We start from the raw sequence: 1,044,534 nt of genomic DNA, 5'->3' as shown, positions 1-1,044,534 counted from the left end.
CGGAGACATTTTTTTCGCCTGCTTAAAAAACAATGTTTAAAAATAATTGACGCATACCTAAAAGCCATTTGCCTAAGAATATCATATGAATTATCATTTAGAGCATTGCTCCACCACTAAGGTGCCACGGAAGGCAGTGCTGCCGACTAATAAAAAATATTGGGGAACCCATACTGGGTCTTTCCCCAGAAAATTTTATAAATAGTGAGTTTTAAAGTTTTTTAGAATTTTAGAAGAGTCATGTGTTCAACATTAGAACCATGAAAACTCGACTCTTTATTAACTCGACACTCCGGGGAAAATTGACAAGCCTGACACATCTTTTCCTCGAATAACGAATAATCATAACGAATTTTTGGGCGGGGTCGGGCCCCCTTAGGCCCCATGGAGTCGGCGGAAGGTGATGAACCACCCATATTTCCCCCCTCCTGAGACAAAATCGCAGCGCACCGATTGCCTCGCTTAGCTTAACACAGAAATATTGGGTTCACAGTCAAATAGGTCAGTAGTCTTCCCATGGGGACTGCATAGAGGAGGCCCAATTCCATCCCAAAGAAGGCTGATTTCTGTTGCCACTTCGGTCGCATTTTAATCGGTTTTCAAAAATGTCTGCGGCGCGGTGATGAGTGCAATGCGATCCACTTTTTTCCAATATACTGCAATAAAATGTTTGCAATTACGAGGAATAGCGTAGAATTGGAAAAATTATAAATTTGATAGATCACATCACCATGGACATAAATTTTGGTTCAAATCCCTAATTATTCCCCATTATATTTCCTATGAAAATCGGATCACTTCGTCCGTCAGCGACGCGAGTGGCGACTTTTGTGAACCCATTTAAATGCGTGGTGGGTGACAACACATTTAGAGGCCGTCTTGAGGATCCACTTTGGTAATATACGCGGTATCTGCGCTAAGATAAAACAAGAGACAAAAACTTGAAACTACGGAAACCTGAGCTGTATCGTAAAATTTGAACCGTAGTGGAATATGAGGAATGTAGCCAGCACTTCCCCGCCCAATCTATCCCCATACCAGCGACCTCCAGGAAGGGTCAAACGCCCCCTCAGGCACATATTGCGGCGAATAGCTGGGAGCATTCCAAGTCATTGAAAGTACATAAAAAATTTCAGAGTTGGCAACGAAAATCTTAAGGAAATAATAAATGGACTAGCTGTGCCAACATGCTTGCACCACTGCGAGGTTGACTCTGCTGCGCTACCGATCGTTACCTTGTCGCCTATCGCTGTGGCGCTGTTGCCTGTCATAGTGCCGCACCTGTTGCTAGAGGCCATGAATTTCGTTCGGGGGGGTGGGGGAGTCCAAAACCAGGGGGGAAAATTTTTTGAAAGACAGGGTACTAAAAATAACTAACGGGTTGTAAACTAATTTTAACACATTTCATAATCGAAAAAACTTCATTTGTATAAGGAAAAATTTGTAAATTCATGATTTTACGATATTTTTTTTCTTTTATGAACGAAAATAATTGTGTTTTTATATCTCGGGAGGGGGTCCGTAACCCCCCGGACACCCCTCTGGCTACGCCACTGGCTAGATAGTGCCATTGGAATTCTCTGCAATATGCCACCTTCAAGATGTGGCCCATGTTTTTGTCATGAGAATCATGGCCCAATAGGGTAGTTTCCTTCATCAAAGAAAACGAAAGGCATTGATTGCAATGCGTTACCCACCATTAGTGTATTAATAATATAAAAATTATTTGGTTTTAGAAATACCGGTTTAGACGAATGTCAGTGGTCAATTTTATCCTCATTTGAAAAAGGCCAGATTGGCGCCCATGCAATGCCACTCCACGTGACGTCACAGGGACCTAGTTTACGAGTGGATATGAGTCTTCCATCGTCTGAGATTACCAATGCATGCCTGAGGCACAGAGTTCAGGGAAACGTCTCTTAATAATCACCCATTAAAACTGCCTATGGTCGGAAAGATTCCTTCGTTTAATAAGGTATTAATAACCCTTATATTTAAGCCAAGCGCTTCCTGCTAGCAGGGTACTCAGCTACCCGCTAGCATCCTGCGTCGCGTCGCATCAGCGCTCAAGTTGGGTTGCTCAAGTGGGGAGAATTGAAGTAGCGTAAAGTGAAAATTCAGGAGAAACTAGACCGTACATGAAAATTTATCGAGGAAAAAAGGAATTTTAATACCCATCTAACTAACTACTAACAAAAAAGAATGAATTAAGACAAATAGAATCGTCGGAAATGATTTTTTTAAACATCAGTGAAAGGCTTCACAAGATTGGATAAATTAAGAAATACTCAAATAAGAGATGAATACGGTGTCCAGGCAGTTACTGATAAATTACAAGAATACAAACAAAGATGGAAGGAACATATTTGAATGCCAAATGAAAGAATTCCAAAACAAGCAATGGAATATCAACCAATTGGAAAGAGAAATGTTGGAGCCGGAACAGGCTTAGTTAGTAGCCTAATCCTGGAGGGAAGAAGAAGAAGACTAACCACTCCATCAATGGATCCTCACAAATATAAATTATGAAGTAGAAGTGAAAGAAACTAAAAAATACAGGAAAATGAGCCAATTCCAAGATTGAATGTATAAAGCTTTCGTGATATACTCTGCGTACGTTGATCTTAACATTTAAAAGTAATGAATTTCTAAATACGAGCCAAAAAATGTTTTCTATATAAAATATACCTAGAAACGCTTCAATGACAACATTTTACTAACTTTTTCTGTTATTTTTAATTTTTAAGGAAACATTCTCACATGCATCACCTGTGATACATTATGAATATAGACTTTTACATTAAATGGATATGTATTACAGATTTTCCTCAAAAGGTTTTCATTTAACATACCCATTGAAAACTTCTAATTGGCACCCGTACCTTTACTAATTAAATATATACCTACATCTAAATAATACCCCACAAGCCGCCTAAAAGGCGTGTGGCAGTGGGTGTTAGGGCACAAGCCGTTTACACATAAAAAGGAAGTGCTCGAAAGAAATTACGACTGACATTTATTAAAATCCTTTATGGTTCGGGGGAAAAACGAATTCCCATAGCTATCCGTCCGGCAAAACATCTCTCTTAATTTATCGCTTGCGTTGGACCTGGAAATATAGTGGGGCTCTAATATTATGTTCTCTGCGTAGAACAATTGAGCAATTGAGAAGGGATATCTTAAAGATATCCATTCTCAATTGTTCAATCAATCGAAGCCTAGCGCGCAGCCCCCGAGTTTCCAAGACATTTATAGGTATCACTCGGGTAATTCCTCTAACTCGTTTCTCATAGGGGAGCTGACTTCCTTCGACATAATTAGAAGCTGATCACCTTTGGCACCTACTGACTGCTTCGAGAACTACAGAGTATAACGACGGAGTTCATCAAATCTGATACGCCTTGCATCAGGGCCGGCCCTAGCAGGTGCGGGGCTAGGGGCGAACCTTCAGTGCGGGGCCCTTCACTTAAAATTTTAAACTCTATACCCCATCTACAAACTCGAGCATTTTGAATCCCTACCACTCTCTGGCTAAGTATGTGTTCCCCTCCCAAATTCCGACTCACAATAATGTCACTAATTTCAATCAAACATCTTCCTCTTCCGCCCCACTCTTTTCTCTTCAAACTTTGGTTCGATCTGCAAATTTTCCGCTATTTCTTTTGCGGTTATCTGCGCACTAATGTAACCTTCATTTCGGTACCTCTCAATGTATTTGATTAAGCCATTGAGGGAGTGGGCTGCTCTTTCGGACTTAACAATACAGTAATAGTTGAAATTGCGTTTTCAAAACTATCGTATATTTTAATTTTTTTTCACGAACGCGGGGCCCCCCAAAGCGCGGGGCCCGGGGCGGTCACCCCGCCCTAAGGCCGGCCCTGCCTTGCATTAGACAGGAAGAATAGGGTGGTTTCCTTCAATTTTTTTATTGCCCAAATCGAAATATTATTACTCTTGGAGTACATATTTCACGCTTTTAGATTTTTAAACGACGATATCTAATTTTCGCGATTACATGAAAAGTGAAAAATTTCAAGCGCGCGAAAATGCGACAGCTGAATGCCGGGAAAAGCCCGTGTGACGTCTGGATACTACTGTGTGAGGCCACCTGGGTGCGAGGCTATGAATGCCGCTACGATTCAGGCTGCTTGCTGCCGAGCATGGCTGTAGCGCAGAGTACCCTGCTAGCAGGCAGCGCTTGCCTTAAATAAGGATTATTACTACCCTATCAAACGAAGGAAACTTTCCGACCTTAGACAATTTTAATAGATGATTATTAAGATAAGTTTCCCTGAGCCCTGTGCCTCATGCATGCATTGGTAATCTCAGAAGATATAAACCTCCTACATACTCGTATAGAATCTAGGTCCCTGTGACGTCACGTGGAGTGGCATCGCTTGGGCGCCAGTCTGGCCTTTTTCAAATGAGGTTGAAATTAACCATTGCCATTTGTCTGAACTGGGAATTCTAAAACCAAATAGTTTGTATATTATGAATGCACTAATGGTGGGTAACGAATCGCAATCAATGCCTTTCGTTTTTTTGATGAGGGAAACTAGCCAATTGTGCCCTTCAGAAATAACCGGCACTGAGTGTAGTGTATAATTTTTAATACAAAATGCAGTGAAGGGTTAAATTGAACAACAGTTTCCCTGATGCGACGTCACAGTTTGGGTCCTCAGGTTTGAATAACCCATTTAGATATGTGTCGTCGCTAGAGTTTAACTGCTAGAATCTGTTGCGCTGTGATTCGTTGGCGCTTCATTTTGAAAAAAAGCCGTTTCCAAAAAACATCCTCAGGCCGTACGAATCTTCTTTAAAGAAATGATCTGGCTTTGATGGATCAAAGGTTTACGCGGTGTTTCTTCATATGAGTCACGGCTTTCGGGCTTTCCTCCGCGTTTTGTTGTTCATAGATGACGACAGTTTCTCCAGCCAACCTGCTGGCGTCTTCAGGTCAGAAGTCATCTGAAGATGCCAGCAGGATGGCTGGAGAAACTGTCGTCACCAATGGACAACACAACGTGGTAGAACGCCCGAAAGCCGTGCCTCATATTTGGCTTTAATGCTTCAGGCCCAAAAGTTTACCCTTATGGCGACCACCCACGGTACATCAGCTGAGGAGACCACTAGCCCAGGGGCGGTATGACCGGGACGGCTGGTCGGGCATCACCGAGGGCCCGAGCTTACGGGCCCCCCACAACGCACGCGTCTATCGTGAAGTGTATATGAAAGGTGCATAAAAAAAAGAATCGGATTACTCGGACCAAAGTTTTTTTTGCGATTACAAAATTGTAAGTTTTCATTAATTTGCTTTATTCACAACAAACTCAGGGTAAAAAGGTCATATAAAAATAAACAAAAAAGGAGTCAAAAGAACAAAAAGAACCTGATTCTTTTTTGAAAGGGTTATTCGAAAAACTTAATTTAGAGTTTTTTTAGTATTTGTATTGTTAAATTTTAAAAGCTCACAAATTCTCCTTTTTTAGTTTTTTAATGGCTGAATTACTATTTTTATCAACTTTTATTTATTTTTTAAGTGCCAGAATAGCGTCAAAATCCATCTCCGGGCATATAATTTCCTAAAAATTTCCAGGAGGGGGCCCCCATTAACCCCAGACCGCCACTGCACTAGCCCCAGGTGCACCTATCCTCAGACACACCATTTTTTCATGAATTTAGATTAAATTAATTTAAAATGAAACACATAGCTGATTAAATTGAAATACATATAAGGTTTTACGTAGCGTGCGAATTGACAACAAAATATTAGTGCGGGCAACCCTCATATCACCCAAGCTTCCTCGAAGAAAATTTGTGTCACTATGCGTAGGAAAAAGCGGTCCTTTATGGCCATTAACCTAGCCGCATTAAAGTTTACGGAATGGTTGACCCTTAACCAAACATGAGGGGGTGAGAAGCCAAGGGGTATTAGTGATTTTATTTCGAAGCAGAGTTAGGTACAGAAATTGATAAAAGAAATATTTTTAAAAAATTGGTGGCCGAGGGATACGAGTGATTTTCTCTTCTGTCCTGACATCGAGTGGAAAAACAAATGCACTACTAAATATTCAGTTGGTCTTGTTTGGTTTCTTTTCCCAATTTCTGTTCCTAACTCTGTTAAGACAAAGAATCACTTGTATCCCTTGGTTTCCCATATGTTTTAGACAGTCATTCATTGCATCCCGCTAAACCTTTCACAAGCAATACAAGTATGTTTTTGGATAATGACGATGAATATTGTCTCACGCGGAATCGTACGTAAGTATATCAAATATTTTCTCACGTTCAAACTCACCAAAGATCACTGGAAAAAATGAAGTACTCCTTATCGGTGAGAGGTAACCTCCGACTCCAATGGTTTGTGAGGGTAGACGACTCTTTCCTCCGATTCAAGATACCTTCTGGGCTTTCCACGAAGCGAATAGCACCACTTAATCACAGAAACTAAACCTATCTGTCCACCCACTCCCTGATTTCGCTGGTTCCGGCCAGAGTAGTGTATGTACTCGTGAGTCCTCGATAGTGGACGTGATGACTCACGGCTGAGATTCAAACAATCCCCAAAGCGTCCTTAAATTTCGACATAGCTAACCGCACGCGCATAATACTTTGAACTGGACACCACCACAGCCAAACACGGGCGGAGTTGGTCGCTAGCGCGCATCACAAGTTATCTCCATCGATATCAGCCCAAATTCACTGCACGTGGAATATAACTCCAAGGACGTATAAACAGAGTGCCTGAGGAAGTAGAAGAAATACGATGATGACAACATTCTAGCCCCCGAATTCAATATTGTTATGCAATTCATGTGAATTGTATTGATTAAAAATTCCTCGGGTATAGAACCACGGACTTTTGGCTTTATGGGCCACTCTGCAATCCTGTACGCTATTCAGGTTTCTTGAATTAATTATAACATGAATTTCCCCACCTTTCATCAGTAGCGGATAGAGAAAAACTCAAGGGGGGGAGGCGCAAAAGATATCTTGAGTTACCTTTACTTTTATCGTAATAAAAAATAATCAAGTCACATGCAGGGCTTAAGAAATTTTTAATTAAAGTGATTATACACATATACAAGACAGTGGAAACGAGACTCCAGGGCGGGCTGGCAAGATTACACTCCTGGGGCAGGGTCTATAAGCGCGAGCTTTTCACACCTGCACCCAGAAGGGGGGAGGACGGGAAGGAGAAAGGAAGGAGGCGCCGCCGCGATAGGAGCCCGGCGACGCTTCCTGGGAGTGAATAGGGAAAGAAGGGAAGGGACGAGGATTCCCGCACCGTCACAGAGGCGGCTGGGTCCTACCACCCAAGCGAAACCAGGCAAAGCCATTAATATTCTAACGACCTTGGAGGATTATTCTATGAGGAAGAATAATTCAACGATCAGATCGTTAGATACATATACAAGACGGAATCAGGACCCAAGGGGGGTAGGGGGTCCTCTGAGGGTTACAACGCACCGGTGCCGGGAACCAAGTCAAAGATTTATACGCCCGCGCTCCCGGGGAGGGGTTCGGATGGGAAGGAAAAAGAAAAGGCCATGGCAGTACTCCATACTCCCAACCCCCCAGTATTAGTTTCGCCTAACTCCCCCCCCCCTAGCCTTCTGCGACCCTCGCTCGGACTGAATTTAATATAATGGCTGACTTGAGGATCCTCTTTTGTAATATTCGTGGGTGAGACAATGCCACCCGAATAGGGTGGATTCCAATAATTTTTTTATTGCCTAAATCGAAAGATTATTACTCCTGGAGTACGCATTTCACGCTTTTATATTTTTAAATGACGACATCTATTTTTCGCGATTAAATGAAAAGTGAACATTTTCAAGCACGCGAAAACGCGACGGCTAAATATGAATGCTGGGAAAAGCCCGCGTGACATCTGGCAGCTATTGTGTGAGGCCACCTGGGTGCGAGGCTATAAATGCCGTACGATGCTGGCTGCTTGCTGCCGAGCATGGAGGTAGCGTAGAGTACCCTGCTAGCAGGTAGCGCTTGGCTCAAATAATGATTATTAATACCCTATCAAAAGAAGGGAACTATCCGAACATAGGCAATTTTAATAGGTGATTATTACGAGATGCTTCCCTGAGCTATGTGCCTCATGCATGCATTGGTAATCTCAGACGATGTAAAACTCCTATCTACTCGTACAGCATCGAGGCCCCTGTGACGTCACGTGGAGTGGCATCTCATGGGCGCCAATCTGGCCTTTTTCAAATGAGGTTAAAATTGACCATTAACATTCGTCTAAACTGGGATTTCTAAACCCAACCAAATAATTTGTATATTAAGAATAAACTGATGGTGGGTGACCAAACGTAATCAATGCCTTTCGTTTTCTTTGATGAAGGCAACTACCCGATTGCGAGAAATGGTCACAGGGGATTTGGAGTAGATGGAATTAATTGTAGCACGACAGTGCTTGGCTCTCCTTTGCTAGTGTTTTGCAAAAGGGAACCACTGCAGTGGGGAGGCAGGAATTAATTGTGGTTCGCCACTATTCGTGAGCAAACTGTTTTTGGTCCGCAACTTTACGCAATATCGGGCCACAGCCCTGGAACCAAGTCAAAACTGTGCGTGCAGAAATCCCGCGTCGAACGCAAACTACGCGATGTATTTTCGGAAGCATGCATCGCGTCATGTGAGCAATAACGAGCGTAGATACAACGCGGGGAAACTCGAATCGAGCTCATTTTCATCATCTATATTTTCTTCAATGAATACAGTTTCTTCTCCTGACCTTCCTTATTATTACAACAATGTAGTGTTATGATCTTGGAGTATAGGTCATGATTTAAATTAAATACACATTTGGCCAACGTTTCTGAGATTTATTCTCCTTCCTCAGGGCTCTGTGATAGAAAAGTTTCGTTACGAAAGTAACGAAACCGCGGCGCCACCGTAGGATGTCAACCGACAGGAACAAAATGTTTTCTCTGTTCATTTGGTACCGCGGGCTAGGTTTTAGGATGGTCGAACTTTGAATTTCGAAAAAAGTTAGTTATTTGATGACCGACCCTAACATATATGAATCGGGTGGAGGGCCAGATAGTAAAAACACCAAAATATGGCCAAATTCGCATATTGTAATTTTTTCGCGATGTTCCACCGCCTAAAATTTTTTTCGATACACTAGCCGAAAAGTATTCAAAAACTCCCCGAGAAAACATTTTTTTGTGGCCCTCTTAAAAATATTTTAAGACACACGCGTTAGATATTTTCAAATCGACGCCATTTCTCCTAGTACAGCTAAATGTTCCTGAAAACAATTGGACACCTGCTCCATTGAAAAAAGCTTTCAAATGCCGCAGACAGCATTAAAAAAATATGATTTTTTGACAGAGATATCTAAAAAAACAGTGAAAATCGTATTTCCGAGCTAGTTGGCTCTGGTGGGCCTATAGCAGGCTGGAAGTGTGGATAGGTTAGTCCCATTTGATCCCAAATCGTGCGCCCTAAGTACGGGAAATATTCCGGAGGGGACTTTTCACCCTCTTATAGAGCTATGCCCTTTACTCGCCTCACGACGTACACACCTACGGGTGAGAATTTTTTGTTTACATTCAATAACACCGACCACTTCGACTCCAACCACGAATTACCTTCCTGCCGCCGTGATGCGGTGAACGTCCGTCGCCCGAGCGCCGCTCTACTTTCTGTCGCCGGACTTCATTTTACTTTGGCATTCAATGCGACGGGACCCATTCGACTCCTTCATAGGAATTCATTTTTTGCCGCTCTCGACACTTGCCATATATATATAAGACCGCTCATCCATATCCCTACCATAAAACTCACTGATAAACTGATTCATACAAAAAATTGTGGTGAACGCGAGAAATACAACAGAAAGACAAAGAATGGACTTCACTCTAAAATCACCGAAAGCCCTAGGAAAAATTTTCGAAACTCTAAATTTTCTATCTATCACAGTGCTGGGACAACTGGAAGTCAAAAAATCGATTTTTTTTTTAAACTATCAGTTTTCGAATCTAAGCCACGTGATGCGTCGAGAAACCAATTTTTAGACCAATCGGAGGACTTTTAACTATGGGAAAATCGTGCAATATCACCATTTCCTGAATTATAATATTATCTCAACAACTGTGCTGCGTCTTGGGTTTACAATGGAGGGAGATACAGTGTTGTGTCATAGGGTCCAACTAAAGGCTGTTTTACACGGTACACGGAATTGCGCAGGTTAGAGCTGCAATAATTTCTAACATGGCGTGGAATTGCACGAATGCATGAACGAAATTAGAACAGGGGCTATTTTGCCGTCTCGCATCCACGCATGTGTTCCAGCAATTCACCGCTTTACACGACGCAATTTTGATTGCGCCTTCACACGTACGTCAGACAGCGCAATTCCGTGTACCGTGTAAAACGGCCTTAACATTGTAAGAACTGGCAGATTAACCAGAAAAGGCCGCAGGCCTTTACCCTGCTCTGACGGAGCAGAGCTAGCTAGCGAAATCGAGTTCGAATTTAAAATAAAGTGCATCAAATTCAACCTCATTTATTTTTTTTCGTTAACTGATAGATGCAAAATTTCGTATTGCTAATATTAACCTCAGCGTGCGTTCAAAAACGGAATTTCGACGGATTTTTCTGGTTTCCAGACGGCGACATCTCATTAAGAGTTTTGTAGAAAAAAATAGACTAGTGAATCAATTTCTTTGTCATCGCCGTATCTAATGCCTTTCAAATTAGTAATGCGAAGTTGCATCATAATACGACCATTAGTAACTTTGTCGAACTAAATGTAAAATTGCTTTATTTTACATTCTGTTTACCCAAGGAAATAGTAAGTTGGATCGTTGGATCGGGAGAGCCCTGTGTTGGTGCAGTGAGGCCTTAAAGAGGAACTCACGAATACTAACGAGGAAACAAGCTAACTTATTAATTCTAATAAATTCGTAATCAGTAAATAGGGAAGGTAATGGGTTCACTTTGAATGGGATATTGATTCACTGCATTTTTAGGAATGTATGCTAACTGCATTCAAGATGTATTTAGCAATCGTTAGCTGATATTTTCTGAAATGAACCTTTTGAGTGTGTCAATCGGATTTCAATTTTAATATTTCATAAAAGCTACATTTCGTACTTGGCTTGTGTTCTGTTTATATAAGCTATGTTAATGTTCTATGTCTGCTCCAAGAAAATATTTGTTCTCAATTTTAATGAGCCATTCTCATTTATATTGAAATAAATCTTTGGCTGAGTACAGGCATTTCATTCCAAATATATTGCTGCATTGTATTTCACTGTGTCCATTGAGGCAGTGAAATACAATGCAAACTCCACTAAATTTGTTTTACTTAAAATTCCAACAGATATTTAGAGTTATGAAAGTATACCGGGACTAGCCACGGTGATAACTTTTTACGGAGTCACCCGCAATGCACAAATAGTGCGAAAAATCCACAGAGGAAAAATCATTCGCCTTGACCGGGATTCGAACCCGGATCCCTCGATTTCCGGCCGAGTGCTTTAGCCAGTAAAGCTACCGAGGCGTCATTCTCCCCTGTGGAAATTTGTGGACTATACCGGACAGGCAGGACGGACTTTGCTCTCCGGCTGTGGCGCCATGCGCACGACCTGGACTGCTAGTCGCATCATATGCTCAGCAGTCCATACCACCTTGTCCGGTATAGTCCACAAATTTCCACAGGGGAGAATGACGCCTCGGTAGCTTAACTGGCTAAAGCACTCGGCCGGAAATCGAGGGATCCGGGTTCGAATCCCGGTCAAGGCGAATGATTTTTCCTCTGTGGATTTTTCGCACTATTTTCGCAGATATTTAGAGACTCTTAAAACTCTCTATATAATCCATTTTACATCAAAAATATGCTCTGATCATCTGTGAAATATATTGTTCAATGTAGGCAGCCTGAACAATGGAACACTCTTTCGTGCAATCACTTATAAAGAAGGATTCAGTAATAAAATTTAATTTTTATGTACATTGAGTTACAGTGAATTTCAGAGGAAAATTAACTATACATTCAATGAAAAGTTGAATCTGTTATTAATACCAGAATTTTCTTTGAATGGTATAAATAAGCTCTTCCTTTATGCTCACCACACAATCCTGGGAGGTAAGTCAGTATTTGATTGCCTATAATTTGAGGTTACATTTTGGAATATATGCAAGTAAGCTTTGAGTCTTTTCCACTAAGTTGATGAACACCTTAGCAATTAAATATACATCATCATTGGACAATCTGGCCAACAAATAATTGAATGAGGATATATTTTTCTTGAGGAAATATTTTTACAAAACATCTGAAAGGAGCTCATTGTATGACAAGTGGATCTTGTTATGGTTCTCAGTAGCAATGTGTCTTTGCATGAATATAGATGCTACACTCAAAATGCATTGGGTACATTTGACTTCAATATCTCCATTTCTGCTCAGTCCTTTGCATGTTTTTCACCAATATATCATTCCTTATTTAGTCTTAGAAAGTCTTAAAAGTGCTGCCCTGTCAATCTTTCCCGCTCGAGATTCCGGAAGTTTATCCATGAACACAACACCTCCATGGAGATGTTTGTAGAATGGCATATTTTCTGCAACAAAATGAAATTCAAAATATAATCAAACCCTTTGTCTGTAATGATACTGAAATATTTTCACCCAAGTAAATATAGAGCTCGGCTGTAGAAATTAGATTTAGCCCAAATTGCTGAAAATGCTCCTGATGTCTTGAGCATGACAATATTTTTCATCATCACAATTTATTATCACACAACTCCCAAACAATATCTTAAAAAATTTCAGTTCGTGGACAAAGTTTTAAAGTTTCTTAGTTTGAAATTAACTTTCCGCCTAAAATTGGTAAGATTATCTGGCAAAAATTTAAATTTCAGGTATAGATTGATGCTTTTGCCAAGGGTACAACCAAAGGAATTATGATTGTAGGCCATGGAGGGGCCGATGAGTTTCAAAATTAGAAGAGAGCAATACCTAAACGATACAAAAAGTTTCCAAAATTAAAATTGGTTGTTTCAGGTCAGAATTTGGACGGAAACATTCCATCATGAATGAAATAACCTTGCAGGTGCCTTATACTGTACATATTTATGAAATAACACATTTTTATGAACCTATTCCACTTTCCTTTGATTATCCCCACTACACCCAGAGGATGGTGGTTGCCTACACCACAAAACTGCTTTCGGGGATACGGTAAAAGATCATTTTCTTGATAATTAAAAGCAATGGAGCTGATGTATTTGGCCTGAAATATCAAGGAAAGAACAATGCTATACCCCATTGGAAAAAGTGAGAGCTTGCCAAAACCAAATCATAATTATTTACATTTTTAAAGTTTTTGCTATAAATTTCAAAATTTTCAAAACAAAATGGCGAGCAGAAGATATTAACCGATTTAAAAAAAAAATCATATCTGTAATACCCATCCAGGTATGCAACTTTTACTGGTATTACGATTCACTCCTAAAAAAAGTGGCAAAACGAGGTACCCTAGTGGACACCCAGGAAAAGACACTGGAACCTCATCAGCAGACCTAAGGAATCTTCCACAAGGGTGGAGCCGTCACCACCTTGAGCTATCCTTACCCCTCTAATCCTAGAGCAGCCCCCCCACAGCAAAATGCGACCTCAATACCACCTCCTACTAATAATGTTGATACAAATGGATAAAAGACAAATGCAAGTACAAACACAACCATTTGTGACAATTGAAACCCATAGAGCAGTTTTTAACCCTTTCCTACCCATGTCTACAAGAGGAAAATATTTTCCATGTTAAGAGTAGCATGAGAATATTTTAAACCACTCTCTTCAGAATTCTTTTTTGCAGCCGAGTTAACCTGGTATTCTCATCCCTCCAATTTAGGACCCAACTCAATGGAGCGCTCCACTATTACCACGACCACTGAACACAAACCTTTAACCTTTTCTTAGCACGAGTCCACAGTTACCTTATTGCATTAGCAGTGTTTCTTTAAACAAATATGGCTTTTGATTTTCAATAATTTACACTCACATAAGAGTAACTATAATTTTTTAAGTATTGTAGGATTTTAAACAGATTTCTAATGTTTATATACCAGACAGTTATGTTTGACCAATTAGAAATTCCGTTAGATATTTTATACCTGTCAATATAGATCCACCTGAAGCCAACGTGGATTCCACATTGGTCCAGCCACTCAATATCCACCACCACCATACATTCACAAGTGTACATGGATTCCTCATGGGTTCCACGTTGATGCCACCACCCATATCTCACTGAGTAATAACGAAGTGAGTAAACACTAAGTACTAACAGTAAGACTTAAATACTAGAAGTCTGTTAATTGGTATGCTAAAATTTTGAGTCGAAATTGCTAACGCATATAAAAAACTAATAATTCATTTCAAAATATAAAAAGTTGGAGTAGGCAACAAAATTTTTCTTTACAAAAAGCACAGACAATATAACCACTTCACATCGAATTCCTGCTCTGAGGAGGATAATATGTAGATCAGAGATGAGTAGAAGGGCTGGGTCCAATTTCCCAGGGGTTGCACTAAGTCCCCGCTAAGCTGGGTCTCAGGCAGGGCCTGAATACCTCTGACCATTGGTACATAAGAATTCACTTCCCCTCGTCCACGTTGGGCCTAGCCATTGTTCGTTCGTTTGCGTTGAAAAATCCATGCCAGATAAAGCCAATGTTGGGTCTCTGGCATATGAAAATGCCCTTTGACTACCATCAACATTCTGTGTGAAAGGGTTAAGTGGTGCCTGTAAAGGATATTTCATTCATATCTGCCTATATCATTAAAATTTCGTGAACTTTTATCATCCTACGACAACGCAACCCACAAAACACTTCCGTACACCGAGGGCCTTTGCAACGAGGTCGACATTTTCCTGGCTCCATCGAATCTTTTATATGGAGGTTTTCACTGTAGTTAAAAACATTGTACTCTCAAGTACACACCTCATTGTATATTGTGGGCTCCATGAGTTTCAAGTTTCAAAAAAATTATACCTTTTCAAGATTGCCATTACTGTACTCAACTTGGTGCACACCACAGTTATGTAACACATGTCACTCAAAATATACACAGATTGGGCCATGTCACCACAAAGTTACTCACACTGAAGACATTAAAATAATAGTGATGGACTCTTTTGTTAAGGCCTGGTTACACCGTACATTAACACGCACAAGTTAATGTACGTTTGCGTGAATGATTTTGGTGGACCGGAACAGAACAAGTACGAAGGCATGAACCAAATTAGAACAGGTTCTATTTTCTGTGCATGCATTTGCACAAGTTGGGTGGTTACACGGTGCATTTTGGCATTCATTCTCCCGTTCATACATTTAGACATTAACCCGTACAAGTTGTATGTATCGTGTAACCAGGCCTTTAAACATGTGGCCTAAGTAAAATAACCATTTTAGTACATCAATGGTACACTCCATACTTATAACAAGTCTACACAGATGTTACCAAAAAATTTTTTGTAAGAGACCAGATAGTATTCTAGAATGATGATAAAACTATAATTATAATTTTGCACATTGGAAATTTAAGAATCTATACCTGCCACATGCTGCTTGATCTCTTCTTCTGTCACACTCTTTCCTGGTTTGATCACAACATAAGCCCACGCTGCAGATGTTGTTTCAGGATTTGGTACCCCAACAACTCCTACACTTTGAACACAAGGATGCTGCAGAATTATCTCTTCAACGTCAGCTGGTGATACCTATTTGTAGAAGAAGTGCATAGAATTCACAAATGAAGAAAGCATATAAAATTAAGAATGAACAAAAAGGCTTGCAAAGAATATCATTTCACAATACGTAACAGTCAATGAAATCAAATTTCATGTTAATCATAGTCATGACATTGAATTCATTAGCTATTTTTTATTCGACTGAATAGCTATGCTAAATTAAGTTAGTTTTTGGATAGAAAAATACTAGTAGAGATTATTAATATATCACATAGCATACATGTATACCACAAGCATGGATGCCAAATAGTATAATTTTATTCATATACCTCACATGGGAAGAATAAAGCTGCAAGATTTTTTCCAACTTGCATATTAGTAAATACAAATTTTTCCCCAAGTCAATAACAAAAAGATGGAGAATGAGATTCAAAACAACTCTGTAAAATGTTTTGAAACATGAATCATAATAAAATTATTCATTGTATCATATTGTTCGTACAATTCTTCACGAGTTAATATTAATTAATGAGGTATTGATGGAACAGTATAAATTAGGTTATGAATGTTACCAATGACCACAAAATTTCACAATTTGATTCAAGGAATGTTGGGGTAAAAGGCTGAGATTTTTGCAATGGGTGGCATTTAAAATGCTTATCTGAGGAACAATGTGGTATTGTAGCGACTTTGTGATTGTCAAAGTTGCACGAAACAAAAAGGCACATGCGAATCACATTTATCTCTTTGAGAAAATAAAAAAAAAATAAATACACCAAATGGGAAAAAAACTTAATTTGGCTAATTGCTGAGAAAGAGTTGTATTGACAGTACTGAGTGGCAAATTATTATTCAAAATATACTGTATTATTCAAAATTAAAACTTGACTTGAGGCAAATTAATTTTACAGATTATTAGCATTTAATGCTAAACCTGTTATGAAGTTATAATTTATGCATATACCTTTATTGGAGAAAAGTTATGTTGCAATGTGTGCAATGAAGTGAAGAAAAGAAACGTAATTAGAAATACATAATCATTTGTATACACCAAAAATCGAAGCATAGGCATAGTAAAACACTGCACTGGGTAGTATATGTAATGAGCTACATCAAAATTTTTTATTTACCATGTGCATGAAGTATTTGAATATCATGTTAATCCTCTCAATGATGTAAAGATGCCCATCCTCGTCAAAGAAGCCAAGGTCTCCAGTGTCAAACCATCCATTCTCATCTCTCTTTGAGACTATTCCCTAAGGAGTGAGAGACATTCATCAGTTTCAGTCCTGAACTTAGACTCATGAAACCAACAATAATTACTGCAAAAAAAAAACCACCTACTCAATTTTGGTTTGATAGGTACCACTACAGCTCACCTACCCTAATTTCTACCAGGAAATTCCATATTGTCAATACCTGCAGTAAATATTTCCAAATGGTACACGACTACAAAAGCAATAAGTATATTACAGACATTACAATGTAGTACTCTCAATGGTAACTTAATTAATATAATCTGTAATAAAAAAATAGTTCTCAAAATCTGCCAACTTAAAATACATATGTATATGAATGAAGAGATCAGTTTCTTATGGATGAATATGTATTCATTCCCTCCAGAAATTTCAAAATAATTATTCAAACAGATAATTTCAAATAGTATCTCACCTGTAGCAAACCAACAATGCAACCTCACTAAGTCACACATATGTTAATGCTACTCATTAAAGTTATTGAGGCTAGCTTCTTTTGCATGACCACCTCAAAACCCGAGGTAACTATGTATTTTTGTTAGGGGTGTCCTAGGGCTTTTCCAAAGATTTGAATCCAGAACTCAATATATTGCAGCTGAAAGACTATGTACTAGGGGCGGTCATCAAACAACTTTTTTCGAAAGTCAAAGTTCGACATATTACAAAATGTAGCCCGACGTACCAAATGAACGGAGAAAAAATTTTGTTCATGTAGGTTGACATCCTACGGTTGCACCAGGGCCGTTTATGTTAAGCTTAGGCAACCCGCAACACATTCCCTCTTTTTACGCTATTTCGGCGATAAATGTCGTGATTTTAATGATTTTTTCAGCCATTCTGCACCAGTCATGTACGAAATAGTCGAGGTAAGCAACATAGGTCGAATAATAACGTTTATTATACAATCACCGGTATTAAAATGCAAAGAAACATAAAAAACTTTGAAATTTTCTTAATTAATGGAATATATTTTAATTTGGTGTACTCGTATGGGCATGATCGCACTAATCTGACCCTACCGTTTATATACAACAACATTTTTCCCCTCTCCCATCCTAGAGTAAGGATCTCCTCGTCTCCCTACGGCCTATGAACCCTATGAACTAATGTCAACGCACTGCTCAGGCTACATCGTCTACGAAAATGACTCCGTGTTCCAAATTTTGCAGTTCTTCACCCACCATGAGAACAGGTGCCACTCTGGCTCTCAGGGAGACGCAGAACTCGCCACGTGGAGGGCGCTCCAACTCGAGCTTCTCCCATTACTACCCACCCTTCAAGTCTTATGACGTACCAGTTAAGATGCAATCTTTTTTGTATCCAAAATTGGTGGAGATAAATGGTAATTAAACAGATTGGAAGGAAGTGAGCTGCTGAAGGCTATTTAAATACAAATTAAAACAAAGTAACATTTGCCGGTATCCTCTCCTTTTTCTCCATTTCCCCTCTATTCTCCTTTACTATATACATATTCCCTGTACGCTATTGATGAATTGTCTTGTACATGTGGATGGCCTTTCGCAAGGTTTTGTGAGGCAAGGATTTCGTGCCGAAGTGATTTTTTTTAATGGAGAAGCAACTAAAATAAACAATGAATGTATTGACACGCTCTTCAGTTGAGAGTCATCTCTTTGGCGCTCCTCGACAGATGTTTGGGAGATATCTTCCCACACATGAAGATATTATGAAGTATTACTAATGGGTGAAGATGGAAAAGATGCAAGAAAGATGAGAATTTGATCAATCTGCCCAGGAGATTGCCCATGTTGTCGCCGACAGAGTGGACCAAGTGTAGAACGACGTGTCTGGACCTTTAATGTCAAACCGCGGCATCCTCATGGCAGTTTAGAGATACAACACGAAATGTAAAAAAATTATGAAGAGCACAAAGAAGAAAAATTCCTCTGTTGCCCATCGAGACTTTATTAATTTAAGGAAGATGTTAAAATATTGTTTTATTTTCCTCAATGTGTCTTCCAAAATTGGCCTAGTGTATTTGTAAGCCGAAGACGTAAATTAAAAATGAAGAAGTGATTTTTTTTAAGAAGTTTAAGAAGTTTTAGACCAAAGATCAACCGGAGAACTAGTGATTGGGACCATTGATTGGAAAACCACAAAAAACATAGGAAGAAGGCAACCAAAGAAAAAAAAATGATAAAAACGGACGAATCATTTGAAAATAGGGCATCATTTGCCCAGAAAATTGGTTCTAAATTCAAGTCTTAGTGCTCTTAAGTTCAAAATGACTCGCCACCTGTGCTCGGCGACGAATGGCAACCATCCTCCCGCCCATCCTATAATAGCTCTGCGCGCAACATCCTGAAGCTGCCTGTGACCTGCCAATCGGTGAAAAGGCACAACGTAGCCAGCGGTTTGCAGCAACCCTCGTGACTGGAGCGTTTGAAGACGTCAGCCAGGTCACACCTGAAAATGCATCGATGATTGTCGACCGGAAGAAAATTGCGTGACAAAGGAAGAAAGACAGAGAGCTTACGACTTCAGAGGATATGGAAAAGCTTAGAGATCAAACGAGGATAGCATTGTTCTTCAAGGGAAGAAAAGAGAAGACGAAAATCAGGGAATTGTGCAGCAACAATGAAGTGCGCATCACGACATAACCGAAGAGCATGTAGTCATCCTTGCAGAACCCGGCGGGGTTCATTTGGGACATGCATAAACTGAAACAGGAGAAACAGAATGGCTCGGAAACTCTATCCTCGAATTAGTTGAAGCTGCTATAATTGACACGTCTTCCATACGGTGCATCGGTTGTGACGGATCACATTCGAACACCGCGACCGGCTGGAAGGGAGGCGCTATATGTTTTATCGACGTGCGTCTCGGGCGTGCCTTATAGATTTAAGTGCCTTCTGCATTCAGATGAACTTCCTCTTCGACTTATAATGGAGAAATTTGATGAGCCAACGACGGAACCAAATATCTACATTGGGTCAGTTGGTCGCCAACTAAAGACCTGTGTGCAGCTACCTCTAATGAAATTTCAGACGATTGATCTTGGTCTACCTGATCCTGAACTAAATTCATCTTTCATCAGCAAATACCAAAATTATTCATTGGACATGGCTCATGGTATTTCCAGGGGATACATCCCACAAGAGCTGGCTTATCGCGATAATGGGGAAATGAATAACAGCAGATGGGGAATGACGGCCAACAGAGTGATCCGCGTTTACATAGAAACAAGACGACCAACAGTGGCTTTGAATTCAATAACCGAGACTATGATGAAACTCTATATTCCTATGGGGTTCACAATAAATAAAAATTGGAAGATTAAAGAAGCAGAACATATCAGGGAAATGCTTAAGAGAATAAGACAATTCCGTAAAAAGTAGAGTTCTCGAGAAATTCATCCAGAGCAAAGCGTTCTTTGCTCATCCCGAAAACATCCTCATTGGTGAATGATGAAAGGGTCGAAGCGCGAAGAGTAGCCTTCCAAAGGATATTGCAGGCAAGAAAGACCTATTCGCCAGATGAAGGCATCAGGGCTTTTCACATCCCTGACCAGTGTATTTATATCAGTTCATAGGCGGGCCATAGGGAGATGAGGAGATCCTTACTCTAGGATGAGAGAGGGGAAAAATGTTGTTGTATATAAACAGTAGGGTCAGATTAGTGCGATCATGCCCATACGAGTACACCAAATTAAAATATATTCCATTAATTAAGAAATTTCAAAGTTTTTTACATTTCTTTGCATTTTAATACCGGTGATTGTATAATAAACGTTATTATTCGACCTATGTTGCTTACCTCGACTATTTCATACATGACTGGTGCAGAATCGGCTGAAAAAATCATTAAAATCACGACATTTATCGCCGAAATAGCGTAAAAAGAGGGAATGTGTTGCGGGTTGCCTAAGCTTAACATAAACGGCCCTGGTGCAACCGTAGGATGTCAACCTACATGAACAAAATTTTTTCTCCGTTCATTTGGTACGTCGGGCTACATTTTGTAATATGTCGAACTTTGACTTTCGAAAAAAGTTGTTTGATGACCCCTACTATGTACATTCCAATGTTTTCCTGGCGTATGACATGGATGAATTGCCGCTGGGCTTGCTGCTGGGTATAGATCTCCATTTCTGCTGATGTGATCCAGCCCAGAGGAGGATGGAAAACTTAAACATCGAAAAATCAGCAACGATGGAGACACGGCCGCAAACCCAACAGCAATTTATCAACTACCTACTTACATTGTTTGGTATCCAAGAAGGGATTCATACTAGACTCTCTCTACTACTTACCACTCTCCTCCATGGTAAAACATGTTGATGCTAAATATCCTCCACAAAATATAAGGCAAAAAATGAGATGAACTATTACTATACGTAGGTATTTCTTTACTTTCCCTCCTCCTTATTATTTCAAATATATACTGTGCTGCACAGACGTAATGGATAGAATACAAAATTTGATAAACACAAAATTTCAAGCTTAAACAAAACATCCCTCAGAAAGGAGACATCCATGGGCAAATACACGATGTTTTCTATTCCATCACATCTTAGTATATACATAGAATTTGAAAGGGAATATTTGGAAGATGATTTTATCCTTTAGATACCCTGTATACTGGCAACACAATACACTATGAGTTATTAGCATGGTACGTGAGACACAAGTGAGCTAATGTGAGTCAGATTCAAGCAAAAGAGATTTAAAAAGGAAGTCATCTAAGGTTACTTGGATCCAAAATTGTTACCTTAAATGGTAAATTAGATATAAATGCTATATAATGGCAAGAAATTAAAGAAGATGGACACAGCAAAGCTGAAATAAAAACGCAATACATTTGAAAATTTTTATTCGGCCATTTACCCAGACGGCACAGGAAGTTTTTGTACCTGAATACGAGGGTGGACCATCAAGATACAAAAATCGCGCTTAGGAAGTTACTGAAAAGGTTTTGTTTCTTTATTTCCTTTAATGACGAAAAAAGATGCAAGAGGACTGGCAAAATCATATGCATCGATAAAATTGTATCTCATCGATAAAACTGTATTTGGTCTGGGACTATTTTCTTTCGCGGGTGGTGCCATTGTGCCATATCCTCCTAGAAAGATCACATGCCTTCACAAGCCGGCACAAGCCGTTGGAGATCGCATCGTTTACGTCACGTCTCACCACATTCCAGGGATTTTTGTGGTTAAGTTTGTGAAAAATAGAGTGTCTGGTAATGGTGAAGTTTCCCTTATTCTTTAATTTCATTCACTGGGCTTCAGAAACGTGTTTGTGAGATATTTTTGTTAAAAATGCCTTTCGTGTGTGTATTGTCGGGATGTAATGGAAACTCCGGGACATGATTCAAGTTTTTAGCTTTCCAAAAGATCCTGAGTTGAAGAAGAAGTGCATTTGGGCGATAAGAAGAAAACATTTCACCCCTACGAAAAACTGTGAGGTATGTACTCTTTCTCGCTGTAATTATTTGGATGTAATTTTAAGTTAGAAGTGGCTTCGGGATGTTGATGCATCAACATCCCAAACTATTCAGTACTGAAGTACTATTCAGTACTAAAAATGGTGATTCAAAATATTGTAGCAGCAATTCTTTTGAAAATTCTTGCATTTTAGTTGTCTTTTTTGTATTAATTCATTCGGTAAACGTGTGGTTAAAGGAGAAACTAGGAATAAGCTGCCAAGTTTATAGGATCGAATATTGCTTCTTAGCTTGCCCTATGGTGTATTACACGTCGGCTTTCATCATTTCAAATTATCTTATGCTATAGTTTAAAACAATAAAAATATCAGGCATACAAATATTTACTATATTTACGAGCCTAGTAATTTGATTTCTCATGCAGAAATACCAAAAATTGGAAATGATTTGACCTAATAAGTTACATGGTATTTTATTATTTATTAATTTTAGGTGAGTGAGCTTCACATCGCACCTTGTGATATCAGAAAATAATCTGTGGCCTTGGACGAGAAGACGAGGAGAAAATTCTTGCTGAATTGAAGGTGCCCAGATTGGAGGAAGGTACCATTGCTTCACTGTTACCTGTCGCCAAGAAGACAGACATTGTGGCAGAAGTGACATATTTGTGGATGTGGATTTGATTTGTGCAAGTTGATGCTGTGATAGTGGACGTTCATCGGAGAAAGTATTGAAGATAGTTTTTATGTATCGACCAGTCCTCTTTTAAATAATTTTCTATTCGAAAGAGAATAAGAGTAATTGTTTCGCTAAATTAGATGTGGGATAGAAGAGAAAATTGGAAATATTATTGTGGTTGACAATAGAAAATACATAATATATGTACAGTATTTCTGTGGGTTTTTTCTTTCCTGCCTCTTTAAAATTTCTTGTGGTGGTGACTTCATGCAAAGTAAATGTAAAATCGGAGGTGTGATCTAAGAGATAACATGTTTTATTTTACAAGTGTTTATGCTGGTGATTTGTCAGGACTTTCATATTTGTAATAGGTTGATACATTTACTGCAGTGACCTAGAGACTTTTACTCATCTCAAATAATTTTTCAAATACTTTAGCGCCTGATATGGGTAAGTTTTAGTAGCTGAGACTGAACTATATGTTAATTTTTGCTTGCATTTTGATGAATTCGATCATACTAATAGCAGATGTGTCAGCAATCCTGTTTCATCGGCAATTTTTATTTAAAAATTTTATTCCGTCAGGCTTTAGGGTAAGCTTTTTAATGCTCGTGAGCTATGTGATGTCTTATTTAGTGTCAAAATTAATAAGAATTTACTCTTATTAACATCTCACGGTTTCCAAGTAAGTACGAGCCACTTAAGAATGCCGGATGCTGGGGATGCGTGAATCAGCCTTGAGAATCTCATTTTTCGCAGTTATTTAAGTGGCCGAATAAGTTTTGTAAGTTCTCAATAGGTAAATAATACTGTATCATGAATTCTAAATACCATGATATAGTATTATTTACCTGTTGAGAACTTACAATTCATAATGATTCATATTAAGGTTCTTGCTACGGTCGGTAGCTATCGATTGTGATGCGTTCGATACATTTTTCGATTAAGCGAGTTACGATATATCTAATTTTCGACCTAATCGATTGAGATTAGCCTGAGTTCTGTGTTCCTGCGCGCTTCGTATCCTATCGTACGTGCTTCATAGCGGACATTCACATGCTACGTACGCGCTTCGTCGACAGGCCGGGATTGAATATTATCCATTACCGAAAAGTGACGAAGCGGCCTAGTATCCCCGTAGTCAATGGGTACTATGTACTTACAAATTAGATACGGAGGGTTCAGTGCCATCTGGGTACAACAGTGACTATTCTTATACGTACATCTAGGAACTAGGCCTCGATCAATATTTGCCAGTCATGCAACCTTGGCATAAGCCACCCTTGTTCTACCAAACTTTTATAGAAATTAATTAATTCCACCTCAGGGTTTAAGGTACTTTTTATTCACCCAAAGTTGTTTTCGGTAGAAAAATTTCAAAAATATTTCAGAATAGAACAACTCACTCATTGCATTTATCAAGTAATGCAAAAATTAATATCTAGTAAAAGAAAAAATTTCATGATACTGTGTACTTTTGATCTCACCTGTTTTTCAGAGGGCACTAAATATCCTTTCATAATTAAAGGGCTCCTCACTAATAACCTTCCTTTGGCATGCCTTCCAAGTGCTTTTCCATTGTCCAAATCCACAATCTAAAACATACGGACACAAAAAATGTTACATCTTCACATAAATGCAATATAATTTTTCAGGGAAGAACTAAGTATGTTGTAAGGACATACTGTGATTTAGGACATAGTTTTCAAAAAAGTATCAAGTCTGAGATACTTGATGTACATATGGGATTTCTGAGGAATGTATCACAGAAGTGAAGGTTCCTATAAAATATTACTACCGTCTTACATTGGGTGTTTACAAAAGAAAAAAGTGAGTATTTTTGTATATGATCATGATTTTTGCAGTTAAGAGCATATTGTTGGATGGGCGTAAGTTAAAATAAAATGATTCTTTGTTTTTGTAATGACTTTAATCATTTCCTCCAAAAGACAAGAAAAATAAAGAGTAAGGTAAAGTATCTCATAGATTTGTGCCCAAAATCACAAATTTAAAAAGAAGCCCAAGCAGCAATCAATATCCCAACAACATTGTCGACATAAACCCCAACAGCACAAACTGTCCCAAACTGGCATATTGGCCGTGTATTACATGTGTTTAATTTCTTAAAAAACCATTATTACCCCAGTAAACATGGAATAAACCTCAAGTATCAATGGTCTTACGTCCACTACAAACCGGATAATACACGTGTATGCACAAGGAACCTAATTAGGGGACCGTTGTAGTTATCGCATTCTCCATCAGGGATAGGGCTTCTTGAAATAGTATGTATAGTAAATAGCAGTAACCAAGGTGGAACTTCACTCATACTAAACAGGTAATGAGACATAGGCAACATTCGTTCAAAAATTTTCATTTATTGTCGCAGCAAAGGTTCCTCAGTAAAAAATAATTCATGAAGAAATACATACAGGACAAAACACGAGTGGTGATGATGTGACAAAAAAAGTGATGATGATGTGAAAAATGAATGTGAATGAAATATGATATGTATGTAACATTGTCAAAATATCCATCATGTAACAACAATGTATTATGGATATATCAACCTTATTTAGATATCTGATGGATATCATCTGCTGCTTGGGAGGGATATGTGAAGGGTAATGAAAGAGTAGTCTGTTTTTCATCTCAATTTGTACATATATTCAGAGCTACTTAGGGGCAGAAGAATCAGGATCTTCAACTCTGTGGTTTAGGTTTAGCTTTTCTTAACAAATACCCTCATCATTACCTGGAGAAATAATGTATAAAGCATGCAGGAGCATTTCGATTGGCAGTTTCTTTAAAAATGGCATTGGTGACACCATAGGATTAAGTCATATCCTAAAAAAGTCATCTATCTGTAAATTTCAATATATGTACTGACTCAATACCGTGAAAAGCAAGCTTTGAATTTTGATAAAAGTTGTTAACTATGTTGTTTATCACTGGCATATGGATTTTGACCACTGAGATTGCTAAATTTTGAATTCATACCATTAAACCAGGAGATATCAACAAGTTTGTGGGAGAAATTGCTTCCTGCAGATCAGCCTGAGTATAAGTCAGATTAAATTTCATATTTAAATTAGGCAATATGTAAATAAATTAATTTAATAGAAAGTATGAGGGAAAAAACAATACCTTTGCTTCCACCATAGAAACGAGAACACCATTGGAGACATAAGATTCTGAAAGGTAAAACATTCCCTTTTAGGACAGAGACCACAAATAGGTATCTATTGCACGGGCTTAAATTATGTAATAATTAAGGATATGAATACTTATTTTAGTTAATGAATAGTTTATTTTAGTTAAATCTCATTGCAGTAGCAAAGCATGCTAATCATTGGCCCCATAATAGCTATAAATTCCAAGGATTGAAATTTTTCCTTTAGCCACAGTGTATTAGGGATGACTGAATGAATACCTAAGAAACTACATTTTTCTACAATGGACTAATATCAGAACAAAACAATACATAATTCAAATTAAACTTGCATGCAGAGCTTCTTAATTTTGAATGGTACATTTTAAAAAAATAATTAAGTTGATCAAAATCATGATAAACAATAAATTACGTCAATACAGCAAATGTGCAGCTGAATACATACATACCACCATCTATGGTTAACACTTTATTTTGGCAGAGAGCTTCCTTTTCTGGATCCATCACAACAGTGTAGTGTTGACCGTAGATATTTGAAGAAATAATCAATGTTTCAGTCATTCCGTACATCTGAAATTTATGATGCATTACTCAATTTCAACATAATAAAATAGACTTCAACAAGTCATCAAGTGGGTAAAAATAGATGAAAAGCTATGCTTCATAGATTTCACCACTTTTCCACCACTTTGCATTCCCACCAAATTAATCAATGAGGAAATTACCCTGATACTCTTTTTGATCTTACATGCAATACATAGATACACCTCTTTACGCACTTCACCATTGAGGCAGTCAGTTCCCAGGCAGCACAAGGGATTTGGGATTTGGAGTACAATGGGTGTCAACAGGGGATAGCAAAAGATACTGGTAATATCTATGTTGCACTAAAAATTTTACATTACAGCCGAGGTATTTTCACTCTTTCTGTGGTAATGTAGTTTGACATGTTCTTAATACTTTTTGTCACATGAAAATGCATGCTTAGGTTTAATATTGGAGTTTACTAGATCATTTAGGTTTACTATCTGCGTGAGACAAATGATTTCAATTCAGCTCACAACTTCTGTCATGGCCGACGTTTGTTTGCCTTTCTACAAGCTGATATGTGTTTTAAAAAGCCAGCAACTAGACTCATATTACAGCACATATTGTAAATTATTTGTATGAAAAATATCTGGAAAATGACATGGGGCATTAACGTGAAGCAGTTTCTAAGCACATAACTAACATAAGTTTCTAAGTATGGTGAATAACAGCGTTCAGGCAGCCAGAATAGAAGCCAGCATACCAATCCGCGTTGGGTAGTTCAGAGTAAGTCCACTTCTCTGGTCTATTATGAAATTTGGGTGCTTGATTCGGACTATATCCTCGTTTACCCCTGAATCTTTCATGATTCTAACAAAACCCTCAAACCATGACATCCGTCTCCCAGACAGTTGCCCCTTAAACACCGTTATCTATTTCTCTCATCCTTTAGCATGTGGCCAATGACCACATGCTAAAGTACATGACCACTGGTCATGTTCCTCTCAGTAGCTCCCTTTCTCAAGAAACATTCTTCCAAAGCAAAGAAAATCTATGGGGGTGAAGAGTTTTTTTATTTTTTAAGTTACTGGCAATCCTGGTCTAACTAATTGACATCACTGTTAATGTGATTTTGTTAAAACTAAATTAATGAAAAGTATACATACATTTATTAATAGCTTTTGGGGAAACTCGTGTCAAGACTTTAAAATGACCAACAATTCCTCTTCCATGCTGGAGAAAAATCAGGTTAAATGGCCCTCGCCATATAATTCATCACAGCAATTATTTTTGATAACGGAAATGCATGCGTGTACATAAGATGTAAAAATACTACAAAGGACTGCAGATAGTAATTTAAAAATAAAATATGGAGACAAGATAATCAACAAATGATTGTCTAAAAGGCTGATGTCATAGCTTGTCTTTTTTCATGCCTGAGTTAAAGTTTTGAAGCAGTTTTCAAGCTTACGATTAGAAATTCTTAGACAAAAATACCAATAAGAACTTGGGTAATGGAAATATGTATAATTATTGAGAAATATGAGAAGGACACCATTTGTGAAATGGCTGTCTTAGAGACTGATATCATGGTTTATATAATTATTTTCACTTAATGGCTAGAAGGCTAAGTGGACTTTCATCATGATTCCTCATGAAAAATTTCTGATGTTGAGACCAGTATTAGGTCCCATCAACACATCTGCCAGGGATGCCGACTTACAAAAAATATTGGGGGGGCCCAATCCGGGGATCTTGCCCTGGGAAATTTTATAAGTATCGAGTTTTAAGTTTTTTAAGCATTTTAGATGAGTCATATGATCAGCATTAGAACCCTGATAACTCGAATCTCGATATCTGGACACTCCGAGGAAAATCGACAAGCCTGACACATTTTTCCTCACACCCATAACGAATTTTTGAGGGAGCTCGGGCCCCCTCACACCCCACCGAGTCGGCGCCACTGACATCTTCTTTTTACATAACTATAGGATATTCTACACCAATATGAAGTTAATAAATATGTATCTCCCAGTTAATTAAAATTATGAGCTCAAATACTACAAATAATACATACTTATAAGAAATTATTTTACTTGTTAACTTACCGCATCAATTTTAGCATGAGGAAATTTCTTTCTGACAGCATTTACCATAGAAGGGTTGGAGACTGAGCCACCCAGTAAAATATTTTCCACAAATGAGACTTCTCTTGATTCTAACTCTGGGGATTTGATGAGAATATTTGCGAGGTACACATACAGTGCAATGTAACTAGGCTGCAATATAATGGCAAATGCATAAAATTGGTTAGATAGCATGAAAATCATGCTTATGATTTAAATAATTGAAATATATTAAAAATTTAAAAAAGCAGGTTCAAATACTCATAGATTACCTCTTATGCTTATTAATACAAATGAAGTTACTACTGAAAATTTTATAAAGTATGTTTTAGACAGTTGAGGACTCAGAATAGTGACCAGGGATAGGGATGTTCGGGGCCTGAGGGGTAACTTCTCAGTCGTACTGGGGGTCTGAGACCTCACAAAAATTTTGAGAATTTCAAAGCTTGTAGCGACACTTTACAGTTGACTCATTACTAATTTTCCAAAGATTTAAGTTTTTAAAACAAACATTAATGTACGTTTTTAGTGACTTGGGTTTTTGGGGCTCTCATCTCCTGTATATACACAACAGCTGCACAAAATAACAGTTTAATCTTATAGTGTGAAGTGGATATCCTGGGGAGGGCTACAGGGTCCACCACAGGCATTAAAAAAATTACATCAGTGCAAAAAATGGGGTCAAATATTTAAAAAATTGAAATCCCATGAGTCAAATGATATGTATGTATTAGGCATTTAAAGCCAAGGAAGCTAAATCTAAATTTAAGTTGAATTGAACTACTGCATATAAATGAATCAATGGTGGACTTCTAAAGAATACATCATGACAACCAAACTAGGTACCTATAACAAAAAGTTCACAAGCAACCACACCAACCTTGTAATGGTCAAAGAATTTGAAATATGTGTCCATATCAAAGATAGATATGATGATCAGTGTGTCACCAAATATCAGAGCATTTTGAACAGCAAGGGTGGATGCAACACTGAAGTTTCCAAAAACTGCAAGTACTGTACGAATCTTCCAATTCACCCTAGAGAAAAAAGAATTCAATGCCACGGAGATTATTCAAGATAGTGTTCTGAATTGCTTGTTAAATACATGCTGAATAATAAAAATCCTAACATTCCAGATTTACATGAATATATGCATCATCATTAAATTAGATTTTCCATGTTTTTTGTCTTAAAATCTACTTTGAATCATATACAATGGAAGTGACTCAGCACATCAACCAATGTGATCTGGCAAAAGATTAACACCATGTCAATGGATTAGCTTCATGGTCAACTTGTTTATGGCAACAATTCTTATGTAGGCTTTTCTCATTCAGGTTCTGCTTTATCTTTTAACACATTCACATCCATGATCTTTTGGTACATATTTCTTATGACACCATCCTCCTATTCCCAAAAAAAAACTGAAAACCAAAAGTCTGCATGCGCACGAGTTGCCTGACACCACTCCAGTCAGAATCTATGCCTACATAAGTAGTCCTGATAACCTGAAGCAGCAGAGATCCATTGGGACATAGTTGCTCTGCGGCCGGTGCGGAAGGAAACTCTCATTGCCAGTCACAACAAGTGTCATGAAGGTTAATGTGCTAAAGAGATCATTAAATACTTAACTTTCATATTCATAATGATACATACCTCTCCAAATCAAATGGAGCTCCTATGCCAACTTGCATTGTTACTACATTGCGGTGCGTATGCAAGACTCCTTTTGGTATTCCTGTGCTGCCACCAGTTGATGGAATGAACATGATGTCTTCTTCTGGATTGATAGCTATTTCTCTGTTGTATGCTTTAGGTGATAAAAGAGATAAAAAGTCATAAGAGATAAAATATTTCTAATTAAGTGAATTCAGGAGAAAATCTACTGAAAGCTGCCCCTTCCAAATAGATTTTCTTTCAATGGAAATACTAGCAATATGAGAACATTGTGTATAGTTTCAATAGACATAAAGTTGAGAAACAGTATGACCCATTGGCCAGAATAACCTTGACTGGTTGAGGGATATTGGTAATACAACATTTCAATTTTAAATAATTTTCTTTTTAGTAGGCGTATCAACTAACAAAACTATGTATACTAAATAGACCCCAATAGCTTATAACATGGAATAATTTCTCTTCAAAGCCCTACAAATTATATAAAAATTTTGTTTTTGTGAATTTGAAGCAATGTTATTATGAATATATCAATACATCTTTTTAGGATGGTATGCTGATTAATTATTAGTTTACGGGTAACCAAGAGTCTGACATTTTATAAAACAGAATATATAGTCAGCTTTTCAAATACTAATAGAACCATGATTTTGGAAGTCTCATTCACCCCGTCCCTTCACACAGAACTACAATAAAACCCAACATAATAGCTGCATCATTCCCTTAGATCAAATGACAAGCAGTCGTCACAAAATGGATGATAAAAAACCAAAATACTGATGACAGCACCAGAGCAACATAACAGCATACAAATAGCATATGTATAGCTATAATGACCTCAGAAAAGTCTTGATCAAAAACAAATTTTTGTTTAAATTAGTATAAACTCGTGCCATAAGCTAAAATAGGAAAGACCATAAGAGGAAAATATAGGTGGATACACAAGTCTCCCTTAATTTAATAACAATACAATTATCATTTTCATTAACCTTGAGATTTGGTTGATTCAAGTTTGGAATCAGTTCTTTGCCAACATTTTTACAAATAAATTTTTCATCCTCAGGGCTGGGAACTTCATTCAAGAACTCATACATTAGGCAGCATTTTCTGGGTTTCACCACCTTGTGGTTGTGTTGGAGACGGAGTGGTTGTGTGTCTGTCTCTAACGCGGTGAAACCCAGAAAATGCAGCCTACATTACCAGCACACCGCGGAAGCCTTTGCACCAACTCATACATTAAATAGTTTTCATCAAAACAAAGTAGAAATTGGAATTAAGGAAATAAAACTTAGTAAGGTTCACTGATTGTTTAATTAAGGGCACGACCCGGGTTTCGTAACTTAGTTACATCGTCAGGTGACTAAACCTGCATGCATTATACATTTATACCCAAAGTACACAAGTGACTGTGAGGACATCTGTCGGAAGGAAAAGGACTAGTTGGGAGGCGGGGGTGAGGGTTAAACACGGACTGAAATAGGGAAAAGGTGGGGGGGGGGGAAGGGAGAAGGGGCAGCCTTGGTTTGGGACGAGGCCCTCCCTCCATTACCATGGATAATCGAAGCTTTATCAATTGTCTACTGGTATCCCCATCACAGGGCTAACTATAACTCTCCTATCACCTGATCCATCATCCTTGTAGGCCATTTCCTCAACGGGGGATGCACCATTCACATTGCCATCGATGGAGAAGTAATTCACGGGCCAATCCAAATTCCCAGCAGCCATCTTAACCAGCTTCTCCGTCTCTGGCTCACATAGGATGAATCTAGTTTTGGTCTCCCTCATCTGCCGTTCCACTTCACCTTGAAGAAAAAAATCACACATGAATTCCAATACATAACATCCATAGTATAAAAATTGTGGAAAACTAAGGTGCACGATTATAAGAGTGGGTACTCACCGTTGAAACTTGTCTACATATTTCAATACCAAATAGAGTCGAACTTTGGACTATGAAACATACTTTTACTTTAAGAAACAGAACTATATTATAACCTTTTAAAAAAATTATTTTGCAGAATTTTATGATCTGCCATAATAACTAACTTTCCAGTGCATTTACAATGAATGCATGCAAAAATACCTCAATAATTGATTCAATTCTGTCTGAAAGGTCATTTTTGAATATTGCAAAAGTTCGTTCTTGGTTCTACCAGATTCCTACATTCACAGCAAAAAAGAAGTGGCTACCCAAGCCATGCAGTCAATTTAAGGATTAACCAACCAATCTAGCCAAGGTAGCATGATGAACTCCTCCCTCATTTGATTTATTATGTATGTATATGGTTGATACAAATATGCTGTCAATGAATGTACCTATTACTTCAGTGATTAATACCTACATAAATCATATTTTACGGCTACAAAATTAAAAAGAATTAGATGCTATGTAACATTGTATGGTATAAAAATTGTCTCAATCACAAAGGAAAATCGAGACAGTGCAGCATTTCCCTGACATTTGGGTCATAAATAGAAAAAATAAAAAAATCGATGACAAATTTTGTGAAATTAGACAATTATGTCTACCTGAAGTGTTATTTAGTAAACATGTATTTTGTATTGATTAGGAAAATGACCTTTCAAGGGCACATTTGGCACCGATACATCAATTTTTGTTTACTTTAAGAAAAAATTAACAAAATAACAATGAAATCAAAACAAGTGTCTACAAATATTATGGATTCGAGTCAAGCAGACTCCCACCCAGATATTCATGGGCAGGCACTTATCCAGGGATGAGGGAGGTTTTGGGATCTTCAACCCCGCCCTCAAAAGAGAAATTTTTTGAGGCCCCTTGTAGAAACTACCCACAATACATCTGATGAGGAGGCAACTAGCCCAGGAATACCTCTCCTCTGACACTTCGTTTATTAATACTGTTACAATTCATAATATGTGCCACCAAATAACTTTGAGGAAACGTCGATAATTATAACCACATGCTGCTGTCATGGTTCAAGCCTCGCTTGTTCACATTCTGGATTTACCTATGAATAGGTGAGGGTTCACCCCAGACTGTGTCAGATCAACTTGGAGAATTATATTTGGAGGTAACCAAAGGCTTCACCCGGGACTTGAACTAGGGACCCTTAGATTAACAACCAAATGCTTTTAACTGCTTGACTCCTAGACTTCCCAGCTTAAACAGTATAAGAAAAAAATCTCTATGATGGAAAAGTATCTAGGGGAAGACCAAGGAACAATGTACCCAGAGCTTAACCTCTAAAATTTTTGGTGCCGGAATGCATAACAACACATTTAATCCACACCTTTTTCAAAAATAAGCTCCCTAAAATTTCCCATTTTTTTAAAACTTGTAATGAAAGTTACAAAGAGGATACAGTGATGTCATGGTGCCGGAACACGCCGGAATGCCGTTCCGGCACTGGTTAATAAAATACATAATAATTTTATCAATTTTTTTACTCAAAATTTCTAATATTTATCATTCGTAACCAAAATGAAAAAAATTAAAATAGAATGTAAATAATAACTTGTAATAAAAAACACATAGAGCAATAATTCAATTCTAAAAAAACTAAGTAAAGTGCATTCCGACAGTGCTAAATTTGCCATGACGTCACACATAAAGAGGGATATAAGGCAGAAGAGCCTCAAGGAGGCAGAAGAATCTTAGGATAGGAAGAAATGGAGGGCTGCAGTGTACCAACCTTACGATTGTAACACTATTCATTAATTCCTCGACATATGTTCGAGATGCGCTCCGAGACCTTTTTCATAAGTTTTATGGTCGTAAGTTGAAAAACCTAACAAGGCAAGGGTATGTGTTGTTATCCTGAAGAACGCAACACTGCATTACAATTTTGGATTGACTCATCGATGGTGACGAACTGATCTTGCTGCGCGTGCGACGCGGTTGGAGCCGAAAAAATTTCAAACGCGAAGTGAAGGAAAAACGCGCGAAACGCTGAATTTTTCCCGACTTCATCATCACCATGATTTGTCAACAATCGTAAGATTGATTTGACGCAGCTCTCCATTCCTCTCTCCTATCCGCTAACCTTTTCTGATCGACGTATTTCTTATCTTTCATATCCTTTATAATCTGTTCTATACAACTCATTCGGAGCCGTCCCTTGCCCTTCTTCCCTTCCACCTGTCCCTCTACGATAGTTTTCATCAGGCCATCATGTCTCATAATATGGGCTACTAAGTTCTGCTTCTGGTTTTTTCAGGATGACTTTAGCTTCTCTCCCACTCTTCTTAGCAATTCCTCATTACTTACACGGTCGATCCATTTTATCTTCATCATTCTTCGGCAGCACCACATTTCGAATGGTTCCACAATTGACTTCTCTGCTGCTGACAACGTCCAAGCCTCGCTTCCATAGAACTCTAACCACCACATTATTATCCCGAGGAGTCATTAGCGTACCCAGCGAGGGGCAGGAGGGGGCAGCTGCCCCCCCCACGAGCAAAAATCGCAAATGTTTTAAAGGAAAATGATATGTTTTTAATCAAATAGTTTTAGAAACTAATAAAGAGCTGTTTCCTTAAAATGTTGATTTCATTCACCTTTTCCATGCTTAAATCTTACCTATAACTTGAACAAACATGGCTTGCTCCCCCCTAGTTTTGATCCAGGCATTGCATACCATTCCCGCTAAGTATTCGCTCCATCCATACTTCCTATCTCCTCCGTATCTCATTTAAAAGCTGCCTCTCCTCGCCCTTCATATCCAACACTTCGTCGTTCCTCTTCCTTTCCGTCCACTTCACCTTCTCCATTATTCTCCATACCCACATCTCGAATGCCTCCAGTCTTTTCTCACCCTCTTTCCTAAGTATCCACGTTTCCGCAGCGTAAAGAGCTACTATCCAGATCAAACTCTTCACTAGTCCTCTCTTTAAACTCTTACATAACGACCCTCTTATACAGGGGCGCAGCTAGGAAATAAGGCTAGGGGGGTTTTAAGCGCAACTAATACTGGGGTGTCTGGAGGTATGGAATAACCGCCAGGGTAAGCGGGAAGTGCGAAGGCACTCCTTCAGAAAAAAATTCAAGATAAATGGTTCAAAATTGTGAGTTTTACGGCCTTCAGAGGAACATTTGATCCTGGGTACGCCCGTGCGAGGAGTCGCAGCTACTCTAACTTTAAATAATCTGAGATGAGATAAATCTTTCTTCACCTACCTCTACGGGGAGGAGATACACCGCAGCATTCGGACCTTTGTACAGCTGCGGAAGAATAAGGCGAGCCTTCTGAGCTCTCTTGCCTTTTTGCTGATATGTCGAGATGAACCCCTATGAAAAAATTGTATAAACCTGTTTCAAAATTTTATACAATTTATACAATTGCCATGGCAATGTATAAGATTGTATAAAATTTTGAAACAGGTTTATACAATTTTTTCATAGGGGAAGAGACGGTCCCTAACTTCGCCCAGGTTCGGTCATCGGTGTAGTCACCAGCGGCCCAACGAATTCTGCGAACAAGCCTAGCATTGGTCCGTGAACGGATCCACCAAAAACGGAGATCTTTAGATATTCCGTATATGCACTGAGCAACACTAGGAAAACCTGTGCTCAAAACTGTGATCTGTGACCACCAGAGTGACTGTATATAAGCAAGTTAAATTTCTCACTCGACACTCACAGCCCTGAGGACGATGGCCGAGTCGGGCATCGAAACGTCGGCAGTTATGCAGTTCCTGACCCGGTGGCGATCCCGAGAACTCTTCACTAACCCTTTTCGCCGGGAAAGCACGAAATCTTTCTACTTCTTCGAAATCGAAATGTTTCCACTTAGTCGGAAAATGAGGGAGGGAATGCGAATTATTAAATAAGTCTGAGAGTAGCCAGTTAAAGTTGAGAGAGCGGCTGGCAAATTTCGACTGAAGGTTGGAAATTTTGTCCAGACCGGGAGCTTTCTTAGCGGGGAGTGCAGCGAGGATTGGCCGGATAGAAAACGGTGTTGTAATCGGAGAGGGATTTGGAATAAAAGGGAGTAGAGCAAAAAAATGAAATAATTACGCCATCATTTGGGGAACAAGAAAGGTCTAATGATGCATTTTTTTGCAGATGATCAGCCAAGATTTCGATTTTGGTAGAGGGATCATAAATGAGGCCAAAATCTGAGTTTAACGGAATTGGAAAATTTTTCGCGCGATTTTTGAATAATTTTATAGTCCACCAGATTGGAGTTGTATACAAATGTGGGGAATTTTACGGACGATTTTCAAAATTTCGTTTCATGACGAGATTTTCCCATTTAGCGCGGCTTAATTTGCTGTTTGCTCGTCGCGAGTCTTACAATAGGGTGGTTTCCTATTATTTTTTTATTGTCTAAATCGAAAGATTATAACTCCTGGAGTATGAATTTCTAGCTTTTAGATTTTTAAATGACGATATCTATTTTCCGCGATTAAATGAAAAGTGAAAATTTCCAAGCGCGCGAAAACGCAACGGGTAAGTATGAATGCCGGGAAAAACTCCGCGTGACGTCGTTCTGCTTCCCGCTGCCACAAGTAAGGTGACCTTGGGGCGAGGCTCTGAGCGCTGATACGACGCAGGATGCTAGCAGGTAGCAGAGTACCATGCTAGCTGGAAGCGCTTGGCTTAAAAAAGATTATTAATGCCTTATCAAGCAAAGGAAACTTTCCGACTATAGGCAGTTTTAATAGCTGATTATTAAGACATGTTTCCATGAGCTCTGTGCCTCATGCATGCATTGGTAACCTCAGACGATGAAAAACTCCTATCCTCTCGTGTAGAAACTAGGTCCCCGTGACGTCACGTGGAGTGGAATCGCATGGGCGCCAATCTGGCCTTTTTCAAATGAGGACAAAATTGACCATTGCCATTCGTCTAAACCGGTATTTCTAAAACCAAATAATTTATATATTATGAATACACTAATGGTGGGTAACGAATCGCAATCAATGCCTTTCGTTTTCTTTGATGATGGAAACTATCCTATTTATGGCACGTATTCTTGCAAGAAGTGGTTTTCATTCTTAAATTGGAAGTTAATCACTAAAAGCAATAAAAATAATAAACATTCTTGCGCACACCAACCCTCGCTGGTGTAGTCGTCATATCTCCGCGCTCGAAATGACACTCCTTAAATACCTACCCTCCATTATGACTGTAAAAACTTTCTCTCATGCATATGCTTACTGTGATTAAAATTAATGACAACATTGTCGCCGTATGATCAAAATGAAGACTACAAAATATACTGCCGTGGCGAAACCCCGAACCTGAGACCTCTGGGTGGGAGTCAACGTCGCTAACTATTACACCAACTGACCCATCTGTGGAAACTAGTGCTATTTTGGAATTATTTAAGGCTTGTTAAAAGTACCGCAAGAAAATTAATTAATTACAGCTAAACTAAGGCCCATTCAATGGAACCACTACCAGTTCAGAGATGTGTTCGCCATTCCCAACGCCATAAAAAATACGGCATTGAAAAAGGCGGAGCAAGGTACGCGGTCTCCCCTTGTAAGTCGATTTATCTAAGTCGATTCTCACCCGATCTCACGTAAGGGAGATAAGGGTACCTGTCAAGTATCACGCAATTTTTTTCTGCAAGAAACAGCGTAAAATGTGAATATAGACTACAATATCAGCAATTTTAAACACAATTCTCAATTAATCTTAAATAAAAATAACTAACCAAACTGTTTTTTAACTGATGACTTCAGGCTTGCCTTTGTGAAACCTCTCCGTATTGGAAATAATGGAGTAAAACTTTGTCAGGTTCGTTTTCATATTAATATGGGCACGACCCGGGTTTCGTAACGTGGTTACATCTTCATCGAGACCTAAATATGTAACCACGTTACGAAACCCGGGTTGTGCCCATATAAAAATAATAGTGAACCTTACAAAGTTTTATTTCTTTATTTCCAAACTGTTTTTTAATAAATCAAACGCCTTAAAGCATAGATCAACGTATCTACACTGAAAATAGGCATTTAGAACAATCTCAAGTGAGATTAGAGGGGAGGGGCCGAGCCAAATCCCACGTTATCTCTATTAAGGAGGTAGGGAGATACAAATGTCGTCAAAATCACCACACGTAATTAATGGACGCCCCCTTAGATATCACCGAAAAAAACTACCTCTAAGGAGAAAACGGTAGAAAAAAATTGTAAGAACTGGCTGAGTGTGCTCTTGGGGGACAGAGCCCCCCAACCAGTGATAGCGAGGGTCAAGCTTAGGATTGCAATACCATGAATTGATGAAAGTAGTTACCTGGTTCCTCGCGCTGGAAGCATCCACGGATAGCACCCCCACACAGTTCGACACCCAGTTGTAAGACAAAGAGCAGAGCTGAGTTGTACGTGATGTAGAAGAACACGTCACCCTTCTGGAAGCCCCTCTTGGTCAAAGCGCTTGCGAACCGGATGGCCATTGGTTCGATGTCCTTGTACATGATGGTCTGCTTCCTCAGCGCGTCCATCTTCACGCAGAAAATCAAATATTTGCTTTATTTTCTGGTACATGAGTGACTTTTATTTTGAAATGCGAAGAGCTGAATTTAAATAGTTACTTAAGACTTTATCTGGTGGAATTAGGATTAACTTGATGAAATTATTGGCAATTATCCATCAATTTTAATGCCAATCAGATTTGACGCGGTCAGAACATTGGATAAATGTATGCATTCTTTTTTTCCCACAAACAATAACGGTGTGAAATAATTGCTTGGACGAACTCCAAAACTAAAATCTCTCTTGATGCATGCATAATTTTAATTTATTTTTTTCGTAGATATTGACGGATGGCGTCGTAAACCCTTCCGCCACAGGCCTAAAGAGGCGACTTGCGGCGGAGTATGTGAATATAGACCTATACACCCAGGCAGGAAACGATATTTATTGTAATCGGTAATCCAGTGACAATCATGTATAGTTTGTGACACGCCATGGTAGGAAATATTGAATGATTCGTTGCTCAATACAACATTACCGATGCTATTTTATGCAACGCAACGCGTCTTGCCCGAATAAATCCAACAATAAATATTGTAATTTGATTCATAAATTGACATTTGACCATGTAGCATATGTAGGGGAGAGTGGGGAAAAACCGACCTGCTAACCTTTTTCATGAGAAATTTGGCTTTCTGCTACACATATTTACACAAAAATAGCGTAATTGCAATATTTACTATTTAAAGAAATAAAATACTGATGCATTATTTTTTACTGATACAGATTAAATATATATGATTTTTTTCTAATACTGAAAAAATGACGGTTTTGCCCCTCTGGTGGGGCAAAACCGACACCCATATGTTTTACATTTAAAAAAGTTAATAATGCTATTTTTGGGAATTTATATTACAAGACTCACTGTTTTTACAATGTGCAGCAACATTTATTAATTAAAAATAAGAAATTAACACTGCGTGAGTTTAGATTTTCATTTTAGAAACAAATGTCACATATGAAATTATCATCTCCTTCTTCACAATTAGCGCACGCCTCATGAGCCCATCCTTTACAGTTCAAACACTGAATCCACCCCTCCCTCTCTTTAGATTTTGAATATAATTCATTGCAAAATATGCATGCCGCCTCGTCTTCTTCACATTTTTCCTCATCTTCGAAAGCATCGGTCTTCATTTTCTTCGACTTAACTTTGTATATTTGGGGGGCTGTGGCTTGGAAAGCAAGCTTTCTTATAGGACCCTTTTTCTTTTTATCATTCTTCGCCACTGTTCCTTTGTTTTTCGCTGTCATTCTTTCTTTTTTAATATTCTTTTTCTCGTCTTCCTCCAGTTCTAATTTATAAGGCGACGATGTAATTATGGCTGTCTTTCCAGGTTTTCTTCCTCCTTTCTTTTTGAATCTTTCCTTTTCTTGTGGAGGTGGCATGAGTAGTTTGGGTGAAATTTGTTTCCACACACTTTTTTCCATTGTAAGGGGTTGGAGAGAACTTGACGCCGATGTTGCTGCAGAACATGAGGGATGGTTCCATGCTTCATTTTGTGCTCTAGAGGTTGATGGCCTGCACAGCATATCATCAAAAGCAGGAAATGCTGGTGGCTGAGGATGATTAACATCAGATGAAGATGACTGAGGAAGGCTAACATCAGGTCTTCTAGAATCCGAAGACAGGAGATATGTGGGATCAAATTGTTTAGAGGAGAAGCCGCAACGGGTACAGCAAGTACTTAATAAATTGGGTTATATTATTTTATTAGGTAGAGTGAAGCACAGCTGATAAGTTGAAATATCGTGGGGCAAAACCGACCCCGGTCGGTTCTGCCCCACTTTCTGTTTACGGTTTTGCCCCTAGGTACACAGTAAAACAAATATGGCAATTTGAGGTAATCCAAAATCATTAGCCAAGCTACTCGTGCGTTAAAATATAAGTAAACACAGTAAATAAACACATGTACTCACCTTCGGTAAACCAGATTGCGGTTACACTTCTCGAATCAAAATAAATATGACGTTAAAGTTGTAAAAGAAACTGGTTAAAACTTCAGAACTCTACATAACCCACATCGTCAAGCATGCCAACGGAACCAAGCTCGATCTGCACGAAATGGCGGCCTCTTCAACTGGTTCATAGTTTTACCGCTGGATATTGGCACCTAATGGGGAATATTAAAGGGGTCGGTTTGACCCGCCTGGTAGGTTTTGCCCCACTCTCCCCAAATCATAAAATAATTCTTTTCATAAAAGATACGTTCCCAAATTATAAGTTATGTTTTGTTTTATTTACTGTTGTATTGCTGTCCGTGTGTTTAAATTGTTTTTAAAATTTTATTTGTTTGATTATCTTTGCACTTTGCCCTAAATTGTGAACATATTTTCATCGAGAGGTGGCACCCACGCGGAACAGAGGGGGTTAGCTGTGTGAAAAGGTTGAACATTTCAGTCATATCATCCATTAAAATGGACACGACCTTGGGGAGGGGTTGTAACTCGGCAAAAACTCCCCCTCCCCCTCATGGTAACGTCACTGAGAATAGGGAGCATTGAACTTCATTGAATGCATAAGAAAAACGTCAAAGTTGACAGTAAAGAATTAATTAAATTAATAAGAATTTTGGGGGGGTCTGGTAAAGGTAAAGTACTAAACCTGTTGAATGAAAGCAAAAATATGTATCACAATTTAAAATAAATTTTAACCTTCGGTAGTACTTATATTGTTGTTTTCAGATGCTTATTCCAACAAATTTTCCCGATGAATCCCCTGTTTCACTGTTGGTAATCTGTAGCCCCTAAACCCCTGGAAAGGTGGCTGGTTCCCCCAACATAAAACTCGAAACTTCGCCCTTGAGTGAAAATCGTAAGCACAATCTGGTCAGAACTTGGTGGTCCCGAAATGCGCAGAACTCCAGTGAGTGCAGGGGAAAGTGACTGCGGTGTAGGGAATTCGAAGGGGATGCGAAGCTTTATAGTATATAAAGTATCGGGACTGGTTCCAAAAATCAAATTCATTGCAGTTGTCATAATAATTACTTAACGATCTGCCACTCGTCAAAAGCGCCCTGGAAGTCAGTTTTCCGGGATACTGTTCAGAACCTTTGTCGTTGTCACTTGAACCGCCTCAATGGAGTCGAACCGATATCCTTCGAGCTCCCTTTTTATTCGCGGAAACAAGAAAAAGTCAAGTGGAGCCAGGTTAGGACTGTAGGGTAGGGCGGATAGGAAATATCGATTTTTTTTTTCAAATCCATCTGGCCCAATGAAAAAGAGTTGTGGGATCGATCAAAAATAAGGCCTGAAAAATTTGAGACCTCTAGGTGAACCCCTGACCCCCGCTCAAATGCAAATTAGGGTGGTCAGGGAGGATGGTCAAAATTCGAAAATAAAATATTTTATGGTCACTCCCTATAGATTTTGCCGAGTTACTGCTCTTCAAGGGCAAAAATTTCGTGTATTTTGACGTATCTGCCACCGTTTAGCCACAAAATGCCTAATTTGAGTCCGCGCCCCCGAAGAATATATTCCAACGCCCACGCAGCGTCGCGGATACAAGAGCTGCAGGCCGATCCCGTCCCCTCCCCGCTCGCTTCTCCCCTCTCACGCCTCGAATACAGAAAAATTCATCCCGCGTGTGCTGCTAGGAGGGCGTTCATCTATGATAGTACAAATCGGAAGATGGTAGAAGGTAAAAAAGGATGCGTAGTGAGAAGACTTGTCCCTTATTTGGCGCCTCGTCAGCGTTAAACAAATCGTTGTTACCAACTTTTAGAGAAGTGATGAAATATTTTGAGATCCAAGAACGCAGGAAAGGAGCCTGCGGTCTATGAAGAGGCCTCTCGAGTGGCTAGGTACAGGCTTCAGGTAAATGTGTCGTCATGTCACACGGACCAATAATTGCGCTTCGAATAAACGTGTGCAGATAAATCCGTGGCCATGTTTGCGCGTTACTGACCTTTAAATATTATTGAAATATCCATTTTTCTATTAATCCGTCAATCGTGGTACTACGATCGTAAAATCATAATTTGAGAAATTTTTAAGGTTTTATGACGAAATTCACAGCTTTTCCCAGGTTTTTTTTCACGGTTTACGAAATTCACGGCTTATTCACGGTTTTAAGGTTTTCAAGGTTGAGTGGGAACTCTGCTTATACCCCCGCGCCATCTCGAGTGGAGAAGGACAAGGGATGGAAAAAAGGATGGGAGGCATCGCCGCGATGAGAGCCCGACGACACCTCCACCGGAAGGATAGGAATGTAAGGGCGGGACGGGAAAACCCTCGCCGCTATAGAAGCGAAACCAAACCTTAATTTTTCTACGGAAAGGAAAGATTTTCTTATGAGGAAGAAAAAAACCTACGATTTTCCGTAGATTGCCAATGAATGCAGCGAAATTTTTTTCCACACCTTCATGGGTATGCTTACCGAAATAATAATACAATTGACTATCGTATTCCACAGACTCCAAACCCACGAAATTTAAATACTCCAGTTTTTTTCCGAACACACTTCGTTCATGTTACCAGAGCAAAATATTCGTTTGGACTCACCAATGCCACCCTATCTTCAAGGACCTTTTTGTTCATTCTCAGGCAATCGAACAGGAAGTGCGGGTAAGGTATATTTGGGACGTCCAAATCCTTCCCCAAATCCGCAAACGGCGATCGAACAATCAAACTATCCTCTCCAGTTCCCTTCATCTTCTTCTCTCAGTGGCTGAACCTGTAAATAACTGTACCATATGAAACAATTAGAAATAATAACGATTGAATAATACAATTTGAGAAGACACGAACCTTAGATGCTCGCTAGGTAGGAAGTGCCATTAAGAATGTCAACACAAGTCAAAATATTATTAATATATCAAAACAATATTATATGCAAGCATAACTACGGATTTAAAAGGCTTAAGGATGTAATTCTCAGTGTCCGGCGATATCTGGGGGAAATGTTTTATATCCATGAGAATAAAATAAAATTGTGTGGAAATTTACCATTTCATTTTATTCTCTTGCTTAAGGATGTTCTATACGCATGTAAAAATCGGATTTTGCAGACTCTATTGACGTCGCCAATCGCGGGTTTACTATCCAATCCACAGTGTTCTGTTTTCAAAGGTCGTCAGAGAAACATAGCATGATTAAGTGAATTGAACAATAATCTTGTTTCACTCTTATATCATAAGTATTATGAATAGAAAACAGCTTCGATACAACGGAAAAAATAAACCAATATTCTTCTCTTGTTCCTTCGAAGTAGATAGTACAAAACTAAAGTTATTTCAATAGCCTGCCATTTTTATTCTACTTCTTAACAATAAAACAAACCTCAAAACCTTAAGTTATATAATACTATCGCTAGGATTTTCGGTCTAGAGCACTATTATTCGCCAATTTCAAGCGTATATGTACATTCTGGAAGCTTCTCGCCTCCTCTGAAAATTTTACAGGTTAAACTATCGCGACTTTATGTGAGATAATGCCATTTTAATCCAGTTCTATGTAAATAGTGGATGTTTACAGATAATCGCGTAAAATTATACAATACGAGCTTGATAAGTAAGTACCACTTCGATGTGGAAATAGTAAATTTTCTGCAGCAATTTTAATTTTGTGCGAAGACCTACACTTCTAACTACTTTAATACGTGACAAGCAGGCCTCCGGGCGTTACTCGGGAATGATAGTACCCAGATAAGTAGGTACTTGGATTTAACGGCCACGTACGATTTTTAAGTTTTCTCTTTGAGTGTGTCAACATGTGTGCCTACCCGGCAGGATGCCCAACCGCAGAAGTAGTATTATGTATTGTAACAAACAGTATTGAGAAAAAGTCGCAAAGGACGCAACCGAAAGTATCACTACGGGGTTTGGGAGCATGATATGCACCTAAGCACTAACTTTGGTCGCAATCCGTGCTGCCGTACGGAAACGCATAGCGAACAGACAAACAAAAATCCTCTTTTACACATTATTATATAGATTTCCTCAAAATTTTAGAGGGCCCACTCCATCCACTCGCTCGATCTCTTTTGGTGACGGATTACTAACTTATAATTTGCGCTACCATTTTTAAATTTCAAGGGGATAAAAATTAGACCGTTCATAAAGTTGGCCGGTATCTCAAGTTTTACCTTTTCATTATTTTCTAATACGTAAAGATGGTGGTTTCCGGCGATACTTTGAGGAATTTGCTGAACATTTTGCACGAATAAAATTTGAAATTTGTTTTCCTACAGAATTTTTATTAAAACACGGCCAATATTTTCGATGCTTAATGTCATCTTCCGGTGAACCATCATGACGTGAACCGTCGAAACCATGGCCGTGTTTTAATAAAAATTCTGTGGAAAAACAAATGTTAAAAATTTTAATCAACCAAAATATTCTCATTTGTATTTTTTTTTATCTGAGACACCGGATTATCTCGAAAAGGATCTACTCTGTTACCCTGAAAGTTTCAAGATGACAGCATAAGTTTTAGGGCAGTAACCTGTCATCAAATATATCTGAGGTACAAATATACCGAAAGTGCAACCATCGTTTGGACAAAATTTCACATTAAGCGCGTTATTACATAAGAATCGTGATGGTTTTACGACGACAATGCATGCGTGAAAAACTACAGCGGTAATATCTCTTAAGCAAACACTATATCCGTTCCAATAACGTGTATTAACTATTTTCTGGAAGAAAAAGTTAATCACATTTAGTATATAATTAATTAGGTGTAGCAGAATATATTCCGATTATTAAAGGATCATTTTTTACAGTAAAGGGTTAAAAAATAGTAGGAGAATTCATTCCGGTTATTGAACTGAACCGAACTGAACCTCTGTGAGCACCGCTTCAGCTGAAATTAATGATTCGATATCATGCATCATTAAGAGTGATTGCATTCAATTTCGCTAGGTTGATAACAAAAAATTAATAAAATAAAAAAATTAAGTGAATATTTAATAACAATAATTAAATTAAACACAAAATTCACCCTCATCGGCTACTGATTAAGTAAATGTAACAATTTAATATCAATCTCAGTGAGATTAATCAAAAGTGCTATTGTTTAAGGAGACCAATCACTCCTTGTCGACCGGGATCATTTTGTATTTTCTGTGACGCATTACTTGTTTAAAACGAATTTTATCGCCTTGAAATTTTCTGGAAAAACAGTACTTTATGTTAACATATGCTTGAAAAGTCGAAAATGTAACAAATATAAATGTGAGTGGAAGAACTGGATATGCTTTCAAAATCTCGAACGTAAAAAATAATGAGTAAAAAACTGAGTAAGAATTTTTAAATTTGAAGGACAGGCAAATGTTCAAAAGGACATAGAGCATGTGCATGGAGAATGATTTTAACATGACTTCGTAAGTTTTACACAGGCAATAAGTTACGAAAAAAAATACCCATCGAACTGGTGCGATGCGTTCCCGCAAGCGTCACCTTCAGGCATAGTTACACCTGCAGATGGTCTTACTACCTGAATATGGTGCTCAAGGTCTGTAACCCAAATCGGTTATACCCGAGTGTACTTCGTCTTTGTGGTTTTAGAATAATTTTTACAACACCAACGTATTTATACCAAAAACCCACCGTCACGAGGGAAATAACGGCGACATTTTATTTTCACTAAAAAGATTGAAGACAACTCTGATGACCGGATTGGCGCTAGAAATAAAACAGATACGAAGAAAAAAAATAAATTTACCGAAAACTTTCACCAATGAGTGCTACGGTCGACTGTAGAGAAGTATCGGCGGCATTTTACTTTCACTAAAAGGTTTGAAGACAACTCTGATGAATGGATTGGCGCTAAAAATAAAACAGATACGAAGAAAAAAATTAAATTTACCGAAAACTTTCACCAATGAGCGTTACGGTCGAATGTAAACAGCAAGGAAGTAACACGTAGATTCCTTGGCGTGGTTCGAGCCGGTTACAGGGAAGGAGCCCGTTAGACACGTCTGTTCAAGCCCGGAGACGGAGAAGGAATGACCTCACGCAATAATGCTGCTCCCGAACTAATAGTTATCTTCACTGGAGTCGCCACGTGCCGAAACAGCATGATTTAAAAGGGGATAATATTCCTCCTTCATTTTCGGCGCACGCGTTTGCGCTGGTGATGATAAGCATGACAAGCACCAGACTTTAAGTAAATACCGTGCACTCCGAGATGCGCTGGTTTAAGCATCCAAATTTGAACCATGTTTGAGATAAGAAAATTCAATCAAAGAGTTGAGTCTCATTACATAACCAAGGAGGCGGTTGGTACAAGTAATTACACACACCACTGAAATCACAGCTAACATGCATTTTCACCCTAAAGGTCCATTACTGATACGGTTTTTAGTGAGTTGCTCAGTTACGCATGCTCGGCAAGATTCAATAAAGAGTGAAGTTAATTTTTCTGGGAAAGTTTTTCATGAAAGAGTGAAGTTAGTTTTCCTCGTGAAAAAGTTTTGATGTGGTGACAAATCTATAATAAATATGCTATAAAACCCACTTCCGACCATTCACTCCCGCATACAAATGTTTGGGGTGAACGAGACGAGATTTTTATTTTTAAATTTGGGAAAATTTAATTTGGGAATTTATTAAAAAATGGCCTCCTACAAAATCCGATGGCGGCGTAGCGATCATTGGTAGGAAGGTTACAATAAATCACCATAACAACAAATTTGATTTTGCAAATAAAAGATGCAGAAATGAAATGAGAAAGGGAAAAATAAAAAGCTAAAACGAAAAGACGATGAAGATAAGGTAGGAAATATACAATCTAATTTTTTGAAAAGTCAAATTCTCAATGGCCTGTTTCCATATGAACAAAAATTTGCTTATATCTTAGCGCGTTGAAAAAAATTATAGTTTTTTTTATAAAATGGAGTTTAAAAATTGAATGAGAATTTATTGAATGAAAAAGTTAGAAATAACATAAGCTGAAGAAAAATAGAAAAAGGAAAAGTGGAAAATGAGAACAAGGTGAAAAACGAAAAGAGACAGATAAAATAGGAAATGTATTAGTAGTTGTGACCATTTTAAACTCAATATTCTCAAAACAACGTTTTTTTAGGATCTGAAAAGAATGAAATAGATTTTTTATGACCCACACAGATTCTATAAAGTGCCAACTTCCACAATGCCTTCTGTGGGAATTTGGGTATTAAAAAAATCAATTTTACAAATATCACATTTTTCGAATCTTTGACCACTTTATAAGCCGAGAAACCAATTTTAAGCCCGATCAAAGCATTTTTTAAATTATGATCAAATCGTGCAATTTCAATACTTCGTTAATTATTATCTAAACAACGGAGGGAGATAAGCTGTTGTGTCATAGAGAGACACCAGAAAAGGCCGTAGATCGTATGAAGGGGTTGCTGGGGGGAGGGGGAGGAGAGGCAGAGCTCCCAAGCTAGCGAAAACGAGCATTTTTATCAGGGATGGCAAGTGAAACGAAACGAAAATGTTTAGTTTCGTTCCTGCACGAAATTAAAATCACCAAGGAGTTTAGTTTCGACCCGAGACGAAACTTTACTCTCGGAAACGAAACTAAATTAATCGAAACTCCGCTGCTCATAATTAAGTTTCGAACCCAGAAGTTGAGTGGAGGGGGATAAGAGGGAATAAGTTCAACCCATTACGTTTGACACATGTTTAAACATTGAGCTTAAAAATCAAATGGCCAGTTTGCGTTCACCGTTCTCCTGTGAGTGGTAAAAATATGAGCGTCCCATGCTTCTAATGGCGGTAGGCCGAACCCCAACTTCATTCAACCATACGTCTTACTCGGAGTGTGGGTCGAAACTAGACCGTTCGAAAGTGAAGCACGTGGTCCCTCCATTGCGAAACCATATGTGTGTTTCGTTTGGTCCCAGAGTTTTACTTTTGTTTCGACCCGAAGTAGTTTTGACTCCGATTTCGTTTCGACCCTGAGTTCAGCTCCCCCGGGTTTAATTCTGTTTCGTTTCGTTTCCACATTTCGCTCCCGGGAACGAAACTATTGAAATTTTAATGGTTTTGCCTTTCCTTTAGTTTCGATAGCCATCCCTGAATTTTATCACGACTATTACATTAGAGCAAGGGTCTTCAACCAGTGGCCCGCTGTCTAATTTCTTGTGGCCCTTAACCCTAGGAAGACTGAAAAAAAATTATCGCGTAGTAGCCTGACTGGGTCCAATGGACCCTGAAACATTTTTTCCACAATATTACCAGTTTATGATGAATTTAGACTGAGTTAAGTGATGTTTTCCATCTTATTTACTTCCTCAACATATTCTTTGTCTTTATTATTATTACATTATTTTGTTTGAAGCCATTACTGGAGCGAAGCATAATATTATTCCTTCTACCAGAAATATCACTCCACCTTCCCATTTTTATGAATGTTCGTTAGCACAATAACATTAACACAAATTACATAGTGGATTTTTTGTCAATGATAAATTAGATATGTAACAAATTTAATGAAACAAAAGTATGATGAATTTACAAAAGTTATTAAAAACTGTTATGCTACTACAGGCACTGATTGCATAAAATTTCTGAATGATCTTGGCATATAATTTGTACACATTGTGAAGAGGATGTTCGTGTCTTTCTATCCCTTTTGTAGTTGCACTTACGATACTTATTTTCCTAGGTTGCTAAGGTTGTCAAAGAGTGTGTCACATTTTCTTTTTCACCATGTAAATTCTTCCGATAGTTGATTTTCTCTTGGATTCCATGAGATACCACTTTGTTAGGAAATCCTGTAGCCTGTATGGCACTTACAGTCGTGAGCTCGGGTGGAATCCCTCGTTTATTTTACCTTATGATCTCTATAATCGCTAAATCTTTGGAAAGTAGTGAGTTACCTACTTATGTTTCTGGCTGATTAGTCCCTCAACCATACCTGTAACTAATCTTTTCCCTTGATTGACCTCTCGACTTTTATGAGATTCTCTACCTGTGTATACTTAGAAATTCCACTTGTATGAATCACTACTATGACTTGCAGCCAAAATTTTAATTCCATACTTTCCTGGTATTGATGATACAAACTCTCTAAAGTTACAGCGCCCACGGAACATCAATAACTGTTCGTCAACTGTCATGCAGGATCCTGGCATGAATGCATATTTCAAATATTCATTCCGCCCATCAAATATCTCTCTAATAGTCTGCAATTTGTCTTTGCCTCTGCTTTCCCTCATTTCTGTCGCATTATCAAATCAAATAACCCGCAGTATTACTTTTGACTCCATAATACTGTTGCATATTGGCTGCCCGTCTAGTTTACTCCAAAGTTCTGAAAAAATTTAATTTTTTACTTGTAAAAATGATATATATTAGCATTGACAGAACCTTATTTATTTCAGTCATCTTCTTCATTCTACAAAGCTTGAAAAACTAAACCTTTCAATGGTGGTCCATTTTCTATCAACGTCAAAGATGTTAGGACGCAAAATTAGCAAAAGAGCGTAAGAGAGAATAAAAATTCCGCACGGCGCACGGGATATGACGCAAAATATTACGCCTTCGCATTCTACCCTTTTTAGTGGCATGAGGTTTTTTTTTACCACTCCTCTTTCAGATTGCGCGAAATAAAAATTACTCCCAATAGGAATTCCCCATTTTCGTATTTCTATCATGTTCTCAGAAAGATGAAGAAGAATCGGCCAAGGTTCAGTTCTTCTTCATCCTTATTCAACATTTTAGGCTTCATCTCCACCGGATTCCCTACTACCCTCCTCTTGTTAGCGCTGTATATTTAGAAGCTGAACAAGTCGTTCTGCAATCTTTAGATAAATGCACTCCAAATGTGTGTCACTATTAGCAAGCCTGTGAATAAAGTGACAATGAAATTCATCAATTTTTCATTCCAAACTTCACTTAGATATAAATGGAAGATAACATTGTTCGTGCTACTCCTTAGTTGTAAATTCAGGTAAAAATTAGCAAAGCACTGTCTCGTATTATGTTTCTGATATCATCAAGCAATTCAAAGAGTCCAATAATTTCGCTAGAACAGCTAATTCTTACAATAATTATAAACAATCCTTTTTTGTTATTACCTCAAAAATATCTTGATAGCTATTTTGACTGTAATATCCAAATGGCGACGCCGACTTCTTAGCCCCTCAACTACACAGTATATCAATAGTCACTCTATGAATTCAGTCACATCAATACCTCACTACACAAAATTTGGTACCACCAAGCATCCGGTAAAGATAGGAATAATGGCATTGTTGTATATCATAGTAGTTGTCATCTAACTAATCCATCTGAGGAGTAAACGATTTGGTAAATGAGGTAAATACTGAAGAAGTACATTAGAATGAAGGAATATAGTCTTTTATACAATCCATAAAGTTTTGTACCTACCATGCATGGTATCAAAATGTAATGATAGAATTCAAGTTCTTCAATGTCTTCAGTTAGATAGTTGGAATAACAGCAAATGTCGGCAGGCAGCGAGACCACTCCAGCTCGCGAGCGTAACTTCTGACTGTCCACCACGAAAGCACCGCAGACGCTAGATGAACGGTCTCAGATATAAAACTAACAGATTATGGGACTGAATGTTGATAATTCACACTGTGTGTGCGTCAAACCAGAGAAAGTTACAAAAACTACCCATTACGAAACGATGTGGATACATGTTTCTGACTGTGTCACTCTAAATGTGACATTGGAAGAGCATATGAAAGGCTTCAAGCCAATCCATAAAAAATGTCCACTTATTGGTAATAACTATCGCCTACGACTTTGTTTATATCACCATAAACATTGAATCTCCCAAAAATACAAAGTAAATAAGAAAATTGATGATAAGTTGAAATCCCAAATCACCCAAAGCATTGAAAATAGTCGACTGGGTCCAATGGACCCAGTCCGTCCACTATATAACTTTGTAGTATACTATAAAATGTAATGAGCCCATTCTCGTTATTTCTTGCTATGTTTTAGAGGACATATATTTAGGAAAAGCCACGGCGTAAAAATCAGTTTCGTGCATTTTTGACATAATTATAAACTTTCAAAACTACCAACTGGGTCCATTGGACCCAGCCCGTCGTTCCAGAGTGTAGTGACTAAAGAAAATATTGTATCGTGAACCAAATATCCCTAAAATCCTCTATAATACTCGAATCATACATAACTCATCAATTAAAATGTATTAATAATGAATATACTTCTGACGTTTTTCGTTGTGCACGAAGAAATTTATTTAGAGACACTATCTGGCTCATGGAAAATTCGTTTAGTCGGCGAGTAAAACGCTGTTATTCATAAAAATATATTTATAGTATACTATTATTTTTCTATTTTTTCGATTTAGATATTTACATGTAATCGTTCAATTTCTTATACACAGAACCACAATGTACAATGCCATGATTCAAAGTCTTACGATAACTAAAGCAGAAATTTCAATGTCACAAACCAACTCTTTCCCTTTGATGATCGCAGGGCCGCCATCGTTTGGCAATTTTTAAAAACTTATTTCCTCATTAAATTTTTAATTCTGAATAAAAATAGATGTAATGTTCAAATCATTACAAAAGTGATAAAATACTGCATTAGCTTATTTTTCTGAAACATCCTGAAGCTTTCATAATGATAACAAATCGGAAAGTGGATTAACATTGAGCCGCAAGATTTGACACGGGCAAGACAACATTGAAACAATCACGAATATTACAAAAGAGGATCCTCCACTCGGCCTATAAATGTGTTGCCACCCACCGCGGATTCAAGTGGGTTTACAAAAGTCGCCACTTGCGTCGCTGATTGACAAATTGATCCGAGTTTCACGGTGAAATGAGGTAAAATTAGGGGTATTAGCCAAAATTTAGTCATAGGATCATTGGATATATCAAATTCATAAATTTTCAATGCTATTCCTCGCAATTAGAAAACTATACTGCAAAATATTGGAGAAGCGGTGGATCACATTGCATCATCGCGCCGCGTGGACATTTTTGAAAACCGTTAAAAATGCGACTGAAGTGGTAACAGAAATCAACCTTCTGTGGGATGGAATTGGGCCTCCTCTACGCATTCCTCTTGAAAACAGCAAATCGAGCTCGGAAAAACGCTGCGAAAGCATTTCAAATGACAGAGTGAAACGGTAGTGCGGAAGGACAAAGTGAAAGGGTAGTGTGAAATGGTAGAGTGAAATTATAGTGAAAGAAAGGGTAATGTGAAAGTGAGAGATGAAATGGCAGTGAAAGAAAGGGTAGCGTGACAGTGTGAAAGGGAGAAAAAATATAGGTGTTTAGTCATAAAATAAAATAAAATTACTTTCAGGCGATGATAGCATTAGGTGCTGAAACCTGGGTCGTGCTATTTAAAATAAAGTGTGGAATAGAACAAAGTAATTTTATTTTATTCTATGATGCAGCAATTCCACAAAGTAACACCTGAGACCGTGTCTTATATAGGTGTTTAGCTTCACATCGTAATTTGCGATAGGAACACCGTAAAAAGCGAAATTCCAGCGTTTCGCTTAGGACATCTTCGGAGTAATTGGTGCTTATCTATAAGAGGTAGAGTCACTGCCTGCGCAACTCGGAGTCAGCGTAAATAACTCCAAAATTCAAAGTTATCCCGCCGAAAACCGCGGCGTGTGGGGTCACGAGAAACGCTCTGCCAGGAAAATTGTAAACATGCCCTCTGGTCACACACGAGGCAAATCCTGAAACATCACACCATCGGCCAAATGAATCGACAGTAATCTTATCACCCTCAATGAATTGCTCTTATGAGGAAGTAGCACTGGATTGAATCCGATAAAATGACGATCGCTGTATGCCGCGAACGGGATCGATCGTTATCACAGACAAAGATGGCCTTCGCAACGCATCAGGTTCACGGAGTGCGGTCAACACAAGTGGTATCCTGGAAACAGAATAACAAGATTGACATTTTCGCTTTCACAGTTGTTGAGCGCGTTTAAAAAGTCATTTTACAATTAATTGCTATCAATTTGGTATTTTTATTCTTTGCTAACCTCTTGTTTAGCACAAAGGCGTTTCAGAAATTATATATGCTAACGTTTTGCGTCTTTATTCTACTTCCTCGCCTTATGACGTCTTTATATCCGTAGCGTGAGCCTCTCTTGGTTATTACGGTTCAGCCGTTGTATACAAAGCCAGAAAGGTCTCCTCTATATTGCCGACTATAATGTGCAGATTTTAAATTGGAAAACGCCCGAAATATACTACTACCACCAGGATAGCGATTTTGAAGTCCTTAAACTGATGTGTACATTTCCAGTAACGGTTACTTCAAATTGGATTTCAGTCCAATTTATGCCACAGGTGTGAGATGCTACATTAACATCGATATATTGAGCCAGCTGATATTTTTCCGATATATGCATCGAAAACTTGAAGGAGAAGCAGTTTATAATTTTGATTATGAGCGATTGCCAAGTAGACGAGGTGACGTATTAAAAATGACTGTTTAGAGACAATTATTGAGAGGACAAAAATAAATTCTATTTGTACTTGAGGAACAACCAAAAGTAACTGACAGAAAAATGCAAAAATATTTGTAGTTTAGCTTTTTTAAAGTTTGCCTAGAAATACTAGATACATATCTAAGACGACGACGAAGACAAATTAATAAAACCAACGGCATGATACTGATGAAGTCAGGAGTTACTTCGTGGAGATCAGTAACAATAGGCGATTATAGCTATGTAGCCCGGTCAAAATAGACATTGACCCTTGTATAAATTCCCATTCCATATCTTTTTTAATTGCTTATTCCCTCACTTTCCGCATTTACAACTGTGATTAAATTAATATCTGAGCGTGGCGTTACAATCGCTGTTAGCGGCCGTACATTTTGATTGGCTGAAGGAAGGTGCCAGCAATGGTTTCAGCGACGGAAAAAGACACGTGCCGAGTGTTGGAAAAGGGATTAGGATTTCCATCCATTCCTCGAGGTATCGTGGAAAACGATCGTTTAAGCGGTAATTTTTTCCGCCATCATTGTAGTCAGTGGCTAAGCGAAGGGGTCGAAAACCCCCTCCCCCGAAATATAAAATCACATTTACTATGCTTCATGAAAGAAAACGAAGAATTGAAACGTCATGAATTTACTAAAAATTTCTTTGAAAAAAACGTTTCTAACTTTTCCATGCACGAAAACTGCTGAAATTAGTTTAAAACCCTATTCTTAGTACCCTGTTTTTAAAAAAATCCCACCCCCCTGGTTTTGGACGCCCCCGAACTAAACTCCTGGCTACACTGATTGGAGTGATCGCTGGAATTGTGCCTCGAAAGGGATGGAGAAAATGTTCGTTTGATTCAGGCTTAAGATTAATGGCCGCTCGACTCCTACGCCACATGGGAAGTTTTCCACTTGTTTATTTATCATGATCTTCCAAACAAATTTGAACGAAATCTGAGGGGGATCTTTCGTGAGCGTTCCTTGTCAGTACCCAATAACCCTCAATCTTATCTTCGTCCCTCCTTAAATTGACTTCTTCCTTACGTATGTGTCTCGGGCTTGCTGTCAGCCTAATCTTTTGAAAATGACATTGAACCAGGCCCGGAAGAAGGGCGGGGCAAAGGAGGCACGTGCCCAGGGCGACAGATTTTGGGGGCGGCAGAATTAGAAAAGTTTATTCAAATAGTATTTAATTTTTTATTAAATCAGTTAACAATAATTATTGATTTATAAATTTATAAACAATTTTATTAATAAAAATTCTTAATATTCAACATGCGGCGTGTAATTTCAAGTGCCGCATCTCAAAAAATAGGTTACGGATGTATTTTACTTTAGTGGTGGGAGAAGGGACGACAAGCTGATTTTTGCCCCCCCCCCCCCCCCCGGCAAAACCTCTGGTTCCGGCCCTGCGTTGAACCGTTTAAATCGCTTGAGATCGTGATAGTTAAAGTATGGAAGCGTACATTAGCCCGGTCAAATCAGCCCAAAAAATAGGGGTGTCTTTACACAAATTCCCAACGAGCTGAAAATTTACAGGAACGCTAGGAATACCACTCTTACGAAATCCTGAAAAGTCCCCATCGATCCCGTCTGTAGAAATTTTTTTTTTTCAATTTCAAAGGTCACAAAAATGGATTATTTTATTATTTGACCGAAAGGTTAGTTTTACGAAAAAAAATTATTCAGACCACAATTGTAGATCAGAAAATTGTAAACAAAATTGTTATCGTCTTTTTTTCTCTAAGATTAACCATTTCTGAGAAAAAGCCATTCGAAAGTTAGTTGGAATTGTACAATAATGTGCGGAGAGCGCAACAATGCAAGGTCATGCACTTTACGGAGAATATAGTTGCAGCTATTGTCGCCTATTGTTACTGATATCCACGAAGTAACTCCTGACTTCATCAGTCTCATGCCGTTGGTTTTATTAATTTCCCTTCGTCGTCGTCTTAGATATTTATCTAGTATATCTAGGAAAACATTAAAAACTACAAATATTTTTGCATTTTTCTGTCAGTTACTTTTGGTTGTTCCTCAAGTACAAATAGAATTTATTTTTGTCCTCTCAATAATTGTCTCTAAACAGTCATTTTTCATACGTCACCTCGTCTACTTAGCGATCGCTGATAATCAAAATTATGAACTGCTTCTCCTTCAAGTTTTCGATGCATATATCAGAAAAAAATCGAAAAAAGATGGCGAAGATCACAAAATTGAGGTTTTTTTCAGTCCGGAAGTTGAAATTTGAAGTTAAAATAAGTTATATCAATTGATTGGCATATTTCATGATGCAAGCATTTATCTTAATTAATGGATGTAAAAATTAACGTGTCCTAAAAGCTAGGCATATTTAGTGAATCTAAAGGATGAAATAAGATCATCTGCGACACAGAGGCTATAAGCTATAATTATTCTACGAAGAATTACCAAACGAGGCATGACATCACCTCAGTTGATACCTGACGCATGCTATTTTAAATAGTAAGTAGAGGCTTAAAAGATGCGATGGCCTGAATTGAAAAAAGAAATTGTCCACACTTGCAAATAATCTAATTGTTTTTAACCACATTTATTTGAAATTTCCAAATTAAAAATTTCGTTGAGACTCACCATGTTTTCAATAAGTCAAACAATTTCAACGCCATATTCAACACTTTAAAAATCGATTCATCCAAATTTAAAGGCCTATGGCAATGTTGATACATTTACACATTTGTGAGCTATAATAAATGTCAAGATCAGGTCGTTTAACGGGGATATATGTTAAGCCTGCTGTTCGAATCTCACTTCCTTTCGTAGAGGCAAACACGCCCTTTGGACCACGCCGAGGTCATAAACGCTTGTGCCTACACCTTCACACTAGCATATATCATCCTCGCGGAATGAGTCTCAGTCCTGAGCAAAGAGTATCGCAAATTTTCCCCAAAAAAGTGCGAAGAATGAGTACCAGCAAAAATCATGTTCAGTCTGTTCCAACGAGACAATGTGAAGAAACGTGTACCGAGAAAAATTAATATCAATTAAATGGAAATAATCCACCTAAAGACGGTTTATAGGAGGTGTGTTCTGATGAGAGTAACGAGAACTAATTTTTTTATTTTAATTTCTCGCGAATTTGGAGAATCAGACTATAATTTTTTTACTAAGTTGGTATTCATGTCCCTTAAATATGATAAAACTTTTGCCCGTATTTATTGATTACTTTGTGACAGCCGCTATGGTTAGACGTGTTGTTAAGTGCTCGGCGATTTTCGGTTCACTCTTAATAAATTTTTCGTGAATTTTTGGGCAAAATCGATAATGTAACGATACCCCAGCCTCCATATTTACCAGACATGGACTCCACATGAATAAATAAAATAAAAACGACCTGAAAAGGCCTGAATTTTACAAGCATCTATGACATTGAAATAAATTGTTGAAAGAGCTAAAGGGTGTTCCCTAGATCGAGTTTGAGAAGTGTTTTGAGGATTGGAGGAAGGAGCGGCACAAGTTAGTAGGTAATATCTTTTGTGGACTATTTTGAAGGCGACAACTTTTATGTGGACGAATAAATTATTTTAAAACTATAGTTCCCGTAAAATTCTGAACACTCGATTACTGATTCAAACCGATGGTTGGTTTGGATGGGTGAGGGTAGAGCTCACCACAGACTAAGCCACAAGCGTGTGAATGTAATACATTCATGGTATGAGGGATAGATCCTTTCCCTGAGACTCTTAGAAATACGAAGTGTTTGTTAGAAGGTATCCGATGACTTCAATCGGTATTTGAACCCAGGACCCTTCGGTGAATAGCCAAGCGCTCTACCCACTAGACACAATTTCCGAACACAACTCGAAGAATTTAATAATACCGACAAATGTTTCTACAGTTCTAACCACTTTCAGGGCCAAAATAATGTTTTGAGAACCTGGAAAATCTAGATCGGTTATAAAAACTCTGTGAAACGTCAAAAAGCATATTATTTTCGTTTAATCAACATTGGAGGTTAAAATCTGAATGCCCATAAGAGCTAAAAAAAATTACATCCGAAACCTGCTTTTTGATAAACTTGGCAAACATGAACGGGGAGAGGAGCCATAATGTCTAAAGCCCTAAAAATCAAAGTTGGAAAAATAATTATCTCCGAAACTGGTTACTCGATTGACTTGGCAATCATGAACGGGGAGAGCTCTCAGCCTAATAAAATTCACTAACTCATTCTTTTATTTTTGGTATGCAATGTTTAGGCTTCTGGGATGGACAACTACTATTAATAATACCACTTCTTTTTTTTTAATAAAAATCTAATAGTAATTTACGACTGAAGATGATGATTATTCATAGATACCTGGGTCGATATATTTACTATAACAATATATATAGATTGCCTTTATTAGCATACAAAACTTGGTCCTTGTAAGCCATATGGCTTGTCAGAAGGTTCCATTTGTCCTACAAAGTGACACATTGAAAGCATAGCATTTATATTTCATGTCAAGTTTCAACTTCATAAACAAAAAATAACAGTAACATGACGCAAAATGTTTTAGGAACTTTGAAAACAAAATATGAGAATTGAATGTAATTTTTACATTTCAGATTCATTATCATTATTCAACAATCCTAAGATTGGTTTGACACAGCTCTCCATTTCTCTCTCTTATCCGCTAACATTTTCATGGCGACGTATTTCTTCTCTTTTACATCCTTTATAACCTGTCCTATGTAAATTATTCGGGGTCGTCCCTTTCGCTTTTTCCCTTCCACTTGTCCTTCAACGATAGTCTTCATCAGGCCGCCATGCCTCATAATGTGGTCAACTAAGTTGTCCCGTCTTCTGATTACGGTTTCAATTTAACTTTACAGGTTTTAAATAACATTTCAGATTAATTATAGAAATTACAAGTTTACAGTTCCACTAATCAATCATTATTTCACTTTTCTTTCCACATCGGGCAAAGATTTTAGATTACATAGAGCCTTTGGCATGCAATTAAAGGTATGAGGTAAAACATGCTATAGCAACCTTTTACCATACAAAAAAGTGAATTTCAAAAAGGAAGTGTTAATAGTAATATTTATCCATCCAAGAAACCTCTTAACATGTCCCTCGGCGGGTTAAAATAAATTCTTCTCACCGTAGACTGCTTAGTCAATCGAATAACCAGTTTCGGGTACATTTACTTTTCCTAGCTTCAATTACAAATCAGATATTCCAGTTTTTGTAACTTTTCACTAAAGCAACTTAGTAGATAAAATTATTTATTCTTCACGCTAAAAAAATTAATCCATTTACTTATGCCCGCCACCATCCGGTTTCATTGTTATGTTGTCTACCCCGCTTCGAATTCACGGTTCAAAAGAAATATTAACTTGATTTTAACATTTATTCCTATAGATTGAGAACACCGCATCGCTATTTTCACATAATTCCAGCAAAAAAGGGTCAGCAATTACGAATGTATGTATTTTTATTTAACATGCAGCAATATTCTTCTCACAAATTAGAGAAAAAACAATGCCAACGTAAATTTGTATCATGTTTTATTTAAGATGCACCTCATATAATAATCTTAGGTACATTTATTAACAGAGATTCAGACTGAAATTGTGGACCACATGTTTTTCACGCACAAAAAACAATAGCTTGCGGATCTAAAAAGATTCTACTTTATCAAATTAAATCTACGGAAAGCATAGGGAGGGAAGTCTTTTCTTCGGAACAACAAACGACAGACAAAAAAATGGCATCATGATTTGAAAGAGTAACGACACTAAGTATAGTTTACTTTTTTTGGGTAAAAAGGTCCTCAGTATATTAGGCCACGGGTGCGTTACGAGCGGTGGGCGGCAAGCGACGTGAGCGGCGCCGGTTTGATATCGGACTTCATTTAGTTGCGTGTAAATATGTTGAGGGTGGCTACGATATGTCAGAGCGGCGAGCGACAATGAACGGTTCCGCCTAGCGCCACTCATGGTTCCAAGTCCAGACCTATATCTTTTTCACTGCCGCTCAGATGATTTATCCTTCAGTCTAGTTCAAAACATCACAGGAGAAACATGAAAGTGGTGACCATGAATATTACAAAAGATGATCCTCATGTCAGCCTCTAAAGGCCTGATTACACGGTACATTAACACGTACAAGTTAATGTTACGTTTGCGTGAATGATTTTGGTGGACCGGAACGGAGCATGTACGAATGCATGAACCAAATCAGAACAGGTTCTATTTTCTGTGCACGCATCCATACAAGTTTGGTGGTTACACGGTGCATTTTGGCGTTCATTCCCGCGTTCATACATTCAGACATAAGCCCGTACGTGTTAATGTATCGTGTAACCAGGCCTTAAATGTGTTGTCACCCACTGGGCATTTAAATGTGTTTACAAAAGTCGCCACTCGCGTCGCTGACGGACAAATTGATCCGAGATTCACTTGGAAATAAGGTAAATTACGGGTATTAACTGAAATTTACGTACAAGAAGATGTTATCGATCATATTCAAAACTTTTCAATGCTATTCCTCGCAATGATAAACATTGTACTGCAAAATATTGGAAAAGAGTGGATAGCATTACACTCATCACCGCGCGGTGGACATTTTTGAAATCCGATTAAAGTGCGACCGAAGTGGCAACAGAAATAAGTCTTCTGTGGGATGAAATTGGACCTCCTCTATGCAGTCCCCTTGGTGGTGATCCTCCGGACAAGCAAAGGAATACTGAGGTTAAAATAAGTGTTAGACAAATAGAACAAATAGAAGTTTTTAGTGAGGTGCAGTTCAGAGAATGCTTGCGAAATTATCAACGTAACAACTTCAAAAACTCTACACTGACCAGAAAACTATGGAAGGAAGTACGAACAAGCCAAACTTCTTTCCAAAACTCTATTTGTTTAAACAGGCAATTATCAGAAAATAAGAATTAATTGACGATGTCCTCACTGTTTTCCATCTTCAAATGCACTGGTACCACAACGGGTGAAATTCGATGAGCGCAGGGTGGGCTGAAATCGAATAAATAATACAACTGAGTCGTGAAAGTTGCCAAGAATAAACAATAATAAACTGCATAATAATATTGTAATTTTTTGTTTCCATTGAATTACTGCAAAAGGTGTGGCATTAGTTTTAACATGTTGAATTTCGAGAAAAATTCAATGCGGGCAATTTTTGCGAAATTTGTTCAACTTTGAGGCCAAGTGATTTGTTTAAAAAAGTAACTAATGAAAAACTGTTTGCATAAAAAAGGCACAAATTTATTGACGACAAATGTGCAAATTTTCAAATCTCGCACTCAAAACAATCGTTACTGAGGTTTTGTCCAGCTTTTTTCGATTTCAGCCCACTGTGGAGCAGGAAGAAAATTGAGGTGCTACTTCGCACTCGTCCGGCCGCACCTTGAACATGCAGCGAACATATAGGATGCGGCGAAGAAAGACTTAATCCCTGCACTGAATAATATACAAAATAAAGCTTCGCTATATGAAAACAACTGCTAGGGGTTTACAGAAAGCGTTACACAGATGTTAAACGGATTAGGCTGGAAGCCGCTGGAGACTGGGAGGCTAGGCTTAAATTGCTTGAGTAATTGAGAATAGATATCTTTTAGAACGACACGGAGAACACCATTTTAAAACCCCACGATATTTCAGGTCCGACAGAAGCGATGAATTAAGAGAGATATTTTGCCGAACGGATAGGTATGAGAATTCGTTTTTCCCACGGGCAATGAAGGACTTTGATAAATGCTAGGCGTAAATTAGTTGGAGCCTTTCCTTTTTATTTTATAACGGCTAGTTTTCTAACACCTCCTCCACACACCTATTAAGGCGACTCACGGGACAGTGCGTAAATGTAGATAAAATCACCCTAAAATAATATGCTTCCATAACTTTAACCGAAAAAGAGCGAAAATTTTTCGTGCGATCTTCATAGGGAACCCTATATGTGCCTCGAAAGACTCACGAATCGTAAAATCAAATCGTAAATTCTCGTCACGCGCTTGCTAGCCATTCATAGGGAACCAACGTAATTGATTGCGAGACTGCTGCTAGAGCCGAGGACTCCAGTTGTGCTCTTGCGTCAGAGAAGAAGACATCTCCACGGAGCGTATACGAAACGGAGAAAAGAACGATAAGGCTTTAAAGAGGAGAAATTCAGGCGACTGATTCCTGAGCTAAACACTAGACGTGGAATATTTCCTCTCAACAGATCAAGAACAAACCACAAGGTAAGTCTCACATTCTGAGCAATATGAATCCAATCCTTTTTCGTTTATCACGCAGTTTTTCAATCCCAAGGTCGAACTTCATAGGTTAGGGCAGACCAAGTCACAGGAAGTGTGTGAATTTCACACATACAGGGTAAGTGGGAAAAATCTATCCCAAGGTCTGTTTTTCTGCAAATTTTGCAGAAGCTAAATTACAAATCGAATTAATAACCCTAAATTAAAAGTGCTTCGATTAGGTAAAACTGCTTCATAATGCCGAGTCGTCTTAAAGTTGATAACCTGTAGGCTTAACAAACATTTTCCGTCTACTTCGACGAATCGTAACTATGAGGCCTTGATGAATATCGAGTGGAAATTCCTAGGCATGGCAATTGGCTGGTTGCTGGCTAATTGCTAACTAACCGCCAACAATGTAAATATGGCGTCTCATTCGTCCAATAATTTTTTTACCGTCGGTTGAGATAGAGCTTGAAAGAAAATATTGCAATAAATTAAAAAATTAATATAAAAACCCAAGTTTCTGTTCCTCCTAAAAAGAAGAAAACGAACCGCCCTGTCTTGGTCCAAGGACCTGATATAAGGTTTTACTGATATAAGACTATATGTTTAAAACAAATCACAATAAATTTTTAAAAAATAATATAAAAACCCACGTTTATGTTCCTACTAAAAAGAAGAAAACAAACCGCCCTGCCTAGGTACACGGTCGTGATAGGTTTTACTGATGTAAGACTATATGTTTAAAACAAAAAATGAAGTGCGCATTCGCATTACATTTGACACTGAAGTAACATTAATTTATCATCATAGAATTAAGATTTTAGTTGTTTAATTGTAATATTTACGGAGAATGAATCTCATTTTCGATGCTGAAATTGATACGCACCGCGTTCTTGGTTTTGAACAGGTAGTACTCTTCCATCTACCTGTAAAATTTTACGTAGGACATAAACTAGGGGTTTAATTGACAAATGACGGCCGAAATGGCGATTTTCATAGCTTAAAGACATGGGAAACAGATAAATATTTCTTGAGTTCTACAAGTTTATCCGCAAGCGATGAAAAAGCAATTGCGAACAATATAAATTCACATCGTGCCAATATACTGCACAATTTCAGAGAAATAGGAAAACCTGTGCAGTTTGTAAAGTAACAGCCCCGCGCTCATACGTTATGTCCTCAGTCGGATATTTCACGATGCTCGAAGATCTCATTTCAAAAACATCACAATTGACACCAGCTACTCCCCAGATCTGGAGCTATTTACGGTTCTATTCGGTATTGCCTGGGTACCCAATCAAGTATGATGCCAAGTACGTATTTTGATCATAATATCACCGATTGTTTTTACATGTGATGGCATGCGTGTATCTTTCCTTAAAGGCCTTATGTATCGTCATTTTTTTCTCATTAGCAACAAATAATTAGCCGGATTACTTAAATAGAAATAGATACTTTTTTAAACTACAGTAGCGTAGTAGTAGTGCAGTCATTATTTCACTTTAAGAGCATCAAAAGCATAATAATAAACTACTTTGGTCCAAGATAAAATTTTCTGCTAGACAGGAAGATTCAACGGCAGTATCTGGAAACGTATAAATATAACTGGAAATTTTACTAATAATTTTAACCTTTCACCAGATACAGCCCAAAAGCACTGTCTGGCGGTGAATCCATATGAAGTAGTTTTTTCATGGTATTCATTTTCAACATCATTGTCAGTAATTTTTAAATGTGACATCAGGTTTATATAGCCTATATATTCTACTTTTGAGCTCAAATGGGTGATATATATATGCATCACGAACACCATAATTTGGTTTTAACTATATTCCTCAAAAGGTAAACAATGGAAAAGAGGATGGGGCCCGGTGACGATACCATACTAACATCACCATTCCAGAGCATATCCAAGAAGGCTCCGGATGTTAGTATAACAGAATTTCTATTCCAAAGCCTGGAGATGAACTATGAACTTTTGAAAGACCAAATATGGGTGGTAAGTTTTCAAGTGATAAAAGTGGTGTTTCTTATGAAACTGCAGTAGGAGATAAAATTTCAAGGAAAAAGAAAGGCCTTCTCTACATCAAGTATTTTTGAAGAAGTATTTGTGGCGGATGAAGGATTCGAAGGTACAGTCCAGCAGCTGAGAATCGTCCGATGACAGTTAAAAGGGTCTAGTTCGGGGTAGGGGGCAAGGTTGCCAGGTAAGAAAGGGAAACGCCCACCTCATATGTTAACAAAAGGGTATCGTGAAGAAAGGAGTCGGAAGGGAGTGTGAAGGACCCAAAGGAAGAATCCCCTTTGGTGATTCGAAGAAAGGGCTTGTTTTGGTGGTTCAGGCTTGTTTCAGTGCTTCATATGCATGTGACAACGTTGTATGACCAGGCAACGGTGTGCGGTGCGTTTGGGAGACAGCGATTGGCTGCAAACTGTGCTAGCGCAGGGTTCTCCGCTCCTCCTTTTGAACTGTCATCGGACAACTCTCGCCGGCTGGACTGTAGACTACATACAGGGTGGAGAAACATTATCTCACGAAATTTCAACCTTGGATAGCTGATGCCAGTAGAAGCCAAAATTACTATTGGTGTTTAAGTCGAAAACCATTTTTAAATAACAGAAACCTTGAGCCAAGCGCTGCGATTTGCCGCGAGTTTACCCTGTAGCCGGATTCTCTGGATAGCTCATGACTACGAATGCTTTGCCTTCCGGGGATCGCGATGTATCCAAGGCATCCGGCAACAGGGCAAACTGACGTATCCCAAATTATCGCATATTGGGATCAGGAGTTGAAATTTCGTGACATAATTTTTCCTCCACCCTATATACAAATCCAAGAGTCCAAATGCATGCTGCATGCTGGTGATTGATCACCCCCTGCCAAACACCCTAGAGGTGGCTCGCAGGGTAATTTGTAGATGTAGATGTATACTCTTACCATCAGCATACTTGCTGTTGCCCGCCATCGAATCCCCACACTCAGATATTACGCCTGTGACGCTATCCTTTCCTCCCTCAGGATATCTAACATAACAAGCCGCCGTGTCTTATCTGACCTCATGTTTCTGCATGGAATCTTTAGCGGTTCTTTACGGACAAACGAAATTCTCCCTCTTTTCCGTTTTCATATTCCTACTCGCCCCTTACGAAACAACTCTCTGCTTCACATTCCGCGATTCCGTCTCTCCATCTCTCAAAGCTCTCTGTTCTACCGAATCCCCTCCTTGTTTAACTCCATGGCTTCAATAATCCCTTCCCTGGACCTATTTTCCTCTGACAATAATTACAAAGCCACCTTAAAATGCCATCTGAATAATTCACCATTGTCTAATCAATAGAGCCCCTTCTTATGTTTAATAATTTTGTTTTCTGTTAGTTTTTATTTTTTCGTGCTATTGTTTGTTATCTTATAGGTATTATTTATTTAATGAACAGCCAATGTAAAAGCCTTTGTGCCGTTTTTGGTGATGAAATAAATAAATAAAATAAATAAATACACTGGAATCACTTACGCTGCTGACAAGCTATCATACCCAACCCTGTTCCACCCATTCTCACCCCGGTTGGCTTATGTACCTGAAGAAATTTTTCAGTAAAAAGTATTTATCTAAAGCATCCAGACCGAATTTATGACTTGGTCCAAATGCTCATTCTTCAAAAAATTAAATTGAATTCAGATTAGTGTAATAGCAACCAATACTTATTTCAACAAAAAAACGAGAATTGCCCTAAGTGCCAAATCAAACCCAGCGTGATTTTTTTGTCACATTATAAAAAATATAAAAAACTAATCAGCAGTCTAGAGGCAATATTCAAAGGTGAACAACAGCATAGATCCATATAAAATTATACCATGTATACTTATTAATCCTAAGGCAATGTACTCAAGTGGTAAGATCATAGCAATTATAAGATTAGTTGAAATAAATTTTGTAATATGACAAGAATTAATGCTATTAGATTACTATGACACGTACTATTAATAATTAATAAAAATCGCTATTTTGATGTGCTATTAAGCATTAGAGACTTTGCTATCAGATAAGGGTAATACCAATTATAATTTTTAAGGAGACAAAGGACAATTTAAAATACTCCAGATAAAAGAGGTTTCTACACCATTTCATTTGCCAATATCATTCAGTTTTGAACCGGAACTCGATAACTAGCAGTAAAATGGACTGATTATCAAGGAATTCGTGTCAATTATTGATTACAAGATTTAAATGCCATGATTCAAAGAGAAAAATCTACAAAGTACGGTTATACTTTCCTCGCTGAGTTTTTTTCCCCTTAAAATCAGTGAGTCAATCATACCAAGACGATCTAATTTTCACTTAATAAATCCAAGATTCCATGTTTAAATCATCACTTTTTTTATCGCAGCAAGACATATGGGATGGAGCTTCATACAAGTACAAGGATATAAAACCATTGACGAGGAAGATAGCCAGCGGTTTGGCACGATTAGGATTCAAGAAAGGAGATGTTTTATGCTTCGCAACAGGCAATGTCACGCTAATCTACTTGGTCCAGCTCAGCGTGTGGATCGGTGGAGGTGCCGTGCGAGGATTCCATAAAGGGGACAAAAAAGGTGAGATAAATAATTATTTTATACGACGTTAGTTGCCACACAGTTTGAATTAATTATGCAGACACGATAACCCTCATTATTTTCAAACAAAAGGATATTAGGCAAAAGTTATGAACACGGTAGTTCCTCTTTGTTCGACCTAAACCATGACTGAAGAAAGATCTGAGGTTTTCCCGGCGTATGATGATGTTGAAGTAGTTTCGGGTTTCCCACCGGATAAGGTTCTCCATCAAGCCCTGATGACGATGGACGACACGGCCATCGAAACGTCGGCAGGGATGGAGAACCTCATCTGGTGGGAAACCCGACACAACTTCAACTAAACCATGACTACAGCGGTCAACTTACAAAACTCTTTAATGGCCACTTGGACTAGGCTATGGAGCAACATTCTCGCTGAAAATTAAGACTCCAATGCATTGCTAGTTAATATAAAAGATTCTTTGTATGATTTTTTGTCCGCGGTTGTGTTCAAATCTGTCGAGATTCAATATTTATAGGACTCGCAATAGCTATTATGAAACCCTTCATTAATACCCAAACTTCATTAATACCCAAACTTCATTAAAACCCAACAAAAAATACAAGGTATGATTCACTCTTTATTATCATAGTCGCGAGAAATTTAAAAATTTAGTTCCGGTTATTTTCTGTGCTAGGGTAGACGACTGATGAAACTTCATACTCGCGTGGCAGTTACCAAATTCGGAGTGGGCGAATTTAATTGTCGGGAGAACACCCCAACTGATCCGTTGCCATGCCGACCGTTTACAATGGATTACCTGCGATGCCTTCCACAACAATCAAACCGAGCCGTGCTGCGCCGAACTGTACCGTGCTACGCCGAGCCTTACCGTGCTGCGCCTAACCAAACCGTGCCGGGTGTTCGTAATTGGTTTCCTCATTAATGCTATGTTCACTTACTTCCAGAGGACTACGAACGGGAAATGAGGGAGGTCTCCTGCCGCTTTACGCTGTGCGACAAGGACACCTGCTCCAAAATGAAGTGGGCCTCACAACAGCTGGGGTGGGACGTTCAAGCAGTGTCAATTGGAGGCGATGTGGAGGATGCGAAAGCTATTGAGGACATGATTGCAAATGACGACGGTTCTCGTAAGTAAATTGGTGCTAATCACGTTAATGGTCAAAAGCGAAATTATAGTAGCCAAAAAAGAACGACTAATGTTGGTTTCGGTCGGATTTCGTTCGCAAACTACATCATTGCCGAAAAATTGCATAAGGCTGTTACCGAATTTTCCTCTTTATATATTTAGCCGGTTTTACATTTTTCTATTAAAAAGAAAGTTATTCTTAAGATTAAATTACCTGTGTTCTGTTCATATCAAGACTCCTGTAATATTTTGTAGAAATAGTATGAAATAAAATAACAATTTTTGTAACACAACATTGGCATACAAAATCAGTTTTTGTTGGGGTGAAGGGGTGGTTGAGGGGAGGGATGAAGGGAGTATGACAACATTTTGCGAAATCCTACATAGGCGCCAATCTGTCCTTTTTCAAATGAAGTTAAAATTAACCATTAACATTCGTCTAAACTGGGATTTCTAAATCCAAATAATTTGTATATTACTAACACACTAATTAATGGTGGGTAACGAATCGCAATCAATGCCTTTCGTTTTCTTTGATTAAGGAAACTTCCCTCCTGCAGTGGGTTTTTTCCAATGAGGACGACAGTCAATATCCTTAGGTTTTTCCCACGTTCACTAACATCTTTTTCCACTTGGTCAATAGTAGATTTGTTAAATTATAATGCTAATTGTTGATTGAAAATGGAACTTCTACTTATTTTTATGTAATTTCTCTGCATGTAATTTCATGAGCAACTTGACAATGTATTTAACTGCATATATTTAATGTTTGACGAGGGGTTAGATGGAAGATGGGACTTTCTAGTCCCAATCTCGCCCAATAAAGACGTTTTATTATTATTATTATTGAACGATAGTTTTAAATACGGAATAAACGATGAAAAAGGGGGCTTTGGAAATGGCCGTGTGATTCAGAAAATGATGTGTCAAGCGATCAATCGTTAGTTTCCTGAAAACCTATCGCTGGAGCTATCATTCTGAGGGACGGAAAAATGATCATGTGATTCAGGCTTAAGGCATGAGCCAAAATATATTAATATTTCTATGGTTCGAATTCCATCGATTTTGCTAATGACAGCACAGTGATTTCTTCACAGGCTACCCCCACAATGTGAAGATAAACCCAGGAGAGGACGTTTACATAATTGTCAGCACAAGTGGATCGACAGGGGTTCCCAAGGGTGTTCTACACACCCACCGTAACATGGTGACAAGCTTTTCAAATTTTGGAGCACCGATAAAAATTGAGGAGTAAGTATGCTCTGCGAATGGAATTATTGGTAAAAAGTAATGTACACACGTATGATTCAAGCCAAAGTGAACTCATCGCACCCGCTCGATGAGTTGAATTCCATTCCATTTGTCGTGGGGGTATAAATTGTCCAAAACTTGAGATATCATATCAGTACATTAAAATTTGCAGGAATTTTTCCACAAATGAACTAGAAGTAATTTAAAATATTTTGTATTATTTTCACCAGGCTTCAGTTGTTCTAATAAATTAATTAGTAGTTGAGCGTTGAGCTTTTATCCAAAAGTATGAGAAAACCTATTAAGCAATAGTTTTATAATAGGTACTTCTATTGAATGTCTGATTGATTTAAAAAATGAAATCTCTTTATTCAATTATCTTTCCTCCTTAATTTACCAATTTAAAAAGAGAGTATGTGCTTTCTCGGTTAGATTCAGGTGGATGGTTGTCAAAATGTAAATGATTTGAGATGTAAAAAAGTGTATCATTACAAAAATTTAAGAAGGCGTACACTCCCATCACAAAAATATTACAACTTGTAACATTTTAATGGTAATACTACATTGTAATAATTTTCAAAGTAAAATATATTAATTGGGGTTCAATGAATTTTACAAATGCGCTAAAAAACAAGCACATATTTTTTGACTCGAGAATAATACCCGCAACCATGTTTTGTGCGTAGAATATCTATATGACTTCGAATACAAAAAAAGATAAAATTATACCATCATTATGGTCTTATTTCATGCTTGATGGCGCCGCATTTCCAACTAACTTAGACCACGAGTGTTGGGAAGATCTCTATTAGCAACAGTTGGAAATCATTTGATATCAGCATACGGAGGAATCGTTGGGTCCATTGTTTACGGTTTCTCGCTCATGAGTAGCAGCAAATTTGACCTGAAACTGCTTCCAGAGCAAATTGCCAAGTACAAGGTGATGCACGTTTTAAAATTATTAAATCGGAAATTTATTAACTGAAGGTATGTAAAATTAGATGAACTCAGACAGCTAATACGCATGGTCTAATATTTCAGCCCGATACAGTGTTTATGTACCCATATGCTGCCAACATTTTCATACAATCGCATGAATTGGCCAACCATGACCTGTCTTCCGTTAAAAATTTGTTGTGCGGAGGATCAGTAGTTGCAGCGGCCACTGCAAAAATGTTTGCGGATAAATTACCCAAAGTACATCTCATGGTGGTAAGTATTCATCTATATTTACATACTACCCCGCAAGCAGCCTAAAAAGGCGTGTATGAGGGGGTGTTAGGACACCAGCCGTCTGCATATAAAAACCATATACTCAAACAAAATTACAAAATTACGTCCAGCATTTATTAAAGTCCTTTATGGTTCGGGGGAAAAACGAATTCCCACATCTATCCGTTCGGAAAAATACCTCTCTTAACACTAGCGTGCCCGACCAATGCTTACACCATATTATGCCCGAGTGGGTCAGTTTGACCCAATATGACCATCTTTGCAGATTTTACTCAAAATACTTCACTCCTTCCCAGTTTATTTATTAACATTGTTTATAAAGCATTTGGGAGGGTAGTAGAAAATGAAATTAGACGAAAAATATTAAATTGTAGTTGTCAAACAATTTCTACGGTGTTATGGGAACTAGCTTCCACAAATTTGTGAATACCTATCAGTTTTCCTCAGATGGGTTTGGGAGGTACAATGAATTTCAATGGAATCAGGTCAAAAAAATTACAATAACATTTTGACAAAAAATCAGTATAAATCACACCGTTACATCGAATACAAAGTAAAAGTAGAATGGCTTCGAATGAATTTGATAGTCTGGGTCAAAATGAGCCATCTGGACATGGCAGGTATAAGTGATGAGAAAAAATTAGAAAAAATAACAATATCAGGCCTAACTTTAGCACAGTGGTAAACCAAACTAAATAATTAAAAGTCATAAAATATGAGTCTAAAACTTGACTTCCTTTCAAAATAATCAACATAAAAATTCTCTTTAGGGTCACATTAACCCAATACGGAAATCGGTGGTTCAAAATTGTGCCAATATCGATTCTCTTTTAGTTTATGATAATGTCGATGTTTACAACATTTATAGAAATGAAAGGTGCTCATACGAGTATCATCATTGCCACCATTATGATTTTTACTTGTTTTTGAGGGCTGATGAAACCTGCTATAACCCATTTACTGCTTTTCTCCTATACCGTGTATATTGTGGAAAAATATCACTCTTTACACTAGCATGCCTGACCTATGCTTACACCCGAATTTGTGAATGCATCCACAACGGGCATTCTAGAATTAATTTATCGTTTCCGTCAGACCTGTAAATACAGTAAGGTTCTAATATGATGTTCTCCTTGTCGCTCTTAAAGATATCTATTTTCAATTGCTCAATTGCCGCTCGAAACAATCCGAGCTGACAGGACTGAGCCATTCGCAAAGATATTCGAAAAGGATCATAGCCTACGGAATTCAAAAACTTCCAGTGCGCCTGTGGCTGAGTCCACCTGGTATAACTTCCGGTTATTGCCAGGCTATTTTCCAAAATACACTTTGATCGTACTAATACTTTTTCTCTTTTCTTTCACAGTTATACGCCATGTCAGAAATTTTGTACTTTTCCTTTTCATCGGTCGATAGAAGTGCAAAACCGAAATCAGAGAGAATGATATCAGGGCTGGTGATCGGAACGGATGGTGGTCGTAAGTATGGCTGCAATCCCTGAAACGTGACTCGCACAGATGAAGGAGGGTCACGCATCCGATATAAGTTTTAAGGATTTTATATAAATGCCATTACATTATACAAGTTAGAGGAAAATGTTTAATTGAGGGCCAATGAGCAGAGATGAGCAGTAGCTGAATAATATAGCTTTGTTAACGGTTAGGCTTTTTATATTTTAGACCACTTTGCTAGTTATAAATAAATAAAACTGTAGCCCTGTATTTTCAATCTACTCACTCATTATTTTCCGAAATAAATCGTTACTTTTTTCCTTGTCTTGACCTCTATTTAAATATAATTAAAAATATATTTTTAAATAAAAATATATAATACAAATAAATAAATAAAATTGTTAATATAATTTATTATTATATAAATAATTATAAATATACATTTTTTTAAATAGCGATAATAAAAAATAATGGAGCTTTGTTAACGGCAAAGCTTATATTTTAGGCCTCTTTACCAGTCATAAATACTGACTTATAAGTTTCTGAAATAAAATGTTTCTTCCTCAAAATGCCTGCCCCCGTTGGCCAAAACTCAGAAAAATATGAGAGAAGTGGGCGCCAGTCTTCGCAGTCAGAGAAAGAAATTATAAACTCAGAATCCGTGCGACTAAGTGAGCCCAGACGAGGTTGTTGTAATGCACCTAAAGAGAAGGAACTACCCTTCCTCATCTGCCATGTCCCCAGTCTCGAAACAAAGCGCCAACTAAAGCAGGACTCGCATGAGGTTTCCATAATCAAAATCCCTGACTTAATATCAACGGAAAAGTAGTCGTAAACAGGGACATAATGCAAAAATTAAGCAAGATATATTGCGAAATAAAGTCAAGCATAAGTCGCTGTAGAAATAAAATGAGTTTGTTTTCCCTTTTCCTGACCTCCATATTTAATATTAATTTTGAATCTTTGAGTGTAGGTCTTGAAATTGAAACAAATTTTGCCGATGCTTCGTTTTCTTTATAAACCATCATCAGTGCTAGAAATTAAAATGCGTGTTTAATTATGAAACGTAAACCAAATTCAGGGTTTTTACGATATTACAATCAAAAGAAGAAACATTCAGTGCTAAATAAACAAAAAAGATGGGACTAGAGTGCTTTCCATTCATCGACACTTCGACTTGGGTCAACGTGTGTCGATGAATGGAAAGCATCCATCATCGAAATGCATTTTTGCAATGTTTATTAATGGTAGCTAAGCCAATAAAATTTATTACTACCTGTCAATATTTATTGATTTAATAATAATATTTTTTCTTAAATGCCTATAGTTTGAAATCGAATGCCATATTTGTTGGAGTAAATGATTTATCATTATTCATGTTCTACTTATTTAGTTATTTAATTATTTTTTCATGTTCTACCATAAATGTTGCGATGGGTATACGCGCATACTTAGATTTTCTTGCTATGATTGTTTGAGTTAACTTCAAGATTTCATTTCTATGCCCTGATGTGTTAGTTGTGCTGAATTCCATTCGGAAATATCTTATATATTTTGTACAAGTTTATTTTGTGATCTCTATTGTATGTAATATTCATCTTATGTTCTTAATGGACAATTTGTCCGAGAACAATAAATATTATTATTATTATACTTGATCTTTCTCAACTAACTCAGGATGTAAAAAAATTTTAAGACCGAAGTAGTTGACATTGGAAAATAAAAGACACTCAAAAAAGTTAACAATAGCTGTACAATTGAAAATATGGTTGGACTGCTGGCCTTGAACCCTCGGTTTGACTCCGGGGATGTTTTGAAATCTTTCGTCACACTTGTATCCCATATTACTTCTTCGGAGCAAATACTTTACCCATCTCTATCAATAACCTCATTAAGATTTTCTCACCAACGAAGTATTTGCCATGCCTAAAACTTGTACTTTCACCATGAATCCAATGACTAATGCAACACATACTATTCCTAAATTACATAAATGAGTTATAAAAGTAGTTATAACTACTCAATGAAATAATCTATTCTTATATTCCTAGGAGAACGAGTTTCATGCGGACAAATATTGCCATCTTATGAAGCCAAGGTAATTGAAAACGGAAGTGAGCTGAATGACTGCATACATTATTACAATGGAGCAAATTTTTAAAGTTAATATCATTTTAGACAATGCAGACGGATAGGCTGATATGTATAGTAAAATCAAAATAGCTTAAATCACAAATTCCAGACAAAGAGAGATGGAATTACTTAGCAAATTACAGATGTCTAATCTGGTTAACAAACGATTTCAATTCTAAATAAAAACCTGGTCTCCCATTTGACCAGAAATAAGTTAAATGCCCTTATAAATATTTGATGTGCTTAATGAACCTGGAATAATATCAGATATAAAAAAGAAGGATCTAACTCTTAATATTTAAATGGTTACCTTCTACAGCCAACTTGAATTTACAACTTTCTCACGCCACGTTACTATCCTTATCAGTCAATACAAAATATACTACTATCGGCGCCGAAAAGATGGAACGCTGAGTTTTAAAGGCCGTATCACACTAGCGACTGCGACCGCCGCTGCGACCGCGACTGGTCCGTCGACCAATCAGAGCGAGGCAGTCGACGCTGCGACTGCGACTCAGAAGAATAGCCGACCGGCTATTCTTCTGTCGCAGTCGCAGTCAATCAGAGAGCTCCATTTCAATATCGCGGGCTTGCGGCAGACGTGTTTTGGTTACCGTAGCGAGGGAATTTCAAGAAGGTTGTGAGATAAAACTGAGATAATTTCGGATTTTTTAAGTGAAGATAGTAGACAGCATATTAGCTATTGGACCCGAGTACACAGGTGACTAATAACGAAGTACGATTTAACATATTTTAGGAAAAATTTCAACAATTGCTGCTCTCTATCCATTCTTTGGGCTTTCGTAAACAAACAAGCCACAAGCAGAAACGTTCATACGTGCGCATGCGCGACCGTGGCGTCGGCCGCAATGTGTGATGGGGTGCAGTCACAGCCACCTAGAGAGAAGGCCCGTTCACAGGCGTGTGACGTCACTCATTGAAGTGCTACCGCCAAAGCATGGCAGAACAGAAGTAGTTGTGGTGCTGTCTGCGACGGTGGTTTAGCCGCCGAAGTGAAAAGATAATTGATACCTAATTTACTCAGTCAATAAGAAAATAGTCAGCGGGTTACGAGAAAATACTGACACGCATCAACAAAAATATTTTTCAATCTCAAAGTTATTCGTTAATATTACGTCTTATGGCACGTAACATATAACTTCGCCGTTCTCAAGAAAAAACTAATTATAACTAATTCATAAATTGTCGTTGTGAACTAGAAGTACTACATAACAATATTAAAATCTGAAATAACTATGTAGAGAAGGCTCTTTGCATCCAAAGAGCATTTATTATTCAACATAAAAGCGTCTCAAAATTCGATAACATAAAGTGGTGATGGCAAGTATTTGATTAAACCTGGTTGCATTCCATATACTTCCCTTGGATAAATAATTTCTTTCTGGCAGAGTAAAAGGTGTTCACACAAAGTCCCAAATGGATCTATTATTTAAGAGTGAATTCTTCTTTATTTTGACATTAAATTAGATATGCCCATGGGCTATGAAAATCTTACCGTAGAGCCTGATGAAATAAGATTTTCAATGATAGTTACTCTTGAAATTTGGTATCGTTGACACATCTGCCATTATTACTCTCGAAAGCATCAAAATGCAAGCCAAAATTTACGTATAGTCCAGCCTCGGCTAATAAAACGTACCCGTCCCAGGAGCTTAAGTATTTGAAATATTATTTGGGATGAGCAAAAGTTTCAATCCCACTTCAGTAGATGTATCAATCTAATAAAAAATTTGGAAGTCCTGCCATATCACCAGCATTCACATTTGTATAAAGAACACGACATCTCTTAAATCACATCTCAGATCTTACTTAACATGCATGAAGTAATCACCACAAGGAATTTTGGCGGCGGGAAAGAAAAAAACACAGAAGTAAAATACAAATATTTTGTATTTCCATTCGTCAATCAAAATAATACCTACAATTTTCTCTTATTACGATGAACTAATTTGGTGAAACAAATACTGGTATTTTCTTTTGAACAAAAATCATTTAAAAGAGCACTGGCAGAAGCCACAATAACTATCTTCAATAGTTTTCAGATGAATGTCCATTGTCACATGAACCACTTATAGAAAACAAATCCACCATAGTCCTTTATGTCACTTCAACCACTATGACATTCTGTCTTCTAGATGACAGTTTCAAATGAAGTAATGGCACCCTCCTCCTATGACACTTCTAATTCAACACGAGTTATCTTCCCCATCTTCTCCTGCAAGGCCACAGGTTCTTTTCTGATGTCACTCGCTGAGAAGTGAAGATCACACGACTAAAATTAATAAATAAGAAAAAGTCATGAAAATTACTAAGTAGTTATTTCATTTCCAATTTTAGGCATTTCTGCATGAGAGATATCTAATGACTAGGCCAGTAAATATAGGAGATCATTATGTACCTTAAAGATTTTTTAAATTTTAAAACTAGACCATAAGATAATTTCAGATGATGAAAGCCGGGCATAGATAAATTACGGTTCATTGCACCAATTGTAAGAGAAAAACGCAAATTTTCATTCACGGTTGTTAAGACACACCAATAACATAGTATAGCATAGTATAGAAACATACGTTTCTGACGCGACTTATGCATTTCTCATGATTAGATGCTATCCATGCAATTTATCAAGTAAATATCGTTGGTAGATAATCGCGTAGATAATTCAAATTGCTTTTCAACTATGAGTAACAAAAGTATAGTTAAATAAGCACTGTTTTGCTGAGTTTTTAGACGCATAACACAGCAGAGGGCAAGATAATAAAGAATATTCGATGCTATAAACTTGGCAGCTATCTTATAATTCCCAAGAAACTCCTTCAACCTCACGTTTACTGAACGAAATAATACAAAAAATTCAGCTAAAATACAAGAATTTCCCATTGAAATGCCGCTTCTGTATTTAAATCACCACTTTTAGTACTGTCAACATCCCCAAGACACATCTGCCTAGAAATTACATCCAAATAATTACAGCTAGAAAGAGTACATACCTTAATGTTTTCCGTCGAGGTGAAATTGTCTCTTTTTATCCCCCATATACACTTCTTCTTCAGCTCAGGATCTTTTGGAAAGTTAAAAACTTGAACCTCGGGTCCACTCCTGTGGAGTTTTCTTCGAATGCCGGCACTACACACGTGAAAGGAACTTTTTAACAAAAGGCCTCACAAATACACGTTTATGAAGTCCAGCGAATGAAATTCAATAATAAAGGAAACTTCACTACCCTCAGAAACTTAAATTTTCACCAACTAACACCACAAAAGTCCCTAAAATGTGGTAAAACGTAACGTAAATACACTCGTAAACAAAGTGGTCTCCAACGGCAGCCGGAACAACACAGCACTTCTCGTGGTGACGTCAGAGCCTCAGCCGTCGCTTGTGACGGGGCCTTTTCTCTAGGTGGCTATGGTGCAGTCGCAGCCGAAATCGCGGTCGCAGTCGCTAGTGTGATACGGCCTTAAGAATTTGCATAGAATCCTGCCGAAGCTCCATTTGGTCGTGTCATTATAATTTTACTCATTGTTTATTCGACTACAACAATGAATCACTAAACATTGTTTAGACGTAAACGTTTAGCTTCTATGGTCGAAAGAGTGAGGAAGAACGCGCGAAAAAGTATGAAAATGGCGAAACGGTGTCTTCTTTATCTCGTCACGAGCAAAATATTTGATTGGTGGTTTTCATTGTATTTTAATAGATAGAATTAGAATGAATTAATAGTTGGAATCGTTGCATTAGAAATAGATTTATGAAATTAAATTTTACTCATTCCTTAATTTTCAAAATGGCCGAAAGGTAAATTTCAATTTCTGAGGCGTAAAAAAGAAAATATAAATTGCAGTTACGTATGCAATATGTAAAAAATTCTTAACTTTTCGTGTAAGGAAATGTTTATATTGTTCCTCTAACGCCTTTGTCGTATTGGTAACGCCAAAAATCGTCGTTTTGGAAGAGTGCATTGCCACGGGACGATTTCCGTCTTTTTGGTTTATTTTAAGTAAGAGGAACAATACAAACACTTCCTTAACTGAAAAGTTTAGAATTGTTTTTACAAATACATGCGTGACTGCAATATCCATTTTCTTTTCTACGCTTCGGGAATTGAAATTTACCTTTCGGCCATTTTGAAAATCAAAGAATAGGTCAAATTTAATTTAAAGAGCTTTTTGTAATGCAAAGATGTCGTTCTGTCCATAAAAATTAATGACTTGCACCAATTAAATATTTTTCCCGTGACGTGATGAAGAAGACCACCGTTCCGCCGTTCTCATAGTTTTTCGCGTGTTCTTCTTCACTCTTTCGATCGTAGATGGTAAACGTGTAGGTCAAAACAATTTTTAAAGATTTATTGTTGTAGTCGAATAAACAATGATTAAAATGATATATGGCACGATCCTATGGAGCTTCGACAGACTTTCATAAAAATGCTTAAAGTTCAGCGTTCTACCTTTTTTTCGCAGATAGTAAGGTCGCTAAGCGGAATGAGTTTTACCGTTCTGCAATGGTTAATTCGGAAAACAAATTCTGAGAGTGGAGGCGTTTCTATAATATCAGCACGATATCCATATGAAGAATTTATTCTCGTACTGCAAAAATATCGTACAATGGGGTTAAATCGAAATAAGCAGGCTAAGAGTCAGAGAGTTATTTTTTTCTCACGACGCTTAAATGAATTTCCACTTTAAAAGATCCAGATTTTACAATCTAACGCATATTAACTTTGTTGACTTGATGCATATTTTTAAGTTGGCCAACTTTTTTCCGTTTCAGCTCACTGCTCGTTAAATTGCTATTCACTTTTTCGGGAAGCTATACCGAAATGATGCAAATAAAAATTCGTGCATTATGAAATGCAGAAAAAAGAATTACTTTGTGGTAGAAAAGGAATTAGAGATAACTCTCTTCCATTTCAGTCAAAAGGATGAATTTGGTGAATACGTTGACCTAATTAGATGAAGCTTGTGTCCTCTCAAGTGTTCTAATGCCATCAACAGGTCAGATATAATCAATGATACAGTACCTTCAACCAACGGACCCAAGCCCAAAATCCCAATGAGGGTTTCATGTTGCACCGATGACAATTTATGTAAAAAAACGACATAATGAATATGCACAACGAATTCATAGTAATTTTTTCAATCTCTATGCTTTTAAATGCAATAAACGGTTGCCTGATATAAACAAATATTCTATGGGACACATTGCACAAATTGCACAAGTACACAAATTATGACATGAGAAATGCTCAGCACCTTTTTATCTTTCACACTGATTTACGAATCCTATACCACAAAAAGATGGTAATTTAAGCAATGTATTTTGAAAAAAAAGCCAGTTGTTGAAAGTAGATATCTTATTTTACTGCAGATAGTTGACCCAGTTCGGAGGTGCGGGGTGGGCAGGAACATGAAGGGACAGCTGTGGGTCAGGGGACCCTGTCTCATGAAGGGATACCTCAACACCAAAGCCGAGAAGGTGAGAATAACAACTTCCTTTCATGGGTTATGACACCATTGATTACTTGAGCACATTTAGGCCCACTTCGTAAGCCGTGTACTTTAAAAATCGATTACGCAAATACTGTTGAGAAAAAAGACATGTTGTTCTTTAGTTGGCTGGTAAAAATTATTTGTGTCTGATTTGATTTGAAAGAAAATTTACTCAAATTTTGGATTCTGTTGCCACTATGATGAAGGATACGGATGGGCATGCTTCACACGATGGAAGGATTTGGGTGCAGGCTTTCGATGCATAAAAGATGTTTTTTATTGCAACACTCTGAATTCTATTGCAACTTATCTTACTTATCTTATCTTATTGAAACTTATCACTCTATTGCAACACTACATGAATCTGAAATGCCAATTTAATGTGAAATCTTATGCAATTTATTTCTTTTAATCAGAATGGAAACGAATCTATGTATTAGGTTTACCTAGTTATAAACATATATATTACACTAAACGATTTTAATTTCTCCTGGTACATACACATATATTACACTGTTCTGCAAAAAAAGTAAAAAAAAATGCTCAGCTAAAATTTAGGGTGTTTCTGGCCAATTTTGGGTCGCTGAATCCGAAAATGACCACCGTTTTTTTTATCCTCCATTTTTACGAGCAACCCCTAAATTGGGGAAACCAACCCCGTATCTAAACTTATCGCTTTTCAAGGGACTGTTACTAATACTACCTGCTTCTGATTGAAAAAAACTGACGTTTTGAGGAAATCAAGGTCATAAGAGAGACAAACTTGACTGGGGTTGAAAGTATTTAGGGGGTGAAAATCCAAAAAAACTTAAAAACCCATTGAAATGAACACTTTTCTATAATAATAATAATAATAATAATTCTTATTATTATTATCACATATACATGTATCTCCCAGGTTGGGTGCACACAGTACAGAGCACAATTAAAGATACATGAGACTCGCACAACTAAATTTTCGGTAGCATTATCACCTTCAGTTAGGAAAAAGACTTCCTTGGAAAAAGTGTCTTTTTCCTAACTCCGAGGAAGGTGGTCCTGCCACCGAAAATTTAGTTGTAACAGCCTTTTGTACCTTTAATTGTGCTCTGTTCAGTGTGTGACCAACCTGGGATATGTTTGTGTAAAATACCTCATCGAAAAACATCTTGAAGTAATTATTATTATATTTTTATATTTATAACTAGGTACACAAGAATTAATGTGCTGATATAAAGTTATTTAAATTTTATACTAACAATAAGTGAAATCCTCTCTAATGGTCACTAGCACGTCTGGAATCGCAATCGACAAAGTAAAATATAGACTTTGACAGAAAAAATACGACTTTTGTTTAATTATTCCAAGAATTTCGCGGTCACTTTCTTTATAACATGGCTTAATTCCAAAGTTATATGAGAATACACCAAATTATAATGTCATCAGCCTTACAGAATTACCGCCCAAATGTCTAACGCGTAAAATCAATGGTTTGTGAAAATGATGTAAAATTAATGTATACCAATGGGACTTAAAATGACAACTCAACGACTTAATATATTCCTAAACTTAATTACTTTTTTTTGAATGGCCTAATCGACTTGTAATGGTACTCACAAGATGCAAACCAAAAAATATTTTTTCTTCACTAAATGCAGGGATACATAACAAAACTTGAAGAAGATGGCTGGTTCGACACAGGAGACATAGGATATTTCGACGAAAGTGGCAACTTATTTATAGTCGACCGGAGCAGCTTTACGTTCATGTACAAAGACAAACTGGTAAGTTAAATCGAATATGGTTAAACTCAACAGATTAGATACTTTACTTAATAAAACACTTCATAATTTATGAATGACAAAATTAAATGCCAAAATGTCAGAATTAAATGCCAAATATTATGAATCACTCAAGGCGATTTAAATAATTATACGTTCAAAGAATACCTCATATTTGCCATAGTGTGATTTATGCCTTATTAAACCTTTATGGCATGAGTGATTTAGAAAATTAATTTACCTATACTAGCTTAATTTCAATCAAAATATTCAATTTACCTCTAGCATTAATTTCTCCAAAAGGACTTTGTCCGTTGTAAAAATAACACTTATTGCTGCGTTGAAAGCATATCATTCAAGCTATAGATCATACTATGAGGGCCTGGAGCAATGAGTCAGACTTTTTTCAATACTACTGATATAATTTGTGAATGGATTCCGAATCGCCGCGCAGGAGAAAAATTGAAATGCTCAAATATTTTTAAAAGGTGTCAATGAGTTTCCACAGGCTGGTATTTTTGGAGTAGTTTGTTAAAAATCATTACCATGTAAAATTAAGATATGGTCGATTTTGAGACAGAGTATTTCAAATTTTACTCCTCAATTTTTCAACCTTTGTCAATAATGGTGAATGGAATACATGGATTTAATAAATAGTAAATTATCAAACAAATAATAAGCTTTAGAATTAGACAAAAATAATATCTCTATGTTACTTAGGTGGATAAATATAAGGAGGTAAACGATAGAAGACAAAATTTTGGGCAAAAATGTGAAAAAAATTAATGGGCATAAATTGCCCAACCACTTTTTTCCCAACCCGTTCTAGGAGTATTTATATTGAGGGGAAAATGCGAAATTTGCCGCCCACTTTGCATAAGTTGATGACGTCGTTGAAGTTTTGGCTCATTAGCAAGCTCAAAGAGAGCCGATCCTTGACGGCAATAATCGATCATTGAAGTCTTGATGACATCGAACCACGTGAGACGGTGGCGCGAGAGCGAGGAGTGGAGGAGAAGCGGCGCAAGTCAGTGACGTCATTAACTTTTATTCGAAAGAGTGAACCCGGTTGAATTTTCGCTCTGAATAGCTCGAGGAGTAGGAGATGGGCCTATAGACGGAAAAAATACGAGTCTCTTTATTTTTCTATCACTATCGCAATCGACAATAATAAAAAAAATGTTAAGGAACCAGTGGCGCCGACTCCATGGGGCCTGAGGGGGCCCGAGCCCCCTCAAAGATTCGTTTGGGGGGGCGGAGCCCCCTCAATAATTCAAGAAATAATTAAGTTATATTATGCTTTGTGAAATCACAAAAATGTGTGACGATAGTTACCTTTTAAAATAAATTCAACAATGTGTTAAAACAAATAATTATAAGGTTAAGCAGGTTAACTGAATCAAGTGGTGTGAATCATGATAGTTTCGGTGCTGCGACACACTTTGAATTGAACCTCTTCCCGGGGCAAGACCTCCGATATGGGCCCCCCCAATATTTTTTATAAGTCGGCGCCCCTGTAAGGAACCCATTCGCATGGCAACTTTTTCAAGTTACTGCGGAACCTGGATAGCCTAGTCGATTGCGTAGTGGCCTAAGGCTCTTCGTTTAATTCCGGATCAGGGGTAACATTTTGCTTCGGCAATTAATGTGAATTTAACCAAAATACACAAGGTAGGCTTAGTAAATGGCACAAATACGAACGCTACGTGACAGAGCACTGTCACGAGTAACAAGTGTTTCACTCACGAATATTACAGTAGAGGATCCTCAAGTCATCGTCTAAATGTATTGCCACCCGCCGCGCACTAAATTGAACTTACTAAAGTAGCCACTCGCGTCGCTGACAGGCACAGCGATCCGAATTTTACTGAGAAATAAATTATAATTAGGGCCGTTAACCTAACCGTGTATTTCTTGCGATGTGATCTACTCAATTTATAACTATTCCGTGCTGTTTATGAGGATTGTAAATATAAAATGCATTAACATAACGATGACTAAGTTGTAACAAAACGTGCCTCGAAAAAAGTAACTTTTCAGGAGAGCAAAAAAATATTTTTTAACTGCAGTATATAATTTTAATTGAAATTAAAAACCAAAAATACGTACAACTGAAAAAGAAGCATACATTTGCAAACAAAGGGTTGTTTTTTGCTTGAATTTTATTTTTTATTAATAGTATTAGCAGTATCAGACCGTCCAAATTTTGAGATACGTGTTGTTAGAACTTAGCCATCGATAAATGGATCTCTATTGTACTTTAAATGGAACGCTTTCCACTTACTCGTCAGATATTTTTGAAAACTGATTAAATTGCGTCCGAATTGGCAAAATATATTAAGCTTCTACGGGACGGACTCGGGTCTCACTATGCAGTCCCCTTGCTTAAACGCATTAACCTTACATTGTATTTTTCTTCAAATTAGGTGTCACCATCTGATATTGAGGACATCATAATGAGGCATCCAGCAGTGTCCATCGCAGGAGTAATTGGAGTACCCAATACTATCACCAAGACATCAGCTCGAGCATACATTGTGCTAAAATCAAATCACAGGGTGACCGAAGAGGAAATGAAAAAATTTGTTGCAGGTAAATGGGATATACACTTGCGTTACGTAAGTGCATAGAGTATCTGGAGAGGGCGTTAGCTACCCCTCCCACGGTTGGAAAGTGAAGCCGGGGGGGCGTGGCACTTTAGCCCGTCCGCCATATTCCTTTACCTCGTGTGAAGCAAAAATTATTATCGTAGCATTCGGTGTCCTCCCATTCCTCTCTCGTCCATTTATCCTTTTTTATTTACTTTCATAATTGAATTTGGTTAAAAAAAATTCTATTGTAAATATCAGAAGTTATATACTTTGAGGTTTCACATGAATTCATCAGATATTTTTCAGCTTACAGCATAAAATTAGTTACTATTGTCGCAAGTGACTTGTCGTGCGTCACACTTTTAATTTGCCGCACCGTGGTTGAATCGCCTATTTCATCCAAAAGATGCATTTTTTCCGGTTTTATATTCAACAAATAATCTTCGCTCATCGGTGGGAACGGCTTTTTCCGGCTGTCAGTAGGGAAAATATTGAGTTTCCTTTGACGAATTTCCCATTAGAAACCATGTATTTCTGCTCCATCCGAGGTAAAGGAATATGGCGGACGGGCTGAAGTGCCACGCCCCCCTGGCTTCACTTTCCTACCGTGGGATGGGTAGCTAACGCCCTCTCCAGGAGCTCTATGCGTAAGAGAGACAAATAAAGGGTCTTATATTTTACATTTTAATCAACAGAAAGGGCAGAAGAGCACATGCAGTTGCACGGAGGAGTGGTCTTCATGGCGGAGCTACCTGAAAGCAGAGGAGGGAAAATCAACAGGCCGGAGCTACACAAAATGTCGATGAGAGAAATGAATACTGCTTAAACAGATTCCAATAAGTTCCAAAAAAATGGCGACCCTTTTTAACATCCGTCATACCTGCCTCTTGAGTGTAAATAAAAAATTATATCAAAAATTTTTCTAGTTAGTAACTACAAACTCTAATCCCATGTATTTCAACTCATAATTAATTATCATTTTCATATACCAGGTGCCTCAAAATGAATAGCTGAGTTTTAACGCTTTCTAATGTTTATCTCACTAAACTTACAGCTTTATCATCACCTAGTGTTTTACCCGTCTGCAGGTCTCCTGCGCCAACGCTGTTTCCATTGTTTCCTGTCTCAGGCCATTTCTTTGAAGGCCTTTCATTTTCCTATTTTTAAGTTGTCAATAAACTTCAGCCTTCTCCTTCCCCTTCTTCTGATCCCTTCCACCGTTCCCTCCAAGGCTACCTTCAAAATGTCATTCCCTCTCATCACATGCCCCAGCCAGTTACTCTTTCTTTCATTTATTTTACCCATCAATTTTCTTTCCTCATATACCCTGTTTAGCACTTGCTCATTCCTTACTCGATCCGTCCACCGTATTCCCTCCATCTTCCTCCAAACCCACATCTCAAATGCTCCAATCCTGTCCCTGTCTCTCTTCCCATCGTCCAAGTCTCAGATCCATACATAAATACACCCCACACACACTACGGAACCTGGATAGCATAGTTGATAGCGCAGTGGCCCAAAGCTCTTAGTTCAATTCCGGTTCAGGGGGAACATTTTGCTGTGGCAATTAATGCGAACTTTACCAAAATACACGAGGCAGGGTTAGAAAATGGCACAAACAAACAAATCTACAGCTGTAAATATTACATAAAATTTATATATAATATTTCTCTCCCAATTCCTTTCATCTACGATATTTACCGACTCCACGTCCTCCATCTCTTTGTCATCATTCATTTCATTAGACTATGGTAATATTGACTCCCTGAGAAGCCACAGAAGAAGACATCAATCGAGAGGTAATAGCAATGCCTTGGGTGCAACGAACTAATGCTGGAAACATAGGGATCAGATGATCAGCGTTGAAACCCCACTATTCATTTTTGAAAAACCCGGTGTATTGGCAGCTGGGAGAAAACGTAAAGACTTTTTGGGAGATGCATTAGAATGCATTCGATGAGAAGCAGTAATGACTAACATTATGATAGGGAAACTAAAACTAGATGAGGTGAATGAACTCCATCATTTGGGAAACAGGATAACGGAATTAAATTAAAATAAGTAGTGGTGATAGGTAATATTACGACCTAACCGTGAAGAAGCAAGAATTAGGAGAAGAGGCTGTGCCGTGCCATCCATAATATTCAACGTTTACTCCGAGAAGTCCATTCATCAAATTAGAGAAAAGGCCTTAGGGGTGAGTATCTACGGAGGAAAAAACAACGCTCTATTGGTCTATGGCATACTTAGCTGTAATAGCAGAGACTGAGAAGGATTTGAAGAGATTTTGGCAAATATGAGTAAAGCTAATGGGTAGATATCATCTGAAAATAAGCACAAAAAACTTAAAATATATTTTGCAGCACAGGATATTAAGTCAAGGCTAACATTAAAATAGACAAAAAATTGGAAAACGTAAATGAAATCTGTTAATTGGGAGGCAGTATAACAAACCTTGTGTATTTATAAGTTGAATTTCACGTGATAGCGCGGTGTCCCTTATATCAGGTTTTCGCTGTCAAAATGGCATTTATATTCTGGCTATAAATCACATTTTTTTATCAATAGAGGGAGGTAAATATACAATTTTACCTAATTTTATACAGATTGTTCGAAACACCAACTGACGGGGTCTTCCAACAGGTAACTCGGAACGTTCTCGTCTTTGTAATCAGATGTTAATTTCAGAAATAAAACCAACACCGCAAATGTGGTTAATAAGTTCCCGGTTATTTTTACAGTCTTTATATCAACTCACCAACCTGTCTGTTTGTTTGTCTGGTACAAATCTTGTAACTCAAATTTGACTCACTTCCTGTGAAGCAAAAACGCTGAAATTTTGCACACTTCTTCATTTCCGATGACAATACATGAAAATATAACTTTTTCTCTCCAACCCCCCTTTAACCACCCCCCAGTCAACCCCCCCCAAAACATGTTTTTGATCTAAGAAGTTCCAAATGGTCGATTTTCGTGTTTCGTGGAATTTTTAACATAGGGGTAGGCATTTAAAAGCATAGGGGTGGCATTTTGAAACATAGGGGGCTTACCATTCACTGAAAATTTAATAAATATAGTGACTTTTTTAATACGTCACTTTTGGTTTTTCGGGGTCACTGAGTTTTTTTGCTTTGTGTCATATATAAACGTTGCTCATCCCCTGTAATCTAAATATAAAGGCTGGTTTAAAAAAAAATTTTTTTTATAAGAGCTTATTATTCCTAACTGTGACAGATGAAAACTTTTAAACGTCCACAAGGGAAAGATTGCCGAAAAGGCGTCGAAGGCTACACTGCCTTGCAGGGCCGATTCTTGGCATTCTTCTAGCGTAAGCGAACAACATTCCGCCTCCCCCTCAAAAATAGCCAAAGAAATAGCAGGTATTTTCTCTGGAGATATTTAAAAATAAATATAAATTATTAATGTACAAGGGTCGAGACTTGAATAACAGTGCGAACTTAAAACGTGATTGTTCTTATATATTCAATGTGATATTTTTACAGCTTAAAAATCAATTATTTATAAAAAGTCACAGTAAAACATGTAAATAAATCAATAAATACAACACACTTCTGCTTTAGAGAAATTCAATCATTTATTTACTCAACAAATAAAAACAAACTTAAGAAGTTTATAGTTGGTAACTAAAAAGAGATTTTTCTGGGGTATGGGTTTCCATTTTACGATATAGCCTTACTTCTACAATAACTTTATGGAGTATATCAACCCTCAACCTTTAGGTGAGTTTACACTGAGAAACATGTTATATAAAAAAGTTACATATGGCTAATATCATGACACAATGTTACATATAACATGTAACATTGTGTTAAAAAAATTCGTGTTATACAATACGTTTTTCGTTTCCCAAACGAAGCGGGAACACGAATTTTTGTTTTATAACACAATTTCACATGTAACATGTTACATGTATTTGTAACTCTTTCGTAAAACATGTTATATGGAATGTGAGACTTATGATAATGGTGGGTGGTGAAAAACTTGAGAAGGTTGAGCAGTTCAACTATTTAGGGAGTACGTTAGAGGAAAACGGATACAGTAGTAAGGACAGTAGGAAGAGAGTTGTATTAGCAAAGGAGGCGTTCGTGAACAGGAAGAAGCTTCTGAGGGGTTTGCTATGTAAGAATTTAAAGAAAAGGTTAGTGAAGAGTTTGATCTGGAGTGTAGCGCTTTACGGTGGAAAAACGTGGACACTTAGGAAGGAGGATGAGAGAAGACTCGAGGCATTCGAGATGTGGTTGTGGCGAAGAATGGAGTTGGAGAAGGTGAAGTGGACGGAGAGGAGGAGGAACGACGAAGTGCTGGACATGGAGGGTGAGGAGAGGCAGTTTTTACATGAGATACGGAGGAGATAGAAGGTATGGATGGGGGGGGGGGGGTACTTAGCGGTGAGGGGATGTTGGAAACAGAATTTGGATGGATTTGAAAATTTGGATGTTGGGAACAAAACAGAGGGAAGAATGATATGTAAACGAGGGAGAGGAAGGAAAAGAACAGGATTTTTAGATAGAATGAAAGGGAGTAAGTCTTATTGTGAATTGAAGAGGGAAGTGCATAATGGAAGGGAAGGCTCACGGAATTCTTCTCAGGCACTACATGGGAACCTACATTAATCGGTAGAATACTTAAATAAAAATAAATAAACTCGGTGTAAATGCACCTTAGTCTCCTTGCTTGATTCATCTACATCTACATGATACCCCGCAAGCCGCCTAAAAGGCGTGTGGCAGGGGGTGTTAGGACACCAGCCGTTTACAGCTAGAAAAAAATGAAGTGCTCTAACGAGGTTGGGACTAGCGTTTATTAAAGTCCTTTATAGCTCGGGGGAAAAACGAATTCCCATATCTATCCGTTCGGCAAAACATCTCTCTTAATTTATCGCTTCTATCGGACCTGGAAATATAGTGTGGCTCTAATATTATGTTCTCTGTGTCGCTCTTAAAGATATCCATTCTCAATTGTTCAAACAATCTAAGCCTAGCGCTCAGCCTCCGAGACTCCAATGGCTCCCAGCCTAATTCGCTTAACATCTGGGTAACACTGTCTGTACGCCCGTATCTGTTTTTGACAAAACGCGCAGCCTTCCTTTGTATTTTATTCAGTTCGCAGATTAAGTCTTTCTGCGCCGCATCCCATATGCTCGCTGCATATTCAAGGTGCGGTCGGACGAGAGCGAAATAGCACCTTTCTTTTACTTTCTCATCCGAAAATCTTCCCACAATACGCTTGACGAATCCTAATTTCTTCAGGGCTATGCCGCAAATATTCTTTATGTGTGTTCCCCACGTGAGGTTCGAGGCCATCGAAATTCCCAGGTACTTCATTTCGTCTGTTGCCTTTATGTTAACACCATCCACAGCATAAAGATGGTTGATTAGAATTGAACATTGGACTGAGCGCCATTTAGCTTAGCGCCCTACGCGGCTGCTTACTTAGCTTACCGCTTGAACCGGCCCTGATGCCTTGGGTAATGAATGCTAATGATGAATATCATTGGGAGCAGCACAACAACTAAAGGCGTGAACTATAAATCGTTCGTTCAAATCTAAGGTAAGCTGCACTTGAATAGGACACAAGCAAGAAAGGGTGGACGAGTAACTTGAAAAAAGGCCTTAATGGAAAGCAGCTACATATGTGCTACGGAAACATAGGAAAACACAGAGCGCAACGAAAACAAAAAGAGTGTAACAGATATGCTCCACGCAGTAGAATGGCAGAGCTTGAAACTTAGGAGAAAAATGAACAGAGTTTGATGGACGTTCAGAAAAGTACGAGAAGACCTTGGAGTAGATGTACTAGTGTAAAACCTAACGATGCGGAAAAAATTATGGTAAAAAAACACAACTTTTCCAAAAACGGTTTAAAATACGGTAAAAAGCAAAATATAAATTTTTCATCACTCGAAAAATCAAGCGTGGTTGCTTATTGGATTATTAAGATTCCTAGAAGAAACAAACACCATCTATAGATAAATTTTAAAACATTGAAATTTAGTTAATCAGAGCACAATGGAGCAAATTTTCAAATGTCTGATTAGTATTGAGCATTGTATTGCCACGAGAGAATGAGACGAAGAAAGTTAAGAAATGGGTCTAGAAGGACCTCATGGGTGAGAAAGCATTGGCACCCATGCTTTATTCTCCGAAGGATGAAAAGCCTATTTTTTTTACTTTTGAGAGAATTTTATATTTTTTTGAATACAGCGTTTTTTCCTTAATTTTTTGTGTTTCATTTTTTTTCTAATAACTGACTGTGAAACATTAAAAACAAAATTTTGGAATGCACTGGACATAAAATTGTTTCCTCCGACAACTTTTGGAGACAAGATTTCTAGAAGAAACAAATGAAACGGTGATATTGATGAAGTTTAAAACATTAAAATTTAGTTAATCAGAGCACAATGGAGCAAAATTTCAAATGTCTGATTATTATTTAGCGTTGTATTGCCATGAGACAATAAGACGAAGCAAGTTAAGAAAACGCGTATATTAATCAAGAGTTCAAAATGAAGTGCCGGTCACACGGGAGCTTTAAATATTAAAAAAAATAAGTTGCGGTAATAAAATAGGACCAAATAAGTGCGGTATATTTGGGTTTTGGCACTTCAAAGTAATCTTAGATGGTTTCTAACACGGACTCACATGAAAAATATTAAATACTACCAAAATATAAAAAGCATTAACATTTATTAGTTTCCTCTCCTTACCCTCCATGTCAATAACTTCTTCGTTCCTATTCCTCTCCGCCCGCCTCAACTTCTCCATACTCCTTCACAAACAAACCTCGAACGCGTCCCTTTTGCCGTCCTTCTTCAGCAGAGACCACGTTTCCGCGCTGTTAAGCGCTAACTCCAGATCAGCCACTACGCCGTTCTTTTCTTTACACCCTTGCCTTATTATCCACATTTATTAGCTCTTTCCTATTCATTAAGAATAAAACTAATTAAGAATCTTTCTTCCTGACATCCTAACCAGTGTGTGAGTTCTCCCCTTAAATGCTGCCTAAATTGTTAACTACTCCACCTTCTGAAATTTGAGCAAATCAACTTAAATACTAAGCTTCACATTCACTCCACGCACTACTATCTAACGCGACCTGTCCTCTTCTTTCCACAGAAGCCACGTTTCCGCGCCTATAAGCGCCCGCTCCAGATCAACCTCTACACCGTCATTTTCTTTTCACCCTTGCACTGTTATCCTCCCACTAGCTCTTTCCTATTAATAACCGCTAAATCCATTGTAAAATCTTTCTTCCTGATGACCTTACCAGTATGCGAGGTTTACCCTAACATACAAACTAAATTTTAAAAATTTCCACCAGCTGAAATTTCAAGTCATTGAACATTCTATTGTTTCATTGAAAATTCAAATCAACTTTTAAACTGATCATCACATCCCAAAATTTATTTGGTTATACTGTCATTAAGCCAAGTTTCGCATTCTTTACACCGAGTTTTCATTAAATTTCCAGTGAAATTAAACCGTAAAATAATATAAATTTCACAATAGTTCACTTTTCTACATTCAAAGTGACAAAACGGTTTACCAAGCTTTCTTAATCAATTTATAACAAATAGTTTGTGAATACAAATTTCGATTACAGCTCAGCAACTCCAATACGTACTTTAAGCCAGTAAATGTTAAAATGAAACCGTTGAGATAGTGTGGAAGCCATATATAACCGTGGCCCACACAGTAGCTACCTCATTTTTATCTCAATTGCATCCGTACAGATTTATCAGCCTCATTAATCTTTCCAGTGGAAATACACAAACGTCATTCCTGGGTACTATTCGTGCATCCTAAGTCTACTCGAAGAAGACAGAAAACGGTACTTTAACGATAACGAAACAATGGTGCTCAATAAGCAGGTAAACAGAGACAAAGTTCAACAACGGTATTTTTGGGCCAAGGGAGATATGGCAATGACCTATCACAGAGACCGACCCAGGCCAATGCTCGTTGGGCTGTAGAATAAACTGCATTGTTTCAAACGTAATTAGGGAATCTCTGCATAGTTAAAACTACAAGTGCGTTCCTCAGCAAAAATATTATAGTTGGAAAAATATTTAAAACATAATTTCTCTACATTATTTATTTAATTATTGTACTGTTTCAAATTTGGGTAAAATGTTTTAGTGTTTAAGTTTCCTTTTTCACACAAATATTAGGCACACTGCATTGTCAATGGTACACATACGCCATTTTGTTAATATGCTTCTGTAAACAGGCTTTTTGGGGTGAGTTTTGTACTCACCGGTACAGCCATCAATTACACACGCCTTAGCGCGGTCACTATCGTGAAGGAATTAAATTGTTAACTTGCTGGGGCTAACTTGGTTTACCGGGATAGCTATAACGACAAATAATATAAGACACAAAGTTAAATTTCCGGAGTCTTTCACACTCTCTGAATATATTTAATGGAGAAAATAAAGGGTGAAAAACTTATGGACTAAAATTTCATAGGGGTGAGAAAGAGAGGGAAGGGAAGAGGGGGTGGGTGGAGGTGTTAAGGCAACGCATCACTCCAGTCGAATTTATTTATTGTATTACTTCTAATTTGGGCCAAAATTTTTAATTTTTAAGTTTCCTTTTTCACATAAACACTCAACTACATTGTCAACGGATTTTGGCTTTTTCGGGACCTATTACTAGTTTAAATCTTAAGATATCATCTGGAAATGCTCATGGTACATTATGAACACCATTGCCAATATTTCTTTGCATGTCAAATATAGAAAAGTCAATATCTTAGAAAATAAATCAGGTCAAAATTTCAAATTTGAAATACAAGCAAATGTTGAAAGGATCTGACTCTATAAATAGGAATGAAAACGTAAATTGAAGGAATAAAAACTTTTCTTTTTCCACGTGGCGATATATTTTGTCCGACCATGTTTTCGTTACGGCTTAATATTTTCAAGGTGAGTACAGGTAAACTGAGCAGTATGGATTTTGTTTAAACAAATGGACTGGGAATTTTTCGCGTGCTAAGGGGTTGGTTATCCCCCTCTATTTTTTAAAGCAACTACATATTCTAACTACAGTCAATTAAATATAGTACTCAATTTACCTGTAATCCTCACCTTGAAAATGTTACGCTGTAACGAAACCATGGTCAGACAAAATAAGTCAACACATGGAAAAAGCAAAGTTTTTATTCCTTCAACTCATACGAAAAAGGATTTCCACCACGTCACGCCCGCTACCATTACTTATCTATAAACCATGTATAAACCCTGACATTTTCAAAACGAAAACCTAAGTTTTAGAGAAGAAATATGCAGCGAAAAAAACTGGTTAAGACAGAGTCCTCTGTATTGCACTCTCAACACTACTCCGTCACCATGTCGAATAGTCGCACACGCTTCCACGATGGGAAAGGCGATGTCAGCTAGACACAGGGGCTATTTGGCCGCCTCGCATCCACGCATTCTCGCATGTGTTCTGGCAATAGGGTAGATTCCTTCATCACAGAAAACTAAAGGCATTGATTGCGATTCGTTACCCACCGTTAGTGTATTCATAATACACAAATAATAAGGCGAATGATTTTTTCTCTGTGGATTTTTCGCACAACATTGTTTGCCACATAAGTAATGGCGAAGTTGATGAAGCATTGACTTCGAGGCTTTTGGAGTTATTTTTTTTAAATTTACCATTTGAAAATTAAGAGAAATGGTCAATTCTACGGCAATAAACATTTCTAATAATTCCATTTCCAAGAGTTTCATATGATTTTCGAAGTTCCCCTAGCTGTCACTCTTCAAATTGTTGTACTTTGGTTCGTATTCTCCGAAAAATACCAACTCATTTTGAATTCCGACGATTTTCCTACGTTCAAGAAACGTAATAAAAAAGGTGATACCTGCACATATCACCATAAAGCTGTAGATGGCGTTTAGCCTAACAATAGCTGACTAAACTGGGTTCCATAGTTGACCCATCTAACAATCCGGGTTCGAACCCTGGTCAAGGCGAATGATTTTTTCCTCTGTGGATTTTTAGCACAATTGGTGAATTGCGGGTGACTCCGTAAAGATATCACACTGGCTAGCCCCGGTATTCTCAAACTAAAGAATGTTGGCCTACTACGACTCTACATCTTACTTATTATAAGGCAATCAAGAGGACTCTGAATCACGCGAACGTGATGCGTCCTCTAGAGGAAATATTGGGAAAGAAATAAATAATTGAAGACCTGAGAGAAAGAATTGGATAATGATGACACACTGCGAAAAAGAGATGAGAAATCGAAAAGACGGCGAAGCATAAGGGTTTCCCTGTGGGGCATATAAAGGCTTTGGAGAGAGTTCAAAGAAAAGCGGCTCGATACGTTTTGGGTAGGCATCGGAGGATAGAGAGCCTATCAGGCATGTTAAAAATACTGGGGTGGGAATCTTTGGAAAGTAAGAGAAAGAGAAACCGACTCTGCGGTATGTATAAAATATACAAAGGGGATAAAGCATGGAGGGAATTAAGCAATGAAGTGGGAAAACCTATTTCATTGGTAGGAACGATCATCAGTTCAAAATCAAATTCCGGGCGCAAAGGACCAATGTTAAAAAAATTTCATACCTGAAAAAACAATTGAAGATGGAACAGATTGCCTGCAGAGTTATTTGAGCCCTTTCCTCGTAATGTAAAAATATTTGAGAAAAAGCAGAAAAAGTATTAATTTTTTAGAAATTTTAAAATTTGTACAACTGTCTAGTTGATATGTGACTTTGTGGGGATGTTGTGTTTTTCTTTTTGTATATACATGTTACCACCTGGCCAGTTGCCAAATTGTAACTTATGCAATAATAATAATAAAAGTAATCCATTTTTCTCACTTTCTCTTCGGCTGCTTCGCACGTGTTTCATCAATGGAATCTTGTAATTGGTTTTTAACCCACTTCCCATTGTCCGATCGGCTTAAAATTTTGTATACTTGCTTGCTCTTGATAACAAGTCCTCTAATTAATTAACTAAATTACCATAAAGAAAAATAGTCTTAAACTTTCTCCTTAGATGGCGTAAGTTTCTTCTAGAACTCAGAGTCCTCTAGATTGCTTTCTCAACACTACTCTCTCAGTAGTTATCATATGGAAATATAGAGGACTCTGCTAGAACTCTTCCTTGTCCTATGGATGGCAATTCTCTACACCAGCGTTTCCCAACCAGTGGGTCGCGACCCACTAGTGGGTCGCGAGCGGAATTTAAGTGGGTCGCGGCGTGGCTCTTGAAAATGTACCAAATTTAACTGATTCACCAGATAATTTTAATTTTATGTATGTGTCATTTTTATTATTTTTTTAACATAAAAAATCTTGGTACAATGCTTGCCTATTACATTGAAACGAAAACAATAGCGTAACAGTGCTTATGCACGATCTGGCAACACCGCCGCCGCACCGCACACATCGCTTTCTCACTCGCGCAGATCTCGGTTGTTATTCTCAGTCTGGCAACGACTTTGCACGCGTAAGTACAGACGATAGTGGCTTGATACTTTTTCTAGCGTTGTTTCGGTTTAAAAGTTTTGGTGTTTGGGTTGCATGTTAAGTAGTTGGTGATGGAGAAGTGGCTGAAAACTGGATCATGCGTTAAGAGAAAAAAGGAATCTACTGACGTAAGTGAGCTCAATCGGCCTTCTACTAGCAATGACATTAAAATGCCTCGAGTATCGTCAAATGTTAAGATAGGGAAAAAATATTTCGAAAATATTGTCCTGAATACATTCAATACGGATTTACATTCATAGGTACGGATGAAGAACCTATACCTCAATGCGTACTTTGTTTTGAAACCTTGGCTAATGAAAGAATGAAACCTTCAAAACCTCAGAGGCATATTTCGACGAAACACCCTGAATATAAACCTTTGACATTTTTTCAAAGTAAGAAAGCGGAACTGTTTTCGACTCGTTCAAATATGGAGAATGTATCATCAGGGCAAAGTAATAAAAAAATTACTATGGCCTCATACCACCTGTCATTGCTAATAGCAAAAAATGGTGCTCCGCACACGGCAGGATATCTGGGCACTTCTGCTTGACGAAAAATCAGGTAAAAAGATAGATCAAATATCCCTATCCAACACTACAGTGAAACGTAGAGAGACGTTTAATTGTAATATTGAGTAATTATAATAAACCAATTTTGTATAGTTTTTTTCATTACTAAGATGTGTACATGTTTATTTACATTTCCCATATCCTTAAGTTTTTATACTTAGTATGTTTCCATTTCATAAGATTGACCAAATGTATATTAATACCGCTTAAGTGTACAATATGTATACATACGTATTTGTATGTGTGTGTATAATTATGGGTGGGGTAGGGGTGGGTCGCGAAAATGGAAAAAATTGAAAGGTGGGTCGCTAGACATAAAGGGTTGGGAACCACTGCTCTACACTACTCCCTCATAGTGTAACTATGTGGTGCATTATCGACAACTCAGACGACTCTGATAGGACTTTTCACACTGAAAGTTGACGGAGGATACGAGTTCAAGACCAGTCCTTTCCGAAATTTTGATTTTCAAAAGTTGATTTTTTTATATTTCACAAAAATACATTATGAAAAACAACATGAACTTAAAAAAAAATATTTAAAATTAAAGCTTTAAAAAAATTTTATACTGTTTCGGGAAAAAGGCTGTTTGTTATATTTTAAATAACTATTCACTGTTATATCTTTTCTGTTTAAAAGTAGGTATTATTAATAATTAGCGTTGTTAAGATTTAGGCTAATATACGTCAAATATGAACGCGCCACCGTGAGGAAAACATCGTGAGGCACTTCCAACCTAGAAATATATCTGTGGCTTCCAAAAATTGGTTCGAGGAATCAAGTCCGGAATTTCCACCAATTCCAGCCATTTTTCTCGGAAAAGCCCAGTTCTCGAACTTCTAGTTACGCCACTCATGATAAACAAATGAGGCGAAAATGACGCACGTGGGTAAATAGCGAAGATTTACGAGGCATTCCTCACGTATCATGCACGATGTATTCCTTACGCCACTACATTTATGATGCATTCCTCACGCCATTATCACTCCTAGCTGGGGAGTTGCCAGGATTTTCGCTCGGGGGGCGGGGTCCAAGACCAGGGGGGAAATCTTTTAAAAAACAGCGTATTAAGTAGATGGTTTTAAACTAATTTTTACACTTAACATTAAAAAGAAGAACTTTGTGCTTTCACATTAATATTTATTCACGACCATGGTTTCAACGTTAGACGTCATCATCAGGTGAACTCTACAGAGGTCCATCACATCCTTTTATACCAGGCTAGGAGGGGTAGGGAGGAAGGTAATTAGGTTGAACGGATTGGTCAACAGAGAAGAGGGAGGGGGATAAAAACTTGGTCATATGGTATGAAAGAAGTTAGGAAGAAGTTAGTTTTTCCCCCTCCCTCTTCTCTGTTGACCAATCCGTTCAACCTAATTACCTTCCTCCCTACCCCTCCTAGCCTGGTATAAAAGGATGTGATGGACCTCTGTAGAGTTCACCTGATGATGACGTCTAACGTTGAAACAATGGTCGTGAATAAATATAAATGTGAAAGCACGAAGTTCTTCTTTTTAATGTTAATTATGAATCGCTTTCACCACGTTACGCCTCAAACAATTAATTTTTAACTTTTCATAAGAAAAAAACTTCATTTATCAAAGAAATCCTTGGTAAATTCCTGATCTTTCAATAATTTGTTTTCTTTTAGGAAGAAAGGTGACTGTTTTTATATTTCAGTGGTGTCCGGACCCCCCGAACCTCCTACCTCGCTAAGCCACTGACTCCTATTCATGCACTTCGTCCCATTATATCAACAGACCCTATCATAATAACTACACCACCAAATATTAATCTGGCAATCGCAAATGGAATCATTTATTCCCCCCCTCCCATAGATCCGATACTGTACCTCTCCAAAATCGACAGAAACCCTAGGAGAAATTTTCGAAACTCTAAATTTTCTATATATTACAGTGTTGCCAATTGTTTCTACTTTTTAGGGCATTTGGGGGTCAAAAAGTCGATAGTAATTAGGAACTTGAATATCGCGGAGAAGATAGTTGATGACACCAAAGTCATTGTGGAAGCCATTAGTCCACGCCTTGTAACAGTTAGAAAGCCTGGAAGCCAAGAACTGTTAGGTGAGCCAAGGAGTTAATGTAAGTAGATTAGAAATCACCGAAAAAATCCATAAAGGAAAAACGGAAAACAAAAATTATAAGATCTGGCAAAATTACCAGGGAAGGCCGCAGGCTCATTCCGACAGACAAAAACAGTTTTAAATGTTCTCAATATATGGTATTAGTTTTAATTTTCTTCGTCAGCAATTTAGTTATCAACTCTGGCTTAAGCGTTCGTACGATTCACCACCCAGAAGTAGAAAATAAAAAGAAAATAAACAAAGATTAAAAAACACGCTATTTCCAAAAATGGCAAAAAGTGCACCGAAAGTTAAAAAAAAATAAGCTTTTCATATCTCGGAGAATAAATCGTGGGCGCTGATTGGGTTAAGATATTAAATATTACGTTCCAATCCTTATTCACTAGTATTATTCCAATCAAGATAGCAATATATGCGATCAGCCAGTGGCGTAACTATGGGGGGATAAGGGGATGGATCCATCATGGATCACCCCCCCCTAAAGCCTCAGAGAAATAAAAAAATATTTAAAGCTAATGTCTAGTTTTAACATTTAATCTATTTTAAGTCATTTTTTTAGCGCCAAAATGATGTAAGATGTATTTCCAGAATTGTCAATTTTCAAAAATTTTCCCGAACCCTCATTGCTTGGGGGGGAGGGGCAACCAAGGCCATCCCATCCCCCCCCCCCTCCCAAAGCATATTCCTTGTTACGCCACTGCGTTCAGCGATGTGGCTATTATAGCAGAGTCAGGTGAAATAATGGGACGAATTGGGAGGTTAGTATTGATAATGGCAACGTGAGGAACGCATTATAAATCTGCGCTGTTTACCCACGTTTACTCTTCTACAGTCACTTGTAATAAACCTAATCACCGCAGATACTTTACTCTCAGGGTGATAAAGAGCTTTTTTTCTACTTTTTAGTTCATTTCTTACTGTTTCTTTTTAAATCGTGTTTTTTAATCTTTTTAATTATATCAGTTCAGTTTATGTATATTATTCATGATGTTTATTCAGTATCTTGGACTGTAGGTCTTGAAGAATTTTAAATGCAACTTTTTGCCAACTTTTTCCGGTATATTAATACACCGTCATCAGAACTATGAATGAATATGAGTACATACTTTTGACACATAAAAGAAGGCATAAGAAGTTAAAAAAAAGTTTTTTTTACAATGAAATAACATCAATAAAAAACAATTCAGTAGTAAATTAATTAAAAAGAACAGACTATAATTTTGAAATATGGTTTTGCGTCAAAATTCAAGTCTCCTATTTTAAATTATTTTACAGTTGAATTATTTTCCTTCTACAATTTTATAATTGTAAAAAAATTATAACCTAATATGCCTTTTTTGTAATGTAATCATGGATTCTGTTTTAGTCCATAGCCCGGGTGAAAGTGTATAAATATACCGAAACCTAGGCAAAAAGCTGCATTTAAAATTCTTCAACACCTATGTACTTTAAGACACTGGATCAACATAAAACATGGAGGTCAAGAGAAAGAAAACGAAAGAAATCATGATGATAATGATTCGAAAAATTATCGGTTAAAAAAATCAGATTTAAAAGTGTTTCGCAGATAAAATCCTAGAAAATTTACTTTAATGAGTTTAGATAAGGGGGGATTTCTATCGTAAATAATGCAAGTCATCGGCGGGGAGCGACCAGGACCGCGGATGCATTGGAAGGAGATGATGTTTGCACGGCATGAAATCACTGTCAAGACGACATGCTAGACCAATAAAACCAGTGAGATAACAAAAAAAACTCGAACTACGCTCATAGGAAGGCAGAAGACGATCAGGCAGCGACCGAAAACAAAGAGTCTGTAGAGCTCAGAGCGAACATTCTCAGAACGTGTACAGAGAACAGCAGCCAGGTATGTGAAAAGCCGTTTCGATTGTCTTAATAGTGTTACTAACCTCCATTACCAACAACGATGGGAATCACTGCCAGACCGTGGATTGAAAACTAGACGAAACCCATTATGAAATTTCAAGAGCAGTTAATTTTCCCACTGAGCCGTATCTTATGAATGCCAACATAATACGACAGATCAGATCATAAAAATAAAATAAGACAGATAGACGAAAGAAAATATAATATATATCGAATATCGTCATTTCAGCGATCGATAAGAGACTATAACGGTCGAGTTAGGACTTAGAAATAGGTTAGTTGACTGGCAGTGTAACCTGTACCTATTCCTTAATGCATGCTTCTCAGTTTTCCAAGATTTTCTAACGACATGTTTTGCATGTCCTAGCTTCTAAAGCATATATATCCCTAAGTAAGATACAAATCAATCCAATAGCGTATATGTTGTGTAGTGCATAATAGTGGAAGTAAATTTCTATCTTTTGGTGCATATTGGTGATAGTTCACCCCCTGCCAAACACATCTGCAACTGTCTCGCACAGTAATATGCAGAGTTCCCCCGGAATCCCCCTGGTGTCCCATCATGGTTCGGAAAACTGCATTCGCTGCCTACGAGCAAAAATAGAGACGTAACATCTACATTATTCGCCCTAGGGTCGATAAAAAAAAGTACGTTTCCTCAGATAGTAAGATCCGTCCAGGAATTAAAAAATACTCGAAGCTCCGATTAATACTTTCTTATAAGGTGACCCATTACTCCCGGATCGTATTCTGTCCTTTTGCGTTAAGCATTTCTCGTTTGCAACTTACGCTAATATTTTGAAAATATCGGCCTTATTAACATTTAAATATAGCTCAAGCATAAAACTTCCATATCTGATAAAATACTCAGGTTAAATTTTCAACAATGAGGTAGTGACGAATTCTGAAAAAAAACCAATCTCCTCAAAACAAATCTCAAGTTGACAGCGTAATGTGCAATGTGTCAACCCTGCCGCGTGAACGGCGGTGAAATTTACAAGGGTCGCCGTGAGAAAAATTCCTTCGCACCGGAAATCGAACCACGAGCCATATGGCTTTCCGGGCCACTGCGCAGGCCACTACGTTACCCGCTTTACTGGTTTCCATGGCGATTGCACCGAAGCTGGATTGCGCGGGAAAATCAGGAACCTGGATAGCGAAGTGGTCTGCGCACTGGTCCGGGCAAAGACAAATATTGAACATCGATGATTTTTTCAAAACAAAACAGGAGAATGCACAGTTCATTACAAGGTCTGGTGCCACATGAAATAAAAATCGTTGAAATTAACGCATTCATCCGTAACCACCATGAGTAACATCACAGATCAAGGCTTTCTCTGTCAAATAAAGAAGGACCTGGTAAAGAACGACCACAAAATTATAAGTATAATTACTACCTTAGATTTGTTAAGTGACATAAGGTCTTCAGCCAGTGTGAACTGCGAAGCTTTCTATAACCGTCTCCCTTATCAAAGAAGATTTTTCTAATCAAAGCAGCATCCTAATGTAATAATAACACAATAACCAAAAAAACATGTCTACACGCATCCCCATCTTATAATTTCCAAAGTGTTTTTATAATGTTATTTATTTTTATTTAGTATATTTATCATTTATATTATTTTCTATACTATTTTTTAATCGAATAAAAATAGAATACAAAATCGATCACGGCGATGAAATTAACAGAAATAAAATATCGATGAAATAAACTTTCCTCATCACAAATTTTTAGTCACTCTGAAGCGAAATATTAATTGTAAAAGATTCAAATACTTTCTCCATAATTTCGCTACAGTATAAATTATAACTCCACTTTCCTCTCGACAGGTGATACAACAGCAATAAAATGGGATCCAACGACACAAACATTGTGAAATCTCCGTACAAGAGTCTTATCAAAAGTACTCCGGATGTAAGCATCACAGATTTTCTATTCGAAAGCCTGGATATGAACTATGAACTACTGCAGGACCAAATTTGGGTGGTGAGTAATTTGTGAAACACCGGATTCTTATTCCAGATGTTGGTCAAGCAAATGCATGCGAAGGTGCTTTTCCTTCGATGAATTCGGTTGACGCCGACAATATTAAGAGTTACGTCGAATTTCAGCGAGTTTATCTCAGAAACACATATAAAAGTCAAAATTTTTTATCTTTACCTGCAGTATTTGTCTAGTCGACGAACACTAAAGCCCGTATGACACTTTCCAATTTATTGGCCAATATATCGGCGCGCAATATTGGTTAAAATATTGGGCTTTACGCATCGTACGACACGTACCAATATTTACACAAATATTGGCCGTCATAGTGTTCTAATACCCCACTAGAGAACGCCACATAACACAAAATGACAAAAGAGCATCTCAAGACGCAGACTGATTGCCAATGATTGATTGATGAGCTACAGAATGGGAGGTGGCATAATAATTGTGAATTTAATAACTATTTCGTGGTGCGGCAAAGATATTCCCGAATTGCTCGAAATTTCATTCGGGTGAGTTCCTTGAATAGGCAAGGTGAGATAGGCAATATTGTGATCTCATAGGTGAGCCACGTAGCGGCTCGTTTTGGCTGGAATGTGTTCATCGAATAAACAGAGGTTGTGTCATTAATTGGAACTTTCACCCGAAAATTTAGCGCTCAAATCATGGAAAATAGTTTAATAATTGTAAATTAAACAAAATATAGACGCAATCGAGGAGAAACACGACGTTTTTATTCATTAAATATCCGAAATGTTATTTCCGAATTACCCACTTTAGATAGTTGATGTTTGTGAATTTATGTTCTCTCAAAGTATATATTAATTATTTGAGCTATTTCATGGGTTGTCATGCTTCCAAAGTTTTTATATATTATAATAAAATTTCGAGGTGGATGCCAATGGCAAGATGGACGCCGTGCGCTCATATCATTCACGGAAATCATTCGAACATATTAGAACAGGCCTGAAATTTCATTCGAATGATCATTCGAATACAGGAAATTTCCGTTATACACGGTGAATGATGGTCATTCGAATGATCCTTCGAAAGATCATTCACCGTGTAAAGCGGCCTTAATAGCCAAACCGAATGTTTTGCAAAGAGCTTCTAGTTTTGGCCACTAGGAGTCGACAAGACTGATTTCTGATTGAAGATTGGCCGCGAGAAAATAGAACCTGTTCTAAATTCCAGATTGGGCGAGAAATTGTGTCCAATATTGTGAAACGGATATTGGGCTAGAAATTGGTGTGTGTCAGTGGGTCCACAATCCAATATCCAATTCGTGCTCCGCTCCGTTCGGGAAAATAAAAACGTGTTGTAAAATGCGAATTTTTTGCTTTATAACGCAATATCACATGTGATGTGTTACACGGATTTGTAATTTTTTCGTAAAAAAAGTTATATGTTACTTGTTTATTTAACATGTTACTCAGTGTAATGTAAACACAGCTAAATATAGAGTTCCGATAACCCTATACCTCATTCACCAATGTATTAAAATCGACTTAGGTGTCTCCGACGCAATAATGAACTAATGTCATTGACTACTAACGATCATGGTATATAGCAGAGACTGGGAATAAGCCATACAGTCAATTTTTTGGCATGTGCACGCGTAAAGGCATGCGAAAAACGGTAAATTCTTATTAGAGAATTAATGTAATGTGCATTTCGTCAAACATAATACGGTACTTTCCTTCACCAAAGAAAACGAAAGGCATTGATTGCGATTCGTTACCCACCGTTAGTGTATTCATAATATACAAATTATTTGGTTTTAGAAATACCGGTTTAGACGAATGGCAAGGGTCAATTTTATCCTCATTTGAAAAAGGCCAGATTGGCGCCCATGCGATGCCACTCCACGTGACGTCACACGGACCTAGTTTCTATACGAGTAGATAGGAGTTTTACATCGTCTGAGATTACCAATGCATGCATAAGGCACAGAGCTCAGGGAAACATGTCTTAATAATCACCTATAAAAACTGGCTAAGGCCGGGAAGTTTTCTTCGTTTGATAAGGTATTAATAATTCTTATTTAAGCCAAGCGCTGCCTGCTAGCAGGGTACTCTGCTACCTGCTAGCATCCAGCGTCGTATCAGCGCTCAAAGCCTCGCCCCAAGGTCACCTCACTTGCGGCAGCGGGAACCAGAACGACGTCACACGGAGTTTTTCCTAGCATTCATACTTAGCCGTCGCGTTTTCGCACGCTTGAAAATTTTCACTTTTCACTTAAACGCGAAAAATAGATATCGCCATTTAAAAATCTAAAAGCGTGGAATACGTACTCCAGAAGTAATTATCTTTCGATTTATGCAATTAAAAAAATAATAGGAAACCACCGTATTGATAGATTGGCAGCAGGGGCTCTGTGCTCGCTGCTACAATGTGAAACAACAATAGATAGTTAATAAAGGAATGAAATGCTTCAATGAGAAGGAAATGAATTTCAGAACGGTTCATAAATATTACATCAAGAATTCATAATAAATAATTTCACTCATAAGAAACAGTAAGATGCATCCAGCAAAACCTATTTCTTCATTCACAAGAATTATCACAGCTGTTTGTATCCATTTACTCGCGTGTGCGTTCATAAAATTTTGTGCTTCACCAAGTTGCAATTTTCTTCAAGCGTTAAAGCAGGAGTTATTGCAAAAATAAGAATCAAATTAAAACAAGTCGGGTACATGGATTATTTACATAAAAAAAACACCGAAACTACTTAGAAACAATTTCCTCAGTTACTACAGTATTTATAAACTCACCATACAACCCCGAAGCCAGGCTAGCTTCTCAATTGCTCTTAAAATAAAATTGAGTAACACCCCAGCACCGGAATATATACAATTTTCGAGTAACGTAGCACCATTTCCCAGACATTAAATAAATATGAACAATATATTTTTAAATATCAGAATGAAATTTGCACAGCCATGGTTAAGTACGACTAGAAGTTAACACTAAAATGAACAGTCTGCTTCAAACTACATTGATTATCATCCATCTTCTGGCATACATTAGAAATGCAATGTAAAAGTTGTTTCACTTCATTTAAGCACTTTCACCGACCAAATTTCTTCAAATTAATTCAATGTCCTACCGCCTTAAAATTGTGAAGCATCACGAGCGAGGAATTTGAGACTTGAGATAAAGGTGGGTGGTGAAAAACTTGAGGATGTTGAGCAATTCAATTATTTAGGGAGTACAGATACAGTAGTAAGAACATTAGGATGAGAATTGCATTAGCAAAGGAGGCGTTCGTGAATAGGAAGGAGCTTCTGAGAGGTTCGCTATGTAAGAATTTAAAGAAAAGGTTAGTGAAGAGTCTGATCTGGAGTGTAGCTCTTTACGGTGCAGAAACGTGGACATTGAGGAAGGAAGACGAGAGAAGATTGGAGGCATTCGAGATGTGGGTGTGGAGAAGAATGGAGATGGTGAAATGGACGGAAAGGAAAAGGAATGACGAAGTGCTGGATATGTTTGGCTAGGAGAGGCAGCTTTTACATGAGATACGGAGGAGACAGAAGGTATGGATGGAGCAAGTACTTAGCGGGGAGGGGATGTTGAAGTTTTAAGTAAACGAGGGAGATGAAGGAAAAGAATAGGATTCTTAGATAGAATGAAAGGGAGTGGGTCTTATTGTCAGTTGAAGAGGGAAGTGCATGATGGAAAGAGAGGCTCCCGGATTTCTTCTTAAGGTACTCCATGGAAAGCTACCTTAATCGGTAGAATACTTTAATAATAACCTCCTCAGAAATGTTTTTTTCTCCTTGAAGCAAGACACACTGGATGGATCCTTTTACAAGTTCAAAGATATAAAACCAATGACCAGGAAGATCGCCAGTGGATTGACACGATTAGGATTCAAGAAAGGGGACGTTCTTTGCTTTGCAACAACCAATGTCGACCTGATCTACTTGGTCCAACTCAGCGTGTGGATCTGCGGAGGTGCGCTACGTGGGTTGCACCCAAATGACACCAAAGGTAAGTGACTACAGATAAAATTATACCACATAAAGGCGGATGAGAATCTGCTATCGTTCCAGGGGCCGTATTCTGTATTTCGTCGGTGCCGCACCGGTCGGTTTCCCTTTCAAGCCCACCGACTGGACATCAAACCGTACCGACAACGGATTCCGCACCGACGACGACACTTTCAGCGATTCTGTAAGGTCGTCGGTTTCAAACCAGTCGGTACGATTCCCTCTCCTTCCCAAACAGGGAAAATCCGACTGAAGTTTCACGTGTCTCCACCAATGAAAGAAGGGTAAAAACAAGAGAAGACTCATTGGCACAGTTTATTGTCGTCATTCTCAATCTTTTTATTTGCGGAAATTACGACTTATTGCTAGATTAAGATAAACGATATTGGATAAGTTGTTAACAATGCTTATATAATGTGTGGTAGTAATGCTGTACCTACAGAATCGAAGGAAACAATAATACAACATCACAATAAAGTTTGTACGTGATGGAGATTGTTGTTGCTGGAATGAATTATTGAAACTATCCTTGAGATCGTAGTTTCTTTTTTTAAATATTGGTTCCGTATAATGCTATTTATTCATGATTTGGTAATATAGTTGTCATTAAGTAAGTTCCGTATAAATATTATCAACGGAAGGTTATGCCATTGGCACCGTAGCAGACGAAAATAGCATACCATGGAACGTGAACGTAGGATTCAAATGTAATATTAGAGGAACAAGTTAGGAAATTGTTATAAAAATATGGAGCTGGGTGTAATTAAAAGAAGTGTAATGACGAGGAAGTAAATAAATTGTGATTGGGTGAAATACATATGTATAAGTTGCGCATTCCAAGTGAGAGAAAATGATAATATTGCGGTAAACCTCATACTTATTAACAAATATCTTCTTTTATCGTCAAGGGAATCTATGGCTGACGATGAAATGAAATATAGTTGCCCGTTACAAATGAAAGAAACTGATACCGTTGTGGCAAACTTCATACTTAAATAAAAAGATCTTATTTCTATGCCGAGAGAAACGCCAAATTGATGATTGAGTGAAATAACAGTCGCCTATTCAGAGTGATATTAAGTGATAACATTGCGGCAAAACTCATATTTAATCAAAAATATCTTTTTTATGTCAAAGAAGCAAATAAATGATGATAGAGAGAAATAAAGCCTATTACAAGCGAGTGAAAGTGGTAACATAAATGAGAGAAAGTCATTATATGTTAGCAAACCTCATTTTTATTAACCATTATCTTATTTTGCCATTTCTGTCAAGGTAATTAATATAGATGATGACACAGTGAATTATAGAGGCGTATTCGAAGGGGCAGAAAAAGATAACATTGCAGAAAACCTCATTCTTTACTCGGTGATGAGGTAAAAACAAAATAAAACGTACAATGCGCACCGGGGACTTCATGAAACCCACTAGTCTGTGGCCGTACCGACACCTTTTTGCTGTCGGTACGGCTACCGACGATCTCCCGTCCTCTCGTCGGTGCCGCACCGACCGGGTTCGTACAGAATCGCACGACTTCTCACCGGGAGTCGGTGTGACGTCGCACCCGACGAATCGATGCCGCACCGATCGGTTTGGAGTTACAGAATACGGCCCCAGGTGTCGTGTAAGAAATCTGAACAGTGGCGGATTTTAACGTTTTTTTTTATAAACTCGCTTTGCTGTTCGTCGTCTTGTCCAGATCAAATATATCTTGCAACTCCTTCCGATTAGGAATCATGCTGAAATTTTCAGGATGACCCCGAACCATATGATTACAACCATATGATGAATACATTACTCTAATATTTTCATTATGATTCGAACTGTATCTCGATTTTCATCCAGAATTGAACATTATAAAGATAGCGATTAGTTTAAAAGAAATGGCCACCAAAATCCAATGGCAACGCTGCGATCATTAAAAGGAAAGAAACCCAGCTAGTACAGATTTAGCCTTATCCCTAAATACGAGAATAATAAACACACATGCCGTGACGAAACCCACCTAGACGCAGGGATAAAGTATGAAGAATCCACGCCTAATATGGGTATAAATGGGAGATGAATTTCCGTATTTTTGGAAATACAACTATCCTTACGCCGTTATGACCGGTAGGTGGCAGCTGCCTCGCGTTCGACGGGCGGACAACGATTCATGCGTCGTCAGCCGAGACAGTGGCATATACAGAGGGGGGCGCAGGGGGCGCGCGCCCCTCCCTTGTGGGGCCGGCCATAACTACCTACCCTACCTTATTAATGAAAAGTAAAAAATACTACCCATAAAATAAAAATTTTCACGGTGCAAAAAATGTTTCTTTTTAGTATGGCATGCTTTAAAATAAGGCACTTTACAATAAAACGTAACTGTAGCAAAATCCTTCCATCAATTTTCTCAAAAAAAAGGAACATTTTTTTTTAGATCATTTCATGTAGACTTAACAGAAGTCTCCTGGTCTAAAAAAAGGATTTGGAAATAAAATTCTATTAATAATATGTTCAATGACTCGTCTATAATAAGAAAATGTCATCGTCATTTCCAAAATAAAAAAGTGAAAAAAATAAATTTTTGACCAGCTATTTAAGATTTCAGCCCAAAGTGCGTCGCCGGGTTTCTCTCCACCCTTCTTTCCTAACCCTTCCCTCATGGCGCTAGTGACCTCAGCTGTCGGCCTTCTCCTCCTAACATCATTCCATACAGAACCCTGGTCAAGGGAAATGGTACGGGAGGCTGGTGTACCTATGGCATAGTGTACCTAGGAATACTTGAAACTAATGGCAAATAGTGTGACCATAAAATTAAATTTCCGTACAACTGCTGGTCATTTTCCATTCTACGCTTTCCACGGAGAAATGGGGCAAATGAATCTAAATAAATAGAGTGGTGAGTGGTGTACTTAGGGCATAGTGTACCTAGGAATACTTGAAACTACAGCAGATTCCGGTTAATTGGGACATAGGTATCGGGACTACCGCACTTAGCCCCAATTAAGCGGCTGCCCCAATTAGGTGAACTCTCTCGTATATGGGCGTAAAAAACTTTGAAATGGTAGAAAGAAGACAAAAGAATGTTTATAATGCAACCTTAAATTATTATATTATTAGTTTGACTAATAAATGAGCGAGTTTATTTAATTCATTATCAATTTTAAGTATCATAACAATATAGCTGAAAATATTATTCACAGCCTCGGGCGACGTGGAATGAACGTCTTTTACTAAGTCCTATTAAAGAAAAGTCCTATCCCCTTATGGATATTCTATCAACAAGAGCTTTCAAAATAGGGCAAGATTAGGAACACTTGAGAAAAATAAGATGAAATCAAAGGAGGAAAATATTTAAAATAGTATTCTGAAAACAAAAAAAATAAATTTCGATGCGAGTATAGAGTCTATGTCGCTGACTCATGGCCCAATAAAGTGGCATGCTGTCCCAATTAAGCGGAGAATACTCTGGGATATTCCTCTATTGGGTTCTGTTCTTCAAGATCTGCCCCAATTAAGCGGCTGCTCCAAGTAACCGGTGCACCCATTAAACGGAATCTACTGTATTGGCAAATAGTGGGACCATAAAATTAAATTTGCAACCATTTTTAAATAGATTTCAGCAGCTCAGAGGGTTTGGGGAATATTCATATTTTCCTCGAGCGATGAGATATAATTATATTCATTTCAGAGAATCAAGATGAGGCAGAAACTAGATTCCAATGGAATAGCTCCCGTGCTTGTTCACAATCATACAACTGCTTGTAATTTTCCATTCTATGCTTTCCACGGAGAAATGGGGCAAATGAATCTAAATATATATGTAGGGGAGGGTGGTGTACTTAGGGCATAGTCTACTTCGGAATAGGAACACTTGAAACTATCGGCAAGAGCTGAGATCTAGGGGCTTTAAAGTAAGCTATTACCTGAAAGAAGCACTAGAGTGTAGCATGGGTCAATTTGATCAAAATCAATTTGAACATAATCCAAATGAACTCGAGTTCATTTGGATTATGTTCACAAAGAAGATGCTAGTTTGAAGTTTTTGATGCTGAATAGTAAAAATTTTTGGTTGCATATCAATGTCTTTTACCAAAAATTAATCACTCCAACAGTGGCTATCGTAGCATAGGTGAAATCGATGGAATGTTTAATTGTATTTAGGTTTTTTGCTCTTATGGGTTTCCCAGAGCATCAATAAAGCATTCATTCATTCATTCATAAAAGCCCATGATGTACCTAAGAACATGTTACTGTGTTTGTGATTTTTGAGGTCAGCCGTGATTTATGTTCTATATATGTACATAATTCTATACATTATGTATATAATTTGCTTTTTTGCATGAAATTCATTATATAGTTGGACTTTAAAGAATGCTCTTAATTTAGGATGGTACAGCCTAACTTTATTTTTACTTGAAAGGAGTTATATTTTAAAATTGAGTATTTACCTAAGTTATGTAAATTTTCTTTATAAGACACGTTAATGTATTTTCAAATTTAATAAACAAGTCATATTTATTTCCATTTTTTCACTTTTTAATTACTGCTCCCACCAATCTAACTTGTGCTCCTTGATACAATATGTAGTGTTCCTAAGTAAATGAACCTGATGTACCAAGGAACAATTTTAAGCACTTTTAGAAGTTTTAATTATATCCATTAATAGTAACGATAAAAGTCTAAAACTTAAAACTTATGTTAAGCAACTCTGATGGATTGAATTTTTACTATTAGACTGAATCTTCATTAAATATATTTTGGTTTATATAAAAAAATTGAAAAAGTGTTCGTGGTACAACACACTCCCCTACTTCTTCCGTAGAATTTTCACACTTAATGTGCATTTGCGTAAAGTCATGCCACTGGCTAGCCCACGGCAATGCATTACATGAAATCATCTCCGTTCCTCCTCTGTAATGATTTTTAACTCCCTCTCAGAGGATTACGAACGAGAAGTGAAGGAAGTCCGAGGCCGTTTTATGCTGTTCGACACGAAAACCTGCTCCAAAATGAAATGGGCCTCACAGCAGCTGGGGTGGGACGTACAAGTTGTGTCGATTGGAGGAGGTGTGGAGGACGCAACGGCCATTGAGGACATGATTGCAAATGATGACTGTTCTTGTAAGTATGACACCTGGTAACAGATGATATACCAAAAAAAGTATGACCTGAGTGCAATATGCATAGACGAAAGTTATCACATAAAATTTTCCAGAGATAGTTAAGTTAAGCAAAATAAAAGAATAAACTTTGTACCGTTCACTAATTTATTTAAATAAAGCATGACTTGGGTTTTATAGCATATTTACGTATTTAGATATAGATATTAGTGAACCTTATAAAGTTTGTTCTTTTATTTTCCATAATGAAAAGGTTTCATGCAGTCAAGCCTGAGGTATCACTTATAGTCAAGTGAAATCATATATGATAGAGGTGTAGCATTTATTATCTAGAAAACATCTGTAAATTTAACACACCATTCATCATCAGAATTAGTTAGAATTTTCTGAACCTGAACTAGAGCAATTTTTTATTATAAGGAAGACAATGCATGTTTTTCCTCATTGAACCAATGAAATAAATTTTTGTGAAAAGGTAAAGAATAGCATTGTACCTCAAACTCAACTCAGGCTAAAAATTTAGTCTTCATACAGCTTTATAAATTACTAGATAGTAACTAACTTTGAAACCTATCATTACCTGGATTTCACTCTTAGGTGTTCAAGAATTTTTTCAAACAAACTTCAGAACTAAAATCCTAAATATTTTATTGGCAAATCATAAAACTTTCTAGACAATTATAGTAACAAAAAAATCAAAGGAATGCATTCAAATAAATTATGGCAAGGCAAATACTATAACATATTATTATATTCATTCATTGCCTTATTTTTCTTACCCTTAAAGGGTTTCAGGTTTTGGTTCTAGGATTTGATAATGAGAAAGATTTTAACTGAACATTCGGATTCAGATTAGATTAACAAAAGGATTTAGTTTCCAATTTGATTCAACTTTTTTCAACAACATGATTTTGAAAATGAGCAAATATAAAATTCACCCATATGCAATGGCTCCAGTCAATAGAATTGACTTTATCAAAATCAATTCTCTAATTCACAGTTTATCCCCATGATGTACAAATAAATACCAAGGAGGACATTTGCATGATTGTCCCAACAAATGGATCCACAGGGCCCCCAAAGGCCGTGACACACACTCACCATAGCATGGTGGCTCTCTACTCAAGTTTTGGAGCACCAAACAAAATCACGGAGTAAGTAAATCAATAACATGAAGGTACCATGAAATCATAATACGAGTATTTCTGCGTAAATAGGTATTCTATAAACATGCTTTAAAATCAAATTAAATTCCCTAAAAGTCAGATACAATTCTGTTCACTTCATCAGCAAATCCAAAACCCTTTGTCAACAAAAGATAAAAAATTTTTGATTCTATTAAAAAGTCTGTTATAATTATGTAATCATATCTGGTGTATGCACAAATGGCAGTTTATAAAAAAATTCATTTTTTTAAACTGATACCACATTATACTTCATACTTTTGGCAACTAATATGTCATGCCAGTACCATGTCTCAGCTATGCCTGTATATGTGCTAACCCCACCCTCATTTTTCAGAATTGGGAAAAGCATTTTTATCTACTCTCAAAATAATACAAATGGATGCTATTCTCTGTGCAAAATTTTGTTATCTTTAAGGAATGGGAACCTATGTCCAATTACTCAGGACTGAAAGCTGAGCTTTTCTTTGCAGTCATGTAAGAATTATTCCTATGAAAAAAGCATGATATTGAGGGCCTTAAGAACTGAATCTTAAGTTGTTTTGACCTAAATCTTAAGCCTATCCATATGACATATGGGTAAGCTAAAGAGATATGACATATGGTTACCCACTATCCCCATTCATCACAAAGAGAAATATACTGCATCATGCTGTTGAGGTATGGCTGGCACAACATGCTTCCACATCTAAAGATTCCGCCTCCACACCCTCCTCAGCAGAGTAAATGTTCTTGGTAGAAAAATCTAGCATTTTAAAGATTTTTTTTACATTGAAAGGGTTTTAACAGACAGGATTAATTCTCCAATGAAACATAATAAATTCATTTTCACAATATCAATGAAAGTATATGCTCCACAATAAGACACACTTACAGAGAGAATAAATTTTGACAGCTATTTCATGACTGACTAAAAATAGGACAAATGAGATGAAAAAAGATGTCTAATTTTATTGAGAATGTTGAAAAATAAAGGTGTATTTAACCAAAAACCTTTTAGCTATTTCCAATTCGAGGTTAGCCATTCTTAGTATTTTTACCCCCATCAAAAAGTCAACCAATTAATTGTATAAACATGCTAGGAGTAACCATTATAATTTTTTGTTGTAGTTTTTGTTTTAATTTTGTTGTTTATAAAATATTTTGTTGTGCACACAAAATAATGGTATGAAACACACACAAAATTAATGGTAATTATTACCTTTAATACAACTTTCCCAACCTGCCTTCAAACTTCTTTTAGAATAAACACATCAAAAACGTTGTCACCAATCAACTACAATACAAGCTACTGCTTTGGAAAGTGCTGATTTCTGATATTTTTGCTATTGCTAATAGAAGGAGTGTATATATACTTTGAAGCTAGAGGAAGAATTTACTTATTAGCCCATTTTGTTCTAACTGGAAATGAAATTATGTACAGACACAAATTGGGGGTTAAACTTGTCACGTTGAATTTACAAAAACTAATTGTAATGATTAAAAAATGTTTATCACCCCATCATTTAGCTTCCAAAACTAGTGTTTCTGAGACGGTTTCGAAAAATTCTGAAAAAAATTGATTCGCAACTTAAAAAGGGCAATTTTTAATATTTATCATAAGAATTTGCCTTCATACTAAGTCTCACAAGGCGAATTTGGATGGAATAATTTTTTTTATTAACAAATTTAGGTCAAGAGAGGTAGGACGCATTGCCCTATCAATGGCGGGGAATCATTTGATATCAGCATATTGTGGAGTTACAGCCTCCATTCTCTACGGCTTCTCCCTTCTCAGCAACAGCCAATTCGACCTCAAGACTCTGCACTCAATGATCGCAAAGTATAAGGTAAAATTGGACACAGTTCTCCACAACAGAGCAGGAAATCAAATGGGAAATTAATTCTAGTCAACATTTATTCATTTTCCAGCCAGAAAGCGTACTGTTGTATCCATATGCAGCCAATATCTTCATACAATCTGATGATTTATACAAATACGATCTAACTTCAGTGAAATATGTATTCAGTGGAGGATCAGTATTTACGGTAGCAACAGCAAAACTATTTGCATCCAAATTACCTCAAGTAAAGCTGATGATGGTAAGTTCCAAATTTTTACAATTCACACTGTATGTGAAATTCATCATGAAAATACACAAGTGAATAAAACTTAATTCAGACAAATGGGCAAAGTATAGACCAGAGAAGGATCAAAGAACATTCACAGCACCACTGTCGAAGCCTAGGGTAATCAGAGACTGAGAATGGCCAAAATAATTTCAATAAAATATTTAATACCACTTTGGTCCAATTCTAAGCAACAAATCATCCATTTTATGTCTCTTTGGGTGCGTTCAAGTATACCCTAAGAATATCCTTGGCCACATTTTTCCTTTCCACCTCCCTAGTAATAAGTGATAAGTATATGACAAACCCTTCTCTCCACCATCCTTACTTAGGTATGATATTTTAACATCTATCATACTTGCTTTACATTAAGAAAACCAAATATTATATACATTCTATTTTGGAAGTGTTTCTCTACTAATGTCACATGACCACCAGGGATGCCGACTTACAAAAAATATTGGGGGGCCCAAACCGGGGATCTTGCCCTGGCTAAATTATGTAAGTGGTGAGTTTTAAGTTTTTTAAGCATTTTAGAAGAGTCATATGATCAACATTAGAACCCTGATAACTCGAATCTTGATATCTGGACACTCCGGGGAAAATCGACAAGCCTGACACATTTTTTCCTCACAACCATAACAAATTTTTGAGGGGGCTCGGGCCCCCTCAGGCACCATGGACTTGGCGCCACTGATGACCACCATGAAAAAAGCATAAAAGTTATTGAAGTCCTTAAGTGGTATTTATTGATAAATTAAATTTATTCAAGTAAATATTAATAAATTATTATTAGTACATTGTTTATCATATACTATATGGGTTTTCTGAAAATGTAGAAAAATTCACAGTGAGAGTAAAACCAACCAAACCAAAACTATTCCATTGAAAAGGTATTTGCGTCACTTCTATATTTATACTGAATGGATAGCTTCATAATAAAAAAAATGAAATGTCAAACTAATTTTCCTCAACCTCTCAATTCTAACAAATTTAGTTACAATAAGAAACTTGCCATACTAATAGAGAAAGATTTTATTAGTTGAGGGCATTACTTCAGACTAGATACCCTAAAAAAACAATTAATATAGAAAATTTAATAACCTCAAGATTCTTTTCAGCTCTATGGCATGTCAGAAATCTTGATAACCACGTTTTCATCAGTAGTAAAAAATGAAAATATATCCTCAGAAAGGAAGATATCAGGAATAGTGATTGGAACAAGTAATGGCCGTAAGTTTATCTCTACCAAACAAAATACTCCCCACAGCTATTACAACTTCACTAATTCAAGATTTCCAATAATTTGCTCCTTTCAACCGAATCAACAATTTTTATTTATGTTTCCAGGTGAATATATTTCATGTGGAAAAGTCCTACCTTCATGTGAAGCCAAGGTAAATATTAGAGCCTGCACAATGCCTCAGAATATATATTAAATAAATGTTAAAAACTAATACATGCCAAGATTATCAAATATTAGACACAACAAAAAGATAAATGCCACTGGTAAAAGCTAAGGAGATTCAGTTTCATCTTGATGCACTCTAGTTTCTCACTTGCACCATTAGCAGAGAATGTTCCTTTTTGGCAAATCTACAGACAAAAGGGTGGAAGAAATACATTCATTCAAGATGAGTCCAAAAAGTATCCGACCATCATTCATCTATCCACATTGGCACCATTTTTTGTCATCCGAACCGTGGCATTCTTCAAAAGTAGTGCCATTCTATTGAACCACACGCTCCCAGCAGAGATTCCACGTATTAAAGAAAACTTAGAACGTATGCTTTGGAAAGACCTATAGCTCGTGCTTTGCATTACTCTGAATCATTTCGATGTCATCAAACCGCTTTCCTTTGAGAGCCATTTTTCAATTTTGGGAACATCCAAAAGTTGCAAGGTGCAATGCCGGGACTGCACTGAGGCTGGCAAAGCTATACAATGTTGTGTTTCGCCAAAAACTGCAGCATAAGTTTCGATGAATGTGCTTTTTACCATTAACGATTATTGTGGTGAAGGAGCCAGTCACTGCTTGACCAGAAACGCGGTTGTTCTCTTCTCACGGCATCATGCAATCTTTCCAGAACTTCAACATAATATTCTTTGTTGATTGTCTGACCTCTTGGAGCAAATTTATTGCACACAACATTGTAGTGCTCTGGCACAAAGATATGAATGCACGTTGGATACTTTTTGGACACACCTTGTATGGTGGAATACATTTACCCAGATCCATTTCACATTTGACTTTCAAGCCTCCAAACTATTTACTCTACCACCCCCAAATGGCACACTTCCTAGAAAAGTAATAATCAGCCAAATACTATTTAGAAGTCACCAAGGTAAAGTAAATCATAAAAACAAAATTAGCAGAGCATGCCTATCTTTTGGCAAAAGTTAATGATATGCAAAGGGAACCCTTCAGGATGGCTCTGAAACAAAAGTACTATAAGTTCAATGGGGAACAGGTTGGAGCAGTGTCTATAGAGTTTGCTTCCTACCTGGTGGGTTTGGGTTCAAATCCCGGCAGTGGCGGAGAATGTTCAGAGACTGCCCAATCACAGTTTGATTGTTGTGCAGAAGACATTTCAAGTGCAACACTGTGTCCGTAGCATGGGACGTTAAGCTGTACTCCCCATGGCGCCTTTCCTCAACCCATTAGTGCATAGAGTCCGATATATCGGACGTGTGTATTTTATTTTGTTATGGGCTCCAGTTGACTTGCACTACATTTTAATACTGTATTAAGTTCAAATGGATATCTGTCTTCACCTCCCCCCTCCACTAATATTTTAGTTGACTCATTGAATTTATCAACTAGAGAAGTATTTATGTGAGACATGGCACACGTGCGATATATCAGACGCTATGCACTAATGGGTTAAGAGCAGGATAATGCCAATGCTAGGTTTCTCTCAACCCTTCCTCCCATACCCTTCTCTCAAGGCACAACAGACCTCAGTGGTTGGTCCCCTACTCCAAATACCACTATACTAAGAACCACAAAACATATCAAAGAAATGCATCACATTGTCTAACATTAGAGTCACACAGGAGAATTAGTCTCTCAAGTTTGACCCAAGATTGGAATAAGTTCATACATCCAATATCTATTGTACATAATTTCCTAAGCACCTAAAATCTTTGTACAACTTATTGGTGAATAACTTTTATTTCAGTCCCTACCCAAACCAATTTCATACAAATAAAAATGCCAGTAAGCAGTGAAAACTCACTATAAGTACAGCATCTACAGTCCACCGTTCTATATGGAAATTGAACCACCCTTCAAAATTTCATCAGGATATGCTTACACACTAAGAGCAACATAAAATATTACATAATAACATGCTAACATATCCGTTATTTAGGCATTATTGTTCCTTTGCAGATAGTTGACCCAATCAAGAGGTGTGACCTAGGAAGAAACAAAAGGGGGATCTTGTGGATGAAATGCCCATACATGATGAAGGGCTATCTGGATCCCAAATCTGCAAAGGTGAATAAAATAAAATTAAGAACTAAAGATTCAATGTTGATGCAACAATCTTACTTAGTATCTGAGAGAATTTAAGGATGAATTCTCCAAATCATCTATTTATATATGTACATACATAGTTTAAAAAATTCACAAGGTAATACAGTGTTCACCTCAACCTAAATTAACTAAAATCATTGACAACAACAAACTTAGCCCTTCCTGCCAGTGCCTATAAAAGGAAAATGTTTTCAAAACAAAATTTTTAATGAGTACCATGGGAATATTTTTTATCTGCCTGATTTTTTTTGGGGAGGAGTTGCCCAGGTTTGGGCACTTGGCCACAACCTTGAATCTGGAAGCGGCACTGTAATAGATCCTCCACCCTTCTCTCAGTAGTATTCCCCTCTCTACTCATTGCATTATCACTGATTTTTCAAATAAATATCGATTATGATTTACAATAATTTTTGCTTATATAAGAATGACTAACATTTTTTAAGCCATTGTAGAATTATAAAATGATTTCTAGCATTGATAAGAACAAAGTTTGTAAACACAAGGTACTAAGCCATTTACAGCAGAAGTCTATTAAAAATAACACTAAATTTTGTTTAAATATAGCTTGTATACAGAAATAAACAGACAATTTATTTCAAATATAAAAAAATTGGAATCTGCTACAAACTTTTCTTTGCCAAAATCATTGAAAATTCAACCACTTCACCGTTAATTCCTGCTCAGAGGAGGATCATGAGAAGGAAGGTTGAGCCTAATGGCCGGGGTAGCACTAAAGCCTTGCTATGCTGGGTCTCAGGCAGGGCCTGAATACCTCCAGCCATCGCTACCTTAGCTGTAACTTCACTTCCCCCGCATCTGCTACAGCTGACATTACGTCTTTTGCATACAAAAATGCTTGTCGACTGTAGCCGACATGCGGCACGAAAAGGTTAATAACTCATTCAGTGATTCACCCAAAGGTTAGTTCAAATAGGTGAGAGTAGGCCTTATCTCATACTGCCACAGGAATTTAGGTGATAATGACCATTTAGGATAGAGGGCCAGTTCCTTTCTCTGGGCCAACTCACACCTCGAGACATTCGATTGCAGACACCCAAACACTTCACCTCAGATTTCAAAATACAACCTTTCTATAAGCAGCCCAACACTACTTGTGGGGTCACCACACTCCCCCACTATGACCAAACTCAAAGTGGGAACTTTAAATGACAAGTGACTAAATTGAACACAAAAATGTTTTTCATTAATTTGCTAAGACTTTACTTGTTATGACAATCAATTCCAAAATTTCTTCATACTTCCATTAGAAATTTTTCCAAAGAAATGTCTCTTATGATTCACCTGACTGCTGCTACATGTATGGAAAATGTTAGCCTATCAGATCGCCCAATCAAGAGCCCACAATTTTTAGAATTATTTGACGCTTAATACCAAGAAAATGTGGTTCCACTTGCCTAATTCAAGTGCCTCTGCCACAGTGAATAGGAGATAAATGGATTAATGGTTTGCAGCTTAGAGGATTAGAATGTGGCCCTTACAGGTTGAGAGGACTAGCGGGAGTAAGAAGGAAGGATTGATAATTTTTCTCCTGAAAAAGGAAAGAATGTGAATAGAATAGAATAGAATTTGGGCCTTACAGATATGAAGGGGTTATTTGAGCATGAAGTAATAAACAGTCGAAAGTGTACATAAGCTTTTCCCAAGAACCCTATCAGAGGACGTTAATCTCCTACCATGATCATGTTATCAATAGCCGTGCAAGAAATCAATTTTCAACTTTAGCCGTTAGAGTGGCGGAAACCACATGGGAGGCAGTTAGCAGACATTACATAGAGAATCCATGTTATTCCACAATAGTGTTCCACCAAATTACAGTGAATAACGATGATTTTCACTGAAAGTTATGATAGGATGCATTAGAAAATAGTCAGATCTGTATTTAACAGGTTGGAATAGATGCATATACCTGTGAATGAACCATAATAACTGGCGACCCAAAATTTGAGCAAATGATGAGCAGATGCACACCAATATTACCATCCTCATTGTGAGGTTCTTGGCTTTTCCCATCCTGGTAAAAATTCAAGCGGGAATGCTTAGCAAGCTCTTTCTAGAGCTAGTCGTATCCACCACGATCTAGCTTGAAATCATTAGGATACTGAAGAAAGCATAAACTTAAGGATGAAAAGACCAGGGTTGTTTACCTTACATTTGGCTGTATCTTGGAAAATAATATAGTATGTATTTTGCAGGATATTTATTGCGTGTGGGACACACAGCACCAATGGCACTCAGTGTAGATCACCTACTATGATCATATCCCAGTACTATCGTAGATGAAGATGCTGCTATGAGGTGAAACCAGACATGATAAAAATGTTAGTACGCACAGAATAAACACAAAATATCAGCATTAATTTATGTAACATACTTCCATGAAGTCACACATAACATGACTGAATACATATACATATGTACATAATTTTCCAAAAGTTTGGCCAAGACGTACAGGCCACAGTATACTTAGGGTGTACCACAGTTGGATTTAGCTAACGGGCTCCTTCACTATTTGTACTTCAACCTCAAACTGTTGTATTTTTTAACGTACCAAAGAAACACTGTCCATATTTGAGTTCTAATCACGCATTTTTTCTTGATATACAGGGCCATGTTCTTAAACTCGAAGAAGATGGCTGGTTTGACACAGGAGACATTGGATATTTTGATGAAAACGATAATTTATACATTTTGGATCGGGCAAGATTCACATTCATGTATAAGAACAAACTGGTAAGTAAAAGTCTAATGGGTTTAAGCTATGATAGAACATTCACCTACTTCAAGAAAAAGCAAAAAATATAAACATCACATAAAAATCTATGCAGCAATAGAATGTACCAGGAGAGCTAGATTAATGAATGCACCGTTATTTTAAGTCTAATTGTAAGTAAATAAGTGGTTGTAAGCCATAGAAGTTGGTAGACCACTCAGTCTGGAAATTAATGATGGATGAAACCTACATCAAGTAAATCTAAAAGGTAGGCTTCCGTGGTTAAATTGAACCACTGCACTAACTTGGTCTTCAGGGTGAAGTCATGTTGGTTGCATAAGAGTTGATCGCTTGGCGTTCCCAGAAGTTGGAGGGAAGCATTGCCTCCAAAATGTTGGGTAAGAGTGTGAACAGTGATAACTCAACACAGATTCACCCCAAAGACCGATATAGTGCACTGATACATCAAGTAAGTTGTAAACCTTCGATGCCTTAATCATATTCAAATTCGAGAGCCATTGAGTGAAATAGTGTTTAAGAACAAATTAAGAAGTTCATATGTACATAGAACTCATATTAGTCCAAAATCCTTTGACTCTCATCAGTTTCAAGATCCCTTGTGATTGGTGACTTTTCTAATTGTCCTCATGACACTGAAGGCTCAGGCAGGGGCGGATCCAGGATTTATTTCTGGGGGGCACAAGCAAGGCCATAACCAGGATTTTATTCTGGGGAGGGCACAAGGATACTTCATAATACAAAACGAACGCAATGATAATGGGACAGTATTAAAAATCTTGCATATTTTTTAAGGGTCTGGGAGAGGGCACGTGCCCCCGGACTCTCCCCCCCCCCCTTAGATCCGCCTATGTACGCGATCACCTTCAGCATTGGCGTGTGGGATGGATATCCCATCTTTTTTTTTCATAAATCGGATTTTCGCTGAAATCATCGCTTGTATGATCTTTCAGCAAATCAGAATGAAATGCCGCTTAAAACTTGAAAAGTAAACGCCACGATTTATTTTCAATTTAATGGTAGTTGTAAAATACGGAAAGTGACAGAATAAGCGATGGTAAAAGGGACGGTGGGAATGACTGTGTGCAGGGGCGGATCCAGGATTTCTTTCTGGGGTGGAGGGCACAAGGATACCTCGTGATACAAAACGAATGCAATGATAATGGGACCGAATTAAAAATCTTGCAATTTTTTAAGGGTCTGGGGGGGGAGGCACGTGCCCCCCCCCCAGAAATAAACAATATGAAACACTTTCTTTCATTTTAAAATAAGGTTTGCCCATCAGAAATTGAGGATATAATAATGAGGAATTCCGGAGTGTCTATTGCTGGCGTCATTGGCGTGGACCACCCCATTCACACCACCTGCGCTCGGGCATACATCGTGCTGAAGCCTAATTACAAGATTACTGAAGAGGAAATGATAAACTATGTAGCAGGTAAAGCCAAAAAACATACCAATTTTTAAAACCTTTTCATTTAGATAAAAGTTTGAACTTTGCAAAATGCAAACAATTATATTAGGTAAGTAGTACATGAAAGATGTGCTGAGCCTAACTCTTTCAGGCCAGCTGTCACGGCAGAGGGTGCCTACCGGGATTTCCTACACTACTGCCCATTTTGTAATTTTTCCTTCCAGCTCCATACTGTGCTTTCTTTTGTGTGTCTAATTACCATAGAAGTCTTAATACATATAGTCCCTCCTTTTTTCCAAAAATGCCTGTGGTAAAAGTAAAGGGGGGACTAGGTATATTCAAACGAATTTGTTTTAACTTGACCATATTCAGAGAAATACGGTAATATGCATACAACAAGTGCCCAAATGTAGACCCATCCTTTGGTAAGAAAGAAGAAAGGGTCACCCTGGATTATGAGGGTTTACTCCCTGCAAGACACTTAGCCAGGCTAGAGGGAAAAATATTTCTTGCTTCTCTCCCACAAAGGCTGGAGGCTAAAATCATGAAATACCACAGCCCAAGAGTTAAAGGGCTTCAAATACTCAAACACTGCAGTACAGTACCCTTGGAATGAGTTTTCCTAAACCTGAATTATCCCAAGCGGTTCAAACACAGCCCTCATAGGACACTTTGAACTTGGAGCTTTTTTTTAAGTTTAATTCAGGATTCCTGGGACCCTTTGACAGCTAGGCAAGGGTTCAACCCACTATGCCTTCTGGATGCCCTTACTTAGGTGATATTGGATCAAGAGACCTTTCAGCTTGACATGAGGAGTTCTTATTGCCAGGGCTGGATTTTCCAATAGGCTAACTAGGCTTCATCCTACGGCCTCAAGAGCAAAAGGGGCCAACATTCAAATTTTTAGCTAAATTAAAATTACACTAAAATCAACTGATTCGGGCGTTACTTGGTGGAACGATGAAATGTTCATGGTGAAACAAAACTCAGTACTATTCAACAAACTTTTATTTTAACAGATAATTTTTGTCTTGATAATGACAGTATAAACGTCGAAACTAGTAGACTGTTAAAATAAAAGTTTGTGGAATAGCACTGAGTTTTGTTTCACCATAAAATTACACTATTTAATACAATTAAAACTACACTACAGCTATGGGGTTATATGCACAAAAATGCTGCCTTTTGCCATTGTATATCCAGTAGATCAAATCATTATGTCCTCTAAAGCCAATTAAACTCCGTGGAGCAGGAATATGTTTGAATAGCATGAGCAGTATGACACACTGAGCGATTTTGGGTGTTCCTGGTCCAAACGCTGGGGGAGATAGAGCTGATGTGGTGGCTAGAGTGTCGGCCTCCCATACCAAGGGCTAGGACTCAAGTCTCGGCAGATGCAGAGATTTATCATAGGCTACCCGATCCCTGCTTGAGTGCCAGGTGGAGGGCACTTCAAGTGCAGTACTCCGTTCGTCTAATGAGACGTGAAACCATGGTCCGCTCAAAACATTCCGAGCTAGCAAGACTGGGCCAGTGGCAAAGACGTCTGAAAATGATCATACAGGGTGTCTAGCAAATTTCTTTGAAAAAATTCCCTCACTTTTCTCTGCTGTCATGTAAAAATTCCCTAACCTTTAAATAAGTTGAATAAATCACACCAATTTTTTGAAACGCGTGCTTGTTGCTTCATTCACTTGAACTATAGTATAAAAGCAAATCACTTCCAGTAATAACAAAGAATAAGGAATACTGTGCCCTATTTGGCTCGGTGTTATAGTCCTATAAAATGAGGCGAGGGGAGTCAGGAGTGGGAAGAGTCGGTGTGACGCATTACACCCTTCCAACCAACTGTGCACCGTTCGCTGCCATAGCAACAGCACATACCCACTCATCCCTCCCCCACAGCTCGCAATGGTCAAACAACAACTTGTAGCCAAGTCTTTATTCTTCAATAGGGAAACTCCTTGTAACCATTACAATTCAACTGCTTCATAATTTTAAGATATTTGCCGCTTACGATTATCCATTAATTTTCTCGGTTTTGAGTAAAATTCCCTGACCTTTCCCGGTTTTCCATATTTTCCTGGTCGCTAGACACTCTGATCACCATGTCTATCTACTTCCAGCTGACACAGCTGAAGGTTTAAAAGTGAAAATTTTTCATCTAAAGTCCAGCTGGCGAGAGTCGTCCGATGACAGTTAAAAAAGAGGGGCGGAGACCCCTGTGCCAGCATGGTTGGCAGCCAATCGCTGTCCTCTATACGCACCTTACACCCTTGCCTAATTATACAACGTTGTCACATGCACATGAAGCACTGAAACAAGCCTGAACTACCAAAACAAGCCCTTTCTTCGAATCACCAAAACAAAGGATTCTTCCCTTGGTCCTTAACGTTCGTTGTCCTTTCTGGCTCCTTTCTTCACGGAAACCTTTTGTTTTCATGTGACGTGGGCATTTCCCTTTCTTACCAGGCAACTTTGCCCCCTACCCCAAACTAGACCCTTCTGCCCATCTTCGGACAACTCTCGGCAGCCACACTGTACATACATAATTTTTTTTCCGTAGTCCAAGTTAATGGATGTTGAAATGCTCTCCTCTAAATTTATTCACAGAGAGGGCAGACGACCATATGCAATTACATGGAGGAGTGGTGTTTCTGGATGAACTCCCAGAGAGTAGAGGAGGGAAGATCAACAGGGCAGAGCTCTACAATATGGCCAAACGAGAAATGAATGGAGCATAACATAATTCCCAACATTCAACAAATGCTGACTCAACACAAAAAGATCCTGAGGGCCAGCAAATTAAGTTATATGCATTGATATTAAACTCATTAATCTTTACACCGTCTTTTTATTTATGCTTTCTTTCACATGTCTTTTTGGCATTGGGGCAGGCCGATTTTCACATAAGGATAGAGCCTGAGCATTGTTTAGACATGGGGTTCATACCTTCTGCAGCCCATTATGATGATATTTTATCTCAACCTAAACAAGAGAGAGGACGGAAGAGAATAGAATTTTTAGATAGAATGAATGTGAGTAGGCCGTACAGGTAACTGAGGAGGGAAGTGCTTGTAGGAAGGGGAGACTCCCAGAATGCTTCTTAACCCTTAGACTGCGGGAATGCTTTATATGTTTTGTATGCTGACTGTGGAAAAATGTTCGTAGAAGTTGGACTATTGCTCGACTACCTTCTTCAGTTTCCCAACATTTTTATAGCTACATGGGTGGAGCCCAAAAGCACTTTCCCACACTGTAGGGATTGCTATTGCAGCTTAACTCTCCCTGGGATTTGGACTCCCCCTACTCGCTACCCCACAGGCACACTTCCAAGTAAAAATGTTGATAATTACTTCATGACCATAGCTCTGGAGGACAGAATATAATGTTACACTGAAATCATTTTTGATTATCTTAGGCTTTCGAATTACCAATTAGCTTCAATACTTGATGCAGGGGTGAATCTGCATCAATGTTGGCAGGGGGGTGATGACTTTAGTCTTGGGAGTATGGAATACCCCTCAGGAGAGAGGGGCACATATACTCCAATGTAAACTTTTTGTATGGAGTGGTATGCTCTATGGTGAATGCAACTCAAAATTCTCTTGTTTTAAGGATTTGTAGCCATGCATTTGCATTCCTTTACAAGGATACAAAAATTACTTAACTAACAAATTAAAAAAATTGGGGGAAGTCATGACCCTTGACTGGATGATGCCTTGTTCACTGAAAGATAGCTCGCACTGCATCATAATGTCACACTCTTAAATCAACAATGAGACCACTATATACCCTATGCCAGCAGGCCTCCTCAGTTCAGAGTACAGTCTCTCCTAGGAAGACATTTAATGATCTAAAGGATGTGATCATAGCACCTCTATGGGTATGGTATTTGGAGGAGGCGACCGACAGCCGAGGTCATTTGCACCATGAGGGAAGGGTAGGTAAGGAAGGGTGGAGAGAAACCCGGCATCGGCATTAGCCTGCTCTTAACAAAAGGCACCAAGGGGACCACAGCTTAACGTCCCATCCGACGGACAAAGTGTTGCGCTTGAAATGTCCTCCACACAACATTCAAGCAGGGATCAGGCATTCTCTGAAAATTCTCAGCTGCTATCTATAGGGATTAGAACCCGGGCCCACCAGGTGGGAAGCCAACACTCTAGCCACCACACCAACCCGATCCCCACATCCCTATGGTGTCATAAAATATGTGACTAGTGAGACAGTCCGACTATTTCCTCCAAGGATGCAAATTTGAGTGAAGGTAAAAAAAGTAATTTCAGACTTTATTCGGTGGAATGATAATTAGTCATAGAAAAACTAGCATTTTATACAATAAACAATTTACTGTCAACCGGTTTCAAGGTTATTTATATCCAAAATGTACCTGAGGGTAATTCCATATGCATCAAAAGCCATGGTAAGTAAAAATTTTATAAAAATAATTTGAACAGTGGCGTAAGTAGGAATAAGCTTTGGGGGGTATGGGAAGTCTGGGAGGGCGACCCCCCCCCCCCCCCCAGGCAACAGTCTCCCCTAGGAAGATTTTCCAGAAAAAGAAGAAAGTCCAGGAAAATTTTTGAAAAATGACATGCCTGGAAAATCATTTTACATCATTTTGTCACTTAAAATTTAACTTAAATGAAACATATGTCAAAACTAGACAATACATTGTCTAGTTTTAACATACTATAATAGTTTTTTAACACTATAGTTTTAAATATTTTTTAATATCTCTCAGGCTTTGGGGGGGGATCTATCCCCCCCCCCCCCCCTCATAGTTACGCCACTGATTTTGAATATATGGCAAGCAACCATGACAATGAAAGAGGCTTTTGACGCAAAGCACTAAAATCTTCAACAGCCACTTCTTTAGAAATGATATGCCTAGTCAGTGGCGTCGCAATAGGAATATGCCTTGGGGGGATGCGATGGTGACCCCTCCCCCCAGGCAAAAATCTGGTAAAAGTTTTGAAAAATGACAAGCCTTGAAATGCATTTTACATCATTTTGGCACTAAAAATCTGACTTTAAGCAGATTTAGTTGTTAAATGTCAAAACTAGACAATAGTTTAAAGATTTTTTTTTATTTTCTGAGGCTTTGGGGGGGATCTAACCCCTCATCCCCCCCTAGTTCCGCCACTGTACCTAGCGACCGTTACAGAGCTTCATGGGCTGCATGTAACTTACGAGTTGCCGACTGAGGCTTAATATATTTTCCTCGTCGCTGAAAATCATACTTCAGCGGACACGTTCCCTTTAAAGTCATATTCATGCGATTACGACTCGCATTATATTTAGCAAATAATTTCTATCCAATTAGTAAAGGTATTTCTGGGCCAGAGATGACCAGAACTAGGCAATCCAACTAGTACACTGCCCACTTAAATATTTAAACATCAAAGCGAATTTTATCTCTGTTTCATAAGTAAATGTTCTCTTTTTCTCCATACCTATACTGCGATGAATAAATTAAAAGATACTTACCTCTAAAAAGCTCATTTTCCAATGTCAACTCCGTTTTCATCTCAACGACACGTGAAAACACAACACCAAAGTAGAAACTACTGTAATCCAGATTTCTACAACTGTATGAACATCGTAGGTACTTCTGATGGAACCTTTACTAAAAAATGTACTTCTGCTGGTTTCATTTGTCTAAAAAAAAGCTTTTCTCAGTAAATAAAGCCGACGAAACAGATGAACACCACACTTGCAACCTAAAAGATCGTTCAAAAACTTATCAAGTTTACGAATTGCGCAATGATAAGCGCATGAAAACATGGCGCCACGTAAAGGCGGAACTTTAAAACTCTATTTGTATGATTCGAAGAACATTGCCACATAACACGAATAAAACTCAGCAAAGTGTGGAAAAAACAATAAAAATAAAAGTAAGAAAAATATAGACCGTTATTTTTACGCTGAAGGGCATCAGTGTTCGTTCATTCCGTGAACTTGAAAAATAAAATTAAGATGAGCAAATTTTCAGTAAGAATAAGTTTGAACGTATCATTTTCCATCCGAGAATTATAATTCAATGTTCTTGGAGGTCAAGATAGCATTTTTATGTGGCAATAAGTAGTAAAAAATATATAATATTACGCCATCACATGCTTGGTAAAACAGTAACATACAGAAAAAACTCAAGGGGGGGCGCAAAACATATCTTGAGATAATTCATTTTATCGTAATGGAAAACAAGTTGCAAACAAATTTTAAGAAATTTTTATTTAAACTGATAATGTAGGTGTTTATACAAGACAATGCCATCTAATAATATAAAAAGGTTGCGATTGTGGTTCTGCAATGTAAGTCAATGCGGGTGGCCCTAGAAGGAGCCACCCGCATTTCTCCTGTATTTTTTTTTTACTATCGTCATTAAATTGTTACAAGTAGGCCATTGGCCTGGTAGTAACATGAATATAAGATACAAGAAATATGCATCCGCGACTGTGGTAAAAAAATCCTGTGAGTAGGAAGGTGAAGGTAGGAATTCTTGTAGGTAAAGAAAATACCTCATTGATTATAATCAATTGATAGCTTGTGAGTTGATATTCTCACTCTATCAGGATAATGAACTAATTAATCTTATGATATTTTTAAATGTTCAATTTCTCAAGATATTTGGCGGTTGAATTTAGTATGACGTAGTCATTATCAAGATAATGTCATTTTTTACCTCTACTCTGTTGTATAACACTGAATTCAAATGCATATCAAAGTCTCAATTCTATTGGCTACAATAGGCCTATTCAGCAAGAGTTTTGGAGTTTGTAACCCCCTTGATACAAAAATGTACAAGTTTTAAAAATTATGTTTCGAAATATTTGATTATTTATGGAATTTCAAGGCTAATCTAAAGTGTCATATAAAATACATAGAGGCTTCTAGATATGCTTATGCCAGTGACCTTTCTAAAACTAACTTCCTTGCAACCATAGGAAAGCCTTGAAACTTGTCAGAAGGGCTTTAAATAAGTGTTAAATAACACCAAGGGAAATTGGGGTAAGAAGGACGTTCAAGAAACGACTCTACCTTTTGCTAATATCGGCTAAATGAGGAGGATTTACAGCCTTATTAAATAAATAAAAAATGTAGCACTGACATGTCAGTGCACTTATGGTATTAAAATATGAAATTTGATTAGTTAATAACATAGAAAATGAAACAAAGGTGAAACAAATTTTTTGCTCACAATGAATATTTTTAGTTCATGACTGAAGTAGATTTCATAAACTTACAAGGTGAATGAAAAGAGTTCGTGAAGGAATGGAGAGCATGTGAATTCAGAAGTTCGCACTTCACATTTTCAACTCTGGATACTAAAAATTATACCCCATACTGCAGTGTAGGTATATATGCCTGGCCCTGAGGAAGATGGGGCCAGATTGTGGCCTCATCTGGGCCAGGTAAAAGAAACAAATAAATCAAATCTAATGGCAAAAACTGTTCCAGCAATGGTCATTCCTTACATTGGTTAAAGCCACCCATGAGACTGAAGGGTGTAAACATGGAATGAAAACTGGGTGAAATTGCTTATTTAATAATATGGCCTGCAGTAGAATGAAAATTACTCTGGTTAAATGAAAATGTTTGTTATATGTTACTAATTTCAAACAGACTTTTAAGCTGGTGTTCCTTCCCCCACCACCTCAACCTCTATTCATGGGAGTGGCACTGATATCAGATGATTCATGAGTAAAATTTTTTCTTGGCATAAGATGTCGAAATGTATTTCCTACTCATAAAAATAATCCTCCAACAGTTGCTGCCTAAGAAATCATTTACCACTATTCGTAGCCCTAGAGTTCTCCAATTAGAACTCCCCCTTTTTACAAACAGGGCGGCATAAAAACAAACAAGATGCTGGGTAGCAGTGGTGTCATGGGGCTGGAATACGGTGGAACACTGTTCCGGCACTGGTTAAGGAAAGACATAATACTCGAATAACACTTTTATCAATTTTGGTGCCATAAAATTTCTAATACATTCATAACCAAAATAATTATTTGCTTATTCTATATTGGTGGTTGGGTGAATCATTGTACTGCAATGTAAATTGGCACTGTTAATTTTGCCATGACAACACTGCTGGGCAGTGGTGCAGTGAGGGGGGGGGGGATAAAACCCCCCCCCAGAGCTCAGAGAAATTTTTAAGTTTAAGCCCTTTTACTTAAGTGGATTGATATTACTAATAGAATGGTGTAAGGATTAATAAAATATCCCTCAGAAAGCCGTAAAACTCACCATTTTTAACCATTTACCTTAAAATTCCGCAATTTATTAACCTCGCACCTACTGCCTATCCTGGTAGGTATTCCATACCCCCACACACACCAGTATTAGGTGCACCTAAACCCCCCCCCCCCCAGCCTTGATTCCTAGCTGCACCCCTGCTGCTGGGTGATCAATGAACAGGGGTTCACAAATATAACCCTCTCACAGCTGTGCCCAGTGAGAGTTCCTTTAAATCCTTGCAGGATACAGCCATAAAGTACCATGAAACTGCTGGAAAATTAAGGCATTACTTCACCTATCCAAACCAGCACAAAGGCTCAGCAGAGTATGATGAAGTTCAAAAACTGCAATGTATTACCTACTTTTGGGACAGAATTTAGTTGATTTTGAAATTTAAATGGGAGAAACATCTCCTATTTTACAGACAGTGGCGCCGACTCCATGGGGCCTGAGGGGGCCCGAGCCCCCTCAAAGATTCGTTTGGGGGGGCGGAGCCCCCTCAATAATTCAAGAAAATAATTAAGTTATATTATGCTTTGTGAAATCACAAAAATATATTGGTAATTTTTATTTCACATGTTTGACGATAGTTACCTTTTAAATAAATTCAACAATGTGTGTTGAAACAAATAATTATAAGGTTAAGCAGGTTAACTGAATCAAGTGGTGTGAATCATGGTAGTGTTTCGGTGCTGCGACTCACTTTGAATTTAACCTCTTCCCGGGGCAAGACCTCCGATATGGGCCCCCCCAATATTTTTTATAAGTCGGCGCCCCTGTTTACAGAATACATACACCAGCACTCTAAGAGGTGACAAATAGATAAAAAGTAAACTATGATTAGGTATAAAGAATATAATCTGTTATAAATGATTTTTATTTTTCAAATCCATCCTTGTTTATACATTAAGGTGCAATAATGCAACAGGCAATCGGTATAACAATTTATGCAACTTATCTATGTACAATATATCAAAACTTATATGAACTCCCAACAACCCATCTCCATCTTGGTTTCTTTAAAAACACAGTAATCCCACCATTTTCCCCAAAATTATCTTTCCAAGAAACACTTAAAATGCACAACCATACACATTCAATTTTATATTAGCTTAGTTAACTACAGACCTTCATACATTTTTCTATACCTTCTTAAGTTCTTTAAATCATTTGGAATAATATTTCTGATTTGTAAAAAATATGTATTCATTGAGTTTGAATTTTGTGGGTGTCAGCCAAACATTTAAAAAATATAGATAGGCAACTTGTAGTAATAAACTTTCACATAACATGATTCATGTCAAATAGGTAAATTCTTCAATCTATACACAGGATTTATTTTGTCAATTCTGCCATAGTAAATTGGATTGGCTGGTCAAGTACTATAAATTACAATAAACCATCGTAAATATTATCCATCATTTGAATCACAATATCACTAACACAAATAAGTTTATAATTGAATTGCACGACCCTTTGAAATTACACTTCCATCAGGCCTAAGAAACGGGCACCACCAATGGACGTACAAACATTAATATGTAACCTGATGATGATGATATGGAATGGATTAGATCAAGCACATAGTCAATAGAAATTTGTACAATATACAAGCTGATTACTGATAAAGCCCAACTTTTTTTGCTTCAGCATTGCTTCCATTGACAAAAATGCTAATGAGATTAAAGTGTGTTTTCTTAAGTACAGAAATATTCTTGTACATGATTAAAAAAATGTTATGAAATGATTTCAGTAAGGCAATCTCTGAGCACACCAAATCACCTTCACTATATCATCTTGACTTGCTAATAACCATAGCAGTACCCAGTTGGAATGTTGAAATTTCCAGATTCCATAAATTGGATTAAAATTCTACAAAAATATATTACCCAAAATCACATTTCTGGAATAGTCAATGATTTAAATGTGGGTACTAGTGCCTCAGTCTCATTATATGATTAGAATGCTTTTAATCCATTTATAGTCTGATGCTCTCTGAACTTCATAAGGACAGTCCGAGTATGCATGAGTTTTCATACTTAAAGCCGTTCAAAATTTATGATGTAGTAGCTAATAAATTGTATCCTTCAAAATGACATTTCCTTTGGCAGTTCATAACAGTAACACACATAAAGATTATGTCATTCACAGCATGACAAGTAAACATTGGTCCCAGCCCTACACTAATGGTAAGCCGAGAATTAAAAACATCTAATATAATTAACAGTAAATATATATATTTTTTTCACCATCTTGCTTCAAATGTCAAGCATATTTGATTGTAGCATGACAGTTAAAAAGATAACACCTACCAACAGATACATTCACTTAAAAAATCTCCTCCATATTTCTTAAATTTATATAGAAATCTTTCATAAATAATCATGCCATTGGAAATGACAAAAAATAAACTCTAACATTAGCCCATTCAAAATGTGCCTTATCCAACCTAACAAATATGTTTGGTTTTTGATATGACATAAACTTGCAATAGAACCTCTTAGAAAAACATATAGTAGGTATGCCAAACTATATTTATAAGTGTATATGTATGTATATGAGTAGGTAAGCACATATTAAGGGATTAAAACCACGTACGTTACTGCAAAATACCCATATCTGTACATTCCTTCAACATCAATTTCAAGAGGCTAATACGTTCGTCATACCTACTTATAGATATATCTTTTAATTTTTTTAATTATTCAATAAAAGCTACTTCACTGTAAGTTTAGTAAAAATAAGTGACTGCATTTCTTCGGTATCTCCACAAAACTCATTCCAAAATAAATAACCATTTTCCCTCCTGATGGCATTAATTCATCACCTAATTAATGACAATGTATATATCTCACTTAGATGAGTGACTTTAGCTTTAAGATATATGAAACTTGGAGCACACCATTTTTGTTCATGCAATATATATGATTCATTTTTATACTCTATATAAAACATCAAGGCTTTAAATAAAAACCATTATGTCAAAAATTCAAAGAAGTGTATCACACCTTCATAAATTATATGGTAAAAAAACTTACATAGGTATCAATGATGAGAGAAAAGGAAGGTAGTTCAACTTCCTTGAATTTCATAAACATTTTATCATTACAACAATGTAAAATTCAACTCTTTAGTTGCATACGATGAAAAACGATAAGGTATGCATATGGTCATCATATTTTTTTAAAATGCTAAATGCTACAATAAAAACCTATTTGAAATGCTCACATGCCTCGAATGGAAGGATAATAACCATAATGACATTAGTGAGAACATTGAAAATACATTATGGTAGCACGTATCCCTTAATCACATAAAAATTAACATCCTAAGTGACGAAAATCGTTGTTTTTTTCTTGGTTCGCCACTTATGATTCATTTGCACATATACACATGGTACAACAGACACATGCCACAGAAAATTATAATATTTCACTCACTTGTCTTTTTCAAACTTCAGCATCCTGAGATAAACATGGAATCATTTGGTTGAACCCTTTCATTCTTGGAAATCACTCAGCACACTGCGCAACACCAGTTTCTGAATTATAATTATAACTGCATCAAGGCTCCTAAAATGGAGTCTTTTTGGATCAGTTTAAAAATCACAAACACACGCAAATCACATTGACAATCCTGATGCAATAAAACTAACACCAGATCTAAATACCACCACCAAAGTTTGGCAGTGCTATCCAGACTAATAGCTATATAAGGAGGACAAGGCCTTGCGAAAATACCTGCAAAGAAAAAGTGAGATAATTAGTACATGATGCAATTAACGTTAGTCAAAATTTGAGCAAATGAAGAAATAGCTTCACGTGATTAAAAGAATTTTTACTTTGTTTTTCCACATATACTTTATTAACACGCGACCATAGTTTCGACGCACTGCGTCATCATCTGGCGATGAGTACAATGAAGATTCTCCTTATATATAAACCAGGGTAGCACTACCCTGGTTTATATATAAGGAGAATCTTCATTGTACTCATCGCCAGATGTTGAGGCAGTGCGTCGAAACCATGGTCGCGTGTTAATAAAGTATATGTGGAAAAACAAAGTAAAAATTCTTTTAATCATAATGAGTAACTTCCATAAAGTAACGCCTCAGACTATCAACTTAAACAGCTTCACCACCAGACCTTCAATATTTACCATTCAAATGTGATTCTGTCGCAGTGAAAGATGAAATCATGGTGAATGGTATCTTGCAAGGTCCATCCGGTTGTGGGTGCTAAGCTTCATTCTTTTGTACATGGTGTATGATAATGGAAGACTAGCAGTGAGCAAAAGACCGATGAAATAATAATGCACAAATATATTATACGTAACCAGAAGTTGGCAGACCAAAGCACCAGCACCTAGGATTAAAAATAAAATATCCAGTTAGATAGATGGAAACATACAAATACGTACAATGTACACAATAGGAATACTTCAAGAGAGAATCAAAATGTTCAATGAGACTTACCCATGATTATGATGAGAGTTGCAAAAATATAACTCTCAATTGGATTAATATTTATTTAATTGAACTCCGTGTGACAGGATATGGCAAGTGTAACTGGAAAGATAAAACAACACACATTTAGCTACTGTGCAGGGACATCACAAGTACCTATGTATTACCACTTAATTATACAAACACTTTTCGTATTATCTACGATAGCTAACTATGTATGTATTTCAGTAAAGATTATTTAGTTTTAATTTCATCAATCAGCCTGTGCATTCAACTTACTGATGGAGAACCAGCAGTCTGGGTCCCTGCGGTTCTATTGATCCGACTGCTAGTCGAGCTGGATGTGGCGTGTCCCCCAACCAGAGCCTGGAGTTTTTGGAGTTGGCTGAGTAAAGATGCATTGTTGCCCTCTAAACTCTCGATCTTCTTCTTGAATTCACTGTTCTCGTTTGACAGGTTCTCCACCTTCTTCTCCAGGGCATCCATGTATTCCTTCTTCTTCCTCCGACTTTCTTGGGCTGATATCTGTGAAAGAACAGAGGAAAATGTATAAGCTAAAACCTTTGTATCTAATTTCAACACTGAAAACAAATAGCGTAAGTCACAAAAAAATTGATCAATCCAAATGAAAGGTACAATATAAACTGGTTCCATTCACATTGAAATTAAAAGTGCAAACCAAAAATATACCTGTCTGCATTTTATATTCCACATATATGGTATAACTGCATAAATTTATAAAATTAAAATAATAATTGCATAAATAATTAATTCATGAATAATAATACATACTTATAATAATCAATAAAATATACAATCCACACTAAAAATTACTCTATCAATATTAATAAATTTGCATTACATACATTAGATTGTATTAATATGTATTGATAAATTAATACATCAATATTAATGAAGATGATTCATGTTGACAGAAAGATCTCAAGATACAAAATAAATTCCACTGAGGATATTATGATGAAATCAAAATTACCTTATTCTTGATTTTCCTCCTGATCTTTTTGAGTGACTTCTCCTCTGCCTTGGTGAGTGGAAGTCGCGTGGGGATGGGGTAGCCCTCAGCCAAGAGCGTCCTCTTTTCTTCCTCTGTCAACATCAACACACCTGTGGATCCCTTCTGAAAGAAAGTATCCCAAAGTTCCATCAACAACAAGTTCAAAATAGTACTATCATTGCTTTGTCTATAAAATCTAATAAGAACTTGATGAAACAAAACATATTTCGTATGTTTGATACAATGGATGAGGTAAAAATTTTCAAGCTCAGTTTGTAAAAGTGAATTTATGACAAAGTAACAAGGACCATGAAGCTTCTTGTCATCCTTCTCCTGAGGATGCCAGGGGGACAGCTGGCAAAACTGTTTTCTTACACAGGCATAGCCCAAAAATGTTGACTTCACACATTCAACACTGCGGAAACCTGCAAACGAATATTCACACAATGGACCCTGTATAATGTACATATTCTAGTGCAGAATGACTAATTCAACACATTTTATTCAAGAATAGAATGAAGTTTTTCCAATCTTCAGGTATTTCACACAAATATTTTTCAAAAAATGTAATTGGGGAGTGCGTATCTATTTCCTAATTGGAGGTAAAAATGAATTCATTAAGCTAGGAACATTTTTACTTAGAAAACAATTTTTATTTTACTCAATCATGTTATATTCTCTTCAAAAAATTTAACTTACGATGGCTCAGTGGTTTAACTCATAGCACACCTTACCAGGAATTGAGAGAATTTGGTTGTATGCACCATGATCAAGTAAAATGGTTTTTTTATGACAATTTTTACCTTTGATGTTTGAACTTTGGAAAATGCTAAATGATAGAAAAATCAGAATGTCAATGCAAGTTGGAAAAGTGTACCTAGGGAACTGGTTTTTCCATTGACTTGGTAAATAAATACAGGGAGGAGAATATAAGCAGTGATGTCATGGTGCCGGAATGTGCTGGTATGCCGTTCCGACACTGGTTAACAAAAGACATAATTGTCAAATAACACTTTTATCAATTTTGTTGCTTCAAAATTTCTAATATATACATTCATAACCAAAACAAAAATATTTTATTAAAATGTAAATAATGACTAGCAATAAAAAAACACTCAGAGAGAAATATTTCACTTCTTGAGAAAAGTTAAGGAAAGTGCGTTCTGGCACTGCTAATTTTGCCATGACGTCACTGAATGTAAGTAAATTTGCCAAGAGTTAGTCCATGAGTGTCTCTTTTTAAGAATTCCATATCATCACCGCATTTTGATCCAAAGAAACAAACTATTGGAAATTTGTTGGTATTGACCCATTTTTTGTTTTGATTGCCACCCTTTACAAATACAGTCATGGTAGTTACAACTTCGAATAAAATTCTGTGAACATATATTGGAGGAGTCTTACAACAAAAATGAATACAAATAAATGATTTTAATTATTCCTGATGAATAATATTCAGGTATACCTCTCGGGCTCTACGCCACGTTAATTCAGTCATGTTGGCTGACATTTTAACTCGGTGTAGACCCCGAGGGGAATATCTGAAAATGAATACATACATATTAAAATTTCATGCACACAAGTTGACATATAAATAATTCTGTGGAGGAGTGGTAGATTTAACTCACCGGTTGACTGCTGATGAGGGGGGTCTGTATTGGCTGCCGGCTTGAGGATCCGCTAGCTGACAAGTAGAGTCGGGTGGCTGCATTCTGTTGTTGACCCCGGCCGTTCCTTGAGCTGCTCGCTGCACCAGCTGCTGGAGATGATGGTTGGTGGTGGATTGGTGACAGGTTTCCTTCGTTGTCACTGGTGCTGGATGAGGGTGGCGTAGGAGGAAGTGAAAACCCTGAAGGAAAACATCCATATTAATTATCAGAACAAATAAAATATAAAATTGAGAATAATGTGCTTTCATTAATTTTCATCTAATTATTACAATAATTAATTCTGATATGATCTGTCATTGCAAAAGTATAATGTGATGCTAAGGTGCAATTATATATTCAATTAGTTATAAGGTGGGACGAGGAACTACATATATGACTTATAGAACTATGTATGTATATTAGTGAGATAGCCAGGAATTTCGTTCAGGGGGGTCCAAAACCAGGCGGGAAAATAAAAAAAAACAGGGTACTAATTAGAAGATTTTAAACAAATTTTTAGCATTTTCATGATCGAAAAAGCTTCATTTTTTCAAAGAAATCTTTTGTAAATTCATGATTTTTCAATATTTTGTATTCTTTTATGAGGCAAAGTAATTGTTTTTCACTAACGGTCCATCGCTTTTCGTCAATGGATACTATCTGCATACGAATTAGATACGGAGGATTCTGTGCCGTCTGGGTAGGATATAAAATCTGTCACTACATTTAATGAATTCCAAGAGGGTGGTTTCCTTTTATTTTTTTATTGCCCGAATCGAAAGATTATTACTCCTGTAGGCAGCATTTCACACTTTTAGATTTAATGACGATATCTATTTTTCGTTATTAAATGAAAAGTGAAAATTTTCATGCGTGCGAAAACGCGACGGCTAAGTATGAATGCTGGGAAAAGCCCGTGTGACGTTATTCTGGTTCCCCCTGCCGCAAAGTGAGGTGACCTTGGGGCTAGCACATGTGCGCCACTGCGATGCAGGCTGCTAGCAGGAAGCAGAGTACCCTGCTAGCAGGTTGTGCTTGGAGTAAATAAGGATTATTAATGGCCTATGATATGAAGGAAACTCTCCGACCATAGGCAATTATAATAAGTGATTATTAAGACATGTTTCCCTGAGCTCATGCATGCATTGGTAATATCACACGATGTAACTCTCCTGACTATTCGTATAGCACCTGTGACATCACGTGGAGTGACATCACATGAGCGCCAATCTGGCCTTTTTCAAGTGTGGTTAAAATTGACTATTGTCATTTGTCTAAACTGGGATTTCTAAAACCAAATAATTTGTATATTATGAATACACTAATGGTGGGTAACGAATCGCAATCAATGCCTTTCGTTTTCTTTGATGAAGAAAACTACGCTATTCCTTAAGCTTTGAATATACTTCATTACATGTACACTATTTATTCGATTGTACATCCTATACACACATCTTAATCACTGTCACCCATTGGAAACATTGTTACTCAGCTCTTTTAATAACCATAATCAAATTTACGGCTAGAGGATGGCATACATTGCTGTACAAGTAACTACTCACCCGTTGAGCTGGGTTCCAGCTTGATGTTTATTTTTGGGACTACTACTCTGCTCTGTTGGCTGAAGAGTGTAGACCTTGCTGCTAAGAGGATTGTAGGCTGCTTAAGTAAGCTCTGCTGGTTCCCCGTCTGCAATAAAATGGAAAATAATGGTTGTATATATCCTTCTTTAAAAATCACAATAAGAGATTAAAAATTAAATAAGATTAAAAATTTGTAATGGTGAAAATACTGAGGTAATACTTTCAACTATTTTCTTTTTAAACTTTTGTCCCCCAAAAGGACCAGTAAAGTATGCAGACATATGCCCTCTTGAGGGCCGTTTCCCCGTTAACATAAATATATTATTACTGCTTTAACAACCCTGGAGTAAGTAATTTTAGAAATAACTTAAGAAATACTTTAACATTTTATATCACTGCTTATCACCACTCAATTTTAATACTAAAAATTGTACATATGATTCTAAGTTGCTTATTTTTTATTTATTTAATAAGTGATTAACAAAAAAACGATGACCTTTACTGCTATACTCATGTAGTTTTGATATTCATTGTTGCAGCAGTCTTGATAGCATATTTATTGTTACTGCTCATCCTACATACATGTATCTATATTTCTGTTATTCATTTTGTTACGCTATTAGTTCATTCATATTTTATTTTTTTGTAAATATTCTGCTATTCTATAATCTTATTTTATATTATCTCTTCTAGTTTTTTTTTTACTCTCACAACCTAGCCATGTTTTATTTTATGATCATTTAATTATAATCCTTTTGTTGTTGTTCCTTTGTGGCTTAGTTGCTATGTCATCATTGTTACTCACTAGATATAAGTCATATCACTAAATTTCTCCTGCCATCTTAAACTATCTCCTGTAGAGGATCGGAACAAGGTCATGGCAGAGGGGGCACGTGCCCTCTGCACGGGGCAGATTTCAAGGGGCAGCAAAATTTGAAAAGTTTGTCAAAAACAAGTAATTTAATTTTTCTCGTTAAATTATTTAACAATAATAATTAATTTATAAGTTATTAAACAATAACATTAATAAAACTTCAAATCAAGTGGCAGGAGGATGGGGAGCAAATTGATCTTTGCTTCCCCTGAACAAACTCCCAATTCCGGCCCTGCTCCTGTACAGAGATTCAGGATTTCTTTCTGGAGGGGGGGCACAGGCAAGGCCGTGTCCAGGATTTTGTTCAGGGGGTGGGGGCACAAGGTTACCTCGTAATACAAAACGAATGCAATGATAATGGGACTTTATTAAAATCTTCCATATTTTTTAAGGTTCTGGGGGGGCACGTGCCCCCGAGCCCCCCCCCTTGATCTGCCTATGTAAAGTGGTGTATAACTTTGGAATGTAAATTAATATACTTAAATAAACTTAAAAGTTGTCCTGTTTTTGCATTTTTGCTCTGCACGAAGATACTAATCCTAAGAAAGCCCATTTCTTTTAATTTTTAAGATCCCTCTCTCTCTCTCACCTTGTACTCCTGCTTGATGGTGGCGTGGTGGTGGTGTGGTGGGGAGGGTGCGAATGGTGATCCGGGGGAGAGGGGGGGCGAGGAGGGGGCGGAGGAGGAGGGGGCAGGCGAGGAAGGGGTGCTCAGGGGCTCGTCCTTGACCACGAGCAGGGTTGCGTCCATAGCCGAGGACGCAGCCGACGACGAGGCGCAAGACGAGGACTGCTGCTGTTCGGAGGGCTGTGTGCAGGAGGAGGCGGACGAAGCGTGGTCCGACCCCTTGTGGTCCCTGCCCCCCAAACCTCTCGACCCACCGCTTGACGCTGTGTTCATCGGAATGGCTGGGAAGCACTCCTCCTCCATGTCTGCAGAATAAAAAGGAAGACATGAATAGAATGATAGATACATTATAAAATTCTTTGGAAGAACTAGTTCACTAACTATTAAATTTTTATCATGCCAAAAATGAACTTCAGACCTGAAATTAAGAGGCAGATTAAGTGCCACTCCCATCCACTGTAAGTCCTAGAAATTTGGAATAATAATAATATGATATTTTTTTCGCTCTGGCAAATGCCCCTAAGAGCAACAAAATTTACAGATTGCTTACAGGAGACTTCACTAAAACTTTCAACTTTCAAGAGATAAATGAAATTTTGTAGATTTTACTAATGGTAAGAAAGAGGAATGATATTTGATGGTTGGCTTGATGGATGGATGGCTGTGAGGAGTAATAATATACATCCTTTGGCAATAAATGCAAAATAGGCAAGATGGTAATACCCCGAGGAGCAACAGAATTTCCAAACATTTGAAAGAAACTCCATTTTAACTTCCACAGTTCCAAATATAACATAAACAAAAACAAAGATATTGAATAAGATGTTGATGTGAGTATAACAAAAAACATAAAAACTGAATAACAAAATCATAAATAAATACAATAATGAACCTCAAACTCATTTGATTACAAATAATAAGACAATAAACGGCAACATCACAGATTTGAACAATTTTAGAAGTGTACAGCTAACCTAAATTTCTATGGAGCAGGTATGCATTAAGTGCCGATTTAAATATCCATTTATTCTTACTCCACTTTAGATTTGCTGGGAGGGGATTCCATAATTTTGTTTCCAGATTTGACTAAGAAGGATAAATGACATTTGATGGCTCTTTGTGATGGACAATATATAAGTCTGCTGGCAAATTAGGCAAGATCATAATCATTAAGGCGGCTCTTCAATGCATGTTTTTATTTTACCAGCTCAACAAACAATGTTTCAAGATAATTGGAGAATATCTTACGGCCACTTGCCGATAAGCATTCATATTAACGCTGAGAGACAATACATACCACCATTGGAAGGACTAGTTCACTAACTATTAAATTTTTACCACACCAAAAATAAACTTCAGACCTGAAATTAAGTGGCAGATTAAGTGCCACTCCCATCCACCGTAAGTCCTAGAAATTTGGATTAATAATAATATGATATTTTTTCGCTCTGGTAAATATAAATTCAGGAGGTATTACGTAAGCCCGGTAAATTAATTATTAATCGAGTAACTATTAAAAAAATAATTAAATTAACTATGGACCATCCCTAAGTACCATTGGTGGTATGTATTGTCTCTCAGAGACTACTATACAATAAATACCACCATTGGTGTTATGAATTGTCTCTCAGGTATTGGTGGTATGTATAAGTGGTGGAGCGCCCCCTCCCAAATAAAGGGGCAATATCCGCCTGTGCTCAAATTGAACACATTCATACCATTTCCTGCGAATGCAGGGGCCGAGTAACAGCGGAGCCCCCCTTTCCCCTTTATATGAGATGCAACCAACATAACTCCACTGCCTCGAGGAGTAGCCTCCAAAGCCATTGGTTGTGGGATGCTTCACATTTTGGGGAACCCACAGGCCAATTCACATTTTGGGGAACCCTTGATTGGCCCAGATGGCATACCGCTTGGGCGCTAAAAGTTTGCGTATTTTTATAAATCCATTGTAAAGTGGGACGCTAAGCCTAAAGCCCCTTTATTCATAAATGGGCTATGCTGAAGTTCAGTGGTCCCTACCCTGTGAAGGCCATGGTCCATTCAGCCTATAAATTCAGGACGTGTTACGTAAACCCGGTAAATTAATTATTAATCGAGTAACTATTAAAAAATAATAATTAAATTATGTATGGACCATCCCTAAGTACCCCACCCTTCACTTTAGCCCTTTTCTAAGATATGGTATACGCCAGTGGTACATTGGTGCTGGAATGCCGATCCGGCACCGATTAACATAAGACATAATAGTCAAATAACACTTTTATCAATTTTGTTACCTCCAAGTTTCTAATATATACATAACCAAAACATAAAAAAATGTATTATATGCAAATTATAGCTCGTAATAAAAAAGAGACAGAGTAATATTTCACTTCTAAAAAAAGTTAAGGAAAGTGCGTTTCGACAGTGCTAATTTTGCGATGGCGTCACTGTTATACGCTTAAAACCTTCGTAAGAGCGTATTTTACTGCCAAATTCAAAGGTGCGCATATAATGGAGATCTTCGGTACATCTTTAGTATATATTAAGCATTTATTATCAGAGGCGCCGACTTATAAAAAATATTGGGGGGGCCCATATCGGAGGTCTTGCTCCGAGAAGAGGTTAAATTCAAAGTGTATCGCAGCACCGAAACACTATCATGATTCATACCACTTGTTTTAAGTTAACCTGCGCACTACCTTATGATTTGTTTTAACACATTGTTGAATTTATTTTAAAAGGTAACTATCGTCAAGCATGGGAAATAAAAAATACCAATATATTTTTGTGATTTCACAAAGCATGATATAACTAAATTATTTTCCTGAATTATTGAGGGGGCTCCGCCCCCCCAACCGAATCTTTTAGGGGGCTCGGGCCCCCTCAGACCCCATGGAGTCGGCGCCACTGTTTATTATGGAGCTGTTGCGGCTGAAAAAATAAAAAAAATACCTTCTCAAAATAGTAATAAATATTTTTTCGCAAATTCATAATACCCATTGATAAAAAAAAACAAAATTATGGTACGTAGAATGTGGATAATCCAGAGCACAAATATTTGAAATACCAAATGCATTTTTTAAGCTCCAAGTTCCAAGACTGTAGCGAACAAGGACGGTCTAGGGGTTCAAACCTTCCCGAAACACTTGGAAGATTAGTGTTAGACGTACTCCCTCCAATTGAATCCTCTGCGAAATGTACCCTCCCCCCCCCCCCCCCCCGAAATCTTCTGGCTACGGTCTAGCTATGAGCCGACCGTAAAGCTTTATATCATTTTTTGTGTATTTGAATTTCATATTCCGGTTTTAATCAGCCTTTTCCTATGATTAAGTACACCAGAATCTCTGTTAGAGCTTATACTAAGTTCTGATTTTCAAATGCCATTTCCACAAAATGTATCCTGGGGATACCAAAATTTTATCGTCAGTCAATCAAGTACAACAAGAAGAAGATGCATGGGATATTGCACAAAAATTAATTTTTAAGCCTTAACGGACCATTCAACCTCCCTGAAGGCGATGGTAGATTATACCATTGAAAATCCAATGCCCGTTTCCACCTTCGCCCGATTTGAAGCCAGAGACATTTTCTGAATCCTTAAGTTTCCTATTTCCCGAAATTGTCCAAGATACACATAAATGTGTAAATTTTTCACTATCCTGTGGACCATTCTCCTGTGCTCTAGCTGAACGTAATCTTGGACATATTTCTTGGCTCTCGATAATTTTGAATCAATTTAAGCATCACGGAAAGGTAGCGAGCTCAAGGTAGGGCAATGTGGAAATGTAACACGCCCAAGCACTTAGCAGAAGACAGAGAATATACATTTTCATAAATTTTTTCCAGTGTGGACGATCTCTATGCGTAAATCATTTATAAGTACTAATGCAGAGATAAATATCCCTGTCTACGTTTGACACATCGCGCAAATTTATTTCGCCCATGGATCATAGTCCATACTTATAACCAGTAGCGTATCTAGAAATATCCTTTGGGGGGATGGGGAGACTTGAGGAGGATATGGGACTTGGGACCAGGCAACGGGAAGTCCGGGTAAAGTTTTGAAAAATGACTTGTCTGGAAATTATATTACATCATTTTGACACTTAAATTTTAGCTCAAAGCAGATGAAGTCATCATATATCAAATCTAGACAATAGTTTTAAATATTTTTTTTATTTCTCTGAATCTTTGGGGGGGATCTATCCCCTTATCCCCCTCATAGTTACGCCACTGCTTATAGCTATATCAATATTACTACGCATTTCAACAATTTTCATGAGGTCGCTGAGGTGACATGAAGATGATTCCGACACGTGTCCAGCATCTTGGTTCATAAATGCAGTTGGCCAATGGAATCACATATCAAGTTTTGTTGAGACACCCGACGGTGATTTGTTTTCTTTACTTTTTTGTGTCCCTCGTCTGCAGTGGCGTAACTATAGGAATATGCTTTGGGGGAGGGATGAGAGGGGATGGGGAAGGCCGACCTCCCACCCACCACCCCCCGTTTTAGGAAAATTTTGGAAAAATGACATGCCTGCAAAGACATTCTACATAATTTTATCACTTAAAATTTGTGTTCCCTTAAAATGTTACGTTAAAATTTACTATTAGTCAAAACTAGGCAATAGTTTTGAATATTATTTTTATTTCTCTGAGGCTCTGGGGGGGAGCGGGGAATCTATCCCTCTCATCCCCCCCATAGTTACGCCACTACTCGTCTGCATGGCAATTCGCTACAAAGTTACCCAACGTACGGATGCGAATCTGTTCAAATCGCTGATCGGGTATTTTAATAATGTTTTCTCGCGCGAGAAAGAATACGCAACAGTGTTTTCAGAGGGTGCCCATTAAGATAGCGGCAGGAATTGTGAGATACTGCACCGAGCTGGAGCCGCGATGATAAAAAGAATAGGAAGGGCGCGTGCGCGTAATCCGAAGAAGGAAGGCTCGTGCCGGAGTCAAGACAGTTGAAGGACGAGTTCCGAACATGCACTACGGAGGAGTCGCCACTCTCGCTTCAGCCGAGCATCGCACGCGCGTCTCTCCTGCTCCGACCCCCTTCCATCGCTCATCTTATCGAGAGTGACTCTCCTCTTCGGAAGCATCACGCTCGCCGGAACGTGAATTCTGCGGGCGATTACAAAGTCACGTATTCACACATTTTGGCGAGAGTTCAGAGGAACTAAGATAAAATAAGCCTTAATACTTGCGAGTGATTGTTCAAGACAGCAGCAGTCAAGTAAATTCTTTTGTCATTTAAGTTGATTTTTTTTCGGTATCAGAAAAGAAGACAAAGGATAATGCATTCAAAACGTGGTACCAAGACAAGATTTAAAAGGGGCAAACGCATCAACCGAGTTAGTCGTTAGGAAGTACTTAGAACAGAGTGGGAGAAAAGAGAACTGAATTTCAGTGCAGCTTCATGGAAAAAATACACTAAATAGATCATATTACTACAATACAGTATTAAATTATATATAATCTGTTAAATTCTTACTTTAGATAGTTTTTTTACAGGAATTTCTATTTTTTATTAGCTTTAATCTAGTTTTTAAGAGGCATAATAGGGCCAAAATCCATTTCCGGGCCTGCAATTTCCTAAAATTTTACGAAGAACTACCCCTGCATCCCCAACCGAGGGCCTCTTATCACCCCAGACCGCTAATTATTAGGACAATCGTTGAAGAACAAGGGGAAGAGAAGAAAGCCAAAAGGAAGAGCTTGTATTAGATCAGTACCTATATTAAATGATAATGGACACGAAGGAGATGATAAACGTATGGGAAAAGATTAGCCGATTGGAAAATTGTGCAAAGGGCTGATTCAAACCGATCTCGGGATTATTGATAGTTGTTGATAATAAAGTAACTTTTTATGCATTCATTTTCTTTCATAGTAAACAGCAATTATATACCCAGCTGAAAATTGGATAAAATAATCTCAAACACACATCATAAATGCAGCAAGATGAATTGCCCCTTAGCGTACATGATTACGTTAAAATGAAGATTACGTTGAATTAAAGCTTGGAATACATTTCATGTTTCTCCAGATTCACGAGTTATCTTTCGGCGGTTATTCCGTTGTCACTATCAAATTCATGATTTACCTCGGTTTTGAAAAGAAGTTTTCCATTTCCAGCAGTCACACCACGTGCGACACATTCGGTACCCACAAATTCAACACAGATTTAAGTCAACAAAACATGACTATTTATCCTATGCAACAAAATCTGAGCACAGGCCGTTGCCAGGGCGGTGTCAAGGGTTTCAAATAGCCCAAAAATCTTTGACGGGGTTCAGTCTTCAGGGAAGCTGGCCAAATGAACCTCAACCCAATTCAATCCCTCTTCAAAAGAACCCCACAAAGTTAATTGACAATTTCAAATCAGATTCCTGTAGATTGCCTCATAATAACTACGATGAAGGTGTTGTGTTGAGAATGGCAATCCAGAGAACTTAGTTTTACCTTGCTGCAGCCAGTAATCTCTCTGCCACCACAACAATTACATGTTTGGATGTAGATGGCTGTGCCTGAAGATAAACAACTATTTATGAATTAAAATTAGCTCACATATTCTTCTATATTTAATTATAAGTTTCTTGTGTTAAAAATAGAAAACCTCCTTTCATTGATTACCATACGTTATAAGTAATGTTCTGTTCCGTTCTTCCTTTCTCACTAACTCGTTCAGTGAGCACAAATCGTTGCGAAATCATACTTATCCGTGAATTTTGAATCCAGTTGGGCTAGCAATGCGTAAAGCTTATCTGGGAGAAAAATTCGATTCGCCACGAAAGACGGCGCATACGAAATGATCTTCCAAAAATGAGGTTTAACATTATAGAATTCAAATATTAAAGACTGTGAGGACGAAGAAAAGTACTCAAACATGCAAACAAATGCATGAAATCGGCAGCTGCCACCTGATAGTGTCCACGTGCGAAAGGTACGGCCTAAATAACCTGTCACAATGACTGCAAAGCTATAAGAAACATGGATTGATATTGGATACTCGCAAGAGTAAAGTTCACAACAAAATATCGGATAAAACCGTCAACTGATTCTTAAACAAGTGGATCATGAAAATGCATCGGCCAAGGTATAGAATATGTGGATATACTGTGAATACTCTTTGATATTCGCGGATGAATTACACGCCAATATTATTGTATTGGACCATGTAAAAATGGAATCCCATGATGCATCATTAATACTCCATACCGGTGGATATTTTACTATCATTAGAACTGTGAAAAATTGCCATATGACAAGGAAATACTTATAAAAAATTTAGATTTAGCGTGATAAGAATGTTAAAACGCTATTTTCTAGTACTTTGATGACTATCCCACTAGATTAAAGGTTAGATTAGGGCGAAAATTTAGGAAACTCGATCAAAATATTAGGCATTGTCGCGAATTAAATACAGTCCATTTTTCTAGGATACGAAGTTCTTTTAATACACTGAATTGACTAACGAAATTGTTTGCGATACATATAAGAATATTTACGCTCTTGCGATAGAAAATTACTGGATCAAGCCATGTGTTGGATAAGCGGCCAACATCAGCAATTTGAGAAATACACTGGATATTATCTCGTGTCATGCAATGCAACACTTCCACTCGTGGTTAATGTATGCTTTGAGAGATTTTCTAGCGCATTTACCGTGGATCAGCAATATTGGAAGTTGACAGAGGTTGAGTCATTTTTTTCATTCACTCTTAAATGAACGCACATTCGTCCAGAGGCCAACTTTTCTCTCAGTACAGAAATCATGCTTATTTGACTGAATCGCGGCCTGATAGCCGTTGCAAATAATAACAAGAAAAAAATTATAAATTGCCAGCTATTAAAGTGACCGAAGAGATCTATCGCAATAAAGCCGTGTTGTGTATGAAACAACTATATACGCAGCTACAGATGAATCGAAACTATTGTTCAGCTCCAAATTTGTCAAACCTCAGTGAATATATTTCCAACAACTTGACTAGACAATCTTAAGTCCAAGTTTTTTTGTGCATCTTAAATGCATCAAGGCAATTACCCACGCACCAGGTCGAACCCTTGCTAATATTTTTGAGGATACAGTAGATCGCGAGGAAAACTATTGAGTGGAGTGTTTGTCAACTGATAAGTGAAGCTCTTCTAATTGAATCTTCCCAAAATTTTTAGACTTCTAATTTGCGAAGGAAGGAACTCTACGTGAAAGCGATATTTTAATTTGAGATTCACCGCGAATGTCGGCACTATATGTGGCTACTCCAGAGCCTATCTGAAATTCCTCAACTAATCCACACTTCCATTATTTTCTACACTGTTTGCCAACATGTATTTTACGGATTATTCATCTTTCAAGGCAGTAAAAGAAGGGATGAAGTTGAGTTAAATATAAAAATTAAAACAGATTCAGTTAAATGACGTAAAAAATGGATTTTAATAGCTGTGATACAATGCCTGAATGGCATATTGGGATTACGTAAAAGGATATGGGGTTGAATATTATTTGACTTGTAAAGTAGATTACCTAATTAGTTCTGAGTTTCCAGGTTTTCAAGAAAAGCGGTGAACCTGAATTATGTATTTGTTTTGCACTGCATAGCCGTCAGGGATGCCGACTTACAAAAAATATTGCGGGGCCCAAACCGGGGGGCTTGCCCCGGGAAATTTTATAAGCAGCGAGTTTAAAGTTTTTTAAGCGTTTTAGAAGAGTCATGTGATCAACAATAGAACCCTGATACCTCGATTCTCGATATCTGGACACTCCGAGGAAAATCCACAAGCCTGACAAATTTTTTCTTCACACCCGTAACGAATTTTTGAGGGGGCTCGGGCCCCCTCAGGCCCCATGAAGTCGGCGCCACTGAATTGGTCGTGGTGTAAAGTCGTTAATTATGCGTATTAGAGTTTTGTTCATTGTTCAGAGATTTCAAAAGGGTCCCAATAATCCTTTTAGCCTGGTTTGATAGTTTAGAACAAGTAATTATGCTCACACAATTCTAGGCAGTGGTATTTTGTATCAAACTACGTGGTTAGCAATTGAAGGCGGAGGTGTGAAGTTGGAGGAGTGGTTTCGGAGATTGCCTTTTCCGCTGCTGTGGCAGCACATGTGCGCGAGAGGCACCGAAGGGCAGACAGAGCGATATTCGCATCTAGTGTAGAATATTTTGCCGAGACTATGCGCACGAGGATTCTCAATTAGGTAATACTTTTCGATTTAAATTTTATCACCAAAAGTAGGAGGAAAAGCTATGGCTTTGGGTCAATCGCCATCTTACATGATCGCAACCATATGTTGCTCTCATGGGATTTTGCACCCTCTTGGGAAGAGGAAAGTTAAGTTGTCGATGGAAGCGGCCGATATTTTTTGAATTCCTGGTAGTAGCGAGGAATATTTCAATGCTGCCGCGTGAACGGCGGTGACATTGACATGGATTGCCACGAGAAAAATCCCCCTGGGACGCGAATAGAACCACGGATCCTTGGCTTTCCGGGCCTCTGTACAAACCACTACGCTATCAGGGTTCCTGATTTACCATAAAAAATTGTACCAAGACTCATGATATCATTCACAATTTCCATGAGAAATGATGCAATAGGGAGGCTCACTATACTAGTAGCAACTGGAAATCAGGAACTAGGATAGCGTAGCGGACAGCGCAGTGACCCGAAAAGTCACACGTCGATGGTTCGATTTCCGACCTAGAGGAATTTTTCTCATGGTAATACACGTGAATATAAATAACGAATTAATCAATGTGGCCATGTATAAGTTCGGTATTTAGATTCACTAACCAATTCAGGCGTGTTATATAGTGGAAGTTCGACATATTGAAATAAAAAGTAGGTGTATTTATTTATTATTTATTTCCATAACACCGAAAACAGCTCTATACGGCCTTTTAAATCCGGTTTATTAATACGTTAACAGTTGCACATATACAAATAACCATGCCCTAGATGCCTGAGGTAACTTGCCCAGGTGGGACACGAACCCGTAAACTCCTGTATGGCAGGCGAGGACTTTACCCCGCCGCCACCGGTAAAAGGTTTTCCACAATTATAACAGTGGAAAATTGCAACTACCCTTTATTTCAATGTGGCCATGTAGGTACCTTTATTCGCCTGGTACGCCATCGCTGGTCTCCATAGTGACAAGGGCGTACCTACCTAGGATCAAAACTAGAGGGGGGCAAGCCGAGGTCGTTCAGTTTTAACACAGAAAGGGTTATGGAAACCAAAAGTTCTAAAATTATATCAGCGCTTTATTAGTGTTTAAAATTTTTTGCTCGGATGAAATATTTTCATAGTAATCACATGTTTTTTTTTTACTAATATCAAATTTCTTGGATTTAAAGTAAAATTTGCTCAAAACTATCGTTTTGAACTAATTTTAGTTTTGCTTCCAGGTGTCCCCCGCTGGTGACACCAATGCATAGTGACTAGAAGTTCCTCCTCAGTCTGATACGTTGCCGAGTTCGGCGAGGCGGACTCTTCAAGGAGCGCCTAACCGTCTAGTCCGTTTCATCCAAGGAGCAATTCAGTGTTCGATATACCTTCCACGCCCACGTGCGACCTTAACCTTGAGGAGGCCGAGGGCACGGAGGGGTGAGGGTGGAGGGGAGGTAGGGGGTGATGCGATTGCAAATGATTCCACTGATGCATCACATCTCTCGACAATGTGGTGAAGTCGTTTTTCCTCGATGCTACAGAGATGAGAGAGCACCAATAGCATGAAAAGGAAGCATTACAAAATCCGTTCCCGATAATATAGCGTGGTTTTGATTCAATTAGACATTTTGTTGGCATTACTCTTCTAATTTACATTTAAATCCTAAACTGTTCATATTTTACGTAAGGTATTTTTCTGGTACACTTATACATTTTATTTTTTTTAGCCTTTTTACGGTTAAATTAAAAGTATTTATTAATGTTTCTGTGAAGTCCTATTTTTATTTAACCATCAATTTGACCTCACCTCATTTAAATATTTGCTCTTAAGATATAAATTTGATCTACACCCCCTAGTGGTTTTCCGCTGAAAAAATTATAACAATTCACCAAGCCTTTCACGGTGGAGCAAAGAGTAAGCAGTTTTGAAAATCAACCCAACGTCTACGTTGAATTTACATTGAAATGAATTTTGATGTCCCCGATAACTTATCCTAATTTTGACACATGGCCATTGCTGATAATGTGTCTGTCGCAGGGGGATGAACACTTTTTAATAGTTTTGAATGATGAATTTGAAAATGATGGATTCTTGCTATGAATTTAATTGTCATGATAAGCAAAGTCACGCAAGAGGCTATAAAATAATACAATTTCAAACAATACGAAAAGCCTTTAGAGCATTTCCTCTTAATCGGTTGTCTTATCAACGTTGGGTGAAGATCAAACCGTCCCCCATCTCCTTTCCAAGTCATGTCAACGTTCAAGTGACAATGTCCACCTCTCACACTTCAGTAGTATTTTTTTCCTCGACCATGCGACATAGTATTCGCACCGTCAGCGAAGAAGAGAAATTATGAAACGCGCGAGCGCATTTCCCCTTTCATTTTTTTCCTCTCCCCCACCCTTCCTCCTCCTGACCCCTCATTCCCACACCACGTGAACTATTTCCACTTCTTTTTCTACGCGTATGCTCGACAGACTCCGTCTTTTTCTCCCCACATCAGCGAATTTGCGTGCACGCGTGTACCGATTCGAACCGAGAACAGAAGACTAAAGGAGTGCGGTCTTGTCTTACTCCGTGGACTCGGCTTTGAAACGAGACGATTGTATTGCGCAGGTTTAAAATTACGGAATAAAGGAGGATACAAGTATGAAGAGTTCCATGGTTTACGTTATATGGTCAAATTTGATGCACTGCACGAAAACCTCGACACAGAAGCTTGCCCTCACTTGGGGAATTCGACAATCTATCATGAAAGATTTGTCAAAGAGAAAAATGTTTGTCCAATTCTGTATCAAATACCAATAGTATAAGTAGTATAAAAATGGTAAATAAAAATTTGTCAAATACGCAACTAAGTTCATTAAGTTGAAATAGAATTTTACTGAAATTCAATTTACAATGGAATTATGAAGAATACCATTGGGCGAAATATTCTGAAATGTTTTAGTATAATATTCGTTTCGTTTATGCAAGAAAAATGCCTGGATGATCACATGCTACACATATCAGATACATTTTGGCTAAAAAGGATGGGAGATGTGCCCATAAAATTAGTCCAGAACATCTGTAAAAGGGTAATCATACACTATAAATTTCAGATCATTCCAGGGAGGGTGATTCACGTACAGCTATCCGTCTGCAGAATGGGACGGTAAGCCTTGGTCCCCTTGGCTTCTTCCGTTCCGTTAGCAGGCTATCGCTGATGCCGGGTTTTTCTCTACCCTTCCTTCCCTACTGTTCCCTCGTCGCGTAAATGACCTCAGCTGTCCGTCTCTTCCTCCTATGCATAGCTTTTCTAGCAAATATAAATCGTGCCACTTCTAAAAATTTTGCGAAGATATCACTACATGGCCATAAAATAAAAACTACCTCAGTTTTGTTCCTGCATTTGTATATGTATCAATAAATCTTGGAATTTGCATGTCTCAAAATGATATAATTTGTATGGTATGAAGAATCATGCGATGAGGATATTCAAATAAAGATTATTCTGAATATGACCTATACTTCAGGAATTTTTGACCATTAATTAAAAGAGGTCAAGACAAGAGAAAAAAGAAAATCTAATTCTTAATACTGCGACCAAGGTCGTACCCAGGATTAAAACGAGGAGGGGAGTCAAGCCATGGCCGTTCAATTTGTACCATTTTAGCACAGAAAAGGATAATGAAACCAAAATTTTAAGAAAATTAGGACAGCACTATTATTTTTTTACATTTTTTTGCTTGAAAAGCGAATTATTTTATTTTATTTCCATGTCTTTTATTCAAAACTCTAATTTTAAACTACATTTATTTTCAATCCTGGGGGGGGGGGGCGGGGGCTACCCCCTCGTGCCCCCACTGGGTACGCTCATGATTGCGATAATAGATTGAAATCATTACTGGAAAATACTCATAATATAATCCGAATATATTTCCATGATATATCCAAAATATTCTGTGTATATATATATGAGTCCTAAAAATGTTTTAAGTCACTTGGTTTATAACCCAAAATCAATAGTGTAGCCTCATAGTAAATGATTTCATTTCATTTCCATTTTCTGACGTCACGGTACTTTTTTCTATACACGCAAAGAGAAAAGAGACGTTCTTAAAGAGAAAAATTAAACGAAGTATTGTTTTTTTTCAGTTCCCTGTCGAAAAGGAAGCGTTCGGGGAAGTGTCCGGGTAGTGTTGCGGGAGTGTTCAGGAAGCGTTTAACGGTACGTGAACGCTTCCCGGCAGCTTCCCGAACACTTCCTCAACACTACCTGACTGTCGACCCTTCGCTTGCCGAACACTTCCTCGCCACTTCGTGGTTGAAACACTTCCCGGACGTTTCCCCGACACTCCCGGAACGCTTCCGAAGCGTGGGAAACACTTCCTCGACGCTCGCTGGACGTTTCCCCGACACTCGACCGCGACCGTTGTCGACACTCCCCGAACGCTTCCGAAACACTTCCGCGGAAGCGTTCCAAGTGGGCCATAATCTGCTTCCCGAACACTTCCGCGACACCTCCTCAACGCTACCCCAACACTTGCCCGCCACTTCCCGAACACTCCGTCCGACGCTTCCCCAACACTTCCTCAACACTTCCGTTTCGCCTGGGTTTTATTTTGTTTATTTTATTTATGTTGTTTTATTTTATAGTTTGCGTGCTATGGATACTTTTTACTACAAACAATATTTGAAATAAAACTTCCTGTTTGTCTTAAATAAGGGAAAAGTCACTGGAAACAACTGAAAATTATGCTTAATAATTACAAGTAATAAAAAAATATGTATTTGGACAGCCGTTATCGGAAAATTCATCACAAAGTTAGTATCTATCTTAAATTTTGTTGACTAAAATGCAAAAAGTAGCAGCAGAAGTATATGCGTTCAGCGCTTCTTCTTAGAACAGGAAAAGCGACATCACCACACCACACTCCACCTATTTGTGGAGACTAAAAGCGTGTTACTGTTATTATTTTCCCCTCGGAGCAACAGGTGTTTTCACGAATGTTAGTGTTTGCAAAAGCTGCTGCCGTCTCCTATATTTCCCGAAGAGGGTCACATTGAGCGAAAGAGACTATATGAGCTTAGAAAAGGGACGCCACAATCCAAACAGACAGCGGAACCAATCAAATTCGCCGATCGTCGTCGTTTGCGATACGCAATGCAGACCACGAGGCAAGGAGAAAAAGGAAACAGGATTCAAGACGCTAAAATCATCGCAATTAGTTGAATTAAAATGGCGATAAGAATCAGTTGGAAATAATAATAATCATTAAGTTATTGATAACCATGTATATTATCTTGTGGATCTTATGGCTGAAGTGGATAAAATATGCATATAAAAATTTAAATCGTAATATATAGCATGCATAACCTATAATGGATACGTTGCGCCAGAAGTTGAACATGGAGCATAGAACATCTAAGAAATAAAGAAGAGAGAAATAAAAAAATTAGAAATAAAAGTTTACATAAATTAACAATACTTATAAAATATTACGTTAGATAACACGCTGAAATATTCTTGTATTCTTTTCTGATTAGCTTGGAAATGGTAAACAAGATCGGAGAAGAAAAGAAACTGTAGAGAACCATAAGCCAAAGATGAACCCGGTGTATTCCTCATTCGATAATACACAGTACTGGTATATCTACATGATATATGTAAAGGTGGGAAAAATAGAAAAAATTACCCCAAGTAGGCCAAGAATTAAGTACTTGCGGCAGAAAATGAAGGCCATAAGATGAAGGAATACAAGGAAACTACGGGAATTTGCTTGGGAAAGGATGAATCCGGGGTATCAGACGATCTCACTTATGATTAGAGTGCTGTGAATGCATGAATAACGTAAAAAGTTCAATTAAAAAATTAATTCAATTTCAAGAAAAGAAGTAAGATTTATTAGGAATGAGGCACCGTAAAATAAGAATTAGGTATTTAAAAAAAATCTTGATTTTATTAAAAGATTTAAAAAAACATGATATTTAAGTGCCTTCACAACTTTGAAAGGCGTCATTACGAGCATACAAAGTCCTTTTTTTCTCCCTTACGAAAGTCCACCAATCGAGGACAAGAGGTAGTGGGACGAATCATAATTTGGTGACTGTAGCAGTCAAACATTAGCAAAAATTAGAAGTCGTTTACCCCTGGGCAGGGAAAGTTAATCAGGCACTAATGCGACCATATGACCATCTCGGAAGTGACGATTAAGATATACGTTAAGAAGTATACAGTCAATCGTGGGCTAGTCTTCCGGAGATCGAGTCAAAAACATGCTGCGAAAACAACTAATTTCCAAAGAAAAACGGCGTCCCAATATCAACCCAATTTAAAAAAGAGAAAATTTGACATTTAGCTTGGGGTCGGAGCATAATAGGATAGATTGAGGGACTTCTAACTGGATTATGGCGGAAAAATCCAGGAGAATCTGCAGCGGGAAAAACTACTAACACGTTGCGTACGATGACTAGAGTTCTCGTCATTTTTTTCCCGGACGTTCCGTTCCGGGTGACGAAGATTGTCGTCATTTCGGCGCGCCAACTTAAACAATTTCAAAGCATATTAATTAATTTTGTGAACTTGGACTTCCGTAAAGTAACACAGCCTTTAGGATGGGAGACAAGTCGTCTCCCGAAACGTCGGCTTACATAAAAACATTGACCTGGTTGAGAACCCGAGAAATATTCGTCAGAAGTATTCGCCAGGAAAAATAAAAATCGTTTATCATACTATAAGTATTTTGTGGTACGCTATCATTAGTTGTTCGTTTATTATTATGAATGGAAGTAGTGGTGGATCCATGATAATAGGGACAATGCAATGGGGGGGCTAAGTAGGGGGTAACCTCCCGGCAGTATAGCTATTCCGAACAAAATTACCATTCTGTCTAGAGTAAATTGGATATTCAAGGGGTTATATACCCCCCCACCTTAGATCCGCCACTGAATGGAAGTATCGTAATGTTTTATTTTAATATTTCTCCTCTATTTTTCGTCATTGGTTGGGCCATATATTTTTTGCGATACCTCATTCATAAATTTTCTTATATTTTCTCTTTCTTTTTGGAAAACTTCAACGTTTTGGTACCGTAAAGTGGTACCAAAAATATTTATGTACCATCCGGTTTTTGTTTTATCCGACGGGGCATTAGACTATAATATTCTATAAGCTTACGCACATGGATTAACTAAGTTAAGTCGTTTTTATATTTCAAATTCTTCTGTATTGTTATTCCTTTCAATCATTACTGAGTATGCATTTCAATTGAATAATTGAAACCAGGGTCACTTACATAAAAATTAAAAGTCCAAATTGACAAGTCGTTCTGTTAGCAGTTAAGATGTTGACAAACCTGAGCAACGGCAAACTCCATCAATCCAGCAACCCTCTCCATCCCCCAACTGGTGTCTTTAGCGATAAAAAAATGAGCCCAATAACTATCAAAAAAAGAAGAAATGAAATGAAATTAAAATGAAACGGAGAAGACATGGTCCAAACCACTCCGCCCACAAAGGCGTGGCAGCGAAAATCCCCCTCCCCCTCTTTCTCCTCCCCCCCAACAACCTTCCAGCCTCGCCCCCTCCCCTCCTCCAGCGGGATGAGGGTTGCGCGCATTCCAGGACGAGGCGTGGATCGCCTCCATTTTCTATCTATCTAGATCTGGGCTGGAGCAGAGAGCATTCGTTCACTCTTCCCGCTCATTTCGGTCATCTGCCGAATCGGTCACTCCGTAAAAAGTGAGTCGAATCTATAATAGTCCATTTCTTTTACACATTCTTTCAGGTTATACACCACCTAAGGTATATTAATATAAAACACGAACATATTTCAGTAATACCTCCTGCAAGATCCCACATTCCCATTGAGTTTCATTTGTAAAATGCTTTTTCAATAAATATGACAGTTGTACTAGTCAAAATGATGTGAAAGAAGTTCCGCACGTTTTCAGCACCGTTGAAGTCCTATCTTATTTTATTCCATACATTCATACATGTACCAAAGCGGAGACAATCCAGAAAGACCAGTATCTTCATAAATAATTCTCGATTGTAATATTCTTGGTCGCAAGCGCAGATGCTAAAAATCGCTCCAGTATATTCAGTGAAACTTCAATTCCCTGGCTGAAAAATATGCAATTGTTTAAGGATAGAACCTCTAGTATACAATTTTTGGGCACAATTGTAATCTTTTACGATACCATCGCCATGGGTTTATTGACCTATCTATCAAATATGGAAAGTTTTCCCTTCCTATATAAACAACATTCATGAATATTTGGGGGGAAGAGGACGCCGAAAATGATTAAACCAGTAGTGGCGTAACTAGGAATATGCTTTTCGGGGGGAGGGGATGGGATGGCAACTCCCCCTTACCCTCTTGCGGGGTTCGGGATATTGAAAAAAAATGACATACCAATAACTACATTTTATATCATTTTGGCACTAAAAAATTAACTTTAAGCAGATGAAGTTAATAAAATTAACTTTAAGAAGATAAAGTTATTATTAGTCAAAACTAAACAATGGTTTTGAATATGCAACACTGCAACACCAATATTATACGGCCGCCGGGCGGCGCGGCGATGTCAACTCACTAGATACGTCGTTCTGCGCATGCCCGGGCGGCGTCCCAAGACTTCCATAAGGCAGAAGCCTAGACGCGTCATAGCACCAGCAGCCCCTACCACAAACACTTTTCATATAACTGCATGGTGATGGATTGGGACGTTCTGGCTAGCGCCCCACGGCTACAAATTAGAACTTCTGGCGCTATTTTTGCGTGTTTTTCCCAAGACTTCCATAAGGCAGAAGCCTAGACGCGTCATAGCACCAGCAGCCCCTACCACAAACACTTTTCATATAACTGCATGGTGATGGATTGGGACGTTCTGGCCAGCGCCCCACGGCTACAAATTAGAACTTCTGGCGCTATTTTTGCGTGTTTTTCCCACATTTTCGATGCATGCGATTGAAAAAATCACCTTGGTTAATAGAAGTATAATAGAAATTGAATGGGTATTTAATTTTTTTCCTTTTTCAAATCTTTGGGAGGGGCGGCGTCCTAGAGTCCTCATAGGCAAGCCACTGTGGCAACCGTCCGCAGTTCATTTTTGTCTCGTTACTCGACGCACGGTCGTGCAACGCCCCCACACCAGAGCAGCGGGAACACGCGGACGACCGTTTCATCGCATTTTGGGTCAACGCGAAAATCCGCTTCGGGGCGATCGTGAGGAAGGGCATTCGATAAGGAACTTGCGGGAAGGATGGGAAAAGAGAAAAAAAGGAGGAAATAAAGAAAGATGGAGGAGGCAGAGAGAGTAGGGCGAGAGAAACAGGCCGCAAGCCCCATTCCACTCCTCTCTCCTCACAGCCGCATTCAACAGCAAGCCTCTTATTGCCACCTTCTCTTCCTTCGTTCTCCAAGCAACGAATAAAGCAATGACCGATTCTCCAGTCGGCAAGCAACAATAGGATGGTTTACTATTTCTTTTATTGCCTTAATCGAAAGATTATTACTCCTTGGGTACGTATTTCACGCTTTTAGGTTTTTAAATGACAATATCTATTTTTCGCTATGAAATGAAAAGTGAAAATATTCAGGCGCGCGAAAATGCGACGGCTAACTATGAATGCTGGGAAAATTCCGTGTGACGTCATTCTGGTTCCGGCTGTCGCCGTGTGAGAACAACTTGGAGCGAGGCTATGCACCGCTACGATGCAGGCTGCTAGCAGGTAGTAGAGTATCCAGCTAGCAGATAGCGCTTGGCTTAAATAAGTATTAAATATTAGTACCCTATCAAACGAAGGAAGCGTTTCGACCATGGGCAATTTTAATAGGTTATTATTAAGAGATATTTTCCTGAGCTCTGTGCCTCATGCATGCATTGATAATCTCAGAAGATGTAAAACTCCTATCTACTCGTATAAAAACTAGGTCCCTGTGACGTCACGTGGAGTGGCATCGGATGGCCGCCAATCTGGCCTTTTTCAAATGAGGTAAAAATTGACCATTAACATTCGTCTAACCTGGGATTTCTAAAAACAAATAATTTGTATATTATGAATACACTAATGGTGGGTAACGAATCGCTATCAATGCCTTTCGTTTTCTTTGATGAAGAAAACTACCCTATTGTTTTCACCCTCCGCGCATTTAAGCGGATTCACCTAAGTCACCGCTCGCGTCTCTGACGCCACAACGATCCGAATTTCATGGGGAATTGTTAAACGAAATTTATACCCATTATAATAAAATCTATCAAATTATTTTTCTATGCTATTCCTAGCGTGTACAAATACTTCATTGCTAATACAAAGGGTAAATGGATTTCTCTGCAATGATCGCTGTGCAGCGGGCATTTTGGAAAACCAATCAAAAAGCGAAAAAATCTGTAAAATACATAAATATTTACAAAAAGTTATTTTAAAATAAAATTTATGGGTCATAAAAATGACCGTATGTGGGATGGATATGGCTATTCCTTTTTAACAAATATTCGTGGGTTATCCATCGTTATTCTCGCGACAGAGTCTTAGTACCACAAAGTAATAACGGAAATTATTGTCTGCTTTTACGCCTCGATAATGGGCAAAAATACTTATTTTCAGTTGGATACAAAACATACGTTCGATTATCTGGATACGACGTAAGTTGTGCTTGCGCGAATGCCAAAGTAACCTTGAGCTTAACCGGAGAAGCCACGATTTAATGTTCACAATTAAAAGATTGAGTAAATGCGTTCGAACTGTATTTTTTTGCGAATGACCGTTGCATCAACTCCTTGAGTGCACACTATCTTTGCCGAATCAGCTCAACTCCGGCAGTACCGCCGCAATTCCCATCGCTGGCGCATGCTAATCTATGCGATAACGTTATCGATTCGCTCATTTTATTTACGACATTTACTTTTTTAAATGTTGCTGAAGGACACTCTCAAGCCATCATTAACCAATGAATAACAGCTCGTAACACGAGCCTTGCGCTGATAACTATTTATAGTAAAAATTAAAACATATGATGCATGGAATAAAAAGTTTAGATTAAATTATTCGATTACGGAGCGTTTTTTATTTCATTCAATAGCATGAGAGAGTTACGGACCATTCAAGTTTTTTAAATGGTGATATGCAAGGCGGATAAAATAGCTGAGGTTATAATAATGGGTGGGAATCATAGTAATTTCACGTGCTTTTGGCAAAAAAAATACGCGGACCAAGATTTGAATCCTAACAATGACGTATATACAATGTTATCACTTTGCTATTTAGACATATTTATGGTCAGTTAAATTTTTATGCAAGCCATTGCTATCCTGCGATTTTCTTCCAAGTAATATGTTCTACATAGCAATTGTTGTCAAATGTAATGTCATGTAATTATAAATTTTAAGTTGACGTCATATTCAATAAGCGAGTATTTATTATTTAATGGAAAACGAGAGTTAGATAGAAGAAGGAGCTTTTAAGTGTCTATATCGCCCTACAAAAAATAAGGTATTACTTCATGATTTCACTTTCACAATAGTTTATAACTATTATTTTCTCTTATTCTTCAATCTGTACGGCAAAATTCAGCGTTACGAGTGACATGACTTTAAAACACTCATGTATTATTCATTGCATTATTATTTTATTTTATTAGCATACATTTCTCTGGTTCTGTGACCGTGGAAACCACCTAAAGCTCCTTCTATTTTTTATCTTGTTCAGCTAAATATATACCAAGTATTTACTGAAATAGTTTCATGCAGAGAAAAACAAATGTTTCACATGAAAATATACCTATTTTAATATAAATTTAATAATTTCCTTCTAGATTTTAGATATGGCTGGTAGCTATTTGCACAGCCTTTAATATTTGGATGTGTTCTGTACTTTTTCATTCAATCTTAACCTTTCACTGCATTTTGCATCATATATGATACACCACATTCATTGCCGGTTGTTTCTGAAAGGAACAATTCTTTCTCTCTAAAGCATGGAGTATCAGATATGATACACCCCGTCGTTATACTATGTTGTTCTCGAAGCAGTCAGTAGGTACCAAAGGTGATCAGTTTCTAATTATGTTGACGTACGTCAGCTCCCCACACGGGAAACGATTAATCTAGTATATATGAGTATATCTATAGGTTTATGTAATTAGTAAAGGTACGGGCGCCTATGAGAAGTTTTCAATGAGTATGTGAAAGAACACCTTTTGTGGAAAATTTCTAAATCTATGATACATATCCACTAGATGTAAAAGCTGTCTATAACGATATGTGATATTTATAAAAATTAAAAAATAACAAAAAATGTTATTAAAATGTAGCAATTGAAGCATTTCTCGATATGTTTTATAATTTTTTTACATTCATTAAGAAATTGATGCAGTTTGGGGTCAACAGACTTTTGCGAAATTGTTTTCGCATCACTCCGGTGGCTGATACCATTGGCGGGGGGGGGGGGGGGTATTAGGGGATAAACTCCCCCCCCTGAACTCAGAAATTTTTAACTTTAATCCATTTTACTTAATTGGATTGATATTACTAATGAATTAGTGTAACGATTAATAAATTATCCCTCAGAAAGCCGTAAAGCTCACCATTTTGAATCATTTATCTTAAAATTCGGCGATTTATTAATCTCACAAACCTACCACTTATCCTGGTGGGTACTCCATACCCCCACACATCCCGGTATTAGTTGCACCTAAACCCCCCCAGCTTTAATTCCTAGCTGCGCCCCTGGTTGATACCACTATTGGATACTATAAATGAAAACTTTCTGCTGCCTTTATTTTCCAAATCCTTACAAACTCTACTGCCCGGTCCTGATATTATCCATATTTTTCCAGTAGTCTTTTGTATGTTATCCGCCAATGGAATCGCAATGCCTATGAGGAGAATGTACCAATTTACCAACAAGAATGTTATTATAATTATTAATAGCAGTAAACATATTCAGTAAACTGGAACGCGATTTTCTGAGTAATCGTAGGCAAAAAATAGTTCTTGACGGCATTAACGCTGATGTAGTTAAAGTGACATCAGGTGTCCCATAAGGAAGCGTCCCCCATTTGTGTATTATATACATAAATGACCTCTACTAACGAATAATAAGTAAAATACGTACATTAGCTGACATCACTGTCATCTATTATCATATATTGATATGAATACTACATATATTGTGCCCTGTATCTTCTCACAATTTTTTTGCGTGATACTTTCCGGTTGATAGCAAAAAAACTCACTCGACTTCTTCAAAACACATCCCAACCCCTCAAAGTATAGCTTTGCAAGCTCATCGCAGAACCTGGAAGTTGGAACCTCAGACCTTTAAGGAGAGAATAAAGGTTCAATCTCGGCGAAGCAGAAGGATCACCCTTCCCTTGTCTTCCATTCTGACCTTGGGTTCAGATCGTCTCGAGAATTAGAAGGGATGAACAAGAAGCATGGAATGGAAAAAAATAAGGAAGAAAAAGCAGAGAGGAAAGGAAAGGCCGGTCATTGACGTTGGATTCCGGCACGAACTACCACAGCGACCGACTCGAGGAAAGAAGGTGGACAAAAAAGATCTTCTTTGCCCTCAGAAAAACAGAATTACGGAAGGTTTCCTTCATTATTTTAAAGAAGATGAAATCATTGAGAAAAGAAGTCGAATACCCTATTTTGATTATTAGTTAGAAACATGTCCCATAAAAATGAAATTTACTGCCACTCATTCGATAGTGCCTCTATGTAGAAAAAGCGAGAGTTATAGAATAAAAAAAACCATGGAATAGCAGACCTGATCAAAATAATAATTTGATTTGATCTCTTGGTCATCCAGAAGTTGATTTTTTCAATTCTGCCAAGATTTGGTAGAACTTCTCATGTTATTTCACAGGAAAGAAAGAAAATATGAAAAATTTGGAGTTTTGGGAATAATTCATGTCATCATTGCAATTGTAATTCTATGAATACTGGTATGAGAACTCCACATACTACTTTTTGGTAAGAACAGATGTAGATACACTAACATACTTCAACTCAGCAACAAAAGCAATTGCTGTTCCTTCAAGAGATAAATTTAGGATAATAAAATGATGCGAGGTAACAGCTGACCCCTCCACACGAGTCGACATAATATGTTGAAGGCTTACTTACTGCAATGAAAGCAGCATTAAGGAGTAGACAGGGCAGGGTTAGCTCTATACATCAGCTTCCCTGGGAGCTTAGCAGCCCGCTATTTTCTTTTTATTTGGTAACGGCTGGTGTCCAACCCCTAACCTCGCATCGCCATTGCGTTGCCATCGCCTCGCATCGCGTTCCTATTGAGGCAGTTTTCGGGGTAGCATGCAGATGTACCTATACGGCTAAAGCTTTCGCGAAGAATGAAATAATGCATTTAGAATTATATATATTGTATATCTGAAAAAAAATGCAATTATCAAACTCTTTTCCGCTATTTCAGCCGAACATGTCAATGGATCTAGCGATAAAATTATTTAAAAAAATAACGAAAAAGTAATTTAAAAAATAATAAAATCAAAAATAATTTACATGGAACTAACGAACTTTTTTATTTTCAGAATTTATCTGCCATTATAATTAAAAAGTTAGTCCGTTAAAGAACTTAAATTTAGCATTTTATCAAGTTTTTTCGCACGATTTCACAGTCAAATATTCATGAGAAACAGTATAGTAAGATACGGATTTTCAAATTTCATTTAGAGAAAAATACATGATAAAAAGCCTATACTTCGTAGGCCTCGGCTAATAAGGCATGATGAGAGGAGAAAATTTTTCACTATTCCTGAAAACGTCATGCGTGCCATTTCAAGTAAAAACAGCATGAAAATCCTATCTTTTGTAGCCCTCAGCCAATGAAGAATAATGAGAGGGGCAAATTTTGATATTTTCATGGATACGACGTACCACGTATATTACCAAAGAGAATCCTGAAGTCGGCCTATAAATATATTATTAACCACCACGCATTTAAATAGGTTTACAAAAGTTGCCACTCGTGTCGCTGACGGAGAAATTGATCCGAGTTGCACGGGGAAATAAGGTATAGTTTGCGGTTTTAACCAAAAATTATGTAAATGATGATAAGATCTATTAAATTCACTTCTTTTCAATGCTATTACTCGCAATTACAAACATAATGATAGAAAATATTTGATAAAATTGGATCGCATTTCACTCATCACCGCGCCGCGGGCATTTTTGAAAACCGATTAAAATGCGACCGGAATGGCAACAGAAATCAGCCTTCTATGGGATGGAATTGGGCCTCCTCTATGCAGTCTCCCTGCCTGCTCCTATGGGAATATTTCTATTTCTAAGCTATAAATCGCTTGATTCATTAATACGGAGAGGTTGTACGAGTTAATGTTTTTGAATATGCTTTCTTAAGTCCACATATACTGGATAAATTCTCTTAGATAGGGAATAAAACCACGGAACTTAGGTTTTCGTGCCGCCGCGCAGACCACTATGCGATAGACGTCCATTGAATCCCTTGGCAATATTACAGAGGTTCGTTGCTTTGAGCGTTAGCTCCATGTAGTAAATCTATGATGTCAATGCTACTGAATCTGTGATTCCAAAAAATCACTCACAATCAGCCCTTCCAAAGTCCTCAATCCAGCAGAATTTTATCCAAAGGCAATTCATGAGAGGTGCACCGCCGTTCTTGCGATAGGACAAAAATATTCCTCCTCTTCCTGTCGTACATTTGGGAAAAATAAGATAAATAATATAGCAATATAAAAATATAGTGTTTTAAAATCACTTTTTATATAAAAGAAGAAAATAACGGTCTACGGTGCTTAAAATGATTGTAAATTTAAAATATATTTGATGAGGAAGTTACTATAACTTTTAGAACATTTCAGATATAAAAAAGCCGAAATTGTGGTGCACCTGTATGATTATACTCACTTTTTCTAAGATACAGAAATATATCTATTGCCCAGAAAGTATTAATCAGTAATTAATATTTTATATTGTAATTTGAGACTCATTAGTTTTTTAGATCAGAAAACGGCTACGCCTGAAACAACGACTTCTCGAGAGCCTAGATCCGGGCCCTATGGTAATGGAATAGGGAGATATCCTATTATTTTTTTATTGTCTAAATCGAAAGATTATTACTCCTGGAGTGCGAATTTCACGCTCTTAGATTTACGAATGACGATATCTATTTTTCGCAATTAAACGAAAAGTGAAAATTTTCAAGCGCGCGAAAACGCGACGGCTAAGTAGGAATGATGGGAATAGTCCGTGTGACGTATTTCTGGTTCCAGCTGTCGGCGTGTGAGGTGACCTTGGGGCAAGGCTAGAGCGCTGATACGACGCAGGCTGCTAGCAGGTAGCTGAGTACCCTGCTGTAATCGCATGGGCGCCAGTCTGGCCTTTTTCAAATGAGGTTAAAATTGACCGTTGCCATTCGTCTAAACTGGGATTTATAAAACCAAATAATTTGTATATTATGAATACACTAATGGTGGGTAAGGAATCGCAATCAATGCCTTTTGTTTTCTTTGATGAAGGAAACTACCCTATTGGGCCTCCTCTATGCACTCCCCTTGCGATGTACACTCCGTTTCCCGGATCAACCTTTACAAGACCGCGGCTGATTGCGAGGTCTGTTTGATGTTCATTGGAATGGACCGCCACCTCATTATCCGCGAGGAAAAGTCATTCAGCGTGGGCGTGTAAAGGCGAGGGGTTAAGAGCGCCCGTGTTGAGTCAGTGAGACGGCGATCATGGTAGCGGAAGATGGCCGACGGACGCAGGTAACGGTCGGCCGAAGGTCGCTCCAAGCAAAAGCATTCCGGAAACGAGAGCACGTGGGCGGCGAGCGGGCGTTCGACCTTGGAATATCGAACGGGTCGATTCCCCTTCGCGAGGATATCGCGACCGCATCCGATTCAAATCCGCATGGATAGAGTTGCTTCAGTTACAAACCGTAGGAAAATTTTAGCTTCTTAAGTAAGTTTATTTGAGTAAACAATAGATGAGAGGAGATACTGCATGAGTTCCAGCCAAACATGGCGCCATGTAATAGTAACTAACGTGGTATTTTTTATTTTACAGCATTTATCAGCAAATATAATTTTAATAAAACCGTTCATCTTGCCAACCTACTTTGTCCTGATGTGCTGACATAGATGTCTTAACTCGCTATATCATTACGCTATCCCTCACTTTCTCCTTACCTTCTGTCACTTTGCTGTATTTTTTCCATTTCAACTATTTTACCTGATTATTTCTGGACCTATTTAAGCCTACTAGTTTAAATAGACAAGATATCTCAAGGAAAAATTCAGTTTCATCAAAATTTGTCAAGAGTTTCACAATGGATTTTAATTAAACTGTTCATCTAGCCAATCTACCTTGTTTGTTGTCTTGAAATTGATGTCTTAACTCAGCGTACTATTATACAGTTCCTCACTTTCTCTTTTCTTTACTATCTTTTCATCTCTAAATTCAATTTGAGAACTTCTTCCTTCAATTTGAAATTGTTTTGTAGCAAACGTTTGATCATTCAATTGTTGATTGCAACATAGAGACGACAGAAGTTATGTGCGAAGACGAAAATTACACGTAGAGCAAGTAAAATTTTCAGAGCAATTCATAAAGGATTGGTAAACCGCGGGTTTCTGTTGAATATAAACTACTGAAAAAATATATTGGTACTTTACGCTTTACAAATAGTAATACTTTATTGCACCTACTGTGATTGCAGCTTTAGCATAGGGCCAATTTCAAAACTCCATATTCAATTTTTATTTCTGAATATTACTCGAGATACTCTTCAAATAGTGGTAAAAGTGTAAGAATATTAAATTGTCATCCAATTATGAGCTGCTCTGAAAATATCAGTACTCTAGTTAATCAGGAAGTAGTCGAAATTTGATTTGCAAGGCTTTTCCCGGAAGGACAAACAAGAAAGCGAGTATAATAAAAGGTGGTAAAAAGAAGCACGGTCCGCGAGACTTGTTTTACATGGAGCGATGGATTTGCGGTAGAAGCTCACACCATCGCCACAAAAGTTAACGTGTTATTTTTTTTACTACAATTTATACATTAATGAATATGTATTCTACTGTCAGACCAGCATCGCCGTAAGAAATTTTGTGAAAATTGTGACTTTCTAATACAATTTGAAGAAAGCATAAAAACTTCAGTCCCCGATGTACGAATACTGGAGCATATTTTGATGGTTTCATTAAAATGAAATACAGAAAACTTCTTTCAAAAAACCTCCTTAACAGCGAATCGCTCCATGTGAAAATGAATAACCAATTCAATGACTTTCTACAGAAGTTTACTTCACGGACCGGCTAACATTTTGGCACCTAGTGCGATGTCAAGGTCTTTTAAATGAAAATAAATTTTAGTGGAGAAAAATAGCTTTTAATTTTGACATGGATATAACCAATGCCCACAAAGTTAAACCTGATACGCTTATTATTATTATTAATCTCCACGTACTTGAGGGGAATTTCTAGCTTCCGAGCATCAAATCAAATAAATCAACTTAGACTCATCAAATTACTTAATATCTCATCATTTTTATTATTTTAAAAGAGTCAATTTTGCCTTCTCTTATGAATAACCTAAATTAAGGAGCATTTTTTTATTATAGTCACCAGTTATTGAGTCGAGACAATCCTTGTATACCCAAAAGGCTAGATATTCTTTCAGTGAATCACCAGCCCAAGATGGTTATTTTATTTAAACTTAAGTTTTTATACGAATTTCTTTTTTAGGGATGGCAATGCACTCATGTACGAACAGATCAGTCGTTCAAACATTTCACGCTGGCGTTTGTTGTCTCAGCATATCCACGCAAGAATGGTCACAGCACCAATTAGTTGGAGTCAATACGCTACGCATTGAGGTACCACGATCGCGGCCTTCGAGAAAGCACGCAGCGGCGTCGAGAGACTATTCATTGAGCGAACGGCTTCAGTCTACGAAGCTCACGCCGGGACCTTCTCGTTCCAGCCGAAGGCGGAGGAGGATTTTTCAAATCCCCCCTCTCTCCCACCCTGACCTATACTTCCGTGGGTCAAGCGCCATAAATATCGAAACTCATTGTTTCCCCGAAGCGATCGGTTTTGTTTCGTGCGAGGAGATTTCCACGGATTAGCGAGCATTTTCTGGTCTAGCATCGGCTAGGGAGACGGCGAAAATTTATGCCTCGATCCGCTCATGACATGTTTATAGAGGCTAGCTCGTTAACTCCATTCGAGTTCTCCATTGTCCCGGGAAGTTCTAGCGACGGAGTTATTCGCAATTTCCGCGAGGTTTATAAATTTTCGCCTTCGGACAAGTTCTCTAAATTCCTACGTGGATAAGAGTTTCGAAGCAGCTAGGGCGGAAATAGGCGAAGGGGTCGGTTCCATAATACTGTCGGCTGAACGGATAATAAGGCTGGACATCATGTCTCACCTCAGAGTTGAGACTCGTCCACGTGTAAAGCAAGTAATTGCAAGCTGATCGCTTACAGATAACCATTGGAAATTTATTTCCTTCAAAATAGCAATTTCAAAGGATGAATGTATATCATGCTTTACCTTCAAAAAATTTCCGATCAGTAGTTTAAAATTCTGAGGCAACGAAATACTTATTGATAACAAAGTCAGTGTATCAGAGAGAATGATTAAAAACTGAAATTATATTAACCCGCTAAATAATGTGAAATCTACTTCACATAATTAGTACATTTGCAGAAAATTTTGAAACAATATTTTATTTACAGCGGAGCCTTTTAATTTTCCATCGTTACTTTCAAAAAGGGATGCATAAAAATACGACCAAACAAACGTTATTCCACAAGACTTTGTACCTATGAAAATAGAAGCCTAAAAATCCAAGGAATTTTAACCAGGAAATATTTCTTCAGTGGATGAGTTTTCAAACTCAAGCCCTCTTTTTCTGATCCAAGCAGTTCATTTATTAAGATATGACCTGATATCCAGAATTAAAGTTATTGGAGCCTAGTGAATTATTTAATGACTTCTAAGGAGAAATATTCCAATATTGCATTGCTTATATACTTCATAGACAGTTAATGTGCCATTGCCTAGAGGCACTGTCAGTTTTTTGAGCTGTAATATCGACAACACGATGATCCATAGATAATTGACCTGGGTATAACGCAGAATCTCAGGATATAAATTAATACAGACTCCAGGTAAAAGGGGTACTGCTATCTATTGAACTCCATGGCTTAACAAAGGATGGGGGTATTTCTTTTATCCCTCTTGATAGAGGCCTGTGTGGAATGTGGTAAATGCACCTGGATAGAGCACTTTAACACCTTGGAAGTAAAGAGATCAAAGGATAGAGGTCAAAGCGAGAACAATAGAAGTCCAAGTAACGGTTAGCGGGAGCTCGGTCAGTTACAGAAGGGCGTACACATTTCGAACCCTTTGAGGAAACCATTGGAGGGAAGTCTTCTATGCGAAAGAGGGATAAGAAATAAATAACATGCAAAAAATAGGAATGGGCGCGTCATTTGGAACAGTACTAACCTATTCTCGCAGGAACACTTATTACCACATAAAATTCAGCTACTATTATTATTTACTATTATAAGACGGAAACCATTTTGAGCCTAAAAAAATTGCATTAATAAATCCAGGAGTGACTCAGACAATGTTATAAAAATTATAAAAAAGAAGATTAATTTTATAGGAACGTTAACCGAAAAAATGAAACGTATGTAATGAACGATTAAGCCATCCAATAAACGCATACAGTATGACACTGTACTGAGGAAAAATTCACCTTCGATTTATAATTTATTATTAACTATAACCATGCCGCAAGTGCAAGGAACTATAGCGAAAAAAGTGCAGCCTAATTTGAAATTTGATGGATAAAAATTTGAAAAGGGCCATGAATTCATGAAATCACACCGTATTGAAAACAATGAATGTGATTTCAAAGGAGACACTAAGTTATGATATACAGCAATCATATTCCCAGAGGTGTCCTACAAGAGTTCGTTCAGGTGATTACTTGTCAACACCCTCGTTAAAGTCTCCACACAACTCGACGAAAAGAGGTCCCACAACTCATCGCCGGAAGACGGCAGAGCTCATTTTTCACACTTAAACATTCTTGTTATGGTAGAGAGCATTAAATATGCCCTTAAAAATAATTAATTGTTAGTCAATTTAAATACTGGAAAATGATCGGAATAAAAAAACCTATTCCTCAAAACATTGGCAAAATACAAGGCCGGCCTCAAAGTCGACGACAGTAAAGGTCATTGGATGATAATATTAAAAACTTTAAATATAAATGAGAAACATATCAGCACCTAGCAGGATTCTCTATATACTAAAATAGTGGGGTACTTATTTTCTACTTGAAAATCAAGCAGTGCCACGAGTTGGAATCTTTTCATACATCTTAAAAATTTCTAAGTATGAACAATAAGACCATCCAATAAACTCATACTACCATACTGAAAAAAAATTCATTTCTCTTTTCAACCTCGATTACTAATGCTCTGTGCTCTATCATGGTGGAGAAAAATTGTATCATAAAACTTTAACCGTTGATATTTGATGCCATTAGCAACCAAAATTTGTAATCTTGTTTAGGTCGGAAACGCACTATTATTAAACGACACTTCTAAGTCATTTCTTGATGACAAATGCTACATAAGTACCTTGGTAGATTACGCATCTGATAATTCATTTTTCCAAAAAAATATGGAGATATGAAGAATATCTTAAGAGCAAAAGAAAGAGAAAGAGAAACACCATGGTCAAGCTGAGAATAGCTGATTATACTGCAGATAAAGAACCATGAAATATTTTTATTTCTCAGACTCACAGAGACGCCGTTAGCAGTGAATGATTCAATACTAAGCGCTATTCCTTTTGCCACTACAGGTGAGGTCGTGGAGATCCTGGAGTCAGCTGATTACACGCATTTGAGCCAAGCGATTCGATTGGCCACGAGTTTGTCCTGTTGCTAGATGCTCCGGATAACTCATAAGTCATAACTTCAAATTCTTTTCCTACCGGAGATCGCGATGTATCCAAGGCAACAGAGCAAACTCGCGGCCAATCGGAAGGCTTGGATTAAACTTTCTTTAGTTAAAAAATGGTGCGTTTTCGACCTAAATATAATGATGATTTTTATTCCTAGTGGTGTCAGCTATATAAGTTTGAAATTTCGTGACACAATTTTTCTGCATCCTGTATATTTGTAGTTTTAAATTTTTATTAATCGATCCAGAGTAACTTTCTTTCCACTTACCGTCCATCTTGCTCTCGAGACTGATGGGTGAGTCTGCACTCATGGAGTCTCCGTCGGAAGAAAGGCTGTAAGAGTGCTCCGTCTTAATGGGCATGTTTCCCAGCACAGCGTCAGTCATCAGCCGATCCCTGAAGACCACTGGCGGGGTTCGAACTTCGTCCTGCAGGAGGGCAGCCGCCGCCGCGCACCATTCCACCTCTGGCTCTGTTCCGGATCTGAAGACTTCATGGATTGCCTGAAGGGGACAAGGACGAAGGAATGATAAAAGTGGTCGTGGCACTCAAAAATAGAAAATAACAATCCAAAAGCATTTTATCACAAAATAACTGCGATTGCCTCAAGAGAAGTGCAGCATTATGATGAAAATGGGCCAGTCATACGGAGGTGGGGAATAACAATCCAAAAGAATGCTATCAAAACCAATGCCTCAAAAATAAATGATCTAAATCGAGGTAACGATATCATTACGTATGGAAATTTTTGCACAAAATTAGGTAGGAATAAAAATGCATGTAAACCCACTAAATTTTTAAAAATCTGAGAAAGAAATTATACTGCTAATTTTCAGGGTGAACACTTGAAGTATTTCGACTTTTCAGACATTCATAGACGCCATTAGATGTGAATATTAAGTTCGATTCCATTTGCCACTCCTAGGGAGGATGTGCATACCTCCTGGAGTCAGCGGATGAAGCGCATAACTTTCTGTGGGTTAAAAAAATGAAAAGAAGTTTAAAAATTATATAATATTCAGCGCACGAAACCAAGTATTATATTTGCTTAAATTATCGCAGATTTTGTCCGAGTAGGATCGCATCACTGTAGTGAAATTTTCTTAAAGCAAGAGTGGAACGACTGGAAAAATTAAAAGCACAATTCATCACTCTCCATGACGAAGCAGTTTATTTCATCCAGTAGCGACTAGTGCCCAAGTTTTTCCTCGCAATTCCCTCGGAAAAACATGAGCTGAAGTCAAAACAACTCAGCAATTCCCCAGAGGGAGTGTGTCCTTTTGACCTTAGGAAAACGCCCTGCACAGACAAACGTCGTGGGCACCTATGGTTTTCCTCTCTTTCAGTCAATCACCTCACACTATTATTTTCAAGAGCGCTCAACGTAGCTTCGCAGTATCCGAAAACCGAAACAAAATATAAACACCCAATTACAATATTGCTCTGGAAAATGGAAAAAAGTTGACGCAAGAAATCTAGCTTTACTAATGATAAATTGATTTTATTAAAATCTTGCAATTACTTTTTATCATTGAGCATAATCTAATGTACCTGCATGAAATATCAAAAAAATAAGTATCATAAAAATAAAAGCTAAGGTAATGAGATTCATCACGTGATCTTGGGCTTTGCCATTAATATCTTAGTCTCAAGTTGGAAGCCGAGAATCAGTGCAGTAAATACTTAATTACTCTAAGCACACACTTGGTACCTGGATAAGAAGGTTCCAACGACAAACGAAGAAAATATTTCCATGAAGATTAAAATGGAATAACACAAAATATGCTCCAATTGCATCAATGAACATGTTTCCTATGGTCAGACCGGCATCATATCAAGTTTCGTGAAAACTATGACTATCAAATACAATTTGCAAAACGTATGACGTAGAGAGCTTTTAATCTTTGATATATAAGTAATGGTTCATATTTTTAAATTTTCATGAAAATTAGGCTCACAAAGTTTCTTTCAAAGACCACCTACACATCGAATCACTCGAGGTAATAATGCATAACCAATTCAGTAACTTTCCAAAGTAGGTTATTTCCCAAGCGCGTACAAATATAATAGTTGAAAGATGCTAGTTGAAGCACAGGCTGGTTGAATGAATATCAGTCCGATAAGTCGCTAGCTGAGCGAGAAATGCCAAGGGGACAACACAGAGGAAGCGGCGAGCACATACCAATGAAAGAGACAGGAGACATCAACGCTTGAGGGACAAAGCCGTAATGCTCTTTACCAAGAATCGAGTTGTTTACTCAGCGAATGGCTTTGCCAACAGGACGAGACGCACTCGTAGCTTTAGGGGTAATGCTCGAAGGTACCAATGCAGATATTTTAAACATCCAATCAGACGAGCGCATAATAAAATGAGCGATCTGAATTTAACGATTTTGCCTCAAAATAGAATAGAGAATATGTCTGAAAGAAGTTTAATGACCTTAATACAGGAGTAATTATTAATTTTCTATTTATTTTACGGATTTTTTTTAAGTATGAGAAAGATTTTTTAAGGTATGCAAATTAGATTTTCTCTTGCACGGTAAAGGACTATAATAATTGTTAAGCGTCATTTTGTTAGAGCATTTCCTTTTTATAAGTAAACGGCTGAGGTCCTAACATCCCCCGCCACATGCTTATAGAGGCGGTTTGCGGGGTAGTATATAAATGTAGATGAAGTGGAATTATAATCTATATGCGGTTGAGCGACGCATTAAAAAATTATATGATTGACGTTGCTTTGGAAATATGGGATATCCGAGAAAAAAGATGGGAAAACATGCAATGCTGGAAAATGAAAGCATTATAAAGAAATAAGGGAAATAAGGTCGAAGAATTGAGTTGAAAGCTGAGAAATCACTGCCATAGGATTGACAAAAATCAATGAGCTAGATTGAGTCAATGAGGGATTAAAAAATCTCAGCATGAATGGAAGTGTAAACGAACACCCAACTGGATGGAGAATCGGCAGACGGACTGGAGCACAAATCAGTAATACTTTCTCGAACCAAAACGGTGCAATTTTCCGCAAAAAAATACTCAAAGGTCAATTTTTGCCTTCGTACAAGGATATAAATGCGGCGTAGATACCTCTATCCTAGGCAAGGTAAAGCAGAATTGAGGGCACCACGCAAATAAGAACTGAAGCGTACATAATTGTACAGAGTCGGATAGCATTTTGATGAAATTGCAAAAAGATAAAAAATTGAAAAATGCTGAAAGCAACAGTAATAAAAAGACGCAGTTTCTAAAGGCATCTGCCGATATTTTTCCTTCACTACCGCATTCATGATATTATATAGCACTTTTACTACCACAAATGGGATCTAAGAAATAGATTGTACGTACGCGTGCAATACAATAGGGCGGAGTATAGACCACGTACCGACCAGGATAGCCAATAGGAGAAAGGAATGGAGAGCAGCGTCAAGCGAATCATAGGATTGTTGACTAATGATGATGGTGACGATGTTTTCATTCCCCCGAATAGAATGCCAATGGGTTAGGATGAAAATTTGGTTTAAGGCTATATAAATTGACATAGTAAACAGAAATAAAACGCAAATTCATTATATTCGCATATAATACATGTCACAAAAAGGTTTATAATTCTTTAATAATTGGAAAATTTCACGCAAAGTCAAATTGTGCAATCGAATAAGGATAACACACCCTAAATTATGGAGAAAAAACATTTCATTAAGGAGCTCTCCTTGAACCGAATCTTCCATTTTCTATTTCGAACGTTCCATTTCCCCAAAAACACTATAGGCGCGAAAGAAAAAAGACGCTAATCACTTGATTGATAAAATACCCGAGGCATCATCAGAAAGCTGTCGCCTACTTTCTGGGTCATTTTTAAACGTTTTTAAATAGTCTTTTCGCCTTATCTCTCGTAAAAAGATAACGATGAAATTATGCGAATAGCGCATTAATTCTTAGAATGCATCCAGAGCGATTGGATTATTGTCGTTTCGTTGGCAATGCTTTCTTGTTCGTATTTTTAATTTCTATCATTAAATTGATAGCTGATTATTTTAAAATTTCGGCAAGATTTTTCATAAAATAATACAACTCTTTCCAAATCCATAGTTGAGTCTAGAAGGCCAATTTGGCCGCAGAAAATTTAGGACACATTATATATAATATATGATAGCTGAATAAGAGTACGTACTGCGGTGAGGTGGCACTTAAAATAAATTAAGAGGTTTCTTTCCGAGGCAGGGTTGGGATGAAAAGAACTTGCGCCGTACTTGTGAGAATAGACGAGAAATAATAAATGCTAATTTAATACTGTAACTCTCGTATTACGTGTAAGTATATATTTTTATGCTTCGATAGCGTTGGTGAAAGAATCGGATGCAATATATCAGAATTACATAAAAAAAACATACTTTATATGTATTTATTTAATCTGCGTCTTGGAGTGTTGGTCTTGATAAATTTTAAATGCAATTTCTTGCCAGCATTCAGGTATATTTATACACCTTAATCATGACATTTTTCGATGTTTAAACACTCAGTAATTAAATATAGAGGTAAAGAAAGAAAATAACATAATATAAATAGACATATTTATATGAGTGGGTTGGAAGCCAAGGGGTAATAGTGATTTCTTTTTTCTATACACAGTTAGGTACAGAAATTAGGCATGGAAAACAAACGAGATCAATTAGATGATTAGTAGTGCATTTGATTTTCCACTCGAAATCAGCACAGAACAGAAACTCACTTAATGAAAATGAAAAAGCAGGAGCAATTTCCACAATTTTAAAATTTATTGTGGAAATTGCTCCTCTTTTTCATTTTCATTATATCACGTTTCCACTCCATCTCGCCTGAAACCTCAGACTAGAGACTCACTTGTTTCCCTTGGCAACCAAGTTTTTGTGCATTTATTCTTACAATTACCTTTACCTAACTCTGTTGAGAAAAAAATCACATGTACCCACCCCTAGGCTTCCAACCCACTCATATAAAATATGTCTATTTATAATACGTTATTTTCTTTCTTTACCTCTATATTAAATTATTGAGTGTTTACACATGGAAAAATGTCGTGATGAAGGTGTATAAATATACCTGAATGCTGGCAAGAAATTGCCTTTAAAATTATCAACACCAACACTCCAAGACGCTGATTAAATAAAAATATATAAAGTATGTTTTTGTATTATGTAATTCTGATACATTGCATATATGATATAAAAATAATAGAATTATAATAGCGTGCATTCTGATCACATTATGATCATAAAGCTAAATTCATCGTTCCATTAAAGGATTTTGACGAATGTTTTTTTACAGTAATCTTCGCCCTACATGCATTCAAATCATTCCACCACGAGAGCGATCCCACAGTGTTCAAAACCAAGCCCACCGTAGGCGGGGCACGAGAGCAATTTAAAAGGATTTAGTCCGGCAATTATACAGCCGACTACCCACCTCACCTATCTCGTCGATCTTTTAATAAAACGCGAAAGGAAAACAAGACGAAAAAAATCACAGTTCGAACGAGTTTCAGTGGGAGGAGCCGAAAGGTGAAAGTTTTTCTGGACTTCCGGATGTAATCCATCCACCCCGCTTGAGCCGATACGAGCAAAAATCTTGTTATTATTATTTGACTCCGTAACCTTTGAAAGGTCAGAAAGTGGGAAACCGTGATGTCCCGCGGGGCTTACTAGAAACGCACTCGAACATTTTTGCACGTGCGTCCCTCTCGATCTCGTTTCTGGAGGACAACCAGGTTTCTTAAACACGAGCGTAGTGGAGAAAGAGATAAACAGAATTTGGAGAGACAGGAATGAGCAATATTTCCATGGACGGCAAAAGAAACTAAACGAAACTCAAAACCAGTAAAATTTCAATAGTTTCGTTTGCAGGATATCCATAGGCCTGAATTTAGTGTGAATCAATTACCTTTGTTTTAAAGTTTATTTCGTTACGATCGATCAAGTAGTTACCGATATGCACGACTTCAAATTCAGGTACCTCGACTTTTTGCAAGGCATAAAAATTTCGTCTGTCTAAGAATTTCAGGCCTAAGATTTTACATTTTGTATGAATAAAACAAAAACTTTGCTTGTTACAACTTGACCATGTGGTTGAAAAAAATGTTTTTTACAACTTGATCATGATTACGACGGTTAACGTCATATTTTGGCCAGATGACGTTTCTACCACGTACACAAACCCAGAATAAGAAGGTAGCCGTCGCAACAGTGGTCGTTTTTTAACAAACATTCTGTGGAAAAACAAAATTTAAATTTCATTCATATAAAACGTTAAGCAAATACCAAAAAGTATCGCCGGAAACTGCCAACTAAGATTTTACAATTCTGATTTATTTTTATGACTACATCTGATGGAAGCAGTGGTAAATTAATATTATTAAATGCAAATTATTGGCCGAGATATGGATTTGTAGACTTTTATTCTGGCACATGATTTTATGGATGAAATTCAGATGCAATTTTATGGCTTAAATTTTAGACATACTATTTTCTAGACAAAAATTTCAAGATACGTCTTCATGGATTGATTTTTTGAGATACTACTTAGCGGCTAGTAGCAGACGATATGATGTAAGCATTGGTCATAAGCATAGTAAGAGTGTATGCACGCGGAAGATAGAAAAAGGTACTCGCGAGGAAGCAGTAGGAGGAAGGAATGTCGCCCGACGACAATATTTCGTAACGGTAAACGTATGAATCGCGGAATGGCGGCTTTGGCGGTTGGCGCGTTTCGATTGCCGCGGGGTGCAATGCCTTCGCTCCTAACGATTTGCATAAGTGCGCACGACGGAATATCGCGGCGTTTAGTCAATTCAATTTCTGCAGCGAGACCTTCGCCGGTATGATCCAAAAGAAAAAGCGACCTTTATGAGGCAGCAACGAGATTGCATATGATTCCATTCGGATGCTTGCAAAAAAACAATTAACTTTAAGCCCAATTTCAAAGGGAATATAAATTTAAAGAACACATTAGTATATCATACTAAAAAAAATTAACAAAAAATATTTGCCGCAAAACAAATAACCTAATCGGCAAAAAAGAATTGCGGAACATGGCTAATATTTTTGCAAAATCAGTTTTTCCTAATTTCCATTGAAGTTTAACTCAGATTACTTACAGTAGAAGTAGCGCAAGGAACGAGAATTGATTTCTCTCTCAATGAGATAACACCATAAAACGAATAAATTGTCACATTACGAAAACCTAAATTCCCGTGACGCGTACTCCAAAGATTGTCGCTTAAAATATGAGTTTCTAATCCGCTTTCGTTTTAATTATTCAACCTAAAAATGCGCTTACTCTAAATTCCGATCTGGCAATTCTTTCTTAACTACATGAAAAGCGTATACTACTCTGAATACATGTTAATAATATGAAAATTAGTACTTCCCTATGAGTGTGGAGATGTATATTTTATCTAATTCTCTGAGTCGCGGAAATGAAAGAATTTAGACTGGACAAAAATTAATGGGAGGTAGGGGAGATTGAAACCCTCTAATGGCTATGGCCCTGTCGGATACTTTGGGGGCTACTTATAAATACTATCAAAATTTCACCATTTTTTCTTTTATCCGTAAGAAATTTACTGAAAAAAACCGGAGATACGACAGGATTAACGTGTCATTCATAGGACATAAAAATACAAATAAAGTTGCAGGTACGATTTATCGGATTAACCTATCTTAATTTCCCATCGTTACGGTCGAAAAACATGATATTAATGAAATGGAGATAGTATTCAATTCCAAGATTGAGTTTAGATAAAACATAATCCCGTGACAGAACGGCAAACAGGTTTAATTTTTCGCAGACATTCATGAATATTATTTTGCGACGACTGCCCGCGGTTTCCTTAGAACTCAATGCAGAACTAATTACAACACTCCCCATCGCCGCGGCTCTGAAGCTAACTGTAACTTTTATGACCTCACGCTATGATGCGCGTGGGATTTTGAACACAACACGCAATGTTGCAGTCGTAAGACACGGAAGAAATTGAGCGTGTAGAGAGATGGGAGGAAAAGCACGTGGTTATGAAAGAGGAATGTGACAATAAGATATTAATGCCATCCTGCCGACGAACGAAGCGAATTTCATTCTTATGGAAATTCCAAAATAAGTTCTACCAACCTTTCGCCTTCGACGGTTGTTCGAAGTACTTGGTTTACAAAAAACACATTTTTGGAGATTGGTTGCGTAGAAGCCTAAATGGTTGAGCGTCCCCGGTTCAAAACCCGGGCACCGTAAAATATTCCTACGGATACCCCAAAAGCTTTACGGACATCTCCAAACATAGTATTACCCTAATTATCAAAATAATAAAAAAATATAAAAAATCGTCATTGCAGAAAAAAAATAAAACCTAAGATCATACATATCCTGTCTTTAATTACTTAAGTTTCCGAATTGGTACCAGTGAAACGTATTCAAAGTGACACTATGATAAAGATTACATACAGGCAACCACCTTCTGAGGATGAAATTTAGCCAAATGTAATAACTTAAAATTAGTTACATCAAGCCATTAAATGCCACAGAAAAATTATTAAGTGCCCCTGATTTTTCCGATTGCAAAAAGGGAGGAAACACTACAAAAAGCAACAGCCACTTGTCCTTTGTCTTTAACATTATGATGATCACTATCGGCAATTAAAGTAGATTTGCAAGGAACAGTTAATGCATTGCCCCCGCCTGCCTCGTTTACCATATCGCCTTTCTTAATTCCGCATAGAACTAAGGCCTTTTATTCTTCAATTTATCACTTTGACCCCATACCCCGCTCCCCTGACCCCTATCACGGAGTTTTAGGCATAAATATTTTAAATTAAATTGATACCTTTGGGATTGGAGCTCATAACATTTGGAGTATGCTTCTCAACGGAAGTTAGCCAAGGACAATGACAGCTGCGGAGAAATCTAGGGTAGAGGCCTTCGAAATATGATGTTACAGATGAAAAGTGGATGAAATAGATCAACCGAATAAGCAATGAGGTTGTCGTATGAAGAGCAGGAGAGAAGCGAGGTCTCATGAAAATCTTGACATTAGGTGTGAAAATATTGGGTGATAGGAGAATTGAGTGGAGAGCTGCGTCGAACTAAACTTAGGATTGTTCACCGGAGATGATGATACTAATAGAGACTTGGTATGGTAAATGGTAGAATTTGAACTCTAAAAAAATAGAAGGGTTCATTTCGATGCAAACCCGGGTAGATGGCAGCAGATGCGCGGGCGAAATCGGTCAATCGAAATATTATTATTATTTAAGTATTCTACCGATTAAGGTAGGTTTCCATGGAGTACAGAAGAAGTAATCTAGAAGACTCCCCTTCCATCATGCACGTCCCTCTTCAATTCCCAATAAGACCTACTCCCTTTCAATCTCTAAAGGCCTGGCTACACGACACATCAACACGTACAGGTTAATGCCTAAATGTATGAACGCGAGAATGAACGCCAAAATGCACCGTGTAACCACCCAACTTGTGTGAATAGTGTGCACAGAAAATAGAACCTGTTCTAATTTGGTTCATGGATTCGTACATGTTCCGTTCCGGTCCACCAAAATCATTCACGCAAACGTACATTAACTTGTACGTGTTAATGTACCGTGTAACCAGGCCTTAAAATCCTATTTTCTTCATTCCCCTCCCCAGTTTACCTAACACTCTACTCTAACACCGTTTTCAACATCCCCTCCCCGCTAAGTACTGGCTCCATCCAAACCTTCTTTCTCCTCCGTATCTCATCTAAAAGTTGCCTCTCCTCACCCACCATGTCCTGCACTTCGTCGTTTCTCCTCCTCTCAGTCCATTTCACTTTCTTCATTCTTCTCCATACCCACATCAAATGCCTCCAATCTTCTCTCGTCCTTCGTCCTTAGTTTCCACGTTTCCGCACCGTAAAACGCTAAACTCCAGATCAAACTCTTCCATAACCTTTTCTTTAAATTCTTGTAAAGGGATCCTCTCAGAAGCTCCTTCCTGATCATGAACGCCTCCTTTGCTAATGCGATTTGCTGCAGTGTAAAAAAAAGTAAGGCGACGTGAGTTCCGAATTTGGGTAACGGGTCTGCGGCCGGATCACGAGGGAAAATTTCGCGGAAATGTAATGGGGTGACTGAAGGTGGACTACCCCTCTGCATTACCTTTCCTATGGGGTCAAGAGAAAGGGAGCCGTAAAAAGAGAGCAATGTGTAACGCTGGAAAAATGTCGAGGGGCGTGTTACACCCACGACTCGAAGTAAGCACCGCTACACGATCAAATTATTTCCACAGAAATGGAATGCCAACTGTTCGAATCTCGTCAGCGACGAAAATAAAGCGGTGGATGAAGTAGAGTCTGGTGGTTTCCACGTGAATAATAACCAGGAGGAACGTCTTTCGGGTTTCTCACCGGGTCAAAGGCTCCGTTTCCTTCGAAGTTTCGATCGCCAAATCCTTGACCGTCAAGCAAGGTGGACGAATCGTACCCTTGACGCGGTAAGAAACTTGAAAAACTTTCCTCAAAGTAAAATTACACCAAAAATTTTTCTAGTTGAAAGTTTCATATTAATAAATGCTTACAATTAGTAGCCTAGTAAGAAGACAACACGCACAAAGAATTCGGAGAAATATGCGAGCACAAAAGGATGGAGAACAATTGAATATCTCACCATTGTGTCCAGATAAATTTCTGTTCATATCGTCAACTTAGAATCTACCTAAAATAAAAAAAAAACTAGCAAGATCGCAACATAAAGTGACTGAATATTTTTTAGCTGTAATGAAAAACATTCAGCCCACATAAAAACAAATTTTTCATTGAAAAATAAAAATGTGGCATTAAGTGGTTAGCCATTACCTACACGATATAGACGATGGCATTTGTATACTTATCTTAATTAATTGTATATAATTCCTGCTTTTAAATACGATGACAAAAGATCTAGCTATCAATCATTTACGCTAGGTTGAGAAAAATTTCCCCACCAGAAAATAATTTTCCCGATTGTCTCGAGAAACAGGATAATAGAACACGAGACCCCGTTTGCGGCTTCTTGAAGACTTTCTGTTCGAAACTTCAATCGCATCATGTGTACCCATCCGACAAATATCCACCTATTTTGACTTTATATGGACTAATTACCTCATTACCAATTATTGTTATAATTACCCATCTGAATATCATTTGGCCCGGATTAGCGTTCGTGAAGTTGCCAGTACAATTTATTAGGAGATCATAAATAACATACGACAAATAAAACACCGTTCTTCAGCCCGCTTGAAAAGGAGACTTCAACGCAGGACTCACCAGATGGGAGAGATGAAATATTAAAAGCTGCGATTAAGTTTTGTCGTACGCAACTCAAAGACCCTTAGAATTTTGAAACTCATACGTAGCTTTTTTAGTACGTGAAAAAAGTGGGAGAAAAAGAAAACTAATTCAATTTTTTGAAAAGCAATACTAATTAAGTATTGAGACTGAGCATTTAGTCGTTACGAAACAATCTGAAAAGCGATTTGAGACGCTTTGAAAATAAAGATAAGTAATAAAAATTAAAGCAAAATAACCAAAATTATCAGGAATAAGAAATGAGGAATTAATATATTACACTAATTAATGACGTACAAAGCGTTTTGAAAGACAATTTTCTCTAAATTTCCGATACAATTAGGCATAAAAAAGGGATTCCCAAACCAAAAAATAGACTCGCATGAGACACCACTAAATCAAATTCAAATTACGAAATAATACACACAAGAATATGCCCTTAGTAAGGACCGCAACACGTAATAAGTAACTAATGGACGAGATATCGCGTAGTTCAATGCGTGGAAACTCTAATGGCCAGTTTTATAATGTCTGATTAACGCTAAAAATAATACAATACAGCCTTTAACTTTTCTGGAAGTGATTGAAAGGTCAGGTAAGCTTCTGTATAAGGTATTAATTTTAGTGAATTAGAACTTTTAGCCACCACTAGGTATCTTATCTGTCAGGCTGTATCATCTTATGGTTAGGGCTATACATATATTATTACAAAACCGGCTCTAAGAAGGTCAAATTCGTAGGCCCAAGTTCACGGAAAGCCAATGCTGACTAAGAATGATATCACCGTGGAAAGATTGGCCGTGAACGACTGCTAAGCGGTACAATGAAATGAGAATCCACTCGTCAAACATTTACCGAGCACATTAGAGCATTACCTCCACCCTCCTAAACGCACCGCTCAGTGGTGGGTAAATGCGATTCCACCGTCTTCTACCCCTCAGCACCATCTATTTCCGTGAAGTTTGTGGTACCGCCCTTGATAGCAGATCATGTTCCAGTATGCAAATAATTAATTGATGTGCCCGAACGACGACAGTTCACGGTGGGTGGGCGAGCATTAGCTCGTGAATGAAGACAAATTGAGGTCAGCTTCCGGGGTCCGCTCATCTATTGAAGCCACCAAAATTTCCTAAGAATATTTTATTGGATACCTTCTTCTCCATTGCACTGGAGTTGGTATGGTTGCGGCAGGTTATACGGGATTCATGTATTTGTTTCCCCAGCGAACCCATTGCCTGAATGATTATCATCCGAGGTTTATTTTTGTGCAACTGTTAGCTGTATTATTTTAAATATGCATTTATAATAAAATGGCCATAACTATACAATTGTGTAATTACCTTAGAGTCTATTTGAATTAAATTGGTTATTTGAAATAGATAGTTGGCACGGCAACAAGTGATAGGAGTTGCCTTTCCAACTAAAGGTTGTGAGAATCAGAGGGGCAGTTAAAGAGGGATTTAGAACTATGTTCTATTGAACCAGCCCATCCACACGACAAAGCCTAAGCCTAAACAGATGAACAAAATTATGGGGATCTTTCCACCGCTTTTTACTTTAACATTTGTTAAACCTGGAGCCCTCTCAACTTCTGCGGCCTGGGTGGCGGCGGGATTAAGTCCTCGCCTGCCAAACGAGTTCCCACCCGGGTAGGTTGTCCCAGTCCAGGGCATGGTTGTTCACTCATGGGTAAATGTTATTTTGCTGAAAACCCCGATGTAAAATGCCAATTTGAGCTGTTTTCGGAGGTATGGGAATCAAGGTCGGCAAGGTGGGGAGGCAAAAGGGCCTGACAGATAAGCAGTCTTCTTATATTTGAGATTTTAAATAACATAAAATTACTATGCGAAATATTCTTTTTATTTTAATATTGAAGATGTTAACATGGATGTAAGTATACTGGGACTAGCCACTGTGATAACTTTACAGGAGTCACCCTTAATGCACAAATTGTGCGAAAAATCCTCAGAGGAAAAAATCATTTGACTTGACCAGGATTCAAACCCGGATCCCTCTACCGGCAAGGGAAAGTAAACCCTTGGCCTACCTTTGATCCACCTATAAAACTATATAAATTAACGATACGTTACATGAAATCAATCATCCTATTCTCTCCTGCTCCAGTAAAGTAAACGCAGTCCTGGAACAGAGGCCTCAACCGGGGGGAAAAATTGCTCAAGGGTGCACCAAAAGCTACGATCGGATTGAGGGGAGAGTATAGGAGGTAAATCTGCGACGCAAAATTCGGCGGAAGGGGGAGGGGAAGAGGGGGGGGGGTAGAAGGAGGAGACGGCGCGGGGGCCGATGGGATAGAAGAGGTGAATGCCTCCGAGCTCTAAGGAGGGTGAGGAGGAAGGGCTGTATGACTTCGTCATAGGGCATTGCCACTCACTCTCTCTCTCCACCCAAACATCTCTCCCCATGCCAACCAATCCACGAAGAAAACAACGGCGCAGCGAGTGTCCGCAACTCACACCTCTTTCGTCGATGAAATTCGCGCGTTGCGTCACTCCATCCACACTGCCGATTATGAGATACTAGCCGAAAGGCACGTCGGATTCCGACGGGGGAAGGGAAAAAAGCATGCAATGCTATAATGATCCTTTCTTTACAGAATAAATTCGGGTTGATTGAGCTTCTATCTCCTAAAACACTTTTTTTTACGCTGAATCCTCCACGCAAAGAAATTCTTGAGCATGCTCGTGAGAGTACGAGGTCGGCAAAGCACAAAACATTCCATCAATTTAAGGAAAATTTATATTTGCATTCAATTGTCGGGTTAATTACATAAGCTCGAGTCTATTTTCGCAAACCTAAAGATTAGATTACGAAGTAAAAAGCAAGATGAGGAAATCTGCAAAAACGTATAGATAAATGGGTTATTCTATATGGTAATTCATTAAAAATTTAAAAATCATGGAAATAATACTCGTACACAAAAATCGAGCGACAAAAAGTTAACGCATTCCTTCATTCATCTGATTTTGAAAATTGAACTCTAGTGCCTATATTACAGGTTATTTAAAATGACAAATAAAAGAACTTATCGAATACTACGCTTTTTTAATCAAAATAATAACTGAATCCATTGGAATATCATTCGGAATTTTCATACCCGTTGATTACCCTTGTGTAATGAGCTATTTATCCAGAAAATAACATTTATATCAGATAAAAACTGTATATTTCAATGATTGATGGCAGAAATATACACCATCATTGACCGTGTCTGCGACAAAAAGAAGATGATCTCTGGGTAAATTCTTCTCCCAATTCTCATTCCAGCGGAGCAATTAAATAAGTTTTCCAGTGGGTGAGCTCTACCCTAACCAACTTTCAGGTTGAAGCATATGAGTAAGTAAAGGCTCCACCACAACCTCTACATTATAAATAAATACAGTTCACAGGCATTGTTTTCCACAGATTATATTTACGATTAAATAAACTGAAATTAGCTGACGCCACAAATCAATGAGGAGGTCATTACCTTTTTACTGAAACTTTTGGCTTGTTGGCAAGAAAGAATTGAGATTTTATATCTGGTTGCTCTTAATTCTCAACTACACTCTTATATCGATATAAACGGATTGAGAGGATAACATTTTCATTTTCAAGAGTGGACAAGGAAAAACACGAGAGACTATCTCACGACACTGTAGCGACTTAAGGTCACAAAAGTGCTCCTTCGGCGACAACATTGTTGGGATTGGTCTCGGTCGTGAGGGATAATGTCCCCTTGCCATCTAAATACGGCAGGCGACGGATATTCTGACGTCTGGGCACTCACCGCCGGCGATATTTATGCAAATTCGATGTCCGGAGAAATTGCGAATTGCTGTTTGCACGAGAGAAAACTCGACGGGGGTCTCGGATGTGGGTACCGGGGTTCAAAAAAGGCTGAAGAGTAAGGATATAAAACATAATGCTGGCGTTTCTTTTTCACCCCTTTCCATTTCTTTCCGCTGCAAAAGATCGCCTCACAGCAGGGTGGTCCTTAGCCAGCAAAAAAAAAAACATTCAGGCGTCTAGAATGGAAAAATATATGAACAGCGTCACAATGGAGAGGGAAGGAAGGTTAAGAGCCATAAGTTCGAGGAGGCATTTTCCAAAGAAAGCAGGGAAAATATTTGCGGTGCGATCTCACACTATACGGGCATACATTTTCTCAGGAAAAATAATTGAAAGAAAACCCAGGGACAACTAAGATTTAAATATCGCACTTTCATCCCATTGATAAGATCGCTCATACATTTATAATCAACCGTCGAAGTACTTACTAGTTAGAACTATATGCAACAGTAAACTGGGAGCTAGGAGCAGGGATGACAAGTAAAACGAAACGAAAATGTTTCGTTTCGACCCGGAGGGAAACGAAAATACGAGGCCTGGGTTTAGTTTCGTTCCCGCATGAAAGTAAAATCACCAAGGAGTTTAGTTTCGACGCGGGACGAAACTATATTCCCAGGAACGAAACTAAATTGATCGAAACTCCGCTGCTCATATTTCGAACGCAGAAGTTGAGTTGAGAGGGATAAGGGAGAATAGTTTCGACCCATAGCGTTTGACATACTTATTGAGAGGTTAAAACATCGAGCTTAAAAATCGAATGGTCAGTTTATGTCCACCGCTATCATGTTAGTGGTAAAAATATGAGTGCCCCATACATCTAATAGCGGTATGCCGAACCTGTACTTCATTCAACCATACTTCGTACTCGGTGTGTGGGTGGAAACAAAACTGTTCGAAACTGCACGTGGTCCTTCCGGTACGGATTATCTGCGTTTCGTCTCGTCCCAGAGTTTAAGTTTAGTTTCGACCCGAAGTAGTTTCGATTCCGATTTCGTTTCGACCCTGAGTTTAGCTCCCAGGGTTTAAATCCATTTCGTTTCTTTCACTTTTGATCTATAAAAATAGTACTCAATATCCTTCTAAGAGAGCTTATTACAAATAAAAACTGCGGACTAGGCAGTTGCGTATCTTTACGGGGTCACCGGCAAGTTCATATTGAGTGCGAAAGTACAAATCCTCTCTTACTCATCTAAATTTGGTATCGAAAGTTACCAGGTCTAACTATAATGCATGCAATAACACGACTGCAAATTTGATGTCTATTGCTTGAGCCATTACATACAGTTGCTATTATCCAAAGGGAATATAAAAAAAGCTTGCAGTGAGTGCCGGCATAGTTTTAAGTAACGTCACTAAACAGGAAGAAATCGACCGTTCGTTTCGGTGCAAGATTCGACACCTACTACGACACGACACGACACTTACTAGTAATAGCAGTTACTGAATGAGTAAGAATCATAAAAATAAAGAAGATAAAATTTTAATATATGGAGTTAGTATGTCTCACATACTGTTTGTCATTGTTTCCCAAGGTTACGCCAAAACACTCCATTTGGGATCCTACTCGCTTGAAACCGTGCTGGAAATCTCCCTTGCCTCAGCGGACCCTGTGCTGGACCCAATGGACCGGTTGGACCGATCCAATGATTTACAATTAAAACCTGCTTGTGTGGAGCGCCGATCCTTCTCTCGACGCTAGATCGTTTTTCGGCCAAACAAACGACTTCTCCCTTTCAGCCAACGCGTGCGTGCTTTGCAATGACTTCGCCTCGTGCGTGGTGTCAGCGACCTCTTCTGCCAATCGGACGCTGCGTGCCAAACCCCAAAACAAACGGGCAAAAGATGATCGCATCGCTGAGAACGGACAGAAATTTTCAAGCATACAGACGCACAAACAAAAAACTATCTCGATAATAGGCATTTCTTCCGCGTAGGTAAGTGCTTCACACGGCAGTTGCGTCAGAATAGAACATTAAAAACTAACACAAATTGAGTTTTCTTTTCTTTCTCTCGGCCTCAGTATTTAACATTACATTAGTGTCTTGGAGTATAGGTCTTGAAAAATTTAAAACGCAATTTTTACCAACGTTTTGGTTCATTTGTACCCCTTCATCAGGTATTGGGAAATCAACAATAAATTTATGGCTAATGCTTCGTAACTTTGGAATTATTCCATTATCAACGCTTCCATGCAAACACTTTTTTGCAGTTTTTTTCAACAACTCTGCAATTTTTTCTATGCTACTATTAGCAAGAAGGTTTTCATGGAAAATATAAAGTTCTATAACGTTTTTCATATATGTTTATGTACAAGCAACCTATACTCCACGAAAAGTCTAAAAATATAATAGGAGGCCAAGCAAAAGATCTCATTTAAATAAATATTAAGGATATTTCTTGGGAAAAGATTTGATACCAACCCGAGTTTCGACTTATTTCATCTTCAGGTGAATTTTTCGCAATCCATGTTATCTTATATCTTGCAAAGAAATTATCATATTATTTTAAACACTACCATTACCACGGAAACACTCAATCACATTTCCTCCGACATCATTCGGTTAGTTATGCTGGAGTTTAAGCAGGAATCTTTGGGCAAGAAATTCCATAGGGACCTTTCGTGCGCAATCACTTTTTACCAGAAGACGCCTACTTTAGTGACGTCCAAACTGAGTTAAGCAGGAATCGACGCGGAGGAAAACCCGAGAAGGAGTTATCTCTATTGAACTTCTCAGCGAAAACCTTATTTGCAAATACATAGTTCGTGGTTGTAGTAGTACTACTTCTGCAAAGATTTGCGGCATATACGCTCCAATTTCTCTCATCCGAACAATTGGAAAATATTTCCGCGGAGGAGATTCATTTATTCGATGCAGTCCAAAAACAGCGCAAGGCCAATTACAAAGGACGCATAATAACAGTGAAACAAATTTTAAAAATGATAAAAAACGTAGACAATAATAAACAAAATAATGCTCAAGCTTATTAACAAATTTCACACAAAGAATGGTAGTATTCATAGTGTTGTGCGAGGAGTAGGTGAAAAATTAAGATGGAGATGGTGCAATATAAATGTACATGAAAAAAAGGATCAACATTGGGAACATATTTTATATAGGAGTTAATAGAAGAAGCCTGAATAGAAAAAAGTTAAGAAAGAGAAATCCGGGGCGAATCAAAACGTAAAATCCTAGAAAGTTAAAAGCAAGTACGTCTAAAGCGCATGCTTAGGCTCAGTGAATGCCAATTTTATCCGCTCATAGATTAAGATGAAACAGATAAAATAAAGTCATCCTAACATATAAATCTCTATATCAAAACAGTTTTTTTTTATTCTGTAAGGCGACACTATCGAGCAGTTTAATGATCAGCACCGTGCTATAAGAATCTAGCTCACGAATAAGGCCACCCCAGCTCCCAAAACAATGGAGATAACCGAACGATGGCGCCCGCAGGCCTTAAAACTGGTGCTAATCCCACACATTCTTTATCGCCAAAGCGCATCTGCTCGTGCATGCTAATGAGGAGTTTCACACCTCGCCGGCATGAGATCAGGCATTTTAATGCGCGGACAGTGACACGAAGTGTGTATAGAATAATTCCAACCACCAAAGTTGCCACAGCACATACCAACATGAAAAAAAATCCGATCTTTTACCAAACTCGGATTTCTAGTGTTCCTGCTTAAATATTTCTCATACAAACGTGTCCGAGTGAGAAAACGCATGCCATCGGTTAACAAATGTAAGTGGAAGGTCGCAAGAGCCAAAAAAGAAAATATCCAGCCCTTAACTACGCTTTGTAGTCGAATGATTTCAATAATTTTAAATCAGAATTTTCAATCTTTTTAAAATTATCGTGCTACAATCATTTTACAGCCGTTAATTATGGCGAAAGAAATTGCACACCTTCAAACTGCTTGCTTTCCCCAACTGGGCCTGCAATTTTTTAAAAATCAAAGTAGAAGTTATCTGCAATCGAACGTTCATTCATTTGAACACTGGCGTAAGAAGAAATATTCTTTGCGTGGGGATGGGATGACCTCATGTTGTGATCCCCCCTCTAGGAAACCCTGCAGGGGGGTCCGGGAACAAAAATGACATGCCTGGAAATATATTTTTTTCACCATTTTGGTAATAAAAATTTAACCTTAAGCAAGATGCAGTTAATATATGACAAAGCTAGACAATCGTTTTAAATAATGTTTTATATCTCTGAGGCTTTGTGGGGGATCTAACCCCACAACCCCTATAGTTACGCCACTGCATTTGAACATGCGTTCATGACACAGCTTCACACGGTGACTTCGAAGTGCACGTTCCAAGGTGCACTATGCCGAGTAATTGGGAGTCCAATGTGAAACTGGATTTATTGGGCCTTCATGAAAAGGTGAATAATATTGTATTTTCCAATTCTGAATGCAAGATACGCGTAAATGCTGAAAAGCCCCCCTTAAAAGAGACGCTACCCTCACTCGCAACGTCAGGTTTTTTCCGTAGCTAAATACTAGATCAATAATTATTTTATTAGCTCTAAAATTTTTCAGAGCATTCAGAGGAACCGTATTCATCATCTGCCCGCATCTTATACTTGAAAAAATAACCCCAGTATAATATAAATTAAAAATTGTGCGAATTTGATTTGAAGGCAAAATATGACACGAGATTACTTTACATATAACCTGAAAATTTCAATATGGTAACATGTATAATTTAAAATAATCTCACGCTGCATATATTTTTAAGAGTATTACCGACGAAGAAAATCAGAAAAATGATCCACCCGCAGTGATAATTATTGATCTACTAATTTGGTATTGATAGGATCTGTTTTATTTTTAAAGAACCTGAGATTTGTTTAAGATTAGAAACCTTTTTCATGTAGGCATCAGCCTCCAGAAATGACCGCTTCCTTCAGTAAAAAGCACAATCAAGATTTGAGCATGAAAATATTTTGGGAGATGTTATAAAATCCATAATGTACTAAAAAGAAATGGTAGTCTTGGATGATTATATAAAATTCTTAAAGCACTTAAAATTAATTGAATAAACACTGTATATAAGAGCAACTAGGCTGGAGGAGGGGAGGGCCACATCTAACCAAGCAAAAATAAAAAATAAAACAGGCGAAGCCAAGTCATACGTGATAAACGAGTAATAATTCACGAAGAAAACAACATAATATAAATCGTGCGGGAGTGAGGCGTCATCTTAATTCTTAGCCATCCTCCCTCTTTCCCTTCCTTCTTCGTCATCTTCCATTCCTCACGCAATCGCATTCGTAGCAGAGGCAGAAGAGGAGGAAGAAGCCAAAAGGCAATGTCCTCTCGGGCGCCCGACCTTGATCTTGGAAGCGATCCTTTTCGACCACACCCCAGCCTCCTAAACTCAAGACCCCACTCCCTCCTACCACTACCTTTACCTGCCGAAATAAAAAAAAATATTGTAAAAAATAAAACCTTCCCCTCCTCCACGCGTAAGTCCTCTTTCTCCACCTGGCCGAGCCCATTCCTTCTCTCTTCTCTTGTTTTGATTTCCCTGCTTCGGAATTCCGCGCTGTGAGCATGCCACTCATTGCGTCACAAGCGGTCGTCACCCGCGAACAAATCGCGGCACTCGGCAGTGCAGACATTTGTTATAAAACAAAAGAATTAGGATAACGCGTCAACCCCGCTGGACCGTTCTTACTTCGGGACTCAATGGTTCCAAAACTTGTAGGTTGCATATAATTATCAGATTACCTAAATAGAAATGATCCTTGTCTATTCATCATTTAGTACTTTCCCGGCGAATAGAATGAATAAAATTCTCTCGGACTTAAGCGTTGGTCAGTAAAATTAAGGAAGCCGACGTTACGGATTCCGTCTCGCTACTCATTCTCAGTCTGACATCGCGTCGTTATTATAAGGATCAAGGGTTGAGAGTAGCAAAATAAAAAGAAGTTACTGTCTCCTATAAGAAATTAATATGCAATTCCACATTATAAAATAATTTGATCCTTTCAATCGAAAAATGATTATTTACTATCCTGAATGACTTTGGAGATGAATATATTTAACGTGCTTGGTTGCAAAGCGATTGCATTAGAATGATGTAGAGGTTGGCGAGAGAGTTTTTAGCAATAGCCAGTAGAATAGCACAGACGAAGAGGGCTTTTACAAAAAGTAGAATATACTTACAGATGACAATACAAGTACAGAAGTAAAGAAACAACTCATCAGATGCTATACATGGAGCACGTTTACACATGGGAGCGAGGCTTGCACGTTGAGACTGGCGGAGAAGTCAAGAGTGGAAGTATTCAAAATGTGGAGCGACCGAGGAATGATAAAAATATAATGGATTGGTAGAGTAACCAGCGAGGAAGTGCTAAGAAGAGTGGGATATAAGAAAAGTCTCCTAAAAACCTTAAGGAGAAGACGGAGCAACTTAAGTTGGCCACATTATGAGGCATGATGGACTGATGAAAACAATCGTCGATGGACATGTGAAAAGGAAGAAGAGCAAGGGACGGCCGCGAATGAGTTACATAGGTTAGGTTTTTAAATATGTAAAAGAGAAGAAACATGTCAATATGAAAAGGATAGCAGATAGGAGAGCGAAATGGAGAGTTGCGTCAAACCTGTCTTAGGATCTAGCGTCACAGAGCTAGCCAACCGTGTTGTACTTGACCAAATTTCCTCGTCATTACAGACAAAGAACATTATTTTACAAAAGGTCATATAAGGAAATAGATTGTTTAATAAAATACATGGAGCCGCGATAAAGGAACTGGTATCTTAATTTGTAGTATTTGATAGTTTGATAAACTAAATTTATTGTAACAATGGGACTTAGCAACCATATACAAATCAAATGATATTCAGCAGCCCTGAAGATGAGACCCGAGTCGGAGCTCGAAACATTGGCTAAAATGGATAATTTAACCTGGTGGGAATCCCGAGAAGAGTTACCCATATTATTCGCCGGGAAAACATCAAATCATATTTCACAATCTTGGGATTGTTGACTTAGGATGAGTAGCAATCAAGAAAAAAAATGCGATCAGCCTGAAAATTGAAATAAAAAAAATGATCTGCTATGAGAAAAACTGTTAATTTAAATGAAAAATATCGCGAAATCAGAGGGAGGAGGGTTAAACTGAGATTGATGGAGATGGGCAGAGAAAGGGGGAGAAGAGAGTCTGTGGCAAGCACGGGGACTTGCATCCATCCATCCAAACGGACCGGTCGTTTGTCTCATTTGCATACCGCCAGACTGCGTTCCAATCCGTCACTCCCGCCACCCACCCACCCACCATCGCCCCCGCAATACCACACGAAAGTCACCACGAATCAGTGGCGAAGCGTGAGGCTCAAGTGTCGTCATCGCGAGCGCTCGAAGAAAGGCAAATATTCGTCTCGAAAAATTGCACTAGAAACCTCGTTCCATTGCATTTAAATTATCCATTTGAGTACATAAATGAAAATAATAATGATGACAATAATTTTTTCCTTCTTATCTTGACCTCGTTTAATACATGTTATAATATTTCCTGGAGTTTAGGTCAATAAATAATATAATGACAACATAATATCAATAAATACGTACAAAGTTAAGGTATGTCAAAATTATTTTTTCTTACATAGCACTGATGATGGTTTTAAATAAACAAAAACGTTGGCAATAACTTGTTTGCATTACATACGTTTACCTAAACTCCAGGAAATATTATAACAAATAATAAAAATGATACATAATAAATATGAACAGAAAAGAGTTACCTTGCTGAAAACCAGTGCTCGTTACAATATAACAACTCAGTGAAAACTGAAGAAAATTTTAGGGGGAAAAAAAATAAAAAAATAAAATAATAATAATAATAATAATAATTTAATAGAATTTAGTTCATTTTTCATGCAACTATTGCTTAGGTAATCGGACCCGGCACGCCTATAGTTACCGTCAAAATATGCTTTACTTCTGTCGGCGCAGGCGCAGAGATATAGTGCGCACAGATTTTAATGACGACATAATTGGTGGTGAGAAGGTATTAATATGTTCCGCAAAAAAATTAACTGCACTATAATTACTCCTGCAGATTTTGAAGTGTTCTATGCTAATTTTCACGTTCAAACTTCTCTAAAATATGTTCATCAAATTTAAAAAGTAGCGTTAACTTTAAGAAAAGTGCCGCATCGAATCATGAAGTCGAATTTTACTATAGGAAAGCATAATGAAAAAATACACAAAGAAATCAAGCTATCAAGCAATTTTAAATTTCAAAACTCAACCACACGTTTTTCAATGGGCTCGCAGTCGTCATCAGGTACCTGTTGTACCTGAGGCAGTTGTAAAACGCGTTGAAGAGTTTGATAATAAAATAAATTAATAAATATAAAAGTTTAAAATAAGTAGACAATGCGATATATGTGTGTATATTTTTTGTATCAAATTATAAATTTCAGCCGATAAAAAGTCAATATGACAACAGACTGATATACATAAGGAAATTTCAGGACAATTGACATACTTTGAACTTTAGAACGAAATTATACAACTTTATATTTTCGACAGAGAATCTACCACAAAGCGATTGAGATTTCGGAAAACACTATTTTTTCCAAAGAAATTGGAATTAAAAAAATGTTATGCATCAAATACGTATGGAACACATAATGAAATTATAAACCTAACACTATAGTTTCATGACAAACATACTTGAATAGGTATCATAAAACTATCTCTTTAGTATCATCTAGAGTTAAATGATCCTATCAGCAGTGAGAATCTAGTGATTATTAGCGCAGCTGCATGAATCACATGAACCAAAAAGTAGGATAATAAAATAGTTCTAGTATAACTTGATCCACAGAAAATCTTACTCATACTTATTATTACATAAGCATACATATTTACGAAATATACAATTTATGATGCAGACAACCTAATCATAATTGCTTCTCAAAAGATATATGTTCCTACGGAGAAAAAATACCCTACCCATGCAATTCGTATTAGTAAAGCAATAATCAATCGATTTGATCAGGCTGCATGTATTTGTAACACATATCATAAATTTAGTGTAGATATTTACGGCATATGCATCGCGTATGCCCATCTTCTTCAGGTCTTCATCGACTTTAAGAATCCAGCTGCAATACCGGCGAAACTAATGTCAACGAAGATTAGCACGCGGTGCTTATCCGGTAAAGGTCTACGCTGAATCTTCACCACACGCGAAAGCCTACTCAAGGATTGTATATCATTAATATCTTGCGCAAAAATAACGAAGAAAATGACGAAATAACGACTGAAATTAACGAATGTTGATAAAGAAGAGCGATGCCGTAATTGCTCTTGCCAGACAACTGGCGTTCTGGGGTATTCCCATCTCCACCCACACCACGCAGGGCGAAATTTACTTCTCCCCCGCTGTCTCTTCCGCAGCAATTTATCAATCGGGTGCGCATTGCGCCATTCATTCCACCTCGCACACTGATTCGCCTGAAAGTCTCTGAACGAGGGCTCTGATCATAAAAATAAAACTCAAATGCAAAAAAATACTAAGCAATGCTCCTTTTTTCGTAGGAAAAGCCTTAGTTTCAATATGGGGATAATCTTATAATTTGACTCCATTGATAAAAATTTCTAGGGTCCTTGATAACACAATAAATCTCTTTAAATACACAAGAATAAGTATTCAAATGATGGACGCCATAACGATGGCTACGTTCTAACAACACGTATTTCAAAATTTGGCTGATTTGAGACCGGTATCTAAAACAAAGTGTAATGGCATTTAAAAAATAAAATTCAAGCAAAAAAAAACTCTTTGTTTGCAAATGAATGCTTCTTTTTCAGTTTTATGAATTTTTGGTGTTTAATCTCAGCGTAAAATTAAAAATATAAATTGTCTCTTTTGCTCTCCTGAAAAGTTGTTACTTTTGAGATACGTGTTGTTAGAACTTAGCCATCGATAAGCAACTTAACAAGCGGAATTCAAAAGTAACTCCAAGGCGACAAAGTAGTAAAAAATCAATACAATAATAAAGAAGATATCAAATACAAAAGTCACAGAAGGTAAGGCTCCTGGAAATTCTTAATCAATGAGCCAAATTTATGAAATCTTTATTGTGGCCCTGCAAAATACTGATAGCGCAGCGTAAAGGCCTGTTTACACGGTACATTAGCCCGTGCGAGTTAATGTATAAAAGTAGGAACGTGAGAATGAACACGAAAATGTACCGTATAGCCACCCAACTTGGGAGAATGCATGAACGGAAGATAGAACCTGTTCTAATTTGGTTCATGCATTCGTACATGTTTCGTTCCGGTCCACAGAAAACATTCACCCAAACAGACATTAACCCGTACGTGTTAATGTATCGTGTAGACAGGCCTTAAAAATTATATAAAAATGAGGAAGTGCTATTACCGGAAAGGATAAAGGATGCACTATTTTTCGAATGTTTCCCAGGATTATCAGCTGCAGAACTTTGTTCTGCTCGCCGCAAAGTGTTGTAGGACATGAGAAGCCTTTGGAGTGATGCTTTCTCTCCGCACGTGTGCCAAGAGCAGCCTTATTTACATCCGTAGCACCTCAGTTCGCACCTCCGCCATTAAAATGAGCGAAACGACAAGGACACGGGAGGGAAAGGAATATTCAAAGGCGTAGTAATCCCTTTAAAAGACTCCAAGAGGGTCGCATAACTTAGAGAGTATGGAGACAGAAATACAGAAAAAAACGTGAGGAGAGGAAGGAAAAATGATGACGCATGTCGATGGAAAGGAAAAAAAGCCACGGCGAGGAAAAATGAATCATGTCACGTGACCTTCGATTACGTATACGTAATAGATACATACATACACACCCATATGCGACCGTATCCTTCGTGGCCAATACCTCGTGTAAATATCAGCACAACGTAAAGGTACCAGCCTTCCACATGGTTTCTATTTACTTGCAAATACTTATGTAATAAAAGCATTTGTTTTCATTTTTTAGGCAAAGTCAGAGGCGTAGACACGGGGGCAGGGTTTTCGGGTTACAACCCTTCCTTGAACATTTAAAGCTTGTACTTCATCCAATTCATATACTTTATTTCAATAAATACTCGTAGAAAATTAGTATTTGTGAGTTCTAAAAATCACGTTTTCAACCTCAACAATCTCAAAAATTTCCCAAATCCCAAAAAGTAGTGGTGTAAGTAGAAGTTAATTAATCAAGAAAACCTTGTTGCGAACAAGCCATAGCACTCGACATTCACTGCACTGAGTAAAAAAGAGCATCTCCATATCCTTACTCACAACTCTCAGATCTCATCCCATTTCATTCGCCGAATATGAAGGCAAAAAGCTTTGATTGGATAATTGCGTACGTACCTACATCTCTTGGCTGACTTGCAATGCGGAACCTAATTGAGTACGCATCTCGAAGAAAAAAAAGGTAGGTTGGCATTTAAGAGTTTCGCGAAGGAGGAGAGAATTCGATCAGCCGGTGACCTATATAGTTACTCACTGGAGTATTTTCCTGGCAGTCATTACGTTCAGTGGCGCCCGTACGTGGGGCGAAAAAAATTACACGTGGAAAGAGTGCGAAAATATCTTCGAACTCTATAGGAGCGCATCGCGAAAGATACTTTTCTGACGGTGAAATTAAATTCATGTTGATCGCTACCGCCATCGGCATTTACGAAATCCATAGTGTCTTCTGATAATTATTTTGATTTCTGTTTTCGTTTTTACCATTAGGAATCATATTATTTGACGCGCCGCAGGCACGTTAAAAGCTATCGCCGTAAACCATATTCACCACAACCAGCCAATTAACAATACAATAATTATTTTCTGTGATGCTGAGTAGTGTGTTGTTTATGTCAGCAGAAACCTAAAAATTAAAAGTTAGAACATGAATTAGAAATTTTTTTATGACAATTAAATATTTCATTTTTTTACTTTTATTATTTATTTTTATTATTTTGTTCTTTTTTATTGCAAGAAGTCATTTTTATATTTAAAAAAATATATTTTCTATTTCTTACTTTGCACGTAATAATTTTACAATTCAAATTCACAATTATTGTAACTTAAGTACTGGAAGAAGGAAACAGGATATCGCTGTCAATATATTTAGAATAACAATTTTCAATTACGGGGATGGCAAACTTAATGCTCTGACAAAGCACATTGGATAAAAAGTAATGCAAAGTATATTATGGGGTATGACTATTTTCTGGGTCACATTTGTTCTGTCATAGAGACGGATTTAATCGTTATCGTTTTCTCTATCATTCTTTTTTATTCATTCATCTGAGATTAAATTGAGTTGAAGAATGGTTGCTACCAGTTACACTTGATGGTGTAACTGGTAGCAAACGTAAATGGTAAACGGGAGATCGGGGTTTGAATCCTAAGTGAAGCCAAACGATTTAATCTGAGCGAATTTCATACTTGGCGTACATGCATTTATCGTTTTCGTATCCTGGAAAAATTTCAGATTTTTTAGTTTCTGCCCCCACATTTCGTGTAGTGGTACCCCTAATTGAACTCCATACATTTCAATGGAGCCATTCGATTAAAAAAATGCGTTTTAATGTACATCAAAATCAAGATGGGTTATTATCGAGGATGCCATAAGAGCTTATTCCTTCACAAGCGCGTAGGTTGATCACAGAACTCAGATGAAGAGTTGGGTGGGATTGGATAAGGAAAAGGATTCAGGGATACAGGCTACGAATCCCTTTTTCGCGTGGGAGAGATACCTTTCGAGGTTTTATTTTTTCGCAATTTGGAGGAAACGAACGCCGAGCAATTGCTCATCTGCTCACTGCGACCAACTCACCCCCTCCGAGCGCGTGGGAGTTTTAAAAGGCCATAGGAGGGTGGTTGGTGGGAGTAGGGGCGTTTCAGCTCCCCCTGTGAGACGCTGACGGCGGCGGCAACTTGGTTGAGGTAGAATTCGTTTCCACTGCGGTCGGTCTGTTCGCGGGAAATCCCTGGGTGGGCGTCAAAGCGAAAAAGTTTCTATGGGAGGCTCTTCCCACCAACGCAATGCGCCCGCTGGAAACTGAAGTAGATCTGTAGCACTGCTCATCTCGCCAAGCTGTGACGCACACGCAATGATATAGAGATACCGACAGATGGGACCATACCATCCACACCTCTGGTAATACCAAAATGATAATACCTTTTCCAATAAAATGAGTTTCTATACTTCTTTTCTTGACTTTAAATGGTCTTTTTTTTTTGACCGTAGGCCTCGTTAAAAAATGATATTTGATATAATTATGATAAAATTAACTTTTTTAACGCAATGAAATGCAATAAAAATGAAATTTTGCCAAAATAAATATTCTTAACTCATGTTAATGAATCCGAATTGATCCTATCCGTCCAAATATTCTCAGCTCTATTTTCATTTCTCGCCATTGACCCACAGTATATATTTTCTAAAGCCTTTTTTTGTTCAGTTTTTCACAATGTACTTTCAGGCTCTACCCTTTAATGTAAACTGATAAATATTATTTTAATCTTCAAGCTGTTACATTTCACAAACGTCTTGGCGACAAGACTTTCTTTTTAACTTTTTAACGCAATGAAATGCAATAAAAATGAAATTTTGCCAAAACTTGGGAAAATTCATTTTCCTTCGTCACGATTTGAAATTAAATCGGAGATTACTTTATGATAGAAACCAAATAAATATTCTTATGTTTAACGTTATAAAAATAACTATTATTCAATGAATTTCAAAATTTTGCATCTAATCGATAGTCTGGTATTTGCTTTCCTTTCGATGGTCTAGGTACCGTGAATTGCGATGAGATCAAATATCAAAAAGGTATTAAATGCGTTTTTTTTGGAGGGTATGTCCTGCGTTGAGAAAATTAAAATGCAATTTTTGCCAAAGTTTCGAAAAATTAATTTTCCTTCGTCAAGGCTTGAAATGAAAATGGATATAATCTGAGGTATGAACAAAATACGAGGCTATAACAATGTTTTACAATAATTTAGAGTATAATCAGAACACCATGCAGTGGTAAATTAACAAAAAGGAAACTAGAACTTTGGCACACATATTTTTTGCGATGTTTGTTTATGGTTACTAAGCTAGTACAGCGTTTGAATCCTATGTGTTTGTACAGTGTGTGAATAACCTATACTATATGATTATTAATCAAAATGAAGCTAAGCAATAAGCAATTGGCAACCTTATCCTCATTAGGTAATATATACACGCAACACGCGTGTATTTTAGCCTGGAGTGATCCCTACCCTCACTTATTCAAACTATCCCTTTGGTTTAATGATAGGAGCACACCCTTTTTCGTCTGTTAATGATTCCTTTGTTCAAGCGCACGTGAAAACGTATTTCAGCGATGTTTTAAACTATTTTTTTAAAATTTGTAATCGAAAAATGGCATTTTCTTCTCGAATTAATAATATGCAATAAAAATGGCATAAAATTATACTTTACGCACAGCTTTAAGAATAGTGGCTATTGAAACTGGAGAAATACTATGGCCTTTCTTGCGAAAACTAACGTTACAAATATCATCGCGATCGCAGCTTTTTTTTTAACTCGTTAGCATCCCCCCATATTTCTTTTCCGTGCACACCCGCCCCACTCCACCCACCCCTTACCCCAGCCGCCCCTCATTGTCATTCATGGCGACTCGTCCGACCTTTATCGCGAGGTGCATCGCTGTTTTTAAATGAATTGAGCAGTTTCGAGCCCTCGGAAGTTTATTTTTAACCCTGGCTCTCCTACTTTTTCGCGTACCTTTTCTCTTGCCCAATGGCGCCCGCGGCCATCAGAAACCAGAGTCCCAACAAGCCATTGTAGAAGTCAATGCAGTACTAACCTGCGCAATTCCGTGCCCCGAGTAAAAAGGCCTTTAAGTATTTTAATTGTAAAGTTGTTTATTGGGGCTATTGCTTCCAACGATAACGGTTCGAACTTTGATCCAGGGAAATAACTGTTCCTAGGTAGAATTTTCGCACTGAATGAACAATTGCTGGTAACACAGTAAAGGGATACCGAGGGGTAGTCTTTAGTTACTTCCTTAAAATAAAATCATTCGGGAATATATTCTCCCGATTCGACCGCGAGCAATCGTTTAGGTGTACATCTTACTACCCCGAGGCTGTGTTGGGTGGGAGCGATTAGCACGAGGTGCTCGGGCCGTTTACGGCATCGCGGAACATAACCGCGAACCGAGACGAAAAGTCAGCCGAGAGTACCGTGAAAAACCCTCGAATGCCAAAGCAAAGGAAAGCCTCAGGGCTGGAGAAAGGTGTTGAGCGCTAAAAAAAAAAACAAAGAACAAACGAACAAGCATGGCAACACTACCTCTCATTGTTATTCTCTCGTTGAAAAGCTCAAGTCATAAATCAGGAAAGATCAATTCCTCCCTTCCTCTTTATCCACCAGAGGCGGAATGGCTACGCGTGGTCAAAGGGCTACAACGAGCAAATAAGATGTGCATCTTTGAAAAAAGTGAGGGGACAAAATTAAGTGAGCATGTTTATATGATAGACAAACAAAACAATACAAAGTAACAGTCTTTTCAATTCCTCTGAAGCCTGAGCAAATACAGTGCAACTTGTTTATTAAGGCCTCGGCCGAGAAGTCAAACGAGTATTACATCATTCGTTCCCAAGTCCCGCCAAACTTAAAGTGTAATGATTGAAACCACGGTTTTATCGCCAATAGATACCAAAGCCTCGTGCATCAACAAAATCGGGCTCCTAGCTACCAAATAACCTTCGTATAAATGGCTGAAATGGGCGACGTGCAGGTTGAACCTACGTGGTGTATAACTCAACATAATTTTCCATCCTATGAGATTTTAAACATGAAGTGTTAAACGCTTCTCGTATGAACACCGTGCATTGAACACTCTCCTTAAAATACACATTAGGTGCACCAATGAGGGCCGGTTTTTAATGCTCTTCATGAGACAAAGTTCGCGATGTTTCGATGGCTGCCTCTACCATTATCCTCAGGGCAGGACAATCCGAATATATAACCAGGCACCATTTTCGGATAGTCCTACCCTGAGGACGATGGCAGAGACAGCCATCGAAACGTCGCCCTACAAGTAACTCACCCGGTAGAAAACTCAAGAAGATTTCATTACAATATTAGGATTGTTGACTAGTGATTATAATGGAACAGGCGTATTAGCAATATTAATACTTCGTCTAAGATTTAGATTTGCAAGAGTTAGCTGTGGTTTTCACGGTAGAGATCTTCGCGTGACGTTCACATCGAGGCTGAGGTGGAAATATCCGCGAATGACTTGACGTAACTTTTCGAATGACTGTAACTGTAACGAATGCCGCTAGAGGCATTCTACTTTTTTTTGGTCACCAAGTTACGAATTCTCCCCTGGATTGTCGCCGCGGAGAACACGCGATCGAGACATCGCAGCGGGAAGCGGCGAGAGAAGTCGGCACGAGCGACGAATGTGGCGACACTCCGCGAGAAAATCATAAATCACCGAAAGACGAAAGCCGTTACCTCCGCGGGAGAAGAAAAATTGGTGGGAAAAGGGTGTTTATAGATATGGAAACTGTCATGAACATGGAAGGAGAGATTCACCCAGCATTGCACGAAGATATAATAATAGTAACAATATAAATTGATTCAAGATTTTAGCCCTAAATACACTTATGGTAATTCAACAAATTATTATTTGAAATTAGGTGCTTCTATGGTACGAACTCCGTTGTGAGGTCACCGTCTCAAACATTTAAAATGGAATACTGAATGAATAATGAATCGATACTAAAGAAATCCCGCTCTAACGAGACAAAACGAGATCACAATAAGGCGGAGTACATTAAAATTGTAATTAGGACACGGTGGCATTTATCTATGGAGTACTACTAGAAAAATTCAAGGCCCAGAGCGTTAAGTTAAGAAGCATGTAAACTTTAGCAATACGATCAAAACTTCTCAAATGTCTCCTACAGGAATTGAACGATATATACTTGGAGAAAAGCATGAGAAATGAATGTTTAGTTGAAAAGCTGGATCAGAATACCACAGCATTAAAAAAAAATTTCGGCAATCCGTCAAGACTTTATCAAAAGATCTCAGCAGGAATAAAACGATGGATTATAAAGAAGATTCTTCATGGAAAAATTGAATCTAAAATCGTTATCGTAGAAACGAAAACTAACGAATTAAATTACAAGCGTTGAAAGACAACATTAAGATTGCGCACTAAATTATCCACGGGATGATATGAAACAAGTCACTCATCTTTGAGCATGCGAAGTATTGTCCACGACTGCACATTAAATCAGTGGCGCCGACTCCATGGGGCCTGAGGGGGCCCGAGCCCCCTCAAAGATTCGTTTGGGGGGGCGGAGCCCCCTCAATAATTCAAGAAAATAATTAAGTTATATTATGCTTTGTGAAATCACAAAAATATATTGGTAATTTTTTTTCCCATGTTTGACGATAGTTACTTCAGTCAGTTACTTTTAAAATAAATTCAACAATGTGTTAAAACAAATAATTATAAGGTTAAGCAGGTTAACTGAATCAGGTGGTGTGAATCTTGATAGCTTTTCGGCGACACACTTTGAATTTAACCTCTTCCCGGGGAAAGACCTCCGATATGGGCCCCCCCAATATTTTTTATAAGTCGGCGCCCCTGACATTAATAGATATCTCGGACAAACGCAGACATGATAGATGCATACGTTCTTCAAGAAAATGAAATTTCGCAAAATACAATGTCGATTTCATGAATGGATTAAAAAAAACACTCATAAATCAGAAATTCTCGCTCATAGGTCAAATATAAAACTTGTTAAAAATAATATTTGTTGTCGATAAGCATGTCATAAGGGAGTATGGCTCCCGAAAAATAAGAATTAGTCATTGAAAATATGGTCCAAAATTTTTGTGGCACTAAAAAAGATAGTATCAGATAGTAATTTTCGGAAATAATTTTCATTTGCAGTGCTCATAAGCATTAACCGTCGGAGAGGAAAAACGAGTCATAGGAGTTTGTTATTTTAAAACTGCAATAGAAGCCCTTAAAACTTGAAACTCATCAAATATTAAGAATTCAACGTATAGATCAAAGGGGTCACTCATAATATTTATTCTACCGACACTTGTGAATAATTTCAGCAGCGTTTCGTTTTTCAAGCGAGCGTTAAAAATGTTTGATGTAGAAACGACAGGAATCAAAACATCGATGCCAAGTAATGTTAGGGGACAGGGAGTATGGAAAATCCAATGGTTTTATAGTGAATTCAAAGTAATTTATGGGTGTATACATTACGGAAAATATTATGAATGTAAAGTAAATTATTTTTAGTCAATAAAACTTGCCATAAGGTAGTTGGTTTTTGTTTTTTGTTTCAAATTTATTTTGAATCCATTCGAGGCGTACATTTTTCACAAACATTCTCCTCTAGGCAAATAGATTGACTTTAAAGTTGATTGTATCACATGGCATTTCCAGCCAGGAGAAATAAATGGAAAACTTTCCAGTCAGTATATTTGAAATACTGGCATACGATTGGCATTAGACAGTCGGTTGAACGCAAGTAGTCCATGACATTCGTGATGATACTAAAACGTCGAGGGATAATGCGGTGAAACGGTTTAAAGTTATAAATTACGTCAATATTTTCATCCATTTTCACAGCATCACTTCCTGGTCAAACTGGGGCAAAAGCCCCTTTATCTCCATCGACATTCCTGCCAACGAAATCTTCCGATCTCAACATACACACACGGGACGCTTTCTAAGGCACGGACGTGCGGTCCTCGACAGACTGTGCGACCTGTCACGCACGAATTCTCACTTGCAGGTGCACGCGCATCACATAAACACCAGCGCCACGGGTCGGGGAGTGGGGGAGACTGAAAGACAAGAGAATATCGGAAAGCGCATAATTTATGTCACGGTCTCCTCCTCCGCCCCAAGAACGTTTCCCTCGATGGCAGATGCGGAAAAAAAAACAAGCGAACGGAACCAACTACTTAACATAACCCTACACCCAATCCATCAACCCGACTTCAACACGATTCCGTGGAAAACGCGACACGGTCACTGTTGCGAATGGCGACGAACGAAAGATCTTGAAGGCATTCGCAAGAATGCGAAGACGAATCACGTTTTCAGCTCTTCAGAAATATCGCAACTATCACAGCAACTCCTTTCTAAGTCTGAAATAGTTTGAAAGGCAAAATAATAGCATATTTTAAGCAACGAAGCATTTGAAAAAATCATGCCCATTTTTGGGCTAAACTTTGAATAAATTTAAATAAGACGAGAGGGACGATAGAAAGAATTCAAAGACGACGGCACAGCGTGCGAAGTTATTTATTACGACGCGCGGCGTCCCCACCGTTGCGTTGGTCTCTGTGGCGCGAATTGGCCAAAAACGATTATCTATCCCAAGATTCAAGAAGAGAAAAACTAAGACTGAAGATCAAGAATACATCCTATAAACCTGCATATTCTGCAATATTCACTATTTTATTTTCAACAGGTTTGGCGTCGTGGCCGCGGCGTGGTCTGGTCTACGGTTTTAACAGTGCCCACATCCAATGAAATGAAAATTAATAAAATTATGATTTCAATGCCGGAAGTTCCACAGAAAATCCTAATCATTTCTCGTTGAATGTACATATTTTTTTCCAAATGTATCGAATCTTCTTCACAGGAATCTTATTGGAAGATAAGAGGGGTCATTCACGGCGTCAAGTTGAACATCACTTCGCCAATTCAAACAGGGGCTTCAAGGAGATGAATCCCGGAAGGCGTTTGATCTGTTGGTGACAACAGGCGAACTCACAAGCAGGACTGTATATCATTCCCACACACTCGCAACTTTGTGCGTAGTTTATACAAATTACCTCGAGTACGCGAATAAATGGGGCATACGGATGAATAAGCGTTATATGGAATACACTTACTGCTGTTTCTGGACTTGGTAATGGTTGGAACGCGAAGAATACCCCACCTGGAGGTCGTTGGTGATACTTGGAAACACTCACCTGAAAAAAACAAAGGAGAAAATAATTAGAACAAACTATAATATAAAATCAACTGATTTTGGAGATACTTGGTGGAACGATGAAATGTTCATGATGGAACAAAAACCATTTACTGTTCCACAAACATTTTTTGTATTTGCTGCCAACTGGTTTCGACGTCTATACCGTCATTATTAAGACAAACAGTTTGTCTTGATAATGACGGTATAGACGTCGAAACTAGTTGACAGCAAATACAAAAAATGTTTGTGGAACAGCACTTGATTTTTGTTTCACCATGAACAATAGTATATATCAGCAAGGATTAGCAGGCTTTCGTCTCATAGGACCCACTCTTAATTAACAGAGACCACAGAAAAATAATACAATAGAAGAATAAAACCAATGATGCGAAAACTTGTTTGGGAAACAGACGCTCTTTTTGAGTTTCCAACCCTTAATATTACGCCAATTTAAGTCAGATAAAGTTGCCGTATACGCGGCCTAAAGCCTTCGGAGTAGATCAATTCGGCGCGAGGAAGAGAAAGGCCACCGGAATGAGTTCGAGATGAAGGAACGGAAAAGAAGGACAATAATAAAAGAATGTGTTAGGAGGGTGTAGGTGGGGTGGCGGAAATTGGTACAAATTGATAGGAAATGGCGTTGGGAGGTGGGGGTGGGTTATCCGGGTGTGGAAATAATGGAAAGGATGGAGAATGGAGAAGGGAGAATGGAGCGGTGGGGAACACAAATTGGAGAAAAAGGGAGGAGTGCGTAAGGGGTGTAAAAAAAAAAGGCGGAGGATAATCCCCTCTATCCGAGGGATAATCTTTAGACTAGTCCACTCCAATAATTCAATACCAATCACAGAATAAGGGACAAAATGAAATTCGGAAAGTTCTGGGCTATGGATTTCTCAGGTTGGTAAAGAGAAGGCATCCACAATTTTACTATCACCTAGTTAACAATTTTTACAACTAAACCTCGTGATGGCGCAACAGGATGCTTCAAAAGAAAATCGGTACGATGCGTGAAAAACTACTACTAGTGAACAGGGCGCGTAACAGAGCTTTTGCACGAAATAGGTTGGGAGCAACAAGAGACTTGGGAGAAGCGTGGTATGGTTAGCTTCCTTAGAGCAATTAACCCTTAATTGGTCTCACCCCAAAACTTACAAAAACTGGTCGCGTCGGGTCATTGTGACGCGAGTTGAGTTTATTGCGATTAATAAATACTTTAGTCAATATATTGGTGCACGTTTTATTGCTAAATTTACAGTTATATACTCAATAAATGTTACATAAACTATGGCCGATCCATAGAAAACGGTATCGATATTTATGCAGAGAATAGATATAGATACATGAATTTAGTAAAAAGAGGGAAATGTATTGAGCTTTACCACATATGAAGTAATCAGCCTGCTATATAAAACACACCAATATGACTAAAACAGGATTAAGCGCAGGGTCGAAGGAGGATAAAATTTGATACGCTCACGGTCCCGCCGGGTCAAAACATCGGTTTCAGCAAAACAAAGCAATACTTTGAAAATCCAACTTTACTTAGCGGTAGAATTACAAGAAATAACAGACTATTAAAAAAATTCCAATTTCGAACGACGTTATTTTACTTAAAAAATTATCTAAGAAATCCAGTCGGCCAATTAAGGGCTAAGAACAAAAACCTTTCAGATTTACACACTGAATATCAATTTAGATTCTCACGATACTACCACATCTGAAAGTAACGATTATAGAAGAGAGACATTTTGCCGAGTGGAAAGGTACAGGAATCCGTTCCCCCCTAACTATGAAGGCATATTTACACGATACATTAACACCTGCTAGTCAAAGTCTGGTTGCATAAACGATTAAACAACTGCGAACGACTAGAACGGCACATGTACGAGGACTTTAAAAAATGCACCATTAATATTTCGCATTTTCTAACAGGTAAACAGATGAAACCATAGCACCTCCCTCCATACGCTTATTTAGGCGGCCTGCAGGGTAGTATGCAAATGTAGATTTAATTAGAGTTATAAACGATAACTGGGGACAATGCGAATTCCACATTCGATGTTTCCTGGTAACATTGTTATTTGTTAAGGACGCCACTGGGAATTCCAATCCACTTCGTGATTTCGTCACGAAATCCGTTTAGACGAATTTATGCTCGAGTTCGCGAAAAACAGCCACCCCTTCCCACTGGCTGCATTTCGTTCTAGTTCCGCTACAGCCTCCAACGAAGAGGAGAAAAAGAAAAATAGCTCGAATTCATCTGCTTGACAGTTCATTCTGTACGTACGTTATTTCATTGGCTCTGCCCTGACCTACATATTTGGCAACGGCTTTCACGATGCGAACTAGATGTTCCGCACTTTCCGTCTGCAACAAGAATGCCCGCATAAAGAGACGAAAAAAATATGAGGAACCAAAAGAAAAAGTCAAGACTTCGTGAGGTCGGTTCTCTTACCAGAACTCACGCCTCAATTAGCGAAGCATGCATTGGCTCATGCTCCAAATTTTTTTCAGACTATATCTGCTGAAATACGTAAAATTGATCACGCAAACGCGAGTCACTGAGACTGGGAAATCTAAATATGGACCGCAAGCAAGTTGTTCGAATTTATAGACTTCATTGATGCATCAACATCTTGTGGCAACATAAAACATAATTTTAACCATAATTTTCCCATATTTGCAAGAAACAACTTTTTGTCACTTCCAAAATATATTTTTTTAATGACGATAAGTTCACTTCACAAGGGTGAAATTTAAAACTTGAGTAGTGATTATATGCAGGCCACTATCTCTGGGTTTCACATAATTTTATGAGTCTCTTGTGGATCACCTCTAGGTTTTTGGAAGCAATTTCACTCACAAGTCCCCGTACATAGTCGTCTAAGAACAACCACTCCGTGCAATGAGCAGCACTGGTGATTTCTTCATACACACCTCATATTTTACTCATATATTCATCTGGTAATTTTCTAAATATTTTCAATAACAAAAGTCCTGTAATAGGGGTTTAAATGACGATTCATCACCTTCACATGAAACATGAATTAGAAGAAAAATTGCTAACACGCACGCGAAATGCTTGCTGCAAAAACATCTGCATAATACCCCGCAAGCCGGATATGTGTTGCCGCCATTGCCGGCCTCTGTGGCGGTGGGGTAAAGTCCTCGCCTGCCAAACCGTAGGTCGTGGGTTCGAATCCCACCTGGCTAGGTGGTCCCTATTCAGGGCATGGATGTTTGTGTTGCGTATTGTTTATCCTCCGTTGTAAAGGCCTTAAAGTGCTGTTTGCGGGGAAGTTGGAAATAAATAAATAAGATTGTGGTGGGTGGTGTTAGGAGACCAGCCGTTCGCATATAAAAGTGAACTTCTCTAACGAATTTACGACTAACATTTATCTCTTTATCGTGCGGGGGAAAAATAAATACCCCTTCATATCCGTTCTGCAAAATATCTCTCTTAATCGTTTCTATCTGAATTATTGCTGCCAATTAGAGCACGTGCTGCGTGAATAAAAATAGAAAACGCTTCAAAGGCAAGAGATCAAGAGAAGAATCCAAATACGGTGTAAAAATGAGTGAGTGATATAGAAAACGATAGCAAGGTACTGGCCCCCTTCCTTGAAAGTGAGAAATTCAGAAGCCTTTTGCTTGGGCCGAATTCCAATTCCAAGTATATCATCTCACCATATGCCATGCACTTATTCAAGTACATTTTCATGGGCGTTCCAGCAAAATCGAAACACACCTACGTCAGAGTTCTTTATATTGCCATAAAATAACTACGAGTAGTGTTGAGAGTGCAATGTAGAGGACTCTGACGTACGTACGACTGAAGCGCTCCCACACCAATGCTGCCGTCTACGAACTTTTAACCAAATCAAATCACTTATTGTTAGTGAAACCACGGTGACATACATTTCTGTATTTGTGTATATATCTGTGAGTGAAACGTTGTGATGAACGACATGCGTAACTCTCCTGAATAAAAATGGTTATTTGCACAAAAATGACCGTCTTAAAATATTTAAGCGTCGATAAGAGAATCATTGCGTCTATATTACAGCTGGAGTAATTGTTTCAGCAGCGGGATAAATAATGAAATGTGGCGACGAAAAACTCCAATTTCGATGTAGTACGTTAATTTGAATACATTATTACAATATTATGGCTGGAGTATTTCACCCAGCAGCGGGATATAGAATGAAATAAGACGACGAAAAGCTTCAATTTTGATGCGGTAAGTTACTTCAAATACATTAGTAATGCATTACAAAACAGAAATACCTGAAGAAACTATTCCGCATTTAATTTTGAAACAATATTTTAAATTATCATTTGGGCGTGAAGACAAAAACTGCGTGGAATTCAATCAAAACATCATGTATATAGTCGAAAATTTTATAAGTTGACGCTTAAATTGAATAATCGCATTAATCGATCTACCAAAAATTAGAAAAGATGAAGCGATTCGTTTACCACCAAAATACCCACTCCAACTCACTTATTCTAAGACCATTCAGCGACGGGTTTTGAATAATCTTTTTGCGTAACATGGTAGCATTGTCACGAGGAGGGCATTTGTTTACTTTCCACTCTAGTACAAGAAAGAGAGAGTGCATTTTTCATAATTAATTCTATCTATAATTTTTTACTTGAAAGTAAAGTATTTGAGTATTTTTTTCGGGTCTTTTCACAAGAAACGTTATGCCTACTCTGCAAGCATAGCTAGATCGTTTTATTCACCATAAAATGGGTACGAATTTCACTGAAATAAACTGCACTTAAAATTGCTAATCGCGAAAATTCGGTATACCTACTCAAAGCACATTTAAGGCCGGGAAGCGTGCGTGGGAGGATGTCGTGATGTTGAGGTCTTTAAAAAAAAAGAAAGAGCAGAGAGAGTGCGAAGTAGTGGGATTTAAAAGCACGAGCGGGAGAGAAGAGACTGCGTCTATCTCTTTCTCTCAATGGAGTTCCAGTTATTCGACGTGCGTGGGAGGAGTGGATTGTGGGTAATATACGACCAACTACCCCCCCCCCCACATCTGTGTCGAACCGATCTCTCCCCGTGTGGAGCAGATATTCCTAACGGCTGTCCCCTCTCCATCGCAGATTCGCGTTTCCGTGTTGAAGAGAAGACGATAGATTGACACGAAGAGAACGGGGAAGGAAGACGATGATGAAGAAATCACGCACAGAGTAAGGGAAGTGAGCGATCATTCTTTTGATTCCTCAAAACCTATCGCTTGAGCTATCATTCTGAGGGACGGAAACAATGATTGTGCGATTCAGGCTTTATAAAGGAGCATATCGATGGCCAAGTTCTAGCAACACGCATCTCAAAAATAGCAACTTTTCGGGAGAGCAAAAGAAACGATTTATATTTTTAATTGCACACTGAAATTAATAACCAAAAGTTCATAAAACTGAAAAAGAAGCATTCATTTGCAAACAAAGAGTTGCTTTTTGCTTGTATTATATTTTTTTAATGTCATTACACTTTGTTTAAGATACCTATTTCAAACCGGCCGAATTTGAGCTTATTTGAGCTTAGAACTTATATCGATATGTTTCCATTAACCCATTATTGGGTCGATTTGAAATTCGGACATAAGACGTCGAGCGCAGCGCAGTGGCAAGAAAACCTTTGCAAACACGGCTCAGATTGAAGCGGTCGTCTCCACTGAAATTATTAGGCTTTTTAGAAATTTCCATTGCTTATCGTAACAGGCTCGAATAATAACCCTCCGTATTAGCTAAAGCTGGTGTTTTTTTTTCGAACATCGTTTCCTTTCCCGTCCTCGAGGCATAATCCACATGCATTGCCATGAGAAGAGAAATTCCCGTGGACCGGGAATCGAACCACGGACCGACAAGTAATAAAAAGGACGGCTAACATTTTTAATTCGCACGCTTAATCATTTAAAATGACATCACACATTGCTGAATCTCAGAATTAAAACTTTTATGAACACACAAAAAGAAGACAAAAAAACTGCATGCGTGAAGATATCGGCTTTTCTTTCGTGGAGAATTCTGGGCGAGGCCAGACTTGAGGCGAAAAAGAGGTGTCCATTGGAAAACAGATTGACTGAGTCTTTGTAGTGGGTGGGTGTGTGTAATGGGCTTCCACTTCGTGATGAGAACGTTAGGAGGAGAAATTGCCTCCACGCGTCGGAGGCTGGAATGCTGGGTAGTCGGCCGATGGCGAGGGGGCGTTACGGGGATACTAGAGTAACGGAGAGAAGGCGTTAAGACGACGCACCACTCACGATAAACCAGTATTACTCCGCGACAGGGTTGAAGTTAACAGGGTTGGAGGAAGGAATGGAAACATATGGAATGAAAATAAACGTTAAGAAAACTTAGTGATGAAAGTAAGCAATGTAGATGGTATGACAGCGAAGACAAAAGAAGGTGTAATAGAGAATCTGAGAACCTACAGCTACTTAGGAACTTTGATAACAGAGGACTGGGAAAGTATAGGAGAAATAAAAAGAAGGATAGGAATGGCGAAAGAAGCTTTTAAGAAGAAGAAGAAGAAGAAGAGATTGTTGTGTAACAAATAACTGGAATTAAAATTGAGGAAGATATTGGTGAGGTGTTATCTGTGGAGTGTGCTTATATATGGATCTGAGATTTGGATGATGGGGAAGAGAGACAGGGACAGGTTTGGGGCGTTCGAGATGTGAGTTTGGAGGAAGATGGAGGGAATACTGTGTACGGATCGAGTAAGAAATGAGGAAGTGTTGAACAGGGTAGATAAGGAAAGAGCATTGATAGCTAAAATAAATAAAAGGAAGAGTAACAATTAAAAAGAAAAAAAAAACTTTGCATTTATCCACCAATTTGTTTTCGTGATACAACTAGTTTCGACGCAGCGGCGTCATCCTCAGGTAATAAATTGGTGAATAAATACAAAGTTTGTTATTTTTAATTGTTGAAATGAACTTCCACAAAGTTGAGCCTGAGACTACAAAGATTGAAAGGAAGAGTAACTGGTTGGGACATGTGATGAGAGGTAATGGCATTTTGAATGTAGCCTTGGAAGGGACGGTGGAAGGAAGGAGAAGGCTAGTGTTGATTGACAGTTTGGAGATGGGAAAGTACAGAGACTTCAAAGAGATGGCCGGAGACAGGAGGGGGTGGAGATAGTGTTGGTGCGAGGGACGTGCCGACGGGCAGAACACCAGATGATGTCTCCGCGGCAAAGAACTTGTTTAAAACCTATACTACAATATCCAAATTTCACGCGAAACAGAGTTGACCCTAATATGAACATTCACCTATATTCATTGCGTGGCTAAATTTCTCACTGCCGATTCTTTGTATCGTAGGAGTGGAAGGAATAAAAACTTGGCTTTTGATAATGTTACGCTGTAACGAAACATTAATAAAATCACCACGTGTAAAAAGCCAAGATTTTAATCCTTAAACTACTACGATAAAGGATTTTCATCAAGTTACGCGCGCTACTATTAATTACGTGCATACGGGGGCTTTAGGTGGGGGTACAGGGGTACGTGCCCCCCCACTCCCAGGCGCTTAAAAAAATAGACAAGATTTCGATTACGGTTATGATTACGCTTTATCGGAATTTATCGCCACAGCCGGACCGGGAAATGAAGTGGGGCTCCAATACAGTGGCGCAGCGAGGGAGGGTTTTAGGGGATAAACCTCCCCTAGAGCTCAGAGAATTTTTAAATTTAAATCTATTTTACTTAATTGGATTATATTACTTTTAGAATAGTATGAGGATTAATAAAATATCCCTCAGAGGGCCGTAAAACTCACCATTTTGAACCATTTATCTTAATTTTTTCCGGCGGAAGACCCCCGCACCTCCCGCTAACCCTGGCGGATATTCCATAACCCCCAGACCTACCAGTATTAGTTACGCCTAAAATCCCCTTAGCCATAATTCCTAGCTGCGCAACCTGCTCCAATGTGATGTTATTCGCGTCGTTCTTAAATATATATTTATTGTTGATATTCCATATTACTATATTAATAGATTCGCAATTGCTCATACAATCACTATTATCACCATTATTCTTTGCCGGCCTCGGTGGCGGCGGGGTAAAGTCCTCGGTAGCCATGCAAACGTCGAGTGTTCGAGTCCCGCCTGGGTAGGTTTCCCCTATCCACAGCATGGATGTTCGAGTAAGTTTAATTGCTAAATTTATTGAATGGCCCGATATAAAATGTGCAATATGAGTTGTATTCGGTGGTTTGAGAATAATATAAAATAAAATTACTATTTACTTTTGAGGGAGCGATATAATACGTATGCTTTCAGCGAGTAATTCATCACGGAAAGAGAAAAGTACGAGCAGTCGACTCGCGTCTGCTTGAGGGGATGAGGTGGATTGACTTGAAGAGGGCGTGGCTGGCGGAGATCCGATGGGGAATCCTCCCACTGCCCCTGCTTATCTGCTTGGACCGCATTTCGCCGTGCGAGCCGCCTCATCCCTCCCCCCATTCACCCTTCCTCCTTGAAACCCTTCCCTTACCGTTGTTGGGGAGGTCCACTGTGCTCTCGCACGTGTGTTCACCCCACACCCTCACAGTCAGTCCCCGACGGCCGACGCTCTCTTTGCCCTTTAGAAACAACTTCCACCTTTCCCCCCTTTCACCCCCCAACCATACCACTCTCCATCTGATTCGCTCTCTCCCTTCTCTCCTCTGCAGGTTTAAAAGGACGTTTCGCTCAAGAAATGACTGTGTAAAACAGATAAATTAAGGCTTAACTGTGTGAAACTTATTATGGAAAATAAAAGAATAAAATTTCGTTAGGTCCACTTGTACCTGCATTTAAAAAGTCACCGGTTTTCATAACAGAAATAGAAGATAGAACATAGTTAAAAGATGTAACGCGGGTGTTATGAAACGCGGGTCGTGCATATTTTAGTATACAAGTGAACCTAAAAAAATTTTATTCTTTTATTTTCCACAATGAGTGTGTGTCGATACCAGCAAATTGTGGAAATAATTGTGTAATGAGGCTTTGTGAATTATCTGGAAAGTGACATATTGCAATTAAGGATGAGTAATATACATGGTAGAACGGGAAACGTTGGATAAGAGATACAGTTTCCTGCGTCATTTTGTGGAAATTGTTAACATTGAGCATAATGAAATCACTTCATCATATTTTTTACAGAATTTTATTTCTATAGACCTAGGTTTCGACTTTTGCCATTTTCAAGGTTTAAAGTCTCCAGGGATATGAGAATGCAGCCCCTCACGAATAGACATCACTCCCCATAGATCGGTCTATTTCCATTAGGAATTATTAATTTAAAATTTACCCTCTCATTTTGGAAATTTCAGGTTTTAATGAGTAGACCCTTGTCAATGCATATAAATGTATCGGAGTCAATAACTTCTAAAGGGATACGGGTGAATGCTGACAAGTGTATATCCTTAAAACTTCCAGACAAGCAGGGTTACAAACAAGACAAAATGAGCTGAAATCGATACAATCAGACCAAAAACTCTAAAGCAGTTTTTGGGGCATGGAAACTAAAAATTCGTGTGATGCTCCAGGCCGTTACGAAATATAAGAAGATTTAATTCGAAATGAGGAGTTATAATTATTACACGAATACTTAAACCACTCTAGGGATGGCGATAATAAAACAATTTAGCGTGCAGTAGCTACATGGGTGGTCGATTGGCCAGGAATAGGATGATTTCCTATTTTTTTAAATTGTCTAAATCGAAAGATTGTAACTCGTGGAGTAATTATTGCTGTAAATGACGAATCGCTATCAATGTCTATCGTTTTCTCTGATGAAGGAAACTACCCTATTGAAACGGAGTAGGACCAAGAGAACGGCGCAGCATCACGAGTTACAGTGAGGGAGAGTAATTTATTAGGCCGACCGAAACGAAGCTGCGGTGAAAATGGCGAAGGCATCACGCAGCCGGATTCATTCCGTTAACCGGTGCGGACTTTAAATTTAAAAGGGGACACGAAGAAATACGTATATTTTTGGCATTTAAGCGTCCTATAAGGCTTTATGTGCGGACGCGAAAATTCTCTCGAACGGGACCCGCTCCTTGGGTGTCCGGTGCACCTGGGCGAATTGGAGACATTTATATTTATGAGAGGAGAGAGCCGATGGAAAGGACATTCGGGCCGAACCCAGGTCACTTGGCATCCCCGGAATGATTCCAGCTAATCCATTTATGGCGGGCACCGAAAAATACACGCGAGTAGAGAAAAATGCTTTTTTTAACTCAGTCCTCGATTACCACCCCAATTTAGCGACACACAGTAGATCGTAATCAGTGAGGCATAGGTAATCCAACGAAGGGCGTACCCAGGATCGTAACTATGGGTAAGCCATGGTCTAGGGGGGGGGGGGCAAACCAAGCTGTGACATTAGTTTATGGGACTATTTCTTTAAAAAAATAGTTTTATTTTAGTTGCATATCTTATGCTAATCCGATGATACTAAATTACAGTTTCCGCATTATTAAGAACAAAATTTAAATGTTTCATAAAGAGTAGGTTTAAACATGAAATTCAGTGTTGTGATCAAGGGCGTACCCAGTATGAAAACTTATATAATTTTACGTGGATGTAAAGAAAATTTGTTGAATGCTTTCGTTTCAATTCAGTACTGATTTTGCTTAAAGACTTCTGCGATTTTTGCTTCTAGGCAGTCGCCCCTCCCCCCTGCCCCTCGCTGGGTACGCCCATGACTTCAACGTCACCGAATTTTAAAACAAAAATCGAATTTTCCTAAATACGAGAGAAAAATTTGATCATACATTTAGTGCGCATTAACTACATGAATATTAACTTAGCTATTAGCTACATGAATATTAGCTCCACCTAACTTAAGTAAGTACATTGAAATCGTAAATTTATATGAAAATAAAATGAAATAAATTTAAATTCTCTATGATTGTTTAATAAAAAACAGCCAGTCTACCTTTTACTGATATTTTTATACATCTATTAAGTTATGCTACCGACTCCCTGAGTGTATAGAGAAACTGGTGGCCCAACCAGCAAAGCGCATGGCTCCTGAACTAAAGGTCCTTGGTTCAACCCCAAGTTAAATCCTTAGGAGACCCCCAGCATTCTTGTAGATCTAGGTGTCTCTAGCGTGAATGTGTTAAATTCATACACTTTTGTCATAATCTGGGTCAAGTTCTATTATCGCTAACCAACTTGCGGGTTCAATCACAGTGGGAGAGGTTAGGTTAGTCTATAACATTCATATGAGTCTAGCCAAGATCCTCAGATATACTCATTCCAATTGCGGCATAGCAAATTGATTTTCTTAATGGCATATTACGGGAGCGAAGGAAAGTGAATTCAACATTTAAACTGCATCATAATCCACCATTTAAAAGCTCCTTTCAAGTAATTATCGTAGAGAGAGGATGCTATAAACAGTGAAAGATAATATAGCTTATTAATAGAAAGAAGATTCATATGCATAATTACGAAGCAAATAGGGAAGCCCAACTTCGGAGTGGCAGAGAGTAAGAAGTAGTTGTCTCAAATAAACCTAATCTCACCGTATTCGCAATGAAAAACATTTCGTTACTTCTACAATTTATTTAAAAATTACTACCGGTTTCGGCTGTCACGCCATTATCAAGTACATAAATACCCAAGAGAATGGCACCCTAGGCGATGGATGGACCCTGGGTATTTATGCACTGGATAATGGCTTGAAAGCCGAAACCGGCAGTAATTTTAAAATTAATTGTGGAAGAAACGAAGTGTTTTTCATTACTAATATGGAGCCCTTCCACCACGTAAATGCTTTAAGTTGAAATTTAATTCAGTAACCTCACCGGTTAAATACTACCATTATTACCAACGTCTCGTATAGAACAAACTAATTTCTGTTGACTTTCACTTCGCAATCGTTTCCATGCGTCATCCATTTCGCTCCGCGAGCTTGCCTACGTGATTTTCCTTGAGCCTTTTCTCTGCACCCTCAGGGGTAATTTTCTCGATGGGATGGGGTTGTCAGTATTATAAGACCACCCACGCACCTTTGAATATACACTTGCCTCCGTTCCGTGCCCTCCCATTTTGCCCGAGATCCTCATGATTTCACGCAGATAACACTTCCGGGTGTTAGAGCAGAACACGTACGCGGCGAAACACGATTTCTTTCACGAAAAAACAAACAAACAACGGCAGAATACAAACACAGAAACGCATGGAAGAGAAGGAAAAAAAACACGTAATTTCGTGAATTAAAGATGTTAGTAGTTCTCCTTCTTCATATCTAGATGATTCAATTCGAAATTGAAAAAAATAAAACTCCCTCTGGAAATTCGCCTTAGTGCCAAGCAGCCGTGACGCTCGTATTTTCTTTGGCAAAGTAGAAGTAAAAGATTATCTTCCTTAACATATAGGTATTCATGTTTAAAATTTAAACATTAATATCGTGTTTCCCGAGAAACTTCGAACTCTTTGGTGTAAAAAGGTAATTTTGATACATAATTAGACGTCCTATATGTAGGAGAATCCATGAAGTTGATCGCTTTTTAAACTGCTGATGGTACAAGTAATGAAAGTAACATTCAAATTGACCACTCCAGAAAATCCACGCGGGGGCGTATTGACCGCTAACTTATCGGATTAACTTGGATATTTTACGCAATGTCTCCGGAAAAATGAGCTCCTGAATAGATGTAATTATACTTTATAATGCAATACTGCTCCCTGGCAATACTTTCCATTGGAACACAACGGGTTCAGTACACAGTCTTGAATTTTAGGTGTAATTTTCCACAAAATACCTCTGAATTCGACCAGGGTTTTAACGTAACAGCATCATTTTCCTGAAGATGATGCTGCTGAATAGAAATCCGCGTCAGATTGAATTGTATTTAGTATAAAATTGCACCTAAATTTCCGGAAAGAGTACTGGACCCGCTATTTTCCCATTGACCGGAAAGTACTGCATTGAAAAAGCTTTAAATCCTTGAACCAACACACTGCTTCTCGTACATTTCGAATGGCCTAGATTGGGAGCGAATTTCTTCCTTCCAAATCTCACGCGGTTGATCTCCGCGGCAACGGAGGTCGGGAGGCGGAGGTGGTTGGGCCCCCCTCGGAGAAAGGCGTGGCGGGAGGGCGTGGTGGAAAGGCGTGGCGGGCTTGATACTGAACTCTCTTTCTCCTCACTGCAAGAGGAACCCGTGTATTCCCACGCAATGGAGAGGTAAGGTGAACACTATAAAGGAGATATATGTATTATGTCTCCCACTTATTTCTCACGAAGCGGGAGGGTGATAATGGAGGCGGTGAGTGGAGGCCTGGGCGATATATCGAAATATCGAAGAATACCGCGACACGTCAACATATCGGGAATCCGATACTGAATTTTGAACATCGGCGGTCTACGGTTGTTCGGTACAAACCGTGATGCCAGAAAGCACGATATCAAAAATCAAAACATCGGGCAAAAAGATCGTCAGATGGGTAGCAGCAATTACAATTTCCGAATCATAGCCTACGGTAGGTAGTTGGCGTATAGTAAAATACCTTTCCGGAATTTTTCTCTTTTCATGTATTTAAAATTTCTAGGACGGTGTCATTGATATTTTGGAGTATATTTTCGACTTTAAAATAGTGCATGACTGGGTTAACACACTATACACCTTGGTCCTACATACAAAAAATCTTTTAAACAACGTCAAAGTAAGTTTTGGAAAGGATGTAATTTTTTACGCAGGGTACATAAAGGGGAAGGCAGGCACTAAAATATTTCAAAGTTACCACTTATAGTATAGAAACATCGTAGAACCTTATAAATATATAGATGCCACAATCGAAAGATACATTAATGATAAAAAAGTGAAAAGGAGCTTTCAAATATATTATTTTTTAAGATGCCAGGAATTAATCTCTAAAGAGAATCGCTTTGCTGCTGATCGACGGGATCCGGGTTCTGATCCCGGCTGTACCAAATGAATCTGTAAGAAGCCCTAGGGAACGAACTGTCCCTTCTACCTTGAGTGTGTGAAATACTCATGCCTTGGATACGCGTATGGTGAGTTTTAATCTCACCAATCTAAATCAACTTTCCGATTGAATCTTTGAGTAGGTGAATGGAGTACATGGACTTAAGACTCAATTTTCTCGAATTGAGGGGGGAAATAGTTTCTGGAGATAGCGCTCCAATTTACAGTTCTTTAGACCTGAGGCTTTCTCCAATTTTACTTCCAGAACGTTGTTTTCCACCAACAAAATATTTCTGCGCGATTAGGGACGAAGAAAGTCCCCTAAATGGAGGACTGAGAACGCCTTCTGAGAGATTGGAGTCTGCGATTAAGATGCCGGCCTTTTCATATTCAAAACCCCTTCTTGGGGAACGGGAGGCATGGCAACTTTTTAGTCGCTGCGCTGTCTCTCGCCTGACATAGCGATGCATCGTAGAGTTCTATTGATTGATTGTCACCGTGGAAAAGCTTTGGTATGACATTAATCTGGAATTGACTGTCTTGGGATTCCATGGCGTTGTCCCAATCAGAATCTCATCAGGCTATCTGAAAAGGATTGTATGTGTATAAAAGGCAGTCGATACCACCTCTCTGCCCTTCATCGACCTGTAATGACCTGGGACAGTGCCAGCGAAACTATTGTCTACAATTATGGGCACACGCGGTGCATATCTCCTTAGCCGATTTCGATTACGATTTCGACAACTATTCTTAAGGGTTATTTTCACGGGGGTGCCAACTGACAAAATATTTTGTACGTGGCTTATGGCTCTGGAAGGCTTGAAAGTTAGAGTAGTTTGAACTAGGTGAATCTAACTCATTTTACGAGCATGGTTGGTATCTGATGAATTTCCTCCTGGTGGAGAAATAAACAACGGGAAGGAAAGCCTGCATCGCCTCCAAAGGACGCGAACTTCAAGAGGGAAGAGTTGACTCGTTTGTATTATCAAGACGGATTGCTGGATCGGTTGTCAAGACAACGCGGTATGCGAAAGGTGGAGGAGAGGAGGAAAGGGCGTGGGGGAGAGTACGCGTGTCCCTAGCCATCGCTCAGGAGCTGAGCCGAGCACGTGGAAGCGAAAGGTGTCCAAGCTTCGGCGATGAACGCGGGAGATATTAGTCGCTCGAACCCGCATCGATGAAGGGAAAAAAAGGTGTGGCATATTCTTACTTTCCTGGAATTTTTACATCAACTTCTCAAAAACATGCTGTGGGTTTCATAAATCGATATCCTAAGAAATTTACAGATCGATTTTTTAACATTTAAAGGTAATGTTACAATCGAGAAAGCAATTAATGAAATCAAAGAAAAGGCTTCGGGAGTGAATATTCATGGAGAAAAAAATTAGCACGCTAAGATTTGCCGATGACATCGCCGTCATAGCAGAAACAGAGAAGGATTTGAAAAAATATTCTCGTTAATATGAGTAAGGTAATGGGTAAATGTCAACTGAAAATAAGTACAAAGAGATCCAAGATATTGTAATTCAGCAGAAGAGAAGAAGCCAAGACTAACATTAAAATAAGGAAGCAAACACTGGTGGAGGTGGATTAGTTCCGTTATTTGGGAAGCAGGATCTCCAGCGACGAGAGAAGCGAGAAAGAAATTATTAGCAAAATAACGAAGAGAGCATTCCACCAAAAGAGAGACCTGATTGTGCCGGGAAACTTTAATATTGAAGTAAGGAAACAATTTATAAGAATCTACATTTGGAGTAAGCTCTTGCATGGTAGTGAGGTATGGACAATGACAGCAGTGAAGAAAGCAAGGATAGAGGCCTTCAAAATATGATGAGGAATGATGAGGATCAAATGGATCAACCGATTTAGTAATGAGGATCTTCTAAAGGCCGATATACACGGTGAATGATCATGCGAATGATCTGATCACGTGATCATTCACAAGATCATGCGAGCAAAATAGAACATGTTCTAATTTTCACTGAATGACCATGCGCATGAAGTTTCATTCGCAAATTATTTCGTCATACACGATGAATGATCATGCGCATGATCATGCTGAATTATAATGTGAATGAAATCATTCACCCGTTATTGCGGCCTTAAGAAGAGAGAAGAGAATCCCCATGAAAATCTTAATAAGAACAGGGACAACCATATAGGTCACATCTTGAGACATGGTTGCCTGATGAAGACAATCGTCGAGGGACAAGTGGATGGCAAGAACGGAAAAGGAAGACCTCGAACAAAATATATGGAACAGGTAAAGAAAGATGTGAAAGAGAATAAATTCGTAGATGTGAAAAGATTAGCTGGTAGGAGAATTGAGTGGAGAGCTGAAACCAATCTGAGTATTGTTGACCAGTGATGGTGATAGTAATAATAAATTTTATTACTTCACTCGGTAACCTATGCGAAAAGTTAGCTCTCGCTATGTGTATTTCGTTCTTTTTCCATTTTCAATGTCAATTCCCGTTGATATTAATTCTCGAATACTTTCAACGCGATATTTTTATTTATTCGTAATGCACGTTATTATTTTAGTTCCTTACACACGATGTCTCTTTTAGAGAACGTTAAACATTCTTCGTACTTTTTAGATTTTATTTGTAATATTATTGAGCTTATGTTAAATATCTTTGGTTGAATTGTGAATTTAGCGGGTTTTTAAACTATTTTGTAAGTTTAGAATAAAAAATGTATCAGTTCGATATACCCCGAGCGAATAATTTGTATAGAAAAATCGAAACTTTAAAGTCAAATTAATGGGTAAATAGTGAAATTTGAGGTTGAGCTTATATTTACCCTCAGAAGCCGGTGATTCGACGTTTAAAAAGATACCTCATTTATCACTGTGAGTGCAGAATATACGGAGCATATACTTAAGGAATGACGGAAGAATACCTTTGACCAATAATAAACTGATATCTAGAATCCGTAGGGAATCAAAAAGGACAGTATGCGTTATTGTACTCATATACTGCTATAATTTTACATTGACATTACTTTTAAGTAACATTTAGTTTAAAAAGTATTTAGTTTTAATGTGTAAAAACTAAAGAAATCATTAAATTCTTCCATTATCACTGGGCGACGAATGAAAAAATTAAAATACTCAACCTCCCCGGCGCTAGAGTTGGCAGCCCTGCTTGGCACCCTGGCCACGCCCACCTGTGGATTCAGCAGAGAAAAACGCCCCCCATCCTATCTCCGCACCAGAGAATGCGTATTTCCACCCCTCCTTCTCCAACCCCTTGGACGCTACATTCCAACTCTGGAAAGGATTCAACAGCTCTCCTTTACAAGGCTCAACAACTGATCGCGTAGTATCTCTAGTTTTTTTTATGATCACACAGCCAACTAAGCGCATTAAGGCACGTTTCATGAATGCGTCTGACGCGTCGCGAGTGGTTGGCGAGTTTCATGCGTTCCGAGTTGAAAAGATTTTAACTTTGGGCGACGCATCTAGCGCGAACTCACGCGAAGGATTCCAGACTTCTGATTGGCTGAAGATCCCGTTTTTGCGTCTCTTCGCCTGAAACGCGTCAATAAAAACGTGCCTTTAATTAAAAGAATTCACGATCATTCCACGCTTCCGTTCCATTACGGTGTTTATATCGAAGTAGGTAGGCAGAAAGGCGGAGTTGTAAATAAATTTACGGGTTGAGAGAGGGGTCAGGGTTGTCTAAGTCACTCAGTGGTTCGATGCGAAGGTTGGTATAGATAGTTATAGGTAAAGCTAGCCCCAGACTAAGTCCCTGGTGAGCGGATTCCACACATCGACCCTCATCTATCCAAATAAAAGCTTGAAACCAACATTTAACGAATGATTGGGCATCGTAAAGCAATTGAGTCAAAATTAATCTGTTGTTTAGATACGAAGTTCATATTTTCTACCACTACAATATATTATGTAAACAATATTAAAAATTTCCACTAGGTATATCTTAATTAATTAACCATTTAATAAATACAATGTAATAATTTCTATCTTAATCAAAATAAAAAGGAGAAACTGAGCTGAAACGATAAAGAGTTGGAAAAAATTGGATTCTACAGAAAATTTTCAAATATTACGAAGCTTAGCATTCTCCTTTAAAATAATTCAGCATAGCGATGCATAAAGCCCAGTTACCAGCTACGCCAAGCTTAACTCTCTACGACGCTCCACAAGTTTACGAAAGGTCAGCCAGATAGTTACGTGCTCTCTGAAAAAGAGTTTTTGTCTCATCGCCGTAATCTCACCATATATCGATGGAAGTGCTCGCTGCTTGCCAAGCTCCCGAGAAAACTATGCGACCACGGAGCGGGTGGCCTTTAATCTCGAATTCCACAACCTCCCGCAAAGGTTCAAGGCATCGATGAAAGTATGCCTAGTTTTCAGGGACGGCATACTTCTTTTGGTTGCTTTAGTATTTATGTGGTGGTTAGAGACGCATTTGGAAGAGATACGAAGAAAATAAAGATCGATAGAAACACATGACATATCCAGCCAGAACTAAGGATGTTTTAGCATGTGAGTTCGAATGACCTATATTAATATGAGCCGTAAAGATATGGTTAATTCTATGTGAGGTTTACGCGGCGTTTTTCCACATTGTTAACGGCGTTCCTCAACGTAGTCTTGTCTCAAAATGACGAGTTTCTCCAGCCATCCTGAAGACGTCAGCAATCTGGCTGGGGACACTTTGTCATTATTAGACAAGACTACGCGGAGTAAAGTCAGAAAGCCGTTACCAATATAATTAATGCTAAACAGATGTGAAACAATAGATGATAAATCAGAACTGAACGAGCTTTATGTATCACAGCAAGTTAAATACTTATCATCAATTTCAGTTACTTCAACTCACTGACAAATTCAATGACTGTCTATATTAATGTACCTCTAGTTTTAGAAGGTCTAATCGGTAGTAAATGTATATAAATACAGTTATTTTCCTTCATAAAAGAAAACAAATTATAGAAAAATCATGAGTTTACAAAATATTTCTTTAACAAATGAATTTTTCCGATAATGAAAAGTGTTAAAATTAGTTTAAAACCCATTACTTAGTATCCTGTTTTTCAAAAAAATTCCCCCCTGGTATAAAAACCCCTCCAAACGAAATTCCTGGCTAAGCCACTGGATTGTACCCAATAAAGCTGTGACGAATAGAAAAAGTTATTCTTAAATTTGTTTAGCGATACCAGTCAAGTTTGCATTCTGCGGATGTCACGTGAACAAATCTTCTTGTCTTCTGTGCAACGAATTTTTTTTTTACCAATGGTGCCCCAGCTACCGAGCCAAGATGATACCTTCTTTTCCCATAATAGCCGTGTAAGTGGTTCCCAAACTCATGGCATTCGCCAGGAGAGAGCGGTGACTAAGCAGCTCTTTCAAAAGGAGCAGGGAGCAATTCGGCTACTGCCTCCATCGAAGAGAGTAGTTTCTTTTTCAACAAACTCTGTCGGCTTGAGATGAGGGACCCCGGGGCAGCCAAATACTCTCAACCCCTTTCCCTCTATATTCTCGCTGGCACCGTCGCACAGCAGGGCTAAATCCCATTTACGCGGACCGCCAGATATGAAAGATTTAACCCTCTCAGCAACGCGGAACGATGCATCGCTTTTTGCTTCTCAGACCAAAAGCGCCACGAGCCGAAATATAGTCTTTGAGGAAAGATAATTCATCAAATTAATAGTTATACAAAAACTAAACTTTTGGATAAAAAAATCAAGATTAGTTACATCGTTAACCAATGGATAAGAGTAAAAAGTAAAAAAAACCGTATGTTGATGGACCGAAAATTGGCACCACGTAGTTTTTTCGCAGCAGTTACCCTAGGCAGTTTCGCAGCAGTTACAGTTGGATATTAACTACCCTCGGTATTCTCGCTATTTCTGTTACCACTCCAAAGTTGGTTGCAAAAGATGACCAATGCTCTTCTTATACACGAAGTGTAGAAGAACTTACGCCTCACCATGCATGCAAACGTTAAATAACAATATTTTATTTTCAATTAATTTTACATCAGTAGAGAACTGTTTAGACCACTCACAAGCATACTACGTTCTCATCAGGATCCCTGTCGTTATTCCAATGTTATTTTGCAAAAGCAGTTAAAAAATAATAGTTTTTAATAGTTTATTTACCACAATATGAAAGTAGAAATTGGTTCTGATGTGCATGAAAATGATTTAAACATTTAAAAATATTACATAGCAATAAAAATGTAAAATTGCATTTTTTACGATAACTCACGAGCACGTACACAGGTGATAAAAAAAATATTCGATTCAAACGCACGCCATGAATTATAAATTTCGAGCGAAAGCTTGGAATGAATGAAGGTTATAGTCCTTATCAATAATTAGACACAAAAAACTACCCACATCGTATCATTTAGATACATTCATCGTGTCATGTATATTCATAATAGGGAATAAACTACCTGCTCTTGGAGCGTACCTAATGCATTTGGTTACTTATTTGGGTACAGTCAAAGACGGTCATACTAGAATCCCAAAATTGCTCCAAATATCACCCATGGGAGAACTAAAAAGAATTGAAAAAATGACCTAATCCCATTGTGAGGTAGGGGAGAAAATATAATCAATTACCATCCGTCGTTCGTTTTTTTTTCACTTCAACGTGTTGGCTATCGCTCACAATCTGCCTCAGGAAATATTTTGATGCATTTAACGGAGGAAAGGTTGTTGATCACGGGCGTGATATGCCCCGCATAGGACCGGTTTGTTTATTTTGGAAATGTCACGGATGAAGGAGGAGAAAGAAGCACGTTCGTGCTCTAAATATGAAGATAGCAAGCAATCAAACAATCAGAAAGAATATAAAGTCGCTAGTTTACATAATTTTCCGTGGTTAAAATATCTCAAGATTAGATTAGCTCATTCTTTTGAAATATTTAGACACAAACATCTCTTAAGTGTCGGAATGGGACTAGGTATTTTTGGGCACCAATAAGTTCCCCCTTCGTATGTAGTACTACTAATTTGCAGTTATTCGTACTAACCTGTGATAGTTACGGCTACACTCAAGCCTTGGAAACTCTTATTTAAATCTATGGCTGAGGAAGAGGCATTCCAATTGCTTTAATAATGATGGGTCTAATTACTTTACTGGCCATAGATACTGCTTGTTAAATTTGAAACATTACTTTATTTATACGACAACAGCTTTGGAGGAATCGAAAAAAGTTTGAACGGCTATGTGAATTTGTTTCCAAAACTATTACGTAGAGATTTAGCGACTAAAAGTACGGCGTATGTTGAGAAATAATTCTATGGATAAAGGTACATCGTTGCAGGGCAAACAGGCAGTGATGGCTTTTTTAATTCCTGATATAGTGGTTAAGGCTAAGTTAAGGCATTCATTCTGAGATCGTGACATTATATCCATACATATACCTGTAATTTGCGTTTACAAATAAAGTTACAAAAAAGCATTATCCCCAGCTATTTTAAACATTACCGCGATTAAATTGCGGCGTACACGAAGGATTTGTGGATAGCCGCGGGAGCCATTAAGATTCAAGTAAATAATAAGCTTGATTCAACATTTCGCTTTATCACAAATATGAACTCACATGATTTTTCGCCCAGCAATGACAAATGTGCAGCATCTTCAACAGTACCACATAGTACAAGCATAATAAAAAATGCCAAAAGCAATGATAAAATCCAGCGAACGAGTTTATAAGCGATGCTTGAATATGTATGAGATACAGTGATATGAATCCGCCGAATGTAGCTGAAATTTCATGCCTAACGCTCATAAAATTTCCTGCGAGAAGACAAATTTTTAACTTGAGTTTCTTGAGTGCAGTTCACAGTGCTCGCATTAGATTACGATGAGAATGTTTTATCGCTCGAGTACGTAAGTACGAGTAAGTACACTAGAGAGTTTTAAGTGAGCAATAATGAGGCCGGGATTCGCCACTCCAAGGGCGAATTTTATAGTGCCGGAATTAATTCAGCCTGCACAACGGGCATGTAAATTTATCTAGCTATGCGCACGAGGGCATGCCTTCTTTCTAGGGCGTGGCGTCTTTATCTCAGCACAACGGGGAAACAGAGAGAGAGAGAGAGGATTTTCTTCCCATTCCCCCGCCTGTATTTCTCTTCCACTTTCCTCCACCTCAGTTTAAAATGTTTCGCTGGTCCGGAGAAGTCTAGCAAGAGACGAGACGCCGGAGCATAAAGGGCAATCTCGCGGCGGCAAGAGCAAAGAGCCCTCTCGCATGCCTTTTATCCCGAGCTGAGAGCGAGCGGTTGAATTTACGAGTGTGTAATCCGGAGAAGGTCGCGAACGAAAAGACCTCGTTTACAGTTTTGGCGGATTCCTCAACCAAGGAGGAAATTCTCGTGGTATCGTCCGCTTTCCCCTCTTAAAGGGACACATCACTCCCTCTCAACCGCCTCTATTTTCGTGGCACATTAATCATTTATAAGCTCCGCTTTATTTATTAAACTATTCTAGCGATTAAGGTAGGTTTACGTGGATTACTTAGGAAGTATTCTGGCAGCCTCACTTTCCTTCATGGAATTCCAACTTCAACATGGTAACTTGGTTTCCTTTTGGGAAGAGTACTTTGCTTCTGACTGAATAGTCATAGGTTCAACTGCTACGTTAATATTCGACCCCTTAACAAAAATTCTCTTACAATTAGTGCGAGATGGCCCACGGATAGGTATATCAATTTATTTATTAAATATTCTACCGATTAAGGTAGGTTTGCATTGAATATTTAAGAAGTATCCTGACAGTGTATCCTCCCTTCATGGACTTGCTCCTTCAATTCACAATAACGCCTACTCCCTTTCATTCTATTTAAAAATCCTATTCTCTTCCTTTCTCTTCTTCATTTACCCAACACACTCCCCTCTAACACTATTTTCAAAATCCCCTCCCCACTAAGTACTCGCACCTTCCATACCTTCTCTCTTCTCCTTATTTCATCTAGAAGCTGCCTCTCCTCACCCTCCATGTCCAGCACTTAGTTGGCCCTCCTTCTTTCCGTCCACTTCACCTTCTCCAATCGTCTTCATACCCACACTTCCAACACCTCCACTCTCCTCACGTCCTCCTTTATTTCCCCCGCTAGCATCCTGTAATTTTCAGGGCAAATGGAGTTGATCGCCGCCAGCATCCTGCAATTTTTGGGCAAAGGAGTGTTTTCAGAGCAAGTGGAGTTGAGTCAATTAATCACCTTTACCTCAAATATACAAAGATACCTTGATACCCCAACCATACTAAGATTGGTTTGACACAGATCTCCGTTCCTCTCAAATATCTGCTATCTTTATCATAATGACTTTTTTTTCTCTTTTAGATCCTTTATAACCTGTCCTATGTAACTCATTCTGAGCCATCCCTTGCCCTTTTTCCCCTTCGCCTGTCCTTCTACGATTGTTTTCATCAGGCTATCATGCCTCATTCTGTGGCCGAGTAAGATGTTCGTCTTAACCACAAGGTTATTAGAAGACTTATCTTTTCTCCCACTCTTCTAAGAACGTCCTCATTACTTACTCGGTCGATAAACTTTGTCTTCACTTTTCTTCGGTATCACCACATTTTAAATCCTTCCACTCTTGACTTCTCTGCTGCACTCAGCGTCCAAGCGTCGCCTCAAACCCTAAATTTCCTTAGCGGGTTAAAAAGTTTTCTTCCTCTAAAGTGTTTCCATAAATTCCGTGGGATATTCATTGAAAACTGTTATGTTGTAATGGCCCTTTAGTTGTCGTTCATTCTTTATGTATTCTCCTAGATTGATCCATTTTCATATACATAATTTTCGTCTCTTAAAAAAATTGGGTCCCTCAAAGAGTACTTTACAAGTTACCACTTCTTAAGAAAACTGGGTTTAAGACTTACGGGGCCAAGCGACATGGAGCTTGGGATAAATGCATGTAATGCGGAGCGGTGGTAATTCAAGAGGTACCTCGTAAAATATCCTCGCCCGAGCACTGTCTCCTTATCGAGCTCAAGGCTAAGGAAACATTTGCGGATCTCCCGCAACGCTGGGTGGATATAAGTTACGCGATCAACGACTGCTTTGTGGAGGAAGGAAGGCGATCCGGCTGAGTAAATCCAGGAGCATTGTAGAAGTGCAAACGACTGCCGTCATACCTACGGGAGGAAGTCGTATTTATCACGCCTTTTTCGAGACAGAGCCGTTAGCACAGCGTCCGAAATGAATTGACAAAAGAACAGTTCCGCTTCGGAGCGAGCTTGCGAATGGCGTTTCTACCTTGTTTTTTTAAAAGTATCTTCTCCCACCTTACTCGATGCGACATTTCCTCCGCTTCGGCTGCCGCCAACTGGAGGTGGGAAAATTTGAATTATTTGAACAGCGGGTCGTTAGCAAACGTCCTCCCTCCACCAAAGTCAGATGGAAAGACGAATGTACGAGGCCTCCGGTTTGGTTTGCCTTGGAGATACACTTGAGCTTACAGCGAGCAACAACAATGCGTGTGCGTGAGTTTATAGAGCCCAGACTCCTCTTTGTCGCCATGACAGCCGAGTTCCCCATCCCTCCGAGACGACGCCCAACAGTTGAGCCCTCAAACCGCGCATTCACGCATGCAATTGTTTCGTAATGAGATAGGGGCGGGGTCGCCGGTTGGGTTAACACACACCCTGTGATAAATGCCGCGTAATTGGAGATCCAGGTCGGGGATTTTTTCGGGGTGGCCGATGGGGAAGGCCGCGCGTAAAATGGATATTTCTCTATTAATGAGACCGACGGAGAAACAAAAGAAATGCTATTTCAATGAAAATATCAAAATATGCTCCTCTACTAAAAATCCTGACGATACAAAAAACATCGAGCTTTCTGCGCCATTTTCTAGCGATGCTGATTTTCCAAAGGTAACGCAATAATTATTTACTTGGACAAAAAGCCCATTAATTGTGGGCTAGCACCCATGTCGACCACTTTCTTTTCAACTGAATGGTGGGTGGCTATATTTGTTGGAAGTGTGTAACAGAGAACATAATCACGAATACTGTAATATTGTATGTTCCACAAATTAAAAAAATTGGCCCCAAAGAGTAGGAAGGCTCACGCCCACATCTATCAACCCAGGCCCTGGTATGTGGTCTTACGAAATTCCCTATACCCGAAGTTTCTAAGCTTTTTACAAGTCCTGCGCCAAGCTCTAGCAAAGTTAATTGAGTTTGTATGTAATTAGGAGATAAAATGGGGATTTAAATGTGCTTTAAAAATTGCTATGTGCTACGAGGAAGTGGAAGTTTTACTTAGAAAGATAGGGTAAAAGTTTCTTAATTTAAGGTATTTTTTGTGTATGTAATTGCTGTGTGTTTCTGAAAGCAACTTAGTTATCACGAGTGTTAGTTTTATACGCATGCATAATAACTGGATTCTTAAAACTGAATGCACAAACGATAAGCAAAATAATAATAATTACTGGATTCAATTTTAAAAAAATTGTATCATATTAGCACCAATTCTGTTGGAAAAATGTACGATGGTAGTCCCAGAACAGGTTCATGTGGAGTACCTATATTTATATTCCATTGCTTTGTAAAGGGTATTCTGTAAGTGTTCCCGAGTGGAATAAAGTCTTATTACGTTAAATACCTACATATACGAATTCTTTACCCCATTCCACCCATACGAACTCCCTATCCGCAGTTCGGATAATGTTCGGATCATTTTTCAATTACGCAATCCAATCCCTTTTCTCCTTCGATATGACCCAATTCGTATGCATGAGGTGTTGAGAACGCAAAACGAAAATAAGGAAAAAAATAAATGAAAAGCGAAGTAATGACCGCGACTGGATCACTGCTGAATCAAATTTGGGTTGAAATATAAAGGAGGTATCGAAGGTTTACTTGCGAGGCCAAAAGTTCGCTATCCTGGCAAATGACTCTATCAGCCATCATCCCTGTAACAAAAGACTACCTCACCAGTATAACTTGTCCTAGAACCTACTTCTCCTCTTTCAAGGACACAATAAAGGAATGAGTTGAGTGATGGAGGTTAGTATTCTCTGAAGTGCCCTATCTGAGAAATTAATCCAAGGATATTTATAGTACCTTGGAATTTAAAAAAAACGACAAAATTATGGAAAGGAAAGAATACCTTATGTTGATTTTATGCGGTGATTTGAATTTTCAGTTTAAAGTACTAATAGCTCCATTAGGCTTTTTGTTTTTATATCTTGTACGCAAGCTTTCACGCATAACCAGCGATGAAATGATGCTGGTTTTCAAACAGTACCTATTTGCAATGCCTTGTTATAATCACGATGTGAAGATTAAAATATGTGCAATACTTTTGAGCAATAAACATAATCGGAAATGGATCAAATGACGTCACCACTCCATTGACGGCTCAATAGAAAAATTCATAATGATTTGGACCAAATAAGGGGGTTCTAAAATTCTCAAGCATTGATTTTTCTCCTGAGCACGATACGCGGAATATTTCCACCCTCCTCAGGCACCACGGCGTAATTATTCAACCGGACACCGGACGGACCGGCCTCCCCTCTACCGGCCGACTTTAGAAATAAAAATGACGCGGGCTCGCAAATTGCTACGAGGGGAGAGAGTGTGCGAGTGAAGAGGTCGGGCGAGTGCTTGGTATTTAAAATCGAAAAGCTTCGAAAGCGGTTCGGTTCCCGTTCTTCTCTTGTTCATGTGGACCCCGGGGCGAGGGTGTGGAATGCAACCGAAGAGATGTGAGACAGTGCTCGCGGTGGTGATAATGGTGAGGGGAGGGGGAGGATGCGGTAACCATGGGAACGGAGAGGATCAAGGGAGGAGTGGAGGATGAAGAGGGGAAAGGCTTTGGAGAGAGAGAAAAGGTATGGCAGTAAATTCGAAAGCATGTAGGCAGTTAGGTAGCTTGAAGGACGCTGGCTGCGCCATTTTAAGTATTCAGTGAGATTCCATCATTCCATCCTCAGGAAACCAAAGCTTAATGACGCAGGAAATTTGAATGAGATTAAAACGTCAAGTTTCTTTGATCTCTTCATCTTTCGGGTTTTCGCCGCGTTGTTTGCTAGAGGTGGTCGATAGTCTGTCGTCAACCTGTGACAAAGAGCGCCGCGTAAACCGGGAACAAGGAGAGATCAACGAATCAAGAACGCCACGGAAGAACAAGACAACATTGAAAAGCGACTATATAAATTTTCGAAGATTTTCTTACGGCGCTTTTCCACGCTACGGCGTCATTTCCGAGAACCTAATAAAACGCGTCGTATAGATTAAAATAATCTGTAAAAATTTACAAAAGTTGCACATTTTTTATTCGGTATGAATTTTTAACCAATAAAAAAAGCCGAGTCGATCCTTTCTTTCATGCTGAATTCATTCGGCCGGTTGGATCCCAGTATTCCCTTCCGATGGATTCAAAATGATTCTAAAAAATTACGGAGTCTGCAGTTCGATACATACATAGAACTAGAGGCAAAAATAGAGGAAAGAGGTTTAAGATCCTATATAAGAACACATCCATTGCGGGCCCGATTTTCATGAACTTCGTCAGATTCGGCCGATGAAAGGAGAAAGAAAAATAGAGAGTGGTTTTCGCGCCATAACTTCCGTTCAAATACTTCTATATTCAAACGGCGCACACGGGTCGAAAGAAGGAAGCTTGCAGAAGCCCATGCGCATGATCGGAGGTGGAGACTCGAAGGTGGATATTATTTACGTACGGAGGCGGAGAAAGACCTCCCTTGACGTGCTCCGTATCTCCGCTTGGACGGGACCACGTCAATATACATGCTCCCCGCTGAATGTGAAATCATTAAATGGAATATAAATTGATATATTTTCGAAGTTTAGTTAATTATTCGACTCCAATTTCTCCATGTTTCCGCTGCAACCGCGTGGGTTTGTTGGTGATGACAACAGTTTCGCTGGCACTACTGCCAGCGTCTTCAGGTCGAAGATGATGCCGGTCCACGATTTTTGTCCTCGTTATATAGGGGGTCAGTCCCGCCAGTTGTGGCTGCCGCTCTCTTATTGGTCCGCCTAATGAGCCTCCTCCAATGGGCATCCAGATGGTAGCCGTCGTCTCTGTTAAAATTGTCCGTCCGGGCTATCTCAATGGATTCGCGGATGAGGCTCATTAGGCGGACCAATAAGAGAGCGGCAGCCACAACTGGCGGGACTGACCCCCTATACGATATAACGAGGACAAAAATAGTGGACCGGCATCATCTTCGACCTGAAGACGCTGGCAGTAGTGCCAGCGAAACTGTTGTCATCACCAACAAACCCACGCGGTTGCACCGGAAACATGGAGAAATTGGAACCTGAACACCGCGGAAACCTACGTAGTCAAATTATTCGACTAATTATTACCAGGGGCGGATCCAGGATTTCTTTCTGGGGGGGGGGGCACAAGGATACCCCATAATACAAAACGAACACAATGATAACGGGACCGAATTAAAAATTTTGCATATTCCTTAAGGGTCTGGGGGGGCGGGGGGGGCACGTGCCCCCGTGCCCCCCCCTTAGATCCGCCTATGATTATTATCTAAAGCGCAAATGACCTTTCCTGCTGGTCGCCTCCTCCAAATACCATACCACCGAAAACATTTCTCTTTACAGCCTGCCTTTGTAACTAGGTTTTAACGCTCACGATTTTTCCCTCTACGGACGGAGATATCCGGATGAACGGCGTGACCAATGCGAAGTCCGATCAGTGGAAGGTATACTCGTGCACCCCCGCCTGCCAAGAGCCAGTGGCTCCATTCCATTGCGCCCTCGCAGGCCTTCCCCGCCCTGTATGGCGCGAGACGTGTTCCCTTCACCGTCCACGCTTGACCCTTGACCTTCGCGTGGGTGTGGCTGCGACTGACTGGAGTAGCGCGTTCCATCCGGAGGGAAGGCCTTAGGAGAGAATGCGAGCATGCTTATGTTTGACTTAAAATGACGTATCACTCATCTAGACATTAAAATGACGTATCACTCATCCTGATCTTATTTTGCCTTTTTATGGAGACGCATTGCACCATGAACATCGTAATACAGGATAATTTAGTCGGCTACAAAATATGTTTTCACCCAACCCGAATTAAAATTTGATGGTTCAATAAAGCCATCTCTCTCGTCACCGACAATAGTGCTACCAGTGGTGTAACTATTGTGGGGGGATAAGGGGATAGATCCCCCCCCCCCAAAGTCGAAAATAAATTTAAAAATTATTTAAAACTATTATCTAGCTTTGTCGTGTGATAACTGCATCTGGTTAAAGTTAAATATTTAGAGCCACAATGATTTAAAATTGTATTTCCTGGCATGTCATTATTAAAAAAATTTCTCGGACCCCGTTGCCTGGGGGTGGGAGTCGCCACCCTAGACCATCCCTCCCCCCCCAGAGCTTATCTCTAGTCACGCTACTAATTACTACGATACTTGTTGTGTCGGCCTTTATTCCCCAAGTTCACAGTCTATTTTCAAAATATTTATCTTCCTGGAATCGAATATAGGCGATCGATTCTCGATTCCGATTCCGTGACCGAGAATCGGTCGTTTGGAATCGACTTATCCCTTATAAGAACAATTGAGTCGCACCTCGCCCACCGCCCCATCCCAATTCCTTTTCAACCTACCCTCTGACCACTCCCATTGCCTCGCCTGTTTCCAGCTCAATCAACAGGCATTAACACGCACTCCTCCATTTGCGAAACGAGTTCTCCATATCAAAACATTCGTACCGCGGGGAAAGCTTGCCTCCGGACTCAAAACGTTGTAAGCTCAAAAGGAGGCGATACAATCAAGAGCTTACTAGAGAATCGAGGAAACTAAAGGCTTCTCATCTATACGCACATCCATGAATTGATGGACAGAAAAGTTGACTTATTGTCACGGGTAGAACTTATTGATTGAGTAAGACATTTATAATGTTTCCTCTGAATTTACTTTAGCATAACAACGAGCTTCGTTGTTTCAACAACATCTTAAGTGTTGTTTCAACAACGAAACGGGTGTTGCTACAATACATTCAGTGTAAATATTACAATGAGTAACTCATTTAACTAATATTCATAAGTTCCACCACATCGCGCCAAATATGCAAATATATAAGTACAGAACTGATAGGCAAATCGGAAAACCTTGATGAAAATATCCGATTTATTAAGCTGAATTATCAATTTTATTACATGTACGGTTTTATTTATTAATGTTACTGCACGACCTGAATAGCAGAATCCTCGACCCCCCAAAAATGATTCTTTATCACTCGTTTTTCCCTCCCGTAGGTCTACTGGATCTCAGCTTTCTATACCGATAGGTTAAAGTTGATCCCCTAAAGTTACGGAAAACGCAGTTTGGCACCTATAATAATGGAAAAAATAGAGGAAAGAGGTTTACGATGCCATTATAACCATGAAAGTAGAACATTAATTCATATATTTTCGAATTATAGTAAATTAATTGACATTATTGAATAAAATCACATTAAAAATTTTATCGTTTTCACATGACGCGATGCTCCTTGACGAAAATATTTAACCATCCATCGACAAATATTAGTTTTTTTGCTCAATTTACTAATGTGTATTATACTTTTCACGACATATTCTTAACAAATTAAAGAGTTTATTTCCCCTCATTACGAAGCATGAAACTCGCTATGCTTCTCTCTATCTACTTACTATTCTATTTTTGCAATCACGGTCACTGAGCCAGGGAAGACAACTCGTAAGACTTACCTGCAAGAAAAAAAAACAAAGCCAGAATAAGCATTAAATAGATAATTGTAAAGATAAATTCATAGCTAAGGGTAAAAAAATTCTTTCTAGTTCAAGAAAAACATTTGCAAAAGCAAGGTGTGTTTCAATTCAAAGAATGACCTCTAACACAAGTAAGAAAATATAGAAAACAGATGGAATTGATGACTTGCCTCAGCATATGCAAATCCTCGAAGAGAGTCAATATAATCCCAATCGGATTGGAGAACTAATTAAATTTGGCCACCGCTATACTTTTCAGGAAGCATTGGGAGGATCAAAGGGGTAGGACAGGGCAGGTATAACGGTTAAAAACTAAGTAATGAAATTTGAAAAATAAAAAAAAATTGGGATCTCCATTGAATACCTTTAGTTTTTAGTTACACTTTGATAACTATGAATTTTTCATTTCAATGGAATTCTTCGAACTGGATGTATATTCTCTATTTCTTACAAGTATAAAATATAAAATTAAAACAGGATAAGTCGAGGTTATTTTCTCTAGAAATTGAATTAGTTTCATGTACACCAGGTACAATAACAAGAAATTAAAAAAAACTCCCTCAATCAACAAAAAAATCAATCGAAATTGATGAATGCATCCTTTTTAGGGGCCATCGGGGGGAAGAATTCGATAAATTAACTTCTAAAACACATTCTTTATCACTTCTTATTGCTCAAGGAAAATTGGCACAGATATTTTCCCTCTTTGGTGCTAAAAAACTGAAATGATTAATTTTCGAAGTAAAGAAACGAAGACCGTCAGTCTGTATCATAAAAAAATTCTAGTATTATACCCCCTAGATAAGTACGCAGTTTACTGGAGGAAGTAAAGGATAATTGCACTCGCATCCAGCATACCTCCGTCCCCAAGGACAGCCTCGAAATGCGCGCCACTTTATCAAAAGAAACTGCTCCAGCTTCAGCCTGTCACGACGACCACGTTTTAATCGCACCTCTTTCTTTTGCCACTAGATCGTTGCATTTCACGAACTCCAGACCGAAACGGCGTCGCAGTTCTCAGTACTCTATCACGTTTATTTCTCGAGAAGCCCACGGTCCTACATCAAGTTCGCCGTCCTTGACAACGATACCGTTATGAAACGCAAAAAAAAACATTTAAAAAATTGAGAGGGGCCGAAGAAAAAAACCAACAAAAACAAATATGACAAGGATCCTTCGCGTGGAAACCTTGCTTCAACTTGCATCATCCCGTTTGGATCAGCCTTCGTAGGTCGTCAAGGCTAAGGGACAAGTTTCTGAAAATATGCCGAGCGGAAATGCTCCACGCGCTATTTTTTAAAATACCCAATCCGCTATGTTGCTCTCCAAAACTTTGTTTGTGACAGAAGGATTGACTAAATGATTTTCATCAGTAAACCGAATTAAAGTATGCCACCTATAGTCTTCATGGGTTGGAAGGTCTAACGTGATTGGCCGGGCGGCAGCCAATCTTATTTTCCTTATTTCAATCTTATTATATAAGTGCACGGATTTATTGTATGGAAACCGAGTAAACCGAAATTTAAAGTAAACCGAAAAAGAGTAGTCAGCTCAATTTCAATTTTCCACAATCACTCATTCATTCTGTGCCTGTGGTTGATTTTTATGGTTAGGGTAGAGCTCATCCCACGGAATGCGCATGTCACAGACAAATTGGACGTTCCATCAGCGGTCTGTCAATATTTTTCATTAAAATCGTGATAATTTTTTTACATGAGCATTCCACATATTAGAAATAAAATTTAAAATATAAATTAACTGCACGTAAAAACGATATCGCCAATCCAATCAGACCCGCCACGGACCACATAATCTGTCCTTCAAATCTTATTGTTAGTCACATGTAAAGAAGTCGAAAATAGCTCTTGTTTATATTTTCTCTGAGGATTTTACTCAAATATTGGGATAACGCTTGAGGCATATTGCACAAATTAAGGGCCATCATCTATTTTCTTTTTTGCTCACTATTGTAAAGCTCTTGTTTCTAGAAATTTCCAAAGCTAGGGAGAGAACATCTCATTGGTAGAAATAAGAGACTCCATTCCGGTCTCACAACTCGGAACTTGCCCACCACACCCTCAGCTTTAACTGTTCCAACCCCCTCAAAACTTCCCCTCAATCTCGTCTCGTGCAATGACTAACTACGTCTCCCGTCCTTTCTCTACATATCGATAGTGTTTTTTTTTGCTCGTCCCATAACCGGGCGCAATGTGGGAAGGAAACTCGAAGGGGAGAGGGTGGCGGAGACGGGCGTGGCACTAGGGGGAGGGGGTAGAGAAAGGAAAGAAGGTGTTGCGCACATAATAACGGAATCCGTAGTGAGCACGCCCCGGAGAGAAGGAACTGGAAACGCAGCAAAAGGGAGGTACGCACAAATGCTCATACCGACTTAATAAATCTGTGTGAGATGGATTTTAAAATACAAACGCCGGCATGCACCCACTGGATATGTGCTGTATGAAGATATACTGACTGATGAAACCATGGAAAAACGGATGGAAACACAGCCTATTTTGTAAATTTTCTTTTTCCTTAATCAAATTTGCTGCGGTAGAATGCAAAAATGAATATTCATATATTCGTGAATCTCTTTTTGAATCAGTGGCGCGGCGAGAGGGAGGTTCGAAAGAACCGGACGCCCCCCTCGCCCCCGAAAGATAAAAGCACACTTCCTTTGCATCGCAAAGAAAAATCAAATATTAAAAAAAACATTAATTTAAAAAAATCTTAAACAAATGATGGTTTTTCGATTATGAAAAGTGTTAAAATTAGTTTAAACCTTCTACTTAGCACCCTGTTAAAAAAAAATTTTCCCCCCTGGTTTTGAAACCCCCGGAGCAAAACTCCTGGCTACGCCACTGTTTTGCTCAAATTTTGTCGGAGGTTTTCAGCCTCTGACAACCAACGCGACGAAAAAACGGAAGATGGAGAGATCCATGAATCCAAAAAGCCACGTAAAACTACGAGCCAACGAACATTTATATGCCCCGATAAGACGAGAAGCTGTACCATTGGGTTGAAACGTGGACTTTGCCAAAACGAAATGTAGAAATATTTTGGAAATGTAATGGAAGGATCGAAAGTAGAAAATGTTCGCCTTAAAAGGCCGCAACTCAGCAATTTTCTACAGCGACTGGCATCGATTTTCTTGCTTTCCTTTGATGATAACTTCCATTTTTTCAGTTTCCGACCCTCCTGCCCATTGAAATTAGTCGCGGTGGGGTCACGGGTTGAACGGCAAGTCTAAAATATCAGGGTTTTACTTTGAATAAGTCCCACAATTTCTTTCAATGTGGCAAGTTTCCCAGAAAATAATTATTTTTACGATCCGCCCTTTTGTAAGTCCCTAAAGACTATGCATATTATGCACCTGTCATTGTCAGCGCAGAAACGTAGGAAAGTGCAGGAAGGTACGAGGACAGGCTGAGTGGAACTCAAGCTTTGGAGAATTTGCAGAGGGAACAGGTGTGGCCTCCACCCCAGAGGCAAGGTCGTCGCCACAATACGAAGGACTCGATATCTTCTGCGCATATACCATCTCGAATTCCTCGTTCCTACGTTAGAATTCCTCAGATGATAACTTCCAACCTGCGCGTTAATGGTGACCATGGTTGGATGTCTTTCGAAGATGGTAGAGCTCCGTGCTTAACTGGCGAAAACATGGTTAATTATATTGGGTTGAGAAAGCAGGTAGGGTTGAACCATCACATTAGGAAAATAAGGGAGAATTTTTTCGAGGATATAGATATCGTGGTTTTCATTCACTAGACGTCATTTCTGGAGTAAATTAAGTTAAATTAACATGATTCACCAACTCATTATTAACTTTGTGGTATTGTATTTTAAGTTTTCTTAGATATTACACTATTAATTATATCACTGCTTTTATTACTAAATAAACATGACACATTAGTACCAATAAGAGGGCAATAACCGAGTCTGGAGAATTAAGTCACTCTTAGCTCCTTGGAAATGACACAATGTTTTGAAACCATGATCGACTGTCGAGTTTTGGAATTAAAAAGTGTGGAAATTACAAATTGTGTTCTTTCATTACTCTTAGATTCTCGTTCTACTCTTAGCAACTATTTTTTTGTTTTCTAATAATTTTTCCAAATATGACTACATTTATTCCAATCTCTGCATTTCTTTTCAATACTAAATTGCTCCAAAATGCATAGAAAGTTGATTCGTCGATTTTTTGCTCTTTGCCTATCTTCCTCAAGAATGCGATGTGAATTAATGAATACGCTTCGCAAAGAGATCGTGTTACAATGAGTGATGGAGACTAGTTAGAGCACAGGTCGGTTGAAACAAACCCTAGATAGTACAGGAATTCCTATTGATCATTCATGGAAATTATAATACCAGGACGAAAGTGCACTAATAACATTGTCATTAAATTCACTTAATAAATTATACATGATTTTTTATTATTTTAAAGACAGAAGACAACTATACAGAGAAAAAATAGATGCACAAGTATTGACACTGAAGGACACATGAGCATCATGGATCAATAAATTTCAATTAATAAATGGTAATCACAGCTCAGTCTCAACAGGGAGTACTCTCAATGACGGAGCGAAAGCCATTCTTGATGACGCATTTCATTGCGGCATTGAGCTATACGCCTACCGTCCCCTATTTACGAACTTTCTATAGCCATGGCATTTATGGCATTGCTGCATTTTTTGTTACAGCAAGCATTTACCCCCAATAATCACGAACTATGCGTCTTTAAAGTCAGAAAATTATAAGTTTTTTCAGGAACCTTAGTAAATTCAAGTTAGAACTACCCTTTCAAAGGAGGTAAGTAGGCATTTAGTAATCTCAGCGATAAATCCTGGGACCGCCGAAAGGGAAAGAGTTAAATATGGTTTCTGCATTTTTCATGACCTTCGAGGGAATAAGATCTGCATTCCTTTCGGATTCTCGGTAGGGCTACTCATAATCCATCACGCAAATGCGGTAGAAAAAAACCACCTCGTAAGGAACCTAGGGATGAGAAGGCTTTTTAAGAGAACAGACTTCAATTGTTCCAACACCAAGGACGAAGCCGCTGCATCGGATTGCCAGAATACATCATTCTTCGTTAGTCTTTTTTATTACCGGACCACAAATATCATGAGAGGGATGAACGCTCCAACGGTAGGGATTTTTATTTTAACAATATGCCGTGGTTTAAAGTAGTATCATGGCATTAATGCTAAATTTTCAGGGCTCAAAGTTCGTATTTCGTTCATGATAAGTCACCAAATTGGGAAGAAATTTTGAATTCCTTCTAAGAACGAATACACACGATTACTGGTTCATGTAATTGTGACGCTAATTGTCGACACCGAAGCAGTACCGCCGGTCAGAGCGATTGCAAACTTATGTGACTTGCGATCGCTTATATTTACTTGCTGTTCTTTGGCAGAGAGCGCTACTTGCGAGCGGCTGATACCCCAGCCTTACACCTCTTATGCTTTGGATTTTACTTCCTCAAAGGTATTTGTAAAAACAATTGGTTTAACAGTTAGAAAGGAAAAATGAATTCGTCATAATAAAAGAAGTAATAGAGGTGGTCTATGAGCTAATTACAATCTATCCAAGCAGCATTAGTTCTGACTACCGGGTCTTCCAGGCAACATGTTGGTGGTTAGATATTAACGTGTAGATTTCCAGGAGCTATGAGTTCAAGTCCCGAGTAAAACCTTAGAACATTACCAGAGAGATATCCACGTGGTTCAGGGAAACCCAAGAAAAGGAACAGCCCTAACCACTCTGAATGTATTTGATCGTGGGCGTACTCAGCGAGGGGCATGGGGGGCAGCTGCCCTCCCCCCCCTAGAAGCAAAAATCGCAAAATTCTGTAAGCAAAATCAGTACTTAATTGAAACGATGGCATTCAATATGTTTTTTTAAATCCACGATAAATGATATGTACTAGTATAAGGTATGTAACTAAAATAAAACTATTTTATCAAGGAAATTATCTCATAAACTGATGTCACCATTTAGTTTGCCCCCCCCCTAAACTATGGCTTGCACCCCTCTAGTTATGATCCTGGGTACACCCTTGTACTTGATACATACTCTTGGATATGTCTGCAGTGAGCTCTGCCACCACCTATATAAACCAATAGGCCACTTGGAGTAACTGGTAGTATAGCGATCGCAATTGTGCAGGGTGTTATGTGCCATAGAGCGAAAAGGTAAGTTGCAGGCAATACCCATATGGGCCAGCGTTGAGTATTGAGTGTTTATAACCGTGTATTTAATAGTGCAACCTTCAATCGTATAGACACCAAGGACGCCGCCGATGAGTCGTCGCGAGTGCAATTCTTTCCGCGATTGTTTTTATTTTTGATCCTTAAACCCAAGGTGAAGCGAGGGATAATTTGCGAGAGGAATCCTAAAACTGCAACTTACTTTCTTGCCGCCACGTATCCATCAATGACGCCGGTCATCTCGACATCTCAGAGAATAGGGGAGACCTTGCACGCCTTCCTCACCAACACATTCGCTTCCCCCCAACCTCGCATTTTTATTTATTTTTTAATTGAAATAAAATAGTATACGTACAGCAAGGCAGCCAATTTAAAGGGCACTTATGAAAAATAAAAATTAAACAAAAGAGCTAATTTCAAATTCAAATCTGACATAAAACAAAACAATGAAGCGATGACCACAATCACAGTATTTATCACGTTATACAGTCAATTATGCGTTAAATAAAATGCTGCCTAGTGATTAAAATTTTTAATTGATAACAAACGCGGAATAATATCAGTCGGGAGAGAATTTATTATAACGGAAAGATGGTAGGTATATAGAATAGAGAGAGCGGTTAATTACTCTTAGCCTCGGTTTGATTAAAGGGAAACGAATTTAATACCTATCATAAGTGGTATTGCAGCGAAATCTGAGAGATAAATCTTATAGTCAGTGACGTAGCCAGGAATTTCGTTAGGGGGGGTCCAAAACCAGGGGGGAGAATATTTTAAAAACAGGGTACTAAGTAATGGGTTTTTAACTTATTTTAACACTTTTATCAATCCAAAAAACTTCATTAAAAATATTTTGATAATTCATGATTTTTTAAAATATTTTTTTTTTTTTGTGAAGGAAAATAATTGTGTTTTCATATTTCGGGGGGGGGGGAGGGGGTCCGGACCCCCCGGATCCCCCCCTGGTACGCCACTGCTTATAGTATAAACTTTTCAGTTGCCGTATATTATGGTTGAAGACGGCATGCTAGTCATGACGCATTTGATTTCACTGTCTTTTTTTTCAATGCCATTCCTCCGTTTTTTTTTTATTTCTCGCATACAGCTTTTTCTTTTGTTTTCACGTCAGTCGAGAGTAAAAGGCCACCGAATGCACTCTTTCCCGTTACCTACCCGAGATTTATGGACCACGTGGTCGAGGACGAAAGAGCGGAGCAGCCAATTATCCGTTTAAAAACGTTTCCAGACGACAATGAACTTCTTGTGGAGAACAAAAGCTAGGTATGCGCGCGTCATCTGTTGGACGTAAGGCGGCTCGAGGTAGGTATAATATTTCACGACCCAAAAGCGGATCACGAGGAGCTTAAAAGTCAAAATAAAATTACACAGATTCTTCCGCGTACGCATGTAAAGAGACAAAAATAAGTCAAAATGAGGAAAAAATCTTATTTTTCCGACGAAAACGAGGAATTCGCTGGCTGCAGCCTCCGTAGCAGGTCGTTTTAAGGAAGGCATGCGGGATTTTGACACGAAGGAATTCCATGCCAAGATGAAACGAAAGCAGCATGACTCGCAGAAACCAATTTGAGGCGGTAAAAGAATAAAAAAAATGCCTCATAATGTTTGAGTGCACGAGAAATTACTCAAAGGAAGAGGTTTCATAAAATTTTGAACACAAAAAGCGAGAAATTGGGCTCGCATTATGTTTTACTAAATGAGAACATAATGAAAATTCCGGACTTCTGACTTGGAAATAAACACTTGATTTTAAATGTGACATGATTGTCTAGTGTACCATCTTGCGCCATAAAACACGACAACTAGAAAATTAAGTTAAAAACTATAACAGTATTGATATTGCATTTCACTCTAATACCGGTTATTATAAGTATTACATTTATTTACCTTCGCATGACAGTAATTGTCTACCACATGGCTACATATTTATAGCATTCATGAATACGAATATCAATACAGGTTAATACAATAGTAAATGAGACTTGGACCCTAAATATTTCCCCTAATTCTAATGCCTCTGCATGAATATTAAATAAAACAACTTCCCAATTGCATTTTTTCTTAAGTTTCTTCATTTGGCACTTTTTGGCAACTTTCCCTAATATTTTTAAAGAATGTTGGCCTTAAGGTGCAGTTAGGACATAAACTAGAGCTAATATGTGAAGCCAGGGTTGAGAAATTATCAACCAACAAAATTAAAATCAGAACCTAATATCCCATACTTACTACACTAAATCTTCTTTATTTCACTATTTCACTTTAATTACGTACGACGTTACTAAGGGAAGTACAACAAAAAAAGCACCTAACTGTTTCAAAGCAAAAAAAAACCTGAACGGAAGATAAATATTCATAAGGCCGGGAACTCAAAAGAATTATTAAGGGAATTAAAGCAGATAATGTTCAACGAAAACATGCCAGAGCGTATACATAGCCTTACGATTTGGAAATAAATAAAATTATATGCACCTAAACATGTTTAAAATAGCAAAACTTTATTCGAATTCGACCCTATCGGCTTTTATGCCGGGACCGTAAAGCTGATTTTATACTGATGTCTCTAGGGCTTGTTTAGTCTACGACTTGCATGGGCTGAGAGATCTACTACCATTTGAAGCATGATTTCACCATCCCAACGGTTGTCATTTCGGGACACGAAGAGTTAGACAAATTAATCTAGTAGAAACATGACAAGGAGAAATGCCTTCGGAGAGCTAGATACACGACGAAGGGGTAGTGACAATCATTAATTGAATTCAGAAAACGCTGGTCGCATTGTTGTCGGAATGCGTTGTAGAGATATCACCACGGAGATAACCCATGCCGCGATTCCTAGCGTCACGACGCGGAGGCGGAATGTCCGACAGAGGAAAATGAGGTGGGTGTTGTCTTCAGCAGTTCGGAGTCTTTAAATGACTTCGGCGCGATCGAATGCCCTGAGCCACCTCACTCTGAGAAGTTCGAACCTCCCTTTCGTGGGCGTGTCTGCAAGAGCAACCGATCCCTATAAAAAAAACCTTCCCACCACTTGAATTCAAATTTTAAGAGGAGATTTCCTATTATTTTTTTATGGAATGAATCGAAATATTATTACTCCTGGAGTATGCCTTTCACACTTTTAGATTTTTAAATGACGATATCTATTTTTCGCGATTCAATGAAAAGTGAAAATTTTCAAGCGCGTGAAAACGCGATGGCTAAGTATATATACAAGAATTGCCATGAGAAAAAAATCCCCTGGACTGGGAATGAAACCACGGACCTTTGGATTTCCAGGCCAATGCGCAGACCACTGCGCTATCCAGGTTCATTAATTCCCATGGCAATTATACCGAGGCTCATGGTACTTTGTGTTAGGCGTTCGCGGTCCATCAAGGATGGCAACGCGAGGGAGAAAGGACTTCCAAGAAGCCACAACCGGTTGAGAGCCTCAAACCTGCGCTAAAGCCGCGCAAAGAGGTATGTGTAATATTTAAAACCTATGCGGCTAAGTATATGCTGGGAAAAGCCCGTATGTCGTCATTCTGTTTCCGGCTTCCGCCGTGTGAGGCTATCTTGGTGCTAGGCTATGAGCGCCGCTACGATGCAGGCTGCTTGCAGGTAGCAGAGTACCCTGTTAGCAGGTAGCGCTTGGCTTCAATAAGGTTTATTAAAACCCTATCAAACGAAGGAAACTTTCCGATCATAGCCAATTTTAATAGGTTATTATCAAGAAATGTTTCCCTTAGCTCTGTGCCTCATGAATGCATTGGAAATCTCAGACGATGTAAAACTCCTATCTACTCGTATAGAAACTAGGTCCCTGTAACGTCACCTCCTCAAATTTGAAAAGGAAATATAGCAAAATATTTGAAAAAAAGTGGATCGCATTGCATTCATTATCGCGCCGCGGACATTTTTGAAAGCCGATTAAAATGCGACCAAAGTGGTAACAGAAATCAGTGGCGTAGTCAGGATTTTCATTCGGGTTTTTTTCAGGCCGCGATTCCGTTTCCACAGAGCTTTAGCTAAGCTCAGCTGAATGAGGAAGGGCAAGAACAAAAAAATATGTATTATTTTTTTAAGTGAAAACTTCTTTAGCGGCGTTAAGCACTTTTGCGCGATAGGGAAAAAGCATAGAATTCGCGTGAGCGTCACCGACCCGATACCGAGATCGCTACAGCGAGATATACATATGTATAGTGTGTATAGTGTATACAATGGTATAGGTTGCGTCACCGCTATACTTTTACATACTGAATACTGGCATCTGTCTGCCTCTAGTTCTATACTGTACATATGTACTTTTTCTTTACAGTGCGTATTATTTTGTAGACTGTTAATAGAGATTAATATATAAACTTTGTTAATACATTGTTAATATATAGACTGTTAAAGTCTTTTTGTTTTAAAAATATTAAAATTGAAAATAAAAATCTATAGTGTAGATTATATAAGTTCATTAAATATAAAGAGCTCGAGCATGAACGTGCAGAAGAGTGTACACGCTATAAAAATACAAGTCAGTACAATTTAAGGCAGTTTCTTTTATGTGCATAATGAACAATTATAGGTTTAAAGCATATTAAATAAAAGAAATAAAAGCATATTATATTTTAACATATAAATGATGTTACTTTCTATTCATACACATCGTATTTTTAATATATATTTAATAATAAACAGTTTGCTGAAAAAATAATTTCAATTTTTGTTGAAAAATGAGTATTACTGGAAAAATTAGTTCTTTAATAATATTAACTCTATATAAAAAATAAATGTATAATAATTATTTCAGTTTTCACTTCTGTCGGCCAGTCCCACGACTGCCCCGTTTTTTTCTTGCGGTTCTTCCAGCGAAGTTTCACCGCGATCAGGACCCGGAAAACTTCCAAGTCCGCGGCGGCTTATGGAGTCTGAAAGTGAGCCGGTCAAAATGGTCACTTATCAGCGGGAGGAGCAGCGGCAAGTGGCATAAAAAAATGACGTCTTCATTCCAGGAGTTGCCGCTTGATCTCCGCCAGTCCGGTTCGCTTCTGCGACTGTGACCAAATGTATGCAAGGAGTACCGGATGTCTCACTCGCGACATAACAAGTGAGGAACGAGCGCCGCTCGCTGCGCAGCTTTCACCAGATTGAGACTTAATATAGGGAGTGAACGAATGGGGCAAAGTAATGTTTGGGCAATGAGTGAAAAAAAATGAGACGAAGAAAAAGAGGGGGAAAACTCGGGCGGAAACTAGCGGGAAAGGGTGCCAAGCAGCAGACGATATTTTATTTTATTTATCTCAACTACCCCCAAAAACAGCACAACGAGGCCTTCACATCGGGAAATTAAACGATCAACAACACACACACCCATGTGCCAGAAGATGTAGAAAGGAAATACTCAATTGGCCGCATAATTCTCCCTCCAAACAATATCCATATTGCTCCAAACAATATCTTGTTGCTCCAAACAATATCCATAAGTAGGATATGCTGTGTATAGAAAAGGGTAGTTTCTTATTTTTTTAAATGTCTAAATCGAAAGATTTTTACTCCCGGAGTACGTATTTCACGCTTTTAGATTTTTAAATGACGATATCTATTTTTGCGATTAAATGAAAAGTGAACATTTTCAAGCGCGCGAAAACGCGATGATTAAGTATGAATTCTGAGAAAAGCCCGAGTGACGTCATTCTGTTCCCGGCATCCGCCGTGTGAGGCCACCTTGGTGAGAGGCTATGAACGCCGCTACGATGCAGGCTGCTTGCAGGTAGCAGAGTACCCCGCTGGCAGGTAGCTCTTGGCGTGAATAAGGATTATAAATACCCTATCAAGCGAAGGAAACTTTCCGACCATAGGAAATTTAAATAGGTGATTATTAAGAGATGTTTCCCTGAGCTCTGCGCCTCATTAATGTATTGGTAATTTCAGACGAATTAAAACTTCTGTTTACTCAATCTAATACTAATCGCAATCAATACTAATCGCAATCAATGCCTTTCGTTTTCTTTGAGAAAGGAAACTACCCTATTGAAGAGCACAAATGTTTTGTTTGTACGTCTGGGGATAACCAAAAACCATAATAAGCACACCCAATACCTATTAATTAGATGTAGAGAAGATATTTAAGAGATGTTACTATATGGACCTCCATGTCCAATGTTTGACATCACTGCAACGCTGTTTGGCTGGCCCTTTGCATATTTGACATACATCCAAACTACGTCAATGGGATTACCATAAATATTGCACGGAATTCATACGTAAACGCCAACAATTTTGTCTGGAAATTTTTAGGATACTGATTTCTGATTGGGGTCTTATGTTGTGAACAGAAATCCCTAATGCAGAGAGTCAATGGCAACAACATTCTCCTGTACTGTATCTTTAGTTCCCACCGACAGGTAAGGAGATTGATCCTCGACAACTCGATTCATATCAAGCATTTACCGCTTATGCTATTAAAAGAACGTTTTGCCACAATTTCAAAGTTCATTTCCCTTATGAAGACAATCGTTGAAGAACAACTGAATCGGAAGATGAGTAAAGGAACTCGGATAATTTTAAAAACAGGTAATGAAGGATTTGAAAGAAAAGAAATACGTAAGTTGTGTGAAGAGGTTAGCCCATACAATAAAAGACCTTTGCCAAACAAATCTTGGAGACAATTGACGATCGTGTTAAATCCATTCTTTGCCATTATAAAACAAGCACTGACGTAAAAAAGGATAATTAAGACGCTCAGAGAGTTGATGATTCAATCCTAGTATTTTAAATTCAACACATTTCCCGGCTTACGGTAGTGCCAATCTTATCTAATCAGGTAACACCATTTGACTTCAACTACACCCAATAACTCAAATACCAATCCCGTGTCCAATGTAAGATTTATTTATATGGTAACTCCAATGGTATAATGAAAATTATGTAAGTTATTAGTTAAGCAAAAGATTGCAATACGTCCAATGAATTTATTTTCGCACGGCCTATTTCCTTGTAAGAACAATATTTTCAAGTGCATATCATGCAAAATATCACATGTTTTTGTTCTAAACGAAATTGGTATTCAAGCAATAATTAAAACTATAAGGTGCATTACTGTCTAATTATTGTTAATTATATTATTTCTCATCCGGTTTCTCCGATGAGATCCCACCAAAAGAGAGATAACCGATCTGATAAACTCCCACTCACTATTATGCTCATTTCCCCATTCTTCTTCTGAATGCAACAGAAAGTACTGATAACAAAGATATATTTTGAGTTGGTCAATATTTTTCGTCAAACTGCCACTAGGAAGTATAATAAAGACCATTAATACGCATAAAAATTTAGTGTCACCAACAGAAATACACGACAGAAAAATCACTTTGAAATATCTGCGCCGTATAATATTCCTAAGAATTTTCGATACCAGAGAATGAATTTCGATTCGAGCAAATAAAAAGATCGCGGCACAGTTTCATCCTACCCTCCCGATTCGAAAGCGGCGCGCCGCGGCGTGAGCCGAAAAGAGCGTTCCCGATGAACTCTTATTCAGAAAGGTCATGGGGCCCACATGTGCTCCGGCGGCATACAACTACCCCTCTGGCGAGGAGAAAATATGACGGCGCATGCAACATTGGCATTCACCCTCCCCCTTGGTACTTAGTTGGAGGATGGGGAGGGTAGGAGGGGATGCGAATGAGGTTTTTTTCATGCACTACACTTTTTCCTACCCTTGGAATGATGCGAATCTTCTTCACATCACTCGAGTCGCCATGCGAGCCCCTGATATAGAGTACGGGATCAGGCAGGAACAAAGATACTGACTCGAAAAGACGAGGAATTCAATTTGATTGCTACGAGACCGATCCTCCGTAGTCACAGACGGCATGCTAATTTTTTTCCTTTCAGATCTCTCAGAGTGCTCCAAGCATCCTTCCCTGTAATTTCAAGCTTATCAATGCCTCTTCGCTTGGAGAACATAATTACATCTTCAGCACGGAGAGAAAACTGAAAAATGTCTGGCTAAGAGCAAAACTGGAAATAAAATGGAAAAAAATGCAATTCATCCATTAGATGCATTACACTCAAGATAGGAATTCCTAGCTGGACCCAGCTTCCAATTAAATACTAAAGCAACCCCTCATTCACTTTCTTCCCCACAACTACACATAAACCTGTGAATATCACTCCAGTATTCTCCACTATCTCTCCATATCACATTACATAGTCTTAAAATCTTTATTCCCCCTGCCTCCATTTCCCTTTTTATATTTTCTATCTTACTGGCCCTTATCATAGTCCTAACTTAGGGGACTGCATAGAGGAGGCCCAATTCCGTCCCACAGAAGGTTGATTTCTGTTGCCACTTCGGTCGCATTTTAATCGTCTTTCAAAAATATCCGCGTCGCGATGATGACTGCTATGCGATCCACTTTTTTCTAATATTTTGCTATATAATGTTTATGATTGCGGGGAATAGCATTGAAAAGTAATGAATTTGATATATCACATCGTCATGTGTATACATTTTGTTTAATACCCCTTATTATTCCTTATTTCCCCAAGAAACTCGGATCAATTTGTTCGACAGCGACGCGGGTCGCGACCTTTGGAAACCCGTTTAAATGCGCGGTGGGTGACAACACTTTCAGAGGCCCACTTAAGGATCCTCTTTTGTAATATTCGTGGTCCTAACATTCCATGTCCCTACATTCATTAGATATTCCTTTTCTCCATTTTTCGGCATTCTTTCCTTTTTACTTGGATGCTGATGATGATAAATCTCTACAATAGTTGTAGTGGTAGCATGTTGACGACCTCGATGACCTTGCCGACCTCGTTGCCGTGAACGACATCCGGCCTTTGCGGACGGGTCCCGTTCGATGAGTTACCGAGGCTCATTTGATTCTACTTCAAGTTTTCAGGGAAGAGGTTGTTGGTAAGGTTTCTCACTTCCATTCCAAAAGTGTTTCTTACGCCATACCACTACGTTCAATATCTTTCGTCCGGCACTTACCCGTGCGTTTAAACTCGGAATGTAATCTCTAAGAGTTTCAAAATAGGCTACCTGCAATGAAATTCAATCCTTTTACTAGGGACGATAAGGCAATCCAGAATCTCGGGAGAGGAAAACGATACCTTCAAGAAATACCACAGTGCAGTTATCCCTTACCAGCCAGAGTCCAATCGAAAAATTGTATCGATTCATCCTTATAAAATTGCTATTTTAAAATGGAAAAGAGCCATTCAACTCCATATTCAGTGGCATAAAAAATTCCCTGAAACTTCCGTTACTTATAGCGCACGTTTCTTCCAATCTGACGCGTGTGATATCTCACTGACGGCAAAAATCGAAGTAACGGCTCCGCTTAAAGGCATCGCGAAGTCTGCATCTCACATTCCCCGGACGGCGAGGAAAAAATGAGTTGATCTCGGCGGTAATTGACAGATATGGAGTGAGCGGACAGAGTGAAAGCCGTTCGACTCAGAGACGCGTCGTCGGTGGAATAGAGGCGCTCGCTAAATCACCTTTCGATATAGAAAGGAAGATGTGCACTGAGGAGCTGCGATCGCATGATTCAAAATAAATACTTAATAAATTGCGGACCACTGCCTCCAAAGTAAGTGCTGCCTTCACATTTGAAATCTTGACATGCTATGAAGAAAAAGTGCAAGATTACATTACATACAGTTTCCGCAGTGAATATATTTTTCAATCGACACTTTTTCCAACAGCTCATATCAACTACGGAGCCACTTTCATTCAATTAATGCCAGCACCATTAATTTACGAATATGGAACTCAAAACCCCTATTCCAAGATGCCTTTTCTTTATTTTAAGCATATCCGTTGTGTTATGGCTCACTTTATGTCAATTTCATGTAGACGGACATTCTATTTCCGATTACATTCTGAGTTTCTACAGTGCGTAGACAAGAATAGCAGAAGGAGTTCATGTAAATTTTAAATTTACTTCGAAGGTATCGCAAAAATAAATACAGGGTTATCAAAAAAGGATTGAGCGGTTTTGAACATGGTTTGAATGAGAACAGAATTAACTATAGTTTATGTTTTTTTCCAAATTTTTCGTCTCAAACAGTTCTTTTAACATAATTAATAAATTTCAATACGTGCACCCTTAGTCGCTCGACAAATGCATAAACGATATTTAAATTCTGAATAAACATTAATTAACATTTTCTCCTTAATGGTTGTCATTGCTTCATTAATCTTGTTCATTTAGTGGTTTATGCCGCGAATGTTTTGTCTATAAACAACGGTTTTGATATTCCCCAGCAAGAAAAAATCGGAAGGCAAGAGACCAAAATGTCCCTACCGTCTTCCCACGAATTACTGATATCGCACCCAGTATTATAATTTCAATCGCGAGTGACAGCATTTAAATTCATGAATTTGACAGACTAAGTCATCACGAATATAAATATTGGTACATAACCCCAATTGTATCGCATTTATCTGTTTAATTCGGATATTTCTACTCGTCAACGACGCTAGTGACGACTTTTGCAAACCCATTTAAATTCATCATTAAACCCATTTTCATTGGAAGGAATCCGTTTAGTTTATCAAAATTTAATTTATTTATCTCAGTTGGTTGAATAAAATACTGAATTTATGAAATTCCCTCGTTTCTTGGAAGTATATCTTTGTGTAGAAGGGAGGGAAATCAGCATCTGAATGGCACAGCGGTGGCTGACTTCTGGGCTCGGGTAATGACTTTGACATTTGATGCCCCGCTCTCTCGGGTACTTACGTCTCTTTCCGACTCAATGTTAGCTGCGTGCGGTCATAATTCGAGTAACTCAACCGCAAATATTAATTTCAGAGTCCCGTACGCTTCAGACGAAATGGGAGAATAAACGGCGACTCTCACCGGCACAGTGCGATTTGCATTCCACCATTCTTCAAAGGACCTTGACGCGAATTTATTCCAGCATGAGAATACTATCTAACTAGAAATCAAGTTGCAGGTAAGTTGCCTTAAACGACGAGAATGGAAATCGATGTAAATTTGAGAATAACTCGCTAAATCGTAGATCAACTTTGCCCCCGGCAAGGATAAGAAGCTGCTTCAAATTTCTTCTAAATCAGCTCAAAGAGGACTCATAACACCCTCAAGATCGTATTTCGTCTTATTTCGCGACATGTTGTGCATTTGAAACTAACATTATTGCTATTAACAAAATTTCAAGGTATGTCGAATAGAGCTTTCTATAATATAACTATATCTCAGATATATAAAAAAATTAACATGCAGAAAATACTGACGAAAATATTTTCAAATTTGACCTACAGGAAAATGGTTATGCAGGTCAACACAATAATAAATTTCATGAAAAACTTATAGTCTGAATTTTCTTCGAGTAAATATTATTTTAACCAACGTCATTACCTTGAAATTTCCAGGGTATGAGAAAAATAGACCTTTATCAACCTTAACTAAAATATAAAAATTTTAACCTGGCAGAAAATAATATTGCAAAATTTTCAAATTTAAGAGATATGTAAATGATTATAAAATTCAACTCTATACGCACAATAGAATTTCATAACAAAATGTTAGTCTGAGCTTTATACGAGCACTAGTGGTCACAAGCTGAAGGGATGCGTCTTCTTAACATACTTAAAATGAAAATTTCGGGTTGTATGAGACTAATGGTTTAAGATTTCATAATGTTAGATACACACACTTCTAAATTTATCTTCAGCCACTTCGCAGTTCCACCCAGGTTAGACTAGTTTCATTACTCAATAAAGTATCATATCCCCAAAGTAATTCCAAAACAATTTCAGCATCTGAATTATTGATTCCTTTGCCCTTTGTCAACGTGTCAGTAAAAATTACATTGGAGAGAATTTTGAAGTGAAATTTAAAAATTCGAGAAACAGGAATATGTTAATCTATATTCATATATATTATATCAGCTTCTGTATCATCGATTTCTTTGACGTCCCAAAATCTTTAATATTATGAAATTTTTAGAGTACTAGTAAAGAATAAATCTTTTTCAACATGTCGGTAAAAATTACATTTGACAGAATGTCGAGGAAAAAATTAGAAAAATTTGACACATAGGAACAAGTATTAATTTATTATTTCAGCTCCTGAATTATTGCTTTCTTTGCCATTTATAATCGTTGATGCCTTTGCTCTTTGCCAACACGCCAGTAAAAATTAAATTTGAGAGAATTTTGGGGTGAAATTTAAAAATTCGAGGTAGGTATAGGAATATGTTGAATATATTAATTTATTATTTCAGGTTAAGAATTATTGATTTATTCGCCACCACAAAATCTTTCATATCCTCCAAATATTTCCCCCGAGCCCGGAGAATGTATCCCATCGACCTAGAAGTTAATTTTCGCGTTAAGTTAACTACGCGGCACGGCTCAGGTGCCGTTCTTCGCATTTCCGACTGCCGCCACGCGGAGATGGGAATCAGGATCGTAGCCCGGTGGCCCAAAGACACAGAGTCCCAAATGGGCTCACTCCTACCACTCGCCTCGTCCTTGCTCGACTCCCCCACTAACCCTTACCCCCCTCACTACACCCTCAAGCACAACCCCCGCCGCCGCCCTTTCAACCAACCGGGCTCCTTTCTCCGACTAACGCGATTTCGCGTCTGCACCTGACGACACCACCCCACACACAAGCCCCTCTAATCGGATGAACTGGAGGTGGCGGCGGTGGTGAGCAATCGATTTTTTTCTTTCTCTTCACCTCTTTCTACAGATAGTCGGTTAAACCGGATTCAAACGATCATTTTTCACGAACAAGTCCACTGATCATTCCACCTACGACTTCAATGATAGGGAAAATAATTGCTTAAGCCATCGTTTTCCATATCACACGTTCATTAGAGACATCCCTCATTCTTGCTATCTTCTTTCAGCCTCATTAACACATTAATTTTTTTATCCCATCCCAGGTATAGCTACAGATTTGAATTATTTCTAAAATATAATAATAATCAGATAAAACAAGAAGGTAAGATAGCGGAATGGAGAGCCGCGTCAAACCAATCTTACGATTATTGACCGATGACGAATTCCGGGTATCGGGAAGCATTAGTTTCATTATAAAAAGAGTATTATTTATTAGTTTGACTTTTAACTTATAGACTTTACGACGCCACAAAAAAATCTCGAAATAATTCCAGCTCATAACAATCCATTAAAATAATTTATATCCTTCTAAATACATTATTTCTCGTCAATGAAAGTCACACTAAAATAAAAATGGGAAAAGCCCGTTTGGCGTCATTCTGGTTCCGACCGCCGCCGCGTGAGGACATCTTGGTGCGAGTCTATTAGCACCGCTACGATGCAGGCTGATAGCAGATAGCAGAGTACCCTGCTAGCAGGTAGTGCTTGGATTAAATAAGGATTATTAATACCCTATCAAAACAAGGAAACTTTCCGACCATAGGCAGTTTTAATAACTCTAATACTAAATTTTAAGTAAAACTCCTGACTATTCGTATAGCATCTTGGTTCCTGTGACTTCACGTGAAGTGGCATCGCATGGGCGCCAATCGGGCCGTTTTCAAATGCAGTTAAAATTGACCATTGCCATTCGTCTAAACTGGGATTACTAAAACCAAATAATTAGTATGCTATGAATACACTAATGGTGGGTAGCGAATCGCAATCAATGCCTTTAATTTTCTTTGATGAAGGAAACTACCCTTTTGCAGAACAGAATCTGCAAATATTTCCCGATCAAGTATTTCCTCGGATGCCTCAACAATGACGGCTCAGTGTCTCTCCAATACAGTGGCAGAGAAGAAGTAAGTGCAGTCCCTGGGGGCCCAATTCGGTGTCTCTGAATGTGGGCAGGCAGGCTGTTGCGGTCATGGGAGCAGCTGCGATGGACAAGGGTGCGGCGCACCCAACCCACATGCCTTGGGGTGAGATTTGCGGCTACGCCCGCACCTCGATGACCAGGGCCGATGGTCGTGGATTCCCCGGGGACGCGGGACATCCTGACCCAAATGGGCCGAACCAAGTCCCTCCATTACCTATCTATAAAGGAGCTGGGGCTGATTGGGTGGCTAGAGTCTTGGTTTACCACCCTGAGGGTCCGGTTCACATACCAGCGGTATCAGAGACATTTTAAACGATTTAAATAATAGTCTCGGGCGTGACTGTATGGAAATCCTTTATCGCAAGAGTTGGAGGAATAAAAAATTTGCTTTTTTCACAAGATTATTTATTTTTTCCACATGATCGGACAAAATAATTCACCATGAGTAAAAAAGCAAAGTTATCATTTCCTAACATCTTATTTAAATGATTATTAAGCTTCAAGCACATCACTCCGTCCGTCGGATGGGACGTCAGGCCGTGGCTCTCTACGCGCCTTTCTTCTACCCTTTGAATGTCAACCGATATTCTATGCAGATATATTTTTGCTTATTTTGCAGTATTCCAGGGAAAAATGATGCTCAAAATACTGGTGAGTGTAAATATTCAAAAACTCAAGGACAACTGTAATGCATGTGGTTTCTCCTTTTTGATATATTACGAGTTTCATGATTATTTTACAAAATATCAGAAATAATTTAAATAATATATTATGTTGACATAAATGAAATAATTTTATTTATTTATTTATTATACCACAGAAAACATCACTGTTCGGCCTATGCACAATCAAGCGTTCACTAGCATCCATGCCCTGGATAAGGTTAACTTACCCAGGCGGGACTCGAACCCGCGACCATTTTTTTGGCAGGCAAGGACATCACCATGCCGTCACCGCATTGACTTCCAGGAGGAGCGCGACAGCGCTTCCCGCCACTCTTAGGGTTAACTTTGGGCGAATGCTGACGTCAGGTTTCTCTCAACACTACCTTTCCTGCACTTTTCTACGTCTCAAAAGGCCTAAGCTGTTGGTCGCAAAATACTTATCTACTAAATGAACTCCGCATGCTTCCTAACTCAAGTTACGGGAATGTAATGGGTAGAAGGAGCTAAAGACCAACTGAAATATTTTTGCAATGATTGTAAGTAAGAAATGAAAACTTTACGGCAAAAACCACCATGCAAAACTGGATCAAACGGAGGCAAACTAAAGTATTAGTTTTTCAGATGTAATTAGTGGAGAGACCTAAAGACCAACCGGTATAATTCTGCAATAACGGTAAATAAGAAATGAAAATTGAACGGTAAATGCCACCATTTAAAATTAAATCAAACGGAGGCAAATCAAAAGATTATCGGATCGGGGCATTCAAAGGGACTCAGAACAAGTACACATTATCGATTCATCAACGTGCAACTTGGGCTTCGAAGGCCACGGCTCGGAATATCCCAGGCAATAAATTATTCCCTTCAAGGAAATCGCAAGAGATGAATGGAAGCGCTTCATTAGCCGAACGGGAATACAGGGAATTGACGAATCGTTACTTCCTCAGAAGGGAAGAGGAGTGGCGTAGTTGGATGTGCAGAAGAGAAGGGTTTCACCTCTCTCGTTCAGGCGGGGAGTTGGATTAAGAGGAGCCGCTTGCTTCACGAGTGATACGAACACATTACACTCATTGAAGTGACCGACGCACAGAAAGGAAGCCGCTAAAAAGACACGCGCCTGCTTCCTGCAAAGACTTTAATTCTCACTCCACATATTTTTTTTCTCATGCACTCTCATTTCGAGAACCAACCCTTTGTCGCTATCGGACGCCCACCGGAAGCTCTCGTGAGGCAGTTTACAAGAGCTTCGCGCCAGATGGATCATGTGGCGCCGAGAACAGACATGCGGGGATCATATCGTTTTCACGTAAGTGCGGGCGGCTCCGATAAAAAGAAGACAGTTTTAAAATCGATGCAACGACCTTGATATAGGTCAGTGGATCAGTCAGAAGAGCGACCCATTCACAATTATTCATGAGGGTTCAAAGAACAGCGTTATGGCTCAGACGTAAGGGGAGCTTCGAAAGGTAAAAACCAATGGAGCTTCTAGCGTTCAGCACGCATCTCCGACAATCATGGATTGCATGGAAATTGTCGGGAAATAAAAGGCGATTGATCTCTACGTTCCCTGGATATCAGCAGCTATCAATTCATCTTGACTTCCTCGATTTTTTAAACGTGTCGTCGTATGAAAAAAATACGATTTGTGGCGCTAAAACCATGATAGCTACACTTTAAACGAAAAGTTTTCAAGAAGTTCTAAACATGTCGGTATGCTAATCCGCAAAGGCGGATAGCATACAGACCACGGGGCCACGGGGGCACGTGAATCCCCCCAAGACGCTTGAAAACGAGACAAGATTTTTAATACGGTTATCATTACGTTCGTTTTATTTTGTGTATTACGGAGTCTCAATAATTTACTTTTAATATTAATAACTCTCATATAAAATAAAGAGAATACTTCCTACGTAAGCAATTTGTTTTATTTTGCTTTCAATCTCAAATATGAGAAGACCTATCAGATCCCTGTACCCCCCCGAAAAAATCCTGGATCCGCCCCCTGCTAATCCGTATAATGCATGAACGCACTCAATACCTACATGCTTCTACGTAAGGGACGGTTAACATTGGTGAGTATAGAGGTCACTACGGACTAAGCCACGTGCATTGCGCGCATATATATGCTGGGTTATGGGCCTAGATTCTCTCCCACGGCCACCTCGAACTTCGAGGATTTCGGAGGCGTTAATAATCTTCAACCAGATTAAATACTTTAATAACTATATATTAAATACTCGAAAGATGATCTAGCGAAGCCATGTTTTGGGAACAGGTCCGTTCATCCCTTCCCTCTCCTCAGGCTCAAACTCATGAAGGGAAGGGGCGGTGACCACGCCCTGATATGCATAAACGTGACGATTCCCCTTCCACGATTGTTCGTCTGGGGGAGGGTATAGGGCGGGGTAAGGGTGATACTGAGAGAGTGAGGCGGAGGTGAGGACCGACCAGTAGGGCGGTTTGTAAGCAAGCACTCTTTCTGGCGAGGGACGAGAGAAAATCTGGTTAGAAAGCAGACGCGGAAACGAGACGCGAGAGGGAATTGAAAATGAATAATAGGGTGGTTTCCTATTTTTATTATTGCCTAAATCGAAAGATTATTACTCGTGGAGTACGTATTTCACGCTTTTAGATTTTTAAATGACGATATCTGCCGGAGTCGGTGGCGGCGGGGTAAAGTCTTCGCCTGCTAAACAAAATGTCGCGGGTTCGAGTCTCGCCTGGGTATGTTTCCCCCGTCCAGGGCATGGTTGTTCGTGAACGTTTACTTGTTACATTCGTTGAATACCCCGGTATAAAATGGCCAATAAGAGCTGTATCCGGTGGTTTAAGAATAAAATAAAAAACAAAAAAGCCTATTTTTCGCGATTAAGTGAAAAGTAAAAATTTTCAAGCGCGCGAAAACGCGACGGCCAAGTATGAGTGCTGGGAAAAGCCCGATATACGTCATTCTGGTTCCAGCTGCCGCCGTGTGAGACCATCTTGGTGCGAGGCTATGAGCAACGCTACGATGCAGGCTGCTAGCAGCAGAGAGGAATAACTCGCTAGCAGGTAGCAGATTAGTATATGGTGTGTGAGGATAGGCAGAATCTAGATGAGATACGAAGGAGACAGAACGTGAAGTGAGCGGGAAGGGGATGTTGAAAACAGCGTTGGAGAATGTTAGGTAAACGAGGGAGAGGAAGGAAAAGAACAGGATTTTTAGGTAGAATGAATGGGAGACCTTATTGTGAATTGAAGGGGTAAGTCCATGAAGGGAGGATACACTGTCAAAATACTTGTTAAATATTCAATGCAAACCTACCTTAATAGGTAGAATATTTAACAAATAAATTGAAATTCCTTTCCGTGGGCCATCTCACACTTAGAGAATTATTGTTAAGGGTTCAAATGTTAACGTAGCAGTTGAACCCATGACTATTCAGTCAGAAGCTAAGCGCTCTACTTGAAAGGAAACCAAGTTACCTCCAGGAGAAGGTACGAGAACGCGAAAAATGAGAAGATCGAAAATATTAGGATTGTGGCTACAATAATTGAGCAGATCACCAATGAGCCAGATTCGGCATCGCCATAAAACGGCAGTATTTTCTCGACATCAGATGAGCTAGGACGAAAATATTGATCATTAATCTAAATATGCTTTGAATATATACAGCAATTTTTGAAACGATTTATCGAAGCCGAGGTAGTTAGAAACTGACGAAAACTTCTGCAATTCAGGCGATGCCAAGAATTTATAGTAGCGTCAAACGCAGCATCAGTCCGAATTCTAACGTAATGTCTTTTCAAACATCATGAGCCACGATGATTAAATTAAAATTGTCGCTTAAGGACTGTAGGAAGAAAATAACAGTATAGTTAGACCACGGGTTAGATAATAGAGTAGATGATGAAGCATGTAAAGTAGAAGGATGAGGTTGGTTTTCAAAGAATAGCCAATAATAGCATTCAGTAGAGTTGCGTCATACTAATCTTGGGATTAATAGCTGTTGATGATGACTAGGAAAATTATTAAAATGTATGTACACTCAATGAAATAATTTAATACTCCATACTCCCTACGGCTCCTTCACTCCCTAACTCTATGACATCGAATTACTCGCTCGGCTGGGCGCAGAAGGTCGCCATCTCACTCTCTTCCCACGCACAACCCTATTCGCTTTCTCCCCACTCTTATCAACCCCCGACAACCTCCCGCGCATCTCCGGACGACGACGCGCTCTTGACGACAATGCTCTCGGAGGCAAACTCACCCGAATACAAAGCGCCCTCGCTTGCTTTATGGCGAATGCTGTAGGCACTCCTGCTACTCCAACAATCTCTCATCGCCTCTGAACCGGACCGCAATATTTTCACTCAATCGGAAGGGTAGAAGTTTATCCTTTTCCCCGATCCACCTCCGACTTTCCCATCTTCTACAGTCGGGTGATCTTGTTTGCCCTCCTCCTCGCTTGTTTATTTTATCTTGCTGGTTCTGAGAAAGTCGCGCTTCGATAGGTCACAGATCCGTTTGCGATGACTTAACTTGTGTTAACTGAGCCGTTGAGGATTTAAAAAAGGATACATTTCTGTTCTTAACTACTTAGAGTGGCTCATATTCATTGAGGGTGAAAATATAAAGGTATCGCTCTGTGACGTTCTACGTCTTCCGGTATCGATACCTCCCGATCCTTCAAAATGTCCGCATCAAACCGTCTTACGGCCATTTCTTTCTGCATCCAGCTTTTCCTTGGCCAGCCTCTTCTTCGCGTTCCTTTACCCTGACGAACCAAATTAAGTTCAATTGATGGACAAAATCCGGCCATTCCAGGAATAACATTCAAAAAGTTAGTGAAAAGGATTTTCAGACTTTATCCAACAAAATTTGTTTCTCTCAGTGAAACATTAAGCATTCCATCGTGTCGCATGGAAACATCCATATCACTTGACGCCAGATAAGTAAAATAACACATCGAATTGAAAATGATTTCTCCAACTTTCACCTGTGCCTCATGTGTTATGTCGACTTATGCGGATTTTCCTTTCTTGCATCTTTCAGACTCTGCCGGCCGCAACGAGTATGCCTGCAAACCACCATAATCGTATTTTTCCTCCCACGCTACCCTCATCCCACTAATATCTACCATCTGTATTGTGTTCACCGAGAAACGAAATCATTGCTTCCCCGGGATAAATCCGATCGGACGTGGCGCTAATTGAATCGGGAGGGGCCGTGAAAAGACAAGTGCATGAATAGGTCGACCATCCAATCAGAAACATCCTCCCTCTCCTCTCTTTCGGCCACCTCCTTCCATGCTACCATAGAAACCGTCTTCTTTCCCAAAACATACTCAAAAAGTTGTCCTAGGGTTACTACACTGTAGCCCTTGATTTTTGCCGATGCTATTCTAGTCATTTTATGTTTTTATATAAACTTAAAGGCGTTAATTTATGAACTTCATGACCAAGAATAATCAAAATACTTGAGGAGAGGAGGGAAATAAAAATACCGAGAAAAATAAAGAAAAATGAAACACCGTAGTTTGAATTAGTTTTACGAGAGCATGTCTGTGCTATGTTGAGATGATCTTTTTTACATAATATAATTCGTTTGAATTAAACATTAAATATCAAGGTGTGAATATTATGGTGGTAGGCCTGGAGGTCACCTAATATGAACAACTACTTAATTTATTTCACAAAATAAATACTAACCCACCGAACAGAGTGTTACCAAGTCGATAGATATTTTTCGGGATCCAGGGGCCCTAAAACGTTGACACTAAGGGAGCACAGGGGTCCTAATATCTCGGGTCCGCTGATGATTTTTTGACAGCGGAACATACTTCGTAATTGTAAGTACTCGCATATGGTCCCGAGTTCTCTCAGCTGATTTCAGTGCTTATCTAAGAAGCAGGTAATAAAAAAACATAAAGATGGCGCACTCCTCAAAACCCTATCGGGCTTTATGGTGACGTATCACTAGTTAAAAGCTAATGCTACAATCTCAAAATTTTCACAGCATTCGAAGGAGACCCTGGTCAAGAACCAAAGAAGTCAATAGACCAGTTTTTAAATGTTAATAATTCACTCTATTGACTCTATTTCTTTGCTGAATAACCTCAAAACATCATTATGTAAGTAACTAAATGTGGTAATTTTTCATGGGGTACCACTATTGTGTAAATGTTTTTAAAATAATTAACTAGATAAAGATCCACTGCACAAAAAATTGAGATTTAACAGTCAGACGAAGGTTAGATATATGGATGATCCTTGTAAAAGCAGGAAAGCGTGAAATTTTTCAATCGGCCGAGAGGAAGGCATGCTTACTCATAAGAGGTTGAGTGCTGAACTACCGATGCTATGGTCCATTTTCCCTGACAACTCCCTCACGCTGGGCTCATGTCATCTACCGATTTGATCGATAGATTTTTCTTCCTCATAGGAAAATCTACTAAAATTGGTAGCATATTAATTGCGTAAGCTTGGTTTCGCTGATGGTAGGACCTGCCCGCCTTGTGACGGTGCAGGATTCCTCGTCCCCTCCCTTCCTTCCCCCTCCTTTCCCCTGGAGGCGTCGTCGGGCTCTCATCGCGGCGGCGCCTCCTTTCCTTGTTCCTTCCCGTCCTTCCCCTTCTGGTGGCAGAGGAAAAAAGCTGATCGCTTATAGTCCCTGCTCCAGGAGTGTATCCCGCGAGCCCGTCCTAAGGGTTTCGTTCCCACTGGGCTCATGTCACCATGTCAGCCTGAGTTCCCTGTGGAAACTAACCAAACGCCCTTCTCACATTCAGCATCGGCTTGATGAGGTAATCATCAGTCCTCCTCTCCGAATCCCACTGCTGAGTTTAGCCGCAGGAGGTAATGAAGTTAGCACACTAGCCTGCATGCCTCCCATGCAGAGGTGATAGGGGTAACTGGGAACACTTCAAAGCGATGGACTGCATACAACATTTGATCGCATCCGAAACTCTGTTTTAATGGAACCCGTAAATCTGATTTTTATAACCCACATTTCCTTTGAAAGTTGATGTTTCAAATTTTTTCCATTTTAATTGAGAGATGATTATGATTCTTTTGATCTGGTAAAATATAAATAGAATTATTATTTTTAATTATTTTTTATTAAAAATTAAAAATTTAATTATTGTTATTAAAATAATAATTTTTAATAAAATTAATATTTTACCATATCAAAAAAATTCCTACTCTTAAAAAATCATTATATGATGTACACGTTTTTCTGCTTTTACAAGGATCACCCATGTGTCTAATCTTTGATTGACTGGTTCACCTCAATATTTTGTCTAGTTGATCTTAATATAGTTTATTATATTATAGCAATTTACTTAAAAACGACACCAAATGCAAAATTACCACACTTCGTTGCTTACATAATGATGCCATGAGGTTACTTAGCAAAGAAATAGAGCCAATAAAGTTAATGATTAACATTAAAAAATATTAATTCGACTGTTTACGAGAAATTTTCTTTTTGCGCATTGCCCGAGGCATCACACCTCTACGTTGAGAAGGATACAAATACAATTTAATACCTCCCTGCTAAAGAAATGTGTAAAATGGCGTACAAGCAATTAACTCTCGGACTGAACTTCATTTCCCTTCAGTGAAAATTTACGCTTCAATATCTCCTGCAGTTTTTGAAATCAAAGAGTCGAAATTAATTTTTTTGGAAATGCCTATGTACGAGTATAATGGCCATGTGAACTATTTATTTATATGTACATTTAATCATTCAAAAACGGCCGACCCGGCCTTTACATTTAATGTAAAAATTAAAATCTGTAGCTTTAACAAATATAAGCTATATAAAAAACTATAAAAAGGACATTTAAAAAAATATTCAGAAGATGGCTTTTCCAACCTGCCTATTGAATAATCTAGTGGACATTTAATGATCGAGGTAAGGGTCAGTAGTCAAAATGGTATTGAAAAAGGTAGGGAGTGTGTAAATAAGCGCTCTGTGAGCGAGAGAAATTCGGAATTCAGGTTGGTGTAGTAGGTGATTATTACGAAAGGAGCGGGTGGAAATGTGGAGCGAAAATAAAGAGAGAATAACTGTGATATTATTTTCATAATGCAAGAAAATTTCCAAGTTTCTATTTAAATCCAAGGGATACTTCACCTTATATACCAGGTTAAATGAGATATTTCCTGTTACTGGAATTCTGAGCCCACACTCCTGATAGAAACGTCGCTTATCAATGGATTCTATCAAATTGGAACTGAAATTTATTGCCACCAAATTGAATTCCACAAAATCCTTAAACCCCAGATTTGACTGCCCTTCCCGATGACGGCGACCTATTCAACCGAAAAACAGTTTAAGGAGTCTCACTCATACCCTTCTAAATTTCATTTCTGCCATTCAGAAGCTCCATCCAACTTTGTTCACAACAATATATGTACTAAATTCGAATTAGCACTTATTATAAAATACTGAACTTTTTACGGAGGATGACATCAAACTGTGTTAGAAAGGTTTAGAATCTAAACTTAGATTCGTGATCCCTCGTTGAATCTCGCTATTGAGAAACGGCGAGAGATAAACTGTAGAACAGACGGATTCAGAATGTCTTTTTTTCCACGATCAATAAAATTTTATAACGGCAGCGTTAGAACTCGTAAATAGATTAGATGACTTTCAGTGTAGCCTACTAACTTCTGTAAAACTTAATGCATATTTCTGAATTTTATTATTATTTCTAACAGCATATGGTAGTATAATTTGTTAGCATGCATGACGTTTTTTGGACCGTGTGGTGTGCATGTGGGAGTCGAATTGCATGCTGCATGCTGGTGATTGATCACCCCCTGCCAAACACCCTAGAGGTGGCTCGCAGGGTATTTTGTAGATGTAGATTTCTTTCACAGTTTATTTAAGAGACAGTTGGTAAAAGAAAAGATACAGCATCAATTTTAGTTTTGAATATTCTATGAAGGTTTTACGAAGGAAAGAAATCTTTCTCTTGCATCCTGAGGGAAATCCATAAACTTCAATATTTCCATCTCGACAGCGACATCTGATCACTTCCCCAGCACGCGCGACTCGTTTAACCAAGACTTACGACCGCGGAAGATAATCACCTGTTTCTGCTGCAAGCCGTCAAGTTTGACATCCCCGTTTAAAATTATTCCTTTCAAGCCTCGCAAAATGATTTCGACGTACTTTCTTTCAACTTTCCCCGCGAGGATATCGGATGCCAACACCACTCTTGCCGATAATTTTTGCAGCAAATTTATTTCGAAGCACTTTCGTCGACTACCAGGCACGCAACTTTAATGTTTTATTTTTGCTATACTTGGAAACGTCGCGAAGCAAATTTAATTTCATCTCAGTAATTTTTACGCGGTTCAATAAAACATTGAGCGGTACTTCGGAATCGAGGGAGATCCAGATCCGATTCAATCAGTATTCTCTTCACTAGTTCGCGGGTAACTGCAGGGTAAGGTAAACGTACACAAAGAGGTTTTCATTTTCAAAATGACTAAAAAATATGGCCCAAATCCACAAATATTTTAACTCTAATTAAAAAAAATGGATGGCGATTCATTTTTTATTTATCAAACTTTAAAAAACCTTTGAGACAACACTTCTGAAGGGAGGTATTGGTCGAGCAGTAAAAAAATACATCCGTGATATCTATGCATACGGTAGGAAAATTTTGCAAGTTATTACAGTTCGCTGCGGCAGAATGAGGCATTTAAGTATGAAATACAACCACTAATCTGCCTCAATGTAAGCGGCATGGTGAATTCCTCGATGGCCAAATCGAAGGTTGCGGGTACGTGTTCCCCACGTTCACGTGTAGGTAACCCCTATAAAGGGCATAGTAATATACAATAGCGTCTTATAAGTTGCAAAAATCACTAAATAATGTAAACATCGCAGTAATGTATATTTTTCGAGGATGTACGAACATTATTTTAAGCACTCACCTCGAGTAGGTACCCCGCACAGAGACAGCTGCATTTTTAATGTTTTATTTTTGCATAAGTTGAAAACGCTGCGAAGCAAATCTAATTTCGTGTTCGCATTTCTTGCGCGGTTCAATAAAAAATTGAGCGGTACTTCGGAATCAAGGGAGATACAGATCTGACTCAAATAACATCATACCTCTTTATGAGACAAGGAGGGGTACAGCAGCGCCTATATTTAATACCAGACACTTTAAAATAAATTTTCAGCCGTGTTCCTACTTCCATGCTCATTCCAGTGACTTCTTTTACACTTGTAATAAAGTTTTTTGGCATGCATCCCATTAAATGGATTGAAATTGATTTCCACCTGATTGAATTCCACAAAATCCTTAAAAATAAAAAAATAAAATCGCCACAGGTCCACTTGCTCGTAAGCCCAGCCGGTGCTTTGTTTATTTATATAAATTAATGCTACTAAGATGAAGATAAAAAGTTGTTCTCCAAAAAACTCTGCATAATGAACTTGTGCTCTTTCGGAATCCAAATCTTCAATTAACCTTAAAGTATTGCTAAACTTCAACAGGAACAACCGATATGATCATGCTATACTTAATTGATATTATCAGTTTATCTCCATCTTCCTGATGATAATATTTCTTGGTATCATTTCTTTTCCCTCCTTTCCTCAATTGAAATCCTCCATAATAGTACGGTCTACTCAGCAATTCCCAAATTTTTTTTCCAAATATCAATCCCATCCAATTCTAAAACCAACCAGATTCCTCAAGCACGCATTAGCATCCATTATGAATAACACCTTTCTCAGTGCAACATAAACATTTCAGAACATACTCCCCTGGCAAACTCATTAAATCCAACAAAGAGAAACTATGAAGTTGCTTAAAATTTAATCAGTAATATTGATACATTTTATCGCGTAATTAGCCGTGAATTATTGAAGTCTATAGAATTTATTTTTAAATGTTTTCATAAAGAGCATTTATTCACGATTTTGAGAAAAATGTAAAGTTACCTGATTGATTCGATCCGTTTTAATAACTCTACTTAGTAATAAAAATTCATTCTCTTCTTTTATCCATACTTCATTTAATCGCTCTCAATCACCAACACAGTGAAACACGATGTAATTGCATTACGATCGCTGATCAAAGGAATGCAAGAAATGGTCGGTAGTGGCCAGCTAATTACTCCCGCTTGCTTGCGCGCATAAACTGTCAACTCACGTCGCCAGACACTCCTGACGCGGGAGAACGCGTCGTGCCGGGCGTGTTTGGTTCCCATGGCTACTTGCCAGAAGACGAGCGTCTAGCGTGAGAGTGTGGGTTCATGGTTTACATGCAACATACGAAAGTACACGCACGCAAATCACATCATTTTTACGAGATACCAAAAGACGAAAAAGAATTAGAGCGATATATAAAGGTTAAAGGTATAAATATTAAACTTCGATAATTCTTCTCACGCTACGAAAAATTGGAATGTGATTGCAATCCTAATGTTAAATAATTCTTAACCATATTCTTCGAGACCTTCATACCAACAGGGACCCCATTTTACTCCAGTCAAATTTAGTCCTTCCATACAGTGGCCTTAAAGAATAATATATAATTGATAAACATTAATAAATAACAAAAAATGTTTTTTGAATTCGCCAAATGGATATCAAAACTTTGCACTTACTGTTTTGATGGAATGAAAATATTGGAAACCATTCGGATAAAGGCCAAGTTTTGTCCATAAAATTCACGATTACTCACCTGCAAACAAGAAAATCAGAAGGTAAGTATTAAAAAGAAATGATATTAATGCTTAAAATCTATTTTCATAACAAAAAATTCAGTTAAACATAAAAATACTATTCTTTCAAATATTTTTATTCGTAAGAGAAGGGTCATTAACATTGATACCGGTACATATCCGCGAAACCAAGGTATGTTCGTGCCTGAGACCAGCGCGATGATTTGTTTTATAGGAGAAAAAAAAAGTTAGTTGAGTGAGTAAGATAGAGCATGTTTTTTTTTCTTTTATTTGTTTATGTCTTTTGCGCATTGCCTTACATGATTGCAATCATTTGCATCCAGACCCATAACTTTTTTACTCAATAATACAGCCAATGATAAGTTAATTAATTTTACTATCACCCGACTGTAAACTTTAATTTATCATGCGATGATAATTTTCTATGCATAGTATTATAAATTATTGTTAGTTTACATGATAAATACTGTAGTTAGACTTTTATACGCCTTAATTAAACAACTTTGAAGGCTCTTTCTCAGTAGTATAGATATTTGAATTGGCATTCATATTACGAAAAATATTAGATAGTTGGCGGAGTTGTAAAGTCACGGCATTAAAACAGTTACTGACTACTTTCTGATGAAGTATGAGCTATTGTCTACGTACAAAATTCTACAAATGAGGGACCTCAAAACATTTTGGGATATGAAATTGACGAATAATAAAAAAATTCTTGCTCGTAAAATACAACGTAAATTAACGTAGCAGTGAAGAAAGTATCGGCGGAAATCAACAATTTTTAAACCCGGACGTAAAAAATATAGGATTTTGACTTACATTAAGTGGGTACATGTTTACTTGTACCAGCACTTCCTTTACAAGAGAAAGGCTCGCGTATGAGATTCTGAAATCCATACTTTCCAACTCTTCGCAATTACTTTTTCCCCATGAGAGTTAACAAGGATATTTCGGAGCATTCACGCACCACATACCAGCTGAGCGATCGAGTTACATCGATCAGATGTTTCCGCCCGTGTGTATAATCCCCGTACACGTGAAAGGACCGACACTTCATTCAAGCAAACTATATGATAGGGTGAGAGCCCACCTTTCCCAAATCAGCGTCTTCCGGCGGTAAAAAAAACCGTTACTCAGGCAACGATTTCCGCGAAATTCGATCACCTTCACATACTCACGTCCAGGAAGAATTTTAGCAGAGAAATCGTAGAACATGAGCAGCAGTCTTTCGAAGAATTTTTTCTCTAGCGTAAAATAAATTGAGAATATTATAGCCAACAATTTATGGTTTGAATAAACAAAGATTTACTCACGAATTACGACAGTGAATAAGAACCATCGCGTGATTGTGATCTTCCAATTTTGGAAACCTATATGACTCTAATGAGATCTTAATCCACTAATCATGGGTGCCCCCCAAAATCCTGAAGGAGCATTAGCCTTTCCAAAAGCAAGATCTCCACCCCACCAACGAATCAAAGCGTGTATTTAAAAAGTCCTCCCAATTTTGATCAATTCCCTAATCCCTGTCTTAACTCATCTTGCGATTAATTGTTTAACTAATTATCCACCAACGTATATTACCTCTATGGCTGGTATTTTTTTCATTTTTCTTAATAGCAACTGTGTGCGTACCTAGCGGGGGACAGGAGTGGGCAGTTGACCCCAACCTCCACCGAGTAGCACAAATCGCTGAAGACTTTAAGGAAAGTCAGGACTGGATTGTAACGAAAGTTTTCAACAAATTTTCTTTGAGCCCACGAAAAACGATATAAGTTTTCATACTGGGTACGCCTTTGTTGACAACACTGAATTTCATGTTAAAACCTACTTTTTAACGAAACATTTAAAGTTTGTCCTCAATATAAGGCACGGTCTCAGGCGTTACTTTGTGCAACTGCTTCATAATAAAATAAATAAATTACTTGATTCTATTCCACACTTTATTTTAAATAGAACGACCCGGGTTTCAGCATTTTGTGCTATCATCGTGCTCGTGCTATTTAAAATAAAGTGTGGCATATAATCAAGTAATTTGTCTCTTTTATTTGTTCTTAATCATTCTAAATGTGGTGCTACAGAAGAATGATGAAAATCAAATGGATCGACAGAGTTAGTAACAAAGAAGTCCTAAGAAGAGTAGGAGAGAAGAGAAGCCTCATGAAAACCTTAATAAGAAGACGGAACAACCTTATAGGCCACATCCTGAGACATGATGGCCTGATGAAGACAATCGTCGAAGGACAAGTGGAAGGCAATAATGGAAAAGGAAGACCTCGAACAAAATATATGGAACAAGTGAAGAGAGATGTGAAAGAGAAGAAATACGTAGGTGTGAAAAGATTAGCTGAAGGAGAATAGAGTGGAGAGCTGCGTCAAACCAATCCTAGGATTGTTGACCAATGATGATGAATCATTCAAAAGCTGTAAGTACTTTAGAATCATCGGATATCATATATTTTGCCAATCGAATAGGCATGGGAATTCGCTTTTCCCCCAAACAATGAAGTACTTAAATAAAAGCTTTTTGGACCATCGTTTGAGTATTTTCTTTTTCTCTGTAAACGGCTGGTGTGCTAACATCCCCCGCCACACGCCTGCTGAGGCGGCATGCGAGGTGGTGTGTAGATGTAGATAATAGCATGAGCTTTACATCAGACCATGTGATTAGATATAAATTCCTTGAAAAAGAGCCTCATGTAATTTCCGACCATCGCAATGAGTTACCTCGGAAATAGGCCACGAAAAGTTGATCCATTACCAACAGCGAGGACATGACAGCAGAAAAATTTACATGCACTCAAGTTGATTCAGCGTTCATGATTCATGCCGAAGGCTCTTTCCTTCCAGCATGCGTGAAGGGTATAAAAGAGAGGGACGGAGGTTGGCAACACATTGACGGTGTGTCCGGACATAAAATAGTCGGGTCACGTAGCAAGCGGATCTTGACCTTGCGAGCTGTCGCGAGTGCACACAAATCGATTGTATCGATCCAGTTCCGATTCTCGACAGCGACGACACGTTCAGACTCAGTCCCGTGAATTGGCGGCAGTTCAGTCTGAGACGGAGAAGGGCGGGAAATAGAGAAGCCTACGTAAACAGATGAACTTTAGGGGAAGCAAAAGTATGAAGGAGTGGTAATACCGCGAATTTAACCACGAATATTAGAGAAGAGGGTCATAAAGTCGGCCTCTAAATGCGTTGTCAGCCACGCGCATTTAAATGGGTTTACAAAAGTCGCCACTCGTGTCGCTCGAGGACAAAGTGATCCGATTTCCACGGGGAAATATGGTATAATAACGGGTTTTATCAGAAACTTTCATGCATGATGATGTGATATATCAAATTCATAACTTTTCAATGCTATTCCTCGCAATTACAAACATAATAATGCAAAATATTGGAAAAAAGCGGAACGCATTGCACTCAACACCGCGCCGCGGACGTTTTCGAAAAGCGATCAAAATGCGACCGAAGTGGCAACAAAAATCAGCCTTCTATGGGATGGAATTGGGCCTCCTCCATTCAGTCCCCTTGCTCACTCCCGTGAAGTGGCGGCAGTTCAGTATGAGAAGGATAAGAACGGGAAATAGCAAACCCAGTGTAAACAGATGCACAGCAGGAGTAGGACAAGTAGAAAAGTGTGGTAATGCCACGAATATTAATTACATAATAGGATTCTCAAGTCCGCCGCCACAGTTTTTTTCGCTCTGCGCGCATTAAAATCAAATATTTCAAAACCGTCACTCGTTATCCAGGACATTAGTCTATATATTAGTATTTTGTAAATTATTAAAATCCCTAAATATATAGGACGAGATGTGTAGTTTTCGGGGATGCCTGTGGTAAATAAATATACTGTCTAACTTGATCTGCGTGTACTCAGACTAATAAAATTTCAATAATCATCCAATGTATTAAATAATGTTCCGTTGCTAAGGCACCTGAGCACAAATGTCACGGCGTTTTAGAATTTATCACAATCATAACAGTCGGATGCCTCAGCACACGGACATCCATGGCTAATACACCACTCGTACACGATAGCGCTTGGCGCATTATGATCAAATGTAATGAATAATGTTCTGTGGCAAATGTACCCGAGCACAAATTTCACTCCACCACGATTTGAAATACATATCAGTAGCAAGGATGGCAGGTGAACAACAGCCCCAGGTACCCCAGTTGCGCCTGAAACCCCCCTTAAGGTACGTTTTCATGGACGCGTTTCAGGCGAAGAGACACGAAAACGGGATCTGCAGCCAATCAGAAGCCTGAAATCCTTCGCGTGAGTTCGCCCGAGACGCGTCGCCCGAATTTGACATTTTCTCAACTTTCGACGCGCCAAACGCGTGGAACTCGCCAACATGGCTGCTTGCGTGAGCCTTGTCTCTGTTGATGAATTTATCATATCCAAAATAAGGGAGAAATATACTTGCGTAGACAATTTTAGAGACTACGGATACCGGATATAAATCACGGGGAAAAAGCCTGAAGGAAGATAGGAGTATCTACTCATGCGGGACCTTCCTACGCGTAGGTTCGCCAACGAATAGGTTAGCTTTGATGAGAACAGTTCACGCGAAGAATGACGCGTCTCGTTGCACGCGTCCGCACCAGACGCATTCATGAAAACGTAACTTTAAACTTAATTCCTAGCTGCGCCCATGATTCCTGTTCATTTGTCTGATACCAGATCACAATGATATCCACGGCTACTCGACCACTAGTACACGATAGCTCTTGGCGCATTCCTAGGGCCCCAGGATGGAGCGATAGAAGGGAGAGGACGTCCTCTCACCCGGCTGGGGCCCAGCTAAAAGACGGCGAGAGGGGAAGGAGAGGATGAGGAATGTTTGCATGACATATTAATCCGACGAGGCCAAAAGTACGAGCATTCGCCTGTAGATGGGAGAGCGTTCAACTCGCGGAGAGTGACTAACTCCGCTCATTACGAATTTCAAATTAGGAGGAAGGACTGGCTGCATGCTTAGGTTGACGGTTGGGCTCTATAATAGGTGGGGGTGGGGGCGGTAGGAGGAAGAGACCCACGTGACGCATCCCTAACAAGTGACGAAAGCAAAGCGGAATTGAATCCATTAAGGTGGGAGACACGACCCTTCACCCCCCTCCTCTCCCTTCCTCAACTCTATATAAAGCCTTCGACGGGAGTCATATGTGCGATCAGCCAGTGAGAAGGAAAGGAGCAACATGGATATTCCCGGTTGACGACCTCGTCGGAAAGCGTCGTTACAGTTGATCACAACTTCCGATTTTGTTGCTAGTAGTTGGCAGTAGAGCACTCAAATATTTCGGTATAACTAGGGTAATATAACTAGAAGTTCAATCCTCGCGACACATTGCTATTTTACTGTTTAAGTGATAAGGAGAAACAGATCTAAAACTGAAGTTGTTTCCGTTTTCCAACACGATACCTACCGTGCTTTTCCCTACAAGTTACCTATATGATTTTTACTAAACTCTTTGGGCCATTGGAATGTTTTATTCGAGCAGAAGGTAGTAAAATGGGCATTAAAAAAATAAACTTCGTTTCTTTATCGTATTCAAGTTTAAAGAGGCAAAAAATTGAATAAAAACTAAATATTGGCAGAAAAAATGCATAAAACGCCAAGTTAGAGGTCTCCAGTCAACATGGTTAGAGTAAACGAGACATAAGTCGTAGAATAAAACGTTTAACTCATTCCGGAAGACGAGAGGCTTGGAGATGCAACTGGTAATGCATTGGACTTACAAGTCAAGGTATTCCAGTGAAATTATTTCACGGTGAACGTCATCCTTGATGCATACATGAATGAAAGCTGTCGGTGAAATCTATGTTCAAAACCAATCTGTGTCAAATCATGTCACTTTACTAAAATTACTTAAAATTCGAAGAAGATAATTTCTCAGACGACGTGAAACATATCCTTCATATACCGTCGTACTAAGGTAGAGTTGATAACGAGAAGAAAATAAAAGAAATAGACTGCAAAACAGAGAGATTCAAAATGTCATTCTTCCCTCGTACTATTAAGGATAGCAAAGGTGTCTCAATCAATAATGGCGCCACTCGCTAGGACGGCTCATTGCATGTTTTTTTCCATGGTTCTAACCTAGCATGGATTTGCTCTAGGAATTATTAAACCATTCGTAAGTTTTGTCTCTTCATGAATATGCATGTGCATTTTGCTAATATGCGTAACATTTCTATGACCGTGGCGGTCCTCTTGAATGCTGCATGCTGGTGATTCGTCACCCCCTGCCAAACACCTTAGGGGCAGCTCGTAGGGTATTATGTAGATTTAGATATATCCAGATGACATGGGGAATGAAAGATAAGGAGAATCACGGCTTGGGAGCTTAAAGCATGGTATAGCTGGGAAATCGGAGTTTCGGAAAACTGCTCTGTGGAGGCAGAAAAAGGGAGTGGGATACGGTTGGCGCGGAGATGCATACGCCCATGCAGGATAAAGGGTTTGAAGAGGAAGAAGCCGTTGAACTCTCTGAATCATCCAGTCCCTTACTGCGCCGCTGATTTCGAGGAGTGTAGGGAGCTAAGTGCGGAGGAGTGGAAAGGAAAACTTTTCCAATGAGGAAGAAAGGAAGGAGGAAAAATGGAACGGTTTAAGGTGAGGAGATGCGGAGGAGTGAGTTTGAGGTCTGGTATTGCCAAATATTTATGAAAATGAATATTTTAAATTCAATGTAATTTATGATTTATTAAAAAATGTTTCCCAAACAACATTTTTGAATGGTATTGTGATTGCAAGTCTCCTAGAGTACCTATGTATTTTACCTACCTTTTCAACGAGCACACATTTTCGTATCTTAACGTTTATATGCCGAAATTATTTATCCTTGTCGTGCATGTTCTTATGTTAACCAATAAACGCCAACGCCATACGGAAGATCAGATCATATAGATAAAATAAGAGAGACAGACTGTAGAACAGACAGATTCAGAATGTCTTTTTTTCCACGATCAATAAGAGATAATAACGGCAGCGTTAGAACTCACTAATAGATTAGATGACTTGTAGTGTAGCCTACTAACTTATGCATACCTTAATGCATTTTTCTGAATTTTATTATCATTTCCATCCGCATATGGTAGTATAATTTGTTAGTATGCGTGAGTTTTTTGGACCATGTGGTGTGCATATGGGAGTCGAATTGCATTCTGAATGCTGGTGATTGATGAAGACAATCGTTGAAGGACAAGTGGAAGGGAAGCAGGGCAAGGAACGGCCCCGAATGAGTTATACATATAGTTACACATAGGACCGGTTATAAAGGATGTAAAATAGGAGAAATGCGTCCCTATGAGAAGGCTAGCGGATAAGAAAGAGAAAAGGAGAGCTGCGTCACACCAATGATGAAGATGAAACATTACTAATGATTTAAATAAAATAATTGACTTGAAGTTGGTTAGGGTGTAGCAACATAACACTTAATGGGGAGTTAACTTGGAGTAGGATTATTTGAAAGGGGATGAGGGGGGTAAAATTAGATATTCGGCTTGTAACCTTACATAGGGGGTGGAAACCCCACAATGCTCCCGCTCGCCACGGCTTTGAAAGGCGGAGTTATTCCCAAACTGTTCCATGAAAATCTACCATCAGCAGAACCAAACTGCAACAACAGTAATTCCAACTCTAACTCTATCTGTAGCTTCTCTATATCCATTTTCCGCTCCCCTGCTATCCTCATCCTCCCATTTCCCTATGGTCCCATCCCTGGCCATCCATTTTGGCTTTCTCTAAGGGTAGACGTCCTTCAGCAATGGATGTGTCGCAGGAGGCCCACAAAGCACTAACGCAACGTCACCGCGACTACAGAGCTGGGAGGCTTGTAAAAGAGACTACCTCCCACTCCATTCGACAGCAGAGTTCCGTGGGCATAACGAATAAAGTAAGAGGAAGGTGGGACGACAAGAGAATGTGTCATCGAATTACGAGGTAAATGGAAAATTTTGAAAATATAACAATCCCATGAGGGAGCGAGGTACTGTTGGCGTCAAAATGATATGCCGCTGTACTCTGCAAATTTATATCTGGGCTTGTACGCATGCTAAAATAATGAATAATATGTCCATTTAAAGAAATTTTTATTCTTAATTCCAATGTATTTTTTGCTTTATGAAAACATCAAAAATGTAGACAAACCAGTGCAATAAGTGACTTCGCACACCGTAAAATTAGCCGTTTTGTCAACTTCATGAACATTGTAACTTAACCTAGGGAAAACTACAACGTCTACAGAATTCATCATCAACAATAAGTTGCAAAAATGTAAGTAGATAAAGAATCTTTTGCATATTTTTTGCGCTTCCTTTTGTTTACACTTAGTAATTAATTTTTTTACATTACTGAATAAACATAGGCTAAACGCATTATCGTTAAATTCATAACTCTTGGGTACGTGTGAAACAACAATTTGCCACATAAATAAATAAAACTTTTTCATACATTCAGCCAATCTCTCGCAAATTAGAGACAAAGATAAGCACATAATATTGCACACACTGAAAACAATTGCTAATGCAATGAGATTTGGGTTCACAATCAGTCTCCAATTCCCCAGCTGGACGTAGGGATATGGAACAGAAAAGATTATTGCGTCAATCATTATAATATTATCATTTTTTTGAATAAATAACTTAACTTTTTTTAAAGAAAAATGAATTAATTTTAATGCATTGGAATAAAAAATTTACGCTATATTTTTACAGCCACTCATACTGAGAAGTATCCCTTTCTTAATCAACGCACTAGCCTCAGGAATGCTAGTAAAAGTTGAACGAAACGATGGCTTAACTCAATATTTCTTTACAGAAAAGTGACCAATCTCCATTAAATAGAAAAAAAATATTGAATAAACGGACAAATTCCTGCTGGTCCTCCAAGGGGAATAAATTGGAAAAATATTTTTGAGCTCCAAAGAGCGGGCAGCAACCAGCTCAAAGAGAGCAGCCAGATGAAAATCAATACGTGGTCCACGGCATTAGTGCAATGAACCTCTCCTGCTCACGCCGGCGTAATTTCAAGATATCGTTTGCCAAAGCACAGATATTTAAAGAGCGTAGCCCGATAAAGGAATTACAACTCTTAATCACGAATTAAAAAAGAATTCTCCTGTAAAGGGACTTATTCGACTAACGGCCAAAAATAATAGACGTTTCGTACCATAATTTTGGAAATTCGCATTTTTACATTAACAAACATGGCGATACTTGCCGAATCATACGACAGCTTTAAATAATTCTAGGATACAGGTTGTGTTGACAACAGTTATATCTCAAGGATTATGCTTGTAATGCCAAAATAATCAAGAAAAATAAATAAAAATAATGAAGATAAACCATGTCAGTAGACTACATATTGACTTAGTACCAAATGCATCATATATTTGAAGTCAAATCACGTTATCAAGATGGAAATAATGTCACGGTCGGCTCAAACACCAGGAAAACCTATCAGAATTAAAATAATAAGGATTATCAATATCTTCCTAAGCTCAACTTCACTTTTTAACCCCGATTGATATCGCCTATGATTAAAAAACGTATTTAGCGATATAAGCGAATTATTTGGCCCAGATTGCATAACTACGAACCTACTTCGTACAAGGGCCACTAAATCGTCCCCAATCATGCCATTCCTATTGCCCATTCGTTTTCCAATACCGCCACGAATCACTTACTTCCTTTACGGAATGCCATGCTATCGGAAAATTCGGCAGAAATATTGAAGGATGAAGACCCAGATAAATTTGGGGTCGATTAATGGGTCTATTCCAGTCATTCTGTTCTTCCAACAATCACAAAGGGAAAATGAAGCAGTATCCAAGAGTGAATCCATCAGGGACAAAATTGGCAATCTCGATTGATTCAACCGTAGCTTCCCACGGCTGAAATCGAGAATCGAACGGGTGAAATCAGGTTAACTATAAATTGCCTGCACTAGTCTGCAAGTGACAAGCCTCTAGCATACAGGGAAGCATAAAACTTCTTACGATAAAAAATAATATTATTTTGTTCACACCATCTGTGACAGGTGAGAGTGACAGTTATATTAGATGCGTATTTAAAAACGTGTAATTTTTCGAAAAGGAGTATTAGGAACTACAAAATAAAAGGCGTAAGAAGAATTTTATTGCAGGAGTAAGTATTGACTTAAAATGGCAAGGGTAGGTGAAACTTTTCATTATTAAAATGTCCTCTCATTTCAAACGGAATGCCTCACTCACAACAGTAACTTAGGTACATCATTTATGATCCTGCTTTTCCTCCAAAGTTTCTGAATGAAATTACACGTCATTCTAATTAAAATTTTAAAAATATGACAGTTATTTCGGCGTAACAATAGCTATGTATCTAACTCCCAGACAGTATTGTCGTCCCCATAGGTGGGTTTAGGGGGGGGGGAAGGGGGCATGTGACCCGTGACCCCCCCGGACCCTTAAAAAAATAGACAAGATATTTAATACGGTTTCGTTATCATTGCGTTCGTTTTATATTACGGGGTATCCATGTGCTCCCCCAGAACAAAATCCTGGATCCGGTCTTGGTCGTCACTATTGATGTTGGAATAACTGCACGACTTACCAAATTTCTTTATTCCCAAACAGTTACAATGAAGCTACTTATATAGATATTTTGCCTAAATTGGGACTGGAATGATATTTTGGAACCCTGTGATGTAGAATATATTCGAGAGAAAACGTTCTTTTGCCGAGTTGCAATTGCGATCAATGAGTTTGAACCGATACCACCCAAACGACGGGTACTTCCACATATTGCCAGAGCTGCACTTTCGCGGATATTCCCTAAATTGGAGCGATTCCGTTCCTTTTTTTAGGGGTACCACAGGGACACCTGCTGGGTCCCCTGCTCTTATCTGCTGCCCGCAAAAAGCGTTCCGGATAGGCAGTCCTTCGGGGGAGCTCTTGGGGTGGACGAGACCACGTGGGCCGATAGCGCAGGGAGCGGTTCACTTGTTTTTTCTCCCTCCAGCTGGGACGCAAATGAAGTTATCGGTCGCCAAGGGGACGGGTAGGTTAGGGGGGGGAGGTATCGCAAGATAGAGGGAAAGGAAATAAAGGAAAGTATCGGCAAGGAGACCCACCCGTCATTAATTTCCTGTTCTACGAATCGTTTCCGGTCCTAGAGAGGAGTAGAAGAGGGGGTGGTCAAAAAACGACTCCCCCTGCGAAGGCATTCTCCCAAGTCGACCGGAATTTTTGCGTGAATTATAACAAGTTTAAAATAAAGACTACCAACTTGAAATGCTCAGGGTATTGCCCCTCATGAATATTTTTGCCCGTATCTCGAAGTTGACGACTTCATCGCAGTATTCTCTCGTAAGAAATCTATTTTCATTAAAGTTATCTAAAAAATATAGTCCTTGGATTACTGAATTTCCCCAGAAAATTTCAGGATATCTAGAGTTGGTCCTCCTGAAATTTTTTTCCCTACTCTACGATGTTAACGCTTTATTCTCTGGTACAAATATTTTTACATTTGTTATCGAAGGAAATACTTATGTTGGTTTACTGTATTTCTCCAAAAGTTTCAGGGTACGTAGAGTTGGCCCTCACAAACATTTTTGCTCGTATCTCGAAGTTGACAATTTAACCGCAACATTCTCTAGTGAGAAATATATCATATTTCATATCTTAATAAATATTGCCGTTGGTTTACTGAAATTTCCCCAGAAATTTTCAGGGTACTTAGGGTTGGTCCTCATTAATATTTGTTATCTATACAAATATTTTCGCTGGTGTACTCTATTTCCCTAGAAAATTTCAAGACTGTAGACCTTGTCATTAAATTCCGTTCCAACGAACCTTTATCGCCCCCTACAAAAGAGGTGGACGAGAATCCCGTCACATACTCAACCGGCACTATTTTGCAGACGTCGCCATCAACCGTCTCACCTCCTAGACGACGTCGGGGCGTCAGGGGCGCACTCCAGACAGGGCCCCTTGGCATTGCCCCTGCACACTTCGGCACTCCCCCAGGAGATGCCGGCGAGGGAACAGGCCCTGAATGACCCTAATACTTCAAATAATCAAAATAAAAATCCCTATCCCAAGTTTGATACAACTATAGTATGAACCAGTGGTGCAGTGAGGGAGGGCTTTGGGGGATAAACCCCCCTCCCGAGCTCAGATAAATTTTTAAGCTTATCCTATTTCACTTCATTGGATTAATATTACTTATAGAATAGTGTAAATATTAATAAAATATCCCTGAGAAAGCCGTAAAACTCACCATTTTGAACCATTTATCTGAAAACTTTTCTAAGGGAGGGCCCCCGCACCTCCCGCTTACCCTGGCGGGTATTCCACACCCTCAGAAACCCCAGTGTTTTACACCCGAAACCCCCCCTAGCCTTAATTCCTAGCTGCGCCCCTGGTATGAACCACTTACTTCGCTAACTTTTCGTTTGTCTATTAATAACCAGCAGTTTTATTTGCTTTCTCGCATGTTCTTGTCCTTAGCATACTTCACGTCTGTGGTTTGACCGCGTGCTGTTGTCCTGAGTGCTTTGCCTTTGTCCGGTAAGCGAGCGCGTGTCTGATTAAGGCTAGGATGAGTGCTGCATGCCTGGTGTGGAATCACCCCGTTCCACACACCCCTTTGTTGGCTTGCACGGTACCTCGGAGATAAGGATATATATTCCATTTACCTAGGAACGGCAAATTTAGTTTCGACAGTGGAAGCCCGCGTCGCCTGAATGACGGCGTGGGATTCTTCCCTCCTATCCTTAAAGCCTGTATCACTACCCAGGTGGCGTCGCGACGGTGCCTCCTTCTTATGTCCTTCTCACCCCACTCCCTCTTGAGGTAAGGGCGAAAAAGTCACTGACTAACAACCCCGGTCTTGAGCGTGGATTCCCTCGAGAACCGCACAGTTCTCGCCATGACATAATAATTTCTTAGTGTACCACAACATGCGTGGCAGAAAAAGAATTGTAGAGTGAACTGTACGATGCATATAAGTGAGTGCCATTTCAGGGCGATAATAATGAATTTGGTGTCAGTTTTATACATGATTGGCCATTAATCATAAAGTAAAGCTTTTAAATCTTTTTTAGAACTCTCCGATCTACAACAGAATTATCTATGAAACTTTTTCACCTAATTTTTCACATAAATTATTTCATACTCATAACATGGTAGCCAATTATGAGTATTATGAAAAATTATGAGTAAGATCTGATTAATATCGAAATATTTTGTAATTGCTTCCAATATTTTACTTGAGAAGCTCTGTAATTGATAAACTCGATTACCGAAACCTTAGCGAAGGATGATAAAGTAACTAATGATCAACCAAGCTACAATCGGAATTTCTTCGGCAGTTCAAGTGAATTACCGAGTGTTTCCTTACTTAAGCGAGCCTGTTTTAATTTCCTTTCTCTATTTTCATTTCTGCGCATAATTGTATGAAGACATGGAAAATATGTAAAAGGAAAGGAATTCCGGGACTCTTACAAGGAAGCAATTCCGGGACTGCCTCCATGCACAGGAAGGCTAGATGGACATATCGTCTGAGGAAATCTGACCGGCCGTTGGTCAAGGCGTCTCGAAACGCATGTTCGTCGAAAAGCCCGTCGCCCGGCCCTGGCGTCGCCCAAGTCCCTCGCCCGCCCCTTACTCCACACACCAACAATCCCCCCCCCCCAGGGCCACCCACACGCTTAAGAGACCCTTACGCAAAGTGACGAGAAGGGAATTGTGCAACGGGAGAAGAGAGTTGGGGGAAGGCCGGAATAAGGAAAACCCCAACTAAGAATGAATGGGAAAGTGTGGGCCATGCTCTAATGCCTTAACATATGGCAGATTCCGTGAGAAGGACAAGAAAAGCGAAGTCATTCACGGGTGCAAAGGAAAAATAATCCCTTAACTCCAGCATTCTTTCGATAATTCTCAAGCACTGTAGATTGGAGATGGTCGAGGCGAAATGGTGAGGCGCAGCTTGTTTTCCGGGATTTCCTTCGCGTCGATTCATTATTCAAGACAATTTCGACGCCTCTTAAACTGATACCCTTCTTGGAGAGATTGAACACCTACATTCAATAAAATAATTCCCTAAAAATTTGCGATCCTAGACGCGAAAAAAGTTGATTTAGTCAAGCATTGTACTTAATCTTACTTCGACTATAGCAACCGACGCGACGCGGTAGTTACATGAAGATGGAGACATTTTAATATACCAATTGCTCTCACGAGGTCATTCTTGAGATATATTTTGGATACAACATACATAAAATAAGTCATAGACGACATTCATCAAATTATAGCAAAAAAAATATTTAGATATTTCATGAAATGAGTTGCTATCAGTCTATCGTACCTAGTCAAACAAAGTAATATAATTTTGCAAGTAATTTTACGCCAGTTTAACGATTATTACCTCACACTCAAATCCCAGTTGATTTGTACCAATAAATGCATAAAATGAACTCGAATATGAATGCATTAATTTTTATATCATCGGACACCTCCAGGAAAATATGGAATACTGGGAATTACTACGTCACGAAACGAAAAGAAAGCTAGTTGGAACGTTGGGTTATTTTAGAGTCATTGCTCAAAGCCAGTAGAGGGAACAAGGCATAAGCAGATCCCTGGTAAACGATAAGGGAAGCGACGGTATTCGTACTGAGCTGGGTGAGGTCGTCTTTAAGCCAGCGCAAGGAATTCCAGTTTCTTGGGTGGCGAGAACTTTAGTGAACACCCTTATCAGGAGACAATACGATCACAAGCCCAAGTGCAAATCTACTCTGAGGTATTCTGGTAGGGGGAGCTTTTATTCTGGAAGTCGTTCCGGAAGCTTCCATTGTGGACTACCTGGCACTAAGGATGTTATCTGACGCTGACATTAACTGGGCATTTTCAAGCATTTATTAAATACAAGCAAAATTAGACGGGACTAAAAATAATGCTGTATTTAGCTTTTCGCAAAGGCCATTTTTATTATAGTGAACGCGTAATAGCTCCATTAAATACGACTAGATCATAAATCTTCGAAAAATGTGATGGTATAATACAGGATATTTAAAAAAAAGTGCATATAGAATTTTATGTCGTTTAAAATCGATGCTCGTAGAGGACTCTTTGTGGACTCGAGGCAAAAAAAACGGGAATAAAAAACACTAGGGTGATTTCTCGTAGTAACTATAATGCCTATACCTCAAGCCGTTTTTACCAATTCCCGTAATCATCAGGTTCACAGCTTCGGTGATTTTCCGCAATATCAACTGAAGTGTACTGATAACCAGAAATCGGTTGACAGCAAGTTATTGAAGCATGTGGATTTAATAAATTGTTTCAATTTCTTCGCAATGTGTGGATTCCAGAAAGATTCCTTGTTCGAATATAGTAAACATAAATTGAGTTCTGTTTTAATTCCGAGTTTTTTAGTTATACAAATATCTGTAATAATAATCCACGCTATTTTATTTGCTCAACCGGTTTCAACGTTTGGACGCCATTGTCAAGAGCTGTCCGAATAAAGAGCATCTAGCAACGAGCACCTTGTTTCACATAGGTACAATAATAACTATGAATCAACCTGTTTCTACTACATATACGGATAGTAGATCTTTATTCACACAGATTTTGATGATGACGTTTAAACGTTAAAACCGGTCAAAAAAAATAATAGAAATAAAATAATAATAAAAATATAAATAACAATAACCAAGCATTGACACCAGTTTGATAAATAAAAAAGTACCAAATTCAAAAAGAAAAAAAAATTAAAACAACTACGGAAAAATATATCACTGTAATCTCCGAATGTTTTTGTAAGGTTTATTTGTTTACCAACTTGTCGTTCCATTAGTTTTTAAGCTTCATTTTCACGCAAACAACACCACAGACGTAAATGGAACATATGTACTAACAATAAGACATAGGACTCACCGGATCAGTTTTATGTTCGCGCCTTCGGCGCTGCCATGTCTCGTGAGTAAAACCGATTGAGCAAATAAAATAATGTGGAAAAATACTTCAGCTGTTTTTGTTCATTACTATAAATAGATTTCCACACAGTATTTCCATCAACAATCGATCTGATCCCAGTTTTTTGTTGCTAAGAGACATTCCGACGCACAGCATAAGCAATGCTCCGTCCCCTAAATTGCAGAGGCATAAGACACCCCGTCGCTCGCACGGCTCATAACGCTTCCATTCCCGAGGCGGGACACCCACTTTGGCCTCTAATGCACAAACCTTCTTCCACTCCCCCTTTGCCCTACGGAGGTAGTGTGGAACACATAAATACAATCACCTCCTCATGGGAACACCGGAAAAGCGTCGAGAGACATTACTTTACGTTCGCGGGCGATTTATGGCACGAGATGGCTGTGACACAGTGGTTGAGGGCTGATAGAATCCACAGCACACGGCTTCGGGAAACGCACGGATGTGATGTTTCATAGCGACGGAAATGGACCGCGCGCGTGGAACACGCATCCATTTAGGTGAAAAAGGAGCCAGAGGCCATAGTGGGCCAGAGGGGAAAAAAAATAAGGAACTGGTGGCCATCAGGAGGAAAATACAGTTTTGGAAACGGATAGTAATGATCTAGGAGAATATGGCTATAAAACTGGGTTAACGCATCGAAGTTGATTGCTATGATAGCAGCTAAAAAACGGCATCTCGCAACAAATGGTACATCAATACATAGAGTTCACAACGCTGCATGATGGCAGGAGAGGAAAAGCAAGCTAAATACCAGTGGTGAAAGGAATATATTTTCATATGTTCTGGTTTGTTTACAATAAGTATGTACTTAAATTTTGGATTACAATTGCTCCCTCCTAAGGAAGAAATTTAAAATAGCAAGACATAGCCACATCTTTGTTTTCGCAGTTAAATAGACGTTTCCAACTATGTGTAAAGTTAAACTGCTTCAAAGCAATATCATGAAACAAGTGATTTCACACGCAGTAATGCGCTCGATTGCAAATATATGTACATCACGAATCACATCATTGTAATTAGCGGCTTCAAGTTTTCAAATAGATTGATTACTTCCTAAATAGACTCGTCCATTTGCTGTCACACTATAGGCCTATCACTAATAGTTACTACCAGTTGACTGCTATGGCAAAAGTCGACTTGGACGTGTGTTAAACTAGCCGTGAGAGGCATTAGTATGTGTAAGTGAAAGAAACCCAAGAAAAAGACATATCACACCGGTTTTACATTCTTTAAAAGATACCTAAGACTGGCAAGCTCCTTCCAAATATAGCATTATTTGAATGCCATGTGTGCAGATTTCTTATCTTTCAAGCAGTAAAATATTCTAAAAGTGTGATAAATACGTTTGAAATATCTATATTAGCTTTTAGTGTTTTAGCGGGAATAAGAATTTAAAGCGTTTCAATTGGCGTTTTGGCCGAAAGGAATATTTTTATGACTTCCAGATAAATGAACAGATACCCTAAGAGGAAAACCAGCTCACCCAATCCTCTACTTTTATATTTATCTCAGCAGAAAAAAAAACCTTAAAAAGGCATACGTTGAAGCAGCATATACAGCAAGGAATATCCGTCTCGCTTTATTCCAATCTTCAAATTGCTTTTATCAAGAGATTCATACATTTTCGTAAACTGTTATTTCGAACCAAACATAGCTGTTAAAACTAACTCTTAACTATAACACTTAACGTTACAGCCACAGAAAACTACTGTAGTCCGACAAAAACGGTGTATATCGGGCTTTAGCATGAGATAACACAAATAATGCTGAAAAAGGCATACCACAATAACGCATTGAGCGATAAAATTTTAAATAACCGATATTTAAAATAAGTAGATGATAACGAAAACCCGCCATATTGGATAGAACTCAATCTAATCTTAGAATAGGAAAGAAAAAAATAACTTTCCCATCAAGCAATTAACTATCGACACAATGCCATCCGAGTTCGAGGCCAAAATGAACGAAAACACTTGGCCCGCATAATGGCCTTCTGCATTGTTCTAAAATTTTGGAGGCTGTTATCACACGAGAGGGAAAGATAGTGTATTGAAAGGCTTCCTCAAGAGATAAGACAACAGTTGGTCTGATGGGCCACTCAGAGCCGGCATGTCCCGTCGCGTCGTTTGCGCTACCCCTGAATTATTTTCTCGTACAGTCCTTATCTTCCCGCTTGACGAGCATAATCCCTCCTACAAAAAATTTGAGGCGTCTCAATTATTTGAAATGTCCGTTTCTTACGACGGGATTAAGGGATTCCCGATGCGTGATAAAAACCGACCACACCCACTATTTTACCCACGAATATTACAAAATCGGATGTCAAGTTGGCCTCTTAAATGTGTTGTCACCCATTGCGCATGTATATATGGGTTTACAAAAGTCACCATGCGCGTCGCTGACCAGCAGAGCGATCCCTATATCACTGGGAAATAAACTATAATTTGAACTGTTAACTGAATTATATATTCGTATTGATATAGGTAGTACATCAAATTCATTAATTTTAAATAATGCATCGCGCGAATGCAGATATTAAATTGTAAATATTGAGAATAAATAGAAACCCCTTCACTCAATGTCGTGCTGCGGACATTTTTGGAAATAGCTTAAAATGCGCCCAAACGAGTTTAGTAATTCATAGGAAGATAGCAGGGATGGTTGGCATAACAACACCAAAGCCTTTGGGGTCACCCAAAGCTTTAATCTGGTTTTGTAACTACGAAACGTTAAAATGTTCAAGGAGCAATAAATATATTATTATTAGCCCTCGCTCAACCCAAACCCTAAAGCGCCCAAACGAGACAACATAAATCAAGTTTCTTCGGGACGGACTGAGGCCTCCTAAATATATTTCCCCTGGAGGAAAATACTGGCGAGAAAATTGCACCACTGCCGGGGCCGGCGCCTAAGAAGGAATCCGTCGAGGGGCAGTTTCAGAAGTGTCCACTCCCGTCTCACTGTAAGGCGTCACCCAATTATCCACGGAGGCTTACCGTCTCTACCAAGTGCGTCAATTTTCCCTTAGACGGGGACTGGCTGGGGAACACTCCGCCTTAGAACGCGAATGAGAATATTTACGGCGAGAGATTGAACTTGAAGAGTTACAAAAGATATGAAAAATAATCTCAATGAGTTAATACGACCAATGCAGAGCTGCATCCGGTAATAAAATTAGGGACATTCGGAAATATGATTTGGAAAATCAATTTCCGATAAGTAATAACAAGATAAAATCAAGTATCACCCAGATTGTAGGCCAGTTCATAACGCAAGTAAAGAAACAATTGGGGTATTTTTTAACAATAAGCAATTATAGCATGAGGAATGACTGATAAATCTTGATTATATATTTGATTATTTCAATATATTTGATTAATATTTTATTTTATCTTGCAATTGCTTATCGGCAATTGCTTTTCCAAACCATTTTTCCGAATGTCCCTAATTATATTCCCGGAAGCAGTTTTGCATTGGTCGTATTAACCGGTCGGGCGGTTGGTCCTGTCAGACCATCCAACCGCCGACCGCCCTACCCCGATTTCTGTGGCGTCGCAACGTCTTTACCATTATCGGATATTTTTTCTAGCAATATGAGGTTTGATATTGCCAAGCACATCCATGAAAAACACTTCGCCCATCCTCAAATAATTTCAGAATTCATTTCCATCCAATTCTCGAAGTAAATTCACGAAGGGTGAAACTTCAAGCAGCCACTTCTTTGCTGATTTTTATGTCATCAATAAGAACCTAATTGGCAAAAGGCAAACCCATTTTTTGATTTTTCGAAAAATTCGGAGCCATTGAAAACACAAGCCGAGACCGACTTCACTCCGCGCGATCACGTTGTGTACAGAAGAATATTTGGTAAGTTGGTCGGAACGGGTGGATTGGTTTGGACGTCTATAGAGAAAAGATTTGGGAATCGAGGGAGGGAGAGAATAAATCACTCTTAGTCCAAGTTGATTGAACAGCAGTGATTTCATGGTGCCGGATGGAAAAAAGACATAAAATTCGAGTAACATTTTCATCAATTTGCTGCCACAAAATTTCTAATATTTACATTCGTAACCAATACAAAAATAATTGTGATAAAATGTAAATAAAAACTTGTAATAAAAAAAACACTCGGAGTAATATTTTACTTCTAAAAAAAATTGAGGAAAGTGCGTTCCGGCACTGCTTATTTTACAATGACGTCACTGGTGAACAGAGCCTCGTCGCAAATATTCCATCCTCCTCTCGCACGCTCTCCGTCTCACTTGAAATGCGACTAACACTTCCTGACTGACTGAGTCTCTCACTTCGTGAAACATTTCCTTGGGAGACCTTTGGTGACAGGCAGTACTACCCTCATGCCCGTTAGGCATCCCGAGAGAATCCATCCAGGACGAAAAAATAGAAGTACCTACGTTCTATACATCACCGGAGGGGATCTTGTAGTGAGGGCGTGACTATTTTCCGTACTCTCTCTTTGCGTTCGGGAGACAAAACCACAGAACTGGCGCCCAAAGACGCTAATGCTTTTTACTTTCAGATGTGACACTGAGGAGACACATGGTATGAATGGAACGAGTACTTAACGTGGAGGGGATGTTGAAAACGGTGTTGGAGGGTAGAATGTTAGTTAAATGAGGGAGAGGAAGGAGAAGAATAGGATTTTTTTTAATAGAATGAAAGGGAGTAGGCCTCATTTTGAATTGAAGAGAGAAGTGTTTGAAGGAAGGGAAGGCTTCCAGAAAGCTTCATAAGTACTCCATAGAAACCTACATTAATCGGTAGAATACTATAATAATAATGCTTTTTACATATACTCTTCTAGAAAATATTCTCAGCTGGTGTAACTCTTTCCCTAATTAACCATAATATTTAGTAATTTATTATATCACCTTTACTTTTTTTCCCAAAATACACTTGTACGAGTCCCCCAAGCATTTCAGTGACGCAATACGACCCCACCAACTCACATACCCGTGGGAACACATGAATTAACGATCACTCACTAACCACCACAAACCGAAAGTTGGTGGGTGTATGCATACCTTATGCATATCGACAATGTTTTACGATAGTCTAGCATGGCGAGCGTAGAAAGTAAAATTTTGTATGAAATAAGGAGGATGTAGTGGGTTTGGGAGCGAGTTCAAAGTGGAGAGGGAATGTTAAAACCTGAGTTGCAGATAATAAGTTTTGGTCAGCAGGTAAGGGGGGGTGCAGAATAGGGATTACAGACGGAACGAAATGGAGTAGACCTAAATGATAAGAATTGTAGACGGAAGTTCAATATGGGAATAAGGATGGCTAGGGTGACCCGCAAAATTATCCATCTAAACCAACCTTAACCAAGAGAATATCTTTAACAACACATTTGATAGTACGTTCGGAGGACAGTCATGCGGATTTGGAAGTCTTTAGATTGGCTACACCATTTGCTCCCTTTCCGATCATACATGGCAACTGTTGCACACAGAAATCTGTGTAAATTGAGTTTAAAGCTTAGTAATAAAATAATCATCCTCTCTGCACAAAAACTACCTGCACCATGCTTTTGGTTGGTTACATATTTAACCAGGGGTACCATCTCCCCTTAATCTCCCAATACCTGACAACTAAGCCACAAAAAATTACTTTCGCCTGCTGAAAATTTTTATACATACTCTTCTAGAAAACAATTTGTAGCGGGCTCTACTTTTCCCCTAATTCAAACATAATGTTTGGTAATTTATCATATCACCTTTACTTTTGTTGCACCTAAATACAATTGAATGGTTTGGAAGCCAAGGGGTACATGTGATTTCTTTTTTCTATACACCGTTAGGTGCAGAAATTAGGTATAGAAAACAAACGAGATCAATTAGATATTAGATATTGTGCAATATTCCACTTGATGTCAGCACAGTACTTTAAGACTCACTGGTATCCCTTGGCAAACAAGTTTTGTGTATTTCTTCTAACAATTAACTCTACTAACTCTGTTGAGGAAAAAATAACTTGTACCCCTTGGCTTACAAACCACTCAATTGTAATAGACTCAAAAGAAATTCAATGGCACCCTACGCCCTTTCAATCCCCACAATCGTGGACACCTATGAATTAACGATCACTTACTCTCGCTATCTCACACATTCAGGATAAGGGAGCCAGGGTAAAGTGACATTCTCCACTACCGGGAAAACGTAAAAGTGCCGTTCATCTAAGGGCCTTTGCAATGGCGTAAATTTGATGGAGTGAAAGCATAGCGCGACTCTGCACTTCTTTTGTTCGATAGACAGCGCCGCGGAGGTGGCGCCCGTGTAGATTCAGACATTCGATATGGACGGCGGATAGGCGAAGGACGATCACGACTTGTGGGGAGGGGAGGGGAAAGAGAAGGAAACGGCGAATAATTCTCTCTCCGGAGTCGGTTCCACCAGCAAAGCGTGAAGTTCCCAACCGAGTGGAAGCGAGGGAGGAGATTCTTCGAAGTCCTGTTATAAGTTCTGCTCAGCCGTTTTCCTCCACTACACCTCCGCGGACAGAAAAAGACTGTTTCAACGCCTATTCTAGCAGGACTCCAGCAATTTATATCTTCCGCATTAGGTAGAGTAAGATTTTAGAATTCTCTTGGCTCAAAAATTTACATTTCATGACTTAATTCATATTTTTCAGTTCAAAGTGTAACAGGCCAACGGAAAACAATTTTTGAGAAAGCTAACGAACGCCAAGCGAAACGCCAATCGTTATTTGTGATACATTTACCTCCTATAATGATTAAAATAAAAATAACACTTGAAATTAATATATAAATAGGATTTTCCTGGTTCATTTACCTATTTAGCCATTAACGGCGCGATAAGGTATTAATTCATTTATGCCCAATAAGGGGTTTTAAAATTCCGTTTTCTACGGGCGAACGATTATGAAATCTGGAAGTGTAGTGGATCAAAGAGAATTTTATAGCGCAAATATCCTGACCACCGATCCCATACGGTAAGAAGTCATTAAAAATTATTTTAGTAAGCATTTTTGTGGATTACATTAATGAGATACAGTCCATGGATGATTTTAGGTTCTCCTTAGCAAAAATATTAATGGCACGAGAATTTTCATGGCAAAAATAAAAATCTTTTAATAACATAAACCAAAAAGTGTCACTCACTGTAAGATTCCCAAACTTTCACCTCGAGAGCTCGGACTCAGAAATAAGTCGGCTTTGAAAAGCCACGACAGTTTCACGGATTTTGAGGCCTTAACCAACAACAAAAACAGAAACTTCCGCAGGGGAGTGCTTGATTTTTTCTAAGAGCGTGTGACTAACAAATGTTGAGTTCTTCCTGAACAAGGAGCCAGCTAAGAAGTTCCCGGAAAATCCATAGCCAAGCAGCTTGGGTAACTCACCTGAAAAGAGAGAAAAGAAAACATGTCAATATGATTTTATTAAAAATAGACGTGCAGTAGTAATAAAAGACAGAAAAGATCAAAATTTATTAGGTGAGGAAACTATTACTAAATCACTCAAATAAAAACTAGACCACAACCCGGGTTTCAACATCTTAGCGTCATCATCAGGTGGTAATGGTTACCATCAGTGGGTTTTTATTTTTGCAAAATTTCAAATGTTTTATTATTTAACAATGCATTGCCATCAGAAACTAACAAGCATTATGCTGATACGACTATGAGAAGTTGGTTAAAATTAAATTACAAAATTCTATCAACGAAACATACAAACAGGAAGAAGAAGTTAAGAAAAAGCGTATGGAAAACGCTAATGTTAGAATTCACGAGGAAAATTTGAATTTGAAGAGGTGTAATGAAAAGCTGGGAAAGGTAGTTACCAATTAATTGTTCTGCTATCACTCTATTCCAAGCCTTTAAAATTTGCCTTTGCTTTGACCTATCAGTACCAAGCATCGTCTAAGCTCCGCAGGAGATAAAATCTGGTGATGATTTAGGTATTAATTAAGTTAAAAGTATATCTGTTGAGGGAGTTGAGATGGCATCAACCACCTGATGAAGACGATAAGACGTTGAAACCCGGGTCGTGTTCTAGTTTCTATTTATGTGGTTTAGTAAAAGTGTCCTCACCTAATAAAGTTTGTGATAGAATACCACAAAGTTTCTTATGATCGTGTTTTATTCCCACAGAAAATACCTACAATGTCAGAATTTTTCACGTATCTATTGAGGTATTATATGGTTGAACTCTCCTCCAGTTTCCAACCAGGTTAGAGTCTGCATGTTGAAGACCGACGTTTTGTTGAAAGACCTTTTTAGCTCCTTCAGGGCTGATGATGTCGATGTCAGAAGTGTCGGTACTTCGCCGTCATTAGCCCTGAAGATTTTGGGAAAGTCTTCCGACGAAAAGTCGGCCTACGACATGCAGTCGCTAACCCGGTTGGAAATCCGAAAAGGAATTCATTTTAGTCATTCACCGAAAAAATTGAGATTATTCATTAAGAGGAATTATATATTTATAGTGGGCAGTGGCGTATCCAGCCATATGCTTTGGGGGGGATGGGATGGCCTGGGGTGGCGACTCCTACAGCAACAGGGGCGGCAACAGGGGTTCCGGGAAAATTTTTGAAAAACGACATGCCTGGAAATACACTATACATCATTTTGGCGCTTAAAATTTAACTTTAAGCAGAAGCAGTTATTATATTTCAAAAGTAGTAAATAGTTATAAATAAATTTTTTATATGTCTGAGGCTTTGGGGGGGGGACCAATGCCCTTGTCACCCCCCCCCCATAGTTACGCCACTGACAGTCGGACTTTTTGTAATAACAAAAGTCGTTCTCATTACTTTGTAATCGTGGCCTTCATGGATATCTTAAGCAGTAATAACTCAATGATTCAATCAAAATACACATTCTGGGTTTTTCGCATTTGTCTGAATGCTTTCGAATGTCCGAAGGCTTCACCCGGGATCTGAACCCAGGACCCCTCGAGCAGTAGCCAAATGGCTATGCTGAAGGAGCTACGTCAGTATTCAAAGCAAAGACTGTCTAAACAATCCAGCGCAAAAGTATCACTATAACAGTTGTTTCGCATCTAGCGCTTTTTTATATCATCTCTATTTAATGTTACAATTTTCCCATTTGGAATGATTGCAAAGAATTCATATGATACTAAATACACCGTTATAAATTGTAATGAGGTTTAAATGGAGCAAACACCAAGGGTTTCACGGTAACAACAATTTTGAATTCGTTATTATTTACTCGATCCATGCCAGAAAGGATCCCAATTATTCAGCTCCGCAGGGATCTGCTATCTCTAAGACCACGACCCCATTCTCAGACTGATAATGAAAAAAACATTGAAGTGGTGGTAAGCAGGATGAAACGGAGGGTAATTAAATCATCAGCATTTATATTTCCCGTAATGTAAACGAGGAAAACGGACAAATGAGGAAATCAGCGCGCAGGAAAATCAGTGATTCCCCCCCGTTATGCACAATCACTTGAGCAATCTATGGAGCGAGGTCAGAGATTTATTTTTTCGCCACTATCACTGTTATTTCCCTTCTATGGAAATTTATTTATTATTATGGCGCTTTATTTGTTTCCCAATTCATTCTAATATTTATTTTATGCTTCCAATAAAGGATGCTTTAAATCTCTTTTTCGGAAATTTAGGGGAAAAAGGCAGGCACCGCTTTTCTGCGAATCCGGAGAAGGTCCCAGAAAGGCGAGCATCGATATAAATTCGTTCGGACGTATTACACGAGAATACTGTGTAAATCATCACCAGATTTTATCACTTGCGGAGCTTAGACGATGCTTGGTACTGATAGGTCAAAGCAAAGGCAAATTTTAAAGGCTTGAAATAGAGTGATAGCAGAGCAATTAATTGGTAACTACCTTTCCCAGATTTTAATTACACTTCTGCATCAAATTCAAATTTTCCTCGTGAATAGGGTGGTTTCCTATTATTTTTTTACTGCCTAAATCGAAAGATTATTACTCCTAGAGTGCGCATTTCACGCTCTTAGATTTTCGAATGACGATATCTATTTTTCGCGATTAAACGAAAAGTGAAAATTTTCAAGCGCGCGAAAACGCGACGGCTAAGTAGGAATGATGGGAAAAGTCCGTGTGTCGTATTTCTGGTTCCCGCTGCCGCCCTGTGAGGTGACCTTGAGGCGAGGCTTTGAGCGCTGATACGACGCAGGCTGCTAGCAAGTAGCAGAGTACCCTGCTAGCAGGTAGCGCTTGGCTTAAATATTTGGATTATTACCACCTTATCAAACGAAGGAAACCTTCCGACCTTAGACAATTTTAATAAGTGATTATTAAGAGATGTTTCCCTGAGCTCTGTGACTCATGCATGCATTGGTAATCTCAGGCGATGTAAAACTCCTATCCTCTCGTGTAGAAACTAGCTCCCTGTACGTCACGTGGAGTGGAATCGCATGGGCGCCAATCTGGCCTTTTTCGAATGAGGTTAAAATTAACCATTGCCATTGGTTTAAACTGGGATTTCTAAAACCAAATAATTTGTATATTATGAAAACCCTAATGGTGGGTAACGAATAGAAATCAATGCATTTCGTTTTCTTTGATGAAGGAAACTACCCTATTCTAACATTAGCGTTTTCTACACGCATTTTCTTAACTTCGTCTTCCTGTTTGTATGTTTCGTACATAGAATCTTGTAATTGGTTTTTAACCAACTTCTCATAGTCGTATCAGCTTAATGCTTGGTATTTTATGATGACAATGCAATATTAAATAATGAAACATTTGAAAATTTGTTCCAAAGTGCTCAAAATTATTTACTACTGATACTATCTATTTTTTTGCTGATGCTAAAAACTACTGACTTAAAAGTATTGTAGGCACATGAAATACTCAAAATAATAATCTCTTAGCTCCGCTACTCATTTGTTTGCATAAAAGCTGCAGGCGCCGCGTGAACATTTCTTGCCCCGAAAGTAGCAATGCAATTCGAGGTATCGCCACTGCCGAAGCAGTCACTTCTTTGTGCAAAGCCGCCGGAAGGGTCGACGGATGACTCGACATCTCGCAAGAAGCCGATTTCCCGCAGAGAATCGATTATCGCTCATTTACATCGCGTTTCATTCCCCAACCTCCATCTCTCTTAATCACCGAAACACAATACACGCCCGATGACGAACGCTTATCCCGTAAGCGCTTGAGGGAGCAAATTATAAAAACATTCCCTCTTAAAGAGACAGCGAGAAAAAAAGTCCACAACTGGCGAAAGTCTTTGAAATCCTAAATGTGGATTTGGGAAAAGGTGCATCGTCAGAGTCGGTGAAATCTGAAGCGGTCGGAAGATAGCGGCATTTTGAAGAACAGCTGTTGAAGTGGTAGTAATTAGGGGAAAGATAGACAGGACATGCCATGGACTTCGGTGGCGTGGAAAAGGAGCTTTCAGCTGTTTTGAAAGAGATGGCCCTATTTTATTTTGCTAACGGCTGTTGTCATACCATTACCCGCCACACGCCAATTAAAGCGGCTTGTGCGGTAGTATGTAGATTCAGGTATTCGCTAGAGGGAAGGGGTATGTATTTCGTAATTATTATTTTTTAAGTATTCTACGGATAGAGGTAGGTTTCCATGGAGTATTTACGAAATATTCTGGCTGTATCCCCTCCCTTCGTGGACGTCCCTCTTAATTTACAATGAGACAATTCATTCCATATAACAATATTATTCTCTTCCTCCCATTCCGTTGTTTTCCCAACATTTTACCCTCCCCTCTAACACTGTTTTCACTGTTTCCCCGCTAAGTGCTCTCTCCATCCATGCCTTCTGTCTCCTCCATATCTCATCTAAAAACTGCCTCTCCTCACCCACCATGTCGAACACTTTGTCGTTCCTCCTCCTCTCCGTCCACTTCTCCATTCTTCAACGGACCTACATCTGGAACGACTCAAATTAAGGGCGTACCCAGGATCATAACTAGGGAGGAGCAAGCCATGGTCTAGGGGGGGCATTTTAGGGGATTTATGAGATTATTTCCTTGAAAAAATAGTTTTACTTTAGTTACATATCTTATACTAATATATATCGTTTTTCGTAGGTTTAAAGAAATTTTTTGAATACTTTTGTTTCAATTTAGTTCTGATTTTGGTTAAAGACTTTTGCGATTTTTGCTTCTAGGAGGGGGCAGCCGCCCCCCCTGCCCCACGCTGGGTACGCACATGACTCCAATCTTCTCTCGTCCTCCTTCCTTAGTGTCCACGTTTCCGCACAGTAAAGCGCCACACAATAGAGCAAGCCCTTCAATAGCCTTTTCTTTAAACCATAAAATTTAAGCTCTCACATAACGATTCTCATTAGCTCCTTCCTCACCATTAATGCTTACTTCGCTAAGGCAATTCTCTTCCAGATGTCCTTACTGCTTTATCCGATAACCTCTACTCTGCTGCCCATATAGTTGAATTTGTTGAGGAATACGGATTCCGTTTCGTTACGCGATAGGAATTTGGCTATTCCCTTTTTTTTCTCTCCGACAACCCATGAAGATGGTTCATCTCACCGTGGGAATGAAAAACCTCGAACACACCTTTTGTCGATCATTCGTGAAACCATATAAAATCAACCATTGGTAAAGTAAACCGTTCGTAATAATTACGATCAGTCTCTTAAACCCACCCCCCAAGACAGGAAAAAGTGAGCCGACAACCGCCGCGCCGCATCAAAGTCTCGGACATTCTTATTTCTGAGAACGGACCATACAGCCACAAATTCTCACGTCTCCCCAGCAACGCCGATGCGGCCTTTTCGAGAATTCCAGTTCCAAGGAGCAATAAAATGTGGACGAAAAAATACACATCGTAGCCACGACGGCGATGTATATGCACGTATCACTACACACGTCCATCTTTTTCAATATACTTCAAAAGGAATACACTTTGTCTTACAAACTACAGCTCATGTAACACAATAATGTCTATACATGATAAATTGCCATCTTATATAAATAACATTATTAATTAAACCATCTTCAAAGTTATAGCAAAAAATATCTACTACAGCATCCCTCTTATCCAGCAGATGAATGCTTATTGGAAGTGAAACAGGGACTTAAAGGCTAAAGTAATTAAATAAATCATCATACTTCTATTGTATTTAAACGAGGTTTATTTGCTGTTTAATGTTTTTCAGTATATTCTAGTGAAATTTTTACTACCGTAATTGCATGAAAAACTATGTTTCATATTTATCTGTTACCTCTGTTTCGCTGCTTTTGTTTGACTTGCCTTATCTTTGCACACAAACCAACGGGACCAATCAACATTATTTATTATTATTAATTTTTTATTAGAGGACAGGATCATATGTTAGGAGTAAGGGGCGTGAGGACCGATTGTCGTCTGCGGACGAAGGCGAAAAATACGACCTACTATAGGTATAACAAGCTCGTGAGATTCAAGAAACTTTGCTCACTCCATTCGAGGAAAAAACCCAGGGAGACTATATTTGCGGAGTGGGGGGATGGTGGCAAAGTGGTGGCTTTCCCGGAAATTTTTTCGAAAGATTTAAGATATGTACATCCTCGTGTCGTGACGTCTCGCCTCTTTTTTATAGGACAGCATTGAAAGTAAGAGGGGAGGGGATGACAGAGAGAGAGAGAGCAATAGAGCCCAAATTAATAAAAATTTAAATCGGCATTTTTAATTTGTTAATACTAAATACTGCACGAAGAAGTTGATTTACTACATCAGACAGATGGGTTAGAGAAAGGGGAGGTATATTTATTGATTTTTCGATATTAAACGTGATCTTGCGTATTAGGAAATATAGTTACCAAAGCTATTTCTCAACATTATCACAGTAAAATATTCTCAGTTATACTGAATGGTGGTTGAGTATCAAATTAAGATTGAGGGCATAGCAGAGAGATAAGTATCATAGTCCAAATTAGTAAAAATATAAAACTTTTCATTCATAACTTCTCAATATTATATACTACATAGTAAAGTTGATCATAAAAGCAGGAAAATTGATCAGAGAAAGAGGAGGTATAAATATTTATCTTTATATTTACAACCTGGTATTACGCCAAGAAATATAATTACCTAATCGATTTCTCATTAATAATATCGTAAAACATTGTCAGTAATATATAAAGTCCGTCGAGTTCAATTGAGTTACATGGGTCTCCGGGTCAAAATACTGTTGTGGGGGAATGAATGGACCATTGGCTTCGTGAGAATACACCCCTATCACATGAGTGTCACTGTAAGTCTCATACACACATAATTTAGAGTCCCTTGGTAGGGAAGCGTTACTGTACGTAGAACTCAGACCCATTGTTGCGCGACTATAGAAAGGGGAAACTTTTCAGCTGAAGATTGGTTCCAATAAGACGCATTTTGAGTAAAAATTTGCGAGAGGTATGTGAATTCATCAGTATGATTTTTTCGATGGAAATTTTATCTATTTTCCGCATTGGAAACAATGATTTAAAAAAATCTCTTCAAGATTACAATGGACACATTGATATAGGATTTTACATTGCATCCATGCGCTAGAAGCGAAAGAAAACAATGCGCTCGGAATTTTTCTTTGGAAGAGAAAATATCATCCAGCCCTCATATTTATAAAGATTTTATGTATTACGAGCGTGAAGGTAAAGTTCCTCACCATAAAAATGCAAGCATTGTCTGGCAATCTTATTATATATATGCACAGTGTGTGTGCATAGATATAATAAGATTATTTACGTAGATTCTTCATTTTCTAGAGAGCCCTCTTCGCAACTGCTACGCTTCTAACTATTTCAAAAAACTCTCTTTCAACCCTCCATATTATTTGCATACAACCGCTTTGAAGCGACGTACGTCTTTTCAAAATCTGAATATGGTAAATAATTATTTTAAAATGAAGGGTGGAAGATTTAATTCTTATAGAGGACGGCAAATTTTTTTTGTTAGGCACTATGTTGCCTCAACTACCCTCAACCCTCGATTCTCATGATAACGACGCGATGTCAGACAAGGGTCAGTTTTACAAACCCTTAAAATTTTAGTTTCAGTGGATTCTCATTTTTGTAGAAAGCTCTCGTCGCCTGCGCGTACACGTAATTACGCACAAATAATACGCTCGCAGTGTGTGTGTGTGTACGTATCGAGAACGCACGGAGACTTCACACACACATTATCTGCACTGGCGGAGGTGACCTCCATCCGGAGTGGCCTTGACACGATGCGAGGGCGATGACGTCACAGCCACTCCCCCTCCCCTCCCCCCGACGCGCCCCTACTCCGCTCTCTTCATGTTTGCAGAAGACGACGGGGGTGACAACTTCGCCCCACTTCATTCCCTGGATCTCACACAAAACACGAGGGCACATTTAGGTTATCATTTTCCTATTCACCAACAAAATGTCACCGTAATATTAAACAAAAAAACATAATTAGTGATGCGTGAAAATCGCATATGCGATAAATGCGATATTGATGCGATATACGTGAATAAATGCGACATAGGCGCGGTGACAGGACTATTATGATATTTAAGCCGCAAATTTGCCTTTTCGAAGGCAGAATTCGTAAATTTAGGGCCGAACCTGCCCCTCGCTGCGCCACCGGACGTAGGGCCTTACTACTTCATACATGGTTACATGTGATAATCACCAGTTCAAGAAAAAGTGCCGATCAAAAAGGACAAAAGCAAAGCAGTTCTCCTTCTAGAATAGGACGATGAGGGACTGGAACGACCTACCAGCAAAACTATTTGAGCCCTTCCCGAAAAATTTACATATTTTTAAAAAGCTGTTGAAGAGGTAGGGACTAATGGTTTCGTTATGATGTTTTCAATTTCTTTATGCATCGTATGTTCATGTTACCGCCAGGCCATTAGCCTACTTTTAACAATGTAATGATGATAATAATAATAATTTTCATCGGCAGCTACTAGAGAGGTTGAGGGAGAATCATGGTAGCTTCTACGATTCTAAGCAAATATTTATAGCCATCCGGATAGAAAATACTGAGTTTGGTAATGCTGCACTCCACACAATCTAGACAGAGGTTTGCAGAGAGGTTTTTCAGCCAGTAAAATGTAGTTGTGACGGACAGACGCAACCGGTTGAAGGAAGAAAGTTTTGAAGATAACTCAATGTTGATGTTTAACTAGCGTAAATTATATTCAGGCTAATAATATCAATTTTAACTATTTACATTATGTCTTATTCCTTAATTTATTATTGCTAAACCCCATAATTAATTAAACTACTCCGTATGTTGTTTTTCAAATAAATGTGTTTCATCACACTTTGCGGTCAACTACTAGTGCTACATTATGAAAATAAAGAAAAAAATAGATCCTAAAAATGCTGTAAACTGTAATTGAAAGTGCTGTAGCATTAAAATGAAAGTGCTATTTTCACATATCTCTAACCATTATTTAAAAGTATTTTATTTCATTCCACTTAAGAATCTACCGATCGATTGTAATTTTTCCTGCTGAATAATATTGAAGGATTCTTCTCGGATTCTATTCCAGGTAAATTCTGTCGCATTGGCCAATACACCCAAATTAACATGGTGTAGAACCCGGGAAGTATTCCTCAACTCTATTAATTTTCTGTAAAACATGACTGGATAGTAATTTTTTCACTTCAGTATCATTTATAACGGCCGAAATCGTTTATAAACAGAAAACACAAGGAAAAAAAGCAGTTTTTCAAACACTTAAAACGATCTTGTATGACCGATTGCATGCTGGTAATATTTCATTCGAGGGAATGATAAAGAAATTTACGAACGAGGAAAAGTCCAGGAGAATCAAAACACGGCGCGGTCGACCTTCGGGCAAATTCCGGCTATGAGATGCAATACGCAGAAGACGACATCGAAATTTCCCAGTAAGACTCATAAAGGGCGATAACGCCTGAGGAGGAAAAACGTTAGTCGCGCAACGCGACGACACTTCAGAATGTTACAAATCACCCGTCCGTATTTCACGCGTGTCGCTGCGGTAGAGGAACCATCTCCCTACACCTTGAATAACCGAAATTCACCCCTCTGTGACTTGACTGTGACTTAGCACCAAATCTACCCTCACTTATTCATTTATCAACCTTCAGGTTGTATAACTAATTCTTTTTCATGAATTTTCATAAAAAATAAGCATAAAAATGAAGTCAAATACTATAGTTAAATGGAATTGGCACAAAAATCGCGTTAAATGACTGGATACTGCTATTTAAAAAAAAATAATTTCATTGAAAATTCCGAAATTTTTATTTTATCCCCATTTCTTTTTACCCTTTCACATGGGATACACCTTGTCCAGGGAAAGGCTTGCGCGTTCCCATGATCCCTAAAGCTGCACTGGCGGGATTAATTTTAAATTACTCACGGTAGGGCGACCCCTGTCGCATAGGTCGAACGGTAGGACACAGACGAATTGTGATGGTGTCACGTGAAAAATTCTGTTGGAATGGAAGTGGGAAACCCTACCAACGATCTCTTCCCTGAAAACACGGAACATGAATAACCTATGCAAAACTATCTTAATCGGTAGAATACTTTAATAATAACAATAATGATAGTTCCTTATGTTTCCATTCTACTTATTTGTTTTCTAAGTATCAAAGACACTATATCTTTTGAAAAATAAACTGCACCAAGCATAAATTGCATCAAGCAGTCGTTCGGAATTAACCAAAAACAAAAGAAGTGTTACCCCACCGGCCATTTAAGCACGACTCATCCATAACCATTCAGAATCCGATTACATCACCTTAGCACTCAATTCAGAGCATTGGATACACGGTTGAAAACAAAACAACTTTATCATTATCTCTTTTCAATGCGGAAGTTTAGGTCTGAGCGAGTCTGAGTGGCCTGAAGAAGTAGATAGAGTAAAAATGACTTTCTCGGAATCCGATCACAATACAGTAACTTATTTGGAAAAATGGCTATAAAAACGTATTTAAAACTGTGTCATTACCGAGAGAGAGTACTTTATCTTGAATTGACACTGAAGTGTTGAAACCGGTCGAGGTTGTATCGAATAAAGCTTTTTGGAATAAACAGCGTTTTCAAAATATTTACTTACCCATCAGCCAGTTCAATGAAAATGACTTGCAAACAATTGATGATCCCTTGCGTAAATAAGAATTTAATTTGGGGGAAGAGATTGATGAACCCGTCAAGATGTACAAAAGCGCAAGATTCTTGAGGCTTATAGTTACATGCTACTAGTTTTTCCTTTTGAAATGTCTATGTTTTAAAGTCATTATTATACTCCTTTTCCTGAACTGTAATATATATGAAAACTGCTGTGTGTTAAAAGTTTAAGATTCAAACGATTAATATTTGTAAATATTATACATAGCCTTTGGTGGGTGATTGACCCCCTGATAACCCCCCTTATTAACGATACTAAAATGAATACATTTACGAACGTCATCGGATTCCCATGAACGAATGAACACGATTGTTAAGGATATTAAAAAATAAAATCATGGAGGGATAGAAATTATACAACTAAGATTCACAGCGGCACGTTAAGATTCCCTTACTACAGAACAGTGGCATAGCCAGGGGGGTGTCCAGGGGGTCCGGACCCCCCCCCCGAAATATAAAAACAATTATTATTCTTCATAAAAGAAAACAAAATATTGAAAAATAATGAATTTACAAAATATTTATTAAACAAATGAAGTTTTTTCCGTTACGAAAAGTGGTTTAACACCCATTTTTTAGTACCCTGTTTTTCAAAAATTTTCCCCCCTGGTTTTGGACCCCCCCGAACGAAATTCCTGGCTACGCCACTGCTACAGTCCGAAACTAAAAAAATGAGCTACTGAGTTCGCTTCATATTCCCCTCTTCCGTGGACCCTGAAACCGTGCGACCAGTTCCTGAGGGTGCGGGATACCTCAGGGAGAGAGGAAAGGGGAGATAAAGCACTGTTGAGAAATGGCTTCCGACGTGCTCGACTCGCCCTCCCTGCAATGAATGACTTGTCGCTGAAAGCAGTCTTTGGTATCGTACTCTGCGGTCCACGAAGGATGCTGGCGATGATGGAGTCAATGCAGTAGTCACGCTGCCATCACCTCCTGCCCGTGTCACTTTCAAACGGAAGTAGGTACCACTGAATGCGACAGAATAAGTAGTATAAAATAAATATCGTCCGGCAAAACTTTCCATACGACCGGAGAAACATTGCTATTTACAATATTTTATTTTTTTATAGTATTCTACCGATTAAGGTAAGTTTCCATGGAGTACTGAAGAAGTGATCTGGGAGCCTCCCTTTCCTTCCAGCACTGCCTTCTTCAATTCACCGTAAGGCCTACTCCCTTTCAATCTATCTAAAAATCCTATTCTTAGATAGATTGAAAGGGAGTAGGCCTTACAGTGAATTGAAGAAGGCAGTGCTGGAAGGAATGGTGTAAATGAGCATTAAACAACATAAATGAGTATAAAAAGGAGAATAATTGGTTATTTTAAATCATACAATTGCAACAGCAATGTAAAGAGATACTATCACGATAGCATACTTCTCCATAAAATGTAAAGAAATAGATAATAGCGATGATTCAATAACTGTTAAAATTAATTTTTTGACAAACTATATATGAAGTAAAGGCACATACAATATGTATAACATTTATACACTGGTTTTTAGTGTGAATTGAATCAAGGATAGTTCAGTTACTTCTTTATAGGCCGTATTCCATTTATTACGCAAGACATTCATAGATTATCATTTATATTACTCTCCACCGCGTACCCTTTCTGCGTGCCTTAGAAAAGAAAACTTCGGTTCTAAGGGCTAAATTTAAAAGAATAAATGCACTTGCATTGACAATCACAGATATCAGAGAATCACGGGATGTACCGTGAACTAGGCCTAGATTGAAATGGCAGAACTCGAGATCACGTGATGGGTCTGATTGACTGACTGGGACAATAGCGCTTCTTTTTATGTTGATTAATTTGAATGGGAATTTTACTTCCATCTAATTTAATAATTACGAAGATGTAGAATGAAATTAGCTATTAAGAAAATCTAATTATAAGTATCTATTTCATTTGCTAACGTTTTTCATTTCCCATAATTATGCCGATGATTGGGTTTCAATGTTTGCCACAGATTTTCGTCACCGAAAGCCCTTTGTTATATTTACACTGGACATTGATACGAGATGGCGTTGGACTACGGAATGACGTAACTGTGGGTCTGCTTTCTCTCGGAGGGAGAAGGGAAGAAGAGGGAAAGGTTGGGTTGGATCCTATTTCCTGGAGAATGTACCAGGGAATAGGGGTAAACCCAACGCATTCTTTTCTGACATTAAATTTAAAGTGAATTTTTTAAATTATTGCTCTCACCACGCTATATAAGTCATTTCCTAACTATAGGGTGATACTAAATGATGGTTTCATTTACAAAAATTTGTATGAATTCAGGTACAACTCCAAAAAGAACAAGCTTTATGCCGATGAACAAAGGAAAATTCCAAGTTTTTTATCAAGTAAAAATTGAAAATTAATTATAACATTTCTAGTTATTAAATATTTATTGAAAACTAATAGTTAAATTTATGAAATTAAATTCAAGTTACCTTATGAAAAAGCACTTTGAAACTTCCCAATGCACATATTAAAAACTAACAATTAAATTTATTAAATTAAATTCATATCTCATTACGAAAAAACTTTGAAACTTCACCTTTAAATCGGTATAAAGCTTGTTTATTTTGGATTTATACTTGAATAAATACGAAGTTTTTAATTGGGCCCATCATTTAGAATAACCCTGTATATAACCTATTAATTTATATAATTTAGCCACGAAAGACTTTTTTTTTAAGAAATGCCGGCATAATTAGTTATATAAAGTAATTTCCACAAGAAGTGCAATCCCGAATGAGCAGCATGCAACAGCATTAATTCCATTATCTGCTCACGAGAGGGCAGAAGAAAGATGACGTGCGCGTTCCGAAACAGGGTGATTTTATGCGGTGGGAGGGGGTGACGTCATCTCGTCTTTGGAGAACGCGAACTTTCCCTGCCCCTGCTTCACTCTGGCGATCCAGACGGCTCGACCGACTTCCCATCATTCCTCACATACACAGTATACATACACACTCACACACACAAGCGGCTAATATCAATTTTTTTTCACTTTAGGGTGCGCGAGGCAGGCTTTCATCTGTTTCCTTTGCTTCGCGGCTGTCCCGCGGGGGATGCGCGACCGCAGCGCCAAACACACTCCCACGCACCACGGACGCCATCTGGGGAAGACGCCGAAATTTTTGCTTCACCTTCGATAAGTAAACAATTAAGAACTAGGGCCACCTTTTTCGGGGTCTCACACAGTAACGTAATTTTTTTATAAATAGGCGTTTCAATTACAACTCCGAGTGTGGAGAAAAATGAACTGTTTTTTGCCTCCGCTCATGAGGACCTCAGTGGGAATTCAATATCATGTGACCTCTTCCCTTACCATTCCACAATTAGAAACAAAATATCCTTGAAGGCCGCCCTTATTTTCTCCCACTGATTTAAAAATCAAATACATTGATGCTGAATAGCATAGAATTGGAATGTATATAAAGATATACAATTTCAAAAATATTATCCGAAATAAAACAAGAATAAGTGAATAAAAAATGCCAAATGTCTGGCATCAATAGGAACTGTGTGAATGCCATAGGGTCGATCTGAGTTGAGACCTAATGACATTACGGTGAAGTATACACAGGGTCGTATTGGATTACGTGCTTACATGGATTAAGCTCTGAAGTGAATTAGTAAATAACTTCGACCAAAACTATTTCATGAAGAGTTTTGACGAGCTTTCTCTGGACCTCCAGCTTCACACATCACCTGAGTCGCGCAACTGGGAAAAACTAGCAGAAAACCATTTCACAAATGGGCTCCCAAGGCAAACATAAAAAGTACGACGCCAGAGGTCCAAGTTGATGTTGGTATCAACTGCCTCTAATGGTAAAGTCAATGACGGGGCGTATCAGTTACCGTGCATGAACGAAGAGAAATAAATTTTAAAAAAATGAAAAGCGTCTCGCGTGCTATTTTGTTTGATGCAGAGTACGAGCGAAAGTTGACGCTCGCAGACCAACAGGCCGCCAGGTAAAAAGTCGACTGACATTATCGGCCATGACTGATGCGGTTTCCATTAATTTCTTTATAAGAGAGATGCACGCGAAAAACCGCCGTTAGCCACCATTATATTCCCCCCTTCAGCGAAGAGGTCGTTGGGTGCGTGGATAACTTCACAGAAAAGGAGCGATTATTGGCCAACCGAAAAAGAGCATTGGACTGGCTGCACCAGCCACGAAATGATAGAAGTATCAATCCTACTGCCGATGATATGTGACGCATTGTAAATTTTAAAGTGGCTAATAAATGCATCACAATGTTGTGGCAATAAAACTTCGACGTGTTATCAGAAGTACAGTGCCCTCAACGGCGAGGAAAATAAAACCGATACGCAAAGTGCATAAATTTGTTACGGTCGAAAGGAATATTTTTAAATTGAGGGCCAGTGACTTAAGAAATGTATTCTAAAGAATAGAAAATCATGATAAACAGCTGGTGGTACAGATAAATAATAAAGCAAGACTTAAAAAGTCTAATTTAGATAGATGACACTGATAAAATATTGGTAATACAGGTAACGTTATACAGAAAAATAATTCGAAATATATCAATGGGCAACAAAATATTCCGGGAATCACCCAGTTAGTGACGTTATCAGAACTACAGAAGTGTTAGATCATGTACAGCCAACATGTACAATCTCTTTAAATGTTCTTTCCACAAATTTTTAACCTAAGTTCTTTCTACAAATGATTTTTCCGAGGTAAAAGGCAATAAAAATTAAAAGAAAGCAATTCTTAAATTAGTATTAAGGAATAAATTATTATTCATATACCTGTATAGTGATTATAATTTTACCATCATAAAAATACCATATACAGAATGCATAAATGTTATGAAACTACCATTATGGAATCTGTATACCATAAAATCCACTTCCGACCACAGACTGACTCTTCTTCTTCTTCATCCTAGCGTTTGTCCCGCGCTATTGCAGGGTCCGCTGTTCTGCAAAGTCTTCTCCACTTGGCTCGATCTAGGGCGTCTACTGGCGTGGCGCTGATGGTCTTCATGTCCGCCTTAATTATGTCGAGCCAGCGCATCTTTGGTCGTTCTCGTGGTCGGCGTCCTTCAGTACTCAGCCGCATTGCTGTTTTGGCCACGGAGTTCTCATCACTACGCACCACATGCCCATACCACCGCAGTCGAGCCTCCCGCATCTTGTCTGTGATCGGTGCAACTCCCATTCTTTTCCGAATGTCTTCATTCCTGATGTGATCCAGGCGGGAGATGCCTAGGATCCATCGCAGCATCCTCATTTCCATGACATGCATGGCCTGTTCTTGATTTGATGTGGCTGGCCAACATCCTGTTCCATATAGGGCCACTGGGCGGACTACGGTCTTGTATACTTTGGCCCTGAATCGTTCGGGCATTCGACGGTCGCACAATACGCCAGACCACAGACTGACTAAGGTATACACATTTTTGGAGTGAACGAGACGTGATACGTAAAAAACTCATAGAATCAACCTCCTCTAAAATCGTCTGAAACCCTAGGAAAATTTGTTCGAAGCACACAATTTTCTATTTATTGCAGTGTTCCCCACTGCGCCTATGCTTCTACTTTATGAAATCATAGGAAAAGTTTTCGTGCCACTTAAAAAACCGAAACGCTTGATTTTGGTAAATTACTATAAAGAAATTAGCTCGACTCTCAACAACTAAATGGCTGCAATAGAAAATCATAAAATGGAATTGGAGCAAAACTTGGAATCGAATGTTATCTCACGTTTTGTGGAAATTTCTTGGCAAGATTAGTCAGTGATTTCATTTTTAAGTTAGTCAGTTCTTTTTAACCCTTTCTAACCCAGAGCTGCCTCTAGGAGAAATTAAATTTCAAGACTTCTCATTAAAAAAAATCGAACATTTTCTTCTCAATCAAAATTCTTTTGGCAACTACATATTCCACCATTCAACCTCAACAGCACAAAAGAAAACGTAGTTTAAATCTTTCCTGAATGGAGATAAAATGTATACCGGCCTCGGTGGCGGTGGGGTAACGTCCTTGCCTGCAAGAGGTCGCGGGTTCGAGTCCCGCCTGGGTAGGTTTTCCCCGTTCCAGGGCATGGTTGTCCGTGTACGTTTAATTATTACATTTGTTGAATACCCCGGTGTAAAGTGGCCAATTACAGTTGTATCCGGTGGTTTTGAGAATAAAATAAATAAATACATTTTTGATGTTACTTAGAGGCAACATTGGGTTACAATGGATTGAATAGCACGCTGAGGCTTGTCATAGCTATATCCAAGGTAAGCAACTTAAATGCATTCATAGACATCGATCGTTGCACTCGAGAGTAACAAGACCCCAGTGAAGGAGGCCATGGGAACGATTGGTAACGAGGGAGAGGGTCGCACCGACCGCAGACCAACGCAATGGCCTGATTACTGTCCGAATCCCACCGATCTCCCTCAAGCGAACTGCGACGATAATAATTCCAAAGGCAATCGAAGAGGATCGAAGCCAGAAATGGGTCACGGCCCTTTCAAGCTCCAGTCGATGACCCGGCTCATATTAGCGAGGTCGGCAAAGTGAAATTAGACGAAGTGGAATACGTTGAGGGGTGCAGAGCAATTACGGTTATTAACAGTCGACACGAAAGACCGATTCGTCGCCGCCTCGTTGCATGAAAGTCAAGCACGCGAAGGGAAATTACCACTAAAGGGCACATGAATATGCATTATTCGTGCGATTCAACCGTCATTTATTCACACGTGCGTTAAAACTGACGTGAAGCGAGAAGAAATAATCAGCATGCGAATCCGCGGATGTGAAAAAGGTTTTCCGATGCTGGTAAAAATTTGTTTTCTCATTTCGAGCAACCATTTCGCATTCTACCATTCAGTCGAATCATATACGTACTCTTCGGGGGCCAGCTGCCCCCCCTACACCCGAAAATTAATTTAATTTGCGTATGTTTGCGCATACGAAAGTTTTGACAAATATTCTCTTGCAGAAAAATGACACTTGTATTAGTAAAAGACATGGAATTTTAATAGACATAATTCAAATACTTTTAGAAACTAAAAAAGAGCTGTTATGATTTTCTTAAAATTTTGGTTTTAACCACCTTTTCTGTGCTAAATGTTACAACATGAACAAACACGGCTTGCACACCCCTAACTTTGACCTTTGTAAGCCCTCGAGTCGAATCGATATCGGTTACGTTTGGCAAGATAATTAAATATACCATACTATATTATTGAACCGAACGATTCATATCGCAAAGGAAAACTGAGATTAAAACAAACCACTGCTTTTAAAGTATTTCATATTAAAGGAAATACAAGCCGTAGCAAAAAAACTAATTACAATTTATAGATATAGGTAACGAAAAATTAAAATCAGTCATGATAAATTAGTATCACTCCTCATTTCCTCATGGGGATAGGCACATGGTAACCCTATAACCACTAAAATTACAACTATAGCGAACGATTCATATCGCTTCGGAAAACTTAGATTGAAACAAACAACTGTTTATGCTACAAGCCGGACGTTTTTCGTGGAAAATGAAATACAAGCGGTAACAAAAAAATACGAATTACAATGTAGAGCTAAAGCGGGAAATTTAGGGCATATGAACGTGGATTATTCGTGCGATTCAACCGTCATTCATTCGCAAGTGTGTTAAAACTGACGAGAGGAGAAAAGAAATTATCAGCATGCGATTTCGCGGATATGAAAAAGGTTTTCCAATGTTAAATATTTGCTTATTTTTATTTCAAGCATTCATTATGCATCCTCCAATTCTGTCAAACCGATATCGGTTACGTTCGGCAAGATATTTTAATATGAAACCGAACCATTCATATTGCTATAGAAATCTTTTGCAAACTATCTAACTAAACGCTAAACGACTTTCAATGCATAAAATCCGAAGATTCAAGCATGATGAAATGTAATTTTTCCATATTGAAATAAATACTTGCAATTTCCCATGATTGTAAAATTTATTACGACTTAGGGTTCAAAGCTACTATATCAATGTTTTTGTTGTCCAGGGGATCTTCCGAATATTATCATTCATTATAATAATATTAGCATGCATTATAATAATTGTGGTATATTGCAACCACCGCAATATTATTTCAATGTGTCGCTCTTCCAATATTTCACGCCTGAATTAGCTGAATTTAATAAAAAAGACTATCAACGAAGCTAAGGCACGTGTTGGCACGGATGCAAAAAAAATTATTCTGGCTTTAGATACACTTTCGTCCGTTTATTAAGTTTATTTTGGACGGAGATCATTCATAACCATGTTTGTAGTTTCAATGCAAGCGCCCGACTCTTTGAGATAACCCTCTTATATCGCATTATCTGCCCATCATTATAATAGTCTCCTGCCTCTAGTGTCGCAGAATAATAGCGGCAATAACAATAAAGTCACTTTTTGCTTGATTATTATTCACGGAGGAAAAAGTTCACGGCCACTCATATAATCAGCAGCGTACAACTCGAGATGATGTCTGAACTTATAAAAAAGATCATATTGAGAAATTTTAATCCGATGCTCATTCAAGGACAAGCTTTGTTTTCCTAGTTATCCTCATTCAAGAATTAGAATAAAAAAATATATCATACTTACGTTGCACCCAATAAAAAACAGTCTGATTTTAAAGAATTGAATAGAGTAGTAAAGATAGGGCATATATCACCAATTTTCAAGGGGCTACCCGAATATTTGCGTTTTTTTTGCCATAGCGAGGATAACTTAGACCAAAACGTAACTTCAGATCATCTGTATGTAAAATCTAAAGAAAACACTAAACCCATTTGTATGCAAACGTAATTTAAAAAATAAGGCTATTAAAAGTGAGGTAGAGCCATATAAAAAATTGAGATGGTGCAGGGCATGAGAAGAGTCAATAAAGATATTTATCGGATCACACTAATTCCTGCAGTTTGAGCCGACAGTAGCGCTGTTTTCAATGATGTATTTCGGCTTTCGTTACATTTTACAGCATATTCAACATTTGCTGGTAATCACGATGGATTGCTTAACGAATAATTTATTTGTTCTAATACAATTGTTATGCTGTGTCGTACTTAATAGTTTTGTTAACAGTGATTTTATACTCAATTTGTTATTTATATATTTCCTTAGATGAGGACCTCCAACACAGCCTACACAAAATCGCAGTTTTTTAGCAAATAACTTTTAAATATAATATCATTAAAAATTTTTGCAGTTGAATTGAGTATCTGAATATTGATAAAAATTGCATACAAAAACACCCAAGAAATAAAAACTGACTATGCCGCAAGCCCGATAAAAGACGTTTTTCGATAAAAATAATAAGAGGAAAATTACGAACATAATTTATTCAACTATGAATCTAAGTAAGTTCTAAGGGTTGAAGCCTGGAGCTATGAGCAATTGGAAAAGCATATTATGAGATCCAATAAATAACAACAAAAACAAATACCGAAAAATAATGTTTTCTTCGCTTAACGAGGGAATATCCTCAATAAAGGGCTCCATGACGTTGTATGTATCTTTCCAAAATCAAGGTCTGGCGGTCACCAGCTTCACCAAAAGACATTGCTGACCGTCTTCCCAGACATCGGCTATCTTTTCACCCTCGCCCTTGGCCCTTATGGCATTCCAACAGGGAGCAATAACTCGTCCCGAGTACTTGTCCCTCCAATGGCATCTTGACCCTTCATCGACGGTGCTTCCCCCTCGGTCGCATTATCCGAATCACGACCAAGGACGCGATCTGAAAATGGGCACACAACCGGATAACTCTCGAAAACGTGTCCAGCGCATGTCTTGTTATCCATACGACGCCCATAATCCATCACGTACTCTTCGGCAGAAGTTTTAGCGCGAGGAATTTCATCGGTACATGAAAATATTGGCTCAATACTTCTAGACCAGCGGATCCCAATCTTTTTTTCCTCTCTTACCTCTCTGCATGTATATGACTACAATTGCAACCCAAAAATGTAACGTGCACATTTAATACATGTAATTACTTACATTTGGCCTAGCTGGGAGCCACTATTGCATCGGAGGCTACGCGCTACCCTGAGATTTCCATGAGTAATTAAGAATAGATACTCTTTCAGAATGACACGTAGAACATCATGTTGCGACCTCACTATATTTACATGTGAGACAGAAACGATAAAATAAGAGAGATATTATGCCAAACGGATAGGTATAGGAATTCGTTTTTCCTTTTAACAAAAAAGGTGGGCGGAACTTCGTATTCAAATTTGTTATTTTTGTTAACGGTCCTAACACCTCCCGCCACTCACCTATTGAGGCTGCTTGCAGGGTAGTTAGTAGATGTAGTTGTATCCTCTAATCTAGACTCCACCCAGGAACGCTGTTTGGGTCTGATGAGGGGATTTTATAGACTTCATCGCCAATTTCGTAGTAGTTAACAGCAGCATCACATATCGACACGGGTTAGTTTATTCGCTAAAGCACTAGACTACCTAACCAAAAATTCGAATGATTATTATTAAGCTCCTAAAATGTGCAGAATTTAAACGCAAGTAAAATTCAGTATCTGAGATAGAAAAACCGGAATAAGCAGGGGCATACATATCGATTCAGTTGAATGTATCGTAAGAATGTATAAAAATGCATGCGCCAACCGTCACAAGGTAATATACACGTTAACTATACAACTTTACAAGGTGTATAATTGGGCATTGGGTGAGTGGTTATCTAAAGCACATACACAACAAGCGACTACTATTCGGATGCTATAAATTTCGCAAAACAACTACAAATACGTCAAGCATAGAGATTGATAGCCTATTATGATACCCAAGGAAATAAGTTTGGCGTGGGATGCCAAAAATTCACTCATGTAGAACGGAATAAGGGAATTGGTGTCAACATATTTGAAGATTTACGAATTCAGTTCCAGCAACAGGACTCCGAATTTAGATTTTAAGTTTATGATGGCATAAACAGCGGTATTGTGCTCCTGGGGACGAGAATTAGTATTAAGTCTATTTATCACCATAAAATGTTTGAGTTAATTTTTTAATGGTACAGATATTACTGCCAAAAGCAATCTGCAGGCTAAAGATGACTTTGATAAATGTAGGTTCATCAATAAAATTTTCACAACGTGTATTCTTGCGAGTTTATTTGATAAACTAGGGATATGCCCTGTTTCTCATTAACTTTAACTGAATAACATCCAATGTTTCCATCTGCCCATTGAAATATTTTGAGAAGTTCTTGAATTTTTACCGGGCTCACAAATGCGCGAAAATTCTCAAACGATGCAACTTTTCTGCTAAATTAGTCTTGGAGAGTGAAAGCTATCAAAAATTAAATCGTTGTCATTTTCAATTTTTTTTGTTTTCAGCATGTGTGCTGAGATTATTGATTTTATTCCAAGATATGGCTGAATTATAAGCAATTGGAATCTCTTCAAGTAAACAGCGACATTTTTTGTTGCATCGATGGACTAAACTTAGGAAAGCGAAGTTCTCCTCTAAAGAAAACACATTTCCAATGCGCTACCCCAAATCTTACAAGTTACTTCTGAAGGACTGGTAAGTTATTCTTGAACACAGAAGAAAAGAAAGGAATAATTACGACGATAAATGAGGAGGAAAAAAGAAAAGGAATCTTAAACGGGAGAGAATTTAGAATTTCCAAAATGGTCTTCCATCACCTCTGACCTCCATTCAAGCGAAGGTCAGGGACGACCTCGTACTATCACGGGGTCAGCACGGGCGCTAGCGAAATGTGGTATTTTCGCACTGATTGCGGGATAAAAGTCGATGGAGCGACTTAGCACGGCACTAACAAGTCACTTCAATTATCGCATAATGTCGTGACTCTTAAAATGGATATGAAATTCAGGTCGTCCCGAAAAGTATTACCCGTTCGACTAACATAACTGCTTTCCGGTGCGGTGGCCTGGTGGAAGGATGCTTGGCTAATGACAGAATAGTCGTAGGATCGAATTCCGGGTGAGTTTTTTTTTTTTTTGAAAGGTCAATCGTCGTAATGGATTGAAATAAAATCCAAGCAGCAGAAAATATCCATGCAATATCCATTTAATGTTATAAAATAACCTTAATATCCATAAGATATCGAACATATTTGTACAACCTTGTATGGATATCCAAAGATTATCCAAAGTTCCCACTTTAAGATATTCAATAAATATCCATTGCTAACATCCATATAACATATAGCGACATAGCCCAAAAGTTTTTAATCAACAGTGCTATTACATTTTATTTTAATACGTCGAACTTCTACTACATCACGCCCGAATCGGTTGAAATTCTTGATAGGAGTTTACCTAGGTAAATGAACAAGTACATCTGTGACTCTTTCATAACTGTATTCTCGTAAGCCTTAGGTTTAATTCGAGGTGGCACGACCTGAACTATTCACCCAAACCTTCGGATTAGGGAATTGAGTGACTTATTATTATTATAGTATTCTACCGATTAAGGTAGGTTTCCATGGAGTACGCAAGAAGTGATCTGGGAGCCTCCCTTTCCTTCCAGCACTGACTTCTTTAACTCACAGTAAGGCCTACTCTCTTTCAATCTATCTAAAAATCCTATTCTTCTCCTTCCCCTCCCTCGTTTCCCTAACATTCTACCCTCTAGCACCATTTTCAACATCCCCTCACCACTAAGCACTAACTCCATCCATACCTTCTGTCTCCTCCGTATCTCATCTAAAAGCTGCCTCTCCTCACCAACCATATCCAGCACTTCGTCGTTCCTTTTCCTCTCCGTCCATTTCACCCTCTCCATTCTTCTCCATACCCACATCTCGAATGCCTCCAATCTTCTCTCGTCTTCTTTCCTCAGTGTCCACGTTTCCGCACCGTAGAGAGCTACACTCCAGATCAAACTCTTCACTAACCTTTTCTTTAAACTCTTACATAACGATCCTCTTAGAAGCTCCTTCCTGTTCATGAACGCCTCCTTCGCTAATGCAATTCTCTTCCTGATGTCCTGATGTCCTTACTACTGTGAATTGAGTGACATTTACATGAAATTACAAGGTGTATCTGAAATTGAACAATAAAACTCTATCATGAAACAACCTTCCTCCAACACAAAAAGTTAAGTTCGTAAGATTCGCCAATTGGAATAACCCGTAGGGCAGTTTTTGAACTTCGACTTGGCTCCTTCCGTTTTAGCTAGCCAAGGCACAAAAAATTGCCGTAATACACGTGAGCGGATTCCATTGCTTTTAAGACAGCGATAGCTGTACAATATAATTAATCAGCTCAGCTCAGCTCACTTGATGAACTAACGGAAAAAATTGCAAGGGACAACAAACTTATATTCGGCACGAAACTCAACCAGGAATAATATGACACCCCTCAAAAATTCACTCCACTGGATTCATTGCTTAATTAACACGATTTTAACTGCAAGTGTATCAGTTTAGAAAAAATGAGCCAGTCTCGATGCTTTTTTGTTTTATTTATGACAAATAAAGTCAAATATAATTTTGATATGGCTCTTTTGTTATCCAAGTATATACAGTGAGAGTCAGTATTCCATTTAGGTCTCACATGAAATGGAGTTTTTACTACCCCGGCGTTCTATTTGGAAACGATTATTGTGGTAACCATGTATTAGAATGTCACCAATATTATCATTTGACATCAAAAAATATTTATATAAACCTTCAGGTATGTCATATATGTATAGCCTGATATTTACTGTTAAATAAAAATGAGAGATACTTTAAAAGCGAATATATGTATCTTTTAAAATAAATTGAATATTTTTTTAAATGTGGCGAAAGTTTTGGTTTATGATTTAACAATCACAAGGGCTGTTAAAGTATTATAAGAGGCATTTTTTGATGAATAACCATAACCACAATTTTAAATTTAATGAACAAAAAATCTACCGAGATAACAGACAGTAATTATAGATTACATGTAGTTAAAATTCAAGTAATAAATGATGATTGAGCTTCAATCTCGTCAGAGGAAGTATGATTCCGGACGAGACCCTTTGAAGAGTGCGTTGCTCGCAAGAATGACAACGACCAGTGCGATCTTGGCACATTCCCGCATAAGGACAGAACAGTTGGAATTCGCTTGTCCAATTAATTCGAGCGTCTGCCGTTCTGTGTGATTTGCTCAGCAATTAATTCTTCGATGTCACCGCGAAAATGTCAGAGGAACGACTTCAGCAGTGCGCAGTAAAAAAATGATCCGCTAAAAGTTAAACGGACCGCGGGAGTAGCTGAAGAATGAATTGCGCATCAGAGAGAAAACTTCGAAGGACTTCTTTAGCAAGCAAAAATTTACCGCGAAAAAAATTACCCAGCAACATCGCTTGAGCAGCAAGCTTGGTGAAGGGAAACATTTCAGCACATTGGTGCTCGCATTTTTTCCATCATTATTTATGAGAAGGATAATGCCATTATCGGCTAAGTAAAACTACAAGTGTGCAGGGATTTCATGTTTTGCTTTTTTAAAAAGTAATTAGAGTAATAAAATCCGTTGATTCAAGCGTGATAGAGAAGAATTTTTCTATATGGAATTAAATATTCGCAATTTTGCACGATCATAAAATTGCAAGCATTTAATTAAATGATTACATTGAGTAGAAAATGTACCTCTTTGTCGTTTATCATAACCATCTGTGAACAATTGTTTTTACTGAACTTATTTCGTCAGTTTTTAAAAAGATGGCCGAAATATGGAGCCAGAAAACAATAATTAAACTTGTTGAAATACTTAGAATCAAACTCCGGGTAAACTAAAGAAAACAAATATCCATTTCACGTAGGCCGATGATTCATTTTCATAAAGCCACGGGTGCGGAACACCCATGGCTTCATAAAAATGAATGATTCCTCTGAATAAAAGCGTGTCATTAGTGCTATTTTAGCGATCATAAGTACTTAAAATAGCTAGAGAAGAATGATTTTCACACATAACACGAATACTCAGAATATGGTCCCAAAATTGGTACAAAATTTAACTCTCCTAACGGCCACAATTACTTTGGCGGTGTAAAAACACCACTTTTCTTTTCCAACCACCCTATCCTCCGATGTCACTAATGAAATCCTGCCACCCTCCTAACAGCCGCGCCGTGCTCCGTACATTCAAATGCACACACATCTACTGGCGCTTTCATTCTATGCATTCAATTCATTAAGCACTCAGTTAGCTATCCCACTGAGGCATCTCTAAATGAAATGAGACCGTTTAGGCGCGCGTATCTAGATTACTAAACAATTAGATAGCAGCCAAAGCTATTCCCCACGTTCACAATTCTCGCTAAATTGACACCCTAACTCCAAATAGGGGATCAAATGTCATGTATTTCACTAGGACAGTGAACCAATCCACGGAGGACGGTATTCACTGACAATGAGAGGATAGATACTTGCAGGTTTTAATGGTATCAATAAAATTTCACTGCACTTTGAAATGAGATCCAAATATTTTCTTAGGAATATGCGATTGGATTACGGCACGATCAACCAGCAAGTCAACATTAATATTCAGAGATGATCCAAGGAAAGGATTTACCAGAGCGAAATGAGGCCATAAACTACAGACTTATCGGTAAACGAGTAATAAAAATCGTATCGGTATATCCAAAAAATTACTTCGCTATGATCAAAACATTAATGATACATAAAATGGCAACAAAAATTACGAAAGTATGTAGAGGTAATTATTTTGAATGTATTTTTCATTAAAAATAAAATTTTGTCTCCAAAAGCTTCACGTTATTTTCATATCACATACATGTTTGATCCCCTCAGAGATTCAACTGTGAAAAAATAGAAAACTCTTCTGTTGAAAAAAAAGATGAATAATCAATTAGAAGCCAAGAACTAGTTGGATGGCATTATGTCCGATACATGCTAAAATTAAGGAGCTGACTACTATATTTGCCGAAAATAATCAATGATTCAAATTCTTTTTTTTATTATTATATTTATTCACCCGGTTTTTTACTCTTTGTATCACCTTGTACAAAAACCACTAAAAAGTGAAATTTCATAAACTTATAATTTCTATTATGGTGGAATACTACATAAAAACCCTGTAACTATACGTTTCCTTCCTTACTTGCGGTGACGTAACTATGGGGGCATGAGGGGATAGATCCCCCCCCCTAAAGCCTCAGAGAAATAAAAAAATATTTAAAATAATTTTAATTTTATTGTCTAGTCTTGGAATATAATAACAGCAACTGCTTAAAGTTACATTTTGAGAGCCAAAATGATGATGTAAAAATTATTTCCTGGCATGTCATTTTTCAAAACTTTTCCCAGAACCCCCGGGTGAGGGGGTCGCTACCCCAGGTTATCATCCTATCCACGCCGAAGTATATTCCTAGTTACGCCACTGCTTACTTTTATAAACATTTTGAAGCATACGGAGTAAAAATTGCTATACATTGGTCGATTGTAATGAGGACATATTGTTCCGACCGTAAATGCGAAAACTGCTCACTGCAATTTAATTCAGACATTATGAACTCACAACAGCGAGCAGAAACGGGCTCTTTTTTCTTTCTTTCCACGTTTAAAGTGGCGGGCTTAGTGAAAGCATACTTGATGTGGGCGTGTTCGGCCACACAAAGCTTTCAGAAAACACACTTTTCCGAGACAGTTTAAGGGCGCCAAGCCATTTAAGAGCTTTTACAAGGGAGGGATAAGAATGGGGTGTTTATAGCGTTTTGCACGTCACCAGCGCAATAATGAGGGTACATTTGAATGAATATGGCGGTCGGTAAAGGCGTAAGAAGAGCAAGTGTGACAGAGAAGATTCTGGCTATACCTGCTTGCTTGACCCTTGAACGCAAGGTGAAGCAGAGTCTGAATTACTACGGAAGATGGAGCCATAAAAAAGTTCCAAGAAATTCTTGCTCATGAAAACAACCCAGTTGGTTTTGCATAATGGAGATAAAATGGAAATGATACGCAATTGTCACGATGATACTACCTCCAAACTTCGGCATACGTTAGGCAGAGAACATATTGAATAGGTACTACTTAGTTGCCTTCATTACAAAAAAACATTGTTTTATTTTATTTATATTTATTGTCGCGTAAATTCAATACTTTATTTAGAATAGGAGGTGCAATATTTATTCTGTGCTTGATATCACACTCAAGGTAATAAAATAAAATATGCGATTACGAAAGCACAAGAATGTAGCACAGGCAATAATTCCAACCGCGAAACAGCTGATAGCTAGTCAAAAATAAGTAGAAATAGCTCATACCCATCTGATGAGGAGTTACCATTTGGCGTTACTTCCAAAAATTAAGAGATTCATATAAATTATTCTATTAAAGGAGCTCAAATAATTAGAGTAAAAAGCTATTCCTACCACCAAGCCGTGTAGACGAACCAAATTACAAATTTAATAAATACCGGCAGGACGATACCAGGATAATTTTCGATAAATACCGGTAGGATGAAGAAAAGTAATTGAAAATATTTGCAATACCCTTCTAATTTTATGGAACTAATCTCAGACGTGGAAGAGTTAAGGAGATAGCGAGTGCAACGACAAAGGTACATCTGATGAATGCCAGTTCATTATGAGTTAAAAAGTAAAAACTAGAGGTCAGTTTGTAATATATATAAAATAAGATGAATTTTATCACGCTTTCATGACATTTTCAGACCAAACGTAAGACAGAAACTAATGTCTTGTGAGCTGGTGTGAACTAGAGGGAGGCACCTATACTAATATTATCCTTGCTACTATGTAATCCGCAAAGATCAAAAATGTATATGCTACATCGAATGGACGACACAGGCAAAAAAAAACGAATGACGCTGTTAATTACAGGAGCATGCTATATCCATAAACTACTCTTCCTTTCGTTATAACGGCCACGGTATACTTAGGTCAAATAGAATAGCCTACAAGAAAATAATAAAATTACCTTCTTCGCCAACTATGATATCCATGGCTCAAAGAATTTTGTGCACTGCAGATTTGGTTTACGATTCTATCCACATAAATTTTATTGAAGAGGAGAAGTTACTCACCTGAAAAGAGAAAAAGAATGAATGAGTATTAAGGATTTGGAATAAAACACACGTTAAATATCAGTCATACACAAATGATAGCATTTTAATTATATGACTCACAAGCTATAGTTTTTTTCCCATTTCGTTCAATACACATCAAGACTCATTCATATTCCGAGTTGATTAAGCTCTAACACGTCGACCTCAAACAATGACACGCATCGACAATGCCGGCTGAGATAAACGAGTGTTAAATGAGCCAATTCGGAATGTGGAGCAAATCTTTGCGCGTGTGAAGTACAGAAAAAATGAAGCACGAGAGACACGAGGAGGAAGGTCAAAAAGTCAGCCACGGGTCTCCGAACAATCATGAAGGGCAGCCGAAATAAAACGCATTGGGTTAGACGCGATTCGAGATGTCTCAAGATCCAAAAATAATCAACCCATTGCTAAAATATATATTCATCGACAGCGTATTTGAACTCGACTCATGGAGACACCATACCGTGTTCCTTGGGGGGGGGGGGGGGGGGGAGGGAGAGAGATAGAAGGTTCTCAGTTTTAAATATCATTCGTGAATGTTTGGGATAAATTATTTAACTTCTTCCCATGTGAATCAATGCATGCAAATGGTTCACAATCATTTATTGATGGATTAAAAAATGATTAACAGCCAAATAAAAAGTTGGTGCCAAAACAGAAAGAATTAGTCAAAAGAGTCCACTGTACTCAGTGTTTGACTATGTATGAAATTAATAAGTAATTTAAAACAAAAAATAATCAATTTTATGTAAAATGATTCTATAGTGCACAATATGTACAAATTGATGTGAAAAGTAATATTTTTCACTGTTTAATAGTTTAAATTAAAAGCAAAAGTTAAAAGAGTCCATTGGACCCACCTTGCCCGATTACGTCAGAAAAATGTTGCCCGTATTAGGGTTAAAATGTCTGCATCACGCATAAGATCAAACAGCCTGTTCCTAATTTTTCCCTACTAAAAAATCAATGAGCACGAAAAATATATCATAGTAGGTTCTAATTTACTCTGTCGCTCTTTTCCAAACTGAATATAAAAAGAAATTGATCGAAATTGAAATATTCAAAATAGAGAATAAAAAACTCTTTAAATAACAAAAAAACACTGTTTTCTGAATATATAATTCAGTCTCAAACGAAATAAACAATTGTTTTCCGTTTAAAAACTAAACGAAAATTCATTAGAGTATTTCAAGCAAGATGAAAAGGTATAAACGACTCTCTACTCTGCAGGAGGTAAACATTGATTGAAAATATGATGATATTGCCAGCACATGCCACTAATTCAGGGAAATTTTTCTACAAGCATAACCTAAATTGGCCAATTTTAAAGACATAATGCTATTGAAAGGAGTGAAGGAGTAAGTATGTTAGGAGAAAAAAAGGAGAAGGAAAACGTAGAAGTTTTTCTCCCACGAAAGGCACATGACAGACAGCGTTTCCTAAACGACTGTCGCTGATGTCTTGCGGTGTAATTCGGGGAAATCCTCCACTTCTGGAAAAGGCTGACTGTCACTTCCAGTTTTATCAATTGGAGTACCTTGCAAGAGAGGGATTTCATCCTCTAGAGAAAGGAGAACACTGAACCAAAGAATTTTATCTCGAAATAGGGGCCATACACCTCCAATCATTCACGGCTATGCGTGTTGGTGGGGTTGTATTTATGCTCGAAAAAAATGCTATAACGTCAACTACTTCCTCATAAACTGAGATGGATGGAGAGAGGTTTTATATCGAAAGAAAAACCTTGTACTAACGGGAAAGAACCATTCCTTTTCAACCGGGAGAATACTGACATTTTCGGCGACGTAATACTCGTTCGAAACTTAAACAATCACATTGGTATTTACAGGGAGTAAAGAGTATTAAAGAAACAATTTATAAGAACCTACATCTGGAGTGTGCTCCTATACGGAAGTGAGGCATGGACAATGACTGCAGCGGAGAAAGCAAGGATAGAGGCCTTTGAAATGTGGTGCTACAGAAGAATGATGAAAATCAAATGGATCGACCGAGTTAGTAACGAGGAAGTCCTAAGAAGGGTAGGAGAGAAGAGAATCCTCATGAAAACCTTAATAAGAAGACGGAAAAACCTTATAGTCCACATCTTAAGACATGATGGCCTGATGAAGACAATCGTCGAAGGACAGTTGGAAGGCAAGAATGGAAAAGGAAGACCTCGAACAAAATATATGGAACAAGTAAAGAGAGATGTGAAAGAGAAGAAATACGTAGGTGTGAAAAGATTAGCTGATAGGAGAACTGAGTGGAGAGCTGCGTCAAACCAATCCTAGGATTGTTGAACAGTGATGATGATGAAAGAGTAAACCCTTGCCAAAACTTTCCGGTGTCATAAGTAAAAGGATTTTACAAATGAGAAAATAACCTGATTAAATTTTAAACATATGAATAAGGAAAATGAAATCTTCTCTGTTTAACCATAAAATTGCAATACGATATCCAAAGTGCTACTAATGGGACAAGAAGAATAAAAAGAACCGGTCGAGTAGAAGTGATACGTACCCTTGGTGGAATAAATGAAAAAAAACTCAAGTCTATAAAAATATCTAAGAGTGAGAATTTTATAAGGACACAGTGAACAGAAAGGAGTTTTTGTGGAGCGATGAATAAAATTGACGTATCAGGAAGGATGCCAGGTTCAAGCGACTGAGAGTGCTCAACAAAGAGAGGGGAGGGACGGGGTGGGGATGTGAGGGGGGAGAAGGGAGGGGGAATGGCTGTCCGGCGTCTCGCGGTCGTCTCGCTCGGAACATCTTCCACAGGTGGTCTATTGAGGAGCGTTACCATGGTGACGGAGGAGGGGTGGGATAATGAGAGAGTGGGGGGGTATGATGAAGTCTCGGAATGTGTCGATACAACTTCAAATAAGACTGCGGAAGTCACTCATTCTTTGAGTAGTTCTTTAGGGTCGCCAAAGCTGGAGCACAAGAAAACGATACTTGAACGAACTAATGGTTTTTGAGACGCTGGCGATTAGGAAAATATAACTGATGAAATAACAGAAGTCTAGGATGAATTAAGAGGAGAATGGAAAAATTGACACAATCAGGAACTATATAATCTTTATAGTGACAATACGACTATGGGATTATTAAAAAGCAGAAGATTGGAATGGTTAGGTCATGTGAAACGGAATAATAACGAAATATATCCTAAATAAGCTACATGGGTGATCTCGGAAGGAAGACGGAAGAGGAGTAAAAAGAAGGACGACGAAAAGGTGAATGGATAGCATTATAAAAAGATGGATAAGATAATAGGAAATTAAGATATGCATTTTTTATTTTTTTTAGAAGGTAGCAGATTGAAGATATGAGACAGTCGAGAAGATCGAAGGTGGCGCCGACCTGAAGAGACTGCGGAACTCACGCGAAACGATAAAACGGTTGGGGATGACGGGGCGCATTTAATTACGTCAAATGGGACAGGAGGTGGAACAGAGGCATTTCACGGTTTAAATGGAAGTTCTACTTTGTGGACGAAGTTTTCGGGGTTGGAGGGTGAGGATGCTGAATGAGAGATTAATTTTCGTCTTTTATGCGTCATGAATTGGCTATATCTCTTGGGATCGAAGTTTGATGATGCGAATTTGTGGTCCATTGCGTATAACCTCGCTAAAACGGAGACTGCATAAATTTTACGGCGACCGTTGACTGAAACAGTGCTGAAATATCAGTAACCTTACACTGCAGGAGTAAATTGGATTAAATCGACATCGGTAAGGCCTTCCAACTGCAGCCGCTTCCTCTCCTTAGCTATTTTCTCTAACTCTAGATGATGTTTTGACTCCTCTCTCACTTTTAAGTCATCATCGAACTTCAATCTTGGTGAACGTTTAAAAGCTTTTTATATCAACAACTTTTCTCTCTACAAAACTTATTTACCAAAAATTGGCAGAACCTCAGGAAGAGCCCTGATAATTTAACTCTACTTTCCTTAATCTAATTTGTTGATATTCTTTTACAATCGATTTCCTAAATAAACTCCTCGTAGCTCTTCTTAACCAATCCATCTTTTTTTACGACAAATATTTTCGAGGTCCCACTTAATCAAATCCAGGTCTTTGAGGTCTCAAACTCAGCATATTCGAACTATCATTCACCCTATCCAAATACGTATAAAAAAATGGGAGAATGGAATTACACCCGCATTGAACTATCAAGGAACTCCGACGAGCTTCACCTCAAAATCCTCTAAATGACTCAATTATCTCTCTGGAACCTCTCTGTAATGAACACTCACGTGAGGATAGCGGCAAATGACGTTGATTGAATCCTCACTGACTGAATGCCTACTAAAAATGAAATTCTTTGCCACTTGAGGCCTTCCGGGAATCATGGTACAAAAACTTCTCAATGCGAAGCTTGGTTAATTATTGCTCTCTGAGGCCAGGATACTGGAAGCGTAAAGGGAAGATGTAGGTACGCTGAGTCGTAAAACTAATTGGCTTTCCTATCCCCTCACCGAGTATTCCTCGATAAAAGGGTGTCATTGTCGTTTGATGACTTTGTACGGACGAGAGACTAGTTTTGCGAGCTATATGGTTTGTAAAAGAAGAACTCTCCCGACTGGATATAGCGTTTCGTGAAGATGAGTATGGCAAAGCGGGGGAGAAAAAAAAGTAGAATCACGCCACGAGATTAATAGCACGATTATCCGAACGAAAATGTAATGGCGACGGCAATTACTGGCTCAGGGGCGATGTAAATTTTGACGGGTATGGCGTGCAATTTGGCGAAAAGCATCTCAATTATCTTCGCTCAACCTCTTTGTACCTTCGTCTTACAAGCATTTCCCAATCAAAATCTCACCTTATTCCATTCTCCTATCTTTCTTCGGGTTTACATTAAGGTATATGATTTGTAAGCTGGTTCTGATGTTTGCGTGAGCCGAAGTTGGTTCCTCTCTCGGCATTTTTCACGTTCTCGCCGTTGATTTTAAATGAATTACTCACATTATCCTTACCCCTGCTTGTATAATTTTGACAACAATGATTTCTATACATGAGAGTAAAACATTTCGATACTTAATTATGAAAATAGTTTGTTCTAAGTGTTTATGCCACTATGGGATCACCACTCTAACCCTTTTAGAGTCAGATCTCTTTTCATTACATAACCCGAGTAAATCATTAATTAACAGTGCATTTCATACGAGGGATTGATTCCAAGTAGTGACAAAAGGAGATCATAACGTGGAATGCATCTCAAGGTTAGTAGGTATTACCAGGCTTTATTAATTCCAGCAATGAACCCTCTTTTTTATCAACAAACTTCTCACAGCAAAACATCATTTCCATGATAAAAATAATTTAAATTTTTTTTAATTAAAAAAATTAATATTTAGCCACAACATAAGCAGAAAAAATATGTAGGTTAAAAAAATTAGACGTTACATCCTCCCAAGGTGTAAACGAAACAAAATGTCTAGTATGATGCGTGGCACGATGTAATGAAAGTTATTAAAATTAGTTAGTCAAATGTTAGTCAAATGTTAGAAAGTTAGTCAAATGAAGCACTGCAATATTTCCACTGAATTTATTTACCACTTTATTAGTTAATATACACATTATGAATTTACAACTAAACTCGTGGTGCTCATATATATTCAGTGGGAATATGGAAACGTTTCATGCAACTAATGAAACAAAGATGGCGAGTAGGAGGTCAACAATTTTGCAGGTAGGTAAGTAAGTAAGCGGGGGCTGTAAGGAGGGCATTGACTTTGGGTTCCAGTCGAGCGCCGAAACAGATGAGCGTGGCCTTTCACGTGGGCCCCCGAAGGCGGATCTGAGATCCATTTCGTGGATGAGGAGCGGATCAAAGGGTAGGGGGGAGAAAAGAAAGTTGGCTCGCAGGCAAAGAGAAAGAAGCCGACGACGGTGAAGGGAAACCAACCCCCATCGGACTGACTGACTTTCGCAGAAGATGGGAATTGAATCCGACACATGCAAAACTGGATGTGGAAATAATTAGCGCCGAAGGAAATCATTCGCAATCACTCACTACGGACGGGGTAAATACTTAAAAACGTATTCCAGAACCTGAGTGCAAGGCCGGATCCAGGATTTATTTCTGAGGGGAGGAGAGGGGAGCACAAGATCCTGACAGGCAAACGCTCTTCTCATACTTGAGATTAAAAACATCATATAGCAATCACTGTACGAAAAATTCTCTTTATTATAATACGAAAGTTATTAATATGGAGTTAAATGGTTGAGGCTCCATAATACACGAAAAACGAACGAAATGATAGCCGTATTAAAAATCTTGCCTATTTTTTAAGCGTCTAGGGGGGACACGAGCTCCCCAGCCCCCTTAAATCCGCCTATGCCTGAGTGTATAGGTAATGCAGAAATCAAAAGGTTTAGTCTATCACTATGCATGGCTATTTCTCAAATTTAAGTTACCAGTATTTCGTGCCATGCGACTATGAGGTATTAAAAATCATAGCGCAACTTTTTCCTCCTAGACCTCATTGTCGTCCATCACATCACGTCGTCTTTGTCCGCAAGTGTCACCACCGCTCCACAGAATTCGAAGGCTGAAAAACTAAGGTTCCAGTGATTCGGGGAAGTTAATCAATTTAGGAACTTTGTGAATCCTGACTATTAACAGTAACCGTGCTTAGTTTCGAATGTTTAGGTAATGAAGGAACTAAAAAGTTTAGTCTGCTTCCATGCAAGACTATTTCTCAATTTTTATGCTACCAATATGCCCTACCTATGTTATTTTCCAGAGGGCACTTAGTTCGAGTGGAAGTTGCCTTTTAAGTGTCGAACTTCCAGTATAGCCATGCTCCCGGTCTCCTATGGTCGTGCAAGCTTCAAGTTGTTACTTGATCTCGTGGAGGAGATTGCTGGCGATGTTAGTCTTCGCCTTATCTGTTGGTAGTGAGAGCGAATGATTTCATTCAGAGCTAATTATTTCTAAATCCAATTTCTCCCGAGTCGGGATCAATTGATGCAAGGTAGTTTCGGAATTTGACTATTTTAGATGGTCATGGAACTGTAGAATTGACATAGATGCGCGTAAATGGTCTGAATTTAATATTCTTCAGAAACCATTAGTACTCATTTTTGATGCGATAAGTGAAGTGCCGCAAATGATAAGTTTAACTAATTAGAGGGGAAAATTGGATTGGATACGTGAGTCCTCCCTTTACTTTGGTGGTTTTCACCTTATCTGTTGGTGGTGAGAGCGAATTTCCTTCGACGCTAATTATTTTCCATATGCTATGTGCCGGGTTAAATTCATGGAACATAATTACGAAATTTTACCGTCTTGATTGGTCAAGTATCTGTTGAATCGACACAAACGACTCTATGTAAATTGGTCTATCTTGATGTAAATTTTATTTTTTTCGGAAAATTATTTCCCACTATTGATGTATTATGGTCAGTGCTGCAAATGACTACAATCACACAAAGAGGGGAAATTTATATCGGTGTCATTAGGTGCATCGTTTTGCCACTTTTTTTAGGAGTGAATCGTAATACCCGGCAAAATTTGCGTACCGGGGTGGGTAATAGAGGTATGATTTTTTTTTCAAAGTCGGTTAATATCTTCTGTTTGCCATTTTGTCTTGAAATTTCGAAATTTTTAACGAAAAACGTTAAAAATGTAAATAATTTTAATTTGGTTTCAGCAAGCACTCATTTTTTTCCAGTGGAATATAAATATACACCTAAGACTAGATGCGCGTAAATGGTCTGAATTTAATATTCTTCGGAAAACTATTATTACTCATTTTTGATGCGTAAAGCTAAGTGGCGCAAATGATAAGTTGAACCAATTAGAGGGGAAAACTGGATTGGATACTTGAGTCCTCCCTTTACTTTGGCGGTTTAGATTCAAGACTCAAGTTGAGTAACAGTTAGCGTTCTATTTTAGCAACTAACTTTAACTCAACTCACTTGATGGAGTAATTGTGGAAATTTTCGGGGAAAAATACCATAAAATTATGCATTCACCACAACTCTTTTTTAGCCATGGTCTCCTGCTCATCATGAAAAGTGACATAACTGGAGTACAATATCAAGCATGGAAGTATTTTCACGAGAAATATTGCATTTTAAAAATGTGAGGCGATGGCGGCAGGCATCATGGATTGGGCGACTCAATTGGATGCAATATGTAATGAAAAAAAAACACAAATTCGCAAAAACTGGTATTTGCGAGTGTGTATTTCTGTTTGTAATGCTTTGCGAAAACTGGTATATGTGTTTTTTTATTTCACAATGCATCTTGAAGGCCGCAGAGCTCAATGCCCTCATTTATATTTTGCATTTGGACTCAATTAAAGTTCGGACTCAACTTATCAGCTTTTGAGTATAGCCATAGCGACCTTTGAGACTAGATTGTGGTATCATGACACCAACGTAGCAACCCAGTCGAGTTAAAATGCAGCCCTAACGATTGATACGCATCGCCATTTCCCTGTTACCTGACATCCAAAAACTCCGTTAATTACACAAGGCTCGTAATTGCTGAGCCTGATGCACGTATACATGTCAAAATTCATGCCGTGAATTCCTTGCGTGAAGTCGTGAATCACATGAACGTGTACGCTAAGGCATTCTCGCAAGGTGGAAAAGTAAATAATGCTCTTAATTCTTCTAAATGATTCATAATGATGTCTTGCCAGATGAAACAAATGTAACTTGAAATGTGAAATCTCGTGCCCCATGTGAAAAAGCTGTAAAAAAATAATAGATATTTCAACGGCTCATATATATCACCGCTTCTGAAGAAAATTCAATTAAGGAATAGATTATGGCGAAAGACATCTTATTCCCTCTTTTTCTGCACCAAGAACTCGTAGGTATCGCATGACTCGGAAAATTTCATTTATTTTTTCCACCGTAAAAATGGAAATTTTGCGTGTAGGGAATCCTCTGGGATGGCTAATTAATCAGTTGATATTTTCACATTTTGCAGGTCAGGATCAGCGCCGTTTTCACGTCACAAACGAGAAACGTCTCCGATTACATGGGGTAATTGGGGGTGGAAGTTCAAGGGATTTAACCTCCCAACAGAAGTGAATGAGTTGAGGCATACAGTCTTAGGTGTACATTTATATTCCACTGGAAAAAAATGAGTGCTTGCTGAAAACAAATTAAAATTATTTACATTTTTAACGTTTTTCGTTAAAAATTTCGAAATTTCAAGACAAAATGGCAAATAGAAGATATTAACCGACTTTGAAAAAAATTATACCTGTAATACCCACCCCAGTACGCAACTTTTGCCGGGTATTACTATTCGCTCCTAAAAAAAGTGGCAAAACGAGGCACCCTAGTGTATACTCTCCTAATGACACCAATATAAATTTCCTCTCTTTGTTTGATTGCAGTCATTTGCAGCACTGAGCATAATACATCAATAGTGGGAAATAATTTTCCGAAAAAAAATTAAATTCACATCAAGATAGACCAATTTACATAGAGTCGTTTGTGTCGATTCAACAGATACTTGACCATCCAAGGCGGTAAAATTTCGTAAATATCCTCCATGAATTTAACCCGGCACATAGCATATGGAAATAATTAATTAGCGTCGAAGGAAATTCGCTCTCACCACCAACAGATGAGGTGAAAACCACCAAAGTACAGGGAGGACTCAAGTATCCAATCCAATTTTCCCCTCTAATTAGTTAAACTTATCATTTGCGGCACTTAACTTATCGCATCAAAAATGAGCAATAGTTTTCTGAAGAATATTAAATTTAGACCATTTACACGCGTCTATGTCAATTCTACAGTTCCATGACCATCTAAAATAGTCAAATTCCGAAACTACCTTGCATCAATTGATCCCGACACAGAAGAAATTGGATGTAGAAATAATTAGCTCTGAAGGAAATTATTCGCTCTCACTACCAACAGATAAGGTGAAGACTAACAGAGCCAGCAATCTCGTCCGTGAGATCAACTAACTACTTGTAACGTGCGCGACCATAGGAGACTGGCAGCATTCCTTACGTGGATAACCGGTACTTCAAAGGGATTTCAACACCGAAATAATTGTCCAACCGGAAAAATATCACAGTCACAAAGTACGAAATATTGGTGGCATAAAGTTGAGAAATAGTGATGCATAGAAGCGAACTCAACTATTTCGTTCCCACATCACTTATAAGTATTTGAAACTAACCATGTTTTCATAAAATTATCACGATTCATAAGATTCATCATTAACATCACCAAATTATAGGAATCTAAACTTTCCAGCCCTTGAATTCTGCGGCGGGGTGTTGAAACTAGCGAAGAAAGACATATGTAATGGACAGCGTTGAGGGCTGGGAGGAAATAGTTGAACATCGCTGGGGGCCATAATTTTTTGTAAAACTAAAATATGATCCATAGAACCTGCCCAGCAATATCAGTGGAAGCACTGATGCGAGGAAATAACGCAGCAACTTTTTAATAACACAGATCGCTAGGCGCATAGTGATCAATATAGTACAGGACTAACCTAGACGCAACCGGACAAATATTTATTTTTCTTTCCCCTTCCCTTCAACGCTGCGAAAATAGAAACCCTAAAGGAAGTGATGAGGAGGTAGGCATTATGGGACTGTATCGAAGAGGGAACGATGAAAAAAAAGGACTGGGGCAAGGGAAAATAAATGAAGGGGAGTGCGCGAAAAAAAGACAAAAGAAAGAGGCCGCCGTAAATAAGAAGATTGGAAGGAGATGGGAAAAAATATATATGTTGGTGTGCACGACTTTGACCCCGATTTCGGGGATGTGTAGGGAGGGGGGGGGGGGGAGATGAACGCAGTCTCACAGACAACCATCATTTCCGCGAGGAGAGGGGGAGGGGGCGGCAGAAAAAAATATTATTGAGGTTTAAACGGCCTCCGGAGAGAAGGGAAGAAGAAAGCGCGGGGGTGGAGGACTATCGAAGAATCGTGGAAGGGGGGCGGTGACTATGGCGACCGAGATTATAAAGCTGTTGAAGTAGAATTCCTAAGGGGGATTGGGGAAAGACCAGCACAGGGTGAAAAGATGGGATGCTAAGGAGGCCAAAAAAGTTATTTGTGAAACTTGCATGTGCGGAAATTTAAAAAAAATATGTATGTACACGCTTCCCCGCAGGCCGCATTAATAAAAGTGTGGAAGGAGGTGTTCGAACAGCGGTCATTATCCTTTCTCAAGCCGCTATTTTTGTTATTTATATTTTTAATAGCAATTTTGTTAATCCGCCATCGCGGGACGTTAGAAAAGCAGCCCTTCACCTTTATAAAGCAACTATTTTTGTTATTCATGTTTTGTTACAGCGATTTTGCTATGCCACTATCGGAAGATGTCTGAACAAGAGCAATTAACCTTCCATAACTTACTAACTTTGTTAATCATATTTCTTTATTTCTATTTTGCTATGCCGCTATCGGAAGGTTTTAGAAAAGGAGCCCTTAACCTATCTTAAGCTACTATTTTTGTTATTAATATTTTATTACAGCTATTTTGCTATGTCACCGTGGGGAGATGTTAGAACAGCAGCCCTTAACCTTTCCAAAGCTAATATTTTCGTTATTTATATTTAGTTACACCACTATCAGGAGGTGTCAGAACAGCAGCCCTTAACGTATCTTAAGACGCTATTTTTGGCGTTATAAATTTTAAAGTAAAATACAATTGCACTTTTCTACAACTGCTTTAATGAGTCGAAAAAAACTATATATTGCCTGAATCAGTTAAATTTATTTTGAAACGCTCTATAAATTTTCTACTAAATTATTTGCGCTCCACTACAAAGAAAGCGCCTTAAATTGGTGGTGACTTTAAAACAAGTCCGCATAAAAGGTTACCTGAAGTTCCCATAAATGAATTAGTTTAAAATTATATGTATTTATTATGCATTAAGTTTTGTAACAATTAACATTGTAAATATTATTTTCAATAGTTTTCTCAAGGGTTTGTTTCAATAATTGAAGGAAGTAGGCCATATATTCTCTGGAATTCGAAATAAAAAATGTATGCTTCATTCATAATATATTAACTATTTGATATATACCCATTCCATGACTTATGACTACATAAATAACTTAAGATTTTAAATTACTTCTCTCAAATTACTATAATGAACTCCTCACACTCAGAAAAAAACGACCAACTCTCAAGATTACGATGTGCTAAAAGCTTGCACCGGATGATCGGTCGTAAATTCAATCACAGTTGACTCCGAACATGAGGTTTCAGTTTGTTTTCGGGTGGGTATAATCATTTTGAGGCAATTCATTCAAGGCCAAAAACATATTCGTCTTAGAATGGCAGTAAGGCTGAACCAATGGGACTGTTTATAGTAGGCCCATTTCCATCCCGTAGAAGGTTGATTTCTATTGTTACTTCGGCCGCATTTTAATCGTTTTTTTTAATCTCCACGGCGCGGTGATGAGTAAAACGCGATCAACTTTTATTTTATTATAATTTAATATTTTTTTAATTTAATTTAATATTTTGCAGGATAACATTTGTCATTGCGGGGAATAGCATTGAAAAGTAATGAATTTGATAGATCATATAATCATATGTCTAAATTTTTTCGGTTAAAACCCCTAATTATACCTTATTTTCCCGTGAAACACACATCACTTTGTCCGTCAGCGACGCGAGTGGCGAATATTGTAAATCCATTTAGATGCGCGGTGGGCGACTACATATTTAAGAGTCCGACTTGAAGACCCTCTTTTGTAATATTCGTGGGCTGAACCTTGGGTTTGAAGCTTCTCTTGATGCAACAGACGAGGCGAGAGGTTGGACGGGCCACTGGGACTCTAGGAAGACAAGAATAGTTAGGCCCGCGTCATTAATAGACCCGAAAGGAAAGGTAATGAGGCCGCTAATTAGCGGCGGAATGCGGGTTCGGAGGTATTTTTCCGGAAACTGAGAGGACAAAACGGACGAAATTACTTAAAGCACAACATTACTCAACAACCAGCGATACTTACGGGAAAAGGAGACTCGGACGAATTTGAACAAGGTGGGCGATGAGTGGAAATTTGACGAGGACACACGAACGAGACAGAAGGTTTGAATGGATAATAGAGAAGGAATGTTTAAAGCAGTGTTTCAGCCGTAACGGATATTTCTGATAAACTGTGGTTCCTCTCAAGGCAATAATAATTACTAATCGGGCAAGAAGTTAATGTCAAAACGCGCTCAAACTACGGAATATACGACCAAGATCCATTTTCCGCGATTTCGGTGAAAGTGACCAAGATTGAATTGGCAATTCCATGTACTTGATTTATCCGATTGACCCACTACGGCGAGAGCATTTCCTTTCATGCTCTTTATTTCAATTGTAAATTTTATTTCAATCAATTTTTTTCCTCAGGAAAAAGTAAAGGCAACGGGATTTTACTAAAACCTGTTCATTAGTATTTTACTTGGTAAATTTAACCATTTTATCTGTATCGACCTACTAACCAGCAAGCCGCCATAATAGACGGGGGCGTTAGAACGGAAGCCGTCGACATAAAAAAGAAAATGGGTGTAATAAGTTCCGCCTAGCTTTTACTAACTACACTGTACCGCACTGTTTTAAAAACTTGTATTTGCAAATAAATTCTGAAAATGAAAAATTACGTTAGTTACATTAACGTGGCGCTAAGTTCGGCTCTAATAACCGAAAAGAAGAAAAAAAATGGATTTCCTTCCCTCTATACAATTTCTACGGAGCTCAATGCATATTTTTTCATTCTTCACGAAAGCTTGAGTCAAATAGATTTTCACCAATATATTACCTCGAAAACCGTCTCAATAAGAGTGTGGCAACGTTTGAAGTTTTTAGCTCACCAGCCGTTAAATGAAAAACAAATGCTCTTACGAAGTTCGGCCGAACATTTATTTAAGCCCTTCATTTTTAGGGGGAAAAACAAATTCCCATACCGATGCGTTCGGCAAAATATCTCTCTTAATTATCGTTTCTGTTGGACCTGGAAATACGGTGGCATTCTAGTATCATGTTCTGCGTGTCGTTCTCAAAGATATCTGTTCTCAAGGGCTCAAGAAAACGCGCAGCCTCCGAGTCTCTAGCTGCTCCCTAATAGCCATCACCACTGTTCAACAATCCCAAGATTGGTTTGACAAAGCTCTCCTCTCAATTCACCTATCAGCTAAACTTTTCACACCCACGTATTTCTTCTCTTTCACATTCTTCATTGCATGTTCCATATACTCTGTTCGAGGTCTTTTTATTCAGTTCTTGCCATCTACACGATGATTCTTTTACAGTATATATAATTATATATATATAAATAGTTCAAGTTAATGTCGTTACACACAGAGACACAAAAAAGAAACACTCACATTGAATAAATAAACTTGTGAAGCTATCGAAGCACTTCAGGCTTCTTCGTCAGCTTCATTCATTCTTCAGCTGACGAAGAAGCCTGAAGTGCTTCGATAGCTTCACAAGTTTATTTATTCAATGTGAGTGTTTCTTTTTTGTGTCTCTGTGTGTAACGACATTAACTTGAACTATTTATATTACGTGCCACGTGCATTTCGTATTTTCCAATACATTGTGTAATTATATATATATATATATATATATATATATCTCACTCCCCAATATTAATTTTATATAATAATACTGAAGTTGGGGTTTCAACGTCGGTCTATGCTTTTGATTAGTGCGCATTTACCTCGAGTGCATTTGTATGTAATCATAAATGAATATATAAGGATATGCGGCGAATAAATAAGGACAGAAGGATAGTAAATTAATTATATATATAGGCGTCATGTGAATGAATGAAGTAGTAGTTAACTTATTTATTTACTCTGGCGTGATTCATAGATGCCATCGAAGAGGGATAATTTAAGCCCCGAAATTGGCGGATCGGGACGTGCCTTTGGCCAACTTCCACCCGCGTAGACTTGAGAGCGGAGGGTAACCATCTACACAAGATCGAAATCGAATATTCTCGAAGAGTTAGGATGGAACCGCGATTATCTCTCGCACGCCGTAATGCGCCCGGTGTGGCGGGGGTCAGGATTAAATCGGCCTGAAAGGACGTGGCCATTAGGGTAGGTTAGCGCAACGCAGGCTGGCGAAGATGGAAGTGAACGGAGCCTAATTTCGACTTTAAGACCCGAAAGAGCGGTCGTCGTGTATTACCGAAGGCAAGAATTTAAGTCGTTTAGCCCTTGGGAAGATGAACTGATGCGAGACAAAGCTACGGTTCTCTGTGAAATTTGTGCCCGGTTCTGGATTCGCTCATGCGGCAGGTCGGCCGTGAGTTTCAACATAATACGACTCGAGCCGCATGGGAACTGCCATTCCGTTCCCTTCAAGCGAATAACTCGGAAGGTTTCTCGCACCTAAACATTCATCAACAAGACGCCCTGCAAGATAGCTCTAGGGTACAGACATTACCGTCAATTTCCTCAGCGCGATTCTATAAAATTTGCTTGATACTGAAAATAAAACGCATTAGATTTTTAATCGCACTCATACAGCAAGTGTACAAGAAAAAATATGAGCGCATGCCCATAAATGACTGCTTTTAAGAAAAAATAATTTGAAAACAGGTCACATTCACTCGCTAATATTTTTGGGGTCAAGCGCTTCTTGATGTCAAAATAGAGAGGACGCGACATTTATCGCAGACCTCTCCAAGGCCGATTGCTTTATATGATGCTGAAAGAACGTAATCCTTCCGTCTACTGAGCAAAATAAATAGCTCATATTTTTCTTAAAACGCTAATTTCAACGGTTAAAGAATTAGTTCGTTCAATACGAGACTATTTAGACGGTATACTGTATTTATTAAAGGATATATTTTTTATTTATTTTGTATTTTCATTGTTAAAATTTATCAACCCCACTAGTTTTTTCTAATTTTTTTCCAAATTTTTCTTTAGACTCATGATTAATTTTATATTTGCATTTTTATTTTTTATTATCATGAATTTCCTTTTCTCTACATCACTCTTTTACAGCACACATATATTTAAATAATAAATTAATGAAAATTGTTTTCTTGCTGTTATATTTTTTTAAAGTTCATAAATCACCATCAGCCGTTGCTTTGAGATATGATAGCGACCTCAATGCAGGTCTACCTATGGGGTATCTATATTGTACTAAATTGTTTTATTTATTGTATATATATATATATATTTACCTACTTTGTATTTTATGAATGAGTGGAATAAATAATATTATTTAATAAATATTTTATTATAATGTATAATTATAAAACCTCTTAACATTTAACATATGAGCTTTTTATCATGAATCTCTCTATTTATAAAACAGAAATTCGGTAGAATTATCTGCTTTAAATATTACATTCTGTTATCGTTTTTTTCTTCACTCATTGCAATCGCCTATCTCATTTTATAAATTCACTTTATACATCTCCCTCTCTCTGTAACTCTCGTAAACTTGAGTAACACTGAAATGATTTCACTATAAGCTTTACACGAGTTTTTGCTCTTTCTAATCCATTAAATTCACAAAAAAGGAGAGAATACGAGTCGTTCTAATTTTATGAACCGCGACGCGTCGGACTGGAATGGAGACAGTTCTGTCTCAATTAACACCAAGTGTAGCCCAGCAAATATTAAGGAAATAATTAATGTTGCTCGCAGAAAAACATATCGTACACAAGCGTATGGAATGTCAGGTATGCGTAGTCACTAAACTCGAGTGAAGAAACACTCCTAAGGCGGAGTGTCGCCTAGCAATCATTACGTCGGTTGCGAGATATGCGGATAGGGGGAGTGGTGTGGACGGATTGGTCAGTCAGCCACGGGAAAGGGGCGCGGAGGCGTGGAGGGGTGAGGGGAGGCCCTTATAGGGAAAGGAGAGAGGAAGGGGGGTGTGGTGGGGGGGGGGGGGCGGGGGGAAGGCGGAAGCAGAAAAGGATTGGTGAAGGTAATGACCGACCTTGGAGTGGGTCAAGTGCCTCTCGAAGGACTGTGCAAACGACCTCAAGAAACAAGGCGACCACCCCGCTCAAGATGCCCTCCAGGCTAAGCCTTTGTCTTAAAATAATTTCCCACGAGAGAATATTCGTGCCAGCGATCACATAATTCAATGATTCATTCACTATAAATGTCAATATAGTGTCATAACCAGTGGTGGATCTATGGGGGGGGGGGGGCTAAGGTTGGCTTAGCCCCCCCCTTCGGGTATCCAATTTAAACTAGATAGAATGGAAATTTTTTCCGACCCACCACAACTGTTGGCATTCTAACCCCCACTTAGCCCCCCTCCTTGCCCCTATCCTGGATCCGCCACTGGTCATAACCTATAGTCCAGTAATAGGTAATTGAATCACTAACATTTTAGGAACTCCTACCATCAAACGCTATTAATTTTTGTAAAAAGTTATTCCACGGGTAATATTTTGCTCGAACGCATTAAATAATGGATAAGCTTAAGTAATGGCTACAATTGTGATTAATTTCTAGGCATTCGGTAATATTATGGGTAGAAAAGGCTGCGAAATTAGCTTTTTTCAATTCGAGATTAAAAACCAAGCCTTGATGACGCCATTCCATTAACATAATGTCAGGGTTGTAGAGTATTTATTTTAATTTAAATGGGGGTTCATTAATGTCACGCATTATGCATGCAAAACAGTGACCCACCTATTGATACGATTTTGGAGAGCGTTAGGTGACGAAAAATTAGGAAATGCCTTCATATGTTCCCTATAAAGTAAACTGAATACAGGCTTACTTGTGTAGAATAACAGCAATTAGAGTAGTCAATTATATTTTTCTCGAAAGAAAACTTATCTAGCCTAATTTTGAAACGTAGATATTCTAATCAATTCCCGTAAAATAAATATCAGAACGTCTCTCATCAATTTCAGCAGCTTTGATTCATTTCAGAAAAAAAAATTATTTTGACGGAAGAAAATCTGAAAATATTTTGGTATTAACCATGAGACATCCGATAGTTTCCTTAATTTTTTCCGAAAAACGCTGAAGACGTTCTATTCACGGATTGATTTTCAGGAAGGGTCACAGAACTATTGAGTAGGCTAAACTTCCATTTGTGATAAATAGTAAATATTTTGAGAAAGCAAACTTTATAATTGCAGCCTAAAGTGCAGCAATTTTGAAGGCACTCCTTAATAACGCGAAGGAATTGACTGGTTGAATATTATCTCTTAACGCCCGCAATTTTTTTCTGGGGCTAACCAATTTAGCTAACCTGGAACGCGGTTCGCGGAGCACTCGCTTGCCTGGGGGCGATAAAAAAATTCCCGGTTCATTGCATTCCCCACGTAACGTTCAATATCGTCATCGGGGGAGCGATTCCAGGGAGCTAGCTAATTGACCTCCGGGGCAGTTTTCAAGCTCCAACTCATCTCTCGCCCTCGGATAAATTACCTCGATCGGAGTGCAGCCCCAAATGGCGCTAATAAACACCTCGATCAGAGGAGAGAGGAAGGGAGAAGCAGAGTGTGAGGTTGGGGAGCTGAGAGAGAATTAGCCTACTGGCCTACGCCGTGCTTTCCCAAACCATCTCGGCTGTGAATTCACCAAAGGAATCCCTCTCACCCCAGCAACTGATAATTTTCAAATTACGGGGACGCGGAACGAAAAAAAACGACGATGAACCTTAATCACTTAACTCACTGACTTGCCGCAAAGAGCAGTTAATTCGATTTTTTCGATGACCCGAACATTGCCTCCCGAACATTTTTTTTGTTCAAGTTTGAAGTTCGTTAACCAACCAAGCAAGAGTGTAATAAATAAAATGATTCTACTCAAGAAAGAAGCATATTAAAAAAATCTTGCTCCTTTACTCCTCCACGAAACAATTTTGCCTACAAAGTCTGAGGCTTAAAATAACTGAACGTTAGATTTGACTGCCCACAATTGCTAACGTAAGGGCAGCAAATTCCTAGGTGCTCAGAGCAGCTGTTAGAAACTCCAATGAGTAAAGGAAAATACGGAATAAGGATATAAAAGGTGGGAAAAAGCAATTAATGACAGGAGAATAGGAAATAATTGAATGAATATAAGAAGAAAAGCAAAGAAAATTGAATTGAAGATCAAAATAACAACTAAATGTGGTGTGAATCAACAGGGAATAAGATCTTGAGACGTAATAAAGGGTTGTTAAGGATTACAAATGTGAAAAGAGAATCAAAAGAATTGGAGGAGACAAATTAATACTGGAAAACGGAAAAGGGTAATAATTTCATAAAAAACCATCAAGTGTTGAAAATATTTTTTAAATATTTTAAATGAAAATAATTTTACGAATAAAAATTATATATAATGGTAAATACAAGTATTTTATGATTGGTTTTCACTTAAAATTTTACGAATGAGAATTTATCAATTTAATAGTAAGTTTTCATTATTTTTATATTTTTAATGAAAATAATTTCGAGGAAAAATATTAATATAGTGGCAAGTACAGGAATTTTATAATCGTTTGCCGCCGCAAAATTTACGAATAAGTGTATATTAATTTAATAGTAATTTTTAGTAAAAGTAAAATAAAAAAACATCAGAAAATCGCGGACGAATATCCGTGTGTTAGAACCGGTATTATCTAAACGTTCATGCGGCCAATCCAGAGCACACTCTCATTAGAGAGGAATCTCGCCGACATGAAAAGGCATTAAGGAGACACCCACCACATTATGCACGCAATTTTTCACCCGATCAATTCATTAAAATCTATTGGATAGGCGCGCGATGCAAATATTCCCCCTTTAATGATACGAATCCAGGCTCGGCCCCAAGATGGTACTTATCTGAGGGCGGCCGGGGATTTGGCAGATATTCAACAATGCGGTGCAATAGAAATTCATGAGGAGAAAGGGTGCAAAAGATGCACTTTCATATCACATCACCACGCATAAATTAAGAGTTAGAGGGTTGCTGAATTTTAAAACGCCCGATTTAATTTTTCCACGACTTCCTCCTGACGCATTTAGCACATCAAAGTAAATCCGAGTGGATTATAATCATTCTTTATGGTATAGCAAAAACTCAAGAGTAGCCGACACCTTCGGACAAGCCACTGGGAGTGAGTGAAGAGCGGTAATATCTAATGGACTTATTTCCACCTTGCTTTCCTCACGCTGGTCAGTGCGATCGTGGGTACATTCTTACACTGAAGATAAAAAAAGAGCGATATTTGGCAATATGGCTAGAAAAATAGGATAGAAGTAAACGGGATTAGCGTAGTATATCGTAAAACCAAATATATAGTAGACGATGCTGTAATTTACAGGGAAATCCGTTCCAGCAAAGATATGGATAAACTAAAGAACGACCTTCCTGCTATCCAAGCGTGGTGCGATGTATGGCAGTTAGAATTAAATTTGAGAAAATGCGTCATAATTAAATTCTGGAAGAAGAAGAACTCTCCACAACATAGCCATATCATTCGGGGAACCCAATTAAAGACAGTTGAATCTGTGAAATATCTAGGAGTTAGACTCAATTATGATCTACCGTGAAATAAACATATTCGAGAAATAACGGGTCAGGCTGATCGTAAAATTGGTTTTGATAAAAGAATATTAGGAAAGTGCGACGACAAAGTGAGAGAAATTAGCTACTTCTCCCTTGTTAGACCCCATTTAGAATGCGCTGCTAGGTTTGGGACCCTCATGAAAAAGGCTTAATAAAAGAGTTAGCACGAGTGCAAAGAAGAGCTGCCAGGTCCGTGAAAGGTCGTTACGATAGTCTTGTTAGTGCTGACCTCTTAGATAAACTCGAATGGGAATATCTGTCACACCGCAGAATGAAAAAAAAATATTTCTCACTTTTTCCTCAATGGCATGAGGGATTTGTTGGCAAAAGCGGGGGAGAGAAAATTGGAAAATGCCGGCTTCCCCCACGGCCTCTGCCGTCGAAAGAAGATTGTTCCTTTTCCACCCACGAATGCCTTAGTCTCCTATTAAGACATACTGTAATATTCTCTGTACTTGATAACGGTGTAACAGCCGAAACCGGTTGGAATTTTTAAAAATATACTGTGGAAGTAACGAAGTGTCTGTTATTGATACTATTAAAACTACGCTATATTTCCAGGGCCTACAGAAAAGGTAAATTAAGAGAGAAATTCTGCCGAATGGATAGGTAAGGGAACTGTTTTTCCCCCGAATAATAATGGACTTCAATTAATACAAGGTGGACTTTTGTTAGATCATTTCCTTATTTTATGCTCACGGCTGGTGTCCTAACACCCCCCGCCACTCACCAACTGAAGCGGCATGCGGGGTAGCGAATGAGCTCTACCATCACACATCCTTAGTACACCAAAGGCTCTTACACTGGGAGATTAATTGAGATATGGCAACATGAATATATTGATGAGGCACTAGAGGCGAAGAAGGTACAATAATAGTGAAACAAGGAACTTCAGCACCCAGAAAAAAGCATTTCTGAGAGGTGGAAAAAGTGATTTTCATAAAGCGAAGTTTTCTTTTTCTCCAAGTGCTTTCGGGCGACTCCATGAGAACGAGAAATAAAAAAAAGTGAAGAGGGATCACTGGATGGAAAAATGGGGGGGTTGGTGAAAGAGGGTGGTGGCGGAGAATGAGAGGAAAAAACTCGAAACTTTCTCGCTTTTTCCTTAAAGACATGGGGGATTGGTCGGCAAAAGCGGGGGAGAGAAAATTGGAAAATGCCGGCTGCCCCCACGCCCTCTGCCGGGGAAAAGAGATTGTTCCTTCTACCCCACGAATGCCTTAGTTTCCTACTCAGACATACTGTAATAGGTGGAGAATTTGCTCCAAAAATAATAACTGCAAAATGGGCCCAGGCTAGTTCATCTTCTCCTAAAACTAATTACCTTTAGGGGACGTATCTCTACGGACAAACTGCTTGGATTTCGTCTTTATCACTGGCGCATTACATGTCTAAATCTTATGCTATCATCTTAAAAATATTAATTGCACATAAAGTGGAACCTTGTTCACATTTTTCTTCAACCTAAATATTGGCATAACAGAACTTAACTTAACTTGCATTTGGCATAACTTAACTTATCGGCATCGGTGGTGTCGGGATAGAGTTCTCGCCTACCAAACCTAAGGTTGCGGGTTCGAGTCCCGCGGGTAGGAAGCCCATATCCAGAACATGGGTATTTGTGATCGACAATTATAGGATAGCCCCCGTCCTCAAAGGCCACATTTGTGCTGCTTTCGGGGTAAATGGATAATTATAAAGTTAATGAAGCTTAACGAATGAAGATATATCAAGATAAAATGTTCATTTTTAAGATACAGGCAATGTTTGACCAAAATGTATTGCATGTACCCTAACAACAAGCCGACACGCCAAGGCGGTTGAACATGACGCCAAACTTAGGCCTCAATTAGGCTCTGAGGATACCAGAGCATCACTTTGTATACTATAAATTGAAAGATTCTCAAAGTTATAAACAATATGCGAGGGTATAACACCAAGCACTACGAAGCTGAGTAAACTGCCATAGGGCTTAAGGAAAATATAGCGTAGTGGTCTCTACGTGGCCCAGGAAACCAACGGTCCACAGTTCGATACCAAGAGCAGGGAAAATTTTCCCCACGTTACTTTCATCACTGCTAATGCAACAGGTGTGAGATTTATCACGTAATAAATTGCGTATTTCGTGAATTAACTCGAACACCTTCACTGAACACGGGAGAAAACAACGTTTTGAAACGAGACTGAGCTACAAAGTCTCCGAAAAGAAAATTCCCAATTACAGTTCTCCGCTGAACATGAACGAGAGAGCAAATTTTCACCGTAGGATAACCGCAATGTGACACACAGACATCACCATCATCATCCTCGGAGATCCTCAAGCCAGCTCAACGGTATCCGCATCGGGTCGATTGTAAAATGCAGATTCGGGATCTCGTCACGACGAAGGCACTTGTGACTGCCTACCTATCGGCGGAATCGCAGCCGACGATCGAGAAATCGCACCCACGCAATCAAGGAGGAATGCGATTGGGAAGCGGATGGGGTTGACCCAGATTGGGTGAAGATGATGGATGATGAAGATGCTGGAAGGGAAATACCATGAATCCCGGTTGGAAAGGATGGAGGGTCAAGATTTAGAGTGGGAGATAGTGCAGCATATATTGGTCCATGGTTTTCCATTGAGGCACATATTTGTTTGCACACTTTGAAATCTTAAAAAATCGCTGGATCTTCAGCTTCCTTGAGTTTTTAAGCTTTTAAAAAAGTATCCTCGGAAACTATTCGCATTGGTATTAAAAAAATCAAAGAACAATTCTCCCAGCTGTTAACGTACTTATTTGCAAGCGTATATTTTCCATAAAATTATTATTTTTTATACAGCAATGCTTTAAAATTTTTTCGTCACATTTCTACGTTATATTAATGATTTCATTGGATATTTTAAAGTTTAAAATACGAGTAGCTTATTTTAAGTTTAAAGTTTAAAATAGCTTGAATTTTATTTTTTTAATTTTTGACATGAATATAGAAAATTTCCACCATGGTAACACTGGTACAATTATGTAGCAGGATTATTTCAAATTACCATGCTCGATCAACTCCGCCGCATTACGCCCGAGAATGCAGATATTATTTTACCTAATGTGGGGGATTTTAGACATAAATACATAAATTTTCCACCAAGGTGAGCCTGATACGATTATATATACAGCTGAATTGCAACATTTATTTTATTCCCAAACCACGAACACAGCTCATATCGGCTATTTTATATCAACAAATTTAACAATCACACGTACACTAACACCAATGCCCTGTATTAGAGAAACCTACCGTGGCGGGACTCGAACCCGCGTCCTCTTGTTTGGTCTGCGAGGACTTTAACCCGTCGCCACCGAGGCCGGCGATTATTTTAAATTTCCTACTTCCATGCTAGATATATTCCACAGTATTACGCCTGAGACAGTTTTTATCATTTTACCCATGCATCTTAATACTAATTTACTCAACATATTAATATGTTGGCTACAGAAATGCAGCGCAATTCTTGAAATCCTTCGTGTTTTGAAGTACTTAAACTACGGCCGACTGAGCGATGACATATTTCGTGTGAAAGTTACCGATGCTCATAATTTTTCACGTAAATTTCCACCAAGGTAAGCCTGATGCGATTTAATACCTACGTACGGGAAAAGGTAGGTATTCATTGTTGCGGAAGAGGGACAGGAGAGTGGTAGGAGGGTTTTCTGCTTCCATGCTAGATGTATTCACCGTATTACGCCTGAGACTGTTTTCATCATTTTACTTATGCATGTTAATACTAATTTACTCAACATATTAACATGTTGGATCTTGAAATCCTGCTTGTACAAAAGTATTGAGACCATGGCCGATTGAGCGATGACATATTTCGTGCAGAAGTTACCAATGTTTTTAATTTTTCACGTAAATTTCCACCAAGGTAAGCCCGATACGATTAAATACCTACGTGCGGAAAAAGGTAGGTATTCATTGTTGCGGAAGAGGTACAGGAGGGTGGAAGGGGGAGGATGGAGGGGAGAGGGGGTGGTGGTTGTGGAAAGTGGGGCAAGAGAAAAGGGAGGGGGTGAAAGTAAGTGGCCGGAGACATTTCCGTCGAGCAATGAAGGGAGGGCGGCCTTTAAAAAACTCACCCCTCGGCAGCGAGCAGGGGGTGGGATGGTCTGGAATGGAAGGGAAGCGAAAAGGAAGAAGAAAAATGGAGAGAAAGGTCGAACATTCTATACTAGAGGGGAATGCGAATCCTGTGATAATTGGGTGAACAGGAGGACGAAGCATTGGAAGGGTTGTTTAGCGATAGAAAACATTCAACACGTTGCGTACCGTGGTATTTACATAGATGAATGACGTAAAAAACGGGCACCACGGATTTTGGGAAATGATAAAATCACTGAAATTGATTTTTTTTAATTTTCGAAACGGTGAAACGTACGTTACGGTACGGTGAAACCTTTTCAATCTGCAACCTATATTAAAACGTAGCGTACCCGAGTATTTAAAAGTAGAGTAACGACGTACCTGCGTACAGGTTTTAAGATTGAAAATATGTGCCAATTTGAGTGGACTGCCTTAGGTTAAAACGAGGTTAAAAATTTGATGCTTAAAATATGACTTTACCTAATCAAACATTACGATACGTCCATTCATAACCAGTAATGAAACAACTGAAAGCGTACTACCAAATACCTATAGTATGTTTTAAAATTGTTTACGTTGACGCGCCTAACTGACGATAATCTTCGTCACCCTTCCAGAACGCTCGAGAAAAAAAATACGAGGATAGGTAGATGAGGGTAGAGCTCACCCCGATTTAGACCACAGGTATATCAATTTTAAAAATTCAAAGAGCGAGTTTCTACTTCAGTTCCAATTCACACTCAGAAGATTTTAATTTGGGTGTGTCAATTTGATTGCACCCGAGACTTGAACCCGGTACTCGCCGGAAGCCATTCTCTCTACTCACTGCAAAGCCCTACTCACTGCTTTGTAAACTACCAGGCTCCCTAAAAATTCATACGGTGGCCTTAAATTCCGAGATAATTAGGGAAGAAGAAAGGAGATTCATGCATAAGTATAAGGAAGAAGATGCCGAGAACGAGGAAGGAGAACACGATTTATAACAGCGGTCATTCTGGGCTGCGCTTAAGTGATTTTTGCCAACCGGGCCCCGAGGCCAAAGAAGACGAGGAAATCTTTTATTTCATCTTTCTCTCCAGGCGGATGCCACAAATAAAAAAAACAAGACAGCGAAGTGAATACTTCGCTTTCTTAAATGTTCGGATCGTTCGGAGGTGCATTTCTAAGGAAATGAGCCCTGCTGATGGGATACGGTGGCTGGATACTAAAAAAAAAACATTCGACGGAAATAAAGGTTCCAATGTGTGGAATAAAAAAATATAGTTATCTCTAGATACTGAGAAGAATCATCCTCATAGACGGCACTAACAGACTTAAGTGATCATAGCTTGGAAAATAAAAAAAAGAATGTCGAGAATTTCCAACGGTTTTACTTCTTTGTTGTGAAAAGCAAAATTGAAAAAAATACATTACATTAGATAAAGGCTCCATGGTTAGATAATGAAAAATGTATAACACAAAAAGCATTTTACTAATTACGTAGAATTCCCAATTATAAGAATAACAGGATAGGTAGCCATTTGATCGTGTGGTGATCCCAATCTTTCATCCATCTTTCCCGTTCAATCAAATTTTATTTTTGTAAACCTGCATAAAAATCGTCGGTTTAAACTCACTAACATTAGCATAACATTTATACAAGCATACATAAAACTTAATAAAATTTATTCAAGCACACATAGAGACGATAAGTGGTCACTACAAGACACTAAAAACATTAGTACATACATTTGTAAATATATAAACAATTAAGGCTGAACGTAGTCTACAATATTAACAGCAGTATTCAATAGCCATCGAAACCGTGAATTCCAAAACAGCATTATCCTATTCAGCGAAGTTTTAAATCATACCGCAACATCTCCACACATTTCATAGCCATTGTCAAACTCAATATTTTCCCCATAAAGAAATTCGTTACTGTATGCAATAATCGCATAAAGAAAAAATCGAAGCAACAGCCCCAAAAATATCCGTAAAAATTGCTAGTCTCATGTCCCAACAAAAGGGAATATTGCGTTTTTGGAATAATGACTTTTATTGTGTACGAAGAGTAAACAACGAAGCAGCTCACCAGATATGAATGGTTACATCAACATATAACATAAATTTTTAAAACAAAATGCTTATTTACTCTGATCAGTGACCTTTATTTTCAAAATTGACACGGCAAATACATAGAAACTGATTATCTGCAGTTTCAACGTGCTTAAGAATACTGTAACTGTAGATAACTACACTTCCCAAAAAATCAATGAACCTTGAAGCAATTTTTGAAAGTACAACAGAAAGTGAGAGAAAGTTCTATCGATGAAAATGAAGTTGGTTTACTTCGCAAGCACTTTGAAATTAAATTTGAAAAGCCTCCTTTAGGACGCTGAGATAAATAACGCTGAGGGATTAGAGAAACAATCAGACTTTATAAGAAGTTTCCAAACTGAAAGCTTGAGGAAAAAAGCGCACTGCTCTAATGTTTTCCACCCAATATAAATTCTGTTCATCAATTACTTAAACAGAAGCTCTCGAAGAAAAGGAAGTTCTCTAAACATTCAGGGAAAATAACAGCCCTTAAAATTCTTGAAGAATAGTTTTACGAAATATCCAAAGATGTTCGATAGTCACCATAAAAGGATTGGAAAACGCCCAATATATGCTGGAATTTGTATAGTATAACGCAGCGTAAAGTTAGAACGGAATTCAGGCTTCCGAGCGGAGCAGGAAGTTGAGAACTGATGAAAAAGGCACATGAGGGAGGCCATAAAAATTAGCCCCAGATACATGTAAATTGCTTAGAGAAAGGCTTTTGGCGGTGGAACGAAGGGCTATAGCAGGGAAAACACTGAAGAGAGAAGGACTCAACGCGAAACCTTGGAACGAAATTACATATGAGGTGAGAACAAAAAAAAACAAAATATCCACAGCGTTCAGGAGATATAGTTTTACAGTTACGTCTGATCAGGAAAGGTGATATTTGGAGGAAAATATCAGTCCCGAGGTCTCTTGTATTTCATTACGAGATCAGCCTAACAATAGACGCTACACAATATCACACAGATGCCACTCAATCATTGCTTTAATCCGATGGTTGGTATAAATAAGTTTTAGATGACCTCCACGTAAAGCGTTACAATAAAATGCGTTTAATGTTAACACACTTTCGTATTGTTATCACTGATGTATTCCAATCGCACTTTGTATGATCAATCAATGATCTCCTTTGTAACGCACTTCAAGAAGCAATTTATCATATTCTCATATTTTACATTTAGGTATTCTTTCAAAACACATGGAGCCAAGGTCCTTCACAACATAGCCGACCAAGCTTCATTTTGTATGCTTCGCATACATTTTATAAAAAGTATAATTGGAATACGAACCCAAGAATATAACACAGTTAATTTCCTAAAGGAGAGCAAATTAACTTAATAAAATCATAACAGAAATTCGTCTGGTCCCTCGTACCCTTGACGTGATTTCATGCATCGTTTCTACGACTCTTGAGCCCGGTCCGCCCCAGTCTGCCTGACAATGGTAAAGCAATACATCTACAATACAATGACGTCAAAAAAATAACCTGATATGGCAATCACTTTAGTGTAGCACCCACCAAACTTTAGGCCTCAATATCTCCAGTTTTATCTCGGAAAGCAAACGAGATGCCTTCCGAATGAGGAATAATGTCCTCTAAGCTAGGACGTAGTTTGAGAAATATCATTGATTTTCTATCCCTTGCATTCAAACTGATGAGAAACAATACCTCTGAATTTTCTAAATCGAAGGGATTGGATAGTTTGAAAGGTGGTAAAGTCGGGGGGAAAGAAGCAAAACACGGTGAGGTGAAACGCAGACAGAGTCGCCAGGGGGGCGAGAGTAATCAGTCAGCTATTCCCAACGAAGAAAAACAGGTGAAGGCTATGCCGTAGCGAGAAAAGACGCAAAGGATCACAAGAGTTTGCATAATTACAAAAGGCCCCACTAGGCAGCAGTCGCAGTTCCAATTTGAACACGGTTTCCAAGCATTAAGTCCTCCTCTAAATTTTGTCACTAGTGGCGCTAGTTTCGCTAGCTGCCTATCCTTTTCGAAAATCGTGAATGTCTGCTTAATGTCTGCTTGAGAGCAAGCGAGTGTAATCATCCTCTTCAAGTTGCAAATTTACCGTTTTTAGTAATGCTATTTTTCATTTTTCTATCGTTCAGATACTTCTGAAATACATGGGACAAACCTCATCGTTGTTTTGTGCCTGGATGGAACTCCGATAACGAGTCTACGTCGAAAAAAAATTAGTACAATACTTATGTATCTGAGGCATCCATGGGGAATAAAGTGAAGCGGAATGATGCGCTTGAAGTGCATTCTGGGAATTTTCACGACAATGCGGTCGCGCGAAAGTCCCCATGGGTACGGCGCATGCGCAGTTGAGCGGATAAAATGGGACGAAGCTATTGGCAGAACCTGAGCAGAAATCAGACTTGTGCGAGGGTACATATTATTTTCCGGGAAGAGTAGTGCTGGGTATCAAAGGTACAGCTTAAGGAGATTTCTATGTGACTCTCAATAACCCATTTATGCCGAACAGGTCGTTTTCGACGCATTCAGAAAAAAATTAGCCTATGGAAATGCATCACCTTGGAAAAATTTGGTTGCATAGATAGTGTTGCAGAAAAATATTTTGAGGAAATCCTACCATTGAACGGCCATCATTTCAACTACAGTCTCTGGTGAGGACGCCCACATTCAGGATGAAAAAAGAGCTGTGTTCCCGTCGCGCTATATCGTAATTAGCGTAATATGCAACGATTATGTATGCAAATTTAGCACATCTAAGGGCAACTAATATATGAGGTTATACAGGTATGAAAATGAATCGAAACATTTTGATTCACAGTGCAGTTATTGCTTTTGATACAAATGGTGGATCAGTAACGACCCTTTCGGCACAAATCCGCAATATAAGAATAAAACACGATCTTGGGAAAATTTGTGGCGCTCCATCACAAAATTTATTTGGTGAAGAAACTTTTACTAAACGACATTGATGCAACTGGAACGCGACCCGGGTTTCAACGTCTTAGCGTCATCATCAGCTGATCATACGCCTGATGATGACGCCAAGACGTTGAAACCGTAATGTTCCAGTTTTATTTAAGTGGTTTAGTAAAAGTTTCCTCACCTAATAAATCCATAATAAGTAAATTTCCCGTTTTAAGAGCTGAATGCCTAAAAGAAATAGTATTACGTAAGCAAACGCTTTCCATAATATTTTTTCAGCATAGGTACCTATATTTCGATGGAACTTAGACTCAACTTATATTTTTCCATTTACACTTACCGTTTTACTTTGTTTACATTTATAACTAAAGAAAGCCTCATTTGCGTGTCATAAGTTAGATGTATTCTGATTTTGTACCTGAAAACTAACTTCATCACAACAGGGCAGTCCATATGGCAGTAGCTGAGATAATAAAGAGTATTGGTACAGGATGACGACCAAATTCCTCTTTCTGGAGCAGATATTTCTATCACTGCTCCAGACGACGATGGCAAGGTTACTGATGAAGACTCTGGGGATGAAGAATGTAGTTGCCTTGGACAGTTTTAATCGGCGCCAACTTCATGCGCGAGCGGTGCTGGTTACTGTAGATTCGGATAATGGTGTTAGCTGCGATGGAAATGAAAGGGGAAACCAGTAAAAACAATGAGTCTTATCCCACGACGGAAGGCAAGTCAAGATCCAAGCCAACATTCACGAAATGGGAATCTATATTAAGGTAAACAGGTAATTAAAATAGACTTTACCAGAATATACCGCTACGTTTGGAACTACGCATTTCAATAGATAAGTTGAAATTACATCCCACAATTTCCTACCGTTTACGACGAAAGACCTATTGAGGGTGAGGTGTTTTGGTAGAGATGAAAAATGTTCGGTCAGCCCGAGCGAAGGTCGACTAAAAAAACACATCCAGCAGCTGTCTACACCTCCTAACACCATTTACGCGAGAAGGATATGCAAAGGATTTCAGAAGCCTTAGAAGATACCTTCTCCTCCTTTGCCCTTCTTCATATGAAGTTCCGTGATTGAATAACGGGCATTAGCATAATGTATTCGTATAAACGCCAGCGATTCTCAGCTATATTTTGCGGCAGCTATGTAATTAGTTTCACAGCGTAATTTGTTACAAAACCAAGTTTGGCCGCAAAATCAGCAATGATATTCAATACACCCTGAATAGAACTACTTAGAATTAAGGTACACCACACTTTACTATTTATTGAACACTTTAAGAATACCGCTATTGACTAATGTGAAATGAATAGTAATATTCTTTGTTTCCCGATGTAAACAGCTAATGAAGCAGAAAATAAAATTATCAGTTACCAGTCTTTGAATCGTAATTCAGTGGAAACTGGGTATGTAAGCTATTATATTTTAACTAGTTAACTTGATTCTTTTAATGCAATGTTACTTCCTTGAAAATCATCAATAATACTTAATAGTATGTTACCAGACAAATACAATGCTATGAAAATAAATTAATCATACTGGAAATGGAAGTATGATTTGCGAAAATAAGTAAGAACAGCTTGCTGACGAGTATTACTGGATAAATTATATTTTTAACTAGATTTTACGCAAGCATATGCTGGCCGAAATAATTTGCTTTTTCTCTTGGCAATATTCGAACTTATTGCTAAAATATCTACTTTACTTACACTATTAATTTTAAAAAGGTAAAAACAAAACATTTTATTTCCATGATTGAAAAATGAACTCTCCAGAAGAAATAATTGTAATATTCTTTTTATCGCAATAAAAACAGCTATTATAGCAGATATAAAATAATCATCTCGATAAAACAATCATCATGGGTATTGCAGTAACTGTATTTTCATCCGATAGGCATAACAATTTAAATCGCCAGCCTGAAAAGCAAAAGGAGGAAAATATCTGGTATTGGAATTCAACAATTTTCCATTATAATCCAGTATAATCATGACTTTATTGATCGTTACATCGAAGGAAAAGTAAATACCATACGGAATCATCTCGTAATAAAACGTATGTAAGTTCCACAATAACATACAGTTATAGATTTTATTGATGGATGAAGCTCAGCTTCTCGGAAGTTGCCATAGCAATTAAGGCAGAACAAACATTTTATGAATGCGGTGGTACGTATAGGCAGATATAGGAATATGGGATCCAGATGGGTTGAACGAATCAACAGCTGGAAAGGTTTTCCGAGAAGATAAAGTGGCAAATGGAAGAATGGGTGCTTCGGGCGAAGCGGTACTTTGGAATGCGAACAGGTGGATGATTTTCTTAAAGAATCCACTGGAACCCGAGATATGCGGACTTCGCTTCCCACTTGTTTTTCTCCCCCTTCCCCTGAAATGTCTCTGGAAGTTAGAGAATGGTTGGCCTTTCGGTAAAATTTCCAAAATCTAAATGGACTTTTATCTCCAAATTTCTTTCAAAAAATAGTCAGTGGATACCATAAAGGTCATCTCCATAGTTGGACGAATGAAAGCCGAATCGAAATTCAGCTGAAACTTGACATATATGTTATTGTATTTCAACTAGTTAGTATTGATTCTTTTCATGCAATGTTATTTCAATGGAAAGCTAAAAAAAAACGCTGACTTTCATGATAGCATAAAAATACCAATTCAATAAGAACAAGAAATAGAACTGAAAATGGAATAGCATGGCAATGGAACAACTCTTCCAATATATACAATGCGTACGTTTCCGGATATATTGCCTTAGTTGCAGCTTGACTGTGACGAAGTATCATTGTTATGTGGTTACATTTGGTCCTGGCCTCATATTTTTTTCCAGTACCAGTACTACGTATTTAAGACAAAGGAAAGATAGGAAGGCATGATACAGTATTCTAACTGAGATTGAAAGCCGCTTAGGATACTTGTAACGCTACATTACCCGCAAAAATGCACAGCAGAGATTACCAAGATATATCCCAAGCAGCATCGAGACAAGACGTACGAGCACGTTACGTAAAAATATATTACCTTCAACGAAAGCTACGTCCTTAAAATTACCAAATAGGTACGCCACTATAATTTATTAAAATGACAATGCTATAATGGCAAATTCATACACCTATGGATTAGCTTGGGGTAAGTTCTATCCTAGCCTAACAAAACCAACCTTAGGGTTGAATTTCTAAGAGAATGAGAGATAGAAAATTAATTTCTGAAACTATATTAATAAACTACTAATTATTCCATACATAGTATGTTTCTAAAGAACAGCAAGAGCGAGCGGAATTGTGCTAGAGGCAGTTGATTCGTTATATCGCCCTTTTTTCGTTTGATATATACTTAGACGAAAAAAGTCAACAATAGAGACAATGAAGAGAGCCTCAACATTTAAACACCGGGGAAAGGGTCATGCCATCAGCAACTTGATGAACCATATTTCTCTCTTCCCAATCCTCCTTTTCATGTCTGTCTCAGTCAGCACCTTTTGTCCAGCATTCTCTCCTCTCATCTCGCAAACAAAGGCTATTTATGAATGAAAACGGCATATCAACACGCTCTCATCAACGGATTCCTTCCCATTATCGAGCACACTGTTTCAAATTTCGGCCAGCTTGCACATAATAAATGGAAGTTAAGACGCAAAACCAGTTCGAATATGAACTTCAACGCGGAATGCAGAAACAGCGTTCAATGGCTTACTGCTAAACAGATTTCTTTCGGATTTAAATAAACAACCGGGCAACTATGTGCTGGATAAATGAGAAGATAGATGAATCATAAGATCTCCAATTTATGTAATTAATTCATTGGTGCCCACTAAGTAAGGCTCTTTTACAATCCAGTCTCTGACTTGGATACATAAACAAATAAACATCCCCACCTCCTAGACAACAATACAAAATATGATGAATAAAAAACACATACAGTCGCCACAAATTTAATATAATTCAAATGAAAAAATATTAAGCATCAGGGTATTAATTACATAACGTTTTCTAAGTCTTATCGTAGGATAACTGCCAACTGAAACAGCTAGGGTCTGACCACAAAACTGGACGTGATTTGGCGAAAACTTTTTTCCGTAATAGACATCCAAGGGGCGGAATAAAACGTAAAGGAAGAATATAATTAATTCGGTTTCAGATACCACGGTATATATCGCTATAGACTAAATATTCATGATAAAGGTGCACATCAAAGCAAGCGGAATATTGTCATACTAGCAGACATCGCTTTTATACAGTTAGTCCCGCGTTTATCATACTTTTGAATGACTTATTCATGAAGCTTGCTTTCCTCTTTCATCCTCTCCGGTTACAGCTCATCCAAATCTCTACACCACGTTATGCTGAAGCGTATCATAGCATCCACTATTTCCTCCACATGTACCACAATTGATGTGCTCTTCACTTCGCCTTTCCACACAAAAAAAAATCTTTGACTCTTTAATTAAGACACAACCCGGGTTATGGAACGTATAAGCGTATAGCATAATATATTCATACTGCATAGTTAAAATTTTATGGTAAAACCACAGTTAAGCAATTCTCCCATTCAAGACTTCGAGTTCAACTTGAAGTTATTCGGAAATACTTTACTTAACTCTGCATTCGAAATATTCTGAAGTTAATGCTACGGATGTATCATGTTACGGTTAACGCAGCCCATTATAAAACCTGCCTTTAATGTCATATTCAGGTCATGATGATGATAAATCAAGATGACATAACGAGTTGAAATCTGCGTCGTGATTAAAATTTTAAAGCGAACTCCGCAATTTTAGCTTATTTCCACCAATCGTGGGGTTGCTGCCTAGGGATGATGATACAACCTTAGAAATAAAGAGTTGAAAACTCAAAATCCGAGAAAAACAAACACTTATGCCACACCCAGCCGGCACCAAATAGGGCGGTGTCCCTCGGAAAAGGAAGGACTTAGGAGAAGGCCGAACAAAACGAGTGAGCAATGAGTGATTGACGGCAGCACACTGAGTGCTCCCACACGCGGTGAGGCTGATTTATCACGGAAAAATTGGAGCGGGATCGGCGCGTGAAGGAATTCGCGAGCGAACGACCCTTGACGACGCTCACTGTGCTGCTGCGGATGCATTCTCTCCCCTATCCTCACACCCCCCACCCCGCCCTCAAGCTAACAACAAGGTCACCTTAAGCGGCAATTCCTTACATCTTTGCAAGCACAACAGAAAAGTTAACGCATTGTCATTCACAAAACATAAAGTGCTGATTCGATATCTAATCGGTTGCGCTCACGCTATGACTAACATGTCTTCACTTTTACATGGATAAAAAAATTCCCGTGAACCGGGAGTCGAACCACAAACCTTGGGATTTTCGCGCCACTGCGTAGACCACTGTGATATCTAGGTTCCTAAATTCCCAAGGCAATTGAACCTAAGCTCATGGTACCAGATGTTAGGTACTGCACAATAATTCTTTTCTTGCGTTCAACTTTTGAACCCGGGCCTTCGGGGAAGAAAGCCGTGACACTTTTCCTCAAATCCTTACTTGCATATATCTCTCGAACCCCGGACTATGGAGAAGAAAGCCGTGAAATTTTTTTCTACGCTTCCTGAATAGTTTCAGAAAATCGCATAGGCATTCAGATCCTGAACATCACTCTCAGAATATCTCCTTGTAAGCAACGTTAATTTCAAGGCAGTATGGAATTGTAACCTGGAACAGATGAATGTATTCCGTCTTAGGGAAGCAGAATAACCGGTTATTGAAGAAGCAAGAAAGAAATTCGCCATAGGGCAGCCCAAACAACGAGGGTATTTCACAAAAAAAGGATCTACCAACTGAAGGAAATTTAGGAATGGATAAGGAAGGAATGGAACTCAATAACACTACAATCAGACAGCTAGAGACACCAGTGGCCATTTACAGGATTATCAAAATACAATGATGTGGTTTAAGTCATTCATAGGAAGATAAAGGGGCAATTTCAAAATGTTGAGTTGCCTTTTTTAACAGTAAATGAATGACAAATTCGTGACCCAAACCACCAAATCAACAGGATCAATGGAGCAATGATAACCATTATCAAAGAAATGTTAACTAATATTTGGACAGAAATTGAGTATCGCAAGGACATTTTCAAACAAATTAGGACGTGCATATTGAAATTGCGTTAAAAGGCCGGTGAATATTTACACATTCGGAAGACTTCCCTCCCATCGGAAATCTAGTTACACCAGAGTTTATCTTTAGGGTGTCCGATGGCTGGATTCTGAACCCAGGACGTGACCACAGGAAGATAAAAATAAATTAGATGGGAATACGGATAAAAGTTTGAAATTTCCCAAAATGGGATTCACTTAGTTGGGTTTCAAAACTTCCATAAGGTTGCCAGGTCCACTTCGCATGCTTTTGATGCCTCATTCAGATTACGATCGTTCCAGCAATCGTTAGAACTATCGTTCATTCACACAACGATGATTAAAACCTGTGCTGCCCACTAGTGCTGACATCTAAAGTGAACTAGAAATTGACGGTTAGCAAGGCTGTTGAGGTATGCAGAGTGAAGATATTTCTAATGTTCAAAGAGGATTTAACGAAAATTTTTCTTCCGCCCATATTCTTCCTTGTTTGGACCAAAATTCATGAAAAAATAGAGCGAAGGGAGCTTCACAAACTTTTCGTCCTTCTCTTGTCGCTTCTTCTTCCGGTTTCGCAGCGCCTAACCATCGTAAAGTGGCAACGTTAAGAACTACGTGAACTATTGTCCGGACATGTATTCACACGACTAGTTGTGCCAACTATCGTTAGGACGATCGCTCGGACAATCGTAATGTTAACGAGGCATGAGAGATGAAAGGGCGCACGTAGAAGGGAGAGGGAGCAAAGGAGGGATAACGGAATAGAGAGAGAGAGGTAGCCACCATCGTTTCTCTTGCCGCTCCTCGTCCGATTGACCTTTGGGTGCGACCTTGGAGGGACTGCAGGAATCGAATGGACTGCGAACACGACGCAGCATTAATGACATCGGAAAGGAGAACGAGCTGGACCCATCTCTTGAGGAGGTGAAAGTCACGAGATAGTGCATTTATGCACGTAGTGGTCGCGCAGTGTGGAAATGGCCGCGGTAAAAAAAAAACAAACGAGAAACGGATACCGAAATCCCCCCAATCGCCATTCTCGTTCGTTTTTTCACACTAGCCTTTGATCGTGTAAATGTTAGATGCAATGCTGCAGAAAAATTTTCTATTTTTTTTTTAATTTTACCATACCACCGCAAATAGCACTGTATTGGCCTTCTACACCTGGGCTTTTTCAGTGTGTTAAACAATTAAATCTACACGAAAATCTATGACCCGGATAGGGGAAATCAACACAGGTGGGATTCGAAACCCCGACTTCTTGTTCGGCATGCGAGTAATTTACCCCGCCGCCAGAGCATTGAGCAAAGATTTTGATCCAATGTTTCACTTCGAATCTAAATTGTGTTTCGCGCTACAATCGTCGACCGTTCCCGTACCGAATGTGAAGCGACAACAAGGATAAATCCGGCATTAGGGCTCAGACCAAAAGATGCACGGAATTTCGCGCACCAACGACCTCAATATGTAATAATATAACAATATAACTTTATTCCACTCATATGTAATTACATTGCAACAGAAAACCCCTTAACAATGGTGGAATATATAGGAACCCCTTGTGAAATCGTTTTGGGGCTAGAATCATGCACTATTTAAACAGGAATGGTGCTATCAATACAAGACAAATAAATTTCTTTCGTTGAATTCAGTGATTTTTTCTTATCGTTTGCATTCAATTGCGATATTCCAGTAATGAACATGCACGCAATACTAATACACATGGTCACTAACTTGCTTTTAGGAACGCATAAAAATTACATACATACGTACAATATACCTTGCATTAAGAACATTTTATGCTACCTTTCTTAGCAACAACTCTACTACCTCATAGCGCATAAGGCATATTTTTAACTACGGATGTAAATCCCCATCTTTTCTCCTTCTTTGCCACATTGATTGGCAACACACAAAATAATCTTGGCCCCAAGTATTGATATGACTGTTGATAAATTTCTGTCGTTGGCCTAGGTATACCATAGATAAGAAAAGAAAAGATCGCAATCGGGAGGAGAATTCGATCAAAAAGCAAAATTAACTTACCGCTGACCAGTAATCGGCAGATTCACAAAGAGGGAATCGTCGACCATACTAAAACAGCATGAAATTCGTTACTCACCTGTAAAGGAAAGAGAAAAACCGTTAGTAACAAATTTTAAAAATAAATCACCATGTGAAATAATGACGCTCATAAGCAATGCGCTAATGCATCGAAAACAATTCAACGTTTTGTAAAACTTCGATAATTCAACAGTTCGACGATCATAGAATTAAATACACCATAGTTCAAGATGACTGAAGAATCGAGGAGCAGGATCCAGGAAGCTGCATACACATATGATCTAAAACTGCATCAAAGTGTTCTTCTGGCTACACGCAGGAACTCATGGAGGGATAAATCAGGTAAAACTCGAAATACTTGGGTCCGCCAGGAATAGATACGTTTGTTTTCCAATTTCACCAGCGCCTAAAACACTGCTGACAATTATGAAATTATCTCGTAGGATGAATAAGAAAGCGAGTATAATAAAAAGTGGTAAAAAAAATACGATCAGTAGTGATGGAGTGATTGGCCATCTTACGCCTACTGCCCGAAATAATAGCTCAGAAAGACACACGCCCACTTTTTATTCCAAGCAAAAAAAGTTGGACTCAATAGCAGCCTCCAACATGACTCTGGAACGCTTCGGCTGAGACGGATCGATTCGGAGAATCAACAGGTGGCGTGGGACTATCCCTTCTTCCCCACCCACTTCACTCCATCTCTGATATTTCCATGACAACACTTAAACAACAAAAGACTCTCGAGCATCTTTTACGTGACTAAATTATTCGACATTGAAATAAATTAAAAAAGGTGGATTTGAAAAAAATTATATCAGCGTGATTATATCAATTTTATTATAGGTTAATCGAGGCCAGGGAGGTATCATTACACTGAAGGTGGTTATACTCATAATTATAAACGACTCTCAAAGTATTTGTTTCAACTTTTTTGATACTAATTTAACTTTGTGTCATAAAATTATTCACGCTAACCAATATTCAATAACGGTCTTCAATAGTAATTATTTTTCTACGAGTCAATTAAGGTAGGCAAAAAGCGTAAACAAAATTAGGTCGATAATGTAATCCCGATATCTTGGCAAAAGGCTAAAATATCTAATTGTTTTTTCGTCTTAGACTGAAATTTTACGTCATTAAGCTACATCATGACTTTGGTAATAAAATATTGAGTTTTTCTCCCAAACTATGCTTCTCTAAGCAAAATTTCAATTAATTTATGAATTTTTTGAAAGATGATCACATTCGTTAGTACCATGTAGAGATAATTACAGCCATTTATCTGAAAACTAGAGCATTCAAAAATCTTATTTCTTGATTAAAGCTTTCGTGGCTCATGGCGATTAAAGAGAGAATTACAGGTGTATACCGCGTAGTGCACCCGAAATTTCCCCGACGTTTCGTGACCGACTGCTGGACACTTCTTCAAGGGAATTGTGTGGGAGTCCAGTTCTACTGCCTTTTGCCTACCTCTCCCACCTGAAATAAAAAGGCAGCGGAACCAAACTTCAGCACCATTCCCAAGAAGGAGTGACCAGCATTCGGTCACGAAACGCCGGGGCAACTTCCGATACATCACGCGGCATACACACACGTATGTTTCTCTTTAATCATTCAAAAATCCTATTTGGCCATACAACAGTGCGATTTATATATTTCTAACAGAGGAGGAACATTACAAAACCAAGAAGTCTTGTATATTCGAAAGTATCACGAAGAATGGGATATACGAAGCAATTTCCATACAAAAATGTATGTAACCGATCCAAGTTTTGACACAACTAGCGTCAGCATAAATATCTTGCTTTATTAATTAAATTTTGCGTTACTACTCAGGTATGCCTTATTTTTTAAAGGACGTATATCATAGACTTTCACAAATTTTCGCCTTCTTTGCTCAGTGAAATCCAAGGGTATTCATAAATTAGGCAGTTTTCGTGAGAATTCGGATGGGGGTGAAGAGGATTGCAAAAGCGTCTAAACCGGGACATCCACCCATCGGATATATTAAGCTAACAAAACGATTCGTGCCGTTCGAAAAAAAAAGAATGCCGAACCGAGGATTACACGACAGCGGAGATCGAGGCGTCGTCTCTTCGTCTCGGAATAAATAAGCGACCCAAACGAAACTCATTTTCCCACGCTCCAAGGCAATAGGGTGGTTTCCTATATTCTTTTGATTGCCTAAATCGAAAAATTATTACTCCTGGAGTACGCATTTCAAGCTTACAAATTTTTAAATGACGATATCTATTTTTCGCGATTAAATGAAAAGTGGAAATTTTCAAGCGCGCGAAAACGCGACGGCTAAGTATGAATGCTGGGAAAAGCTCGTGTGACGCCATTCTGTTTCCCGCTGCCGCCGCGTTTTGAATTTCACCAAAGTTATTAAAATTGATACTTTGTACTTCAAACAAAGTATTATAATCTCTCATTACCTCCATGACCTAGGCCCCAAACACCCTCCAGATTTGAAAAAAAATAATAGATGCAGTGACGTCAATGCAAAATTAGCAGAGCTGGAACGCACTTTCCTTAACTCTATTTAGAAGTGAAATATTACTCTGCGTTTTTTAATAGAAGTAATAATTTACATTTTCTTACTATTTTTTTTGGTTTGGTTACGAATGTATAAATTAGAATTTTTGAGGTAACAATATTGATAAAAGTGTTATATGACTAGTATGTCTTTTGTGAATCAGTCTTTTGTTAAAAGCGTTTCGGCACGTTTCGGTACCATGACACCACTGAATAGATGCATTGAACAATATTGAAAAATAATAGACGTTTTGAATTCGAAAACAAACTTGATAGTCTTTGCACACCCCACTACAATTTTGATGGTATTAAATGGTTTAAGCAGCAGTCAAGAGTGTGAAATAATAAGAATATATTTAGAAGATTTTAGGAAAATGAAATTCCTTTCATTATTCGCTGATGCGCTATTCCTTAAAGACGACGTGAACTGCGTCCGATTCGCACCGATGAGCAGCGGAGGAAAAACGTGGTGCCCGATTTCGCTTCTATCGTCTTCTCTTGTTTTTTCTCCAGCGAGTGGCATCCGGAATCCGATCACGACACCAAATGGCGTCACAACTCCGAGTCGACCCGTGACACGGAATCCAAAATGATGTGCTTCGATACCAACGGTCTCTTTTCCGCGTCCTGGGAAAATGACGCAACTGAAGCAATTTTCCGGAGCACAAAAGAAGCGATAAGGGAAATAAAAATCTGATTTAAAAACAATAAGGTCAAGTCAAATCCCTTCCAGCAGATACGAATTCAGGTGCAGCATTGCAAATCGTCGCGAACGCAGAGGGCCAACCGAAATTGATTCAATGGCACATATATAGCCTTTTTTTAATTACTCCACACACAAATTACATGGAAATAGCAAAAATTGAGTAATTTTAGGTAGCCGCGAAGGATAACCTGTTTGAGGCTACCATCCAAAATAATAATACATTATGCTTAACATATAGTGTAGCTCATTTTGTGTTACCTTGATAATCTATACTAACAAATCTTAAGTGCGTACATGAAAAAAAACAACTAAAGTAGTATTTATAATTCATTTCCATCAATATTTCATAACAATATTTGTTCTACACATTCTTTAGTGAGAAGCCAAGAATGTACATTTTGCAAAAATTTTTCTAAGACTTTGAAATAAAGCATGACTGGGGTAACAAATTAAAAACCTTTGGTTCTACGTACAAAAAACATCTTTTAAACAAAGTCAAATTTGGTTGTGGTGAGGGCACACTTATTTTACGTAGGGTAAAGGGAGAAGGCAGGGACTGAAATATTTTAAAGTTGCCACTTCTAGCATAAAAACATCGTAGGACCTTATAAATATATAGATGCCTCAACGGAAGCAAACGCAAATGAAGAAAAAGTAAATTGAACAAGCAGCATTAATTTATTCGATCGGTTTCGCATATCCAGCCTACGTCAGCCACTGATGATGTTTGCGATTATATACTGGAAAAAATCATGTCAGCCTCTAAAATTCCAATTATTATTAAAAATATTTAAACTTACTAAAAGCTATTTTAAATACTAAATTTATGGGTAGTATTAAATGACAAATTTAAATAAAAAAACCATGGGAAATATTTTTTCACCGCTACTTCCATACAACCCAGTTCATTACACCGAGCAATTTTAACTTAAAGATTAAAAATGTTTTTACCTAAATCCCTAAGTTAAAAATCTTTCCTCAGCAATTTTCATCCGATCGAACAGATCACGGTGCTAAATTAAAGCTTTAATGCGATGCTTACTTTTATCTTTCACGAAATCAGCAATAAAAAGAATAATATAATTTCAGAGTATATTCGATCGCATAGGAAGAGCCTAAAAACAATTGAGAATCACGAACGCAACCGTTTTTCACGATAGCGATCTACTTGTTCCCCGTTCCTATCATCCTCACACGATCATCCGTACGACCGTAAGCGGAGATCGCAGTCAGCATGCATGTCCGGATATTCATAATAAGCAATTCAGAACGATGTAGATTTTACGATGCGGCGAGTACTCTTTACGATGATACGGCGCTGTCGAGCCGGAAGTGGAAGGGAAAAGTGAAAAGCGAGTCTTGCGAAGAAGCTGTTTGGGAGTAAGAGCCACTTCAGAATAATTTTTCCAGAGAATTCCAGAAATAAAAATACAATTACAGGATTGTTGACGGCCTCGGTGGCGGCGGGGTAGTGTCCTTGCCTGCCACACAGGAGGTCGCGGGTTCGTTTCGCCTAGGTAGGATGTCCAAATCGAGGGCATGGATTTTCATGTACGTTTGATTTTTAAGGAAAAAAAACTAATTTAAAAAGCAAATGGTTCTTTTTTCGGTTGTACAGGAATAAATAAATAGGCATTATGAAGAGAACTGCATTATCCACTGGAGAACCATAGATTTCTACCGCTGTAAGCTTGAGGACATTACGTAAGACTTGCTACATATTACATTGACATTAGATTTGCTTGATGAGTGGATTTCTTCATCATCGCCTCAATTTACATGGTAATTAATTATTTATTGGAGTACAGGTCAGAATTATAAAATGCGAAATGTTGGCCGACGTTTCGTTATTATATTGTATCTCCATCGGGACTTATTCGCGTTTTTTATCGATTTATTAATTTTGTTAAACAATTGATAAACAAAACGCAAATAATGATGAGGGTATAATATAATGTTGAAACGTCGACAAAAATTTTGCATTTCATTTCACCGACCTATACTCCAAAAAAAATTAATTATTATTATATTTGTTATCGTTTTAGTGTGAATTCGAGTTCAGTTTCAACGATCGCGCTGACGATAATAATGAGATCGAGGCAAAAAGAGACGAAAACGACCTCAGCGGCCTCTTAACAACCCCTCCTCCTCCATGCAACCACCCATCACCCCGCCAATCCCTCCCACCCTTTCCCGTTTCCGTTTCCGTTGCTTCCGCCGATCGTGGCGCCGCACAGCGGTCAAGATTCTTTTCCGCCTCCCCCCCGCCTCTTTCCACCGAGTTGAATAGCGGTCCGGATCACGAAGTACGAGACACTCGGCCGGAGGCAACTGCCCAGGCGTGCGGAAAGTGCAGCGGCTATAAGGTGCACGGTTCTCGAGACCGGAAGGAAACGAGACGCGAGAGCAATCGAGATATATCGATAGATCGAATCGCTGAAACCGCAAAAAAGAGAGTGAAGGACCTCATCAATGCGCGAGTATTGATCTCATATTAACGACCATTTCATGAGGGACTTGGTTGAATCATAAGCCTCGATAACTTACAAAGACGTCGCACTCATTAGAATATCGCGAGGGATCACACCATTCCCCATAATGACAGTGCAATCTTATAAAAGCATATGAAGCAATCTTTTCCGATTTGTCTTCGTGTAACTTTCACCCTAATGCAGTTACAATGAAAAAAACCGTGTAATTCAATAAAAACAAGCCGTGTAGCATAATTCAGAATAACATCCAGGATATGTATATACAGTTATTACAAGTGAGGCATAAATATTTGTGCATGGAATCACCCGATTGACGACACAAAAGTGGAATCTGAAAACAAATTCGGCCTTAAGTGTGAGACTTTTAAAAAATGTACAAATTTTCCGGTTCAATTTTAAACAGACGTTGACTGAAATTTAAACTAAACTGAAATTTAAACTATACCAACATATTTCCGGAGCACGGCTTACAACAAGGCGATATTTCATCATCATTAGCTTAAGCGTAAGGTTTGGACGATGAAACAACCGGAGACAAGAAAGATCACCGATTCAAAATTGCATAGGCCTCCAAATCAACTTTTATTTCATAATTAGTATATAAATATATTTTATTATATTTCTAATCTAAGAGGACAGAGCAGATGAATGGCCATGTCATTCCTTACAGTCACATCTCAAAGGCATCACGAAGCATTGAAAGCAATCCTTTCTCCTCAAGCAATCGCAGGCCGTTACATTTCCCAATAAAAGATTGAAGGGAAGGGGTTAGGAGGGATAAAAATCCAAATCATCTTTCCGCATCATTTGGCTTGCCTGCCAACTTTATTTACGGCCTCCACGACGGCCCAAGCCGACTACCGCCGCAAGACGCAACCGCCGATATCTGAGCGATCAATAAGAGAGGTTTATTGCGAGGGCATGAGGAAGAAAAATAGGACGATCATCGAGCCATGAGACTCATGGAGCCTAAATCTTCGGCAGTTAACCAAGCGAACCAGCAATTAGCGATCGGTACGCTGCTCCGCGGAATGAAGCGGAACCACATAAGATAAACATAATTTCAAACACTCTCACCAATCACACGCTAGCTCTGCGAGACGAGTCGTAAGGGCGGAGGAAAACCTGGCGTTGGCAGCTACCTCTTAGCCCATAAATGCCCAATAGGTCGTTAGCAACTACCGGTTAACTTAAAAAATAGCTTTCGTTGTACTCTGTAAATAATTCTAATATTTTTTAGAAACTATTCCAAAGTTTTGATATAAAAATTCATTTATTGAGATTTTGGCGCCATAAGTACTTTCATAAAATATCTTATAGAAAACCAATTTTGGGGGGGGGGGGGGGCGAAATATTTTTTTCAATGTTGGTTTTTAACTAAGCCATGTATCATTCGTCAGAATAAATCTGTACACAGGCCATTGAGCAACTTGTCTAGTAGTTATTTGGTTAGTTAATTGGCCTCCCGTCAAATTGTGAGATATTATTTTTCGGCACCACGTGCAACTTATATTTTCACGCAATCTTTAATAATTTCTGCTTAGGTGCCCAATAATTGTGTACTTTTCACACTTGCGTGCTTCGCTGGAATATAAGACCTCGATTTATTGAGTTGAAGGTTGCGCGGGTTGAATTGAAGGTAAGATTTGAAGGCTGCGCGGTACGTCATAAACTGCTACGGGCGTACAGATAGCGTTACCCATGTGCTAAGCTAATTAGCCTGAAAAGCATGTGGCAGGGGGTGTTAGGACACCAGCCATTTGCACATAAAAAGGAAATGGTCTGACGAAATTACGACTGGCATTTTTTGAAATCCTTAATGGTTCGGGGGAAAACGAATTCGCATATCTAACCGTTCGGCTAAATATCTCTCTTAATTTATCGCTTCTGTTGGACCTGGAAATATAAAGTGGCTCTAATATTATGTTCTCCGTGTTGCTCTTGAAGATATCCATTCTCAATTGTTCAAGCAATTTCATATTTCGTGCCTGAGAGAGAGAATTTGTATGTGTGTGATTTTACTTGTTACTGCATTCACATTGTTCAAACTAATATAGCTTTCTTTTGTTTGAAAAGTATAGCTGCCCATTTGTATTGCTTTCCACTATACTCGGTCGTTTATTTTATGTATGTATCCAAGGGTGACTATGTTCCTTACGCGTCTTATAAAAGTCGGTGACAAAGGAATATGTAATAAGTTCTTTTTCTAACGCTCTGACCCACAAGAAATTAGTTGATAAATAAGATTCAATTAGGGATTGCTAAAGATTTATCGACGATAGTGAAGTAAATAATAATATATAGATACTGGGTCTCCTGTCAGAGACGGAAGATGTTTCAATATTCTCCACATTATTGGAGTCAAGAGCGTCTCGAGGAAATACAGGTCAGCAGTGTCTGCTTCGTCTCTTCGTCGAAACTCGGTGAAGCGTGTCATCCGCGGTTGACAAGACGGGAGACGCGGAAAAACCTCTTCCAACCTTTTCTCCTCTGGGAATCGCGAGAATAAGCGCTTGGCTTCCCCCGAAAGAAGTCGCTGCCCGTCGAGGCGAAACTTCGAAAACTACTGGAAAAGACGCTCGGGAAGAAAGAAAGTAAAAGAAAAGTCCACGAAAGTCATCATAAAAATCGTCGAAGATCGAGTTTCTCAATATTTGTAATGCTTTAATTGCTGCGTGAAGAATTATCTATAGATTAAAATACTCAGAGCAACCGAACAGGCGGAGACGATTATTTACTCGTTTTACTTTCTCCCTCTCTCTCTCTCTAGAAATAATTCAAGGCAATGAAAAGAAGAGGTGTTTGAGTGCCCTGTGGTATAATTTAATTAAATATAGAAATTGGAAAGTCATTTTGTCCGTCGAATGAGACAGAGCATCGCAGACAGTGAGGTAGCCAGGAATTTCGTTCGGGGGTGGGTAAGTCCAAAAACAGGGGGGGAAATTTTTGAAAAACAGGGTACTAAGTAGAGGGTTTGTTTAACTTATTTTATGACTTTTCATAATCGAAAAAACTTCATTTTTCAAAGAAATCTTTTGTAATTGCATGATTTTTCAACAGTTTGTTTTCTTTTATGAAGCAAAGTAGGTAATTGTGTTTTTATATTTCGGGGGAGTCCGGACCCTCCCCCTCGCTACCCCACTGATCGCAGTTTTTTTCATGAATAATATAATCTAAAAGAAATATAAGGGATGGATTGTAAGTATTCAGATTCGTATAAGCAGCAAGATTTAAAAAATGTGTAAAATACTCTGCATAATAAATATCATCAAAAAAGTAATAGAGCCCAACGCATGGCTACAAGGCGTAACTACGTCGTCTCCAAACCTCGTGCAACTAATTCTCTCTCTAAAAACCCGTGTTGACTGTAAATCCACCGGAATTTATTAATGTGAACGTTACAATAGATCCAAAATGGGGCTTCAGTGGCAGACTGATGGGTGTGGCGAAAAATGATAAAATGGAAAACACAATTTTCTGTGGTGACCGATTATGAAACTAATTGCACATCAAATTGTATCAATCGCCTGTAATAGCATCCATTTTTAACTGTCATTACTTCTCCATGATTCCACACATTTAACAAGAATTACTTTAGTAAAATAAATCCACAAAGAAGGGAAAAATATTAATTGAGACCCTTGAATCAATCGGCGGAGAATATTTGCAGTGGAGTTCATTCACCATAATTTTTTAATTTATTTAATTTTTTACCAATTTACTCTGCTTTCGACTACAACTCAAACTGCATGATGACGTTAAATCCTTTCGACGCCGTGCAACCAAGCACGTACTCGTGGGCCGACCATGCGATTAGGCGTATTCCACGCACATCGAGAACAATAAGTCGACTATGGCACGGGGCGAAACAAAGGCATAAAACCCGGCCGCTTTCGAGGAATTAATTCGCCCCGTTCGACTGTCGAATAGGGCGGCGGTGGCTCATTAAAATATGGCCACCGATGCATGGAGAGCCCCTTGAACGAACTGCCTACCCACTCCAACCTCACCACTTCGGCCGTCGACTCCTGCCGCCGGTCAGCGAGGAAAACGCAGAAGGCGCACAGGCGGCAGGAAATGACCGAAGCGTATTAAATGAAAAGGCGGTGGACGTGAATAAAAGTGCTCCGCAGAGTGATATAAAGGAAACAGTTTGCAGAATTCAAACCTACCCATCTCATCAAACCATTGCCTCTCCCCCATTATTTCAACCTCTTCTCACCCCTACCATCCTAAGGCCCCTATTATTTCACTCATCCCGCACCTCCTACAGTATACTTGCATGAATTGTCTGCATGCTCATGATCTCTGCGTTTGAAGTTAACTGAACCTTTCCTGAATCCCAGAGGAGAGCAGTCTCTTGGCAAAAGGCAGGCAAACAGACAGGACAGGGTTTGGATATCTCTGTGACAACACTCCACCCTACGTAGTTATTTTCTTTGAGAAACGCATTTGCCTTCTTATCTCTTATTATTTTACGCAGGCGCGTTTAGTGCTGTCTCGGTAAACCAGGTTCACCCCTACCAGCCAGGTAAAAATAGAAAAAAATATTGAGCACATTTCTCTGTGATGTGTGTTGTTTTTTAGTAGAAATTTAAAATTTACAATTAGACAATAAATCATAATAATTTTTAATTGAAATTTATGAATCCAGCAATAATATGATTGATATTTTTTGTACTTTTTGCAATGTATTCATATCTTTTGTCCAATTTCTTTTATTAAACTATCTAAAATACATAGATTTCACGAAATATTATTGACGTTGTCGAATGCGTTATATTTAGTAACAGGACACATAACTTCTCCTGAACCGGTCTTACTTCGTATTTTTTCGTGGCTTTTTATTAATGTAAACCTCATGCTGTCATCTTGGGAACTCTACGAGTATGTGGAGTGGATCTTTCAAGGACTCTTGCTGTAATTCAATTATAAAAAAATTTACCTTGGAGAAAAAAACTAAGTTTGAATTTCCACATTTGTAACAAGGCAAATATTGACGAGAGTGGAGTTTAAATGCACTGAAAATTCCAATAAGATAGTCCTAACTTTTTAACAAGTATTACGCCCAGAAAAGAATCCGATCGAGCGGAAGTGATGCGTACTCTTAAATAAATGTGCGTTGTAATTTATTATTTTTAATCTGACGTTTTTAAAGTACTCACTCATCTTCACGCTGATGAGTACGCGTGCGCTGAATCTTTGTTTAGGTGTGGAGTAATTAATGGCTTCATAATGCACTTAAGGAAAAAATCGTAAGATGGGAGGATAGGAATCTGTGAAAGAAAATACTCGGCGCTGAAAAATTAAGGAATGGATATTAGTGAACTTCTTTTCAGCTTCCATTCATATATCCATACAGTAGCTTTTTAGGCATCCTCCCTTCACATATTTTTTTCAGATGACCTAGACAAAATAAGTGACGGTTGTAAATTAATTATTAACATATAACTAATAACTTCAGGCTTTACTTTGTGAAACCTCTCCATATTGGAAGTAAGGAAATAAAACTTTTTAAGGTTCACTGTTATGTAATTATGGGCACGACCCGGGTTTCGTAACTTGGTTACATCGTCAGGTGACTGATCTTGCATGCATCATACATTTATACACAAAGTACTCAAGTGACAGTGAGGACATCTATCGGAAAGGAAAAGGACTGGTTGAATGGTTGAAAGCCACAACCAGTCCTTTTCCTTTCCGATAGATGTCCTCACTGTCACTTGAGTACTTTGTGTATAAATGTATGATGCATGCAAGATCAGTCACCTGACGATGTAACCAAGTTACGAAACCCGGGTCGTGCCCATAATTACATAACAGTGAACCTTACAAAGTTTTATTTCCTTACTTCCTAATTATTAACAGTTACTTATCACCAAACACAAGCATCGTATTTTTAGGTCAAAAAAAACCGTGCTGTTATGCTTTAAATGAGAAAAGTAGCAATAAAATTAATACTCATATCTGATCTCTAACCGTACGTTGACCAAGATGAGGAATATTATTTCGCATTAGCATGATTCTATCGGGCTACATCAGAAATGAAATTGCACTAAACAAAGACAACAATGCGTGATGTAATTAAGGTTGGAATTCTTATATGTTAAATTCCCAGTCCGTTGGACACTACTCCCAGGGGAGTACTCACATTGAATAACGTGACACCGACAAGGTGTCAAAGAGCCGGAAGAGATCGCCACCTCAGTCACGGAAAGGAAGGTAGGCACGCACGCAGCCGCACGGCGAGTAGCGGAAATAAGGGACAAAAGTAAAACGAATCGATTACGTAAAATAACATAAAGTAATTTAAGCGCACACGATAATCGTTAAAATAATAATAACCTAAAATTAGTTATTCAACTCAATCTTAATACGAATAAACGCAAATAGCGTGATTTATTTCATAATTTGCATATTTGCTTAAGAGAAATAAACAATACAGGAAAATGAAATGTAAATGTACCTACCTATATAACTCATTATACTCCCCTTTGAACGCAGCCGGGTATCTAGCAAGATAACAAATAATTGTCAACCATAATTCCCACCGAAAATAGCCATTAATTTCTAGGCCACAAGAAGTTATTATCTTGTGAGAAACTTCGAAAATCTTCTATTAAAATTAACGTGTACCAAATAAAACTTTATTCACGTCAAATTAAAAACAAATTGATAGCACAAAATATTTTACGTAGGGTACAAAATGACTTAACGACATCAACAAGAAGTACTTGAGTGGTTGCGAAAGACTTTCACCAAAGAATTTTTTCAGCCAAATGAATAGAAAATCTACAAAACAAAGTTTAAGTATTCTCTACTTTACTGAAGAATAACCAGCTGGTCATCAGAAATTTACGGAAATAATTGAGCGGTAATGCATGATCGATATCACATAGTTCAGTCATGCTTTACGAACAGCTCTAATTCTGCAACGAAAATTGAATTTCATTTACCGAAAATGGTAAGGTAAAGAACTATGTCGAAGTTGGAGGCTTGGAAGCATGCCGCTGGAGGATATATTCTAAAAAAAAAAGAAGAGTTATCGCGGTTATCGATCACGAGAATCGCACTTCATTTTTTTCCTCCGTTGTCAAAAGGGGTGAGCCGCATGGTATAATTGGGCCTTTGTTGCGGTTCGATGCGCCGATTATTTTGGACTCGCTCTCCTTATCTTCGAACAAAGATAAGAATCAGGGATGCAAGGAGAAAGGAAGGGGGTTTTAACCTTAGACTGGAACGGACCAATGAGGCCCCCATGCTCCGGACAACGGACCTCACAAAGGATGCGGGTGGGAGTAGGAAAAATATTCCATTCTGAAGAGCAAATGCGTGAAGCGCTCTAGATGGTTCCTTGGAGGCCAATGCTGAAACCTCGTCGTTGGTAAAAATATGAGAAAAGGCAACAACAAATAAAATATAAATATCTTGTATAATGTGAGTCTCAGCTTTTTTATAATTTTACTAAATACGTTGACACTGAGGACAGAAGATGAGAGAAGATTAGAGGCATTCGAGATGTGGGTATAGAGAAGAATGGAGAAGGCGAAATGGACGGAGAGGAAAAAGAACGGCGAAGTGCTGGATATGGTTGGCGTAGAGAGGCAGCTTATAGATGAGGCAGGGAGGAGACGGAATGTATGGATGGAGCGAATACTCAGCGGGGAGGGGATGTTGAAAATGGTGTTAGAGGGTAGAAGGTAAGGGAAACGAGGGAGGGGATGGAAAAGAATAGGATTTTTAGATAGATTGAAAGGGAGTAGGCCTTACAGTAAATCGAAGAAGGCAGCGCTGGAAGGAAAGGGAGGCTCCCAAATCACTTCTTTAGTACTCCATGGAAACCTACCTTAATCGTGAGAACACTATAATAATGATTAATAAATAGATTTAATTAAAAACCTGACATCAATTCGTAGAAATTTCGCTCTTCTTCATTGTAACGATATGAAATATAAACTCTAATGACCATAAATATTACCGTCACAAACCCATTTGTACGACCATTTGTGTTCACCTTATATATTTATTGGTGTTGAAATACTGATACCTCTCCTACTTCGTGAATGTTAATGCTAACTGATTGGGTGCTTTCCATTCATGCGACTCACGCGTCAACTTGTGTCGACTCGCGGTAACTGATTATAACTCTCCTATTCCTGTGCGTTACCGTTTGTTGACTTGTGTCACAACAGTCGGCGACACACACCGAATGGAACACGAAAACCGCGACGCAAGTCGACTTGTGTCGACGTGTGGCAATGAATGGAAAGCACCCATTGTGAGGTAAAATATCTAATTGAAATATAAAGCGGGAAAACAAAATCTTTTGCTACAGTTTGTCCATCAGACCCATCACTTGATCTCAGATTTTGCTACTCAAATCCTGCTCGATCGATCAGAAAATGATAATCGCTCTTTTTTGTATATACTCTTTGAGTATTTTCCGAGCAAAACCTTCATCACCATCTGACCACCTATTCATACCACTCAGGGGCCTGTTTTCGTAGTCTGGTTAGCGCTAACCATAAGATGATAGTCTTCGGCTTTACCTGGCGGGGGCTGAAGTTCTGGTTAAGCAAAAATCACAAATGCCTTTAAGGAAAATAATATTTTTTTCCAAGCAAAACATTTTAGGCACTAATAAGGAGCTGATACAGTTTCCTTAAAATGTTGTTTTCATTCACCTTTTCCATTGTTAAATCTTACCAATAACTTGAGCAACCATGGCTTGACCCCCCTAGTTTTGATCCTGGGCACGACCTTGTACCGAAGCTAACCAGAACGTCCAACCACCTCAAGGTAAAGCTAAAGGCTGTATCGTTCTACTGTTGGGGCTAACTAGACATTGTAAAAATCGACCCTTAATCTACAAGGTTGCTGTCGACAACGCAAATCCATAAAAACTTAGAATATTTTGGATCATTTGAGAAATGGTCGTTACTTTTAAGTGCTACATAATGTAAAGCAATAATCGACTAGACGCCAAAATTTGTTGTTTGTTCACTCTTCGGCTAATCACTTTAAAAGAGCCAACAAAGAAAAAAATCTATTATTACCTTTAAAGGCTGTTAAAGAAGAAGCAGGTGCCCCAAGTCTCACACCCGACTTAATGACGGCCCCCGATAACTCACGACTGAAACCAGACCCACCGGCTTGCCTCTCAGTCGGATACGCCGCGAAGAAATTAGTGGACAATTATCGCCGCTTGGCGGGATGATATCGCACCGGACTTCATTTTTTTAAACCATGAAACTTGATTGGCCTGCGCTTCCGACAACGATTGTAGTCACGCCGAGGGTGCGTTGCCCCCGGAGACACAGCGACGTCGCATCTAAAGAAATAAAATTCAAGCGGAAGGATAGACAATAATTATCTCTACTCACATGAATACCTGCAAAAACAGCCTATAGGTAGAAAAGTAAGAACACCTTGACTTCCGATTAAACAACCGTTAACGGGTAATATACGTGGTATGGTGGGTAGAGCGTTGGGCTGCAGATCGAAAGGTCCGTAGTTCAAGTCTCGGGTGAAGTCTTTCCCCACACCAAAACAAAAATCCTCCAAAAAGACGTAGCTCAGGGAAACGACCACCTACCATGACGTGTAACATCCACACACACACACTATGGCTTAGTCTATGATGATATCTACCATCACTTACTTCAACTAACCATCGAATGGATTAACAAAATGAATTATAATTACGAAAATACTATTTTCATGCACTCAAAATTTCAACCTAATAATAAATATTGTAAAAAACGTATAAGACTTAAATTATTTTATCACCACTCACGCCATAGCATAAATTAATCAAGGACGAGGATGTAGCATGCTGATTAATAATTTTGTTATTTCACAACAAACTTCATAACATTTAGAAAATACAAAATAAATTTTATCACTATGGCAATGAAGATTGCGTCGAGAACGCATACAAGTAGCAAAATTACAACGTTTTCTCATGCTTTATAATATAATATGGAGATGAGTATTACGAGTGTTTAAGGTAAAATATACTGCAAGCATCATTTAGCATAGCATCAATAATATACTACACCTGAATTCCTACTAAAAGACGCTCTTGAACTGAATATTCACGATTTCTATTCCAAGGAAAAAGCGCCGGCAATTTATTCCACGTGATTCATTGAATCTGGAGCGAAAAACGTGCATCTAGGAAATGGACCTCACAGAGGTCTATAGCGATTCCTGAGACAATGCAAAACATTTCCCCCGCTAAGGCTGGAAGAGAAATTCATAATAAATGGCGCAAGATTCCACATTTTACCGAGAGACGTGGAATTCGCTGCATCTATCGACCAGAGCAAGACTCTGCGAGAGCTGATCCGAGGAGTTTATTCCACGAAATATCGTGACGAAGGAGAGAAAAATAAAACGATTCGCATGTCGAACGATGCCATAGGTGGCGCTGATGCCATAGCGGAACTCGAGGGAAACATCCAACAATCGCGCCGTCAAATGGGGCCGTAAAAATGTTTCACCTTCTTCGACAGCCACGCTCCCGTTCACGCACGAGAGCCGAAATAAAAAAAGTGACGAACGGCGCTCGCAAATATTCAGACACAATGAGGCGGAAGGGAGGAAGTGATTTCCCACAGGATGCTGTGAATTCGGCTTGCAAGGCGGATTTAGGATCTAACGCAATACATACGTCTCTCGCTCAATCTTAGCATCCGTACGTTGAACATATTATTTTCATTATCCATTAGCCCCGAAAACAGCATCAATATCGCCTTTCACTTAGGGGAATAATTAACAATGAACAATCACAAACCACAACCAGTTCCTGGATAGAGGTTACATATTCACGTGGGGCTACATTGAAGCTGCTGAAAATATGTACTTACACCAAGGATGAAATTCGACATGAAAAAATATTGGCTTATCCGGGACACGAACCCGGATTGATGGAACGCCCTACTGACGGTCAGATATGCTAGGCAGTAACACCACTAAGCCATCTTCTGAGGGTGAATCACAGGCTCACGTAGTGCTTCCGAATATAGTCGATCGAATAAGCTTGAAAATATCGACTTACTGAGCAGCCTATTTTTGCTTTAGGAAATGAAGATTAAACAAAATTGTTTTAGCATTATTAACGAAAAATTGTTAGCAAGAAGATTTTTTTTTAATCACTCGGTAAAAGAAAAAACTTCTTATAAAGACCTCCAGAACGAAATTTAACTCCTATGTAAGAACTAAGTTGAATCTAAGGGAATTTCAATCACCAAAGCAGAAAAATAAATTTCATTCAGATAGGAAAAAAGCGTAGTTCATTCGATAATACTCTTTCGATCTATTACCACCAAGCTCTCAGTGGAGAAAAAAATGACCACATTTTCCGGTAACCATAAAGTTTAAAATATATGCTCGAAAAAATACACCATGAATGGCTGTGAGTCGCTTGTCCCAATGATGTGGACATTTTTGGATGACCCATGGAATATCCCATTAACGAATAACCATGTTCAGCGACAGATACGGCATTATGTAGTCTATCGTAAGAATTCGAATTTTACACAGTTGGTACGAGGAAATATGTTTCTTGAAAAGGTGATATCACCTTTCGATAGTACCTAACCTGGAGGCAAAAAGAAGCTCCACCCTTTTAAAAAACCCACGTGAATTTCAATATTTCAGGATTTTTTGCCAATTCCCAGAGAGCCATTGTTGTTATCATCGATTTTCTTTTCATGCGATTTAACCCGATACTCTGCCACTTTCCGTGAAATTAGAAAGTATATCTTTTAGGAGCACGGCTGAAGTGACAGATCTTGGGGGAAGATAATGGAGGCAATGAACCGAGTCAACCGAGCGGAAAAGAGAGGAAATGTCGAAAGAAAATGCACTCGCCTCAACCCAGGTGGAAAATAAATAAGCCAGCCGGCAGAAGATGAACACTTGGATTGCTTTCGAAAATATCGCCAATGATTGGGCATCCACGTAAAAATATTTTCTTCGAATCATTTTGAAAATAATAAAAATAGGCATCCATGATTGATGAATCACTTTTTTCAGTGTAGCCAACTTAGTGAATAATTTCAGTATTATTCAATTGAATCTCACCTCCTGAAGAAAGAAATCGTTGGCACATTAATGGCTGATGCCGGGTTTCACTAGTTAGTGGGCCCTTTCCGCTTCTATAGCGGTAAGGTGTTTACCCCGTCCCTTTCCTTCAAACTCTATCCCTATTCCAGAGCCTTCGAAGGGCTCCTATCGCGGCGGCGCCTATTTCCTTGTTCCCTACCATCCAAACCCCTCCCCGGGAGCGCGGGTGTATAAGTCTCGGACTTGGTTCTCGGCCCGGCGTGTTGTATCCTTCAGATGACCCACCTAGGAGTCCTGAACTCTCTCTGCTGAAGAAAGAAGTCCTCTATGCCCGTGACGTCATTCAATTCCCCGTCGATAATGCAAACTAGTTTCGGAATAAATATATTACAATCAAAGTGGCCGAGCAGTTGCAATAAGCTCAGACCTACACTAATCACTCTTAGATGGGAATCTAGTAGATGGGAAAATTATCGAATGAAGTATTCATTCATAGATTTTAGTAAAATCATGATAATTATCCTTTGTCATGAGGAAGAACTACAATGAAGATAAAAAAGCAGTCGAAATAAAAAAAAACGCGTTCACAAAAGCCTTCATCGGCGTAAGCCAATAAAACCCACGGCGCACGTGAGCAAAGGGAGCAAAAGGGAGCACGTTATCTAGGTTTACGTCATTTCAATTTTGGTCCCATGCCTAGAAGCCGATAAAATCTCTAGTCTACGTTTATTCTGAGATGGCAGTAAAACCATTCAGGCAATTACTTCACAGAAATTAACATACAGGTTTCTTGACATTTTTCATGTTAGCATAACTGCATACTCCTGAATTAAATCCCATTATTTATTACATTTCTTGACATTTTTATGTTAGCATAACTGTATACTCCTTGAATTATCCCATTTATGTTCATCTACATCTAAGTTTGAACGGTAGATTCTTTTTTTCTCGGCAATGACAACATTTTGTTATGGTTGGCTCAAATGTGAGATAAACATATTATGCATATCGACACGATTAAAATTCTATTAGCGGCTAAAGTTGGAAATTTATTTTGCGAGCGGTTGGTGTTCACAATACATAAAATAAGAAACAATACTTCTAAGAAAATATTGCGAATTCCATTAAGGATTTAGTCATGCTAAATATTCACCGTTCCATGTTTCAATGTGACTTTTCCTGCATGGGGCACTGAGATTGCGTATACCGTCATCACGAGCATTTGAAAATAAAGGATTTTCTAGTGGATATCCACCGCGCATCAAAACGTTTTTTAATCAGGAGACGCCACTCTCGTCGCGTTTGACGAAGCGATCAAAATTTCTGCGGAAATACACTTTGGTTAGGGCTGTCATTGAAATTTCTTTTACTAGCATCGATATAATTCATCGAGCTAAAAATGATTTTGTGCTATTCCTCGCGAGCGCAATTATTTTATTGATAATATTGTGAATAAATGGATCGGTCCGCACTCATCGCCACGCACCGGAAATTTTTGAAAGCTATTTAAAAGTGCAAAATTGGCTACATAAATCAAGTTTCTATGGGGTGGGCTGGGGCCTCCTCTATGTAGACACCTTGGCCGTGATATCAGTGTGTGATCAGTACGCCTCCTTCAACGGCCGCTAACCCGCAACACTATGAACGCGTCACCGCCACTTGTTAGCGGGGATGCGCTACTTGATTTCCGTAAACATACCATCGAACGGGGCAATATTTTGGCATGAGGTCTCGACTGCTTTCTTGGCAAGGCGACATAGATTTCCGTCTTCCCGGGGCTGTGCGGAACTATTTTCGCGAGTTATAGCACAAGGAGTTTGCCTACCCTCAGCTGCAAATCTAGGCTAGAAACCTTGTCTATCGAACATTCTACGGCCGTAATTCTGAATCTCCTCCAGTTAGCAGTAGAGATTTCTTGGCTTTTCTCCGTGGCCCTGAATTCTTCTACCCGTTACATTCAGGCTCATTCTCAAGTTCTGGACTGAAAAACCCAAAATATTCACATCATTCAGTCTCATTACTATTAAATTATTCCACGCACAATTAGCCAGTTGTTGACTTTGAAAAACACAAATATTTTGTGAGATACCAATGAATGAATGATATTTGGCACGAGGAAAGAATCATTATCATGCAAGATGAATTCTTATCGGTTAACAGAACATGCAAGTTTAGTTTCGATAATATTAAATGTTACCGGGGGATATATTCAACTAGGACCTTAATGTACTATTCCATTAGTAAATTTTTCGTAAATTGATGTTTTGAAAGGAAATAATAAGGAAGTCATCTAGCAATAAGGAGTAAATATAAAAACAGAACGAATGAATTCCAACTCGGACATGCCGTTTGGGATATTCATTTCCATTTCTGCATTATGAGATTATTTTTTCGTTTACTCAATATTTATTTTAACATTTTCCTACATCAACGATCATATTTATGTATACGGTTTAAGGAGCAGGGGCACAGAGCTTAGCTGTGTTTCTGAAATTAAAAATTTCAGCAATGAAAAATTGTCATTTTACACCAAACAGGCATAATCCTAAGTGAAATCTTTGTTCCTTGTTTATGCGCAGTGAAATTTTGGCTAAATCACTTCATTAAAACAAACTAGACTTGATGATCATACAGTCGAAACTAGTTCACTGCATCGAAACTATTCGACAATAGAAGTCAATTTGTATGAAGAAAAGATTTGTTTTAATTTTCCCAGCATCATTTAAACAAGTTAAAGATGATAATATTTAAGTAAATGAAAGATCGTAGCACTTTTCCACAAGAATTTTTAATTTGTACAACGCGTTTCGGCTCACTGAGCCATCATCTGGTACAAGACGCTTGAACACATGTGAAGATCCCTTTTATACCCTTGAGAAAGGAGAGTATTGGAGTAGGAGAGGATTTGACATCTTTGAGGATGGGGGGGGGGGGGTGGGGTCAAATCCTCTCCTACTCCAATACTCTCCTTTCTCAAGGGTATAAAAGGGATCTTCACATGTGTTCAAGCGTCTTGTACCAGATGATGGCTCAGTGAGCCGAAACGCGTTGTACAAATTAAAAATTCTTGTGGAAAAGTGCTACGATCTTTCATTTACTTAAATATGTCTAACTTCCACCAATTGAAGCCTGAATCTGTTGAACTTATAAAGATGATAAACTGTTTGCAGTACAATTTTTCCATTTAGGAACGTATTTATAAAATTTGTGAAAATTATATTTCGTATCTGTGATTAATTTAATAGCGTTTGTTACGTAAATAAAGTATGAAAGTACTTTTTAAAGCGAATTACATGACTTGCGTATACATTGGATGTGAATTATACATTTTCAAAATTGGTTATTTTCATCACCCCTGTAGTGAGTATGCGGTTTATTCGATATTTTCCCCTGCACTCACTCTCCAGGAACAAATGCTCATTAATTCAAAAGATAAATGCATATTACATTGTTAAACTTAGTTTTTTGGTTATGTATATACTTATTTTTCAGGCAATGGCAACATTTCGTGGAGTGTTCCCATTTGGGAACATGCTCGAAAACGCATTTAAAAATATTTGTTCAGAATTTCTTTCATAATATCTCCTAATTAGTTGAAAAATAAATAGGATATGCAAAAATATAATAAATATCAATTTATAAGTTAGTTCGGTCTATAAAGTTTTAAACTAATGATACAGACTTGTAAGTCCAATAGGAATATTTATCAAAGAATCTTATCCTTAAAGCACCCGTATCGATACCGAGAGGCATTCTTGATTTTATGGAGGAAAAACGAAGACGGAAAGATGCTATCTCGTACCAAGGAGCCCATATTAAAAAAAAAGAAATAACGAATTCCGACTTGGAAATTTTGATTGACACAGACGTGCACCCGATCGTTATTCTTTTATTTTCTCCTCGCCACCTCGCACATCGCAGCATCAACCTTTCAGCTTTCTCCTGCGCAAATGATGGCAACCCACTCTTGAAACGTACCCAGTCATTCGCGTGCTTCAATCACGCGAGATGCATCTCTCCCGAGCGACACGGAGTATCGATAGCTCCCTCCCTCAATAGAGAGAGAGTTTGAGGTAGTGAACACGTGGGAGGAACGGGAAAGATCAAAGGGAATGCTACTCAACGGAAGGGTTGACTGTTGGGGAGGGGGAGAGAGGAGAAGAGTTCAGTTCCTTTTTAGATATTGACCTGCGAAAATCGACGCTAAAAGGCTTTCGGCAATGTTTGACAAGCTCTACAAAAAAAGGAGAGCGAGATTCTCAGTGCTAAAACTTATACTCAAGTAGTTTTTTTAAAGTATTCAACTCAAAAATAACATTTCATTAGTGAGTATCGCTTCCTTAATAAAAATTTATGGCGTTAAAAAGTTATTATTGACAAATTTTCCCCGAGTTTTTACGGAAAGATTTTGATTGACTGTATTTTATTATGGAAAAATTTTTAAAAATGGTTTCCAAAAGTTCTTTTTATGATGAACACAAAGTTTTTTTTAATTATTCTGATATCTTTTAAAATAGCTTCGAAATTAAACTTTATGGAAACCACGTTTTTCATCAAAATTTGCCCAGCCGCCCTTTTAAAGAGGAGGGGAGAAAAACAAGATGGCGGGGAAGAAAATCTAAACCACATTTATTTATTTTAAGGCACATTGCAAGTGGGTCAATGGTCAGGTAGCAAGCAATTTGCTGCTAGAATGTAAAGCCTGAACTATGATTACGTTACTATGCAAAAAAAAGAAACTATGAAAAATACACCCAGCGAGAAGTAAAAATCCAAAAAAATAACAACGATATCAAAATTATAAGAAGAAAATCACATTAGAAATTGAAATGAAAAACCTATTACGAACATTGAAACATAATGAACGTAGCCTAATGACTACACGTAAAAAACTTGTAAACCAATGAACGTTACTCTATCTTCTCTAGCAGCGAATTTGCAATAGTTAGTCCTTCTGCGTCAATATAAAAATGTAGTCATTAAATAATTGCAAATGACGATCGGACGGCAATTATAATCCAAAATACCCAGATAGACAAGTAAGAAGAATGACAGTCGATAAATTCCTTAAAATATGTCGCTACGCACATGTTATTTATTGGTATAAGTTTAAGTTAAAGATGATATTCGTGGGTAATTTCCCTAGGGACAAAATATTTTGGGACTACCTTCCTTGATTCTCCACCAACTTCACGAATTTTTATGCAAAAAATGGGTCTTCCCAGAGTAATTTTCATTCGTACTCCTATATATTATATTTTGTACACTATGTACTTGTGTAAGCTATGCATACGAGGCAGTTGATAAACTACGTCATCAACTTACGAGAGGAGTAGTTGGGGTGGCCTTAAAAACTACGGAAAGTAAAGAGGGAGTGGTAGTACAAACAAAGTATGGTAGTTGTTACAATGCACATATTACTTTTTCTTGCTGGTCAATATCGCGTCGATTACACTACAGTTGAACGAGATAATGAACGCCACCTGCAGCCAACAAGGCCTCTAAAAACACTCACGCTTTGAACGATAAAATACTTTTAATTAAAAGAATTAAATTTCAGAGACAGAGATTCGCACGTCGAGGGGTTGTGGTGCAGTACATGCTCGTCAACATATGGAGCAAAGGAAGAGTAAAAAATCATTTAAAGTTGATGCGGCTAATGCATGACCGTTAATCTGATTTAAAGATCATGGACGACAGCTCTTTGAATGAGGAATGAACTTTCAATCCACTCAATTAGAAGATAGCTAGATGATACTCTCTATTTTTGAATCCTTAAATCTGCTCAGAACAATTTAAAATAATGTGATAAAATTAAATTAGGGTAAAAAAATATAGGGAAAAAATGTCGTAAGAGTGTTGAAGTCATGCATAAAATCATCTTAAAGTGAAATCAAATTCAAGGAATCATTAATGATTTTAATTTTTTCTGGCGAATAATATTCAGGAATTCTTCTTGGTTTCTACACCAGATTAATTCTGTCGTATTTTCCAATACGACTGTATTAACCTGGTTTATAACCCTATATTGCGTATAAGAACTCCTCAAGGAAACATATTTAGAATGTTTGCAAATTGGAGAAAGTGGATTCTGGACAGGGCACTGTGCTGCAATTTGAAAAATAAAAGGTAGGTAGGCGGACGCAACGCCCATTGGAATAGCAATGGATGAGTTGCAACGGGCTGAGAAGAATGTATTGGGGGTTAATAGGATTTCTAATGGGTTCGAAATCGATTGATCGAAGGGAAGAGTCGACGGTGAACTGGAAGGGTTATGGATGAGAAAAGAAATCACTTCGAAAGAAATTGGTGCACAGCCTCTTGCGTCGAGGAAAACTTTCTAGAATGTAATGTGTCCTCATATTTCACAAACCGTGGTCACGACGCGACGCAGGTGTTAAAACTAATCCCCTATCAGATATCACGCAGAATCCGATTTGTTACTGAAGAAATTTAAAAAATTATTTATAAAAATCATGACAAAGAATACAATCTACAAGACGACAATTATCAACCTCACTCAATTCATCGTATAGAGAATTAATCACAAAATATGGAAGCGGCTCGAAACTGGGATATCACGTTGAGTGAAAATCATGAATGTGGACGATTTTCATGACATTAATTGCTGAAGAAAACATCGAATATTCATTCGTATCAGTCGAGAGCGGCTTCTAATATATAAGACGATATAGTATTTGGAGGAAGCGACCGTCAACTAAGGTTATCTGTGCCACGAGGGTAAGAAATGAATGGTGGAGAGAAACCCCACGTCGCGTCGGCTTTATCCTGCTCAATATCAGGCACCAAGGGGATGACGGGCTAAAATTTAAGGACCTCACATCTGGGAAATATTTTTTACTGGAAAATTTGAACATTATATATCGTATTTTTGAAGGCTTAGGCGATTGAAATAAGATGTTTTCCCATGAAAAAAGTGCTAAAGAGAGAGATAATAATAACAGCAATGCCTGCATCATAGACATTTTTCTCCGTTTCACAAGGGATAAATATTCACTGGAAATTTATTGAAAAACTACAGATATATTTTCCGGCATTAATTACATGCCTTAGACATCCCTAATCTCTTCGTCTTTTTCAGACGGATGGGCACCTCGACAGAAATTACCGAGACAACCGCATTGAGCATTGAGTCTTATGAGGTTTCGATTGTGACTAAAGGCAAGAATGCAATTCTATGAATAGTTTCAGTTCCACATAGCTTCGGAGACCACACAGGAGTAGCACTTATAATAAAAAGTATAGAAGGGAGCTCTTATGAACAGGACCCAAAAGGGTGATACCGTAAAATATATCGCGGCAACCCTATCTTAACTTCTCCTACTTCACCGGACATAACTCACGGACCCAAACTCATAACAATATCCGGAACGGCTCGAAGTCAACAATTAAAGAGCTTCTAAGGCTACTGGACAAACTGGTTTATCGGGTGATTATTAAGTAGGGGGTTGGGGAGGGAGAACTCACGCTTCCGCTGTGGGACCAATGAACAACCAAAAACATAAATGTTGGGGGACCAAGATAGACTCCTTATACTACTGATTAAAAAGGCGACTCCAAGGAAAGAGCCAAAATTCATTGCCTTTCTTCCGCTTTATCTACGTCTAAAAAAAATAACGAACAAGAAATTCGCATTCCAACCCATTTCCGTGGAGTCGATAATATTTTTTTCTCCATTCCATTAAATGCTCTCTTCTACCATTAGCCCGGAAGTAGCACGTTTTATTACTCTCAAATTCGCGTTAAATGTGTTTTTTGAAAGCTAGAAGTCCATTAGGGTACAAAGAAAAGTAATATCGCAGTTATAAGGGTGAACAAACGCTTATTCCTACCCCTACTCCACGCTGATAAAATACAGTGCATTCAAAAAGAACGCTTTATCGCAGGGCGAAAGGTTAGCCAAAGGGAAAAAAAGTTTTGATGATAGAAGCCGTTAGATAAAGAGTGTATTTTGACGCAAAAAAACATTTCGATTGTGCCCATTGCCCTTAAAATATGTAAGGTGTGTTTTGAAAAGAGCTTCTGGTGATTATGACGGAAAATATTATTACAGCCCCTTAATTAAGCTTAAATATCTTAAACTCATGGACACGACAGATACGTCAAAATTGAGATGATAAAATCCACTTACCTATCCATATACCTATCACTTATATAGCAATTTGAAACAATTTTTTATTCTGCTCACTGTCCAAAAGAGCGGGATATACATACCACAGCTTATGATAACACTAATGTAAGGTTCTCAATACATAATTACTATATGAATATAAATTTTAAACCCCTCATGATGGTACTCTACTTATGCAGTTGCAGGCCGCAACTGTTCCAAAACATTTTCCTACACGAAAACTGCCCTCTAGTAATTGGGTCAAAGCCTCGCTCCCATTGCGAAACATGCTCCATATATAGCATCTGATAATTTTTTTCCTTTATTTTCGTATTACCCTAAGTTAAAATATTAACCTTAAAGGGAAGTCCTCGGCATCAACAATGTCACGCATGAAAATTAGAGATCAAACGCACATCGGAACGTGAGCCAAATTCACATTAAGATTAAAGATCAAGTTCACGTATGCATCTTAATCGTGAAGAAACCACCATAAAATAAGAGATATGGAGGAGTCACTATGTAAAGATAAAATTTAAGTACCTCGTAATGCTGCTGTTTTCACGCAGTTGTTGACCGGAACTGATTTCAAAAGTTTCTTCTCCTCAAAAATGGCCGTGTTAAGTGATTAACTCAAAAAACTGGAAAAAGTTGTAATTGATATTGAAATAAGATATTTTCTTACGAAAATGTGCCAAAGAGAGAGACAATACTAGCCATGGATGTATAATAGACATGTTTCTCCTTTTAACAAGAGATAAATATTCAATTATTGAAAAACTTGTCATACATTTTCCGTCATTGAGTATATTCATAGAGTATATATTGAGTATATACATATTCCATAGATATGTCTAATTTCTTCGTCTCTCTTAATGGTTTTTACTTGACTTACAAACTGACCTAATTTCAAATTTATGGTGGATAGAGCGGCATCCGCTGAAGTCAAGTGGTGTACTCGGATTACCTATTATTTACGCAAAAGAATCGCCAAAAAAAAGTAAAAAAAAGAAAACATAATTGGAAATGAAACGTGAACGCAATTTTGCACATCAGAACCATGCCAACGTCAAAAATGATTTTTAAAAGGTATTTATTATAGTTAACTTGACTAGTTTCAACACTGCTACCAGCCTTTGCACACTTAACTGATGACGACACACCTTAAAACATATTCAAAATCCAAGCGGTAAATCTTAAATAAATATATATTTATTTATAAACGAAAGATATGTAAGGCGTGTGTTAAAGCCGGGAAACTAAATATATTTGCAAAATTTAAGCGAAGACGGTGTAGTGGTTTTCGTTTTGTGATATTGGTACCTGAGATTCCCAGCCGCCTTGCCAGTTTCAGGTATTTTTTCACAAAAATCTTCCTTGTTTCCTCATAGACTTTAAATTTCCCGTACATATTTAGATTTGTCACAATAATTTGCTTCTGAGGGCCGTCTCAACTTTTTTTTGACAGACAGCTTGCACGAAAAAACCATATTTCTCCATAAGAATCCATGTTAAAATAATCCTCATATTATAGTCAAATATCTCAAAAACGGCACTCGGGAATTCCTTTTTCTTTGAATCATTAAAAGTGCGTTTTTCAAAGAATGTGAGACCAAATTTACATAAAATTCTTGTTACTTTACCGGGGTGCTCTTACTTAAGCTTAAAGATCATTCATCGAAAATGTTTGCTTAACATACATGAAAATTTGAGATCAAGCACACATTGGGGCACAAATTGTGAAGTAACCACCATAAAACAGGAGCAAGGGGGCTTGGCACATAAATTCCGAACAAGCCACGGCGACTGTTAACGGAGGCTGGCTCATTAAGCGTCTTCGTGGCCATTAATCTGGAAGCGTTTAAGAGCTGATGGGCCGAACGCATAAATGTCCGTGAAGAGTACCACTTTCAGGACGGGAACGAAACTAAAATTTCACGTTCGTTTATATAAAAAATGGATAAAATCGCGAAGATGATGGAGAAATGTAATTACCAAGCTGGACTCTGGAACGGAAAACGCGGAAAAGTTCCGTCCGAAACAAGAAAGACGAGCTCAAACGGCTTGTTTTCCGAACAGAATGATTTAGGAGAGAGATGCGTGGGAGGAAGATGAAAAGTCGTGGCAAAAAATACATCCTATGGATCGAAAATTGCGAGGGATCGAATTTATTTCATCCTCACGACGAGGGAAAATTCTCGATGATAAACTTAGGAATGTAAGGAATATTCATCCTGTGATAGAAAATAATATTAACTGCAGACCCAGTACGGTGATTATCTTTTATAATTGCATTATGCCTTCCGGTGCACAAAATATTATAATTTTAATTGCGAGCGATCGATTTTATTTCGCCCTCACGACGACGAGTGAACACTCTCGATGATAAACTTTGGAATGAACGGAATATTTAAACTGCAATAGAAAATAATATTAACTGCATACCGGTACAGCGAGTTCCTTTCATCAATATTTGATAGTTTTAAGGTGTCAAAAATATTATAATTTTAAATTTAGGTAACTGCTATGTCCCAATTACTTTATTTTATCTGTTATTTTGATCTACTATTTAATGTTAGGTAGTAAAGGTATTCGAACCTGATCAACAGTAATGGTGTTTCCTTCGTATCAGGACTTTATACGCCCGACGCGAGGTAACAAATTAAATAAAAAATCTTGGCGTCATTAAACGAGACATTCCTTGCGGAAAGTGATTCAAATTCTTGATAATATTTTATGGTTACATTGCAATAAGCCCAGGACCTAATAAAGAGTACACAACAGATTTAAAAAAACCGAAAAGTGTATCGAAGAACTTTGGAACAAATACTCAAATGAGACGCAAATCTAAACGTAAAACCATATAATAAATAAGCATAATAAACAAAATTATAATAAGCAGGAAAATATTCCAAACTATATATTTTTTTCTGTTGTCTTACCGTGAGTGCTTTGATTCTTTTCTCATAGGAATTATTATTGGAACCAATTATTGCTGTTAAAAAATACGATTTCCATTCTCACGGGCCATTTCGTCCTGCTAAGTCTCCGAGTCATGGTTTACCGAATTGAAGCGGGTACTTTTTTCGTTACAACCTCGATTAAAACAATTAATATAAGTAGTTTAAAGCTAGGTGTAAGTAAAAAAAACGGAAAACCGAATAAAAAAATTGTGGCGTGAATGAGTTTTCGGCATCCCTTTTCAATAATTAGTAGAGCGTGGAGTGGGCATAATTTTGAGCCGATAGTAGGTAATATTTATGCATGAATGAAGTATAACTGAAAGCATAAATATCCCCGACTCTCTCGATGAATCTGGGATTGCAAATACCTTCGAATCTTCTGCATAGAAGCGGTTTTGAAGCCAGTCTTTAAAGTCACCTTTGGTGTGGTGGATTATGCGGAAGCATTATAAGCAGTCGAAGGAGGCGAGTGGGTGGTTGGGTAGAAAAAAAAAGAAGATCGACGAGCGAAGACGGAGAGGGTGCATGCAGGAGGCGTCGCAGGTCGATGGTTATCGATACGTCGCAATCAATTCGCTCAGGAGAGAGAGGCAGGAGGCCCGTAAATATTAAAGTGGATGGAGGAGTGGGGGAGAAAGCGAAGGGGGTGGGGGTGGTAGTGAAATCGGAGGAGGAGAAGCGAAAAGGGGATGACGACGGGGTTGAATCGCTTGAAGTTGAGCGGGGATTGAAGGCAGCAGAGAGCAGTAGCGTTAAGATTCAAGGCGAAACAGAGAAAGTGTGTGTGATGCTATGATATCGAGGGTGTTAAGTCTTAAGAGGGGTGCATACCTCCCTCTCGGCCGGTCGCGTTTTGTATTTTTTTATGACGTATTGCGCATTTAAAAGCAGCGCTGCAATGAACAATATGGTATCCGGCATTACCTTGTGAAATCTATATTTTATGCCGAATCAACAGGAGATAAAAAGTAAATACATTAAAGGAAAACCAATGTTTCGAATAACAGTAATATTTTCCAATGATAGTAATATAAAATTCAGTTAAAAATGAAAAAATTATCTTTTCATCAGTGATGAACTAAAACGTGGGTGCTGAGGAGGCATAAATATTACGTGCCACTCTTTTCTGAACTATCCAGACTCTTCTATGCTTATTTTTGAAGCACCTTATCAACGCTCAAGCTTAGTTCTTTGAGTGAAAAATGAATTAGGCTGGTAGCCGCTTAAGACTCGGCGTGGTGGGCTTAGATTGCTTGAGAAATTGAGAATAGATACGACGAGAGATACGACACGGAGACCATCATATGTGAACACCACTACATTTCCAGGTCCGACAGAAGTGATGTATTAAGAATGATATTTTTTGGAGAGAATATACATGAGAATTCGCGTTCCCCGTAAGGTATATGAACTTGAATAAATGCCAGTCGTTATTTTGATGCAGTACTTCCTTTTACATAAACCACTCGCATATAGAGGCGACTTTCGGGGTAGTACGTAGATGTAATCATACATTTTTACGCAGGTAGACGGAAAAAGGGGGAGCAAAATATTACCAAAATCGACTCAAGTAATAAATCGATAGGCCTTTGCGGGAAATGATGAAATAAGGGTAGATGTAGGTGGAATCATACTACACATGTAGACAGTGTAGGGGGAGAAAATCAAGTAATAAATTGAAAGGCCTTTTAGGGTAACGCACTGAAGATAACTCCTCCAGCCGACGCGATGGACGAACCGAAAGTTCAGACCGACGACGCGCAGGTGTCGCTTTCGTAATTTTTCTTCGTCATGGCGATAAAGAGAATTAGGGCGACGACAGGGCACGGAGGCAGTCGAGGCGTGCGAGACGAGCGCATCATTCTGTCAGGCAGTCCGTCGGTATCACGCGTGCGATGGGGGGAGAGGACGAGAAATGGCACTTTTCCCGAATCCTGACGTTTCGAAGACAAAACACTTCCGGCCTTCTTATCGTGTGCTCTGCGCACTGCTCTCTCGACTTATGTCTGGCCATTACGCCTGCCCATGTAAAGTGGTTGCATTTTTAATGAAATTTACTGCTCCACTACCCTAAATCTATAGATTCTTAGGCACAATTCTTTTGTGAGATATTTATGTGTGTATAAAGAACATTCTGTAAAATTTTCAATTTTTTTCATTCAGTTCCTTTTTAGATATTGACCTGCGAATATCGACGTTAATAGGCTTTCGGAATTGTTTGACAAGCTCTAGAAAAAAGGAGAGCCTTCTCAGTGCTAAAACTTATACTGCAAGGAGTTTTTTTTTAAGTATTCAACTCAGAAATAGCATTTACATATAATAAACCATGGCAAAATTCACCTGTACCTCAGGAACGAAACTGATAGCCAAGGGGAAACAACTCCCCTTACTACGAATATATGAAAATTTCACACGCCTGTAAGTAACGGGTTGAACTCTACCCTCACCTATCCCTAACAACCTTTGAATTGGATCGCTGAGGGCGTAAAGGGTTCACCAAACTGGGTATTACCGTACAATCTACTGTGTTACGCTTACTGATTGTGAGACGTTAACCCTTAGCTAAACCGGCCCGCAAGGATAGCGCCAGGTCACGCTTACGGCTTTTTTTTCCGCACTTTTATATTTTCGGTTTTCCTAAATATACAATAAAATTTCAGGGTATTTCATCATTGGATAACGTCAAGTAGCTTAAAGCACTTTAAATATTTTTCTCTTTCATTTATTAACAAAAATAAATCATATTAAAATGCAAATTTCTTTACAAATACTTTTAATAACTTTTCTTGAAGAATTGCAGATTATAATGTTCTTGGTCGAGGAAAAAGTACAGAAATAGTGTGCCATCAGTGATCTATGCCTAGTGAACTCACTGTTTCGAATTTTCGAAAAATGCGGCAGAATCCCCGCTTAGCGTTTAACTAAAGGTTAAAAAGCCACCTAGACCACAGGGCCAATCTCAAAAGCGTCACATTTCAGATGTTTAACTTAAAAACAAAAAATTTCCCTGATAGCGATGCAGTTGCTCCGCCCGCACTGCCGCCGGGTGGTGGCGCCCGGTCTCTCCCAGCGGCGCCGCCGGCGCTTACCGACGCGACGTCGCGCCTCCATAAGTTATCGGGGCAATTAAAAAAAAGGGAATAAACGCGAAAAAAAAACAGGAAAAAAGACAAAAGCAGAGCGCCTCCCGCTAGAAGGGGCGGTGCGCATATCGCTTCTCCGCTTTTTCCGATTGTCGGTTACTGGCCTCAACTGGAATCTACCAAGAGGAACGGGAAGACAGGGTATTCCGTTAAAGGGGTCTGCGAAGGCGGGAAGGGAATACAGGGGAGGGGGATTAGATAAAGGAATAATGAAGGTGGGGTGGGGGCGGATTAGTCACCTGGGTGATTTCAAGACTGCATGCAAAACAAGTTGTATGGGTTCGGAACACAAATTTTTCTCCCAGGCCGCAAATTAAGAACATACGAGGGTTAACCAGAAAGAAATGACCATATTTTTTTTCTTCGCCAATTATTTATGGCACATAATGAGAATTATACACACAAAAGAATAACGTTTCAGCTACATACCCTGACCCTGCTCTGCCCTACTCTACCCTGACGCTCCACTGGATTATGAGTCACGGAAAGTAGTGTATGAATGGTTGAGCTATTAGAGCTGAATCAATTGATGTGCTTTGACCCGCATTAAAAATTTTAATTCAATTTTTAGTATCTGTTCTCTTTAGTGATCTCCGAATTTAGAAGATATTTTTTTATATTTCAGCAGTGGTTATATGGTCTGGGGAAGTATAAGGTTTAATTGTAAATAGTGAAGTCGAAATATTTTATGTAAGTGACTTGATATGTGAGTTGGTATCGGGTAGTTTGTTGGTAGTTGACTGATGTTTTTATCCCTTTTTTACAAGTGTGTACAAGTTTGTTTTTACAAGTATGAGCTGAAATTTACATATCCCGACCAACGTATTTTTTCTCGTGATCTCCGTCCCTTTCTATGGCCGTCATCTAGCGTGAAGCAAGGGTGTGTAATGTATGTCTTGTTGGTACCAATCCTTGTTCTGACCACGGAGCATATTCTTCACTTTGTGAATCAACTCCTCGTCAATCTCAAAATGTATTCCACGAAATCCTTTGATTGCCCAGAAAAGTGGAATTCTGACGAAGCCAATTCAGGGCTGTAAAGTGGATGGGGTAACACTGTTCAACCCTGTTTTGCCATGTGTTCACCAGTCCTCAAACTTGTGCGGGGCCGAGTGTTATCGTGTTGATTCAAAACATCTTGGCTGGTATGGTGCTGAAGTCACTGGAAGCATCGATTTCCTCTGCTGATGAACCGATTTAGCGCCAACTGTCGAGTCTTAATGCGTCATTATTCGCAAATGGCAACATCTTCACGGCCGTGAGATGTTACGAAACTATAATATTTTCGTAACATCTCACGGCCTAAGGCCTACGAGCACTTTGTCTCAAACACTTACCGAGCACAGACCCTATTCCGTAAAGACAGTGGTTGATCTATGGGGGGGTATCCCCATTGGGTATCCAATTTACACTAGATAGAATGGTAATTTTTTCTGGCTCCCACTACTGCTGGAATTTTCAACCCCACTTAACCCCCCCTTGTCCCTCTCCTGGATCCGCCACTGCGCAAATCCGCAAGTTATTTGGCCACAAAAATTACGGCAATTACTTCAGCGAGATCCTTGAAAAATTCGCGGACGTCCATCCAAAAAGTTGCGTCAACACGCAGACCTGGTAGGACCACGCACGAACAAAGTTCAGCATGCATGTTAATTATGCATGGGTATGCATGCAAAGTTATGCATGGGTTCTTTTCACCGATATATATGGTCAAAAAATGTATTTTTTGAAACTCGAAAAGGCAGCTGGAAGATTCAGGAATGCATATCAAAATATTCGAACAACTCTCATCAACCCAAGGTAATTGATCTTGCTCTTTACAGCTCAAGGCCACTGAGTTACAACTTACATCGAAAACCTCGTTGAAACCCTAAAAATTTCAAATAACGTTATTAACAAGCTTAAATTTGTCGAATACATGATACCACACCCGTTGAAATTTCGTGGTTCGGCCATTTAAAATACTTGTAGAATACTACATCATGAGTCTCACGTCACCTTTTTCAACGGTTATAACGAAAATATTAGTAGCGATGACGTGAGAGGTAGATAAAAATGAGGAGAGGGAGAAACAGCAGAGCATCGGGAGGGGATTACGTGAAAAGCGACATGGAGGACCACTGTGGGCTTGCTTAATGGATGCGGGCAGCCTCTGACACCTCAGACGTGAACACCAGGGGGTGTGGGTGAGGTCGTATCGGTAGGAAGAAGGGGAATACCCTCATTTCACTCCCTTCCACCCTTTCCTCACCCTCATGCCATTCAAATCGAGAGCGCAATGAGGAGGAAAAATGACTATCGTTGGGCGCTACTCGCTGGCGAGCGCTACGCAATTCCTTCCTGAGAACAACTTTTTTAAGTGTACAGGGATGAACGCTTTACGGCCGTATAAAAGTTGAAATAATTAAATTCCCCAAGCCGCACTCTTCCTGAACAAAACAGTGGAGGGGGAGTTTAGGAAGTAAGATAAGTTGTTAGTGGAGATAGAGGTACAACAATTAAAACTGAAATTGCAATAAAAACACCAACGTCAACCCACTCACTTAGCAATTTTTCCGTGGAAAAAAATGTCCGCGTAGATCCCAATCGAGTAATCAGACAAAAAAATACAATTAAGAAATGTACACTAATGCTCCGCTCTAAAGAACAAATTTCCGCGTAGAACTCACGCACGCTCACACGCAGGTTTGTGAAGCTTTCGCCTACCACATTGACCCACTCAAGCAAATGAAGTAGGCATAAAACACATTAAATTAAGAAATGCAAAATCACACTCTCTCTTTAATGTGTTTAAAACGGTAATTTGCTGGTCTTTCAGAGCTCATATAATAACTATTACGCACATATGATGCTAGGCTCATGTTACATGGAAGGACAGAATTCAGGCTCAATGATCTCGTATCAGTGCAACCTTGAAAGAATTTTATCTTATTAGCGTCTCTTCTTTAAACAAGATTTGTCTAACTTCTATTGACCCGAGACGACAGCAAATTTGGTTAAATCCATAAATTTCCTATTTATATTATCGGTAAAGTCCCTAGATCTATCCATTATAATCGTATCTCACGTTATATTTACAAATTACTTATTTATACTTAAGGGTTTAACCGAGAACATTAGTTGAACACACCGTAATTACAAGAAATAAAATAACCAGTTCAGGCCAATCAGCCTTCATTTATGTTTTACATGAAATATGGTGTTCCAAATATACAACTGTCTGCAACAGAATTATGCTAAAATGGTCGAAATAATTGCAATGATAACTGCAACCGTAATTACATAAAATAAAATAACCCATTTGAAGGAGAGAGAAGTGTCCGAGATATCATCCTCGTTTTGTTGATGTTTAAAAATTCTGTCAACAGTAAACAAGGGAAAGAATTCGTCAATGAGAAGCATTACCGGGGGACCGGGGGTATGCGGCGGAAATACAGCCCAGTTTGGGTTGGCCCAAAACCGATTTCAACGGCCTACATCGGAGGAAGCCGTAGTGCGGTCACAAAATCGATTACTCGTATTACTGCATTCAAAAGAGCTCCACTGTTGACCCGCTGCCGACAAGGGTCTCCTAACACAGCCCGGGAAGGACGAGCTTAACGAAAATAGTGAAGAAAATTCAAGAATCATAGACGCATAGAGATGCAATTTCGCTGTATTGGTTTGACAAGGTTCTTTGAAAGAGTTACGTCAAAGATGACATAGTGTATTAAAACTCTTATAAGAAGCATGATCCAAATGAAAAACTTGCCTTCTCATCAATTTGGCGCAAAATGAAGGATTTAGTAATCAAATAATGCCAAATATAGCTTGATTTTCTCATAAATAAAACAATATCAAGATTTTAAACTTGATTCGAAAATACATTATTCGCAACTTTAACCACGTTACAACTACGGAAGGAGTTAGTGACTGATTGTATTTTTCATTGAGTTGGAAAACCGATATTACCTCAGATATAATTGATTTCATCAACCAGGATTTAACGCATGCTTCGGTTCAAACCCTATTAGCAATGGAATTCAAAGTAAAGTCCTTGCTTGCCGCTCTAGAGGTCGTGGGTTCGAGTGCCACCTGGGTATGTTGCCCTCACTCAGGGCATGGATGTTCTTGTACGTTCGATTTTTACTCTAAAACGTCCAATGTAAATAGCCAAAAGTCCTGTTTACGAAAGTACAGGAAATAATGAACAGATAGAAGGCCGAGGAATGCAATCCAGGACAGGTTAGTTTTTACTTGCTGAAAGGCTACATAATTGGATATGAAGAGTTAGAGCAATTTTCACGATTTCAGTATACAGTGAGTTTCATCGATAACACCCTAAATAAAGACATATAACGCCAGCCTCGGTGTTGGAGGGGTAAAGCCCTTGCCTGCCAAACAAAAAGTCATAGGTTCGAGTCCCGATTGGTTAGGTTGCCTCCAGTGGCGTAGCCAAGGGGAGGTCTTGGGATCCCGAACCCCCTCCCCCCCGAAATGTATAAACATAATTATTTTCCTTCATTGAAGAAAAAATATTGAGAAATCATGAATTTACAAATTGTTTTCTTCGACGAAAAGAGTTTTTTCGATTATGAAAAGTGCTACAATTAGTTTGAATTCCTCTACTTAGTACCCTCTTTTTCAAAAGTTTACCCCCCTGGTTTTGGACCCAACCCCCTGAACGAAATTTCTGGCTACGCCACTGGTTGCCCCTATCCTGAGAACGGTTGTTTGTGCACATACAATGGTTAACTTGTTGAAAAATCCCGATTTAAAAGACTAATGTATGCTCTTTTCGGTGGGATGAGAATTTTAAAAAATAAAATAAAAAAGACATTTGATAAGATTTATAAATCAAGAGAATAAAGATGAGGAATAACTAAATTCATAAGAATGAAAATAACTCGGAAAATGAAGAGGGCAACTGCAACAAACTAATCTCATGGTAGACGAATTATGAAGGCCGCTCCTTACTGCAAGGAAAATTTCACCGTGGGGTGAGGGAGTATGGCAGGAGGTTCGGAAACGAACGGCGGCCGGAAATACCTAGCGGTGGCTGCGAGTGCGCCGCCAGAATGGGCGAGGTCTTTTTTTCCAGTGAAGGAATTCGCTCGAAATCTGTTCTCCCTTCAGACGGGTAGGGGGCGCCGCTAGACAACCGCACGACGCCGCCGGCTCGGTAGGGATGGATTGGGGAGGTCAGTGAACGATGCGGTGAAAGATTGAGCGAGCGGCTCCCACACGGCTCACGGAGACTCACTGAGTCACGAGCGGCACGGCGCCCACACTCACGGAGGGGAAGGAGTACTCGGGACGAGCCGAAAATGGGAACAGATAGGGAGGAGAGCGGAATTCGGAAGGAGAGGCGGAAAGACAAATCGATGGCTAAGGTCTAACAACACGCATCTCAAAATCTGGCCGGTTTAAGACAGGTATATCAAACAAAGTGAAAGGACGTTTAAAAAATAAAATTCAAGCAGAAAACAACTCTTTGTTTGCAAATAAAATCAACTTATTTGAGCGTTACTTGGTGGAACGCTGAAATGAACAAGGTGAAGCAAAAACCAAGAACCGTTCCATCAACTTTTTTATTTATTTAAACTAATTTCAACGACTATAGCGTCATTGTCAAGACAAACAGTCTTGATAATGACGCTATAGACGTTTAAACTAGTTGACAGCAAATAAAAAAGTTTGTGGAACATTACTTGGTTTTTATTTCACCATGAAAATCTTCGTTTGCGAATGCATGCTTCTTTTTCAGTTTTATGAATTTTTGGTTTTTAATTCCACTGTACAATTAAAAAATATAAATAGTTTCTTTTGCTCTCCTCAAAAGTTGCTATTTTTGAGATACGTGTTGTTAGAACTTGGCCATCGAAATGCCTAATTTCAGCGACGCAAAGTTGGACAAAGGCTTTGCTAGTCATTACAAATTTTTGAGTATCCTCGAAGGCAGGCAAATAGTTGTGCGAATACTGTTTTTTTTGTAAATCAAAGACCATTCATAAAATTTTTTTGTATTAATGAATTAAGTAGTGTCAATTTAATTGATTAAATTGTATTTGAAGGAATGGAAAGGTAAATACTGGTCAAAATGCTCAATATACTGTTTTTCAAGTGATTAATCATCTTCAGTTGTTCCTAAGTGGTAGCCACGGACGCGACGGTGGAAACATTTTCATATATTACTTATATGTACTAGGTTAGCCTTCCTATTAAACGCTATCAGAGCCTTAATAACTTACCTCCTATAGAAATGGGCCAGAGAATTTGGTAGCGTATAAAAGTTGATGCAAAGCACAATGATACTTTAAGAATACCGCTATCACGCTATTTAGATATTATATCGTGAGCATACTTCTGTGTGCCTTTGAAAAATAGTGGCTGCAGTACAATCAATATTATGATGACAACGCTATAAATGAATCGAAACACAGTTCTTGAACCAATGAAAGAAAGGTTGAATGATCTTGAGAGCGGCCGCAGGCACCAACCTGACTTCTAAGCTGCGATTTTGAACCCGGGTTACCGGTTACCCGACGTCAAAGTATAAGAGTAAGGATTCTAACCGAAAATGAAGTACAAACTGAGAAATTTAAAATGGGAAATGTACGATACATTGATGATACCACGTTTCTTAGGGTTACAAATATCCAGACAAATTTTGATCCGCCCATTTCAAAATGAACTCAATTCATAGACACATTGTGCTTAAAAGAGAATAAAATTAAGCAAGTCATGAGGTCATGCAGCTTAAAACGGGCTAATAAAAGCAAAATAAATCAGGAAAGGAAAATATGAATATGGATAATAATTTTAAAATAGTTTATACAGCATTTTACAAGTATTCCTTCCTTTCCATTCCTTCAAAAATAATTTACTTAATTAAAATAGCTCTCCTTAATTCACCATTACAAAAAATTTATATAATCTTCTGCAATAAAAAAACGAGTATTCGCGCAACTATTTGCCTCTGATGAGACTATTGTAATGAAAACGCATGTTTAATGACTAAAGATGACTTTATCCCCAATACATGCATGCATACAATGGAATCATGTTTCAATTAAAATCCACGACAATCGCCGTTGAATCTCATTCCGCAATGAAAAGAATCACGAGATAAAAGCGAGTATAAATTGAATGAAGACGACAAGAATATGGCAGCCCTTTGTGAGATTGCCGCTTTACTAATGGGATGACTCCACATCTTGCGCGAGAAATACAGGTAATTAGCACGAGAGAGAGAAAGCAATCTTGGCGAATTCCACACAGAGACATTTTGTCGGAGACTTCGAGGAAGTTGAAAGGAGGGAAAACAGAACTCTCGAGAATAAGTGTGAGGCATAAGAAGTGTGGTCATGAATGGCTTCGAATCAAAGAGGCCGGAACGAGAGGAGAGTACCGATAAATAAGCTGGTCAGCTTTGTTGAGAGGACGTCGGCCGGCCGTCGGCGGTCAGAACGATTGAGATTTGTTTACAATCGTGATCGCGTTCGTAAGTGTATTTGCCAAACATTTACGCCACTGGTTTCTGCGATCAGAAGAGAGAACGGCTGCTTGGGTGAGTCATGACTGTATTAGCACCGTCGATCGCCAGCCGCTACTCACTCAAAGCACTCGAGGAAACAAATGACATTTGAAATCAAGGCGGAACATTGGGAACGTTGGCGTCTTCGAGCTTAAGCAGTCGGCTAAATATACAATAGGGTGGTTTCCTATTATTTTTTTATTGCCTAAATCGAAAGATTAGGCTCACTCTCATCGGCTCAATCTCATCGGCTCACTGCCTAAAATTCAAGTTAATGACGTAGAAATAGATTATTCTGAAAAGGTTAAAAATTTAGGCGTTATTCTAAATAAAACACTAACTTGGGACGAACACATAGCATGCATCTCTAATAAAGTAATTAAATCTTTGCACCAGTTAAAATGCTTCCGTAACCTAATGCCAATACCATTGAGACTCAAACTAGCGAATGCTTTGTTGATTCCTCATATTGATTACTGTTCTTTGGTGATGTCGAACATTAACAAATGTCAGATATCTAAATTACAGAAAATACAAAATTGTATCTTGCGTTATGTGTGTAACATTGGATATTATGAGCATGTCACTCCATATTATAAGGAATTAAAAATTTTAAAAATTGAAAAAAGAAGAAAATTTCAAATGGGTCTCTTTATGTATAAACTTTTAAAAACTGAAACTCCTTGTTACATTTTCCAGCCTTACATAGATAACTTAATGAAAAAAACAAGATTAACAAGAAATAAAAATAAATTAATTGTACCTATTCATAAAACAACGATGTATCAAAATTCATTTTATATTAATTCATGCCATGTATGGAATTCGATTCCCCAAGAATTAAAAAATATCTCAGAATTCAATAATTTCAAAAAGTCTTTGTTTTCTTTTTATTTTTATGATAACTGAATTTATATAAGCGTCTGCATCTTGCAATTTATGGTTTGTATGTTTTTTGTATGGTTTTTGATTTTGTTTCATGTTATTGGAAATCTGTATAAAGGTGGTTGTTTGAGTTGGTTGGTTTAGTGTTTGATGATTTCTTCTTTTTTTATGTTAACCTTCTCAGTCTGAGTGTTTATTATTATGTATTTATTTAGGCTCCAAAGGAAAGGATTCCTAGAGCCAATAAAGTTTATTTATTTATTTATTTATTTAAAGATTATTACTCCTGAACTGCGCATTTCACGCTTTCAGATTTTTAAAAGACAATATCTATTTTTCGCAATTAAATAAAAAGTCAAAATTTTCAAGCGCGCGAAAACGCGGCGGTTAAGTATGAATGCTGGGAAAAGCCCGTGTGACGTCATTCTGGATCGCGCTTTCGCCGTGTTACCTTGGGGTGAGGATATTGTGCGCCGCTGCGATGCTGGCTGATAGCAGGTAGTAGAGTACCCTGCTAGCAGGTAGCGCTTGGCTTAAATAAGCATTATTAATACCCTATCAAACGAAGGAAACATTCCGACCATAGGCAGTTTTAATAGGTGATTATTAGGAGATGTTTCCCTGAGCTCTGTGCCTCATGCGTGCATTGGTAATCTCAGACGATGTAAAACTCCTATCCACTCGTATAGAATCTAGGTCCCTGTGACGTCAAGTGGAGTGGCATCGCATGGGCGCCAATCTGGCCTTTTTCAAATGCGGTTAAAATTAACCATTGTCATTCGTCTAAACTGGGATTCCTAAAACCAAATAATTTGTATATTATGAATACTCTAGCAGTGGATTAGGAATCGCAACCAATGCCTATCGTTTTCTTTCATGAAGGAAACTACCCTATCACAAGAATCCTACCTATAATTAACTGATGAGCGCAATTTATCAATCACTTCAGAAATTTTAGGGCAATGATACTTAGAATTAGGTAAGTAGTTCATTAATTTTAAGCAACAATTTCTCGCACAGCTTCTTCGTTGGATTAATGGCACCAGATGATTTTTACGATCGCAAATCAAAACATTTCGTCATTGTTATATCCAAAGATAGTTTTATTTGCTTGGTACACCCATTATTCCTCGTAAAACTCTCGAAATAAATTAACCTTCATTTTCCTATGGATGATAAGTTACAGAATCACTGGCATAAAAATAACATAACCTTAAATACTCGACACTAAAAAGGGTGCTTGAGACAATCTCACGTAAGTTAAGCGAGGTCAGAGAAAATTTCTATCCTCAGCATACACGCGCAAAAGGAAGGAGATGGTTAGCCGGGTTGGCAAATCTAATAGAGTGGAATGGTGGATGAACATGGAGACAAAGACACCGACAATGTATTCACCATCGGGGTGGTCACGAGAGGGAGCACTTGGCCTACGCTCGAGATCTGAAGCTTCGTCACTGAGGTTATTACAGAACTTAAGTCCGGGCTATCGCGCTGAAATACCGAGATACAAAGGGAGTTGGGCGCTATAAATTACAGATATTGACGCGAAGAACTTGAAAATGGATCGTGTCATTTCCAATACCAACTAAAATACTAATATACCGATTCAATTGACGCCAGGATGCGGGTAAAATTTATAAATGTATGGTTTCCAGGAAATATAAACAAATGGCTAGTCCTGACCAAGTTTAAAGGCATAAGATTGTTAATTTCAGTCAAATTTTCAGTACTTCCATTTTCCCGCCTTCTTCTTAGCGGTTTTCAGTCAAAACTTGAAACCAAATATGTAAAGGTTATTTACCAGCATTTCTGGGAAACCAAACTGTTTCCTGAAAACACATCTCAATTTAGTAGTGTTATGTATAAAGTAGTTTCAATGATCGAAAATCGTAATGAATAAATCTTCTCTCAGTCAAGTCTCAACTTTGTGGAATTTTTATTATTCTGTCATGTTAATGGGAGTAATAACGCCTTAGTGATGTTCCATATAACGTTACTAAACGTTAATTCCAGTTTATTAAACCCAACTGGTTTCGATACTTAACTGCACCGTTCTCAAGGATTCAACTCCCTAGCAGCACAAGAGAAGTTGAGTTGTGAATGACGCAATGAGCGTCGAACTCCGTTGGGATGAACAAACGTTGTGAGGAAAATAACTTAGCCGTTATCATTCGCATTAATACGATCAAAAGGTGTCTTTAATTTTTGAAAGTCATATTATCAAGCGATGATTCGAGATGCTGGTGAAGGCGTTGGAGAAGACATTAGAGATGTGGGTGTGGCGAAGAATGGAGAAGGTGAAATGGACGGAGAGGAGGAGAAACGACGAAGTGCTAGGCATGGTAGGTTAGGAGAGGCAGCTTTTAGATGATATACGGAGGAGACAGAAGGTATGGATGGCGCAACTTAGCGGGGGGAGAGGAGGTTGAAAACTGTTTAATAGGATATAATGTTAGGTAAACGAGGGAGAGGAAGGAAAATAGTAGGGTTTTCAGATAGAATGAAAGGGGGTAGGCCCTATTGTGAATTGAAGAGGGAAGTGCTTGAAGGAAAGGGAGGCTGTTAGAATGCTTCTTAGTTACTCCATGGAAACCTACCTTAATCGGTAGAATTATCAAGCGAATGATGACGGCACGAGTAGTATTATGTTGAGAGAAGGGAGTGTTTAAGAAGAAGAAGAGGAGGGAATGTGGAAGAGTGGGGGAAGGGAGGAAGAGGCGGCGAGAGGCCAAAATCAGATGGATGAGCGTGGTTGGATGTCGATGACCCCTCAACGAGGGAGCGTCAACACTCCAAGGAGAACACACCACGAGGAGGATAGTGGATGACGAGGAATTCCAACATGAGACGCCATAAATTCAACGAAGAAGCCGTGAGGGAACTCATCATGTAGTAGCATTTATAGTATTTCACATTTTAAATAACTGTAATGATAATAACTATTTATTTAGATTAGGATTAAGTAATATAAAACTAATTTGCATTTTTTTGGGATGATACCGGCTGCAGAGGTGACAATAATAATAATAATTGTTCTTGTGGGTAAACCCTTTCGGGATTCCCAGCGGATTAATTTATCCATATTTGCTAACGTTTTGACTCCCGAGTCGGTGCTTGACACTTTGGCTAATATAAATAATTTAACCCTTGGAAATCCCGAGAAGATTCTACCCACATTATTCGCCGGTAAAGCATGAAATCATGCTTCAATAATTGTTATTGTGAATACAGTTCTTTACGGTTATACTGTTTTTCACTATTATATTCTCAATTCATAACACTGGTCATCATTATTATGAATACAGAATATAATAATATAGAATAGAATTATGATAAATATTGTGGACATTATTACGAAAAATAGAAATAAAATAACATTATAGTGCAATCATTATATTTCTATAATTCATAATAAATTTACTTATTTATCGTGACCTCAATTTATACAGTCATTAATTACTTAAATTTTTTTAAATTTTTATTAAAAAATGCTATTATATATATATATGGAAGAAAGGACAAGAATTTTGACATACCTCATTTGTGTATTTAGTCTTTTCTTTTCCATCAATCTACAACAATATTTTTTTTTATTATTATTGTAAAAAACATGGTAAAAATTGTTTATCTCTTCATGTATTAAATTACTGGAACCATCATTCATAGCCCTGATGAAAGTATATTATAATATCGAAACGTTGGAAAACTTTTTGCACTTCATTTCACTGACCAATTTTCCAAGAAATAATTAATTTCTATAAATCATAATAACATTCACAGTGGTTAATATTATGCCACATGTATTATTATATTCTCTATTCATTTATTGTAAATATGAACAAATTGAAACTCCGAAGCTATATAGAAATACGAAAATCAGAACTATGATACGAGCTGATGATGAAAAGAGTCAGAACGATAGCCAGTGAGGAATCGTAATTATTCGTAATAAATGAGGAAAATATTGAATAATACCTCAAAAAAGCCTAAAAGGAGTGAGTATTTATCCCTCATTAACCATCCTTTTAGCCGTTATTGGTGTCTTGTTAGATTATTATTTAGTCATGAGAGAAGTCATCGAAACTAAAAATGAGTAAAAGAAAAAAAATAGGAGACGAATTTATTTTTTTCGAAATATTAAGTCTGGTTCCGTTGGAGATATAATCTGTGTGCTTCGGGGATTTGGCGGAAATGTTGACCGGTGTAAACTTTTGAATGAAAAGGCTACGTAATTAGGTGGATCTGGATGAATAGCACGAGATCGGCTCTGCCCAGTGGCTACGGTGGGCGTTTGTCTTTTTTTTTTTTTAACTTTTTTTTTCTTACCCGTGGGAAGAGTCATCGTGAATAGGCATGCTACGTAGGAAGGAGAAATGAAATGGCGTGGGTGACTTTAAGTTTTCCGCAGAAGTTTGAGTAAAAGGAAAATTTCAAAGACTGAATGATACGGACCAAATATTCATTGCTCGTTCATAATGGCTACCTCCGTTGGAGCAAGATAATAATTTCAAACGGATATTCATGACACATAAAACGCCGTGGTAACCGCAATATTAAACTACCTATTATAATTGGACATTAAGAAGAGAGGTCAGAGAATTTTAAGTTCAGCATACTACCACTACTATTGGCTGAAGTTTGACTGACTATAAACATAGAATTTTAGGATCTAGGCCTATGTATTGCAATAGAGAAAATGTGGAATATTAGAATCGGAGTAGACTGCTGGTAGAAACATTGAGCTTCCGTTCGATTCCATTATTTATATTCTAAATCGTAATTCAATTAGAGTGCTACGACAAAAAGAAAAAAGCATCCAAAGTTGCATGGCATGTGGCACAATATGGCTCATCCGTACTCCGCACATTTTTCCTGCCTCGGTAGATAACACACAGTTTGCCACACAGTGACCAAAGTTGCCTCGACGGCGACTGTTCGTATTCCGCACATTACCACTAATCCAACTTTCCTGACCACGGGCGTCCAAACTTCGCATATTACTGCAAGTTTGACGGCAATAGGCTTCTCTATGACCTTAAGTGGGTCTATGGTTATGGTACACACAGGCAGAAAACATCAAGATTTGTTGTGAAATAAAGTTGCAGCTGTTCGAGGCATATAATAGACATAACTGACCAAACCAAAAACTAAAATTAAATTTCACTTTCGAGTTTCAGTGAAGTTTTTATTAGTTGAACAGCAATATTATGAAATCACAACTTCGCTCCTAATCGTACGCCTAGCATATATTGCACCGAGCAGGAATATCCCACGCACAGCCCCATACCCACTCGGAACAACTGGATACAGGTCAGTAGTGAAAGAACAGAGAGATGGCACTTTTACACAGGTTTATTATCTAAGTACGACTCGTTTCGACCGTCAGGTTATTATCAAGTACAAGTATTAGTACCTGACTCTCGAAACGCGTGTACTTCCAGTAATAAACTTGTGGAAAAGTGCCATCTCTCTATTCTTTAAATCCCGTATTCTGGTCATTTGCGGTATAAAGACGTAGACCTTTATGTGGCCCTTTTTGACGGTCATAAAATGTGTGGAATACGGATACGACCAGCGCAATAATAGGGGGTCCTTCCAAGATGGCCGAATGCGCAATGTTATTTTGCTCCACGAGGGGGTTGGTGAAGAGGAATTCGCCTACTTACATTTCACGGTATTGCCTGCGCCAGATGAGATAGGAAAGCGATTTTATTTTCTACTGGACGCCACGTACTCAATAGGCCTCCCTCTCTCTAAGGGGTGGATGAGATGGATAGTTTCCACACCCACGGCGACAGATGGCGCCAGTGGTAAATTAGTGACGCCAGGCGACAACATGTTCCTCACACACATATACACAGTCACGTCTCTCAGCGGTCAGCGTTGCTAGGCGACCAAGGGGTGCAGACGCCTGTCTGCCCGGCTTCTCTTTCAGAAGTGGGAAGATTTTGGCGTGGCGTGGGAGGTGGTCAGGGTTGTGTAGGAAGAATTATAAAAAAAGAGAGGCTGGCAAGAAGGCGCGGGGTGGTAAACAGACTTGAGGATGTGTCAACTCAAAGATTTAGAAGGGAGGAAAGTCATGTCATGGCGTCTATGCCATGCAGAGGGCATGGGCTTACCCAGCGAGGGGTAGGGGGCGTACCCCCTAGAAGCAAAAATAGCAAAAGTCTTTAAGCAAAATCAGTGCTGAATTGAAATTGTATTCAACAAATTTTCTTTAAACCCACGAAAAATGATATGTAGGTATTAGTATTAGATATGTAACTAAAATAAAACTATTTTTTCAAGGATATAATCTCATAAACTAATAAAGCGCTGTTATAATTTCCTTAAAATGTTGGTTTCCTTCACCTTTTCCATGCTAAAATGTCACAACTTGGCTTGCCCCCTCCCCCCCCCTAGTTATGATCCTGGGTACACCCTTGAGAGAGGATGCAGATTACGTCTTCCTCCATCACGAACACAGAAGCTGAAATTTTTAAAAACATAAAGGATGATAATAACTAGGTAACTCGTGCGAAAATTTCGCAATTTCACGCAATTAGGGAATAAGTATGTCAAGGAAACGGCGCAGTTAATTGGGTTTTCAATAGAGAAGAATATGTATCATAGAGTACTTTCTTTGTACTTGTTTTCTTGAAAAATTATACAAAACATACTAATACAATACAGGCATGATAGTCCAGTACCAGTTGCCTAATTTTTGAGATCAATACTTAATTAAGTACAATTCATCATAATCATCATTACAAACAAATGCAACCAGTGCAGACATGCAACCTCTGCATTACAAACATCAATAAATTTAAACATAGCACATATGGGTTTCTGAAAAATGCCTCCTTAACTTCAAGTCGAATTTCTCTTGTTTATACTCATGTTTAGCCTAATTATTATTACTGTTGTTCTTATTGATGCACACGTGAATAAATGGCTAACTAAGGTTAGAATTGTGCTAAATCACAGTGTTATCCTAATGATATGGTTTATTTTTGAAAAAAAAATTGTTTGTTTGACACTAATTTCATAACGAATTATCGCCTTAGATTCTTGTATTTAGTCTACCATATCTAAGGCGATTATTTTGTTAAAAATATTGTTTTGCTGAATTGTTTTCAATTTTTTTTTCTCATGGACCTGAGTGCCCACGAAAATAAAGGAATTATCATTACCATTGGTGATTCTGTCGGGTTTCAATGGAAGAGCTGTCTCCACAGCACTCTCTCCTGTTCCTCTTTCTCTTCATCTCTATGTAATTCCTTCCTTCATTTACGCCTGTGAGCATTCCGTGACTCTTCCCTCTTCCTCTCTTCCTGTCTATTTTTAACTTCTATAAGCAGTCACCACTAAATATGTCCCATCCATTCCGCCGTTCTCCTTTCAATTTTTACTCCAGTATACTTTTTTCTTCCCCTATTAGTGATGAGGGATATAGCGCTAACTGTGATTGAATCACCATTACTGAAAAGTAGAAGCCACTGTCGGTGACTTAATAGTCGAAATCATTGTGACAGGATCACTGGATTCGGTGAAGATAGTTCCGGCTGGTACCAAGTGATGACCGATATATCTCAAGTGATGTCGATATATATAAGCCATCTGTGATTGAAGAGAAGTAGCCGATCACTACCGGTGACTAAATCACTGAATACTCTAAATCCCTGAGACTGTGAATACGGTAAAGATAGTTTAAGCAACGAGCTAACGGTTTGAATATAAAATATGTTAAAAAATGCCGACGGGGTTTTAATGATTGCCACTTATCAATTCCTTTACCATATAAAATTTACTAAATCATCGTAAATATAAACTCAGAATCAGAACTATTCCCTCAAAAAAAATTGCCTAATTTTCCAATTTTCAATAAGTTTATTCGTTCCTTTTGCGGAGAGTTCATTCATTGTAATTGGACAAAATATCAGGAATAGCAGCGCCACAAATCACGGCTGACTTTTATGAGTGATTCTCCTCGGTGATCGCAATCACAGTTAAAAATCCCCGTTACTGATGAGTAGAAGTTACAAGTAACGAAGAGATCCGAATATCACAGTTCCGCTCATAACTATACCTTATTCCCCTCATCACTTCTTCATTCGTCATGTTATCTTTTCATAAGTAGAATTAGAAGAACGTATATTAAATATTTTCGTGAAAATTACATAAATTTATCTATATACTATATAGCCCCTTAACGACCGCTCATTCATTCATTCACTCACTCAAAAATGTTTGGGGTGAACGAGACGAGCTATATATTTTATCATAATATATAGCCTGGTGTTAACCTTCATAACATCGAACCAATTTTGCCTCACTCTCAGCGTTTCCACCTCAAAATCTGCATGGGAAGAAGAAGAGGGCTTTTGCATGAACGGCCGTCGACAGGTTCAATTAAGGTTCTTAATGCTCGCCCACACTTCCTCCGTGACGTCAGAGCCCACGAAAACAAACCGCCACCCCCGCCGTCTGACGGGCGTCAATGTGATGTTGAAGTTTCGCGCAGTTTAAGAGCGGGTGATACACGCGTGGGCGGCCGTCTGCGAGAAAAAAAATCATGCGAACGATGCGCCACCTATTGTTGCCGTCGGTATTACCCGACAACGAACAAATTGAATACAAATACGCGATTTCTTTTCCAATTACACAAAAAGTAATACGGTGACGCGTTTACATTTTATTTACGTAATGAAATCCATATGGTACGCAGAGCATCATATACCATATATTCTAGCTGTCACCAATATTTTTCAGACTTCAGTAAGGACTTACGAAAAAATGCAGATCAACTTCGCCAGTATCTACATAGGAAAATCCTCGAGACAAAGTGGAAGTGTGTGATGTGAATGATGAACATATGTGATGAGAAAAACTGCATAAAATTTTCCCAATTTTACTGAAATTGTAGCGTTTTTTCCACAATGAATGAAAAAAACAATAATCAAAGACGAGTGCCAAATTTTTACTCAATGAAAACTATTTTAGTCACTGTTATCGCTTTTATATTTTAAGGAAAAAAATTCAGTCACTTAAGTTACCATCGCAACCAATGTTTGCACAGACAATTTAAGATAATATTGCTATATTAAGCGTTTATTACAAAATTAGCTTTCCCAGATTTTACAAAAATGAATTATAGATTGGCCATTTTCAATCAACGAAATATTTCAATTTAAATAGACTACAAGCTTTTACCATAGAAAATTAAAACTATAAATCAAGCATACACATATCTATGAATACCCTTAAAAATATTCTCAGAAATCAAAACGCATTATTTAATAAACCTATACCAAAATAAGTTTAGTATTTTCGCAATCCTGTGGAAGGATATTTCTTTTTTACTATCAAAAATTAAAACTATAAATCAAACATACACATACTCAGGAATACCCTTAAAAATATTTTCAGGAATCACAACGCATTATTCGATAAACCTATACTAAATAAATTCAGCATTTTCGCAATCCTCCGGGACGATATTCCGCATTCTATTCGTGCAAAAAGTCGGCCTCGTTTTGCAAAACAGCGGTGTGGAACCATGAATGTTTTTCTCACGAAATTTCCGATCGTCGCGTCGGACCTAAATCGTAAACGTCGAAATAATAAATTAAGTTGAGAGCCCGACGCGGACTAAAAAAAACGGAAGAGCACACTCATGTTATTTGACTACTGAGTTCTAAGGCCCAGCACCATGATATGTATTCGGAATGGAATCCGAGAGAATCGACACTCTTCTGAGTTGAACGACCCATTCGGGAGCGGCGATGGTTTTGGTCGCGAGCCAATAAGGCAAAGAGAGGGTTTATTTGCACGGGCGAAAGGAATTCCCGAATAGAGATGAGTTCGCGACCGTAAATTCAAATAAATTTTCTTTCCAAAATTCCACAATGCCGCTCAGAATACCTTAGTAACACAACATCAATAAATATGAACAAAGTTAAGAGGTATGTCAAAAGTTTTTGTGTATTCTATTCTGTTCTTATATATATATGTGTATACTTTAAATTATATTACTGTATAAAAAACGCGATTGTAACATTTTTATGTAAAAATATTGTATATCGTTGTCATTTTTGTATTTTATATTGTTCATGTTTTCTCTTTCATAGCCCTGAGGATGATTTTAAATAAATCGAAACGTTGGCTATAACTTGGTTTCAATTGACCTATACTCCAAGAAATATCATAAAAAGTTATTAAACAAGGTCAAGAATAGAAGAGGAAAAGCTCAGACTTACTACACTCCAGCACGAGACGAAATATCTCCGATGAAAACCGAATTAATGCAATTTATATATGTATTTGAAACCTGCTTCGTGAACAGCGGTGAAATTTACATTAATTGCCATGGGAATGCCATTATTTATTCAATCATTCAATCACTGGCATCGGTGGCGGCGGGGTGAAGTCCTCGCCTGCCAAACCGAGGATCGCGGGTTCGAGTACCGCCTGGGTAGGTTGCTTATACCAGGGCATGGCTGTGCGTGATAGTCTTTGTTACATGTTATCTCCCCCGATGAAAAAGGCCTTTAATGAGCAGTTTTTAATCAGCAGTTCGGGGCAATTAAGATAAATTAATAAAAATGACGAGTACTTTGTTAAAAATAATTCCTTCTAAGTTTTCTTTTCTCAAAAACAAAGTTTTAAAACCGACATCGCAATCACTTGCGCTAATTAACCATAATATTTTGCAAAATGGCTGTTTGGTGTGAGTTTTTGATTCACTTGAAAGGAAACGCATCTTCCGCGCGAACAATTTCCGTGAAATATATCAAAACATTCTCTAAAACATACCATTGGAATTAAGGAAGCTAGATAGCAAAGTGGTCTCCAAAATATCCCGGATGTCCTTTAAAGACAATTTAACCTTGCCACTTCAAAAAGTATTTTGCTCAGATATAAACTGACCCAATCTGCCTAGGTATGTAAAGAATCGAGGCACTTATCGAGGATAATATATTCTACATGCATTCACGATGAATACGGCACTAAGTGCACGAAAATCGCCCTCCATTAGGATTTGACTCCATCCAGGGATTACAAGAAACCAATGAAATATTACTCAATCGGGATTCAATTCAATTTGAGGTGAGGAACTCACACGTCAATATAGACGGTTTCTTCCTTCAAACTTCAAAGACCTAAGGTCCAATAATCGCTCGATACGGTGGTTACCACGGGAACAAACCGCGCGAGAAAATAAACACAATATAGAGGACGGGATGATTCTGGGGCACTTGATTTATTCATAACCACTATTCATTTCAATCACCAAGAAGGACGAAAAAGAGTCACTACCTTTGTTGGTAGACCGATAGCCGAAGCCCAAAACAACACGGAGGAGTGAAAAATTACCCATAAAGCTACTGAGAAAACCACACATATATTTTCAACGATACCCGTGCAAAGCGAAAAAAAAGTGCCCTAACGCGAATTTTTTATCATTTGAAACAAAACTTCTCATAGAAATCATTATACAGAAATTCCTTTGCGATGCAAGTTAGACTGATTTATTTAATTACAATTTCCCTAACTCTCGATCCACTTGGCCTTCAAGCTACTACGTCTTTAATTAATTGCGCAAAATATTCATGCTCCATAAAAACACCTGCTAAAAATCATCTTTTAAGCAATTCATCCTTTATTTAGTATAAAGGATACGACACCATCAACCCAGCCAATCTGTTGACAGAATTCCATTGAGCTTTGCAACGTAAGCGCAACTTGGCCAAGTTACATGTAAAAAGCCCCGATCAAAAAGAAAAACTAGAGAGATAATACAGCAATCATTTTATAGGTGTATTTAAACATTTTCTGATAAAAATGTTCACCTTTTTTTATTGATCTCAACATTTTAGTAGAAATATTACGTAGTAGGAAACAACGCATACAACACGACGCATTTTAGTCATGATGAGGAAATTTGAAGATCCGCCAAATTGCTCGACGGAATATCACGCTGAAACAGCATCTCACAAAATCTCCTTATAATCCCAGTTTAGAGCAAAATATCAAACGTGTACGTACTCACAGATAATTCGTGGAAAGTTAGACCTGGTTTGATGGTCACACACTGAGGGATGAAACCAAGTTCACTCACCTAGAATACAGAAAAAAGACACAGGTATTAAAACGAGAATAAAGGAAATCAACACAAAAATAGAAGTTCCATTAGAACACCTCGCGTTTGACGTGACAGTAGGAACATGTCTTTGACTCTGCTGAAATATGAAACCGATATCATCTATAAAAGTGAGGTCTAACAAAAGAAGCAACTAACAAACACCACAATGAACGCGTCGATTGCCGAGGAGTAAGTTGAAGAGAAGAATAAGCTACCGGCCAAGGCTCTTAATCAGAATTTTTACGATCCCAATATGGGCACATAAGAAAGAAACGCTATATATCATCGGTGTAATCTTGAAGGGAGAACGTACTGGGCCGTTAAATGCAGAATAACTAAGAAAACCCATTTACATGATACGTGATATCACTCTAACCCGGTCGATACGTGTTCATTCGGGCTCTCATTAGTGCCCTAACGCAAATGTTTTATCATTTGAAACAAAACTTCTCATAGAAGAAATCCTCATACAGAAATTCCTTTGCGATGCAAGTTAGACTGATTTATTTAATTGAAATTTCCCTAACTCTCGATCCACTTGGTCTTTAAGCTACTACGCCTTTAATTAATTGAGAAAAATATTCATGATACATAAAAACACCGGCTAAAATCATCTTTTAAGCAAGTCCCGAGCGATTCTTCAAGTATGCTCCTTCAAGACTCCAATTTAATGAGTAAATAACTTCACATATAACACAGATATGAAAGGACTTGATGCAGTAAGGGTGTACTGAGTGACATGAGAGGGTATCTAATTCACTACAGCTAGCTCCATACAGTAGAAAAATAAAATCTACCTTCTCGCTCTCATAAATATCTCCAGGAAACATTCCAGAAAGGTCACTCTATTTTATCTCCTCTCCACTAGAGGACACTCCCATACACTTGACCTTGACGCGAATATTTCGCCTTAATTTTATTCCATGATTGCATGATATTTCTCTCACCTAATCTGTTTCTTGCCAACATTCTTTCCTCCCTTTATTTCTTTCCAAAAATACTCAATATCGTAACACTCTGGTTTGGCTATCAATACAACACTTAGAACTAATTCCTCTTTAAATGGACGAGATTATGACGGAACAAGGAGGAAATTGAGTAAATAAATATTTAAAAAAGGCAAAAGTGGGCGATAATTAACCAGGAAATCCGAGATTTCTTACGTTCTAATCATACATGTCGCGAAAGATGCGTCTAATAAGTAGTTTCCTTCAATAATCTCACAAGGCCCCAAGATTGAACACATGCAGTACTCTCTCTACAATCCAGTACTTCACTTATCCGGTCCTGCCTGTAATCCAGCGCTTTTACACAGGCAGCTACCATACGGGTAGCACAGTAATTTCGAGTAGACTACTGGTGAGCCTAGTCCAACTCAGAAAAAAGGGAAAGTAGTTCAATGGTGTCAGGCTCAACTCAATTAGGGAAATTAGGGAAAGTAGTGGTTACCGAGAGGGGAGCATTTCACTTCAATGGAATAATATTGACTATTGGTAATGAACACTACAGTATCGCTTTCCAAGCTTAATTTTTCTCTTTTGTAGTTTTACCGTAAGTTAACGCTTCGATTGCGTGCGTGCTTGTAATGTAGTGCATATTACAACATATTATATATATGTATGCATAAATTAACAATAGATTCTGCAATTTAATTGCGTCATGATTAGTGATTCCCAATAATCCAGCGTTTTCGGTAATCCGGTAGTTCTCTGGTCCTATATATACCGGTTCACCGAGAGGACACTGTATATGCACCAATGGCATGAATGCTTCGTCCGTTGACAACAGCCAAAATATACCTGAAGTATATCGTATATTTTATCATCACCACAAATTCTTGCGTGAGTTCGATTGATCGTAAAAGAAACAAAATACTTCAACATCCTTGCGTCTCCATAGATACTGAACGAATCCTTGGGCATATGGAACCCACGTAACACTCATTGAGCTACGAATCCAATGTCGCTGTTGGATCCACTAACCTCTATCGTTTCGTCATGGCACGAGAGAGAAACCATCTCCAAACGTCCCCGCAAAGAAGAGTCGTATCCATGGTTTTATGCGGAATGGGAGCTAGGATGGGGGGAATATCGGAGGGCATGATGGGAGTTTTTGTGAGAGCGAGTGAAAAAAATTAAGCAAAAAGGAGCGGGCAGAAGAAAACATGACACTATCGCCCGAGCGACCTTGAAATCAAGTGGCCAAGGTGGGCGATTTCGTGCCCCCCCCCCCCCCCCGCCCCCCGATGGAGAATGGCCAACCGGACGACAGGAGAATAGAAATGGGAGAATTTTCGGCAAAGAGGAGGAGAGAAGGGAAAGGTCGCGTAGAAAGAGAGAGGATAAACTGAGGTTGGAAAATCAGCGGTCAAAAAACCTGAAGACATTGCTTTGTCGCAACTCTCCTCAGTGGCGTAGCCAGGAATTTCGTTCGGGGGGGTTCCAAAACCAGGGGAGAAATTTTTTGAAAAACAGGGTGCTAAGTAATGGGTTTTAAACTAATTTTAACACTTTTCATAATCGAAAAAACGTCATTTGTTAAATAAATATTTTGTAAATTCATGATTTTTCAATAGTTTGTTTTCTTTTATTAAGGAAAATAATTGCGTTTTCATATTTCGGGAGAAGGGACCCGGGCCCCCTGGACCTCCCCCCTGGCTACTCCACTGACTTTCCTCTCAACATTCGTCTCAGCAAGTAATTTTACATTTACATGCACTTATTATCTCTTACTTCATCATTTTAACGTGGAAACGATCAGATAGGGGTAAATTTAATCCTTTTCCGAAGTGAGACGAATGATATTTGCATACGGTGGGTCTTAGAGTTACATTTACATGCATTTCTTCTCTTTTATATACTTCATCATTTTTAACACTAATACGGTCGGTGGGGTCGATTCGATCCTTTCCCAATGTGAAATGAATGCCATTTATAAACGGTGGGTCTTAAGAGTAATTATATTTCTTGACACTTTATCGTTTCCTATTTCATGCATGAGAGTAAAAGGAGGACCATCACTTATTTCTACTTTCTAAGGAAACATCAAGGATACCTTAATTGCCTGAGGTAAGGATCAAATTGATCCCTCCTAAAGACAGATTGTATCACTGAAATTATTATGTTGAACCAAGACGTTATGTCTGATTCCTAATTTCAATATCAACCAGCAATGTATTCCATCAGAGAACGGAATTCACTGGAAAATCAGCCACGTAATACCAATTTAATTTATTTAAGAACACGGTGAAAATAAAAAAACGACTGAAAAATGCAATAACACATAAAATCTCAATACATTCATTCAGGCAATAATTCGAAGAAACACAAATTTTGACGAGCCGCCACTGAGGCAGAATTTTCTGGAAATTAGCAGGTAAACGCTATTTCTATAAAAAAGAGATATCTTAGAGTGCTGGAAGATATTTAGGTGCAAGCAAATGATATGCCTTTTTGTTTTTGATGAAAGCATCAATTTTCGAGCATTATTATCCGCTAAGATATAATTGAGAGGCTTGCATACGTGACCTTGACTCAAGTCTCATGCATTTCCTGCAAATTTACTTTCTAGGAGCTGATATGTACGTGAACTGTATGCTCCATCTATAAATGTTTTCCTGAAGACAACCAAGGACTAACACGATACAGTGAAATATTGTAAACGAACATGATCATACTCATAAGCGACCCCTAATTATCTTTGAAGATGGGAGCATCACTATCCAGGCCACGGAAATCAAATATACAGTGTGTTTTTCCACTGTGATCACCACTTGCAATATCTGCGTGCAACGTTAATGATCCCGAGATTAATTACTCCTTCGGCGCAATTATCCTCAGCGGTAAACAAAAGAGGTCGGTGGTAATTAAAATCACGACCCAATGAAGTATAGTGGATAAGAGCACGGCGATTAAAACAGCTTTATTGCGAAGGGAAGTTTATCCATTTAATGTCTACGTTAGCAGTGATGATCGGACATCCATCAGCGGTGAATTGAAAGAATACCAGTGTTTTGAACTCCGTACACCTTAAGCCGAACACCAATCTATTTAAGCCTCCATGGCAAATACAGATCCTTAGCAAATCATTTCGCAATCTTCTCACGCTTAGGCCAACGTTCTTCATCCCCCCCTCTATAGGGTACACTTGTTTCAGAAAACGACGAAAGTTTGAATGATTATTGAAATTCAAGCAGTAGTTATATACACTAAGGATGAAGTTCTCTATGAAAAAATATCCAAGGCGTGTTAGCCAATTAAAACCACCGAGCGTAGAGTCACTTATATTTCATGTAATACTTCATAGCATTGGATTACTAAAAAGAAAACAATTTCCGCTCCTTCCTGTTCCGCAAAAGAAACAATAAAAACCGCTATTATAGAACCGTAAACAGTAGCAGTAAACGCGCTAAATATTTGCATAAAATGAAAAATTAGCAGTAGTTTCTAGAATACTTTCAAGCAACATAACAGAGAAATGTTAAGCATTACGTGGTAGAAGCATCTTCCATCAACAAAATTATTCTACCGTCCCATATTTTGGCAACTTTTCCCAAGGCTTCTTCGATAAAATTCTTACGCTACAAATACCTCTTCAATCGAGTTGTACCATAACGAGGTTTCTTTACGCAACGCTGTCAATATCTGAAATGCTAGTCGTTATTTAGTTTTAATGCTAAGAATATTTCTTTCTAAACTATAATGATCACTTGAGAAAAATATGTATTCATTGACAATATAAAAAAGCAGTTCCTGGATAAGGCGACGAAAGATTTTATCAAAGAAAGATAATCCCTTATATTTAATTTCCTTACAACCAATCCCTTGGATAAAAATATTATTACAAAATTCAAAACAGGTCCCAGAAAACGTTATTTCAAAATAATTTTACCCCCTTCCAAGATTTAAACCTGAATGGTCAGGTGGTGATCCCATCCAATAACGTATTGACGACCGCGGCGCATGAACCATGATTCAGCGAAAGAGAAAAGAGGTGTCACGGCGAGACGATTATTCATGCGGTGCCGGTCCATCTTAATATCCCATCATTAGCACCTTCTTCCGAAGCAAACGACCAGCTAACTAATCCTCTTCTGAAGGAAGGCGAAATTGAAAGCTTTTCTTGGGGGCAAGAGGATGCTTTCTTTTCATTCTGAACATTTCAGAATACGGCAATGAATAGAATGTCGTCGAAAACCACGTAGTTTTATTCTTATAATATTTTTCTACCATATTATTAAAAAAAACACAGACCTATATATTCTAAACAGTAAATGAAAAAAATGAAATGAAATAAAAATGAAAAAGAAATCTAAGTAGTCTAAGTAATCTTGGTGAAAACTTAAAGATACTAGAGACCTGAATGAGTGAGAAGAAGAAATGTGAAACGAAAGTAAAAAAAAAGCCAGAGGAAGATGTCGAAAAGATCTTGGAAGAATAGAGATGGATTGTGGAGTAATTTTTTTACGTCCTTATGACAGATATATGAATATCTGAGGAAATATCACCTTGAACTAAGCGTAAGCTAAGAGGTACTAGAGAACTAAATGAGTGAAGAAGAACAAATATGAGGTGAAAGTAAAAAAAAAAGGTCAGAGGAATATTTCGGAAAAAAACGGTTGGATGAGTAGGGAGAAAGAGAGGTAGTTTTTTTTATACGTTCACACACGAAAGATAGGTGGGTATGGCGAAGGAGTGGGAGACGACAAGTGGAAGAGAGGAAAGGGGAGAGGGCATCGGTCTGCTCGGTCCAGCAGCCTCGCGGAGTGCCTCCAGAGTTCAACAGCCTCCCGTAGCCCAGGCGACGCACCCAAAAAATCCTTCTCCCATGGCCAGTGAGTACTGCCGCCCTCCCTCCCTCCTCCTTCCTCTACCCCTGGTCATTTTTTTCAACGCTTGCTTGTCCCCCCACGTGAGCCTCATACTGACCGGTCCCCGTTCCGAACAAAATGCCTGTATACGCTTTATATTTTATGCCGATTATAACGAGCATGTCACACCATATTTATTTATTTTTTATTTATTTTTCATCTCCCCGAAAACAGCTCATTTAAGGCCTTTCACATCGGGGGAAATAACATATAACAACGACTATCACACACAACCATTCCTTGGGTAAGGGCAACCTACCCAGGTGGGACTCGAACCCGCGGCCTTCGGTTTGGTAGGCGAGAACCCTTAACCCCGCCGCCACCAAGGCCGGCAATATTACTAACTTAGTGATGGAAAACTTTCGGAAGAAATCCATTTTTCGAGGAATCGATTTTTAATCGAAATGAAAAGATCAACCTTTCGACAAAAATCGAAATTTGAACAAAAATATCGAAAAAATCGGCGAACAAAAATATCGAAAGTCGAAAAAATCGGCGGTTCTCTGAAAAAAAAACATGTTTATTATTAGATAAAAACACCAATAAAAACACATTTGAGTAGTAGAAGAAAATCTACTTTGAATACATCCTTGAATTCTTTGTCGAATAAAGTTAAGAAATATACGAGACATATAATAATTTTGGGATCACCACTAGGAACCGTTCGGTTAAACTTAATTTTTTAAAGATAGGGCAACGCAGTGAGATGCTTTCTTGATATTGGAGGGCTTGCATTTACAATTTTTATGAGGAAAGTCTTTCATACAGGACGGTTGACGATATCATAAGCAGGTAGGGACGCTGCTGAGATAAAACTAAATGGTTAAGTTCGAAGTTTAAAAATGGAGTTTGGATCGAAACTCGAAGATCATGACTCGATCTCGATATCCCCGATTTTTCACCATTGAAACAGGATTTTCGATTTTTCCACCAATATGCCAACTGCTGAAATAAACTAAACTGGTAAACAGACGTTATAAAAGCTACTTTCACATATGAAATGATTAAATGACAAATACTAACTTGCCCGTATGTGCGGTTAACATTTAGCATCAACACAAACGTATTACACGTAAAACAGAAATTCTATCCATTTCAGCATATCGAACCACTTTGTATGAAAAATCTTTGCTCATATCTTCCGGCAAATTATGGAACTCATCGCCAAGGAATATGACATACAGTGGGGTAGCCAGGAATTTCGTTCGTGGGGGGGGGGGGTCCAAAACCAGGGGGAAATAAAAAAAACAGGGTACTAAGTAGAGAGTTTTAAACTAATTTTAACACAAAAAAAAACAAAAAAAAAAACTTCATGTTATCCTTTGTAAAATCATGATTTTTCAATATTTTGTTTTCTTTTATAAAGGAAAGTAATTGTGTTTTTATGTTTCGGAGGGATTCGGACCCCCCAGGCCTCCTCCGTCGCTACGCCACTGCTACATCACTTAATAACGCTATGGTACTGAAAGTAAAACTATCAATTAGCTATTATAAATATTACTTCAATGCAATTGTAACTCTTCTTTGTATATTGTATTATATTATTTAGTTGATGGTACCATACTCGGTACTGATGTTTGAATTTATACGAATGGCTGCGTTCTGTAACAGAACCGATCTGTTTATTCTACGGTACATCTTTATTATATTTTTTATTTACAACTGTAATAAATAAAAGCTTAAATCACCACAACAGAAAAAAATTCGGTCACATTTTTTCCTGGTCCCATTTATACTAATAGCCTTTTTTCTACAAAAAAAAGGCAAGAAAATACCTCCAAATCATCCTTGCCATCTCCATGAAAGGACTCCCAAATGATCATACTGAAAACGTAGGTCTTTAATGAGAGTTCCTTTAATTATATACATTCGTATATAATTATGCGTTATGATCAATTCAAAATAACGATCGCGTGATATTTGAAAAGGAATTTTGTGACGATCCAACCGTATCTCGAAATAACACGGCCCGTTGGAGTTTGACAAGCCGATCCGTAGTGATCACTTCATTACCACGAATATTTTGCGGTCGCTTCTTGGAAGAGACGCGGAAAGGAAATGAATGACAAAAAAAAGCTAACGGAATTCTATCTACTCCCAAATATTTCATCAGCAATGATGCTCTTAAAAAAAACTAAAATTTGAACCTATGGCGCTTTGTTAAAATTAAAAGTTAGGAATTTGATTTCCATGAATTTTCAGTTCCGAATATGTACATTCTCGGTCTTTTTTTACATTTCAATTGTATGCGGCGGTATAAAATAAATACCTATCACCATGTGAGCTCAAAACAATTTTGGATTGATACGTGGGAGGCAACATGTTTTGGGCCTGAAACAATGCGGATAATTTATGGCATTGGGGATTTTCGAAAAAGATATCCCTATAATCGTAAATGAAAAGAAAAACTTTGTAATCCATACATTGATTTTCAGGTACAACTAATATCGACGCAGCGGCATCATCTTCAGGTACCTACCAAAGTTTACGTTGAAACTGAATTGTCCCGAAATTAAATTGGTGGAATATATAACAAGTTTTTTATTTCATTTACGTGAAATGAACCTCCACAATCCTGAGACGATAGAGATAAAGATATACCATTTCACAGCCGAATATAATTCGTTGTCTTGGACGTGACTCCGTGGAATCGACTTAGCTCTAAGAAAAGTAAAAAAATATATAATTCCACATAAAGTTATTAAAGTACCACTTAGGTTTCGGCGAGATATGCCATCAATTGTTGTGGTTTGAACGTGTATGCAGACAAGAGCGGATCCAAGATTTTTTCTGGTGGGGGAGGGGAACACGGAGGCCTGACGGGCAAACGGTCTTCTCACATTTGAGATTAAAAACAACATGCAACGATTGCTGCATGAAATATTCTCTTTATCTTAATACGAAAGTTATTTATATGGAAATAAATGATCGAGGCTCCGTAATATACAGAACTAAACGAGTGTAATGACAACCCTATTAAAAATCTTGTCTATTCTTTAACACTAGCATGTCCGACCAATGCTTACACCCTATTATTCCCGGGTGGGTCAATTTGACCCAGTATGACCATGCTTGTATATTTTACTCAAAATACTTAATTTCTTCGCAGTTTATTTATTAACAATGTTTATAAAGCATTTGGAAGGGTAGTAAAAAATGAAATTAGACGAAAAATATTGAAATTGTAGTTGTTAAACAATTTCTATGGTGTTATGGGAACCAGCTTCCACAAATTTGTGAATACCTATCACTTTTCCTCTGATGGGTTTGAAAGGTACAGTGAATTTCAATGGTATCAGTTTAAAAAAAATTCAATAACGTTTGGACAAAAAATCATTATAAATCACACCGCTACATTGAATACAAAGGAACAGTAGAAAGACTTCAAATGGATTTGATATTCTTGGTCAAATTGAGCCATCCGGGCATGGCAGGTGATGAGAAAAAATTAGAAAAAATAACAATATCGGGCCTAACTTTTGCACAGCGGTAAACCAAACTAAGTAATTAAAAGTCATAAAATATGAGAATTAAGGGTGTACTTTGTGTATAAATGTATGATGCATGTCGTGCCCATAATTACATAACAGTGAACCTTACGAAGTTTTATTTCCTTAATTCCAATATGGAGAGGTTTCGCAAAGTAAAGCTTGAAGTTATTAGTTATAAAATATGAGTCTAAAACTTGACTTCCTTTCAAAATAATCAAAATAAATATTCTCTTTTGGGTCAACTTAACCAAGCCGGGTATTCTAGTGTTAAGCGTCTGGGGGGAATCATCTTCAGGCGCTAATTATGATTTATCTTATTTTTACCTAGTCACTTGAAAAAAAAAATATTTAAAAAAATTTTAAAAATAAAAAAAATAAACATGTTTAAAATTTGTTTTTTTTTTTTAATTCATCAAGTAACTACGTAGCAATAAGATAAACTAATCATAATTAGCACCTGAAGATGATAATTCATCGAAACTCGGGTCGCGCTCTGATAAAAAATATGTGGTACAAGTAATTGTCTGATATCCAGAAAACGTATGATGGAATACCACAAAGTAAATCAAGAATTAGTGAACATTACTCTTGCTTAAAATTCGGTCTTTTTACGATCAAGAAATAAACGGAGGGGTTTTATGCTCAGGTGATGACGTGCGTGAACCTGAAATTTGAAGGGAGGGCTGTGAGAAAAAAGCAGTTGGGAATTCGAGCGGAGGCAAGAGCCATCACGATGCAGACGCAGTTGTCGAAGAGACGAATGTCACGCCCGTCTGAAATTCCGAGGCGAAGATTTGACGGAGAGGAGAGGGAACATGCAAGTCGATAGGGGGAGCCGTGGTTTGGAAGTCACTGGCAGATGAGGAATTCAAATCCTTTGAGCTCCGAGATGCAAGCAAGTGGTCTGCGAGATCGAATCGTGCCTTCATCTTTACGCACACTACGCAGTGAACAACTTGTATGCACATTATTTTTATTATTAAAGTATTCTACCGAATAAGATAGGTTTCGATGGAATACTTAAGAAGCATAGAAAATTCGGGCGACCAATAATTATTTAAGCACTCTCTGGATTAAGTTAGTTTTCCATGGAGTACTTAGGAAGTGTATCTAAGTCAGACGATCGATAACTATTTAAGTATTATATTGATTAAGGTAGGTTTCCATGGAGGACTTAAGAAGCATTAAGGTATATGCACAACTTGTCTACGATTTAGAATCGTTCTTCCATTGCTGCTCACATTTGCGTAGAGCAACATGTATGCAAATTTTCATTATTATAGTAATCTACCAATTAAGGTAGGTTCCCATTGAGTACTTTAAAAGCATCGCTAGGTCGAACGACCGATTATAATTTAAGTACTCTAGCGATTAAGGTAAGTTTCTATGTAGTACTTAAGAAGCATCGCTAAGTTGGACTACCGATTATCATTAGAGTATTATACCGATTAAGGTTGGTTTCCATGGAATACTTGAAAAGTATAGAGGTAGAATGCACATAAGCAATATTATAATTTCGTAAAATTCCGTCTTCATACTTTCAAAGAAGTAAAGGGGTATTATGTTCTTCAACCAGATATTCTAGGTGAATCAATTTAAAAATCATCGTGCTAAAACTGCGGGGGGGAGGTCAGTATGTTTGAATCGTCATTTCTTCATCAGGCGTCTCCCGGGTTTTGATATTTGAACAATAACTTTCATTCCAGGAAATAATACTTTGAAGGTTTTTATGGATAGAATTTCTACATCATTCATGCTAACTAACAAACTTGCATAACTGTTGATCACCATCCATCTGATGAGCAATGGTTATACAAAATTGTTCTGGTCGAAAAGATTGCGAAATATAGCCATGGATAATTATATATTAGATAACATTCCATACATTTATATGCATGCTTTTATCACATTTGTTTTTGAATGTCTGCATGTTAAAGGTAAGGACTCAAAGAACAGTCCTTGTAACTGATTCCATCGACGATTTTCCTGTTGAAGTATGAGACTTTAAATTTTATTATTTAATTAAAATACAGAGGCTACATCTATAGCTCAGCATAATAAAATTTCGAAGCCGTATCAAATAATCCAATATCACTATTTTGACACTTTGAGTGCCATGGGCGTAAGATCACGCCACTTGTAATCCTTCGATTTTTACTACGGGTGTAATATTTTGCCATCCGTCTTATGAAATCGTAGTCCGCAATATTTAACGAAGTAGTAAACCTATAAATCTAATACTAAAACGAAACAAATGAAATAAAAAGCAAAATTCTTTCTTTAAATTGATACCAAACACCTATTCCTTGTATCTAAGGTTGGTTGTGAAGAAATGTCATGAAAGAATTTAAAATGGTCAGCACTGGGGTAAAGATCCGGTGCACTAAGGTCAGCACGCACGTTTTAATACTTCGCATTCTTGCGCTCCATCCTTCGTTTGAAATCCTCCTTATCAACACATCTTAACAGCCTCACAATCCCCCCTTCATCTACCATGGACCCTTCTCACCCCCTGCCGTTCGTCAAACCCGAAAACTCGCCATGGCAACTGCACGTGAGGACGTCGCCGGTGGGAGGGGGAGAGAGGAGGGTGGGCGGAATAGGTAACACGGAACTGGCCATTCCGGTCCCTCGCGATGCGAAAAAAAAAACAAAAGAACCAAGCGACGACTTTTGCAGCGCGTGAAGGTTGCGGAAAAAAATCATCTCCATTTTCATTTCAGCCCATCATCCGCTAACTTATGCAAATACATAATGAATAATCCCGTTTAAAAGGCTCACATATCTAAAGACTATTTGTGACTTTGTTATCAACGCCGCGAATTCAATAAGGACGAGAAGTATAAACACTCGTCAAGGCGTGTAACACTGTCACAGGCGGTGGAATATTAATTTTAGATCTTTTTTAAACAAAAAGAGAGTCGAAAATTGAGGGTAATTCCCTGGCAATAAAGTTATGACTTATTTAGGAACACATAAATGTCAGGAACTTTATCTTTTAATACGACTAGACGCGGGTGTACAAAAAAACAGCCTATCACATAAAATTTCAATATTGTGAGCAAAACATTATTTTCCTATAGGTTTTACGTTTACGTAGGCATTATATCATAAGTTCATCTGCTACAAAGTATTATTTTCTACTTTTTGGGTCAAAATCAGGGACTGAGATTTAATTGAATGATCGTGAACACTCTCAAAGCGTCTTATCAACAAATTAACTAATTAAAGGCATTTAAAATATTTACAAACTCATAATAAAAGTATTAGGAAAATATCAAAATTTTATTTTTGAGAGATTTTTAGCGGATACGACATATTCAATGCTTATTCTTTCTTTAGTTTTTTCATACTGTAATTATTGACGACTGAGGCAGGACCAAATTTTTTAGTTGGTGCAATAGAATGCTCAGTTTTAAGGGGAACACCATTTATTGGCGCACGAAAGAAAAGTAAAAATATAATAAGTAAAACAAAAGTCTAACATTCTGATGATGAGATGTTCAGGGACGTGAATATATGACTCAAGGAAATACGCAGCGATGATAGGAGCATTAAAACATCAGCCATTCATGAGGAATTTAAGCTTAAAATCCGATAAATATTTATTCACCTGTCAGTCAGTTCATGGAAACCAAAGAGATGAAATTATGTGCAGTACAATGTAAGTATATATCAATTACACATGACCCGACCCTAGGCCTAAAAGAAAATACGAATGGGCTTTCTTATCCGGGGGAGTATCCTATTTCCTCGCTCACGAAGCGGTGATAATCCAAACATTCATTTCACGCCTTTTCAACCACCACACACGATCCCTATTCAACGGTCGAGATGGGTTTCGCCACGTCTCGCCGCGTTGCAGTGACGGCGCCACCGTCGCACAACCTTTCGACGAGAAAGGCTCAAACGAACAAAAAGGACATTCGTTCGAAAATTCCTTTCACCAGGAGTTTCTCACATCGCTCCGAGCACGAAAGAAAGAGCGGAAGAATCGCGGAGATTCCTCAGAGAAAATAGCGAGGAGACTGCAAGCAAGAAGAGGACCAATTCCGTCCCATGGATGGTTCATTTCTGTTGCCATTTCGGTCGCATTTTAATAAGTTTTCAAAAATGTCCGCGGTCCGGTGATGAGTTCAATCCGATCCACTTTTTTCCAATATTTTTCAGTATATTTTTTTTTCAATGCTAGGAATAGCATTGCAAAGTAGTGAATTTGATAGATCACATCATCGCGTGTGTAAATTTCGATTAATACACCTAATATTACCTTATTTTCCCGTGAAACTCGGATCAATTTGTCCGACAGCGATGCGAGTGGCGACTTCTGTAAACGCATTCAAATGCGCGGTGGTTGGCAACTTGGCAAGTGAAACGAAACGAAAATGTTTTGTTTCGACAAGGAGGGAAACGAAAATACAAGGCCTAGGTCTAGTTTCGTTCACGCACGTAATTAAAATCACCAAGGAGTTTAGTTTCGACCCGGGACGAAACTTTACTCCCGGGAAGAAAACTAAATGAATCGAAACTCCACTTCTCATAGTTAAGTTTCGATCCCAGAAGTTGAGAAGAGGGTGAAAAAAGGGAATTGTTTCGACCCATTTCATGACAGAATGAAAAGAGGATAAAACATTGAGATTAAAAATCGAATGGCCAGTTTGCGTTCACCGTTCTCATGTTAGTGGTAAAAATGTGAGTATTTAATGGCGGTAGGCCGAGCCTCTACTTCATTCAGCCATATTTCGTACTCGGTGTGTGGGTCGAAACTAAACCGTTCGAAGGTGAAGCACGTGGTCCCTCCAATGCGAAATATAGTCTTCGTTTTGTTTCGTCCCAGAGTTTTACTTTAGTTTCGACCCTAAGTAGTTTTGACTCCAATTTCATTTCGACGCTGAGTTTAGCTCCCTAGGTTTAAATCTATTTCGTTTTTTCGGCTTTACTCTGAATTAAAGAGGCAATTCAATGAAGGACGGGAATAGTGAGAGAATACTCCGTAAATACTCCATGCAAACCTACCTAAATCGGTAGAATATTTTAATTAAAATTCTTGGTATGAGGTGAGCTCTACCTTCACCTTTCGAAACCAACCTTCGGCTGAAATCAGTAAGTGTGTCAGAAATGTAGTACAATTCAAAAGAAGAATGGTGCATCCACTTTTCATCCGATGGGAATGAACGATATCGGCAAATGAACGAGATTGCCCGTGGTCCCTCGCCTGTTTAGGTCACACAATCTCCGAGAGGAAATCTCAACTTCCACCCCGACTCAATTCCCCCTCACCGCTCTGAGGCTGCAGCCAGCCAGTGAAGGGAACCCACCTGATAATCGCGGGACAACAGGTGTTCCGTTAGCGGAAAAAAAATTGAGCGGCGCGGTCCGCGCGTCGTGGGCGATGGCAATCGCTGTCGGACAAGTGAGAATCGGGAGGCGCAGGTGTAGCGGAGGGGTGTGGCGGCGGGCGGAAGTGGCCTCCTCTGTCGGGAGATCGCTCAATTATTCATGGGGGCGTCTTTTCTCCGAAACGAATTATTCACAGATTTGGAGAGCAAAGTGTTTCGTTAGTTAGGGAGCGGGAATGCTGAGTTAGACGCGACCGGGAAAGGTTACTTTCCATTTCCAATCCGACGCGACGCCAGGCGAGGGAGCGGAGAGTTTTTAGCCTTCCGCAGCTAAATACACGCGAAGTAAAAATATCCCTCATTCACAGAATCGTTGTCACCGAAAAGATGGGATATTTCATCATAATAAGTAAGCAGTCATAAGATTGGTTTCAAGAAGGTTGTCAATATCTAGAGGGGGCACCACTGGTTTCGAGGGTAGAGCGAAGCGTGGTCGGAATGGGGGTGCTTGGGTAGGACAAGCCACGCCCACTTTGACCAAAACATTTGACAATCCCATGCTTACTATTTGGTGAAATATTTTGTCATAACTGGGTAATACATTGAAATAAACTATGGAACGCACAATTTAAACCTTTTTTTCTTACTTCATTGATAGGCTTCCCGAAGTTATGAATTAAACATCTTTTCACAGGGAAAAATTAATACCAATCGCTAAGGTTACGTTCTACCACCAGCTCAGCTCAAAATAAACTTTTACGACAGTATACTAGTCACTTACCTGCACTTATACTGGTATTGAATTTCATTATAGCCAACGGAAATGAACAATTACAGTAATTATGCATATTTTCAAGGTTATACCCACCAGTAAAGTGGTTAACAGACACACTGTTTATACATTAATAGAAGTACAGGTTATGATGAGAAAAATCCTATGACAAACAACGGATGAATACTAATGATTATGGTAGCATTTTCACTTAATGTAGTTCATTTTCAGAACAAACCTTAGCCACCTCAAAATATCAGGCGGAGACTAAGATTGCGGAACTTCGATCACGCCAAAATATAAGTCGTAGCCAACTAAGTCCCGTATTCTCCATAAGGTTTCTAAAAGACTTCTTTTTCATCACATTGTTCGTAGCACTTCCTCATTACTTACAAGGTCGATTCAGTTAACTTCACCAGTCTTCGGAAACACAAAATTTCGAATGCCATTGGTTTATGGCTTATATTTTTTCATTTCATTAAGATGTTTAAATTCGGTCATTTCATGGAGTGTTCGCTTAAAGCTTGACACTTATTTTGGTGACAGAGTCAGAATAAATACCACGATCTGTTCTGTTAAAATGTGATTGCCAGCCGAAAAGAGTATACACAATACTTCACAACTAAATGCTAATTATTTATAGATGAGAACTAGGGATAAATTTCGGCGCCTCTGTTATTTTTCTACAACATTAATGCATTACTTTACTCTGAAGACTTCTGCAACTGCAGAACATTCACCATGATGGTATAGAAATTAATGTGCAATGAGGTGCATTATTTACCTCAAACAAGGAGCCCTCAGCTACGAGAACTCGAAGCTTGAAAAAATTGGCGTTACCTGGGGTTATTCTTTCTGCAATTTTCAGTAGAAAGATAAACCAGTTTTCACAACATTCACCGGTAGCCGTAATGGAATAACTTGTAAAAATTTCCTCCGAAAAAATTGTAACGAAAAAGCAAAGAAAAACATTATAGGTAGTAATAAGGAAAAATCTCTTCGGTAGTGGTGAGTTGAAAAATCTCTCTGGTAATAGTGAGTTGAAAACTCGAAAAACTTGTATAGGCAAGGAAAGGCATGCATTAGGTGGTGGGAGGAAAAAAACGGCAATAATAAATCGAGAAAAAAATTTCCGCAGAGAGAAAGCATGCACAATAAGCGATTCAAAAATGGTTGGTGCTAAAAATACAGAATGAAACCCCTCGCGCCTAAGTTGCGAACTGTTGTGCGAGGTCAATTTTTCGCCAGCCGATTGGGGCGGAACGACGCGGGGCTTCGCGGTGCGTAATGATAGACCGGCATGGTATGTGGAAGGCGCAACGATGGATTGCCTTCGCGGAAGTTCGAAGCCGAAGCCGATCAACCCCCGCTCGCATCGGCAACAACCGCCCACAAGAGATGGGGCTCGATTACGGCAATTTTCAGACTCTTCCTCAAAGGTGAACCGATCGTTGGAGGCGAGCGCTCAAAGGAGAGATAGAGGAGGAGCAGTCTACGAGCCTACAATTACAACAACTCTTTCTACGCCACGTTACAAGGAGGGAGTTGCGGCTCGACTCAAACCGCGTTAACTACCACCCTCAGTGCCACTGTGTAGGGAAAGGTGATGGGCAAAGGTGAGAGGAGATTAGAAGCAAGAGAATAGGGTGGTTTCCTATTATTTTTATTGACTAAATCGAAAGATCATTACTCCTGGAGTTAATATTTCACGCTTTTAGATTTTTAAAGGACGATATATATTTTTCGCGATTAAATGAAAAGTAAAAATTTTCAAGCGCGCGAAAACGTGACGGCTAAGTGTGAATTCTGGGAAAAGCCTATGTGACGTCTGTCTGATGCTGTGAGAGGCCACGTGGGTGCGAGGCTATGAACGCCGCGCTGCGATGCAGGCTGCTTGCTGCCGAGCACGGCGGTAGCGAGGAGTACCCTGCTAGCAGGTAGCGCTTGGCTTAAATAAGCATTATTAATACCCTATCAAACGAAGGAAACTTTCCGACCTTAGCCAGATTTAATAGGTGATTATTAAGAGATGTTTCCCTGAGCTCTGTGCCTCAAGCATGCATTGGCAATCTCAGACGATGTAAAACTCCTATCTACTCGTATAGCATCTAGGTCCCTGTGACGTCACGTGGAATGGCATCGCATGGCCGCCAATCTGGCCTTTTTCAAATGAGGCTAAAATTGACTATTAACACTCGTACAAACTGGGATTTCTAAAACCAAATAATTAGTGTATTATGATTACACTAATGGTGGATAATGAATCGCAATCAATGCCTTTCGTTTTCTTTGATGAAGGAAACTACCCTATTTAGTAAAATAGTAAGAAAATACGTTTTAGCGAAGAGGTCAGGCCTGAGTGTCCTTGCAGTTAATTCCTCTTAAGTAAATGGATAGAGCTAATGCATATACATCCAGTGCCCAGTCATAAAATATGAATTTTAAACTCATTTAAAAAAAAGTAACCGAAAGAAGAGAATAGGACACATTTTTTTAGAAATAACTTGTGTTTCTTTTACAGGTTCATCGGATAGAGAAATAGATATAAATTAGGATGGCCTCATAGTATATTGGCAAATATATATTTCGTAGTCTCTCTCGCAGGACCTCTTTAGGGCCCGCATGAAATAAGCATAAGCATAAAACATATACGATGTACCGTTACCGACATTCACTTCTGTCTAATACATCAAAATCGTCCGAGATAACACAACAGCAAATGGCTGGTGTCCTAACACCCCCTGCCACACGCCTTTCAGGCGGTTTGCGGGGTAATATGCAGATGTAGATGATGTAGAGAAATGCATGAGATAAAAACTCTTTCTTCTTCGGTTTGTAAACGTCCGTCCTTCCAACTCCCGGAGGATGGCGGCTCGGTGGCCTTTACCCCACTCCCCTCTTCCCCTCGCGAGTGAGTGGGTGACTGAGTGGCCCGTTGCAACGGTGCCGCGAACCTTGAGAAAGGAGTCACGGAGGAGTGCAGAGTGCAGGGGGCGGGCGGGGGGGGGGGGGACGGGGTAGTTCCAGTCGCAGAATGGCATTCCAAGGGCGCTGACTCACTCTCCTATCGAGGGATGCCACTGCGGAAAAAGCATGCACAAGCGCCGCTAAAGGTGGGTGTACACAAACCAAAAGATGAGGCTAACGCTCTCACCTCAACATCAGTTTTAATCATCATCATCAGAAGTCAACAATCTTAAAATTAGTTTGACATAGCTCTCCATTCCTCTCTCCTATCCACTAGCCTTTTGTAAGAGACGTAATTATTTTTGTTAGAACGTAGGTTGGGGCCCATCAGTATTCATCATCATCATCAGAAGTCAACAACCTTAAAATTAGTTTAAAATAGCTCTACATTCCTCTCTCCTATCCTCTAGCCTTTTCACAGCGACTGATTTCTTCTCTTTTACGTCCTTCATAATATGTCATAACTCATTCGGGGCCTTCCATTACCCTTCTTGCCTTCTACCTATTCTTCTACGACTGTTTTCACCAGGTCATCATGCCTCATAATGTGACCAATTAAGTTTTCCCGGCTCCTCCATTAGAAGAATATAAGATCAATATTATTATTGGATATTGGGAAACGGTGGTAGGTAAATAAAATACTGATTCGGAAAAAATTAAAATTCGAAGTCAGAGGTAGATTAAGGTTGTTGTTGTAGGAGTGGGAGAGGGGGAACGTTCATAACTAACTGCGGTGCTTTCGTGGCATGTAATACCTCACGGCGATACTGCATCTGAGATCTAATAAGCGTGGATGGAAGCTTTTAGAAATCCATTAATTTTTTTAAACATTTTTTGCTGGGCTGGTGAAATAAAAATTTACATCGGGGGGCCACAATAAAAATTACCGTCTTTTCAATTTTTCCAAAAATTACGGGAGGGTAAAAATAAATCTGGTTTCGCGAGCGGGTTAAGAAAATCCGATGGAATTTCCCTGACTAGAAAATTCCTGTTAAGCCATTCTTTTCACCAAAGCAGCGCAGACTACACTACGTATGAAGGTTACGGGGTTTTCGTGCTATTTCACCTCAATGGCGATCCTAGTTATAGTTCTCTCTCTTTCTTTAAAAATACGAAAATTGAACAAATAGGGTAGAGTGCAGCTTCGATAGGTAAACTCTGACGTTCGCAAAACTTCTACCACCTTTGAGCTGAAAGGCAATCAATAAAAAGCGAGTGGTAAAGAGTTAAGGAGTGGAGATATAGTAGGTATATTCGGGGAGGATGAGCCGCAGAACATCCTGAAACGCCGTTGGTGGTCGAGGTAGCATCAGCTGCAATGAGTAGTCGAAGCACTCTGCCCACCCTGTCTACAAGGGAAGGCAGGATACGAGAGGATAACTCTGTTACCAACATCCATTAGCCGGAGCGGCATCCGAACGAATTAATGGAGAGGATGAAAGGCACAAAAGTTTGTTTCAGAAACAGAAGATCACGCGTAAAGTAACGGGGTGGTTTTCTATTATTTTTTTATTGTGTAAATCGAAAGATTATCATTCCTTCAGTACGTATTTAATGCTTATAGATTTTTAAATGACGATATCTATTTTTTGCGATTAAATGAAAAGTGAATATTTTCAAGCGCGTGGAAACGCGACGGCTAAGTATGAATGATGGGAAAAGCCCGTGTGACATCATTCTGGTTCCGGCTGCCGCCATGTGAGGCTACCTTGGTGGGAGGCTATCAGCCGCGTTACGATGCAGGCTGCTAGTAGGTAGGAAAGTACCCTGCTAGCAGGTAGCACTTGGCTTAAATGAGGATTATTAATACCCTAGCAAACGAGGGAAACTTTCCGACCACAGAAAATTTAAATAAATGATTATTAAAAGATGTTTCTATGAGCTCTGTGCCTCAAGCATGCATTGATAATCTCAGACGATGTAAATCTCCTGACTACTCGTACAGCATCTAGGTCCCTGTGACGTCACGTGGAGTGGCATCGCATTGGTACCAATCTGGCCTTTTTCTAATGAGGTTAAAATTGACCATTAACATTCGTCTGAACTGGGATTTCTAAAACAAATAATTTGTATATTATGAATACGCTAATGGTGGGTAACGAATCGCAATCAATGCCTTTCGTTTTCTTTGATGAAGGAAACTACGCTATTATGATACCAATAGCCTCAAACATAATCTCAGGTCACTTATTGATAACATTTTTAGGTGGTGTCGGTCAGAAAACTTCTTATTCACCCAAGTTATGTATTTTCATTACTCAAATTGTAAGTATTATCAATATGTTCTAGAATTAGTAGCAGAAACTATTCAAATATACGTATTTTCTGTATTCAGGAGTCTTTATTTTAGTAACCGGCAAATATAAATGCCCACGAGTCGTAGGTGGAATAAAATTCTCAGAGAGTAAGGAAAATAATTACAGCTCTCCATTTTTAAATTGATATTCCATGCACTACCTCATCTCATGCACTTGCTACCTCGCTATTACTTCCTCTTACAATCGTCATATAATTTGGAGTTTTTTTTTTTCAGTAAAAGTTGTATTTTTCAGCATTCTAAAGACGGATTAGGAGTATAACCGTTAGATTGTTGGACAATCTTCTCCAGAAAATATAACCCTGTCTTCTATCTCTATAACTGTGACTTCTCATGACTCTTTCGTCTAGGTGGAGATGCAGCAGCAGAAGTTAACTTTTTTTGGAATTAGTAATGTCAAATTTAAGAGTGAAATTCGTAAATTATTGGCTTAATATCGATTGTTTCATTTGTTTTTAAATCACCCGATTAATTTTGTATTGTTACTCATGATTTTTGCACATATTGACAATTTATTGCATGCTGAGTTGAGCTTTTTATTTTTTTTATCATATAAGTATGTTGTTTTGTAAATGGTAAATCCATTGAAAATAAATAAATAATGTGATACATTTCACCCGCGATAGAAGACACTAGGTTGGCATGCGATGTATCTATGCTGAGATTTTTATTTTTTGTGTTCTTTCAAGAGTTAATGGATAATTTTGCATTTTTGTTTTGTTGTTTTTATATTAGCATGTTTTGTGAATTGTGGATCCATTGACAGTAAATAGATAAATAACGCGATACATTTTCCTTCCGCGATAGGTGACTCTGGGTCGGCATGCTTTATGACTATTCTGAGAATTCATTCTTGCCCGAAAACCTCTGGAAGCACATCACTACTGCAGTGAATAGGTGCAATCGGATAAGCTGCATGGTTTGATCCCAATTCATTTAAGCGAGAGAGAAGGAAAGGAATAAAAAGTTGGGAGGAATTGGAAGAAGAAAGAGTGAGATCGTCCTGAAGGTAACATGGCACGGCGTGACTCGCAAAGACGTCTGAGGCAGTCGTGCATCACGGTCAGCGGGCATCTAGGCCTTTCGCCGACACACACACACACACGCCAGCGAACGGGAAATCTTACAAATATGGCCCTCGTCCCTGATCGAACCGTGACCCTTGCAGAGCGAAGCCGCAAAAGGAACCATCCCACCCACCCGAGTGGGTATTCATCCATCTCGCATGCCTTGTTCACCCATTGCTAAGGGAACGATGATGACGACAGATGCATCTCGCTCATAAGTGCTGAAAAAAATTAAGTGCGATGGACCGCGACGGAGGCGATGACATCGCAGACAAGGCGTGCGGGAGGTAAATACATTGCAAGGCACAGACGTGAGAAGACGAAGAAGAATAATGAATGCATGGAGCAAATAGCTGAGTCTCTTTATTTGAGCGACATTCAGAGTCAGGGACACATAAAAAGGCATTTCATTAATGGTACAAGATTTATGAAAATTATTTTTCTAAAATCTCCATGGCGTCTCTCTGATGAAATAATACCATTTTCTCAGGCATTTTCATAGCTAAGAGGTGACTTTTTTGCGCAAATGAAAATAACAAAAACATACGAGCATCATAAAATTTCTATCTATTTATAAATTTTCCATAAAAAAATACTGATGTAAAATTTTAGAATTTCAGGTACAGTCAAGTGCTAAAAATTTCAAACAAAATGCACCCTGTAACTTTCAAGATGATAGGATAAATTTAAAAAAATATCGGGGAGAATGACGCCTCGGGGAATTCTGGGGATCCGGGTTCGAATCCCGGTCAAGGAGAATGATTTTCTTCTCTGCGGATTTTTCGCACAATTTATGCATTGCGGGTGACTCCTTACCACCGTGGCTAGTCCCGGTATACTTAAACGCACTGAAATATTTCAATTCCAGACAGATTATGCATATCTTCTAAAATTAGTGGGTAGTAATCAGAAAGATCGAAATAAGCTGCTCCACGATATTTCTCAGGAAAAAGTAATCTTTAATCACAGCGTTAAGTGTTGAACAAGGGGAACATGGCTGGTTGAATGGGAATGGTGCGCCCTCTTAAAGCTTAAAGAAGCCGGCAGACGCCTAATCGATCCCCTTAAGGTCCTCCACGGGACTCCAATTGCACACGGCCGTCGTAAATCACGCGTCCCAGTCAAGAGGCTCGTGACGTACTCACACACACACGGAACTTCGCATCCGACCCCACTTCGACCGCAAAACGGGTAGTATCGCATTTCACGCTTGGTTAAACGAGGAGCAGCAAGCGACATCTCGAGTCGACGAGAATCTGAATCTCTATCTGAGCTCGCAAAGAGCATTCCTTCCTTCCCCCATTATGACTCACACCCGCGCCTCTTTTTACCCGAATGCCATCGCGTCTGCCGTTCGCGATGCTCCCAGCCACACGAGGCTGGAATGCCATTTCAACCCGCTCCCATCACGCGGCAAAGAAGAACAGTTCTTTCGCCGTGACTTCGATACTAAAGGCATTTATTGCCGCAGATTTCATCAGAAGGTGACGAAAAGATAACTCAAAGGTAAAAGACCCTTTTATATTTCATTAATAAGAACACGCACCAAGCTGTGCGATTCGTCAAAAGCTGCTTCGGGCGTATAGAAAGCCTTACACAGTTAACGAAATCGGCTGGGAGCCTCTAGATATTCGGAGGCTGCGCGCTACGCTTAGATTGAAAGAATGATTGAGAATGGATATCTTTCAGAGCGACACGGAGAACATTACATCAGGACCCCGCTCTTTTTCCAGGTCTGACGGAAAATATAAATTAAGGGATATATTTTTTCCGAACGGATGGGTATGGGAATTCGTTTTTTACCCCGAATTACTTAGTACTTCAATAAATGCAATGCGGAACTTTGTTATCGAGCATTTCCTCGACTTCCCTAAGACGTAAAATTTCTACCTTCTGATATTTCTTCTCCTTTATCTACCTGGTCGCTACTTCCGAAGAATGGTTAAACGTAGCTCTCAACTCAATTTTCCTATCGGTTAAGCTCTAAACAGTTACCTGGTTCTTCTTTTTTACATCCTTGATCCTGTTAAATATTGTCATGCATGATTCCACACTTTCTTAAAAATTATCTTGATTTATTTTCGATCAACAGTTTATTGCTAGGCCTACTGCTGCCACAAATCATTTCCTTTTCTTGTTAAAACGTCGGTGAATTATATCAAGGTTCTGAACACGTGATGATATTAATTATTTCAACATCTCAAAACAGCTGCCCTAGGTGCAATCTCTTTTTCCTGTTACGTTCAAAAAGAATAAAATCTCTGCATTACTTACTGATACATGAGGGCTGAAACTTCTTCAAAACTCAAGTAAGACATCCTAAGTGCCGAAAAAGAAAATTTTGCGCAATTTGTTATCCAAGTATTCGTTCATTCGGATATGGTGGATGTCAGGGAACCCTTAGCCTTGAGAGAGGAACACCTAAGCTATCTTAATTGGATACACGTGCTTGGGGTTGAATGCCAACAACCTTTTAAAGACAATTGCGATAAAGTGTTCCTTAGGAGAAAACATGAGATATGGCAATACTGATATCCATAGCGTTTCAAGGAAACTGCCTCTCTCACATATCCCCATCGAAGGGATAGGCACGCGAGGCTTAAACATTGTGATTAAATGTATTCAGCTTTTAACTGCGGGAGCAGTTGGAAAAATGAATCATGGGCATTTATATAGAAAAATCTTTCATTAATGATAGGAAATGGAAGGTTTTTCTCGAAATTTCTCCCTTTCCTTGATTCCCATTCTCTTTTCTAAATTAAATACAACAAAAGGTTCCCGATAAAAAGAATCGATGGAATTCAAAATGTTTGGCAGCCTAGTACGGCACTACATGAATGAACGGGAACGCTCATGGCTCAATACGAGTTCGAAAACGTCGGAAGAGATTTGATACTGGAAACCAAAATCACCATCATGAAGCTCTATCATCTATTTCATGATATTTGAAATTAATTTAAAGTATTTCCGTAATAATAACAGAGTAAACAAAACTGGTCGTGTATTGATTTTTCTCAAATACCTCACTTAAAAACTAAGTTCCATTCAAGTCCATGTCTACTTTTTCCTCTTGCCTGAATAAAAACATCACTTTCCTTATCATCTAACACACTTTCCTTTTGGCAAACTCATATTTCTTTACCCTCATCTTAATCCCATTCATTTGCTAAAGAAAGGAAAAGAAAATAACAATCTAATAAAATTATTGGAAATCTCCTCGCATGGATGTTTGAAAATCACGTAAAACATTAATTTTTTGTTCACTTACGTAATACACGGCGCTCCACCTATATTAATGCGTACAGAGTTTTTTTTATTTAGCATCATTGTGAACCCATTGCCAAATATGCAGCAAATAGTGGAGCAATAGATTTTAATTCTACCTCCGAGCGTACTCTAAAAAAAAACCTTTTCGTTGAAGGCACGCGACAGAAAATCCAAAATGCGATACTTAAAAACTAAGTTCAATGTTCAAATACCTAATAAATATGGATCATAAAAGGCATGCAAATTTTACGCAAACATTTCTCCTAATAACACATTAGCCTAAAAAATTAGACGACAGAAGAGCTAACACCCAATAGTCAAAGACATGGCAGAAGTTTTCAAACAGAATGCCTTCCACGGCTTCTAGAAAGCCATATTTTTAGCAAGTTACTTTAGCATAAGGTTTCACTTTCCTTCAAAGCGGCTGAACTTAATTTACATCGTATCCGACAGAAAAAAACTTGCTCGTGGCCTTTCCTGCATTTGAGAGCAAAATCATCAGAACGTCTCGACACAAGTATCAGGGACCTAGGTAGAAGAAACACCACTTATGAAGTCATAGATAGTTGTCGAATTCCATAAATTGGATAAAAGGTAGCATTAATTTGAAATGTGTCATGTTCATAGATAATTTAGGGAACATCGGAGACGGTTGAATTTCAAATAAATCCGTGCTCTATGAGGAATACTTTCTATCTGCATCAACCCGTGGAAGCTCTAATTTATCTGTTGCTATGCGCACGGTTGTTTAATTAATTTCTTGCTTTAAAAATTCAGTTCCCTTATAAGTAAATATACCTTTAAAATGGTCAAAAATCATCAGTCCATTTGATCACCAATACACCCAATGATGGTTTTCTGACAAATCTGCAAATAACAATCTTGTATTTTTCATTTGCATCGTAATTAGCAATGGACTGCTTTTGAAATGGATATCAGGAAGTTAAACAGATAATTAGGCATAAAAAGTGGGTCCGCAGTATAAGCATAAATAATTACCACAATTTAAATTGCGGCAAACATTTATGTTTCAGTGGTGATATTTTCAACTACCAGTGACAATAAACCCTATGCCTACATCTAAAATTCAATTTCCCCACATAACTCTCATCATTTTCTGCATAACGCGGTTGTTACATAATAGGCGTAATGTGTTACGTAAAGCGATTTTGCCACTTTCTAACTTGTAGCATCCTCTAAAAATAGGGCAACCCAGAGTAGGCACATATCCTGTTCTCACTTGCCCGTCCCTAAGCTTTTGCGTTCCTTATCCAATCTCTTGCTTCATGCGAATGTATTAACAACATGAGATACATTTCCTGAACTACGTCTACTATAGTATTTTATTTTGCTAATTACCGTAGATATACGAAAAAAGTGGAACTATTTTCACTCACAATTTTTTCATGTCGCTATGTAAGAAATTAAAGGAAAGGTTAGTGAAGAGCCTGATCTGGAGTGTAGCGCTTTACGGTGCAGAAACGTGGACACTTAGGAAGGAGGACGAGAAAAGACTGGGGACATTCGAGATGTGGGTGTGGCGAAGAATGGAGAAGGTGAAGTGGACGGAAAGGAGGAGGAACAATGAAGTGCTGGACATGGTGGGTGAGGAGAGGCGATGAGGAGACAGAAGGTATGGACGTAGTGAGTACTTAGCGAAAAGGGGAATTTTGAAGACAGTGTTAGAGGGTAGAACGTTGGGTTAACGAGGGAGAGGAAGGAAGAGAATAGGAATTATATATAAAATGAAAGGGAGTAAGCCTTATTGTGAATTGAAGAGGGAAGTTGTTGATGGGGAGGGAAGATCCCAGAACTCTTCTCAAGTACTCCATGGAGAGCTATCTTAATCGGTAGAAAACTTTAAAATAATAACTTTTTCATGCATGTAGAGAAATAGCAGATGGTGCCCGCCGATAAAGATGAGTTGCATAACCACGCCTATCTACACATTTTCACTATAGTGAACCTGAAGAAAAATCTAGCGCGTCTGCGCTCCGATTGTTACATAGTTTTTTTGGACGGTACGGGTGGGAACATCACCAGCACAGGCAAAAATGTGGAGAGCAGTCTTCAAGGGTAGTGGTGCACGGAGGGGGTGGGGGGTTTGGGGGATAACAACCAGAACTCAGAGAAATTTTAAAATTAAATATAAAATTAATTATAGAATAATTTAAAGATTAATAAAATATCCATCAGAAAGCCATAAAACTCACCATTTTGAACCATTTTTCTTAAACATTTTCTGGGGGAGGGCACCCACACCGTATTCCATATCCCCCCCAGAATTAGTTGCTCCTACCCCCCCCCCCCCAGCCTTAATTCCTGGCTGCGCGCCTTGTCAAGGCAACATGTTCCAGTCCTTCGCAGCATCCGATGAGCCCATCGTAGTTAAGCGCTCATCAATCGCCAGCGGTGGGACGCGACGACAGGACCATAAAAGATGGACCACGCGGGTTATGCGAACGCCAAAGAAGTTGGAATGGCGAAGGTGGACATGAGCGAGTTTCCCTCCTAGCAATGCCCACATAAAAAAAGATGAATAGATATACTTGCCAACATGTTACGTTCCGAGCATGAATGGAATAATGGGCGACTTAATGGGCTATCCGTGACTCGGACGTTTCACGAGGAAGTTGGACTGGGAGACAGAATTGGGGCGCGGAACGAACATTAAAGAATGTGTACCAACCTGCACGCCGATTGATAAAGACGACTGCGGAAACTGATAGGGAATTTAGAATGCATGCCATCATACTACAGTAAAATATGAATTTAATCCACGGAATTTATCAGATGGCAACCAGAAAGGGTTGACACCGATTGAGTCGAAGTAAAAAAGATCAGAGAGATAAACAATTATTTTACTCTAGTTATGGAAACGAAATTCCATCTAGCTTTCTCGCCCGCCATCAAGTTTGTAAGATATGTTTATAATATTCTAGATTTTTTTAAATTACCGCAAAAAATTATTATTAGAGATGCAGGTAAATATTGACAATAGTTTTAAGAGCATAGCTTCAATTTTAAACGTATAACAAGCCATTTTAGTTTAAAACTTGTTCAGTGGATGTGAAGCGTCTTAATATATGTTGAAATCGGTTCGGATAAGGTAAACTAGTTTTGGAATACTACTACGTGTATGTATTACAATTAATAATATTAATACTTACTAATAATAAATATAAATAAATTTTTTGCACCACTTGAAATAATTCATAAAAATAATGATAATAATGATAATAATATAATAATAATAACTATTATTATTATGAATTATTTCATTTATTATTATCAATTATTTCAAGTGGTGCCACATATTTATTTATATATCTCTTCAACCCCGAAAACTGCATCACTGGCCCCTTACATTGGGATTTTCATCTTAAAACTTAAAAATACACGAGCATCCATGCCCTATATAGCAGCAACCTACCCAGGCAGGACTCGATCCCGCGACCTCTTGCGTGGCAGGCAAGAACTCGACCTCGCCACCGCCGAGGAAGATATCGACTCAATAGGATAGTTTCCTTCATCAAAGAAAACGAAAGGCATTGATTGCGATTCGTTACCCACCATTAGTGTATTCATAATACACAAATTATTTGGTTTTTGAAATACCGGTTTAGACGAATGGCAAGGGTCAAATTTTATCCTCATTTGAAAAAGGCCAGATTGGCGCCCATGCGATTCCACTCCACATGATGTCAAAGGGACCTGGTTTCTACACGAGAGGATAGGAGTTATACATCGTCTGAGGTTACCAATGCATGCATGAGGCACAGAGCTCAGGGAAACATGTCTTAATAATCACCTATTAAAACTGGCTAAGGTCGGAAAGTTTTATTCGTTTGATAAGGTATTAATAAACCTTTTTTAAGCCAAGCGCTACCATCCAGCAAAGTACTCAGCTACCCGCTAGCAGCCTGCGACGTATCACCGCTAAGCCTCGCCTCAAGGTCACCTCACCGGGCGGGAGGGAGAACCAGAAATACGACGTACGGAGATATTTCCCGGCATTCATACTTAAGCGTCGCGTTTTCGCGCGCTTGAAATTTTTCACTTTTCATTTAATCGCGAAAAATAGGTATTGTCATTTAAAAATCTAAAAGCGTGAAATACGTACTCCAGGAGTAATAATCTTTCGATTAAGACAATAAAAAAATAATAGGAAACCACCCTATTGGAGCAAAAGGGTATAAAATAGAATGGTTAAAACACTACGAACCGACCAGATTTTCCCAGAGAAAAAAAGCGAGACAAATAAATGAAATAATTGGAGTGATGGACTACGCCGTTAAATGACCGACGGCACTGTTCATGAATACAAATTGAGTCTGGAGCAAGTCGGCTAGAGAAACTAATTGATTCGAGTCGCGTAGATTTCGCGGCGCACGCTTTTGCTCCATATCTGTCTCCGTCTAGGTCTAGCCTTTGCCCCCTAAAGGAGCGGCATGGGAAGATTGAGTGTCAAGAGATTGCTTTTCAATCCTTAGAGTCACCGATCTGAAACTCGGACTGTAAGCACGACCGTCAAAGACGCTCTAGAATTTACTGTGACATTAGTTGATTAAAATTAAAAATTCCTGGTACAATCCGTACTATAAACTAGCTAAAACAACAATTACCGTGTGGAATTTATTATTACTTAATTTAACTTTTAGCTCCACCGAGGCATAAAAACGTAAACTATGGTCATAAGGTCCTCCAGAATTGATTTTCTTCAAGTTCAGCTAATCCCCTCGTGCTTCTAGAGACAGGGCTTGAGGAATGAGTATCTTAGGACTTGTAATTAGACCATTTTAAACTAATTATCGAGTTTTATACCTCACACAAGGATCCAAAAATGTAGGTAGCAAAATAACTGATGCTCTATCACAGAGTACGATAATAGCATCACAAGTCACTCTTGTTTTACATTACGTCCTGGGATAATTCTCTTAAGTTTGGCTTTTCCGCGATCGCTGAAAAGATTAGAACCGCAGCAGGAAGAGCAATGCATTAGGTCTATTAGTTCAGGAGTAGCAAGTAATCCAATACCGGCTTCGGCTTTCTTCTCTTCCGTCGACCACAGCGCTCACGAGAACAAATACGAGTCTATGTTTGGCTTCCGGTCAATGTGATGGGCCGACACATATTGGTTCAGGACTAATAAACTGGGATATGTTTCAATCATGCAGTAATTAATTACTTTAAAAAAAGCAAGACAGGACAGTGATTCGACTCTACAATACGTAAATGAAGCTGGAACGAGCCCAAAGTCAATTTTCAAATGCCTAGGTATTACTTAAAAATAATGAGACTAAAATGTTGAGTATTTCTTTACATTGGATCTATTCCTTAAATAGTTTGGATTAGAGTAATTACGCGTGTCATTGACCAAGTATTTTTACAAAATAAATCGAATTTTATTTCTTTTGTGTTGAATACTGCTAAGATGCAGGCAAAATTAAATTGTTGTATGAACAAACGAGGTAAAATCTCAAAAAAACTCATCTGTAAAATTTAACTCAATCGGATAAAATCATCGAACATAATGGCCAAGCGAACACAGTGGGCAATATTTTGTTGCAAAATATAATTATAAATAATATCTGTACCTTAGAGGTAAATGGCTGTGTCTCGTTTCCCTAATTTTTCAGGAGAGCACTTTTAAGATATTTAAAAATTTAACCAAAAATTACTGAAAGGCCAAGTAACAAGTTTACAAAATTTTTATATCACAATGTTACAGTAACCTTACCTTCTAGTAATTACTAGTTACTTTTTTATAAAATCTCAAAACTGCTCTCCTGAAAAATTAGTACATTGTGTCCTTTACCTCCGAGGTAGATATCGATGGCTAAGTTCTAACAACACGTATATCAAAAATAGCAACTTTTCAGGAGAGAAAATAAACGATTATTTTTTTATTAACTGCACGCTAAAATTAAAAACCAAAAATTCATGAAACTGAAAAAGAAACATGCATTTGCCAACAAAGAGTTGTTTTTTAGTTGAATTTTATTTTTTATTGTTATAACACTTCGTTTAAGATACCTGTGTCAGATCGGCCTAATTTTGAGATACGTGTTATTAGAACTTAGCCATCGATATGGAGAAATTCCCAAGAAATAACGACGCTTGCTCATCAGCTAGCAACAAATAAGCGGAGATTGGGTTGTCATGGCTACCCGTCGAGCGACCTCCCACGGCGATTAGTGGGGGTGGAAGGAATAAAAAACAAGTGAAGGGAGCGTCTTCTGGAGGAAAAGAGAGAGAGAGGTCACGGAGGTGGGGGTGGAATGGGAAAGAATGCGATGTGGGTGGGGGTTGAGTCCGTGGCCGAGGCGGCTGATGGTCCGATTGGCAAAGGAGGCCTTGCTGAGAGGCTTGGGAGAATGGACCAGCGAATAAAAAGGGCAAAGGATCTCCTTCGCTCTCTGAGATAGTAGCATCCGACACCAAAAAGACCGGCATCACTTTCACCAAAAAAACTTCTAGACACTACTAAAAATGCATTATAATTGAAGCTATGAAATCCTCTACTGGTCCAGACGGCAGGTAATTGAAATGAACAGTTTTCACGTTAATAATCGGGGAAATTAGAGTCGTTGCTTCGATTTTTCCGCGAATGGATATTCCATATTGAGGCATACCTATCCACGTTGTAAAACCGAACTGATGGTTTTGGCAGGTAAAAAGATGTGCATAAAAAGTAGCAGGTCTCAAACTTTACTCAATGTACTCATGTTTATACTTCAATTCACAAATCTGGCTTATGATTAATTAAATGTAGTCTGACGGCAGAAGTAAGTTAACACGTGCCGCTACAATTAGGCGTATATTTGTGAAACCTAAGGGCCATTGAACGCTTGAAGAAATATTAATCCCTTAAAACTTCTAACACTGCAAATATTGAACGCGATCTCGTGGGGACACTTGGGTTCCTTCCCTCTTAAGGCAAACTGGAATCACAAGACATTAAATATACTTTCATCCAATTATTCAAACGAAAATTGCACGAACATGACATTTCATCTTATACTGTACATAATCAAAAATTCAGGAATTCTAGGATTTATAACAGGTTTAACCGAAAGATCTGGTGGATAAGCGATTGACGTACCGACTGCCCGGAGACAATGGAGGGTATGATCGCAGCTCATGCATAGGCCACGACCATCGGCAGATTATCATTGATGACTGCATTGGAGGTTGTGCATTGGATTGAGGGGTGAGATGAGCGGTCGGATGAAGGGATGGAATAGTGGGGAGGCAAGGACGCCGAGGCTGCGTGATTCGGTGCGCGAAGGCGATTCTTTATAAAACTTCAGCCGATGAGACGAAGAGGAGAAGGGGAGATCCCGTTACCTGGGAGACGAAGGTGCGGGTGCACGAGGGGAGGGAGGATATTGTAGAGAGAGGTCTTGAAAGGCTTACAGGCATGTACACAGGAAATACATCTAAACGACTCCATGGGAGTAAGTACAGTAGACTGTAAAACGTAGGCTTTCGCTGCACTCACCTGTAACGGATGTGGCCATTCATCGCTTAATGACGCTGCGATACGTCCGATTCCGATTCTCCGTCAGCTACTGACGTAGTCTGGGCCTTATACAGATTACAAATGAGTCTCAAGATGAGCATCCCAATCTAAGTCTATTGTCATGAGAATGTCCATTAACTTCACACAGTCAACTCTGTAATTCTTTCTCAAGATCAGAAACAAAAATGATAGTTTGCCGAAAGAACCTGTTTTTTTAGATTTCATCTGCGATAAAAATATATGTGTCTCAGAGGGTATTTTAACCCAGCCTTCACGAAGCAACGATATGCACAAAAAATGATTGATGATCAGTTCTGGCATTCCATGATGGCGATTGCCTCCGAGTATATCAAATAAACTTTAAAGCTACATCCTCTACGAAAATGATTCTGGCACTGAGAGTACCTCATAAGCAAAGTAATTTCGTAAGGTCACTTTGATAATTATTATACCATGTGGTACATCCGCTTCGCCATACATAAAATACATTTTACCCAGATTGAATGACTAGAAAGTATGAACAATAGTTTCAGGAAGATAAATACCGAAAAAATATTTGCTACCATGAATTTTCGACGCATATCATTCATTCCATAAAAGAGGAAATAGAATTTTTAAGATTTGCTATTTACCTACGTAGAAATTCTACATTGTATCTACTTCATTTCTGCAGCAAAACTCTTCTATGCATTTGCAACTTCTCACTTACTATTTTGTTAATATCTAAGAATTTTTTCGCAAGGAGAAAGTATGAAGACGTTTAATTTTCTCTGAAAATTTTCGCAGCTTCTTTTATCTATCTTCAATTGTTAGTTCTTTTCGGGAAATGCTGCGTTGGTAACATTTTCTAATCTACGCTTCTCTCCTTCTGGGAGCGTTTCCAAGGGAATTGAAAACGCTCTCAGTGGGAGAAATGAAATTTCGAGCCCAAAATGTTTCCAACGCAGCATTTCCTGAAAGGAACTTAACAGATAGATATGAAGATATTTCTATAATATATCTTTTTCATTCGCTATCATAATAATCACTTGGGACACTTAGGAAGGAGTACAAGAGAAGATTGGAGGCATTTGAGATGTGAGTATGGAGAAAAATGGAGAAGGTGAAATGGACGTGGAGGCGGAGGAATTACGAAGTGATGGACATGGTGGGTGAGGAGAGGCAGCTTTTAGATGAGATACGGAGGAGACAGAAGGTATGGAAGGAGCGAGTACTTAGCGGGGAGGGGATATTGAAAACTGTGTTAGAGGGAAGAAGGTTAGGTAAATGAGGGAGAGGAATGAAGAGAAAAGGATTTTGAGACAGGATTAAAGGGAGTATGCCTCATTCTGAATTGAAGAGGGAAGTGCTTGAAGAAAGGGAATTTTCCCAAAATCCTTTTCAAGTACTCCATAGAAACCTACCTTAATCGGTAGAATACTATAATAATAATAATTCAACCATGCGGCAGGTTTGGATAGGCGAGGGTTGATCTCACATTAGACTCGGGAAATGGATGTAAATTTTGCAATTTAGAGTGAGAGAACCAGCCCATTTCTCCAGGTCTATCAGTGAAGATTTTATTAGGAATTTCAGACGCCCCGATCCGATTTTGAACCAGTTACGCCAATGCCATTAGCATAAATCTCTATCCGAAGTGTTTTATCATAAGCCCAATTTTTTCATATTTGATTATTTAGTCTATGAGAAATTTTCTCCGAAAGTCTGCACCTACCTAGTGGGATATTCCCATTCAGCTTTCGCTTTTACTTTTTCTTAATAGTAAGCAGTACGAAGGGGCAGGCTAGAGCAATTTCATTTCTACACATAGTCAAAAGTACTGCCGAGCGGGATAAAACATTCAAAATTCAACATAGTACTCAGTAAAACAGCGGGCTAAAGTCTTTTTATTTTTACATAATTAACAGTACAACAGAGTTTGAAAAAGCATTGTTATTTCATCATATTAAACAGCACGACGGGGCAGGCTAAAACACTTTATTTTTTGTGCGAAAAATCCACAGAGAAAAAAATCATTCGCCTTGACCGGTATTCGAACCCGGATCCCTCGATTTCCGGCCGAGTGCTTTAGCCAGTTAAGCTACCGAGGCGTCATTCTTCCCTGTGGAAATTTGGAATGACGCCTCGGTAGCTTAACTGGCTAAAGCACTCGGCCGAAAATCGAGGGATCCGGGTTTGAATCCCGGTCAAGGCGAATGATTTTTTCTCTGTGGATTTTTCGCACAATTGTGCATTGCGGGTGACTCCCGTAAAAGTTATCACCGTGGCTAGTCCCGGTATACTTAAATACTTTATTTTTTATACACATTTAACAGTATGACGGGGTAGGATAAACTAATTTTATTTTTACGCAATTAACAGTGCGACGGAACTGGCTAAAGCTTTCAAGCGCGTATCCTGGACGTCGCGCCATCCGCATAACCCCACAGACTGGAATACAGCTCTATTTCCACCCACAGCCTCCTCCCCTCCCACTCCCAGAGCCGAGGGAGGATAGATAGACTGGCGCCAGGGTGCCTACAGTGGCGGGGACGCAAAGGGGATGCGGGGGCGCCCGCAGAGCTAGAGGCGCCACCCATAACCTTTCTTCCTCGGTTTTCCCTCCTCCGCGCCTCGTCCGAGGGTTGCCATAGCAACGGGGGTGATGCAGGAGGGGAGGGGGAGGATTAGGCGGCGGGCGCCAGGCCAACCCCACCCCATGCGTCTGACTCCTCCCACCCTTCCATTTAGAAGACCACACTGCCCTCCGCACCATTTCTTTGTCCCCCTATTGACTGAACGGGAAAAGGCTGGACGGAAATAGTGATAAACCCCTTATGCTATTATCGTATTTTTTTTTCTTCTAGTCCACCCTTTCTTCCCTAGGCGAGATGAAGTACATAAAAAACATCTTTCCCGTCATATTCAACATTTTATTCGAGCTGATTGATTGATTCATTCCATCAAAAGAAATACCTAAACAAGGGGGGAAATTTAAAAACTGAATTTAGCAAAAGGAAATAGTGCTAAACCGGATATGCCCTATCTTGTTTTTTCCTTCAAGTCATCCCTTTCCTCAAGCGAGATGGAGTACACAAAAAAAACATCTTTTCCGTCATATTTAACGTTTTATTTGAGCTAATTGATTAATACATTCAATCAAAAGAAAGACCTAAACAAGGTGGGGAATTTAAACATTGAATTAAGGACACAAACGGAAAAGTGATAAACCGGATATACTCTATCGTGTTTTTTTCCCCTTAAGTACTCATTCTCTTCCCCATCCGAGATGTGAAAACACATTAAAACCATCTTTTCCAACATATTTGAAATTTCATTCGAGCTAATTCATTCATCCAATCATTCAAACACAAAAACCTATTTACATCGTAAAATTTAAATATTGAATTAAATAAACAATTTATCAGAACTTATTCATGGAGTACCTATGTTTTTCTACGGAAATGAGGCATGGAGAATGACGGCAGCAGAGAAACCAAGGGCGGAGGCCTTCGAAATGTGGTGCTACAGAAGGATGATGAGGATCAAATGGATCGACCGAGTTAGTATTGAGGAAGTTCTAAGAAAGGTAGGAGAGAAGAGAAAAAAAAATAATAAGGAGGCGGAACAGCTTTATAAAGCACATATTGAGACATGATGTCCTGATGAAGACAATCGTCGAGGGACAAGTACACGGAAAGAATGGAAAAGGAAGACCTCGAAAATATGAATGGAATAGGCAAAGATTGATGTGAAAGTGTACAAATATTTTAGGTGTGGAAAGATTAGCTGATAGGAGAATTAAATGGATAGCTGCGTCAAACCAATCAGCATTTTTGGCCAGTGATGACGAATCAATTCATCCATATGTTCAACCTAATAGAGGCACAAAGCTTTTTTTCTAATTACCACAATACGGAGGGGTCGCGGATTAACTCGCGTTTTCTACATTCTGTCCATATATCCACCTACAATAACAACCTACAATGACTACTTTATCTAAACACTCATTACATCAGCTGTCAATTAAACTTGATCTCCTTTGTGTTTCCGAAGGCCGTTGCGCTATTGAGTAATAAAAATAATAGTTGATAGGAAAAAACCAAGCTCGCAGGGAAATATATCCGACCATAGAGGTTAGTTCGAAAATAAACATAGAACCTTTAACGAAATGAATACGATGAAATTACTGGGAGTTCCCTTAGAAGTCTGTTGGGAATAAGGGTTCCTTAATTTTCGCGAACGCAAATGATGGCGCTCGGGTCATTCCACGTCAACTCAACACAAAAAATAGTATTTTAAAACCCTACCCTCTACAATTCCTTTCAAGTTTTGAAATGTTAAGGCCCAATAAAGCAATGGAAAAATACTACTTTGATAATTTAACGGCAATAAACAAGTAAACTACATGCACTGAATAGTAGAGGCCTTCACGTTGTAGAAATCCATCTTACTGATTTGTGAATGAAAACATTTGCTGTTTCTACAAAGTTCCAAATTGTAGAAACAGCAAAGTTTTTCATTCACAAATCAGTAAGTAAACTACAAGACAATATAGTGAAATCCCGCGAGAATCCGCGATTAAACATCTTTTTTAATTTTTAATGTAGAAACTGCATTTGAATATAAAATAAATACAAGGAATAGTTAAAGCTTAACAATTATATGGCACGTGGCTTCTATATTCGAAATTTAAAAAAAATGCTGAATTCGACCTTCGACATTTGATACCTCAAAACACCATCCGTACCATTTAAAAATGTAATTAGTAAAGTTAAATGTAAAAAATTAAAAGTACTTCTTTATCTTGTGAAAACATTTGTCGTTATTTACTCATCCGTTTCTAAAGGATCCATTCGTGGCTGAATAATTGATTTCAAAATTTTAAGGTTCAGGATAAGGATTTTTCCCCCTTTTTCTCCCTGTTACCAACTAAATGGGAACGGACTCTTTGAGATTTCATTGGCAAATACGTAAAAAAAACGTTCAAAATTGGCGAAAAAGAAATTCCTCCATCAAGGGATATTCCCAGTAAGTTAATTCCACAAAAAACTACGCCAATCAGCGAGAAAAACCAAAGAGAGGTGTTTTTATCGTCATCACCATCCCAGAAATGCTAACATTCGGCGAAAAGAAAAGGTCAGACGAGGAAAATGGAGAGAAAACTTTTCCTTGGGGGACGCCCACGCGAACACACAGTGGAAGCGTGGGCGCCGGAGGAGGGGATTATGGGTAGAGGGAATGTGTTGCGAGGAATGGAAGGGAAGACGGATCGACGTCTGTAATTATACCGCAGGAGCGGCAAGGCGGGGGCGAGGTCCTTATGGGGGTGGTTGGGAGAGGGTTGAAAGACCATCATCCCCCCACCCACATGCCATACACGTACATCACCGTTGATTCTGTAGAAGAGTTTCATCAAGGTGCCGCAGCGCTCATTGATGCTGTGTCGCTGGACCGTTTGACGCAGGGGGATACGTGGTTTTGAAAAATTACGTTGAATTATTAATATCTTATTATTAATTTTCTCTCTGGCTTTTCAACATTTTTCCATAATGTACTGACCAAGTCAATTTCAACAGTATTTTGTCCAGTTATTCTACAGATAGAAACCGTCGGACAATATGACAGATGTCCAGAATGACTGATTTTTGTATTTTTCATAATATGCCTTCCAGGTTTAGTTGTTTTAATCAATGAAGCACTTCACATGGTGTGATTCCAGTTGCTGTTATGACAATTAGGCATATATCCATCGATTGCATTTTCCAGATGGCTTTAATCTCTACAGCAAGTTTGGCATATTTATTAACTTTGGAGCAGTGTTCTTTCAGTACATTGTGGTTTTGATGGGATTTTCACGTCCATGACTGTAGGTTATTATTATTATTATCAAAAAATTCAACCGATTGAGGGAGGTTTCCATGGAGTACTTGAGTAGTATCCTGGGAGATTTCCCTTCATTCAAGCACTCCCTCTTCAATTCAGAGTAAGGCCTACTCCCTTTCATCCTCTATAAAAATCCTATTCTTTTCCTTCCTCCCCTTCGCGTACCTAACATTATTCCCTCTAACATCGTTTTCAAAATCCCCTTCCCGCTAAGTACTCCCTCTATCCATACACTCTGTCTCCTCCGTATCTCATCTCAAAGCTGCCTCTCCACACCCACCATGTCCAGCACTTCGTCGTTCCTCCTCCTCTCCGCCAACTTCATCTTCTCCATTCTTCGCCACTCCCACATCTCTAATGGCTCCAGTCCTCTCTCGTCCTCCTTCCTTTGTGTCTTTGTGTGTCTTTGTGTCTTTGTTCGTTCCTACCTCTTCACGCTAAAATAAGTAAATGCTACGTTTACACGGAATTTGCAATGTTAGTTCTGAGATTGTGATTTTAACTTTAGGCTCCTCTTCGAGATTAACCAAACAAAGAAGAAACAAGCAGGGAGTGTAGGAAAAATAAGATTTTACGCAATAATACTGACTGAAATAAAATTGGCACTCCACGCGGCTCCTTAATAAATTTCATTCGCTCATCCAATTTTTGTTCGATAAATGTTGGTGCCGCGCATAATCCCCCCAAACGGCAATGCAAAACCACAGCAGGGCGTGGTCCTTATGGGGGTGGTTGGTAAAAGGTTAAAGACAATCATCCCCCTCCTACAACCACGCCATACACGAACATCCTCGTCGCTTATGGAAGAGGGTTTCCTCAAGGTGTCACACTGCCACAGCGCCCCCTGATGTCGTGTCGCTGGACCGTTTGACGTAGGGAGTGGGCGTGGTTTGGTGACGTTTTACACTGGTCACAAAACCACTGTCCCCGTACCAAGTGAGAAGGGTTAAATCATTATTTTGATGGGCCCAATTACTGAAGATAAGAGGAACATCAAGGAGGTTTCATCACACACACACAACTTTATTTCGCAACCGTACAACTTAGAACAAAAACGTTTCGCAAATTTTGCTTCCTTAAACAGTACACTACAAGTGTACTCACAGTAAATAAAATTCTAAGATTATATTTTCAAACGAGTATTCTGAGTAGAGTAGTATGGTGACGTATCTACATATTATTTGTATCGTGTTTCCAACAGGATCAAGAACTTTGAGCGAGTTTTTTTTCCGGAGGAAATTACATGCCAGTTGAAATGAACATATTCCCGATGCTCGCACAAATAATGTCAATCGAGGAATGAATCCATGAATTGGATTCATTCAGGGAATGATAATGATTTCCAAATGCTATTTCCCCATGAAAACGGGGCTGTTATTGTAATTTATCCATAACGTAGAATCAGTTAAATACATCTTGAAATGAACATGAAAAAAAAACTTTTCTATCAATTCTCAGTATAACCTCCTCAATTTTGGTGAAATACCTTTTCTAGTATTAGTAACATAATCAGTGTTTGACACCCTATTACACTTCCTTTGCATTATACCATGATTTACTCATGAAGACAATCTGATAATGACATTAAGTTTTCGCTCAGTTATCGGAGACTTATTCCAATCGCTATTACTCTAGTGAGGATTTATTTATTTGTTTATCTCGATTACCCCCGAAAACAACACAGTGTGGCCTTTACATCGCGAGTCTACATTCCAGATTCGGTGGTCAGAGGTGTATTTGTAGTGGAAACTGTGGGGCTCCATTGCTGTAAATGTCAATGTAACTCAAGGCTGCTATTGATTTTTAAAGCAATCATCACTAAATGTTACCTTTTCTTCCTCCCCATCATAATGCATCTAAAATTCTATCGCGGGACATTTCATCGCGCTACGGAGCAGAACCATCATACGGGCACTTAACGAACTAATGTCGACGTTCCAGCCTGTCTACCGGTTTCGTTCAGTTAAGCTCACATCTATCCACCTCTATCGCTACTTCAAACCGTTTCGAACACCACTTTGTGCAGTTAAACGCCATTCCTTACCAAAACTTTCGTCATTTCTCGAGCGATTAACCGTCCCCCGCTTCGCTAGTCAATTTTACGGCCCTTATCCGCTTATCCCGTTTTCTCGGGGTTCACTATGTGCCCGAGAATACACCATTGCACTTTTATTGTGGCGCTTACTTAGACCTTCCTCTAAATCCTTCATTTCCCGGGAGGAGTTTCATAATATAGTGCAGTAGAGTTGAAGGACCTCCGCCCGATCGGTGATTAATAAACCCATTCCTCCGCTAATGACGTGAGAAAGATTGTGATAATATTCACTGGTAAGTGGTAAGGAATATACCAATTCTGATAAGAGACTAAATGCCATAGAAATCTCATTTTGTATGGTAAACTTCTACGAAATTTTAAATGATAGCCAGAATGCTTCCATACCCATCAGATTCTAAGTTTCAGTCGCCATATTACATCAGAATATCTTTATAATAAGTCAAAATATAATTATCTGTACTTCTCTCCCGATTAATTCAACAACCATTAATTTTCGGTAGTCAGCGTAACTATTAAATCCAAGTATATTTATTATTTTCTAATCTATTCATATTCTTGCAATTAATAACTAAATCCTATTGCTTTTTCTCGGATGACAACCGAATAAATCGCTGCGATCAAAAAATCAACCCGAGTAAATAATCCTTTGACGGATGAACTCTGGTCTAAAAGAGTTATTTATCGCTTCAGCGGAGAGAAATAAATATGAGAATATAAAATGTTCTCCTATACTTCCATTATAGAGAAATGACTAGCTCAACACCGTTTCCAACTCAGCAAATATCAATATTTGCGAATGCGCTCAAATAAAATGGTTAAGTTTCAAGTTATCTAACGTATGTTCAAAGAATGTGATTCCACAGTACCTGGCCTTTATCATTTCCAGGTAAATTCTGCCGTATTCATTCCATTTTCAATTATTCTAAGCGTTTTGTTGGGCTGCGCCGTGTTGTTCAATCATGCATCCTGCCTCACTCAGGATTTCCAGGAAGTTACCCTCATAGGCCGCAGCGTTTTTATGATTGACATTTATTTCATGCGGGCACAGTTCCACGCAAATCACTATCTATAAATTATCATCACCACACCCGTCATCCTCTCTGTCCTAATGTATGCAGGCGCCGGATATGCATTCCGGCCCCGATGTTCAAAAATTGTGTTTAATATTCGAGAAAATTGGAACAAATCGACATGTTATTATATGCTATAATATTCTACCGATTAAGTTAGGCTTCGATGGATTCTTTTCCTTTCTCTCCCTCGTTTCCCCAACATTTTACCTTCTAATACCGTTTTCAACATCTCCTCCCCGCTACTCCCTCCACCCATACCTTCTGTCTCTTTCGCATCTCATCTAAAAGCTGCCTCTTCTCACCCGCCATGTCCAGCACTTCTTCGTTCCTCTTCCTTTCCGCCCACTCCACTATTTCTATTCTCCTACACTCTCCATTATTTTTCACACTCACATCTCAAATGCCTCCAATCTCTCGTCTCAACAAATCAATACGACCAATAAAAAGTCGTTTCATTATTAAATTAAATTAAATTTACTTAACTCTGTTGAGAAAAAAATCACTTGTACCCCTTGACTTCTCAATATTGCAATTGTTGTATGTTGTTTTTAATCTCAAATGAGTGGGTTGGAAGTCAAGGGAATACAAGTGATTTCTCTATTCTATACATAGTTAGGTACAGAAATTAGCTATAAAAAACAAACGAGATCAATTAAGTACATAGTAATTCATTTGATTTTCCACCCGATGTCAGCACAGAACTGAGACTCATTTCTATCCCTCGGCAACCAGTGTATTCATTGTAGCAATTAACTTTACCTAACTCTGTTGAGAAAAAAATCACAATTACCCCTTGGCTTCTCAACCCCTCATATAGCAATTGCTGTACGTTGTTTTTAATCTCAAATATGAGAAGACCGTTTTCCTTTCAATCTCCCCCCCAGAAAAAAAATCCCGAATCCGCCCTTGGACACTTGGGCCGAGTGGACGTCACATTGGCCGCCTACTTCGCGAGTACGGGAAGGGGACGAGGATAGTAGGAGGCAGACGATAGAGCGTACGGACACACTAACACACACTGGCAGAGAAGAGGAGAGGACTTGAACACACTCCGATGATCTTTATTATAGGAGACCAGTTGCATCGTACGGGCGACGGGGAAAAAAAGGGGGAAGAAGATTAGGTTTCCATTGGTTCCCGACAAAAGCATCGGCCGAGGCGAGATAAGAGGAGTGTGGAGTAAGTATGTGAGTGGGAGCAGCCAGATACGCATTATATTGATTGCGTGGGAGGGATAAAAGTCGTGAAATCCGACATCCTATAAATAGACCACACGACAATGGGCTGGATAGTAGTCTTTTTTCACTATTCTCCATGATAAAAAGGAAAATAATAGAAAAAACAGTCATGACGAGACTGTTTATGCTTATTCTTCCACCAAAACTATTCCAATTGTGAACTAAGCGATAGAGCTGATTTAAAAGTAAATAACATGAAAATATTCTTTAAATTTTAAAGAAATATAATGTAAACCCATAACCTAAGCCAAAATTATGTGCAAAATCCATCATACATAATAAGTAAAAAAATTGATGGAAAGGGATAAAGTGAAAAAGCAAAATTAAATATAGAAGTATAGGATATTACGTATTAAATAAATTCGAAACTTAAGATATTCTGGAGCTGAATTAGATAAATAATAAGAATAATAAAATATGGCCAAATAAAGCTCATGCTCTGGTTTTCTTTACTTAACCTTATAGTCTGTGTACCGTAGGGTACTTGACGTCTCGATTATGAGAATATGCATGCCATATTTCTCTCTACAGAATGCTTACCTTATTGACGCAATCTTTTTTCACCAAAACACATGTGTAAACATACGATATTATGTCTCCTCCCGTGATATATATTTGAAAGTTGATTAAGCCACTGGGCTGAGAGAAAAAAGAGCGTTTATTTTGTATAAAAATAAATCATGGAGAGTGTGGAAGTTGGATAAGAGAGTGTTCGGGATTTAAATCTTACATAAGGGAGATGAGAAACTCGTCGAAGCAGAAAATTGAGCGGAGGCTGAAAAGGCAAGGGAAAGAACACAGTAATGTCGTTGGGTAAAATTGATGTATGGGCGAGTAAATCCATAGCCAATGTGCTTAGGATCACACGCAGTCCACAAAACGCGTTTCTTGAGCCAAGAAATACAAAGCTACCTTTCCTGACTGAGGCGTTCCATTCCCCCGACATTACTAGATTTTTCTAACCTAGTATTTCCCTAATTATTTCCTCGAGCTATTCATGCACTTCATCTGCTTCCTCCTCCTTATGATAAGCAGTGGGCATGTAAATTTAAACCACCGCAAGGTTTGCGGGTCGCACCTTAATTTCCACAAACGGAATATTATCACTTACCTGAGATGTACCTACCACTTTCTTATCCATTATCTCGTTCAATACTTAAGCTACCCCTCGTTGAATTTCCTCCTCACCACTACATGTAACCCTATACTCATCACTCCAGCAGTCCCAACTTACTTCACTTTTTCCTAAGATATCTATCCTCCCTTTCTCCATTTCCCACTTTATATTTTCTAGAATGCCCGCCCTCTTCATTTCCCTCTCATTCCATGTCCCTCCATTGTTGCTGCCTCCTTCTCCTCCATCCTCTAGGTCTTCTTTTCTTTTTTCTTGTATGCTGCTGATGATAAGTCTGTGCTAGGGTTCCGCACGCTAACGACCTCGCTGCCTTGAACGACACCCGGCGTTCGCGGACTATTCCTGTTCCATGATTCCCATTTTTTCAGGGAATAGATATTCGGTCGGTTTTTCCACTCCCAATCCAACAGAGTTTACTTCGCGACACCATCACTTTGATATAATATAAATAGTATATTAAAAGAGAATATTATCTTAAAAAAGTACCAAATTTTTAATTGATATGTTTTCATTCAATTTATTACACTCTCCTTTTGTAAAATTGTTTACCTATTCAAATTATAAATTTCAATACTAGTCGCACTGCGATAATTACCCGTTTTTGATGTAAACAAAATAATCTACGCCCTTATGCCGTGAAATGTTGAAACACGCTGGTCAAATAATGAAAACACTATTACTGGATACCAAGTTTATTCTGAAATGGATGAGCCTATTTTCCTACCCAGTCTTTCCAATCTCTGCACTCTGTATGCTCGATGGCTGCTCACGCAACGCCGAAATACCACAATGAAGCTCCGCAGGTCTATTTTATTTACACTTCAATATAAATATGCTCAGCTTTTTAATCAGCGATAAACTTGAGTAATTCCTTGAAAATGCGCTTATCTGAGATAAAATTGGCAAAGATTCAGGCCGATGAGGTCTTTTATTACGCAAGCGCAACGTTCACTACCGAATCAAAAAGTCGAGGCCTTCAAGGTAGTGAACATTATATAGGAGAAACTTAGTTGCAACGAAAAGTTCAATTAGTTTCAGCATCTAAAAAAAAAAACAAATAAACACGCCAAAGCGAGTCTTGTGACTTCAGTGCCGCACGACATGAAATCAAAATATTCATATGGAAACAAGTAGTTCACCCTCAATCGAAAACTAATGTTGATTTACGTTTCAGATTGATTCGCTAGTTATCTTCCTTAAGGAATGATTGATTGAGTACTATAACATTTTAAAAAATGAGGGAAGAGTGAGGCAACTCAGGCTTATCAAAAGCCTTCCTTAATCAGGTCAGAAATAGAAAGACATTTTATTTTCTAGATAACTCTTCGAGAGTAAATTCTCATGGTGACTGATTAGCAAGGTTTAAATCTATCTAAATAAGAAAATGTGTAAGGATATGAAAACTATTTTGTCTTCAAACACATTGACAATTATTTTGCAATAAATAAAAAAAAACATTGGATAAGACCTTTTAGCTTGGATTTATAAACAAAGGGTTACATAATAAAAAGAAAAAAATTCATTAAATTGACTACGATATCACATATTGTGTCACTAACATGACCACCTCATCCGATCTGGCAATTTAGGAAGGGGGGGGGGGGGGGGGAAAGGAAGAGGAATAAATAAGAAATTATTACAATTTCTTTGTTTCATTATTTTATCAGCTTGAAAAGGATTTTTAACATATTAAATCTTCTGAAGAACGTGCTAGGGTAAACTTTAAACTTTGATTAATAATCTTCGTGTTTCGTCTTATTTGCTTTTTTTCTCACATTACATAATTTCCTTAAAACATTATAGACGGATTATCAACAAAATGAAGTTCTCCTTAATTGATTATTTGTGTTTAGTGAAGAATCATTACTTTCGTTCCCAGACCCCTCGACAGTTGGACAGGAAACTGTGAACGCGGTCGTTATAGGACATAGTAATTAATGCAATGATGACGTGGGCTGTAAGAAAGCATCGGAAACGAACGTTTCAGCATTTTTATTCATATTCCCACGTAAAAGTATAAATTTTATTTAAAAATTTATAATTTTTATGCAGTTCATTTTGAATAAAGAAAAATGTAATTATAAAATATAATTATGTTATAATAAATTTAGCAATTATCTAAATTTTCCCAAGTTTTAGACAAGTAGCACTATCAGAGCCTTTCAAAAAAATGCTGATTTTCGAATGTAATTTCCACGGAATGTAGCGAGGATAATCCTCATTTGCGGTCGCCTTTTCACGAAGCCAAATTAGGAGTGGATAATTTAAAAGTTAAATGAAACTGCCACGTGCTTCCTATCTCGAACCAACCTCACCAACTGAAAATTACAGCCGTGGTTTCTTCGCCTGACGCGCTTCATTCAACGGCGCTGTGCGTGGGTAGGCCCCGCCGCCTCCTTGTCTCCGCAAAAGGGTTTTGCGTCACGGCCAGGGCTCCAGGGTGTTGCTCCTTGAATGAGTGGGAAGCAGCCTTCCAACACCCACCCACCCTAGGGTAACCTCTCCCCACCCCTGAGACAAAGTACCTCAACCCCGCACGGTACACGGGCGTCATGGGTACCAGCCAACCGCAAGCACGCCACCCACAGTATCATTCAATCCTACCATGTTCCGACCCTTTTCTCTCGCCTACGTACAAGCCAGAGAGACGATATTCAACATAAAAATAACCACTACAAGCTTTTGTCAATCTTTGGTAAAAATTGACTCCTGAAAATCATTCTTCTGAAAACGTGTCCTATGAATATCACTATTTGACGTTCTACGTTAAAACGTAGTTAATAATTCCTCAAAAGATACTTTTTTCACTAACTTTAATGAAATTTTTCCTAAGATTCTCGTGATTAATCGCTAATTCACGCTTTACATTTCCAGCAATATTACATTGGGAAGCATGGAAGACGAACGTGTAGTATAGCCGCTGCGAATTCCTAACATAGCGGCGAAATAGCGAACAACATTTTAGCGCTAAAATTCCTTTGTTATAAATCAAATAAATATCGGCCGGCCTTACACTCCCAGCGTTCAAAATCCGAATCTTAGACGAAACTCACAGCATAAAACAGTCCATAAACTGCCTTAAAAATTTATATGCACACACATATGAAAATACATTAAAGAAAGTCACCAAAAGGGCGTCAAACATGGCATCAAAGGAGACTAGTGCACGAACTGAAATCAATGATACAAGCGCTATGGCGGCGCCAGAACAAAACACCGACACGGCGTAGTATCGAACTGTACTCTCACGCTACAATTATTATATTTGAAGATGTATCTTGGCCGAATTTATGCGCCTTGCGTTCAAAAACCGAAACGCAGAACGAATCTTACGGCCGGCGGGTTCATGAATTTTCTTTAAAAAGTTTTGCAGCACACAGATAAGTAAATAAATTTGAGAATGCCACCAAAATTACGTCACTTGTGGCCAACGAACCAAGGAGACTATTTCACAGGCTCAAAGCAATCAAAGCTATCCTGCGGCATCGCTGGAACAAAACAGTACTTATTTTATAGATACGCCTCATATTTTTCATTAGTTTATCTCAACAAAGCATCACTGGTTAGAGCAAGTTCGTTATCATTAGCGATAATCTTGACTTATACATGAGATGACGAGTGGATGCGTAGAAGGAGATGGGGCCAGCTTGGAAGGTAGGTCGAAGAGGGTGGTGAGGAAGGGGTGTTAGCATGAAAAGAGAGGAGTGAGGGAGAAGGGATGAGCGTGTTTATTAATCTATCCATCAAGGCATAAGCCGGGGCGATTAGAAGGGAAGTGAAAGAGTGTCGGGACGACGTCTCCCGCCCACCGTCCAAATGCGCCGCAATCTGGGTCAAATGGAACTCCCCGACGACGCGACGATGAAAAATGACGCTCGGAGGACAGGCAAGAATGGCCCACAGGGTCCTTCGCTGCTACATCGTCATTCGCGTCTTCGTCGTCAACATGCGCAACGATTGCCAATCAGGCGAGAGCTACACACATTAATATTTCACTCAACGTTCGATAAATACTACCTCTTGTAAAATTATTCGACCTCTCCATATCGTTTTGAGATGGGAAAATAGCAGGGACGGGAAGAGAATCGAAGGTGAAGCACGTGATCTCTCCGGTGCGAAAAATTACCTAGTTTAGTTTCCACCTGAAGTAGTTTTCACTCCGATTTCGTTTCAACCCTGGGTTCGATAGCCATCCCTGGAAAATAGTGCTCAGGCATTGGGAGGTACCGAACAGCCTGCGAATATCAGTCAAATAGGTACTAAATATTCTTCATTATCAAATACTTTATACTTTAATTACATTTCATCAACGTCCTTTCTGTTCATTACGTAATGGGAAGCAACAAGGCATTTAAAGCAGGGATTAATATTGATTTTCTCCCAATTCCCTATTCATTCATCACATTAAAAAGGATAGGAGACCCAAAGAAAGAGAAAGGAGAGGTTTAACAATTAATGTTACCTCAGCGTCTAAAAAATAGATCGCAATAGGGATGGAGGGATAGAATATAAGTAAGATATTAAATTCCGATCACTTTATCGTATAGCTGAAAAACTGGTTCACTACAAAAAGTCGCCATAAATGAAAATGTCCTCCGCAAAGTACGACATATGCATTTAAAGCAATGATCATCAAAGCACTTCGAAGTCGAAAAAAGATATTTGAGAGCTAAATTCCTCAACAAAAATGAACAATGAATACCTCTAGACCCAGGATAGCTTAAGGTAGCCAAAAAAGAGGGTTTTGCACTTGCAAATTCATAGATAAGAAGAAGTTACCGCTACACGCTACAAGATTGTCGTCTTCAGGTTCTATTTGTGATAGCTTGAATACTAGAATGCACGTTCAAATGGAAACAAAATTTGCGATCAGCAGAGTAAAATTTTGATTAGTACTCGAAATATGGTGGGGAGAAGCCCTCTTACGAGAACTCCGTTACCCCCAGCTTGAGTAAGTCACTTTTCCTGCTTCACGAGATCAGCCAATGAGAAGGATGATAAGAAATTGGAGAAGATAAGGATGAAATGAGTGGACCGATAACTTCACATTGATACACTAAGTAGACTCCATGATCTTCAAAATTCTTGATAAAACTCTGAACAAACATCGAATACGCCGCCCAAGAGTATCACCTTTATCACAAACTCCTCGCGTGGTTATCTATAATATATTACAACACGGCAGTTGCGGTTGAAATGAATCCATTCGTAATCTTAGAAGATAAAGGTTTTTTTTCCACGATAAAAAGATTCATACTGCTGAAAAAATGAAGAGGTATGAGATATTAGCCTCCTAGTGATATATGTAAGGTTTATTAATACAAAAAGGATTTGAAATTTGGTACCACAGTACAATGATGAATACATGAAATGGATCAACAATAAGTGAGAAACTATGACGCCCTTGAGAGTCGTAGGGAAAAAAATTGAGCTCAGAAAATCCTTAGTCCGGGAGGTGTTCAGACAACCCAAGATTATATTTTAGGTCATATTTTAGCTATGATAGCACTAATGAACCTCATATCTTGTGTACCTACCTAAATACATTTAAAGTTCATGATCGCATCTCTCATTAATCCGCTTCCATGATCTGTGCAAGAAAATATACAGTTTTCTTGTTGGGGTATTATATTTTAGTTCATATTTTAGCTATGGCAGCACTAATGAACCTCATATCTGGTGTACCCCCCTAAATGTATTTAAAGTTCATGAGTACATCTCTCTTTTATCCGTTTTCATGATCTGTGTGCGAAAATATATATTTTCCTTTTGGGGTGCTCAAACACCCCACCGCACTAACGAAGGTATAGAGACACAAAATTGTTCTTTTTGGTATCTTTATAACTTTTTGTAGCGTTTCTCAAATCGACATTTTGTTTGTACATAAGTATGGCTTAAACCATGATATATGTATCGAAGATTTTATATCTCAGCTCTGAAAATAAATAAGACTTCGGGTGATGCTCATCACAATGCACGAACCTTAATGCATGCTCAATAAAATGCACGAATCTCTAAACCCCAAAATTCGAGAATTCGTCTTTAAACCCGCGCTTCCAATCGGGAATTAGATATCTAACGAATGCACATATTAGGATAGACAATTTCTTGGTATTTTTTTTTCTCCTAATTTCTGCTTACTTAATATTATGACTTAGAAAGGAAGAGACTGTGATACAAAGCCATCACAGATTGTGACTGAATTCATTGGTTCATCTCATTGAATGACCGCACCGAAGGCACGAATTTACTTGTTGTACGGGTGAGTCAAAACTCACCCCAACCAGCAAGTTTACATAAGGAAATTTAAACAATAGCGCACGTGTAACGTTGGCAGTGATAAATGTTGTTTGTGTGGAAAAGGAAACTTTAAACTATTGATTCAAAAATGATTTACAAATTAGCAATCCGTAATAGCTATTATTGCAATTATTTTTTCCATTTTTTATTTTAATTTATTACTTTTTTTCGTGTTTTCAAAAATTCGCTATTGTGAAGCTCAAATTTTTTTATAATCATTTATTTTTTTCTTTAGATCCTTATTCGATTCGGAACGGCAAATAAAATACACGAACCACTAATCCCCATATTAGAGACTTCGTTAATAAAGCCGCGCTTCCGATCGCAAATCTACCGCATCAAACACGGACGATCCCCCATTCAATGTCGGATGTTTTCCGAGAATCCGGGTGCGATTCGCAGAATCGGATGAAGTCGAACATTCCCTGGGATCTTCCTCACCGCGACGGGAGGCGGTCATAAACTCGTCCCTTGAAAGGAGTTCCTGCCGACATAATCAATTCCATTCTAGGAGGATCCCACAGGATAGCCCACGCGCTCAATGGGATCTCTTACCTCTAATTAAGATTCCGAACCATGACCATCGCCAGTTGAGGGATACGGAGGTGGAGGTTAAAGACCCCCACGGTTTGGAGGGCTTGGGAATTTCCGGGTAAAAACATTCACGAGGGCCAAGTGCGATTTTAAACGCTGTAATTAACTATCGGCTCAAAATTCTGAAAGCCGAGCCAGAGAGGGATCATGCCGTTGAATATTTGGGCACAAAAGACCATTCATGGTTGCCAAAAGCCTTTCAGAGTTTATTTTTTGATATTTCGAAACGCTAATATCTTTAAAGTAACAGAAGTAGGCGAGATATAGCGGAATGATATCCTATAAGTATTGAAATAAGAGAAAGATGGCACTTTTCCAAAGGTTTTATTATTGAAAGTACCACGCGTTTCGACCTTCAGGTCATTATCAAATACAACCTTGCATGCGTCGAAAAGCGTCGTACTTTCAATTATAAACCTGTGGAAAAGTGCTCTCTCTCTGTTATGTCAATACTTATCCGTTAATATCTTTAATAAATATGAGGAATGAGTTTCAGTGAAGGATGGAACAGAGTAAAAATAATGAAAGACGAAATACAATAAGAAGAGTAGAACAATTAACAAAGAAAAAAATTGGGGAAGTTGTAAATAAAAACTATTTATACACTAATTTAAATAAAAAACTTTAAATTTTGAAATTATCTGATGAATATTGGTAAAATTCTATCGAATCAGAGGTTGGCGTAGAGAATCAATATCACAAAAAATAATGACAACTATCTGATAAGATTTTAACTACTTTAATGCACTAATGTTAAGGTATTGGCTATGACTAGCGTTACCTCTATCTGGAAATAATTCAGAATGTAAATAATCTACCAAGTTCAAGTCATTGGAGAAACACAAAGCAAAAACTAACATTCGGATATGGACAAAAAGATTCCTTTCAATTCTTCTTCCAGAGAACTACGTGAATGTAATTTATAGACAATCTATTGAAGCCTTATTTTCGGTAATGAGAATTTTACTTTCAACCTGTAACTATCAAATACTACCCGACATCTGCAAACGATACTATAGACATGATGGAAACTAATTGAGATGCAATCGAACACAATTTTTCGCTTAACTACGATCAAAGACTACATACATAAGTAAGGAGTGCCAAGAAATTAGATAAAGAAAATTCATAGAAAGCTCCTAAAAGTTCACCTTTATGAATCAGCCACTAACCCCAAGCTGAGCAAGGATCATCTATAAACTGCTGTACCTGGAAAGTTGCGTGCACTTGCATATATATAATGAAATGGGAGTGCACATTCTTGCAGGAAAAGTAGGACCAAAGCTTCCGGAGGAGTATTTAAGCGTCCTAGGTTCCACCGTTCGCTTCATGGGCGATAATTAAACTGCGAATATTAACAGCCTCGGGATACAAGAGATTATAAATTAGAGAAGGTGGAGATTACGGTGTAATCCACACTTACAGAAGAGGCATACAGTTCTTTTAATGAGAGCAACACACTAGGCGTCTCTAAGGCTGAGTAAGGATACACGGGGACCATGATATAGCGTTTCCTTCACCTCGGTCTAGCTAGTGCAGAGAGATCATGTGTATGGTAGTATTTCCTCCTCCCTTAAGCCCTCAAATCACGCTACGGATTTCATCTGAAGGATGTCAGAGTCGTAGAAATAGGAGAAGACGGAATGCAAGCTTCCGCTTAACGTTTTCAATGACTAAACGAGAAAACCTATATCGCTAAACAAGATTTAATGGCTATGTGTCACACGAATAGAAAAAAACATAAAGTAGGCTTGGAAATAAACTGAAAATAATGGGTACAGACTGAAAAAGTACCGTATTAAACCGCACCAAATCGCAGTGACTTGCCCTGACTATATGTCATCAAATTATTTCAAAATGCATATGTTCCTATTCTCGAAGAAAATGTTTGCCTCCAAAACTTGAGCGAGCGAACCAGAGGACAAAACGATTTTCTTTCAGAATAAAGCTATCCAAATTAAGCTACGAGGACTTATTTCTTTCATGTTGAAAATTAACAGATGCCTGTGAATATGAAAATTTCACCCTAAATCAATACTTGGTTATAAATAGAATGAACTCGATTGTTAATTTCAAGTTAAAATATAATAGGAAATCACTTGCAAAAAGAAACAAGTCACATTCAAAATGTTTTTTCTTTATACAACCATTGATAATCAAGGAATGCATAACGAGTCCAAAATTTCACATTCAAATACTAGAGTAAATCGCTGGTTAAGCATGGAAAATACTTACCTACCGAAGATAATCTCTCGTTCTCCCGAGAAATCTTTATGAATATGAACTTCCCAGGGGAATGAACTGGGTGTTACTCTCTTGCGAGGCCATCAACCATTCCATTTCGCAATCTATTTAGTATTTTCCACAGCCCCTTAAACCCTTTCCATGGATATCAAAGCGCTAATCTAAGGAGCGTCAGGATAGGCGACTGCACGTGACATCTCCCTGCACAGTTAATTCCACGGCTAGGTGATGAAGAGGATTAGAGAGTGGAATGGAATACAATAACCGACTATAAGGTTGCATTCCCGTCTACTTCTTCTACTGCTCACTCAACTCACTACGCGAACGGATAGGCTGCGACCGTTGGGGGGAAGAAATTGAGTGAACTCAATGGATATACTTGCATGTGACCAGATGCATGGAAGGCTAAGGTAGATGCTGAAAGGGAGACAATAATGAGCACTCACTCCTGCGGCTTACTTCCAACCAGTCGTGCGGTGTTCGCCATTGAACTGATGAGCAACTTACCTGTAAAAAAGGAGAAATAAATTATTAGTTAGGCAAATCACATAAATTACACTGTTTTTTTAAATTAATTTTGTGAAATCAGCTTCAAAGTGAATGATATTTTTTTAAGCCATACACAGCACCGACTTTTTACGATAGCCCACTCAAAAGCAATCTATTCCAATTAAAACTTAATTAGCACATAAGTCTAGGTTTAAACACAAAAGAGGGTGATAGAATACGTCATGAGGGATCATCAGTAAACAAATACATTTTCAAAATAGGCACTAATGCTTCAGGGCAATCATGAATAGTTTTTGCATGCTGGACCTAATTTCATACCCTCAGTCGATTCTGACTGAATTTTTGCGATGAAAGAGGTTTTAGATTGAGATTCGCTAGCTTCACCTAACAAAAAAAACCTGAATAATGTTCTGGCTGAATATGAAAACATGGCGAAGAAAATTATCCGAAAATTTCTTTTCGTTGTGGAGGAGCAGTATAGGGAGGTGATTATTGTGATGTTTCAACGGAGGTGAGTATAGGAAATAATACGAGCGTGAAGGAAAATAATGTAGCTTCACTGATAAGGTTTGCAAATTAGCACAGAGGGGTAAAAGAGAACTCCAAAAAATTTAAATTACAGTAAAGGTTTGCTGAAAGAGATAAAAAATTGAAATTGCTTCAAGAATGCAAAAATGGCCGCATAATAATCATGAAAACCACAAGTCATGCGGCACACGTTAATGCTAAATCTTCCCCAGTGGGAATAAGTTTTCTACAAGCTGACGAGTCCTCATTATTAACATTGCCTTTTTCTTTCTCCCTATCTTCCTTTATTTTCATAGGGCATTATTGATGCTGGAAAAGATAAAAACATTTTTGAAAATCTCCCAACACAAGGAAAAGAATCGTAGATATTATGCAAAAAATACACCGTATAAGTATCGTATAACTTAATTGGATTCTTTTAACACAAGAAAGGCTGTATTACATTATTCCTCCCGTTCACCAAATCTGAGAGGGAGTCTTAGCGTCCGTCTGCAAAACTTCCGACCGGGAGGAAGAAGAAAAAATAAGGGCGAAGACTCGACTTAATATCCGCGGAAGGCCCTCTGTCTCTGCACTCTGGGTCCGACGACAGAGCTTCCGCTCCTCTCCCGAGAGATGGCGGGGAGGGAGGAAGGGTGGTTGCGTCTCCTCCTCACTTCCGGCCAAGAGGGTGGTTGGGCCGGAAGGGGTTTGAGAAGTTGATTCACTCTGGACGAGTGGACGTGATCCGAAAGCAAAACGGGAAGCTTTCGATTGTTTTCGAAGGGAGTCGATAGGGGATGATGGACTTGGGAAGACTCATCATTCTCGCCCGACCGGTCTGATTTCCTGACGCATTACTTGCTAAAAACTCAAGCTAACTCACTCATTCATTCAACTCGAAGGTTGGTTTGGATATGTGAGGGTAGAGCTCACCCCGAACTAAGTCACAGGAATGTGAAATTCACAAATCCAGGGAAGAGAGGAATATCCTTCCCCTGGGCCGCCACAATTAGAAGTATATTTAGGTTATGTCCGAACACAATTCCTCATTTTAGCCAAGGACTAGGTAACCCAGCACCCAATCCAATAGGCTACAACGCTCCAAAAACAATGAGTAACAATTAAAATTCACCAAATATAAATGATCTGCGATATCAATCGGCAGTTTAATTATGGCGACTGAAAAATTGAAGCTAGAATAAAATTGTCTCCAAAACACGAGAAAATTAGTAGTATACAATAAAAGTACACTAAATTGAAGCATATTCAATAAAACCTAATTTTAGACCCCGAACGAGAGAATGTAAAGTGGACGCTTATGAATGAAGTGTGGAGGTGATCCCTGTGGAGTGGTGATAGATGTTAGGTCATAAGATTGAGCAACCATGTTGATTGACGTAATAAAATAATGAGGAAATAAGTGCAGGGAAAACGGCTGCTTATGGAGGTGACCGCTTAACACGTTGAGTTTGGATAGTGAGAATTCTCATAATTATTTTTCAAGCGTACCAGACGAATAACGAAGTTTCCCACGTAAACCTAAACAATTTTATATTCCAATATACTTAGATATCTGGCAGTTATTTACTAATTGTGAATGGGCAAATTGTAATGTTTGATTAGGCAAAGTTTTATTATAAACATTAGCTTTTTAACCATGTTTAAACCAAAGGCAGTTCGCCCAAATTGGCACATATTTTCAATCTCATCACCTCAACCCAGGCAAGTTGTTCCTCTACATTTAAATAACTCGGTACTGAACGTGTTGATAGAGGTGGCCGTTTAAAAAGGTTACACTTTACCCCCTTTCGAAAAAAGTTTTTTTAAAAAATCGCCTTAAGTGATGATACATTTCCCAAAATTCGTGGTGCCGGATTGGAGGAAAAAAAAAAGCTTGGATGGCTTCTTTGAAAAATGAGAGGGAAAATGGAAGAGTGTCCTTAATGAGCGGCTAATCACTTAGCACTTGATTAGGTCGGATCTCTGAAGCGCACACGTTGGCATGGAGGCACGTGTATGGCCCGCAAACGAAATTTCTCCCGTTCTTGTCTCAGCCTCTTTCCTCTTGCCAACACACTCCGTCCCAAATCGCGAGTCACCCAAAGGCATACACCGCGAGGGATAAATAAATAAATGAATGCCCGCATCCCTTTCTCTCCCTCGCAATCAAACACGCGGAAACATCCACGCGGATTTTCACCTCCCGGAATCTTAACGACTTTGCTCCAACACCGATGACGGAATAATGTGCCATAGCCAAATAAGCGGTGCAGCAGTGAGCCCCCAATAGAGCGAATTGAATTGACGGAATATGAGTCACCACCGTCTTCTGCGGCCTCGTAGAATTTCTTTCATTTTTCCACATTGCTTTGGACAAAATTTACGTGTAGTTTTAAAGGGTGACTCTCCGGCTCCAAAAACACAGAAACCGTAATAATTAGTGATAGGTGAAAATGGCACATGCGATAAGTGCGATATTGAAGAGAAGCACGTAAATAAATTCGGCTTACGCGCGATGACAGGACCGTGGACCTGGCATCGAATTCCGGCGGTGGTAGCCACTTTCAAGCAAGGATGGCAAGTGAACCAAAACGAAAGTCAAAACCAGTAAAATTTCAATAGTTCCGTTCCCGGGAGCGAAATGTAGAAATTTAAACCCGGGGAGCTAAACTCAGGGTTGAAACGAAATCTGAGTCAAAATTACTTGGGGTCGAGACTAAACTAAAACTTTGGGGATAAACGAAACACAGATGTTTTGCACCGGAGGGATCACGTGCTTCATCTTCAAATAGTTTAGTTTCGATCCAAGCACCGAGTGCGAAGTACGTTAAATGAAGTAGAGGTTCGGCCTACCGCCATTAGATGCATGGGGCACTCATATTTTTACCCCTAACAAGATAACGGTGAACGCAAACTGGTCATTTGATTTTTATGCCAAATACCTCTTCATACGTATGTCAAACGTCATGAGTCGAAACTATTCTCTCTTATCCCCCTCCACTCAACTTCTGGGATAGAAACTTAACTATGAGGAGCGGAGTTTCGATTAATGTAGTTTGGTTCTCGGGAGTAAAGTTTCGTCCCGGGTCGCAACTTAACTCTTTGGCGATTTTAATTTCTTGCGGGAACGAAACTGAACCCAGGCCTCGTATGCTTGCAGGCCAGGCCTGCTTTCCAGAGGCTTGCTTGAGTATGTAGCACATATGGAGTACACTTCAAGTGCAACTTTCCGTCTGTCGAATGGGACGTTCAGCCGTGGTCGCCTTGGAGCCATTTGTTAAAAGCAAGCTAATTACAACGCCGGTTTTCTCTCCATGCTTCCTTTCCTACCCTACCTTATGGCGCAAATTTGCTTTCCTCCATTGTTTTCAGGGTGACTAGTCGCTCCACACGTACGCATAGATTAATCCATATCGATGATTAAGTTCTAGCAACGCGTATGTAAAAAATAGCAACTTTTCAGGAGAGCAAAAAAAGGATTTATCTTTTTAATGTTATATAATTTTAATTGAAATTTAAAACCAAAAATGCATAAAATTGAAAAAGAAGCATGCATTAGCAGACAAAGAGTTGTTTTTCTGCTTGAGTTTTATTTTTTATTAACAGTATCATCAGCATTAACTCAGACCGGCCAAACTTTGAGATACGTGTTGTTAGAACTTAGCCATCGATAAGCCCATCCCTATACTATCCCTCATTAAGCGCTCACTCTACCACCGCCTTTACTTCCTTCTGAATTCATTGCCGGATAATATTGATCCGTTTCATCTGCCCTTAAACCCATTTGTCAATCTCGTCATGTCCCATTCTCCGGAGAATATATAAACCTCTTTCTCTACCTCCATTTCCACGTGTCTTGTATTTTTGTTCATTACTCTCTTTTGCCTTCGTTCTTTGTTTCGATTGATTGCCTACTTGTTCGTTTTTTTATTAATTTAACTAAAAATTAATTAAAAAAAAGATATTATTTCATGTTTGTTACTGGGTCACTGTAAATTGGCATAATTTCTGCAAGTGATCAATTACTTAGCCCCTTTCACTTCAATTAATTTTCTGGATATTGTGCCCATATTCTCTATTTTATTTTCTTTGGTTCTTTTTAAATGGAATAGTTGGTATTGATATTTTTTAGTGCTTAGTCAACGTAGAACGGTAAAATAAAAAGTGATTATTAAATATTCGGAACACAGCTATCGTTACTGGTATAAAATCATTTTATTCCTTCCAATGCATCTTCATCATCATCATCATTGGTCAACAATCCTTGGATTGGTTTGACGCAGCGCTCCACTCTATTCTCCTATCAGCTAATCTTTTCACACCTACGTATTTCTTCTCCTTCACATCTCTCTTTACTTGTTCAATATATTTTGTTCGAGGTCTTCAATATATATTTTGTTATTATATTTTGTCCAATGCATCTTATATCTCTAAATACGAGTTCCTTATGAACATTGTGGACGTTTTAATATTGTCAAAATTTCAAAATATTTGTATTTTTCCCCAAACTATTGCTAAAATTATGAAAATCGGATGCCGAGCTATTCTCATTGCGCGATATGGTATCGGAAGTTTATGACGAGCTAGACTCGTCATTTCAGTGCAAGGAGTTAAATGAATAGGTATATGACCCACGCAGTCAATCATCTCTTCGAAATCGCCACGAAAATAAACAAAACACGACCGAGAGAGTGGGAGTAAGGCGTCATCTTAAATACGTGAGCCAAAACAGATATTTTGGAAAATGGAAAGGAACTTGATGTACGTAGGGAATGTAAGGGATGTTAGTGAACGAGACAAGCGTGGGAGAATCACGTTTTAATACCTCTTCAGCGTTCGTAGATCTCTCTCTCTCTCTAACTAGTTGATTGATTGGTCCAGGGCCTCCCCCCTCCACGTCCACGACCAATCACCCACGCCGTAGCTCCTCCTCATCCCTCCCACGCACTCATTCTCCAACTGCTCCTGCCACTCACGACGGGAACACAAAAAGTAAAACAGACCGTCCGGGAGGAAACCGGAGACGCTCAACCGATTACCCTTCCCCCACGCAATTAACCCGCTCAACCCAGAATCCAGAATCCAACTTCTCTCCCCCTTCCCCAATCCGTAATTCTGCGAAAGGAAGATGGCGAGAGAAACCTGCAGGTAATATCGTGTTATGGGGTAAGCGAATCGACGAGAAAAAAAATTGTTCATAGATGTATTCCAAAGGATAGATTTGTAAGGGTACGGCCCACCACCTAAGTCGCGGGTAGCACGCTTTAAATTGTGTGGGTTCTTGGAGTCGGGAAGCAAATAATCACACACAAATATTTTAAGTTTTTGACCCAAAGTTTATTTTCATGCAAAATCCCAATTGCCAAATCAGTTCAATGAAAAGACAAAGTAATAATGAATTTGTGCGTCAAGAATAGCCAAAATTTAGGATATTACCAATGTCTCGGGAAGGAGAGGAGCTGCTGGTGATGGCACGGGTGGATAGCGAGGCGCTTAGGTCGCACGGGCCATACGGACCGTGCTTCGACTCCCGCCAACGGCTACATTGTGACTGACGACTGACGAGAGGCAAGTGAACAGTGACAAGTTAGTGAGTCTCTCAAAAGCATCTCCACCGTGACATTATATAGGGAAGTGGAACCAGGATGTTTTCGACAAAGAGGAAGGGAAAAAGGAAGGTCTTTGAGCTTAATTATACGAGAGTTTTGAGCGATCATCAACGCCGCGACTGTGCAATCTCACCCATTTTGAGATTAATTGTAACAGACTATTTTAATCGCACATTTTCGTCGATCCATAATCATTTAATGATTTTTTTTAAATCCCGAGTCTTTAATTTAATGTCGAAAAGGTTGGATTCCCAAGTAAAACCGTTTTTATGGTTGCTGCAAAGTCTAACCAAAAAAAGTTAGCGCAGTTAACCCGCAAACAACTGAGATAACTGCAACACGAAGCTGCTAAAGCCTCAAACAGAAAAAATGGCGTATTTGTGGTTTTTCGGGGCGTCGGTTAACATCAAGTTAAGGGGTAAACGAATCATCGCGAAGAAAATTAAGTAACTAATGAGTTGCTACCCAGCGTTTATGTACAAAAAAATGCTTAAAATTGTCTCACCTACCACCTCCTGAAGAATTGCAGATTCCTCCTGAAACAACCCTGTACATAGACTCGGTTTTCAAGTCTTCAATCGTACTAAAATCTCGATTAGTAGATTACTCGAGCGGTTACCCATTTGGAGGGAAAAATGTGAAAACAAATTAACCTCACCGCGTATAGCCTTCATGCGAATCCATCTTAAAGCGAAAACAGGTCGCAATCGCTTCCGCGTAAGGTTCTGAGTGGCGGCTCATCAAAGCACGGCCAGGCAACTCCAGATCCCCGCAATTCCACTTCTCTCCATCCGTATCTTTCTCTTTTTCATTTCTTTTAAAATCATCTCCAGACGTCTAGCCGCGACGCGAGAATGAAAATCCTCACGAGACTGCTGGGCGCCCACAAGCGGCAAATTGGAAGAAGAAGGAGAAGAAATACGTTCGCTGCAGGGAATTGCGATTTCCATACCCATCCCCGAATAGAAATCCTGTGAAATATTGATCGAATGCAATGGCGTATTTAGCACGTTGAGCACGAACACGGTAAAAATAAGGTGTTGCACAACGTCTAATCCAATTCGTACGAGGCAATTGAATCTTTCTCAATTTAAGACGCGACAGATTGATTTTGACCCAACGAATTTCGACAATGGAACCTAATATGCTGTCTCATTATAAAAAAAGCTCAGTATAAGGGAAAAAATATCATCGATTTCCGACAAGATTACCTTCATTTCTCAGGCCGTTCTCTCGGGTAAAAAAACTTACATGCTCGAAGTTAACAGGGGAAAAAGTTTAAAATGGCAGATTAGAAAATTAATTTATACTTCTAATACGTCAATAGCCACAGGTACAGCAATCAAAATAAAATATAGCAAACAATTAAAATTGGTTATTTACGGGACTGAACGGCTCTAGAATTTGTTCTCTATCTATTATCAGCTTTTGAAGGGCGATTTCTTATTAATAAATAAAAATTTTAATGATTGTGAATAAATTTAAAATCAAATATGAATAAAACATAAACATTTTATTCTATTTCCACGGATGGAATGTAATTACAGAGCAACAAGAACCAGCAAGTTGTGTTAACAAAAATATGCATTCTTGGCTGCTTACACAGCATGAAACGCATTCCACAGCAGAATGGTATTTTTACAACATTTTCCTATCTACGGGCCGCAAAAATTGGCCGCATGTTACAAGTGGTATGGCGATGCGAGAAGACAATACTTATATTTAAAATTATATGTGCATGAATAAATATTTGGTCAATCCAATGAACGTAGGAAATAATCTATGCGTAGGCATTATCACTAAGTTTTAAAATAAATCAAAAAAATCACTTTGCGGCCCTCTGTTTGCCGATACCTCCTTTAACACAAATCAAATTCTTACAGTGAACTAACATTTTCGAGCATAGCTGCATCCTAGGAAGAATTTTAATATGAGCTAACAAATTGTTTTTCGTAAAAATTGGCATGGTCCGAATATTCGTTGATATAAGCGCGTGCTAGAACGATGAGACAATTCTGATATCCAAAATTAAATTCGTGTTAATAAAATGTTTTCCAATCCAATGAACATACGAAATAATTTCGTAAATAAAAATCTTATACGGTAAAAACATTTTTCGATTAGAGCTTAATCCAGGCAAGCAGTTAAAATATGAGTTAAAATCTCCAGTAGATGTTTAAAATTGCTCAACAGCGAGAGAATTATTTCTCATTTTTAGAGAATGTTTTTGCATTATTTCGTATAAAAAATTTAAGCTTAAATTTGATATGCATGAGGCTCACTCTCTTCAAAAACAAATGCAGCAATTGGGTTATCAATGAAATGCATGTCATTTTCTCGCTTTCGCTGACGAAAGCACCCAATACCACTCTAAATGTATCAATTTATATAGCATATATGTGACATAAAACTGCTTTCCATAAAAAATTAAAATAAGAGAAGTATTAGGTTCCTTATTCCAAATATTTCACTGATAAGGATTGAGCTTCTGAAGACCCCTTGTACGGAATTGATGAGAAAAGAAGCGATATCATTCTTGTTTCTCTTTTCATGCAGTTTTTTTTTAGACGACATATTTCCTACATGGATGATGAAATTCTTGACACTGGTTAACATAAAAGAGCATGAAGACCACTTCAAGACGATTACCTTTTGTGACAAGAATCGCTACTTATTACGGCGTTGACTTTAACACCAAAATACCTTCAAACTACTTCTCTCCCCAGGATGAACAAGGAGGGTTCATTTTTTTTTCGGCGAACTCGACAATCCCGTTATGTTTTTCTCTTGCTGAGTCTTCCCTTGAAGGGATGTAAGCACAGAAGATCACACGGGAACAATTAATCACCAGTCACGAGAGGATACGACGCCGCCCGACCCAGGCCACCCCGGCGAAAAAAATGAATAGCGAAAAGAGCCGCGCTCTTTCTCTTTGTGAAGCCGTGGATGCAGTCGTGGGCAAATAAGGCTCTAAAAATGAAATGGTACGTGCGCAATCCTTAATTTTGTTTTTTTTCCCCTCCCGCCAGCCCCAATATTTACTCTTCCCATCTGAAACGGGTGAATTCAGGCTAAGCACATAAAACTGCATTACGCATTCAGTATGCCCTCTCAGGAGAAGATAAATGAAGGATTTTGGCAGTGCTAATAAGAATAATTATAGAGACTTTATAAATAAAGAAATAAGTTTAATACCGAAAGGTAGGAACCGAGCTATCAACTAAATACGTTAGTACTTGAAGGACTAAGGTAAAGTGAATGAAATGGTACGAACAAAGTTAAATCTTTCCAGTTCACAAGAGCAAATGAACGAGCTAGAAAAATATCCAATGACATTACTGGCAAATTATCAACTTGAAAATTGATCCTTATTATTCATTTGCTGCATTTCTACACATGTTAAGTGAAATTGAAAGGATTCAAACATCAGCAAAGATCATCGCCACAATATAAGCAAATCCAGCATTATGAAAAGAATTAGTAAAACATAATAACAATAGGTTATCAAAATATGACTTCTTAGTGACAAAAAACAGCTTGAGTAACATTTCTTCATTTACCAAATTTGCAGCAACCCAGAAAATAGCGTACTTCGGACGTTTATATTGGAAGATTTCACAGTTAATAAAGTGTGAAGAGAGATACTAAATACAGCCAACAAAACAACAGGGTTCAGGTTCAACTTTCATAACAGAAGTGATGGTTTGAGGCGTGACTTTATGAAAGCGATTCATTTTTCATAACAAAATTTAATATTCACGGTACCCACCCCCACAGTAATGCCTTCAATGATAAAAAATATTTCATACAGAAATAAGAAATAATTCTATCAAATGACCTCGTATTTTTACTGACAGAGTCACTAGAAAACTCCATTTGCGGATTTTTATTTATTCCAATATAAAACGGACAGATTCTCACAAATATAACCCGAGAAATTACTACTCATTTAACGCTTTTCTGGTCAAAAGCTATATTAGGAAAATAACTGAATCGCAAAGAGTACACTAAATAATGCGCGTTAGTCTGATGTAATCAAAAGAGACGGTTAGTAATTAAACCCGATTTCACGAAGATGGCTTTCTCATTAACTTAGCTCCAAAAGAATGTCAACGCAGGCATGGGATACGAGAAAAAGTAATCTAGAAACGTCAACTGTAAAAGAGTCCCACACCGATAGTATTGAAGACGTAGACTTTGCATTACGAGTTCGCTAGCTATTACTCACTCATGACCCATTCGGATGTCGAAAATTAATTGGATCTGGAACTAGTAAAACCAATCACCTCCTAATAACTGACGGCCGCCCTTTTACCTAGCTCATATACACGCCAAGAAATCGAATTGGAAATCCTCTGAACATAGGAGCTTCTCGCAATATGACCTCAACACGAATTCTTCGTAAACATTGAAATTACAAGAGTGCAAGAGGACAGGTTACGTAATTATTCCATTATAGAATTGGAATTACTTCACGGTGAGCGGAAGAAAGCAATAGCCTGCGAAGCAAAGCCAAATTTAAGGTAAAACATTATATTCCTTAGCTCTTGCAAAAAAAAATATTTACCTTAAATTAATAGGGTTAGTATGGCTTTTTATATCAATCAGAACAATGCACTAATGAATGATATGTGATGATACCTTAATCCGGTGTTTTTTTTCTGAAACAAGGGCCACGAAAACGTTATGATAGAAGCCTAGTGATAAAGTAGGTACTCTGAAAACCTTAAGATGATTGCATAGAGTGTATGCATAATTTTGAATCGATAGCAGTGCCACAAAAAATATCTACCGGTATAGTGGGACGAGGTACACCCTCTTAAGGAATTTTTCTTGGTGCCAACATAATTGCATCGTATCTCGTCTATTTTTATCTCTCACTATCGATGGGAGTTTAACATCGCGTGACGTCTCCGACGGAAAAAAAGACGTTTACTCTGTGAGAAAACCCACATCGCACATTTTCCCATAGGGCATCTTTTTAAGGGGAAAAGGCGAGATATTTCGGAGAAAATAGTGGAATGGTAGGAGCAGTAGGGGGCTGAGACGGGTATAAGAAGTAGAGGGTGAGTGATGGGATCCAAGCTCGCAAAGATAGGTACGGGAGTGCAGGGCACTTTCCAAACGAGAGGGACCGTTCCAATTTCCACGGCGCCACCTCCCCTTCAACTGTCTCCCCATGAACCCCTTCTGTTTCTGTTGGTAGAACTGCGCGCCGACTCCAAGCATCTTTATCGTATTTTTTTCGCGGCGTCGCGTCAGGGAGAGCGCTGACACGGTGTCCACGCGCCGCGGCGCGCCGCCGAGATAACCGGTGGTGGAGCGGCGCGGAGTGTAAGGATTCTTTGTAATCTTCTTTCATTACCGGAAACAACTCAGAAATAGAAACAAATATAATTTTCCACACCTTTAGTGCAAATCTGAGGGACCAAGCGTCTACTATGGACAAAATTAATTATAATTACACTAATTTAAAAGCCAAATAAATGTTTTTTGAAGGAGTTGTAGTTGTAGAGGAAGATTATTTCTCTTCTCACTTGAGAAAGATGGACAGCGTCCCATCGAAAATTTGAAAGAAATAACCATTCCCCGTGAGCTCCCTCTTTTTTTTATTTTTCGTTTTTTCCTCCATTACTAAGTTTTTCTATGTGCCCACCCTAGGGCAAGAAGAAGTTTAGTTAAATCATTTATAATACTCGTGTGAGTTTATTTCAAACGTTTGCATACCTTCATGTGCAAATATGAGATATTATACGTATACGATAGAGAAAATTAATTATGACTAAGCTCGTTTCAGAGATGAATTAATAGTTTTCTTAAAACAAACTATCAAGAAACATCATTCCAACCACTTCTGAGGTCGTATGTTATCGCATGCAATGTCAATGCCCTACACGTTGAAGAAGCTAAAATTCGTCGTACGTGTTGCGGTAAGATTTTCGGATGAAAAAGTAACAGAGGTGCTATTTCGCACTCGTCCGGACTCACATTAAATATACCGCGAGTATATAGGATCTGGCGGAGAAAGAATTAATCCATGAACCGAATAAAATACAAAGAAGGGCCAAGCGATTCGTCAAAAACTCTTACAAACGCACAGAAGTGTTACGTAGGTGTTGAACAAATTAGGCTGGGAGCCGCTAGAGGCTCGGGGGCTGCGCGCTAGGCTTAGATTGATTGAGCAATTGAGAATAGGTATCTTACAGAGCGAAACAGAGAACATCAAAGTAGAACCCCACAACATTTCAAGTCCCGACACAAACGATGAATAAGAGACATATTTTGCCGAGCGGATGGGTATGGGAATTAGTTTTTCCCCCGAACAATGAAGGACAGTAATAAATTCAGGGTGGAACTTAGCTGAAGAATTCCCTTTTTATTAGCTAACGGCTCATGTCCTAACGACCCCCGCCACACACCCTTATTGAGGTGACTTGCGGGTTAGTACGAGGATGTGCATGTATATATGTGCATCTAAATTTCTTTTTAATTTTGAATAACTGGGCAACATATAAGTTAATAGGCCGCTGAAAAACGTCTAAGTGCAACTACTCTTTCACAAAACCATAAAACTCCAAATAACTTGTTTCTTTAGTTAGTATTAACACAAATATCACTATTATAACACTGCCCAGCCACTCATGTAACTGGTGTCACTCCATAATTTTTTTACAAGTCCGTTTTCCATTCCCTCATTTCTAATTTTTTTCGATTCGCGTCATTATAGGCGTTCATATATTTATAATCCGAGAATTTTATTCCAATTTAGGATAAATTTACTTGCTAATTACCAGGATTTGATTTCGGGCAGTAAGCCAACACGTCCGCCAACAAAATGGCACGATCAAAACGTGGCCTCTTCATCATCAACGGAGATGAGTGTCAGGGGGGAAAAAATGAATGCAATGAGTCGGGAACTCTTTCCTCGGTCCAAATTTTTCGCTTTCCCGAGAGAAAGGAGAGGCTCCCCTCATTTCCACCGTGCAATTTCCCGCGCAGACACCCGCCTCTCCTCCCACCCACAAAGGAGTAAATCCCACGACGATGGCCCAGAGACGAAGACGTTGACACGAATTACTCACGCTTCTCCCTTCACTACTTCCGGCGTGTCTGCCTTCTCCGCATTTCCGAGAATCATTACTACCATCTAAACCGAGAGGCTAGGGCGTATTTTAGTTGAAGCTATCAATTGAATTAAAATCAAATAACATCCTAAATTATTTACCCTTAATAATCAAGAGCATAATCATTACACCCGTCAAAACACTGATATACACTACAAAAAAATAACCTCTATCTTTCAGATCATAGTCCATACCATACAATCATGTCCATTTATAACAAATTGCCATCAGATTTAAAAAATAATAACAATTTAAACATTTTCAAAATTAGAGTAAAAAAACACCTATTGAAACACCCCTACTACTCTTTAGAAGAATATTTATTGTAAGTAAACTTTCTCCTTAATTTTTGTACAAAACCCGTGTTATTTCTTTTTTTTCTGTAAATTTATACATGATTATGTACCCAATTTACCTTTGAAGTATGTATCTTAATTTATAATTTGACCTGCCTTATCTTTGTAATCCAAACCAACGGGGCCAATAAAGATTATTATTATTATTATTATTAAATGATATAATAGAATTTTTTGATAATTCACCACTATTTTTTCTTACCTATACCACCCTCCAATTTCCATTACCTTTGCACGAGTGAAACCATCGGGTTGCGGGATCTTTCGCAATTTCTCCATTACGAGCAGTCTAATTAACTGGGTTGAGTGGTTCCATCTACCCAAGAACACAATTTCAATCTACAATTTTTTATACCTAGTATTAGAAAAGCAAATTAAAATTCAGTAATTCATTTTTACTCAGCTTTTCAATGATTTTTTCTATCAAATTTTATTCCCATTAACCCCAGTTTGCGGAATTTATCTTTTAGCTTTGTCTAGCATTTCATTTATTTTACTCTAGTTTCTAGAAGCCCATGAGGCTTTCAAAATTTCAGTAGTCCCTTCAAAATATTCGGATCAAAGTAATCGGACTAGAGAAAAAATGAAATAATTAGTCATTAAGGGGATATCTTCCTTTAATCTCATTAAGTTTAAGAACACGGACGGCGACAGCGTAAATTGAACTCCCTAGTTTTCACATAGATTAAAAGCAAAAAACTGGCAAAAATTGTTTATATTTATTCCATTGAAAAAAGGCTTACCTACTTAAAGGCTAAGCTATCAAGGAAGATTTTAACTGTTTCAACAAAATATTTTCCGCAGCATTATTATAAAAGTAAATAAATCAAGCGATACAGTGCACTTCACACTCTTGCTATTGCCATATTGGTGTTAAGGCATTCCAATCAACCCAAGATTATCTACCAATAGAATATTCAGTAGCTACCTTGATTCATAAGAAAGAAAAATCGTGAATGATTCATCACAAAATTAATAACTAAGAGCGAAAAAAAACAAACTTTCATGTCACTAATGTAGCAAGACTAGTCCTATTTCATTTCCACGCTTGCAACTGAAACAGGTGAATCGGAAATGCAGGACTAGCGGCAGGACTGGGTAATAGATTTTGTGGGGTGCACACGCTATACATATAAATCCAAGGGTGGCATTTAATATCGTGTTCCACTGCGGTTGGGCCTGATTCCGACATCCATGGAGACGGCGAAGGAAATCTGCCATCTTCATCGCACCATCAAGACGACATTGCTTTTGAGCGGTGAATAGTCTTCCTTCCTTTGCATCATCATCATCATCCCCTCACAATCTATACCCTCCCTCCCAAACCTCAGCTCACGTTCCTCCCCGCCGTCTGGAATCTCCCGAGATTTCTCAGACGCGTCAGGGGAGTATATGAGAGGGGGGGGAGACAAATCCCTCCTGCCATTACCGCTGGAGCTCCGAGGAGGAAATCCGTGACGGTTTCGAGACAGGACTAAGCTGCGAAAATAGATTCTTTTGATAAAATAGGTATTTTTATCACCCTGCAGCTTTCTAAATAAGATGCTTTTTTCCAAATTCAGGCGCCGTAATGACGAATAGGTAAGCTTCTACTCAACCTTAGCGCGCTAGGCTTAGATTGATTGAGTAATTGAGAATGGACGTCTTAAATAGCGACACGGAGAACATCATATAAGAACCCCACAACATATCCAGGTCCGACAGAGGTGATAAATTAAGAGAAATATTTTGAAGAACGGATAGGTGTGGGAATTCGTTTTTCTTCCGCACGATAAGGGACTATAATAAATCCTAGGCGTTATTTCGTTAGAGCATATACTTTTTACATGTAAATGGCAATGATGGTGTCCTATCAGCTCCGCCTTTTTAATAGACCTAGTCTATTGAGGTGAAAATCTTCAATGTACCTACTTAAGAATAACGCCTCAGCGTCGAAACGCGTCGTACCAATAAATAATTTTCCAGTGAAAAGTTATCAGGGTTGTGTATTTTCATTTCTCATACTTACGTCTTTCTCGAGGGGTTTCTTTCTATTTTCCATTCGCTATATTTCTCACGTATTTTCTGTGCCTTATGATGTGGGCTATCCACTAATTCCTTCTCTAGTGCACCAAAATTCCCTTTCTTCTCCAATTATATGACAAAAACCTTCTCGTTTCTGGTCCTATCTGTGCATTTAAACATCAGCATTCACCGCCAGCACTGGGTTTCGAAGGCTTCTATTCTTTTCTGATCAGCTTTCCTGGTCCATACCATCTCCTCATCCATACGGTTCCACTGTCCACGCGAATGTTTTAACTTAACAGTATTTAAAAATAATAATAATGTCCTTAAATGCACATAAAACTTGGCCCTTCTAAATCATAAGGCTTGACAGAAGGTTCCACTTATACAACACAGTGGCATATTGCAAGCATAACATTTACATTACATTTAAAATTTCAAATTCATAAGCAAATCAAACAACTAAAAAAATAAAAATTTTAAGGAACTTTGAAAACGAATTAGGAGAATTTAATATTACTTATTTGAAAACAAAATTTTAAAAACTCTTGAAAGGAAGCATTTGTTTCGTAAAGCTTGTATTTGGTGGTGCAACTTCCGTTAAGGAGTATGGCTACACGACTAGATCACGGATGGAGGCCATGTTGAAAGGTGAGATGCACTTTCACTATATACTACCCCACACCGCAATAATTCCCATCGAAAAAAAAGGATTTCGAATAAAAAAAGAGAAGCATTAGCCCCGCGGGATGGCACGCGCGGATTCAATCAATCGATCGACCAATCGTCTCGAAGATTGGGGAAGACCCACAAGAACTGCTTTCTCTTTTCGCCTTCCGCGGTTAGTGTAACATCACCCCTCCTATCTCCTTCTCGAGGCACCGATTTCATTTCCAGGCACGGATTGGCATGAACTTCAAAAACAAGTGAAGAAATTTTCATGGTGAAACAAAACCCAGCCCTATTCCATAAACTGTTTATTATTAGCTGTCAAATAGTTTCGACGTTTATACCGTCATTATCAAGACTAGTCTTTATCCGTCCGTCATTAACAAGATTAGTCTTGATAATGACGGTATAAACGTCGAAACAAGTTGACAGCTAATAATAAAAAGTTTGTGGAATAGTACTGGGTTTTGTTTCACCATGAACATTTCATCGTTCCACCGAGTTACGCCCAAATCAGCTGAATTTAAGTGAAGAAATATTTGTAGGTGAAGAATAAAGGATGAAATTTCTCCAAATTTCCTGCACGTAAAATAATATAGTCATATTTATAACTCGTAATCTGATGGAAAATATGATCAAATATATAACACATATAATGATCAAAACCTTATAAAGGTTTTGCACACGTTCTTCACTGATTTTAGAACTGCATGCGAAAATAGCATTTAACAAAGAAATATTTCAACTATCGACAAAGAAAGTAATTTTCCACCATGTATCGTTTTTTACATGAAAAAAATACTATAAACGTCGATTTTAGGTCTAAATTGTTCATTCTTTTGGAGCCTCTCCGCATTTTCAATATTATGTAAAAAGCAATTGAAATATCAAAATTAACTCTGGTCTATCTATCAACAGTATCCACTTCCGGAAAATGTAATGAATCTGACAAAATCGCAGACTTTCCGACGCTTGAAAATGAAGTGCATTCAATCCATGTTTACAATAATTAATCTTACTACCGGTTTAAGATTTGCGTATAATAGGGTGGTTTCCTATTATTTTTTTATTGCCTAAATCGAAAGATTATTACTCCTGGAGTACGTATTTCATGCTTTTAGATTTTTAAGTGACGATATCTATTTTTCGCGATTAAATGAAAAGTGAAAATTTTCAAGCGCGCGAAAACGCGACGCTTAAGTATGAATGTCGGGAAGTCTCTCCGCGTGACGTATTTCTGGTTCCCCCTCCCGCCCTGCGAGGTGACCTTGAGGCGAGGCTTAGCGCTGATACGACGCAGGCTGCTAGCGGCTAGCCTAGTACCCTGCTGGCTGGTAGCGCTTGGCTTAAATAAGGATTATTAATAACTTATCAAACGAGGAAAACTTTCCGACCTTAGCCAGTTTTAATAAGTGATTGTTAAGACATGTTTCCCTGAGCTCTGCGCCTCATGCATGCAATGGTAACCTCAGACGACGTATAACTCCTATCTTCTCGTATAGAAACTAGGTCCCTGTGACGTCACGTGGAGTGGCATCGCATGGGCGCCAATCTGGCCCTTTTCAAATGAGGATAAAAATGGACCATTGCCATTCGTCTAAACCGGTAATTCAAAAACCAAATAATTTGTGTATTATGAATACACTAATGGTGGGTAACGAATCGCAATCAATGCCTTTCGTTTTCTTTGATGAAGGAAACTACCCTATTCCATCATTCGCGGTATCGGAAAAAAAATGATTTAATGAGCCTTCATGACTTAGTTGAAAAACTATGAGACAACTGGAAAACATTTTCATGCAAACCATTTCATAATTGCTTTTGTGCGATTACCATGCAAATGCGAAGAGGATTGAGGAAACCATCGTTGTGCGAGGCCACACGTAGAGGATGTTCCAACCACGCCGATCTCTCAAAAGTGATCTCATTCGATTGCATCAGCATCTCCATGACGACTAACATGCACTCTCTCTCTATCCCAGTCACAATGCAACCACGACATCCGCGACACCATTCGCGAGCATACAACTCCGCGGGACACACGGGTAGCACTGACACTCTCTCTATACATAAGGTTTCCAGCTAAAATTTGTGGCAAAATGATTAGAAAAAGTAAAATTCACGTGTCACGTTACACTCTGAATATTTACAAACACCGAATATATTTACACCTCGATATTGTACAAACAGTACGAACAAAATGTAATTTACTCAATGACGCACTGAGATTACGCTTTGGCGTACAGCGCCGGCATCCAAGTTGAAGCATCGGGTCAGCCCTTTGCATGAACTATGAATAACAAGGCATTACAAGGGATTTCAAGCCTTCAACTCGCGGCCCGCTGGCTAATTTTACTTATCTTATTAATGTTGACACCTCTAGCGGCTAAAGAAAATATTGTATCGCTCCACAAAATATAAAATATAGTATATCGACACAGACGTTAAAAATAAACAATGCCAAAAATCGCATTGATTAATTGAAATTTTTAACCAAGAAAGATTATTGCACTTTGAAATTATGTTTTATTTTATTGATGTAGTGGTAAAGTGCCGTGGAGCATTGTGGCCCATCGGACGATGTGAAATCGATTGTTGGCCCTTGCATTTAAAAAGGTTGAGGACCACTGCATTACGCTAACATCTTCTCAATTCCTTAACTTCTCGAGTTGATTGATACGATGGCAGCCATCGCCTACGTAAAAATACTACCCAGCAATCCGCCTCAATAGACTTGTAGCGAAATATATTATGACACCATTCGCTAGACTGTGCGAGAATACTAAAAACATAAGGTTTTCGTTGTGAGGGAGTTGTCTGCCTGAGTTCGAATTTAGGTGAAAAATCATTCGCTTCACAGAATGGTGCAGCATTCATGTAGGAGAAGTGAATCTGGTTTTGAGAGTGGTAGCCCGCGTCAACCTAATGACTCAGGGGGATTCTTCCATCCATTTTCCTTCCGCATCTATCCTTAGCCAAAAGGCCTCGGCGGGATGCTGTCGCCGCGGCGCGCCTCGATCATTTTGTCCTCACCCATCTTGAAGTAAGAGAGTAAAAGTCACCGACTTGTGAGTCTAGCTTCAAGACCTTATCTCCGGGAGCTCGCCCAGGGTTTTGTATCAGCGCCCGAGTTCGACGTAGCATTTAATTTAAGTATTTTAATGTTTCCAGGAAAAACAAACTCCCATACCAATCTGTTCGGCAAAAAATTGTATTGTGAATGCAGGGTTTTGTTGATGTGTACCACAGGTAACAGCCTATGCAAAGGGAGTGTTACGTATTTTTTCTAGGAAAACAAAATCCCATACTAATCCGTTCGGCGAAATACCTTGCGATATCGCTCATTTTATCGTTTATATTGCATTTTATTCATGAATACCTCAGTCACCAGTATTGGCAAAGGGATTGAGTATTTTATTTTTAACGCGAAAACAAATATACCAATCCGATCGGCGAAATGTTTCATTGCATCGCTCATTTTATCGTTTACTTTACTTTATTCCCAAACAACCGAATACAGCTCATATCGGCCATTTTATATCGGGGTATTCAACAAATTCTAACGATGGCGCGTGCAGGAACAACCATGCCCTGGATAGGGAAAACCTACCGAGGCGGGACTCAAACCCGCGATCTCTTGTTTGGCAGGCGAGAAATTTACCCCACCGCCAACAGGCCGGTTTATGTTGCATTTTATTCACGAATACCTCACGTAGCAGCTTTGGCAAAGAGATTGAGTATTCTATTTTTTCCGGGAAAACAAATTCCTATAGCAATCCGTTTGGCGAATATGTCTTATAATATCGTTTATGATGCATTTTGTTCATGCATACTCAGGTACCAGCTTTAAAGGGAAAAAGTGAATTAGAAAGGGCAACGAATGGATAACTGTAAGTTTATAGAAGCCATGCAGGTGGGATATGACTCATTCATATAACGTGAACTTCTAAAGTTTTGAGTTTGACGGTGTGAATTCACGTCTGAAGTTTTCGCGCGATCGTAAAATCCTCCATAAACACTGACGCGCACATTTCAATCCTATGAAAAGCGTGTCCACCCGAGCACGTTAAAAAAGATATGAACGAACGCGGCATGCTAATTCAGGCAAATATCTGGACACATGGATCGTCAAATAAAATCAAAATCGTTCGCATAAAACATAAACTTTAAACTTGTTTAAGCAAGAGGTCGCGAGGAAGCGTAAAAAAAAGTCATCTGTAAAATCAAATGAATGCATAACATACCATTTACGTCAAAATGTTTACTGTGTACTGCGGTGTCCTTGCGCTATAGCAATATGCCAGAGCTATAATGCACTTGTATTACACAAGAATGCAGAAAAAAGAAAAATTGATGAAATCGATAGATTCGGCTTTCACTTGGTGAAAATTTATGCTGAATATAAACAACTTATGTAAATTTCCACATAATTTTTTATTGGTAAGACGCGTTTTTTTTCTTAATTCAGAAAAGCTGATGCTTGCATAACAGATTTACATAGGGACGTATTCTCAGTATTATCTCCAGAGAGATCTCAGTACAAGTAATGGCATTGGGTAGGGCAAAACCAAGGGCTGCATTATAGTTTATCTCATAGCATTGAAATCCTACGCACCTATTCGAATTACATGCAAGCTGCACAGCCCCCGTCCGCTTCCCACCGACATAGGTACTTTCGGACCGTATGACTACCTCTGCTGCCTCGACCACACGTTCACCTCTTCTCCAAGAGCCGTTTCATTATCTGACCTTAAACTTTCCGTCATAAAAGGTTGCGGAAAGTTCAAGACCAGCTAACAACCTCTGGAGAATAATTTATAACTTTCGAGGAATGTGGACGTCGTCCAGTGGTTGTGAAACCTTTGCTGACTACGTGAGAGGTTCGCTACGCTGACGGAACAATGCTTACGGATATTTTGTCCTTAACTGAGTGATTCACAAGAAAACGTGCATACAATTTATGCATTAGCTTATAAAATTTGCTTTAAAAAAATACTGCTTCCACAAGAGCAATCCCTCAATGCCAAAAGGCGTAGTTAGGCTACGTATTGGGGAAATGGAAATGGCTAAACTTTTTCACAACTTTATTCAAGGAAATAATACCGCACTAGCCGGCATATATTACCCTTAAGGAGTCGCCCAAAAGTGCATATAAATTAATTTATATTTTTAAAAGATAGGGAAATGGTATTCGAAACATTCTTTACGGCAAAATTATTTTTATTTTGTACATGCATGAGATTAGACAATTCGCGCGGACAACCTTTTTAATGGTCGAACCCGGTGCGGTCACATATAAACAATACATTGGCAATTGAATTGTTATTTTTAATGCATTTCTCTGGCTTGAGGTGAAATATTTTACCACCGGCCAGGGTAAGTTTTTCAAGGTATACATTTCGTAGTCATGAACATAATTTTCCCCGAAGACCATAAAGGGTAACTTCAGATGCTGAATAATTTCAAAAGTAGAGTGATTTCAACTGAAGAGTAATTCCAAATGAAGAGTAATTTCAAATCATAAGTACTCATGATGTCATGAGAAGAGTCAAATCAAAAGTAATATCGCGAGAAGAGTAATTTAAAATGAAGAATTATTTCAAATGATGAGTAATTTCAAACGTAAAACAAGTGTCTCCGAATGAGTTTCGTCCCCCACGCGGCCCAAGGCACTCGAACGAGTCCTTTAAATTCAAAACCCCATTCCATCCCCTCTTCCAGATTTTCTGCCCTTCTTTGCCACCCCCTCTCCGCTTCACCTTGCGTGTCCCGTTTCCCCAATTCCGACAGGATTCCAGTCTACAGAACCGTTCGCCAACTCACGCAGAGGGGTGGCGCAAGATGAAATTCAGAAGGGATGACTTTTCGAGGACCTTCGTGTGAATTCGCAAGAATCAAGGGGTGCGCCGAATTCGATAGAGGCTGAGTCCACGGAGTATTAAAGCACAAATGAGAACGCCTTAGTCAAGCGTGAGCTCTATTCTAACCTATCCCAACCAACCAAATTTTATAATTTATGTGTGGATGATACGGCGAGAACGCGAAGAGCTTGAAAATGACCTCTTGAGGTTGAAACATGTCGTACCAAGAAAATTAATCTGTGTACGAAAACGAAGTCGTTTTATCATTTGTGAACTTCCACAAAGATGAGACGGAAACCACTGAGTATTAAAACGTTTATAAATTTAATCCCAAGAGTTAAAAAGCACAAAAATAAGATTAACTATCGAGTATGAATCCCGGGACAAAGTTTAGGGCTATCGTAAAAGAATGGTGAGGCTTTGAGCATGGTTACGATGGAAACAAAATTACGTATATTTTATACTTTTTTAGTTTCTCGAATTAGTTGCCTCAAACAGTTTTTTTCATGATTAATAAATGTCAATACGTGCGCCCTTAGTCGCTTGACAAGAGAGAAATCTGGTGTATCCATTAGCCTGCTCTTAACGAAAGGCGCCAAAGTGACCGCGGCTTGACGTCCCATCCAGCGGACGGAGTTCTGCTCTTGAAGAGCCCTCCTCAAGGCACTCAAGCAGGGATCGGGCAGCCTCTGAAAAATCTCTGCCACCATATCCCTACTTACTTTCTATGATTTACTAAAATCGCACCATTCTTTTATGATAACTCTGTATATCCTGGGATATTCACGAACTTATTTGCAGCAGACACGTCTCTCTACCCTGAATAGACGAATTTCACATACCAAAGTCTTAGTCAAGGGTGAGCTCTATTCTAACCTATCCTAACCAACCTAATTGTAGAATTTAAAAAAAAACTAGTCTCCCATACGTGGATACGCACGAATTTCACATACCAAAGTCTTGGTCAAGGGTGAGCTATAGTCTAACCTATCCTAACCAACCAAAATGTAGAATTAATGAGTGGATGACATGGCAAAAACGCAAACAAAGTTACCCTAAAATAGAAATTTATTCAATAGTAAAAAAATATCTCTTGAAATAAATTAGACTAAGAACCAACAGACATGGTATTCAAAGCGAGTTAAGTGCCAAGTCCCACGGCCCATTCAGCCCACGACCGTTTAAAAATGCATTAACACAAGACTAGATGTCGTATGACAGGTTCTCAATTCATCTCGGACATCCACTCGGCAGAAGAATTTCAATCAATTTTTTTCTTGCAACAAGATTTGACACGCATCAATAAATTAATCTTTTATTCGCCCGAAGCAAAGTCGCGTCCAATATTTTTTTTTCTACCTTCGATCGACAAAAAAAAAGAACTAGATCCACGTGACCCTGATTGATTGACACCCAATTAGCAGCATTCGAGAGAATCCATTCCTTCGAGAAAGCTCGGCCGACATCAATGAGAAAGTTGTCCTCGCTGTGCACTCCAGGAAACATCGGAGACGCCAACAGAAAACAGCAGAAGTAACAGCCGATTTGACTTCTGAGGTACGAGGGATAGAACGGACGTATTCTTGCTGTCACAGTAAATACGTTCAAGTTGAAGAAGTTGATGTTTTAATTGACAACTTTCTCTTAACAGCTATTTCTGATGATTCATAAACATTGCTTTCTTATCATTCGTAAGTTGTAATACAAGTATTATCTGTTTGCCATTCAAATAATAAAAAAATGGTGGCATATATGTCATGATATTAGATATATATATATATATATATATATATATATATATATATATATATATATATATATATATATTTTTTTTTTTTATTCTCATTTATCATCATCTACATTTTTTTCTGCTCTAGGAAGTAAAGTATCTAGTGAAGGAAAAATCAAGAAAAGTCTTTTCAATATTCACATCACTATAGTCATCTTCGAAAATCAATTTTGTGTAAGAAAATATGTGAAGGATAATATAAGGACTGAAAAACACAGTCAGTAGGAAAAAGTTTGCATATGAAGTCTTTTGATAGTAAAAACAGAAATTTCAACAAGACAAAGGACTCCTTCCTTTAAATGATTACAGTGCAGCCATCGGATTTTGGCGGCCATTTTTGGAATTAATCTCCATATTTAATTTTAAACTCTGAATAAAAATCTAGATACAGTTCCAAAGATTATAAAAGTGTCAGAATATTACATAGCTATCTGGCTCTGAGTTATTCGGAAAATTTCAGCTTGATAGCGAATTGGAAAGTGGATTCATATTGAGTTGCAAAACGTGACCGGGACCAGTATAGTCTTTGCTAGCGCCAAAGGGATTCCTATGCTATAATTGTCACTCGCTTGCTTTGTTGTTTATTATGTGGCGAGTTTGTTGTGTGTTTGTTTTTTGGGCGAGGGTGTGATTGCTTGAAGTAATTGTTTTCGTGGTTGTTGGCCGTGAACGTTGTAGCTGTGAATGTGTCGCCGTGTTGGACTGGTCTCAAACCGACGATGCTTGAGGAAGCCATCGACGGGAGCCTAACATTCAGGTGAGTTGTGATATGGATAGTGTGGGACTTCCAGCGCCTATTCAAAATATAGTCCACCATTAATACTGTCGTATCGCGCGTGCAGTCTTAGTACATGAATTTTACACGGAGGAAATTATTATACTAATTTATTGAGTTTTCAGAAAACGTAAATTTAAAAATTTTATTCATAATGTTCTAATGTCATCTGAACTCGGTTCAAATGCAATAATTCAAAGCATTAGCACCCGCAGAAGTGGGCGAAAAATCGATTTTCGAATTGGAATCCACAGAACGAGAAAGAAAGAGGCAGGGCAGTGAGGCTGAAGAAAAACGTGTACCTAATAAAAACGTTGTTAGCACAAAAGAAACGTGGTGTAAGAGGGAAAGAATGGCGCATTTTTGGATAACTTACGGCGCGGGTAGTTTGCAGTTGACCCAGATCGGGTGGAGCACGTGCATGAGCCAATTTTCGCAGCTGGGAACAAGAGATGCGGGGACGGAGTAAGTGTGAGAGGAGATGGAATGGCTAGGAAGACATCCACGATCATCCCTGCACGTGGGAGCGGGAGAAAACACATCGAGAGATGACGAGTCGGATGGCAGTGAATGGCGTGGGTTATAAACTCCAAGAAGGAAAGAAAAAAATGCACTTCCAACGGATATACGATCTGAAGCAGCTTTCCACGATGCTACTCGATCCAGCACAAAGTTCCGGTACACAATCACTAGCATAGCATATTTCCAGAATCGCATGGAAAAGAAGCGGCAATCTGGATAGCAAGAATTAGAGCCACTATACTAGCTCTTCTGCTTGAATTCGTATTTGATGAGGTGTTTGTTCGCCCCTAGCTCTGAATAAGGCTACTCAGCCGTCAACAAAACACGTAATATTCCAGAAGCCGCTTTGAAATTTACAATTCTCATTCTTCTTTCGGTTCCAAGTAGGGATGATACCAATGGTATAATACTAACTGGAGGTGACAGACGTGAATGTGAAGTACTCCAATCGTATTATTTTTATTGCATTCCTTTGTATTTAGATTTATTTTTTAAATTTATCACTATGAAAAATAATATTAACATATGATTATGGATACTACAATAAACTTTTCTAATCCACCGGTATGGAATCATTGAAGAAATACTTGGATCAAGATCAAGATCAAGAAGAAGATAGGATTCGGAAACTACTTAGGACCGAAGCGAACGGCATGTGACAGAGATTAATGGTTCCGTTGACAAGGTCTTGATGATCTCGATACCTTTCCAATGTAAGCACTACGAAATAAGTATACATAATTGGCAATCGGTGAGGCCAGCATTCCTCGAAAAGCTCCTACATAGCAATTTGAATCTCTTTTTTCGTGGAGAAAACCCGGACAATGACTCAATCTCAAAATGTTTGGGCAATCCATCGAAGGTACTCGAGAAAATGCTTTGGAAAGTAACGGTCCTTCTCCCATTCCGACAGATCCCGAAAAATTTCTCAGTTCGACGCTTTTTTTTTTAACTTTTCTTCTCTTCGTCTCAGACTCCACTATTTGCCCTGAGGGCTCTATCTCCCCTTCTTTCTTTCCTTCTGGGCAAAATGAAAACTGCGCCCAAAGGCCAAGAGACCGCGCGGCGATCCAGTTCGTGATTGAGGTTTTTTTCTTCGCTGTTTATATATCCGGCGGCGAGCAGCGCAATTGTAGGCATGGGGCTGATGGGGAAGGGGAGAAGGCGGAAGATGCAGTCCCAGCCCTCCCTCCTCCGCATTCTCACCCGTGATTTCCAAGAAAATGGTCTCGACGCGCTCTTTTCGGCTGGGCCAACGCTCACTCAGCAACCCTCATTGCCCAGCTCTCGTTCTTCATTGTGTTATATCGTTTATTTCGTGATTCCGCTCATAATCTTATGGAGGGTAATGTTTCGAAGCCTGCCGCTCGAACGGTGGTGAAATGTACATGAATTGCCATGAGGAAAAAAATCCCCTAGACCGGGAATACAACCACAGAACTTGGGCTTCCCGGACCACTAGTCAGATCCAAGGAGGTTGTAAATACACTGGAGGCGCTGTATTCGAGTTTTAAGCGCGGTCAGAATACCCACGCCTTCCGCCATCTTGGTTAGACAATTTTCGGACTTAAGTCTCAAACACTATATGCATAAATCAAATATTCTATTCCTTATATCGCCTCTGATTTATAAAATGAAAATGCAACGATTACTTCTTGATTGTCGTCGGAGTTTTCCGATCGTTTGTCATACTACTGCGTATATTAAACTGTTCATATAGTCCTATCGTGGTGATAATATATCGTCGTGAACATACTTTCGTACTATTATTGCGACCGGTCCGCTATCGTAAGATTTCCATTGGCTGTAATCTAATTACTTAACAGTGCAGGGAAATGGATATTTTAAACTTGTAAAATGTTATTTTCGGCTAAGCTGGTTGCACAGCAGAATCGAGGTGATTGACAATAATTTTTCCTCGGGAAAAGATATTCGAGGCATATTTTCATGAAGCCCTCGCACAATGATATAAAAAAGGTTTACCGTGTTCGTTTGCGATAGTTAATTTTGTAACGTAACAACGATCATGACCGAATATTTCACCAAATAGTTAGCAATGACTTTTATGGGATTATCAATGTTTTGGTCAAAGTAGGCGTGGCTATCCTTCCCAAGCACCCCCCTTTGTCAAATGATTTTTACTGAATTATTGTGCACTTGTAAATTATCCCATGGACCAAATGGTCCATTGTAATAAATTAATTGAAATTGAATTGAATATTTGCTGTACTCGGGCCAACTCAAAAATTAGTATACTTTTTATCATTACTCTCATGGCGTAACAAGCTAATTCGCATGCTGAATTGACAAATAATTGCTCTGTCTTCTCAACATAAAAAGAAGAGCAATAGGTAAAGCCTCGGAGAGAGAAAACTTGAGAGCGGAACATGAAGTAAGGATCGCGAACGGATAAAAAAACAAATGAACGGAAGAAGCAGGAAACGAAACGAAGGAATGCTTCCACCACGAGTGAGGGAGGAAAATGCTGCAGCGAGGAGTGGACGGATCATTGAGGAAGAATGCGCGCTTCTTTGGCCCCTTTTGTTTCGCGATCCCGACACAAAAAATTTGATGGCTCGGAAGAGGATGGACGGGGAAAGGATGGATGGATTGTTGGGGAGGGCGTTAGGTAATTGTTGCAAGAGGGAGGAGGAGAGGGAGAGACCGTTATGGCGATTAGAGTTGAAGGGTGAAGAGAAAGGCGGGCGAGGGAGGAATGCCCAGCGGAAACTGTGGAGAATAAGAGTTTCAATTTAAAACCCTTTTTTTTCCATCGACGCACTTTTTTTTCATCTCATTGGCGAAATGACGGGAATGCTGTTGAGGTAGAAAAGAAGACGAGATAGATGCGAATTCCTTGCGGATAACCTTATCACATGCACACATGGTCTCAGTCTTAAGAATCTCAGAAAGCCGGCCTTGGTGGCGGCGGGGTATAGTCCTTGACTGCCAAATAAGAGGTCGTGGGTTCGTGCCCATAGTGGCGTAGCCACGGGGGAGGGTTTTCCGGGTTAAGATCCCCCTTGAGCCTTTAAAAGAGGCGCCTAAAACGAGTAAGGTGACTCCAAATGATGACTTAATAAATACTTGAACAAAATTATTATTATCGAGTCCTAAATATCACGTATTCACCATCAAAAATACCAAAATTTTCCAGGGTAGGACCCCCATTTGCCTCGGAGTGAATTCCATACACCCCGAAAGGATCCCAAAATCTCTGTTAAACCCCTTATATAAATTCTGTGTAAAAAGGTTACTTTTTCCAAAGAATTTATTTAAGTCGACCGGTTTCCTTACAAAGGCGATATCTTCAGGTACAGACAAACTCTGTACCTGAAAATATCGCCTAAGAACCTAAGAACGCCTAAGAACGGAAAAGTTTATTATGTTTTCAATGATAATAATCGAATAAAATTTATGGAACAGGTTTAGTATGAGAAAGAGAAGAAATATGGAGGTGTGAAAAAATTATCTGATAGCAGCTCCAAACAAATAGGATTTTTGATCAGTGATGATGAAAACTAGAGAAGCTAAGCACCAAATATTTTGTAGAAATGTTCAGCAAATCTAAAAATATAACGTCGGGGAAAGCGTACCTTTTTTAGTCCACAGTGTCGATATCGACTGGGATACGCTTAATTTAGCAAAAACAGGTTGACATGCGAGAATAGGAGAGGATTCGCACAAAGACAAACGGCATCAGCGAACCGCGTCGTTCCAATTTTTCCCACTCCTACACCACCTTGATACGGATTTCTTTGTGGACCAGGAGGCAGGGTACAAAAAAAAGGGAACATGAGGGATAAAAAAATTGAATTCGCACTCCCCCCCTTCATTTCCTGGATGTGGAAGTCGTCGAAGGAATCAATCAGCAGTCACTAACCCGTCTCTCTTTCCTTTCGGCTCAGCGGCGTCGTTTCCTGTCTATTGCCGAAGAGGAGGAAGTCACGGGTGCGCCGGCATTCGCGCCGATTCTCCCAAACAACGGGATACGAAGATCTCCTTTAGGTGCACTCTCCGTCTTTTTATATTCACCTTTTTTTACCAGCATTACCATTTCTGAGCTCACAGGATTTTCATTACTTCAAAAATGTATATAAACGCTCCGTAAGTATTGTATACCACGCTTAAAATCAATGGTTGGCACATTTACTCTATGGAAAGTTATAATCATTTATACCGATATTAAATCAGTATCTTTGAGTGTAGATCATGAAGACTAACAATAATTATCGTGTTATTCTTATATCCAAGGCCTGCACTCAAGGATACTAATTTAGTATTAACTATGGAGGTCAATAAAAGAAAGAAAAACTCATTCGAGTAACAATTTTTCAATAACCAATTTCATTCTAAATGCTACACAAAACAGCCCTTTTTTGAAAACGGCACATCCCTTTCCTATCTACACATTACGATTCGCAACCGTTTTTGGTCTTTTCCGGCCAAGACCAAGAGTATAATATTTACATATCCGTATACGTCTCTAGCATTTTGAGAAAGTTACGCCAGTATTACGCAAATATAAAAACACATAGCAGTCCATTTTACAGTTTCGCAAAATTAAAAAAATGGACAGCGCCAATTAACTAAAAAATGAGCCTGAAAAATGTCACAATAGCATAATATATACATATATTATCCGATTCGGCATCATATAATATCCGATATGCGATAAATTATCAATCCCCCGATGAAATATAAAGACATTCCTCCCTATTACTATCCGATACGACATGTCATGCATCGTGATATTTCATTGAGATAAAATTGTTCAACAGGTGATGTATCGCGATATTTTTATCGGGCCCGAAAGTCATCGTAGACGCCAATCATCGAAATTTTTAATAATTATCGAATTGCGATTTGTATTATTTTTTTTTAACCTCCCAGGCCCCATTGGTCAATGCTTGCAGAAAGAGAAGGGATTGAACGGCACAAAGTAAAGAGGCCAATGCGCACTCCGGAGAGAGAAAAGCAATTGCTTCTTTGAAGGAAGCGGTTTCGAGGGGAAAATGTACGGAGTACCCTCCCTTCAGTAATCCATCCCCCCCCCCCCACAGCTGTCGAACGAGTGCCAGGGAAGGTCACGGCGGCGAAGCACGACGTCTCCCAGTCGCGGGCACGAGACACATCCGGGTTCCGCCACGGGGACTAAAAAAAATGAAGAAGAAGAAGAGAAGCAAAGAGAATGTACGTAGGAACCTGCACGAGGAGGTGGATTGCAAAGAAGCATGAACGACGCGGAGATGGGACGATCATCTCGAACCATTCAACTGCGACACCTTTCGAAGTGAGCCGGCAACTTGTAGCGATCGGGTTGTATGCTGACCCGCAAAACTAAGCGGAAACACTTCTCTCGGGGGAGTTAGCGCTTTGGAAGTTTATCTGCTAATTTCTTATGCAATTCATGGAGTAGAGTGTTTTTAGCAAAACAAACTCTTGAATTAGGTCATGAATGAAATTATAAAAAATTAGAAGGCATAACTTGCTATCTTAAATTACAGGATAATCAATCCGAAGCTCAAATTTATTTATTTTATTCATTTATTTATTTCCATCGCCCCGAAAAAGCACTACTAGGCTAAAGTCGGTGGTTTTACAAAAATTAAGGTATAACAACCACAAAAAACCATTCCCCAGCTAGAGGTGACCTACCCAGGGGGAATTCGAACCCACGACCTTCAATATGGCAGGCGAGGACTGTGCCCCGCCGTCACCGAGGCCGGCGAATCAAATGCTAACTTAAAAGAGTATATGTTACAGCATATAGGTATTACCAGAGGTATAAAGGAAGCTATAAAGGAAGGGAAAATGAAGAATAAGTGCTGATGCTTCTTTTCTATTACGACATAGAAATCTCTTTAACCCTTTCGGAGATAAGTTGATGACGTCACTAACTATTTTCGAGTGAATCATTGCTTTTGCACTACTCCTCGGCGTCGAGCATGGACTGTGCGTTTTTTCGTGGTTTTTAAACGCTCTCCCCTAATTACCCTGAGCATTTGGAACATCACCCAACTATAATGAAGCAGCAGTGGAGTTCATTTCATCTTTATTCGCAGAATCTCCAGCAGTACTTCAACTGCTGCAACGCCCAAAGGGTTCTTACAGGCCAATATGTAAATGCAGCATATAACGAGGAGAAAGGAATAGAATAGGATATTTGGGGATGGGATGTGATTGAGTTTGAGTCACACATACACCCTCCCACCATCCGTAGCCGGTTCAAGGCCTTTCACAATTGCAACATCGGTGCAGCAGACCGATAAGCATTGCTAATCCGTCTGAGAGCTGAATCCGGTCCGGGGGAACGGCGGAAAATTTGGCGGCCAGTGATTTTTGGAACCGGTAACAATGCATGAGGGAAGAGGGAATATATTTGCAGCATTTATATCGGCGAGGAAGCTTATAAAAATCACCTTTTAATCCATCTGCATCACTGGCGTAGCCGGGGGGTGAGTGGAGGGGGTCCGGACCCCCCCGAAATATAAAAAACGCTATTATTTTCCGTCATAAAAAAACGATGAATTGAAAAATTATGGATTAAAAAAAATTAATTTGACAAATGAAGTTTTTTCAATTATAAAAGGTATTAAAATAAATTTAAAACCTATTATTTAGTACCCTGTTTTAAAAAACTTTTCCCTCCTGATTTTGGACCCTCCCCCCCGAACGAAATTCCTGGCTACGCCACTGATCTGCATCATTAAGTAACAGTCCATATATTTCTCAAATCTGGAATGGGTTTCAGAATAAATGCAGTATTATCCCCCATCACCTACTCACAGAGAAGATTTGGCATTGGTAGACAGGTAATTTATATTGATTTCTCATTGCAATCAATGCATGGAGTCAAATAAACGAATAATTGAGGCTCTCTATTGCAAAACCTCTTTTTAATCGTGTCATTATTTTCTAAAACCAGAGAAAGCTCCATTTGTTTAGACCTAGAGAGAAAAGGATGAATCTTTTTCCAATCAAGACTACAATATGGTAAATATTTGTAACCCAAAGCCAAAAAATTCTCCTTAGCACATGCTGGCGCTTAAAAACAATGGTTTACCCAAAAAATGATTTGGTAAAGTTAAATAAACCAAAAGAGATGTACAATCACACTCCTCACATAATGATAGAAGTAAAACCAGAACAACTGGTTGTTAAGACGTTTTCTTTCGTTGATATATTTTTATATCTCCACCATAAAAACTGAAAATCGACTCCCATAAGCCTTATACCGCTCTCTATTTATCACGATATTTTACAATTTATAGCTTGTTATAGATTTTCTGCTATCTTAGAGTTTACGCAGAAAAGGGAAATTTAAAATAATTAGAAAAGTATCATTGAAACTTATGGATGTCTATCCGCAGAAGCAAAAGAATATGAATCCTTTTAGAATTTATATTAATACCTTTTTTTCAAAATTCAAAAAAATCAGGAACGAGTGATATATTATCTCGATTTCGTAATTAGCTGGAATACGAAGACGTCACAGCCTATTAATTGATTTTCAGCGCAATTTTCAACTTTAATGAAATTTATTTCATCCAATTCTACAGAGATAACGAAAATGATTAGGAATTATCTGTCAATGATATAGAAAAAAAATTCAATGGTAATCAAAGACGATGATAATATCTGTCGTCACCATCACGACCGACTCTAATTTCCTAGAATTAATTGCCAATTCGATCATTTTTAATGGAAAACAGATGGAATGCTCTTGTTATCGTGGTGATTAAGGATATCGTACTCATCAACTAAATTTTTGGGAAATCAAGAAACCTTGGAGAGACTTTGAGAAAAATTGATTCACTCAGAAATAATTCAAACCATGAGTGCTTAGGGTAACTAGGACACAGTTTGAAAACCGCAAAAAAACTAAAGCTCATGCACAGCGCCGAGCAGCTGGGCAGAAGTAGTGAATTCCAAAGAATGAGTTCGTGACGTCATCAACTTATATCCGAAAGGATTAAGGCCATTGATTTTTTTCATCGCGAATCTCTCCAAAAGGCCACGACGGATCGCTGATCAGATAATACGGCTCTATTTATCTGATTAACACTATAATATAAAATTGTTGAACAGGCCTATTCTCCCCTTCATCAATGCCCATTTTTCGCACCGACACGGATAAGATGAGATCCAATTCTTTCCTAGCGAGAAAAACAACTCGATAGCACTATTACTTTAGGTGACAACTCAAGACGCATTCTTGCCCTTCATCTCTCAGACGACGACCCATTCAATCTTTACGCACTAATGGCGTTCCCATTCATTGCCCCATTCAACCCCAAGTGCACGCGTCGGATAGGATAACCGATTCATAATGCCTTCCCCTATTTATACCCCACGCTTTGATCATCCCACGTCCGGCTCTCAACGAGGTAGGTAATCTCATCGCCTGAAACCCTTGGAGCTCGGAAAAGTGCCCTTACCCCGACGGCGCCGCGCCGCCTACTAGCGCCCACGCCATACCCTGAAGGGGTGGCATCCCCGCGAACTAACGGGGTGGTAAACTTGGGTGTGGGAAGGAGGCTTATCGTGCGGAGGCAGGCGTGGAGTCGTCGCCCGGAGGTGAAATTGAAGAGAGGTAAATGGTGGGTGCGAGGAAATATCCTGAGGGAGGATTTAGGTGAGGCTGATTCGGGAAATATGAGCGTTAGAGGTGAGGAGGACAAGGAAAGGAGGTTTTATATGAACGCGGAGGCGTCGCGCGGTGGGCGTTGGGTTAGAGAACAGGAGAACATCACAGAGGAACAGCGCAAAGGGGGAAAGATCCAGATTCAACATAGCCACACACCACAATATACAGGGTTATCATCAAACAATGGTGCGGTTTTGAACTTGGTTTAAAGAAAAACAGAATTACTTATAGTTTATTTAATTTAAAGATTAATATTCTTATTTTTCAAGTGCAAAAATAAGATAAAGTATCGAATACTCACCCCAATAATAAGTACAGTGTTATCGTATATGCATACAGGGTTTCAAAGCTCTTAATATCATAGTCAAAATGAAGATAAAACTTAGAGATTCCAGGATGGAGCCTCGTCTGCGACATATATTTCATATTTTTTTCTACTTTTCGAGGCTCGATCCTGGAACATCGGTATGATAATCGAACACCGTAAATGTTGAACAACGTGAACACAATAGATGTTCGGAAGGGAATACATTTGACCTGTAAATATTAAAATACGTTTTGCTGTGTGACTTCCTGATAACAGCTTTTATTGGCTTTGAAAGCAGTTCCTAATTCCTTTCCAATGATCCTTAGTATGTCAAACAATGTAACCGTATCACTGTTTCAATATTATTAAGTCCGGCTTTTTTGTTTGTGCCTTCGTTATTGCGTTCTTCCGTTCCCCATTTGGTTTTAAGAATTGATCTTAAGAATTTTCGTTCCGTTATGTATATTTTCTCTCTATCAGTTTAATTGGTTAATCCTATCCATGATGGTATTGCGTATGTTATTGTAGGTCTTATATATGTGTTATAAATAAATACTCTCGCCTCTGGTGGCGTTGAATTTTTGCTTGAAATTGGTGCAAAGCCAGCCGTTACACCAAGTGCCTTTATCATAATATTATTGATATATTCTTTAAAAGTTAGTTTATCGTCCAGGGTCACCACAAGGCCTTGTCTTTATATTTTATCCCCAACTGTCGTACACGGAGGATTGGGCATCGCGGAGTTTCTGTGGGTAGTCGACGGAATATTATTGTTTGTTTAAAAATAAGTTTTCCGTATAAAATATTTGTTATATAACCCCATCTGAGGGGTGATCCGAGAACAAGTCCCGATGGACTACAACACTTCAAAGTTTGATTGAATTCTTAGACCCGAATTTCGGACAATCCCATCGTTAGACCTAGAGTTGGACACAAAGGCTAATACTAATATGAGAGTTTCTTCTTAACAGCCTCACTTGAGAACCTCAAAGGCACACTAATCATTGGATGGCATAGAGCTTAGATGATGAAGACATTACCCTTTATTGTTTTGCAACCTTTCTCCAAAAAAATGATGTTTTTAGAGAGCTATTTGGATCCGTTCTGAAAATACGTCCCCCACTGAATATAATATGGTTAACGACGTATTTTCTGCCCTCCTTTCATATTTCCAAGCGCGCTTTCACCCCTACATCATCACTCACGATTGCGGTTCAACCACAAAATAAGATAAACCGCTCAAAAATTTTATGGAGCGAGAGAGTTCAGGCAAAAATCTGCAAAACCACTACGACGAAAAAAAAAACCTCGTCCGCGTGCGTTTAGGTAAATGAGGTGGTGCTGAGAAATATCGTTGGCAGTTGAGAAACAATCTTTCTTCATAATAGCTTGAAAGATTGAGATACGACGCATTTAAAAGAAGAAAGGTAATATTAAGCATCATTCATGAGGGATATTAAAAAAAAATACTGGGAGGATCGATACTAAAAAAATGATGGCCAAACACCTGATTCAAGAAAATAGTAACACTCATCGAGCAAAGTACAGGTTCAATGCTTAGTTTCGCTGTCCCAGGAAAAAAATATGAGTATAGCTATCAAATAAAATAAAATAAAGGCGGTGAAATCTGTGAGAGCAGAAAAAAAAAGGAAAAATATATCGATGGATATATCACATAAATAGGAAACTATGTGATTCTAAAAATATAAAATTTAAATTAACTCCATGCGTCTCATGGAAAAAGCCTCAATTCTATTGATGAGAGGTTGTAGGGAAGGTATTCTATATTACACCAATCAATAACCTTTTAGTTCGGAACGATAATAATTTACGAATAATTGCGATTCATACTCTTCATTCGGGAAAGCAAAGCAAAATTTCTCTAACATTCGGGAAAGCAAAGCAAAGAAAAATTTTTCTGAAATATCACAATTACCTGTGGTTGCCGTCCTCCCTGATACAAGTTATTGTTATCATATAGTAAAAAGGATTCCTAGGGGATGCATAGTTAGTCATGATGTTTTTCTCCGAGATTTTTAAGTAAAGGTAATAATCGAGGATTTATGCTAGGTAGCCGAAGGGTATTCTCTAAAGAATGGCGATGTTGCTATGAAAATCTTTTACGCGTCCATTTAAAATAACGGCATGGGATATATCGCAAGGGAGATCGAATAGTTTCGAATGATGGGATGAAAAAATATGGAATATGTCACTACATACGCTAGCGTCAACCATAGGAAGATCACTGATCGCCTATCGCTCACTCATTATATAGAGTAATATGTTTTCAGAAACTCCTTAACCTAAAATATCCACATTTCTGGGATCGAAATCTTCGTGCCAAAAATAATCATCAGCTAACTCATCGTCCGAATCCTCCCGAGAACCTCCAGAAATTGGGAAAGTCGAACTGCACTTTACCAAACTATTCAAAAAAGGATTCCTTTCACCAAAGAAAACAGAACGTAAATCACCGGAGAAATTTTTGTACGCGGCTCATTTATCATTCACTGAAGCGACGTAATGAAAATAAACCGTTTGATGTTTTTTTCGTCGGCGTTTAAAGCGCACATTTGGTCCACATCCCTTAAAAAGTGGAAGTAATTACGAAATTCATGAGTCCATGGACACTAATTGACGGTCTCATTAATTCTGTGGAAGTTTTTTGAAGGAATCAAACATCGTTAGCAAGGTTAAAGCAGCTATAATATTTCTACAACCAATTTCATAAATTTGGCATATTTAGGTATATGTACCAGCGTGAAAATCTATGAAAAATAAGCATTAAATAGAATTCCGCCCTGTTATTGCCCTTTAAAATCACAGCATGAGAGCTGTCGTGAGGGATATCGAATAATTTTGAATAATGCGATGGGTTAAGGACTATAATAAATGGAATTTGTCACTACATGACCCTAGTGTCAACTATAGGAGGATCAGTAATCACCTTACCAGATTCAGCTTATCTATTCATTATTCTATCAAAAAATATCCTATTCAGGTTTAAGAAAAACAATTGTAGTTCCTCAATAAAGTAAACAATTTGCCGCAAGTTATGAAAATGATTGACGAGAAAAAGAAAAATAACGGGATGAGAATTCGGCGAAAAACAAACAACCGCAAAATCAAGCACAGAAGACCTCAAAGCAAATACTTTCTCACGAATGCGTACATCCCCTCCGCAACCTGCTGACATTTGCATGGAGGAAGTTATTCCACGAATAATGAGAGAGATGCCTTGAGCGACTCCGGACACGACATAAAATTTGACGAAGCCAAAATCATCACAAAGGAAAGGAAATATTATCCCTGGCTGATAATAGAATGGGTTGATAGCGCCAAAATGCTAAAATATAACTTGAGAAAGAATTGAGAAAGGCATATAAGAACAAAATTTCTCGATAATTCGTCGAAACTGTGGGCATTAGTGAGATTTTTGTGAAAGAACCCCAATGTAGTTGTGTAGTACCTAAGTAGTCTTCCGTGGCGTTCTTTATTCGGTGATGCTTCCATCTTTCGGGTTTTCACCGCGTTGTTTATCACAGGTGGACGACAGTTTCGCCGGGATGCTACAGGGCGTCTTCAGCTCGAAGAGACGATATCGGCATTTTCGCTTTTTTGTATAGCCCTATTATAAGGAAAGAAGATATTATCCCAGACTGATAAGGGAGTCAATCGAAATCACAAAAACGCCAAAATATTTTAATAGGAAAGACGGATACCAACCGACAAATTCTTGGAAGAGAGTTTACCACAGACCGGCCAATCACAGCGCAGCAGCGAGAATAGGAGGGCTATGTAAACGCAGCCAAAATGCCACACTTCGACCTTAATACGCCTGGTGGAATATCGACGAAACTGTCGTCAGCCTCTGAAAACCAACGTAGAGAAAACCCGGAAGATGAAGAGATCCACGAATTCAGAACGACACGGAAGACTATGAGAAAACATAATAGATAGAAAGATGGAGCTTACTAGGAGAAGGATGAAGCTTTGGAAGAGAATTTCACCCCATTCCTCCACTTCGCGGCGGATAAGGTGGATAATGACCTCAATATCAGACACTTTGTCACTTACACAATATATTTTTTAAAGTTTCTACCTGTTTCAGCTTTTACACCATTATCAAGTACACATATTTTATGTACTTGATAATGGTGTAACAGCCGAAACCGGGAGAAAAAAATATATATATTTTGAAGTAGCAGTGTCTGTTATTGATAATATGGAACCCTTCCACCACGTACAACCTTCAAGTTTCGATTTAATGGATAATAGCCCTTAAATGGAAAGATACAACATATCAAATCCGAAAAGCCAAACATGATGAAGTGGAATTTTTCCATGCTAAAATAAACACGTGCAATTTTCCACAATTATAATACAAAATAATATTATTATCGTGGAAAATTGTAAGTGTTTATTTGAATATAGAAAGATACAACACTTCCACATGAAATCCATTTGCTAATTTTGCTCGCAATGCTCAGAAAGCTGAGATTCCATTAACTCCTCTCCAAATTTTTTATCCACGCTAATTCCACTCAGTGAACATCACCTAAACCTGCTCCGTATAACCACTTTCCTATTTGTGAGCTTAACCCCATTTAGTAATAAGCTACACTTCTGTTAATAAGTGGGTCAACGCCACCATAGATCCTAGTGCACTACGATGTCAAGCTAGGCGCTGCATAAGGACAAGTTAACGCTAACTCTATGCATAAATCGGCCGAAACTCAACGGCAGAAGACTATCACCATATTGCGGTGGTTCCCAACAGGCGGTCCGGGGACCCCAGGGGGTCGGCATCCCAAGGCGAAAGATTCCGCAAAATATTAATAGAACGAAAAAAAAAATATTTCGTTAAGTAACAGATTTTCAGTTTTTGCAGCTTTCTCAGCGCTTAATGCTCGAGAAAATTTTTTTTAGCAGTATTCAAGAATTGAATAACAACAAACTGAACAAAAAACCTGTTAAGCTCCAACTTTTTCCACAACATGTCAACCTTAATTTCTAAAATAATAAAAAGTAAAAACTCTAATTTGTCTCTCTTCAGTCACTTGGTACTGTGATAGGAAAGTTTAACTTTGCAATTTATAATTTTAACTTTAGGTTAAGGAATTAGTGGGGGTTCCTGCCGTTATAACAAATAGATGAAGGGGTCCTTGGAAAATATTGTTGGGTTTAACTGCCTTAGTTATCCATTAGTTACGTGAGGCGTTTAGGGGTGGGGTGAGGTGGTCGAGTCGATTCTCACCCAATCGCACGTGGGGGATTGGGTCGGGCCTGGCAAGAATCACATAATTTTTTCCCGCAAGAAACAATGTAAAATGGCGATCTTAGTAATTTGAAATACTAGTCTTGACTAACCATAAATAAAAATAATTAAACAAATTGTTTTTAATAAATCCAATGTAATGAAGCATAAATTAATGTATTTACACTGAAAACACGCATTTTGAACAATCTCGCGAGAGATGAGAGGGTGAGGGTCGAGCTAAATCTCACTGAGGAGGCTCCAAATATCACCAAAATCACCTCACGCTATTAATTCCCACTGAGGGGTAGGTATAGTGGGAAAAAAATCAGCTCTGGATAAAGAGGGGTAGGGCGACACCGTGGAAGGGCTATAAAGGGGTTAATGCTCTCGTCTCCGTCTCGTCAGGAGAAAGGATTTTTTTTTATTGTTTGGCAGGAACGTAAGACAACAAGTGGCCTGAGAGGTGCTTTCTCTTCCGAAAGTCACTATGCAAAAAAACGATGTCGCTGACGAGGACCTGCCCAAAATGTTGACAATAAAAAAAAACTGAAAATCGAGGGGTTGACTGACCGTCAATCTCCAACGAAGCGAACACATCGCACGACAAAAAAAGAACCGTGAAACTTGCCCCGATACCATTTCGACGAATCGGCCACGCCTTTTTTTATTTACGTCGAACGACAATTTCTAAAGGCGTTAATGATGGATATGCTAATCAAGAAGGCAAAACAGTCTACTTACTAGATAATCCTCTTTGTCACGAACAAAAAATACGGGTAGGATATCCAGAAACGACTCAAATGGCGAAGAACACGAACTTCTTCTGCCTCATAGCGTAACGGGTAGAGCATCGGGCTGCTAATCCTAGGGTTCCGGGTTCACTTATCGGGTGAAGTTCAACAACAATCCCTCCCCAAAAAATAATCCTCAAAGAGCGAAATGGTCCAGAGATAGAAAATGACACCCCTACCCCCGCTTTAAATGAGTGAATATTACATACTTATGGGGAGCTCCAACCGCACCTAGCAAAACTAAAGAGTTGTATCACCTTGAGGAGTGCTTCGTTAATAAGCCAATATTTAAAAAGACGCAGATTTCTACATAATAGACGATGGGGTCATAACCCGTCATCAGTTAGAAGGCTTATAATTGATACTTAACGGAAAATTTGCAATATATATATTATCTTCCGACTTTCAGAAACCAAATTCCTTTAATAATATAGCTGGCCTCGGTGATGGCGGGGTAACGTCCTCGCCTGCCTAACAAGAGGCCGCGGGTTCGAGTCCCGCCTGAGTAGGTTTCCCCGGTCCAGGACGTGGTTGCTAGTGCACATTTACTTGTTACATTTGTTGAATACCCCGGCATAAAATGGCCAATAAGAGCTGTGTCCGGTGGTTTGAGAATAAAATAAAATAAAAATACCCTGATACATTCCCACACGAGTCCAATAAAGCATAAAAACATTCCACAAGCCTTCCCACTGGGACTACTTAGAGGATAATTCCATCGGTCCCACAGAACCTTCATTTGTAAACGTTTAATCAATCTATACGATATTTGACATTGCTTATTTTGACATTGTTTATTTTTGACATTTTTTATTTTTGACTAATGTGTGGAAATTCGGTGCGCGATACAATATTTTCTTTATAGTCTCTAGGGGCCGCAAGAAATTAGCCCGCGGGCCTCGGGTTAAAGATCCTTTGTCTACAGTAATTTTTAACCGATTCAGGCGTTATAAAGCGTAAGTTCTACGTACTGAAATGAAAGGTAGGTGCACTATTCCACAGTTATTTAATGAGTACGACGCGTTTCTGCTCACAGATCCATCAACTGGTACCTACGCATCAAATAATTGATGAAAAGTGAAGCTAACTTTCATTTCAACGATAGCAATATTCGTGGGCCTACCGATCATTCAAAGTCATCGGTTGGTGAATAACGTCAACACACCCACTACATTGTATCGGAATTCGAGCGGTGTCGAAATCGCGTTTCCCCGCGTGAGTCACCGCCCGGAGGCACATCTATAGAGGGAGAGGAGAGGACCGATTCGATTCCGATTCTCGGAAAATATTCGCGAACGTGGCCTACATTCTGGGGGAGCTAGTAAGTGCCCGCTCTCTCCTGGATGGACACTGCCCTGCCCATTTGATGCCCGGGTTCACGGCGAGTGAGGTGACGGCTTAAGATGACGCATCACTCCCGACCTGACGTTATGATTTTCACTTTTCTGATGACGTATCGCCATACTATTAAAAACAGACTTCCGACCTCTGACTGATTCATACAAATGTTTGGGGTGAAAGAAACGAGATACGACAAAAAGTCATAAAACCGATCCCCTCTAAAACCTGTCTATTATGTTTAACATAATGAAAGTACTTGTGTATTTTCACCCTTATATATTTCAACCCACCACGTTTCAGCACATAATGTCATTTTCGAGGTTGACCTTTGCCAAGGTTTACCTTTAAAATGGTATTACGTGCCGAAACCTGGGTCGGTTGAAATAAATGAATGCGGAAATAGATATTTAATTTCATTACGTCAAATATCAAATATTGCCACCAAATTACGCCGAAAATTGTACCTTTTGTCCCCTAAATTGTCTGAAAGCATAGGATAAATTGTCGAAACAATAAATTTTCTATATATTACTGTTTTGCCAACTATGTACAACCGTCCACATTTTGGGGGCATCAGCTGATGCAATGTATCATACATTCGTTTAATAAGAAATCCACCGGGATACTTTTGCCGTTCATTGGACGCCCAAATGAACGATATCGGACTCGACAAGTACATACGAACCGTATAGCCCCAAGATGTGATTCACGCGAAATCCAACTCCTCAGGTCTTCAACACCCCATTCGATCCCTTTCCCAAAAAAGACCCCCATCCCACCAAGGACAAGTTCCGAGACAAAACATCGCGTCACAACACCGATTCGAATTATTCTGCGCGCGTCTGATCGCTATTTTTTTCTGAGTACTCGCGCGCGCCCTCGTTGCGTCGGACGTGAGATCCGCGAAATGGAGCGACCGCTGCCAACGGAAACCGAGCAAAACAATTGATTCGATCGGCGCACAGTGGGCTGAAATCGAAAAAAGCTGGACAAAACCTGAAAAACGATTTTTTTTGATGGCGGAATTTGAAACTCTGCAAAGTTGTTGTCAATACATTAGTACATTTTTTGACGCAAAGTGTTATTCATAGGTTACTTTTTTGAACAAATTGCTTGGCCTCAGAGTTGAACAAATTTCGTAAAAATTGCCCGCATCGATTTTTTTCGAAATTCTGCATGTTAAAATTAATGCCAGACCTTCTGTAGTAATTCAATAGGAACCAAAATTTACAATATTGTTAGGCGGTTAATTACAGTTAATTTTTGTCAACTTTCACGACTCAGTTGTAGTTTTTGTGGTCAATACGATATAAAATGGCGGACCCTGTTTTTCGTCGAAATTTTGTGTTCATGTAGGATTTTAAAAAAAGGATAACGAGATATTTACACCACATATACAAAAAAGCACATAGAGTGTGGTACCAGAAGGACAACTGCGACCACTTGCGACGCCGAAATTAAGATCGATTTTTCGAACGTGCGGCACAGTTCGGAGCTTGCTGCTGGCCACGGGGAATACCGTGCTCGACGGACGTTGGAAAAAGAATCTTTTAGCAAGTTATTGTGTATAAGATATAATGTACTTAGTGCCACATTTATTTTACATTTCGGATAACCTAACGTCTTCACTGTCTTGCGATATTTATCGTCGATACTACACAAATTGCAGGACTTCGTCGATATTTTTTGCTTATTTGGGATTATAATAAAAGGGTCACCGAGTTACCTCGAGATATTTACATTAAAACTACATCAAACTTTTTAGAGTGTCCATCCAAAGAAATCAACTACGACCGTTAGCATTAAACAAAACATAATCGATGTTTATGCCGCGCGCGCAGTCCACGGCAGCTCCCTGATGGTGTGGAATGCCGTGACGCGGCCTACCTACTAATAATTTATCTAAATAAATAAAAAGTACTCTTAGACGGACTTAAGTTTCATAAATCAGTTTGAATGAATTGTTTAGGCATCAAAATATCACTTTCCCGGTTAATTATTTCTTTTTTGTTTGGTTTTTGCGATGAGAAATTACTTACGGTTAACCTCACATAGAACACAGACAGCGATCAGGTACATACCTAGAATGGAAAAAATATAAATTAGTTTTGAAGTTTGTTAAATATAAAGAAGAATTTGCTGGAATTAAGAACATCTACATGAACAAAAAACACAACATATCCGTCACAGTAGCACACTGTCAATAAAAAATACATTCTCCATAGGCTAATTTTCATTAATAAAAATAGGATTCTTTTTAAACTCCGTATCCTAAAATCATGTATTCATCAAATAAACACCAGCTAATGTAAATGGACTGGGAAACATCCTGAGCACATTTAAACACCGAAAGAAAGTAATTAGTTCTTTATAAAGCTGTATATTTTCAATTGAAATCAAAACAAATCGAATGGATAATAATTTTTTTATGATAATGGTTTTTAAAAAATTTACCAAAACTATTCTCAACAAAGCTATCGGAGCGAAAAATACAGCATAAATTCTTTTTATAATGAAATGGAGTCAGAATTAATCAAATTATAATTCAGAGTTAGAGAGAGGTATTCTGCTGCAGTGAAGGAAATTATTAGTGGAAGGAAATTTTCCAGAAGGTGTCGTGGACACCAATTAAGCCATGTATAAATTAGCTCCGTACCCAAGTTGTGGATACTGTGGTCCAAAGGTAAATATTCCGTTTTTTATCGATATTTGATTTCATTGACCAATGCAAGATGATCGATTCATCGAATTAAATAATTAGATATACTCGGATGAGATATTAACCGTTTAATCCTCTGGAAAGTTTTATGATACATATAGTAGACCCATATCAAAAAATAACCTGTACTTAAATTATCAAATATTACATATGACAAATTATGTAGGCCTAATTTTCGAATTGAAATATGAAAAGAGAAGACGACAATTTTCAAATTTACGGTTGAAACATAAGTTATGCAAATTTTCCAATTTAGGATACGAAAAGTGAATATGAAAAATTTACGTAACTGCTCTATCGTAGATGAAATGTTCATTTTGATACATCGGTAAGATTTTTTCTTACTTACGCTCAGGTCAAGTCAAACTCAGAAAGTATTAGTGTTACCTGGACAAAGTGACAGTTGGGGAATTCTCGTAAGCATAGGATAATGAGTTCGATGACAATCGTTCTTAAGAAAATTAATCCGCACAAATTTTCGCGAAGTTAGGTTCTATACTTGGGGACTTTGATAACTGAAGACAGGTAACGTATAGGAGAAATAAAAAGAAGGATAGGAATGGCGAAAGAAGTTTTCAAGAAGAAGAAAAGAGCCTAGTGTAACAAGGCACTGGAATTAAAATTGAGGAAGATATTGGTGAAATGCTATGTGTGGAGTGTGTTTATGTATGGATGTGAGACTTGGACGATGGGGAAGAGAGACAGGGACAGGATTGGGGCGTTCGAAATGTGGGTTTGGAAGAAGATGGAGGGAATACGGTGGACGGATCGAGTTAGGAATGAGCAAGTGTTAAAAAGGATAGATGAGAAAAGAAAGTTGATGGACAAAATAAATCAAAGGAAGGGAAACTGGCTGGGACATTTGATGAGAGGGAATGGAATTTTGAAAGTAGCTTTGGAGGGAACGGAAGGAACATTACGTTCGTTTCATTTTGAGTATTACGAAGCCTCAATCATTTAATTTAATATTAATAGGCTGCAAAGAGAATATTTTCTACAATAATTGATGTATTTTGTTTTTGTCTTAAATATGAGAAGACCTGTCAGACCCTTGTGCCCTCCCAGAAAAACTCCTGGATCAACCCTTGACCCGAGATACCCTTTGCTGAGTTCATTTTGATATTTGCTGAGTGCTAGCGATCTGGATTCTTAAAACACATTTCACCTTTCAGCACGATTCATCTAGGCTAGAATCAGTCAACTCGAATTTAAAAAGCCCCAAACGCTAGCTGGCGGAATAATTTTGATAAAAAAGGGCCAAGTGTCCGAGGGCATGGAATTCTGAGGGTCAGCCAAGCGGAACAAAAGCCCTAAGACACTGTAGGTAAGCAGTTACAAACAGTAAAAACTGAAATGACCAAGTACAAAAAACGTTTTAAACCAATCGGGATTCCCGGAGACTAAGAAGTGAGACGAGTTGCGATTTTAAGCATTAAGTAACTCATTTCCCCCACGTTCACGGATCGTCCTTTTTGTTTACAAACGCTCTTCCTTCGGGCGGCACATTTCTTTTGTCATGATAATGCAGACGGTTGGGCATTGGCGCCTGGACGAGGTGTGCTTGAATTTTAAGTTATGAAAATGAGCTTTTTATACACGCCCGCATTAAAGATGATTATGTTTAAGTTGGGTGAGAAAAAAATAATTTACTTGAGCACTGCCTCTGGGAAGCTGAAGGGAGCGGAGAAAGGAAATAACAAGAAAAGGAAAAGCACTTCAGGCGAGGTGGTGGGGAGGGTGGGATGCTGAGGGCAGGAGCCGAATAAATATAGGAGGGTCTCCGAGGATTCTCCTTAATGGCGGGGAAGAGGCAGGAGAGGGGAGGGTGTTTAGGAGTGGCGGGGAAGGCGAGGTTGAGGGAAAGAAGATGAGGAATGTGGAAGCGGAGATACTACTTGCACGTACGAGGAGGAAACTATTCTGAGGGAAAAAGCAGACGTACGGAAGAGGCAGTGGCGTAACTAGAAATATGCTTTGTGGAGGATGAGGGGAGGAGGGATGAGGGGCCTAGGGGGCGACTCCCCCCCAAGCAATCGAGGTCCGAGAAAAGTTTTGAAAAGCGACATGCCTGGGTATGCATTTTACATCATTTTGGTACTTAAAATTTAACTTTAAGTAGATGCAGTTATTGTATATCAAAACTAGGCAATAGTTTAATAATATTTTTTTTCTCTGAGGCTTTGGGGGGGATCTATCCCCCCCATAGTTACGCCACTGGGAAGAGGCATAATAGAAAAAATGTATAGATAAAATAAATCATGTGCATCCATGTACACTTTGCAACAACGTATTTCAGATGTTTATCAAATTAGGCTTATTAGAATCATTCCCACTCCATTCCCATTCGCCTTCGCGATTAAATTAAAAAATTCAGGGTAAGAAGAGTACAACCTTGCCAATATTCAACTGTATCTCTATATACAAATTTCAACAAAATATGCAAATAAATATAAAAATTTCAACCAAAATATACAACTATATATACAAATTTCACTTTTGAGAAAACACTGAGCACTGAAGTCGAAGTTTTCGAAGATGAGGTACAGGCAAACGCTGAGAGGGGTCCATTCTGTATGCTATGTTCTTCTCTTCCGTTTATTTCCTATCCATTTTTTATCATTCTTTCTTTGACTTCGATACAGTTTAACGTGCCTTACATTATCCTCGCAGCATTTTCATGTCGTATCGCTCGTTTAAAACGTACGATATTACCTTGATGTTATCAGCGTATAAAGAGTAATATTTTGCCAACATTAACTATATCTCAAGCATACGTCTTAAAAAAACAGCACAAAGCTTCCAAACATGGACACTTATAAAAATTTGAGATGTTAATGAAAACATGGTGGCTAAAAAAAAAAAAGAAAGAGACGATGCGAAAGAGAAACGGTGCACCGTCATGAGGACAAAGGAGTTCAGTGAGCATCCATGTCTTTCTTTTTAATGAGAACAACCGAGAAGTGGTTATCATCTTCCACCCTACACCATTCTTATCTTCCAACCACTACAACAATCACCTCACCCCCACCGAGCAATAAAAGCAAGCCACCCGCGTCGGAGGCTCGGTCACCTCGCGGGCCCGCCATTTTATCAACCTGGCCCACACTCCCGCGGCACTAATTAGGGCCCAATTAATTCCGCAGCTCGGAACTAATTGGTGCAACATTCACAGCCGCAGCAGCCAGGGGCGGCGGAGAGTGCAGGCGCGCGTGGAAAGTGCAACCGGAGGCGGCGGCGAGCTTTCAAGACCGAATCACTTGGGTGGAGTGATACGCTGTCATTGATACATTCATTTATACCCGACTGAATGAAAAAAATATCAAAATGGAAAACTACACCGTTATTTCACGGTTAATAACGCAGAGTATTATGAAAACATGTAAGTAAAGCGAATCTGTTTTTCTATAAAGCCTGTTAGCGAATTTAGCATAAAACGAATAACCGTAGGTACGTCACTAGAAACAAAACCATCAAAAATTAATAAGTTTGGAAGAAAATCAAGATGTAATTTTTAGGTGTTTTTTTTTAGGTACTTCCAGGGAATAGTTATTCGTGCAATTGTTAAAAGTGTTGAAAACCCTGAAGTAAAATGGCCAAAATATGCTTTGTATAAAGGTATATATGGGAATTAAATAATAAATAAATAAATTTTACTTACGTCCAAGAAAACGAGTAATAAATCAATTATATAGTATTATTTTTAATCACGTAATTTTACTCCAAATAGTATTGAAATAAGTGAGTCACGATGGTAATATTCCTTCCAGAAAGATGAGGAAAACGCTACCGAAGCAGCTCTGAATTGGAGCCGCACATAATTTCCCCAAACTAGACTGATGATAGACCCGGCACTCTGGAATCTATTCCGAGCCAGGAGAACGCGGACCGGTGAAAGTGGTCGTGATCGTCCCAACAATAGAGTGAGGCAGCATCACGGGAGGAAATTATGAGTGGGCAACAAGGTCCATAGCGGAGGAAGAATTTTCAGAGGTCCAGTAGAGGTAGAATCGTTGGTTCCGGAGATCACGTATTTAATGATAGCGTCCACTAGATACTAAGTAAGTTTTACAAAAAATACCGAAAATTATAATTTGTGACGCATTATTTCGCATAATTTCACATCCATAGAATCTGCAACTGAACTGCATGAATATTAATACAATATAGTGAGCATTTTGAGTAGATCTAAATTAATTTCAAGTGCGTTAAGAGAAACGCAACAGTATTTATTAAATCGGAATAAATGTGAACCTAAATACTACATAAGGGTAACTGAGCATAGGTATTATTGGATCATTTACCTAGACATCGTGAACAAAGCAGAGACACATTTTCTAAAATTGATATAAGAAATTAAAAACGTTAAAAGTTAAAATGCTGAATACTTTTCATGTCGGATGAACTTAAAATACAATACATTTTCAGAAAATCTAATTTTGTTTACTATTTCCTCTTTTAGCATGATGCGACTAACCATAGTAAAATGTCGTCAGGCAAGTATGGTGGTTTAGATACTTAAGTGTTTTTCATATATTTTCAATTGGTATTTTTTAAGGGTAAGTTTTTAAGCATAATATCGTAGTAATGATTTTTTTTCGTCTATAAGACATTTTTGTAGCAATTATAAATTATGCACAATAAGGCTATTCATCAAAATTTGTGTTAGTAAGAGTTACTATGGTAAAAAAAATCTTAAATGACACTTAATACTCAAAAAGATAAAGTCGGATTCGAAACATGTTCGAAGCCTGAATTTAAATTGCATTAAAAATTAATCTGCGAAATCGTACGATGCATTTTAATACGTATTTATAAATTCGACTTGCTTTACGTACCGCGAAATGTAATAAAGGTTCGTGTTTTCACTCAAATCTGATGAAAACATTTTTTTTTAAACACGCCCCAGCCAGCTTGGAGGAAAAAGGCAGTTGGTTGGGAGAATGGAGTGGTCGCTAAGGTCGAAGGGTGGGGGGATGGGGGTGATGGAGGAGGGGGGGGGCAGTGGTCATCTCCCGGCATACCTTTAATACCCCCACCACTCTTCCCCCTCCCCCTCAACGAGCTAACGGTGGTCTCCCTCCCCTGTCTTCATGGGAACCACTCCGCGCGGGTGAAGAACCGAAAAAGCCGCCACCCGCGTCGCCACCGTCGCGGTAAGGGCTTTTAGAGGTTCGAGGCATTCACGAGGTGGTGGTTCACGATCACCTCTCGTAAAGGAAACGCAAAAGGAGGAGAAACAATATCTCATGAACACCAGTTATCGCTATAGTACGCGAGAGTTACTTTATTAAACCACTGGATCCTGATTTTACTCCGCGGTACTGTTTTACTTTCAATACGAAAGGATGAATTAGACGAGTCCTTAATCCAAATTATGCCGATGAAGTTGCAGGAAAACACCAGCCAATAAAATTCTTAAGAGCATGTTTTATTGAGATTTTTACGATAGTCACTTAATCATACCACTGGATCCCGATTTTACTCTATGATAACGTTTTACTTTGAATAAGAAAACAAGAATTAGACTTTACATTAATCCGCATTTGCTGATGAAGTTGGAGGAATATACCAGCCAACAAACTATTGAAGTTCGTCAATTTCTTTTTGCTTTGCTTTATTAACTAGAGGCAAACACAATTTAATGCCTAAATATTGGTAATAATTAATCAATAATAAATATTAATTAATTGCTTACCAGAAATTAAGTGTTCGACTGATAGCCAATATAACCAAGGATTTTATAAAATAGTTCTGTTAAATACATTTACTCATAAGCACCGTATATTACGCAAAAGAAGAACGCGTGACGCGATGAAATATTAGTTGTGCCACGTTAGCTGTTAATTCATTGACTACTTAAAAACTAATAGTTAGGTGTTCGACTTATACCCAATATTACCAAGGGTTTTATTAAATATTTAATTATATAGCCCTGATGAACACTTTTATTAATACGCCATGTATGTTTCGCAACAGAAGAACGCGTGACGCGATGAAAAATGTAGTTGTGTTACGTCATGGTCACAGAGGACGCATTCATTTATTCTCAGCAGGACACAATCGGCGCGTCAATGAGCCAACTTCTCTTAGAAGAACCATCGGACGAAGTTTCCGAGGATCTGATAGCTAACTCGTAAGTTGAGAAAGACACCGCGCTCGTGAAATTAATGGTTTCCGCTCGATCAGACCTCCCGCTACCACGAAGGGATGGATCTCCGATGGAATTGAACAAATCTCCTGGAAAATCCATTAACCGCGGATACATAATTAAGGTATTGATGGGGTTGAATAACATTTTGTTTAGATTACGTGATAATACGAAGCGTAAATCATCATGCACGGCTCTTAACGTTATTTTTCATTTAGAAATTTACGCCAGGGAGCTTCCACGCCAATCAATGAAGAGATTGCATCTACGCGAACCAATCAGCCGCATCATTTGGAGAACTCACACGATTCATCCTCTCGTACTCCTAATTGCACAGCGGAGGAAGACAATTACAAAAAAATAGACACAAAAATCGAAAATGGACTACTCTCTCCATACGGCTATGAGATAAAATAGACTCGATATCAAATGCATTCAACGATAATTGACCATAACAGCTCTGTATTTCATACGATCATAACCGTTCAAGTTCGAATCTGCCCGGTTTGAACACATATGATCTCACGATATATAATACCTTGAATGACTGAGAGGTCCGATAAATATTCACCAATTTAGTTTCCAAGATATTTTCGTTAATAACGGAACATAAGCAGTAAATGTATGTACATTGCAGAGACAATTAACGATACACCGGAAACTGTCTAATTATATTTTCGATACCACTTCATTCATGAATAAAAGAGTAAATAAGCTAATAACTTGCGTAAGGAATTACGAACTCATTATGTAAGTGTTAATGAAACAAATAGTCTCATAACAAAACTATTTACGTATCTACGCCTATAATACCAATATTTATAGTTAACATTTTTTTCCGCGCATTAAATTTATAATTTTCCTCTTCCACTTTTCGGAAACCACTAGGTACCCATCATTAAAGCGTTGATGGCACACAAACAGATATTAAGGAAGTTCCTTTTACGCGTCATTTTTCAGAGGTTTTTAAATGGCAGGGAACACTCAATCGAATATTCTTCCAATTTATCCTTGGATAAGCACCGATTATTATCAGAGCAAGAGCGGGAGACTAAATTAGTCGACTCTTCATTTTTTTCCGTCATGATGACTCACGTGAGTGAATTAACGTGACTTCTACGGGGTAAGAGGAGGCTTAGAGTCAGAATAATGAATGTGCTCATTCATTGTTGAAGTTCACACCTCAATGGGGAACTCATGGAACCTTTATCAAAAGCTTCACATATGTTCATATGGGTCTAACTGTTTCATAAAATCGAGCACAAACGATTAAATCTTTTTTCAAAGGAGTAAAGGTAAGAAACTTACGATTAGAAGGTAGGTGCCGTAAGTCAAGTAGCTAATCGACACTCTAGCATTGCTCCTGATAGGTACCATCAGTAATAATCTTCACCTATGCCTATCTCGTAAATTTTCTTCATAATAAACTTCAACGATGATTTATACATAGCCCTAAAATTTGCTTTGTCCTTTTGAAGTACCGGAAAGCTTTACATTGATTGAATGAAATGATGTACGACCGACGTATTATAATATATAGATTTAGCATCAAACTTTAAAATGAATACCTACTGCCATCGTCATTAAGGAAATGATAATATCGATGAAGATAAATATCCAAACCAGGCTTCCATCCCAATAATACACAGTTACCATAAAATAACGGTGCATTTTATGTAATTCATTGGAATATATTAGGGTTGGGGTAGCAGATATTTTTCATTGATTGATCGCTGCTTGAAAGCTTTGTGGAGGGCAAATAACGTGTAGTACTCCGTCCGTCGCATGGGGCGTTAAGCTGTGGTCCCCTTGGCGCCTTTCGCTAATAGTAGGCCTACTTCGACGCCGGTTTTCTCTTTCTCGTCGTGCGAAAGGCGATCACATTTGAATTTATTAATTATATTAAAAAACTGTTTGAGACGAAAAATAAGAAAACATAACCTCTGAGTAATTTTGTTTTCATTTAGACCATGTTCAAAATCATTATTCCATGAATAGCCTGAATCTCGTTTCATACATTAGCCGGTAAAGCACCTTAACCTAATTCAGGCTAAATCCTCCCTTTTCTCTTCGAGCCTAAAGATGCACATGAATTCCCTTCAAAACATTAATGCCAACATTTTGGACGACTCACGGACGTAATTAAGATGCTAACGAAACGCTTTTTGGGCCGCTATAGGGCGGAAATCATGAATCAATGAATGAGGTGAATAAAGTCGACTCGTTTGACGTCCTTCTTAGTGGAGGGATATCCATACCATGTTAGCGCACTTCAATTATAAAGTCGTGAGCCTCTCTGGCGGGCAGGGGAGTGGAAAAATATTTTTTTCTGCAACTTCACGTCTTCCTCTCATGTCCGGCTGCTCGAGGCTAGCTTTCCGAATGGAAGAAGATTGAGCGGATTTTAAAAAGCAGCCGCGGGCCGAATGATTCCACGACGAGGACCAAGAGGCGTTCCTGCAGTGTGCCAATTAGGCGCCAAATTCGAAGGAATGGAACCATCATAAAGGGAAGTTTCCGATTCATTAAGCGAGAAAAATTGAAGGAGACGGGGATCGGAAGAAAATTACTTGGGGCAAATAAAGGCAAATAAAGAGAAGAAAAATGACAACGAAGAATAGAAACAGGCAAAAAGCGCGATGAAGGGCTACACACCATAATGACAAAAATAAATCTAACAAAAGTCCCAGTAGGGTATCATTAATAATACGACGGTTTCGAGCATTCAAGGTTTGGTAATGGAAATCCTGTACACCCTTGGCCATGTGGCGGGCATAAAAATGGGGTATTAATATATCAGATTGGAATTCTGAGCAGACACTCCGGCAAGAATATTACCTCTGCGGAATAGCGTATACATTTTTACCGGCAGATAGAACAGCTACGATATTTGGGTACCTTTGCGATATTATTATTTCCAAATTTTTTTTTCGAGGGCCTCGTAATTTCGTCAGCTAAATCGAAAATCGACGCAAAAAGTATCGCCCTTAGCGTGTTGTTTGGTGAATATTACCCTGTAATAAAATATTATCCTGTGTCACTAAGGTATCATCGCCTTGCAGTGGCGCAGTGAGGGGGGGGATTTCGGGGTTACAACCCCCCCAGAGCTTTTTTAAAGTTTAATCCATTTTACTTAATTGGATTAATATTACTAATAGAATAGTGTAAGGATTAATAAAATATCCCTCTGAGAGCCGTAAAACTCAACATTTTGAACCGCTTATCTTAAAATTCCGCATTTTATTGATCTCTCACCTGCCGCTTATTCTAGTGGGTATTCCATACCCTCACACATCCCGGTATTACTTGCACCTAAACCCCCACCCCCAGCCTTAATTCCTAGCTGCGCCCCTGTCACCTTGCGTTGAAAAGAAATTAATCAGCGGAGGAAAAGGTATTTAATAAGTAGCTGATCCACACAAAGAGAGTGAAGTCGGTTTCGATCCTTTCGAGTATACATTGACGAATGCAAAAAGACGGGGGAACTCCCAATCGCGTTTAACAGCACGCCAATAAAAGAACGTCACTAGCGGTCGAACATACTGCGTATGATCGCACTAACCTTGAAATAGAATGATAACTACTGCGCACACTGATTTCTCAAAGCCACTACTGAGAACTCATAGAGGGAGACGATCATGCCTATATTGCGACGGAACATCCAAACGCACAAGTCAATTACCCAAATGTCCAACATCATGATGAACAAATGGAGCCACCCGAATAACAAACGCTACAATTAAAAATAATTAGACCCGATGAAATTTCATTTCGAAGCATAAAATTTTACCCAAGCAAAATAAAATGAATTATAATTTTTACAGAAAAAAATGCACAGATAATTTTGTTGTAAATAATAGCCGTAGAGACTATTAATTTTGCCACTCGCAGTAATTTCTAGATGAAGTAAAAATAGCTTGGGTATTTACAAACCATTAAGGATTCATTTTCTTTTTACCCGATGAAATAATTCATTGAAATTACCTATGAGTCTGCAACAAGAGGCTACAACAAAACCTGTGCAACCTTTTGGAGAAACGGGAATGACCCTTAATGGAAAATGAAATGGGCACTGCAAACACAAGAATCTATATGCTTCTTGAAATATGGACTTTATGCAAATTATCAGCAAAATAGCCCAGGCGAAGAGAGCATTCCACTAAAAGAAAGACCAGCTTACAGCAGGAAACTTAAATATGGAAGTAAAGAAACAATTTATAAGAACCTACATTTGGATTATGATCCTATACGGAAGTGAGGCATGGACAATGACCGTAGCGAGAAAGCAAGGATAGAGGCCTTCGAAATGTGGTGCTACAGAAGAATGATGAAGATCAAATGGATCGACCGAGTTAGTAACGGGGAAGTCCTAATAAGAGTAGGAGAGAAGAGAAGCCTCATGAAAACCTTAACAAGAAGACGGAAGAACCTTATAGGCCACATCTTGAGACATGATGGCCTGATGAAGACAATCGTCGAAGGACAAGTGGAAGGCAAGAATGGAAAAGGAAGACCCCGAACAAAATATATGGAACAAGTAAAGAGAGATGTGAAAGAGAAGAAATACGTAGGTGTGAAAAGATTAGCTGATAGGAGAACTGAGTGAAGAGCTGCGTCAAACCAATCCTAGGATTGTTGACCAGTGATGATGATGCAAATAATAAACTAAATTAGTTCATTTTCAGTTCAGAGAATGAATGATTGAGTGTTATTTTTACTGGAAGTATGCCGGTTCAGGTAGGTCTACTGGAACACAAGAAGCCAAAAGTATTGATGAATGCAGACGACCATCGGAAAAATAAAAATTCAGCAATGGAATCGCAAAGTGGGCCTTGGGTTAACGGAAACTGTCCGCCCAAACTCTGCAACGCATCAGTTCCCCCGACATTTCATAATCACACGGCCGACAGTCACGCCTTCCGCTCCTCCACTGTTTTTTCGCACCATTTAATATGCACTTCGAGCCTTTTGTTCTGTTCTCTTTCTTTTAATCCTCGACCTCCTGTTATTCGCTGTGACAGGCGAAGAGATTCTGGGAAAAAAAGTCAAGAGAATTCAACAATAAGACCTCCAGTATTCTTGAGAATCAGGTTGGTGTGGTTGCTAGAGTGTTGACTTCACACCCTGTGGGATCGGAATCAAATCCCGGCGGTGGCAGAGTTTATTCAGATCCCTGCTTTAATGACGTGCGGAGGACATTTCTAACGCAACGATCCGTCCGTCGGATTGGACGTGAAGACGTGGTCACCTTGGCGCCTTCGTTAAGAGAAGGCTAATGCCAACGCCGGGTTTCTCTCCACCCTTCCTTACCTACCCTTCCCTCATGGCGCAAATTACCTCAGCTGTCGGTCACTTCCTCAAAATACCACCACTACCACTCCAGTATTCCTCACCTTCATCATTACCCTGCCGGACTTAACTTAGGGCTGCATGAATTGACAGGCAATAGAGACTGCCGATCGACTGGCAATCATCCACACATTAAGAATCATTGGCCCCAACCAATTCCAAGGAGAAGCCGCGGTTCCTCACGAACATTTCTGCTATTTTCCTCAATAAAAAAAATATATCACTCACATATATATCCTACGCACCCTAATCTTACTACCCCGTAAACATGTAGACGAACTTCTTTCGAGTCGTGGCCATGGGAACCGCCTCTCAACCACTTCTCTACACACGTCTTCAACTAATGGACCGGAGAGGGACTCCGAAAAGGTTGGTTGTTCCGGAGTCCACTAAAATATGCCTCCGGGACGAACTAATGGCTGTGAATGCGAGCCGTGAGGCCCATGATAAACCCGGGGAGAGGAAGAGAACCTGTTCCACGGACGGAGAGAGAAACAGGGAGTGAGGTTAAGCGACTCTTGCGTTCATATAATCGCGTCAATGCTGCAAGCACTCTCAGTCCATGTTACGCATGCATCCATTTGCTTTACGAGAGTCGTTTTCGATGCATATGAGCATAGGAATGATTGATAGTCATCTTCAAAACATGAACAGGACAGGGGATCGCAAGGTCAATCACGAAAGACACGGGCTGGAAGCTTTAACAAGCAAAATGATAAGGGCGGCTCGGTAACCTACAGATCGGAGACTGCAAAAGCCACGTAAAAGCTCCCATTACCTTTGCGCCTCAGTCGAGACTAATGATGCTACATATTCTGAAGAGCCAGAAGGGATTAAAAAATGAGTACATCATTGGAATCAAAATATAAATGCCTAAGACTTTTCTTAGCGGCCAAATAAAAAGCTCGATGCGCATATCGATGGCTAAGTTCTAACAACACGTATCTCAAATTCGTCCGGTTTGAGAAAGGTATCTCAAAGTGTAATAACATTAAACAATAAAATACAAGCAAAGAACAACTCTTCATCTGCAAATGAATGCTTCTTTTTCAGTTTTATGAACTTTTGGTTTTTAATTTCAGTGCGGAAGTAAAATAAATTAATTGTTTTTTTTTGCTCTCCTGAAAAGTTGCTATTTTTGAGATACACTTTGTTAGAAATTAGCCATCGATATGAAATATTGTGAGTAAGCCATGCGAGGCAAAAACATTTTCTCGGAAACCCGCGAGAATAATTTTTCTGATCAACAATATTATTACCAACGTCCACTTTAGGTAAATGCTTTTTCAGAGAGGCTAAGAGAGCCAATGCCGGGAAGAAAAGGCTATGAAATCCGGCTTGTAAGAATTAATTATCCTGGGTAGCATAGTAGCATTAATTTCACATCTGCAATGATTTTCATCGCATACGGACTTTTTTAAAACAACCACCTAAATAACATAGCAACACGCGAGGTTTCTCCTCACACATACTACTTGCTAGTACTATGCATCAGAACTCGGATGATGCTCACAGCGGCGTTTCCTCAATCAGCGCGTGAGAAGAATAACTGTGTAAGCTTCTCCTCTACGTTATGAATGATGATAGTGGTAAAACGTAAAGTGAAAAGCAAATCAACTTCGATACCATTGACACGCTAAGTATTTCCAATTTGGAGAAAATACGATTTTGTTCAATGAAATAATGGCATCCACTTAGCCAAGGATATCAGTATAAATATATCGAATCACGTCAAGGATATCAGTGTAAATATAGAGAATCAAAAATTACTCCTCTGGCACTTTTAAAGGCATCTCTTTTTTTTCACGAGTTCTGACTGATTGATTATTGAGGAAAATTAGGACGGGATTTGATACTTGTTTATTAGGAAAACTACATAATCCTTAAATGAAGAACGATTGGCTGTGATTCACGCCAAATTTTTGCGACGAGAAGAATGAATTTCTTGCCCGGAAGGGAAAGTAAAATTATTGGAGTTGTCTCGAGTTTTGCTACGATAGCGACACAGCTTCGGCAATCGATGGACTATTTTATGGGCATCATAAACGTCGACTCAAATTGGTAATTTTCGGGCAACCGGGCAAGAAGTGATCGAATATTCAAGAGAGATTCCAAACTCTTTCCCCTTCCACGCTCCCCGCTGATTGGCCAGCCTTTCTTTCGGACCACCCAAGTATAATCGAAGGAAGAGAGGGACGTTCAGATCGGCATACTCAACCCTTTCTAAGTCCTCGATTGAGGAATTATGCAAAAGACAAGCGAGTGAGCCATCCGCAATTAGCGACTCCGTGACCCAATTCCCGCCGAAAGACGCATCGAACAATGCGCCAAGATAAATAGCGGGCAATTTCCAATACCAACAGTTGTTGAAAAACTGCTATCCCCTTCCGCAACTTCGATGGGGCAATTATGTCCACGGATATTCTCCTATAAAAACAACCGACGATAACATCAATTAAGGAGCCTTTATAAGCCAAGTGGTACAAGTGCAATTATATAATTTTGGGGATGAGTGCAAACAAGGCAGTTGTTGGTTTTCACAATATTGCTGCGACTAAAGGATACAAGTTTATCACTGATGAGTATATCGATGGGTAAGTTCTAACAACACGTATCTCAAATTTGGCCGGTTTGAGACAGGTGTTTTAAACAAAGTGTAATAAATTTTTTTAAAAATTAAATACAAGCAAAAAATAAGTCTTTGTTTGCAAAAGAATGTTTCTTTTTCAGTTTTATGAACTTCTTGTTTTTAATTTCAGTGTACAAGTAAAAAAATTAATCGGTTTTTTGCTCTCCTGAAAATTTGATATTTTTGAGATAAGTATAGTTAGAACTTAGCCATCGGTATGTATATTGATTCAGTGATTCACTAGCATACCTTTGCAGCGTCCACTACCTAACTTCAAAACCGTTCACGCAAACCTATTCTAAGGAGATGTCACTGTTCTTCAGGAAATATTTTCCATTTCCTGAGTAAAAAAGCAAATCATTGAATGGCATGTTACTTGTATTCGCCCTACTCTCCCTCCATAAACATGCAGGCACAAAACACCTTCGGGTCGTGGTCATGGCAACGCATCTGAACCGCACCTCACCACGCGTCTCGGCTAATGGACAGGAGGGTATCTCCGCAGATCAAATTCTCCCCCTTAAAAATGACGCATTGTGGTTGAAAAAGATCGGGTAAATATAAAGTATAACATAGATGGATAAAAGGCGCGTAATCCCAGACACACGGAACACTTGAAAAATATAAAAATTGTCAATAATTTATTTGGCTCTGCAACGAAATTGCTTATTTCACCAGCTCAACAAACAATGTTAAAAAAAATTATTGCTGAATATCGAAAGCCACTTTTTAAGGTATACACATTATTGATGAAAGGAATGTCACACTAACAAGTTGTAAGTTAAAAATAAAAAATACTTTGATATAGTCCACACTTTATTTCAAATAGTACGACCCGGGTTTCTGCATATCATGTTTTCATCAGGTGTTACTTTTATCATGCTATTATTTTTAACATGAAACAGTTCCACAAAGTAACGTCGAAATTTCATACCACCAAGTGGCCACAGAAATTATAAAACAATCTTTATCCGCCCGTGAAAGGAACTGTAGTATTTCCGTAGCAGAAAGAGAGAATTCAGTATTGTGCCAACATTTCACTTAATATAAATGACGCATTGTGGTCATTTATATTAAGTGAAAGTATAACTATAAACCTGCCGGCCTTGGTGGCGGTGGGGTAAAGTCCTCGCCTGCCAATCTGTAGGCCGCGGGTTCGAATCCCGCCTGGGTAGGTGGTCTCTATCCAGGGCATGGATGTTTGCGTCGTGCTTCGTTTATTCCTCCGTTGTAAAGGCCTCTATGTGCTGTTTTCGGGGAAGTTGAAAATAAAAAAAATAAATAATCTGCGTGGTGTAACTGTAAACTTGCGTTAAAATCACCAAGTTGTTACATCTACTGACACTTAAAAATCCATTCAAGGTTGTCTGATACAAGTCTAGCAATCCTCCATCCATTTTTTCGCATCCCTCCTCAGTCTCCGCACCGAATTCCTCGGCCGTTGATTCCTTCCCCTCCGCCCATTCCCCCTACTTCCCCTCCCCCGATCACCCACCTGTTACCTCACTCTTTTTAACGCATCCACACAAGAAGGAGATTTCCACCCCCCTTCTCTTCCCACACTCCTCCGAACCCTTCCCCTACCATCGCCTCCGTAGTAGAGGTGCCTTCATACTTCCGACGGTCATTGGCACCGGCTACCCCCCTCTCTTCAAACTCTGTGGAAGTTGAAGAAGTAGAGAGAGAGAGAGGGACCTCCGAGTGTTAGGGTGGGGTGGGGAGGTCTACACGCTTGGATCATCACCGACCCCTCTCCCCCAACCCCCTTCATTTCTCTCCGTTCCCATCGCAGCTAAACTTCTCGGCTCAACCCGTGACGGAATGTCCATCCCGATGCGCTGACCGCTCTCCAACTTAAAATAGTGACGCGTTCTTCGCAATCGCCATGTTTCGGCGCAGAAGACGAGGAGGAGGGGATGTTACTAAAAGGTGGTTGCACGGCGCTTGCATTTTTGAAGATGAAGAGCCAGGGGACTAAACAGATGAGGTTTCGTGGACGCTTGGTTTTTGTCGCCACTTAGGGAAGATTTGAATAGGTTTTCCCCGAAAAGAATAAGTCCCCAAAGCGAAGCAATGAGATGAGGCGTAGCCATTTATTCTCAATATTTACAGAGAAATGTTTGCATGGTGGAAAAAATCATCGAGGGATAAGTAGGTGGTAAGAACGGAAAAGGAAGACCTCGACTGAAATCATATGGGACAGGTAAAGAAGGATGTGAAAGAGAAGAAATACGAAGGTGTGAGAAGATTAGCTGATAGGAGAACTGAGTGGAGAGCTGCGTCAAACCAATCTTAGGATTATCAACCAGTGATATTACGGTGATTTGCCTACGCGAGGAATAACATTAAAACATGGGCGTACCCAGCGGGGGGCAGGAAGGGGTATTTGCCCCCCCTCCTTAGAAGTGAAAATAAAATTTGTTAAAAACGAAAGTTTTGAACAAATTTTCTTTTGAAAAAAATTGATATTAGCATGAGACAGGGGACTAGAATAGAAATCATTATTTATCTTCAAGCAAATAGTTGTAAAAACTAATAATTCGCTGTCATTATTTTCTCAAAATTTTGGATTCATTTCTTTTTTTTTGGTAAATCGTTACAGCTTGGACGCCCACACCCTGGTTTTGATCCTGTGTACGCCCTTGCATTGAAATTTGATGAATTTGATATATTATATCACCACGAAAATAAAATTCTGTTAACCGGCCAAATCATTGTTTACTTCTCCGTGAAATTGAGATCGCTCTGTCCGTCAGCGAAGCGAATGGTGCCTCATGTAAATCCATTTAAACGCGCAGTGGGTGGCAGCAGATACAGAGGCCGACTGGGGCAATAGTGCAATATGCATTCGCGAATCCCGGTGGCGGGGTAAATTACTCGCCTACTAATCCCAAGGTTGCGGGTTCAAGCACTTCCCTCAATACAAAACGAATATTGCAGTCACTCTAAAACCAATTGGGCTGGATAAAAAAGGCAAAAGGAAGAAGAAAACCATAAAATATTAGGGACTGGCTAGGGAAAGAGAGAAATGGAGATCTATACCAATATTTGGATTGCAGGAATATGCAAGAATTACAACCAGCCTATGACCCCCCTCTAACTGCTTCATTTATACTAGGGGTTAAATCCTCAATAATCTGTTTACGTTACGCATTAGGCAAAAGTAAAAGTCTTTTTGTGATCATAAGGGACTATTTATATCCCTGTTTAATTACTAATTACTTTTAATGAGGTACTTTAAGAATATATTGCATGCATTCATCTGCTACACTCTGGATACAGTCACGGGTCCATAGACGGCTGACACGAGCAAAATATTAATATAACCCATAAGGGGGCGGTTAAAGGCAGAATAGTCCCAGGGGATTGTAAATAAATATGTCCCTGTATTATAAAGGATATGAATTACCGTGCTACTGTATTGCTTAAGATGAAATTTTCTAATAAGTTAGAATACGTATGAGATATAATGCGAGGATAGTATAAATTCATGTATCACATGCTTTGCTTCGCAACATTAATATCGATCTTCAATAAACATTATTAACGCAGAAGTATCTTTATCTAATAATCACACGTCATAAGATATTTCGTTTCTCATAAAAATAAAAAAATGCACCGTTTCATTTCTTCCGTCGCTTTTTTTCTATGGACGATTTTCTGTTTGATGTTATCATTTTGGGAATTTCAAAGCGTTAATCGTGTATCATATTCCGGAGTAAAAATACCACCGGTGTATGACACACGTGCATACAAACACACGATGAGTGCACTTCATTTTTTTCTGTTCATTTGATTAAAATTCAACACTACCAGGTGAAAAAAAATCATATAGCGACGAAAAATATTTTAAAACATCATCAGTGCGGATTTTTTTTTACCTTTATCCACTCTTCTCCACAATGCGACGGTGCCTTCCCCTCGTTAAATTGAAGTGGCCGACACGACCCCAATCCCAAATGATTAGTGAGTCTAATATTTCCTTTTATTTTCCATCGTCAAAGGGAGAAAAATAAAGATTGCGAGAAGTAATTGAGTTCCTTTGCCGCGCAATTCCTACACCCTCTTGTGAAACTCTCAATTAAAATTCGACGCTGACAACAAAGGAGTGACGAGGAGTGGAGTGCACAGCAGTTCACGAATACGTATGTCACGAGCTACAAGCACTTTATAGACCATACACTCAGGTTACTGAGATACAGAATATTAAGATCAAAGAAAATTTCAACGAGTGCATTTTATTCAGGACTGATGTGTAAGTTTTTAAAATCTTCAAATGGCAGTTTTAGAAATTATGAACAGTTTAAAATAAAACAGTGAAAGTAAATATCTTAAAGATGTATGTCAGAAGGTTGGTACATAGATACCGCATGAAATTGCGAATTAAGGCCTCAATTCACGGACATATTCCATTTTCAATCGCAACATCATTATTTTACCTATGTCAATGGCCCTCAATGTAGGCCTATGCTTACAACTGACGACGCACAACCGTGTATACAGTTACACGTGCATGATAAACGAAAGGGGAATGTCCATCCAACGCACTTCTTACCCAATTCCTATGGCCCCGGCAGCCATGAAAGGGTAATGCGAGGGTGGGAGGTTCTTAATTAAAGAATCCTTATCGCTGCGCTCAATTGAGAGAAAGGGGAGACCTCTGGTGATATAATAAGTGTTGCGGCTGTGAACGCGCGCCCACATCAAAGGGTGGGCCCCCAAAGGAGGAAGCAGACACGGGAGCCCTCATTCGGCGGCACTTTGAACACCGAGAAACAAAAGAGCCGCGGCGGGAGAACGAGGTGCAGTTGTCGGTGTGCAATGAAAAGGAGGCATATAAAAGTGCATTCATCCCTTCCTCTTAGCTCTGCATCAACCCCTCTACCGTCCCTATCCAAAATGGAAGGAGAGGTATCTAGCTAACAATGAGCTAAGACACGGTAACGCAACCTGAAGGGGTTCGATAACCTGAGGTTCATATTGCACCACTGTTCCGGATATACAAAAAATTCTTCACAGACTTTAGGGTGAAATAATATGAATGGAACATCATATGCGTAGGAAACTGAATGAAAATTCAGGAGTTTCATTCTGGTAGGAAAATGCTTTTTTTATTACTTATTCTATATACTATTTTTATCAGCTATGGTAGTAATTCCTCTCCATCTACAATTAGCATCGTGTTCCTTAGAAATTTTTATGTCATATTTATGTAAAATAACAGGGGAGACCTTATGTAAAAGTTAATTAACTAAATCTTACATTGATCTTCCCTCAACCCCAAAATCTACGTATGATAATAATCTTTACATATGCCGTGATAGATATTCGCAGATCATAACAAAGTAGAATATCGTTGGCAGATCCTGAGATAGCTGGGATAGTAAGTTTTGGTTATATTGCATATATGTATAGAGGGTTATCATAAAAGAATGGTGCGATTTTACTAATTCATAGGATGATAGTAGGGATAGGGTGGCAGAGATTTATCAGAAGCTGCCCGATACCAGCTTGAGCACCTTGAGGGGGTCTTTTTAAGTGCAGCACTCCGTCCGTCGGATGGGACGTTAAGCCGTGGTCCCCTTGGCGCCTTTCATTAGAAGTGGGCCAAGGTGGACTCCGGGTTTCTCTCTTGTCGAGCGACTAAGGGTGCACATATTAACATTTATTAGCCACGTAAAAAAACCGTCTGAGACGAAAAATCCGAAAATTAAAAAAAAACCCAAACAGTAACTCTGTTTTCATTTTAATTTCATTTCATTCCATGCTCAAAATCGCATCATTCCGTTATGATGATCCTGCATATTCGCTTTGTCCATTCCTTGCAGCTTCATAACGTATAACCTCGCCCGGTTACAACACTCCCATGTCATAATCAGGAGGAAATACTATACTAGGGAACAGTGGCGTAACTAGGAACATGCTTTGGGCGGGGATGGAGGCACCCATCCCCGCACCCTCCCTGAGGTCCGGGAAAATTTTTGAAAAATGACATGCCTGGCAATACGTTTTACATCACTTTGGCACTAAAGATTTAACTTTAAGCAGATGCAGTTATTACATGTCAAAACTGGGCAATAGCATAAATATTTTTTTTATCAGTCTGAGGTTTTGGGGGGGGGGGGATTTATCCCCTCATCTCCTCCCCATAGTTGCGCCACTGCTAGGGAACACCTTATATTTAGACACAACGCAGCCAAAACAAAGGTGTCAAGTGAGAACATTAGCGACACGTGCCATTTATAGGACCGGAAATCCGATGGGTGCGAATCAAGTGGAATTTTGGGATTATCACCGAGGATACGAGTGGGTCGGGTTGTTTCGTAACCGCTGCGCCACCTCGCGGAACAAGTTAGCAGTGGTCAGAGGTCACGCCGAGCCGTTTCCCGCAACAGGCGCATTTCCGTGGCATTGACTCGAGTCTGTCGCCGCACCAGCGAATGCCTTGTTGAGGAGTAGCCTTCTTTCCCACGCCTCATCACATGTGAGCCGCGAAGCCATTGCATCGACTTCGCCGCAGAGCCTTGCCTTGACCTCTGACCTTAAACCACAACTCCCCAGCACGGGGACCTTCCTGAGGTCAATGGCTAACCGGTTCACCAAATCCTTATCGCGGCTCGAATTTCGTCCGACGCGGAGATATGACAGTTTTTTAATATTATGAATATTATAATTTTCTAACGTACGGAGGAACGGAGTCTTGTGCTTGATATTTCCTCCCCACATTCAAGCAGGGATCAGCCAGTCTCTGAAGATTCTCTGCCATCGCTGGGATTTGAACCCGAGCCCGCAGGGTGGGAAGCCAACGCTCTAGCCACCACACCAACCCGATCCCCCTTATGGAACCAAATTAACATGGATACCGATATGTTACCTCGGAATGGGCATTCTTGACTCAATAGCTTGAAAAGGATATGTGAGTGATTTACCAACTAATTTCTAAACTCATCAAGGCAAATGAAAGACTAGAGAGAGAGAGAGAGAGCAGAGAAATACAAAAGAAGTCTGAAAACCACCAATAGGGTGGTTTCCTATTATTTTTTTATTGCCTATATCGGAAGATTATTACTCCTGGAGTACGTATTTCACGCTTTTAGATTTTTAAATGACGATATCAATTTTTCGCGATTAAATGAAAAGTGAAAAATTTCAAGCGCGCGAAAACGCGACGGGTAAGGAAATCTCTCCGTGTGACGTATTTCTGGTTCCCCCTCCCGTCTTGTGAGGTGACCTTGATCGAGGCTCTGAGCGCTGGTAGGACGCAGGATGCTAGAGGGTAGCTGAGTACCTTGCTGTCTGGTAGCGCTTGGCATAAAAAAGGTTTATTAATACCTTATCAAACGAAGAAAACTTTCCGACCTTATCCAGTTTTAATAGGTGATTATTAAGACATGTTTCCCTGAGCTCTGCGCCTCATGCATGCATTGGTAATCTCAGACGATGCATAACTCCTATCTTCTCCTATAGAAACTAGGTCCCTGTGACGTCACGTGGAGTGGCATCGCATGGGCGCCAATCTGGCCCTTTTCAAATGAGGATAAAAATGGACCATTGCCATTCGTCTAAACCGGTATTTCTAAAACGAAATAATTTGTATATTACGAATACAGTAATTGTGGGTAACAAATCGCAATCAATGCCTTTCGGTTTCTTTGATGAAGGAAACTACCCTATTCTTTTTCTCACGCGTACATTAGTAAAATTGGACATTGCAATATTTCCACTGAGTTTTATTTTGGCACTACGCGTTTCGTTGTTACAAACAACATTATCAAGCGTATCATTGTTTTTGTAACAACGAAATATATTATCATTATCGTTCATTACTATTGTTTGTAACAACGAAACGCGTAGAGTACGTCTACTACGTCGTGCCTAACATCATACAAGATACTCATGCGTACACTTCCAGACAGGGGCGCAGCTAAAAATTAAGGCAAGGGGGGTTTTAGGCGCAACTAATACTTAGGGGTGTGGGGCACTGCATACTCACAAGGGTAACCAGGAGTTGCGGGGGCCATCCTCCAGAAAAAATTAAGAATAATGGTTCAAAATGGCGAGTTTTACGGCTTTCTGAGGGATATTTGATTAACCCTAACACTATTCTATAAGGAATACTGATCAAATTAAGTAAAATTGATTAAACTTAAATATTTCTCTGAGCTTTGGGGGCGGGGGGTTTAACCCCCAAAACTCCCCCCTCGCTGCGCCACTGCTTCCACATACATATTCAGCCTTCTTTTGCTTCTCTCCAACAAAAGAAAATTAAAATTTAAAAAAATAAATCGTGATCACGGCATTTATAACTCGGGTAGAAAGGCTGAGGAAAATTCGGATTTTCAACCAACAAAATTTACCGTTTTTCCGTCACTCGACATGGGCCAACATGCATGCATGTTCCGATCCACTCGTGGTCATTCTAACCTGGCTGTCCCTCCAATGTGACCTCTGCCCAACCGGGTGAACTCACGTGGCCACAAGGGGAGAGGAGAAACGAGGATAAAAGCCACGAGAGGGACGAGGAAAAAGAAACAACGAGTTTAACCACCACCCGAGTCAGTTCCTATCCTTTCACTCCACGCCCACTTACAGGGAAGGGAAACTTTTAAAAGATTACCAACGCGTAGGTGAGTCTTTTTCCTCCAGGACGGTTGCCAGGGTGCCGCTAAAGAGGAGAAATAAATGATCATTGTTCGGGGCCCTTTTCTTTCTTCTTTTTTTTTCTCCTTCTCGAACGGGATATAATTTTCCGTTTCCCCATGGGTCGTGGAAAGAAGACTTTCTTCTCCTTCATGGACGTTCCCCGGTCATTACGCCCCATTGGAAAGGTTCAGGTGCTAGTTCTTGCTTCGAGTTACGCCAAAAGCTACAGAGTAAACACTCCAACGGCGTGGTAATTAAAGCGGACGATTCAGTTCGTTTCGACGCCTCTCCAGCTGAGGTCTCTATTCATTATTCGAGTAAAGGTGTGTCGTTTTGTATTTCGTCGGCTGTCAGGATTCATCTACCTGGAAGTGGGAATAGCACATGCGGCAGCTCTACCCTTAACGTTGACTGCTGGAGAAATTGTAAGCATCGCTCGTTAAGTACCGCTTCTAACTATTTCTTTTTATTATCACTGATTGCCATTATTCTTGGTGTAGCTGATTTAGAAAATAGTTTTAAATTTTTATCTAAAACCATCCATGTGAAAACGAAAAGTCAATGTCCTTGGTTTGATTCCCAGTCTAGTGGAATTTTATTCCCTTGGCAATTCATGTAAATTATTTACTTACCAATACCAAGGTTATCCTCTGCGTAGGAACCAGTGGTATAGCCAGGAATTTCGTTCAGGAGAGGTCGAAAACCAGGGGGGGGGGGGATTTTTGAAAAACAGGGTGCTAAGTAATGGGTTTTAAACTAATTTTAACACTTTTCATAATAGAAAAAACTGCATTTGTCAAAAAAATATTTTGAAATTCAATATCTTTTAATATTTTGTTTTCTTTTATGTCAGGAACCAATGATTAGCGTGCACTAGAGAGGGAGGGATACATTCCGAAGCCCAAAGGGCGAGTTAAAGCAAAGTCAGCGGTACATTAAAAAAAATGTATATATATATCAGCCATTAAGATCATCGATAGATCAGTGTTGAAGTCTATTTATCTCGGAAACTTAACATCAATAATCCCCTTTCTCAATTCATGTAGCGTTGCAAGTCTAAGCTCTTACTCTCTCATCCATGACTTTTATTTTCCTTTCCTACATCAATTCCTTTTCTCGTGGTTCAAAATTAAACTTCATCCTTATCAGTTCCTCATTACCGATTCGGCGATGAACCTGTGCAACACCGAAATATCCAGATAAGTTCGACATATTCTTTAGTATTGTTTATGTTTATTATTCTGTAGTATTTTTTATATGATATATACTATTATTATACGTATGAATTTTATGAGCAAAGTCAGAAAATATGATTTTGTTTTTTCCCGGCGCATGATACCGGGGATAAGGGCCTACAAGCAAATCAACCGGTGAAAAACCCGAGAAGATTTCACAATTAACAAAATCTCGTCACCATATTAATCCTACGTGCAAGCGGAAATCAAGGTTGACCTGATACTGCTACCACGGCATCGTGTGTATGGGTGTACCTCGCCTGTAACTGATCGAAGATTCACGCAAAGTTTTTGACCTACTCGCCGTAGCGATATTAGTGTCCTCTTGTCGGCACATCAGTTCTGTATACGGGTGCATGTGACCTGCAACAGAATCTTCGAACTCCCCTCCGGAACCCTCTCGTGCGGTCAGCCCATCTTGCCGCAGCTATTCAGATCCCACGCGGCTTGGGACGATCCTTCTATTTTATTTACAAAAAAAAAATTGAAGAGAGCTTTCCGTAAGAGGGCTCTAGGAATGTGACTCGTCAGAATGTGAAAAAGGGAAAGAAGATACGGAATAGGATGGAAGGGAACCGGGGATTTGAAAAAGCCGGAGAGCATAAAGTCAAGTTCTAATAGAAATCCCGATCTTATCGCGTCAGGATTTAAGTTCGGGCTTAGAAGAATTGGAACTTGAAACGAAATTCTCGCCGGGACCAGAGGGTTTTAGGTTTAAAAAAATCCACGAAACACACCTTCATGCCATCGGGCAACGATCAGTTTCACTGAGTCAACAGGGAGTTTCGCGAAGTTTTTACATAGTTTCGTACCATCATTTCGTAGTTTTTTTCTAACTCTAAGACGAGGTCAGAATGAATTGAAAACTTAAGTGTACCACAGAGTATTAAAGTTCCTTCAGTTGAAACGAACACTAGAAGCAACTATTAATCTTCCATAGCACACAAACATCAACAAAATACGCCAATGTTTCCCTATTACTTTTTTTTACACATTAAGGCATTGGCGCACCTAGCGAGGGGCAGAAGGGGGCAGCTGCCCCTCCCTCCCCCCCCCCAGAAGCAAACATCGCAAATTTCTTTAAGGAAAATAATATTTTTTCACGCAAATAATTTTAAAAACTAATAAAAAACCTGTTACAGTTTCCTTAAAATGTCGATTTCATTCACCTTTTCCATGCTTAAATCTTACCTACAACTTGAACAAACATTGGCTTGCCCCCCCCCCCTTAGTTTTGATCCTGGGTACGCCCTTGCATTATGGATAATATGGTAATGGTAGTAGTAGCATTTCTGTATTATTCATACACCACATATGGCCGCTATTTTTTTTCTTCATAGCTTAACCCATTATCACTAAGCGCCGGTTTTATAATGCCTGGGTAGTGTTAACCGGAACATGGTACCGCCAAAACCTTAGCTGGAGAATGTTAGTATGTACAGTAAGTAAAAGTAGTTCAAAATAACGTTTCGTTAAACTAATGATCTCCAATGCAAGGAGAGTTAACACCACTTTTCATGCTCCACAAAATTTTTACCAGACATTACAAAACCGGCCCTAAATTTTGCTTCAAAGTACCATCAAAAATTTACGAATTAGGGAAGATTTAAACTACGTGCTCTTTTGCGCTGTAAAGTTTAATGGTGAAATGAAAGTATAGAATGAAAATTCATTCGAGGACGAAGATTAATCTGAGGAGGAAAGAAGACTGCAGTCATTTGAGATGTGAGTGCAGCGAAGAATGGAGAAGGTGAAGTGGACGGAGATGAGGAAGAACGAAGAAGTGTTGGACATGGTGGGTGAGGAGAGGCAGCTTTTAGATGAGATACGGAGGAGAAAGAAGGTATGGATGAAGAGAGTACTTAGCGGAGAGGGGATGTTGAAAACAAAGTTAGGAGGAAGAATGTTAGGTAAACGTAGGAGAGGATGGAAAAGAATAGGATTTTTAGATAGAATGAGAGGGATTAGGCCTTAGAGTGAATTGAAGAGGGACGTGCTTTGTAATTGAAAGGCAGGCTCCCAGAATTCCTCATATGCACCTACTCCATGGAAACCTACTTAAATTGGTAGAGTGCTTTAATTATAATTCAGAAAAGATTTAAACTATGAGTTCTTTTGTGCTATAACATTTAAAGTCTTTATTTAGCTGTAACAATAATTGACAAGGGTAGGAAGCCAAGGGGTACAAGTGATTTCTTTCTTCTTTGTGGTGCTAGATACAGAAATAAGGTATAGATAACAAACCAGATTAATTAGATATTTAGAAGTGCATTTCATTTTACGCTCAATGTCAGCATAGAACAGAAACTCAATCGTATCCCTTGGCAACCATGTTTTTGTGTATTTCTTCCAACAATTAACTTTACCTGACTCTGTCGAGAGAAAAATAACTTGTAACCCTTGGTTTCTCACCCTCTCAATTATGATTGCGTCGAAATTTTTCACTTCTTTTAAAGTGAGAAGTCTTGAAATTAAATTTTTACCAGAAGCAGCTTCCCAGATGGGTTAGAAAGGGCTAATACAGTGATTACCAAAAAAAATCATTTACTCAGTATTACGCTGATTCCATTCAATCCCTTTTAAAAGATTTGCGTGATACCTTCAAGATACCGCTTCCGGGTGGACATTTAGAGTATCCTTAAAAAACAAGAGTTCTTCACAGGCTAAACCATGGTCTAAACTGAGTCGGGACGTAATCCGGAGATTATCAACAAGTAATGCGAGCAGACAAATCTAATTCACCATAGCTTCCACAAACACAGAAGCCTTACAACATCGAAACCGTATGGCTTCCGAAGGTTTCATCGCGACATGTCTTTCGGGCGTCATTAAAAACTGAACACCATTTTTCTCTAAATTCAAACGGCAATAATAAACTAAATATGAAGTATTTATGAAAAAACGACTGTCACGAATGCAGGGATGCAGAGATTAATCAAGAGTTTTACGCACACTGAAAATTGCACAATGTTTAATCATAAATCAACCAAGAGACTCTGGTGTTCCTCTCACCTATTTATTGTTTTATCAAATTTTAGTGAGAATGCTTTCATACAAATTCCTCGAGGAAACAAGAATACTCCTGGAATTTGGAATATGAATTTCACAAAAAGAATGTATTTCAGGATATCGTTCTAGTATTAACCAACCTATCCCCAAATTAACGAGAATCAATAACTTCAATGACGGTTACACTTCCAAAATATTTTTTTATAAATTCAGAAGTGCAATCCGAGTCAATTTTTCACGCAAAGGGTAGGGGGCGAACTGTTTGATTATCGATTTCGGTTCGTAGCCAACGCCTCAATTTTTTTATGAAATAAAAAGGGTTCGCACCAACCCCTAAAGTTACAAGTAAACCTCCCCAGATTCTCGATTTCACTCCTTAGAAATATTGAAAATGTTATATTGACAACATGCATAGATTATAACTGCAACAAGGGTGATTATCACCGCGAAATGAGAGCTCAACTTAAACATAACTGATTACAAGTTTTATTTCCAACATGTGACTTGAAAAATGTGCATTCTAAATCCCAACAATTACCTCTTCAGTCCCCCTTTAAAAAAAATGCTCTTCAAGTGCAGTACACGGGAGGCAACAAATCAGGAATATGAAGTCTCCGGGGTAACTCGAAAGTCGGGCTCCAAACTGGACAAGAATGACCGGAGGGAGTAGGGGAGAGGGGGAAGAAGGAAAAGCCATTATGAAAAGAGGGGGGAGGAGGTGTGGAAGGGAAATGTAAAAAAAATAGAAGTCAGAGGAGCGATCCTTAGGGGAAGGGCGAACGGGTTGGACGAGTTATACGCCGCTCCTTCCACGGTCGGCCTTCTTTCAACAGCAAGAGCGCGAGGAAAATATTCGGCCTCCGACGAAGGAACAGAAGTGAGATAAGAGAAGAGGGTAAGGAAATCCGATTTTGAAAAGGAGTCGAGGAAAAAAAAGCCACAGGGGATCACGGTTGCGGCTAGGGAAGGAGCTAAGAAGGTTGGTTGGAACAGGGCTCTTGGAGGCACGCATGTAGTTACTAGCTGGCGATCTTCCAATTCAGCCTTCTAAATGATCTCAAACAGTTCCCATTTATTTGACACGTTTAAAATTGCAATTTTACGTCATATAAATAAACTCTTCATTAACGGTTTCTACCGCTTCGGTTACTACTGCCAGTGTTTTCAGGTCAAAAAATGTCATCTTCGACCTGAAAATACTGGCAGTATTGCCAGCGAACCTCTTGTCTTCGCCACAGCAACCGACACGGTATCAACCGAAAATGAAGAATTTAATCACTGACCGCGGAAATTTCCGTCCTCTCATTATGTCATGCATGCTAAAATGTTTGGCTATTGGTTCTATGCTCCTTGAAAAATAGCAATAGAACGCAGAATTACCAAAATAACTTTTTATCCTAAATGATGAGCTCTTTCACCTTTTCTACGTACATAACTACACTTATAAGATGCCTAAAGAGAATTAGAGCTCACGGAACAGAGCTTCCTTAAATATTATCGAAAATTTGATTCGGAGATAATGGCTTGACGGATTAATTGGTAAAATATCAGAAGCTTGGTGATCCAGGTTCGGACTTCAGTTAGCTAAAATTATTTTTTCGTAGCGAATACCATCCTTCATAGTGTATAACTTGTTTGAACAAATTGAGAACGACGTGCATGCATAATAGTGCCGGAAGAATCTTTGATGCAAGAGGAACTGGAAGTTAAAAATAATAAGGATAACCTGCTCCGTGATTGGTAACCAGGCGCCTACGCATGGCGTCCTCTTGTGACGAAGTTACACCATTCATACTCGTGAGTGTGTAAGGCCAGTACGAGAGGAAAAGAGGATTCAAAAGGAGTGGCGGCAGACGGTTCACGAGAAGTCCTTATCTTTAAAAGCCTCCTTGTCAACCACTCTCAACTTTCTAAGAACCCCAGCCACACCCCTACTCCTTCAAGACCTTATATTTACAAGCTGTCTATACTTAAGGGCGCTTCTTCTATTCTGACCTCCCATCAGCATGTTTTCTAAGACATTTTTCCAGTCCAGATACTTACATTATTTTTTTACGCTTTTTATTACCTATCTTAAACGAATATGCTGTCAAAAAAAATAATTTTCAATTTTATATGTTTTCAAGTTTAGGAAATAATCCATTTTAAATGTCAGGTGTTAGTGAAGGCTCCTAGAAGTCCACACCATATTAAAACTTCCGTGACTGCAAAAATTTCGTGACATGGCTTATCAGCGTTACACGCGATTCCTTGCCTTTCACGTCACAGTTTCACACGAAGATTCCTTACCCATCTCACAGCCGCGGTTTCTGCAAATTAAAACATGTGATTACAAGACTTTCAAGACCGTAAAATATTCGACGGAAAAGGATAATTATCACCAGAAATGGAAAAAAATACTCCCATGGACAAATAAATGGATAATGAATTCATTTTTAATGATTCCCGATTGAACCATATGCCCATGAGGATCTAACGAACGCCAGAATACTGAAAAGGGTTGGACTGCATGAATTGTCTCTAATTTGGGAAATGCAATAGTCAGTTTGAAGCAACAGTCAGATAAAATGATAAGGCCCTATCTAATATACCAGCTTAAAGTGCCCTATTTCAACAGGAATAGCGGCTTCCAATAAAGATTCCCACTGCGGTAGTCGAAAAGTTTGAGGCTGAAAATCTAAAGGGATGGATATGGAAATGTCAACGAAGTCAATTCTACTCCAAGGAATTCGTCCTTTCCCTCGAAAGAGTCAAAAAACTTCATCGAGAAAAATTTCCTTATACATCGCACTTGGTATCTCAAGACAATTGATCGTTCTAAGGTAGCTTCTATACTCGAAAGTTTGCTGAAAAAAGATCACTCCCATGCAATCACCATAAAACTCCCTAGATGTTTCGGGCTAGCTACAGTGCTGCCATCTATGAGAATAATTTCTCGTCAGCGACAATAGCGACGACAGATGAATTTGTAAGTGCCCAGTCCTGATTATCTTAAGTCCGTAGTTTGAAGTAGTTCTCCAAAGTTGAGTGCCGGGCGATCTTTTTTGTACCTGCACTGTTGCCACTAAGTGAACCGCATAGATGAGCGCGAGAAGGTTGTTATTGTTGACAGTCCACACGTGGCAACAACGGCCGCGGAATCGCTCGATATCGACCGCGAGCGTAGTTACGTAATTTCTTTCCCCGAATGGGGAATGTTTCTAGTTCTTCCCCTACAATATCCTCCGGAGGCCAGATATGAAGAGCCTCTGTTATGCTATCCAATTCTCTCGTCTTTGAATGAACAAGATGACATTGGCGTCAACCCTTGGATCACGCACGACGAAATTCCATACGCACTCTTAGATCGTGCTAGTGGTCAATGGTTCCCCCATTTGCTCAGCGTGGATATCTGTTCTCGAAATTAGGTTAATATGCGATTTAGTGGAATGATTGAAATTAAATATTAATACTATGGATCCAAACTATATGCTTCACGACCCCTTATTATATATATATATTTTTTTTTTAATCACGAGATGTGGGTCATTGTAAATATTATTTAATTTTTTCCAAACTTTGCCAACGTTTCGGACATTTTATTTGTCCATCCTCAGGGCTTTAAGTCTGATGTTGTTTTTATTTATTTACAATTTGTAATTGTAAATAAATAAAAACAACATCAGACTTAAAGCCCTGAGGATGGACAAATAAAATGTCCGAAACGTTGGCAAAGTTTGGAAAAAATTAAATAATATTTACAATGACCCACATCTCGTGATTAAAAAAAAAATATATATAAATACTATGGATATTGGACATTTCGATACCAATGAAAATCCTCCATGGCATAGAAACGTCTTCATATCTCGTTGCTTCAAAATATTTAATGAAGTCACAATGGTGAATAAATTTGAAGGCTAAAGTAACATATTTCGGTGTACATGAGTACATTAATACTCCTAAATTCTTGTCAAATAGACAAGCGTCAGCGAAAGTTTCATTTGGCTCAACATTCGAGTATATCAGGTCGGATCAAGCGGTTGGATGTTTTGGCAATTCTGCGGAACCGGAAAGAGATTCAGGGTTGAGCGACCAACACTTCGAATGAACCTCAGTTTCAACCATTGGCACTTTAGGCTCAAAGTTTTTACTTTCATATCTCCAACGTACAATATGATTCAATAAACATGATGATCGGAATAGAAGCTTGATGTAATTGAAGGTTAATAAATAAAAAGAATAATAAACTATATAGAATAGCAGCACTTACATGAAAATTATTTCCAAGCGGCCATACTTCAAACGATAATGAAAACATTGGTCAATACTGCATACTTTTCACTCAAGATTAAATTCATGGATTCTGTTAAATACTTCTTTACCGATTAATAATGATTAATACGGTAAACAAAAATCCCGCAACAAAAAAATGTATACATATATGAGAGAAGCCTTTTTCGGTTTTTTTCCGGAATTGAAAAAATACAATCGACTGACCACGAGGACTGGGGTGGCTCAATACTGGAAACTCGATTTACCTGTCGAGTTTCCAGTAAAAATACTGAATGGACTCCGATATCGAAGGGTCAGGAGTGCCTAAACAAAATATTCCAAGACAAAGGACGATACATTTACACAGGACCGGTCGCTACGCCGCCATTAAAGCAGAAAACAAAGTTTTATGGATTTACCGATTTTTATGGGTTTAAGATTACCGTGAGTTTCAGAGCAGTCGAAATCATTTCTCGTTCCCACTGATGAGTTTTTTCTGCCAAGAAAGATTTATTATTTTAATTTAAAATGATAGCAAACGATCGAAGGCTGGGAACAATATTTTTTCACCTAAGCTACGCATCTAACCTTGAATGAAAGAAGTGAGCCACTGAAAACAACAGAGAAGCGCGACGCGGGAAGTTTGCGAAGGAGGTTCGACGGGAAGATGTGAAGGGAAGTGCATTTATAAACAATGGCATCAGGCAGCCGCGGATGTGAGGGGGCGGTTTTGAGAATCCGCCGACGCGAGGCGCTCATTTCCCTGGAGAATCGGAGATTGGGGATCTCACGAAAAAATTGGAGCGTGGAAACACAAGGAGGAGGCTTATTAATTGTTATTCTCCCTTTCCTCTTTCCCTCTACCTGCTTCCTAATCTTTCCCCTCACTCTCCGACCTCCAACGGGATGGGACTGATAATATATACCCCCAGAGGAAAAGAAATGAAACGCAAAATAAACGCACCATTCAGGTCACGAATATAAACACTGGAAGTTTCTCCGCGAAACGTAGCTATATGTATTAGACTGCGCCGACGAACCATAGTAGCATAATCCGAAACAGCGACTCCGAGTCTGGTCAAAATGATATCGTGAATCTCCAAAAACTTACATATAATCTAGTGTTACCAAAATTGAAAAAATGGTCCTGTGTGCGTCCTCTGCTAATAAATCTTGTAGAAGAAGTATTAACCGTTTAAAAACAAAGTAATTATCATAAAGTCATGTAACAACACTTATTTGTATATTTTAACGATAATTTTTAGTATACAAAGTACTGTTTAGTATCTGTAAGTTCATTTTTTTACCCTTCCAAACAAGAGTTGTAAGTTAATTTCTTTTTTTTGGGATCGAACACTGGTGAGAGTTGTCAGGTCTTTGCTTGAGAGCAGTACTACGTATTTATATTTACTATGTTTAATAATATATATATATTTACTCTGCGAAATATTTTTCATGTAAAAATGTTTAAGCCTCCGTATTATAGACAGCAAAACGAACGTAATGATAACCGTATTAAAAATCTTGGTTATTTTTTTAAGTGTCCGGAGGGGTGGGGGGGGGGGCCTCCCCTAAATCCGCCTATGGTGTTAAGCAAGATTCACGATCTACATTTCACAGTTAGCGTGACGTACTATACAACGCAATTTTTCCTGTATCGGAAGCAGTGGGCAATATACCAAGAACACCAACAAGTATTTAGTGTATATTATCATGATTCATACCAGTGGCATAACTATGGGGGGGGGGGAGGATGACGGGATAGATTCCCCCCAAAGCATCAGAGAAATAAAAAAGTTATTTAAAAATATTGCCTAGTTTTGTAATATAATAACTGAATCTGCTTAAAATAAATATATTAATGCCAAAATAATGTAAAATGTATATTCAGGCATGTCATTTTTCAAAAAGTTTTCCCGGCCCGGGCCATCTCATCCCCCCAAAAGCATATTCCTAGCTATGCCTCAGATCCATTTAACATCAATGGAATTCCAAAAAAGAAAAAGCTAAATCGCGTTCTTCAAGAATTTCTACCAACATTTTACTCTTATCCTCGAGCTTTTCAAAAATTCTTCACATCTCTCTTTTTGACGATGCGACCATGAACAGCATGAAAAGTTTTCCGCGTCAATTTCTGGACCGATTGATTCCCCTCCAACTGCGAATCTATTTTCTTCTTGAACGTACTCGTTTCTAGGTAGCGGGCACGATGCCACCGGCGAAGAGTGGTCAGTGACTTTAATCGCAGCAATCTTCGTTCTATTTCCAACTCTCTCCTTCCGTCTCACAGAAAAACAAAGTCTCGAAAAAGAATCGTCACACTAGCTGAACACATGATCCGGAAAATCACGAACGTGAATTTCTTTAGATATTCCAGCACGATACCCTGGCATTTGGACAAAAGCGCTCAACCTGGAACTTCAGCAGTGAAGTTTTAGTTAAATTTTCTCTTCACTCTTCATTATTATTACATTTTGAGTTAAAAGAAGAGATTGGGCAGATGAGAAACTTTGCACAGTCACCTGCAAGTATACACGCGAAATACTAAAATTCCATGAGGGAGTGTCGCTTAATTTGAACGGAAAACAAATCACAACCCGACGAATACACGCAGAGTGCTTCAGCCACTTCAGCCAAAAAGGTATCACCTCCTGATCAGTAGTTCTTAGATGGTTTCGGAGTACATCGGGCTGAATTTCTGCCGGACATAGATTGCCACGAGGCAACAAATTCGTGCGCATAGTGCAACAATGCCGAAAATGAAGTGAATTTTTGAACAAAATCATGTGATCGCTCTCCAAAAATATCTCAGGAAGTAACTAGCCAACTTTGAATATCAAGAAACGTTTACAGGCCAAATTCATTCGAAAAAGTCAACTTGATGGAGCAAATCACAATTTTTGGGTCGAACTTTGATATATCATTATTTATTAACATATCGAACAGAAATTTTTCACGGAATTTCTTCAATACGCACACTTCTTGAAATCAACTTGAGCAGAACTTGGGCACTCATAAAATTTTTCATCTGAGGTAATTCATTTATAATTTGTTTCATACAAAATTATCCTATTGTTTTTATAACTTATTTATACACACTCCCACTTCGTATTAGGAACTCGTATACCCATAATATTGTTCATAAAATTGGACAAAATATACTTATTTCATTTTTTCCTGAGTAAAACTGTCCAACTTTAACCTGCAATGAGATTTATTCACACCTATAAGTGTATATTATTTATCCCACAAACACATGGCCTATAACTAGGGATTTTTGACGTTATTCTTTAGAAAACCTCTAGTGACGACCCATGAAAACACTTTGAAATACAGTGAGTAGTTAGAAAACTCCTTGATTCATTGATACTTCTCGAACAAATTAAGAATAATTTTCACCCCATTATCACTTCGTTTCCCGCGCATTTGGAGATAGCCCGGACATCAATCATCACACGGAGATGATATACTCCACGGCCCGTGTAGCACGCTTTACTCGACCGTTGGACAGAGGGGGGAGATTGGGAAGTGAGAAAACATCGCAATCATCTTCTTTTATGCTTTTATTGAGATGTAATGACGCTACCCGAGGCATCCTCCTACGAATAATGATCCATGAATGGACGGATGGGGAAGGGGAGTAATTTATTCCGAGGGGGATGATATGGAATCTTGGCGCCGAAGAATCGTGGCTATCGTCTCACGATGTGATGCGATAGCCTCTTTGCCCCCGGGGGGCTTCCGTCAACTCCAACTTCGCTCGGTTTATTTCCGTAATTCTCCCAAAATACTAGGAGTAGCGCCATAAAATGCCCAGCGTAGACTCATATAACGCTTAGATCCCACTGTTCAGAGAGAGGACTACCGCTGCACTTTTTCCCTTCCCTAATTCCAGCCCACTCAACCAACTCCCTCGGAAACGGAGTTGCATTATATCCCTTAATTTGGGGAATCTATATATCCCCCGAGAGGATGTCTGTTTGTATGTCCACTATGCGTTTCCATACCGCTGCACCGATTGCAACCAAAGTTAGCACATAGATGTAGCTCATGCTCTCAAACCCCATAGTTTTACATTCTGTAGCGTCCGACGCGTTCTATGCGTCGTTTTCTCATTGCAAATTGTTGCGTCACGTCCGGCCTCGGTGGCGGCGGGGATAAGTCCTCGCCTACCATACCGAAGAGTCCCGCCTGGATAGGTTTCCCCTAACAGGAGATGGGTTTGGGTGATCGCCTGTTGTTGATTGTTTAAACTCCCGATGTAAAGGCCACATTGTGCTGCTGTCGGGGGTAATTGAGATCAAATAAACAAAAATACAACTTCTGCGGTTGGATATCCTTTCTGGTAGGCACAACTCTTGACTTACTCAAAGAGAAAGCATATAAATCCTCCTATGAGACTATTAATTCTAATTTCCAGGTTAGCCACTTCTCTGGGTAGGTACTATCCTTCCCGCGCAACGCCGGGTCCCCTGCTACTGACGAATAAACGGTAACCTGCAAATCGTCATAGTAGCGTAGGGAAACAAATGCTACATTTGAATGAATTCTTCTCTGGTTTCCAACTAAGTTAAGCTATATTCTCACCCTACTTTAGCCAGATCGGAAACCAAAGAAGATTTCCTTGAAGTCATTCACCAGGAAAAGCTTATATTCATCAATTGCTTCACTCCCTTGAAGCCTTTGATAGGGATATCATAGTGATACCATTTCAATCTAAGATGATTATAAAAAGACTGCGTTTTTAGCTAACCTTTAGAGATTGACATTCTATCTTCTTCTACTCGTGGCTAAAGCCTTTGTAACCCCTGATCATAAAATTAACAATTGTTTTCTAATTATATGCTGTTTTTTACGGTATTTAAGTGTTACAGAGTATTTTTAGTTTTATACTGCATTTTCCCCGCGTACTATAATAGTGTTTTTGTATCTCATTCCGTAATTTCTCATTAAATTCGTTTGGTAAAAAAGCAGTTTTTATCGTATTACATGGAACTTGTATCCTAATCATGCTAGTACCAGGTAGCCATCAGAGTGGTGTAGGGAAAAATTGCTTCACTCTTAGAATATGATGAGGATACAAGCTCTATGTAAGATGATTACAAAAAGCCTGCGTTTATAACAAACGATTTCAGAGAGTATTTTCAGAATAAAATACAAACATACCAGTGTGTAGAAAAAATGCAGTATAAAACTAAAATCCTCCGTAAAACTTAAAAGCAGTAAAAAAAAGTAAGCACGATAATAGAAAAACAATTGTCTCCGTCAATTTTATGAGCACGAGTTATAATACTGTAGCCATAAGGAGAAGAAATTAGGAAGTTAATCTCTGATGAAATTTCAGGTTCTCAGACACACAGGCTTGTATTGGATTTCTACAACATATGCATTGTGCAGGGGATGGCGACCCAATTTCCACTGCTGTGTCTATAATAGATAACATTACGAAACAAACTGTATTAATAACTACGTGGAAGACTTTTTTATTTCAAGATTGCTTCCTGGTGCGGGCATACATACGTTTGACAATTTTTCGGGCCATACTCTTTGGCATATCCAAATACCACGACATATGCACTAGAAAGAATGTCGAAAACAAGGAAGCGAAAACTGAGGGCGTAAGATGAGGGGAGGTAGGTTGGGAACGCGGCTCGGCCCTTGAGGTCTTCAAAAATCTATCGCATGTAATCGACTGAGCCACTTCCTCGTCCTCACTCTACACTCAACTCCACTGACTAAAAAAAATAAACAGTACTCCTCTTCGGATACGTTACATTCATCACTTTCCTTTGAAAGACTAGATTCGGAGCCTGTGCGCTAATCAGGCATCACTGCTGAAATGTTAATAAAATAACAGATTCCAAATCTGGATGTTTTATCAATGGAAAACATCTCATATAAACAGACTTTTTTGTGCTTTTGAGCAATTCTTAGAGCTTAAATTACAATTTGTCACAGTTAAAACATAGAGGATAAACGGCCATTTTAACGGTCAGCAGGAGCACGTGACGTCAAAAACGTACCTAAGAAAGGGGTTATGTCGTCGTTTAACTCGGCAAATAAGTAACAAATTTAAAAACGGAAAAATATGGGAATTTTTATTTATCAAGAGAACTCTCCCTGCAAACGGCAATAAAAAAATTGGCCAGTTATATAGCTCATTAGGTAGCGGTCAACAGGAGCGCGTGGCGTCAGTAACTAACCTGTGAAAAGGCTAAGGTAGTCGAATAACTCCGAAATTATGCGACGACTCGAGAAAACGTATAAATATGGGTATATTTATTCATCAAACTCTTGTTAAAATCGGCAATAAAAAAATCTTCGCGAATGAGCCCAATTATCATAGGCCATTTTCTCGTTTCATTATTAAACAATAATTATTAATTTTTAATTTATTAAACACCAATATTAAAAATATTCTTAATATCAAACATACGTTGTGTAATTTCAACTACCGAATATAAAAAATACGGATAACGGATATACATTTTAGTGGTGAGCGAGCGAGGGGTATCAAGGGATGAGGGCGGAAAAACTGATATTTGGTCCCATAACAAAACTCCTATTTCCGGCCCTAGGTAAACATACCAAATATACATATACTTGAGCTAGGGGTAAAGGCAGAGGTATAGGAGACGGAAAAGGGAGCAAGGAGTAGTAGAAGGGGTTGCCCCCGTTTCCAGAAGCGCCAAAAGGATTCACGAGCAGCGCCTATTATGCAAGCGAAGCCACAGACAGGTTGGGGGTTGTGTTTTGTGGGGTGGAATGTGAGTGGGGATAGGGAGAGTGAAAACGTGAGCGCGGAAGAGAGGCACACTCAAGAGGAGGGAGGGGAATGGGGGGAAGGAGTGTTTGGCTTCGTCCCCGCGAGGCCTAGAGAGAGAGAGAAAAAAATGAAGAGCACGAAGCGATTGCCGTCTGCGCTTCAAAAAGGAACTGTGGCCCGGAATTCAGGAAGAGACGGTGAGTGCACCTACTAAACCGATACTTGCGTTTTCTTCGAGAGTAGCGAAGAGACTTCTCTCACGGTTCAAAGCCTGCCGATATGAAACTATATAAATGTCTATGATAAGGACGATTTATCGAATGCCACCATGAAAGCATGGGCAAACGAAAAGAAATAATTCAACATAAGACCCATCAGAAATATAATTCAAATCAATATAACAAGGAGAGTTGAAAAATATCACAGTAGTTAATAAAATTTGTATTATTTCCACAGAAAGAGAAAACTATTGACCGTTGTTCCCAGTGCAGCTATAAAAATACTGAACTGCCTCCATTTATCTCAGGAGTCGATTTTGGGGATGTTTACTGGCCATCTAGGATACAAGGATTGAGCTTCATGGGCAAAAAAGGGAGATATTAAAAAGGACTGGATATCTAACAAATTGTTATCAGCGTATAATTAGGAACATAAAACGCAGTGACCCTGAAAAGGGACACGGAAGTTACTTTTTTCGGGGTCGCTGTAGTAGGAACATCAATATTGAGCAAGAAAAAAATGAAATTAGTAGATAAATCACGGCAGATTTTATGTATTGATCAATTAATTAAAAAGAATATCAAGACAATTTTTGGAAGTGTGGATTAGGTAGAAAAGAAGTGATACGAATAACTTTCGAATAAATTACTTAAAATATTTTTTAAATAAAAATAAATAAAGAACTCATCACTGACAATAAAAAGTAACTTTAGCAATACTAAAGTAAATAACTGATTCCCAAGGAGACATCCATACAAACTTTAGAAGTTTTTAGTGCCATACTGGTGGCGCGGCGATCGCCGTTGCACAACGTTCCATCCGTTGAGCGGTATGAAAGAATCACTTAAAGTCCAGATCAAATGTTTCTATTTTAGTCATCTCCATGCGAGTAGTGATATAATTCACTAAAGGGGACCAAGTAGTGAGAGTGATAAAATTATGACTTATGAATTTTGAGAAAAGAGAGAGTAGAGACAGTAAATTTATCACTGAACGCAGATACGAGCATAAACGGTTAACATCCATAGTGAAATATGAAGACAACAGATCCGCACGCCTTCTCCCCATTAAATGGCTCTATAGCATTTTATAACTCTCATTCGATTACCGTTCATAAACTTTTATTATCGATAATGAGATCCGATACGTGAGCGGCAGGTAGATTCAACAACTAGAAACCGCAAAGGCTTCGAAGACATCAGGGAGATTTTGAGGCGTTCAATGCGATAGAAATCAGAAGATCAAGTTGATACGGCGGTAAGGCAGGGGTCACAAATTATAACTTGGATTTCATCTGAAAATCCTCACCCTGTTAGTCATCTTTCTGAATCACAGAGGAAGTAAATTACTATCCAATTCAGAACTTTGACGGGTTGTTACTTCCAAGAATATGAACATGCTGGAATTTCTTCTAAAATTGGATGATAACTTATCAAAATATGAAGTCGTATTTAATCTTAAAAATAAAAATATCACCTGGTTGGCAACGGAGTATGATCCTTGCCTACCGAATCGGGGATCACGGAATTGGGCCCAGCCAAATTTATCCTACCCAAGGAATTGGCGTTTCTAAACGCCCTATGTTATTTTTTTTAATCACCGATCTAAAAGACTTCATTTGGGTGTTTTCTGGGCGATCGAAATGAATGAAATAAATGAATCAATCATGACCTCCAGCAAAAACATTATTAAATTCATAATTGGCACATTGAATCTTGAGATAGGCACTAGATACCTTTTTCGGTTCTTCCTACAATATTTTACGTAAATTAATAAATAAAACATTTTGCAAACTCCACCAATACTTTTAATTGAGTACAACGGTATTTCGTCATCATCAGGTAAACTCGTTTTTAAAAAGGTAGAATTTCTCTTTTTTATGTATATCTGTGGCTGCACATTGTTTTTTTCTCTTTCTCTTGCGGGAAAAAGCTACAATGCAATTATGATGTACCTATTCTCTTAAAATATATGTACATATTTTCATCCACATGTTTTTGTTTGTATATCCATGTATTCTATACTCCTTAAAAATATTATATTATATTTTTGGAAATATTATAAACGAATCTTTGACAAAATAATCAGAGACACTACCTTTAAATAACATAACGTAGTGCGTCGCAATGGCAAGGATGCGCCATGTTGTGCGCCATGCCATTGCCATTTTAAAATCGCTTATTCTCCTTACATAGTCTGCGTCCGTTCTCGCAGACTGAACAAAGAAATTCTACCTTTTAAAAACCAGTGTACCTATAGATGACACAGTATCGCTGAAATGCGTTGTACACAATTAAAAGTCTAAGTGGACATTGCAAAATCTTTTCTATATTAATCCTCCTGATATATTCCGCAACATCTCGTCAGACACCATTGAATCTATTGTTCGCGAAGCTGGATTTAAGCAAGTGCGTCCATCACCCACATGCATGTGCTGAGAAAAATCAAGGCGAACTTGAAAGTCCCAATCCCATAGGCGACCTCCGTGGAGGGGAGACTACGGCTATGCGTTAATGAACGGGAAGCTACGTCTGGGCAGCAGGTGTCGACAAGAGTCACCGGCCAGCCGAGACGCCGCGCCGCCAGCCAGTGCGCGCGCGCATTCAAATTCGTGCGGCGAGGAATCTAATTAATAATCGCCGGAGTCTGCAGGGGTGGTGAGTTTTCGCACGAGACAGATGTGCATGGTAGAAGGGGAAACCCTTACATATGCGGAGAATAGAGGCAGGGGGGGGAAGATTTGAAATGAAAAATCCACCGTTCCGGAACGAAAGTTTTCATTACACGTCGTGCGAGGGTACACTTATTGGCGGTTCCGCTCATGACTTCCGGGGAAATAACAGACGGCATGTATCAAATCCTACGCTTTGCGTGGACCACTAAGGGCATCTTCGGGGGCCCAATCTGAGAGTAAGTACCTAATGTAAAATCCTTCAGTTGAATATGCAAACTTAATTATGCCACTTGCATAGTGATCGGTTAAATGGAGACGGGTGAAATTTTTTATAGAATTATAGAATAAATGTACGAGTATCAAATACCACGCCTTGCGTGGACCACCAAGGGCACCTTCGGGGGCCCAATCTAAGAAAAAATATATGATATAAAATCCTTCCGTTGAAAATGCCAACTTAATTATGCCACATGCATGGCGATCGGTGAAATGGAGAACGGGCAACCTTTAAATAGAATTATAGAATAAATGTATGGGTACCAATTCCTACGTGTGACATGGGCCACTAAGTGTATATACGGGGGCCAAATCTGTGAATAAGTACCAAGCATAAAACCTTCTTCTTAAAAATGCCAATTTAATATACCACCTTTCGAGGTGATCAGTGAAATAATGTTTGAGTCTTTTAATCTTAAATACACAAGCATCCATTTTTAAAGAGAACTATAGAGTTAATGTCCAAACGTTTTCCACTCATTGCCTAGGAGCTGATCTAATTTTAATAGTTCATAATTAAAAATTCAGGAATCTATATACGCATGCATGATTTAACAAAACTTGTTTTCATAATTTGTCATTATGAATGACCAGTTACGGAGATAAATGCAGATGGAAATAGTTGATAACTCTTGCCTTCAAGCCATTTTTATGAAATCTATATTGAAATAACTGTTGATTTCCTCCTTCAAGCCATTCTTTGGCTGCACCATGAATAAACTGAGCGCCATGATAATAATGGAAATACACGATTGTTCCTACAACCGGGTCGACCAATGATAAGTCCCCACACACAGTATTAAGTGGCAATAAAACATGAGTTATCAACGGTGAACATAAGCGTATTTCAACTCGCTTTCCAGTTGAGGGCCACAAGTGAGAAATGAAGAGACCGATTTCGTGATGCTTCAAGGAAGAGCGATTGCCGAGGTCAAGGGCTGCCAGCCGCTATTACAAAAACCACAGCCGGTATGATCATCGCCTCTAATGGCCACTTCAAGAGAGATTTAGGATGAGATACAAGATTGAAAGTGCAATATATCATTTAATAAAACATACTATTTCAATTAAAATAAAATCTCAAATAAAAAACGCATATCCTTCATTCACAAAGCACACGAAAGCTCTCAGCTGGATTACTTCTACGATTTAAAATTTCAGAAAAGAATTACCTTTCCTCACCTGCTCCCTTCATGCATTTAATCCAATTCCGCATCAGGCACATTCACATCTCTAAGAAAAAAACCCTAGGATACCACAATACACCATTAAAAAACCGTAACAGGCTGAAGATAGAGATCGCTAAAAAAATAAATACACCTTCGAAGTATAAAGTGGAGTATTTACCAGAGTTCGCAGAGGCTAAATATTGGGAAAAAGATAACAAATATAATAATATATTCACTAAAACAATGCATAAAATAAGAAAAATGTAATATTACAGCATCTCGAAAGTACTTTGTACTCGGGAGAAAGTTTTCCTGCGTAACCATTTAAAACGTAGATCCTTAAACTTCAAAAATCCTGACAAAATGAATAGCAAAAATCGCGTGCTAGCGTCTAAGAGAATAGAGGATTCAAGCTGGTAAGGCGATAGAAAATGGAATATTGAGCAAGTAATCAAATTTTACATTTCGAGAACATTAATTATTAATGGAAAAAAGGAAAACTAATGACTGGATGTGAAAACATATTCAATTCAAACATCTCGAAATATTTACACTTTTAAAATATTATTTCAGTTTTGTTTGCGGTCTTCAAAACCTATTGGTATAACCATAATTATTTGGGAAAAAATATAAGTTTAAATCCCAAATTCCGTGCTTCGTATTCATATTTCATGAGGACTAATCGAAAATTTGCCTTCTACGGTCATTTATCAGCAGCTCCAATCATACACAAGCCTTGCTATGCTTCTTCCACGGAATAGCTTCGTAACGAAATTAAAATAAGCCGCGAGAAATTACATTCTCCGGAAAGCGTTCACGCTGATTACGAAATTAACGAGCCTCCGAAGAGAGTCCCTTCTTGATTCTCTTCTTCGCCGCATAAATGACTCGAGGGCGCCGCTATATTCCTTCCGACTGAAAATATGGGCCGCTAATGAATGCAAAACTTAATCGAAAAACAAGTTCCGACGACTAGGCCTAGTTTGGCGTGAATCCGCTCCGTGATCTCCGACAGGATTTCCAGATATCAAGCAAATACGTCACGCTCATTATTTTGACTAACGAAGAGTTTCAACGTCTCTCACGTCATCACAAGATACCTTGGTATGAACTAAGATCGATTCACATTCATACACGTCGCCAAAGGTGAAAATTCAAACATAGGTACAATGTTTAAAATCTTGTAGTGAATTATGAATTCCCGCCAAAGGTGAATCGTTATTCTTCTGTTGAATGAGTAAGTCAAATTCGCGTTGACTGGAATTTTTGACTCAGCCCCACGTGTTCTGGTGCCGTGGGCAGGCAGTCAGATTTGAAAAACCTTGTAGAATTGTTGTATTCGAGAATTCTTTTCGCTATAAAAGCATCGATCTTAAGTTTTGCATTTTAACTATCGTAATCCACCAGGTCCTTCATAATAGAATCAAGAACACATAATGTACATACAGATAGAGGTTGAGACAAAGAAAAAGGAACATAAACACATGTTTATGACACTGCGGTGGCGTGAAGATGGAATGATAGGCAAAAAGACATGGAAAATTTTCACCTTTTCGTGAGGGTGTTCTCTGGATCACTGATCACTGTTCGAACCATGCTGTAGCCATTTAAATATTCAGCACGTTCTAGGCGAGAAATACCTGTAGTCAGAGACAACAGGAGGCGTGGCATGGGTAAGAGCTAAACGCTAACTCTGAAGCATATAAAGTCAGCAGTAAAAATATGTACACAAAAAATTAATCTAACGACCTAGCCTTGGACTCAAACCGAACGAATATCAAGGATAATTACATTTATCTAGATGATCACTAATTTAGCGTCAACTTGGATCTGTTCAATAAAACTCTGTGCCCAAGTTTCATCGTCCATAATACCCATTATAGTCATTTGAAATCTGGAGAACCCTCACCCCTTTCAAAACGCCAACGAGGCGAACACGCAGGCATGCGAGGCTATAATGTTCTTCACTTTTCGGAGTTGTAGAAGTACTTTTACGAGGTGTTATCCTATATATCCGTTCCTCAGGCGCACATAGGTATGGTGCGCGTCCGTTACGGCGATGATGGTGTAGCGGCGATTCTCCGCGGTCACTTAATTAGTCTTGTTCACGGGGGAGTGGATCCGCTAACGAGAGGATGGGGGACGTCAGGCGAGTGGGGCATCATGGGAAGTGAGGAGGGGAAAGCTGAGAGATATTAGTCAAAGCAAGGCGGGGATAGGGGCAATATATGAGCAGGTAATTTCAGGTTCCAAAGGGAATCTAATTCACAACAAAAAAAACTGTGCACACAACGCGGCTGCTCTATCACACGCTTGGAATATAATAGTGCATTATTAGGGTTGAAACAGCACTATTGCCATGCTGGGAATTCGATCCAGCATTCGGACGTTGGTAGTTTAATGCACTTTCTGGGAGGAAACGCAGTTATGTTTTAACTCAGCAAGGAGCTGGTGGTAACCTTAAATGCAGCAATTATGCATATTGAAATACTAAGGCAGTCAAAATATTTCAAATAAAAAACTGGATTTTAACCAATATACTTATTTAATTTTGATTCCTCATAATACAAATAATACATGAACTTTGTATAAACAAAGATTTGGAATTAGTAACCCTTCGAGGTTTTAGCCTCGAATTAGGGTTTCCGGCTTACTCAATTACAAAAAAAAATTTCATTGGTCTGTGCGGCATACATTTTTTTAAACTTCCTCTTAACTACTAGAGTTCAAAAACAAAATATATAAAATACACACATAAATTATATACAGTTAATAAAGTGTCCAAAATTGTAAATTATAGAAAGGAAGAAAAGAAAAAAATTACTATACTTCATAATATCCGTGCACAATTCTTCGTGTATTTTCGGCAGCTTTTATTTTGAATAAGTGAACAAGAACTCAATTTCAATAAAAATAAAACAATCCTGAGCCAAATTATGTTTCAATGATAGCGTTTCCTGAATCGCCCATTGCGAGAAAGCTCGCGTCACCGCGATGGAAAGAAAGTGTTCTCTGAGGAAGAAAAACGTGAAAAGAAAGATGGGCGGGAGAGGAGCGTGAGGAATATTTGTAGATGGGAGAGAATAAGGGGAAAGAATGATGAAAGAGAGGAGAGGCGCTAATGGGAAAAGACAGCAGAAGATCACATCGTGAGTTGTGAGAACACAAAGACACCACGTGTAGACTTCAGCGCATGCGCAAAGAGAGAGGTTGGTGGCCAATGGTAAGCGCGCAGCGTTCCGTTGTCAATGGAAACTGCTCCCATTCTTGGCGCGCTTTTTCGTCGCACCTCGCCGTTTGCTATAACCCAGCGGTTCCCAAACTTTTTCTTTCCGCGACCCATTTTAGCTCATTCTTTTTAGCCGCGACCCCCTAAAAATGGTCGTCCAAGTTTAAGTACGTTGTTCACCATATTATTAGTATCTCGCGACCCCTTTCCGAACGGCCTACGACCCCCTTGGGGGTCGCGACCCCCACTTTGGGAACCGCTGCTATAACCTCTTATCCAACGGCGTACCTCGGCGTAACTAGGGGGGTGCAAGCCATTGTCTAGGAGGGGGGGGCAAGCCAAGTTGTGATATTTTTGCGTGGAAAAAGTGATTGAAACCAACATTTTAAGAAAATTATAACAGCGCTTTATTAGTTTATGAGATTATTCCCTTGAAAAAAATTGTTTTATTTTAGCCACATATCTTATACTAATGCATATCATTTTTCGTGGCTTTAAAGAAAATTTGTTGAATACTCTCGTTTCAATTCAGTACTGATTTTTCTTAAAGACTTTTGCGATTTTAGCTTCAAAGGGGGGGAGGCAGCTGTCCCCCCCTGCCCCTCGATGGGTATACCCATGTTCTTATCATTCGTTATTAAGATAATTATATTGGAATTCTAACACGAACTCTGACAGCATGTGGAGAACACTGAAAGCATATACCCTAAAACGCATGCATTGCCAAAACAAAACTCCCTCTGCTATAACTCGGTCGTAATATATTCCGTAACTATAACCATGGGAATTCCAATTTGCATAATGATAATTCTCCTGTTTTGAGACTCGCAATTTAGCTGTATGAAATAAACTCATCAGTAGACGCAGAGAGAAGCACTAGATGATAGAATTCCTTGTAACTACTCAGACAAAGACCAGTGTTGCCACTCCCCGGCCGGGTGATATTTTTCTTAAAAATTGCATTCAATGATTTATCGAAACAATTACCCCTCTAGAGAATTAAACGCTTTTCGTTTAATCAAATGAAATCAAAACGTCAAGTCAATGAAGCTAAAACTCCAGGTCACACGCCAGGAAAACTAATCTGGAAACAGATATGGTAATTAAAGGCTTACTTCCGAATCCATTAGCATATTTATTGGCGAAATGTTCCTTCAGAATGAATATCATTATGGTGAATATCTCCATCATTTTGCCTGAGGGTTTAAACTAATCAAGTGCTAGAAGTGGGAAAAGTCAAACCCATCGCCTCGGGTTGAAATTCTGATAAAAGGGGGTACAAATCTGAATTATAGAGTCTTGCCGAACGATAAATCTTGGAAGAAAACCTGAATGAAAACAAGAAGGAAAGAATTTCGGATTATCTTCGGACATCGTTGATAAATATTTCATAGACTTGATGGAGCGTTTTGATCGCGAAAACCAAAATATTGAACATGATAGAGCGAACCTGAAATATTTAACATATCATATCTAACAATGTTATACTTAGCAGTGAAAACATACGCTAACTTACAGTCAGAATACTGGCTTTTACAACTGAGTAAAAAACACGACAACGCTAACCTTGTTCTCTAAACCGCTCTTATTCTAGGACCGCTAATTTCTCATTCAATCACTCACTCCAGCCTTCCATTAAAAAACAGCGATAATTGTGCTACCTTTTTACAGTCAATGTAGCAGGTCAATTAAAAAATTCACCAACGCAGCAAATCTAAAGTGATCATATACTAGTTAATATTATTTATATCTGCAGTGCTTGAGATTTCAGTTTTTAGTGAAACAAAGTATCACAGTATCACATAAAATACAAGATGTTCAAATGTCGAATTAAAAGTTCCATCAGAATTTTCAACAGGTTCCAGAAGTGCAAGCGCTAGAGCGTAAAAAATGCTCGAAAGAAATTGAATAGCCCATTCCTAAAAAGCATGAATAAAACGTTTGCCCACACATTGTAGACAACGGTGACGTGCTCAACTTAAACGACAGAGGGGTTGAGAGATTATTATTAATCTCAACAAATTTGAAAGATAAAGGAGTGATGGGGTACGACTGATATTCACACGGATCAAAAAAACGGAGGGTTAATTTTCAACTGGCGGATGCAAAGGGGTGTTTTCGTTTCCGCTTCTGAGGTGCATCTTCAAAAACCGCTGTCCCGGAAGGTGTATGATAAAAAAGCGAGGAGGGAAAAGGGACAAAGGATAAATAGAAAAAAATTACCGAAGCAAATCGATGACCGATTTTGATCGGCTCGTTCTAAGAGGTGGTTTCCCTGCAGCAGTTTACTGGGAGAAGTAGGCCTCCGGACATTGGCCATAAAAATACCTTTTGTCGAAGACGACCGCAAGGAGGAAGCTCGCTTGAAAAGGACGCGGAAAATTACAGTCTGCCATCTTTCACCGCCTTAAAGCGGCTCTTTTATATTTTCCTTCCATAGACAACGCCCTACACAGAAGTCGACTCAAGAAGGTTCCGCCATCGAAAGAAATAAATGTCACTGGCGTGAAAATTTAGCAATGAATCATTCTTATTTTCCAAAAGCTGATATCGCTGAAAAATATTTCTCTTCCCACAGTGCGGATTTTCATTTTGGAAATTGACTTATTTGACAAAATGACTCAACTCATATTTTTTGCTTCAAAAAATATACGGCTATATTTTAATTGTTTCAATTACAAAACAATATTTATATTTCTCACTTGAATGGCCCTAATAATATGGGAATTGAGTGGAGAGCTGTCATACCAATCTTAGGATTGTAGACCAGTGATGATGAAAAAAATACGGACTCCAAAAATGGTGAAAATAAAAATATCAAATATAATACAAATATTAATGTCGTTTGGGAAAATATTGATATTTCCGCAGATTTTCGATGTGATTAGAAAAAAAATTATACGAGCACACATGATATATAAACGAAACATAAGATTCATAAAAACAAAACGCAGTTTAAAAATTAAAACGTAATTATTGATAAAGCTTGAAATCAGGTACATTAGAGGCAATGGCGCTACAGTCGGCAACGTATTCATGCAGTCTATGCAGCCTTATATTTTGCCATTTAAGTGAGCGAAGCATTCCCACTCAACGATGACTTATTAATTGCTTAAAAGTTACGCACTAATTTTGAATCCCTCAGGGTACATAAAAAAATACCTTTTCAACATTTGCCTGCATCTTAAATACGAAAAGTTTACCTCAGTACTTTCAATACCACTGCCTTAAAATTTTCCATACGATATCGTCAGTTAAAAACGAGTAATTCGCCGCGAATTAAAGACAAAATACGACCGGTAGAGAGGAAATAATGAGACCACTTAACATCGAAAGATCCCAATAGCGAAAGACACAAAAAGAAAACATGCATGTGAAACATTGAAATGAAGACGTTTTCTTTATTGTTTCAGTCACGACGAAACTTTTTCTCTCCGACGTCTTTCATTTTCGCTTCAGAAAGAACGATCGCAGAGCAAGGCGACTTTAATTGGGTTTTGCAGTACTCACGGCCCGCGAAAGCGTGGTGAAGAAAAGGGACGTTCTCGATGTACTTCAAGCCTCTCCAAACTAATTTAAAGCGGTGCAGGGCATAGAAACGGGAGACGATGGTCGACTTACCTAGAAAGAGAAGAAAAAATGGTTAAATTATGCCTTCTCGTTGACAACATGACGTAAAAATTAACCAACTCCGAAAAAAAAAATTAGCTGGGGTAAAAAAAGAGAATAAGGACCATAAACAGACACAATCACGGTCCTTTCTCGTTAAAAGACGCTTAATGAAATAATTAGTTTTTGAACAACGCCAAACCAAACTCTTTTGTAACAATAAAAAGCATGTTATTGGTTATATGGATTGCAGTGTACCATTTTCCATGGGTAGAAATTTTTGGATCAGTTTCAAACCTCTCTTTTCAGCAAATAGGATCCTCTGGATAATAAAATGAAATATTAAGAACTCAAGCTGAGATTACAGAGAATGACTGGTCCAAAAAAATGTCGATTTAAGTTAGGTATCGAGCAATTTAAATAGTTTTATGTTTTTTTTAGTAATAAGTATACATCAATCCGTTAGCAGGAATTATATAACCCTAAGAGCGCAAGCGAGGGGAATAAAGAGAGACATGCTTTATTCGTGAGGAAGCATAATATATAATGTAAAAATATAATTTTTAAAATGAAAAAGAAGTGTCTCTTCCATGCAAACAAATATTCAATTTCGCAAGCAACCCCTCATTTTAGCTAACAAATTTACAAATCTAGGGAAATGGTTCGCCGAGAAGGTGAAATTAATGGAGAGATAAATAGGGATGAGGAAGATAAAAGAAACTTTCAAAGAAAATAAGAAGACAATGGGTTTGGATGGAGCGTGATTTGAAAGAAAAAAAAGGATGCTAAAAACCAATAGAGAGGAACTTTTGGTAAATGGAGTTGGGGAGAAGGATAAAGTAGTAATGCAGCGATTCCCGTCCTTTTTTTCCCTCCAGTACCCCTCTATATGTGCTTAACTAATATTGTACCCCAAAAACTGAAACGTGCACATTTTATTACACAATTTCACTACGGGTAGGTGACAATTTTAGTTGTAAATAATTGTATAAACTGAAAAATTGTTTTAAATACCCCGTAAAATATGTATACACATTTCCTGGTTAAAAAATACATGGTTCTGGGCGTCTGCCATTAACGATTATTTTAGGCGTACCCCGGACTAGTTCGTCGCGCACCCCAAGTGGTACGCATACCACGGGTTTGGAACCGCTAAATGAAAATGAATGGATAGAATGATGAATAGTATGCTTTATGCCCAGTTAAAGACGAAGAGTCAATGAGTGAGCAGTAATAAGGTGGCACGACAAGTTTGGCGAAATATCCCACGAAAATATAACCTAAAACAGTAGATTATTACTTTAATAAATAACTGTGTTTACCCAAAGCAGTTCAGCCGCCAATAATATACCCCATAAAGGAGATGAGACAGAGTGTCGCATAAAAAACTGCAGTAATATCTTGCATCTATGCGGAGGGCAAATCCTTTTCACTCGCCTATGCAGCAGTGCGTGGTTGGATCATAAGGCTTGGGAAAACCAACTTGACCATCATTAGACAGCAAGCATACCCACAATAAAATTTATATCAACTCAACATCACTAAATCACGCACACATACGCGTGCGAAGCTACATAATTTACGGCAGTATATGAACCCTTTTTTCTCAGGGGGGTGAATGCATCACGCGGATATTAGGTCGATAATTCACCAAACAGTACCACTTTGGGGAATTAAATTATGAAACTTTAATGGTGCGCAAGAAAATTACTCATTTTAAGTCACCCCAAGCATATCGCCCACATGACCTAAAATGGTTAGCACAAACACGAATTTTTCCGGTTAGTCCCCCATCAACCCTTAAAAATTATGCAGAATATGGTCAACTAATGATTATTTTATTGTTGCTCTACAGGATTATATAACTTAGCACTCAAGAAAACTTGGTATTAACAGCGAACATCTTTGCACCTTCATGCTAAATATTAAATCTACGGAAATATTACCTCAGTTATTTGGAAGAAAGTATTGCCGGTGCAAAATTCAGTCACAATAAAAGGCTTTTTATTTCCAATAGTGTACACTCGTCAATAATGAAATTGATTTTTAAAAATTCATGTCGCAGCATTTGCTATTTTTGTAAATTTTGTTCTAGGGGGATGAAAAAACCTAGAAAACATTTTCAAGAGGGCTGTTGATAAGCTTCATCATCATCTAATCATCGCATAATCATCTTCTGGCCTTCTTCCTTAATGTAAATTTCGGAAATTACAGATAACAGATAATGATAACCGTTCCTCTGCAATGAAAGAGCGAAAATCATGGAAGTTCAATTTAAATAAATATAGTTAAAATTAAATCAGGCACCTATCTTATTTTATCATTACGCACCTATACAACACTTTTCTACGGTATTTTGGTTATAAGATGATAATAAAAGGAGATAAGAATAAAAATTATAATGGAAGGAAAAAAATAGTGAGGCTTTGTCTCATGGAAATTTTTTTTTATTTTTGTGCGTTATTTGAAGGAGAAATTTATGTAAAAACATAATGCATGACTGCCTTTGTTTTTTAATGAATCGTCCCCCCAAAACAGAACATTCTTTAAGGAACCTAATTACTCATACAATATTGAGTAAAATGTTGTACTATGTTGCGCAGAGGAATAAATTGAAAATATGTTCATTAAATGTATTTTTGGCAACGTTTTCCATACATAACTCATTCGAAACAGAGGATAACTTTTGGCGAACAGAATCGCCTTATTGGAAAATGCCGTCTCGTTGACAGTCCGGGCGAAAGGGAAAACGAAATATATATGCACGTCTTCGAAAAATCGATTGGGCCCGCGTTGTTAAGTCCGTGAACTAAAGGCAGGAGAGAAAAAGAGGAAGGACAGAAGTTTCTCCCTTGGTGCGTAATATAGGGGTCGTGTAATAAAGTAGTCGGTCTGATGCGAGGACTGAGAAAGGCCTCAGGAGGAATGGAAACCTTGGGAAGGAAAGACTTGGAATAAAAAAAAAGAAGTCGACGCGAGCGAACAGAGGAGGAAATAAAACGCTGGGGAAGCGAGATAGAAAGGATTCTACCAGGGACTCGAATTCGAACAGAAGATATTCATTGAATAATTATCTAATTTTTCTCTTACACTCAGTATACGAGTCATTCTCTCACATTCACTTCATAAATTTGCGTTAAATACTCGTAAATAATGAAGTACCCACATTATTTCACTGAAAATTCAATTCAATGGTAACATGCTTAAAACTGGAATTAACAGCGATTTTTGTCGTAATGGAAATTTTTAAATTTTGCGGGTTGGGAATTTGAAGATTCCGATTTTCAATTTTTTTATTATGCTGCTTTACTATGCTAGCTCTTGACTATGATAAAATTCACCGCTGTATATATCGTTAACTATGTCTGCGGCAGTCGTTAAGGTTAGACGTGATTTTATGAGCTCGACGACTTTTGGCTCAAACTTCATTGCTTTTTCGCGAAGTTTTGGACAAAAACAATACTGTAACGATTCCCCAGCCTCCATATTCGTCAAACGTGGCTCCGTGTGACTTTTTCCTATTCCCAAAAAGAAAGAAACCTAAAAGTGCCGTCGTTTTACAAGCATAGAACGCGAATCGCTGACAAAGGTAAAGGCTATCACAGAGATCGAGTTTGAGAAGCGTTACGAAGATAGGAAGAAGCGCTGGCACAAGTTCATAATATTAATTGAGGTCTATTTTGAAGGCAACAACATTAACATAGACGAATAAATAAGAATTTTTTTCAAAAAGCTAATATTCCTTTTATTTTCTTAAAACACCTCGTATGGATAGGGATAGGTAAAATATATACGCAGGGAAAAGCAAAATACTGCTCCAAATGTATTTAAAGTACTAAATATCTTTGACTTAGGCATTTTTATTTATTTTTTTATTGAATCATTCAAAAAAAGTGAACACTTCCTTTACATTGAATAGTAAATTTAAAATCTGCAGCTTTAACATATATAATCTATAAAAAAAGTTCAAAAACGATATTAAAGAAAAAAAGATTCAGAAGATGGCTTGTCAAAGCTACCTCTTGAATGATTCGATGAGTATTGAAAGATCCAGGTTGAAACACAAACTACAAAATGGTATTTTATATACCTTTTAAAATACAAAATATATTTATATGGGAACTAAGAAATTTAAAAGATATGTAACCTTCCTTGGGTATATTATATGGCCTGCCGTTATGAATGGTTGTAAACACGAAGAAAACAATTCTAACGGAACCAAAGTAATCTCTGAAGATATTAAGATCATATTACAAAAGTGTTATCAGAGCTACTCCAAAAGTATTTTTATTTATTTTATAATGGTAAAATACCAGAAATCTGCATTTGAAATACAAAATACAAGAGACACTTGGAGACATTATAAATTCTGGTCGTGCATTTGAAATACCAAGATAAAAATTACAAACCTATTTCAAATACATGTCTTAAAATACTTGTATTTCAAATAATGCCCAGCCTTGGGTATGGAGCTGAATGGAGAAGTCGAGAAATATTCACTGCCAAAATCGTAATAATATTCACAGTGGCCTCATGTACTTGCGACATTCTGAAGTATGGATAAAATGTCGCCGTTGAGGAGGGACCCAGTGGGGACCGGGAGAGGAAAATTTTCAAAAATTCCAGGGACGGAGAGATATTAAAAAAAAATAAGACGGTAGGAAGGAGGAGCGAAGAAGATTTCTTATGAGAGTTGTGGGGAGGGCGAAGCAGTGGAAGGGGATGGCGAAGGGTTGAATGAACGCGGCAAGGAAGGAGGGAGGTTGCCGCTGCTGGTGTTGGGGAAAGAAGAAGCGGTCAGACTGGTGGAAGGACGCGTGAGGCGACGCCCCCCTCAGACAGCGGTCTCCCTCTCTAGGGAAGCGTAGCGGTGCGTGCTGAGGTTTTAAGGTGGGCGCGTAGATGAACCGGGAGCGATTGGAATGTCTCCCAGTGACAACTTGCACGATGAGGAAGAGTGCCTGATTATAGGTAGGGCCCACGAGAACGTGTTAGCGGCAGGGTAGGGACACAATCACCCGAAAGGACGGTCATAGTTAATATAATAGAAGAAGAAAAATTTCAACTTTTTAGCACTGGTTTTCCTCGAACATTGTTAAAGCGCAGTCTGGCGGCAGGGGAGAACACAATCCGCCGAAAGGACGATCATAGCACAGAGTAAGGATATACAGAGAGGACAAAACGGCTGAAGGCGGTAATCAGCTCATTGCGCATTTCACCATGTTCTAAATAAGGAAACGTGGCTTGAGTTGCTATTTGGTTGCTATCGTTGCTATCATTCGCGCTTGGCGTGGAGTGTTGTCGCACAATTTTTTTTATTCCTCCACTCTTCAATGCTTTCACGTAGTGTGCTAGTGTTTTAAAGAAACGTGGAAAATAAGACGAGAAGAAAAGGTTTTGCTTGGTGTTCAGCCATTAACTGCAAAAACAATGCGGGCATGACGGAAGCAAAGTTGAGTTTCTTCAGTTTCCCTAAAGACCCTGTGAGGTAAGTAATTTCATATTTTTTCTGAGTTACATAGCTGATAGAAGAAACTAAACTTATACTCGAGTATTATCTTGCATGCGAAATGAAATTGTCGAAAAAGTTTAGTAAGAACTTGTGGTGTTGGCGCAGGTCCAAGGAATGGGCGATTCGATGTCGTCGGTCGGATTTAGAAAACAAGACTGTCAGTTATTTACATAATAACTGCCGGATTTGTGCGTGCGATTCAGCGTTCCTTGCTCTACCTTTACTAGCAAAGAAATAATTAGGCTACTTTGAATTTTAAACCCTCTTTTTTCGGTGCATGGTAAGTCGTTAGCACTATTTGGTTTGAATTTACCGCATCATTTTACTTCTTTTCAAGATGGCCGCGTGCGCATTTTTCATTACAGAGAAACCTATGGTATTCCAACCTAATGTCCCCTCTGTATATATCTACTCTGTGATCATAGTTCCAACGGAAGTGGGGGGATCGGGTTGGTGTGGTGGCTAGTGTGTTGGCTTCCCGCCCGGTGGGATCGGGTTCAAATCCCGGCAGTGGCAGAGAATTTTCAGAGACTGCCCGATCCCTGCTTGAATGTTGTGTGGAGAACATTTCAAGCGCAACACTCCGTCCGTCGGATGGGACGTTAAGCCGTGGTCCCCTTGGTGCTTGGTCCCTTTCGTTATGAGCAGGCTAATGCCGACGCCGGGTTTCTCTCCACCCTTCCTTACATACCCATCCCACATGGCGCAAATAACCTCAGCTACCGGTCGCCTCCTGCAAATACCATACCATCCAACGGAAGTGGAAAATTTCCAAGTGCTTAACGCTGATTTTCCTCGAAAATTATTACTGTGTTTAAATGTAGCTGTAAACTGTATCGAAAATAAAGGTGTTAAGGGTGTAAAACGATAAGCTAATTTTTCATCAAGCCTGTGACTACATTCCACCATGTTACCAAAGGCGTACCCAAGATCATAACTGGGGGGGTGGGGAAGCCATGGTGTGGTGGGGCAGAAGCCAAGTTGTGACATTTTAGCATGGAAAAGGTGAATGGAACCAACATTTTGAGAAAATTATAACGGCGCATTATTAGTTTATGAGATTATTTCCTTGAAAAATAGTTTTGTTATAGTTACATATCTTAAACTAATACATATCATTTTTCGTGGGTTTAAAGAAAATTTGTTGAATTATTTTGTTTCAATTCAGTACTGATTTCGCTTAAAGACTTTAGCGATTTTTGCTTCCAGTGGGGGGGGGGGGGCTGCCTCCCCTGCCCCTCTTTGGGTACGCCCATGTATGTTACGCCTTCAAGGATAACTTTTACGGCCGTTTTACACGGGGCACGTACTTGCACAATCTGACGTGCGTACGAAGGCGCAGTCAAAATTCCGTCATGTAAAGCGGTGAATTGCTAAAACACATGCTAGAATGCGTGGACGTGAGGTGGCAAAATTTCGTTCATGCATTCGCGCAATTCCTCGTCATTTAAAAAAATGGATGCAGTTCCAACATGCGCAATTCCGTGCCCCGTGTAAAACGGCCTTTGGACGAGTTTCTTGAAGGATATTTTGTATGGTAGTGACGTTAAGTGGTAAAATGCCTAATACAAATGTGAACCATATGAAAAAAATGGTTTTGCTACAATTCGGTGAAAAGACTACAAACCTAATAAGCTAATAAACAAGGATAAAGTAATGTACAATATGCATAACCAACAGCACCTTCTTCAGCAAATCGATAACAGAAATTTTAAATTGTGTACATTAGACCCTCACAAAAATCAGCTGTAACCCCAACAACTGCAATTCGGGTGCTGAGAAAACATTTAGTACCGTAAAGGAACCGAAATATCTCAGCACAGGCATTCGATTAAAATATGTACCTATACTTATTTCGAATACAGATGGTTCCAGAAAACTCTCAATCACAGACATCCCATAAATTTCTATTAGTTAGAAAAAGTTTCAAACAAGTAAATCCTCGGGAAAAGACGATATACGATCGATCGAAAACGATAGGCGCGTCCGTTTAACTATTCGCCATGAAACGATGAATGTTAAGCCGTTTGATAGACGATGAGTTTACCACCATAGGGCGCTCTCTGCCATCACGCCAGGTTTAGCCCGCAGTGGACGAGGGGCAAAAAAATTGCAGACTGCTTGAGATGGAGTGAGAGAGGAAGGCGTGCATGGTGTAATTTCATTGCGATCAAAGCGGACGCCAGTGAAAATTCTTCAAAGGGCGCACGGTAGAAATAGCAACATGCGACCACGCTGCGTTTAAAAAAGCATCGGAGCATTGAGATAAGAGAAGCAGATGGCCAGGAGGGCAGGTGCGAAAGAAAATCAAAATCGAGAATCGATTTAAATGCAGTAATCAAACGACTAAAGGGGAATCATGCACAGCGCAACAGTGAGAGAATGTAAATGTTTGTACCTATAAAAACGTGAGAAATCACGCACATATTTCTGCAATACGTGTGGTTAAAATTTCATTCTGCTCGTGTCACGCTCGTGTCAGTTCAAGATCCAACTCACGTAAACGAAAAAGTCTCCAGAGTGATGAAAACACCTTCCTCAGGCGGATTGTCTCGGGTGCGACTTCATGGAATCGACAAAGCATAATGAAAAGTAAACCAGTATAATTCCATTTAAAAATTTAGGTGGTCCTTTATTACATTTATGTGGAATTACAAAGCTGTTCACTATGCCTTTAGAATAGTCCAAAAGTTTATTTTTAAAAATTCCAATCCAATTAAATACGACAGCGTCATCATAAAAGCACACCTATGTCACACGCTTTGATGATAATATCATGAGGACGGCAAAGTTAACTCAAACGGGGACATTGCCAAAGGATACGGTAATACATGAACACAATAGTACAACAAAACCTGGATTCAAAAATTAGATTGAGCAATATATGGCCAATCGTTAGATGTCTAGATAAGAAAAAACGGATGCAAGTTTCCAAAATATATGGAAACATTACCCTTTTAAAATATGAAAAAATATGAAAACATTACCCTTATACAATCCATCACTGAGAGGAGAGAAATGACAAAATGCATTTGATACACTATTATCGGGAGATAAGCACTAACTATTTCCATCTTAAGGTAAATATTAAGGGGATATAGTGACCAATACAGAGTAGTTATTCGGAGAATCCTATTTCAGGAATCCTCAGGAATAAAATATTAATAACGAATTATATAATATAATAGTGAATCCTGTTAAGGACAATTTTCGATCAGAATAAGGTATTTTCATTACTTATAGAAAACCTTACAAAATAAAACGCCAATTTAAATATTTAGTTCCATGTTTTCAAGAAAATAGATGGCTGTATACTTGAAGACGAAAAATTGTACAATCTGTGTCGCAGATTAACGGACACATCAATAAAATTTTACGAAAGGAACGCAAAGAAAGACACAAATTTTATTTCCAATGTGCACACGTTAAATTTCAACATACTCATTTCAACAAATTTCAATCCTTTCTGGCGTTTTCTACGGAGACAATGAATCGTATCGCAGAAAATATTTACGGTACTATGCAACGAAAAGTAAATAGTTTCGACTCTATAGTCACCGGAAAAAATCCTAAAACCGCCTTCTACTACCATCTCCTATAAAATATTGAGCATCATTGGTCCACTATTGCCCCACAGTATAGACTAAGACGCTTACAGAGTAGGAAGAATGGGAGAGTGAATAAGGGCCCTTTAGATTCATAAATACTTCCTCGGGCGTCATGAAAGGCGTAAGCTGGAATAAAATCCCGGCGGAAGACGCGGAAAAAAAACTAAAAAAAATACGACGGCACTTTCAACAAAAGGTTCGAAAAGCAAAGGGAGAAATAGTACTTTCAGCCACGGTTTTTTCTTTTCCGTTCGTGACGGATGGCCCGAACTTGGCTGCTCCAATGAAGGGAAAAGAAGGAGCTATGGCCCGAGCGGGGAGTTACTTCTTCCTCTCCGGTCAGGACATCAGACTCACTAAATCCAATCCGTCCTGATACTTCGGGGAGGTATTTCATTCACTACGCAAAGAAAAAGTTCGCGAGAGATAGGTATGTGAGCATCGCAATAATAACGGAACTTTATTCCTTTTTTTATATCTCCACGCCGGTGGAACCAATTTCAAAAGGTAGCGTGAGTCCAATCGTAAAAAATATATGAACAGAACTATTAAGGCTAGAAAAGAATGTGATTAGGAGGACGCTTCACAACCACCAAAACGGTCATATTTTGTCTTTTTTCGTGACGTTGAACTTATTTCAAACATGGGCTATCATCTGGAAATATTCATAGTTTACAGAGTTGACTATTTCTCAGTAGATTTCCGCAAGTTTTTCGCGTCCCCTTTCTTGTATGGGTGTGTTTTTGCAGTGGTTTTTTTTCAATAAGGACGAAAATCAAAATTCTTAGATTTGCAAAACGTTTTTACACATCTTTTACACTTAGTACATAATTGTAACTTTGGTCACTTTTGTATCTTTCGTTCTTTTTTTAAAGCATGCTTTTATGTCTCTTTTTTACTAAATTGACTTCATTTTTAACTTAATTTCAACAATAACTTGACAATGTATTCCTCTGCGAATATTTAATATATGATGAGGGATTTGATGGAATATGGGAATTTGTAGTACCAATCTCGCCCAATAAATGCATATTATTATTATTTTCAACATTTATGTGCCTCAAATATGAAACTTTTGCACCCGAGAAAACGCAGAGGTATTATTTTAAAATTAGGTTTGGTTTCCCGTTAATACGGAGACTCATAAGGAGGAGCTTTTTGAAACAGAGTTTGTGCTTTTTAATTTACTCACTGTAAAACTTGTAATCAACCATGCTGGCAAATAATCTATATATTAACCCGTTCACTTTAATTTCAATTGCAGTTAAGCTTTAGAAATGGCATTAGCCAATAATTTAGTTTAAAACTTAAGTCATGTATAATAAGATACAAATTTATAGCTTGAATAACATAGACAAAAAATCTAATTTCAACAGGAGGGACAGCCATTCGCTTTACAGCACCTGGAAGAGACTCATCCACAAACTGAATAATCCAATCAGGACGCACCTGACCTAAACCAATGTCTATATAAGACGGGAAAAAACTCGCATCTGACACTTCAAACCTGAAAATGCATGCTGCAACGCTGGCGAAACTGTCGTCACGAAGATGGATAGACGCGGAGGAAAACCCGGAAGACTAGCTAAACCTACTGGGCAAAACAATTGAATGCTCACTTTCAATATCATTCCAATGGAATAATGTAGATGGCTAAGCTTCATTTCCTGGAACACCCTAAGCACATAACTCACTGGAGCTTATCGGTTTGGCCTCCGGGACCACAGCCTGGATTACCGATATACCGAAAAGCAATCAGCGCAAAGCAATCCGATTGATAAAGAAGTAGAAGAAGAAAGCATGCCAGAAGCCGGATACAGAACCGTTTCCCCACCAAAACTGCCGCTTTCTTATCTCTATCTACCGCGAGAGAACAAAAAAAAAGTCTCCTCCCTTGTGTTATTTAAGAGTTCATTGACTTACCCGAGGCTTAGGGAATGCCATTCATGGGGGCAGGACTGATGAAAAAACGTGGTGGGTGGGTCGAGGAAAAACACGAATTCCATGAAGACATGACTAAGGAAATATTAACGTAGCACGTTACACCCTTCTATACGTTTTTCCGACCTAGAATTTGGCTTAACTGAAATCATTTTACTTTTAATTCAGCAATAAATTTAAATCCCTCAGCAACGCTTTTTCCAGACAATGATTGCTGTGCAGCTGTAATCTGTACATGGAATAAATTTTTTGAATGTGTAATGTACTAAGCTGATTTCACATGAAGTATTGGGTCTATTGGAGATTTCGGGGCGCTTCCGGGGTCTATGGAAAACGCCCCAGGGTAAAGGTGGGTTCGGGAATCCTCCCCCAGGAAATTTTGGCGTTTTTGATTTTGGAAACGTGATTTTCAGGACTCAAAAACAATAATTTTGTACGAGTATTTATTGAAATAAAGCATATAAAGTTTTTGGCGCCTCTTTCAAAGGCTCAATGGGGGCTACGCCACTGCCAATACCCTCAAGCACGCGGTAAATGAGGCGGCTTACCGTGTAAAACTTAAAAATGAAGTGTAAAAAACATCACCTTCCAATTACTTTGCGTTATTTGAGAGTTCATTGCCTCGCCGGAGGGAATGCCTTTTGTGGGGGAAAGGATGGGTGGATGGATGGGATAAAAAAACAGACAGGAGGACGGAGGAGAAAGAGGAGTTTTTGCTCAAGACACACGCATCAAGTTCTTGCAGTTTCCATTCTTAAGGAAAAGATGGTTTCTTGTTTTCTTTGGCGTCCGCAGGGGAGCGGTCAAGTGAACGGCCTTTGCAGGGGAGAGGCGGGATAGAACGGCCGATTCCCCGACAAGCGGACCAAAAACGGAATGCCTTTTTCTTGCTCCAACTCGTATATGCTCCTCTCTAGCTACTCGGAGCAAGGATCAGCTTGCAATCTCGCAGAGAGCAACCATGTGTATCTCAGGATAATGGCCGTGGTACAAAAGCCGCAAATCAAGAGCCGATTCGACGAAAATGATACGAGATTGTGTGAAAATTCCTGAGAGGATAAAATAATTTGTATTGAATGGGAATGAGTGATTTTTCCTCATCGGAATTTTTTCACTTAACCCGCATTGGAGGTTATTTGCGTACAGTGAAGGATCTATGGGAAGGGGGTCCGATACATTTTGCCCACTTTAACGAATTGGTATACAAATTAGGTCTGCTTTTGGTTTTTTACAATTCAGTGGCTGATCCAGAGGGCTGTAGCACCCCGCTTGTGTATCGAATTTACACTAGATAGAATATTAACTTTGTTCGGACCCCCACTACCGATGGAAGGTAACCCCCCTCTTCAGCTCCCCCCCCCCTTGTCCCTATCCTGGATCTGCCACTGTTTGCGCAACGGTATGCAACTAGCTATTCCAGTAATACTTGTTAGAAAAGTGATACAAGATACGCTTACCTGTAAATGCTCTAAGCTATGAAATAATTCTCAAATGAGCAAAATAGCTCTGTTTCAGGGGGTTCCACCTAGACCATGTCATTTGCAAAAAAATACGTAGATACTTTCATATTTCTGGAAATATACATACCTCTAATACTTCGATCATGCTTGTAAGTGATAAAAAGTATAAATAATTCTTGGAATATAAATAAAATGAATAGGACTCTGAGAAAATAATTAATGCAACATTATGAAAATATGTATAATTCAAACTCAAAATTAACACGTCTAACCACCTTCTTCCCGCATTCATGTCAATTGTTTTCCTTAATGATCCTTTTCCAGTCGATTAATAATCTCTCACGCATTGTGATGTGTAATTTTTCCATTGAAATGCAAAGAAAATAGCATTCCAACAACCCATTATTCGAAGGCGCTCATATTGACAGTTCCGCTTTAACTATTCCTTTAAAGAGACGCATCTGCTTAAATAACAGGAGAGGCGGATGGATGACATTTTAATGGAATGAGCAGTTTCAACCCCTTACAGCTACAGGCCATTCTTAGGATCAAGAGTGGCAGATCCAGGATAGGGACAAGGGGGGGGAGATCCCACTTATCCCAAGGGAAGAAATTTGAAGCTCTACTCGTAAGCATAGAGAGCTATTTCCGTTGATGCTGAAACTGGGTGAATACGTCGACCTCCGTCGAATGCGCCCATATCCTCTCTTTTATTGTCGACCCCATTTGACGGCCGATGAAGCCTTTATGAGCCGAATTTCGAAGTGATAACTTAAAGAGGACGGATCACTCCAATTAAAGATGTTCATCCCTCACGAAGAGATGCCGCAGTGGAAAAAAATGAAATCATGAAAATATTTTCATGATTTCATTTTCCTTGTTCCATATTTCAAAATCCTCATCTAAGGTAACTGGGGACTCGAATTGCATTGTAAGGTTTTTAAATGCAACATACTGACAAAATACCTGAAATGTGTGATTTCGACTGCTTCGTATTACGTTTTCGAACTTTTATAGTACCTATGGAGCAATCTATTACTCTCTTACAATGCCTTAACGGTTTTCCTACAAAATTTCCCAACTTAGTTTGTACGGAAGAAATGTTGGCGTTGAAGAAATAAAAAAAATGTTTACTACCGATGCACCATAGAGAAAAAAGGTATTCAGACGAATTGACGAATTGGCGTCATTTATTCTTGTTATTTTATTTGCACTGAATCTATCAATTACCACAAATTTTTTTTTTCATTGCAAAGAGTGAAAAAAACAAAAACCGGATGGTAGATTCGCGCGCCGCATGAAATAATTGAGGTTGCTAAAAGCAAAGGGGGACACGCGCATTTTTTTTTTTCGAGATAGGTGCAGATGATGGTCGGTGGGGTACACAATATTGTTGCGGTAAAGGGATACAAGTGAATATTGAAATAAAAGGTAGTTGAACTTTTCCACCAGTATTTAATGCCTACGACGCATTTCGGCTGGCAGACCCATCAAGTACAAGGCATTGTATTAAATGATACTATCACATTTATACTATTGAGGAAGGGGTGGAGAAGGGGGTGACCTCCTTCTACCACAGGGTTTTCCGTATCTCTTTCGTTGTATGTTTTCTCACTGTCTCCCCAACTATACGCATATTTCCCACCCACTTCCACAAACTTTTCAAATCCTCCCTCACCCCTTCCTCAAGTGTATTTAAATGTGATGTCCCCATGCACTGTGGTATTTTGTACCAGATGATGGCTCTGACAGCCAAAACGCATCGTACGCATTAAATTTAGAGTAAAAGTGCAACTACATTTAATTTCAATATATTGAACTTCCGCTATATCACGCTTGGATGGATTGAACTTGTACAAGAGAATCACTTAAACTATATATATTTACTTATCAGTTACTCACTTGTATACCTTTGCCACAACAATAGTATGTACCCCACCAACCATTCAAGGGTGTACCCAGGGTCAAAACTAGCGGGGGGCAAGTCATGGTCGCTGCAACACGCTGTAAATGTTGTAACACAGGTAAGGTTAAGGAAACTAAAATGTCAAGAAAATTATAACAGCGCTTTATTAGTTTTTAAAATTGTTTGCTGAAAAATAAAATATTTTTACATTATTTTTGTACATTTTTCACACTTATATGACTTTTCTTGGATTCAAAGAAAATTTATCATAATTTTAGTTTTGAACTACATTTACTTCTGATTCTAGAAGGGGTGCAGCTGCCCCCTCCTGCCACCCGCAGGGTATTCCCATACAACCATTATCTGCACTTATCACCAAAATCATAAAAATTGCACCAGTACCCCTTTGCTTAAAGAGTTTTGCTTGCATTAAAGACGAAGCTAGTAGACTGGGGATGGGAAAGTGAATTGGAATTCTTGCGGAGAACGGTTGGGAGGGCGAGGAAATGAAGAGGAGACGAGGAAGGAATGCGCCTATGCGCCTGGAAATGGGTTCGCGGTCCTCAGTTGGGGGTGGGTGGATGATCAGATGGGGGAAGGGGTCGGCGCTTGAGTTCCGGAAGATCGGTCATGCTTGACGCAGGAGAGGAGTGAAGGAAAAAGTTGGATGGAAGTTGAGAATTGCTTGGATGGGAGAGGAGAAGTATGAGGTGACATACGATATTGAGCGATGCCGAGAGATATCCCAGAGTATCGACCGAGATTAATAAAGCTATCATCAAACAAATGATGATGTACTTGAAGGTTTGGTCCATTGTTTTTATTGAATATCTTTTATTTATCCCAAAGCTTCACGTTTATTATAGTTTTGAATCCTCTAACAACAATTTAGGGTCATTTAAGAGTTAATTAGTCGCTTAAAAAATTATGATAACCTTTGTAGTAATCAATAGGCTTTTTCGTTATTCTTGATACGCATTTAAAACATGGCACTCATCAAAGTCAATTTATAAAATAAATTTATTTTTTTGTTATTTGCCGGCTTACTCGACAAAATTAACCTGGCTGAGAACCTGAGATGAATTCATCAATAGTATTCACCAGGAGAAATTAAAATCATTTATGGCACTCATTTGTTTATTAAAATGTCCCACCGTCATTTTAGTAACCTCTTACCGTCATGAAGGCAATTTCTTTGAAGAGAAAACTCTTACTGATAAATCCTAAGAAATTAAGCATATGTTCCCCGCTGAAAGTATGTTAATATGCAGGCCTAGTTCACTTTTAACTGACTAAAATATTATGAGAGAACTTCACCGCAAAACCACAACTGTAGCCGAAACACTAAAGGCTATAAGCTGATGTGGCATACTTTAAATATATCAAAATGAGCAATAAATGGCTTTTAATTCCTACAAAGGTTCATTTGAATTTCCAAAATAATTATTGCGAATTCCTCCTGCAGTTACTTCATCAGAAAATTTTATCGTCGTTCATTTCCATCGTAATCTACATTATAGAGCATGCCGCCCATTTGGAAACCAATACGTAGAAATGAAGAAATTGGCAATGACTAAGGAAGATAAATTAAACAAGGAATTGAGTTCGACTTTTTTACTGCTACTAGAGAAAATAATTCATCAATTCGTGTTTCATTCGATCGCGTTTAACAGGAAATGAATTATATAGTTTCCAATTGCAAAAAAGTTCCCCTCGACTAATTTACGAGCTCAGAGACCCCGTTTCTGGGATAACTTCATTAAATTCAACAGGTATAATCGCCCTAAGCTCATCGCTTTCCTTAAAAATCTAAGTCTGGAGTTGAAAAACTATAGGCCTATAAAATATGCGAAGCGAAACTTTAAATCGATGTCTTCCTTTTCTCTTCAAATCCACAGGTAGAATGGAATTCCTTAGAAAACAAAAACCTGAATTTTTCATTATGTGGAGGAATAAATTGTCCCGCCATTTGCCAAAAGACTTCTCTCCTACCTATCCTAGAACTTCCGCATTACTCAACGATCCATCCACTTGATCTCCATCATTCTGCTGGAGTACCACATTTCGAAAGCTTCTTGATTTCTATGCTGCTGTCAACGTCCATGCCTCACTACTGTAAAGGCGCATGCTTCAAACATAAATCTTAATGAAATGCTTACCGACTTCAATGCTTATATTTTCAGCTGTAGACTCCACTTTCTGAGTAATTCTCTGAAGTTTATGGTTTCGTATTTTCAGTTTGGTCCCCGCCTCTTCTCTTCCACAGCAGACCAATGCCTGTGTTTTTATCTGCATTGATTTTCATCTTATTTTGAATATATCCAGCTTAAACTGACATTAGTGAATTATTTATTCATTACTACTTGCAAGTATAGACATGCTGCTGGATACCTAAAAGAGTCCATGGATATCACTGTTCCCTCTGGGGTACAACCTATTGTGGGGTTCGGATAGGCGAGAGTAGAACTCGTACAAGACAAGTTTTTAATAAGTGAGTAATTGTATGGTGCAAATTCTACCCTCACCAATCCCTACTTACTAAAATGATGAATTAGGAGAGAAATTTTACCGACCCTATAGGCATGGAAATTCTTTTTCCCGCGAGCAATAAAGGACTTAAATGAATGATAGGCGTAATTTCTTTCGAGCGCTTCCTTTTACATTTGTTTAAGGCTGGTGTCCTCACATTATCCGCCACACAACACCTATTGAGGCGGCTTAAGAGGTAGTACGTAGCTGTAGATGTACCTCTGACAAGGACCAGTGATAATAACTTTTAAGTCTCCAGCAATCTATTTGCGCAATGAGGTATTAATGGATGCATTTCTACTCTGCCACTCACCCAATGCCCTTTTCTTTTATTGGGTGCGTTCTATTCCCTGATTGACACAGACAATCGAGACGTCTCACACTTTGAGCCCAAAAAGCATCGCAGCCTTGCCATCTACACTTTCCGTCTCAAGGACGTGGTTCATCTTCCCAAATCTCTTTCTCTCTTCACAAGGGTCAATGACAGATGCTGCTACCCTTCCAATTCGGTCGAAAAAAAATATGTAGAGGGTTTTTTATTTAAGGGGGAGTTTAGGCGACTTGGAAGGTGATAGGATGGAGTGGGAGGGGAGCGTGGAGGACTTTAAAAAGGGGGGTGAGAATATGGGGAATGGGGAGAGGTTGCGTTGAGGGGGAGAATGTGTATAAAGTGGCGAGGAGTTCAATAGCGCGAGACGAGGACAACGGATGAGCTGCAGATTCCAGGAATAGTGGAGATTTTTTTTAAGCCTCCCGCTCCCCGAGAGCGCGAAACGCATTGGCAGAGAACGATAGGCACTCTCCTCCTTTCTTTCACCAACAATCCTTCCACGCATCGCGATGCTTTCACTGCCGTCTTCACTCCAATTTTAGACGGCATCTTAACTTTGGATGATATGATCTTAAAGCCTGGTTTTTCAGAAAGAAATTGACTTTTATTGGAGTCGACCATGCCTTGCACTTATTATTATCAGCTTACACCAACGGTTCATAACCTTTTTCTCCTCCCGTACCCCTCTATATAAACAAAAGCAATATTGTACCCCCAAAACTATAATGTGCACATGTTATTATATAATTTCATCACGGGAAGGTGACACTTTTTAGTTGTAAATAAATGTATAAATAGAAACATTGTTTTAAATGTCCCATATATCATGAATACACATTTCCTGGCTATGTGATACATAGTTTCTGGCGTCCGCCATTACCGATTATTTTCGGCGTACCCCCACAGGGGTACGCGCACTACCGGTTGGGTACCGCTGGCTTACACGGACATTACTTTATTATTTGTTCATTACTTCTTGTGTACACAGTAATATTGCTAGACACCTAAAAGAATCCATAGTTATATCTGGTCCCTCTCAGGGGTAAAAGCTATTGTGGAGTTTGGATAGGTGAGAGGAGAGATCATCCAGTGCTAATATTTTTCAAAATGGCAAATCGTCAGTCTCTTACTAATCTTAATCTTCGCTCCGATTTCAGACGCATTTTAACTTTACATGACGTCCTCAAAGCCTCGTCTTTCAGTTCGAAGTTGACTGCTGTGGCAACCGACTGTTATTCTTGACTGGTGTGGACAGTGGCTACGAAATACTGCAAAGAGAAAAGTACTTAACAGTTACTTTCCTCACGCACAGAGGAGTGTTAGGCCAGTTTATACGATACGTATAACGCACGAGTTAATGCCTCATTGCATGAACGATTTTGGTGGACCGGAACTGAGCATTTACAAATGCATGAATCGAATTAGAATAGTTTCTAATTTCTGTTCATGCATTCGAACAAGTTGGGTGGATACACGGAGCATTTTGGCGTTCATTCTCGCTAGACATTAACTTGTGCGAGCTAATGCACTATGTAAACAGTCCATAATAGTCGGATGCTATAGCAAACGGGGAAAAACAACAAAATGCGACCGATGGAGAGGTATTAATGTGTATTTTTTACAATTAGTCTTAAACATGCGTCACGAAAATGGCGACAGTGATGCGTGGTTTTTAAAAGATACGATCCTAAGTATATTTCACCATATTCGCTCCCAAAATCAATCCGAAACCCTGAACTGATCATTGACAGGTTTCTACTTTGTATATCCCAGCAATTTTAAGATGATACCATAAACTTTATACAAACAATGAGTCATAGAACCATGTCGGGCATAAGTCAAACCTATTGGGCGTGAATGATGCGTCCACTGAAGTGACTGGTAAGGAATTATAATGGATTATTTGACTTCTTAGAGCCCTTTTGGTGAACAGAGATGGATTCAAAATCGTTCTTCTCCACGCTCTCTCCATTCTTAGGCGCACACACAAAGGACTTATCATTCATCTTCTGCTCTCTTCCAGCTGCATGAATGGACCACTATCAAGTCCACAACCCGATTCAGGCGGTGCGTGTGTGTTCGTTATCGGGAGAAAGAGAGATCGGTCGCGAAACCGGTTGAAAACGATTCCCGTCGCTTCAGGGCAAGAAACCTCATCTCTCCATCGGCTCCATACATCGCTCTGCCTTCCTCGCCACTGACCCGAGCACAATGGAAAGACGATAGCCCGTCCTAGGGACGCGAAGCCGAAATAATGCACGCTCGCTCAGCTTAAGGAGGACCTCTGAGCATGTCTCTATTGATGTTTTAAGCAGCGATGGCAAGTGAAACTAAACGAAAATGTTTCGTTTCGACCCGGTGGGAGACGAAATAACGAGGTCTGGGCAAGGGCGTACCTAAGATCAAGGGGGTGGGCAAGTCATGGTTGTTCAAGTTGTAGGTAAGATTTCAGCATGGAAAAGGTGAATGAAATCAACATTTTAGGGAAACTATAACAGCTCTTTATTGCTTTTTAAAATTACTTGCTCGAAAAAATATTATTTTCCTTAAAGAAATTTGCTATTTTAGCTTATAGGCGGGGCAGCTGCCCCCTCCTGCCCCTCGCTGGGTGCGCCCATGGGCCTGGGTTTAGTTTCGTTCCCGCACGAAATTAAAATCACGAAGAAGTTTAGTTTCGACCCGGGACGAAACTTTGCTACCGGGAAGCAAACTAAGTTAATCGAAACTCCGCTGCTCATACTTAAGTTTCGATCCCAGAAGTTGATTGGGGGGGAGGGGGGGGGGTAAAGAGGGAATAGTTTCGACCCATTACGTGTGACATACGTGTAGAGAGGTTAAAAAATCGAATCGAATGGCCCAATCGAACATTAAAAATCGAATGGCACGTTTCCGTTCACCGCTCTGCTGTTTGTGGTCGAAATATGAGTGTCCCATGAATGTAATGGCGGTTGGCCGAACTTCATTCAACCATACTTCTTACTCGGTAAGTGGGTCGAAACTAAACTATTCGAAGGTGAAGCACGTGGTCCCTCCGGTGCGAAACATAATCTATGTTTCGTTTCGTCCCAGAGGTTTAGTTTAGTTTAAACCTGAAGTAGTTTTGACTCCGATTTCATTTCAACCCGGAGTTTAGCTCCCCGGGTTTAAATCCACTTCGTTTCTACATTTCGCTCCCGGGAACGAAACTATTGAAATTTTACTGCTTTTGACTTTCGTTTAGTTTCATTCGCCATTCCTAGTTTTAAGGCACTGCTGAATGCAATCCATCGGTATACGGTAAGTATAAACTGAAAAAGACATTAAAATTGCAAACCGGCCACTATAGTATTTGGTGAAGGTGACTGACTGCTGAGGTCATGTGTGCCGTGAAGGAAGGGGGTAGGGAAACAAGGCACGTCAGGTTAGCCTGCGTTGGCTTTATCCTACTCATAACCATAGGTGCTAAGGAGAGCGCGGCTTAATAATATTAATAACAATTCGTCTTCATTGGGTGAGATTAGGACTAAGAAGTCTCACCCTCCATTTATCCCCTCGTCATACATTAAATATTATCAGAGGAATACATCGTCAAGTTACTCTAGTAATTATATGAAGTCAAATTAGTACAAAAGGGACTTATAAGTACAGTGTGTCCTCGTTTAACGTCGTCCCGTTTAACGTTGTTTCACGATAACGTTGTCCAAAAATTGAAACCCTTGATCATTTAACGTCGTTATTGCTTCGCGATAACGTTGTTCAAATTATGCGCGACGAAAAAAAAATGAATGGCGAATAGGACGCAAGCGCATCTGATGTATAGTAAATATTACTATATTAATGCGATTGGTAATTTTCGTTCGACAGAAAAGGTTGGCGTGGGTAGCGTATGTTAAATATGCATCTAAGCGAATAATTATCGCTTAATTTACCCATTATCCGTATATTTTGCTGATGCCAACCGAAAAAAATGCCCACGAAGAAGTGTGGCTATCCTGGTGGTTCTTCAGACGTGACGAAAAAACGGCGATATTAGAACAAAAACTAGGTATTATTAAAAGAATTGAAGAAGGTGCAACTGCTGGAGAGATCGGTCAAGTTTTAAGTTTGCAGGTCGAATTATTACAATTAAAATTTCTTCTGTTACTGAAAATATCGATGTTTCGCCATTAAACTACTTTCTTTTTAGTTTTTATATTTCATTTAATAATGCCTACTTCCCAACCTTTTCGTTATGGAAATTCGTTTCGAATGAATCGTAATCATGCTGAAGTGAATAATCGGTAATGAATATTTCTCGCGATTTCCGCCGTGTTAAAGAATTCATATCATCACGAAAATTGACTCGCCCTTCATCCTCGTGCTTCCGAGTGTCAGATTCAGATTTTTTTCATTTTGGCCTGATTCAGGTGTCTCCCGATTGGTCACGAAGTCTGCTTAAAGTTACGGCTCCGATAATTGGCCTCCTTGGATTCTCGCCCGGGAAATTCTGGATTCTTTACGAAGAAATGGATTGCTAGGAACCAATTTAATTTTTTTACATTGTTTCTTATGGGAAACACTGCATCGTTTAACGTTGTTTCGCTTAACGTCGAGTTTTTCAGGAACGAATCAACAACGTTAAACGAGGACTCACTGTATGCTTAAAAATAAGCAAAATTTGATAAACATACATTTGCTTAGTTTAAAAAGATGTGAATAAACGTCCCATCCGAAGGACGAACTGCTACACTTGAGTTACCCACCACAAAGCAATCAAGTGAAAAATTTCCGCCACCATCGGGATTTAAGCCCAGATCCTCATGACGGGAAGCCTTAGCCACCACACCAACCCGATCCCGCTCCTCCGATGCCCTCCTGGTTAATCCCGGCCGGGGCCGCCGAAAGCAAGACGGCACGAGACATGACACCAGGGGATGTGGTGTTCACTCCCCTTGCGCCCTGCCCAGCATCCCCCGGCGGCGTCAAAAGCGACCACGCCCTGATCCCCTTCTCTCCACCAACAAGTCAACTCTCTCTCTCCCCCTGGCACTCTGCACTCATGATCGGCAGAATTCGTCTCCTCCGGACAGCACGCACTTTCCCCTCGCCCTTCCGACTGGCCACTCATGAATAATACAATATAAGATTCTCCACTCGGGACCTAGATATGTAGCGTCATAAGAAAGCATAAAAATTAATTTACTGAAGGCGCCCCTCACGTTGCTAACTGCAGAGCTAATATTATTGTGTTTAAACGAAATTTATCTTCGTGATGGTATAACACTAGAATGCCGGGAAATGGGCTTACCTCAAGAATGCCGGGAGGGTGTCATTTTGACACCCATGTTCTTATAGCCGTGTTATGTGGAAGATTATTTTTTTCTTAGTCGCTAGTCTTTTTACGCTTGTGTTTTTTGTATGCCGTCGTGTGTAGTGTATAATAAAATAAGTGTCGTCGCGGTAAAATTTGGCTGGTTTCATGGAAAATCATTCGCAAATAGAGCGGAATATACTTATCTCACGAGCTAATAAATTTTCGAAAAAATGATGAACAGCTGATACCTATTTATTGAAATTATGTAAAACATAAACAACCACGAAGGTATACTATGCTAAAATACTAATTTGGCTAGTAATAATCAAACTGCATCCCAGGAAGCACCTGAAACCGAACGAAGAAATGATAAAATATACTGGGAGTCAAAATGACACCCTCCGGCATCCAAGGTAAATTTGATTTTTTTAGGCCGGAAAAAAGAGAGGGGGGTATCCCAAACACTGTCGTCTTATGGAGCCTTAAAAATGATTAAAAGTCACGAAATATTTCATTCTACAACAGTCTTTAAAGGCCAGCTTTGAAAAAAATATTCGTGTAAGGTGTCAAAATGACACCCTTCGGCATTCTAGTGATAATCTATGAAATTCATAACTTTTCAATGCCATTCCTCGTTGGTCCAAACAGTGGTGGATCCAGAGAGGGGCACTTACAATCCAGCGAATACGTCCAATTTGCACTATATAGAATGGTAATATTGTTCGGACCCCCACTACTGCTGGGACGATACCCCAAGGCTCCCCACCTAGCCCCTTTTTTTCCCTATCCTGGATCCGACGCGGGATGGAAATATACTATTGAGAAGAGAGATGAAATTACTACCGAAACCAACAGGAAATAAGCTCCTCTATTTCAACCTTATCTTCTACGAAATCAGCTCTTTACGAGACAACGGAATAACGGTTGATAACGTAATCATGGTCGCAAGAGTTGTTCGTCTGTCTTTTTTCGATTTAGATAAAAAGAGAATATCCACCGTATCATAGGTCTCTCTACGCTCTAATAAGTCTACTGCCTACTTGCCTATACACGTATGATATAGATTAATCCCATAGCTTATGTATCATATGTAGCGTGCATGCTAAGCAGTACATCTTCGAGGAGGAAACCTTTAATCTCCATAAATGGTATTGGAAATAAAAGAATAACACTTTGTAAGGTTCACTTGCATATTTAAATAGGCACGACCCGGGTTTCGTAACTTAGTTACACTTGAAGACGTAACTACGTTACGGAGCCCGGGTCGTGTCTATTTAAATATGCAAATGAACCTTACAAAGCTTTATTCTTTTATTTCCAATATGGAGAGGTTTCACAGAGTCAAGCCTGAAGTTATCAGTTATCCCATAAATGGTGCTGTGCATGGTAGATGTTGATGATGGTTGCATGTTGGAGATAGACAACACCTCTATAGGTGGTGTTTGGCAGGTGATGGGGTGGGGTTAAGAGTGCCTGATGATGGAGTGCGGATGGAGATGGAGTCGGACCTGATGATGGGGAACAAGTCTTACTCCATTATCAGGGCCGAACCGTCGCGTCGGCACCCATTGAGGAAATTACCCGGTGGATCACCCGAACAGCCTTCACTATCAGCATACGCTGGGAAAGCATCAGATCTTATTTCACATCTGTAGGTGACTTGCAGGATAATATGTAGATGTAGGCGTAATATTCCCAACTTGTCATAGAGCAACGTGCGGATCCAGGATTTTTTTCTGAAGGGGTACAAATGTCGTCCAGGTCTTCTCATATTTGAGATTTAAAACAGAATACAACAATTACTGTAGAAAATACTTATCCCACGATTTCATCTTTGCATTTTACTTATTTATAGAAAAATCTTCCAAAATCTTCGACACATCAAACTACAGTTTCGCTAGTAGTGGGCCCTGGTTGCTCTCCTAGCGTCGAGGGTATACCCTATCCCACCCTTCCATCCCTATCCCCTTCTTCCATCCCTATCCCTACCCCGGGAGGCGTCGACGGGCTCGTATCGCGGGGGCGCCTCCATCCTTTTTCCTTCCCATTCCACTCCCCTCCCCGGATGACCGGGTGTATCAGTTGTAGTACTGGGTCCCGACTCCAGTGTGTTGTATCCTTCTGAGAACCCCCCTTGGGTTCTTATTCTTGTGGAAAATATTCTATTTATTTTGATATGAAAGTTATTAACATTAAATTAAATGATCGAGGCTCCTTAATACACGAAATAAAACGAACGAAATGATAAACGTATTAAAAATCTACCCTATTTTTGCGTCTTGGAGGGGGGCATGTGCCCCCCCCGCTGAAATCCGCCTACGTATACAGCCTAACTACCTTCATCCCCTTCACAATGTGACAAAGGCGCTTCCGTGAGTAGAATTTCCTTCCATTTCTACCAGACACCCCGCGCTCAGATTCGTGAGGACAAACTCTTACTTCTTCAAGAACTTCTTCCCACGGGGAACACTTAATGTTGGCCGCGTGCCAATTCGGGAAGGGGGGGAATGGTGGTGGATACATGCGGGTGGGGGAAAGGGGTCCTTCACTCAGAAGTTCTTACCCCAAATGGACCCACATCCACTTCACCCCCCACACTCGTCACTTCGGAAGTCCCCCCTCCCTCGGCGTTTCGGCCAAGAGCAGCCGGCCAAGTGGATTCGCGAGAGGCCCATACCCTCATGTGAAAGTGGCGCAGCCTACACGGATTCAGTCATTTCTCAGAGAATTCATCACTCCCCCTCTCCAATGGTGTGATTTCCTAAGTATTTGGAAGTATCAATCATTCACGACTTGCGCTATTATTTTGAAATTTTTAGGGTACATGGAGTGAACCCATGTCATTATTTATTTGTATCTTTAACTCAAAAATTTCACCTCATCAATTACTCAGGTGTATAATTTTTAGATTTGAGATACAAGAAAATGTTCAGCACGGTTAAAAATTTTCGAGATAATTACGCCAGTTTTACACGAGCAATGCATCTATAAAATGCAAAATACGACCGGTCGTGCGAGATTAATGTGTCTTCTTTGGTGAACAGGGCTATAATATTTGCTCAAACCAGATGAATTCATTCTTGGGTAGTTCTGTGTCTCAAAGAACACACTTGGCATGAATACTGGAACCCCGTAACAGCATTATGTTACCAAGGTCTTATATGTCTTTTTAAGGTCTTATATTTTAAGGTTTCTTATTTTAAGGTCATATAAGGTCTTATATGTCTAATAAGTCTTACATGTAATTTTTACCAAATATTTACGATGCATTGCACATTCTCACCAAAATGATTAAGCGGACACAGCAAAACGTGCTCTGTACGTAGTGTAAATGCAATGTCTCTAAGGTCAAAACTCACCTTACTGAAACAGTAACAGCACAAGGAAATGAGTTTTTTGCACACAGCAGATGGTTAATTATGGAAATTCGGCTAGGGCTTCGTCTTCAAACTACAACTAAAGACCCAATAAGTTTTTACCAATAAAAGTTGTGACTTGATAATGAGTTGGCGGTTACCTGTGTCTTGATGCTGAAGTAGAGCTGACCTTCCCTTCCAAGCAGGAGACCTCTGCAGGACAAATGACCATCCAATGAGGGTCATTAAACCGCATTATTAGCTAAATCATTATTTAATGATCATTAGCCATTAAGAGGAAGAAATTTCCGATATAGTTTATCATCAATGCGCAAGTAACGCTGAAGCATTATCAAGAAATAGATTAACCGAGAAATTCATTGTTAAATAACCTGGTTTTTGTCCAAAAACACTCATTGTAGTCAAACACCAAGTTATTTTTAAAATGGACACCGCCAACTTCCAGAATGTTAAGCCTATATTAATTGCTTACTCTGAACCACGAAAGTTTGCGATTACAAAAGTTTTGAAAGTCACAATTTAGTAAAAGGTACTTTATGATGTTTGCATACAGCCACGGGGCGACGGACCCACAATGGCGAGGCTACACTAGAAAAAAGAGAAGTTATAAAATCGATAGTTTTGGGAGTGACTTGGTGAAATTGCTTCATGTTGGATAACAAAAAAAACTTGTAAATTTTACTTGGATGATTTTAATGACGGCCAGTTTCGTCGCCGTGCGACATCTTCAGGTGAAAGTACAGGATCTTCCCGTACGCTGTATTTGCTCTTGGCGTTGTCGTCAGCGTCGAAACTGGTCTTTAACAAAATCTTTTAGGGAAACTCGGGGCGGAAGGAGGAAAGCGATTTTTAAGTGCGAAAAAAAATTGCAATAACTATAAATGGTCCAGATTGGTGTTGCTTATATTATAAGCAATACCACTCTGATAAACCTGATTGTTTCAGGCTTAACTTTGTGAAAATCATTTTAAACAACTAGCAAGATAAAATAAATAAATTAATTAAATATCTTAAAGACAAAAACTCGCTTTCTCCACGACAGAAAATGTCTCCCAACGGTATTTATTTTTCAAACTTATATACTTCACGACCCCTTATTATATATATATATATATATATTTTTTTTTTTTTGAAAGAAATCCAAGCAACCAAATTGTAAATAAATAAAAACAACATCAGACTTAAAGCCCTGAGGATGGACAAATATAATGTCCGAAACGTAGGCAAAGTTTGAAAAAATAAATAATATTTACATTTGACCCACATCTCGTGATATTTAAAAAAAAATATATATATAGGTATTTATTTTGCTTAAAAACTTGGGAGATAGCTCAGCATTCGGAAGTCTTGGCATGAATCGCTAATTTTTTCGAGGTAACGCAGTTATTGATGCCGTTGTGTCTTCGCCCTTAATGCAGATAATTAAATAAATCGATATTGTCTTAAATAAATTTTGTGAAAAAGTACCATATCTTTTGAATTGTTTAATACCACTCTGAAGTAGATATAGTTATTGCCGCTCGCGCAGAACTTTTTTTCGCCCTTAAAAAAATCCCGGGTTCCCCTATTTGAAATTAGCAAGGTTTATTTTTTTTCATTCAACAATAGAAGTTAACACGAAATTTCTGCGAGCGCAGCATCCGATGCGGAAGAAAACTGGTTCAGTAGTGCCTCCCTGTGGAACCCGGTGCGTGCCGAGTGACCTCAACGACGCGCAGAGCGAACGACAGGATCAACGGAACACGATTTCATCGGGGATGAGAGTATAGCAGCCAGAGAGAGGCCTACTTTCCGATCGTCATCAACGCACACATACACAGTGGCACGTGAGAAAGAAAACCGCAGGCTCGCATGACGCTCATGTGGAGAACTCGCAGGAGGAAAAATAATGGTGACATAATAAAAAAAAACTGAGCGACCTGGCCTATTAAAGCGGACGAGGGGGAGAGATATGTATAATGATGCGTGCTCATATATGAACGGTAGCCGGTCGTGCTGTCGCTGAAACCGTAGCGGGGAAGTGGTGAGGATAATAAAGGCAATAAGTCAGTTATCTCCGGCAGGAAAACTGGCTGGAGAGAAAAAAAAGATAGAGGAAATATATTGAAAGATAAAACTGGGGACACTTCATAATAAAAAAAGAGGAAGAGGGGAGTACAACTTCCACAGATAAAGTAACCGGAATTTTCCTTGAACCCAATATCCTATAGACAAAAACTCGCTTTCTCCTCGACAGAAAATGTCTCCTTTTTTGCTTAAAAACTAGGGAGATAGTTAAATATTCGGAAGTCTAAACATGAATTGCTAATGTTTTCGAGGTAACCCATTTCTTGATGCTAAAATAGATCCGTTGTGTCTTCTCCCTTGACGCAGAATATTTAGCCCAGAAGAAACGTCGTACTATCGCATCAAGACGCGGGTAGCCTCGAAAACATTGGAATTTGGGAAGAGTTAAGAAAAATGAAAACCTTTGCTTTCAACGACCTAAGGGAGATTTTGCTGCGAAGTGAAATAAAGGTTATTCTAACGCAAAAAGTTTACCTTCTTAATGTACTACTTTTCTGAAAGAAGAATATTCTTGCACGTGATATTTGTTTTGTAACTGCAACATGTAAGATCTGAAAATTTTTACAGGTTATTATGTCAGTGGTTGTTTATTTTTGATACTATCTAGATCACAACCACCAAAAAAACCTTTTTTTTAATTCACACATCAGTATTCCCATTTTTAACGGCTTCGGATAGATTGTTTTAGCAATCTTCAGGCCACAGTGTTTTGTCCGCAAGGAAGGTTAGAAAGGTAAGAGCATTTTTGTTGCAACGCACGACTTACAACGCTCACTAGAGGCCTAAACGTATAGGAAAACGCGATTCAATCCCTGCCGCACCCTGGTAAGGGGTAGGTGTAAGTCTTTTCTCGCGACAGCAGGCCTCCAACCCCCCTTCAATAGTGAAAGATTCTACGCCAGGGAGCCAATGCTACGTGCTCCGAACACTCAATGTAGGAAACGATGTCCATGCAATGGGTACGATCACGCGGATTCAAAATAGTGATTTTATTCTCATGTCTTACGCCTCCACCAGCACGAAGAAGAATAAGAAGACGATTTGAGACCTCACACAAAGAGCTGCACACAAAATTATTCATTCTCACCAGGAACAGAGTAAACGGGTGCAACAGTGATTTAGATCCAGGAGTATTTGGGATTCAATGGCGACAGTTGATACACTTTACACAAAGAAAGATAGTTGAGACCTCAAGCCTCAGGACTAGCCGCTAAATGTAAAACTTTATTAATGGAGTGAGGGCATTTTTTAAAATTTATTAGTAAGTTATAAGAGTAAATTTGAAACAGAAGTAAAAGAAAAGTGTATTAAAATTATCGTTCAAAATATGACTAATGACAAAATCAGATGATATAAGTGAACTGTATGGCAGACAGGATTAATCCATTAACACTCGCGACATCCTATTTTAAACGCATTCAGAATGCCTCGCTATTAAAAATTCCCATGAAAAATAATGGAGTCTAGTTTAAAACCGGAAATTCTTGAAAATTACAAAACGAACAAATCTAACTGATCGAAATACTCGAAAATAAATCGAATTTTTTAAAAAATTTAAAACGAGTAGGTATAGCTCACCTTTAGGTAGCTAAAGATAAAATTTTTGATCCGATATTGCAATCGAAAGAAAACATATCTACCAAAGTACATTCCTTTAATAACCAATCTAAGGCCTTCCTTAAATTAAATAACGGAGTAAATGAAAAGTCAAAAACTGTTCGTTGTAAATGTCATTTAACAGACTGACCTGCACTCCACAGTAAAAGTATTTCCTCAAAAACTTCACTGATGATAATTATAATCCAATCTAAATACGTGTAGGATGTAATTCGTGAAATTAAAATTCAGTGGACAGTAAGATAGCTTTGATCATCATTTAATATGCTGCTCCACGATATCTCTCCAAAGAAAAGTTGACTTCGTACACAATATTGCTGTGACAAAGGGTCACCGATAATAATACACATCTAAATTCAGTGATTAACATGTATTCCTTAATTACAACAGTTATTCCAGCTATCCTCACCAACCATTATCCGCCCTTATCTCCAAAATTATAAAATTTGCACTGGTACCCCTTGACTTCTAGGGTACTCCATTTTTTCCGGTAGAGAGATTGAATGAGAAGTTACCGTACTCATCAAAAGAGAAGGAATGAAGAAAGCTTGGAAGTCTTGTTGGAAGGAGGACCTGGAAATGAGAAGAGGGACATTGTTGGAAGATCGCCCATTGAGGACATAAAATCGTCTGATGTCTCGCCACGCACGGGCGATCGCGCTTCTTCTGTTTCTTCGAATTCGAGAATAGCGACCGCCAGGTCAATTCGCACCTCTTCCCCGATCGCATACTAAAGCTTTCTTCACAGCAACTCAACTGAAATTAACTTGATAAAACAATGGAGATGAAAACAGGAGAATAGGGTTTGTGGTTCACGACAACTTAAAGCGAAGTAATTTGACTCATCGTTACTTGAACACTCTACTTCCATCACGATGTAGACAATAGCGAGGAAGATGGCACAGTCTGTCGGCAATCTTAATTGCTATCAACACTGCAGTGCTATAAAATCGATTTCGTTTCTGGTTTTCTTTGGATATTTCTGTGGCTTTATTCCATTTGCCATTCATCGTTCGTTGGAAAATGATAAAAGATCGTTTGAATCAATTTTTGTTCCTCATCCCTAATTTTAACTTTGGTTCGTTTTAGCACTATTCAGGCTAAATACTTCCATTCAATTTTTTATACAATATTGGGATTTCGCAACCAAACACTGCCATCACTAGGCGGTCTCTTTCATAACACCATCGTATTTCATAGCTCTGCCATCCCTTCTTCATCATTTATCCATATATCCTTATTATTGGCAAAATTTATCCATAGCCATTTCTGAACAGCCCACCATTTGTAAAATAATGCCAAATTATTCAAGAGCAGGACGATCTGTTTCCATTATAATTAAATTATTCAAATTGTTTCAAGTTGGCTATTTGACAAGTGGTAACAGTTAATATATAATGAAACACATCAACAAAGTAAAACTAGATCGATGAAAATGAAAATTTAAAATTAACATTGAAATTAATTTTCCAAAATAATTTTTTGCACCTATTCTTAAAAAACTTTACGTTGCTAGGAAAGAATTAAAACAGTTCTGCACGGAGTATATTCCAATCATCAATCGCCTTGTTAAGATATGAGAACTTTTTTACGTAGTAGGTCCTTTCTTGGTACCTACCTATACTGTGAGGGGTAAATTATCGGGTAGGTATCAGTCAAAGGCATGCTTCGACTTAAACCACATCGATGGAGAAAGTTATAACCCGCTCGATGCCTTATGCTTCATGTACCGGACGTAATCAAATCTTACGCTATACGCTCGCCAGCCACCGATCGGTCTATCACGCAAGCAGACAAGCCATAAAGCCAGCTTTCACTCAATTCCCTACCCGGGACCCTAACAAGTGCACAATGATATTCAGCTCCAAATTCAGGGTCCGGCTTGAAAGGATAATAATTTTTTGAATTTTATTTTTTTCTTCTCAAATCACCGGATACGGCTCTTATTGGCCATTTTATACCACGGTATTCAACAAATGTAACAAGTAAACGTACACGAACAACTATGCCCTGGACCGGGGTAACATACCCAGGCGGGACACGAACCCGCGACCTCTTGTTTCGCAGGCGAGGACTTAACCCCGCCGCAACCGAGGCCGGCAAATGCGGTCCCCTCCCCCGAATTCGTTGGGGGATGGGACCGCAGCTACGGTTTCATTTCACCCCTTTCGACCACCACTCCACTCTTAAGGGTATCATGTCACAACTCGTTGGCCCGGCTGACCCTTTTTAAAGGAGCCTCCAGGACGCGACACCCTGGCGTCCTTACACCAGACCTGCCGACCCTAGCGACAAGGGTCGGTCGCATGCCAACCTGTCCCTCGGGAAAGAGTCAATTTGCACTTCACCTGCTTATGCTGCGGGTCCTCGGACTTTTAAACAGTGGATTCGTTGCTATGGAAAAACATTGGTCGCAACAACAAATTTTTTTCCAGAGGAGTTTGCCCTGGAAAACTACCGTCACTCGCCTCATACGTCACAGCAGGCGCAATACTAAATAACTACCTAAATACACGTTATGAATGAGTCGCTCGTTTGTGAATATGTATACCTAAACGGTATGACATTAATTGTCCAAGTTAATGTTTGGACTGATTGCCCCAATGATAAAGTAATTATGTAATAAATGGTAAAGGGGCGTATTTGATCACCTGATCGAAGTTACGGAACCGAAATATGTCCATTGCCACCTTCAGCCATTTAACCACCTGATACGGTTCTTATTGGCCATTTTATACCGGGGTATTCAACAAATGTAACAAGTGCGTCACAGCAGGCGCAATACTAAATAACTAGCTCAAATACACGCCATGAATGTGTCGCTCCTTTTTTGAATATACCTAAACAGTATGACATTAATTGACCAGGTTGATATTTGGACTGATTTCCCCAATGATAAAGTAATTGAAGGGGCGTATTTGATTAAGCACCTGATCGAAGTCACGGATCCGAAATATGTCCCTTGCCACCTTCAGCCATTTAACTCTATTTCTATTTGCACCTGGTATCATGTCACAACAAGTTAAGACAAAAGGTGTCCATAAACCACGAACTTTGAAAGTCGTTATAGCCAATACATCCGATGTACAGGCAATTAATTCTCCATAATACAATCCCTGGTGAAAATGAACTGTTCACGAATGGTTACAAGGCAGGATTTTTAGGTGAAGTAACAAAGCAGATTTGATGATGGTATAAATTTGTAACAGCAAACATGGTTATTATCATAACCATGTTTGAATAAAATTGTACCAATCATAAACCGTTGAATACTTTTCATTTTTATGCATTACATTTGTACATCTAAATAATACCCTGCGAGCCACCTCTAGGGTGTTTGGCAGGGAACTGTACTCTTGGGTTATATGGGACAATGCATGCTTGTTGGGAGCTCACGCCAACTGGGCACATTTATGCGTGATATCACATTTTAAAATTTACATTATTTTTCTGTGTCCACATAAGGTACCGCATTCAGTACTTCGGTGATTGGTCCTTACTTGCCAAAAAAAACCCCCTGAGGTGGCTCGCAGAATGTCAGATAGATGAAGATGTTTGGGGTAGGAGACTCCGTGTATATCCACTCCTCGATCGTATGAAAGGTTGTTCCTCCGCATAAATAGCTACTGCGACACGTCGCGTCACCGAAACAGACACGCACACGGGGGCGTGCTCTCGCGTTCCGTAACCCTTTCCGGAGCACGCACGCACGGCGTCACGAGAGTGGAGTGTGGTGATCGGTTCACGGATCCCCTCCGGTGAGTTCAGGAACCGGTTGGGGTGTAAACAAGAGTTTGTAGGGGGGAGGAGCACGGATTGGTGGTTTGGGAGGGCCTGGAGACACGCCCTTGCCGCCAAGGAAAGATGCAGGGAAAGAAAGCAGAGGAGCCCACTGAGGCCCGAAAACCTAAGAATTGCCATCTTGGTCAATGGAATTCAGACTTTTTTCTATCTTGATTATTTTAACATTGAAAACCATAAGGCAAATTCAAGTTTTTGGTTTGGACCCAAATTGTGAGGTCAAAAGGTCAAAATTGTAAAATGTTGCTTACACTCAACAAAACTTAGAACCTTTCCATATAAATAGGAGTAAAATGAAAATGTATGCTTATTATTTGATGAATATAATTTTAATTAAAATACTGTAGTACTATAAATCATTAATACTGCAAAATTGAATTTTCACTTTTTCTTTGTTATGTTCTATAGGACAAGGTCCTCGAACAATACATTTATTATTATTATTCTTTATTCCACAAGATTTACTTGGAGGTCTGCCAGCGTCGGGCCTTGCCAAGACGCTGCCTCAAGTTACAATTCATTTAAAAACAATCTAACTGTTCTACATGTATCCAGTACTACAGATTTTTGAATGTTATATATTGTGTTTCTTTTAATTTTTAATTGTTCAATTCCAAAATTGAGTGATGAATGTATTATTCCTGTTGATGATATTACTATGGGGATGATGGTGACCACGTCCTGTTTCCAGATAGTTTTTATTTGCCTTGCGAGGTCTTGATATTTTTGTTTCTTTTCCTCGTATTTCTTCTTAAGGTTGTGGTCAGCCGGAACTGCTATTTCAATTATAAAGGTCTGCTTTTCTTTTTTTTTTATCCAGATTATGTCCGGTCTGTTATGCTGGACAGGTTTGTCTGTGAAAATTGTGTTGTCCCAGTATAATTTGTAATTTTCATTTTCTAGCACTGTAGCAGGGGTGAAAAGGTAATATGGTTCATGATCCACTTTTAATCCGGTAACATACGCTATTTCTAAATAAATAATTTTGCATACATTATTGTGTCTTTTGGTGTATTCATTACCTACTAGATTCGTACATTCGCTAATTAATGTGTTCTATCGTCTCACTCTTTGCATTACATTTGCGACATAAGTCATTTAATACGCTTCCGTCTTTGATTATATATTTCCTATAATTCTTCGTACCAATTACTCTGTCCTGAATGGCTACCATTGTCCCCTCCGTTTCCTTATATAGCTCACCTCTTTGTAACCAGGCATTTGATAGTGAGGTGTCTACGCATTCCTGATGAAGAAATTTGTGATGTATGCCATGTACTTGCTTGCTTCTCCATTTGTCTTCTAGCTCCTCTATTTTTTCTTCATCTATTGATTTGTCTCTGACATTAAGCTGGAGTGGTGTTGCTTTATTACTACTATTATTATTATTTATGTTATTATTATGATTAAGTATGCCAATTTTCAAGAATATAGCTTGATGCGAAGTTACTAAAATTAGAAGTCAAAAATGACACACGACCTATGGGACAGTCTGTATAAGTGTGTTACAATTGGTATCTCAAAAAAGTAATTCAGAGAGAAGAGTGGAAATTACTAGGGCGACAAGTACTACCCAACACAAGCCTAGTCTATATATTGAAACTCCTCAATCCATGACGATTAAAACAAATGATATCAATTAATCCAACTATAATCGGATCAACGAAATTGTTTGGAACGGTTTCTAACTGAAGGATTTTTTTGGAAAACCACAGAAGAAAATAAAGTATAAACCTTAAAAATTAGTAGCACTAACTACCAATATTTCCTGTCACAAGCAAGTCAGCCAGAGGAACGCACAACTTAAGGTGAATTTTTACGAGGCTCTATCAATTCTACGCCATAAATGAAGCGTATTTTGAAAACAATAGGTGATACCTATCCGTTTAGAATAAAAAACATAAATTAAAATACGAATGACGTTATTTTTCTCCCAAGCGTTTTGACCAAAAATATTTTCGACGAATTCAAAGTCATTCACAGTTACAGTCCCCTGAGGTTAGATGGCCGCTAAAGAAATCAACACCGTGTTTTATATTATGATGCGTGATGCAGGGAGAGACCGGGCCAAGGGTTCCATGAGAGCCACGTCAACTGGTGCGCGAAAATCTGCAAGTTCCCAGCGGATGTTCACAAGTTGCGGACATTCGATTCCGTGGGACGTTTATTCAAGGCTACGGGTCCTCATCATTCCCTTTTGTCCAGAATTGACTGAAACAATTCGTCGTGGTGCACGCTATACGTCTCAAGTCATTATACGTCACGTATACAGGGTGTCTCATTTCTCTTGACCACCCGATGTAAGTTTATGTCCAGATGCAAAATCGAAAATATGTGTCAAGCAAATGTTCATTAGCCCTCAGGGGGACATTAATCAGCATGACTGCCTTCCTTGAAGCTTAGTTATTTACAAAGATATGAACAGCGGTATGTCTTTTTTAAATGGAGGAAATGAATTGCCGAATAAAAAATATAGAGTGCCATTTACAAAAGAAATACCGCTGTTCATATCTTTGTAAATAACAAAGCTACAAGGAAGGCAGTCATGCTAATTAATGTCCCCCTGACGGCTAATGGACATTTGCTTGACACATTTTTGAATTTACATCTGGACAAAAAGTTATTTCGGGTGGTCAAGATAAATGGGACACCCTGTATACGTCTCCCACAGTTACGGCAATAAAGAATACGAGGTTCATCTTCGCTAGAATCATATAACATTATAGAAAAATCAAGAAATGAAATCCCTCTCAAATATTTTCTCTCCCTGACATGAGCGTGGCCTAAAACATTCAATCTGTGGTTGGGGAAACTTTTCGTGCAGAGAATTTCACACTGTTTTAGGAAAAACAGTGTTTTATAACCTTTTTCATTTTTATTCGCTCTACTTTCAAAATAGCCCACGCGATATTAGAAGGGGGGCGGGGGATTTTTAAAAACAGGGTACCCAGAACATATAGGGTTTTATAACTAATTTCTTTACTTATCATAATCTAAAAAAACTTCATTTTTCAAGCAAATATTTCGTAAACTCATGATTTTTTAATATTTTGTTTTCTTTTTTTATGAGAAACTAAATGTGTTTTAATTTTTCGGGAGAGGGGGGGAAGGTCCGAGCCCCTGATTGTGGTATCAGTAGATAATCATTAGATATGGAATACCAGAGCGTAAAAATGAAGAATAAAAGCAACCGACGCGAGAGGAAGCGATTAATATTCCCCGTGCTTTTTCTACAACCAGGGCGCACAAATAAAATTCGCCCGTCTAAAACATATCAAATTACTCATCCGATAAGGGAAAAGCGCGGAGCGACATTAATACCGTCCGGAATATGAAACGGTTGTAGTTTGAATTTCAAATATCCGCTAAGTCGATAAAGTTTGGCTACAAAAAAATTCCATGGCGGATGCGGAGGAGAAATTTTTAATTCGACGATAACTTAAGTCGGTTGATAGAGCGTGAAGTTTTGCTTCGCCCCACCAGAGGCTATGGAAGCCACTCAGATAATTTTACAACCGGCAGGAACAGGATACCAGAGCCAGTAGGGAAATCCTTTCGGCCCGAATCAGTGCAGAAAAAAATGAGGAAGAGGGTGAATACATTTCGGAGAAGTGACGCAGGTGTTGGCCCAATATATGACAAGGAGAAAATACTGCCTACTGGTACACTACAGTGTGCAAATGAACATGTACACGGTCAGTTGGACTGAAAAAAATCATTGCAGGCTTTTAACAAAAATATCTAACCTCTTTTATCCGGATAGATATCCGTTAGGCTGTTTACAGAGCCAAATTCATGTTAACTATCTGATCACCTAAACTATTACGATCGGCAATATTCCAATTTTTGGATTAAGGTTCACAAAACAAGAGACAATTTAGAAAGGGCTATGGTATCACGTTAAAGATAGCAAATTTTCTCGCTTTTATTTTTAAAAATTTTATTCAGTACCTTCAATAACGAGGAAAGTAAGAGGTCCAGTCCAAGAGTCCAGTACGAAGAGGTCCAGTAAAAATCACCAGAAAATCTAATCTTAAGTTTTTATGCACGTGGAAGTCTCGTATAGTAAACTTCGTAGGTACTAACTATTCCTATCAGCTTGTGAGGAGGCATATTCCAAGGAATAATTTGAATTTTTTCAGCAGCTACCGTAAAGGAAAATTTTTGATATAATATTTAAGGCCGGATGCATCAGGGCCAATACAATATTTAAAAATGGTGACCTTAACTTTTATACTCACAGAGTTTAGCATATGGAAAAGTGACTGCAGCTAAGTAAGTCCGAATTGTATCCCGTATAAGACAGTAAATGTTGATGGGCACAGCAACTTACCTGAAAAAAGAAAATGAAAATAAGTAATTGAGCATCGAAAGGGAATTAAAATCATACATGCAACATGAAAATCTTACATGAGAAAATATCTCGACTCATAAACTTTTCAAATAAATCGTGCTCTTTTAAATGTAGTACAAAGAAATTTTAGAACAAATTTCATGGTTTCGAAATGTAAATTCTTTGACTAACACTTTCATTAAAAGAAATCAAAGAAATCCTACAGCATCAAGTAATAAAAATTTTTGAGGTAAAAAAATAAGGCAATCTTCAAGAATTATTTCGCTATTTGTAATTTTTTGTCAAATTAAAAATTATATTAAAAGTAATATGATGAAAACAATCATAGAAGGATAGGTGCAAGGGAAGAAGGACTAGGGAAGGCCACAAATGAGTCACATAGGACAGGTTATAAAGGATGCAAGAGAGAGGAAATACGTTACTATGAAAAGGCTAGCGAATAAGAGAGAGGAATGGAGAGTTGCGTCAAATCAATCTTAGGATTGTTGACTAATGATGGTGAGGGAAACAGCGTAACTTAAATCCAACGGTTAAGCAACTACGGTATTATGAAGGTATGAATTTCCATGATTCGTTTTTTTGAAACCACACATTAAGTTTTTTATGTGACGACAATGGACAATTAGAGACGAAAATTCCATCCCATTTCGTGGCATGTTACTGATATTATCGTCTTTGATGCCTGTAAGAATTCATTTATACTTTGATTAAGTTTGCACGGAAAAATAAATTAACTCACTTTCGATAATTGAGAGATTGTAACTATGTAAATTCTAAGATGTTTTCGGGGACTTTGAATTAGGATTTGAATTTGAATTAATCTTATGATTGTTGACCAATAATGATGATGAATAGTAATATAAGCAAAGTCATACAAGGGTTCTGATATCGTACGCATAAATTTTTAAAAAATACAACGTACCGAAAAAAGCCGGTCGAGCGGCAGCTATGCGTCGTCTTCGAGAGGCGAGGGGATAGGGATGTAAGAGGCTGAGGAGAATAGCCAATCGGAAGCAGGAAAGGGGAGGGAAGAATTTTGAGCTTCTCTGAAGTATGGGCGGAATACAAATGCCCCGTTATTCCGAAAATACTCCCCTTCCGAATATAGCCAAAAAAACTGAATTTAGGGAATAACCCAAGGGGGAATATAGGAGGCTGATTTTTGTTGCCACTTCGATCTCATTTTAAACATTTTTTTCGTTGAGGAGTGCAATGAGATCAACTTTCATCTAATATTTTGCATTATAATATTTGTAATTGCGAGGACTAGCATTGAAAAGTTATGAATTTAAAATGTTACATCATCATGTATGTAAATATCGGTTAACACTCCTAATTATACGTTGTTTCCCCGTGAAATTCGGATCACTTTGTCCGTCAGCGACGCGAGCGGTGACTTTTTTGAACCCATTTAAACGCGCGTTGGACGACAACACTTTTACAGACCGACTTGAGGACCCTCTTTCGAAATATTCGCGGAATAACCAGAGGAATGTGTTCCATCGCTTTAACCTTATCAACAGTGGTGTCATGGTGCCGGAACGCGTCGGAACACCGTTCCGGCACTGATTTACCAAAGACATAATAGTCAAACTTACAAAGACATAAGAGTCACTTTCATCAATTTTACTGCCTCAAAATTTCTAATTTATGTATTCGAAACCAAAACAAAAAATTAAGCGAGAAAATGTAAATAATGACTTGTAATAAAAAAATACACAGAGTAATATTTCACTTCTGAAGAAAGTTAAAAAGAAAGAGTTTGGTAAAAATAACGGAATTAATTCAGTACGAGGGGGATCAGGTTGGTGTTGTGGCTAGAGTGCTGACTTCCCACCCAGCGGGATCGGGTTCAAATCCCGGGGGTGAGAGAGAATTTTCAGAGACTGCCCGATCCCTGCTTGAATGTTGCGTGGAGGACATTTCAAGCGCAACACTCCGTACGTCGGATGGGACGATAAACCGTGGTCCCCTTAGCACATTTCGTTAAGAGCAAGTTAATGCCGTCGCCGGGTTTCTCTCCACCCTTCCCTCATGGCGTAAATGACCTAAGCTGTCGGTCGCCTCCTCCAAATGCCATACCACCTGCGTTTAGACATTGCTAATTTTGCCATGACGTCACTGCTCGCCAACCAAACTTTTCCGACTCACATCAAGACGACACATCACACCTATACCAACCGGTCTTTCGTCACGATGTTTTATTTGTTTAGAGCATACGCTATCATCTCGAAATATACAGGGTGTGTGGGGATGACTGTAGCCTATATTCGACATTATCCGTCCGTCGGATGGGACGTTAAGCCGTGGTCCCCTTGGCGTTTTTCGTTAAGAGTAGGCTGGTGTCGACACCGGTTTTCTCTCTTGACGATCGACTAAAGACGTAAATATCGAAATTTATTAATTATATAAAGAAAAACTGTTTGAGACAAATTCGAAAAATATAAAAACACAAACTGTAAGTGATTCTGTTTTAATCTTAAACTATGTTCAAAACCGTAACACTCTTTAATTACAACACTTTATTGTAAATTTGCTCTTTCTAAACTTAAATACGATGCCCTAGTTCCTATCTTATGAAGCTCATTTCCTCGGTATGACACCGTGAAATATCTTGTTCGAAACATACTCCTACAAAGGCGAAACAGCCAGAAGGACCAGGGGAGAAGCAAGCGGTGACACATTAGGAAAGAGTTAGTGATGTCATCAACTCATCCACGAAAGGGTAAAGACCTTCGATGTTTCGAATCGAATCGAGAAGTAGGAATCGAGTGAATCTTCGATCCCATACCTCGAGAAGAAAGAAAAGGTATCTAAAAACAGGAAAAAAACGCGTACTTTCATATTCCAAGCCCTATCACTAATCAAAAAACAAAAGACAACCGATGAACGAGCCCATTGTGGAAGTGTTCATCGAAAGCTCTTTTCTGAAAGCGGAAGTGAAGCGAAAGGGAAAGGAAGGAAGAGATTTGTACGCGACCCCAAACGCAAACATACAGGGTAGAGTGTATAAGAGCGCGGGGGCGTTGGAGGGAGGATGTGACGCAACTGGACCACGTGACCGCACCCACGCGCCGCACCCTCTCCTCCCACTCCTCCACCATGCATGTATATATGCATATATACCCCAGTAACCTCCCTTCCACAGTATGTTTATCTCGGTATCCTCATCTCTTCCGTTCTCGACTCGAAAAACCCTTCCGCTGTTATCTCGCAGTCGACCCATGAACGAACCAACCCCCTTGCAGCGAGGGGAGAAGAAGGCCATGATGCTTCAAGAGTCGTACTACGATGCATGCTCGCAGACAAGGCCGTTTCGGTACCGCTACAGGCACGTAAAAAAGGTGGGGAGCATGGGCGTACCCAGCAAGGGGCAGGGGGGGGGCGGCTGTCCCCCCGTAGAGTCAAAATCGATAAAGTCTTTAAGCAAAATTGGTACTGAATTGAAATGAAAGTATTCAACAAATTTTCTTTAAACCCACGAAAAATCATATGTATCAGTATAAGATATGTAGCTAAAATAAAACTATTTTTTCAAATGTCACAACTTGGTTTGCACCCCCCTAGACCATGGCTTGCCCCTCCCTCTAGTAATGACCCTGGGTACGCCCTTTGTGGGGAGGGGTTTTGTGGATTCAGCCCCCCAGAATGTTTTCCCCTTACGGAGACTACCCGCGATGCATATGCTGCGAAGACCACTATACACTAGGGGCAACTATCCTCTGATACGATATGGTTACGCTTCAAAATTTTTGTCCATAACAAAAGATGGTTTAACCTTCATTACTACGCGAACGATATATATATAGCTGACCTATTGAAATTTGATATAGAAATTATTAACCTTTGGCGAGTTTTTCCTTTTCATGAATAAGCACGTATTTTTTGTTATTATGCGTATAATTTTACGACCGTGTGGTTTGCATGTGGCCGTCCTCTTGCATGCTGCATGTTGGTGATTGATAACCACCAGCCAAACACCCTACATCTACATCTACAAAAAATATTGCGAGCCACCTCTAGGGTGTCTGGCAGGGGGTGATCAATCACCAACATGCAACTGGACTCCCACATGCACACTACACGCTCCAAAAAACGTCACGCATACTAACAAATTATGCTACCATATACTGTTAGAATAATAATCAAATTCAGAAACATGCATTAAGTTCTACATAAGTTAGTAGGATACACTACAAGTCATCAAATCTATTTATGAGTTCTAACGCTGCCGTTATAATCTCCTATTGATCGTGGAAAAAAAGACATTCTAAATCTGCCTGTTCTACAGTCTCTCTCGCTTATTTTATTTATATGATCTGATCTTCCGTAGTACGTTGGCGTGCGTAAGTTAAAATAGGTTGCTGTCAGTGTATTATGTAGATGTTTAAATGTATTGCTTTAGGACAGGTTCCAATTGGCAACAAAATATCATTATAGACAGCCTGGCAACCTCCCATGTACCATACTGAATCATATATACGCCTACGTGCTAGTGAAGCAGTAGAGACACTCGGATAAAATCTTAAATGTACGTAAACAGATACATCCCTTAGCACACTTGACCATTGAAGTGTACCACATTTATTGGTCAGCGAGGTATCGATAGAAAAATTACACGAGGACTTGAACGGAAAAATACTTTCAAAATATTAACTTCATTGCTTCTCTGAATATAAACGTTATTATTCGTTGATTTTCATTGGTTCTTCACACCCCCTATTGATGATGTATCATTTTGCTGATGGTTACTCCGCCAAGGACTTATCCTATGGGATTGGTGTGAGTATAATTCTATTCACACAAATCCACGATGATTTTTTTTCAATTATTATTCCAGATGATAGTTTATCGACTCATTTCTCCTTAACAACACATCCTTCAGTATTGCACTTGACTAAAACTTGTCAGGCACAATAAGCAGATTTATAGACATTAATGGGTAGGTAACGTAGATCTCAAAGCGGATTTTTTCCTTCTACCTCACCGAATAAATATTGGTAATTTCCATTTACTACTTCGGCTTGCCATTTTTCGATCAAAGATTAGTCTGTCGAATGACAACAGCCTCGGAACAGGCTAAGAGCATAGTATGAAGATACTGACATCGCCTAGACAGGACATACAACGTCTAAAATCGCAGACAAGAGAAAAATCATCCACGCGAAATTCATTAAGACGTCGTAAGGACGCAGTATTTGCGGTGTCACCATACCATTTTAAACATTTCATTCTACCAAGCCTCTCAATGAGCAAATTCGAATATCTTTATATATTTTTCGCAATACACTCTTGACAGTGCTAAGAAAAAGATGACTAGACCAATCAACATTCCGAGTAATGTAAACATGGCCCCAAAACTATTTTTACCATTTAGTATATTTTTTTCAGCCTCCCGCAATTACAGAAGACTACTAAATATGCTCTAAAATGAATGTTATCCCCTTCTATGAAATGAAACCAGATCCAGTCCAGTGTTATATAACTAACTGGCTGAAGTCAACAGAAATACAGAGAAATACAGTTTTTGTACAAATAGGAGGAGTAAACACGATTATATCAATAGCCTCATTACACCATTAGCGTTTCCACAAATATTTTAACATACCTCGGCCAACCGTTGCGCTACAATGCTAAAACTGTTTTGGTGCAAACTGTCGTTTCAACCACGATAAGCAACCAAGGCTCGGGCCAACCCGCGTACGATGAGCGTCGCGGGAACGAGGCATCTGGCAAACATATCTCCATAACGTCATTTTGTCCACATGCGTCCGGATTATCGCTTTGACGGCAGTCAGGGGGATTCTGAGGGAGTAAGGAGTACGGGGAGAAGAGAGTGATAAGGGGTGGGTTTGCCCATGCGCCCCCACCCTCCTTAGCCCAGTCCCTCATAACCAGAGAAAGACCCTATTACCGACGACAATGACAGCGACAATACTATTGCCGTCCGAAATCTGCGTTAACTTCCCTGACTCAATGAGTCACTAGGGGTCATCTCCTTTGTATTGGTAGAGAAGAATGAAAGGGACTTGGACCACCTTTTTTCCCTCTTCGGGGATCTACCGTGACCCTATGCGTGAGTCATTTCTTACCGAGGACGGTGTTATTGTAATCCGGGAGAGAACTAGATACAGGTCCCTTGATAAGGTTCAGTCTCGCGATATCGTTAAACTAAACCCTCCACAGGTCTATAAACGGTAGGTACATTGCGAGCCTGTCGGAACTCGAATGAAATCAATGATTTAAGGCGTGATGGTATGCTGTCGAACATAATCTACATCTACGAGGTACCGTGCAAGCCACCGCCAGGGAGTATGGCACGGGGTGTTACTTTTACGGGGACAGCGATATGCCCTAAAACCAGAAACTATGACAGTGCCAAGGACACCAACATACTATCATGCAAATAAAACTATTAGTTAGTGATAGAAAGCGAAAAGTTATCGTAGTAGGGGACTCATTAATGAGTTATGATGTGCCAGGAAATATACGCAGATAAGCTATAAAACCATCCACTCCCGCCATTGTTAGTGCATGCGTGTAGGCTCTTACGGTTTTCCGCCGCATTTGATAAATGGCATACCAGTGGAACTTCACACTAATAGTCACCCGATAGACAGCACCGCCTCGATAAAACGGCCGTGTAATCGACACTATCTGTTCGCTACGAGCTGTGTAAGCCAACCACGTGCGATGCGACAGTAGATAAACTTCTTAAAAATAATCGGATCAAGGATAACAACAGTAAATAAGATTTTTCGAACACAACTAGTCAACGATGAGCGCAAGGATTATTTCTCTGCAATTTTACGAATTTATTTAGCGTAAACATCTACATATACGATAGACTTGATGCAAGTTAACGCAAAACAGGGAGGAAATGACATTATTTTTATCTAAAAATGACCATGCTCAATACCATGATTTCCACAAATGAGCGATCTTAAATGTAATGTCGCCCTCCGCGCCTTTAAATGGGTTTGCAAAAGTCGCCACTCGTGTCGCTGACGGACAAATTGATCCGAGTTTCACGGGGTATCAAGGTATAATTAGGGGTGTCAACTGAAATTTAGATTCAGGATGGCGGCATTTATCAAATTCATAACTCTTCAGTGCTATTCCTCGAATTTGCAAAAGCCATACTGCAAAATATTTGAAAAAAGTGGATCGCATTGCACTCATCACCTCGCCGCGGACATTTTTGAAAACCGATTGAAATGCGACCGAAATGGCAACAGAAATCAGCCTACTATGGGATGGGATTGGGCCTCCTCTATGAAGTCCCCTTGGTTCCAACAATGAGTTGATTGCTAGTGAAATGAATGCAACCTCCGCCGATACGTTTTTATGAAAGAAAAATCGGATGCAATCTGCTGATTCCAAACTCATGATTTAGTGAAAATCACTCTCGATGGGGTTTTAGTGAAATCTTAATGCATTCACTGCCCCTTCAATTTGTATCCTAGGAATATTAGTCTAACTTTAAATGTCGACTTATAACAGCATTTTTTTTTTCAATTTAACTCTGCGGAATGAGCTGTTGTAATCCATTCCATTCTTTTTTTCTCCAATTTAACTTCTAAAAATAAAAATCCACCCTCTACCTAAAACGATATATCAGTTCATGATACAATTTTATGCACCTCGGCTCGTGTAGTTGATTTTATTTACATAGCTAAGATACCCTGAAATAAAGATACAAAAATTGTCCAACTACAAACAGAAATTCAAGACACCTTCACATGCACAGAAGAGCGGAGAAAAGAATGAAAGAGATAAGAGAAATGAATGGGAGAAAATTAAACACATGACAGGTAGAATGGCCAACTTAACGTCTCAAGAGGACTCGGAAATCCTCGTCGCATTCATCAATTCCACTCATAGTTGAACATCGAGCGGGCCGACTACTCCTCCCCGTTTTCCATAAGCCAGCTCCGTCCAGGGATGGCAAGTGAAACGAAACAAAAATGTTTTAGTTTAGTTTCTTTCCCATACGAAATTAAAATCACCAAGGAGTTTAGTTTCGACTCGGGACGAAATATTACTCCCGGGAACCAAACTAAATTAATCGAAACCCCGGTGCTCACAGTTAAGTTTCGATCCCAGAAGTTGAGTGGAGGGGGATAAGAGGGAATAGTTTCGACCGATTACGTTTGACATACCTGTAGAGAGGTTAAAACATTGAGCTTAGAAACCGAATAACCAGTTTGTGTTCACCGGGTACGAAACTATTGATATTTTACTGGTTTTGACTTTCGTTTAGCTTCGATTGACATCCCTAGCTCAGTCACGGTAGAGTCGAGCCCCCACCTCCTCAATAACCTTGGCGGTGACTAGCTAGCGGTATTAAATTTCAATGAAGGTAATAAAAATTTCGAGGACAGTAATGAATATTTTAGTCATAAAACGCTACGGTATGTGTTCAGGGAATACAGCTCCACTCCAATTGTATAATAAGTAATTTCGCGTGGTCAGTAGGTACCTAACGAAAATATCCTTGCTTTGAAATTTAAAGAATCATTCCCGGATTTTAAGGCTTTCACAAGGTAATATTGTAATGGAAAGGGTAAGTGGGAACTCATAAAGCGTCCCTTCAAATTTAAACTTTCTGCACTGCGCTTAAACGCTACCAAGATTCGACTTCTTCGAAACATTAAGATATGCGTTCAACTCGCATTTCCGAGGGTACTTTTTTTTCTTTGGAGGGGCGAAATTCCTTGCTGACAGGGAGGCAACTAGCAGACAGCACGCGCCGAGGCACGATCAATAACCCGTGACTAACAATTTCCCTCCAGCGCGGACACGGTCGCTGAGCATCGCGGGCTGTCACGCAACAAAGCGGCGACGACGCGTCGTTGGCGCCATTCGACTCCGGTCTGCACACGAAATTACACGTACGCCGTGCGTTCGATCGCGTCTCGATCAAAAACGTGCGCCAGGCGAATGCCGCTTCGAAATTCGACAGAAACAATGCTTCAAGGAAATCAACCGCCGACTATATTCGCGAATGCGGGAGATTCGGGTTCCAAACCACGGTCAAGGCAAATGATTTTTCCCCGGCGGAATTTTCGCATTAAAAGCGCACTTGCGAATGCCTCCCCAAAGGTATTCCGCCTGAAAATCCGCGTTTATTTCCTTGAATAATGTATATAATGAACGCCCAAGCGATCCTGGCTTCAGCCTCGGGACTGAGGCGTTGAACACAAGAACATTCAGCCCTGCGGCATTGACCCGAATGAATATAAGTGAGCAAATGCTCATGAGTATAAGCTCGGAACATAAGCATTTGCTTTGAGCAAAATGTATGGGAATAAGCTTTTGTTTCCATTTGGTATGCATACGCTCTACCTTATACTCCGACGAAAGAAATACATTTATCACCACATCAATCCTTATACAATCAGCATTTTCACGTTTACAGACTGGACCGCATTACCAGGGGAGGAGGAGTAGCAGTCTTGATCCGTAAAAACCTTCCTCATTCCCTTCTACATTCCCCTAACCCGGAAACCTTCGAAGCTCTTGGTATCGCGATGACGATCCTCCAAAATTACCGGCTTATATAGCCGTAGATAGTCCTGCTGCCGATGAGTATTTATACCACCTCTTCAGCGGCGATGATTGTACGCAAAGTGCGTACGCGGGACAATTATGACAAAACAAGTGTGTAAGGGTCCAGTATAACCTTTCCAGTGTTAGTGAAGGAGAATGGGAAAGACAGGCTTCTAGTGAGTGCGTGCAAAAGCACACTAAAATTAGGAAGACTGAACCTAACCGACATCGGAAGCCGGGTACGGCCCTGATTGGCCAAAAACATGAAATTTTCACAAGTAAAATTTTCTGATAATTTTTCACAATTATTTCATTTTTTTGGTGCATTAGTATGCATTTTGTTTATTTTATATATTATACTCCGGAGCGAACGCTTCAGTTTAAATACTTGTGTGTCTGGAAGTATAACGATACCTCCACTGCGTAAACGCTCAACAATCGCCCACCGAATCAAATCCGCTCATCTAGTAGCCCTACTGGATGGACTGGATGAATCAAACTGGATGATCTAGTAGCCCTCCGCTCAAATCCGCTCCGATCAAATCCGCTCATCTAGCACTACTAGGGCTACTAGATCATCCAGTACTGCTAGGGCTACTAGATGAGCGGATTTGATTCGGTGGGCGACTGTCGAGCGTTTGTGCAGTGGAAGTATCGATAAACAAACTTGCCTCCCTCTCCATACAAACTCCATAATGGACAACCTAAAATGAATATCAGGAATACAACGTGTTTTCATTGCCATAATTTCCTTTGGATTACACCAAGTAAGCTCTTCTACAATGGATTTCATTCGTCCCATTAGCTAAAGCCAGACTTTCCGTCTGCAGGTCATTCCATTTGATGCATATTGAAAGATATTTGCTTTCAATAAATCAATTTTAGGGCTATTAAGCTAGAAAAGCGCATTAATAGCATGTTGGAAACCATTTGAATGTGCTCTGGGATTGCAATTAGCTGACAAAGTATAATGCACTGATGGTATTTATGAGGTTAGTTACTATATCGATGTGGTACATAAAGTTATCAATTTTATCTGTTGCGTCCTTCAATGCGAGATGGAACTACGGAAAACGGATTTCCATTGTTAAAAGGACTGTGAATACTCATTGTCAGGATGATGGAATTAAGCTTACCTATCCACAAAGAAGCAAAAAATTCGTACATTCAGAGAACCTGTCATGAACCTTCGAGAATTGTCCTCTATACGAGTTCAATGAAAATGCTCGCAATTCCGACAATGATTTTCCTGGATCGCACTGCTTGGGCAGGATGGATTTTTGGATAATTATTGAATTTTATTATCTACTACAATTAATTGCTTCTCAATACACTATTTTCACATTCGAATTCACGTATTTTACCATATAAAAGTCGTCTTGATGTTTTCAGATGTCTCCAAATTTGGCTTCCGCTTATGGGAAGAATGAAATCCATTGTAGAAGAGCTTACTAGGTGTAATCCGCTGAGTGCTGGGTTATAATTAGCCAGTGAATTATAATATTCTGATGGTATTGATAAGTTAGTTTCTTTATCGATTTTTCCAGTTGCGTCCAGACACCCGCAAGCCAAGCTGTTCCTACGGCACAACTCCGCGGAAGCCACCATCAACATATGCCCCACACTATTGACTACCACCCCCAAAAGATTCCAACCTACAATGTTCTCAACATGCCATTCAATTTAACACAAAAAATATATCCTCGAATATCGTCGACTAATGAACAAGATTTTCCGGTAAAACCGACGGTGAGAGCAAACTTGAGATCTATTTCAGAGTTCTTTAATTATGTCATAAGGACCATAAAAGTGATTAGGTACCTGCCGTTGGGAAGAAAAACGATCTCCACATCAAGTGTCGCGATGGAAAATACACACTCCGTGAGAGGGGTGGTAAGGATTAAAAAAAAAACCTTCGATAACGATGAGTGAGATTAAGAGTTGCGCATTCAACGACATATCCGTTTGCGTAACTTTTCCGAAGAGGAGTGTGATAGAGAAGCTTCAAGGTAAACAATGTGACGGGTATTTTCATCGACTGATAAAAAAACTCAATTTTTTTAAGTCACCCGCGGCCGAGACAATCGTTACTTAGAGAGCTCACTCAAAGATAAGTATCGTCTGCATATGCACTGCAGAACAACCGAGGAAATGGGATGGGATTGATTAAAATCATTGACGCAAAGAGAGATGACAATATCATTCATGTTGTAGGGTGAGTGTTCACAAAATCACAAAATGAAAGCATTATAATTCAATTCGAGAGATTAGGCATGTCTATGCAATTTCAATGGAATCAAAAATTAAATAAGTACGTTTCTCTGTAAAAATATTTTAATTTTTTGATGATTTTACGAGAAAACACATATACATCTAAAATTTCTGTTAAGGAAATATAGATGCACTATTTTCTGATTAGACATAGGCGGATTTAGGGGGTGGACACGGAGGCACATGTCCCCCCAGAAGCTTAAACAAATTAGATAAGATTTTTAATACTGTTATCATTACGTTTGTTTGTTTTTTTATAATACAAGGGGCCTTAATCATTTAATATCATATTAATAACTTTCACATTAAAATAAAGATAATATTTCGCATAATAATTTTTGTATGTTGATTTTAACCTCAAATATGAGAAGACTACTTTCCTGTCAGTCCCCCCCCCCCCCCCCTCAGATAAAAACTCTGGAACCGGTCCGGCAATTGGGTATTTATTAAAAATTATCGTTGTTTCACCAACACTTTAGATAGGCTCGGAAATAACTAGTTTCACACCCTAATGATTATTGTCCTAAAAATCTTATGTTTTTACTTATAAAAATACATACTTCTTTCCTTTCCTCGCAAATTTTATTGCATGTAATATTAATAAAGAAAATATCGAATAAAATATTATTTTTACGAGTGAATGGTTACAACTGTTGAGTGCCAGTTCACGGATAGTCACGAAGCACTCATCGATTGAAACGGTTACGAACAAACATCTTATATATTTATTTTTCACAAAAAGAATTATTTAAAGAAGGAAAATACTGTCATATCCACAGCTCCCCATGGAAAATCGCTCTGATTGTGGAGTCACTCTTCAATTAACTCACTCAGTGACTTTCACCGCAATTAATAGGTGTAGATAAATGATGAAGCTGTAATTTCATTTTATAACGCCAATAAAAGCAAGCTCGATAGCCATACGAATAAAGCGTTTATGTTCGAAGGAAAAATATAGACATTGTTCTACAACAGGATAACGCGATTAAAAATCCCAGAAAGGAAAGCAAAAGCAGACAAAAACTTAGCCAATGGCTTGGAGGCACAAATTGACGCAAGGGATATGCAATTAAGAACTGTCAATATCGTAAATAACTAAGATGAAATACAGTTGTGAAGCAGAGGAAAGTCATCTAATGACTTATTCCAACGTGAGAAATGCCTTTCTTGGATTATGAACTACTCCAATCCAAATCGCTAATAAATAAATAATTAGACTCATTTGAACTGCTTGCAACGTGTTTTTAATGAACATAAAAACATGTGAGTCACAATACATGGAGAAAAACAAATTAGTAAACATCAGACAATTGAGTTGATTTAACAAGAAAAATCATTTCACGCGACCGTTCAAATACCTACTCACCAGAATGATGATATTTTCAACTAAATAATCAATAATGTTATGTAGAAATTTGATAATTTATAGAAAAAGAAAACATTCTCAGTGGCCAATAATGTTCATGGAATGTTCAAATAATGACAGATTAGTACACCTCGAGCTGAAGTCCTGTACGCAAACAGTTCCCATTTAACAAATGTGAGCTGCGAGTATAAGAGAAATAAAAGATTATTAAGTAAGCAACTATTACAACAGACACCAGGGGACATCAGAAGAAAAATATAATAAAATTTACTTTAATTTATGCTTGCCTTAAGGGACTTCGTGAGAATTTTAACGCATTGGGCTAAATTTTACGCTCCTGGCAAGAGAAGCTGCTTTTTCCAGGAAAATCGGCGAATTCGGCGAAGTTTTCCCTGAAGTCCGAAAATCCTATAATATTCAAAAATTTCCAGATTGACGGACATCCTGAAATTCCTACCAACAGAAATATCGCCTTCAGAATTTGGGTCAGTGAACTTGGAATAGCTTTCGCCAATCACGAGAGAACATTTTGAGCAGGGGTTACGTCACACCGTCGTCGAGTCCTATGAATGAATGGGCCATCATCCCCCTTCCACGCCACTACATAGCAGCAGCTGCATCGCACCAATGAATGAAGCGCCACAAACGTAAGATGACATCACGTCGCTCTGGCAACGGCAGACAATGGATCGACACGCCATACATTCGATGTAGGGAAAAGAGGCGATGATATCGTATGGGGTGTTTTTTCTCGAGTTTCTTTTTTACTCAAGGCTGGTAACAGTTTGATACTTCATATTTACATATTTCTCTACAAGTAGTAACTTCAAAAGTTTCATAAATAAATGAGTATTCCCTAACAAGCTGTATGCCATACACTAAATTGTTTTAGAAAATAAAGCTTACATGTGAAAACATGGTTATGTCAAAGAAGAGAGTCTATGATTTTACCACAGAAAAATTACCGTGATCTCTACATACTAAAGAGTTTACGAGTTTTATCAACAGGTAAGAACTAAACCTTATAATAGGAGTCGAATTTATCACTCGGGTGCCGATCCTTTCTTCGTGCAGCCGATAAATATCAACTTGTTCTCGCTACATTTTTCACTGAGACACACGATTCATAGACGACATCTATTGCTAACACAGCGTTTCAACCCAAATGAAGTGCGGATAGGTGAGGAAAGAACTAGCCCCAGACCGAGTCCCAAGCGTGTGATACACATTCAGGGATTGAATTCATCCGGCATTGCCACCATCGTAATGATTACAAAGGAATAAAAACTGTCGTTCTCTGAAATATCCATCTGTCATGAAGCATTCCGAATATTTCTCCAAACGTTTCCTCGTTTTCTATGACTGCATGGAAATAAGTGCGAAAATTCACAGCGCACCGACATTCTTATCAAGTACACTTCCGCTAGTGATACCATCCTATCTGACATGAGCTTGAAATCCTTAATGAGTTAATTTGGGTCCTGAGCAAGAGAAAGGTTAGCTGAATAAATCTGTGTTATAACGAAACAATATAAGGTGTATCAAGGCAAAGTGTCCAGGAGACTTAACTCTACTAAAACGTTATGTTATAACGGCTAGCTGCAAACTTATACCTAGAGGGTAAAAGCGCTAATTATAAAGCAGCTATTGCAAGAGACAATTACTTATAATGAATGTTCGATGCAGAATTGATACGCTTAAAATAAGCTCATCATAACTCTACATCGTTCACTAAGTTGAGAGATTAGCAAAGATGCATTAATGAGGAAATATGATGCATTCCCACGTGATGATGCAATATACATATTGACATAAAGCTAGAAAAAGGGACCCTCAAGGGATTTAAAAAAAAAGTTTAACTAATTATCTCACAGTTCATTAGTACACCACAATAAAAACAAAATTTTAAAATATAATACTTACCATCATATAATAATAATTTTGCATATAAGACCTTAATCATCCACATTGTGAGCATTTTGAGGTACGTTGGCCTGCTGAAGACAATCGTCGAGAGACAAGTGGGTAGCAAGAACGGAAAAGGAAGACCTTCTATAAAATATATGGAAAAGGTTGTAAGGATGTGAAAGAGAAGAAATATATGTATGAAAAATTGTCTGATAGGAGAAATGAGTAGAGAGCAGCGTCAAACTAATCATTGAATTGTTGGCAAGAAAAGGTGGGACTTTAATGATAATCTAAAATGCTCAATGAGTATCAAAATATTCCCAAAACCGCACTTTTAAAGTCAGCCTTCGATCTAAAAATTAAACGATATTTGAATCTCGAACTGCAGAATGGCATCATGTCCAAGTTGGATTGTTTTCTTTTTTTTTCTTTAAGTTGTTGCTAGATGCAAGAGTCAACGTTTCCCACTAAAAGGAAACATATCATGCTAATAACACTGAATATATATTTCCAAAAAAAAATTTCCTTTTAGTAGGAAACGTTCACTCTTGCACCTAGCAACAACTTAAAGAAGAAAAAAGAAAAATGTCCAACTAGGACATGATACCTTTCTGCAGTTTGCGATTCATTTAACAAGCACAATTATATTAGGCTTCAGACGAACAACTTCGAAGAAAATCGCTGCCTTCAAATCCCACCTGTCGCGCTGATGTTGAAGATACTGGTTGAGCCAAATATCTCGTCCAACTTTTCTGCGGGGAGACGCCGAATTTCAAAAGCTTTGTACGGTGGGACGAACGGAAGATATTTCGTTCGAGGGTGTGGCACTCGGTGTTAGTATGGCAAGCCAGATTTTTACGACAAAAAAAAACAATTAAAAATAAAGAGGCCCGGATCATTCGGAGTCATAAAATTCTTCCAGTGGGAATGGAAGTAGAAGTGAAGAAATCCAGGTGGCCCAGTGGCGACCGTGTACAAACGATTGGACCCAAATATTTTATTTTCATAGTATTTGTACCCATTCCATATTTACGAAAAAATAGTTAAAATAAACTGCTTTCTCATTTGGCATACTTCGTTGCGAAAATGCAAATTTATTCTACACCGTATAGAGATTATCTCATCAGTATATAATAATCAACTCGCAAATGACTCAGAAATTATAAAACGATATAATCGTTAACTTAAAATTACAAATTATACACTAAAAAAAACGACGTTTTCACTATGAATACCAAGTCACACAAACAATTATGTCTCCAATACATCCTTTGAGTCGTGGGCAACGACTCAGTAATATAACAGAAAATTGAAAGCAATAAACTCCCTAAATATTTGATTTCTCGACGTTATAACAGGCGCCTAAACAGCAACACGCAGAATGACATAAAACACCAAATATTATCCAAAACATGATTCACAATGACCTATTAATAGAATTCCTTGATTTTCTCAAATACAAATTATCTTGACTAAGTGTCGCTTAGAGTTACCAACGTTTCCATGACTTTAATAGCTCGTTGCATTTCACATGATTTCGGCCGCAATCTACTGAATTCATTATACCTTACGTTTACCTTATTTTTTAACTCGTGCGAAAACTGCGACAATAAGTATTATTATTAAAGTATTTATCAATTAAGGTAGGTTTCCATGGAGTACTTAAGACTCCTCCCCATCAGAAAGACAAAAAGTCGCATCCGCGAAAATCAATGAGCCCTGGAATTCGTAAAAATTACATTCACGCCTATCAAATAAAGGGAAAATATCGAAATTTAGTAACTGAGAAAAGTACCACAGAAAGTTTGAATATGCTTCTATTAGTTACAGCTTTAAAATTAACATTCATGAACAATGTTAACGCCGGTGCATCAGCGAAAGTGATATGGCTGATTGGAATCATCATTGGAATTGCATTCTCAGGCACAACGGCCTCACAGAGATTATGTGGTCAGAATATACATTATACGGCCATAGGAAAGACAAATCGAATCAGGGCGAATGAATCCAGGTTTCCCTCAACTTTCCGAGCATCTCTGTTGGGCGGCTTTCCAATGGCATTTAGAAATCTTCCTCGCGCGACTGTTTTTTGTCAAGCATTTCGTTTTATGGAGCAGAGAACAAGTAAAAAAAATTTAACCATGTGCCAAGCAGGCGTGTCTGCCATTAACGGTGAATTTATGATCCTGGAAAATTTTTATTAGCATTCGCGTTTTAAAAGCCAAAATATTGATCATTTGTTTGTTTTTTATCTCACGCCGCCAGCGATTCACGCATAAAATGTGGAACAAAAGCAGATAATTAATTTTTAATGCCTATTTTACTCTAGTTAGAGATGCGAAAAATACAGCCAATCTATGGGTTGTACCACCAAATGCGTGTGAGTGGAAAACTCTTTGTGAGGAAGGTATGGCTGACAATCGAAGATAACAGCAATGCTCAGAAAAAAACGAAGTTTGACAATCCGACTATTCCTAATAATACTTTCGATCAAAACACGGGACCGCTACCGCGCTACTAAGGCTGGGACTGTCACCCGCTGCTACCGAGGCTGGTAAGAAACGTCTTCCAACAAAAAGATTAAGATTATGTTAATACTGAACTTAAGGAATTCTGATGAGTTGTATAGAAATGCGAATTTGTAAGGGTAAAATGAATTTGCAAACGATAAAATAAATTCTAAAATAAGTGAATCATAAAAATTGGCGTACTTAGAATCCCTATTTGCCCATCAGTAAATGTAACCAAAGGGTCGTGGGCTCGAATCACGCAAGGGCGACTCCAGGGCTTGAATGCATGGGAGTCTTCATCAAATTAATTGTAAGGAAGAATTTCATAGTCCAAAATCGTTTGATCAATAATGAATAAATTATTATCGTAATTATAATCTTCATAAATTTTTTGTTTTTATGTAAATAGTACGGGTTCTCACCAAAGTAACTCTTTACTGCTCTGTTGAGTTGTGAAATTTTCTCGTGATTTGGCAGTTTGAGATTATTATGGCCTTTCGCAGTTTAATATACCTATTTGGGTTGGAAATTTGAGGACTGTAAAACTATTTTATATTTTTTTAGGACCTACCGATAGTAGAAATTACAATTGGCGCTATAACAACGTTTTAATTTTATTTTTATTGCCAAGTTTTGGTACTTGCTTATTTTTCCAGCTATTGCCTTTTCCATACAATATGAGAGTGGTAGTACTACATGAATTATATAGCAAGTTCTAATTTTCCTGCTAACCAAAATAACATCTGGTATATTTGTTACGTCATTTTAATTATTATTTTTGCTATTGTTATTATTATCATTGTTTTAACATTGTTATTGCTATTATTATTACTATAATTTTTATGCATAACATCAATGTGTGCAACAGCACATTTATATTTCTCCCTTCATATTGTTGCAATGTATTTTTCCATCCTCATTCGAGCCCTTCCGCTAAGTCGCAGAGCGGTTGTCGTGGCTGTCGCGTGGGTGGACGGAATCCAAAAGGCAGCCGACTCGAGCCCTTTGGAAATCGCGGCGACCTGCTCATCCATCCATCTTCTCAAATGGCAATGGAGACGACGACATTAATTAAGTGCTCGCACGCGAGGGGGGGAGGTTGAAAGTCGGCACATTATAAGACCAAAACACGCGTCGCAACATGCTTAACTCCTCTTTCACTCCAACGGTGGACATATACATTGGATGAACGCCATACTAAACGGAGGACCTGAAATAAATGCAACTTCAACTTGGTGCACGTGATACGGTATCCCATTTCTGGATACGAAACGTTGCGATTTGAATACAGCACTCTCAAATTTATGATAAATAGAGCACTAAAAGTGGCTACGAAGTTATAGAAAGCCGAGGCCAACAATGAATTTTAAAGCACTGCAGAAACAAGTGACTTCGTACGCAGTCACGCGCACGGGTGCAAAGTTAAATACAACAAAGGATGAAGTTCACCATGAAAAAGTATTTGACTTAGCCGGGAGTCGAACCCGGATCTCCCGATTGCCGGATTACCTTCTCTGAGAAAATGGCTTGGTGGTGTAACTGGCTAACACACCTAACCGGCAATCGGGAGATCCGGGTTCGAATCCCGGCTAAGTCAAATACTTTTCATGGCGAACTTCATCCTTTGGTGTATTTAATGAATTTTTTACTTCGGAAAAAATCTGATGTTTTGTTGGAAAAAGAAAAAAAACGTACATTAAAGCCATCAAAAATCCTGACACATTCCTTTTTTAGAGGGCTAATTTTGATGAAAATATAATTAAAATAATAAAGGTATGTAAGGAGTATGCATTAATAATAGGCTATAAAAAAGATCAAATTCTCATACTACGGGTGAAATGCGATTGATACTGAGCAATGATCAATCAGCTACAAGAGGAGAGTCTTGAGAACACAAAAGATCAGTTGGTAAACCGAATAATATTTCCCCTGCATTCAACTTGCATAGAGAACGTCAAATGTCTGAAATTACCATTGTAGAACCGTATTACGTAGCCATCACTAGGGCAGGAGGAACATACGTGACCGTTACTGGAGTCGACGAAGCGGAGAATAATCGATTACTCCTAACGGGACTGAAACCCTGGGATTCTAAGCTGAACGGACAGGCTTTTATTTATACATACGAGCCACGAATACATACAAATTGCCAATTCGACTCCGGCTGTCTCAGAACTCAACACCATCTGCATATCCGGAAGTTCAAACGTCCGTGACCTTGTCGGAACCAGCCGGCAGACCCGCGTCCGCCTTTCCCAAGACAACAATCGTAGTCCGAGTTTAGACCTCGAGGGGTCACCTGCTTAAGGGGGCGTGACACATGTTGTACAATTTGTGTTACCAAAGCGGTTCAGGATGATCCCTATTTCTCCCTGTAAGGCAAGGGCGTACCCAGGATCAAACTAGGGGGGAGGGGGGCAAGCCAAGTTGTGACATTTTAGCATGGAAAAGGTGAATGAAACCAACATTTTAAGAAAATTATAACAGCGCTTTATTAGTTTATGAGATTATTTCCTTGAAAAAATAGTTTTTTTAGTTACATATTTTATACTAAAACATATAATTTTTCGTTGGTTTAAAGGAAATTTGTTGAATACTTTCGTTTCAATTCAATACTGATTTTGCTTGAAGAATTTTGCGATGTTTGTTTCTTGGGTGGGGCAGTTGTACCCCCCAATCCCCTCGCTGGGTACGCCCATACTCGAAAGAAAGATGAATGACTTCCCACGCCCAAGAGGAACTCCTTGCGATGCAACACAGCATGTATACATATTTATTTTTTCATTTAAAAAAATAAATTTTGCCCAATAAACTTACCGTCAATTTTCTTCGAAAAGATTTCTTCAAATAATATTTATAAAATAGCCATTGTTGTTCTCAAATCGCTTTCACGAGCAAAGAAAATGAACATGGCTGCGCAAAAAAAAAACCTGACGCAAAAATTATTTTCCCCTAAAGGAAGATGATAATTTAAAATGGCAAAACATGAGTCACCATAATAATATCCGGTACATGAGCGTTATCTTGGGCAGTTAGGAAGGGCATGTCGGAGTAATGGTTCATGTCCTCTCCAAATTAAGATGGTCCAACATTTAATCCTTTTTTTTTTGTTTATTTTTTTGAGATGACGCTAAGGAAATAGAAAGCATCAACTGCATCTCCCCTCGACATTTCCTCCCAAATATGAGAGTGTGGACCACGCGAAATTACGGGGTTTTTGTCGGAGTGTGTCTGCTCGCTCGCTCCATCCACCAAAAATTCCTCTTCCCCGCCTCCTTCCATCAAATTGACGCGGCTCGCGTTTCATCTGTTTCGTTTCCGCCCACGCCCAGCGCGCGAGATGAGTCGTCGTGAATCTCATCGTTACGACGAGCTCTGCTAACCTAGTTTCTTCCTCCTCGATGAGCTCGTCTCCTTGTTTTACCGCGTCCGATGAGAGTCAAAAGCAGAATTCCGACACCATCCCCCAGCCCGCAGACAAATTACCCAATAAATTACCAGCAAACGTGAATGAAAGCGCGTCTAAACAATCCCTGAAATGACTGGAGGAAGAGTTATCGGGTTTCCAGCCGGGTCAAAGGGTTTTTCAGCACCGACGTTTCGAGGGCGAAGTCTGCCATTGTCTTCAGGGTGAATATTCACCATATTCCCTCGAAACGTCGGCGATGAAAAACCCTTGGACCCGGCTGGAAACCCGAGAACTCTTCCTCCAGTCTATTAGCCGGGACAACCTTAGATCCTTCAATCCCTGAAATGGTGCGAAGGCTTCTCCGATGCGATGGTATTGAAGGATGCATTTTTCGGGTTTCACCTCGTCGTCATTTTGACGGAGACACCAGTTTCTCCTGCATTCCAAAAAGCGCCTTCGGGTCGAAGTGCTTGATGTTGTGTTTTGGCCGACGTTAAAATAGGCAGGCCGGTGGTCAAGGCGATAAATCAGCGACCACATACACCACCAAGCCTACATAATGGCGGCCAAAACACGGCATCAAGTACTTCGACCTGAAGACGCCCGCTGGAATGCCGGAGAAACTGTTATCTCCATCCAAGGGCGTACCCAGGATCATAACTAGGGGGCAAGCCATCGTTTAGGGGGGAGGGCAAGCCATCGTCAAGGGGGGTCAAGTCATGGTCTAGGGGGGGGGGGGGGGGCAAACCAAGTTGTGACATTAGTTTATGAGATTATTTCCTAGATAAAATAGTTGTATTTTCGTTACATATCATCTTTCGTGGGTTTATAGAAAATTTGTTGAATGCTTTCGTTCCAATTCAGTACTGATTTTGCTAAAAGACTTTTCCGATTTTTGCTTCTAGGGGGGGGGGGGCAGCTACCCCTCGCTGTGTACGCCCATGTCTCTATCTTCTCGGGTTCGGCTGAGGGTTTCAAGGGTAAGGCTGTTTAAGGCTAGAGCTTCGATGAGAAACTCCCTCATCGCCATCAGGGGTGAGGCTGAAGATGAGAGAGTTTCTCATCGAAACGTTGGCCTAAAAAAGCCTTACCCTTGGCAAACCCGAGAAGATTTTATCAATCTCTGAGGTGCACGCCTAGATTAGACATACCTAACCATACGATATGGTAGTCATTGGATGGATTGTGTGTCACCTTCCGTGACCAACTCCCTTTCTCTACGTTAAATGCGAGGATTGTAAAATTATTGGGAGCACTTTATCCAAGATACCCAAAAAATAATTGAGATCTGGATGAGAAGGTAACCACTAATTATTATCTGAGATGGACAACCATAGGTTCAAAATAATAGTATCAATAAAAAACAAGGGATTTAACATACTTTTGTTTCATTATTCCTCCTCGTTTCGCCTGAAATCTTGATTTTTGTTTCGAATTAGTGTGCGCTAATCCCACTGCACTTAAGAAGGACAACCTGCACTTAGAGCAACCTGAATCAACTTCAGAGGAAATATAAATTAGAAAGCGCTCTCTACTTGGTAGGAGCGGATACAGAAAAAACTCAAGGGGGGCGCAAAAGATTCTTGAGCTACCTTTACTTTTATCATAACAAAAAATAATCAAGAACATGCAGAGTTTAAGAAAATTTGAATTTAAGAGATTATACACACATACCAGAAAATGCCATCTTATCATATAAAAAAGTTGTGGTTCTGCAATGTTTGGCAATAAGGGCGGCCCCGCAAGGGGGGGGGGACGCGCCCCCCATCTGTATCCGCCACTGCTACTTGGCCGGGTAAGAAAATCTAAAGATGAAGCTAACATTTGAGCCTCTCCACTTCTTACCAATGGGATTTTTATACGATATGGTAAAAATATAGTACCTTTACGACTAAAAAAAATTAATTGTATTCAAAATTTGAAACTTACCTTCATCTAAAATTCTCCATTTAATTTGGAATAATACCATCGCTCCAAATAAAAACACTCGTCTCATTCCAAATATTACCATCGGCGGCAACAGTCAATAGGCGATAATACGGGTCACTTAAGTTAGGGATTGTGTTTTTTAATATTAGCCCCATTTGCAAAGCCAAAAGTCATTCCTTCATACCACTGCTCTCGAGCTTAGCGCGAGGAATGAAAAAAAAAACAGAAACAGGATGCGCAACTCTCTTGCCACCGAAGATGATGACTCGCCCGAGCGCAACCCGAAACGACAAGGAGCGCTGCTGCTGAATGGGTTTTGTGACACGAAAACCACGCGGTGCATGACGGGAGCGACGCATTGTTGATTTGGTATGCAATAGTGATGAGCGCGCCATTGTTGGGGCACGTGGCACTCGGAGGGAAGGCCTCGTGAATGGGCCTGCGGTGAATTTTTGAATGAATAATGGAAGGAATGAATTGACGCCGGCGATGCACGGAATGTGAAAAATACGCATTGAAAGAAAAAAACGGAGCACTTTTCAACGGCAGGGTCGGCCGGAAAAACATGCAATTTATTCTTTTTTTACCAACCTTACCGCGAGACAGGTACAACTTCCGGACGTCACGGAAAGGTGGATATGTCGCTATTTCCAAATGAAAATCGTTTCACAACAGGGTCGAAACGTCTGTCACTCACGATTTTTTTTTCGTTCCAGATAACCATCTCGTCACCGTCCACTCATCCCCGGAACGAAGGTCATTGGAGACGGAAGACCCAGAGACCCACAGTGCCCAGAGGAGATAGAAGTAGTTTTTAGGTGTTTGGCACATTCATAATTCGGACTGTCAATGAAACTCACAATTGGTCTCAATGTGTCCTGGTTTGTTGTCTTTTGCAAACCAATATTATTGACGTGGTGTACTATTTCCTTTATAGAGCTTTCTTTTTTTGGTACATAAAAATGCCTCACCTGGGTATCATAAACTTACCTAAAGCATAGAGAATGCTGAAAGAAATGAGGGAAAAGATGGCAAGAGGCGCTTTTATAATAACCTATGATCAACCCTACAAAAACCAATAATATTTTATTTAAAAAAAAGTCGCCTGATCAGTTTATCTGTGGCTGATTGAACAGATTTTGTGGGATCTACTTCGTTTTACGCTAATTGGTACATTTGGTCCTCTTTAAGGAGTATATTTATTTTATGATTAATATATACAGAGTAGACCATTGTTATCATTTGCTGAATCATAAGCATGACAATCATACCTCATCACTTCCCCCGAGGTAATTTTTACATATTTGATTTACAGCTGATTCTTGACTAGGGCCTTCCCATATACTCTGAAAAATTCAACACTTAACCCTTAGGCTGCGGGAACGTTTTTAAACGTTCTGCATGGTGAGTGCGGGAAAAACGTTTTTCTACGTTTGACCAGATTTTCTTACCACTGGCAGACTTTCCTTAGGATTTTATTGCCACCCTTTCCGCGGTTGCTTGAACTCGGCCCAACCTAGTGGCAGAGAGCACAAAGGCGTCTTTCGAGGACTGGGCACCCTCACCACGGGGAGCGCTATCCAGATTATCCCTTCTTCGAGAGAGAGGTCTCTCTGCTCTCCGTGGCACATTCACGAAGAAAACAATTCCAATGAATCCTTACATTTCCTAGGAATTTTTTAATTTTTTTTACGACGCAAGACGTCGGGAAACAAGACACGACATGACCGGTGGAGCATGGCTGATGCGTCTTCTTAAGGGCCCAACTTTCCAAAATCATATTCCTGATAGTTACGAATCATCAAATCACAATCATTTATCGTGCAAATTCACTTCACTTAAATTTTGTGCTAAAACAGATCAATTTACGCTAAGAAACTCCATTCCCATTTTGGTAATTTGGGCTCATTTGGAATGGATGTTGGAGGTATTAGTCACTCACACCTAAAAGATTTCATATTTTTGTAGCGAGGTTCCACTTGAGGAATATTGCTATTAGATACTCGGTTGCAGATCTATGGAAGGTTTGTTATTAATTATGAAATGCCCTTTCTCCAACGCTTCACTTCTGAATTTGAGTACCCTCAGGGCTAGAGGCAAATATCTAACTTATATACTTATTAAAAATATACTCAAAAAAAGAGAATTCTTAAAAAAAAGGAGATACGTTAGCCAGAGGTGATTTTTATAATAACTAATAACCGAACCTCCAAAAACCAAAACCGGTTATACCTTTTCTTTCTAACTGCAAAGACCTTTTTCCGAAGACATAGCCAAAAAGGTATTGAATTAAAAATTCATTTAGGAAGATTCTAGTAATAAATATTTACTGGGCGACAACATCGAATTTGATAACTAACTACGATACATCGAATTTGATAACAAACTCGAATATCCAATATTGCAACCATTTTTATCAACACGAGAATCGAAACACAGCTACTTATGCAACTATTTCCCGATCTACTTCCCGTGAAAAAAATATCAAAGGTTGGCCCTTGAAAATGGAATCTAGAGACAAAATAGAAGCAGAACCGGCAGAAGAGGGTAACAATGGAAGGAAGAGGTGATTCGAAGGTATCCATGGGAACGCAGCAGTGAACTCGAACATTGGCAGTTTCCCAGAGGAAGAATACCAACAACGTCTTCCCGGCCGCCCTGGCTCACAACCCATATTTGGAGGATAGAATGGTGGGATTGAACAGGAACCACACTGCGCCAAATCGAAAAATCAGCATCAAAGTATTTATGCCTTTATTCTAAATAACCGGCGGAAAAACTTTGTGAGCCCAAGAGCGCGAATTGGTCGTGGGGCAATAAAACATTGTCATGTATTGGTTGCGGAGAAAGAACCTCCCTCGCGTACACAAATGTTTATTTCGACAGCAAAACATGGAGGGAATATGTGGAGGGAAATAGGTGTATACATACGCATCTAAATTTTATTTCTTTATTTTAGGTTCTCTTTATTTTAGAAAATAGGGAAAGTCACACGGAGCCATTCCTGGCGAATATGGAGGCTGGGACAGTTTTGTATTTGGCCAAAAATTCACGAACAAGCAATTGAAGTACGAGTACGAGCCGAAAATCTACGAGTTCATAAAAATAGGTCTAACCTCAGCCAGTGCCACTGACAAAGTAAACAATAAATACGGCTGAAAATATTTTCATACTTCAACAGCTTGTATGCCAACATAATAAAAATAATTGACAATTTTATTTTTTTTATTTTTGTAATTTTAAAGAAAGAGAACCACATACAGCATGTTGCCATTATATAATGGCCAGATAACAATACATAAATTAGAGGACAAACAAAAAATATAAAAAGGGGAGACAAGAAATAATTTTACAAAAAAATACCACAAGAATATGCAGGTATTACCTACTTCGGTGACAAGTAGGATAGGGAAAGGCTTATGAAGGATTTCAATGGAAGTGAAAAAGGGTCAATGTGTGAAGGAAGTAAGTTCAACACAGAAGCAACAAGGGCAGTCGATGGTGGAATTGATAATCTTATAAATAAGTTTTACATCAGCAATGAGCCTATGGATAGTGAGATTAGGGATGGAGAGGGAGGAGAGAATAGCATTAGTGGACGTAAATGCGGTGTTACGTAAATGCGGTACGTAAGTAATCTATTTTTTTACTATTTTAGCAAAGAAATTGCTGGCACAGTCCTGGGATTAGAGGTTGGTGTGTTAAGAGCTAGACCAGATGGTACAAGAGCAGGTAAGAATTGGAAGAATGGTAGAGGAAAAAAGTTCGAAGTGCTTAAGGGGAAGGGACAGTCGCACTATCCAAACTCGCGAGAAATTTAAAGATGGCATCATTTTCCGAACACACCTCGTAAAGCAATTCGATGAGAGAAATATGCGATTCCGCAGCCGCGGAAGAAGCGCTCACGCACCAAGCTGAATCAAAGGGACATCATCCGAGGCGAAACGGGAGAAGTAACGGAATCTCAGCCGCTATCGGGGAAACAGGAGGGAGGGGGAGGAAGTTGGAGGGATGGGGGAGGGGGAAAGGGATGAATGGGAGGGGAAGGGGAGAGGAACTCAACGGCGGCTAGGGGTGGGGTTGATGTAGCGGTGGAGAGGGGAGGAGGGGGGTGAGTAGGTATGTAACCACACACCAACGCTCAACACCACATGCATACATAAGCCACCCTTCAACTCCTGCTTTTTCTCGAAACCCCTACTCGCAAAAGGTCATGGGAATATAGAAAAAAATATTCTCCTCCCGACCTCTTTCATAACAATCTAATTCCAAATATCGAGTACAGATCAGTTTCGTTGATCGAAAACCATCCTTCGCGGACGTAAATGAACTCAATTATCATAAGGGCAAAAAATGTAAGGCAGGGGCGTAGTCAGGAATTTCGTTCAAGGAGGGTAAGTCCAAAACAAGGGGGAAAATTTTTCAAAAACAGGGAACTAAGTAAGGAGTTTTAAACTAATTTAACACATTCTATAATCGAAAAAAACCACATTTGTTAAAAAATATTTTGAAATTCATTATTTTTTGATATTTCGTTTTCTTTTATGAAGAAAAATAATTGTTTTTGTATTTCGGGGGGGGGGGGCCCTGAACGTGTTGATGAAAGGGTTGATGTATATATTTGTAAAGAAATGACATTTCGAATACATAGCAGTTGATTCCATTTCAGTTTATCGATAGCTTGTACTCTGATTTCTTTTACAACGCGATAATCACCGTTACTCAGCAATCAAACTAATTCAAAGTTCCCAAAAATATCTTGGAATTGACATGGTTCCAATATATCAATTATCGGAAGCAAATTAATTTATTTTTCCGTGCAAATCTAAACAGAGTATGAATGAATTTTTACAGACATCAAAGACGATACTATCAGCAACGTTCCACAAAATGGGATTTTCGTCTCTAATTGTCCATTGCCGTCACATAAAAAAGAACTTATTTCGTTGATTCAAAAACGAATAATAGAAATTCATATCTTCATTATACCATATTTGTTTAACCATAGGTTTTAAGTTACACCATTTCCCTCATCATCATAAGTCAACAATCCTAAGATTTACGCAGTTTTCCATTCCTCTCTCCTATCCGCTAGCCGCTGCATAGAGACGTATTTATTCTCGTTTAAATCCTTTATAACCTGTCATTCGGGGCCGTTCCATGCCCATCTTCCCTTCTACCTGTCCTTCTACGATTGTTTTCATGTCTAATTAATGTGGCTGACTAGTTAACGCTATTTCACAAAAAATTATCAGTAACCGTAGCCTTTGAGAATGTATAGAACAAATACAGCGACCTATATCATTAGTTTAAGATGCTACCGGAGCATTGCGAGGATTGATATCGCTCAATCAGGAGCGAAAATCAGCATAAGATGTTTTAATAAGCAATGAATGAAGGAAGATGATTCCAGAGATACATTAATTGAAAGAACCGGTTAAGTCAGAGGGACTACCTCCGCAAGTATTTCCATCTGAATGCGTCATCACCGTGACGAAACCGGAGTTCCCTCATTTAGATACCAGTGGAACCATTCATTTTTACATATTTCCGTGATATGTACGAAGTTGACGGGCCAATTTTCGAGCCGCATCAATTTTCATAGTGAATTATGGATACTTTTTGATATTATCGGGTGCACACAAATATTTAACTGGGAAGGTCACTTCTAAAAACTCACGCTACCAACGCAATCTTCCTTCACGCTGCAACGATCACAACGTCAACTCAAATTATGAGATCAGGTTAGCGAGGATATTTCACTTATTTTTGGTCGTTTAAAATGCTCTATGAGTTCTCTATATTTCCCAACGAATTCCATCTAAAAATATTGTGATGCAAAGGAACTCGCATGAGTTTTAATAAATCGCAATAAATGAACGGTTAAACAATACAAGGGCGCAGCTATAGGGATTAGGGCTAGGAGGGTTTCAGGCCCAAAACACTGGGGTGTTTGAGGGTGTGGAATACCCCCAGGGTAAATGGGAGGTACCAGGGCCCTCCCCACGAATATTTTACAGATAAATGGTTCAAAATGGTGATTTTTACGGTCTTCTGAGGGACATTTTATTAATATTTACATTATTCTATGAGTAATATTAATCCAATTAAGTGAAAGAGCTCTGGAGGGGTTTTATCCCCCCCCCCCCTCGGCTGCGCCACGGAAACTATATACACCTTCAATGCTTCAATGACAAAGATCAACCGCTCCGTAACTCACAGAACGAAACATTTCACCGATCCCATACTACAAAGGCTATTCCTCACACACGGATAATACGACAGTCTTTATTTCCCAACTGCTTTCAAAAAAATTAATTAGAAGACTGGGTTTGCAGATCATCCCGGCCTCACATAATAAGGTACAGCAACATAAAAGTACAAGACGGATATGTTCCATATCTGGAGCCATAGAGGAGTGATGAATATTAAATGGATCTACAGAGTGATCGAGATCACATTATGAGACAGGATGGCCTTAGGAAGAGTTTTTCTAAGGGAAAGTGTATGGTAAATATGACAAGGACGGCTTCGCATAAAATATATGAAACAGGTAAAATTGAATATGAAACATAAAAGGTATTTAAGAGTGAAAAGATTCGGTCATAACAGAACTACCTACTTCAAACCGATCTTATTACTGCTGTGCAATAATGATTAATTGAATAATGATAATGATGAAGGGTCTATGCCTCGGGATGAATATGTTGTACTGGGTTGATTATCAGGCCGGATGGAAATTAATTTGTTACTTCAATCTTAAAAGAACATGTATTCTCCGTTGTAAAGATTCGCATACACTTAAACTTATATTTTTTTAAATCAACAAAACAACAATGCACATGTGGAAGGTTACTCGGGAATTCCACCGGGTCAGGTTCTCCAACTTCATCTCGGGCGACGTTTCGATGAACGAGTTGTCCATCGTCATCAGGGCATTAAAAGTTAAGTTTGATATTGGACTTTCAAAGATTAACACGGCCTTGAAGGTGGGAGACAAGTCGTCTCTCGAAACGTCGGCTTATACGACAGATTTAACCTGGCAAAGAATCCGAGAAGAATTCATCAGAGAAACATATATATTACGTGTGAGTGTCCTTCTTTTTGCGCTTAAGTTTTTTTGTGGCCTCTATTGGAATTTTTTATATTTATATCTCCAGAATAAAAGGTTTTACCCATTATGAATAATGAATAATTCAATCACTAATTGCGGGTAATCGCCTATCTTTTAAAGTGGTCTCAAGAAAGGATACTGCTTGGATGCATAACGTACCCAGCATAAATTATAGGCTTTCCCGGGAGGCTAAAAATAATATAATTTTCAAGGTCTCTGCCAAGGTGGCATTGACCCTCACCACTGACCGAGAGTGGTTTCCCATCAGGCTGGATTTTATCTTCAGGAAGAGAAGAAAACTTGGGCAGGTCAAAGTCCGAGCCGTAAGACTGACTTTTCCAAGTTTAAGGTGTACGAGATATCAATCGCAGATCCGATGCGCTAATCTTCGCGAAATTTCATGCACTACGGTTTGGGTTGTGTTGATTGGTTCATGGTGTGCTTGGCCTGTGTCCGGCAAGCGAGCACGTGTCTGATTAAAGGCTAGGGTGAGTGTTGCATGCCTGGAGTGGAATCACCCCGTGCCACACACCCTAGTGGAGGCTTGCACGGTACATCGGAGATGTAGATGCAGATTATGTTCCACAACAGTGGCGTAAATAGGAATAGGCTCTGGGGGGGATGAGATGGCATGGGGTGGCCACCCCCCCCCCCCTCATGACAATGGGATCGGGGAAAACTTTTGAAAAATGGCATTACCTGGAAATAAATTTTTACATCATTTTGGCACTAAATATTTAAAATTGATTGTTTGAGGCGTAACTTTGTGCAAGCGATTCATTATTAAAATTAAAAAGAACTTTGTGCTTTCACATGAATAATTATTCACACATTTACACGACCATGGTTTCAACGTTAGACGTCGTCATCAGGTAAATGTGTGAATATATGAATGTGTGTGTGTACATGTGTGAATAAATATTCATGTGAAAGCACAAAGTTCTTCTTTTTAATTTTAATACAAAATATTTAAGTTTTTGCAGATTCTGTTATTAGATGTCAAAACTAGATTTTATTGTTTTAAATTTTTTTTATCATTTCTGGAAACTCTACATGGTATATTATTTAATATCGGTAAGGCTTTCAGTTTCGCCGCGGGGGGATATTGTAACGTTACCTGCATTTTGTACGCGTGATGCCTCAAGAAACCACTGTTGTTGGGAATCGAAAATCTATATATGGTCAAAGGAATTGGACAGGCTCGTATACTTTTACTAAGAATTTTCGCCATTCACAATTCTTCGTCCTCAATATGTTCGTAGTAAACCTATATCAATCAAATTTACAACGCTTAACCCATAAAACATTAACAAGTGTAAGTAGTGTTTTGGAAGCCAAGGGTGTACAAGCACGGGTAACGGTGAATTTCCGCCAAGTATGTTTCGTGAGAGAAAAAACAAAAATCATAAACCAACAAAAATCCTTACGAGAGGGAAAAACCAACACCAAACAGGATGAGTGTTTTGACAACACGTAACATCCGTCTCCATGGAAGCTCTCATTCAAAATAATAACATAAGCTGGACACCCAACCAATGAGATAGGACCGAAAAAGTAAGCAACAGATATAACATCCACATGTTGACAGCGAACAAAAAAAAGTAACAAAAGCGACCCGACTGCGCACAATAAACGGAAACGATTCCAAGGATAGGACAATATTATACGAAGAAAAAACATGCATTGCGGCCAAACCGTGACTTACAGGAAATTGTGGCAATAATGAAGGCATTGTAAGTGCAGCCTTTTATGAGAGATGACCAGCGCAGCAATACACATGACACTACCCATGCAAGATATGAGGAAAGAGGCTTTAGGTATCCACAGATGACAAGCTGGGACGATCTTAAGGCCTATGATGATTTCAAAAAGATAATACGTTGTCACTCATATTTAAAAATTGTGACAGTATATTTTAAGAAATAATTCATAAGGTAAACTTACCGAAAGTAAAAATATCCCTTAAAAAAACAAGGTTATGTTAAATTCTTTTTAATTCCGTATTCCAGTTGATTGAGACAGAAAAACGTGGCCGGGGAAATGTGTTCGAATAATGGTCTAGGAAAATGATTACTTAACGGTTTGGGATGACTTTGGGAAGGACATTAAGGCAAGCTTTGTCATTACCCTATTTTTTACGTATTTTCTAACTCCTGCTGCGTCAACGATGTTTCTATTGGAATAAAATTTTGCTTAGCGACAAAAAGTATAACAAATTTAGTGTTATGGGAAAAAATGATCACCAGTTCAAGATAAAGTGCAGATCACGAAGGAAAAATGTGAAGCAGTTTTCCTTCTTGAACATGACGAGACTGGAACCACCTAATAGCAAAAAAATTTGAGCCCATCCCGAAAAAGTCTATCAATCTGTTATAGAAGTAAATTTCATGGGTCTATTAAAATATTTTCAGTTCTTTTTCATTGTATGTTCATACGTACATGTTACCACCAGGCCAATGGCCTACATGTAACGATTTAATATTAATATTAACTTGTATTCTCTATTATTGACCACCATCGCGATTTTATGCAATCGAATAACACGGAATTTAGTCCAAATAAGATAAAAAGGTAGCACAAAAAATACTGAGACCGTGCGACGAAGACATTCGGAACTACCTAGCGATAAATTATATTCCGTCAGCCCAACTAAGGTTATGGGAGCTAGGCTTTTGGCATAAGAAACAGGCACAGTTTCGAAGAACTAACTGTAGACACCAGAACATCCCAGATACTTCCGGTATCGCCGATAATTTGAAATGCGTCACACTTCATCGTGCGTGAATGCAAGAGATTTTATCATTAGATCCAGGATAAAATTATGGTTTATGGAACAGAACGAATTTTCACAGTATAAGTGTTGGAAGGCATGAAAATCAATCGCTGTACGTGAAAAAGTTACCGATTCTATTCACCAGGGAAATTATGTACGTATTTTTTAGTCATCCTAGTGATACCTCACTCGAAAGAAATGGTACTCCAATACATTCGTGAGTTGAGAAAAGACGGGAGTGGGGTGCAAAGTCACATAGTATCACGTAGGGGGTATATCTACGAGTGAATCATTCGTATTTGTATAAACATGGATGTATTTTACAATGCGGATTAATAATAATAACAGTAATAATAAAAATTATTATTATCATAATTTGATTATTTAATTATCATAGTATTATTTCTATTTTATGTTTATGTCAGAATAAAATTATTATGGCGTTTCCTTTGCTATTACCAAAATAAAATGCATTTTTTGAGGTGAGATTGAGACTAAAAAGTCACTTCTTCTATCTTACCCCACGTCATTGGACGAATACAAAATATTTACCATGATTTGCGTGGCCAATTAAATGATACATAAAAATATTAAATTCGCTAAAATATATAAAAGACTAATAACATTTAAAAGCATTCTAATAGAGGAAATAAAAATATAAAATGTGAATAAATTACAGAGTAGACAGAATACTGACATAGAGTGAGGAGGTGAAAAAAACCGAAGGTCTCAACATGTTTCATGCCGCCATATATCATCCTTATTTAATAACATATGATTGAAAGCCTATTTTAGTGAATTATAAGCTGAAAACGAGCCCTGAAAACCGAGAAAACAGCAATGACACGAATTATCGCAATTTCCATATAAATCAAGAAGGGTAGATCGCATGGCGGGCAGTAATTTTTTTCTCTATTATCGACGCAAAGAGAAATGCCGCTTACTAGCAACACATGCAGTGAGCAGGTAGTAAACAGTGTAATTACGAAGGTTAAGTTAATGTATATAAAACATATTTTTTAGTTGTTTAATAGACACCAAAAAATTCTAGCCATAAGGCGGATCTGTGGTACAAAAAACTTATTTTAAGTCACCAATGGTTATTTTTGTATGTTCATCGTATTTTCATTATATGACCTCGGTTTCGACGCAAAATATGTCCTTGCCAAGGAATATCAAATTTAGTATCCATCCAATTTAGTAATCCAAGTAAGTCTGTGCAATTCCTCATGTGTGCAATAACAAAAGAAATATGATCTGTTAATAGGTACATATATGTTGTTGACTGATCAAGTTCTTGTATCATGAACGTGACTGTACTACTTGATAAGAAAATAAAATAACAAGTAGAACATAAATTACTACAAAAATAATAAAACACGTCTTCAAATAAATTTTTGTTTGGTGAATTATAAGCCATGGAAACCTATAGCTGGACCCATATATCCTTTCAATAAAACTGCTTTCTCCTGAAGGTGTCAGATATAACTTTGCAGAGTAGCTTCCAAAAAATTAAATTAACGTGAGGACCCACATTGGAGAATTTCAGAAAAAAAAAACAATCTAAGGGGTCGAAATATTCGATGACAAAATCTGCGTATATTCCCAAGAGTCAGCGAAAACAATTAAAAAGTCCGATTGGAATAAGTGTACATGCCGGAAACATTTTAAAACGTAGAAATGAAGATTAATTGCATACCATAATAACTCACTCCAGCAATTGACATCATTTCGAATTCTAACTACGCCTCGAATACAGTAATTACGGCAGAGAAATTTTCTTTCGAGAAATTTATATACAAATCATCCGCCAATAATTATGTCTTTATAGTTTCCTCGACAAGCCCTTGGTATAGAGAAAGCGAAATTGTGTACGGCGAGAGCAGTAAAACTTAATTTGACGGAAGCTAAGAAAAACAGGAGGAGAATGAGGATAATGAAGAAAGATTTGGTTCTTTCCCGGCGAATGCTGTTGATGAACTCTTCTCGGGAAATCAGCCGGGTGATGATGGCCATTGCTGCCAACGTTTCGATGGCCTTCTCTGCCATCGTCTTCAGGGCGAATGATGGACCTGGTTATTGCCGGGCTTATATACGCCGTTGGGGAGGTCAGGTCGTCCGTGATTGGTCAGTTTTTTAGAGTCCTCTCCTCCTCTCAGCTTACCCATTCTTTTTATGATTGGGTTCCACGATTTGCTAAGGTTGAAACCCGCGTCCCTATTCATTTTATTATTTGTGATTCGTATTTCGATAGCTTCCTTTGTAAGGCGGTCCCAATATCCCTTTGCCTTGCAGAGGATTTTTGTTTCATTGAACTTGATGGTGTGATTGTTTTTAATGCAGTGGTCGGCTACGGCAGATTTTTCCGGGTATCCAAGTCTAATGCACCGCTTATGTTCTGATATCCTGGTTTCAATTGTTCTTCCTGTTTCCCCAATGTAGCTATCTCCACATTCACAGGGTATTTGGTAGACGCCAGAGGTCTTGAGTCCCATTCTGTCTTTAACCTTCACAAGTTGGCAGCAATGGCCATCATCACCCGGCTGATTTCCCGAGAAGAGTTCATCAATGAGGATAATTTTGGGGCTCAAAAATACACATAAATATCGAGCAATGCGAGAGTGATGACTTATATTTACGATAACCAAGCAGCAATATGCAGAACTAAATTATTCCTTTTGACAAGCTTATCACTTTGAAACTTCCGTAATAGCGTATTAAGTCCTGAAACATTCACATATATAGTAACCGCGTTACTAATATTCAAATTCTGTTTTAAATGTTGCATTGGTCGAAAAGTTTTTGGTTACAGTTATTAATTCGCAATGGCACCTCGTTTAGTGCACGAATAACTCCTGATCGATAAGTAGTATTTTGTCAGAAGATCTTCATGAATTACTTGAATTAAACTTACGCTACCATTTTCACATTTTCAGAACTGTAACTCTGTTTCCTTAAAAAAATAATTAACATCAAGTTACAAAATTAATGAATAACCGTTAATTTCAGATACTACTTCATTTTCTTCGAACCTCATTCATAATATTCTGGCACAAAATTGAAATTCAAATTGCCAACGCTCCTTGGTTGCTAAGCACGTAAAATATCGTAGAAGATATTATTAGGGTTTTTTGAGGCGATTAAAAAAACCAAATGGGAACGCTATGAAAACCTGAATTAAAGTATAATCGGTTACAAGAACAACTGTTACGCTAAGTAAACTATAGCACGACATCAAAGGGCTTATTAAGATTAACGTCGTTTATAAGTATTCTGATCAAGGGCCCCAATGCACAGAGTCTGAAAATTTCAAGATGATAGCGTTCTCCATGCAAGTAATAAAATAGGAGAGAAGACAAAATAGGATCGATAAAGCGTGAAAGGTTCGTCCCCTTAACTTCCGCGCGGCACACAAGTGGGCGATGATTTCCAGAATTACTTTACGCCCCCAGACGAGTCCAGATTACGAGCCCGCATGATTCCCTCCACATCCACGCACGCGACAGGGCAAAGCCATTCGGGTCAGACGGCACTCGAAAACAAAGATCAGTCGCCGAACACCCGCATCCACACGATTGACTGAAATTCGTCTAGCTACAACACCGAGAGAGAACTCTCTCACTGGTTATAGTGGAGAATTATCATTTCGCCAGTTTTTGTTTGGTCATCTCGAGTCATCAATCCCAAGAATGGTCGAGAACAGTCAATCCAATATTGTCCAGAAGTTCGAAAGAGTTCCATCTGCTTACACGTCCTCTATCGTCTCACACAGCAGTGTGCTTATCAATAGAGTTTTGGCCAGTGTAGGTTGAAATTGTTTCGACCATCCATTTCATGGACCCGATTCGGCCCCAAGCAATTTCCAATTACCCTCAAGAATGAAAATCGCTTTTCCAATTACCCTGAAGAATGAAATATTGCTTGAAAAGTAGTGTTTCACGAGCGAAGAGAACGACACGGTACAAACACTACCGGCAGAATTTCCTTCCCGCGGCATTCAAAACCCTGTTCCTATTTATGAAAAATATGCTTCGGAAAGGGACAAATAGGGGGCCTTCGTATACCAATATTAGTATTTTCATACTATGAATTATTAAAGTGTGCCGACATAAAAAAACATAATTGCATACATAATTGTTCAAGGAATATTCAATAAGGATCAGATAACAAAGATTTACTATGAATTGTCCATATTTTACCGCAGAGCTAAACTCAATTTCTTGAGAACAACGTGGAAGCAGCAGGAGATAGGAAATACGAAAAAATGAGAATCGCGTGAACTGTCACTCACGTGAACTTCACTTCGTGGTACCAGTACAGATGACATCCCTTCACGGTATGGCACGGATATTATGGAGGAATTCAAAGAAAGTGCTGAGAGTTATTAAAAAAAATTCCCGAGGAATATATGGCCTCGCGCTCGGCAGTTATAAATTTTATTGCGACGAAGGAAAAGTGAAAAGTCTGGAAAGGCCATTGGCGCGGAATAGGTGGCCGTACATGGAGGCTCAATTATGCAAGGTTGCCAGGACGACCTTGGGGCGCTTATACTACACAGAATCAACGAAACAGTTAACTGTTACTGGGCGTTTCACATTCTTGGCACGCCTTTTCGAAGAAGGCGTTCACATTGGCTCGAAGTTGAGGGACAATATTGGTCATCGCATTCCGAAACCAGATAATGTAGAACACCGTTTGAATAGGATAGTTTCCTTCATCAAAGAAAACGAAAGGCATTGATTATGATTATAGAGGGGGTCGCTTCCATGACTTATTGTCGTATCACGTCTCGTTCACCCCTAACATTTGTATGAATAAATCCGTCAGTCAGTGGTCAGAAGAAGGTTTGAAGTATTTCAGAAAATGAATAGGATATGCGAAAGCTGATCAATTACGGTAATGATTATTCCCTGACCTTTTCCTGACAAATAATCGTAAAGCTCTGAGCTTTATTTTATCCTTCGCAGTTGAGTAGTTTCTTCGTTCCCAGACAAGAGGGAGAAATTTGATGAATCAAATCGGTAATAAGAATTATAAATACCAATTTCTACCACAAATTTCTCCTCCAGAGCGACAATCACATAGTGCAGTCGAGAAATAACAATATTTTGGCAGCCAAAGTCATCTGAGATGAACTGAGGACATTTTTCATCCCCAAAAATCGAAGAGATACCCAACGTGAATTAAAGTGGGTGACAAAATTAATTGAAGCATGCTTCTATTAATATTATCACTGCGTATTACGTCAAAATTTGTCATCAGTATTTGTGATTTGTTAAAGATAAACGCCGTATATAAGGCATCCCTTTCCTTATTTTGTTTTCCTCCTAGCATCAACAAAGGAAGAATGGATTCCAGTGAATTATCCATGTAAGAATATGCTCCTCCATCATCAATGTATTTTTTTGCAATGCCCTTAATGCAAAAGAGAACGCCCTAACGGAAAAAAGAATGCTATCGATACTAGACAAAATGCCAAGATGATCCACCAGTAAGAGCAACCAGAATGTATCCGAAGCTTCGCAGTGTCAGGAGAAACCTCAGTTCCCGTTACGCTGCGAAAATAACGATTTATTCCACGGGCAAAGAGAGATGTCTAAGGAATGCGACACGCCCAACACATAACATTCGTGTTAAGGAAAAGGAAAGTTGTCCGCGTGCATGCTACAGTTAAACATGTTCCTTAGCAACAAGTGAAATTAAATGAATGATCCTAAAGCTGTGATTTTCATTCCAGCATCCACCACGATGCAGAATCTAATTTCCTTCGTTCATATCAGAGCCGTAAGAGGGAGCAAAGGCGAAACGTAGACATTCTAACTTCGAATCGCAAAAATATAGCCGGAAGGATATTTATTAATTTGAACTCAACTGAAACAAATGAATTAAAAACCATCACCAACATAGAGTCGGATTGATGACAAGGCCAAACTGCAGACCTCTCATTCTATGAGATCAGGATCCAATCCCAACAGTCGAAGAGATAAGAACCGATCTCTATCTGGGTTAAGCAGGTAGAACTTCAAGTACAGCACTATGTCCGAACGATGGGTCGATAAGAGGAAGTATTATCCTCGTTCAACCAATATTTTCCGTGAAGTATTTCTCATTAGTAAATTATACTATCATTTAGGAATTTTCAAAGTACATAAAGTAGACTCAGTTCAACGTTTTCTACATTTGGAAGTTAAAGCATTTTTCCTCTCTGTTTCCTCAGACGTTCAATTTTTTACGTCATTTCTGACCGTAAGTTGTAAGTTTAAGGATAACGGCAATCTCATTAACTATACTGCCTCAATTTATTCTCCCGCTAAGTGAGCACTGCGGAGCGACTGCCAGAAAACTCGCCGAATGGCTTCAGCATTGACATGCCTTCACCTTTATGATAATAAAAGAGAATTTTTGAGATAATTCAGCTACTCACAAGGAGACATCGCCAAAGTGATGTTCAGGATCTGCATGTGGATATTATTAACTGAAACTATATAGATAAGGTAGAAAAAGCGTCACGGCTTTCTTCCACATAGGCTCGGGTTGGAGAGATATTCGTTTCTAAAGATTTCGCGCAGCATGACATCCGTTGAGTAATCGCTATCACTTAACTACGGCCGTGTTTTTCTCTCTTCTAATTTTTGAAATCACTGTTAAATTTTATCCCCATTCGTTTTATTTAGTTACTTCGTGATTTTTTAAATTTAATATAAATTTATGGATTTTAAACGAAACTCCGAATTGTGCCTTACCACGGCGATTACTCAAGCGATGTCATCTTGCGCGAAGTCTTTAAAAGCGAATATTTATCGAACCCGGGCCTATGTGGAAGAAAGCCGGGATACTTTTTCTACTTTACCTATATAGTTTCAGAAAATAACATCCGTATCCAGATCCTGAACATCACTTTGGCAACGTCTCCTTGTCAGTGTGAAACATTACGTCCATTCCCATTCAAAATAAAAGAAGAGACATGCTGACTTCTGGAAGTGTCAGCGCCTCCAGATGTTCACAACCTCCTTGGTACATGTATATCAATTGCACTGCCAGATAATGATAATGTGTAGATGATATGCCACTCCCAATCCGGCCACGCTCCCTATACCAATGTACCACGCCCCCCTCTCGATCCAACCACAATGGACGAGTGTAAACTCGAAATGGAAGTGTGTACAGAAGTGTGCGTAAGGGGAAGGAGTCGGAGGATGGGAATCAGAGTGTGACCTTGTTCGTGAGAGCCCGTTGACTTACCCCTCCCAAGCCCCCCCATATTAAATCCCCCCTCTAACTTCCGCCCCTCCCGTCTGCTTGTACGCGACCCTTCAGAACGCGGACAGTGCGTTGAAAACTTGGTCGCCCCTGCGCGGACGTCGGTTTTGGGTATGCGCGAGTCCATTTAGAAGATATAACATCACACGGACGTATAGTTAAATATTGGCATAGTTGATAGCGGCTCTCCATTCAAGGAATATTGCCGGATTCAGTCCGCAGCATCCCCTCCGAAGTTACCCTACCACAGCAACTTCCCCCACCACTCGCTGCAGTACTGTGCATTCAGGGGCCACTGACGAGGGAAGTGTCCGAAAATATGGGTCTCAGAATCCAATGTAACTTTGCAGAAAACTAGGCTGGAATTGTAAAGATAAAATCATAGTCCATAAGCTCGTATCCGGAGATCACGGGAGGTCGTATATTCAGCACAATATTGCAGCCACCAAAGGCCGCTATATACGGTGAATGATCATGCGAATGATCATGCTGAATGATCATACGAATGGAATCATTCGCCATGTATAACGAAACAATTCGCGAATGAACTGTCATGGGCATTATCATTCAGTGAAAATTATAACATGTTCTATATTGCTCGCGTGATCCTGTGAGTGATCACGTGATCATTCAGCATGATCATTCACATTACCAATCAACGTGTATAGCGGCCTTAAAGAGGGGAGTGTCCGAAATATGGGTCTTTGAATCCAATGTAACTTTTCTGCAAAATAACAATGTAATTTTGCAGAAAACAAGGCTGAGATTGTAAGAATTAACACATTGCCCATAATACCATATTGCAGCTAAAAAGAAAACCAAGTATTTGTATATCGTAAAAATGAGAAGTGTTGCAACACGGACGTAAAACAATTCGTAAAATATTTATGCAAAAAAAATGAATCTTCCGTGAGTGAGGAAACACCAGACGCTGCATGATGAAAAAACTTGCTCGCACAGAAAATTGGCAGTGAAAATCGTGAAAATAATCTTAATTAATTAATTTTATACGATTTTTTTTAAGTACACTCACTCTATTACTTTTCAGCGTGTAAAAAGACACGTTTAAAAAAAATAAAAATCGATTTAATTCATCTCCCCTACCCATTAATACATTACCCCTTCCCTCCTTTTACTCCTCATCGTAGAAACCGAAACAACTCTGTGGAGAAGCAAAGTGAGAATCAGGGGCGCAGCAAAGAATAAAGGCTAGAGGGGGATATTAGGCGCAACTAATACTTAGAGGTGTGGGGGATTTGCATACCCGCCAGGGTAAGCAGGAGTTGCTGGGGCCCTCCTACAGAAAATATTTAGAATAACGGTTCAAAATGGCTGGGTTTACGGCTTTCTGAGGGATATTTGATTAGTCCTAACACTATTCTATGAGTAATACAGATACAATTAAGTAAAATGGATTAAACTTAATAATTTCTTTGAGCTCTGGGGGGGGGGGGTTATGCCCCCCCCCCTTTCGCTGGGCCACTGGTGAGAATCGCATATTGTTGTGCGGCGAGGCAGCTCTCACAAAAGAGAAGCAAATTCCATCAATAAGTACGATAAAGAATCCTCATGAAAACCTTGAGAAGACGACGGAACAACCTTATAGGCCATATCATAAGACATGATAAAGACAATCGTCGAGGAACAAGTGGATGGCAAGAACGGTGAAGAAAGACCTCGAACAAAATATATGGAACAAGTAAAGAAGGATGTGAAAGAGAAGAATTACGTAGGTACAAAAACATTAGCTGATAGAAGAATTGAGTGGAGAGCTGCATAAACCAATCTTAAGATTGCCGACCAGTGATGATGACGGAAATTTGAAACACACGATCGCAAATTCAGTCCATTTTTCAGAATGGCTAGAAATTAAACTTAATAGTGATAGTATGAGGGGACATGGGCGTATCCAGCGAGGGGCAGGAGGGGGCAGATGTCCCCCCCCCTAGAAAACAAAAATCGCAACCGTTTTTAAGGAATAATATGTTTTCAATCAAATAATTTTAAAAACTAATAAAAAGCTGTTAATGTTCCCTTAAAATGTTGATTTCATTCACCTTTTCCACGCTTAAATCTTACCAACAACTTAAACAACCATGCCTGGCCCCCCTTTATTTTTGATCCTGGGTACGTCCTTGTAAGGGGATGCAGTGGGAATTTGTAGTTTTCATAAACCTAGGTTACCGACGCGGAGGAAGGGTATTTCCTATCCCTAAAGCACGTCGTATCGCGGGGATATCGGTCGGGGTGCCCAAGGGCCTTTGAAACGGGCACTCGAACCCAGAGACCTTGGAGCAGTCGCCGAAGGCTCAATCCACTCGGCCACCAAGACTTCCTCCATGATAACCCTCATAATGGTCGAGAGCAAGGGGGCATTATTGTCCACAGATGCTGCATAGGCTGCGATGCTTCATATGGGTTGGTATGTCTGCAGAAAAAGAGGCAGATGCCCCGGGAGTAAAGCACCACCCACGCCACTTCTTGGCCCGCGGGCAGTGGTGACATCACTCTATTTAGTGCGGAGAGAAGGGGGAATGCCACAGAAGAGGGAGAACTGCAACATGTTGGAATGAATGAATGAATGCAAAGCACTCAAGCCGCGACCGAGTCTCCTCGCCCACAACTGCTTCGAAACATCAGTCTACCACAGGAGTCCGTAAGCGGATTTAAGGGGTGGGCACGGAGGGATTTGCCCCCCACTCCCATAGACTCTTATAAAATTGTCAAGATTTTTTAATGCGCTTGTTATTACGTTCGTTATGTTTTGTGTATTACGGAGCCTCAATCATTCAATCCTTGTGCGAAGTCAAGCAGACAGATTTGCCGCACATTGGTCATTCGCCAATCAGCGCAGGAAAGAAAACATCGCCCAACTGGGAAAGGGTCTCGTAAAATATCGATACTGTATACGTAAATTATTTTCACATTAATGACTTTCACATTTAAATAAAAAGAATATTTCGTACAGTAATCGTTGCGTTTAGTTTTTAACCTCAAACATGAGAAGACCGTTTGCCAGTCAGACCTTTGCCTCCCCCCTCCCCCCATAAAAAAATCCTGGCCCTTGCAGGAGTCGGCAAATTTTTCATGCCTACAAGCCGAACGCCATTTTTGGCGTTTAATTACAATTATTTTTCTATTTTAAAGTTGGCAAGGCTAATAATATTCTCCCGAAATATGAGTATATTTAAAGGGCTACACGTACCCGCACTCAGCCCGTGCAGGGTAAAAGAATGTAATTGAAGAGCTGAGTGCATGAGCCAGGTGATAACCAATTTTCATTCATGACATTTCAGCAAATACATGAAGCGCCTTCTCTACTTTTTCAGCACACGTTTTTTCAACAATAATTTCCAAATATATTCAGCAGACATTATTGAAAACTAACGTTCTATTCTTCGAGCATGTTTTTTTATCACTTTTTTATTATTCTCATTATTTTTCCACACGAAACTTCACCTTTAATTATGATCTAGTCCTTGCACTCATAGTCTTCAATTGCTGCTAGCTAATATTCATCATCATTAGTCAACAATCCTAAGATTGGTTTGACGCAACTCTCCATTCCTCTCTCCTATCCGCTAGCCTTTTCATAGCTACGTATTTCTTCTCTTTAACATCCTTTACAAACTTTCCTATGTAACTCATTCTGAGTCGTCCTTTGCCCTTCTTCCCTTCCTCCTGTCCTTCTGCAATAGTCATCAACAGGACATCGTGCCTCAAATTGTGGCCAACAAAACTATCACTAATAACCATGGGCGTATCCAGCGAGGGGCAGGGGGAGCAGCTGCCACCCCCCTAGAAGCAAAAAACGCAAAAGTCTTCAAGCAAAATCAGCACTGAATTGGAACGAAAGTATTCAACAAATTTTCTTTAAACCCACGAATAATGATATGTATTAGTACATATAAGATATGTAACTAAAATAAAACTAATTTTTCAAGGAAGTAACCTCATAAACTAATAAAGCCCTGTTATAATGTTCTTAAAATGTTGGTTTCATTCACCTTTTTCATGATAAAATGTCACAACTTGGCTCGCCCCCCTCCCCCCACCCGCCTAGACAATGGCATGCCCCCCCCCCCCAAGACCTTGGCTTCCCCCCTCCTAGTTATGATCCTGGGTACGTCCTTGCTAATTACATCAAAAATGTACTCACATGGCAATCATAGAATGACTCCTTTTTAGCGTTGTACTAACATGCACAAAAACAGCATGGCACGATTATGAGACGATTCATTTTTCAGCACCGCTTTGCTCGGTACACAAAAATATGACACCAAAAATGTACTCATTTGGCAATCATAGAATGAATCCCTTTTAGCGTTGTCCTAACATGCACAAAAACAGCATTGCACGAATGTCACGATTCACGTTTTTCATTTTTTAGCACCGATTTGCTCGTTGCACAAAAATATTTCTGTCGATCAATATCGCATGTGATAATACAATAAAATAGCCCCTAACTCATGCACGTAAATGTCACCACTCATGTCACGAGGATCTGTATACTCTTAAGAGGGCAAAGAATATTTTCCCCTTTTCCCGAAGAATTATCTCCAGACTGCATTAATCCGACATTACTTTTTGCGCACTCCGAGGAAATTGCCTGGCGCCAACAATTGTATCCACTCGACCTTATCGAATGCGAGATCTCGAATGTGACGCAACGGGCAAGAATGAGGTGTTATGGCAACCAATGTGTGGAAGGAGGGGATAGAGGAAGAGTGTAAAGATTATGGCACGACTCACTCGTGACGCTTTGCCATCAATTATTGCTCAGACACGACGAGGGACTGATAGCGATAAAAAGCGTGCTGGGTGAAGAACGACACTACGGAAACGAAAATCCCCCTCCATCAGCGATTACAGGTAAACGCGATCGGTGCTTCTAAAAAAAAGAGAAAAAAATTGCCATTTTTACTCATTTTGCAACACGCGCGTTCGTCGCCGGTTCTCGGAATTAACCGCGAGGAAAGCATGTGCGTAAGACCTTAGTATATCAACTCGGACGGAGATAAGGTTGAAATGCGGAAAGAATCTCTTTCAAACCCTTGCCGCTCAACATTGGTTACATCGATTTCAGTCATCGACAGGAAGAAAACAATTGATCTTATCCATCATCCACGGTCAAATGTATAGATAGAATAATTATTGTCACTGAAGTAGAATTTTTTATCGGTTTAGGTAGGTTTCAATGGAGAATATTAGTTAATCACCCCGTTCGGTTCCCCATTCACTAAAATGAACTTTCCACTACCAGCCCATTCCAATTGAATGGGGATACGAATCGTGTTGTGGCTAGAGTGTTGGCTTTCCACCACTCAGTCCCGGGTTCAATTCCTGGCGGTGGCATATATTTTTTAGTGATTATCCGATCACGGCTTGAATGATGTGTGGAGGACATTTCAAGCGCTACATTCCGTCCGTCGGATGGGTCGTTAAGACATGGTCCTCTTGGCGCCTTTCGTTGAAAGAAGACTAATGCCGACGCCGGGTTCCTCTCCACCCTTCCTTCCATACCCTTCCCTCATGGCGCAAATGACCTCAGCTATCGGTCTCCAAATTCTATACCACATATTTCCAATTCCTTTTACTAATAAATCCCATTATTTTCTTCCCTCTTTGCCGCTTACCCAACAATCTTTCCTCTAGAGCGGTGGATATACAACATCCCCTCCATTTAACCATTCCCTCTCACATTTAAAAATGAATATTCTCCATTAAAACCCTCCGCATCCTTCCTCTCCTCGCCCACCATGCCAAGCACTTCGTCGTTCCTATCCCCCTCAGTTCACTTCACCTTCTCCATTCTCGTCCTCACGCGCATCTCAAACGCCACCAGGTTTTTTTGTCTCTCTCCTCGGCGTCCACATTTCCGCGTTGAGAGAACTAATTATTTCTGTTGATTACCAATGCCGTCGGAAATAGGACTTTCAAAAGTGCAAGTTTCCCACAGAACTCATTTGAATTCCGTAAATGTCAGATATATTCTAGCCTTCAAGTTAAGTGCCAGAAAAAATATCAACACAGACCATTAAATACGCAACTCATTCGCTAGACAAGTACTTGAAGTCGTGCAAGAAAAGCTAAATAGGCAATTCCAACTCGGCGCCGTAAATGAAGTTAGCTCATCTATATTTATTTAACTATCGCCATGACGATGAATTATGGTAACGGAGATCTTCATCGTCGTGTAACAAATCATCCCATGTTATCCTCGTTATTTCATGAAACGTAGACTGACATAAGGATGCAAGAAACTATCATTTAAGCAAGGATAGGGGTCACGATAGCTTTTCACCCATTGAGCGCTACAACGAAAAAACTTTTCTTCAATTCAAAGGAATTGCACTCACAGAGTTGGTCAAATGGAAATTATATGACGACAGCAAAACAGGATCAGCCGCAACCTGGTTCTAAGAAGAAACCTGGATGGTCACACCGACTTACCTGCAACAGAAAATAAAAATTGGTAAGGCGGGAACATACAAGCATAAAGGGATATAAATATGAATCGTAAAAGTAGACCTCCGTCAAAAACCTACGTCTAAATAATATGCTTATAAATTATATCCATGGGATCTATTAGAAATGAGAAAAAGCTTAATTTAAAAAATAATATTTACGCCACTTCCTTTGTCGGATCTAGGGGAGGGGCACGGAAGCACGTGTCCCCCAGACCATATGGAAGATTTTTAATACGGTCCCATTATCATTGCGTTCGTTTTGTATTACGAGGTATCCTTGTGTCCCCCCATAATAAAATCCTCGATACGGCTTTGCTTGTGCCACCCCCCTCCCCAGATAGAAATCCTGGATCCGCCCCTGGCCACTTCCTTTGTTTATATGCGATATGTTAGCAATGAAATTGGTCACATAAATGAGCCAAGGTTTCAAAACTCATTGAAAAGAAAACTATACCAAAAATTTAACAATTGGGCTGAATCCAACGCAACATGTGTATCCTTAAAAGATTGATGCATATACTGAATGACTCACATCACTTTTATAAATTACTTTAAATACATTATCAGTTTGTTTCCTTTTCTAAAGTTCATTTGTTGCTTGTTTTAGTTGCTTTTTGATTCTTCAGTGTTTTGCGTTGAGTTGATGCCTTGGTGACTGGGAGAAAAGCAACGTATCGTTGTACCTGACGCCATATTGATATGTAATAAATAAAGAAAAACTGTAGTATCAAGTGATACTGTATTTTTACAATCGCATTGATATATGAAGATTATATTTCCAGCACTATAGTTAGGTGTCCCACAGAAACACGCTAAGAGAGAGAATACCTTCCCTGATTCTTTGGAAGGGAAAAGAGGAAACGCATGTTTTCTTTTTAAATCGAGAGGGCCATCACTGATGGTGAGGGGAGATATTAAGAGAGGGCAGGAAAATCACGAAGGGGGTTTTCCCGTTTTCACGACAAGCTCTTCCCAGAAAGTCGTGCACTGAGAACGCGCATTATTCCCGCCGACCAGTCTTACTTCGCCTTGACTTCTTGACTTACTACTTGGTCAAAACGCAGGCAAACATCTCGAAAGTTTTGAGTGAAAAACTTTAAGGGTTTATACAAATCAACCATTGGCAATAGTCACTAATATCTCCCACATGAGGACCTGAGAAAAAGTACTGATATTTTACAGGGAAGAAATGTGTCCTTTCGGAGAAAACTCAATAATACGTAATATAAAACACTCGACGTAAAATCGGAGGATCCGGGTTCCGATCCCGGATAAGGCGAATGAATTTTTAACTGAGGAATTTTTTCACAAAATACCCAATACGATGTTAAAATAAATTGCACACTGGCTTTTTCGCGAGAGACAGGTGGAGGGAGTTAGCGCTTCCCGGCACTCTGAGAGTTAAACAAAAAATGATTACCTCTTCAATCAGTACATTTCCTCGCTATTTACCAAAGATTAAATATTACACTTTTGTCCAGCCTGATCGGCCTTTCCGACCACTGTGCGGCGCGGTGCCAATACATACGATATCTCAAGCCGAGCCCCTGAACTGCTAGCCACGAAATAAGGCTGTGTCTGTCGGACCAAAACGTTCTACTTTAAAGCGCGCTATTATTGCGTATCAGGCGTTTCCTTGATTTCGATGGCGCGGCATCACCAATCATAGACTGGTAGGAATCGCCGATTTTTTTAACCCGTCCTCATGCGATGGAAACGTGAGGTAAACGGGAACTTTTGAGTTCTTTTCACTTTTTTGCGAGTGGCGTAGTGTAGCGAAAGAGACGCCCTGCTAGCAACTTCCTGTCTCGTAAGCGCAGAGGATACGTTTCCGCACTCGATAAGGGACCCAGTTCGGAACGGAGATAGAAAAATTAGCCTCCCAACAGCAAAGGAACTTCAAACCTCATGATCTACGAGGATTTCAATTGTTGAATCATAAAACAACGAGATTTCCCGCGGAACACTCACGTCGATTTTGTTGAGTCATGGCAACGACCACAACAATGGGTTGATTTAGAATCACGTTTACCGCTGTAATAACTGCAGCATTATTTCTAGGGATTCTGACCGTGCCCTGAATACAACGACACCAGCTTAAATAGTTCTCATCGCGAAACCCAAGAAATCGTCCTGCACAAAGCTGTTTTTTTTATTCAAACGTCTTCTGCGTTATATTTGGTTGATACATCAAAACTAAAATTTTTCGTTTATTTCTGTGTGACTTCTTACGGCTTGCTCAAAATGCTGAAGTAAACCGGAAACGATTGGCAACCTAACTTCATTCAGCATTCAAGAAGCATTCTATCAATGGCATTTTCGTTTATGATAAAAATCAAGTTATTTTTAAGCACATCATATGTATGTAACCTAGATTATTATCCCTTCACACTAAAATCATAAATTTGGTACACTGAAAGCTAGATAACATTTGATAGACACAATCTTAGAAGTGACCCAAAAACAGCATGATTTCATTCATAATAAATCGTTACGTTTGTACCGAGACAAAAATTTGAACATTATCATACAAGGATGTCTTTAAAGGCACATTACGTTCCAGTTTAATTTAGAACTCATGGTAAGTCAAGTAATTACACAATAGATTCATGAGTAGAAATTAAGAAAAAATACACATCAATACATACTAAAGAGAAGTTGTTCACCATCTATCTTCCCTCCTACAATTATTAACTGCAACCGGCACTCTGGTTCTGCCTTCTGGCATATTGGCGGGGACGGAAATCAGAAAAAAGGCATTTATTTTTTCAGTAACGGTTAGCCAAGGTGCAACAGGCGTGATGTCACATGACGCCCACTCATTCGCGATCTCTTTAGTTCCCTTTGGAGCTTTTCAATTTGCTAGAGGTCTCCCCGAGCGTGACGTCGTGTTAAACGAGTCAGAAATCCTTCCCGAAATAAAACACGAGGAAAAAGAAATTGAAAAAAATGACGTGCGAAGACGCGCGAAGTGAAAAAACATGAGCAGCGAGGCGCGCGTAGTACACGCCCCTCCTTGGTAACGGTTGCGCCTCGGCGCGGCGAACAATCACCATTGTTGCGATTCGCGCGGGGGACGCGTGTGGCTTGGTCAGCAGATGTCGACCGGGTCTCTCACGGTCATTTAGTCGAGTGCAGCGACTGATCCACAAGAGGTCTATTATTACTCTCTATGCACCTAGGGGCGGTCTGGGGCGATTGGGGCCCCTCGGCGGGGGCTTATGATGGGGGCCCTCCTCAGTGAGATATAGACTACAGAACTAGGTACGTAGCCAGGGGGGGTCCGAACCCCTCCTCGAAATATAAAAACACAATTATTTTTCTCCATAAAAGACAACAAAATATTGAAAAATCATGAATTTAGAAAATATTTTTTTAATAAATGAAGTTTTTTCGATTATGAAGAGCATTAAAATTAGTTTAAAACCCTCTTCTTGGTACACTGTTTTTTTTTATTTTCCCCCTGATTTTAGACACCCCGAACGAAATTCCTGGATACGCCACTGTGTAGAGCAGACAGATTCAAAATGTCTTTCTTCCCACGATAAATAAGAGATTATAATGGCAGCGTTAGAACTCTAAATCGATTAGATGACTTGTAGTGTAGCCTACTAACTTGTGTAAAACTTAATGCATGTTTCTGAATTTTATTATAATTTCTAACAGCTTGTGGTAGCATGATTTGTTAGTAGGTATGGGTGACGTTTGTTGGACCGTGTGGTGTGCATATGGGATTCCAATTGCATGCTGCATGCTGATGATTGATCACCCCCGGCCAAACACCCTAGAGGTGGCTCGCAGGGTATTTTGTAGGTGTAGAGTGGGATTTAGGGGCCCTCCCCCGGAAACCTTTTGGAAATTGCATGCGCGGAAATGGATTTTGAAGCTATTCTGCCGTTTAAAAACTTGACTAGCAAACCTGTGCGAAGAGTTAGCACTTAAACGCTATCAGGGAATAAGTATGTTACGGAAACTGTGTAATTGGGTTCTAAATAGAGAAGAAGGTGTATGATAAAGTACTTTCTTACCCGTTGATAATAATTCTTGAATAATTTCAACGCGATATTTTCATTTATTCTTGATACACGTTATCTTTTAACATCCTTACATACGATGTCTCTTTTATAGAACGCAAAACCTTAATTTTTTTAGACAACAATATGAAAGACATCCCTTGTAACCTAGAAAGTAAACAAAAAAAAACAGAAATTTTCAATGTCTCATACTTCTTATATTTTATTTTTAATATATTCATCTGTTTTTATTACGTTTCTTGGGTTAAGCTATGGTTTTTACGGGTTTTTAAACCTTATTTGAAGTTTAGAATTACAAAATATGTATGAAGTCGATATAACTCGAGCGAGTAATCGATATAGAACATTCGAAACTTATAAGTCAAATTAATGGGTAAATAGTGAAATTTAAGATTGAGATTGTATTTTTTTCGTCAGAAGCCGTCGATTCAGCGTTTAAAATGATACCTCATTTATCACTGTAGACGCAGTATTAACGGAGTATAAACGGAATTATAGAAAAAGATCTATCCGTAATAATGATAAAAATTATAAAAAATAGCAATTTCAGAAGAAGAAATCATACGAATGAGAAATAAAATTTGCTAATGTAATATGGTTTTTTATCTAATCAGTGAATTTGTTCTTTGACATTTTTCTAAAATACAAGAAAACCTCTTAAAGAACCTTTTCGAATAGCCCTTTCAAAAACGCATCAAATTCTCCTTTATTTTCTGGCAACTTTATTTTAATAATTTTTAAAAACTATTTTTACCATGAGTATGTTTTAAATCACGCAACTGATGAACATTCGCTGGACTGACTGATTTTCTCGACATAATGTCCACCACTACGATATGTTCACCCTTCACCAGGGGACGGATTCAGGGTTTTTTTCTGGGGGGGGGGGGGCATAAGGGTCTGGCATGCAAAAGATTTTCTCGTAAATGAGATTAAAAACAAGATACAACAATGGCTGTGCGAAATATTCTCTTTGTTGTAATATTTAATTTGTTAATAAGGTATTAAATGATTGAGGCTCCGTAATTCAAAAAACAAAACGAACATAATGATAACGTTATAAAATATTTGGTTCATATTTTAAGCGTCTTGGGGGGGGGGGGGGGGCACGTGTCCCCGTGTCCCCAAATCCGCCTATGCCCTTCACCTTTCCCAAGAAAAACATTCACTCTTTACCGATTCCCAGAATCCCTGTCTTTATTTTTTGAATAGTTACCCATTCAAAAGGTCCGGCTCGGGGGAATTTTCAAGAAAAGGGAGAGGGACGCGCATGTGCATACTTCTGCAGAAATGAACGCTCGCTATCCGTGGGAAGGTGGTGAAAGTCATTAGGACGAAAATCCATTGGCTTCGTCGCTTTGCAGGGAGACACGTCACGGCCGGGCCGTACTTCCCCGGAGATGAAGGTCACGGGTCGAGCCGTGAAGAGGAGGACAATGACGGAGCTGTTACTTACTTGCTTACGTTGGAAGGAGAGGGAAGGGAGTTGGGAAACGTCAGGCGGTGACGAAACAATGTGCAGCCGAGGAGTAATTGTTACGCGCGGGTTGACGCAAAAATACGCCAGCAACGGAAGTGACACCCACGGAAATAGGGCCTGCACGTTATTTATTCCCACACAGGGATTAGGAGTGGGAGTTTCGATTCATTTTGAGTATTCGATTCATAACGATAATTCTATTTTTTAAATCATTCATAACGAACGAAATAGAAGAAGTACAACATAATGAGCAATAGGGTAATTAAGTAATTAATTGGTAAAGAGTTCTCGGGATCGCCACCGGGTCAGGAACTCCATATCTGCCGATATGGAGTTCCTGACCCGGTGGCGATCCCGAGAACTCTTTACCAAGTCCATTCGCCGGGAAAGCACGAAATCTTTCTTCATGTAATTAATTACCACAACTGAGATGCTATTGTTGGCTAAAAGACGGATATTTTAGCTACATATATCTGCATCACAAGCGAGAGTAAAGCGTTCTCTTAAGGTCTTTATGCAATGGCAGAAAAACTATATTTCCTCGGTCAAATATAGCACTATCAATCAAATGGCGAAAGTAGACCCGTTTGGAATATTACGCTAAAGCAGGAGTATGGCTTCATTGTTTTTAGCGTTTCAAAGAATGCAAATCACGTGGTTTGGAACACGTTTTCCCACAAAGCTTAGCACTGTGTACAACAACCTTGGATCAATGCATTCAACTGGATAGCTTTGCATATCTTCTGGCTGCAGCACGAGAAGTCCCATGAGGCCTTGTAATTAGATTAGCCGCCACAGTAAGAGTGCCTCTAATCCGTTAGGCCGACTGCTTAGCCTTAGGAGAAGACTGCGCCGATGTTCCAGGGAAAATTCCTTTCCGTGACAGGAAGCGACCCTCTATAGGGCACCGTCATTTGAGGCGCCAAGCAATGGTACTTATAGTGTACATTCTTAAAACTTTTATTGAAACAATCAACTAAAAGTAACTGTACATGTTTAATATCTGAAACTTATGCAAAATATTCCTAAATCTAGACAATACCCTGGAGCCACCTCCAGGGTAATAAGATCAAGACAGTGTGGTAATTTTCCACACTATTTTATTCGCCACCGATAAATATCTATGAATTTCCACAAAGTGAACTCGTCAACAATCGAACCACATCTAGGGCGTTTGGCAGGGGGTAAAGTACGTCGAATTCGCAAGAGGTTTGGCATGCTGGAAAGAGAACTATTTTAACTATTTTTAGCTTACATTTAGCGACTGCAACGGAAATTATAGTTTATCTCCGGTTCAAAAGCGCTGCTAGACATGCCTTTTAACTACCTAGAGACCTCAAGGCTTAATGAATATCCGAAAGGCGTTTGCCAGAACTTAATCCGGAGCCTCCATCTGGGAATACCGTCAACTCGGGGCCAAAGATTAATGGAAGCAATATCGCTATCTCGTGCGCAACGCACTTCTCGAACGGCGGCGATAAGGTCGTCGTATCGATTGCGAATACGATAAGAGTTCGGAACACAGCATGAGGGAAGACTGGAATGAGCCTCCTTAAAAACCGGAGGTAATAAAAGCGTCCAAAAATTCCTCCGTCCAAGTTTAATTTTAGCCCGATTGGATGTTCATTCATCGCAGGATGAATACGTGATTTCCCGGCGTATGTTGCTGGTAAGGTCTCCTCGGATTTTCCACCGGGTGAGTTGATTGTAGACCGACGTTTCGATGGCTGCCTCTGCCATCGTCTTCAGCGCATGGGGAAATGGATGGCAGACAAAGGATCCACCGTGTTCCTCTTCGGAGAACAATGAGAGATAGTGCATGGGAGGTTGTCCGGCTGTCTATACTCATTTTATTTGCCAATTCGAACCTATCGTACCGCAATACATTTCTACATCTACATAATGCACTGAGAGCAACCTATTTTATCTTACGGACGCCAACGTACTACGGTAGATCAGATTATATAAATAAAATAAGATTGATATACTGTAGGACAGATAGATTCAGAATGTCTTTTTTTCCTAAGCCAATATGAGATTATAACGGCAGCGTTATAACCCACAAATAGATTAGATGACTCGTAGTGTAGCCAACTAACTTATGCATACTTTAATGGATGTTTCTGAATTATTATTATATCTAACATCATGTTTTCTGTGTTCTGGCTTTACTGGCAGATAACATTATTGAGTAAATGGTAAGTTTTGCCTGTTCATGAATGTGGTAGTATAATTTGCTAGTATGCGTAATGTTTTTATGCGTAATATGCATGTATGGGAATCCAATTTCATGCTGGTTATTAAACACCCCCTGCCAAACACCCTAAAGGTGGCTCGCAGGGTATTATGTAGATGTAGATGAAACAGCACCGCTCCTGCTTGGTCGGGCGTGGACAGTTTTTTGCGAGTCCATAAACTTTCAAATTTTTCGGAGTAAAATCTTATCAACTTTTTTTCAGACAGTGCCCGATACATACATAAATACATAAAGTATGGAGGGCAATTCAAGTGCAGCACTCCGTCCGGCAGATAGGACGTTAAGTCGACGTCCCCTTGGCGCATTTTATAAAGAGCAGGCGAATGCAGACGCCGAGTTTCTCTGCACCCTTTCATACCCTCACGGCGCTAATGACCTTGGTTGTCGGTCGCCTCCAATAAATACCTACGTACCGCCATCGCAATACATAGGAATAGAAAGTTTACGAACGAGTCTATATCCCGTTGAAATCTTCTAGGGTTTCCCACCTCGTGAGGCCGACGAAACAACTCATCCTGTGGATAACTCGAATTCTTTTTTTGCCAGTATCTTACGCCGGGAATAAACAAAATCATATGAGCCGATAGCCCGCTTTTCCTGTATTTTCCCCGAAGAGTGACGCCCACTTAAATGAATAAAAGCTGAGGCCGAGACTGCAAGCGGATGGGTGGGGGTTGAGGGGTTCAAAACCACGGAAATATTTACTTCATAGCGTCCAAGACGAACTACCCATGAACGAGTCAACAAAAAGCAAGCCACTCGCTTCATTACCCCGAAATGCATTGCGTCACCCCGAAAAAAACTTATGGCTACAGCCTTGAGAATTCTGTTTCCGCGAGGAGCAAGGATCGAACCACGCCCACCTCACATGCACTACCCATGCATAGATCTATATATAGTAAATACATGTATGTACAGAGTATCCGTAGGGGAAATAATTTTATTTCTAAACACCCTCGCACATGCTGGGCTGTGGCGGTTGTTTACTAGCCGACTCTCTTTCGTCAGGGGGTGGGCTTCTGCGATCTATCCCTCCACGCCCTCCTGTACCCCTTCCCATGCCTTTTAGAGATCGTAACCGTGGGAGCGCGAATAGCGGCGACCTCCACGCATCGCAACATCCACGCCCGCTCACCCCAAAGGCGCGGCTGCAAAGAGATCACAAACCGAAGGAGAATGGTAACACATAGAGGTGCCTAAACGGGTATTAGTAAATTCAGGATTCAAAAGGATGGTTTAACATTTTATTTTTATTTTATTCCCAAACCGCCAAATACAGCTCTCATTGGCCATTTTATACCGGAGTATACAACACATTTAACAATTAAACGTACACAAACTATCATGCTCTGGATAGGAGAAACTTACACAAGCGGGACTCGAACCCGCGACCTGATGTTTGGCAGACGATGACTATAACCCGCCGCCATCGAAGCCGACGATTCTTCCACGGGTTTGAAAGAAATTACCATTCGATTTCTTTGGGTGATTACTAATAGTCTGTACACACAAATACTTACTCGATCAACTGAATTTCACTTTTCACACTGGATGGTAAGACGAGAGAAGACTGGAGGCATTCGAGATGTGGGTTTGAAGAAGACTAGAGAAGGTGAAGTGGATAGAAAACAAGAGGAACCAAGAAGTGCTGGACATGGTGGGAGAGGAGAGGCAGCTTTTAGATGAGGTACGGAGGAGAAAGAGGGTATGGATGGAGCGAATACTTAGCGGGGATGGTATGTTGAAAACAGTGGTAGAGGATAGAATGATAGGTAAACGAGGGAGAGGAAGGAAAAGAATAGGATTTTTGGATAGGATGAAAGGGAGTAGGCCTTATTCTGAATTGAAGAGGGAAGTGCTTGAAGAAAGGGAATTTTCCCAAAATCCTTTTCAAGTGCTCCATGGAAACCTGCCTTAATCGGTAGAATACTATAATAATAATAATACTGGATAGCAGATTTCTCAACTCTTCGATGAAAAAAACATAAATAATTAATTGCACACGATTTTCAGGGCAAAACCACATATTTTTCATTTTACACGAATAAATAGCCTTCTTTCTCGAAAACAACAAACTTCAGAACAAATGGATGAATTATGCTACGGAATGGAAAGAACCGACTGCGAGGCAGCCTTAAAGGAAAAGAAATCAATCTCTAATCTGTAGGCACGGAGGTTCTATTTTTAGTTTCATTTAAATTTATTTCCCGCTGAAAATGAGCGTGCTTTTATGCTTAGATTCATCTCACATTAAAAAAAAAAACTGTACCCAAATCTCTCTTCCTTCCCCGACACCGCTCGACGTAGCTGACAAATGACTCTCGGAGACCGAAAGAGCAAGATTCGCAAAGGGGTCAAAATCCTCCCTCTCTCTCATTCGCGCACAAATCTTGTTCCTTTCTCCTCACTCCCCCCCTCTCCTGCCCAAATCTTTCTCCCCACCCCTTCACCGTACTCCGTCACCTTCCACTCCAGCCTTTTATTCCTCCCTCCTTAGGTGAGGACTTGCGAGTATTTATTTATTTTAATGCATTCCATTTGTTAGAGATAGCCCAATGGAAATCTATGCAGAGAAAATCGTAATACCTGTCATCACTACCATCAACATACCTCGAGCAAAGTTTGTGATCAAACCGACACCCGATTACAGAGGCAGGGGTTAAAATCAAACCTAATCCCACTCCTGCTACATTTAAATCCTGTTTTTTTTTGCTCAAATTATCCACGGATAAATTCGAATTGAGGGTTAATTTGAATTCAAAATATGTCTCATGCGATACAATAAGACGAGAAAATGGCCAGTAACACAACTATGTTATGCATTTCTGGCATGCGCGCTTAAAGGAAAGAATGATTTTACACACACTTCGGCAAGATGTTGATATTTTAAAAGTCAATGAACAAGGATATCAATTAATAAACTACACTCCTCAGAAACAAGCTTAAGTTGTAATATTGTGAATAGTACGTGACAGTTATTAGCAAACAATTTTCTCATTCTGCACAATTTTACAGAACTTTTTATTTACAGCGGGTAAAGGTTGTTATTCTTGATTTATTTTTGCTGAGCGAGATCAGTGGCGGATATATATGGGGGATGCGGGGGGCGAGCCCTCCCTTCCCGGGCCGCCCGTATTGCCTAACATTGCAGAACCACAATTGTAACTTTTCCATATCATAGGATGGCATTGCCTTATATAAGCGTATTATCAGTATAAATATAACTTTGTTAAACTTGGATTGTGACTTAATTATTTGTCATTACGAAAAAAAATTAAAGGTAGCTCAAGATATCTTTTGCGCCGCCCCTTGAGGTTTTTCTGTATATGCTACTGAGTGAGCGAGAGAAAAAATTAGACCCTCAAATTCCACTCCAAGATCTCATTTTCCACTTCTGCGTTTTCCTAAAAAAAGTCTCTCTAGTACATGCATACATATACACTCCAGGAGCCACAAGATCGCACTCTTTCTCACCATGAACGTAGTAAATGCATTATGCTCTCATTAATCAAGTCGTATTAAAACCTTTCCCCACGAGGACGACTAACGTGAGTCATAAAAATATTTCCCGAGACCGGAATCTTTATGTAACACCTTGAGCAACTACCTACTCCTGCGATGGATAGCGCATACATTTCTAGGCACACATTTCTTATAGATTGCAACGTACTTACCTCGATAAAACCGCGAGCAATATACAGGCAGTGTGAGAAGAACAAGGAAAAATAATTTCTATTCTCTCTTTTTTCGGTGAAATTGTGAAAGTAGAGAAAGAGAACTGTTCGAAATCTCCCGAGACGAGAGTTTGCAGCGGAGAAATTCATTGCACTGTGAAATACTCGCGTTGCAGCCATGCGAGTCCGGGCGACGAAGAGGAACGACTTGGGACGACTAGTAGCGAAGGCAAGGACGACCTCCTCGCGCACTCGGAGGGAAAAGAGGAAAAAAAACTGAATATAGAAAATAGAAAAAAAATATATAATAGAAAATTGGCCGATTCGATTGGAGTGGAGGCTACACGGAAAAGGAAAATAATAGAGACTAATAAAGATGTAAATGATTTTTTCGCCAAATTTGTATTTTTGCGAAGAAAACAATTTCTATCTTGCAGCCTAGAATTCAAAAAGCCTTGAAATAAATATGCGAAGTAGATGACCGAATATAATTGCTAATAATAATAATAAATATTTAAAAAATTATAGAAAACAACGATTTTATCGAGAACTGTAAAGGAATCCATAAAATTTTCAGCGTGGTATTGTTCATATGTACACAAGCCATGAAGAACTTTTCAATGAATTAAGAGTGGAATAAAATAACGTTCAATTTCTTAATCAACCATGTCAAAATTCAACGAATTGAACTCGCAAACCGTATATTTTTTAAAGGAAAATAATCTTTCACTCACTAATTGATTCATTCCGTAGGGTGGTTTACACGGGTTAGGCTAGAGCACACAACATAATTCCACAAGATATACGAGGGGGATGCTAATTTTTTTTTAACCATATAAACCCTCTATTTTTTTCGGGTGTCCGAGGGCTTCAACCGGGATATAGAACGGCGACCTGCCCCTCAGAAGCCCAATGCTCCACCTAACGCCATTATTGCGGTGTAAAGCAACTCTCTAGGAAGTTTTAAAAGAGAGCTTAATAATCATCGGAACTACCAACCTTCGCTTAAATAAATTATTTTATCCACGAAATCGAGAACCTTTCAAATATTACAGATAACACAATTTTAGATTAGACAAAAAATTTTCCATTAAGCTAAAAATAAACGACATCTTAATCGCAAGTTCTTATAAAAGTAACTAAAACTAAAGATAACACGTTCTCCGCTTTTTAGATTCTCTTTTCAACCAGATAGTGGCGACGCTTTCACATGAATCCGTACGGTATCTTCCGCGGATATCGACCCAACGTACAGTATGTAATGTCACACGCGGTATCAACTCTTATCAGATACATGTAGTTAAGCCAGTTTCTTATTGACTGGCAAAAAAGAGCAGGACTGAAAGTCAGCAACAGGTAAGGCCTCCCAAGAGAGGCTTCTTAGGTATGGGTATCCCAATTGAAAAGGCTCTCTTTTGATTAAATCAAAACAAAATTTAAATGGGCAGAGCATTGACAGGCAATACCGATTGATTTTTTTCCGACATCACTATCACTGCTAACAGTAAACATTACGATTATGGCAATTTTTTTCAGGATAGTATTCGTGCAACACCAAAATCCCTGACAAAGCAAAAAAAGAACTTTCCAAAGAAGGGGAGAAAAGAGCATGGGATGAGCAAATGATATACCTACACTATTTCGCGAAAACATGTAATATTACACTCATCCAGTACTAAAAGTCGAAGATTGGTAAGGCTAGGTGATGGCAGGGATCACCCCAGAATCTCTTTGATTCACGGAAAGATGGTTTTCCCGGAGCCAGAGTTCACAGGGAGGATTTATTTGGGTTTCATAGGCTTCACTCCGATTTGAACCCATGACCCTTTCACCAGGGGGGTGTTTCAGAGTCTCCCTTTCCGAGCGGATCGGGAGACTTGACGCGGATTCTGCGTCACTTACTATCGGCCAGGCAATCCGTGCGTTTCAGACTGGCTTCCTATCGACTCAAGGCCGGCTTTCCTATCGGATAGAAGTCGAGTGGGCCAGAGGTGCCGGAAACTCATTCCCGTGGCGAGTGGAGATATGTTATATTGCTGTTTTTTATTAAGTATTTGGCTATAATAAAATCATACCACTTTATTTCATGAGTGCTGATATATGCGGATATTCTGATAGAGTAATATAAGTGCAAGTGACTTTAATTCTCGTGCAAATTAGGCGATAAATAGGCAGACTGTATCATTGACGGTACAAGTTCGTTTGCGTTGTTATTTGGACGAGTAATTTGGCAAAAAGAACGTGAAACAAGTTGGAATGCATGGCGTAACGACTTACAAATATGCAGGTAGCATAATGCATTGAATACGTGTCCGTGGGTTAGGAAGTATAACAATTTGTATAGTTTGAAATGATTGTGTGTGTGACTTGACATCGTAGTCACATCGAAATTAGACGTGGTTATGTACCTAATTCAGCTGATTACGTGGTACATGGTTTCAGTACATTCCATGTACATTCTAAATATTCATTTTAATATGAAATACTAGTTCAAGCATAACGGGAATAGCCACGATAACAACTATACCGAAGCTCCCTCATACCATCCTTCTATTTATAGCTTACAAATTTCGGCCTTTTTGTAACAATTGACGGTGGCGCAGCGGGTTAAGGCAGTATGCAGCGAAGTAAAGGTTATAGGTTCGATTCCCTTTTGCAGCGAATTTTTTTTTTTGTGGAATTATCGCACACTGAAATATAATTTAGAAGATGTATTTCAAGTTGCATCAGTAGCAACAATTTGTCATTTTCGTACCAAATAAAATGGTGTTATAGAAATAACCGAGAACGTGCAAAACAGATAACAAACTAACAAAATTATTTTGCGTTATTTTAACGTACATAACTCAAGCCATTACTAATAATGGACACTATTCAACCTATTTTAATCGCTGTATTACCTTTCAGCGTACCTTCACTTTCACGGAAAAATTGTAAGACGTTTACGGCATATCATGAAGGCCATAACATCATTTATGATGGACAATATTCATATTTAATTGAGATACTGAATGAAAATATGACAATTGGTTAAACAATAGAGTAAGTAAACCATATGTTGTTGGAAAAAATGATGGATATCGCGACTACCAGTAGTTTAGTTCTTAAAAACAATCAACTATGCTCTCACGAGAATGACAGAACAAACTCGTTCAAAATTTTCCTTCATTCCCGTAATTTGCTCAAAACGACAGGGTATTACGTTAAAAAAAACTACATACGAACAATTCTAAAATAATTTTACCCGGCAACAACGTCAATTATGTGACAATGTATCAATTAGCACTTATTTATGCCCTTACATACCTTTCGCCTCCCTTGTCAAGTATCAAATCTTGCGGGAGGTTATTTTCGCTGCTCACTTGTCACTTGAAAATTGTGACGTTTTCTCGTTTCCCGGAGGAGGATGACTGTTGACGTCATACCAAAAGCGGAACGCTTTCCGATAGTATGTGTGAAACGCACGGAAGACGAGCGTAGGATAGGTTCCCGATCGACTCGGAATGAATCCGTTTCCGACGCCGCCAATCCTACGAGACTCTGAAACACCCCCCAGTTCCCTTAGGAATTCAGGACTACAAATTTACAACAAAATAACAGGGTTCGAAAGCTGGTCTCGGCCTTCGGTTATTACGCACGCGCAAATAGCGCTCCTACCAGGCGAATAAAAATAGGAGAAAAGATAGCCACACGCTTAAGATCATTGTTTTCCCAAACCATAAAAATTCAGACAATAAACAAGTTGAATTAGAATCCTATTACAGCATTGGTTTGACCAAGACATTTGGGTCGAACTGACTCTATCATATAAAGCAGTTATATGAACCAATATCTAATAAAAAACCAACTCTCCCTCCATTTAAGAAGAAAAAAGGATACATAATTGCATAATAGCTAATTTGGCTCAATTATTGCATCATTTAAGATCACAAAAAAGTAAAAAACATTAATCTATATTATAACGATGTAACACGAGGGACCTTGCAACACCAAACCTTGATACAGCACTTCATTGCAATACAATTCATAGCGCGGTCTTCCCTGGTAGCTACACCGTTGTCTAATTGTCACGCTGTTATCTCACAAACTGATATCACCCCGACAGCCGTGCCGGACACTAATCACCGTTTCCTTAATTTACTTCCATTATGCCGCGGGCCCAACTTGCAGTGCGTGAGTATCAGTCAAGTCCCTCCCTCTCCCCTCTCTGCTGGCGTACAGAGAGCTAGCTATATCATGAGGCAGGAGGCATAGCCCGCACATCGTCTCTTCATGATTCAGAGCACGAGTCCGGAGATGTGGCAACGTCGAGGGGAAATTCCCGGAAAGGGTGGCGGGGAGATTGGAATGGAAGGGGGAAGGGTGGGGAACGGATTACGGGGGGAGGGGGAAGCGGTAGGAGGGCATTCTGGGAAGGGAATGGGAGCAGTCACGGGTGGACGGCGAAGATAGGAGTGCGCGGCGAAAATTGAAAAAAAAATACGACATTCCTACACATCGATGTATTATGATAGCACTATGATACGAGAGAATAATCAGCTAATAACACCTGAACGATTGAGATAAATTTTATCCACTTTTTTAAAATGTTATTAATCATTTGCCCCGAAAACAATACTAATATGGCCTTTTATGACGGGAAATATTCAGCATTTAACAACAATGAAGGCAAAAACTTTCCCTCGCCGCCACCGAAGCCGACAAATAATAAAAAGGCTGTTTCTTAAAGTTTGTACGAACTTCAGGGGGATAGGACTTCCAGTTCCGACTTTCAGGTTTGTTAATAAACAAAATTAAACCAGCCCTCGATATGCAACACTAAAAAGCAATCCCTTTAGCATAAATAAGGCCACGGACTCATTCTAACTGGTCCGTCGTCGTTTTCCGCTCACAAATTAATGCCAGAAAGTAGATATCAGCGAAAATTTCTTCAATAATTGTAAGCAAGATGCAAAATTAATGCAAGTATACTTCCAATCTAATTAGACCGCCATCATTAAGCATAATTCAATGGAATATGCTGAACAATTACAAGAAAAATCGCCAAGAGAATGCACAGAAAGTATATCCCCTTTCACTTACCTTTTAATAAATGCATACATGCGTAATACTTAAAATAGATTCCTACTCCAACGTCGGAAAAAGCTGAGGATACCTAAGAAGTTAAATCTGATTCAATTCAAATGGAACCATCGCAGTGATTAGAACAGCGAACTCGGTTGCAGGAAATGGATAGGTGTAATTCACTCTATCAACAACGGTATTCTTCTTTCAACAAATACAGCAAGAACCAGGATAGACAAAGCAAAAAAGGAGGTTTCTCGACTGGAAGGTTTATTCTTGTGAAGCATTTCCTGTTCTCACACGGTGACCGACTTAAAAATGAAGCAACTCACGGAAACTAATATAATACATAAGTCCATTTCTAGACCAAAGAACAACCCGACCTAATAACATGAACTTGGCTAGGAAAGAGTGGTAGCGGACGAGTAAAAAAATGAAACAAAAAAAAAACGAAATGAAAGGAACGACACACCAACAAAGTGGTGCTTCGCGGCTGGCACAGACGAACGCAGACCCAAAATAAAAAGGAGATGAGCCGGACGAAAGGAAAATAAAACAATAAACAGTTTCTTCCCTTCCGTGTGTGGACATAAGATTTTTCATAGCACACCTTCAGACAAGCCGGCGAGAAAAGCACACGAGGGATCTCAGGCAGCAAGCCAACCCAAGTGGAACATACAAGAACCTGAAAAAATGCATACCTTTGCCCTTACTTCACGCACCTTCACAGCAAAAAAAAAGATAAACCATAGGATCCGTGCCCATGAGGGGGGGTTAGGATGGGAAGGGCGCCCCGGAGACGTCTGCGTCCCAAAAAAGGGCCGAAGAACCCTGGCGGAAGAGGGGAAGGGTCACGGAGGAGAGGCGTCTGGTCTGGGTGGGGAAGTGAGGGCAGCCCCGAGGGGAAGGAACAACAAACTCAGCGCCGGCGAGATGAAGTGTGAGGAGGAGGGAAGAAATGGGTCCGGCGGCCACTCGCTCGAATCTGATACAGCGCCGCTTCTTCGAGGGTTTGGCACTTGGGAGGGCGTGGCACTAGAAGCGAAATTCCCTCACTTCCTACACCTACGTATTACCTTGCAAGCCACCTAGGGAGGTGTATGGCAGAGGGTGAACCACCACCAACATGCACCAGAGAACCTCATACATTCACTCAGACACAACCTAAGCCGCAGTCAATCTACATCCTCACACGACTCCGTAAGCCGCCTCAATAGGCGTGTGGCAGAGGGTGTAAGAACACCATCAGTTAGCAGTTAAAAGGGATCTCATTCAACTAAAGTCCGCGCAGCTCGTTTCAGTCGGACCTGGAAATATATTAGGGTTCTAATTGGATGTTCTCTGTTTTGCTCGGAAAGATATATATTCTTAATTGCTCAAGCAATCAAAGCCTAGCGCGCAGTCTCAAGAGTCTCTAGCGGCTAGCAATCTTATTCGTTTAACATCAATGTAACGCTTTCTGTAGGCACGTAGCAGTTGTTGATGAATAAGACTACATTCGCAATGTTCCAAACTATTAGATACAGATTAGTACATATTAAACGAAATATTAAAGCCTAAATTATTTTACTATAATAAGAGTAAATGCCATTAAAGTTCAACCTTGAAACACTATTCATTAAAATGGTGAGATAAAATATATTTTAATACCCATGGAGCAATGCAGCATCATAAAAATTACATTGATTGAATGACATTGACCATTGACATTGAATGCAATAGCAAATACTCCTTCGTACTACTTAATAGTTATGCGAAATTCCCTCACTTTCTACATCTACATACTACCAAGCAAACCGCCTCAGTAGACATGTGGCGGGTGTGTTAGGACACCAGCCTTTACAAATTAAAAGGAATTGCTTCAACGAAGTTCCGCCAAGCATTTATTAAAGGCCTTTGTTGTACGGAGGACAAAACGAATTTCCTTACCAATCCGTTCGGCAAAAATCTCATGTGGCGTTCCATTATGAATTTGCACAGTGAAAACAACACTCATCATGAAATAAATTTACCATAATCATGTCTCTAAAAAAATTAATAAGGTAGTAGCATATATATGTACTTCCTACATCGAAAATCCATTTTTCCTCATAAATATGTACACGAAAAAAATTCATAATTAATACAATGAGCTACCAGGAACATGCTTCGTTATACGAATTAGAAGAAACCTTTAAGCATAAAGTAAGATAACAGTCCTGTATAGATAGCGTGAAGAATTAGTACACTGAAAGAAAAATTTAAAGAAGTGGAAAAATAGGATAAAATAATAGAAAAAATTTCTTTAATAGGATTATCCCTACCGGATGAGGACATAATTTTGATACAGTGGGGTAGCCAGGAATTTAGTTCGGTTGGGATCCAAAATCGGGGAGTGTGGGAGGGGGGATTTTTCAAAAACAGGGTAGGTACTATGTAGACGGTTTAAAACTAATTTTAACACTTTTACTAATAGAAAAAAACTTCATTTTTCAAAGAAATCTTATGTAAATTTATGATTTTCAATATTTTGCTTTCTTTTACGAAGAAAAGTAACTGTTTTTTCATATATTTTAGGGTGGCGGACCCCTTGGACACCCCCTCACTACGCCACTGATTTGATATTAAGTAAATCGTGAATTTTAGTCTCATAACATCTCAACGTTATGGAGTTCACTCATCTCAAATGAATGAAGACCACGGGGAAGAAAAAGGAACAAAAAACACAAGATTCCTCCCTGGGACCACCAACCGCCAAACAAAAACTGCCCCCGGAAGGATACCCACCAATTTCGAAGGAGATGGGGAGGAAGGGGGGGGGGGAGGACGAGACAAGAATGAAGGCAGGAAAGTAGCAAGTGCTACCAACGTAAGATCATCCGATTCCATTAGTCCTGGCATGGAAACATGAATTTATAGACAGACGAAAAAAAATTAATGCCTGTTACATCCGTGGTGGGTATACTACAATGTGAAAATAGAATTCTCGTCCCAGTCGCGGCACTGCACGTAGTTTCAATAAAATAAATCATCCACTCGAATTCAATCAATGCATCCAAATTGGTGGAAGCACAATTCATACTGGACCTACTGAAGGGACTTTAAAATAAAAGATAAATATACGCATACTCCACCGCGAAAATAGAATTCGCGTCCCAGCTGCGCAACACTGTACGTGATTGTGGTAGTTTCAATAAATTAAATTATCCAATCAAATTTAATTAGTAAATCCAAATTGGTGGAAGCACAAAATCGCATTGAGCACTGCTGAAGAGATTGTAAAAAAATTAAATTTTTTCTTTTTGGCAAAAAAAAAATTTTTTTATTTTTTTTTACTAAAATGTTTTTAATAGCAAAGACACCTTTATCTTAGTTTCTCGCCTCGATTTAAAATACTACGTGAATATTATGATTTTTAAATTTAAAATTCAGACAAGATTACATAAAAACATCGATGGTAAACCCTAAACACTATATGGGTGCTTGTCTTCGCCCATTCTAAATTAATAAAAAACCACCGTCGTAAAATGTCAAGTGTGTGCTGTTTTCAGGGGATACTGTTAAAAATAAAAATAATTAATTAAAACTCCGTAGGGTACGTTCATTACTCCTGGGATCCTTTGCTTTCATATTATAAGCATCATAAATGTTGTAGAAGGCCTGAAGGTTCATAATTTTTCATATGACCTACAAGACTGCATGGTTAAACTGCATTGCATATGTACTAAACTAACTCGGTGAAATGTATCTTCATGACGATGACGTCACAGAACAAACAAGAGCCTGAAGTAGGTAAAATTCTCTCCGGATTTCCACCATGTTTGAAACTGCATTGCAGCCGTTTCGAACTCGTACTCAGGACGCATCTTCAGGGCTTCTGAATGTCGTTACGAGGAAATTGGCTTTCTTATCGTGGAGTTTCCAATTTCATAGTAACGACATCCAGCGGCCCTGAGGATGATTCCCGAATCGGAGCTCGAAACATCGGCAGAAATATAGTTTCTTACCCAACGGGAAACCCGAGGGAAGTTTACCCACATAATTCGCCGGGAAATCATAAAATCTTTTTACGATCGTGAAGTTTTACATAAATAATTCTGTACCTCGGAGGTAAAGGAATCTATGTACGTTTTCCTATTTTTTCAATAGGGCAGTTTCAAGAGTATAAAAAAATTAGCCTGTAATTACTAGAAGGTTAAGTCACCACACCAATAATATTGTGATATAAAAATGCAGTAAACTATTTACCTAACCTTCTAGTAATAACTGGTTAAATTTTTGAAAAATCTTATAACTGCTCTCCTGAAAAATTAGGAAAATGGACATAGCGTCATTTAACTCCGAAGTACAGAATTGTGCTATCAAGATAAAGCTGCAGCTACTTACGCATCGCGTAAAACGGTCGCAGTGATGCAGCAAGAAGGCCTTCGGAGTGGCTTTATTCAACCACAGGGGTAAATGGGGGAGCGGTCGGACGCGAGGGGAGAATCCGGATCTTAAGGAAAGAGTTTACGAAGAGGGAGGTGGCGGAGGAGCGACTGCTGACCAAAATAGGGCAAGGCGTCCGTCCTCTCAGCACTCCCGATGTAAGAAGAAGACACGGGACGCCGCAAACCCGAAGATGACCAACGGCCACTGCAACTTATGTCCATGCAACAGGTCGAGAGGCATAGTAGTTTGATAGCTAATTCTTAAAGACTGATAACACGTTTCATTACCCGGTACGTGTTACCGTCTACGACAGGGGTCTCCAACCTTTTTAATTGCAAGGGTAAAAAATCACTTTATCACCACATCAATGCAATTTTTAAAACATATAATTGATTGGGTTGGAATCCAAGAGGTACAAGTGATTTTTTCTCTCAACAGAGTTAGGTAAAGTTAATTGTTAGAATAAATACACAAAAACCTAGTTGCCAAGGGAAACGAGTGGGTCTCTGTTCTGTGCTGACATCGAGTGGAAAATCAAATGCACCACTAAGTATCTAATTTATCTCGTTTGTTTTCTACATACATAATTTCTGAATCTAACTCTGTATAGAAAAGAGAAATCAATTGTACCCCTTGGCTTCCAATCCACTCCATTTCAAAGGCAGTAATGTTGATTGGTTAAAATGTTCGATTAGTCAATGCGATTTTTAACATCGTTTATTTTGACGTGTGTGTCGATATTTGGTTCGCGATACAATATTTTCTTTAGCCTCTAGGGGCCGCAAGAAATTAGTTGGCGAGCGGCATGCGGCCCGGGGGCGGCGGGATGAAGATCCTTGGTCTACGAGATGTGTCCAAAAACTAATGGGGAATTTAGTTATTTGAAACAAAAATAATTATTTATGCGTCTAAATTGATTTTTCCGCCCAAAAAATAGTCCCCATTACATATTATCTATTGGTTCTCATTGCCCATTTCCATTAACCCCCTCTATCGCTTCTAATTTATGCCCAAAAGCGATGTGTATTCATTATTTTGAAGTGTCAAAGCACCTAAAAATTCTTATACTGTGTAGTTGTTTTTTTTTCAAAAATACTTACAGTAGTTCCTCCAGATTTTTTCCCCTGACTAAAATAAAAAAAGGCTAGGTGTGTTATGCTATGAATATGAAATCTCCATTCTGAATGTCAACTTTCAAAAAAAATCTCAATGCGTAGACGTGAGATCCCGATCTATGTTATAACAGACAATTGTGAACATTGTTTAGATGGGAGCCACGGTAAATAAGAAATATTTTATACATAATCAGAATTTTTTATTGATATGAGTTCTGGTATCTCCTTCGTTAATCTTACCGGATGCGCAGAAGCCAATAATATTGGCTCTATGCTAATGTCATCGTAAGATGAACACATACTTCCAGTCATACGGCCTTGAGGTGGCTAACACCTTAAGTAAAGCAGAATGAATTTAACTACTAAATCTATAACAATGTGAGGAGAGAGATACGCTATAATAGCAGCAACAATGCCAAAAAAATTCAACCAATGAGCGAGGATTTCGTCAAGATTGAAAAGCGCGAATGAAGTTCACGCATCCACGCATGGCCATAAAAATGGCGATGGATTGATGGAGAGAATTTTCAGATCTCGAAAATCCTTTCGCGAGGGAAAGTTTGACCCACATTGCAATATTACCGGTGCGTGTGTTATAAACTCAGGTTCGTCACATTATGATCGAGATAGGTGGGCATAAAATCGATTCCATCCTCACGGAATTTCTCCTCAACTACCTAACCACTTATTACCATTATTTATAGATCGTAGTACCTACACGGGAAATCGCCCGATCTCGTTACTCGAGGTGATTCCGACACCGTGTGTTCCATTTCGATGAGAAGACGTCGAGGAAAAATCGCGATTACCAATTAAACATGGCGGCTAAATATATCGCTCCGAAGCTCACGCGTGAAGAAACTAGACAAAGTGATAAAGGTATTTTTATCTTGCTGTAATCTACACTCGCAAAAAAATCCAGCGATGATAGATAGATAAAGCAAAGCTCAAAATTGACATCTTCAGCGAATTGAATTCGTTGATAATGATGCAGAAACAAATACACGATTAGATCGCGTCGAGCTGTTAAACGTGTGATATCACTGATGCACATTTGCACTTGTCATTTCCATCATACTGACAATATATAAAATCGATAATTGAGACGACAAGGTAAAAAACTACCCCAGACATAGAACGTTTCAGTAAAATATAAATGGAAACCTCATCATTCAAACGCCGTAAAGTTACTGATACATTTTAAGAATGCGTCTTGTGGAAGAGCACAACATAATAGACAAATTTAATTCGGCAAATTAAAATAATTCTTCATAAAATCTCAACTAATACTTATTGCAAAATATTCGAAAAATTATGTGAATTCTTGAGAATGATGTCTCGTTCCCTTGTATCAATGGACTATTACTTTGGCGCAGGAATGGTATAGGCCCGGTCTTCTTTGACAATAAATCATACTGTAACAGGCCGGTGTAATTTGGAACTTCTTGCTTAAAAACATACTGCAAGTCCCAGTAAAATGTGTAATAATAATCACACTGAAATAGTTACGGTGATAATATTTTAAAAATAATAAAAAAGTAGTGCAAAACTAAGTTAGATAGTTAAATAGCATAAAAATGGTTTTGATAACAACATACATGTATCTAACGTAATCATCGCACTCATTGCCCATGTATAGGAAATTTATAAAAATATTTATTCAATTTTCCCATGAACACGAACATATTATTGCACATTTCCCGAATCGTCCGGCCAATAAGCTAAATTCATTTGACTCACAAGAATTACACTCCAGACAATCCCAACACTGATCTAATACAGCAGTATTCTGATACTTATCACATTTTTATCCTCTCCAGTCCTCCACGTTTTTATTATTGGATACTACAACATTGGAACACAACTACATTTATTGTTGGATACTACAACAGCAAAAAAGATGTGTACGTTGTCAAGTGTTTTTATTAAGCTTATTCAGTGCTCTAAAAATAACAAATAATGTTTATAAATATTATATCAATTGAAATTAATGAATGATAATGAAGTATTCTTGATGATAATTTCTTTCTATTATCGTAGTGCATAAAGATCATCATCATCATCATCACTGGTCAACAATCCTAGGATTGGTTTGACGCAGCTCTCCACTCTATTCTCCTATCAGCTAATCTTTTCACACCTACGTATTTCTTCTCTTTCACATCTCTCTTTACTTGTTCCATATATTTTGTTCGAGGTCTTCCTTTTCCATTCTTGCCTTCCACTTGTCCTCCGACGATTGTCTTCATCAGGCCATCATGTCTCAGGATGTGGCCTACAAGGTAATTCCGTCTTCTTATTAAGGTTTTCATGAGGCTTCTCTTCTCTCCTACTCTTCTTAGGACTTCCTCGTTACTAACTCGGTCGATCCATTTGATCTTCATCATAAAGATATTGTCCCAAAATCCCAAGGTGCACATATGTGTAAAATACTGTAAAATTTTTGTTAATAAATATTTATTTCAAATTTCCTGTGATGTTATTTTTCCCACCCACCCTGATTATGAAAGGAACCTGAAATATAAATAAAACAGCTCAGACTCATGGGTCTGAGGAGTTTAAACCATTTAACAACTTGTGTGTTAGAAGAGGGATTCGGAAAAAGTATATGTTGACAGACTGCCAATAGCGCCTTAGGATGTCGAACTGAGTCTTCTTCACTCTCTCAGGTCCGCCATCCAACAGCATCCTTCACACTCGGAAACGAACTCGGAGTCAGTCGCAATTCCCTCAGCTTTCACCGATATTTCCCAGAACAATGAAATTCCCCGTGCCAAGCCAGGAGGAGAGGGCAAAAAAGAATAAAACCACGGCCAGTCTCTTCCATGCGAAATTGAGAGATGGCTCAGGAAAGAGAGGGGGCCAAAATGCATCTCCCCTCCCTCCGTAAGAAATGCAACTGCATTTGGTGGACGCGCGCTGGAAAATCCATCGCAGCGAAGGAGACATGAAGATGACTTGCTAGCGAACGATGGCGATTTTTAAAGGAACATCTACATAATATGTTGTGACCCACCTCTAAGGTGTTTGGCAGGGGGTGACCAATCACCATCATAAACAACGCGAAAGGACCCCCACATGCACACCGTACGGAGATAAACATATCACGCATACTTACAAATCACACGCCCACATTCATTCGAAGGCAACATTTGCCAACTGTTCGTAATTCCTAAAGCAAAATCATGCAAGGTTACAACAATTAATAAATAAGAACATGCAATGAGTCGTCCTAGCGAGTGACGCCATTGAAAAACGTCAAACCTCTTCAAGTGAGGCTCAACACAGTGGCGTATCCAGGGGGGAGGTACAGTTTCCTCCCCCCCCCCCCCCCGAAATATAAAATCACAATTACTTTGCTTGATAAAAGAAAACAAAATATTGAAAAATCACGAATTTACGAAAGATTTATTTGACAAATTAAGTTTTTTTGATTATGAAAACTGTTAAAATTAGTTTAAAACCCTTTGTTTAGAAACCTGTTCTTTTTTAAAGACTTTACCTCTGATTATGGACCCCCCGAATGAAATTTCTGGCTATTCCACTGGCTCAAAGTCGACGACTTCACGTCAAATATGACGGACTGACTGTCTTCCACCAAGCATCAAAATAGGAATGGAGTTCCCTAAACAATCTGCGCCACCGCCGGGATTCAAACCCGTGTCCAGCGGTTGGAAAGCCTAATGCACGAATATTTTTGACCAAAACACTATCCACCAAACAAATTCAAACCCCATGTTCATCCCATATTTATAATTCCGTCGGCTCGTTTAAAATCAACGTCTGAAGAAAATTTTTGTTTGGATAAAATCCCAACAGGCAACAATACAAGATTCTTCTTGCATTAATAATATCTGTAACAAGTCAAGCGGAAATTCAGCCCTGATTACCATGGTGCCAACAGGAAAAACACCAAATTTCACGCGAAGGTCAAAGGCAAGCGATCAAAAGCAGTTTTGTAACTTCTATTGGGCGCCCAACACCACTGACTGAGGAAGAAGTGTCCTGAGACTCTAAAGTCCTCCAATTCTGGAGCCCTTCAAGCGATCCGCCCTAATCAAGAAGAAAACCGCTGGCCAGTGTATGACCTCCTAACCCCGGCCAGAAGATAAACCGAGGCATGATGAAAATGAAAAAAAATTACCAGCATGATTTTCCGAGCGCTCAATCTTTCCTTGAAGCAACTGCGTGAATGCAAGCAACACATCCTTTCATCCATAGTTGTCTACTGTTGCCTATCTAGGCCTCTCACTTACCTACATATGAGTAATGGGTATACCCGCTGATCCTCGAAAACAAATAGATATGGACCGATTAATCGAGAAATGTGTACGCCAAAATTGTTATTTTACATGACACAATAATGCATTTCATGGCTTTCAATTCAAACCACACTTGTGCTAATGAAACGATCAGAGATTTTATCTTCCCAGATTTCAATTAACATCATAAACTGGCGTATAAATTGCCCTAATGGTAAGATAAAGACAAGAATGACAAAAGTGGCAAAAATAAAATGCATGGTTTATTGATTTATCTCTCAACATGCATACGATTATATCCTCAGGGTAGGTAAGTATTTCAAGGAAGGGGTCGAAGTATTAGGTCATTTTCTCCGAGGGAATGAGTGGAAATCGGTTGGACAAGAGGGAGATAGGTGTTCGGAAGTGAATGGGTGAAATTGAAATAAAAGTAATTGTTGAAAGCTGAAGGCCTAGCGTCACCTGTATACGATGCACCACCAGCAGTTAGTGTGTTAGGGATGCGAGTTGTTCTTCTTCTCGCGTTAACCAGGGACCAATATGAGAGATCAATATTTATTTTGTTTATAAAACCCAATGTAGAGGCCTTAGTACTGTTTCTGGTGTTAAATAAATAAATTTTCGATAGGATAGGGAAGCGTGGGAAAGTAAGGGTGGAGAGAAACCCGGCGTTAGCATTAGTCTGCCCTTTAGGAAAGGCGTCATAGGGACCAAGGTTAATAGTATCATAACGCACGGACGTAGTGCTATAAGCTTGACGTGTACTCCACAAACCCCTAAAACAGGGATGTACCAATACCTGAATAATATCCACCACCGCCAGGATTTGAAACCAAGGGGTAACACAACACTCTAGCCACCGCATCAACCCGAAGCCCATGGTCATGAACCGAAGCCTATCAAAAGATTCGTAGCAAAGAAGAGGCAATATCATTCCTTAGTCCAACTAGCAGGAGGAGAATATTCATTTAGATAGATAAGTTGAAAAATATCGATTGTTCAGTAAAAAATCTATAAGAACAAAAATAGTATATTAGTTTGCAGGCACATTAATTACAAAGTAGATAATTACAAAAAAATAAACTTTTCATTTCTTGGAAATGTCTATGTTTTCCCCTTTCATAACATAGCAAAAATTAATAAAACCTAACTATCCCAATAAAAATAACATGAATTTAGGGGTGTCCGAAAACCTCACCCACGATCTGAACCCTAGATCCTTTCAGCAATAGCCCAACGCTCTGCCCATTGCGTCACCACGATCCCCTAACAAATCCCCAGCAACGCCGTAATAAAACTCGGCATGCAGGAATACCGCGGGAAGGCCGAACAAATCAGCCAGGGCTATTTATAAATTGCAAGGACCGCCATTTTCGAAACTCCGAAAACAAGACTTTCCAATCTATTTCCGAACAGGCTTGCACCGCGTCGATTGCTTGCTTTCCTGCTTTCTCGGCTACATGCATTCGCACACACACACACCTATAGAGAATTCTCAGTCGGAGCAGTTACCAGGAATCCGCGCTCCCTCCCCTCAAGATGCCCCTTCCACCAACAATGGCCTTCCCCCCCTCCTCCCAGTTCGTCGACATTCCTCGAGACAGCTCACCTCGAACTTGAGAACTTTGCTTCCGCACTAGGAGCAGAGAGAAAGGCGGGATAGATTGCAAGAGATGGAAACCACACACTATCGGCAATATTAATACATTGGCTTCCGCAAAATTAAGTCGAATATATAATTTTCATTAAACATTTTCAATGTCAATACGTTGAGACCACTAATCTGGCTACGCCTTTTTTAAACTCTACCGGAACTATTTAGTGAACCTTTTTGCACATATTTCATGTGTTGAACATCATTGGTATTTACGGGATTACTTTCATACTTGTTTTATAATGTTTACATAATTTATTATCGTTCACATAAGCCAATGTAAAGGCCTAGGGGCTGTTTTTGGTTTTATCAAATAAATACATATCTTTATGGTGTTCGGAATGTGAGGTGGTTTCATATAGGTGCCTGTGGCGTGGCATTGATTGATAATTGTTAATCGTTAAATTTAATCTGAAGTAAATCAATATTAAAACAATGATACTTTCTCCTATGAGTGCGCCAGCGCAGACATTAGCGCAAAGACCTCTTCGGAGAATCTATGCTCACTTGTCTTTGTCTTAATTATGATATATAATGGCCATTTTCAACTTACTTTTAAGGAATTACATAATTTGAAAATGGCGTAATAGCCGAAACCGGTAATAAAATAGGAAATGTTTTATAAATTTGTGGAAGAGACAAAGTGTCTTTCATTATTAATATGGAGCCCTTCCACCGCGTACGTAACTCAAGTTTCGATTTAATTTTAATTGTAAGCCCCTTAAGCTAAAGAAACTTTTTGCAGAGGGGGTATGGGTTGATACTGAGGATAGGGTGCGGACTTTCAACTCCTTGTCGCCGGGTTCAAAACCCGGAGGTGGCGGAGATTTCCCAATCCCTGCATCTTTGAGGCGGGCACTTCAAGTACAGCACCCCGTAAGCTGGCCTTAACCTGTGGCCTCCTTGGTAATTGTCATTTATGCGAGGCATACCTCCTCCCCCCGATACAGGCCTCGATACGGGCACGATCCGGGGTCGTTACGTGGTTACACCTGAAGATGTAACCACGTTACGAAACCCGGGTCTTACCCATATTAAAATAATAGTGAACCATACAAAGTTTAATTCCTTTATTCCCAAAATGCTTGTATGATCTATCCCAAATAATATGCGCGTGCTTTGACAACTTGGGGTACACTTACATCATATTATTTTTTTTGCGAATTCGAACTTTGAACCTGCCCTATCAACGAGAAGATTATCCAATTTCAAGCGAAAGTCGCTCGAACTATGTATTAAGCAGTTGGTCATCCTCAGACGCGACTCTGATGCCACTCTATAGATGCAATAACCGGCCTCTTTGAAAACAATCCCACACGGTTACAGAAATGACAGGAAAGTTACTCATTTGCCACACAAATTTTCCACCTGCACTGGGAACAAACAAGGTATCGAGAGAAAACAAAAATTCTGAGAAAGCTCGCTGAAAGAGGGATGTTATCTATAAACACGTGCGAACGCAGCCACCACAGTCGCTTGTTTTGCACATTCCTCCGTCGTTTTAAAACACGTGAACAGCAGCACTGCGAGAGCATAAACATACAACAATCACATCACGTTTCGACACAAGAGAGAGAGAGAATTCCCTAAACACGGGAAATGGGACGTGCAAGTGTGTATGGCACGAGGCGAATGAATGTCATGAGAACAACTTGCGACATACGTAACTTCACGTTCAAGAGGATCAACACGAACCAACAGAAGTTTCGAGAAGCGAAAAAGAGGTTGAATTTCTGCCTGAATAATACCAAAACACAGCCAGGACATCCGCACCTGCACGATAAATCAATAAAAATGTAACAAAAGCCCTTTACTCTAGCAGTTCTACCGAGAAAAGACGCGTCGTGAAATTTTAAAAATAATCCCTTTTTATAGCACTCCTTGGACTATGGATCAAAAACATTGAGCCCAACGTGTTGTATGCATCATTCGTTTGAATTCTGAAACATTTTCTTAAGGTGATGTTAGCTCAGGAGGGAAAAATAATTATGTTCAAACATGAACGTAAATAAGGAAATAATCGTCAGAGGAAGCCGATATTCGGTGCGCCACTTTCTAAGAATTATTATAGAATTAAATGAATCTCACCTCTCACGCCATCGATACATAAGAAAAATTATATAATGGGTTAAGTGAAAATACGTTGCGTGAAAAAAATAGAAGAAAGAGATGGCTTTAATACTAGGAATAAGTGAGTAGGTATTGTTGGAAAAACAGATACAATGAATAAATATTCTGAAAAAATGTGTGACCAGCTAACTTATGTAATAATCAAAGGATATCCCATTTGAAAGTAGCATTTCAGAAAAGTATTACAAATAATAATTTAGACAAAATCTTTTTTTATCGCAGGAAGACTTGTGACAGCCTCAAATATAAGTTCAGATTTTTGAGACAAAATCCACGAACTAATATGAAAACATTAAGTTTTCAGTAACTCGTATTAGTGTCAAATACAGTATGAATATTTATTGGCGATCATTACCCAAAATATTTCTTTCAAATACATATGTTAAACAACGGATATAAAAATAGCGATAAAGAAATGATCAAAGGCCATGAAAACCTACTAACAACATGCAGATTTTTCCGATATATATATTCAAGGATAGGCTGGATTAATTTCTTAATTTTTCAGCTTGACAACCCATGCTAGACTGATTACGACAACGACACGAATGGCCATTTGGTGAGGATTCTTTCAGAGTCCGCGGGGTTACGGCCAAGAAGAAAATGCATGTGGCATTTTCTCTCATAAGGTTGCACGGACCATGGATAGCAGCGGTCAGTAAAAATAAGGAAAAACGTCTAGAAAGTGAAAGAATTTTCTAAAAATAAAATATGTTAGACGCAATACACGGGCACATGTGCCAGCAAAATTATTCTAAATCAGCGAATTTGCACCATCCGGCCGGGAATTCAATCCGTTTGCAGAAATTCAATCGGAGACACGCGTCGCCACCGTAAATATGGAGGATCTCAATTTACAACTGAATCGGCAAAGGATATGGCAGGAAAGGTATTTAGCCATCAGCAAAAATTTGCTACTGCCGATGTAAGGTTAAAATATATCCTTCAAATTAATAGAAGGTAAGAAATTTAGGCATGCGATTCAAGTACGTAACGTATATCGATAGCTATGTTCTAATACCACGTATCTAAAAAATTGCAACTTTTCAGGAGAGCAAAATAGCGATTGTGCGCAAAAATTAAAAACCAAAAAATGCATAAAACTGAAAAAGAAGCATGTACTTGCCGACAAAGAGTTGTTTTTTGCTTGAATTCTAATTTTTAATGTTATTCCACTTCGTTTAAGATAACTGTGTCAATAACCGGCCGGCCGGCTAATCGGCCGGCTAATCGGCCGGATAACCGGCCAAATTTTGAGATACGTGTTGTTAGAACTTAGCCATCGATATCTAGTAATGGTCATCACTATTGTGCTTGCGATGCACTCAACAAGAAAGTTGAAATAAAAAACATGCATATCAATCAATTGCAAACCACCCATAAATGGCGCGAAATCACACGACGAACACAAATATTACCAAACAATACGGGGAAAATAAAGTCATTACGGCATTGCTCGCATTTGCAGGAAGAAGAATCCCGAGTGACAAAAATATTTAGTTTAAAAGTCATGAAAAATATCTCCGTTACATAAATAAAAATAACTCTACAGCAAAAACATATAGCAACGGAATAAACTACTCCTATACGTACCAACCAAGGACCCGATGAGACAAAGCAACAACGAATCTATGGGATACCGACTTTGTGAGGGCTAAATGATCCATTATTGTACCATGCGGGTGCATCACTGTATTGGACTCAATTGATTTGGAAACGTGGGGAATCAATTAATGAAATGCTTTGAAAATAATGGACCTCAGTGACGAAGAATGTCCAATCGATGCCTTCAAAAATAATTTTCCGGGGCATTTGATGACATTTGCGTGGGTACTGAGGCTCACAAAGTTAAATATATCTCACAAATATACTTTAGCCGGTTGAATTCCTAAACTAATAATAACATAATGTTAGAACGTAGGTTTCCGCGGCGATGGTTTGAGCGGAAGGAAACCCGGAAGAAATGCAGAGATCTAATAATAACATACATGATCTATAGTATTGATAGGTAATTGTACCTGTGGCATAGCCAAGAATTTCGTTCGGGAGGGGGGGTCCAAAACTAGGGGGGGGGGGGAATTTTTTAGAAGCAGGGTACAAAGTATAGGGTTTTAAACTAATTTTAACACTTTTCATAATCGAAAAAACTTTATTCGCTGAAGAAATATTTTGTGAATTCGTGATTTCAATGGTTTTTCTTTTATGAAGTAAAATAATTGTTTTTATATTTCTGGGTGGTGCGGACCCCCCGGACCCTTCCCCTGGCTACGCCACTGAATTGTACTGTACGCATTGAGGTCAGGATAAATGTCGCCCTCGGTGTTCTTTTTATGCAGTGGAAATGATGCATGTTTGATACCTTAGCCCTTAGATAAAACCTTTGTCCGTAGAATACCTATAAAAATAACGATGAAAATAATAATAATAATAATGACTAATTAACACTTCCTATAATCAAGATAGTTTATCTGCACGTCTTTGGTTCAGGACATAAGTGTATACATGTGTCAAACTAATTTCATAACAGCATATACGGTTCACCACTGGAGTGAGCAAATCCTTGAATAAAATATACGCGCCTGCCATTGTAGAACCCAACAACTTAAAATAAAGCACGCAGCATCTTAACGAGTTTATAATAAAAACATTCATCCCTTTCATTCGCAGGATACCATGAAGATGTACCTAAACAACGACAATGGTTAATTGTACTTCTCAGTTTTCTTCCCGTTATTCACGGCATGAATTTAAATCTATAAGTTAGCCACAAAGCGCGGAAGTGAACGATGTCGATAGTGCCAATGAGCCGTGCAGCCGCCTCAGTTCTTCTGGTTGGAACGACCCTCCAAAGGGCACAGTGCTCGGGACAATAGGGGAATAGACACAGAAAGATTGTCTGCGAGTGGGAGGGGTAGATAGGGCGGCGTCAATCGAGAGCGTGAAGTGAAACCCAATGGGAGCAGACACAGCCCCATCTCAATCTCGCTTCATCCGCGCTGACACTAACTCACAGACCGGGAGAAAGTAGCGCAGTCTGGTCCACAATTTCCTTACTCAATTGTCAGAAATTCATTGTTGCCGGACGCTTAATACGAAATAATCTTTAGGTTTTGCCGTGGCCTTTACTTTTATGGCCGATAATAATGCATTAATGAAGTAAAAATTAATTTATCGCTCATTATATACAATTTTATGTCACCAAAGTGCATTATTAGCTAAATGTCCCCCAGAGTGAAGGTAAAACAATTTTTTTCAATAGTTTTTTATTTCAATTTTATAAGCGTTCAAACCGTGCATTTCAGTCACAAACACCTATCATAGTTACATGCAATAATAACATTAAACTACATATTTTTCTCACACGCTTCAAAGGAAGTTTAACCTGCCGCGGCAAATTCACTCTAATTTCCGGAAAATAGTACCCAACCGCCATATTTTAAATACTTTTAGCGTTCAAATATTGTTGAAAAACTTCATGAAAAATAAGAAACAAAACTAAAAAAAATTACGACTGTCTTCTTAAACATGTCCAAATAAAAGTATATGTGTGGAAATAAAAACAGAATCGACCGAAGAAGAAAATCGCGGACCAATCTTAGGTGCAGTATAACCGGTATAACTGATCGGACAAGAATACAAAGCATAGATAGGAAAGGGGTAATCAGGAGCGAGAAATGAAATCCAATGGGAGCAAACAAGAGCAGCCTCTCAATCACCCCTTAATCTAGGTTGACACTTAAATAACTCCATGGAGACGGACGAGGCAGACCTCTTCGTGGGCCCAATACACGAATACCCGCGCGGAACGATCGCGAGTGATCTCTTTGAACATGAACTATACACAGGGCGATCATCGATTCATCAAATCGGAAGCCGAAAACTACCATGTGAGCCAGGCAAGGACAATGAACCTGACAGCAACAAGTGTAAATCGGTAGTCTTCGGAACGGAGCGAGACCACTATGTCCACAAGGAACGTTAAATAAGATTGTAGGTAATCTGAGGTTTCAGGCGAGATGGAGTGGAAACGGAACATAACAAAGAAGCAGGAACAATTTCCAAAATTTTATGATATCTGGTGATTTTCCTGGTATTCTTCCGCGTTTATCCATTTTGTAGGACAATATTTCGCCAAAGTTCCAGTTGGCTTCCTCAGGTCCACTGAAGACTTCACTTCACAAGTAGCCACTTCAGTGGACCTGAGGAAGCCAACTGTAACGTTGGCAAAATATTGTCCAACAAAATGGATAAACGCGGAAGAATACCCGGAAAAATCACCAGATATCATCATAATCTCCGCGGAAGCCTACTTGGAAACTTCACAATTTTATATTATTATACGACCGGTCTCGCTAATAGCATCATCTTTATTATGTTAAGATCGTAGGATTACCAGCAAACTAATTGAAGAATTCTGCTCGGGTTCTCTAAAGTATCAAATAATCCATGGCCGACATTTCGATGATCGATTAGGGCTTCGTCATGAGATAAGGACTTCTAGGGTTCTCCGCCTGGTAAATTTACCTGGGCCGACGTTTCGACGCTCGACTCGTGTATCGTAATCAGGGAAAATGAGTGTCGAGCTGAGGTTTCTTAATCACTATAGCCTGGAGGTCAGGTGTCACTTGATTGATCGCCACAGTAGGAATGCCGTCTTGACACGCAGTGCGGTTGATTGCTCCGTTTTTTCAATGCATTCAACACGGACTAGCAAAAGGAAAAGTCTGAATACCATTGTAAATTTTTGCTATCGACTTGAATTGTGGTCGCTTCCTCGACGACAATTTCCTAATATTTTGAGAACCGTGTCAGAATATTGACAACTGAAAACATCGAGCATAGATTATTTGACTAATCGGTCGAAGAATTTTTTTCATTCAAATTACCTAATAAGCGCAACAACGTAAAAAGGTTACCGACTGAACGCCCCTTCCTCTCCGGTCAAAGTTATTAGAGGGTTGTCATGTTGGTCATGACAGCCACGCCCAACACCACTGAGTACTGTGAAACAATTTGTGACATCACCATCACCATACTCTATTCGACGCTTAACAGGGTTTTTTCGACTGGACTATGATGATAACGTAAAATACGTAATATTTGGGATGAATTTTGGGTCGGTAATAGCCCGATAATATAATGCAACAAATTGAAAGGTCACAAAAACAGATTTTTTTTTCGAAAATGGAGTTCTCACGCATACCGACCTTCACAATGCGAAAATTATACTTAAAACTCGTATCATCGCATTTGAATTTTCCGTAGCATTAGCGCCCATGCCCTGTTTACGAACTCGTTTATCCCGTGGCCCCTAACGGACTGACTATATCAGGGATGCTGAGCTACTGAGGGCGGACGGCGAGCAAATAGGCGAGCATCGTCGTCATCCGCGCTGGATACGTGATATCATCCTCTCCCCCCTCCCCGCGCCGTAAATCACATAATAATCTCGTGAAGCGTCACCCTCCAGCCGGCGACATATACACACAGCCTCCTTAACAAGGGGAAAGCGTCGTCCGTCGTCACACATAACAACAGCAGAAGCACGAGGAAGAATTGTGCACAAACGCTGGAAGATACGCTACCGCCGAGCTCAAACGTAGGCTTTTTGACGGCAGAAGTTGTATTCATAGTTCGCAACAAGTTTCATTTCATTCGTTCAAACTTTCCAACGCCAATTTTTCAGACTTTTTCGACGCGCAACTTTTCCATTTACTTTAACCTGCTCGACCCTCAGTCCAAAGATAGCACGTTCAAATCCTGGATACCCCAGGAAATTTTTTTTCGCATACAATTTTTATTTAATTCAAAGAGGCAAATGCTGGGATTGGCTACCATATCAATACGAATATACTGGAGGGAGACAGCCGTTACATCAGAAGGCGAAGAAGAAAGGTCCGGCAGAAATTGCCTAAGTTTCGAGGGGGAGTTCACGGAATCTGTTGGAGTAATGCGATGAAACACCAAAATAAACTACCGTAGAAGATTCAGCCTCGCATTCAACATCACGTGATGGCAATCTCCCCATTGAAATATTTCGGAGGTATAGCAGTCCCCCTGTGGGATCTACATATGCGGACTACTGGGAAGGATACACCAGTCCAGGGAGGAGACTGACTTTTATCGGATATCCAGTCAGAACTTTTTAAGTTACCCCTTTCAGCGCCCATAAGACAGTAAGTAATGAAAAAAGCAAAAAAATAATAACAACCAACGAGGAAAAAATTTCTAACTGAAAGGTTTGAGCATACAATCGACTTTAATAATAACAAACCCCTTACGCCGTGTCTGCCGTTATACGGCGTTAGTCAGCCCGCCACCTAATCCGCTAGTTTCATAATAGCCGACGACGGAACGGGAAATCGCACTCTTAAATACATTTCCGCCCTCGGGTCCGCCGGGCACGCGATAGCACACTACTCCTCCTCCTCGACACGAGGGAACGAAAGTTATCCGTTCCGTAACCTTACACAAATTTTCAAATAAATTCGAACGATCGAAAGTTATAATTTAACAGTAAACTTTATTTTTGCCAACCATATTTTTCCGAGTAGAGCTAACGAGTCAATATGCGATAACATTATTTTTTTCCATTCAATATTTAGCGGGATGCATCTAGCTCAGGGTCAGTCTATCCCTTGGAATACAATGTAAGGACCAAGACTGATCATGTAGTCCCTTATACCACTTAAGTCATTGTTAGTACGCTATGTTAGGCATGACGCGCGTTCGGTTAAAAATAACCACCCGCCAAACACCCTTAAGCCGGTCGGAAGGTGGTACTACTGCTGATAAGCATTCTAGCGTGCAATATATGTATAAAATTGCACTGTTCCAAGTTAACAATATAGAAACTTGAACAATAAAAGTCGCGTTTTCAGTTGCTTGTAGGGAAGTTTTCCTGGGTCAGACGTTTGAAATAATAATTTTTGTAAATAATAAACTGGTATTTCATCTTCATAATAACGCTTTCGACACATACTTTGCAGTTATTAGTCGGAAAACGGGCGACTTTATTGTGAAGATATTGCTCAAATTTCTTCTGAGTCAATTGGCCAGTCTGTATAAAAAGGCCAGATTTTTGCGAATAATGCAAACTGAAGTTAGTTGTGATCATCGAAAGAATGGTGTATTTAGAAAGCAAAGACAAGATCAGATAATCGACTAATTTCGATGTCGATTTTTGATGGTTCATTTTTAAAACGGTATCCTCATGAATTCATCACGCATACTTCCCTTACATCGAAACGAATATAATAAAGCCACTGATATTATATTTGGAAACCCCGTACGTATCTTTTGACAGCCATATACCCATTTCAATTTGCAGAACTACCTAAAAATGACTTCAAAATTCCAGCAGCAGGTAAGGCTACCGCTACAGTCGCGCGAAAGTATAACGGTGACTTCGGCGTCGCATCGCTAAGTGACGCGGAATCAACATCTTTCGAAGGCCACACACACTTCCTTGCAACGGAATACGAGGTGCATTCGCAACAAACACGCATCAGAATACGTAATCTCCAGAGAGATAGGCGACATTTCAAAATCTTCAAAGATAAAAGACCTCCATTGAAAATCGCTAGAACACGAAAAATCCGGTAGCCTTTTAAATATCGCGATCACATGATATTCACTATATATTGAATGGTTCCTATTTTAATCTCAAAGTCATACGTAAAATCAATCACAGGTGAATGTCTTCTTGAAACTTCTATCTTGATGAAAATGGAATGGATGCCACTTAAATGATCTCAAAATTACATTATCAAAGTATTTTGTGAAAAAAAATCATTTAAAATGTTTTAAACGACCACATAAAACCCCCGGAATCATTTCCGTGCCGTGATCAAAAAGTAAATTTGAACAAAATGACGGTTATGTAGCCATAATTTACTCCTAACAACTCAACAACCAATCAAGAAGGAATGCTAACGGACAGAAAATGTAAATCAAAAAAGGCATCAAATTCCCAATACGCCAGCATACATGAAGCTTATCACCCAATGCAAATTTCGTCGAGTTAGAAAACCAACTACCCTTTCCGTGCACAACTTCAAGATTCCCCAAAACACATGCGAAACCTCCAATATAGTGTTTTAGAACAGTAACTTCTTCCTGCCGGAATTTAAACTCGCGTTTTCCGAGCACAGCTTTAAGAGTTCTCCCTCGAAGTATACCTACATGAAAGCTTCGACGATTTTCCAAAAAATAACAATATATAAACTATAGTAAGACTGTTAACGATATAAGTAAAAAGCACACACATTTTAACCCACTTTGCGCGTTTCACCGAATCTAAACCGACGTTTTCCCCGCGTATTTTCGAAATTCCTCCAAGTGAATGCGAAATTTCCAAACGGTAGCACAATGACTTCATCGCGCCAGGAATTTAAACTCGCGTTTTTCCTACTCAGCTCGAGAGCCCCACCTCGAAGTATACGCGAAATCTTTGAGGGTTTTATAGAACTGTTACATACCTTCATCTATCTACAGCCATCGCCATACCCTCCATGAATATGAGAAGAAATTAAAAAAAAGAAGTATTTCCGCGCATTTAGCGAACTTACCGGGTCTAGATCCGAGTCCCAGAGCTCCTTGAGGTCGCTGTCCCCGATGTCGTAAAACGATTTGTCCACCGCGAACGTCTCCATCATTACCGAGTCGTCGTCCAGGTTTCCGCCGTATCGAAGGTCCGTTGTAATTGATCTCAGGCCGCCGTCAGGCGCGTATGATGTTATGATCGAGCTCACAATAGTGGGGCAAGGTCAGTCAGGATGGGAAGCTAGCTATCTGCACACGAGATGCTCTTCTGCTTCGCGTCCCTTCTTCACTTCTTGTTCGCGCACAGCGAAAAACGTTCCTCGTCTCTAGAGCGCCTTATCCGAAGACGAAGTCGCGAAACTCGACAATTCACCAGTAAAAAAATTGTTTTATGTCATTCACCTTCTGGAAGAGCACTGATCCAAAAAAAATCCGTTTCGAGTAGAATATTTTCTTTTCGAAAAAATAATGGCGAGGGAATTCTTCTGGCGTTTGAATGAAAATATGCCTCTTGAGGCTTCCGCGAATTGTTCAGAATTGATAAAAATATAACTCCAATAAGAAGGGCTAAAAATATATCAGTCAGTTTTGGAAACCCGCAATGTCTGTGACAACATCACAATTATTTTGCGCCGAGTATCATTCCCGATATTACAACACGAATCTAGTCGGTATTCCAGCCGCGAAGAAACAGCTATGTGTAAAAGAAGGCGTGCGTATCGTGTGCTACAAGGAGTTATTTTTCGCCCAAGTCAAGAAGGGGGAAGTAGCCGCTATGTGTGTATGTATATATCACATAAGCACCAAGGCGTGTGCTCTCGTGAGGTCCGGCCACCGGGGATTTCCGCTCGCCTTTCTCGGGAACGAGGAGCTCGTCTGTGGGGAGCGGTCGCAGCCAACTTCCCGATAACAAAAGTATCACACACGATTTCACACTTTATGGAGCTCGCAGAGCAAGTGCACTGCAGGAAGGATCCAGTCTTCACGCGTTCTGCATGAAGCAAACACCAAACACACACTTAGGTACACACGCACACGCCTTGAAGAAAAATAAAAAATAAAACTGTTTCAACCGGTCGCGATGGTGATCAAACAACGAAAAAAATTCGTTGTATCGTTTGAGCACTCAAAAAAGTGGTTTGGAGGAGTATAAACTGCACCGGAATTTTCTTTATCCGCTCACAAAGAAGGCCGAAATGAAACAGGCAATTCGCCGCACCGTCACTCCCACTGCCTTCTCCAAACTATTCACTTCCTTTCACGAGGAAAGCAGCGGGCGTCCGCTCAACACAGTATCAACTCTTTTTCCTCCTCCCGAAATGCGACGGTAAAGAAAAAGAAATTTAGGCTAGGAATGCAAAACAACAGAAAACAAGAAGATGGAGAACAGTATGCAGCGAATTCACACAATCTTCTTCTTCCCACACGACCGTGTAACCGAAACGTTAAAAAAAACCGGCACAAAGCACTATCTTCGTAGCGCAACTACTACTTTTATTGATTCCCAACTACAAACAAACGCCGCCGTTGCCTCTTGACGACCGAGTGACACTTATGACTTTAGCAAAACGCAACAGAGGTGTGGCGAGCCCAACAAAACCACCTGTTGCCGCTCGGGCGCGTCCGTCTTGTGTACTAGGTATGCGAGCGTGCCCTTGCAGTAAAGGAAGGGACGACAGACACCGCAGGCCGGCCGGCTTTCGTGAATACGACGCTTCGCCTCGGAAAACTTCCTCACTCGTTCGACGAGGATAGACAAGTGATCCGCCGCTTTGCCTCGGTGGGCGGAGCCCGGCAGGTTTCAATGACCTTTGCGCCGGCCATCCACGCCGAGTAATCTGATTGGTCGACTTCCCAGCCGCTCGCCTCTTCAAAATGCTCAAGTCCCATGCCGGCCCCATCGAACATCACCGGCTAAAGACGGCATTTAACCCGCAATCAATTTACCGGATTGTGTATATTTAACGTTAAACTTTCGGATTGGACCTTTTTCCACAGTCCTGACGCATTGGTTGACGCAGTTTTCCTTATTTTAGTCGTGAAATTCCAGTTTCAAAACCGTACAGATGCACTACCTAGCTCCACCCGACATGCGCGAGTGAACGTTGCCGATGCGCCTGCCATCTCTACAAGAAAGTAAAAACTACTTGCGGTACGAACGGAATATATGTACAGAGAGAGGAAGTTTCAAAATTCAGGATGAAATGGGAATACATTGGACCCGGTGGCCATAAAAAAATACGTACAGAATTTAAGTTTATTTCCACATGAGATGCGCGCATATGTGACGCTACTTAGGTGTAAAAAATATTATTTCTCCCTTGTATTTCAAGTTGTAAATAATTAATTATTCCCACAAATAAGGCTTGAAATGTGTTATTACACCGTATTAGTGACGTCATGGCAAAATTAGCAGTGCCGGTATGCACTCTCAATAACTTTTTGTGTAAGTGAAATATTACTATGTATATTTTATCACAATTTTTTATTTATATTTCATTAGAAAATGTTTTGTTTTGGTTTAGAATGTATAATTAGAAATTTTGAGGCAACAAAATCGATAGAAGTATTGTTTGACTATTATGTTGTTTGTTATCCAGTGCCGGAACCGCGTTTTGGCGCGTTCCGGAACCATGACACCATATGTAATAACGTAATAAATAATACCATTTAGTTATGCTAATATTTATGAACCTTGCTTCATATTGATACATTCAAGGATTTTTACCACAGTTAAACTTCTAAAAAAAACACAACAAAAGGTAAACATTTACACTATCTGACTTTCGATGAGGTAGAAATAGCAAACCAGATGATAATTATAAGCATCAAAACTGAAGTCGTTTGAATGCCTACCTTCTCTTTACATGTTTCCTTACATTAAATAAAACAGAATTATACAGAGTTACTTAAGGCCATATGTGATTGATATTGATATATTCAACATCAAAATAATAACTAGGTGTCAATACAGCTCATGCATGTAGTTTTCATTGCCAAGGCTACATCCCACTGAAATCACATAGCACACTAACACTTAAGAGTAAACCATTTATAGCCTCATCACAAATAAGGTCATTCATTTGATCCCATTGTTAGAGGCTAAAAAGGCAATTGGGTACTGGGAAAAATAATTACAATCAGAACAAGCAGAAGCTGATAAATTATTTCATTTCTATTTATTCGCCAAAGAAAAATTAGAATCAAAATGAGGTGGACAACCTTGTAATCAGGCTGAACTCATGCGCTACGTACAATAAACAGAAGAGTACACACATTTTACACATTTTCAGTACATTCAATTTTGTTTCATTTTAAAATAAACTAGACTTGCAGTTTCAATAATTTCTCAATTTGTCATCATTCCTATCTGGAAATGCAAAAAAAATTTCTCTTCATGCTTCAAATACCACCATGGATCAATTTTCCTCAAAAAACTTTTTTCAGTGATAACTCTGGATATCACACATCTCTGAACAGTGCAAAGATTACTCCTGGCTATCCATGCAATCACCCGTTGGTCCATTCTTAGGTAAATCAAGGATATTTCCTGGATATCCAATTTAACTATCATATTCTAAATTAATCATATAACAGCTCAAACAGGAAATAATTTGACTGGCATGATTCACACTTAAGATTTTATTTATTCAATGCAAGCCAAGAAGCTGTTATGACCTCTCAAGCAGATGTTGATGTCACCTGGCATTCTATTCTCCTTGTTTTTGAATCTTATGAGAATCAAGAGTGCTGGATATTTGGATTCTGTTGCCTTGTCTGACATACCATGTTTTGATGCAGCTGTAAAAGTTCTACTAAGCTACTGCACTTAAAATTACAGCAAACACATTTTAGCCCAGAAAATGGGTGTTAAATTAGTTGAACTTCAGTCCAACCAATGTACCACTCAATCATAGTCAGAGAGTAGTGGTAGGAAGTTGGCAGTTCAATTACATCAACATGTGAGAAATCCTACTAGAAGGTGGCAAGAAATAATAATCACACAAATCCATTTCCACCAAATGCTGATTATTAATGCCCTCATGGGGGTCACCAATGTGGATATGGTAAGTAAGATGATCTCCACGTTTATGGAATCAATTTATTGGAGCTTATTAAGCAATGTCACTTACAATTTCAGTCCATAACTTAGATACATAAATAAATCAGCAAGGTCTCCTTGGCAACAATATAAAAGATAATGGCACCATTTACAGTTGCCACACTAAAATTTCAGCCTGATAAACCTTTTTCATCTTCGGCAATATAATTGTATCAAGAATGAGGAGTATTTTTGCATGCTATAAGATCCAATAATACTCCTTGTAAATAAAATCTCATATTAATATTCTCTTCCTTGAATGATGTTGGCATAAATGCAGGCCTCAGAACCTCTGCGGCACACTACGTCTCAACACTTGACTTTGGAAATTGAAGTTGCATGCCCTGTTCCTAATAAGTTAAGGAACAATATATCCTATAACTACCATCAAAGTAATAAAGAAGCCAATTTTGATCAACTACCACTCTGGCAATATCCCTCTCCAGATTCCACATAGGATATTGCAATGCCTTTTTCCTCCTTTGGTGCTCATCTTTGGTGCCTTAGTCCAATCCCACACACCAATAAAATGTCTGGGCAAATCCTCTTTTTCATATTGGTCCTGTCAGAAACTAAAAGAACTTGCTAGGGAAAAGAAGAGGGATCACCTGAAGATACTAGGAAATTTTAAATGAACACATTTACTTGGAGTTCTGTCGGGCTCAGAAGCAATGCTAGGCTCTAACTGCTCTTCACCATCGACAATGTAGTGCAGATAAAACCCCTCCAGAGCTCAGAGAAATTTTAAGTTTAATCCATTTTACTTAATTGTATTGATCTAATAGAAAAGTGTGTGAGGATTAATGAAATATCCCTCAGAGAGCCGTAAAAACTCACCATTTTGAAACATCTTAGAATTCCGCAAGTTTTAATGTCTCACCTACCGCTTATCCTGGCGGGTATTCCATACCCCCAACACACCACGGTATTAGTCGCACCTTAACCCCCCCCCAGAATTAATTCCTAGCTGCACCCCTGGTGTAGTGGATAAGTTGAGGATGCCATGTAGAATAACATGAAAGTCTCCTGGGGTCATATCAACCATAAAAGAAAGTCTGCAAGTAATGCTACCTCAATTCCCCTACAGGGGAGGAAGGCTACCCAGCACGAGAATTGTAAACTTTATGCCAATCCCTTCTCTTCAGTTTTTCGACCTTTTAAGATGACTCCAGCCTACAGGGATCAAATAGCCACAAACTCACGTACAAGGGCTTCTTGGTCTCTTGTAAGGAAGTGGAGAAGCTTCGGTCAACTTTGGACACTAAAAAAAGGAACAGGAACTGATGACATTCCATCAAAAGTGTTGAGGTATTTTAATTGCATTATCGCTCCCGACCAGAGAATTTTTAAAGACTCATTTCTTTCCTTTTGCATATTCCCCTCATGCCTTAAAACAAGCTTCATTACACATATCAAATATTTTCTGGTGCATCACCTGATGCTAAGAACTTTGGGCCAATTGCAATTCAATCAACACTTGCAAAAGTATTTGTATCACTAGTTTACACCTGTTTCTCAGTCTTCATCAGGAGTCAAGTATGCACCTCTCCACATAGGTTTGTAAACGGACGCTCAGCCACTAGTAATCTGATCATGTACCAGATTGATTAAATTTCAGCTTTCAACAAGAACCACCAATCAGATTGATTATCGGCGAGTTTGGACGAGCGAGAAAGAGATGGACCTTGTATGTCCAAATGACGTACCCCATTTTGGAGTATGTACTGCTCTCCAGTGTGGTCACCCTTCCAAAGTGGTCACAAGAATACAGAGGTGGTTTCCCCAGATTGTAGGCATGCATCTTGGCTTTCAACACCAAGAAGTGCCTGGAAGATCTGAGCCATCACCTCCCTTTGCTCCCATGAATGCCAGGTGTGAAAAGTTGGACTTAAATGTTGCTGAAGAAAATGTTTGCATCTTCTGTAGACTTGCCAGAGTTGCTGAGCATGATCGGCATTTAAAAAAAAGCCAGTTTGAAAGAGGCTTTACCTGATTCATATTCATACAACAGCACACTGCCAAGAATCCATTATCTAGGGAACAGGCTTCCAGAACACATAGACATGCTCTTACAATTGATATCGCATAATGCTTTCAGGAACTTATCAAACTTAATATTTAGTAGAGTTTGTGCAAGTTGTCATGTTTTTCCCTTGATAACACAACTAAATTTGTAAATAAGATGAAATGTAATTTGCTCAAAATTTTCATAAAACCCTGTCACACATTGAATATTTACTTCATTTCTTGAATGTAATAAATGTAACATATATAATGTACAATAGAGCGCATGTGCATGTTCTTTTTGTTTTTTCTCTCAGATTTTCAATATTGAATTTTACTTGAGCAAACACACTATGAATCATTACTCTTTTTTTCCTCTAGACTAATTCATTATTGAATACTAATTGATATTGTACATAGCTTGTAAGAAATCTTATTTAGTCACACCATCTAAATGAAACTGCAAAAAAATTTACTTTTTATAAACTGGTGTAAACCATGAATTCAAATAAATGAATTGTACGTGAAGTCTCTCACTGCAGTAAGACAGAAGGTAAAATCAGTTCCTAAGGTTTGGATAGCATTAGAGAGAGTGCAGACAAAATAAAGTTTAAAAAAACTGCACAGAACACTTATAAAGTATTCTACCAATTAAGGAAGGTTTCCATGGAGTACTTAGGAAATATTCTGGAAGCCTCTCCTTTCTCTCTTCAATTCACTATTGACCTACTCCCTTTCATTCTATATAAATATCCTATTCTTTTCCTTCCTCTCCCTCATTTAACTAATATTCTACCCTCGAACATCGTTTTCAACATCCCCTACCTGCTAAGTACTCCCTCCATCCATGCCTTCTATCTCCTCCGTATCTCATCTAAAAGCTGTCTCTCCTCACCCATCATGTCCGGCACTTCGCCATTACTCCTCTCCGTCCACTTCACCATCTCCATTCTTTGCCACACCCTCATCTTGAACGCCTCCAGTCTTTACTCATCCTCCTTCCTAAGTGTCCACATTTCCACACCATAAAGAGGTACACTCTAGATCAAACTCTTCACTAACCTTTTCTTTACACTCTTACACAGCGATCCTATCAGAAGCTCCTGCCTGTCTATGAATGCCTCCTTTGCTGATACAATTCTCTTCCTGATGTCCTTATTACTGTATCTGTGTTCCTCAAATTTGCAGCCTAAATAGTTAAAATTCTCTACCTGCTCAAGTTTTTCCCCACCTTGTTTTATCTTGAGTCGCACATTCCCCGCTCGAGATGCTTCACAAAACCAATTACATTGGTCTTCTTGTGATTAATCCTCACCCCATACTTCTCACAACGCTCCTCTAAAGCATCCACTAGAGCCTGTAGTCCCCTTGCTGACTGGCTAATCAACACCTGATCATCCATGAACCTAACTGATTTAAACATCATTCCTCCCACTTTTACTCCACCTTCCAACTCATCCCACACCTCTCTTACCATCTCCTCCGCATACTCATAAAAAGCAGTGCCAATAGAGGACAGCCTTTCCTCACTCCTCGGCCAATGCTTGCCCACTCAGATTCTCCGTCCACTACCCTCACTTGTGCAGTCTGGGCCATATACAGATTATAAATCAGTTGCAAGTCCCGGCAAGGATTTCGTATGTTGACGACCCTGAGGACCTTGCTAACCTTGCTGCCGTGACCTACACCCACACTTTGTGGACCGGTTCCATTCAAATGAGTTTTCGAGGCTTATTTGGTTGTGCTCCATGTTTTCAGGGAGGAGATAGTTGGCAGAGTTTCCCACTTCCATTCTAACAGTGTTTTTTTTATGTGACAGCATCATGTGGACTACCTTTCGTCTTGCTCCTAGCCTTCGACCCATCTGGCATGGGTGGCTCTACCAGGAGTAATTTAGAATTAATGCAGCCAGAAAAGCTCTAAGGGTCAGAGGAATGCACAAGCCTTTCCACCGTGACAAGGCTGTAGCCCAAGGGAAAGGACTCCTACACTACCTACGTGAAAAAACATGAATGACAATTATGAAATATCATGATAAAAGAACTCAACTATTTCTGTTGGCTTCTTGATTTAGACTTTATGCCATGCATTCAAGTCTACCATTTGAGACAAGAAATTTCCCATGGCATAAGTCCTACGACATCTGCCTCACAGGTTACCTCCATTGTAGATCAGTAATAAAATAGGTAACAATGGAAGAAAGCTTCAAAATGCACTATCAAGTACCCAAGTCCCCTAGCCTCCCCTATCAAAATGCCCCACCAGTTCCCATCTCAATTTAGACCATAAATGGATATGAAGCACAAGTTCCTGATTTTATGGTACAGGAGGAAAATAGGAAGTTAAAGCAATAATATGAAATTGATAATGGTATCAGGCTCAACTATATGGAAGTTTATACTCGAAAAATGTAAAGAAGACTTCATTGACTTCCACTGATTTATTTCGTTGGTGCGACATGTTTCGATCCATAGAGGTCATTATCAAGTACAACAAATTTGAATATTAAGCAAGCATATACAGGTACTCCTTGAAGGGGATGGGGGAGAGGGTAAAGGAGTGGGTGTTCTCCCTCACCATCTCTCCGATCCCCTTCAAGGAGTATATATGTTTGCTTAATACTCAAATTTGTTGTACTTGATAATGACCTCTATGGATCGATACATGTCGTACCTACGAAATAAATCAATGGAAGTCAACGAGGTCTTATTTTCATTTTAGAAAATAATACCTGCTCCAAAAGTCCCATGATGTTCCATTCTCCTTACACCAGTAACTTTCTCGCCAGCAAAATTTTCCATGGAAACGACACGTTTTCTGCTGTCCAGTTTCAGATATTTTTTAAATATGGTATGAGATCAAAAATGCACCGACGTTTTGGTTATCCCAAGATATAGGGCTTGGCTGGCTGCTCGATTCACTCAACAGCATTCTGTACTCACTGGGCCCCCAGTTGAGCATAAAATGATGGCCATTTGTCACAATGAAACACTTCCATCTGATGATTGCTCACGCTGGTCCACAGGGTTAAACTTAGAAAAAAAACTTAAGAGTGAGGAAATACGATCCATAATGAGATTTTGGTATCGTAGGGTGGGTGGTCTGTAAATTGACGATTAAAAACAAAATGTCTGACTTAATATATTTCTATATGAAATTTGAGAATAAACTAGCTACTTCTTCTATTTCCCTTTTTTTTTTTTGAAGACACAAAGCACATAATGAAAACTAACTAACGCGACATATTCGTCTACAAAAACAGCCACTGCTAAAATAACAACACTATGCCAAAATCCCGAAAACTATAATGAAATCAAGACGTTCAAAATAAATCAACGCTAGATAGTGATTGCACTTCATAACTGAAAACTTGAATCGACTTGAATTGACTCAAAATCTTCATTTGTGACCGTGTTCAAAACGTGCAACAAAACAATTGACAACTGATAAAACGCGCGCAATGGCGGCAACACAACTGTTCGCACCAGTGCGCACTATTCAAAATATTTGTTTCTGGGATCAGCTGCGAAGACTATGTGCCTGAAAATTATCATTAAATGAAGAAAAACCTCTTTGCGGCGGAGCAGTAAAATAATCCTTTTATCATACTGTTTTCAGGAAGTTTGAATTTAAATGTAAGTCGATGTTTTAGTTTCGTGGACTTTGCTAATGTAAAATAGCTGTGTATCAACACATAATACAACAGAATTTATTCTTACGTATAGTGCTAGACAAAATATTCATGTCGCATTTACAGGGACAAAATTATCTAAATATAGCTATCAATTATGGATGCATTCAAGCAGATATAGTATAAAGAAATAAATATATTATATAGCTGTTTATTAATAGTAGCCCTATTTTGCATTTGTAGCCACGATTTACCTATTTATTAGTGCCAGATTGGCACAGAAAGGGTCATTCTTTGGTCAGTACAACTGAAGCGGCATGAAGATGAAGTAAATGCTTTGGTCATTATGGCCAAAGCGGCAGTAAATGTTTGAAATAAATTAGTTGTAGGTCAAGGTTTTATCAAATAGGTTAATGTATTTCCAGGGTTTATTTAATAACTCCCAAGCCCCTCAGAGGGTCTAGCCTCATTAAAACATTACCACACTTAATGGGAATGGAACTTGTGTTATAGTAGTGGAAGAGCCAGCAATATTTATTGTATTTCATGCAATAAATAATTATAATATGTATTAATTCAATATAGATAAAAATTGAAATTCAACTGCTTTAGAAAAAGGTTGGAATGAGGATGGAGAGATTGTAACAATGTTGCTATTATGATAATTGTCATAATTGCTCGAGCAAAACCCAGTTTACTCTCCTAGCAGCTGTCCAATTAGGAGCCCCTTGGCTGGTCAAATGAACAGTCTCAAGAAGTCATGATATGGAAAATTCCATTTAGCCAGATAATGAAAATAGATGACCCAGCCAGCTACATAGTTGGGACCCATGAAAAATGTATGGAGTATTTTTCCACTGAATCGAATATACCTGTCCGAGATCTGCTCGGACTTGGGTCCCTGGGAGGTGTACCTCGGCTTGGGTTTCAATGTGTTCAACTGTTGCATTAATCATGAGAGAAGAGAGACAATTTCTGAAAGTTAAGATACTCTTGACTTTAATTTTAGTTCCAAGCTTGACCTCTATAGGATCTGCCACATAGCTGAGGTGACTGCCCAAAGACCCCAACTAGGTTACAAGGACGTGGAATGTCCTAGTGCCAGGAAAGTACCACCAATGAGCAGTGACTATGGACCACAAACAACAGCCTCTTTTGGTAAACAATCTCAAGTAGATGTGCATTAAGTCTCTCCAACCACAATCTCCATCTTTGCTGCTTCAAGTAGGAGTCAGTCAGCGTCACAATAAATGTGGTCTGGTTTATGTACATTTTTTATCTGAAATGTGGTTATTAGGGATGGTTGGAAGGGATACGTACTTTGGATCCAAATATCCCCAGACATTGCCCTTCATCTGATAAATCGGATCCAAACTCGCGGAAGACATCGGATCTGGATCCGAAATTTTAAATAATAACTTCAGTGAATGCAACGCCCCATAAGAGTGGAAAGAGTCCCAATTCTATCTTTGAATGTGCGTTGCATGAGATTCTTGTCCTACTCATGAACCGTTTTGTTTGAAAGCTCTCCCAGAGGTTACGTAGCAGAATTTCAGCTGTGGAAAATAAAAAAGACAAAATACGACTGGCACATAGTGCGACTCTTCTCAAGAGAATGAACATTCAGCGGGGGAATCTCAGCATCAGGAATTTGAAAATGCATTTGGATCCGAAAATATCCGATCCAAAAGATCCGGCTCCGAAAATCAAGGATCCGAAAAAAATCCTGGATCCGTCCCTCCCTAGTGGTTACACATCGTTTCCATCAACCCCTTCGTAGAGTATGACATTAGTCATTAAGCTCATCCTCTACAAACATGATAAATTTAATACGTAAGCATACTTAAACAATGTTTATTGTAACCTTTGCATTTTCCAAATATTCAGCAGATATATTTTCATCAGCACCAAAAAAAGTCTGTCATTAGTTTGAGTAGGTACTTAGAATGACTGGTAACATAGTAATTTACATTAACATAACAAATATAGTATAATATAAATAGCATTTTATTTCAACCTTACTTACAAAAATTCAATAATTTCACAAACTTGAAAAATACTAACTGATAACTTATAATGATCTTTACATCAATGCTCCTAAAAGTAGTATTTGTAATTTGGTATAATACTTTTTGTGAATATGATTTTTCAACATCCATTGGTTGCATACAGCAATCAATTTAATTTTATTTGAACTAAAGTAAAGGGATCCTATCATTATTACTGATCAAGACATTGCATATGACATTGATAAAAAATTCTTTTCACACAAATTTCAATAATAAACTTATAGACCCAGCATCTTCCTGACTTGAGAAAGAGACCATAGCTATTTGTCAAACATAGGAAATATATAATATTATTCTGGTAATGAGGCCAAGTTATTATAATTACATATGAGCTGCATTCCAAAAATATGTGCTGTGTATCATGCAATCTGTGAAAGCCACTCTGAATCAAGATTTGGGGTGGATTTTAAAAAGATTTTGATCTGACCTAGAAGTCAAGCATAATAAACATATAGCAAGCTATATTTAATGGATGTTAGTTAACTCTAAGGCCCTGATTTTGAAATGAGGAAGACTGTGATCAAATAGGCTCCTTACATCTTACCTACAATTTAAATTTTATTTGAATAAAAGCAATGTCCTCAGGTGTAAACAGGTATCTCTCCTTTTGCACGAAGGTATGTACTTATTTAGGCTCCCAGCAATGAAATACACCATTCCTCTCACAAATCCATTCTGATATGCACTTGAACTTCAAGCTCTCGCTGGGACATCCACAATTCATAATAACTTCTCCAGTACTTGCATTGATACCCAGCATGCATAATATGGAATGCACCCATGTTCTTTTGATTCTAAATGAATGATATGTCCAAAAAGTGTACCCATTGCACATCCATAAATGATTCATTGTTGGTTAAAAGTAAATGATGCTTGTATCTTGATTTAACTTCAAGCCAATGATCAAGTAATTATACTTTCACAGAATATATCCAGTGAAATATATCACTTAAGGTCAAGATAGGATAATGTCCAAAACTGCATGAAGTTAAGAATCCAATGTCATATCAATATTCACCAACTGTATTCCTTGAGTAATTTTATAATAAATAAGTAATTTAATTACATGAATAAGTCTACTTTGTCTTTCAGACCATATGTGCCATCCTTCAAATGAGGTCATGATTCAAAATTGAAGCAGCTATTCAGAATGATTAACTAGGGGATAATCATCCTGAATCATGAGAAATGATGGATTACCTCCATAATTTTTCACATAGCCTTCAGATTGCTCATAAAACGTTTCTCTTGATGATAAAGAGAATATATTTACATAAGTAGACATTTTAATACCACAATCTCTCCACATATGTTTTGTCTTTTTGTAGATTACTGAATGTATTTACATATTTTATTTACATGATTCACAGCTTTTCTGCTTCATACATCACCCTTAATACCATCTTAGCAGTTGAAGAGGATTAAAATTTGAGCAGGTGCAGGTTTGTATGCCAGGGAAGCTTCCTGAATGGGTCGAAGGGAGGATTACTAATGACTTTGTTTGGAGAAGTCAACCAGCCCTGCAAAAATCTCATTTGCTCACTTTGGACATTGGTGTTGTTCATCGGCTCATCTTTTGTCAGCCAGAATTTGAACAATCCAAAGAACTTCCTTCGCGGAGGAGGAAGCATGGGGGGATGCATGACTTTTGCGCTAAATCCCCCCAACTCTGTCATTATCGTTGCGTGTTTACACATATAGTCAACCCTACCGACGCCTCCCTCCTCCATCAAGGAGTAAATATTCTGGATGGGCAAACAGTGACAACCCTTCGCTCCTCCCGTTTCGTATTCCAACCCTCTGGTTGACTTCCCGCACCATCAGTATATCCCCGACGTACCATAAGATCTTTTCCAAACTTCCAGCAGCAATACAACCGAGTGGAACCTGTAGAACACCAGCAGTGGGAGTGAGATTCTTGACACGACACCCCAAACCAGCACTCCATAGAAGTGCAGCTGAACCTCCTGGGCGACCCAACTGTGCGTGACGAACGCGTCAAACACCCAAAGGATGGCATTTGCGAAGAGCAGGAAGGTGATCACTTGTCTTCCAGGCCTCATGGTGAGCTGCAGCCGTGAGACGCATATCCGATGCAGGGCCTCCGAGAGAAGGGCACTTTGCGTGGCTGCCTGAACGAGAAGGAAGGCCCCGGAGATGAAAACTGAAATGTATCTAGCATCTCCATCCATCAATTTGCTCCCACCAGCGACCATCCCAAAGACTGAGTGAATCAGTACCCCTGTCAGCGATGTGTGCAGGAGTATACGGTCGAGGGTGGGCAGTGGCCCTCTGTGGCGAGAACATGCCGTGACGAGGGAAAGCCTTCGGATCTGAACGAGCCCCACAGCAGTTAACAGAGTGCAGAGGGCGAGGATGGATATGCGTGTTCCGGAGCACAACCAGAAGGCCAGCAGGGGAGAGAACTGTTCATTGTCTTTGACCACAAAGAAAACAATGGTCACCACTATTCCCGACACTAGGCACAGAAGACCGAGGAAGAGTCCCTTGCTTGCACCATGGCAGTCCGATGACCTCTTGCTCTTGGTGCAACCACTCAGGCCCAAGCCTGCCTTGCATTTGATTTCAGCCACAAGTTTCTTCCCTTGGCCGACTTTCTGGGCCATCACAAACATAACTGCTGCCGCTATCAAGCTGGAAAGGAGAAAACGTAAATGAGAAATGAGACTGAGAAATTATTTTCTCTCCAAATAAATTCAACTGACAGTCAGTGTTAAGGAGTGCAAAGGTTTTCATGAGCAGCTTAGGAAAATATATGCAGTTAGATAAAAGATAAAGTTCAATTAATCATATGATCCCACTTTGACGTATTCAAAGCATTTTCAAGCGTTACAATCCATCAGTATCTTTGGTGCAAGATACACTTACAGTAAACTATGCATAACTATTCAAATGAAGACGCTGGTTCAAAGGAATTAAATTCACTGAACTTTTCATCTAATAATACATAACTGGATGCCAGTCAGGGACAAAAGTACACTAATAGACTGGTAAGATACTCGAAATCCATTGCTTGTAAAATGGAATCTCTTACTTTCTGTCAAAATTCTATGTATTGTAAAATTTTAATCAACCATTTATCATGGCTTAAATTTTTTATTTTTCATGTAAAATTATATTTTGCAGCACAGCGAAAATGTATGTGATGTTATTCAATCCAGTTATACCACAGAGTTGGGCTATACCTACATAGAAAGGACATTTGTAAGTTTTATGAAGTATCTAGCCTAAGTGATTATGATGCACTAAAAATATGTCAATAAAATATGCACCATAGGCACCTTGTTACTTCATTCTTATTGAAAGCACACCCATAAATGCTTAAATGCAATAATGTACAGACACTGTTAAAAGTTTTGGGACAAAGTTTGTGGTGCCACTGTTGTTTCTCAAGGAAAAATAGTTTCCCTTGCTCCTCTTGCTGTCCTTAGCTACGAATCGCAAATACTTCGTTTGTGCATGCAGATAAAAGCTCTCAAGGGAGGAGTTAAGTCATTATTTCAAATTTATCATTCTAGGTCACTGATTTATGTTGGATTTAACACTTTTACTGCCATCGGGCCGATATATCCACCCTCGCTGGTTGAGTGAAAACTGCCAGGGGCCGACTTTTTTTTTTGTGATTGTGACCTTTTCTACAGCTGTAATTTAAGTAAACCCCCATATTCTGTCTTTGGATGTAAGATATAAATATATCTTAAGTATTGGAAAAAATCTAGATGCATAAAATAAAATTAAGTAGCTGAAAAACTTTAAAATCTGAAATGTTGCAAATTCTGGAAAATAGCCTTGGCAGTCTTCGCACATCCCACCCAAAAAGGGCTGGCATTAAAAGGGTTAATAATAATTTTGAGTGCATTTACTCGATGCTTACCCTGGTATTTACTGCGTAAATAATGAAATAACTTCTCCATTTGATTGAATACATCTTCATGCACAAATGAAGAATTTGGTCAGAATAAATGATTGGGGCAATGGGAACATCTTTAACAACAAAAGGAGTACGGAAAATTAAATGTCTTTGAGAAGCAGAAGTGGTGCCACAAACTTTGTCCTAAAACTTTTGAGAATGACCGTACAATTCTTTCTATTTCTACAATAGGGAAGTTGGAATTAAAAAAAACCTTCTTTAAATTTTTTGGGAAATACATACATAGTACATTCTTTTGAGTACCGCCTCAAAACAAAACTCACACATGAAATTCAACCTATGCCTAACAATATTTTATGGCTCATTGACCAATGTACCAATAGACTCTGACCAATGATGTACATCAAATAGTGAACAATTCATTTAGTCAAAAAAAATTAGTAGGACAATGAAAATATCTTTATTTTTAGATATTTTGCCTGGAAAAAATGAAAATGAAACAGTCAAAATCACCAAACCAACCTGAATTCCACGAGGAAGGGGAACAGGAATGGCATTGAAGAAGTCCACAATTGTCCCAAAGAGTTTGTGTTCAGACATCTGTGCAGGGCGACGACTTGATTGATGTGGCCATCGGACACTGGGTGGTATACATCATGGTGGCTCAGAGCATTACTTGCGTTCATTTGTCGTCCAACAAGCAAGGCTGAAATGAAGGTATTTTTATTCATTAGTGTTAATGATGGATGAGTCATTCCAGGCCAACTCGGACTGGAGTTAACATTTCACCTCCAAGATTTTGATGAAAATTGATACAGTATATGTACATGATCAGGGATGCCGAGTTATAAAAAATATGGCCCATACCGATGGTCCTGCCCCGGGAAATTTTATAAAGTGGTGAGTTTTAAAGTTTTTTAAAGCTTTTTAGAAGAGTCATACGACCAACATTAGATTGCAAAAACCCGACTCTTGATAACTGGACACATTGGGGAAAATTGACAAGCCTGACATATTTCAACCCCAAAACGAATTGTTGAGGGGGCTCGGGGCCCCATCAGGCCCCATGGAGTCGGTGCCACTGTACATGCTTTCCTCCTCAAATAATAATTGTCATATGAAGCAATTTATGAAAATCAAAAAATCAGCTGCATAACATGATTTTAAAGTAGTTTTTGTGTACATTAAATTTTCAACTTTTTTTGAGAAGGGATAAACATAAACGTGTTTGAAGACTTATTTTTATGATATGTTCTTCCGAAAATTTTAGACTGCAAAAATTTAAGGGATCATCATCAATAATATACTATATTTTTTACCAATAATACTTTATTCTAATACATGCATGCAGTGGCATAGCTGGGGGGTGGGGGTTGGGGGGTCTGGATCCCCCCAAAATATGAAAACACAATTAAATTCCTTCATAATTGAAAACAAAATATTGAAAGACCATGAATTTATGAAAGATTTCTTTGATAAGTGAAGTTTTTTCAATTATATAAAGTGTTAAAATTAGTTTAAAACCTTCTTTTTACTACCCTGTTTTTCAAAACTTTTCCCATTGGATGAGACTGATGACAGAGAATAAGGATTTGATTTTTTTCCCAGGAAATTGGAGTCTAAATTGACTTAGTTTTTTTGAGAAGATATCCAGAGCTCGCCTGTGAGTACAGAATGCTGTAAGTTGGTTTTCACTCATAACTTGGGGACCGCCTCTAAATGACTTTGATTGATTTTCACTTGATCACTGAAGAGACTTGCCTGCCATCGGTGGTGCAACATCCCTTGTGACACGGCTCATCATAGATTTTGGGAATCCCTTCAGTTCAAGAGGCGTTGGCAGCATGCGAGGCGTGGGAGACGCTGCTCCATTGGGTTCCAGTCCGTCAGACAGAAGGGAGTAATCTTCCACAAAGCCTCCTTGGACTAGGTGAAGGTAATATGTCCACTCAAGTCCTGTTTCCCACACAATCAGGCGAACCCATAGAGCTAAATTGGTTCCAACCAGATGCATGAACCCGAAACGGGCAGCCAAACCAAAGCGCTCCACAACAACCTGAGAGATTAAAATCCAAATCATGATTTAAGTGATAAATGGAATAATTTGAGTAAATATTTGGTTCGCTATGGTGGGCTATGTTGACCCAGTGACATAGCCCAAAAGTTTTACTTATAATATATTGTAACCGTACGGGCGCCATCCCTCGGTCTACACCACTACTAAACTAATACCAGGCTAACGTAAATCGGGTCGTGAAATAGGTTCTCATCCGAGGAGCCGTGACAGGTTGCCAAATGAAAGGTCGGGACACAATTATCTATAACAGCATTTATTTTAATAATTAACAAACAATTATGAAATTTAATTACCTTCATTAACAGAGAAACAGACCAAGCATGCGATGAAAATGAATATTTCGGGTGGAGAAGAAGCAAACGCAAAATGACTGGCACATGTGACGCGCCGCCCGCGACCAAGCAAACCAAAATACGGAACTCGGAAAACATACCCCATTCCCTCATTCACAATATGCCAAATCGCGAGAGAACTCAACACGACAAATTCCGGGCAGGGCAAGTACTTGGGGCTCACAACTTTGGTGTCCTGGTGGAACTCCAGGACGTCCTGGCAACTTCGCTGCTCGAAATCAGGATAACTTCTGTCACGGCGGAACTCCAACAGCTGTTCCGGCGAGACCACCGCTAAGAATCAGGATCGTTGCTCCATCGTGCAATCAGCCCTTCCGGCCACCATCAACCTTCCACCAGGCAAGGTTGTCCGCCAGTGACGGCTATAGCAGGTGCGGGACTAGGGGCGAACCTTCAGTGCGGGGCCCTTCACTTAAAATATTAAACTCTATACCCCATTTACAAACTCGAGCATTTTGAATCCCTACCACTCACTGGCTAAGTATGTGTTCCCCTCCCAAATTCAGACTTCATAATTATGCCGTTATGATACCATCACGCAGTTGAATTCAAAATAGTATAATACAAATTAAATTTATAATAATATTTATTCATAACATTATAACATGAAATAAACATAAAAAGCGCACGTTTTACTTTAAATTACTGCACTATTATTCCTTTTTCATAATATTATTTTTTGTCTAGCACGGACTTAACATACAGTAATGGTTGAAATTGCGTTTTCAAGCTATCGTATATTTTAATTTTTTTTCACGAGCCCCCAAAGCGCGGGGCCCGGGGCAGTCGCCCCAGTCGCCCCGCCCTAAGGCCGGCTCTGTTGTCCGCGATCCTTTCACAGCTGTGGTTGACAAGAGAGAGAGCCTCCGGGCCTCACCTCCGAACTGACACCTCCTCTGCTTCCCCTCCTTTTTTTCCCCTCTCAGCATCCGAGAACATCTGCCTCACGACGTGCGTTGAGTTCTCTCGCGCGCGAGTTCCGTATCATTTACACCCCTGACCCGCGACCGCACTGGGTTAATCTCCACCCCGTGACCCCATGGAGTTACAATATACTTCATTCCCAAAAATTCAAGCAAACATTATTGGACCTATAATTTTAATGCATTAATTTCACAACAGTATGTTTCAATCAAATATTCTTCAGCAGCTATACCACATGAGATAGTAATAATTTTTTATGAAAACTAGTGTAGTATTTAAGGATAAAAATTCTCCATTTTGAAGAAATCAATAAGATGTCATCATGAACTATATATTGCTAATTTCACAAGGGCATTAATTGCAGCCTATTTATTATAGGCTGCTGTATTATGTATATTATAGGCTATTTATTTCAGCCTAATATTCTATAACCATTTTTTTGGTGATTAAGAATGATGATATTACCATATGTATTTGATTTTTCAATCTCTTTGTTTTAGACATAAGAATAGTATTTTATCAGTTATAAAACCAATTTTTTAAATGAGCAATAGAAGTGGCACACTTTATTTTGGGACACTTCTCTTTTTTGTTAGAAATTAAATAAGGAGTGCATTTGATGAACAGTGTCTACATTACCTGAGAATTGACGAACAGGAAGTGCATCTGAAGGAAGGTGAAGAGTCCATTGAGGACTGGATGGATGAATACAATGTCGCTGAGGCACTGGCCATCCATCATCGAATGCATGGCCATCTCTAGTCCATTGTACACCAGAGTCCCCAAACCGAAAACTGGAAAAAGAAGTTTGCCATAATGGAAGATTAAGCACTCGTGATAATTAGTAGCTGCTATTACATTGTTGGCATTTCCTCTCCAAATTTAAACCAAAGTTACCAGCTAACCTGGATAAGCAGACCATCAGGCAGTTATAATTCTAAACCTGGCTGAGGCTGACTGCCATTTTAAAAATTTTCTTACGACATACATGCATAAAATCCTTATTAGATATTACTGTAATCAATTAATTCATTTTTCTATTAATATACCTACATTAAATGCAAATTGCAGCTTCTAGTGAAAAGCATTAATGGTGATGAATTTGATCACATGAATTTTAAAAATTCCCTTATGATCGAATGCTGATTTTTGATTGACACGTTGCGTATGGATTGGTATCATAACCACTGGCACTTGGGGACAGCTCCGGCCATTAGGTAACAGATAAATTAAACTTCTTATCACAGAATAAAAAATAAATCACTGATATACAAAATGGATATTTAATTAATTTTTTTTCATAATTTTCTGTATTATTTGATACTGAACACCAAGGAAATCAATTAATATTTACCTACTTATTTTGAGTGACATTACTATAATGGGAAGGAAGGTTGGCTGCTCATGATGATGGAATGTGGTCCCCACAGAGTAAGGAAGGGACTTTGTTAGGATAAAAAGCAAAAGTTGCCAATTGCCTCTCTTAAGAAAGAAAGACTTAGGGCCATAAAGATATGGAGCAGGGGTGGGAGAGTAGGTAAGAAGAAGGTGTTGAACTTTTGATAACGTTTTTCCTGCGGTGGTCCGCTCACACATACATATCATGAATGCCAGTAGAGAGGCATCTACACTCCTCTGACTCATGAAAAAAATATGGGAAATGAATTTGAAATCTCAAAGCATCAAAAAGTATCTAGTTAAAAAATTCAATGATTAATTAGGTACTCACTCAACCAGAATCAGGTGGGAATAATTTAATTGGTAATTGTGGTGAAGCTTGTGGTTTGAAGACCCACCTCTAGGGACCACCTCCTGACTGAGATCGCTACCCTAGGTCCCTAGCAATGCCACCAAGGTACAAAAAGCCTTGAAGGCACCATACATAGAAACTCAAGAACAGACACTGCGAGAGATGACCGGCAGTGCATTGATACTGGTATGGTATGGTATGGTATTTGGAGGAGGCGACCGACAGCTGAGGTCATTTGCGCCATGAGGGAAGGGTAGGTAAGGAAGGGTGGAGGGAAACCTGGCGTCGGCATTACCCTGCTCTTAACGAAAGGCACCAAGGGGACCACGGCTTAACGTCCCATCCGACGGACGGAGTGTTGCGATTGAAATGTCCTCCACACAACACTCAAGCAGGGATCGGGCAGTCTCTGAATATTCTCTGCCACTGCCGGGATTTGAACCCGGGCCCACCGGGTGGGAAGCCAACACTCTAGCAACCACACCAACCCGATCCCCCTGCATTGATACTAATCAGACTGTATCGCTCACCATCAAATAAACATGGTCCGTCATAACTTCATTAATTTCATTGAGGTGAGCTAAATTACCATCCACACCCAACCCTTATAGCAATATATTGCCACATCTGGTGACATAATGCCCCAGGAACAGCACTGATTGTACCCCCTCACAATTTCTTTACCAGCACCCATGATAAATATTTGTAATTACAATCCCTGCCATTGTAGTGTTAATCAGAAGCTAGAGGCACTTACCAAGGGCACCAACCCTCAAGTAGAAACTGGTGGTTGATGTTGCTGATCTAGATATATGGGCTTTCTTCAGTGATCCGAATCTCCTTGACAGCGTGCCAATTTCTGTATCCCTCCACCGTACGTTGGGATTCAATTCGGCATCTGAGATGTCGAGATCATTGGCCGTTGCCGAGGAGATGTGTTTGGAATCAAGTCCAAGGCCAGATGGCAGCTCTGAGTCTGGAGGGTATCCGAGATGAAGAGATCTCGAGGATTGGGTTGCAGACATTGACGAGCAGCTGTCGATGAGGACCCAGATGTAGATGCAGATTATGACTGATATGCTCCCGACGTAAAGATAGAGCAAATATGCCCCCTGAGAAATAAAAAACAAAATACCTCACTCACAGAGCTCTAAAATTTTCATCATGAATATTTACACAAACAGGGGAGGATCCAAGATTTTTTCAGAGGGGGGCACAATGCTCTGATAGGCCATCTCATATTTGAGATTAAAAATAAAATACAACAATTTCTGTAGAAAATATTCTCTTTATTTTGATACGAAAGTTATTAATATTAAATTATGTAAATGATTAAGGCTCTGCAATACAAAAAATAAAAAGAATTAATCATAACCGTATTAAAAATCTTGTATATTTTTTAAGCATCTGAGGGGGGCATGTGACCCCCCCCCCCCTAAATCTGCCTATGTACCCAAATCTTGATAGAGCGACACCAAAGTTAAATGAATTTCACCAGTATGATAAATTAGAGTGACCTGGTAATGGGTGGAGTTTTGGGAGGACCAGGGGGTGCATACTTCAAACATGTAGTAATTTGTCCAAATAAAGTACGAAACCTGAACATGCAAGTACAATGAAAACATAAACATAAAAGTTTAATTAAATTTTAGCCTTAGATAGTAATTAAAATGATGATTTCGGAGGCTAATACATATTAACAAATTTTCCAGGAACACGTACGGGCTATGGAATACCTCCCGTTTCACTGGGGGGGCATTGCATGGCCAATAAACCCCTGGCAGGATTGTTGGCCATTCATCCATTGAATAAAATGGCTTAAAATGAGCAGAATTCAGCAGTTAACCAAGAAAGCATCCATTAAAATGAAGTGGTATTCATTGCATAAAGCCAATTATCTGAATTGTAACTGATAAGAATAATATTACCCACCTGGAAATTAAGAAGCTCAATGTTGTTGTCCATAACTTCTGTGACACAGAAAACCATCATTAAGATGACCAGAAGGATTCCATAGATGGAGCTGAGAAGGATCCAGAGGTGCCAACTGGAAAGATAATCAGATTAGATGTTTAGAATGAATGTCAATACATACACACATATAGATATGTAAAAGACACATTCATATTGAAAAAATTATTTTATTCAATCGTATTTTACCCCATCTGCTCCATAGCAGAGTATGAATCTCTTTTTAAAAACGCCTCAGTAATTACTTTCTTGATATAATTGATGCTTTGTCCTGTATGAATCTTTTTTTGATTTGTTTTTATTTGCATAACATACTAATATTGAGGGATAACCCTACAAGTGTGGGATGATTTTAATCGATTCATACTCAGTCATAGGACGAGATGTGAAAGTTTTCTCTTGCGATAAATGTACATTTCAAAATGAATTAATAGGTATCGTACCCCTTTTAAATTTAATGGTCATGAAATTTCCACAGCATGTGTAAGAATATTCTATCGTCTCAATGTATTTAACCAACTCAGTGCCACCTGTTTGATGTGGTACTATCGATAAGTTCCAAGAACAATTACACATATAAAATGTGACACCTAGAAAAAATTATGCCATACCATTCTTTGGTATATCAACATAGTGTATCTGTAATTTAACTATTACAATATTAATTTTTAGCTGTACATGGGTCTTAGGGTCACATACATGTACATGAGTTTAGTTTTTATCCAAGTCTTTATCCACTATGCTGCAGGCATCTAGGCAGAAATTTGATTCCGTGATGAGGGTGGGGTGCATGAGAGGTAAGCATGTTGTCCACACTGATATTTTGTTGTTGACTCAAATGCATCAGAATAGAATAAATTTCAATGGGTCACCTATATACATCATTTGCTTAATAGTGAAAGTTAAAGTCATTAGTATTTATTGTTGAAAAGAATTTTGAAATGTAACCACATCGAAAAATGGAGTGCCAGAGGATGGATGCCCCTGGGCTGGTGGTATACTCAGCAGATGTACCTTGCTGACCATGAAATGTGGTACACTAATGTGGAAATGTGGTATCTGTGTGTGTACATACATATACAGGGTGTCCCATTTATCTTGACCACCCGAAATAACTTTTTGTCGTGGATGCAAATTCAAAAATGTGTCAAGCAAATGTTCTTTAGCCGTCAGGGAGACATTAATCAGCATGATTGCCAATTCCTTGTAGCTTTGTTATTTACAAAGATATGAACAGCGGTATGTCTTTTCTAAATAGCATCCTGCATTTTTTATTCGGCAATTCATTTCATCTCCTAAAGACTTATTCAAAAATGTAGCACAGTGGACTATGTTTTGACTTGGTTGTCATTTGTTTACTGCTAACTCCAGTAAGTGGACGCGGTTGTGGTACCGGGCTCAAAGTGACTTTTGTGTTATGTATTGACTTGCTTGTCATTTTTTTACAGCTAACTCCAGTAAGTGGATGAGTTTATTATGTTTTCATAATGTTGTGTTTATGTTAATGGTCCACTGTGCTACATTTTTGAATAAGCCTTAAGGAGATGAAATGAAATGTCGAATAATAAATGTAGGGTGCCATTTAAAAAAGACACCCCTCTTCATATCTTTGTAAATGACAAAGCTACAAGGAAGGCAATCATGCTGATCAATGTCCCCTGACAGCTAATGAACATTTACTTGACACATTTTTCAATTTTCATCTGGACAAAAAGTTATTTTGGGTGGTCAAGATAAATGGGACACCCTGCATATGATTCAAGTCATAATCCAAGTGCCTCTTCAGCTGAACAGGCACATAGGTGGAAATTATATTTGCGGAGCAGAGGGGGGGAAGTAGATGAGGGTTGTGAGGATTGTCTATACTGATATTTTGTTGTCTTTTCGAATGTATTGAAACACAATCCATTCCAATGGGTCATCTGTATATTAATTTGTGTAATAGTGAATGTTTAATTCATCGTTCGTTATAGGCACAAAAATTTTAAAATACAATCATATTGAAAAATAGTGTGTCAGAGGAAAGATGCTTCTGGGACATGGGAAGAATTTGGGGGGAGAAAGGAGGAGCCTGCCCCCCAAACTAAAACAGCAATTTTTCTGAAAAACGTAGGAAACGTAAAGAAATGCCAAAAAATATTAGTCTAACCTCTTGGGCTGCGGGAGTTCATGATTTTAGCTGCCAGCCATTGCAGAAGAGACCCCCTGTACAGGAGGCACCCCCTGCCACGAGGGCTAGTCTGGTAGAGTTAGGTGGCTTAGCGATCCTTATAGTTAGCGAAAGTGGCCAAGTGCATGATATCCAGGTAGCAATAAAAATTTTGGTAAATGCCACAGTCAGCGTGCCAAACGTATATAATGGTTTCCGCACTCTAAGGGTTAAACAGTACTTAAATAAAAAGAGTCTCCACTGGCCATAAAATTTGGCACCACTCGTCAAATCAAACAACTACTCTACCCGAATAACCCTCCTGTGGCAGTTTACGGGATTGTTGTTTCCTCGCTGAGAACTGCCATAGCCGCAGACACACCACCCAAATGAAACCTTTGCAAGGCTGTGGAGTCCTCACTAAGGTATCCTTGGGTTGTAACCAAGGAGCCTTTGCGGAGATGATGGGACTTAAAATGCTGTTTTGTAGCACTTAAAATACTGTTTTCAGAGGTTAATTTAAACATATTTCCCAGGGGAGGGCCTCAGGAATCCCCTCGTTTCCCTGGGGGTTATTCCTTAGCTCCTATAACTCCGACAGAATTGCTGGCCTCCTCAACATATCACTCTAAACTCCGCCCATGCCCTGGGCTAGTTGTCTCAGCAGTTGTATCGCGGGTAAAAATTTCGGGGGTGGGGAAATAAGGTGGGGGCCACGCTCCCCAATGATGAGTACTCACAATGGCTCCTTCTGTTCGGCGATGTCCCCGAATCCTCGTCCCATGGTGCCGGAGAGGACGCCAAGGAATGTCTTGAGGCTGAGGCCCGCGCAGCTCTTCCGCCCCCCGAGGGCCTTCTCGCCCTCCTTCTTATCGGGCCCTTCGCCCCCGGCCCCGGGCGCTGGGGGCGAAAGGGCCTCGGAGGCGGCCGCCGCCTGCTCCTTCTTCTTGTTCGATGACGAACCACTGCTCCGCGAGGGGGAGTTTCCTTTGGAGCTCTTGGCACCTTCCTCGGCCCCTAGGCTAGGGGACCCGTTCAAGCTGTCCTTCTCGGCGGAAATGCGGCGGGCAGGCTTATTGGGACCTTTTAGGGGAAAAAAGAAGATTAAATAAGTAACTGACTTAAATTGATCAATAAACACAATGTATAATCTCATTGGCGTCAATTGCAGTAAAACAATGTGGGGGACTGGCTTCCGGGAGGTATGGTGGTAATGGAATACCTCCTAGTCAGTGGGGTAGCCAGGAATTTCGTTCGGGGGGTGGGTCCTAATCCATGGGTGGGGGAATTTTTGAAAGACAGGGTACTAAGTAGAGGGTTTTAAACTAATTTTAACACTTTTCACAATCGAAAAAACTTCATTTGTCGAAAAATCTTTTGTAAATTCATGTTTTTTCAATATTTAGTTTTCTTCTGTGAAAGAAAGTAATTTTATATTGATACGGGCGGGGGGTCCTGACTCCTCGTATCTCCCCCCTTGCTACGGCACTGCTCCCAGCGGAAAGAACGAATGAATGATTTTATTTATGCTCTGGGAAACCCGTAAGAGCAAAAAACAAAGGTAAAGATAAAATTCTGCTCCAATTGCAATAATTATTAAATGATCATAGCATAAACACAAGAGTAGTTTAATACAAAGGGTAAAAAAAAGCCAATTTAATCAGCGCAAATATTCTTAAATTTCAAAACAACAGTGCTACTTCTTCAAATAGTCGCACATTTTCCCTTTAAAAGATTTTTTCTTTTCATAATAAAAAAAAACTTCATTCGTCCAAGAAATCTTTCGTAAATTCATTATTTTTCAATATTTTGTTTTCTTTAATGATGCAGAGAATTAACTGTATTTTTATATTTCGGGAGGGGGGGGGGTTTGGACCACACCGTCGCTCGCCACTCACTGCTTTTTAAGCACATCAGAGACTATTAACTTCTAATTTTAAGCTAAAAAATCATTACCCGTATAATATATCCTGCACTAATTTTAAGTATATCTTGGACTATCTTCGGTGATACCTTTGCGGAGTCACCCGCAATGCACTAACTATGCGAAAATTCCACAAAGGAAAAAAATCATTCGCATTGAGCGGGATTCGAACCCGGATCTCGGACTTTAGTTGAGGTTTCAAAACGTCCACGAGAGCGAAATTTTTTTTTCCCAATAATAGTTCATAATAAAATATAGTTGATGCATTTTTGGATAATTAGGACCTAAGATGTATTTCGTCGCTAAGGGACAGCATCTTGCGGTTCGGAACCAGAGCAATCAGTCATCTCCTACCATTCACACTCTGGAGTTGGGTCATAAGCTATTTAATAGATGTATATTCATAAGGAATTCATGAATGCCTCATTAGAATCATATGATACTAATTGTAAGCAAATTTATATTGAATAAAAATAATTTTTCCAAACAGCGATAAACGTCTCAGAATGCCTCGTGTTCATTTAACGCGCCGTCACATCAAGGACGGATTTTGCATCAAATTTGAGGGGCGAACACCCCTCGGGGCGTTCTCCCGTGTAAATTTTAAAAAATTCTTATTCATTCTCCATTTTGAGTTGGCCAGCTTCATTTCATTCATCCAAATCCATGCTCCCGAAAGCCTAACGAGTTGAAATACAGCTAAAATTATTATTGAGCTTGTTTTTTTACGGTAGGGAGTGCTACACCCTACGATAAATAAAACTCAAACTTCCCTCAAGTTTGGGACTGGTAACCATGCATTTGAATATAAACTCCCATTACTCCTTTACAAGGATACAAAAACTATTAAACTAATAAATATTAAACATTTTCGATACAATTTCACTGGAGGCAGTATTTTCAAGCTATTGTCGGGAATCGCTTTTTTAACGGAAATTTCACTTAAACTTTTTGCCTCGGATTTTTCGGAGTGCAAGAATCTCATTTGGTGTTTGAAATATGACGAGAAAGCGGTATTTTCTTTCCCGCGAAGAGATATTGTAGGAAGACTCCATCAATCAAGTTTCCTCCCACTAATAGCTTGCCATTCATTTCACCTCCGTCTCCTCGTCCGTATGAGAGGTGGCGTTACCCGCGCAGTGAATGCTGATCGACGAAAATCCTCTCCACCAATCAGGCCGGTTGTTCGCCACATGTCGCAGCAATTCATCAAATTCCCGAATGACACCTTGCTGGTTTTTTTTTTGCCACTGCCGTATGTGTGATGTTCTTTATTCTCGCCTCAAGGCGCCATTTTAGACGCCTCCTGGGGCGAATTCGGCAATTAAAAATGTTTTTTTTTCATTTTCACGTATGTGCTTCAACTTCGTCAAAGGATCGCGGGTCTTTATGAAAACGACATAGTCATCTCTCTCCTAAGGAAGCCATGGGATCGTATCATTGTTGTTATCGTTATAGCTTTTCAACTGAAAAGTTTGGCTAGCACATGGGACATTAGTGATTTACCAACTCTTTCTCGCCGCTATTTAGTTCTCGTTTTAAATGGGTCAATTGCTTTCGTTCAAGATTAAATGGAACGTTGATTAGTCCAGGTTCGTCAGTGAGTAAATAAACCTTAGAGAGATTTAAGTTAGAGAAAACACTTTGGTAGATTCTTGCGGTAAAAAAAAACTTTCCTAAATCCATCAATAGCACTATAGTTACCGAAGTTAGAGTTTTGGAAGTTTGACTGATGTTTACAGAAAAAAATCATCTATTAGAGATCAATGAAGCATGGCCTCAGTTCTGTTCCACCATATTTCACGGAAAAATGTGTAAACATGAACTTAATTTCTAAGGTGCATGCCTCTTCCGGTTTCTCCTCGAAAACTTGCCGCAAAGCATTTTCATCCACAGCGAATGAATATAATCTTTGGCTCTCGTTTCTAGAAAATATCAATTTGCCTTTGAATTGATTCAAGAAAAAAGTAACACGAACAAACCCGCAATCCTTGCTATCGAATTGTCACAACTGTGTTGGTAAAGCTTGCAATAACTCAATCCGCTTATTAGTCAATTTTTGAAGCCGGTTGAAATAAGCCTACTGACGGAAAGAGATGGGTATGAAACATAAAATCCAATATGAACTTTTACCCTCGGTAAATTACATGCAATTATCATGAAAGCAAACAGGAAAAAAACTGTATGGAAAATTTTAAATTTCCTTGATCCAAAAATATTTTTGCCCTAAAGATTCATCATTTCTATCAAGGTCCTTCGTAGAAATTAAACAACATTAAATTCTGACTTCGTTACCACCCACCTTATCAATGTGGCTACGTGCTATTCTGTAGGAACAAGTTGATGTATCAGCACAATATTTCTGTGAACAACTAAAGAAGACTGTAGGAGCAACATGCATAAATATCTCCACAATGGTAAGCAGAAAGTTTTCTGGGCAAAAATGGGTTAATCACTGTATTTCCTTCTTTAATGAAAATCCATTGGGGAAACCTTTGTTCCCACACTCTTTCCCATTTGTGGCTTTTACTAAGCAAGTACCATACGAAGGTTAACAGGTGTTGTGTCAGCCGAACAATACTAGATTTTTGCATGGGAGAAGTAAAAGGTTTGTGTTGAGAAGGCTCCATAGTTCGTGTTTTGAGAATGAAAGGGGGGGGGGGGGGGTTTGGAGGCTTCGACCACATGGTGACCCCAAATATGTTTGTTCTGCTGGAAAACAAAGAAGGTGGCTCGCACCTGTTCCCCTGGGGTGACGTCAGGACTTTTTAGCCAATGATATGCCGAGCTGTCCGACAGCGCGAAGAGTATCCAGCTGTCGTTCCACAGAGGGTGGGTGCAAAGATTCCAATATTGAGGCATCTTACGAATTAGAGTATCACCGCTATAGCTGACAGCTTTCAGAGTGAGTGTAAGCGAAAAAGGATGGTTAATTCCACTGAATACCTTTCATTCAAACGGTTTCAACCATTCTTGGCTATCAACAGGAGTATATGTACGATTTATTACTAACCTGCCGCTCTAACGCTGAAGAAATTCACATTAATTTTCATTGAGAAAAATTACCTTGAACCGGAAATCGAACCACGGACCTTTAGCTTTTCGGGCTATTGCGCATACCACTACGCTATTCGTCTGTCAACCTTCTCAGAAGAACCTGGATAGCGTTGTGGTCTAGGCAGTGGTCCTTGGTTCGATTGCCGGGCCAAGGGAATTTTTTCTCATGGCATCTCAATGAGGAGCTCATGTATCAAACGAGTAGTTTCATTTTCACAATAATGCCTAAATCCCACTAATTTCCCTCGCCCAATATCGAGTCTTTCAGAGTGCGGTCAGTTGCGTAAAATAAGTTCACAGTTCATTTACGCAATGATCATTTGCTTGCAGTGATTGGTACAACTATATGTACAACTAAAATTTACGGTGATAATTCCTTAGCATTTACTTAGCAAGCCATTGGTGAAATTGTGAAATTCTGTCAGCGCAGATATTGATTAAGACAGGCAAAAAGGAATAAAATAATAATAAAACTAAAATTAAAAATTGAAGTTCGGGTATAGTCAGTTCTGATTTATTTGTGACCTATAAATACTGTAATTTTCTCAGGGAAATCGAAATATCTGTGAAGCAGTGTATTTTATTCATCCTTATTGATGTAGATTATAATAATTATATTATTATTATAATTTACTTACATTATAATCTAATTATATTATTATTTTTTATAATTTACACCAGTTAGGCAGAAGTAAAATAAAGCATTGCTTCGCAGATATTGCGATTACCCCAAGATATTATTAATATTATTATCATTATCATTATTATCATTATTATTATCATTACTGAAAAAGATGTTAAAAATATTCTCAAGAATATTGAAAATAAAGGACCTGGAATTGATGGGATGAAAATTAAAGACTTAAAATCTAACAGCATCTTTATACCGGTTTAAAAAAAATTTATTAACACTAGTTTAGAAAATTCCATTGTTCCTGTTGAATTGAAAACAGCTATTGTTCGTCCGGTTTATAAAAGTGGAAATCACCTTCAAACACAGAACTATAGGCCCATATCTATCTTACCTTGTATGAGTAAAATATTAGAAAAATATGTGGCAGACATGCTGTTAAATTTTTTGGACAAAAATAGAGCAATTTTTGAGCATCAATATGGTTTTCAAAAAAAGAAAGGTACAAAGGATGCCTTAGAATACTTTTCAGAGAATATTCGAAATAATTTAGATAGAGGAAAGAATGTTGTAATAACTTACATTGATTATAAAAAGGCTTTCGATATGGTTGATCACACTTTGTTGCTTAAAAAATTATACAATATTGGAGTGAGAGGGTTGTTGCTTGATTGGTTTAAAGATTATTTATTTAATAGAAAGATGGTAGTGAAAGTTCAAAATGTTGTTAGTGATATTACCAGCATAAAAATGGGAGTGCCCCAAGGATCGATTCTGGGGCCAATTTTGTATTTAATTTATGTTAATGATATGCATGAATGTATTAAAAAATGTAATTTACTTTTGTATGCTGACGACACAGTCTTGATATCTAGTCATGTCAACTTCAAAAATGCCGTCAATAATATGCAGAATGATATCAATAATATGTTAAAATGGTCCCATGACAATAATTTAATTTTAAATGAAAAAAATCTAAAACAATGCACATCACTTATCTTGCTTCTAATGTTAAATCAATAAATATTAAATCTCACGGTCATGAATGTCTACATTCCAACATGATAACTTGAAACTGTAATATTTTAGAACAAGTGAACGAATATAAATATTTGGGTTTGATTGTTGATTGTAATTTCACTTTTAATTCTCATGTATCAAAATTGAACCAAAAGCTCAGATGCATTATGTACAAATTTTATTATCTGAAGGACAGCGTCACGAAAAATGTACTCAAAATGATGTATCACGGTCTTTTTGAGAGCCTTCTCAGATATGGCCTTACTGTGTGGGGATCATGTGGTGTGACTAATATGAAAAGATTGAAGTCCAACCAAAAAAGGATTTTAAAAATGATTCATCAAACTAACTTTGAGGAAAATGGTGGATATTCAGGTGAATCGTATTTTAAAGACCTTGGTACATTACCACTTGATAAATTGTATCAGTACATATTAATAATTGATAATTATTTTAATAATAGATACAAAAGGAAAAGAAATATTAATAGTAATATCGATTTAAGGGCTTTAGGAATGTATGAGATTCCGCGATGTTATACGCATAAGGGTTGTAGGCAATTGAAAGTTGTTGTACCTAAACTGTTTAATGATTTGAAGAGCGAATTTAAAGAGTTAAAATCTTTGAGTGAAGTAAAAAGAAAAATTAAGGCATGGATATTGTCTGGTTGTTGATAATGGAATGTAACAGTATTTTATATATTGATATGCTTAATTGCTATTAAGAATGTTTTTTTTATGCATAATTTGTTTGTTAGTGAAATTGTTAATTTAGTAATTTTTACAAGACACAAATTGTAAAGCTTAAATTGGCACCTGCTGACAAGCCAATTTCGGCTTAGCGGGACCAGAATGTTTGTTTTCATTTGAAAATTTACACAGTTGTATAAACATTATTTCTTGTTTGTACATAGTTAAATGAATAAATAAAAATAAATTACAAAATTATATTATTATACACTTGATCAGCATATTTTTATTCTCCCGTTGATGGCTTACAAGGTGCAATTCAATCAATGCAGGCATCAATTTACTTATTTATAATTTTAAACTCCTTAGGCCTCAAATTCAGAGTGAAGATTTGGGACACTCCTACCTATATTTCCCGAGGTGGCCCAGGAACCTTGGACCCACTATCCTCAATGTGTGAAATTCACACACCTACGCAGTGGCATAACTACGGAGGGATGAGAGGATAGATCCCCCCATAAAGCCTCTGAGAAATGAAAAAAATATTTAAAGATAAAATCTAGTTTTGACGAATAATAACTGCATCTGCTTAAAGTTGAACATTTATTGCCAAAATGATGTAGAATGTATTTCCAGGAATTTCGTTTCTCAAAAATTTTCCCGTTGACCCCACGCCCTACCCTCATCGCTACCCTAGGCCATCCCATCCAAGGGCGCAGCTAGGAATTAAGCCTGGGGGAGGTTTAGGGGCAACTAATACCGGGGTGTGTGGGGATATGGGATTCCCACCAGGATACGCGGTGGGTGCGAGATTAATAAATTGAGGAATTTTTAGACAAATGGTTCAAAATGGCGAATTTTACGGCTTTCTGAGGGATATTTTATTTATCCTTACACTATTCTATTTGCAATACCAATCCAACTAAGTAAAATGGATAAAAATTAAAAATTTCTCTGAGCTCTTGAGGGGGGGGGGGTTATCCCCCAAAACCCCCCCTCGCTGCGCCACTGATCCAATCCCCCCACCAACGCATATTCCTAGTTACGCCCTGCACCAATGGTTTAGTCCTAGGTGAAATTCAGTCTTACCAATCGAAAACATCCTTCAACTTTATGTATTGAGCCAAAGAGTGCTTGAGATTGCACAATGAACGCAACACATTGGCCCTAGATTCAAACTGATTTCGTATTTGTACGAATTTGATTGGTAAGTGAACCGCGCAATACAACTGGAAAGAATGCCCAAGTTATTATTATAATTAAAACACTGAATAAATTTTTTTCATGCAGCTAATTGAAATTCATCGTCACCGAACAGCGACAAAGTAATGTCGGACATTGTCTTAGTAAGCACGGTTTCTTTCACTGAGTGGACTTGTGACGTCAACATCTAGTTTGGTAAGACCCATCCTGAAGTACGCTTTGATGAATCGTAGGTGTAATTGGCTAACTCGCTTGCCCGACAATAGGGATAACCGGGTTTGAATCTCAGTTAAGCCAAATACTTAATCGTGGTGAGCTTCATTCTTGGTGTACATTATAATTGAAGGTATTCCACCTGTTGAGATAGGTCAAGATTTAACATTTCGCGAATATCCTCGACTGTCTCCCATACCCAAATTGTAATTTCCTCTTTGATTCCCAATACGGTCTATGCCCCTCCGTTTTATCAACAAATGACTATTCTCATCCTTCTATTCCCCCTCTGGCCTAACCCTCGCCTGTAACTTTGTCACGGGGCTTGCGTGCTCCTATGATCCCGATAAGCAATTTTCAATTACTCTCAGTAGGGAAAAATGCAATTTGGCCGTAGGTTAGAAGACAGGCGAAAGGTAGAGAAGTGATGATGTCACATAAATTAACACTGTTGGAATGGATGTGGTTACCTCTAGCGTTTCTTCCTTGGAAATATAAGGAGTACAATGAGATAATCTCAAGTTATGGTCATAAAATTGCTGAAACAATGGCGTGACACGTTCAACCCGATGCTCTTAACATGCTCGTACTCATTCAAGCGTCACTGTCAGGAGAGACTTTCAGACAGGTAAATGCACGATAAATCACACCTCAATATTTGCGGCCGAAGGGTGCTTATCTCTTCATAAACATGATTTGTGCTGAAGAAAAAGGTGCTTTATGTCGACAAACTATAGAGTACGTTCTAAAAGCCTGCATATTTTTACAAGATAAGGATTCGCGTCCCTCTTCCCTCCATACTTCTTAATCTTATAACATTATTTATGCTCAAGAAAGGCTATTCGAGATATTAACCGTGTTATCTCTCTCCATTTAACCGAAGTTTCAGAACCCGAGTTGAGTTCCATCATCAGAGCTGATTGCGAGTAGATTAAGTAGGCCAGCTTTTATACTGTTTATCGGGGGCCAGGTGTCACGTGATTGTCCAGGAGTCACCCGTTAAACAGCATATTAGGTGGCGACGAAATCATCGGCTGAATGGAGGGAGATAACGAGGCTAAAAGCTGGAATACCCTTTTTTGATTATTCATGCTTCTACTTCTCTGTGTTTCTTTTTCTGTGCATAATTCTTCACTTGTTCCATGCGCTTGTTCATAGCTGGTCTATTATGAAAGAAACACTTGCAATTTGCAATGAAGATGATATAGAAACATCGAAACTTAAGCCGGGAATAAAAGTTTATAATCGTGAAAAATTGCAAGTGTTTCTTTCAATATGGAAGCATTCCACTCCATCACGCTTAATTCATCTGATTTTATACATAATTAGTCTTCCTATGGACCTTTTTCTTCAATTTTCCCCTGCATAATCTTTTTCATGACATGTACAATCCACTGTGGTCAGTTTTGGTGTACAATGTATTGCACCACAAATTGCACCACAATGTTATCTCTTCCCATATATTTCGACGAATCCACTATTTCCCACATTGTATTCAGAATCCTTCTCCAGGACTAAGTCTCGAAGCCATCCATTGTTTTTTTGATGATTTTTGTTTACCATTTACTCGGATATTTCTATTCCTACGCTGGAATTTCAGACCACAGATTGGTACACTCTAAACTTGGTCGGCCGACAAAATTCCATCAAATCTTCTCGCATTTTCCCACCCGTCGGGAACTCAAAATTTGTGGTTGATGGATTCGGTATTTTTAAAAATTGGTTTGGAAAATTTATAATATTGTTTTTTATTATTATGGTATTATGTTTGGATGGATTTCTTGGAAAAAATGAAGAGAAGTGAATTTTCCAATATTTCACGACATAGTGAAATATTGGAAAATTCACTTCTCTTTATGCTTCCCAAAGATATATCGCCCGAGTCGACTGGTGCAATTTGTAAATGAATTCAAGTTAGATATGCTCGTAATTTCAGAGATAAATGGTACCATGTGTATAAATATTAGGTGGCAAAAGGATCTAACTCGTAGAAATGCTGTTTTTAAAGCTTAAATTACAAGTAGGAAGTTTATCTTATTTTTCTGTCCCGACGGTTCATGAATTTAAACGTTAGGCAGTTACTACTAGAATTTGTTTACATTAATGAAACGATATATTTTTATTTGTGAGCTGCACCATTAGCGATACTTACTTCATTAACAGTATTAAGAAATTTAAAACCTAATGACACAAGCACCAGCACATAACTTTGCTCCTGGCGATAGAATGCTATTCCGCAATAATTTCATTTAATTTCGTGAAATTACGTCTATCAAAAGAAGAATATTGCGTTAAACCACTTTCGCAGTAAAGAGCCCATATTTTGAATGCAATGATCACCGAAAGTAATATTATTCGCCTTTTTTACGCCAAATTGGTAATTATTTTTTCGGTTGAATCTGAGACGATGCTCATCCATTTGTTTCCCATCGTTTTTACAGATACAGCAAAACATTTGACTTTTTTGAGAGCGCTGGTTATTTTAGATCTATTAGATAAGTATATTTATCAAGGGATTTGCCAGTCCATGATGAAGTAAATATTTCTTCCCACAAAAACTTTTGAAGCAAGCCATTTTTTCCTGACTTCTTCAATCTCCATTCTCCAATCTTCTTCAGTCTCCATTAATTAAAAACATTATAAAGGTCCGTATTTGTGCTCGCTGAAAAGGCTTAGTAATATAAAACTGAGAATGCATCCCGTATCACGAAAACAAGTTCGATTTGATGCTATAAAGTTGCACTTAAATTTCTAATAAAAGGATCAGTGCCTCGAAATTTCTGCTTTCTGGTGAAATAAATATTTTACTTTTAATGCGATTAACTAAATTTCCTGGTATAAAAATAAATTTTTATGAAAAAAAACATTTTTATTGCCAACTTATAAGAATAAAATTAATTTTCTATGCACCTGATAGAGTTACAAAAGAAATTGCTTCATGTACGACGAAAAACGTTGAGAGCATGTTCCACTATGATTGCATTTTCTTGATGTTAATAATGAATGAGGAACTTGCATGGGTCGTCGATTGCTCTAAAAACTATTTTGAATAAGTAAAATGGATATATTAGCTCGCAAAAATACAATAAGTTCCTCCATTCAACATCAAAAGAAATAAAAAAAATGCATTTAATATAGAGAAAATTTTCTCTGAGCCGACCAACCCGCGAAGACACCCGAGCGTTGCCGAGGCCAGGCGTGACGTCATAGGTGCCTAAACAACCGTAGGGAGTTGGGAAATACGCTGAGCGCATGCTGTAAAATTTGTTTTGAGGTAGAATTTAGCTGCTTATCGTCACTTTATTTTGTTCCGTTATTCTTGGGCAAGTTTTCCTATAGAGTGTTTGCATGGGTGAGGAATAAGCATGAAACCTCACGAAATTCTGGAGGGTAAAACGACCTGTAATTGGCTATTCGTTACGTGACGTCATCTCCCATATTATAGTTGCAAGCAGACGGGAGCATTGACGAATAACTTATATTTCACGTATTTTACGCGATATTTCTTCATTTTTCTGCAAGTAAATTTGCAAAATGGAACCTGATTTCGTTAAGGCTTCTTCAAATAACCTCACAGACGTTGACTCCTTCGTGATCGGTGTATACCTAGGGCCTATCTTCGTTTTTGTAAGGTCTGTAACTTCATTTTCTCCCGAGTTGGGAGAAAATAGACTCGTGAAGCGTTTCATCCAACAATTAAGTCTCTAACTCGATTGCATATAGACGATGAAGTAAAGAGTGAAGTGAGTTGTGAATGTAACATCTTCGAGGAATTTATTTCTTCCATGCTGGTTCAACCAACCGTATGCATTTCGATCAAAGGTATCTGACTATTGCGAAGGGAAATGTTTCATATTTGGACTAGTTGTGCTTTAGGGATACATCGAACGCGTATTAATTTGCATTCGTTTGTTCGCTTCTAAGTTCTGTTTGATTTTATTACGTATTAAACCTATTGCTAATTCATTTTGAGATTTAGTCAGTGTTTACATTTCACGCATATTCGTTGCGCTTTTGTTCGTTATTGTTTTGGTCATATTTTGGTTACGGTAGGAGGGGTAGGAGTGATAGTGAAATTCTAAGTTTTTTGATGTTACAATAACTGTTTTAGTAGGTAATATGTTTCAGACTAATCATTTAATTGTCTTCGCAATGTTAACGTGAAACAACGTAAACTGATTCTAAGTTGTTAGTGATGTGTGGGAAGTGAGATGTGAAGAATCCTTACGAATTTCAAGGAGTGCAAATTCTTTTAGTGTGGTGTGCAGAGTGATTGGAAAACCGATAATTATGCTTTATTAGTGTTACATAATAGTGTTTTATATTTATTGTGAGCCAAGTTCTTCATTGAAACAGTTGATTCGGCATATACTGATTATAAGTATTAAAAAGACAGCTCGGGAAATGTGTGCGTGGTAGTGCTATTTGTGATATGATGAGCAATAAATAAGTACAAGTAAGGGTAATTTTGCATAGTTTTTTATTCATTAACACCTCTAGTAAACTATTTTTCCCTATGTTTCCGCACTTGTATGCTGTCAATATTTGAAAATTTAAATGTAGGGAGGCAGGTTGTTGTGTTTCCTCAACTATAACATTTTAGGAGTAAACATATGTTACTAATTGCTCGCATGTAGGTATTTGCAATGCATCAAATTTGTACCATTTATACATTTACCGTAACGTTATTTTCTTTACGATTCTTTACTGCATTGTAAATTCTTTAAATTTTCCTTTTCCACTCCAACATTGTTTATATATGCTTTTCGAGTATAAATGCTTAAAATACTGACGTTACCAATTATGTTTTTCCATAGTCATCAAGCATACATAATGAAAGTAAGCATCCGAAGTGAAAAAAAATATGCAATGTATATCATCAATGAATACACGGCCGTTTGTATACAAGAATAACTGCATCTCAAACATACATATGCTTCAGTATTACGCATTAGTCTCTCCTTTCTGAATGGAATAATAAACTCTTTTCTGTGTAATAATGGCATCGACTTAAGATCCCTCCGGGCTGCCAATAACCATTTCCGTCGTAGTTCAGGCTTATCGGGAACATCCACAAAAATCTTGTTCGGTGTAGAAACACGGGTGCTCCCACGTATCGGAACAAAACAATATTCATTCCGGAATTTTGTCCCACAAGCCATTAATCTATCTTCGCTCATGGCTACGAACTTAAAGAATTATTGTACGAAATATACTACTAATTTATAGTAGGACAGATGGTTTATTCCGTCAGATTCACCTCAGTGTTCGTAAACAACAATAAACAAGGTTTCCATCAATCGCAGATGATCGGAGGAACTGCAGTCAGTTGAGTATGGGGATTGACGTCACAAGCCGTCTGGCATGGCGGCGTAGTGTTTTAAGCGCAACATTGATTTTGGAATGTTTATTTATTAATAACAAATTCGCCCATGGTCGTACGACTGTAGGAGTTGGAATTTTGCTTAATTAAACCAAACTGATATTTTTAACAGGCCTCACCAAAAACGTGCAAATACTCTATTGCTATTGTGTCACGATTATTACTTGGGATATTAATAATGCGACATCGGGATGGTGAAGTACAAGCGTTTCACTTCGTATGTTTTAGTTATCAGAAAAATGGATGATAGCGTTGCCGCTCGTTCGAATGGTAGACATGAAATTCATCTACATCTACATAATACCCTGCAAGCCGCCTAAAAGGCGTGTGGCATGGGGTGTTAGGACACCAGCCTTTTTTTTAGGACACCAAAAATTGGTGCCACGACCCTCATGGAATTTGTTATGACAAATTATTGCTATACGTCCGCGGCAAATCGAGTTGTAAAAGAAACTTGTAAAACTGGAGGATAACGATCGTAAGCTGTGCTGTTGACTTTGGCAACGCCGTATTAGTGGAGAAGGTAGTCCTATCCGTCCTACGGAACGAATTCACAGCAAAACAGTCTGCACACAATCCACATGTGAGATCGCGAATCGGTTCCGCTGCCAACACACACAAGCTAAAACCTATTTCAGTAATATAGGTAAATCCATAAACAATATACTAGCATATACCATAAAAATATTGAGGGAAATAGGCAAATACTCCTATCAAAAACTGGAAGTCACTACCATTCTTATATTCATCACGTACAACTTACAATAACAGAGCTCGTTATTATGAAAACAACTATTTATTCACTGATTTAAAGCCTTAAATTAGCCCACACAAGTGACACAGGTGACTTTTCTCACTACTATTCGTCGAAATAATGGAATAGCAAACTTCACACAGTTTTTATTTCAATAGCTTGATCGTGAAATGTCATATCTACGGTGAACAACGGAGGTTAAGACGCCACTGGCAATTTTTACACTACTGTTAGACATTTATCGATAGCGTAATAGCACTTTTTACTGTTCAATCACGCTGGAACACTGATAACTCTTGGCCGATATTTTTCAACCTTGTCAAACTTTGTGCATTACAACCACTGGCACTGTGTTTATTAGCAGTAGCTTAACGGGAGATGTCACGATGAAAATAACACTATTTTGGCGCAAAAATGTTCCTAGATGTCTCCAATCAGCGAGCAAAAGTTGCATTGACTGGAATTCACCTAATAATACAAGCACAGGCAGTCCTAAACGACGAATTCTCCGGTACCTACGAATAAACGGATGAAGTTATTGTATATAAAAGCTAAGCGGACATTAGTAAACATCAAAATCGTTCTAATTACATACTTAAATGAATGATATGCCACCGATAACATCAACTTACAATTAACGTATCCCCCTTCCAACGGCCGTGGCTCAAACTCCTACAACGATGTTATTTAGGAATTATAAAAATTTTGGTTTAACTGCTCCAGTTTTATATTTTATGCCCTTACTCAGATATTAATATTAAAAATAATACAAAATATGAAGGCTTCCGAGCCTCTATCGTCGGACATTTATCTTTAAAAAGAAAATAATCAACACGTCTAACAAACGAAGCTCTCACAACTGCTGGCAACTATTACAAACAATCACAAAAATAGCTTCGTGTGATGTTTAGGCACCTTTGACGTCATCGAGGCTTCGTCGGCAGTGGCTTGGGGGGTGAGGAAGTTTTTCCCGCGATTTAAAATTCGTTTATCATTGAATATCTTTATCATTGAATATCTCGCTAAGGAAAATTCAGATATACATGCGGTTTTCTTTGTTGTATTCAGTAAATAATTTTCTGTCCGCCTGTGAAATAAAAAAAATTCATGCGAGTTACCCATTGAGTATTATGGTGGGATATGCGTCCAACATTTTTCGTTTCACATGAAGAAATTTATTTAGAGACTGTCAGGCTCGCAGAAAATTCATTTTATTCTTTTTAGTTCGCGAGAAAATTTTTTTTTATAAAAATGAATTTTTATATTGTTATATTATTTTTCTTATTTTCAAATTTAGATAAAACGTTTTAATCGATCAATTTCAAAAATTTACAAAACCGCAATGTAAAATGCAATAATCGGATGTCTTTTAGTAATTTCCATGTGACCACTGCTTTCCTTTAAATGATCGCAGCGCTGCCATCGGATTTTGGTGCCCATTTTTTGAAGTAATCTCCATATTTAATTTTACATTCTTAATAAAAATCGAGAAAAAGTTCAAATCACGTTAGAATATTGCATTGTCATCTAGTTCTGAGTAACTCTGGGAATTTCAGCTGGATAGGTAATCGAAAATTGGGTTTAAATTGAGTAGTAAGATTTGACCAGGACATGACGGGGAACAAAAAAGTGAGTTTAGAAAAAATGTTGTAAAAAAGTTTCACATTTTAACAGAGGAACCTACTTGAAATAGTCACTGATGACAGTATTTTCAAACAACGTGGACCATCAAGGCGGTCACAGCTTTTAACAGCCCGGGTTCACCGTAGAGACTTTTTTCTGGGCCAAGCGGAAAATGAAGCGGTCACCAGAGGCGAGGAACTTTCTCGAAGCGATGTAACTAAGAATGCTTTAGTCATGTGATCAAAATTTGGTGGATATTCGGTATAATGCTAATCAGTTCAGTTCTGATAGATATGAGGTTTGCTGAAAATTCAAGGTGGTTGAATCGGCAATCTTTGGTCTTTGAGAGTTCATAATACTTTCACAAAGTTACGCCTTATATCCTTGGTGATATTTCAAAGGCATCTTTAAATTCACCATGAAAAAAAACGGATGCCAACTTGATAAATGTTAAATGCGTGCCAACGCCGTTAAAATTTGCAAGAGGTAAAGAATTTCGCTCGTCCAGTGACCTGTATCAACGCCTGAGGTTAACATAATCCAAAAATCTGGAACACTGGTTCAGACGGCATCCTCTTAAAACTCTCCTCGATGTCGCCGTGAAACACTAAAAGGCGGAGGCTAGAACGAAACACTTTGAGGCGCCAGCTATGACATTAAACCTAATAGAGTCGGTAGACCGTGAAAATAATAGCACACCTTGTTCGTTTTTTTACAGCGCTTTCTTTTTGCCATGGCATTTTTCTCCACAGGTTTTTAAAACGTATTGTATAGCCAGAAGCCGAAAAATTTACCGCTTCGAAAAGGGCAGGGTGGACTTGAGTGCAAGGAATGGGATAGCTTGAATATGCCCATATCATATAAGCGGAACCGATCGGGACAACACAACACACTATCTAAAGGCATTGACCCAAATGCTCAACAGTAAGCGAATTAGAAGAGACACTACAATTATGGCTGGAGAGGCGCCTAACGATAGGACCGCACGGTACAAATGCGTGAAAATATATTAGGAGTCAAATTTGAAATATGAAGACAGCAATTGTGACTGGAAATGTGACGGAAATAATTAAGTTCAAGGCTTTCACGGAACGAACCTAAGGTTTTCCCCTCAAATTACATGTGTGTTGCTGGATAAAAACAGGGTTTCCTGAACCCAGATACGGCAAGAGATTTTTGACCCGCTAATGGGTCATATTTGGGCGTATAATTCATATTCATGGGTAACTCATCCGTTTCCTGAAACAGAATGGGGTTAGGAACCCGAGAGAAAAAAGAGCGATATTCAACTTCTGATTATAAGGACAAGATTAAAATGGCAAAATCTCGTGATGTGTCTGATACGCAGTCTGTGACAATAAGGCTTGTTTGCATGAAGTTTCATTCCATTGGAAATTATATTCACGTTTGATTTATCACTCACAAATAAGGAAAAGTATCAGGGCTTTAATAAAATCTAATTATAACACAGGCCAACAAAAAAAAACTTTTTTTTTGGTGCCGGGAGTTTTTGAGCTGATATTAACAATATTAGTGGTGCTGAATCCAAATATGATATCCGTTTTTATGTAACAGCTCTACTTTTTTAGATACGGTGCATTTTATGATTATATTCTTTCAAATTTTTGATATATTTCAGAAAATATTTTTCAAATTTAAATCAATCTATAAATAAACTAATTCATAATCACTCTGCAGTATTTACTTTGAAAATCACCTTTATACCTTTGAGAAAGGGGTTGGGGAGGATTTGGCGTGTTTGAAGAAGGGGGAGACAGGCGCACAGAGCTGAGGCAGTGGGAAAAGATACAACTAAGGGATGTGGGAAACCCACGGTGGAAAAGGACCTTAGTCATAACTGTAGAATAACGACACGTGGGAAGAATCACAGATAAGTGGAGAAGAGTAAAAAAGGGGGGATAGGGTAAAGAGAGAGTGTGTCTTTGAAAATGGAGAGGCGGGAGTAAGTAAGCAGTAAGGGGATTTCCGAAAACAAATGGTCAAATTCTCAAAGTTTTTGTAAAGTAGCCTCTAAAAATGAGCTCAATTCGAAGAAGCTGTGTAAATCATTGTGATGTTTTTTGTTACATTTGTGGGGAATATACTCTAAAAGAAAATAGGAAAAACATTACAGACTTTGTGAAACGTGCATGCCTAGGATATTTTGGTGTTCAGCTTGGTGACCAAGGTAAAAAGTAGGCACCGCATGTTGTGTGTAAAACATGTACAGAACATCAGCGGTATTGAACTACAGGAAAAAGGAAAAGTTTAAAGTTTGGTGTGACAATGGTTTGGAGAGAACCTACACACCATATTGACGACTGTTATTTTTGCATGGTAAATGTTTCGGGAATTAATCGAAACAATCGCCACAAATGGAAATATCCAGATTTGCCTTCAGCTAGACACCCGGTACCCCATTCAGAAGAAATCCCGATCCTAATATTTCAGACATTACGTGATGTATGTGAGGATAAATATGAGCCTGATTCTATTGACGATAGTGGCAGTGACTACGAGGCAGTATCAACAAATCCTCAACATCAATCAAGATGAACTAAGCACACTTGTTAGAGAATTGAACTTACCGAAGGAAGCATCTGAACTACTAGCTTCAAGGATGCATGAAAAGAATTTAATGGAACAAGGTACAAAAAATTAATTTTTATCCCACAATTGAAAAGGATCTGCTACTCCTCTTTACTCAAGTCGACAATCTTACATTTTGTTTAGACGTTAGAGATCTTCTGAAAGGAATGGGACTACCGCAATATGAAGCTAGTGATTGGCGTTTGTTCATTGATAGCTCCAAGCGTAGTTTAAAATGTGTTCTTCACAATGTTAACAAGTTTGGCTCAATACCAATCGCTCATTCAACTGAAACGAAAGAAGAATATGATACAATAGTATTGGCCTTACAGAAGATAAAATACTAGGGACATCGCTAGATGATTATGTAGATTTAAAATTGGTGAACTTTCTTCTTGGGCAGCAATTTAGCAGCACAAAATATCCTTGTTTCTGGTGCCTCTGTGCTAGCAGGGACAGACAAACCACTGGATTAAGGAGTGGTCAAAAGGAGAAAACTTAATTATTGGGTAAAAACATTATTGCTAAGTCTTTGGTGAACGGGAGAAAATCACCTTACCGCCCCTTCATGTTAAACTAAGCTTAATGAAGCAATTTGTAAAGGTTCTTGACAAGGATGAACCATGCTTCGGCTTCATAAGAATAAAAATGCCGCAGATAAGTATAGAAAAACTTAAAGCTGGTAGTTTTGATGGGCCACAAATCAGACACAGATGGGCCACAAAACTGCTTTTCAAGCCATTGAATGAGACCTAAAAAAAACAGTTGGCTTTCATTTGTTGAGGTAATAAATTTTTTTCTGGGAAATCACAAGCGAGAGAAATTATCTTGAGCTGGTAAACAATATGCTCACTAACTTTAAACCACTTGGATGTAATATAAGCATAAAGGTTCACTATACACAGTCACTTAGACTGTTTTCCTGAAAATTTAGGCGACACAAGTGAAAAACTAGGCGAATGATTTCACCAGGAAATCAAAACAATGTAAGATCGCTACCAAGGAAGATAAATATATGATGGCAGATTACTGCTGGTGCTTAAAACGAGACTGTTTTAACAAAGTGCACTCAAGAAAATCGCGCAAAAGGAGCTTCCGTAGTGTTGAGTGACGTTTTTACGTCTTTTTTTTCTTTAAATTGTTTTATTTCAGTGAAAAATGTTACTATTTGTATTCAATTGTATTGTAAAACTATTGTAATTGTAGGTGATTTAACATTCCTATAAATAAATCAAGTCTTTATATTTTGTGGGTTTTACCATTTATGTAATATCATCATATTGAACATTTTTTTACGTAAGTAACAACATATCTGTATCTTGAAAACTAGAGCTGATAGGAAAAAACTAATATCATATTTGGATTCAGCACCCCAATTATACTTGGAATCAGCTTTAAAAGCTCCGGCACCAAAACCACTGTTGACCTGTGTAATTATTTAAATAGCTAGCTTTTTCCATTTCCCATAATGATACACAAGTTCGGGTTTCATTTTCGGTCCTAGAGTTTAGTAACTTTGCAGCCACGTCCAGCACTCTTGCACATATCTTGCTCATTAAGAATTAATATATATTTTATAGTGTTTGAAATCGGGTTATTTGGTTCAATATTCATTGTTAGTTGAATGATAATAGAAATAAATTATTTTATGGAGAGCGTTTGAAATTGGGTTATTTGGGTCAATGCTCAATTGTTGGTTGTATGAGATAAGAATTAATGCATTACTTTTTACTATTTGTGCCTTTTTTGTTCTTTACTTTGTTGTTATAGAGAGTAAAAGTGAATAATAATATATTGTTCGCTTTTACTCGCTGGGGGAGTTTTGGTCCCTTCACCTCCTGACCAAAGGACCTTGTCCCTTTCTGGTCAATTTGGCAGTTCTTACAGTTTTTTCTGCCCTTTTTTCCTTGAGGTTCGCTTTCTCCGTAATATTTATCCTGCTTAATTTAAATCCTAGGAATACCAAACAGTTCTAGTTTTCCAGGCTATCCAGACTGTTACAAGGAGTGGACTCGTATCTGCCACAGTGACTTTGGTACCATTAACAAGCTTCTCCGCGATGTTCAAATTCATCAAGCTTAGAAAGCGATATAAAAAATCTAAGACAGCAAATTGGTAAATTGGCCCAATATCAAAATGGAAATAGATTAAGAAAGTTGGTATCATCACTTAAATGTGTTTTTAAAATTTTAACACAGATATAGCTAATGAAAACCACAGAAGGCATGTCAAAGAGTTACTCGGATTTAATAAACAAAAACTAGCAGTTACAGTTGGGCGCCTTAAAAGATACAATAAGTCTTTCAATAGAAAGGAGCAGAACCGGGAATTTAAAACTTACGAAAAATCATTTTAACAAAAGCTGAAATCATCTGCAACTACTGACATCTAAGGTAAATTGTCAGATCAGGATGGAGTATACAACTTCTGGTCCTCAATATGGTCGACCCCAGCAGAAATCAATTCGAGTGCAAGCTGGATTGGAAGGGAAGAAAACTTACACCTCAATTTGGTTGAAATGCAGTTCACTAAAATCTCAACCGAGAACCTTAAAATAGTTTTAAGAAATGCACATAATTGGAAATCACCAGGTCCTGACGGAATTCAACACTTCTGGCAGAAACAGTTTACGTCTCTACATGGAGCAATAGCCAAATGTTTTACTGATATTAGTAATAATCCAACAAACCTCCCTGAATTCTTCACCACAGGGATAACATACATGAAGCCTAAAACAATGAATACGGAAGATCCTTCACAATATCGACCCATAAAATTTCCACCTGCTGTATATAAAATACTCACGTCTTGTATCACAAGTAAAATATATAGCCATATTGACCAGAATTTTCTGCAGAAGACTACTATTTTAATTAAATTAAATTAGTTAGCCAGTGGTCGGAAAGGGATTTTTTTGTAGCATACATATTAATAGTTAGAGAGCTCCTTGGAATGAAGGAGAACGACGAGGTAGGAGGAGAGATAAGGTCTGTAGATGACGGGGAATCCGCAACCCGGAAAATTTCGACGCAAAATCGGAATGGCAGTAAAATGTCGGAATGGGATGAAATGAGGTCGAACGGAGAAAAGAGCGCCTTTTGAAAATAGATAGCTCGCATCCCGGTCGGACCTTCGTCCGCTTTGGCAAATATGGGCGAGCACTTTGTAGTTAATGCGACCAGCCAACGGGAAAAATAGTCTATCATCAACTTTATGCTCTATTCCTTTGATCTTTCTCAATGGCGTGTTTTATGCCTATCTTCATGGCGCATAGCGGTCGCTTTCTCACTATTCGTGGAAAGAAATGCACATGTTCACTAGGAATTTTGAAGACTTATTGTCACAAAACCATGAATTTCCCTTCATTCGTTTTCATAAAAATTTAGTAAGCTATCACGCCAGTAGATTTAGTAATGGAAAATACAATAGCCGCGGCAAGCGTTCCTCATGCAAGGAAGGGGTAGAGTAGTTATGAGAGCCATTGCAAGATAGATAAACATTTGACTTTTCTGTAATGTTTTCCTTAAGGCGACCGCGATTGTGAGCAACCAAGTGAACATTACACATGTTATTAATTAACAAGTTAATTTCACTCCGGAAAAATATAATGTACTGCGTATTAAGTGGTCCAAAATACAGTTCTTCAGGTGATTCAAGGGATTAGTGCATAACAAGAATTTTGCGAATAGTGGGAACTACTTAGGAAGTACTTCAAGCTGAGGATTAACTTGTATTTTTAAGATTGAAAATTTCTATAAAATATGTATACAAATAAGGCCATGCATAATGTGTATCGAAGACTACTATAACTGAGGACAATTAAAACAGAGAATCAGGACCCAAGGGGGGTCCTCTAAGGGTTACAATGCACCGAGGCCGGGAACCAAGTCAGAGACTTATACACCCGCGCTCTCGGGCAGGGGTTTGGAAAGGAAGGAAAAAGGAAAGAGGAGCCGCCGCGATAGGAGCCCGACGACGCCTCTGGGATAGGATTGGAAGGGAGGGATGGGGAATACCCTCGCCGCAATAGATGCGGCCAGGGCCCAGTAAATAGCGAAACCATTTTTTAATGTTTCTACGAAAAGGAAAGATTTTCCTATGGGGAAGAAAAATCCTACGTTTTTTCGTAGATAAGGACAATTAAGACAATCAATATAGTCCATGCAGACCTAACGAATGTCCTTAATAAATTAGTTAATTCTGTTTGGGCATAAAATTTCACTAGTGCCAATCGCCTGGTACTTTTGTGACGGGAACGGCGATTAATCCCCAGGAAAATCACAAATAGGACTCACCAATATATGAGGTTCGGGTGTGGTATCCTATTCGGGGCATGAACGAATATACCTCGCCGGATGCCGTCCTTTGCGAGGAAAGGAACAACCCACAGGAGTGGAGGATGTGATGACGACAGTCGTCGAAGGATTACTGGACGGGAAACAATTGCACAGGAAGCTCCCGTATGAAGTATGTGGAGCAAAAACATAAGAGTAAAGGAAGATACAATTGCAGTGCAAACCATATTATTTTTAAAAAACACGTTTTATCAAAAAGAAGAAATTAACGGCTTACGTCCCATCACATTATTAAAAAAATTCAAACATTCTTGATGAGAAAGTTGCAGTAAGTTTTTTGAAGAAGGTTCCAGATATAATGAAAAACGTGGTGCGTATGAAATAATATAAAATTACTATATGCTGGTCAACTGATATCATCCGTGTATCTTTACGAAAGCAAATACAATCTTACGTGCGCCCCACGTTTTTCGTTTACGGTATCTGAACTCCTGAAACATAAGGTAACTTTCTCATCAAATACATCTGATATTTTTAATAGCTTATGGGGACGCAGGCCTTTATTTCCCGGTTTTAAGGAAACGCGTTTTATCATAAAAATATTTTTCATATTGTAATTATTACGGGATTATGGCTCGGAATCCGTCTAGCAATGGGTGTAGGTTAGCGTTCAACCTAATACGCTACCAAGCTCCCAAAAAAAGTCACATGATGTTGTAAAACAATCTCAGTGGCTCAATATTAGTGTTTTCTAGCTGAAGTTCTAGTTTCCAGGCAGTAAGCCACGCAGTCATGGTACGTATTATGGATTCATGATCACGGTGCATGTAGTTCAATTCAATTTCTTACTAGTTGAGCATCTCAGTCAAAACCCTCCGGTTACATTTCGCGTGATGTATGATCTGCTATGTACCATGCGTGCCTTCCGCTTATCATGCCGATGGCAAGGAAGAAGACAACAATGAGACCTCACGTGCCGTCGCTCTGGCGACGACGCGAAACAATGAACTCTCGAATTTGGACTCTCGGGAGCGTGGTGACGGAGCCGTTGTCATGGCGACTCACGGCCCACATCGTCCTCGGAGCGTAGTAGCGGCGCAGTGGAAGGGGGGAGAGAAGATATTTGAGGAATCCTCTGGCGAGGAAAATCTCCAAGACATGACAACCAGATCTGAAGCGACAGATGAGTTGGACGGGCCCGAGGAAATGAAAATCACTAAGGTTGGACAGCAAAAAGACCTTTTGACATATGAGGGCCATTGCACGAGTAACTTCTATCCTGCTAAATACAATAGGGTGGTTACCTATTACTTTTTACTGCCTAAATCGAAAGATTATTACTCCTGGAGTACGTCTTTCACGCTTTTAGATTTTTAAATGACGATATCTATTTTTCGCGATTAAATGAAAAGTGAAAATTTTCAAGCGCGCGAAAACGCGACGGCTAAGTATGAATGCTGGGAAAACTCCGTGTGACGTCGTTCTGGTTCCCGCTGCCGCAAGTGAGGTGACCTTAGGGCGAGGCTTTGAGCGCTGATACGACGCAGGATGCTAGCTGGTAGCAGAGTTCCCTACTAGCTGGTAGCGCTTGGCTTAAATAAGGATTATTAATACCTTGTGTCGTAATAGAGAGAAACGTCGGGGCAATCTCCATTACGACACGCGGCATACACCCGTGTGTGAGTTATTTTTAATCATCATGAGCCGCCAAAGCTTCAATCAAGAGATTATTAATACCTTATCAAACGAAGAAAACTTTCCGACCTTAGCCAGTTTTAATAGGTGATTATTAAGACATGTTTCCCTGAGCTCTGTGCCTCATGCATGCATTGGTAATCTCAGCCGATGTAAAACTCCTATCTACTCGTATAGAAACTAGGTCCCTGTGACGTCACGTGGAGTGGAATCGCATTGGCGCCAATCCGGCCTTTTTCAAATGAGGATAAAATTGACCATTGCCATTCGTCTAAACCGGTATTTCTAAAACCAAATAATTTGCATATTATGAATACACTAATGGTGGGTAACGAATCGCAATCAATATCTTTCGTTTTCTTTGATGCATAGACTTATTATGAAAGTATTATCCCGATTAAGATAGGTTTTTTAATGGGGAACTTAAGATATATTCCGGCTGCCTCCCCTTCCTTCACATAAATTGCGAATATCCGTGCGAACCGTGATTTGATTCTTACTGGGATAATATTTTTCCCAATTTTCAGCAAATTATAAATACGGAGTATGAATTGAATACAAATACTTGGGTTGTTGTTTCTCTGTTCGACTTCTGAATTCACTCTCTTAGAAGTATACCTGTTGATGCACTACCTACGTGCTGGTGATGAAGTAAAGATTATTGAATTATTCTTAACGATTAAGGTAGGTTTCGAAGGCGTACTTGAGAAGTATTCAGGCAGCCTCCCCTTCCTTCATGTACTTCCTTCTTCAATTCACAATGAGGCTTACTTTCTTTCATTCTATCTAATAATACTATTCTCTTCCTTCCTCTCCCTCGTTTACCTAGCATTCTACCACCGTTTATAACATCCCATCCCCGCTAAGTACTCGCTCGATCCATACATTCAGTCTCCTCCCTATCGCATCTAGAAGCCCTCTCTCTTCACCCACCATTCCCAGCACTTCGTCGTTTCTCCTCCTCTCCGTCCATTTCACCTTCTAAATCCTTCTCTAGACCCACATCTCGAAAGCCTTCAGTCTTCTCCCAGCATAGAGTTAGATACGTAAACATTCGCGGTCTTCACAAGGAGAAATTCGTGTATTTCAAGGCATGCTTGAAATTCTTCGAGTTGTACTTTGTACTTCGAGTTAAACCTAATAATCCTATTTTCAGGCCTACATTTATCCCTTTCCTGAGTTAATTTCTTCAGTTGTTCTTCAATTGATCATCTTATTCCATGAGTTCGTCTTTATCTATCATTATGTCATGAAATGGGTCGAAAATATTCCCTCTTTTTCCACTCCGCTGAACTTCTGGGTTCGAAACTTAACTATGAGCAGCGGAGTTTCGATTAGTTTAGTTTAGTTCCAGGGATTAAAGTTTCGTCCAGGGTCGTAACTAAACATCATGGTGATTTTAATTTCGTGCGCGTATTTGTAAGTACAGATGTATGAGTCATTGTACGTAATTTTTTGAATTAGAAATGTTAAAATTTTCTTTAAGAGTAGTTTGTATGCTACTTAAAATTTATCCTTTACGAAGATATGTAAAGGACATCGTAAAGAACTATTTTAATGCAGTATGTAAATCACTTAGCTTTCGCCTCATGCCTTCTCCTGTGAAAAAAGTCAGATCTCAGACAGCCTTCATCACGAATAGTGTCAACTTAACCTTTAGTCGTATAGAGTCAGTATTTTATGCTCATTGATTTATGGTATTGACGGGCGATGCAGAAGACTTTTATATGAACAATGGCAACATGAAATTGTCATGAACATTAAAGGAGGTCAATATAATGTATAAGGAAAACATGCCAACCAATTTTTACAAAATTTTAATGCTTACTCTCTCTTCTATTGCCAGCAAAAAAATATTTCTGTTATTATAATTACCAGCCATTATGATCACATAGTTACTACACTTCACACATACGTCACGGATATATGTTTTTAATTCCTCAGTAAGCAGTTTTGTATTCTGAACAAGGAGAGCCGTACTAGTAAAACTAAAATAAATATTGCTTCATCTACTCTTATTCCACAATCTATATATATAAAAGAAAGTCGAAAATCGTGTTAGTTAGAACACTTATAACTCGAGAACGGCTGCACCGATTTTAGTGACATTAGGCTCTTTGGATTCGTCTCAGCCCCGGAAGTTTACCATAAACGTTCTTTTCTTTGATTTAGCTTGTTTTACTTAACTGAAGATGCACCAATTTGTAAGCATGACTTGGAAACTCAAAGTCCCATGCAAAGAAAACAAGTAAATATTGAGCAAATTCTGTTGTAAATTTCCAGACAAAAATAATGATCGGAATATCTTTTGTAGAATTCGTGAGCTGATATTGAAAATAATAATGAACAAATAATGATAATTATTAGCCGTTAAGGATAAAATGAATGATTTTGATGTTAAGGTACTTGCTTCTAGCTGAATAGAGGAACGTTAGTGATGCTACCATGACTTAAATTCACATTTATGCGACATACCTCAGTGGAGAAAGAAAATGGAGCTCTTGAGGCACTTATCCTTTCCAAAGCCTTATTCACCATGGTATCAAAGATTTGAATTTCACCAAAAGAATGTGGATTTCGTTTTGTAGATTTTTCATTGACAATGAGTAACTATCCGGTTCTGCTACTATTATCTAGATGTCAGCATTGTCTTCAAACAACTGAATACGACACTCCGTCATGGCAAGCAAGGAAGGTTTTCGCGAAATTATATTTTCGAGCGGTAAAGGTAATTTAGTAGACTACTTTCAAAATGAATGACGGTACAGTCAACGGTAGTGAAGAGAGGTGGTACCATAGCCATCAATAGCGTTGTGTTCGTATGAATTATTCAAGGCCATAAAATTCCACACCCTGTACGTACCTGTTGGGGGCTTTCAGCAGCTATCCAGCTGTTATATAGTCAACGCCCTTGAACTTGTCGTTACTTCGCAATACGATGGTTACAGCATTGAAGTTTAAAGTATTAAAGTAAGGAAAGAGGCAGGTTGGTAGGCAGACTCAACATATATCTGATAACAGCTTTCTGCCGAAATTTAACTCAATAAAACTCTTGATCAACCTAAAAAGTTGTCATTGCGAACGTCAATTTGCCATTCGAGATTTTTATATTTTTGGGCATGATGTATTCATTGAGGAAGCCCTTAGTAATTTTAATTTTAAAATCACATAATTCATTTTCGAAAAATTATGGTGAAATTGAAGCTTGATCGAAGCTCACGAAAATGGCTTTCCTCTCTTCAATTAATATAAATAATAATTTTGAAATTGTCCCTTCCGACAGGGATATAACAACGCCTTGTATTCTTGAGGTATTTAAATAAATGAATTCGATAGCGTTATTTGTAAATTTTTAGTTGCTGTAAAGGATGGTATAGATTCCATGAATCATGATAAACTCCCATTTAAATAGTTTTACGGGTGAACACCTGTAGATAATAAATAATAATAGAATATATTTTGTATAAAAACGTGCTCATCACTACCGTCAACTATTTGTTGTAAATTAATTGTTTCATATTTTTCATTTTTAAATTCTTAAATTATTTCAAATGTACCGAGAAAGCTTCAACCAATCACTGCCACATGATTATTAAGCGTAATCTATAAAAAAATATCAAGAGCTCAAAGGCGTAAAAAAAACTGAACTGGTGAGCACTGCATCCCATATTCCAGTGCATGGCGGGAAAAAAATTTCTCATAGCCTTCCCCCTGGCCAGTGAATGTAAAGAAACAACTCACTTATAATTGTGGTACCACTTACAACTTTTCAACACGTAGCTTAAAGTGTGATGCGTGAAAATGTTCATCCCCTGCCATACACCCATCATGAGGCTCGCAAGGTGTCTTGTAGGTGTAGATCGATTATTGACGACTTCACTTTGTGGTAATTCATCATACAAACAGCTGTAGTAATTTTCTATCAGAGTACCTTTTTTGACTAATTATGAGTTAACTATTTTCTAAATGCACATGGAAATCCCGAAATGAGATAAGCGATGAATGAATGAAGCGATGAAAAAAAGCTTCCCAATGGGAAGTGTATTGTAAGTACATTATAATAATCCCCCATCTGACTTTGAATATACAGCAAATAATGGTGATATTATTACCGTTTGCCTCAATTTTTGTTATCTTTTTAAGTTATTTCTATTGTACGTAAAAAGAAATTGGGATAAAATATTTATCAAGGGGATTCAGAGTGACTCTTACACTAATAGGGTAATTATAATTTGATTATTTAGTGTTTTCTATGAAAAAAATATCCATGTCTGAAGGCGTAAAAAAACTAAATTGTTGAACCCCACATCCCATATTTCCAGTGCATGGCGGGGAAAAAAACTTCCCACAACCTTCCCCGCGGCCAGTGAATGTTACAAACACGACTCACAGCTCAATGGGAATAGTTGAAGATCGAGAGAGCGTAACTTTCACGGGTCCGAAATGAAATTCAGAGTAAAATTATTCGAGGCCCCTCCTCAGGAACTGGATCCGCGAAAATATACAATCTCACGTGTTCATCGAGGAACACGATCTTTTGTTTTACACCTCGTGATTTTTTTGAGGAATGTGCTCGCACATATATATTTCCAATGGAAATTTTCCCACTTTTTTCAATGCAAATTTCGGTTCACTCCCGCTTCCGTATCGGTTCACTGAGGCGCTAGTTTTCCGCCTCCTATGGCGTGAAGAACACTGATGACAATTTATTATAAACAGTTCAGCTGGCACGGTCGAGAAAGCAATTTTTATGAGAATAGATGGTGCTACCACTTGCATGCGAAAACTTCATCCCCCATTCGTCGTCCGTTTCATCCACATCTACAGAATACCCTGAGTACGTACATCACGGGTGTTTGGCAGGGGATGAACTTTTTTACGCATCATACTTTAAGCTAAGAGTGGCAAAGTTTCAATTGAAAGTGAAAGTGTTTGGTAGGGGCTCTCTATCTTCCAACATGTAAAATCTATTCCGGTACTAAATTATTCAACCAGGAGAATTTAAAATCACGAGCTAAGGATATGCAGAAAAGATGTCGACCAATAAATAAGTACATATGGGCATATTATCCAGTAATAGGGGCAGGAAATCAAATAAGTAACTACGATCGACCGAATAAGTAATAGGAAAGTGCTAATAAGAGTGGGAGAAAAGAGAAGTCTTGTATATACCTTAAGGAGAAGATGGGACAACGTAGTTGGCCACATTATGAGACATGATGAAAATAATATAGGACAGATGACATTGAAGAAGGGCAAGGGACGGCCCCGATTGAGTTATATATGACGTGAGTTATAAAGTTATAAATAGTAGAAATACGTCAATATGAAAAGGCTCGTGGACAGGAGAGAGAAATGGAGAACTGCGTCAAGCCAATCTTAAGATTGCTGACGTATGTCGATGATGATGACTGCAAGACTTGCATGACAGCAAGAATGTACTTCCTTGCAATTTTTATTATAGTCCGCTATACAGTGATATTTGAAGTATCTCAAAGTGTCCCTCATTAGTTTAACCAAGTGATTTATTTAAAGAAGACTAATTCTGAGATTTAAACAGCGATCACACTGTGGATATTTCACCAGTTTTTACTGAAGATCCACAACGTTGGGAAATTACAATTAATGTACCTTGCTGATCTTCGTTGAATGCGTCTAACCAAGTGATTTAACCGAATCGGAGAACGCTACAGGAACGTATCGTGTAGTACTGAATGAATTGCAGTCTTTCAGATACTTTATTTCGCCAAAATTTCGTGGAAATTCAGCGTAAGCCTTGCTTACGGAAGAAATCAAGGTGAAAATAAATGTAAAATCCAATAATGAGAATTAAATCACAGAATCACTTAGGAGGTACTTAAATTAAAAGCGGCTGAAAAAAAGGCATTCATTGTAAAACAAAACATTAAAGAATATGAAAACGACTTTTTGACGGAATGAGGCGCTGGAAACAAAAAAAAAGAAAGGCAATTGTAGTTAAAGTTCAAAAATATAATGCAGAAAAAATTCTATTGATTACAGGTAAAAAGGTATAGCTGATTCAAGTTTATCACTGGAAATAATTCCTTTTAGCGGCATCTCGCAATCAGCTGATATTTTAAAAAATCTCTCGCAACCGTTCTGTCAATACTTTTTGAAACCGTACGGTCAATATTTTTTAAGAGGGTGTTATTCTGCCCATGAGTTCCCCTTTCGTGTATCGCGGTTCTCACTATTTGTATTCCTTGCCCTTTTCAATTAGCAGTTCATTGCCAAAATCTCTACATGGTTGCTTATTGGGACAAAGCACCAATTAGGAAACAAAATATTTTAAAAGTCTACAATGACTGCGAACATACAGAGTGTACATTTATGAGATGTAAATGGCTTCGTGATAAATGTACTAAGTGAAGTAGCAACTACTTAATTTTATCATTTTTTTTGTCCAGTACGTTTTCCATTTGAATAGGTTACAGTCACGCAAGCAGCGTTTGGAAATTTTTGAAAAGTAAACAAGGCGATGCTCGGAGTGCCGTTTCGGCTGAGCGAATGAAGAGGGGGATTCAATTGAAAATCACCCTGAAAAAAACCAGCAATTTCACCCTCAACTGGTTCACCAAAGTTTCCTCCTGATGGCTTACTTAATTCTCAAAATCAATGCCAGGAAATTGTGCTTTTTTCCGCGGTCACTTCTTTCTTCGCAAAAAATCTCTCTGCCGCAAAGCCACGACGTCCTCTTTCCACTTGCATGGGACATGAAAATATTTATCACTTTGAATTATTCACCACCTTCACAACGGTGCATAAAAAATTTGAGCCCTTTCTATGAATAAGAGAAAGAAGATTTTTATTTTACCTACTCACGAGTACTATAATAACTACAGATAGTTGGTAAATCGTTAAATATTGGTATTGAATAAAACATTGTCAAATTGTTCTCATTGACTAGTGTTTAATTCCTTAAGCACTTTTGCTCAAAGGCTATGAAATATTTCACTCTAGCCTGCGTTTTTCTGCCTTCAATGTGAATTGAAATATTCAAAACACATTTAAACACCATTTTCCGACTTAACGAGGAGAATACGTTGTGATGTAAATGGTAGGAAAATAGTAATTTCCGTATGTATGATGAAGAAGCTAAATATCCAAAGGATTGCTAAAAAAATATGGGAAAGTTTACAGTACGAAAAAAATAAATTTAACATAAAAGTGGAATTGAATCAGTTTTTAGGAAAGGAGAGTCAGGACAGTTTCCAGAAATATTTTATGATACGTCGTTGAAACTTTGACTACCGGGAAGATAGCTATAAAAAAGAACATGGAGATTTTATAACTAGAGATGAAAATGTTTTATAAAGAGCACATGATCATAAGATCGCTAAAGCATACCAAATGTGTTCATATAAATAACATGAGGATAATTTAGAAATACTGCCCTTATGAAAGCCTTGAGAAAAATTTGTGAGCCAGAATAAGCGGTACTTAGATCTAAACTACTGCTAAGTTGAAAAGTAATTAGGAGAGATGATGAAGAACAATGCAGACAGCCTTTTTAAAATTACTTTTATAAAACACAAATATGAAACTTTGCAGCAAAAATGCTTTAATTAACTACTTTGTATGTATTCGAATACGACGCCCCACTATTTGTAGCTATTACGGCTATTTGTGGCCGCACTATTATTGGGATGAAATAGCTTTTGGTTACATTATGCTACGAATATGTATTAAAAGACTAATTTGCGTCCAACTGCAGTCTCTAGGAGTGGAGCCCACAGGTCAATCTTTTGTGAATTCGTAAAGAAAGCATTTTAGCTCCAAATTATATCCATTCGAGACATGAGCTGTCAATTATTTTCCTCCGCAAATAAGGATTGAGGAGCTATCGTGAGATTTACACAGAATATTGTTACGCTAAGAAAAATTTATGAAGTTAAATACTAGCTGAGTCCTACAAGAGAGAAGACGAAGAATTAAATTGCGATGACCAAAGCACGCGATATTTCAATTCGTCATGCACCACGGAGCAATCCACACCACCGAATTTGCCGCGAGTTCGATGATTACCATCGAAATTAAGGCTCAATTAACTCTCTGTACATCTCAGCAGGTGATCCATCTTGCAATTAGTGCCTCGTATCACGCCGTTACACAGACAAATTCTACATAACCACCTTGATCAAACCGCTTTTGTTTCAGTTCGCCAACCCCGGGGCCAGAAGCACGGCAAATTTTATACGCTTCCATCGCCATCAATAAGTATCCACTTCGGCCAAAGAAAACCTATTCGAAGCACACACCTTGCTACATTTATTTTCAAAACATATTTCTTCTTGCTATTAGGAGTTAGGTCCGCGACTGCGAGATAGAAAACAAATGGTTATCGCATACGTGTTAGAAAAATATTTTACCACAATTGACGACTTCCTGAGGAGTTAAAAAGAAAAATGAGTGTACAAAGGTGGGAACGGTTCAATCCTCAAAAATTTTAATAAACTGTACTTTTCAAATGTTTGAGCCGATATTAGACAGTGCCATTATACGGGTACGTTTTCATGTAACTAACGTAACCATACTAATGTAGTAAGCCTATAATCACAGCATTCCTGTGCTAAGAAATAAAAAAGTGGTTCATTGATGAGCCTAATTTTATAATTATATTGGTTATTTACAAATATTTAACCATTTTTTCTAGAAAAACGACATTTTATTCTGATATTAGTTAAAAATATTCGTATGCCAATCAGTTTCTTTATAAGAGCTTGTGTAAAATTCGAGTATTAAAGTAACTGCATTACTTAAAAAGATTATTCTCTCGCGCCAGCTCTAGCACAAGTCTAAAAACTCTCAGCTTTCAATGATTTACCAAACGTATCGACAGAGTCAAGCTCGAGCAGCAAAAAAAGGAATTCTGCAAGAAAAATCCTGGAATTAAACTGGGAAAAAAGCAGGATACATCCACATAAAAAATGTGATCCGTATACCGTTGTTTTGTGACAGCCCTTCCTTTTTCTGCATGGACTAAAACTAGACTTTCACTACTTTTTCTCACTTTCTTGCCTTAAAATTAATCGGAATTGAATCTGTTGCATCGAAGACCGATGACCCTTCAGGAACAGAAATAGTTTAGGAGACTTTCACTCCGCTTTACTTGATTTGGCCACTTCAATCTCTCTTCCCTTAGGAAATATTCATTCGATCTTAGTGCACAGGAAGTTAATGATGGTGATTACTAGAAATTTAGTAGCCCCTTCAAAAGTATGTTCACTTCATTATAAATGCCACCCAAAATTTATGAATGTACGATAATTACCACATAACTGAATGTGAGAGAGAACGCTAGCATTAGGACGTTCTACAAGTAAAACGATTGAGTCATGGCTGAAGGTAAAGAGGTAAGCGGAGTTGGAAGACGGTTGAACAAAAACTTTCCTTAGAATGCCAATCAGAGAGTTCATTCTGATTCAAACAGCAAAAAGAAGCAACTGTGGACATTGAATGATCTTGCACCAACTATTTGATTCTTGAAACTATAAAAAAATGCTTCCTACGCGAGACCAAACATTCAAATAATTCAATGAAAATAAATATTAATGGCTAGGAAAATGACTCTAAAAAATTAAAAATAGGGATGGTCGGATCGGATTCCTCGGATCCAAATATCCGCGGATATTGCCGTTTATCGGATACATCGGATCTAAAGTCGCGGAAGACATCGGATCTGGATCCGAAATTTTCTTGAAATCCGAAATAGTTTCAGTGAATGCCCCATAAGGGTGGAAAGAGTTCCGATTCTCTCTTCGAATGTGCTGTCGCATGCGATTCTTGTCCTACGCCACTGGTCAGTGGTTTATCCGAAGATTTTTCCTATTTTCATTTCCAAACCCAAGCCTGACAGTTTAGGTCCTGAGAATATAAAGATGTTTAAAAAAACAACTTGAAAGCCTATAAAAGTGATTTTAAATTTATAAAAATATTAAAATGTGTATGAAAATCTAAAAAGCATTCCTTCGAATGTACGTACCCAGAATAAACTTGAATAATTACTTCGTTTAATAGCAGGAATTGCAGGAAAATACATTTGGATCCGAAAATATCCGATCCGAAAGATCCGGCTCCGAAAATAAAGGATCCGATCCGAATCCGAAAAATATCCTGGATCCGTCCATCCCTAATTAAAATATTTGTATCGTTTCCAGCTGGAATTTATTTTGTAAGTGGAAAGAACTATTGAAAACTGATATACTACACCTTGCAAGCTGATAGCTAACATCAAGATATTTGACATTCCTTAGATAACCTATAAAAACCTTCGTATTGTTCTAGTATTCGAAATTTTAGTGCTTAAGCACCCATTGCCAGCACCCAAATGGCCAGGTTCATAAGTTAATGTACAAAAAGCTAAGTTACTGTGAATGGGACTTAGGAGATCGTCGCTGTGGTGAAAGTAAGGAAGTACAGGTAGATACTTATAACGGATAGGTAGTGCCTGCACAATGGAAGCGAACAGAAAGATCGCAGCTGTGAAGCGTAGCCTGGCGGCAATGGCATCTGAGTTCCCCCGTTTAATGTATCGGAGATGATCGATCGGCATGGGAAAGTCATTCGGAAAAACTTTCGACTCTCCGCGAATTCCATGAAATCTCTTTAGCGAAGAGGAAGCCATATGCCTCTTCCGGATACCGAGGTGAAATCTTTTCCTCAAAAGTAAATCACCAATCCAATACAAAAAAATATGAAAATAGAGATCGACGTGAAAAAATTCGAGCGCTGGGAAAATTTCTCTTATATGCCTCTCTAAATATCTCTTCAGGCACGGTAAATGCACTACCGCATTAAAAAGATTAACAACTTGTTTATTATGAGGATTTCAGTAAGACATATGAATCCACGATTATTCCACGTGAATCTAGCTTTATTCCCTCCCTAGAGCATGAGGTAGCAAAACACTCATTTTTATAGGAAATTTACCACAGGAAAGTGGTATTTGTTTCTTCTTGGTGAAGCAATTTTTCGGTATTATCAATTTTTTTTACACTGAAGCGTACTATAGGAGAATATAGGCAGTCTGACTAGTATAAATCTCTTTCCAACTATATTTATCTGTTTTTACTCGAATATATTACGAAGAAGGAACGTATTCTCCTTCATAAATGTTCAGCGTTTATCCACATATTCCTTATTTTTTATGCATAAACGGAAAAGTATTTTTTCATCAAAAATCCGCATTCATACTCACTTCAGAGCTCACCACACTCGACGAAGGCCCCACTAGACCTAACCACTCACTTGACTAAGGTGCAGACGGGTAAAATTCAATAATTTAGGGCAGAGAGGCCTGTTCCTTTCCGAGGGATACTTCATTACGACTATCTAACGACTTAAGGTCTTACTTCATACTTACGTCCGTTTTTGAAATTTTATAAAACTTCTACAACTTTTCCCTGTTCCCGACACGTTCACCTACTTTGAAGCAACATTAGGGTATTAGATGGAATATTTTTATCTAAAAAATGTAATACAATATATTAAATTTGTATTAATTTTATCAATTTTATAAAAAAGGTACTATGTAATGCCCTGAATATGCTGCAAATCAACGAACGAAGAAACGATACAACTTCGATGATTTTTCTGGGGGTGTCCAGAAGCTTCACCCGGGCTTTGAACCGAAATCCTACGGTCAGCAGCCAAGTTCTCAGACCACAAGAATACGACGCTCCCATAGAACAAACTATAGCAAAATTCTAAGAATCTGAAATATTTTTAAAGAAATACGCATATATATTCCCCAAGAAGTGGAAATATACTTGGGGCTGAGAGCCATTGTCAGCATCTATTTATTGCTCAATCCCACGTCCAGTTTTTTTTACATATAATGTAGTCTACTACAAATTTTAACCGCGCTTCGTTGATTTGCAGCATATTCATGGCATTACATAGTACTTTTTTTTTAATTATAATGCATTACATTTTTAGATGAAAGACTTAGTAGAATCGTGGATTTGGAGCTGGATGCATAAGATAGGGTGGACAGCGAGAAAAAGTAGTGAAGAAATTTGACGGGAAATTCGGTGGTATAATCAGCAAATACAAATTGTTTCTGCTGCTACCTATCGCACAGTTGCCTAGCAGCCGAGGAGCTTGAAACTTTGTGGTAGAGACTGATTGAATTCTGCGTCGACCGACCTAGAACTGCTTGGACTAGCATAGCATTGGTCGCTGCTTTCAATGCCTAAAAGGGCTATTATAATGGCCCGACGATATAAGATCCCTTTCTCCTTGTGGTCAAGGCAGCGATTGGAGGAAAGCTTCCTTTGAAGTCCAAAGCGACCACTCTCAATTATCTCATAATTTGGGAGGAACATCGTTCTACGACGAAAAGAGTTAGCCGTGAACTTCTCGAGGCTTATGGAAAGAAAATAAGAAAAAGAAACTCCCGTCTGGGCAGCCATTGGCCGTGAAAATAGAGCAACTATTCCTAACGACCCTCCTCGGCGGTAGTAAAAAAGGAAAGTTTCCGAGAAAGCTATCTTTTTTGGTTTTGGTTTCATGGCGAGGATTGATCGCGCTTGTAGATTATGACGAGCAAGTTCCTTATGCATAGAACGCATTGTTTGGAAAAAATTGTTGCTTGGAAAAAAATGAAAGAGATTGAAAAAAAAAAGTCAAATGGATTGCGGTCACAATGACGAGGTTAGTGTTTCTCCGCGGCAGAATTTTACGCACCAGGGCGTTTCCATATGTAACTAAATAAGTTAATTAACTACTCTCTAGTTAGTCGTATAATTACAATGGTCCGACAATGCTTGTCGCATATTTTTCTGGCCTAAGAGCGACTTTTACGATACATTTAATTTTACCTTCAGCTATCAGACGTTCTTCTATCTTTTTAATCCTAAAATAAAACATTCTGTGCCCAATTTATTGATTTTTCATCATTCAGCTCGGCATTTTCCATCACTTTCTCAATTAGCAGCCTAAACGGGTGACAAATCGCTACCTTGGTTTAACAAGGTTCTAACTGACATTTTTGCAAAATTTGGTGTTTTCACTCAAGATAACTAAGTTTATGTTTCTCTATGTGTTGCACCGGTTTTTATTCATCTATGTAAAATAATAATAGATTTAGAACAGTGACAAAGTTCCAACTGCAAGGAGAAAAAACTAATATTTGGTGTGACAAGGTTCTAACTGGATTTTACTTATTTTATTACTCATATAAACATGTAAAAAAAATAAAATAAATAACATATTTTCTTAAAGTAATAATTACTAGTGTATCTAGTGGATCACTAGTGTATGTGCCAAAAATCAAAAATAAATTCCTATTAATAATAGAAATAGAGCAGTTTAAACTTTGACAAGGTTTTTCTCAAAACCAGCAGATGGTCAGTTAGAACCTTGTCAAACCAAGGTAGCGAAATGTTCTTAAGTATTTGAGTGATCAGATGGTGCTCGTGTTCTCAGATTTGGTGGTAAAGAGTGATAGTAATTATTCGTCTCGCTACGTAAGTAATCGCTAGTATTCACCAGCAGTGGTGTAATTCAGCCCAACACCCATGTTTTCTTCATTAATCTAATGGTCTACTCACAGATGCACACATTAACCCGTCTCAGGTCGGAAGGAGTTAAACATCTCGTCAGGGTATTCATGTTGATCACCAAGACGAATATATACTCCAATATAATACTCTAATAATTAAATCCGCAATTACTAAAACGGGCCAAGTCACTTGGCAGGAACTTTGAATTAAATTTTTTATATATATCATTGGGGGTACGACAGCTGTTGTCGCGATTTCCTTCCTTTCCATGGATATTACATGAAGTAACGTATAAATTCATTCATTCAATCATATAATATCCATTGAACGGAAGTCACAAAATCTCAGTCTCCATCATAATTGAGTCATATTAATATACAGTACCTCTACACTTTCTTCTCCTTTTTTCTCGCATTTATCCAACTCTGCGATGCTAAGCAGCAGGAACCATTTGCATTTGCAAGATATAAAAAAATCATGAAAAATCTATGTTAAATTTCAAAAATGGCATATTTTAGCGTTTTCACTCCCTTCGTACTTTAAGGATTTGGTTAGTTAGAAGGGGTAAGGGTAGAGCTAAACACGGTATAAGTTACAGGTATATGGATTTCGTAAACTCAATATTTCCAATCCGCAGTCTATTTCTTTTATTGGGTAAGGGAAGAGCTAAACAAGACCGGTATAAGTCACAGGTGTGTTGATTTCGCATACGCAATCATTCATTTCCTCAATTTTTTATTTTATTTTCCTCTTGATATTCATTATTTTCTAGCAAAACGGGATCCCAAGGATGTTGGTATATAAATTTAGAAAAAAGAAAAACTTCTATTCGAATTTGTATAGCAAGTTCATTTAGTATTTTGCTCTGCTTTCAAGAAAAGGATCCCAGCATTATACACCTTACCATTTGGAGATACTGCTACGGTTATCGAAATATCCCATTCAAAATCAGTGCACTGTTATGTGAGCTTTATTATTGAGGTTATTCCGAGAAACGAATTACATGTCTTACTCAAGAAATTTTCATAATATTCTCATCTAACTACTCCATAGCTTGAGCACAAAAATACGCTTTCTATTTTACATTTTTCGGAAAATAATAATTGAAAAGCTACATTTCTATTGGCCTTTTCATTTTACCAATCGATTAATGCTTGAATGTATGAGCCATTTTGCGTTATAGCTAATTATATACCTTTTTATCTTCATCGTTACCATTGAAAAGTCATCAATCCGAAGATTGGTTTGACGCAACTCTCCACTCAAATCTCTAATCTCCTAATTTTTAAATACCTAATAATCATCATGAGAATGAATGTCATGCTCCACATCGAATTTCTCTTCTAGGTAAGCTGTGACATAAGTGAGTCACTTTTTACAAGAAAAATTGAGATACGGTTAGCTCAAGCACCTGAAATGAGTACCAATTTGAATTTTTTAGGATTGAAAAATGCGTTCTGTGTACTCGAGTACTGTTAGATAACATGGGAGGAAGTCATCCATAGATACAGAGTATTGTTTATGACGTTCGCGAAAGGTATTTTTGCTTTCAGGACCTCCTTAGTCATTTCTGCAATCATTGCCAAATCGTAAAAGTCGATCGCGTCAACTTTGCATTCCAAGTGGGGATGGCTGAACGGAAAACCACATAGCACAGAATCTGAAATCACAATTTACAAAACTGCATCAAGTCATTTGATATGATTTGGGAGGAACATTTAAAACAATATCTTTGGGGCTACTTGAGCTATTGCTTAGATTTATTTCTATTAATGGATGTTTTAGATGAATCGATGGAGTAAAGTTGAAATGATAGCTTCGATAGTTTCGAAAATCTGCTGAAAATGCTGTTTTCAACAAAACCTCACAGACTGGGCTTGCACTACTTAGCACATCTTCGGTTATTGCCGTGAAGAATAGGTAAACAGTTACGAATGGCGATGAGGGATAGAGCGCTTCTAATCAAAGAGTCCCGGGTTCGAGTCCCAGATGAACCCTTCGGACACCTTCACAAAAAATTTCTCGAAATGCGAAATGGCAAAGACAAATTAAATGAATGCGTTAAATTCACATGCATGTGTCTTAGTACGGGGTGAGCTCTACCTCTACCCATTCGAACTAACCTCGGCGCTGAATCACTGAATAAGTGAGAAAGTATGAATGATGCAACCAATGCAAGTGGAATGGCTTTTAAAGTGCACCAATATTATGACAGTGAAAAAACGTAGACATACTGCAAAAATATATTTAAAATATCAGTGGCGTAACAATGTGGGGAGGAATGAGGGGGATAGATTCCCCCCCCCCCCAAAGCCTCAGAGAAATTAAAAAAATATTTTTAACTATTGTCTAGTTTTGACGTATAATTACTGCATTTACACAAAGTGAAATTTTCAGTGCCAAAATGTGGTAAAATGTATTTCCAGGCATGTAATTTTTCAAAAATTTGCCCTTTGCTCGGAGGGGGGTCCTTACCCCTACACCCCTAGACCTCCCATCCCCCCAAATTATATTCCTAGCTACGCCACTGTAAAATATTGTAAGGTTTTTGACCTCTTAAGACCATTTTCAAGAGTAGAATTTAACAATGGTTGACTACTCTCTAAATGGTCTGAAGAGGTAAAAACCTGTAGAGTGCCTTGAATATGTAATTGTGAAATCCAAAAATGTGTAATAATATAGTCGTTATATCACAAAAAAATGTTTTGTCCAAATAAGAAGTCTTATGGGGTTTGCAGCTTCTCTTGTCGTTGACTTTCGGTCCAGAGTGTGACCCACGAGCAACTGATGATTTTACCACTTAAAGGGAGAAAACCGGTTCTGGCTACGATTCTCCCATTCCACCTCCCCGCTGCCTAAGTAAGCAATGACATCCCCATTCTGAAGCATTGAGCACGCTGAGCTGGCCTTCCTACAGGGCGTTTACAGTGTGTCTGGCAGTAAAAAAAGGGCTCTCTTTGCGTCCCGTTCAAATCGGTTCGGATATGGGTCAAAACTCGTTCGTGCTCTCAACGAGTCATGGAAATGTCCTCAACAAGGTCGTGTTGCATATCTCGTGGATCGTAAGCCAGTGGAGCCCCCTTAATATCACCACCTAGATTAAGGGGACGCATCACCGCATAGATACGCGTATTTGTGTTTATGCCTTCATTTGTATGGAGCGGTGAAAGCTAACTAAGCGGGCGTTCATACGTGGGCCTTCATACATGTGCACGTACTATAAAAGTTTTCTTTTATAACCATGAAGTTACAAAACTTTCATAAATGTGTGAAAATCTAGCGTACGTATTGTATAGGACATTCCGGTGTAAAATAACCACCTACCTCGCCAAAAACCCATGATTATTGGTTTTTGATAGAAAAAATGAGCAGTAAATTAACTGAAGGTAGCACTTGGGGTGAGATTCTAATACTCTCAAGTCAACGGTAGAGTTCATGCAATAAATCAGCGCGGAAATTGGTTAAATTAAGATGAAAATCAGGGCAGGATTTAGCCGATTTCGAATTTCCGTGAAAATTCTGTGCTCTAAGTGTTTTAGGTACTTCTGTCACGTGATTTTCTTCCGTGTTTCGTTAACTAAAGCCGTAAATCATGACACAAAAGATAACGGAATGAAAAATAACGTTGAAATTAATAATGAAACGGAGAAATAAACTACTGGAAAAACAGAAAGGCATCTAAGAAACAACTCAGCTCAATTCCACGAATGAATTAAGTGTAAGTTTTTGAGCAGTCATAGATGTTTATCAGGGGCGGATCCAGGATTTCTTTCTGGGGGGGAGGGGGACACAAGCAAGGCAGTATCCAGGATTTTGTTCTGGGGGGGGACACAAGGATATCTCGTAATACAAAACGAACGCAATGATAATGGGACCGTATTAAAAATCTTGCGTATTTTTGAGGGTCTGGGGGGGGGGGGGGCACGTGCTCCCGTGCCCCCCCCAGACTGGTGTAACTAATTACCCCACGTATATAAATGGAACACTCAAAGCGCCTCCACGCGTTTTTCGGGTTCTTATGCAAAGGGATCGCTAATCATACTTGTCTACTACGGACTGATGTAGTTACTTGTATCAATTTCAACCGTTTTAGACCTCTAATTTACATTTCCTCAGTCTGAGGTAACAAGTGGCCACTAAGGGTTAAGTTTTTAAACAATTCCATTCCATTAGGGCAATTCCATTATTGACGTAATTACCTTTAGAGAAAACTATACAATAGGATATTTCGTTAAAATTGCAAAATTCAAAAAATTACTCAACTTGTAACTGTGCATGATCAATAATCATTTATGAAGGTGGGACTCATATAGAGAAACAAAATTAATTATCGAAATACCTTCTAAATATGCCCAAAATTAACACGTTACGGAATTACTGCCAGATCAACCTCCTAAGTGTGATGATTTCAAACATCTTCAAAGCTCTGTGAATCGATTATAATTTGAAAACTTTTAATGAGGCTCTGAATAATGTTTCAAATACTGATTTCATAAAATTTAAAAATTTAGCTGTTGATTCATCAGGATAAAATATTTTCAGCTTGAATTTTAATTTGAGAAAAAAAGTTGACATTTTCATGGAAACGACTATTTGAAGGTTTGGAAACTTTAAAAAGACGAAAAAACATCGACGGACAAATTTTAACCCTTAAAGGACCAACCTTTTTCCGGTTACTCCGTTGGCCAAGGGAAGGTCAAAAATTGCCCACTTATATTTTTTCGTTTTAACTAATCATGAAACAATATATGGCATAATGGCTTGACAAAGACAATTGTTGAGAGACAACTTAATCTTAAATTTTGCTAATGGTTCCTGAAAACCGGCCTAGGGGGTGGGAGACAAGGAGTTGAGCGAAAGTATATGTCAGATATCCATAACACACCACTCTCTCTCTCTCCTGCTTGTCCAGTTATTATTCGAGATTCCAGCGCGAAAGCGAGAATCCCACCTACGATGACGGCCTCATGGAATCATAGCCCATGAAAGGGACACCACTTTTTAACGCAGGAAAACATCCTTAAAATTGTGAACCCGTGGGAGATGAAATGGATATGTGCGCGTTCCCCGGAGAAAGTATTTCCTAGGCGAACACGATATCTCGAAGAAAGCTGTTCTACGCCTTGGCACGAAGAAGAATATAAACCGGGGAACGCACATTTATTGGTCACGCGTCGTTTGGCAATGCAGCATTTGAAAGGCGAAACGCAGGAGTGTGAAACGACAATTTATTGCCGATACTACCTGCACCTTTTTTTTTACTACCGATGAATAACCTGTCACGAGGTAACCACTATTTTTTTCTATAAAATAAACCAGAATTTATGCCATTCATAGAAGAGTTGAGTGCTAGTGAAAGTCATATAAAAAAGACACCTACTTCATTTCAAATGGGCTTATGCAACTATTAATGGTCACCAGTTGGATTAGTTTTCCGATGATTGAAAGTTTTCTATGAAGGTGGTTTATCTAAGCCTTTCCCGGCAAATGGCTCCGGTAAATATCTCTGTTTTCTTTACGGTTTTAAGCCCTCATGATGAAGGCCAACGTTTTGCTGGGAAACCTTACCAGCGTCTTCAGGACAGTTGATAGCGTTACTCACTCTGTCAGAGGGGGAAACTGTGCAAACATTCATCAAAACTCACATCTGCATCTCTTCGGAAGTGAGGTATTCGAAATGTGATGTTACAGAATAATAAAGAAGATAAAATGGATCGACCGAGTATGTAATGAGGAAGTACTAAGAAGAGAAAGAGAGAAGAGGATCCTTTTGGAAACTTTAAGAAGACGGAAAAACTTCATCGGCCACATCTTAACCTTTAAAGGACAAGCCGTTTTCCGGTTACTCCGTGGACCAAGACAGGGTCAAAAATTGTCTACTTGAGAAAAGAAAAGCCTCATAAAAGCCTTAAGCAGAAGACTAGACAACTTAGTTGGCCATATAATGAGTTATAATATTTAAACATCACACTCAGTTTTCATCAGCAAAAAGGCAATAAATAGAAGATGAAATGGAAAACTGATTATTTTACGAATGTGAGAGAAGTTTAATCATTCTACGTTTCCCATCAATACTATATTTTATTTTAATCATAAAATAATTCAATATTTAACAAAATCCAAATGAAAACAAATGAAGACTATCGCAGAAGAACAGGTGGAAGGGAAGAAGGGCAAGGGACGGCCCCGAATGAGTAATATAGGACAGGTTGTAAAGGATACAAAAGAGAAGAAATACGTCGCAATGAAATGATTTGCGGATAGGAGAGAGAAATGGAGAGCTGCGTCAAACCAATCTTAGGATTGTTGACTAATGATGATGAGGATACTTTTCCGTTTAAACTAATTATGAAACAGAATATATGGCATGATGGCTCGATAAAGACAATTGGTGAGGGACAAGCAGATGGCAAGGACAGAAAAGGAAGACCTCGAATAAATTATATGTAACCTGAACTGACATAAAGATGAAATACTTAGGTGTGAAAAAATCATCTTATAGGAGAATTGAGTGAAGAGCTGTGTTCAACCATTGTTGATAGTGACAACTATCTTTCATCTCGAAATGGGCCGTTCCCGAATTTGTCAACTTTATGGTCTAGAATTCAATGTGCTGCTGAGATGGAATCTATAAAAGCTGGAATCCTATAGTAAAGGGAATTCTTAAAAAAAGGTAAAAATCCATAAAATGGACAGCTGATCATGAACGGCAAATGCTGTACTCAAAACGCATCGCAGAGAGCATTAGTTTTGGAGATGATGGAGAAAGTATGTAGATGTAAATCTTTAAGTACACCTCCCTATTGGTTGATGATGGATTTTACTCACATATTTGAGAGGCTCCAGAGTAGAGGAAATTTCAAACCGCTGATGAAGGCATATGGATTGCACTTACCTGAAATAGAGAAAAAACGTGAATAAATCAATCAATAGCATTGCAAATGGAATATAAAATCATGACTTGTGTGCCGTTTTCAATTTACCAAATGAACTGAATGAGGAAGAAATAAGTTCGTAACACAGCTATCTAGCCAGTATTGTTATAAAAACATTACGCTCAGTTTTCATTTGTAAAAAGGCAATAATTAGAAGATGAAATGGAAAATTGCTGTTTTATGAATGTCAGAGAAATTTAATAATTTTACGTTTCCCATCAACATTCTCTTTTCAGTCATTCATAAAAAATTTCAGTATGTAAAAAATCCAAATGAAAATTAACACGAGTTGAAATTGCAATTAACTACCAAAGAAATCTTCTCAATAATGGCTCTAAGTAATGTAACGGAATAGAATCCAGTTTACATCAACGATAATATAAAATTGATCTCAGTATGCGCAACGATCACTTATCACCGAATGTTTGGACATGAGTGAGGACAAATATCGCCAAGCGCTGCAGGGATAAATCGAATGAATTGAGGAAGTGGTCGTTTTTTATTTGATAAATTAGCCAAGCTGCAGTAGTTTAACTTTGAGCCCATTAGAAATCTATAATTACATTCACTCCGCAAGCATTAACATTAATTTAGCAACGCAGGAAAATACTGTGTTTACCATTTGCTATTTTTACAAAGTTTTACTGAAATCGCTGATATTATTGTTTGTCGTCTTGTCCACGACAAATCTTGCAACTTAATTTTAACTGACTTTCTTATTAGCTATCAAGCTGAAATTATCTGGATAACTCAGACTCAGATGACATTGAAATATTTCAAGACTATTATTATGATTGGATTCGGTTTTTCTTCGGATTTGAAATTACACATTTAAATTACTTTGTAATCGATGTTAAGCATAAATTGAGTGTTATAGGGGAACAAGTGCCCGACATTTTTTGCAGTATTTGAAGGAATTTATTTAGAAACTATGTTCAGCTCGTAGAAATTTTATTTTATTCTTCTTAGTTCCCGAGAAAAACGTTGCTTTTTAATTATTTTTATATTGCAACATTATTTTTAAATTTATTTTGCTTTTGAGGAAGCAATCGTAAGTCAAAATTTGATTACATTTTCTCAAAAAAAAAAGAGGGGATTCTTTTTTGTCTCCTCTTTTGCCCCACGAAGCGTTTTGGCACTCCAGAAACACTATTGTGTTGAAAATACAAGGGAGATATCGTTTTTGAGGTAGCGCCATTGCAGTCAACTTCGTCTCGTACACCCGTCTCAAGAAATCATTGTGTCTAGAAGAAGGATGCGTCTCACGGCTGGACTCGAGTCTCGGCTCGTTATCCGGCGATTTAGAGTAAGACGGGGGAAAGTGAGGTTCGGAAGAAGAGCTATAGCGGTGGAGGGGTTTGGATTTAGGATGGAAGAGGGGGGGAGTGTGACGGATCGACTACACTGGGCGGAAGTCGGCGGACGAAGCGGAAGAGTGATTCGGGGGCCTAATTGGTCCGTTTACTCCAACACCATTCCTCTCCATGAATCTCAGATTCTACGACGAAAACGGTCACTCTTGGTGGGCCTATTCCATCTAGGGCTCATATTGTACGTCCGAATAAAAATGATCACGCTCGAAGAACTGTTGGGTATTGAAATGAATCGCTCAATGAATCATTCACTTCTCGCTGTAACAGAGACGACATGATGGAAATGAGCCGTTGCCATGCAGGAATCATGGTAATAATGAGTTTTTCTATGACTATTCTATATATGGCTCATTTTGTACGTCCGAATAAAGATGACCACGCTCGAAGAGCTATTGGGTATCGAAATTAATCGTTCAATGATTCATTCACTTCTCGCCTTAACAACGACGACATAATGGAAATGAGCAGTTCCCATGCAGGAATCATGGTAATAATGATTATTTTTTATTAATTATTAATTATTAATTTTTATTGCATTTTCATTGGCCTAATTGGTCCGAATACTCCAAAAAACAATTCCTCTCGATGCACCTCGGATTTACGGACAAAAATAGTAATTCCTTGGGGACTTATTTTTTATTTGACCTCAACGAGAATGACCACTCTCGGAGAGCTGTTGGATCTCGAAACGAATCGCTTAATGAGTCATTTCAATTGATAAAATCTTCTCGCGTTGGACACCGGGTAAGGCTGTTTACGGCCAACACTTGCATGAGAAACTCCCTCATCGCCATCAAGTCTCATTGTCAGAGTTAATTTGGCAGTCTTAGCCCAGATGACTATGAAGGAATTTATCATCGAAGCATTGGCCTTAAGCAGTCTTATTCGGTGCCAAACCCTATAAAATTTTATCAATAGTATTCGCCGGGGAAGCCTACGATCTTTTAATAGTTTCAAGTGATCACGGTAACTCCTATGACACGATGGAAATGGGTAGTTCCCGTGAAGGAATATAGGGACTTATTAGTCAATTTACTCAAAAAACCATTCCTCTCCATGCATATCTGATTATCGGATGAAACTACGCACTCCTAGCGGATCTAGTATGTATTTCCGAATGAAAGTTACCACGCTCGGAGAGCTATAAGATCTCAAAATGAATCGCTCATTAAGGCTTTCATTTGTCGCGGCAACAACGATGATAAGATGGAAATGATTAGTTCCCGTGTAATCGAGCCCTTTGATCGAGTCGTCGTTACTCATCGTCATAGGCTGTCACTTATTGAGCTTCCAAACAGTTCCTGTATGAGCCAAAATGCGTGATTACAGAATAATCCCCCCTCTGACAGAAGGATTCTCTTTTTGCCTCAGGGTAAACTTCGATAATGAACGTAAAGAGTTACGCCTCTTTAAACACTGCTGCCATGCGCAGAAGGCGGTAATGGGTCTTATTTGTATTTACTCCAAGCTCTATACCTGCAAGAACTTTACGCCACGGCCAGTGGGGGGGTTCAAAACCAGAGGGAAAATTTTTGAAAAAAAAGGTTACTGAATATGAGTAGAGGGTTTTAAACTAATTTTAACACTTTTCATAATCGAAAAAAACTTCATTTTTCAAAGAAACCTTTTGCAAATTCATGATTTATCAATATTGGGTTTTATTTTGAGATGAAAAGTAGGTGTGCTTTCATATTTCGGGGGGATTAGGACCCCTCAACCAACACCACCTAGACTATCTCTCTAGGTGGTGGTGCCTCAACCCCCCTCGCCACGCCACTGGCCGTGGCAATGCGATACTACGCAAATAACACCCTGACATCTTTCCTCGAATATTGACGATAAAAATAATTAATTTTCAATGGTGATACCTTTTCCTGTGACAAAGCATGATTAATCAAAAAGTCAATTCAGGTGAGTGTATTTATGTATTTTTTCAAGCAACGTTTTATCCTACTGTTTCAGTCAAATGTAGTGCAATTATCATCTAGTCTACGAGCAACTTCGACTTGAGTTTGCAGCCTTAATGAGTTCTAAAATTTGTTAATGAAATCGCAACGGTACCATAATTTATTCCAATCGCAGGCATCACTTTATCATGTGCCTTTTATGTCTAAAGAAGGTCATAACAAGCAAGTTCGCGCATTTTTGATGCACTTGGAGGGTTTTATTTTGAATCCTCCTCGTGTATTAGGATAAATTTGGTTTCAGTAAGTCGGAAACGGGATGCAAATAAAGTAAGGCATTAGAAGATATTAATTTACTATTTTCCTTATAATTTTTGGTGTTATTGAGTACTCATGAGTTTTCAATTTTGTTTACATCTTTCGACTGCAACACAGCAACGTTGAGAGCTCTGTTTAAACTAATACCTCTGAGATTACTAATTGGCCGTTGGAGATTTTTTTTTGAACCCTTAAAAATTTTTGAGGCGAGAAAAAATTGCTACAAAATAGCCAGTTAAACCATTTCAAAACAAATCAAATGCGATCAAATGGTACCGACGCGAACGAATCAGCCAATTGGTGATCTTCTTCGACAAGGGAAGATCGAAAGGGAATGTGACAAATCATGCGAGTTTGGTGATTTTCATTGCCAATCTGGCAGCAGATGCAAATACCTCAAATCGCTTTCTCCCGTCCTTTATCAGAGATTATGAATGAAATGTCAATTTAATAGAAAAGGTAAAGAGGTCATTCTATAAAAATAAAAATCTAAGACTGCGAAAGCAAGCACAGAAGTAAGGAAACGATTTATCATATATATGGGGAATTTTTCTTCATGGCAGCGTGGCATGGATGTTGAAAATAGTAGAGAAGTCAAGAGTGGCATTTGAAATGTGCCGCAAGAGAAGAATATTGAAGATAAAATGATTTAAAAAAATTCTCTAACTCATTATTAACTTTGTGGTATTCCATTAAAATGTTTCTTGGATATTCCACTATTACTATTACAAAAAAGTAGTGGTATAATTAATTTTTTTGGAAAAAGTAGTGATATAAGTAATGGTGAAATATCCGAGAACACTTATAAAATAATACACCTGGAGAGCAAGAAGGAAGTCCTCAGAAGAATTGTAGAAAAGAGAAGTCCTGCCAAAAACCCTATGTCGGAAACGGGAAAACTTAATCCGCCAAATCATGAGGAATTATGGCCAGGTGAAGACAAGCGTGGATGAGAAAAAGGCAAAGTAGGATCTCGGATTAGTCATTAGAGACAAATGATGGAGGGCATAAAAGTGAAAAAATCCTTAAATATGACCAAGTAAGCTAATGACCCAAGAATCCCAACTACACATACACTGTCTCACAAGTAGCTCTTCTACGAGTCTTTTCTATTTCTTTACCTCCTAATCAAAGGTTTTTATGGTTCATTCTTTAAATAGCAATAACAAAAAATCATAAAAAATATTATAAAAAAGAAAAACCATGCAATAAATAATAATACTGTACAAACTGTTGATAATTCTATCGATAGACAAAAATACAAAAAATAAATTTTACTTATTACCGGAATGGTACTTCAAACTGCTGTCTGAGCTTCATTGCATTATTTAAAGTAATTTTAGTTTTGAGTTTCTACTTCTCACAAACAACATTATACACCAACAACGATACACTTGCGCAATTCTTAATTGTTTATTGTAAACTGGCTGGCTGACATGAGCCAAGGCTCACCGGTACAGCGGAATATTCGCGTCCTCGGCCTGGTTATCACTTGAAAGAAAATAATGGGAGAGCTGTGTGGAACGCCGCGACAAACAAATGTTCGGATTATTGACTTAAAATGGTTACTCTCAGGTTTGTAATCACTTGCCAAAGGATTTGAGAAATTGATAGAAAGAGACGGGCGACTTTGTCATGAGTGGGTAAGCATTCTCCCCGTTAAATGAGTGTCCACCGAGCGGGTATCCTTAGCGGAGAATATTGGTGGAGCGATGTATCTGACGCAGAACGGAGAGCGATTTTAAAAAATGGAAGCAATTACCTCTCGGAAATAAAGATAATTCTAAATGCCTCGATTATTCCAAAATGGAGAATTAAAAGGAAAAAGTGATGAGGGAAGTCGTTACAGTAATCGTCCACAAAATCACGAACAATTTTCCTATAAATGAGTGGAGGCATTAGCACTGTAATTACATACTTGTTAGTAAGTGAAATTCTTTCCCCAAAATAATGTAAGCGGAGAAACAATTATCACTATCACTTTTCAAAAATGTAATCTTTTTCGAAAGTTACCTCAAAATGGGCAGTAAAAGTTTATTGGGTACTTCAAAAGAAGCAAACACGAAAACAATATTCCGCAATGAGTCGGTGAATAGTCAGCTATACGAACTTCATTCACAAACATTACGGCTATAAAACCTTTTCTCTTTATGAAGTCTTAATTAACGCCTCTAAGTACATCATTACTATAAAATTAATTTCAAAGACATGGAGAGCTGTAATTTGCTGAGTAGTTAACCAGTAATAAGTTTAACATTATTTATAATAGAATGATAAAATGAGACGATTAAATTAGCGAATAATTATCAGTACGACTAAGAGCCCATTTCGGAGGAGAAAATAAGCATTTCATATCGTCCCAATCCAATTTAAATCAATTATAATTAACTTTGACAATGACATAAAGAAAGGCTTAGTGTTGGATCCAAGTATAGCTCTGTTTTCAACAATATGGTCTGAGAGGAGTAAAGTCGTACGGTCGTAAATTTTTGTAAAACATTGCCACGTTGTTGCATGCAAAACTTAGTTACCCGGTCTTGATGACGAAAATTTATGCAAATGAATTCACAGTAATTTTTAATTTGCTGCATCATAACGATTTTTTGTGGCACATGCTATAAAATGATAAAACGTAAGCATCATTGCTCAAAGACGAATTAATGACTGATTCTGTACTTCAGCGGGGAGGTGGACGTGATGAAATCACCTACCATAGAGGACAAAATTGAAGGTGTAACGAGGATGTTTAAAAATATGGAATAAAATAATCGCTAAAGTTCGTTACTGTATTATATTTGATAAAAATAGCGAGAGACAGAGAGAGATGAACTGAAAGCCAAGTTTTCTTTTACAAAAGAGTTGAAATTATGAATAAAAGGATAGCATCTATGCAGGAATGGGAATGGAAGTGGTTGGACTAGAGAAAATTGGTGCGAGGTAATGTCCCACATAACCGTTCATTTTGGCCATGATCTAGCGACAAATAAGATACCTACTACTTCTATTCTAAAACACTACCTTGTCTGTTTTTAACAGCATGTTATCAATCAATTTCTTGGAAAATAGCTATTAATACGTGTTATTGATTAATTTAGCTCAAAACTAGTAACCAACCGTAATAGTATATTTTCAACAACAAGACTATAACACTTTTGAAAGATATTCTCTTGGAGGTGAACAGCTAAATACTACGCCAACCAGATACAGCACCGTTACACGTTCTGACTGTGACCTAGGTCAACGCCACCTAAAGTAAAGTACTTTAGGTGGCGTTGCCTAGGTCCGATAGCATGTACAACGTTCTCCACTCAATGCAAATCACCAGAGTCTAGTAGGAGGAAAGGGGAACTTGTTTTCTCAGTAGAGAACAAAAAAAATACGGCATAGAGCATTTAAACAAACCATCGCTGTTATTCACACAATGTTATCGTCGGAATCGGCTAACGAGCTATCTTTCCAAACAGAAGTTGGAGAGGCATGGATAAATCTCACATTAGATCTCATATTCTCGACAACTTTCCTTTAATATCGATTAAAAAGTTGCTTTCAAAAGGTAATATTTTTCCTTGAAAAAAAGCATGATTATACTAAAAGAAAAGTCAGGTTAGGGAATGAATACATTTTTCAACCAACTATTTATCCAAATTGCATGAGCAAAGGGAAACTAGCTTTCTCGGCAGAGAAGTTGAGAGAAAAGGTCTGCTGTCCAGTGCGTTGGCGCCGAGGCCTATCCGAAGATAATGCTTCTCCATCTTCTCGTCTTTACTCGCTGCACAATTCGAAAAGCGACGTCGGAAATGAATTGGTTCACGCGCTCTTGCCCTTGAACAGAAGAGAACAACGCTACGACCGGCGTAAAAGCGTCTTCGTTCTTTTACGAACAGAATGATCGATTTATAGAAAAACCTGTCCAAACAACCTCCTATATATGAATATGCTGTCTCGCAAGCAAGTATCTCCTTATTTAAATAAACAATAGGTGTGTAAAGGGAGGTATTAGGATAAGAGCTGTTACCGTATGCGAGAATACTAAAGCGTTTACGTGTGCCTTGTGAGAAATTTGAGCGCTGGAGTTCAACTTAGCATTTATTAAAGTGCTTCATAGTCATCATCATGTAGTTTTCCCGGGAAATGTTTTTGGGAAAATTTTTCACTTTTCTGTCTTAAAACTATTTTGAGAATCTTAATTCATATCTTAGGTTTGTGAACAATATTTCGCGACGCAAAATTTCAAAAAAATTACAAAAAAGACTAAACAATTCTTAAATCCAATATTGCATATTAAGTTTACTACATTTAATTCCTGCATATTTTCGGCGACGAATCCGAATAAAACCTCCTTTCCCTTCCAATACCTACGGCAAATATTTTAATAATTCCAAATTTTAAGATTCTCAAAAAGCCGAAAAGTAAATAAGCAATGCAACTTCTAATAGAGCTGAAAACGTTTTCTCTGACGATGGCATATTCGGGTGTTACCTCCTGCGTAGCCTCTTGTCGCAAGACGTTTTAAACCTTGACAGCGAATAAATTGCAAAATATTAGAGGAAACCTTCTTAGTGTAAACATCAATAATTATAAAAAATAGTGACAATATTGTTCGAGGAAAAAAGAAATTCCGATGTGCAACCGTTTGGCAAAATATTTCTCCTATTATATCATTTCATTCGGAGTTAAAAATATACTTAGGTGCTAATATGACGTTTTTCGTATCGCTAATGCTCAAGAAATTTAAGTCATGTATGTAGCCTCCGATGTCCTCCGATAACCTTCTATTTCTATTCATCGGTCACTTCTATCAGCGGCCATCTCCCTGGAACCAAGCGTATTTAAACTAAATTCCACCTCATTTCAGCGGGAAATAACTTCAACGGCTCCCTATTTTTTCAGTGCACCAAAAATCCTGAGGCGACTAGCCCCCGGCCTGCTCCTCAGCAAAAAACTTTGAAGTATTATTTGGGCACTGCTCTTTTCATCATAGAAACTCTAAAAAGCGTTCTCAAAATATTCGAATTAAAAATAATCAGCCTCCCTTCCTTGATCTGCGACAGTTAATTCTTCTTATACTTTACTTATGGATAATATTTTTCTTTCATGCCCGTACAAGCGGCATTAATAAATTAAATGGGCATTTAGATACTCAAGCCGGATAAACTAAGCAAGTAACCTGGCGGGGAAGAAAGATCAATCGAGTGGATATGATGCGAAATAATACGAAAACTCGAAGAAACGACTCAAATACGTAACAGAATGGGCGTACTAGAAGGTGAAAGAAATTCATTTTTTGTATCTCAGCAAGAATAATTATTCGAAGCGATGCTGTCCGTTATGTAGAAATAGTCGCCGTTTATCGTGTAACGTCAGTGTTCCACGTTGATGTAGCAACCAAATATCACTATGGTAAAGTGAACAAAGGAGCGTATCTATATACATACATAGTCTAAGTTCGAGCGCTGGAACAAAAGAAAGACAAACGGTCCCCCGTTGCCTAGAGACGGATTCCCATACAGCAACAGGAGTGAAACTCCTGACAAAGTATTCGATTACGAGAGCGTAGGAGGTGGCTGTTTTGAGCTTTGAAAAAGCCAATGCTATTTGCCAAATGCGACACCTCTGCCTCCCATCCGCAGTCATCTGTGAACTCTCACCCAGCACAAAACTACGTGTGTAAATCAAGTTTTCTCTCACTCGTATTTCACGTAACGGATCATCTCACGAGGGTAACCCTCAACTGCCTTTTGCGTGTTCGGAAAAATTGCATTTCTCGCCATTCCATCATTCTAAGAGGACTCGTCACTCTCGCTGGACTGGTCTATCTGTGACAAATTGCATGTCGAAAATTGTGATATAGTCTTAAAAACTTCTAAGGAGAATCTCTTTAAAATTTTCCTGTGTCTCATACATGACAATCTGATCGTGGTATTTCCTTGGAAGTGAAATATTTATATTTGCGATTGGGCTGATGCTGAAATGAGTTTACTTTACACGGCTTAAAAATCACGGATAGATAGCTTAATCTTAATTTCGATCGAAGAGAGAGGATAATACGGAATACTGGTGAATATTGAAGCTGAAGATTATGAATAAAAGTTATGCCACCTAGCATGAAAAAGGAAATGCTTGTAATGTGCTGACTTATTTATATGTTGAAAGACCTCGAATATTTTGTGACTTCTTTTAAACTTCGCTTTTCGGAGATAAATCTTATGAACAAAATTGATTTCTCAGTAGAGGCAGAGAGGTTTCGCATGGGAGAAATCTAACTTTTCATCTGTTTCAAGAAGCTCGTCTTTATGGATGAAACACTACCAACCTTTGCACACTACGGCAATGTAAGAGATGTTTACCCGATTGCTTCTTGATGACTGCGTTTGTGATAAACTCCCAACGAGGCCCATAAATTTCATTTCAGTTACCTCCGGTGAGCCACCATTTCACGGAAAATAAACCCGACAATCGCTTCTTTAGGTGAAAGCTCTATCTACATCTTTCCACTCTAACGATGATGAGGAGCTCTGTCTATATACGATGCTACTTTCCATCTTATCAGTGACTTTTTTCATCGAGTCGAATCCTAAAAACAGCGTGTACTTCAGGAAAGCTCGAATATGTGAATTGCTGGATTTAAATTAATCAATAGATAGCAGCAAGGCATGTCGATGAACATCGATGACTGGATGTTATCGAGCAATACGCTTAATTCGTTAAAGAACTCAATGCCAGTGCTATCATAGACACTATCAGAAGTCATCATAGGCTTGATGTAAAAATATGTATTAGGCCATTGAGACTTTAAGAACATTCAAAATCCCTGTGACTTCCCCATTTCATTTATTCGTATTAGTTATTTGCTTCGTTTAAAATCTTCCATAAGGGTATTTTATCTTAAATTACACTGAATGTTAAAAATAGTGGGATATGTAATTTATGGGACAGTGTCATTTAAGATTAGAAATACCCTCATGAAAGATTTAAAACGAAGTTAATGACTAATACGAATAAATGAAATATGGGAATCAGTGGGGTTTTGAAATTTATGTCTTAAGTCTTGCTGCTGTTTAAGGAAATTATTAGGTATACTGAAATAAAAACGGGGCCGGAGAAGGTCATAAATTTGAGTTAATTATTATAAATAGGCTATGATCTCGAGGAGATTTCATTCATCACATCCGCCGGGAAAGAATCAAATCCCAGTAACCGTTACAATGACTCTTTTTTGTTGCTCGCCAAAGCTGTCGTAGGGAATTGAGAAAAAAATCGCTCGGGGATTTTCGATGAAGTAGCTTATATGATTACGAGTAAGTATGAGTACTCATTGGTAAGATCTTCGGAGTTTTGAGCAGCCTAATCAAGTTGAGGCCTGGCCCGGCCTTGAACGCAACAGGGGGGCCATGGACGCATGCAGACAGGGGTAGGGGTTCGTTGTAGCATGGAGAGGAAGTCTGGTGCGTTTCAATGATAACACCCCTGGCCTGGGGACCGGAAACACGGCGATGAGGGCAGCCGATGGGGAGAGTGGCGGCCAGAGAGAAGCCAGGTGCGCGCTGTGTTCCAGACACCCTATTACCCGTGGCCGAATTTTATGAAATTTCTCCCTTCAATAGTGGCCCTGAATTTCTTTAAAATCCCATTCGTTTCACCCATCGAAGTTAACGCAATTAAATGAACAAACATTTTTGTTCTCATCAAATTTGTAGGAAGTAGGTTGGTAGGGAAAAAGAGTAGGCGAACAAGAAATCATGTCATTTGCGCATGTAAAGAAAGGTGAAGAGAAACCCAGCGTCGAAGTTAGACTACTCTTCAAGAAAAGTTGCTAAAGGGACCACACGAATAAACGTCCTTTCCGCGGGGAGGAGTTCTATTCTTGAAACACCACCTAAAAAGCACTTAAGATAGGATTGAGTGTCGAGAACATCCTTTGCCACTGTCGGGTTTTGAATCCGAGCCAACGAGATTGGAAGCCAGCGTTGTAAGCATCACCCCAAGCCGATTTCCCGTTTAAAGGAGTCTCAGTCAGTCGTGAAACGGTGTAAATAAAATTTCGTAAAATTTTCAAAATATGTCCTTCTGAGTGTCTCGTTCTAAGTGACGCTAAAAATGAATTTCAGTTGAAAATATACAATATTCAATATGTTCTTAACGTAATTCTTGCTGGTACTAAAAAAAAGCATAAAATGCTATAAAAATCCCAGTTTATTAAAACAACGGATTCAAAGTGTTCCAGAGCGCTGAAGAAATGAAAAAGTATAGCATTGAATCCTCAACGCATATACGTTACAGTCATTTTTACTGTATCTGACGACAAAATTATTTGGTCAAATGATAAAAGTACTAGAGAAGACTCGAACTTCAAGAAAATCTAACTTGAAAAATATATAGGTAGTTAAAGTAGCTTGTGATCTACTAGTCTGCAAGCTATCTTTCCTTATCTGGCTTTTTCAAACACCGCAGTAGATCGCAAACGAAAGAAGTAGATTTTAAAATTATTCAAGAAAGGACGGAAAAAATTAATTTTTTGATCTCTTGGTCAAAGAAGAAGTAGCTTGCGATTTCTAAACGTGTTTCGATGGCATCACGCAAAATAATGTCCGCTAATAAAAATGCTGGATCTTTCGAAGCGAACATGTTTTTAATCAACAATTTTTCAGCTGCCTAAGTCGAATTAGCGTCTAATTAGCGCCACTACCACTCAATTATCATATTTTGACCAGATTAAGGCAATTTTCTTGTTAATAACTTATACTCAAGTATAATGCGAGGCCCATCCTTCATTTTTCATTTATATTATGCTATGACTTTTTGAATTGGTATTTTTAATGTTTTTCCTAAAAAGAAAATTTTTATTGAAACCAGGATTTTTGGTGGAAAGATAATAGTGGTTCTTAGAAACTGTATAAAAGTTCTTCAGTCTTTAATGGTAAATTCCACCTCAAATAACGTGAAAGCTGAATTTTTATTTAAATATGTTAGCATTTGTTGACGATAAAGAAGACTACTCGTCAACAAGAATAATCGTCTTCATCTCCTGTTAATCGAAGGTCATGATATGTATTGCAAACAGTCTCTAAGTTGCAATTCAAAATATTTATTTGCCAGCAAAGTAAATTTTTTTCGCAAAAAGAAACAGGAATCCTTTTTCAATTTCCACCACGACAGTGAAATTTATTTGGCGTCTCAGTGGAAAATCTCCACGTTCCATGAAAGATGGTAGAAAAGGCTACTGGTATCTCTAGTGAGTCGAGTGCAACGATGCATGGCTGATGGATCTCTATGGCATATTGGAAGACAAAAGAGAAGCGCTCCCCGCATGGAGGTTAACCGAGTTGGTTCCGCCCAAGAAGCGACCTGCCCACGCTCAGCTCAAATCACTTAAATACATTCATGCTTGCCTATTGCTCTTAGAAAGAGGACTGGAGATACACTCTCCTCACTCCATACATTACCCGCTCTGCTAAGCTATGACGGCAATCATGGCATCCACAGCCAGGGGCGCAGCTAGGAATTTATAAAAGGTATTTTCCTCACAATTTTTTAACATATCAGTATACTAATCCAGGGATTGATGCATTACTAAGTATTATATGAACCCACCCTGGTACTTGGAGATGTAACCCCATTGTTAAGACGAACAATTTAATGCCTAGTTTACTTGATGGATAGTGACTTACGTACCCCAAGAAAAACTTTTCACCGGTGTTTTGCTCAAGGAGCGTATCTAATGTTCTTTTCAACATGCACGGATACCATTCATCGGATAGAGGCCATAGAATATACGCTACATTCACCAATAATAGTTGAATGCGAGGAAAAATGTGGCTTTTGAATCTAGAAATGGTAGGCATGCGATATTTTGATCATAAAACTTTTTATGTGGCTTAAGAAATAAACAAAGTAAATATTATTCCCTTGGAAATTACAAAATATGCTCCTTTAGTTGTACTTTATGGATTTTTGGTTAAACAACTTGCCTAATTAGCTAAACAAAAGGAAGAATACATTAATAAATAGGTGCGTATCTATGGGCGTTTATAGCAACTCCGGTCATATCATAGATGTATAATGATTGCGCCCAGAAAATAAATGTCATCAAGACTGGTAACTAAAACAAAACATGTACCACTGTTTGAAATTCGTGATTAAATTAAACATAATTATGTACCACATTTTGAGCAATTAAGAGATGGACGTTAGTGATTAAAGTAAAAAAAAAACTTAAGTTCAATAAAAATCGCCTACCGCCACCTTAGCTCGAAAAATTCAACGTTTCAAAAATATATTCTTTGAACTACATATATTCAATGATTCTGTGTACTCTAACAATGATTTTTGATATTGATGGACGTCATAATTACTAGTAGAAAACTCTATACATATAAACAACGGAGACTCAAGGTGAATGCTTCATAATTTTAACGCTGGGTTAGGATATCCACGTCGACCGTGATGGAATCTGTACCCGATGTAAAACCAATGAATTATTTAGGTCCACAAAAAATGTTTAGTTGCCTCTTTTTCGCAAAACTGATTGCGAGTAGAAATACTATTTTTAAGTGTCAGAAGGATAAGCTGCTTTGGATGAATCCTTCAAACACAGCTTTAATTAGATGCAAAACCGTTGCGATATCGAAATAAATATTGGCAACTGCCAGAGATTTTAATGATTATGTGACATGATTACACTATTTTATATCAGTATCATGAATCTCCACTTGAACTCAAAATGTACTCATTTCTCGTGTCCTCTTATGACCTCCTTCATATGTTTCGTACACGAACTTGTCCCTCGGTTTTTTATTCCGACGGTTCGCTATTTTAGCAAACGCCTTTCACAGCAAAGAACGCACGTCCCAGATCCTGTTATCCTGAAAATTTAAAACCTGTAAAAAGATTACTTTTTTATGTTGAGGGGCAAGTCGTAATTATTGGTCCTTATTCAGAAACAAAAAAAGAACCGGAATAAATTTGCGATCAAGTTTGACGGGTATAATGATGAGAGAAAGACATAGTTTTGACGTTCTCGACATTAATTTGGCACATCGTTTAAACATTCAAGGGATTCAGAAAACTCAGAAATCGTCAATTTTTGCCAAAGATCTTCGTTTCATAAAGAAAGATCCACATAAAATTTCGTGAACAAACCGATTACAAAATGACTTTAAACAAAAATTAAACTCTAAATTAGTATTGAAGCAAGAAATATATTAAGTAGAGAAATACATTAAGAATAGAAATATTAATAAGTTCGTAGTCATTGTGCAACGTTTTGATGCCATAAATAATGTAAGAAACTATAAGTAATACCTAATTTCTGGGACTTGAATTTATAAAAGTAGGTACTTGCCATTCACCTTTACTGTAGTATTCCGAATTGGATGAATACTAAGCACGTTTATTAAATTATTCCCAACCAGTTTTTCCGAGAGCAAGTCTTTTTATTGCAGTTACGCGTTAGAGTACATCAATAAAAAGCTTACGGGACGTACCTAAGGTAGGACAAGATAGATGTGTATCTGGAGACTTTCACCTTCACCATCCATCCTATCAAAATAGTTTATTTTTTTCCCACAAATCAAGACCGGTTACTCATGTAGAATATGCCTCGACACGCTCGATTACTAATCATTAAGAGGACATCATTCATCCTAACATTTTATCAATTTTCCGAAGTGGTAAAGTATTGCAAGCTACATCGTAACTTGTCTGACTGCTTCGCATGACTTGAAAAGTTTTTCATGGAGGATTTCATATATTCGCTCCAGATTATTGATACAGGCCAATTATTGTACCAGAAAAATAAGATTATTTGATTTATAACTCTCGTGGGGTAAGCGATCCAGCTAAAAAAACAACAAAGAGTATTGGTACATTCTGTTCATGGAAAAATGGCTAATGGAATCTTTTTTGATAAATGGAGGTTATAAATAAACTCAAAGTTATCAGTGATTGAAAACTTTTATACTTCTTTACGTTTTATACTCTTCTTAGATCTGATACGAAATATTTGATATTTTCCCTTCATGCTCACTATTTAAGACCAAGCCAGTAGTACCAATGTAAATTTATTGTGGTTATTATTGCGACTTAGGTGATTACTCTAGCGTTTCCATTATTTTGATGCTACCGTTAGAGTTTTGAGTAGGAAGTATGGAAAATGTCCAAATTTTCGACACTTCTATCACCATATCCTCAATAATATATTAAATAAAACCCTATTAAAATATTTCGACATGAGGAAATTGCTGAGGGACGCCCAAGGCAAAAAATCTTTTTCAAAGGAATAAAGAGGAGTGTAGCAAAATTTCCGCGGAATAAAAACCTCATAATTTATCATTTATACTAGGCAGAAAGTAGAGCCATTTAAGAATAAATAAATATTCGGTCGGAGGGATGACCCCCAGATGCCGCAAATCGTAAATTTAGAGGGTGGGAGTGGAGAAAGTCGAGAGGAAGAGGAGAAGAAAATAGAGCCGTAGGCATGACCTTGGAAGAAACTTATTTAAAAAGACATTTTGCGACAAAAGTATTGGGGTAACATATTTGACAACATTTAGTAAATTGTCATTATTAGGTGAAAAAAATAAAACTTCTAAGACAAACTGTGATGAAGCCAACGGTTTCCAAGGTGATAGATGTTTTAAAACTGGAATTTTATAGAAAATTTAATCTATCGGCATAACTGCGGGAATATCGAGGGTAAAAGTAAGCATGAAAGCTTATTTTTAATTTTTTTCCTAAAAAATTTCATAGACAATTTAGAAAGAAAAAGATTGACCCAGTTTTTCCTCATATGTTTATAACAGAACTCCAAAGCGACCTAGGTTTGCAAGAGTATCCTGGGTAACCTAGATCGCTGAGATGCTTTGCTATAAATACATGTTGAAATACTAAGTCAATCTTACAATTTTAAAATGATAAGTAAATTCCATGAAGCCATGCCCGAAACAACGGAATAACAGATAATATTTTAAACTCTTTATTAGACTTTATGAACGTTGTAAATATTCATCATATGATAATTTTGAGCGAATGGCTATGATAAAGAATGAATTTTAGATGCATATTGCGTTAAACGTGATCCACCCCGAATCCATTCGCTGCATCCCTGGCCATGACCTTCAACGAAGTGGAAGCACTGAGGAACGCAATTTCCTCTGAGCGGGTGGCCGACTAGGGCTGAATAGAAGTCACGACGCCTAGAATCCGCAACATCTGTTTCTCTCTGAAGTGACTTCCTAAGCAGGCAACTACGAAGCCGAAAGCGTTGCATGGCAGCCGCTAAATATCTCAATTATCAATCCCTCGGAAACGCGTCGCTGGTCAGCGGGAGAGTAATGAGTCCATTTGCTTGGCATGTACACGTACGTAGGCGTAACCCGTACCTGGCAGCATAAACAGGACCTCCTCATCCCTCTTTGAAGCGTAATTTCAGTGAACAGTTGGGTAAATGGTAGCAAGGCTGAGTTCCAACGCACTGAGTTGAATCAACTGTCGTCACACATTTTTCTGGAAAAATTGAGAATGGGAAAAAGGGAGAACGTCGATGGACTCAATAAATACTTCATGGGGCAGCAATATTTCCATATTAATAATGGGCATAGTTGCAATAAGAGAAATAGCTATTCTAAATAAATAGTGATGGACTGACAGGGCTTTCGGTGGAATATCCGTGTCGCTGGTACCGAAAAAATCTCCAATATATTCAGTATCAGGCTGCTTACTCAATATTCTATTTAATTTTATGGAAAAAATAGGGCAAATGGTGTTTCAACGCATTGAAGTGACCGCATTGAAATTTGTCGTCCTAAAGTTTTCCCGGAAAATTTAGGAAGACAAAAAGGGAAAATTTATATAAACTCAATAAATATTTTATGGGACAGCAATATTTTCATATCACAAATGGACATAAGTGAAATAATTATTACTATACGTTGTTAACAGAGGTGGCCTCAGCCGCGCCATAGAAAGTCATATCCACGCCACGGTGCCGACGCCAAACAGGGTGAAAACAAAATCGTGAATCACACTAAAATGTATTCAGTACTAGCATGCTTTACTCAATATTTGATCTAAGTTTTGAATTTTTTAATTCGTGTCACCCAACTCAATCGCTTGCGGCCAAAACGCGTCGTCGGCGTGGAAATCGATGAGGTGAACGCCAAAAAAAAAAAACACTCCTGAACGCCGCAGACGTCGAATTTTTACAGTTGTTACATATGTCTACTTGCAGAGAAAGTAATGTCATCGTAAGATAATATTGGAATGTTTTCTCTCTATAACTCACTCCAAGATTCAGCCCAAAATTTGGCATGGACTACTCTCAACCACAAACTATCAACAGGACTGTGAAATGCTTACATTCAGGGTAAGGGGGAAGTTCCTTTCCTTCAACAGCCTTGAACTGCGAGGATGCTGGTTAGGGTACTCTAAAGCTTCATGAGGATTATCTGATATCTACTCTTTTATCTGTAGCCCAAATATCTATCCAATGGACACTGAGCCCCTGGGTTTACGTATGAACATCAATGAAGTAATACAAATATTATTTTCAATTCCTTGATTCAGAGTTAATCATGTCATAATCATAATAATAATACGTCTTTATTGGGCGAGATTGGGACTAGAAAGTCCCATATTCTATCTAACCCCTCGTCAAAAATGAAATGTATGCAGTTGAATACATGATCAAGTTGCTCATGAAATTACATGTAGAGAAGAGATTACATGCAAAGTCATAAGGTAAGGGGTGTCATGGTAGAAAAGACTGGTCTTGCAAGAGTGGTATGAACTTACAAGAACGTAATATCCTTCTATGAGCTAAGTGACTAAACTTCAAGCCATGATTTCTTTAATTCTCATGATTTAGGTACAGCAGCGACAACACAGGGGCTGTGGGTCGAAATGGATATTGAAGGTCGGAGCTAAAGAATAGTAAAAAATAAAGAAGTTATATAAAAAAGACCCCTCGGGATTTAATGTAGTGGATTTTTAAAAATATAAACCTTTGTCCCTCGCGTATCTTTTTTTGGGTGGCAGGTTACAACTTAAGCGAAAATGACCGATGAGTTGGGAATAGCGCCAAAATCTGGCAACAGAAGAAAATCGTGAGAGAGTGTTGACTGACTGACAGCTGAACGTCTATTTAGGAGTTGACGCTTTAAAGTCACGTAAATGGCACAGAAATGACAAGAAGCCACGGAAGACTTCATTTAGCACGAACTTCAATGACGGAAATTCAAAAGGTGGCGAGACATTTGGAACATATGTGCTAGGAATACTAAACAAACATAGTGCGAGTTGGAAATGGAATATGAGAGACAAGTTTAGTTCCATTTCAAAGTGAGAAGTCAGGGTAAAAAATAATGCGTGCTCAAAAGCATTCCGGAAAGAAATGTGTTTACATTGTGCCACATTTCACAGAGAGGTGGTGATAACCCTTCCGATGGCGGTCGAAAGAGCAAAACTTTCTTAAATCAGTGACACTTTGAAAAATGAGAATACACTTATCTTTTTTAAGCCTTAAATTATGAAAAAAATCTTTACGAGCTCACAATTAATATAAGTTTTCAATTTTAGTAGCCAATGGTGTTAGTTTTGAGTCTTCATTTTCTAATAGAAAAATAAAAACCAATTTGAATGTTTACTATCAGGTATTTGGTTACAATTTCTAATGAAACAATGGATAGCAGGTGAAAAAAAGGAACTGCCTGCTTCATATAAAATATTTTATGCCTTCTAGGATGTGTTTCGAAGATATTTAGCCAAATCTTTGTCTTGACTTCATTCCGACGGAATTTTACATTTCTATTGACTTCATTCACAGGAAGAGAATGAATATCGAATGGAATAAACATTAATTGTCTTTTAAGGAAACACTAACTCCTTTAAAATTATTTCGCCATCTCTTCATTTCTAAACCACGAGGAGCATCAGAAACATTGCATTTGTTCGCTAAATAACGGGCCTTAAATTCTAGGATCTAGGGTTTTGCGGAGCATTTCCTCAAGTACGCCGCTGAAAATATAAAAGCGCACGCACTCAAGGAAAAAATTAATTGCGAGTTTGATTTCCCATTTTTTCAGGCGATTAATCAAATAAAAGAATGTATATGGCATGGTAATATCATGATGCAAAGAAAATACCGGGTGGGAAACATAAAGTTCTCAACTAGCGCGGTTGTGAACGCATGGCTTGACATCGCCACGAATTACACCGTACGTTATAAGCTACCTAATTCAAATGAAGCTATATTCAGTCGATTAGACCAAGGTGAAAATTTATAAAGCAGCGCATACATACAAAAATATCGAAAGTTAATCGAACTACATAGCATGCCTTCGCCCTCTAGTCCATTGGAAGAATTTAGCATCATTTCGCGATCAGAAGTCACCAAGCCCATCTTCAAACATCAGGTTTTGGCTCGAATGGGAAGAAGAGACTGCGAAAAGGCACTTCCCCTTTGGGAGCGATAAAAATCAAACAGATGGCGGCAGTTTGGGAAAAAAGGTGAGGGAGATTAGCATAGTTGTAAAAAAGGAAAGTAGGTTCCAACGACACAAAAAATATTTTAAGCATCTGCAAATATCTTCAAGCCCTTATGCTGATTAAATAAAATTACCCCCTCAATTAACTCATTTACTTTTGAAATACTTTGAATAAGATCGATAGCCCGCTCATCTTTTTTTATCAACAACTTTACCGAATAAAAAAATATTTAATGTTTACTCTGTAGCTTTCAATAAAAAAGTATCAAAAGAAAATTTGCACTTGTGACTATATAAATGAAAAATACGCAAGAAAAATACGAAATTTAAAAATGCATAGAACTACCATGGTTTGGACCCTAATGTGGCATTGCAAGTCATTGCAAATAATTTCCCTTATTTGACTGCATAGGTACGTCAGGATATTAGTTGATATTTTGGTCATATGACGGATAATCATCAATTACGACTTCAATATTGCATGCCATCCAGGCGTCTCGGAAAGGTCTTAGATAAATAATATATTGAGGAGAGAACCTGTTATCAAGTCAGTGTAGGGTACGAAAGGAAGCTCGGAACAGTGAATTGGTAGGTATCGCAGCCCAAAAGGGGTATGCTAAAAAACGAGCTCTTCCGAAGAAGAGGAGAAGAAAGGTAACTGTGGAGCAGAGCTGTAAATAGGCCATTTATTAGACAGCAATAACATGAGAAAGAGTATAATGGAGACAAAAATTAAAGGAGAAGTCCCCCAAGGAAGACCTTGAGTTAAGTAGATACAAGGGGCCGATAAAGAGACGTACAAAGAAAAATAACATCAGGAAACTAAAGAAACTCCTTTAAGGAATGAAACACGGAGAGCTACAGTATACCAATCTTGAGTGAATCAGGATTGAAATTCACTAACTCTTGATTAACTTTGTGGTATTCCATTATGAGTTTTCCTGGATATCACACAATTACTCATACCGCTTATTTTTTACAGAGCGCGACCCGGGTTTCAATAATTCATAGAAACCCGGGTCGCGCTCTGTAAAAAATAAGTGGTATAAGTAATAGTGTGATATCCAGGAAAACGCAGGATTGAAATACCATGAATGAATGCAAGTAGAGAAACGAAGCCCGAGTATATATGCATAAAACAAGTAGTAAAGAACGGATATTATTTCATGATGATTGATTATTGTTTATGGCTGAGGGTGGACTATGTTATATAAATTCAACTACCAGATTTCTATCTATTATTCAAGTAGGTATATGTGTACCTTCGTCGTAGAGCGAGTCGACGAAAACGATGCTGTCTTCCTGGGCGCTGGCCTTCTTGGGCACCGAGTACCTCCGAGGACTGCTGCCCCTCCTCGCCCCTACCCGCTCCTCCGCGTGGCAGTGGTCCAAGGAGTCCCGCGGGAACTGATCTTCGCCATCCTCTTCCTCCTCCCTATGGCATACTTGGCGGCAGCTGCCGAGCGCCGAGGCGGACGAGAGCTGGGACACAAGGCCCTCCACGGTGACCAACACTTTGGAAGCTGCGGGATAGGGGGCGGGGGAAATACCCCTACCGCCGGGAATCGAACCCTAGGCCTTCACTTTGAGGTGGTGGAAGGAATGACATCGAAGGACTCGGCGTCGCCTGGGTGACACATCAACCTTCGCCTACAATTCTGCAATGGTGTCAGTCCAGGTGTAATAAGTCGGTATCAGGGCCAATCAATGCGTGCCTTCGTCACCCGAACATGAGTGTTTCTTCAACTTCACCGAGACTTTTAGGGATGTTGGTACTTTATGATCGTTGTTCTTCGAAGCACACGGTAGAAAAGGCTTTGAGGTTTGAGTAATTGTCCCTATTTTACAAACTTTTGGTTAAGTCTACCCTTATCTCTAATCAGTTCTATTAAATGCGTCCTTTCTGCACTCAATTATTTTTCCTAATTGTTCGTTATCCACAAGGGTAATAGCTTTCCAGGCGCGATCACTCCCAAATATTCCAGCTTTAAGCACTCGTTTCTTTTAGGAATTATATTCGGCAAACACTTAAGGCAAAACCTCCCACAGAAAAATGATGGTATTGTAGTCTGTTCACAGTTCTCCGCAGCAAAACACACGAGATGCGCCTGTATTTTTAAGACTTGTCTTCGTCAGCTAAATATTCTTTCTTCCGAGGATTTCAGGGCTCCGTTGTGAGGCAGAATCCTGAAAAAACTATGAAGTTACGATCCATCCAGGCCACCTGCAATATCGCGATACTTAGTCCTCAATTTTCTTATCCAAAAGACAATCCCTAGATGGGTCGGTGCTTGTGGAGAGGAACTTCCACTGGATAATACTGTCAAGAGGAAATCAACTGAATAATACTGTTTATTCTTGCAGAGTCTCGGCTATCTATGACCAAATGACTTTCCTGAAGTTTTGCCTCTTCAAATGGACAGCCGGTATCGGAAGAACGCCGAGTCTAAAGCTCCCGTCTGCTTCGGTGCCTGATTGTGGACTGGTGCATCTCACGCGGTAGAGGCTCAGCCTAGAGTTGCGCACCGGTGAGCGAAGGGGTGAATTTTGGAGGGGGGTGGGAGAGAGGGGGGGAGGGCTTAGCGTCCCCCACCCTACGGCCACCTGTTCACTCCGCCCCCAACCCCCGCCCGCCTCCTCATCCCCTAGCTCTCTCGCAGCCCGCTTCAAAAACTCCTCCATCCTCCCGTAGGTATCCAGGTTAACGATTACCCCCCTCCCCCTTCCACCTTAAACCCCCCCCTACCTTTTAACACCCCTTTCCCTAAACCACCGCCTAACTCAACACCTCCCATCGAAATCTTCTAATACGTAAAATTGTCTAATATATAAAAATAGAAAGTTTTATCTTTCCTAAGGCATACTCGCCCTTCATTGGTACAGATCTAATACAGTATTGCAGCGGCGCAGCAAGGGGGGATTTGGGGATAAACCTCCCTTAGAGCACAGAGAAATTTTTAAGTTTAATCCATTTTACTAAATTGGATTAATATTTCTTATATAATAGTGTAAGGGTCAATAAAATGCCCATCATAAAGCCACGTGAAACTCTTCATTTTGAACCATTTATCTTAAAATTCCACAATTTATTAATCTCGCACCTCTCGCTTATCCTGGCGGGTGTTCCATACTCCCAGACACCCCTGGTATTAGTTGCATCTAAGCCCCCCCAGCCTTCATTCCTAGCTGAGCCCCTACAGTATTGAGATGAACGAACACAAATGTTTGCATGCAATTCGTTCATGACATGGGAAGAACATTATTGAGAACCCATGATAAAAACTACAAATGATAATTTCCACTTAAAATGTAATACTTCACTACCGAACATGGATTCGATATTCTATGTAATTTTCAAGGTCCTATTCATGCGGATCCCATGAGTATTAGTAGAGATGCGTTTTTAGGGTTGCGCCGACAGCAGGGTCATTTGCACCGCTCATAGTTCCTTTACATTAAGGAAGCTTATTGAGGTCAATTAAGCGCTTCCAATAAAAAGGGGTCTCCCATTGTATGAAGTCACAAGAGTTTAATTATGCCTGTGTTGATGATATATTGTATTACATTATTGATATTATCCAAATTATTACCCAGAACGGTTCGTATATCTTGGTTTTCAACTAGTTCCCTACGTTAAAGACATTTTTTTTACATTCCTCCAGAGCGTGTCTCACAGTAAGTTGTCAATCACAGCTATCACAGCGGGGATGGTACCCATGAGTTCGGTCCTATTAGTTCAGCGATTAAACCATGGTCGGTAGTGGAGTCTTATATTAAAGAGGATATATCGTATTTATAAAATATCATGAATATATCACATTTACACTAAGTGAAGCCTGAAAAGCTTTTATTGGTTATTAAGAGATCAGCTTTTTCAGCTATCATATAGGATACAAGAGGGAAATTGGAATTGGATCAGGCGTATTTTAAGAGGGAAGAGTATTAGAGATTTTAAGTGGTACAACAGTCGAGGAAACAGTGGAAGGAGAAAATAAGAGAGGAAGAAGAAGAACGATGAATATGAGAGATGAAATAGCTAATGAGTGAGGCTAATAATGAAGGTATAAGGAAACTAAGAAGAGGCAAGGGACAGTAGGAGGTGGAAACAACTTTGGTGTTTGGGACCTGCCAGTGGGCAGAATATCAGATGATAGCGATGGAAAAAAAATACGTCTACATTCCAGCCAGTAAAATATGTGTCCCCAAAGTGTCATAGCGGTGAGAAAAACATATGAAAATATTTACCGAGAGGCATAGTTACTGCTTTAAAGTTTTTTACCTAGCATATTTGGCCGGAATCGACAAGGTGGATTAATACATATGAAATAACGCATATTACATTAGAGACATAGGCTTAATACAACATATCTTAACATCATGAGGCTGAAGAACAAGCGTAAATTTCTTTAATTATTTTAGTATTAATTCCAGTCAAATTAAATAAATTACTACTTCCTAGTTTTCGAAGGTTCATAAAACATAATTTTTTACTTGATATTGATGTTTTTACGGCGAATTTTTATGCGCGATAACTTTTCCACGCTTAGAGTGGCTTTAAACTCAATATTGCACATATTTTTCTAATTCTATCAAGCGCAGTTTCCTTAAAACTGAGGCAAATGAGTTTAACGCGGAAACTACCGCCATTTTCATAGTTCCTGGGATTAAATACAAGTTTCAAACCGATTTTAATGCCATTTCTGATTACAACCGCCGTTACACGAAGCTATAAAAATAAGTAAATGCATTAAAAAGTGCAGGAAAACGCAACAAGATCTTTGCAGGATAACATAAAATATAATCTGAATTGATTCTGTTTTGTAAAAACTGGAATATCTTTCTTAATTTCTAATGAAAAATAAAGGTCTTTATGGCTGGAATTTTTTAAAAAATAATCTCTTTGTTATAGTTAATTTAAAGACCCTCAGGTTATACCTTAATACAAATCTACAATTTTGTGATTGAGCTGAAAAAGCAGATCAATAGTTTTAGACGTGGAAAAAAGCACCATTTAAATTTTATTTGACGAAAAAATCCTTCAATGTATAACTTCTAAAAGAAAGTACAAAGAAAAACATCAGATTTCTTCGTAAGTTTTTGTAATCACTCGATGTAATGCTTGAGATATTGAGCCCACAAAAGAATAAAATGTCTTCGTCTTGAATACCGTTTCCATTCAAAGTTAATTTTTCCATGATGATTCCGTTTTTACGGCAAAAGTAACTCACTTCTCTCTGACATCGGAAATACATTTGTAAATGAGAGATTTAACCAATAAATGAATTCAAAATTTATTCTAAATAAAATAAAGCATCTTTTGTTTGGTTTGTTTTTTCGTGATACAACATTTACCACGATTAAAACCCTAAAAATCAATTCAGAGGAGAAATAATCTACAGCATTTTGAGCCATGGTAACTGCAAAACAAAGAGCCATTTCCAAAGCATAAAGAGACCTGTCACATATTTTCTAACTCAAGATATCTCTTCCCGTTGAAAATCAACGACCTTTCCTCCTGGTATAATATAAAAGACTATATTTATGGATTTTTCCCTTTCTCCCCACCCCTTCCATTAAGGAGTGGAGATCCACTTTCAACTTTCCACCGTTTCCTTTCTATCGAGGTTCATCCACGCCCAACACCGAGATTGAGACCTCTAACGCAGGCCGTTAATTAGAGGAAGGCCGATAAATAATAGCTATCACATCTTTTTCTTGCTTGGTGGAGGAACTATCGCCTGAAGTTAGCCTGAAGAAAGATTTTTTCATTCTCAAATTTTCATCCATCGCGGTCAAGAAGTCCATTCATATCCATCGAGGATATCAATTGCTCAATTACCAGAAGTTGCTAAGCCGTGATTCTTGATAGCCGCAAATTCCGGAGAGCCTATTGTAAGGTGTAATTTCTTAGGCTTAGAAGTGTTTGAAGTTGCGGATACGTCTCTCGATTGAGAATGTTTTATTCAAAGTCAATGAAACTATTTGAGTCTTCACTTTTCGACAGGTTTTATGCATGAATGATTTAACAGGCATATTTTATTTATGTATTATGTGAACACTTCCCGAATTCGGTCTTAGAAAATGGCAATCGGGAGACCCGGGTTCCAATCCCGGCTAAGTCAAATATTTTTTGATGGCGGACTTCATCCTTTACTGTATTTAATTATGTTAACACGATTTATTACGCATTGACCTCACAAGTTATGGCTTTTTCATTAGAAAATTATTTTCGCTGTTCATATAATGTTTCAATTTAATAATTTTGAAGACTGTATAACTTTTTAGCAATCATTCATTAAGCTAATCAATAAATGGTGATCACATAAATGTGAGGGCATGTTTCAATGCTTGTAAAACATGGTACAGAAGGGTTGGGATGAATTAAAGGGGTGAATTGTTGGTTAGGAAATTTTATAAGTTGTTAAAATTAAACTATCAGGCTAGAGTGGGGGGTTGTGTGCGTATGAATGATCATTGCATGGTTAATATTACAAGGTCATTATATGGTAAAAACCTGGGGGTCATTGAACGACTGATGTTTAGCACCTAATATCATCGCCAGCGGACAGAAAATAACTACAAGTTTAAAAAAAATGTAATTAAAATATTGTTCCGTGATTCATCTTGCTTTCGGAACAATAACGTTCACCATTAGAAAATTCATGCTATGCGGAGAGGCGTGGATTTTTCCGTTTTTTCGGCCAAAGTAACTCACTTTTCTGTGACATTGGAAATATATACCTCTTCGTGAGCGCTATATATCTTGAGTTAGAAAATATGTGACAGATTGCTTTATGCTATGGAAACGCGTCTTTGTTTCACCGTTATCGTCAATCAAAATTTTGTAGATTATTTCTCCTTAACATGGAATTGTGAGGTTGTACTCTCGGTCAATGGTGTATAACGATTGCTTACTTTTATTAAGAATAAAGCTTGGCTTCATATTTAGCTAAAGCGTTCATGCAGAAACATACTTCCATTTTATTAACTGAGTTACTTTAGCCGTAAAAATGGGAAGATTAACTGGGATGGGAATTTTCCAGTTTAAAAAAGCCGAAAATTTTTATACATTATTCCGGGAATCTCAATTACCAGTTTTTAAAAAATCACTGTTTCCTTTAAGGATCGTTGCAACTCATTGGGGTGAAAATTAGCTTCAATCCAATGAAAAATGAGTATAGCACAAATGCCCTCTTGATAGTATCAACATGTAAATTTCCCTTAAAGTGAACGTCAGTACATTATTTAATAGCCGTGAGAAGAGAAAGTAATTTTTTGGAAACTTTGGCTACAACCTTCGTCAACAGAAACTTCGTTAAATACCTATATTCACAAAACACTCCATTGTTACTCTTAGGTTTCAAATTAATGATGAAAAACTTATCTTACGTAAAAACTAAGCTAGGAGTTATAAAATGTGTTATAAATTTGAGTTTATACGCTTCTATACTGCGTGTAAATAATTTATTGATATATAATAATTTAAATACTAAACAATTCAGTAACTTGGATAGTATAAGTGTAAATATATCTCAGCGTGAATGGCGGTTAATTATGCCGTCAGGAAGCATAAGTAATATTTTGGAAACGTTGGCTACGAATTTCGTCCACAGAAACTTCATCAAATACCCATTTTTCAAAATATCTCCCCAAATAACTAATAAATTTCACATTAAAGATGAAAAACTATTGATATGTTAAATTAATTCAGTAGGTCATCAATCAAGTGACATCAGAGAAAGTCTAAGCAATTCACTAAGCATCAACGAACAGAAAAGTGATCAATTTTGGAATGTTAATTATTTTTAAACATAACTAACCCAATTCTCGACATCCGAAAGTTTTATTTTCAATACAAGTGTGAAATAAAAACTTGGTTCAATCGAATGAATAACTTCGAGGGTTTCATATCATTACTCTCGTACCCACGAAACACAATGCAACAAAATTACGCCACACACCTAAGTTTTAAGAGCACTGAATTCCGATAAACACTTAAACTTCGAAGTTTCTCCTCGAGATATCGCGGAAAAGTCATCGGATTATAAAAAAAAAACAAAATCTTGATCGATACAACGGAATTTTTACAACTTAATTTCTATAATTAAGTTAAAAAAATCCCGCTTCGAGGGGTCAATTTATCACTGAGTTGGAAAGAAATCTCATCGCGTTCAACTCCAGCGAAGGCAGGCGCTACCGGATTCCGAGGGCTTCATACGAGGCCCATGTGCAGATCGATGTGATCTGAGAATGTTTTCACGGATCCGCAGACTCTTTTCGTGGTTTTCTATCCGGGTCAGTCAGTGCAAAGGAAACTCAAGATTGAAATCAAATTCATCCGACTGAGTTTCCACCGCGAAAACATAGAATTATTATTTAAATAATGAAATAAAAAAACTTTGTTTCAACCAAATTATTTAAAGTTATGATTAGTTTCGACGCAGCGGCGTCATCACCATATAACTGATGTACTTAGTATCTGATGATGACGCCGCTGCGTATAACATAGTCATACCTGTAAATAAATTGGTTCATTAAAACAAAGTTTTTCTATTTCATGTAGATGTTGTTACAATAGAAACGCCGAATAACTTAATGTGCAGTGATGGGAGGGATCTAAAACTTTTGCTGATTGTACTTGAGATATGTTTCGTTCATTTTATAATAACCACAAGGAGAATTCTTGCAATCGACTCCGAAAAATCGTAAACATTTAAACTTTCAAAGGCGTATTTCTAAAGATAATAGCTTTATTTTCAGAGATAACCTAAGAATTTGCATAGCTAAATTTTAGGAAAATTTATTTTGTACTTATCAGTTATATATAAAACACTCGCTTGTATTCGCTGGAAGACCTTCCCCTCCCTTCCCCCCCGAATCCCCCCAAAAAAGACCTGAGGCCTGTTATGGTCACTATTGAAGGTCTTAAGCTTTTTGTCTGCCATTTTTTACTTAAGGATCGTTTCCTAAGGCCTTTTCAGCTGACTGTAAAAGATATATCAACTTTTACGCAAAACGAGCGTATGGTACGTAGGCTACAATATGAGAATAAAATTTTGAGATGGTCGTAATAAGACTTTTCGTCGTATCTCGTCTCGCTCACTCCAAAAATTTGTGTGAGTGAGTGGTCTGGGCTTTATAGTATATAAATTATACATATCACTTATCTGGTTGAATAGATTCAGTAATTTTCTTGCCTTCATTTGCCGCAGCAATATTGTGTACCCCACCGACCATAACCTGCAGTTATCTCCGAAGTTATGAAAATGGCGCTTACAGGCGCGCAGCCAGGAATTAAGGCTAGGGGGGGGGGTTTAGGTGCAACTAATACTGGCGGTATAGGAGGTATGGAATACCCACCAGGATAAGTGGGAAGTGCGGGCGCCCTCCCCTCAGAAATTTTTTTTTCTGGCGGGCGCCCTCCCCTCAATTGAGGATTCTTGAAGCAAAAGGGTATAAGCACCCAGTGACACAGTGAGGGGGGTTTAGGGGATAGAAACCCCCCCCCCTTCAGAGCTCAGAGACATTTTTTAATTTGATCCATTTTAATTAATTGAATAAATATTTCCTAGAGAATAGAGTAAGGATTGATAAAATATACCTCCAAAAGCCGTAAAACTCACCATTTTGAACCATTTATCCTAAAAATTTCTGGGTTTATAAAAAGAAATTTTTCGTAAACCCTTGATTCCATGGGCTAAGTGAAATTCTGCAATTAGAAAAGCACTCTACCCACCTTATAAAGTTATTTGATCGGAGTACGTTTTTCACGGATCTGTGAAATTTCGATGTTTGACATCCGGGGATCGACGATCACGAAGGGAACTCGAGATTGAAAATGAAAAGTGAGCTGTTCACGAGAGGCGGCGGCCAATTATTCGAGCTCCACGAGTGAAAACAAAGGAAGGGAGAAGGCAGCGCCACTCAACGGTCGGGAACCTCCAGATTCCTGGAGGCAGATAAGACGCGAAAATAATGAAGAGGGTGTTCGTCGTGATGGACTGGTGCCACCGCCTTGCTCATCAGTCACCCCAGTGTGCTTGGCGTGCTGCGGTAGCGAGTGAGGAAGGCAGACGGGAATATTTAAGGGCAAACACCGCCTCAGCGGAAAGCGTGACGCCAATCCCTCCAATTGCCACTCCGCATTTGTGCAAAAACACTGCGCAAGGCTGCATTAAATCTCTAAATATGCTGAAAAAATACAATAGGACACAAAAATACCGGCTGCCGGCCTCGGTGGCGGCGGGGTAACGTCCTCGCCTACCAAACAAGAGGTCGCGGGTTCGAGTCCCGCCTGGGTAGGTTTACAATTTCATATAGGTTACAATGGAAACGCCGAATAACTTAATGTGCAGTGATGGAAGGGATCTAAAACTTGTGCTTATTGTACTTGAGATACGTTTCGTTCATTTTATGATAACCACGAGGAGAATTCGTGCAATCGACTCCGAATAATCGTAAACATTTCAACTTTCAAAGGCGTATTTTGAGGGTAGGTTGGGCATGGTTGTTCGTGTAAGTTCACTTGTTAAGCTTGTTGAAACCCCGACGTAAAATGGCCAATATGGAGCTGTATTCAGAGGTTTGAGAATAATATAATATAAAATAAATAAAAAACATTTATTTTGATAGCACCGCGTAGACGATTGATTTATATCATAACAGATATTTGGATGGTGAAGACAATTGTGAATAACTCGATGCGCGTTTCAATAAATCCCTTACGTTATCTACATGTTGACAAAATAGTAATCCACAATATTTTCAAATTAGACTATGGATCAATATTTGCAACATTCAAATATATCTTTTTTTGAGCAAAAACTGCACGAGAAATTGTGGATGATATTAAAAAGATATTACCTATTTTGAACTCAATGTCAAAGTTGGTTTAATAAATTAAAGAGATTAACTAAAAAAAATTGCATTAAAAACAGCCTGTGTACCCTAATTTCGATTTATCATGAGACACCACTCACGGAAGCGATTATTTGAACCAAAGAAGGAGAACATTTGGTGTAAATACATGGTCTCCGGCGTTACTTTGTGGCACTGTTTCATGTTAAAAATAAAAATACTTTCTTATATTCCACACCTGATGATAGCATGATACGCAGAAACCGAGGTCGTACCATTTGAAATAAAGTGTGAACTATAACAAAGAATAAAGAGAAAATTTGGGGTAAATTACATTTTTCAAGTAAATCAGTCTCTTTGTCCTCAACATCAACATTTGAATGAGCCTAGTATTGCACCTAGCCAATTCCCTCGGAGTATCTAGGCAAAAAAATATAAGCGCACCAAAGGAAACGCTTGCAATACGTAACGGGATATTGCGAAAAGCGATGCTTCCTACCAAGGTAGAAGTTTCTCTTAAGAGAGGTTGACCGTAAAACTAAGTCATAACCAACAACGTGAAACTATCATAATATGCTCTTCTGAGCATGATATACCAATTAAGGTGTACAATAACAGGATTTTCCACTTTTCAAAGTGTGCTCTTTGCTATACTACGCAACGCACGCAATTACGCACGTATTAATTCCTACATTACGGATAAAATTTAAGCTATTTCACAACAATTACTATTATGAAATGAAAATGCAAAATGGTTCAGGTAAGGTTCAGCGAAATTCCACGAAAAGGAAAATAAATCAGCTTAGTGAAATTTCAAATACTTATGATGTCGAACAATTTAGTTGACTCTCGACGGAGGCTTGACAGTTTTCACCGTTTATGAAACATTTTCTTCGCGAAAAACAGCCGAGATATTCAATCCCAACGAGATTAAAGTGCGCATTAAAGTTTTCTCTGCACAAAAAAATGAGGGTTTTAGCCCTAACTCAAAAGGGATGCTTTATTCGTGTTGCTGGGAAATGCAAAACTTTGTATTCAAGCGTGCAAGCGGTCCTTGATCAGATTATTTGATGCACTAACTTCAAGATATTATTTTGATTAGTTTTTTTTGCTATACAGTGAAAGACGCACACTAGATGAGCACATAATCTAATTCAACCACGGCTCCCTTCGCAGTTACTGCTTGGATTTCCAGGTTTCCACAATGATTTTTTTAGCGTTTTCGTATTGAAAAATATTACATATTTATTAGTTTCTTAATTTTTAAGCAAATCGTATATTACTTCATTTCTCACAGCTGCAAAATTTCATCAAACAAAACATGAAGGAATATAGAGGAATCAACACGAGAATGAATGTCGTTATCTATTATCTGTAATCGATATAAGCAATGATACACATGCCTAAGATTCCCTATTCCTCTGTCATCAACCAATGAGGTTTGAAATGGCCAGACACACTTATTTTCACTCAAATTGTCGAGTGTTCGTCAAAATCGCTTAAAAATTCAAGGCATCGCTAGGATGAAAGCAATTTTATGGTCCTCGTAACTGACCAATTGGAGCAGGAATCCGTTAAAAATACTATTTATTAGCAAAAAAAATACAATGAATATAACAAAACTTGTTTTCTGTTTGTCTATCCGCAAGTATATGGGAATTAAAAGGATGTGGGTCATATTTATCGAGTTGAAAGACCTCATTGGTTTAATTGTCCGTAATAAATACGCACAAGGATAGCAACATTACTTTATGTCAATCCATCAGTTAGAGACACGATTTTCTCTCTCTGCCGTCAATGAAGCTAATACGACGGGTAAGAAGTGGTCAATCGTGCTCAAGTATCCAGTTAGATGCCACTCTTCTGGATTGACGAATTAGCAATTTTGTTGCCTTGAAGTTCTCATGACTACTTGAACGGCTTAAAGCACAACGACCCCTTATTAACCATGAAAAATATTATTTTTATCGAAACATTTTTCCTCAGTTCTTCGTCAGAGAAAATATTACCATCCCAATGTATTCACATTTGAACTCGTTGCATGGTTTGTGGAACGGAAATTGTATTTTTTTCTCCTCCTTGTTGCACCTCCAACTTTCCTTTCTGTAATCCCCATCATTACAACTGAAAACCGGATTTCTGACGCAAAACGTATGATTATACCCCCGATGAAATCTAAAAGTTAAGACTTAATTACCTTTTGCTACGGTTGAACACAAGTGATCCAGTTCTAAATGACGGATGGCTCAAGACGCCAGCAACTTTATCCCCTTACTTATGTACGAAGCACCTTTTAGCTGGAGCAGCTCTATCGTCTTAATACCTTCTATTTTTTATTCAATAGAAGCGCCTCGCTCTTTTTACCTTTGAGATTAGACTCATCACTAAGAAATTCAATAAAGAGTCAAATCATTAGCGAGAACTCTCACGACTTCAGGTAAAATTCCAATGACGGCCATGAGATTAGGCCTCTTCCATTTCAATAATTTAGAAAAAAACTTTTTTAATTGGTTTCTCTTACGTTAGTAATGAGAAGACCATTAAAGTAAATAATTTCCTACAGCCAGAAAAACTTTACGTACCACTCCAAAAAATAAAAACCCTTGAAGGAAGACGGGACAAATTAATCAACCAAATCTTGAGATACGTGGGTATGATGATGATAAAACTTGAAGGACTAATGGACTCACAATATGGCAAAAAGGGCCTTAAGTTAGATACACTTAAATATCGCACAAAGGGTCAACGTTTCAAATCAGTAAATATTATCGGATAGGAGAGGTGCGTCAAGAGCTGCGTCAATACAACTTTAGGGGTTTTTGACCGAGCATTATGGCAAACGAATACTTCACAGCTTATCGTTGGATTAATGGCATTTTTAGATTTATCTCAATGAACACGTGCTCATCTCAAATATTCTGATGCTAATTCATCTGAGAAATTACTTTATATTTTCTGTCTAGGTTTTCCTCAAGGGCTTTAATAACGATGATGGAAAACCTCTCAAAAAGTTTTCCCGCGATACTTACATTTAAGTCAAATTCAGGAATCAGCGAATTGAAGATAAAAAATTATAAAGATTAGCAAAGAGGAAATAAATGAATCTGACAAGTTATGGGGTATCTTTCTTAAGTGCATACCTAAAACTCATGCCTAAGAAACAGGTGATACCTAGCTGCTTTATCTCCGTGGGCTCTGGCACTAATTAATCCAGCGAAGCGTTAGATATCCACGTGAGATTCTAATTGACATCCACTTATCCTATCAATGCACTTGAATGGGTACGACTGAGTTTCGCTGAATAATGTCCTTTCTCAGAACTCTTGGATAGCACAAACGCTGGGCATTTCACGCTGACATATGAGGAAGGAGGCACCTTGTCTCCCGACGCAAGTGCAATTAACTCCTCATTGAATTAGGAGAGAGAAAGTGTTGAAGCTACCTGAACAACAAGTTATCCGCTGGACACTTCGTTACTTCCAAGATTACTTATTTCCTTTCTTTCTCCATTTCCTAAGGGATTAGCACTAACGTTACCTGGACAGCAAGTTATTCGCTTGAAACTTCGTTACTTCCACGATCACTTACCCAATTCATTTTTTCCATCTCGTAGAAATTAGCACTAGCAAACTTCTATTTGAGGTACCTTTAAAATAAAGCGGAACACTTGATACTTAGCCTTCGAATTCGATGGTTTAATGCCTTCAATTTATCTCTATAGCAAAACTCGGATTGCCACCCTTCATACTATTCACTGGTTTTTACTCTTATAATTACTGCCTCGCTTATCCAGCTATTTCCCCTCTCTCACAGTCTTGGCAATTTCTACAGTTGCTGCCTTTCACCATTTAATACAAATAATGAAAATACGATTTTACTGATCTACCCCAACATAGAGAGTTGATTCAGGCATAACATAGTGGAATTCAGATATGCAGTAAATTAAAACTTACTAGCAATTTTCTACAAACACTTTTATTCAAACGTGCGGTTTCAATACGTTTCATGTCGTATTATCGATGGATTTTCTATTTCAATTAGATGTTTATTGAAGTAGATAATCTGAATAGATTGTCTGTGGACAATCGCTAGTAAGTTTTAATTTACAATTATCTACCAGCCAAACGCAGCCATGAGATTCATTCATGTTAATCATACATCCGCATGGTATTCCATCCTTTTTAGGAGCCTACCTCAATTTCCTCGATGCCTTGATGTATCTGTATCATTACAATATAAAAAGGCACCACTGAATAAATATAGCATCTACTTCCCTGAATTTCATGGCATAAACCAACTCCATTAAAGATAATAGAATTCTACCTATTCCCAGAAAATTATTCCAGAAAGTTAGGTATATGCATCACAATCTAAAATGAATATTATTGAGAGGATTATTTACAGAGATGAAAGAATTTGTATCACAATAGAAAAGAAAAAATACGGCACTGCGTGCGATAGCTGAAGCCTTGTTTGTCATCAAGACTACATTAAGAAAAATAAAAGTTTAGGCCAAAACTGAGCTTTTTTTTACAATTAGTTTAAAAGATAATCTGCCAATATGATTCATCAAAGAGTACCTAAGTCGGGATAGTAAAAAACAAATAACAATTTAGAAGGTCAATTCAGGTAATTAATACGAGGAGCACATAGGAAGATTTGTTTGCAAAGATATTTTAATGGATGAATACCAATAAAAAAGCTGAAAAAATAACTTCGTTACTTAAAACCTTTGTGCTTCGACTTTACAAGTCACTTTAATAGTAAATCTGTATAAGAGGCTTGGAAAAACACACCTTTAGTTATTTCTTTTGAAATTTAAAAACCCAGTTTCACTTGCATCTTCCAAATAAGAATCAGCTCATCGCCCACCATCTGCGATGCAGAAACATGACAACCGAGTAAGCATTCATTTTTCCCAATGAAGCTGGTGAGTGCGAAAAGGGAATTTTAGTTTGTCATACCTCGAGAAAGCAGCCTTCTCCATGCTTTCACAACTTGCTCCCTACCAACTCAGAAAATACTGAGCATTGCTCCTTAATTGTGGCCTGCCGCGTCATTTGAGAGATTCATACTTGCAGAGGTCGCTATTGAAGTATCCATTATTGTGCTTCTTAAAAGATAAATTTTAGCAAAATATATTGGTGCGCCAGCAAACTGTATATGCTCAAATTTGACGATGAAATGTTTTATGGATAAAGGAAGCGATTATGGCAATACTTTAACCCCAAAAAGTTCTTATTTCCTACAATAGGATACAAAGAGGAACATTATTTCGCGACAACTCATTGATGCGACTCTGCCATCTAATTTCAAACGATGAAAGCTGAATTCCATATTAAAGGCGATTATTTTACACTAAGCTTAAAAAATTACTTAGTCATTTAGCATATTTATAATTGCTAAATCATAAAATTTTCAATGATTCAATCACATTTTCACACCTTCATCAGAGCAATGTACTCTTTCTCTATGATTTTGTTTATATAAGCCTAAAAATATTGCTTCAGAGAAGAAAAGACTACTGTGGCGACATTTGTTCTCATTTATAACCTGTTTCTCTCCTAAATATGAAGCTTAGGTTTCAAGAACCACCATCGGTTCGTCGACCAGACGTATCCCTTATTTCCTGTCAAACATTTATCAAGATAATTGGATTATAAACAACATGAATCATTAAACCTTGCGATTGTGGATGGTGACTATCTCTCCATGACATAAAATGGGCACTTAAATGGATGAAAGGGTCTACCATGTATCCATGCACTTTGTCATAATGATAAAACATACTGTAGATGATACACCTCTTATACCGGCTGACTTTATCCATAAAACTGGATCTATGATTACCCCAACCTATCAGTGCAAGGGCGTACAATCACAGTAAATGGCGAATGGCATCTCGTCGAGATACGACTTTATAAATGGATGGCAGGGAGAAAATTATATTTCGCTTTGCCATGATACCCTTTTAAAACCGGTTGAGTATTGGCGAGTCGTTTGCAATTGTAGAATGAGGGTGGTGGGTGAGGAAAAGCTGTGGCGAGGTCGTCGGGAGATTTGAACGACCGAAAGGTTGCGCGGAGTGTTGGAGACTTCAACGCCCGAAGGGACGCGGCCCACGGTTTTCCTAGGACGCGGCGTCATCGCAGTTCAGAGGCGTCATCTGGCTCGCGTGAACTCTGGGCGGATCTTCATTACGCCTTCGTCACGTCCCCTGTCACTTTCCCATTGGACGCAGCCGGGTGATGGGGGAATCAAGAGCTCCACTTTCGCCACTGTCGCGTCGTGCCCAAATCAAAATGGTATTTTCATATACATAAATGTGTTCGATATCCTTTAATTAGGTAGCTATGTAAGGATATTTCAAATAAGAATGGAAGTGGAGATCAACTTAATGAAACTCTCGAAAAATGAGTTTTTTTGTTCTCTAACGACTGATGTTTTAAGTGCATGATTGCGTTGTCCAAATAATTTTTTCTTTAAGAATTTTTATCTGAATTTCAGAATTTTTCACGAAAACAGAATTTTAAGTTATTTACAATGGTGGCGCTAATCTAAGTATAAGAAAAAAGTTATGCGTATGAAATTAAATATAAATTTCGTAGAGGCAACGAATTGACATACAGTTATTTATAATATCAGAATTGAAAGAAGCCCAAAGGAGTCGTTTTTATATGGCTTAAAAACGACTCCTTTGAACTTTGGACTCTTCGCCAAATACTTAAATAGTCTTACTTTTCATAAATTCTAAATCATCATTTCTGAAAAAAAAGTTTTGGTTGATTCAAGAAATAGTTATCGATTTCTTTTCGAAGTTGAATATTCACCAGTCCACCGAAAACTCGCCGATGATAAATTTATAGCACAATATAAAGTTCAAAGATTCTCGCAACACAAATATCTAGATTCTGTAAGCTGGAATGACTCGCAAGCCTCTAACACTATTTTTACCGTTAACGATATGAATTAAGAATATTATTTTCAATTCCCAGCGGTAAATACTTGCTTTAAGAGTACTTTAAAATCACTGAGAGTGTCTTTTGGTCAAGTAAAAATGTTTCGCTCTAGAAAGATGAAACGTTTCTTTGAAAATGCACGTATTTGATAAACACCAATTCTTGCAGCAAGTGAACAATAGTACTATTGCGTACAGATTACTGCGGAGTCTGAAGTTCCGATTTTGCTAAGATCGTGCCGTAATTAAAATACCATTGTCCTAAGGTTCGAAGTGACGCAATTTAAGGAAGTTGATTTGGATTAAGTACGACAGAAAAATATTGCATGATCAAATTAAAGAGAATAGGATTGAAAGTGAAAGGTTTTGAGAGTAATTTTTTAGTTCAAAAATGTCCTGAAGGATTGAATAAACGCTTTTAGATGTAGCTTATAACGATTTTTTTGTAAAAAAACTACCTTTTCCGCTAAAAAGTTTGTTAAAGGGCTCAAGGTGGATTAACAAAGATTACGGATATAATTTTTATAGTCAATACTTTATAAAGGTTAGCAGGTAACTGGAGTTAAATGACAGCATATATTGCATAGTGTTACGTTTATATCATCACTAACTCTTGAATATCACAGTAAAATGGCTTAAAATGAGTATTATTCTCTCAGAATTGATCTAGACCACTTACAAGTATCTTACTGAGGAGAGATCAACTAATTAGTGTTCTCATCAAGTATTTGCATTTTTTAATCGCACCTAATTTTTAACTTAGCTGCATCGTGGCAAATTAATGGCTCTTGAATACCAAAATTGGAAATACCAATCTCAGTATTCCGCTACCTAATCAAGGCTATGAGGGATTTGTGACCGCAATGGTAATGATAATTAATCTCAATGATAAACCTCGATGAAGATTAATCAAGCTGATGCATTAATTTCCAAAACAAAATGTGAATTTACCTAAATATGCTGTACGATGTTCCAAAATATTAAAATAGCTACCAAAAATGGAGGCTGTAAAACAGAATAGCTAGGTGGCACCTAGAAAACCATTTTCATGTAGAAATGAATTATTTGTTTAGATTTCTCTCAGTATTAAGCTTTTCAAATAGTTCTCTTTCATGCTTTCCGCAGGGAAAACGTAAAGGCTGATTACATTGATGCAAATCCTCTTAATCATGCCATAAAACCTTCCATTTTAGAAAGGTAGTGGTTTTCGGAGGGTGACATAGGTGTTGAAGGCAACGTTCCAAGTGACTCATCAAATGATCTGCGCCTCTCTTTGACAGAGACTAAATAGGTCAATCCACTCGCTCCTTGAGAACTCCTCGATCCAGGTCCTCAATATGGTGGCAAGCGAGATGAGAAAAAAAAGAACGAAAAAAGGAAAGGAAAAGAAATGAAACGGAAGGGATAAGGAAGCCGCCCGCAAGTGAAATGAGTCGTTTGCGGAAAGAGGATGCTTCGTCCTACAGCTTCGCAAATGTGGACACAATTTATGCACCGAAGGGAAAGTGGACAAAACTGTCAAGGTTATTTATACAAGTTCGCAACCTTGATGATACTCAAAACAACCCTCACTTCCGACCAGAAGGTTTCAATTGCCTTTCACCACCAAATGAGATGACAACGGCCGTTTACAAATGGTATTTTATGTTAATGGCACGGGTGAGTACTTTCCCCAGTGTATGCAAAGATAAAAGCGTTAATAAAGATGGTTAACGAAGATAAGAGGATTTATATATGATGCTAAGGAAATTTATGAGAGACGGACATAAAAACCGGGAAACTCAAATGTGCAGTCTACTATCATAAATTAAATTATTTCCCAAAAAGGATACACAGAAGAGATTTAATAATATTTTGATTCGACGGAAAATCACATTAGTGATTCAGCTTTTAGGAGAAAAATGAAAGCTGAATATACCCATTAGTGAAGAAGCGTTTAAGCACGAGAGAGGTACAGATCGAAATATTCAATGATCTATCTATGAAGGATAATATCTATTTTCTTTTGCAACAACTGTTGCTTCGTCAAACAGTATCTGGTGTCCGGGTTCGCTCCATGCCCAGGCTAATAAAGGAGGCTATCGAAATATTCAAGACACCAGAAAACATGAATAGAGAAGACGGCTACCCTCTCCACAGCTCGTGGAAGAGGGTCATACGAGAGAAAAGAAGGTGGACCAATCAGCATCCAGCATGAAAAATTGGCGCCTTAAATGAACTATATAAGTCACCAAAAATTGAATCCCGACATCGACCTGAAGACGCCGGTTGGAATACCGGAGAAACTGTCGTCACAAAGAAAATCTACGCGGTGAAACCCAGAAACATGGAGACATTATATACACGGGTGTGTGTGAAAAATAATATGCCTTAGATAAATAATTTCCAATGAGAAAAAAAAGTTAATTATAAATCATACTTATTCTATGGCATAAAATAACATTTAAAATCCTTGAATATCTTAGAAGATGGCTTATTTTGAGAAAATTATGGATATTATGGAAAGAGGGAATTATACATCGATTGAGGGATACTCTTTACATACAAGTAGTGGTGATAATATAACTATTTGTCAAAGAAATTTTTCCTTATCAATTCTGGTTTGTTGCTTGTCATCCATTAGCTTATATCATATGCTACTATGTAGGCATTTATGAACTTCTTCGTATTCTCTACCCTTTAACCTACAAATAGGAACTCTGAGGTGACTCAAACCATATTTTTAATTTTCCACTAACAAAGAATTTTACTCAAATTTCAAACGTAAAGACATCATATTAAGTCCAATTAATTGGGCTCATCAAGCCTTTACAATGTTACTCAAAAGAAAATAATTTCAACTTAATGCAATCGAATAAAATTACGTTATTTGTACCCTTACAAACATATGTGGAGAAAAGCTTCAACAGGTCTACTTTATCTCACCCATTATATATCGAAGGTAACTTGGAGATTCTCTGGCTAGAAGTCCTTAAAGTTCACCGTTAGGTGAGTAGCTTAAAACTACTATCAAGACAAAGGAAGCTTTAACAGCAAACAAAAAATATACGCGCTCATCAACTTTATGTTTTAAGGGTGATGAATCGTCAAACAACGGGACAAAAGAATACCGAATCGCACCCCTATAATTTTACCGTTATGCGAGCCCGGTGATTTGAAAGCTCAAGTATAAGGCTTCAAAAGGAGAGAAAATTAAGAAATCAAGCGGCAAATGTTTATAAAGTCATCTTCCCCTGATTAAATGAGCTACTGTTGTTTGGTTCTGGCCATAACACATTGATAATGTATACGTTAGCACTAAAATATTTCCCATTCTCTACCAAATGGTGTGAAGTCCTTGGAAGGCACCTATCAACTTATTATTATTTGTACGATAACATTATGGAAACAACATCTACTTTGGTAAGCATCTTGATAAGTGGTCACCTAAAAATGTTGTTTAACCAATTGGATAATTTTTGGAGTCGTTCATTCTTCCAAAACTTGAATTACTGCTTGAAATTTTCAATGTGTATAGTATCGACCCTCATCAAAATTAATCCTTATCTCACATTTTAAAAATTAGCCATTACTTTTCCTCATGTGTACTGCTTTTCTTTTCGAGATTCAGGCAAACACTCAGTTTTACCCTGTAGCATCTGAAAACTTCAAAAGGATAACGTGAATTTCAAATAATAATACTTTAATCCTAGGATTGTTGACCAGTGATGATGATGATGACCAAAATTGTCAAAATACAGTCAATGAAGAGCTAATGATGAGTTCTCTTAAATGACATGTAGCAGTTGGCCCTAAACGTGGGGGTTAAGGATCGAATCCCGGTCAAGATAAATTACTTTTCTCTGGTAGAATTTCCAGACATTTCTCTCGGAGAAAACAATCGAAAACAAAATTGTTGCGCCAACTGCTGTCTCAAGATGTGAACAATGGAATTTTTTGCCCGGTATCTATTAGACATTTGCGCATTAGAAAGGGCTTCGTGTCATGGGTAATCCGGTACACGACCCAATTTGGGCACTGAGCAGATGCTCACAGTAATTGGAGTTGTCCGGAGATGAAATGACGTGCCGAGTCAAAGAGGTGCATGTCAAGCTATGACTCCGCTATGAAGTACCTGGCGCGATCGCGAAGTAACCGGAATTGGGGACTGTAGATCATGAAAACTTTTCCGCGGATTTGCAGTTAAAAATATACCATTTTGCTACCTCTTAATTATCTTAAGAAAGAAAGTTGTAAAATATTTCCACTGACAATAGTTTAAAATTCCATGAATTGATTCAATAATGAAGGAACGTTCACAGAAAGTGCGTGCGCATTATGTAACACTCTCACTCAAATATTCCCAATGAGCCCTCACACACCGTGTCTTTAGTCATGAGTGCGTAAGGAAATGCTACTCATTTTGCTTATAAATTTTATATCTATTTACTCTGCTACAGAGATGAAGTAACAGCATCTCTACCAAATATATCTAATATTATTAAATTTGCAAAAATTTTCCATTTCCCATAGTAATTTTGAAGTTGGAGTTTCAATAATGGCATCGAGTTTTGGTTACTGCGTAGCCACTTTGAGCGCTCTTGAATATATAATACGCTGACGGCACAATGGTGTATAAGGTGTACCATTATTAGGTAGGTATTATTAGGTGCACAGCGTCAGGTATCAGGTAAGCATTCGCTCGAGGAAAGACGCCATGTGGAATCCTGAACGTTAAACTAGGCCGTATTGTCCTGTATTAGCGATGTTACCCAGGATACTCGTATTTTAAGCTCAATAAACATTCAGTACTTTGATGTTACATACAAACTGACGAACACGCTAGTGCCATTTTTCTGTAGGTAACAAACATGCTCGTGAGCTGGGCGAAGCACATATAGTTGGATATCGCGGAAAAATTCTTCTTTCGACAGATGCACGCGCCTTGCACGGAATAATTTTAATAAATTTGTAATGGCAATGCCGTAAGCTTTCTGAAAACCATAGATTATTTAAAAGTGCGATTATTATTTAGTAGTTATGTATGTGAAACAGTTGAGATGTCTATTTGCGGCTCAAGGAGGAAATTTATAAAAATATTTTCTCGGCTGAAATTAATGTTATAATACAAATGCTTAAAACGCCTTCGATGTATAAGTATTGGAGGCTCCACAGAAACTCCACTTCGCTTTTCTGTTATTTAGAATAATTTAAATTAAATTGAAATGATAATGTAGGTAACTCTCTAAACACCATGGATTAGTTGATGGTACGATAAGCTGTTTAGGCGGAACAGGCGGAATCTTGTGTTTGCAGCTCCAGTGGGGCATTTCTTAATTTTTTTTCTCTGCTGAAATTAATTTTACAATACAAATTCTTGAAACGCTATCAAAGTAAGAGGCACTCCAAAAACTTCACTCTCATTTTCTGGTATTTAACAATTGCAGAAAAAAGAAGCCGCTCCACAGTGGGCTGAAATCGAAAAAAGCTGGACAAAAGTCCAAAATGACGTTTTTTGAGATAGAGATTTCAAACTTGGCGTAAATACTTATAAATGATACCAACTATAGATGTATGTGCCATTTTACATCAATACGATCCGTTACTGAGATACAGTGGCCCAAACATGACCAACTTTTTAAAAACACGCGTGGTCTCGTTTTTCTTCAGAAACCTTTGAATTTAAGCGGGTGGTGCTGCGTTGGCATGATTTTTATGGAATAAAAAACGCAATATTCCTTTGACTTGATGATTTGCCTATACTTTCCATGAATTTTGAAGATTTTGGTTCTCATTTGACTGGTTTTACAACGCAAAATGGCGGACCCGTTTTTCACGTGAAATTTGACATAAAGTAGACATTATCTTTCGTTTACGAAATATATAACTCGGAAAACTCACATCACGGTGTAAAGTAGAGATTCCTCAAGAATTCTAAGCATAAATCTTGGAAAAAAGTCTGCGACGAAGGAAATGAGAGCGATTTTTCGATCGCGAGTCAAGGCTGAGCTACACGCCGCGGGACCCTGAGGCTCGGTAACCGAGGTCGATGTTTCAAGTTTTTTGATACTTTATTCTTGAAAATCGTCATTTTAAGCACAGAACCTAGTCATTAATGACCTAAAACACTATACTGATGACATTAGCAAGGATTATGGATCGACCGAATTGACCATTTAACGCATTACTCGAGTGGAAATGCTTGGGATTGGATATTTGTCGGAACCATTCCACGAATAAGAAATATGCTTCCGGTATTACTTAGGTAGGGTTAAAAGATTGAGTTGGCATACTAAAGAGAGAGAAAAACAAACTGTTTTCGCGAAATGCAACTACCGTTACCCTTTTCTATTTAGACCCTCGCCGAGGTGGGTCGCGCGTAAAGGGGCGTTTTGTGACGGCGTACAGCCTTTGAAGGTATTTAACAGATTCTTCCTCAAGTGTTTTTCCCTTTTCTCTACAAAAAATACTTTTCAACTTGCAGTATTATTTTGAAATCGGTGAAGAAGTGCCGTGCTAGTTCTCCCAGTGTCGGGTCGTTCAGTAGTGTGATTGTCAAGTTCGTTTTGACGGTGCAGTGATCATCCAGTTTGAATTTTGTAAGGTGAGTTTATTTATTCTTTCCATTTGAAAGATGCGTTTATTTCAGTAAAATTTTTATGAAATCTTTTAATTACTTATGAATTTTGACTATTTTTCTCTCTCAGTACCCATGGCAATTATGATGCGTATTCTCTTACATATATTTCTAATTTCCAATTCACCTCGCAGGGTTTCGAGTGCTTTTTGACGCACAAATGTATATGAAATCAAGATACTCGTTTTGAGTTTCATAATGAATTATTAGAAACGAAGGGAATGAGATCAGGATAAAAATACAGTTGTTGGATTTTTTGTAGCGGAGATTAAATGTTGAGAGCTACGAGGCTGCTCTAGATGGTCTCTGTGAATTATTTAAGTTGAGATTCTGGTCTTATAACGAAAAAATTTGGAGACAATATTACTGGAGCAATAAAAGATTTTAGTGCTATATATTCGGATCTACAGCTATGAAGATAAATGATTTGAGGGCAATATAGAATCGAGTTGTAGGTGTGACCAAATATTCTTTTGGATCCTCACATTGGTACATCCGATTTTTTGAATGTGTGCTACACATATCGTAGTGGATAGAATTAAAAAAATTGTAGGCAAGAAAGAATACAACAAAGCTGGAATTCATATCAATGGTGAAAATGCCTTCTAATTACGGCCAACATTCTTTACAGGCTCGAGGATATCTGAAAACACTCCTTATAGAGAGAAAGTTTAGGTTTCAGAATGCTTTTAGAGGAAGTATGGGGTTTATTGTTGATGTTACAGGGCCTGTATCAGGAAACTTGAATGACGGTAACACCGCAAGACGTCTCTTCTATTCCCCAGACTTGGCCGCTGATTTGACGGTCAATTGAGTAAATGTAGGCTGCAAAAGCATATGTAACCCATGCAATGTAAAGCAAGTGTAATATTCACGTAAGTTTGCAAATGAAATGGTTAAATACTTCATCTAAATTATATGTTTTCATAGGAAAGTGTAATGTAACATCAGAAGAAAATTAATTTTTCATAATTACAGGTATCAATGTTGACCTAATCAAACATTTTTCCATCATTCTGAGGGCAATATTAAGTGGAATAACTCTAAATTATACAGCTTTCTCGGATTACTGCCAGAGAACTGCGGAGTTATTCACTAAGATGTATCCCTGGTATTACATAACAATCACGGTGCATAAGGTGCTTCAGCATAGAAGCGATTTTGCAAAAGAGTTGATTCTTCCTATGGTACAATTATCTGAAGAAGCATTACGAGCCCAGAATAAGGACACGCGTAAATTCCACCTGAGATTCAACAGAAAGCAATCCAGGTAAGGCACAAATGAATACCTTTTTAAACGACTGTTATTAACGTCTGATACATTTCTTTTCACCATCCTGGTATCAAGTCCGAGGAGACCGAAGGAAATGCCAAAAGATTAAAGAGATCTGCTGATTTTTTTAATGATTGTGTATAAGAGGGATCAGACGCTAGTGACGGAATAAGTTCACCGGAGGATTGAAGGTAGAAACTCTATAAATAAAAACAAATACAATTCAGTAACTTTAAGGAAGAACAATGATGTGTGATATACAATACATCTATTCTATTTATATCGCAATTTATGATTCCGGATTGATTTTATTTGTAAGTTTAAGGTAATACGTGGAGTTCCATTGCCGGTATATTGTATTTTTATTTAAATATCCCTTTACGGATAGACCCAAACATTATCAAACATTTTTACAAATCATACGTATGATTTGATACTGAATTTTCATTTACTGGACATGCTGCCACGTATATTGTCTTTAAGATGGACGACCGAAAGTGAAATTTTACCTGGTCAGGTTAACTCTTCATCTTATATTTTAGAATAACATAAAATAATGAATTTAAATTTAACGCTTTTTTCATTTTCACTAAAACATTCCCCTATTGTATATATCTTGGTCCGATTAAAAAATAAAAAGCACTGGGGAAAGAATCTGTTAAATACCTTCAAAGGCTGTACGCCGTCACAAAACGCCCCTTTACGCGCGACCCACCTCGGCGAGGGTCTAAATAGAAAAGGGTAACGGTAGTTGCATTTCGCGAAAACAGTTTGTTTTTCTCTCTCTTTAGTATGCCAACTCAATCTTTTAACCCTACCTAAGTAATACCGGAAGCATATTTCTTATTCGTGGAATGGTTCCGACAAATATCCAATCCCAAGCATTTCCACTCGAGTAATGCGTTAAATGGTCAATTCGGTCGATCCATAATCCTTGCTAATGTCATCAGTATAGTGTTTTAGGTCATTAATGACTAGGTTCTGTGCTTAAAATGACGATTTTCAAGAATAAAGTATCAAAAAACTTGAAACATCGACCTCGGTTACCGAGCCTCAGGGTCCCGCGGCGTGTAGCTCAGCCTTGACTCGCGATCGAAAAATCGCTCTCATTTCCTTCGTCGCAGACTTTTTTCCAAGATTTATGCTTAGAATTCTTGAGGAATCTCTACTTTACACCGTGATGTGAGTTTTCCGAGTTATATATTTCGTAAACGAAAGATAATGTCTACTTTATGTCAAATTTCACGTGAAAAACGGGTCCGCCATTTTGCGTTGTAAAACCAGTCAAATGAGAACCAAAATCTTCAAAATTCATGGAAAGTATAGGCAAATCATCAAGTCAAAGGAATATTGCGTTTTTTATTCCATAAAAATCATGCCAACGCAGCACCACCCGCTTAAATTCAAAGGTTTCTGAAGAAAAACGAGACCACGCGTGTTTTTAAAAAGTTGGTCATGTTTGGGCCACTGTATCTCAGTAACGGATCATATTGATGTAAAATGGCACATACATCTATAGTTGGTATCATTTATAAGTATTTACGCCAAGTTTGAAATCTCTATCTCAAAAAACGTCATTTTGGACTTTTGTCCAGCTTTTTTCGATTTCAGCCCACTGTGCGCTCCATTGATTTTTATATGCATGAGTTGGCCTGTGTAAACTGGCTAAATTTACCTCGGGCAATACTTTCCTTTATGATTTTCGTGCTGTCATCGACTTCTTTTTGTTTGCTACACTGCAGCTTCGATTCCACGTCCACCGCTTGAGAAATAGACTTATTTAGTGTTTTATGAATGATTAATCTGATCTGACAAAGTTTGAATTAATATCGTTAAAAAGCTGTATTCTCAATCATAATTTCAATAACAAAATTCGTTTTGTCTATACAAAAGAAGTTCCAGAGTACAGGAAATATGTATTATCATACGGATAGGCCCAGTTTTAGAGGGACGAATCTTTCTCCGTTTAACGGCATGATATAAACATATCTTATCCTGTATACCTTATCTGTAACTATACACCAAGTGTATCTATCAGTCATTAATGCTAAAAAAATATCTTACTAATACATTATTAAGTTTTTAATAAAGCAGTGTAAGCGGGGCATGATAGGTTCAGTAAGATGGACAAAACGAACTTTAATTGGAATCTGGAACTGAACATCAATTGAATCTCAGCATGCTAGGAGGCATTTATGGGCAGCGTATGGCTTCAACTATGAGTTGACTTCTGTGAACTTCAATCTCTATGATCAAATAGAAATAAAAAATATCAAGTTAATAAAAAATACCAGTATTTAGTCCTAAGACGACTAGGAGCAGAGATGTGCCTTCCATAAATCATTAGAAGACTTAACCGCCTGCATATCATGAGACATGACGATTTGATGAAATTAATAGTCAAGGATAAGTGGAGGGATGGATAAGAAAAGGAAGACCTGGGAAAATATAGGTAGATCAAATGATTAAGGATGCAAAGAAAAAAAATACGTAAGCACTCTACAGAAAAAATTCGACACACTAAAATAAAAATATTAGCTGAAACGAGAATTGAGTGGAGAGTAACATTTAACTTAGATTGATGGCCTAAGAACAAAGAATAAACTTCCTAAGACTGTTGGCAAATGATGATGAATTGGTTTCGCAGCAACACGATATTCAAAGACATAAAATGAAGTTTTCGTCGCCTACCTATGAGACCTCCGGGGCATCGTTCAAGGATATGAGGATGCCCTCCGGATGACCATCTTTCCGGAAACCTGATCCAAGAATCAATTTCAACTTCGACGTTTATTTTCCTCGGCAATAAATTTCTCGACCATTTGGAGGACCGCGGATCTCTGCTGAGATTATGCATGCATCTGGGACGCGTTTAGGCACTTAGTTAAGGGGAGAGGTCTCCATCAGAATTTACCAGGCGGACGAAAATGTCTGAGGGCGTCCAAACACGGCAGAGAAAAGTGAGACTCAGACGCGTTGGGAAAATAATATGGGTATTCTCACGCATCCAGTTTTTAAAAAATTAAATGGTTATCCATTAACCCTTTGCGCTGAGATGACGACTTAAGCTCGTTATGAACTTTCAAGGTCAAATCGCACAACGACGAGAGTAGCTTGCCATTAGATTTTCATAATTTCAGCACTATTTATGGGAAAAATGTGAACATTTTTTAAGTTTTACCATGTTAAAGCATCCATAATGTACATAAAGAACTCATATTTCATGATATAATATGATGCATTGGAAGTAACGAAATGATTTTATACGTGTAGCGATAGCTTTATTATGGACTTGATTAGATGGATTTAATTAGATTCTTTACAAAATGAAATAATAATCACTTTTTATTCCACTGATCTACGTTGTTTATAGTATCCAAATGGCATTCCCCTACCATTCCATTTAAAAAAACACCTTCGAAAAAATAAATGGAGGATGGAAACACAATATTCATAAAATCAATTGAAATGGTAGGGGGGAAGTATCTTGTAAATATGTCAATAAAGTAAATCTGCAAAACTAATGCATTGAGCATATTTTTTTTTAATTCGGTGATAATCACTGTAACTGCTTGAACATCATTTACGACTTAAAACCATGCTAAAAGAAAACGATTCTTCCTCCTTCCTTTGGTTTTGCGAGACCATCTTCACAGCTTCTGCGTGAAAAACGAAAGCTCTTTGGCCAAAGCCATCAAACATGGTCATATTTATACACTGGGCAACAACGAATTGTCATTAATGAGCATTTATGTTACCTATCACAGGCGATGCAATCAATTTAAAAGTTTTTCACTGAGAAAGTAAATGAGCTGCACTGAAATCTTAAGACTAAACACTGGTAGCCTTTAATTTACAGCATTTTGTGTGGTGTAAGTGTGACACTGATTAAGCATCAAGCCACCAGTATGAACCCAGAACTACATGGTAAATGGACTCACTAAGAGACCATAATAAATCTTTCCGCCAATTCAACCTTCTTTTCGATGGCCTCTTCTCTTTCACCGTCCAACTCGCGGATCAAGAAAAGAAACCAACAGCGTACAAAATCGAAAAATATAGCCTTCTCCTTCCGTTTGCTTGCTTTCTTGAAAAAACGACCCTTTTTCACTTTAGGAAGCAGTAATTTGACAGAATACACTTGGAATGCACATGAAAACCTGAATGAGATCATGCTATCAGAGAAATCACAGTGGAGGGTGATCGTTAAGCAGGACCGGTTCATTTTAATTTAAGTGGATCAGGAGCAATTGAAGGCCCTTCTGGGAAGAAGTAAACCAGCGTCTCTCGCCGAATGTTAAGGGAAATAACCAGACCTCACGAGAAAAAAAGTTTGAGATTTGCAGTTTTTTCATGGAAATTTTCATGAAAGTAGCATGACTGAGCTGCTCATAAAATAATCCTATCCAACCGTATGGAAATATTGTAATAAAAATATCTTCGCGAGTAATTTAGACGCTTTGAATCGAAGTCACGCTCCATGTGATGGACAAATTCCATTGAACATTATTCAATAAGGCATATTCACTTTAATAATTAGTATGGAGTGCAAGAAATTTAGTAACAGTCCATGTGATGGACAAAGTCCATTGGAAATTATTCAATTATCCATATTCACTTCAATAATTAGCATATAAATAAATGAATTCCATCATTTTTAATTGACTTGGTGCTAAAACGCTTGTAGTTTTCAAATTGGTCTTCTTTAATTTGAACTTTGCAATCATTATGAAACACAGCTCATTTTAGTGTCGATATAGAGGAAAACTAGACCTCCAAATAACATAAATGCATGCCTTTATAAGTTAATGATTAAAAACTCACTCGATAATGACGGCTTAGCATCCCCAAACAAATTGTGATAGACTATACAAGTAGAATTTGTTACGGTGCGCTTTCGTTACGTATTTTGAATTAAGTTACAGCATACCAATTTTTCCACTAACGCGAAAAATACTAGCTACCAACGACACTATCAACTACATGTGGAAATTTGAGGGCTATACCGGACAAGGTGGTATAGACTCCTTAGCATATGATGCCAAAAGGAGTCCAAATTGTGCGTACAGCGCCACAGCTGAAGTACAAAGCCCCAACTTTGACCACATAGAGGCGGTCGCTCTTGACTTATTTATCCGTTATAGTCCTCAAATTTCCTCGGAAATGTATGACGTTTCGATAGCTTAACTGGCTAAAGCACTCGACCAGAAATCGCCTTGACCAGGATCTGGGTTCAAATCCTGGTCAAGGCAAATGATTTTTCTCTGTAGATTTTTCGCACAATTTAACCATAAATATTAGTCATTTAACGCACTTTCTCAAATTTTCTTAAAACAACATTTACATTCTAGTCACATAACCAGCATTTCTAAGAACTCAGACAAGATTCGTCAAATTAAGTGCCCATAGAAATGCCCTTCCAATTCAATTTTCAGCACCAATACTTAGACTAGAAAGCACCAATTAAAAAAAGCATTGCGTGAAAAGGTGGCTTGCAGGGCATGTCACTCTAGTTTTGATGTTTTCACAGCGAATTATTTCGCTATTTTTCACTAACTATGGACATAGTTCCTAGAATTTTATTTATTTATTTATATATTTATATCAATCGCCCCTGTAAACAGCACAATGAGGCCATTACAACGTGGGGTTTCAACAACTGACAAAGACACATTGACACCCATACCCTCGATAGGGGCACCCTACCAAGGCGGGACTCAAACCCGCGACCTACGGTTTGGCCGGCGAGGACTTTGCCCCACCGCCACCGATAGAGTAACAAAACTATTACTCAAATTTTACGACCAAGGCTTTAATTGCTGTTTGCCAAGGGGGAACGTCCTGAAAAGCAACCGGTTAATTTTAAATCTGATTGCATCAGCAAAGAAGCCGAGGAACGAAAAGTAAGCCAGTGAGTAAAAAAAAAAGGATTAAGAGGAAAAGACGGGAGGGAAGAAAAAGATACCTCCGCTCTCTCACAAAGCAGTAGCAGTAGCCTGTCTTTATTTATGACCCCGCTGCTGCGAAATTTGACAAGGTACAGAGTGGATGCGCACATTTCGAAATGGATCGAGATTTTGAGGGAAGAGAAATTCCGACGCCTCCATGAAATGACCTGGGGTGTGGAGTGGGGGGGACGTAAGACGTATAATCACTCACAGATCCCGAGCCAATGTCGTTCTTCAATTTCTGGTTTCGTATTTTTCTTTCGTGCATTTTTTGTGGATGAAGAACTTAATTTTTTAAAGTGATCTTTTTATTTGCACTCAAAACTTTTTAAATAAAATAAAGAATACGAAATGGGAAGAATATAAGGAATAGACTCTTATATTTTTTTTCTTTGGCAGGTATGAATGTTCAGTGCGAATTTTTATTTCCAAATTGATGGTTCCACAAATTCAAGTCATAAACAATAAAGAAGGATAAGAACTAGAGATCTGATTGTCCTTATATTAATTCAAGCCCCACAGCAATACTGATGGCGGCTACAATTTTTTTACATCCTTTTTGGTAGAGACAGACTGAAAAATGTTAGTGGCAATAAAAAATTGGAAGTTTAATTTGTCAAATAATATAATTACCTACTTTTACTAATAAAAATAAATGCCTATACAGAAAAATAGATAGATCAGTTATTATATTGAAAATTTGATTCTTTTACTGGAGAAATACATCTGCGAGAAATTATGAAATGTAGAAGTAATAACGGTCTTCTAAAATTAGGAAAAATCAGTAACTTCGATAAATACCTTGACCTTGATATTGTTACTATCACAAAAAGAAGACGCTTGACGTTGGCCGTGCTTTTTGCAGTCGACTTCCTTTGGTGATTCATACCCCAATGATAACGTTGCGAGCTTAAAATGATTCACGCTTTATTATTTATTTTTAACAACAATTTTAATTTGCTTGAATATAAGACCGAAATATCGATTACCATACGATTTCATGAGTTCAAAGCAGTGTTTCCGTCTGCAATTTTTCAAATGCAAGGAAATTTTTAAAAGGTTCATCAAGAAATGTTACGGAACATTTCATTATTGCGCCTTGAGGAGGATGTTGAGTGAATACAAACATCAAGACGCAGATAATTAAAGGTGGATTTTATTACCTACAGCCGCCAAAAATTTCCGTCACAGCACTTTTTAGGACCTTGAACTACGGGAAGATTTTTCAGTGAAACGATGAATACCAATGTGTTGTGTCTTAGGTAGACTAATAAATTTGAAAAGAGATCTCTTGCTTTCCTGCCATGTTGTATTCTTTAACCTATACGTAAGAAATTCTAACTAAGGTGACTATTTTGCCAAAAATCTTGGCCTTGTATAATAATTTGATTAGTCATCCCGAACCGAAATAACCAATAAATATAGGTCGTTGTTATCCTCAACCAGATTTAATACAATCATCCCACATTTTACGACTGTGAAAGCCTTATTACCCATGAAGCTATTAAGTAAGCTACTTTTTAACTATGAACTGGAACTGAATTTATTTTTGTGCCATTCAGTTTGAGTTGAGCAGATTCATCAGTAATACCTTCCGCTTTTTATATTTTCATTTTACTAGGAGTTCACCGCATCCCGTGGAAAAATAAATGAGGAGGCAATAAATCAGCTATGCTTTCACAGCATGATATTTATGTAAACTAAGTGGCTATTAACCTCACTAAATCAGGTTTCCTGACCTCAGAAGGTCAACCAGAAACTGTTTAGCTTAAGCAACAGAGATTAATTTTAAGGGATGGTTCCATGACGTTTACGAAGGCCCACTTGCCGAGATATCTCGGAAATCAGCGATACGAAATTTCAAGTAACTAAATGAAACGTGGCTCAGGAATGTGTTCCATGATTTAGTGAACACATTAACCTATGGGAAATGACCATTGGTTATGGAAGTTTTAGAGTAGTGTGATTAGACACAACTACGATTTAAATCATTATTAGAAATTTCCGTGCACAGCTGTTGAAGCAATGTAGCAAGTGATTGAAGGATTTAATATTTAAATTTTATGAGATTTCATCGGAATCTATTTACTACGGATACAACCACTGAAGATTACTGCACTGATAAACTAATTAGATACTCAGCAAGAAAAACATTGGCCCCTTTCATTTATACCATGCCGTAAAGGTTTTCTTAAAGAAAACAATACACATGCACTGATGGAGTTCTTTTCTCCGAGAAACTCTCAATCATGCATATTAGCTGCATTTCCAATCACAATTCATAATATGAATTTTAATTATTGGGAAAATTTAAGCAACATATCCAGCTTTAAAGCTTGTAGGGATGTTAATGTAGCATTTAGTATCGTGCAATGCTGCAAAATTCGAATCAATGATAAAAACCATCACTAGAAACATTTTAAAGGACAGTAGTTACATAGTCTTAATTTCAGTAATGCGTGGAAGAAAAATAAAGTTGGGGTGAGTCACAACTAATTTTACTCGTTAATGTTCAAACACGACTTCATGCATTTTTTTTCTTAAGAGAGCATGTCTTAATTACCAAGCTATGGTAAAGCAAATATTTTTAAAAGATGTACCCTATTCTTCCTTTACCATGGAAACGACAAATTTTGTGGGAATACTGAAATACACCTTTTCTGCGTTGATAGGAATATTTCTAATGTCACCCATTTTGAGATAAATTGTTTCACACAATTAAAATCCCATATTTTCGTCCAAACTCAATTATTTAATGTCTTTAAAACTCCAGAGTAATAAATAAAGAGTCGAAAAGGCTGGATAAGCAAGAAAAACCGTTTCCATGGTAACTGCAAGGTGCATTATAAAATGTTCGCGTTGCCGTAGCTCAGTATCTCAGAAGTTGCGATCTCATGTTTATGGACCAAAAAATAATTAAAATTTCCTCCCCATCCACCTCCTGAAGTATATCACATTCCTCCTGAAGCTCCCGGTATAATCGGAAATAAAGGAGTAAAACTTTGTCAGGTTCATTACTATATTAATATGGGCACGACCCGGGTTTCGTAACGTAGTTACATCTTCAGGTTACAAAACCCAGTTCCTGCCACCATTAATACAATAGTGAACCTGACAAACTTTTACTCCTTTATTTCCAATATGGAGAGGTTTCACAAAGTCAAGCCTGAAGTTCTCAGTTATAGTTTGGAAGCCCTGTAGAATTTTTGCCGGTGCAAATGTTCGTTTTAACTCCTTTCCGATCACATATTAATTGTACAAGGAATGTCATTATCGCCCCTTCTCCCAATCACCTCCGTAAGAATTGAATCTAATTCACTAGTCTTCATGCATATGTTGTAGATGTTTATACTGCTCCGCTTTGCCTGTAACATAATGAGGTGATTGCATTATAACTGCACTTAATCGTTTGCCGATCAGAACAGTTAGCCTTGCTGAGCTATAATTTTTTAGAATTACATTTTTAAATCCGCAATGTATGCACTATCCTCTGGCAGTGCGTATCTGAACACAGAAAAATGTCGATCACGGCTACATACATATAAATGTTACTATGACAAAAACTGACATGTTCTATATTCCATAATAATCATTATCAAAATAAAATGTAGGCACTTTCGGTGACGTAATAATTATGTCGGCACGTCACTAAAAGTGCTTTCTGTGACGTGCGTAATTTTTATTGATTGATTTAGTATTTAATAATTGCTGTAATTGAAGTCAAAAGTTGCAAGATAATGGAGCCTTGGTCACTTTGAATTGATTGTAATTATTTACTTTCAATTAAAATCATTGAATTATTCGTATTCTGAGAAATCTAATTTGTAGCCTAAATGAAAGTCGTCTATAATATTTATTCATTTTTTTAACGGCAAGATGCGAAAGTTTTTTTTTTTTTAGATCGAGCAGTCGTGAACTTACCCCCTTAAGTGGTACCTCATTATCCACATCCGCATACAGGCTCATTTACCGATAACGCAAGAGCGACAGATTATTATTATTCAGCGCACACGCCAATTCCGTCGACGACTCCCGGTCGCGCTAACGGTCTGCACACCGTGAAAATTTAGCGCCCCCGCCGTAGTCAGTGGCTGTCACCTCCCCGACGCGCCTTCACGAAATCTTCACGCTCGACAACGGGCTCGATTTTGGGTCACTGTGGGGGAACCCTTCATGAATACATCTTTTGGCCTATGTCAGAGAGTTCATTGTGAATAATAAATCCAGCACGGTAGCCTCTTTGGGCCACGAGGTCAATAAGAAGAGTCCGTGATCGGATGTGGATGACAAACGTTGCCACGAAACGGTGATTCAAAACAAATGTATGCTAGTCAGAGTTTAAAGCCTCAAATGGATCCTCAACCAGTTAAATATTCATTTAAAAAATAAATATAGTATTTAGTTGGTATTTTTTGGTATTTAATGATTGCTCTTAAAAAATCATTACAGGAATCAAATCGAAATCCTCAATCATTACTTCAATTAGTAAGGAAAATATTTTCTCATACCGCATTACGCAGTCGCATATGAAAAAAAATATTTTTGATTGGATTAATTTGTTTCCAAACGTAAAACAATTGATATAAATTAATAAATTTTATTATAATATTTCACAAATACCAAACGTGAGAAATAAAAAGAGTAGCTTTTGCTTATATTTAATGAAGTTTGGACACCATAATTTTAAAAATTCCAAATTTAACACCATAATCTTTAAAAGGGTCTTTTTCAAATTAAGTTTACATCTTAAATACAGTGAGCATTTAAGAGTGCATCCTGTAACTGAGGAAGTGGATTATTTATTGAAAATGCTAACTCTTATTGTATCAACTACCAAATTCTCGTTCGAGGTGATAAATAGATGTATCGGATCCTGGAATAAATGTGCCTAGAGCTCTTAATAGCCCAATAACCACCAAATTCCTAAGTAGGATCGAGTATTCCAAAAAAAATTCTTTCTTCTGAGAAATAGGCTTTCCTAGTAATTATTTCGAACGTTGGGAGGGAATACAACTCTAGTTTAGAAATTCCTGCAGCAGAGTAAATTTGGAACTAGTTGACAGCTTTCACGCGTAGAAATTTTTCCATTATTACATAAAAAAATTGTGATAGTTAAGAGAAGAGATTCAATTTAATCCATGAAGAGAAAAAATACCGTAAAAATACGGTTGCTAAATCCAACTCCTCCAAAATAATCAACATCCACAATGGACATCACGGTAACTTTACTATTTTTCCAACAGTTCGATAAGGCTAATTTCTTTGTGTGAACAGGAAAGGCTTTTTCAAAGTCTAAGAAAAAAATCGACTCCGATTCAGTCTGATGATTACTAAGACGGGTGTGCTTAAAATATATGAACTGCTGATTTTACGGAGAGTTGAAAAGCTTTGTATTCATTGTTTCCACTTTATAATGAAGAATGCCCGGTGAAATAATCACCAACAGTAAAAACACGAGTGCCTAGCTCAAAGAAAATAATATTTAGGATTCATAAACTAGAATTTCTAACGAAATGAAGACTAAACACTCAGGTTTACAATGAGAGTAAATTCAAATTTTGTAATCGGCCTACTTAGGTAAAATGAGAATATCTACGAAGAGGCTCACTGTAAATGAGAAAAGACAGGGACAAAATGGAAAACCATACTCTTCTCACGCGTCTAGAGAGTTGGGAATATCACGAGGGCTGTGGTTAAGTGGAAAGCATAATGAAGAGAACGATGGAAGAAGAAGTTTCGGAGGAATTCCAAATGGTAAGTAATTCGAGAAGCCAAAGATGAAAATGGAGAGAAATAATCCTATTTAAAATTACCAAACCAGCATGGGATAAGGATGGATGTACATGGCTTCATTAAAATAATCGCAAATTATTATAGCCATAATTATAATGGCGTGTAATACGATTTCCAGTAATTTTAAATACCATTGCAATTGTATCAAAAGAAGTATATTTGAATTTCTATTCAGTAAATCTAAACGTCGTACCTCATTTTTGGAAGATCTTACAGTGGAAAGCTACTTGGAATCATCCCTGAATCAGGAAAACAATAAATATGTATCAGGGATTTAAAACATTCAAATGCAAATGGAGGGGTCTGATCTGTGGAAAAATGAAAAATTTGGGTTAGTACTTTCATTACTGCTAAGAGAGTTGTAATTTTTAAGAGGCTGTTTGGGCTTCAAAATATTTGAAAGGGTGGTGGATTCGTAAGTTGTATTTAAGCAGTGCGTGTAAGCAAAAGAAATTTAAGCTGAGTCAAACTAATTTTTACTCCTTAATGTTGAGACACAGAAGATAAAATGCATTTTATTTTTGAATAAGTATGGGGTCGCAACATTATAATAACCGAGCTAGGGTGAATCAAATATTTTTTTAAAGAATTATTCGTTATCTGCCATGAAAACGACCAAAGGGGTGTAAATTCAGTCGGAATATTAAAATACAGCTTTTCTTTGTTGAAAGGTAGCTTTCTACTCAATCCTACGGCAGGAAATTAATATACGTTCGAATCATTGTAAATGAAATTGTATAGGAGCACAGGTAAATCTCTAATTCCAATTTATTATATCAAATTAAATGTATACATGAAATTATGGCAACAATACGGAAGCAACAGCAAACTTTTATAAAGGTATACGACAAAAATATTTTTATACCTAAAATTTTTAATGTTTCTATACATACGGATCAACGAATCATGCACTGAAATTATTTCACTACGATTATCAGTTAATAATCCTTAGTTTAGTAATTTTTAACTGCACTCTCATACAACTGTAGCTTCATGGACAGAAATCTCTTCTCATAAAATTTATTATTTCTTCTTATTAAATAATATTCTAAAATTGTTTATTTTTCGATAATATGAGTCGCATTTTATTTACTTCTTCTTTCTTGATAACAGATTTAGTTGAGTTTTTGTCATTTTCATTCACAAAATATAAATTTTAAGAAATAGAAAGTTTGTATTTATTTTTTTGCCTCAGCGCAGACGGGCACACAATGGTGGGCGTAAAGCATTTGCAGCGAGGTGGAGGCATTAGCGAGATTGAAGAGGACGATATTTAGCGCGAGGCCCAAGAGAGTGTAATTTGAGGAAGAATGAATGAACCAGGTCGGCAGAAAAACACACGCGTTCCAGCAGCCAGCGCGCGTGTGTGTGAAAGGAGGCGATGGGAGGAAGAGCGAGAGGAAAGCTTTCTCCGGTGCGACCCCAAAAAAGCGCGCCATTCCCTTTTCATAAATTCGGTCCTTGAAAATAAAATTTTCCATGAGTTTGGGCGCGGAACATCTCAGCCAGAATGAAACTGCAACTTTCGACGAGATTCTAGCGGAGAGCAGACTGAATCTGAGGTTTCAACGGCGTTTCTTTACATTATTATCGGCTTTCGGGCGTTACACCACGAAGTGTTATAAATAATGTGGGTGTCAAAAATTAAAGCCACACTCTTTCGATATTCTTATGGCAAAATCAATGTGTAGAAAGCAAGCTAGCCGTTTTATAACCAAAGAGAAGCAGGAAAACCGGTCAATTTCAAGGAAAATAATAATAATATCTTGTATTATTATAGATTAAACGGAATTACTGGAATTCACATTTCTTCTTTCCATCCCTTGTTTACTTACACTTTGAGCTTTCTTCACCTGTGGGTTTCTCATCTTTCAGCCATGTTAGTAATCCAAAATGATTTATTTAAGAATTAGTAAAATAATCATGTAAATAATGTTTTGAGATTACAACGATGGAACATTAGAAACCAATAGATATGGTATAGTTTAGTTCAGCCGTGGTGGGGATTTATGTTTCCGTAGATTGTGAACCAGAGATTTAAACGTCTGTCTCTCCATATTAGTAAAGACTTTCAGGCGTTCCTCAGCGCAGTGTTATCTAAAGGCGACGACGGTTTCTCCAGCCATCCTGCTGACGCCTTTAGGTCAATCCAACGAAATGATCGATGGATTATTTCCATTATAGAATGATAATCTTCTAATTCGGTCGGCAAATCACGTAATCGTTTCGCTAGCATTGGGCACTGCTGTTCTTGTGGCAGCGCGGGTTTGTCCATAGTGCCAACCCATTCCTATCCTTTACCCTGGAAGCATCGTCGGGCTCTAATCGTGTCGGAGTCTCCTATCCTTTCCAAATAGACATTAGTTAGTTTCCAGGTAGTATACCTTCCAAAATCTTGACCAATCAGGGCACACCTCCACAAAATAGGCGCCAAACAGGGAGTATATTAAGAGGAAAAAATTCTGCATCGCACTGCATTGTACCTGAGGAAACCAACTGAAACGTTGGCGAAATATTGTCCAGCAAAATGAATAAACGCGGAGGAAATCCGGAGGAATCGCTGCCGATCGTCTCGTATCCTTATTTCCTTCCCTGTCCTCCACCTTCCGAAGTGTGCGGGCGAAAAGCTAAGGCTTATAGACCCGGCCCTCGGAAAAGTAACCCATTGAGCCCTTCCTGGGAACTCGCTACATCTGGTGTCTTCGAATCAGAAGTATCGATTCATCAAAATTGTCCGTCTCATGTAGAAGCTGACGATACTTCTGACCTGAGGACGCGAACAGGATGGCTGGAAAAACTGTCGTCGCAATTAGACAACACTACGCTGAGGAATGCCTGACAGTCTTTACTAATAAAGAGAGACGGACGTTTAAATCTCTGGCTCACAATCTACGGAAACATAAATACCCACCATGGCTGAAATAAACTATATTATCTCTAATGGTTTCTAATATTCCATATTTGTAACCTCAAAACATTATTTACATGATTATTTTACTGATTCTTACATAAATAATTTTGGATTAGTAACATGGTAGAAGATGGGAAACCCATTGGTGAAGAAAGCTCTAAGAATAAGTTCACAACGGGTGGAAAGAAGAAATTGTGAATTCCAGCAAATGCGTGCTATCTATAATTAGACAAGATATATTTATTATTTTACTTGAAAATTGACTGGTTTTTCAGGTTCTCTTTGCTTGTAAAATGGCTATCGTGCCTCCTACATATTGATTTTGCCATAAGGATATCCAAAGATAGATGATTTCATTTTTGACGCCCACATTATTTACACTACTAAGTGCATTTTTGAGAATTCCAAAAAGTCCAATTTTTTCAGATAAAATGCCATTTTTATGCGGGTGAACAGAACGCAATTAATGCCTAAAATTATAGATACAGTTTGTTGGTAAATTGTAATACTCGTGGGGCAGTGGCGTAAAAGGATTCTTTCAATAAAATAATTTTTAATATGTACTAATATTAGGAATTTCCACTCCGCAATATTATGCCCCAGTTCCGACACTTTTTATGTAGATTGAAACATCAAGAAACGTCATTATAAGCAAGTGTTTCCCGATGGAGACGTCATTCTATATCTCCAAATAATCCCCTCACAGCTAATATTCGAACAGAGACTGACTCAACACATTTCAATAAATTTCTTCCAAAGTATCTTAATTTCCAAAACTTGCGTTTTCTTAATAGGTTGAATATATTTTAGAGCGATATAAAGTTACGCGAACATTATAAATGCATTTTCATCTCAAGAAAGAATGGAAACAACCATATATTTTTATTGTTATTTCCCTTCCATCAAGTGTATTTATGGACTCAATATTGGTGTAGAAGACAGACGTTACCATACAGTTGACGACTGGAAGTGATTCTAATAGTAAGAGTTTTAAGAAAGCCCTTCAACTATATGACTGACTTCTATGTCGCAATAAATACGCGCTCATATGGCTCTAAAACTGTAGAAATGTCTTCTATTAATTGCGGAGGTAATGGTTCCACTAAATGCTCCTAATTACAAAGCACCAATGAATGACGACATATGAAAAGGAAAAAGATAATTATAGGAGAGCATTGGCCTACCGCGGTTGAGTAACCTTTAGCCCGCAGACATCTTTTTCCACATGGGTTTTCTGCTAAAAATTGAATTACTAGTGTTCATAATTTTTCCCTCTCATAAAAACTATCTATGCACCACTATTTTACGAAAGCATTTCTCTCCTCATTTCACATTTTAATTTACTTAAAAAGCTAAAAATCACTCTGAGACGTATTAGTAAGACCCATACTGGCTAAATATAGATACCTAGTTTTTAAAGGAAAAATGATAGTTTTTGTACGCATGATGTAACAAACTTGTTTAGAGAAGTTACTGAAGAATATGTTGGTAAAGTGCCTAGTTTCAGTAAATGATATGGTAAAGATGAATGCAGATGTATCTAATGATAGAAAAATGGAAGTGAAATTTACATTTTTTTTATGGGAGTGTAGATTGCAAGTGCAAAGGGTACATGTATGAAGGGTATGTAGGCGAGACTTGAGGAATATCTAACTTCATCAGGGAAAATAATGTAATATATGAATTAACTAGCTGACCCGGCGAACTTCGTACCGCCTAACAATCAATGAACTTACAGTTTACTTACACCATTTATAAATCAGGAGCGGCTGTATCGTTTTTAATCATGTTTAATTTATTATAACAAAATAAGGGTACAAATTCAATAAAACTACGTAAATGAGTACCAAAATTGCTTGTCAGAAAGACATTTTCTTTATTGAATCTACATAGGGTGAATCGGAGCACGTTTACGCGGATTTTTTCAACAAATTTTCTTACGTTTTAGCTTAAGAAATTTTGGGCATTGTGGTTTAATAAAGCAGTTCATGAAATAAAAATTATACGCATTCAGTTGTTGGCTATTTGCGTTATTAGCTGTAAAAAAATGTTTTTAGGTCCAAGTCTGTTGCATACACTTGGCCCATTCAGGGGGCAGGTTAACACGACCCCAGACCGACGCTTGACTGATGCTCAAAATCGTGCAAGAAAAGCCCCTATGAAGCAGCATTCGCATTAAATGACTTAAGGCGCGCCAGTTTTAGTATCTCTGTTTGGAAAAAATGCACTGCGTAAACGTACTGCATGCGTAAACGCACCACGGTGAGCCCTACACATTCGGGTTTAATGTCTTGCGTCAAGCACCTTAAGAGAAGCAACAGTTTCTGTTTTGTTACCAGGCGCAAGATGAAGCGGATGAAGCTAAATAAATATAGCGAAGCAAAGCAGTGACGCAGCGAGGGGAGGTTTTGGGGGATAACCCCCCCCCCCCCCCAAGAGCTTGGAGAATTTTTTTATGAAAGATTTTGTTATTAATATTAGGGGGACGGATGACTAACAAACAAAACATATTTAACTATTCACACAGCCGCAAAACCCACTATTTTGAACCATTTATCTCAAAAAATGTCTGAGGGAAGTGCCCCCACACTTCCCGCTTACCTTAGCGAGTTTTCTATACCCTACAGAGCCGTGGTATTAGCTGCGCCCAAAACCCCCTATCCTAGCTACGCACTTGAAGCGAAGGATGAAATACAGAGGCTGGTTTATCGACTCGTGAACATAGCAAGCTAAATTGACCATGAGAAAATCATGGGTTTTCATTAGCACATGAGCAAAAACAACACAAAAACTGAAAGAATGACCATGCGATTTTTTAATCGTTATCACGAATGCAACACGAATTGTAAATTGAATACGTTTTAGCTCAAAAGGGCATATGAGTTGAGATCATGGAATCTACGGAATGAGGACTTCCTAACCTTTGAATTTTCCTTTGAATAAAGTTGCGTGAATCACATTCATCACCAATTTTTTTAATGATCAAACACGTTCCGTTGGATAGTTATGGTTGGTTTAGGCTTCGAAAGATCATGAGCACAGAAACTACATTTTTCTGTAAATCGTGCCTTGGTAAGCCAGGTACGTCCAAGGACTTAAAATATTCAGATAGATAGTTGGTGATTTCGTCTTCGTTTGTTACACATTTAAAAGATTCGAATCCATGCAGAGTACGAACTATTTGAATTTACCTCGTTTTAGTCATCCACATCTTCGTTCTTGCTCGCTAAATCAACCATCTTTGATTCTTTTGGTGATCAATCATATTCTGGAACTCTTTGTTGATGAGCAAACTACTCGATTCCTCGACAGGAACACGGACATTACCGTTTGTCAACAATTGCTTGGAGATTTGTTTACAAACACGGTAGTGAAGTGTCAACTCGAGCTGGGCCACGGATGGGCTTACAATCAGCTCGAATTAAATTTTTTAAATGTAATTTCAATTTAATTAATATTTTGAATATATTTAGTAATTAAAATGTTATATTGTCACTAAATTCAGTTATTAAAGTGGTAAAAACAAAACTAATTATTTAATTTGTAGTTTTGACCGACTTATCAATTGTTGTGTTACTATAACTCCTAAATTCATGTCCATAGGAAAGAGATGAATTTTTTTTGTGAAATTATCCTTTTTTTAATGGCCTATATGTTAACCCCGCCTGAAACGAATCCAAAGAACCAAATCTCATTGAAATCGGTGCAGCCGTTCTCGAGTTATAAGTGTTCTAACTAACACGATTTTCGACTTTCTTTTATATATATAGATGGTAAACTAGTGTTGCTAGAGCCAGTCTAACAATTACTGACGGTAGCCCGACCGGTAGTTGCAGAGGGTCAAGTCGCTGAAGAGTGTCTTCAGCAAAAACAGTGCCAGTTGAAATCTGGGTAGAGTATGCATTTCCTCCACGATTGTAATAAAGTCTTTCACTTTAATGGCCAGCAATGCTTGCATGAAACTTATCGATAATAAAGGAAGAGATAACAGGCTAAAACATAGAACTCCACTCCCATGAACCACACCAAAATTATAGTAGATCAAAGACTACATTGAATGGTATGAAATTCAAATCGGAAAAATTGCGTAGTCGAATATTTTAAGGCATAACGTGAGCAGGGGAAAGCAATGGCCAAGTGAGTGAAGCACACTTCTGTAGATCTAAGTGTCTCGGGCTTATAGCCTCGGCTATACTTTGTAAGCCCCATAGAAAAATATCCTCAAAAACTAAGATAGACAAGGGAAAGAAATTGACCCCTCTTCCCTTAATTCGCGAAATTCACTCGTGAATGGTGCGTTTTACCCTTACCTATACGAAAAATACCTTTCCATTGAAGACTTGAATTATATTTGAGAATCATTGGCTAATTACGTATCTCTTGAGGCCAACTTATTCTTCCTCATCTTCTAAGAGATAAATTAACGATACAATGAGGATAACCACTGATTTTTGATAGAATATGACCAAAATGGATGCAGCAACCACCAAACGGAAGGACTCCCGCAGTGCATATACTTAGCAATAGAGATTACTCAGATTAATTTCTCTTCCGCTTCCGGTAAACATGATCCACAAGGATTGATGCTCAAGATATAACACGGTCGCACTGATACAAAAGGTGCCGTATCTAAGCTTCGAAATCGCACGCTAAAGGAGCCTGGGGCAGTTATACCCTCATTCATCAAAACCAAAGTTGAATGGATTGAAGCACTGAGTCTACACTCACCTTTTGGACACGGTTCCTTCTCGGACTTTCCCGGCTTGGTGGAGGCCAAGGTGGTGGTGGCTCTCAGGGTCTCCTGCGACTTCCAGTCATCCCAATCGTCGGCCCTCCTCGCTACATCCACCGCCATCTCCATTTCCTCGATCACCACCTTCTCTTCCTCCGCGCCTTCCTCAACCAGCTCCTCATCCTTCAGCATGTAGATCACTCCGCCCGGCGGGTCCATATACGCCGGAGGCTGGTCGCGCTTCGACTTTCGGTCAACGGGCCCCAGCTGGTGACGGGACGCGTGCTGCGGCGCCGGATGTTGCATGTAATGCGGGTTTGGCCGCGAGAGCAGCCCCGTGGGGTCCCAGCTGGCCTCGGCCTGCTCCGGCGGCAGGTCCGTCGACGGCACGGGCGTCGGCATGATGTGATGGTGGTGCGTGTGGGAGTACGTCGCCACCTGCAGCCAGCGCGGCAAGTGGCGCTCGCCGTAGCCGGGCGGCGGTGCTCGCGGGATGTGGTGGGCCCCGCCCCCTGAGGACACCATGGCGTGCCGGCGCCCAACCACGGCACCCGGGTGGACGTCCGCCACCATTTCCGAATACGGAAGCGGCACGCGTCGCCACCTCCCGGAAGAACCCGCCCGGGTCGAGCGTTGAAGTCTCTGACGATCGTTAAAGTCTCCACGGGCGGGCACGTATCAAAGTTTCCGGTGTGCGGCTTAAAAGGCACTGTTGACACCACGAGTTAAGACACTCTTTGAGAGGGGACAACGAACTGCCTCTCGGGAAGGTGAAGGTCTCCTGCTGTATAATTTCTCACACTATCACTCTTGTCGAGGTCCCAGAGTCTAACTCAATCGATGGTCGTTGGATGTATTCCTTAAGTTATGCGGCGAGAGCTGACGACAAGGACACGGTCGAGAAACCACACATTGTGGGTGAATGTCTGTTTATGCCACAGATTTGGCAATTAACTCACCCTCTGCCGCAGGCCACTTCACCAGGAGTTGGATAGAATAACAGTGCAGGAACAATTATAGAGGAACGATTCAAATGGACGGCTATTACAGTTTCTTTTTGCCTTAAACAAATTCGCTATAAACAACAAGTATCACAAATGATTTGAAAAATGAAGTTACCGAAAATAATTTATATCCATATCATACGGCATTTAAAATAAATTCTAAAATCATTGAACACATTCATGAGTTAATACTAGGGCGAGAGAAAGTGAGACGTGTGAGCATCCGACAAAGTCTTTTCTCAGTACCCAATAAACTGCACACGATATTCGAATTTCGCCCAGAGGCAAGTAGCAGATCACCCAGCTATTGAACCCGCGGACTTGAGCACGGTGGCGAACACGTTGCTCCACCCTTGTTCCTCCTCGCAGACTGCCGTGTCTTACTCGATATCTTCGTTGTTCGGCGTGCGTGTTCACGCGTGTGGGATTTTCCTAAAGCGTCTTCCGCCTTCCCCTTCGGCAGAGAACAGAGCTTAAGAAAAGCCGCGGATATTTCGCCCTGGGTGGGTGCAGCCCCCCCTCCTCCTCTCTTTTCCCTCGTTTCCCTCGAATAGTATTCAACACGCGTCCTTCCCACCCTCTGCCCCCTCCCCCCGCTTTGCCGCTTGGCTCTCAGCAATCCCAGTATACGTGGGAATGCGACCGCTCTTGTGCGCAGGAATCACACACAGGGCGAAGGAGAAGAGTCGCGCGGCGGTGCCACAGGGCTGCCTTCATTTGTGAATAATGCGCAAACAGGAAGTCTTCCTGGGAGGATTAGGATGGCGAAGGGTTCTCCGAGAGATTGTTTCCGGAAATAAACACTAGACGAATATACGGAGAGAGGATAGGGTGCGATAAAGTTCTGGGCGAGGTGGGTCAGGAGAGGAATCTCCTTGAGGAGATGAGAAGGCAGAGGGTGTGGATTGAGCGAGTCCTCAGGTTGAGGAGATGATGAAAAATGAGAGGAAGGGAAGGATCTTGTGTTAGCAGGAAATTGAGAATAAGAGAATAGACGTTATAGCTATAGAATATAACTGAGCTTTATGTAACCTTATTGAAATTACCTCTTTAAAAGGGTGACGAACCGAGATTATTGCTAAAGAATTTTTACGAACTCTAACCTAACCCGTTAAATACAATCACTAATAAAAAGACATTACATTTGCTGGCCCAGCCCCTGCCTATCTCAGAAAATTCTTGATACTTGTCGATTCCCCGATTTGGTATCGGTTTTTATGATTATATGCGTCTTATAAAAGATAATTTTTATCAAAAGATACTACTTATTACTTTTTATTTCAGGAAAAAATATTACTTATTTGAAAAGCACAGTGATCACTGTATAATAAAAGAAATAAACAGAGAAAATGATGGATGAGGTATTGATGGCTGCGGTGGTACTATGTACATGATGAGTGGAATAAACTATACTAAAACATGAAAATAAGAGGATGCGCTATATTGACAGATGGAGTTGTATTATTAGCTTGCTTACCGATGGATTAAATATTCTCTGATCCATGAATTTACTATTTGGATAAAATATGATTGTAAACTTCGGATTCTCTTGCTTAAATGTAAATGCATCGTCATCACTTGATCATGCATTCGAGTGCCTAAATGATACCTCTAACTATTGAAGTCTTTAATAACATTAAAAGAAGGTAGCATCCAGCAATGCTTAGTTGGATATTGATAAGGAGTGGATTTAATCACATTTTCTCTCTCTCTGAGAAAGTAAAAGAGCTATGGTAACCACACTAAGGATAACTGCCAGGTCACGCTCAGACTGCATAGGGGAGTCCCGCAATGGAGATTCCATCCTGAGAAATACCACGCAAGGACTGCAAAGGACATATAAGACCATTAGCGCAAAAATCAGTTTCAGAATGAAATTGTATCGTATTATCACCGCTAGGTGAAAACTCCCTTGATGGTTTGAGGATGTGTAATACATAACATGCATCCTACGCTATTGTGCGAATTAGAGTGAAAACCTAGAGTTATGAAGTTTTACATTGATGCAAGCATTTTTTTTCATTCTCGAACACTGCCTGAGTTTTTCCGTAAGATATATACCTAACGGAATACATGAAAAATAAAGGCAGCTTATTAGGCTTTTTAGGACCCACGCACAAATCCGAGAGAATTTCATTCATTGTATTCACCGGGAAAGTTTTTATATCATACCTAACGGAATACAGCTAAAATTGGTCCTAGGAATCGATTTTAAGGGCATAATCCACCAAAATTGAAATAATTATTCGTTAATGTGCGCTAAAAAAGCAAATAAGGAGGCATTGAGAGCTTCCGTATCAACCCAAGAGCTATGATATTAATAAAGAATACTGTAATTACCAGTCAAAGAGTTTACTTCACTATAAAAAAGAGAAAAGGGATTCATCATAGTAAGGTAAGGGTAAACTGGTATCGTGGGGTCAAGTCTTGGGAGATGTATCCCCCAGGGTCAGTTACCTGATATGAAAGTTAAGGCGACAGTCCTTTGTTGTTGCAAGCGGGCCGAGTCGGAGACAATTAGCAGTATTGATGTCAATATGGGAATGCTTAAGATGGATGGGTGAGTTATCTCTTCAACTTTCTCCTTTGGCCGACTTCGTCCCTTTGACGCACACATAAATACGATCGTCTATTTCCATGTCTCAAGTAAGAAATCGCCCACACACGAGGAACGTGATACTCATCAAGAAGACCTCGTATTTGACCAAACAAACTCAGTGCGCTGCGTTATTCTATGTTGAGGTATGAATTTAAAGAACCAAAAGCGTCACTTAAAACTAAAATGAAGGGTAAAATGGTCGACTTTAATGAAGTTCCCGAAATTGGTGTCGAACTAATGCAATACTAGCGTGAAAATGCCTAGAAAAAAAGACGAAATAACACTGACAAAGTGAATTAGTATGAAAAATAGAGATACACGCTTCATTAATCCTTTTTCGCTTTTCCAATATTGTTTAATTTTCCCAATTAGAGTTTAAAGCTCTTTTTATTCCTAATTTACCCATTAGAAATACGTCCACTTATCTCAGAAAAGAATTATTTGTTGCAGGGAAATATTAATTTAAATTTATTAAAAAGTTTAAAAATGGATCAAGCACTAAAAATTGTTATCGATATGCAGTGCATTAGGCTAATCTCTTCACAAAATGGCAAAGTAAATTTTCCTCCTGCCATTAAATGTTCACGTATGTTCATAAACTAATAAAATTACGATTTTTCCGAAAACTTTAAAATATTTTGTCCTGAAAAATAAATGTGAACTACAACTGATGTCGTTCACGCGACATTTTGCTTTCAAAAATAAATATATTAGACTCTCTAAGAAGAAAAAAACACTACATGCATATTTTAAGAATATTATATTAAATATGCGGAATAAAACCTAGAAGAAATAATAAGTTATAAACTGTTGTTTTGAGCTATCTTGACATAGTATAGGTTTGTAGTTTAGTAGCCGGTTTTTGTGCAAAAAAATTAAATTTCATTTGGCGTGCATTCTCCGGTTGCTCCATCACTATCTCCCTACAATGTATCTTTTGATAATCCCCTAACTTCAATAATAGTCAAACTCAGGCCCGTGCTGGGCCGCCGGGACACCGGGACGTATCCCAGTGCGCCCTCCAGCATCTTTGGCACCCTCGTGCTCCGAAACTGACGAACTTTACAGTAAGAATACGGAAATTGATCAGTTAACTTGATTTCAATTATATCTCGTATGGTATGGTACTTGAAGGAGACGACCGACAGCATAGGTCATTTGCGCTATGAGGAAAGGATAGGCAAGTTAGGGTGGAGGGTAACCCGGCGTCGGCATTAGCCTGATCTCAACGAAAAGCGCCAAGTGGACCACGGCTTATCGTCCCGTCCGACGGACGGAGTGTTGTCCTTGAAATGCCCTCCATACAACATTCAAGCAGACATCGAGCAGTCCCTGAAAATTCTCTGCCACCGCCGGGATTCAAACCCGAGCCCTCAGAATGGGAAGCCAACACTCTAGCCACAACACCGACCCGATCCCCAATTATATCTCATTTAAGAGCATAATTAACACCGCCTTGAGTAAACAAAATAATATTTTAAGCTGACATATTTCAATCTTGTAAGACTCAATTCAATCTCAAGAGGGTAAAGATTAACATTTCAAAATTTATTTATTATATTCCACACCCTCAGCCCCGGTAGTCCTAACCCGTCATAGTAGGGCGGATCGGAAAAATCGATTTTTTTCAAATCCATCTGGCCCAATGAATAAAAGTTGTGGGACCGATTAAAAATAAGACCTGAAAATTTTGAGACCTCTAGGTGAATCCCTGACCCTCGCTCAAACGCACTTTAGGGGGGGAGGGTCAACATTCGAAAAATATAATATTTTATGGTCATTCCTAATAGATTTTTCCGAGTTACTGTCCTTTCATGGGGTCCAGCAGGGTCAGGTCAAACTTATTGATCTCCTTCAAACAACCTCAGCCAACATTTCTCCTAGCGTCCAAGTAACAATCACGGAATTGCAGAGAACTTTCCAAGGCCATTAAGAGCGTGATTCTTGGCAAACCAGAGGCCTGAGGACAAGGTGATCAAAATCAATCCCCCTGGGTATCGCTGCCAGAGTCTTCTTTTGGAATTATATTTGGCTTGAGCTTCGATGAAAAAACATGGAGCACGTCGTGGATCCGAGGATGTTTCGTGTCGTGGAATGTTCTCTTTCGATTCCTTATCGCCTTTGGCATACCTTCTCCTCCTCATCGTTCGTCCAAAACCGTACTCCGCTTCCAGAGGACAGCCAAATCATCACCTTACGGACATATCTTGCTTGAAATATATGGCTCAATCTCGTTCCCTCTTATTCATCACCATATGTAATCTAACGGGTACACATATGTTAGCATGGGACTTTTGTCCACTCCCACACTGGATTTCCCTTTCGATGTCGACATATTTTCTTTGATCATAGATATATTTAAGGGCTGCTCGGAGAATATCATATTAGAACCGTACTATGAAACGTAGGCTTTTGCAGCGATATTCATTAGTATCGGAAGCTTTAGGAAGCAGCTACGCATAAAGGCGCAACATCAGACGACGAATAAAGTTTTCTTCCAATTTTAATTCGTCAACTCATGATTTGTCCTTCAATGGCTGCGAAACCTTGCTTGACAAAGCTTAATGCGCAACTGCTCCCGAAATCCTCCGATACTAGAGGATCCCACAGTATTTTCAGGTCTGACAGAAATGACAAATTACGAGAGATATATTGCCGAACGGTTAGTTATGAGAATTCTTTTTCCCCCGAAAAATAAAGGATTTAAATAAATGCTAGGAGTAATTTCGTCAGAGCATATCCTTTTTATTTGTAAATGGCAGGTTTCCTTGCATCCCCCACCATACGCCTATTGAGGCGCCTTGCGGGGTAGAAAGTATATATGTAGATGTACTCTGCATTTTATCAGGGAACCTGTTTTCTCCTCCCCCTTTTTCCCGCTTACCGAATATCCAATATTCTATCAAGGTACCCGGCATCGCCTACACTCTTATTACTTGATTCAAACGCACGCTGTCTCTTCTCTTAATTTCCTCTGGAAGTTTTCTTCATAAACCCACTATGTGTAGCACTTCGTTGTTCCTTTTACTGCCGTCCATCTCACCCTCTACATTTACCTCCACACCCACATCGCGAACGCCTGGAGTCCATTTCCCTCATCCTATATCTTCATCAACTATTGCTCCGCCCCGTAAAGTTAATTTCCTGAACGATTAAAAGTTTTCACTGCAAAATACCCACTACAAGTATGAAATTATTCATTAGTGTCTCTGGTGCATTTTTAGCGAACACAAAATATTTAACCTAACTTAATTTTAATGGATAGTAAGTTTCCTTGATCCAGCTTATATACATTTAAAATTTTGCATAATTAGTATATTAATGGGTTACCTGTTGATTTGGCGGCTGTAGCATGAATTGTAATTATTTTAATTATATTTTGAGGAAAAGTTAGTGAAATTGATGTGTATAAGTCCACAAACCAGTTATATAAAATCTACTCAGTATTAAAAATTGCGGTGAAACTTGATAAATACCATTTTACTAATACTTATTCAAATTCTACCGGTTCAGCAATCATTGATAGTATGTACTGGCTCTTTATGGAGATAAAGGCTCTGTCATAACTTTGGCCATCGAATTCAAGTTGAATTGAAAATCTTTAATATTGACTTTTATGACAGGACAAATTGAATAATCGATTACGACGTGAAACTAAGATGGCAAGGGAGGCTTGGTGGAAAAGACAGTGCGAGGAAATGGAAAAGTTCCAGAAGGATGGAGAAGTAGGCGCGTTGTACGCCAAAGTTAAGTCGCTTTCGGGCGGCAAAAGAGGACAAGCCAAGTCTAAAATTAAGGCTAAAGATGGGAGGATGCTAACCGAGCGAGAAGAGGTACAGGGTAGGTGGAAGGAATACGTGGAGGACCTGTATGACGGAACGAACAGACCAGAGAGATTGACTCTAGAGGAGGAAAGTGCAGTGGAGGAGGATAATCTTGGGCCGGAGATATTAGATTCAGAAATAGAGAGAGCACTCCGTGATATGAAGGCTAGGAAAGCAGTAGGCGTGGACAACATCCCGTGTGAGCTTCTGAAGAATCTAGGGAAGGAAGGTAAGAAAAGGTTTTTCGAACTAGTGCGCAAGATCTATGAGGAGGGATGTTGGGCGGAGGATTTCGTGAAGACGGTTTTAATTCCGCTTCCGAAAAAGAAGAAAGTTGTGGAATGCGGAGATTATAGGACTATCAGCCTAATATCCCATGCGGCTAAAGTAGTGCTGAGGATATTGAACAGACGAATGGAGGCGAGGGCAAACGAGTATTTGGGCCAAGAGCAGTTTGGTTTCAGAAAAGGGAAGTCAACTCGTGATGCAATAGCAATAATGAGGTCCCTCGTGGAGAGGAACCTAGAATATGAGCAGGACGTATATGTGTGTTTCGTGGATTTTGAAAAAGCGTTTGATAGGGTGAACTGGGTAAAGTTAATGGATATTCTCAAGAGAATAGGTGTTGACTGGAGGGATAGACGACTGATTTGTAATCTGTACATGGCCCAGACTGCGCAAGTGAGGATAGAGGACGGAGAATCTGGGTGGGCAAGCATTGGCCGAGGTGTGAGGCAAGGCTGTCCTCTATCGCCACTGCTCTTTAACGTGTATGCTGAAGAGATGGTAAGGGAAGCGTGGGATGAGTTAGAAGCTGGGATAAAAGTGGGAGGAATGATGTTCAAATCAGTGAGATTCGCGGATGACCAGGCGTTGATCAGTCAGTCAGCAAGGGGGCTTCAGGCCCTAGTGGATGCGTTATACAAACGTTGCGAGGAGTTTGGGATGAGGATTAATCACAAGAAAACTAAGGTAATGCGGTTTTGTAAAGCATCACGAGCGAGGAATGTGAGACTCAAGATAAAGGTGGGTGGTGAAAAACTTGAGCAGGTTGAGCAATTCAACTATTTAGGCAGTACGTTAGAGGAAAACGGATACAGTAGTAAGGACATAAGGAAGAGAATCGCATTAGCGAAGGAGGCATTCATGAACAGGAAGGAGCTTCTTAGAGGATCGTTGTGTAAGAGTTTAAAGAAAAGGTTAGTGAAGAGTTTGATCTGGAGTGTAGCTCTCTACGGTGCGGAAACGTGGACTCTGAGGAAAGAAGACGAGAGAAGATTGGAGGCGTTCGAGATGTGGGTATGGAGAAGAATGGAGAGGGTGAAATGGACGGAGAGGAAAAGGAACGACGAAGTGCTGGATATGGTTGGCGAGGAGAGAAAGCTTTTAGATGAGATACGCAGGAGACAGAAGGTTTGGATGGAGTTAGTGCTTAGGACTGCTTAGCGGTGAGGGGATGTTGAAAATGGTGTTGGAGGGTAGAATGTTGGGGAAACGAGGGAGGGGAAGGAAAAGAATAGGATTTTTAGATAGATTGAAAGAGAGTAGGCCTTACAGTGAATTAAAGAAGGCAGTGCTGGAAGGAAAGGGAGGCTCCCAGATCACCTCTTTAGTACTCCATGGAAACCTACCTTAACCGAATACTATAATAATAATAATAATAATAATAATGACAGGACAGCGCTTAAATTAATTGACTTTCGTGTCGTTAAATAAACAAATATATCATAAAACCACTACATGGGTAAAATTAAAAATATGTTCTCTAAAGATCGAAATCCATTTGTAAAACTTAAATTAGCTCATAAAAATGATATTAATCCGAATTTTTAAGTGTGAAATCCTTTTTAGTGTACCAACAAGAATACAACATAGCGTACAATAAGCAAGAGCGCAAGATTAGAGTGGTATTCATAGGTTTTAGGAAATATAGGTTTACTAGCTGACCCGGCGAACTTCGTACCGCCTAACAATCAATGAACTTACAGTTTACTTACACCATTTATAAATCAAGAGCGGCTGTATCGTTTTTAATCATGTTTAATTTATTATAATAAAATAAGGATACAAATTCAATAAAACTACGTAAATGAGTAACAAAATTGTTTGTCAGAAAGACATTTTCTTTATTGAATCTACATAGGGTGAATCGGAGCACGTTTACGCGGATTTTTTTCAACAAATTTTCTTACGTTTTAGCTTAAGAAATTTTAGGCATTGTGGTTTAATAAAGCAGTTCATGAAATAAAAATTATACGCATTCAGTTGTTGGCTATTTGCGTTATTAGCTGTAAAAAAATGTTTTTAGGTCCACGTCTGTTGCATATACTTGGCCCATTCAGGGGGCAGGTTGACACGACCTCAGACCGACGCTTGACTGATGCTCAAAATCGTGCAAGAAAAGCCCCTATGAAGCAGCATTCGCATTAAATGACTTAAGGCGCGCCAGTTTTAGTATCTCTGTTTGGAAAAAATGCACTGCGTAAACGCACCACGGTGAGCCCTACACATTCGGGTTTAATGTCTTGCGTCAAGCCCCTTCTGAGAAACAACAGTTTTTGTTTTGTTATCAGGCGCAAGATGAAGCGGATGAAGCTAAATAAATATAGCGAAGCAAAGCAGTGACGCAGCAAGGGGAGGTTTTGGGGGATAAACCCCCCCCCCCAAGAGCTTAGAGAATTTTTTTATGAAAGATTTTGTTATTAATATTTGGGGGACGGATGACTAACAAACAAAACATATTTAACTATTCACACAGCCACAAAACCCACTATTTTGAACCATTTATCTTAAAAAATGTATGGGGGAAGTGCCCCCACACTTCCCGCTTACCTAAGCGAGTTTTCTATACCCTACAGACCCGTGGTATTAGCTGCGCCCAAAACCCCCTATCCTAGCTACGCACTTGAAGCGAAGGAAGAAATACAGAGGATGGTTTATCGACTCGTGAACATAGCACGCTAAATTGACCATGAGAAAATCATGGGTTTTCATTAGCACATGAGCACAAACAACACAAAAACTGAAAGAATGACCATGCGATTTTTTAATCGTTATCACGAATGCAACACGAATTGTAAATTGAATACGTTTAAGCTCAAAAGGGCATATGAGTTGAGATCATGGAATCTACGGAATGAGGACTTCCTAACCTTTGAATTTTCCTTTGAGTAAAGTTGCGTGAATCACATTCATCACCAATGTTTTTAATGATCAAACACGTTCCGTTGGATAGTTATGGTTGGTTTAGGCTTCGAAAGATCATGAGCACAGAAACTACATTTTTCTATAAATCGTGCCTTGGTAAGCCAGGTACGTCCAAGGACTTAAAATATTCAGATAGATAGTTGGTGATTTCGTCTTCGTTTGTTACACATTTAAAAGATTCGAATCCATGCAGAGTACGAACTATTTGAATTTACCTCGTTTTAGTCATCCACATCTTCGTTCTTGCTCGCTAAATCAACCATCTTTGATTCTTTTGGTGATCAATCATATTCTGGAACTCTTTGTTGATGAGCTCACCTTCCGCTGAACCTAATTTGCAATCATTCCAAGGAAATGAGTTAAAACTACTCGATTCCTCGACAGGAACACGGACATTACCGTTTGTCAACAATTGCTTGGAGATTTGTTTACAAACACGGTAGTGAAGTGTCAACTCGAGCTGGGCCACGGCTGGGCTTACAATCAGCTCGAATTAAATTTTTTAAATGTAATTTCAATTTAATTAATATTTTGAATATATTCAGTAAATAAAATGTTATATTGTCACTAAATTCAGTTATTAAAGTGGTAAAAACAAAACAAATTATTTAATTTGTAGTTTTGACCGACTTATCAATTGTTGTGTTACTATAACTCCTAAAAGCATGCCCATAGGAAAGAGATGAATTTTTTGTGGAATTATCCTTTTTCTAATGGCCTATATGTTAACCCCGCCTGAGACGAATCCAAAGAACCAAATCTCATCGAAATCGGTGCAGCCGTTCTCGAGTTATAAGTGTTCTAACTAACACGATTTTCGACTTTCTTTTATATATATAGATATTACTAACGGGTTTATTTAACATTCATAATTATGTATTCAGGCTAAAAAATACTTGCAAGCATTTACCTCGCTTTTAAGCGTGTGTTTTTAATGGCTGGCAGTTCCCTTCAACGTCCAGCTTGCAAATTTAGTTGCGAAATTTTGCAAGCACTGAAGAGTGCATTAGCGCACTACCCCGCTAGCTGCATCAATAGGATGATAGTTGGAGGAGTTGGAGCCTTTAACCAGTACAAAAATGCTAAACTATTATGCACGCCTTGCGACTGCCATTTACTGTTGACGTGTTTGACTGCTTAAGTTCGACTTATAAGTTATTGAAGACCCGAAGAAGACCATTATATATTTCGGGGCATTGTCCAATTCCTTTCTCAATTCTTTCTAAATAATTTCTCTCTTTTTCTATGATTTCTAACGGACCTGTAAATATTTTGCGGGTTAAAGATAATATTATGCTATATTATTTCAGACTGTGCATGTAAAGGGTAGAGAAAATATCGTAGCGTATTGATTGCCACAAATATTTGGAGAGGAGTATGTGGCCTTGACTGATAAGATCGTGACTGAGCTGTGCGTCTTGCAAACTCTTCCCCTTTCCTTAATTTCCCTTAAATAACATCAGGTTAGAGACCTTATTTAGAAATATATTAACGTTTATTCGATGGACTGAACGAAAATGAAAATTTTTAAGCTTTTCATGATCTTAATTTTATTTAGGAGACGTATTTTCGAAGTTTGTTAGTTATCCCAGTCATATTTTTGTGTTTACTCTTGGGCAATATCCACATCACCATTATACCCGCAATTCGCCTAAATAAGTTTCAGGTCATCAGGTTTTACAGAGAAAAAATAAATTCTCTACCGAAGTTCCACCTAACATTTATTAAAGTCCTTTATTGTTCCCGGGAAGAACAAATTCCCCTGCCTAACCGTTAAGCAAAACATCTCACTTAATTTATCGTTTCCGTCGGACCTAGAAATAAAATGGGTATCTAATATGATGTTCTCCGTGTCGCTCTGAAAGATATTTGCTCTATTCTTATTTGCTCTAACAGTCTAAGCGTATCAGGTAGAATACCGAGAGACTGGCGACTGGCGACATTCAGCTTAGCTAGTGCAAAACTTTTATAGCTCTGTAAGTATTATAAACTATTCCTGTATTGTAGACTTTTGTTCAAGATCATCAAGATAAGTCTATTTGTTGAGTTATTGGTGAAAATTGAAGAGCTTAATGAACGTATGCTCAATAACATGGGAGTCACTGGAGGCCCCAAACCTAGTTGTTGCAATAAAAAACCTTCGTAATCGGTGAGGGTAACGATTGAATATTATGAATTATTGCTCAACATCATCAAGATACGTCATAATTCTATAAATATATTTACTTTTATTAACTTTTACTTTACTTAACGATCGCTCAAAAACTCAGAAATCTTTGTAACACTTTCTTTGGCTTACGCTTCATTTTGTGGTGAGGAACATGGCCGGATGTGCAGTGGCTACAAAGTTGGTGCAAATGATCGTCTCATGCCTTCCGTTTCATATTCTCTCTAGAAGCAATGGACTCATGCACCCACATTGCTCCGTCTTCCATTATAATTCTCCCCCGCTTCTTCTAGTTCCATAATGCGGCCGCGGCCTGATTCCCTGGGCCGCCCCCCGTTCCCACCGAAGACGCAAGGGAAGCCAAGGATCTCGTTTTCATTCTCACAAGAGAAGAAAGTCATCCATTCCGACGATTATTCCATTAACGATCCGTTTCGCCGTGCGAGACTAAACGGAGTGCTTCTTTACACCTGGCTACTCGGGGGAAGACGGCTCAGACACCGATGGATTAATTGAAAACGGATACAGGTTTATCATGAAAGAATGGTGCAGTTTTGAACATGGTTAACAGAATTCATTACAGTTTATGTAATTTTATTTTTAGAATTTGTCGTCTCAAGCAGTTTATTTTTGATTTAAGTGATTAATTTCAATATGTGCGCCCGTAGTCATTCGATAAGAGAGAAACCCGGCGTCGACATTTGCCTACTCCCAACGAAAGGCGCCCAAGGGACACGGCTAAACGTCCCATTCGGCGGACTCAATGCTTCATGTTCAGAAATATTGAGTGTCTGATTAACAACCCTTCCACCTCTTGTAAACAAAGGGTTATCATATCAGAATGGTGCGGTTTTGAACATGCTTTAAATGAAAACAGATTTTCTAACAATATAGGTTATTTTGTTTTTCGAATTTGATGTCTCATTTGGCTTATGTTACATAATTAATCACTTTCAATACGTGCGCCCTTAGTAGCTCAACAATAGAGACACCTGTAGCCCTATCCAGTAACTAAGTTTCCTCGTTTCCGAGATTTCGGAATCGAACTTTTCGTTTCTGTCTCCAATTCCGTTTGCGTCACTCGGAAGCACTTTTGCGCTATCCACCATTCTAAATTTACTGCATTGTTGAAAAACGTTAATGCCTTTAATGGCAAACGGTTTCGTCTGTAACTGTATTTAATCCATAATCATCTATTTCCCATAATTTTTAGTTCCCATACCGTTCCAGCTTTGCAAATTACTTGAAACTTCTCACCAGCTTCTGAAGCATCACATTTGCGGTAAAAAAAATATTCCATTGCTTACCAGCTGGCACATCACTTTCCTATTCGGAGACACGGAAAGTCATTTCTCGAGAACCTCCGTCATTTCGGCCGCTCTCGGACGAGTTTCCGTGTCGGAAAGTTCGGATAGACCTTAGTGGATAGCTCATTTCGAAATTTTAACGTCTTTCCGAGAACCAACCACGAACTATCCGATAGATTGTCTTAGTGGATAGGGCTCCTGGCGTTGCGTTGATATTAGCCCATTCCTAAGGAAAAGCGCCAAGGGGACCACGGCTTGACTTCCCATCCAACGGACGGTTTGCTGCACTTGAAGTGACCTTCTCAAGGCACTCAAGCAGGGATTGGGCAGCTACTGAAAAATCTCTGCCACACTATCTGCACCATCTTACGATGAATTACTGAAAACGTGCCATTCTTACACCACTTGATTACCCTGTAAACCAATAATAATTTACGCCAAAACAAAAAATATTCCTTATAATTTCTGACAGAGAAAACTCTCTTTGAGACTGAAAATGGACAAAATTAAATATTATAATGGACGCATATCGGGATAAAATCATTTCTAAAATTTTACTGGCTTCATAAATGTTGGAAATGGACAATGCGAGGTTGGACTCATGGTGAATGGAATAATCTCGAGTCTAGTCTTGCCTTTATTACCCCAATTTCACTTTTCTAAGAAACCTTTGCCGTTAATTTTACCCACTAAGACTTAAACTATGGGCAATATTAAAAGTAAGATCAAACAGAAGGTAAAGAAAGTCATCATACCACCGTAAAAATATAATAGAACGGTTTCTGGACTATTTTTCGCTTTATAAATAAAAATAATTTCTCACCATAAATACTTCTCAATAATAGTTGCACATTCGCTGATAGATTGGAAAGGTTGTTGGAATTCTTTTAACAATAACAGCATTTTAAAAAATTAATTCTTGGAGAGTATCATATTTGCCTAAAAAGAAAATAATCAAATTTGAAGTAAAACATTTCTTTCCCATTCTCAAACTTAATTTCTACATTTTTTAATATGGTCGATAATTATTTAACAAGTAATATCAAGTAAATTGAATTGCATATTTTTCCCGGGTGAAACCACTTCCAAAAATTATCAAGACAAATATTCTCTAAATGTTTGCTCCCCTGTTACTGCTGAAAGCGTGGCTGAGTATTCATGCGAATAAAATGTCTCTTGAAATAGTCTTACACGCACATACACGGTCATGTATCTTCAAAGAAATATAATAATACATGAATGATGGAAACAGAAGTTAAGAAAATGCCATAAACTAGATTTATCCTAGAATCAATAGTCTATTCCGCAGTGGAGTGTATTGCAATTAAAACTTAACTCTTCAGGAAAAGGTGCATGAAAAAAGGAAATGAAAAGTAAAGGAAATGACCAAAAATAATATTTATAATAATACTAATATAATAATAATATTTAAAATTATTTTATAATAACATAATAACTAGATCATCTACTTTGACATCTTAATTGACCATTACTGGTTAAAAAATTAAAATTTTAATGGAATACAATAGGGTAGTTTCCTTCATCTAAGGAAACGAAAGGGATTGATTGCGATTCGTTACCCACCATTAGTGTATTCATAATATACAAATTATTTCGTTTAAGTAATCCCAGTTTAGACAAATTTTAATGGTTAATTTTAACCTAATTTGAAAAGGCCAGATTGGTGGTCATGCGATGCCACTCCACGTGACGTCACAGGGACCTAGATTCTATACGAGTAACCAGGAGCTTTATATCGTCTGAGATTACCAGTGCATGCATGTAGCACAGAGCACAGGGAAACATTTCTTAATAATCAGCTATTAAAATTGCCTATGGTCGGAAAGTTTCCTTCGTTTGATAGGGTATTAATAATTCTTATTTTAAGCCAAGCACCATCCGCTAGCAGGTAACTCTGCTACCAAATAGCAACCTGCGTCGTAGCGGCACTCATAGCCTCGCACCAAGGTGGCCTCACACGGCGGCAGCCGGAACCAGAATGACGTCAAACGGGGTTTTCCCAGCATTCATACTTAGCCGTCGCGTTTTCGCGCGCTTGAAACTTTTCACTTTTCATTCAATCGCGAAAAATAGATATCGTCATTTAAAAATCTAAAAGCGTGAAATGCGCACTCCAGGAGTAATAATCTTTCCATTTAGGCAATTTAAAAAAAATCACACCACCTTATTATATAACAACCATATCCTTCCCACAGCTTGCTCCACATTGGCTTCGTCCTCGTCCGACATGCTTTTGGATTTATCGCACGGCGAATTAAAGAATTCTTTTCATTACCGGAACTAAGAGACACACCCGGATGGTCGTTCTGAATCGCGAAATTTCGAGGCAGCGAGACCGGACAAGGAGTATGGAGGTTGAAATGTCTCTTCAAATTTTCCATCCCCCCTCCACAGGTTGATTAATGATCGCGAGAAAAGGGGGATGTGGAGCTGAATCTTGCCATGGATACGCATGACCATCTGTCGCTGGAGCCACAGCGGCCAAACGGGAGGAATGCCGAAAACAGCGACACGGCACCAGCCCACGCCGACTTCAAGAGCAGAGCCGGATCAAGAGAATTGCAGCCTCAAACATTTCGGGTCATCAACGTTTAGTGATTTATACGCAAGTGAAAAGCGAGTTCCATGTAACCCACATTATTCGCCAACATCCCTGTGTTGGGAAGCTGAAATTATCATCAAGGTATAAACATAATGGAAAGATACGAAATATAGTCAAACTTGCGAAAACGGCCACCACTCTTCACTCACCTCATTCCAGTGGCATTAGCTGTTGGGCACATCTTTATTCCAAAAGATTCCGAGCATCCTTAAAAATAGGTGCATCTAAATGACAGTGCCAAGTAATTTTACAGTTGAGGAAGAGGTTGAAAAGTTCGAAAATAGATTTCGTAGAGCAATAAGTTGTCTCATTGAAAATATTCAAGAAAAGATTCTTAAATAAAAAATCCAATAGTTTCGAGGACATGCACTGATTAAAATAATAGTTAGGATTAAAATAAAAGCTCATGCAACGCTCATATGAGAGTTTAATAACATTTCAAAGGTTAATGCAGTAAGATATGATGCTAAAGATTTGTAAGGCTGTTAACAGCAATGAAAAATATACCGTTGCACAGACTCACATAAACAGCAGCTCACATAAACCATTCCACATAGTAAAACTAATCCCAAATAGTGTGTATATCTAAAATACACATTCAATGAAGTTATACACACATAATTACAAATAGAATTTGAAATTCATGTATGAAGAATTGATCTATCCAAACATAAATTTACCTATTGTATATTGATTTTAAAGAAAGCTTCACAACCACAAAAATGGAAAGATAAGATATTATATAAGTGAATCGAACAATTGGCAATAGAAAAAATTGAATTGCAATATTCTGCTAGAAAAACAATGACGTGGCGCTGAATCATATGTTTCAAAAAGTCTGGATAGAATGTTTAATCAGAGAAAATCCTTAAAAATAATTTTAAGCACCGGTCAAAGGATATTCATTAAGCAAGTATCTTTACCTCAAGAAAACAATATTAATAAACACTGGCATCCCTAAAGAATGCATGAAGAATGATTCGCAGCACCATTAATTTACAGTTACTCAACTTTTTTTCACGAAAATCACGGATGTACGGTATAAATTCCTGATATTACTGTTTATTTATAATTATCTAGTCACACGGCCATTTAATTATTTTTACATATCACGATTAAAAGTTCTATTCGGTATTTCATTAATTTTATTACGCCTAACCCAACGAGGAGATTGAAAAATCTTTAATCCAATTAATTAGCGTCTTTCACGTGCTCAATTTATGACGTTCATCGGTTGTTACTTCTCTTTGGACACCTAATTACCGAAGCAAAAGCTTAACACCAGGTGATTTTCCCATTATTTCAATTGAACACCTCATTACAAGAAATATGGAACTAAAAAAATGTACGAAGTACCAAAGACGCACACAACATAGAATGATGGAATTTTAAAGCTGTACCCAAATTTTTTAACTGTCTAAATGATAAGATACCCAGCATCAGTTCCATTTCGTAATTGACAAGAGATAGTAAAATGCTAATATTGAAAAAATGATGGCCTCCTTAATGAATTGTTGTTCTCTCCTCATATCGAAATGAGTTTTTAATTTATTAATATATTGCATAAACAGGCGTCTGAAGCGCCACACAAAAGGTTTAGTGCTATGCTATTAGAAGCATCTCTCGTCCTTAGCTCACGAGGACTTAAAATGTGCTGAATGTCATGAAATATGTTTATAACATGTCATTAATTGTAAATTATTTTCTATGCTATGGAAAAGGTTGTGTCCTTTTTAAATACAAGTTTTAAACCAAAATAATAAGTAAAACATTCAAAGACTTTAAATAGATAATATTTATTTCAGGGGGATCGGGTTGGTGTGGCTAGAAGTGTTGGCTTCCCACCCCGTGAGCTCGGGTTCAAATCCCGGCGGCGGCAGAGATTTATCAGAGACTGCCCGATCCCTGCTTGAGTGTTATGTGGAGAAAAGTTCAAGGTCAGCACTACGTTCGTCGGATGGGACGTTAAGCAGTTGTACCCTTGGCGCCATTCGTTAAGAGCAGGCTAATGCCGACGCCGAGTTTCCCTCCACTCTTCCTTACCTACACTTCCCTCATGGCGATAATGACCTAAGCTGTCGGTCGTCTCCTTCAAAAACCATACCATACCTATTTATTTCAGGTGTCTTGATTGGCCTTGTTTTGATTGAAATTGATCTAGTAATTTTTCCGTTGTTTTCATGTGCTTATAGTTAGATTGTAATTTTTTGTGTGAAAGATCATTAACATGAATGAAATATATCGTAGTAGAATCGTTATATATGACTTGTAGCAGCCTTTGTAATTTTTTTCATATCTTTACGTAACATGACAATTTAAATTGAAGTGTTCATCTAATGAATTTAGAGGGATATGTGTAACACATCATATCATTCTGACCTCATGTCACTCAACAAACCACGGGTTTCGAATATGCACTATTAGACTGTTCCTTTTTTATTTAAAACTACTTAAAATAAAAATATTAGTATGCCAACAACTTTATAGAAATCCCTTCGGAAATTTTTTTCTAAAATAATGGTGGCAAAGCGAAATCGACATTTTACTTGGGATCAAATTGGTGCCAATAATAAAAGATCTTCGGTCAAAATACATCGTTGTAATCCAAGAAACTTAATTCGGGATTAAAGAATGGTAGATCATATGACTGATACGATACCTAAAAATGGAAGGAAGTAGGGTATAGTCCCAGCTGAGGGAATGGTTGAATTTTTACATCCCTCACAGGATCCGAAAGTTAACCAAGCAAAATGACGTCACAACAGCGCAGCGCAAGGATTTTTTGCGAGTTTCAAAATAACGCCTTCAATATTTCCAGTATTTTCTGTGATTCAAGCAAGTTATTACGGTAATGGGTATTTTTAGCGTTCACTAAGCGATAGCGCAAGGTACAAAAAGGATGCCCGTCACTCATTGCCAATAAAGAAATACGAAATGTTTCTGATTAAAAAGTTGTATAATTAAACTGTTACTTTTCATTTATTCCAAACATCAATATAATGAAATTAACATCTGCACTTAATGCGAAAATACGAGGACAATTAGTCTAAATGTGACTTAAGTGATCCATATCAAGATTATCCCGAGTTGTATTTCGAAAAATTGTGACGACATCATACGTGAAATAGCAATATGAGCCAAACTCGTACAATAAAAAAGCAAATATTTTTTCATTAGCATTAACAATCTTCTATCAACTTCCCGTTGCATAAGGTGCTAGGTTGAAAAAACATTGAAGGCCTAACGATATAAATATTAGAAATAATAGTGCAGGGATATGGAAGCCTTGATCGTAGGACCAAGCTCATCTTCTCATTTGTTATTTATGGATTGGCGATTTTTTAAATCAGACTTTTCATACCATATTTTCTGAAAATTGCCGTTGAGATTTAGAAATAAATTCCTATCACGAAATAGGTAGACAATAAGTTAGGTAGGAATTTGGAATAATCATTACCATTAAAAACTTGAATGGATTTAAAGATAGTTTCCTTATACTAAGACGAAAGTCAAAATTTACATTTTCAATTGACGAAATAATCGTTATGATACACTTTTGAGTACCAATTCATGGGTAAAATGAAGAAAATCACGGAAAAATAAGATATGGAAGGAGAAAGAGTTGTTTTCATGACGATTATAATCATAGGAAAAATTTTGATTAAAGCTAGTACAGAAAATTTAATTACAACTCCATTGATTGGGTATTTGGAGGATGTTTGCTATAGCAATCGCTAAAGGTAGTTAAAAAGTACCTTCCTATTTACGCCAGCCGAAGGCTTTCGTGAGTGCCGCGTTAGTTTTTCTTCTCAACTCTTCGAGGGAGTTGGAAATTCCGCTCTTCATTTTTTTGTGCAATGAAGCGGAACTTCGAACTCTACTTTGACTCTGGCGAGATGCTTTCCCAGTGCTCAATAAATTACCTGAAATTGCAACGAGTTCGGAGAGATCCAATTCCAGATTTCGCAAAGGAAATCAAATACACCTCTCGCGACACAAAGCCGCGAGTCTCTTAAATGGCTTACCCCAGAATTCCGCCCTCGAAACATCTTTAAAACATCTATACCCACGGAATTCCTGACATTTGTTATCGGGTCAGAGATGTAGGCATTCGAAGCGGATGGTCCGAAATTGTGTCGTGATTTAAGGAGCAGAAAGTTTCATTTAAGATCCGGAGCAAAACTTTTTTTGAATATTCGGACTGTCTAATTTGCACTACAAGTGGAAAGTACAGGTACTGTGGATAACGCCGATGGGAGCTAGTAGCATTAGTTTAATTAATGGGTATAAGTTAGGTAGAAATTTGGAACAAAATCTATCATTAAAAACAGAAATAATTTAAATGTAGCTTTTTTCACTATGACGAATGTTAAAATTTCATTGTTAAATGAAAAAATTGGATAATAAATTTCTATAACTGTCAATAGCTACCTGGATACATTTCTTGGCATGGCATAACTCATGCATGAATCACTTACTAAGGTACCGTTTCGTTTTCTATTACTAATTACTAGTTTTACTCGTATGGTAGCATGTTAGTGTCCTTAACACCCTCCTAGTTTCTGGCCTGACCGCATCTCCCTGTTCTGTGTGCTTGGCCTGTGTCTGGCAAGCGAGCGCGCGTCTGATTAAAGCTTGCATGAGCGCTGCATTCCTGTTGTGGAATCATCCCGTATCACCGACATTGTTGGTGGCTTGAACGGTACCTCGTAGATATTAGAGGTAGAGTTATGTGATACGGTACTTTTTAGTATCAACGCAGGGGTAAAATGAGGAGGTGAGTCGAATAATAGAAGGAAGTTCTGGAGAACCATGCGTCAGAGAAAAACCCGGTTTATGGGCCATATTATTACAAAGTTATTACCTATGTGAGTAATAAAATGGAGGAAAAAATTGATGGGAAAGTCCTCCGAGGTAGACCAAGAGATGAGTACTTGAAGGGCATGTAAATAAAGACCCAAGAATAAAGACCATCCAGGAACTGAAAGAACTAAAATAGAAATTGACGGCTGCAGAATAATAAAACCAACTTTCAACCGATGACTAGTTCATTGTAGTGGCGTAGCCAGGATTTTGTAATGGGGGGGGGGGTTTACCAGAGATTTTGGGGTCCTTCCGGGGTGTATGGAAAATAGCCCAGGGCAAAGGGGAGTTTTAATTTTGAAAACGTGATTTTTAGGACTCAAAAACAGTAATTTTGTCCGAGTGTTTGTCAAAATAAACTATAGGAATTGGATGAAAGAGCCTCCTTTAAAGGCTCAAGGGAGGGAATTGTAACCCGAAAATCCCTCCACGTGGCTTCGCCACTGGTTCATAGTGTTTGTGTTAGCGAGACGAGATCCGACAAATAGTCATGGAATCGACTCCCTCTAAAATCGTCTGAAACCCTAGGAAAAATTGTAAAAACATTAAATTTTATATACATGACAGTGTTGCCAACTGCCTCTATCCCTCTAACTGGGAGCCTGGGAGCATTTGGGGGTCAAAAAATCGATGGTAATGAGGAATTTGAACGTCGCGGAGAAGCTTGTTAATGGCACCAAAGTCGTTGTGGCAGCCTTTAGCACACGCCTTGTCACAGTCAGACAGCCTGGAAGCAAAAATCTGTTTGGTATTCCTAGGATTCAATTTAGGTTAGATAAAACAGAAAAAAGATCTTTAACCAACAGACGTCAGAAAAAAGTTATAAGGGACTAATATTTGGATTGCAATACTAATAATGAATACAAGAATGAAAATATTGCATGCGGATGATTCGAAATAAATAAAGGAAGTAATTCGTTGCATAAAATATCATTTGACTTGACCGAGATCAAACCCGGATTTCCCAAGTTGTGGGCCGGGTACGACACCAATTCTACCATCAAGCCATCATTCTGCGTTGCGGATTTCCGAGGGAGTTTAACCCAACAAGCTGCTAACGCCACCAGTTTACATTGTAGCACAGGAGACGAGTTCGTGCTCACTGCGCTACCGTCGGAGGGATGAAACCTTCATTGTCGCTAATGAACGACATATGCCTTATACCCTTGCACCTGTTCGAAGGACTGATTTCAGAGCAAGGAGGATAGAATATCTGGAGGCGCTCTTTCGAATTTTTAGCGTGGTCAAAGTTCCGCCGTCTTGATTTGACAATTTTTGGACTAAGCTCCCGACTGATAATTTGAGATGGCTAAGTTTTGTTCTGAAAATGCACTACAGTGAAAAATGCTACCAAAATCATAAGTATTTCACCAGTGATTGTTGACGGATTTTTCCTATCATTCGCAATACTTTCCTTAATGCATAAACTCCGTGTCGGTTAGCCACTTCACTAGTATATCGTTGAAAATATACTTTTGTACTGTAATTGTTAGATTTCCGTTAGCTATAATAAAATTAAATACCAGCATAAGCGCAAGGAAATGACTGGTTTACACTCGTAAAATTTTATTTTTAGCTGAGCAGGTTGTAGAACGTAACCGTGGTGATTGATAATAATTTTTCCCAGGGAAAAGGTATTTGAGACAAAATTCCGCGAAGCATATCAATTAAGTAAGAAAGAAAGGTTTACATTGTGCGTTCCATAGTTTATTTTAATGTATTAACGAGTTATGACAAAAATTTTCACCAAATAGTAAGCATTGACCCTTATGGGATTGCCACTGTTTTGGTGAAAGTGGGCGTGGCTTGTCCTACCCAAGTACCCCCATTCCGACCACACATCGCTCCACGCTCGAAACCAGTGGTACCCCCTCCAGTATATTTCCAACCTCCTTTTTTCAAAGTCACTCGCTTAATAGAATGCATCACTCTCTCCACAGGCCGTTTTTTTTATTTTTCTGACGCATTATTCGTTTAAATTTTGCGCTGACATCTTGAAATATTCGGTTCAGGACATGCCCCATTTGGACTTGCAATTATTTTATTTCGTTACTAACGATCCTGGCGCACCTTTTTAGTATGAAATAGACCCTTGTTAACATTTTTCAATATCTAAAATACATAAATGTTACATCTGTGAAAATATGGAGGTAAAACTCCAATTTAAAATACGGGGAAATATTGGTGACAAGGGTGAAATGAAAAGTTACAACGGTATAGGTATATCATGAAAATTTTAACACGATATAAAAGGTATCAAGCATTTGATGAACCAGGGGAAGGAACCGGTCAAGCATGAGGTATGTTTCCACTGTCCAGTTAAGGAAGGATTTTAATATAAATCAATCTCCACCACTCTCAACCGCGAAACAGCAGGCAAAATATTATTAGAGTTGACGCGGTAGTTGGAGTTGGCGAAGAAAAAATCCCTTCTGCAGTGTATAAAAGCCATAATAAAAGATCAACAGTAAGCATTATGATTTATTAAGCATTAGGAATTATTATTATTTTTATTGCTATTGATGTAAAAATTACGTTTTATTTTACAGTAAAAATTAGTTAATATATATTTTTTATTTAAAGATATACTTAACTGTACAATAGGGTGGTTTCCTATCATTTTTGTATTGCCTAAATCGAAACATTATTACTCTTGGAGTACGTATTTCATGCTTTTAGATTTTTAAATGACGATATCTATTTTTCGCGATTAAATGAAAAGCGAAAATTTTCAAGCGTGCGAAAACGCGACGGGTTAATATGAATACCGGGAAATCTCTCCGTGTGACATATTTCTCGTTCCCGCTGCCGCCCTGTGAGGTGACCTTGAGGGAGGCTTGAACGCTGATACGACGCAAGCTGCTAGCGGATAGCTGAGAACCCTGCTAGCTGGTAGCGCTTGGCTTAAATAAGGATTGTTAATGCCTTATCAAACGAAGAAAACTTTCCGACCTTAGCCAGTTTTAATGAGTGATTATTAAGACATGTTTCCCTGAGCTCTGCGCCTCGTGCATGCATTGGTAATCTCAGACGATGTATAACTCCTCGCTACTCGTACAGAAACTAGGTCCCTGTGACGTCACGTGGAGTGGCATCGCGTGGGCGCCAATCTGGCCGTTTTCAAATGATGATAAAAATGGACCATTGCCATTCGTCTAAACCGGTAAATCTAAAACGAAATAATTTGTATATTATGAATACACTAATGGTGGGTAATGAATCGCAATCAATGCCTTTCGTTTGCTTTAATGCAGGAAACTACCCTATTCAAAAATGACAATATGATATTTTTAGAATTTAGTGTATGCATTGTAAAATTTTAAATTTTATAAAATATTTCATTGTTTCATATGAAAAACATTTTCCCTAATTTTCACCCCGAAGCCTCGCATAGTGAACCGAGATGACGCGTTCCAGCGGTCATTAACACGTTCAAAAATTTCACTTCTGTCGGCTATTACATGGATTTTACGTCTTGGCTTAGCAAGGACGCGAAAAGTTCTTATACACGTGACTCCGTCCAAAGTCACTTTTTATGTTGCGGATCGATTGAAAACTTGTCTCAGCACTATGAAACAGTCCGCAAAAATAAATTGAAGTTGGTGTGCTTTCACTGTAACTAGAACATAGGAGAGAGGGATAAGTGATTTCATTATATTTTCCGTCCCCATCGCAAGAGTACCGGTGACGGGGAACTTGTTGCACTCTTATTGAGGTGAAGGAAAACTTTTGGCATTAGGTAAAAAAAATATTTTGTAAAACTCCTTAAGAGAAATATATAGCCTTGAAGAAGAGATGCTCATCGGATTTGAGGCGCATTAATATTTAAACTAACAGAAAGTAGGATTTTAATTTACATCTTTCAATCCCTTTCCAAGGATTAATTATAATGATGAAAATCGAGAAATCGGGGGTTGTGTGGTAGTTACTGATAAGAATATTTTTTTAAATTAATCACAATTTATAAGCCTACTTACCTGATGAGTTTATTACTGAGGGTATGGCGCAGAGTTTCTTGTTCTGAATGGATGTGTTTGACACTGATCGGTTTTATTCCGACCTTATTTTCATTCCGAATGGTTGATTTTATCGGCTACTACGAGATCAGCTTAAGATGTTTTTTTATTTATTTTCAATCCGACGACGACTCAGTGGCTTACTATTGGAGTAATTTAGTCTCAATGAAATAGTAAGATTTTACACTTGTAATGATAAAATAGCCAATGAGTCAGGAGAATGGCCAATTATGGATACATACAACATATCTTCTTTTACTGCGGACCAATTGTAAAGAGAAGTAGAACAATAAAAAAAACTTATAAATGCGTAAACAATGAAAACACGACTTGGAAGCAGATAAAATAAAAACATACAATTTTTGATGAACTCTGACCATAAAGCCTGTATTAGAGTAGGAATACCTTAATTTATTCCTTAAGTTTAGGTTCTGACTCAGATATCCTGAACGGCTTCAAACTAAAACAAATTTCTTTGAACCTATTCTGATTATGGTAAAATTTTAATTAGAATTTGGATACAGGCAGTAACACTTGAGTCACCCGCTAGCTGTATCCAGGAAAAAGCCTTTAGAAAGGGTCACAGCAGAGGACACAGATAGCGCAAATGAAGGATGTCGGTCCAGTATTGAATAATCATGCACGGGGGGACGTTCAAGTTCAAGTAATCGATCGATGCGTTGCAATGTGAAAGGGAAATAAATAGTTTCCACATTAACCTGCTTTTAAATGTCAACTTTTCACTCACCAATATTACGCAATAGCATTAATCATAGTACGCTATTCCAGTGTAAAAAGGGCGTACGAGTTACATAATTTACCAAAGCAGTATTTTTATGATCACCGAAAAGTTTGTCTTAGCAGCATTTGACTACCCGCGGCAATACAAACTACCATTATGGCGATTTACTTCTTCGTGGTTTATTTTAAGTGAGTGGAACAATATAAACATATCCTCACATGGAAATTATGTACATATTTTTTTCACATAGCAGACGTAACTTCGATATTCATATAATTTTCTACTCCTCGGACATTGAAATCTACCTTTCGGCCATTCAAAAAATCAAAGAATGGGTAAAATTTGATTTTAAAAAGCTATTTGTAATACGAAGATGTCACGTTCTCCATAAAAAACAATGAAGTGCACCAATAAAATAATTGGCCCGTGACGAGATGAAGAATTCGATTGTTTCGCCGTTCTCATAGTTTCATAGTTTCTCATGTTATTCTTCCACCTTTCGACCGTAGAAGCTAACTGTTTACGTCTAAACAATTTTTAACGATTCATTGTTAAAGTCGAATAAACAATGAGTAAAATAATATAAGATAGGACTCCATGGAGCTTCGGCAGAATTTCTTACAAATGCTTAAATTTCAGCGTTCTACCTTTTTTGCGCCGATGGTAGCACAGATATTTTCACGATCCCAGGGATAAACACTGCGGGACGACAGGACCGTAAAAAAACTCTCGCAGAGCGAGGTGGTTCAGGGAGATTAAGTTTGAGTTACTGGTGACAATTCCGAACGAGAAGTACTCATTGAATCTATACCGCTTAATAAATCTCAACATCCATGTGCCGGTAACACAAAGAAACATGCTCCAAATGTAGGGTCTGATAATTTTTTTCTTTAATTCTTCCCTTATTTTCTCTGCTGTTAGTAGATTCATCTTTAAAAAGAGTTCCCGTTTAAAATACGTTATTCTGATGACTATTTCATTCTTTCTCCGTCCATCGCTGATAACTCGTCTTCCTGGGCAGCAAAACTCATTGATCTTTTAAATATTTTGTTTTCATTGCTTTATGTTGGTCCCGGTCTCCCCTCTTCTGCTTCATACTAATAATCTAGCTTAATTTTTGTTGATTTTTTAGTTGATATATGGTTATTATCCTATCTCTATTTATCAGTTTCTTCTTCAAATCCCTCTTTGTCTCGGCTACGACTGCTACGTCGCATCGCCATGCATCGTCCGCAAATCGCAACACACTAATTCTTATTCCTTTGATATTGACTCATTTCATAAAAGGCATTCTTGATGTTAACATTTAAAATTTCTGAAACAGCATGCAGCTTAGATGCTGAATACATTTAACCAAAATGAAATGGAAAAGAGACCAATGAGACGTGGGATCGGGTTGGTGTGGTGGCTAGAGTGTTGGCTTCCCACCCTGTGGGCTCGGGTTCAAATCCCGATGTTGGCAGAGATTTTTCATAGATTACCCGATTCCTGCTTGTTTGTTGCGTGGAGGACATTTCAGGGACAACACTCCGTCCGTCGGATGGGACGTTAAGCCGTGGTCCCCTTGACGCCTTTCGTTATGAGCAGGCTAATGCCGACGCCGCGTTTCTCTCCACCCTTACTTACCTACCCTTCCCTCATAGCGCAAATGACCTAAGCTGTCGGTCGCCCACTTCAAATACCATACCCAATGAGACGTACCACGCCTGTTTTCTTTGGAAGAATGATGCGTGAGATGGACTTTAAGTCTTATAATAGAATGAAGGAGGATGTGATGAGGAGAAATATGTGGACATAGATTCCGCGGCAAGGCATAGCCTCTGGAAGTTATAAGAATGGAAATATATGCACCCAAGAGTTCTACGAAGAGCCGCTACGCAGCGCCACCCGATTATTTACATACAAATTCCCGCCCTTGAAACAGCCCTTTCCTCCTCCGAAAACGAAATTAAAAATTTCCCTCTTTCGGCGAACTTGTGCTCTCGAAAAATTACAATGATGTATACCAGTGTCTGGGAGGGGAGGAGGACCTTCTCATCTTATCCCCCCCCCTCCTCATCACGTGACCCACATAACCCGCGAGCCGTGTCAAACAGAGCCAACACTCATCATCCATCCTTTGTCTTTTTTTGGAACACTGTATACCACTATTAAGATTGTTCTACATAAACCTGCAGTTAGAAATTTTAACAATTTTCAATAACCAGGACATAAATTAATACATTTACCCATTTTTTTCCCTGGTATTGACGTCCGTTTCAAAATTCGTCTCTTCTTTCGTTCCGTAACTAAGGTTACAATAATAAGATAAGCAGCTGATGATTTACATTTGATGATGATGATAATGCATCGAAACCCGGGTCGCTTTATTTAAAAAAGCATAAGTGGCATAAATAAATAATATTTCATCATCCAAAAAACCTTAACACTGCAATATCCGTTATTCTTCTATCCAGCGGTTGAAATCATACACGTTGGAGTTAAAGGACCGTGTAAAAAAATCGACTGACTTCGTTTCAAGTTGAAAGATGGATCACTGTCCTGATCGGGTTGTCTACAGAAATGATCAAAATTCAATTACTTTAAAAATACAAACATTTATCGGTGTTGGGGGAACAGGACTCTGGGGGCCAGTGGATTTAGCCCCCATCTAGGGAAAATGTGAACATTCTTATGTTTACAAATCACATTTTATACTCTTTTGGCACTTAAAATTAGAAAATTTATGGGTTGCCGGCAAAATGTTTTTGCAAAAACATATTGGTGAAGTTGGTGAAGAATACATTTGTTTCATGGATTATTTTTTCTGCCAAGGTTAATTGGCTCTGGGGGGAGGACGTGCCCCATGTGACCCCCCTGGGTACTTTACTGGTCACTGGCAACTGAAATTGAGTCATTATGTGCTAAAATTAAGATTGGACAATGAGACTGAATCCTTGAATGAGTAAATTTTGGGAGATTCGAGAATTATTTCGGGCAGTTGCGTCGTGAAACATTGGTCACAGTCGGCAGTGCACAGGTCTACCCTGAATACAGCACATTGAGCTTATCAATGCTTAAGCAAAGCGATCGGCGAAGTCAACATTACCACGTGTTGGGAAACAAAAAAAAGGCGGCGTTTTAAACATTTTTAAGGCTATGCGCTAGGCTTACATCTATTGAGCTAATAAGGCTTTCTTCTTCTTTCTTCTTTTCAGAACGACAAAGAGAACATCATCTGAGACACTTGTATATTTCTAAATCCGATAGAAGTGATAAATCAAGAGTGATAATTTGCCTTACGTATACCTAACGCCCCTCACCATTCATTTGCCTATAAAGCCACTTGTGGGAAGTATGCAGATGAACTTTTGATCGGCCGTAAGTGCTTAACTATGGGTCCGTGGACATTGAGACACCATTCCTTTATCTACCCTTCAGTGTCACGACGAACGGCTGAGTCTAAAATATCCATGGTTGCATCTACCACCCAGCAAATGATCCATCTCCTCTCCCATTTCATAACGTCATGCTCAGTCTACCTTTGCTAAAGCTCAAAGCCAAACGATCAGAGCGTTTGGCTCTAGGTAGCGTCAGTGCCGAAGGGTCCCAGGTTCTTACCACGAATCAAACATTTCGGTACCCTAAATAAAAACTCCTTGAGGAAAAAAGGAACATCGTGATATTTGCATCCACTGTGGCCTAAACTGACGAGAGATCCACCTTTACCCAACCAAAAATAACCTCCACGAGGTCTAAAGGGAGTTAGGAAACAGATCCATCTATTTTTTCACAAAGCTCAAAAAAAATAAACATCGACATTCTTGAATTCAAGTTGAAAGATGGATTACAGTGCTGAGCGTATTTTCAACAGAAATGATCAAAATTCAATTACTTTAAAAATACAAACATTTATCAGAATCATTTCTGAAAAACTAACATGTCGCCATTCGATTCACTTATGAATTTTTATAGAAATGGTTAATTAAATACTTTTTTTGTCTATAAATTTAAATGGTTAGTCATTTTTAGAGAGCTATGGTAGACCTATGAGAATAATATTTTTTTTAAAGTTTTAATAATAAATTTACGCGATAATTTCTACGTTCAACTTAATAGGCCAAATATAAATATCTTTAAGAGATTTTTCATCTAAATGCGTTTAATACTTCGATAGTGAGTACAAAATGTGAATGGAACTAAATTATCGGTGGAACGGTTAATTTGTTTTTATTTGTCAACTTTCCCGTAAAAATTTTGCTGTTAATTGTTTCAACTTTTAAAATTAGTGCAGTTCATCTTAAACTAATGAAGCCATGTGCAGTGAATGCGGTATCAACCTATAAAATACCTGGATGCTTCAAAAACTTCCCAGGTTTTTCATTGTTATTTGCACTAGGATAATTTTTTTGTTGAAAGTCAATTTATTACGGTTAAATATGGGGATGATCTACATTAAGTTTGTAAGACCTCTCTCTTCAGTGCCACTCCACTTCGGCTTCCTCATCTTTCTCTTTCTAAGAACAAAGCGCGCGTGAGAAGCTCAAACTGTGAGAGATTTTGCTGCAGCCTGCACGGCCCCGACCTTGAACCGAGAGCGAAGATACGAAGAGTAAAGGACCAGCCGCGGCTGAATGTGAAGTCGCGGACGCCGCGGGCGAAGGACCGTTATGTGCACCGTCAAAATGGCGACTCCATTTTGGCACGCGCGCGAACTCGCCATTGTTGGCGCGAATCGCAGAGGAATGCGCGGTAGAGCAACAACCGGGGAGAAAAATATTGAACCGGTAACTTGGAAGGAGCCCGGCTCACGCCGACTAAACAATAAGAGTAGTTTGATTCGAGTGCAGGGCTTATTAAAACGTTCCGTACGGCAGTGTTTAAATCCCTCGTACCCATCTACTCCGGATAGTATCCAAACTTGAACACTTTAATATGCACTCTTCTCTTTTAAGTGCCATTGCATGTATTTTTTTAACAAATTTTAGTACAATTTTTTCTTCGTACCGGGGTGCGATGTTAGCTATCCATTTCGGTGTGATGCGAATGCGTGAAAGTAGCAACTTTAAAAACGTGACTAAATTTAAACAAAAATATATTCAGACATTCTAAAATTGCACAACTTATAAAAAATGATATAAATAATGATAATTTCCCGTTAACTATGAACAAAACAGGTAATTAAATCAGATTGACAAAATTAAAGGAATCAACAGTAAAAAAAAAGAGAAACCTCATTATCCGTCCATAGCGCATGGCTCAGGAAAAAGATTCTCGTGATCCGTACACGTCAAAGTGTTATGATTTAAATCACTCTAGACATCCAACGCATCATGGAACACAATTCTTTTCCCCTTCGTGTACCTGTTCTATGTAATTCTCTACCCCTATAAAAACTGCACTAACTATCATTGTGTGATGGATACTAAGAAGTAGAGCATGAAACAGGAGTTATAGTTTATTGCGCTACTGATAAACATACATTACTTTAAATTACCAAAGCTTTTCCATTAAATCGAGCCTCATATTCCAAGAATATAATTTATAGAGCCTTCAAGGATATGGATATCTTACAAAATAGATACCTAGTGGCGACCTCATGACTATATGTCATGGCAAATAGAATCAGTGGCGGAACCAGAGGCAAGAAGAATTACTGCATACTCCCACTTCTTCCACTTGATGGAGTCTTGAGAATAGAGTAGAAAAGAAGTACAAGAAATTCAATATTATAGAAGAATGATGAAGATGTATTTGGGTGTTGAGTAACGAGGAAGCCCTACAAGAGTGGGCTAAATGAGAATTCTCCTTATTTCCTTAAGAAATTAAACCGGAAAAACTATTTCTTGTCTAGCCTTTTGTAAAACGGTTGCTCAAGATATTTTTTATGCAAATATTTTAGGTTAAAGAGAAAAAGTAAAATAAGCTTTTTTTCTGTTTCGACCATTTCTTTACAATTTTTTCTACAAAATAATAATTTTCAAATACATGAAGATTCCAGCAAAATCAAAAACTTTGCAGGACTCTCGTTGGAAAATGTCCATTTAACACTCTAAATTTGATACACAAGAATAGCATTTGGGACTTCAACGTAGGGGATCGGATCGGTTTGGTGGCTAGAGTGTTGGCTTTCCATCCCGTGGGCTCGGGTTCAGATCCCGGCAGTGGCGGAAAGTTTTCATAGACCACCCGGTCCCTGCTTGAATGTTGTGTGGCGGGCATTTCAAGGACAACACTCCGTCCGTCGGATGGGACGTCAAGCCGTGGTCCCTTTGGCGCTTTTCGTTAAGAGCTGGCTAAAGCCGACGCCGGGTTTCTCTCCACCCTTCCTTACTTACCCTTCCCTCAAGGCGCAAATGATCCAAGCTGTCGATCGCCTCCTTCAAAATACCATACTTCAATCTACTGCTATCTTCCAGTCTGTAACTGAACTAGCGACTTCTATGGTTGATAAAAGCGTGAAACGCTGTATTTTCTTGGAATATCAAAATTGTTGCTATTGTGATCTCTGCATTTCTCCAGGGTTTTCTTCCGCGTCAGGTTGTTGGTTGATTGACAACAGTTTCGCTGGCTGTCCTGCCAGCGTCTTCAGGTCGAAGGTCACCTTCGACCATCAGACCATCGCCGCGGAAACCTACGCTCTAACATTGTTGCTATTGTATTTTAATAGACCCTATTTTTAAAAATAATTAAAATTCTTCCAAAATGATCGGGTGATTTTACATAAAAAGTACTAAATCAAACTACTCATCTTTTTTCCCACGAAATGAGCCAGATTCCACTTCAAAAGGAGTGAATGGAATAAACTGAAATGGAAAGGGACACGATTTGTCAAAGCCTTCCACGAGCGAGCAGAGTGTGTTAAATAACTTTCACGCGAATTAGGTCGGATAGCTGCTAGTTTCACGGAGGATATGTGCTAGTGTTTCATTGATTGAACAATCAAGAACAGATACATTTTTAGAATGATACGGAGGAATATATTTCCAAGCCCGATAGAAACCATAAAAAATTTGTTCAAAATTCACCATAAATCATGTAGATAACGTAAATCAATTGCAAGCATAAGAATGTGTATTTATTTTTATTTCCAATGGTATATGCTCCAACTATTTGTGACCATTATCACTCATTTAAATGTGCAAAAGGAAAGAGGTATGCAGGCATTAATAATGAACTTCACTTGTATTTCTTATCCATTTTCCATTCCAGGTCCTCACGGGCCCTGTTCATTATATTCTCACCTTTCAAACCTTCCCTGGACTTTCACGAACATTTTAAAACCAAAATTAGCCAAATCAGTCCTGTCCTTTTCGAGTTTTAGCGAGACTAACGGACAGCAATTCATTTTTTGTTATATAGATAGAAATATTTTCCGAAGGAGTCGGTATAAGAATCGAATTTAACCCGAACAATTACGTAGTTTGATAAAATATAAGGTCTAAAATAAGCAGACAAATCTCTTAAAACACGTAAGTAAATTTTTCCGTATTCTCGATGGAATCGGAACCTTGGCTTATGGTGTGGGAAGCTAATACTCCGACTACCTCACCCTCCGCCTCGAATACGCGGGAAATGGTAATTGGGATCTCATGCTGAAATATTTGGTCGGGGAAATAAATAACATAACTAAGAGAGACAGGGCGATTCGTAAAAAACTGCTATGAGTAAACAGAGAGCGATACACAGCTTTTACTTTAATTAGTTTGAGAGGCGCCAGAGACATTGAGGCTACGTGTAAGGATTAAATTTCCCGAGAAATTGAGAATAAAACCTTTTAAAGCGAAATGGAGAACATCATCTTAGAATCAGGTGTGGCAGAAAAAAATAACATTTGCTTATCCCGAACGGTGAGTTGGAGGAATACATTTCACTTTTATCCCAAAAAAAAGGATTCTAATAAATATTATGTCAGCAGCAAGCAATTTTCCCACTACAGGCATATACTTCTTTTGTTTTTTCATAGTACCAAACGGCTGGTGCTCTAAGAGCTTCAACCACACGCATATCAAGTTCGCTTGTGAGGTAGAAAGAATTGGTAGATAAATGAAGTTTGACCATTGCAAACATGGAGACATGGAGCAGTTATGATTTTCAATGGCCCTTTGATGTTAAATACACCAAAGGATGAAGTTCGCCATGAAAAAATATTTGGCTTAGCCAGGATTCGATTTTGATGTTACTGGAGGCACTACATTTTTAAACTTGACAGGTCAAAATTCCGATCCATGTCGAAAGAAGCAATTTCACGAAGAGTAACTCACTCTCTCCCTTTCTAAAGCAAAACCAATATGAATGAAAAGGCAAGAGGCCTACTTTTCGGAGCACTCCTACCATCACAGAACAATGGGAACTCGACAGCTAATGACCATGTATCACTTTTTCTAATTCTCCGGAGCTAGAATTGCCATTGTAAGCCGTATCTAATAGAGGGCCTCCTGCCTTGCTAGACTGCAGGCAGAATTAAAGCGAAGAAGATATTTGTCATAAGGCGTTCTCGCATTCTTTTTTGTCCTCTACTGCGGTCCCAGAATGATGAGGCTGTAATTACTGTCGCACAATCATGAAGCATTTAATGACTTGAGAATGTCTCTCTTCTCACAGAACCATAGCCAGGAATGAGGCTTTCACTTCGAAATTAATGGCAACGCAAAGCTATGTCAACATTCGCGTCAGTGACACCGATGATTTGAAATGGAGAGAGACTTGTGTATCTTAAAGATCCTTACTCTGATTTTGGTAATAACCAGTCAGTTGGAGCACGGATGTTTTACTACAATAAATAGCTACTTCTTTTGTAAATCGGCGATGCTGTTTTAAAAATAAGCGGGTGCACAAAAATCCAGGAAAACTGTAAAAATTTATATAGGCAGAACGATAGTTGGATATACCTCACATAGAAATTAGAATAAAAATTAAACTTAATACCTGTAGAGCATACAAGCATTAGAGTAATAAAAGTTTAATTTGAACATATCTCAATATATCTCCCCCACTGCACTAAAATAATCAAACGGAACAAGTAATAATAAATTAGCAGAAAATAACGGGAATATTAGTTATATATTTATATATTTGTTACAATTAATGTGGTCACCTTAAAATAGTCCCTATTACATACTATGCACGTGTGTCAGCACCTCTTCCAATCTTCGAAACTTTTCACAAACGCGAGCTTTAAGATAGCCATTAGCTCTGTCTACGCTACGTTAGTAAAACATTCCCTTAACCTCTTCGACTTCAATTTATTTCCTGAATGTCGCACTTTTCACAAACGTGAGCTTTAAGATAGCCATTAGCTCTGTCTACGCTACGTTAGTAAAACATTCCCTTAACCTCTTCGACTTCAATTTATTTCCTGAATATCGTGCCCCTATCCTCTATTTATTTTTCTCTGTGGTTCTTTTTAAATGGAATATTATGTAATGAAATGATATTTTTTAGCTTGCAATCAACGAAGAAAATCGAGATAAAAATTATTATTATTTTATGTTGTTAAGTATCTAGTTGAATGCATCGAGAATAAAGCTATCGCTACTCGTATAAAATCATTTAATTACAATGCATCATATTTCACGAAATGTGAGTTCTTTACGCATATTATTAGATGTTTTCACATTGCTAAACTTTCATAAGATTTATATTGCTCCCCTAATCAGAGCTAAAATCATGAATATATGATGACGAACAATACTCGTCATTGCACTATTTGGCATCGAAAGTTCATGACGAGCTAAAATCGTCATTTTAGCGCAAGGGTCCTCTTTCTGTTGAGAAATAGGAAAATCTCACACGTGCAATGTCTGGCGAATCTAGAGGCTGGAGCATCCTTACGTTATTGTTTTTGGCTAAACATTCACGAACAAAAATGAAGTCTGAGCCGAAATTCGCCGAGCTCATAAAAAGTCACGTCTAATCTTAGCGGCTGCAACAGACAAAGTAAAGAATTCCTTGTGTAGGCTTTCGCGGTGTGGCGAAGATTCAGGGTGGAGGTTTTCGGGGTTAGCACCGCGTAGATTGGTCTCTGCAGACCTGAAAACCTCCACCCTAAAGTAAAGAATGATTACTGCTGAAAATTTTATCGCACTTCAGGTGCGTGTATACCAATATAATAAAAAAATTTATAACCTGTCTCCACACCCGCGAAATTTAAAAATTCCCGTCATTATATGAACACACATCGCATGTCACTGAATGGGGGCGTTCGACCTTTTTTGGATTCTACAACAGTCATGAGGATATTTTTAAATCACTCATGTTGGTGGCAGAGCTCAATTATCATCCCTGCCATCGATTCCACGGAGCATCAAGATGTGTCCTTTTGACCAACGATGAACAGTTAGTTATACGAGGACGAGATCCCGGAAAAAGTCGCCTTTTCAACGGTTTACCCTTGTGACTCCTTTTGGCACTGCTCACCGAAAACCCTGCCAGCAAAACAGCCGAAATGAACAGTTTAATCCCTCCCTCTGGCCGCGGTCAGTAAAATGAGAAGATGGACGCCAGAACAGTTCACAGAATTTTGAGTACCTACCTCTGGATGCATCAAGAGCAGGGATGGCAAGTGAAACGAAACGAAAATGTTTGGTTTCGACCCGGAGGGAAACGAAGATACAAAGCCTAGGTTTAGTTTCGTTCCTGCACGAAATTAAAATCACCAAGGAGTTCAGTTTCACCCGGGAAAAAAACTTTACTCCCACGAACGAAAATAAATTAATCGAAAATCCGCTGTTCATAGTTAAGTTTCGATCCCAGAAGTTGAGTGGAGGGGGAAAAGAGGGAATAGTTTTGACCCATTTCATGACAGCATTTAGAGAGGTTAAAATATTTAGCTTCGTCACATTGCGAATGAATATTGCGTCGCGTATTACGAGTGGAAAAGAGCCCCATGATGAAGAATTCTCGGGTTTCCAACCGGGTCAGGGTCTGCATTGTGTAGGCCGACGTTTCGTTGGGAGACTTTCCCAGCATCCTCAGGGCTGATAATCAGACCCTGACCCGGTTAGAAACCCGAGAAGCTTTCATCCAAGTGCCCCATGCATCAAGAGGCGGTAGGGCGATCTTATATTCCGTTCAACCATACTTCGTCCCGGTGTGTGGGTAGAAACTAAACTGTTCGAGGCTGAAGCACGTGGTCCCTCCGGTGCGAAACATTATCGGCGTTTCGTTTCGGCACAGAAGTTTAGTTTAGTTTCGACCCGAAGTAGTTTTGACTCCGACTTCGTTTCGACCCTGAGTTTAGCTCCCCGGGTTTGATTCTTTTTCGTTTCTACATTTCGCTCCCGGGAACGAAACTATTGAACTTTTACTGGTTTTGACTTTCGTTTAGTTTTTATTGCCATCCCTGACTACCACCCATTCGAAATTTATGAATCTTTTCGAAATGTCTGGGGCGTTTGGAGTGCACCCTTGTCAACATTTCCCTGTATTTCAAATTCAACATCCCACCCAGCGGACCCGGGTTCAAAACGCGGTGGTGGCGGAGATTTCTCGAATTCATGCTTGAGGGCGTTATGAGGGGGCAACTCAAGTACAGCACTCCACCCGTCTAATGGAACGTAAAACAGTGGTGACCTTGGCGCCTTTCTTTAAGAACAGGCTAAAACCGACGCCAGGTTTCTCTCTACCCTTCTCACCCTATCCTTCCCCTCTACCCTTTCCTCACGGGGTAATTGATTTCAGCTGTTGGTCGCCTCCTCCAAACAACGTAATATGGACTTCCCTATTCATGAAATTCCGGATTTCTTAGGAATTTCTCATGGCTGAGAAGTAAACACTGAGTATCGGGTTGTGGTTGCTGATTGAGTATTGGCTTCACACCGCGTAGACCCGGATTTAAATCCCGACGGTGTCTAACAATTTTCGGAGGTTTCCTGATCCCTGCTTGAATGTTGTGAGGAGGACATTTCAAGCGCAACACTACGTCCGTCGGATGGGACGTTAAGCCGTTATTCCTTTGCGCCTTTCATTAGGAGCGGGGTAATGCTGACGCCGGGTTTCTCTCCATCCTCCCCTCCCTCCTCTTCTTTCACAGCATATTTTTTTAGTGATTAGTTGCTTTTTAGCGTGGTCAAAGCTCAGCTCTCTTGGTTTGACAATTTTTGGACTTTTGATTTGACTTTGATATTTTGTGGTGGCTAAGTTTTGTTCAGAAAACGAACTACATTAAGTGAAAATGCTACCATAATCATTAGTATTTCGCCGGTGATTGTCATCGGATTTTTCCCATCATTCGCGATATTTCTATTAATGTATAAACTATGTTTCGTTTAACCACTTCACTTGTGTACATATCCTTGAAAATATATTTTTGTACTGTAATTGTTAGATTTCCTTTGGCTATAATAAAATTTAATACCAGTATAAGTGCTGGTAAATGATTAGTTTACTCCCATAAAATTTGATTTTCAGCTGAGCTGGCTATAGAACGTAACCGTGGTGATTGATAATATTTTTTTTCTCGGAAAAGATGTTTGAGTCATAACTTCGCGAAGCTTACCGATGAAGTAAGAAAAAAGGTTTAGATTATGCGTTCCATAAGTTATTTTAATGTATTAACGAGTTATGGCCAAAAATTTTACCAAATAGTGATCATTGTCATCATAAGCAAGAAAATGCGCAAAATTTCAAGCCGATTCGAATATGAGAAGTGAGTTAAAAATCAATTTCAAGAGTCCATCGATGAAAGAGACAAGCAGACGAACCAAGTAAAAAAAAGTGTGAGAAAAAGGTATGAAGAGACCTCTATTCTTTCAGACATCAAACTGCAATCAGTCACAAATTTCATTTTTCGAACTACTACCATCGCGCCCACTTTGGTAATGAGAGGAAAGATTAGATGAAGTTTCATCGGGCATGGTAATTAGTCAAGCGAGGGATGAGAACGTCTATCCCCACTCCGTTCGGCGCCATTTCTCCATTTCCCTCTTCCTTCCTCTCCTCCCTTAAATCGACTCCCTTGAGATTCGCATCAATCTTTACCCACTTTCCACCCCAGCCCACACTCAAGTGCCAGTCAGATCCACTTGTTCTCCCTTAAATTCCTGCCTCCGGTCTCAACGTACTACAATGTACTAATTTCTCAACACTGTATAGGCCGAAAGAATACAAAATATAAATTGCGGATTACATTTCATCAGTTCTCTTAGAAGATGATCAACAACATCATCAACACTGATCAAAAATCCTAAGATGGGCTGGACGCCCATTTATGGGATTGTCAAATGTTTTGGTCAAAGTGGGCGTGGCTCGTCCTACCCAAGCACCCCCATTCCGGCCACACTTCGCTCCACGCTCGAAACCAGTGGTGCCCCCTCCAGATAAGTATTTACAACCTCCTTGTTTGTAGTTTCTATCATCCCCATTTTAATGCGACGCGACTAATGGCCCACTGAACGCGGAAATGAACAGGGTTTCAAGTCGACGACACCGTTCTGCGTCCCTCCCACCTTCCTTCCCCTCCTCCTGTCCCACGTGTTTGGCCCTCGTGCGCAACCCAGCCACCGTTGCGACCACTCCGTTGGATATTCAAGGGCAGTGGAGGGAGGGGAAGGATTCATCCCTCCCCCTCTCATTGTAGGCGGCTTGGAGGAGTGTTACGCCCGAATCGTCATGATTAGAATAATCAATTAGATCGCCTCGGCCTCCAAAATATTCCTAGTGTGAGATGACCCACGGAAAGGAATCTACCCGGGATTTAAAAAAATCGAATGTGGCTTAGTCCGGAGTCTACCAAGAGCTTTAAAATGGGTGTAGATTCGCGGAGGGCCATCACCGTAATAAGCAAAATTTTCAAGTATTAAGCAGCCAACCTAGAGGTATCTTAGTAGGTACTTTCTACCTATCCGCTATCTATTTATCCATCTACTACCTAACTTTCTTGATTTTAATTTCGCGTTAATTTTAATGCACAATACTAAGGGGTTTCATTATTTAAAATTATCTAAACTAATCCTAAACTTATGTTGGCTCCCATAAGGATGTTATCCACATACACCACTTAGCTCTCCCCCATCCATTCAATTCAACCGCCGAGTTGAAACACTGAGTTGGGTGATTATCAGCTTCTTTTCATAAATGTGATTCCACTCCACGTGACGTCACAGGGACCTAGTTTCTACACGAGTAGATAGGAGTTTTACATCGTCTGAGATTACCTATGCATGCATGAGGCACAGAGCTCAGGGAAACATCTCTAAATAATCACCTATTAAAACTGCCTATTGTCGGAAAGTTTCCTTCGTTTGATAAGGTATTAATAGTCCTTACTTAAGCCAAGCGCTACTTGCTAGCAGGGTACTCTGCTACCTGCTAGCAGCCTGCATCGCGGAGGTGAACATATACTCGCCCCAAGGTCACCTCGCACGATGGTAGCGGGAACTAGAATGGCGTCACACGGGCTTTTCCCAGCATTCATACTTAGCCGTCGCGTTTTCGCGCGCTTGAAATTTTTCACTTTTCATTCAATCGCGAAAAATAGATGTCGTCATTTAAAAACCTAAAAGCGTGAAATACGTACTCCAGGAGTAATAATCTTTCGATTTAGGCAATAAAAAATAATAGGAAACCACCCTATTGAGAATAGGCATCTTTAAGAGCGACACTGATAGCATCACATTAGAATCTCACTATATTTCCAGGTCCGACGGAAACGATAAATTAGCGGAAGTATTTTTCCGTACGATAGGTATGGGAATTCGTTTTTCCCCCAAACGATCATCATCATCATCAGTCAACAATCCTAAGATTGGTTTGACGTTGTTCGTACGCTGTTTTCCATTCCTCTCTCCTATCGGTTAATATTTTTATAGCGACTGTTTCTTCTCTTTTACATATTTATTAACCTGTCCTATGTAACTCATTCGGGGCCGTCCCTTGCCCTTCCTCCCTTCCACTTGTCCTCCAACGATTGTCTTCATCACGCCATCATGTCTCTATACGTCACCAGCTATGTTGTCCCGTCTTCTGCTTAAGATTTTTAGAAGACTTCTCTTTTATCCCACTCTTCTTAGAACTTCCCCATTGGTTACCTGGTCGATCCATCTTATCTTCATCATTTTTATTCATCATATTTTACTTTATTATGCTTGTAATTTCAAGGAATGGCATTGAAAAGTTATGAATATGATAAATCACACCAACTTGAATGTTAATTTCGGTTGACACCCCATATTATACCTTATTTCCCCGCGAAACTTGGATCAATTTGTCCGTCAGCGACGCGAGTGGCGACTTTAGTAAACCCATTTAAATTCGCGGTAGTTGAAAACGCATTTGAAGGACGACTTGAAGATCCTCTTTTTTGTAATATTCGTGAGTATGAGTTTGAAGTAGGCAATTCGTCACCTTATTCATTCGCCAACTTGAACCGGTCTCCTGTACCTTCGGTGTTGTTTATTGCTCTGGCCGTAGACAAAATATGCCACTCGTAATACAACCCCATATTCGCGGATAAACTCCGTTAAAAATAACAGGAAGGGTAGGAGCGGTGCCGAGACTGAGTGCTCCGAGCCAATTCCAAAGGTAAGAACGCGGAGGCACGCCAGAAGTCTGCACCCCGTCCTCCCTCCGAGAAAGCGATCAGCGATTCAAGTCGCGAGGAAAGTGTGTGTTTGGGCGACAGTCGCCTCCGTCGAACAGTTAGCTACGCCCGATAAAGAATGGGACCGTACTGTGGCGGGCGACTCGAAGGATACACAATGGAATGAGGAAACGAAGATGAGGAGCAAGCAGTGCTTCCATTTCATGGGCTCAAATCAAGAGCTTCTTTTCCATCATAATCAACCACGCTCTCTTTGTGGCCCTCAACCACGAATATTACAATAAAGGAATTACCAGTCGGCCTCCATATGTGTCGTCAACCACCGCCCATTTAAATTGGCTTACCGAAATCGCCCATCGCGCCGCTAAAATATGTGCCAATTACTTTGTTGCTGACAGGCAGAGTATTCCACGGACTCCACGGATTAATTTCTCTCTTCTTCTTCTAATACCGTAAAACGGGGTGAAAAGAAACATTGGGGTGAATAGAAACGAAACTTCTTTTTTTATGTATAATCTATTTCCTACATAACTATGGGTAAATAGCGGCAACTATTATTTTTTTTAGGTTGGTACACTTTTAGCTGAAAGTGAAATAATGGTTTGTTTGGTTGGCAGCACTGGTTCCTGTTTGTTTGTCATGTTGAATTTTACCACGTGATTCTTGTTTTTTTTATCCACTTTGAACTTTCCAGGTAAGTCAGAATACGCAGTGTTCTTAAAAGTAAATAGCTGTAAAAAACATAGTTTAATTATTCATATAAAAGATTCAGGCTTATTTTAAGCTTTAACTTTAACAATATTATTTCCAAAAATTATACATATTTTTTAGGCTAGGTTTTCAGAATTTATGGGGTGAATAGAAACAAATCATTTTTAGTGTTTTATTCACCCCGCAAGAAAATGTTTTCAAAGATGACCGGTCTGATCTCACAATTTATTTATCATAATTAAACCTAGTAAATACGGTAATTGTCTACCTATTCAATTTGTTTACTTACAGTTATGTAACTTGTTTTGTTTATGTACTGAATTAAATCATTATGTTGAGAAATAAATTTGTATTTATCCATTACAAATTAAAAATACCATATTTAACTGTTTCCATTCACCCCCGATTCGTTTCAATAGAAAAAAACATGAAATTGAAGTACTGCTTCTATTCACCCCCATTTGCGGGGTGAATAGAAACACCATGTTTTAATTTTTTTTCTTTACAATCAAATAAAATTTTAAAAATTAAATACTATAAACAAATAGGTCTAACAGAGACCTGTGTTTGGGCAAAAAATTGTTTGTATGGAACAACTACAAATATGCAAAATTTCAAACCAAAGTTGAAAATTGTTTCTATTCACCCCGTTTTACCGGTATATAAAATTTTCGTGTCACAATTTTTGTTGCCAAACTCCTCCGAAACGCCTCCACCGATTCCTATTAAATTTTGTGCGTATATTCAGTATGTCTGAGAATAGGATGTAAACTATTTTTTATTCTTCTGCAGAGCCCATGAGGCCCTGGAACGGGCCCTGAATCGTTTCCATAAGAGATACATGTAACGTTCGTTATTAACGCCTGCAGACTTTTTTCTTTTTCATATTTTAATTAGTGATAATGGTCACAAATAGTTGAAACATATACAATCGGAAAGAAAAATAAATACACATTCGTATTTTTTCATTCGATTATCCGTTTTTCGCGTGATTTACGGTGAATTTAAAAAATATAAATATAGAAATACTGAAATTTTAGCGGTTTTGGTTTACTGTCCCCTTGACGACCGTCATTATTGTTTATGTTGTTTTCCATCTCTTTCTAAGTTTAGTCACAAAATAAATCCTTTGTTATAGTCGTTAAGAAGTTCAATAAGCTCACTCACTAAATTTTTAGGGTCTAAATCGCTTTTGGCCATTGTTAGTACTGGTACTCAGTGCGTGGAAAACCCGGCAAAAAAACGCTTGCCAGGACAGCCAGTAAGCTATAAGTAATACACGAGGGTGTACCCAAAAATAACCACATGCAATTTTTAAGAAATTAAAAATTATTTTTTTGAGTTACAAGCGTCAAAATACTCTCCATTTACACTGATATATTGTTTAAAACGTTTTTACCACGCGACACACCCTTGGTACTCGTCGTTTCCGATGCCACGCAGCGCCGCCTTCGATTCTCTTTTTACCTCCGTAATGTAATGAAAACATTTCCCTTTCCTCGCCATTTTCATCTGGGGGAACAAAAATAAATCACAAGATGCGAGATCTGGTGAGTAGGGTGGGTGAGAAAGCAGTGTAATACAGTTTTTTTTACCAAAAAACTCAAGTCGCGGCACGCTGCAACACGTGCCGCTTTTTGATCAGGAGTCAACTAGGATGAAGCTCGCCATTAAAAATATTTGGCTTAACCGGGATTCAAATCTAGATCTTCCGATTGCCGGTCACGGCAGTGGCGTAGCCAGGAATTTCGTTCCGGGGGGGCCAAAACCAGAGAGGAAATGTTTTTTTTTTTAAACAAGGGTACTATGTAATGGGTTTTAAACTAATTTTAACACTTTTCATAGTCGAAAAAAACTTCATTTGTTAAAGAAAAATTGTGTAAATCCATGATATTTCAATATTTTGTTTTTTTATGAAGGAAAATAATGTTTTTTTTTTAATATTCTGGGGGGAGGGGAGGGTCCGGACCCCTCGCATCCCCCCTGGCTACATCACTGGGTCACGGATTCATTCTCTTTCACATTCCTAAATACTTGTCCTGTGTCACTCATTCGTGGCACTCACACACTATTGACGGTTCGGGTCCACTTATAGAGGGATTAGATTTTTGGGCGTACATTGAAGGACGTAACCTCCTAAACATTCATGGGTTTGAACACCTAAGACTCCTTCCCCTGCTCGCTACAGCCTAGACGGATACTTGAATTCCTCTGTTTCGAGACTCGATTAGGGAAGAGGGAGACTCAGTGAGATAGTGGGTTCAGAATGAGACAAAATTTATTTAATTGTTTTTGAAATACGCGCTGAAGAAGTAATTCTGACTACCGAAAGGTGTCCTTAGTACCTAAATCTTCGTAGATTTATGCATTCCTGCTTCCATTGGAATCAGAATTATATTTCCATAAAGTAAGTTCTAATGATTCGGTAAAAAAAACTGTTAAGTATATTGTTTTCAGTGGTAGGAATTCGCCAATAATCTTTTATTTGTAACCAAAAATTCGTAAATATTTCCCATACATATATTTCCGATTAGCATTCTTAGCTATGGTATTTGGAGGAAGCGAACGACAGCCTACTCTTAACTAAAGGCGCCAAGGGGACCAATATTTACGTCCCATCGGACGGACAGAGTGTTGCGCTTGAAATGTCCTCTACACATCGTTCAAGCAGGGATCCATCAGTCTCTGAAAATTCTGTGCCACAGCCGAGATAAGAACCCGGACCATCTGGATAGGAAGCCAGCACTCTAGCTATACTAACCCAATTACTGCATTCTTAGGTGTTGGTATATTAAAATAAATAAAAAATTATTATTAGTTGTTGGTATAATATGAAATTTTCGAGTATTTGGGGCACACGTCTACAAACACAATACGCGTGCCTGGATGTATGCCACCGCTACTACGGCTACTTCGTAGGGGTACTAATCAAGCATACTTAGGTACTCGAGTACCTGCCAGGGAACTCCAATACCATCTCAGTACTCCAAAGCCTGAGCACAAGTTCTATTAGCGCAACCTATTTCAACATCGTCAGAGTGGGTCATTCTCGGACGCATAATATAAGCGGCCTTTTGTGTCCCACCCTTCCATTGTTAGAACGGTCTCGACATTCCAATAGCCAAACGCTTCTGGTGTCCCACGGAATTTACTCGAGAACACACCACGCACGGCTTCGACTCCTAAGGCGGAAAAAAATCCGAAGAATTCGACTGGGTGTGGGTTATTCATTCAGTCATTCGGCGGAGGAAATATAGGTGAGCATTTCATGCTGACAGCTAGCTTGGGGAACTCATCATTCTGAGCACATAAAGTCACGCCTTTTATCTTGACCCTTAAATCTCAAAAATTAGTTCCCGTAGGAGAACTAAAAACCTTGACTCTTGGGTTGAATGGCCAAGGCAAGTAACGATTACGAACTGTGGTGAATTCTAATTTTTCCAGCATGGCGATATTGAATATGGACATTATAATTTTTTTTAAATACAATTTTCTACTATTTTAAAATGAATTTATCCGTATTGCACTTTCAAATATATTTATTTCCGAACAGCAAAGCGTCATATTAATGCAAAATTGATTATTTACTTGATGACGGTATGTGAAACGCCGCGCCGTAACAATGTCATTGAAAATTTTTAATTATGCCATCTATCTTTCAGTCTCAAATCATAATATGTACCGCATAAATATAGCTTAAAAGATATGAGGAAAATTCAAAATCCATGATGCTCATCATTAGATACAAATAAAATCAAAGAACTCACGACAGCATGAATTACCGAGTATTTCCCATCGATGCAATACAAAAAATTGCTTGGAAGTTGGGCCAGCAATTGAATCACAGACCTACTGGAATCTGCAAAATATCTTGCAATGACAAAAATAGGTTTAGTTAAGAAATTAACATTTTAGCGCTCCCCTATACCTACATTAGCTACATTATAAACTCTATCGTAGTTACCTCTTCGAAGACTGGACAGATTATATTAGAATAAAATTGAAGTGCACGACCATCCACTGCCTTTTTGAACTTCAGTTTTCCCTATGATATAATTTTCTTGTCTCATTTTGAGAGAGACACCAATTCGATATGCTTTATTTTCATAATTTTTAAAAGACTTCTGGGACATTGTTATTATTAAAGCATTCTACCGATAATGGTGGGTTTACATGGACTATTTAAGAATTATTCTGACAGTATCCCTTCTGTTCATGAACTTCCCTCTTAATTTCACAATAAGGCCTACTTCCTTCCACTCTATTTAAAAATCCAACTATCTTTCTTCCTCTCCCTCACATAACATACCTTAGAACAGTGCTTTCAAAATTTCCACCCCGCTAAGTACTCGCACCATCCATACCTACAGACTCCTATGATTCTCATCTAGAAGCTGCCTCTCCTCACCCACCATGTCCAGCACTTCGTCGTTCCTCCTCCTCTCCGCACACTTCACCTTCTCCATTCTTCTCCAGACCCGCATCTCGAATGCATCCAGTCTCCTTTCGCCCTCCTTCCCAAGTGTCCATATTTACCCGCCGCCTCCGAGGCCGGTTTCGTTAATACTTAAGAAGATATCTGCGTTAACGAAACGCTTCGTGCTCAAACAAATTCAAAGGGAAGATTGAAATGTTTCATTTATCTAACTCAATAAAATGTGTACTATATTATCGTGACAAAAGATCAGCCCCTCCCAATTTCGTCGTCGTGCAGGAATTTCAGAAGGGACCAAGGCGTAGCGATGAATCGCTCCGCACGCTCGACTTTCTGTGTCACTGCCCAGAGAAAAAAAGGTTAAAAGCCTTTCATGGGGGATTCTCACGTGATTTTGATAAGATCAAAATGCATTACGGGTAAGTAGCGCGAAGACTTGGAAATTTACAACCCTTTATAACGCAACATCTCCAGAATTATTTCCAGTGGCGTAACTAGGAATATGCTATGGGGGGTGATGAGATGGCCTGGGAAAATTTTTGAAAAATGACATACCTTCATATATATTTTACATCATTTTGGCACTAAAAATTTAAATTTAAGCATATGCAGTTATTATATTTCAAAACTAGGCAATATTTTTTTTCTCTGGAGGAATCTTTCCCCTCATCTCCCCCCATAGTTACGCCACCGATTATTTCGTCAAAACAGAAGTTTTTTTTAGCGATGACAAGCAGGCGAACCTGAGTTTAAATTCACCAATGGAATAACCACGAATATTGCAATAGAGGATCCTCAAGTCGGTCTCTAATTTTGTTGTCACCCACCGCGCCTTTAAATGGGTTTACAAAAGTCTCCACAAGTGTCGCTGACGAACAAATTGACCCGAGTTTCACGGATAAATAAGGTATAATTAGGGATGCTAACCAAATTTTAGACACATGATGATGTATCAAATTCATTACTTTTCAATGCTATTCGTTGCGATTACAAACATTATAATGCAAATAATTGAAAAAAAAGTGGATCGCATTGCACTCATCAGCGCGCCGCGGACATTTTTGAAAACCGATTAAAATGCGAGCGAAAAGGCAACAGATATCAGCCTTCGATGGGATAGAATTCATGTACCCAGCTGGGGTGGGGGAAGCTGCCCCTCCCCTAGAAGAAGGAAAATCATGACTGGATTGAAACGAAAGTTTTGAACAAATTTTCTTTAAACCCACGAAAAATGATATTAGCATAAGACATGTAGCTAAAATAATTTTTGTCAAGCAAGTAATTTTAAAAACTTATAAAACGCCGTTATAATTTTCGTAAAATGTTGGTTTCATTTACCTTTTCTGTGCTAAAAAGTTACAACTTTAACGACCATGGCTTGCCCTCCCCCCTAGTGGACGATCCTGGGTACGCCCTTGATGAAATTGCCCCCCCCCCTCAATACAGTCCCCTTGAGAAGAATCCTGCAGCATCAAACTTATTCGACTTAACGGCATTCGAACTTACTAACTAAGTTACCAATCAATTTTCAATTGACCCAATGGTTTCGAAGTAAGCAGAGGTTTGCGTTGTTTACAACAACTCCGTTAATTTTAGTGGTATAAACAATTTGTTTTTAGCAAACTGCTAATAATAGATGTGGATTCTTTGCATAAATATTGCAAGTTGCAGGAACAAAACTACGGGAATGCCAAGCGCTCAAATTTGGGCAACTTGATTTTACGCGTAAAAAACGGGTACTTTTTTGAGAAAAAATTAAGGACAGGAAATACTATTGCACCGAAGATTTTATGAAGTACATGATAAAACGTGGAAATTAATTCTCTTTCGTATGCTTTTTGTTGTATTGAAATTGAATGCTTTGTTTAGACGCTAGAGCTCCTCAAACTCGGGTATCTGTCTTTTTTTTATAGACTGTAGACCTCCCGATTTCACATCGCCCGTGCTGCAATGTGATAGCTTAACAATACTGAGAGCCAGGAACGGTCTGGCCATGTCGGCTGGTCGGCAACTGCCGAGGGCCCCGAGCTTAGGGGTTACCCACAGCATTCGCGTCTATCGTGAAGCGTATGTGGAAGCTGCAGGTGCAATAAAAAAAGACTAAAATCACAAAAACCATTTTGTTGCAATTATAAAATTCTTAGTTTTCACTAGTCGCTTCATTTACAGTATACTCAGCGTAAAAATATTATATAGGGGAACCCTGGGCGGAATGGGGTAAGCGATTTTTAACTGAGAAAAAAAAAGCTGCAATAACTATAACTAGTCCAGATTGGTATTGCTTACCGTACAAGCAACACCAATCTGGACTAGATATAGTCATTTCCGGTTACGCAGCACCTTTTTTCGCAAACAATTAAACAGGCACTTTTTCACTCAATTTATTTAAGACGACCGGTTTCGTCGCAGAGACGATATCTCCAGGTACAGAAATTGTTATTTTTGTAGTTATTTTGTTGTTTATTTTTTTAGTACCATACCTTTTTAACTGTTTACAACGGATTTTCAAATATTTAAACCTGAAACAATCGAGTTTACCTTTTTTCGCACGTTAAAAAATCGCTTACCCCGTTCCGCCCCGCACAAACGTAGCGCACGGGGTTATCCTATTATAAAAAATAAATAAAAATGAAGGAGTCGGAAGATAAATGGGAACCTGATGCTTTTTTGAAAGGATTATTCGAAAATGTTACTTTCGAGGTTTTTATAGGTTTCAAAGCAGTTTCACGGAACAAATACACTAAATAGATAAGATAACGATAATTAATAATTTGTTTTACATTGTAAGCTGTGAAATTCTCACTTTTCACTGTATTTTTTCTAGCGAAAATGCTAATTTTTATTAACTTTACCAAGTTTTTAGCTTCCAGAATAGCGTCAAAATCCATTTCCGGACATGCAATTTCCTGAAATTTTACGCGGGAGGTCCCCGAAGGCTTCCGGTGAGGGGGACCCCATTATGAGCCCCTACCGAGGGCCCCTAATCACCCCAATCCACCCCTGATCATAGCATTAACTGTTTGTTCGGTAAAATCCTCCCAAAAATTCGTTGTGGACGATGAAGGATTATAGATGCAATTGATTGCAAAACTGAAATGAAATTGAGCTACTCGGGTCCAATCCAATGATTTTTTTTCCGCAAATTTCACATTCAGTGCTTATAATGTATTAGCTACGCACACAGTCACTGTACATTTCATGCGCACTAAATATCAGCTACGTATTTCCTTTTAAGGTTGAAAGATAGCAGCAATTTTTCAAAGTTTTCAATGACAATTTGTTTCCCAGGTCGCGGTTTTTACTTTATCCTTTGCTTTGCATGGAAGGCTGGCGGTCTTCATGACACAATTAGATCTCGTCACTTTTTATTTGTATAATAATACAATATTTTGAGAGCACGCGAGCGATCTCTTCGCTTGTTCCTGCAACAAATGGCAGGAAGGCGAATACCGTAGGCTTCTTAGCATCTTCAGATTAAGGGTCTCTATCCTATTCTGGGCCTAGTCAATTTTAATTTTTTTCCTTTGAGGGTGCCGTGCAGGTTATATCCGTTGTCTTCTACTGTTGCGTAGGTATAGTTTCTCTTTCTCCAAGTAGGAGGCGTCCGATATGGTTATGGATCGTCTGAGAAGGGTTCCAATCACCGATGTCCTCTGTTGGCCGGGATGATGTGACGACGCGTGACGTTGGCGATCTGCATGGGTCATTTTCCGGATCACAGACAGCCCCAGGGTGCCGTCATCCTTCCTATCATCTAGGACGTCTAAAAAAAGGGTAAATGCTTGTTCTCTTCTATTTCCATCGTGAACTTGATTTAGTTTAATACATTCAACCGATTCAGGCGTGATGTAATGGAAGTTCTACCAATTGAAATAAAGGATAGTTGCATATTTCCACAATTATTTTAATGCTACAAGTCTTGTACCAGGTGATGGCTTTGTGAGCCGTAACGCGTCGTACGCATTAAAATAACTGTAAAGAAGGGCAACCACCTTTTATTTCAATTTAGTGAGTTGTTATGACCGTTGAGGTGCCTCAAAAATCAGCAATCAATCCAGCTGCTATGTCGGCGAAACTGTTTTCAACCAACATGAGCGGTATATCTCCGCAGAAACTTCACCCAATTTCGGATACAAATGGGTGTAAGGGGGACGTACGCCCCCCCCCCCCCATTACGGGGCCACCAGCCCTGCATTATATAGCAGAACCACAATTGTAATTTTTTTATATCATAATACGGTATTATCTTGTCGACCTGCAGCTAGGAATTAAGGTTAAGGGGGGTTTTAAGCACAACTAATACTAGGGGGTCTTGGGGATATGTAATACCCACTAGGGTAAGCGGTAGGTGCAGGGGCACTCCTCCACAAATATTTTAAGATAAATGGTTCAAAATGGTGAATTTCACCGCTTTCTGGGGGGTTATTTTTTTAATTTTATTTTTAAATTTATTTAATTTTATTAATCCTTACACTGCTCTAATAGTAGTATTTATCCAATTAAGTAAACTGGAATAAATTTAAAAATTTCTCTGAGCTCTGGGGGGATTTATCCCCTAAAACCCCCTTCGCTGCGCCACTGTTGTCTTGTATATATCCATCATTAGTTTAGGTAAATCTTTCTTGAACTTTCATAGAATTGATTATTTTTTTATTACAAATAATGTAAAGATGCCATTGTATTACAATAAATGTAAAGGTAGGTAGCTCAAGATATCTTTTGCCCCCCCTTGAGTTTTTTCTGTACCTGCCACTGTCTTCACCACACCGCAAAAGTCTTAGTGACAACAGGAATGAATTATAGCTGTCACATCAATATTAAAAATACACCGCACTAGAGCAAGGTGAACGATTAGTCTGACTGCCGGACTTAAGGGCGGGTAGAATGAGTGCAGACTGTCCCTTCGATATAAATCGAAGATGACAATTAATTTTAATACAATCCATAAGAGCTTAATATTATACTTAATTAAATTTATGGTTTTCCGATGAAACAAATTACTGGTAGAGCCAACCCGTATACCATCCCAAAATCCCCCCCCCCCTCACCTCACCCTCCTCAACAAATTTCTGTTTATGTACCGGCAGCAGGGGCAAATCCAGGACTTTTTCTGGGGGGGGGGGGGCACGAGGGTCTGACAGGCAAAGGACCTTCTCATACTTGAGATTGAAAACAAGATAAAAAAATGACTTAATGAAATATTTTCTTTATTTTAATATTAAAGTTATTAAATTAAATTAAATGATTGAGGCTCCGTAAGACACAACACAAAACAAACCTAATGATAACAGTACAAAATATTTTGTCTATTTTTTAAGCCTCTGAGGGGGGCCAAGTGCCCCTGTGTCCCTAAATACGCCTACGACTGGCAGCTTTGTTTTCTTCCAATGTGGTGTGTTCCCTTAAAATAAAGATATTTACGCATGGAGGGGGTGACTAAAAGGTTAGGTCATGATGGAAAGATGGAGAAAAACAGTTGATCTATATCAGCTAGCTTTTAACAAATGTCAGCATAGGGACCATAGGCATAGTGTCCGATCCAAAAGATGGTATGCATTACAGCAAGTGTCTTCCTGCATCACTCAAGCAGGGATCAGGCAACCTCTGAGTGCCATCATCAGCATTTGAACCTGATTTTGCAGAGTGGAAAGCCTGGAAGGCACAGTAGCCACCTGATCCTCACAAAATATCTGGGAGTTACGAAAACTATGCAAGCTATCATAGGGTACACATATAAAAATATCAATATGAGGTTGAGTCCTTAAAAAGCTTAGATATACCAAGCATGTTTTCAGAAGATCCTCGGGCAAAAAAATGAAAGATATGGGATCTGATACAGACATATTTCATTCACCAAGTAAATAAAGTATACAGGAAAGAGGGGCAATTTACCAAAAATATCTGCGAGCAAACAGCATTACATGGTTTTTACATAAATGAGGTTGAAAGCCATAAGAGTCTCAATAGCAGTGGTGCCGACTCCATGGAGTCTGAGGGGGCCCGAGCCCCCTAAAAATTCGTTATGGGTGTGAGGAAAAAATGTGCCAGGCTTGTTGATTTTCCCCAGAGTGTCCAGATATCGAGATTCCAGTTATCAGGGCTCTAATATTGATCACATGACTCATCTGAAATATGTACTTAAAAAACTTAAAACTCACCACTTACATAATTTAGCCGGGGCAAGATCCCCGGTTTGGGCCCCCCAATATTTTTTGTAAGTCGGCATCTCTACTTAATTGGCAATGTGCTATATCTGTCAGAACAATATGGATAACACCTTCTCAGAACCACACTAAAATTCCAGGGTTAACAGAAATGAATCATGGGATATGTGTCACTGAATGGATAACAATTTGTTTCCCCCAAAGAATAGAGAACTTTAACAAATATTATGTTGAAATGAAGAAGATAAATCTCACAACGCAAACCTTTGGTTTTTAATATTCTGGTACAGAATTATGGCTAGCATCCATGCAACCCCATCACCTGCGTACCAAGGGGCTTGTAGATTATTATGTAGATTTATATGTATACATATAAGTGAACCTATAGGACTCACTCCACCTCCTACCATCCTTTATCCAAGACACCACAGTAAAATAGTCTCACGTAAGTCTCAAGAAAATATATCACTAATGGTGGACTGATAATAGAAAAATTAGTAGGTATATCATTGCAAGGGCAGATCCAGGATTTTTTTCAGGGGGGAGGAGCACAAGGGTCTTAAGGTTTTCTCATATTTGAGTTTATACATTATAAAATACAATTACTGTAGAAAATATTCCCTTTATTTTGATATGAAAGTTATTAATATTAAATTAGATGATTGAGGCTCAGTAATATGCAAAACAAAACGAATGTAATGTTAATCGAATTATCTTATCAATTTTTTTAAGCATTTGTGGGGGGCACATGCCCCAAACTCCCCCTAAATCTGCCTATATGTCACTGTATTTGTAAAATTAATATTTTATATTCTTCCTTGATGCATATGGTTGCTTGTGCAAATACATTTTTGCAGAGGCACTGGAGATTAAAATCCTGGAGATGATGATTTAGCCATCAATAGGTATCCATATGTAAAAGTTATTTTTGGCTTTCCTTGCATCAATTATATAATTGGTAAATGTTTTTTCTCCTCTGTTGGACACCTCATCAGGGCTAATTATCTCAACTTTGTTGCTTTGTTCTTTTCCCACTTTTACGACTTTAGCTTTTCCACAGATACCTACATAATTTGAGCCTTTTAGGCAACCTATGTTTTGCAGCCTGATGAAAACAAATGGGACTAGAGAGGAGCAGAGGACAGTTTTTAAAACCCTTATGGATTACCTGTGAGTAAATTGGGTGGGAGTGATGCTGATCTATCAAGTACATATTAACAATTGCAGTAGCATCAGGAGTATACTCGTATTTGATATGCAATAAGTTATGGACGAGTCTCGAGTTAACTCTAGCTTTCTACACTCTGCCTTTATATGTCACCTGAAATGATACATCGTAACCACTTTGTCATTCATAATGTAAGCATGGATTACATCAATAGATATAATTAGTTCATCAGTAGACATAGTTAACTTGATAACCTTTGTGTTTTTGTTAGTTAATAAGTTATTGAGTGATTAAATTAATTATTGTTGACTACAAAAACCAAGCTCGTGGGTAAATATACCCAACCACTGGGGTAAATTCGAAAAAAAAATATTGGGTCTTTAAAGTGCTAAGGAAACATACACAAACAACCTGTTGACAAAAAAATTGAAAGGTGTGTAAAGATCATCAATTATGCAATAAGCATGAGGGCCCCTGAGAGTACAGCGTGCCATATTATTGAGGAGTACTTTATTTCAAGGAAACAGGAAGGAATATTGTTGAAACCTGATGTAAACTGTTTGAACAGTGTATTTGATTGAAATTACCATATAAGACAGGTATGTCAGGTGAATACAGCAATACAATTATTATCATCATTATTTCTATGAGCAAGAATCTGAACAAAGATCTGTAAAAAAAAGCAAGAATATGTATTTTCCAGAGCAGAGCATTATAACTATCAAAGGAGGTATCCATATGTAAAAGTTATTTTTGGGTTTCCTTGCATCAATTATATAATTGGTAAATGTTTTTTCTCCTCTGTTGGACACCTCATCAGGGCTAATTATCTCAACTTTGTTGCACTTCAATGAACATTTGATCATGGAAAGGGTTGAGGGAACTTGGAATATTTTGGATGGTGTTATCTCGTCCAGGAATTACTGAAAACCACACAACACAGATCTTTTGCCTACAGTCTCTGTTAAAATTCTTTTTGTGGTTCTTTACCAACAAAAATTCATGTATCTCATAAATATCTCTAAAAACTCATGTTTTGCAATACTTATCTCTTAACCAAATATTGAAAAATCATGAATTTACAAAAGAGTTCTTAGAAAAATGAAGTTTTTTGGGTTATGAAAAGTACTAGTCCTGAAAATGGTACAGTGTAACCGAAACTAATCGGCAATAAAGTGTGTGTTTTGTAGAAAAGCAAAGTGATTTCCTTCCAACCATATAATGGAATTCTACAAAGTAAAGGCCTCAACAAATTCAGTGCATACTAAAATTAGTTTTAAACCCTCTTCTTAGTACCCTGTTTCTCAAAAATTTTTCCCCCTGGCTTTGCACCCCCCCCCCCCCCCAACAAAATTCTTGGCTATGCTACTGTTTGTGTCCTTGGAAAAGCATATTTCTGAACACCTGATTTTTCTGCAAAAGCAAGTCAGATGGCATTGCTCTGTTCAAATTGTTGTGAGCTCAAAAATGTTGGCCAGTTTTATTATTGATGAGAGGAAACGTTAAAATGACCAATTTTAAAGGGTAATTTGCTGAACTGTATTAATGGTGATTAGCCAATGATGTGGCAAACATTATGCTCTATGGTGCAAATGACCTTAGTTGTCGAGGCACCCTAAACACAAATACTACTACATTATGCTCTAACAGAAAAAATAAATAAGGATGCTGAATATATCCTCAGCCACATATATGAATATATTCCAAATGATCAAAGTAAAATCAAACATTAACACTTCAACAAGAACACAATTACATTAAATAAGTAACTAATTAAATTTTAAACGGTTGCTAGCATTAGTCACACATATTACTTCTGAGACACCTCTTCATAAACTGGCAAGATACTATTGACACATTTCATCTGAGTCTGATTGAACCCTTTGAATTAAGCTCCTCCTCAGCCTGTGCAAATAATGCTGAGAGCTCCACAAAAATATAATTTAAAAGCTTTTGTATCAATGGTAGTCAACTGTACAATGATCAAAGGCAGATTTAAGGCTTCAAAGGGGTCATGAATCCCCCCTGGTTTCATCAAAAAAAATTTTTTTTTTAATCTTTAAATGCTTAAAATTCTATGATTTCAATTGCTGCTAAGGATAAAAATGAAATTTTAGGCTCCAAAATTCATGAAAAATGGGTATAGAATAGACTAAAAGGAATTTTTTTCTCTCCCAGTTTATGACCCCCCCAAATCTGATAATGAATCTGCCCCTGACAATAATTGAATACATGTAATTGCCAATTTCGGTTACATACTTGACAAGTGTACAGTCATGCTGGGTTAGATAGGACCTACCATTTCTTGTATAACTTTGAATCCCTTTTGGATAGGTACAACCTATCCAAGCAAGATTGGAGCCCATGACCTATGGTGTAGCAGGCGAGGACTGGACTCCACTTCCATCAAGGCTGGCTGGGCCCAAAATAGATGAAGAGGGATAGGCCTCACACCAAACTAAAGAAGCGAGATATAAATAGATGATGCAAACAGGTCAAATTAATTACATATGTAGTCAAATTTCCATGTGAGCCTTCTTTAACAGATAGATTATCTGCAATAATAGTGATAATAATTTCCATCCCATCCGGTAAATTTGGGTTGCAGTCACATCTCCACTTTGCTAGATTATTAATGCTAATTTCACAAACTGTTATGATAATACATCAATTACTTTTGTCTCTTACACTTTCCTCTGAGTAGGCATACGTTGATTGATGTCCTTGGGAAGAATAATTTATATTTTCTGCTCAGTCAGTTATACTCTTCTAATCCTTGTAATCAACTGTGGATAAAAATACAATTAATGAAAGTTCCATTTAAGTATCCAAAAATAATAATTGAAAATATGAAGAACTCACACAAAGAATACTTCTTTTTGGCAATTAATGACAAACCATTGCCATTTTCACTAATTTACTTAACTATCTTCTTTTTTTCAAAAGAAACTCTGCATAGTGCTTCCTCGTGGATTCTTTTCAAAAGTTGAAGAAAGGGTTTCGTTGCTAACAAGGGTTATGTTACTGATTCATTGCTGATCCTACTCCAAAATTTATCATGCAATATAGTGTGTATATATTTAGTCATTTGTGACAAGCACTAAAAGGGTTATAAAATAAGGAGAAATATTGCTTATTAGCCCCCATTTCTAGAGGAAAACTAAAATTACCAAAGAAACAACAGGATATAAGATAGGAAAAATTAACCACCAGGCATTAGTAATGATGCAGGCAGATATCAAAATGTTGGCAGGCATTCATCAATTGGCAAAATATTGACACATTTCAACTGAGTCCATTTGAAGTAAGCTCCTACTTTGCATGAGGAATTCTGAGAGCTCCACAACATTTTAAAAAAGTTTTGCATCTACGTTAGTCATGTGCAAAATAAATTAAATATGTGTACTAGTCAATTTCAAGTACACACTTGACAAGAATACAGTTGGGTGGGAACTACCATTTCTTGGATACCCTCGAATACCCCTTGGGTAGGAAAATCCCACCCAAGTAAGATTGGAGCTATGGTTAAGCAGCCAAGGCTTGACCTGGCTGTCATGCCAAGGGAGCTACTACAGTCAAAGTAGAGTTCAAAATTTTATCCATAATTCTTCCTTTTTCTTTGGATTAGGTCTTCCACCAAAGTCACCCCAAAATTACTTCTCCTTCATCCACGGGTGGATGAAATGAACATTTGCTGGAGTGAACGCAATACCATGTGAATGCAGAAAAACCTACATTGAAGAGATGGGCCACACAATAGAGACCAGAGTAAAAGAACACCGCAGACACCTACGGTTAGGACAACAAGAAAAATCGGCAGTAGCTGAGCACAGCATATGTACTTGAAAATCATATGATTCACTTGGAAGAAAGGAAGCTCCTGTGTCGATCCCATGAATACCGAGACCGCTTTATGAAGGAATCCATTCATATTTGGAAAAAAAATCAACACGATCAACAGAGACTATGGCCGCAGCTTAATCCATACATGGGACCACCTCTTAAAAATCTGAAGGGACTGAAAGCCAATCAGGAGACGCTGATTACGCTCTCACCAACCGGATTTTTGTATATACATATATAACCCGAGGCTTGGAGAAAATGGCATTGGATTCCTGATGACGATGGGTGGGTTGTTCATCAAAACATTGGAAGGATATATGGAGGACCTGACACGGTGCAAAACCCGAAAAAACTAAACTGCAAATGAAAACTGCGCAGTGATCCTACCTGGACACAATACAAGGGTACTCAAGGTGAAAGTAAAGAATGAGGCCTATGAAGCCACCAAGAAAGAGAGGAGTTGAAGGTGAACAAACTCATGCTATAAGTATAAAGGCCTAAAAAGGAACAGAATTTTTTTCAGTAGAGGTAGAATTAATACGAAGAACAAATTGACCAGAATTAGAAATAGAAGAAAGTAAAACACAGCAAAGTATAAATTATCGGCACCAACCTACTGCTAACAAGACATTCCCGACTAGGTACAAAATAATTATACAAATACAAAATGCATAAATAATTTTTTGGGCTCAGAGGCATGGGGTGGTGATGAGCCTCGGTGAAACTCTATCCTCTCGGGTAGGCATTCCAAAGGACACATTAACCTTTTCACTGCTGTTCAATCTCCGAAAACCTTCTCCTCACATGCGGCGAAAATGTTTAAAATGCATTTCGTTGGGCCATGGATCAGTTACTTCCAGGATGGGCGTAGTACACCCTTGTACGGTCTCCGGGACCATTTCCTTGACAAGCTCACCCTCGCTGGCACGTCTCTCGGACCCTTCGAGCGGGGGGCCTCCCTCCCAAAAAGTGACCACTCTGACTGAAATTTGAAAATCAAACAATCAATCCGATCACCAAAAAATGATTGTTTGCATCGCACTCCTGCCAATCAAGCAATCAAATACATCTTTGAACCGTGTTTCTGCGATGAAAAATAACGATTTTATTAACTTAGCATTTTAGCAACGTTAACAAAATCGTTACTTCTCATCGCAGAAACACGGTTCAAAGATGTACTTGTTTGCCTGATTGGTAGGAGTGCGATGCAAGCAATCATTTTTTGATGATCGCATTGATTGATAGATCTTCAAAATGCAGTCAGAGGGGTCACTTTTCGGGAAGGAGGACCCCTGGAAGGGGCCAAAGAGAGGGGCCAGCAAGGGTGAGCTTGTCGAGGAAAGGGTCCTGCATTAGGGACCCTTCGAAGTGCCTCCCCAAAAGTGCATGACAGGGAGGAAAAAAAATGCGTTCACAGCAGCCTGCCATGCGAACATACCAGGTACGTTCACAACAGTGAAAGGGTTAACTTTCTTTTAAATACTCGCAGAGAAAGCAGAAAATAAAGTTTGGAATCAGGGTACTAAACAAAGTTATGACCAATTAATGACTGCCCTGTTCTTGGCCACAGTTTTATTGTACCGGCCAACATTTGAACAGATCAGGGAATTCAGGCTTGATTCGCAGGGTGCACAGCAAAAATGAGCTAGTAGCAGAAAAGAATGCATGTGTACCATAGTTCTTCCATGTTTTACTATGGCATTAGAAAAATAATTAAAAATCATATCCACCTCTGCTTCACTCGCTTATACCAGTGGAGAAGAGGAGACGTAACCATAGGCGGATCCAGGGGGGGGCACGGGGGCACGTGCCCCCCCCAGACCCTCAAAAATATGCAAGATTTTTAATACGGTCCCATTATCATTGCGTTCGTTTTGTATTACGAGGTATCTTTGTGCCCCACCCAGAACAAAATCCTGGATCCGCCCCTGGACGTAACCAAAGAAACTATTTTCCGAGGGAAGACCTACTAGCAAGCCAAGGAGCTTTCCCATAATGAGTAATGAAAAACTGAAGAACTGATATTTAATTTCTTTGGTTTGCACACTAAGCCAGGAATTTCCCGTTGAAGTTTCCAACCTTTGATCCTTGTGTCTTTGTGCCCCAAATGGAGTTTCAAGAATCTCTCAGACAGTGCAGCTGTATCTTGTAGCCATTGTGCAATATCAAGTCAATCAAGTACAATTAGGCGGGCTCACTGAATATTAGTCTCCTTGAGAGTACTGTGTAACAAATGAAGTATTTTTAAAAAAATGAAAATATGAAGACCTCACACAAAGTATACTACAAGGGCCTTTTTTTTCAACCTCCGATGGGCTTTGAACAGAAGATGAAATGATTGATAAAAAATTATTTCATTGGTAAATCTTGAGTACACTTGCGGTGTCATTTCGCCATAATTGGCTTGGCAATAGAGGATTAGGTGGTGCCAGTGGACAAGCTTTACTATGCCTTCTTCATACGATGTTGCCGCCAATGACTTCCAATGAATTTTGACTTTGTCCTGAATCTCATTGTCTGTTTAAAAAAAGCTTCCCTCCTAGCCACATCTTTATTTCAGTGCCTAGATGGAAAAATCATGACACTAGGTCAACTGTGTACGATGGGTGATCAAAAATATCCCATTGAAATTGCTCAAGGAGCAGTTGGGCTGCATCAGCACTAAGATGACGGGCATTTTCATGAATCAGAACACTTCCAGAAGTCAGCATGTCTCTTCTTTTGTTTTGAATGGGAATGGGCATAATTTTTCACACTGTTTTACCTTCTAGCCAAAGTGCATTTAAAAAATTCTCTTTCATTGGTATAAAGCAGCGGTTCCCAAAGTGGGGGTCGCGACCCCCAAGGGGGTCGTAGGCCGTTCGGAAAGGGGTCGCGAGATACTAATAATATGGTGAACAACGTACTTAAACAAATTGGACGACCATTTTTAGGGGGTCGCGGCTAAAAAGAATGAGCTAAAATGGGTCGCGGGAAGAAAAAGTTTGGGAACCGCTGGTATAAAGGTCAAGACATGTCAATGCTGAAGACATTCGGCGAGTTTTCTGGCTGTCGCTCATCAGTGCAGATTTAGCAGGTGAATCAATTGAGGCAGTGTAGTTAATTCGATTGCTACTAACCTTAATCTAACAACTTACAGTCAGAAATGACTTGAGCGTGCAGTGCAGAGGACGTGCAGTCACCCTACCTGTGCAGTACTCGCCTGACGCTCATATTGTGCTTTTGCTGAGCTACCAGATGTTGAAAAAAAAAGTCCCTCGTACTTTTTGGAATAAATTAACGACAAAAAATTTGCCATTATGGCTATTTTATATAGCTCCCAGCTGTTTTTTTCAAAAGAATCACTGCACATAGTGTTCCCTCTTGGATTCTTTTCAAAAGTTGAAGAATGGGTTTCGTTGCAAGCAAGATTCATTGGCCCACCACTCACTTCTTTCAATGGAATAGCATAGGGAATTTTACAGCACTTGCATAGCAGTCCACCATTTCCAGTCACCCATTGAGAGCAAGAGAGAGAGAGAGGATACCTAAGGGGATCTCACATCGCTGAGTTTACTATCGGCCTTTAAGGCATCCAACAGAGAAATTAGCCTGACACACTGCCACCTGTAGACCATCAACTGAAAATCCAGAGCTTTAGATCTTGATGAGAAGTGATCTCAAAGTGTCTGACAGACTTGGCCCATGAGTGCATATCTTCAAACACCCCAAAGTGAATACGTATTCTCGAAAAGGAGAAGAATTTTTTTCAATAAAGTAGCAAAACAAACAGAAGAGATAAACCAACTAGAAAGTTAAAAATTTATAAGAAATCATATTCCCTCCCCTCCCTTGACAGTACGTAACTTTGATAATGGCATGGATTTAAGACCCAAGAAAAATATCTCAGGGAATGAGATTGCTGAGAGGTGCAACTAGCTCGAGACAGAAGCATTTAACACAATGCAAGGAAATATTTGGTGCCTCTAAACAGCGAATGAAGGAGAATAAGTTTAATGGCACCAGTCTTATTCTCATGTTAACCATGCTATTAATTTTTAATCAGCATGATACTTCTGTATTCATGAGACATTTTGATGAAAAATAGTGGCTTTAGGTGACTCAACGGTGATTGAATAAAATTTGCATCATCTCAAATCTTTTGGAAAACCACTGATCTTTATTGAACCTTATAAAACCAGGTATCTAATGTGAACTATCACTAAATAAAACTCTCAAACCTTAAAGTCCTCACACTCCCAAAAGGACAGTCAGTTGCCACACTACCTCAGGTTCTAGGTCATGTTCCAGTCTGAGAACTCATGAGCTTGGCAAAGGAATAAGCATGCGCTGAAAGACTTAATCCATAAACTTAACAAAATACAAAGGAAAGCTGCACAATTGATCATAAACTGCTAAAAGCAAACAGAAAGTGTTACATTGTTTTACATGAATTAGCTGAGAGCCAGTAGATGGTATGGTATTTGGAGGAGGCGACTGACAGCTGAGGTCATTTGCGCCATGAGGGAAGGGGTAGGTAAGAAAGGGTGGAGAGAAACCCGGCGTCGGCATTAACCTGTTCTTAAAGAAAGGCGCCAAGGGGACCACGGCTTAACGTCCCATCCGACGGATGGAGTGTTGCGCTTGAAATGTACTCCACACAACATTCAACCAGGGATCGGGCAATCTCTGAAAAATCTCTGCCACCGCCGGAATTTGAACCCGAGCACTCAGGGTGGGAAGCCAACACTCCAGCCACCACACCAACCCGATCCCCACAACCAGTAGATACTTGGAAGGTATGTGTTAGGCTTAGAATGCTTGAATCTTTCAGAGAGACACAAAAAACATCATCTAGGAACCTCATCATATTTCTAGTCCCAATGAAAATGATAAATTAGGAGAGATATTTCCCGTTAACCCTTTCAAGACGGCGGAGTTTTCGTCTTAGCATGACTGCTGTACTGAGTCCCAAGAAACTCTTCTTTCTCGTGGTACGGAGCATTTTTGGAGGGCATTCGTTAAGAAGGGTCTCGCTGAACCTTTTTCGACCCCTCCATGCTGGGACTTCGCATTATCTCGGACTCCGAGAGTAGTTGTGCTCTCTCATTTCCGGGTTTACGACCATACCTGCGGCATTAGTTCACAGTCAACTTATGTATTGCTTAAATGTATTTAGCTAATGGATAATTGTTGCTTGCATGTAAATTACAGACTTTGAATTGAATTTCTCATTTTTTTCTTTGCATTGTCAAATTTTAAACAAAGTTCTAAGGCCAATACTAACGCATTTAATGCAGCAACAATTTCCATGTTGATTTTTATAAATAACTGGAGATGTAAGCTAATATTTATCGTAGAATGTCATTTAAAAATTGTAAACGCTGCTCAAACGACAAATAATTCAATTCTAAGTTTATTTTTCTTGAGAAATGAACAAATATTTATTTCGAAACCTGACTGGATAAACCATTGTATGACTGTTGTCCCTTACCGCTAAGAGGGGTTATAAAAGAGGAGGGGTCCGGGTACCTGCTCCCAGATTCCGAGGGTAAATCCTAAACCCCACAGCGTTGGGTCCCGAGACAAAGACGACGTACATCCGCCACCGTCCTAAAAGGGGGAGAGCTAGAAAACATATGTATACGGCTTTCATTTTCCTAGCTTGGAAAATCTCAAACGTAAATATACGGCTGTCGTCTCCCGGGTCAGGAAACATCCACACATATATATACGTGTACAGTAGGGAAAAGGTTAATATGGGAGAGAGGCTTGCACACTGATAGGAGCAGAGAAGTCAAGAGTGGAAGCATTTGAAATGTGGTGCTAACAAAGAATTATGAAAATAGTTGGATCAACTGAGTAAGTAATGAGGAAGTGCTAAGAAGAGTGGGAGAAAAGAGTAGACTTCTAAAAAGCTTTAGGAGATGACGGGACAACTTAGTTATCCACATTATGAGGTTTGAAGGCCTGATGAAAACAATCATAGAAGGACAGGTGGAAGGGAAGAAGGACAAGGGAGGCCCCGAATGAGTTGCGGTGAAATACATCACAATGAAAAGGCTAGCAAAGAGGAGAGTAGAATGAAGAGCTGCATCCAACCAATCTTAGGATAGTTGACTTATGATGACGATTTTCCTGAAGGGGTAGATATAGGAATTTGTTTTTCCCTTGAACAAAAAAGATTTTAAATAAATGTTTGGTGGGATTTGGTAACTGCGTATCCTTTTATGTTTTCTACTGCTTTTTGTTCACAGTTGCTGTGCAAAAGCACACTTATTGAGGTAGCTTATTTGGGATGTAGACGGCTACACTCTCTCCAATGCACGGAAACGGGTCTTCAAAGATTCTGATCAATCAGGGCACATCTCCAGAAAATAGGCGCCCAACAGGATGTATATAAAGACGACCAAATTTCTGCATCAACACTTCAGTGGACCTGAGGAAGCCAACTGGAACATAAACAAAATATTTTCCCGTAGAATGGATAAACATAGAAGGAATCCTGGAAGAACCGCTGCCTACTGTCATAATCTCCACAGAAGCCTACTTGGGAACCAAAGATTTCCTTCTCAACACAGTTGAGGGTCTAGTTATTAGTGTTCATGATTTTTGCATTAACTGTGTTGAAGACTTTGTCTTGGCAGCATTGAATGGAATTTGATAAATCTTTTTGATTAGTCTTTCTTGTGAATGGTTGAGTTATAGATCGTTTAAATTCGTATTTTTTTAGAATGTGTTCATTCAATAAAGTGTGGAATCTATTCCATTTGGCAATATCCTTGAAGAAGTTTAATTCTTTCTTTAATGCTGAGGTACTCAGTGGAACTTTTAAAAGCCTATTAGTATGGAAATGGAAATGTTCCATTCCCTTACTAATCCTGTGCCTTTATGTGGTCCAATAGTCACTGTATTTTTTAACATGCATACCAAAGGCTAGCAACCTGTGGATTGCACTTGGTCCCTGAGACAATCTAATTCAGCCATTAAAATTATTAGTAATCTAGATATCGTACAAAATACGTGGCGTACATAGATAAATATTGTGGCAATCTGCATATTTTTCCAATGGGTTTTGGCTTACTTGCTAATGCTGGGAGTTGTTGAGTCACTATAGAAGTAGTTATGAGGATGCATAGTTCTCACTCAATCAGTGGAATTTTCTCTTTTCAGGACCTATTACTAGTTCAAAACTAAATTATCATCATGAAATTTTCAGGGTACAAGAGTAGGCATCTGCCAACTGTGTAGCAAAAATGAAAATTTCTCCATAAAAAAATATATATGAATAATTCTTGAAGAATTAACATGACACAGCAAAAGGCCACTCAAGTGATAGTGATGCTTTGGAGTCTCCAATTCAAGGAGAAGTGATTTCTCAAACGAATAGTGGTTAGTTAGATGGATGGCAAATAGGTAATAGCGGTGAAAAGCGAGTCACCTCTAGATGGTTAAGAAGGAATAGGCTCAGAAATGCAGTAAGGATTACTATCCTTTGGTGCTCCTCCTCTCAGCCTCTCGTACTGTATCTCCAATAGAAAATAAATGGAGGAACCCCAGTAGAAATTACCTTTGCTTGGGCATCAGCTTTGACCATTGTCTCTTTGATTATGCATGCTTTATCAATAGAATTGAATACATGTAGAGTCCTGAAGAGTTTCTTCTTATTTCAGCTTTATAAGGGTCGGTAACTGAAGGGTGAGAGAAAGTTCAAATGATAACAAGGTTTCAGTTAAAATAACCACTATTGCAAGTGTTTTTAAATCAGCGGTGAGCTAAGTAATAATGAAAAGATAATTTGTTTTTTAGTACAAGCCAAAAGTTTGCAAGAATTATACAGCATGATTAAATGGTTGACAGAGATGAATTTTCTAAAATATTTCAGATGAAGAAGGCATCATTTTCAAAATTGTCAACAGAAATAGTTAAGTATGCATAAAATCATTATGCTATGCTGAATGTTGATAAAGAGGGGTGTGTGTGTGTGTTGTACAAAAGTTATTTCAATATAATCTTATGCCTGAATTCAATTCCATCAAATTGAGAATACATGAGCTGGGCAGACAGAATTGATCCAAGCACGATTAAACACGTTTGCTACAGTGAGTCACACCCAAACTCCAGCCCCCACAACAGCAAATTTGCTATTTTTCTTCATTTTACAGTTGTCGTCATTTAGCAAACTGTGAAGTGAGCACCAAAAAATTCCACGGTTCTTTTCCATTGTTGGTAACCTATGTGGTTCAACCCAGAAGTTAGATATGACCTTGACATGTGAGCTACATCACCCAGAATAAAACTCGTTCCACACAATTAAGAGGAGAGCGTGGCTTGCTGGTGGGTCACATTCTTGTGTGACTGAATGGTGGCACACAAAAATAACCTACCATCTGCACTCAAACTCATCGGCTGGCTAATTTATATGCAATGTATGAATAAAGCAAGTTATACGTTCCCTCTGCTAGAGTCAATTCAGAATGGAGTCGGATAGCAAAAGTTGAAAGAAATGGGATTGGTGCCACCTGGATGGCAAATCCCACATGGTTCCATCTAACATTGGCCCCAGTCTGGTGCTGAGGTGGTGACAGGTTGATCAGAAACTATTAGTACCAAGACCCAGCAGTGGTCATGTGAGCACTGCGCTTGCCACATTTTAGAGGCACTCTACTAGGAGGCCTATACAGCCTCACTCATTGTCCCTAGCGGAAAAAGGTACAATCGGTGTCTGCTCAATGTTCCTCCACTTCCCCTTAACCTGCTCGTACTGGCGGAGAGTTGCAATGTGTTTAAAAATCTTGCATATTTTTTAAGGATCTGGGGGGGCATGTTCCCCCAGCCCCCCTAGATCCACCTATGGCTAGAATATAAACCTACAAATGACCCACTGGTGGGTCACGCATCACAGAATGAAGATGTCTATGACCCATCAATGGGTATCACTGCATTCTGATCCAAGAAATGTTTTTAGCCCTTTCACTGCTGTGGACGAACCTAGTACGTCCGCACGGCAGACTGCTGTGGACGTACTTTTTCTTCCTCCCTACCATGCGGTCAGCACTTTTGCCAAAGCACTTCGAAGGGTCCCTAATCCAGGACCCTATCCCCGACCAGCTCACCCACGCAGGACCATCTCCTCGACCCTACCAGCAGGCAGCCTACCTCCCGAAAAGTGACCGCTCTGACTGCAATTTGAAAATCAATCAATCATTCCGATAATCAAAAAATGATTGTTTTCATCGCACTCCTGCCAATGAAGCAATCAAGTACGTCTTTGAACTGTGTTTCTGCAACGAAAAATAACGATTTTGTTAACATTGTTAAAATGACCATTTTTCCTGTTGTCCGCAGTCACGTTTTTAGCAAAGTTAACAAAATCGTTATTTTTCACAGTAGAAACACGGTTGAAAGACGTGCTTGATTGGCAGGAGTGCGATGGAAACAATTATTTTTTGAAGATCGGATTGATTGATTGATTTTCAAATTGCAGTCACAGCGGTACTTTTCGGGAGGTAGGCCCCCACTGGTAGGGTCGAAGAGACGGTCCTGCATCGGTGGACTCGTCGAGGATAGGGCCGCGGATTAGCGACCCTTCGGAGGGTGTACCACAACCATCCTGGAAGTACCTGCTCCATGGGCCCACGAAACGCATTTTAACCTTTTCGCCACATGTGAGGAGAATGTTTTCGGAGATAGAGCAGCAGCGAAAGGGTTAATGCATCATCTTCAAAGACGGAGGTGACAAGTGACAATACTAGAGGCAGTTGACAAGTTGATGGATAAGCAGAAAATCTCTATCTCCATGCAATTCATTAACTGCATTTTACATTTTTTGGTCACTTCCTTTTATGTTATTGCTGCCATCATTGAAGATGACACGAAGAAAGCTTGAAGAAGACCCACTATCCCCGAAATTTTCGTACATTTTTTAAGTGAATACGTCCCTGGCTGGCTATAGGAAAACAGTTCTAATTTAGCTAACTATGGCTAATCTCAATTTTCTCCTTGACATCCTGGTCAAGCCCCTTAACCACGGCTCAGTGCTAAATGGAAGAGTTAGCGTGCATTTCATTGTTTCATTAGACAACTTGGCAATGGTTTATTTGTATGGATAATTAAACCACAACTTTCGTTAGAACCTACCAATATCAATGCATCCTTAATATACAAAATAAAAATATTGCCGGAGTAGTTTACCTTTATTATTTATTTCTCGGACTGCTCGCTTTAGGAATTTCGTTTCCAAGGCATATGAAAAGAATGAAGACGTTAGAAAAGATTTTAATTATAGATTAATCTACCTGTCAGTACTCCACATGGCTGGCCTGCCTGTTAGCCGATCATCACATCATAGGAGTGGATTTGAATTCTGATACATGTTTGAAAGCAACCCTGTCCGCAATGCATTTCTGCAGACGGGAAACGGACAACGGCAGCAATGCAGTTCCAATCTTGCAAACTCTGTCTTCGCCGACAAGAGTAATCATCAACAAGTAAACAGTCACTTTCATATTGAGTGCGCTAGTGATGGGTCGATCATGAACGATTCGATCAAAAAGATTGAATCACTAGGTGAATCAAATGACTCATGATTCATTTCGTTAAACAAGTCGATCATCAATCATCAATCACTCCGACTTCCGGTTTCATATCAATCATCTCGGTTTCCGGTTTGATTCAAAATTTGGAACGACCGATGCTTAATCTCTTTTCGTCAGGGCAGAAATAGTTGTGATAAAATTAAATACTATGTTATGAAGAACTGAATACTTGTGTAATCTATTTCTTAAATGTTTTCCAGCAGATATCAGTATTAATAACACCAATACACGTAAAAGGAAAATATTAAGATGACTCCTGTAGGAGAACGTTAAGAAGTAAAAGTTAAAGCTGGTTATATTTTATTGTGCCGTTCATAAAATTATCCTGCAGATCAGATTCATGCATAGTGTGTGGTGTATTTTGTGTTATATTTTGATCAACTATAGTTAGAAATTATTTTATTAGTGTTAAGAAACTGTGGCAGTTTCGCCTTCCCAAATATTTTCATGACACTGCTTCCTTCATTTTTGCAATCTAATTTACTCATCTAGGAATTCACAATTAAAATAGTATATGAAATGATAATATGGATAGCAATCAGCGTTACCAATGCTCTTCGCAGATGAAGCAGTATTTATTCGATTATTCAAAGTGATTTATTACATCCATTGATTGAGTCTTTTCGATCTTGATTCCTTTTGAGTCTTTTCGATCATGATTCCTTTTGAGTCTTTTCAATCATGACTCCTTTGAGTCTTTTCGATCATAGTGATTGAATCTTGATTTGAGTCTTTTCGATCATAGTGATTGAATCTTGATTTGAGTCTTTTCGATCACAGTGATTGAATCTTGATTTGAGTCTTTTCGATCATAGTGATTGAATCAATTGATTGAATCACTTATGTGACTCGAGTCAAAATGATTGAATCACTAAAATGATCGACTTTGCCCATCACTAGAGTGCGCAACAGAAACAGAAGCGCGATCGTATGTACAGCGCCACAATAATTGAACTACGAACTTCTGAAGTACGAAAGACGAGGAAAGGGCAATGAGGCGCGAATTTGAACTCGAGTTGTGGATGTTTGAAAGAATAATAGTGTTACATTTGCTTTTCCATCAGTATTTTTCAACTTTTACTTCGAAAATAAAACATTAATGATATCAAAGAAAAGTCCTCGAGAACGACTACCCGCAGTGAAAAAGTTTGCATGTAACGATTTGCCGATGACATAGATGTCACAGCAGATTTGAAAAAGATTCTAGTTAATACGATAGGAGAATTGTGTGGATAGCATACATAATATGAACCAAAGATAGCATAAATTAATTGCTTTTTTATTTGATTTGTAATGATATTTTGTTTGCGATAATAGTTGTATGAATTAATAAAATCCATTTTACCGCCTATTTCAAACTGGCGTAATATAGCTTTTACATTACACAATAAGAACAATATCCCTGTTGAATGGTTCATTCATTCATTCCATGCTTATATCTTTGCTAGTCGGAAAATTAAGGATGAGGTTATTTAGGGGAAATCTATGACGGCTATGATTTGAAAACCAGTGACCAAAAATGAGCTTACGAGACAGTCCGTAAGCAAATAAATCAGGACGTGGATGGGCAACAGTTAATAATCATTCATATAATTTTTCTTAGCGGGGCAATACTCTTACCATACATGTATTGCAAAAAATGTAATCTATGACTGTAAAAATTAATGTTTCTCATTAAAAATAAATATTTCGGGTATTATATCATCAAACATAAAGTTGATAGTTAATAGCGGTAATATTAAGCGTTTGCTCAAAATACTCTTAATTTTCAAATCTTGATTCTCAAATTTCCCGCTTTGATTATTATTATTTGGGTTTCGGTTACCGCAATTTATCTCCTATATTTTTATATACTTAAAATACAAATGTATATTCTTTAAAATTATTAATTGAAAATATATATTTCTATTCTTAAAATATAAATGATATTTAATCAGGGTAGGATTCAGAAAAAGTTTTGATTAAGTAATCTGTTATTTACTCCTCAAATTTTTTATAAATTTTATTTGCTTTCACAACCTAGAGAAAAGCATCATAAGATTCCATATAAATTATTTATTTATTTATTACCTTACCCGAGAAAAGCGCACAAAGGGGATTCCAAAATTAACATTGCACAACACAAATATCCATGCCCAGGATAAGGAGCACCTACCTGGCAGAGTTGGCAAGTGGAACGAAACGAAAATATTTCGTTTCGACCCGGAGAGAAACGAAGATACGAGGCCTGGGTTTAGTTTCGCCCCCGCACGAAACTAAAATCACCAAGGAGATTAGTTTCGAGCCGGGACGAAACTTTACTCCCGAGGAGGAAACCAAATTAATCGAAACTCCGCTGCTCATAGTCAGGGGCGCAGCTGGGCATTGAGGCTAGGGGGGTTTTAGGCACAACTAATACAGGGGAGTTAGAGGGTATGGAACACCCACCAGGGGAAGCGGGAGGTGCGGGGGCCCTCCCCCAGAAAAATTTAAGATAAATGGTTCCAAATGGTAAGTTTTACGGCCTTCTGAGGGATATTTTTATAATCCTTACATCATTCTCTAAGTAATATTAGTCCAATTAAGTAAAATAGATTAAACTTTTAAAATTCTCTGAGCTCGGGGGGGGGGGGGGGGGGGGGGGTTATCCCCCAAAACCCCCCTCGCTGCGCCACTGCTCATAGTTACGTTTCGATCCCAGAAGGTGAGTGGAGGGGGATAAGAGTGAATAGTTTCGATCCATTACGTGTGACATACTCGTACGTGTAAATAGGTTGAACCATTGAGCTTAAAAATCGAATGGCCAGTTTGCGTTCTGTTAGTGGTAAAAATATGAGTGTATCTAATGGCGGTAGGCCGAACCTCTACTCTATTCAGCCATACTTCGCACTCGGTGTGTGGGTCGAAATTAAACTGTTCATAGGTGAAGCACGTGGTCCCTCCGTTGCGAAACAGTATCGGCGTTTCATTTCGTCCCTGAGTTTTAGTTTAGTTTCGACCCGAAGTAGTTTTGACCCTGATTTCGTTTCGACCCAGAGTTAAGCTCCCTTGGTTGAAATACATTTCGTTTCGTTTCTACATTCCCCTCCTGGGAACGAAACTATTGAAATTTTACTGGTTTCTTACTCTTATTTCGTTTCACTTGCCAACCCTGCTACCTAGCCGTTACTCGAACTTGTGTTTGGCAAAAGAGGACTTTACCCCACCGCCACCGAGGGAGACAATTGACCTCAATATGGTAATCCCATAAGAAACGCACGGGAATTTATTATGGTATTTTTATTTGTCCATAAAATTAATTTCACAAAATTTTAAGCATCCGCGGAAAAAAATCGGAGAAAATAAAGATATTACTCTAAAATATAATAAAGAAACATATCTATGTTATAGCATTAAACAAATGGTTTATCCTTACTTTAAAAAGTATTCCTATAATTTAGTGTTAAATAAATTGGTATTCAGCCGCTGAAGCGAAAATTTAGTGCAAACATCTTGGGTATCAATCAGTCTTTATCTGGACGCAATATTACTCATTTAAAACTTGCGCAATCGTTTCGACACGTTTAGGGGACATGGGATCGACCCTTTTCAACTACTATTTGCTTCTTAAACATGCAAATTTAACCTCAAAATTTGAAAACATGGCGTAAAATTTTTATGTTTCAGATAAAATTTAATGTTGTCAAGAGTGTATTCTTTATATTCTAAAATTTTTAATAGAATATCGTAATGTCTAAACGGATCATCTAGCGATTTGATCGATGGATTTTTCTTCCTCATAGGAAAACCCACTAAAATCGCTGGCACATTAATGGCTTTGCCTGGTTTCGCTAACAGTAGGGCCCTCTTCGCTTCTATAGCGTTGAGGTGTCTTTCCCTCGTCCCGTCCCTTCCGTACCTTTCCCTTCCCAGAGGCGTCGACGGGTTCCTATCGCGGCGGCGTCTCTTTCCTTTTTCATTCCTCTCCAGCTCCTCCCCGGGTGATCGGACGTATAAGCCACGGGCTTGGTTCCCGGCCCCGGTGTGTTGTACCATAGAGTAAGTATATTCTTATACAGTGGAACTTGGTTATAACGTCATCAAAGGGACCAGAAGATTTTTAACGTTATATCCGAGTGACGTTATAAAAAAAGCAGCCTTAAATCTGAGTGAAAGGACAAAGTAAAAACACAAATTTTCTGCTATATACAACATTGTTTATTTAAATCTACTCGTACATTGGAATATGTATAATAAAAAAACGTTAATAAAAAAAATGATATTCACAATTAAACATTTTATGGCCTAATAAAAATCTTACTTTACTGTCGAAAAAAAATCTGTGATCTTCTTTAAACAAAAGAGTTGCATCCCGTCACCAGCTCAACGTCCAGCTTGTGACCTGTTTTTGGTTTTTGATGTTTCTACAAATGGCTTCTATGAACTTTGGGACATCATACAATCACACTACCACTTTTGCAACCTAAGAATCGCAAAATGTTTGACGCTATACCCGAGCGTCGCAATATTTGTTGACGATATAAACGGGTTTTCGTAACACATAAAATGTTCACATTTGGCTGGTCTGTATAAAATGTGACGTTAAACCCGAGTTGACGTTACAGCCGATGCTGTTATAACCAAGTTCCACTGTATATACTTACTCTATGGTTGTACCCTCGAAGGGTTCGCCCAGAACCCTCATACTTTCTGTCTAAGATCAGGGTTATAAGAGGAAAAAAGACAAAATCGTTCGAGTGTTATGAGTTCTCTGAAAGGCGGCAATAGGAAATATGGAAGACGCACAAAATAAAATCACTTTAAAATAGAGAATACATATTTTAAAAGTTTCACTTTTTGAATTCTTCAACATTCATATGGGCACTTGCATGCCGAAGGGAGAGGATTGGGAATATACTACGGTTTTCAACGCGGGTGGAGTAGGGTTGAAAACAATCACCTAGATGGGGGAGGCCCAACGCCACTATCTGTACATGATCATATTAAATATAGCTTTTCTTTAATTTCCTTTCTTTTAGTTTAAAAAAATCTCCATGCAGAGATGAAAAATTATTAAAAATTTCCTAAAACATTTTAATCGACCAACTTTTAGGCCAATCGCTCATTTTCCTGGTCACTTTACAGGAATGTTTGTAAACAACCACAGCATAAGGCCACGTGAATAGTCGTAGTGCATATTCCTTTATTGAGTGGGTAGTTTTCCACGCTGAGTTTTTCACGCCACACGAAGGCTTTTTTGCACGCAGAAAAAAGTCCATTTGAACGATTATGTGCTATTTTGTAAAATGCCATCATGCCCTCTATCCGACTGCACTTTTCACGCCGGGCATAGGGATTTTAAATGGAAAAATTGAAATGCGATTGCCTGAAGATAACCTTTAATAGGTGATCTAATGCCTCAGAGCATATAATCATTATAGAATCAAACGTTTTGACGTTTGAAGGCTATCGGTCGGACTGGAATAAAAAAACTCATAACTTTTCCGTCCACCAACTCATAAACACAAGATAAAAGCATCGTGCCAACTTCACCATCACGTACCTGCGACGTGTATCAAGTTGGACGATAATACCTTTACATTTTCGCAGCAGATTATCCAATTCACACAAAGGGCTCACCAAATGAAAGTTGCAGCATAAAAGGAAGTATATCATGGCGTCTTAGTGAAAATAGTTTCAAAATATGTCCATAGAAACGCCTTTTGTCCAGATAAATTAAGCTTTACACGTGACGTTACCGGTGTGTGAATGTGAAGAAACCGGTGTTTCATATAAAAATTGTCCTGTGGATTTTACAAATTTTTAAACATTAAATAAGGAAGAAATAATAAATAATAGAATAAATCAAGAAGACAAACTTCCGCAAATTTATGTCCAACGCTATTAATTAAATACTTTCATCTACTAAAATCATTTCTCGATCAAGAAAAATAAACTAAATGACTCCACCAGCAGAAGTAGCTGAAAAAATTGTCATTAACTACAGGCTATCATGGTATTGCTCGTCTATGCGCCGAAAAGATTTGCACTGCAGCTTCAAATTTCATCTGAATAATTGAAGCTAAGATAATTATTACGGAGAGCCTTTCCAGGATCTTGTAAGCCAAGTGGGTAACGTATTCAAATCCCAAGGTGAAGTATTCATACAGCCCCAAACAAAAAATACTCGAAGTCGAAAGTGCGAGATGGAAGTGGGGAAGGAAACCCTCTATCGTGAATAAGTGTAATTTACATAAAATAGTTCACGGTTACATGCAGGGGCGGTCTTGCCAAGTCGGCTGGTCGGCAAACGCTTAGGGCCTCGAGCTTAGGGGGCCCCCACAACGCTCGCGTCTATCGTCAAGCGTATATGATAGGAGTAATAAAAAAACTCAGATTACTTGAACCAAAATTTTTTGGAATTAGAAATAATACAATTTCATTAGTTGCTTTATTTACAACTTATTCAGTTTAAAAATTATAATATAAAAAATAAGCAAAATTAAGTTGTCAGAAGATAAAAGGAAACCTGATGCCTTTTTGATAGGGATACTCTTAAAGGTTATTTTAGAATTGTCGTAGACATCGTTACTAGGGGTGCAGCTAGGAATTAAGGTTAGTAGGGGTTTTAGGCGCAAAAATAAAAACACTGGGGGGTCTGAGGGTGTGAAATACACGCCAGGATAAGCGGGAGTTGCGAGGGCCCTCCCCTAGAAAAAATTTCAGATAAATGGCTAAAATGGTGTTTTCACGGCTCTCTGAGGGATATTTTATTGATCCTTACACTACTCTATAAGTAATATTAATCGAATTAAGTGAAATGGATTAAACTAAAAAAATTCTACGAGGGAGGGTTTTTATCCCCCAAACACCCCCCTCGTTGTGGCACTCTTCGGTACAGTTTAAGGGAAAAAATCAATAAATATATATAATAGAACCATAATACATTACTAAACTTAATTAGCTATTGAATTCTCACTTTCCATTGTATTTTTTCTCACTAAATTGCTGTTTTTAAACTTTTTAAGAGCCAGAATGGCTTTCATAATTCATGCCCGGGCATTCAATTTCCTAAATCTTTCCGGGGGAGGACCTCCGAATCCTTCGGTAAGGAGGGCCCGATCATGATCCCCGGGCGAGGGACCCCGATCACCACTGACCGTCCCTGATTACATGGTGAAACTTACCATTCCTCAGCGACATCAGTTAGCGAGATAGTTTAATCTGCGAAATCCTGAGACCATGCCTAACATCTGAGCAAAGGAATCCTATTTCAAAATGAAACATTCCAAAGTGGTTTTGAAATGTTATATTGTAGCTTACTACCACTGACGTCATGGAAAAATTAGTACTGCCGGAACGCACTTTCCTTAACTTTATTTAGAAGTGAAATATTACTCCGTGTGTTTCTTTTATTATAAATCATTATTTACGTTTTACTACCAATTTTTTTGTTTTTTTTGTTACGAATGTATAAATTAGCAATTTTGAGGTAACACGTTTGATAAAAGTGTTATTTGACTATTATATCTTTTGTTAACCAGTGTCGGAACGGCGCACAATGACACCACTGCTTACTACGCTTAATGAATATTTTTGTTTTCTCCGGAGAGTTGCTGAGGGACACGCTGTACCGATTCGCGTACTGTTCCGAAGTCATGTCACTTCTGTCAGTTCGAGAACGAAACCAAAGTATGGAATTTCGTCACACCCAGTTGTGGCATTAAAAAGCCAGGAGGCAAATCATTGCTACGACTGAAAGTTCTTTGGCAGCTCATCCAGAAAAAAATATCACCACTTGGCCACTCGTGATGCCATTTCAGCATAATCTTATTAAAGATGCGGATCATCGGAGCATTCACCGTCGAGAGAATATTTAAAGTGATTTGTTTATGACAATTTTAATTATTAACGCGTGCTGCTCTCTTAATTGGCAAAGAGCAAGAAATACACAGTTTATTTCTTCTTTCGCAGCATTTCAACAAACCTAGGCAGAAAGAAGTGGAACGGCACTGACGCATTTTAGTGAGAAGACAATGGCCGTTCGTTTTTTCCTTTATTTTTATCGATGCGAATAAACTAAGCTGCGACTACATTAGCGGACCAACTGAAATATTTGAGATAATTAAATACCTATGGGGTGTAAAAATTAAATAATGAAAGTGATTTATTCCACTTCCAATGTTTTTGGCGTATCAACATGCTTCAAAAAACTAATTATATTAATTTTTGACAGTGTAATCAATGCGGATTTTTGAAGTGAAAACTTCTTATGTCGCGTTGAGCACTTTTGTAGATGGATAACAGACATTGGACTCGTGTCACCGTCACCGTCACCGCTAGTACACAGTATACTCGCATTGTACACAGTACTTGTGGAGAGGTACAAACCATTAGACTCGCATCACCGTCACCAGTCCTTACTCGTGCGGGAGAGTGTACTCGATGGAAGAATAGTGAAGGTTAGGACAATATAACTCAATTACTTTTAATACGTTCAATTTGAGTGGCTTATTTAATAAAACACTTCATTATAAATTATTCCTTACATTCAATAATGCTCACGTTATTTCAAGTTTTCACTTCTGTCGGCACTCCCGGAGTGCAGCTTTTTTATTAGATATTTTATTCGCTCCATTATTATTAATTTGAAAAAAAGAGCCGAGAAACAATAGCCGATTTGTCGGTCCACAGCACTGAGAGGGTTAAGAAGTATTTTGTTTATTCTCTGTGCTTCAGCGTAGTCTCCTAAGGCATTATTTTGAACGTTCCATTCTTCATTGAATTACATGCATGCATGAAATGGATAATAAGGGTGAATTCATTCGCATAAGCGCGTCCTTCGTTGCAGCTGGGGGGAGCGGTTAGCAAAAAATCAAGTTGTGCGTCAACGGTGGAAATCCGCAGCAGAATAAAAGTGGTAGGCTTGCGGATATGCAGCCCTGTTGTTTTTATTTCTATCGCTGATACATCCAGCAACAGCCGAATGCAGCGAGAGTAATGTAACAAATTATGAAGCCGGGATGAAAGCTCTGACGTCTTTGAGCGTGAATATACGGAAGCCATAAATGAACACGGCCGTGACTTTTCATTTACGTAACCAAATGACTGACATTCTCTTAGCTACACACTCTGCATATGCAACGTTGGGGAGACTGAATCAGTGATGGGCGTCGCTGACACCCATTCTGCTGAAAATAAGATCGGGAATCTCCCAGAAGCTATACTCAGTACAAGGAAATTAAATTGTATCACTCACAACGTGATTTAACCCAATTGGTTGGTTGGATAGTTGGGGGTAGAGCTCACCTGTGACTAATCCAAAGGTTTGAATGTGCGCTCACTCGGAACTTGGAAATTAAGTTGTATCACTCACTGTGTGATTTAATCCAAATGTTGGTTTGGATAGGTGGGGGTAAAGGTCGCCATACACTAATTCAAAGGTTTGCGTGTATACTCGGTACTTGGCTACTTAATTGCACCACTCACTCAGTGATGTGACCCGAAGGTTGGTTTGGATAAGTGGGGCTAGGGTTCACCCCAAAATAAGCCACAAGCTCGTAAACCTGTCAGACATTCATGGTAGGGCGGCCAGTTCCTTCCGAAAATAAGGATAAATTTCCATTTCAACCCTAGGTGTAACATCATCGTAATTCCAACGATGTGTATCAATTGTCGGACAGAAAGCTGACTGCACTCGAGTTTCACTCTTGGGGATGTGCGAATGCCTGACCCAGTATATGAACCCAGGACCCCTCGATAAGCAGCCAAGCGCACTAACCACAAGGTTACTACACAACCTGCATTAAATAATGTAGGAGTCCACACGCATATCTTATTTTTCCCTTTCTGAATTTTACATGTGAACTTTATTAGAGTCGGAAAAAATGTTTGAAAGTTGGAGAAAAATCAGCTTTAATTTAATTCCAAAATCCAGCAAACTCGCTTTTCCAACCTGTTATTTTTGTAATTTTAAATATTTAAACTCTACCCGACATTTATTTCTTTCATCGTTTAAAAAATTGAAAAAAAAAATTATTTTCGATCCACACGTTGAAAAGTAGTAAAAAGATACTGATTTGAGTAGAAATAAATCGAAATTCAATTGAAATGGTGTTTTCGTCTCTTTTAATGTAAATTTCGAGACTATGACTTCACATAAGGTACTTAGCAGAGGCTATCTTGTTTACGAATCATAAATTCATTTTCCTCAGAGATTAGCGCTGTCTTTTGATCATGAATATTTTTAGTAAGAAAGCTGTCAGGATTCAGGCGAAGGCGAAAAGGAGATTATATACTATCGTTTTCAAAAGTATGTAGACACCTAGGAGTCCCACTTAACCGATGGGGCCGGATCGTGAAAACTTATGAGCACTGAATTGTTGAGGCCTTTACTTTGTAGAATTCCATATTTTATGGTTGGAAGGAACCGGCCCGACCACAGAGTATATATACCGGCAAATTCTGATGTGTATCACTAGTCTTGAAAATGGTACAGTGTAACCGAAACTAGTCGGCAATGAAGTGTGTGTTTTTGTAGAAGAGCTAAGAAATTTCCTTCCAACCTTAAAACTTATGAGGTTGGCACATAAAGCGACCTGTATCCCTCACTTGTGTGCCACCAAGAGCCGACGAGGACGGAGCTAGCTACCGAAGCCGGAGTCAAACTGCAATTGCATGAGCCCAATCATAATTAAGATTAGAGGATGGAATGTACATTGATGGGATGTTATGGGGGGGTTCGAATCTGAAATTATAATAGTTGTTTCTGCTTTTTAAGGGAGACATACTGAAAATGAACATAATCTATGCAGATGATTAAAGAAAAAGTTACTATTTAATTTTTCAAACGACTAAAGTTATTAAAATTATGACTTTATTCACGCTAACACATTTCTAAACACATTCATTCACGGTGAATAAATAATCAGGGGAGGTAAGAATAGCTGTATCTTCGTGTCTTTTCGGCTAATTACTATCAAATCTCCTTTGAGTGTAATTCCTACTCATAGTCATTAAAATTCTAACAAAATAATCAGATAAACTCGTATTTGCAATTCATTTGATTGCCCTATTGTAATAAAAATAATTGTTCTTCGATCTATAATCATAGTTTTTAAATTTCTAGTTCTTCGTCACAAAAAATGTGAGAAATAACATGATTAAAAGCACCGACGCTTTCCTTTTAATGAGTGTGGGAACCACTATTAGGATAAGGACCAGGTGGAAATAAATTGTTTTCTTCTCATTTTACCATTGGCAACTTAAGAAAAACACTATAGTCGGCTCATTCATCCCAACTAAATAAACCACGGCAAACTCCGGGGTGAGCGCCATTAATAAGTTTGAAGATATGGTCATATCGTTTGCGTTCGTAAGTGTAAAACTATTAATAGTATTTCATCATCATTTTAATACATCAACATCTACATATTCCCTGCAAGCCGCCTCAATAGGTGTTTGGCGGGGATGTTAGGACACCTGCCGTTTACACACAAAAAGAAATACTATTACGAAATTACTCCCCGCATTTATCAAGTAACTTTATTGTGTGGGTGAAAAACGTATTCTCAAGCCTATCTTTTCGGCAAAATATCTCTCTCATTTATCGTGTTGGACCTGGAAACGTAGTGAGACCCTAATATGATGTTCCTCGCGTCGCTCATAAAGATATACATTCTCCGTTGCTCAAGCAATCTAAGTAAGCCTAGCGCGAGGCCTCTAAATTTCTTGTGGCTCCCAACCTAATTCGTTTAACATTTGTGTAAGGCTTTCTGTAAGCCCGTAGCAGTTTTCATTGCCGGTAATTTAGTAGGCAGTGCTGTGTAAATATGAAATACCGGGTAGAAAAACTCCGCCACCAGTCCTATCGCGTCGATCGCATCTGTAAGTTTCTATGAAAATATCTACGTCCTGAAATGTATGCTCGATTTTTGCGCTCTTGTTTTTCATGCTAAGGCAATTAACTACGACAAATTTAATGCCGTACTTTGTGGGCTGACTCACGGTTGATTCTTTTCCACGCTTATGCTCTAGGCGGGCGAATTACACTGGAATTACCAATTAAATTGGTTTAAGTGCTTTCCCTGGAGTACGTATTTTAGAATTTTTTTTCTGGCACTACCGCTCCTAAGTTAATCTGATGTTAAAATTTTCGTAATTCGGATTACCTCGGAGGCTAATTTTAGTTAAATAACTACAGTCGTTAAAAAATTCAGTAGTAACTGATGATGAGAAAATTATTGGGCTCATGCAATTGCAGTTTGACTCCGGCTTCGGTAGCTAGGTCGCGTCCACCTCCGTCCTCGTCGGCTCTTGGTGGTACACAAGTGAGGGATGCAGGAGGCAGGAGGGACGCTTTATGTGCCAACCTCACAAGTTTTCGCGACCCAGCCCCATCAGTTAACTCCCGGGTGTCTACATACTTTTGAAAACGATAGTACATACCACCGGTATACACGTCAGTCAAATACTAAATATAGTCCTTGTAGTGGTGTCGTAAACAGCATTTACTAGTGCCCTAGTGCTATACATGCAATTCATAAACTCATTGTCAGGATCAAGACGCAAACAGAAAAGTAAAAACAACTCTTTATAAGGAGATCTAAACGTTCCTGGGTTTAGGGTCATTCGACTGATTTATTCGACCGATTCATTCGACCTTTTTCCAGACTGCAAACTGCAGAGCTATGCAAGGAATAAATAAGTACCAAGGAAAATTTAACCTGGCTCCCCATTTTCATTTTTATGAGATATATAAAATCATAAAAGCTTATATTATCGTCTTGACAGTCCTATTAAGCCGTCAGAGGATATAACATTGCAGCATCTGCGACGTCATTCATCGTAACCCGATGTAATCCAGGTATCGCTTTTTAAATGAAAGAATTTGTTATTACATTCCATTGAACAATGACTTTCACTGCCACTACATTACTCGCTTCGCTTTCTCGCCTTTTTTCACATAACCTTTTAGCACAATAACATGATAAAATAGTTCTCGGAGTACAGGTCAAATGTATGTGATGCAAAAATGCTTTAGCCAACTTTTCAGTTTATTTTAAACTATCATTAGGGCTATGAAAGAAAACATGAGAACAATATAAAATACAATGATATACAATATTTTTACATAAATAAATTTTACCATAGAGTTTTTTACAATAATATAATTAAAAAATGTATGCATGAACAGAATACACAAAAAACTTTGACATACCTTGGGTGCTTTCCAATCGCCTTGCGCAGACTAGCTCACATCGCAACAGATTGAAACACACTAGCGCACACTGAAACAGACGATTGGAACGCATCTGCGCTGGTGTGTTTTCAAATGGTGGACCGATCGGCGGCAAAAGTTGAATGTTCAAATGACCTGTAGCTTTTGAACTGACCTTCGCAACATTATTATTGAAGAAGGATGATAAATGTTCGTCTATTTCATTTTGTATATAGTTAAATCACTAGTAAGTATTAATTGAAAGAAAATAATGGAACTATCGCTACTTAATAATTACCTCTCCCGAATTGCTACAGTGCCGGCAGTTATACCAGTTATACTTCATTTCGCATTTCTGGATTGAGATACATATACAACTTACATCCATATCACGCAGGTAAAGCTGTAAAAAATGTTAACACCGCATTATAAATCTGCCGATTCTATAGTTATTTTGCGGTACTGAATTTCAATTAATGGAATGCAATTAACGCCACATTAAAGGAAACTTGGTATATAATACGCCCGCTATCCACGTAAGCTAATGAAATAAATCTGCTTAGAATCTAAGCAATATAACATTTTAGTTAAATAGCTTACATTCTCCATTTCTAATTTTTTTGATATGGACAATTACTCTAGAAAATCTACTAGCCTCCTCTTGCTATCGTTCTTTGCTCATGCGTTATATCAATCATTACGTTTGACGAAGATAATATTATATTTCCCAAATTACGAGCTTAATTAAACTTATGTAAGACATATATAGAGCAAATTATTGTTTATTATTCTCAAATGATCATCATACTTATCTTTGAGATGGTGGAATTCATTCATTCATTTTCCGTCACCAATATATTTTCCCGCCATCACAAGTTTTGTCTGCTAGCGCAGACGAACGACGGTGCAGGATGTGTTCCCATCTGTTTAGCGCAGATGACGTCACAGCTGCGATTGGAACACGCTCTGAGCTAAACAGTTTAAAACAGATCAGCGCAGATACGCGATTGGAAAGCACCCCTTATCTTTGCACATATTTATTGATATTACGTTACTAAGCTATTACCAAACCTAGTTACCATTAATTTTGATTAATTAAATAAAAATAAATTTTACTAAGGTTTTCGATGTCCGTTTTTTTATTACAACTATTAATTGATTTAGATATAAGAACCATTTCTTTAAAAAGTCTTTTTCTCAAATTAACCTCATAATCTAAAATTTCGGCGTAGTCAAAATCAAAAACATGGCCATTGCTTATGCTGTGGCTAGCAAGAGCACACAGTGTTATACCACCTTTTACAAATATTGTGATGTTTGGCGCTTATCCCTGTGGGATTCTATCCACTGAACAGTCATAGGGGGTAAACAGGGGTAATAGGGGAGTATACACGCTTTACTTAAAAAACCAATCAAAAGCCAAAGAGGAAGCAAAACCTAGAGAGAAAGTTTGCTGTTCCTAGAGAAATGGAAGAATATTCTATGCGAGTGTATATTCCAGAGATTTTTCTCAGGATAAGAGACACCTTTGTGTGAATCGTTTATGTTATTGTCATGGCATTGAGGCCGCTAGTCTGTTTCAAGAGTTTTCTGTCGTTATGTTACCTTTTACACGATTCCGCAGAATACAGTCAACTACTCTTTACGTTCGTTGGCAAGTCTGCTGGCAAATAAACAAATTGTCAAAAACTCGTGTGGGCATTAGCATTTTCTGCACCAGGAACAAGGGAAATTTGGAAACAAATTATCAGAAAAGAGATGAAACATTTGAGAGTTGTTACTGGGGACGGGGTAGTTATGAAGATGAAATGGACGGATATTTGGAGAAACAAGGAATAGCTAAAACCTGAATATTCCGATCAATTTTGCCATAAACTTTTTTGTACATTGCATAGCTTCTGGAATATACCTACTCCATTCAAATCTGGGGATAACAGTGAGATATAGTTAGAGTTTCTTTGACATAAAAATAATATGAATTCATTCAAAATAATTTTGCTTTGTATATAAAACTCTTTCATATACAACTTGGTGGTAAACCATTTCCATTTTCCATTATTCAATGGAAAATTGTAACTTATACCTACCTGGTCAATTGTAAATTCTAGGGTCGCGTTTTTTGTCTTAGATTTATTGTGGTTTTGTTCAAATTATTTTTTCCAATTAACAATGGAAATTATTGGAATTCATTTATTATGATTTAAAAAAAAAGAAAAAAACCAATGAGTGAAAATTAAATTCTGAGACTTAAACGTAGAGAAATTATTACAGGTATGTACATAATATTGACATAATGAAAAATTAGGTGGATCATTTGGAGATGCACGAATGTATGGGGGTTTAAAAAAGATCCTTTGAATGCAAATCTATGACTAATTCTTCAAAAATGGCTACAACTTCTCGTTGATGAAAACAATAACGCAGATGGGAATATCCAGGATCCTAAACTGTTCATTGGCATCGTTTCTATAACGTGGTAGATAATTAACCCGTAGACTTTAAACTAAACCCGCTGACTTAAAAGGAATAGCAGTAAGAAGGGACAACTTAGTTGGCCACATTTTGAGGCACGATGGTCTGATGAAGACAATCGTTGAAGGACAAGTGGAAGGGAAAAAGGGCAAGGGACGGCCCCGAATGAGTTATATCGGACAGGTTATAAAGGATGTAAAAGAGAATAAATATGTAGCTATGAAGAGATTAGCGGATAGGAGAGAGAAATGGAGAGCTGCGTCAAACCAATCTTAGGATTGTTGACTAATGATGATGAGCAGTAAGATAAGGTATTGTTGTTACTTACATGAAGATTGGAGTCTGATAGCCTAGGATACCATCTTGTACTATTATGAATAAGATATGAAGTGAAACACTTTGCACTTTCCACATAAAAATTTATTACACTAGAGTCGACATGTTTCGCTGCACTGCAGCATTATCAAGACTTCTTTGAGCTTTCCACATAAAAATTTATTATACTAGACATGTTTCGCTGCAGTGCAGTGCAGTGCAGTGCAGCGAAACATGTCGAATCTAGTGCAATAAATTTTTATGTGGAAAGTGCAAAGTGTTTCACTTCATAACTCATAATGGATCTCCACAAAGTATCTGCCTCATCTATCCAATTCAATTATCAATACTTTCAATCTTAAGGTATGTGATTTCTTATGCTGCAGTCAGTAACGTACCACTAATTAAGAGCTTAATTACAAATCAACTCATAATTCGCATTTAATGTCATAGTAATTATATGGATGGAAGTCTTGATTGATAAATCAAATGTCGTGGATACCAAATACATTCCTGTTCAATCTCACGAAAAATAAGCGTTTTTGACTAAAAAAATCACATAAATCGGGGGAAAACTAACCGTGAAAGATAAAAGAAAAAACAATTAATTTTCATAAATATAGAATGTAAATTTGCATCCAAATAACTTAGTTTATAGTGACTGAAATCAGCCTATAATGAATCCTCTGCATTGATTCCAATGCCTTTCTCGTGGGTTTGATTTATGAGATTTTTCAGCTATTTTTCATGATATGAAATGTTAATGGTGATTTCCGTCACGTCTTATACAATAAGTCCTAAAAAAATGCACTTGGAATACATTTCTGACGGAGAAACAAAATACTATCGGATCACGATCCCCGCGATCGTATAAAAGAGTGAAAGGTTGTGGATACTATAGAACGGACACGTTATTACCGCCATTGATATCGGGTATTCTTTTAAAAGAACCCTGAAATTCTTCCACATACACACCTTCCTCAGCGTTGTGCGAGATGGTAAGATTACACGTGAATGTTTGCGACTCAGTATTATTCGCAACCTGAAATGCGTCTTATTGTTAGGCGAAACAAAAAAACATCACACTGCGCTTGGTAATGTTGCGTATGGCTCATGAACTGCGCAATAAGCATAAATCATGATCTTAACATCCCGCACAACTTATCAACCATCTTCCACGCTACTTGAATCCCATATCATATCATTTATTCATATCCATTACAGCACGTAGCACACTAAAGGATGTTGAATAAAATCAATTCCATAAGACCCAGCTCCTTACGGGGAATTTGAGGAATCGTGTGAAAGAGAGGCAAAGACGTAAATTGTGCAAAATTAGTCAAAATAAGAATTGCAATCAAATGAAAAAATTAAATACGTATTTGCCCACTCACACATATAATCTAAGGGATAAATTTCCACGTAAACCTCAAGTTCGCTCACGGCCTCGTTTTCACGGATTTCTATGACGGCAGATGCCCTTCTCGGAACAAAATATACACTATAAAAGGCAATGAAAATCACTCTCAAACGCTCACTCTTTCCACTCACGTAAATGCTCTCAGGAATAAAATTCTGATTAATGAAGGATCTAAGATTTTCCCGACAAATAGACTGGAAGAAGAGTTAGCGGGTTTCAAGTTCTGATTACATAAACTAGAGACTTTTAGGATTATAATTTTGGAAGATGTTATTTCAGTCAGGCTTAATATCCAAACAAGAGTTCAGAAACAATGGTGTTGCACAATAGAGTAACAGTGCATTCTGTGGTAGTGCTAAAGGTAGGAACGTAGGTTTCCATAGCGAGAGGCATCGTTGATAACGGCTTTTGGGAGCAGCTGCGTGTTGCGCTTTGTCATGCGAGCTTTCGTGCCCATTACAGGCGCATCGTCAGGCGATGAATGAAAATTCGGATAAAGGTTCAAATTCAGTCCGCTCGTCGCTCAAGGACAGGGCTGAGAGTTCTGCTGACGTCAGCGTCACCCTCTTCCTCCTTTACTTGGTGTATGGAGGAGAGTGGACGAGTAATTGACAACCTTTTTCCGAATTTTCATTCATCGCCTGATGATGCAACCTGCAATGGACGCTAAAGCGCAACACGCAGCTGCTCCCGAAAACCGTTAGCAACGAGTACTAAAGGTTGCGTCACACTGCACTAACTAAATATAGCTTGGCTCATCTGTTTCAAATACACGGATAAAATAAGGGAATAGCGTGGTGGCTGAGTGATTTGATCGTTAGCCAAATGACGGCAAGAATTAGCGCTCAAGTCCAAGTGAAGTCTTTTCAAAGCCGCATTCGAAATTCTCGTGGCGCTAAGTGACTCAGAGAAAGAAACCGCGCCGCCAGATTTCCCCGAATTTGTTAAAAGACTGTGTCTAAGGTTGGTTTAACCTCTACCCTCACATATCCAAACACACCGTCAGATGAAAGCAATGAGTGAGTGATGAAATTTTTCCTTAAATATCTTATTATTGTTAATGTTTTTGCCTTTAATCTACCTTTAAATAAAATCCTCCTCCAAATCCGGTGACTTAAATTTTACAGTGATTGACCAAAATATTTGTTCTAACTCACGAATACAATGCACTAATTATTTCGCAATTTTTCCACACGACTCACGTCGACGACGAAAAGTAACTGGGAAGAGTTTTTATCATGTACAATTTTATGCATTGAGACACCCTCAATTATTAATACGAGACTTGTTGGGGATTAAGTAAAATACTTTACATCTTGCATCATTGATTTACCAATAAGGTTTAGTGATATTGTTTCCAATGTATTTAAATGTCTGAATATGTTGTGTAGCTAGATACCCGGGTATCCGTATTCGGGATGGAAGTTTATGTATATGCTTGTATAAGTTTATATTTTGTTTTTTCCTTTGTTTTTTTCATCTTTTTGTATTTACTGAGCCTTGCTGTAGTGTTTTTTTGTAACACTGTCAAATGCTTTTTCCTGAATTGTTGTGCTCTTGTAAAATATCTCATGGGCCAAAAGGCCCTCGATAATAAATTAATTGAATTGAATAAGGTTTCAAATATAACTATGCGTTCCTACACCACTTTCAATCCAAAAATACAACTGCTACTTTTTGTGGGTAACATTTTTATGCTATGAATGTAGCCGATATAAATTTTTAAAGGCCAACCGAAGTACGATTACTATACGTTACGAAAACTTGCCAAAAAAACTTGGGTTTTTAAGCATCACAAAAACCTTTTTAAATAACGGTGCACATAATTGTATTCCACGAGAGGGATCTTAAAAATATAACTCACCCGCGTTTGAAGCCCATTTATACAACCTGTGATTAAAATTTAACTCTCTTGCAGAATTGTTGGTGCTTGGTGATTTCATTAGGTCCTGAAATTCCCGAATGGACCCCCTTAGCGAGGCGCGGCGTCAAACCTTTCTTAAAGATAGGGGTCAGAGCTGATGCATTCCAAGTGAATTCACTCCATACAGTTCTCGCGGGTATCGATCAAGGTGAGAAAATCCGTCTTATCCGAAAAATCTTCGAGGTATGCCAAGTCCCTCTCACTCAGGGTATGGCGACCCTGAAGAAGATGTACCACGAACGTTATGATGATTAGAAGAACGTCATGGATCTCGAAAAGTTGGACAAGATGAATGCACTCACCCGGATGAATACCCGAGAGATCTTTATCTCTCTCGAATAGTGCTGACAGCCGATGATAAAAAACAAGTTACGAATGAATTGGATGGCCTAGATATTCTGACATAATAGGTAAGAGGTAAAAATGGTTTGAGAGGAAATAGCAATGTTTCAATATCCACGGAGAAAGAATTAGCATGCTGCGATTTACTGGCGACATAGCAGTCATAGCCGCGGCAGAGAATAATTTGAAGAAGGCTCTGACAAATATGGAAAGGACAATGTCCAGATATCAGCTGAAAATCAACGAAAGGAAAACAAAGATATTGGTATTCAGTAAAAGAGAGGAGGCTAAGACAAAAATTAACCTAGGGAAGCATAAGCTTGAAGAGGTGAAAGAATTTTCTTACTTGGGAAGCCGAATTACCAACGTTGGACGAAGCAAGAAAGAAATAGTCAGCAGAATAGCGCAGGCGAGGAGACCTTTCCACAAAAAGAAGAATCTTTTCACAGATAAGAATAGACACATATAAGTAAGGAAACAATTCCTCAGATGCTACATATGGAGCATATGTCTCTATGGGAGCGCGGCTTGGACGTTGACAGTTGCGGAGAGGACAGGAGTGGAAGCATTCGAAATTTGGTGCCACCGAAGAATGATGAAGATAAAATGGATCGACCGTGTAAGTAACGAGGAAGTGCTAAGAAGAGTAGGAGAAAAGAGAAAACTTTTTCGCAGAAGACGGGATAACTTAGCTGGTCACAAAATGGGAATGAAAACCTGGTGAAAACTTTCGTAGTAGGACAGGTGGAAGGAAGAAGGGCAAGTAATGTCCCCAAATGAGTAACATAGGACAGGTTATAAAAGATGTACAAGAAAAGAAATACGTCGCTCTGAAAAGGTTGGCGGATAGAAGGAAGGAATGGAGAGCAGCAACCAATCTAAGGTTTGCTGACCAATGATGGTTATGAGTTAAAAATGAAAGAATTTGAAGAAAAAGGAATGCAGTGTAAGAGCGATAAAACTAGAGTAGGCATTGTCCTCATAGCTTTAAGTTTCAATGTAGATGGAAGCAGCGCTTGGGATTGGGCCAAAAAAGAGAGAGATTATCTCACTTTTCTCGTAAAAAGAAAACGGAAAGAGCCGACAATAAAACTTGCGCCATTTATACCGTCCGCGAGTACTACTCCGAACGGGTCATTAAGGGAAGAGGCACAAAAAATATACAATACCATTTACCTGTTAGTGTAAGAGCATTGCGCAATTCATAGATGAACTGAAATAGGCACTACAGACCTTCTATTCTTACGAACACTCCTAGCAATCCATTCCTCTATTAGAAAGCGTGGATAATAAATCTCGCCCGCCTCACAAAACAGAGTTTCTAAATGCTGCAAATGTGCTTCACAGATTGAATTCAGCTGCCGACCGTGAGCTCTTCTAAAAGGGATAGTGAGAGGAACAAAATTCTTCGACAATGGGCTGCTTCTACAACTTTTTAAAGTTCCTATTGAAATACGGTTCCAAAAATGAAAAAAACCGCGTTTTCTCTTTTCTCCATTGGTCGGCTACTTCTCAAGTCATTGATGACGAAAAATCAACAGCTTTACCCCCATCATAGATAAGTTCATGACGTAACAATTTCCTACCGAGAGGTCACCGTTTCCAGGCTACTCCCTCCTTCCATCCATCTACCTCGCGAAGTTCGTGATTGTATAATCTCTTCGACTTTTCCTGTCAATGAAACGTTCACCCTGAACGATATAACGACCCAGCACTTTAATGACGTCACCAACTCATGAAATGGGGGCAGTAAATTTATCATTTTTTTAAATAATTAATTTATGTGAGAATGTCTAAACGAGGAAGTTAATTTACTGTCGTAACTTCTCTTTCCCTCTCATCTACCAAATGTTTTTTAAGATTAATTTCGAGTCAAAGTGAACGACCACACTTGTGAAATTATGTAACTGAAATAGATCCATAAATATAGTATCTGAGCGAATTGAATATAGCTGTGAATCACATGTCATCCTGTGAAAGAATGCAGAGTGAATACAAAATGGAAATTGAATAATATTTCATACTTGAGATTTTTTGATTTCCTGTTCAGTTATTACTCCCTGCACTTCATTTACTAGACACAGCTGAATAAATTAAATTCAATGTGAATATATACATTTCTTTTAAATTTAATAAGTACGCGGTTATTCTAATAACGGAAGAAAATGTACGCCTCTTTGCGCCCGTCTTCAACCACTTAGTTGACGCTGAAATCGGATTTTTATCCGCCCTTTACCATAGGGTAACCCTATTCCAAATCCCTAGCCTGAGTTTCGTGGTGCTGAACATAGTGCTCCATCACACGCCCGTTGCATTGGGTGGTGAGCATGGTTTTCTTCAGAGCAAGTCTTAAAAACCGACAGATATCGAAGCCGATTAATAAATTTGCGAGATAAAATGAAATGTATGACCCTTTGCCCCAGTCTTAATAACGACAAAGTGGTTGACCTCAAATACAAAAAATATCAAAGTGACAAGATGAAAAAAAATTATGCAGCATTAACATAATTTCAGATAAATGAGTTACCTGGCACAGTCACGGAAGGGTCACAAGCAAAATAAGGGTATGCTGAATATCGACCATATAATGCTTATATTTTTCGAAAAGTTGGTTTTTCCAAGCCTTTGAGCCGACCTCAGCACTATTTTCATGTAAATAGAGTTATTTGCTTAACTTTTAATCATAAAATTATCCTGGTAATTTTCCCGCAATAAGTTCATTCAAATTTCATAAAATACCCGAAAAACCTGAAAAACTTTAATAACAGGATATCAATACCTAAGGATCTATTTACCTTTCTTTATCACTTTTTTAATGGTTTTAATGTAATTTATTTATTATGAGGTAAAAGTTAAACGCATTTTACAAATAATTCTTTTGTTCAATGGTGGTATCCCGTTATTACTCACAGAACCACTGTTAGATGTCAATAAAAAGGCACTGAAGTAGGTGTATTTGACAAAATTGAGTTTAAATTTCTCATGCGAGATTATTTTCAAAAAATTACAACGGGGTCTTCTTTATTTGATCCAGTTGGTCAGAGTGGGAATTGCATAAAGTGGAAAGATAGATGAGGAAATGCTTTTCCACTAAAATAATCATGCAATGGCTTAAAACATATGATTGAGGCCACTCTCTGAAAATGCAGTTACAATTGCAATCACGCGTAATGTATTGATTTTAAAATTGAACAATGATTTCGCAAAGCCCAGTGAAAGTGCCACTTCCTACTTTTGATAACGCTTTCGTTCAGCTGGACGAAGTGAATGTGTTTCTTTGCAAAATACGTGTAATGGGGAGGAAGAAGTACTTCGTAGCGATGAAGCCAATTGAAAAAGCGCGACCTATGACACTAGCAACTTTTCCACATCCTTCATGTGAAAATTTTTGGGTACTCGGTTTTTTGTCTCCGATAGCTCAAAAAGTAAGCAAGAGATAGAAAAAAAAACAATGAATACTAGCCAAACAATTAACTGTCAGAAAACATCAGATTTGGCAGGAAAAAATCATTGTCAAGGTCACTTTTACTCATTTTCTCTTCAAGTCTTGCAAACAATTGTAAAGTTACTTATAAGAAAATTGTATTTATTTAACCTTGAACCTGTTTTTGCAAATGACAGTGAAAGTTGTACTCTACTTTTAGCTTAAAGCTTTTCTAAAGATGGAATAACGAGCTTGGGGAAAAAGTGAATTTTATTTTGCAATGCTCTTGTCATGGGGAGCCGGAATATAAGGTAACCCTGATATCCTGTTACTGGGTAATCTCATCACACACATTTTATAATGCAAACTACGTCACTCGCGCGTCTTATCAAGACCTTCATCTTTCACGGAAGTATATTAAGAAAGGAAGGAAGCCATAATTTTTTTTCCCGCGGGAGTAATTAAACTGTTAGAAAAACAATGAAGGTGATAGACAGCGTAACGTGGGCACATCTGTGACCCTTAAGAGACTGCCTGCCTTGACAAAGACCTTGGGACAGCGGTCACGAAAACCAGATTCTGCGAAGGATAGAATCTTGTCAGGCAACATAGTCTTAGTAACAGCTAGGGCGTATATGCTTCCTTGTGTGAGTTAATTTATTTTTTTTAGATGATATTAGTTAATTAGTAACATTAAACAGTCGTAGGAAATGATTACTTATGTAGGTCAAATCAGCTAATTTTGATCCCTTTGGGTCTCAGAATGTTATCAATTTTGTATGTATACATATAACGGCCCTAAAAATTCCTGGTATGCGAAAAAATAACGCAATAAACTGAGATTTTAAGTTCCCTGTTTTGGACGAATATTTCTACCTTGTACAGTACCTTTTCAAATGCTTTAGGACAAAATTTTGGCACCACTTCATCTTCTCATGGGAATTTAATTTTTCCTTACTTTTTTGTTTTCATTAACTACGCATCGCAAATATTTCCTCTGTGCGTGAGTATACATGCAAAATTGCATTAATTACAAAAATATTATTGCAAAACCTTAATTTTTCGATTTATGCTGTTTAAGATTATTTCGTGAGCAATCACGTCACGCCTCGGTTTTCACTGTTAATTTGTATTTTGCGTATTATAAGACTTATCTTCAAGTAGCTATTGTGGCCTAGTGGAGAACATATGCTGCTGTGTATGTAAGGAATATGGGATCGGGTCCCTGTCGCTGGCCTTGTATTTTTTTCAGCTCATTAACTCGTTTTTTACTCATTTGCATCGTTGTGAATTCGCAGAAATTGTTTCACGTACTTTTTAATGGCGATGTGTCTTATAAAAGTTAGGAATTGGGAAAGGGATGACGTATCCTTTATAACAATGGCTACATTGCAAAGGTTAGGGACATGTACAACGGAGGACCGACGGAGGAGGAACGGATGTAAATGGTGGATAAAAACCCAGCGTTGACGTTAAGACAACGAATGATTTTTTTTGCATTTAAATTTTTATGATATTTTAAAGATTTCACAGTCGTTCGCGTAAGTTTTATAGGCAAGGTCACGGAAGGGTTAAATATCAGTGGATGTGAAACATAAAACATTTTTAAGCGAAATTATTTTGCGAAGAGTTTTTTCTTCGAGTCTTTCAAACTCATGCAACATTCAAAACACGTAAAAATATCTTCCTTGTTTTCTTCCGGGACCGAAACAATCTATTCGTAACCTTGGCGTCTTTAAGAATCACATACATCCCTATGAGACCGGTCGCCTCATTGTTAGGCAGGAAAGTGAACGGTTTTAATAAATGAACACATCGCAAGCAAATCAAAATGACCGTTTCCTGGCTGAGGAGTGGTAGTTTCTATGTCTAAGCCTAATAGCCTCGTAAATTATTCATAAGGAGGGTGCAGTTGACCTTTGGGGTCAGATATTAACTTGAAGCTAAGTCATTTTCCTTGGCTACACAGCACTTGTGCGTGCAATGTTTGGCACGCTTCTCTCTCCTAGGAGTTAGTACTTCTGAGATGGCAGAAAAACTTATAATTTATGAATTATAGGTTTTTCTGCCGTTAAAACTTTTTAAGTAGAGAAAACGTTTGAGGCAATGTTCCGTCAATTATTTCGGCGTTATCTTTTAAATGTAAATTTAGTTACTCGGATTCTAATTTTTATAAGCTCCATAAACCAGACAGTGAATTGAGAAGTATTTTAAGTGTATGTCAGATGAAATTAATTTTGAACTATGGATTTTCATCAGTATTGCCATCATCTTTTTAGAACAAAAGAAATTTTGGTTCAACATGAAATTTCAGCTAATAAAATCTATTTTTATGAGTAGAATAAGACATTGTCTGCTTTATACATTATATTTTATTTTTATCGAGGCATAGACACTGTAAAGAAGTGAATTGATGACCTGAGTATTAATTTGGTTTATGTGTGTGATTCGGTAAAACCATCCCGAAGTTCGCTGTGAGGAAATGGCTTCGTATTGTAAGTGGTCAACACACCTGACCGGCAATCGGGAGATCCGGGTTCGAAGCCCGGCTGAGTCAAATATTTTTTCATGGCGAACTTCATCCGTTGGTGCATTTAACTTTTCACCCGAGCGCGTGACTGCGTACAAAGTCACTTGTTCCTACAGTGCTTGGAAATTTGTCGTCGCAGACCAGCGACAAACTTCATCCGTTGGTGCATTTAAGGTTACAAATATTCAATTATCTTATCTCTCATCCATCGCAGTATTTGATTTTATCAAGAATCTGGGTATTTGTAGAATCTATGATAAAAAAGATTTTCCTAACGCAAATACACACCTTATACCACGCATTTACCTTGTGTCGGCAGATTCAGGCAACAAATGAAAATTTATCAGCGTAATATTACTCGATGAAATAAAAAAGTAACAAATTTTAACGTTAAAAAGTTTTGAGTAGAGACTACATTTGAGGCGAAAGTTCCTGTCAATTATTTTGAAGTTATCTTTTAATTATAAATTTAAGTTACTCGGAGTCTAATTTTTATATGCTCCATGAACCCGAGAATGAATAGAGAAGTGTTTTAAATGTATGCCAGATGAAATTAATTTTGAACCATGGATTTTCAAAGAAGCTAATTACCGGAGATTTATAAGCCAAGTTGTCACTTTGTGCACTCTTCCATAAAAACCCATTACAAAACATTATCGTAAGAAATTTTTCCCCTATAATGGTGATATTAAAATTAACTACAATTGAAAAATAATTCCAGTGTTACGGACGTCATTAATGTGATCTGTGACCCATTGTGCGTGATTCTGGTAAAATCACTCATGGGGGAGTGGCGAAAGGCAGCAATTACAATGCGACAGTGCGTCGGAGTGAAATCTCTCTTCTCTATGAGCAAAGTTTCGTACCGGGGTATGAAAGGAGAGCCGTATCCTCAATGACCGGAGACTCTTCTTAAATATCATTAATGTCAAATACAAATCATCTCACCTCTCTTTTTTTCCGCTTCGTGTTCCTTCGCGCACGACGAAGTCGATTGACCTATTTCATTGTTTCACCCCCGCCTTTCTGTCTCTAAACGTTCTTTTCTATTTAGACTTCCTTCTTCCATTAACTCCTATGCCAAATTTGTTCCAAATTTTTATTCTTTTTTTTCATCCCTCATCCATCTTGCACCATCACTATCGTAATTTTCCCCCTATTCCTCGCATCCGACGATGAAAATTACTATCCTTTGTTATTTATTTGTAAATACTGTTGAATATTTTTTGTTCAATATGGGTACGTTGCCTAATATTAATAAATTGTTTCTCCTGTTTTTGTGAGTTCTCTGTAATTGGCCTCGTGCTGTTTTTGGACTGGATTAAATAAATAAAATAAATAGATAAATAAATGAAAAGATTCCCATCTAGGCTGCCATAATTAATATCTTTCGCTGACCTTCAATCCTCGAGCTAAGTTGCATGGAATAAAAACGAAAGCTGACCTCGAATAATCAGTTGGATGAAGAAAAGCACAAAAATATTAATAGCATGCTTCGATAAAAAGTAGCACTCCATGCAATGATGCAATGATGTCATGGAGTAGCACTCCACGCTGATTAGCCAGTCGCCAGAATACAAGCGCTGAATAATGTGCAACCACCGTAAGGAATATGACATAAAAAGCGATCAGAAGGAGACGGAAGTAAGATGCTCTGAAATCAAATTAACAAAGTGTGATTTCCGTAGCATATTGTTCGTGAAGGTAATGGGGAATCCAGAGTAATATCAATATGGAGAAAAAAAGCAATGCAGGAGTAATGATTGCTAGCTTAGGACGCGGAATTCTTTAGAAAGAAACAGCTTTGATATAACAAGCGTCAATCGGTGCATGAACGGAGCATTTGAAATAAGTAAATATTAAAACGGAGAAGCAAGTTAGCGAGTCTCACTCTCGTAACTTGACAAACAAGTCACAAAAAATCTTTCCTAGTGCCGCAGGTCTCAAACGCAGGTGGAAAATTTTCCATATATCATCAGTAGAGCGGTGTTATAAAAGGCAATACATGACTTATATCTTGGGGTGCAACGAAACTCAAGCAATAGTAATACGGATAGGAGAGTAATCTACTAGCTTGGAGTGTATTTTGTCCACATCACCAGTTATTTTCAAATCCCATTTATTGGTAAACTTACCCTATTTGTAATGCATAGTGTGTTCCCCGGAAATGTATTCTGCTATGCTTGAAAAATGCGCCACAGGAAAACGAGCATATCTCAACATGTCAGAGCATGTCAAGGATTAAAGAGATCATGGAGAGCCTACGCTGCTAGATATCAACAAATTTAAAACTTGGACAGACGTCCCTCAGCATGATGATGTGAGTCATTAAAGGTCGGGACAGCTTCTTTAACGCTATTTGTTGCGAGCTGGTATCCCGTGTTTTTGCTTATTTAACATTCCTTGCATGTGAGGAACAAATATGAAATATCACCCTATAGTTTATTCCCAATGTTAGTATTAGTTTGAAAAATAAGAGCACGTGCAGAGAATTAACATTACATGAATTTTAATTTAGCTAGAATAGTTTCTTCCATTTACCATGTACTCACATTTCAACATGATATTCTAATGTGACATTGATAAAACAGTAATATTCTATTCGGCTAGCAGTTACGAAATATTTAGTCATACGCATAGCTAGCCATGCGGAAATAGTCTTCAAGTGGGTCAAAGTTAATTCGTATGTCATAATTATTTTAATTACAAGACATTTAAACAAACCATCGAGAAAAAAGGAAATTTTGCTTTCAGATAATTTATCTAGCGATAACAAAAAGGGTCAACCTATAGAAAAATGCTTCCTTACCATTCATTCCGTTAATCTTTTGGCCCATTTCTTTGGTCTTTATGATATGTACGGCAAGAGCCTTAATCATTCGAAGGGTTTCACTCAAAACAATTCACTACCTGGATTTCTACAACAGATCATTATTCTTAACGTGCAAGTAAGTTGATTCTTCATCCAAAAATCAAGTTTATTGACGAGTTGATTCCTAAACATCGATGAAGAATCATCCCGTCAATAAACTTATTTCCAGAGTAATTGGAAGTACTGCATGCATAAGAAATTTCAAAGTTCTCCTCGAACATTCTGCTTTTACTCCCCATGCCCTCAACTTCTCCGACGCGACGGTTGCCTCACGTCAATAATTGTGGAAATTTCTTGAGGGCGTATAATTTTCCCAAGGTTCATTGCTAACATTCCTAAGGCTTTGTTTTTTTATTGAAACCGCAACATTGAAAATTTACAAATTCTCACGTACTATTATCTTTAACAACTACTGTACGAAAGTTTTAATTCAGGCATACACTAAATCATTTTTTACCTTAACTCTTTACATGATGACGATAACTGAATAGGAAAATTATAAAATCGTCTACTTTTACAATGATTAGGATTTGAGAACTTACGAAGCATTTGCGTGTAAAACATACAATGTTAATATATTTTGCTAACTATTATTATTTCGATTCGATTTCAATTCGATTTCGATTCGATTTCGATTCTAACTTTTTTACGCATTAATTCATTTAATATTGATTTTTTAGCCCTCGTACGCCAGTTTAGAACAAGTGATTCTAGGTCCAATGAAAAATAATTTTTTTAAATAATATGATATCCGTTCCCATAGTTTTTCCAAATGATGTAAAACTATAGAATACACCAACAGAGCTATTAGATGTATTCATAATACACATTACTGATTCTAATAAAAAAATAAAAGTCTTATCTTGATACCTGTTCTTATCTGCTTTTCATTCCATCAAAAATAAGAGGAGCAAGAATAAACAAATATGTACTCTGTGCTATGCTAATACAATGAATCTAGTAAGCCTTAAAGAAGAGGCATGGGCCGAGAGAACAGGATGAATAAAAGTGGCCTCGTTCTACCCTGGTCAAAATAAAGAAATGAAATCATTTTCAGAAATATGAAGTGCATGTGAAACTGAATAATACAAGCCGAAACTAGTTTGATGGGAAAATATAACGTTAAAATGAACGATATCTATCTCTAATACATCACAATATAGAAAATCAATCCAAAAATTGTGAACTCCCTGGCATTAATAAGTCTTCCATTTTCCAATTTCCACTTATTAATCACTTAAATTACGTTCAATAACTATTATAAACAAAATCGCCTCCTTCAGGTGAATCCCGCCTTTCGTATATAATCAAGATTTTGTGAGAATGTTTGGTGAAAATATGATTAAGTTCACGCAGTTCTTTACTACTGTGAGGACTGCATGCGTCTGCATTGTAATCCATATCCACTTTTCTAACCCCGGCTAGAAGAATAGATTGCTCAATCCCGTGTTATTTTATCGCTACCTATTATTCCCATTCCACCATTATCAACGAACCTGCGGATCCCACAGGAAATTTGATGAACTGGTTCGATAACCGAGAGACAAAACGCAATTGCTAGTTTCTTTACGACACCATTGGTTTCTTCTTTTCCGCAGTCATTAAGCATGCAAAACATAGGAAACGACTATCGCAATTCCATTGTTAAGTCTCGATATACTTTTTTAATTATAGTAATTTCAAAAATCATGTTCCGCGACTGCTTTTAAATTTTCTACCGAGGTTTTTTCATCACTAATGAGCTCTTCCAACTGTAATACAACCTTCTAGGTGTAATTAACCGAATTCAGTGTTTCATGCAGAAGCATCTGAAAGATTCCAGTTCACCTTCATACAGAATCCTGCTACGAATAGTATGTGAACAAAAGGTAGAGTACATAATAACACTTTTTTTTATCCCTTGACCACTTGTCTTCAATATATGTTTCAATCATTAGGATATTTGGCCATCGTTTTAAGAATAAAATGTTCAGTTTAGCCAACGCTGCGCCAAATTTGACCTGAAATCTTACATTTTAGTTGCGTCGGAAATCCAACTCGTGGCTAGCCTTTAAGTCACCGAGATTATCCATGGGGTGTGAGTGAAGGTGGAGACCACGGTGGTCAGAACAGCGACACTCATTTCACAACAGGTGTGCTAACATTTACTCTAATGGCTGTAGTACTGAATTCCATTTCACATCAACAAAAAGGCTTTTGATAACGTGAAATGGATTTTCAATGCTTGGAATTCTGAAAGAAATCGGAGTGTTCTGAAATGATCGTAGAATTGTTCATAGATTGAATAAAAAGCAAGTAGCTGCGATCAAATGCGGACCCAACTGTGAAGAAGCAAGATAAGGGAAAGGGGTAAGACAAGGGTGTGCACTTTCCCCCATAGTTTTTTATGTTTACATCGAGAACGCCATCAATGAAATCAAGGAGAAGTCTTTGGGTGTCAATATTCAAGGGGAAAAAAATCAGAATTCTGCGATTTGCCGACGACATAGCCCTCATAGCCGAGACAGAGAAGGACTTGAAGAAGACTTTGAGAAATATGGAAAGGATAATGACCATATACCAGCTGAAAATCAACAAAAGGAAGACTAAGATATTGGTATGCAGCAAAAGAGAGGAGGCTAAGGCAAACATTATCCTAGGGCAGCATAAGATTGAAGAGGTGAAAGAGTTCTCTTACCTAGGAAGCCGAATTGCCAACGATGGACGAAGCAAGAAATAAATAGTGGAATAGCGCAGGCGAAGAGAGCTTTCTACAAAAAGAAGAATCTTCTTACAGCTGAGAGTACAAGAATAGACGTAAGGAAACAATGCATCAGATGCTACATATGGAGTGTGATTCTCTATGGAAGCGAGGCTTGGAAGTTTACAGCAGCAGAGAAGTCAAGAGTGAAAGAATTCGAAATGTGTTGCAACCGAAGAATGGTGAAGATAAGATGGATCGACCGCGCAAGTAATGAGGAAGTGCTAAGAAGAGTGGGAAAAAAGAGAAGTATTCTAAAAGCCTTAAGGAGAATACGGAATAATTTGGTTGACCACATTATTAGGCATGGATGGCGGGGCGGCTTCGACTGAGTTACATAGGACAGGTTATAAAATATGTAAAAGAGAAGAAATACGTGGTATGAGAAGGCTATCGGATAGGGGAGAGGAATGGAGAGCTGCGTCAAACCAATCTTAGAATACTTGACTTACGACGATGATGTGGAAATCCAAATTAAGTCTTATTTCATTTGGGATAATTTTAAGCCAAGTGATATTTCAGGTATCACATTATTGGAATATTTGAATAATATTTTTTTGTCTCTGCAAGCAAATTTTATGTTTAGTTTGAGGTTAATAAGTTTCGGTTTGTTTTTATCAATGGAGTTAATTCTACCTTTAATTTAATTAATTTAAGACGACTTAACGGTGTCATTTAGGAATATATAATAATATTTGTTATTTTTTGATGTAAAATAGAATTTCTGAAGTAAATCTTTGAAATAAATATTTTTTATTTTGTTATAACTGTTCTATTATTATTTTTAAAATGAAGGGGAAAATAACTTATTATGTTATTTAGAATAAGTAATTCCGTCATTATTATTATAATCAGCACAATATTGATGGAAATATTTTATTGATTTTTGTACATCAGTTTAAAATATTCAATTAGGTTATTAAATAAAATAAGAAAAATTCTCTCTCCTGCATTCTACGTATTTTTTTATATGGACTGATAACATATTCACGACCTCGCAGGCCAATGACCAGTGTTAACTGGCGTCCACATTCGTAGTCCAAATATCACAAACTTTTATATTGGATTGAATCCCATTGCGGTGATAGTATGTATCGATTTTGCACTTTGCCAAATACCATGTACCTTGATTGGTGATTGAATCTTAAACTTTTCTCCGTCTGCTTTTCAGCCTCGATCAAGACAGCAGCTGCATCACGCGGCAGCTGCACTGGAGACATCCATCGCTTAGTGAGGGATCAAACTTAGTTCTACACATTCTACATCGGTATTGGATTCCTTAAGTTCAGGATCAATATTTTCCTGTCTTCAATGAAAGCATATGAAGAAATAATACTGAATTAAATTTAGTATCGCAGTGATACCTTACTTGCTAGCGGGAGTGAAATGAAAGGAAGCTACGCCATGCTAAGTTAATGCGAAGGGGATTCAATCTATTTTATCGTCAATAGGTCTTTGACCTGAATTTTTCTCTGAATTATCATTATTTCAAATAAATTGATTTCAATATGGTCGGTCTGAGTCTAAAAATATTCCATTGTTTTCATAGGTCGCAGGCAGGATCTATGTAATAATGTATTTCAAGTAATTGTTGCTTTAGAACATGTTTGGAATTTCAAGTTCGTCCTGTTATTTGTTTGGTCATCTTGATGCATTCTTTTATATTTTCATTCAATTCTTTTATTATTTGCCATAGGATTTCTTAAGTATTTGTGCTATTTTCAGTTCATGTGTTATTAAATTTTCTTTTCATTTAATTTTCTAAGATTTCTTAGCTTTCAGAAGTTGTTTATTTTCCTAGAGCTTCGTTTCAAGCTCCGCTTAAAGGCTTCATTTATTCTCATCTTTCGCAACTAGATTCCCTGCCACGCTGTGACGTACATAATTCAACGCTCATTTCAAAATATTGACTAGCTCCAGTTAAGTGAATCGATTGCTTCTCATCTCTAGTCAACCATCACAGTCAAGCCTTTCCCACCCTCACTTAAATCACTACTTAATCTTCTCTAAATATAAATGCTCTATAATTTATAATAATCATAACCGAATTCATCGCATTTTCCGAAAGTGAAAGAAGCATGACTTTTTCCTTATTAGCTAAACGCAATCGTTGTTGATCATAAGATCTCCTGGTTCATCTAATAAACCCCTGGTTATCTTCATATTGCATTTTACCGTGAGTTTCTGGGAAAAATGCTTCAATAAGACATCAAAAATCTATGTAACTATGTAATTTTTTTTCCAAATTATAATTCACAAATAGAATTTTATTCCGCACTAAAAATGAACGACAAAAAAGCCGGATCTCTACAATGATGAATTCAGTCGCACTTGAAATCCCGAAAAACTCATGAAAGTGATCACAAATTGGAAAGTGCTACGCTTCGTAGTACTGAAAAAATTTCACTTCCAACAGCAAGACGAAGCACGTGTAATGTCCACAACGGAAAGAATCCCTTGTGCTGAGCGGAATTGGAACCAAAATCCGTCAAATTCGCTTCACTTGCTCCATTGCCTCAGCTGCCAAATTAAATTGCTGGATTCCAGATGAGTCGTAGATCAACTGGCACGAATTCGGGAGATCCGGATTCCAATCCCGGTCAAGGTATACTATTTTTGCACTTAGTTCTCAGTTTTGGATGAACCGTAATGAAATCCCGCAGGCAATCCCGTAGTTATTACCTAGAATAACACTCATAATTTGGATTCGGGGATTAATTCGCGCAGAAAATATATAGCTAATGTAATTCCTCTAAATACAATTGCTGCCAAAGGTATGCATATGTGATGGCCTGGTCATCGATGCCAAAAATGACTTTGATAATATAAAATTGATAATAAGCTTACATCGATTTTCATAACTACCTCAAAATAAAGATTGCTTTGAAGGAGAAAGTCCTTGAATGTGCGTCAGGTTATTTTCTTCTGAACTTTAAACTCGAAGATTCAACAACTATCCCCCATCATATATTCATAAAATATTGGTTGCTCTAAGAGAATTTAGAGTAAATTTTAAGTAGAGCTAATCCAAAAGTAATCACACTAGAAAATTTATAACTTTTTATCGCTTAATTTCCATTAATGAGACTATGTAGAAAAACATCACTTTAATTTTATCTGCAGCTACAGAGGTGCATTAAAAGTGTCATTCTTGAAAGTATTATTCCTATAGTTACGAACAAAACTGAATACTAAATTCACAGTCTCAGTGAAACCATTACTTCATCTTGTTAGCGAGAGCCTACACGCTAAAGCATTACAAAGCGCCATGTTAGAGCTCATAACAGCCAAGGTTAGGCTAGGTCAAGCGAATGACAGATTAATTGCGAATAGAAACTACAAATGGCGAGGCTATTTGCAAAAATTAAATCAATGCACGATTCCCTTGGAAGCACTAGAAATTTCGTATCCTACGTGCTCGGCACTTAGTGACGCAAGTATATTAAATGGAAAAACACAAGGTTCGCCCAGCATGCAAATAAAGTGTAAACAACTCGTTCGTGAAAAAGACAGAAGAGACATCAAGTTAATAAGAAGTAGTATAATCTAACACATTACTTGCGAGCTTCACCATTAACGTCTGATAGTAATATTTTCGATACAATAAGGGAAAGTTTCCATGGTGACTACAAAGATACTGTCTAAAGACATGAGGGGTAAAGGAGTTTTCTATCATTGCGTATAGTTCAATCATTTCAGGCAAATTCTTTGCATTCAGGAATTAAAACGCCGCAATTTATAATTATCATCGAAAACTATTACAATGGAAAATATAACGTATTAGATGTAAAAAAACGCTTTATGTAAAAGAAAGAAATTGCTTTAACGGAAAACGTAAGGCATAAGATTGAAAGGTATCTCACCGTTCATGGCAAAAGAAATTGTGCGTGGCAGTACCGCAAATATTTAATAATGTGTCAATAAATTTTTTTTAAATTAAATTGATTGAGGCTAAAAGAGAAGTAAAAAATGGATTATGCAATGTAAATGATAGTTAACAGATAAAATGAGAGAAAATATTAAAACCGAGAACCTGCTGAAATGCTAGATTAATAGCTTAGCAGGACTTATAGTTTTCAGTATTATGTGTACTACATAATAATATGACCTGCAGATATCAAACATTGAATATATTTATCACTTTTAAAGGTATATCTAAATAATAAGCTTATTATGATGTAATACTATAGAAAATGTCACTGTGCCTTGTATGTGCCATCGTATTATGTAACAATGATCGTTGGTTAGTAAAATCTATTGATAATATTAAAAAATTGGTTGCATGAAATTGCTATACTAGGTCAGCGGTGTTCTTGATGCTAACCAATAAGTTTCAATTTAAAATATTTTGCAATTTTTTTTTTGCTTTTTAAACTCTAGCCGTTACGTTTCATAAGGCTCGAGTCAAATTCGGTGATATGGTAAATCTATTTTGTTTTCCTCCAGAATTCATCTGAAGTTACTATTGCAGTTTTTACCAAATTTACCAATTACCAAAATGAGATAAATTTTTATGTCGTATCATCATCATCAACTAAAATTCCATTAAAGTGCTAACGTAAAAAAATAAAAACTTGCCGAACCAATACCGCGACATCGAGAAAATCGGCAAATACCTATTTGTCATTTCCAAGAACTGAAGTCTCTCACCATCACTTAGGAGATGGTTTGCGTATTTTCAATAAAATTGAGGCTGGAAGTACCTATCGGAAGAGATTACAGAGAGGGTTCTGCATTAACCGGTGCAAATACTTGGGAATTAGCAATCGCATACATATTCTTACTAAGGATCAGGTTGAGTCGGTAGTTTCAATGGATGAATTCTGACCCTGGTGTTGCTTGAAACAATGCCCTCGCCAGCTAAGCATGAGGTCTCTGGTTCGAGTCCCGTCTGAGTGGGTATTTTACCACTCCGAAGATGTGTGCTTTTAAAAGCCTGCTCGTTCGGCCCCTGGAAAAACCGAAAACTGAGGCTACATCTTCTAGGGTTCCGAAGGTAAAAAGAACCATGGAACGAATCGTCAGATTAAACTGCAATAATAATAAATTATCGACGTTCCTACTCACGAAATAGCCCATTGACAAATTATATCCATCGCATCCTTTAGAATCAATGTAATGGATGGAATCAATTTTGTTCATAAGCACTACACATGCCAAATGTTCGATTTCAAATGAATGGATGAATAGGTGCATCAAGGGTTCAATTCGCCACGAAAAAATCATTGGGATCAGACCAGAATCGAACCCGGATATGCAGCGCAAACGGTAGGTCTGAGTTCGATTCCCAGCCAAGCTAAATGAATTTTTTGGAGAATTTTACCCTTAATGTTGATTAAAAGGATTCTCATCGAGAAGTCCAACCTTTTTTTCCCCTAATTATTTTGAGTAAAGAGAATGGGCACGGAAATATACTTCATTTCTATTTCTCATTTTTTATTGCGCTGCTTCAACAGGTCAGGGGGTCAACCTCTCGAAGGCTTTTTCGGCCAGCATACGTTTGAGAAGGGTGAAATATTGGGACCAGTAATATGCCTTGCATAAGCATTTGACCTTGAATGAGCTAAGTCCGAGGCCTGAAAAAAATGACTGTGGATGTAAACACAGAGGGTCAGTGGCGAAATCGACCGATATCGAGAATCGAAAGTGTAGAGAAAACCTTGAAACAATTGTACGCTGCCTTCGATGACGGTGATCATCTGCTCTGAGTGACGACATCGTCATCACCATCATCTTTATCGGCGCTCATGATTCTTCTCGGTGAGACGTCAGTGGAAAGTTTTGTGATCACAAGCGCGTCGCGCATCATGTACTCCCCTTTTTAAGTTGTGAGTCAAGGATAAAACGCCTCCGCAAATTGCAATCTTTGTTGTTTCCATCCCTTTTTGTTTTTCCCTTTTTCCTTCACCTCTACACCTGCACTCAAACGACTGCGTTTTCTGCGTTGAGTTTCATAACGTGTTAAAAGGGTGCGAAAAAGGCCGAGGGCGAGAGCTGAAAATCCCACGTTAGACGCGAGGTCGTGCTTATAGTAACGATATGGAGACCACGTTAAGTTCACCATGGAAAAATGCACTCACGGCAGAATTGAGAGCTGAGTCAAACTAATCCTAAGATTTTTCACGATTGAAACGTAATAAATACATATATCTAAATCTATATATCAAAATTACCGACAACGGACAAAGGAGGAAAGAAATATTCAGTAGAATGGCGCATGCGAAGAGGGTTTCCACAAAAAGAAGAATTTTCCTGCAGCTGAGAGTACAAGCATAGAAGTAAGAAAGCTACTCGTAAGATGCTAGATATGGAACATGTTTCTCTATGGAAACGAGGCTTGGACGCTGACAGCAGCTGAGAAGTCAAGAGTGGAAGCATTCGAAAGAATGATGAAGATAAGATGGATCGAACGAGTAACTAATGGGTAAGTGCTGAGAAGCGTGGGAGAAAAAAGGAGTCTTCTAAAAAACCTAAGCAGAATACGGGACAACTTAGCTGGCCATATAATTAAACATGATGGCCTGATGAACACTATCGTAGAGGGACAGGTGGAAGGGAAGAAGGGCATGGACGGCCCCGAATGAGTTGTATAGAACATGTTATAAAGGATGTTAAAGGGAAGAAATACGTCGCTATGAAAAGGCGAGCGAATAGAAGTGTGGAATTGGTCACTTGCAATGATTATAAATATATAGATTCCGGATGTAGTCATTTACATGTGAGCTTATGCTTTCATATTTGGGGTATTCACCGTCTCCCCACGGTCCGGGTCAGTTGAAGAAATGAAGGGTCTGGGTCGAAGAAATGTTTCATTTTTTGTGAACAAGCTATTTGGGGAGTGGGTCCTGACGGGTTTAGTTCTAGATAACTATTTACCATTTCCACAGTTTTCAGCAATCTCACCAGCTCTTGTAAATTTTTTCACGTGAAATCAATCGATATATTAATGATAATACTAATTACCGCGTCTCACCACGTTTATTTACGATAAAATCGCTAAAAAAAATGCATAAAAATTTTATATTTTATGCTCATCAGCTACGTTCCTCTAGAATTCATGGTATTTTAGTGACTTTTACACCACTAAAGTAGCGGCATAGGATAGTTGAAGGGAGATGGTTGAAAAGCAGGATTGCTCTTCTGAGAATTCTACCAAATTTCACTGCTAATTATAGGGACAAGAGGGTATGAGTCCTATAGAAGAGCGATGGAGAGAAATGCGAAAGAATGGAGCAATACCCAATATTGGTTGATGGAAAACTCGATAAACAATTATCTTAACGATTCGTATACATTTTACCATTTGCTTTATGAAAAGCATATCGTGTCACCTATTTTCTGTACCTAATTCACGAAAAATACTTTCGTACTGTATCTCGTGAGGGATAGGTATAATAATTATTAGGCAGAGAATACAGCACTGAGAAACGTTGGCAGTTTGGCCTACATTGCAGATGTTGCTGCTTATCGCTTTGGAACCTGTCAGCACACATTGGCAAAGATATACAACCGCCGACTCTACACGGAATGACAACAGATACAGAATCTTAGGAGTAACTATAACCTCAATCGCATAGGGGTATTTAGGTTATTCACCACCTGAATAATTGCGCTGCACTTGTTGCCCTCCATCGCCACGATAACGCATACAAGAGCTAATATTTATCATTCTAAAGTTGCCGCACCTTCTTAACTGCCATTATAAATGTCCTATTTGCGGTCAATAGAGCATATAAGCACAGGAGTGAATCCTAAATAAAACACCATTAACTGATTGTAATTAAAAAATTCAGCAACCATAGAGATTATCTCTCACGCAATCAGTGCTTTACCGTGTTAATTCGTTCGCATAGAAGAGGACAGAGCTCAACTCGGACCAAACCAAAGGCGTTATGTGTAATATTTCAAGACATATCGCATGAACGGCAGTGAAATGTACATGAATTGCCATGAGTAAGAATTCCCCTTGATCGGGATCCGAACCACGGACCTTTGAATCTCCAATTCACTGTGCAGACCGCTACGCTTTAATAATTTTTTACATTTTTACTATGAATTTTTGAAAAACTATAACTTTTACCTTGTTCTATGAGGCGCTTCAAATTTTAAAAAATACGTAAGACTTAGACACCAATTACGTGATAAATGAATTTTAAGGCTGTGCGTTTATCCCGCAAATTGATGGCATTTAAACCACAGTAGATCGACAAAATTTCCTTAGTGTTTCCTCGGCTTCGTTAAACACAAATTAAGTGCAATACTTAAAACGTCTACTAATGGCTTATTTCCATTATTTTCTGAATATTCGGTACGATTTGGCAATTAAATATTTAGTTTCAACATCTTTGTCCGAGCGGCACTTCCTCAAGCAAGCACTGCAACCTTGCCTGATTCTCTTTCAAAAACAGCTGTAATTCTTAATTCCTGTTTTATTTTTAATTGCCTAACCTTAGTTCATTCACTTTCGTATGCTGCGGAGACACATTGACCACGTAAGCAATTAAATGTAATAAAACGAATTTAGCAGAATAGAAGAATTTCAAAGTAGCAAACGCTCCAACTTGATTATTTTTTGCGTCCAATTACCGGAAGTCATCGAGAAGTAGTCTGCACGAACAGGAAAAAGAACCGTTGAAACGGCATCTGATGGCGAGAATTCGAGGTCGAACAAATGAATGATGGCCTGCGCCATCGTCACTAAAGCAGGAAGGACAACACCGGCCACGGATTTTCAGAAGCGTAATAACTTGAAGTATATATTGGATTGAAGTAAGCGAGCGCCTGTGGAATACCTGATGAGAGAGCACGCCAAAGGGAGCCTTGAATTTCCACCGCGTTTCGCAATCGCGGGGAAATCCATTGGAATCGAGCAGCAGAAGGACGATCCGAACTAGATTGTATAGCTGTATCTTTCATTAATGAATCGTTCAAAATGAACGATTCAAACGTACGAATCGCTCAAAATGAACGATTTGATGGAAGATTAAAATCGTTCAAAATGTAGGATGTAGGATTCAAATCATTCAATAAGAACGATTGGAATTCGGCTTAACTGCGTTGATGCTACCCATGAAAGGTGGTGAATCATCATTAGATTCAGACGAATGTCCATACAGGTTGAATAATAATGAACTCTTCATCATAATTACTACTGATTTGACTCGTAGGAATATGCGGTGTGTAATTAATGTGATGGAGCAAAATATACACTGATTTTGTAGAATGTCATAACAGCTTTTTCACGGAGAAATCATTACTACAAGTATTCTTCTGACTGTAGCAGTGAAATAAAAATTCTTGAGGCACGGGATTTTTTTTCAGATGGAATTAAAATGAATTCTTCACTTTCACAATTAAATGTTTTTATAATAATGAAAGTCTTTGAGAAATAGTTGCATGTAGTGGAACAGATAAAAATGTCTCTAATCTGACGGATTGAGCATAGTTTAAGAGTTATTTACATAAGGAGTAATTGCATTTCACAATTAATTTATCGTGGACTATTAGTTTTCTTTAGCATAAATTTCAGACAAATCGAAGAGGTTTTAAAATCTGAAAGCAATTTATTAGAGATGCCTTTAAAACGAAAATTAATAATCACTATGAATTGCTATCCGTCATAATATTTGGAATGCAGTAGGTTGACAGATTCTCATGCATTAATGCATGATTAATACATTACACATACATGTAATGTATTCTCCATGAATTCAAGATTCACACAGATTCGAGATTCAGATGGATTCGATATTCACATGGATTCGAGATTCCCACGCTTCATTCGGTTCATTATAAACGATTTAAAGTATAGATTCATTGCCATGAATCAAATCCTATGAACCGATCCCACCAAATGAACCGAAATTCCCACCTCTATTGGGCATCTTAGTCGCTTTTCATTGCGGTGAGAAACGGCGATCAGCTATCTTTACGAGCGTCGACGTCTCCAGAGTCGAAAAGCAAGTTTTGTTCACAATTTCTCAATGAATGGTGCCTTCAAATGAAGTCACGCATTTACCTCGCTACGGCCGTGTCTTATCCAAGTGCTCTGATCGTGCGTCACGCCTCCTAGCGCTCCCAGCATCCGAACTCCGTGGATACGTTTTCCGTGAACGTAAAACATCGCGATGGCGTGCAATCTTTACTGAGTTCTCCTGAGAGATTTCACAACACTTTTGGTATTGAAAGCTTTCATATTTTACAAGGATCGAATACGCAAGGAATCTTTTCTAAGGTATTTCCTGAGGTTAAATTACTTTACTCTTTTCCCATACATGCATCTTTTCCTCTCTGACATTTTGCGTGATGGCTGAAAATTGATATTTTCACAGGTCAATTTTTGATCGGTTCTTGCTGGTATGAAATCAACGGCGGGAGGCGAGATTTTATGGGGCATACAGATAAAAATAAAATACGTAATGGATGTAGCATATGTCCACTGTATTGTTTTCACGTGGAACTAGTTGCGACGCATACATGCGTTATCTCCGGGTACTCCATCGGTAATTCGAGTTCCCGAAGATGATGCATGGCTGGATGGAAACTACTTATGCGTGAAAATATTATAGTGCACATATGCTAGATCCTTTACGTATTTCATTGTTGCTCGCTTCTTCAGGGACTCCAAATCATAAGCCAACAATTGTTTTAAATAATCTAATTCACAAACACCAACTATCTACTGCCCTATAATATTGGGGTCAAACATAAACAACAAATTTTATTCTAATTTTCTACAAAATATATGTTCAAACCTAATTTTTAAGCTCATTGCTTCATGAGTTCAACAAAAATCGTCACTTAATAGTGAGTAAACAATATATATTTAAAAATAGTGTCGACGGTTGATTCCTTATACTTTACCGTGGTGCGGTATGTTCATAAATATTTAAGGGATTGTGAGATCTGATTGTGAAGAAATTCTTCTCGGGTTTTCCACCGGTTGAGGCTTTCCATGGCCGACGTTTCGAGGCTCGACTCGAGCATCGTCATCAGGGCAGTTGAAATCTGAATGTGTATTTCAATAAGAGTTGAGCTTTCATGAGCGTTTCAGAGCTCAGAGGGCTGCGATAAAAAAGGGCAAAGTTTAAAGCCAAAGAAAAAATAGTCAATAAAAGTAAACAAAAACCCTGTATGAAAAAAGAAAATCAGTTGAACTGGAAAAGGAAGCACAAGCGTCTCGCATTTATTTTAACACGGGGATCCTCCGCGACGCAGCGGTGCTCGTGATCTTTATAAAAAGGCAATTTAAGTTACCAGTTATAATAGTTTTCCTTTGTCCTGAGAATAATTTTTATTCCATCAGATACGCATTTTCTGGGGATCCTTATTAAAATGTTAAGTCATAGAGATGTTCTCTTAGGTACCACACAGCACAGCGGTTACACAAGTTTTCTCTTTCGCTAGAAGGAAAGTTTCACTACTAACCTCTCTGAAAATAATTAGAAATACAGAAATATATAGCTAAATGAGCATTTTGGTCACCATAGCTCCAACGTGATAATTGATTTTTTAGCAATCATAATATACTACTATTTCTTTAATTACGTATTTCACTAAACTAGCGTCCACAGCAAACATTCCCAATTATCTCCCAAATAAATACGCAATTAGATCTTAAATACCGACTTTAGATATTCAATCTTCTACGGATAACTATTTAATGACTAGCAACCGACAATTATGAGGCAAGCGATATTTTTCATTTTGCAACAGAAGCCTAGGAAGCTATGTAATCCCTTGGCCAATCATTAACTAGCACAACGCAATTCAATCCATGTTGAATATTCACGACGCTCGAGAGACCACATAATCTTTGGAAGAGTATTTAGAATTTTGCGCATTCACACGTCCATTTTCTCAATTAGCCATTGCAGCAAAGGTGTAGGCTAAGAGGCAAATGAGTTTGGTAGCTGTTATTTACGTATTTATTCTGGTGAGGGTGTATCATTAATAGTAAATTATTGCTATTATTATCTCATTGAAATAAATTCGTATCAAATTCATTCTGCTGTCATATTATCCATTTCAGTGAGGATAATTATTAATATTTATGAAGGATTACTTAATAAAATCGTAAGCGCAATTGCAGAAAGATCACACGTTAGACATTTAATGTTTCACAACTTCCTGTGGAAAACGAAGCAAGGAGACTCCCTAGAAAAGCCCAAAGTCAATCCCGTAGAAGCTTGATTTGTGATGCCACATTGGGCGCATTTTAATCTGTTTCAACCCTTTATATTCCATAAATATTGCATAAAAATACGTTTTTAGACTAATATTAATTCGTAGATTCCAATAACATTTATATGAAAGAGATATCTCAAACAGTTTCTGAAATAAAGTCTGGGACGTGAAACAATACCAATAAGGGACATGCAATTTTCTCACGAGTCCAAACATATAAGCCAAAACTATCCTAGTATTCCACAAACGTAATTAAATGTTAATTAAAAGTGCTCAAATATCGCTTGAAGCCACGTGACGTGGAACGCCTTCAGACCTCATCGGACGGTACACTATTCACTTCGCTAAGAGAGTAGAGCCTTGAATGCAAGATATAAGAAGTAAAAATAGTAATTATTTTCGCCAAATTTGCGTTTGAGCCCCTATATAGACTGATTTTCCATGCACTTCCCCTGTCTTCCATCAGTGGATACCGTACCGTGACGTCACGCTCCGATGACGTCGTGTTTTCAAGCAGCCGATGAAGATTAATTTTTAATATAAAAGCACGAATTTTGTGAAAAGTAAAGCACAGATGAGGAGTTTTTCGTACCAACGCCATAGGCTAGACTCACATAACGGATAAACTGAAATTTCCGTTATAATTGCTTCGTTTTCTCTTTTAAACGTTTACACCGCGACCGTCATTTGTGCTGCTCAAAAAAATTATGGGCTTACAGCGTTTTTAAAAATTTTTTCTGCGTAATCTTGTCTGCATTTACATTTAATTCTGTTTTGTGAGTTTCAAAGTTTGCCATAGTAGCATAACTGCAAACCCGAAGAAAACTTTGCGCAAGTTGCATCACCGTGTGCGGGAAGAGTTCTTCATATCGCCATCGGGTCAGGAACTGCATTTCAGCCGACTTTTGGTGTCCGACTCGAATGAAATTTATTAATTTTCCTGGGGCTATATCCCTTATGAACAAAAAATTTACATTTTTCGAACAATGTAAATAAAAAAACAACCCGGAACGTAGGCTTTCGCAACGAGATTAATTTATGTCGACGACTTTCGGATGCAGCTACGTATTGCGCGTTGTCATGCAAGCTTTCGCGGCCATTGCAGGTCGCATCATCCAGCGATGAAATTATGCGACCTGTAATGACCGCAAAAGCTTGCATGACAACGCGCATTACGCAGCTGCACCCGAAAGTCGTCGACATCAAAGAAAAACCAACCATTTGGAATTAAAATGGTGAAGAATTAAATATAAAAATCGATACAATTTTCCCAATTAAAAGGTAGGATGCAAATTAATTTGGAAATCATTTCACAAAATTCATACGTTTCCTTTCTTTATAGTATAAAAATAGAATGACTGCACTAAAATACAAATTTTTAATATGAAAACACATTTAATGCAAGTAATAACTACAATATTCAAAATAATGACAGACTTTAATGGCCAAAAATTAACTTATGATAATATTTCATCACAAAACTAGCGGCAGAAGGACAATCATTTTGTTTGTTTGGGTAGGGTAGCCCAGATATGACATGCAGTGACGAAGAAAGAATTTTTTAGCTCCGTTGTGCGATGACTAGGAAAAATAAATATACCCAAAGTCACATCGAGGACACATATCCCTTGTGAAAGGTTTCACGGAAAACATGCCGTATACATATCAGGGGATTTTTCTTAAAATGAGAAGTACAAGTAGAATCTGAGAAAATATTTCCTTCGGGTTTTAACATCGAGCCATCTGTGTTCATTGCAGTAGGAGGTTATGGACATCTCAGCGGAGTTTAATAATAAACCTAACGTAAGTTAGTGAAAGGGACGGGTAGGAATGGGACATTCAGGAATGCACGAACTAAATAATAAGAGGCTACATTTTATTTTTAATGCTTTCCTACAAGTTGGGTGGTTACGCGGTGCAATTTGGCATTCATTCTCGCATTCATACATTCAGATTCATAGCTCCGAGGACGATGGCCAAGTTGGATAGTGAAACGTCGGCGGAAATGCAGATTCTGACCCGGTGGCGATCCCGAGAACTCTTCACGCAGTCTATTCGCGGAAAAACACCAAATTTTTCTTAAGCACCGTGTGATTTAAAGGAAACGATAAATTAACCTGTAAGAGTTAGTGTCTAAATGCATGAGCGACTTTGTGGACCAGAACGGAACAAGTAGGAATCCATGAACCAATTTAGAACGGGTTACATATTATATTCACGCTTTCCTACGATTAGGATGGTTACGCAGTGCATTTTGGCGTACATTCTCACGTTCATACATATAGACATTAAAAGTTAGGAAAAGAACTTTGCATCCTATAAATTAACTTTTAGTGTAGACTTGTTCCGATACACAGTATCACCTTCAACGCTAGTGAATTCACTAGTGAAGTTCCTTTTATTTTTCCTAGCTTGAAATGGAATTCTACGAAGTAAAGGCCTCAAATATTCAGGTCATTTAGAAATTTATATGTGTTAACGTTTCGTGTAATCAGGCCTTTAAGCAAGGTCGGTTTGAACCATTCAACCTTTGGTGCTAGAAATATTGTACTCTCCATCATCCTTGGATTTGTACAAGGTCAAGTATTGTTTGATTAAAAATATACAATATGAAACGTATCTAATTCAGGTCACTGCAATGAATATTATTGCAGACAATTTTTCATACCCGTGATGATACTGCCACGATGGCTCAACAACCATCCGTAAGGTAGATGAAAGAGATAAAAGAAGCCAAGTCAATCGCAGTTCATCCTGTTAACAAGCAATTGTGATGCTCCACGTAGTGATTGGGACCAGGGTTGAATAGAAAGTTTATCCGCTGCTCGTCTCTATTTTACTTCATCAACCTTTTTTCTATTTCCCCCGGTGAAGCAAGAAGTCACCCGTGCCATTAATTCTGCGGAATAAAGGCGTATGTAATGACGAGGTCGCCTCATTCTAATGAAAAGGTCGAGTGGAGTATACAGGAGCCTGAAATATATTGAGGCACGCAATTACATTCGTCATTGAAAGAACAATATATCTGCGTTCTCATCGAGTCCATTCTAAAAATTCCGTGATCACTGCCAGGTAATTTTCACTGGCTGACTCTACGACATAACTTTGCTTGCGAGTGTCAAATAAATTGCGTGTATAACCACCAAAGTTCAAGGTTTAGAATATCAGATGGATATATCTCTAAAAATGATTTCATACATCCAGAAGAAATATGAAATAATTATCGTTGAATCACCATGTCCCCAATTGTGAGGAAAAATAAGTGAGAGTCATTTCATTGAAGTTATTTCAGCCATGGATTCATGAATTTTATCAATGCCATAAAAAATATCATATAATTCTTAGAAATAATTCGCGAAATTGTTCAAAAAAAGCAAAGAATGCTAATTTAGTCCAGTCAGCCGCAATCTTTATAAATGGAGAGCGAGAATAACACAATGCTTTTACAATTGAAATGGTCTGGGGGTTTCTAAAGGAGCATTATAACATGTTCATTTCATCATATAATCTGTAATGAAGGAATAAGTACATCCGTAAAGATTGAAAATTACCGCCGATCTTTCTCTGCGGTTACCACCATAGTATTATGCGAAAAATCCACAGAGAAAAAAGCATTCGCCTTGACCGGGATGATTTTTTCTCTGTGGATTTTTCGCACAATTGTGCATTGCGGGTGACTCCCGTAAAAGTTATCACCGTGGCTAGTCCCGGTATACTTAAATTCACCATAGTATTACATAAAAATACATATAATTTCATGTGAAAATGATGAAAATGTTAAATATGATTATACTTTTTCAGCAACGGAAAGGATTGGGACAAATTTTTGTCCAAGAAAAAATTTGAAGTTCCAACTGGTTCCACGATGATATATGGAGAAAAGGATTCCTCAATGCGTATCTCTTACTTGAACCTCTTTGTAAGAGTCCAACAGCATAACTGCCTCAGATGCCAATCACTCGCGTCACGTTTATATACGAGCACATTCCCAGGCATCCCTTTTTTGAACGACAATAAGATGTAGTATAAGTAGACGCGATTGTTCTTGATTTCAAAAAGGCATTTAATAAAGTAAACCACGGAAAGTTGATCAAAAAACTGAAATCTTATGGTCTAGAAGAAGTTGTCATTTCCTGGATAAGAGCACTTTTGAGCGACCGCGTCCAAAGAGTAGCATTAGACGGTGCAGTCTCCAATGAGGTTAGAGTCACTTCTGGCGTCCCTCAGGGTATTGCCATTGGCCCACTCCTATTCCTTCTTTACATAAACGACATTGGCGAAGTAGTACACAGTAAGTTACGATTATTTGAAGACGACGCTGTAGTTTACAGAGAAATCCGTTCCAGAAAAGATATAGATGAACTAACGAATGACCTTGCTGCTATCCAAGCGTGGGGCGATGCATGGCAGTTAGAATTAAATTTGAAAAAATGCGTAGTAATGAATTTCTGGAAGAAGAATGACTCCCTACAACGTAGCTATATAATTCGGGGTACCCAATTAGAGACTGTTGAATCCGTGAAATATCTATGAGTTAGACTCAATAATGATATATCGTGGAATAAACATATTCGAGAAATAACCGGTCAAGCTAATCGTAAAATGGGTTTTTTTAAAAGAATATTAAGAAAGTGCGACGACAAAGTGAGAGAAATTAGCTACTTTCCCTCGTTAGACCCCATTTAGAATACGGTGCCAGTGTTTGGGACCCTCATGAAAAAGGCTTAATAACAATATTAGAACGCGTGCAAAGAAGAGCTGCAAGGTATGTGAAAGGTCGTTACGATAGTCTTGTTAGTGTAACTGACCCCTTAGATAAACTCGGATGGGAATCCCTGTCGGACCGTAGATTGAAAAATAGACTAAAACTTTTAGATAAATTCAAAAGCAGTGTCTTATATGACGAAGTTAACCATATTTTACGGACGCCAACATACTACGGAATATCAGATCATATAAATAAAATAAGAGAGATAGATTGTAGAACAGACAGGTTCAGAATGTCTTTTTTCCACGATCAATAAGAGATTATAACGGCAGCGATAAAACTCATAAATAGATTGCATGACTTGTAGTGTAGCCTACTAACCTATGTAAAACTTAATGCATGTTTCTTAATTTTATTATTATTTCTAACAGCATATGGTAGTATAATTTGTAAGCATGAGTGACGTTTTGGACCGTGTGGTGTGTATGTGGGAGTCCAATTGCATGCTGCATGCTGGTGATTGATCACCCCCTGCCAAACACCCTAGAGGTGGCTCGCAGGGTATTATGTAGATGTAGATGTAAGATATTTGGAAATAACTTCACTTGGAAATATGCCATAAAAAGTTTTTTTATATTTACCGACCAAAGTTTAAATTCTTTACAAGACATTATCAAGTTCGATCATGTATAATAAATAGATGCTAATGTATAATATCTAGTAGAAACCTAGATTGGTAAATCATAAACTTTCTGAGGAGCAATAATTAGTGACGCAATTTCGATATATTGCCATTTGCTTCCCCGTGAACAAAGTTTTTTCCCTATCTCAAAATTTCCTATCTAAGTGTAAAGTACTTAAAATTAATTATCAACCTTGACTCAATACTGACGATTACTCTTCCTTAAAAACAGTTTTCACCTCAAAGATGGAAATAAGTAACAACATGTGAAGAGTCTCATCCTCATCCAAAGGTATCCTGAGAAAGTTTGGGGCTGGACTCTTCTGAATCCGGGTCTCTTCGCTACCTTAGGCCGTTTCACGCTTAAATTTGTGCAGCTAAATCTGAAATAAATCCTCTGTTTTTCAGAGGGACACATGGTATTCCCTCGGCGTTTTAATTTGAATCTAACGGAGCCCGCAGCTCCTAATTTTGGGCCACGACGGGTCTCGAAAAATAATTCCTCAGCGAAAACCTTCTAGTGGCCGACTGCCGACTTTTACTCTCCGTCGGCAAAGAAATCAGCGAAAGTCTGCCGCGCAAAATCCTTCTTCCAATAGCTAAAAGTAACCTCATGACCTACTTGAGTCTCTAATTTTAATAATTAACCTTTCCATAGGTCCCACAAACTGTTTCAACGAAAATAAATGTTTAAGCACCATAGCTACTAATTTCACCTTCAATTTCTGCCTGTTAATGCTGTGCCATTATTTGGACAGAGGCTGAAAAATTATTCGAGGAAATCATACGCATGTGTTCCGTTTTAAAATTTCTGCCACTTGCCACTTATCGATCTAGTTGAAAACCATGGCAGAATCTTTGATAGAACTAATCATCTTTATATCAGCACATTAACTGATAAAACAAAATAATGCACGTGGGTCTATTTTTAAGATATTTTTGACCTTTTTTTGAGTCTTTTAGGAGGATTTATCGTACGATAGTAATTATGAATTACGCAGATAACTTTGTCAGTCACTTTGTGAAAGCTCATAGTACATGAAAAGTTTGACGGTTTCCTTTTCCACAAAGATTATGAATAGGAAAAGAGGTGAGACAATGGTGTGGACTTTCCCCCATAGTTTTTTATGTTTACATCGAGAACGCCATCAATGAAATCAAGGAGAAGTCTTTGGGTGTCAATATTCACGGATAAAAAATCAGCATTCTGCGATTTGCCGACGACATAGCCCTCATAGCCGAGACAGAGAAGGACTTGAAGAAGACTTTGACAAATATTGAAATGACAATGGCCAGATATCGGCTGAAAATCAATAAAAGGAAGACTAATATATTGGTATTCAGCAAAAGAGAGGAGGCTAAGACAAACATTATCCTAGGGTAGCTTAAGCTTGAAGAGGTGAAAGGGTTCTCTTAGCTAGGAAGCCAAATTACCAACGATGGACGAAGCAAGAAATAAATAGTGGAATAGCGCAGGCGAAAAGGGCTTTCTACAAAAAGAGGAATCTTCTTACAGCTGAGAGTACTAGAATAGACGTAAGGAAACAATGCATCAGATGCTAAATATGGAGTGTGATTTTCTATGGAAGCGAGGCTATCTATGGACGTTTACAGCAGCAGAGAAGTCAAGAGTGAAAGAATTCGAAATGTGTTGCAACCGAAGAATGATGAAGATAAGATGGATCGACCGCGCAAGTAATGAGAAAGTGCTAAGAAGAGTGGGAGAAAAGATAGATCTCTTAAGAACCTTATGCAAAAGACGGGACAATTTAGCTGGCCACATAATTAGACACGTAGGCCTGATGAAATCTATCGTAGAAGGACAGGTGGAAGGGAAGAAGGGCATGGGATATCCCCGAATGAGTTAAATAGGACAAGTTATAAAGATGATGATGATGACAATGATTTTATTTCCGAATTGGTTTGAGCACTACTACGCCATTTTCAAGGAACTAAACCTAAGATTAGTTCCTTAGAAATGACACAAAGAATCAATAGTGTCGGTTAGGTAATTAAATAACTGTGTAAAAGTACAAAAGTCTATTTTTTAGAGCGATTATGATCAGATTATTAATGTTCATATATTTAAGTGCTGTTTTCCAAGTCATAGACCTGGAGATTGCAGAATATTTTGGTTTTCGATAATCATCAGCTCCTTTTAAATGCATTCCTGATTGAAAATCAACTGAACAGCAACAACAGTTACCATTAAATGCATTTAAAAAACACAAACAAAAGAATCATAGTTGAACCTAGAATGAATTCCAAGAAACAATTTAAACATCTTTGATAAGTGAATAGATCATTAGTCGTTAACATTAATTTGATACCAGATTTAAAATGCTTTCGAGCAATATTCAAATAAACTTTCAAATATCGAGTTTTTGGTCAATAAAATTAAATTAATTATTGCGAATTTACCTTTTTTAGGAATCGGATATCCGAGGGATATTTTATACTAAGGTCACTAACCGTGCTCAAAATCCTTTGTTGCATTCATTCTTCTGCAGTGATAACAGTTAAATTGTTGCTGGCACGGTCAAAGTTTATTGGCCGCATAAGGCAGTTGGAACCGCAGGCACAATTACTATAATCGTCTGCCCACAATGCCTCACGCGAGATTTCATTCACCAGGATATAATGTTTTTCCTTGGGCCCGGTTCAACTGAGTGGGCTGTGCTAATTCAGCGCTAGAATACACTTTCGCTTTCAAATCCCATTCCCGCAACTGCAACCTAATGAATGGCTTGGCCATATGGACGAGTGAATACAGATTCAACGGATTTTTCTGAGATCCTTACCAAAGCAGAAATTGAAAAGAGAATCCCGAGAAAATTTGAAATTTATAACCAAAACGTATATAATTACGTTCAAAATTGAATTTTCCCAAATTTCCATATTAAGTGATTAAGGCCAAAGGTAACTCATGATCGAAATTTTGATGCACTCCGTTGACACCAAAGCTGCATATGAAGCTGACATAAGAGACCAAAAAATATATTAATTAAAAACTTTCGTGACAAGGCAAAATGTTTAAAAATATGAAAGGAGGAATCGGATATCCGAGGGATATTTCCGTGCTCAAAATCTTTGTTTTGAATAAATATGAGCACACCCAATGCGTAAGCATGTTTTACAGCGATTGATAAGCAATACTTACGATACAGGATTGCGATAATGAGGAAAAGCCAATTACTCTTTAGCATGCATGACCGATTAAGATAGTAAATGCACGTTTCATGTCTTCTGCGCTATCGCACCAGAAACGTAGCGTAGAAACATAGCAGTGGAGAAGTCAACTTTTCGAAATGATAATCCACCGAAGAATGATGAAGGTTAAATTAATCGACCCAGTGAGTAAAGAGGATGTTCGTAGAATAGTGGAAGCAAAGACAAGTCATTAAAAACTCTGAAAAGATAATAGGACACCGTAATCGGTAACACCATGAGACGCAGTGGCCTCATGAATACAATTATCGAAGGGCAAGTAGACGGGAAGAACCACAAAGAATGTCTCGGATAAGATATACACAGGTGAAAAAGGATGAGTAAGGGAATAACAACGCAAACCCAAAAAGATTAGCTAATGGGAGAATTAATTAGATACATATTCAAATCTTTAGGAGTCTTCTAACAATTATCTTAAAAAAATCAACCCATCGGTCGAAATTCACGGTTATCGTTTGAAAATCCATGACAGTGTACTAACCAACTCTAAAATTAATCCGACCTTTTAGCTGGAAGCGCCTAGAATCCTCCCCTTTTCCAATCATGACTCGTAAAGACGTACTAGCTCATTTGACGACCGTTCTACATGCACGTAGCACCTTAATTAACGCATGTTTCCATACAGTATTTAAGAATTATTCCTGTAGTATCCCCTCCCTTCATTTGCCTCCCTATTAAATTCACAATAAGGGCTACTCCCTTTCGTTCTATCTAAAAATCTTATTCTTTTCCTTCCTCTCCCTCGTTTACCCAAAATTCAAAGCTCAAATACTGCTCTCAACTTCCTCTCCTCACTAAATACTCCCTCCAGCCATACGTTTTTTTAACATCCATATCTCATCTAGAAGCCTTCTTGTTTTCATCCACTATGTCCAGCGCTTCTTCGTACCTCCCCCCCGTCCACTTCACCCTCTCGATTCTTCTCCTGGCCCACATCAGGTACGCCTCCAATCTTCTCTCGTCTTCCTTCCCAAGTATCCATGTTTCTACACCGTAAAGTGCTACACTTAAGATCAGACTCTTCACTACACTTTTCTTTACACTCTCTCTTAACGATCCACTCAGTGTGACCATTGAGTATTTTATGAAAATACCTCTTCTATCCACTGAAGTATCTTGGCCTACGGAAGTTTCAGAGTGAATTGGTAGGTATTTCTACACGAATACAAATATTAAATTTATCAATTTCTTCAAATAAGTGTTTTCTTCATAGATAATATGCTTCAAAGCCAAAGCAAAATCAAGAATAATATCGTGTACGTACATCAATCAATCACTGCATATTTAAATCGCCTGTAATTATCCACCACAGATAAATTGAGTAATTGTCACGTATTTTTAAGCAGTTATTTTTATAACTGAGACATCTTCATATAGTTTATATTTTTGACTTCAATTAAGGACTGAATTTAGTAATTTAGCCGTATAGTTCAAAGAAGGGCACGGCAACATTTTTGCTGCCAAAGCTGCTATTTTTTAGGGCATCTGGCATAAATTATTTCATGTTCACTAGTCTCATTCGTAAAATCCAATCAAAAAAATCATGCAATATTCACAAAAAACAATGCAGTAAGCCCAATTCTGTTCATTCAATTCCTTTGATTTTCCGTGTTTTTAAAGGGTTGAATCCCACCATGGTCTTAAATCTGGTTAGACACTCCTGTGCCTCCGACTTCTTGATGGCTGACTTGCTAATTGTCTCCTTTCTATGCCTTGGACCCAACACACTCAGCTCGTATGCAATCAGTCGAAAATAGGCCGATCGGAATAAAGGCTTTAAACTGGGACTCCAAAGCATCGCGGAAAATATAATATGTGGTGAAATATAGCCAAGAGAATATTACCTCAATGAGATATATTCGTATGCCTCTGGAAGGGTTTTGGACAAGCGCGGGAGGAAAAGAAAGAAAATTGGGGTCGCGGAGGACATGAAGGATGATTGCCTGTCACCGAGTGGAAGAAGGATATCCGATGTGGGATAGGCTGAGATATTTAACTAATATATTATGGTAATATGTAACAATGAGATAGATGGCTGATATCAAAATTATGAAAGTTCTTCTTACTCTTCAATAGGGTTAATGGGTTTTTAAAAATTTGTCTTAATTTGATCTAGTTTTTCCCTCCATGAACCGGCCAATAATGAGAGATAGAGCGATGAAGTTCATTCATTTGTTTAGGCATCACCAGTTCTGCGATCTTCAAATACCCACGGCTTCGAGTCGGAGAGCAGCGGGCAGTAGGAAGTCAGTATTTTGCGGAGTCGTCCTCGGCCTGCATTCTCCGCAGACGGCAAGGAACTGACCGCCACTATCAGAGAAGCCGAAGGGAGAAAAAAATGGGAATCGTCCGTCCCGTCGCCTTGATCTTAATACGAACGCCCGACCCCACTCATGAGCTCCGGCAACTGGAAATCACAACTCGAAGAGCGCGTTTTTTTTTCTCTTTTCAAGTAATTTTTATATCTAGATTTTATGACGACACTAGGCTGAAGAGCCGAAGGATAGCAGCGATGAGGAAGTCTTCCGGTGCAGTTTTTGCGCAACAGATTATATCGCAAGGGTGCCGGTTCGACGATATATATTCTAGGAAAGGAATTTGAGATCTAATCGGATGAATCTGCTGGCCTTCGTCTTCACTAAGCTTTTTTTACCATAATTCGTCGAAATAAAAAGATTGGATCGACATGACACCCTTTTCCTGAGAATTCACGTATTTTCAAGGGTTTTAGTCTACAAAAAATCTCCACATTATTATATACTCAAAATTGCATTCATTCTTCTTGGAGCATTGCACAAAAGTGGAAGTAATTCCTGTATTTTTAATATTTCATCACCCCTTTTAAAGTCATGTGAATGCTACCGCTATTTTCCCACCATTCTACCAGAGAGTAATTTGAGATCCCATGGTATTAATCTACTGGCCTTTTTATTCAAAATTATTTTGCCAAATTTCAATCAAAATTATATAGTAGAGCTGAAAAAGAAGACTTTTTGTGAAAGTTATAAATATAATTTCAAGGATTTTAGTCTCTATAAAACGCACAGTTTAGTATTTGTGCAGTGGTGATTTCCAATTGAAAAGAAGCATGCCTTATATTTAGGAAGTCTTTTGAGCATTATCACACTTTTTCGTTCCCATAAGACTCATACCACTGAAAAACTTCTAAATTTATTAAATGAATGAATCATGTCAAGAAAAAATAAGAGCAACAATTTTATAATTCATTGTAAACGGGGCACAGGAGTGCTGGGGAAACTTAATTCAGAGAATAAAAAGCTGTATTTATATCTTTAAATGCACTTTATCCGAACATGAAATAGAATTACATGTAGCAATATTATACCCTTAAAACCATTTATTCAAGAAATAAAAATTTAATAATGGTGAATACTTTAGGAATATAACGAAAGCTTGAAAAAAACGTGGTTGCGTGGTTTTAATTCACGCAATGCGACAAAATTACCACTGATTTAATCATAAAATAATTGAAAAGACGATTAAGAATTATAGGCAGTTGGAAGATGGGCAATGTGGTGCCCCGCATGACAAAGCTGTAATAGTCCTGGAAAATATCAAAGGACATTAACGGTGAAATTTCACCAGACGGCAGCCCATACCATAAGACCATTTTAACCCACTGAGTCAGTCCAGATAGTCTGAATGATCCCTCGTAATAAGAGTAAATGATATGAGCGTGGTGGTCAAGAGGATAGATAGAATATTTTTCCACTAATCTAAGGAACCCGGACGCAAGTTCCGGTTGAAGTTCTTGATAAACTTGACTATACACTGATGATTAGATACCGATGAATACAACTATAATTCACATCAACTTCTGAAATATCAGTCGTGAACTTTATTTCTATAATTAAATACGGTAAGTTGGTATTCATTTCCTACACTGAAAATGTTATTCTGATCAGTTCCTCCCTTTCAAATCCTTTCAGATAGCTTTCAAATCCTCTCCAAATCCTTATCTCTTATTTAAATATTTCTTCCCTTATGAACACCTGCATATCCCATAAAGATGACGTTCTTGTCCATTATTTTGTTCAATCCAAGGCTTTTACTCTTAATGATTTTTCGGCCTTTGTCAATGAACCTATCCATTAATGTTTCCTTTTTACCACTTTACTTCTCCTCAATATTTCTATAAAACAAAAGCATTCTAACTCTCTGAGTGATCTTAATCAGCAATCCTCCCACTCCACCAATAGTTAACTGCATGCTTTAATTATTTCAATATTTTTTATGTTTATTTATTGATCTAGATAAGTAATTGCTACCTTGTCACTATGTCAAAGATGCTGCATGTTTTCTAGCACTTTATAATTTTACACTGTTTCCTTCGGCGCAGTACGGTTTCTTCTAACTGTATGGTCTCAGTCCTCAACTCTTTCCTCACTTTCGATGACTGCGATCCCCCCCTCACCCCCGTTCTTCCGACCCGCTTTTAATGAGTCTAAGCGTCCCTCGCGAATAGCGCTCTCCTATCGCGGGGAGCGTCCAAGGTTGGGGCGCCGAAGGGGAGGGGGGGGGTAGGTGGGGGTTGTGCACTGGTGGTGGGGCAGCGTCTTGTGCAGTGCTCCTGCACCGGCTCCACCCCCGACGGCGGCAAAAGGCACGGAGGCGCAAGGGAGAGGGGGACGCTCTGGGAAGAGGGAGTTGGGGTCAAGCGGAGAGCACTTGTCACACAAATCGCTGCCAGACATCGTCGCATAAGGATCGCGCCTCTCGCACGCCCGTTTCAATCGCCGGGAAGAGAGACGAGAGAGCCAACTCTGCGGACAGGAACCCGACGGACGCAGCAGTGGGCACAAAATCCGGGCATACCCTCGACCGGGTCCCTTGTCCGGTCGAGACCGTGCCCGCCTACACCACAGGCGATCGCGCGTTGAAGTCTCCGGAAAGAAGAAGATAAACCTCTCTCCGACTTAGTGGAGATCTCTGAGTGGGCACAAATTTTGGGGTTCCGAAGAGACCGGGTCCCTTACTCAGTCGAGACATTGCCCATCTCCTCAGTGGAGACCAGCGAGTGGGCACATATTTCGGGGTTCCCTAAACCGGGTTTCTTGTCCGGCCGAGACCGTGCCCGCCTCTAAAACAGGCGATCGCGCGTTCAAGTCTCCGGGAAGAAGACAAACCTCGACCGGACTCGGTGGAGATCTGTGAGTGGGTGCAGTATCCAGGGTTCCCTACCCTAGGTCCATTAATCGGTCTAGTTCGTGGCCGTCTCCTGTCGGATCAGCGAGCGATCTCCCGATTCTTGCGACCGGCTCTGGCTGTGAAAAAGAGTCGGTGAGGACTGCACAATTCCCCATTGTTTGCCCCGGTTTCGCGGCGTACACTCGGTGACCGAAGACGATCGTGCCAGTCGGCACATTTCGGGAATATTTTTATCCAATACAAATAGGTTGGCCTCTCTCGCACGTTCCCGGGTTGAGGTCAAACGGTTACCGTGTTTGGGTGCAGGTGAATCTCAACCGGAGTGAAGGGATACGCGTCCCTGTGAATTGCCTCAGATGTGCTTCAGGATGGAGTCGGCGGGCCCACCAACAGTCATTGCCCTCGTCCTCCTGTTCCTGCTGCAGCAAACACGGGTCTCCGGAGCGGATCAGCTCGGTTCCAACCGAACCAGTGGGGTGTTGGCCACGGAGGACGCCGTCATCCAGAGGGTGTCTCCAGTTTCGGCGTCACAGTCGAGGCACAGTCCCCGTAGTGCTGAGCTAAACTACGAGCCGTCTGGGAGCGCGATTCCCGTCGTGGTTCAGCAAGTCAAGGGCCTTTCTGATGTCTTCTCCCGCTTCTCACTCGTGTCGAAAAGGGTGCAGAACGAGTTATGCAGGAACCACAGCGCCATCTACCTACAGCAGCTGGATAACTTCACTCTATGGGCCGTTGAAAGTAAGCAGAAGTGTTGCACATAGTGTTACTGCCCAAGTATTGGTATACTGTAGCCCCTGTTTCTCCCTATTTTATTCTAATTCTTCTACTTCCCGGTGTTTTTACATAGTACCCTATATTTCTTCATATGTTCAAAGCACTAATCTTTTAGTCTCTCTCTTGTAATTTTACCATACTATTTTCCCTAAGCCGGCAGTGAAATGGAGAACCTTACCCGGTGCGAAATCCGACAAAATCTCCTCTGCCACTGTTCGAGAGGAAAAAGGCTAATATTATAATATTTCGCGTACTAATTTCTCCATGTAGTTGCTATCTAGTTCACCGTACGATATTCCTTCGGATTACTTTTCTCCACAGGGTCTTTACTCTGTGATTTTTTGATATCTCGTTTCAAACTTTTTTATCTCGAAAAATAAAGTACTTTCATTAATGATAGGACGAACTCAGGTAGTTAAATCTCTAAAAATGACAATAACCATATCTAATCGGCTAACGGCCGTATTTCTAACACCATCTACCACTCTTCTGAAGTGGATTTATTCGCCAAATTTTATCTTCAGCATCCTTTCCGAGTATCACATCTCAATGGCTTCTATACCTATTGATAATTGTTTCCTTAATCGTTCCTCTGATCCATTTACTGCCAGAGGAAGTGGAGTGATAGTTCTATTATTAAGCCTCTCGACCGTGGAAACAAACCCATATATGGATAATGTCATAGTGTGCATTTCTCGTTGGTGATCGATCGCTCTTGTTGGTGAGTGAAGAGGACGTCGAGACCTCGCCAGAGGCTAGCCGAGCAAAACAAATCGAAATCGGAAGTGGATATTCGTTTTGGTCGTCGCTTTCTCGGAAACGTAGAGATTCTGTTAAATAAGCACTCGCCTAAAGGGGAGGAGTTATTCCGATTAAGGATTCCACCGCCAGACAGCCAGACATCTCTCACGCTTACGCCGACAGACTTACACTTTTACTCGCATTACTTCGTGACGACAGCGATGGTTCGTCTTCCCATATTTGGGTGAAAAATGCCTTTGACATGTAATCGGGTTGGATAATATCAATACGAGGTGACGGGCCTTGAATAAATAGAGATTTAAAATAATACATTTCTTTAAATTCAATTTGAAAAGAGCCTTAGAAAACTAATCTCCGAAATCAATTTGCAGGGATAAAATTTTTATAGCATTGTACGGGAAGAAAACGTCTATTAATTGACAAAGCACCACACAAATTGATATTTACCCAAATAATTTTTTCGTTTACCTTTCACAACCTCATTTGCAGATAAGGAAGAATTAATTCAAAGGCAAAATGTGGCCAACTGCCCTTCAGCTGATTATAAATGAGAGCACGTATGTATCCGATTAACATTCTATAAAATAACTTATTTTATCATACTTGCATCGTTGACCAACATTTCTACGAACCTCTAAGCCATCAGAATGATCTGAATTCGAGAGCCGGAAGCAGTTCTCATAATTCTCTAGGAACAAATTCCGTCAATAATTTTCTGTAGTATAAGTAGTAATATAGTAGCATTTTTCACAACTTTATGTCTTATAAGTAGTTATTTAAATAAATGCCTCATATTAAACCCTTAAAATGTGTAATCAGCAGAAAGAATCACTGAGAAAACTAGTTAGTTTATTCAATGTAGCGCAGATAAGTTACTGATAGAATCAAAATGAATTACAGAATGCGATTGAAATAAAATCGCGCATCTGATCGAAATAAAACAAAAAAGCACGAGACTTCTTTCAACAACTTAAATTAATAATTTTTCTGTTTGCAACATTCCACAATTTTTTTCAATCACCTTTTCATTTAACTCAAAAGCCGCCCAAATAATTTCCACACGAATCTCTTTCCCGTGCATTTAAAAAAAATCGACGTTAAAATTATTTAAAAAATGCAGACGCCACTTTGAACATAATTTTATATTGAAGCGTATAATACACTTTGGCGTGAAACCAAACAATTCATCAGATATTTGCCATAAATCAGACATGTCCCAAATAGGAAGTAAACACTTCTTCCTGTTGCTGCGCTCTGGCATTACTTGTTCAAGGAAACCAAGAGTACACCAAAGACTTGTGCAATTACATGTAATTTTTTCGTCCCTCCCGCATAAGCCGAAAGATTGAATGCACTAACGTGACAGCACAGATCAAACTCTTCCTCGATGACTGTACTTTCTCCATATCGGCCGGCTAGAAATGCCAATGAATAAAAATGGCTCTGATCTCGTGGTCGGTGGAATTAATCTTAAGTGAAAGCTTGAGAAGCGGAAAAAGATTGAATTTTTACGACGCTCGTGGAATACAAAAGTTTCCGGTCTTCAAGCGATTCCGGGAAATCCAAACGTAGACCACTTGCTTCGCGGTGGCAGAGATGCAATGATATTGCGATTGAGAGCACTTGCGAGACTAATTAAGCATGAAATACGTGGGAAATACGCAATAGCGACGATCGATCACACATTTACATTATGGAATTATTACGAAATCGGGAAGCCGCTAAAATAAAAACATTTATCATGTGTTAATGCTTCTTTGAATTTTATTGTCTTATTTTATCTTCATGGTATTCTCTTAATTTAAATGATCAACTTTGAGCGCTATATCCAGGATATTAAATAATTTCTCGTGGGATTTAATCTTGGAAATGGATACCTTTTATCCTATTCCCACAGGTAAAGTGGTACGATATTGATAATGAAGGTCAGATTACTGCATTTCTTGGCAATGTACCTGTGAGTGCCTGGAGGCATGTCAGTAGTTTGAATTTAAAGTCTTCGAGAATTCACTGCAAGCCACAGAGTCAAGTTCAAATTTATTGTAATATGCTCTGATAAACTGACGTATCAATCAGCTATTTCTTCTGATAGCCTAGTAATTTTAAGCTGGTCACCAAGCCCTTGACATGTTTGGAAAGAAATTTAGAGTTTATATACCTTAAATTAGCTTTATCTTATTTTTCTTTCTCATTTACTCTTGACTGGTTAGTATGGAGTTTACCTCCTTATCAGAGGTTGATAAATTACTATCTTTGAGTGAGGTATCCTACCTACTGAATTACTTACTCATGAATTGCATACATTTTTATTAACTTCTATTAGGACTTTCTTGTCCAAATCTCTCATTGCTAGCTCTTCTTAGAACTTTCTGATCCATAAAAGGTTTAGAAGGTTTCATTGCTATTCCCAGAATATATTCATAAATTTCACCTTAATTTTAATATATATTCCTATGAATATCTTATGGCTGACTCACTTTGATACCTATATGTAATTCCTACCGTGCTAATAGCCATCTTGAAACTCCAAGGCAAAACTGTTTCATAATAACTGACAAAAAGCTTGATGAAATCTAAAATCCCAGAACTCATTCTTATTTAAAGAGAATATCGATGGCGTGAATGCTTTGTTGTCACTGAGATTGCATAAAATCTTAGGGATCCTATGCTTGCTTTTATTGAGTTAACTCGTAAGAAAACAGCAAAAATCAAACAGAAAGCTGATAATTGGCATTGCGAGCCGACACCTGTATTCTTCGAATGAGGATCGTGAATTATATTTCGTTGCTCAAAAAAGAAACAGAAATTTGATCCCATACAAACTAGCGATAATTTTTCTTTTCCCTGGATTAGATTGAAATTAACAACTATCCGTTAAAAATTATATTCTAAAAATACTAACATGCCGAATTAAGTGATATTATATCATTCTAAATGCAAAGTATTCCCAGCGTTTCATTCTAAGTTTTTAATATTTCATACAGAAAATATTAAAATCTTGGAGTGTATCAATTGAGAAAATATAATATTTTTAGCCAGTTACAGGCAGCCAGCAGTGCGGTACGAATATTTTTTAATCATTTAATAATTTTTGCAAGAATTTACGAAAATTGGTCGAAGGGGTCTTTTAAACACGTATACAACTGTAAATCTTTATCTCCAAATCCCCACTGGACAGCTGTCGAAGGTTATTTTGACAAAGGCGTGCAAAAGTAAATTGAACGAAGGTCTCCCATAGATTTTTAAGTCACGCTTGTGCTTTTCTAAGAAGTGATTAATATCGATTGGGGATATAGGAATGACAGAGGAAAATCAAAGAGGAATTTTCCGATTGCCGCACTGTAGTACTCTTGAAAGGTGTCACTGATAGTCGTGACACAACATATTTGAAGTGAGCAGCCATTCACGTGCCGGAGATTAAACATGACAGAGAAGAATTTTGTTTACTTTCAATCCAGTCGTCCCCTTTATGTTGTCTGTCCCCCTGTTTACCCCCTTGTGATTTGAATGCATGCTGCGTGACTTAAGGATTCATTAAGCTATCTCATGAGCGAATCGTATAAGAATACATCATAATAAGGTTTTTTTTCCTCAAATTACGTATTTCATGTTATTTTCATGGCAAAAACCAAAAACTACGTTCAAATTCATTAAGTTCTTACTTGCATACCAATTGAGTGAGGGTCGCATATAAAAACCTGGTAAATATACGCATGGTAATTCTTATTCAAAATAAACTCCAAAAATAATAGTTTCAGCCAGTTCTAGGTAGCCAGTAGAGTAGTACGAATATTTTTAACGATTTCATTAATTCCCAAAAAAAATATTTTTCACCTCAACACTCCGGTTTTCATAACTCTTGAAAAGTTGTTGATTCACATCGTGTAATTAACTGGACACACTATGTGTTAAGAATTATCTTAGAACCTATCTTCGAGCTTTTAATACTTAAGATGAATTATTTAAGCAGCAAACTTACAAGCTCTACCCAAAATAATAGGCTGTAAATGAAAATGATATTTATAAAATCAATATTATGTGATTCACAAAAGGGTTTTCCGTTGATGAAAGTCAAGGGAGTTTTAAAAAAAAATGCTGCCATTAATTCCTCCGGAAGTGGTAGTGAAATAAAAAAAGGATATTTCTCTCTGCATGCAAGGTCACGACTGTGCGATTCAAAACAAACACTTTTCGTATCTATGATTAACAAAATATTTTCCCATCGTCTTCGACTTCCATCGAGGTCAAAAATTAAAAAGAAGGGTATCTGGGATATGATAATGAGATCTTTATATTTTTAAGAGAAATTGCCATTTTTACCAACGACAGCATTATTTTCATATGGCTAACGTGATTTGACTTCAGTTACAGCATTGTTTTGCTAATAATTCAGTGATTAGTCCGGTAAGGGTCATAAATTCTGTTTTTAGTATGATTTATAAGTTTTTAACAAGCATTCAATACCTTTTTGTCAAAATGATACACTATCCTATATTTTTATCCTATAGAGTCATTCGGTATTCACATATTTATATTGACAGGCTGAAACATTTTAAGTAAGATGCAAAACCCTATGTTGATGATCCAGTTTTGCTGATTTTAGATAACCATACCTCCCATGTTTCCCTCCGTGCAATATAATTGTGTAAGACTCAATTCATCCGTGTAATTTTTTTTACTTTCTCCTAGCTTACATAACGCCGGGCCAGTAGATAAAACATTCTTTGGCCCTCTTAAATGTTTGAGAAAGTAACAACTGTCGGAAATGTAACGATGGTATTATAGACTTGCGGTATTTACTCACTTGGTCTATACGTGTTTAGTGAGGCTGATTTCCTACCTCCATTGGTTACAGATAGGTGTGCTCCAAATCAAAGAGGAGATGAAATGAAAAAACAGGGAACTCCGGGAAATAAAATTAGCGTGGAAGGCGAAGAAGCTTTTTCACTCTCAAATATTTCTCCCTTAACTCCTATACCACAGTCATGTCCATTCAATTCCTTTCAACTTTTCTCCTCTAAGAATATTAAGTATCGCAGGCAAACCGGAAAAACTGATAATGATTATGGAGGTGGTGGAAAATTGTACTCAGATCCACCAATTGCTGATTGGATAATGTGTTTGGAATGTAAAACATGGAGGAAAGAGCCTTGCACAATATATTCTGGAAAGCGAAAGTTCACATGTGAAAAGTGTGGTTAGGACTCTTGCCCCATAAGGGGATGACACTAGCCCCACATGAGGGGCAAATTTCCAATTTGTTTTTCTCTTACATTTTGATAATTAAAGGAAGTTCTTTATTTTTCTGTAGCAATGGAAACCTCGTATAGTAGTACTGGTAACAGGGAACAAATTCTATAAAAATAACAATTATTGTTTGAACATGGATGCATATTTTTTTTATTTTTTGTTAGATGCGTACTCTTGCCCCTCATTCCCTTATATATTCAAGCTTTCATCAACATTTTGCCTCTGCTTAGGCAAGTAACACCATAAGAATCTGAATAAAATCCGAAATTTCAGTTACAATTTTCAAAATATTCATCACCAAAAGCCGATTGATTTAGTCGTGAATGCACAAGGAGAGCATTAAATAGAACACAAATAGAAGAGCATTTTTGATATTTTTCCTGAAATTCGCTTGCGCCATTTTCGTCGCTGGGAAAAACCTCCTTAGCAATGGAGATGATTGCCTATGAGATTTAGTTCAGTGGAGACTTTACTTCCATTAATTTAATGATATACTTATTGTCTGGAATAATTAATGGGTGACGCAAATGTACCACACACAAATGCGAGGGATCAAAGAAGCAAAGTTATGAGTCGGTTTCTAGTTTCTACCGATTGCGACCTAAGAAACTTTCCATCTGTGAGAAACTGCTATGATCGCCGCGGATAATAACTATACAAATTAGCCATGACTCACATAGAGCCTCACTGATAGACGATGTTGGCACCTCAGTATTTTGCGCATTAAAAGCAGCGATCGGGCTCATTCAATAGCAGAGGCTTTTTACGTTCCGTGCGGTACAAAAACCATTCAAATTAGGGCTAGACAGGTTAATATCAAACTTCGATTAATTTATCAGCAATCGATAGGACTTGACCAACATACATATGGGTAAACACTCACAGGTAATGCTTGGTGAAAAATGTGCTGCTCTGTAGAAGTAGGTCAAACCAAAGGCTTATTCTGAAATTTCTCCCACGATAATCTCTCAATCTGCTACAACCATGCGATTATTATCTTTAGCGCTTCGTGATATTCTATGATTCCCATTATCAACGTTGCCTCATCATCAAATCGTCAAGGTGACCAACACGCTTCCGTGCAAGTTATTTTTTTCTGCCTATTTTAAGTTTCGCCGTGATTACGTGATCCGAAATTGTTACTTGATTCCAGATTTTCTCTCACATAGTGAAAAAATTCCGCAGGGCGAAGATTGGGTGCCTAGCAGATAAATAAAGATATACATAAATAATGACCCACTAAATCACGTAAAAATTTTCAATGGTCAATTCACCTTCCTTTGGAGTGGGAATAACACTGGGAAAAAAACTGCTAGAAAATAAGAGATTGAGTGAAGAGATTGTTGATTACTTGACACACTTCCACCATTTATACGAGTTTACCTTCCCACTACTTTAATACATCTTTAGCGTCTTTCCGACATTTTAAACCTTAGTAATGGGGAAATAGCGTTATGGGATCCCTATATTTCATACTTACCATAGTAGGCATACCATTACTAAACTGAAATGCTAATATTTTTTGGCGTAAAGGCTTATATATTTATGTTACAGCCTTTATGTTGTGTGCTCAATTTCAAGCCCTTTCGTTAGACCCAATAGAAAATATTCTTAATTTCAAATAAAATTTTCACGTCGGCATGGACAGCAAATTTATCCACCAGTAGTCGATTAAGTTTAATTAAACTATAGAGATGAATAGAGATAAGAAGTATATTTTTGAATTTTTAAATGGAACTTATTCTTAAATTATACCTCGTTAAAACTTCCATTAGAGTGTACCTTATCCACCTCCTTCAGCTAATAAATAGTTGGAAAAATAGGAAACTAAGGGAAACAATTTTGGGCTTAAGCTATTGTTATAAGATTATCCTAAATATGTCATCAAAGCCCGTTAAGAGTCTTCCCTATCAATCAGCGGGTGATAAAATGAAGATTCCAGCCTAAGGATTTGCAGTTATACTTACGACCGGGAATATTTTTTAACGCTGCAATTAATTTCATGTCACGAGGTTCTGTTTAAAAAAAAATATGGTAATATGTGCCTAAAAATGAAATGCAGTTTGTTTTTCTTCGGCTTAAATTAAGGGAAATTATCGTTAGGACCAAAAAAGGCGTTCACGCGATTTTTTCTAACAATCATGAGTTTATTCACTTAGGTCAGTGCTACAATGCACAATTTTTGCAGCTGCGAAAACTCTAAGTTCTCCACTTCTCCAGGTCACCAGAACACGCCTTTGTAGGCGTGTTTGTATACATAGTACATCTTAATTTGTTCGCAAGTGGTATAAAAATTACATTTGTGACTTAGATTTTAATTAGGTACCTTTTTGTGGAAGAAAAGAAAACTTAGACCAAAGCATGCTCGTAAGAGCAGAATTTGACTTGGGTTGCTACAAATATCGACGATAATTGTAGAGCCTTGATTCATGCAATTTGTTTTCAATTTGTTACGCTGGCAATACTGTAAACAACAATTTAGCCGTAAGTGAAAGATGAAGGGTGAGACTAAGTTAGTTGCGATACATCCTCAAGGAAGCCGTACTCTTTCAGGGCATTCCAGACGTTGATGCTTTGGCAGACAGTGTTTGAATCCAATACTGAGGATTTATCATCGTTTTCTCGTCACTTGAAAATCCAAAAATATTCGCCTGAGGATTACATTAGAAAAATATTCGGCTATTTTTACATAAATGACTGAAAATATAATTTTGCGACACTGGAAATGCTGCGCGGGACAGAGGCCATACCAGGCCCAAAGATATGTGAACCCAAGGGTGGATTTTCCATTGTGATCTGTGCATATGGATATACGTATGCCAGTATTATGCTCAACACTATCATCTAATGCTGTCCCCAAGAGAATATTTTTACATTTTCACATGCGGAGAAAACGTTGATAAATACAGCAAGTGCTTTCGCAAACTATTTGTAGATCGAGTTGGTGTGTTGGCTAGAGTGTTGGCCACCCACTCCGTGGGCTCGGGTTCAAATCCCGGCGGTGGCAGAGAATTTTCAGACTGCTCGATCCCTGCTTGAATGAAATTTTTATAACATAAGTTCACAAATAGTTAACATAACTTAAATTCGCGTAACTAAGGAGTTTAAAAATATGAAAAGAGTGTCTGTGGTTCGCAATAACTTAAATTGATGCTAACTGAGGGGATTGGGGTTGGTGTGGTGGCTAGAGTGTTGACTTCCCACCAGTGGCGCCGACTCCATGGGGCCTGAGGGGGCCCGAGCCCCCTCAAAGATTCGTTTCGGGGGGCGGAGCCCCCTCAATAATTCAAGAAAATAATTAAGTTACATTATGCTTTGTGAAATCACAAAAATATATTGGTGATTTTTATTTCCTATGCTTGACGATAGTTACCTTTTAAAATAAATTCAACAATGAGTGTTGAAATAAATAATTATAAGGTTAAGTTAACTGGGTTTCAGGTTAACTGAATCAAGTGGTGTGAATCATGGTAATGTTTCGGTACTGCGACACACTTTGAATTTAGCCTCTTCCAGGGGCAAGACCTCCGATATGGGCCCCCCCAATATTTTTTATAAGTCGGCGCCCCTGCTTCCCACCGCGTGGACTCGGGTTCAAATCCCAGCGGTGGCAGAGAATTTTCAGAGATTGCCCGATCCCTGCTTGAATGTTGAGTGGTGGACACTTCAAGCGCAACACTCCGTCCGTCGGATGGGTTAAGCCGTGTTCCCCTAGGCGCCTTTCGTTAAGAGTAGGCTAATGCCGACGCCGTGTTTATCTCCACCCTTCCTTGCCTACACTTCCCTCACGGTGCAAATGACCACAACTATCGGTCGCCTCCTCCAAATACCATACCATCAGCAACTATTTACTGAAAGGAGATATAATGATGGGACTCCAGTTGGACGCGGCTGCCTAGTGGATAAGGCGCCTGTCTGGACTGGCGTCCAGGATTCTAATTATCTAGGGTTGAAATATCCAGGGTTCGAATTCCGGGTTGCATTTGGAAATCTCTAGATAAAGATTCTCATCCTTCTGGAATGGTTCTTACGATATTTTACTGGCATGCATGAAAAAAATAGCGAGCAAACTCACTCATTGTGCCATTCATTTTCTATGAAAGGACTTCTCTTTCACCACCTTCTGCGAATTAATCTCTACAATGAAATATATGCCACGGCCTTATAGCCACGTGGTTCAATAAGCGTTAATTTTCCCGTTTGTAAATAGACCGCTTTGAAAAATGTGCTTAACCTGGTTGTCGGTTTCTCCCAACAAGTAAAATTGCTCTATCGCTAAGAAATTTCCTTCGCGTATGGAAATCGCTGAAGGCCGGCGTCATTCTGAGGTGCCTGGTTTTCCCCGAAGAATTTTGAATCGTTGCAGAATCGTTTTCTCAAGTCTATGGGGAGTGAAGAATGATTCAAGAGTATATCTTTTTGTCAGCTGCTAATTGTCTTCTATCAATACGCCTGATAATCAAACGAATATGTTCTTCTCCCAACTTATATTTCTGGCCATTTATGTTAAAATAGCCAAATATGTTTGTGATGTAATGACTATGAGAATATTTTTGGATTTTTAAATAAGGATAAAACGTTGATGATTGCAATAAGTGTTTTAACAACTGAAGGTGATATAATAACAGTGACTCCTGGGGGGCGCGGTGGCCTAGTGGACAGAGCGTCTAGCAGGACTTAATGGTCCAGGGTTCGAATTCCGGGTTGTTTTTGGGCAACCCCGAATAAAAATTCTCAAAATTATCAAAGTAGCCGAGAGAAAGCATCTATCCCATCTCTACTGAATGTGCGATGCTCACATAACATTGGCTTAGTATAGGGGAGCTCCGCCTTCATCTACAGGGTGTCCCATTTACCTTGACCACCCGAAATAACTTTTTGTACAGATGCAAATTCAAAAATGTGTCAAGCAAATGCTCATTAGCCGTCAGGGTGACATTAATCAGCATGATTGCCTTCCTTGTAGCTTTGTTATTCACAAAGATATGAACAGCGGTATGTCTTTTTTAAATGGCACCCTATATTTTTTATTCGGCAATTCGTTTCCTCTCCTATAACTCCTCCAGTTCATATATTTGTAAATAACAAAGCTACAAGGAAGGCAACCATGCTGATTAATGTCCCCCTGACGGCTAATGAACGTTTGCTAAACACATTTTTGAATTTGCATCTGGACAGAAAGTTATTTCGGGTGGTCAAGATAAATGGGAAACCCTGTATAAATGCCAATCTTTGCTTTAATTCTCCAGAGAAGGAGTTTTACGGTTGTAGCTCCTGTCTGCTAGGCACAAACACTCTCTCAGAGTTTAATCGCGGTGGAACGTTGATTTGGACCTACAGGTTGTTCTTATTTGCGGTGCAACCATTTCACTAAATCTGAAAATATCTTGCATTTTTCCATGAAAATGATTGCATATTGCAGTATTAATGCAGTTATATGAGTGCATATTTGGACAATTTTATAACCAAGTAAAAATTATTGGACAATTATACCGTTTGTGAGTGGAAAATAGTGCTTCAATGCGGTTGGCTTCAATAGCGGAGAGTTGTGTCAAAGGTGCATAAAGTTCACACACTCAAGATAAAAACGCCACCTCCATGCCATGGACCACCTGACTCCATGAGAATTATATCTGTGACACCAAATGTCTAAACCTAAGTTCTCGCGGCGGATTGCCAACTGCTCTAGCCACTGGGCAAAATCTCTCCCATCATACCGTTCATAGAAAGCTGTTACTTCCACCACAAGCAAAAACACGTAGTCCTCGTTCAAGTTCAGGTCAAGGTTGATGACTTTTTCTCACTAAAATTCACGCATTCTACATTTAAGTGCTCAGTTTTGCGCGCCAACCATCACAGCGATAGCATCACATTTTATTTATCAAGAAGTATTTGTGTTTACTGAATCCAATGAATAATGCTATTTATCATGTATTACAGAAATTAATTATGATGCTATACACATTGGCATGGCATTATGAAGACTTAAATTTGGCTGCAAGATTGACAGTAGCATTTTTTCTCCGAAGAACATTCTTCCCCGCCTAGTACCTAGTACGTCTTCCCCAAACTAGTGCGTGTTTATGAAGGACTGAAATGTATGCAAACATTTTACGATACCCACAACTTGATGTGACAAAGTTGAATAAGCACTACAAAATTAAATTGAGGCTAAAACGTTTTCCTCGAGTAATATCTAACTTAATGCTGACAAGAATTATGTTCGGGATCTTTAGTAATGTTAGGATTCCAAGATTGAATGCATTGGTTAATCCTGATGAGATTTTCTTGAATGACCTTTATGGAGACGTAAATGACGATTTCCACTCCACTGAATTTGAAAGTTTTCCAATTATATTGCCAGGTTGTATTTAGAGCAAGGTCAAGAGAAAATCTTATTTCCATAGTTTCCTAGAAAAAAATTCTTAAAACGCACCATGGCATCTTTTTTTTCTCCATCAAATAAAAAAAAACAAGAATTTAAAAGTTACTTGTTATCTATATCGCATTTGGAATGCAAAATTTTCTTCTGACTATATGATCTTGTATCACTGACTTCATGGGTTCTAATCTGAAAGGGTTTCTTATAATGTTTTCTATTGTTTTTGCATCATACGTACATGTTACCACCAGGTCAATGGCCTGCTTGTAACAATTTAATAATAATAATAAACAACTCCCAATATCTCCCACAATACATTACATATAATGGGCAAGCTTAGCCATACTAAATCAAGTAATAAATAAAAATTTAGTGTAATAAACCATCCTTAACTTTAAGTTACCGATGTGCAATACCAATTGGATAAGATCAAATGTAATTTTCCCTTTTTCCTGGGTTTTAAGATACCTCAGGCCTAGATTGAATGCACGCAATGTATATTTTATAGATGTTTGGAACCTTAAGATGTACATTTTGATTTAAGAAAAATTAAAATTTTCATGTTATGAAAAATGCAGTCAGAGATTCCCTTATCATTTCTGTTTTATATGCTGCTGCTTAATTTTTCTTTAAAATTCTATTTAATATCCGATTTATTGAAATGCAATATTGGGTTGGAGGGCATTCTGTTGGTCATTGTCACACAGTTATCGCAGTTCTGTTAGATTTTCCCACTAATTTACTGTACTAATAGCATTCGTATCCATGAGAGTAATGTCAAAAGTTATGACGATATCCATTAGCAATATCAATTCATCACCCATATCCGTATTAATTTACCAGGTCTAAACAATCTATATATATAAAAGAAAGTCGAAAATCGTGTTAGTTAGAACACTTATAACTCGAGAACGGCTGCACCGATTTCAATGAGATTTGGTTCTTTGGATTCGTCTCAGGCGGGGTTAACATATAGGCTATTAAAAAAGGATAATTTCACAAAAAAAATTCATCTCTTTCCTATGGACATGCTTTTAGGAGTTATAGTAACACAACAATTGATAAGTCGGTCAAAACTACAAATTAAATGATTTGTTTTGTTTTTACCACTTTAATAACTGAATTTAGTAACAATATAACATTTTAATTACTAATTATATAAAAAATAATAATTAAATTGAAATTACAATTTTTAAATTTAATTCGAGCTAATTGTAAGCCCAGCCGTGGCCCAGCTCGAGTTGACACTTCACTACCGTGTTTGTAAACAAATCTCCAAGCAATTGTTGACAAACGGTAATGTCCGTGTTCCTGTCGAGGAATCGAGTAGTTTTAACTCATTTCCTTGGAATGATTGAAAATTAGTTTCAGCGGAAAGTGGGCTCATTAACAAAGAGTTCCAGAATATGATTGATCACCAAAAGAATCAAAGATGGTTGATTTAGCGATCAAGAACGAAGATGTGGATGACTAAAACGAGGTAAATTCAAATAGTTCGTACTCTGCATGGATTCGAATCTTTTAAATGTGTAACAAACGAAGACGAAATCACCAACTATCTATCTGAATATTTTAAGTCCTTGGACCTACCTGGCTTACCAAGGCACGATTTACAGAAAAATGTAGTTTCTGTACTCATGATCTTTCGAAGCCTAAACCAACCATAACTATCCAACAGAACGTGTTTGATCATTAAAAAAATTGGTGATGAATGTGATTCACGCAACTTTACTCAAAGGAAAATTCAAAGGTTAGGAGGTCCTCATTCCGTAGATTCCATGATCTCAACTCATATGCCCTTTTGAGCTGAAACGTATTCAATTTACAATTCGTGTTGCATTCGTGATAACGATTAAAAAATCGCATGGTCATTCTTTCAGTTTTTGTGTTGTTTGTGCTCATGTGCTAATGAAAACCCATGATTTTCTCATGGTCAATTTAGCGTGCTATGTTCACGAGTCGATAAACCATCCTCTGTATTTCTTCCTTCGCTTCAAGTGCGTAGCTAGGATAGGGGGTTTTGGGCGCAGCTATTACCACGGGTCTGTAGGGTATAGAAAACTCGCTAAGGTAAGCGGGAAGTGTGGGGGCACTTCCCCCAGACGTTTTTTAAGATAAATGGTTCAAAATAGTGGGTTTTGTGGCTGTGTGAATAGTTAAATATGTTTTGTTTGTTAGTCATCCGTCCCCCTAATATTAATAACAAAATCTTTCATTAAAAAATTCTCTAAGCTCTTGGGGGGGGGGGTTTATCCCCCAAAACCTCCCCTCGCTGCGTCACTGCTTTGCTTCGCTATATTTATTTAGCTCCATCCGCTTCATCTTGCGCCTGATAACAAAACAAAAACTGTTTTTTCTCAGAAGGTGCTTGACGCAAGACATTAGACCCGAATGTGTAGGGCTCACCGTGGTGCGTTTACGCATGCAGTACGTTTACGCAGTGCATTTTTTCCAAACAGAGATACTAAAACTGGCGCGCCTTAAGTCATTTAATGCGAATGCTGCTTCATAGGGGCTTTTCTTGCACGATTTTGAGCATCAGTCAAGCGTCGGTCTGGGGTCGTGTCAACCTGCCCCCTGAATGGGCCAAGTGTATGCAACAGACTTGGACCTAAAAACATTTTTTTACAGCTAATAACGCAAATAGCCAACAACTGAATGCGTATAATTTTTATTTCATGAACTGCTTTATTAAACCACAATGCCCAAAATTTCTTAAGCTAAAACGTAAGAAAATTTGTTGAAAAAAATCCGCGTAAACGTGCTCCGATTCACCCTATGTAGATTCAATAAAGAAAATGTCTTTCTAACAAGCAATTTTGGTACTCATTTACGTAGTTTTATTGAATTTGTATCCTTATTTTATTATAATAAATTAAACATGATTAAAAGCGATACAGCCGCTCTTGATTTATAAATGGTGTAAGTAAACTGTAAGTTCATTGATTGTTAGGCGGTACGAAGTTCGCCGGGTCAGCTAGTTATTTTATAAAATGAGCTGTTTTTCTCGTGCATATTTTTTGTATTATACGTTTATATTAGAGACCAAATTAGAGGATGTTTAATATAAATCTGGCGAAAATAAAAGGTTATTTATTTTAGTTGGATATTATATATACTTTTGTTAAAAATGTATAATGTCACAAAATGTTTAGGTGTAGAAAATTACTAGAAAATTGGTGATTACTTGGAAGTATGGAATGAATGACAAAAAAGAGTTTAGGAAAGGAAAGCTTAATTTGGAATTTATGCCAAAATTCTAAGTTTTGGTTCAAACAAAAAAGTATCATTTCTGAATTTGGCAAGAATTTTTTTCAGTATCTTGTGTACTGTAAGTATTGACATGACAAGATATGTGTTCTTCTTTCTAGATATTTCTCTTTCGAGGTTGAATGGAGCAATGAAATTAGATTGCCTACAACATTTACCAAAATCTAAAATTTTCATCTAACTTCTCCAATAATTAAGGGCTATTCAGAATTAATAAAAGTGAGAATCTCAACTGATTATGCAGTGACAGCTGTGTGTGTCTATGTGAATTCGAATGTGTGTCCAACTTCTTGCGCACTTTCTAACCTCTGCAAAACTCCTCAAGCGGCAGATGGACGCATATGAAGACTGGGGCGAAACCTGGAAACTCACCGCTAATCCCCAAAAATCCATCCACACGACCTTCAGTCGCAGATCAAAATCTGGAATATGAAACTCCATCTGCCACGGAAACAAAGAACTTAAACGTCACGAAACCACCAAGTTCCTAGGAATCGTCTTGGACAAAAACTGCTATGAAATCGCCAAATTACCAGCTCCACAGCTAAGGCCAAAGCCGCAGCAGCCGCCCGGGGTCCACTGTTGCGCATAAAGTCCAAGCAGTCCCTCAAAGCTAAACTTATTCTCTACGAGACTATGCTAAAGCCACTACTCAGTTACAGGTCACCTGTCTGGCTGATGGCTTACTGAGAACGTCCTCATCCGCAAGATAGCAGCCGCCCTCTGGTTCATAAGAAACAAAGACATTCGCAAGGACCTACTAATCACCCTAATCCTTCAAGAACTCAAAACAGGCTCAAACTCCTTCAGAGATTCACTCCCCAGCGGACTGAAAATTCAAAAATAATCAATCTGTGGAACTACGCATCTAACGCAACGGCAAAGCAGAGAACCCCTAATTCCGCCTTCCTCCCTAACCATATCCCTTCCCCCTAAATAATATTCCACTTGCCATGCTATAAACAAAGATATAAAACTTACCCGAAACTAAGATTGAAGAAACCCACTGGAGACAGCTAAAACAATTAGGACTAATGCAGAAAAAAAAACAGAAATTCCGGCGAGGCACTTTCAAACCTAGCTCTCCATGGAATAATAATAATGACAATAGGATTTATTCAAGGCTATCAATGCATACAGAACTAAGAAAATAATGATGACGAAATTGCAATAAATTATTCTTAAATGTGACGGAGTTGAGGAAAGGCTTAGGAAGGTATTTGGATAAGGGTAAAATAGCGATGCTGAGTAAATTTTTTTCCACCCTTGGTTGCTTGAAAACCATCTGTTTCTCCGTACTCGAGGCCATGATTGGTATAATTTACACGGCGAGCAGCTTTAAGCATTTCAGATGAAAGGAAACGTAATAATCTAGAGATGAGGAGAAGGATTTGACCTCGGATTCACGTATCGACGGTGGTGTGTGCAGGAAGATTGGCGTTCGGCTGCAGGAAAATCTCCGACGAAAGCGAAAGTAAACAGCGCGTGACTGATTAACTGAGCATGAATTACACCCGTGAATATGCTGTAATCTTCCCAATACTATTTCTAGGAATATCTCATGGATTTGTCATTGAAGGACGATTCAATTTTCTAAAACTCTGCACATCATCGTGCGTATAATATCCCTTAGGTTTTCAGCGTTTCTAGCTTCAAGGACGTAATACATGATGGAGTCATAATAACTACGTTACTCGCTCGAGAAGAATAAGTCGCCGGAAAACCTAAGTTTGGTTATGTCAGAGATGGGAGGGTTTAATCGGAGTAATTTAACGGTCACCATACGCCTTTTTCGTTTTTTTTAATCTCTAAAACGGCGCCGACGCGTGCAATGAGACTCGTAATCCTTCGCGTGAACTGATCTCATGAAAGCGAATCTTATGTGTAGGCGAACCTACGCGTATGAGGCTCCCGCCCACTATCTGCAGCAGAAAAACGGCAATAAAGCATTTGAAACTTGACGACCGTGAATACTTCCACAGTAGCGGTGTTGTAATTATCTTTTGTGGATTAATCTGACCCAAATAAGTATAATTCTTTCTTATTTTCTCTGGAAGCCCATTACTCTCATCTACACGCCAATTTGCAGTGGGTATATGGTGAGATATTTGTCCCATAGAGACTTCTAAATGTTAAACAATCGGGCTGAAATTTTTAAGATATTCATTCTGCACCCCATCACATATTTTAAAAGGTAGAAATCAAAAATCTGAGGAAAAATTAAAAAAAAAACAACAGCCTATATCCTGAATCATATGATCATTTTCTTTCGTCGCGAAAAGTTATCACTAGAGTGCTCGCTCTTTTCCAAATCACACGGTCCCTCTCACCGTCGCATTTCGCATCACTTCCGATATCACAGCTCGTTGTCATAGGACCCGCATAACGAAAACGTATAGTGTGTTTGTTTATCTATGTCGTTCCCACCATTGTCAAAAATAGCGATGCAATCGCTCCATTCGGGAATTCGTTCTGATTGGCTGGTATGAGGTTTTAGTGACGGTTTCAGCGATGAGAAAAGCGACCAGACAAGTGATGAAAAAATGTTATGAGAATCATCATGAGAGTGATCGCGAAAAACAAATGCCGGTGACGATCATTTGCGAGTGATGACTCTAGTGATCGCGATAGTGATCACCCGGAAAGGAGGGATAAAATGATCGTGTGTCAGATTAATCAACATACATGATTGGGACGAGAAAGGTATAAATCATTCCATGTTGAACGTTATTATCTATCCATGGAGGCTAGGAAAAATACTACTGTGATAAAAAAAATTGGGGAAAGAAGGTTTAAAATTTTACCACGGTGAATGGTATAGAGTTTTCGCGAAGCTATTATATACGATTTTAATTTCAGATTTCAAAGTGTTTCATATTTCTACGTTGATCCATCTACTGAGGAAAAGAAACCTAGCCTACTTGTGACCATGAGGAAGCATTTCTGACTGACATCTGAAGATAAATGTGTCCGGTGGTTTGAAAAACACGTTGTTATGAAATAATGGCGGAAAAATACAATCGGATACCTTCTATTATCAACGTTAGAGAGAATTAAAACTCGAAGTAAGGTTTCTTGTTGAATGCCTGACCTTTTCTTCGGATGGCCGTGACACCGAGTCCGCTAGTGGGAGGAAGTAACATGCTGCACAGAACGACCATAAACAACGCTATGAGAGCGATGAAAAATCAGCTAAATCCCAAGGAAATAAATTAAAGCAAGGGAGTTGAAATGGAAAGTCTTAGGGGAGTGTATAAAATATAATACAGGATCAAGGCTTTAAAATCTTTAAGTAGGAATTATTAATAATTATTATTTTTTTTCTTTTTCTTGACCTTATTTAATATATAATATGGTATTTCCTGGAGTATAGGTCATTTATACAAAAGTTAGCAGCCAACGTTTCGATTTATTTTCTTAAATCATCTTCAGGGCTATGTTACATCAAAATTAATGGTAACCTAGGTTGTGGCAATACCTTAGAAACAAAACATAAATAAATATATTCAAAGTTTAGAGGTATGTCAAAATTTTTTGTATATTCCATTCTGTTCTTATATATATGTTTATATATACATATTTCTTTAAATTATATTGTATTAAAATACCCAATTTTTCCTTTTTTATGATTAAATATTGTGTTTCGTCTTATTCTCTGTATTTTATACTGTAGGAATTATTGTGAAAAGTGCCCACCGAGGATGACAAGAGATTCAATTACGTACCGTACACATGGCAAATATACTAATGACGGCATTTTGAAAGTCCTCTCCTTGGATTTTAGCCAAATGTTCTCCGTTTCTGCGTCTTTATGAACTTCATTTGTTTCCCACTCGATTGTCCCACTTGATTCGCATAGTTCAGGATATTGTGGAAATCACTGCGTTATAATTTGGGTCACAAAAGGCGTGTTCAAAGACGCTTTACCAATAAAATAGGCTTAATGACAGTAGTACGGACCAAGTGAGCATAAAACATGAAAATTCACTATCAATAGAACATCAGATTGGGGCAGGAGGCATATACCATCGATCGATGCTACCCCAATCCGTTGTCCAATTGATTAAATGATAATAATTAAATTAAATTCTGATAAACAGTCCTCACAAGAGCGTCCCAATACACGACCCTCCTACTTTAAATTTAAATTCTTACGCAAGTTTAAAAATTGAATATTCGCATTAAAACTTAATTGTAATCCAATCGGCATCGCATGGACAAAATTGTAGATCTGGATTTGTTCAGTTTCCGTCATTGTGTTTTTAAAGCTAGCAATAAACCTCAAAAACTTTATTCAATTTCGGTGTTTAATCGCATTTCTGCTTTAAATTAAAGTGCAATAATATTTTTTTAATTTTTCACATTCAATATTCTCCGCTACCTCGAAGTGGCTGTCTTCTTTTTCAAATATCTTGGAGGCATAAATTTTGGTATATCGAATTGATGTTTTATTAAAGCCCACTAGGGTATTATAAGCTAACGTGAGCTGTTTTGGGGTTTTCCGAAAGGGAATCAAAACCACGAATATTGGATCCGTCTCCCAGCCCTCTTGATACCGTCCCCCTGATACTCGATAGGCCTTACGGCTAACCTATCCTCTTAGCTACCCATCTAATGAGCTAAGAAGCAGCAATATATAGTAAGTAATTTTGAAGTTACTGGCGTAAGTTATGAATAGTATGCTTTTAACCTAAGCATGCAAAATTGTTCACATGAATAATATCATCTCAGCGTCATGATTACTTCTGTGATTGATTATTTAGTTATTAGTGTGTAATCTGAAATTTAGTAAAAATCTCATATTTGCCATTTCGATACTTAAAATTCATCTGTTAGCTGGTCTTGTGAGTATTTATTTACCATTAGTCAGTCAGTAATCTGGTATGTGTATGAATAAAGGCATTCAAATATCATCTTAAATGTTTTGCATTCACATAAATATTTTCGCAATAAAGAAATAACGAAACCCAAAACGGAATCCCGCAAATGGTTTACAAAATATTCCAATAAAACTGCAGAGATGTTTGACCTTGGTCTTAATCCGCTCAAGGGGAACACAACAGCTATCCAGTTTTCTCCTAATCATGAGTTTTATAGTTACTGGCTCACCTATGTGGTGTTGCGGTATTTGACGCACAGGTATTTCATCTCAGGTATTTGACGCAATTTCATTTCTCCTTATCCTCATGCAATCCTAAAATGCGACTCTAATGACATTTACATTGATCCTTGACACTTGCCCCATTTTATTTTATAAAATAACTTAAACCATCTTCAAATTTCTCTCTTGAACAAGTTTTTTCGCGATTTATATCCTCAAAAACATCATATTTTTACTTTATGGAAGATAAAATCCCGAAAGACGCCAATTATTTTGCCTTGATACTAAAGATAAATTGGCCTTCAGAAAATTATTTTGATTAAGCTGGGATTCAAACCTGAATCCCCCAATTGTCAGCCAGGTATTCCACCAGTTACACCACCAAGCCATCATCCTCCAAGGATATTTTTAACTGGGTTTTCCGACCGAGGTGTAGGTCCTCATAAAGTTTATTTCTGCCAAGTGTATACCTGTAAAAGTGTCTAACCATTATTTAAATGTTTTTGCACAACATTTTTAAAGATTACTTCCTGTTCAGTTTTTTTCTGAATAGTACATTTACTCCACTTGTTTTACAAACTTCCACGCCGACGACCCTTGCATCTAAACGCATCAATTTCTACATTATTATATACATTTTCTCACAAATCCTGTAAAGTTTATGGAACATACGGATTATCATTTCAAATATTAATTGGAAATGATTTACTAAATAACAAATTATTCGAAAACCCTGCTGTAAGAAATTTCTGGGTGATTTTTTTTCGAGAAGTCTGCCACACCGAATAAAAGTGTGATTGTGACAATGAATGTAGCAGTAATTTAATAATTACTGCTGCATTCATTCTCACCTCATAGCCTTTTAATGATACCTGTAATTATTTATAACCCAGTGTAGTGACAGGTAAAATAATTATATAAATGTATGACGGGGAATTATGTTCCAAAAGATAAGACATCGAATTTCATGTGATAACAATGTATACAAATGATCTGTAATAAACTTTTACTCCATAAGTAACATAGCATCTTATAATATCAAATCAATGCTCAGGATATCAAGTTCACCCCTTGTATTTTTCTGTAAGATGATAATGAAAATAATTTTTATTATTTTCCCCGGTATGGTAAATATCCCTATTTAATTGTTCTTCATGTTTTATTGCACTCTCCTTTGCCATGAGCTTTGGTAAGCCTTATCGTATCAGGCTTTAAAAAAACAGAATCTTTCAGGAATTCCTCCAGATAACCGAAAAAATTTTTAATTCTATGGCATACTATGGATTCTATGGATTTTTAAGTCGTTTGGAAGCACCATTTTAATCGAAAGAATGGAAAATTGTCTTTATTTCCTTAGCCTTAACTCTGCAGAAATAGATTAAATCAAAAACAGTGGATGTTGCCTTCATCACTTTAGTCTTAACTCAGCAGAAATTCATTTTAAAATGATATTCATTGTGTAAATTATTTGGTTTTCAGTATACATGTAGTTATTACAAACATATTCAATTATTTAAAAAAACTGTTGGCACCCAGATATAACCTAGATGATGATTCAGTTGTGTTAAAGTAAGGGCCTTTTAATGATATTAATGTTAAGTATAAATTTAATTAAATTACTTTTCATTGCGAAATCTATCCTGAATAGTTATGATTTCACGCGGCTGCGCCAATGTTTTTCATACGTTCGATTTTCCCGCTGTCCTAGTGTTCGATGCGTCCACCAAGTTCCCGGAGGGACTGGTAGCTGGCAACACCTTCCAGCTTGGCGTCTTCGACGAGTGTGTTGGCGTAAAGGCCCAGCTGCCGGGGGATGGACACTTTAAGGGACAATATTGCCTGGCGGACGTGCAGATCATCCCGCCAGAGACGGACAGCAGTTTCCACACTTACGAGTACATCAAGGATCCCAACGGATCCGCATGGGAAGGACTAAAGGTAGTGCCATATATCTCGCGACCCCATCGATCGGAGGGTCAGTGACGTGCAACATGAAACATGTTCTACACCATCAATGCGCAATTCCAAAGAAGAGGGGTAACCTTTAAAATTAGCTACGGCTATGCTAAGAAAAATATCTTTCATTAGCAACTAATTAGAGAGAACGCATATTCATATAACAAACATAGCCCGAGTTGCATCACAACAATTTTATCTTAAAACTTTTCCTGAAAAGAGGGATGGTATATATAATATCACAAAGAGGCATTCTGTTTAGGTAATAAACAACTCTATTTGGGCATATTATATTTCATCTGTTTCCACCGGATGTGATTTGATTTTAATCAATCATTGAGAAATGACTATGAAATAGATTCCAAAAATAGGAAAATTTTTATAAAATGCCCGCTTTGAGTCGTAAAAGAAGGGGTCTAATGAAGGCTACTACAAACTATGGTTGTTATTCTAGATAAGGGCGGAGAAAATAGCAAATTATATACCTAAACGATGTATCATTAAAAAAATTCCTAAAACTTTATCTAAAAATTACCGTCTTACGAAATTCTTAAGAATAACTTTAAGTTGGTCGAACGTACTTTTTCCTCGGAGAAACCATAGGTTTTTACTCTTTAGTTTATGCATCTGTATTGAAAATTATTCATGTTTAAGCTAGGCCGCAACCCTTTTTCGCAAAAGATTAATAAACAAGTCAGTAGACAATAAAAGATAAATACCCGACTAAATTCTACAGTAACCTCATTAATGGGGAGAGTCTTATTAATTATAACGAATAAATTATAGTATAGATTCAGACCCTCAAAACTATGGTCCACCTCCAGTTCCATAATAAATAAAATCTTCGAGAGAAAAGCATCCTTATCATAAACTCCCTTGAATATTGATGAATATGTGCCTACGTATTTTATATAATATATAATGGAATATTTTCTCGGCTATATTTGACTTAAATAATTTTCGGGTTCTAGCGGAATAAGAAAATTTTAGCTAACGTCTCAATACTCTTATCTCGCCCTCAGAGCAGTAATGAGGGTGATGTAAGAATGTTACATTGAGAAATCAGCCAAATTTCTTCTTGTTCCTCTATAAACCAGAGAACTATTTAGGAATTTTATGTTTGTTTCAAAATTATCTCCCACACCAAGATTAATCTAGCTAAAATTTGCTTGTCACAAATCGTGAAACATTTTCTCTAATGGGACTATAAATACGCTGACGATAGTCGCCCCAGTTGAAGTATCTTAGCGTGCACGTCGTAGGCGGCTTTTTTTGGCGCGAAGCACAATGGCTCATTGCTGGGGCGGTTTCCCTTCCCTCCTTCCTACAGTTCCTTTTCCTTTATCTATGTCTCCATCACTATTTTGTGGCCACTAAAAACCAGTCCGCAGTGAGACCAAACAGTTCAGAAAACAATTGAAACGGCACCTCCGCAGCTCCCACGGTGGTGTGTTCAACGACCGTCTATGCGAGCGTTGCGCAAATTGGAAACTTCAACGCTCGACGGCAATAGAGATTCGATATTGCTACTTTGGTCTCGCTCTCGTTAGAAAACGGTCGCTCTCGAAAATTGCAACTGCACAGCTGGGGAAACTGAAATTCGGCCTCCATAATGACTCAACTACCTGGCTCAATATGCACGTTACTTATTTCCGTATGCGTGATTATATTCCGTAATTTTGCCTTTCCATTCTCACCTTCAACGTCCCTGGAAGCGATAATATTTAGAGATAATCATAGGAGGATCTAGGGGGGCACGGGGACAAGTTTCCCCCCCCACTCCCCCCCTCCCCGCAGACTCTTAAAAAATATGCAAGATTTTCAATACGGTCCCATTATCATTTCGTTCGTTTTTATTACGAGGTATCCTTATGCCCCCCCAGAACAAAATCCTGGATACGGCCTTGCTTGTGCCCCCCCCCCCCCCCAGAAAGAAATCCTGGATCCGCCCCTGGAGATAATAATGGCGTATTGAACAATAATTTACGGAAGATATTCAACGACCAAGCCGTGCCGTTCATTACCCATAAAAAAACTCCATAATTTCTAAATGTTTGGTTAATAATTACTGATTTCACCTATGCTTTTCGTCGTCACGTCAGTTAAATTTTTTACTACTTATTTCACGGATAGTTTAATCAATAATTCTTAATTGACTACTTACCGGCAATTTAACTCAAACGCAGTGCCAGCTTTATGAATAAAAAATATTTAAAGTTTGTTCTAAATTTATGTGTTTTTGCTTTGGTAGGAAGTATAAAATGGCATGCAATGTATATCTTTACCGTCATCTACTCATCGCGTAAGCATTTGCATTGCATAAGCACTTCATTCGCATTCATGGCAAAAGAACATACATTTTTTTGTTTATATATGTAATAATTATCACTTGCATATGCAAGCTCGGTGAATAAATTTTAATTCAAAAGAAGAGATCTGGCATTTAAGTGCTTCAGTACTCTAGTCATAAAATACCCAGATTCACATGAGACGTTAAATATTGCAACTTCTTGAATCAAACCCATATCCGCAACATTAGGTGGCAACACTATGATTGGTGATATTCCTTAGGTTGCAAGGAGTTGATAAAATAATCATAAACTCAGTATTTGGGTAAACTTCTTACATCAAGTCTGCCTAATTATTTACGTTCAAACTAAGGAAACGAGTATTTTCATTAAATTAGTAACAAAGATGAAGCAAACATTGGCCGTTGTCGCAAATAAAAGATCTGGTCATTTGATGGCATAAATATGATTTCTAGATTTCACCAAATATGGTCCAATATGTATTTTAATGTTTAACTTCTTTATTTCTCAACCAACCTGAGTAAGGGAAGTAAGAAGCTCATTGAAAGGAAACCCGATTAATTTGAGGATATTACTCAATGAAAGAACTTCCGGTCTTTACCGCATTCGCCAACAGGGGTGAATAGAGGAAACAGAATATTTTACCGAAGGATACCTTTAATCGAGTGAGCTACGTCTGCAAATTGTCCATGTCATAAAGTAAGAATCTTTTCCATGTGCACTGGCAAGTATGACATATGAACTATATATTGGGGGTATATTTAACTAGTATAATTTAGAATTAAGGAGCTTTTACAATAAAGAGTCCAAATCAAGATCTTTAAAGCAAAAATAATGCTAAAATACAGGATAAATCATCCTCCTTTTTCCATAAACCTTATTTTATGTCCTTTTGAAGCAAAAATCTGTAATGCTTAAGTAAATCAAATTATGGTATCCTTCAAGTACACACAAAGGTCAATCTACTTGTAGAATTTGGCTGGAATGACCCGGTTATATTTAGGAAAATAAATTTTTCCTGAGGACACTTTATCCTCATTCTGTCTTCAGTGAAAAATACCGCATAGTTTTCATTTTAATCACGTTTGCCATCCCATAGCGTGTGGAAGAAGTGAGCTTTATTTTATTCTTACTGCGGTTTATCTGTTTGGCAGCTCTACACTTACGTTATTACCAAACTATTGGCATGCATTCAAATTTCTCTACGGTAAGTAGAGCATAGACTCTCCTCTTGATCTATGTACACTATTCCCAATTAGAATGCTAACAGCATCGGCATTTGACACGTAAAGTTCGTGAGCATGCACTCAAATAAATTTAGCCTCTCGAATGTATTCATTGGCATATAGTGAAATACAATATCCTAAGTAAAATAATTAAAAGACGAAGGGCGCTTTGATGGGTGGATGTTAATCTATCCATAAATCATACGGATGTTGATGTTTTGTCATAAAAGACAATGCTTTCTTTATTTCGTTCAACATAATCAACGGACACTTTAAATTCCAAATGAGTTCACTTCAACGTCAATTAATCGAAATTTTAATTAATGAAAACTACAGTGCTCACCTTAAGCTAAATATTACCTCGGAGTTCACCAGATTCAAAGTCAATATTCACATTCAATGCCAATCAATAATACCAAAAGGCTAAATATGTCTGAAAATTTTCAACTCAATTTTATTATATGTTCAAACAACGAAATTTATATTTTAATAATAACACAATAATGAAAATAGCAGTAGCTCAGCTATTAATAGCATTCACTGAATTTTATGATTCCAAAAATCGAATTTAGGTAAAAGATAATAATGTATCAATTGTAATTTCGCTCTTCAAGTGCACTATGGAATGACTCCCATAAGGTTCATTGTTGGCTATGCCACTAATAATTATTAAAGTATACTACCGATTGAGGTAGATTTACATGGAGTACTTAAGAATCTTTCTGGCACCCTCCCCTTCCTTTGTGGACTTCTCTCTTCAATTCACAATGAGACATACTCCCTTTCGGTCTATCTAAAAAATCTATTCTCTTCCTTCCTTTCCCTCATAAATTTCCCGCATTCTATACTCTAACACCGTTTTCAACATCCCCTTGCTCCATCCATTCCTTGTCTCCTGCGTATTTCATCTAGAAGCAGCCTCTCCTCACCCACTATGTCCAGCACTTTTTCGTTCCTCTTCCTCCCCGTCCACTTCACCTTCTCCATTCTTCGTCACACCCACATCGACACCTCCACTGCGCAAACGCTCAACAATCGCCCACCGAATCATATCCGCTCATCCAGTACTACTAGGGCTACTAGATGAGCGGATTTGATTCGGTTGGCAATGAATGAAAATTGAACTTTGTTTTTCCACATAAATATTTATTCAATCACAATCAGGCCTGATGATGACGCAGTGCGTCGAAACCACGGTCGTGATTGAATAAATATTTATGTGGAAAAACAAAGTTCAATTTTCATTCATTATGCGTAAATTCCACAAAGTGACGCCTTAAACCATCAACTCGCTGGGCGATTGTTGAGCATTTATGCAGTGGAAGTATCGGCATCTCGAATGCCTCCAGTCTTCTCTCGGCCTCTTCTTTAAGATTCTACCAATAGACGATCTAATTAGCTAACTTGTATACTTTCCCCAGCTAAAAATCGCTACATATCCGTACGAAAACTGTTAAAATCCTAAGCGATGGGTCAGTGGTCTTAAGGGTTTTATTGTTTTCTTTCTTCACTTGCCGCACCTGATTCCTGACGGCCGCAGTTCACCGCAGACAAGCGCGTTCGGCGCCGCGATGTGTTCCACTGGTCCTTCTGCATTCCGTCGTCGTGCGGGGCGCGGGACCTGCAGGCGGCGCTCGAGGAGGCCTTCGAGTGGGTGGAGCGGCAGCACGGCATCTCCATGGCCGTCGAGGTGCAGGACCGCATGTGTCAGACCAAGGGACTAGAGCCAATGACCAACGGGGACATAGCTGTCGCGTAAGTACCTACTCCTTCCATGCTAAATTAAGAGGTTTTTACAGGTTCCACTTCATCATCATCACTGGTCAACAATCCTAGGATTGGCTTGACGCAGCTCTCCACTCAGTTCTCCTATCAGCTAATCTTTTCACACCTACGTAATTCTTCTCTTTCACATCTCTCTTTACTTGTTCCCTATATTTTGTCCGAGGTCTTCCTTTTCCATTCTTGCCTTCCACTTGCCCTTCGACGATTGTCTTCATCAGGCCATCATGTCTCAAGATGTGGCCTATAAGGTTGTTCCGTCTTCTTATTAAGGTTTTCATGAGGCTTCTCTTCTCTCCTACCCTTCTTAGGACTTCCTCGTTACTAACTCGGTCAATCCATTTGATTTTCATCATTCTTCTGTAGCACCACATTTCAAAAGCCTCTATCTTTGCTTTCTCCGCTGCGGTCATTGTCCATGCCTCACTTCCGTATAGGAGCATACTCCAGATGTAGGTTCTTATGAATTGTTTCTTTACTTCCATATTTAAGGTTCCCGCTGTAAGCATGTCTCTCTTTTGGTGGAATGCTCTCTTCGCCTGGGCTATTCTGCTGATAATTTCTTTCTTGCTTCTCCCGTTACTAGTTATCTTGCTTCCCAAATAACAGAATTCATCCACCTCTATCAGTTTTTCCCTCCCTATTTTAATGTTGGTCTTGACTTCTTCTCTTCTGCTGCATACTAAGAGATCTTAGTATGCAGGTTCCACTTAAAAACAGTAATCACTACACTGACAGACGCCTATCGGCGCTTTCTTGTCATTTTTAAGTGTTGAAAACTCTTGACAGCAAGTTTTACTCCTTGCATTGCTTAAACTTCAGGGTAAATATCAGCAAGAAGGACGGCTTCTGCAATTGCGACCAAGATTGATATGTCAAAGTGCGAGATAAAATGGTGAGATCATCTACATCTACATACTATCCCGCAAGCCGCCTCATTATACAAGTGGCGCGGGGTATTAGGACACCAACCTTTTAAAAATAAAAAAGTATATGTTCTACCGAGATTATGCCTAGCATTTATGGAAGTCTTTTATTTTCCGGGGGAAAAACGAATGCCTATATTTGTCCGCAAGGCAAAATATATCTCCTAATTTACCGCTTCTGTCGGATCTAGTGTAATTATACAGTGGGGCTCTAATATGATGTTCTCCGTGTCGATCTTGAAGATATCATGGTTCTGATGGCATATTCCAACAAAGAGGCTTGTTTCCTTAGTTTTCATTTCAACTGCAAAACATTATTTGATATGATATTTAATTTTTCGAGGGTTAAGTTTAAGGATTATCCAGCTTAAAATATTTAATTGGATTCTTTTTCCATTAAAATTATTAATACCCTAGCTTTAAGCTCCAATTTTGGTCTCATCTTCTGGTTAGGTACTGCAAAATCACCTCGAACATTTAGGCCTTGTAGCCATAGCTTATTTATATGAGCTGTATGGATTCTTGCAAAGCAAATACAAAACTGATGCTCATTCCTTGAAAAAGAATAGGAAAGAGGAAAAAATTTCCGGATATTTGCATTTTTAAGGGCCTTATAAAATATGAAATGTCACCAAAAAGTTATTAAAATCACCAAAAATTACTGAAATATTTAAGTATCATGTTATATACCTATAATATAAGAAATACAATCCGATTTCTAAATTTTTGTCGAAAAAGGATATCACTGAAGTGCAACCGTTTGAATTCCACAAGTGAGGACTTGAGTCATTCATAGATTGCGATGGAATGATGCCTTTCCCTTTCCTTCTACCTCATTGCCCATCCGCGCATATTTCCCGCGTCTATCAGACCGTGACCGACTTCCGTATCCGGAATGAAACACGTCACCCAACGGACGACACTCACCACATCTTCTGGCGCCTCAGGTAGTCGTTAATCGAATAAAATCTCTGCGTTGCTCATGAAACACTTCGCCGTATATACCACTAGAGGCCTTCCGCGGTTACTATACGCGTCTTCCTCCATTCTTCCGGTACTCCAGCGAAGGTAACTTAGATTTACTCGTCTAAGGAGGAGTCTTCAGGACCAAGGACGACGAGAATTTCCTTTGGATGTGCCACTAAGAGAATTTATGTTTGGGGGTGATAAAAAGCTGCACCCGGGATTAGAATCCGGACTCTTTACGTCAAAAGCCAAGCGTTCTACTTACTACTACCAAAATTACTGGGCAAATACATTTCAGCCCATAGAGATTGGTAGACCAGTATTTGTAGTATAGTAAGTTGCAGTGGCGTAACTATGGAGTGGGATGAGGGGATGTATCCCCCCCCCCAAAGCCTCAGAGAAATCAAAAAATAATTTAAATTCCTTGTCTGGATTTGATACATACTAACTGCGTCTGCTTTAAGTTAAATTTTAAATGCCAAAGTGATGTAAAATGCATTTTCAGGCATGTTATTTTTCAAAATCTTTCCTTAAATCCTCGTGTCCAAGGGGGGTTGCCCCCGCTAACCCCCGTCGTCCCCCCCAAAGCCCCCACATCCCCCAAAGCATATTCCTAGTTACGCCACTGGTAAGTAGAACGCTTGGCTTCTGACGTAAGGGTTCCGGATTGTAATCCCGGGTGAAGCCTCTTATCACCCCCAAACATAAATCCTCTTAGTGGCACATCGAAGGGAACCGGCCCCTTCCCCCTGATCATGCGAAATTTACTCGCCTGTAGTTTAGCTAGGGGTTAGGGTATACATATAGTATGCTTTAAAATTGCTTAAGCTGCCGCGCCTAAATGATGAGATTCTGCATCTTCCGTACTCAACGCGTTAAGAGGAGGAACTACTCCCAGTCGACCGAACTTATTCGTCACGTACTAACTACTTAAAATTACTGTCTTATGGATATTTTTGTCTTGTAGATATTTCCACGATATATTTAGTTGACCTAATGTCAGCATTTTACTGGGTCTTAATTTTGAAAATTCAGCATGGGTATTTTCTTAGAGAAACCAATTGTGTATTTACGTAAGAGGTAACTGTTGACAAGGGTGACTCTAATTGGCCCCGCAAAAATGATTAATCAAGTGTTGAATTCGCAAATCGTCTCGAAAAATAACAAACATGTAAGCCCTTTCAATTTAATCCGATCGATTCAGGCATAATATAGTGGAAGTTCAACATATTAAAATAAAACTAAATCGCACTCTTCACAATTATTTCAATTTGTACGACGCATTTCGGCTCGCAGTGTCATCAGCTGGTACAAGTCTTGTATCAAATAATGAGTCTGCGAGTCGAAAAGCGGTGTACGAATTTAAATAATTAACATTATTTAAACATTTAAATTGTTTTTTATGAGTATTAGGTTCTGAAAAAAGACAAATGAATAATTTTCAGTTGGTAATGATGTTAATGATAAATGAAGATATCGTGTTGTCCGCAATTTATTAACCGAGTACTAGATGTGTTTCGATTGTTATACAACCATCCTCAGGTACTAATACAACCTGAATAGTTTGAAACTGAAACTGACTGAATAGTTTCTATTAGTAGGTACTTAAGGATGATTTTATAATCATCGAAACACGAGCAGTACTCGGTTAACAAACTATCGACAATACGATATCTTCATTTATCATTTTCATTAGTTATGTTCCTCGGCATCTCTCCTAATAAAAATGACTTCATTGGCAATGATGCGTCCTCTTAAATACTGTTTGGGTTTAAACCTTCATCGCTACCTCCATGACAAGCAATGTTCCATTCCACTAGACTTGGGTGCGCACGTGTGGTCGAACAAACACTAAACCGGTCCAGCGAGTACAACAATGATCCTTCTGAAGATAACCGCCACTTCGCTATTGCAATATTCTACCTTCGCTGCAACATCTCGCGCAATCTCCATACTTGTGCACCAAGGTCCATCCACATTGAAGCTGTCGTTGAAAGAAGGAAATGATCACGTACTTATGGAAAGTCACGATTAATTATCCTCGCGTTCACTTCCTGAGGTAGGTAAGCGACACGTTTTAGTCATTACGAGCCTGTTTCCGTCCAGAGGAAAACAGATATCACCCAATACCATCCTTCAGGGATGACTTGGTTAATAAAGATTGGGGATTAATTTTTTACGAGCGCCAGGGGTATATAGTACTTCTGCTATTATCGGGTGCATTTAGTTATCAACCTGAATGAGTAATTACATTTTTTCAAGCTTGGATGAGTAAAGTAATATAGTATATTTCAAAAATCATTAAAGAGGGCGTTTGAAAATAAAAATTGCTTTAAATTTTCATTTTCATATAAATAACTCTCATGAATATTACAGATGAATGCATGTATTGATATGGTGAAGAAATTTAATATTTTCTCAAAATTATAGAATAATTATGTTTACTACTTTTCCTTCCTAACTAACTAATTGCGATTATTATTATTTAATTTATTATTTATCGTATTAAGAAAAATCGCTTGAACAAATTTAGTTCCTCAAATAATTTTAGCTTCATTTTTATACTGAAAAATAAAGATTGGCAAAGTTACTAACTTTCGATTGACAAAGTTACTAACGATTAAGTGAATGAACCGAATTTTTGGGTAATTAGGCATCCAGGACGTAGCTTTCCACCAATCGAGCTCAAGATCAAATCGTCACGTTAATAAGGTTGAAATAATTGTGAAAGAATAAAATTGAAGATCATTTAGGCAACCTCCACAGATATAAGCGTTAATTTAATTTTGCAATCAAGCTACCAACAATTTTATTTTCTAGGTCATACCATTCAATCCTACTATACATCATCATGATTTTTTTCTCAGAGAATGTTAGCTTTGAACTGAAGTATCTTGATTAGTTCAACCAATTAAAGCGTTAGGTAGTGGCAGTTCGACAGATTGAAATGTATTGTAGCTGCATTTTCCCAGAATTATTTAATGTGTCGGACACGTTTCGGCTCACAGTGTCATCAGCTGGTGGAAGACCTTTCTTGTGCCAGATGATGGCTCCATGAGCTAATACGCGTCGTGCGCATGAAGTAATAATGAAAAAGTGCAACTGCCTTTCATATCAATAAAGTATTCTGACCTTTTCTCTCACAACTGACTATGCGAAACGCTTAGAATAACACAAATATCGAACATCCATCCTAAAGAATAATCTAAGCCATGCTTGCAGTCCAAGACTGCGTTTGAAGTGAGAATTTCGGGAGCAGCGTTGGGCGGTGGTCTCCGGAGGGGTGTAAGAGAAAGAATGAGGGCCGGAGGAAATCGGGTTAGATCTAAAGATTGTCAAGTGGGTCAGAGGAGCCGGAAGCTGGGCGTTGTCGCTGCGGGTGGAGGGGAGGGAGATAAGTGGCGCCACGGAAGAAGAGGCGTCTTCCAGCCACACTAATGTATTTCGGATGTTTCCAAAGTCACGTACGACCCTCGACCATATCCCTCTTCTGAGGACTTCATTAACAATGGTTTCTGCCGTAAAAAAGGTTCCATATCCAACGTCTCTGTTGGAATTCTTGGTCCTCTGCATCCTCAGAGTTTTTGACGCGTTGGAAGTCAAGGGTAGACCTGACTACCAGACTATCAACCCATGAAAACCAATGCGGGTGCCAACAGAGTTGGCTCGTAATTTTTCGTGGCGTTCAGGCTTTGTGGATCTCTGCATCCAGAGGGTTTTCGCAGTTTTGTTTATCGGTGGTTGATTGTCAGGTCAACCCCAGGCAATCAACGCGTCGAAAACCCTGAGGATAGAGAAAGAACCCGGAGGAACGCCACAGAAAACTAAGAGCCAACTCTTTTAGCATTTGCTTCTTTCTTTCGCTTGCCACTTATCAGTTTCCCTACATCCTCGTCGTTCATTAACGCAAGGTTATACAAACGATTACAGAAAAAGTAAATCAATTGCTTAACTAAGAAATAGCTTCAGATCTTTAGAGCGTTTATAAAATAACTAACGCATAGTGTTCGCCATTTATCTCTCTCCTGAGAACAGTACACTGAAGCACACACTCAATTCAAATCGAGTTGAGTTGTTCCTCTGCTGTCTTTTCGCATTGCTCCGTGCTTATTCTACGATAATGATATTGCGTTTCATGCCGTGGTGCCTTCTAGCCCAATTCACGGTTTGAGCAAACAAAACACTGAATGAGAGCGCTGAAACAAATGACTACATCGCTGAACACTCATTTTCTCACCAATTCAAAGTAGACCAATTATAAAGCTACTTCTTCCCAGTAGCGCAGCAAGGGGGGTTTTGGAGGATAAACATACCCCCCAGAGCTCAGAGAAATTTTAAGTTAAATCTATTTTACTTAATTGGATTAACATCACTTATAGAATAGTGTGAGGATTAACAAAAAAAATCCCTCAGAAGGCCGTAAAACTCCCCATTTTGAACCATTTATCTTATTTTTTTCTGGGTGAGGGACCCCGCACCTACCGCTTACCCTGGCGGGTATGCAAACAAAACACTGAACCCCTAGGCCCCCAAGTATTAGTAGCACCTGAAACCCCCTCCCCCTCTAGCCTTAATTCCTAGCTGCGCGCCTGCTTCTTCCGATAACTTATCTATGTTTAATCTGGTTTTCCAATTAACGTTGCGGTTGATCGCGCACACTACATTACCACGCTTTGCGATACAAACTGTTGAATTATCTCTATTTATCTCTAAAAGCTGAGTTTAAAATCTCATTCAGCAGGTTACTTTCATCCTCCCTCCTCTCCTCCTCCTTCTGATCCCTCCGAAGGCTGTTTTCATTTTTACCTTTTTCTTTTTTTGTGTGAACTTTTTCTAGTAGTTTCCTCCCCTAAATGTTTCCTCTCCATCTTTTTGCCCTCCGTACTTGTACTCCGTATTTTCAAATTCATATCCCAAATGCCGCAACTTTTTCTTTAATATTCTTGCCCAAGTTACATGTTTAACAGTCGAACATCATGATGATCCACACAGATAATATGAGACTTCATTTATCACAATATCTGACGCCAAGTAACCTCAAAGAAAGAATCAATCTAGACCTGCGATATAATCAAAACATGGTATTTCTACATCCACAGTCGTATTTGGATTTTTTTATTGCTATAATTTACATTTCAAGGATAGCTTTCTAAATACTCCTTTAAACGACGATTTCTTATAATTATTGTTTTTAATTAAATAAATGATGATAAACGCTAATTTCAATGCAAAACTTGCCGATTTTCCAAGATTGAGATCACCCTATGGATAGACTAATAGACCTTCCAACTATGACCACGTTGATAATATGCATTAAAATAGCTTTAAATTTCCTTGTACTTCATTTTTTTATTTAAAGCTAACTAGAAGCTCCTACATGTGAGTTATCAGCCATAATGAACTCTTAAAATTGATTTAATTACTTTTTAATTAATCATTTATTTTTTTAGAAATACAAAGGCTGAATAGTCTTCATCACATTAGGTACATACGTAGGTTGACTTGCATTTTGTCTTTTCTTGATAGATAAACACTGTCATTAATTCACAGTGGAATTCATACCCATTGCAAATTTATCCGTAGAGATAAGCTAAAAAAATAAATCATGAAACCCTAACTGTTGACAAATGTATAAATTGGTTTTGGAATAAATTTTCAAAAGAACTCAAACCAGTAAATCTAATTCTTGGCTTTCACAAAGTCACTACGGAGAATTTTTCAATCATTTCAAGAGTGGTTTTCTTCTACAGTCGTAAAATATGCATTTTTACGTCTGTGTGAGAGAATTAATCTAATGCTGTTGCTACTTTGAAAGCTTTACATGAATTACAATCTGTGTCTAAAAATTCCCGTGTGAGTTAACCAAATAACGGATCCCTTATTTTCTTTTCCCAGTGTCATCATGAGTCTGTTTGTAGTGGCCGTGGTCGCCGGCACCATCTTCGACTTCTGCACGCAGAAGAAGCGGAAGAGCAACGGTGGTGAGTAGAAGGCTGTTATTCCAACATCTAGCATTAAAATTATAGTGAAATGTCTTTGATAAAAAACCCTACGGACTACCGAAATACGTTCGTTAAACTGAAATGTCGATATACGGGAAATACGATATACGGGAAATTTCGTTATACGGGACGGAAAATAATTTCGTTATACTGAATATATCGTTGTTACACTGGCGTTCGTCAAAAAGACATTTCGCTGTATATTTAACATACACATCCTCTTCGATGCCACATGGCAAAAAAAATTGCATTCCAAACATGCCTACTCAGTATCTTCATTCGAGCATGCCATAGGTTGAGAAATCCCCACTAAATGCTAAGAACAAAATCATCCATAGTCCAATAATTCATAGGAGCAAGAAATGAGGAGAAAATTTATTATGCCTTTCGAACGGCCGACTTTGAATTGATAGCCCTAGCCATGAGGAGGATTCGAAAAACAGTTTTTAACGAAATGGGTTTGCGGCTCGTGCTTAATAGGTGCTCGTGCAGTTGGCAGTCCGAATGATCTACAAAAAAAACAATCAATCGTTTTACATCTTCAGCCTTCACGATTTCGCTAAAATTTCAATTTTCATCCATATTTCATTTAAACCATATTCAAAACCGCACCATTCTTTTATCATAACCCATAATTTGATGATAGTAAGGGAAATGTTACTCACATAATGTCAAATTTCACGTCATTTTTCACTCTTGCTATCTCTTTCGCTCAGTGAAGTGTGAATCCCTGGAACAAAAGTATTAGAACATAATAGAAGAGAAAGGGAACAGTCCCTGACCAAGTACAAGCATGCCATGAGTTTTCAGGGTGGCTTGAATAATGTGCTTTTTCCTCACCAACCACTTAAAGTCATTAAGAGGAGAAGGAAGGAGACAATTAATAATCATGTCTCCATCTCGGTGAAATGCGGATGTTTCAAAGGATGAAACAAGCCTTTTAGTGTTATTTCCTGTTCAAATTAATTAGCCAACTTCACAAGGTTGCCGATATTCTTATGAATTTACGTATCAAGGCAAACAATGAATTAAATGTGTTTATTTAATATATTCTTTAATCATTAGTTGAGTCAGTTGAGGTATTTGTTTATAGCTACGTGAAGTGGGGAATGTTGTATAAAGCGGTACAAAAATATCTTTCTCTAACTTTTTAAGCCTCGACTGTTCATTGCTTTCATCCTGACAACTTCTATTAAGCGCAGTAAAAAAAGGCCTATTAACTCATTCTTCCGAGTTTTCTAAAACGCTAGATTGAGAACACCCGAATACCCTGAATTCTCGTTGGCTAAGATGCAAAAAAAAACGAGGCGGTGGAGGGTCAGAAAACTATCTTAGACAAAATTTTTATGCTCGTCCGATTTCGGATTCACTTCTTTCCTAAAACTATTTTTATTTATTTTCAACTCTTTAGGAAGAATTATTTTTTTGGATAGACTGGGCATGATGTGTATGATGGCATAGTGGCATTTTCAGCTTCAGATGCAGAGAAAACGTTTCTCAGGAATACGAGTAGTATACCTAAAAGATGAAAGCTTTTTCTAATCATTGAATATTTTTAGCAAAATGGGAATGAATCAATCAAAGAGAGTTAGTAGAATAGAATGTTGATTAATAATTAAAAATGATTAAACTGCCTCCAAGGAACTCGAAGGTATAATTTTAATGGTTGCGCCCCACTCCTATCAACGTTTTTCACATAACCAGATGAGTTCAATTTCTTATTTGCTCTCTATCTTATTTTCTGTAATTATCGAATTGAGTTAAGATTACCGGCAATTGCACAAGAGAAAATGTTCTTTACTTGAAGCGGTTTAAGGACTGCAGCATTTACTAAACTCAAAAATGTTAACTGGATACAAGTCATTATGATGAAAATAACTTCCTAATATTTATGACTTAATAACATGCATAGAAAAATTTATTTGACGTTAATCCACTGTATTTGCAATTACTTATACGAAAATTGTACAATTTTGAACTTAGAGGCAAACACAAAAAGCATATTATCCATAATTAGACCGAATTTAAGCGGTTTTTCAAACCACCGCGAGCAAAGAATGGGAAAATAAGCACCAAAAGTTGAGTGGCACAAACCATTGCAGTGGGAGGCAACCATCTGTATAGCATACTAGTACAAAATAGACACATAAGTATTACCAGGAGGAGAATGATTGTTCGTAAAGTAGGCATTTACGAGGAGGAAACAAAAGATGAGAGGATCGCTATACAGGAGTATAACGAAGGTAAATAGTCGTGTGTGGATTATTGTGCTTTGCGGTGAGGAAACATGGATACTGAAGGCTGTAGGCGTCCGAGATATAGGCGTGGACGAGAATGGAGTATGTAAAATAAATGGAGAGGAAAATATGCGAGGAAGTGCCGGACATGGTGACGAGGAGATGAAACCTAGAGATAAGATACGGGAAAGACGGGAAGATTTCCATGATTTTTTATGAGAATTTTATTTTTATGACAATTTTTTTTGTGAAAATAACGTAAATGAAACTGCGCTTCCGTACGAAAAAATGGCAAAACATCATACGCTACCGCATCGCAGAGAAAGATATCCACGCAGAAAAATAGAATTTTCAATGAAAATCATAATAAAAATAATGAACATCAGGCTTTCGTAAAATGAATGGTAGAAACCAATTATGAAAAAAGTTGCGCCCAAGAATCGAACTTAGGACCATCGGGTTAGAGTCGATTGCCGTACCCGCCGGGCAACCACCCGAAGTCGCTGGGTACATATTTCTAAGGGAATATAATATACCTGTAAATGTTAGACTGTATTTTTGTTTAAACTATTGGTTATATAATCCTATATGGGAGGTGATCCATGGAAAGCTCCCAATGGACTACAACACTACAGCGTTTGATTGAAATCTGAGACCCGGTTTTGTGACACCCCTTGTAAGTGGGGAGGAAATGCTAAAAGCGAAGCGTTCGTAGAAACTATGAAATAAATTAGTGCTACCGTGATTTATAGGAAGAGTTCAGTATCTGAGTGGGAGACGTGCCGGGTTGATTTGTAAGTAACGCTACCTTTACCGGTGGACAACTTAAAAAAAAGTCTTTACAATGATAATAGATAGGCATCTCCTTAAGTACCCCTAGAAATATTACGATTTTAAAATCCCTTTTTGGGAGAATAAGTCACTGTAAATCTCCTTTTCATGAATTTTTAAGCATGATACGGGGTGAATGAATGCTTCGAATTTTTCATGAAAGTGAAACTTCCTCAACGTAATTTCTGAAAGCTGTGAAAGAAGGGATGCACCGCAGTCATATGTAGTGATTGCTGTTTTTTTCATTAGTGGAATACAAATTATTTCCAGAAAAGAATCGGGATAATTAGTTTTTTAATAAAATATTTATTTATTCGTCTAAATTGCTGTTGCCGCTTTCAAAATAGTCCCCATTAGATTTTATTCACTTGTGCCAGCGCTGCCTCCAATTCTCGATACATTTGACTGGGGTATCGTTGCAGCATTGCTTTGACCAAAAAGTCCAGAAGCAAGCAATGAATTGTGAGCCAAAAATCGCCGAGGTCATAAAAACACGTTGGCTACCACAGACAAAGCAAGCAATGAATACAACTGAAGATTGTATCATACTTCAGGGGCATGTATACCAACATAATAAAAAAATGACAATAGGACTGCCCCAAACTTGCGAGAATTTTAAAATTTTAGTTCCCTTTATTTTCTGAACGCACCTTGTTGGCCCGATCGGCGATAGGCGAGTACAAACTGCGCTCCGATGGACTCCTTCCCGCTCACCTTTTACGCTTCACGTGGCCTGTTTCTCCTCAATGGCATCTACGCTACCATTCTGCCGGTTCTCCGGCCTTGCGGGGCATAACTATGAACGCTGGAGAGAATAATCGACGCTAAACAAAGCCCGGTGCATAAATATCTCAGTACAGTCATATCCTGATGGCCATCTGGCTCTATTTGACATTATGACCTCAGTTACATGAGAGGACGCATCAATTCCGCTCGGTCGGTCCCATTTCCTGATATGCTACTCGTTAAAAAAATTTCAATATCATTTTGAAATTTTCAGGGAGTGTACAGTAAAACTTGAACAAGAGTCGTATTTATACAAATGTGAAAACTATGATTTCCTCGCAAGTAAAATTATATTTCCGAGATGCAGGTAAACGTTTAAAATGGTATAGTCTACTATGTATGCACTGAAATTGCCATAAAGTAATATTTGATGTATTCACGGTGAATTATGTGGGTAAACTTCTCTCTACGGCCATGATTATGTTGTTTAGTTTAAACAAGTAGTATCCCAGCAGATAAGACAAAACACTATCGGTCTAGCGATAATGATACGTCCTCATTTGATGTTTCTCCCCAGAAGCTCAGTAATTATCACTTTTGATATATTGAAAAATGATACTATCACAGTACTCAATACTACGGTTGGCTGACTACTATGATCTTGGAAATACATTATTACTCAGATAGAAGCATATAACATTATATCAACTTAATTTTCTAATCATTGAATGCACAAATAATGCACTTTCAATAAATTAGTTTCCTCTACTTGAGCAGTTATAAAATAAATATATTTTTCAAAATTCTATTGAATTTCGCGGGCCCGAAAATTTTTCAAGGAATGTGTCCCGCAGGTCAACAAAAATTTGAGCCCGTAAGCACTCCATCCAGCTAATTCGCCGGGAAAGCGCAAGATCATTCGCAGAACAAAACCACTTCATCGTATTGCCCTTTGAGTTATTGCCATATTTTATAGAAATAGAAAATGAAACTCATTATTCCGGGACAAGAGTGTCTCTTATGTGCAATAGAGACTAGAGCAACAAGTATTAAATACAATAAGAAGATTTAAATAATGCATCAATATCACAGAATCCGACAAAATATTTTACAGGAGGGCAAATGTATGAATAGGTACTCTTAAAAACATAAGAGTTTGTACAATGTAGCATAATATTAAGTTAAATTACAACATCTAGTTCGCTTTCAATAATATTTCACAGTATTCCTTATTTTATTGACTTACATTTTCAGATTTTTTTATAGTCATCTGACAATCGATTTCATAGGTACTTCATTTACGAGATGCAGGCAAAAATTGACTACTATCTATGCCATTTAATCATTATTACCCAATGCTGCCTCTAAGATACATCAAAAATATATATACATTTTCAGCTATATTCAGTAAAGTTTAAACTACGTGTTCTTTTGCGCTCTAAAGTTTAATTGCATAATATGTAGCTGCCACAATAATTATGATTGAGCAGAAAAATTTCACATTTTTAAAATGAGAAGTCTTGAAATTCATTTTCTCTCAGAAGAAGCTCTGGGTGAGAAAGAGTTAATCGAAGGAAATTCTCAGAGTTCCTAACCAATATGGGCAAATACGATATCTTAGGATTTCTCGATGGCACTTAATGCATTTGTTTAATTCCCTTTCAATAATAGGGTATTGAGAAAATATGAGGCTTAACTTGGTGCAGGAGCGATATATGAATATGTATAAATATGTGTGGTATAAATACTGAGAGAGTGCTTGTTGTATCACCTTGATAATGACATAAGACGTCGCAACCATGATCGGTAGATGATTTTTGTAATAAAGTGTCAAAATTGCCATTTGTAGTTTTTATCATGGGAGGTATTCTGTTTCTTTTAATCCAATTGAAATTATAACCATCGATTTCTGTTCGACTCAGGTGGAGGCGTGGTGTCGAGGGTGGCGATGTGTTTTTCGGCCCGGTCCAATTTGCGCAGCCTCATGACCACGAACATCTCCAAGGGTGAGCTGAAGGCGATCCACGGCGTGCGCTTCTACTCCATGATGCTCATCATCTTCGGACACCGATGCATGTTCTCCTTCGGCGGACCACTGCACAACCCAAGATTCGTCGAGTATGTGAGTAACTATGACTATTCTACTACAACCCATTTTGTGAGGCTGAAAATAAAAATAATGGAACTTACAGGATTCCACTCAACCTGTTAAAATTTTATTGAGTCAACATGTTTCACTGCTCTCCAGCATCATCAAGACTGAATATTTTGCAAAGTTTCATGATTTATCTTTTATGGTGGAGTTCCACAAACAATAAGTATCGGACTTTGCTATGCTAAGGCTGTAAATACCTAGACTTCATGCATTATTAATGATTTTATTACCACTTGGGTCTCCCCTTTATGCATTTGCAATGGAAATCGTAATGTCGATTACACTCGTATTTGAGCCTAGAAATTGCAATAATGTAACCAATGAAATTCTATTTGTTCAAGTTTTGTTTTGATGAAGTTTGATTTGATAAAGAGTTCTTTGAGCTTGAGTTATGTGTTGTGTGTTAAGTGTTAATAGTTACCAAATCTCAAACTCAGACAACCCAGACAAACAACCTGTTCAGATACTGTCGCCACCAAAACAAAGTCTATCTGTCTTGATTATGACGCTGAAGCGTTTAAACTGGGGGGACAGCATCAGATATGCTCTTTTTTGCTTATGACTATTCTGCTGCAATCCATTTTGTGAGGCTGAAAATTAAGATTAAAGTAATCGAACTTATAGAATTCCACTCTACCTATTTAAATTTTGTTCGATTCAAAATTTTTCACTGCTTTGCAGCATCATCAAGACGGAATATTTTGCTAAGTTTCATGACTTTCTTTTATAATGGTGTTCCACTAAGTTTCCTAAATACCTAGACTCCTTGCATTACTAATGATTTTACTACCACCTGGGTCTCCCCATTTTGCACTTGCAATGGAAATTGTACTGTCGATTACACTCGAAATTGAGCCCAGAAATTGCAAGAATGTAACCTAAAAAACTTATAATTGTTCAAGTTTTGTTTTTATATAGTTTGATTTCATTAACAGTTCTTTGAGCTTGAGTTATAAGTGCTAATAGTAACCAAGTCTCAAACTCAGACAAACAACCTGCTCAGTTCAAAACAAATTCTGTCTTATTTTCCCATATAATACCGTATCCTTCTCCCCACTGTGATCACCCCTTCTTTACTTTTCAAAACCATTCGTCAAAGGATTCGTATGTGCTTGTGCTCAATGTATTTGTGATGATATTCGTAAAACGTCAAAATCCGTAAGGTAGAAAATTCATTTTTATATAGTGGGAACATTACCAGTATTCTTCAACCTCATTATGTACAAATTCAACTCATTTCGCCATTACCTGCGGTATTCATTCAATCCATTCCGACCCATATCTTGAATTGGAAGATTTCCAACAATATTGGCTAACAGCACCGTGCAAGGAAAAGTAACGCAGAAACAAGAAATATCTTGTTAAATGGTGATTTGATGATAAATACTTTCGCACCGTTTTTTTTTCTTCATGGGGAGTTGATAAGTATACATTTTAAACAAACTTCCTCTGAAAAAAATTACCCCAGATGAGGTAATAACGGTATAATTAATTAAAAAGTAATTATTGTCCATTTTCCATGTACATGGGAAATATAGAAGAATCTTAGACTAGTAAGACAGCTAAAAGCTTACAAATAAATTTAATCAGAATGTTGATCATTCCTGGCACTATATATTGAATTTCAACATAGTTTCCCGGTGACTTACATTATAGTAGAATTCTTGGGCTCACTGCTTGCTTAAAACGCCCTTATGTGAAATTTTTTTCCCTAAGAATGAGTGATGAGTCAAAAATATGAACTTTGGCAGTTAAAAAAACTTGGACTTTACTTAGGGCCCGAGAATGGTACAAGTACTTTTATTTATATCTTTTGGTAAATCAATGGCAAATCTAATTTCCCATCGTGTTTTTTGCTTGCTGAAAATTGCACCTCTGTGGATATGACTAATTATTGCGAAAATGAATCTGTGTGGTCAAAAATATTGTAAAATAATCCAATACACGGTAAAAAATATATTAATTTAATGGCACAACAGTAATAAATGGTTCTTTTAACTTATTATGCCAACATATGTACCGCTCGTCAAAAATATTTTCATTTGATGAAATTCCCGTGTAAAAAATTCCATTCCACTAAATGTAGAACGCATGTTAACACTGTATTTGGACGCAACCTTGATTCTCCTGAAAGTTGCATTCTTTAATTTAACGGAAGAAATTCCATTTAATTATTTTCTTTATGGAAAGACTGAATGTTTTAAATAAGCTCAAGTTTTTTCCAAACTTTCCTGTAAAATGGACAGTTCGGTAAATAATAACAGGTGATTTTGCGACTCATGAATTTTCTTCATGGGAAGTTGATAAGTATGCATTTTAAAAAAATGCCCCAGATTTAACGGTATAAGTAATTTAAAATAATAATAATTTTTAATTACTTATACCGTTTTTACCTCATCTGGGGTACGATAATGCCAATCATATATTCTATTACGTCATATAAATATTCTCTTTGCCTTTGGCTATTGCATCTAAAAAATGTTCTTCCACCTTATCGAATTTTTATCCTTCATTAGTTTCGTAAACTAATTAATTACTACTGCTGTGGTGAGTGAAAATGGAGACATCTAACAATCTGATTTGTATATTTTCAGATCTACACGGAGGCCATAAACATGTTTCTTTTGAATGGACCTTTAATAGTGGACACCTTCTTTCTCATCAGTGGTCTTCTCACTAGCTATTTACTCATCTTGGAGCTGGAGAAGAAGAAAAAGTACAACATATTCGTGCTCTACCTATACCGCTATATCCGGTGAGAGAATATTACGTAACATTATTAGGCAAATAATATATATTCCATACCGTCATACATTTTTTCTATTGTCAGATGCCTCCATTTTTACCTACGAGAGCATTAAGTTTCCACCTTAACGAATTTTTATCCTTCATTAGTTTCGTACACTCATTAATTACTAATGCTCTGGTGATTGAAAAAGGAGGAAATAGCAAAAACAATATATTTCTTTAAAATATTTCAAATTTTAGAGTAATGATATATTTTAATTTTTCATTTATTATTTTTATTTATTTTATTATAATTAAAATGCTTTATTTTAATATTTTGTATCAAATATTTGTGTCGCATTTAAATATTTTTTTAGCAAAGAGTTTTCATTTTTATATTTTGAGAGCAATAATTTGTGTTTCATTTTAATATATTTCTTGGAGCGAAATAAAAGCAATAATGTACTCCATTCACATGTTTAAACGCATACCCTATGTCAATCTATCTTTTATCCGTTACATACGAGCACAAATATTCACCAACTTTGGCATTCTCGTCTTGATCTATTCTTATTCATAAATAGGGCACATTAGAGCACTTTCTTTGGCTTAGCTCCCCTAAAATATCTATCGGCAAGAATCACATTTATACGGGAACCTAAAAAAAATTAAAAACAGGCCATGGGGTTTCAATGGCCAGCATAAAAATTATAACTTATAGACTACCTTTTTCCGCAAAAGTTAAAGGGATAAAATAAAAATATAACGAGAAGAAGAGGTGATTGGCTGATGGGGCTTCAGCGAAAAATTCAAGATCTTACGGTTGATGGTACGACAACATCAAAACATGCAAATGCATGGTTTTTATAATGGAAGTGATTCCATCCGGTTGGGTAAAATCAAAGTAATAAATCCATGGTGTTTCATGCTACTTTAGAGAACAAGTTCATAAGCAATCGATGACACTTCAAGAGACTCGCAATTGATGGCAACAAGCAATTATTGGTGACACTTTGGGTTTAGTTCATACCCGATTAGATGGAAGGGTAGAGAGAAACCCAGCTAGTCTTAACGAGTGGTTGCAAAAGCACCACCGTTTAACTCCAATCCGACTAACAAAATGCTTTCCTTGAAGTGCCCTCCACAAAGCACCGAAGGGCGAGCAATATTTGAAAAATCTTGACCATTTCCAAGATTTTAACCAATTTTCGCTGGGTTCAATGGAGTTAAACACTACAGAAATCATATCAATCATTATCCCTGATCAATAACAATTTAAATAAGCCAAGTTCAAGTACCATGCCATAAGACTTGGCCTTACCGCGTGCTAAAGAGGGACATTCAACGTGGAAGGGAATACTTGCTGGAGTGATTTGCTAATTATAAAATTTTACCAGGCAGAAAATGTCACCCGTAAATAACTTTTACAACGTTAAAATATATGATTTTTATTTAACGCTCAAATATATTACGTTCAAATAAATTGTACGTTATTCAACCAGGCACTCACATCTTCTGAACTTGGATTCATAATCTTTCAAGCTATTCTTTACAGACTATCCTCAAATCCCGCCAGCACCAACCACCATTCAGTTATTGAACTGGCCCTCCTTTCATTCATTCTCCGCAGCCTGACTCCCGTGTACATAATCATCGTGGCTTTTTACGCGACTCTATTCCGCCGCATGGGTGAGGGTCCGTTATGGGATGCCAAGGTGGGCCTAGAAGCCGAGAGATGTCAGACCAACTGGTGGACGAACCTCCTATACCTCAACAATTACGTCAACACCTCGCAACTGGTGAGTATTCTTTACACATAATCCGTACAAATAAATTGGAGTGGTTGATGCGATAAAAGTTAGCCTCTAAGTTAGTCTCTACGCTAATTGAAATGAATAGTTTTTTTTAATATACTGAAATAAATATTTGCAATTTTCCATGTTTACAAAATTTATTACGACCTAAGTTTCAATGTTACTACAATTTTACAGAGGTATATTTGTACCTTGAAGAACCTTATAATGAATGAAATATAATCTCAACATAATTCCGTAAAGAGGTATGATATGTAATACGGAATGCTTCTACCAATACAAATGGTCCTTCTTCAATTGATTTTGACTGAGGTATGAAATGAGTAAAATATTGTAAACCCATATTTTGTGTATTTTTAAAATATTCTTTAAAACATTAACTTTCATATCATGAATTTCTGATTATCTTTAGCTTTGCGGTATAAATTTTTTAACAATATTGTAAAATACTGGGCCTCATAACTACCCAGCTTATCATGGCATCTGAAGACAAATTTGAATAGTAAACCGTGGATTAATCTACGCGGATTAAACTAATCTCCGCGGAAGCCTACTTGGAAAGTAAACCGTGGACTTCAGCAATTAAGATTACCCATAGAAAAATATAAAATTTCACACCTTACTTATATAGAATCGTACTTATCTGAATCAAAGTACATTTAATGAAACCCGGAAAGTTATTCTGACTCTATTCATCTGGAAAGAGTTCATTTTTTTATTCATTATTCAATTCTAAATACCGCAAAAAAAAACTGTTTTTACCATAGTAAGTATCAGCAAAACGCTTGAGCATACTCTTCATGAACAAGTAATTCTTAAAAATGGATATCGTTTACTCTTTATTTCTATAGTAACAGTTATATTTCTCGGGATAATTGGAATATAAGTGGAGTAAACTAAATATAATTGAAGTAATTAAAGCCTAAACTGTTGACACTCTGTTTCTCCCGCGATGTTCCGCTAATTATCCACATATCTTAGAATTTATTTGATTCAATTTTCTATAAAACCACCGTTATGACCGACTGGAATGAAAACTTCGCATTTAAGAGTATTAATTGCCAACTATTCCCTGCTTATTTCGCAAATGCATACATTTCAGCAATTATAACTGTTCCCAATTAACTTCAGCCTTTTCCCATTTTTCCTACGCGGGAGTGTTTTAATTCTTTATCATTAACCTGTCTTCCCGTAGCTATTGCGTCAATTACCTGAACAAAGATGAGATTTTTTGGATGATTTATGAAAATGCCTATATAAGTATTCTTTTGGGCACATGGCAATTAGGATCGAAACATTAATGTTTACCTAACGAGCGAGTTGATTTCATTGCAGCTAATTGTCTTCATTGCAAAATAATCCTAATTTTCGAGGAAGTTATGAAATAATAAATTGGACCCACGAAGGTTTTTATTTATGATTATATAATAATTTTTTTTTCATCCAGTCTTTCAGTGTGAAATTAGTCTTCATGTCGAATAAGTCAAAGTTTTTACAGACACAAGATGTTTGCCCTTAAATTGTGCACCTGTATGATTTTCAAATTAGCTTTGAGTTAGTTATTTTACCTCTTTAATAATTTTTTTCGTTAATTTTCCAATTCACGTATATATTGGTCACAGTTTAAAGTCTTTGTTTTAAACTGGAAAGTATATGAGCGAATAACATCAAATAAATTTTATAAAATAAAGTATTACAGTTCGAATAATATCATTACCAAGATAGAAATTAAACAAAATAGGGATGTTGTCGCACTATCAATCAAGCAATTTGCAATTAAATATTACAACTGAATCCAAATCAGGCTTACCAACTTCTCTTTTTTAACAAAAATTCTCTCTATCACACAATATCAATGCGAAAACAAATCGATTTTAGCTGTTCAATAATGGTGGACTAACTAAATATTTTATTAACTTAATATTACATTAAATTGAATAAAGAGAATATTCCATATTACAAATGGTGTAGAATAATGCATTGATGTCGACGACTTTCGGGTGCAGCGGCGTTGTCATGCAAGCTTTTGCGGCCATTGCAGGTCGCATTTGGCTTCAGACGCAGTATTTATTTGCATATTGCTTGATGGATAGTGGGATAATATCCCTAATTTGTTTCATTGCTATCTTGTAGTTGACATTATTCCAATTTTAATACTTTCATTTATTTCCTTTATAAACTTTATTTGACGTTATTCACTTTGATACTTTCCAGTTCAAAAAAAGACATTAAATTGTCACCACTATTTACGTTAATTGGAATATAAATGAAAAACATATACGGTCCTTCCTCATTCATCGCCGGATGATGCCCCCTGCGATGGCCACGAAAGCTTGCATGACAACGCGCAATACACAGCCGCAACCGAAAGTAGTTGACATCAACGACTATCGCAGCGAAAGCTTACTTTCAGAGGTGTGATGGTGCCGGAACGCCGTTCCGGCACTGGTTGACAAAAGGCATGATAATCAAATAACACTTTTATCAATTTTGGTGCTTCAAATTTTCTAATAAACATTCGTAACCTAAACAAAAAAATTGCAATGAAATGTAAAAAAAAAACTTGTACTAAAAAGTAGCATCAAAAGGATTATATCTAGATTTAATACGTATCATAGTATACACTGTGTACTACATATTTTATCTGTATAAAATACATGCAAATGTTCTCTACCACACTGATAATATCTAGATATAATACATATTATATCTGCTGCCATAATTTGGATTTTATATAGATTAAATACGTATAACTGTCGTAAACCTGTATATTATACATATCTTATAGGTATATGCCTGATGATCCCTGGATACACCGTAAGGATATCAATCGTATATTTTAAAGATTCTGGAATACATCATAGGACCATGGATCATCAGACATGTATAAAATATGTATAATATACTGATTTGCAAATATGTATACCGATGTATTTCGAAATCTTAAAAATATTCAGGTATAATCCTTTTGGTGCTACCAGGGAAACACACAGAGTAATATTCGAAAAAGGCTATTCGGGGTTCCAGCTGGGTGGTCTCCCTCCAATCTGCCGACGTTTCGGAACACGAAAAGCCTAATAGCCCTTTTTCGAATATATTCGCCGGGAAAGCATCAGATTTTACTACACAGAGTAATACGTATTTCACTTCTAAAAAAAAGTTAAGGAAAGTGCGTTCCGGCACTGCTAATTTTGCCATCACATCACTGCCTACGTTCCTAGAATAATGCATGTTCTCTAAGGTTCCTAAATATGTATTTTTAAACACGTGGTTTTTTTCCTTTTTCCCGTGCGACAGTGTATGTTTCAGTCGTGGTATGTGACGTGCGACATGCACTTCTTTCTGATGGCCCCACTGCTCGTATATCCACTGTGGCGCTGGCCTCGCTACGGCCGTGTCGCCCTCCTGCTCGTCACCTTGGCCTCCGTGTGTGTGCCGTTCGCCGTGACTTACATCGGACAGCTGGACGGGGTCCTCCTCCTCTACATGACGTGAGTACACTTCCACATTAGGGTGGTAAAAATTTATATCGGAAATATTTTATACGTTAAAACTCAATTTACCCCCCCCCCCCTTTAATTGCTAAATGGGCTATAACTGTCATTGACAAATTGATGAATTCTTCTCGGGTTCTCAGCTAAGTTTATTCTGTCGTATGAGCCGACGTTTCGAAAGACGACTTGTCTCCCACCTAAAAGAGCGTATTACTCTTTGAAAGTCCAATTTCACACTGCAAATGTCGGCTTATATGACAGAATTGACCTGGCTGAGAACACGAGAAGAATTCATCCGTAGTATTCATCATGAGGCATTAAAATCGTTTGTCATTCACAAAATTTTCTCAAACTCAACATGGTTCTTAATTCATCAGCTTAATTATGTCAATAATGTCAAATGTCTCAACGAAGTGAACACCTATCGTGCTGACCTTAGCACTGTAGATCCATACATATAAATGCACTTTTTTGTCAAAAATTGGTATGTTCGGCTCTTTTAAGCATTTCCCATGCATGGTTTTCTAAGTGGTTGATTCGTAAAACAAAGTATTGGACATAATTTTCATGAAAATTACAAAATGTAATCTTTGAACTGCACTTCATCGACTATCGGCCAAAAAAGTATTCTTTCAAAGTCATTATTATAACTTTCACCATGACAAAATATTATAAAATTATTATTAAATTGTGACAAGTAGGCCAATAGTGGATACAACAAAAGAATTTTCTTTACTTAAATTTCCTGAAGAGCCTCCTCGGCATGACTTCAATACACCACCACCCGATTTCATGACGAAGTGGAAGTTTTTTTATTTTTCTACCTATTGCTAATTAGGCCCTCAAAAGTCCCGGCAAAATTACAATAGGCAAGTGGCAATTTCCTTCAAAACATCGAATGTGATTCTTTCGACTCACATTGTGGCATACAATGTGATTCGAAAGAAACGGTGAGAAAATCAAGGATCAAAAAATCTGAAACTATTTTTCGCCCGTAATTCTCAGAACGGGAACAAAACATTTAACCAAGACCACTTCCACATTCTTAATTACTTAAATAAACAGCTTAGCTAATTAAAGTCCTCCTCTAAATGATGTCAACACGTCATCACCCTAAATACACAACTGACTGAACATTTTCCGTTGTTTTATTTCTATTAACTGATGATAAAATTCCCACAGTTCCCAGAAAAGTTAAAATCCTAATTAAAAATGTTGCTGCAAATATCCAGTCTCTCGAACGAAATTCGGTTAGAGGACTCGAGACATTATTTCAAGGCAACACTCACACCCGAAATGCTAAAAACAAAAACTAACTTAAGTGAATATTTTTCTCAGGATTCATCCCGAGTTATGTCTCCAATGTGGTCATAATTTTATTGGTCATTGTGGTCATTTTTAAGTGGTTTGAAAGGAGAATGAATCAGGCCTCTTTTTCCTTGTTTACGCTCACATAAACGACTTGAGCATCTATACTTTGGTAACCATGGATACCTCACTTGATGAATAGCCCAAAAAGAATGATTTTTTTAATACGACGGGATAATTTCTTCAATCTATGCGCTGGGATACCACCACACCGTATTCTACTAAGTATAGGCGTATTAGGAAACTATTACACCACCTCAAATTCAACTTTTTTCTCGCATATAACGTCGTGTTTCACCGCCAAAAATCAAACAGTAATTTGCATATATTGATTTTCATTCACACCTTCATCCTTTTTATCATTTTCTTGTCCTATCAGATGCTTTTAATAAAAGCTAAAGCAGCTGCTCAAAAATTTAGGACTCTCCAAAAACTCAGAACATATAGAAATAATATGAAAACCAAAATCAACGAAACACTCTATTAAAACTCTCAATTTCCCTTAAAAAAATTACGCAAACTACGCATTCGTGCTACAGCACATAAAAATCAGAAATATTTAGTTATGGAACTTATTTACTATTGCATCTTCTTAATTGTCAAATTATATCAAACAGCTTCAAGAACCTATAGTTTAAACTATTTTATCAGACATTATTGTGCATGATTTCTTGTTCGAGAGGTTACAGGATTTGATTTTAAATTTCATCCGAACGCAATCAAATTTCTGAGGTAATGTAATCCATTTTCGAGTCTCACATCACTTTAATTAAACTCAGCCACGCAGGTGATATTTTTGGTTATTGACGAGTGTTAAAGAACATATTTTGTATCTCGCAATCTGATGTCAGTGAAAGAGACTCAGCTCAAGTTCCAGCTGCTATCATCACGACTCTTTAGAGTTTACATCGAAAAAATGTAAGCGATAGGTTAAAAGCCCTGCTCGCGAAGTCCGCGCAGAACACGTTCCATTATCCTCTGGCGCGGTGTGACGTCAGACGTATTAATTTGCGACCTTTCTCGACCTAGAGTTGGCTCCAATGTGAAGGGTGCCCAGCGGCCTTGTGAAATTTCAAAGCCACCACTAGATCCTCGGAATCTCTAGTTAAGCTGGTGTTTACTTCTTTATATTTCATTTTTGCTTAGGCAAATTGCCAATGATGGTGCAATTATTTTTTTCACTGAGGATTTGACCTTCGTGATGTATTAGAAGTCGTACATGACCACTAGCACTTAATTGTTATGGCCGTAATATGACAACCTTCCTTCACGACTATAATGCATTTAGAAGGCTGCCTAGATGAAAAGAAGGTTATCTACTACATTTTTCAATGCAAACTAGAGAGATGCGGAATATATGCTGAATAACTAGTATCGAGGCAGGAAGGGAATAATTAACGCGGATTAGAAATTATTTCAATCACAACAATTATCATCACTATTATAAAAGGTATCCTATGTGTCAAAGTAGGCCCACGTGGTCCATTTTACTGATCTCTCGAGCCTGTCCCTGTATTCTTCTTCCATATTCTTCGCTTAACTTATATTGTTTCTTCTAGTACACATTTTAACATGTCCTTACCATTAGTTCTCCCCCCATTCAAAACCTTGACTCATCTGCATCTCCTCAAAAAAATTTCATCTCCTCATCCATCACGAATAGCCCCCGTTTTTTTCCTTTTCTATCGATCCATTTCACCTCCTCCCGGATGGAGCGAGCTCTGAACGAGGAGGATATTGAGAACAATCTTAGAGGGTAGAATGTTAGGTAAACGAGGGAGAGGAAGGAAGAAAACATGAGTTTTAGATCGAATGAAAGGGAATATACCTTCTATTGAATTGAAGAGGGATGTATACATGTAGGAAGAGGAGACTGCCAGAATGGGCGTAGATATCTTGAACAATGAGAATAGACATCTTTAAGAGCGACACGGTGAATATCATCTTACAGCCCCGCAATGTTTCAATGAGAGGTCCGAGAGAAGTGATAAATTAAGAGAGATATGTAGCCGAAAGGATAGATATGGGAATTCGTTTTTCCTTCGAACCACAAAGGACTTTAATAAATGCTATTAGTAATTTCCTTTGAGCATTTGCTTTTTATATTTAAACGGCTGGTGTCCTTTTACTCCCTACCACTCGCCTTAATCGGTAGAATACTTTAGTGGTAATTCTCCTCCACACCCACGTCTCGAGGATCATCGGCCAATTCTCATCCTCTTTCTTATCGTCCACATATACACACCGTAATTCGTTGCGCTTAAACTCGGACCCTTCAGTATTATTTTCTTTGTTCTCCAATACCAATATCCACTCATTAACTCTTCCTTATTGATAAAATATCATCTTTGTCAAATCTGAAGCTCGAAGTTGTGTAATAAGCGCAACATAACAATTCTCAAAGATCACATCTGCATGTGATTCTTCGAGATCCCTTGATACCACCTCAATAATATGGCACCAGTTTCGTTTTTTTTCAGACTGGTAATCAAGCATTATTGCGTTAACTTGACAGTTGATGTCGACAATCGCAAACTAAAAGAGGTAATACAGGAGTGTGGGACAATCACTCGGCAGGGTAAAAACACAAGCACTTATATTGAACTGGGAGTATAAATGGCACCATCATTTTTCTTGAAATTGAAAAAATATTATTTTAAAAAATAAAATGCCCTTCTCTATTTCACTTCTAGCATAATTTGAAATTATCAAGTGTCGATTTATACTTCAAAATGTATATGAGGTGATTGATGCTGAATATTTATTAATATCGCGTGAAGTAGAAATGGGTAGAAGGTTGAAAGTACAAGAGAATGAAGGTATTAAGAAAATATGATTGACAACTGAGAAAAATTTATTTATTTAATGAAAGTGACACGTTTAAAAGCAATTTATCGCAACCTTCAAGCAAAAGAACGCACTGGAGAGGAATTCGTTGGTATGGTAGCAGTACCACGTTTATTGGGACTTGTGACAATTATTGCTCAAGATTCAGAAGGTCAAATTATTTCCTCCACTTGCAAAGGGATGGAGGGTGAGAACAAACAGGAAAGAGAATATCACATGATCGAACTCCACGTGGCTCTATAAAATCTCCAAGGATAACTCTTAGGAGCCACAAAAACTTCCTTTCACCTCATACAAATAACTCAGGCGAGATATTAATCTTATAACTTGTCTCTGCCCGTCACTGTAACGATGAAGTTTTCCACTTTATATAGCTCCAATTTTTTAGTTGAATTTGAAACGCTCTCTATAATCTCGGTAGATTTCCGCATGCCATGTTTTCAATGAAAAACGACATCTATGGAATGAAATTGGGAATCATATCCTTAAGTAACAACTTAAAAGTAGTGTACAAGGTAATCGTGGATTTATTGAAGTTCATCATCAGTCCAGGTTTGAATACTGGATAAAGTACTTGGGCTCCATTAATTATTATTTAAACTAAATGAAACTATAATTTAATTCAATCGACAAATATAAATATAACAAACCAATTGGTAATCAATTAGTGGAAGGTAAAATAAATGCTGTTTTTAAGGAAACAAGCACAGATTTTTTGCCTAGTTCTGTCCTCAAAAACGTTGACGTCACACGTTATTACTTCTTCACCAGTTGTATTATCAAAGATACCTAAATTCTTTGCCTTTTAATGACACTAATAGAGTGAGTAAATTAACCTAATACATGAAATCCATTAAAAATCGCAAAAATCAGGCTCACGAACGAAATGGTGCTAGAAATATTTAAAATTTCTGGTACAAAATTTGTACATATACTTCGCAGAATTGCATCCGGACTAATTATCCGGGTAACAAAAGTTTTGGCAGCTTATCTTACTGCCATCTTAAGGATGAGAATCGATATTAGGAGAACATAAACTAGAGAGGAAAATATTCATAGCAAACACTGCGGATGCCTAAAATTATGCATTATTAGTTTGTAAAGACGAAATATTTTGACAGGAGTGATGGACCTTTTCCGGTATATGATTGATAAAGTACATATAATTAACCATAATAATATGCGGCTACTATTTCAAAAAAAATTTCTCTTATACATGCCGATACTTGCACTACTCGACATATTTTTATTTGAAATGTAATTTTTTCGCCGAATAGCGGTATCTTCAGGACGGACGCTTTATTTCTTTAGGGAATGCCAAAATGTGAGTAAAATGGTTGGATTACAAATAAAATGTAGTAGAATAGCACAAATATTAGCATGATTATCAGTAAATTAATTGGAAATTATAAAATTTCAGGTTCTTTTACCAATGGTAACTCGTTAATTTCACCAATAAGTTTGCATCAACTGGAGATGAAGTGTAGTCACGCCACCATATCACAATACTAAAAAAGAATCTAAGCATCTCAAACTCGTCTTCGATTAAAATAATTGACAACATAGATAAGCAATACATAATATATCGGGGCTTATTTCCTTCCGTGTATCGATCGACGTACCTCTTGAAATGATTTACAGCAAATATGTAAGAAATAAAGATACCATACTTGCATGAAAACCGCTGGCATAGCCTCATAAAAGAGTGCTTCAGAAAATGGACTCTGCGTCTTCATTTTTCCGGTTCTGTTCTAATTACTCGGTACTAAAACGGCGTTTACGTGAGAACATGATTCATTAAACCGTCGTTTGGGACTTCTTGTCTCTCGATATTTACTTAGCGTGCTTCCTTATTGCGCCATGATAGTAGTGCCTTAATCTTCATTGCCATTATTTTTCCTGGCGTCATTCCCGTTCAACCAGACCAGATCATAAAAATTCTGGTAAATTCATGACGGGAAGGATTAAATTTCACCTTCAACTCAATCACTTATGACATTTAGCAGCTAAGTTCACATTATGACACTGTTAGAAGGTATTTAAGTGTGAAATTTATAGAAATAGTTCGTACTTATCATTAGAGATATTGCCTGTTATGAATATGATTTGTTATATATTTAGTCATTCCCTGACGATTCCTTAGCAACTTAATTGAATAGCCCTGACGAAGTTGAAGGAATTATTTTAACGAAATGTCGGAGTCATCCATCTACTCAAAGTTTCAACTCTCAATCCAAAGATTGATTTGGAATGATGAGGGGAGAGCATTGAGTACCCACAATCTAACCTAAGTCCGTGCTCCTAACAAAAACTGTCGAGGCTGCCTACAGAAAAGAAATGTCCTCCCTAAAAGTGTAAATGCATCCGCCCGGAGCTTTCCTGAATTGATTTTTTATCCTCAAGCACTAATAGCAACCCACCTTAAAAAACTGAGTCAGCTAATGGAGTGAAATATAAACCACTCCAATATGCCAACTACCAACGATTCCGTTTACAGGAGTCCGTTATTATTCCCTTTTTCCAGCTAGCATCACGTAGTCATCAAGCAAGACAACGACACTACTTACATTAATTTCCCATTTCATGTAAAAACAGTGCAACCACCGCTGCTAGCAGATTTATTCTTTCCTGCAACGACTCTTTTGCCATTAATGTCTTGCGTTCTAATGTCTCACACAACTGACCAATCAAGTAATAACATTTTCCTTGTATTTTAGAGTGTTTGCTTGTACCTATTGGTCGATAAAAATTTAGCAGATACTTTTAACGTATATTTAGATAGTTAAATAATGGTGAAAGTCTTTCTAAAAGTATTGGAGTGCGTGACAACATCGTATTGTCTTTTAGATTAAGCACTGCTTTTGTGCCTATTGTTCGCTGAAACTTTCATGCACACGTATTGAGTATATTTTGATTGAGGAAAAATCGTAAAAGTTTATAAAAGTGTTTGAGAGCGTGCGAGCATCACTTGAGATTGACTAAAGATCACTTGAGTTCTGATCAAAGGGTATATGGTTCTAATCCCAGGCAAAGCCTTCAAACAACCCCAAACTAGACATCCTCGAAATTCGACGTAACGCAGATAAAGGAACGGCTCCCCCTGTCCTGAATGTGTGGAATTCACACGCCTAAGGATTATCCTAGGGTGATCTCACCTATTCACATCAACCTTCGGGTTGAAACACTGAGAAAGTGAATAGTACAAAAAAATGGTTACAAGTTGGCGTATTTTTTTCCAGTAATTCACTTCGCGTTTACGTTTTTTTTTTCAAATATTTATCATCAGCCCATTGCATCAAAATCCCTTCTCATCCATACTCTTTTGATGAAGTAAACATCATGGGTCGGAAAGCATTGATACCGACTCGGAATTGAGGCGACGATAAACGCAAATGGTTTATAATGACTGCTTCCTTACTGTTGATTTTATTCTTAAATCAAAGAATTTGTTTAATTTCTTCAATTGAGAATTGAAACTAAATTTTCTTCCGTTTCCAGGACGCTGAGTGACCCCGTGGTGAACAACACATTCCGCTCCGTATACATCACGTCGCACACGAGAGCAAGTCCTTATTTCATCGGCATGATGTGGGGATACATATACTACAAGATTAAGACTGAAAAGATCAAAATACCTCAGGTAATGAGAGAATCGTCTCAGCACAATAAGGTCCCAGTCAACACAACAATCATGGCCATACTGTGGCCGAATTGTGGTTTACCTGTGGCAACTATGGCTATGGCTAGCCACAGCTGGCCACATTATAGCCAGCCTGTGGCCATGGTTTGGCTTGCCAAACATGCCAAACTATGGCCACACTTTGGATCGTCTCAGGAATGCCACAGATTGGCAAACCAAACATTTGTAAGCATAAGTATATTACGAATGCTATTGATACAGGTTAGTTGGTAAGTTATTAAAATGGAAGTAGATTGATTGAGTTGATATAAAGAAAATGTATTATCCACACTTAAGCCACATTATGGCGAGCCACACTTTGGCCACACTATGGCCGGGGGTCAAAACCACTATAAAGTCATAATGGCAATCCACTATGACCACAGTACGGCCACATTGTGGCCACAATTGTTGTGTTGGCTGGGGTGGATTTAAACCATGTATTGTACGGTCTAATAACCCGGAACTAAGTTGTCATTTTAAAGTTTTCAGGGTATACATAGGGTATCCCATAGTAAAGGTTGGCCCATATCTCAAAGTAAAAATTTTGACTCGCTGTACCTACCCTGAAATCTTCATAATGACAACGAGACCAGAGTTTTCAAATTTTCATAAACATGTGTCTCTTTTAATGTTTATTCACTATATATCACATTCATTTCATGATAATAGTGATGTATAATATCTATCATCAGGGAATTAGTCTGATTAGGTTATTTTAGAAACACACTCTATTACCATAGCGTTATAAAAGTTTGTAATTTACTTTACTTTTAACTAGCCTATATTGCTGCACGTTTACTCTTTCCCAATAGATCATCAAATTATTTAAGGGAATATCAATTGCCTATATCAAAAATTTAATAGGTACCAATTAGTGTATTAAATTATCAGCTATTTTATAATCACAATTTCGCAGTTGTTTCAAAGAATATTGACCAAAAAGAATATTTTTTGAGCTACAAAAGCTCAAAAGTTACTAACCAGATTCATTTCAGTAATTGATTAAAGCAATTTGTAGCCTCTAATTCACAACCACATATTTAATGAATTTCATGCAAGAAAGTAAGCATGAAAAATACCATTCCCCCCAATGGTGAATGTATAAATAAAAATGTTGCATTTCCCTTCTACCCACCCCAGTTCACCATCCTGGGCCTTTGGGCCGTCCTCCTGACGACGGCGCTGGCCTCTATGTTCGGCGCGTGGATCTTCTACTTGCCGGGACGGCCGTATAGCGCGCTCGAGTCGGCTTTTTACGGCGGCCTGCACCGCGCAGGATGGGGGCTCTCAATCGGATGGCTGGTCGTCTCCAGCGATATCGGTCTCGCCGGTGAGTGAATTTAAAAAAGTCTGTAAAAAAATTCGCAAATAGATAGGCTCCATGAGTGCCGGATCTAGGCGTAAGCGACAGCGTTGGACACCGGGTAAGGGGGATATTGAAGGCGCCTCAACACGGAATAAAAAAGATACCTTATAGACTCAAAGAATTCATGGAGGAGGAAAAATTTCACTTGAATACAGACGCTGATAAAAGAAAGGGCAAAGAACCCGCAGCTCCGCAAACAGCGGCTTGTAAGATTAAATTTGCTGAGAACACAAACCTACAAATGAATGAATGGAATACAGTTAGCATCTCTGTTCTGCGAATCTTGGTCGCTGCTACACCATACACCCTCGCTTTTTCTTCTTCATTTTCAATGAATAATCATTCGAATTTATGATACTTGCTTTACGCAGTTACGTCTGTTAAGACCGTTTTACACGGTACACGGAATTGCGCAATCTGACTTACGTGCGAAGGCGCATTCAAAATGGCGTCGTGTAAAGCGGTGAATTGCTAGAACACATGCGAGAATGCGTGGATGCGAGACAGCAAAATTGCCTCTGTTCTAATTTCGTTCATGCATTCGCGCAATTCCACGCCATTTTAGAAATTAATGCAGCTCTAACCTGCGCAATTCCGTGCCCCGTGTAAAACGGCCTTTAGGCTTTATTTATCAAAAATGAACAAGCGACTCAAGCGATGGGTGTTTTAAACTTGTAAGATTCTATAACAACTATTTCTGTTTTCATTCCCTTGAGGATGGAACTAAGGTCTTGGAACCAGTTGGGAAATAAAAAAAGGATTGTAATTCACCAAGAATACATATTAACTTATATGACAAATTTAGATGGTGAGCATCATAAGAAAATATGTAAACTGAGTGAGAATGAGATTTTTTTAGCACCCGTACTACAGAGTAACTACATAGGTTTCATAGAAATTTGCTCGACATATTTTCATCGAACTGTATCGAAGTTTAATTGAAATTAAATGGAACATCAAGTCATAGAATGTTGAGTAGATTCACAAAATCTTAGGATTCTGTTGAAGATAAACAAAAGAAAAAATATACAGGTAAATTACGCTTTACAAATAGATACCTTATTTCACCTATTGTGATTTCAGCGTCTTCGTTGGATTTAAGTGGCCTTTTATAGAACTCCATATTTAATTTTTACTTCTGAATATTTCTCGAACTACTCTTCCAATCACGGTAAAAGTCTAAGAACATTGCATTGTCATCCAGTTCGGAAGTTTTCTTGAAAATTTCAGCGATCTAGTTAATCAGGAAGAGGTCGAAATTTGAGTTTCAAGATTTTCCCTTGAAGGACAAACAAGAAAGCGAGTATTATAAAACGTGGTAAAAATATATGATGTGGACCAGAAGTGTATGTATTCTAGCGAACCACAGCTCCACGATCAGGTAACTCTAAAATGATACTCTGCAAATTGAGATGATGCTTGAAATGGGAATGGTAGGAATGACTTGGAGAAAGTTCAAGGCGGATAAGGGGCATTAGGTATAGAATAAAGGGGATTGAAATGCATGCATACACATATCGACGAAACAATGGCGCATTGCTACAAGAATTACTACCACCGAATGTGATCGGTATTCCTGATTCCATTCTCGCTAGGTTTGAATGTAAATTAATTTTCATTCGACAGCTACTATGGAACATGAATTTCTTGCAAAAGATTACCCGGTTTAAATTATTTACAAGTTTGTACTTCAACATCATGGATTGCCACTCAATTAAGATATTATTCAAAATAAGTTAAGTGAAACCCTCGTGAGGACAGATTAGGCAATGAAAAATGTGATGCCGTCTTCGGTAGGAAAATGATAAAAATAATTTTTATGAATGCTTCAATTGGCCTGGGAAAAGCTAATAAAAAGCTTCAGCTGGGAAAATTCGCACGATAGCCTTTATGGAATAGTAAAATCATCTTACTGAAATTGTCAGCGTACATCTGTTGAGCTTGAACTTCCTCGTAAATATTAGACCTTTATCTACGCTTCGACAGATAGATATTCGATATATTTTTATCTCATTTCCCAAGCACTGTTGCTCTTTCCCCTTGCAAAATCATAGTCTATGATACATCTTACAACAAATTGTACTCCCGTCATCTAATAACCACCATTGCCGCTATGATCATGTCCAGTACTTCATTTTTTGAGTACCCGATAGCTTAAGAATATGTTATGCTATTATAGATAGTGGAAGTTTCTGCTTGGATTCTATAATACACCACATTAATGCCTCGTTACTTCGTAGGTAATTACTTAATTTAGCCACATATTAAATAGATTTGAAATTTTCTACGCTTTTTACGTGTCATCTTTCAACTATTTAGTAGTCTCTAAAAAATAGATTGTTGTATGTTCGTGTAATGTAACACTGACTCCTTTGATATACATGCGTACTTTTCTTTGCTAAACAGGAATACAGAATCAGAAATTTAACTAGGCTAAGAACTTTATAATTACTTAAGACTTATTATTACTATCTTAAGAGATAAATACTCCCGTGCACGAAGCTTACACGTCCATTCGGAATGAAACCTTTAAAATGAATGCATACAGTAATGTGTAGTTAAACACCATATTTTTGGATTGCGCTATTACTTATCTTTCAAAGTAAACGGCTTGTATACAACCCCTTACTCTCCACAACGGCGTGTTTGCGAAAAAAAAGGGACAAACCAGTGGCGAGGTCACGAAACAGTGCCTTGAGATATGCCCTCGTCAGCTGATCCTAATTTTTCCTCGCCCTTATTCCTGCATTTGGGTCACAACAGCGGTTTTTTTTGGGCGTCTCACCCACGGTATTGTTTTCGGGTTTACAAATCTCTTTAACCCAAGGCTCCACTCCCTGAAAGCGTGGGTAGTGCAGGAACGCATCGTGCAAGTGTTACTTTTGCATCTCAACGTCTTGCGTTCCATTTTGACCAGAGAAATTTTTCACTCATATCGCGAACTCAAATTAGGATGTCTAAAAAATCTCATTTTTTGATTATTTATGGATTCATTAGTTGCAAATGAAATGGATACGTCCTATTACCTACCCAGCGTACGGGATGAGCCAAGGTGGATAACTATCTCAGTGATTCAATCCGAGCGTTAGTTTCTAATGGTTGGAGTTTTGGTGTAACATTGGGAAAAAATTTTTTCATTTCCAATCAAGACGATTTCACTACGTGCGGTGTAACACAGGTCATTATGATTACCGATGAACTCGGCAGTTAATAGTGTTAACCTAGAATATTAATGAAATTTTCTTCTCCGCAATCAAGAGAAAAGCGTAACATCGGAGGACAATCGTATACATGACTCTGTGAAAATTGATATTAGAGTTAAAATTGGTGATAATATGGTTATATTTTCTCTTTGGCAAAGTAAAGAAGACTTCTATGCACTCTACAAGTTATTTTTTTCGTAAAATTGATTGATGTATGAATGAGAGAGAGATGGCAGCGATGAAAAGTGCGAAAATTTTCAAGACAACATAGATTCTAGGAAAAAATTCCTAGTTATGATGGCAATGATCATATTTATTATTTCACTCCTGTGGGTACTTCATCTTCCTATGCAAATGAAACTATCCTTGTTGAACGCACCGATGCATTTTATGGGGGAGCTTACACCACCTGCATACGCGTACATGCTTTAAATAATATTTTGTTGGTAACAATGACGTCTACATGCATTAGGGAGCAACATCATTACTTTCTAAACGCCCTTGGGGTAGCTCACTGGGTATAACGTAGAATTTGGAGACATCAAGTCCCGTTTGAAATACCAGTCTCGATTATATTATTTTATTCGAAAGTGAGATTGGGGTGGAAGCGAATCGTAAAAGCGTTTCGGGTGTAACGTTTGAAATCCGGATCGGGAGGCCTTGGAAGCATGAGGACCGTGAGTCGCTCCTCGCATGTTCCATTCTTCGAAGACACGGACAATTGATCAACGCCCTCCCGTCTCTCTCTCTCTCTCTCTCTCTCCCTCTCTCTCTCTCTCTCTCTCTCTGGCCTTTCCTTTACCGCTAAACTCCGGACTTGAACAAAATTGAAACGAGGAGAGACCATGACTAGCGAAAATACAAAATGTAAAAAAGACGATAGGAGAGTGGGTATTTGTCGGAGATGACAGATGGCTTGGACCATTTGCGACATAGGAAGTGCTGGAGAGAAAAACAGAGCTGGCATTGATCTGCTGTAAACAAAATCCATGAAATGATCCACGGCAAAACTGCCTATCTGACGGACCGAGTTCTGTACTGGAAGAGCACTCCTAATAGGGCTCAAGCAGGGATTGAACAATCTCTGAAAAATATGAGGGAATTGCCAGAATTAAAAACAAAATTGCCACAATAGGGACCCGGGTCAACAGTAATGGAAACTACCACTATCCACCACACCAAAGCGATCCCTAATTAAATATCCTTTTATCGTCCAATACATTGTGGATATGAAAACAATCGTAGGAGGAGAGGTGGAAGGAAAGAAGGGCAAGGGACAGTCCCGAATGAGTTTCATAGGACAGGTTGTAAAGTATGTAAAAGAGAAGAAATACGTCGCTATGAAAAGGCGAGCGAATAGAAGTGAGGAATGGAGAGCTGCGTCAAACCAATCTTAGGATCGTTGACATATGCTGGTGATGAGATAGTGGGTAAAGAGAGGAAAGCGCTGGAGGAGATAAGCTGGATATTGAGCACGGGAATAAATCATTTGCAAAGCAAGAACTCGCTTTTCAAGTTAGTAATTTTATGTAATACTCTCCTAATTTTGTGAAAACTTAGTGAAATTGTGTAAAAGTGTGAAAATCGAGATGTGAGTGTGTGGCCAAGCCACGTAGCGGGAGTTGTTTTGTGAACTCTGTATGGACCAGTTTTCAGCAAGCAGGGTTGAGAAAAGCCAGTGCGAGAGTGAAAATTTGAAAAGAGATTTATATGTACCCTAATTGACTTCAACGACCATACGTCACTACTCAGGGGAGCTAACTCGTCCTTGAAATCGTCCGGATATATTTCATATTGTATGTAAAGTAGATTGCTTGTTTCATTGGCCAATTTTCATGTTCTCAATATTACTTATATTCATAGGCCCTAAAACAACACTATTTGGCCTTCTCGGGGGGTAGCAACAAACAGCAATGAACGCCGACAAAAATCCATACTCTGATTAGGGGTAATTTACCCAGGCGGGACTCAAACCCACGAGCTAATTTTTGGCAAGCGAGAACTACAATTGTTGTTGTACAATGTACACCCCTCCGCGTCCCGGTGCGCCGCCATCGCGGCCGGAAAATTCCATGAATTAATATATTAAACTTAAATAACTGACCTCGCCTTCATCTATTTATATCTCTTAGAAGAGAATCGTCGTGGTTTTCAGAGGATATTTTACGGTATAAAGATTGCCCTCATGTGATGTTTGAAATGCATGCATCCTGTATTATTGGTCGTTACCCTTGCGTTTGACGGGAAGGCTTCCTTCTCGTCGAGAACAGTTCACTTAAATAACTGACCTCTCCTTTTCTGATTGGCAGGACCCCTGGTTCCACTGTTCAAGTGGAACGCCGTGGTACCGCTCAGCAGGCTCACTTACTGCGCCTTCCTCATCCACGGCGGTGTGCAGCTCTTCAGCATCGCCACGCTTCGGACACCCGAATATATGACCTTCTGGAAGCTGGTGAGTGCACGCTGGAATCATTTATTTTTTTCTTCATATTTTAAGGCAATGTGCATTTCGAGAAAAAAATTCCATTCATTCCTATCAGATGATGTTGAGAATTTGCTGATTTTTCTCGCCGTTGCAATAAATGGTAATATATTTAACGTTGGTTCGCATTGGAATCTAAATTGATCCGCATGTCGTGACATTTTGACCGGTTAAATTTGAGGATATTTATAATGAGAGAATATGAATCATTTTCATTTGCAATTTAATCTCTGGAATCACTGAGTTTTCGTATCCTTCCGATTATAGCCCCTTGAGAAAAATTTCATTCGACATCCTAAACTACATGTACCCATCTGAAATAATGGCGTGCGCTCGCTGAATTTTTCAGTTTCATTTCGTCCAAACTTCAACGAAAAGCATCCAACCACAGTATTTCGTGATTAAAGCTTTCGCGGCTCATGATAATTAAAAAGTAACGTGCGGGTGTATGCCGTGTCGTATATCGGATTTTGCCCCGACTTTTCGTAACCGACTCCTGGTCACTTCTTCACCATTCCCTTGGAGAGAATATCCAGCTTTGGAAGAAGTGACCAGCAGTTGGTATCGAAATTATGCGGAAAAACCCTATACAACACACGGCATATACCCGTATACCACTTTCTTTTACTCAAAGGAGAGGTTTATTGAGCAGCAGGCTGAGGTTGTCCGCGTTCTTACCATATTCCTTTTCCTACTTTCAGTTTTGGATGACTAGCGCAGACATCTTCTTCACCTTCATGATTGCAGTTCTCGTCACACTGATCTTCGAATCTCCGATATGTGGTCTGCAAAGGATCTTCTTGAGGGGAGGTGAGTGAATCAATATTATGCTTCACATCGATAAAGCTTTTATGAATGATACATGGATATAATCCGGATGGTAGCCACTTCATCAATTCCGAATTTCAATCTACACGAATCAATTTCACAATCAACATCGTATTTCATTCCCCATATCATCATTTTGTTCTTCACATGTGGCATTTTAAAAGTCATAAAATGTGAAAACAGTGGATTGAAAATATGTAATAATTAAAGTTTACGTATGGTCGGCCATATATCTTCGTTTTTAAAACCATATTAAAATTTTATACATCACGAATAACAGGACTAATATTTTCAATAAACCGAGAAATATCTCACCTGATATTATAAAAGTAGAAGCACCCTTAGGGAAATATCACTCTTGAACATTTAATTCATTCTTGCATTTTAGATAGGTTGTTAGTAGAAAACACCAAATTCATTATGGTACGTCTCTATAACATTATAAACAGAAAAATTAGTTTAATAAATTATAAATATTGCAATTTTTTATTTGGAATAGGTAAAATATATTCTCGTGCTATCAAATAAGTCGTGGGCAGTACATATTTTGGCAATTTTGTAGCGTATACATTTCATGAATTTCACCCATATTTCAGTATAATGTTGGTGATATTGAAATCATAACAAAATGACTCTTCAGTCCGAAATTATCTTTGCCCAAAGTAATGGATATTTATATGACTTATATATGATTTATATTGTAATTCAAAATGATTTTTCCCATTTAATTCCAATTAATATCCATATTTATTCCGATTTAGATTCATGGCATAATTTAATAACTACTCCACATTTTCACTTTCAGGTAATAATGCAGAGAAGGAGACGAAAGCGGAGACTGTCCTGGTATCTTACGAAAACGGCCGCACGATGACTATACCTCAATAAATTATTGTAATATATTATTTTTGTATTAAAACTATTTTTCTAAATCCGGCTAGTATTTATTTCATCCGAATGTGATCGGGTGCGCTAATGTGCGATCTTGCCATTTGTCGTTGGTGAACCATATTTTTAATCAATCCGCTGGAAAATACCGCTGCCTTTCTAAAATCCAAAGAATGTGAATACAATTACGGAGAGGTTGGCCCACGTAGCGATGTACACACATTCATTTCCCTGATTTTTTTAAATTTGCTCTTCCAATTTGACCTTATCGACTGACGGTAAAAAAATAAGGCTTTCCAATCGCTATTTTCGATGAGTGCACTTAAAAATCAACATTTATAAACCGTTTAAATGGTAATAATTGCCCAAGCATTAAGAAAACTCGAATAATACTAAAATATATGTACCTTTTAAAAACTGGTACTATTTTAATATCATGATTGATTCGAAATCGGCTTTTCTTTCGAGGCTCATGATTATATAAATTGACGCACAAGTTTATATAGTGATGCACCAGGAGATGTGGCCCGCTGTTGGTCACTTCTAAATCTCCATCTGCGTACTACCTCGCCAGTCACCTAAACAGGGGCGTGGCTGGGAGCGGTAGGGTAACGACAAAAGCAAGTGCGAGGGCGAATATCCACCTGGCATGAATTTATGTCCTTTATTGCTCAAGGGAAAAACAAGTTCCTATGCCAAACCGTAAGGCAATGTATCTTTCTTAACTCATTGTTTATTTCTACTAAGTTACCTCTTATCTATGAGAGGAAAACAAAATTTACGGGGAATGTAACCGGGTCATTCTCCCATATTCGTATCAAAATTAAGTCCATGGACTGCGATAAAAAAACTGTTAAATAAAAACTAGACTGGTATATTATTTTAAGCGCCCTTTTTCTAATTTTAATGGCAAATTAGTAAAGAAAAAAATTATGCTCTTCGTAAAAAATTATATTTTAGCCTCGTAAACAATTATAACACGCACAAAAAGTATTTGTTTTGTATCAGATAGTCGCTCATATACTCCTTTCAGATGTTTCCACACTGATAGGGTTCTTGTGTTCAGTAGTTTCGCTGCGAAAGAGATAATCCTTCAAAATTTCCAGGTTTTGAAATGGACATGAATTCAAAATGCAGAAACATTCCGTTTTCGGCGTCCTTGTAAGAGGATCGCCTGTGAGTGCCCGTCGGGTAGTCGGTGGCGTTGACTGACCTTTTAAAGCATGTCGCTTGGACGTATTACAGGTTGACAACGGGTTAGTCCCCCTACCCATACTCATTTCAAGAGTAAACCTCACTTAACACATGCCTCACTAGCTCGCAGCGACAAAAATCATCACATCATCATCTTGGGCTTCCTGTGTCAATTTTACATTCCTCGAAGCTTTGAAATTATTAAGATTGCATAGCTATTCATATTTTCTCCAGCCTAAGGAAAAGTTTAATTTCACTAAAATGGATAGAATCACTGAGCAAAACTCAAATACGAACAGTTACCGTCTAAGTTTATTCCGATATCTGGTAGCCGGCCTACAGATTCTTCATATTAACTCTTTTTTATTCCGAGAAATGTAAAAATCTATACTTAAAGTTATTCTCTGCAAAAAAATAATCCATGAAAATTCGTATGAAGGCGTATGCTAAATTTAACGTTGCTCTTATAGTATAGAGAATTCTATATAATATTTTTTTCACAGCAACACATATTTTAGTCTTTATCAGTACTTTTTATCCGAGTACACCAACATCAACATAAGGTTATGTAAAAATTCTTATTTTCTAACGCAGTTACCAGAAAACGCAGCGTCGGTAGCCCGTTTTTCATTAGTCTTAAATGCAAAAATTAGAAGAATTTAATTTCCATCGTAATGAAATGGCCTTATTTTCTTGGCGGGTATAACAAAAAAAATTGGGATGGAAAATCCACCCTCAATATTATGCAATCCTAAGCATGCAGCTTTCTATTCCACCTACAAAATAACTTCTAAATGACTCGTCTGCAAAATTCTCCCGCGCTAAAGGAGGTCATTAAACTCTGATATTTGATTGGCTGCTCTTTATCGGCCGTATTAAGAGGAAATTGACCATCTGAACAAGAACCGTGCATTTGAAATATAGGTCACTTGGCACGAAAATGCTGGTAACGACGTTAAATATTCATGAAAGGTTGGGAAACATGCAGTTTAACTTTTCATTGGAGCACTAATTTCTGAATGTGAAGATCATTATCCTTAACCTCGGAACGCGAGAAAAGATTGATGGTAAAAACTCAATTAAACGCTAATTGCTAGTGGTCACATATGTTGGACGTCTATAAAAGGGGCCATGAACTTACGAAAAATGAAACCTTTACCTTATTGCCTCTTACCCCCGTGCGAACGTTTTCGGCCTCATCAACATTGCGACCCCATTTTCTTCTTTCTATCTCTTCTAGTGTCTTTCACAATCTCTCCAGATCCATCTTTAGCTAGTCTTTTCTTCTCAATATTGATCTTCCAAGAGGACATCGACCCTACGGCTGCCCCCCACAAAAAATATACTATGGAGTCTCTCCATAGTAAAGCTCATAGCTCTTCTCCTCTTTCAGTATCTATTCTTTATTATCCTCCTCATCTTATCCGAGTACACCAACATCAGCATAAGGTTATGTAAAAATTCTTATTTCCTAACGCAGTTACCAGAAAACGCAGCGTCAGTAGCCCGTTTTTCATTAGTCTTAAATGCAAAAATTAGAAGAATTTAATTTCATCGTAATGAAATGGCCTTAGTTTCCTGGCAGGTATAACAAAAAAAAATTTGGATGGAAAATCCGTCCTCAATATCAGCCCACTTCCTCTATTGGGCTGAATATTCTTTGAGCGCATAATTTATCATTATTGACTTGTCTAAGTCGTTACTAACAGCCCAAGCCAATTCTAATTTTTCAGCTTCATGCAATAAAACAGGCACTGTAGAATGGTGCACTAATTGAAAGGGACATAGTAATGCATATAAACGTCCAACGCTAAAAAAATTCAAATGGAAATGGTTCTTCAAATTAATGATGATCAAAGTCACCAACCTATTTATTGTTATCATCTATTTAAAGAATACATTTATACACCACTTTATTACAACATGTTGCGCCCATTATAAAGAGTGCTGGCCAGAAATATTTTTTTTACTTCGCAATAATAATAATAATAATGTCGTTTATTTTCGTAGGCACTGGGGCCCATGAGAAAATAAAAGTACAGCTTTCTACATTTCCATCTTGGTAGATAAATAGAAGTAAAAAAGTAAATGAATATAATTACAGACAAAAGCAACCAGTGCAGATCGCAAAGAGCATGAAAAAAAACAATACAATATTTTCAACAAAAAAATAAATAATCGCACTTAGATTTAAAATACTAAATACAAGAATTTAAGGTGACAATACAATATGACCATTTTGACAAACAAACATTTTTTAAAGAAACCATAACATTAGGATAACACTGCGATTTAGCACAATTCTAAATTTTCAATATTCTAAAATAATGCAATGGTTTCGGTGACTTCAATCTAATTACATTTAGACCAATAAGATAACTGTTTAGATTTTTTACAATGAGTTTCTCATTAAAAATATAGATATAGCCTTGAATCAATTCACCCAAACGTTGGCATTATGCTGAAGTAAAAAAAAAATATTTCCTGACCAGCACTCTTTAAAGGACACGGTTTCATCATCGTTATGCCTAGTTGCCAATGGGAATAGGCTGTAGTTAATTTCAAAGCAATATGTTAGATTTTTCAGATGAAAACATAATTTCTGGGTAAATTCAGTGGTGTATTAACAATAGATTGTATTAGTTTAAAACTTCATACATCCAGCCACCACATAAAAAAAACACTAGGCCGGTGTTTTAAGTGGCATCGCTTTTAAAAAGCAAAGAATGAACCCGCTAAACCGGACCTAATCCTAAGCATCGACCACCAGAGGGGACCTTAAGAGTCAAAAAGGGTGACAAAAGAGCTACACGAAATAAAATACATAAACTTCTTTCCCTTGAATAAAAATACGTTAATGTACAAACTTACACGACGATTGGTGGGTATGATTTAAAGTCTATTGATTTCAGATGTGTAAATATCCTCCATTTTTTCTTCTCAAGGGGGTTAGGAAAAGAAAATTCAACAAGGACACTAGATAGAACTCTGCAGGAGTAGCGATAATAACGGTGAAATGTTAGACAGAGGAATAGGGTTGTTTGGCTATGCGCTGAGAGAAGAAGATGGGTGTGAGAAGAAGGAGGTTCTAAGTACTAAGATCTTTTCTTTATTTAAATATGTCTAACTTCCACCAATTGAAGCCTGAATCTGTTAAACTTACAAGGCAAAATACTTACCCGGGAAAACTGTTGTTGTACCACCACCCTAATGAGGGTGTGGTATGGAATAACTCCTAACTAAACGGTAGTTATTACCCCCAAAAATAATTTATGAAAATTAATTTACACAAGAAAGTTGCACACTAAACATTAAATTCACAAAATCGAAAAACAAGAAATCAAATTCTGTTTGGGCGTTTGGTCGCCCCCTAGATACGTTGCCTCGGGCAGTCGCTTGGGTTGACCAGCCCTTAAGCCGTCCCTGGGTGGGACCAATTAAAATCTGATATGGAAGAATGTTGGAGCTTCAGAACAGTATGCAAGAGACAGAAAGTGACGGAGAGAAATTGATTGTGCGGCTAAAAGTCAACTAGGACATATGTGAACATGGGAATAAGAATAAGTACACATCCTTTTTAACACATTACGTACCGCAATATTTAAGTTCAGAAGAACGAGGACGTACCTGGGTAGAGGTGTCAACATTGAGAATATGTGCCAATTTGGGCGAATTATCTATATCTTTATGCTTACAATATAACTTTACGATCGGAAAAAAATTACGAGAATTCTCGCTCTCCATACGCAACGTTTTTATACCAACAGTTAAATGGTGCCCATAATATATATCACCTATGGTATGAATATAGAAAAAAGAAGCACCATTTCAATTTTTTGGCACCGCGCTTGGTCGCGCGTGAAACAAAAGAAGGACAACGACCGCAGGCGGTGCCTTATCGTCCGTTAACGCTTTCAGTACAATCTCCTGCTGCTGCTTTTATTTACTTTCCAAAATACCCACAATTCGCGCATTCCCGTAACCGGACACTTGCAGGAGGTCGATCGGGCGGCCTACATGGCAAGTGCCCGCGGCGCAGGGCGCCGCTTATCGGCGGGTTCAAGAAACTACGGCCACAGCCGCGGGCTGTGCTCTACTGGTACAGAAGGCGGGCGATTCGAGACGAGTTTGGCCCGTTGCGTGCAAATAACATCCATATCAGAGAAGGCCTCCTGTCATCCATATCACTTCACTACATGTTCAAAGGCTTCGTCCGATATTTGAATTCGTGACCCTGCGATCAATAATCCAACCACTACTCTACCACACCCCCTTCCACTTAGATATTGGACGAACAGATATATACTAGAGTATCCAAAATGAATACACGATTGCTCGAATATTTATGCATTGCGAGACAATTCCCATGGTGACCACTTGAGTACTTACAAGAGACTTTATTTCATCCATGAACATTCAGTTTTAATCACTGTGGCACCCGTAAAGGCTGCTATTATATTTTTCTGAGTAAACAACAGAGTATTAATAGCATATAATGTTTGCATAAAAATAATAAATATTTAAAAATTTAAACATATATAATATTTGAGTAACAAATTTATTAGCTAACAGTCGACCTATTTCAATGAATTAAGGGGTAGAACATTCAAAATTAATGTTACTCAATGGCGTAAAAACTGTTTGGATATCCAAGAAAAAATTATAAAAATTGCAAACACTTCATTTTTTCCAGAATTATAACAGCATTATTGTGTCAGCAGAACATGAAAGAATAAAATCACTAAAGTAAACATTTTTCCCCCACTTAATACTCACTAGCTATGTTGGCTGCCTCCTCGATCTCTGCAAGTGTCCGGTTGCGGGAATGCGCTAATTGTGGGTATTTTGGAAAGTGAAAAAAAGTAGCATCAGGAGAATGGACTGAAGGCGCTAACGGGCAATAAGGCACCGCCTGCGGTCGTTGTCCTTCTTTTGTTTCGTGCACGATAATGATGCCTAACTCATACTTGGATTTTAAAAAAGCCAATTTTGAGCAATAGGGTGGTTTTATACGAATTATATAATCGCAAATTGCACAAAATAGTTTCCAAGCCCCTCATACGCTGATATTTGGGTGCTCTCTTCTGAAAAAAGTTTATACGGTCTCATAATGTCAAAATTTTCTGTGGAATATCGAACAAAAATAAATATCTTCAGTGAGTCCTGCTTGAAAACCTATTTCTATGTTTTGGGTGCATTCAACGGACCAATTATCATTCCATAATGATTTTTTCGGAGATTTTTGAGACCACTCGTTTTCGATTGTTAACCTACAGTGATGAATATTATTCCAATTAAGTTATTAAATCGAAATAGAAAAACTTTTAAGTGCCGAAATCAACTCAATTCAATGAGGTCCATTATCTATGCAGAATACTGAAATTAACAATCTCTTCCAGTATTTTAAAACTAGGGAAATATTGTGGTTATGGGAATTATTATAAGAGAGAAATATTATAAGACACGGAAGAATTAACCTGGCTGAGAACCCGAGAAGAATTCATCAAAGTCTCATTTCATTCGATTTTGAACCCGGGAGATTGTCCAAAGCCATGCGTTCCACACTTTGAGCGAGCTAAGAGGCTTCTAACCAAGATCGATAAACCTCGAGAGAAATTTCAGAGGCAGTGGCATTGACCTAAAGACAATGCCTCCATAACAATACCGTCTTTGATCGCGAAACATTTTATCCAAGATTACAGTGATGGTAAGAAGGCGGCTCGAAGATCATTTTCCCTCACTTCCAAAACCTGAGAGATTTATTGAGTTAATCACGTCCAAATATCGTTCCCTAATTGACCTCTCCAAATTCTTAATACCTCCAAAATTTCACGTTGAAATACTTCGTTGACCCATACGCTCGGCTTCCGAAGAGCACTCTCGTTGGATCAAATGGTGTAAATAAGTAAATAATTTTCAACTCACACCAAACCACACTCCATTATATTTCGTTTTTGATTTTTATTTAAACGTTGGCGAATCATTGCTCTTTTTAAGAGAAAACTCTATAGCCACATTTTCCAATTCACTCACCCACAGAAATAGCCTACTCCTGCATCTTCATTGCTCTTCTTGCCCGCAGTAGATAGGCAGTTAACTCCTATGTTTATTTGCTCTGGGAGGCACCCTTGGAGCACAAAATGAAGGTAGAAGCTACCGCTCTCTTGAAAGATTGTAGTTTACAACACTAAAGGTCTGGAATCATCTGTATGTACAATAATGTGGCGTAGTTTACAGCGCTAAGGACTGAGATCAACTTGTAAGTACGATATTTCAACTGTGTAAATATCCATAAAAAGCAAACAAACTGAATATCATATAAAATAACGTCACAAAAGTATTTAAATAATCTTAAATTTCAATTCTTGTTGGATATATTGCTTGTATTTAGGGTTTTTATACTGAAGAATAGAAAATTTCCATCCCTAGTAACTCCAAAATTGTTCTCAGTAGCTTGAAATCAGCCCCAATCATTGACGATGATATGTGACTATGAAACGCGTAATGATATAATGAGGAAAATTATCATTTAAGGGATTTATTTCTAAATTAAGATAGATTTTTTTCTTATTAGTACCTATGAACGACTAAGTGCTGGACATGGTGGGTGAGGAGAGGCAGCTTCTAGATGACATACGCACGAGACAGAAGGTACTTATGGATGGAACGAGTACTGAGGGGAGAGAGGATGTTTAAAACATTGTTAAAGGGCTGGCTGGTAAACCAGGAAAAGGAAGGAAGAGAATGGGATCTTTTGATAGAATGAGGGGGAGTAGACGTTGCTGTAAATTGAAGAGGGAAGACCAGTCCATGAGGGAAGGAAGAGCTGTAATATTACTTCTTAATTAGTCCATGGGAACCTACCTTAATCGGGAGAATAGTTTAATAATAATAAGTTGCACCTTTCGTATAATAAGTTGTACAGTTCCATTTTTACAATTTAATGCGGAAAACTAATGATAGGGGAAGGTTGCATCAAATCGCAATAATTTTGGAAAAATAACAAATCAACTCAAAAACAAGTTACGCAATATAAGTTTTTAATGCTGCTTAATATGAGGAGGAATTGTCTACTTCTCTTATAAGTTTTGGGGACAACTAATTCCAATTTTGACAGATGTATAAAAGATCAAATTCAAACCTCTGCAAACGGTGCGATGTAGGCAACAGGTTTCCCAAATAGCACCGCAGGAGGCCAAAATTAGAAAATGATATTTAAAGGACAATGAGAGGCAGAGAGGCAAGTTATTTAAGGTTATTTTTAGATACCTTAACAGAGAAAACATGTGCATTAAAATACCCGTAACATAAGGAACGAAAAAAGTTATATAAGTCATATCTTTGACATCAATAATAGATGTAGTTTTTTTGCTTGATAAAAAATCTGCAATAATTGAAACAAAATTTACAAGTGCACTATTATAATTCATTTTCGGGAATACGTCTGCGTGCTATTAATATTTAACTCAACGTTTCGATCCACTTACTGGGAACGTCGTCAGGAGAATGAAAATATAAACACCTATCATACCGTTGGAAAAACTGGTCCATTGTTGTTAAGGTATTTAAAAAAGTAAATAAAAATAAAAATAAAATAAAAGCCAACTTCTTTAAAACATCTAATATAAAAAAAAAGGAAGATGAAAGGTGGAATATTGTAATTAAATTTTCGAAATGTATCTCTTCCACACATGGCTTAAATTATATCCATCATCCCTGTTAAAATTCATTGGTCTTTTAGAAATTTCTATCGCCTCTCTAATAAGCCGTGGATAATATGCAGATTTTCTTGCAATGGCTTTGGCCTCATCCAGGAGGATCTTGTGTCCTGGCCCCGACATAAAATGATCGGCGACAGCTGAAGTTTCCCATTGCCTTGCCTTCAGCGCCCTTTCATGCTCTTTCAGCCTTGTCACTATCTTCCGTTTGGTCTGTCCGATGTAACTAGACCCACATGAACACGGAATCTCATATATGCCTTCCATTTGTAATGGGGGAACAGCATCAATAACGGATGGAAGTAGGTCTCTGATCTTCCTCAACGTGCCAAACCTGGTTTCAACGTTGGCTTTTCCAAGGATGCGAGCAATCCGGTCCGTTGTTCCTGATACGTAAGGCAGAACTGCAAAAGCACTTGGTTTTGTTTTCTCCATCGGGGCCTTGACTTCCCTTAAAGCTCTCCTAATGAATGAATTAGCATATCCGTTTCCTTTTAAAATAGAAATGAGATGTTCCATTTCACTTTCTACGCTATCTTCATCAGAAACGGCAAGGGCTCTATGTCTTAAGGTCTTGATAACGCAGGACTTCTGACGCGGGTGATGGTGTGATGCCGCGTTTAAGTACCTATCTGTGTGGGTCTTCTTCCTAAAGACCGAATGTCCCAAGCTTCCGTCTTGCCTTTTCCTTACTAGAACATCAAGAAACGGTAAGGAGCCATCTTCTTCGATTTCTTTGGTGAACTTGATGTTATCATGAATATTATTCAGGTGTTCATGGAAATATTCAAGAGCCTCTTTCCCGTGTGGCCAAATAACAAAAGTGTCATCAACGTATCGGAGCCAGCATACCGGTTGATAATCACTTGATGAAAGAGCATCGGCTTCAAACTTCTCCATGAAGAGGTTAGCTATGACCGGAGAGAGAGGGGATCCCATAGCAGCTCCCTCTACTTGGGAATATATTTCTCCGTCGTAGCGAAGATAGCTGTTTTTGAGGCATAATTCTGCGAGATCGGGTACATAATTAGGGAGCCCTTTCTGAGTTAGTTCCCTTAAAATCAGAACTGAATCATTAACCGGAACTTTAGTAAAAAGACTCACAACGTCAAAACTGACCAGAATATCATTCTCTGATGTTCTTAAATCCTTTAGTAGCTCGATGAAATGGCTCGAGTTTTTAACGTAGGATTCGGTACTCCCAATAAAGGACTGAATGTCTCTAGATATATAGCGGGCCAAATTATACGTCGGTGAGTCGATAGTGTTCACAATCGGTCGCAGAGGTATTCCTGCTTTATGTATTTTGGGAAGTCCATACAGTCGTGGAGTTTTAGAGGCATGAGGAATAACTTTCCAATGATCTTCTTTTGGAATGGAGGATAGCTTGATTTCTTTCTTCACTCGATTTTCTAAGGCAGCTGTCGGGTCCTTGTTAAGTTTAACATACGTCTTATCATCCAAGAGAGAACGGATTTTAAGATCATAATCATGCTTATACATTATAACTGTTGAATTTCCTTTGTCGGCTGGTAATACGAGACAATTCTTTTGTACCTTGAGTTCTTTGTACCTTTTGTAACTTAACAAGGACCCGACAGCTGCCTTAGAAAATCGAGTGAAGAAAGAAATCAAGCTATCCTCCATTCCAAAAGAAGATCATTGGAAAGTTATTCCTCATGCCTCTAAAACTCCACGACTGTATGGACTTCCCAAAATACATAAAGCAGGAATACCTCTGCGACCGATTGTGAACACTATCGACTCACCGACGTATAATTTGGCCCGCTATATATCTAGAGACATTCAGTCCTTTATTGGGAGTACCGAATCCTACGTTAAAAACTCGAGCCATTTCATCGAGCTACTAAAGGATTTAAGAACATCAGAGAATGATATTCTGGTCAGTTTTGACGTTGTGAGTCTTTTTACTAAAGTTCCGGTTAATGATTCAGTTCTGATTTTAAGGGAACTAACTCAGAAAGGGCTCCCTAATTATGTACCCGATCTCGCAGAATTATGCCTCAAAAACAGCTATCTTCGCTACGACGGAGAAATATATTCCCAAGTAGAGGGAGCTGCTATGGGATCCCCTCTCTCTCCGGTCATAGCTAACCTCTTCATGGAGAAGTTTGAAGCCGATGCTCTTTCATCAAGTGATTATCAACCGGTATGCTGGCTCCGATACGTTGATGACACTTTTGTTATTTGGCCACACGGGAAAGAGGCTCTTGAATATTTCCATGAACACCTGAATAATATTCATGATAACATCAAGTTCACCAAAGAAATCGAAGAAGATGGCTCCTTACCGTTTCTTGATGTTCTAGTAAGGAAAAGGCAAGACGGAAGCTTGGGACATTCGGTCTTTAGGAAGAAGACCCACACAGATAGGTACTTAAACGCGGCATCACACCATCACCCGCGTCAGAAGTCCTGCGTTATCAAGACCTTAAGACATAGAGCCCTTGCCGTTTCTGATGAAGATAGCGTAGAAAGTGAAATGGAACATCTCATTTCTATTTTAAAAGGAAACGGATATGCTAATTCATTCATTAGGAGAGCTTTAAGGGAAGTCAAGGCCCCGATGGAGAAAACAAAACCAAGTGCTTTTGCAGTTCTGCCTTACGTATCAGGAACAACGGACCGGATTGCTCGCATCCTTGGAAAAGCCAACGTTGAAACCAGGTTTGGCACGTTGAGGAAGATCAGAGACCTACTTCCATCCGTTATTGATGCTGTTCCCCCATTACAAATGGAAGGCATATATGAGATTCCGTGTTCATGTGGGTCTAGTTACATCGGACAGACCAAACGGAAGATAGTGACAAGGCTGAAAGAGCATGAAAGGGCGCTGAAGGCAAGGCAATGGGAAACTTCAGCTGTCGCCGATCATTTTATGTCGGGGCCAGGACACAAGATCCTCCTGGATGAGGCCAAAGCCATTGCAAGAAAATCTGCATATTATCCACGGCTTATTAGAGAGGCGATAGAAATTTCTAAAAGACCAATGAATTTTAACAGGGATGATGGATATAATTTAAGCCATGTGTGGAAGAGATACATTTCGAAAATTTAATTACAATATTCCACCTTTCATCTTCCTTTTTTTTTATATTAGATGTTTTAAAGAAGTTGGCTTTTATTTTATTTTTATTTTTATTTACTTTTTTAAATACCTTAACAACAATGGACCAGTTTTTCCAACGGTATGATAGGTGTTTATATTTTCATTCTCCTGACGACGTTCCCAGTAAGTGGATCGAAACGTTGAGTTAAATATTAATAGCACGCAGACGTATTCCCGAAAATGAATTATAATAGTGCATCTAATCGCTGCGAAAACCTTAAAACTAAAAATTTACAAGTCTTTTGCAGAAGTGTTTATGCTCTCGAATAGTCATTTCACTGCATCTTTTTTAAGACTTCCTACATCACTCAGGTACAGAGAGACGAGGTGTGATTTTGGAGCGACCACCATTTTCTATGAAATGATTTCCACTGCCTAAACATGTGATCATACTACGCTGTTAATAGCACTAAGTGAAACAAAATAAGCTTCAAAAACATGATATATAGCTAAAACTATGTAAATCCAACTTATTTGTTTTAGATATTCTTGTGAAAAGGCGAAAGAAATAGCAGAAGAGGCACTTCTTTTCTTAATACCTACGCGTCTGACTTGTCACTACACTGGTGTCCACAATTGAAGTGTAGTGAACTTGGCGATGCAGGAAGTTCCAAATGCAGCTATTAAATTGCATGTATATCTAATACATTGGTTTATAGGATGGTGATGCGATTTGGTAAGCGGTGCGATTTAGGCAACTCTCCCCTACATAAAAATTGCAGTTTTTTTCGAATATTATCGTTTTAATTACGCACATATCTACCGCGTCAATTTACCTCAAGATAAAAAAACGGGATATCGCCGAGCCCTACTGGTGCGTTTCCCAGGGTCCGAGTATGTGGGGCGGGTTGCGTCACGAGACGATACCAGGAGCGGGGGACACGCAAAGAATCTGCGCCACCCCTCTCCTTACCTCCACCAATACATCCCCCCCGCTCCCTTCCCAAGCGTGAGTAAAGCATGCGCGCGGCAAGAGTGACCTGGAATGAGTTCATCGTCGTGAAAGGCAAAAATCTTTTTGCGTGCGATACTTATATTTCCCTCGAGCGGAGCCGTTTGGAGATTTTTTTTCGGAGGGCACTATTCGAAGTATACGTACCGAGGATTAGAAAGGACGAAAACTTGGGTTCGTTCAGCCGAGAAATGACTCTACTAAAAAGCTCTTTATATTCATTTTGTTTCATTATCATTGAAATACGTGTCCAAGTGCAGCAGCAAATATTGCAACTGAACAGTGGCAGGGGGGATGGTAGGGGGATAAAGGACCCCCCCCCCCCCCCAACTCAAAGAAATATTTAATTTAAGTCCATTCTACTTGATTGAATTAATATTACTTACAGAATAGTGTAAGGATTAATAAAAATATCCGTCAGAAGGCCGTGAAACTCACCATTTTGAAGCATTTATCTTATTTTTTCCTGGCGGAGGGCCCGCACACCTCACGCTTACCATGGCGGGTATTTCATACCCCCCAGACCTCCGGCATTAGTTGCGCCTAAAAATCTCCTAGCCTTAATTCGTATCTGCGCCCATGCAACTGAAAACTATAATTTTTACGTAACTTGCCTCACTCAATCCAGAATTTTTTGCGCTAAACATCTATAATAGAGCGAAAAATTTACATGAATATTACTTCAATGAATAAAATGCATATTTTTATAAAAAAAATTGGAATGGTTCATGTACAGAAGTATGTATCAGGATTTCTGAGGACGTATATAATAAAAAAGGAGGTCCACCGCTTATGAAATAGTGAGGGACTCTGGAGCAATAGCTATTTTCCTCTTGCAATCACTCTGCTTACTTCCGTGTAAAAAATCCATACCTAATACAAAAAACACGATAACGAAGAATTGCCATTTGCTACGCAAGTAGCACTCAATCAAGTAACGATTGGCTACTCTGTTAGATATATGATGTCACCATAATCTTGAAAAACATGATATTTGGGAATATGATGAAGATAATGTAGCTCTGTAATTGCCTCTTAAAATATTTGCAGCCTTTCACCATCGTGATTTTTTACTGGGTCACTACGAGCATCTGAACTTAAAAGGCTACAGGGTTTGTAATAGCGTACCAATGTGGGCATATTACGACTAATATTACTGGGCTTCGCGTGGCATGGAGCAACTAAAAGATACTATAAAGAGTTTCATAGCATGAGTATCATGGTAAAATTTAAACATAAACATCTCATTATGATAGCCTGTATAAAAATGGTGAATTACCTCCGCTAATGAAATCAAAATAATTACGTGAACGAATATAGTGCTAAATTTTAAGAAAGGTAACGGGCAAATAATTGATGAAAAAAATAGATACGATGAATATCCTCAAATTATTTATGCAAAGTAGTCCAGCTTTGATTCTTTACATCAGAAAAAGTCGCATTTATGTATAATTAGATATTTTGAAACGCTATAAATGAAAAGTTGCGCAAAAATATTTGTTTTAAACCACAGAGTCACAGTGGAATGTCATCAATATCAAATAAATATCAAGAATATGTGTAAGCGAACAAAAAAAACCTGTTGAAGGTAGAAACATTCTGCCAAAGATGAAATTGACAGTATGAGAGTTCACTCAGTGAAAAAGTAATAATAAAAGGCACTTTGTACTTCCCACAATGGTACAATACTCGGCAACCGGTTTCGACGTATATAGCATGGCAGTAAATCTGCTTGATAATGACGAAGATTACGTCGAAAACTAGTACCATTAGGTTACATTGATTAATAAGCGTATTATTAAACCATTATGGAAAGTACCTTTTATTATTACTGTTGCTCAGTTAAAGATGCATGACAATAGATATTTTAATACAAAATAAATCGTGAATTCAGAAGCTAAATTTCGCTCACTGGGTCATTGAGTAAATTTAAAAATAAAATGTTGACCCCTTTAAAAATGGAGAGCCGGTGTCAGAAAGGATTATATGTACGCTATGAACACCACTGCCAAAACGCAAGATGAAAAAAGCAAAAGAGAAATCTGTTTGAGGCTCACCTCCAGACCACCAACAAAATAAATCCATGGGTTCGCATAACAGGTTCCATTTTCAAAGGTGAGGAGGCAATATTCGGCTGTCTCTCGCATCCTCTGGAGAACCAGTCTTCCCAAGCTACAAAACAAAACGACTGGCGTTACGAAATCGTAAATTTCTAATTCACCCACAACACTGATGTTACTGTAATCCAGAACAAATTACAAAATCTTCAGCTGCTGCTACAGCTGCTCATATGGAAACTCGTCGCGATATTAAAAGTCCATTAACGCCGGAAACTTCGAGTTTTTGGTCATTTTTATCAAATTATCTTCTTACCTAATAGTTCAAGTCGAGACACATAAAAATGCTCTAGTTCCATTGGTCAAAAATTTAATATCAACTATTGTAGGAAATTACTAATGTTATGTTAATGTGCTCAGTGCCTTATAATGCCGACCGAATTATGACTGACCTAGGTTTATTGAATATCTTACATGGCGAGTTTGATTGCACCAAAATAATCAAATTAATTAAAATAAAAAAGCTATGAAACTTCCTTTTAATTACGAACCAGGAAAACGTTTGTCCATACTTTCAATCATCCAGAAATTCAACTCAAAAGCTGTTTTGAACGGGCAAGGGTAGAGTTTACCCCTGACAAAGAACCAGATGACTAAGCCTAAGATTTGAGAATTGGGAGATCTGACTAAGCCGCAACTGTGTGATTATTCAGGGCCAGGCGGGAGGACAGTTTCTTTCCCTTGGTCACCTCGCATTAAGAAGTCTTTTGTTCATGGGTCTCCTAAGGCCTAAGGCTTCATGGGCCTCTCTGGATCTGAATACGGGGCCCTTCGATCTGTAGCCGTGTACTTTACCCAACCACTCTTTCCCAAGGTTTGGACATTTACCAAAAAATTGCTGCAAAGCAATGGAGGTTTTTTTACGTGAGCCAGTAACAAAATTTGCTCAAAAAACATTTACCAGCTTAATTATGAGCCCCCAAGTTTCCCCCTAGAAAAAACAAAAACAAAATTCTATGAATAAACATTTTCACAAAGATAACGAGTGTTCGGGCTTCACTTCGAATGAGGAGAGCCTAGGATTCCCTGCATGTTTAAAAGCATCTTTCGAATAACAAATATTCTTAGTCAAGAGTTCTCGGGATCGCCACCGGGTCATTGGTGAACCCGAGAACTCTTCACCAAGTCTATACGCCGGGAAAGCACGAAATCTTTCTTCGCAAATATTCTGTCTTCCGAAGAAAATCTCGGTCCGCAAGAAATGGAATTAAAATATAAATCCTGGATTTTAAATATTGCAGGCAAATACATTAATAACATTTTTATGGTTATTAATGCCACGATTTCTAGGACGACTCATTTATTGAAAATGAAAAATATGCATCAGGGCTTAAAACGTTGCTTCTGTAAATGCAATAAAGTATAAATTTCCCCGGAGGTATTGAGTAATACAGTATTATTAAGCAGTACTTCATGAGGTCCGAGGCTGGTTCCCTACATCATCTTTGAATTTGGACATAGGGAAAATGTGAGTATCGGGTTGGTGCGGTGGCTACGGTGTTGACTTCACATCCTATGGTCTCGGGTTCAGATACCGGCGCGGCGGTGGCAGAGACTTTTCAGAGATTGTCCGATTCCTGCTTTAATGATGTGTAAGGGACATTTCAAGCGCCACATTCCATCCGTCAGATGAGACGTTAGGCCGTGGTCCCCTTGGCGCCTTTCTTTAAGAGGAGGCTAATGCCGACGCCGGGTTTTTCTCCACCCTTCCTTATCTACCCTTCCCTCATGGCGCAAATGATCTCAGCTGCAAATCCCCTCCTGCAAATGCCATATCTTACGGACAAGGAGCTGAAGATGGGTGATACAACTGGAAGGGAGTAAGTATAGGGGTGAAGTTGTATCTTGGATGATCGAATTTCAGGTTGAATAGCTGCTAAGGCTTGAGAACCGCACTTCGAACTGGAAAAATATTCGGTTCACGGGGCTATTGCAGCTTGATCCTCCAATTAAAAAGAATGATACACATGCAAAAAGCATCTTATTGGATAAATTCCTGTAATATTTTCCTACATATACATAAATTATACCAATTCGTATATTAACAAAATCAACTGCTTTTATCCCTTTCACTGGCAAGTCTCAGATACCAAAGTCGTCTCGATCTCCTCCTGTTCAAGGCCTCCTTGGTTTCCTTATACCCTTTTCCTAACCTCACTTTGTCTGTCTTCTTCAGCCTTTTTCTTCCTCTTCTCGTTTTCCTTCCACTCTTCCCGCGGCTGCTGTATTTAAAATCCCCTTCCCTCTTCAAATATACTCGATCTAATTCCACTTTCCCTTTTGTGTACCTCTCAATAATATTCTTTCCTCCACAACTCTTTCGAGTACCTCATCATTCCTCATTTTGCGCAGCAAGGTTTTCGGGTTTACATCCGCGATCTTCATTACCAGTGGCGTCACTAGGAATATGCTTTGGGAGGAAGAGTTGGCCTGGGGAGGGATGAGATGGCCTGGGACGGGAAAATTTTTGAAAAATGACATGCCCGAATTTACATTTTACATAATTTTGGCACTAAAAAATTTAAATTTGAGAAGATGCAGTTCTTGTATTTCAAAACTAGGCAATATTTTTATCTAACTTTTTTATTTCTCTGTTGCTTTGGGGGGGATCTATCCCTTCATCCCACCCCCATAGTTACGCCACTGTTCATGACAACAGTTTCTTCGGTGTTGCAGCTGGCGTCTTCAGGTTCGAAGTGTTTGATGCAGATTTTTGCCCGTCTTGTGAAGGCGGGCAAGACGGGCGCTTTATAAGACGGGCAAAAACCTGCATCAAACTCATCGAACCTGAAGATGCCAGCTGCAACGCCGGCGAAACTGTCGTCATGAAGATGAATCGACGCGGAGAAGAACCCGAAAACCTAGCTACGCATGCTGCACCACTCCGTAAGTCTCCATCAACGTTCCTCACTTTATCCACCAACTTCACTCTCTCCATATTAACATATGTACTGATTTTAATTGATTTATAGATGCATGTATGCAAGAAATAGCTTGCGCAAGTTGGATGCAGAAGCATACTCCTTGAAAATTCCAAAGGAATGACTCTGGATATTGAGCGGAAAAACAGACCTAGTGTAAAAAAACGCGCTTTCCAATTCCGCGGCAAGATTTGCCGATTCAGGAGAACGACCGAGTCCCATTATTTCTGCACGTAATAGGATCACATTCAGCAGCAACTCAGTGTTCAAGCGAAGCTTATGTCTTAGAGCGCGATTCTTTACGACGACTGAACTGCTTTGCAAGCATCGTTGCTCTCGTATATACTTTGCGGCGCTGCACAGTGGGCGAAAATCGGAAAAAGCCGGACAAAATTACAAAATGGCTTTTTTTGAGTTATAAACTTGAAACTCTGCTATTATACTCAAACATGATTGACATTTATGGATATGTACTTCATTTGGCATAGATCCCACCCGTTACTGACATACAGAGGCTCAAACGTGAACAAATTTCCATAAAAACGCCCGTCTTCAATTTTCTCTGAAAATCTTCCGAAGTAAGTAGATGGTGAAGTTATGGGTGGATTCTTGCAGAATAAAAAAACCACATAATCTGTTGGTAAAGGGTTTTTTCTTTAATTTTCCGTAACCTTAAAAAATATCATCGATAAATTGTTACCGTACAGTTACAAAATGGCGGACACTGTTTTTCGACAAGGTTTTACATTTAGGTAGAGTTTCAAATGTGTTTTCGGCAAATTCACGCGGAGTAACTTATATGAGAGCATTTTTTGAAGATTTCTTGAGGTGCTTATGCAGTTATCTTTGAAATAAGTTTGCGTCGCCGGAAATTACATCGATTTTTCAATCGCGCGGCGGGGTTCGTCTCCGCGCGTCGGGAGTTGGATTAGCCGCGACGCGGTAAGGTTATTGAAGCTTTACGGGTTTTAACGCTCAGAATTCACCGTTTTTATGTTTTGCTTCAAGACACCGATTCTCAAATGGTCTATGGTGATTGTCGGAGGTTTTTCAGCCGAGGTAAGTGCACGTTTCATTGAAGTGCATTTCGTTTTCTTTGGATACGATCGAAGACCATGCTTCTATTAAAAGCGTTCAAAAGCACTAGAGGGCAGCACAGGTTTTAACCATCGTTGTGTTAAAGCACGATAGTTCCAACGATCGCTGGAACAGTCGTAGTCTGAAAGAGGCATAAACGGTGCTCCTCTGAAGAGCGCATAGTCGAAGAGCACGATAGAGCGTTAGGATTCACCATCACTTGATCTCTTCAACCCTTCGAATACGACCGCTAGGGGTGGAAATTTCGGTTCATTTCGTGGATTCGGATAGAATTTGATTCGAGGCAATGGTTCGGTTCCTCAAAACATTCGTAATGAATCCGAGTGAATCTTGAGTCCGAATTAATCTTGAATGCATGTGAATCTCAGGGTGTCCAGCGACCGCGAAAATCGCGAATAGGGTGGTTTCCTATTTTTTTTATTGCCTACATCGAAAGATTATTACTCCTGGAGTACACATTTTATGCCCTTAGATTTTAGAATGACGATATCTATTTTTCGCGATTAAGCGAAAAGTGAAAAATTTCAAGCGCGCGAGAACGCGACGGCAAAGTATGAATGCTGGAAAAGTTCGTGTGAAGTCGTTCTGGTTCCCGCTGTCGCCGTGTGAGGTGACCTTGGGGCGAGGCTTTGAGCGCTGGTACGATGCAGGTTACTAGCAGGTAACAGAGTACCCTGCTAGCAGGTAGCGCTTGGCTTAAATAAGGATTATTAACACCCTATCGAACGAAGGAAACTTTCCGACTTTAGGTAATTTTAATGGGTGATTAGTAAGAGACGTTTCCCTGAACTCTGTGCCTCATGCATGCAGGCCCAGGTAATCTCAGACGATGTAAAACTCCTATCTACTCGTATAGAAGCTAGGTCCTTTTGACGCCACGTGGAGTGGCATCGCATGGGCGCCAATCTGGCCTTTTTCAAATGAGGTTAAAATTGACCATTGCCATTCGTCTAAACTGGGATTTCTAAAACAAAATAATTTATATATTATGAAAATACTAATGGTGGGTAACGAATAGCAATCTATGCATTTCGTTTTCTTTGATGAAGGAAACTACCCTATTATGCGTGAATTTTAAGTCTCTGGAATTATGCACAAATTAACCATGAGTTTTTGCTCAAACCTGGAATTTCAAAATCCTTTATTTCAAAATACATTTCACAGATAATTTTTTCAGTTCAAAGCCCATTTTCTGGCGTAAACTGCGTTTGTCGTAATTTCAAGCCGAGTCGTATTTTTCCTGCCGTATCGAAACGTGGAATGCCAGACAAGACAACAAAATCGAAATGTCTCAAATTCGATTAAAAAAGCACGAAGAATAGATTGCCAGTTGCCGTAAACATGTACTTATGCGGTCGAAGCAGTTTCTTGGCCTGCATTGAATAAATTTAAATACAATGTCTGCCCCAGATACCACAAAGTAAGACATTTATCCGTTTTTTATGGTTTTCTTACGGAAAAAATTGATAAGCAGCTTATCGTAAGCAGCTAAGGGGCAGTGGCGGCTCGTGAGTCAAATGCTGGGACGGGCGCACTCCACCGAAGGGTCATAATTTTTTAACATTTCGTGTATTTTATTAAGTTTTTACGGCAATATAGGAATTAAATTTTGTGATGCCATATGTTCCGGGTTTTTTTTCAACAAAAATACCTAGTTTTCCTAATAAAGCTTGATTAATAAATACTTAATGCAGTAGGCTCGCGGTCATACGGATCGGCTTAGTCCGGACTCTCAATTATACTGATCAATGATCTTGAACAATAAAAATATATTTGCTGCGATATTTTGCAAATACAAACGAAAATACGTAACTTTAGGTTTTAGCGTCTACATTCTTCGTGCAGATATGCCCGCAATACACTTATGTTGTTCATTTTGCAATCATAATGCGTTATTTGTCAAATCTATTCAACATTTGCAATGATTTTGGTACAATGACATTTGTAACACCTGAGGAGGGAGGGGAGTGTCACTGACTTCCACTAGGCAACAAACACTACTAGAATGCGTCCGCTTTGCTATTGCAGATGTAAACTTTGATTGCGGTGTTCGCGTTGCTTCTTGAACACAGTATGATTTAAAATCAATAATCAAATGTTTCTCACACATTTTTAACAAAATCTGAAATACTCACATGCCTTTAGTTATATTGCAGAAGTCCATCCTTCTTTCCTTTTGTCCAGCAAAGTGATCAATTACACGTTCGTTATAATCAGCGCCGGACAACAATTTCTTTCCGATTGAACACATGGCAAGGGCACTAGTCTATAAATATACAAGGGACTTAATAAACAAGGGACGACACAAAATGGGCCGACGAAAAATACGACCAAAAAGAACAAGGTGCCTGGACACAGAATTGGGAACAATTTTTCCCTATATTTCCCTAAAACAAAAACAAGCACTGTTGATTAATTCAAAATTGTCTTCTTGAATGTACACACAACACTAAGAAACTTCTTAATTGGCAATTAAGCACAGTTAACTCCTCGAAAATGATGTCTGAACATATTTCACTCCGTTTTTTCCGAGAGTCTTGCCGTTACTATAAAGAAGACTCAAGGGAGATAGAAGTCGTGGTCCACTAATGCTGATTCAGCTGAGGGACGAATTTAAGGTCAGCGAAGGCACTCAAGCTAACAAAAGACGTCACGGACCATCTCCTTGAGTCTAAGATTCATATGTGGATTCATTTATAAACACACGAAACGCCAATGGGTCGCACTTGGAATAACCATGTCTTCGAAATCATTGCCATGATATAATAGAATATAAATTTTAGGTCGTAAAAGAAGACGACTCTGAACCACAAATAGGAGCTGTAAGGATCTCCGCACTGATATGAACTCTTCGAAACCACTTAAATCAGACCCAAGTGGACATTTTCCGTCAGACAGCTACCGCTCTGCCGCTGAAGAATTAGGTGATCATGAACTAATAGAACAAGGACACACAAAACCAAGTCCAAACCAAGAGGTACAAGGGAACTCATGACTAGGAATTCGTCTGAAGCATCCATTTGTGCAACATTTCCTTACATTGAGAATGGCCCGAACTTCCATCAAAACCGTACTTTGCATACTAATATGCATTTGAGACTAATATGCATTTCACCACACATTTCATAATTCTTGAGTGGTGGAAGTGGTGGCTAAGCAGACTATTATTCCCAATATAGTGTGGTTCAGTAGTGCTTGAAGGTTTACTTCGCACATGGTCTCATTTATTTTAATTCCTTCGTTATAAGCTGCCTTTTTTGCTAGCGCTATTCTGTCATAGCTGGGATACAATTCGTGTCCATGGCTCAGAGCTGTCGCATGGAAAGACCGATATTGACTCCTGGTCAAATCATCAATGACAGTGCCTCTTCCACTGTCACTTCAGTGTGGACCTTTTCACTCGTCCTCCACTTTGAAAGAACTCTCGTAGCCCGAGTAGGGGTCGTAGTTGTGATTTCTGCAATTAGCTGAGCTGCTGCGGTATCTCCCTTCTCTCCCAAACTCACAGATGCCACGAGAGCAAGCTCAGCAGTAGTAGTAGTTCTAAAGTTTGAATTTTTCTTCTAAGTGATCTAACATATGAGGTGCGAAATTTTTTTTTGGCTGCCCGGGAGTGCCTGGCAAATAAAGTATGAATTTAGTAGCATAAATCTGAAGGGGAAATTTTATTTAATCGAACAATTTGAGAGAAATAGATGTTTACAAAAATACAATACCAACCGGCTGTCGTTGAAGCATCGGCAAAGTGATGCATAGCAAATTCTGGAAATGTTACGGATACAACGATTAAATTTTTTTCGATCGACACAAAAATCGTTCATTGTTTCGAGAACCCTCTGCCCATTTCCTAAGGTATGGCCGTAAGATGAGTATTGTAAGGAAGTATAGTGAGGAAGTCATTGAGAAATTTCATAGCATCAGGATCTAGTCTTAAATTCACCCCCCGCGATAAATAATGTAGAATATTTTATTTCTGAGTGAATGATTTTTCCCCTATTTAAATATTATTTTACAGATATCAAGTCGTGTAATAATGTGAGGAGGGATTTTCATATGAACGGCGGAAGGAGCCTAAGTACAATTGAAAAATAAAGAATTAATTTGTAGAACACATGGTTAACCAATGTCCTAATGAGTACACGGGAAAGAACGTGTGGTAAATGTGTAACAGACACGAGTAATTTATTAGTCAAAGTATAACTGAGGGTATAATACGCATTTTAAAAACCTGGACTTGGACTGGATTTTGGACTTGGTTTGGACTTGGTTTTGTGTGTCCTTGTCCTATTGGTTCATGATCACCTAATTCTTCAGCGGCAGAGCGGTAGCTGTCTGACGGAAAATGTCCGCTTGGGTCTGATTTAAGTGGTTTCGAAGAGTTCATATCAGTGCGGAGATCCTTACAGCTCCTATTTGTGGTTCAGAGTCGTCTTCTTTTACGACCTAGAATTTATATTCTATTATATCATGGCAATGATTTCGAAGACATGGTTATTCCAAGTGCGACCCGTTGGCGTTTCATGTGTTTACCACATATGAATCGTGAACCATAAAACCTAAAGTTACGTACTTCCGTTTGTATTTGCAAAATATCGCAGTAAATATATTTTTATTGTTCAAGATCATTGATCAGTATAATCGAGAGTCCGGACTAAGCCGATCCGTATGACCGCGAGCCTACTGCATTAAGTATTTATTAATCAAGCTGTATTAGGAAAACTAGGTATTTTTGTTGAAAAAAAAACCGGAACATATGGCATCACAAAATTTAATTCCTATATTGCCGTAAAAACTTAATAAAATACACGAAATGTTAAAAAATTATGACCCTTCGGTGGAGTGCGCCCGCCCCAGCATTTGACTCACGAGCCGCCACTGCCCCTTAGCTGCTTACGATAAGCTGCTTATCAATTTTTTTCCGTAAGAAAACCATAAAAAACGGATAAATATCTTACTTTGTGCTATCTGGGGCAGACATTGTATTTAAATTTATTCAATGCAGGCCAAGAAACTGCTTCGACCGCATAAGTACATGTTTACGGCAACTGGCAATCTATTCTTCGTGCTTTTTTAATCGAATTTGAGACATTTCGATTTTGTTGTCTTGTCTGGCATTCCACGTTTCGATACGGCAGGAAAAATACGACTCGGCTTTAAATTACGACAAACGCAGTTTACGCCAGAAAATGGGCGTTGAACTGAAAAAATTATCTGTGAAATGTATTTGAAATAAAGGATTTTGAAATTCCAGGTTTGAGCAAAAACTCATGGTTAATTTGTGCATAATTCTAGAGTAAAAAATCGATGTAATTTCCGGCGACGCAAACTTATTTCAAAGATAACTGCATTAGCACCTCAAGAAATCTTCAAAGAATGCTCTCATATAAGTTACTCCGCGTGACTTTGCCGAAAACCCATTTGAAACTCTACCTAAATGTAAAACCTTGTCGAAAAACAGTGTCCGCCATTTTGTAACTGTACGGTAACAATTTATCGATGATATTCTTTAAGGTTACGGAAAATTAAAGAAAAAACCCTATACCAACAGATTATGTGGTTTTTTTATTCTGCAAGAATCCACCCATAACTTCACCATCTACTTACTTCGGAAGATTTTCAGAGAAAATTGAAGACGGGCGTTTTTATGGAAATTTGTTCACGTTTGAGCCTCTATATCTCAGTAACGTGTGGGATCTGTGCCAAATGAAGTACATATCCATAAATTTCAATCATTTTTGAGTATAATTGCAGAGTTTCAAGTTTATAACTCAAAAAAAGCCATTTTGTAATTTTGTCCGGCTTTTTCCGATTTTCGCCCACTGTGCGCTGCATCGGCCGAACTGCGTGATTGTAACGGACAGCAGAAAATCATCCATGCATCTCGCATCTGCAAGCAAATCATCAATTATTCGTTGCTAGAAGTACATCAGATTAACGATGAATACACCAAGTGTAATCTGTATCGAAAATAGATTTTCCTTTTGTGCTGGCGACTCAGTTTTATGATTCCTCAACACCTTTTAACTTGCTCGCCTATAATTCTTTCACTGCGGAATCTTTCCTTCTAAATTTCTTCAATATACAAGAAATTTAAAGCAAGAGTGTAGACAATTATTTGGGCATTGTTTTAATTTATATGGATCAACTTCAACTACCCATTACCTAAGGCATAAATTCTTACTTCGCCATAGATGATAATATGTTTTGGTGGGCTAACGAAGAATTCGAGGTATGCTCATATACAAACCAAAAAGTAAAAAGAATAACCACAAAATTTTCTTATTCATTGAGCTTGCGTCAATTCTGAGGTGGATTATTTGATGAAATACAACCCGCAACTGTTTAAACATTTATGTATAACAGTAAAAGGGAATGGTATTTAATCAATTTTACACATTTAATATCTTACGCATAGTTTAGGTTTAAAATAAGCCATGAATCATGGCTCTACGACAATTTGGAGGAGTAAAAGAAGGAATTATATGATCCAAGGCACGTTAATTAGGCAAAAATGCTTTAAAAAATTGAGCTGTCCATAAAAAGCACGAACTTTTTCCCCCAAACGTTCTCGGGAAGTCAAGTTTGAGGTGAATATAGACCCATACAGAAACTCTCATCAATTTGAGACATTAAGGGACAAGAGTTCGTTGAACTGAGGACGAATGAGCCATTTAAGTAAGATTTATAAAGTTATTTGTTTAAAATGGAAAATTTTCAACAAGTGAGTCATCAAACTATTGATTATCCATTACCCATTATTTACACTTTGAATGTAGCATTTAAAATAAACTAATGTAAGTTTATATTATGGTATTTGAATCCACTCCCTTTATGTAGTTGGCCTTTAGCCAGAGTCTCACGATAATTGGCCTTGTATAAGTCAGTCAAGGATGCCAGATAGTACAGGACTCCCAGGACCACATTTCCAATGCATAAAACAGATTCTTAATGACTCATACTCATATTTGGATTTGCACATTGTTTATTTTGGTTCAATCCTACGAAGCTTTGCTCTGTGCATAGCGGAACTAAAAATAAAGAAATAAACAATAGACCATCGCAATATAAATTATGCCGAGAGCAATTATAAATAGTCGACGGATACTAATTCCTAAAGGAAGCAAGAACACATCTAGGAACGAACCAAATAATGAGAAATAAATACCAGCTAGTATTCTAGCGATGTTTCAGAGTATCTAGTATGCTATCTCTGAATCACACAAAACCTGACCTTGCATTAGTCCACATGCACTCGATAGTATTCGCACTTGTTCACGGCCAAATTCCATGCAAGTAAGGATACAGTATTTTTTACTGCCAAATCTACCCGAGTTAAAATCGGGCTATTTTGAAGCACAATGATGACCGATCGATGTGTTTGAAAAGCAACTCAAGAACCTTTGATTGTGCATCTGGAGGGAGAAATAATCACGATTGTATTGTAATGTGAGTGATACTACTCCATTATGCGTTTTTTACGGCAATTGCTGCCGGGCTATTCCCTCAATACAAGGACGCGATTAAATTTCCATAACATCAGTGTTTGAACAGAGAGGCATTGAAAGAGGCAAGAATGAGTGTATGATTCGAAACAGATACTTTCCGCGTAGGTTCTTAAAAATAGTTTTGAAATCATGGAAAACATCAATTGAGATTAAAAAGAATTGGTTTACACAGAACTTGAATAGTTTAATCCTTCAACTGTTAAGTTAATACTTATTTCAGATTTTTGAGCCAACCAACGGCAATTCAATTCTTGCATGAATCCAAATTTTTGTGTACTAACGTAATTAATTAGATAACGCATTTCTATGCTGATTTTTAACACTGTTTATAAAAAAATTATAGCGTGAAAAACCTATTTTTTGACCTAATTGGGTTTTTTAAAAGTACAATAGGTAAAGAACAAAATTTAATTATCGATAAAAGAACCCAATATAAGTACTTTCTCTATTGATTTTTCCTCCCTAATGTTATAGAAGCATATAATTGTAAAATGAACGCGGTGGTCTATTTAAGTTTCAAAACACCTTAAAAACTCGGTCACCGACTTATGGTCAGCTATATAATCAAATTTTATCATTAATTAGATTGACTTTAGTGCCTACGTGAAAATATCCTAAGTCAGTACCATTTGAATACAAATTAAAGTTAGGCAAAATATATCATCTTCGCAAAGATTTTGTCGATTGACTTATTCAAGAATTATAGGGATGAGAATATATATTAACTCCCCAAAAAACTAGGACAGAAATTTAATTCCTGCCCATAGATTATTGCTAAGCATATAGAGAAACCAGTTTTGGAGAGGAGTTCACTCCACCTGTTAGTGGCATTCGGATTTTATTGTTTAGCAGTTTAATGGTACTGAAGCAGCTAATCCAATTACATTTCTTGCAAAAATTGGACATCGGTTTCGATAAACTGGCGAATTTCTTTAGACACCATACGAAATGAAATGCAAGTATGGATAACATTAATCAGCACTCATTTTCTGCTTTAGGTAATATTTATTTATTTCATTAAAAATTGCCATTTTCACCGACAATTTAGTAACAAAAAAAATTCTTCATTAGTATTAATCCAGCATCTAGTGCTAATAATAAATGCCACGTATATTAGGCATAAAAGTCTTATGTATCTAAAAAATATAATAGCATGCTCAATGTCCTAGCTACGAGTGAAACTCGAGTGATCAAAGACTAAGCGAGTTGCGAAAACCTTGACCAAAAGATCAATGACCAACCACAGTCGAAGGGGAGAAAATGGAGCAGGGGGCATAGAAGATTGTGCTAATCCGCTCACCACCACGAAATACTCGAGAGTTCGTTGCTTCACACATTCACTTGACCCCGTACGTTCAAACTAGCCGCGGGCCGCAGAGTCAAAGACATTGAGAAAAACACTTCGCGACTACAGACATGCTTAACCCATTTCTACCCAGAAAAACCTCTGCTTGTGATTTTGAAGATATTTTTGGTGTTTAGTTCGTATGTTCGTCTTAAGTTGCCCCATAGATATATTTTGGTGACGATTTCCTCGAACATTTGGCCAAATGGCTGCATTGGACGGTAATCAAAATCTTATTACATCCACCTTGCCAGAGGCGGATCTATGGTGGGGGCTAAGGGAGCTATGTTTACTGAGGCCGGAACTATGTTTAAGAGACCGATGTTTACTTTTTGCAAGAAATCTAATTGGAATAGCTACGATTAGCAGCTTCAGTACCATTAAACTGTTAAACAATAAAATCCGAATGCCACTAACAGGTGGAGTGAACTGGTTTCCTCTCCAAAACTGGTTTCTCTATATGCTTAACAATAATCTAAGGGCACGAATTTACTTTCTGTCCTAGTTATTTTGGGAATTGATATATATTCTCATCCCTATAATTCATGAATGAGTCAATCGACAAAATCTTTACGAAGATGATATATTTTGCCTAACTTTAATTTGTATTCAAATGGCCTTGATTTAGGTTATTTTCACTTAGGCACTCAAGCCAATCTAATTAATGATAAACATTGATTATATCGCTGACCGTATAAGTTAGTGACTGAGTTTTCAAGCTCCCTCAGCCCCCTTGGACTTCCAATTTACACTAGATAGAACGGTAATTTTTGTTCAGACCCGAAATACTTCTGGGCGTATACCCCATACTTAGCCTCCCCTTGCCCCTATCCTGGATCGGCTACTTTCTACCAGCATAAAAAAGGATTAAATCTTCAGCGAAAACATATTTCTTGATGAAGGAAAGTTAAAACCATCTTTTCATTGCCTCTATACTTTTACTTCTATTACACTTGCAACTCATAATGACAGTGGACGTACAATTTGAAATTCCGAGATGCCCCTGTCTCTTTCAGCAAGTGGGATTATTTAATACAGCATCATAAAGAAACTAATTGATGGATTAGGATAGCAAACCATTAAGCAGCATATATTAAACAAAAAGAAAAGAAAAGAATGCGCAGTTTTTCCTCAAATAGCCACATATGCTCAGAATGGTTAAGGTTAAAACCATTTCCCCTCACATGGCTATGGTGAGCGGAAATGGTTTATTAGCGTGACGGAGCATATGTGATTATTTCACGATTAGAACGGAAAAAACAACGTAAGCCTTTTGAATGTAAAAAATCAGCTAAACCCTTAGGCGGGATATTTCAAAGGAATTTTTAAAACCTCGTGCCCTTGCATTTTGGCTGTTCTGATTAAGTTCAACAGATTACTGATTGATAAGAATCGATTTAGAGCCAGCACATGATGCAGGGATATTTATTTACTCTTTCGTATTCTACAATCTACACTCCTTAGAGAATCAATTAGTTTCGACTTCAATATTTCCCAATTTTGACTATGCCGATGTTGCCTTTCAAGACATACCTATCTTAGGTCCGGTAAACTAAACTTCAACGCTCATTCAACGGCTGCGTTAGGTTCATATTAAATTAACATGCATCAGATCATACTACTAATTATATTAACAATCTCAATTGATTAAAACCTAGTTCACGACGCCGGATCCATATCCTTGGTCTTCTCTATCAAACATTACAAAAATTATACATCAGCGAACCTCAGAGACGAATTTCAAATACTTAGGAGAGTACACTGCTCAAATACTGGGGGAAATGAAAAACTCGTTAATTCTCACCACCATTATTATAATTACTCTGGAGATATTGGGTTTCAATTTCCGGTCAGATGGACAAACCAATGGTCTAATTCTAGCAATTGATTTTCTTGCTAAAACAATGCATTATAAATATGTGTATTTCCTTGATAAATATATTTTAACTGCCATTATTGCATACAATTCTCTTATTTTACTATGAGCGTATTAATTTATTTGCCAGGGTACTGGAACCTATAAATGGAAACCTAAACTATGCAGTCGAAAACGCCGAGATGATAACGACTTTTGGTCTTTAGGGTCCTAGTTATAACGACCTGCAAAAGAAATGTACCCCTACGTATATTTCAATTTTCGAAATATGAACTTGATATATTCTAGAACTGCATGTATTCTTCTCTTTCTCAACCGCCTATTGTTTTCTTTTACAGGAGCTAAGTTTCAAATGTATTTTCCGCAAATAAGAGTATAATAACAAAATATTTCTACCTCATCATCATAAAACAATTATTTATTCTTCATCTAACGAGGAAAACTTCTGATCTAACCCTTGACAGGGCTCTCGCAGTTTATTTTATGCGCAATAATTTTCCTTGATAATTGCATTTTAAATGGCAATTTTGTGTCAATTATACCAACTAAAATTTTACCATATTTAATTACCATCTACGATGAATGATTACATAGTTGGGTAATTGAACAAATTATATTGTCTCAAACGCTGATATGGGTATAATTTTGGACTTAAAATGGCCAGTTTAAAAATGACCTCTTGAAGTCTGCTGCTTAATGTATTATTACCGAATGTCTCCTACAAATGCCAGGCAAGTTTTTTTCTTCTGAGACTGAAATCTGTCGCTGGATAAGCACGCACTCCCTCAGGTGCGACTCATTTGTTCGGCCGACCGCTATTTCTGAGAAAACGTCACAATGTAGGAGTATTGATGGCAGGCAGATTTCCTGGGTGCCAACATATACTAGGAATTCACATCAGGTCAAGGTATTAAACAAGGCCTGCGATTTCACATACAGGGAAAAGATATCAAAATTGCATCTTCATGACGTAAAGATTACTACGGTAACAAAAAACCTATTTTTGCGAAATAAGTCATCTATTTCACTACTATTTGATACAATTATACAGCCTTTTACTCCATTCATACCCTCCTTAACTAAAGTACATTTTGTTAAATTTGCATCACTTTTTATGCTATAATTTAACTGCTAAGCTTAAAAATATTCACTGCATAAAATTAAGACTTCTATTTAAATCATTTTTACATAATAAATAAGATGTTGATCCTATACAGAAATTTTTGCTGTGGGGTACACATAATGGCTCTAAATTTCCACCTGAGCAAGGAATCCAATCTTTATGTGGTTCAAATAGAGATTAGGAGGCATGAAAGGCAAAAAGCACTATCACCTTATTTAATATGTAAAACCATACCATGAGAAAACCTTTATTATATTTTAGTTCTTAGTCATGCCATTGAAAAAATCCAGTATAACTGAATCCTTCTCAAAAGCACTTCATAAATATGTTAAATACGCAATCACGCTTTCATATGGAAAGATATGAACTTCAAAGAAGAAAATTGGCTTCGAAAAAAATTAGCTGCATTAACCGGGACACAAACTCAGATATGAGGATTTCCTTATTCAGCCTGTAACACCACATTACAGTTGGGGGAATATTTTTTCATACTTATGTACTTTCATACTAATGTTGGCGTTGACTTAAAATCAGGATATCCGAAATCGTATTGTCAAGTCACTATTTTTCTCAAGGAATGTCTTTCTATTGGTCTTTATTCACACCTAAAGGGTTTAATATAATCATGAATCTCATGTTCGTGTGAGTGACGGGGCAGTCGTTATGGGATTGTAAGAAGGAAAAAGGGACAACTTGCAGGACTGACGCTACTAGCTAGCAGTAAAATCGTAACAATTCAATGACGAATTCAAGTTTCTCAACGAACATGATAGCCATTATCTTTTCTATCCAGAGCGCTGCTGGTTCTAACTCACACAATACCTAATGCAAATCCATTATTCAAACGAGTATCTTGAATACTGAATTTTCTGCAATGTCTTCCTAGCGAGGACTTCCGAACGGGATTGATCATACATCTTGCATCTTGTCCCATCATACCTTACAGCAAGAGAACAAAATATGCCAGTTATGGAACAATAAATTTTTTTCTTTGTCATTATTTTTCTGGAATTCTTATTTTATTTGAAATTGCTAATGTAATCATTGTGCACTTGGAGCCGGTTTTATTATGTCTGGTTAACACTAACCATAAGATAATACAGACTTTTACTTTAACTAGAGGTGATTGAAAGTTCTGATTATCTTCTGTAAGATCAGACTTTAAGCTAAGCAGAACTTGAAGTCACCACCAGTAAAAGTTAAAGGCTTTGTCATCTTATCGTTAGGGCCGAATTAAAAAGGCTCTTAAATGTCAATCGTTGGACCATGAGTGATATTGGATGAGAGGTTGCTCAAGGGCAATGAGAAACTTCGTTGCAAAATAAAGGATAATTTACGGATTGGTTGTGATGCATAAACTTTTAACGAGTACTTGGAAATGGAGAGGGCAAAGGTATCAAAATATGGTTGCACAAAGGCGCTGAGCAACATCGTTGCAAAATAAAGGTTTTACGGATTGGTTGTGGTGCATAAACTTTTAACGAGCACTTGGAAATGAAGAGGGCAAATACATCAAAATATGATTGCATTCAGTGCGTGCGTTATCGGTTATCGCATACGTTAGCATCTTGATGACGGTGACGTCTCTCCAACTCTATTGCATGGGGTCAAGATTAGGTGAATAAATGAACATATCCGTCACGTGGATTCCTACGGGGGGCATACTCAATCTTCTAACTTTCTTTTGTTTTCTCCGCGCTTCGTCTTATTT

The 1,044,534-nt window shown here is 38.5% G+C and overlaps 6 protein-coding genes and 2 long non-coding RNA genes across 12 annotated transcripts; 3 read left to right on the top strand and 5 right to left on the bottom strand.

Moving 5' to 3' along the window:
- Positions 1 to 12,040: 12,040 nt before the first annotated feature.
- LOC124162240 (4-coumarate--CoA ligase CCL1-like) lies at positions 12,041 to 46,962 on the bottom strand. Its single transcript, XM_046538705.1, has 13 exons — positions 46,843 to 46,962; positions 43,537 to 43,718; positions 38,795 to 39,002; positions 32,187 to 32,369; positions 30,544 to 30,697; positions 29,768 to 29,924; positions 28,870 to 29,040; positions 26,683 to 26,803; positions 26,209 to 26,255; positions 24,549 to 24,656; positions 16,855 to 16,980; positions 15,589 to 15,754; positions 12,041 to 12,590 (listed from the first exon to the last, which is right to left on the bottom strand). Exons 2-13 carry the CDS (start codon positions 43,684 to 43,686, stop codon positions 12,472 to 12,474), a joined length of 1,710 nt encoding a protein of 569 aa, XP_046394661.1. The 5' UTR covers positions 43,687 to 43,718; positions 46,843 to 46,962; the 3' UTR covers positions 12,041 to 12,471.
- Positions 46,963 to 62,506: 15,544 nt separating this feature from the next.
- LOC124162610 (luciferin 4-monooxygenase-like) lies at positions 62,507 to 85,211 on the top strand. Of its 2 annotated transcripts, XM_046539199.1 has the most exons (14): positions 62,507 to 62,659; positions 62,730 to 62,792; positions 64,502 to 64,658; positions 67,046 to 67,253; positions 68,184 to 68,366; positions 69,463 to 69,616; positions 70,400 to 70,556; positions 70,658 to 70,828; positions 72,216 to 72,327; positions 74,352 to 74,398; positions 79,822 to 79,929; positions 81,581 to 81,706; positions 84,130 to 84,295; positions 84,990 to 85,211. In XM_046539199.1, the coding sequence occupies exons 3-14, from the start codon at positions 64,509 to 64,511 to the stop codon at positions 85,118 to 85,120; spliced, it is 1,713 nt and encodes a 570-aa protein (XP_046395155.1). In that variant the 5' UTR covers positions 62,507 to 62,659; positions 62,730 to 62,792; positions 64,502 to 64,508; the 3' UTR covers positions 85,121 to 85,211. The 2 variants fall into 2 exon arrangements, with proteins under 2 accessions (XP_046395155.1, XP_046395154.1); XM_046539198.1 differs by lacking the exon at positions 62,730 to 62,792.
- Positions 76,443 to 77,714, bottom strand: LOC124162611. The gene is made up of 2 exons (XR_006865630.1): positions 77,445 to 77,714; positions 76,443 to 76,726 (listed from the first exon to the last, which is right to left on the bottom strand). It is a non-coding gene; the product is annotated as an uncharacterized LOC124162611 (long non-coding RNA).
- Positions 85,212 to 95,711: 10,500 nt separating the features above from the next.
- LOC124162715 (luciferin 4-monooxygenase-like) lies at positions 95,712 to 125,291 on the top strand. Of its 3 annotated transcripts, none has more exons than XM_046539326.1 (13): positions 95,712 to 95,783; positions 102,197 to 102,353; positions 106,139 to 106,346; positions 111,269 to 111,451; positions 112,451 to 112,604; positions 114,307 to 114,463; positions 114,546 to 114,716; positions 115,865 to 115,976; positions 116,094 to 116,140; positions 118,138 to 118,245; positions 120,910 to 121,035; positions 122,306 to 122,471; positions 125,061 to 125,291. In XM_046539326.1, the coding sequence occupies exons 2-13, from the start codon at positions 102,216 to 102,218 to the stop codon at positions 125,189 to 125,191; spliced, it is 1,701 nt and encodes a 566-aa protein (XP_046395282.1). In that variant the 5' UTR covers positions 95,712 to 95,783; positions 102,197 to 102,215; the 3' UTR covers positions 125,192 to 125,291. The 3 variants fall into 3 exon arrangements, with proteins under 3 accessions (XP_046395282.1, XP_046395283.1, XP_046395281.1); XM_046539327.1 differs by lacking the exon at positions 95,712 to 95,783 and adding an exon at positions 95,841 to 95,931; XM_046539325.1 differs by lacking the exon at positions 95,712 to 95,783 and adding an exon at positions 100,257 to 100,346.
- Positions 125,292 to 131,553: 6,262 nt separating this feature from the next.
- On the bottom strand, positions 131,554 to 684,683 carry LOC124161988 (cyclic AMP response element-binding protein A-like). Of its 2 annotated transcripts, none has more exons than XM_046538287.1 (10): positions 682,935 to 684,683; positions 172,328 to 172,562; positions 140,870 to 141,213; positions 139,386 to 139,512; positions 137,803 to 138,023; positions 136,154 to 136,297; positions 135,439 to 135,684; positions 135,169 to 135,261; positions 134,853 to 135,058; positions 131,554 to 134,434 (listed from the first exon to the last, which is right to left on the bottom strand). In XM_046538287.1, the coding sequence occupies exons 1-8, from the start codon at positions 683,019 to 683,021 to the stop codon at positions 135,220 to 135,222; spliced, it is 1,446 nt and encodes a 481-aa protein (XP_046394243.1). In that variant the 5' UTR covers positions 683,022 to 684,683; the 3' UTR covers positions 131,554 to 134,434; positions 134,853 to 135,058; positions 135,169 to 135,219. The 2 variants fall into 2 exon arrangements, with proteins under 2 accessions (XP_046394243.1, XP_046394244.1); XM_046538288.1 differs by having other exon boundaries at positions 136,154 to 136,294.
- Positions 684,684 to 694,485: 9,802 nt separating this feature from the next.
- On the bottom strand, positions 694,486 to 819,542 carry LOC124162740 (proton channel OtopLc-like). The gene is made up of 8 exons (XM_046539374.1): positions 818,528 to 819,542; positions 708,571 to 708,913; positions 705,643 to 705,757; positions 704,468 to 704,822; positions 702,600 to 702,754; positions 700,368 to 700,662; positions 699,129 to 699,312; positions 694,486 to 697,369 (listed from the first exon to the last, which is right to left on the bottom strand). The coding sequence occupies exons 1-8, from the start codon at positions 819,102 to 819,104 to the stop codon at positions 696,535 to 696,537; spliced, it is 2,859 nt and encodes a 952-aa protein (XP_046395330.1). The 5' UTR covers positions 819,105 to 819,542; the 3' UTR covers positions 694,486 to 696,534.
- A 49,591-nt stretch (positions 819,543 to 869,133) lies between these two features.
- LOC124161828 lies at positions 869,134 to 875,665 on the bottom strand. The gene is made up of 3 exons (XR_006865412.1): positions 875,557 to 875,665; positions 875,181 to 875,339; positions 869,134 to 869,312 (listed from the first exon to the last, which is right to left on the bottom strand). It is a non-coding gene; the product is annotated as an uncharacterized LOC124161828 (long non-coding RNA).
- A 68,341-nt stretch (positions 875,666 to 944,006) lies between these two features.
- On the top strand, positions 944,007 to 1,011,888 carry LOC124162362 (nose resistant to fluoxetine protein 6-like). The gene is made up of 13 exons (XM_046538871.1): positions 944,007 to 945,228; positions 967,738 to 967,967; positions 973,061 to 973,275; positions 981,090 to 981,175; positions 986,913 to 987,112; positions 989,740 to 989,900; positions 991,503 to 991,671; positions 994,984 to 995,177; positions 1,002,894 to 1,003,035; positions 1,004,218 to 1,004,407; positions 1,009,956 to 1,010,098; positions 1,010,830 to 1,010,938; positions 1,011,762 to 1,011,888. The coding sequence occupies exons 1-13, from the start codon at positions 944,847 to 944,849 to the stop codon at positions 1,011,842 to 1,011,844; spliced, it is 2,304 nt and encodes a 767-aa protein (XP_046394827.1). The 5' UTR covers positions 944,007 to 944,846; the 3' UTR covers positions 1,011,845 to 1,011,888.
- The last annotated feature ends 32,646 nt before the right edge of the window (positions 1,011,889 to 1,044,534 follow it).

This window comes from Ischnura elegans, chromosome 7 (assembly GCF_921293095.1).
Source record: "Ischnura elegans chromosome 7, ioIscEleg1.1, whole genome shotgun sequence".
NCBI classification, from domain to species: Eukaryota; Metazoa; Arthropoda; class Insecta; order Odonata; family Coenagrionidae; genus Ischnura; species Ischnura elegans.
This window is presented reverse-complemented; position numbering and strand designations above follow the sequence as displayed.

Excerpts from the sequence above, each read along its gene's own strand:
- LOC124162240 (XM_046538705.1), bottom strand. The coding sequence starts at position 43,686 with ATGAAGGGAACTGGAGAGGATAGTTTGATTGTTCGATCGCCGTTTGCG. Across the intron at positions 30,698-32,186 it reads CTACAAGGATGATGGATCAG|CATACAACAGAGAAATAGCT; the intron begins GTGATAGGAGAG and ends TATCACCTAAAG. Across the intron at positions 24,657-26,208 it reads TTTCTATGGTGGAAGCAAAG|ATTGTGGATTTGGACAATGG; the intron begins GTATTGTTTTTT and ends CGTATGTTTTAG.
- LOC124162610 (XM_046539198.1), top strand. The coding sequence starts at position 64,509 with ATGGAAAAGAGGATGGGGCCCGGTGACGATACCATACTAACATCACCA. Across the intron at positions 70,557-70,657 it reads AGCAAATTGCCAAGTACAAG|CCCGATACAGTGTTTATGTA; the intron begins GTGATGCACGTT and ends CTAATATTTCAG. Across the intron at positions 72,328-74,351 it reads GATCGGAACGGATGGTGGTC|GAGAACGAGTTTCATGCGGA; the intron begins GTAAGTATGGCT and ends TTATATTCCTAG.
- LOC124162715 (XM_046539326.1), top strand. The coding sequence starts at position 102,216 with ATGGGATCCAACGACACAAACATTGTGAAATCTCCGTACAAGAGTCTT. Across the intron at positions 116,141-118,137 it reads TACCTTCATGTGAAGCCAAG|ATAGTTGACCCAATCAAGAG; the intron begins GTAAATATTAGA and ends GTTCCTTTGCAG. Across the intron at positions 121,036-122,305 it reads TCATGTATAAGAACAAACTG|GTTTGCCCATCAGAAATTGA; the intron begins GTAAGTAAAAGT and ends TTTTAAAATAAG.
- LOC124161988 (XM_046538287.1), bottom strand. The coding sequence starts at position 683,021 with ATGATGGAGACGTTCGCGGTGGACAAATCGTTTTACGACATCGGGGAC. Across the intron at positions 139,513-140,869 it reads CCATCAAGCAGGAGTACAAG|ACGGGGAACCAGCAGAGCTT; the intron begins GTGAGAGAGAGA and ends ATTTTATTGCAG. Across the intron at positions 136,298-137,802 it reads CCCTCATCAGCAGTCAACCG|AAGGGATCCACAGGTGTGTT; the intron begins GTGAGTTAAATC and ends ACTTTCTTTCAG.
- LOC124162740 (XM_046539374.1), bottom strand. The coding sequence starts at position 819,104 with ATGGTGGCGGACGTCCACCCGGGTGCCGTGGTTGGGCGCCGGCACGCC. Across the intron at positions 704,823-705,642 it reads TTGAGCTTCTTAATTTCCAG|GGGGCATATTTGCTCTATCT; the intron begins GTGGGTAATATT and ends TTTATTTCTCAG. Across the intron at positions 697,370-699,128 it reads CCCTTCCTCGTGGAATTCAG|CTTGATAGCGGCAGCAGTTA; the intron begins GTTGGTTTGGTG and ends TCTCCTTTCCAG.
- LOC124162362 (XM_046538871.1), top strand. The coding sequence starts at position 944,847 with ATGTGCTTCAGGATGGAGTCGGCGGGCCCACCAACAGTCATTGCCCTC. Across the intron at positions 945,229-967,737 it reads CACTCTATGGGCCGTTGAAA|TGTTCGATGCGTCCACCAAG; the intron begins GTAAGCAGAAGT and ends CCGCTGTCCTAG. Across the intron at positions 967,968-973,060 it reads CCGCATGGGAAGGACTAAAG|TTCACCGCAGACAAGCGCGT; the intron begins GTAGTGCCATAT and ends TGACGGCCGCAG.